At 38.8% G+C, this 1,056,702-nt stretch overlaps 15 protein-coding genes, 2 long non-coding RNA genes and 8 other non-coding genes across 55 annotated transcripts; 9 read left to right on the top strand and 16 right to left on the bottom strand.

Annotated features, from left to right (window-relative positions):
- Positions 1-9,872: 9,872 nt before the first annotated feature.
- eps15 (epidermal growth factor receptor pathway substrate 15) lies at positions 9,873-78,500 on the bottom strand. Of its 2 annotated transcripts, none has more exons than XM_057841081.1 (25): positions 78,379-78,500; positions 67,067-67,108; positions 66,204-66,293; positions 66,076-66,123; positions 65,900-65,995; positions 64,729-64,788; positions 64,462-64,587; positions 64,148-64,207; positions 56,641-56,871; positions 56,266-56,411; positions 55,862-56,018; positions 51,961-52,043; positions 47,152-47,224; positions 46,027-46,188; positions 43,426-43,623; positions 42,966-43,355; positions 42,810-42,890; positions 42,509-42,671; positions 42,390-42,437; positions 37,421-37,809; positions 34,266-34,335; positions 34,112-34,182; positions 32,773-32,908; positions 28,384-28,580; positions 9,873-10,807 (listed from the first exon to the last, which is right to left on the bottom strand). In XM_057841081.1, the coding sequence occupies exons 1-25, from the start codon at positions 78,403-78,405 to the stop codon at positions 10,667-10,669; spliced, it is 3,285 nt and encodes a 1,094-aa protein (XP_057697064.1). In that variant the 5' UTR covers positions 78,406-78,500; the 3' UTR covers positions 9,873-10,666. The 2 variants fall into 2 exon arrangements, with proteins under 2 accessions (XP_057697064.1, XP_057697063.1); XM_057841080.1 differs by having other exon boundaries at positions 9,874-10,807; positions 64,729-64,791.
- A 3,280-nt stretch (positions 78,501-81,780) lies between these two features.
- calr (calreticulin) lies at positions 81,781-95,081 on the bottom strand. Its single transcript, XM_057841984.1, has 9 exons — positions 94,835-95,081; positions 93,930-94,031; positions 90,334-90,537; positions 90,156-90,250; positions 89,858-90,067; positions 89,678-89,791; positions 86,285-86,428; positions 82,755-82,847; positions 81,781-82,693 (listed from the first exon to the last, which is right to left on the bottom strand). The coding sequence occupies exons 1-9, from the start codon at positions 94,926-94,928 to the stop codon at positions 82,478-82,480; spliced, it is 1,272 nt and encodes a 423-aa protein (XP_057697967.1). The 5' UTR covers positions 94,929-95,081; the 3' UTR covers positions 81,781-82,477.
- A 5,159-nt stretch (positions 95,082-100,240) lies between these two features.
- Positions 100,241-116,986, bottom strand: tor3a (torsin family 3, member A). The gene is made up of 7 exons (XM_057841941.1): positions 116,929-116,986; positions 115,425-116,738; positions 115,234-115,356; positions 111,704-111,969; positions 106,194-106,369; positions 105,951-106,075; positions 100,241-103,526 (listed from the first exon to the last, which is right to left on the bottom strand). Exons 2-7 carry the CDS (start codon positions 115,600-115,602, stop codon positions 103,279-103,281), a joined length of 1,116 nt encoding a protein of 371 aa, XP_057697924.1. The 5' UTR covers positions 115,603-116,738; positions 116,929-116,986; the 3' UTR covers positions 100,241-103,278.
- Positions 116,987-117,491: 505 nt separating this feature from the next.
- Positions 117,492-117,566, bottom strand: LOC130919569 (small nucleolar RNA snR60/Z15/Z230/Z193/J17). Its single transcript, XR_009064005.1, has one exon. It is a non-coding gene; the product is annotated as a small nucleolar RNA snR60/Z15/Z230/Z193/J17 (small nucleolar RNA).
- Positions 117,567-117,689: 123 nt separating this feature from the next.
- Positions 117,690-117,766, bottom strand: LOC130919568 (small nucleolar RNA snR60/Z15/Z230/Z193/J17). The gene has a single exon (XR_009064004.1). It is a non-coding gene; the product is annotated as a small nucleolar RNA snR60/Z15/Z230/Z193/J17 (small nucleolar RNA).
- A 1,109-nt stretch (positions 117,767-118,875) lies between these two features.
- LOC130919564 (small nucleolar RNA SNORD79) lies at positions 118,876-118,951 on the bottom strand. Its single transcript, XR_009064001.1, has one exon. It is a non-coding gene; the product is annotated as a small nucleolar RNA SNORD79 (small nucleolar RNA).
- Positions 118,952-121,476: 2,525 nt separating this feature from the next.
- On the bottom strand, positions 121,477-121,545 carry LOC130919572 (small nucleolar RNA SNORD75). The gene has a single exon (XR_009064008.1). It is a non-coding gene; the product is annotated as a small nucleolar RNA SNORD75 (small nucleolar RNA).
- Positions 121,546-121,742: 197 nt separating this feature from the next.
- Positions 121,743-121,824, bottom strand: LOC130919567 (small nucleolar RNA SNORD74). Its single transcript, XR_009064003.1, has one exon. It is a non-coding gene; the product is annotated as a small nucleolar RNA SNORD74 (small nucleolar RNA).
- A 3,299-nt stretch (positions 121,825-125,123) lies between these two features.
- osbpl9 (oxysterol binding protein-like 9) lies at positions 125,124-206,893 on the bottom strand. Of its 7 annotated transcripts, none has more exons than XM_057840422.1 (24): positions 206,754-206,893; positions 205,820-205,870; positions 188,207-188,285; positions 172,968-173,044; positions 159,020-159,115; positions 158,016-158,063; positions 152,952-152,981; positions 152,821-152,871; positions 152,335-152,373; positions 144,447-144,540; positions 139,136-139,240; positions 138,877-139,036; positions 138,676-138,788; positions 138,485-138,603; positions 137,822-137,907; positions 137,489-137,669; positions 137,310-137,415; positions 136,990-137,100; positions 135,085-135,148; positions 134,870-135,010; positions 134,699-134,777; positions 130,201-130,292; positions 129,994-130,129; positions 125,124-126,052 (listed from the first exon to the last, which is right to left on the bottom strand). In XM_057840422.1, exons 1-24 carry the CDS (start codon positions 206,862-206,864, stop codon positions 125,978-125,980), a joined length of 2,244 nt encoding a protein of 747 aa, XP_057696405.1. In that variant the 5' UTR covers positions 206,865-206,893; the 3' UTR covers positions 125,124-125,977. The 7 variants fall into 7 exon arrangements, with proteins under 7 accessions (XP_057696405.1, XP_057696407.1, XP_057696406.1 ...); XM_057840424.1 differs by lacking the exon at positions 206,754-206,893 and adding an exon at positions 206,251-206,468; XM_057840423.1 differs by lacking the exon at positions 152,335-152,373.
- Positions 206,894-219,434: 12,541 nt separating this feature from the next.
- On the bottom strand, positions 219,435-288,752 carry abl2 (c-abl oncogene 2, non-receptor tyrosine kinase). 5 transcript variants are annotated; one of them, XM_057840510.1, is made up of 11 exons: positions 288,515-288,752; positions 241,842-242,006; positions 236,221-236,516; positions 235,872-236,144; positions 233,294-233,378; positions 232,911-233,088; positions 231,917-232,101; positions 231,680-231,832; positions 231,483-231,572; positions 227,959-228,135; positions 219,435-223,359 (listed from the first exon to the last, which is right to left on the bottom strand). In XM_057840510.1, exons 1-11 carry the CDS (start codon positions 288,729-288,731, stop codon positions 221,600-221,602), a joined length of 3,579 nt encoding a protein of 1,192 aa, XP_057696493.1. In that variant the 5' UTR covers positions 288,732-288,752; the 3' UTR covers positions 219,435-221,599. The 5 variants fall into 5 exon arrangements, with proteins under 5 accessions (XP_057696493.1, XP_057696494.1, XP_057696496.1 ...); XM_057840511.1 differs by having other exon boundaries at positions 241,842-242,003; XM_057840513.1 differs by lacking the exon at positions 288,515-288,752 and adding an exon at positions 249,619-250,464.
- LOC130918638 (uncharacterized) lies at positions 273,573-278,184 on the top strand. Its single transcript, XM_057840517.1, has 3 exons — positions 273,573-274,025; positions 274,307-274,516; positions 274,696-278,184. The coding sequence occupies exons 1-3, from the start codon at positions 273,772-273,774 to the stop codon at positions 274,853-274,855; spliced, it is 624 nt and encodes a 207-aa protein (XP_057696500.1). The 5' UTR covers positions 273,573-273,771; the 3' UTR covers positions 274,856-278,184.
- Positions 275,135-279,844, bottom strand: LOC130918637 (uncharacterized). Its single transcript, XM_057840515.1, has 9 exons — positions 279,164-279,844; positions 278,660-278,770; positions 278,350-278,437; positions 276,926-277,671; positions 276,650-276,833; positions 276,323-276,580; positions 276,055-276,226; positions 275,734-275,882; positions 275,135-275,510 (listed from the first exon to the last, which is right to left on the bottom strand). Exons 1-9 carry the CDS (start codon positions 279,539-279,541, stop codon positions 275,323-275,325), a joined length of 2,274 nt encoding a protein of 757 aa, XP_057696498.1. The 5' UTR covers positions 279,542-279,844; the 3' UTR covers positions 275,135-275,322.
- Positions 288,753-291,910: 3,158 nt separating the features above from the next.
- On the bottom strand, positions 291,911-314,769 carry soat1 (sterol O-acyltransferase 1). Of its 3 annotated transcripts, none has more exons than XM_057842079.1 (16): positions 314,615-314,769; positions 314,096-314,250; positions 309,653-309,711; positions 309,418-309,566; positions 305,867-305,926; positions 305,687-305,794; positions 304,737-305,022; positions 304,581-304,659; positions 300,992-301,076; positions 300,867-300,912; positions 300,661-300,790; positions 300,496-300,593; positions 298,446-298,544; positions 298,238-298,373; positions 298,006-298,151; positions 291,911-293,279 (listed from the first exon to the last, which is right to left on the bottom strand). In XM_057842079.1, the coding sequence occupies exons 2-16, from the start codon at positions 314,247-314,249 to the stop codon at positions 293,214-293,216; spliced, it is 1,701 nt and encodes a 566-aa protein (XP_057698062.1). In that variant the 5' UTR covers position 314,250; positions 314,615-314,769; the 3' UTR covers positions 291,911-293,213. The 3 variants fall into 3 exon arrangements, with proteins under 3 accessions (XP_057698062.1, XP_057698063.1, XP_057698064.1); XM_057842080.1 differs by having other exon boundaries at positions 314,623-314,769; XM_057842081.1 differs by having other exon boundaries at positions 314,505-314,658.
- Positions 314,770-318,993: 4,224 nt separating this feature from the next.
- si:dkey-21p1.3 (collagen alpha-1(I) chain) lies at positions 318,994-388,335 on the bottom strand. 6 transcript variants are annotated; one of them, XM_057842054.1, is made up of 66 exons: positions 388,198-388,335; positions 384,760-384,845; positions 375,177-375,570; positions 374,994-375,098; positions 368,066-368,779; positions 360,405-360,458; positions 355,069-355,188; positions 354,893-354,931; positions 354,759-354,812; positions 353,964-354,017; positions 353,783-353,890; positions 353,602-353,655; positions 353,430-353,483; positions 353,305-353,349; positions 347,972-348,025; positions 347,855-347,899; positions 347,710-347,763; positions 347,595-347,639; positions 347,442-347,495; positions 345,605-345,649; positions 345,485-345,538; positions 345,362-345,406; positions 345,177-345,230; positions 344,959-345,066; positions 341,061-341,114; positions 340,935-340,988; positions 340,347-340,391; positions 340,187-340,240; positions 339,769-339,813; positions 338,156-338,209; positions 335,275-335,328; positions 335,139-335,192; positions 334,995-335,048; positions 334,857-334,910; positions 334,712-334,756; positions 334,470-334,514; positions 334,234-334,341; positions 331,557-331,610; positions 328,948-329,001; positions 328,757-328,810; positions 328,575-328,682; positions 328,364-328,417; positions 328,193-328,300; positions 328,018-328,068; positions 327,547-327,600; positions 327,395-327,448; positions 327,217-327,270; positions 327,009-327,116; positions 325,517-325,570; positions 325,378-325,431; positions 325,216-325,269; positions 325,087-325,140; positions 324,954-325,007; positions 324,512-324,565; positions 324,379-324,432; positions 324,241-324,294; positions 324,123-324,176; positions 323,998-324,051; positions 323,118-323,135; positions 322,782-322,844; positions 322,444-322,584; positions 321,689-321,833; positions 321,514-321,620; positions 319,711-319,794; positions 319,445-319,642; positions 318,994-319,380 (listed from the first exon to the last, which is right to left on the bottom strand). In XM_057842054.1, exons 4-66 carry the CDS (start codon positions 375,024-375,026, stop codon positions 319,228-319,230), a joined length of 4,809 nt encoding a protein of 1,602 aa, XP_057698037.1. In that variant the 5' UTR covers positions 375,027-375,098; positions 375,177-375,570; positions 384,760-384,845; positions 388,198-388,335; the 3' UTR covers positions 318,994-319,227. The 6 variants fall into 6 exon arrangements, with proteins under 6 accessions (XP_057698037.1, XP_057698038.1, XP_057698039.1 ...); XM_057842055.1 differs by lacking the exon at positions 335,275-335,328 and having other exon boundaries at positions 334,995-335,067; positions 335,139-335,221; XM_057842056.1 differs by lacking the exons at positions 340,935-340,988; positions 341,061-341,114.
- A 1,779-nt stretch (positions 388,336-390,114) lies between these two features.
- On the bottom strand, positions 390,115-702,561 carry LOC130918675 (voltage-dependent R-type calcium channel subunit alpha-1E). The gene is made up of 49 exons (XM_057840588.1): positions 702,447-702,561; positions 678,203-678,703; positions 607,424-607,692; positions 581,133-581,239; positions 580,922-581,061; positions 541,451-541,554; positions 541,214-541,372; positions 534,347-534,537; positions 530,724-530,827; positions 530,433-530,548; positions 530,258-530,311; positions 519,655-519,696; positions 517,753-517,845; positions 517,458-517,667; positions 506,253-506,365; positions 506,059-506,171; positions 505,849-505,980; positions 505,148-505,217; positions 504,940-505,057; positions 498,920-498,987; positions 498,697-498,788; positions 478,073-478,906; positions 473,034-473,236; positions 472,826-472,937; positions 472,581-472,710; positions 470,109-470,168; positions 465,783-465,889; positions 465,589-465,600; positions 465,395-465,491; positions 464,094-464,254; positions 460,296-460,433; positions 451,981-452,182; positions 451,615-451,779; positions 448,741-448,851; positions 448,585-448,665; positions 444,402-444,587; positions 442,398-442,489; positions 441,833-442,007; positions 441,641-441,768; positions 432,985-433,081; positions 408,527-408,632; positions 407,122-407,229; positions 405,996-406,096; positions 400,822-400,922; positions 400,578-400,737; positions 397,341-397,469; positions 397,123-397,270; positions 396,833-397,005; positions 390,115-393,011 (listed from the first exon to the last, which is right to left on the bottom strand). The coding sequence occupies exons 2-49, from the start codon at positions 678,697-678,699 to the stop codon at positions 392,520-392,522; spliced, it is 7,401 nt and encodes a 2,466-aa protein (XP_057696571.1). The 5' UTR covers positions 678,700-678,703; positions 702,447-702,561; the 3' UTR covers positions 390,115-392,519.
- Positions 560,712-560,784, top strand: trnar-ccu (transfer RNA arginine (anticodon CCU)). Its single transcript has one exon. It is a non-coding gene; the product is annotated as a tRNA-Arg (tRNA).
- Positions 702,562-705,936: 3,375 nt separating the features above from the next.
- Positions 705,937-751,825, top strand: cep350 (centrosomal protein 350). Of its 3 annotated transcripts, none has more exons than XM_057841361.1 (38): positions 705,937-706,271; positions 710,728-710,813; positions 710,914-710,954; positions 712,144-712,252; positions 712,389-712,539; positions 714,502-715,121; positions 715,204-715,290; positions 715,375-715,482; positions 716,278-716,394; positions 721,415-722,139; positions 723,367-723,488; positions 725,757-726,697; positions 726,801-726,942; positions 727,750-727,871; positions 727,962-728,098; positions 729,356-729,500; positions 729,665-729,828; positions 729,926-730,036; positions 731,274-731,348; positions 731,458-731,576; positions 731,653-731,706; positions 731,798-731,991; positions 732,079-732,269; positions 734,897-735,175; positions 735,248-735,397; positions 735,504-735,658; positions 737,627-737,749; positions 739,025-739,242; positions 739,327-739,505; positions 739,659-739,800; positions 740,113-740,252; positions 740,358-740,488; positions 740,578-740,636; positions 740,727-742,315; positions 746,836-747,366; positions 747,465-747,611; positions 747,693-747,815; positions 749,983-751,825. In XM_057841361.1, the coding sequence occupies exons 2-38, from the start codon at positions 710,732-710,734 to the stop codon at positions 750,136-750,138; spliced, it is 8,679 nt and encodes a 2,892-aa protein (XP_057697344.1). In that variant the 5' UTR covers positions 705,937-706,271; positions 710,728-710,731; the 3' UTR covers positions 750,139-751,825. The 3 variants fall into 3 exon arrangements, with proteins under 3 accessions (XP_057697344.1, XP_057697348.1, XP_057697347.1); XM_057841364.1 differs by lacking the exon at positions 705,937-706,271 and adding an exon at positions 706,288-707,494; XM_057841365.1 differs by lacking the exon at positions 737,627-737,749 and having other exon boundaries at positions 749,983-751,824.
- Positions 751,826-755,313: 3,488 nt separating this feature from the next.
- qsox1 (quiescin Q6 sulfhydryl oxidase 1) lies at positions 755,314-811,274 on the top strand. The gene is made up of 13 exons (XM_057841483.1): positions 755,314-755,941; positions 760,947-761,047; positions 761,905-761,953; positions 762,140-762,239; positions 762,564-762,654; positions 762,749-762,894; positions 773,478-773,612; positions 773,691-773,820; positions 791,142-791,264; positions 791,875-792,013; positions 793,160-793,336; positions 805,520-805,681; positions 809,724-811,274. Exons 1-13 carry the CDS (start codon positions 755,635-755,637, stop codon positions 810,338-810,340), a joined length of 2,277 nt encoding a protein of 758 aa, XP_057697466.1. The 5' UTR covers positions 755,314-755,634; the 3' UTR covers positions 810,341-811,274.
- A 9,071-nt stretch (positions 811,275-820,345) lies between these two features.
- lhx4 (LIM homeobox 4) lies at positions 820,346-866,687 on the top strand. Of its 3 annotated transcripts, none has more exons than XM_057841561.1 (7): positions 820,346-821,123; positions 834,681-835,194; positions 836,942-837,113; positions 848,946-849,148; positions 856,787-856,941; positions 863,054-863,225; positions 863,379-866,687. In XM_057841561.1, the coding sequence occupies exons 2-7, from the start codon at positions 835,116-835,118 to the stop codon at positions 863,765-863,767; spliced, it is 1,170 nt and encodes a 389-aa protein (XP_057697544.1). In that variant the 5' UTR covers positions 820,346-821,123; positions 834,681-835,115; the 3' UTR covers positions 863,768-866,687. The 3 variants fall into 3 exon arrangements, with proteins under 3 accessions (XP_057697544.1, XP_057697545.1, XP_057697543.1); XM_057841562.1 differs by lacking the exon at positions 820,346-821,123 and adding an exon at positions 829,445-832,369; XM_057841560.1 differs by lacking the exons at positions 820,346-821,123; positions 834,681-835,194 and having other exon boundaries at positions 835,300-837,113.
- An 18,425-nt stretch (positions 866,688-885,112) lies between these two features.
- Positions 885,113-885,184, top strand: trnap-cgg (transfer RNA proline (anticodon CGG)). The gene has a single exon. It is a non-coding gene; the product is annotated as a tRNA-Pro (tRNA).
- Positions 885,185-887,352: 2,168 nt separating this feature from the next.
- Positions 887,353-887,424, top strand: trnap-agg (transfer RNA proline (anticodon AGG)). The gene has a single exon. It is a non-coding gene; the product is annotated as a tRNA-Pro (tRNA).
- An 11,002-nt stretch (positions 887,425-898,426) lies between these two features.
- Positions 898,427-956,710, bottom strand: acbd6 (acyl-CoA binding domain containing 6). The gene is made up of 8 exons (XM_057840567.1): positions 956,180-956,710; positions 955,993-956,057; positions 954,133-954,229; positions 947,463-947,539; positions 941,586-941,691; positions 936,709-936,798; positions 903,545-903,575; positions 898,427-898,991 (listed from the first exon to the last, which is right to left on the bottom strand). The coding sequence occupies exons 1-8, from the start codon at positions 956,456-956,458 to the stop codon at positions 898,837-898,839; spliced, it is 900 nt and encodes a 299-aa protein (XP_057696550.1). The 5' UTR covers positions 956,459-956,710; the 3' UTR covers positions 898,427-898,836.
- A 2,251-nt stretch (positions 956,711-958,961) lies between these two features.
- On the top strand, positions 958,962-1,055,009 carry xpr1a (xenotropic and polytropic retrovirus receptor 1a). Of its 4 annotated transcripts, none has more exons than XM_057840560.1 (15): positions 958,962-959,563; positions 968,247-968,298; positions 1,029,120-1,029,221; positions 1,032,803-1,033,023; positions 1,033,448-1,033,597; positions 1,033,670-1,033,753; positions 1,035,677-1,035,758; positions 1,035,851-1,036,038; positions 1,036,114-1,036,293; positions 1,040,479-1,040,647; positions 1,041,858-1,042,061; positions 1,051,813-1,051,979; positions 1,052,107-1,052,246; positions 1,054,318-1,054,539; positions 1,054,623-1,055,008. In XM_057840560.1, exons 1-15 carry the CDS (start codon positions 959,495-959,497, stop codon positions 1,054,678-1,054,680), a joined length of 2,088 nt encoding a protein of 695 aa, XP_057696543.1. In that variant the 5' UTR covers positions 958,962-959,494; the 3' UTR covers positions 1,054,681-1,055,008. The 4 variants fall into 4 exon arrangements, with proteins under 4 accessions (XP_057696543.1, XP_057696547.1, XP_057696546.1 ...); XM_057840564.1 differs by lacking the exons at positions 958,962-959,563; positions 968,247-968,298 and adding exons at positions 1,003,332-1,011,049; positions 1,011,163-1,011,269 and having other exon boundaries at positions 1,054,623-1,055,009; XM_057840563.1 differs by lacking the exons at positions 958,962-959,563; positions 968,247-968,298 and adding exons at positions 1,003,332-1,011,049; positions 1,011,106-1,011,269 and having other exon boundaries at positions 1,054,623-1,055,009.
- LOC130918664 (uncharacterized) lies at positions 1,011,282-1,016,243 on the top strand. The gene is made up of 2 exons (XR_009063801.1): positions 1,011,282-1,015,435; positions 1,015,537-1,016,243. It is a non-coding gene; the product is annotated as an uncharacterized LOC130918664 (long non-coding RNA).
- Positions 1,020,583-1,023,762, bottom strand: LOC130918665 (uncharacterized). Of its 6 annotated transcripts, XR_009063803.1 has the most exons (10): positions 1,023,618-1,023,712; positions 1,023,170-1,023,203; positions 1,022,995-1,023,093; positions 1,022,824-1,022,930; positions 1,021,539-1,021,599; positions 1,021,416-1,021,466; positions 1,021,147-1,021,215; positions 1,020,924-1,021,032; positions 1,020,771-1,020,840; positions 1,020,583-1,020,636 (listed from the first exon to the last, which is right to left on the bottom strand). It is a non-coding gene; the product is annotated as an uncharacterized LOC130918665 (long non-coding RNA). The 6 variants fall into 6 exon arrangements; XR_009063805.1 differs by lacking the exon at positions 1,023,170-1,023,203 and having other exon boundaries at positions 1,023,618-1,023,762; XR_009063806.1 differs by lacking the exon at positions 1,023,618-1,023,712 and having other exon boundaries at positions 1,021,412-1,021,466; positions 1,023,170-1,023,611.
- Positions 1,055,010-1,056,702: the final 1,693 nt, after the last annotated feature.

Here is a 1,056,702-nt window from a genome sequence, read left to right as displayed (position 1 = left end):
GGGTTTTAATATCAAATTTCTATAACTTGTACTAATATTTATCTTTTAAGAACTACAAGTCTTTCTATCCATGGATCGCTTTAACAGAATGTTAATAATGTTAATGCCATCTTGTTGATTTATTGTTATAAAAAAAAAAAAAAAAAAATACAGTCCTTATGTACCGTATGTTGAATGTATATATCCATCTTGTCTCTTATCTTTCCATTCCAACAATTTATTTTACAGAATATATATATAATTTACAGAAAAATATGGCATATTTTATAGATGGTTTGAATTGCGATTAATTGCGATTAATTACGATTAATTAATTTTTAAGCAGTAATTAACTCGATTAAAAATTTTAATCGTTTGACAGCCCTAGTAATAATGTAACGAATCTGGTTCTAATGTGGCGGACGTTGTTTTTCTGTACCTGAACGCACCGCATGACTGACGACAAAGTAAGAGAGGATGTATTAGTTTTTACTTCCATTTTTTTCCCGTGTTCTGTTGTTGGGCGTCAACTGCAGGGACAGTAAGCATGTTATTAAGGCAAGTTCTGATATAAATGACTAAAAACCTGACGAAGCTGGCGATTTCTTTGGCGATGTTACAGTAATATTAATTGTCACCATAACTTATAAAGACTCGCGAACAGAGGAGGACCGGCGAGCTCGTAGCCATTCTACCAAGTGCGTAGGTTTGCATAGGTTTGCAACACTACCAAGTTTTCAGGATGCTCAAATTGTCCCTACCAACTTTTAAGCAATTTTATTTCCGTTATATAATGACTTCAGTTATATAGTAGGTCATTTACACTGTCTTCCAACATGTTTTAAATATTGTAATTGACACAACCATTATTAAGTGAATTATTTTCATTATGTTCAGACTTACATGTACCTCTCATCACTTGCTGAATGTGCCGGTCCATCCCCCCCCCCTCCGAAACGCACATTTAATTGGCTGATGATCCCGCCCCCCCCCCCACCCCCCCAAACACACACACGCACGCATTATATATTAGAGATATTAGGGATATTAAAAGGTTTTTTTCAGCCAGCAGCAGCCACTTTGAGAAGTGTAAAAAGACGTCAATGTTGTGGAAGGGGGAAACACACCACAAATTCTGCTACTGAAAGTCCAACCTGCATCAGAGTTAGAATAACATTAAACTGTATGAACTTGCTAACCTGCAAAACTCAAGTAGTAAGCTGCTTAGACAGAAGTGTCCACCTGTATATGTTTTCTACTGTTAACGTTAAATCAACTGTTAGAAATGTAGTGAACCGAGGTTTTCCCCCTTCTCCCCAATTTGACTTTTTTTCATTTATGTGGTCTTAAAGCAACTTACAAGGGAACTTTCTTTTTTTTTAGTTTGGGTGTGCTTGTGGACAAAAGCAGTAGTGTTTTACCTGAAGGACAGCTCAATTTTTATTTATTTTTGTAATTCCCTGACAAAGAAGTTTTTTCAGTTATATTAATTTCTTTATTTAGACACTGTTGAAGGATTTTAAAACAAATGTTTATTTTTTTAAAATTCCCGGATAATTAAGAGATTATTAACAAGCTTGTATTCATTGTGTATGTTATTATAATTGAAGTTATGTTCAAATAATGCAATTTAAATTTGCTCAGAAAATCCGGACATTTTTTCTGGAAGCTTTCAAAATGTTTCCTGAGTAGTTTTTGAAAACAAAGGTTTGAATTGAACGGTGTAGGCTGAACCAGTACACATAAAAGTTAGTATAAGTCAATACAGATTTATTGTGCATTGATCATTATGAATGTCCCATCCCCAGCAAAAAGTGTACATGCAGGTTATGCCATTTCATCCCTACCAAGGTTGAGACCAAACCTACGCCCTTGCATTCTACGGCCGTATTGTCGAGCCAGTTTACGGACGCGGACACCACGCTCATATTTCCCAGTCATTTCAAACTTCATTGAAATAGTAAGCCTCACCTTTTTCCTTTTTTTTACCACCTGCGCTAAAATTTTTGGAACCCATGTTGATTTCTCTCACAAAAATATCCACCGTGCGTCCGTCTTGTGGGAAAACAGACACTGCCGGGCTGTCATAAATCGTCGTATTTCGAGCATGTCGTCAGATGTAGAAAAAAAATGCAAGTCAAATTTTACGTCGGATGTCGAAAAGATCGCGTGTCAAAGCGATCGTATGTCGAGGTACCACTGTATTATATGACCAGCACAAAAAACTTGACGTCCAATCCATTTTAACTGGGGGGCTGTTAGCGATCAGATGACATTCTGTTGCACTTATCAGCTTCAAAACTAGATGGAGCTAGTCAATTAAACAGTGCCTCTCCATTAGCTCAGAGACAGGGAGGTAGGTTTGCATAGGGACGGTAGGGACATAACACTACCAACTTTTCAGGATGCTAAAATTGTCCCCACCATCTTTTAAGCAACCTTGTTTGCATTATATAATGACTTCAGTTATGTAGGTAATTTAGATTGTCTTCCCATATGTTGTAAGGATAAAATAGACCATTATTAATTCCTAAAAAGTTTTTTTTCTATTTAGTTTATTTAGACAGACAATTTTGAGTGCTCTTAAGGCAAAGGTTTTGTTGGGTTTTTTTTGCATTCCTGGATAGTGAAGAGATGATTAATAATTTTGTATTTCTTGTTTATATAAATATAATTTGTGTTTAAACATTGCAATTTAAATTTGGTAAAAAATCCAGAAATTTATTCTAGAAGTTTTCAAAATGTCTTTAGTAGTTTTTGAAAACGAAGGTTCTAATCGAACGGTGTATCACCTGAACCAATGCATATGCACTGCAAAAACCTACCTCCTTAAAATTGGAAGAAAAAAAACTTAAATTCCCTTGTTTTTAGTGTAAATCTACTAGAATAAAAGTCTAATTATCTGCCAGTGCTTCAAGTAAATTTTACTCAGATTTCTTGAAATAAGAAAAATAGTTAGCTGAAAATAAACTTGACTTATTTTAAGCAAAATGTTTGTATATTTAATCTTAAAAAAAAAAAAAAAAAAACTTGTTTTTCATAAATGCTCTTAATTCTTTGCTCTTAAATATTTAAAAGCAAGCGTTTCTAGATTTAGGTATAAATGACCAACCTTCAGATTAACGGCGTAGGTTTGCTCTCAATATTGGTAGGGACAATAACCCTAACCCTAACAAAAGTAAGTAAAAATTGAGTCTTCCTTCAAGTAAAACACTACTGCTTTTGTCGACAAATTCATATAGATTAATGTTATGCTAACTCTAATGAAGGTCAAACTTTCAGAAGCAAAATTAGTGGTGTGTTCCCCACCTCCACAACATTGACGTCTTTTTACATTACTTACAGTGGGTGCTGCTGGTGGGAAAATGGTAAATCTGTCGTCTTTAAAGGGGGCGGAGGAGGCGGCATGTTGTATTTCTGTCGGGGCTGTGAATGCGCGTGTGTTTGGTGGGGTGCTGGGAGGGTCAAGTCATCAGCCAATCAAACATGCGTTAAAGGGGAAAACATTCAGCATGTGAAAATGGGTCAATGTAAGTCTGAACGTATCTCTGAACGTAATAAAAGAACTGAAATTTACTTCATAATGGTAGGGTCAATTCTATCCTTACAACACATCCTATACACCTGAAGTCATTATGGGGACAATTTCAGCATCCTGAAAAGTGGTATGTCCCTACCGTCCCTATGCAAACCTACGCCCTTGCTTTAATAAGAACATATAGTAATATTTACTTAAAGTGGAATAATCTGACGCATTCATCTGTTCATTAGCCTTTAACAGTCAAAAAAAGATGGAGAAAATTATTCCACTAGATTTAAGAAAAATGATCAGATTAAGATGTTATAAATTTGCAGTGTGAAAGTTAGTATAAGTCAATACAGATCTATTTTGCATTAATCATTTAGCCTATCAATTAACTAGGTTCATATTGGTGAGAAATGTAATCCTGACCCCCGTTCACCCAATCTGTTTGGTCTCATTAATGTCCCGTCCCCAGCAAAAAGTGTACATGCAGGTTATGCTGTTATATCGTCCTGACCAACGTTAGAGTATAACAGCGTTACTAACGGCGTTTTTTTCAGTAGTGAGTAATTTAATTACGGTAATTACTTTACTCGTCTTGGCAACGCCGTTACTGAGGATCAAGGAGTTAGGTTTGGTCTCAACATTGGTAGCGACGCTATAACAGCATAACCTGCATATACACTTTTTGCTGGGGGCGGGACATTAATAAGACCAAACAGATCAATTGAACGGGGGTCAGAGCTACATTTTTCATAAATATGCTGATGTGTTGCCAGCGTAAAAAGGAAAAAAGTTTAAATTGTTATTTTCAAGGGTGAAAATAGGGGAAATCCCCTTTTCTTCATTAAAAGGAAATTTACAGTGGTTGTGTTTTTGTGTGTGTTATTTAATTTTTATTTTGGGGGGGTTAAAGAAATGTCTGCATAGGCTGCAAATATATATATTTTTTAATGAATGATGGAGAAAATAAATATATTTTAAATAATGAATAAATGCACAGTTGAATTAACGTTAACGGTAGAAAACACATACAGTACAGGGGGACACTTATCTCTAAGCTGCTTCCTACTCGAGTTTTGCATGTTAGGAAGTTCCCACAGTTTAATGTTATGCTAACTGTGATGTAGGTCGGACTTTCAGTTGCAAAATTAATGGTGTGTTCCCCACCTCCACAACATTTACATCCACTTACAGTGGCTGCTGCTGCGACTGGCCGAAAAAAAAAATTCTAATACCCCTCGTCTTTGAAGGGGGTGGAGGAGGCGGCATGTTGACATGTATTTCTGTCGAGGTTGTGTGAGTGTGCGTGTTTGTTTGTTCTAGGGATCAGCCAATCAAACGTGCGTTTGAGGGGGAAAAAATGGACTGGCACATTCAAAAGGGGTAAGTGTAAGTCTGAACATAATGAAAATACAGTAATTCACTTAATAATGGAAGGGTTAATTCTATTCTTAAGACATATGGGAAGACATTATAAATTATTATCATTAATAATTGTCATAAATTATAATCATTATATAATTCAAATAAAGTTGCTTAAAAGTTGGTGGGGACAATTTCAGCATTCTGAAAAGTTAGTAGTGTTATGTCCCTACCGTCCCTATGCAAACCTACGTCCTTGAGTAAAGGCTTGGGTTACTATACGTTACTACATTGGTTGAACGACGCGAGAAAAGTCTAAAAAGAGACAGGACTCAGAGAGACAAGAGAGCAGAGCGGGAGTGGGGAGGAGGGAATGGAGTTGTGACACCGTTGCAAACGCGATGCTAGGTGGCTCCAATAATACCTGGCTGTAGCCGATAGCCTACAAACTACGCCCACATGATGCTACGGTAGATATCACATGTATATTGAACTACATGCGAAATGATAGACTCGCCAGCGTTAGTAAAAAGCTGCCATCTTAAAGCAGTAGACTTCTCAGGAAGGCTCTGATGTAGTGAACCTTCCTAGCGAACCTAAGTTAAATTTGTCTCTAAAATACTCCTAAATCAGCAAAATCTTGACTTGACTCTTTAAATGATGAAACAGTGTCCCATACATTACTCTTACATTCAGGTAACAGTTACTAATGCAATTACTTTTTGGGATAAGTAATTTGTAACTGTAATTAATTACTTTTTTTTACAGTAAGATTAACAATACTAGTCAACATGTTGAAATAAATGCAGGAAACTATCGAACTCTTTTGACCGAGCCATGATGCACATCAGACAATGATTCTCATCAAGACAATTCTTACCAGGTGTGTGTTTTATAGTGGGCAGGGGAGCTTTAAGCAACTCTGCAGTGATTGGGCACACACCTGACTTAAATTGTTTGTTAAAATTGGTTTCAATTGCTCTTTAAGTCTCCTTAGACAGAGGGTTCACTTATTTTCCCCCTTCTGCATGCTATCCTCATTAAAATATGCAAACCTATAAATGTTTGGGTTGTTTTAGTTAAAGCAGTTTTTACATCTGTGTTTTTGACAAAGATCAGATCTTATTTGATGGTGATTTTATGCAGAAATGAGAGAAATTCCAAAAGGTTCAGATACTTTTTCACACCACTGTACTAGTATATGCACAAGTGACCTGCCAAAATTCTGTAGTTATCAGTAATATGACAAAAATGAGTGGAAATGTCAATTTTTGTTTCATAGGTTTTTACTCACATTTGTGACCCTAAAATTTCAGGTGAAGATCTCACTGCAAGGATCCAAGGTTGCCTTTAAATCCAGGGTGCTTCTCGCCATTTGTGGTGGTCAATCCTTAACCCAACCTCTTCATCAGACATCAAACTTCTCATAAACACATTTCCCACATTTGTTCCACTTCCACTAATCGATTTATATTAAAAAAAAAAAAAAAAAAAAGGCAAACATGCCTAGAATTATCAGTGGTTGTCGGTCTAGGAACGGTCTGTACATAAGCGGGAGTGACGTCCCAGTCTGTCTACCGTTTTGTTTACAAAAATTACATGTGAGCTGCGGTGTAGAGTCGCCACATGTCAAGAGGAAATTACAAGCGCCGTATCAGCCTTGAAATAGTGAGAGGCAAAAGACAGAAGAGGAAGATACTCTTTTTACATTGAAGATCATCTTAGCAAATGTTACATTACCTCATCGGCTGTCGTTTATTTCCGGCATATCAGTCAATTGAAATACTTCTGGGGGTCATATGAGTACATATCAACACCAATTCATTCACCGTAATTTTCGGACTATAAGCCGCCACCCACCAAATTTGACACGAAACGGCATTTGTTCATAGATAAACCACACTGGACTATAAGCCGCAGTTGTCCTCACTGTATCATGGGATATTTACTCTAAAAGATATTAAATGGTAGCAGGTGACAGCAGCATCATAAGACTGTCATAAGACCAAATGAAGCTTTGAACCAATGGGTTGGAAAGTTTTATTGCTTAAGAAGCTTAATTTGGCTATCACTGCTCTCATGGGGGAGACAGTCAACTTCTGCTGCCACCTGCTGTCAACAATGTTGTCGTCCAACATGCTTCCTAGCATCCATTGCTGCGCTACAGATGTAAATTACAATCAAAATTCATGTTCTGTGCTAATTATTTCCTCAGTTACTGTTCTAGTTGTTTCATTAATTGCTAGTTAAGGGATTTGGTAAAACTTTATTTGACATTGGCGTCATAAGACCATCATAACTATGACATGACAATGCCATAAGTATTAATGAATACTTATGACAGATGTCATTTTGTGTCATCTGGCAAATTACCATAATTGTTGGACTATAAGCCGCTACTTTTTTCCTTCATTTTGAATCCTGTGGCTAATAGTCCAGTGCGGCTTATTGATTTATTTGGGTTAATAGGTAACACATGCCTCCTAGCATGAATTGCAGCGCTACAGATGTAAACAATCAAAATTCTTGTTCTGTGCTAATTATTTACTCATGTATTGTTCCAGTTGTTTCATTAATTGCTAATTATAGTATTTGGTAACATTTCATTTGACAGCAGCGTCACAAGACTGTCATGAGACCGTCATAATTATGACATGACACTATCATGGGTATTACTCAATGACATCTGTCATAAACATTAAGTGTCATCCGGCAAATAAAGTCACTAACTCCATTTATGTCCAGCTTGGATCTTTTACACCCATTCAAAAGTGAGATAATTTGCCGGATAACACTAAATGACATCTGTGATAAGCATTCATTAATGCTCATAACAGTGTCGTGTCATAACTATGATGGTCTTATGACAGTCTTACGGCGCCACTGTCAAATAAAGTCTTACCAAATACCATTACTAGCAATTAATGAAACTGGAACAGTAACTGAAGAAATAATTAGCACAGAACATGAATTTTGATCATTTACATCTGTAGCGCTGCAATGCATGCTAGGAGGCATGTTGGACGACAACAGTGTTGACAGCAGGTGGCAGCAGAGGTTGACTGTCTCCCCCGACGGAGCAGTGGTGGCCAAATGAAGCTTCTTGAAGCAATGAAGCTTTGCAGCCAACTGGTTCAAAATTCATGGTGGTTCATTTAGTCTTATGAAAATACTCATCCTTCTAAAAAAATAGCAAATTGTGATAAAGTTTATTTTCTGTGCTGTACCGATAAACATTAGACTTTCATATAGTTTAGATTCATGACAAACAACTGAAGTAGCTCAAGCCTTTGATTGTTTTAATATTGATGATTTTGGCAAAAAAGTCAAGAAAACCCAAAAATCCCTACCTCAAAAAATTTGCATATTTAATCAGACCAATACAAAAAAGTGTTTTTTATACAAAAAAAGTCAACCTTCAATTCTATCAGCTATGCACTCGATACTTGGTCGGGAATCCTTTTGCAGAAATGACTGCTTCAGTGCGGCGTGGCATGGAAGCCCAGGATGCTTCGATAGCGGCCTTAAGCTCATCCACATTATTGGGTCTGGCGTCTCTAAAATTTCTCTTCACAATATCCCACAGATTCTCTATGGGGTTCCGGTCAGGAGAGTTGGCAGGCCAATTGAGCACAGTTATGCCATGGTCAGTAAACCATTTACCTGTGGTTTTGGCACTGTGAGCAGGTGCCAGACCATGCTGAAAAATGAAATCTTCATCTCCATAAAGCTTTTCAGCAGATGGAAGCATGAAGTGCTCCAAAATCTCCTGATAGCTAGCTGCATTGACCATGCCCTTGATAAAACACAGTAGACCAACACCAGCAGCTGACATGGCACCACAGACTATCCATCACTGACTGTGGTTACTTGACCAAACTCTGGCACTTTGATTTCCGAATGACATGCAAAATTTGCTTTCATCTGAAAAAAGTACTTTGGACCACTGAGCAACAGTTCAGTGCTGCTTCTCTGTAGCCCAGGTCAGGCGCTGCTGCCGCTGTTTCAGATTCAAAAGTGGCTTGACCTGGGGAATACAGCACCCGTAGCCCATTTCCAGCTCACGCCTGTGCACAGTGGCTCTGGATGTTTCGACTCCAGAGTCAATCCACTGTTTCTGCAGGTCCCCCAAGGTCTGGAATCGGCCCTTCTCCACAATCTTTCTCAGGGTGCAGTCACTTCTTCTGGTTGTGCAGCGTTTCCTTCACATAGACTTCCTGATGAAGTGCCTTGATACAGCACTCTGGGAACAGCCTATTCGCTCAGAAATTTCTTTGTGTCTTAGCCTCTTGCTTGAGGGTGTCAATGATGACCTTCTGGACAGCAGTCAGGTCGGCAGTCTTGCCCATGATTATGGTTTTGAGTAATTAACCAGGCTGGGAGTCTTTAAAAGCCTCAGGAATCTTTCGCAGGGGTTTTGAGTTCATTCCTTGATTCAGATAAAAAGGTTAGTAGCTTCTTTAGAGTGCCTTTTCATGATATACTGATTTTTTGAGAGGGATTTTTGTTTTTTCTTGACTTTTTTTGCCAAAATCATCCATTTAAAACAATAAAAGGCTTGAACTACTTCAGTTGTGTGAAATGAATCTAAAATATATGTATTAAGTCTAATGTTTATCAGTACATTACAGAAAATAATGAACTTTATCACAATATGCTATTTTTTTGAGAAGGACCAGTAGTATGATGCCGCTGTCACATAAAGTGTTACCGGTTAATATCTTTGGTGTAGGTATCCCATAATACAGGGAGGACAGCCGCGGCTTATCTATGAACAAATGCCGTTTTCCTGTCACATTTGGTGGGTGGCGGCTTGTAGTCAGATGATCTTTATAGTGCGAAAATTACTGTATCTCACTTTTGAATGGATGTAAAAGATCCGAGCTGGACATCAATGGAGTTAGTGACATAATTTGCCAGATGACTCTGACCCAAATAAATCAACAAATAAGGGGGAAAAAGTAGCGGCTTATTGTCCGAAAATTACGCTAAATGTTTGAATGTTAAGAAACAACCCTGAACAATTATTTACATTTAGTGAACTATGCATTTATTTGTTCCATTTTGCTGTACAAAGTTAGGAAAGCAGTGTTCAAGTGAAGTCTGCCATCGCTTTTGAACAAACGCAGACTCAAAGGGGCTTCAGTAGCATGACCAAAATGTCACTACTGCCAAGGCGCACCCTTAACTGAAGTCTTTAAAAAATAAATCAAAATTCAAGTTATTACAGTATTTAAAAAGATTCCGAAAAAAACAAGTTTCTCAAGTGTTACATTTAGTTTACATGTGGAAATACAGAGACTCGTTTTGAATCTTAATGTTCATTTCACAACACAACCATTATTTAGATGCAGTTAATTTCATGCTTTTCTTAGGTGAAGCATGGTTTCAGAAGTCTCTTTTTAGTATGAACCTGGCATGCACTTCACACCTGCTTGGGGGATAAAATCGCATTCAGTCATTATGGCTGCTACATTCCAGTTGGATGCTTTTTTTTTTTTTTTGGCTGCTAATCTACACAAAACGAGCGAGAAATGGACTGTAGTGGGTTCGGTTAGTGAATAAAGCTGTGAGTGCAGGTTTAGAATAAGTTACATTCTGGAGTAAATTCAAAAAGGGACATAGTTCTCGAAAGCCCTGTTTGTCCTTTTAACCACAGTCTTCATGACAGGATGGACAAGACCATCTTGAGGTCATTGTTTTGGACCAAGAGTCTTACAGGCTCCCCACTTTGGTGCTGAAGAGGCCACGTGTGGCTGTGCCGGGAGGAGGGGGCCATTGAGTGGGGAGTGAAGCCCTTCAGGAGAGTTCAGACTTGCTGAGAGCGATGGCCAATTCCAGGTCTTCTTGTTCCTGCTGAGTGAGCCTGGCCAGACGCTCTTTTTCCTCCCGTTCGCTTTCCCGTTTTGCCCACTCGATCATGTCTTCCTCCGTTGGGTACTGAAATGCACAAAAAAGGTTTTCATGGAAAAAGATGACACACAAAAGGTTTCGTTACCATCATGTACAGTACAATGAGATATCAGCTTCATTCTAAAGGTGCATGAAATCGGCCCTGATTGATCAATAGGGGCAGATTTCATGAATTTTGGTAAATCAATGATCGGTCGATTACGAAAAATGGCTTGCGCCAGTGGTCGCGGACATTCATGGTCATTAATATAACCACATAAGTGCTTGTTGAGTACAGTGATCACTTGTTTTTCACGGTTAATGGGGACCGGAATCTGCCACCATTAGGGAAAATCCGCGAAGGTGCGTGTTCAATGTATTTATTCAGGTTTTGCATTGGAAAGAGATACATATAAGACATGTTTTTTCACTTTTTTCCCCCAAAGTACCGTATTAGCCCGAAGACAGTGTTTTTTGCATTGAAATAAAACTGAAAAATAGGGGGTCGTCTTATATTCGCGGTCTAGACATTATACCCATTCACGACGCTAGATGGCGCCAGATATCATTGAAGCGATGTTCTGTCATGACAGATCTCAGCTACTCTCCCCATTCACGACGCTAGATGGCGCCAGATATCATTGAAGCGATGTTCTGTCATGACAGAGCTCAGCTACTCTCAAGTTAAACCAGTTTGCATTATTTCATTGCAATGTTTTTCCTTATTCAGATTTGTTTCAAGACTACAGTTACAGTCCACTTCACTTTGATGTTTAATGCAGTTATTGCAATTTTGTTGTTTTATCACAATAGATTGGTTTATTTACATTTCAAAACCCAGAAGCCCATTCATTTACGAATGTGATTGCACTTTAGTTTACATATTTAAATGTTCAGATATTAAGATTTGAATGAAGCAAAATAACATGCTTTTTCTCTCAAATATATTGTTATAATCATTTGTTTCGGATGTAATTATTTTCTGTATAAAAATTAATTTGGTGTTCAAAAAGTATTTTTTCAAACTTGAGTCTTGAAAAAGAGGGGGTCGTCTTATAATCAGGTCTGTCTTATATACGGGCCAATACGGTATAAATAAAAAACAACAACTTTTGTATACATAAATTTTATTTTATTTTAAGCACTTCAAATGTAATAATTATGATCAGTTTTAAACATGTCACTGTCATACCTAATTATTTTTAAATAAAAATTAAGTAGAAAAATGCTTGTCTTTATTAAATGCTTCATTGAGTGATTCCGCTCAAATCTGCTCAAGCTGCTCACTTACACACAATGAGTTGCCACAGCAACTGTTTAACAAGTTAAACGATGATTGACGCATGCGGCACTTTGAAGTTTTGGCTGCCAAGCATCTGTGGCAAGATCAAACCCTAACATCTGTCAATCATCTTTAACTAAGCAACTCCAGTGCACTGCCTGACCGAGAAAAGCGGCAGGAACGAGAGGGAGAGACAACGTGATCGCATCAGGACAGATCTATAAAATACTGCATTTTTAAATTATTTTTTTAATTAAAAAAAAAAAAAAAAAAAAAAAAAAAAACACAATGGACTGAGGGCGCGAAGATTGAAGAGCGAAGGGAGGAGGAGTCACTGTATTTTCTCACCTTTTTTTTACCCCCAACACAATGTTTATGATTCATGATCATTTACGTTTTTCCTTTGTGTGTGAATTTAGTCTGATAATACCCGTTTAGTGAAAGCTCACATTTGGCTCATATTCAAACTCGGCATGAAAAGGTATTAAGATATGAAAAATGATCTTAGTAGGTTTCTTCCCAGAAAGTTTATCAATTTTTTAAAGCCTTGTGATTTTATTTTCCTAAAACAACATACTGCTGCATTTTAAATCTTAAGAAAATTTGTATTGTTTGGAATGGTTTGGAAAGAAAAGTTTTCAGAGAAAGAACTATTACATTTTCAGTTAAAAAGTCCAGCGTCACAGGTAATTGTTCAAAGTTTTACAATTAAAAAAGATTGGGTGTTGCCTCCAACATCTCTAGGGAAATTTTAACTTTTTTTAAATTCACAAATGAAGCATCATATCCCAGCTACATCCTCATAAGTGGACTGCCACGACATCCAATAGGTGTGCCAAGTTTTCCCCACGCATCTCAGAGTGACTGCATAAGGACAGTAATGTCTTGATCCGGTCACGGATCCGGACATCGCTCCATTTTTCGCGCGGTGAAAAGGATCGGGTTTTTAATTTAAAAAATATAGATTTGTTTTTTTCTGTTTCATGCTCGTACAGCCTTTCACTCTCCCTCCTGCTGCTTTTCTTGGTCAACAGGCAACTGGAGTTTGCCAACACATTGCTAATACATTTGCGCCTTTGATCCTAGAGCGACCGAGGAGTCTCTGGCCAGATCAAAGCTACAAACCTGTCAATCATTGTTAACTTTAAGTACCAAAGGCCAGCTACAATGGTGACCAAGAAAAACAGTTTGGTCGCTCTGCTCCTTTTCACCCAATTCCAATCCTACGAAAAATGTCGTGATTGGCCCGATTCCGGATCATGTGATCGGATCGGGACATCTATAATGAATACCATGCGGTCATAGTGATTCACCAAAGTATCCCCAAACAGAGCTATTTAAGTCATCTGGTGAAAATTCTTCGAGTTTTAATTTCGCAATATATCGCAAACCCCTCCAAAAGTCGCAATCTGTTTTTTTCCAATATTGTTCAGCCCTAGTACATTGTCTGAATATCTTAGTTAACAGACGCTTATTTAACCTGTTATTTGCCATTTTATTGTTATTACTGCGATGTATGTTTCTTAGTCTCTGCTAAATTCTAATCCACCTCCCAAAACGTGACTCACACCAGTGTGACTTGTTTTTTTTTTCTCTTCACCATACATTTTTGGGTTTATGCGCCTTATACTCAGGTGCAAGTACGAAAAATGCAGTCGTTGCGCCGTTTTAAAAGACGTTTTTGCCTTTACCTCAGAAATTGCCTGTTTTAAAGTTTTGTCTTGATACAGCCATACATTTAAAATATGCTATACTTTGATGTGCTATACACTACCATTGAATTTAGTCCAATCTGTGTTGGCTTGGAGACTTCAACGAAGTTACAACGAATTTGATACTCATCGTCGTCAGTGGCAGCAAATGAGTTAATATTGTGAAGCTAAAATAATAGCCTTGCACACAGGATAAAGAATGTATGTCCATGGGAATTTTACTGTATATTGTCCAGGGTTTCCCTTACACAAAAACGATTGTGGCACACCGCCACACCATGCATATGAGATGTTTTTTTTTTCTTTTTAAAGATAACAATCTAATTTATAATTTGTATTATTTAACAATACGTCTATCTGAATATCTATAGATCATCATTTTCATTTATAATTGTGGTAATGCCGTGCATATAAGGGCCAAATAAAGAAAAAGAAAAGAGGTGTAAGTCGTACTATTGCTACGAGCATACACAGAGTTTAAGGGGAGGGCCTGGGGGGCATGGTCCGATTAAAAATGTGGACCATGAAACGCCAGAGAGCACCATCAAAATGGTGAGCGGAGTTTCAATTTGCCCCACTAAAGACGCTAAATGTACAACAGAGCCACCACCGGCGTTCTGCCAAATTTTGCATCCTTGTAATATTTTTCTCCAAAAGCTGTTGTGGCGGTGAATAAGCTCTCTTTTACATTCAGTTGGACTCTGAATTTTATCCACAGGTGCTAAATACACAAGTAACATCGTAAACATACATGTTCAATATGAATATGGCGTAAATGAATGCTTAACTACACAGCGAAGACATAAACAGTGAGAATGCGGCATGCAGTTGTTGTGCGCAGCTAACATGGCAGGATGTGTCTGAGGAGAACTTTTCTACATGTCCATCCATGATCAAACGTAAGTAAATATTGCTTTATTTAAAAAAAGTTTGTAGTGTTTACTTTGTAACTGCTGTATTTGCGGCCATTTTTAACACAAAGTTGACATTTCTGAGGGGATGCAAAATTTGACAGAACACCAGCGGGCGTACGATATTCAATGGATGACGTTTTGGGCAAAAAGTGTAGCTGTCCTAAGCAGCCTGATTTAGAATTCCCCTCAAAAATGATGGGAAACAAAAAAACGCTCATTTTCAACTGATTATTATAAATACTCTTGTAATTTTATTGCTGACACTGCATTACGTGGTAATCAACATGTTGTGCCCCCCCCACCCCCCACCCGCACCAAAAGTCAAACTCCCCCCATAGCTACGAGGAAAAACAGTCGTATTATTAAGTAGGGGTAATGTAGCTGTAATCAGCTACCCATTTTACGTACATGAACCATAGCTGAGAGCTACCACGGAGCATTAGTATAAATCCTTCAATTGATTATAACTTGATGTAAATGAGGCAAAATATTGAGGATTTCCTTATTTGTTAAACCACTTGTAAAACACAAGATGCTTTCAATATTGTTGATTTTGACGGCGGTGGCAGCGCACTACGTGAAGTACGTACAGTATATCACAAAAGTGAGTACACCCCTCGCATTTATGCCGATATTTAAGTATATCTTTTCATGGGACAACACTGACAAAATGACACTTTGACACAAAGAAAAGGTCTGTGTGCACCTTATATAATAGAGTTAATTTATTTCCCCTCAAAATAACTCAAAATATAGCCATTAATATCTAAACCCCTGGCAACAAAAGTGAGTACATCCCATAGAAACTACGTGTATCCGTATATCCCTAAATGTCCAAATTGAGTACTGCTCGTCATTTTCCCCTCAAAATGTCATGTGACTCGTTACATGATTATTCAGCTACATTAGTCCTACGTAATAATACGATTTTTATTTTCATAGTATTAATTCGACATTCATTCTCGTCGTAAGAGTTAGATTTTTTTTTCTCTTGCCTCATATACATCAGATTTTTATCCACAGAATAATTTATGCTAATGCTTTGTCGTAGCTCCCAGCTAAGGTACATGTACGTAAAATGTGTAGTTAATCTCATAGTTATTTTATTTATTTTTTATTTGGCCCCAATACTCCATTGTAAATGTTGACTGTCACGTTGTTTGTTATGTTTCTTCTTGGAAAAAATAAACGTTTAAAAAAAAATGATGTGAAGCAATTTTGCCGCGGCACGTCATGTGGGGCTGTCCGACTTCGATGCAACCCACCACCACCACAGCTTCAAAAAATCCTAGAGGAAACCCTGTTGTCTATATACATGTTGCTGTTCCAATTTAATCGAAAGTGGAGTTGTTTAAATACTAGGGCTGTCAAAATTATCACGTTAACGGGCGGTAATTAATTTTTAAAATTAATCACGTTAAAATATTTGACGCAATTAACGCATATGCCCCGCTCAAACAGATTAAAATGACAGCACAGTGTCATGTCCATTTGTTACTTGTGTTTTTTGTCTCCTTCTGCTGGCGCTTTGGTGCGACTGATTTCATGGGTTTAAGCATCATGAGCATTGTGTAATTATTGACATCAACAATGGCGAGCTACTAGTTTATTTTTTGATTGAAAATGTTTCAAATTTTATTAAAACGAAAACATTAAGAGGGGTTTTAATATAAGATTTCTATAACTTGTACTATCATTTATCTTTTAAGAACTACAAATCTTTCTATCCATGGATCGCTTAAACAGAATGTTAATGTTGTTAATGCCAGCTTGTTGATTTGTTATAACAAATAAAATACCCATGTACAGTATGTTGAATGTATACTGTATATCCGTCTTGTGTCTTATCGTTCCATTCCAACAATAATCTACAGAAAAATATGGCATATTTTATAGATGGTTTGAATTGCGATTAATTACGATTACCATAATTTTTGGACTATAAGCCGCTACTTTTTTCCTTCATTTTGAATCCTGCGGCTTATAGTCCAGTGTAGCTTATTTATTGATTTATTTGGGTTAATAGCTAACACTTTATTTGACAGCGGCATCATAAGACTGTCATAATTATGACATGACACTATCATGGGCATTACTGAATGCTCATGACAGATGTCATTAAGTGTCATCCGGCAAATTATGTCACTAACTCCATCTATGTCCAGCTCGGATCTTTTACATCTATTCAAAAGTGAGATAATTTTCCGGATAGCACTAAATGACATCTGTTATAAGCATTCATTAATGCTCATGACAGTGTCATGTCGTAATTTTGATTGTCTAATGACAGTCATATGGTACCACTGTCAAATAAAGTGTTACCAAATACTATAACTAGCAATAAATGAAACAACTGGAACAGTAACTGAAGAAATAATTAGCACAGAACACGAATTTTGATTGTTATTTACATCTGTAGCGCTGCAATGCATGCTAGGAGGCATGTTGGACAACAACAGTGTTGACAGCAGGTGGCAGCAGAGGTTGACGGTCTCCCCCAAGGGAGCAGTGATGGCCAAATGAAGCTTCTTGAAGCGATGATCGTTCATTTGGTCTTATCAAATAAAGTGTTACCGGTTATATCTTTTGGTATAAATTAGGGCTGTCAAACGATTAAAATTTTTAATCGAGTTAATTACAGCTTAAAAATTAATTAATCGTAATTAATCGCAATTCATACCATCTATAAAATATGCCATATTTTTCTGTAAATTATATATATATATTCTGTAAAATAAATTGTTGGAATGGAAAGATAAGACACAAGATGGATATATACATTCAACATACGGTACATAAGGACTGTAGTGGGCATTTCACTCTACTGTCATTTAAATCTGTCTATGCTGTCCTCACTCCGAAGCGTCTACTTTTTCCAAAGCTAGACAGCTAGTGAACGACGCCTTAATAATTAGACTTCTTCCTTTTTCATCTGATTTATTAATAAAATGGCCTCAAACCATTGTCCTCTTTAGACCGTCGTAAAACTACAAAATAAAAGTACACAAGCATTGCATTAGCAACAACGTTAGCTTAGCACGCTATACAGGTTCACTAAACATAAACAAAAAGCGTCTCATACAAAAAATATAACATTTCGCTTACTAACATAATATGTACATTCTTTACAACAACCATACTTACGGACAAATCTTGTCCAAGGATCATATAAGCACAACATTATCAGCCCGAGACGTCGTGCAGCCATAATGAAGAAAGAAAAGAAGAAAATAAACCATGTCGCAAAGCGACCACAAGAGTTCGCTGTTGGACAGCGCAAAAAGCCTTGCTGTAAAACTTACCAAAAGGCAGAATACTTTCTGAGCGGGACATGTGCGTTAATTGCGTCAAATATTTTAACGTGATTAATTTAAAAAATTAATTACCGCGCGTTAACGCGATAATTTTGACAGCCCTAGTATAAATATCAAATAATACAGTGAGGACAGCTGCGGCCTATAGTCCAGTGCGGCTTAACTATGAACAAATATCATTTTTGTGTCAAATGGGGTGGGTGGCGGCTTATAGTCAGGTGCGCCTTATAGTGCGAAAATTACGGTAATTAATTTTAAAGCTGTGATTAACTCGATTAAAAATTTTAATCGTTTGACAGCCCTGTTAAAAACACAAAGTGTAATTCATGCTTTGTTTTATATTTAGCTAGACAGTAAACCAACAGCGAGTGGCGCTAAAAGCTTTAACTTTTTTTAAGTAATTCCACCTGACCTAGTGTCCACTGAGTGTATATTTGGAATGTGAAAAGAACATTTTCAACGGATAAGGCATCAATAAGTTCAAAACAGAATCATGTATCGTGATAACTGGAGCATGTGATGCAGATGGAAAATGAATGAAAACGCAGAAAATCAATTCAAGTGAATTGCAGATGAGGAGGAGGAAGAGTGGCCATCTGGGTGCTTTGTGACACACGTCATGTGATCGTAGGATGAGAGTCTTAAGAATCAAACGGCGATAGACGTCCAATTCATTGCGATGGGAAGAGGTTACCAGAGATCATGGTCAAAATGAATTGGACATCTATTGTTATCAATGACAGTGAAATTATGTGGCTTTTTTTTTATCTTTCTGCTATAAAGTCAAATGAGTATCACTAGTAGACGTGCAAATCATTTGAACTGGTAGGTTGGCAGCGAATGAACATTCGTTCATTCACTGCCAACCTCCCTCTTCAAATGGCTTGGACGTATATCGGCGTCAGTGGCAGCCAGTGAGTTAATGCCAAGTACATTTGGGAGTCGTTTTAAAAGACATAATGGGCCATACCAGATTGGAGGATTGGATTTGCCTTCAAATTTCCTGAAAAAATAATCTTCACTGCTTTGGTTTTCTGCTACATATTAATATTTGATTAACTATCAAAAATCTCATTACGTCAGCTTAAAGATAAATGGTAACATTTTTATGATACGACTTGAAATATGGCTGCAACAACTAATCAATTAAATCGATTAATGAATTAGTTGCCAACGAATTTGATCATCACTTTTTTGCCGGCAGATATGAGCAGTCCCGTTTAGGTCCTTGTTTGTGTGTAATATGAGGCTGCCAGTAATTACACCAAGAGAGAGAGAGTTCACTGCTACACTCAGGTTGGGTTGCTAAATCAATAATAATAAAAATTGTGGAAGGTTAGATTGTCCTTTGTGTTGTTAGACCCAGTGTGCCTCCGTCAGAGGTGAGTAAATGAAGCAAATTGTATTGTTTGTATTCTTTGTTGTTGAGACGTTACTACTTAGCATGGAGCACTAAGTGAGTTAGTAATTATGCTAATCAGTATCTTATGTGTCCGTTTGTCTTGTGTTTTGGAGAAGCATATTAGCACTAGAGTTGTTAGATTGTAAAGTTGTCTCATTTCTTTTTATGAGGAAACCACACAGATACAGTTGTGGTCAAAGTTTACATACACTTGTGAAGAACATATTGTCATGGCTCTCTTGAATTTCCAGTTATTTCTACAACTCTGATTTTTCTCTGATAGAGTGATTGGAACAGATACTTCTTTGTCACAAAAAACATTCATGAAGTTTGGTTCTTTTATGACTTTATTATGGGTGAACAGAAAAAAGTGATCAAATCTGCTGGTTCAAAAATATACATACAGCAGCGCTAATATTTGGTAACATGTCCCTTGGCCATTTTCACTTCAATTAGGCGCTTTTGGTAGCCATCCACAAGCTTCTGGCAAGCTTCTGGTTGAATCTTTGACCATTCCTCTTGACAGAATTGGTGCAGTTCAGTTAAATTTGATGGCTTTCTGACATGGACTTGTTTCTTCAGCATTGTCCACAAGTTCTCAATGGGACTTTGGGAAGGCCATTCGAATACCTTAATTCTAGCCTGATTTAGCCATTCCATTACCACTTTTGATGTGTGTTTGGGGTCATTGTCCTGTTGGAACACCCAACTGCACCCAAGACCCAATCTTCGGGCTGATGACGTTAGGTTATCTTGAAGAATTTGAAGGTAATCCTCCTTCTTCATTATCCCATTTACTCTCTGTAAAGCACCAGTTCCATTGGTAGCAAAACAGCCCCACAGCATAATACTACCACCACCGTGCTTGACGGTAGGCATGGTGTACTTGGGGTTAAAGGCCTCACCTTTTCTCCTCCAAACATATTGATGGGCATTGTGGCCAAACAGCTCGATTTTTGTTTCGTCTGACCACAGCACTTTCCTCCAGAAGGTCTTATCTTTGTCCATGTGATCAGCAGCAAACTTCAGTCGAGCCTTAAGGTGCCGCTTTTGGAGCAAGGGCTTCCTTCTTGCACGGCAGCCTCTCAGTCCATGGAGATGCAAAACACGCTTGACTGTGGACACTGACACCTGTGTTCCAGCAGCTTCTAATTCTTGGCAGATCTGCTTTTTGGTGATTTTCGGTTGAATCTTCACCCTCCTGACCAATTTTCTCTCAGCAGCAGGTGATAGCTTGCGTTTTCTTCCTGATCGTGGCAGTGACAAAACAGTGCCATGCACTTTATACTTACAAACAATTGTTTGCACTGTTGCTCTTGGGACCTGCAGCTGCTTTGAAATGGCTCCAAGTGACTTTCCTGACTTGTTCAAGTCAATGATTCGCTTTTTCAGATCCGTGTATGTATATTTTTGACCCAGCAGATTTGATCACTTTTTCTGTTAACCCATAATAAAGTCATAAAAGAACCAAACTTCATGAATGTTTTTTGTGACAAAGAAGTATCTGTTCCAATCACTCTATTGGAGAAAAATCAGAGTTGTAGAAATAACTGGAAACTCAAGAGAGCCATGACAATGTTCTTCACAAGTGTATGTAAACTTTTGACCACAACTGTAAACCCATTCCTATAACAGCTTAGTCTCCTTTCAACACTTACTCCAATTCAAACTAAATTTTCATACAAGAGAGTGTGCTTTGAAATTGTATTTGGACACTCTTTGTGCAGAGCTGTTTGATATAAAAAAACAACAACAAAAAACAGATTCATTAGAGTCCGCCTCCTTATTTGACCTGTGTAATATTATTAAACATTACTATATCTAGGAGTGGGAATCTCTTGGTACCTCACGATACCATACGATTTGCGATACAAAGCTCACGATAACGATGATCTGACGATACAACAATTATTGATACATTGTTCAGGAAATAATTCTTGGATATTCTAAAAATAATAAAACAGAAAAACAAGTTTCTGCTGTGAATTGGAATGAGTTTATCACTAGTAGACATCCAATGGCAGCGAATGATTCGCTGCCATCCCTCCCACTTCAAACGGATTGAACGTCTATGGCCGTCAGTGGCAGCCAACGCCAGGCACTGAGGTAATTTTGGGCCATTTAAGGTCATTTACCTGTCGATTTTCAGTTACTTCCTGTTGATTTTGGGGTATTTTATGGGTCACGTCCTGTTTATTTTGCGTTACAGAACAGGAAATGACCTGGGAATTACCCAAATGAATAGGCAGTGACTCAAACTCAAGACCCGTAAATGCCCTAAAATGAACAGCAAGTGACCTGTAAATGCCCTGAAAATCGGACAGAATGACTGTAAATGCTCTGGTTTTGAATGAAAGAACGTTCCCAGTCTAAATGGATTGGGCGTCCAGCACCGTCAATGCAGCCTTAGAGTTAACTGAGACACTATTATGGTGGATTTTGGTAGCAACCTTTCCGTTCCTTTCTAATTTTGACAGTGACACCTTTTTAAGACAATATCTCGATTCTTGGCAGGAGCATATCAATAACCTTTTGGGATAGAAAGTATCACGATATATCACCATTTCGATATTTTGTCACCCTAACTATATCATTTCACAATTTCAGGACGAAGATTTCATTGGATTTAGGCTAGGTTGATACCGCAGTTCTTAATGCACAATTCTGATTTTTTTGGTCTGTTTTTTTGGCGTGCCCGTTCAGACTGCCTTTGTCCATTGAGCCTGTTCTAGAATGATGCATGCGCACTAATTCCCTAACACTAATGCACAGCTCCATCCCTGTCTCGCTCGCTCTTTGCTGACGTAATTACTGCATGAATTCCGATTTGAGGGACTTGACAGTTCAGACCACAGCCACGTTCTGGAGAAATGTAGCCCAGATTCATAGACTTCATAATGATATTGACGGGTCAGATTCGACCTTCACTGCGCCACGCCTTCAAGGAGTGGGCCATCCAACAATCCGCTTCAATTATACGCAGTCGGTCGCAGCGACACATGCAGCGATTCCAACGCCGGATTGATGTTAAAAAAATACGAAAACTGTCCGCATACAAACAGGAAGGATTGTCCCAGGAATAATTTGTTTAAGGATTAGAGGTATTATATTTTTTCGTTTTTTCACAAGAATTTCAGCGTAAAAGCTCTTTGTTGTGAGGCTACCGCCACATTATCTAACAGACTAGCATCAATCTTAGACATACAGTATTTACATAAATGCTAACTATACTGTTTTTGCTTTTAACCAAGAAACAAGACTGTTTTAAGTCTATATCTATAAAGAATTAAGGGATTTGAGCATTTATTCACAAGAATTTTCACCGGAAAAAATCTGTTTACATAAGGCTGCCGCCACATTGACTAACAGACTAGCATCTTACTTTGACATATTTACGTAAAATAAATCCTAACTGACTGCCTGTTTTTTTTTTTTTTTTGCTTTTAACCAAGAATCCAGACTGCCTTACGTCCATATCTAAAAAGAATTCAGGGATTTAAGCATTTCTTCACAAGAATTTTAACCGGAAAAGTCTGTTAACATATGGCGGCCACCACAGTGACTGACAGACTAGCATCGTACTTCGAGATATTTATGTAAAATAAATGCTAACTGCACTTTTTTTGTGCTTTTAACCAAGAACCGAGACTGTTTTACATCCATATCTATAAAGAATTAAGGGATTTAAGCATTTATTCACAAGAATTTTCAATGCAAAAAGCTCTCGGTCTGTGATTCCACTCGGTCAGCTTTGACGGCCACGCCAACAATGCAGGACCCCTATTAATTGGCCCCGTGTCCCGTAACTATCATGATGAAGTCTATGCCAGATTGGATTTTAACCACATATGAAAGTGACCTAGATTGGATTTGAAATGGTTCACTTTTATGCGACCTGTCCCGTTAAGACCTTAAATGCCTGACTCGATTTGGAAAAACAAGAAAAAAATCGGATTTGTGCATTAAGACCTGCGGTATAAACCTAGCCTTAATGGAGTTACACTGACGGTTTAGTAAACTTGTTAGCATGTTCTTTATGCTATATTTATCTGAATAACTCTTAATAGCAATGTTACGTTAACATACCAGGCAAGTACTCTGTTCATTGTTTATGCGTCATGTAACGTTAGCATACCACACACTTATTCAGCCTGTTGTTCTTTGATTTTAAATTGCCTTTCAAGATGAAATGTCTGTTCTTGCCGTTGCATTTTATCAAATAAATTTCCCAACAAAATTCAACTTATACTATGGTGCGACTTATGTTTTTTTCCCCCTCTTAATTGCCTTTTTTGGCTGGTGCGACTTACAGTCCGAAAAATACGGTATCTTATTCTGATTATACTTATATCAAGGTTGCCTGAAGTAAAGTCACACATTTAAGCTAGTCTAACTTTTATAAAATATGAAAAACAGAACCGAGTACAAATTTGCTCTAGCCATTCTTTTGGAAAACTAATGTCAAGTCCAGTGTATCATGCCATTTACTGTTTACTTCTTTTTCTACCATGATAAAATTAGAGAACAAGAAGAAGAACACATGGTCTGTTAATAATAAAAATTTGAAACGTTATGTTTATTCAAACAAAGGTTCCCACTGTTATAAGAGACTGTGATGAAAGTGCTAACATCCCCGAAATGTAATTCTAACCATTTTGAAATCAAAATTTATCATTACAAGTGAAAAAGGGCGTTTTAGTGGGTATTCCTGACTAATTTGAGATTTGAAAAAGTAATTTGAAGCATTTTTTTGCCTCAGTGTATTTTTAAGATTTGGTCTTGGGGAAAAATAAATTTACTAAGTGACTGGACGTTTTAATATCTTTTATGTGGATTGTGTAAAATTTAAAGTGTGTGCTGTAAAAAAAAAATCTGGAAAGACCCTTCACTTTTTGATCCACAAAGTGTTTTTTTTTGGGGGGGGGATTCCACCCCAGAAATTACCATAGAGGACTTGATAAATTAAAAAAAAAAAATATATATATATATACATATATATACCCACACTTAGGATAGTGAAAATATTACCGTATTGGCCCGAATAAGACGGCCCTGATTATAAGACGACCCCATCTTTTTCAAGACTCAAGTTTGAAAAAGACTTTTTGAACACCAAATTAATTTTTATACAGAAAATAATTACAGTACATCTGAAACAAATTATTTAGGGCTGTCAAAAATATCGCATTAAGGGGCGGTAATTAATTTTTTAAATTAATCACGTTAAAATATTTGACGCAATTAACGCACATGCCCCGCTCAGATTAAAATGACGGTAGGGTATAATGTCCGCTTGTTACTTGTTTTTTGGTGTTTGGCGCCCTCTGCTGGCGCTTGGGTCCAACTGATTTTATGGGTTAGTACTATGAGTGAGCATGATGTAATTATTGACATCAACAATGGCGAGCTACTAGTTTATTATTTGAGTGAACATTTTACAAATTTTAATACAACGAAAACATTAAGAGGGGCTTTAATATAAAATTGCTATAACTTGTACTAACATTTATCTTTTAAGAACTACAAGTCTTTCTATCCATGGATCGCTTTAAGAGAATGTTAATAATGTTAAAGCCATCTTGTTGATTTATTGTTATAATAAATACAGTACTTATGTACCGTATGTTGAATGTATATATCCGTCTTGTGTGTTATCTTTCCATTCCAACAATAATTTACAGAAAAATGGCATATTTTATAGATGGTTTGAATTGCGATTAATTAATTTTTAAGCTGTGATTAACTCAATTAAAATTTTTAATCATTTGACAGCCCTAAAATGATTATAACAATATATTTGAGAGAAAAAGCATGTTATTTTGCCTCATTCAAATCTTAATATCTGAACATTTAAATATGTAAACCAAAGTGCAATCACATTTGTAAATGAATGGCTTCTGGTTTTTGAAATGTAAATAAACCAATCTATTGTGATAAAACCAGGGGTGAAAGTGGCTAGAATTTCTTGCCGGTACTCCCCGACGTGAAGGTCGCCACGGAGCCAGAAGTTTTATTTATTTTTCATTCAAAATTGTATTTTTTCAGTGATTTTGCAAAATAAAAGTTAACAAAAACAGCTATAACCCCAACCTTCAAGAGCATATGACACCAGAAAAAAAGTCTTAAATGGCATTATTATGTGAATTAGAATCATATTTTGAGACGATTTGACTATATACAACAATTTAGCAAAGCGCAGATGACGAGAAATTAGTCTTTTAATCTGCCGATTAGCCACACCTTCCATTATAGGGCTTTAGCGTCCCCAACAGGTGGATGACGTCAGCGGTAGACTGGGCTCATCGGTTTTACTATTCAGCCCATTGAGGGGGAATTGTTCAGAACGAGGAAAACGCGACGAAGAGAGCCGCAAAATGTCATTGTTTCAGTCTCTCTACTCCCAATATTTTTACAGGATATTCTTTTTATCCAAGTATTTTTCCCCAATAGCTATATAAATGGCTTGAGAAGGACCAGTCAGCCCATCGAGGGGGAACTATTCACAATGAGGAAAACGAGACGAAGAGAGCGGCAAAATGTCATTGTTTCTGTCTCTTTACTTCAATATTTTTACAGGATATTCTTTTTACCCAAGTACTTTCTCCAATTGCTAAATAAATGGCATGGTCATGACAAATAACAATCTTGTGCTAAATGGAATATAAAATAATAAAAATCCATTTATTCAAGACGACATGGCAAAATGACTCCATAATGGTCAAAACTGTCGACTTCACCTTTACTGTCACACCTCCCGAACGATATTTTATGACACCTAAATCGGACATATGTAATTTCCCTTCCCCGGCTTCGGAGAATGTAAGCAGACCAGAAGGAGTGACAGCTAGCCGACATGCTAACCCGAACCGAGGGGTGTTTCAAAGTCTTCGAAGTGGAAAATCATACATAACTAGCCTGGATTATTTGACATGACGACCCGGTTGTCGAGTTTCTTTGCGGATCGTCAAACCGCCCGGCGGAGAGCAATTTACAGTTCGTTCCCTGGAGGAGGGTGGCTGGAGTTGTTGTGCAGCTAACGTGCTAACAGCTAACTGCTAATAAGCATGAGGATAGCTTTTTACATGCCGATCAATGATCAAACGTAAGTAGTCCTTTATTTAAAGGAATTTTATCGTGTTTACTTTGTAATCACTGTATTCGTATTTGACATAATACAAAACAAGATGTTTACTCACTTCCTTGTAAGTCCAATGGTCCCACAGTAAATATCCACGGTGAATGGGAACCTTTTGAAACTCCAAAAAGGCGCATACACCTCTCCCGCATACAGAATGATTTTTCTGCAGCCGTTTGGCTGGCGTGATGCAAAAAGTAAAAGTATTAATCCGCAAAATCAGCTGAATCCTTCGTCCTCATCCACAACAGTACACTGTATAGTGAAGAGAACGTCTTCTACCGTACACGTCACAGCGCCCTCCTCCTCAATGCAAGACCGAAGCCGGAAGTCACTCATTTTGATGGCGCGGGATTCAAAAAACTAAATAAATATAGCGATCGCTCCCACACACATCCAAGCGGTCCATATCATTCAGGGGCATAAAATACCGCGTGTATTATGAAATAAACATGCTTTTTCGTGTCACAGGCACTTTCAGCTCCTAATTTTTATTTTCCCTCCTGGCAGCTTAGCTTTTTTTTTTCTTCTTACATAGCGTTTTGACAGTTGCTGTCATATTTTCGGAATCAAGGCACCATGTACCGGAACAGCATTCCGGCCCTGAATCTTATACCAGAACTGCGTTCTGGCCCTGAATCTTAAACCGGAAGTGCGTTCCTGACCGTTCTGGCCCACTTTCACCCCTGGATAAAACAACAAAATTGCAATAACTGCATTAACCATCAAAGTGGGGTCTAACTGTAACTGTAGTCTTGAAACAAATCTGAATAAGGAAAAACATTGCAATAAAATAATGCAAACTGGTTCAACTTGAGAGTAGCTGAGATCTGTCATGACAGAACATTACTCCTCAAGTTCAGCATTCGCTTCAATGATATCTGGCACCATCTAGTCTCATGAATGGGTATAATGTCTACACCCCGAATATAAGACTCCCCCCACTATTTCAGTCTTATTTCAATACAAAAAGCACCGTCTTATATTCGGGCCAATACAGTATATATTCTATTATATATTCCACAGTTAGTTAAGTCGTTGTAATGTCGACAGAGCAAAATAATTCACATTATTACTAATGGTAAAAATTTTATAAAGGAACCTGGAAGTCAAGCAAATGGAATGTGCTGGATGTTTACTTGCTTTGAATGAGGTGAGAAAAGAAAAGTTTTTTACCAACCAAAGTACCAGACAAATAGCAAAAGCTCATGCAATTGCATACAGAAGTCAAAGAGGGCGCCCTTGATTGAACTCTTTATTTAACGTAATCGACAAACAATGATGGAAAGACACACATACACACACATCTAGGGGACGCATGCAGGGATCATGCGGGTGCGATCGTGTCATCTGACCAGCGGTGGCAGTCCTGCATCCCATATAGGCCCTTTTTGGCAATACTTTTTAAAACACATTACAACACATTTATAGAAATATGACATGAACTGTACCTGAGACGCAAGTGGAATTAAAAGCTGCATAAAATGTCTCAGTGGGGGAGTGAAGGGTTAATTAAAATGAACTTTGGATTAGTCAGAACCACATGAGTAGCATCCATCGCCCCTCCAATCACAGCAGAGCGTGTGTGAGTGTCAAATTTAACAAAGCACCTACTTACAGTCCTAACCTAAATTCGATGAATACTGAGTCATTAAATTCCCCACTTCAAAAACCCCACTGATTATTAATGAAATGTAAATAAATGTTAATAAATATCCCCATGTAGTTGAAAAGTGATTGGGCAGTGAGTGGAAGGTCAAGAGAGTGAACGGGAAGTAAGGCGAGAGAGAGGGTTTGTGTGTCTGTGTGCGTTCCTACTGAGAGTCAGGTGGAGGTGAGGGTGAAGGCGACGGGGCGATGCTCACTTTGTCAAAGCTGGCAAAGCGGTCGGCTTCCTGGACGTGTTGACGAGGAGGGGAGGAAGGGGCGAAAGGGTCGGCCGAGGGATCCTTGGCGGGCAGGGAGGAGGAAGAGGAAGAGGAGGAAAAATCTCCCGAGGTGGGATGGCCGCGCCGTTGGAAGGAGTCCGAGGACTCTGTTCTGGAGAGGGAGGATCTCTTACCTGCATAGATGAGGCGAGTGTGTGTTTTATTTATGGAAAGGAAGCTGTCATGGATTAATAATGCAGCCTTTCCAATAGAGTACAACACCAGCGCAGCATGTAGCTTTTAGGAAGATAAGAGTTTTCCAATATTGTCGGGTAGGAAATAACTTCAGCCAATAAAAGCATTCTAAAATGATACAGGATAATATTGACATCGAATTTTCATTATCGGTTTCGGGCAAAATATGCTTGTTGCCTTTTAAGTGTATGTAGAAGCCTTATACCTTTGTGCAAGGGCTGGTCACAGCTTAGCAGAGCAGTTATGCTGATTGACTGTTAGATGTCTCCAAACTAAAATGCTTGGGATTTGTTATGTCATCAGATAATGTTTTCACCATGAATGCAAATTATATTAACAATAAATGATTGAAAAATAATGAATTATAATCTCTTTACAATAACTACTTCATTACTAGAGGCGTGCAAAATTTCCGATTCTTAGATTATTCGCGATTCGGCCGTGGAAGATTCGAGAACGATTCACAAACATCCAAATTCCGATTATTGAATTACAGCAGGTAAAGCGGAAATAAAATGCAGTCAGCGCGGTCTTCGGGACGCAATGAGGAACGGACCGAGAGGAAATATCATGTGCAGCTAATGCCGCTAGGTAAAAAAAAAAAAAAAAAAAAAAACAATAATACCTGACTGCGGCCGTCAGCCGCTACAAACAGCGCCCAGATGCTAGTTGCTACAAACATACGGCAAGATACAGCTATGGCAGATAACACATATATCTAGACTAGATGTGAAATGACAGACTTTCCAGCGCTAGTAAACAGGCGCCATCTTAAAGCAGTAGACTTCTCTAGAAGGCTCTGTTGTAGAGAACCTATTTACTTTTTATCTAAAATACCCCTAAATCAGCAAAATCTTGACTTGAATCAATCTTTAAATGATGAAACAGTTTTAAAACTTTCACATGTTGAAAGTAGACATGAGGGAAATTATGGAATAACGGGCGCAATTTTAACAACTTTAACGGTTGATTCACAACATTAAATTAATTGAATGTAGTTTAAAGCTGCTGATACAGAATAGGGACTTGAGTATTTTATTTACTGTTTTTAACCGGTAACTTGATACTAAAATAGTAGTTTGGTTTATTTAGCCTGAGAGGATTTTTGAACAATTTTGGAACAAATACACAAAACATAAAAAAAAAAAAAATTTAAAAATGGGGGGAGGGGGGCATCAATAATCGAATCGGAGTCTCTGAATCGTAATCGAATAGTTAGGTTCCCAAAGATTCCCACCTCTATTCATTACCAGAAAAAAATAGTCACTAAGAAAAGTAATGAAATACAAAAATCTGTGCAAAAGCCATCAAAATCAAAAACTTATTGTATTGGTATCCGATTTTTGGAGTTGGACAACATCGGGATATCGGTTAAAAAGTCATTATCGGACAAATGTAGTATTTCAGTTGAACTAATTGGTTGACATTAAAAGGACCCACGGATAGAAAGACTTGTTCTTAAAAGATAAACGTTATTATGAGTTAAAATAATTCAATATTAAGAACCGTTTTGATGTTTTCGTTTTTATACACTTTGTAAAATTAGTTAAACTAGTAGGTCGCCATTGTTGTTGACGTCGCAGGGCGGTGATGTCACTGGGTTACGTTGCCGGGCTTCGAGAGTATGACTCTAGCGACATGAAGATCTTATCTGTTCAACCCTTTCAATTTGAACCCGGGAGGAACATTAATGACCGTGACAGCACTGTCGATATTTCACAAAGTGAGCAGCAAAAGCAAAATGAACAGGAAAGACGGGATGACAAAACCAGTGTTCTGCCAAAACGTCCTACAAGAGGCGAATTTGACACCCAAAGTACTACTGTGCGCTTTCAGCTTTTTTGTTTGGATGCATATACAGTGCCTTGCAAAAGTATTCGGCCCCCTTGAACCTTGCAACCTTTCGCCACATTTCAGGCTTCAAACATAAAGATATAAAATTAAATTTTTTTGTCAAGAATCAACAACAAGTGGGACACAATCGTGAAGTGGAACAACATTTATTGGATAATTTAAACTTTTTTAACAAATAAAAAACTGAAAAGTGGGGCGTGCAATATTATTCGGCCCCCTTGCGTTAATACTTTGTAGCGCCACCTTTTGCTCCAATTACAGCTGCAAGTCGCTTGGGGTATGTTTCTATCAGTTTCGCACATCGAGAGACTGACATTCTTGCCCATTCTTCCTTGCAAAACAGCTCGAGCTCAGTGAGGTTGGATGGAGAGTGTTTGTGAACAGCAGTCTTCAGCTCTTTCCACAGATTCTCGATTGGATTCAGGTCTGGACTTGGCCATTCTAACACCTGGATACGTTTATTTTTGAACCATTCCATTGTAGATTTGGCTTTATGTTTTGGATCATTGTCCTGATGGAAGATAAATCTCCGTCCGAGTCTCAGGTCTTGTGCAGATACCAACAGGTTTTCTTCCAGAATGTTCCTGTATTTGGCTGCATCCATCTTCCCGTCAATTTTAACCATCTTCCCTGTCCCTGCTGAAGAAAAGCAGGCCCAAACCATGATGCTGCCACCACCATGTTTGACAGTGGGGATGGTGTGTTCAGGGTGATGAGCATTGTTGCTTTTACGCCAAACATATCGTTTTGCATTGTGGCCAAAAAGTTCAATTTTGGTTTCATCTGACCAGAGCACCTTCTTCCACATGTTTGGTGTGTCTCCCAGGTGGCTTGTGGCAAACTTTAAACAAGACTTTTTATGGATATCTCTGAGAAATGGCTTTCTTCTTGCCACTCTTCCATAAAGGCCAGATTTGTGCAGTGTACGACTGATTGCAGTGATTGACTGACTCTCCCACCTCAGCTGTAGATCTCTGCAGTTCATCCAGAGTGATCATGGGCCTCTTGGCTGCATCTCTGATCAGTTTTCTCCTTGTTTGAGAAGAAAGTTTGGAAGGACGGCCGGGTCTTGGTAGATTTGCAGTGGTCTGATGCTCCTTCCATTTCAATATGATGGCTTGCACAGTGCTCCTTGAGATGTTTAAAGCTTGGGAAATCTTTTTGTATCCAAATCCGGCTTTAAACTTCTCCACAACAATATCTCGGACCTGCCTGGTGTGTTCCTTGGTTTTCATAATGCTCTCTGCACTTTAAACAGAACCCTGAGACTATCACAGAGCAGGTGCATTTATACGGAGATTTGATTAGACACATTTGGATTCTATTTATCATCATCGGTCATTTAGAACAACATTGGATCATTCAGAGATCCTCACTGAACGTCTGGAGTGAGTTTGCTGCACTGAAAGTAAAGGGGCCGAATAATATTGCACGCCCCACTTTTCAGTTTTTTATTTGTTAAAAAAGTTTAAATTATCCAATACATGTTGTTCCACTTCACGATTGTGTCCCACTTGTTGTTGATTCTTGACAAAAAATTTAAATTTCATATCTTTATGTTTGAAGCCTGAAATGTGGCGAAAGGTTGCAAGATTCAAGGGGGCCGAATACTTTTGCAAGGCACTGTATGCAGAAAATCATTTAATCACTTAAACGTAATAAATATCAAATAAGGGTAGTTCAAATACGCTACGTGACTAATGTGATCATGAGCATCCATTGCGCGCATAAAACATGGAGCCTCTGTAGGTCAAAACATGTAGGACATTTTATAGATTTTTACATCAATGGCAATATTTTATGTGTTTCTAATAACATTTTAGTAAAAGAGAACACTTGTGGCCAATTAGAGCCGACAAGTCTTTAATTCCGAGGTTCCCTTTAACAGATAATAGACGTCCAATCCATTTGGGTTGGCAGCAAATTAACAAATGTTCAAATGGAATGGACATCTAATAGTGATATACTAATCGCTTCCACAAAATTTTACTTCCGATTTTTTTTTTTTTCCCTCCTATCTTCCCCCATTTGTGCTGTCAGCCCCAAATACAGAGTAATAAAAACAGAAAACATCTGTTTGCTATGTGGGGAGAAAAAAGGGGTATTTGTATTCCACAGAAAACATGTATACAAAAAAAACTTTTATAAATCATCTTAAGTTTAAAAAAAATCTAATCAATTCAAATCAGATTTATCGCCCTGGCCTTCTTTGAGTATCTAAAGTTGCTGACCTATTTCTGATTTTGGACCGTTTCATAATGGGGACTGGTTACTGACCTGGAGGTGGCGGGGGCGGCCTGGTCGGTGTACCCGTTTTGGGAGGGAGGGCGGGGGGAACGTCTGCGTTGCCAGCCTGGTTGTCGCCTTGGAACAAGTTCTTATTGTTGATGCCGAACTGATCGGCGCCGTTTGACTGAAAGAAAACGCAAATAGAAAGCAATGTTGGGAAGTTTACAATGATTCATTAATTTACATAATCGCCACACACTGGGTTTCACTATGTTGTCTTCGTTCCTAATTTAAGGTAAAAATAAACCAACTCATATGTTAAAGTCTCCACTTCCACTGAGTCATTTCCCCTCATACTGAAGGCAGGAGGTTCTCATATTGTAAGGCTTCTTTTTATTATTATGGTCTGCAGGGTGTGAAACTGCACAGGCTAATTTCGTTTCACTAAATGACGGGTAAACAATTCAAAAACGTTTCAAACTAGAACTCCTGACAAGCATGTTGATCTAATATTGGATCACTAAAAGTACATTGTCAAATTTCTTATCCCATTATAATGTAGCTACGTTTAGACGGAAACGGTCTGAAGCCAAAAAAAACACATAAGTGGCGTTTTGTTACTTTAATTCCGCAATAATGAGTCAGATTTGTGTGGGGAAATCTTTGTACATACGAAGACGCAAAAGTGCACGACACTTCCAATTTGGTGATGTTGTATGCATGCCCAGTGTGTAGGGGAAAGCACCGCCAAAACTTGATTCCTACATGTAACCCGTCCGGTCCACTATTTCCTTCTTTTCTACTGTTAATGACTGTGTGATGAGCAATTTTAGACGTCACTTCCGGAAGGTATTAACCGCTGCTAGGTAAAGTTGAAGCTTGTTACATAAAGCAATGTTATTGTGTTTATGAATCATTCATTATTGTAACGTTTTCAGGATTGTCGTCTTCTTCCCTGGCAAACACAACGCTGCCATCGACAGTTCCAGAGTATTGGACACATGCAACAAAAACTCAAGTTTTGCGTTTTCGATCGTTAAAACTGCCACACCAGGGTGGAGGATTTTCAAAATTTCCATTCAGATTTTTTAAGTTTCAGCCCCAAGAAACAACATCATCTACATCCAAACAATATTGATAGCTGGGTAAGTTTTCTCTCCTCGTTCCCGATGTCGTGGAAACAGCCCCATGAGAACTGATTGTCTTTCTTATGAAGACGATCCAGCAATCAAGCAACTGTGTGGCAGCTCAACAGCTGTACCCTGTCTGGACCTAACATGCTGGATTCTCGAATGGATCACCTCTTTTTTATAAGCCTGGCGGGATGAAATAATCTATTCCACATATATAATTAAAGGGCATTCCTCATGCTGGAAATGAATCTCACCTTTGCCAGGGCACTGAAATCTGCAAAGCCCCCTCCGAACGATTCATTCCCAAACACAGCAGCAAATGGATCTACGATCACAATGTGTATGTTAACAGTGCTAACATATATTGTGTTTGGTATACCCCAGGTCGTGACAAATGATAAGTCCTACCAGGGTCCGAACTGGCGTTTACGGTGGTACCCCCTGGAGCAAAAGGGTCATTGGATGCTGCGGTGTCCTTCTAAAAACAAAATACTGAATTAAAAGAGGCCAATTTACGTTAACTTTAACTCATTAACTGCCATTTGACAGTGATAGACGTCAAATCTTTGAATTGGGATGGCTGGTATTGAATAATCATGTATCAGTATCATTTACAACATCTGTTGCTATCAATAGCTAGGAATATTTGAATACTAACAGTGCAGCAACATGTGTAGACACACAATATACCAGAATTTGTTGTCATATATTATATTATTTATCCTCTGCAAATAATGACTATATGAATACCACTCAAGGCAGGACACACCATGTCTCAATATAATTGGCTGCTGCATGTTCCTTGGTTTCAGTGTTTTAAGTGGTTATATGGCGGAAAACATTCAGGTGACTCGAAGTTCCGCTCGGAGACCCCCAATTTGGCCAGATTTCAGAATTGTCCGGTATGCATGTGTGAAACATCATTGGAAAGCTTAAAATTTTGAAAACTTTTGAAAAATTTTGAGCTGGAGGGCATTTAAAAACAAAAAAAAAATTTAAACAGCAAAACGCTACCTGGAGGCGAGAGCACGCGAGAGCAGAATTAAAGATGCCACGATTTTAACGCGATATTATCGCGTACTTACCTTATTTCGATCCAAAAACTCAATGTAGCATGTATCATCGAGAGTCAAGACACAGCTGGATTTTATGGGTGAAACATGGTAATATGACAAGGGTCGCGATGAAGAACTCGCAGACATCAAGGAGTGGTTGAGATTTTCATTTTCATATATTTACCCTATTAAACTTTTTTTTTTTTTCAATTCTTCTTTGTTTGGATCGATTATTTATCATCTCAAATATTGGGGAAAATGCAACAGTAACGAAAAAAAATACAATTAAGCGATAGTTATGAGGTAGATATCCGTGACTTTTTTACAGACGCCAATTTTTTCATTTTGAAGTAATTTGTTTGAAAGTTTAAAATATGCGAGTGAATAATCTTTTAAAGTCGTTTTTTTTTTTTTTTTTTTTAAAACTAAATATTAGACATCATTTAATGATTCTAAGCAAAAAATGACAGACATTTCGAATAATAAATTCTAGGGCTGTCAAACGATTAATATTTTTAATCGAGTTAATCACAGCTTAAAAATTAATTAATCGTAATTAATTGCAATTCAAACTATCAATAAAATATGCCATATTTTTCTGTAAATTATTGTTGAAATGGAAAGGTAAGACACAAGACTGATATATACATTCAACATACTGTACATAAGTACCGTAATTTCCCGAATATAAGGCGCACCCGTGTATAATGCGCACCCCAAATTTACTTGTAAAATCTAGGGAAAATTATTGTACCCGTTTATAACGCGCACCCTAATTTTAGCACCAATAAATAGAAGAATACAAGAAAACAGAGCTTGTGTACAGATACAGAGATGTCATTTTACTGACTGGTGAAACACAGCTCAAGCATAGCACATTGGTAGTTCAAAACATTAACGTGAACTGACAATATTTACGGTAATAATATGATTTGACAACTTCTCCAACTTACCAGAATCTAGGAGAAAACAAAACAGATGTGACTTTTCTTATAAAGGCTGCTGTATAACTTGCTCGTTTCCTCATGATGAATAAATGTTTCTTCCATGGATTGATACGGTAAAATGAAAGTGAGAACGTAAGTCGGAAATCCGTGAGAGCTCATAGCTGTCAGCACGAGAGTAACAAAAGGAACTATTGTTATTTGGGTTTGAGTTTCCCGAGGGACCGATATAGTTGACGGACACAGGAAGTGTGTGTCCTTACATTTGTTATGGTCCGAATTGCGGAGCTGCAATAAACGTCGACTCAAATGAGTTCAAGAAACTAAATTCTGTGCTTTATGAAGAGTGAAAAAAGCAGAATTTAACACAGACGAAATCATTCGGCCGATTAGAGTGAAGTATTACCGAAACAAAACGGTGACGTCACGTACCGTAATGGTCGGCAACGGGTGGCCGCATACGTTTCTTCAACACAACGTGGCCGTGTCAATGAAAAAAAATCGGTTTATATATATATGTAATACATATATATTTCTGTCTCCATCCATGTACCAGTTTATAATGCGCACCATGAGTTTACCAGTTGATTTTGGGGGAAAAAAGTGCGCGTTATATTCGGGAAATTACGGTACTGTATTTGTTTATTATAACAATAAATCAACAAGATGGCATTAACATTCTGTTAGAGCACTCCATGGATACAAAGACTTGCAGTTCTTAAAAGATAAATGTTAGTACAAGTTATATAAATTTTGTTTTAAAACCTCTCTAAATGTTTTCGTTTTAATAAAATTTGTAAAATTTTCAATCAAAAAATAAACTAGTAGCTCGCCATTGTTGATGTCAATAATTACACAATGCTCATGGTGCTGAAACCCATAAAATCAGTCGAACCCAAGCGCCAGCAGAGGGCGACAAAACACAAGTAACAAGTGGACATGACACTGTGCTGTAATTTCAATGTGAGCGCGGCATGTGCATTAATTGCGTCAAATATTTTAATGTGATTAATTTAAAAAATTAATTACCGCCCGTTAACACGATCATTTTGACAGCCCTAATAAATATGATTACTTACCTTCTTTTTATGGCTAGGTTGAAACAAAAGCGGTTTCGCGACGTCTGTAAACGGGGGTTTTCAGGGTAAAACGGACAAATTAAAAATAATTTAAGGGCTTATTGCGCCTTGAATCTGCTATGGCAGCATTTAGACATACAGTATTGTTTTATCAAACACAACAGTTGTTTTGGCTTAAAATACAGCAGTTTCTTTTAAAGAGGAGTGCAAGAGCAGAAACTGCTCTTTCAGTCTTGTCTGTGTTTTCCGCCATATACCAGTTACTGTGTGGACTATGTAAAATATGTTCATTTTTAAAGCAGCTCTGGTTCATCTCTTTTGACGTAAATGGCAGCCAATGAGTGAATGAAATAACAGTAAAGCAGTCACAACAGCAGGAAGTTTGTTAAACTGTTTCCTTAGTTTCAATGCTATAGGTGGTAATATCCCAAAGTTACTGTGAATTTAATGTAAACTCCTATCCAGTTAGAATAGCGGTGACTCACCAATGCCAGACCAGCACTGGGCGGAGAGGTGCTAAATGGATCTTTCCCCGTGTACTGCGAAGCAAATGGATCCACATCACAAGCGGCATTCGACTTTTGCGCAAACGGGTCCGATTCAGCTGTGCTGTCTCCCGTGGAGGTGAACGGATCTGCGGCTGGGCTGGTCTGATTCGGGGGCTGTGAGTTGAAAGGGTCCGCTTCTGCCGGAGCGGTATCTTTACATTTGGCCGCAAACAGGTCTGGCTCTGGCGCATCAGCGGTGGTACCGAACGGGTCGCCGGAGCCAGAAAAGGGGTCGTCTGAGGGAAAGTGGCTGCTGGTAGTTTGAGTGAAGAAATCGTCTGCAGCGAAGGGGTCTGACCCTTTGAAAGGATCTCCTCCAAATGGATCTGATCGGACAAAAATATGAAATACATTGAAGTAAAAGAGCCAAAAAGTCAACATTTGGGTCAAAATTGTCCTGCCAAAAAAATATGCCTCAACTGTGACAATCATGCTTAACGTGTTAGACTTCAATGAGTATCTCAAGGATTAACTGTATGCTTGACTTCTTCTGATAAGTTACTGGAAAACACTGGAAAACGGTTTGAAAAACAAAATGATATCGTTTCAGAACTGCCCAAAAATAGTGTGCTTCTGCCCGCCTATAGGGCGTCTCGGGCGGTCAACATGCCAGTAGGTTCATTGCTGTACTTTCATCCAAACATGCTCGAAAACAACCATAATGGGTCGCGCCAACAGCCAGACAGGTTCATACTCGTCACGCTGCCTCAACATGCCTCATTTTGGCTATTAAAACCCATAATTGAGTTTTACCAGGCTCAAGTCAACAGCATACAACATACTCTTTCCAAGAGCTGGGCTGGCCTGGCGGCATTGTGAGCATGTCGCGGCCCCGCAGGGTCTTGAATTCCAAACTACGGGATGCTAGAAGGGCCATAATTTATCACGCAAGGTGGGGTTCCATTAATGCCGTTATTAATTAATTTAACTGACAGCTTCATTAAAAATGTACAGTGGGGCAAATAAGTATTTAGTCAACCACTTATTGGGCAAGTTCTCCCACTTGAAAATATTAAAGAGGCCTGTAATTCTCAACATGGGTAAACCTCAACCATGAGAGACAGAATGTGAAAAAAAAAAAACAGAAAATCACATTGTTTGATTTTTAAAGAATTTATTTGCAAATCATGGTGGAAAATAAGTGTTTGGTCAATACCAAAAGTTCATCTCAATACTTTGTTATGTAACCTTTGTTGGCAATAACGGAGGCCAAACGTTTTCTGTAACTCTTCACGAGCTTTTCACACACTGTTGCTGGTATTTTGCCCATTCCTCCATGCAGATCTCCTCTAGAGCAGTGATGTTTTGGGGCTGTCGTTGGGCAGCACGGACTTTCAACTCCCTCCACAGATTTTCTATGGGGTTCAGATCTGGAGACTGGCTAGGCCACTCCAGGACATTGAAATGCTTCTTACAAAGCCACTCCTTTGTTGCCCTGGCTGTGTGTTTGGGATCATTGTCATGCTGAAAGAACCAGCCACATCTCGTCTTCAATGTCCTTGCTGATAGAAGATTTTCACTCAAACTCTCTTGATACATGGCCTCATTCATTCTTTCCTTTACACAGATCAGTCGTCCTGGTCCCTTTGCAGAAAAACTGCCCCAAAGCATGATGTTTCCACCCCCATGCGTCACAGTGGGTATGGTGTTCTTCGGATGCAATTCAGTATTCTTTCTCCTCCAAACACGAGAACCTGTTTTTCTACCAAAAAGTTCTATTTTGGTTTCATCTGACCATAACACATTCTCCCAGTCCTCTTCTGGATCATCCAAATGCTCTCTAGCGAACCGCAGACGGGCCTGGACGTGTACTTTCTTCAGCAGGGGACATATCTGGCAGTGCAGGATTTGAGTCCCTGGCGGCGCATTGTGTTACTGATCGTAGCCTTTGTTACTGTGGTCCCAGCTCTCTGTAGGTCATTCACTAGGTCCCCCCATGTGGTTCTGGGATTTTTGCTCACCGTTCTTGTTATCATTCTGATGCCACGAGGTGAGATCTTGCATGGAGCCCCAGATTGAGGGAGATTATCAGTGGTCTTGTATGTCTTCCATTTTCTAATAATTGCTCCCACAGTTGATTTCTTTACACCAAGCGTTTTACCTATAGCAGATTCAGTCTTCCCAGCCTGGTGCAGGTCTACAATTTTGTCTCTGGTGTCCTTCGACAGCTCTTTGGTCTTGGCCATAGTGGAGTTTGGAGTGTGACTGACTGAGATTGTGGACAGGTGTCTTTTATACCGATAATGAGTTAAAACGGGTGCCATTATTAAGGTAACGAGGGGAGCCTCGTTAGACCTCGTTAGAAGAAGTTAAGACCTGATTGACAGCCAAAAATTTTGCTTGTTTGTAGGTAACCAAATACAGTGGTACCTCTACATACGATCACTTCGACACACGATCTTTTCGACATCCGACGTAAAATTTGAGCCGCCATTTGTTTCTACATCCGACGAGTTGCTCGAAATACGACGACATGACAGCACTGCAAACGAACGCATGGTGGATTTTCTTGTGTGAGAAATCAACACAGTTTTCAAAAAAAAGTTGATACAGTTGGAGAAACAAGGAAAAAAGTGATGCTTACCTTTGAAATGAAGATGCAAGTTATAGAAAAATATGAGCTTGGGGTGCGCGTCCCTGAACTGGCTCAACAATACAGCTCCATGGTCCTCTTCCGACCACCGTTCGCCACTATTTATAAGTTAAGGTGACAATTATTATTGTGGTAACATTGCCAAGGAAATCGCCAGCTTCGTCACGTTTTTATCATTTATTTAAAAACTTATCCAACACAAAACGCCCATTGTCTTAAGCAGTTGACCGCTCTCAAGAAAACGAAAGTATTATCTCTACCGCACCGACCTATCTCACTGAGACGTCACCTTCGCGGTGCGTTCAGGGACAGTAAAAAGTGTCCGCCATATTAGAATCCGATTCGTTACATTATTTACAGGAATAATTATTAATTATTCTTCTTATTATTATATTATTCTGAATTATTTATTTATAACTTATTTGTTTTTCTATGTTTAATTGCCATTTGTAACAGTGCCAGCAGTATTTATTAAGAATTTAGTGTATGTTTTTAGGCTTTGGAACGAATTAATGGAATTATAATGTATTCCTATGGGAAAATCCTGCTCGACATACGACCATTTCGACTTACAAACAAGGTCCTGGAACGAATTAAATTCGTATGTAGAGGTACCACTGTACTTATTTTCCACTGTAATTTGGAAATAGATTCTTTAAAAATCAAACAATGTGATTTTCTGTTTTTTTCCCACATTCTGTCTCTCATGGTTGAGGTTTACCCATGTTGACAATTAAAGGCCTCTCTAATCTTTTCAAGTTGGAGAACTTTCACAATTGGTGGTTGACTAAATACTTATTTGCCCCACTGTATATTACGACCGGCCCAAACGTGAGGCCTGCCCACCGGGAAGTGTCCCGATTCTCCCAATTGGTCACTCCAAGCCTGCTTCGGAGACTAAAACATAACTAGATGGATGGATACCAGTTGTCGATCTGACGACACAAGAACGAGACAAAAAAATCGCCATAGATTCCGTTGTAAGTTCACAATGTGTGAAATTTTCTTAACGTATGTGTAGTTAGCATGCATCTTAGCAGTGTTTGCTCGTGTCACTCATATGACGTACTGCGTACAGGCTCAAGGCTCTTTTTGTGAAAAACGTGTCAGGTGCTGTTTGGTAAGTTATGTTTTCTTATCTTGACTATGGCATGTTGCTTTAGCCTTTAAAGGTCTGTGCTGAGTGATCATCACACTCTAAACTAACTTGTAGCGTTAGCGTTAGCATAGCGTTCGCATCAGCATTTAGTGCAGTGACTCGGTCTTCTTAAACTCTTGGTAAACTTTTTACATACAGCTCGCGACGTCAAGGTGAGTTTAATTAATTGCAAATAATGTGCTACTTTCCTGCTGAGTGTGTATTATCATCATGAAGATGTTGATGTCCTTGTAGACTCAACAATTATGTGCTCATCTGTAAACGTTCATTCGAGAATCGAAATTGTTGCTTTTATTTATTCATGGAATAAAAATTTTAATTTTTATAAGTTAAACATTTTAAGAATTGTCGACCAAACCTAGACGAAATTTGTCTTGGGTTTTCCTTGACTAAAACTAGACAAAGACAAAAACATTTTGAAATAACATAAATATGACTTTCCGTCCCAAAGACTAAGGCTACGACGAAAATTAAAAGAGCTGCCAAAAACAACATTGTCTGCCATTGACAGCACTTAAACATGATTGTTCACTGTAGGGCTGCAGCTATAAATTATTTTAGTAGTCGATTAATCGATGAACTAGTTTGTTCGAATAATCGAGTAATCGGATAAGGAACATAAATTAAAATACCTGAGCTGAGCCTCAAACGGTATAAAAAAATAAATAACTGAGGATCTAAGTACAACAAAAGAACAATTGGCTAACTTACATAGCAAACGTCCACTAGCTTAAATGCTAACTTTTTTTTTTTTTTTTTTTACAATGCTCTTAACAAATGGGTTAAACACATATTCCCACAAAAAACACCTAAATATACCTACAAACAAAATAACGAATGCATTAAAAAACAATAGCTCTAACAAAACTTATGTTGGTCTTAACGGGGAGCAGCTGGATTCAGCCATGTGAAATGAGTTATGTCATATTCACTGTTGCCACTAGAGGGAAGTTTATCCACCCAAATCAATAAAACAAAATGCAAACACTTTTAAAACAAACCATTACAACGCCACTTTAAACAAATACTTGAAGCAGCAAAATTTAATTTGAATCTTTTTTCTAATCTAATTACTCGAATTAATCGTTTAATCACTAGTTCACTGCTTGTCCCATTGGATTGGACGTCCCTTGCTTTCAAATCTCAAAACTCACCGGCTGCAGCATCCGTTTTTCCAAACATGTCATCTTTGAATGGATCATCTACAAAACAAACGTCACATTTTCAAACCTGTGGCAAGGGAAAACGACATCGTGAAACTGACGGAGCTCACGTTCTGTAAACGGGTCCGAGTGGAAGAAGTCCATCTCTGGCAGAGGGGGCTGGCCAGTCGGGGCCGGTGTGGAGCGAGAGGCAAGCGCTTGCGTTGATAATGAGGATGGGATGACTTCAGAGGCGGCTGCAACTTCTTTGACCTCTGGTTCTGGTGATCCAACCTATGGGATAGAGAAAAAAAATCACAAACCGTCATCTCAAAGTCAGCCTTTAACGTTTACAGAACTTTATTAAATGGCGCCCTCTATTGGTTTCTACGGAAATACGCCCAATGAATCATCACTGCATGATGGGTCTACCTTTGGTGGGCTTGTTTTAAGTGACTCTGCTGCATCATCTTGGACTTCTGAGATGACGTCAGTTGAAAAGTTATTTTGTTCCTGGAGGTGTTAAATAAAAAGATGCATTAGTTACACAATTAGTCCAATTGAAAAAAAGTTGCTTCATAAATTTACAATTTTCTCTTGTTGCTTTGGGAGCGTCGATGCATTTGTGTACATCTCCGACGAGGCAAAGCTCGTATAGAGGTCATCTAAAGCATCGGGTTTCGGTTTTTCTTCTTCTGGTGTCTTGGGGCGGTCTTCCTGCTCCTCTTTTTGTTCTTTAACGCCTTTCTCTGATTGTTCTAAGAGTTCTTTCTGAGTGTTTAAAGAGGCAACTGGTTCTTCAACCTTCAGCTCATTAGTTTGGTTCTCCTGGAAGAGGTCCCTGCGTTGGAGCTCTGGCGTGGGTCCCGCCGATCCGTTGACCATGACGGGAGAGTCGTCTTCCAGAGCTCTCTTCCAGCTCAGCTGGGCTGCCATCGACCTCTCCTCCACCTGAAGGTCCTTCAGTTTGTTTTGGACCTAAACAGAAGAGCCGACCAAATGTTGAAAGCGAAGAACAACATGACGAGACGTGTCGTTTTCATCTGACCTGTGCAACTTGTGTGAAAGAGTCTCTCACAGATTCCTGCAGAGGTGTGAGTTGCTCCTGTGCAGCTTGGACCTTCTCCTGAAGCTTCTTGCTCTCCTCCTGCAGAGCCAGAAGCTCCTCACGAGCCTGCACCAGCTCCTCCTCGTACTGACATATCCTCTGTTCTTGTTCTTCGTGTTCCGATTGGAGCGACGTAATCTGACAAACGGGAATTTTGACTGAATTTGGGTGTGTCCTGCCCTCAGCAAACTCATTGCCTGCCACTGACCACTATAGACAATTCCAATTCTTTTAAATTGTGTGGACTGGCTGAATGAGCATCCATTCATTAGCCCCTCCCACTCAAAATGGATTGGACGTCTAGCACCGGTAATGGCAGCCAAAGAGTTAAAGAGACAAACAAGCTATTTCTACATGGAAAAAAAAAAACATTGTGGATTTTTTTGCACTTGCGTAGACAATGAGTAAAAAACTATTGTTTTCCTAACAGACCGTAAAAATACTTCAGTGCAATATTTCTGTAAATACTGTATTACTGCGACATTCTTGTAAGCCAATGAGTGTAGCGCTGCAACGATTAATCGATCAACTCGAGTGATTCGATTAGAAAAAAAAGATTCAATTAAATTTTGTACTTCGCGTATTTATTTAATCAAAGTGGTGTTGCAATGGGTTTTTTTGAAAGTGTTTGCATTTAGTTTTATTGATTTGGGTGGATACACTGCCCTCTAGTGGCAACAGTGAATATGACATAACTCAATTCACATGGCTGTATCCAGCTGCTCCCTGTTAAGACCAACATAAGCTAAGTTTTTGTTGGAGCTGATGTTTTTTTTCAACGTATTCGTAATTTATAGGTACAGTTAGCAGTTTTTTTGTGGGAATATGTGTTTGAATCATTTGTAAAGATACTTTTTAAGTTAGCTGACTTTGCTATGTCAGTTAGCCAATTGTTCTTTTGTTGTACTTAGATCCTTATTTTTTGATACCGTTTGAGGCTCCGCTCAGGTACTTTAATTTTTTATGTTCTGTATCCGATTACTCGATGATTTGAACTAACTTGTTCATAGATTAATCGACTACTAAAATAATCTATTGCTGCAGCACTAAATGAATGTCTTTCTAACAGACTTTTCCAATAGAAAATTTGAGTCGCGGCCTGTTGGTTCCTTCATTAAGTAGTGACAACTTTTTTAAATGATATATCGATTCTTAGCGGGAGCAACCCCTAATTCCATTTGATGAAACATTTTAGAAAACACGTTAATTTAAAAATTCATTTTTACCTGCACATGAACCACATAACATTATGATACAGAAGGAAAATAATCTTACTTTAAAAGTTGTTTATGTATGAATGAACTAAAACATGCCTAACAGGCACAGCAACCCACACGAGCCGGATTGGACCATCTGACGGGCCAGTTTTGGCACGCAGGTAGCCAGTTTGACATTGCAAAACGTTCATGGATGTTTAAATTTCTCGGGTTTTATTTGTTCCAACCTATAATAGTTAAATATGAAATATTTAATTTTGCATGCCCTGAGGTGCGTATGATTTTCAAATAGAATTGAACTGAAATAAATGACATTTTTCATCCATATTCTAAATTATTGAGATGAAAAAGAAAAGGCCAAATTAACCATCAAATATACTGTAATTTTCGGACTTAAAGGCGCACCTGACTATATTCCGTCCCCCACCAAATTTACACGAAAACAAAATTTGTTCAAAGATGAGCCGCACTGGAACATAAGCCGCAGCTGTCCTTACTGTATTATGGGATATCTACACCAAAGATATCAACCAGCAACACTTTATTTGACAGCTGCATCATACTATTGTCATAAGACCAAATGAGCCACCATGAATTTTGAACCAATTGGTTGCAAAGCTTCATCGCTTCAAGAAGCTTCATTTGGCCATCACTGCTCCCTTCGGGTAGACAGTCAACCTCTGCTGCCACCTGCTGTCAACACTGTTGTCGTCCAACATGCCTCAAGCATGCATTGCAGCGCTACAGATGCATATAACAATCAAAATTCATGTTCTATGCTAATTATTTCTTCAGTTACTGTTCCAGTTGTTTCATTAATTGCTAGTTACGGTATTTCGTAACGCTTTTTTTTGACAGTGGTGCCATAAGACTGTCATAAGACAATCATAATTATGACATGACACTGTCATGAGCATTAATGAATGCTTTTTACAGATGATTTTGAAAGGATGTAAGAGACCCGAGCTGGACATAAATTGAGTTAGTGACATAATTTGCTGGATAACACTTAATCTGCTTATCTGTCATAAGCATTCAGTAATGCCCATGATAGTGTCATAATCAACTCATAATTATGACGGCTTATGACGCCAGTGTCAAATAAAGCATTACCTATTCACCTAAATAAATCAACAAATAGGCCGCACTCGACTATAAGCCTCAGGATTCAAAATGAGGGGAAATAGTACAGTCCAAAAATTATGCTTTCGTAGCAAAGTTCCCTCTACAATAATTCAAATATGCTATAAACACCCAGGATTTCATAATGCTTTGTAACCTTGTGGTTTTCAGGGAGGCGACAAAAGCCATTTGCCAAACCCACCAGCTGGCTCTCTTGGCTCGTCTGCTGGCGAATGTGGGCTAGCTGCTCCTCCAACGAGCCCTTCTGTTGGTCCAGCTCCTCCAAGGCCTCCTGGACCTTCTGGCGCTGGGTCTGGAGCTGCTGGAGAACCTCATTCTCTCTCGCCACCTCACCTTGCAAGTCCTAGAAAAGATAGGATTTCCAGTCAAATATAATTAGAAAATGCAAACAGCTCATATATTTTCAGTTCAACTTGAGCTGACACTTGATGCAAGTCATCTGCAGAGCAGAAATGGCAAAAAAGGGACTTCCACATATTGTGTACTGATTCAAAAGTAAAACCATACATTGCAACTAAATTTGTGTTTTTAAGGCTGAATAAACAACTGGTTTACTCAATTTTTTTTTTCTCTCTTGTGAGCATAAAATGTCAAAAGAGCTTTTTAAAATTCTCTTTTAAAAAATCATTTTTCATTGCCAGTGTATAAAACAGCCTAAAAAGTGGAAAATGTTTTTAAATCTGGACTGAATTTTTCTCCATAAAAAATTTAACGCTCTTTCTTCATAATTCTATAATTTCTTTCCTCATAATTTAGGGACAATTTCTTTTTCTTGGTTACTATTGATGTCTTAAAACCAGTAGGTGGCCATTTGAACAGACTGAGGTTTTGTGTCATCTTTACAATTTGCTTTTTTTTCTACACAATAAAACAAGGCGTAGTATTTTCACCAAAGAAATGATCATGAAATGAATGTGGGTGTTTGTGCAGGTATCGAGTCATAGTTGACTGTGTAAAAATAGCAGCAGTACAGGGAAAATGCAGCAATATAAGCTCAACATCGATACAACAGTCCCTCAAGAAGGCTCCATCATCTTTGACTGAAATAACCGACTGGCCCTTTAAGCTCTACGTCCGAAAATAGCGCTCATTTCTGAGTCTCAGAACATTCGACACACCCACACAAGGACACCAGCTTCTTGGGTGTTGTTGTTCGCTCAACATCTTAAATAATCGTGCTGTTTAAGCATTTATAGATCAACTTGAGTAGCCAATTGAAACGTCCACTGGCAAGAATGTTATCCTAAAATGACATGCAGCAGAATAAACACTTAAAGTGAACACTTTGATGTTAAATTGGCTTTACCTGGACCTCGTTGTTACGTTGGCTGATGGCCTCTTCCTTCTCCTTGATCTCTTCTTCCACTGTTGTTTTCTCCCTGGGAGTCCAGCAGAACAGAAAAGAACATTTAGTCACTGAGGACAAAGAGGCAACATTTCTGAGACCAAGGGGCCACAGCCAGCTCTCTGTAGAACCTGCATCAGCTCGCTCCTCAGCTAAAACGCCTAGTTCTCCGTGGACAACCATGACAACTAGTTTAAACGAAAATACGAATAAGGTCGACAATCTGAAGCTGTGATGGAGAGGAGAAAAGTGAGCTTGTCGTCGAGTCGAGTATGTGGGAGATGAAAAGTGAGAAGCAGATGGCTTGTGAGAGGAAGGAGGAGGAGTGTGCCGACCAATCTAAATCCTTTTCTTGCTGCCTGAACGCCTTAAAACGTCATGTAAAACGAAAGTCAACAGCTATAAACAATTTGACAGGCCAAAGACAAGTAAACACACCTGCCAAATTTAAATTCATAAAAGTCGCTGATATTTTAGTGATACATTCGCACCTATGCCTGGATAAATAAATCAACTTGTTACGACGTGGAAAAAGGACACCCCATTGTCTAGCTCATTTACAAAACTTATCTACCATTTGAGTGAGGGTTTATTAGCATGTGTGCAGGAAGCAGCATCTAAAGTCCGTCACTAAATCTACTTATTACCACCTAAAAAAAATATAACCAGAATTAAGGGGCTTCTGACTCAACAAGACACGGAAAAACTTATGCATGCATTCATTTTCAGCAGACTGGACTATTGCAACGGTTTATTTAGAGGTCTTGATAAAAACAATTAGTCAGGAAGCTGCAGCTAGTACAGAATGCTGCAGCCAGAGTCCTCACAAATACAAGGAAGCTGGACTACATTACACCGGTTTTGAAATCGCTGCACTGGCTTCCAGTGAGTCAAACGATAGACTCTAAAATACTACTGCTCGTCTACAAAACACTTAATGGCCTTGGACCAAAATACATGCTTGATTTGTTAGATTCCTATGAGACATCTAGACCCCTAAGGTCGTCTGGAACCGGTCTCCTGCATATTCCAAGAACAAGAACCAAGCAGGGTGAGGCAGCATTTAGTTATTATGCTGCTCACCTCTGGAACAAGTTACCTGAACGTCTGAAGTATGCTCAAACTGTTAGCTCCTTTAAATCAGGGCTAAAAACGCTTTTGTTTAGCACTGCGTATCCATAACTGTCTATATATTTCAATCTACTTGCTTTCTATTCCTCTTGTGCTTATCTCTATTACTGATTTCAATTATTATTATTAGTAGTAGTTTATGTTTTATTTTTATTTATTTTTATTCTATTTGTGATTAAATGCGATTTTTATGTATAATTTTATTTCCTATTTTGATTGTCTTGGTTTTTACATTGTATTGATTTAAATGTGATTTTCATGATCTTCATGTGATGTAAAGCACTTTGAATTGCCTTGTGTTGAATTGTGCTATATAAATAAATTTGCCTTGTGGCCATTTTTTTTTGACACGCTTCACACCCAGGTCCAGGCCAGCGGTGCTTCACTAGCACGTCAGATGCACTTCTCTGACGCTAAGGCTTCCTAATTCTCGATTTTCCCACTCTTCTCTGTAGTGCGTAATTATGCATAGCCCAAATGACAAAAAAAAAAAACGCATAAACACCTGAGGGTAAATAATTTTTTGGGGAGGGCTTATAACCTGTTTATTATGAATGAGGAAGTTTAAATTGTGCCCAATAGCTACTAAGGTTAAAAAGAGTTAATTGATCCAACTCCGTAATTGAGAACTAATTTGTTCTCAGTCTTTGCACGTCTTCAGTACTTATATTCGAACATACTTCATGTATTTAGAAATCGATAATTAAGATTACTTTATAGGACCTTTAACTCATTCACTCCCAGCCATTTTCACCGAAGCAAGGCACTTCTCTCCCGGCCGATTTACTGGATTTTGACTGATTTTGCAAGGCCCACAGAAAATTCTGTTCTATTGCTATATAAACATGGAACCCACCAAAGGAACGTCTCTTCTTTTAACAGAAAAAAAGTTTATATCTTTTTTCATTCTTTAGAAATCAGCATTAGAAAATAGCTTAGTTCGAGCAATTTTCCCATTTCTGATGAAAAAACGGAGAAAATGAGCTTTTAGTAAACATATATATTTCAAGCATAACTTTGACTTTAACACAGCTATTTTTTTTTTGCTTTAGTTACATCCCAGACATCTGAATAATGTTTTCCTTTTACAAAATAATATGAACAACCAGACAAATAGAACTTTGGATAGCAAAGTAACAATCTATTCACACATACCTAACCTAGAGATGACGCTTGGTGGCCGCAACAGCGGGTTAAACTTTTCCTCATCCCTCTTTTCCCTCCCTCAACAACTGCCAGGTTTTTTGCTTCTAACCAAGAATCTAGACTGTTTTACGTTCATATCTAAAGAAATTCAGTTATTTAAGCATGTATTTACAAGAGTTTTCAACTTTAAAAGCTCTTTGTTTTGTGACGGCCGCGTGTTGGATTTTGTACCTCTACACAATAGCGGAATATAACCTAAATAAATTGTGATTGTATATTAAAAAAAATTATATTTTGCTTTTGTTGAGTAAAATTACCCGTGAGATGATTCTGCATGCTTTCCTCAAGTATTAAGTTTCTGATGTGAAAATTGAGTGATTTATTTGCTGTTGAATTTTTTTCAATATAATTTAGTTAAGTTGCCATTTTGGGCAAAAATTTATATGATATCTTAAATATTGCTGAAAATATAAGTGATTATCTCTGCATTTGGTGATTTTTGTGCATCTAGCATAAAATTTGAGAATTTATAGCCATTTTAAGTTTTGTTATACTTAAAAAATATATATACTGGACTGTCTCAGAAAATTAGAATACACAATATTCTAATTTTTTGAGACAGTCCTGTGTATATATACAGGACTGTCTCAGGAAATTAGAATACACAATATTCTAATTTCCTGAGACAGTCAGGAATATATACACAGGACTGTCTCAAAAAATTAGAATATTGTGTATTCTAATTTTCTGAGACAGTCCAGTATAATAATTCGGGATTTTATTAGAGAACGACTTTTAAGGTTTTGATGTCGTTGCTCATGGAGACTCGTATACAGTATGCCTAAGGGAAGTGCCTGTTTTGATTTTCGGTCGCTAGCGGCTTTGATTTTGAAAACATTTGAATTTAAAGTTTTTTAAAATAGGCCCCCTAAGGATCGGCCCCAACCACCGTGTCCCGTCAACTGATGTTGAAGTCTATGATTGGACATTTACAGTTTTGCCAACAGTGGCCAATGAGTAAAATACAAGAACTGCATCAAAATTGTTTAGGTATTTGAATTTGTGCTGTAAATTTATCGCGTTAACAGGCGGTAATTAATTTTTTAAATTAATCGCGTTAAAATATTTGACGCATTTAACGCATGCGCGGAATGACCTGCTCATGCATTGCATCAAACAGATTACAATGACGCCGTTTTTTGCCCATTGAGACCTAAGAGGCAGACATATACGAGTGGACACAGGCATTCATTGGACCACGCCGTTTATTGGCATAAGCAACAAACACAACTATTGTGGAGAGCGACGTGGGGAAGAACGACAGGAGATTATCTTTTTCTTAACACGCGTTATTGAACACAACACAGAACATATACTTTTTACAGCCACCACTGACAGTCATGGTTGTCCAACTTCCCATCATGCATTTGGGCGGAACAGTTAAGTCGCTACAGTATCATTTAGTGAAAGCACAACAAAAATAATATTCCTATCTCTCAAAAAAAAAAAGATGTTCACAAAAAGAAAAGTGCTCAATGCAAAGAGAACTGGCATTCCCAATCAAAATAGCTGTGCAAAATACACATACTTACTCAGACTTTGCCTTGGCTAGATCTCTAATTTAAAACTCGCCATTGACACATTGTGGTGTATTTCAATCACTACCTTACGTAGTTAAAGACACTGTGGAAAAACGGCAGGGAGCCCATCTGATGTCCCGCTTGGCGACGTCAACAATGGTGAGCTATTAGTTTTTTTTTTGGCTGAAAATATTAAAAATTTTTATCAAAACGAAAACATTAGGAGGGGTTTTAATATAAAATTACTAGAACTTGTACTCACATTTATCTTTTAAGAACTACAAGTCTTTCTATCCGTGGATCCCTTTAACAGAAAGTATGTTAATAATGTTAATGCCATATTGTGGATTTATTGTTTTAATAAACAAATACAGTACTTATGTACAGTTTTTTGAACGTGTATATCCGTCGTGTGTCTTATCTTTCCATTCCAACAATAATTTCTAGAAAAATAATGCATATTTTAGAGATGGTTTGAATTGCGATTAATTACGATTATTTAATTTTTAAGCTGTGATTAACTCGATTCAAAATTTTAATCGTTTGACAGCCCTAATTTGAATTATCAATTTAACCATGTTCAGTATTGTGGTTGTAGCTTGTTGCATCTTGGCTAGTTGTATTATATATTGACCATAATTGTGCCAGTTTGGTCTACTGCCAAATTTTTAATGCTATTAATGATTAGAAAATAGTTGGTCTTACATGCAAAATACATGGCTTTAGAGTTTTGCCTTTAGCAAGTGAATATTGTAAGTCTAGTGGGTCAATTTATGGAAAACAGTAGGCTCCAATTTGTATCCTTAAATAAACTTCCAACTTGTGTTGAATAGATACAGTTAACATACTGCACTGCATTGTTGCCATTTGCTGACAACATCTCAAAAGCATCATATCACCATCCAGATCTTACCTTTGTAGTTCAACAATTTCATTACTAAGAGAGTCCAGCTCCTTGATTGCAGAGAAGTCAGCTGCCAGGTTGGCAATATTGTTCTGGAGCAAAAGAAGCATGGAGTTGAGATAAAAAAGAAGCAATGAGCCAAGAGATGAGAACACAGAAACTAATATTACACAGCAATGAGCAATTCACTGCAACTGCACAAACAAATGAACGACGACTATTCTGATGAGGTCACTGATGGGAGAAAAATTGCCCATTTAAAATGATGAATATGCGCAGTGGGTCTGTAGTAGGGATCTAACCAGGTATAGGGCTAAAAATTCAAAACACAAAATTTATATGCAACCTTTGCGGTCGAATTGAATCTCTATTTAAGGGAAGAGCGTGTAAAAGGTGGAAAGGTGACCAAGTGAGGTGGCTCATACAGAGGAATGAAATGGATAGCGCAAACTCACTTAAAGGGGGGCGGTTCCATCCGCATGAGAAGGGGGCAGAATAAAAATATCAAGTGCAGAAAGAGAGGAATTTAAAAAAACGGTTGCAATGAGAGCAAAGGAAAAGCACAAGAATAAGCAGGACTTTCGGAACATTATCAACCATTTGGCTCATTCCAGAATTAGAGGACATTTTACATCCTACTCTTCAAATTCCAAATATTGCTCATACAAAATACGAAAACAACGCGTGTGCGGCAGAGAGAAAGGAGAGTGGACACAGGCATTCAGATTTATTTGCATCAGTTTATCAGCATAAGCTTCGGCAACTCCATCACAACAAACATAAGAATCATAATGAAAATACAACAATTCATATCATTCATCTCTCTCAAAAAATAATGTTCATATAAAGAAAACTGCTTCAATCTGTATTAATGAGGCCCTGTTCTCACACAGTTAAACAACAAAGAAAAGAGAACTGGCATTCACAAATTCACAGTCAAAATAGACATGCAAAATACACATAAAACTTACTCAGACTTTGGTCAAACTCTCTTCAAACAATTTAGCAACCCGCTTAGCTCAACAAATACACTGCATGGCAATATTTAGTCACAATATACAAACTATGATGCTGGGATCCATTGTCAGAAGTCGTGTATGTTTTGAAGACACCATACAAATGAGGCACAAGTCTCAATGGACCCGCCAAAGGAAACTATGTCGTCAGTTAAGGGACAAAACACACTCATTGGCTTGATCTCTAATTTGAAACTCGCCATTGACACCTTGTGGTCTATTTAAATCACTACCTTACATAGTTTAAGAGTCACACTGTGAAGTACGGCAGTGTGGCCATGTGACGTCACCACCCTGCGACATCAACAACAGTGGCGAGCTACTACCGTAATTTCCCGAATATAACGCGCACTTTTTTCCCCCAAAATCAACTTGTAAAATCATGGTGCGCATTATAAACGGGTACATGAATGGAGACAGAAATATATATATATTACATATATATATAAACCGATTTTTTTTTTTTTTATTGACACGGCCACGTTGTGTTGAAGAAACGTATGCGGCGACCCGTTGCCGACCATTACGGTACGTGACGTCACCATTTTGTTTCGGTAATACTTCACTCTAATCGGCCGAATGATTTCGTCTGTGTTAAATTCTGCTTTTTTTACTCTTCATAAAGCACGGAATTTAGTTTCTTGAACTCATTTGAGTCAACGTTTATTGCAGCTCCGCAACTCTGACCATAATGTAAGCACACAGACTTCCTGTGTCTGTCAACTATAACTGTCCCTCAGGAAACTCAATCCCAAATAACAATAGTTCCTATTACTGTCGTGGTCATAGCGATGAGCTCTCACGGATTTCCGACTTACGTTCTCACTTTCATTTTACCGTATCAATCCATGGAAGAAACATTTATTCATCATGATGAAACGAGCAAGTTATACAGCAGCCTTTAAAAGAAAAGTCACATCTGTTTTGTTTTCTCCTAGATTCTGGTAAGCTGGAGAAGTTGTCAAATCGTATTATTACCGTAAATATTGTCAGTTTATGGTAATGTTTCGAACTACCAATATGCTATGCTTGTGCTGTGTTTCACCAGTCAGTAAAATGACATTTCTGTATCTGTACCCGAGCTCTGTTTTCTTGTATTCTTCTATTTATTGGTGCTAAAATTAGGTTGCGCGTTATAAACGGGTACAATATTTTTCCCTAGATTTTACAAGTAAATTTGGGGTGCGCATTATACACGGTTGCGCCTTATATTCGGGAAATTGCGGTAGTTTATTTTTTTATTTAAAATTTTAAATATTAAAACGAAAACATTAAGAGGGATTTTGATATCAAATCATAATAACTCGTACTAACATTTAACTTTTAAGAACTACATGTCTTTCTATCTGTGGTACCCTTTAAGGAAGACTGCGTTTCTCATGAGAACCAGCGGTACGTTTCCCATTAGGACCAGCGCACACCCGCACAGTTTTGTAAAATCATCAATCGAAAACCCATCTCCCGGTTGCCTGCAGATGGATTAAACAACATTTCTGTTTCTAGCGGTTGTGTGAAGGATGAATAGTAATTAGGTAATGAATCCAGTTGTGGCTAAGGTTACAGCCGCACTAGGACGGATAATCGCCTTTAACGTGTAATTAGTTAAACTATACGGCATGTCAGCTACACTAATCTGCCTCTTATCCGTGCAAGATCTTACACAGATATGTTAGCCGGCTAATATCACCCGCCGCTTAATATAGACTAGTGTGTCCGTACAACAATCGGATACTAAGGAAGTGACGTTATGGCGTCGCCATTTTTAGTGCAGCGTGATGTTATTGTGAACATTGGAGGCAGACGATCAATAAGTTTTTGATGTTAGCATACCTGCTACTCCTCTCTTTTCCACACATTTTTCTTGAAACTTCAAACTACGTCGCAATAATATGCTTCAATCCAGCGCCCATTTGTGGTCCTCCCATCGCGGATTACGCAGAGATAACGCGGGAGGTGAGCTCTGTAAGAAAACGCTCACGTCTCCGATCAGCCAGATGCGGGGCTGGCCCCTCCCAACTCAATGCCGACCGAACATGAGTATATAAAAATGTGTAGAGGAAAATTCAACCCTGAACTGCGTGGTACCTCCAGTCAAAGAGGCGCGCGATCAGTTTTTTTCATGACATTTCCGCCTGCCAAAACTGTCGCCACTTCCAGGATCACCACTGTTATGCACAAGCACTCCTGGTTGCGGCTTGCAGGAAATATATGCAGCGCCACAACATATGTTTCTATTTGTTATTTTGTTTTGTTTTTAGTTTTTGATTTTGGTGAAAGCTCAACTGAGCATCGATAGTAACATCCCGAGTAACCATGTCAGGCTTTCGTCATTGTTTTCTAAAGATTTATTTCAATCACAACTCGGCAACTGCTCGTAAAAGCCGAGCGTGCCCTCCCTTCACTCTTGCTCCCGCGTGATGCGTTCAATTACGTTCACTAAAAAAACAGTGGTCACAAAACAGAGTTCCCGACCCCTGGTCTAGAAGGTGTAGTATTTCGAAATTTCCCCCCGGCAAGTAATGAGTTTCCGGTTCACAGGTAAACCACGCAGGCTATGATGTAACACATGATTCTGCCCTTTCTATGCGTGCGTAGTTTGCGCAAATGCAGGCGTACCTTGCAAAAGTTGGGGTGCAAGGGGGGTGCGCCTTAAACGTAGTGGGGAAAGGTATAAAAATAGTCGGCAAAATACCCTGGAGAAAATAATTTGTCCTAGTGTAGACGTAGCCTTAGTGTGGCTAACAAATTTTTCAAGGATTTTGAAAGCCAAATGTCCTCCAAATATTGAATGACCCATTTGGTAAACTTTACAGAAAGCTACTTTTTGGAAACTCCTGTTCCAACCCTGGTAAAACACTACTGAACAACAACGAATACTTGAAAGCAAATCTTACCTGTTTGATGTTTAACCTATCAGATGGGGGGATCATCTCCGGAGAAAGGTTCTGCGGAGGGTCCACACCTCTCGTCAACTTCTGATTTATCAGATGGAGCGCCAGAGCGAACTGCTCCCGGGTCAATTTTCCGATGTCGCCAATGTCACAAAGCTCCCTGAGGGACGGATGTCGCGCCGGTTACACAACAGGCTAACGATCCATGCCTTGGGCCGCGGTTGATCACAATCATGTTCGCGGCAAAACAGAGCAGAGGTAATTGGGGAAATCTATAAATGCTGTATTTTTCCAGATCTCGACGTGCAATAGTGTCACTTTTCTATCCAGACACGTTTCGTTTTACGTGATAACTGTGGTTCCTTTAATTCATTCAAAGTGACAACAGCAAAAGATTAGTCCCATACCAGATGCGTGCAAGCGTGGCAGACGGCAGCCCCGTTTTTAGAAAGATATCTCTGACTTCAGGTCCAGACACCAGTCCGTCCATGTCTCCGTCCGTTTTGCTGAAGAGTTCATCATATTTGGCTTTGTCCGCCGGCGACACCACCCACTAAGCAGAGGCCAAAAGGTGCATTTAAGCAAACAGCAACTAAATGATGCAAGTTATAGTCAGACTACTGTATCTAACCATCACTTAAATATTAACATCCATTACCTTCGCAATCCCATTGGTCTTGTTCTTAAGAAAAACACGCTGCGCTATCCAGTTTGAAATCATTTTTAAGTGCTTGACACAAAATACAGCTGTAATGGCCAGGATGGATTGGTAGCGTACTCACAGGGGCGGCTGCTGGCGTTGGGGCAGGAGCTGGAGCGGGTTTAGTGGGGAGGGGCATGATCTTACTTCCAGTATTGGAGGAGCGGCTCTCTTTCACAGAGGGGGGCGAGGGTAACAAGGGCATCACAGGAGGCGCCGAGGTTTTTTTCCTCTTGGAGGGTGGAACCAGGGGAGGCGGGAGAGACATGGGAACATTTTCTCCTTCCAGGGCTCTGTAGACCAGATACATTGCCTGGCAGAGCAGATTTTAAAGTCAACACATAATGCAGTAAAATAGTCTACAGAAGAGGATTTTCATTAAAGATCAGAAAAATGAACACACATCCACTAAACATTTGTGAATTGTTACTTTACTGAGCTGATCACAATAATAGGCCATCTTGAATTTAGACATTGCAATTTTGAAATCGCAAAGGCCACAATCCCTTTCATGTGCGCTTGACTGACCCGGGATCTGCCATGCTAACTACCGTATTGGCCCGAATAATAGACGGCCCTGATTTTAAGACGACAGCCTCTTTTTTTAGACTCAAGTTTGAAAAAAAATGACTTTTTGAACACCAAATTAATTTTTATACAGAAACTAATTACAGTACATCTGAAACAAATGATTATAACAATATATTTGAGAGAAAAAGCATGTCACTTTGCCTCATTCAAATCATAATATTTGAACAATTAAATATGTAAACTAAAGTGCAATCACATTCGTAAATGAATGGCTTCTGGTTTTTGAAATGTAAATAAACCAATCTATTGTGATAAAATAACAAAATTGCAATAACTGCATTAACAGTCAAAGTGAGGTCTAACTGTAACTGTAGTCTTGAAACAAATCTGAATAAGGAAAAACACTGCAATAAAATAATGCAAACTGGTTAAACTTGAGAGTATCTGAGATCTATCATGACAGAACATTACTCCTCAAGTTCAGCATTCGCTTAATTGATATTTGGCGCCATCTAGCGTCTTGAATGGGTATAATGTCTAGACCCCGAATATAAGACTACTCACACTTTTTCAGTCTTATTTCAATGCAAAATAAAAAAAACGTCTTATATTCGGGCCAATACAGCCATGATTATATATTTTCACATACAGTATAACTATACCTGTCAAGTTGTACGGTTTCGGCGTAATTTGTTCAAGTAAGCACTGATTTTTAAATGTGTAAGCCGTACGTTCAAAATCTGTACGTTGTTCGTGCATTACGTTTTTTTTTCTTCGTCCAGATTTTGTCACCGTGTCGGCAACGAGACGATGGGCGTTACTATATTGGTTGAATGAAGCGGGAAAAGTCAGAGACACTAAGAGTGAAGTATTTGTTGTGACGCTGTTAAAAACGCGACGCTAGGCTAGGCGGCTCCAATATTTCCTGACTGTACCCAACAGCCTACAATCTACGCCTAGATATCTCATGCATATAGAACTACATGCGAAATGACAGTCTAGGCAGCGTTAGTAAACAGCTGCCATTTTAGAGCAGTACACTTCTCAGAAAGGCTCTGTTGTAGTGAACTTTCCTAGTGAACTTAAGTAACGTTTTATCTAAAATACTCCTAAAACGGCAAAATCTTGACTTGAATCTATCTTTAAATGATGAAACAGTTTTAAAACTTTCACGTCAAAATGAACTGATAAATAAACGATTTCCAAACATAACAAAGGTTACTATGTTGTTGTTTTTTTCAATGAAAAATAAAACATGAAAGGAAACACCAGTTACTTTGCCAAGTACGGTAACTAATTACTCTTACATTCAGGTAACTGAGTTACTAACTCAATTACTTTTTGGGAGAAGTAATTTGCAACCAATTCATTACTTTTTAAAAGTAAGATTAACAACACTGGTCATAAAGATGGAGTCTGAAGAATGAAAAGTGACGAAAGCGGAGATTTGATTCTGCCAATTTGTTGCCGAACACAATTTGCCTGCAACTATTGCTGATCACTTCTCAGAATTAGCAAAAGAAATGTTCCCTGACTCAAAGATTGCATCGGTGAGTTAATTTGATCAATTGACCTTTTTAACCCTTTAACACCTAAGCCTATTTTGGCCGAATTTGCATGCCTTTGATGTTGCCTTTATATTTCAAAGAAAAAACTGTTCACAATGGCCAAGTTGGGTCCCTTTTTTCAGGATACGTTGAACTTCATGTCCAAACTGTTGTTTTCTTCACTGACCAACTTTAATCCACATTTTGGACCCAAAAAGACAAAAAAATCCCAAAATGTTTTTTCAAAATTTGTAATGTTGAAGTCCCACTGACAACCAAATATGCTCGACCAACCGTTTTGAAGCTTGATAATATTTATTTAACTTGCTAGGATAAACATTCAATAGAAAAAAATAAGATTGAATAGTTTTATGTTTGACACAAACAGCAGCTATGGTCATAGGCCTTTTTGGCCTTCACACATACTATGGTCAAAACGTGTTATATACAGTGCAAAATAGTGAGAATTTTTTAAATATATATTATCCAACACAAAAAGGGTTTGGAGGATATCTCTTTGTGAAGTTAGGTATTGTACCCATCACCTTATCAAAGGTATATATGTACATGCCATCAAGCTTCTCGAATACACATCTATATAAAAATTGAAAAGATTCATAGTGAAGAAAAAATAACAAACATTGAAAAAAAGTATTTTCAAAAATATTGACAAGTAGTTCAGTTCAATTCAAATGTTTTTAGGCATGCGACCCAATAAAGTGTTTTTGCGCACTCAATAAAGTTTGTTTTTGAACATGTCACTAAGCTGCGTCACATACGTCACACAGCCTACTCATCCGCCATTTGCGTGCTGCTGTCACTTCTACTCGCCGAGACGCCGACTGATCCGAGGAAAATAATGACAAACAGAGCTCACCCTATTCCTTGAGTTGATGAAATAATGCATTAGCTTGCGCTAAATTTAGTTTTCGATTCATTCTGCACGTTTCAAAGTCGCTAGCTCGATTCAACTGGCCGTTGCTTGTGTCTCCTTTCCCTTAGTTGGCGCCTTGCTCGTCAATTTATTAAAAATGTTCACATTAGGTTCGTCCTTCTTGACATCACAACGGCCCTTGGGATATGTAGTCTTTTGTGCTGCTTTCGGTTTTGAAAAAAGGACAAGAAATGATGGAAATATGGAGATAGACACATGGTCCATGCAGCGTGTCAATGCATATTTATGAGAGCAATAAAACTATAAAACTCAAATGACATTATCTCCCGTTTTACTTGGTCGATTGACTTCAAATAAAAACTGGTGTGGACATCAACTTCCGTACTTTCAAACGAGAGCAACCAGCGGCACGTGGGTGACGTAATTACAGCATTACGAGGCTTCAAAGATGATATGCGTAAACGTGTCGCATCCAACACGTTCGGTGTTAAAGGGTTAATTTTAGGGCTGTCAAAATTATCGCGTTAACGCGCGGTAATTAATTTTTTAAATTAATCACGTTAAAATATTTGACGCAATTAACGCACATGTCCCGTTCAGAAAGTATTCTGCCTTTTGGTAAGTTTTACAGCAAGGCTTTTTTTTGCTGTCCAACAGCGAACTCTTGTGGTCGCTTTGCAACATGGCTTATTATTTTCTTGCCAGTTCATTATGGCTGCACGACGTGTCGGGCTGATAATGTTGTGCTTATATGATCCTTGGACAAGATTTGTCCGTAAGTATGGTTGTTGTAAAGAATGTACATATTATGTTAGTAAGCGAAATGTTATATTTTTTGTATGAGACGCTTTTTGTTTATGTTTAGTGAACCTGTATAGCGTGCTAAGCTAACGTTGTTGCTAATGCAATGCTTGTGTACTTTTATTTTGTAGTTTTACGACGGTCTAAAGAGGACAATGGTTTGAGGCCATTTTATTAATAAATCAGATGAAAAAGGAAGAAGTCTAATTATTAAGGCGTCGTTCACTAGTTGTTTAGCTTTGGAAAAAGTAGACGCTTCGGAGTGAGGACAGCATAGACAGATTTAAATGACAGTAGAGTGAAATGCCCACTACAGTCCTTATGTACCGTATGTTGAATGTATATATCCATCTTGTGTTTTATCTTTCCATTCCAACAATTTATTTCACAGCATATATAATTTACAGAAAAATATGGCATATTTTATAGATGGTTTGAATTGCAATTAATTGCGATTAATTCATTTTTAAGCTGTAATTAACTCGATTAAAAATTTTAATCGTTTGACAGCCCTAGTTAATTTATAATTGGACACACTAACGAACTACCTTCCAGTCGAACTGAATTGCGAGCTGAAGTGCCATGAAGTGCAGCCATCAAGACATGATCGAAATTGCCAAAAGTGCTACATACAATTATAACAAAAGTCACTTTTGATTTTAGTAATCATGATGTAGCTGTACATATTGATTGTTCTTTGATTGCTCCAGGTTATATGTTACAATATTACCAATAAATTCATATTATTTTAAAAAATGAGTTTTTGTTTCATATTGCACGCTATATAAAACGTTGTAAGATTAGTCACCAATTTGTAAGGGCATACGTCACTATTTGAGTTTGGGTTGACAGGTATATATAACTTAGTTAACATATTCAGATATGTGTAGTAGCCAGCGTCATTACAGTTTGGAGCGTTTTCTTTTTTAAACTGAAGAGGAGTGCAGAACACTTGAGTGTGTTTGTATTATCAGTCATAGGTTATTCTGTTTTGATTGTAGATCTGGCAATACAGAGTCCCGATCAGATACCGAAAAAAAAAAAAAGGGTTTAATTTTTTCTTTTTTATGGAACAAAAGTTACAGTACTGTATTGTTCACAGTACTTCCTTTTCTGCTTTTTCCGGGAGTGTTGCAGAGTATGAAACACATATTTTTATGTCATTTGGCAAGGTCATTGCATTTCTGGATTATTTTGTTACCTTTACAATAAAAAAAAAAAAAAAAAAAAACGTTTTTAAAATTTTTTCTCTAACTTATAAGACTTGTAGGCTCTAATATGCCACAATTGTTCTCTTCTACTAAAATATGTTATTAGAAACACACAAAATATTGCCACCGATTTAAAAATCTAGAATATTTAGTACATGTTTTGACCTACGGAGGGCGCCATGTTTTATGCAATGGACGCTCGAGGTGATGATAGATTGTCACTGTCACTCGACGAATACTACCGGGTTTCTTTAGTCCCTTCTATCCTGTGAGACGTCCAACACATGCGCTCATTGGTTAAAAGCGGCGAGTCTTTTATTACCTTTTCATTGCCTCAAAATACCTTTTTCATGCGTTTCCATCTCATACTTTTAAGCATATTGTTGATCTGTTGACCACTTTAGTCACGTAGCATATTTAAACCACCCTTATCTGATATTACTAAATTTAAGTATCTTCTTATGGCATCTTTAGTATGTACTGTCTCAACAAAACAAGCTGAAAGCACACAGTAGTACTTGGGGTGTCAAATTCGCCTTTTGTAGACGTTTCGCCCGTGTAGCACATTTTGGCAGAACACCGTTTCCCCCCCCCCCCCCCCTACTCTCGGCTCATCCAGTCTTTCCTGTTCATTTTGCTTTTGCTGCTTCTCTTGCGAAATATCAACAGTGCTGTCATGCTCATTCATGTTCCTCTTGGGTTCAAATTGAAAGGACTGAACAAATTACATGTTTATGTTGCTATAGTCATACTCTGGAAGCCCAGCAGCGTAACCATGTGACGTCACCACCCTGCGACATCAACAACATTGGCGGCCTACTAGTTATACTAGTTTTACAAACTATATGAAAACGAAAACATCAAGAGGGGTTTTAATATCTATTTTAACTCAAAATAACGTTTATCTTTTAAGAACTACAAGTCTTTCTACCCATGGATCAGTTTAAATGAAAAACTCAATCCTTTTCACCCATTTCCGTTCCTCTGAAAAATGGTGCGATCGGCCCGATTTCTGATCACGATATCAGATCAGGGACATCCCTAATTGATGGTGCTATGTAATTCCAAGATTTTTATTTCATTTTTTAAAATCTGACTTGTGGAATTTTGCACTGATGCTTCGTTTAAAGAAGAAGAAAGGGGAAAAAACTGAATAGAATCAAAATTGCAGTACTGGCCGGGAAAATCGCAGTTACATTTTTATCTAAAATTGTTCAGTATGATGGGATGAATGTCCAGTCAGAGTCAATTAATTGTATATTTTATCAGGATAGCCATGATAACAAATAAAAAACACATCTTTGTGATTGTTGAAACTGCTCCCAGGGGTCGCGTTAATCGAATATTTTCCGTCGTTGACCGGTTTTTTAAAACAGTGACGGAAAAAACTGAAGTCCATCCGTCATTTTGACAGGTTGCGATTCACACCCCAGACCACAGGGTGGCGAGTGAGCATATTAATTAGCTATTGTCTCTCTTGATGCATGACGTCGTTGGCCTTACTCGGAAAAATGTCAAGGCAACTGAGTGTTTGCCTGGCACGGCCAGACTGTTCTCCCTGTATTTTTCAAACACTTAGAGAGAAAAGTCTGGAACACAGCCTCTCGAGTAGGTACAAAATCAATTGACAAATCAGATTTGTTTATTTGCGTGACGTGTTCTTCACGAGCAACGTCACTCTTGCGCGCCGAAAGTCGTCTCTACAACAACACGGATGGCGGGAGAGCCGAGAATATGTTCCAATCCGCGGTAAATTCAGTTTTAAATGAGCTAAAACACATCGACACGAGACATTGACAACAGTCTGTCTCGCGCTAGCCATGTTGAATAAACTCCGTTCTCCTCGTATGTTTACTTCCGCGCGCAAGTCCCTCGTCCTGCCCCCGTTGCTTTGCTAACGGCACGTCTGCCCGTCGCTGATTGGTGCACTCCGCTGTCTGTTTGCCTCTTGTTAAGCTTGTTCGGACAGAATATGAATTAAAAATGAATGAAAACTAAATACTATTGAATATGTCATTATTATCATTTTAAAAATGTAAGTGACGGGTAAAAATAGATTATGACCAGATTTTTATGACACTGTCAGTCAAAATGACAGACAACGAAAAAGTCTAGCGCAAACTCTGCTGCTCCCGTATTGGATCTCTAAGGCTGGGTTCAGACTGTAGGCATATCTGATTCCAATTGGATTCCTCCTCAAATCTGATTTTTCGGGCTGACTGTTCACACTATTTTTAGCAAGTGTCCAAAATCAGATCAGGGCCTTTTCAGACTGGGGTAAATATTTACACACCTGACGGGTTGCTGTGGCAACAATGACGTCATCCAGGAATAGCGTGACTTCACAGACAGACATTTGGGCTGTTCCGACTTAAAAGTATCTTGTCCAAATCTGATATGAAACTACATCCTGTATGTGGTTTCAATCAGTCTCACCAAAATCAGATTTCTGTGCTTTGGGACTGTTCAGACCACAAAAGAGCCATGCGGTTCAATCTGGATTTGCTAAAAATTGAATTTTGGTTGCCAGTCTGAACAAGGCTTAATTGTATTGTATCTTGACCATTCTATTGTTCACTAAGGCTCACTAGTTCTAGTTCTTACCACAGAGAATTCGTCTTTGTCCAATGTGCCATCCCTATCGATGTCACTGAGCTCCCACACCTTCAACACACAGAAAAATCCTTTAAAAATGACAAATATCCCTGAAAACTCATGTACTGTATGTGATGTAAACTCTGACTCATTTTCTTTCTTTCACTTCGACAATCTCATGTCTGACCAAGCATAAGTCATAAGGAAACCTTTATGACTTGCTATGGTTTGTTGGTTCATATGCAGAAAATTTTAATCATCAAATTTGAAAGGGGAAAAAAATTGAAACATTGCTCCATTTTCTTAAAGCAGGAAGCTCATACCCGGCCCAAAATGTCAACTGGCAGTTTGGAGTTGAGCAGGACAGGCTTGACTTTGTCTCCTGTTAGCATCCCACCAACCGGACCAAGGCTGTCAAAGATGGCGTCAAACTTCAACTTCTCTTCAGGCTGAGAGAAAACCAAAATAGACATTTTAAAAAAAGAAAAATATTTCTGTGTGTGTTGTAAACATGGATTATTTTTGTGGTTTCACCAGGCTCAAATCAGTATGAGTTCATTAAAACATACCGGTAGGTATAAAGGCATTACCTTGACAACCCAAGGAAGCTCAGTGGTTAACCCCCCTGCTAACAGTGGGCTGCTTGTGTCCTGCTGGGAACGGGGAGAAAAAAAGAATTTACTAGTTTAAAAAAACACAGTATATCCTTTTTCTAATGTTTAATAGTGGAGATTAACATAAAATTAAAGCCAGTATTTCCAGGACGTGGCTGCTCGATATGGGGCAGCCATTTCAACAATGCCTGTACAGTCTTAGCCAATCAAACGCCATATTCCAGATTGCCAGCCCATCCTCGTGACATCAAAAAAACAAACAAAAAAAAAACGTACAAAAGTTCCAAACATGTTACAGTACTGCACTTTTTAACAGTACAGTGGTACCTCTACATACGAAGTTAATTCGTTCCTGGACCTTGTTTGTAAATCGAAATGGTCATATGTCGAGCAGGATTTTCCCATAAGAACACATTATAATTCCATTAATTCCTTCCAAAGCCCGAATACCTACACTAAATCCTTAATAAATACTGCTGGTACTATTACAAATGGCAATTACACACGGCAAAACAAATAAATTATAATTAAAAAACGGAATAGTAATTATATGTAATAATAATAATAATGAATAGCGTATATGTATATGTAAATACATTTTTAAGTTATGTTCAATTATCGCAATTTTAATCTTTTAACAACATCCAGACATTTATGGACAAGTCTTCAAAGTTTCTTTTGTAGTTTTTGAAAACGAAAGTTTGCATCAAAAGGTTTTTCACCTGAACCAACACTTCAAACTAGTTAAATTCCTTTGTTTTCAGTGTAAATCTACTAGAAATAAGTAAAATGATCTGCTAGTGCTTCAAGTAAATTTTACTCAGACTTCTTGAAGTAAGAAAAATAGCTAGCTGAAAATAAGCTTAATAAACTTATTTAAGTAAAAAGTTAGTAGTTTGGCTGCCACTGACGGCAATGGACATTCAATCCATTTTAACTGGGCTGGAAGCTATCGAGTTATCACTTCCAGCCCTATTCCAATTGAAATAGATTGGACGACTATGCCATCAATAGATGTTTTCAATTTCCCTCTTTTACAAACAACTATGAAACATACTTTGTGGCCTGGGCTGGCAGTGAATGAGTTAAGCTAATGTCTTTTGAATAGATATCCACTAAAATGATTGTTGTACAGCAGCAAACTTACAAATTTGGGGGGCGGAACAGCCACGTTAAGGCTCTTGAGTGCCACCTCCAGGCCATTCTGAGCACAAGCCACTAAGCGCAGTGCGATGAAAAATTGCTGTGGAGATATAACATCAACATTAGTAATATTTATTTTAATGAACACACGATGACGCGTCCTTCAATTTGATTTTATACCTGTTTGTTGAGGGAACCCTTTCGTTCAGAGTCAGACAGATCCCAGATCTGTGGAGGGTATTTATCACCCATCAACATGACATACTAGGCTTGCATAGTTGAACATGCTGGTTTCAAGCGCCACTTACCTTGCCCAAAATCAGGTCAGCCAGGCCCGACCGTTTCAGGAACAGAGCGGCGTCAGCTGCCGCCACCCTCCCGCTGCCTCTGGGATCAACCTGCAGGCAACACAAGCCAAAGGTACAATCAAAACCAAAGCACAGGATGAGTTAGCGCCCTTTCATGATGGTCACAGCAAGCCCTCCATGACATGTTGGGCAGACTAGTCCATCAATAATTTATAGTCTGACTTCCTGTATGGAAAGGGAGAATAGGAGAGGTTCCTCCAACATGATCATTATCAATGAAGCTCCTGTAAATTTGTAAAATACTTGCTAGTCACAATATTAGGTACACTTTCAATTCCATGAATTCAAAACAAAAGCCGTGCAAAAATAAAGGTGATTTCTTTTAACTCTTTGGCTGCCATTGACGGTGGTAGACGACCAATCTACTCAAAATGGATTGAATGTCTATTGCCGTTAATGGATGTTTTTAATGTAAATTTTATTATTTTACTAATGATAACACATAGTATGTGAATACTATACATAAGGTATACCTGGGATGTAGGGCTGTCACGATAAACTGACAGCTATTGTGATAGTTGATTAATTGTTTAGTAGGCTTGGGCTTTAAGTCAATTTTATGAATTGATTTGAGGTTTTCTTTTATATTGCGGATGAACTTATTCTTTCCAATTAGGATGTCTAGCAACCATTACTCAATAGTCTATTCTATTAGAGTGTTTCTTGTTTTAGTTATTACTTTGTATTAAGAGGCTGACTGCACATATGAGAGAAAATTACATTTAGGAGTTTTTTCACTTTATTTCCATTACTTTTGTTCAAAATCAGTGTTAATTGGCTATCAAAAAAATGTATGTGCATACCTGTCGATAGTATTTGTCGTAAATGGGATTCCCACTCGACAGCTGTAGAGGAAGAAGACAAACAAAACATGTAAAGGTCCACATTGATTGAGGAAAAAAAAACATTTACAAATGTGGTCATATAAAGTGCTCAAATACAGTGTGATAAAAAAAAAAAAAATCCCACCCTTCGATTGTCAAATGTTATTATCAGAGACAAGATAATGTTGTTTTGCATCTCCAAAGGCAGAATATTCTCATACAACTTACCCCAGTCAGTCTATGTCAGTGTTATTTATACAAAATGGCAGAATTGGGAAAAAAATAGGGCCCAGTCCAGTGTTGTCTCAGATTACTTGAAAAATTAATTCAATTACTGATTAAACGTCAAAAAAAGTAATCTAGTTACTTTACTGATTACTTCATTATCAAAGTAACTACGTTACTTTAAAAATCATTTATCGGTTACTTTTTACCAATTTTTCTCCCTTTGCCGCCTCAACATAAGAATGACAACAAAAATATGTCATCGCATGTAATTGACTTTCCGATCATTGAATTCAAAGAGGAAGATCAGAATTTTTCACAGATGGCTTAATCTTCGAGTTAGCGGGGGTTTAATTAGTCGACGGAGTTGATTTCAACCACCACTGACTTGCGCTAGCTTGGCCACTCCGGAGCTCTGAAACTAACAAAAAACTGACAAACTGCATGGAATTTGTTAAAATCAACTCCACAGACTAATTAAACCACCGCTAACTCGAAGATTCAGCCTAATGTCAAAAATTCTGAATTTCGGGTTAGGGTTTAGGGTTAACAGCATATCAGTGCCAATGTAAAACAATGCAAATTGACTGCACAATAATAACAATACACAAATGAATTGCACAGTGCAATGAACACAAGGGTGGGGGAGGGCGCGGATTTGCGCGCACAACCAAGAAGTACACCGTACACAAAATGTGGCGGCAGCTAAGCACTATACACTTAATCGGACTTTTTAAAAAATCCCAAAGATACGGCATAAATGTGTAACACGAATATGATATAAACAATGCTCGCCGATGACGACCCGCCGTTGCGATGGCAAAGCTACAAAACGGCCGCGCATGTGGCAGCTTCAACCTATTGCTGGAACCCTCCAGATAGAAGTAAAAATACCTTCATTCATGGACGCACATAGATCAACATTCCCTCGCACATCTCAACAGACGGCTGCGCTTGGCTCAAATGTGAATACACACATGCTGGCACACGCCTTTCAACTCCCAAAACGCGTGTGACTTGAGACCAAAACAGGAAGTGTGAGTGGTTACCATGGAAACTAACACACAGTGCGAACCTTTCTAATATTTTCTATTCAAAATGCTCTTCGTACATGACTACAATATCCTTCATTCTACACACATTATGAGGCAATAACATAATAGTAACGTACAGACACTAAGGAAACTAGTCACATTACTGGTTTGGAAAAATGAACGCGTTAGATTACTCGTTACAGAAAGAAAGTAATCAGATTATAGTTAGTGACAACACTCTTTTACCTCCAAACTGTCAGAACATTTTATAGAAAACAACTTAATCTTGTTCAATTCAAGGGCGTAGGTTTGCATAGGGACGGTAGGGACAAAACACTAGCAACTTTTCAGGATGCTCAAATTGTCCTCACCAACTTTTAAGCAACCTTATTTGCGTTATGAGATGACTTTAGTTATATGTCATTTAGATTGTTTTCCCATATGTTTTAATTGTTGTAATTGACCCCACCATTATTAAGTGAATTATTTTTATTATGTCCAGACTTACATGTACTTATTTTCAATTGCTGGATGTGCCGGCCCATTTTTTCCCCCCTCCTTAACGCTTATTTGATTGGCTGATGACTTGACCCCCCCCCCCCCCCCCCCCCCAACAAACACACACACACTAGATATCAGGGATATTAGAAGTTTTTTTCCAGCCAGTAGCAGCCACTGTAAGAAATGTAAAAAGACATCAATGTTGTGGAAGTGGTGAACACACCACTAATTTTGCAACTAAAAGTCTGACCTGCATCAGAGTTAGCATAACATTAAACTGTTTGCACATGCTAACTTGCAAAACTTGAGTAGGAAGCTGCTTAGAGAGAAGGGTCCTCCTGTATGTTTTCTACTGTTAACGTCAAATTAACTGTGAGAAATGTAGTGAACCGAGGCCTAAACCCCTAATCCCCAATTTTACTTTTTATTTTATTTACGAGGTCTTAAAGCTGCCCACATGAGCTTTCATTATTTTGTTGAGTTTAGCTGTGCTTGTGGACAAAAGCAGTAGTGTTATACCTGAAGGACAGCTCAATTTTTATTTAATTTTTTGTTAATCCCTGACAAAGAATTTTTTTCAGTTATATTTAATTTCTTTATTTAGACAATGTTAAGTGGTCTTAAGACAAATGTTTATTTTTTTTAATTCCTCGATCGTTAAGAGATGATGAACAAGCGTGTAGAGCTGAAACGAATACTCGAGGAACTCGAGTTTAAAAACTGATCCGAGTAATTTTATTCACCTCGAGGAATCGTTTAATTTTGCCAGCTCTAAGCATCACGTTTTGCCCAGACTACTTTTAATACAGGACAACGCGCTGACGTCACGTGCGTAAAGGAGGAAGCAATAAAAAATAAAAAAAACCTGACTGCAGCCGACAGCCTACGCCGATGTTGCTACAAACTACGCCCGCATGATGCTAGTGTGGTAGCAGGTAGTGTCCGATGCGTCTCATAGATATCGCATGCATTTAGGAGTAGATGCGAAATGACAGACTCTGCCGCGTCTGGGCAGCGTTAGTAAACAGCCGCCATCTTTAAACAGTATACTTTTTTAGAGCAAATAAATATAATGTTACTGGCACTCGCTCACGTAACATTAGCCCTTCGGAGGGCTAGGTTTCTATTGATTATGAATGACCACTGTCGATGCGTGGCTAATGTGTCTTACATACAGGCTTTATTTAATCTGTAAAAACACAGCGCTGTTGAGTGATGAGGGTGTAAAATTAAAACATAATAAACCTAACTGTCAGTTTTAGCTCAGTAGTCATTGCTGAATAAAACACCAAGTAGCACTGGTCCCTAATGTGCTCCAATACAGCAGGTATCATACATTTATTTTGAACACTGCAAAAACTCAAAATCCTCTCAGCACTTACAGTTCGGACTAACTGAAAACTTAACTAGAACTTAAAAATAGCTTGACACAAATGGAAATTCAATTGAAACACGTGGGAAAAACACGTAGCTTTCAAGTGATGTGTGTTATCTAGCGTAATTACATTTTTAGGTAAGAATTTTTTTTTTTTCTAATAAGATCTAGAAGTTTTTTGAGTGAAAGCAGTGAAATTTTTTTTCTAGTCACATCTGAGATGCAATTGTTGGCTGTTTTCAACAATGTACATCGAAAATAAAGACATTGATTGACTGAAAATGGTTCAATATTGGAATAAATGTTAATTTAATTTTAATTTAATTTTTCTCATGTATATTTATAATTGCTCTTTACCTAAAAAAAAAAGTTTTATCCGATTACTCGATTAATCGATAGAATTTTCAGTCGATTACTCGATTACTAAAATATTCGCTAGCTGCAGCCCTACAGGCGTGTATTTATTTTGTATGTTAATATAACTGAAGTTATGTTCAAATAATTGAATTTAGAATTGCTCTTAAAACCGGACATTTTTTTTCTAGAAAAATGTTTCTTAAGTAGTTTTTAAATACAAAGGTTCGAATTAAACAGTGTAGGCTGAACCAATACATATAAAAGTTAGTATAAATCCGTACAGATTTATTTGCATTGATTTATTTTGAATTTCCCGTCCCCAGCAAAAAGTGTACATGCAAGTTATACTGTCATATTACCCCTACCATTGTTGAGAGCAAACCTACGCCCTTGGTTCAATTTTTAATAGACGTACGACATGTTTGATTGAACAACAGCATTAAACTATCCATGTTTTGCAAATAAACAATATGATAAAACTGAGAATAAAGCCAGGGGCTTCTATTTTGCGCTATACAGCAGATTTGGCCTTATATGTCTTGACCTCACTAAACTCACTTTCCTCTTTCAATATAGCTGACCGTCCACAGCTGGGCAGAAGAGGAAGACAGTCAGCACTTCCTTCTTCATGTGTAGCTATTCTCTAAAAAGGAGGAGCAGGTGCAGCGAGGAACAACACAAGATCTTGCGAAATGAGCCTCTTACACAACTTCTGAAAAAGGACTCCAGTAAGGCAAAGATCTGCCGGACTTTTCGGATGCGTTTGGCCACTTCACATCTAACATTGGTGACTGCAGATTGACAGTCTGATAACTGAGCACACACACTTATCTCTCCATGGCCAGGCTTTTTTTCCCCCCACATAGTAGTGTGCCTGGGACTAATTGTGGCTGCAAACAAAGTCAACATTGTACTAAAGCGCTTCCACTTGATCTTTACTGAGCCTTCAATGATGCCCACACCTCCAGAATACACAGTTATTCTAGTTCAGATGACACAAATCTGATTTTTTAAACTTTTTTTTTTGGTTAAACTCTTAAGTGGCACAATATGCCTATAAAATATGGAAATAGAAGACAAAGAGATAACTTAAGAGTGGAATATGACCTCTTCCAAATATGGAGACATTCAATTTGGATTGAATATCTGCTATTGTGAGTGCAGCATAATAGGATTGGAACACACAATCTGGTGAAAGATGTACACCCGCGCCTGCCCAAACAATATAAACAATAAAAATAATAGCCAAAAGCAACGACTTTGAAATACACGATGGTCTAATTTTGCTACCATATTGCGTCCATCATAATAAAAGTTAAATATTTGTGTGTCCATCATAATAATGGAACATATTTGTTGACAGCTGCCGGTGTAAAAATAGAAATAAAATCCAATTATTCTCTGTCATGTTTGTAAAATGTAAATGTTTCTTTACTGGGATTTCTTTATATGGTTAGAAGAAACACAATCCAATCTAGTGCTGCAACAATTAATCGATTAACTCGAGTAATTCGATTGGAGAATAGCTTCGAACAAAATTTTGCTGCTTCAAATTTTCGTTTGAGTGGTGTTATAATGGTTTGTTTGAAGGTGTTTGCATTTAGTTTTATTGATTTGGGTGGATAAACTGTGCTCTAGTGGCATCAGTGAATATTACATAACTCAACATGGCTGAATCCAGCTGCGCACTGTTCAGGCCAACATAAGCTAATATGTTATTTTTATACACTCGGAATTTGGTTTATAGGTAAATTTAGCTGTTTTTTTTGTGGGAACATGTGTTTGAATGATTTGCTAAGAGTTTTTTTTTTTTTTAAGTTAGCATTTTATAGGAATTATGCTAGCGGACTTTTGCTTTGCAAGTTAGCCAATTGTTGTTTGTTGACTTAAATCCTCATTTATTTAATTTTTAATATCGTGTGAGGCTAAGATCAAGTATTTTAATCCACTTTTAAATGAATGTGCAATTCTGCATAGTTCGGTGCAACACTCGGGAATTTTGTGTTCGCATTTAATACTCTTTTGAAAGTGCAATCTTAGTTTTACATCTCCTAAAATATATTCTGCAACACATTAAATGTTCCTAATCCGATAACTCGATTATTCAAACTAACTAGTTGATGGATTAATCGACTACTAAAATAAGTGATAGCTGCAGCTCTAATCCAATCTAAATCGTAATTATTTTCCTGAAATTAGTTCAGACCAACACTAATCCATCACTACAAGTCTCGTTTCAATATATTTAACCAATCGACTACAACCATAAACTCACATATCATTATTCTAAGTGGCCCCACTGGCCCCCATATTTTCAAATTGGGTAATTTAAGTGAAGGTAGCCAAAAACAACAAATTTTAATTTGTGGTCAAAAGAGGCACAACGTCCATGGTCTCATTCTACGATGCCCTACACAACATGAAAGATGTCTTTTTTTTGCCTAGTGAGGCTTTTGTGCTTTTTCACCAGTGTAAACAAACACAATAACAAAGTATTTTTCTTGAAGCTGAATTTGCCTTGTTTTTTTTTTTCTATGACTATGCATCATTGACATTGTATATCACCTCAGAACAAGACAGGAGTGTGACAATATATGGATATGGTGATATATTGCGATGCTTTGTACATCAGTAGATTATCGATAAGCTCCCGCCGGGAATCAATATATTGTGTTAAAAAATGTCACTGTTTAGTAAAAGAATCAACAGGTTGCTAATGAAATGTCCCACTAGAAAAGTGCCTGTTAAGACACTCATTTGTTTTTAAGAGAGTTGCTATAATAGTGTTCCTGTATTTATTTGTATCACTGAAATATGGCAGAAAAAACACACAAGGTTGTTCTGTCCTTGCAACCACCTTTTAAATTAACTACTGTATTTTAAGCCAAAAGAATTGTTGTGTTTGATAGAACAATGTCTATATGCTACCATAGCAGTTTCATGGTGCAATATGCCCTCGGACTTATTTGTCCATTTTACCCCTGAGACCCACGTTTCCGGACACATCGCAACTGCTTTTGTTTCAATCCAGCCATAAAAATAAGGTAAGTAATTATACTTATGATGTGATGGAAAGATTGGCTTCCTCTCCCAGGCCCTCAGAAGAGCCGTGCACTCTGGAAAATGAATGTAAAATCTTTTTACATCTCTTTTTCATACGAGTCGATGTGTCCTTTCACCCAACAATTATAACATGACAAGGAAATCAGCTTTACGAAATACATAAAATAAAGTTTCTGTTACAAAATGTTACTCGAAGTGTTTTATTTAATATGTGCCAGGATGGGTGTCCAAAACCTATTTTTTTAAATGAGAAAAAAAAAAAAAAAAAAAAAAGTTTTCAAAAATGTCTTTTTCACACACCTGATTTGTCCTACTTTTAAGGTGTCATAAAATGCCCTCCTGTTCAAAAATTTTTTCCCCCAGTAAATAAAGATTTGAAGCTTTCCAATGATGTATCACACATGCATATAGGAAAATTTTTAAATTTGCTCAAATTGGGGGTCTCTAAGTGGAACTTCAAGCCACCTGAGTGTTTTCTGCCATGTTCTTATAGTTTTTGAGAATGACTGTTTTGACTAAAGATGTCCCGATCGATCGGGATGCCGATCGATCGGGTCCGATCCGTCATTTTCAAAGTATCGGAATCGGCAAAAAAATATCGGACATGCCTTTTTTTAGTATGTATATATTTTTTAATTATATAGTTTTCTAATTGTATTTATCGTTACAAACAAAATGTCTTACACTCATCCAGAGTCTTTAGTTTTGGCTTAAAGTAGGGCTATCAAATTTATCGCGTTAATGGCGGTAATTACTTTAAAAAATTAATCACGTTAAAATATTTAACGCAATTAACGCATGCGCTGCACGACCCACTCACGCACTGTCGCGTTCAATCTATAATGGCGCCGTTTTACCTATATATAGAGCTAAAAGGCAGCATAAAATGAGTAGAGTGAATTTTGGCAGTCTTTGGAGCCTTTTTTTTAAATGGCTAAAGCCTTACAATCCCCCTCTCAACAATTAGAATTATCGTAGGAAGCAATGTGGGGAAGAAAGGTAGTGGTTGATCTTTTTCTTAACACCCTATGTTATTTCCCAAGGCAGAGAAGATATAGCAATTGGTGCCACTACGCACAGTCATGGTTGCACTTCCCATCATGCATTTCGGCAGAACAGTATGGGAAGCAATGTGGGGAAGAAAGGTAGTAGTTGATCTTAACACCCTATGTTATTTCCCAAGTCAGAGAAGATATAGCAATTGGTGCCACTACGCACAGTCATGGTTGCACTTCCCATCGTGCATTTGGGCAGAACAGTTAAATGGCTACAGTGTCATTTACTGAAAGCTCAACAAATACACTAGATGGCAATATTTAGCCACAATATACAAAGTCACATTTATTCTTTAAGAATTACAAGTCTTTCTATCCGTGGATCCCACTCACAGAAAGAATGTTAATAATGTAAATGCCATCTTGAGGATTTATTGTCATAATAAACAAATACAGTACTTAGGTACTGTATGTTGAATGTATATATTCGTCTGAGTTTTATTCATTTTTTTCTTAATGTGTTGCCAAAATGTATATGATTGGGAAAAATTATCGGGAATGATTGGAATTGAATCGGGAGCAAAAAAAAACCAATTGGATCGGGAAATATCGGGATCGGCAGATACTCAAACTAAAACGATTGGGATCGGATCGGGAGCAAAAAAACCATGATCGGCACAACCCTAGTTTTGAAAGATTGTCCGTCAAAGTGCAAAAAATAAACATGAACAAAAAATGTTTATTCTTCTATTTAGAGTTTTTCTCTCCAACAGTTGTATCATAGAATGTCGTAGGTTGATTTCTTTACCCATTTTATCGATAACTGCTGTATCACAGTATTGCGAGATAATCGTTATCGTGAGTCTTGTATCGCAAATGGTATCGTGAGGTACCGAGAGGTTCCCACTCCTAGTACAAGGCACCTTATGTTGCTCAACAGCTCCTTGTGCTTGTGTGTTTATATTCAAAACGTACTGTGTATTTTGCTGTAGTAGATTTGTTCACTGTAGTACTAAAGTTGCTCCAAATACAAGAAAAAAATCTTTTTACCATATTAACAAATTGATAGGCTTTATAGAAATAATTTCTAATATTCCTTCTTCAGTCCAGTACTTTTGAATACAATTTATGGCTACACACCCACCACAGAGTTTAGCTCAAAGAGACAAAAAAGCCAACAAAATACGCGAGCCATTCAGCGACCCAGCATTATACTTCCGTGAAAACCTTGACGTAGAGGCTGCCATTGATGGCACTAGACGTCCAACCCATTTTGAAAGGGGGACTTCTCACAGTCGAAATGGTTTGGACGTCTAGCACCGTCAATGGCACGTGAACGTGAGCATTCACAGCCGCCAGTCCTCAACAAAATCAACTTTAGTCAATCTGGGAGTAGGCATGTGCCGGTATGAGATTCTGACGATATGATAACCTTAAGCAAGACTATCACAGTTTCACGGTAGTGCAACTACAGCAAATGTGTTACTTTGACATATCTGGAGGGAAAAACTTTTTTCCATTGAACAGGATTTTTATTTTTCAAAACATATTAGCAAATTGAAACATAAGTATAATGTTAAGTTAAATAAAAAAATTAAGAAAAGGAACAAAAAAATAACTGAAATATTCAGAATAAAAATAAATGCCGTCCTTTAAGTTAGCCAAAACCCACAGTCACAGCTCAACATTATTACCATCAGAACAAAAATAATTGAATTATTTTCCATAAAAACCACGTGTGTATGACTCATATCATGTTTACATTATACACACTCTTTTTCTCAACACCGACAGTTGCCAGAGGGGGGAAAAAAACACGTTTTACCACCGCTAGACACACTAAACACGCAGGAGTTAACTCTTGCAGCTGGTGGGAAACGTTCATGACAGTGTTTACGAACCTTTAATTTTGTATAAATGCAAAATCATATTGGAGGTATTGCTTCCTTGGCAGCCACCCTCCGCAGACATGTTTTACATGTCGGTTGGCCCTCCTCCTCTAAGCCAAGGCCATCTGTAACCTTTCTGTAGCCGAAGTATTCCCATAACAGAGATTTAGTTTTTTTCGATGGGTTGGGTCCGGTGTTGCACCTCCTCCAGCCATCGTGTAGCACAGCTGATTCACTGACACTGAGCAACAACCGGTGGGAGAGGGTTGAGCCTGGCAGCTGCAATTTTTGGGACATAAAAACAGCTAATACCGTACAGATGGTATGACGGAAAATTTTTGCTCTCCGCCGGGCGGTTTGCTGATCCGCGAAGACAATCGACAACCCAGTCGTCATGTAAAATAATCCGGGCTAGTTATGTGTGATTTTCCGCTTCGAAGATTTTGAAACATCACTCGGTTCGGGTTAGCATGTCGGCTAGCTGTCACACCTCTTGGTTTGTTTACATTCTCTGAAGCTGGGGAACAGAAATTACATATGTCCGATTTAGGTGTCATATAATATCGTTCGGGAGGTGCGACAGTAAATGTGAAGTCGACAGTTTTGACCATTATGGAGTAATTTTGCCATGTCGTCCTGAATAAGTATATTTTTATTATTTCATATTCCATTTAGCACAAGACTGTTATTTGTCATGACCATGCCATTTATTTAGCTATTGGGGAAAAATACTTGGATAAAAAAAAAACCTGTAATCCTGTAAAAATATTGGAGTAGAGAGACTGAAACGATGACATTTTGCGGCTCTCTTTGTCGCGTTTTCCTCGTTCTGAATAATTCCCCCTCAATGGGCTGCATACTAAATCAGATGAAATCGTTACTCCGCTGACGTCATCCACCTGTTGGGGACGCTAGAGCCCCTATAATGGTAGGCGTGGCTAACCGGCAGATTAAAAAACTAATTTCTCGTCATCTGCGCTTTGCTAAATTGTTGTATATAGTCAAATCGTCTCAAAATATGATTCTAATTCACATAATAACGCTATTTAACACTTTTTTTCTCCTGTCGTATGCTCTTTAATGACAGTATATGAGTTGAGGTGACTGTTTATTGGCTACCAAGGCGACATTATTACTTCAAGTGTCACAACAATAAACCCACTCAAGTGGTCACGCACTCTGCTTATATGTGTTGAGGCAACAGCAGCTCAGGTGACACCTGCAACAAGCTTTTTTGACAGCTCACTTGTTTTGTCCTCAAACCCAAGTGTCAGTGTCAAGACGCCAAGTCCTCTATGCCGTTAACCCCAAATCGTAGAAAACAAATAAAAACGTGCTCAAAAAGCGTAGTTCCATCAACTATCAACTAACATCGACTTCGTAGTGTCCAGAAAAATGACAGTACAGGACAGCCACACATGTCACGTTCAAGCCACTTACAACCAGCACATATTGCGGTGAAAACAAGACGCTTGTCTGCTACAGCGTGCATTTTTCAAGTACACAACTACAAAACGAAGCTTTGTAAGGCGACGTAGCTTCTCCTAAATGCGAAACTTGAGTCTGAAACGGGATAAAACACTGCCCACAAACTAGCTGAGACCTAGCAGGCTAGTTAGCTAGCTAGCTACGCCCTTACGCAGTCCCCAAAGAGATTAGGCACAAACTTTTCCCAGTCATAAGCAAAGCACTGTAAACTTCCCCCCCGCAAAAAAGAGCACAATAATCGAGGGTAGCCCGCGTTTGTGTCCGCCGCGGTCCTCGCCGGCTAGCCAAGGGGTTACGAGCGAGGAAGACGGCGGACACGAAGCGCTGGCTTTCGCCACGAGAAGAGTTTGGATGAAAGCGTTACCTGAGTCAGAGACAGAGAGGCGGCCATAGTCTTTCTGCTAAATTCCCACTGCTGCCTTCAAGCCGCGCTGTTGCCACTCTCTCATAAGCTACAAAACATGGAAGTGGATCTCCAGCACAACTGGAATGAATGAGCACGCAAATTCCGAGCCAACACAGCTAGTTACAGTGCCCTCCATAATTATTGGCACTAGGGTTGTTCCAATCATGTTTTTTTTGCTCCCGATCCGATCCCGATCGTTTTCGTTTGAGTATCTGCCGATTCCGATATTTCCCGATCCGATTGCTTTTTTTTTTTGCTCCCGATTCAATTCCAATCATTCCCGATAATTTTTCCTGATCATATACATTTTGGCAATGCATTAAGAAAAAAATGAATAAAACTCGGACCAATATATACATTCAACATATATTTGTTTATTATGACAATAAATCCTCAAGATGGCATTTACATTATTAACATTCTTTCTGTGAGAAGGATCCACGGATAGAAAGACTTGTCATTCTTAAAGGATAAATGTGACTTTGTATATTGTGACTAAATATTGCCATCTAGTGTATTTGCTGAGCTTTCAGTAAATGATACTGTAGCCATTTAACTGTTCTGCCCAAATGCATGATGGGAAGTGGAACCATGACTGCGTAGTGGCACCAATTGATATATTTTCTCGGCGTTGGGAAACAACATAGGGTGTTAAGAAAGAGATCAACTACTGCCTTTCTTCCCCACATTGCTTCCCATGATATTTCTAATTGTTGAGAGAGGGATTTTAAGGCTTTAGCCAACTAAAAAAAGGCTTCAAAGACTGCCAAAATTCACTCTACTCATTTTATGCTGCCTTTTAGCTCTATATATAGGTAAAACGGCGCCATTATAGATTGAACGCGACAATGCGTGAGAGAGTCGTGCAGCGCATGCGTTAATTGCGTTAAATATTTTAACGTGATTAATTTTTAAAAAAATTAATTACCGCCATTAACGCGATAAATTTGATAGCCCTACTTTAAGCCAAAACTAAAGACTCTGGATGAGTGTAAGACATTTTGTCTGTAACGTTAAATACAATTAGAAAACGATTTAATTAAATATATATATATATATATATATATTAAAAAAAGGCATGTCCGATATTTTTTTGCCGATTCCGATACTTTGAAAATGACGTGATCGGACCCGATCGATCGGGACATCTTTAATTGGCACCCCTGGTTAAGATGTGTTTTTTAGCTTCTAATAATTTTTTTTTTATTCAAATAATATGGGACCTTAATGGAAAAAATAAAAATCCAACCTTCAATCCAAGTGCATTTATTCTGTGGGGAAAAAAATCCCACATAAAGAAATAATTATTTGACATCAAATAATGTGTGTCACAATTATTAGCACCCCTGGTGTTAATACTTTGTACAACCCCCTTTTGCCAACAAAGCAAGGTCTGGGGACCGAGATGGCCATGGGAGGAGCTTGATTTTGTGTCTGGTGAACCATTTCTGTGTAGAGTTGGCCATATGTTTAGGGTCATTGTCTTGCTGAAAGACCCAGTGACGACCCATCTTCAGCTTTCGGGCAACAGATTTTGATCTAAAATGCCCTGGTATTTCAAAGCATTCATGATGCCATGCACCCTAACAAGGTTCTCAGGGCCTTTGGAAGCGAAACAGCACCACAGCATCACTGACCCACCCCCATACTTCACAGTGGGTATGAGGTGCTTTTCAGCATGCGCATCTTTCGTGGCACGCCAGACCCACTTAGAGTGTTTGGTTCCAAAAAGCTCAATCTTGGTCTCATTTGACCAAAGCACACGGTCCCAGGCTTCAACTGGGACCGTGTGCTTTGTTCAGATGAGACATTTACATTTACCCCTTTTCACTTGCTGAATGTGCCAGTCCATTTTTTCCTCGAATGCATGTTTGATTGGTTAATTACTTTTACAACATGTTGACAACATGCCGCCTCCCCCAGCCCCTTCAAAGAGGAGGGATATTAGAAGTTTTTTTTCAGCCAACAGCACCAGCTGTAAGTAATGTAAAAAGACGTCAATGATGTGGAGGTGGGGGACAAACCACAAATTTTGCTACTGAAAATCCGACCTGCATCAGAGTTAGCATAACATTAAACGGTGTGAATTTGCTAACCTGAAAAACTCGAGTAGGAAGCTGCTTGGAGAGAAGTGTCCATTTGTATATGTTTTCTACTGTTAACGTTAAATCAACTGTGAGAAATGTAGTGAACCGATGTTTACTCCCTTTATCCCCAATTGTCATTTTTGTTTTATTTATGTGGCCTTAAAGCAGCCCAAAGCAGCTTTCATTTTCTGAGTTTACAAATTGTCCACAGCACAAAAATCATTAAAAAAAAAAAAAATCCTTATTAAGAGTTTTTTTCAGTTATATTTGATTACTTTATTTGGACAATGTTGAGTGGTCTTAAGAGAAATGTTTATTTTTTCGCATTCCAGGATAGTTAACAGATTATTAACAAGTTTGTATCTTAACGTAATTTATGTTCAAATATTGCAATTTAAATTTGCTAATTAAATCCAGACATTCATGTTTTCAAAATGTTTATTTTTGAAAACAAAGGTTTGAATCAAACGGTTTATCACCTGAACTTTTATACATATGAAAGTTAGCATAAGTCAATACAGACTTATTTTGCATTGATCATTTAGCCGGTCAAATAATTAGGTTGGCCCTGACCCCCAATGACCCTATCAGTTTGGTCTTTTTAATGTCCTGTCCCCATCAAAAAGCGTACATGCAGATTATCCTGTTATATCGTCCCTACCAATGTTGAGACCAAACCTGCGTCCTTGCTTTATATGACAGTGGCGCCATACGATTTATTAGATAATCATAACTATGACATGATACTGTCATGAGCATTAATGAATGCTCATAACAGATGTCATTTAGTGTTATCCGGCAAATTATCTCACTGCTGAATGGCTGTAATAGATCTAAACTGGACATAAATGGCGGAACATAATTTGCCGATGACATGTTTTTTATGATAATGATTATAATTCGCTCTAAAGACACCACACTCAAGGATTTTCTATGCTAATTTTTGGAGTTTTGAATTACTTTTCCGCCCTAAATGGAAGCTTACAGAGATCAAACCCATCTAAGAACACTTCCATAAACAAAACACAACTGTGTGAAATTTCATCAAAATTCGCCAAGCCGTTTGAGTCCATAGGGAATGAACACACTCACACACAAAGTTCCGTATAAGATATGAAGCACAGTTATATTCTGATATTTAAGAAATATTTTTAAAAACTAATGTAATTTGCTCTGAAATCTGGCAATTGAAAGACAATATGAGACTTGTCATTCCCATAGTTTGCATATAAATATACATTATATGAGTTTCAACAAAACGGAGACATTGAAGTTATTTTCCTGTGGTTGTTTTTATTGGACATAATTCATTTCCTTGCATTGTAACGACAAATCCCCTCACTTAAATTACCAGCAGTATTAGTACAAAATGTCGTCTTTTACAAAAAGGATCGGCGCCCAGCCTCTATGGGCATTCAAATGAAGACAGTTGACTGCATACACACCAAACGAAGAGTAAACCTAAAATGAGACAACTATTCAGAAACTATCTTATGTGCACAAATGTGGTACTCACTGTACAGTGCAAACATCCGCCCTCAAGGGATTTCCTCGTTATGTTTTGAGATCACATTGATTAATGTGATCCTTTTAGTGAGCTCTTGAAATTAGTGATTGACAAAATAGAATCAGACAGCATTACGAGACGAAACATGAGGTAAAGAACATTTTTACATAAAGAAAAAGATTTGTCACGTTGAAACAACCTCGATTTTGGCCAAAGAAACTCTTTTACAGCCATTTCATTATCATACTAAATGCAAATAAAAAAACGTGGTTTTCTTGTCTGGACATTCACTGTGACAGATTTGTTTCTATTATAATCATCACAGTTTTTATCTATTATGCCATATTATTATGGTATAGTTAAATTTGTATTTTTTAATTCTTTCGGTCTTTTGTAAACAAACAAAACTCCTCCCACTGGGTGAGTTTTTTGTGGGTCATAGACAGTCCACCCTTTCAACTGTTTATAACTCATCCTTCATGGGGGAGTCTCCGTCGTCCTCGTCTTCCTCCTCCTCATCCTCGTTCTCCTCTTCGCCGTCTTCCTCCTCGTCCTCTTCATCCTTGTCTTCACCATCCTCCTCGTCGTCCTTCGCCTCCTCTCTCCTCTGTTTGTCCTCCTCCTCGCGGATCTTTCGTTCTTCCTCGTCCTGGCTGTCTTTCATTTTCTTCTCGGCGTCCTGGTAGGGAATTTCAAATGTTTAGGGTGGAAAAGCGAGACGCGAGATTTAGCTCGTGTACCTTAGTTTTGCCCCATGTGTCGTCGCCGACTTCCTCAGCCAGTTTCGGGTCGTTGGTGATCAGGAAGTTGTCAAAAATGGTGCCAGACTTAACCTGCGATAAAGATTAGTAAAATTAAATGCTTGGTAAAAATTTGAATGAAATCTTTTAAGAGTCAGAAATTCCTTAAAGGGATCCTCTATTTTTAAGACAACTAATTCTTAAAACATAAATGTTAGTATGAGTTATAATAATTTGATATTAAAACCCCTCTTAATGTTTTTGTTTTAATAAAGTTTGTAAAATTATTTTAAGTGATACGTCGCCATTCTTGTTACGTTGCAGTGCGTGACGTCACTGCCCCCGAATGCCGAAATTCCAGCTTGTCATTCGTTAGCTTTCCCAACATGTCGTCAGTTCTACCCTTCCTATTTGAACCAGATCTGAAAAGTGAAGAGCAGGACAGCATTGTCGGACGTTCACAAGACGAGTTTCAGGGAAAAATGCGTGCAGCAAATACCTGATAAGACAAAAGTTGGGCAAAACTGGTGATGCGAGAGAGTCCTGTTGGCAACTTCGGTTGGGAGTGAGAGTGCATGTTGTTGGGATTCGGGAACTTCGGTTTTATTAGCAGATATTCAAGGTAAGCATATTGCATTTTCAAACGTTTTCCCAATTATGTAGATTGTTAGCATCCAGAGCTGTGCTTTACATACAGTACAGGCCAAAGAGCACACCTTGTACATTGTAACGCGTGGTAGCTAGGATACGTGTATATAAGTACCAGAAAGGGGAGAAGCTTCCACTTATGCACATTTATTCACAAAAAATAATATTTCCACCTTGACCACTCTTCACTCGGGAGCTCAGCAGTACGCAAACAAGCATTCCTTGACGAACTCCAACATTGTTGTAAGGTCCACGTCAGAGTCACTGTCGTCACTGTAGCGTGCCATAGTGCTTTAATTATTTAGTATGAGTTGGGGAAAACTCCAACGAAGAATCGTCAACAAAAAAAGACAGCAACACTAATGCAAATCCGCGTTTTTTACTCACTCGAACATCCAGGAATTAGACCGATCCCATGGCAACATCGCAGCCGCGATTAGGCCGTCAATTCCACAAAATAGACTGATCCGAAAAGCCGCTGTGGGACCGACGAATAAAAATAAATGGACAGATCCAAAACCATTATTGCAGACGCGATGGGACCCTTACTTGACTGAGGATCCAGGAAAAATGTTCGGGCGCCAGTTGTAACGCGTGGTGGGTAGGATACATGCATACAGGGAGGGACCAAAAAGGGGGAGAAGCTTCCATTTATGCACATTTATTCACTAAAAATAATAATTCCACCTTGGCCACTCACTTCACTCCCCTTTTTTCCATTTGACTGGAAATTGCATCCAAAAGCAGCACATCGTGGCATTTTACTTCGCGAGTTTAGGCAGCAATAAGCAATTGTTGAACACGCTACACATTCGGAAAGATACCAATGACGTCATCACTGCGAGCCCGCAAACCATGGCGCCAACTAACGGTCAAAATATGGATTAAATATTATAAAATATTGCCATTGATTTAACATTTTATGTGTTTCTAACAACATATTTTAGTACAAGAGAAAAATTGTGGTTTATTAGAGCCGACATGTATTTAAATCAGAGGATCACTTTAAAGGGAATCTCGGACTTAAGGACTTGTAGGCTCAAAAAAGCCATAATTGTTCTCTTTTACTAAAATATGTTATTACAAACACATATAATCAAACCGTTGATTTAAAAATCTAATATATAAGCATATTTCATATTTCACGCGGTATTTTATGCTCCTGAATGAAATGGACCGCTTGGATGTGTGTGGAAGCCATCGATATATTTGTTCAATTTTTTGAATCCCGTGCCATGAAAATGAGTGATTTCCTGGATTGACGAAGATTGCGAATGTGATGTCAGTGGGCTAATCACCTTCAGTATACAGCTAATACTGTACTACAGGATGCAGAACGACTGCGGATTCAGCTGATTTAGCGGATTATTTCGTTTATTTTTCGCATCACGCCAGCCCAATGTGCTGCAGGCTTTTGCTGCTGCACCAGGGAGAGGCGTGTGAGCCTTTTTGGGTTTCAAAAAGTTCCTGTTAACTGTGGAAAATGGCCAAAACAAGTCCGACAACTGTGGGACCATTGGACCGACGGGGAATTGAGGGGGGGCTATCTCTGCATGCATATCAAAGGCTCCCACGGCGCGACACCGCGCCGATAATGTAAGCACTCGTACACGTGACATTGGGTGTGCGCAGCGGTGCTACTAAACATTAAAAACAGCAAATATGGCGGAATGTCGGCTTGAATTTACTGTTTTAATAATATTTTAAAATTAAATATGTTGAATGTTTCCATTTTTGTGCCTTTTTGAACAAAAGAAAAATGTCATTGCTTTGAGTGGGCGGGCATATTTTGTCCGGGCTGAGGAACTTTGGTGGGGTCAAAGTGCATCATTCGCTGTTGCCTTGTAAATCTGCACTGCCCCCTAGGGCCTGGCATGAATACTACATCGTTTTCATGCGGAATTGCAACACTGTTCGAATGGAGACGGGCCCATATAAATGCAAACATGAAATTCATCGTCTTCTCTGAGACTCACCATGTAAACGGCCCCTATGACTTGGAAAAGGTGCTTGGTTCGGTTTAGCATGTTGGCTAGCTGTCACGCCTCCTGTTTTGTTTAAGCTCTTTCCTTCATCTCCGGAGCAGGGAAATGACAAAAGCCTGACTAACTCCGGTGGCATAAAATACCGTTCAGAAGAGGAAAAAGTGCAGTTTTGACCATTATGCAGTAATTTTGCCCTGTCGTACTGAGTAAATGCATTTTTAATATTCCATATTCCATTTAGCACAAGACTGTTATTTAGCAATTAGAGAAAAATACTTAGATAAATAGAATATCCTGTAAAAATATTGGAGTAGACAGATTGAAACAATCATTTTTCTGCTCTTTGTTGTATTTTTCTCATTCTGAATCTTCCCCCTCAATGGGCTGAATTCTAAATTAAATGAAAACGTGACACTGCCAACGTCATCATCCAGCTGGGGACGCAAGAGCGCTATAAGAGACAGGCGGGTCTAAAGGGCAGATTAAAAGACTATTTTCTCGTCATCTGCGCTTTGCCAAATCGTTGTATATAATCGAATTGTCTCAAAATATGCTTCTAATTCACATAATAGTGCCATTTAATTTTTTTTTTTATGCTGTCACAGTCACGTTAAAGCAGACTTAAACCACTCTTATTTCATATTACTACGTTTAAGTATTTTCTTAAGGCATCTTAAGTATGTTCGGTCTGCATGCATCTAAACTAAACGAGCTGCCAAAAAATAATACTGTAAACAAATCCAATTTGATCCTTTTTGAATTTCGATTTCATTGATTTTACCAGTGCTTCAATTTGGTCCTTCGCTGCCAATCCCTCCCAGTCAAAATGGATAGGACTTCTATTGCTGTCTATGAGCTGATGACTAAATTGTGAGTGACTTGTGCGTGTTGCATTACCTGCCACAGGTCGAGTCCAATGACGCCGACGCTGTTGTACTTGTAGATCTCAGCGTCGGCGGTGTACTCGGGGTTGTCGATCTCAGGGTGGACCCACTTGCCTTTGTAGGCGGGGTTGCTGATCTCTTTGGGTTTCCACTCGCCCTGTTTCACAACAACAAAATTTTCCTCAGATTTGACCTTTGACCTTATTCAGCCATATACTTAAAAAATCTATTGACTTGATACTTCATCATTCTTTGGGTCACGCCTTATCAGAGGGGGCCGGGCTTCATTTAGTAATAGCCGAAGACGGCACACACTCATGTAGGATCTAAGCTTGGATTTACTTACGATTGGATTCAACTACAAAAGCTGTACCTAGGCCTGTCGCGATAACAAATTTTAGTGTGCGATAATTATTCTCATAAATTATTGCGATATGCGATATTATTGCGCCCCCCCCCCCAATTTTTTAAACCAATTTACAATAACACAGTGCGAATACAGTATATATTAATAGATCAAGTACATAGTACACCCATTTAAACCTGATATTTACTCTTAAATTCAAATCTACTTTTTAAGAAATCACAACTAAAAACAATAGACCATATCTCTTAAGTAAAAAACAACAATATTTATACCGCACAGAAACACAGAATAAATAAAATGTGTTTAAAAAAAAAAAAAAAAATGCACTTAACAACTTCAGCATTTAGAAAAAAATTTCCCGTCATAGCTTCTGCAATGGTGTTCCATAGGGATGCAAATATACAGTTAAGTCATGGTTCGGTACGAATTTTGATACGAGGGACATGATTTTCGATCCGATTCAATACATTTAATGCTCTGTAAAAAAACAAAAAACAATTGTATTTTTTGTTTTTTTTTTGCTAACGAGCAAAAATTAAATTGCCATCATATAAACATGCATTTTAGTGCATAATATTTATGTGCTTACTTCTTACTGATATGAAAAAAAAATTGTATAAAAGTGCTGAGAACAATCTTTACTGTTTGTAAAGTGAGGCAGGGCACATTGTTGATTGCTACAGCTCTCTTAGTAGCTAGGTTTACTACATGAGCAAGACATCCTATTTATGGTCCAAATCCATTTGTGTCACGTACTGAATTAACAATATTTGCAACATTATCTATAGTCACTGGTATGGATTGATTTGGCCTTCTTAACCTCATGTGACAAATGACAGTTTAGAATTCATCGATGTAGTATATGGACTACATGTCCCATAATCACTCTGGGCTCACGTAGCCAATGGCATGGGAAGTAGCACATCTAGTTTGCCATTTCATGATATCTAGTGTGTGCGCGCAACCGCTCATTAAAAGTTAGCAAGCGCCGCTGAAGTCACGTCTGCTCATTACTACACAACACCAGCATATGAGGGCTTTCATATACAGGACGAGTTTGAAGCACAGCGCTCTTACCGGTAATTTCATTCAGCTGTTCGTTGTCAAAGTGAGGTTATTCCTACCAGCCAAGTCGGTAACAATGTTTTGGCGGACTTAATTGTAAATATCCAGCGTTGTGCCGAAAAATAGCCGCCCCGCGTGAAATGTCACTCCTGACGGGCGCGCCCGCACGTCAACAACACCGGTGTTCTGCCAAAATATCCTACATCGGCGAAACGTCCTACATTAGTCGAATTTGAGACCTAAAGTACTACCGTGCGCTCTAAACTTGTTTTGTTTAGATGCATACAGGAATAAGGTACTAAAAAATGCCTGCAGAAAATACTTAAATGTAGTTATATCAAATAAGGACGGTTTAAACACGCTACGTGACTAATGTGGTCAACTGCTTCAAAGCTAACACAAAAAAACACAATGGTTAAAAGTATGAGAGGGTAATACATGCAAAAAGTATCTTTGAGGCTGTGAAAAGGTTCTAAATAACTAAATAAAAACAAAAATAGTGAGTAATCGCCGCCTCTAACAGATGTGCGCATGCGTGTGAATGCATGCGCAAGCGCCCTGAGCATTGTGTAGACGTTTCGCCGCGTAGTAAGGAATGGCCGAACACCGGCGCGCCATAGATGGTCCACAGTCACTCCGGAGCACTGACGCGGCCGGTATACGTTGAACAATAGGATATAATGGGAACAATTGGCTCTGGCGCTAGTTTTTGGCGGACCTGGAACGAAGATGCATTTTGCGCAGTTGGTAACAAACTCTTAACAGCACGTCTGCCGCACGCGCACACACACGTGCACGCGAGGCGATAAATCGCAGCGGAAAAGTTATCGCCTCCATTTTTATATATCGCGCGATAAATGGAATTATTGCATATTGCGACAGGCTTAGCTGTACCGCATACAAACAGGAAGGATTGTCTCAGGAGTGATTTGTTCGAGGATTCAAGGTAAATATTATATTTTTCATACCATGTATGCGTGATTGAAGCATTTATTCGCAGGAATTTTCATCTTTGTTTACACATGGAACTGACTAGCCTCATAGTTGGCAATATTTACGCAAAATAAATGCTACCTGCACAGTTCCTTTGCTTTTAACCAAGAATCAAGACTTTTATGTCCATATCGATTAAGAATTTGGGGATTTAAGCATCTATTCACAAGAATTTTTGCCAGAAAAGCTATTATGCCAGGCGGGCGCTAGCCTCATTCGCTAACATAGTAGCATGGTACTTCGTCAATATACATAAAATAAACGCTAACTGTACGGTTTCTTTGCTTTTAACCAAGAACAGAGACTGTGTTACGTCCATATCTATGAAGCATTCGGGGATTCAAGCATTTATTCACAAGAATTTTCGCCAGAAAAGCTCCTTTTACGCCAGGCGGCCGCTAGCCTCATTCGCTAACAGTACCGTATATCGTGTATAATGATAATAAAGGGATATTCTATTCTATAATAAGTTGCGATTGTATATAGAATTGATTAATTATCCATTTACATATTAGTTATGATTGATTCTGCATGTTTTCCTCAAGTATTAAGTTTCTGATTTTAAATTGAGTGATTTATTAGCTGTTGAAAACTTGCAGTAAATGAAAAAAAATTAAGTTGCTATTTTGGTCAAAAACTTAGATGTTAAATATTGCTATTGATCCTGAAAATACAGGTGATTATCTCTGCATTTGTAAAATCAGACTTCTATAGCCATTTTAAGTTGCGTTATACTTGTATAGAAAATAATTAATCGGGATTTTATAAGGGAATGACTTTTTTTTATGCCGTTGTTCATGGAGACTCATATACTAGTATGGCTAAGGTAGGTGCCTGTTTTGGTTTTAGGTCGGGAGCAGCTTTGGTTTTGTAAATATTTGAATGTGAAGTTTTTGAAAATAGGCCCCTACGAATCGGCCCCGTTTCCCGTGTCATGTCAATAGGTCATGAAGTCTATGTTTCAGTCATAAATTCCTATACCTTGTATTCAGGGTTAGCGATCATGGGAGGCTCCCACTCTCCGTCCATCTCGTCGTCCCAGTCATCTGGCTTCTTGGCGTCGGGGTCTGGAATGTTCTCAACCTTGTCCCAGTCCTGTCAAACCAAACTCACGTTAGCCAAGTCTGTGTCAGAAGAAGCGATGGGCTCGCCCGCACTTGCCTCCGGTTTGACATCATCAGGGTCAGGGATTTTCTCACGGTCGTCCCAATCCTCAGGTTTCTTGGCTTCGGGGTCCTTAATCTTCTTGGGGGGCAGGAAGTCCCAGTCCTCCTCCAGGCTGCCGGACTCCACCTTCTTGTTGTCAATCTTCACCTCGTACGTGTTGTCGGGGTTGACGATCAGCGTGTACAAGTGAGTGAATTCGTCGTCCTGACGGGGAAAAAGAAAACATGGCAATTTCAGGGAGTAACTAAATGCATCTTCTCATTCACTTTGAACACTTTGCGACCTCACTCACCTTGCATCTGATGTCTTTGTTAACCAAATGGTTCTTGCCCTTGTAGTTAAAGATTACGTGAACTTTCTTTGTGCCAGGCCCGCAGATATCAGGACCTGCACGCAGAAAAAGTCGGAGATTCAACACTTACATCGGCGAGGCAAACGACCCGAGGAAGACCCCGACTTGCCCACCCTACCAAACATGATGTTGTAGACAGAGTCCCCGTGCATGTCTTCCTGCTTGAGGTCCGAGGGGAAAATTTTGACGTAGCCGCCGCCGCAGTCGATGTTCTGCTCGTGTTTGACGGTGAACTGGATAACGAGGGGTTGGCCCGCGTTGCTGAAGTCGTCGAAGCGTGAAGACAGCGCGTAGAAGCGGGCGTCCTGGCTCGTCTGCAAACCTGGCTCAACAAATCAGCTGCAGTGAGTTATAGGACTGCCGCGATTCATCGACAACTAATTAATCTGCAACCGTTTTGATAGTCGATTAACATCGACGGTGAATGACGTCCAATTTATTTAAACTGGGAGGACTTAGAGGGAATGCTCATGTTTCAGTGCCATTGATGGCAATAGACGTCCAATACATTCTGACTGGGACGGCTGGCAGTGATCGTTCACTACCAGCCTTTCCCAGTCAAAACGGACTGGACGTCTATCGCTGTGAATGGCAGACAATGAGTTAATTTGATCAAGATTTAGGGAAAAAAATTGTCGACGTTTTGAGTCTCGTGAGTAAATCTTATTTCATTTTTGTATGAATCGTTTAACAACAAAATACAGAGTTGAAACACTATTCTTATATTTTAATCAAATTTGTAATTTAAAAAAATGTTTTAATAAAAGAGTGGACTGTAAACTGTAAACGTTTTTCAATGAAAAATAAAACTGGAAACTAAACTACAGTATTTGAATACATCTAGTCCTCAATAAAAGGTCATGATTATCTTTAAAGCAATACAGTGGGGCAAATAAGTAGTCAACCACCAATTGTGCAAGTTCTCTTGAAAAGATTAGAGAGGCCTATAATTGTCAACATGGGTAAACCTCAACCATGAGAGTCAGAATGTGGAAAAAAAGAAACAAAATCATTGTTTGATTTTTAAAGAATTTTTCCAAATTAGAGTGGAAAATAAGTATTTGGTCACTACAAACAAGCAAGCTTTCTGGCTGTCAAAGAGGTCCAACTTCTTCTAACGAGGTCTAACGAGGGCCCACTCGTTACCTGTATTAATGGCACCTGTTTTAACTCATTATCGGTATAAAAGACACCTGTCCACAACCTCAGTCAGTCATACTCCGAACTACACTATGGCCAAGACCTAGTGAATGACCTACAGAGAGCTGGGACCACACTAACAAAGGCTACTATCAGTAACACAATGCGCCGCCAGGGACTCAAATCCTGCACTGCCAGACGTGTCCCCCTGCTGAAGAAAGTACACGCCCAGGCCCGTCTGCGGCTCGCTAGAAAGCATTTGGATGATCCAGAAGAGGACTGGGACAATGTGTTATGGTCAGATGAAACCAAAATAGAACTTTTTGGTAGAAACACAGGCTCTCGTGTTTGGAGGAGAAAGAAGAGAAAGAACACCATACCCACTGTGAAGCATGGGAGTGGAAACATCATGCTTTGGGGCTGTTTTACTGCAAAGGGGCCAGGACGACTGATCTGTGTAGAGGAAAGAATGAATGGGGCCATGTATTGGGAGATTTTGTGAAAAAAAAATCTTCCATCAGCAAGGGCATTGAAGATGAGACGTGGCTGGGTCTTTCAGCATGACAATGATCCCAAACACACAGCCAGGGAAACAAAGGAGTGGCTTCGTAAGAAGCATTTCAAGGTCCTGGAGTGGCCTAGCCAGTCTCCACATCTCAACCCCATAGAAAATCTGTGGAGGGAGTTGAAAGTCCGTGTTGCTCAACGACAGCCCCAAAACATCATTGCTCTAGAGGAGATCTGCATGGAGGAATGGGCCAAAATACCAGCAACAGTGTGTGAAAAGCTTGTGAAAAGTTACAGAAACCGTTTGGCCTCCGTTATTGCCAACAAAGGGTACATAACAAAGTATTGAGATGAACTTTTGGCATTGACCAAATACTTATTTTCCACCATGATTTGCAAATAAATTCTTTAAAAATCAAACAATGTGTTTTTCTGTTTTTTTCCCCCCCACATTCTGTGTCTCATGGTTGAGGTTTACCCATGTTGACAATTACAGGCCTCTCTAATATTTTCAAGTGAGAGAACTTGCACAATTAGTGGTTGACTGAATACTTATTCGCCCCACTGTAGCTGTCCCTTATTTAGATCATTGATTGCAATATGTACATTATGGTGATGCAACGTGGTGGCTTCAGAGTGCAAGTCACTTTATATAAAAAAAAAAAAAAAAAAAACGGGGCGCTATCCAAGAATGGGTCCACTTCAGGGGGACACTGATGTGAACATGAATTGACATGAAAAAAAAAAAAAAAAAAAAGCTGTGAAATGAAATCACACATCAGAATTTCATAGGTGCTGTTATAGACCCTACTCACATGACATCACAACCACGCCTCCGCGCCATATTGTCCGTCAACTCGTCGTGTTGACGCATTACCGCTACGTAAATTCCTCCTACTATGGCGTGTTTATCTGCTCGTTAACATTAATAACCAAAATGGTGAAGGCGTGTGTGGCGGTCGGTTGCAATAACAGAGAAGATAGACGGAGAGACTTGAAGTTCTACCGTATTCCGAGAGACCCGGAGAGGAGAGCGAGATGGACTGCTGCAATTCGACGAGAAAACTGGGCTCCAAACGATAACCACAGATTATGTAGTAGTCATTTTATATCTGGTAAGATGCATTTAATATATATTTAGAGGGTTTTGGGCTGACAACCACAATTAAGATCATTGCTAGGCTAATCGCCGACAACATACACTCAGACGTTGTGAATGAACTACCTGAAAATATATAATTATAAGGGGATAATAAGACAATTGTCATACAATTAATTTACAATTTCACTATTGAGGTCAAAAGCCAAAAAATAAATTCAACTAGGGACAATCTGGAGTAGTGCTATCGCACTTCATATTTATTACATATTATATATGTATGTAGTGAGAGTGCTATCGCTAAACCATATAAACATTAAAAGCCCAAGCTCCATTGACAAATGACATGAAATACTTTAGACTTGACAGTGTATGTTAGCAAGAACAAAAGATTTTTAATTTAAAATTTTGTAACTCACCTTCCCGAGCACAAGATAGATTCCTGCCGAATTTTCGTGGACGAGGACCTGTTTCACCCAACCAGCAACGAAGTATTTATAAGCCTCCAAGCTCTTATAGTTTTTCAAACTTTCGTGAGAATATGCTGATTTTGTGTGGACGAGATAGTTGTAAATATCAGGGTAGCAGATGTCAGGCAGAGACGGCGAAGACAGCGGGACGAAAAACATCGATTTAAGCATCAAATATGGATCTGGCGAATGGATAAACTGAAGCTTTTCCACATAACGCCTTTTATGCAACGCATCCAATGAGTTTACAGCGTCAGATAACACCGGGGCTTCCATGAATTGCACGACTAATTGAAACCATTGAGAATAGGGCTTAAAAATGACAGACAATATGGTGGCCGGATACAGCGACACGTCATTTTGTGACGTAGGTGAGTAGGGTCTATATTGTCCCTACCAATGTTGAGACCAAACCTACGCCCCTGGACCCAACATTCATAGTGTTCCTCGTTTATGCGGTGTGGCGGGCCTGCTCGGCCTCTTGACCCCTCCACTCACCTTTGTCCTTCTCTGCATCACCGTAGAACTTGCCCGCAGTGAGGACAAAGTTGCCATAGTCACTCTTGTGCTTGGATTCCTCCCAGCGACTCTTCCAGGCATCTACAAAATAACATGTTCACATGACCTGAGAATTGACACTCACGAACGGTTATCAAAGGTGTCAAGTGTACACTTGTCGAGTCATATTTTTGGAATGACTTCCGTCAGTAGGCGAAACCTACGGAGTTTATGTATTCTGTACTGCATGTCTGTGTCTGTTCAAGATAACTCAAGAATGAACAGAGGGATTATCATCAAAGGAGCAGAGTTTTTGTAATATAAAACGGAAAAGGTGATTCAATTTTGGGGTCATGAGGTTAAAGGTCAAAAGGTCAGAAAATTAATTTTGCGATAACTTGATAATGGATTAGCCCATTACACTCAAATTAGCAGGAGAGAAGAGCGAGCCATGACATTTTGGGCATGATAAGAGGTCAAAAATGTTCAACAGTTAGGCAGCATGGTGATGAGTGCTGAATTTGGCTGCTTAGCTGAAGGTATGCTTTTCTATTTCTATATTATTTCATTTTTTATTGGAGTGGGGGTACAGATGACCAGGGAGGACTGTACAGGAGGGGGAGGGGGAGAGGTTCTGTGATTTGACCATACGTGGGGGAGGGGGTGTTAAATCGAATAGGGGTTGATATTCAATAAATGCTTGCCTAATTTAACAAAACGAACATTTGAATGGGGAAAATAAATGATCAGAAATTAGTCTTAAATTGCTGCATGTAGCTATAATAAATAACATTCTTCTACCTCCATGCTAAAATACAACCCAATCCTATACAGTCAATTTGTATTCAGAGGAATAACAGAATTTAGAGAGCAAAAAAGAGAGAATTATTGAAAAATGAGCTCACCCCCGTCTTCAAATTGCTCACGGAAATAGACAGTGGATTCAGCCAGAACAGAGGCCGCCGACACGGCTAAGAACAGCAGCGACAAAGCGGTCATGGTGAGGAGAAACACTGCGTCAAATTACGCCAAAAACTAACAGAAAATATATTCTGACGTCTTTGCTATCCCTCGACGCAGTGTACCGGCCACGGGCTCCGGTTAGTGCCGTTTAACAGAAATCATGCAGCCTCTCGCCTCTCGGCTGGGAACAGATGTCTCAATCGTATTGGCTGTCGGCATCGGAGTTACCCAGGAAGTCAGATTCCTTTTAGCCAATCAGAGGACAGTATGAGTTGATGGGCGGATGTCTAGCCAATGAGCGAAGACCACGCGTTAGTTTAACGCACACCCAGCATGTAATGCGTCTGATGTACATCGTGAAGTCACAATGACAACGTCGAACTGACTGGCGCGCCATTTATTTAGTGATGACACATAAAATACAAACATATATATTAAAAAAAAAAAAAACTATATAGAGCACTTATTTTATAGTATACATGGCGGAAAACACTCAGGTGACTTGAAGTTCTGCTCCGAGACCCCCCCAATTTGGCCAAATTTCAAAATTGTCCTATATGCATGAGTGATACATCATTGGAAAGCTTAAAATCTCTATTATCTGGGGGATGAAAAAATTTGAACAGGAGGGCATTAAAATAATAATAATAATAATAATTCAAACAGCAAAACCCCATCTGGAGGTGAGAGCACGCGAGAGCAGAATTACAGACGCCATGACTTTAACAAGATATTATCGCTTACTGACCTTGTTTCGTTCCAAAAACTCCACGTAGCGTGTGTCACTGAGTGTCAAGACACAGATGTGAATGGCCACAGCTGAATTTTTGGGGGATTTTATGGGTGAAATATGGTCATAACAAGGGTCGCGATGCAGAAATCGCAGACATCAAGGAGTGGTCGAGATGTTCTTTTTCATATATTTTACCTTTCTAAACGTCTTTTTTTCAGTTTTTCTTTGTTTGGATCGATTATTTATCATCTGATATATTGGGAAAAATGCGACAGAAACAAACAAAAAAAAAGCAATTAAGTGATACTTATGAGGTAAATATCCGAGACTTTTACAGACGCCATTTTTTTCATAGTGACGTAATTTGTTTAAAAGTTTACAATATGCGAGTAAATAATTTTTTTAAGGTCGTTTTTTTTTTTTTTTTAAACGAAATATTAGACTACAATTAATGATTCTAAGCTAAAAATGCCAGACATTTTGAATAATAAGTATATTTAATTACCTTTCATGGCTGGGTTTAAACAAAAGCGGTTGCGCGACGTCTGTAAACGGGGGTTTTCAGGGTAAAACGGGCAAATTAAAAATAGTTTGGGGGCCTAATGCGCCATGAATTTGCTATGGCAGCATATAGACATATTGTTCTATCAAACACAACAGTTCTTTTGGCTTAAAAATACAGCAGTTTCTTTTAAAGAGGAGTGCAAGAGCAGAAACAGCTTTTTCAGTCGTGTCTGTGTTTTCCGCCATATATATTTTAAATGTAATATATTTATCCATTTATATTGTTTAGTGAACTCACTTAGCTTAACTGTTTGGCTGTCATTGACGGCAATAGTCGTCCAATCCAGTTGAACTGGGAGATAACTTCCACTTCTCTCAATTTAACTGGCTTGGCCGTCCATTGTTGTCAATAGGTGTTTTCAATATCAATTTCCCTTTTTACCAACTACCACAACACCCGGACCAGTTTAACTTGTTTAATTTCTCCGTAATTCACAATGAGGGACAAAGTACATAAAATTCAAAGCATAATCACATGACAATAAATAACAATGGCATTCCTCTTATGAACAATTCAAAAAGTACTTTTAAATCATCAAGGGCGTAGGTTTCAGGATGCTCAAATTGTCCCCACCAACTTTTAAGGAACCTTATTTGCATGATATAGAGTTCAGGTATATAGGGAATTTAGATTGTCTTCCCAAATGTTGTAATGATAGAACAGACCCTACCATTATTAAGTGAATTATTTTCATTATATTAAGACTTACATTTATCCTTTTTCACTCACTGAATGTGCCCCCCCCCCCCCAAAACGACCGTTTGGTTGGCTGATGAGTTGAAGTCCCCCGCCCCGCCACAAAGACACACACAGCCCCACCAGATTCATGTCGACAACATGCCGCCTCCTCTGCCCCCTTCGGAGAGAAGGGATATTAGAAGTTTTTTTTCGGCCAGCAGCAGCCACTGTTAGTCATGTAAAAAGACGTCATGTTGTGGAAGTGGGGGAAACACCACTAATTTAGCTACTGAAAGTCCGACCTGCATCAGAGTTAGCATAACATTACACTTGCTAACCTGCAAAACTACCTGCGGTCAAACCAGCCTCCATAAGGAAGAACGAAGTCAAGCTAGCCGTACCTTTTTTGGATCATTGTTTGCATTATGTGCATTGCGGTAATATCGTCCCGACCAATGTTCAGACCAAACCTACGCCCGAGCATGAAACCTTTTTGGGCTAAAATGTTTTGCAGTACATGAAATTGTTTTTCAACACAATTTTCATGTTGCATATTGACAGCATGACTTGACCAACCACAAAAATACAGTATGTCATAATAAGGGTCTCTGCAGGGTTCAACAAGCCAAGTTTAAGACTTTAAAAGACTTTTTTAAGACCATACTGAATAAAACTTCAGACCCATTTCACATAGAAAACATAAAAAAAACCTACAATAGATTTGAAGTACAGGTAGTCCCCGAGTTTTGAACGAGTTCCGTTCATACCATGGCGACGTAACCCGGATTTCCACGCAAATCGGAATTAACCCTTGAAGTACCCCTAAATCTCAAAATAACTGTCCAAAGTATTTTGTTTAATGATGGAGGATACACTGCCCTTTGGTGGCAGCGTTGGATCTGGTTGGACTGTTGTCTTGTATGACTGAGGAGCAGACTCGTCTGACATGGATAAAGGACAGCTCCGCTCTGGTTTGGCCCACGTAAGGCTGTAAGTTGTTTCAGCTAATATAGGTTTGTGTATGCATTTGTAATTAAGTTTAGAGCTACACTTTGTGGAGTTATGTGTGAGCAATTTGCTATGGGCATTGTAAATACATTAGCATTCGTAGCATTTAAGCTAGCAGACTTTTGTTAGGCAAATTAGGCTAATTTAATCTACCGAATTTACATATTGATCAGACTAGATGGACGTTTGAACACTTGTTTTGTGTCAAGTGTTCGTTAAAATGTGATTCGTTTTTAAACATAAGTGTACATATGTGTGATACAGCTTTACAAATTGTCAAAAGTGAAGGAAGTAAAAAGCTTTTAAAACCACAATTGCCTTGTTTACTGTCTGTCAAGTTGAACAACTTAACATTTAGTGAGGACAGACCATGTCACATTGATAAAGTAAAAACTATTATACTGTAAGGGACAATAAGGTACTGTTTACAAAACTAAGAAAAAAAACGAATGGAGACAAAATGGCGGACGAGACTCTGGCGTTGTAAAGTCGAAATCACATAAATGAAGTATGTCGTAACCCGGGGACTACCTGTATAAGAATTTATTCCCAGCTCTTTCACACTGTGATACATATGAGCACGAAGTACTACTATTATTAGTAGTAAAGTAACGTCAATAGATTTTTAAGACCTTTCAAAATTGTATTTAAGACCTTTTATGAGATTTTAGGAGAATTTTAGTCATCTTAAGGCCTTAAATTCAAACTATTCAATTTAAAACTTTTTAAGACCCTGCGGATACCCTGATACATAGTTAAAAAAACAAACTCAAATGTAATGTAGTAACACTCAAATCCTGACGGCATTTTAAAAATAGCGCAATATATACATGAGCTGGGGGATGCGACAAGACCAATAGCACTGTGCAAAATCTTGGTGAAAATAAATTATGGTACAGTGCCTTGCAAAAGTATTCGGCCCCCTTGAACCTTGCAACCTTTCGCCACATTTCAGGCTTCAAACATAAAGATATAAAATTTTAATTTTTTGTCAAGAATCAACAACAAGTGGGACACAATCGTGAAGTGGAACAAAATTTATTAGATAATTTAAACTTTTTTAACAAATAAAAAACTGAAAAGTGGGGCGTGCAATATTATTCGGCCCCCTTGCGTTAATACTTTGTAGCGCCACCTTTTGCTCCAATTACAGCTGCAAGTCGCTTGGGGTATGTTTCTATCAGTTTTGCACATCGAGAGACTGACATTCTTGCCCATTCTTCCTTGCAAAACAGCTCGAGCTCAGTGATGTTGGATGGAGAGACTTGGCCATTCTAACACCTGGATACGTTTATCTTTGAACCATTCCATTGTAGATTTGGCTTTATGTTTTGGATCATTGTCCTGTTGGAAGATAAATCTCCGTCCTAGTCTCAGGTCTTGTGCAGATACCAACAGGTTTTCTTCCAGAATGTTCCTGTATTTGGCTGCATCCATCTTCCCGTCAATTTTAACCATCTTCCCTGTCCCTGCTGAAGAAAAGCAGGCCCAAACCATGATGCTGCCACCACCATGTTTGACAGTGGGGATGGTGTGTTCAGGGTGATGAGCTGTGTTGCTTTTACGCCAAACATATCATTTTGCATTGTGGCCAAAAAGTTCAATTTTGGTTTCATCTGACCAGAGCACTTTCTTCCACATGTTTGGTGTGTCTCCCAGGTGGCTTGTGGCAAACTTTAAACGAGACTTTTTATGGATATCTTTGAGAAATGGCTTTCTTCTTGCCACTCTTCCATAAAGGCCAGATTTGTGCAGTGTACGACTGATTGTTGTCCTATGGACAGACTCTCCCACCTCAGCTGTAGATCTCTGCAGTTCATCCAGAGTGATCATGGGCCTCTTGGCTGCATCTCTGATCAGTTTTCTCCTTGTTTGAGAAGAAAGTTTGGAAGGACGGCCGGGTCTTGGTAGATTTGCAGTGGTCTGATGCTCCTTCCATTTCAATATGATGGCTTGCACAGTGCTCCTTGAGATGTTTAAAGCTTGGGAAATCTTTTTGTATCCAAATCCGGCTTTAAACTTCTCCACAACAGTATCTCGGACCTGCCTGGTGTGTTCCTTGGTTTTCATAATGCTCTCTGCACTTTAAACAGAACCCTGAGACTATCACAGAGCAGGTGCATTTATACGGAGACTTGATTACACACAGGTGGATTCTATTTATCATCATCGGTCATTTAGGACAACATTGGATCATTCAGAGATCCTCACTGCACTTCTGGAGTGAGTTTGCTGCACTGAAAGTAAAGGGGCCGAATAATATTGCACGCCCCAGTTTTCAGTTTTTTATTTGTTAAAAAAGTTTAAATTATCCAATCAATGTTGTTCCACTTCACGATTGTGTCCCACTTGTTGTTGATTCTTGACAAAAAAATTAAATTTCATATCTTTATGTTTGAAGCCTGAAATGTGGCGAAAGGTTGCAAGATTCAAGGGGGCCGAATACTTTTGCAAGGCACTGTATGTAACCACTCATCAAATCAGTATATTAGTGTATCTACTGTTTTCTATTAACTTATGACTGTATTGATAAAAGCGCATTGTAACAAGGCTAGTAGTGCTCCAAATCATTTGCATGGTATTGTGGTGGAACTAAATGTTCATTTGCTTTGCTCCCTTACAATTAAATCTTTTTGGGATAGTAGTATGTATTCTTATTACTTAGGTAAATGAAGTTAAGTAATGTTTTTATCAGTCTTTGATGTTTGTTGAGCAGCGATGGGAAGAGCCAACATGGACTTTGGCTAGGCTGGATCAAGTAAGCAACTCATGTTGATGTGTACACAGAGGTGGGTAGAGTAACCCAAAAAATTTACTCAAGTAAGAGTAGCGTTACTTCAAAATAATATCACTCAAGTAAAAGTAGTCATCTAAAGAATGTTCTCAAGTACGAGTGAAAAAAAGTATCCAGTGAAAAGAATACTCGAGTGATGAGTAACATTGTGAGTAATAGCAATTTTTTTCTTTTTTTTTTTTAAACGATGGTACTTTTTTTCTCTCAGCACAAACTTATCTATATGAACTGTTGTTGTAATGATACTATACAATAACCCATTACACAACCACATTAAGCCAAAGAAATGAAAAATAAATGAATAAATAAATAAATAATTGAATTCTGGCAAGAGAGGAAAAAAAAGACAGAAATGAAGCATTATTCGTCCAAAGAGCATGAGTGCTCTAGTGGAGAAAATAGTTCCTAGTTTGAATAGTGAATACAGTAGTTCCTTCATAGTTACTATTATGAAATCAGAAGAATCATACGTGTTACAGTGGTATGAAAAAGTATCAGAACCTTTTGGAATTTCTCACATTTCTGAAAAAAAAAAAAAAAACATCAAATGTGAGCTGATCTTTGTCAAAATTACACAGATGAAAAAACTGTCTGCTTTAACTAAAACCACCCAAACATTTATAGGTGTTCATATTTTAATGAGGATAGTATGCAAGCAATGACAGAAAGGGGAAAAATAAGTGAGTGAACCATCACATTTAATAATTTGTACCCCCACCCCCTGGGCAGCAATAAGTTCAACCAGACGCTTCCTGTAGCTGCAGATCAGTCTAGCACATCGATCAGGACTAATCTTGGTCCATTCTTCTCTACAAAACTGCTGTAGTTCAGTCAGATTCCTGGGATGTCTGGCATGAATCACTATCTTTAGGTCATGCCACACCATTTTAATGGGGTTCAAGTCTGGACTTTGACTTGGCCACTCCAGAACGTGTATTTTGTTCATCTGAAACCATTCAGAAGTTGATTTACTTCTGTGTTCTGGATCATTGTATTGTTGCAGCATCCATCCTCTTTTTAGCTTCAGCTGTCTGACAGAGGGCTTCAGGTTTTCCGGCAAAACATCTTGATAAACTTTTGAATTCATTCTTACATTAATGATTGCAAGTTGTCCAGGCCCTAAGGCAACAAAACAGCCCCAAATCATGGTGCTCCCTCCACCATGCTTCACGGTCGGGATGAGGTGTTGATGTTGGTGAGCTGTTCCATTTTTCCTCCAGACATGACGGTGTCTTACTCCCAAACAACTCAACTTTGGTTTCATCAGTCCACAAAATATTTTGCCAAAACTTCTGTGGAGCGTCCAAGTGCCTTTTTTTCGAACATTAAGTGAGCAACAATGTTTTTTTTTTTTTTTTTAGACAGCAGTGGCTTCATCCGTGGAGTCCTCCCATGAACACCAGTTTTGGCCATAGTTTTACATATAGTTGATGTGTGCACACAGATATTGGACTGTGCCAGTGATTTCTGTAACTCTTTAGCAGACATTCTAGGGTTCTTTTTTACCACTCTGCGCTAAACTCTTAGTGTCGTCTTTAGTTGACGGCCACTCCTTGGGAGAGAAGAAACAGTGCCAAACTCTCTCCATTTATAGACAACTTCTCTGACTGTCAATTGATGAACATCCAGACTTTTAGAGATGGGTTTTGTATCCTTTCCAAGCTTTACACAATTCAACAATCCTTGATCGCAGGTCTTCAGATAGATTTTTTGACTGAGCCATGATGCACATCAGACAATGCTTCTCATCAAGAAATTTCTTTCCAGGTGTGGGTTTTATCATGGGCAGGGCAGCTTTAAACAACTAATCAGTGATTGGGCACATACCTGACTTAAAATGTTTGGTAAAAATTGGTTTCAATTGCTCTTTAAATCTCTTTAACTTACTAATTTTTCCCCTTCTGTCATTGTTTGCATGCTATCCTTATTAAAATATGAAAACCTATAAATGTTTGGGTGGTTTTAGTTCAAGCAGACACTGTATTTTCATCTGTGTTGTTTTGACAAAGATCAGATCACATTTGATGGTGATTTTATGCAGAAAAGTGAGAAAAAGTTCAGATACTTTTTCATACCAGTGTAACGCGTTACTACCCACCTCTGTGTGTACATGATTCTACTCAATTCGTATTTATTTTACGCTGCTTGTGACAATATTGTGCATTATGACTAAGTAAACTAAAAACTACAAATTAGAAAATCAGATTTTTTTCCTCCAGAGAAATTAACTTTTTCGAGGTTATAGTGTTTTGGCTGCCACTGATGGCAATAGATGTCCAAACTGTTTGAACTTGGAGGGTTGGCAGTGAATGATCTAATAGTGATAAGCTTATTCAAATTCACAGAAGATGGATGAAAAGAGCCACATGCCCCTCGTTTAAGTGCTAATTTTGGAATGCGCAAACTTTCCTTATTTACTCCACTTGTTTACTACCACACATTGTTCTTCATCTCAAGTGTGCAGCCGCGACAAGGCGGCACTTCCGCTTTTTCCCGTTCAAATGGGAAGTGCACTAGTTGTCAAACCTGGTGCGAGTGACCCGTTGCGTGTTTTGCACCTGAATGGGAGTGAGAAGCACGCTTCCTCAAAGCGTCATTCTCTAGTTTCTTATGAGAGAAAGAAGTTGATCCGCTGGGGGATGGATTTGCACCCCTGGGCGGAGAAAAGTCTCTCCTCTTTGGGGATATACAGCATGGCTTTGGCCACCTCATCCAGCGTGGCCATGTCCGCTTCCAGGCCTCTGGCGGCGAAGGCGTCCTTGGCGCACAGCTTGACGTGGCGGTACTCCAAAGGTAGAAAGGGTACGAAGAAGTCTATCAGGTGGCCGGACATTAGCTCGCTCTTGGCGAAACCGCCTGGAAGCATTTGGAAAAATGAACAAAATGGATTAAAATCAACATATATTTCAGTACTTTTATTTTGCTTTTCCTGACATTTTGTTTTCGCATTTTCCTGAAGGACGAGTTTCCCAAGGACTGCTAAATGTTGTTAGCAGTCTTGCAATATACAGACCCTGTCCCAAAAAAGGGAATATCATGGTAAACAACCCTTCCATGAAATGAAAATATCCAAAAATATGAACATCATGGAGCTGCTTAGACACGAAAACAAAAAGGTAAATCTGAGTGTCTTTAAAGACTGAAACTGTTTTATTGTGCCACATGGGAGTTTGGTGTACTCCCATTGCCGTTGTTTATATTGTGTTGTTTATCCAGACAATGCAGCTGGACAGAAAAGGGTTTTGGGGAAAGAAAGAAAGAACAGAGGGAATATTACCGTAATTTCCCAAATATAACGTGCAACCCCCCCAAATCAACTTGTAAAATCATGGTGCGCATTATAAACGGGTACAGGGATGGAGACAGAAATATATATATATTAAATATCTATATAAACCGATTTTTTTTTTATTGACACGGCCACGTTGTGTTGAAGAAACGTATGCGGCGATCCGTTGCCGACCATTACGGTGCGTGACGTGACCATTATGTTTTGGTAATTAGGCTCGAGCGTTTACGTCACAGCAGCACAGGATCATGCGAGATTTGCGACAACGCAGCCATTTCGGAAGCACGTCTGCAGGATACAAACAAGCAAGATTTCTGGCTGTCAAAGAGGTCCAACTTCCTCTAACGAGGTCTAACGAGGCTCCACTCGTTACCTGTATTAATGGCACCTGTTTTAACTCATTATCGGTATAAAAGACACCTGTCCACAACCTCAGTCAGTCACACTCCAAATTCCACTATGGCCAAGACCAAAGAGCTGTCGAAGGACACCAGAGACAAAATTGTAGCCCTGCACCAGGCTGGGAAGACTGAATCTGCAATAGGTAAAACGCTTAGTGTGAAGAAATCAACTGTAGGAGCAATTATTAGAAAATGGAAGACCTACAAGACCACTAATAATCTCCCTCAGTCTGGGGCTCCATGCAAGATCTTACCCCGTGGCGTCAAAATGATAACAAGAACGGTGAGCAAAAACCCCAGAACCACACGGGGGGACCTAGTGAATGACCTACAGAGAGCTGGGACCACAGTAACAAAGGCTACTATCAGTAACACAATGCGCCGCCAGGGACTCAAATCCTGCACTGCTAGACGTGTCCCCCTGCTGAAGCCAGTGCACGTCCAGGCCCGTCTGCAGTTCGCTAGAGAGCATTTGGATGATCCAGAAGAGGACTGGGAGAAGGTGTTATGGTCAGATGAAACCAAAATAGAACTTTTTGGTAAAAACACAGGTTCTCGTGTTTGGAGGAGAAAGAATACTGAATTGCATCTGAAAAACACCATACCCACTGTGAAGCATGGGGGTGGAAACATGCTTTGGGACTGTTTTTCTGCAAAGGGACCAGGACGACTGATCTATGTAAAGGAAAGAATAAATGGGGCCATGTATCGAGAGATTTTGAGTGAAAATCTCCTTCCATCAGCAAGGGCATTGAAGATGAGATGTGGCTGGGTATTTCACCATGACAATGATCCCAAACACATAATCAGAGCAGCGAAGGAGTGGCTTCGTAAGAAGCATTTCAAGGTCCTGGAGTGGCCAAGCCAGTCTCCAGATCTCAACCCCATAGAAAATCTGTGGAGGGAGTTCAAAGTCCGTGTTGCCCAACGACAACCCCAAAACATCACTGCTCTAGAGGAGATCTGCATGGAGGAATGGGCCAAAATACCAGCAACAGTGTGTGAAAAGCTTGTGAAGAGTTACAGAAAACGTTTGGCCTCCGTTATTGCCAACAAAGGGTACATAACAAAGTATTGAGATGAACTTTTGGTATTGACCAAATACTTACTTATTTTCCACCATGATTTGCAAATAAAATTCTTTAAAAATCAAACAATGTGATTTTCTTTTTTTTTTTCTTCCACATTCTGTCTCTCATGGTTGAGGTTTAACCATGTTGACAATTACAGGCCTCGCTAATATTTTCAAGTGGGAGAACTTGCACAATTAGTGGTTGACTAAATACTTATTTGCCCCACTGTATAACTAATCTTTGTCATTTTTCTCGGGAATCTTTTGTTTACTTGCGATTTGGTGACCCTGGATCTGGATCCCTGTGCTGTACGATTGCTGCCGACTTGGAATAAATTGTCAACTTGTGTTCCATAGCCTTTTTCCAGATTTTAAAATGGAGTCAGTACAGTATGGAGTTTGCCAGAAGAGGGAACATTCATGTGTGCATACTTTTAAGGAGAGGGGCAGTCGTAGAACTTGTATTAATAATGAATTAGCTTTTTTAGAGATTGACATTTTTTGGAAAGGGTTTGTACCTTGCGATTCCATTGTTTCGTCTCGTAGTCGGTGTTCCAGATCCTCCATCCCAATGTCCTCGCGGTTCTGTCCAGAGTGCCAAAAATCCAACGCCACATCATTGATCGTCGCTCCTCCAATATTACTGCAGAGAACAAAATTGAGATTAATCATGTGACAAACAAAAAACTCAAGACATCGGCTGCCATTGATAGTGATACACATCAAATCCATCTCAGTACACCATTCCAGAAATGTCAAACCTGAGGAATAGAAAGATGGCCTTTCGGTAGTTGACTCCATCCACATTGTCATAATGGGCCATGAATGGCTTAATGGCATCGATGAGGCCCGGGTGCAGCTTCTCGGCTTCGTCGAAGATGAACAGAGGCTGGGAACATCGCAGGACCGTGTCCCGGATTGCCTCTCTCAGCTGACCCTAGAGAGCAAAACAATGTTGGTGAATCCAATTTCTATAGTGCTGAAGTATGTTTTAAAATGACTCCGTTTTGTAGTTAGCATACAATGTTTCATTACCTCCTGTAGTAGATGAAAAGTTTGTATTACCAAACTTTCAGGATAGATTCGTAATGTGAAACAGGTGTTAATTAAATTTTGGGGTAATGAGGTCAAAAGTCAGATGAGGAATTTTGCAATTTTTTCAATGGATTAGCCTATTTTCCAGTGTAGGTGCGACACATGGGGAAATGAGAGTCTGATCTCTAAAGCTGCGTTCAGACCGGACACGTTGCGCGATGGGTTCCCATCAAGGGTGTAGGTTTGCATAGGGACGGTAGGGACAAAACACTACCAACTTTTCAGGATGCTCAAATTGTCCCCACCAACTTTTAAGCAACCTTATTTGCATGTTACAGTTATAATGTGTTCAGTTACAGTGCCCTCCATAATTATTGGCACTCCTGGTTAAAATGTGTTTTTTTTAGCTTCTAATCATTTTTTTTTATTCAAATAATACGGGACCTTAATGGAACAAAAGAGAAAAATCCAACCTTCAATACAAGTCCATTTATTCAGTGGGGAAAAAATCCCACATGAAGAAATAATTATTTGACATCAAATAACGTGTGTCATAATTATTAGCACCCCTGGTGTTAATACTTTTTACAACCCCCTTTTGCCAACAAAACAAGGTCTGGGGACTGATATGGCCGTGGGAGGAGCTTGATTTTGTGTCTGGTGAACCATTTCTGTGTAGATTTGGCCATATGTTTAGGGTCATTGTCTTGCTGAAAGACCCAGTGACGACCCATCTTCAGCTTTCGGGCAGAGGGCAACATATTTTAATTTAAAATGCCCTGGTATTTCAAAGCATTCATGATGCCATGCACCCTAGCAAGGTTCCCAGGGCCTTTGGAAGCGAAACAGCCCCACAGCATCACTCACCCACCCCCATACTTCACAGTGGGTATGAGGTGCTTTTCAGCATGCGCATCTTTCGTGGCACGCCAGACCCGCTTAGTGTTTGTTGCCAAAAAGCTCAATCTTTGTCTCATCTGACCAAAGCACACGGTCCCAGTTGAAGCCCCAATACCGCTTGGCGAACTCCAGACGTTTGTGTTTATGATTGTGAGTGAGGAAAGGTTTTCTCCATGCATGCCTCCCAAACAGCTTGTTGGCGTGTAGACAGCCCAATTAAAAAAAAAAAAAAAAAAAAAAAAAAAAGAGTTCATCACTAGTAAACGTCCAATCCATTTGAACTGGGAGGGTGGCAGCGAATGAACATTCGTTCATTCGCTGCCATCCCTCCCACTTCAAACGGATTGAACGTCTATGACTGGTAGTGGCAGCCAATGCCAGGCAATAATGTAATTTTGTGCTATTTAAGGTCGTTTACCTGTTGATTTTCAGTTACTTCCTGTTGATTTGGGGGTATTTTACGGATCACTTCCTGTTTATTTTGAGTTACAGAACAGGAAGTGACTTGGGAATCACCTTAAATGAATAGGCCAGTGGTTCCCAAACCGGTCCTCAAGGACCCCTGTGGGTCCTGGTTTTTGTTCCTACCGATCGAGCACAGACTGTTTAACCAATGAGGTTTCTGCTAAAACAAGCAGCACCTGACTACAATCAACTGATTACACTTGTAAAACACCAGATTGGTACACATGTGTCGTCCCGTTTTGTTGGAAAGAAATCCAGCACCCACAGCGGCCCGATGTGGAATAGTTTGGGAACCCCTGGAATAGGCAGTCACTCAAACTCAACAGGAAATGACATGTAAATGCCCTGAAAATCGGACAGAATGACCATGAATGCTCTGGTTTCGAATGAACGAACGTTCCCATTCCCAGTCTAAATGGATTCGGCGTCGTGCACCGTCAATGCAGCCTTAGAATTAACTGAGACACTATTAAGATTTTGGTAACAACTTGTTGGTTCCTTTATATATTTTTTTTAGACATTGACACCTTTCTAAATCGATATCTCGATTCTTGGGCAGGAGCATATCGATAACCTTTTGTGATACAAAGTATCACGATATATCACCATTTCGATAGTTTCTAAAAATACTAGCCCAACTCGTTGCCTGGCACTGGCTGCCACTGATGGCCATAGAAGTGGGAGGGGCCCATTGGAAGTGGGAGGGTTCATTTGCTGCCACCCTCCCAACTTAAATGGATTGGACGTCTACTTGTGATAAACTTACAGCAGAATGATGAAGATAGTTGTTTTTCAGAATTGTTTTTCTGTTTATTACGGTAGTTGTTTTGCAGAATATCCTACAATGGTTTCCTGACCAATGTATCAATAATCGTTGTATCGCCATATCGGAAGATGATCGTTATAGTGAGCTTTGTATCCCAAATCGTATCGTATCGTAAGATACCAAGAGGTTCCTATCCCTAGTCTGATCGCAGCTTTAGAGTGCTCCTCTAGATTGGATTAAAAATGTTAGTCGTGACTTTTGTGGGTGAAAGTGGAAAACAAATGCTTGCTGTTTCTGGACTTTCCACCCCGTGTAGTAATAGTGACCTATTATCATTCTCAAATGAATCACAGCTATTGTGCAACATTTGGATCGCGCTCACAGTTGCCCACAGCTTTATCTTTCGACTTTACGTATCGATTGGAGCGAGGACTTGACTGTCGGGGTGTGCCATCTTAGACACCTCATGATTTGATTCGATTTTGAATCAGGGGGCTACGATTCGATTCTTGAACGATGATCACAGTATTAACTAGAGCTGGGAATCTTTGGGCACCTAATGATTCGATTACGATTCAGAGGCTCCGATTCGATTATAAAACGATTATTGATGCACCCCCCTCCTTTTTTTTTTTTTTTTTTTTTTTTTAAATGTTTTGTACATTAGTTCCAAAATTGTTCAAAAATACTCTCAGGCTAAACCAAACTACTATTTCAGTATCAAGTTAACATATAGCAGTAAACAAATATACAAAAATAACAGTAAATAAAAAACTCCAGTCCCAGCAGCTTTAAACTGCATTCAATTAATTTAATGTTGTGACTCAACCGTTAAAGTTGTTAAATTTGCTCCCCTTATTCCATAATTTCCCTTTTGTCTACTTTCGACATGTGAAAGTTTTAAAACTATTTTAAAGATAGATTCAAGTCAATATTTTACCGATTTAGGAGTATTTTAGATAAAAAGTTAATTAGGTTTGCTTGGAAGGTTCGCTACAACAGCCTTGCAGGGAAGTGTACTGCTTTAAGATGGCGGCCGTTTACCAACGCCCGCATCTAGCTTTTTGTAGATGTGCTGCTAACGCTACCGAATGTTTCATCTAGTCCAATATAAATAATATCTACCGTAACATTATGTGGATGTACTTTGTAGCAGCTTTTCAGCAGCAGTCAGGTATGTTGTTGTGTTTTTTTTATCTCGTGGCATGAGTTGAGGTAGAGCCGTGAGTTGAGCATTGGCATTACCCGAGGGGCCGGGTAATGAGAAGCATGATGTTTAGCTACTCTCGCTCCGTTTTTCCTCATTGCGTGCCGAAGACCGCTCGGCGCGCTGAGTGTGTTGTACTTCCGCTTTACTTGGCATATTTCAATAATCGGAATTTGGATGTTTGTGAATCGTTCTTGAATCTTCCACGGCCGAATCGCGAATAATCTAAGAATCGGAAATTTTGCACACCTCTAGTATTAACGATGATCACGATTATCACAATTATCGATGCATCGTACATTACTAATTAATAGAGTAGACAATTTTTTCCCCCTATTATTTATTTAAAATATCCTAATGATTCAACAGGAACGATGGAAACATGCCCATACAACAAAAACCTGCCCTTGAGCTGCTTATTTATTTATTTATTTTTACAATAAAGTGCAAAAACATTAACCATTTTAAAGGGAGTACTTATTTCACTCAACAATACAATAAAATTTACACAGGTGGAATGAATTCCACATTTTCTGGAAACAAAGTGTCTTTAGAAATAAGCCTTCTTTTAACCAATATACTTTGTTTTCTGAACTATTTCGCATGTTTGTAGTTTATTTTCCAGTCTTTTGAAAAAGAGTAAATTTCTCACTCAGTTACAGGCAGCATCCATTATAACGTGAGTGCGTCCGTTAAAGGTGTCCGGGCAGCAGGCGTGTCTTGAATTTAGTTCCGCTACGAGCAACTGTCATAAAGTTATGAGGGACAATCATCGTTTTTGATAGGGTTGTTCCGATCACGTTTTTTTTGCTCCCGATCCGATCGTTTTAGTTTGAGTATCTGCCGATCCCGATATTTCTCGATCCAATTGCTTTTTTTTGGTTCCCGATTCAATTCCAATCATTCCCGATAATTTTTCCCGATCATATACATTTTGGCAATGCATTAAGAAAAAAAAAAAAAAAAACTCGGACGAATATATACATTCAACATAAAGTACATAAGTAATGTATTTGTTTATTATGACAATAAATCCTCAAGATGACGTTTACATTATTAACATTCTTTCTGTTAGAGGGATCCACGGATAGAAAGACTTTTAATTTTTAAAGGATAAATGTGACTTTGTGTATTGTGACAAAATACTGCCATCTAGTGTATTTGTTGAGCTTTCAGTAAATGATACTGTAGCCATGCCCAAATGCATGATGGGAAGTGCAACCATGACTGTACGCAGTGCTACCAATTGATATATCTTCTCTGCGTTGGGAAAAAAACATAAGGTGCTAAGAAAATGATCAATTACTACCTTTCTTCCCCACATTGCTTCCTACGATATTTCTAATCGAAGGGAGAGGGATTGTAAGGCTTTAACCAATTAAAAAGAGGCTCCAAAGGCTGCCAAAATTCACTCTACTCATTCTACGCTGCCTTCTAGCTCTCTATATAGGTAAAATGGCGCCATTACAGATTGAACGCGACAATGCGTGAGTGGGTCGTGCAGCGCATGCAATAATTGTGTTAAATATTATAACGTGATACATTTTTAAATTAATTAATGCCGTTATCAGGATGAATTTGATAATCCTACCTTAAACCTAAACTAAAGACTCTGGATGAGTGTAACATATTATGTCTGTACCGTTAAATACAAATAGAAAATCATTTAATTTTAAAAAAATATATATATTAAGAAAAGGCATGTCCGATATTTTTTTTGCCGAAAAAATGACGTGATCGGACCCGATCGATCGGGACAGCTCTAGTTTTTGAGCCTTTATGAATCGTAATCGAATCGTCACGTGTTGGATCGCGATGCATGTAATAATCGATTTTTTGCAACTCCTCTACTTGACTGGCATTTTCTTGGTGGCGAGCCCTCACCTCTTATGTCTCACCTTGTACGTGTCCACCATCTTGGCATGATGGAAGTGGAACGGAGCGATAAACAGGCGGACGCAATCACTCTTCACCCCGTCGCGATAAAGGTTGTCAGCCACCATTCGTGCCACAAAGTTCTTGCCTGTGCCCGACCAGCCGTGGAAGGAGAGCGTTAGGGGCTTGTTGGACTCCGGGTTGTTGATGAAACCCTGGACTGCTTTTAGAACCACAGATTGGGCCAGGTGCTGGCCGTGGAGTTTGCTCTGAAGGTCTTTAGCTAAACCTACGAAAAAATGTCTTGTTTAGCGCTGTTTGACAAAAAAAAAAAAAAAAATGTCTGAAATGTTACAGTGTTGCTTTAAATGGGATTTTCTTTAAAAATGACGACTTTTGGATGAAATTAAAGTGTTTGATTATCTTAATTGAACATTAACAAAACTACATGATGTTACAAAAAAAAAAAAAAAAAAAAAAAAAAAAGATTTCAATGGTACGTCAATAAAACACAACAAAAAAACCTTCAAAGAATAGGTTTATTCTCAGTTTTATTCTGAAATCTTTTGAACTCGTTTGAAATCCTTTGAACTGTTGACGGTGTGACAACTAACTCAACTCATTTTTCTGGGCTAAATGCTAAGCTAACAGCTACTGGTCCTTCTCAAAAAAATAGCATATTGTGATAAAGTTCATGATTTTCTGTAATGTACTGATAAACATTAGACTTTCATATATTTTAGATTCATTACACACAACTGAATTACGTAGTTTAAGCCTTTTATTGTTTTAATATTGATACTCTAAAGAAGCTACAAACCTAATCATCTTAATCAACGAATTAACTCAAAACCCCCGTGAAAAATTTCTGAGGCTTTTAAAAACTCCCAGCCTGGTTATGGTCATTACTCAAAACTACAATCATGGGCAAGACTGCCGGCCCGACTGCTGTCCAGAAGGCCATCATTGACACCCTCGAGCAAGAGGATGAAACACAGAAATTTCTGAGCGAATAGGCTGTTCCCAGAGTGCTGTATCAAGGCACCTCAGTGGGAAGTCTGTGGGAAGGAAAAAGTTTTGCAGGAAACGCTGCACAACCAGAAGAGGTGACCGCACCCTGAGAAAGATTGCGGAGAAGGGCCGATTCCAGACCTTGGGGGACCTGCAGAAACAGTGGACTGAGTCTGGAGTAGAAACACCCAGAGCCACTGTGGAAATGGGCTACAGGTGCCGCATTCCCTAGGTCAAGCCACTTTTAAACCTGAAACAGCGGCAGAAGCGCCTGACCTGGGCTACCGAGAAGCAGCACTGGACTGTTGCTCAGTAGTCCAAAGTACTTTTTTCAGATGAAAGCAAATTTTGCATGTTATTCGGAAGTCAAGGTGCCAGAGTTTGGAGGAAGACTGGGGAGAAGGAAATGCCCAAATTCCTTAAGTCCAGTGTGAAGTACCCACTGTCAGTGATGGTCTGGGGTGCCATGTCAGCTGCTGGTGTTGGTCTACTGTCTTTTATCAAGGGCAGGGTCAATGCAGCTAGCTATCAGGAGATTTTGGAGCACTTCATGCTTCCATCTGCTAAAAAGCTTTATGGAGATCAAGATTTCATTTTTTAGCACGACCTGGCACCTGCTCACAGTGCCAAATCCACTGGTAAATGGTTTACTGACCATGGCATTACTGTGCTCAATTGGCCTGCCAACTCTCCTGACCTGAACCCCATAGAGAATCTGTGGGATATTGTGAAGAGAAATTTTAGAGACGCCAGACCCAACACTATGGATGAGCTTGAGGCCGCTATCGAAGCATCCTGGGCCTCCATACCACCTCAGCAGTGCCACAGGCTGATTGCTTCCATGCCACGCCACATTGAAGCAGTCATTTCTGCAAAAGGATTCCCGACCAAGTTTTGAGTGCATAGCTGATATAATTGAAGGTTGACTTTTTTGTATTAAAAAACACTTTTTTTGGTATTAGTCGGATGAAATATGCTAAATTTTTGAGATAGGGATTTTTGTTTTTTCTTGACTTTTTTGCCAAAATCATCAAATATAGTAAAACAAAAAGAGGCTTGAACTACTTCAGTTGTGTGTAATGAATCTAAAATATATGAAGGTCTTATGTTTATCAGTACATTACAGGAACTAATTTATCACAATCTGCTATTTTTTTTTATTAGAAAGACTTGTATTATCAGCTGGCTAGCTACAGCCAGAGCCATGTAGAAAGAGAGTTGCGGCACTCTGTAGGTCAAAACGTACTAAATATTTTTTTTTTATTTTTTATTAATGGCAATATTTTGTGTTTTTAATAACATTTTAGTAAAAGAGAACAATTGTGGGTTATAAGAGCCTATAAGTCTACGTCTGAGGATCCCTTTAAGAATATTTTTGAGGTGTATAGACTATAGTTAGAAAGGTTTTACCCTTTATTCTTCCGTTTGCTTGATGTTTTTTTTTTTAGTTAGAAAGGTTTTACCCTTTATTCTTCTGCTTCTTTGATGTTTTTCCTTTCCAAATTTATTTTCACACATCTAATTCAGTTCTAAATTTTTTTGTTTTAACTTACCATACCATGCCCAAATTAAGTTAAGCAATGAAGTCTAAAACATTTACCTGAGGTAGCTACCTTCAATCCGCTGTTATTTTTGTGAATTTTTAAAAAAGGGTTTTCAGTTCTGTGAATGGTTTGAAAAGCCCTTGAAAGCGACGTGTTACATGATAGGTTTTGATGAAAAAAGAAATTTGGTCACAAATATGGCGATGCTATCAATTTGGCTGTTTATTTGTACAGTGATCCCTTGCTACTTTGCGTTTCAAACACCACATCATCAGTCAATCACGGATTCCCCCCCCCCAATCAAAATAAATAAATAAATAATTGCAGTATTTTATAGAGCCGTCCCGATCCGATCACGTACTTTCTCACTCTCGCTCCTGCCGCTTTTCTTGGTCAGGCAGTGCACTGGAGTTGCTTGGTAAAGATAATGATGATTGACAGACGTTACGGTTTGATCTTGCCAGAGACGCTCGGAAGCCGAAACTTCAAAGCGCCGCATACGTCAATCATCGTTTAACTTGTTAAACAGTAGCTGTGCAAGTCATTGTAAGCGAGCAGCTTGAGTGGACTCACTCAATGAAGCATTTAATAAAGACAATGCTAAATCTGAATATATTGAACACACAAAAAATTATTTTGTTTGAGGAGGGCGCTACTTCGCGGTTTTTCATTTATCGAGGCGGGTTCTGCTCCCCACTAACCGCGAAAAACGAGGTATCACTTTATTTCGATTAGTTTTCCATTGGTTAATGAATTGCAGCAGCCCTGATTACACAGTCTTAATTAAGATATGGCACAGCACAGATATCCTCCCTAAAAAAACAAACAAACAAAAAAAAAAACACTAAACACATAAAGCGGCGGTACCAACGTGCTCACCACAATTTAGACGCAATCTTCCGCCGTCGCACAACCAAAATAGTGCACAACTATGTCGTAAGTCGTAACTAGGAAATAAATGCACTTTTTACGAACACATTCATAATGTAGTTTCATACCAGTGATGTTATTGGTCACCCTGCAATCTCCCGAGTCGCAGCATTGACCCAGGTTACAGTACACGCGGTAAAGCAGATCCGTGCAGTCCTTGGTGAAACCGGCCCAAACGTCCCTGGTAGGAACTGTCCACATATACGCATTAAAATGTCCATTTATTACGTAACCAAAAATATTTCTTTCGTTAATTTACCTTGCTGCGTCGCATCATCCTGGTGGGGCTGACACTCGCCCTCCCAAATGTTGCAGTAAACGTAGTTAAAGTAGTACGACGACACGTTGGACAGCGTGTCCAGCTGGATGAATTGCGGGTGTACGGGGACGGCCAGCAGTAGTAGCGGCAGAAGCGGCGACACAAAGCGGGCGAACATGAGGGCAGTTCGGTGATGCTCCGATAAGAGCCTTCATCTAACGAGGTGCCATCCGTTAGCTCGCTGCTAGGCTAACATCGCGGGATAGTGCTCCATCCAGTCACCGGAAGTAGTACCGCCGAAGCCCCGCCCATTTACAATAAATGGTATATGACGGTATTTTAGATCAATTCAAACAATCGCACGTATACAACACAAAACTAAAAATGAAAAAACAAGAGGCACATTGTACATACTATACTACTCGTGGCAGAATGCTCTCAAAATACAGGGCACTTCAATTGTCACTTATAAAAATATACACAAAACTGTCAAAAGACAAATCCCCGAGATTGCAGTGCACGCATTTGAATTCGTTTTAATACAGGACAGCAGTTGACGTTCTGTAGGAGACCCACTTGTAAATGTAAAACGTCCATGAATTTGACTTACTATATAGAGCTTCCCCTCCATTCTATGCTTGAATAAGCCTATTCTAAACGCATTTTCATCGTGTTTGTACTTAATTGGTTGCCAGTGACGCGCGAGACATCCAATTTTTGACTCTACCCTCCCAGTCAATGGATGGATGACATCTAGCATCAACAGCATTGGAAGATTAGCATTGACAGCCAATCCTCCCATTTTTAAGCGAATTGGATGTCTATCGTTGCCAATGGCAGGTATTGAGTACAAATATGTCAGATCTAAGTGTGAACTAAACCCATTTTCTGTGCCAGTGGATATTAACGCATCATTAAGTCTAAACACTAGTAGTTAGTAGTCTGAGTTAAACCATAAGACACTTCAATAAAGAGGAGTCATAAGGGCAGTTTTTAAATTGCCACCATTTTAATTGGTACTTATACAAAAAGCATGTTTGATTTTCTACAACGAAGCATGTATATTGTATACTGTATAATGTGTAGCAAAGCTTGAGAGTCATCAATGCCAAATTTGCATGAGATGGACTGTGCCACTCAGTCAAATCATCCTCTTGGGTGCTTGGTTAATACAGCTTTTGATGGTAATGACATTACATGAGACAATATAAAACTGCAACATGTTGAAAGGCACAAGTCTGCTTGCTGGCGCCTAATCTTTCAACTACAAAATCCACTTCAGTCCCTCCAGCAATGACATGCTCCTTTCAATACCTAGAGGAACACACAAAAAAACATGACTCGGCAATCAATTTAACACACAAAAGCAACAATCTTTTTTTAGGCCACGTGATCAGAAAGAAATGGAACGGTAAGGGTTATAATCATGGCTCATTTGGCAGAATCTCTTCATCATGTGCAGTGGCCTTTATCTGTCAGTAAGAGGACTGTCAAATGAACTCACCTAACTGCCATTGAGCTTGAGTTCCATCTTTGTGGTGGGACTGCTGCACCTCCTGCTGGACAGAACAGCATTCAGTCAAAAATCACCAAAATTTCACTAGAACATCAGCAAGCTGACCTTTCAGCTAGAGCTAATTGACTCCAGTGTTATAATTGTCAGCAGCATTTTTTGTCATCACAGGTCAGCTTAGAGGAAAAACGCTATAAATCCTGACGTACCTGATGCGACGACATCAGTCAATGAGCTCACTCGTGGCCATCTGCAGAACAATTATGAATTTGTTAACAAGTTCAAATAAATAAACCTACTAAACTCTTAAAACATTGCCACAATTAAGGTCAGAAATTTGAAAATCTCCTCAACCAGATCAGCGACCTGATTCAAACTCATCACACCAGACATTTTTAATTCACTGGCAACCTTCTCAGTCCTTGTACTAACCAGTTTAAGATCAAACAGTTCTGTCCTCTCCTTGCTGCACAAGTTTCTTGGAAGTCTAGATAACAAAAAGGGGAACAATTTAACAACGTTCTTTCATTTCTATGATTAAAATCTACATTTTATCCACACGTCAGCTAGGAGCGAAAGATTTGTCATCACAGGTTATCCGCTGAACTATGCAGTCATCATCGTGCGTTATTTTGTAGGAGAACAAATAGGAAAAGAGCGTACCGTTTTGTGCAATTCTGCCCTTTCACCTGAAAGAAAAAAATATTAAAAGCTAGTCTTGGCGGTTGGTAACCAAGTCGTTTGTACTAGCCAACATTAATCAGATAGGAGCGAAAGATTTATTCTTCACAGGTTATCCGCTGAACTATGCAGTCATCATTTCAGTTAGCCTTTAATATGTTGAGGCATAGACGTCACCATCAGTTGACAAGACAACCCCTACTACATACATTCGCCATGGCTTTCCATAGAGGGCCTGCAGAGCGTCCTGGCAGCGTTCACTGCGCCAAACTCAAAACACGCTGCGTTCAAACGCCGGATTTAGGTGGAATGAGGACTAAAGTTTTTGTACATAAAAGCAGGCAGGAGTGATTTGGTCAAGGATTCAAGTTATTAGTTTGGCACCATTCATGCACTTTGAAATATTGTGGGGGGAAAAATGAATTGAGGAAAAAATTAGCTAAACTCTATCTTGAAATATTTACGTAAAGTGAATAACTGCTCCAGTTTATTGCTTTTAACCAAGACTAGACATACGTTCATATCTATAGAAATTCAAGAATTTACGACTTAAGCGCGTTAACTAACGCTTTAATGCCAACTTTACATTCAAATTTTTTGGCAAAAAAGTAATTTAGACATTTCTTCGCCCATTTTTAAGTTTTACTTTATGCAACATTTCAATCCAAAAACGACGAGGGCCAGAAAGCCCGCAAGACTTAGTTAAGGCAACAGTGACATCGGAATTCAACCTAAGTTGTGATTGTATATAGAAAAATGCTAAATTTGCTTTTGTTGAGTAAAATTATGCATGCTTTTAGTTACTGATGTGAAAATTAGCTGTTTAAAACTTGGCTGCACGGGAGGGGAAAAAAAAAAAAAAAAAAAGTTGCTATTTCAAGCAAAAACATTAAATGTTGCTACCAGAAAATAAAGAGGATTATCTCTGCATCTACAATAAAATCTGAGAATGTTATAGCCATTTTGTTATACATTTAAAAAAAGGTTTTATTAGGGAACGACTGAATTTTCTGATTCTGCTGCCCATGGAGACTCGTATGCCTAAGGGAGGTGCCAGTTTTGGTTTTGAAAATATTTGTGGATTTTAGGTTTTTCAAAATAAGCCCTCTACACAGAGGCCCTGCCAACTGATAGTGAAGTCAATGGTTGAGGGTAAAAGCACTTAAGCTTACCTGCATAAAGCCAGGAACACACCTGCAGTGAAAGGACAAGACTGAGCAACAGACGAAAGACAGCAGGAAAATGCCTAAATTAAAGCACTGTTTCAGATTTAATTCATCTTTCACTATTTTTCAGAGAGATTCCCAATTAGATTAAATCATCATAAACTGCTTCATTTCACAATTTTCTCTAGAAACTAAGCTACCTTTTCTTGCAGTCAGGTCGGTAGTCCAAAAATTACATGGAACTTCTGGGGGGAAAAGAAAAAAAAAAAAAAAAAAGTTCAATATAGTAATAGTCTCATTGGTACTTTGACACAATTATTCGTCAGTAGCTCAGATTTCAACTTGGTGGGTTGTTTGTCCTCGTCATCCATCTTGTCAAGAGTAGCAAATAAATGTCATCACGGCAACAGAAGAAACGCTTCTGTGGTGTTGCTTGTGCGTATGAGAACCGGAGGTTGGCAAGTTTTGGCCCACAAAGCATCAATACTGAATCCTTATTTGTTCAATTTACACCTAAATCACACTATAAATGCAATTCATATTGATTTCTCAGTTATATTTAGCTCAGTGCAAAATCATAAAAACAAGTCAATATAGTTTTTAACTGTTTTCATTGACAGAGACTGATGTCCAATCCATTTGAACAGAAGCTGGAAATGAATGACCGGTGCAATCCCTCCCAGTTCAAATGGATTGGACCTCTGTTGCTTTCAATGGTACTGAAACACACATTCACTGAAAGCCCCAGTACGCAAAGCTTTGATGTTGCCACTACAAGCTATAATCAAAGTTTATTAAACTACCCCGCGACATCATACAAAAGAACTTCAACTGAAAACCATAAACTTGTGATGTGAAACGTTTGCATTGCAAATTTTGAACATTTATAAAAATGGGAAAAACTTAAAGGGATCCAAGGACAGACAGTTCTTAAAAGATAAATGTTATTAGCAGTTAAGTTGATATGGAAACCCCTCGTTTTCGTTTATATACAATTTGTAAAAATAGTTTTAACTAGTAGGTCGCCAGTAGTATTTTGAGGCAATGAAAGATACGCCCACTTCTAAACAATGAGCACGTGTTGGATTTCTCGCCATGAAGAATTGTATTAACCTGGAAGTATTCGTCTCGTGACCGTGAATCTACGTCATCACCCAGAGCGTCCGTTGCGCGCCTAAAAAATGGTGCCCTTCATGGGTCGAAATATGTACTAAATATTAGCAATATCTTACGTTTCAAATTAGAGAAGCACGATAATATCAGTCACCAATAATTATCAGCCGATAATGGCACTTATGACGTCACACAGATAAAACGAAATTCAACCGATAATGCAATCCGATAATTATGTACTTGATTTAGCCTCCAAATGTGCGCAATTAACAGTTTTGTCCAATTCTGCTAGTTTTGAGGTGTTTTTGCAGTGTAGTAATGTGATATGTTAGGAATGGCTTACTTTTAAAGGCATTTTTGTGCAACTTGGGTGTTTACTCTCTAAGTAATAGTTGCCAAAAGCTTACCATTGCACAACGTCATTGCAATTGTTTAGTTCTTGGAATTTACTACTTGTTCACATTTGATGTGGAAAAAAATAGCACTAAATTACATTTTTGCACAGTAACATTTGATCTTTCTATACTTTAAAATTTTACATACATATTTGAATAGAATTATCGGCGTGACATTATCGGTTATCGGGTGGAAGGGGCAGGAAATTATCGGTTATCGATATCGGTTGAAAAATGTATTATCGTGCATCACTATTTCAAATATATTTTAGTAAAAGAACAATTGTGGCTTATTTGAGCCTACAAGTCTCCAAGTTCATTTTAGATATTCAATTTTGTTCGCTGACGATACGCTATTAGATAATTACTACTAAAATCATGAATAATTGGACGTCTACTGCTGTAAATGAGTTAAGGTACAGTAGACTGCTTTTAAAACATTTCCGTGGTACTGCAACTTCACTATCCATCGATTTCAGGTCATGGAATTGTACATCAAAAATTACAGTACTATCAAAATATTGTACCATATACTACGATTTAAATAACCAACTTTGTAAATATTGAAATTTGAATGTATTAGTTATTGCGGCAACGATTAATCAACTCGTAATTAGATTAGAAAAAAAGATTTGAATGTAGCTGCTACGAGTATTCGTTTAAATTGTAAAAAAAAAATTTGTGTTCGTGTGTTAGTAATATTAGTGTTATATTTTTTTCGGGTGGATTTTAATTCATTTATAATTTAGTTTATTTAGTATATTTTTTTGGTGGAATATGTGTTTGAACGATTGGTTAAGAGCATTGGTGGGGGTGCAGGGGGACCTTAGCATTTAAGCTATCAGACATTTGCTTTGCAAGTTAGCCATTTTTGTTGTTGCACTTAGATCATTTATTTTTTTATTCTGTGTGAGGCTAAACTCAGGTGTTTTTTTTTTTTTTTTTTTTTTTTTTATAAATGATCCAAACTCAACGTCGTGCTTAAAAATTTAAAAAGCTGAGCCATCATTTGCCCACCCCAAACTTTACACACAGCCCACCTTGGAGAAGCTTCACAATAAAAGTCCATACTAACCATCGTTATACTTCGTTCTTGGCGTGGACCCCCAAAACCTGAAAGGAAACCATTTGATTAAAGCCACTAACACAACATTTGCGCTTCATTATCATCATCATTATAATCAAGTCTCAGAATACATTTAATCAGAAATGACTTCTGTCCACTACTCTTAATTTTAAATTCATCACGGACAAAAACCTCGAACACAAGAGCTGGAAAAAGTCACTCACGTTTCAATTGTGGAGTTCCTCGCATTTTGTGAGACGTAAAACTATGAAAACAGAAAGCCCATTAGATTTGGTGCGAAAAAAGTCCACTTCGAAACAAATGCTAACGCTAGCAAAAAGGCTAACACGCAGCTAAGTATTAGCTTAACACGCGTTTGCGTGCCCCATGCCGTCAGGATGGTTGGCGTTTCCTCACATCAATTCAGATGTCCCTACCAACACATTTGTCATCATATTGCAAGGGGACGAGGTAAGAGTTAGCTAAAACATGCGGGGAAAAAAATGGTAAGTAGCAAAGGCCAGTCTGCACAAGACACGTGGTGCAGGCCTCATTAGGTTTTCCACTCTAAAGCAGCATTACATACTCACTCAGCAATATACTGTCATTAATAAACGAATAGAACAAAATTTAAGTAACTTAGAAATTACAAAAACAGAAGTATGAATTTAGGTGACTTCAAATTTCCTTACTTACCAAAGAAAGGCGGCGAAATGAGACCGGGTAGCGGGGGGAAGACCTTTTTATACTTACGGATTTTCCCATCAGCCAGTGCGAAAGCGTAAAAAGCAGCGACCAGTGGCAGTGACGTGTTAAGATATCTCTATGTACAACTAGATTTCTTATGTTCCATGTGAGCCAGAGGAAACAAAAGTAGTTATTTGTCGGCCATTTTGCGTCAGAGCCGTTCGCTAAAAAAAAGTAATTTTAGAACGTGTACTTTGAACTAGCTAATCATTGCTCGGTTTTCAAACGTCTTAGTTCTTCATAAACGTCAGATACGCTGTAAAAAACTGCATACATTAAAAGATTTCGATTTTTTTTTTTCCAAAATCAAGCCCGAATCACTGTCAAAATACGGTTTGTTGTTATATCTGAGTGTGGCAACCACGTTTTCCGATTTACTGGATTGGGAATGGCCGCATGGAAAAATTTAAGTACAAATTCATCATTTTTGTCCATAATTTGAAGAAATTATTCACTGTTAATCAGCAAATTGTTGTGAAATGAATATTATCCAAACTAGTGCTGCACTGATTAATCGATTAACTCGAGTAATTTGATTAGGAAAAAAAAGATTCAAATTAAATTTTGCTGCTTCGAGTTTCCGTTTAATCAAAGTGGCGTTGTAATTGTTTGTTTTGAGTGTTCGCATTTAGTTTTATTGATTTGGGTGGATACCCTGCCCTTTAGTAGCAACAGTGAATATGACAAAACTCATTTCACATTGGCTGAATCCGGCTGCTCCCTGCTCAGACCAACATAAGCAATGTTTTTGTTTGAGGTAATGTTTTGTTTTTCTTTTTTTTTAATGCATTCGTAATTTAGTTTACAGGTATATTTAGCTGTTTTTTGTGAGAATATGTGTTTGAACCATTTGTTAAGAGCATTGTTAAAAAAAAAGTGGGCATTAAAGCTAGTGGACTTTTGCTATGTAAGTTAGCCAATTGTTCTTACGTTACACTTAGACCCTCATTTATTTAGTTTTTTATACCGTTTGAGGCTCAGCTCAGGTATTTAAATTTTTTATGTTTCTTATCCGATTACTCGAGTATTCGAACTAGTTCGATTAATCGACTACTAAAATAATCAATAGCTGACGCTGTTATCCAAACCCAATAGAAAGAATATACACTCACCGGCCACTTTATTAGATACACCTGTCCAACTGCTCGTTAACACTTTAATTTTTAATCAGCCAATCACATGGCGGCAACTCAGTGCATTTAGGCATGTAGACATGGTTTAAGACAATCTCCTACAGTTCAAACCGAGCATCAGTATGGGGAAGAAAGGTGATTTGAGTGACTTTGAACGTGGGATGGTTGTTAGTGCCAGAAGGGCTGGTCTGAGTATTTCAGAAACTGCTGATCTACTGGGATTTTCACGCAAAACCTTCTCTAGGGTTTACAGAGAATGGTCAGAAAAAGAAAAAAAATGGAAATGCCTTGTTGATGCCAGAGGTCAGAGGAGAATGGCCAGACTGGTTTGAGCTGATAGAAAGGCAACAGTGACTCAAATAACCACCAGTTACAACCAAGGTAGGCAGAAGAGCATCTCTGAATGCACAGTACGTCAAACTTTGAGGCAGATGGGCTACAGCAGCAGAAGAGTCACACCGGGTGCCACTCCTTTCAGCTAAGAACAGGAAACTGAGGCTACAATTTACACAAGCTCATCGAAATTGGACAATAGAAGACTGGAAAAACTTTGCCTGGTCTGATGAGTCTCAATTCTGCTGCAATATTCGGATAGTAGGGTCAGAATTTGGCGTCAACAACATGGCAGGATCCCTTCCTGCCTTGTATCAACAGTTCAGGCTGGTGGTGGTGGTGTAATGTTGTGGGGAATATTTTCTTGGCACTCTTTGGGCCCCTTGGTACCAATTGAGCATCGTTGGAACGCCACAGCCTACCTGAGTATTGTTGCTGACCATGTCCATCCCTTTATGACCACAATATACCCAACTTCTGATGGCTACTTTCAGCAGGATAATGCGCTATGTCATAAAACTGGAATCATCTCAGACTGGTTTCTTGAACATGACACAGAGTTCACTGTACTCAAATGGCCTCCACAGTCACCAGATCTCAATCCAATAGAGCATCTTTGGGATGTGGTGGAACGGGAGATTCGCATCATGGATGTGCAGCCGACAAATCTGCACCGTGTGATGCCATCATGTCAATATGGACCAAACTCTCTGAGGAATTCATCCAGCACCTTGTTGAATCTATGCTACGAAGAATTGACACAGTTCTGAAGGCAAAAGGGGGTCCAACCCGTTACTGGCATGGTGTACCTAATAAAGTGGCCGGTGAGTGTATATTTTGACACAATTTGAGATGGAGAAGATTAAGAATATAGACAAGCAATTTTGTGTCATTTCCAAGAATCAAAACTGTTTTACGTTCATAAATATAAACAATTGAGGGATTTACACATTTATTCACATGAATTTTCAACGTAAAAAGCTCTTTGTTTCCACTTGGTCAGCTTTGACTGAGTAAGGTCCCCTATTAATCGGCCCTGCGCCCATCATCAATACCATGATGAAGTCTATGACTAGGTATTAGGTGGTACGGTGTCCTAACTTTTTCCTCAGTTAGAATATGCATTTTTGTTGATATAGTTGGTTTAAAGAGTAAAACAATGTTAGTTTTGGTTGTTTACCTGCAATTAAATCCCTTTCTTTTTCCAGGGATTAAGAAAAACAAGATCAGATATTGATATGTGAACATTTCTTAATAAACAACTGAATATTTAATGGGGTGTTCTAATTTAACGACTGTACATTGCATGAATTTTACTGTTGTCACTCACACTTACAAGTGTATTTCAGCACGAGATTTTAACTCCGCAAGTAGTAGAAAATACCAGGTTAGTACAAACATTAGATGTGCTTTGGCATTTTCAGGTGGAATTTGTTTATTGTACGTCATCCGTTGCATTTTGATCCAGCATCTACTTCACTGTAAATAAGCATGAACATCATGAAAATATGTGGGGTGATGAATAGATTATCCCTTAATTGTTTAAGTAGGGGTTTAAAAAAAAAAAAAAAAAAAAAAGTTTTTTCCTTGCACATCCTCATCCCCAAAGCATGAACATAGTTATGGACAAAAAGGAACAAAAAAAAAAAAAAAAAAGCCACATAAACAATCATTTGTTCATAAATGCCTTCAGGTTACATAGAAACATTCAAAGGATTGTTCTATGTTTACATCATTGACAAGCATTGGTGATACCTTAAGATTGCATAAATAGATTTCCATCAGTGTATTCAGATGCTATGGCTTCCGCGGACCGAAATAGTGTCCTACAATGAAGAAAAGGACCAAAACATTTTTGAAATGAGAGCCGAACATCAAATGTGACCATTGGATGCTTCTTTAAAAGTTCATTATGCTCAAATATTTTACACTATTGCCAGAAAGGAAAATAAAAAAGAATATATGCATCATATGATTATCTATATTTATATATAAACAGTTATAACTAGTTTCAGGCAAGCAGAGAATGGCTTCCCGGCCTAGTTAAGGTTTATCCATTCCACCATCACCATCGTCGTCGTCATAAGGCTGCCAGACTTTCTTTCCTCGGTCACCATATTCCCTGAGATGTCAAGCTCTGGTTTACATATGGAAAAGGTTATTTCATTTCCACACAGGACGTGGCCTGCTGAGAACTGGCGGCCGCTGTTAAGAAGTCAAGCGTTACTAATCGTCTCGGAACGCTTTACATGTCATTCGGTTTACAGTTGGATGCTGCGTACGTGACGCCAACGGCGGTCAGTCGGTCCAAGGCTTGGCGAACGAGAGTTCTTATAAAGACTCTGCAGTGTGCGTTCAATCTTAATGCGTGTCGTGGGGGAACCAATTTAAGATGCGTCACTCCGCTCAGGGTCGGGGAGAGGCCAGTCTCTTGAGCAGAGGTTCGTCATACACCCAACACTCGCCGTCCTCGTGGAATAGCTGCGGAAACGCAAAAATACAATACGATTGTGGATGAGGATTTTGTGTGGGGTCAGGGAAGAATTGGATGACTTTTTGGCTTCAAAATTCTTGAAAAATAAGCCTTTACTTCACTAGATTTCTGCTAAATATGCATTAATAATAAACTATCTAAAGCTTGATTTGTTGATTAATTCTAGGCATAATTACAATAAGAGGTAATGAATATTAGCTTTTTTGCAAGCGTATACGCTAGCTGTATCTGTTGATTAAGAGGAGAAACATACTGATGTCAGTAACAGGTAATAAAAGGTTTTTGCAAGAGTACATGGGGCAAATAAGTATTTAGACAACCACCAATTGTGCAAGTTCTCCTACTTGAAAAGATGAGAGACGCCTGTAATTGTCAACATGGGTAAACCCGAACCATGAGAGACAGAATGTGGAAAAAAAAAAACAACAACAGAAAATCACATTGTTTGATTTTTAAATAATTTATTTGCAAATCATGGTGGAAAATAAGTATTTGGTCACCTACAAACAAGCAAGATTTCTGGCTGTCAACTTATTCTAACGAAGTCTAACGAGGCTCCACTCGTTACCTGTTTTCATGGCACCTGTTTTAACTCATTATCAGTATAAAAGACACCTGTCCACAACCTCAGTCAGTCAAACTCCAAACTCCACTATGGCCAAGACCAAAGAGCTGTCGAAGGACACCAGAGACAAAATTGCAGACCTGCACCAGGCTGGGAAGACTTAATCTGCAATAGGTAAAACGCTTGGTGTAAAGAAGTCAACTGTGGGAGCAATTATTAGAAAATGGAAGACATACAAGACCACTGATAATCTCCCTCGATCTGGGGCTCCATGCAAGATCTCACCCCATGGCGTCAAAATGATAACAAGAACGGTGAGCAAAAAATCCCAGAACCACACGAATGGACCGAGTGAATGACCTACAGAGAGCTGGGACCACAGTAACAAAGGCTACTATCAGTAACACAATGTGCCGCCAGGGACTCAAATCCTGCACTGCCAGACGTGTCCCCCTGCTGAAGAAAGTACACGTCCAGGCCCGTCTGCGGTTCGCTAGAGAGCATTTGGATGATCCAGAAGAGGACTGGGAGAATGTGTTATGGTCAGATGAAACCAAAACAGAACTTTTTGGCAGAAACACAGGTTCTCGTGTTTGGAGGAAAAAGAATACTGAATTGCATCCGAAGAACACCAAACCCACTGTGAAGCAAGGGGGTGGAAACATCATGCTTTGGGACTGTTTTTCTGCAAATAATGAATGGGGCCATTTATCGAGAGATTTTGAGTGAAAATCTCCTTCCATCATCAAGGGCATTGAAGATGAGATGTGGCTGGGTATTTCCGCATGACAATGATCCCAAACACACAGCCAGGGCTACAATGCAGTGGCTTCGTAAGAAGCATTTCAAGGTCCTGGAGTGGCCTAGCCGGATCTCAACCCCATAGAAAATCTGTGGAGGGAGTTGAAAGTCCGTGTTGCCCAATGACAGCCCCAAATCATCACTGCTCTAAAGGAGATCTGCATGGAGGAATGGGCCAAAATACCAGCAGTAGTGTGTGAAAAACTTGTGAAGAGTTACAGAAAACGTTTGGCCTCCGTTATTCCCAACAAAGGGTACATAACAAAGTATTGAGATGCACTTTACTTTAGCAAATACTTATTTTCCACCATGATTTGCAAATAAATTATTTAAAAATCAAACAATGTGATTTTCTGTTGTTTTTTTTTTTAACACATTCTGTCTCTCTTGGTTGAGGTTTACCCATTTTGACAATTACAGGCCTCTTTAATATTTTCAAGTGGGGGAACTTGCACAATTAGTTGTTGACTAAATACTTATTTGCCCCACTGTATTGAGAGCATGACAAAGCAATTTGACTGTCTTGTCTGCATACAATGAATCAAGGACTGGTCATTCTGACAGCACTAACATGTTAATTGATACAGAAATTTCATTTTGAGGAAAAGAATTTTGCACAAAAAATTGGCTTTAGCTGGTAAGCTATGTTGTTTTGCTACTCGTGCGACATGTTTTGAGAAATGCACGAACTGTTTTGAGAATTTCAATTCAGATCTGAGAAACGTACTAAAGCAAATGAGAAAAACTAAGAGGACAAACATATTGATGTAAATAAGAAAAAATTCTGATCAGAACCATTACAAGGTTGCATGAAGTAGAGTGAAACACTGAATCAAGGCTAATTATTTATAAATATATGAAAAATATGTATAGAAAATATATTATTTGCTCTATACAATCTTTTGGAAAACAGATGATGTCAGGGTTTCAATGTTACTGTAACAGGGTTGTGTACATATTCTTGGACATGCGTTCCATGAATAATAATGACTAGGGTTGTTCCTATCATGTTTTTTTGCTCCTGATCCAATCCCGATCGTTTTAGTTTGAGTATCTGCCGATCCCGATATTTCCCGATCCGATTGCTTTTTTTTGCTCCCGATTCAATTCCAATCATTCCCGATAATATACATTTTGGCAATGCATTAAGAAAAAAATGAATAAAACTCGGACGAATATATACATTCAACATACAGTACATAAGTACTGTATTTGTTTATTATGACAATAAATCCTCAAGATGGCATTTACATTATTAACATTCTTTCCGTGAGAGGGATCCACGGATAGAAAGACTTGTGACTAAATTTGCCATCTAGTGTATTTGTTGAGCTTTCAGTAAATGATACTGTGGCCATCCCAAATGCATAATGGGAAGTGGAACCATGACTGTGCGTAGTGCTACCAATTGATATATCTTCTCTGCGTTGGGAAATAACATAAGGTATTAAGACAAAGATCAGTTGCCACCTTGCTTCCCATGATATTTCTAATCATAGGCAGAGGGATTGCAAGGCTTTAGCCAATTATAAAAAGGCTCCAAAGGCTGCCAAAATTCACTCTACTAATTTTGCGCGGCCTTTTATCTCTCTATATAGGTAATATGGCATCATTGCAGATTGAGCATGGGTATGAGTGAGAGGCTCGTGCAGCGCATGCATTAATTGCGTTAAATAATTTAACGTGACACAATTTTTAAAAATTTAATTGCTGCCGTTATCGGGATAAATTTGATAACCCTACCTTAAGCCTAACCTAAAGACTCTTGATGAGTGTAACATATTATGTCTGTAACGTTAAATACAATTAGAAAACGGTTTAATTAATATATTTAAAAAAAAAAATACATATGTATATATATATTAGGGCTGTCAAAATTATCGCGTTAACGGGTGTTAATTAATGTTTTTAATTGATCACGTTAAAATATTTGACGCAATTAACGCACAAATACCCTGCTCTAAGAGATTACAATGACAGCACAGTGAAAGGTGTACTTGTGTTTTTCGGAGTTTTGGCTCCCTCTGCTGGCGCTTGGGTGCGACTGATTTTATAGGCTTCAGCAACCATGAGCTTTGTGTAAGTAATTATTGACATCAACAATGGCGGGCTACTAGTTTATTTTTTGATTGGAAAATTTTACAAATTTTATTAAAACGAAAACATGAAGAGGGGTTTTAATACAACATTTCTATAACTTGTACTAACATTTATCTTTTAAGAACTACAAGTCTTTCGATACATGGATCGCTTTAACAGAATGTTAATAATGGTAATGCCATCTTGTTGTTTTATTGTTATAATAAACAAATACAGTACTTATGTACCGTATGTTGAATGTATATATCCATCTTGTCTCATCTTTCCATTCCAACAATAATTTACAGAAAAATATGGCATATTTTATAGATGGTTTGAATTGCGATTAATTAATTTTTAAGCTGTAATTAACTTGATTAAAAAATTTAATCGTTTGACACCCCTAATCAAAACATGAAAAAGCATGTATAATTGGTTGATTTGAAATTTCAAGTTCAGCCAGTATTCTTCCTGGAGCCTCACCCTCGTTTCCCACTGCTGTTCATTCTCCTTCCTTTCTCTGGCTTCCACTCTCTGCTTCTCCTCCAGCCGGTGTTTGGCTTCCGTTGCGGCGTCGATGTCTTTGAGCTTCAGGTTTAACGTCACGTCTCTCCATAGTCTGGGAGCAGAAAGCTGTTACTTGAATTCTGTGACGTACAAGAGCAGCACTACAAGTGTGAAATGGCTCACCTTCTTGACTCGTACGTTAGCTGGTCTTCCAGCTTCCTCACTTTCTTTTTCATAATACCCATTCTCTTAGTGTCTATGAAAGTTGTGTTCTCCTGCAACATAATTGACATCCGATCAGCGTGTGTTTCAGTGACATTGACAGCAAAAGACGTCCAATCCATTTTGACAGGGCGAGGCTGGCAGGGAATGATCTTTGCTAGCCCTCCCTATCAAAATGGACAGGGCATCTATCGCCCTCAGTGTTAGCCAATGAGTTACCATTTGTCTACAAAGCTGAGCCTGAGTCTTCGTTTTCCCACACAGGCGTTCACGCAGTGTTCTCAAAAGCCGCAACAGATGCCTGCTAATTTAGCAGCTCTTTCAAGGGTTCACAGTAATTGTTAAGTATTGTCGTCAAAAATATTGATACCATCAAAACTGTCATTTTTGCTCCAACGGTTTTATAGATTAAAAAAAAAAAAAAAAATTAAATGTGTTCGAACAGATGGCGTTACCACCACATACAAGGTTTTGGTAAGGTAATGCCGTTTTAATCTATTCTATATGATGCTGGGTGAACTCTGGATGACCTAAAAAAATAATTTGTAATAACTGCAAAACCATGGCACGAAACTTTTCACAGCACAAATGCAGCACAAACGAACGGCACCATTACGGTTCTATTCCGCCGTAAATGGGGGACTGTGTGATGCCATCACTACAAATTAAAAGTAGACTATCTACAAAACGGTTGAAGCACAAACAAAAATGTTGACGGCACAAATCAGCGCCAAGGTTTGACACCATTTTTAGACAGACCAAAATGCTGGAATTGTAACTAACAAAACATGATACAGCACAAACGTCTGACATCATTTTCGTACAAATTTACCTCTGATGGGGAGGCTTTCCTCACAGAGGTCCATTGTCACCAACGAAAAGTTTTTTTTTTTGCACCGGGCACTGTTATTTTCACCAGGGGCCAACTACCCCTTAAATAAACCATTTTCCATTCGTTTTTGATTACATTCACACGTCCCCATCACTGCATATTCCCACTAACCTCTACAACCGCGAATAACTAGGAAATGGCATCATGGCGACAACTCAAATAGCTAACGTACGCTAGGCATGTGCCGGTTAACGGTTTCAAGGTTTACAGTGGTATTAAAATGTCATGTTTCAAAACCACAAAAATTTTCCATCATACCGTAGTACGGTATTAGCTATTATTTATGTCCCAAAAATGCAGCGAGAGATGGAGCGGGAGCGCTCACCCCTCCTCCTCCGGTTGCTGCTATGTCTGTCAGTGACGCTACTCTGTGCTATTGACTAGAGAGACACAATGGCTGAAGATGGTGACCCCCCCGTCCCAAAAAAACAAAATCGCTTGTATGGGAGTATTTTGGCTAACGAAAATAAGCGGACGGCTGCGGCTCAGAGGAGGAAAACATCCGTAGTCAAGGCTTTTATTTTGTCGCGGGAAACGCAGAGCAGATAGTACTTTCGCACCCGAGTTAGAGCGCATGTACACATGAAGAACGCACGCACACACGAGGAAGAGCGCATTTACGCCCGCAAAGAAGTGGCTGAGAGGCAATGCCTGTATTTAACTCCTTTTATACTGTTTATTAGCAGTTTTCAATTGTGGTAGAATACTTGGGCGAGTGATTGTTTTTGATGATGTGCGGACGCTAACAGATACATGCTAACCGTTTGTATGGATTGTTATTGCTGTCTCAGCAGCTAGTGGAAAATGCAAATTTGAATTGCTGTTATTGAAGATTAAACTGGTGTAATTTCATTTTTATTTTAGTTTCATTCTGCAAGTGTTGATGTCATGAGCAGCAAACCACACAGACATCGGACATTGTCATTTCAGAGCTTAGCTCGCTGTCTAGCTAAGCGACGACAGTAGAATGACATATAATACATGTTTTTGGATAGTTATTTTGAGATTTAGGGGTACTTAAAGGGTTAATTCTGACTTGTGTGGAAATTCGGGTTACATTGCCAGCATACGAACAGAACGTGTTCGTAACCCGGGACCTACCTGTATTAATCCTGAACTCTCGTATTTAGTGCCCGGCAATTAATAAAACAAATACACGCCACTAGAAGTTTTACGGCAGACTACAATGAATTCCCTGGCATTAAACACATTGTCTGGAAATGGAATACAGTTGTGGTCAAAGTTTACATACACTTGTGAAGAACATAATGTCATGGCTCTCTTGAGTTTCCAGTTATTTCTACAACTCTGATTTTTCTCCGATAGAGTGATTGAAACATACTGGACTGTCTCAGGAAATTAGAATACACAATATTCTAATTTTTTGAGACAGTCCTGTGTATATATACAGGACTGTCTCAGGAAATTAGAATACACAATATTCTAATTTCCTGACTGTCTCAGGAAATTAGAATATTGTGTCCGACTGTCTCAGGAAATTAGAATATTGTGTATTCTAATTTCCTGAGACAGTCCTGTATATATATACAGGACTGTCTCAAAAAATTAGAATATTGTGTATTCTAATTTTCTGAGACAGTCCAGTATACTTCTTTGTCACAAAAACATTCATGAAGTTTGGTTCTTTTATGACTTTATTATGGTTTAACAGAAAAAGTGATCAAATCTGCTGGGTCAAAAATATACATACAGCAACACGAATTAGCAATTTCTTGTGAGTGATTATAGACTTGAACAATCATTGACTTGAACAAGTCAGGAAAGTCACTTGGAGCCATTTCAAAGCAGCTGCAGGTCCCAAGAGCAACAGTGCAAACAATTGTTTGTAAGTATAATGTGCATGCCACTGTTTTGTCACTGCCACGATCAGGAAGAAAACGCAAGCTATCACCTGCTGCTGAGAGAAAATTGGTCAGGAGGGTGAAGATTCAACCGAGAATCACCAAAAAGCAGATCTGCCAAGAATTAGAAGCTGCTGGAACACAGGTGTCAGTGTCCACAGTCAAGCGTGTTTTGCATCTCCATGGACTGAGAGGCTGCCGTGCAAGATGGAAGCCCTTGCTCCAAAAGCGGCACCTTAAGGCTCGACTGAAGTTTGCTGCTGATCACATGGACAAAGATAAGACCTTCTGGAGGAAAGTGCTGTGGTCAGACGAAACAAAAATCGAGCTGTTTGGCCACAATGCCCAGCAATATGTTTGGAGGAGAAAAGGTGAGGCCTTTAACCCCAAGTACACCATGCCTACTGTAAAGCACAGTGGTGGTAGTATTATGCTGTGGGGCTGTTTTGCTACCAATGGAACTGGTGCTTCACAGAAAGTAAATGGGATAATGAAGAAGGAGGATTACCTTCAAATTCTTCAAGATAACCTAACGTCATCAGCCCGAAGATTGGGTCTTGGGCGCAGTTGGGTGTTACAACAGGACAATGACCCCAAACACACATCAAAAGTGGTAATGGAATGGCTAAATCAGGCTAGAATTAAGGTATTCGAATGGCCTTCCCAAAGTCCCATTGAGAACTTGTGGACAATGCTGAAGAAACAAGTCCATGTCAGAAAGCCATCAAATTTAACTGAACTGCACCAATTCCGTCAAGAGGAGTGGTCAAAGATTCAACCAGAAGCTTGCCAGAAGCTTGTGGATGGCTACCAAAAGCGCCTAATTGAAGTGAAAATGGCCAAGGGACATGTTACCAAATATTAGCGCTGCTGTATGTATATTTTTGACCCAGCAGATTTGATCACTTTTTTCTGTTCACCCATAATAAAGTCATAAAAGAACCAAACTTCATGAATGTTTTTTGTGACAAAGAAGTTATCTGTTCCAATCACTCTATCAGAGAAAAATCAGAGTTGTAGAAATAACTGGAAACTCAAGAGAGCCATGACATTATGTTTTTCACAAGTGTATGTAAACTTCTGACCACAAATTTTCCATTAAATTTAAGACGTTTTAAGGACCCGCTGGAACCCTGTTCTGGGGATTACAAAGAAATGACATGCGCAATAAGTACACTTCAAGATCTACTTTAATTCTGCTGATCGCCCTACTCAAGATGTCCGCTAGCTACGCACACCACCGTTGCTGTCCTTCCTGAGATGATTAATGATAGACATCCTATTTATTGTGTGGTGTCCAACTGCTGTGAATTCAAATGCGTTTATCACTAGTAGACACCCAATCTACTTGAAGTGGCAAACTCATTTCAGGAGTTTAAATCTAGTTTTGGAGAGCCACATGACTTTATGTTTATCATTGTCAATGGTGTTGAAAAAGTTAATAAAATCATAAGATTTAACTTACTGTTTTTGATTTATGTAGTATCAAAAACGGTATTGAGCATCAAGCATTTTTTTTTGAGTATGTATGTATTATACATTCAGTCTTCATTTGTCGTCTAAAGATAGCTGGTCCTGAAATGGATTTTGTCTGAGCTTCAAGGGTTCACTGAATGATTTACAAACATTAGCATAAGTGTGAAAACTTGTCTCTCAGCGGCAGCACAAAAAATTTATTTGAACATAAGCCCGAGGGCCAACTCACCCCAGTGGCCCACTTGGCAAACATCACTCCGTTCCACTCGCCTTCAATAGAGCAGAAAGACTTCTTATCATTCGGTGCACTGAAAAAGACAATCATGAGTAAAGTTTTCTGTTATTAAAAAGGCCTGTGGGCTTTGAAAGTCCGTCAATGATTCATGATTTTTCTTCTTACAATATTTCAGCCGTGATTCGGTGCTTCTTTCCTCCGTAGAAGGGTTTGGTATGGAACACGATGTTGGCGCTGTAGCCCGTTTTGGAGCAGGAGATGTTGCACTCTCCACCCAACTCCACCCAGGGAACGGTCAAAATAGACCTGCGCTTACGTCAGCTTACGTCAGAAAAATGCACAACGAAGACACGTTCGCCGCCAGACGGCGAAACACGTACCTGCCGTATCCGTTGGGGAAGTTGAGGATGTAATGTTCATCGTGCTCTAAACATGACACGCAGCCTGCACGGAGAACGGCATGAATTCAATACCAGTATTGTTTCAGTTAACGATGTTGAAAATATTTCCTGTTTTTCCATGATGATCACGTAACAATAACAAGCTCAACACGTGTGTTGGATGAGTAAAAAAACATAATGAGATCTTTACCAGTTGTCTAATAATGAATTTTTAACCGATATCCTGATATTAACCAACTCCAAAAATCAGATACCGATATATGGACTAAACATATTATGGCTAACTTTATTGTGATGCCAGACTGGATGCTTTGATAATGATAAATGTAACAATTTCATGGTTTTCCAAACATTCCGTGAAAAATAAGAAAACAACTGAAGTTATGGAAAATGTGCCTGAATTGCACCACTATATTTATTATTGAAATCAAAATAGTGAAAACTATCAGTTCTTTGGACCGAGTGCAAGTGCAAATTGCCAATAAGACACTGCCATATCACATATGGCTCAAAATAACAACAAAGGCATACAGCTTCAGGACGGTGAATGAGGTAAAAGGTTGCCATATAAAAACCAACTGGCAATAACTTTTCAAATAGAATCAGTACAATTATTTTATTGTAAACTGAAATCAATGCCACAGACTAGTCAATGAGTTATTCCCAAGAGACAATATTTTGCTGGGCTTTTGCAAGGATTTTTGTATTTTATTACTTTTCTTAGCGACTATTTCTTTCTGGTAACACAGTAGTTGTATGTAATGAATTTATCATTCATTGTTTTTCAAATGTTCATAATGCATGGCATTTTTTTCTTTTTGCGCATATAATTTGTCAGACTGCATTGGATAACTGGTCACACTTGAAATATAATCAAAACCAAAAAAAGAACATAACGCATTATTGCCTTTTGGAGACAACGGCCAAAATTGTGGCCACAAAAGTGAAGGAACTACTACCCATCAAAAGCAGCACCTGAAGGCTCACCACACACATATTTCCTCAAAGGTTAGTTTGTAACAAGTCACGTTTAGATATCTTAAGACATCCAGTTTCATTCAGGGAAAAAGCCCTATCATTATTTTAATATTTAAAAGTTTCTACTCTTTTTGGTGTAAATGGAGCACCAAGTTCAGGCTATTATTTTAGCTTTTGTGCGCTGCTAAGTTCAACATGTTAGCTTATGTGTAGAATTACACTTAATTGCATTACTTTTAGTTTTAACAGTGCACAACATGATAATACACTGGGCTGCATAATGTCTTTTTATAAATCATATGTACCAACACGGAAAGTCAAGTTATTTGAGTGTAATTTCATATTTGTTTTGCAGGTAATTTGGACACGTTCTTATTCACTGCACTTGAGCAATTTCGCAGAAATGAAACTACAATTTTGAAAATAGGTGCGTACTGTAAATGTTGATCTTAAATTGGAAGAAACATTTATCAACACTGATTTTGAAGATTTTTACCGACTATAATATTTTAGTATTTGTTGGCCAAAGTGTCCACATCGGATGTTGGCCTGGTCAGACCGGGCCATATTATTGACACACCAGACAGGTTTCTGTGGCAACGAAGGAGTCATCCAGCATAGAAACACGTCACGGAGAGTCACATCCCATCCGAGCGGTTCAGACTGAGAAGGATCTTATCCATATCTGATATGAAACTACCTCCTGTTTGTGGTTTTAATCTGTCTCAGAAAACCAGATTTCTGTACTTTGGGAATATTCAGACTACAAAAGAGCCATCCAGCTTCAATCTGGATGGGCTAAAATCAGATTTTGGCTGCCAGTCTTAACAAGGCCTAAGACTAAAAGGGCTGCCAAAAACAGCACTTGATTCAATCCTTTAAGTGTGTCGGAAAAGCAAAGCTTACCTTGGCCAATATTATAAACACCTATAGACATGCCAAGAAACTTGGATTTGGTCCAGATGTGAGCGTTGAACTGGATTTTCTTGCTTAAACATTCCGCGTAGAATGCAGAAACTGGAGGAAGAAATTTAGGATGAAAAAAATATAGAATTTTCAGGTGTGATCCAGTGAAACAACTGAAATCTATCAGGAATCTTATGAAAAATTACTTCACTTAGATTTTTGAACATTTATGATAGCACCCAATGAGCCTTCACTTTTTTTCTGACAGAAAAAGTCCACGGATCCTTGATGTGAGAAGTATTTGGAAGAACATCACTCACTTGGTGGATGATGAGAGACCTGCTCTGCCACAAAAGACACATTGTTGGGTGAAGACCATGGAACCGGACCATCTGATAGTGAGTCCTGCGCAGTAGCAGGAGACGACTGAAAAAAGAACACGGCACGTGACGTAGTGGCCAAACCAGTCTCAACACGAGAAAGACGCGGTTGGGCTCACCGTTTGAGTGGAGGGCTCCTCAGTCTTGCAAGGCAAATCCCAGTGACAGAAGAAGACCTCTCCCAGGATAGGGTTGTAAGGCTTCTTGGCCACCGAGCCTTTCCTCCCAGCGTGGAAGGCCGAGAGGTACCATTTGACCACTTGAACCATGCGCTCACGGGGCTCCGGCTGCTCTGCGATACTGGAGGATATCAAAACAGTGACTTGCAATTGGTGAGATGAGTTTAAACTGGACGTTTATGGCCGTCAATGGCTGGTAGCGAATGAGTTAAATTGTGTAGTGAGGAATCAGTGTGTTTGTGGCACAGGAGTTACAAGAAGGTTATAAGTTACCTTACAAATAAGTCTGGATGTGCAAAGAAGTCAGCATACATTTCTAACAAAGATCTCCTTTCTAGGATGAAGGTAGGCAGGACCACCTGGAGGATTAGGATGGAGACAAACTGCAGCTCAGAACCAAACCCAAACAGCTCACTAAGGTTAGTGGTGAGTGGGCCTGCCACGATTGACAACTATTTTGATAGTCGATAAACTGGTAGACATTTGCCGCTTTCACAGTGTGGGGACTATCTGCAGTTCTCCATATTTTTAAAAAAAAAAATTAAAATAGAATTTTAAATAGAAGGGAAAAAACTATTACTTACATTTTCAACTAAAAATAAATATCTTGCTGGTGCGGCTTGGAGTGCTTATAGCCTGAATAATATGGCAATCAAAATGTGATATTTGCAAACATCTGCCTCCTCTTCAAAATATAGTAGACTGTTTCACAGTTAAATAGTCCATTTTACAAATAGTGTTTGGTTCCAATGCACATTTACAGCTAAAATGTTAAGCACAAAGTAATATAACCTCAAATTGCAAATGATTCACACGACTAAGTGCAAAATGAATTGATGATTAGTCGACTACCAAAACAATCTTTTGTGGCAGCCCAAGTGGTGAGTTAAAAAGCCCACGGCAATGGATTCCCATCACCACAAACCGGTCCATTACCTTGGTGAGATCCATGCCCAGGCGGACTTGGGAGAGGAGGTGCATGATGACGCTTTTGTGCTCCTCCACGGACTCCCCCTCGCCGTCATCGTCACGGTCGTCGTGGCTGTCAAATTGATCTGTGGGCAACAGACGCTCGGTTTAGTAGCTGTTAAAAAATGGACCATCAAAAATTCTTGTTTGCATTTTACCTGCTTCTGTAGTGCCATTTGACATTGTCGAGTTGAGCGAGTCTGTAGTGTTTGGTCTCTTTAATGCCGTTTCGTCATTATTGAGGGGTGATGCAGCTGGGGGTCCTGAGGGACTGACATCATCCAAACAAATAAGGCAGAGCATAAGTAGAACGTCCACTAATGTGCGAGATGTGCCTCGAATCAGTAACGGCGACTCACTTCATGCAGTGTTTCGGGGAAGTGGTGCTCTGGTAGAACTCGTCCGCGTCGTAAAACTCATCCTCGCTGGAAGAATACGAGAAGTCTGGTACCGAGTGGGAGGGGAGCTGGATGAGAGATGGGGAGGTGACGCCGCTGTTGGGGCCTGACGGGCCGCTCCCTGATCAAATGCAACAGAACAACACAATGTTCAACATAAAATGCAACTTACCATCGTGAAAATGGCTGGTTTATCATCAAGATAATTTTGATGTTTCACCTGTGCTATTGGGAGTTGGGGTCTGCAAACTGCCCATCACCGTGACGACAGGACCAACGGGTAAAGTGGATGGTCGCTGGTCCGATTTACACACCTGAGATGTATCTTTGGTGAAAAACATAAAGGACGTTAGATGAAAGCAAGTGTTATAGCTTTCATTATGCTGTCAAACGCTACAAATGAATGGGTCACATGTAAAGGCACTGCAATCTATTAGGAGACTGAAATTAGAATGGCCTACTTGAAGGTTGAAAGAATCGCAGCATTTTCTGGTCACACTCATCTGACCAAAATAGACATTACGTTAAGATCTCGACGACGACGACCAGCGAAGGTGAAAAAGAACTGAATATATTGGCTGATGATTCAGTCAGAACACATTTGAATGAAACAGAAATGGTGTGGTTTTAGCTTGAATCCAGGAATATGCAGAAGCAAATGTTTAGCTTGATTTGGTTTAAGTTGATAATGTTGAGAACAAACATTTTAACCAGAAACATGTAAAAACCTTTTGAGAAACCGCTTCCCATTGTAGGCCTAGTATCAGGTGTCAGCCCAACATCATGACTCAAAGGTCAAGAAAACAGTTTACATTCCTCTGAGAACTTGTCCGTTCCAACCATAACATCAACATTATGACCACTGGAGGGCGTTGTCGTCTCATCTCAGATCCAACACTTTACTGTGAGAGGTTTTCATACAGATGTTTATTATTTTACGGAAGTTACAAGTTTCGCGGGATAATCGCACACAAATAAAGCTGAGATTTATACCTCGGATTCACCATAAAACTCGTCATAAATGACAAAGTGCAGCGATAAAAGTGGTTGAAAGAGCAACTGTGACATGTTACGGATGAATTCAAACCAGCAAACGTCACGTACGTCTACGAAAACGAAGTGACATCCAAAGTCTATGCTTTGACTGTTTCATTGTTTCATTCTCAAAAACCAAACTATTTACAACTTTTACTTATTTGTATCACTCGTGCGTTAGAGCATTACCAAAAAATACTTTGAACGAGAACACCGGACCTAACTGTGAGGTACATGCTAACCACTAGCTAGCATAACACACCGTCACTAACTTACTATTTACATTCATGAAAAAAAGCACAATAACCTCGCTACAAAGCAGACGTAAAATTAAATATAGGGAGGGAAAAAAGCAGCTCAGTGTATGCCATTGCTATTGTTTTTCGTAGTTTAACAAGTAAATAAATAAAATTAAAGTGAATCCATTGGTGGTGTGCAGTAGTGCAAGTTGCGCATCGTGTCTTTTTTACACACCTCATTGATTGAGTCACTTTGAGTGCCGCTGACGGCAATAGACGTCCAAAGGATTTGGACTGGAAGGGAATAATCGCTGCCAACTTCTCCTAGACCAGTACTTTTAGAGCGATGCCGGGGGTGGCGCATGTGACCTCGGGAAACAGTGGCGTCATTAGGCATATTTTAGGGGGGCATCAGCCCCCCTAAAATATTCTTAAACCCCCCCCCCACCACCACCACCATATCATTTGGGGTTGTTTTAATAATAATAATAATTTTTAAAACATTGCCGAAAACAGACAAGACTGAAAAAGCAGTTTCTACTCTTGCACTCCTCTTTAAAATAAACTGCTGTATTTTAAGCCAAAACAACTGTGGTGTTTAATAGAACAATATGTCTATATGCTTCCATAGTAGATTCATGGCGCATTAAGCCCCCAAACTATTTTTAATTTGTCCGTTTTACCCTGAAAACCCCAGTTTACAGACATCGCGCAACTGCTTTTGTTTCAACCCAGCCATAAAAAGAAGGTAATTATATTTATTATTCCAAATCTAATTTTTAGCATAAAATCATTAATTGATGTTTAATATTTCATTAAAAAATGACTTAAAAAATTATTCACTTGCATATTTTAAACTTTTAAACAAATTACATCACAATGAAAAAAAAATGGTGTCTGTAAAAAAAAAAAAAAAAAAAATCACAGATATCTATCTCATAACTATCTCTTAATTGTATTTCTTTTGTTACTGTCGTATTTTCCCCGATATGTTAGATGATAGATAATCGATCCAAACAAAGAATAATTGGGGGGGAAAAGTTTAAAAGGGTAAATATATGAAAAAGATCATCTCGACCACTGCTTGATGGCTGCGATTTCTGCATCGCATCCTTGTTACATTACCATGTTTCACCTATAAAATCCCCACAAAATCCGGCTGTGGCCATTCACAGCTGTGTCTTGACACTCAGTGATACATGGAACATGGAGTTGTTTGGATCAAAAAGAGGTAAGTACGCGATATCATCTCCTTAAAAGCATGGCGTCTTTTAATTATTGCTCTCATCTCCAGTTAGGGTTTTGCTGTTTAAAAAAATATTTTATTTTTTTTTCAAATGCCCCTCTGTTCAAAATTTTCTTCCCCCAGTAAAGATATTTCCCCCCAGATAGAGATTTTAAGATTTCCAATGATGTATCACACGCGCATATTGGACAATTTTAAAATTTGGCCAAATTGGGGGTCTCAGAGCGGAACTTCAACTCACCCGAGTGTTTCTCCCATATAGAAAAATGCTGACATATGCACTATAAAGTTGCCAGAATATTGGTCTAAATCAGTACTTCTGAAATAGTGGGTTGATAAGGAGAGTCCTGCCAACCCCAGATTCTAACTGCCCCAGAGGGGCGCACAGCGATGCCGGGGGTGGCGCATGTGACCTCGGGGAACATACTATTTTGCCGTACTAGAATAAAGTATAATTACACATCCACTCTGGGTTGCATTGGCGCTCATTTTCAGAGTGTGCGCAGTATTTTGAACCAAACCAGAGCACACAGCAAAGAGCACTGGAGATATGAAGACCTAAGACGAGGTAATATGACTAAGCGTATGTAGCGTTTGGCTTTGACTTTTAATACAGCGGCGGCAGAGAGTTGGGGGGGCTCGAAACGTTTACGTGCTCCTCGGAGGGCATAACAGAAAATAACTGAGACGCACTGGTCTAAATCAATAATCATATAACCTGTCATTTTAACTTAAATATGATCATTAATCCGTCTGTTTCCCCTCACTTCATAGAGTAAGGTAGAGAGTCCCTCAGTGCGTCATTATCCAATCCATTCATTCCACTTTTTCGTATAGAGAACGCCCAAATCACTAAAACTAGAGTCTGCGTTTTCCCTGTGACCTTGCTCGTGCCGGAACCGTGTGTGTGTGTGTGTGTGTGTGTGTGTACCTCTGAGGCACACAGTGCAGAGCATGAACGTGAATAGATGGATGAAGGATGGACATAAGAAGCCTTTTCAAGAAAGTGAGTATTTATCACTGCTCGTAGTAACAGTTAGTTAGCTCCAGTCCCGAGCTAACAGCAGAAAGTCCCATGTAATTAATCAACTAAATGCACCGTGTTTTGCGGTCAAAAGTTCCATCCCAGCTCTAAAATAACGCTGCTACTTAGCTGCTGCTAGCTAGTTAGTCTGAAATTCGTTATGAAGGTCCAGGTTGTTTTTAGTGTTAAGTCTTTTTACTATTATCTTTGGGGTGACTTCCTTCTGCAGCATCAGCTAATTCAATGCAACACAAATGAAGGTCCTGACAACGAACGGCAAGATTGCAAAAAAGTAATCAGAGCAAAGAGTGGCTACTTTGAAGATACTAGAATATTATACATGTTTTTAATGATTTGACCTTTTTTTGCTAAGTACATAATTCCACACATGTTCATTCAGTTTTATTACCTTCAGTGAAAATTTCCAATGTAAATAGTCCTGAAAATAAAGAAAACGCATGAACGAGAACGTGTGTCCAAACTTTTCGCCTGTACTGTATGTATGTATAATATATGTTTTTATATATGTTTGTATGCATGTGTATGTAAGGCAAATTAGCCTGACCAAGATATTAAGTTTTGAACTTGAACGCTACGTTCACTTACATCCTGTGCAACTCCTGGAGGCTAATCCCCCCTGTTCTTAAAACCTAGTGACGCTCCTGTTGGGATACATACGTTTTTGCTGTACTAGAATAAAGTGTAATTGCACATCCACTCGGTAAGTGGCAGTGGAACCCTCATTTTCAGAATGCGCGCAGTATTTTTGAGCCAAACAAGAGCACACAGCAAAGAGCACTGGAGATATGAAAAGCGTATGTAGTGTTTGGCTTATACTTTTAATACAGTGGGAGACGAGGAATGACTGTCTGTCTACTGTGTCTAAAATTGTTTGCAGCGGACATAAAGGAAGCCAAGTCAATTAAGAAGCAATTAAAGACCCCAACCACATTGATAAGCCGCTTGATTTTTTTCCCCAGCGAAAACGTGCTGAATATTGTCCACAATCGTCCTGCTTTGTCAGTGTTTCATCAGTAAACCGGCAAACACTGTTAGCATCATATTAATTTTAGTTTTTTCGGTTAAACTGTTTGGCATATTGTCCTCATGAGTCAATGTTGATAATCAATTTGAATTTATTATTATGTATTGATATTATTAAATTTTATTTTTCTGTATGAAATGGTCAAAAAAATACCTTGAGTGTATTTTACAGTTTGGATGAGACTTTAAAAAAAAAAATTTTTTTTTTTATTTTTTCAGGCTAATTGATACACTTTAAGTCTTTTCTGTTACAAACAAAACAATTTTAAATAAAGTTATTCTTTATTGCAAGATGACACATTAGTTTTTTTTCTTTAATATAAAAAGGGCACAATGTTCTGCAGAGGTGTACTTGTAATAACAATTTTACAGACAAATGACACTTTACAGCGGTGGCAGCGTTGGGGGGGGGTGCAAAACATGCCATATTAGCCTTCTTAGATTCATCAATGCTTCGCTGTGTTCAACTGAGTGTTGAAGATTTGGAAAAAAAAAAAAAAAAGACGTGAAACAATGACACGCTATTTCCGATCAGCTGCAATAACTAGTGAACATATTTTTCGTAGAAAAGAATTGGTGTGTACGTAGATTTTTTTTGACGGAAAGGGCAGATTATTTGTTTTTAAAAAGCCCTGCTACTTGCACACAAGGCTTGTTATGCTCTCATGTGACCATCTTGCGCCAATTGATAATCAACTAATTTAACTTTATCGACTATTGAAATGAATTCAAACACTCGTGAAACGCAAATCACAGAAAATGAACAGATTAATGAGATTCTGTTCAAATATTTCATGTGGTCTAATTTAGGGATGTGCGAAAACACAAACTGGAACAAAAACATTTAATCTTTCAAGGCCAAATCTGAGAAACGGTACGAAATCTTCTAGCTCCTGAATCATCATACTAAGAAAGTGGGTGCACAAAGATGGCAAGCAGCTACCTGTGGGAAGAGTGGTCTGTGTTGGCATTGTGGTGTTGACTAAAGGAGTGTCCAGTGGCGGCTGGTAGATCCCATCCACGGGGTTGATGGTGCTCTAAGGGCAAACAGATAGATTGGCCATCAATGTCATCAAGTATGGACATTTGCCTGACATCAGCAGCAATCACTAATAGTACCACTGTTACTCATTTAAAATGTTCATGAACATGCAGCTACTAAAGCTGATCGATACGCCACGCATTCTGCTGTCCAAATGCCTCATCGATAGTAATTTCTATAACCATGCATGCATGCAAACTACACTGAAACAATATCTTCACCCTTGAGTGGCCTCTAACTTTTGAACTATTGACTTAGAGGTCAACCTAACAGTGGACCCAAGTAGCAACAAAAAGCGTGAAATGAAATATGCACATGCCCCGCGAGGGGCGGATCAATTTTCTTTCGCTCTACTTCCCGGAATGACAGACATGAACAGATTTCATGAATCTGATCAATATGCAGCCAGCAGTAGCAGCAGCAGTACCTATACACAATAATCGACAGCGCCTTTTGAACTCTGAACAATCACTGGTTTTTAAAAGTTAATTGACGCACGTTTCAAATCGGTTGCACGTTGATGTAACTGTGGCGAAAACCAGTTGGGACATTGGCTCTTGTGCTGCACGTTGTATATTCAAACTAATACAACAAACATTGGCTTGGGAACAAATCTGTTGCTCTCTCTCATAGAAAAAAAACATTTTATATAGAAAGCTATGACTGAAGAGTCAATAAAAACTGTGATGGCGAGGTCATAACGATTTTGTCTGCGCCATCACCTTCCTGTTGTGTAATGCCTCTATAAAAGTGAGGCCGTGACAACTAATAATAGCCTGTTAGCCTGACACAATAGCCTGTTATGGTGGCACCACCAAGCAGGACTTAGTAGACATGAACAGAATAGCTGGCCAGAGAGAGCAGGCACTGGAATGTAATATTAATGCAGAATACCTCAACAAATATTAGCCCGTATATAAATATGACAAAAACATCCAAACATATCCAGTGGACAGAATCATAAAACATTCTTCTAACATTGCCAGTAATTTAAACATATGGTGGAAAAAAAGCAATATAAACACATTAGAAGCGTGCAGGCAGATGTCACAGACATTTAAAGCCTTAAAAGTATATTTAGCACAAGCTTATGGAAAACTGAAACATGCTCATGTAGATTTATAGAGAGAACACACTGTGCGATTTATCATTAATAGTGTGCTGTACGTAATGTCTTGGAGATTAATGCAGCTGTAAGAGCAATGCAGGCCTGTGGACTGTCAGCCCCTCTGAGATTCCAGCGCCAGTATATGCACATATTTTAATGCAATACACGAAGTACACTCACTGATTTTAATGTCCATGATGAGGGCCAATTTTATGTGCAGATGATAACCCTTTCATAATTTTTTTTTTTTTTTTGAAGGCCATGTCAACACGCTCAAAATTCGAATATGCTCCAGTTCCAATTTTTAACTGATTCACCGCCATTGAGAGTGATAGATATTAAAACTGGCATGGGTACCATCGAATGATCACGTTTGAGTAATCATTTGATCGTGTCTGCCCTTCCCAGTCAAAATGGATTAAATGTTTTATCGCCATCAATGGAAGCCAATGAGTTAATACATGAAATAACAAAGCTGTCAGAACAGTAGGAAGGTTGTTGATCTAATTCCTAATTTTCAGTCTTGTAAGTGGCAATACAGTTACTGTGTGGTCAACGTAACAACAGCTATTTATTAAAGCAACCGTGGTTTGTTTATCATCATCAATGGCAGTCAGTGAGTTAGAAACCCAAAAAAGCGAATGCAGTGGTACCTCTCCATAGGAAGTTAATTCGTTCCACGACCTTGTATGTAAGTCGAAGTGGTCTATGTCAAGCAGGATTTCCCATAAGAATACATTATAATTCCATTAATTTGTTCCATAGCCCGAAAAACCTACACTACTGTTACTAGAGCTGGGAATCTTTGGGCACTTAATGATTCGATTACGATTCAGAGGCTCCGATTCGGTTGTAAAATTCGGTCCTTTTTTTTTTTTTTTGGTAAATGTCTTGTACATTAGTTCCAAAATTGTTCAAAAATCCTCTCAGGCTAAAACAAACTACTATTTCAGTATCAAGTTAGCATATAACAGTAAACAAATATACAAAAATAACAGTAAATAAAATACTCCAGTCCCCATTCTGTATCAGCAGCTTTAAACTACATTCAATTAATTTAATGTTGTGAATCAACTGTTACAGTTGTTAAAATTGCTCCCGTTATTCCATAATTTCCCTTCTGTCTACTTTTGTCAAAGTTCTAAAACTATTTCATCATTTAAAGATAGATTCAAGACAAGATTCTGCCGATTTAGGAGTATTTTAGATAAAAAGTTAATTAGGTTCGCTACAACAGACCTTCAACAGAAGTCACTGCTTTAGTACTGCTTTAAGATGGCGGCTGTTTACAAACGCCGGAAAGTGTCATTTCGCATCTCGGTTCAATAATACATGTTCTAACACCCGCGTCATCTGTCATTTTGCATCTAGTTCTACATATATATGATATCTACTGTAGCCGTATGTTTGTAGCAACTAGCAACTAGGCGTTGTTAGTAGCGGCTGTCGGCCGCAGTCAGGTACGATAGTTTTTTTTATTTAGCGGCATGAGTTGAACATGATATTTACTCTCGGTCCGTTCCTCATTGCGTCCCAAAGACCGCGCTGACTGTGTTTTACGTCCGTTTTACCTGGTATAATTCAATAATCGGAATTTGGATGTTTGTGAATCGTTCTCGAATCTTCCACGGCCGAATCGCGAATAATCTAAGAATCTGAAATTTCGCACGCCTCTAGCTGTTACTATTGCAAATAGCAATTACAAAGAGCAATACAAATACGTTTATGTATAAAAATCAGAATAATAATATAATAATAGTAATAATAATAATAATAATACCTGTAATAATGTAACAAATCTGGTTCTAATGTGGCAGTCGTATTTTGTGTGGTGTACCTAAACGCACCGCGGGGCTGACGGCAGAGTGAGAGAGTGCAGTTGAGATAGTTTTCCTTTCACTTTTAACGTCCTATTGTTGTGGGCTGTTGGCGTGTTTTTTTTTTGCACAAGTTCTGAAATAAATAATTAAAAACCTGACGAAGCTGGCGATCTCTTTTGCGATGGTGTCACCTTTACTTATAAAGACTGGCAAACTGAAGTCGGAGGAGTATTGTCAAGCAGTTCACGGATGCGCACCCCACGCTCATAATTTCCATAGGTAAGCCTCACCTTTTTTCTTTTTTCACCACCTTCTTTAACATTCAACATTGGAACCCATGTTGATTTCTCTCACGAGAAAATCCGCCATATGTGCGTCTTGCGGGAAAACAATGAAATTGCGACACTGTCATAAATCGTATTTCGAGCATATCGTGGGATGTAGAAACGAATGGTGAGTCAAATTTTACGTCGGATGTTGAAAAAATCATGCGCGAAGCGATCGTATGTCGAGATACCACTGTATCGAGCTTAGTAAACCTACTAACCCACTTTGAAAGAATCTTCTGTGCATGATCCATTCTCAAAAGGTCTTGGTTTTTCAAGTACAGGAAGTAGTTATTGCTAGGCATGTCACGATAATTACATAATCCGAAATATAAAATGGCCAACAGTATTTTTTCACAAAATTGTATTATCGTTGATTTATTGTTGCCGATGCAGATACTATTCAATATGCAAGTAGAAATGGCTCATCAAATCGTTGATCATTTTTCATGGCTGTCAAGTGTTTCAGTGCTGATTGAGGTATATATTGAGAGTCCCCCATAACCCCTTCCTGTTCGCTACTTTCTCCTTCGCCTCTGAAACCTAATCGTAATCGAATCGTTAGGTGCCCCAAGATTCCCACCTCTAGTAAACACTGTTTGCCCGACCAACAAGCAAAATCTGTTTGCTGATTCCAGCCAGCCAGTGAAGACCTGTTTAACACACTCATGAAAGTGCAATGGATCATTTTGTTTATTTGTTGTTCTTCTTTGAATGCTCCAACTTTTTGGGTATTATTATTTTCGCTTTGCCCATAATAATAGGCGCCGGTGTGTTGGAGCAGTTTTTATGTTGAGTGACGTAATGTGGCAGTGCCGCCAAGATGGGCGATGACGTCACCACTATGCGTGTATAAATGAATGACTTACTCAGCACAGGTGTGCAACGCTGGCGGATGTAGTTTTCAACCGCAAACAACCGCACGCATATGCATGCACCGTGTATGTGTAGGATATAACCGCAGAGTTGCGCGCATATTATTTTGTTTTGTTTGAAAGTTTGAAGACGCCAAGATCGCATTTTTGTTTCGTTATTTGACCTCACGACATGACTTTGGACTGAATGACCACGATTACCTCAAACATACTCATTGACAATTTGACACCACGGATTACCATCGGCCACGTCATTCTGTCTGACCCTGCCGGCTGACATCGACTCATGGCGAGTGCGCGTTGTAAATTTCCTAAACTAGCGTATAATTGAAACTTGTCAGAACAAACACTGTCATGAACATTTCCCACCAGCTACGAGATTTAACTCCAGCGTCTTTAGTGTGTCTAGCTGTGGTAAAATGTGTTTTTTTTCTCTGTGGCAAATATCCGTGCTGAGAAAGAGTGTGTGAACATGATACGAGTTCAGATGGTAATAATGTTGAGCTGTGGGTTTAGGACTGCATTTATTTGAATTTGATATAGAATATTTTTAGTTATTTTTTTTGTTATTTATTTATTTATGTATTTTTAAATATTTTAACCTTACATTATACTTATATTCCAATTTGCTAATATGTTTTGAAAAATAAAAATCCTGTTCAACAGTTTTTTTTTATTTATTTATTTAAAAAAAAATTTTTTTAAACCCAGATATCTCAAGGTAACACATGTCAGAGCTGTTAATGCAATACCGTGAAACTGATACTTTGGCTTAAGGCTATCGGTCATACCGGCACATGCCTAGTTCAGACTATAAGGGCACTCAGATGACTATTTTTCGTGTCGAAGCAGCTGAACAGGACAGGTAAAAAATAAGACGTATATGTTGTAATGTTATACAAACAGTATTATGAAATGAAATTACCACGACAGTCCATAAATTACAGTAATTTCCTCAGAAACTACCAGCCACTACTTTTTCATCCACTTAGAAACCTGTGGCTAATTTGACTTTTACTGGCCATTGAGATGCTTTTTTTTTTTTTTTTTTAAGTGTAAAAATTCCTTCATACAATATGGACACCTGTTGCTTTTAGTCCAGGGCAGGGGTCGCGTTAACCGAATATTTTCCGTCATTGACCGATTTTTTAAAACGGTGACGGAAAAAACTGAAGTCCATCCGTCATTTTGACAGGTTGCAATTCACACCCCAGACCACAGGGTGGCGAGTGAGCATATTAATTAGCTATTGTCTCTCTTGATGCATGACGTCGTTGACCTTACTCGGAAAAATGTCAAGGCAACTGAGTGTTTGCCTGGCACGGCCAGACTGTTCTCCCTGTATTTTTCAAACACTGAGAGAAAAGTCTGGGACACAGCCTCTCGAGTAGGTACAAAATCCATCGACAAATCAGATTTGTTTATTTGCGTGACGTGTTCTTCACGAGCAACGTCACTCTTGCGCGCCGAAAGTCGTCTTTACAACAACACGGATGGCGGGAGAGCCGACAATATGTTCCAATCCGCGGTAAATTCAGTTTTAAATGAGCTAAAACACATCGACACGAGACATTGACAACAGTCTGTCTCGCGCTAGCCATGTTGAATAAACTCCGTTCTCCTCGTATGTTTACTTCCGCGCGCAAGTCCCTCGTCCTGCCCTCGTCGCTTTGCTAACGGCACGTCTGCCCGTCGCTGATTGGTGCACTCCGCTGGCTGTTTGCCTCTTGTTAAGCTTGTTCGGACAGATTATTAATTAAAAATGAATGAAAACTAAATACTATTGAATATGTCATTATTATCATTTTAAAAATTAAGTGATGGGTAAGAATAGATTATGACCGGATTTTTATGACACTGTCAGTCAAAATGACAGACAACGAAAAAGTCTAGCGCAACCTCTGGTCCAGGGCGTCTAATATATAAACAAATATTTGTAAATTTGGTGGGCGCTGCTTATAATCAGGAGTGCTTCGTTGTCCCCCAAAAATAGGAAAATCGTTCTAAAGAGAAATCGGTACCGTGACAGGCTTAGTAGTTGGTGTGTTATAGTTAGTGAAATGCAATGCAAAACACATTTGGGTGAGGAGGAAACTTATGATGTCATTAGTGTGGTAATAGACTTGAAAATTAAGTCTTATGGACAGTAAAAGTAGCGAAAAAATAGCTACTATAGAGATTCAGCTAAAAGTTACAAGTTCGCAGGGTTTGCCGGAATGTGGAAATGATGCGATTTGTGCCATGACGTTGTACAAATGGGAGTATGCCAATTGATTTACAACCATGTACGTTCACGTATGTAAACAGAGAATTCCAAATGGGTAAAAACTTGTTATATTGATATGAAAGCAAACATTATCTACATGTAAATTTTGTCTATGTTGTTAGGGGCAGTGAATGCTAGCTAAAAACCTTCTTGCTAGTTTTCCAGGAAGAGTCGACATTTTAAACATCAGTTTTACTTCATTGATAGAGTGATATCAATGATACATATGCATATATGATTATTGCGCCCACCCCAATTTTTTAAATTTTTAAATCAATTTACAATAGCACAAGGAGAATACAGTATATATTAATAGATCAATTAACCCATTGAAACGCGATGTTTACTCTTAAATTCAAAAATACCTTTTAAGAAAACACAAAAACAATAGACCATGCCTCTTAAGTAAAAGACAACAATATTAATGTCGCACAAAAACACAGAACAAATGTCCTTTTCAAGAAAAAAAATGTATTGCACTTAAGAACTTAAGCATTTAGGCAAATGAAAACTTTTCCCCTCATAGCTGCTGCTATCCCGTTCCGTGTGTAATACTCTTATTGGATATTTTCCGAGGCACCCTTAAGCACACGCAACGGCGATGTTTTTTTGTTCAAGTGACGCAGCACAGCCTGCCGAGAGCCACAGGTTGAGGAAGTGTTGTTAGCGCCATGTGCTAATAAAAAAAAAAAAAAGTTGTCAGCACGTCGTGTGTTTGATATCATTGCCAGAAAAACGCATATAATAGGACACCATACAGGTTCCTTTTTAATGTTGTCCGTATAATGATGATCTGCTGCATCATAAATCACTTTGTGACTGCACGGGAGGCGATAAATCGCAGCGGAAAATTTACCGCCTTCATTTTCATTTATCGTGCGATAAATGTAATTATTGCATATTGCGACAGGCTCTATTACAACATACACTAACGCGTGGATAACACCTGCATAGGTTCTAAAGGGCCTCTAAGTTGGCTCTCTAGCTATTAGTGCCGGTGGGTCAATAAGCAGGCAGTGGGTACAGGATAAATCAATGGTGCATTTGTTGACTCCAGTGAAGTGCATCATTCCCATACTGTACGCTTCATACTATGCATGCAAGAACACACTTTTTGGGGGTATTCACCATACACAAACACATGATAAAGAATAGTTCCCAACCAGTAGTAATAAAGACTAAATCACGGATTAAATTAGGAAGTTATTAAGAGGAAATAGTGGCAGATGTGAGGAAAGAAATTGAAGTAGAAACTTAAACCACCAAAATGTTTGCATGCACTAAGAGATTCCATTTTATCCACTTTCCTACAGTGGGTTGAATTAAAAGGAAAAAGAAAGTTAGCAGTTGGTTTGATTTCAATCCTTTCATGGACAGAGAATGTCAAAACTTACTATAAGTCCGTTTGCGTGTTGCTGTTCGTTACTTTGGTCCTTCAAATTTTAAGAAGACAATGTTAGACTATTGGTGGAATTGTCATGATTTCATAATAAGAAACTTGCCACATGGAGTAATCCTTTCATCACATTAGAAAATTGACAGCTTTCGAAAGTATGGAGTACAATGATTCATTCTATTAGTACACCTGTTTTTTTTTTTTTTTTTTAAACTTATTAGCTGCCACTAATGGTGGTAGATGTCCATTTTGACTAAGGATTGGACATCCAGCACTGTTAATGGCACTGAATCACAATCATTCACCACCAGAACTGGACATGTGATGAAGTGATTACTCGACTACATCCTCACTGACCCAAGCAGCAACCTAAGTTGGGAACTACCCCAGAATTACAAACAGAATGTGGTCACGTGTTAATTACAGGGAACTGCGACACCAAAGAAGCACCATCAAAACAAGCGAGCAAAGATACAACACTTACCTTGGCAATTTGCAGCAGAACAATACAGTGCTTGATGGATTCTACCATACTCTAAAAAAGCAAGTGCAGAAGGGAAACATGTAAGCAGGAACTGAAACGCAGGAAGTAAAGTGTGTTAAGTTTGGACTTACACAAGTAGTCTCCTTCAAATTTTCAATTTTCTGAAAGAAAAGGAGTAGAATGCTGTAAATATTAGCATGACGGGTATATTTAAAAAAAAAAAATAACGAGAAGGATGTTGACGTCGATTTGTTATGCTGACTGATACAGTCAATTCAACTCCCACATAGCTAGCATTCCAAATGATAAAACTTTATTTGAGAAAAGTAATCATTTTAGGGTTATATTGTATCAGAGTTGGCAGCGTGTAAAGTTCCAAGGTTTACAATAGTTCTGCATTTTTGTATAGTTAGAGAGAATTTTTCAATCGCTAATTAGTTGTATTTTTTTTGTGTGTGGTAATATTACCGTAATTTTCGGACTACAAGCAGCTACTTTTTCATTTTGAATCCTGAGTCTTATAGTCCAGTGCGGCTTATTTGTTGATTTATTTGGGATAATATGCAACACTTTATTTGACAGCGGTGTCATAAGACCATCATAATTATGACATGACACAGTCATGGGCATTAATGAATGCCTATGACTGATGTAATTAAGTGTCATCCAGCAAATTATGTCACTAACACCATTTATGGCCAGCTCGGAACTTTCACATCCATTCAAAAGTGAAATAATTTGCCGGATGACATAAAATGACATCTGTCATAAGCATTCAAGCTCATGGTAGTGTCATTTCATAATTAAGATAAACTTATGACAGTTTCATAGCGCCACTGTCAAATAAAGTGTTACCAAATACCATAACTAGCAATTGATGAAACAATTGGAACAGTAACTGATGAAATAATTAGCATACAACATGAATTTCGATTGTTATTTTCATCCGTAGCGCTGCAATGCATGCTAGGAGTAGAGGTGCACGATAATTATCGGTCCGCTAATTGTCGGTCCGCTAATAGGAATTATGACGTCATCCCAATAAATCCGATAACAATACGTTATCGGGCCTATTGATAATATTTTTGGCACGGTGTCGGATTGGGATGTGTGTGTTTGTTTCCACTCCTGTTTTGCCAGTATGCAAAGTTTTGTTACTGTTATAGAGACCGTATTTTTCCTTCACTGAGTTATAAACCTTACTATGGCAATTAGCAAATATTTGCATTTTACAGTGTTATGTTTACAAGTTCTTGAGAGGCCTTTTGGTCATTGATAGGCTTGCTGTTCTATAATTGCCAGATTAAGAAAGTTATTTCATGGACCAAGACGACAAAAGTCTCCTCTCCTTTTTTATCACATTTGTCACCAAATGTTTTATTTGCTGAAAAAGCACAATAACTGTTTGGTTTATGTTTGTTTTAGATCAGTGCTCATTGTTCAGGTGAACACATCAATAATAGTGATGCACGATAATACATTTTTCAACCGATAACGATAACCGATAATTTCTTCCTCATTCCAACCGATAACTGATCATGTCAAGCCGATAATTCTATTAAAAGATTTATGTAAAACTTTAAAGTATACACAAAAGAAAATATTACTGTGCAAAAATATAATTTATTGCTCTTTTTTTCAACATAAAATATGAACAAGTATTCGATTCCAACATATAAATAATGACAGATTGTCTGACATTGTGTAATGGTAAACTTTTGGCAACAATTACTTACAGAGTAAATACCTAAATTGCACAAAAATCCCTTTAAAAGTAAGCCATTCCTAACATATATAACATTAATACACTGCAAAACACACCTCCTTAAAACTAGTCAGTTTTAAGTGTAAATCTATTGGAAATAAGTGAAATTATCTGCCAGCGCTTCAAGTGTATTTCTCTCAGATTTCTTGGAAGAAAAATAGCTAGCTGAAAATAATCTTAACAGCCTTATTTTAAGCAATACATTATTATACTTAATCCTAAAAAAACTTGGAAGAAGAAAAGATTTTGAATAATATTTGTGGCTACAGAATGTTATTGTTATTTCATTACAACAGGAATGCGCATATTTAAATTGATAAGTGTTAATAAGTGCCAATAAGTTTTGATTATCTACTGTGACTGTAATTGAGCAGACAAATAAGTTAAATTAATTTGAAAAGTGATTGCTAATGTTATATGCTTTATTGCGCACTGTGAAAATGATTAACTCGAAGAGCGAGATGTCATGTACCCATTCTGCAGCGCTTTGTTTACATTTGCGGCACTCACGACATGTGCTTTACAGCAGCTAAACTGATACACGGCAGTACTATTTGGATGGAGTTGGAGCTCGCAACTCCGTGTGTGTTGTTTTGTGCCTGAGTTTTGTTAAGCCGAAAATAAAGGCAGCGTTACAAAGTCATCTGACCGTTCGTCATTTTACATTCTGAAAGCATTATTGACTGGCTGACTTCGTTTTCTCCATGTTTAAATTATCATCTAACCACTGTGCCGTCATGATAAGCTTACATACTGGACATCACTTTTCCAAATATCCGTGGTGAAAATGTGATTGGCATGTTTTTCATGAAGAATGGTGGTCGTAGGGCTTTGGCTCTCTGGTCATTTCGGTAAAAAAAAAAAAAAAATCGTGTCTTGTCTCGGCGGCTACATTCGTACTGGATAATCCGCCCGCACCGGCCTGTTTGCCGCGGCGTAATCGGGGCCTGGCTCTGCTCGCACGCCGTGGGGGAACGCTCCAGAAACCGGGGTGTTCGCCGGAGGTCCTGAAGCCGGGGAACCGGGCTCTGCCCGCCCCGCCAACGGCGAGGCGGCGGCGGCCTGCCGGACCGGCCAGAGCGGCGGGCTCCATCGGAGGACGGCTACTTGCAGACTATCGGTCTCCTGTCGTGCCGGTGTTTAGCCTTAGATGCGAGTTTACCACCCACCTTGGGCTGCTTTCCCAAACAACTCGACTCTGTATTGTCACAAGCCCCGTAGTTTAGCTTGTGTTTACAATAGCTTTAGCATTCCCGCTAGCAGCAGCCTCGTATTCGTTCCAAAAATCTTTGTGATGCAGTTTTAAATGAATGCTGGGTTAGTGGTTTTGAATGAGGACGCTTTCTTTCGGCCTCGTGGAACTTCTGCGGTACGTTTCGCAGATGGCGAGAGCGTCGTTTTTGCTAGTAACAGCCGCCATAATATTCAACTATTTCTTGTCGTGTAACTCCGCCTCCTTAACCCCTCCTCCCTCGGGCTTTCAGAGAGGGGAGGGGTTGAGGAGGCGGCGTGCTGAATTCTTCGGTTGTGCACATTTGGAGGCTAAATCAAGTATATAATTATCGGATTGCATTATCGGTTGAATTTTTTTATTATCTGGATTATCTGTGTGACGTCATAATTGCCATTATCGGCCGATAATTATCGGCGACCGATATTATCGTGTATCTTTAATCTATAATATTGACTGATTGTGACTGACTCAAATTAAAGTGAAAAAATTAATATGGGCACTTTATTTGAAGTCAAAACTGTTCTTGTCTTTGTTTTGTTCATGATAATAATGTTCGTGTCATCATGGAAATTCTGGTTCGGTCAAAGGCAAATCTATGCTGAATCAACCACTAGTATTTTTGATCTACAGGTGTTCAAAAATTCAGGTGAATATACATTGAAAAATTATACATATATTATCGGTTATCGTATCGGTATCGGTCTTGAGGAGCAGGAAGTTATCGATTTCAGTATCGGTTTCAAAAAGTGGATATCGTGCACCCCGAGCTAGGAGGCATGTTGGACAACAACAGTGTTTACAGCATCATGTCATAATTAAAATGGTCTTATGAGAGTCTAAATTGTTACCAAATACAATAACTAGTAATTAATGAAGCAATTGGAACAGTAACTGAAGAAACCATTAGCATAGACCTAGGGCTGTCAAAATTAGCGCGCTGACGGGCGGTAATTAATTTCTTTAATTAATCAGGTTAAAATATTTGACGCAATTTACGCACATGCCCCACTCAAACAGATGAAAGCACAGTGTAATGTCCACTTGTTACTTGTGTTTTTTGGAGTTTTGTCTCCCTCTGCTAGGGCTTTGGTGCAACTGAATTTATGGGTTTCAGCACCCATGAGCATTGAATAATTATTGACATCAACAATGGCGGGCAACTAGTTTATTTTTTGATTGAAAATTTTCCAAATTTTATTAAAACGAAAACATTAAGAGGGGTTTTAATATAACATTTCTATAACTTGTAGCAACATTTATCTTTTAAGAACTACAAGTCTTTCTATCCATGGATCGCTTTAACAGAATATTAATAATGTTAATGCCATCTTGTTGATTTATTGTTACAATACACAAATACAGTACCTATGTACCGTATGTTGAATGTATATATCCGTCTTGTGTCTTATCTTTCCATTCCAACAAGAATTTACAAAGAATATGGCATATTTTATAGATGGTTAGAATTGTGATTAATTACGATTAATTACTTTTTAAGCTGTAATTAACTCGATTAAAAATTTTTTAATCGTTTGACAGCCCTACATAGAACATAAATTTTGATTGTTATTTTCATCTGTGTTTCAACAGTGTTTACAGCAGATGGCAGCAGAGGTTGACTGTCCCCTCCAAGGGAGCAGCGATGGCCAAATGAAGCTTCTTGAAGCAATGAAGCTTTGAAGCCAGTTGGTTCGAAGCTTCATGGTGGTTCATTTTGTCCTATGACATCTTATGATGCTGCTGACAAATAAAGTGTTACCGGTTGATATCTTTTGGTGTAAAAATCCCATAGTACAGCGAGGACAGCTGCGGCTTACAGTCCAGCGCGGATTTTCTATTAACAAATGTTTTCGTGTCAAATTTGGTGGGTGGCTGCATATAGTCAGACGCGCCTAATAGTCCCAAAATCATGGTAGTTTAAAAAAAAAAAATTTTTTAATTACTAACACATTTGGTTTTTCATATGTTGTTATCTGTCAGGTGTTGGATTAAAAAAATATATATATATATTCAGTCTTGTTGAATTTTGTCATCTTGACGTGTAAACATTCCAATATCAGTCAGGCCTAATTTAAATATTTTTTCATTTTATATTGAAAAAAAAAAAAATCTCATATTTTAGCAGTTTTCTCCAAGGCTCTCTGATGGCGGCTAGAACTGACAGCTGGGACACAAGCTTGTGGTGATCGTACTCACCTTGCGTGATTCATCCTCTTTACAGTCCTTGATCTTCTCATCAAAAAGCTGTGAATGACAGAAATCACAATGAGAAAAGGCTGAATCAACCAGCTGCATTTTGTGCCACTGCAACATACTGTGAAGGATAAGTTGGTCACGAATGTTGTGCTAACAGCAACAGCAATAAATAGTCATTTTATTTCAGACTTTGAAACCTGTAAAACGCAAACAACCATATCTTGATCAAGATTGTCGAGCAGAACTGTGCAGTTTGAGCCACTGTTTTGAATAAAATAACGATTTTGTGTGAGGCCTCAGTGTGCATCATAGCACAACTTTTTCTCATACAGGTGGTCTTCGATGTAAAATATTCTGATGTTATGTAACATACATTCCACATTCAAAGACAATAAGTATCTCCCTATGTGCATCGTCAAAAGTTTATTCAAAGTTTGTTATACATGTGTGTGGCTTAACGTTAAAAATAGCTTGAATGCCCTAAATCTAATGAATTTATCATTTATGACAATTTAATGATCAATTGTTGACTTAGAATAATACTTGTACCTGCCCAATTTTCTTATTTCTCATAGGGAAAAACTGACAGCTGAATTGACCTTTGAAGGTTAAACTATAGTTCTCGGATCCTGACAGCTGACAAAAAAAAAAACGTTTTTTCAAAATACACACTTTCAATCGCAATATCAGCATCACACTTTCTGTGAAGGCCAGAGAAAGTAGTTGTGTGTTGGTGTGCTATTATTTTGAAGGCCAGAAGTTTAACAGGGTGTGCTACAAAATTGTTTTCGCATCTTGCCCGAGGGTTTTCAAGCCCATGGAGAAAGTTGCTGTTGCCTTAAGTTACTAGTAAAAGCTTGCATTCATGTAAAATATGCGTAGTTCTCATTTAGACTACTTTTTAGCCTACAAAAGTCTTCACTGTGCCAACTACTCATATGAAAAGTCAAGTGTCATATAGACAAGAGGTAATCACTCTATGTACAGATTGCATCTGCGGTTACCTTTAACTGGTCAATCAGAATCTGTAGATAGGCGTCAGCTTCTGCAAGTTTTCTGTCGAAATCTTGGACACTTGGTACAAATCCCGTCTCTGCCTCCTGTGATTGGGAGAAAAAAAGAGTGAAAAAAGTTCAGCATTTTATTGATAGAGCCTATCATATTGTTTTTCCACTTCAGAGTAAAATTAACAGATAAGAAAAATGTACACGTGTCATAGCCATGTAAGCTTCGTCAATACACATCATGGCAGACAAACCAAGAATTTTGGAGAATCTTCCAGCAATGCACTTTACCGGGCCTTATAAAAGCACTATTATTTATAACCTTGCCTATTGACTAAACCGAGTAGTGGTGGCCATTAGTGGTTGCCGCCATTACTGGGGTGTTTACACACCTCAGCAGCAGCCCAACATCAGTCAGTGTAAACCAGGGGTGCCCAAGTCCGGTCCTTGAGAGCCCCTATACAGCTTGTTTTCCATGTCTTCCTCTTCCAACACACCTGAATCAAATAATCAGGATCGCTAGTAGGCTCCTGCAGAGCTGGCTGATCATTTGATTCAGGTCTGTTAGAAGAGGAAGACATTGAAAACAAGCTGGATAGGGGCTCTTGAGGACCGGTCTTTGGCACCCCTGGTTTAGGTCATGTTAAGTGTTACTAAATGGTTTATCCATACGCCATTTATGTCAGATGTCAGTGTTGCTAGTAGAGCTTGCTGATTAGCTCATTATTTGATGCTGTTAAAGGAAGGAGACATGGAAAACAAGCTGGATAAGGGCTCTCGAGGGCCGGACTTGGGAACCCCTAAACGTTAACTGCTGCTGGCTGTGTGCGGCACATCAATGCAATTGTGCACGGGATACTTCCGTTTGTTTTGCTTGGATTAGTCAACATAACAGACCAGTCTGTCTGGGATCAGTGTATTCACGCTTCCACGAACCAAGGCAACCAAGACAGGAGAGCTGCTGACAGAGGAGAGAGATAATGCCCGCCTAAATCGACCGTGCTGTGCATAATTGTCGGTTGATTAAAAACGGACTTAATCCAGGCACAGAGCAATCCAGTTAGGCACAATTTAATCACAATGCCCATTATAAGGTCATTACTGGACTACTGGCAGAGGGGATGAACTGGGGCATCTGTCTGGCCTCACTCGAAGTAGCAAGTACAGTAGAACCTCTGTAGTCCAAAGTCAAAGTGGTTGACAACTGAAGTACAACCAAAATGTTCAAAGGAAATGTACATACAAAACAAAAAAGATTTATCTTTTACAATGCATGGTGTCATGGATGTTACATCTCATAGGATTTTAGCTCAACAGCAATCACCAGAAGGGCATCGGCAATGGCAAAAAATGTGAAAATAAAAATAAAATAAAGGGAAACTAAAATTTGAAACTGACTAGTTCCTTTCTTCAATTTCTTATTCACACAAAAAAATCAGAAGCGTACCAGAAAACCTATTCCTTCCCCATTCTTGATGGGTTTAAAGGGTAAGAATTGTTTCAGTTATACTTTTTTGACGTTTAATTTATTGGCTGCCATTTACAGTGATAGTTGTCCAATTCATTTTTACTCGGACGGATGGCAGTGATAATTCGCTACCAGCCCTCCCATTTCAAAATGGACTGGACATCTATCGCCACCATTGGCACATGGACACGGTCACAGACTGTCAGTCCTACCAGTTTTAACAGCTGTCAGCCCTACCAGTTTAAATAGATCGGACGTCTATCACCATCAATATCAGCCACTGTAATTCACTCTTGTTTATTTAGCAATCATCACATGTGTGCAAATGTTAGGGGTGGGACTTTGATACATTAATAGCTTTTATTAAATTAGAAAATAATTTAAGGAGTTAAAAAACTAACACATTTTCATCACGGGTTACAATCACGGAATTTTGAAAAAACCTTTGTCAGTGCACAATTTACCGTGACACTGATAAATCTAACGCACATGTTAACTTAGCTAACAGCTACTGAAATAGAAAACTGATTAAATAAACACATTAAAACAAATAAAACAAGACTGTGCAAATAAATACTTTTTTAAGTCTTTAAATAAGTTCATTGCTAAGGTACGTCAAAGTATGTCTTTACATGAAAAAAGTCCATGGTGAAAAAGGAACCTCTGTCTTTAAGGTTTTTGCCTGGGTAATTATTTTCAATTTTTTTTTGTATGTTAGAGTTTGGAAGTTCCTGTAGCCAATTCCGCTGACACAACACACACAAACAGGAAAAAGTGGAGATTTATGTGTGCACAGGCAAGACTTCCCTAAAAAAAAATAAACTGAAAGAAAACAACACAAACAACAAAGACAATATATTAACAGCTGGGCAATCCGTTCACCAGGAAGAATAACAGCAGATGTTGAGTCTGCCAAACAGCTGCACAGAACACAGCAACACTCACATGGAATCCAATCAAACTGTAATCAAACCTTTGCGGCCGATTCACTCCCTCCGATTTGACTCTGTTGCTCAGTGCTGGTTTCCCGTTGACCCGCGGGGCTTTTTTCTCCTAGAGTGTATCTCATAGGTACGTGAAGAAAAGCCATGAGCAGCAGAACGCCGCCCCGTGATCTATTCAGACTAAAAAGTACATTCGATTTATAGAGAACAAAGTCTGCCTTAACTCAGCTTCCACTGAGCCTGCAGCTAACTGGTCAAACTTCCTCAAAAGGGGCAAAGGTGCTTTCACTCTTGTCATGATAGGGACGGAGGTGGCTGTGCGGAAGCCTGACTAAAAATAAAATAAAAACTACTCTAGTCAATTTCGACAATTAGCCCATTAGAATCAAATCCATATGAATCAAGAGACTGGAATGGTGAAACCCTTATTGTAACGGAATGCCACTGGAGGCTGGCTTCACAACAGACCAATATACATTCAAGTCAATGTTCCAATTTTACCATCAAAGTAACCATGTTTAAAGCCTAGTACAAACTTTGAATTCGATCTGTATGGCAACATGGCTTTCTAATAATAAAAAAGGGGTGACTTCCTTGAGTACCACAATTATTAGGTTGTCATCTCTTTTCAAAAACCAAGCACTTGCGTGCTATTACAGGCTGAAGGTTGCCCTCTACTGGCTAACTCTTCACCAAGAGGCAACAATAATTCTGCACTGCCTTCTACTGGCAAATTCCAAAACCCTCTACTTGCTCGCTCGTAACAATAATCATTATAATCTAGGGCTGCAGCTAGCGATTATTTTTAGGGTTGTTCCAATCATGTTTTTTTGCTCCCGATCCGATCTTGATCGTTTTAGTTTGAGTATCTGCCGATCCCGATATTTCCCGATCCGATTGCCTTTTTTTGCTCCCGATTCAATTCCAATCATTCCCGATAATTTTATCCCAATCATATACATTTTGGCAATGCATTAAGAAAAAAATGAATAAAACTCAGACGAATATATACATTCAACATACAGTACATAAGTACTGTATTTGTTTATTATGACAATAAATCCTGAAGATGGCATTTACATTATTAACATTCTTTCTGTGAGAGGGATCCTTGGATAGAAAGACTTGTGACTTTGTATATTGTGACTAAATATTGCCATCTACTGTAGTTGAGCTTTCGGTAAATGATACTGTAGGCATGCCCAAGTGCATGATGGGAAGTGGAACCATGACTGCGTAGTGCTACCAATTGATATATCTTCTCCGCGTTGGGAAATAACTTAAGGTGTTAAGAAAAAGATCAATTGCTACCTTGCTTCCCCACATTGCTTCCCATGATATTTCTAATCATAGGGAGAGGGATTGTCAGGCTTTAGCCAATTAAAAAAAGGCTCCAAAGGCTGCCAAAATTCACTCTACTCATTTTACGCTGCCTTTTACCTCTCTATATAGGTAAAACGTCACCATTACAGATTGAGCGCTACAATGCGTGAGTGGGTCCTGAAGCGCATGCATTAATTGCGTTAAATATTTTAACGTGATACATTTTTAAAAAAATTAATTACCGCCATTATTGGGATATATTTGATAACCCTACCTTAAGCCTAAACTAAAGACTCTGGATGAGTGTAACATATTATGTCTGTAACGTTAAATACAATTAGAAAACGATTTAATTTAAAAAATACATATATTAAAAAAAGGCATGGCCGATATTTTTTTGCCGATTCCAATACTTTGAAAATGACGTGATCGGACCCGATCGACACATCTCTAATTATTTTAGTAGTCGATTAATCAATCAACTAGTTAGTTCATATAATTGCGCAATCGGATAATGAACATGTTTTGAAAAAAATTTTGGGGGAAAAAAAAATACCTGAGCTGAGCCTTAAACGGTATAAAAAATAAATGAGGATCTAAGTACAAGAAAATAAAAACTGGCTAACTTACCTTAAATCCTAATGTTTTTTTACAAGGCTCTTAAATCATTCAAACACATTCTCACAAAAAACGGCTTAAGATACCTATAAATTAAATTACGAATGTACAAAAATGTAGATTATGTTGGTTTTAACAGGGAGCACCTGGATTCAGCCATGTGAAATGAGTTGTGTCATATTCACTGTTGCCTTGAGGGCAGTGTATCCACCCAAATCAAACTAAGTGCAAGCACTTTCAAAACAAACCATTACCACGTCACTTTAATTAAACGAATATTCGAAGCAGCAAAATTTAATTTGAATCTTTTTTCTAATCGAATTACTCGAGTTAATCGTTGCAGCACTAATATAATTAGCCCTGATACATAGAAAAAAAAAATCTTGCTCCTTGGATCAATAGATACTGGGCCATGCGACATGCCATTGATATCAAGTTTAAAGTAGGATTTCAAAGCTAGCATCCACATGAAGAAGAACAACAACAACCTGAGTGGCAACTTGACAGGCCTTTCAGCCAGTAAAAAATATCGAGGGGACTGGGCTATATATGTGCATTTTTGGAATCATTTGTGCAATTTAGAAAATATCTGTGGTTCGGCTGGCTAGCTGTCTAGAATCCTGTGTTGTCATATGTTTCATTCCAGTATTGGAGAACAATTTATGTCCCAGCCTTCAAATTCTAAATAATGCTCCTAGAAAATACTAAACCATGCAGTTTGAGTAAACTTGTCCTGAGACCAAATCCAAAAAAACCTAATGCTTGAAAACATTGTTAAGAATATCAATTAAGTTTGGACTACATCTTAAAATGTTATTTTGCTCGTCTATTTACCTCTTGATCAGCAGTGAACTAGCAGTTAACTAAACAGTGAGCAGAGAGTTGTTCAACGGCTGCAGTCGTAGCTACTACTCCTGAGAAAAAGGAAACAGTACAGGTATACAAACCTGTTATTACAATTATGTCAACTATTGTAAATGCTTGATAAATCGTGTATTAAAATGGTGAATATTTAAGGTAAGCTAATGAAGTCTTTGATTATTTATTACATATCAGAGATGAATATGTAGCATAAAACCAGAGAAGGATTTATTTTCTAAGACTCTTAATGTCCTCCTATTATGGAATGATCCATATAGAAATCTCACTTCTAATCTTGAATTAGTGTAGTAGAATTTCATCTATGAAATTTTATCTTGATGTTCAGTTGACATTTCAGTTCAGTTGACAGTTAAGCAATCTTCACTGGAATCTTAGATTTTATTCTGGTACGTGAGTGTCATTTTTAAGTTAGAAATGTCGTTAACTTAGTTGGATGTGGCCAGTCCAACCAGACTTGGCATTTGTTTGCGTTCATACTGGACTGTCTCAGAAAATTAGAATACACAATATTCTAATTTTCTGAGACAGTCCTGTATATTGTTCTATGTAAAGGACGTCAGCCAAGGTCGGCCCCCCACATTTTGACCACGCCAAATCTGGTCCCCTTTGCAAAAAGTTTGGACACCCCTGCTTTAAATGGTGGATTAATGTACAGGACTGTCTCAGAAAATTAGAATATTGTGTATTCTAATTTTCTGAGACAGTCCAGTACATTTATTGCTTGAAGGCTCTCAACACCACAGCAATGATGCAAATCTTTTTTTTAACCTGTTCTGTTCTGCAATTATTCTAGGTAATTCAGTGAGCATGCATTGTGTGCGAGCAAATCTATGTCAGACAGTTTGCTTGCTAATATACAATGGGGCAAATAAGTATTTAGTCAACCACTAATTGTGCAAGTTCTCCCACTTGAAAGTATTAGAGAGGCCTGTAATTGTCAACATGGGTAAACCTCAACCATGAGAGATAGAATGTGGAAAAAAAAAAACAGAAAATCACATTGATTTTTAAAGAATGTATTTGCAAATCATGGTGGAAAATAAGTATTTGGTCAATATCAAAAGTTCATCTCAGTACTTAGTTATGTACCCTTTGTTGGCAATAACGGAGGCCAAACATTCTCTGTACCTCTTCACAAGCTTTTCACACACTGTTGCTGGTATTTTGGCCCATTCCTCCATGCAGATCTCCTCTAGAGCAGTGATGTTTTGGGGCTGTCGTTGGGCAACACGGACTTTCAACTTCCTCCACAGATTTTCTATGGGGTTGAGATCTGGAGACTGGCTAGGCCACTCCAGGACCTTGAAATGCTTCTTACGAAGCCACTCCTTTGTTGCCCTGGCACTGTGTTTGGGATCATTGTAATGCTGAAATACCCAGCCACATCTCATCTTCAATGCCCTTGCTGATGGAAGGAGATTTTCACTCAAAATCTCTCGATACATGGCCCCATTCATTCTTTCCTTTACACAGAACAGTTGTCCTGGTCCCTTTGCAGAAAAACAGCCCTAAAGCATGATGTTTCCACCCCCATGCTTCACAGTGGGTATGGTGTTCTTTGGATGCAATTCAGTATTCTTTCTCCTCCAAACACGAGAACTTGTGTTTCTACCAAAAAGTTCTATTTTGGTTTCATCTGACCATAACACATTCTCCCAGTCCTCTTCTGGATCACCCAAATGCTCTCTAGCGAACCGCAGAAGGGCCTGGACGTGTACTTTCTTCAGCAGGGGAACATGTCTGGCAGTGCAGGATTTGAATCTCTGGCGGTGCATTGTGTTACTGATTGTAGCCTTTGTTACTGTGGTCCCAGCTCTCTGTAGGTTATTCACTAGGTCCCCCGTGTGGTTCTGGGATTTTTGCTCACCGTTCTTGTTATCATTTTGAAGCCAACGGGTGAGATCTTGCATGGCGCCCCAGATCGAGGGAGATTATCAGTGGTCTTGTATGTCTTCCATTTTCTAATAATTGCTCCCACAGTTGATTTCTTTACACCAAGCGTTTTACCTATTGCATATTCAGTCTTCCCAGCCTGGGGCAGGTCTACAATTTTGTCTCTGGTGTCCTTTGACAGCTCTTTGGTCTTGGCCATAGTGGAGTCTGGAGTGTGACTGACTGAGGTTGTGGACAGGTGTCTTTTATACCGATAATGAGTTAAAACAGGTGCTATTAATACAGGTAACGAGTGGAGCCTCGTTAGACCTCGTTGGACCTCTTTGACAGCCAAAAATCTTGCTTGCTTGTAGGTGACCAAATACTTATTTTCCACTCTAATTTGGAAAGAAATTCTTTAAAAATCAGACTGTGATTTTCTGTCCCCCCCCCCCCCACACACACACACACACACACATTGTGTCTCACATGGTTGAGGTTTACCCATGTTGACAATTACAGGCCTCTCTAATATTTTCAAGTGGGAGAACTTGCACAATTAGTGGTTCACTAAATACTTATTTGCCCCACTGTATGTTCATAGCCAAAACCAGTTTTAATAATCTTATTTTAATTTCCTTATTCGCAGCTGTATCTGTACTTACTGCTCTTTTTTGCACTGTACCTGTACAATAACAATTAAATTTAATCTGAGAATTTAAGTTTGTAAAATGTCTTTTTGTTTTAGTCATTTATTGACAGGACACCTCAACTGATAGTTGCAATATAGATCTTTAAATAAGCACACGGCCTTGTTTATTTTGAAAACTGTCTGCCGAACAGCTGCTTGTGAATTTTACTGTGGCCACGGAGCCCTTGTAAAGACCATGCTTGTGCTCATTCATATGTCAAGGTAACCCCGCATACAAAAATAAAGCTTCAGTTTTTCTGCCGTAATCCAGACTTTGCAGAACCACAACATACTATCCTAAATTTTAAGTGTTTTTAGAATAATTCCCACCTGAGTATTCCCCCGAACTCTCACTCGTTCCCACTGGAGATGGTACTGGTGCCACGTTCGCAATGGGAATATTTTTAAAAGGATCTTACAAAGTGTCAAACACAAACAGTCAACGCTTGACGACACAAGACTCGACAAACAACACTGCTCGCACACCCTCCCCCCTTTTGTATTTGTCTTTCCACGCGGTTTGACCCACATTAGGAAAAAAAAAAAAAAAGAAGCCTCTGCCCCAACACCGCACTGCAGCCGTTGAAGTTGTTGCTGTGATGCAGCAACGTGTTTGTGTGCATTACTTACTGGGTGTTGCCCTCCAATAGACATGCTGGACTAAACTATGCACATCCTGTCCATCAGGCCATTTAAACCTGACACAGGTTCTTTTCTGTAGGGCGCCGTCATTTCCTTCTTCTGACAGCAAACAAGGCACCCAGAGCTCAAGTCCAAGTTAACGTTCCTCCTCACTCTTGCCTCCTCAGTCTTAAAGGAGAAGCAAAAACACCTCTTGCTCTGCAGTGCAATATGACGATATTCACCACAGAAATCTTCATGAGTTATCCACAGTTGATCCTGTCTTATCTTCTCTCAGCAGGGCGTTCAGTATGAGACAGGCAGCAGTGTTAATCCAGGACCCTCCCCTGGCAGGAAAGGCACACTTCCTCTCACGTAGGCAGAGGAGAAAACACATAAAGCAGCAGCAAATGCTGACAGGGGCAAGCGTTGCAAATGGCTGATCCCATTGGCTGAGGCAACCAGAGCAGATGTTTGGTTGAGCCGGCAAGCAGGTCTCAGATTGGTAAAAGGGCGTCACATGACACGATGACAGCAACGTGTTAAGTCTGCGTGTGTGTCTGTATACTGTAGAGAGCAATGCACTTAGCTCATCAGAAGGATTTGCCTCGAAGGGTGAGTGGGTGCAAATAACATTAAACAAAAACGGCCATTTGGGTTTGATTATGATATGATTAAAAAACACGCACAATTTGTTTTTTGTCATACAATGAAAACAAGCCAACTTTTGAAAACTGAACTGAAAATCAGAGAAGAAAACCGTTTGAAGAAAACGGTCCATGGCAAGGCTCCACTATGTTAAACTTAAGCAGTATTGTTTTCGTCGACAATGGGGGTAACGAAAATATTTCATCGTTGAACATTTTTTTCATTCCGATGACATGATGATGACAAACTGAAAACGTTGCTAGGGAGACTAGAACATAATGAAACAAATGCCAGTATTCGCAGTATTCGTCTGATGAGATGAAAACGCGACAGTTTGGATGTTCACAATGCGTGAAATGTTCGTATTGGACGTGGAGTAGGGCTGGGCGATATGGCCTTAAGTACGTATCACGATAAATTGAGCAGATTTACCTTGATAACGATAAATGAGGATATATTCACCCACGCGGACTGTTATATAATTTGAAAATTTGAATCAATGAATGGAATACAAATTAACCGTTTCTCGTTAAATTTATTTACTAGCTTTCAATTTAACAATTGCACATGCAGTCTAAACATTAAGTATTAAAAAAAATCTTGTAAACAATAAGAATTCTAGTGTGAACATTTATAACAGCTTGTATAACTCGAAAAATGTACAACATTATAAAAATCAATATGACGACTGTGCAAACATGTCATTCTAACACAAATGACTTGCAGCTTTAACAGTACACTTCAGACAACTTATTGGTAATGGCTGCTGTGACATAATTATTCAACACAAGTGTTCACATCAAGGTTTAAGTTTTTTTTTTTTTCCCCCCCGAAACATTTTTTAAACCAGATTAAAGCTGTATTGCTCTGATGCCAATGAAACATTTAAGGTTTTATGATGGCAGGATAAAGCAAACACCTATAGGAAAAATAGCTGTGGCCATTAAACTGTCATATTCTATATAGGCTTCACTGTTGGATTATACTTTATGCTGAGTGCTTTACCATCATGAAAGCTTTCAGAGAAATCACATAGAGATGCCAAATAACACGACATAATGATTGCTACATGACGTCCGTGCCCAGTCCACTCATTAACTTCAGCCGTTTCGACAAGGTTAGAGCCACTATCCGACTCCATCACGTTCATTTGTAGCCGCTGTTAGCCGCTAGCGTTAGCCTGTGGCTTGGCTACCAAAAGAAAGCACTGAAAGCATCCTCTCCTGATATCGTGAGAACCAGGGAGGGCAGCGGGTGAAAGCCCGTCTGGAACCCGCCAAGAGTTTACTTAATGTCGGGTGAAAGTTTGGCGTAGCTAACTTAAGCCCGACTCCATCCCGTTGACTTGTAGCGTTAGCCGCTAGCGTTAGCCTACCGGGCTTCTGTTTGTTTGGCTTCCTGAAAACCACGTGACTCCATACATAAGCACACTGTCTGCTTTCTTAAAGGAGAATTAACATAGCCGAACAACACAGAGTCAAAGCGGGATGAAAAGACTATATTTTCTTGTTTTATTAAATTACAGAATTTACCGACATGGTCAAAATTACGTCAGTCATCTTGAAGAATTTCGGCAACGGTAAATTTTCGGTTTACCGCCCTGCTCTAACGTGGAGTATGTCAGCTTGCATTGTAGCAGCGTTTGGGTCATGTAGATGTGTTTCAAGCTAGGCCGGCTCCATCTTGCTTGTTTGAAAAAAAGTGGTAAGATTTGTTTTCTTATCCTGGCAAGAGAGAATATACAATGTTGCTTTAGCCCAGTACTTCTCAAATAGTGGGGCGGGCCCCACCAGGGTCGCGCAGAGCGATGCTGGGGGTGGCGCATGTGACCTTGGGGAACATGCTTTTTTCACGTACTAGAATAAAGTCTAATTGTACATCCACTCAGTGGGTGGCTGTACCGCTCTCATTTTCAGCGTGTGCGGAATATTTTTGAACCAAACAAGAGCACACAGTAAAGAGCACTGGAGATATGAAAAGCAAAGACAAGGAAATATGACGAAGCATATGTAGCATTTGACTTTTGGCTTTGACTTTTAGTACAGTGGGAGACGAGGAAAGGTCGGCCTGTTTACTTTGTCTAAAAATGTCTGCAGCGGACAGCAGGAATTATTTTCTTTTCAGCGAAAACGTGCCGAATATTGCCAACAATCCTCCCGCTTTGTCAGTGTTACATCAGTAAACCAGCGAGCACTGTCAGCATCATATAAGGTGGCATACCAAGTTGCTCAGTGCAAAGTAACTCCACACCATAAGAAAGGAGCTGATACTGCCTGCAGCAAAAAATAAAAACTGTCCCTCTGTCCAATGACATTGTCGTTTTTGTTCTATTAATTTCTGTTTTTTTCGGTCTAATTGTTTGGCATATTGTCAATTTGAATATATTATTAACTGTCCAAAAATGTATCGAGTATATTTTCACAGTATGGATGTGTTTTTTTTGTTTTTTTTTTACACTTTTGTAAGTTGATCCATATTTCTTTAATATTTTAAAGAACACATTGTTATGCAGAGGTGTACTTACAATAATAAGAATTTTATATACCAACCATACTACAGTATATTTACAGTGGCGGCAGAGAGTTGGGGGGGCGCGGAACATTTACGTCAATGGCAGCCAGTGAGCTAACGTAGACACTACTCTAATGGAATTTTTTTTCTCATTCTTTCAAAAGTGACACCTTTTTAAAACAATATATATATTTTTGGTGGTAGCATATTAATAACCTTCTGGACCGCAAAGTATTGTAATATATCACCTTTCTTAATATAATGTCACACTCACACCCCTAGTTAACATCCACCAGCATTAGTGATTGCAGGACCGGTCATTTTTCCAGGAGTTGTATGCCAACTAGGAGTGGGAACCTCTTGGTACCTCACGATACGATATGCGATACAAAGCTCACGATAACGATGATCGGACGATATGGCGATACAACGATTATCGATACATTGGTCAGGAAATCATTCTAGGATATTCTACAAACAACTAATAAAACAGAAAAACAAGTCTCTGCTGTGAATTGGAATGAGTTTATCACTAGTAGACGTCCAATCCATTTGAACTGGGATGGTAGCAGCGAATGAACGAATGTTCTTTCGCTGCCATCCCTCCCACTTCAAACCGATTGAACGTCTATGGCCGTCAGTCGCAGCCAATGCCAGGCAATGAGGTAATTTTGGGCCATTAAAGGTCATTTACCTGTTAATTTTGAGTTACTTCCTGTTGATTTGGGGGTATTTTATGGGTCACTTCCTGTTTATTTTGAGTTACAGAAGAGGAAGTGACCTGGGAATCTCCCAAATGAATAGGCAGTGACTCAAACTCAACAGAAATGACCCTGTAAATGCCCTGAAATGAACAGCAAGTGACCTGAAAATCGGACCAAATGACTGTGAATGCTCTGGTTTTGAATGAACAAACGTTCCCAGTCTAAATGGATTGGCCGTCGAGCACCGTCAATGGCAGACAGAGTTATCTGAGACACTATTATGGGGGAAGATTTTGGTAGCAACTTGATGGTTCCTTTTTTTTTTTTTTTTTTTTTTTTTTAAATTGACACCTTTTTAAAACGATATTTCGATTCTTGACAGAAACATATCGATATCCTTCATGGATACAAAGTATCACGATATATCACCATTTCGATATTTTGTCACACCCCTAATGCCAACTATCGGAATTTAGGATAAGAATCAGTTAAAAGAAACAAGGTGTGCAAGACACAAAACATGGTGACAAGATCAACAACACTGACATCTGACATAAATGGCTGATGGATTAACATTTTAGTAACACTAACATGACTTTAACCATGGGTGCCCAAGTCCAGTCCTCTAGAGCCTCTATCCAGCCTGTTTTCCATGTCTCCCTCCTTTAACAGACCTGGATCAATTGATCAGCAAGCTCTGCAGGAGCCTGATAACGATCCTGATGATTTGATTCAAGTGTGTTGGAGAAGGGAGACATGGAAAACAAGCTGGATTGGGGCTCTCGAGGACCGGATTTGGGCACCCCTGATGTCTTAAACCTATCATGTCAAATGTTCCCAACAGCTCATGTGTCTCAATGCTGGTTAGGCACACAGACAAAACCTCCACCAAACAATCTGTTCCAGGACACTGACCAACAGCCATGTTGTTTGTATATAAAAACAATTTGATCCCAAATTAAATAAAAATAAATTGGTTTCCGAGTCAAAACTGACAGCACCATAACAACACAGGCAATATTTCAAGTAAGATATTATCCTTAACTGTTATACAAACATAGCGAAGCTGGCTCACTTTGTGGGATAGATTACAGACCCATCTGCAGTGAGTGAAAATCTGCATTACAGAGAGACCATACAATGACAAAACATCACATGAAAACCTATTGCCTGTTATCACTCCATTACTTGCACAGGTCTCCAAATAAGGGCAAAGTGTGCTTGCGTCAAGCTGTTATTTGTTACTCCTAGCTGAAGTTTATTATAAACTGACACAGAACAAAAACAGAATGAATCATGCACATTCAAACACCAAAAAACTAAAGTTTGTGACCGCACATTTTGACTGTGAGGTCTGGCAGGGAATGAAAATGCGTTGACGTAAAAAAACAAAAACAAAAAAAAACATACAAATGACACTTTCATTCAGATTAGACTACGGTAATCTCTTTCAACTTCTTAAATGATCAAATACCATGCAAGCAAGTCCAAGAATCTGCATGATTTCCAGTGGTGAATTGTAAAAAGCAAACCGTGAGAAATAAGTCATTTGCATAAACAGGCATTAAAAGAAGCCCAAGAGCTAAGGGGGACTTATTTTACAGAACTGAAAGGATTAAAAGCACACACACGACACGTTTTTATAAACACGTGTACATTTTCCTACCCGGAGTTGATGGGTGTGCCGCAGGATGGTTCCCTCTAAGGCGTGGATCCACTTTTCTCGCTCGTCCGCATCTCTGGCTGAGGGCACAAGCATACAGACACGTCACAGTGAGCCATATTCCTTACAGAGATTTATCGGTGGAGATGAGACACTTGGAACTCAAAAACCATTTCCAATTTTTCTTTATTTGGTGAAACAACAAAACGTTTATTAAATTCTGCATTAACACAATTAGTACCGTAATTTATGTGCATGAAATGTTTACACTTGTGTCGAATGGAGCAAGACAACGTTGCACACTCATTGCAAACACATATACACAAACAGCACCCTCATAAAATAGCTGACATTGAACAGCGACCCAAGACCGACCATAGAGCCACCATATTTGTGGTACCGGAGGCATAAAAAGTACTTAACACATAATTCTAAACTTATTAGATGGCCTGTTTATTGAAAATTTAAGGTGGAATATTTTTTTGAGTGGGTTTGAAACTATGAAGAGTTTTATGCAGAATTAGACACACAACTAATTTTTTATCTGTTTTTAACAAAATAAGGATCAAATACACCCGCGGTCAAACGTTTTGAGACACCTCACCAATTCAGAAAGATGGTTGAAGTGGTTGTAGTTATAAATAAGAACTGAGATCAGATTTGGTTTCCGCAACCAAATATAAGACAGAAAAGTCATTTAATTTTGTTTCCCGGTGTAATACAGGTAGCCTCAGGATTACCAACGACCTCCATTCCTATGCTGGCAACGTAACCCGAATTTTCACATAAATCGGAATTAACCCTTTAAGTACCCCTAAATACACCCTAAATCTCAAAATAACTACCCAAAACATGTATTATACGTCATTGTATTGTCCACGCCAAGACGGAGCTTGGTTCCAGCTGGACAGCGAGCTAAACGGTAATCTTTCCCCTCTCTCTCGCTCGTTCGCTCACTCACTCAGCTGCGCGACTTCTTTGTGTGTGCGCTGTTTTTCACGTGCGGAAGTATTACTTGCTTTATGCTTCCTGCGCCAAAATAAAAGCATGCATCACACAACCAAAGTCAATATTGTAATCAAAAACATATTTCGCCAAAGGGCAGAACAGTCATACAAATAAAATAAAAAGATGCTGTGAGGTACAGTAGGATACCCTTTACGTGACTAAAAAAAAAACAACAACTGTAGTCAAAATGGCGAACGACATTTCGGCACTGTAGAGTCGAAATCACGTAAGTACTACCTGTATACAGTGGTATGAAAAAGTATCAACCTTTTAGAATGTCTCACCTTTCTGCATAAAATCATCAAATGTGATTTGATCTTTGTATCAATCACACAGATGAAAAAACTGTCTGCTTTAAAACCACACAAACATTTACAGGTTTTCATTTTTTAATGAGGTTAGTATGCAAACAATGACAGAAGGGGGAAAAATAATTAAGTGAACCATCACATTTCATAGTTTGTGCCCCCCCCACCCCCACTCCTTCGGCAGCAATTACTTTAACCAGACGCTTCCTGTAGCTGAAGATCAGTCTGGCACATCGATCAGGACTAATCTAAATTCTTCTATTCAAAACTGCTGTAGTTCAGGTTCCTGGGATATCTGGCATGAATTGCTGTCTCTAGGTCATGCCACAGCATCTCAATGGGGTTCAAGTCTGGACTTTTACTTGGCCATGCCAGAACGTGTATTTTGTTGTTCTGAAATCATTCTGAAGTTGATTTACTTCTGTGTTTTGGATCATTGACTTGTTGATCATTGACACCCTCTTTTTTAGCTTCAACTGTATGCCAGACGGCCTCAGGTTTTCCTGCAAAACATCCTGATAAACTTTTGAATTCATTCTTCAATTAATGATTGCAAACTGTCCAGGCCCTGAAGAAGCAAAACAGCCCCAAATCATGGTGCTCCCACCACCATGCTTCACAGTGGGGATGAGGTGTTCATGTTGGTGAGCTGTTCCATTTTTCCTCCATACATGACTTTGTGTGTTACTCCCAAACAATTCAACTTCGGTTTCATCAGTCCACAAAATATTTTGCCTTAAGTTCTGTGGAGTGTCCAAGTGCCTTTTTCCAAACATTAAATGAGCAACAATGTTTTTGTTTGTTTGTTTTTTTAAGACAGCAGCGGCTTCCTCCGTGGAGTCCTCCCATGAACACAATTCTTGGGCATAGTTTTACATATAGTTGATGTGTGCACAGAGATATTGGACTTTGCCAGTAATTTCTGAAAGTCTTTAGCAGACACTCTATGATTTTTTTTTTACCTCTCTGAGTATTCCTCGCTGAACTCTTGGCGTCATCTTTGGTGGACAGCCACGCTTTGGGAGAGAAGCAACAGTGCCAAACTCCCTCCATTTGTAGACAACTTCTCTGACTGTCGATTGATGAACATCCACTTTTGAGATAGTTGTGTTTCTTTTCCCAGTTTTATACAAATCAACTCTTTTGACCGAGCCATGATGCACATCAGAAAATGTTTCTCAGCAAGACATTTTTTACCGGGTGTGTGTTTTATAGTGGGCAGGGCAGCTTTAAACCACTCATCAGTGATTGGGCACACACCTGACCTAAAATGTTTGGTAAAAATTGGTTTCAATGGCGTACCGCATGCAGGCTATTTTTAGACCGTGACGTCGCATCGTAAAGCGGAAGTAAAGCCGAAGTGGGACATTATAGACCCGCCCTCGCATAGACCCAACGTAATTAGTGCTACTTTTCTCCGGTAATCTTTCAAAAACGAACATGCCGATCACTCATTGCTTTTTTTGAACTTGTAGAAATGACTCTATACATTACGACACATGAGGATGTTTTCTCGGCGAATCCATTCACGTTTCATATGCAGTAAACATTATGTTGGGTTGGCATGGTCTTTCAGAGGACAAAGAGGTAAGCCATTTTTATATTTTTAACTTATTTTTTTTGCGTAACGTTGTGCCGTACTGCTTCTGTCTGACAATGAATGACCTGAAAAGAAATAAAATGGTATCTGACTGCCACTGTGACCGTTTCTGTTGTATGTATATAAAAAAACAACTTTAGTAAGGGGGAATTGTAAATAAATGATAGGATTAAGATGTGTTATCAATGAAAAAATTAAAAGTGTTCGTTGGCTGTCACTGAGTAGCATTTGCGATCGCTACACAAAGCTAACTAAATTACCCCCAAGAACGGTAAGAGACGTAAGACAACCAGAGGATATATAAGAAAGACAGGGCTGATGGTAAAGGATAGCTTGTTGAAACCGGAGAATGTCATTGTCAGTCGCGTCGATAAAAAAGCTAAAGCTATGCTTAGGTCGGCTCGTTTTTTTCGTCTTTTTCAGCCTTCGACACTCAAGCCATCTCTTTAACTGAACATTTTTATGTTCTTCCACATCTTTGCCAGTCAATTTGGCACCAGGCACATCATTTTCGGAGAGAATTGGTAGGTTTAGCTCTGTAAACATCTCCTTCGTACACGATTTCCATTCATTTCCTATTAGGGACAAACGGTGGCTTGTCCCTACTTAGCAAAAGTAGCTAATGTAATGAATATTAACGAGCGGAAGTGACGTGTTGCTTGCGGTACACCATTGCTTATTAAGACTCATTAGACAGAGGGTTCACTTATTTCCCCCCTTCTGTCATTGTTTGCATGCTATTCTCATTAAAATATGAAAACCTATAAATGTTTGGGTGGTTTCAGTGAAAGCAGACGCGATTTTCATCTGTGTGATTTTGACAAAGATCAGATCATATTTGATGGTGATTTTATGCAGATATATGAGAAATTCCAAAAGGTTCAGATGCTTTTAAATACCACTGTGTCTTAGAATTAAAAATTAGCTGGTGTGCTAAGCATCACAGAAACACTCTTTGGTACTAATTACCAGTTACTGTTAATTTAAAGATTTTGTTGCTTATACCATACATTGGGGTGGCTGTGTAATAAATTATATATAAACTGCCACAACATTAAGACAGCACAGCAGCAGATGGATGGATGAGTTAAGACAGGTTGAGTAGTGCAGAGAAGCTTTTGAACAAACGAAAGCGACAGCCTAGGCTCAGGCCAACCCACTCAGACGGCCTCTCGCTTCGCCGTCGGCCTAATAGACTCTCCAGAGGAAGAGGTTATTGAGGCTAATGTTATTACGCTCCATTCCTGATGGAAGTAGTGCTCCGGCCTTGACGTAGATTTTGTCACAGAACAATGCAAGCTTTCCCTCACACATTTATGGATTTATTTTGCCCTGAATGAAGAACGGGTACATTACAGTGATCTGTTAATGTGAACAGACACATTAAGTATTTAAAGGGGCAGTACAGTGCATGTATGGTTACTAGTATATAATAAATTGCAAGATACACTATCATCAAAAACATTAAAAAAAAAAGTATTTCTAGTAAGGGTGTGCCATCTTAGGCACCCCACGATTCGATTCGGATTCAGGGTGCTACGATTCGATTACTGAACGATGATCACGGTTTTGACGATCGCGGTTATCGCGATTATCACGATTATCGATGCATTGTACATTACTAATTAATACGGTAGCCAAACACATTTATGTCCATTATTTATTTAAAATATCCTAATGATTCAACAGGAACGATGGAAACATGCCCATACAACAAAAAGCTGCCCTTAAGCAGCTTTTTTATTTTATTTTATTTTTTTACAAGAAAGTGCAAAAACATTAACCATTTTAAAGGGAATACTTATTTCTCTCAACAATACAATAAAATTTACACAGGTGAAATGAATTCCACATTTTCTGGAAACAAAGTGTCTTAGAAATAAGACTTCTTTTAACCAATATACTTTGTTTTCACAGATTTCTGCACTATTTCACATGTTTTTAGTGTTACCGCTGTACTTAATCATCGTTTTACACGTTCTGCATATGAAATACACGTTAGCGAATTAGCTAATTAACTTAGCGCTCGGCGCTAACTATTAACATCACAAAAACAACTACAATAATGTCTAAATAGTACAGGAGGGTTCGTGTACTCACCTCTAATAGATGCACACAGGTCTTAGCAACACACTCAGGACATTTTTTAATTGAAATGCCTTAAAACTACTGCACATCTGAAAGACAAACCGCAACGAACTATCTCACTTCCCCTCTTGCGCTAAAAAATAACTTGCGCAGGGTCTCACTTCTGTCCCTGCCTGTTTCATACACAAATTTAAATTCCCAGTCTTTTAAAAAGGAGTAAATCTCTTGCTCACTAACCAGCAGCATCCATCATAACCTGCGTGCGCCCGTTAACGGTGCCCGGGCGGCAGACGTGTCTTGAATTTCGGTCTGCTACGAGCAGCTGCCTTAAAGTTATGAGGGAAAATAATCGTTTTTGAACCTTTATGAATCGTAATCGAATCGTCACGTGTCGAATCGCGATGCATGTAATAATCGATTTTTTGGAACTCCTCTAATTTCTAGGCAGTAGCTGTTGTCATGCAGGCAGACATTTTATCAATGCTAGTACCTTTTTAGCTAATCAATGCAAGTAGCCCAGATAGCCTGCCCTTCCTGCTACACTTCAATTAAATTCTACACTTCAGTCACATTTTTCCCCCTGCTTTATTTGAACCTCTCTTTGAAAAATGCATATAACATCACTGTATAGACATGACTTTTAAAGACATACCAGAGGTCAAAGTATTGAACAGCAGTATCTGCTGTCTTTTGTCTGTCCAAAATGCATTTGAATTATTCATACCGCCCTTTCCTTTCCACAAGCTGATGTTTGGTTGCATGCCCCTGTGGGACGGAGTAGGACAGCGCCCTATCAGCACTGCCGAGACATTTAGTGTGGTGCACTGACAATGCAGCATTTTACAGTTAAATTTGTTCATTTCGGGTGAATTACTCATGTTTAATCCGCTAATCATCAGACAAAACGCTGGTGAAAAAAAAAGTGAAGAGCCAAGGAACAATCAGACGGGCTGCTGACGGAGTGAATGTGGAAGATAGGAAGGATGGCGACAGTAGATAAGAGGTGGTGGATGAGAACGGAGGAAAAGAGGTTGCTAAAAGGCTCTCAGGTAACTCCACCAATAGGGAGAGGCTAATTAATAATGGATGCTCCTCTAAATAAAAGCACAGTAGAGACACAGACACAATCGAATCTGGCAGAGCGGCTGAGTAACAACTATACTTTTGCTTATAAACTCTTGTAACATAGAAGGCGTTGTGTTTTAATCCCAGAAAAAAAACTAGTAAGTACGACATAACACTTGCATGTCAATTAAAAATGCTGTTAAAGTCCATACAGCCAGACAATTATAGTACTGCGGATCCCGAGAAACTGACAAGAGAGCATCCTCAGAGCAGGACCACTTTACTGCGACAGAGGAATCTCCTCGGCACAACATCCTGTGCGTCTCATGTTCTGTCTCATGTTCATGCAGTTGGACAAGGGATTCTTCAGGGGCAGACTGGACATCAACGAAACTAGAGTTGGATGTTGAACTGCACAGAAAACTATGGATCAAAGACAATATTTTTCAGAACGTTAATTTGTTTGCTCTCAATTTTTCCACAATTACTCAACTGTGAATGAAATAGCCGTTTGTTGACAATTCATGATAATGTAGAAATTTAAAACTTGATAGGAATACAATCTGTGAAGCATTCTTAATGGTGTTCAACTACTATAACTAAAGTAATGTGTGCATAGTGTTCTGCTCAAGTTCTTTTGAATACTGGCTATGTTTACATGCAGAAAACATTTGGTTTAAGGTCTTGTTTTTACACATTTGGAACTGATCCATTTGCATGCGTGAGCGTAGAGGGTTGTAAAACCTATCGACATATTTCTTTTGAATGAAAGCCTCATCCCGCAGTGAAGCCTCTATGACACAAATTGAGTCACTTCCATGTTCTGCGGAACCTCGCAAATTTCTAACTTTTTTGCTTACCTTCTTAATCTCATAATCTCATTTCCACTGCCATTAAACAGGGTTCCTACAGGTTTGTTCAAGTGAAAGACTTTTTAAGACCACCGAGAACAGAATGTAATACCAATTCTGGGGCAAATTTCTTGACTAACCCTGCAAAAATAAATAATCAGTAACTCCTAGAGCGTCACAATTTCATGAAAGGCAGTGCAATCCCAAATGTAAAGAATTCAACAACTACCAGATAAAATTTTATTCCTCTTTAAAACACTTTATCAAAATAAGTAAATTCAAGACCGCACAGAAAATAAAAGACTCGAAGGTATGAGTTCCCTCCTCACTCCAAAAGCGTTGCATGTTGTTTTTTCACCATGTAATAATCAGGAACAACCACTTCCTGTACTCAAAAGAACAAGATTCCTTGCCTGTACAGGATGCTCCTTTAAAAGGGGTGAACCCAATAGCGGATTTTCATTTGCCAGATAGTAGCTTGAAAAACGGCGGAGTAACTGGGTTCTTAAAGGGTATGAAAACGCAAAGGGGGTGTGAGACATTAATAGAACCGTTATGTGCCAAGATAACAAATATTGACAAAGTTAACAAAAAAATCAATCACATTAATGAGCAATTATCGAAAATAGATCGAAAATGACGAGTATTTCCTAAAGTGTTCCGGAAACAGCCGAATGGGGCGGTGACGTCACTACAAGTGAATGAAAGTCGAGGCGGAGCCAGGTGCCATTGTTTTTTTATCGACGAGAGAGTAGCGTTCGGGTTTGTTTGACCAAAACATCACTAAAATGGTTCAAAACTGCTGTGCTATGTGGTGTAGAAATAGCTATTTATCGGAATATAGTATCCATGAGTTCCCGAACGTGAAAAAAAGAGCTGGACTACGCAGACAATGGGTAAAGTTCGTCTGTGCAAAGAGGGCTAATTTTCCAGACCCAGCCTCCGGCACGGTTTTGTGTGGTGCGCATTTTCCAACTGAAAGCTTCTCGAACTATGGACAAGTGAAATTGGGTTTTGCTAAAAGATCGCTGCTCAAAGCAGATGGGGTGCCCACCATACACGCACAGCCACTTAAATGTCCCAAGACACGAAGAAAGAGGACGAAGACTGCCACTGATGAGACCACCTCACCATCCCAGGCAAAGCAAAGGAGGGTAGTTGCTAAGCTGGAAATGGCCAGAGTGAGTACTCTTCTATAATAAAAAACATATCATATCCGATGTTTCATCAGTGTCATTGCTCCCCTCAATGACCTTTTCATTACGCTGCATTTGCGTTCGTTTGGGCTTAAATTGGTAACCTAAAACACCAATTAAAGCTTCGTAACTCTCCTCATCACAATTAGATGAACATTCGTTACATCCTTCTACGTCGGATTCGTCGCTGGAACTAGAAACAAAATTGTCTGCCATCATCGCCGCCATTCAGTATTAAAGCACTGAGCCTTTTTCTTGTTGGAGAAACACCCCTCACTGTCAATTCTGAATTCTCTTTTATTGATAACGAGAGGTGTTTCTTCATGAGGGAACCTGGAATATGTGCAGAGCAGGACGAACACAATGCAACAGCATAAACAGCTCAAAACACCCCTAATTTTCCCCTCACTAGAAGGAATTATATTGATGCAGACAGGCGCTGCCCCCCTAGTGGCCGGTGGCACTCTCTTCACTTGTAATGACATCATGCACACAATCTGCCAGATCTCGGGCGCCGGTCGTTTTAGCTTGACAATCGATCCAAATTTCTCTCATTTTCTTGTGTGTAATTACAGGAAGTGAAATGATATGAATACAAAAGGCATGCGTTTATGGATAAATGATGGAATATTAACATTTCCCCAGGGGTTGACATACCTTTTAAGCGGAATATAAGCATATTTCAGTTTTTACAACAGTTTTATGTGGCCTTCCATAACCGTATTACTGCAAAAAAACACAATTAGATAAGGGTTATTGGCTGCACGTAAACGTAGCCATGTTAAACTTAAGAGTTGAATTAATTGCGTGACAGTGTTGCTTTCATCAACAATGACGATAACGAAAACATCTCGTCGACGAAAATTTTTTTCATGACGAGGAACTAAAAATGTGGTTTGAGAGTCTAAAACATAACGAGACGAATGCCAGTTTTCGTCTCACGAGACGTTCACAATGCGTGACATTTTCATATTGTTCGTGGAGTACGTCAGCTTGCTTCGTAGCAGTGTTTGATTGGTGTCACTGATGTGTAAGGGTGTAACGGTACATGTATTTGTATTGAACCGTTTCGGTACGAGGTGCCCGGTTCGGAACGGAGGCGTACCGAACGAGTTTCTGACATAATGTAACCCTTACTTTTCGAGGCTGTGAGTCGATCGGGTTACAGTTTCTTTGTGTAGATTATATTTACTCAGTCTTCTCTACTATAATGAGGACCAACACGGTAGGAGAGTATAACCCAGAAACGTCAACGGCGCACCGATGTGACCGCCGCGAGAACGCAGTGAAACGCGGGCGTTAAAGTCAATCAGCCAATGCACACCAGTCGCAGTGTCTAACACGCGGCCCAGAAGCGGCTCAACACGACACACACGAAAAGAACGGCAGAGTTTATTATTTGACGCGAGACGCGACCCTCCTGCATCTATACTACTACCGGTAGCTAGGATCGGGCAGACCGGAAGTCACTCGTGTAAAAATACGGTGGATCCGGTCGATTTTCAAACTAATATGCAATCCTAACCCACTTTTTGAGTCCATCAGATCTCTTGAGTGGTAGATCGGGGCACAGTTGACTTGTCTTTGTTGATTTACTGCTGTCTTCTCTGCTATAATAATAACCAACACGGCCCCGTGTTCAATACAAAACCCTCCTACCACAACAAAACAAGTAGGAACTAATATTCACATAGGAACTAAAGTTATACAACATAAAATATACAATAGAAATGAATACTACATCACATTTGTAAAATACAAACACATAATAAAATAAATAATAACCCTTTAAATAAAATACATTCAAATGAGCTAAACACCAGTAATTAAATAATAAGAATAATACACAGATCCTGCTTACACAATTAAATTTATTAATTTCTGTGTGGCGCTTTAACTTGAGAAAATCCACCAATAAAGCTTTTGAAAACCGTACATAAGAAAAAAATATGATTGAGGAATTTCATTTGTAAAATACATGTTAAAATCTTTGTCATTGGGATTGCTTTTCTCTTTAGCACAAGACTTCTTTTTTCCTCTTTCTTTCAGAAAGAAAGCTGACCAATACGGGTGGTCTGATAGGCAAATTGTTGTTGGATTATCTTTAAATACCCGCTACTTTTTGAGCAGAATTCTAGCTTTGTATTGGCTAATGTTCCTATTGTTGAAAGCACAAAGGTACGTAATAAACAACTAGCACATTTATATTTTGCATTTTGTCTTCATACTGTACCGAAAATTAACTGAACTGTGACCTCAAAACCGAGGTACGTACCGAACCAAGATTTTTGTGTACCGTTACAGCCCTACTGATGTGAGATGTGCTGCGCCTCTCCCTTCGAGTATTCGTTTAATCAAAGTGGCGTTGCAATGGTTTATTTTGAAAGTGTTTGCATTTAGTTTTATTGATTTGGGTGGATACAGTGCCCTCTAGTCTTCCTCATTTCACATGGCTGAATCTGGCTGCTCCATGTTAAGACCAGCATAAGCCAAGTTTTTGTTTGAGCTAATGTTTTTTTTAATGCATCCGTAATTTAGTTTATAGGTATATTTAGCCTTTTTTTGTGGGAATGTTTTTGAACCATTTAAGAGCATTGTTTTAAAAAAACAAATGCTGGCGTTTTTTAGCATTTAAGCTAGCGAACTTTTGCTATGTAAGTTATCCAATTCTTTTGTTGTACATAGATCCTTAATTTTTTAATACCGTTTGAGGCTCAGTTCAGGTATTTAAATTTGTCATGTTCCTTGTCAGATAACTCGATTATTCGAACTAACTAGTTCATCGATTAATCGACTAGTAATATAATCGATAGCTGCAGCCCGAACTGCTTATCCTGCTGAATGTGTATTATCCTCATGAAGTTGCTCGTCTGTCTACGTTTGAAATTGTTGGAACTTTTGGACTAAAACTTCGAATTTTTTAACAGTAGACCAGCTCTACACCCTCGGCAAGGTCCTCGAGGGTGCAAGTGTTTTGTGGATTTGGACAGGGTTTCGACCGTGTCCCTCGGGGAGTCCTATGGCGGGTGCTTCGGGAGTACGAGGTACTGAGCCCCCTGGTAAGGGCTGTTCGACCCCTGTACGACCGGTGTCAGAGTTTGGTCCCCATTGCCAGCAGTAAGTCTGATTCGTACTCAGTGGGGGTTGGACTCTGCCAAGGTTGCACTTTGTCACTGATTCTGTTCATAACTTTTATGGATAGAATTTCTAGATCCTGCCAAAGCGTTGAGGGGGTCCGATTTGGTGGCCTCAGCATTGCATCTCTGCTTTTTGCAGATGATGTGGTGCTGTTGGCTTCATCAAGCCGTGATCTCCAACCCTCACAGGACAGTTCGCCCCCGAGTGTAAAGCGGTTGGGATGAAGATCAGAACCTCTAAATCAGAGACAATGATCCTAAGTCGGAGGGCCCTCTCCAGGTCGGAGATGAGATCCTCCCCGAAGTGGAGGAGTTCAAGTATCTTGGTGTCTTCTTCACAAGAGAGGACAGGGGGGAGCGGGAGATCAACAAACAGATCGATGCAGCGTCTGCAGTGATGCTCCGTTGTGGTGAAAAATTAGCTGAGCCAAAGGGCAAAGTTCTCAATTTACCAGTCAAGCTACGTTCCTAACCTCACCGATGGTCACGAACTTTGGGTCGTGACCGAAAGAACAAGCGGATACAAGCAGCTGAAATGAGTTTACTCCCCAGGGTGTAGAGATAATGTGAGAAGCTTGGTCATCAGGAAGGGACTCAGTGTCGAGCTGCTGCTCCTTGACGTTGACAGGAGCCAGCTGAGGTGGTTTGGGCATCTTGTTTGGATGCCTCCTTGGAGAGGTGTTTTGGGCATGTCCCACTGGCAGGAGACCCAGGACACGATGGAGAGACTATGTCTCTCAGCCGGCCTGGGAACGCCTTGGGATCCCGCCAGAGGAGCTCGTTGAAGTGGTTGGGAAGAGGGAAGTTTGGGCTTCCCTGCTAAAGCTGCTACCCCCGCAACCTATCCCCGGATTAAGCGGTATATAATGGATGAATGAACTTTAAATTTTACGGTTGAAAACATTTTGAGTAACTGTCGACTAGAACTAGACAAAGATGAGCACATCTTGAATTGACTAAAGTATGACTAATACCCCTTTCCCACTGGCCAAAAAACCCAGGTCAACCCACTAACAATCGGCTTTTGGTGGCTGTGGGAAAGATGCAGCGACCCGCCTCGACCCGTGTCAATCAACCCACCAAGCGACCCACGTTAAAATCACCTCGGCTCTGATCGCCATGCAGTGTGAAAGCAAAACCCCGGGTCAACAGTCAACACCCTAATCTACGTGGTGACGTCGGCTCTTACATGATGTGTCATAACAACATGCCAGTCGCCTCCCATTTAACACGCCCCACAACCATAGTTACGTCGATGCTAACAACAAAGCTAGTAGAAGAAGAATTCACGTCGCCTACGTTGCCTCAGCACAAGCAGAGTGTTGATCCTTAGCCGCATTTCGACCATTTTGAGGGCTGTAAAAAGCATGAAAACAAAGAACACAAACGGAAAGGAGGCTTCCATAATGCTCTGCGTTGCTTACTTCCTTGAACTGAAATAATTCGGTCGCACTTGTTGACGTTGATCTTAGCGTGGTGACGTCATGTAACCTTACGCACGGCTGAGGACGGGTGGGCGGTTAGACGGGTGAAAAAAAAATTAAAAAGACACAGCGTTTTTTGTCAATGGGAAAGGTGCCAAATGCCAAATGCTCGTGGGTTGTATCGGCTTGGAAAAAACGCGCGTTAACCCACTAGTTTCAGTGGGAAAGGGGCATGAGACTAATAAGTATTTTCGTCCAAAAGACTAAGACAAAAATTAAAAGGGCTGTCAAAAACAACACAGTTGCGTGACCAAGTTTGTAATGCAATTTCCCGACTTAAATTCATATAAATTACATTTAATTAGGGCTGCAGCTATCGAATATTTTAGTAATCGAGTAATCGACTGAAAATTCTATTGATTAATCGAGTAATCGGATAAAACAAATATATTTTTGGGTGAAGAGCAATTATAAATATACATGAGAAAACAAGACATTTCATCTAATCTTGAACCATTTTCAGTCAATCGTTGTCTTTCTTTTCGATGTAAATTGTTGAAAACAGCCAACAATTGCATCTCAGATGTAACTAGAATAAAAAAAGACTAATTCACTGCTTTCACTCAAAAAACCTTTAGATCTTATTAAAAAAAATAAAATAAAATTTCGTTTTTGCAGTGTTCAAAATAAATGTATGATACAGGCTGTATTGGAGCACATTAGGGACCAGTGCTACTTGGTGTTTTATCCAGCAATGACTACTGAGCTAAAATGGATAGTTAGCATTATTGAGTTTTTATTTTACACCCTCATCACTCCAAAATGCTGTTATGTTAAAGCCTGTATGTAAGACACGTTAGCCACGCATCGAAAGTGGTCATAATTAATAGAAACCTAGCCCTCCGCAGGGCTAACGTTACTTCAGTTAGTGACAGTAACGTTAATCTTATTTATTAGCGCTTAGCGCTCTCTATTAGCGCTTAGCGCTCTACTGCTTTAAGATGGCGGCTGTTTACTAACGCTGCCCAGACGCGGCCGAGTCTGTCATTTAGCATCTAGTTCAACATACATGTGATCTCTATGAGACTCATCGGACGCTACCTGCTACCAATGTAGCATCGTGCGGGCTAGTATTTAGCAACGTCGGCGTCGTTTGTAGCGGCTGTCTGCTGCAGTAAGTTGTTTTTTCTTTTTCTTTTTCTTTTTTTTTGCTTCTTCCTCTACGCACGTGACATCAGCGCGTTGTCCCGCATTAAAAGTTGTCCGAGCAAAACGTGATGCTTAGAGCTGTCAAAATAAACGATTACTCGAGGTGAATAAAATTACTCGGATCAGTTTTTAAACTCGAGTTACTCGAGTTGCTCGAGTATTTGTTTCAGCTCTACATTTAATCATTGGTTAATTCTCCCAGTTCAAATGGATTGGGAGTCTATAGTTCAGTCAAGGTACCACTGCCTCTAGCAAAAACTAAACAACACACCATGACGCATAGAGAGCACCTGACTGTGTGATAAGATGTTGACAAGCGTTATCGTGACCTGACTTTTACACATACCAGTCCACGATACTGCATTCCTGAAAAAGTCAAAACCATGACCAACAATATGCTGATACCCTACTAAATAAAAGACCTCGTATAGTGCCAAAAACTCCTGAACCGCAGCAAGATAAATTCATTAAAAAATAAATACAACACGCCCAAACGATACAGGACGCGCCACAATCACCACCGTCTCCTTGGGTCAGCATGCATGCGGACCAAGCTTTGGGTGGATTTCTGTCCTTACCCTTCCGTTTGTAGAACCACAGCATACAGCTTCGGAACACAGACATGGGAGAGGGCATGGAGGAGGTGAGAGGGGCGGGGGGCCCATGAACTTTGGTGGGTGACTGTTGGTGATGAAATGGGAGGTGAGGTGAAAAATGTACACCGGTGGCGAGATAGAAGAATAGATGTAAAGGAAACCCGACCGATGTTAGCTCAAAAAAGTCTGTGGCGTGCAAGCTCGAGCAGAGGTAAAGGTTGGCACGGCTAGGTTGTGGTGAGGGAGGGGGGAGCCTATGCTGTAGTTGGGTCAGAGGGACCGGTTGTTACAGCGCCAACAGAGGCAGGCTCTTAGTGAAGGACGAGGCGCGGCGGCGGCCAACAGAGACCTGAGCTTAGCTTCCGGCTCAGCAATATTCCATTATTACTCCCACGGGCGCAGCTGCAACACACGCAGGCGGCAATCTTTGCGCTCAGTCGCAGTCAGGAGTGCTGAGGAAAACACATTCCTTCCTCGGTGACCGTTCCGGGAATCAAATCAATGGGCGGTCGAACAAATCTTGATTATCCAACTTGGCCAGGCTAGGAGATGGTCTGTTCAAACTGCTCATAGAGCACTTTGACTGTGCATGTTTCCTGGCATTTGACAAGACTGACCCAAGTCGGGGAGGGAAAGAGAGGCGAGGGAGAGAGAGAGAGATTGATGGAGCAAGCGAGCAAATGAACAGCAGCTATGAAGGGGGAGCCACGGATGGAAAAAGACAACACGATCTGACCAAAGAAAAAGAGTGGCGGCTCACCTTGGAAATGAAAAGTCTTCTGGTCCACTGTGATGGTGAACGTGCTGTCGTCCTCGTCATCGATGCCAATCACAGCACCCTGGGAGAGAGGAAAGAACGCGTGCGTGAGTGAGAGCGAGAAAGAGGGAGGGACACGTCATATATCACTTTCCTCCTTCATCAAACACCTTCAAAAAAGCTTCATCACCTCCTGCTATAGTCTCACACACAACCTCTATGCCACACAAGCGTAGCCCTTTGGAAAGAAGGAGGGAAGGAAAAAGTAGGAAGAGGGGAAGGAGGTGGGATTTGGGAACGCAGAGGAGGAGAAAGGCAGGGAGGGGAGGAGAGGAACAGACACACAAGGGACAGGCGGCCAACAGATTAAAAGGACTGCAGAGAAACAAGACTGCTGGCAACCTGAATGGGGGTGTGACTCACAGCTGCACTAAAATAAGGAAAAGCGGCAGAAATCGACAACTTCCGAAAGGTTGGACATGAACTAAGGAGCGGCATGATTAAAATTCCGAACAAAATTTTTATCAAACTTTTCAGAAGGTGTAGCATGGAGACAGGAAGAAAGTGTTACATTGTAAAAGGAAAAAAAGTTGGCTGAACTTGAAAGCTGAAGTCAATTTAACTTGATTTTTCAAGGTTTGATGGAAAATAGTTAAGCGGTAAATGCAACATTCTATGCAAACTAGACTCCAGTTTAGCAGACTGGACTTCAATTTAAGTAAATATTAAGGCTGTCAAACGATTCAAATTTTTTAATCGAGCTAATCACAGCTTAAAAATTAATTACCGTAATTTTCGGACTATAAGCCACTACTTTTTTCCTTCATTTTGAATTCTGCGGCTTATTTGAAGATTTATTTGGGTTAATAGGTAACAATTTATTACAAAGCGCCATCATAACATTGTCATAAGACCGTCATTCATACTTATGACATGATAGTATCATGGGCATTACTGAATGCTTATGTTGTGAAGTGACATCCGGCAAATTATGTCAATAACTCAATTTATGTCCAGCTTGGATCTTTTACATCCATTCAAAAGTGAAATAATTTGCCGGATACCACTAAATGACATCTGTTATAAGCATTCATAAATGCTCATGACAGTGTCATGCCATAATTATGACAGTCTTATGGCACCACTGTCTAATAAAGTGTTACTAAATACCATAACTAGCAATTAATGAAACAACTGGAACAGTAACTGAAGAAATTATTGGCACAGGACATGAATTTTGATTGTATATACATCTGTAGTGCTGCAATGCATGCTCGGAGGAATGTTGGACAACAACAGTGTTGATAGCAGGTGGCAGAAGAGGTTGACTGTTTGACAGTGATGGCCAAATTAAACTTCTTGAAGCAATGAAGCTTTGCAGCCAATTGGTTCAAAGTAATTGGTATGACGCCGATGTCCAATAAAGTATTACTGGTTAAAATCCTTTTCGTGTAAATATCCCATTATACATAAATACATACATACAGTGCCTTGCAAAAGTATTCGGCCCCCTTGAACCTTGAAACCTTTCGCCACATTTCAGGCTTCAAACAAAGATATAAAATTTTAATTTTTTGTCAAGAATCAGCAACAAGTGGGACACAATCGTGAGGTGGAACAAAATTTATTGGATAATTTAAACTTTTTTAACAAATAAAAAACTGAAAAGTGGGGCGTGCAATATTATTCGGCCCCCTTGCGTTTATACTTTGTAGCGCCTCCTTTTGCTCCAATTACAGCTGCAAGTCGCTTGGGGTATGTTTCTATCAGTTTTGCACATCGAGAGACTGACATTCTTGCCCATTCTTCCTTGCAAAACAGCTCGAGCTCAGTGAGGTTGGATGGAGAGTGTTTGTGAACAGCAGTCTTCAGCTCTTTCCACAGATTCTCAATTGGATTCAGGTCTGGACTTTGACTTGGCCATTCTAACATCTGGATACGTTTATTTTTTAACCATTCCATTGTAGATTTGGCTTTATTTTTGGATCATTGTCCTGTTGGAAGATAAATCTCCGTCCCAGTCTCAGGTCTTGTGCAGATACCAACAGGTTTTCTTCCAGAATGTTCCTGTATTTGGCTGCATCCATCTTCCCGTCAATTTTAACCATCTTCCCTGTCCCTGCTGAAGAAAAGCAGGCCCAAACCATGATGCTGCCACCACCATGTTTGACAGTGGGTATGGTGTGTTCAGGGTGATGAGCTGTGTTGCTTTTACGCCAAACATATCGTTTTGCATTGTGGCCAAAAAGTTCAATTTTGGTTTCATCTGACCAGAGCCCCTTCTTCCACATGTTTGGTGTGTCTCCCAGGTGGCTTGTGGCAAACTTTAAACGAGACCTTTTATGGATATCTTTGAGAAATGGCTTTCTTCTTGCCACTCTTCCATATAGGCCAGATTTGTGCAGTGTACGACTGATTGTTGTCCTATGGACAGACTCTCCCACCTCAGCTGTAGATCTCTGCAGTTCATCCAGAGTGATCATGGGCCTCTTGGCTGCATCTCTGATCAGTTTTCTCCTTGTTTGAGAAGAAAGTTTAGAAGGACGGCCGGGTCTTGGTAGATTTGCAGTGGTCTGATGCTCCTTCCATTTCAATATGATGGCTTGCACAGTGCTCCTTGAGATGTTTAAAGCTTGGGAAATCTTTTTGTATCCAAATCCGGCTTTAAACTTCTCCACAACAGTATCTCGGACCTGCCTGGTGTGTTCCTTGGTTTTCATAATGCTCTCTGCACTTTAAAAAGAACCCTGAGACTATCACAGAGCAGGTGCATTTATACGGAGACTTGATTACACACAGGTAGATTCTATTTATCATCATCGGTCATTTAGGACAACATTGGATCATTCAGAGATCCTCACTGAACTGGAGTGAGTTTGCTGCACTGAAAGTAAAGGGGCCGAATAATATTGCACGCCCCACTTTTCAGTTTTTTATTTGTTAAAAAAGTTTAAATTATCCAATAAATGTTGTTCCACTTCACGATTGTGTCCCACTTGTTGTTGATTCTTGACAAAAAAATTAAATTTCATATCTTTATGTTTGAAGCCTGAAATGTGGCGAAAGGTTGCAAGATTCAAGGGGGCCGAATACTTTTGCAAGGTACTGTACATACTACAGGACAGCTGCGGCTTATAGTCCAGTGCGTCTTATCTATGAACAAATGCCGTTTTCGTGCCAAATTTGGAGGGGGGTAGCTTATAGTCAGGTGCGCCCCATAGTGCGAAAATTAGGGTAACCGCAATTAATTGCAATTCAAACCATCTTTAAATCATGCCATATTTTTCTGTAAATTATTGTTGGAATTAGGGGTGGGACAAAATATCGAAATGGTGATATATCGTGATACTTTGTATCCCAAAAGGTTATCGATATGCTCCTGCCAAGAATCGAGATATCGTTGTAAAAACGGTGTCAATGTCTAAAAAACAAAAAAAAAAAATAAAAATTACCCAACAAGTTGCTGCCAAAATCTTCCACCATAACGGTGTCTCACTTAACTCTAAGGCTAAATTGACTGTGCTCGACGGTCAATCCATTTAGCCTGGGAACTTTCGTTCATTCAAAACCAGAGCACTCACAGTCATTTTGTCTGATTTCCAGGTCCTTTCCTGTTCAGTTTTAGTCACTGGAATCATTTGGGTGATTCCCAGGTCACTTCCTGTTCTGTAACTCAAAATAAACAGGAAGAGACTCATAAAATACCCCCAAATCAACAGGAAGTAACTGAAAATAAACAGGTAAATGACCTTAAAAGGCCCAAAATTACCTCATTACCCGGCATTGGCTGCCACTACCAGTCATAGACGTTCAATCCGTTTGAAGTGGGAAGGAGTTCAAATGGATTGGACGTCTGCTAGTGATAAACTCATTCCTATTGACGGCAGAAGCTTGTTTTTCTGTTTATTAGTTGTTTGTTGAATATCCTAGAATGATTTCCTGACCAACGTATCGATAATTGTTGTATCGCCATATCGTCAGATCATCATTATCGTGAGCTTTGTATCGCAAATCTTATCGTATCGTGAGGAACCAAGAGGTTCCCACTCCTAGTTGGAATGGCAAGATAAGACACAAGGCGTCTATGTACATTCAACAGACTGTACATTAGCACTGTATTTGGTTATTATAACAATAAATCCACAAGATGGCATAAACATTATTTCTGTTAAAGGGATCCATGGATAGAAAGACTCACAGTTCTTTTGCCTGGCACAGCCAGACTATTCTCACTATTTTTCAAACACTGTGAGAAATAGTCTGGGACCCAGCCCATTAATGGCCACTCGAGCAAGGTACAAAATAAATCGTCCAATCAGATTCGTTTATTTGCGTGACGTGTTCTTAACGAGTAACGTCAGTCTTGTGCGCCGAAAGTCGTCTCTACAACAACACAGATGTCGAACGGGAGAGCCGAGAATATGTTCCAATCCGCGGTAAAACCTGTTTTAAATTACCAAAAACACATCGAAACAAGTGATTGACAACAGTCAACATGGCTCGAGCTAGCCACGTTGAATAAACTTCTCCATTCTCCGCTCACGCTAATTACTTTACGCTTTAACAACGTCACATCTGCCCGTCGCTGATTGGTCTACTCTGCTGTCTGTTTGCTGTGGCTTGCTCCGCCCTCGGAATTTGATCCGCCGGAGGGTCGCCAGATTCAATCGCTGGAACAGCGGTGAGTCTGGTGTACAAGGCAAGCAGTTATAGTAATTTTATATTAAAACCCCCCTAATGTTTTCGTTTTAATAAAATTTGTAAAATTTATAATCAAAAAATAAACTAGTAGCTCGCAATTGTTGACGTCGCCAAGCGATGACGTCACATGGGCTCCCTGCTGTTCTTCCACAGTGTCTTTAACTACGTAAGGTAGTGATTGAAATACACCACAAGGTGTCAATGGCGAGTTTTAAATTACTTAGAAATCAAGCCAATGAGTGTGGTTTGTCTCGCAACTGACCCAGTAGTTCCCTGTTTACTGTCCATCCATTGTATTTCACGATCATTTGAGTGCAGGCTTCACAACGTACAAGACCTCTGATAGTTTGTATATTGTGACTAAATATTGCCGTCCAGTGTATTTGTTGAGCTAAACGAATTGTTTGAACAGAGTTTGACCAAAGTCAGAGTAATTTTTATGTGTATTTTGCATAGCTATTTTGATTGGGAATACCAGTTCTCTTTGCATTGAGCGCTTTTTTTTTTTTGTGAACATTTTTTTGAGAGATAGGAATATTGTTTTTGTTGTGCTTTCACTAAATGCTACTTATGTTTGATGTGAAGGAGTTGTTGAAGCTTATGTCAATAAACGGCGCGGTCCAATGAGCACCTGTGTCCACTCGCCTTTCTCTGCCTCTTAGTTCTCAATGTGCAAAAAACGGCGTCATTGTAATCTGTTTGAGGCAATGCATGAGCGGGTCATTCTGTGCATGCGTTAAATGCGTCAAATATTTTATCGTGATTAATTAAAACAATTAATTACCGCCCGTTAACGTGATAAATTTGACAGCACTAGTAAATATATAATCATAAAACGTAATAACTGAACACAATAATTTTATAAGCTGGTGTATATCACATTTGAACCGAATCATTGAAGTGGTTGCTGAAAAATAGTGTTACTAGGGAAATCATGTAATTCAGCAACAAAAATACGCACATTTAGGGATGTCCCCCTATCACCAGAGGTAGGTAGAGTACCCAAACATTGTACTCAAGTAAGTAAAAGTAGTCATTAAAAAATGTACTCAAGTACAAGTAAAAAAGTATTTGGTGAAGAGAATATTCAAGTAATATTGTGCGTAACTGCTTACAAATTTGTTTGTCTTTTTAAACATTGGTATTTTTTTTTCTCATCACAAAGTTATCTATATGATCTGGTGTTACAATGATACTATACAACAGCCCATTACATAACCACATTCAGCCAAAGGGGGGGGGGGGATTTATTAAATTCCGGCGAAAGAAAAAAAAAAAAGACAAAAATGAAGCATTATTCGTCCAAAGAGCATTAGTGCCCTCTAGTGGAGAAATTAGTTGCTAGTTTGAATAGTGATTATAGTCCTGTAGTTCCTTCATGGTTACTATTAGGAAATTAAAAGGATCATATCTCCAGTTTTCCGTGGTCAATCAGTGCCAAATAAACACTGGGAGAGAGGTTGAAATCCGCGCTTTCGAGTCATATTGAGGGCAGCGCTCTATGTGAAAGATTTCATTTTTTAAATTCGCTTTAAATACATCACGTGATTGAATAGGCTGGTGCGATCATAGCACGGCAAGCTTGCGTATGATCGGTATATTGTAGTCATGTTTATTGTTGTGACGTTTCATTGGTGAAATTGGTAGAGCTACTCTTGGCATTGCTGGAAAAAATATGTTGAATAAAGAGGAAAAATGTAAGGACTCCTGTGTAGCCCAAAGTAGCGGAATAAGAGGAGTATTTTTTTCTTCCCCAATCTACTCAAGTAAAAAGTACAGCTTAGTAGAACTACTCTTACAAGTACATACAACTTACTGAAGTAAATGTAACTGAATCCATCTAACGCGTTACTACCCACCTCTGTCAATCACATATTTTTGCACCGGAGTTCGAATAAAAAGTATTTTTTTTAAATTATTTGAACCTACAGTAAGATCCAAATATTGTACTGTATCCAGTATTGTACTGTTTACAGTACTTCCTATTCTCCTTTTTCCCGGGAGTGCTGTGGAGTATAAAACACTTTTGTTTCTTTTGGCAATGCCATTGTATTTTGTATTTCTGGCTAATTTTGTTATTATTATAACATTTATTTAATTAAAAACCCGATCGTCCCCTCCGTTCCGATTCTCTGTAAAATAGTGCGATTAGCCTAATTTCCGATCACGTGATCAGATCGTGGACATCCCTATGCAAAGTATTCCATATTATTAATAATAAACAAAAAAAAAAACTGTTTAATCATACATTATCGGGTAAAAGTTCAAAGGTATTAACATTTATAATAATATGTATATGTAAAAACGATGTTACTGAAGATTAAAGAGATTAGAGCTGAAACGAATACTCGAGCAACTCGAGTTTAAAAACTGATCCGAGTAATTTTATTCACCTCGAGTAATCGTTTATTTTGACAGCTCTAAGCATCACGTTTTGCTTGGACTACTTTTAATGCGGGACAACGCGCTGATGTCACGTGCGTAGAAGAAGAAGAAGAAGAAGAAAAAAAAGCCGACAGCCGCTACAAACGACGCCGACGTTGCTAAATACTAGCCCACACATGCTACGTTAGTTGCAGGTAGCGTCTGATGAGTCTCATAGAGATCACATGTATGTTGAGCTAGATGCGAAATGACAGACTAGGCTGCGTCTGGGCAGCGTTAGCAAACAGCCGCCATCTTAAAGCAGTAGAGCGCTAAGCGCTAATAAAGAGCGCTAAGCGCTAATAAATAAGATTAACGTTACTGTCACTACGAGCTCACGTAACGTTAGCCCTGCGGAGGGCTAGGTTTCTATTCATTAAGACCACTTTCGATGCGTGGCTAACGTGTCTTACATACAGGCTTTAACATAACATAGCGTTGTGGAGTGATGAGGGTGTCAAATAAAAACTCAATAATGCTAACTATCAATTTTAGCTCAGTAGTCATTGCTGGATAAAACACCAAGTAGCACTAGTCCCTAATGTGCTCCATTACAGCCTGTATCATACATTTATTTTGAATACTGCAAAAACTCAAAATCCTATCAGGACTTACAGTTTAGACCAACTTAAAACTTAACTAGAACTTAAAAATGGCTTGACACAAATAGAAATTCAATTGAAAAACGTGGGAAAAAATCCTAACTTTTAAGTGATGTGTGTTATCAAGCGTAAAGGCATTTTTAGGTGTATATATATATATATGTATATATATATACACACGTGTTTAATTATATATATATAAAATTAATTACCGCGCGTTTTATATATATATATATATATATATATATATATATATATATATATATAAAACGCGCGGTAATTAATTTTTTTAACTAAACGCGGTAATTAATTTTTTAAATTAAACACGTTAAAATATTTGACGCAATTAACGCACATGTCCCGCTCAGACAGTATTCTGCCTTTTGGTAAGTTTTACAGCAAGGTTTTTTGTGCTGTCTAACAGCGAACTCTTGTGGTCGCTTTGCGACATGGTTTATTGCTTTCTTACCAGTTCAATATGGCTGCGCGACGTCTCGGGCTGACGCCTACGTTGTAATATTGTGCTTATATGATCCTTGGACAAGATTTGTCCGTAAGTATGGTTGTTGTAAAGAATGTACATATTATGTTAGTAAGCGAAATGTTATATTTTTTGTATGAGACGCTTTTTGTTTATGTTTAGTGAACCTGTATAGCGTGCTAAGCTAACGTTGTTGCTACTGCAATGCTTGTGTACTTTTTTTTTGTAGTTTCACTACGGTCTAAATAGGACAGTGGTTTGAGGCCATTTTATTAATAAATCAGATGAAAAAGGAAGAAGTCTGATTATTAAGGCGTCGTTCACTAGCTGTCTAGCTTTGGAAAAGTAGACGCTTCGGAGTGAGGACAGCACAGATTTAAATGACAGTAGAGTGAAATGCCCACTACAGTCCTTATGTACCGTATGTTGAATGTATATATCCATCTTGTGTCTTATCTTTCCATTCCAACAAATTATTTTACAGAAAATATATATAATTTACAGAAAAATATGGCATATTTTATAGATGGTTTGAATTGCGATTAATTACGATTAATTAATTTTTAAGCTGTAATTAAATCGTTTAAAAATTTTAATCGTTCGACAGCCCTAATATATATATATATTTATTACAACACAGTAAAAAAAAAAAAAGATCTAAAGATTTTTTGAGTGAAAGCAGTGAATTTGTCTTTTTTTTATTCTAGTTACATCTGAGATGCAATTGTTGGCTGTTTTCAACAATATACATAAAAAATAAGACATTGATTGACTGAAAATGATGAAATGTCTTGTTTTCTCATGTATATTTATAATTGCTCTTCACCTAAAAATATATTTGTTTTATCCGATTACTCGATAGAATTTTCAGTCGATTACTAAAATATTCGATAGCTGCAGCCCTAAAAGAGATTGAAAACAAACTAACTACCAGTAACTAATATTTACAACAGGCTGTTCATGAAAATTTACTTACTAATCCAATACAAACAACTACACATAAGAAATGTTCCAATTCATTAACAACTGAATTGTAACTTTCTATCAATAAACAACCACAGGGCACAAAGTCTGACTTGGTTAATCATGTATGAAAGGGTAATAAAATAGTGTGCTGAACTGGACCTCTCACATCAACGGTTTGTTTATGTTGTTGTTTCTCTTTGTGTGTGTGCGTGTGCGTGTTTGAGCGAGAGATAAGAGTGAGGCAGACAAAAATAGCATATCTAACACTTTATGGCTGTGCACTTAAATAAGTCCAGTGGAGTGATGAAAGAGATAACACGGTGAAAAGGCAAGACTGTCTTCTCCAAACTGTCACAGCAGTGACAAAGAAACCTCTGTTATGTTTTTGTCAAGGTTATGTAGCAGGACAAGAGAGCAGTTTTGAAATGATCTAACTGTAGTATATTTTTGTGTCAAACTTGTGTGTCAAAAATGTGTCGTCTTTGTCCATTTGCTGAAACACGTGACCCTTGTAAACTGCTTCAAATTGATCCAGTTTTAGTTTAGGTTTAGAAATCAGTCAGTTGGCTGTAATCTACTGCCATCTAGTGGCTAAATCGCGCGCAGAAGCTGTCAAAGTGGAACCATCCTTCCCTCACTCAGTGGAATTTCTGCTCTACAGTGTCCAGATTAGTGGTGTGACAATATATCGAAAAGGTGATGTGTCGCGATAACAATGCTCGCTGGTTTACAGATGTAACACTGACAAAGCGGGAAGATTCTTGGCCAGTATTAGGCATGTTTTCTCTGAAACAACAATCAAATGGCCTATCAATGTGATTGGGGTCTACTGTCTGTAAGTGACATCTTAATTTGGCTTCCTGCTGCCCGCTGCAAACATTTTTAGACACAGCAAACGTACTGGTCTTTCCTCATCTCCCACTGTAGTAAAAGTCAAAGCCAAAAGCTACATACGCTTCGTCATATTTCCTTTTCTTAGTTCTTCATAGGTCCAGTGCCCTTTGCTGTGTGCCCTTGTTTGGTTCAAAAATTCTGCGCACACTCTGAAAATGAGAGTGCCACTGCAACTGAGTAAATGTGCAATTACACTTTATTGTAGTACGGCAAAAAAAGTACGGTCCCCGAGGTCACGTTGCGTCACCCCCGGCATCGCTTTCCCTGCCCCCCCCCCCCCCCCCCATTTTGGGAAGTACTGCCATAACGTAAGGACACAGTACATTTTGATATTATGAGCGGAACTTCAATGTGCCCTGCAGTTCACACTTGACAGTAGTTTTTGTTCATCAAATGTGGCGGCAATGGCTCAGCTAGGCCTGTAGCCAGTCTTTCGGGGGCCCAAGGGGAAGTTATTGGGCCCTCCACAACGACATCGAGGCTGCTACTGTCAAAAGCATCACTATGCTTGATATTATACTTGAAGTTCAGTCTGTCAATATTCTACTGTGATGGAAGGCTTTAACTGTAAAATAAATTTTTGTTATTTATGTAAGAGTATGAAATTTTCCTTTGCAATTTTACAACCTCAAAATATTACTTTTCAAAATATTGCAAATATGTTCTTAGAAAAAATGATCTTTTTTGATTAAATAACTTCTCAGAACATGACAATTTTTCAAGGAATTTGAAGGAAATGCCGGTAGTCCCCAGTTTACGAACGAATTCCGTCCCTGCGCTGGCGATATAACCCAGATTTCCATTCAAATTGGAATTAACCCTTGAAATACTTCTAAACCCCTTCCAAATAAAAAAAATATCCAAAAACATGTACCGTATTGGCCCGAATATAAGACGGCCCTGATTATAAGACGACCCCCTCTTTTTCAAGACTTGTTTGAAAAAAAGACTTTTTGAACACCAAATTAATATTGATACAGAAAATAATTACAGTACATCCGAAACAAACAATTATAACAATATCTTTGAGAGAAAAAGCATGTTATTTTGCCTCATTCAAATCGTAATATCTGAACATTTAAATATGTAAACTAAACTAACTTCAAAATCATCGCGTTAAAGGGCGGTAATTAATATTTTTAATTAATCACGTTAAGATATTTGACGCATATAACGCACATGTCCCGCTCAAACAGTTTAAAATGACAGCAGTGTCATGTCCACTTGCTTTTTGTCGCCCTCTGCTGGCGCTTGGGTGCAACTGATTTGATGCACCATGAGAACTGTGTAATTATTGACATCAACAATGGCGAGGAACTAGTTTATTTTTTGATTGAAATTTTTACAAATTTTATTAAAACCAAAACATTAGGGGGATTTTAACATAAAATTTCTATAACTCGTACTAACATTTATCTTTTAAGAACTACAAATCTTTCTATCCATGGATCACATTAACAGAATGTTAATGTAATGCCATCTTGTTAATTTATTGTTATAATAAACAAATACAGTACGTATGTACAGTATGTTGAATGTATATATCCGTCTTGTGTCTTATCTGTCCATTCCAACAATAATTTACAGAAAAATACGGCATATTTTATAGATGGTTTGAATTGCGATTAATTACGATTAATTAATTTTTAAGCTGTAATTAACTCCGTTAAAAATTTTAATCGTGTGACAGCCCTAATGTAAACTAAAGTGTAATCACATTCGTAAATGAATGGCTTCTGGTTTTTGAAACGCAAATAAACCAATCTATTGTGATAAAACAACAAAATTGCAATAACTGCATTAACCATCAAAGTGAAGTCTAACTAACTGTAGTCTTGAAACAAATCTGAATAAGGAAAAACATTGCAATAAATAATGCAAACTGGTTAAACTAAAAAGAGTAGCTGAGATCCGTCATGACAGAACATCGCTTGCTTCAATGATATCTGGCACCATCTAGCGTCGTGAATGGGGAGAGTAGCTGAGATCTGTCATGAGAGAACATCGCTTCAATGATATCTGGTGCTATCTAGCATCGTGAATGGGTATAATGTCTAGACCGCGAATACAAGACGACCCCCTTTTTCATTATTATTTAAATGCAAAAAACACCGTCTTATATTCGGGCCAATACGGTATTATACGTCATTGTACTGTCCTCACCAAGACGTTGGAGCTAAGTTCCGAAATAATGTCAGACGTCCGTGTGGTTTAAAGACTTTATTCAGCTGCTAATGACATTAACACTTGCAAAATGTAACTAAAGTCAAATGAAATAAATCAGTCTCATCTTCAATTACAGCAAATCAAATTCGCGTTTACAAGTAGCTGCTGATACAGCAATAACAAACGATTAGCATGTATCAGTTAGCGTCCGCACATCATCACAACGATCACATAAACTCGCTCCAAGTCTTCAACCACAATTGAAAATTCACAATAAACAGTACAAAAGAGGTTGTATGCAGTCGTCGCTTCTGGATGCTTCACAAGCAACAAATATGCGCGCAGGCTGTCACCTCTTCACTCAGCTGCGCTCTTTCTCATATGTTTGTGGGATGGGGTGTGTGCAAATGCTCTTGCATGCAGAAGTACAACCTGCTCTACGCTTACTGTGCAAAAATAAAATCATGCATCACAAAACAAAAGTCCAAACATTTAAAACAAAACAAAACAAAAAAAAACACTAGACAGGCGTAAAGTTGAAAGGGGGCATCGTAACCCGGGGACTACCCGTATAATTCAATTCTCAATGTTTACATCCAGTAATGGTCAAATGTTTTCATGTATAAAACCGGACGTCATATTTTTTTCTATCATCTCCATCATTAGAACTGTATTTTATGGACAATGATTTTTTTTCCTCTTAAGACATCACCATAAAACTGAAAATATTACTAGATTACACATTTTTGCAAAGTGAATTTAATCTCATGACACAATTACCTTTTTCCTAATTAGGACATTCTCATGACATTATGACTTTACTTTTAAACGATATAGGCCTATTTATTTTCCCTCATTAACTCTGGTATGAACTAGGGATGCAACGATACAGTTAAGTCACGGTTCGGTACAATTTTCGATACAAGGAACTAGAGATGTCCCGATCCGATATTTGGATCAGATCGGACGTCGATATGGGCAAAAAAAGCGCATCAGTATCGGATTGGCCAACACGGAAAAATTCCGATCCAGACTTCGAATCCATTTTTTTTTTTTTTAAAGTCCGGTCCGGGTTTTCCAGCGCACCGAATTACATAATCCATTCCAGTTTTTGCTTTGGTTTCCCTAAAATCCAGTCCGCATTTTACGGCACACCTTCAACAAACTACATTACAGTAGAGCAGGGCGGTAAACCGAAAATTTGCCATCACCGAAATTCTTCACGATGACTGATGTAATTTTGACCATGTCGGTAAATTCGGTAATTTAATAAAACAAGAAAATATAGTGTTTTCATCCCGCTTTGACGCTGTGTTGTTCGGCTATGTTCATTCCCCTTTAAGAAAGCAGACAGTGTGCTTACGTATGGAGTCACGTGGTTTTCAGGAAGCCAAACAAACAGAAGCCCGGTAGGCTAACGCTAGCGGCTAACGCCACAAGTAAACGGGATGGAGTCGGGCTTAAGTTAGCTTCGCCAAACTTTCACCCGACATTAAGTAAACTGTTGGCGGGTTCCAGACTGACTTTTACCCGCTGTCCTCCCTGGTTCTCACGATATCAGGAGAGGATGCTTTCAGTGCTTTCTTCTGGTAGCCAAGCCACAGGCTAAAGCTAGCGGCAAACAGCTGCTATAAATGAACGTGAAAGAGTCGGATAGCGGCTCTAACCTTGTCGAAACGGCTGAAATTAATGAGTGGACTGGTAAAGCACGCAGCATAAAGTACAATCCAATAGTGAAACCTATATATAATACGACAGTTTAATGGCCACAGCTATTTTTCTGTATGTGTTTGCTTTATTCTGCCATAATAAAACCTTAAATGTTTCATTGGCATCAGAGCAATACAGCTTTAATCTGGTTGTGTCTGTGTAAGGGGGTGCATGTATTAAAAAATGTTTCGGAAAAAAAAAAAAAAAAACCTGAAACCTTGACGTAAACACTTGTTTTGAATAATTATTTCACAGCAGCCATTACCAATAAGTTGTTTGAAGTGTACTGTTAAAGCTGCAAGTCATTTGGGTTAGAATAACATGTTTGCACAGTCGTCATGTTGATTTTTATAATGTACATTTTTCAAGTCATACAAGCTGTTATAAATTTTCACACTAGAATTCTTATTGTTTACAAGATTTTTTTTAAATAGTTAATGTTTAGACTGCATTTGCAATTTTTAAATTGGAAGCTGGTTAAATAAATTTAATGAGAAACGGTTAATTTGTATTCCATGCATTGATTCAAATTTTCAAATTATATAATAGTCCGCTTGGGCGAATTTATCGTCATTTATCATTATCGAGGCAAATCTGCTCAATTTATCGTGATACGTACTTAAGGCCATATCGCCCAGCCCTACATTACAGTCTCCCAATTTACCGAGAGACTTTATCGGTAAAAATGTCAGCTGTGTGGGATCATTTCACCTAAAAGGACGACAAAGACAAAGAGGCATTGTGCAACATATGCCACAATAAAGTCAAGCGTGGTGGTAAAGCTGTAAGAAGTTTTAATGCAACCAACCTAATCAAGCATTTAGCTAAATACCACCACAAACAATATAAGGAGTATGTTAAGAAAACCGAAGACAAAAAGAAAGGGCCTACGCAACTAACACTGGCAGAAACTTTTGCTATGCGTGACAAACTGGCAATTGACAGTCCCAAGGCCCAGGGAATAACAAAAGTCATTGCCGAAGAATTCATTCTGGATGACGAGCCATTATCTCTCGTGAGTAAAGACCCACCATTCAACACTTAGAACCACGGTACAACATGCCCAGCCGTAATTACATCCTTGAGCGATTCGGCAGTGGAAGATTCGAGAACAATTCACAAACATCCAAATTCCGATTATTGAAATATGTCAAGTAAAGCGGAACTAATACACAGCGCAGTCTTCGGGACGCAATGAGAAACTGACTGCATTGCGTCCCGAAAGTAAACATCATGCTTGTCATAAACCCGGGTAATGCCAATGCTCAACTCACGGCTTTAGTGCAACTCATGCCGCTGGATAAAAAAAAAAAAACACAAGAATACCTGATTGCTGCTGACAGCCGCTACAAACTACGTCAACGTCGTTTTACTGGAGATAATAGATATCACATGTATATAGAACTAGGTGCAAAACGACAGACTCGACTGCGTTAGCAACATTGAAGTATTGAAAACTAGATGCGTTAGTAAACAGCCGCCATCTTAAAGCAGAAGACTTCCCTAGTAGGCTGTTGTGAACCTTCCAAGCGAACCTAATTAACTTTTTATCTAAAATACTCCTAAATCGGCAAAATCTTGACTTGAATCTATCTTCAAAACAGTTTTCAAACTTTCACATGTCGAAAGTAGACAGAAGGGAAATTATGGAATAACGGGAGCAATTTTAACAACTTTATCAGTTGATTCGCAAAATTAAATGAATTGAATCTAGTTTAAAGCTGCTGATTCAGAATGGGGACTTGAATATTTTATTTACCGTTTTAAAATGTTAACTTGATACTGAAATAGTTGTTTATTTAAACCTGAGAGGCTTTTTATACAATTTTTGTAACTAATGCGAAACATTCACTAACTAACAACACTAACGAAACATTAAAAGCATCTAATAGCTTGGGGGGTTTGTGGGATTTTCCACTAAGGTTGTTTGACTTTAATACATGCTCAGATAGGCCGGTATCGGTATCTGCCAGTATCGGTATCGGATCGGAAGTGCAAAAACCTGGATCGGGACATCCCTAGTAGTGACCACTACCTGATAACAGAATTCACCGAGGGAACTCGTGTGGGGCATGTGCCTTGTGTTTTACGTCGTTCTCCACATTTTTCTCACTTTTCTCACTCTTCTTACTTGTTCCAACTTCCGTTTCCTGACTATTTCTCTTCATTCATTTTCTTTCATGGTCCGATATGAGTTCTTACTAGGGTTGTTCCGATCATGTTTTTTTGCTCCCGTTCCGATCCCGATCGTTTTAGTTTGAGTATCTGCCGATCCCGCTATTTCCCGATCCGATTACTTTTTTTGGCTCCTGATTCAATTCCGATCATTCCCGATAATTTTTCCCGATCATATACATTTTGGCAATGCATTAAGAAAAAAAATGAATAAAACTCGGACGAATATATACATTCAACATACAGTACATAAGTACTGTATTTGTTTATTATGACAATAAATCCTCAAGATGGCATTTACATTATTAACATTCTTTCTGTGAGAGGGATCCACGGATAGAAAGACTTGGGACTTTGTGTATTGTGACTAAATACTGCCATCTAGTCTATTTGTTGAACTTTCAGTTCAGATACTGCAGCATGCCCCAAGGCATGATGGGAAAGTGGAACCATGATGGGAAGTAAAACCATGACTGTGAGTCATGCTAACAATGGATATACCATCTGTGCTTTGGGCATTAACAGATACTGCAGCATGCCCCAAGACATGATGGGAAAGTGGAACCATGATGGGAAGTAAAACCATGACTGTGAGTCATGCTAACAATGTATATACCATCTGTGCTTTGGGCATTAAGTTATAATGTAAAGACAATGGTTTATCGCCACCTTGCTTCCCGACATTGCTTCCCATGACACTTTGAGACACAAGGAAAGAATTTACAAGGTTTAAATTAAATGAGAGACGAATTCAAAGGCTGCCAAATTCACTCTTCTCAATTAATGCTGATTTTTATCTCTCTTTGAAGGTATCACAGCTCCACAACAGATTGAGTGCGACAACGAGTGAAAGGGTCGTACAGCACAAATATTTATAGCTTTAAATACTTAAACGTGACTCATTTGTCAATCAAGTAAGTGCCGCCGATTTCGGGATATTTATGATAACCCTACGCTAAGCCTAAAAACTAAAGACTCTGGATGAGTGTAACATATTATGTCTGTAACGTTAAATACAATTAGAAAACGATTTAATTAAAATATATATATATATTTAAAAAAGGCATGGCCGATATTTTTTGCCGATTCCGATACTTTGAAAATGACATCTCTAGTTCTTACCAAATGCGCTATTGCCCTCCAATGGCCCGTTTTATTGCTTTAAAATTGATTTTGAGCGTTGTGCTTTGGAGCGAACTTGCGTCAGAACCTAGCGATGTCGCTTGTGGAAAAAAAACACAAAAAAAAACATAAAAGACGTATAAATACGTTCTTGGGACACAAACAAAAATGGAATGTATTTATACGTTTTTGGGAGCAAATGAGTTAATTGTGGATTCATATTTGCCTGTAAGTTAGGACTTAGCTAGTAGAGGGTAATGCGTGCGCTCCGTCAAAGCCTTCAGCGGTGGACTAAATCTGATAACTCTTTATGTATAACTACAGTGAAATATACAAATGCCTGCGCTGGTGCCATTCACTTTTACGGACACTTACTTGAAGTCGCACACAGCCTCTTCTGGACCCTCGCATCATCTTATCCTTTGACTGAAAACAAACAGAACAAAGCTGTGTTTACAAAATTGGTCAACAGTAATCCATCCATAACCATTCCCTGAGGTTGAATTCCAAGCTAAACTGGATTTAAACGGTGGTGTGCGTGCAGAAGGGCAACCACAAACAAACAGCGGAGTACTCTGTGCACAGTTTGTGGTTTCCGTGACTTCCTCATGATTCTTGGCATGACAAAGCCAATAGAAGGCAAAACTTTGTCATGGAACAGCATGGAAAAGCCAAGTATTTCGTAGTAGATTTTTGGAAACATAAAAACCAGGTTAGTTTGCACTCAGATTTCACAATGTATGAGTTTACACAGATGTCAGCTCGTCCAACTGGGTGATTACGCCTTACAATAAAAATGTACATACCACACGTAGACATCATTAGAACAAATGAGGCGGCAGTCTTGTTTGCCCATGAGCAGGCTCGTCATCCTCACGCTATTTGTACTAAACAAACAAGTAACATGAGCGACCGACTCCTCCCTTTGTAAATGTAGTCTGACAACCAGTGATCTTACAACTGTCAGATATCCATAAACTGTGTTTATTGATGAGTACTTTACTATCATGTAGTCACGCAAAATCAGTGAAATATCAGCTGTTTTCGATTTGAGCTTTTGCTAGCACGATAGCGGAAGTAGAGAGAGGAGATGCTTCCACCCGATTCGTCAGTTGGACTTGAAGGAGCAACGTGATTGGTCAATGTGACAATACGTCACTGAGAAGACTCGCCTGTTGGTGCTCGAGAGTACCGAACTCCTGACAAACACCGAGGCCCGCACCTCAAACAGCGACAACTTCTACCACATAGCAGCTTACGCCACAGGGCGTAAGCGTTCAAAGTAAACAAGCAGACAAAACTGACGTACCGTGTAGTAAGACAGCAGTCCGGCATTATAGTCCAACACAAACCAGCGGTACTGCCAACCTTTCATGACGTTGGTCCACTTGCTCAGTGGCCCTTCCATGATAGACGCCATCTTTACACTACCGACACCTGGGAGGAGTCGAATATGCCGTGTAGTGACGTCACGAGAAAGAGCGTTGTTCTTATCAATAAAGTTAGATTGAACAAGATTTTGATCCCAGTTTATTGGCAGCGACGATATAACCGTATAACCTGCATGTACACTTATTGCTGTTGACGGGACATTAATAAGACCAAACAGATTGGGTAAATGGGGGTCAGGGCTACATTTCTCACGAATATGAACCTAATTCATTGATTGGCTAAATGATCAATGCAAAATACATCTGTATTGACTTATTTATTGGTTCAGGGTTAGGGTTTAGTTTCAGTTTCAAAAACTACTAAAGAAACAGTTTGAAAACTTCCAGAATAAATGTAAGGATTTAATTAGCAAATTTATATTTCTCTATTTGATCATAACTCAAATTATATTAAAGTACACAATAAATATAAACCTTTTATTAAATCTTTTCACTATCCAGGAATGCAAAAATTAAACATTTCTCTTAAGACCACTCAACATTGCTGCGAAATTTATATATATATGTGTGTGTGTGTGTGTGTATGTATTAGGGGTGTCGAACGATTAACATTTTTAATCGAGTTAATTACAGCTTAAAAATTAACTGATCGTAATTAATCGTAATTAATCACAATTCAAACCATCTATAAAATATGCCATATTTTTCTGTAAATTATTGTTTGAATGGAAAGATAAGACACAAGATGGATATATACATTCAACATACGGCACATAAGTACTGTATTTGTTTATTATCACAATAAATCACAACAAGATGGCATTACCATTATTAACATTCTGTTAAAGCGATCCATGGATAGAAAGACTTGTAGTTCTTAAAAGATAAATGTTAGTACAAGTTATAGAAATTTTATATTATAACCCCTCTTAATGTTTTCGTTTTAATAAAATTTGTAAAATTTTCAATCAAAAAATAAACTAGTTGCCTGCCATTGCTGATGTCAATAATTACTTACACAATGCTCATGGGTGCTGAAGCCTATAAAATCAGTCGCACCCAAGCGCCAGCAGAGGGCGACAAAACTCCGAAAAACACAAAAAGTACACATTTCACTGTGCTGTGATTTTAATCTGTTTGAGTGGGGCAATTGTGCGTTAATTGCGTCAAATATTTTAACGTGATTAATTAAAAAAAATAATTTCCACCCATTAACGCGATAATTTTGACAGCCCTAATATATATAACTGAAAAAGAACACTTAGGGAATAACAAAAATAAATAAAAATCCAGCCATCCTTCAGGTAAGACTACTGCTTTTGTCACTAAGCACAGCCAAACTGAAAAAAATTAAAGCTTCTTTGGGCTGCCTTAAAACCACATAAATAAAATAAAAATGAAAATTGGGGAGAAAGGGATAAACCTCGGTTTACTACATTTCTCACAGTTCAACGTTAACATAAGAAAATACATACAGGAGGACACTTCTCTCTAAGCAGCTTCCTACTCAAGTCTTGCAGGTTAGCAAATTCAGACAGTTTAAGGTTATGCTAACACTGGTACAGGTTGGACTTTCAGTAGCAAAACTTGTGGTCTGTTCCCCACCTCCACAACATTGACGTCATTTTACTTTACTTACAGTGGCTGCAGCTGCTGCTGGCCGAAAAAAACAAAAATTTCTAATATTCCTCCTATTTGGATGAGGCGGCATGGGGCTGTGAGTGCGTGTGTGTTGTTAAGTCATCAGCCAATCGAACGTGCAGTGGATGGGGAGAAATATGGACTGGCACACTCAGCAGTAAAAAAGGGGTAAATTAAGTCTGAACATAATGAAAATAATTCACCTAATAATCAATCCTTGCAACATATGGGGAGACAATCTAAATTACCTATATAACTGAAGTCATGGCATAATACAAATAAGGTTGCTTAAAAGTTGGTGGGAACAATTTGACCATCCTGAAAAGTTGGTAGTGCTATGTCCCAACCGTCCCTATGCAAAGCTACGCCATTGCCCCAAATTAATGCATTTTAAATTCGAAACGTTTTTTTAAATCATGAAAACAATAAAACTAGCCCATCATCCAAATTAGTTCATATGTTCTGCCCCTTAATGTGAAAAAAAAAAAAAAAAAACAATAGGCAAAGTGAAACAATAATCAGCAATATCTTTATTATTTACAATAGACTTAACACTGATAAACAAAACTTCACAGTAATATATGTGAGCTTTAAATTAAAAAAACACAATATATAATTTGTACAATTAAAAACAAGTGTTAACATTTTGACTTTTTTTTTTTTTTTTTTAAATCCATGTGTAGGTTCACATATTCCATTATGGCATGTCTGACTGAGCGTTGGCTTTCATTGCACTTGTACCACTTTGGTATAATGATGAGCTGCAGAGCACTTTGAAAGACATTGTGTTTAAAAAAAGTAAAAAATAAACGCAAAAAAATGAAGGCAAGAGCATGAAAAAAGTGAGGATGAGCATAATGAGGCCACTTTATGGTCAATTCGGCTTTGTGATAGAAAGAAAAACTGGAGCTCAATTTATTAAAAGACCTTGTAACTCCAATTTAATTTCAGGGTGGTTAACAATTTGACTTAAGTCTCTGTTAAGCATCAGAGATGCACTAAATAGGTAAATAGATCAAAAGAGTGAAATAAATGAACAAATGAGACAGCTCGGGATAAGTCTTAAATGTGTAACACTACGTAAATATGGCACATGGATATCTCTAATGAGTCATTTAACCAAGTAATTTGCTCACATAAAAGGCACCAAGAATCACAGAAAAACGACATTTCGCTTGTGTTACTTGAGACTCACAGTACATGTAAATGTGTTATGGACCTGCAGTGTTCTCATATGCAAATCGTATACTTAGATACATACAACATGTGCCAATGATTTACTGTCTGAGGCCTCATCCAGTGTACATTAAGCTGTGCATCCATATAAACATGACCTGCGTGTGCATACATGCACAATTCTCGTAATTTGTGCCAAAAAGCAGAGCAATATGGACAATAAAGGAGGATCAGTTATTAAACGTGAAAAAATAAGCCTGATGGCAACTATAACTTATTGGCTGCCATTGATGGTGATAGATGTACAATCCATTTGAATTGGGAGAGCTGGCAGCGATCATTCATATTTTCACAATTGTTTTTGTTTGAATATTTTCTTAAACTGGTAGTTTTAAGAATCTGCAATAAAAACAAACTCGAGAGTAGTTAAACATTGGATTCACATATCAAGTAAATGTTTACATAAAATCATGAGCACTGAATGTGCCGCCTCTTAAAAGCAATACTTTGCTTATATTACTTGTTTTTGCAGAGTATGTTCATATAACTTGTTTTGACAGTGTCGAAAGTGCATACAGTACGCCAATGAGTGTTGTTATGTTTCTTGTCTATAAATGTTACCGAGGTGTGAATATCCATTACAAATTACCGTAATTTTTGGACTATAAGCCGCCACCCACCAAATTTGACACGAAAATGGCTTTTGTTCATAGATAAGCTGTACTATGGGCTAGTTACACCAAAGTATATTAACCGGTAACAGTTTTTTGATCGCGGCATCATTAGACTGTCATAAGACCAAATGAACCACTATGAAGCTTTGAACCAATTGACTGCAAAGCTTCATTGCTTAAAGAAGTTTCATTTGGCCAACAATCCTCCCATGGAGACAGTCAACCTCTGCTGTCACCTGCTGTCAACACTGTCATCATCCAACATACTTCCTAGCATGCATTGCAGCGCTACAGGCAAATTATCTCACTTCTGAATGGATGTAAAAGATCTGAGCTGGACATAAATTGAGTTAGAGACATATTTGCCGAATGACACATAATGACATCTGCCATAAGCTTTCATTAATGCCCATGATAGTGTCATGTCATAATTATGATGGTATCATGGCAGTCATATAGTGCCACTGTCAAATAAAGTGTCACCAAATACCAGAACTAGCAATTAATGAAAGAACTGGAACATCACTGCTCCCTTGAAAACAGTCAACCTCTGCTGTCACCTGCTGTCAACACTGTCATCAACCAACATGCCTCCTAGCATGCACTGCAGCGCTACAGGCAAATGATCTCACTTCTGAATGGATGTAAAAGATCTGAGCTGGACATACATTTAGTTTGAGACATATTTGCCGAATGACACATAATGACATATGTCATAAGCTTTCGTTAATGCCCATGATAGTGTCATGTCATAATTATGATGGTATCATGGCAGTTTTATAGTGCCACCGTCAAATAAAGTGTCACCAAATACTAGAACTAGCAATAAGTGAAAGAACTAGAACATCACTGCTCCCTTGGAATCAGTCAACCTCTGCTGCCACCTGCTGTCAACACTGTCATCGTCCAACATGCTTCCTAGCATGCATTGCAGTGCTACAGGCAAATTATCTCACTTTTGAATGGATGTAAAAGATCTGAGCTGGACATAAATTTAGTTAGAGACAGATTATCCGGGATGACACAGAATGACATCTGTCATAAGCTTTCAATAATGCCCATGATAGTGTCATGTCATAATTATGATGGTATCATGGCAGCCTTATAGTGCCACTGTCAAATAAAGTGTAACCAAACACCAGAACTAGCAATTAATGAAAGAACTGGAATATCACTGCTCCCTTGAAAACAGTCAACCTCTGTTGCCACCTGCTGTCAACACTGTCATCATCCAACATGCCTCCTAGCATGCATTGCAGCGCAACAGGCACATTATCTCACTTCTGAATGGATGTAAAAGATCTGAGCTGGACATAAATTTAGTTAGAGGCATATTCTCCCGGATGACACATAATGACATCTGTCATGTATCATGGCTGTCTTACAGTGCCACTGTCAAATAAAGTGTTACCAAATACCAGCACTAGCAATCAATGAAACAACTGGAACATCACTGCTCCCTCGGAAACAGTCAACCTCTGCTGCCACCTGCTGTCAACACTGTCATCGTCCAACATGCTTCCTAGCATGCATTGCAGCGCTACAGGCAAATTATCTCACTTTTGAATGGATGTAAAAGATCTGAGCTGGACATAAATTGAGTTAGAGACATATTTGCCGGATGACACATAATGACATCTGTCATAAGCTTTATTTAATGCCCATGATGGTGTCATGTCATAATTATGATTGTGCCATGGCAGTCTTACAGCGCCACTGTCAAATAAAGTGTTACCAAATACCAGAACTAGCAATTAATGAAACAACTGGAACAGTAACTGAAAAATTAATAAGCTCAGAACATGAATTTTGATTGTTATTTATATCTACAGCGCTGCAATGCATGTTGGGCGATAACAGTGTTGGCAGCAGAGGTTGACCGTCTCCCCTAAGGGAGCAGTGATGGCCAATGAAGCTTCTTAAAACAAACATGGTGGTTAATTTGGTCTTATGGCAGTTTTATGACGCTGCTGTCAAATAAAGTGTTACCTATTAACCCAAATAAATCAACAAATAAGCTGCACTGGACTATAAGCCGCAGGATTCAAAATGAGAGGGAAAAAAGTAGCGGTTTACAGTCCGAAAATGACGGTAATACTAATTGTTGTGAGCAATTGAATGGATTCTTGCATTGTATAGTAGCATTAAGCCTGCGGGTGTTTTAAATACAAAAGTTTGTATTTTAGTGCACAATATGTATAATTTCCTCTGTTATGTGCATTTAACTTTACAGAACACTTCACCTGAACTAGTCAGTTTGCGTCTGTACAACATTTGGTCACCCAGCCCTAATTTGATGTCTATCGCCGTCACTGGCTGGCAGCAAATAAGTTATGAGATATTCATACTGATGCACATTTGAAGACTTTACAACTGCAGTATACATTCAGAAAGCAAATGGATAGGCCTCAGTTCAAAACGGATGGGGGAACATACAGTATTTCCAATATGGGACCACTTCTTTGACCACAGATTTCTCTAAATGGGGGAAAAAAAAAAAAAAAAAAAAAACTTCTCCCCCCAAAAAATAGCTCTGTGCTTTTAATAAAAACAAATAATTTAAAAATTCAAGTTCATACATAGACATTCTAGAAATCATTTTTCTTTCAATCAAAATCCTGTACAAATTACTCATGTGCTGAAGACAGACTGCAGATTCGTCGATAAAGAGTGTGATGCGCGCTCAGTGTGTTTGGACTGTGTTTCATACATTGCAGACATGTGAGGCAAGGAGGCCGCAAAGGCATTGGGGATTCCTGCACCATCCGTACCGCGCAAGGACACTTGGAAGGAAAGCTGTCCCAACCGGCCTTTATAGTGCACTACCCTGTGCTCCTCTCAAGGATAAAAGAACATCCAATGATCAATATTGAAATGCTTTGGAGGAGAGGTTAAATTCATTCATGTCACAGGTAGGAAGAAAACACATTCATTTTGTTTTGTTGGTAGGGAAATGTTAAATATTTTACTCTAAAGTACTTGAAGCAGTGTTTTAGAACACAGCAATGTAGTTTGAGTGGTGAAGTTGCTATTTACGGCTCATAATAAAATACTGTTCTACAATAGGGATAGGCAAAACAATTGATTGTTAAAATCCCTGATAAGAGAACATAAGTTTTACGAATTACAAGAGTCTCAACAACCCTAATAGGGGTGTGACAAAATATCGAAATGGTGATACAGTGGTACCTCTACATACGAATTTAATTCGTTCCAGGACCTTGTTTGTAAGTCGCAATGGTCGTATGTCGAGCAGGATTTTCCCATAGGAATACATTATAATTCCATTAATTCGTTCCAAAGCCTAAAAACATACACTAAATTCTTAATAAATACTGCTGGCACTGTTACAAATGGCAATTAAACATAGAAAAACAAATAAGTTATAAATAAATAAGTCAGAATAATATAATAATAAGAAGAATAATTAATAATTATTCCTGTAAATAATGTAACGAATTGGATTCTAATATGGCGGACACTTTTTACTGTCCCTGAACGCACCGCGAAGCTGACGTCATAGTGAGATAGGTCGGTGCGGTAGAGATAATACTTTCGTTTTCTTGAGAGCAGTCAACTGCTTAAGACAATGGGCGTTTTGTGTTGAATAAGTTCTTAAATAAATGATAAAAACGTGACGAAGCTGGCGATTTCCTTGGCAATGTTACCACAATAATAATTGTCACCTTAACTTAAAAATAGTGGCGAACGGTGGTCGGAAGAGGACCATGGAGCTGTATTGTTGAGCCAGTTCAGGGACGCGCACCCCAAGCTCATATTTTTCTATAACTTGCATCTTCATTTCAAAGGTAAGCATTACTTTTTTCCTTGTTTCTCCAACTGTATCAACTTTTTTTGAAAACTGTGTTGATTTCTCACACAAGAAAATCCACCGTGCGTTCGTTTGCAGTGCTGTCATGTCGTCGTATTTCGAGCAACTCGTCGGATGTAGAAACAAATGGCGGCTCAAATTTTACGTCGGATGTCGAAAAGATCGTGTGTCGAAGTGATCGTATGTAGAGGTACCACTGTATATCGTGATACGAAATGGTGAGATATGGCGGAAAACACAGACAAGACTGAAAAAGCAGTTTCTGCTCTTGCACCCCTCTTTAAAATAAACTGCTGTATTTTAAGCCAGAAGAACTGTTGTGCTTGATAGAACAACATGTCTATATGCTGCCATAGCAGATTCATGGTGCTCTAAGCCTCCGAACTATTTTTTATTTGACCGTTTTACCCTGAAACCCCCATTTACAGACGTCGCGGAACCGCTTTTGTTTCAACCTAGCCATAAAAAGAAGGCAAGTAATTATATTTATTATTCAAAATGTCTGACATTATTAGCTTAGAATTATTAATTGATGTTTAAATTTTAGTAAAAAAAAAAAAAAAAGACTTAAAAAAATTATTCACTCGCATATTTTAGTTTTAAAGTTTTTTAAGTTTTAAATGAATTACACCACAATGAAAAATTTGGCGTCTGTAAAAAAGTCATGGATATCTACCTCATAACTATCACTTAATTGTATTTATTTTGTTTTTTTGTTACTGTCGCATTTTCCCCGATATGTTAGATGATAAATAATCGATCCAAACAAAAATTTTTTTGAAAAATAACGTTTAAAATGGTAACTATATGAAAAAGAAAATCTCAACCACTCCTTGTTGTCTGCGATTTCTGCATTGCGACCCTTGTTATATCACCATGTTTCACCCATAAAATAACTTTTAAAAAAATCCGGCTGTGGCCATTCACAGCTGTGTCTTGACACTCGGTGATACATGGAGTTTTTGGATCGAAACAAGGTAAGTATGCGATAATATCTCGTTAAAATCGTGGCGTCTAATTCTGATCTCGCGAGTTCTTGCCTTCAAATAGGGTTTTGCTGTTTAAAAAAAAAAATTTTTTTTCCCAAAATTTTTCTTCCCCCAGAAAATCGAGATTTTAAGCTTTCCAATGATGTATCACACATGCATATATGACAATTTTGAAATTTGGTGCATCAGGTGCATAATTATTAGATCAGGACATCCCTATCGTATTGTAATAAAATTGTTGATACATTTAAACTAAAACTAGGGGTGTAACAATTTGTCAAACGGTTCAGAACAACTACAATCACTCGAAGAAAATGAGTGTTAATTGACCCCAAAGTAAATCAAGAAAATTTGGTCAAATGCCTATCCCTATTGTAAAACACAAAATGTGAACAACTTTCAAATCAAGTAACAGAAAAAGAAAATGAGCCAATCATAATGACGTTTCATATCTGTTGGTTGAAATGGCTTTCAAGAATTGCTCATGGTCCCTCAGTTGCTAAACACTGAGCAAAGAAAGAGTGTCACACATTCATGAAACATCAGAGTTTGACAGGGGGAAAAATGACTGCCTGCTATGGTCAGTCAGTAAGGCTGAGCAAAATCGACAGATGGACAAACAAGCGGCGTGAGCTCGGACTTTAGTGACAATCTGTGCTGGCGACACACGCTTGACATTCATTTCACAATTATGGCCGGTGCCAGGCGAACATTTCACCATTTGGACTTGAACCATGTTTAGCTCGGCGGACACGGTTGTCAGTTTATGTACAGGTCAGACGGAGCCAAAAGAAATAGTCCACACTGGCGTTTTATGAAACAGATGTTTGTAAACATTAAAAAGATTACATTTTGTAGTGATTTCTCTGAGGTACTTTACACATTGTTCTCATGTCCAAACAGTTAGCGGGGAACTAAACGCAATGCCCCCAAAGAATCTGTTATATGTTCTGCCACAAGCCAAAACTTCAATATTTTTGTTTTTCAGTGAATTAAATATCACATTTTTAATAACAAACGCAGAATTTCCTTTATTTTATTTTTTTAAGATGTGTATTAGTGGTTAAAAACAAGCAGTATTTCCAGGAAGTGGCCGCCCTTAGTGTGGGTAGAAATTTGATCAATGTTGGTACTTTTTTAGCCAATCAAATGTGAGTACACCAGCTTGGCCGCCCTTCCTTGAGACATCAGTAATACCTATGCACCTGTGTACAGGTATCAGTTTTTATGTTCGTGGGTATTATCTGATGTCACAAAATGGCTGTGCTCGTAAGTAGTGTCACTTTTTGTCTAAACATTACATTTCTCCATTATCTAAAGATCTAAGAAATTCACGATTTGCATTCTTTAATACGTTGAGCAACAATCTTTCCCATGAAAGTCATTTATACTAGGTATTTATGTGGTGCCGTTTGTAGAGCGGCCCTCCGCTGAAAATACCAGCAATTTTTTTCTCATTTACGTTCAGTGTTTGAAAAATTGTCAATTTTTGACAGTCAATTTTAAGCACATTTACAACAATATTTGTCAACTGAATAGTCAAATTTTAGATATGAAATGCTACACTCATTGGCTGCCATTGACCGATATAGACATCCAATCCATTAGAATTGGGAGGGCAGGCAGTGAATAAATGAATGTTAACATTTAGATGTAGAATTAAGTTGACAAACGTCGTATATGTGCAAGAAAATGACTAAGAAATTCACATGAAAAAGATTGTGAGGTGAGGAAGGGTCTGTTTGCGGGCTGCAAAACAAGGGTAGTTCCTTGAAATCTGAAAGGGAGCGTAGCGTGGTCGATAGCTAACCCTATTCGTAACCCTTAAATTGCATCCACACTAAAGTTCAACCGTTGCGCGACAAAGCCTTGCTCGCGGTATGCCCATCACCAAAAGCAGTTTTACAGTGCCCTCCGTAATTATTGGCACCCATGAAAAACATGTGTTTTTTCGCTTCTAATATATATTTTTTAAATTCAAATTATATGGGACCTTAATGGGAAAAAAGAAAAATAAAACCTTCAATACAACAGCATTCATTCAGTGGGGAAAAAATCCCACATAAAGAAAAAATTATTTGACATCAAATAATGTGTGTCACAATTATTAGCACCCCTGGTGTTAATACTTTGTACAACCTCCTTTTGCCAAAAAATACAAGGTCTGGGGACTGAGATGGTCATGGGAGGAGCTTGATTTTGTGTCTGGTGAACCATTTCTGTGTAGATTTGGTCATATGTTTAGGGTCATTGTCTTGCTGAAAGACCCAGTGACGACCCATCTTCAGCTTTCGGGCAGAGGGCAACAGATTTTGATTTAAAATGTCCTGGTATTTCAAAGCATTCATGATGTCATGCACCGTAACAAGGTTCCCAGGGCTTTTGGAAGCGAAACAGCCCCACAGCATCACTGACCCACCCCCATACTTCACAGTGGGTATGAGGTGCTGTCTACGCGCCAACAAGCAGTTTGGGAGGCATGCACGGAGAAAACCTTTCCTCACTCACAATCATAAACGCAAACGTCTGGAGTTCGCCAAGCGGTATTGGGGCTTCAACTGGGACCGCGTGCTTTGGTCAGATGAGACCAAGATTGAGCTTTTTGGCAACAAACACTCTAAGTGGGTCTGGCGTGCCACGAAAGATGCGCATGCTGAAAAGCACCTCATACCCACTGTGAAGTATGGGGGTGGGTCAGTGATGCTGTGGGGCTGTTTTGCTTCCAAAGGCCCCGGGAACCTTGTTAGGGTGCATGGCATCATGAATGCTTTGAAATACCAGGACATTTTAAATTAAAATCTGTTGCCCTCTGCCCGAAAGCTGAAGATGGGTCGTCACTGGGTCTTTCAGCAAGACAATGACCCTAAATATATGGCCAAATCTACACTGAAATGGTTCACCAGACACAAAACCAAGCTCCTCCCATGGCCATCTCAGTCCCCAGACCTCAACCCCATTGAAAACCTGTGGAGTGAGCTGAAGAGGAGAGTACAGAGGAGAGGACCCAGGTCTCTGGATGATTTAGAGAGATTCTGCAAAGAAGAATGGCTAAAGATCCCTCTTCTTTTCCCATCTTGTGAAACATTATAGGAGAAGATTAGGTGCTGTTTTGTTGGCAAAAGGGGGTTGTACAAAGTATTAACACCAGGGGTGCTAAGAATTGTGACACACATTACTTGATGTCAGATAATTATTTATGTGGGATTTTTTTCCCCCACTGAATAAATGCACTTGTATTGAAGGTTGGATTTTTCTCTTTTTTTCCATTAAGGTCCCATATTATTTAGAAAAAGAAAAAAAAAATATTAGAAGCTAAAAAACACAATTATTTTCAATCCAATAATCATGGGGGGCACTGTATGTTCACACAGACCTAAAGTTGAACTCCTTAAAAACCAGTACACAAAACATAAACAACTTTATTCCCATAATACTATGACTATATTCTCAAAATATTACTACTTTAATCTTGTATTATTACATAAAAGCTACGTGGTAACATTACTTTCCCTCCATAACAATTTTTTCTCGTAATATTACGTAAACATAATGTACGCAATATTACGACTTAAATCTCGTAGTCTTATTTTTTTCTTTCTCTGTTTGACCCTAATACGCCGTCATACTGTTGAACTTTTGTTCACCGGATGTTAAGGCAGGGTTCTGGCTCTGACAGCTAGTTACATGGCAACTGAAGTTAAGTGAATGAGAAAAAGTATTTTATTGGCTGCTTCCTAATCATCGCTGAAATGTCACGGAAAGAAACTAAAACAACATTGACGTGGAATTGGAACCCATCGCTCGACGAGAATAAAACTTGGCCGGTGTGAAAGCAGCTTATACCCAACCACACACACGTCTTTAAGTCACGCCCCACTCTAAAGTCCAACCACACACTTTTGCAAGACACGCCCCCATCCTGACCTCCACCATACCCTGTCTTACAAAATGTTGCCATTTTCAGCATGTTTTGACCTGCTACAGAACACCCAACAGATTCTTTGAGAAAACATTTTGTATTATAGTTACCCTTTAAAGCAGGGGTGGGCAATTCATTCCTCATAGGGCTGCCGCAGGTTTTTGTTCCAACCCATTAGAGTGGAAGCTCAGAATATTTGACATTAGGCTTAATCTTCAAGTTAGCGGGGGTTTAATTAATTGGTGGAGTTGGATTTCAACAAATTTCTTGTAGTTTTCAAGTTATTTGTTAGTATCAGGGCTCCGGAGTGGCTAAGTTAGCGCGAGTCAATAGGGCCAACTTAGTATGCCTATAAAAAAACGGTACAGATCTACAAACAGATCCAACGTAGTCAAATTCAAAACATAATTGTTCCAAAACACCTATGCGGCCGAAACACCAAACTGCTGTAATTAATTTCATTCTGCAGGACTTTTTAGACAACAATAGAGATGAGTGCTTCAGCAACTCATGCTCATGCTGCATTCAAGGAAGGTGGGAAGTCGGATTTATCCCGCTCGGAGGGTACCAGTTGCGACATCAAAGCGTTCCAAACGAATGTAAACAGCAACGATGGCTGAACGCGACAAGTTATTTTTTATTTTGGCCATCAAGACATTTTGACCTCAAGCAAACCTGCCTTCGCGTAAGTGATCAAATAGTGGAGGAGTTCCAATGATATTTTTCCAGCTCGGAGGTCACAAACGGACTTCCCACCTCCCTCGAATGCAGCATCAGTCTGCTGAGTTAACGGACGGCCAGCAAGATGGTGAAATGAGCATTTAGAGGCTATGGAAACCGCCAGAGGAAATGGGCAAAGGAAAGTTTCCACAAATTCCTTATGAAGAACGAGGAAGAATATAAACTGGTTATTTGCTGCTGGCTGTGACATAAAAAAATCAGCAGATAAAAAACACAAAAAACAAACAAAAAAACCAATGTAATAACTCTGCCTTGCCCCTCTGCATAGCTTCTGGCTTACAAATGTTTCTGTTCATACTGCAATGTTTGACATGCAATGGTAAGTTTTAATATTTTGAAAACATAGCCAACACTATTGATTGCATGGGTCATCGATGATTTTCATGTGTGCATATGTTGTTTTTTATTGGCATGCTAAAATGGCCCAATTGACTCGCACTAGCTTAGCCACTCCAGAGCCCTGAAACAAATAAATAACTAACTGCAGAGGTTGCGCTAGACATTTTCGTTGTCTGTCATTTTGACTGACAGGGTCATAAAAATCCGGTCATAGTCTATTTTTACCCGTCACTTAAATTTTTAAAATGATAATGATGACATATTCAATAGTATTTAGCATTCATTTTTAATTAATATTGTAACGCTTGCTTGGCGGCGAAAAATTAGACACGGAAGTCGTGGTATTTTTCTCCCTTTTTACTCTGCTTACCGCCAACAACTCCGCCCCCAAAGAAAAAGAGGCAACGATGTAGACCCCAATCACCAATGTCACACAATGATCTTAATTGTGGTTGTCAGCCCAAAATCTTCTAAATATATATTAAATGCATCTTACCAGATATAAAAAGACTACTACATAGTGGTGATCGTTTGGTGCCCAGATTTCTTGTCGAATTACAGCAGTCCATCTCGCTCTCATCTTCGGGTCTCTCAGAATACGGTAGAACTTCAAGTCTCTCCGTCTATCTTCTCTGTTACAGCAACCAACCGCCACACACGCCTTCACTATTTTGATTATTAATATTAACGAGCAGAAAAACACGCCGTAATAGGAGGCATGTACGTAGCGGTAATGTGTAAACATGACGAGCTGACACACAATATGGCGGCTCCGGTCAGGGGGGCGGAGTTGTGACGTCATGTGATTGGGGTCTATACACAGGCGGCAATCTTGTCCACCAATTGGATGACGCGCTGGCACACCGGGTGCACCAATAAGAACCTCGCGTTGATGTGTCAATCACGGTGCCGCCGCCAGACCCCGGTGACGCTACAATATTCTGACAGAAGAGCCAACGATGTCATGCATAAAGAGAGACAATAGCTAATTAATATGCTAACTCGCCACCCTGTGGTCTGGGGTGTGAATTGCAACCTGTCAAAATGACGGACGGACTTCAGTTTTTTCCGTCACCGTTTTAAAAAAACGGTCAACGACGGAAAATATCCGGTTAACGCGACCCCTGACTAACTGCACGGAATTTGTTGAAATCAACTCCACCGACTACCGTAATTAAACCCTCGCTAACTCGAAGATTAAGCCTGATGTCAAAAATCCTGAACTTCCCCTTTAAGAGAACACATTTAGACCAATCTGATGTTTTACAAGTGCAGGACAGTTGATTGTAGTCAGGCTTCTTGTTTCTGCTAAAATCTCATTGGTTCAACTGTCTGTTTTGGATCAGCTGGAGCAAACACCAGGACCCACTGCGGCCCTTAAGGGCCGGTTTACCCAATCCTACTTTAAAGGAATCTGAAAGTATTTTACGGTGTTGTGATGTTTTAGTGTCGGCTACCTCTGAACTACATCGCTAATCTCTTTAATGCAGCTATGCAGGTTGTCTAGTACACTGTTGGAGCCCACGCACCCGGGGCCACCGCCACCTGAGGTCGAGGCCCTCAGCTCCTGCAGGCTGAGCTCCAGTTTCCCCACGGCCTCACGGAAGGCAAATTTGTTCCTCATTTGGGGGATGCAGTCCACGTAACCCGAGCAGTAGTCCAGGAGCTGGTGGCCGGCGTCCAGGACTTGACTGCTGGACGGGCTTTCTGAGCCGCTGTGGAGAACGCTACTCAGGCAATTGGCACACTCCAGAAGGGCCTCGCGACTGACCCGCTCAGGTGGGACCCTTTCCGAAGGCTGTCTGGTTCGCCGTAGTGCCACTTTAGAGCCGGCGGACGTCGCGGAGTGCGAGGAAGCGGCGGTGCCGGCTGCTCCGTTAGCCATTTTAGCGGGAGTTGCGGAAGAAGCGGGAGGCACTTGTGGCGGTGGCACAGACGGTCTGCTCGTGGTCACTCCTGACAACCGCCCTGGCTTGTGGCCTTTTAATGTATCACCGTTGACTTCGACATGCTCGTCTCCCTCGCCGCCATACGAGTGTTGTGTCCCGCGTAGAGTCGGCGGAGGAGGCGGCGCGCATTTGGGTTTGACGAGCCGCGGCCTATCCCTGTCGGCCTGGTGCTCGGACAGCAGTTTGAAGCGGTTCCCCTGAGAGTCCAGCCCAACGAGATGCACATCACCTGGGCTATTTTTCAATGTAGGGGAAATGAGAACTGGAACTTTGTGGTTGTGAGTTTGTGAAGTTATCGCGCTTGCCGACGTGACGGCTGAAGTCTTAGAGGGGGACGACCAGCTCTGCTGCCTTTCTAGTCCTGGCCCACCGTCCTCTCTGACCAAGTCACCGACTTCTCCGCCGACCCCTGGTGCTCTTCCTCCTGCTGCAGTGCTCCGGGGTAGCAGCTTAGCTTTGGGCCGTTCCCTGATCTGTGCGGTCCCCTCATCCATCCTTCTGAGCAGAGTTTCGGGGGGACGTGCAGCCCCGTTCTCTGGCTGGGACGTGGTTGAAGCGGTCCTCTCCAGAGGGGTTTTAGCACTACGGTTCCTGGGTAAAGTGAGAGCAATACGCTCTAGATCCGGCAACCCGGCTGACATTGAGGAGGTAGAATTGGACCTAGGTAAGGGTTTAGGCCCCCCAACTGTGTTTCCACCATCCCCTGAGCAAACTGCTTTTCCTGTCCTGAGCCCAAGGGTCTTTTTGATAAGCCTGGGGGTAAAAAATCCGGCGAGTCCTCCCCAGCTGCTGCCGCTAGTTACTTGGGAAACGAGTCCCCCGGCAGAGGGCTTCTGTCCAAATGCGGCGCCGCAACAACGTGACTGTGTCTGTGCGGGCTCGCCTTGGGAATGAGAAGGGGACGCAGAAAAGCCCCCTAAACTGTCAGATTGTGGAAGTGGAGGTGGGGGACTGAAGTCAGCAGTGGGCTCATATTTCTTGTGCGGTTGCGTCTCCATCTCTCGAAAGGAACTGCTTCTTTTGGGGGGCGTCGGGAGGTTCTGTTGATGCTGGGAAGATGGTGAGGATGAAGATGAAGACGACGACGATGATTTTTTCTTGATGAAGGAGCTGAAGAAGCTTGTCTTCCGGTCTCGTGTGAATGTCCCCGTGTCTAGCGCGTCCTCTAAAAGGCTGCCAGGAGATTTATCACGGGGTTGCTGTTTTCTGGGCAGCGCTGGGGAACCTCCGGTGCGTCCGTCACCTCCTAATAAAGAACACCAGCCTAAAAAGAAAAAATGGGGAGCTTATTGAGAAAGGAGTAAAAGACTTCTGAACAAGTTAGATGTTTGACACCTAAGTTTCATCCATCCATTTTCTATAGCACGTGTCCTCATTAGATAAGATGGAGACATAAGCATTAATTACCACCGCCAGTAGGTGGAAGCTATGGGACGCAAAGGTTATTCGGTCCCTTATGTCTACTTGTCTGTATGTTTGTGTTCAAGATAACCCCTATATTCAGTCTTGAGTTATTATCAAACTTGCAGGGTATGTTTGAAATTTGAAACAGAAGGGTAATGAGGTCAGAAAAGCGTTGAATTTGATTGCTTAGGACATGGTCTGCTCCTTCAGAATGTTCGAGTTAAAACTATCTACATGACCCAGAATGCGATATCCACATTTGTGAATGCCAAATCTTATGAGGTTAAGCAGTGTGTTCAAACGACGAGATCCGTAATCCAAATTTTGAGTGCCAATGACGACTTTCTTATCAATTACCATTTTTATGGGGATGGGTTGGTGAAAGTCTTGGACAAGTTTTGAGAAAAGCACTGCTCAGATGTCTGTGACGTCAGTAAAGCGAAATACATTTGTGCCAAAGTCACTGTTGCGCAGAAAAAGATATATTCACGAAGTGTTTTTTTCTGTTCAAAATAGACTATTTTGCACAAAACAACTGCAACTGCCGGTTAATAAAGATTAGAAAAAGAAGGCAATTTTTGTGATGTCTAGTATTTCCTTTGCTCGTCTCGGTGTTTATGTAATCATAAAACACGATATTTTGTGGCCTTTGACATATCAGTTGCTCTAAACCAAGGGTCTCAAACTTTCAAGCCCAGGGGCCAATTGTGGCTCATGGAAGTTTTTTGGCACCCTATATGACGTCAAGATTGTTTGAGCGGGCCTGGGATTATGTACATGTATAGTGTATGTATATTATATATAAATTAGGCCTGTCAAAGGATTAAAATTTTTTAATCGAGTTAATCACAGCTTAAAATTAATCAATTAATCGCAATTCAAATCATCTCTAAAATATGCCACATTTTTCTGTATTGTTGGAATGGAAAGAAGACACAAGACGGACATAAACATTCAACATACTGTACATAAGTACTGTGTTTATTATAACAATAAATCCACAAGATGGCGATTAACATTCTGTTAAAGGGATCCATGGATAGAAAGACTTATAGTTCTTAAAAGATAAATTTGAGTACAAGTTATAGTAATTTTATATTAAAACACCTCTTAATATTTTCGTTTTCAGCCACGTCGATTTTTTTGAGCAATAGGAATATTATTTTTGTTGTGCTTTCACTAAATGATACTGTAGCGACTTAACTGTTCTGCCCAAATGCATGATGGGAAGTTGGGCAACCATGACTATCAGTGGTGGCTGCAAATGGTATACAGTATGTTCTGCGTTGTCTTCAATTAGGCGTGTTAACGTCTCTTGCTCTGCCCAAATGCATGATGGGAAGTGGGGCAACTACGACTTGGTAGTGGCTGCCAAAGCTTAAGCCAATAAAAGGCGCGGTCCAATGAACGCCTGTGCCCACTCGCATTTCTCTGCCTTTTCGCTTTGAGGAAACGCATGAATGGGTCATTCCGTGCATGCGTTAATTTTGTCAAATAGTTTAACGTGAATAATGTAAAAATTACCGCCCGTTAACACAATAAATTTGACAGCCCTAATTTTATATATATATATATATATTATATATATATATATATATATATATATTTATATTAAGGCTGTCAAAATTATCGCGTTAACGCGCGGTAATTAATTTTTTTTATTTAATCACGTTAAAATATTTCACGCAATGAACGCAGATGTCCCGCTCAGACAGTATTCTGCCTTTTGGTAAGTTTTACAGCAAGGTTTTTTGTGCTGTCTAACAGCGAACTCTTGTGGTCACTTTGCGACATGGTTTATTGCTTTCTTGCCAGTTCAATATGGCTGCACGACGTCTCGGGCTGACGCCTACGTTGTAATGTTGTGCTTTTATGATCCTTGGACAAGATTTGTCCGTAAGTATGGTTGTTGTAAAGAATGTGCATATTATGTTATAAGCGAAATGTTATATTTTTTGTATGAGACGCTTTTTGTTTATGTTTAGTGAACCTGTATAGCGTGCTAAGCTAACGTTGTTGCTAATGCAATGCTTGTGTACTTTTTTTTGTAGTTTCACTACGGTCTAAAGAGGACAGTGGTTTGAGGCCATTTTATTAATAAATCAGATGAAAAAGGAAGAAGTCTCATTATTAAGGCGTCGTTCACTAGCTGTCTAGCTTTGGAAAAAGTAGACGCTTCGGAGTGAGGACAGCATAGACAGATTTAAATGACAGTAGAGTGAAATGCCCACTACAGTCCTTATGTACCGTATGTTGAATGTATATATCCATCTTGTGTCTTATCTTTCCATTCCAACAAATTATTTTACAGAATGTATATATAATTTACAGAAAAATATGGCGTATTTTATAGATGGTTTGAATTGCGATTAATTACGATTAATTTTTAAGCTGTAATTAACTCGATTAAAAATTTTAATCGTTTGACAGCCCTAATATTTATGTGTATATATATATATATATATATATATTTTTTTTTTTAATCACTTACAGAAAGAGCTAGCGCAGCTCAGGCTAATGACAGTTTTGATGTTGTTTCAGATGTTTGTTAAAAAGTTAGCCTAACTGATTTTAGAGAGTTATTTGGTTGAAACATAATGCCAAAGTGACAGCAGGTGGAAGGAAAATAGTGTTTATCCCGTAACCCAGTCATGTCTTTCTCACATAGCAAATTTCAGAAAATGTGGGAGACGGAACAATTTTTTAATTGAGTACAGGGGCATCCCAACCCCGATGTGTGAATATGTAAAATAGATGAACGGGTTAACTATCTTGTTCATTTTATGAAGGAAGCGTTCATTTTCTCAACTGTTCATGAAATGGAGAAAATTACGTTTCTTTTTATTTTTTTAATATTTATTTTAATTTTTTAAAAACATTTTTTGTGAAATACTTGATGTGGCCTACACTCAAACAGACTATTGCCAGTGGCCCTCAGATAAATTGAGTTTGAGACCCCTACTCTAAACGCTCAACTCTAAAGGTTTGTCTTTTCTAAAAATGCCTGATACAGTACTGAAAAAATTAACACCACCTTAATTGTACAAAAAAAATGTTAAATAAATGTACCCGGTTTTGGAAACCGTTATGGACATTACACCTTACTCATTGCCTGCCATTGACAACGATAGTCGTCCAAAATATTTAAACTGGGAGGACTAGCTGTGAATGCTCCTGTTCATGCATCGATCATTTGCTGCCGTACCTCCAAGTCAAAATGGATTGTACGTCTAGCGCTGTCAATGAGTCAAGCACGGTTTTGAGCCAAAAGAATGAGATTGTGGGGAGGAAAATTTAATCCGCTCATGAGATGCTTACTAGCGTACTAGATTTGGACTGAAGTAAACATGCAAAATGGGTGATTAATAAGATAATCAAGAAACATGCTATCAAAACCATACAAGGCTTTACATTAAAAGCACAACAGTACCAGTAAAAAGTTGGAAAAACCTTGGAAAAACCTTCTCAATCTATTCGTGTCCAAAATATCCACATATTTTTCATTGGACATCAGGATCAAATGTGTTTTGGAGCATAAAATGTTAGGACGCTTGATTTGTGGCTTCATGCCCACAGGAATATATTGTATTCAAAAGCAGCATGGTTTTACTTTATTGCTTTAGCATGAATAATGTTTTGAAGAATGGGGTCAATTTATTAGTTGGGGACAAGGACAGAACAACAGCAAGCAGATTTGTTTGTGAAACTGTGACACAAACATACACGACAATCATTTTATTTTCAACATGCAGGAGAGGAAAACTACTGAAGAAAGAACAACAGAATCTAGTGGGGAGACTTTTCAAATTAAAGGTAGAATCTGGTATTGGTTCATGAAAAATATAGATTTTTATAGAGGGCAGATTTTCATATGAAAACTTACTATCACAGGAGGGATTATGAATGTTTCCCGTTCGCATGTTTTGTTTGGGCTATGCAGTGATGTAGTGGTTCTTACGTGTGCCTCACAGACAAAATGTTATGTGTTTGAATATTAGCTCAGGCCACCCAATTAGGATTTTACATATGAAATTGATGGATATGTTTGTTGGTAATGCATTTGCAAGAGTTAGGGTTTGCAAATGGCTGGCTGTGAATGCTCAGACTTCAGTGCCATTGACAGTACTTGACATCCAATCAAAGAATTTCAGCCAGTGAGGTAAATCAGTGCCACAAAAAGGGTTAAATCTAAATGTAAGAAATAAATAGGGTATTTACTTATTTTATTTGAAATATATGAACTTAAGGCCGATGTGACGACACTAAAAAGCTTGAAAATGAGCAGGTAGTTGAACAGATAGTCAGTCGATGAGAAAAATGACCGCCATTCCCCTCAAATGACGGACTTGGCGACGTTGCAGTTGACTCCTGTTATCAAGTTGGCCTGGGTCACCTGTGGTCTCATAATATGATGCACTGGAATGCTCGGCGACGAGGTAAGCGGGTCTCTTAGCTGTACCTGAGGGACCGTGCGTGCTGAGGTCAGGCCGGCCGTCGAGCCCACCCTCGATGTTTTCCTTATTCTCTGTGTGCTTGTGCATTGAGCGCGATTTGGAGGGCAACAGCGGGGTGTCGAAAGAGTGCAAGGGACCTCCATGACCGGAGGAGGCCGTCTTACAGAGCTCTTCTGCCACCTCTGCAAAAAATGAACAAGAAAATTGTTAAATACAAACTATAATAATAATGATGATGCATTGGATTTATGTAGCCTCTTGCCGGACACTCAAAGAGAGTTCACATTGAATTACTAGTTCACGAGCGAGTGAGTGAGGCAAATTTGCACCATAAGCCCTTTTGACCACAACCATCCACTCTTATCGGACTACTTTCACACAGGCAAGTGTCTTGCCCAAGAACACAACGATAAAGTGCACAAGTAGGAGCTGAATTTGAACCGCTGATCCTTCAATCTATTCATATTGGCTCAACTACCGGTGCAACTGTTACAACAAATACTAGAGATTTGGTGTTGTTGATTTCCTGCCCTGAATAAGAATGTATGGGTCGAATGTACAGTGGGGCAAATAAGTATTTAGTCAACCACTAATTGTGCAAGTTCTCCCACTTGAAAATATTAGAGAGGCTTGTAATTGTCAACATGGGTAAACCTCAACCATGAGAGACAGAATGTGGGGGAAAAAAACCCAGAAAATCATATTGTTTGATTTTTAAATAATTTATTAGCAAATCATGGTGGAAAATAAGTATTTGGTTAATACCAAAAGTTCATCTCAATACTTTGTTATGTACCCTTTGTTGGCAATAACAGAGGCCAAACGTTTTCTGTAACTCTTCACAAGCTTTTCACACACTGTTGCTGGTATTTTGGCCCATTCCTCCATGCAGATCTCCTCTAGAGCAATGATGTTTTGGGGCTGTCATTGGGCAATACGGACTTTCAACTCCCTCCACAGATTTTCTATGGGGTTGAGATCTGGAGACTGGCTAGGCCACTCCAGGACCTTGGAATGCTTCTTACGAAGCCACTCCTTTGTTGCCCTGGCTGTGTGTTTGGGATCGTTGTCATGCTGAAAGACCCAGCCACGTCTCATCTTCAATGCCCTTGCTGATGGAAGGAGATTTTTACTCAAAATCTCTCGATACAAGGCCCCATTCATTTTTTCCTTTACACAGACCAGTCATCCTGGTCCCTTTGCAGAAAAACAGCCCCAAAGCATGATGTTTCCGCCCCCATGCTTCACAGTGGGTATGGTGTTCTTTGGATGCAATTAAGTATTCTTTCTCCTCCAAACACGAAAATCTGTGTTTCTACCAAACAGTTCTATTTTGGTTTCATCTGACCATAACACATTCTCCCAGTCCTCTTCTGGATCATCCAAATGCTCTCTAGCGAACCGCAGACGGGCCTGGATGTGCACTGGCTTCAGTAGAGGGACACGTCTGGCAGTGCAGGATTTGAGTCCCTGGCGGCGCATTGTGTTACTGATAGTAGCCTTTGTTACTGTGGTCCCAGCTCTCTGTAGGTCATTCACTAGGTCCCCCCGTGTGGTTCTGGGGTTTTTGCTCACCGTTCTTGTTATCATTTTGACGCCACGGGGTGAGATCTTGAATGGAGCCCCAGATCGAGGGAGATTATCAGTTGTCTTGTATGTCTTCTAATAATTGCTCCCACAGTTGATTTCTTGACACCAAGCGAAGAGTGAAGGGTTACAGAAAACGTTTGGCCTCCGTTATTGCCAACAAAGGGTACGTCACAAAGTATTGAGATGAACTTTTGGTATTGACCAAATATTATTTTCAATCATGATTTGCAAATAAATTCTTTAAAAATCAAACAATGTGATTTTCTGTTTTCTTTCCACATTCTGTCTCTCATGGTTGAGGTTTACCCATGTTGACAATTACAGGCCTCTCCAATATTTTCAAATGGGAGAACTTGCACAATTGGTGGATGACTAAATACTTATTTGCCCCACTAACTAGACGTGGGAATCTTGGGTCACCTAATGTTTTGATTATAAATCGATTATCGATGCACATATCCCAACATCCCTCACCCCGCTTTTAATGTTTCGTACATTAGTTCCAAAATTTTTCAAAAATCCTCTCAGGCTAAACCAAACTACCATTTCAGTATCAAGTTAACAGTTCAAAACAGTAAATAAATACTCAAGTCCCCATTCTCTATCAGCAGCTTTAAACTACATTCAATTAATGTTGGGAATCAACCGTTAAAGTTGTTAAAATTGCTCCCGTTATTCCATAATTTCCCCTTCTGTCTACTTTCAACATGTGAAAGTTTTAAAACTGTCTCATCATTTAAAGATTGATTCAAGTCAAGATTTAGGCGATTTAGGAGTATTTTAGATAAAAAGTTAATAAGATTTGCTACAACAGAGCCTTCCAGAGAAGTCTACTGCTTTAAGATGACGGCTGTTTACTAACGCCGGCAAGTCTGTCTTCCATATATATGTGATATCTACCGTAGCATTATCTGGCCGTATGTTTGTAGCAACTAGCAACTGTGCGTTGTCTGTAGCGGCTGTTGCCTGCAGTCAGGTGTTATTGTTTTTTTTTTTTTTTTTTTTTTTAAATCTAGTGGCATCAGTTGAACATGATATTTACTCTCGGTCCGTTTCTCATTGCGTCCCGAAGATCGCAGTGACTGTGTTTTAGTTCTGCTTTACTTGGTATATCGTTGTTTTTTTTTTTAATTTAGTGGCATCAGTTGAACATGATATTTACTCTCGGTCCGTTCCTCATTGCGTCCCGAAGATCGCAGTGACTGTGTTTTAGTTCTGCTTTACCTGGTATAATTAAATAATCGAAATTTGGATGTTTGTGAATTGTTCTCTAATCTTCCAAAGGCCAAATTGCAAATAATCCAAGACTCGGAAATTTCGCATGCCTCTAGATGTAACCTTTTTTATTTTATTTTTTTTTCTCGGCGGGTTGTCCCTGTCATCTTGTATGAGACATCAGCAGAGTTAGGACCAAAAGCAGAGGTGTCAAGGCCTGCGGGTCACATCTGGCCTGCAGTCTGTAGCCCATAAAATGTGCCAAAATTTTTTCACAACTTGTGTTACAACTACAAGCTAACCATAAATATGATAATAGCCAATTCATGGGCAATTATTAGTTTCCACACAGAAAATACTCGGGAAAAAGAAGTAACTGCCTCGCACTGTAGCATATGTATTGTTCTTAATTTTGAAAAATGTAAATTTTTCATATTTCATTTTAACTCCATTGGTGCAAATGACGTCAAGAGCCATCAACTGTAATCACAATGTTGAGCACCACTGACAACTTATCTTGTCAATTGCCGTTAGATATAAAATTAGTAATAGTATGTGTTTTTGTCTGAGGGCAACGAGCTAAAAATAACCATTCAGGAGTGTTGTTTTCATTACTTTCAAGGGAAAATTGGGGGAAAAAATTAGGTACGCGAACACTTTCAACTGTATTGCCACAGCTTTCTATAATCTCACAAAATGTCATATTTCTTTAATGCCTTGCTACCTTCTGAGATACTGGAGTCATGGAACATAGTTTCAAACGCTTGGTGGATCTCTGCAAACGATGGCCGGTCTAATGGACTCCATTGCCAACCTAGAAGAAATAAAATTCACAAAAGTCTGTTAAATTCATGTTTAAAAGTAGCGATTATGCGAACTTTAATATAATTTGAAGGACGTTTCATAGACAAATTAACTTACATGCCCTCATGAGTTCATAAACCTTTGGCGGACATCCCTCAGGCTGTTCCATGCGATAACCCTTTTCTAGAAGGTCATAGACTTGAGACAGATCAATGCCTGGGTATGGAGACATGCCGTAGGTTGCGATTTCCCACAGCAGGACCCCAAATGCTGTAGGACGAACAAAGTAGGTCATCAGCCTCGTTAATGGGTGTAATGTGACCACAGAAATAAATAAATTTTCGAGTTACTTACCCCATACATCCGACTTGATGGAGAAGGTGTTGTATGCGAGGCTTTCTGGTGCGGTCCATTTGATGGGGAACTTGGCCCCGGCATGTGCAGTGTAGGTGTCACCAGTCATCAACCTGCTCAGACCAAAGTCTGCCACCTTAACTACGTGATTCTCCCCGACCAAGCAGTTTCTTGCCGCAAGATCCCTGATGAAAAAAAAGTTACTTTAGAATACTTCACAAGAACACACAAAACAGCATGTGGACTAATGCTTCAACGATTAATCGTTGAACTCGAGTAATTGTATTAGAAAAAAGCTTCGACTCAATTTTTGCTGCTCTGAGTATTTGTTTAGAGTGGTGTTGTAATGGTTTGTTTTGAAAATGTTTGCATTTAGATTTATTGATCTGGATGGATACATTGCCTTCTAGTGGCAGCAGTGAATATGACATAACATTTACCATGGCTAAATCCAGCTGCTCCCAGTTAAGATCAACATAAGGGACGTTTTTTTTGTTTTTTTATGCATTCGGAATTTAGTTTTTAGGTGTATTTAGCCGTTTTTTGTGGGAATATATATGTGTCTGAATGATTAAGAACAATGTGAAAAAAAACAAAAAACAAAAAAAAAGACGTTAGCGTTTTATAGCATTTAAGATAGCGGACTTTTGCTGTGCATGTTAGCCAATTGTTCTTTCGTTGTACTTCGATCCTCTTTTTTTTAATACTGTTAGAGGCAAAGATGAGGTATTTATATTTATTTTTAAATGAAAGTGTAATTCCACATACTGTAGTTTAAAGAGACACTCAGGAATTTTATTTTGTACTCTCATTTAATGCTCTTTTGAAAGTGCAATCTTAGCAAGACTTTGTTTTACAAAATCCTAAAATTGATTCAGCAACGCATTAAATGATCATAATATGATGACTCGATTATTCTAACTATCTAGTTGATAGATTAATCGACTACTAAAATAATTGATAGCTGCAGCCCTGATTTGGACTTTTCATTTACCTGTGGATAAAGTTCTTTTTCTCCAAGTATTCCATTGCTGAGGAGATCTGCGTGGCCATGTAGAGCAGAACCACAGCGTTCACTTCCTCTTTGTCGCAGTCCCTCAAGTAGTCCAGAAGGTTGCCGTGGGGCATGTATTCTGTCACGATGTAAAATGGAGGCTCCAGTGTACACACGCCTGGAGGAGAACTGGCTTTGTTAGTATTTGCAAACAGTGAATGACCATGTTTCAGTGACACTGCTGGCGATAGACGTTCAACCCATTTGAACTAGGAGGGTTGGCATCGATCATTCGCTGCCAACCTCAGCCAGTTCAAATGAATTAGATGTACATCACCGTCAATGGCAGCCAATGAGTTAAAACAGTAAGACTAGCTACTGACCAAGAAGTTGAACCAGGTTCGGATGTTTAACCTCCTTCATGACTGCAGCCTCTTTCAAAAATTCCTCAACTTCCATGGTGTCCTCCTTTTTCAAGAGATAAAAGACAAAGTTTAGCTTGTTCTTCAGCGGGAGCACAGTTAAAATAACTGGGACCTAATGTGTAAAATGCAAAGCTAACAGGACAGTCTGCGAGAAAACCGAGTAAAAGGCTGTGTAGATGCTACGAAATTTGGGGAAAAAGCTGGCAAGTGTCCATTGTTGAGCTGGAGTGCCATTAAGCTGTTGCTTGTTAAGCTAAAGGAATCTTATGCTAGAATTAGCACTGCACTGAGCAGCACTGATAGTCATAAAAGGTGGTTTCAACGCCAAATAGGGTAACTACCGTATTCAGTTTAAAACAAAATATTATTATTATTTTTTAAAGAGTATAGCTACTTATTGAAGTACATTTATTGTCCCCCCCCCCCCCCCCCCCCAAAATTGTGATTTACATACTATTTTTTTGCCATCATGAGGGATTTTTTTGGACTAAACTCAAGGGCGTAGGTTTGCGTAGGGACGGTTGGGACAAAACACTACCAACTTTTCAGGACGCTCAAATTGTCCCCACCAACCTTTAAGCAACCTTATTTGCGTTATGTAATGACTTTAGTTATATAGGTCATTTATATTGTCTTCCCATATGTATTAATTGTTGTAATTAACCCCGCCATTATTAAGTGAATTATTTTCATTATATTTAGATTTACATATACATCTTTTCACTTGCTGAATGTGCCGGTCCATTTTTTCCTCCTAAACGCACATTTGATTGGCTAATGACTTCACCTTCACACACACGCACATTAGATATGAGAGACATGAGAAGTTTTTTTTCAGCCAGCAGCAGCCATTGTTAGAAATGTAACACACCATTAATTTTGCTACTGTAGGTCCGACCTGCATCAGTGTTAGTACAACATTAAACTGTGCGAACTTGCTAACCTGCAAAACTCAAGTAGGAAGTTGCTTCGAGAGAAGTGTCCTTCTCTTTGTGTTTTCTACTGCTAACATTAAATAAACTGAGAAATGTAGTGGACTGCTGGAAACTATGGAACTAGAAAAACGCTAGCAAGAAGCTGCTTAGAGAGAGAGGGGTGCTGCATAACCTCATATGTAGCTCACACAACACAACATACAACAATCATAATTAATTATGTACATTAAAAACAAGTGTTTTTTTTTGGGGGGGGGGGGGGGGGGGCGAACTACCCACACTAGCTTTGCTATTGACTGGTCAATCGTGATCGATGTCATGAGCACCCCTGATTTAGCAGATCAATTAATTAGGTTCATATTCGTGACAAATGTAGCCCTGACCTACGTTCACCCAATCTGTTTGGTCTTATTGATGTCCCATCCCAAGCGAAAAGTGTACATACAGGTTATGCTGTAATATCATCCCTACCACTGTTCAGACCAAATCTATGCCCCTGCTTAAACTTTAGAGTGACTTATAGTCTGGAAAATACAGTAATCTTTTAAAAGGCAACACATGAGCAACTGGAAACACCTATCAGACACATGTTTAAATATAACTGCTCACTTTAAAAGTGTGTGGCGCCGAAGAAAAGTGTTCCGTTTTATTCAGGTTATAATTAGGGCTGTCAAAATTATCGTGTTAACGGGGGGTAATTAATTTTTCTAATTAATCACGTTAAAATATTTGACGCATTCAACGCACATGCCCCGCTCAAACAGATTAAAATGACAGCAAATTGTCATTTCCACTTGTTGTGTTTTTTGGTGTTTTGTCGCCCTCTGCTGGCGCTTGGGTACGACTGATTTTATTGGTTTCAGCACCATGAGCATTGTGTAATTATTGAGATCAACAATGGCGAGCTACTAGTTTATTCTTTGATTGAATATATTAAAAATTTTATTAAAACGAAAACATTAAGAGGGGTTTTAATATATAATTTCTTCAACTTGTACTAACATTTATCTTTTAAGAACTTCAAGTCTTGGTATCCATGGATCGCTGTAACAGAATGTTAATAATGTTAATGCCATCTTGTTGATTTATTGTTATAATGAACAAATACAGTACTAATGTACAGTATTTTGAATGTATATATCCGTCTTGTGTCTTATCTTTCCATTCCAACAATTTACAGAAAAATACGGCATATTTTATAGTTTGAATTACGATTAATTACGATCAATTAATTTTTACGCTGTGATTAACTCGATTAAAAATTTTAATCGTTTGACAGCCCTAGTTATAATCCAAAACCCACAGTTCTTCAGGATACAAAGGAGGAATTTTACCTTGCCATTACAATACTTTCGAGGGGGTTGAAATGTAACACCAGAATCTACCTGCAGGTGGTGACATCCCACCATAATTCCACCTCTGCCCAATTCATTGGCAGTTCACGAGGAAACCACTACTCATTGGATGCCTTTGATTCGATTCGTTCATTCGCCCCTTCCCAGCGTTCACAGCCAGTCCTCCCAATTTAAATGAATTGGATGTCTACTGTTGTAAATGGCAGGCAATGAGTTCAAGTACAAAATCTTAAGAAACCATCAAACCTTGAGTGTTTTCACCGCCACAGTTAGATTGTACTTCTTCCACACACCCACGTACACCTCGCCGTACTGGCCACCTCCCAGCTTGTGCTTCATGGTGATGTCTGTGCGCTCCATCTCCCACTTGTCGTGAATTGGCGACACGCCATACACGGTGGGCTTGTTGCATTTGGGCGCCGGGTAGTGCAGTGTTGTGACTAGGCCGTCGGCTACAGTGGAGTGGTGGTGGACCAGCTCGGCCAGGGTGGCGAAGCGGCTTTCGGATGTCACATAAACCTGGACGACGAGGAAGAAGGGAGAAATTCAAACAACATTGCAGAACGTGGCGCCACCGCTAGTTGTCTCAGTTTACCTTTCCATCTGAGGAAGTGTTGATTCGATAATGGTAAACTCTCCCCTCGTATCGGAGAGAAATGGACAGCTGTCCGGGACTACTCTCGCTTTCGCGGACGAGGAAGCTGCCATTGATGAGGGATGAAAGCAGGTACTCGGCAGCACTGCGCGAAACGGGCCCATGGTACCAACTGTGCTTCTCTAGGCTGTTGACGGGCGTGATGTAGTTGGAAGGGACCCAACCCTGGCCGTTCTTGGAGCGAACCTCGCTCCATTCGCCATTTTGGTTGTAGCCAAGCACGCGTAGTTTCTCTCCTAGAAACACCGAGGAGGAAAACATCAAACATTTGTCACTTGTCATTTCAATGAGTGAATAGCGACAACCTAGGATTTTTAACTTTTTATCCTAGGCGGAGTTTGACTTTTGGGACGGGGGGGCACAACATGTTGATGACCCCGAAACGCAGTGTCAGCAATAAAATTAACTTACAAGAATACTTACAATAAGTTGACAATGAGCGTTTTTTATTTCCCATCATTTTTGAGGGGAATTCTGAATCAGGCTGCTTAGGCAATACTTTTCACCAAGATCATCCATTGAATTTGGTACGCCTGCCGGTGTCGTGCCAATGTAGTTACCCCAGTCAAAAAGCATCCCCTGGGCGGAGCCTTATGGCGGTAGATTTGTGTCTTTCTTATTCAATCAAAAAAAAGTTATTTCAGTAAAAAAATATATATTTTCACCCCCCCCCCCAAAAAAAAGAGTCGCTTCAATTAAAAAAAAATGTTTGAATGCAAAAATACATTTGAAATTCAAAAACAAAAACAAAAAAAAAATGCTATTTTTCTTTGATTAATTTTTATTTAATTAGTTTTTTTGATTGAAGCAACTTTTTTGATTAATGTTCATTTGTGTCTGGGCCACATTTTGGCTAGGACATTTTTGCCTTTATTATTCAATCAAAAAATAAATTGCTTCAAAAAAATAGATTTTCAAAAAGAAAAATAACTTCAATCAAAAAAAGAAATTCAATCATAGAAAAAAAATTTTGAATTCGAAAAAATAATTGAGATTGAAAAATTTGCATTTGAACACTTTAATTTTTTATTGAAAAAGTTTGATTGAAGCAATCCTTTTTGTTGTCGGGCCATAATATGATTAGGACATTTGTGTCTAAATCATTCAATCCCCAAAAAAGTTGCTTCAATCAAAAAAAAAAAAGAAAAAAATTTTATCGAAGAAAAAAATCATTTTATATTATTTGAATATTATATATATATATATATATATATATATATATATATATATATATATATATATATATATATATTTATATATATTTTTTTATTACATGCAAAGCAAATGACCGTCTAAGGCGCTCGAAAAATAATTTCGACCCATTATTTTTCTTCATTTTTGTTGCAGTTTTATTGCTTTACAACTTATACATATACATATACATATATATATATATATATATATATATATATATATATATATATATATATATATATATATATATATATATATATGAAAGTCAACTACATTGAAATGACAGTTTTCGGCCACCGCCTATCCGCTTACGTTTTTTATGTGTCAGAAAGGGGTCTCAAACTCATATTTTTTGTGGGGCACATCGTAGTTATAGTTTCCTTCAGAGGGCCCTATGCCAGCCAATTAGGTCTCCAAAATTAATGGACAGCTAATTGATTACCAAAGCAATCTATTTTGATAGTCGATTAATCATTTAGAGACTTTGTTGACCTAAAAATTGTGGAAATCATCTTTTTTGAGCCTCAATAGGAAATCTTAATAATGTTATTTTATTTTAGAAATACTGGTAATTGTTTTCCAGGTAGGTTTTTTTTTTTATATATAAAAAAGGGGCAAACAATAATTTAAAAAAAATAAGCAACCTTTTTATATTCTCTAACTTATTTTTATTTTTTAGCATACACAAAAAGTTTCTCTCAAAGAGTCGGCAGTGAGCCTTGTCATCAGGTAAGAATGTTGGTAAGGATGCCTTGGTGACAACACAAACAAAAAGGGCGGCACGGACAGATTGTGAGTCTTGCTGAACTACATCAAAAACTCCACAACAATAATAAGAGCCAAGCTGCCATGCAAGCGCCGGGCAAAAGCAGACATGTAGTGACTTGGCGTCTCGCCTTCATGAGTCTCTTGTTGTCAGTGCGACAGACGAGAGGGAGCGGCACACGTTTTTCTCGAAAGTAGAGCAGGGAGGTATTTAATCATGAAAATTTTGAGTTAAGAAAAAAATGAGAAACACCGTCCCTCAGTATCCTACAAGTATCTCATCACCACGGCAAGGATGTCAGTGAAGTTCATTGCCATGATTTTTGAAAGTAGTCCATCCCATTTGAGAGTTCCTTCAATTATTAAACAGAAACTCAGCGTCCGGTAGCCAGTGAGTCACTGAAAATGACACATCATTTTCACAAAGTGAAGCTAGGCATCCAGGAAATGGCAACTGCTCCTAATAAACAATTAAGACTGAAGACCATACTTGGCTGTCAAGGGGCTGAGTCAAATACAGCTAAAATGGTTATCACTATATGCATGAAAACTACTTTAAACAGACTGCTGTCTTCTCTAGTTTCCCCTTCAGGACTGGAAATACTGACTGCCTTTGGGCTGGCTAGGAGGACATAATGACTCTGAGCAGCTAATTCCTGCTTGTGGTCAACAACTGCCTGCTCAAAGTAGCCACCTGCTAATGTAAAACTGCACATTGTTAAAGCATTGGAGACATGATGAGGTGTTTTCTTCAGATGTTGCTAGCTTTGCTTTTTATTCTTCCCAAAACCTGGGGAAGGTCCTTTTCTGTTGCACATATTGTTGATGAAAATGTTCACCTCAGACTTCAGCCGAAACCTACAGAAGTTGGAGGTTTGTATGGCTCTATGTTTGTGTTCAAGATAATCCCTCTCTTCAGTCCTGAGTTATTATGAAACTTGCTAGATACTTTTGTACCCTAATTTTCGGACTATAAGCCACCACCCACGATATTCGACATGAAAACGACATTTGTTCTTAAATAATTTGCAGATGTCCCCACTATATTATGGGATACTTACACCAAAATATATTAACCGGTAAAACTTTATTTGATAATAGCATCATAAGACTGTCTAAGACCAAATGAAGCACCATGAAGCTTTGAACCAGTTGGCTGCAAAGCTTCATTTCTTTAAGAAGCTTAATTTGGGGGAGACAGTCAACCTGTGCTGCCACCTGCTGTTAACACTGTTGTCATCCAACATGCCTCCTAGCATGCATTGCAGCACTACAGATGTAAATAACAATCAAAATTCCTGTTCTGTGCTAATTATTTCTTCAGTTACGGTCCCAGTTGCTTCATTAATTGCTAGCTATGGTATTTGCTAAAGCTTTATTTGGCAGTGGCACCATAAAACTGTCATAAGATCATCATAATTATGACATGACACTGCCATGCGCATTAATGAATGCTTATGACAGATGTCATTTTGTGTCATCCGGCAAATTACCTTACTTCTGAATGAATATAAAAGATCCGAGCTGGATTTAAATGGAGTTAGTGACATAATTTACCGGATGATACTTAATGACATCTGTCATAAGCATTCATTAATGCCCATGATAATGTCATCTCATATTTATTACAGTCTTATGGCAGTTTTATGACGCCGCCGGCAAATAAAGTGTTCCCTATTAACCCAAATAAATCAAATAATCTGCACTGGACTATAAACTGCAGGATTCAGAATGAGGGAAAAAATTAAAAAGCGCATATATTCTGGAAATTAGGGTAATAGGAAATGGAAGAGGTGATTAAATTTTGGGGGAATGAAGCCAAAAGTCACAGACGTCAGAAAGGAACTTCGCCACAACTTGATAACTTGACAGTTCAATGTGCCCTCCACTTCTACAGAGGATAAAAACCAATTAACTAAAAGCGCATATCAAATTATCCCTTTTTAATCCTTTTTTCCTGCAAATCCTTTGCAGTTAAAGAGTCGCAAACCCAGACGCTAGATTTTGTCCTGGTGATGTTCTGCCAGGCCTCTGCTGCAAATGTATTCAGCGATTCTACATGTTTTATCAAAAGCTAAGACATTTTAAAACAGATTTTTAATTCCAATTCTGAGGAAAATTTCACAGTTAATCTCGCCCAAAAAATATCAATCACTTCTTAAATGTCAGGAATATTTTGAGACCATTTCATCCAACGAAGCAATACATAAAATGTAAGGAATTTAAGACTTACCATACCAAATTCAACACCTTTTTATCTTGATCAAGTTGACTAAATTTAAGATTTCAGACCCTCTGTATTATATCAACAAATTTTAAAGCATTTGGCTTCTTTTGTCATCTGTGACATTACCAGTAAATATGCATAAGAGATTCAGTTCCATCGGCAGCAATAAATACTCAAATCACAGAACAGCAGAGCAGCCAACTGTCCCATTACTTTGGATAATGTAGCAGTCACATAAGAGGATTTTAAGGGGGGCCAGGCCCCCCCAGTGGCCGAAAAGTATCATTGCAATTGACTTTACTATATATGTAAAAGTTGTAAAGCTATAAAACTGCAACAAAAATGAATGAAATGAACAAAAACAATTTTTTAAAAATAATGGGTCAAAATTATTTATGTGACTAGCACCTTAGACGGTCATTTGCTTTACATATAATTTTCAAAACAAAAAAATTAGGGGAGGGCAATTTTATTTTTCAAATTATTTTTTTCTTTGAAAATATTTTTGTGTTCAAATGCAAATTTTTCAATCTCAAATATTTTTTTGCATTGAAAAACGTTTGAAATTTTTCATTTTTTTGATTGAAGTGATTTTTCTTTTTGAAAATATATATTTTTTGAAGCAACTTATTTTTCGATTGAATAATACAAAAACGTCCTAGCCAAACACAAATCAACATTACTTCAATCTAAAAAGTTGCTTCAATTAAAAAAAAAACAAAAACATACAAACAAACAAAAAAACAAAAAAACAAAAAAAAAAAAACAAATAATCAAAGAAAAATAGCTTTTACGTGCATTTTTTTGTTTCAATTTTTGCATTCAAACACATTTTTTTTTGATTGAAAATATATATTTTGATTGAAGCAACTTTTTTTTTGATTGAATAATAAAGACACAAATCGACCCCCATATGGCTCCGCCCAGGGGGTACCATTTTTGACTGGGGTAACTACATTGGCACGACACCGGCGGGCGTACCATATTGAATAGATGACGATCTTGGCGAAAAGTATTGCCAAAGCAGCCTAGTTTAGAATTCCCCTCAAGAATGATGGTAAACAAAAAAACGCTCATAGTGAACTTATTATTATAAATATTCTTGTAAGTTAATTTTATTGCTGACACTGCGTTTCGGGGTCATCAACATGTTGTGCCCCCCCCCCCCCCCCCCCCTTTCCAACCCCAAAAGTCAAACTCCGCCTATGAGCATTTCATAGGCAAAAGGATAATTTAGTGTCTTTCTTTAACCTACAATGCATGTTTTGGGATTTTAGGAGGACATTTGTCTATTGAATCATTCAAATTACATTGTCATTTTTAGATGAATTCAAATGACATTTGATTGAAATCAGCATTTAAAGATTGCATTTACCCTTTGTGATACTGAGCGTGTTGTCTCCACTGGCCACGAAATCATAAAGTGCAACAAACAGGTTGGGGTCACTCTCAGTCGCCCCCAAGAGATTTTCCTTGGAGCTCCAGCGCACTGCTTCTGTCAGGGCCGCAGAGTCCAGTCCGAATGGCCTGTGGAGAGCTTCTAGAGAAAAGGGAGGGCCAGAGAGGTTGAGACAAAGACAAGAAAAATTATGCGACAAGAGTAATGACAAACATGGATAAGAATGACTCAAAACCTGATTAAACTGCCTTTTTTTTTTTTCTACCTTTTTGCCCAGACCTAGGACAAGACCTGAAGCCAGTCTGGAGATTATGGCCACTGTGGGCCTCCCATTCTTCTTCAAAACTGTTTGCCTGCAGGCACCTCAAAACCATTACTTTACAAAAACTGTAGCGTCGACCTCTAAAATCAGGTATGATCTGAAGAAGAACCGTGTGCATTTTTAAAGAGCGCAAAGAGGGAGGGGCAATAGAGTTGGGATGAGTGGCGCTTCTACCTGATCAGCAGTGATCGTTATCACTCAATGCCCACCCACAGAAACCGATGAACGATTGATGAAGCAGCACTTGAATACTACTCGAGATGAGCAATGCTGGCAGCTGCTGCCAAAGTCACAGCGTGCCTGGACAGCTGCCGTAGGAGTGGGAGAGGAAGATGACGAAATATGGCTGCTTCTGATTACGCGCACCTCTAAACCTTAGAATGAGAAATCCAGATTTTCCATACGATAATGTTCCAACTCAATTCCTTTTGTTCAGTGTTTACAAACTTTTGTTGAGTCAGAGCATGTCATTTTCTTTCATTAATATATATAAATATATATATATATAAATTAAAGATACACGATAATATCGGTGGCCGATAATTATCGGCCGATAATGGCAATTATGACGTCACACAGATAATCCAGATAATAAAAAATTCAACCGATAATGCAATCCCATAATTATATACTTGATTTAGCCTCCAAATGTGCACAACCGAAGAATTCAGCACGCCGCCTCCTCAACCCCTCCCCTCTCTGAAGCCCCTGAGGGAGGAGGGGTTGAGGAGGCGGAGAAATAGTTGATTATGGCGGCTGTTACTAAAAAAATTACGCTCTCGCCATTTGCGAAACATGTACCGCAGAAGTTCCATGAGGCCGAAAGAAAGCGTCCTCATTCAAAACCACTAACCCAGTATCCATTTAAAACTGCATCACAAAGATTTTTGGAACGAATACCAGGCTGCTGCTGCTAGCGGGAATGCTAAAGCTATTGTAAACACTAAGTTAAACTAGGGGCTTGTGACGATACAGAGTCGGGTTGTTTGGGAAAGCAGCCCAAGGCGGGTGGTAAACTCGCATCTAAGGCTAAACACCGGCACGACTGGAGACCGATAGTCGGCAAGTAGCCGTCTTCCGACGGAGCCCGCCACTCTGGCCGGTTCGGCAGGCCGCCGCCGCCTCGCCGTCGGCCCGGTTCCCCAGCTTCAGGACCTCCGGCGAACACCCCGGTTTCTCGAGCGTTCCCTCACGGCGTGTGAGCAGAGCCAGGCCCCGAATACGCAGCGGCAAACCGGCCGGTACGGGCGGATTATCCGGTACGAACGTAGCCGTCGCCGAGACGAGACGAGATTTTTTTTTTTTAACCGAAATGACCCGAGAGCCAAAGCCCTGGATAAAAAAATAATGCAGTTTATACGACCACCATTCTTCATAAAAAACATGCCAATCACTTTTTCACCACTACATTTGGAAAAGTGATGTCCAGTAAGCAAGTTTATCATGACGGCACAGTGGTTAGATGATAATTTAAACATGGAGAAAACGAAGTCAGCCCCTCAATAATCCATTCAGCATGTAAAATGACGAGCGGTCAGATGACTTTGTAATGCTGCCTTTATTTTCGGCTTAACAAAACTCAGGAACAAAACAACACGCACGGAGATGCGAGCTCCAACTGCATCCAAATAGTACTGCCGTTTATCAGTTTAGCTGCTGTAAAGAGAATGTCGCGACTCGTGAGTGCCGCAAATGTAAACAAAGCGCTGCAGAATGGGTACATGACATCTCGCTCTTTTGAGTTAATCATTTTCACAGTGTGCAACAAAGCATATAACATTAGCAATCACTTTTCAAATTAATTTAATTTATTTGTCTGCTCAATTACTGTCACAGTAGATAATCTAAACTTATTGGCACTTATTAACACTTATTAATTTAAATATGCACATTCCTGTTGTAATGAAATAACAATAATATTCTGTAGCCACAAATATTCAAAATCTTTTCTTCTTCCAAGTTTTTTTTTAGGATTAAGTATAATAATGTATTGCTTAAAATAAGGCTGTTAAGAATATTTTCAGCTAGCTATTTTTCTTCCAAGATATCTGAGAGAAATACTCCTGAAGCGCTGGCAGATAATTTCACTTATTTCCAATAGATTTACACTTAAAACTGACTAGTTTTAAGGAAGTGTGTTTTGCAGTGTATTAATGTTATGTTAGGAATGGCTTACTTTTAAAGGCATTTTTGTGCAACTTAGGTATTTACTCTGAAAGTAATTGTTGCCAGAAGTTTACCATTACACAATGTCAGACAATGTCATTATTTAGATGTTGGAATTGACGACTTGTTCATATTTTATGTTGGAAAAAAAAAAAAAAAGAGCAATAAATTATATTTTTGCACAGTAATATTTTCTTTTGTTTAAAATTTTACATAAATCTTTTAATAGAATTATCGGCTTGACATTATCGGTTATCGGTAGGAATGAGGAGGAAATTATCGGTTATCGGTATCGGTTGAAAAAGGTATTATCGTGCATCACTAATATAAATACAGTGGTACCTCTACATACGATCGCTTCGACACACGAACTTTTCGACATCCGACGTAAAATTTGACTCGCCATTTGTTTCTACATCCGACGACATGCTCGAAATACGACGACAACGGCAGCACCGCAGACGAATGCACGGCGGATTTTCTTGTGTGACAAATCAACACAGGTTTCAGAAAAGGTTGGTACAGGTGGTGAAACAAGGAAAAAGTTGACGCTTACCTTCTAAACGAAGATGCAAATGACAGAAAAATATGAGCGTAGGGTGGGCATCCGTGAAATGGCTCAACAATACATCTCCACGGTCCTCCTCCGACCATCGTTCGCCAGTCTTTATAAGTTAAGCTGACAATTCTTATTGTGGTAACATCTTCAGAGAAATTGCCAGCTTCGCCACGTTTTCATCATTTCTTTCACAACTTATTCAACACAAAACGCCTGCTGTCTGCCGCAATTGACGATGTTCTCAAGAAAGCATTGAAAGCGAAAGTAAACTTTCACCCGCTCCCCTCCCTCTTTGTCACGTCAGCGCCGCGGTGCCTTCAGGTACAGAAAAAAACGTCCGCCTTATTAGAACCCGTTTCGTTACACTATTACAGGAATTATTATTATTATTATATTATTAATCCGATTTTTATTTATTATTTATTTGTTTTGCTATATGTAATTGCCATTTGTAATAGTACCAGCAGTATTTTTTAAGGATTTAGTGCAGGTTTTTGGGCTGTGGAACGAATTAATGGAATTATAATGTATTCCTATGGGAAAATCCTGCTCGACATACGACCAGTTCGACTTACAAACAAGCTCCTGGAACGGATTAACTTCGTATGTAGAGGTACCACTGTATATATATACATATATATACACATACACACACACGTGTAGTGGACCAACATACACATGGACACTAGTGTTTCAACTTAGGTGAAAATTCAATTTAATAAAGTCACAAAAGAAAATATAACAAAATATCTTGGGGCCAACATAATAGAGGCCAACATAACAAAAGGCTTCAACCAAACTGACCTCCAGACACATCTCTGTGACCGTTTAAAACAGGGCGGACTCTAATAACGACCACCTGAAGGAGGTATGACAAATTAATCAAACATTTGCCACGTTTACATGGAGCCAAATATTCCAATTACAATCGGAATATTTGTTCAAACCGAATAAATGTGTTCCATATAAACACCTCATTCGGAATGAACAGGCCCAAACCGAATGGAATTTCATTCCGATTCACAGGGGTGGAATATTCCTTTTCCCAAACCGATTAGAAGTAAAATTATATCATGTAAACAGGGAAGCGGAATGGTGTCTGGTTGCGTTCTTTCTGCGCAAGCTCCGTACTGACGTGGTGACGTCACTTTGTGACGTAAGTAACGTCACTTGCAACATGGCTTCCAAGCACAGCGCACCTAATTGGAGTCCGGCGGAAAGATTGTATTTAATTCAAACTTTAAAAGAATTGAATATAATTGCTCGCTTAGATGGGCGTAAAACGAGGAACAGTGAACTATTTAAAAAAGTTCACGAGAGGTTACACGAAGCCGGAATAGACCGGAGCGTTGACCAGATTAGAAACCGGTGGAAAACCGGATACTACAAGGCAAAAGAGCAAAACAGCAGAAGCGGATACGACCCCACAACCACAGCAAGTGGGTCAAAGTTAAAACAGCAGCACTCCGACGATCGATCTCCATGTTTTGCAACGTGACGCTTTGTTTTGATTAATCTGCGCATGTCAGACAGCAGTTGTCAAACGTCCTTTCGGAATAAAGGCAGTCACATGTAAACGCTGGATCGGAATAGATGAAGTGACATGTAAACAGCTGATCTGAAATTTCCATTCGGAATGATTTGAATCGGTATGAATAAAAGTCAGCATGTAAACGTGGCTAATGTCAACTAGAGCTGAAACGAATACTCGAGCAACTTGAGTAACTCGAGTTTAAAAGCTGATCCGAGTAATTTTATTCACCTCGAGTAATCGTTTATTTTGACAGCTCTAAGCATCACGTTTTGCTCGGACTACTTTTAATGCGGGACAACGCGCTGATGTCACGTGCGTAGAGGAAGAAGCAAAAAAAAAAAAAAAACCTTACTGCAGCCGACAGCCGCTACAAATGACGCCGACGTTGCTAAATACTAGCCCGCACGATGCTACGTTGATAGCAGGTAGCGTCTGATGAGTCTCATAGAGATCAAATGTCTGTCGAACTAGATGCGAAATGACAGACTCTGCCGCGTCTGGGCAGCGTTAGTAAACAGCGGCCATCTTATAGCAGTACAGCGCTAAGCGCTAATAAAGAGTGCTAAGCTCTAATAAATAAGATTGACGTTACCTTCACTAGCTCACGTAACGTTAGCCCTGCAGAGAGCTAGGTTTCTATTAATTATGACCACTGTCGATGCGTGGCTAACGTGTCTTACATACAGGCTTTAACATAACATAGCGTTGTGGAGTGATGAGGGTGTAAAATAAAAACTCAATAATGCTAACTATCAATTTTAGCTCAGTAGTCATTGCTGGATAAAACAGTAAGTAGCACTGGTCCCTAATGTGCTCCAATACAGCCTGTATCATACATTTATTTTGAACACTGCAAAAACTCAAAATCCTATCAGGATTTACAGTTTAGACTAAAAACTTAACTAGAACTTAAAAATGGCTTGACACAAATAGAAATTCAATTGAAACACGTGGGAAAAAAATCCTAACTTTTAAGTGATGTGTGTTATCAAGCGTAACGGCATGTTTAGGTAAGATATATATACTTTTTTTAAAAATAAGATCTAAAAGTTTTTTGAGTCAAAGCAGTGAATTAGTATTTTTTTTATTCTAGTTACATCTGAGATGCAATTGTTGGCTGTTTTCAACAATATACATCGAAAATAAAGACATTGATTGCCTGAAAATGGTTCAAGATTAGATGAAATGTCTTGTTTTCTCATGTATATTTATAATTGCTCTTCACCTTAAAATATATTTGTTTTTTCCGAATACTCGATTAATCGATAGAATTTTCAGTCGATTACTAAAATATTCGATAGCTGCAGCCCTATTGTCAACATAATAAAACGACAACAGATGGAAAATATATATATATTCATATATTCAAACAATAACTAACTAATGTGCATTTAAACAAACAGTGAAAACTTTTCTCCAAACAGTCATAATTAATTCAAATATCCCCCCTTCAGAAAGGTAGGTGCCAGATCTTACACAGCTGTGGTCGTTACCTCAAATTGGCAAATAAAATCCAGTAAGCATTCAGACAAATATAAATTAAAGTGTGCACCCATTAGAAAATACATGTCATAAAAAATATCACATCAATAATTAACCAAATCTTGAAACTAAATTGTGGTGGTAGTGGTAGCCACCAAAACATGTATATATACACATGACAGAAAACACAGGCAAGGCTGAAAAATCAGTTTCGCCTCTTGCACCCCTCCTTAATATAAACTGCTGTTTTTTAAGCCAAAATAACCGTTGTGTTTGATAGAACAATATGTCTATATGCTGCCATAGCAGTTTAATGGCGCATTATGCCCACGGACTAATTTTAATTTGTCCGTTTTACCCTGGAGACCCCTGTTTACAGACACTGCGCAACCGCTTTTGTTTCAACCCAGTCATAAAAAGGTATGCAATTATGTTTATTATTCGAAATTTCTATCGTTTTAGCTTAGATTCATTAGTTGATGTCTAATATTAAGTTAAAAAAAAAAGAAAAAAAAACTTTAAAAAATTATTCACTCGCATATTTTAAACTTTTATACAAATTACGTCACAATGAAAAAAATATCGTTTAATTGTTTTTTTTTTTTTTTTTTTGGTTACTGTCGCATTTTCTCCGATATTTTAGATGATAAATAATCGATCCAAACAAACAGCGCGAGAATTATGGACACGCCAGGCTAACTGACTAGCATGATGTCCATTATCTTTTCGACCCAGGGGGTTCATCTTGAAGTGTTCTTTATTTATTATGCACCAGGATGGGTGTCCAAAACCTTTTTTTTTTAAATGAGAAACTTCAAGAAAATTTTGAAGGTCTCAAAAATGTCAATTTTTCACTCATCTAATTTGACCTACTTTTCAGAAGTCGAAAAATTCCTTCCTGTTCAAAAATTTTATTCCCCCAGAAAATAAAGATTTTAAGCTTTCTAATGATGTATCACACATGCAGATAGGACAATTTTGAAAACTTGAGACTTAAACTGCTTTCAAGGTCATTTTTTAATGTAATGTTCAGTTTAGTTTCTAGCTTGATCCACAAAAAATGATAGTCTAAGGGAAAAAGAACTTCGGTGTTCTACCACCATCCTGTAAAATAAAGATGGCTGTAAAAACATGAATCGGAATGGGCATTGAAAATGTCTTATGTGGCAGTCGTTACACCGCAAATTTCAATCTTTTACATTTACTCAATGTACAAAAAAATGCAATGTATAAATAAACTAAAAAGCAATAGCACAGGACCTGACTAGTCTTCTAGTTACAAAAAAAATAGTCAATAAATTTTAGCTATTACTGTTTCTACCTTTCATTATTCTTTAGGAGCGTTTGTAATCTGCAGCTACTTGTGAAGGGCAACTGGCGCAACAACAACCCCAAAAATGTTTTAACACCAAAGTCAACCTTTATTTCCACAACAAAGGCAAGTAAAAGAGCAAGAAATTGTTCTGCTTTAAAAGCTTTGACATCTGATGAATTATGCTCATTTCACTTATCATACCCATGATTTTATTGTTCATCCAGAATTGTTTGTATACACAGAGTGTGGAGGGCACATGCTCTATGAATAGCGGGTGAACAAAGGACCCAAAAATGAACCAAATATTTCTCCCGCCTACACATCGCAATGAATCATCTTGTATGTCTACCGTGCCAAAACACACAAAAAGCCCACCTTTGTTCTGGAGCAGCATGCACTGCAGTGCGGCACTGCCCGTGACCTGGCTCAGCCACAGTTCCCAATACATCTCCTGGCCCAGTATAATTTTCGAGTAGTCCTTTTTGATCTGGCTTCAAGTAGCTGATCCGAACCCTTGAGAATGAATAATTTATACACCAAAGCCTCTGAAGCTATAGCCTCCCCGTGATAACCCTCTACACATTTTGATGTATGAAGAGAACAAGCGACTTGTGACTGATGACCCTTGCGATGTAACACACTGTGAGGGATGGCAAAAGTGGCAAATGGGAGGGTGGGAGGATCCTAAACATGCTAAAGTAACTGGTGAAGTAGCACACACATTACCCAGCAAGAAAGTGTGTGAGGCCTAGACAACAGTTGCAGTCAACAGCAGATGGCTGGTCTTGTTCTCCTGGGAGTGAGTGAGAGAGTAAGTGTATGCGCATGTGATGGTGTGTGTGTGTGTGTGTGTGCGTGTGTGTGTAACTGCAAGTGACGCTGAGCCAACTGTCATAGTCACTTATCACATTATTCGACTTAAGGAATGTTTTATTTAGATTAATGATGGACACATTAGAAGTGGTGGTTCTAATGTGCCATTCCAGAATCTAGGACATTTTGGCTTTAAAATTCTTGAAAAATGAGCTATCACTTCTCTGGTGTTCTGTTGGACATTCATCAAAAGCAGTTAATACACTATCAAAGGCTTTATTAACTCAACGTACAGTTTATTTATTTATTTATTTTTAAAATTAAATAATTTATATGATGTTTAGAATTAGGGCTGCAGCTATCGATTATTTTAGTAGTCGATTAATCGATGAACTAGTTAGTTCGAATAATCGAGTAATCTGATAAGGAACATGAAAAATTAAAATACCTGAGCTGAGCCTCAAACGGTATATAAAAATAAATAAACAAGAATCTATGTACACCAAAAGAACAATTGGCTAACTTACATAGCAAAAGTCCCCTAGCTTAAATACTATAAAACGCAATCGTTTTTTTTTTTTAAACAATGCTTTTAACAAATAGTTCAGACACATATTCCTACAAAAAAACGGCTAAATATACCTATACACTAAATAACAAATGCATTAAAAAAAAAGAAAAAAAAAAATTAGCTCAAACAAAAACTTGCTTATGTTGGTCTTAACATGGAGCAGCTGCATTCAGCCAGGTTAAACGAGGCAGAATGGAGGGAAGTGTATCCACCCAAATCAATAAAACTAAATACAAACACTTTCAAAATTAACCATTACAACTAAAGATGTCCCAATCGATCGGGACGATCACGTCATTTTCAAAGTATCGGAATCGGCAAAAAAATATCGGACATGCCTTTTTAAAATTTTTTTTTTTTTTAATTAAATCGTTTTCTAATTGTATTAACGTTACAGACAAAATGTCACACTCATCCAGAGTCTTTAGTTTTGGCTTAAAGTAGGGTTATCAAATTTATCGCGTTTAAATTAATCACGTTAAAGTATTTAACGCAATCAACGCATGCGCTGCACGACCCACTCACGCTATGTCGCGTTCAATCTATAATAGTGCCGTTTTACCTATATATAGAGCTAAAGGGCAACGTAAAATGAGTAGAGTGAATTTGGGCAGCCTTTAGAGCCTTTTTTTTAATTGGCTAAAGCCTTACAATCCCTCTCTCAACAATTAGAAATATCGTGGGAAGCAATGTGGGGAAGAAAGGTAGTAGTTGATCTTTTTCTTAACACCCTATGTTATTTCTCAACGCAGAGAAGATATATCAGTTGGTGCCACTTTGCACAGTCATGGTTGCACTTCCCATCATGCATTTGGGCAGAACAATTAAATGGCTACAGTATCATTTACTGAAAGCTCAACAAATACACTAGATGGCAATATTTAGTCACAATATACAAAGTCACATTTATCCTTTAAGAATTACAAGTCTTTCTATCCGTGGATCCCTCTCACAGAAAGAATGTTAATAATGTAAATGCCATCTTGAGGATTTATTGTCATAATAAACAAATACAGTACTTATGTACTGTATGTTGAATGTATATATTCGTCCGAGTTTGATTCATTTTTTTCTTCATGCATTGCCAAAATGTATATGATCTGGAAAAATTATCGGGAATGATTGGAATTGAATCGGGAGAAGAAAAAAAACAAAAAAAAAACAATCGGATCGGGAAATATCGGGATCGGCAGATACTCAAACTAAAACGATCGGGATCGGATTGGGAGCAAAAAAACATGATCGGAACAACCCTAATTACAACGCCACTTTAATTAAACAAATACTCGAAGTAGCAAAATTTAATTCGAACATTTTTTTCTAATCGAATACTGGAGTTAATCGATTAATCATTGCAGCACTATTTAGAATATTTGACATAAACCTAGTAAGACAAGGTTGCAGGTAGCTGGGTTCAAATCTGTCCAGTTTTCCTTTGCTCAGGAGTAGTACCTAGCTGTTACTGCTGATCAAGAGAACAAACTTACCTATGTAAAGACCAAAAATGAGTAATGTTTGAAATTAGGAGTGTGACAAAATATCGAAATGGTGATATATCGTGATACTTTGTATCCCAAAAGGTTATCAATATGCTCCTGCCAAGAATCAAGATATCGTTTTAAAAAGGTGTCAATGTCTAAAAAAAAAAAAAAAAAAATGAACCAACAAGTGGCTACCAAAATCTTCCACCATTATAGTGTCTCAGTTAACTCTAAGGCTGCACTGACGGTGCTAGACGCCCAATCCATTTAGACTGGGAACGTTCTTTCATTCGAAACGAGCATTCACAGTCATTCTGTCCGATTTTCAGGGCATTTATAGGCCACTTGCTGTTGATTTTAGGGCATTTACAGGTGATTTTCTGTTGCGTTTGAGTCACTGCCTATTCATTTGGGTAATTCCCAGGTCACTTCTTGTTCTGTAACTCAAAATAAACAGTAAGAGACCCATAAAATACCCCAAAATCAACAGGAAGTAACTGCAAATCAAGAGGTAAATGACCTTAAATGGCCCAAAATGACCTCATTGCCTGGTATTGGCTGCCACTACCGGCCATAGACGTTCAATCCGTTTGAAGTGGGAGGGATGGCAGCAAAAGAACATTCGTTCATTCGCTGCCACCCTCCCAGTTCGTATGGATTGGACGTCTACTAGTGATAAACTCATTCCAATTTACAGCAGAAGCTTGTATTTCTGTTTTAGTTGTTTGTAGAACATCCTAGAATTATTTCCTGACCAATGTATCGATAATCGTTGTATCGCCATATCGTCAGATCATTGTTATCGTCACGATTTTGGTAGGAACTTGTTGGTTCCTTGTTTTTTTTTTGTTTGTTTTTTTTAAAGACATTGACACCTTTTTAAAATATCTCGATTCTTGCAGGAGCATATCGATAACCTTTTGGGATACAAAGTATCACGATATATCACCATTTATCCATATCTGTTAATGGCAAAATTGAAACCATGCGATTGCTTCACGTGACAAACCCAAACCCCAAGTGCAGAAATGTTTGAGTGAATGCGCAGTTGGTCATCATGCTATGTGTTGTGTGCTGTCAGAGCGCCTTGCGTGTGTTAACACAGCACATGTGCGCTGTGAAGAAACGCTTTGTGTCGGGTGAGCCAGGAGGGGTCTTTGGAAGTCATATGGGAGCACACCAGGCTTGCACACCCCCAACTGAGACAGCCGGGACAGAGGTGACCCTGATCCTGTAGTACACACTCGTGCCGCTAATATGACATTTTGTGACACCATCTACTAAGATGTCCTCGATGCAGCAGCTGCTTGAATGACCGATTAGAAATGTGTGCTTCTTTATGTGATCATCTATTATGCCAATATGTTTTCTTGAGGCGAATTCTGACAAAATAGTAGAATGCATAGTTGAAGAAAAACCACCTGTATCATTGGGCATTTGTTTTAACTGTTAACTGCCAGATACTATTTAAGAATGAGTAAAGTTGTTTCCCCCAAAAAACCCTGGTCAGCTAATAACGGGAAGTTAACCATGTTTTGATATTTAATGGAAGTTATACCCGCATGCCAATTTAAAAAGAAATCACCCCCCACCTCCAATTAATGTTCATTAACTGAAAACTGTTTGGGGCGTTATTTAAACACTTCTGAGGCTGCTTCAGGTTCAAACTGCATGCCACTAGCAGGGTATTCATATTAAATCTGCAAATAATTAATTTTCATAATGAACTATGTTAACTATTTCTTTCCATAAAGTGACTCATTTTCTGGTTCTGTCATATAATTGGTGTTTTCCAAAGCAAAACAGATGCTTGCAAATGTCTTAATTTGATTGATTACAAGTATTACAGAAATCAGAAACATGTTTACTGTTGAGAGTGAAATAAAACGATCTGCACAATTTATTGCTGGACAATGAATAAACAATTATTTCATTACCAGAATAATTGTCAGAAAATTCAATGATTAATGATTCAGTGATGATTGTCGATTAATTTTGACAGCCTTAATGTGATCTCAGCACCTACAAGGACAACAATAAAGACAACATATACAGTACTCAATGGACTCTACTGTATATATGTAAATGCAATGCAAAAATTAAGATCTAGAGTTTTATGAAAATTAGAGCAGACTCATTCAGTGACGGAGGCTTTCGAGAAGGTGAAAAAGTTTCGAGGCAAAGGGCATTAACAGAGGACATCGGATTTCATAGGCTGATTGAGGACAATGAGCCGTGTTGAGCAGTTGAGAGTTGGGCATTGATCATCGATGGGATCGGGTTCTAACACTCCGATGCTCCCCGAACCGTTCGAATTTTAAAATTTTGATTCCATGTTTCTATGCCCTGACCACCGAGTGGAAAAAAATTGCTGCCGAAAACCAAGAAGAAGAAGCCACATGAAGCGTGTGTTTGTGCATTGCAACTTGATTACAACCAAGGAAGCGGTATAGCAGCGCTCAAAAGTTTGGCTCAAACCCGGCTTCATGGAATTAGGCTCGAGCGTTTACGTCACAGCAGCATGGGATCGTGCAAGATTTGCGACAACGCAGCCATTTCGGAAGCACGTCTGAATCACGGGTAGGCCTGTCGCGATAACAAATTTTAGTGTGCGATAATTTATTTCATAAATTATTGCGATATGCGATATTATTGCACCTCCCCAATTTAAAAAAATAAATAAATACAATAACACTGTGAGAATACAGTATATATTAATAGATCATGTACACCCATTTAAACGCAATAAATGTTTACTCTTAAATTCAAAAATACTTTTTAGGAAAAGACAACAATATCAATACTGCACAGAAACACAGAAGAAATAAAATGTGTTTTTTAAGAAAAATAAAATTCCACTTCATAATTTAAGCATCTAGGCAAATGAAAACGTTTCCCCTCATAGCTTCTGCTATGGCGTTTCATGTGTAATACAGTGGTACCTCTACATACGGAGTTAATTCGTTCCAGGAGCTTGTTTGTAAGTCGAAATGGCCGTATGTCAAGCAGGATTTTCCCATAAGAATACATTATAATTCCAATAATTCGTTCCACAGCCCAAAAACCCACACTACATCCTAAATAAATACTGCTGTTACTATTGAAAATAGCAATTACAAAGAGCAAAATAAATAAAATATGAATAAAAATCATTCATTCATTCATTCATTTTCCATGCCGCTTTTCCTCACGAGGGTCGCGGAGGTGCTGGAGCCTATCCCAGCCAACTACGGGCAGTAGGCAGGGGACACCCTGAACTGGTTGCCAGCCAATCGCAGGGCACAAGGAGACATACAACCATTCACGCACACACTCATACCTACGGACAATTTAAAGTGTTCAATCAACCTACCATGCATGTTTTTGGGATGTGGGAGGAAACCGGAGTTCCCGGAGGAAACCCACGCAGGCACGGGGAGAACATGCAAACTCCACACAGGAAGGCCGAAGCCCGGGATTGAACCCTTGATCTCAGAACTGTGAGGCAGATGTGCTAACCACTAAGCCACCGTGCCGCTGAATAAAAAAAATCGTTCTGAATAAAAATCAGAATAACAATAATATAATAATAGCAATAATAACAATAATACAGTACAGTACCTGTAATTATGTAACGAATCGGCTTCTAATAAGGCGGACATTTTTTTAGTGTACCTGAACGCTTCGCGTAATGTGGCGGACTTTTTTAGTGTACCTGAATGCACCGCGGGGCTGATGGTGAGCAGGACAGCGCTATTTTACTTTCTGTTTCGATCCTGGCGTCAACAGCAGTGGACACTCGGCGAGTTGATGGAATAAATGATTTGAAACCTGACGAAGCTGGCGATTTCTTAGGCGATGTTACCGCAATAAGAACTGTCACCTTAACTTATAAAGACTGGCGAACGGAGGGGGACCGCTGGCCGAGATCGGCATTCTACGACCCAGTTCATGGATGCACACTTATATTTTGCTATCATTAACGTCTTCATTTCAATGGTAAGCGTCACCTTTTCTTTTTTTTTTCTCCACCTGCACTAAACTTAAACTGCACTAAACTAAAAACAGAACTAAAATGCATTTTGCGTAGTTGGTAACCAGTGTTGTTAATAACGGCGTTACAATATAACGGCGTTACTAACGGCGTTATTTTTTTCAGCAATGAGTAATCTAATTAATTACTTTTCTCATCTTGGCAACGCCGTTACCGTTACTGAGGCGGGAAAGGCGTGCGTTACTATGCGTTACTAAGTTGGTTGAATAAAAAAAGTCCGAGAGAAACAGACTCACGGGGACGAGAGCAGAGCAGCACGGGGAAGACGCCGTTGCAACCGCGATGCTAGGTGGCTCCAATAATACCTGACGCCTACGCCCACATGACACGGTAGATATCATATTATAGAACTAGATTCAAAAACTGACACAGCTGCATTGCCAACATGTTTTAAGGACTACATGCGTTAGTAAACAGCCGCCATCTTAAAGCAGTAGACCTCTCAGGAAGGCCCTGATGTAGAGATCCTTCCTAGCGAACCCAAGTATTTATTTATTTATTTTTTTTTTTGTTAAATCTAAAATGCTTCTAAATCGGCAAAATCTTAACTTAAATCTATCTTTAAATGATGAAACAGTTTTAAAACTTACACATGTTTAAAGTAGACAGAAGGGAACTAATGCAATAACGGGAGCAATTTTAACAACTTTAACGGTTGATTCACAACTTTAAATGACTTCCACACATAGCAAAGGTTACTAGCTAGTTATCGCAATACCCTTGTGTCTAGTTAAGTGGAGGGTAAAGAATTGGGCTAGGGCCAATTGTCCCCCAAATCCTTTAAACTTCACATTGTGTGACCTGTTATTTATTTATTTTATTATTTTTTTTTTTTTTGAGAAAAAAAAATATATCACTAGTTACTTTGCCAAGTAACTAACTACTCTTACATTCAGGTAACTGAGTTACTAACGCAATTACTTTTTGGGAGAAGTAATTTGTAACTGTAATTAATTACTATTTTAAAGTAAAATTAACAACACTGCATATACTGTATATAGATATAACTAGATGCAAAATGACAGACACGGCACTAGATGCGTTAGTAAACAGCCGCCATCTTAAAGCAGTAGACCTTTTATTACGGCTCTGTTGTAGAGAACCTTCCTAACGAACCTAAGTAACTTTTTATCTAAAATACTTCTAAATCGGCAAAATCTTGACTTGAATCTATCTTTAAATGATGAAATAGTTTTAAAACTTTCATTTGTCAAAAGTAGAGAGAAGGGAACTAATGCAATAATGGGAGCAATTTTAACAACTTTTAACAGTTGATTCAGGGTGAAGGGTAAATTAGGGTAAAGAATTGGGATCGGGCCAATTGTACCAACAACCTTCACAAAAAAACTTAGCATTAACACATAGTGTGGCCAATGTTTTTTTTTTTTTTTTTTTTTTTTTAAGGGAAAAAAAAAGTAATTATCACCAATTACTTTGCCAAGTAACTAATTACTCTTACATTCAGGTAATTGAGTTACTAACGCAATTACTTTTTGGGAGAAGTAATTTGTAACTATAATTAATTACTTTTTTTCAGTAAGATTAACAACACTGTTGGTAACAAGGAAGCCGAACTTTTAACAGCACGTCAGCCGCACGCAGGTGCACGCGAGGCGATAAATTGCAGCGGAAAAATTATCGCCTTCATTTTTATTTACCATGCGATAAATGGAATTATTGCATATTGCGACAGGCTTAATCACGGGACATTTAAACTTAACGGCAAATACAATTCAACTACGAGTGCCAAAGATGGAAAAATGTAGGGAAAACTTGCCAGTTCGATACAGAGACAAACTTGTTACCACGGCGAAGGACAGATATGTGAGCAATTTTAAGGATGTGAACAATGTTGACCCTCACGAGCAAGCCGAACACAAATGGAATAAAGATGTCGACAAGCTTCCACCACTACGCGAAATGGACATCATGTTGTATTTAGTGTTTGGTGTATGTTACTACACTTATCAGCAATTCCGAAACCACAAATCGCTACAAAGCTACGAACAGTTTTGCTGCGGATGGGTGCAGGATCTGCACATTATGACCATAGCAAACAGCAACACCATCTTTCTAGCAAAGGTAGGCAATGTGTGTTTACATTAGTCTGTGACCACGGATGTACAGTTTTTTGTTGTAGAAAATGTAGCCTGTGTACAAATTCTTTGCCACTCTCTCACGTCAAAATATTACAGCTTTTTCATTTAGCAACGACAGGAATTATGTCTTATGAAGACAATGCACATGTATGCATGCTAGTTGTTTAGCTGTAGCTATAGCTAACAACAGGCCGACTTAGGGCATAAAGTTACTGAAATTTGCGTAAACAAACGAAATTAATTTACCGGAGTGGAAGTGCATAGAGCAAACTGTGTAACTGGAGAATCAAACGTTATGCCCTTCCTTCTGATCGAGGCCACCCATGCCATTCTTCGACGTTTGGTAAGTTCAGATATGACCTTTCCCTCGCCTTTTCTCCATGTAGGGATCCGGAAGACACTCAATGTTGTTCCGTCGAGCTGTACATTCTCCTTTCTATTCGATCGGTTGTTGTAATTCTTTACCGCACAATAATTTCCAACCATTTTTAAAGAGCGACCTGTGTTGAAATACCTCACTGTTTATGTTTTTCGCTTCCACAATGGCGATAGCGGCGGAAACCTCGCGAGTGCCACGTCATACGCCCGAGCCTAATACAAGTGCCGAGTGCCAAGTGCATAGCTGAGTAGGGCTGGGCGATATGGCCTTAAACATGTATCACGATAAATTGAGCAGATTTATCTCGATAACGATAAATGCCGATAAATTCGCCCAAGCGGACTGTTATATAATTTGAAAATCTGAATCAATGCATGAAATACAGATTAACTATTTCTTGTTGATTTATTTACCAGCATTCAATTTGATATACTGTATTTAACAATTGTACATGCAGTCTAAACATTAAGTTTATAAAAATGTATTGTAAGCAATAAGAATTCAAGTATGAACATTTATAACAGCGTGTATGACTTGAACAATGTACATTGTCAAAATCAATATGCCTGTGCAAACATGTAATTGTAACACAAATGACTTGCAGCTTGAACAGTACACTTCAAAAAGACAACTTATTGTCAATGGCTGCTGTGACATAATTATTAAATACAAGTGTTTACTTTATGGTTTAAGGGTCCCCCCCCAGTGCATTTTTTAATAAATGCACGCACAATAAAAATAGCTGGGGCCATTTCTCGGTCATTATAAGTTTTGCCGTTGGATTCTACTTTATGCTGAATGCTTTACCATCACAAAAGCTATCAGAGGAATCACACACAGACAGATACAAAATAACGCCACATAGTAATTGCTAGATGCAGTCCGTGCCCAATCCACTCATTAAGTTCAGCCGTTTCGACAATGTTAGAGCCGCTATCCGACTCCATAACGTTCATATGTAGCGTTAGCCGCTAGCTAGCGTTAGCCTCGCTACCAGTAGAAAGCACTGAAAGCACCATCTCCGGAAATCGTGAGAACAAAGGAGGACAGCGGGTGAAAGCCCGTCTGGATGCCACCAAGAGTCTACTAAATGTCGGTTGAAAGTTTGGTGAACCTCCCTTAAGCCACACTCCATCACGTTTTGCTTGTAGCGTTAGCTGCTAGCGTTAGCTTACCGGGCTTTTGTTTGATTGGCTTCCTGATGATCACGTGACTCCCTACGTAAGCACATTCACTGCTTTCTTAAAGGGGAATGAACATAGACGAACAACACAGAATCAAAGCGGGATGAAAAGACTATATTTTCTTGTTTTATTAATTTACCGAATTTACCGACATGGTCAAAATTACGTCGGTCATCGTTAAGAATTTCGGTGACGGTAAATTTTCGGTTTACCGCCCTGCTCTATAGCTGAGTGCCGCGTATTTGACACGCTGCGCCGATCCTCTAACCAGTCAGAACCAGGGAAGTAAAACAATAAATTACGTACGTCTTCTGCTGCCCCTGCGACCCGACCCCGGATTAAGCTGTAGATGATGGATGGATGGAAGCAATAGTACCAGAATAAGTCGAATTACATAGGGCTAATGTAGCTATATAAGCAGCTACATACTTTACATAGCGCGTTGCTGCCTCCGTTAAAATCAACAGTATCAAAATCATCTTTTATTTTAGAATCTGTTGTGTTGTTTGTTTAGAAAAAAGTAACCATATGAAGCATTCGTTTACTTTTTTAGTAAACTCGTAGCAGTGAAGACATGAAGACATCACATAGCATCCTAGCTAGATGCTCTCATCTGTTCTTCTACGCATTATCCGTACACACTCCTACAGCGCCACTCACTGGCCTAACCGGTATTGTCACAACATAAAAATTGCATGTGTCTGTAAACGCAACAGAATCGGTTTTACAAATAAGGAAACCTGAAACTTAACCTATTTTGCCTCATCTACATAAAATTATAATTAATAGGAGAATTAATACTAATGCTTCGTCTAGCTCCCAGTTAAGGTACATGTATGGCAAAAGAATGTTTCCGTGAGCTTTTGAAAAATGAACATCTTTGTGAAAGTGCACTCTTGTGGAAAGAAACTTCATCACATTCAAGTTCAAAGACTGATATTACAGTACAAGTTAAAAATCACTGAGAAGTTCGTATAATTAAAAAAAATCATCGAGAAGTTAAGACATGCCTCTTTTTTCGACCCTGCCTCTTAACTCATTTGCTCCCGGAACTGTATAAATACGTTTTATTTTTAAATGCTCAACTGTCCCGCAACCGTATTTATACGTCTTTTGCGTTTTTTTTAATAAGAAGCATATATAGCTTCCGCTGTATCTGAGAAACAAAGAAAAACGCTCCAAACCAATTTTAAAGCAATAAAACTGGCCACTGGAGGGCAGTAGCGCATTTTGGAAGACTAGACAAGCCGATTCAACAGCAGTGAACGGCCGGCCAGCATTGTCAAAGCGCTGGCGGATTGAGCCCAGGCGGCGCTCCGACCGGACAAAACAACGAGAGGATGCCTGGGACACCAGGCGCTGGACGATCGTGCAAAACGAGTGAAACCCCCCGTGGAGCGGCTCGCCTAGCAGACCCCGCAGAAATGCAAAAATAATCCATCTTTGTGAGACAGACAACGATGAGGGAAAAGTTTACACAGCTGATGTGGCGACAACGGCGTCATCTCGGCGACAAACCGTCATCTCTCAGTCGTTGTGTGTGAATAAATTGTTACTATTCTATCTAAAGCTGTATTTGTCTGGTTGTTCATAGTATTTTGTAAAAGGAAAACATTATTCAGATGTTTGGGATGTAACTAATGCAAAAAATAGCTTTGTTAAAGTCAAAGTTATGTTTGAAATGTATGCGTTTACAAAAAGCTCATTTTCTCCGTTTTTTTCATCAGAAATTGGAAAATTGCTCAAACTAAGCTATTTTCTAATGCTGATTTCTAATGAATGGAAAAAGATACGAACTTACTTTTTTTTCTGCTGAAAGAAGAGAGTCCAATCTTTCTTTTGGTGGGTTCAAAGTTTATATAGCAATAGAACAGAATTTTCTGTGGGCCTTGCAAAATCAGTCAAAATCCAGAAAAAACGGCCGGGAGCGAAGGGCCTTGCTCTGGTGAAAATGGCTGGGAGTGAAAGAGTTAAAAGAATTGGAATAGAGAATCGTTCGGAACCAGAATCTAAACCGCAATTGTTTAATTTCAAACGATGCCCAACCCTAACAATGATGTCACAAATCACAGCCATGAGCTCTTGGCTACAGATATTACAGCACTCAGCTGCACAACAGACACAAAGAGTTTTTTTTTTTTTTTTCTCAAACTGTCTGTTCATAGTGCTTTATCAACCTGTTGGGCCGCCAGTGCGTTTGTCTACCATTAGACTTTGCAAGTTTTGTTGGGGAAACACTCTGGTTGTCGTTTGCACTGATGTAAAGATTAACTGGATTTTAGAAGGAGACATTCTAATTTTTGGTTAATTGGTAATAGCTCACTGATGCTTTGAACGTGTGTTACATTTGGTACTAATCTGTCTACCAATTATTAAAATATTGTGTTGCAAAAATCAGTGGCCGACAGTTGAAGCACTCATGAAAGATGGTTGCCCAACTCCAAGTAAATTGATGTGTGCCGGTATTAAGAGATGGTATGATAACTCATAAATTGATCATTGAACATGCATAACGTTGGATTAATCACATTTAGTGAAGAAAAAATGTAGCTAAGTTTACAGTATTGGTTGCAACAGGCAAATACGCTGTTGATTCAGTTCAACTCCTTTGTGGCACGAAGAGCATCAAGGTGACATCAATCAAGGCTCACATGACTCATGTCAGAAGAGTTCAAACATTCAAGGAGATTTTCCCATCACTTGACTGCAATTCTAGACCATGATAGGAAGCAGATATGGACTTCTCTCAAGCTTGCCAAGTTAGCATAAATGCTAGTGATCATGTCAGCACACAGCAGTTTTCCCCATCAGTATAACTAATCTGCTAAATCTTGTTGGTTACTGCTCAACTGGTAAAAGCATAACTGTCAACCTGAGGCCGTTGGCAATCTTACAAATACTGATTGACATATGACCTTACAAATTGATGACTAATCTTACAACATTGTATATAGCGTGCAATACGTAACAAAAATGAAAATCAAATTTTAAAATAATATGAATTTATTGGTAATATTGTAACAACCTGGTGCAATCAAAGAACAATCAATATCTTCAGCTACATCATGATTACTAAAATTTAACAGTGACTTTTGTTATAATTGTATGTAGCACTTTTGGCAATTTCTATCATGTCTTGATGGCTGCACTTCATGGCACTTCAGCTCGCAATTCAGTTTGACTTGAAGGTAGTTCGTTAGTGTGTCCAATTATAAATGAAAAAGGTCAATTGATAAAATTAACTTACCGATGCAATCTTTGAGTCAAGGAACATTTCTTTTGCGAATTCTGAGAAGTGATCAGCAATAGTTGCAGGCAAATTGTGTTCAGCAACAAATTGGCAGAAAAAATCTCCGCTTTCGTCACTTTCATTCTGAAGACTTCATCTTTATGACCAGTGTTGTTAATCTTACTTTTAAAAAGTAATTACAGTGACAAATTACTTCTCCCAAAAAGTAATTGAGTTAGTAACTCCGTTACCTGAATGTAAGAGTAATTAGTTACTTGGCAAAGTAACTGGTATTACTTTTCATAAAAGAATAAATAAATAAAGAAAAAAAACAACATAGTAACCTTTGCTATGTTTGGAAGTCATTTAATGTTGTGAATCGACTTAAAAAGTTGTTAAAATTTCTCCCGTTTTTGCATTAGTTCCATTCTGTCTACTTTCGACATGTGAAAGTTTTAAAACGGTTTCATCATTTAAAGACAGATTCAAGTCAAGATTTTGCCGATTTAGGAGTATTTTAGATAAAAAGTTCCTTAGGTTCGCTATGAAGGTTCACTACAAAACAGCCTTTCTGAGAAGTCTACAGCTTTAAAATGGCAGCTGTTTACAAATGCTGCCAAGTGTCAATTCGCATGTAGTTCTATATGCATGGGATATCTAGGCGTAGATTGTAGACAATCGGCTACAGTCAGGAAATATTGGAGCCACCTAGCCTAGCATCACGTTTGCTTCAGCGTCACAACAAACACTCTTCTCTCTCCGTGTCTCTGACTTTTCTCGTGTCATTCAACCAATGTAGCAACGCATAGTAAAACACATTGTCTCATTGAAACGGTGACAAAATCCGAACATAGGGAAAAAAAAAAGGTAATGCAAGAAAAACGTACAGATTTTCAACGTACGGCATACACATTTAAAAATCAGTGCTCGCTTGTACAAGTTATGCCGAAACCATACAACTTGACAGTTATGTAAAAGTAAAGCAGACAAGAAAAAGTCTTGAAACCACACCACAGATCTGCATCAAATCTGTGAAGGTTCTGACTGTTGCCCCATGTTTGGCCATTATTACATTCACACCATCAAACAACAAAAAAGTAACAACATATCCAAAGCTCATGTAGGTAAGTGATTATTTTTAGCTGCCTGTGAACAAAACACAGCAGCACGACACTAGAAATAACTCCAACGTGCAAGTAGTGATGTTAGTGAAGACAAAAGATGTCTGCCTGCTTGCAAGAAGCCCATACTCAAACCTGATACAATGATCTCCACATGCACAAGACATTACATAAGCTAGATTTGGCTCCATGCTGTCCTGCGGCAGACAAAGACAGAAAGGAATCTGTTACAAGCAGGAGAGGATAAAGTCAGATAAGCAAGTCTGTGCTGGTTCAATTCAGAGTAAGACCTTTTTACTGTTGTCAGGGAGGTCAGAGACCCTTTGCTGAACACAAAATACAGAAGATTAACATAAAAACGCTGAAAAGTAATGAAGGCTTACAATGACGTGGTAGTCAGCCAAGGTCACAGAACAAATTTTGCTCGACTTCGACTTTTGAGGCCCTAAAACAGCCAGAGTGTGACTTGAGATGGTATGCTAATTGCTAACACACCATAATGAGGTGTGTGACATGCAACACCTGAAATCTCATCTATGTGTTTGACCTGTCATTTGAGCCACTACTTTAACACTGGCTTAGTGCTTAACATTAACTGTTACATCAATTAGCACTGTATACCAGAAAACCTTGAGTTTCCTTGCTGAATTAATATTTGCTATGGCAGTGCTTCTCAAACTTTGTACATCAAGAACCACCTCAAAAAATACTTCGCAATCTAAGTGCCACCTTAAGGAGCAACGTTAAACGGAGGCCCAAGAGTTAAAGACAAGGTAGTTTCATTCCTGAAAAGTACATTTTATAGCATTGTAAATCGCTGTAACGTTAGTTTTGACCTTTAACACTTCTTTGAAAACTATTTATGAACTGTTCTGTGCAGATTTTTTTTTCTTTTTTAAGACTCGAACATTGCGTGCAGTAAAAAACATGCTTATTGTCGCATCCGACTATAGTGTATCACTTACTGTATGGTACTAACTCGTACTAGATTTCAAAGTTCAATGTTTTATGGCACCAATCTAAAAAAAAAAAAAAAATCCTAACTGGTGGCCAATGATTGCTACCGAGAGTTGTCTATAAGCACATACACATTTAAAATAACTATACAGTGGTATGAAAAAGTTTGGGCACCTCCGACTGTTCGTATTGTTTTCACTTATAAATCATTGGGTGTTTGGACTAAGAACTTCATATTAACATTTTTTAAAAAATGATAGTTTAATATTTCAGAAGTGGAACCAAGTTCATTGGATCAACGGGAAATGTGCAATATGCTTCAAAACATAAGAAATCGACAAATATAAGGATCCCAAAAATAATAAAGGTGTTATTTTGGCAAAAGGAACATCTACTGAATATTCTTTTTTTTTCTTCTGAGGTGCCAAAAGTATGCTCTAAAATATGACTAGCAGTTTTTTAATATGTAAAAATTAAGTTGCCGATCCAAACACCAAGTAATTTTATTTTTTTTTAAATAAAATTGTCAGGTGTGCCCGAACTTTTCTATACCACTTTATACTAGCTGACATGCTAAGAAAACCAAATTATAAATTTGAGTGGACTCTGAAGTCATCTATACATTGTAATATTAACACGGTTCCTAGCTGAATTCAACAGCAGTAGAACCTTTCCATACGGTTTGATAAGCTCCCACGTATGCACTTGCCTTGGTCCACAGATGGCTCATTACCAAGAAGTTCCACATGTTTACATCAATCAGACTTCCGCCTTTCACACACCTTGATGTTGAAACATATTTGAGCAATTGAGTTTGGCTAAAAACACCAACTCCTGATTTTTTACATTTTACATCAAGTGGCATTAATATTATAAAAAAACAGGCAAATTGAGGATGTGTCAACAAGGAGGATTTGTTTGAACTGACATGCATTGACCCAATAAGGTCTATTTTTCCCTAGATGTGATGAAATTCAGAAATTTATGACCTCGGAAGTGTTCCACATTAGAGGTTTCAATGCGGTTCTACTGTACTTATAAACATAATATAGTGCTCAATTTTCCATACTAATCCTACTGAACTGAAACGAGAACACATTGCATGGTAAGGGAGTGCTGGAAAACTTTCAAAAAGACACACACAGCTCCAATATCTGGTATGAAAAATGAAGTGTCTGTACGAATGTGAATATGGCTATACACACATGCTCCGAGTAAGTGTGTGTACAGTGAAGTGTATGTGAATTCCGAGCCAACACTCCAGCCTGCAACCCAGAAGATAAGCGGCAGCGATAATGCCAGCAACAGAGGACTGATCCTGGAAGCCAATCAATGTTTAACAGGCTTGGCAGCGGGACTTGCCCTCTCCGACACCATTTTTTCCCCTTCCCCGCAGCACCGTTGCAGCTAAGCCTTGTAGTGAAACTGCTACTTAACCAAGAGCCACTCTAGCAATTTGGCTGGACCTCTCTCCAAAGTTGAAAACATTTTGTGTTCTTAGGATGACAGATGCATGGAATGGTTTCGCCATCTGTATAGCCAACCACGCACTGTTCTAATTAATCCCCCCTCTTTAATGATATAAGCTGCGAGAGAATAGAGGCCAAGGACTAAAATACTGTGGTTTTTAGGGAACTAAAGAAGCTTGGCCGGTAGCCGATACAAATGCTTAAGACAACGGCATATAACAGCAGCATATTGTGACAGGAACATTCCACTGAAAATTCAACAAAAAAAAATATACATTAACTAACTTTTTAACCTTTCATAGCGATTATAACAACTATTTTTGGTCATTTAAAATACTTAGCCTCATAAATAACTGGCGTACGCATATGTGCATATCATATTTTGGGTCATGTAGGCCACAATATTAACATTTCGTAGAGTACAAGTTGCCCTGCGATTAGCTGGCAAGCAATTCAGAGTGTACCCTGCCCGCTGTCCATAGTTAACTGGGATAGGCTCCAGTACCCCTGCGGCCTTTGTGAGGATAAGCAGCATCAAAGAATGAATAAATATAAAATAGACAGGTTTTTTCCCGGGTAACGCTGGCGACGCAACCTGAATTTCCACGTAAATGGGAATGAACACTTTAAGTACCCCTAAATACTCCCTAAATCTCAAAATAACTGTCCAAAAACATGTATTATCCGTCATATTAATAAAATAAAGTAAAAAAATAAGATACTGTGAAGTAGAGCTGTCCCGACTAGTCAACCTAGTCGACGTCATCGATGACGTAAATCCGTCGACGAGCACAACATCCCGTCGACGGTTAATGAAGGGTTAAAAAAATATATGCGTGGAAAGTTCAGAATGTCGGACGCTCTGTATGCAAGCGGCGAAAGCGCCAAAACATTGACTTATTTCAAAGAAACAAAGGAAGGTACACTCTTGTGTCCTGTCTCTTCTATGCCAAGCTTGGCTGCACCTCGGCCGTGAATAAACACCTGAAGCGCCGTCACCCAATTTGTATGTCCATCTAACTAACTAACAACATATTTTATTGAAGTTGCTAAGCCTGTCGCGATATGCAATGAGTCCATTTATCGCACGGCAAATAAAAATGAGGGCGGTAATTTTCACGGCTGCCTTTTATCTTATCTCTGCGCGCGTGCGTGTGTGTGTGCATACATTGGTGCGTGCCTGCTGATGGCATATGAGACTCCAATTCCTTTCTCTTATCAACACGCTGTAGAATTAAAAGTTTAGACATACAAAATAAGAAAACACATCTATATTAGACACTGTAACGTTAGCACCGCTACACTGAGGTGAATGGGGGGGGGGGGGGGGGGGGGGGGGGCAGGATACCTACTTTAGCCTGGCAGTCGTCTCATGAAAGCAAACTTGCGGTTAAAAGGTGACATATCAAACAAGAAAAATCGTTGGTTAACAGCATTTGCAAACAAAAAAAAAAAAACTTACTGACACTACATGTGATGACAAAAAGTGCTTTTTTTGCGGAGTGTCAAGTTGAAGTTAGCTGTTTAGCAAACGTACTTCCGGTGAACATTTCAAAATAAAAGCATGTCATGTTCGTCATATAAATAACGATTTCTGGAGTTAATCCCACATACTTCAGAATTCAGATTCTACACTAAGAATACCTTTAAAATGACACCCTTTAGGAAAAATCTGATTGGCAATGAATAATTATTATAATACTATTATATATACCGGTAGTACTATACTATAATATTAATGCTAGGTGTTTTTTTAAGAATTGTTTTGAATCATGTTGGAAATGCGAAGTCAGTGTTCTGAATCTGTTTACATTCCATTCTTTTGCACTTGTTAATTCTATCAGCATTTGAACTCATTGTGTATTTGTGATTACACCATTTACCATTTAATAAATAATTGAAGTGTTACAAAATGTTTTTGTGAATTGATAAGTGTAAAAAAAAAATATTTTTTTTAATTATTAGATTAGTCAACTAATCGTAAAAATAGTCGGCTGACTAATCGGGAGAAAATTAGTCGTTTGGGACAGGCCTACTGTGAAGTAGTTTGTGTTAAATGTTATTTTCAATGACTATTCGGGATTTTATTGCAAGTGAGTCGTCTTGCTGGGAGAAAAGGGCACTGTCGAAAGAGTAGCGAGGTGAGTGAGGGGGAATATCATGGCCGCTCAGGTCGCCTCTCTCAACGCGAGCCCTCCATGCGAACTAAAAAAAAAAAAAATGATCGGGACTTGCACGTGTGGCCTACATGACCTGCAATGTGGCATCCAGATTTTTTTTTTTTTTTAATGAATAAAATTATAAACGAATAAAATGTGACCTAAAAACAAAATTACAATGACTAAAAACAAGTAACACTCTGGTCAATGTCACTCAAGTTGAGTGCCGCAACAATTAATCGATTAAATCGAGTAATTTGATTAGAAAAAAGCTTCGAATCAGATTTTGCTGCTTTGATGATTTGTTTTATTAGAGTGGTGTTGTAATGATTTGTTTTGAAAGTGCTGCATTTAGTTTTATTGAGTTGCTGGATACACTGCCCTCTAGCGGCAACAGTGAATATGACATAACTCATCTGACATGGCTCGATCCAACTGCTCCCTGTTAAAACCAACATAAGGTTGTAAGTTTTTGTTCGAGCTAATATGATTTTTTTATGCATTCGTAGTTAGTTTTTGTGGGAATATGTTTTTGAACCATTTGCTAAGAGCATTGTTTAAAAAAAAATGTTAGCCAATTGTTCTTTAGTTCTACTTAGATCCTCATTTCTTTATTTTTTTTTATACCATTTGAGGCTAAGTATTTTATTTTTTAAATGCATTTTATTGCTCTTGTGAAATGAAAGTGCAATTCTGCATAAGTTGAAGAAACACTCAGGTTCTTTTATTTTGTATTCACATTTAATGCCCTTTTCAAAGTGCAATCTTGGCAAGTCATAATAGTTATTGCAGGCATAAACACTTTGTTTTACATCATATATGTATTCAGCAACGCACTAAATGTTTGCAATCCAATTACTCGATTAGTCGAACTAATCGATAGCGTAATCGATTAGTTGAATAATCAATAGCTGCAGCGCCACCAAAGTTGATGAATAATAGGATAGCATTAATAACAATATCTTTAGAAATTCCTTTTTTTTTTTGTTTTTATTTCTTTAAATAAAATTATTAATTATTATTATACTATTAATTAATTATTAATAAATGAATAACATTTTAACTAAATAAAGGGAACCGTTGTAATTTTATTTTATTTTTCTAAAGATTAAAAAATAATAACGCACTGGCTGTTACTGGGCCCAGAATTGCATAGGACCAGTCTTATTGGTGGCGATCATTCACTGCCTGTCGCTCCTAGTCAGAATCAATTGGATGTCTAGTGCCATCAATGGCAGTCTATGAGTTATATGAGTGCCTCAAAACGGGTTAATATGCACATAACTATCATTTATATGCAAAGTAACTACAATGATGGAAAATCCTGAGGTTTTATTGCAATCATCTTTTGAGAAGGTAAACGCAGATCATGTAAATTCCTTTCGCACTGCCATCGCTTTTCCATCTTTTTCCCTTTCACTGTTCTATATAAACAACACCGACATGGAATATGGAGACAAAGTCAACCTGGGAATTTTCCGCTTTCTGAGTTAGAATCAAAACTATACCAGAGCCTGTGTTAATAGGTATTCGGTCACAATTCAAAGAGAGGGATCCACATTTGACTTTGCTGGATTACTTCAAAGGCACAGGTAGATTAATACCAGATCTTCTGTTTCAACCATTTTCAAACATTCCTCCTTTTGTGTCGCGCTAAAAGTCAATACAGCAAATAAAACAATGAAACAGATAAAATCCGAACACATCACTCCTCAACACTATGTTGTTACACATAACTAGCTATACTGGTCCTTCTCAAAAAATTAGCATATTGTGATAAAGTTCATTATTTTCTGTAACGTACTGATAAACATTAGCCTTTCATATATTTTAGATTCATTACACACAACTGAAGTAGTTCAAGCCTTTTATTGTTTTTTATATTGATGATTTTGGCAAAAAAAAAAAAAAAGTCAAGAAAAAAACAAAAATCCCTATCTCAAAAAATTAGCATTTCATGAAAAGGTACTCTAAAGAAGCTACTAACCTAATCATCTGAATCAACAAATTAACTCAAAACCCCTGCGAAAGATTCCTGAGGCTTTTAAAAACTCAGAGCCTGGTTTTTTACTCAAAACCGCAATCACGGGTAAGACTGCCAACCTGACTGCTGTCCGGAAGGCCATCATTGACACCCTCAAGCAAGAGGCTAAGACACAGAAAGAAATTTCTTAGCGAATAGGCTGTTCCCAGAGTGCTGTATCAAGGCACATCAGTGGGAAATCTGTGGGAATGAAAAAATGTGGCAGGAAACGCTGCACAACCAGAAGAGGAAGACTGGGGAGAAGGAAATGCCAAAATGCCTGAAGTCCAGTGTCAAGTACCCACAGTCAGTGATGATCTGGGGTGCCAATGTCAGCTGCTGATGTTGGTCTACTGTGTTTTATCAAGAGCAGGGTCAATGCAGCTAGTTATCAGGAGATTTCGGAGCACTTCATGCTTCCATCTGCTGAAAAGCTTTATGGAGATGAAGATTTCATTTTTCAGCACGACCTGGCACCAGCTCACAGTGCTAAAACCACTGGTAAATGGTTTACTGTCCATGGCATTACTGTGCTCAATTGGCCTGCCAACTCTCCAGACCTGAACCCCATAGAGAATCTCTGGAATATTGTGAAGAGGAAGTTGAGAGACACCAGACCCAACACTGTGGATGAGCTTAAGGCCGCTATCGAAGCATCCTGGGCCTCCATAACACCTCAGCAGTGCTACAGGCTGATTGCCTTGATGCCGCACCGCATTGAAGCAGTCATTTCTGCAAAAGGATTCCTGACCAAGTATTGAGTGCATAGCTGATATAATTAATTGAAGGCTAACTTTTTTGTATTAAAAAACACTTTTTGTTTTGGTCAGATGAAATATGCAAATTTTTAGAGATAGGGATTTTTGTTTTTTTCTTGACTTTTTCTGCCCAAATCATCAATATTAAAAGAATTAAAGGCTTGAACTACTTCAGTTGTGTGTAATTAATCTAAAATATATAAAAGTCTAATGTTTATCAGTACATTACAGAAAATAACCCACAATATGCTTATTTTTTGAGAAGGACTAGTATCCTTAGTAAAAAAAAAAACAACTTAAGTGTTAAATTAACATTGCAGTCATTCCTGTTTTTTCCCCCCAATGTTTTATTATGTCAATATTTGAATTTAAATAAGCAGAAAGGAGTGTAGCACTCTCACATAGACTTAACTTTTGAATGGAACAGTGCAAAGGCAGTACAAGCGTTGGTCGCATTTTTCTTCTTATCATTCCCAATTTTTAAATTAACGTTGTGATTCAGGATGTGTCATTGTTACAAATCGATAGGTCGGATCAATTCAGCATATTATCTTTAATTCTTCAGCTGCATCGAAAAGTATGGCAGGCGGCAGCGAACAATTGGAACTGGTTTCCAGCCAATCGCAAGGCAAAAAAACACAAGCATTCACACCTAAAAGCTTTGGAGTGTTTAATAAGAAGAGGCGTGGCCAAGATTCCTCCTAGTGGATGACAGCGGTCACAAGGATGAATCAACCAATTCATTTTGGACAAATCTGGTTTCTATTGGTGTATCATGCTTGAAGTTGCTAAATATAGGATATCTCACACACAGTGTTGTGGCTGCTGCGTGACTTTTTCTGGCTCTTAAGGCTTTAGCACACAGTCAAAGGAAAAGTGGATTTGTCTCTAATCCAATTTCACGCTTGATGCAAATCAACTCAAGATCCTAGATCCAAGCATTCTCGTCTGGGCAGAAAATAAAGGTGCTGCTATAAGACATTCTATCAACAGACTCTAATTTTATGCTTATGTTGGAGTGAACAATAGACCATAAATTATGAAGTGACTTTACAATTCTCTTGCGTCGTTCGACCCCGTAAATGTGAATTCACAGGCCCAAGTAAAGCTTCTGTAAATTACCCATTCCTTAAAAATGCGATGTCACAGGTCACAACTAATTCAAACAACAACCCTAAACGGAGTTTCGACACCCAATATGTCGCATTCAAATAACCTAAAAGCACAAGAAGCAGTTATATACATATATTTGTCTAACTCCTAAAAACTTGGCATGGCTAGAAGGCTGGAGGTGTGAATACAACAGCTGATCTAGGAATACTGCAACCAATAGTTAAAGGTGACAGTCTCCTTGAATCAGCACTTTGGCGTTTCACTCCATTAACTGTCTCTTTCTCCACCTAGCTATGTGGTTCTCTTTGTGATCTTTTAGTGAGGTAGAGGAAGTCTTGTTAGAAAGCTGGGCTAGTGAATTAATAATGTTCTTAGAGGGATTGGTGCACACCTGAGACAGGAAATGACTCACCTTGTCATGAATGGATGAAGGTTGGAGACAACCCAAATCATACAGCAAAGCAAGAGTTTCTCTGTTACTTATCTGTCCATTGAAGTTTTTGAACAGGCAGGAAAATAAACGTGTATGATGATAAACATTAGAGCTGTCCCGAATAGTCGACATAGTCGACGTCATCGATGACGTAAATCCGTCGACGAGCACAACATCCCGTCGACGGTTAATGAAGGGTTAAAAAAATATATATATGCGTGGAAAGTTCAGAATGTCGGATGCTCTGTATGCAAGCGTGGAAAGCGGCACAAAGCCAAAAAAAAAAAGCGCACCAGTGTCCAAAACATTGACTTATTTCAAAGAAACAACGGAGGGTACACTCTTCTGTCCTGTCTCTTCAATGCCAAGCTTGGCTGCACGTCGGCCGTGAATAAACACCTCAAGCGCCGTCACCGTTTGTAATTTTTTCCCCCATGTTTTGTACACCAGAGGGTGCTGTCGCCTTACTGAATAATAATGTTTCATTGACAATGGGCCTATAAGTGCTATTAGTATTGTCTTTAAAGAGCATATGACACGAGAAAAAAAGTCTTAAATAGCATTATTGTGTGAATTAGAATCATATTTTGAGACGATTCGACTATATACAGCAAATTTGCAAAGCACAGATAACGAGAAATTAGACTTTTAATGTGCTGTTAGGCCCCTCCTCCTGTTAAAGCCCGCTGGCGCCGCCATCTTGCTGATGACGTCAGCGGTAGAACGATTTCAGGCAGCTTTAGCATTGAGCCCAATGGAGGAGGAAACATTTTCCAGCGATTCTGGTTCAAGTTTGGAATTTTCAAACATAATTGGCGATCCAGAGGAAGTATGTGCCATACAGCCATATAGGTTTGAGCCATATTTGGAGGAAAAAGATATGGAATCAGAAAGCAGCGACACAGACGAGACTGAGCCAAACTCCCAGGATGACCACAGCAGACTGGGCAACACTGCATGGTGAGTGGCTGAAAATTAAATCGGTTTTGGTATATTCTGTTTTATTCACATACACAGTGGGGAGAACAAGTATTTGAGACACTGCTAATAGGAAAACCCATTGGCAGTGTCTCAAATACTTGTTCTCCCTACTGTATCTGTTCATTTTTTTATAGTGACATTTTCATTGTTATTAGTTTTAATTTGTGGAGACCTGAGAAAATACATTTTTCTTGCAAGGAGTCTTTCACTACAATCCATGTTCTGCATTTAGATTTAAAATTTCATTTATTTTTCTGAAGGTGTTCATGTGAATGCTGTGCAGTGATGCCCACAGTAGATGAGTGCGTTTGCTGTGGTGAACAGGAGCGAGTCAGGGAGAAGATGGAGGGGGCTGGGGTCCAATGTATTACCCAGCACCCTGGATTTCAGCCCGTGTGCCTGAACGTAGACGTCCTTCAGACAGCCTATTATGCCTACAGGCAAAATTATGAGGACCAGTCAGGAAACAAGTATGTGTCATATATATGCACTGATCAGAATTTCATATACCAACCTTTTTTGTGATCGGCAGTGACTTAGGCTAGTTAGCATTGTCTCACAAATTACAATGTAAAATAACGGTTTGCATTACTGTGTTGGTTTTCAAATGGAAAAGGAAATGAATGACCCCATCCTATTGTGCTTTCAGCTGGAAACGTTACACGGCGTATCGCCAGTTTGTGCGCTGGGTGTACGAGTTCCTGGGGCGGAGGATCAGGGTTCCTCTACCAGCCTGTGTGGTCGCGCAGATCAGGACAAGCTTCCCATCACCGGAGTTTGTTGGATACCAACCTTGTAATCCTCCCTAAAACTCCAAGTTGAATAAAATATTGTAATCGTTTCATTATACAGTCATCCTGATGTGATTTTTAAAAGAATATCTCTACTTCAATATTTTTGCAAGCCTCAGTGGTTAGTCTTATTACATATTTGCTAAGTGCAATACAAAAATTATATTTCCATGACAAAGTATTGTACTGAATGGAATATGGAAATATGACAAATGCAAGGACGTTATAAGATACTTATTTCTGACATGCTGATACAAGTAAAAAACAATTGCTACTGTATCAAGCTCAAGACAATGATTTGGAAAAATACACAAAATGGTTTTATTCACCGGAATTTAAGTGTGCCATTATATTTTATATATACCAACATATTTACACAGGGCTCGAACCAATAATACCTTATAAATTCAAAAAACTAGCTCACATTTTCAAAAGATGACAACGAAAGAACTGGGGAACACAATTATACAAAATTAAAGGTTCAATCATGGCACATTAAAACGTGTGACATGATCCCGGACCGCCTGTTCTTTGTCAGGTCGCTGAAAGCTGCTGCTGAGGGATAACCTCCCGGCCTCGGGCACAGCCGGTATCGCCTCCAATTCATCCGGCTCTACATCACTCGCGTCCTGCACAAGCCTCTCCACCGCCGACATCAGCTCGCTAACATACTCTGATAACAAGGGAAGCAAATGGTACTGACAAATGCACAGAGATAATTCCACATGAAATCCATTCCATTTATCTTGCAAATATCAAGCAAAAATGGGACAGATTCTAAAAACACACTTGACACTGTATCCAGTAATAAAGTGTCCAAAGGTTTGTACATTACGATGACACCCAATAATTTACAACAATGAGTTCAATTGACAGGATTAGTAATGCGTACTTACCAAATGTAGGGTTCTCCAAAACTTTGCGCACAACATGGCCGCCTTGTTTTGATTTTGGAAAGTGGATGCTATAAATCCCCACTCCGTCTCGGGTTAAGCTGTGGGCTCGATGGGCGTTTTCATTGAAGTGAAGAGCAGCCACAATCGTCCTTAAAAAAAAAAAAAAAAAAAAAAAAAAAAAAAACATGGATGGAATAGTATTTCCATATTAATATTCATATTGAAAATGTCTTAATCGATCAGATTGTGATTGGGACAACAAAAAACAAAGACATGAGATAATATACTGGATAAATCAGCAGAAAATTGTTACAATAATACCTGCTGAGCATCCCCTCGTAAGAAAAGGCGAACATTTTGGGTGTAAAATGGTTCACCAGACTGTGGAAGGCTTCCAGGTGGGAAGTCTGGTAGACTGGAGACAGCCGGCGAATGTCAGCCAACAGTTTGGAGCCACAGATCAGCTTCTCCAGCTCATTGGTCAACTTGGTGTCTGCAAAATACCAGACAGAATCAAATTTGTACTTGAACAGAGAAGCATTTTGCGAAATAGTATAAGTGTGCTTATTGTAATGGAATGCAAACTTACGAGGCGTGAGCCAAGGCTTTTTCCGTTCCCGACCTTCCAAAGGACCATGGCTGCACCTGGGGAAACTGCCTTTGAAGCCCGAGTGATCATTCTGAACATGGCTCAGTACTGACTCCCACTTGTCGAGGATGAGTCTGGGGTCCCCAGGTCGCGTTGACGCCACGGACCAATATAAATGGTTGATGATACTGCCAATCCAGGGTTTTAGGGCTTCACATCCACGCAGCTTAGAGAGGTTCTGCAACTTTTTCTTCAAACCTTGGAAAGACAATTATGTAGGTGTGTAAAATATGCTAGAAATAAAGCTGTGATAATGAATCTTATTACCTTTGCCAATATGCCAGATGTCAAAAAGATGCTCAATGTGTGGGAACTGTTCTCGGACGAGCTTGTTGACAGTCACATGTCGATCTGTCACCAGAGTTCCCACACGCACAAACTCCTCGAGCACACGCAGTGACCGAACCAGTCCTTCGGGCTCCATGTGGTAGCTACCTCCTACCTCGTTACTCTGAGATTTGGGAAAAAACAAAGCAACATACAGTATGATATATAAAGAATTAGGCTTATATCGAACATCTTTTGTTCACAAGTTTAATTTACCTGCACAATCTGCACATCCAAGATGGTTAGCTTCCGCAGTTCCATCATCGTGTAAGTCCCGTATTTTGCACTGTGACCGGGTGAGTCAGCTCGTCCGTCGCCACCACAAACAATTTCCTCTCCCTCAGCTTGTAGATGGCTCAACAGCCAGATTTGCCGCTCTCGCCACACGCTTTTGATGGCTTGGTGAAGGTAGCGTTCTTGATGGCGAAAGTACGACCGAGTGGAGTAAACAGCTACACCCATGTGAGATAACACACGCAGAACTTTGCCCACAGTTGCACCAGCAAATAAAATGGCTGCAGAAAGAAATATGTTTCCAGCAGCAATTCTGCCGACATATGGTTGGGAGTTCCATGTTCCGGTGTGACCACATCCAGGCTCAGCACACTTCAAGGCCAGCACCAACATGGTACCGACCTCAGAAGGGACCCAGTTGACCTTCTTGCAGGCACACGCAGGACAACTGACCCACTGGCTAATGAGCTGAATGAGGGCGACCCAGTAGATTAGATATACCCGGCTGGGAACTGGCGCAGGGTCGGCCGCAGCCATATCAGGACAATCGGACTCGCTGGACTCGCAGTCAGAAGGTGCGGTGGGTAGGTCATACTCAGAATCAGCCTCGCACACCAACATTTCTTCATCCGAGTCCCAGCTGTCGATGGTAACATTCAGCTCTGAGTGAACAACGCAGGTTTGGGTACCCACAGTCATCATGAGGGGCCCGGATGTTGTCTGGACACCTGAAAGATACACACAATAGATCACAATCTTCTTCCCCCTATTGCTATAACATGTTGATGATTGTGTGAGAAACCCAATAAAAATTTTCATTTTAACCGCAGTAGAGTTTAGATTTTATGTAAGCCTGTCAAACAAATGAATTAGAAAACAATCAGACTTGAAAATTATATTATTATTTTTTATTTTATATTACAAAAAATAAAATAAAATAATCAGAGAAAAGGGTGGCTACTTTGAAGATACTAGAATATTATATGTTTTAGTTATATTTCACATTTTTTGGCTGAGTACATAATTGCACATAGTTTTATTACCTTTAGTGAGAATTTACAATGTAAATAGTGACAAAAATAAAGAAAACGCACTAATGAGAGACGGTGTGTCCAAACATTTGGCCTGTGATGTATTTTGGAAGGCAGCTATGACAATGAAAAACTTACACTGGATAAGTTCCAACCTATTATAGGTTAATCATTTAAACATTATAATGATAGTAAACACTTTGCCCTTACTCGGTATTTTTTATATATATATATATATTTTTAAAAAAATGTTTCTTTAATCTGTATTATATTAATTCAATAAACACAAGTCAAATGGATGTTTTGAAAGTTTGTTAATAGCAACGATAGGTAATTCCTTAAATTAGAAGCAACTGAAAATGTACTTCGAATTACCTTTATGTCGTCTTTGAGGTTGCAAAGCAGCACTAACAGCAACAGTCTGACTTGGTGGCAAAAGACAAACCTGACAGGACTCGTCGACCTATGGGTACACAGACAACATCAAGTTTATAGTTATTCATTAGCCTCAAATGTATTGACTATGTAATCATATTTTGATAACTAGATGGCAAAATAAGAATTTTCCCCAAAACCAAAGACAGAAAGGTTTAGGGAATGTTATTATGACACATACACCAGGTGTCAAAAGTCATATTTTGAGTGGAAATGTTTTATAACATTTTGTAAAACACATTACACGTACCGATTTAGGAGCTGGCCCAGCGGCAAATTCTTCCAACTCAGGATTATCCGCGTCTGGATTAACACTTTCGCACTGTGTCTTTGAATGGGCCTGGTATTCTTGTATCATCGACTGAAAAGAAAAGGACACAATTCAATCACTCGAATAAACGCCGCGCGATTACAATTGTAGGAGACGGGCTGCTAGCGCTAGCTAGCGCTAGTAGCCCGCAGCTAGCGCTAGTAGCCCGCAGCTAGCGCTAGCTAGCGCTAGCAGCCCGCAAAATTCACAAAACGTGATGAGAGAAATCATTTAAAGCATGAAATGAGGTACCATAACCACTAGCCTCTGAGGTCAACAAGACGAATTGTTTGATAGTAAAGCGCGAATAATTCAGCAAATAATTACAGCAGCAACAAATGTGATTTTTTTGTTTGATGGTTTTTAATTAAAGCTAATTTATTGGCAGCACACTGAAATGGGTTTACAGTATTTTACATTATATAAAACACAACGCTTACTTACTTCAACTGCAGCCTTTTTCGTCCGCTTATCAATGGCAGCGGACTTCCTCTTCAGAGATTTGTGAGCGCTTTGCCCACTGCCGCTAGCTCCATGTTGAGGACGGGGGAAAATTGTTGGCACAGCTGTGTCAAGTAGGGTTCTGGCATGTTGCACTGAAAGTCCCATCTCAACTTTCCGCAGAGGAACAGGGTCGAAACGGTCTTCAGTAAAATGATCCGAACACAACGCTGAGGATTTGGATGGTGACCAATTGTCCCTCGTTCGTTGTACTTGCTTTACCCATGCTTCCCGGCGAACGGGATCTCTTGGGAACCGAAAAAGGCTCACATCACTCCCCGTGACGTTGGAACAAAAGCCTGCAACGCATCGTTTCGGCATGGTGCGAAAAATAAAGGAAATACTCTGCTAAATTAGACGAATCCGCAGTCCTTCTCACACAAAAGCACGGGTAGCTAGCGAAGAGGTCTTCTACCGTACACGTCACATCCGCCTTCTTCCTAAATCCGAGATCACAGCCGGAAGTCTGTCATTTTCGTAGCGCGGGATTCAAAAAACTGAATAAATATAACGATCGCTTCCACACACATCCAAGCGGTCTGTTTCATTCAGGAGCATAAAATACCGCGGAAAGTATGAAATAAACATGCTTTTTGGTGTCATGGGCACTTTAATGCTAACTGAAAGGTTTATTTCATGTTATGGTTTATTTTATGGTAAAGAAAATTATATAAGGTGAAAAGGTCATAAATATATACAGTATATACAGTGATTGCACTCAAGGGACAGATTGTCAATGATAAGGTAATAAATTAAGGTAAAGGCAATTCATTGATATAAACAAGGTTTAAAAGGAAAAAGGTGAAAAGTTTTTGTTAATTTCTAATTGTGTTGTTTTATTTGTGTGCACCATAGCTCTTACATGTGATTACATCAAGGATGGAATAAAAGTTGTAAACCATCAGTTTAAGAGACCACCTTTTCAATCGGGATGCTACACAAGTTAATTCTGTCAGCATTTGAACTCATTGTTTATTTGTGATTTATTATTATTTATGTGTTTATTTGTAATTTAATAAATAATTTAAGTGTTCCGATATGTTTTATGTGAATTGATAAGCGTCAACAAAAATTTCATTGCTAAATTAGTAAACAAAAACAAACATTTTTTTTTTTTTTTTTAAATTATTAGATTAGTCGACTAATCGTAAAAATAGTCGGCTGACTAATCGGGAGAAAATTAGTCGTTTGGGACAGCCCTAATAAACATACAAAGACAAACACTGGGCAGAAACATACAAGCATGACTTCAACAAACAACCATGCATTCCTCAAAGACTGACACCGTTTAATTACGACCTAAGAAGGCATCATTTGATTTAACATGGGTTTTCTCTATCAAAGCTAAGATTATAAGATGGATTTTGAGAAAGTGTCCATTATGTTTAGAAAGATTTCACTGCAAAGTTTCACTCTTATTCATCTGTACTTCAAAAACATTTCTCTGTCTCTCTACTATGGGATGGGATTGTTCATCTTTTTTTTAACCACTTGGCAAAACCATTACTCATGCTCAAAATGAAGGAACAAAAGAAGTCGGTCAATTATGATGGGTGAGCAAACACCATCCCGTTACGAAATATTGGAAAACTTCTGCAAGGTCAAAGAGATCAGGAGAAAAAAAAATGGTCAGACTTATTAGTACACCATCATTGACGTAAAATTACGTACTCGTCGTGCGTTAAGAAAGTATTACTCACTTGCGTATGGTGCAGCTGAAAATACTACTTCTCTCACTTCCTGTCATTTACTGAATAGCCATTCCCATACTGCAAGAAAACGTAGAAAATGTTGACGAATTTAAGGGCCTCAAAAAAATTGTTTTCGAATAACACTTACACCAAAGATGCCAAATCAAGGAATTACTTACACCAAAGATGCCAAATCAAGGAATTACCCCCCCCCCAAAAAAATTTTTTTGCGTCTACCTTCTTTCATTCTTAAACCTAAACCCTAGTAAGTAGCAGTAGAACAGGTTGGTTCTATCAAAATGCTCCCATTTAACCATGAAACCTGACAAAACCTGAAATTTGCAGAGAAGCTTCAGACTTTAACCCTCTCCAGTAGGGCTGCAGCTATCGATTATTTTAGTAGTCGATTAATCGAGGAACTACTTGGTTCGAATAATCGAGTAATCGGATGAGGAACATAAAAAATTTAAAATACCTGACCTGAGCCTCAAACGGTATAAAACAATGAATAAATGAAGATATATGTACAACAAAAGAACAACTGGCAAACGTATATTGTAAAAGCCCGCTAGCTTAAATTCTATAAAATGCCAATGTTTTTTTTTTTACAATGCTCTTAACAAATAGTTCAAACTCATATTCCCCCCAAAAAAGGCTAAATATACCTTTAACCCTATATTGCCAAACGTATCACATTTGATACACCTAAAATTTCATGATTTTGAGACTAATTCAGAATTTTGACATTTCTTTTTGAAAAAAAAAAATGATGGATGCAAGTCAACACATGCATCTGCAGGTTCCATGATAAAAACAAACAGGATTTAGCAAGGGTTATAGATATCCGAGCTCTTATTACACATATTCATTTTGACTTTTCTTTTTACGAATTTGAAAAAAAGGTTTCATTAGGACCTTATTTTTCAAATTTTGGGATTCTCTGATGATTGCTTTATATTGCTGGCATTAAAGGGTTAAACTAAATTATGAATGCATTAAAAAAAAAAACATTGGCTCAAACAAATACCTATCTTATGATGGTCTTAACAGGGACAAGCTGGATTCAGCCATGTGAAATGAGGCATAATAGAGGGCAGTGTATCCACCCAAATCAATAAAACTAAATGCAAACACTTTCAAAACAAACCATTACAACGCCACTTAAATTAAACGAATACTCGAAGCAGCAAAATTTAATTCTAATATTTTTTTCTAATTGAATACTCGAGTTAATCGATTAATCGTTGCAGAACTACTCCCCAGTGAACAAGTTAAAATGAACTACGGCCACCCGGCTCCCGAAAAGTATCATCAGCCAAGAGCAGGGCTCACCAACTAAAGTGGCAAGAAATCCAGTAATTCAATCAGCCATTTGGCCTAGGGTCAAAACATGGGGTAGGAGGGGTCCACACGATTATATACTGTATGTTTAAAAAATAAATATATATATATATATATATATATATATACTGTATATTTTAAATTCAAAACCTGGATAAATTAGTAATGATACGATTATCTTAAATTTTTCAACAGATTTTGCTGATCGTATGTAAAAATATTTAACCTCAGGGAAAAAACTGTTTCTAAGTGCATTTATGTGCTCTTACACAGACTTTTTAACACTATGGTGTAAGTGTTTCACTTGAAAAGTGCAACAATCAGCAAATAAGGTACCTCAAAAAGCATACTGTGCATTTTTGAAAAACGATAAGGGAATCTGTGAGACATTTTTTTTAAGCTGCTGTCCTTTCCCCTCCAAAAGCATTTCTGCCACTGCCTTCATATGCTCATACCAAAGTCAGTAAAAGGCTTTTTTCCCCTTCCCCAAAATCCACTGCACTTGTAAGCTCGCTGTTAGCGACTGTATTATTACCCTTGTTGTGACGTGTTGCATGCACACTTTTATTTTCCGTTTTCTCATTAATAATCCTAATTAGTAATTTATGTCGAAAGGTTCTGTGCCTTGTTTCGTAATGCCGCTTAATGTCTTGCACTTTTGACAAGCACAACAGACTGTGCATATAGGCTTATAGAACCTGTTGCGAGCAAAATGAGAGCATAGGCTCATCTCCACTCATTTTAGAGGATGCGATTTTCTCATAGTCCACTTTTCTCATTCAAGACAACGCCATAATTCAAGTTTCTCACTGGATGTACCCTAAAAAAACCACAGCTCAACAGTTGTGACTGCCTCCGAGGTCTGCCCATCTAGGCTGCAACTCAAAGGACCCCAGCATAGCTTCCTGAGTGCGTGCATATTCCAAAAAGTATTTTGGCAATATTTTTTTTCATTTATTAATTTAAAAAATGCTTGGAGGTCTGGACAAAACGGTGTCGGGATTTGGATTTGGACTGCGGTCCGCTAGTTGCCGACCCCTGGCCTAGAACGCGCATGCACTTTTACTAGCAAAATCCAAATCTACAGAGAATAATAAGTCCGCAATTAATCAGCCATGAGACAAAACAATCTAAATTGTGCTAGATCAATGCGTATACATCCCCTATACATCATACCTCCATCCACCCAGACTAAATTTAGATATGATCCGTTCACGAATACTGGAGAAGTATGAAGCCATTTTAGTTAGTGTCCGCTGGAACTAGTAGTAGAAGAACAATAACAACAAGTGAGATTTTTGAGCCCTCCCTCCGGGCGCTCTAAAAATGTAATTGAAGGGTATACTCATCAAAGGCATTGGATGTTTAGCTTCTAATTGACAAACATGCTAGGGATGTCCCGATGGCACATTTTTGCACCCGAGTGATTTTGAGAGACTGCCGATACTGAATTTATTTAAAAAAAAAAAAAGTTCTAAACATGTTACAGTACTGTACTGTTTACAGTACTTTCTCTTCCACTTTTTCCGGGAGTGTTGCAAAGTATAAAATATATATTTTTATACATACTGTATTAAACAGTATATTTTTGTTTCTTTTGGCAATGCCATTGTATTCATTGATTTTTTATTTTATTTTAATTTTTAGCCTTTAAAGAATTTATTATTTTAAAATTTAAAACAAGATACTTTTCACCCGATTCCAATCCTATGAAAAATGGCCAATTGCACTATCATACATAAAAGTGTTAGGCCACCAACCATAACAACCCTGTAGAACAGGGGTTTCCAAATCTGTCCTCAAGGGCCGCAGTGGATGCAAATTTTGGTTCCATCCGATCAAGAGGAAACAGTTTCACCTGTCTGGTGTTTTACAGATGTAATCAGCTGATTGCAGTAAGGTGCTGCTTACTTCAGCAGAAACTTCATTGGTTGAACTATCTGTGTTGAATTGGCTGGAACAAAAACCTGCATCCGCTACGGCTCTTTGAGGAATCGTTTGGACGCCGCTGCTATAGAATGTGGAATCGTTTGGACACCCCTGCTATAGAATGTGGAGAACTTCATAAAATCTAAATGCAACAAATCCTTTCAGGTATAAAATACAGTGGTACCTCTACATACGAAGTTAATTCATTCCAGCACCTTGTTTGTAAGTCGAAATGATCGTATATCGAGCAGGATTTTCCCATAAGAATACATTATAATCTATTAATTCGTTCCACAGCCCGAAAACCTACACTAAATCCTTAATAAATACTGCTGGTACAATTGCAAATAGCAATTACACAGAGCAAATCAAATAAATTACGAATCAAAATCAGATTAATAGTAATAATAACCATATCTGTAATAATGTAACGAATCGGGTTCTAATGTGGTAGACATATTTTTGCATGGTGTACCTGAACGCACCGCGTGGCTGACATGTCAGAGTGAGAGAGGACTTTTTACTAGGGCTGTCAAACGATTAAAATTTTTAATCGAGTTAATTACATCTTAAAAATTATTCATTCATTCATTTTCCATGCCGCTTTTAATTAATCGTAATTAATCGCAATTCAAACCATCTATAAAATATGCCATATTTTTCTGTAACTTATTGTTGGAATGGAAAGATAAGACACAAGATGGATACATACATTCAACATACAGTACATAAGTACTGTATTTGTTTATTATAACAATAAATCAACAAGATGGCATTAACATTATTAACATTCTCTTAAAGCGATCCATCGATAGAAAGACTTGTAGTTCTTAAAAGATAAATGTTAGTACAAGTTATTGAAATTTTATATTAAAACCCCTCTTAATGTTTTCGTTTTAATAAAATTTGTAAAATTTTCCAATCAAAAAATAAACTAATAGCCCGCCATTGTTGATGTCAATAATTACACAATGCTCATGGGTGCTTAAGCCCATAAAATCAGTCGTACCCAAGCGCCAGCAGAGGGCAGCAAAACTCCAAAAAACACAAGTAACAAGTTGGCATTGCACTGTGTTGTCATTTTAATCTGTTTGAGGGGGGCATGTGCGTTAATTGCGTCAAATATTTTAACGTGATTAATTTAAAAAATTAATTACCGCCCGTTAACACGCTAATTTTGACAGCCCTACTTTTTAATTTCACTTTTCATGTTCTGTTGTAGGTTTCAGCTGCGGCGGACAGTCGGCATATTCTGTTGCACAAGTTCTGAGATAAATGATTAAAAACCTGACGAACCTAGATATTTCTTTATTGATGTTACAATAATAATAATTGTCACCAGGTGACAGTGTGCTGTCAAATCGTCACATTTCAAGCATGTCGTCGGATTTAGAAACAAATGGCGAGTCGAATTTTACGTCGGATGTCGAAGCGATCCTATGTCGAGGTAGCACTGTATCAGCAAAATAATTGAAATAAATCTAAAAAGGAAGTTATTTTAAATACACTCAGTAAAAGGATTGCAATTTAAAAAATGAAAACCAACCTCTGCTTCTGCAACAAAGATCAACAATAAATCACTGTCACAGAATTTTGATAAGAAAGACAGCACTTTGATAGCCAGTGAAAAGACTTTAGTCCTCACATTCTCTCTTAGGACTCCTTGTTCTATTATTGTGAGCTTTGAAAACAACAAGCCTCTCTGCTTCGTGGCAGACAGTATGACTGCAACAAAAAAAACAAAAAAAAAAGACTTGTCTCACAGCATCAGAAAGCACAAAACTTATCAATCCAAGCGCGTCCTGCATTTAGTTTCGAGAAAGCCAGGGACGGGAAATCCTACTCATTCCCCAAAGTCTCCATTGTCTGTGTGTCCTTGCCCAGTACACTGGTGGTAGAGATTAGTAGAAGTGTGGCATGTCATGCTTGCATTGTCATATTCAAACCAAAAGCCAAAGTTTCCAAATACGATGGCATTCAAACTACCTATCAGGCCTCCTGTCATCTGCATTACATAACTATGTATGTTACTATGGATGTGCTCTCCTTAACCCTTTACACTAACTTAACTCATTGGCTGCCATTGACAATAATAGACATCCAATCCATTTTGTCTGGGAGGGCAGGCAGCTAATGAGTTCAGTTTGTGAACGTAGATTCTACTGTCAAAAGTGTAATAAATTGTCCTTTTTATCCACAAATGTTTAAGAGCATTTAGTGTACACATTTCTGAACTAATTAAATTCATCTCATGTATGAGGTCAAGGAAAGCAGTGATCCCACTAATCCCCCCCCCCCCCCAAAAAAAAGAGGCCAGACGTTAAGGTATTGCAAAAACAATTACTTGAGCTTCATCTTGTAACGACAGAAGGTGACCTAAATTATTCACCACCGGATCAAACGATGCATTCAGCTTGCTGAGTGTGCTGTAACAGTAGACACGAAGAGACAGGATGCAAGTGAGCATGACAAAACCACTCGCTATTGTAGCACCAACCACGCCGTGGCTCCTATACGGAGTTAATGGGGTGGAATCGCTCCAAACCCTCCGGAGGAGAGGATCACTGTTTACCAAAGTGAATATCAGATGCAGGCATCTAAGTGGGAAATCATAACTGGGCCGGACGCTATGAATATTGGGCTTCCTCAATAACAGTCCCTCCTTTTGCAATGACCAGGTCACATGCAACTTTGGCACAAGACACGAGTTGTGTCTTGAACTCTCAACTCTTTAACCCTTTATAGGGCACTCATTTAACGTTAAGTTATATTATCTGTTAATTTTTTGCTTTATTTAAATAGTTGATAAAATGCATTTGTTAATTGTTAACAATGTTCACGGCTGTGAAGATGTGATTCAGTTGTTCACCAAGATCTATATACTGGGGCTGCAGCTATCGAATATTTTAGTAGTCGATTAATCGAGTAATCGGATAAGGAACATGAAAAATTAAAATACCTGAGCCTCAAACTGTTTTTTTTTTTTTTTTTTTTTTAAATGAGGATCTATATACCACAAAAGTACAATTGGCTAACTTACATAGAAAACGTTTGCTAGCTTAAATGCTATAAAATGCTAAAGTTTTTTTTTTACAATGATCTTAACAAATGGTGTAGACACACATTCCCACAAAAAACATCTAAATATACCTATAAACTAAATTATGAATGCATTAAAAAACATTAGCTCAAACAAAAACTTAGCTTACGGTGGTCTTAACAGGGAGCAGTTGGATTCGGCAGACCAGAGGGCAGTGTTTCCACTCTAATCAATAAAACTAAATGCACATTCAAAATAAACCATTACAACGCCACTTTAATTAAACGAATACTTGAAGCAACAAAATTTAATTTGAATATTTTTTTCTAATCGAATACTCAATCGATTATTCGTTGCAGCACTACTATACACTGTCCTAAAGTTGTTGTTTTTTTTTTTACAATGCTCTTAACAAATGGTTCAGACACATATTCCCACAAAAAATGCTAAACATACCTATAAACTAAATTATGAATGCATTAAAAAACATTAGCTCAAACAAAAACTTAGCTTACGTTGGTCTTAACAGGGAGCAGTTGGATTCAGCCATGTGAAAAGAGCCAGACCAGAAGGCAGTGTATCCACCTTAATCAATAAAACTAAATGCAAACACTTTGAAAATAAACCATTACAACGCCACTTTAATTACACGAATACTCGAGGCAACAAAATTTAATTCGAATATTTTTTTCTTATCGAATACTCGCGTTAATTGATTAATCGTTGCAGCACTACTATATACCGTAGTTTTTTATATATATATTTTTTGGACAAATAGGTGGTTAAACTGCGTTAATCAAGATGACCAAACTGTAAAGTGGTAAATCAGTCAATTTTGTTATCAATTCCCACCTATAGTTTTTAATAACTTGATTTTATTAATGTTTGTATAAATACCCCCCCCCCAGATTGTTTATGACAACAAGAAAAATCTACCTTCATTCATTTTTTAAGATTTTACTAATTTATGAACGTCTAAAGAAATTTAGAGGTATATACTTAAATGTGAGTATTATTAAAAACAATAATAATTCATAAATGTACTAAAATATAAAATAATGACTCATACAGAAGTTTGTTGAAATTACCCAAAAAAGTCACCTGCCCTATAATCAAAAGTCCAAGCATCAATAAATAAAATACAAGCAGAAAAAGTGGAAGGAATAAATGCTTTGGTAAGAATATTTCCGCTAACGTCAAACTAGCAGGAACCCGCTTAGCCAATGCTAATAAGCGGCAACAAATATTAACGCAACTCCACACACCTCATCCAAACATTTGTGCGAGCTTTACCTGAATGCTTCGTGAATATATTGATCGACGGGTCTGGCACGTTGATTGCAGCGGTCCTGCCCGGCGGTGTACCGGCGTTGCTGCCGGGTTCTCGGGGTCTCCTCCCGGCAACGCTCCCCCGGTTCCCCTTCACTTGGTGTGCTTGGGACGCGTGGGGCTGTGGCGGCTGGAGTCCGGTCGATGTGCCCTCACCGACGCGGCCTACCTGCTGTCCCATTCCAGTAGTTTGTCGTAAGGACGTTCGGGACCAAGCGAGCAAACCCCCCCGTGCGCCTCGGGCTCACATTCCCCTGCGCTGGAGGAGCCTGCGTGCCGAATAGCGTTCCTCAATCCGCCTCCTCCTTCCCTCCGCTAACTACCCCCGTATTAGCTCGCTTGGCTAAACAACTAGCTGCTGTTAGCAGCAATCACAGAAATCCACAACTCCCGGCTTTTAAACATTAAAATAGTACCCCCCGCCGCGTGACAGCGACCGACTTTGTTCCGCAGAAGCAAACGTCGTTCCGGCGGAGCATGAACGAGCGAGAGTGGCTCAAATTTGGAGCTTTTTTCAAAACGCCGTCGCCGTGGTCCGGCTGCTGCGCGCCCCCTCTGACGCCGCCATCTTTACCGCAGAACAGAAGATGTGCAGCACAAGGCGGCGGGGGGTTGGACGTTTCCCCGCGGCGGTCACCGGGCCAACACATCTTCGGAACTATGAGCGCGGACGGCGGGATTCTTGCAACATCACCGCCAGAAGAGTGTTCCTCCAACCACGGTGACCCTGATACTTTGACCATACAGACAAATCAGTTTAGTTACATTTGTCTCAGTAACTTTTGCAACTCCACACCTCCCCACCTGTGAGTTGTTCCAGGAGAAGTGGTGTCACCCCTGTTATGAAAAAAACCCCATAGAGGTTGGTCATGTGAGCCAAGGGCGTAGGTTTGCATAGGGACGGTAGGGACATAACACGACCAATTTCAGGATGATCAAATTATCCCCACCAACTTTTAAACAGCCTTATTTGCGTTATTTCATGACTTCAGTTATATGGGTCATTTAGATTGTCTTCCTACATTTGTAAGGATAGAATTTATCCTACCATTATTAAGTGAATTACAGTACTTTCATTATGACTTACACTGACCCCTTTTCACTCGCTGAATGTGCCAGTCCATTTTTTTTGCCACCAAACACACGTTTGATTGGCTGATTACTTGAACCCCCCCAACACACACACACATTCACAGCCCAACAGATGCCGCCTCCCCCGCCCCCTTCAAAGACAGGGATATTAGAAGTTTTTTTTTCCCGCCAGCAACAGCCACTGTAAGTAATGTAAAAAGACGTCAATGTTTTGGAGGTGGGGGACACACCACTAATTTTGCTACTGTTACAGTGCTTCATGTCGATTTTACTCACTTCATTCTTGAAATAAGAAAAACAGCTAGCTGAAAATAAGCTTAAATGGCATTTTAAGCAAAAAAAAATTGTATATTTAATCTTAAAAGTAAAACTTGTTTGTCAGAAATGTTCTTGATTCAAGAATATTGTTCAAAACATTTTTTTTCCCCTTGATTTAGGTGAAAAATGACCAACTTTTAGATGTATGGGCTTAATATGAACAAATAGTAATGTTTACTTTAAGTGGAAGAATCCAACGCATCAATCCATGGATCCCCAAACTATGGCCTACGGGCCGGATAGGGCCCGCCTCCACATTTGGTCCGGCCCTCTGAACAATACCAGAGAGCATTTTGAATTATTAAAAAAGGAAAATCACATTGATTGATTTTTAAAGAATTTATTTGCAAATCATGGTGTAAAATAACTATTTGGTCAATACCAAAAGTTCGTCTCAATACTTTGTTATGTACACTTTGTTGGTAATAGCGGAGGCCAAACGTTTTATGTAACTCTTCACAAGCTTTTCACACACTGTTGCTGGTATTTTAGCCCATTCCTCCATGCAGATCTCCTCTAGAGCAGTGATGTTTTGGTGCTGTCGTTGGGCAACATGGACTTTCAACTCCCTCCACAGATTTTCTATGGGGTTGAGATCTGGAGACTGGCTAGGCCACTCCAGGACCTTGAAATGCTTCTTACAAAGCCACTCCTTTGTTGCCCTGGCTGTGTGTTTGGGATCATTGTCATGCTGAAAGACCCAGCCACGTCTCATCTTCAATGCCCTTGCTGATGGAAGGAGATTTTCACTCAAAATCTCTCAATAAATGGCTCAATTCATTCTTTCCTTTACACAGATCAGTCGTCCTGGTCCCTTTGCAGAAAAACAGCCCCAAAGCACGATGTTTACACCCCCATGCTTCACAGTGGGTATGGTGTTCTTCCGATGCAATTCAGTATTCTTTCTCCTCCAAACACGAGAACATGTGTTTCTACCAAAAAGTTCTACTTTGGTTTCATCTGACTATAACACATTCTCCCAGTCCTCTTCTGTATCATCCAAATGCTCTGTAGCGAACCGCAGACGGGCCTGGACGTGTACTGGCTTCATAGCCCTCCCTGCCCCAAAAGTCAAACTCTGCCTATGGTGCCAATACTTTTGGCGAGCACTGTACAGTATATTCCCCTCCAGCATTGGCAAGTGGGATGTTAAAGAGTAGGTTGAATAAATCAAGTCAATTTGGTGTTTAGTTCAAATGTTTCATTGTCGTTTACCATGTGGCAATATTTGTAGCCTGGTTTACAGATTTATAGCTGGTTTTATTCAAAGTGCTTAGTTGGTGCTTTTGACCTTGCTGTAAAAAAGTGGGTTTTTATGTTGCAAAATCACTTACTAAATCTTGAATAACTAATTCGGAATTCATTCCGTCCCATTTGAATAGAGCTAAATAATTTCTGGGATTAAAAATATCTGTTTTACATAAATAATCAGTATTACAATTTAACCCAGTTTATTTTCTCCAAAGGCAATACACCGTATTGGCATGTTTGGTGAAAAGTCTGTATAAATTTTTAAATAAATGTTCATTTTTCAATCAGTTTTTGTCTTTAAGCATAATTTTCTCCATTATCAGACATTAAAATGTGTGATCTGCAGGCTTTAATATAGAGCAACTGTCTTTCACATGAGTCATTTATACTAGGTGTTGTCTTTAGGATCATATGCAAGTCAATGCAGGTGAGCAAATACTTTGCAATGAAATGAATTACAGAATTATGCGACGCACTTTGTGAGTCATCTCTAGGGAAAAAGATCAACAAAAATGACATACTTAAGAGTTAAAAGCAAAGACAAATGATCACACTATTTCAAAGGGTCTGAAAAGTTACACGTATCTCATATAGGCCATATAAGTGTTAAATGATCCTATCAAATATGTCTGCCTCATATTGAAGCAATAACTTGTTTGGCTGAACCCTTTGATGCACGACGATTTAAAAAAAAAAAAAAAAAAAAAAAAAAAAACTATAGGGCACTCATTTAATAAATACATTGGCTGCCATTGATGGTGTAAGACGTCCAATCCATTTTGACTGGGAGGGGCAAATGAACGTAAAATGGCATTCAATGAGTTACAGTACATATTATGAAATTTAAAAAAACTAACAAAAAAAAAACACTAAGCTTGGAGTGTTACCGGAGTGTATTTCTGTTACTATTCATTTTAATTCCAATAATTTTGCATCTATTAACATTTTAACATTTACAATATAATACATACATATTAAAAAGTCATGATTAATAATTTAAAAAATGATAATTTCTTGTTCTTTTTTAATGACCAAAAATCGTCACTTGCTCTATAAAGCGTTAAATCTCAACTTTTGAATAGCAATTCTTGTAACGGTTAAATAGGATTGTGCTTAATTACTTCTAAGTGAATGTTTAAAACGGAGTTCAAATATATTATTTCAGTTGTAACAAACGTTCATTTTAACATGTACATACTGCAACACAAATATGAACTCCATCTGTTCTCCAAACATAAACGTTTAATACAGTTCCCCCTTGTGTTCAAATAATGGACTGCATGACTGACTTGCATTATAACTTTGATAAGAACATCTTAGTCAACTGTTTTCAAACTCAAAAAGTACTGTAAAAGGGCACATGTCATCCAAAGGACAGGAACAAACATGCCTGAACAAGTAACAATCTATTATTCAAGTGTTTAAACATTCTAACACACTGTGGGAACAGATCACAAATAAGTGAAAATAATTTGACAAATTTGATCTCATTTGCGTGCATAAAAATCATTCTTTTGTGTATGACTAATCCAGTTCGCGATACAGAGAACAAAGTTGACAATATATTATTATCTATAATAAACCGTTTGAATGATGCAAACGGCCAATGCCAAACACACGAGATGACCTTTATTGCAGGGATGCATCGCTGGCTTTGTTAAATATTAACTATTCCTGTACGTGTAAATGATTTGTGCATAATGTCTGTATTCAGCTGCCACTTTCATATTGGCACAAGGTGTAACCTCACAGTAGATCACATCATAAAAAGAATAAATAGTGTGCACACATGAAATTGCTTGCAGAGAAACAGTAATTAAGGCATCATTGGTATTTGGAAATTAAGAACATTTTGGCTTATACAATCTCTTCCCAACATTCTTTTGACATCTCCATAGTGCAATCAACTAGAATAAATACCAGATGTCAAGGACAGTGAGGACAGGAACAGACGAGCTGGTCAACGTGATATGCAAACGGCTGCAGTTCAGTTCACGGCCTTTTAGTATGTAATGGCACTTTTCTCACAGGTCCAAGACCGAGGCTGTAGTAACTCTAGAAAAGAGGGCTGGAAACAAAATATTAATGGTTAGAATTTTTGGAGTAGGGCTGCCACAATTAATCAACTCCTAATCGATTATTAAATTATTTAACAGTTATTCTCCTCAACAATTAATCATTTAAGAAACATTGTTGACCTCTGAATTCTCCAAATGGTCTTTTTGCAGCCTCAGAAAAACAAAAATACAGGTTGTCCCCGGGTTACGACGTACCCGACTTATATGATTTTTCGATTTATTTTTTGTTGTTGCGTAAACAGTACATGATTGTTGTACCTCAGAGTATTGTATTTTTTTACGTTATTTTTTAATAAGAATGTTCTGCCCTTTGGCGAAATGTGTACCGTATTTTTCAGACTATAAGCCGTGTTTTTTTTTTTCTTCATATTTTGGCAGGGGGTGCGACTTATACTCAGGAGCGACTTATGTGTGAAATTATTAACACATTATGATATCATTTCACATGTTATTTTGGTGTTTTGGAGTGACACTGATGGTTTGGTAAACTTGTCAGCATGTTCTTTATGCTATAGTTATCTGAATAACTCTTAATAGCTATGGCCACGTTCGCGTTCTGCCTTTGGAAATGTGTGTTGAAATGTATTATTGACTTTTTTTTAATATTCAATTGAAATGCATGTTTTTAGTTTGTGGCGGTTTCACGCCCACGTGGGGGCGCACTCGCACTTGTTTACGTAAAGAGCGCTCAAACGCTAGAAGAAGACGGACAGCTATGTAGCTCTGAGTGAGTGGGTGAGTTAGCGAGAGAGAAACACTGCTGCAAACTACTGGTGCACGATAATTATTGGTCCGATAATTATCGGTCCGATTATAGGAATTATGACGTCATCCCGATAAATCAAATAACATTTATAATAGGACCAATAATATATACTGTTCTGGCTTTACAGTTTACACACTAGTATGGGAAATCAGTTGACCATTTGCGGGCCATTGCTCGCACCTGCTGGTCAGAATAATTCACTGCATCTATTTTTTGTTACAGTAGTTTGGTTCAATCACTTACACATTGCGGTGTCTAGCGGTAGCATTGACAGTCGTGAATGCTTTCTGTTACGTTTCCACTTCAGAAATATATGTAAGTATTTTATGTTTACTATAACATATGGATGTGCAATATATGTTTACTTCTGTGGTGAAGGGTCATACAGAACTTCATAAATTGTGTTATAGAAGCCAGCCAATGCTTTAGTAGCTCAAGCTAGTGTGCTATGCTATACATATATTAGCTGTGTATGTAAGTTTATTGTGCAGTTTGTTGTATTATTGAGTATTGAATATGTGTATTTTTCTGTTGTACTTTCACAATATTAAGACGAGCGTCTTCCCATATAAGCAAGAAAGACCAAGCCTTGTGGTTTATGGAAGTGCATTAATTCTTAGCTGGCTGTCGGGCAGTGCAGAAGTGAACCGCACCGTTTTGTTCATGTCATTATGAAAAATCTGATGAGATCAAAGGCAAATCTACGTTGAATCCACCACAAGTTTTTTTTTAAACCTCCAGGTGTTCAAAAACTCAGGTTATACATTCAAAAAATTATATATTTATTATCGGTTATCGATATCGGTATCCGTTTCGAGGACCAGGAAGTTATCGATATCAATATCGGTTTCAAAAATTGGATATCGTGCACCCCTACTGCGAACCTACCTTCATTGTTTATGCTTTTAAAATATCTGTACAGTGGCGACTCCTGTGTGTATCATCTTTTCTGTTGTTGTGTGTTTTCCACCCGAGATCGGACACTTAGAGCTTAGACACTTAGAGTTGTGTGGGTGTTTAAACGATGTGCTAATGCTAGCGAACGCATGCTAACCGTTTACGTGATTGCTGTAAAACAACCTAATGATCATTTATTTACGTTGATGCGAACCTGTTTGGTATCGAGGACCAAATTGATTCAGCAAATTATACGGACGTCCAGCATCGTCATTTGGGAGCTCGCTCTATAGCCAGGACCGAGCCGTAGCGTCCTGGTGAGGACAGTATATTCGCATTTCGTTGTTCATGCACTGTACATTTATTCAACATGTTGTTCTCTATTGTATTTTTATATTAAACTGCCCTTCAAGATGACATATCTGTTCTATGTGTTGGATTTTATCCCCCAAAAATGCGACTTATACTCCGGTGCGACTTATATGTTTTTTTTTCTCTTCGTTGGGCATTTTATGGCTGGTGCGACTTATACTCAGGTGTGACTTGTAGTCCGAAAAATATGGTATTTGGTTATAATGTTGACCTTTGTTTTGTGATGCATGCTTTTATTTTGGTGCAGGAAGTGTAGAGAAGGTTGTATTTCCGCAGGCGAGTGCAACCGCATGTACACATGAAGAATGTATTTGCACACACGAAGAAGAGCGCACACATGAGGAAGACCGCATTTGCTCCTAAGAGTGATAGATGGAGAGGAAAAATTACAGCTTAGCTCGCTGTCTAGCAAATCTTCTCTAGCTCTGTCAGGTTTCAGGGCTGTCATTGAGAAACACGAAGTTTCAGCTCCATCCAAATATTTTCGAAAGGGTTAAGGTCTGGAGAATGGCTAGACCACTCCAGAATCTTGATATGCTTTTTACGCAGCCACTCCTTGGTCATCTTGGCTGTGTGCTTCCAGTCATTTTCATATTGGTAGAACCAGCCACGACTCATCTTCAAGTCTCTGACTGGGGAAGGAGGTTGTGGCTCAAAATCTGACGATAAATTTCACCATTCATCCTCTGCTTTATACAGCACAGTCTTCCTGTCCTCTTTGCCATAAGCAGCCTCAAAGCATGAGGTTTCCAACCCCATACTTCACAGTGGGGATGGTGTTCTTGGGATTGTACTCATCCTTCTTTTTCATTCCACACACGACGAGTAACGTTTGCACCAAAAAGTTCTACTTGGGGTCATCTGACCACATTACTTTCTCCCATGACCTCTCTGCAACATTCAGATGGTCCCTGGCAAACTTCAGACGGGCCTTCACATGTACTGCCTTCAACAGGGGAACCTTCTGAGCAATGCATGCTTTTAAATCATTGCACCATAGTGTTCTGACAGTAGCCTTTGAAACTCTGCATCCAGCTCTCTTCAGGTCATTGACCAGCTCCTGCCGTGTAGTTCTAGGCTGAGCCCTCACTTTTCTCTTCATGAGTGATGCCTCACGAGAAGAGATTTTACATGGAGCCCCAGTCTGAGGTAGATTATCAGTCATGTTTGTCCTTTTCCATTTCCTAACAATTGCTACAACTGTTGATTTATTGTTATATTGTTATTTATTATCGTTGTCTCCCGTTATAGAATTTGGTATCAAAGTGCATCACAATCATTTATACTTACAAGTGAAGATTAACCATCTTCCCCAGGAAAATGGCAACCAAAGACAGTGGTGCGAAAAAGAATGCTTGGAATGGCGTACCGCACGCAGGCTATTTTTTGACCGTGACGTCGCATCGTAAAGTGGAAGTAAAGCCGAAGTGGGACATTATAGACCCGCCCTCGCATAGACACAACGTAATTTGTGCTACTTTTCGCCAGTAATCTTTCAAAAACGAACATGCCGATCACGCATTGCTTTTTTGGAACTTGTAGAAATGAGTCTAGACATTACGACACATGAAGGATGTTTTCTTCATACGTTTCCGGAATCCAAAAACTCAGGAGGAAAAAATGTGAAGACCGAATCAACTTGCGCGGACTTTTAACACCAGCTCGGTGAATCCATTCACATTTCATATGCAGTAAACATTATGTTGGGTTGGCATGGTCTTTCAGAGGACAAAGAGGTTAGCCATTTTTATATTTTTAACTTATTTTTTAGCGTAACGTTGTGCCGTACTGCTTCTGTCCGACAATGAATGACCTGAAAAGAATTACAATGGTATCTGACTGCCACTGTTACATTTTCTGTTGTAAAAGTGCGATCGCTACACAAAGCTAACTAAATTACCCCCAAGAACGGTAAGAGACGTAGGACAACCAGAGGATACATAAGAAAGACAGGGCTGATGTTAAAGGATAGCTTGTTGAAACAGGAGAATGTCATTGTCAGTCGCGTCGATAAAAAAGCTAAAGCTATGCTTAGGTCGGCTCGTTTTTTTTCGTCTTTTTCGGCCTTCGACACTCAAGCCATCTCTTGAAATGAACATTTTTATGTTCTCCCACATCTTTGCCAGTGAATTTGGCACCAGGCACATCATTTTCGGAGAGAATTGGTAGGTTTAGCTCTGTAAACATCTCCTTCGTACACGATTTCCATTCATTTCCTATTAGGGACAAACGGTGGCTTGTCCCTACTTAGCAACAGTAGCTAATGTCATGAATATTAATGAGCGGAAGTGACGTGTTGCTTGCGGTACGCCATTGAAACAAAGCAAGAAATATTAACGAAACATGAAAAGAGTGCGCCTATTAGTAATTTTTGTACAGAGTGTAAGCTTGGTTGGCTCAGCGCTTGAAGGGTCCAGCCCCAATGGTAAGTGCGTGTGTATAAATAACATTGTTTTTATACTTTTAAATTCTTTTTCAGATTGTATAGCCTTAAAAATGATGGTTTGAATGATTATTTAAGGGTAACTTGGGGCTAGATAAAGGGTCTCTGGAAGTGTTGTCCAAATCAACTGGAATTCAATTATTTCATATGGAGAAAATACATTAATGATACGAGCACATTAACGTTAAGAGCTTGGTTGTGGAACAGATTGTGCTTCTATCATGAGGGTCCACTGTACCTCTTTTATGGGGCAGTAGCGCTGGGCATACCACTCCTGAGAGTACAAACAGATGATGACGCCGTGACCCAAGAAGAGGGACGTCCACATGATAATATTCCAGATGGGTCCTTTCCTTTGGTCGTGGAGGATGAAGTTAAACATCACTGTAAAACATGGAAAACAATCGACCCTTGTTTAAAAATACCCTTTTAGAGAAGGAGAAAACAGGAAGGTGTGTTGGATACGTTACTTCCAAAACACATGAACAGGCAGAAAAGGACTGGATAGAAGAAGCCGAAGCAGATTGCGAGGATGTATTCGTGAACTACTGCGGACACAGTAAACACAAACAGCATGGCCGCTGTCCGGAAGCGCTTCTGGGAGATCTTAAATCATGACACCAAAGTAAGTAAAAAGATTAACATCTGTTAAAATTGACCAAAAGCAGACTCACGTACCCATAAGAAGTCCCTATACACGTAGTGAAACAGCCAGTCATGAACCACGACGTTCCAAGTACGGTAGTAGTTGGCAAAGGATGTCGAGTTCCACCAATCCTGTGAGTTGGAAATCAAATTTTCTCATTGGCTGCTACTGACATCAAGAGAGAAAAACAGAATTGCTTTAAACTTTCAACTCTTCAGCTACACGTACAATCGATTTTAACTAGGAGAATCACTACTAGCCTAACCCAGTCAAAATGGATTGGACATCTTGCGCTGTGAATGGCACTGAAGCTTGAGCATTCACAATTATGCCAGTATATACAATGGGCCAAATAAGTATTTAGTCAACCACCAATTGTGCAAGTTCTCCTACTTGAAAAGATGAGAGAAGCCTGTAATTGTCAACATGGGTAAACCTCAAGCATGAGAGACAGAACGTGGAAAAAAAAAACAACAGAAAATCACATTGTTTGATTTTTAAAGAATCCAAATTAGAGTGGAAAATAAGTATTTGGTCACCTACAAACAAGCAAGATTTCTGGCAGTCAAAGAGGTCTAACTTCTTCTAATGAGGTCTAACAAGGTTCAGCTTGTTACCTGTACTAATGGCACCTGTTTTAACTCATTATCGGTATAAAAGATACCTGTCCACAATCTCAGTCAGTAACACTCCAAACTCCACTATGGCCAAGAACAAAGAGCTGTCGAAGGACACCAGAGACAAAATTGTAGACCTGCACCAGGTTGGAAAGACTGAATCTGCAATAGGTAAAACGCTCGGTGTAAAGAAATCAACTGTGGGAGCAATTATTAGAAAATGGAAGACATACAAGACCACAGATAATCTCCTTCGATCTGGGGCTCCATGCAAGATCTCACCCTGTGGCATCAAAATAATAACAAGAATAGTGAGCAAAAATCCCAGAACCACACGGGGGGACCTAGTGTATGACCTACAAACAGCTGGGACCACAGTAACAAAGGCTACTATCAGTAACACAATGCGCCACCAGGGACTCAAATCCTGCACTGCCAGACGTGTCCCCCTGCTGAAGCCAGTACAAGTCCAGGCCCATCTGCGGTTCGCTAGAGAGCATTTGGATGATCCAGAAGAGGACTAGGAGAATGTGTTATGGTCAGATGAAACCAAAATAGAACCTTTTGGTTGAAACACAGCTTCTCATGTTTGGAGGAGAAAAAAAATACTGACTTGCATCCGAAAAACACCATACCCACTGTGAAGCATGGGGGTGGAAACATCATGCTTTGGGGTGGTTTTTCTGCAAAGGGACCAGGACGACTGATCTGTGTAAAGGAAAGAATGAATGGGGCCATATATCGAGAGATTTTGAGTGAAAATCTCCTTCAGCAAGGGCATTGAAGATGAGGCGTGGCTGGGTCTTTCAGAATGACAATGATCCCAAACACACAGCCAGGGCAACAAAGGAGTGGCTTCGTAAGAAGCATTTCAAGGTCCTGGAGTGGCCAAGCCAGTCTCCAGATCTCAACCCCATAGAAAATCTGTGGAGGGAGTTGAAAGTCCGTGTTGCCCAACGACAGCCCCAAAACATCACTGCTCTAGAGGAATTCTGCATGGAGGAAAGGGCCAAAATACCAGCAACAGTGTGTGAAAAGCTTGTGAAGAGTTACAGAAAACGTTTGGCCTCCGTTATTGCCAACAAAGGGTACATAACAAAGTATTGAGATGAAATTTTGGTATTGACCAAATACTTACTTTCCACCATGATTTGCAAATAAATTCTTTAAAAATCAAACAATGTGATTTTCTGTTTTCTTTTCCACATTCTGTCTCTCATGGTTGAGGTTTACCCATGTTGACAATTACAGGCCTCTCTAATATTTTCAGGTGGGAGAACTTGCACGATGGTGGTTGACTAAATACTTATTTGCCCCACTGTATCAATTAGACAAATTCATAACTTTTTATCTTGGAAAGAAAAGGTGATAACTACTGCATGTGCAATTAAAAAAAAAAAGTCTTATTTCCATGGTAATGTTCAATGTTTTAACATAAAACAAGATTGAATGCAATGCGTCCTACATTATAGAACATCCTGTCACCAAAACGAAGCATCTCTGCAAACGCATTCAGCCAACAGTGGAGGAAGGCAAAGAACCCCAGAAAGAGAACTAGCACTCCTGTAAAACAGCAAAAAAAAGATGAATTAACTCATCGGCTAACATTGATGGTCTGAATGGATCTTACCCGGCAAGATAGAGTTAAAGACCCCCAGAACCATGGCCCTTAGGTCAAAAAACTGAAGCCTGATGCTGCGGAACTGAGGAATGCAGAGCCGCACAAACACATAGTATGCGTAAAACAAACAGCCCAGTACCTGTGAGGAGAAAAGAATCGGGAATTCTGAAATAAACAGGCGGCCATTTTGTTTTAATTCAGTCCGGAATTGGTACCTGTAGTAACTTTGTGGCCACATAGCCCCATCTGATTGTTTGGTTCCTACAACAAAATATAAAAAAGTTAAATCAGGTACGCCATTTAAATTCTGGCTATTTTGCAAATTGGATATTTTGTTTACCTTGGGTATTCATCTCTGTAGATAAGCGTGGGTGCAAAGAAAAAGTAGAGATACTGAGAAATTCGAGGGACCACTGGGCCCGGACCTGGGCATGACAGAAGAGGCTCTTTGAAATAAACATGCAAAGTACTCTTCCTCGGGTCAATACGCAACCACAAAAAAAGTGAAAAAATAAAAATGATCACACTGTAATATTCACCTAAATCTTGTCAATTGTGATTATAAAAATATGGAGAAAATCTTAAAAAGATCGAGTTTCCGTTAATGAAGACGCCAGTTGCTACACAAAGACAAACTAGGAAAGACAAAGACAATCTAGGAAAGAAGTACAAATGACCACAATATTGAAGATTGAGTCATATTCTCATTCACAGGTATGCAAAATATGAAAACAGCTTATATCAGCAGATCTATTTTTGCCAGACATTTTTTTTTTTTTTTTAAGAGAAAATGATACTTGAAAATTTGTAAATAAATAAATGAATAAATAAAAATGCATTTAATATGCCAGGTTAGGGCTGTTCAATTTTGCCTAAAAAGAAAATCCTGATTATTTTCTCTCAACCCCGATTTTCCAATATCGATTACGATTTCTTGGCAAAATAAAAATAATGACATATAAAGTATCAGGAATGCATTCTATTAGGGCTGTCAAAATTATCGCGTTAACGGGCAGTAATTAATTTTTTAAATTAATCACGTTAAAATATTTAATGCAATTAACGCACATGCCCCGCTCAAACAGATTAAAATGTCAGGACAGTGCAATCTCCACTCGTTACTTGTGTTTTTTTGGAGTTTTGTCGTCTCTGCTGGCGCTTTGGTGCGACTGATTTTATGGGTTTAAGCACCCATGAGCATTGTGTAATTATTGACATCAACAATGGTGGGCTACTAGTCTATTTTTTGATTGAAAACTTTACAAATTTTATTAAAATGAAAACATTAAGAGGGTTTTTAATATAAAATTTCTATAACTTGTACTAAAATTATCTTTTAAGAACTACAAGTCTTTCTATCCATGGATCGCTTTAACAGAATGTTAATAATGTTCATGCAGTCTTGTTGATTTATTGTTATAATAAACAAATACAGTACTTATGTACCGTATGTTGAATGTATTTATCCATCTTGTGTCTTATCTTTCCATTCCAACAATAATTTACAGAAAAATATGGCATATTTTATAGATGGTTTGAATTGCGATTAATTAATTTTTAAGCTGTAATTAACTCGATTAAAATTTTTAAATCGTTTGACAACCCTACATTCTATTTAAACTTTTTTTTTTTCTTTATTAGAACTGAAAGTGCCACTGAATTTAACTCTGCTAATAAACACAGAACAATCCCTTGGGATTAAGAGCATTTTCTTTATACAACAGACTCCAGCTCTGTTCTTAATTAAAGCGATAATGAAAGAACAAAGTGCATATACAATTTGAAACAAAATCCAAATATGAGAAAAAGTAGTCAGTCAGTCAGTCTGTAAACCAAATAGTCTGTCAGCAAGTCAGTCTGCCAACCAGCTAGCCAGCCAGTCAATCAAGTTTGGGGTCTAAGTGACCCAGAACTTTTGAACCGTAGTGTATCATATGGTATTTGTCATTACGTACAGTACGGTTCAAAAGGTCGCTTAGACCCCAAACTTTTGAACGGTAGTGAAGGTAGCCAGGCTCAGGGTGAAGTGCAGTCACATTTCTCTCTGGTCTTACTTACATAATTTAATGATTACTGCAAAGCTGTCACTTAATAACAACAATATGCAAGGTGGCAATGACCTTGTCCAAAAAAAAAACCCAAATTTGCACCCCAATTAATGTAACAAATAGAATGATCCCTTTGGTTTATGAGAACCTCATCTTTACAAAAGGCGTCAGGTCAAACACATTAATGGGCCAGTGACCAATGTCCATATACTAGTCCTTCTCAAAAAATTAGCATATTGTGTAAAGTTCATTATTTTCTGTAATGTACTGATAAACATTAGACTTTCATATATTTTAGATTCATTACACACAACTGAAGTAGTTCTAGCCTTTTATTGTTTTAATATTGATGATTTTGGCAAAAAAGTCCAGAAAAAACAAAAATCCCTATCTCAAAAAATTAGCATATTTCATCCGACTAATACCAAAAAAAGTGTTTTTTAATACAAAAAAGTCAACCTTCAATTATATCAGCTATGCACTCAAAACTTCGGTCGAGAATCCTTTTGCAGATGACTGCTTCAATGCGGCGTGGCATGGAGGCTATCAGCCTGTGGCACGAGGTGTTATTGAGGCCCAGGATGCTTCGATAGCGCCTTAAGTTCATCCACAGTGTTGGGTCTGGTGTCTCTCAACTTTTTCTTCACAATATCCTACAGATTCTCTGTGGGGTTCAGGTCAGGAGAGTTGGCAGGCCATTTGAGCACAGTAATGCCATGGTCAGTAAACCATTTTGGTTTAGGCACTGTAAGCAGGTGCCAGGTCGTGCTGAAAAATGAAATCTTCATCTCCATAAAGCTTTTCAGCAGATGGAAGTAGGAAGTGCTCCAAAATCCCCTGATAGCGAGCTGCATTGAGCCTGCCCTTGATAAAACACAGTAGACCAACACCAGCAGCTGACATGGCACCTCAGACCATCACTGACTGTGGGTTCTTGAATACAGGCTTGAACTACTTCAGTTGTGTGTAATAAATCGAAAATATATGAAAGTCTAATGTTGATGAGTACATTACAGAAAATAATGAACTTTATTACAATATGCTAATTTTTTAGAAGGACTGGTACACTAGATTTGATTTTCAAATGTAGACTAGACCTAAGCAATTTGCCAAAATGTTATTGTATTAAAAAACAACAACAACATGGCATGCTTTTAATTTCTGTAATCCAGCAGCAGCAGTTTTGACAAGTAAACGAGACAGAGGGAGACACACACCCATATACTTTCATACTTGTGGTACAGTGCAATATACACCCCGCCAGACAGGCGCTATATTACTGTCTTTCGTTGTGTTGTACATGAAAGTACGAAGTAAATGACAATGTGTTGAACGTTTCAAGGCTGCATGTTCTGTTTGCAATAGAAGACGAGCAATGGATTAGTTGTACTTTTTCGGTACTTGAAAAACTTTTTGGGCAATCCTTGACATAGCCTAGAAACATCCAGGTTCTACCTACAACGGTCCCTGGATAAATTGAGACAGCTGGAGTAGATTTTATTATGTGACGACTGATAAATTCTGGAGTGTTTTGGGTAATATTAGCTACTCTCATTCTGTGAAAGCAACTTAAACGTTTTTGAAGGCAAAAAGGGGAATTCTACACAATAGCCAAATCAATTACCTGACTCGAATCCGATCGCGCATGCATTTTACTTGCTGCAGTCTTTTGCCTCCTGGAGCATGATTCATTTAGACATATATAAACTGTTGTAATTCCTACACTGTTCACCTAACTTGGATGCAAATTAGGTCAAATAGTAATTTTTTGTTACATTTCAAATCCATTGTTGGCGTTTAGAGCCAAAAAGAAGTGAACTATGTCGATGTCCTGATATTTCTGGATCAACCAATGATTTTTATAATGGCGAAGGAACTTACTGGACTTGTCTTTAGTCCAAGCCAAGATTCTTGGTACGTTTTCTCTTATAAAAGAGTGCACTTTCATCATGAGTCTCACCTGGAATGTGACATGGACAGCAATTTCTGTAATTATTCCAACTCCACATTTGGAACACGAGGGGATGTGAAACATACCTGTTCTAAGATGATTATGAAGGACGAAGCTGGGGGCAAACTGTTGACCACCGCCACATATGTGGGTAAAAAGCCAAGGCCCAAAGCTTGGTAGAGAACATACACGGACCCAAAGAAAAAGCTGGACAGCCATCTGTGCCGATTAGCGCCAGACTGGGTCTGTCTCCACAGCTTGAATAGGGGATAGGGAACCACTAAAACTGAGAGGAACATAAAGATCCAAGTGCACACCACCAGGGGGAACTGTCCAAATGCGTAGACAAGCAGGTCAAAATCCAGCACCAACCTAAAGACATGAACCAGACAGGAAGCCAAATCTGGACCACCACATCATTTTTTTTTTCTAACTTTTTTTAAAATTGAATTTTCACCACATCATTTTGATTACATTTAAATTAGCAAAAAACAACAATAAACTGGAAATTGCAAAATTAAAAATCTGGGGGAAAAAATTAAAAAAAATTTTTTTAAAAGAAGAAATTATTTTAAAGTGAAAAGAATTCAAACATAAAAAAACCTTACATTTTAAATAAAAGGGGAATTTATTCATTATTTTTTAAAATTTATTATTTTTTCATGATGTTTTTCCTAGCTGAATTTTTAAATTTAATTTCTATCATTTTTTTTTCAAATACTGTACTATTTTACATTTACTCATGTATTCTTCCAATGTTTTATGTATATTTATGAACTCTCTGACCGTCATTGACGGTGTTAAATGTCCAATACATTTGAAGTTCATTCGATGCCACCCTCTAACTTACAACAAATTGGATGTCTACTATAGACAAACACATTTAAATTCACAGCAGAAGGATGATTAGGCGTCATATGATTGGGCATCAAGCATCGTCAATGGCACTGAATGAGTTAAATGTAAGTTCAGGAATCAAGGGGTTGAGCAAAAGTAAAGCAAAACCAACATTACTTAAACCTGTCTTGTCCATTACCTGCCTTCATCTATGAAATCAACCACCAGAGTACTGAGGATGAAGAGGATGAGCATGGCAATAAACATGTGGTAGATAGTCCGGATATGGTTCACCTCAAAGAGCTCACTGCGGGGGAGAGAAAAAAATTGACTCATGCCTGCAAATGCTTGGTATATAGTAAAACAAGTGTCTGCTCACTCAAGGATCGACCTACGGCTGACAAACTGCTTGCCCTGGCCATGAGGAGGTCGCAAATGCCTAGAGGAAGACATGTCAAAGCTTGTATGTACAGTGTATCACGAAAGTGAGTCCACCCCTCGCATTTCTGCAGATATTTAAGTATATCTTTTCACGGGACAACACTCACAAAATGACACTTTGACACAATGAAAAGTAGTCTGTGTGCAGCTTATATAATAGAGTTAATTTATTTCCCCCTCAAAATATAGCATTAATATCTAAACCCCTGGAAACAAAAGTGAGCACACCCCTTTGAAAAAACGTACATCCCTAAATGTCCAAATTGAGTACTGCTTGTCATTTTCCCTCCAAAATGTCATGTGACTTGTTAAAGGACTGCTGTCAGCATTGCTGCAGAGATTGAAGAGGTGGGGGGCCAGCCTGTTAGTTTTTAGACCATATGCCGCACTCTACATCAAATTGGTGTGCATGGCTGTCACCCCAGGAGGAAGCCTCTTCTGAAGACGGTACACAAGAAGGCCCGCGAACAGTTTGCTGAAGACATGTCAACAAAGCATGGATTACTGGAACCATGTCCTGTGGTCTGATGAGACGGGTGGGCTGTTTTGTGTACAGTCTTCAGAAGAGGCTTACTCCTGGGGTGACAGCAATGCACACCAATTTGATGTAGAGTGTGGCGTATGGTCTGAGCACTAACTAACAGGATGACCCCCCCCCCCCCCCCTTCAATCTCTGCAGTTATACTGACAGCACTCCTGTAATGAGTCACATGACATTTTGGAGGGAAAATGACAAGCAGTACTCAATTTGGACATTTAGGGATGTATGTTTTTTTTCAAAGGTGTGTCCTCACTTTTGTTGCCAGGGGTTTAGATATTAATTAGGGCTGTCAAACGATTAAAATTTTTAATCGAGTTAATCACAGCTTAAAAATTACTTAACCGTAATTAATCGCAATTTAAACCATCTATAAAATATGCCATATTTTTCTGTAAATTATTGTTGGAATGGAAAGATAAGACACAAGATGGATATATACATTCAACATACTGTACATAAGTACTGTATTTGTTTATTACAACAATAAATCAACAAGACGGCATTAACATTATTAACATTGTTAAAGCGATCCATGGATAGAGAGACTTGTAGTTCTTAAAAGATAAATGTTAGTACAAGTTATAGGGTTTTCATATCGAAATTTTATATGAAAACCCCTCTTAATGTTTTCGTTTTAATAAAATTTGTAAAATTTTCAAACAAAAAATAAACTAGTAGCTCGCCATTGTTGATGTCAATAATTACACAATGCTCATGGTGGTCCAGCAGAGGGCGACAAAACAAAAAACACAAGTAACAAATGGACATGACACTGCTCTGTCATTTTAATCTGTTTGAGCGGGGCATGTGGGTTAAATGCATCAAATATTTTAACGTGATTGATTTAAAAAATGAATTACCGCCCATTAACGCGATAATTTTGACAGCCCTAATATTTATGGCTATATTTTGAGTTATTTTGAGGGGAAAATAAATTAACTCTATTTTATAAGCTGCACACAAACTACTTTTCATTGTGTTAAAGTGTCATTTTGCCAGTGTTGTCCCATTAAAAGATATACTTAAATATCTGCAGAAATGCGAGGGGTGTACTCACTTTTGTGATACACTGCAACTTTTGTTGGATCGTAATCAAATGTGAATCACCTAATAAAGTGTTTGTGATTGTAAATGGTGCTGAGCAGTAGAGCTGGGAATCTTTGGGCACCTAACGATTCGTTTACGATTCAGAGGCTCCGATTCGATTATAAAACGATTATTGATGCACCCCCCCCTCCCTTTTTTTTTTTTTTTTTTTTTTTTTTTTAAATGTTTTGTACATTAGTTCCAAAATTGTTCAAAAAGTCCTCTATGGCTAAACCAAACTACTATTTCAGTATCAAGTTAGCATATAACAGTAAACAAATATACAAAAATAACAGTAAATAAAATACTCCAGTCCCCATTCTGCATCAGCAGCTTTAAACTACATTCAATTAATTTAACGTTGTTAATCAACTGTAATAGTTGTTAAAATTGCTCCCGTTATTCCATAATTTCCCTTCTGTCTACTTTTGTCAAAGTTTTAAAACTATTTCATCATTTAAAGATAGATTCAAGACAAGATTCTGCCGATTTAAGAGTATTTTAGATAAAACGTGAATTAGGTTCGCTACAACAGAGCCTTCTAGAGAAGTCACTGCTTTAGTACTGCTTTAAGATGGCGGCTGTTTACTAACGCCGGAAAGTGTCATTTCGCATCTCGGTTCAATAATACATGTTCTAACACCACCGTCGTCTGTAATTTTGCATCTAATTCTACATATATATGATATCTACTGTAGCCGTATACAGGGCCGGCCCAGGCCATTTGGGGGCCGTAAGCAAAATAATGCAAAGGGCCCCATATTTTTGGCCCACCATTTCGTCACAGTGTACTGTGAAACCCATACATGCAATCCAACCCATACGTCCATATTTTGTATATTAATCAGATTTTGTTGCACTGCATACTTCAAACTTCTCACCCCAAATGATTGTCAGTACTTACAGTAAATAGCGCCAAACCTTTTTCTAAAAGAGGAAGGACAGAAGTTAAGGAAGAACTTTTATTTTTTTTAAGCTTGTAATCAAGTCTCAAAACTCACAAAAGTCAAATAAAGCAAACTGTAGTAAACAAAATAGAACACAAATTAAACAATTGCCAGATTGGGGGCCCCCTGGTGGTCAGGGGCCCTAAGCAGCTGCATAGTCTGCGTATAGGCTGGGCCGGCCCTGGCCGTATTTGTAGCAATTAGCAACTGGGCATTGTTTGTAGCGGCTGTCGGCCGCAGGCGGTATGATTGTTATCTAGCGGCATGAGTTGAACATGATATTTATTCTCGGTCCGTTCCTCATTGCGTCCCAAAGACCGCGCTGACTGTGTTTCCGATTTACCTGGTATAATTCAATAATCGGAATTTGGATGTTTGTGAATTGTTCTCGAATCTTACACGGCCGAATCGCGAATAATCTAAGAATCGGAAATTTCGCACGCCTCTACTGAGCAGTATAGAAAAAATATGGGTAATATCACGATAATGATATGCCGCATTTTACTAGATTTGATTATTTGATGAATTAAAGGTACCACAAAGGAAAGAGTAGAAAGCAGAAAATGATTCGCTGCTAGCCTCTCCCAGTCATAATGGATTGAACCGCTACAATTGTCAATGGCAGCCAATGAGTTAAATGAATGCCCTGTAAAGGGTTTTATTTCTGCACCACATGTTTATGCTTTGTGGTGATTTATTACACCCCTAAATTTGCTGGTATAGGGACATCTTGTGGCCGTTCCACTTGATTAAAATATATCAGAAGTGTAGAGTTGAGTAAAGTGTATTTTTATGTTAAATGTTAAAATTGCTGATATTGACAATAGGAGGAATTAATGCTGAATTTACTATTGTTTTGGCACTAAATATCGTCTTTTCGCCCAGCAATAATGTCATATACGCTCTGGCGCCTACCCGAGTCTGCTCTTCTCCTTGTCTGAAGGAAGAGGGGAGAAGACAGCAGGCAACGGTGGGGGCTCCAGGCGAGCAGACTCTTGGATAAGACTGTCCATAAAGTCGTTGACCTGGTTGTCAAACTCACGCATCAAGTCTTTCTTCAAGTACTGAGAACGAAAGGAAACATGGAAACTTTTGGTTTCCTGAACAAGCATAACCCTCCTCCCAAAAATCGAAAGATTGAATTTCTAACCTCTGCTTTCCTCTTCAGTTGTAGCTTCTTGGTGATCATATGCTCCATCTCAATTATCCCTGAAATTGCAATGACATGGTATACACTTTGTGGGAGTATACAGTCTGGTGAAATATACACTGAGAAATTAATAAAACTTAATAAATAAGATTAGGTTCATCGTACAGTTGCTTTAACATGCGTAAAAAGACCATTTTCATTGTCAAATTCACACTCTTCAATTTAATTTAACATTCTTTGTGACCATAAAATTTGAGACGGTTCATTATTTTCTATCAAGTCGCCCAGTTAAAAATTCAGCAGTTGCTTAAAGTAAAAGATAACACCTACGCAGTGAAAAGAATGGTTTAAATAACTGGGGGGGAAAAAAACAATTACAAAACAAAATACAAGCAATTATATTCAGGAAGCTGTCGGGTGATTCTCATGAGATTAACCAAAACTATGTTTTTGAAGATTTTAGGGATATAGTCATGAAAGCATGAAATAGTTCATTTTTTTGTTGAAAGATTAAAGGTTGAACAGTTATGCCGATTATGTGGCCCTGTCCACGATTTGTTTCTAAAATAGTATTTTGTATTTCTTTTTTAACTGATTTTAGAGCTGTAAATTCATTACTGTAATGCATCCATGAAAACCTTTGATGTTTTCACCTCAATATAGCATCATAAAGATTCAATCAAAATGTATTAAAAACAATTTTTAGGGATGTCCCGATCAGATCACGTGATCGAAAATCAGGCCGATCGCGCAATTTTTCAGAGGATCGGAATTGGGTGAACAGGTTTTTAATTTAAAAATCTATTTATGTTTTTCTGCTTCATGCTTGTACAGCGCCACAGCCTCTCGCCCTCCCTACTGCTAAACAGTGCTGACAAACTGGCCAGCTTGCGTTTGGTACTTTTTAACGATGATTGACAGGTTTGTAGCTTTGATCTTGCCAGAGAAGCTTGGTAGCTCTTCTGTCAAGGGCCCAATTGTGTCCATCATCGTTAAACTTGCAAAAGTGTGCTGTTGCAACTCAGCATGAGCGTCAAAGCATTTCATAAAGACAAGTATTTTTCTACGTTATACTTGTTAAAAAATAATTCACATTATGAAGGTGGCATTGTGGAGAAGTAGCATGTTTGGAACGTTTGTGAAAAAACCCCAAAACTTTTTCCGGTATCGGATCAGGACTCTGTATCGGCAGATTCTCAAAATCATGTGACTCTGTCTCATGTGCAAAAATATGAGCTCGATACATCACTAATAAATTTGTTTAAAACTATATAACTGAGCAGATTATTATAAATTATTATGGTTTCTTACCTTGCTTTAGTGAAAACTGTAGTGTCCAGGCATGAAGCTTTCATTATTGTTGCACTGTGTTCATTTTCCCATCATAATCAGTGTTTTTTTTTTTTTTTTTTTGTTAAATCAAGTTATTCTGGCTCATCATGCACTACATAGAAGGCAAGACAGAAGATGGCTACAAGGTAAGAGTGTTTGGCCTTTGTTGATATTTTTAATAGTTATTAGTGTTGCACCGGTACCATTTTTTGGCCCCGATACTGATACCTGGCTGTGCAGTATCGGCCGATACCTGGCTGTGCAGTATCGGCCGATACCGATACCATACCGATACCACCCCGTTTATATATATATATAAAATTATTTTTATTTTTTTTCCCTCCCCCAAAGAGCTACATAATTGGATGTGAAATCATTGCTATCAAGTCTTTGTCAGGCTGTTGCTTACCTTTGCAAAATAGGAAAAAGACTAGTACAAAGTATAATACTAGCCCAAAAGTAAGAAAGTAAAAATAAGTTCATAATAATAAACTCTGAATGAACTGAGTAAACATTTTTTAAACCTCTCAAAGGCCAAACAGTGCAACTTTCATGAAATTATTGTCACATTCTGCTGCTGGTTAGATTGTGTTTTGTTGCTGGGCTGTTAGTGGGGGCGTTCCTGACGTCGCACCTGAATCCAATGCGGGCTCATCAACGCAGCATTTAAGCACGGGTGAGCTCAGAGAAGGCTGCCGAGATATTTGCTTTGCTGATCGCCATTTGACATCTCGCACTATAGTCTCGCTACATTTGCTTGTTACGCCCCTGCATTGGGGGTTTTTTCTGTTAGTGTGCTGCACTCGTTTGTAACCTCTACCTTGTGCAGGTATTTGAGTGTTTTTATTTTGGCTTTTTGGCTCGCTGCCTATCGTCTTAGTTAACCTTCGAGTTTGTAGTATTGAGCTCCGTCGACCTGCTGTCACGGACTCCTTTTGTTATTTCTACTATTCCGCGATCGCGTGTAATTTTTTGTTTGCAATTAAACCCTTGTACGTATCCCCCGCTTGTTGTCCGCTTCGAGGTCCAACCTTGTTTCCGCATTTGCGGACGCTAACAATTATAAGTAATAATAATTGACCACAGCATCCCGTTTCTCTATTAGCCTCCTTTTTTCCGGAGGGTGGGGGGTGGGGTCCCTTATTTCTATTTCTAAATGGTGGCAACCCTACTTTGGAAACAGGTCCCAAATTACTGCGGCATTTCTTTCAGTAAAAGACAATAAAAGTAAAGTAGACGTAGTAAACTGACCAGAGATTGTTGCTCCGGTCCTGCGCCCTTCCTCTGGAGAGCAGTCCTGGTCTTGCAGGCTCAAACTCGTTGTGTTCGTTCACGTTTAGTCTTCAAATGTTTTATCAGGTTTGAGGTATTGAAACTGGCCGATTTAACTCCACATCGCCAAACTTTCAGGCCGCAAATCTTGCATGCAGCCATTGATTTTAATTGACGGGATTTCTATTTTGAAATATTCCCCGACCGCCGCCATGTTGGCGGCGCCGACATAGCGGCCTTGTCATTGGTCAGGAGTGGCTATTGGCCCGTTCTCATTGGTCTAGAGCAGGCCAATAGCGATAGCTGCTTGGTGTTCACGTGTCATCACACAACACAGAGACAAAGTGTAGTGAGCGCCAGGAGAAAAAAAAAGGCTGCGGTCAAATGTTATAATAATGGACCGGTAAATGGTATCGGCGCCGTCTTTGTTGGTACTCGCCAATACCGATACCACCATTTTGGGCCGGATCGGCACCCCCTGCCGATGCTAGTATCGGTATCGGTGCATCTTTAATAGTTATGTTTACATATGCTTACTTCCCCACCATAGGTGATCATTACCATAATGTGTAATATTACATGTTTTTCGAGCTGAATCGATTAGATATTTTTGAGCTCAAACTGTTGATGAAAAAAAAAAAAAAAAAAGAATACTGAGTCACCATAGCATTAGGGCAGGGCTGTCCAAACTTTTTGCAAATGGGGCCAGATTTGGTGCGGTAAAAATTTGGGGGGCCGACCTTGGCTGACGTCCTTTATGTCGAACAATATATTTAAGCAAATGTTCCAAGCCATTCTGTGTGTCACATTTGCTTTATTATTTTTTTTAATTAATAATTTCGACAATCTCGCAACTAACCTTTGTGGCGTTCTCTTTCGACTCTCGGGCTCTTGCAAAATACTGCTGTTGTAAAATTAAACTAGCTTCAAGTTGCTTCAATTTCTCGCTACGCATCTTCCCTGTAATCTTGTCGTACATGACAGCGTGTCTTGTTCGGTAATATCGCCTCACATTGAACTCTTAAAGACAGCGACTGTCTTTTTGCAAATGAGGCAGACAGTTGTTGCGTATTTTAGTGAAGAAATAGTCCAATTTCCACTTATCCTTGAACCGTCGGCCGTCGCAGTCAACTTTATTTTTTTTTGTCGATTGTTGCCATTTTAGAACATTTGGAGTAAAGGGCCACACAGGGTAATGTTGCTTAGAGTGCTGCTGCCTTTTCGTGGGTAAATGAGGAGCAGCATTTAGTGTGTAAGATACTTCATATGGTGGTAGCAGTACTGCTGACCAATTTATTAAGTCTGTGTGTGGGCCAGACGTTATTGATTTTATGACAGATGCTGGGGGCCGGATGAAATTTGACCACGGGCCGCATTTGGCCCCCGTTCCTGACTTTGGACACGTCTGCATTAGGGTATTTAACACCAACTTTGGTAAATGTCCTTCATTATTGTAATGTATTGCTTTCTTGAGAATCACCTGGCTGCCTGACATGAGGGTAGATATTTTATTAATGCCAGTAATATTTTAGCCAATCAAATCTGAGCATTCAAAAAACCCCACCCCTCTTTGTCATGTAATTCATACCCATTATCACATGCACCTGTGCTCAAGTTTATTAGCGTGTATATGCATGGGTATAACTGACGTTAAAAAAAATATAATAATAATAAAAAGGCTGTGCCTGTAAAGGTGTCATTTTTTTGTGTGTTTGAACATTATTTTCTTCAATATCAGAAGTCTATGAAATTGAACTAAATACTCAAAGTGTCGTTTCTATGAACATCTTCTAAACCAGGATTGTCCTACGCTTTCAATACCGGTAATGCGTTTCCTACCATTGCTGCTGATGTTATTGTCTCCAATGGCCTGACTGTGTTGACTTCCTCGGCTACACTCGCCATTCACTGGGCTATCCGGGACCTTCGAGGTGGACAATTTGGAAAGAGTTTGGTGGCGGAACCGGACACTATTATCATCCCCATTCTCCATCCTAGAAAGCAAAACAGTACGCACAAAGTTAGGTTTGAGTTGACTCACATTTCACGTTGGCTAACTATCGACAAGAATTTTAAGGATGTTTAGTGACACACAAAACGAGCCCAGTGAGTAAGACAAGTGAATTAGTTTCACATGACTCTGTATCGGCGGCTAACAGGTCACATTTAGCTCAAAAAAAGAAAAAAAACCCAACAGTGAATAGTTGGCTGTGACACGGTATTTAGAAGAATATTTCCTTTAGTATACCATTCACGGCATGTCGTGGCTAGACCAAGTGAGAACAAGACATCGTAGCCAAACTAGCCGCAAAACAGGTTCACATTCTATATCATTTGAAGAAAAAATAAAACGCTCACGTGACAACCTCTCAGGAAATTTATACTCCACTTCCACGATTCCAACAAGCGTCCACGCGCCAGTGCGTGTCTTTCAAAATGATAACAGAAAGGGAGCACATTTAGTAACACCACACACAACACTGGAGATGACCGGCCAGATGGACGCTGATTGGCTGAACTGCTCCAGTCTTTTAACGTCATCAACAACCTCTGAAGCTTTTATGTTTTTTTTTTAATTAATTTTTTTGTTTTTGTTTTTAAATAATGGAGCAGCAAAGTCCTGTTGCATCATCCTAATTTGGTTTTAAACAAATTAAAAAAACTGAAGTTGATTTCATAGTTTGATTTCAGTTTTACTTTCATGCAATACATGCTTGGAAATATTGCAATTGTAGATTTCCATTTTGCATCATTCAGATGTTTTTTTTTTTTTTTTTTTTTTTAGCAGTCGTGAGATTAAAGAGTGCATATTTCTTTAATAGAGTAGCCTATGATTTAGACCCAGGTAGCAGACTGACGTTGAAAAGATGTTGGATCAACATTCCGCTGTCGATCTTATATCGTTAAATCAACGTCACTTTTGCACCCCCAATTAATGTTGTTTCAACGTTGAAATTATTACAAAACCTAAACGTCATTTCGATTAGTGCCACAACGATTAATCAATTAACTCGAGTATTCGATTAGAAAAAAATACTCGAATTAAATTTGCTGCTTCGAGTATTCGTTTAATTAAATTGGTGTTGTAATGGTTTGTTTTGAAATTGTTTGCATTTAGTTTTATTGATTTGGGTGGATACATGGCCCTCTCGTCTACCTCATTTCATATGGCTGAATCCATCTGCTCCCTGTTAAGACCAACATAAGCTAAGTTTTTGTTTGAGCTCATGTTTTTTTTTTTTTTTTAATGCATTCATAATTTAGTTTATAGGTATATTTATAGGCATATTAAGCCATTTTTTGTGGGAATATGTGTCTAAACCATTTAACAGCATTGTAAAAAAAAGTTTAAGCTAGCGGACTTTTGCTATGTAAGTTAGCCAACTGTTCTTTTGTTGTACATAGATTGTCATTTATTATTTTTTAATACCATTTGAGGCCCAGCTCAGGTATTTAAATTTTTTATGTTCCTTATCCGTTTACTCGATTATTCGAACTAAATAGTTCATCGATTAATCGACTACTAAGATCATTGATAGCCGCAGGCCTAATTTCAATTATTAATAATATTGGAACAACGCTAATTCAATATTATGTTTTCGACCAAAACGCCCGCTCATCCATAATTCAATGAATTTTCAACCATATTTCACGATCAATCATAAATCAATTATTCGTCAACATTAGTTCATCAACTATAAAACAATGTTAACCCAACCATGGCCTGACATACCATAGAACAACGTTGTTTCAACGTCACTTGACATTTTCGATGTCAACCATACTAATGATTTTGATGGAAAATCAACGTTTATTCAATGTCGGTCTGCTATTTGAGGACTTTTTTTTGTATTTGTATCATTTCATTTTAACTTTTTAATGTTACACCATACACGCAATGATGCAAAATATTTCACTTGATTCACTTCATTTGTAGAAGTTCAAATGAAAATCAGGCTTCAAAGATTGATGGAAAGACAACCCTAGAATATACTGAACAAATTTCATTTTAATCCCCACACAAATAAATGAGTAGCCGTTTTAGTATAGTGTCCACAGAAAGAAGACTAAAGCAAGTGAAATATTGTGCCTTCCTTCTGGGCAGTCAAAAATACACTTGTGTAAATAAATATTCAGCCTTAATCAATATTCTAGAAAAAAATGTCTTAAATTCACACAAAAAAAAAAACCTCTCAATATATGCATATCTAGTATTATCTACTGTATGTATGTATAAGCACAAGTTCTATCTCTTCTTGCTGAGAACTCCATGGCTGCGTTCAGACTGCAAACATTGCTCATTCCAGTCTGATTCCTCCTCAAATCTGATTTTCAGGGCTGACTATTCACACTATTTTTACCAAGTGTCCAAATCAAATCTGAGCCTGTTCAGACTGGGCCACTTATTGACACACCTGACAAGGTTACTGTCATAGGCAGAGTTTGACTTTTGGGGCACAGGGGGCACAACATGTTGATGACCCTGAAACGCAGTGTCAGCAATAAAATTTACTTACAAGAATATTTATAATAATAAGTTGAAAATGGGCGTTTTTTTGTTTCCCCATCATTCTTGAGGGGAATTCTAAATCAGGCTGCTGGCAGGACAGCTATACTTTTCACCAAGATCATCATCCATTGAATAAGGTACGCCTGCCGGTGTTGTGCCAATGTAGTTACCTCAGTGAAAAATTGCATCCCTTGGGCAGAGCCATATGGAAGTAGATTTGTGTCTTTATGATTCGATCAAAAAAAAAAAAAAAAGTTGCTTCAATCAATAAAAAAGTTGCTTCAATCAAAATAAATATTTTCAATTTAAAAAAAATCAAAAAATCAATTAAAAAAAATGTGTTTGAATACAAAAATAAATTTGAAATTCAAAAAAATGCATTTGAAAGCTATTTTTATTTGAATTTTTTTGGTTGAAGTCAATTTTTTTGATTGAAGCAACTTTTTTGATTGAAGTAATGTTGTTTTGCGTGTGGGCCACATTTTGGCTTGGACATTTGTGTCATTATTAATCAATCAAAAAATAAGTTGCTTCATACAAAAATATACATATTTTCAAAAGAAAAATCATTTCAATCAAAAAAAAGAAAAATGTTGATCAATCAAAAAAAGAAAAATGTTGATCATAGAAAAAGTTTTTGAATGCGAAAAAATATTTGAGACTCATAAATTTGCATTTGAATACTTAATTTTTCATTTAAAAAAGTTTTAATTGATTTTAGCAATCCTTTTTGTGTTTGGGCCATAAAAAAATGAAATGCCCCTCCCCATTTTTTGGTTGTTGTTGAAAATAATATGCAAAGCAAATGACCGTCTAAGGTGCTAGTAACATGATCTGTTCGAAAAATGATTTAGACCCATTATAAAAATATATTTTTTTGTTCATTTCATTCATTTTTGTTGTTTGTTTTCTTGCTTTACAACTTTTAGAAATATAGGAAAGTCAATTATATGCAATGACACTTTACGGCCACCCCCCTTAAACTCCGCTTATGGTTGCTGTGGCAACAAATGCGTCATGCAGCACAGAGGTGAATCACAGACAGTCAAAACCCATCTGGGCTATTCACATTGAGAAGCATTTTGTCCATATCTGATATAAAACTACCTCCCGAATTTGGTTTCAATTTGTGATACAAAAATCACATTTCTGTGCTTTTTTGACTGTTCAGACTACCAAAGAGCCATCCACTTTCAGTCTGGATGGGCTAAAAATCAGATTTTGGCTGCCTGTCTGTACAAGGCCTAACTAAAATGGGTACTCCGTTATTTGTGTGTTGTGTTATTGTGAGTTTTTTTGGAGAGGTAATGTGCGTGATTTTTATTGGCCATTTAATCAGGGCTAGTTAAGCTAGCAAATCACTTAAAAAAAGTCGTAAATCTGCAGTTGTATTTTAACTAATTGGCTGCCATGGACAGTGAAAGATCATTCCCAGCTCTTCCTGTTCAAATGAATCGAACATCTCTTCATCCAATGTCAAACCCATCAATGGCTTTGAGTTAAATTAGTGTGCTGTACAGACGGAAGGCTGTCCTCGAGTAGCTAACTCCTAACTATAATTTCACAATTATTTAACCAGCTTAGACTCTAAGCCTTAGAGGATTGATGCGTATACATACCTAGAAATAATAAAGGTATAGCTTAAACTGACAGTGTACACACCTACAACAACATGTGTGGCGACTTGACAGCCCTTCAGTCTGTAATATGAATAAATCAGTGATGACCGTATATAATAAATAAATTGATGAATACAGCGAGGGATACAACAGCATAATTCAGTTCCTCTCACGAGCTTTGGCACAAGTTTGAAGGATATTTGAAAAGACGTGTTGTGGGTTCTGGCCAGCTGGTCTTATGAGTGCAGCATGTCAAAAACAATTAGCTACAAAGACACAAGGTTATACTTATGAGAATAGCATCTGTAGTTAATTTGTATCCAAATCCCCTTAATAGCGTCTTTGTGGTTTTGTGTGTTGTAATATGCTACAATTAATGAGCATATCTTTCCACACATTTACCTGAGGGTTTTCAAGTATTAACTAACTCCATTGTAGAACTTTCTTATGACCCGACTTTGTTAATGATATTAGGCAATGCGATGCAATGTTGTGTCGGTACACAAATACAGGGCAAACAAATCCAAATAAAATGTTTTAAGAAAGAGTTGATGACAATTAATTCCTTCATTCATTTCTTTGTGATTTGATTTTATTAGTTTCAAGTATTTCATTCAGATTTTTCATACAAAAAATATATACCTGCAAATATATTTATCTTGTGTGAACAATTTGTAAGAGATGCCATATATCCACTTCTAACAAATTTCATTCAATAAATATATACAAAAGAGAGCAGCGATAATGCACGTTGTCAATACTCCATACATTCTTACAATAGTTATTTACAGGGGTTTTATTAACACTCACAAATAGCATTCACATGCACTGACAGTCATATGTCACAAGAAGCAGACGGGTCCCAATTCAGCTTTGATTTCAGGGATGTGCGCCCAATGCGATGCCATTTCTATCCCCAAATCTCTGATTGGAAGTAACTGCATATCACCTCGATGTAGTTCGGTGCTGCCCCAAACTTTCACAACCAATTCCACCTGTGAAAGCAAGTGGAAAAATTAATACTATTCATTAGTGAGCCTTTGCGAAACAATCAATTACCTCATGTCCTCCTGTTGACACAGTGGTATGGTGCGTATGGATGTCTTTGTGGGAGTCTCCGAGTAAGTGGAGAAAGTTACTCATGCTATCCAATGCAGAGTGGTTGGATGTCCATTTTAGCTTCATACGCTGGAAACATGTGAGGCTGTGTAAGCGTAGAAACCTCAGCTGGACGACATCTATGCCAAGGTAACCAAACTATAGAGCATTGGACAATATATTAGTTTCTATTGATTCCTTTATCGGTTCAGAAAGATCTGTCTTACCTTATCACCACCATATTGCTGGCTAAACCACTGAATTAATGATGTTCTTATCTGGTCCTTTTCTCGATCCCACTCGAAGGTTATCTACAAAACATGAAAAATGTTTCTTTTACATGGACTTGTCATTTTGGTGTATTGAAGTTAATAAGTACAGTGGTATGATAAAGTATGTGAACCTTTTGGCATTTCTCACAATTCTACATAAAATCATCAAATGTGATCTGATCTTTGTCAAAATCACACAGATGAAAAGACAGTGTCTGCTTTAACTAAAACCATCCAAACATTTATAGGTTTTAATATTTTAATGAGGATAGTATGCAAATAATGACAGAACGGGGGGTGAATAAGTAAGTGAACCATCACATTTAATATTTTGTGCCCCCCCGTTTGCAATAACTTCAATCAGACGCTTCCTGTAGCTGCAGATCAGTCTGGCACATCGATCAGGACTAATCCTGGCCAATTCTTCTCTATAAACATATTGTAGTTCATTCAGATTCCTGGGATGTCTGAATCGCTGTCATTAGGTCATGCCACAGCATCTCAATGGGTTTAAGTCTGGACTTTGACTTGGGCACTCCAGAAGGTGTATTTTGTTCTTCTGAAATCATTCTGAAGTTGATTTACTTCTGTGTTTTGGATCATTGTCTTGTTGCAGCATCCATCTTTTTAGCTTCCACTGTCTGACAGACGACCTCAGGTTTTCCTGCAAAACATCCTGATAAACGTTTGAATTAATACTTCCATTAACAATTGCAAGTTGTCCAGGCCATGAGGCAGCAAAACAGTTCCAAATCATGATGCTCCCTCCACCTTGCTTCACGGTTTCCATTTTTCCTCCATGTTTTACTCCCCAACAATTCAACTTTGGTTTCATCAGTCCACAAAATATTTTGCCAAAACTTCTGTGAAGTGTCCAAGTGCCTTCTTGCAAACACTAAAAGAGCAACAATGTTTTTTTAGACAGCAGTGGCTTCCGCCGTGGAGTCCTCCAATAAAAACCATTCTTAGCCATAGTTTTACATATGGCTGATGTGTGCACAGAGATATTGGACTGTGACAGTGATTTCTGTAAGTCTTTAGCAGACACCCTAGGTTGTTTTTTTTTTTTTTTTTTTTTAAACCTCTCTGAGTATTATGCGCTCTCTGGGCGTCATCTTTGGTGGACAGCCACTTCTTGGGAGAGAAGCAACAGTGCCAAACTCTCCATTTGTAGATAACTTTTCTGACTGTTGATTGATGAACATCCAGACTTTTAGAGATTGTTTTGTATCCTTTCCCAGCTTTCTACAAATCAGCAATCCTTGATCGCAGGTCTTCAGACAGCTCTTTTGACCGAGCCATGATGCACATCAGACAATGCTTCTCATCAAGACATTTCTTACCAGGTGTGTGTTTTATAGTGGGCAGGGCAGCTTTAAATCACTCATCCGTGATTGGGCACATACCCGACTTAAAATGTAAGGTAAAAATTTGTTTCAATTGCTCTTTAAGCCTCCTTAGGCAGAGGGTTCACTTACCGTACTTATTTTTGGCCCTTCTGTCATTGTTTGCATGCTATCCTCTATAAAATATGAAAACCTATAAATGATTGGGTGGTTTTAGTTAAAGCAGACACTGTATTTTCATCTGTGTGATTTTGACAAAGCTCACATTTGATGGTGAATTTATGCAGGAATGCGAGAAATTCCAAAAGCTCAAATACTTTTTCATACCACTGTAAATTTCAAGATTTTGTCTAACATTCAGAGGTTACATTTTGTAAGGTCCCAGTTGCATGTGTCATAATAAAACTCTTACCTGGGACTGCAGTGGGTCAATGCAGGTGCTCCCCCCTGCTGTGAAGTTACAAAACACTCTCAAAGCGTCATAGGGACAACCTTGGTTGGGGTCCATGTAAAAGTAACCTGAAAAATAATGAATTGAGAGTTTTTCCTGTTCCATGCAATGCAGTGAGGACACAAAGCCTGCTCACCATCACTGAACTGTGGGTGTACGAGACCCAACTCGTAGCAAGAGGTACCAGGGTCGTCTTTTGTTCCTTGAGGCCAGTGGAAAGATTCTTCCTCTGCCTCATCTTCTAGATACATTTTCAAGTCGGTCTTAATTGGACTGGGCTCCTATGTACATAGGATTCAGTTATTTATCCCTTTCATGCGTGAATTATAATTATTTTCTTAAATATTTTTACTACATTCACATAGAACATGGGTCTCAAACCTGCGGACCAACGGGCCAGTTGCAGCCTGTGGGTCAATATTTTGTGGCCCCCATTTGACGTCCATTTGTAATATTAGCATTGGCCGATCATATTTTGAAAAGTACAATTTAAAAAAAATATATACATATAAAAATAATTTAAAACAAATTAATTGAAGTTGAATGAAGAATGTTTTTTTGGGGGGGGATCTATAATTTAAATACTGTAGTAACAAATTATAAAATTAATTCTTAATAAAATTAAATTGAGCAAGTATGATGAAGGTCATCATTCAGTAACTCATTCACTGCCATTGACAGTCATAGACATCAAATCTATTAAAACTGGGATGGCCGACATTGAGTGATGAGGTGTCACTGCCATTGATTACCAATGAGTTCAATGAATGCCCTATAAAGGGTGACGTGTTTGGTTTCTGCACCACATGTTTGTGCTGTGTGGTGATTTATTAGACCCCTAAAAATCTAATATGCAAATAAGGCATCTCGGAAGTGAAAGTATATACCTACTTTTTGTTGTCTATCTTGTATCGTTGAATTGTGTTTTTCTTCAGAATTATATTCTTTAATGGATTTTGGGAATGCTTCTAATTTTTTAACTGGTCTGGTCTCCACTCTTGAATTGTTTTTTCCAGGTAAACCTGCATTTCCCTGAGAAAGAAATGACCGGTAAAGCCCCAAAATGAAAAAGTAACACTTGTGAACTCGTTAGCTGCCACTGTCAGGATAACACAGCCAATCCATTTGAACTGGTAAGAGCTGTCGTAAATGATCCTGTACAGACTTTCTTGTTCAAATATATTGGATGGTTATCGCTGTCAATGTCAGCGAATGCGTAAATATCTTACTGGAGGTCCTTGTTTGCCTTTTACTCCCTTGGTTCCACTGGTGCCTTGGATCCCTTTCATTCCCTGGTAAGGGCCAATGCATAGTTAATCACTATCATGGGGCACAAATACTGTATTAAAGTAATCATAAAAAGTATTAAATTTAGTTAGTCAATTGATCAATACAGTGGGAGCCACCTACATTTTAGGAAGTGTAAACATTGATCAAAATTGTCCATCTAATGGTGCGTTAGATTAACCTAACAAAGTTGTTTAATGAAAATATAGAGGAACTGTCCATCAAGTACAGCCACCATTACGTAATGATGCTGTTCAGACAAAAATATCAAAACTTACCTTCATTCCAATCTGGCCCTGTACAAAAGCAGAACAGAAATAATACAGAAATAAAAATGAGCTATTTCTAAGAAAAATATACCACTTTACAATATAAGTACTTGCATGAAATGTAATTTGGTTATTAACTGTTTACTGTGTATTGCAGTCGTAATAAGTTAAGGTGACAATTATTATGATTACAACATTACCCAAAAAATCGCTAGCTTTGTCAGGTTTGTAATTTGTTTTAGTACTTGTGCAACACAACATGCCTACTGTCCACCGCAGCTGAATATAAAAAGTGAAAGTAAAAAGTCCTCTCTCACTCTGTCACATCAGCCATGCGGTGCGTTCAGGTACACCACGCAAAACTCATTCGCCACATCAGAACCCGATTCGTTACATTATTACAGCTATTATTATTATCATTACGAATATTATGAAATTATTATTTCTATTTTTATTCATAATATATTTGGGCTGTTAGTTTTCAGGCTGTGGAACGAATTAATGGAGTTGTAATGTATTCTTATGGGAAAATCCTGCTCGACATACTCGACTAATTTTGAAGGATATCCTTGTAATATGGAATCGAAAAGGTGATTAGTTTTGGGCTAATGAGGTCAAAGGTCACAGAGGTCAGAAAAGGAATTTTGCCATAACTTAATAACAAATTAAATTATTTAATGACATTTTGCGGCAAGAGGGTAAGGGTAAAATAAGTCATAAATGTACACGACAGTTGGGCAGCATAAGATTTGAATTTGGCCCTTCTTCTAGACAAGAGTGCTCCTTTAGTTTTTGCATGCTATCCTTTTGTAAGAAATGCTATATATTCTTCCTAATGTAACCCTTATGTACACAAAAAGGTATAAAAATATTCTGAAATGAAACTTACTAAATTTCCAGGGTGCCCTATTTGTCCAGGTGTACCACGAGGTCCAGTATCCCCCTTAGTAAAAAAAAAAAAAAAAAAACATTACGAGTCACTTCACAGAAAAAAAGATAACTAAATACATGTACCTGCTTTCCTTTATGCCCGGTTACACCTTTTGCACCTTGCAGACCAAAATTCCCCTAAAATGATAAGGTTATTAGTGTATTAAATTGCTTCAAATAAACATTATTTTCTGTATACCACCTTTATCCCTGCTGGACCAACCGGCCCTTGTAAGCCCTTTTCACCCATTAGACCCTGTATGTGAGCATGAAATGGATTAAAAACAAATTTATTTTTATTTTATTTTTTTAACATAACGGCACAGCTGTCTTAATTCACCTTAAAACCACTTGCTCCTGTAGATCCCTTCTCTCCTGTCAGCCCTTGGATACCCTGGATCAAAAATATTGGTTTTGCAAGATTCTGATTTAACATTGCCGTTCACGATTGCTGTTTAAAATAACTCGTATACCTTTGGGCCAACTGGTGCAGGAGGTCCCGTCTCTCCTTGTGGACCACGTTCACCCTAAAAGAGTAAATCATAAAGGGTGCAATATTCTGACTCTTACAGTATAGCAATCCGGTCATTTTCTGTAGTGACTGCCCTAACAGTGTGGACTATTACCCTGGTTTATATACTATAGTTTCAGAGTGATTGATCAAAAAATTGGAAAATAAGCCGTTTAAGCTGATCTGCCAGTTAATTAACTCATTCACTGCCATTGATGGCAATAGACGTCCAATTCAGCCCTCTGAGTTGGATCAAAACTGAGTTGTGCTGGTAGCCAACAACGTGTACTTTTAATTTATAAAGTTTTTAATGATATTTTTTTAATTTGGTGTTAAAATTTTAACCTCTATCATTAGTATTAAACTTTATCATTCAGTATTACTGTTGACTCTACTGCTATTACCTTAACGCCTTGTGTTCCAGTATTTCCCGTAAGACCAGGAGGTCCAGGTGTTCCCTATGATATGAAAAATAAAATAAATATACATAAAATAAATCCAATACAAGCGTGCTGTCTCGTGTCCGTGATATTTGACCTGTTTACCAGGCCTGCCTGGTGATCCACGCGCTCCTGTGTGGCCAGTAGTTCCCTTTAGGAGATTCAAAATTTTAAAAATCAAAACGAAAAACTTAATACTAAATTTAGAAAAAGACATTTTTCTTACTGGGTAGCCTTCATTACCCTGCACCCCATGTAATCCGTCCAATCCATCCAAACCCTGGTGTGAAAACAATCACCGGCAGTGCATATCAGTATATTTGCTTTGATTTGTGCTTAATATTGCTATGTACTATATTCATGGTCATGTATCATTGAAGATACTTGCAGGTATTCCGCGTCGTCCCACGGGTCCTTGGTTTCCTGGTGGCCCTTCAGCTCCCTAATAATTGGAAAAGATCATAAAATGAAAGATTTCTAAAAAATGTATTAAGTTTCTTAACTGTTATGCTGTGCATGGGACTTACAGTTTTTCCCTTCGCACCTTTATTTCCCTTATTACCTGGTTGACCTGGCAATCCCTTAATAAAGACAACATTCACAATATTATAAATCAAATTTTAACAATTCATTATCGATATATTTGACAGGGTTTCCCACAGGAAACTTGCCTGGTGGCCGAAAAGCTCACCATGTTTTTGGAGAAAATTACCTAATCAATTAATTTAAAAAATGTTCAGTTGATAGGAATTTCAAAATTAGGACATGGTTAATCATAAGACATTAATTAACAATATTGATATAGAGCCTTACGAAAAGGCATAGACTTAACAAATCAACAAAAATTCAGTGCAATGGCAGAGAGCTGGGACAGGTCTGTTCACATATCGACTATGATGTCACCATTGCCCTTTCAAACGGATCAACCGATGCATTTAATACTGTAGGTACATACATTTTCTTTTCTAACACTGTTTTAGCCTGGTGGAGAGGGGTCAAGAAAACCCGACGGGCCGCCAGGCTTATAAACAGTGTTGTTTATCTTATTTTAAAAAAGTAATTAATTAGTTATAAATTACTTCTCCCAAAAAGTAATTGTGTTAGTAACTCAGTTACCTGAATGTAAGAGTAATTAGTTACTTGGCAAAGTAACTGGTGATAATTTTCATGTTTTTTTTTTTTTTTTTTAATGTGAAGTTTAAAGGGTTTTTTGGGACAATTGGCCCTAGCCCAATTCTTTACCCTAAACTTAACTAGACACAGGGGTATTGCGGGTATTGCGATAATTAGATGGTAACCTTCGCTATGTGTGGAAGTCGTTTAATGTTGTGAATCAACAGTTAAAGTTGTTAAAATTGCTCCCGTTATTTCATTAGTTCCCTTCTGTCTACTTTTGACATGTGTAAGTTTTAAAACTATTTCATCATTTAAATATAGATTTAAGTCAAGATTTTGCCGATTTAGGAGCATTTTATATAAAAAGTTACTTTGGTTCGCTAGGAAGGTTTTCTACAACAGAGCCTTCCTGAGAAGGCCACTGCTTTAAGATGGCGGCTGTTTTCTAACGCATCTAGTTCTTTATTATACATGTTGCTAATGCAGCCGTGTCAGTCATTTGGGTTCTGTATATATGTGATATCTACCAAAGCATCATGTGTTGGTAGTTTGTAGGCTATCGGCTACAGTCAGGTATTATTGGAGCCACCTAGCATAGTAGCATCGCGTTTGCAATGGCGTCACCCTCCCTTGCCTCCTCCCCACTCCTGCTCTGCTTTCTCGTCTTCGTGAGTCAGTCTTTTTCTGACTTCTCTCGCATTAGTCAACCAACATAGTAATGCACGCCTTTCCCGCCTCAGTAACGGTAACGGTGTTGCTAAGATGAGAAAAGTCATTAATTAGATTAGTCACTACTAAAGAAATAACGCCTTTAGTAACGCCGTTATATTCTAACGCCGTTATTAACAACACTGCTTATGAAACACTGGGAGAAACCCTGTTTGAAAATTATCATTTTCTTACTGGTGCACCATGAATTCCTTTATTTCCAGGAATACCAGGGGGACCAGCAGATCCAAGTCGACCTTCAGAACCAGGAACACCAACGAAGCCGGTAAGTCCCTGTTTGCCCTGAAAAAAAAGGTGGTCTTTGAATGTACAGTTACGATAATTTTACTGAACAACACAATACAATACAAATGAAAATATTTTGATTGTTGAATTACTATACCATTGTGCCTTGAGTTCCAGCTTCTCCTTTAGTCCCCTTTTCACCCTTCCCTCCCTGGATAATGCAAAGGTTTCTTTACAAAAACTACAAGTGCGTCACTGTGGTCAACACTAAGTAGATAATAAATAAATACTGTATGCTTGTCTAGACTAAAGTGCGTCACATCAGGAAACCTCACCATGTCTCCTTTCATGCCTGGAGGCCCAAGCTCACCCACTTTTCCACTGATGCCCTGATTAGGATGATACATTTAAAACAGATGGTGACTAGTTGATCATACACACATGAATGGCTAATCTATAGTATTTTGCAACTAATTTGAGATTTTACCTTTGCACCATTATTTCCAGGTTTGCCATCAGGTCCTCTCTCACCTGACAAACCCTTAAAAAAAGGAGAGAGAACCAACGTTTACAAAAGTTGATGATGACGCCAAACTAATATCGATACATAACTAGCTAAAAATAATATGATATAATGCCATTCAGTTATGAACAGTTATTTTGTTCAATTGAGATGTGTTACTTTGCAAAATGCCATAAGTGAATCATTGATACAACTCATGGACAGATATCAGATTTTGACGGTATGATAACTTTGAGCAAAAATATCGCGGTATCAATATTATATGCAAGCTGCCATCAGATTGCAGGCTAAAGAGTTCAGACTCCAAAAATCGCTCATTAATGGCATGGCAAGTTTTGCAGTATCTGATGCCTTGTCTTTTTAAAACCTTGGTATACTGTACCTTCGAACCAGTAATCAGACCATGCCTAATTCTTACTTCTTAAAAAGTCTTACTGGTGCTGATGGTCCAATATTGCCTGGTGGTCCGATGCGACCTGGAGAGCCCTGAAATCAGTGAAATTTATGTTGATATTGATGCATTTTGCGCAAAATTATTTTAAAATCGATTGTGTATCTATTGTCGCCATTGGCAGTGAATGAAATAACATGTCAACAAGAAGATAATAACCATATGTCCTTGAAGTCCTTTCTGGCCTTTGCTTCCTGGGTTTCCAGTGTCACCTCCCGGTCCAAACTGTCCAAGCAAACCTTGGGGACCCCTTTGGCCTGGTGGCCCCTGGTCAAACACGTTCGTAACAAATGTCATGGTGTGAATCAAGCATCCAAAGACTGTACTAACCTTGAATCCAGGAGATCCTTGTTTGCCTCTGTCTCCCTGAGCGCCAGTATGCCCCTGTGATATGAGACACAAGAGAGCAGAGCGAAAGTGTAGCAGCACTTAATTACTATTCTAAAAAAAAAAAAAAACAGAATAAAAGCACATGAACACAGTAGTTCAACACACTGAAACTCCCATTGAAGAAACCTGAACTGAAGTGTGTTTTAATAACCTGCTTCCCTGGACGTCCCTTTACTCCCTGGCGGCCGGGGACACCGTGGTCACCCGAGACTCCCTTTGGGCCTGTCGAACCAGTGGATCCTTTTCTTCCTTTATCACCCTAAAAAAATATTGTTATCCTTGGCATGTGTGCGTGTGTGGAATTTCCAAATGTATCTATTTACATGTACTCACTGATGTTCCATTTTGTCCATGTGGCCCCTCAGGCCCCCTTTGTCCAAGTAAACCCTAATAGAAGGTTGAAGACAACTATGGTCAATATAAGTACAGGACATCTAAACCTAAACTAGATAATGGAAGCTTTAGCAACTTTACAATATGGTGGAAAGATTATATAAAAAACAACACAGTCTTAATCAATCTACCTCCTCACCATCGAGACCGGCAGGTCCTTCCTCTCCTACGGCTCCATTAGGTCCCTAAAGAAATGGAATAATAGCACAGATAAGCTTTCATTAGCAGTGTGTATTTACCAGACAATTGCACAAGTCACTATGATCCAAAGGCGTAGGTTTGGTAGGGAAAAATTAACAGCATAACTTGCATGTCCACTTTTTGCTGGGTCCGGGGTATAAGACCAAACAGATTTAGTGAACGAGGGTCAGGGCCACATGTCTCACAAACCTAACCTAATGAATTGATAGGCTGAATGAGCAATGCAAAAAAAAAAAAAAAAAAATCCGTATTGACTTGTACTAACTTTCATGTGTAATGGTTCAGGTTTTACATCGTTCGATTCAAGCCTGTTTTAAAAAAGAATGAAAATATTTTGAAAACTTCCTGAACAAATGTCTAGATTTTATTAGTGTAACGGGTACACGTAGGCCTCCCTTCCGATTCCTTCATGTAGGGACGCTGACGGCTGTACCGTTGGCTCGAGCTTTATTGGCGCAGTGGTCAACGTCCCTACCTGCCAAGTGGAAGGGTCGTTGCACGCGGGTTCGCGTCCTATCCTGGTCAGAGGTGGGAGCGGAATGCGGGGTGGCGCTTACACACCGGTTAAATTAGCAAATTTAAATTTGACAATATTTGACATTAAAATATATTAACATACAGTGGGGCAAATAAGTATTTAGTCAACCACCAATTGTGCAAGTTCTCCAACTTGAAAAGATTAGAGAGGCCTGTAATTGTCAACATGGGTAAGCCTCAACCATGACAGACAGAATGTGGAAAAAAAAAAGAAAATCACATTATTTGATTTTTAAAGAATTTATTTCCAAATTACAGTGGAAAATAAGTTTTTGGTCATCTACAAACAAGCAAGATTTCTGGCTGTCAAAGAGATCTAACTTCTTCTAACAAGGTCTAACGAGGCTCCACTTGTTACCTGTAATAATGGCACCTGTTTTAACTCATTATCGGTATAAAAGACACCTGTCCACAAGCTCAATCAGTCACACTCCAAACTCCACTATGGCCAAGACCAAAGAGCTTTCGAAGGACACCAGAGACAAAATTGTAGACCTGCACCAAGCTGGGAAGACTGAATCTGCAATAGGTAAAACGCTTGGTGTAAAGAAATCAACTGTGGGAGCAATTATTAGAAAATGGCAGACATACAAGACCACTGATAATCTTCCTCGATCTGGGGCTCCATGCAAGATCTCTTATGGTCAGATGGAAACAAAATAGAACATTTTTGTAGAAACGCAGGTTCTTGTGTTTGGAGGAGAAAGAATACTGAATTGCATCCGAAGAACACCATACCCACTGTGAAGCATGGTGGTGGAAACATCATGCTTTGAGGCTGTTTTTCTGCAAAGGGACCAGGACGACTGATCTGTGTAAAGGAAAGAACGAATGGGGCCATGTATTGAAAGATTTTGAGTGAAAATCTCCTTCCATCAGCAAGGGCATTGAAGATGAGCCGTGGCTGGGTCTATTAGCATGACAATGATCCCAAACACACAGCCAGGGCAGCAAAGGAGTGGCTTCGTAAGAAGCATTTCAAGGTCCTGGAGTAGCCTAGCCAGTCTCCAGATCTCAACCCCATAGAAAATCTGTGGAGGGAGTTGAAAGTCTGTGTTGCCCAACGGCAGCCCCAAAACATCACTGCTCTAGAGGAGTGCTGCATGGACGAATGGGCCAAAATACCAGCAACGGTGTGTGAAAAGCTTGTGAATAGTTACAGAAAACGTTTGGCCTCCGTTATTGTCAACAAAGGGTACATAACAAAGTATCGAGATGAACTTTTGGTATTGACCAAATACTTATTTTCCACCATGATTTGAAAAAAATTCTTTAAAAATCAAATGAGGTGATTTTAAGTTTTTTTCCACATTCTGTCTCTCATGGGTTACCCATGTTCACAATTACAGGCCCCTCTAATATTTTCAAGTGGGAGAACTTGCACAATTAGTGGTGGACTAAATACTTATTTGCCCCACTGTACAATTTTTTTTCTTTGTCAGGGTATAACAAAAATATAAACAGAGCCGTCCTTCAGGTAAAAAAAAGGTCATCTTTTTATCTTGACTGATTAATGTATGATTATCTGGAAAAAATGTTTGCATTGGCTGCATATAAAAATATTTTGAAATAAATAAATACATTTTAAATAAATGCAAGTCATCGGCCAATCAAGTCAAGTCAGCTTTATTGTTCAGCTTTTCTGTCATCCAGCATTAAGGTATTCCAAGTGGATCACTGGATGGTGAGAACCAATCTACGATCTTGGTTTTTCCAAGTTTTTCAAGTCAGCTTGTTGAGTCTTGAGTATTTGTCTCACGAGTCAAGTTGAGTCGAGTCTCGAATTATCGCCTCACAAGTCGAGTCGAGTCGAGTCTCGGACCCCTTCCAGCTCAAGCGAGTCAAGCCCAAGTCTGCGTTTTTTTCCTCAAGTCCGAGTCGAGTTGTGAGTAATCAAATTTTCAACTCGAGCCCTAACCCTGTGATTACAGTCCAATTGTCTGGTATTTTCTCATTAATAGCAGTAAAATTTAGTGCCATTAACCAAGTAGAAAAATGTCACCTTGCCACCTTGGATTCCATGAGGGCCAATTGATCCTTGAGGTCCATCTTTACCCTAAATATTAAAGAAAAAACAGAATGAGCGTCCTGATTCCTCCATTTTATGTTTGTATCCTGGTCCTAATTAACTTTAAACATTTTGTTTTTGTGTTGGAAATGTTCCAATTAAAGATGCACCGATACCGATACCAGTATCAGTAGGGGGGGTTGATCTGGCCCGAAATGGTGGTTTCGGTATCGGCGGGTACCAACAAAGAGGGCGCCGATACCATTTACCGGTCCAGTATAATAACACTTGACCGCAGCCCATAGGCGGAGTTTGACTTTTGGGGCAGGGGGGCACAACATGTTGATGACCCCAAAACGCAGTGTCAGCAATAAAATTAACTCACAAGAATATTTATAATAATAAGTTGACAATGAGCGTTTTTTGTTTCCAGTCATTCTTGAGGGGAATTCTAAATCAGGCTGCTTAGGCAATACTTTTCACTAAGATAGTCATCCATTGAATTTGGTACGCCAAATGTGCCAGTGTTGCCAACTTTTCGGCCACCAGGAGGGGGCTGCGCCCCCCCCCCCTTAAAATCCGCTTATCCCGCAGCCTTTTTTTCCCTGACGCTCACTACACTCTCTGTTGCGTAATGACACGTGATCATTTTGCATGCCAAGCAGCTATCGCTATTGGCCTGCTCCAGTCCAATGATGCGGGTCAATTGCCGCTCTTAACCCATGCCGGGGAACCTTTTTCATATGTAGGAAAAATAAACTATGAGAGGAAAATGTCGGCAGTCTGAAAATATTTCAGTTCATAATCTCTATCAACCACAATGTCTGCATGCAAGATTTGCGGCCTGAAAGTTTCGCGAGGTTGAGTTAAATCGGCCAGTTTCAATACCTCGAACCTGATAAAACATTTGAAGACGAAACGTGAACGAACACAAAAAGTTTGAGGCTATGACAGCAGTAACTGCTACCATGAGAAAGCTCAGCTCACTTCGTCTACTTTACTTTCATTGTCTTTTACTGAAAGAAATGCCGCAGTAATTTGAGACCTGTTTCAAAAGTAGGGTTGCCACCTTTCAGAAATAGAAATAAGGGACGCCCCCCTCGCGCCCAAAGCCGTATAGGCGACGAAAAAAAGGGACAACCCTAAAAACCCATAAAATGCATAGAAATGTATCTATTTATTGTATATATTCCGTATTGGTTCATTACAAAAAGCAATTGTTAATTCCCAATTTGGAAGGATTCCTTATTTCAAAGGACGGGTGGCAAGCCTATTCAAAAGCGCTGTAGAAGTAAGCAAAGTTCACGAAAGTTGCACTGTTTGGCCTTTGAGCGCCAAATGTTCATTTAAATATTGTCACCCATACCAGAATTTGCAATAAAAAGTTCCATGGATTCACATTGTCTATATATATACTAGGGCTGTCAAATTTATCGCGATAACGAGCGGTAATTAATTTTTTGAATTAACCATGTTAAAATATTTAACGCATTTAATGCATGCGCGGAATGACCCACTCGCGCATTACCGCAAACAGACTACGGTGGCGCCGTTTTACGTATATTGAGAGCTAAGAGGCAGAGACAAGCGAGTGCAGTGGACACAAGCATTCCTTGGGGCCGTACTATTTATTGGCTAAAGCTTTGGCATCTCTTCCACAACAATTATAACTATCATAATGAGCAACGTAGGGAAGAATGACAGGAGACGATCTTTTTCTTAACACCCTGTATTGTACACAATGCACAGAAGATATCCCATTTGCTGCCACCACTGACAGTCATGGTTGCCCAACTTCCCATCATGCATTTGGGCAAAATCTATTCAAACATTTAGTTTAGCTCAACAAATACACTAGATGGCAATATTTAGTCACAATATACAAACGTTTATCTTTTAAGAATTACAAGTCTTTCTATCCGTGGATCCCTTTCACAGAAAGAATGATAATAATGTTACTGCCATCTTGTGGATTTATTGTTATAATAAACAAATACAGCACTTATGTACAGTATGTTGAATGTATATATCAGTCTTGTCTTTCCATTCCAACGATAATTTACAGAAAAATACGGCATATTTTAAAGATGGTTCGAATTGCGATTAATTACGATTGATTAATTTTTAAGCTGTCATTAACTCGATTAAAATTTTTAATCGTTTGACAGCCCTAATATATACAGTATATGAATTTCAAACAAAGTGGTATCAGTATCAGCCGATACTGCACAGCCAGGTATCGGTATCGGAGCCAAAAAATAGTATCGGTGCAACACTAGTTCCACTAGTTCATATTTTTTTTCTCTCTGAACTGGCAACCCAAAGGGGATGATGGTGTGCTCATCAATATTTTGATCCTGGTCCAGTACAATTTTTGGGCACCAATCTTACATATGGCTCTTTTATGTATGGTCCACTTACAGTACAGTAGCCTTCTTTAACTTGCAAGTTAATGCAACTCAGTTAAGTTCAATATATTGACTTAATGAGTTAGAAATACTCTGAATAACAAACACGTTACTAATAAAATTGGAAGGATTTGAGCTAAGTCTACCTAAACTAATTAGTTAGCATAACTAAAAGGAAGTTTTTTTTTTTTTTTTTTTTTAAACAGAGTAATTTAACAACGTTCCGGTCAATTTAAATTTAATAGTAATAAAAACAGACGTACAGGGTAACCTATCATGCCAATGGGACCGACAACTCCTCGTGGCCCCTGTTCACCTGAATGGCCTTGTGCTCCAACCTCACCCCATGGTCCAATGTTACCCTGTGTACCCTAAAAAGAGAGAAAAAGTCAAAATTACTGTATTTTCTTTAACTCATTCATAGATATTTCAATAATGTACTGTGGATAATGTAATGCACGAGAGAGTATATGAGATGAATGAATCATTGTAATCATACTGGGAGTCCTGTGTGTCCACGTGGGCCAGCTGTGCCCATCTTGCCCTGAGGGGAGAGTGGGACGTGATGTTAACGCTTAGCTGCCATTGATGGTGATAGACGTCAGTCCATTTTTGACTGAACTGGGCATCTATCGCCATCAATAGGAGCAATTACAGTACATTAAATAAGAAGCACAAAAAAAAAAAAAACTTGAAGTCTTGGACGGAGTAACTGGAAAATACTAAACTCTAAATACTTACCTTCGGACCTTGTTTCCCTCTTGGCCCCTTTTCACCTCTCTTGCCCTTCCCAACAAAGACAAAAAGGTATTCAAATGTAACATGTAATGTGCTGTAAACACACGGTGAAAAAAATCAATTTGATGTTTTAATCCGCTTGAATTACCTTGTTTCCTTCCATCCCCCCTTGTCCCTTAGGCCCTTCTCTTCCTTTTTCCCCCTAGAAAAATATTTTCAATTGTACGTAATATTTTTGCCACTTCACATCAAAATTTGTTATGTAAGATCCCAAGTAGTTTCTCACTCGCTTCCCCGGTTTTCCAGCTATTCCACTCATTCCTGTACTTCCAACTTCTCCCTGAAAATATACATCAAATCTTTACATGGACGGACTTGACATTTTTGAATAGTTATTTTAATGTAAAGTGTATGTTTACTGTTTACTCACATTTGTCCCGACAGGTCCCTGGGGGCCACTTGCTCCTGTCTTTCCTGAAAATCCCTGCCAAATATGGCGAAATACTGTTGGAACTGTTGAGGTGAAAATGTATTACTCTTGTGTTATTAAAATAAATTTAACTCACTTTTGGACCTGTCGATCCAGCGTCACCAGCTATTCCATTTATACCAAAAGGCCCCTAATAGCGATATATGGTTATACTTGTTATGATACTCTTTAATCATTAGCCACGTTTACATGCTGACTTTTATTCATACCGATTCAAATCATTCCGAATGGAAATTTCAGATCAGCTGTTTACATGTCACTTCATCTATTCCGATCCAGCGTTTACATGTGACTGCCTTTATTCCGAAAGGACGTTTGACAACTGCCGTCTGACATGCGCAGATTAATCAAAACAAAGTGTCACGTTGCAAAACATGGAGATCGATCGTCGGAGTGCTGCTGTTTTAACTAACCCCCTTGTTGTGTTTGTGGGGTCGTATCCGCTTCTGCTGTTTTGCTCTTTTGCCTTGTAGTAGCCGGTTTTCCACCGGTTTCTAATCTGGTCAACGCTCCGGTCTATTCCGGCTTCGTGTAACCTCTCGTGAACTTTTTTAAATAGTTCACTGTTCCTCGTTTTACGCCCGTCTAAGCGAGCAATTATATTCAATTCTTTTAAAGTTTGAATTAAATACAATCTTTCCGCCGGACTCCAATTAGGTGCGCTGTGCTTGGAAGCCATGTTGCAAGTGACGTTACTTACAGCACAAAGTGACGTCACCACGTCAGTACGGAGCATGTGCAGAAAGAACGCAACCAGACACCATTCCGCTTCCCTGTTTACATGATATAATTTTACTTCTAATCGGTTTGGGAAAAGGAATATTCCACCCCTGTGAATCGGAATGAAATTCCATTCGGTTTGGACCTGTTCATTCCGAATGAGGTGTTTATATGGAACACATTTATTCGGTTTGAACAAATATTCCGATTGTAATTGGAATATTTGGCTCCATGTAAACGTGGCAATTGATAATTATGGGTCATTCCAGAACTGGAGAATATTTTGGCTTCAGAAGTCTTCAAAAATAGCCTTCACTTCTCCGGTTTCCTGTTAAACATTTATCAATAATCTCTAATAAACTATCGACGGCATGGTTATCTCAGTTTACAAATAGATTAATGTTTTACAGTTATCCCTCATTTTTCGTGGTTAATGGGGACTAGAACCCCCCGTTATAAATGAAAAACCACGATGTAGCGCCCTGCCCACCCAAAACAAAACAAAACAAAAAAATATTTTTTTGTGTTTCATATATTTATTCAGCTTTAGCATTGGAAAGAGATACAGTACCGATAAGAAATGTTTTACCACTTTTTTCCCCTCAAAGTATAATTACATTAAAAAAAAAAAAAAAAAAAAAAAAAAAACTTTTATGCATATATATTTTAATAAATGGTTTTAAGCACTTCAAATGTAGTAATTATGATAAGTTTTAAAGATGTTACTGTTCCACCGAAGTCCACTCAAATCCACTCAAGCTGCTCACTTACACACAATGAGTTTCCACAGCAACTGTTTAACAAGCTAAACGATGATTGACGCATGCAGTACTTTGAGGTTTCGGCTTCCAAGCATCTCTGGCAAAATCAAACCGTAACGTCTGTCAATCATCGTTAACTTTAAAAAGCAACTCCAGTGCACTGCCAGACCAAGAAAAGTAGCAGGAGGGAGAGGAAGGCTACATGATCGGCTTGGGAAAGCTCATCTGTATTTATTTATTTATTTTTTTAATAGGAAAAAAATGGACAAAAAATGGCGCAAAGTTTGAAGCGGGAAGTCATGAGGGATCACTGTAATTTGATATTTAGAAAATAAACCATAATTACAGTAAGAGGGTTGCAAATCTGGACTAATGTTAGCTTTTTCTCAGGAGTAGCAGCTAGCTTTTTAACTAGCATACTCTTTGTAAGGGTGGCAAATCTTTACCAACGTTAGCATTTTCTCAGTAGAAACTAGTTTTTTGCTAGCTGTTATTGCTGACCAGGAGGACAAACCTACTAAATAAGAAAATAAATATGCATAACCTAGTTGCATAATTTTGAGTGAGACGCTCAAAGCTATTATAAGTATTTTATAAAATATACAAAAATAAAACAATGAAAAATACAGGTAGTCCCTGGGTTACAAACGAGTTTCGTTCCTAGGCTGGCAATGTAACCCGAATTTCCGATTTAGTTGGAATTAACCCTTTAAGTACCTCTAAATACCCCTTAAATCTCAAAATAACTGTGCAAAAACATGTATTATACGTCATATTAATAAGATAAAGTAAAAAATAAGATACTGTGAGGTACGTTGTGTTAAATGCTATTATATTCAATGACTATTCGGCTTTAAAAAAAAAAAATGTTCGGGCTTTGCTTGTGAGTGAGTCGCCTTGCTGAGAGAAAAGGGCGCTCTGGAAAGAGTAAGGAAGCCAGAGAGGGGGGATATCATGGCCGCTCAGGTCGCCAGCGTCGCCTCTCTTAACACTCTTGAACCGAACTGAAGAAAAAAAGGATCGGGACTCGCAAGAGGAGTCTGCGCCGGGGGAGAAGCAGCAGCAGCAGCATGAGAACGTGAAGTGGGACATGACGCCGCTGCAGGGGGAGGGGGAGATCCTGACATGGCAAGAACTAGGTACTGTTTACGCGACTTACAAAAAAAACGAAAAAAAAACAAAAACAAAAAAAACTTTAATTTGAGATTGAATTTGGTCATCGTGAGGTGGAACAAGAGAACATCTGAATTTTGGGAGGTAGCCTACCCAACATATATTTTCAAGTATTCCTTTTAGTTTTTTTGTTTAGTTTTTTTTTTTAATAGAAAAAGTACATTTATTCAGGCACCACATGTTTTTGTATTTTCTATGCAGATTATTTAAAATTTAAAGGATGGCCCATAAAATGACCAATTCTGGAATGACTCTTACAAAAACAATTCTCGAGGTAGGTAATCTGCATCTGATTGGCTTTACCATGGCTCCATCAATTCCATCTTGTCCTCCGACACCAGAATAACCTCGTAAACCCTAAAATAGAAAACAGATCATTCTCGTTTAGTAAACAATTAGGGCTTTATTTGTGTAGACTGCACAGCTGCCATCGAATGTAAAAACCACCGCGTCTTGTTTTTTACACAACCTCGCTTCACTGGTTTGGGAACATGGTTGACAGCGTAGCGAGGGCAAATTCAACTTGTTTCAAGTTAAGGACTATCAATTCCGTCCTAGCGAGACATATTTAAAGGGAATGAGAAGAGACCATAGGCGGAGTTTGACTTTTGGGGCAGGGGGGGCACAATATGTTGATGACCCTGAAACGCAGTGTCACAAATAAAATCAATTTACAAGAATATTTATAATAATAAGTTGAAAATGAGCATTTTTTGTTTCCCATCATTCATTAGGGGAATTCGAAAATCAGGTTGCTTTGGCTATACTTTTCAGCAATATCGTCATCCATTGAATATGGTACGCCCACCGGTGTCGTGCCAATGTAGTTACCCCAGTCTGGGTGGAGCCACTGCACTGCACTGATTTGCTTGATTTCTGTGTTTCGGTGATGTAGTTATCTACGGGGTTTTAAAACATGGCACATCCATCAAAAAAAAAAAAAAAAACGTTTTTTTTCTGTCGTATACCGTAACATACGTACTGAACGTTAAAAAAGGCAATGTTTCACTGTTTCACTCGTAAGATGACTTATAACTGTTCTTACTGTATTTCAAGTCCTGTATGGAGTTTTTCCAGTTTAGTAAATGTCAATGTCCAAAATATATAACTGTGGTTCTTTTCTGGCTTCAATTAGTTGTTTAATAAGTCGACAACCCTCATATCTAAATTGTGTGTGCGCGCTCCCGCGGCCAGGGGACACAATTTTTGACGGGGGTAACTACATTGGCAAGACACCGGTGGTAGCTCTGTTGTACAATTAGCGTCGTTAGTGGGGCAAATTGAAAGTCTGCTCACCATTGTGACAGTGGTCTCTAGCGTTTCATGGTCCACATTTTCAATCTCTGGTTCTTGCTCAGTAGTTGTTGTCGCTTTTGAAAGCTTAGGTTTAAAAAAAATTACGTATAGCCTATCCATCTTGCCTTTTCGGTCCTCAGGTGGTTTTAGCTAAGCATACAAATAACCGTTTAAGGTGCTAGTCACATAATCTGTTCGAAAACTAATTTTGACCCATTATAAAAATATCTTTTTTTGTTCATTTCATTCATTCATTTTTTTTTTTTTATTGCTTTACAACTTTTATAGACAATATTTTACAGGAAAATTCTTAATTTTAAAATCATATATTGTATAGGAAAGTCAATTACATGCAATGACACTTTTCGGCCACTAGGGGGGCCAGGCCCCCCTGGCCCCCCCCTGAAAATCCGCTTATGGCAGAGACCCTTTGATTGCAGCAGAAGCTACAACAGCTATTTCAAATGCTTTTGTGTGTCAGTGAAATTACCTCAACCCGATCTAAAATGCCTACATGCAGATTTTAGATGTGCCGTATGAAAATATAGCTCAATTTCACTTCTATAGTCATACCATTCTTAATTCTAATTGGAAAATATGTCAATAGTCAGCAACATTACCTTTTGCCCTTTGGGCCCATTGGTGGCTGGGACTCCTAGCCTTCCCTGTACGAAATAAAATGATATATACATTAAAAACAATAATATCATCATATATGCTATATTATATTGTTTTTGTTGAGTATAAATGCTGTCCGAGTGATTTTGTTTCAGTGCCTTTGAGCGACAGGTGTCCAGTCCATTTTCGCTGGAAGGGTTTGGCGTGATTTATCAATCATCAGTAGTTTAAATGCATTTGACATCTGCTGCTATCAATGGTAGTGAAAGAGTTAAGAAAAAAATACAATAATTGCGAATGTAAAATTTGACGTGCTTTTTTTTTTTTTATTTTATTTTTTTTTTAATAATACTATCACAAAATATAGGTTTGAGATGGTCAAGAGGGTTAAAAAAAAAAAAAGTTTAGACACATAGGAACCTTAATACCAGGTTCGCCTTCGGGCCCTTGCTCTCCAGATTTTCCCATTTCTCCCTGCAAGAAGATAACAGAATCGAACAATAAAATATAATTTATAGTATATAATTAAGAAACAAATTTTAATTAGATTAATAGTTCCCAGCAGTTTTTTTGTACTCACAAAAGGACCAGGCATTCCAGAAAATCCTTCCCGACCCTCTCGACCCTTTATTGAAACAGAGGTATGATTGATTTGAACACTGTCACAGTTCATATAGAGTCATTTATTTTTTTGGTATAATCTTTTTTTTAGGACAAAGCATTCGATATTCACGTCACACCATTCCATTTCCAAAATGTTCGAAAAATTCACACAACGCAAAGTTGGAAAATGACCTAGAATTGCCCTAAAATCAATAGCAGGTGACCCAAAATCGATAGGAAGTAACCTCGATTTGCCCCAAAATCAGCAAGAACTGGGCCGAAAGCAACAGAAAAATCCCAGGATTGCCCCAAACTCAACAGGAAGCATCCTGGAATTTGAAAAAAAAAAAAAGAAAAAAAGAAAAAAAAAAAAAAAAAACAGAAAGTGACTTTGACTTGCCCAAATTTCATCAGGGAGTGACCTAAAAGCAACAGGAGGTGATAAAACATTCATGGCAGTTTATTGTCAGCCACGAAAGCGTTCCCACACTCCACAGAATTGGCATGTTGTAGTTCATTAACAAGATCTCTATTATGTCAATTCATAACTAATTCATTGTCCAACCTTGTTTCCTCTAGGTCCAGAATTTCCCTGATTGCCTGGGGGCCCTTGATCTCCCTACAAAGAAATACATTCACTTAGTTAACATTACGTGAAAAAAACCTTTCATGCAGTTATTAGTGAATTTACCTTCGGCCCATCTTTGCCTTGCTTGCCTTGCTCGCCCATGATTCCATCCATTCCCTAGAGTTAAAGCGTGATTGACTTGTTATTCAATTAGTTGCGTTCAGTGTTGTTTTTGGCTGCCATTTTAATTTTCGTCTTAGTTGCAGTCTTTTGGACGATAACACTTATTAGTATAGATGTGACTGAGAATTCGGGCCTGAAAATAGCAATGCATTTTTAGTTCATTTTCGGCACATCTGTACTTAAAAAAGTCTAAGTCAGTGATCCCCAACCACTGGGCCGGGGACCAGAACCGGTCCGTGGCGCATTTGCTACCGGGCTGCAAAGAAATAATAAATCATTTGTTAACGACGACAATCTGGCCAGTGTCTCTTGACACATCAATATGCCTGTCTATTCTATCGACTGATCCCGGGTAGAGATTTGTGTACGTCGCCATCTAGTGGTTGGCCGCCATTACTGGGGTGTTTGCACGCCTATAGCAGCCCAGCGTCAGTCAATGTAAATGTTAACGTTAGCTGCTGTTGGCTGTGCGCTGCGGGGGGCGACGTCTTTGGGCAGCTTTTTTACGGGGAGAAGGGCCACCTGCTGAGCTAGAAGAGGAGCCTACAACCAAGTCCATCCTGCATAATTGGGGGCTAAAAGCTAGAGAACGAGGCAACAAATGCGAGTGCACTGAGACTGAGGTCTTCATACCTCATCGCGAACCGTATTGCCAAAGCCAAGAAACCTTTCTCGATTAGAGAAGAACTAATTATGCCTAGGACCAAGGATATTTGCCGTCAGGTTTTAAGAAAGGCCACTGTTTAAAAAGGTTGGTTCAGCATACGCTGAATTACATTTTCTCTGCACTTAATGTTCGTTTTTAGCCCCGTCGTGTTATTTTATATTTACGGTAATTTTTTGCCACACATTGCCGGTCCGTGGTGCAAAAACGTTTGAGACCCTTGGTCTAAATCATAATTTAGTAATCTTAAAATGTGTTTGTCTTCATGTAATTTTGTTAAAGAAAACTCAAGACTAATTTCGTCTAATTCTAGTAGACGTTTCAAATAAAAAAAAAATTATTCCAAAAATAAATACCATAATTTTCGGACTATAAGCCGCGACTTTTTCCCCTCATTCTGAATCCTGTGGTTTATAGTCCAGTGCAGTTTATTTGTTGATTTATTTGGGTTAATAAGTAACACTTCATTTGACAGTGGCATCATAAGACCGTCATAATTATGACATGACACTAACATGGGTATTACTGAATGCATATGATAGATCTCATTAAGTGTCTTTCAGCAAATTATGTCAGTAACTCCATTTATGTCCACTTCGGATGTTTTACCGCCATTCAAAAGTGAGATAATTTGAAGGATAACACTGAATGATATCTGTTATAAGCACTAATTAATGCTCTTAACAGTGTCATGTCATAATGATGACAGTCCTATGCTGCCACTACTATATACAGTGTTACCAAATACCATAACTAGCAATAATGAAACAACTGGAACAATAACTGAAGAAATAATTAGCACAGAATATGAATTTTGATTGATATTTACAACGGTAACGCTGCAATGCATGCTAGGAGGCATGTTGGACAACAACAGTGTTGACAGCAGGTGGCAGCAGATGTTGACTGTCTACCCCAGTGATGAGCACTGATTGCCAAATAAAGCTTCTTGAAGCGATGAAGCTTTACAGCCAATTGCTTCAAAGCTTCAAGGTGGTTCATTCGGTTTTATGACAGTCGTATGATGCCACTATCAAATAGTGTTACCTGTTAATATCTTTTGGTGTAAATATCCCATAATACAGCACTACTGTACTTACACTTATAGTCCAGTGCAGCTTATCTATGAAGAAATGCTGTTTTTGTGTCAAATTTGGTGGGTGGCGGCTTAAAGTCAGGTGCGCCTTATAGTGCGAAAATTACGGTAAAGGTTTCCAAGTATTGCGAATGAACATTGACAGACGAGCACATATTGTAGCATCTACAAGGACAATGCCAACTTGGTGATTATACACACTCAGCAGGAAAACTTCATTATTTTCAATTAATTATAGCCACCTGGATGCCGCGAACTGTATGTAAAAAAAGTTGTCCGAGTGTTTAGAGGACGCTCACTGTAAGCATTAGTTTAATGCTAACGCGAACGCTATTTTGACGCTACAAGTTACATTTAGTGTGTGATGATCAGTGTTGGGAATGACGCCGTTATTTTTTTAGTAACGGGGTAATCTTACTAATTATTTTTTTCAGCCATTACAACGCCGTTACCGCTACTGATGGTCAAAAGCGGTGCGTTACTTACTCTGAATAAATTGAAAAAACTACCAGCCGTAGCGAGTCTACTCGGCTCTGTTTATTTGTCATCCAAGACTTGGAGTGCGCTCAGGTTTGAGAATACGTGTTTTGTTTTGTGCTTTTTCTTAGCAAAGATATAGCACACAGGACGTGCTGGCACTCTGTTTCTTTAATAGCACGTATAACTTCAACATTAACACAAACGTACGGCTCTAGGCAGGCCGTGTCTCTAACTCACTCCCGCATCATGTGAGCAAAAACAATATTGGCGCCGTGTGCACTTTAGGGTGCCTCGGATAATTCTGTATCAGAATATTACAGCACGTACTTCTTATGACTCCAGGTTGTTTGTCCCTGCTCATTCAATTAGACAATGCTTTCCAAAGCTTGCTAATGTTTCTATGTTTGCTACACCTGAATGCTAGCCTCGTTCCCATCCCCCACTGTCAGCCAGCAAGAATGCTGCTTCCATCTTGAGGATGGCAGACGCTTTGAGGGTGACTGGAGGAGGAGGGGACGAGGCTACCTGAATGCACTACCTGGATAGATGTGATGGAAGTGATTGTGGTTGGCTGAGGGTTAGAGTCATGTGTCATGGTAAGCCAATCAGAGCCGGTGTTTTCACACACAAACCGGAACAGCGCGTGCGGCAAACACACACACGCAAAACAGATGCAGAGGGATATGAGGGCAGAGCATTCTTAGGAAAATTTGTCCTTTACGAGGTGGAGATATAAACACTATATCAAGTCAAAATACTTGAAGTACAGTAGGCTATGTCTACTTGACCAGTTGTTTCAGGTTGTGAGAGTTAGATTTAATTGATTAAACTCACTTTATATTGTTTACTGCTGATTGTTATTTTATTATATTGTTTACTGTATATTTTTGTTGCACTTCAAGTGTAGGATAAATCTGTTGCTGGTGAGGTGCAATAAATATTACAAGGTTCTATAACATAACTATCCGTCTGTTCTTCTCTATTCAACTGACTCGAATACTGCTCAGAAAATTTCTTTGAGTTCTTTTTAAAGTAACGGAGGTAGTTACTTTCCCTGGTAACGAGTTACTTCTACTATAGAGCAATTCAGTTACTAACTCAGTTACTTTTTGGAAGAAGTAGTGAGTAACTTTAACTAATTACTTTTTTAAAGTAACGTGCCCAACACTGGTGATGATCACTCAGCACAGACATTTAAAGGTTATGGCAACAATGCATTTTCTCTCTGGCCAAGAAAACAAATCTTAACATGTGTGAAAGCATGCATGGAGACTGGAGACAACACACTGGTGAGTCGGAAAGGGGGTGGGGCGCAGCATGTCACGAGTGACACAACTCGACACTGCTACAATGCAGGCTAACTTCACATAGTCAACGTGTGAAACTATTGCGCATTTTCGTCTCGTTCTCTTCTCATCAGACGAAAACTGGCATTTGTCTCGTTATGTTTCTTTCCCCTGAAACACGTTTTTAGCTCGTTAACGTCTCGTCATTGTCATGAAAAAATGTGTTCCTTCACGAAATATTTTTGTTATCGTCATCCATAATGAAAACAACACTGGTTCTGTTTTAATCTGACAATTTACACGTATACCCACACTGGGCCCAGCGAGTCCTGCTGGTCCTGTTGGTCCTCCGACACCCTCGAGTCCCATTGGGCCTCGACGCCCCTTATATCCTGGCTTCCCTGGAGGCCCTGGAGGCCCCTGCACCAAAGCATGACAATTGTTGAACCTTTATAGGGGCTGCTCAGTCAATCCAAGATCTTTAGGAGCAATAAAACATAAATCCAGTTAAGCTGAAATCAAGAACCTACCTGATCTCCCTTAAATCCTAGAACACCTCTTCCACCGCGCATGGCTTTCGCTCCCTGCACAGTATCCAAAACACAAACACAGAAGAGCTGCTCTTTTAGCAAAAAACTCAAATATTGTCATCGACATCAATAATTGATGACTTAACATTTTTAATCAAAATTGAAATTGCTTTAAATAATCTTACGGGATCACCTGAGGGTCCAGGCAATCCTGCATTTCCATTGGCTCCCTGAAATAAACGTTAAGACCGTTCTGCGTTTAAAATGAATGAATAAACAATATTTAGGGATTTGTCTTGTTGTCTTACATAAAGACCAGGAGGTCCAGGTTCTCCTATATCTCCTTCATCTCCTGGACCACCCTGATGAAAGCACAATGTCTCAAAATGGCTGCAAATTATGCATCACTTTTTTATTACAATACTCACAGCGTATCCCTTTGGACCTGGGGCTCCAACAGGCCCAGGCTTCCCCTGGGGAAAAAAATGGACTCAATTACAGTTGGGCAAATAAGTATTTAGTCAACCACCAATTGTGCAAGGTCTCTTACTTGAAAAGATTAGAGAGGCCTCAACTATGAGAGACAGAATGTGAAAAAAAAAAACTGAAAATCACATTGTTTGATTTTTAAAGAATTTATTTCCAAATTAGAGTGGAAAATAAGTATTTGGTCACCTACAAACAAGCAAGATTTCTGGCTGTCAAAGAGGTCTAACTTCTTCTAACGAGGTCTAACGAGGCTCCAATCGTTACCTGTATTCATGGCACCTGTTTTAACTCATTATCGGTATAAAAGACACCTGTCCACAACCTCAGCCAGTCACACTTCAAACTCCACTATAGCCAAGACCAAAGAGCTTTCGAAGGACACCAGAGACAAAATTGTAGACCTGCACCAGGCTGGGTAGACTGAATCTGCAATAGGTAAAACGCTTGGTGGAAAGAAATCAACTGTGGGAGCAATTATTAGAAAACGGAAGACATACAAGACCACTGATAATCTCCTTCGATCTGGGGCGAGATCTCACCCCGTGGCGTCAAAATGATGACAAGAACGGTGAGCAAAAATCCCTGAACCACACGGGGGGACCAATTGAATGACATACAGAGAGCTGGGACCACAGTAACAAAGGCTACTATCAGTAACACAATGCGCCGCCAGGGACTCAAATCTTGCACTGCCAGAAGTGTCCCCCTGCTGAAAAAAGTACACGTCCAGGCCTGTCTGTGGTTCGCTAGAGAGCATTTGGATGATCCAGAAGAGGACTGGGAGAATGTGTTATGGTCAGATGAAACCAAAATAGAACTTTTTGGTAGAAACACAGGTTCTGGTGTTTGGAGGAGAAAGAATACTGAATTGCATCAGAAGAACACCATACCCACTGTGAAGCATGATAGTGGAAACATCATGCTTTGGAGCTGTTTTCCTGCAAAGGGACCAGGACGACTGATCCGTGTAATGGAAAGAATGAATGGGGCCATCTATCGAGAGATTTTGAGTGAAAATCTCCTTCCATCAGCAAGGGCATTGAAGATCAGACGTGGCTGGGTCTTTTAGCATGACAATGATCCCAAACACACAGCCACGGCAACAAAGGAGTGGCTTCGTAAGAAGCATTTCAAGGTCCTGGAGTGGCCTAGCCAGTCTCCAGATCTCAGCCCCATAGAAAATCTGTGGAGGGAGTTGAAAGTCCGTGTTGCCCAACGACAGCCCCAAAACATCACTGCTCTAGAGGAGATCTGCATGGAGGAATGGGCCAAAATACCAGCAACAGTGTGAAAAGCTTGTGAAGAGTTACAGAAAATGTTTGGCATCTGTTATTGCTAACAAGGGGTACATAACAAAGTATTGACATGAACTTTTGGTATTGACCAAATACTTTTTTTCCACCATGATTTGCAAATAAATTCTTTAAAAATCAAACAATGTGATTTTCTGTTTTTTTCTCCACATTCTGTCTCTCATGGTTGAGGTTTACCCATGTTGACAATAACAGGCCTCTCTGATCTTTTCAAGAAGGAGAACTTGCACAATTGGTGGTTGACTAAATACCTTTTTGCCCCAGTGTATAGAATCAGAAGTTTAGTAGTGCTAAGCTCATTTTATTGTGTCTAAAAATGTCTGAGCAAAGAAATATAATGATTATTGCCAGCAATCCTACTCTTATAAAAAATGTATAGACACAAGAGACATACAGTAGTTGCAGTGGAGAGTAACAAATAATAAATGAAAAGCACAGCACTACAAGTACAAATTAAGTTCACCTGAGGACCACGTACACCTGGAATGCCAACTGTTCCGATAGGACCAGGCACTCCCTAAAGAAAAAGAAAAAACAATCAGCCGATTGAGCACTACATCTTTCTCGTTTGTTATGATCTATTAATAATCGACTAATGATCATTGGTGTTTGTCACCTGTGGCCCAACTGCTCCTCTCGGACCAATTTCACCTTGTTGACCCTGACAACAGTCAACAATTTACAATAATTCCTGATTATTTTAACATTGAGAGTTGTCATTGTTAACTTACAGGAGGTCCTTTTACTCCGGGGACGCCTTTTCTTCCTCTCGGGCCCATTTTCCCCTAAGGAGTAACATTAGCTGAAAGTTATCAAAGCAAAGTGTACCCTTAGTTGGGACTCTAATGAAGTCCCACTGTACTATTACATACTTACGTGTGTGCCTGGTGGTCCACAAAAGCCTATTGCACCAGGTGCTCCCTGGAAACATTCAAAAGATTATCAAACAGTACTACTATAGTGTATTTATCATAATATGTCCCCAGCACTGACCCTTGGTCCTGGTGTTCCATGGAAACCTTGAGGACCCCTGATTCCTGCTATTCCCTTCAACAAAAGACCATATCAGATTACGGTGTTTTGTGTATCATTGACGGTGATAGACATTCAATCCATACGGATTGAGAGGGTTAACACCTTGTTGCCTGAATTTACATACAGTATTAATCATAAAACATTGGGAGAATACATACAGTGCCTTGCGAAAGTATCCGGCCCCCTTTTCAACATTTCGCCACATTTCAGCCTTCAAACATAAAGATATACTATTTTATTGTTTTTGTCAGGAATCAACAACAATTGGGACACAATCATAAAGTGGAATGAAATTGGATATTTTATTCTTGTTTTTTTAACAAATAAAAACCTGACAAGTGGGGTGTTGTTAGGTTTAAAATACCTACTGTGAGGGTCCGGGACCCTATTAAGGGTCAAGAGATACCGGATTACTCCTCTGTCCTAATTGTGTTCGTTACTCAGAAGAGAGGTATACTAATAATTGAATGCTAATCTAAATTAAAGAATCACAGACCTAGAGTTGCAACTTGATCCGAGTATTTTGATTCCAGAGACAATGCAATCAACAGTTACAGATATCTGGCTGATAGTTCTCTAGTCTAAGCAATCACAGAAAATCAGTATCAGTACTTTCTTCAGCCAGGCACTTTCCTTACATACTCCATTCGTAAAATAATTAGCATACTAGGTAGTGTTGCACCGATACCATTTGGGCCGATACCGATATAGATACCTGGCTGTGCAGTATCGGCCGATACCAATACCATTCCGATACCACTCTGTTTGCAAAAAAAAAACAAAAAAAACAACAACAACAACAAAAAAAACATATATATATATGTAAATATGTATGTACGTATAAGGGATGCAAGTTAACAATATAACCATACAGTTAAGTCACGCTTCGGTACGATTTTCGATACAATTCAATACAGTTAATGCTCTGAAACAAAATATACAACTCTTATTATTATTTTAATTTTTTTTTTTTTTTTGCTAACAAGCAAAAATAACAGTGCCATCATATAAACAAGCATTTTAGTGCATAATATTTATGTGCATACTTCTTACTGATCTGAAGAAATTTTGTATATAAGTGCTGAGAACAATCTTTACTGTTTGTAAAGTGGGGCACACTGTTGATTGCTGCAGCTCTCTTAGCAGCTATATTTACCAAAAAGCAAAACATCCTATTTGTGGTCCGAGTCCATCTGTAACATGTGCTAAAATAACAGTATTTGCAGCATTATCTATAGTCACTGGTATGGATTGATTTGGCCTGCTTAACTTCCAGTCAGTCATGGCGGTTTCTAATTCATCAATGTAGTATATGGACTACGCGTCGCTCTGGTCTCATGCAGCTAATGGCATAGGATCTAATGTAGCACATCTAGGTTGCTATTTGATGATATCTAGTGTGTGCGCGCGAGAGTTGGCATGGGATCTAACATAGGACATCTAGGTTGCTATTTGATGATATCTTGTGTGCGCGTTGCGCCGCTTGAGTGTTTTCTGGCCACAGAAGTCACTTCTGCTCATTACTGCACAATACCAGCATATGACAATCGACTTTCATAAACAGGACGAGTTTGAAGTACGGCGCTCTTAATTTGCCACTCATTGTTCATCATGAAACCATGAGTTTGCTTAGTCTCCCACGGTCTTAATCTTTCTGATCCCATTGGCTCTACAACAGCGGGCGTTAGCTTACGCATGGTAATGGTTTGTGAACGCCATGTTAGAAAAGCAGCGTAACATCGCGGATATGCGTTGTAGCGAATATCCTTAATGTTGAAGTCGAAGGTGTTAATTTCGTTTGGTAAATTTGAGACAAAGACATACATATGTCATGCATCGGGATTTGGGAAGTTAGCTCACGTGGGGAGGACAGTACATTTGCGTTCAAGTAATGCCAGTAGATGGTATCGGCGCCCTAAATGTTGGTACTCGTCCATACCGATACCACCTATTCGGGCCGGATCGGTGCCCCCTGCCGATACTGGTATCGGTGCAACTTTAATACTAAGAGCATGGGGCGATGTGATGTTGGGATGACGTGAAGAGCAGGTGTCCAGACGAAAAAGGCCTCTTCAGCATCTCTGGTCCAGACGCCTAGGTCAGGCTCTGGCGCAACGTGTATCCCCCTGTGACCCTAGCGCCCTTCCGCTAAACAATACGTACTTATCCTTGTGTTATGTTTAACTGGGTTCGTGGCCCACTTATAGGGAAATAAATTAAGCAAAAGTATTGAAACTTCACCAAACTTCAGTAATTTACGGTTTCCCTATGACTGCAAAACAGGGATGTGACTATTCTGCTGCGTTAACATTAACAGGAAAGGGCATTTAAGGTACTTTTACTTGTAGATTAACCTATAACGTAATAAGAATGCATGCGAATAAATGTAGTTATATATGGCGCAATTTTCCTAACTCTAACAGTGTGCAATATTAATCCCCTTTACTTTTAGTGCAGCAAACTCACTCCAGAAGTTCAGTGAAGATCTCTGATTGATCCACTGTTGCCCTAAATGACTGATGATGATAAATAGAATCCGTCCGTCCGTCCGTCCATCCATCATCCTCCGCTTGCTCCAGGGTCGGGTCGCGGGGCAGCAGCTTTAACAGGGAAGCCCAGACTTTCCTCCCCCCAGCCACTTCAACCAGCACGTCCGGTGGGATCCCAGGGCGTTCCCAGGCCAGCCGAGAGACACAGTCTCTCCAGCATATCCTGGGTCATCCCCGGGGCCTCCCTCCAGTGGGACATGCCCGGAACACCTCTCCGGAGAGGCGTCCAGGAGGCATCCGAACAAGATGCCTAAGCCACCTCAGCTGGCTCCTCTCAACGCGGAGGAGTAGCAGCTCAACACCGAGTCCCTCCCGGATGACCGAGCTTCTCACCCTTTCTCTAAGGAAAAGCCCAGACACCCTGCAGAGCACATTCATTTCGGCCGCTTGTATCCGGGATCTTGTTCTTTCGGTCACGACCCACAGCTTGTGACCATTGGTGAGGGTAGGAACGTAGATTGATCTCGATTTAAATCGAGAGCTTTGCCTTTTGGCTCAGCTCCTTCTTCACCTCTACGGACCGGTGCATTGTCCGCATTACTCCAGAAGCTGCACCGATCCAGTATATAGAATTCATGCGGGTGTATAATCAAGTCTCCGTATAAATGCACCTGCTCTGTGATGGTCTCAGGGTTCTGTTTAAAGTGCATAGAGCATCATGAACACCAAGGAACAAACCAGGCAGGTCCGAGATACTGTTATGGAGAGGTTTAAAGCCGGATTTGGATACAAAAAGATATCATGAGCTTTAAATATCTCAATTAGCACTGTGCCAGCAATCGTATTGAAATGGAAGGAGTATCAGACCACCGTAAATCTACCAATACCCGGCCGTCCCTCTAAACCTTCACCGCGAACAAGGAAAAGACTGATCAGAGATGCAGCCAAGAGGCCTATGATCACTCTGGATAAACTGCAGCGATCTACAGCTGAGGTGGGAGAGTCTGTCCATAGGACAACAATCAGTCCTCCACTGCACAAATCTGGCTTTTATGGAAGAGTAACAAGAAGAAAGCCATTTCTCAAAGATAGCCATAAAACGCATCGTTTAAGGTTTGCTACAAGCCACCTGGGAGTCACACCAAACATGTGGAAGAAGGTGCCCTGGTCAGATGAAACAAGAATCGAACATTTTGGCCACAATGCAAAATGTGCGTCCCCTCTTGCCATCCCTGAAGGTCCGCTGGTGGGTCCAAGGGTGGCCCGGGGGACCACCCTGGATCCCAGGGGGGGGTGTCTCCTTTGCTGGGCTGCGGGAGGAGGGTTGGTCTACACTGAACCCCCCCAAGCCCCCCCCAGCCACCCGCCCTCCCCTCCCGGGCTGGCTGGGTGGGGGCCGTGGACCTGGGTTGGCGCCTGCGTGGCGTCTCCGTTCGTCTGCGTGGCTGTTGCGCGCCTGGCGGGGCTCGCATGTGGCTGGATGTGATGGGGCCAGCTCAGGTGGGGGGTCCCGGTGCCGGGATTGGCGATTGGGCGGCGTAGGGTCGGTCGCCAACGGGCTTACACTCACAAAGGATTCACATAATTACGGGGTTCTAGATCACAGAGCTGATCTGTGTACACTACTACACCCTACCCCTTTCAATCACTTAGCTTATAGACTCCCCCACCCCCATCCCCCTCTTTCCCTGGTCAACAGGCCCCCCCACATGGTGTCAACCGGAAATACATCTAACTGACGATAGCACCAACATATTAGTAGTTAGTGTAGACGTTCAGTGTATTTCTTGTTGTAGTTTGTGTTTTTCTTTCTTCTCTTGTGTTTCTCTTCTTCTGTTCCCCCATAACCTCTTCCTGTTCGCTGCTTTGTCATAATAAACGAGGTATGTTGAATGATCACAATGGGAGTATGTCAGACTCTCAATGTGAAATATTAAAACTGTTCAGACCATCCGGGCACTTAGACTCCCATTCTCTGCGTCAAAAAGCTGAATAGGACAGGTTTAAAAGAAGAAAAAAAAAAAAATTATGGAAAACTATACAATTGGAAAATCTTGAAATGAACAATAATCAAATAGAAAAAAATTACAAAATTAAAAAACATTTTACACCATTACAAATTAAAAAATATTTTGAAAATGATAGTAAAATAAAAAAAAAATTGGGAAAAAAAACTAAAAATAAATCAAAATATAGAAAGTCAAATGAATAAATATTTTAAAATAAAACATTTAGGAAATTCGGTAAATATTTTGGGGCAAATATTTTTTTAGAAATAAATAAAAAAGAGGAATTTAATAAATTCCTCTATTTTTTTACTATTGTTTTTAAAAAGTATATATTTTCATATTATACATTTATTTTTATTACAATTTATTTGAACTTTTTATGATTTTTTTTTTTTTTTTAATTTTACATTTAAATTTTTTTTTGCTGAACCTTTCAATTGAATTTTCTATACTTATTGGTTAAATCAATACTATTTATATGTATTTACAGTATGTATTCCTAAATGATTAATATATAGGTGATAACTCTTCCATTGACAATGCTAGACATCCAATCCATTTGAAGTGGGAGGGTTGGCAGCGATGAACGAACTTTCCTTTGCTGCCACCCGTCCAATGTATTTATTGGACGTCTATTAGTGACAAACTCATTGAAATTCATAGCAGTAGGATGACTGGACGCCACATGAATTGACATCTAGCAACATCAGTAGCACTGAAAGAGTTAAATGTAAATTCAGGCATCAGGGAGATAACTCAATTTTTTTTTCACAAATAAAGTTGTTTAACATACCGTGTAGCCCGGCATCCCGACAATTCCTCTGGCACCTTTATTCCCCTGATTAATAAGTGAAAAAATTACATCAAGTGAATCACCGCAATACATACAGTTAATGTTTGCTGGATGTTATTTCAAACCTTGTCTCCTTTTCCACCTCGAGTTCCTTGTGGTCCAGGCTCTCCTTCATAACCCTAATGGCAAACAAAGCACAACATTAATAAACAACTACACTACAGCCCAAAAAGTAATTAACAATTTTGGTGTTAAGAAGTAATCTCTTTGAACATTAAAAGTTCAAAACATTCTTACCCACTCACCCGGCTCCCCGGTGCTGCCTTTATCTCCAGTGTAGCCTTGCAGTCCCTAAAGAGCCAAGAATTCAATAAACAAAACAACAACAACACCATATTAAACTTCTTCAGAGTAAATAACCAGCAAAATAACACTTTCTAATATTCGTGAAAATACTTTGACTTTTCAGGAGAATTACCTGTTCTCCAGGTGGGCCTGGGGGTCCTGGTTCTGCATTCATCCCCGGAGTCCCATCATTGCCCGGTCGGCCCTGTGGCCCTGGCAAACCTTGTGGCCCAGGGACACCCTGGAGGTACAAAACAAGAACTAAATTTTCAGTTTTCTTTAGATTATCTTGTTTAATGTGTACTGCAACCTACGATTTTTCCCAGAAATCCTTTTCGACCTTGCTTCCCTGGAATTCCAGGCACCCCCTAAGAGACAAAATTAGACATATTCTTAGTTCTTTGTATGGATAATATTTTCCTACACATTCATATTCATCGAATATGAGGAAGAGAAAACTTTCATTTTCAAAGGTTTCTCACAAAATTGGACGCACAGAATTAGTTTTGGTTTGCCTTTGACAACAATTGACGTCCAATCAATTTGAAGTCGGAGGGCAAGCAGTGAATGAACAAACTGTAAAATCTAATTTCCTACATTTAATGTTTTTTTTGTTGTTTTTTTTTAACCAATATATATTTTTTAATGTTCATTTGCTGCCACCCTCCCACATCAAATGGATAGAACGTATACTAGTGACAAACATTTAAATTCATAACAGAAGGATTATAAGAGCCACGTGTCTATCATAGCCACTGGCATTGAAAGCGTTAATGTGTACCACCAAGCCACAAGCTGCAAAAGTTCCATTAAATTAACTTTAATCCACAAAATTGAACAAAGAGTATTGAACGTTGTGTATTTGAAACTACACAATTTCCTTTTAGCTTAATGCTAGCACAATATGTAAAAACCCTTTGGCGGGCTAATGTAACTAGCATCTATGTTGCATTTTTAGGTTTTTAGCATTGAATATAGGTTACATTTGTACATGTTTTTTAAAATCAATTTTTAAAAGAGTATGTATAAGTGCTTTAAGCAAAGAGGCAATTTAGCTCATACGTCAAAGCACTACTGTATTTTTGAAAATATTGTTTATAGATATTTACAATTAGTCCTTCAGTTCCGCGAGGTCCAGGAGGTCCCGGACGTCCCTTCTGCTTCTGATTCAAGAAAACAAATTAACAATATTTAACATATAATAATAAATATGTTGTTTCAACTTCTCAAATCAAACACGTACCGGCCATGACAAAATCAGCTTTGTGTAGAATTTCGTTTTCTGTGAGGAAATGAGTAAAAACAACGGTTATTTTTTCCGACTGAGATTAAAAATCAATATGAATGGTTCAATTTATTATTTTGGCTGAAACCAAATGAGTGAAAGTCTGCAGTGAGACAAAAATATCTAATTTCAACCTTGAACGCCTCCCATTCCTCTTCAGATGTTTTAAACACAACAATAGCTGGCATTCCAGGCGGACCAATGGGCCCCATGTACCCAGTCTGTCCAGTTCTTCCCATCACACCCTGATATCCCTAAAAAGGAGCATATACAAAGACAACCATTAATACTTACTGTCCATTTAGTAGGCAATTACTATGACAGAGGATTAGGGCCAAATAAAGGAGAAAAAAAAAAAACAACAACTATTTAACGATTAAAGTCGTACAGGTACTACGAGAATTAAAAAAAAAAAAATTATTGCATAGGGTAAACCGCTACGCACTTTACACACATCTACATTAGCTGGGATCTATGACGAAGCATCAAAATAAAGCCATCAATTGATTATAATTTGATGTAGAGTAGATAGCCAAACTTTACTTAATTAATTGACTTACTTTACGTAGCGCTTCGCCTCCGTTAAAATCCACAATATTGAAAGCTTTGTGTTTTAGTGTGTTTCAGTTTTATAAATAAGGAAAAGGAAATCCTTCATATTTTGGCACAGGTGGGTAGAGTAGCCAAAAAAATTACTCAAGTAAGAGTAGCATTACTTCAAAATAAACATCACTCAAATAAAAGTATAAGTAGTCATCCAAAATATGTACTCAAGTACAATTAAAAAAGTACTTGGTGAAAATAATATTCGAGTAATATTGTGAGTAACCGCTTACATTTTTGTTTGATGTTTTTTTTTTTAAACAGTTTTTTTCTTCTCAGCTGTTGCTATAATGATACTGCACAAACACCCATTACATAACCACATTAAGCCAAAGAAATACACAAAGAAAATCATTGAATTCCGGCGAGAGAAAAAAAAAAACAGAAATGAAGCATTATTCGTCCGAAGAGCATGAGTGCCCTCTAGTGGATTAAATAGTTTATAGTTTGAATAGTTCCTTCATAGTTCCTATTATGAAATTAAAAGGTTTATATCTCCAGTTTTCCATGGTCAATCGGCGCCAAATAAAAATTGGGAGAGAGGTTAAATCTGCGCTTTCGAGTCACTTTGAGGGTGGTGCTCTATATCAAATACTTCATTTTTTACGGTGCTTTAATTACGCCACGTGAATTAACAGACTTGCGTGATCATAGAAAGGCAAACATACATCTGATTGGTATAATGGAGTCGTGATTATTCTTGCGACGTCTATTTGGTGAAATTGATAAAGCTACTCTTGGCATCACAGGCAAAAAGATAAATAAATCTAATATGTAGAATAAAGAGGAAAAATGTAACGACTGTTGTGCAGCCAAAAGTAACGGAGTAACTAAAAAGTTGGACTCAATTACAGTGGGGCAAATAAGTATTTAGTCAACCACCAATTGTGGAAGTTTTCCTACTTGAAAAGATTAGAGAGGCCTGTAATTGTCAACATGGGTAAACCTCAACTATGAGAGAAAAAAAAACAGAAAATCACATTGTTTGATTTTTAAAGAATTTATTTCCAAATTTGTGTGGAAAATAAGTATTTGGTCACCTACAAACAAGAAAGATTTCTGGCTGTCAAAGAGGTCTAACTTCTTCTCCACTTGTTACCTGTATTAATGGCACCTGTTTTAACTCATTATCGGTGTAAAAGACACCTGTCCATAACCTCAGTTAGTCACACTCCAAACTCCACTATGGCCAAGACAAAAGAGCTGTTGAAGGACACAAGAGACAAAACTGTAGACCTGTACCAGGCTGGGAAGACTGAATCTGCAATAGGTAAAACGCTTGGTGTAAAGCAGGGGTGTCCAAACTTTTTGCAAAGGGGGCCAGATTTGGTGTGGTAAAAATGTGGGGGGCCCAAATTTTAGCAGGCCATTCTGTGTGTCACATTTGCTTCATTATTTTTTTTAATTAGTCATTTCAACAATCTAGCAACTACCCTTTGTGGTGTTCTCTTTCGACTCTCGGGCTTTCGCGAAATACTGCTGCTGTGGAATTAAACTAGCTTCAAGTTGCTTCAAATTCTCGTTCCGTATCTTCCCTGTAATCTTGTCGTACATGTCAGCGTGTCTTGTTTGGTAATATCGCCTTACATTCAGCTCTTTAAAAACAGCGACTGTCTCTTTGCAAATGAGGCAGACACAGTTGTTGCGTATTTTAGAGAAGAAATAGTCCAATTTCCACCTATCTTTGATGCGTCGGCCGTCACAGTCAACTTTCTTTTTCTTTTTGATTATCGCCATTTTAGAAAATTGGGAGTAAAGGCTCACACGGAGTAATGTTGCTTAGAGTGCTGCTGCCTTTTAGTGGGTAAATGAGGAGCAGCATTAAGTGTGTAAGCTACTTCATATGCTGGTAGCAGCACTGCTGACCAATTTATTAAGTCTGTGTGCGGGCCAGACATTATTGATATTATGACAGAGGCTGGGGGCCGGATGAAATTTGACCACGGGCCGCATTTGGCCCCCGGGCCGGACTTTGGACATGTCTGGTGTAAAGAAATCAACTGTGGGAGCAATTATTAGAAAATGGAAGACATACAAGACCACTGATAATCTCCCTCGATCTGGGGCTCCATGAAAGATGTCAGCCCGTGCCATCAAAATGATAACAAGAACGGTGAGCAAAAATCCCTGAACCACACGGAGGGACCTAGTGAATAACCTACAGACAGCTGGGACCACAGTAAAAAAGGCTACTATCAGTAACACAATGCACTGCCAGGGACTCAAATCCTGCACTGCCAGATGTGTCCCCCTGCTGAAGAAAGTACACGTCCAGGCCCGTCTGCGGCTCGCTAGAGAGCATTTGGATGATCCAGAAGAGGACTGGGAGAATGTGTTATGGTCAGATGAAAACAAAATAGAACTTTTTGGGAGAAACACAGGTTCTCATGTTTGGAGGAGAAAGAAGAGAAAGAACACCATACCCACTGTGAAGCATGGGAGTGGAAACATCATGCTTTGGGGCCGTTTTTCTGCAAAGGGACCAGGACGACTGATCTGTGTAAAGGAAAGAATGAATGGGGCCATTTATCGAAGATTTTGAGTGAAAATCTCCTTCCATCAGCAAGGGCATTGACGATGAGACGTGGCTGGGTCTTTCAGCATGACAATGATCCCAAACACACAGCCAGGGCAACAAAGGAGTGGCTTCGTAAGAAGCATTTCAAGGTCCTGGAGTGGCCTAGCCAGTCTCCAGATCTCAACCCCATGGAAAATCTGTGGAGGGAGTTGAAAGTCCGTGTTGCCCAACGACAGCCCCAAAACATCACTGCTCTAGAGGAGATCTGCATGGATGAATGGGCCAAAATACCAGCAACAGTCTGTGAAAAGTATTGAGATGAACTTTTGGTATTGACCAAATAGTTATTTTCCACCATGATTTGCAAATAAATTCTTTAAAAATCAAACAATGTGATTTTCTGCCCCCCCCACCCCTCCCATTCTCTCTCATGGTTGAGGTTTATCCATGTTGACAATTACAGGCCTCTCTAATATTTTCAAGTGGGAGAACTTGCACATTTAGTGGTTGACTAAATACAGTGCCCTCCATAATTATTGGCACCCCTGAAAAAGACATGTTTTTTAGCTTCTAATAATTATTTTTTGCATTCAAATAATATGGGATCTTAATGAAAAAAAAGAGAAAAATCCAACCTTCAATACAAGTGCATTCATTCGGTGGGGAAAAAATCCCACGTAAAGAAAAAATTATTTGACATCAAATAATGTGTGTCACAATTCTTAGCACCCCTGGTGTTAATACTTTGTACAACCCCCTTTTGCCATCAAAACAAGGTCTGGGGACGGAGATGGCCATGGGAGGAGCTTGATTTTGTGTCTGGTGAACCATTTCTGTGAAGATTTGGCCATATGTTTGGGGTCATTGTCTTGCTGAAAGACCCAGTGACGACCCATCTTCAGCTTTCGGGCAGTGGGCAACTGATTTTGATTTAAAATGTCCTGGTATTTCAAAGCATTCATGATGCATGCACCCTAACAAGGTTCCCAGGGCCTTTGGAAGCGAAACAGCCCCACAGCATCACTGACCCACCCCCATACTTCACAGAGGGTATGAGGTGCTTTTCAGCATGCGCATCTTTCGTGGCACGCCAGACCCACTTAGAGTGTTTGTTGCCAAAAAGCTCAATCTTGGTCTCATCTAACCAAAGCACACATGTGTATTTTTGTATTGAATATTCATATATTTTCTTGTATTGAAGGTTTTTTTTTCATTAAGGTCCCATATTATTTGGATTAAAAAAAAAATCAGAAGCTAAAAAACACATCTTTTTCAGGGGTGCCAATAATTATGGAGGGCACTGTACTTATTTGCTCCACTGTACATCAAATCATTATTAATAGAATGATTTATAGGCTACCAACACTTAGTCGCAGCTCCAAGCTGCGGAGTAGCGTTACGATGTGACGTAATAGTGAATTAGAATGATATAGTGCATCTCCTGAGTCTACATTTTAGAATGTGCTTCATAAATAAGGAAATATTTTATCTTCTGGCTCATCTACATCAAAATATAATCAATAGATGGCTTTATATTGCTGCCTTGTCGTAGCTCCCAGCTAAGGTACATGTACGTAAAGTGCGTAGCGGTTTACCCTATGTAATAATACAACTTTTTTTCTCGTAGTACCAGTACAACTGTAATCTCGAAGTCCTTTTTTTCCCCTTCTCCTTTATTTGGCCCTAGTCCTCCGTCATATAATCTTGTCAAAGAGTATTCATAAATCAATTATCAACACTCATACAGATCCATAATCCATTATCAACAGATCTCGGGCATCTGAATGTTAAAAATCTTACATTTACCCCCCTGGACTATACACAGCAGAATGGAAAGTGATTGAAAAACTAAGAATTCATCATCTGAAAATATTAATTTTTTTTACTGGTACATTTATGCCGACGCCAGGGCCAACAAAGCCTTGTTGTTTCATTCCAATGTCATTGTGAACTTTTAATTGGCAACACGACATTTGTCACTTGGTCAAAGCAGTTTTCAGTCAAATGTTTTGGTCAAAACAACAGAATTAGTGCTGCAACGATTAATCGATTAACTCGAGTAATTCGATTAGGAAAAAAAGCTTCGAATAAAATAACACTGCTTCTAAGATTCGTTTGATTAGAGCGACGTTGTAATGAGTTGTTTTGAAAGTGTTGTATTTAGTTTTATTCTAATGAAGGGTTGCAACAAAAACTCCCCACCCATTCTGGCCTTTGTGCAATAGTTTGCCCACCCCTGCTCTATGTTCAAAGAATGGGAATTTTCTGTCAATTATTTAACGTTTTGGCCTTTCGATGGTTAAAAATAGTTCTAAATAAAGACATGGCATGTTCTGGTATGAAACCTACTTTGTCTCCTTTTGGTCCTGGAAATCCCGGTAGACCTGGTGGACCCTGCAAGCCCTGGAAAAAATTAGGTAATAATTGTCACTTTTGCTACAAGTTTAACATTGTATGCGCAGGACATGATCCCTCGCTACTTCACGCTTCAAACTTTGTGCCCTCAGTCCATTGCGGATTTTTTCATTAAAAAAAAAAAAAAAAAAAAAAAAAAAAAGTGTTTTATTTAAAAATGTTAAGGCACATGCATGTATACATGTAAATTTCATTGTTTTATTTTTTATACATCACATTTATATCATAATTATTACATTTGCAGTGCTTAAAAATCATTTATAAAAATAGTTTTTTTCGAGTGGGGGAAAAAAAGGAAAAACATGTCTTATATGTATCTCTTTCAAATTAAAAAAAAAATAAAATAAAATTACTCTATATAAGCTTCACCTCTAATTCAATTTTTGCGAGGGGATAAATTTGTTGATTTTTAAGATGAAAAAAAAATATATATATATATGTTCTATTTTTTTCTGTCCCAGCAAAAGCCGGGGCCCTATGGAGTACAGTCTGTATGCTCAACAATCCCAGTGGTGATAAACAACAAAAAAAAGGGCTAGATTGGCGCGAAATAAAAAACGTTCAATCAACTCTGCCAACCTGTTAAGCATAGTATGTCATTCCCAAAACTCACCAGTGAATCCAGTCTGGAATCTACAATTGGCTCTGCTAAATATCAGATCTTTAGCTGGCAAATCTTACTTAGTTAATGATTTTATCAGCAAACATACTCTACAGTTCTGATTGAGGCAACTCCCACAAACTTCAATTTCTTTAGTGCGCCAAGAACCCATAAGAAAGGAGGTGAGGTTGCCAGTCTGATCAGGGACAGTTTTCAATGCACGAATATTTCATGTGGTCAGTTTGATTCCTTTGAATATATAGTCATTCAGCTAAAAAGCCCTTGCAGAGCTGCCTTGGTAACAATTTACAGACCACCAAAGTATAACACAATGTTTTTTGATGAGTTTACCAAAATACTGTCTTCTGTCTGCATGGACTTTGATTGTGTTGTTTTAGTGGTGACTTTAACATTCATGTTGATAATCCTGAAGAAGGATGTGCTAGAGAGCTTTTAAATATTTTGGATACATTTGGTTTATCTCAGCATGTCACAGTTCCAACACATAACAGAGGGCACATACTGGACTTAATAATATCCAAAGGTCTTAACATCTCTGAGGTCACAGTGAATGATGTTGCTCTGTCTGACCACTACTGCATTATGTTTAAAATGACCACCCCTGTCCATCCTCTGAAAAGGGAAACAGAGGTGATTAGGAAGCGTTACATAAGTGATAACACTTGTGCGTTATTTACACAGGCCTATGCCTCACCATTAACCCCTACAACAGCTCCAGTGGAAGAACTTGTAAATAGTTTCAGTTCCAGTGTGATGACTGTAATTGACACTATTGCCCCGGTTAAGACAAAAACTTTGTCAAGAAAGAAGGTCACTCTGGAGAAATGCCATACTAGCTTTAAAACAAAAGCAAGTTTGTAGACGAGCAGAACACAGATGGCGAAAAAACAAACTCCCAGTTTTTTATGATATCTACAAAGAGAGTCTTCGCAAATACAACCAGGAACTGAAAAATGCTAGACAGTCATATCTTTCAGAGATCATTAGTAGAAACACCAACAATACTCGAACACTATTTTCTGTTGTTGACAAACTGACAAACCCACAAGCATCAATACCTCAGGAATTTGCGTCTGAGGTGTCCTGTAATGATTTCGCAGCATTCTTTACACACAAAGTACTAAAGATTAGACAGACTGTGTGCAACTCCAGATTAACAACTGCTACACTAAATGCCTCCCAAAATGTCCCCCACGTCAATCTTAGACAGTTTAGCCTCTTGGACTATGCCACTTTAACACAAATTGTGTAAAAAAGCCCACAACATGCTGCCTTGACATCCTTCCTTTAAACTTTTTCAAAACTGTTTTTCATTCCATAGCCCCAGACATACTTTAGATTATAAATACTTCTCTCCAAACAGGAGAGTTTCCACAGACTTTAAAAACTGCAGTAATAAAACCTCTCCTAAAAAAACCTCATCTGGATGCCTCAACCATTAGCAATTACAGGCCAATATCAAATCTGACATTCCTGGTGAAAATTATCGAAAGGGTTGTGTTCGAACAGATCCAGACTTTTATGGTAAAAAACAATCTTTTTAACTCATTTCAGTCTGGATTTCGGCCACAACACAGCACCGAGACCGTGCTTATCAAAGTCCTAAATGATATTTGTCGGAATGCCGATGCAGGCAAATCATCTGTTCTGTTACTATTGGATCTCAGCGCCGCATTCGACACGGTTGATCACAACATACTTCTCAGCAGATTGGAACAGGGGGTAGGGCTTACTGACACTATTCTTCAGTGGTTCACATCCTATTTACATGATAGGGGTGTCTTTGTGTCAGTCTGAAACTATCAGTCAGAACGAACCAAATTCATGTGTGGAGTCCCTCAAGGGTCAATTCTTGGACCACTCTTATTTAACATCTATATGCTTCCGTTAGCTCAGATAATGGAACAGTATGACATCTCCTATCACGCCTATGCAGATGACACACAACTGTACATTTCTGTGTCCCCACATGATTATAGTCCCTTAGTCTCCCTGAGTAAATGCATTCATCAAATCAATGAATGGATGTGCCAGAATTTTTCTCCAGTTAAATGTGGAGAAGACAGAGGTGATCATTTTTGGGCCAAAAAAGGAAAGGTCAAAGATAAGCAGGCAACTTAGCATAATGTCACTTACAGCTACAAATCAAGTCAGAAACCTCGGCGTAATTATTGACTCAGACCTAAAATTTGATAGCCATCTAAAGTCCGTCACTAAATCAGCTTATTACCACCTAAAAAATATAACCAGAATTAAGGGGCTTCTGACTCAACAAGACATGGAAAAACTTATGCATGCATTCATTTTCAGCAGATTGGACTATCGCAACGGTATATTTACGGGTCTTGATAAAAAAATCAGTCAGGAAGCTGCAGCTAGTACAGAATGCTGCAGCCAGAGTCCTCACAAATACAAGGAAGCTGGACCACATTACACCGGGTTTGAAATCGCTACACTGGCTTCCAGTGAGTCAAAGGATAGACTATAAAATACTACTGCTCGTCTACAAAACACTTAATGGCCTTGGACCAAAATACATCCTTGACTTGTTAGATTCCTATGAGACATCTAGACCCCTAAGGTCGTCTGGAACGGGTCTTCTGCATATTCCAAGAACAAGAACCAAGCAGGGTGAGGCAGCATTTAGTTATTATGCTCCTCACCTCTGGAACAAGTTACCTGAATGTCTGAAGTATGCTCAAACTGTTAGCTCTTTTAAATCAGGGCTAAAAACGCTTTTGTTTAGCACTGCATATCCATAACTGGCTATATATTTCAATCTACCTGCTTTCTATTCCTCTTGTGCTTATCTCCATTGCTGATTTCAATTCTTATTAGTAGTAGTAGTTTTTGTTATATTTTTGTTTTATTTTTATTTATTTTTATTCTATTTGTGATTAAATGCGATCTTTTGTCTTGGTTTTTACGTTGTATTGATTTAAATGTGATTTTTATGATCTTCATGTGATGTAAAGCACTTTGAATTACCTTGTGTTGAATTGTGCTATATAAATAAATTTGCCTTGCCTATTCTTCAATATTTCTAGCTGTTGGAAAACTTCTACTCTACACTTAAACACAGATATAGTTGATTAGAGACTATAAGCAGAGGCGTAGCGTCCCATTAGGCATACGCAGGCAATTGCCTGAGCCCCCAGCCAGCAGGGCCCCCCAGAGGGCCAACAGATTTAGCACACACAGCTTTACTGCACTGTCACAGCGACAAGTGTTGGGAGTGTTTCAATACCATGGAATCATTTGGCAGATTATCTCACGATTGTGTTATCAATCCCAAATCAGCATTAACCATCTCATGTAGATTACACATGTTTAAGAAAGTCCAATCAGCTATTAACACCACATGATTGTTTAAAGAGTGACTCACCAAGTACTCTCTGGAAAGTCCTTGCCGAGTTGTTTTATGTTGATTTTCACAGGCCACCTCATTATTCATGTGACTACTTCAATAAATGGTGATTTTTCCAAGAAAGTCTATTAATGAGTCTACCGTATTCCTAGTCGAATACTCTCTAAGAAAAATATAACATTTGCATCTAAAATGACCCTAAACGATTTTATTAGCAATTTTAATACTCCTTTTAGCAAGGTTCCTTGGGTATTTGTACGTTCCCATAGCAACCAGTCCTGTTATTGTCATACGTCACAAGCGCTGCGTATTCTGGGAGCGAGAATAGGGGTAAAGTCCACATTTCGAGTAGAGAACAGCCACCTGATGTGTGAGTCCATGTACGAATGTAAGTGCATCCATATGAGTCAGTGTAAAGTGCTTAGTTTTCGCCACTTTTATGGCCAGGATGACCGCACGTGCACGCAGCACGCACTCGCACCCCCCCACCTTTGTGTTCATTATACTGCGCGAGTATGTATACGTGTCACGTGACTCCGTGTGAGAGTGGGCGGCGATCTGGTCTTTTTTTAATTGGCAAAATGAAGAGAAGTTATCCTTCTGGAAGCGAAAAAAGAAAAAGCAGAGGAGGAGAAAAGGAAGCAAGACAGCGGTGAATGTACTATGTTACTGTAGTTTTATGTCCTTATGTAGTAGAAGCACTGCAGAGTAGTAGTATTTTTATGTCCTTAACCAATTAACTGCCTTGACTTGTTGTAACTAGCTTGTTAGCGTTTGCTAACAGCATTGCAGCATGCCAGCGTTTCTTCATACATAAAGATGTTACCTAGAACATAAAATCAGTGTTTAGAATCAACATACACACTGATCACCCAAACTGATAAGATGTTACATGATTCACTTCTGTGCCAGAATGTTATCCTTACTAAGTAAAAGCGATACAACTTACCAGCTAGTCAGTAGAATACGGTATGTGTAAAGCCTTTAAACATACACATGTGCAAGTAAGTTGGAGCAAATTGCTCCAAATCCAACTGTCCCCCCTTACCTGCACACGCTCAAAGGGCCCCATGTTTGTTGCCTGGGGTCCCCGGGGACCCTTGCTACGCCTCTGACTATAAGAGGTTAGTTCAGACCCTACCATAAATGTGTTTATTCATCACCCCGAACAAAATTTAGTAATACTGAAGTGTTATTGTTATTATAGTAAATATAAGTGAGATTATACAAATACATCAACGATCAATTGCAATACAAGTACAATAAGAAGAAATTTGATTGATTTGATTTCACCTGTTGTACCTGCTCCTAGTGTATCCTCCAATCTACATCCTCCAGTGTCACCCAGCTGTTCCTCGTCGTCTCGTTACCACTTGTCTTCATGTGTGTGTATAAGCTCCCAGTTTCTTTTCACTCCTTGTTGCATCATTGTCAATGTCAATTTTAAGTCCTGTCCAAGCACTCGTGTACCAGTCCCTCCGATTCAGTAAGTTTTGTTTGAACATTGCCTTTTTGATCCCCAGTCCTTTTGGTTGTACTTTGTGTTTTTGTTAGTAATTATTAAAACGTTTTTTTGAGTTCACCGCCACCTGCCTTGCTGCATTTTTGTTTCCCTGCATTTGGGTCCACACCACCTGCCTGCCCGCGATCTGTGACAATTTCATTATTTTATCCAACAACAGTAAAGATATTCATTCAAATGAATAATTAATTGAAAGAAAACAATCTTACAGCATTCACTTCTATTTTATTTATAGTATGTGAAGTACTGTATAAAATATTATGTATATTCATGCTGTTCAGTGATAGTAATCACGCAGTCTAACTCACTGGCTGCCATTCCTGGCGATAAACAGCCAATCCATTTCGCCGCAAGCCCTCTCAGTCCAAATGGATTGGATGCCTGTTGCTGTCTAAGGAAGTGAATGAGTTCACTCATTCCTACAACTGCCTTTAGCCCAATCCATTCATTCATTCATTTTCCATGCCGCTAATCATTTAATATTTTACATAGTAATTACATGATAATAGCACTGTAATATCGTCTCAAAACAAAGCAATATTTGCTGCATTCCCCTCAGACACCAGTGAAGCAAATAAGTTAAACTGTTCAAATGTTTCCATGGATTGGACATAAATTGCAGTCAATGGTAGTGAATGAGTTAACTGTAAAGACCTAGGCACCTTCTACTCCAGACAAAGTCCGGCCCGGGGGCCAAATGCGGCCCGTGGTCAAATTTCATCTGGCCCCCAGCCTCTGTCATAAAATTAATAACGTCTGGCCCGCACACAGATTTAATAAATTGGTCAGCAGTACTGCTACCAGCATATGAAGTAGCTTACACACTAAATGCTGCTCCTCATTTACCCACTAAAAGGCAACAGCACTCTAAGCAACATTACCCCGTGTGACCCTTCCATTTTTCTAAAATGGCAACAACAACAACAACAAAAAAATACAGTTGACTGCGACGGCGGACGCTTCTAGGTAGAAATTTGACTATTTCTTCACTGAAATACACAACAACTGTGTCTGCCTCATTTGCAGAGACAGTCACTGTTTTTAAAGAGTTCAATGTGAGGCGATATTACCAAACCAGACAAGACATGTACGACAAGATTAATGCTGCAACGATTAATCGATTAACTCGAGTATTCGATTACAAAAAAAATATTCTAATTAAATTTTGTTGCTTCGAGTATTCGTTCAATTAAAGTGCCGTTTCAATGGATTATTTTGAAAGTGTTTGCAATTAGTTTTATTGATGAGGGTGGATACACTGCCCTCTGGTCTGCCTCTTTTTACATGGCTGAATCCAACTGCTCCCTGTTAAGACCAAGTTTTTGTTTGAGCTAATGTTTTTTAATGCATTCTTAATTTAGTTTATAGGTATATTTAGCCGTTTTTTGTGGGAATTTGTGTCTGAGCCATTTGTTAAGAGCATTGTAAAAAAAAAACATTTTCTATGTGAGTTAGCCAGTTGTTCTTTTGTTGTACATTGATCCTCATTTTAAAAAATATATACCGTTTGAGGCTCAGCTCAGGTATTTTATTTTGTCATGTTCTTTATCCGATTACTCGATTATTCAATCTAAGTAGACCATTGATTAATCGACTACTAAAATATTCGATAGCTGCAGCCCTAGACAAGATTACAGGGAAGATATGCAGCGAGAAATTGAAGAAATTGAAGCAACTTGAAGCTAGTTAAATTTCACAGCAGCAGTATTTCGCAAGAGCCCGAGAGTCAAAAGAGAACGCCACAAAGGTTAGTTGCGAAATTGTTGAAATTATTAATTAAAAACAATAATAAAGCAAATGTGACACAGAATGGCTTGCTAAAATTTGCTTAAATATATTGTTCTATGTAAAGGACGTCAGCCAGGATCGGCCTCCCACATTTTTACCGCACCAAATCTGGCCCCCTTTGCAAAAAGTTTGGACACCCCTGTTCTACTCCATTTCCAAAATGAAAATACCAGTATTTAGCCACTTGAGGGAGCCATTTACCACCTTTCTTGAAAATATAGAAGTCCCTTTCAAAAAGCACTTTCACAAAAAAAAAAAAAACGGAGCAGTATAACAAAACAATAAAACATAATTACCATTTGACCTTGAGGCCCAGGCCTCAATCGTAGTCCCTCAGGTGTGCGTCGCTGGTTTGTTGTTGTAGGAGCATTCAATGGAGATTCTTGTGATTGGATGGATTCCCCAGGGCGGGACGTAGGGGTAGTTTCAGTTGATGGTGGATCATAAACCTTAAGGAGGTGACTGTTACTCAAGTCTTTCCCATCTTCATCTCTGTCCCTTTCAGGAAGCTCTTGTGACGTTTCCTCAGATTCTGCATCTCCATTTTGCCTACTTGCTGCTTTTGGAACAGCAAAGCCTGACGCTTCCTCTGTCTGAGGTGCCGAGTCTCCATCTTCAGCTAATAAATTGCTACTTGTAACTACATTACCACCGTTCATAGTTGTATCTCTGACTTTCTCAGAGCTCTCTGAACTCGTCCATTCCGATCTGAGACCTGGAGCTGTAGGCCCCTCAAACTGAATGTGAGGGTTTAAGATAACTGTTTCTTTTTCCTTCTCAATTGTGACAGATGGAAAATTTGCTTGAGTTAAATCCTGATTGAGTGAAAGAGTTGATGATCCCTTATTAATATGCTTTTGCTCCTCACTCAAAAGTTCCGCTTTGATACTTCCCAGAAACATCTCTGTGGGTTTAGCCTGTGTCCTCATGCCTTCAGAATTTGGAGGCCCAGATGATTGCTGCAACGTATTGGATGATGGACTTGTTACTTCAGCGAAAATGCCAACCTCCTGCAAAAGTTGGAGCATCAAAACAATTTATTCATAAAACGCCTAAAAACCACTTGCACATTACACAAAGAGTACAACAAAGTATAAACGTTTGGGAAATTGAGTGAGTCACCTCAAGAGATTTTTCAATGACCTTGGGAAAAACAAGCAAATGATTGGCTTGCATAGACATATGAGATCCATTGCAGTCCAAAATAAACTTGATCCCCCCCCCATGTTTAACTTGACGTATAAACTCTTTGCAGACAGAGAGACGAACAGGACCTCAGCCATCTCAAACACTTGCAGACATGTCTGGATTAATACTATGAAGTCATGTCCCTCCGCACTAACATGTCACGGATAAACAGCATGGTACACTCAGACATCAGTTAAGAAATAAGACTTTCAGCAATTAAATTACGCTATATTGGTCTGACGTTTTCAGTACAGCACTTTATTACAAATGCGGTTGTTGTAAAAATTGAGAAAAAGTGAGTTGGTGTAATCTTTTTAAAAATCAATAATTTGACATTTGATTAGGTGTGTGTGTAAAGATTCATTGTACTGTACTGTCATGAAGATTAAACTTGATAACTGGTGACAACTGTTGCATACATTACAAGTTTATAAATATTAGGGCTATCAAATTATCGCGTTAACGGGCAGTAATTAATTTTTTGAATCACGTTAAAATATTTGACGCAATTGATGCACATGCCCCGCTCAGACAGATTTAAATGACAGTACAGTGAAATGCCCACTTGTTAATTGTGTTTTATGGAGTTTTGCTGCCCTCTGCTGACGCTTGGGTGCCACTGATATAGGCTTCAGCACCCATGAGCATTGTGTAAGTAATTATTGACATCAACAGTGGCGGGCTACTAGTTTATTTTTTGATTGAAAATTTTACAAATTTTATTAAAACAAAAACATTAAGAGGGGTTTTAATATAAAATTTCTATAACCTATACTAACATTTATCTTTTAAGAACTACAAGTCTTTCTATCCATGGATCGCTTTAACAGAATGTTAATAATGTTAATGCCATCTTGTTGATTTGTTATAATAAACAAATAGTCCTTATGTACCGTATGTTGAATGTATATATCCATCTTGTGTCTTATCTTTCCATTCCAACAATAATTTACAGAAAAATATGGCATATTTTACAGATGGTTTGAATTGCGATTAATTGCGATTAATTATGATTAACTAATTTTTAAGCTGTAATTAACTCGATTAAAAATTTTAATCGTTTGACAGCCCAAATAAATATACATGCACACAGTGAGGAAAATGCGTATCTGCGATTTTGAAAGTTCTTCCTCTTAGAGATAATGAGCGGGTTTGAAATTTTAATGGTAGGTGCATGTCCACAGTGAGAGACAGTCAAAAAAAAAAAAAAAATCCCGAAATCGCCCTGTATGATTTAAAAAAAAAAAAACAAACTGCAATTTATTTGTATTATATTGCTGCAAATACAGTAATTATTTAAACACCTGATAAAATCAATTTTAATATTTGGTAAAGTAGCCTTTGAATACAATTACAGAGGTCAAACGTTTCCTGTAACTTTTCACCAGGTGTACATAGACTTCAGCGGAGATTTTGCACCACTGCTCCACACAGATCTTCTCTAAATCAATCAGGTTTATGGGCTGTCACAGAGAAACACAGTGTTTGAGCATCCTCCAAAGATTTTCTATTAGGTTTTGGTCTGAAGACTTGCTATGCCCCTCCAGAACCTTGATATGCTTTTTATGAAGCCATTCTTTGGTAATTCTGACTGTCTGCTTTGGACCATTGTGATGTTGGAAGACCCAGTCACGACCCATTTTCAATGCTCTAGCAGAGGGAAGGAGGTCATTCTCTAAATCTCACAATACATGGACTTATTACATTGCAGTCGTCCAGTACCATGTGCAGAAAAACACCCCCAAAGCAAGATGCTAACACTCCCATGCTTCACAGTAGGGATGGTGTTCTTGGGATGGTACTCATCATTCTTCTTCCTCCAAACACTATGAATGGAATTAAGACCAAAAAGTTCCATTTTAATCTTCATATGACCACATGTCTTTTTCGGATGACTCCTCTGGATCATCCAAATGGTCATTGGCAAACTTAAAACGAGCGGTGTGCTGGTTTAAAAAGGGGAACCTCCCATTCCATGGATGATTTTAAACCACAACGTCTTAGTGTATTACCAACAGTAACCTTAGAAATGGTCTGTACTGCTCTATTATGAACTCTTCCTAAAAGTCCCCAATTTGGCTATCATCGCTTAACATTTTTGTAATGTGTGTGTTTTTTTTTTAAAGACATATTTCACAAATTATCTAAAAGCAGTTTGCACTCATCAAGGTTGTAAAACGTTACATAACAGCTCACTCAATATAATATCAATATAAATGGTTTCAAAAGATGCAAATATAGTGTTGTGAAGTACCTCCATACGTGAAAAAAAAACAACAACAAAAAAAAGAAAATCCAGAACATGCAGATTTAAGCTGTTTTGCAATGGTTCAAACACTTCAACACTTCAAACACACAAAACTGATGTAATATTATATATATATATATATATATATACATATATAAATATATATATGGCGGAAAACACAGACAAGACGGAAAAAGCAGTTTCGGCTCTTGCACCCCTCTTTAAAATAAACTGCAGTATTTTAAGCCAAAAGAACTGTTGTGTTTGATAGAACAATATGTCTATATGCTGCCATAGCAGATTCATGGCGCAATAAGCCCACAAACTATTTTTAATTTGTTCGTTTTACCCTGAAAATCCCTGTTTACAGACGTCGCGCAACCGCTTTTATTTCAACCTAGCCATAAAAAGGTAAGTAATTGTATTTATTATTCGAAATGTCTGTCATTTTTAGCTTAGAATCATTAATTGATCTCTAATATTTCGTAAAAAAAAAAAAAAACGACTTTAAAAAAATTATTCACTCATATTTTAAACTTTTAAGCAAACGGCGTCACAATGAAAAAAATGGTGTCTGTAAAAGTCACTGATATCTACCTCATAACTATCGCTTAATTAAATTTTTTTGTTACTGTCACATTTTCTCCGATATGTTAGATGATAAATAATCGATCCAAACAAAGAAAAATTGAACAAAATGTTGAAAAGGGTAAATATATGAAAAAGAAAATCTCGACCACTCCTTGATGTCTGCGATTTCTGCATCGCGACCCTTGTTTTATTTCCATGTTTCACCCATAAAATCCCCCAAAAATCCAGCTGTGGCCAATCACAGCTGTGTCTCGACACTCGGTGATAAATGCTAAATGGAGTTTTTGAATAGAAACAAGGTAAGTCCGCGATAATATCTCGTTAAAGTCATGGCGTCTGTAATTCTGCTCTCGCGTGCGCTCACCTCCAAATAGGGTTTTGCTGTTTAAAAATGATTTTTTTTTTTCAAAAATGCCCTCCTGTTCAAAATGTTTCTTCCCCCAGAAAATTGAGATTTTAAGCTTTCCAATGATGTATCTCACATGCATATCGGACAATTTTGAAATTTGGCCAAATTGGGGGTCTCAGAGCGGAACTTCAAGTCGCCTGAGTGTTTTCCGCCATATACAAACAGTGAGCAAAATACCTATTTGAACACCCTGCGATTTTTCAAGTTCTCCCATTTAGAAATTATGGGCGGGTTTGAAAGTGAGAGAGTCAAAAAAAAAAAAAAATCCAGAAATCACAGTGTATGATTTTTTTAAAACAATGTATTTGTATTATACTGCTGCAAATACAGTAAGTATTTGAACAACTGAGAAAATCAATGTTAATATTTGGCAAAGTAGCCTTTGAATACAATTACAGAGGTCAAACGTTTCCTGTAAGTTTTCCCCAGGTTTGCACCGACTTTGGCATGGATTTTGCACCACTGCTCCACTCAGATCTTCTCTACTGTAGATCAATCAGGTTTCTGGGCTGTCAGAGAGAAACGCGGGGTTTGAGCATCCGCCAAAGATTTTCTATAAGGTTTGGGTCTGAAGACTGGCTAGGTCTTTCAGTGCACAGTTATGCTGCGTTCCAGAAAAGTGGGATGTCGGACTTTTCTGACCTCCGATTGGAACGCCACTCGAACTGGGAGGTCCAAGTCGCAAAGTCAGAGAAAAAAATAACTACCCCGACTTCCAAGTTGTTTCAATCTGACGTCACTGGACAAAATGGCGCTCATGAAAATGTATTGAATGATAAAACAATAATGAAGTAAATCAAGTTTATTTGAGACGCCATGTATTTTTTTCTCATACAGTGAATTATCTTTGTTGTGCTATGTTTTTATATTGACGATCAGCAAAGGATGTAACTAAAAAAAGGCAGTTTACACTGTGGGCTATAACGCAGCCGTCGTTTTTCCCCTACTATTTGATCGCTTATAGGAAGGCAGGTTCGCTGGGTGTCAAAATGTCTTTGGATGGCCAAAATAAAAAACAACTCGTCGCGATCAGCCATCTTTGTTGTTTACATTTGCTTGGAACGCTTTGAGGTCGGAACTCGTACCATCCGAGTGGGATAAATCCGACTTCCCACTTCTCTGGAATGCAGCATTAGAATAGTTCTCGCATTTTGAATATTTCTGAGTGACCTTATCTGATCATCGACCTTTCTTGCTTTGCCCTAGGATCTTGCCAACACCTCACGTCCCTTGTTACCTTCGCCCAGGCTCGCTACACCAAAGAACCACACGGCTCTGTATTAAATAAACTTCCTAACCACGCCATCTCACCTGTCTGCTTTAGGGTTGTCTGCCCACGATCATAACACCTTAGTACAGTGCAGTTCTCCAGTCCTATGTGCAGAAAAAAAAACCCAAAGCAAGATGCTACCAACTCCATGCTTCACAGTAGGGATGGTACTCATCATTCTTCTTCCTCCAAAAATTATGAATAGAATTAAGACCAAAAAGTAATCTCATATGACCACATGACTTTTTACCCTGATTCTGGATCAACCAAATTAGTCATCGGCAAACTTAAAAGGATATGTGCTGGTTTAAGCAGGGGAATATTCCGTTCCATGCATGATTTTAAACCATCTTAGTGTATGACCAACAGTAACCTTGGAAATTGTCTATATTGCTCTATTATGTAGTCTTACTAAAAGTCCCCAATTTGGCTTTTATCGCTCAATATTTTTGTGAAGTTTTTTTATTTTATTTTATTTTTTAAAGACATTTCTCCACAAATTATCTCAAAAGCAGTTTGCACTCATCAAGGTTGCAGGACGTTACATAACAGCACTCAATATAATATCAAAACTGGTTTGAAAAGAAATAATAGCAAATATAATGTTGTGAAGTACCTCCATATGTAAAAAAAAAAAAAAAAAAAAAAAAATCCAGAACATGCAGATTTAAGATGATTTGCTTCAAAAACTGAAAAATGTAATATTTTATATAAAAAAATTAAAAAAAAAAAGTTACAAAACATAACTCAATGTTGTTTATTCGGCACTATATCAAACAACATCACAATATTAACTAAATACCAATTCAAGAATAATAATTACACTGCTTGGCAAAAAAAAAAAAAATGTATTGATGAAAACTTTTTATGCAACCTACGCAATTTTGAGGTGCTGAATCCAAATCTGACCTTATTTTTTTTTCCTGTAAAGGGAAACTGTGACATGCGCTGTACTGCACCGCTGCCAAAGTGCTGCCAATATGTGAAAATCAGTCAACTGTGACACGCTAATTTGGAATACGATAAAAAAAAAAAAAGTATTGTATATAGCTATGCAAAGGCCTGAAAAGTTCAACTGGTATTGCGTGAAAGTGTAAGAAGAATCGATATAAGTTACCGAGAATTTCAAAAATTGGCATGAAAACAAAAGCATTAAAAAAAAAAAAAAAGATTGCAGATGTGAAATTAGCGACCAAAATTTGTAAAGAATCAGTTACAAAAATAAAAAATAGAAAAACCTGCTGCAACAAAAAATGAAATGTAAATGTTGGCCAGTTATATTTAATTATAAAATTGTAAAATTTCAATCTTCAACTAAGTCAATTTTTATCCATATTAACAGTTATTTTTCCTCAAAAAACACGGAAACACTGACAACTACCAAATAATACTTGAGGGAAAACGTTTAAAACAGCATTTTCCGACTAAAGCAAACAAATATATATATATATATATATATATATACACACACACACACACCATATTTTGTGATATATAGAAGTAATTTAGAGGACTTACGAAGGTCAGCAAAAGTAGCATCCATGCCCGCATGGCTTCAGATAGAGCCACCCTTGTGGACCACTCCGACTTATAGGTTGGCTCACTTGGACTCCCGTGGAAGTCCTAAATGTGACGCACACACATGGTGACTTCTGCCAAGGCCAAAACAAACCAAAATCTAATCACCACCAAAGCATATACCTTCCTCGGAAGCTTGTACAATGTCCAAATTGCATAAAATCATAAGTCCAATTTGTGATGATAGTAGAGAGTTGTCATGTCCCAATCAGCAATGAGATCTTTCCAATACAAACATCTTTTGGCTCCTCGTGTCTCGCACAGGCAGAAGTAACACAAAACAGAAAAAAGTAGAGATGCAAGCCAATGTGCGCCAATGCCAGGTTTCATTAGATTGAGATTAGAGAGGCCAACTTTTGAGAGTAGCTCACCTTTATTTATCAATGTCACACATGACGCGTCTCTTTTTTTTACCACATCCATGTTTTCTGCTTGCTTTGCCATTGACCTTCACCTTATGCCTTCTCGCATTCATCTTTTGACTTGACGTGAAGGTCGAAAGGGCGAGGACTGTGGCCTGGGTGAGGAATGTCGCATTGGAATCTAAAGAGTGCGTGGCTGCTGCCTCACTGTCGGCTCAAGATGGATTCGATTTACGGAAAAAGTTGGGCTCTGATAAAAGGGGGGTCTCATGCAATTCCGCACATTTACTGTAAAAGTACTAAGGGAAAAAAATCAGGTAAATATTGAATGTATGACAAATCTGGACTTTTTACTGGGTATGTTTTTCAAACTAGAACATTTTGGCTAGATCAGCACGTGTACTGAGGCTTGTTGCCATGCCAACGAAGCACCGACTGTGGGTCACTGAGAAGTCAGTCTTTTCATTGCAATTTGTAACTTTCATGTTGGAGCAGTTAGCATTTCGTTGACAATTTACCAGGTCTAAAACCCTCGATTGCGCAGATTGGCAAAGTTCACCGGGGCGCTGGAAGTGACTTACAGCGGCAGGTGCTGAGGATCTTATTTTGTTTTTCCCATCCAAAAACAACCGTTTCTGTCCAAATTTGTCATGCTCGCGCTTTTTCTCCATACAAGTCGTGCATAATCGCTGTACACACGCATGCTGGATATTTTATGTACTATTACTAGGCTACTACAAAGATAGCGTTCTATTTCACCTACAGTGTGTGTTGGAGTTTTTGCATTGGAAATGAAAGCGCCCGTGTATTATAACGCAAATCCGCACAACTATTGACCAGTAAAAACCACCTCACTCTTGGACAGTAGGTGGCATTATGCACCTGTCCTGACAGTTGCTTGAAATCCGCTATAAAGCTAAATTTTGAGTTTTTGAGCTTGTTAAGCTTCTGTTTACAGGGCAGTCAATTTTATTGCTTGTTCTTTTCCATTCTGCAAAGTTTAAATAAAAGTGAGCAGTACATTTTCTGATTCTGATTGAATATTGACTCAGCTCTCTGTATGTATGTATACAGTATATACCATAGACTTCATAATGCATATATTACATTTTGCATCAGGAGAAAATTATTTTACTTTTTACTTGTACAGTAAATTTTAAAGCAAGTACTTTGTACTTTAATTACAGTGGTATGAAAATTTATCTGAACCTTTTGGAATTTCTCACATTCCTGAATAAAAACACCATAAAATGGGATCTGATCTTTGTCAAAACCACACAGATGAAAAAAACAGTGTCTGCTTGAACTAAAACCACCCCAAAATAAACATCCTGATGAACTTTTGAATTCATTCTTCCATTAACTCATTCACTCCCAGCCATTTTCACCATTTCAACCCCCTTTGCTCCCGGCCGTTTTACTGGATTTCGACTGATTTTGCAAGGCCCACAGAAAATTCTGTTCTATTGCTATAGAAACATGGAACCAACCAAAAGAAAGATTAGACTCTCTTCTTTCAGCAGGAAAAAAAGTTATCTTTTTCCATTCTTTAGAAATCAGCAAATAGCTTAGTTTGAACAATTTTCCAATTTCTGATGAAAAAACAGAGAAATTGAGCTTTTTCTAAAAACATACATTTCAAATATAACTGACACAGCTATTTTTTTACATCCCAAACATCTGAATAATGTTTTCCTTCTACAAAAGAACATAAACAACAAGACAAATAGAGCTTTTGATAGTAAAGTAACAATTTATTTGCACATAGCTGGACTGTTGGGCTAGGAGATGGTGCTGTTGTGGCCGCCGCGGCTGTCTCGGCGGACAGGGTGGGCTTTTCCCTCGTCACCGCCTGTAATGTCTCATCACGATGGATTTTTTGGAGTCTTTCTTTTGTGGTGACCACTGCCTCGTGGCGGAGTTCGCCTGGGAAACTTGTGTAGGGCATGTTGTGTTCCTGGGGAGGAACTGGTTTGGCCGTGTGCGTTTCTGGCTGAGTTGCAGGACACTGGAGGTTTGCGGGGGACGCGAGTGGCACAGACTCAACGGTATCGTCCGCTGCACTGGTGGTCCCGGTCGTTCTGCTCGGTCGTCCAGCGCCTGGCATCCTCCCGGTTGTTCTGCTTGGTCGTCCGCCTGACATCCTGGACGTCCTCCTGGTTGTCATACTTGGTCGTTAATTGCCTGGCGTCCCGGACGTCCTCCCGGTCGTCCTGCTCGGACTTCCCGCGCCTGGCGTCCTGGACGTCCATTCGGTTGTCTTCCGCCTGCGCCCCGGCCGTTCGTTCCGTTGAATCGGGTTGCGGGTCTTACCAAATGCGCTACTGCTCTCCAGTGGCCAGTTTTATTGCTTTAAAGTGGATTTTCAGCATTGTGCTTTGGAGCTAAGTCGCATCAGACCCTAGAGATGTCTCTTGTGAAAAAAACCTTAAAAGACGTATAAATACGTCTTTGGGACATTGAAACAATGAAAAATAGAACATATTTATACATTTTTGGGAACAAATGAGTTAATGATTGCAAGTTGTCCAGGCCTTGAGACAGCAAAACAGCCCCAAATCATGATGGTACCTCCACCATGCTTCACGGTGGGGATGAGGTGTTGATGTTGGTGAGCTGTTCCATTTTTCCTCCACACATGACACAAACCATTCAACTTTTGTGGACTGATAAAACCAAATATTTTTAAAAGCTAACACTCAGTCAGAAACTACAGTGGGGCAAATAAGTATTCAGTCAACCACCAATTGTGCAAGTTCTCCTACTTGAAAAGATTAGACAAGCCTGTAATTGTCAACATGGGTAAACCTCAACCATGAGACACAGAATGTGAAAAAAAAAACAGATAATCACATTGTTTGATTTTTAAAGAATTTATTTCATACTTTGAATGGAAAATAAGTATTTGGTCATCCACAAACAAGCACGATTTCTGGCTGCCAAAGAGGTCTAACTTCTTCTAACGAGGTCTAAGGAGGCTCCACTCGTTACCTGTATTAATGGCACCTGTTTTAACTCATTATCATAAAAGACACCTGTCCACAACTTCAGTCAGTCACACTCCAAACTCTTCTATGGCCAAGACCAAAGAGCTGTCGAAGGACACAAGAGACAAAATTGTACTCCTGCACCAGGCTGGGAAGACTGAATCTGCAATAGGTAAAACACTTGGAGTAAAGAAATCAACTGTGGGAGCAATTATTAGAAAATGGAAGACATATAAAACCAATGATAATCTCCCTCGATCTGTGGAGCCATGCAAGATCTCACCCTGTGGCGTCAAAATGATAACAAGAACAGTGAGCAAAAATCCCAGAACCACACGGGGGGACATAGTGAATGACCTTCAGAGAGCTGGGACCACAGTAACAAAGGCTACCATCAGTAACACAATGCGCCACCAAGGACTCAAATCCTGCACTGCCAGACGTGTCCCCCTGCTGAAGAAAGTACACGTCCAGGCCCATCTGCGGTTCGCTAGAGAGCATTTGGATGATCCAGAAGAGGACTGGGAGAATGTGTTATGGTCAGATGAAACCAAAATAGAACTGTTTGGTAGAAACACAGGTTCTCATGTTTGGAGGAGAAAGAATACTGAATTGCATCCGAAGAACACCATACCCACTGTGAAGCATGGGGGTGGAAACATCATGCTTTGGGGCTGTTTTTCTGCAAAGGGACCAGGACGACTGATCTGTGTAAAGGAAAGAATGAATGGGGCCATGTATCGAGAGATTTTGAGTGAAAATCTCCTTCCATCAGCAAGGGCATTGAAGATGAGACCTGGCTGGGTCTTTCAGCATGACAATGATCCCAAACACACAGCCAGGGCAACAAAGGAGTGGCTTCGAAAGAAGCGTTCAATGTCCTGGAGGGGCCTAGCCAGTCTCCAGATCTCAGCCCCATAGAAAATCTGTGGAGGGAGTTGAAAGTCCGTGTTGCCCAACGAAAGCCCCAAAACATCACTGCTCTAGAGGAGATCTGCATGGACGAACGGGCCAAAATACCAGCGTCAGTGTGTGAAAAGCTTGTGAAGAGTTACAGAAAACGTTTGGCCTCTGTTATTGCCAACAAAGGGTATATAACAAAGTATTGAGATGAACTTTTGGTATTGACCAAATACTTTTTTTCCCACCATGATTTGCAAATAAATCCTTTAAAAATCAAACAGTGATTTTCTGTTTTTTATGTTTTTCACATTCTGTCTTTCATGGTTGAGGTTTACCCATGTTGACATTTACAGGCCTCGCTAATATTTTCAAGTGGGAGATTTGCACAATTAGTGGTTGACTAAATACTTATTTGCCCCACTGTATATTGAAGCACGACTCATTGGCTGCCATTGACAGTGATAGACTGGAAGGCTGACAGCAAATGAACGAATGTTCAACAGACTTCCCAGTTCAAGTGGATTGGATGTCTACTAGTAATAAATTAATTAAAATTTACACGCGATTGGATGTCTATCATCTTCAATGGCACTGAAAAAGTTAATCAACAGAAAAGTGAGTGTCGATTTGTTGTGGTGTGAAATAGACGAAAGACTTTCCCCGCAAAGAGTAGTTTCGCGCATCAATGCAAGCGCCATCAGTAAGCTGACACATTCTCAGGGCATTAGTACAGTGCTTGGAAACGTTTGTGGTCAAAGTTCATGGCTGAGTCTCGAATCAAGGTCTTTTGAACTTACGTGCGATGGAAAGAAGCAGACCTGTTTGAACGCGCATATAATAAAAAAGTATAAATTATGTAATTTATTAACTTCAACTAAAAATAGTTTTGATATTTTGAAGAACGTATTCAACAATTACCATCAGGAAAAGACAAGTTATCTTTCTTTAATGATCTTGTAAACACATTTTAGTCAGTCATTATATGAGCATCATGACTGAACTAAAATTACATTATTTTTTTCCACTTTATACAACATATTTGAGACTCTCATCAAGAAAATTCTGTGTTGAGAGCAGACTCTTACGGGTGAAAGTTCCCAGGCACACTTGAGGCTGTTATGAATACAGACATTAGGGCTACACACACAGGTATTTTTTGTTTCTTTAGATTTTTTTTTTTTTTTTTACACAGCACGTGATACAAAAAATACAAAAAACACTTTCTCAAGATGTCAATATCATGCCTAAGCAACAGGGGGCAGTAGTACCCCAAAATGTAAGACCATTTAAAGGGAACCTCGGACTGAAAGACTTGTAGGCTCTAATAAGCCACAATTGTTCTCTTTTACTAAAATCTTATTAGAAACACATTAAATATTGCCATTGATTAAAATATCTATAATATTTAGTACATGTTTTGACTTACGGAGGGCGCCATGTTTTATGCGCGTAATGGACGCTCGGGGTGATGACGTAGTTTGTCACTGTTGACGAACACTACCGGTTTACTGCAATTCCTTCTACGCAGCGAGTCGTCCAACACATGCGCTCATCAGTTGAAAGCGGTGAGTACTGACTATTTGTGTTTTTATTGAGTCTTACGTTACCTTTTCTTTGCCTCAGAGTACTTTTTGCGTGTGTTTCCCTCTCATACTTTTAAGCATTGTGTTTTCTTGTGGTACCTGTAAAGCAGATTGTTGATCTTTTGACCACATTAGTCAGGTAGCGTATTTAAACCACTCTTATTTGATATTACTACGAGGGCTGTCAAAATTATCGCGTTAACAGGCGGTCATTATTTTTTTTAATTAATCACGTTAAAATATTTGATGCAATTAATGCACATGCCCCGCTCAAACAGATTAAAATGACAGCACAGTGTCATGTCCACTTGTTACTTGTGTTTTTTGGTGTTTTTTCACCCTCTGCTGGCGCTTGGGGGCGACTGATTTTATGAGCATTGTGAAATTATTGACATCAACAATGGCGGGCTACTAGTTTATTTTTTGATTGAAAATTTTACAAATTTTATTAAAACGAAAACATTAAGAGGGGTTTTAATATGAAATTACTATAACTTATACTCAAATTTATATTTCAAGAACTACAAGTCTTTCTATCCATGATCGCTTTAACAGAATGTTAACAATGTTAATGCCATCTTGTTGATTTATTGTTATCATAAACAAATACAGTACTTATGTACCGTATGTTGAATGTATATATCCGTCTTGTGTCTTATCTTTCCATTCCAACAATAATTTACAGAAAAATATGGCATATTTTATAGATGGTTTGAATTGTGATTAATTACGATTAATTTTAAGCTGTAATTAACTCGATTAAAAATTTTCATCGTTTGACAGCCCTTATTACTACGTTTATGTATGTTCTCAAGGCATCTTTAGTACGTTTTGTCTGTATGCATCGAAACAAAACAATCTGAAAGCGCAGGGTAGTACTTTGGGTGTCAAATTCGTTTTTTGTAGGACGTTTTGCCGGTGTAGCACATTTTGGCAGAACACCGTTTTTTTTACCTACTCTCGTCTCTTCTCAACCCGTCTTTCCTGTTCAATTTGCTTTTTTCTCAGGTTCAAATTGAAAGGGTTGAACAGATGACATGTTTATGTCGCTAGTCATACTCTGGAAGACCGGCAGCGTAACAAGTCTTTCTATGCGTTGATCCCTTAAAGACCACTACAAAATATTTCCAGTAAAGAAACAGAACCCGTCAAACAAATAGCCAAAGATGAAAAAACATGCCAAAAAGCAGCAGGTGGCACTTTAACCTTTAAGCCGATTGAAAGAAAATCATTAAGGCACAGGGACAACAAAAATCCATCCCAAATAATGAACTGCAACATACAGGTAGTCGCTGGGTCTCGTCCGCCATTTTGTCTCCAGTCATTTAAATTTTTTTTTTTTTTTTTTTAAAGAAACCTCTCAGCATTGATGGTAAGTACAGTATGCTTTTGTTTTTTAGTTTTGTTATTTATTAAATGGCTGATCTATAATTGCAATGCATATCTGGTATTTCATCATACTATATGTGCGGTCCGCTTTCCTTTCTTGCACTCGGACTTGTTTGACATCACGCCAGCGCTACTTACTGTGAGTTTTCATTGTTGCTTTCACGTTGGGAAGCGGGGGAGAATGCCAGTTTATATTTCAAGAAGGCAAAGAAACAGTAAATGGCACGGGCTCGGCAATACACCCCCAGTTAGCTCGCTATTAACCCGCTAGCTTGCTGAGCCATGTTCGTTTTCACTACTGGACCGATGCGACTAATAGCTGCCGTTTTTCTTGTTAAATTTCCCACAATTTGGACCTTATTTCCCTCTGTATTATTGTGCAACCATTGATGTATGTTTTTGTAAGCAAATATGTCTATTGATTTACCAAACTGTATTATTGTAAACTTTGTCATTATTGTATTTTTTTTTAATTGTGTGTTCATAATTTGACAGTGACAAATAAATAAATGTCAGTTGTAGGAATTATGGTGTAATCGATGTTACCGACAGGAAGTAATCATATTTCTTACTTAATATTAGAGATGTCCCAATCGATCGGGTCCGATCATGTCATTTTCAAAGGAATCTGAATCGGCAAAAAATATCGGCCATGCCTTTTTTTGATATACTGTATATATTTTTTTTAATTAAATCGTTTTCTAATTGTATTTAACGTTACAGACATAATATGTTACACTCATCCAGAGTCTTTAGTTTAGGCTTAAGGTAGGGTTATCAAATTTATCCCGAAAACGGCGGTGATTAATTAAAAAAAAAAAAGTATCACATTAAAATATTTAACGCAATTAATGCATGCGCTGCACGACCCATTCACGCATTGTCGCGCTCAATCTGTAATGGTGCCGTTTTACCTATATAGAGAGGTAAAAGGCGGTGTAAAATGAGTAGAGTGAATTTTGGCAGCCTTTGGCGCCTTTTTTTAATTGGCTAAAGCCTTACAATCCCTCTCCCTACGATTAAAAATATCATGGGAAGCAATGTGGGGAAGCAAGGTAGCAATTGATCTTTTTCTTAACACTTAATGTTATTTCCCAACACAGAGAAGATATATCAATTGGTAGCACTACGCACAGTTATGGTTCCACTTCCCATCATGCATTTGGGATGGCTACAGTATCATTTACTGAAAGCTCAACAAATACACCAGATGGCAATATTTAGTCACAATATACAAAGTCTCAAGTCTTTCTATCCGTGGATCCCTCTCACAGAAAGAATGTTAATAATGTAAATGCCATCTTGAGGATTTATTGTCATAATAAACAAATACAGTACTTATGTACTGTATGTTGAATGTATATATTCGTCCGAGTTTTATTCAATTTTTTCTTAATGCATTGCCAAAATGTATATGATCGGGAAAATTTATCGGGAATGATTGGAATTGAATCGGGAGCAAAAAAAAAGCAATCGGATCGGGAAATATCGGGATCGGCAGATACTCAAACTAAAACAATCGGGATTGGATCGGGCACAAAAAAACATGGATCAGAACAACCCTACTTAATATTATTAATATGACGTAAAATATGTGTTTTTTGGATAGTTATTTTGTGATTTAGGGGGTATTTAGGGGCACTTAAAGGGTTAATTCTGACTTATGCGGAAATTCGGGTAACGTCGCCAGCGTAGAAACGAAACTCGTTCGTAAACCGCGGACTACCTGTATTTGCAGGCTGTGGTCAGCCATTTTAAGCAATTGTAGCTTAAAAAGCAACACAAAATTGGGAGCTACAAATAAGAAGGACAATAAAGGTTTTAAAAAGCAATAGGCGCACACAAAATGAAGATACTGTGTCCACTAATAGTTGAAAATAGCTTTAGACAGCCGAGTACAAAAATTCATTCACGTGGCCATTTGGGAAATATGCCAAAATGAAGCTATACATTTATTAAAAATACCCAGCCTGCGTGTACGTCAACCACTTTAAGTGGTCATCTGTTTGCTCTACTGGCTGAAGGTTTACTGAACCTGCATGGACTACAAATGTAACGTTATTTTCTGTTCACGACATTACGTTTTAAGGACTTGAGCAACCATTTCTTTAGTCCATTGTTCACATTTTAGACACACATTCAAGTTACAGACCATAACAGAACTTGATATAAATACACCATTTTAAAACTGTGTCAGCATGTGATTAGGAGGAGAAAAAAACAACAACATTTCATTAGTACACACACGTATCCTTGTGAGGGTCAACTAGCATGAATGCAAAAATAGTGGTCTCACCTTCACCATGCATGTTGAAATAAAAAAACACTTTTTATGTGCTACAAATTCAATGCCTTAATGGAATAGAAACTGAAACATAAGTATGGTAATTAAAAATTGTTGGTATTGAGTGGGAAAGGTACACAATTTGCCATGTGGGTTCAAGCTAGGTGCACTTAAATATACAGTGGAAAAAACAAGTACCTGAACACCCTGCTATTTTGCAAGTTCTCCCATGGAGGAGTCTGATATTTTCATCGTAGGTGCATGTCCACTGTGAGAGTGATAATCTAAAAAGAAAAATTCAGAAATCACGATGCATGATTTTTTAACAATTTATTTGTGTGATACAGCTGCAAATACGTTTTTGAACACCTGTCTATCAGCTAGAATTCTGACCCTGAAAGGCCTGTTAGTCCGCCTATTAATAGTCACCTCCACTCCATATATTATCCTGAATCAGATGCACTAGTTTGAGGTCTATAGAGGCACAAAGACACCTGTCCACCCCATACGACGTAAGACTCAAACTTGTAACACGGTCAAGACCAAAGAGTTGTCCAAAGACACGAGAGACAAAATTGTTCACCTCCACAAGGCTGGAAAGGGCTACGGAGCAATTGCCAGGCATCTTGGTGAAAAAAGGTCCACTGTTGGAGTAATCATTAGAAAATGGAAGAAGTTAAACATGACAGACAATCTCAATCGGAGTGGAACCCCATGTAAGGTATCACCTCGTGGGGTCGCAATGATCCTACGAAAGGTGATGAATCAGCCCAGACCTAAACGACTGGAGTTGGTCCATTACTTGAAAAGCGCTGAGACCACCGTTTCCAAGGTTACACTTGGTAATACACTAAGACGTCATGGTTCCCCTGCTTAAACCAGCACATGTCAAGGCCCGTCTTAAGTTTGCCTGTGACCATTTGGATGTAGCCCCTACCACCGTGACACGCTGGGTGGGCTCTGGGTTCGAATTTTTAGTGTAAGTGGTTCCTATAATTTGAATAAAGTATGAAAAAACAACTTAAATGGTTTGGTGCCTCCACTTAGTAGAATTTTAAAACATATTTGCCCTACTAAGAAATAATAATAATACGATTTCAGTCTTTCATTAAATTAAAAATGTGTATTTTGTTTTAACTCACACAAGAGCAATACTTCAAACTTGTCATTCACTCATATATAAACACAGGAAATCAAATAATGTATAAATGAAAAAAAACTTCCCACCCAAAGAGAACGGTGCAGGCCTGAGTCGACGCTTGTTAACGTTGAGGTCAAAAACTTGGCGACCGTTTCGCTTTAACAGCAAAAAAAATATGTGCACTTTCTGTATGTCTCAGTACTCACAGTCAGATGTTCTTGAGAGGGAAATAGATGGAAAAGTTAGAAAGAAGAAGGAAAAGAGATGAGAGGTGGGCTCTGGTTGATGGCAAGATGGTTGATGACCGTTGAGAACTAGTGACGGGATCTGTCGTTCACTTGAGTAAACGGATCCATTCCGGTTCGTTCAGTAAAAAGATTCATTCAAACAAATCGTTCAACGAATCGTTCGCCCCCCTCATCTCCCTCCCCGCCCAAATGAATCGTTCGGTTAGTGAACGGGAAGTGACGTTGCCGAACGAATCACCAAAGACCGTTTCGCAGTATAACTGAACGGGAAGTGACATTGCTTGGTCCCTCCCTCTCTTGCACACAAGTTCCTCATTGACCGCTCATCGAAGTTTCAGAAATGAGTGACAGCCGATATCATTCTGCTTTCACAGACAGCCTCGTCTCCCTCCCGCTGCTGCAAAAGCGAGGGAGAACTTCCGCGTCGTCTGTCGTATTTGTATGGGCTCAAAGTCATGGCTCGTGCTTGCATTTCGATTTAGGACATGGTTAAACATTTTCCTTTTGTGGGGGGAGTGGGGGTTTGGGGTCGGGGGCGCACGGACTTTCTTTAGCATGATCTTGATCACATATACAATGCTGCTGCTACCAGCCAACGCGGCGTGCTTGCTGTCACGAAAATAAAAATAAATCGAAAGTTTAATTTCTAAATATGGAACGACCAACACATCATATTTACCTCTCGCTCTGTTGTATTTTTAGTTTTTATGCTCATCACTATTATTTTAGGTCACTAATATTGTTAAAACTAAAGTGTAAATAGCTAGTTGTCAAATGTGCTGCTCTGAAATAAAAATAATACTACATTTTGATATTTGACATTTTAATTGCAAATCAGTATTAAGATGATCGTATTGAATTTTTGCACTGGTATTAACAATTAAAATAATCCGGTCAACTCCCCTGTCGTCCCCTCATCTCAGATCGTCGAATGCTGACGAGAAATAATTGTTTGCTCTTTACGATGTTGCCTTTCTACTCTCATTAGTCTGTTAAGAAAAATGTAAACATATTGCGACATCTCCCGTGTCCGCGTGCATTGTTTTTGGGCGCTTGAATAGCACATGATGGACGGATGGACATAATTTGTCAAACCAACCAGCACCTGACACGCTCTGACACGAAAAAAATAAATAAAACAGTCGGAAAAATTTGACATGTTTATACAGTTTCATTGCAAATCAGTATTATGGTGATCATACTAAATATTCTTTTTTTCTGTGCACATATGAGGTAAATATCGCTGCCATGAAGCCTCCATATAGTGACAGTTTTCTACCCCCTTCACTGCCGTCACGTGACCTCAGCTCACTTTTGCTTGCCTCGTAGCTACCCGTTTTTTTTTTTTTTTTTTTTTTAGCTACCAGTGTTTTAAACTACTGTAAATTTGATAGAATGTCATCAGTCATAGGTAGTCCCGAGTCTGTTGAGAAAAGTACACTAAACCATGCTCGCTAGATTTGTGTGGTGTTTTGTCTGTTTGAGCAGCATTTAATAGGCTCCACATTAACAAATATGTGACAAAGTCATTTCCTTCCATTTTTTTGACTCGTTCACCGCATTACTGGAAAGTCAAGTTAGCAGCAAGCTAGGTCAGGAACCGGAGGACCGAGTCACTGAACGGGAAGTGACATAACTCAGTCTTGCCCCCTTGCGCGCACCCTGGCTGCTTATTGGCTACACGTGGAAGTGATTGACAGACGCCCTGATTCTGTTTCCGCTCCCTCCCCTGCCCGCGATGAGGCTGGCGTCTGATTGGTCGTGTGCGATGTCAGAAGACGCTGCCGCTTGCTCAACGCCCTCCCACGCAGCGAACAAGCCCTAACTTCATAGAACGAATCAGTGCAGATGGTTATTAGTTCGGTCTCGTTCACCCAAACAATTCGTTCAAAACGAACGAATCGTTCGGCGACCGATACAACACTATTGAGAACGCTGAGAAGATGACGGCCCGACACGCCGTCGACGCCCGTTTTTCTCCTCGATGGTCCTCAAATTATCCAAATTACGAAAAAGGTCCAAGGAGCACGCACGTCGTGTCCCTTGACAGATATTTACACTTAGCCAGTGTAAAATATTCAATGCCTATTTGAAGTATTTTTGAGTTCAAAAATGGCAAAATGTACACACACTAATACAAGGAGTTTTCACTCACGCTAGCACGTTAGCATGCGCTAATCGCTAATAACGGTTAGCTTCTTTTAGCAACTAAAAGCAACATGAGTTACATTGCTCCTTTTAATTTACCTTCGGGAGGTTTTAAGGTCCACACAGTGTAGATAAACTCCGCATTTATCGTTGTGTGACGATAAAAACTCCAGGACAGACGTTTTCCTCATTCATTTAGTCTCTGCTCATCTGCTTCGCTGGTACATTAGTGTTGTATCGGTCGCGAACGATTCGTTCTTTTTGAACGAATTGTTTGTGTGAACGAGACCGAACTAGTGTTGTATCGGTCGCGAACGATTCGTTCTTTTTGAACGAATTGTTTGTGTGAACGAGACCGAACTAATCACCATCTGCACTGATTCGTTCTATGAAGTTGGTGCTTGTTCACTGCGTGGGAGGGCGTTGAGCAAGCGGCAGCGTCTTCTGACATCGCACACGACCAATCAGACGCCAGCCTAATCGCAGGCAGGGGAGGGACCGGAAACAGAATCAGGGCGTATATCACTCACTTCCACGTGTGGCCAATGAGCAGCCAGCGTGCAGGCAGGGGGGCAAGACTGAGTTTTGTCACTTCCCGTTCAGTGACTCGGTCCTCCGGCTCCTGACCTAGCTTGCTGCTAACTTGTCTTTCCAGTAATGACTATGCGGTGAACGAATCAAAAAATGAAAGGAAAGGACTTTGTCACATATTTGTTAACGTGGAGCCTATCAAATGCAGCTCAAAAAGACAAAAACACCACACAAATCTAGCGAGCATGGTTTAGTGTACTACTTTTCTCAACAGACTCGCGACTACCTATTACGACATACTATCAAATTTACAGTAATTTAAAACACGGGTAGCTACGAAGCAAGCAAAAGCTGAGCTGCGGTCGCGTGACGGCAATGAAGGGGGCAAAGAACTGTCACTATATGGAGGCTTCATGGCAGCGATATTTACCTCATATGTGCACAGAAAAAAAGAATATTTAGTATGATCACCATAATACTGATTTACAATGAAACGGTATATACATGTCCATTTTTTCCAAGTGTTTTATTTTATTTTTTTTCGTGTCAGGTGTTGGTTGGTTTGACAAATTATGTCAATCCGTCCATCATGTGCTACTCAAGCGCCCCAAAACAACGCACATGGACACGGGAGATGTCGCAATATGTCTACATTTTTCTTAACAGACTAATGAGGGTAGAAAGGCGACATCGTAAAGAGCAAGCAATCATTTCTCTTCAGCATTTGACGAGCTGAGATGCGGGGACGACAGGGGAGTTGACCGGATTATTTTATTTATTAATACCAGTGCAAAAATTCAATCCGATCACCATAATACTGATTTGCAATGAAACTGTATATACATATCAATTTTTTCCGAGTGTTTTATTATTTTTTTTCGTGTCAGAGCGTGTCGGTTGGTTTGACAAATTACGTCAATCCGTCCATCATGCGCTACTCAAGCGCCCCAAAACAACGCACGCGGACATGGGAGATGTCGCAATATGTCTACATTTTTCTTAACAGACTAATGAGGGTAGAAAGGCGACATCGTAAAGAGCAAGCAATCATTTCTCTTCAGCATTTGACGAGCTGAGATGCGGGGACGACAGGGGAGTTGACCGGATTATTTTATTTATTAATACCAGTGCAAAAATTCAATACGATCATCTTAATACTGATTTGCAATTAAACTCAAATATCAAAATGTAGTATTGTCTTTATTTCAGAGCAGCACATTCGACAACTAGCTATTTACACTTATAGTTTTAACAATAGTGACTAAAAATAATTGTGATGAGCATAAAAACAAAAATACAACAGAGCGAGAGGTAAATATGATGTGTTGGTCGTTCCATATTTATAAATTAAACTTTCGATTTATTTTTATTTTCGTGACAGCAAGCATGCTGCGTTAAATGTGATCAAGAACATGCTAAAGAAAGTCCGTGCGCCCCCGACCCCAACCCCCCGCTCCCCCCACAAAAGGAAAATGTTTAACCGTGTCCTCAATCGAAATGCAAGCACGAGCCATGACTTTGAGCCTATAAAACTAGGACAGACGGCGCGGAAGTTCTCCTTCGCTTTTGCAGCAGCGGGAGGGAGGGAGACGAGGCTGTCTGTGTCGCTTTTGCAGCAGCGGGAGGGAGGGAGACGAGGCTGTCTGTGAAAGCAGAATGATATTGCCTGTCACTCATTACTGAAACTACGACGAGTGGTCAATGTGTGCAAGAGAGGGAGGGACCAAGAATGTCACTTCCCGTTCAGTTATACTGCGAAGCGGTCTTTGGTGATTCGTTCGCCAACGTCACTTCCCGTTCACTAACCGAACGATTCATTTGGGCGGGGAGGGAGATGAGGGGGGCGAACGATTCGTTGAACGATTCGTTTGAACGAATCTTTTTACTGAACGATCCGGAATGGATTCGGTTACTCAAGTGAACGACAAATCCCGTCACTATGGTACATTTGCCTCGCTCTCCCGAAAAATCCCCCCCTTGTCGTTCTCCCCGTTGGAATAGAACATCAGGCCACATACAAATAACCAATCAACAGGTTCATATGAGATGAATGACAGTTGGGAAGGAGAGAAAAAAAACTGCTTAACAGACATTACTGGTCAACAATATGACATCATCATAGTGGAAATGGATTATCTTCAACATTTTACCATTCTTGGACAACATTTTAGAACTTATTTTTCAATAACTACTTAATTTGTATGCTGTTGTATTTATATCTTAACTATTTATTTATTTATTTATTTATCAACTAATTATTGAAATTGTGTAGTGTTTTTTTCCTTGGGTTACATGGATAATGTAGAGGAGTCATGGGAGCAAGTTTTTTGGTCAGATGAGTGTAAAATAGAACTTTTTGGTCATAATTCCACAAACCGTGTTTGGAGAAAGAAGAATGATGAGTACTGTACTAAAGAACACCATCCCTACTGTGAAGCATGGGGGTGCTAGCATCGTGCTTCGGGTGTGATTTTTGCTGCGCATGGGACAAGATGAGGGCACTGTATTAAAGAGAGGATGACTGGGGCCCTGTATTGTGAGATTTTGGGGAACAACCTCCTTCCTTCAGTCAGAGCATTGAAGATGGGTCGTCCCTGGGTCTTCCAACATGACAATGACCACACAGCCAGGAAACCCGAGGAGTGGCTCCGTAAGAAGCATAACAAGGTTCTAGCATGGCCTAGCTGGTCTCCAGAGCTAAACCCAATAGAAAACCTTTGGAGGTAGCTCAAACTCAGTGTTTCTTAGTGATAGCCCAGAAACCTGACTGATGGGTGGGCCAAGATCCCTCCTGCAGTGTGCGCGAACCTGGGGAAAAACTACAGGAAATGTTTGACCTCTGTAACCGCAAACAAAGGCTACTGTACCAAATATTAACATTAATTTTCCTAGGTGTTCAAATACTTATTTGCAGCTGTATCACACAAATAAATCCTTAAAAAAAAAATCATACATTGTGATTTCTGGATTTTTCAATTTAGATTATGTCTCTCACGGTGGACATGCAACTGTGATGAAAATTTCAGACCCCTCGGTGATTTCTATGTGGGAGAACTTGTAAAATAGCAGGGTGTTCAAATATTCATTTTCTTCCCTAAGTCATGCTGGTCACACTGTTACAGGTGTCTATAACCTTAATTTCCCTATAAGCGAATAGATATGTCATTAACGCATTCTCTGTTGAAACAGAAACATGAATAAAATTGTTCTCTTGTTGCTCAAGATGAATCGTTACCCGTCAAGTATGAAGCTGCAGAATTGGTGTGTGAATGTGAGCTAATGTAAAGCGCTTTGGGCACAGTTAAAACGTGTAGATAAATGCGTTATATAAGCAGTCTCCACCATTTCAGTAAGTGAGCCGTCAGGGCCACTAAATCCTTCTTTTCTGGACTAAACATTCACAGATATCGATTTACAACCCAAATTAAATTAATCTTTTTTTTCAAATGCTACAGTATGTACCCCCAAATCCCATATAATCTACGCAGAAACCTCTGGATGAATGCCAGTGGATGCAATTTAACCTATTGTTTCTGTAAATAACCTGCCTTTGACGACAGTCAATGTCTAATCCGTATCAACTGGGAGGGATGGTAGCGATCATTTACTGAAAGAGATACATTTTGTCTCTGAACTCTTCCAGTTGATGTTCGTGGCACACATGAAAGTTACATTTTCAAATGTAAGGTCCACGGTTGGCCTCCTTCGTAATAAACACCCCTTCTTTAGGCACAGCATGAATACACAGCAAATAGAAACAGACAGCAAACAATGCTGATATATGGCAGTGGTGTTTTGTCCCGCCCGTGATGCTACTGGGGTGACAAGTTTGTCATACAGTAGCCAAGGGTCCGAGGTCCGCTCATCCCGTATGCTAATTTCCTCTTGTTTTAGCATCGGTCGTCATCATCCGTGTCGCTCAGTAGCTCGGCGGCACCAGGCGCGCGGGCTTGCTCTGAGTTGTCGCGCAAGTGTCTGTTAGGGCCTTGCCAGGAGTGTCTTAGCTGAGGGGCTGAGCTGATGGCGTTGGCGCGTCCTAAGCTGGTGGCCACGGCGGTTTCAAAAGTGAGGTGTTCACGTTCCTCACCCACCCGGCCTTCCCCGAGGCCCTCGTGAAACGGGAGGTAAGGCTCCGAGATGTAACGCTGGGGCGACGGATGGCTCGGGCCTGACGCCTGAGACGAGGAAGGAGCAGGGCAGTTTGAATGAGGAGCGAGTACTGCCGAGGAAGCCTTTGGTGCGCCCGTGGGGTGTTCTCGGCATACCAGGGGGGAGTACGAAATGTGAGGGCGAGGACGGGAGGGTGTCTGCGGGAGCTGGCGGCGATTACGAGGGGTACCAGACTCTGAGGCTGAATGGGCTGGACTACCTGATGTGTTCACCTGTACAAAGCATAGGCACTTTCAGGAAAATCATTTCATTTGTTTAGAGAACCATTGATTACAACGAAGGTCTACACTGTGTAGATTTACTGCTGGCTTGAAATTGTCGGAAATAACCCTAACCTAAGACCCCAAACCCGGATTTTATAACCTTAAAAGCCTTGTCTAAATTTTAGTAACAGGAAAAATAGAAATTCTGAATAAAACGCTTGCCTTGAGAGGGTTAAAAGCCTACGTTGAAACCTCAACCTTTGTAACACAAACACCTTGGAAACCCTCACTCTGCTTGAAAACCTGAACCATGCTCAAAATCCAATCAATGTGTTGAAATTCTATTTCGAAAATCCAATTTAAAAGCATTACAGTATTTTTCGGACAATAAGTCGCAGTTTTTTTCATAGTTTGGCAGAGGTCTCTTATACTCTGGAGCGACTTATGTGTTATTATTTACGGTCAGGTCGGGCCGACTTCTCTCTCGCTAATTTTTTTTTCAATAAATAGATATTCATATTTTTATACAAAAACGATGTATGGATGGTAAATAAAATAAAACAGAGAAGGCCCCGCTCTCTTTTCAATCTTCCCCTCCCGCCCTGGCGCCCTACGCGAGCATCCTGGTATTTCCTTTTCGATTTGGAGCAGCTAGGAGTGAAAAACAAACTAAAGACAGGGGAATTGAAAAGCAAACAACTGCAGTAGGAGTGGGATATGGAAAGGATTCAAATTGATTGTTGAAGATGCTATACAGAAACCTGTGTCGGCTTCGCCGAATGTAAACGAATGTGGCGCTTTGGTCTCATACAAAAAATATATTTAACAAACTTTTCTGTGTAAATGCATTTATAATGATCATAAAAATATGTAGACTATTTAAACACTGAGAAAACTCGAGGAGATTAAAATAAATGTCAAATCCACTGGATAGCCTGTTAGAACAGACACACAAATATAAAAGATATAAATATTTATTGAATATCCATCTTACAGTCTTGTTTAACTGGGAGAATTCGTTAACGACAGGCTTTAATTTGTTATCATTATGCATATATGCACCAGCATCGTCACAAACATGATCACACAAAATGCAACCACGCATCGCATCCCCACATTTCCTCCATCTCCTGAGTCCTCACAAATAAAACATAATTTTTTTTTTTGCGCGCTCGTGCCAACAAATAAAGCATAACATTTCGGGGTTTTTCGGGCTCGGGCAAGCAAATCAAGTTAATTGATCGGGCTCGGGCTGTGTTGGGCTTTATTACCCGCGGACCGGTCGGGTTGGGCTGGATTTTTTCTAATTTCTAGCGTCATGTAATGTTAGCCTACCATACACCTATTCAGCCTGTTGTTCTCGCTTGTATTTTAAATTGTCTTTCAAGATGACATGTCTGTTCTTGGTGCTGGATTCTATCAAATAAATTTCCCCCCCAAAATGCGACTTATACTCCGGTGCGGCTTATGTTTTTTTTTCCTTTTCACTGCGCATTTTTTGGCTGGTGCGACTTATAGTCCAAAAAATACGGTACTCTGTCTTGAAACCAAAATATTGGCTTCCAACCATAGGCGGAGTTTGACTTTTGGGGCGGGGGGGGGGCACAACATGCTGATGAAGCCAAAACGCAGTGTCAGCAATAAAATTAACTTACAAGAATATTTATAATAGTAAGCTGACAAAGAGCGTTTTTTTGTTTCCCATCATTCTTGAGGGGAATTGTAAATCAGGCTGCTTAGGCCATACTTTTCACCAAGATCGTCATCCATTGATTATGGTACGCCCGCTGGTGTCGTGCCAATGTACACTCACCGGCCACTTTATTAGGTACACCATGCTAGTAATGGGTTGGACCCCCTTTTGCCTTCAGAATTGCCTCAATTCTTCGTGGCATAGATTCAACAAGGTGCTGGAAGCATTCCTCAGAGAGTTTGGTCCATATTGACATGATGGCATCACACAGTTGGTGCAGATTTGTCAGCTGCACATCCATGATGCGAATCTCCCGTTCCACGACATCCCAAAGATGCTCTATTGGATTGAGATCTGCTGACTGTGGAGGCCATTTGAGTACAGTGAACTCATTGTCATGTTCAAGAAACCAGATGAGATGATTCCAGTTTGATGACATGGCACATTATCCTGCTGAAAGTAGCCATCAGAAGTTGGGTACATTGTGGTCATAAAGGAATGGACATGGTCAGCAACAATACTCGGGTAGGCTGTGGCGTTCCAACGATGCTCAATTGGTACCAAAGGACCCAAAGAGTGCCGAGAAAATATTCCCCACACCATTACACCACCACCAGCAGCCTGAACCGTTGATACAAGGCAGGATGGATCCATGCTTTCATGTTGTTGACGCCAAATTCTGACCTTACCATCCGAATGTCGCAGGAAAAACCGAGACTCATCAGACCAGGCAACGTTTTTCCAATCTTCTATTGTCCAATTTCGATGAGCTTGTGCAAATTGTAGCCTCAGTTTCCTGTTCTTAGCTGAAAGGAGTGGCACCCGTCGTGGTCTTCTGCTTCTGTAGCCCATCTGCCTCAAAGTTCGACGTACTGTGCGTTCAGAGATGCTCTTCTGCCTACCTTGGTTGTAACGGGTGGTTATTTGAGTCACTGTTGCCTTTCTATCAGCTCGAACCAGTCTGGCCATTCTCCTCTGACCTCTGGCATCAACAAGGCATTTCCGCCCACAGAACTGCCGCTCACTGGATATTTTTTCTTTTTCGGACCATTCTCTGCAAACCCTAGAGATGGTTGTGCGTGAAAATCCCAGTAGATCAGCAGTTTCTGAAATACTCAGACCAGCCCTTCTGGCACCAACATCCATGCCACGTTCAAAGTCACTCAAATCACCTTTCTTCCCCATACTGATGCTCGGTTTGAACTGCAGGAGATTGTCTTAAACCATGTCTACATGCCTAAGTGCACTGAGTTGCCGCCATGTGATTGGCTGATTAGAAATTAAGTGTTAACGAGCAGTTGGACAGGTGTACCTATTAAAGTGGCCGGTGAGTGTATATATAAATACATAAAAGTTTTTTTTTATTTGTTTTTTTAATTATACTTATATGTATCTCTTCCCAATGCTAAATCTGAATAAATACATCGAACAAACATTTTGGATAATTTATTGGATAATTTCTCACGGCATACCTGACAATCTCTCACTGCACATTAGTGTGCCATGGCACACCGGTTGAAAAACACTGGCCTACAGGGTGGGTTTATCCCGCCCCTCAGACGCTCTGCGTCTCTGGGTTTCTATGGGCAGTGGGCGGGGCTTGGCCGGCCCGGATGCTCGGGTTTTTGCATGATGATTGGATGTTCTGTCTGCGGCTGAATCCCTTTTTGATTGACAGGGAAATGAGCGAACCAGTCATCTTATCATATTAACATCCAAGGGATGGATGTTTCAATTTTTATTCCGTTGTTCTGAGTTGAACTGGAGACCTTCATAATCGTTCTAGTAACACTTGCTTTGTTAAAAACGACTTGGGGGGGAAAAAAATCAAGCTTATTTCTGGTGTTTTTTTCTATTGTAGCTGTTTTTGTTGGAAGACTTGACTTTTAGCACTCTAGTTTCTTTCCCTACCGAGCAGCGGGTGCTGCTGAGGCCCTACTCTACCACAAAGCATTCACAGGCGGACACACTTTCAGTTTCCCCTCATTGAAAGACCAGCATCCGCAGCTGTTGGAAACCCTAAACCAGGCTCGAAAAACTAATTTGGAACTTTAGCTTTTGTGTACAACCCTGTTTTGAAACCCTGAACATGGCGTGAAACTATATTATGAAATGGAGAGTCTTGACATGCTCTCACCTGTCTCTGTAAGGACTGATTGTGTCCTTCTTTAGGCGAGAGGGAGCGTACCCTCTCGCCTGACGGGTCCCGGCTGCGCTCTTCAGAGTTGCAGCGGGACACATCTGGAGACAGTAGGTGGCGCCGTTCTTTAGACCGCCCCCTCTCATGACTGCTTTCATTCACTCTAGTGCCTTTGAATAAGAGATGAAAATATACATAAAAAGTAATTCATCGGTTAGTCAGTGCGGAAAATATTTAGGTAGCTACTTCTATCAGAAAAAAAATCAAAAGCCAGTTTTGAACTTAACCTCTATAGCTTTTCTGTCGAAGTCTAAACGTGCTGTCGGGGCTGACTCTCTCCAGAGAATGTTGTTCTTGCCACAGCCGGTTTACACACTGGTCTCCAAAGGTGGAAAAGGAGCGCGTCATCAGCTTTCTGTCCGTTGACATTCCAGGCTTCAGAGGCACAGAGAATGTCTTGAGAATGAAAAAATAAACTCAACATTGTGAATCTTGTCTTTCTTACCTGCGGCTCCACAGCCAGTCTGGGCATGGACGACGCTCTAATGGATGATGTGCGCTGAGGTGATTTGACGGCTGTTGGCTCCGGCCTTGACTGTTGTGTCACTTGGTTATATTCTACGACATTTGGCACCTGGATGAACGTCGAATGCAGCAGTTGTGATTACAATATTTTATTATCAGTGTTGTTAATCTTACATTAAAATATTAATTAATTACAGTTACAAATTACTTCTCCCAAAAAGTAATTGCGTTAGTAACTCAGTTACCTGAATGTAAGACTAATTAGTTACTTGGCAAAGTAACTGGTGATAATTTTCATTTTTTTTTCTCAACAATTTGGGATAATAGGCCCTAGCCCAATTCTTTACCCTAAACTTAACTAGACACAGGGGTATTGCGGATATTGCGATAACTAGATAGTAAACTTTGCTATGTGTGGAAGTCATTTTTACCCCTTAATTCCTGCAATATGAAGAAATTGTCAGAGAATCACAACATTTGAAAATTAAGGTCTTAATGAAACCCTTTTTTCAAATTTGTAAAAAAGAAAAAAAAATATGTGTAATAAGCGCTCTAATATCTATAATACTTGCTAAATCCAGTTTTTTCTCTCTCATGGAACCTGCAGATGCATGAGTTGACTTGCATCCATTTTTTTTTTTTTTTGAGGAAAGATATTTCAAAATTCTGAATAGTCTCAAAATCTAAAATTCTAAGTGTATTAAATGTGACACATTTGGTAATAAGGGGTTAATGTTGTGAATCAACCGTTAAAGTTGTTAAAATTGCTCCCATTATTCCATAATTTCCCTTCTGTCTACTGTCAACATGTGAGAGTTCTAAAACTGTGTCATAATTTGAAGATTGATTTAAGTTAAGTTTTGCCGATTTAGGAGCATTTTAGATAAAAAGTTACTTAGGTTCGCAAGGAAGGTTTTCTACAACAGAACCTTCCTGAGAAGTGTACTGCTTTAAGATGGCGGCTGTTTACTAACGCATCTTCTTTATTATACATGTTGCTAATGTCGCCGTGTCTGTCATTTGCATCTAGTTCTGTATATATGTGATATCTACCGAAGCATCATGTGGGCGTAGTTTGTAGGCTATCGGCTACAGTCAGGTATTATTAGAGCCACCTAGCATCGCGTTTGCAATGGCTTCACACTCCCTTGCCTCCTCCCCACTCCTGCTCTGCTCTCTCGTCTCCCTGAGTCCGTCTTTCTCTGACTTTTCTCGCGTCAGTCAACCAACATCGTAACGCATAGTAACGCACGCCTTTCCCGCCTCAGTAACGGTGACGGCGTTGCCTAGATGAGAAAAGTAATTAATTAGATTACTCACTACCGAAGAAAATAATGCCGTTAGTAATGCCGTTATATTCTAACGCCGTGATTAACAACACTGGTTATTATGCATGAAGACCAAACATGGGGAATAGGCATACGTGGAAATTAATGGGGGGATAGCCCCCCCCGGTGGCCGAAATTGTCATTGCATGTAGTTGACTTTCCAATCGATTAATTTAAAATTAACACTGCTGGTAAAATGTTGTCTATAAAAGTTGTAAAGCAATAAAAAAAAACCAACAAAAATAAATGAAATGAACAAAAAAATATTTTTATAATGGGTCAAAATTAATTTTCAAACAGATCATGTGACTACCACCGTTACAGATGGTCATTTGCTTTGCTTAGCCAAAACCACCTGAGGACAGAAGAAACAAGATGGACGTACGTAGTTTTTTTCTAACCTAAGCTTTCAAAAGCGACAACAACTACTAAGCGAGAACCAAGGACTGAAGATGTGGACCATGAAACGCCGGAGAGCACCGCCAAAATGGTGAGCGGAGTTTCGGTTTGTCCACTAAAGACGCTAATAGTGCAACAGAGCCACAACTGAGGTGCAATGTTCATGGGTATGAGTGGCTGGAAAAACCTGGCATTAAATTGAATATTTCCGCGGAACGCAAAAATCAGCGTCTCCATAGAAAAACGAATGCACTCAAACGTGCACGCACACCCACACACACATAACTGGGGTGCCTGTATTTACGAGCATGGGCTAAGCTACTAACCGAGCATATAACTTGTAAGTTAATTTTAAAGCTGATACCTCGTTTCGGGGTCATCTATTGTACATGTTTTGCCCACCCCTGCCACAAAAGTCAATGTCCTCCGATGGGAATAGGTATGCATAAACATCTTTGAATATATACAGTACGTATGCTACCTAGTTATAAGTAGCATTACAATATTATCACCACTTAATTCAACAAGAGGACACTTTGTGAGGAAGGGATATATCATACACCGACTAACTGATAGGACAGGAAGAGGGAAGACAGGAAAGATTAAGGTATGACAGGGCAGCGTCAGTACACAAACAGTGCTAATGATGTGCAATTGAGAACCCATATTAAGACTAATCATGTGTGCAAATTAGTGAGTTGTCATGTAATATTCACTTTGTCACTGTCTGTAGCGCATTTGTAAAATTGTTTGATGACGTTTAAAAAAAAATTATTACAATTAATCATTAAATGAACTTAACAAGGAATAGAATACATTGTTAATTCAAATTCATTCATTAAGTATCTAATAAAATATAAACAAAATGTCAAATTGATTGCAAAATCTGCATTAAAACAACAAATAAAAATTAAAAAATAAGTTATATACGTGTTGACATAAGTAAAGGCTGAAATAAATAATATATTAAAACAGATATATTTCAGAATTAATGTCAATTAATTCACAAAATTAACAAAATAATATTAAGATAAATAAATATTAAAAGAATAAAAATTTATATTGAAATAACATTTTAATAACACATTTAATAATTTAACTGTGTATTTATTTAATGTTGGCCCTCCTGATCTGCCATAAAATTAAGCAATCAATCACTCAGTCAATCAATACGTGGCCTGTCCATGTAGTAACGTCTTCACAAGGTTTTGCTAATCAATCTTTGCCGCCAGGAATCCATTAGGTTTACTTGGCACTCATGATAGAAGCAACAGTTGTGCAAATAGATGATTTGTTATTGAGGAAATACAATTAAGAGTCCTGGGAAAACCAATATCATTCTTTTAAAGTACAAATCCATGATCTGGTTCAAATAAAAATGGTCTCGATTACCTATCACAAAAAAAAAAAAAAAAAAAAAAAAAATGATGGCAATAGAGAATCAATTGAGGTCTTGCAGCTAAAATATTGATTTTCGGAAGAGCCATTACCAGTGTGTCTAAATGGTGGTGGTGGTGATGAGCAAAGTGATAAGGGTGGTAGGGTTGATAGTAATCATCATTCTCCTCTTCCTCCCCGGGGCGAGGCTGCGGCTGCAGGAACATGTCTTGGGGGGAGATGGGGCTGAGAGCCACAAAGCCCCCTTTGGTCCTGGAGGGACACACACATTGAGAATAAACTTCAGGGTTTGTGATGGTCATAATTGAGCACTTGGATTGAATGGTGCATATTTACAGAGCTGATCCTGCACTGAGGAAAGACAGTGATTTGGCATTGCATATGATCTCCTGGGGCAAAGAGGAAGCATCCATGCGCTGGAACATTGGAGCGTGTTTCTGTGTGGGCAGAAAAAAGACAATTAAAAGATCATACGAAAAAATGTGAAGATTTAGATTATGTATATGAAATTTTTGCAGCCTGTCAAACGCAAGCAAAAGCTGCATACGGACACAAAAACCTACCCTTAAAGGGATTCACGGACTTTGAATTTTATATTGAAACCCCTCTTGATGTTTTCGTTTTTGTATAATTTGTAAAATTATTTTAACTAGTAGGTTGCCATTGTTGTTGATGTCGCAGGGCAGTGACATCACAGAGCCACGCTGCCAGAATTCCACCTGTCACTCTTAAAAAAAAAAAAAAAACATGTCACTCTTTAATTAAGTAAGGTAGTGATTTAAATATGCTACAAGGTGTCAATGGCGAGTTTCACATTAATTAGGGATCAAGCCAATGAGTGCGTTTTTTCCCTTGCCTGACGCTGTAGTTTCTTTAATCCACAGTGAGAGAGAGAATAGTGGACACAGGCATTCAGATTCGTAGCATGTACCGCGCCGTTTATTGGCATAAGCTTCGGCAACTCTTTCACAACACACATAAGTATCATATAGTGAAAATACTACAGAACTAATACTCATATCTCTCAAAAAATGTCACCAAGAAGAAAAGTGTTTCAATCTGTATTACTGAGGCCCTATTCTCACAGAGTTAACACTAGAGGTGGAAATCTTAGGGCACCTAACGATTCGATTACGATTCGGAGGCTACGATTCGATTATAAATCGATTATTGATGAAATCCACCATGTTTTAATGTTTCGTACATTAGTCACAAAAATTGTACAAAAATCCTCTCAGGCTTAAATACAGTGGGGCAAATAAGTATTTAGTCAACCACTAATTGTGCAAGTTCTCCTACTTGAAAAGATTAGAGAGGCTTGTAATAGTCAACATGGGTAAACCTCAACCATAAGAGACAGAATGTGGGGGAAAAAAAAAAAACTGAAAATCACATTGTTTGATTTTTAAAGAATTTATTTGCAAATCATGGTGGAAAATAAGTAATTGATTAATACCAAAAGTTTATCTCAATACTTGTTATGTACCCTTTGTTGGCAATAACGGAGGCCAAACGTTTTCTGTAACTCTGCACAAGCTTTTCACACACTGTTGCTGGTATTTTGGCCCATTCCTCCATGCAGATCTCTTCTAGAGCAGTGATGTTTTGGGGCTGTCGTTGGGCAACACGGACATTCACCTCCCTCCACAGATTTTCTATGGGGTTGAGATCTGGAGACTGGTTAGGCCACAACAGGACCTTGAAATGCTTCTTACGAAGAAACTGCTTTGTTGCCCTGGCTGTGTCTTTGGGATCAATGTCATGCTGGAAGACCCAGCCACGTCTCATCTTCAATGCCCTTGCTGATGGAAGGAGATTTTCACTCAAAATCTCTCGATACATGACCCCATTCATTCTTTCCTTTACACAGATCAGTTGTCCTGATCCCTTTGCAGAAAAACAGCCCCAAAGCATGATGTTTCCACCCTCATGCTTCACAGTGGGTATGGTGTTCTTCGGATGCAATTCAGTATTCTTTCTCCTCCAAACACGAGAACCCGTGTTTCTACCAAAAAGTTCTATTTTGGTTTCATCTGACCATAACACATTCTCCCAGTCCTCCTCTGGATCATCCAAATGCTCTCCAGCAAACCGCAGACAGGCCTGGACGTGTACTGGCTTCAGCAGGGGAACACGTCTGGCAGTGCAGGATTTGAGTCCCTGGCGGCGCATTGTGTTACTGATAGTAGCCTTTGTTACTGTGGTCCAAGCTCTCTGTAGGTCATTCACTAGGTCCCCCCGTGTGGTTCTGGGATTTTTGCTCACTGTTCTTGTTATCATTTTGACGCCACGGGGTGAGATCTTGCATGGAGGCCAAGATCGAGGGAGATGATCAGTGGTCTTGTATGTCCTCAATTTTGTAGTAATTGCTCCCACGGTTGATTTCTTTACACCAGGCGTTTTGCCTATTGCAGATTCAGTCTTCCCAACCTGGTGCAGGTCTACAATTTTGTCTCTGGTGTCCTTCGACAGCTCTTTGGTCTTGGCCATAGTGGAGTTTGGAGTGTGACTGATTGAGTTGTGGACAGGTGTCTTTTATAATGATAATGGGTTAAAACAGGTGCCATTAATACAGGTTACGAATGGAGCCTCGTTAGACCTTGTTAGAAGAAGTTAGACCTCTTTGACAGCCAGAAATCTTTCAGAAATCTCCACTCTAATTTGGAAATAAATTCTTTAAAAATCCAACAATGTGATTTTCAGTTTTTTTCCCCACATTCTGTCTCTCATGATTGAGGTTTACCCATGTTGACAATTACAGGCCTCTCTAATCTTTTCAAGTAGGAGAACTTGCACAATTGGTGGTTGACTAAATACTTATTTGCCCCACTGTAAACAACTATTTCAGTATCAAGTTAACAGTTCAAAACAGTAAATAAAAAAAACAAGTCTCCATTCTGTATCAGCAGCTTTAAACTACAGTACATTCAATTAATGTTGTGAATCAACTGTTAAAGTTGTTAAAATTGCTACTGCTAATCCATAATTTCCCTTCTGACTACATGCGACATGGGAAAGTTTGGGAAACTGTTTAAAGATAGGTTCAAGTCAAGATTTTGCCGATTTAGGAGTATTTTAGATAAAAAGTTAATTAGGTTCGCTTGGAAGGTTTGCTACAACAGCCTTCTAGGGAAGTCTTCTGCTTTAAGATGGCAGCTGTTTACTAGTCTGTCATTTTGCATCTAGTATTCCATACATGTGCTGCTAATGCCGTCAAGTCTGACCTTTTTGCATCTAGTTCTATATACATATGATATCTATTATCTACCGTAGCATTATGTGGACGTAGTTTTTAGCGACTGTCGGCAGCATTCAGGTATTATTGTTTTTTATCTAGCGGCATGAGTTGAGCCAGAGACGTGAGTTGAGCATTGTAATTACCCGTTTAATGACAAGCATGATGTTTACTCTTGGGACATAATGCGGCCCGTTCCTTATTGCGTCCCGAAGACCGCGCTGATTGTGTTTTAGTTCCGCTTTACTTGACATATTTCAATAATTGGAATTTGGGTGTTTGTGAATCGTTCTTCCACGGCCAAATCGCGAATAATCTAAGAATCGGAAATTTCGCACACCTCTAGTTAACACAACAATGCAAAGAAAACTGGCATTCACAATTAAAAAAGATGCGCAAAATACACATAAAACTTACTCAGACTTTGGTCAAACTATATTTAAACATTTTAGCAACTCCTTTAGCTCAAAAAATACACTGAATGGCAATATTTAGTCACAATACACAAACTATGATGCTGGAAGCCATTTTCAGGAGTCTTGTGAAGACACAATCAAATGAATGTGAATCACAATAGACGGTCTAAAAAAAAAAAAAAAAACGGAGCTACGGCGTCAGTCGGGGGACAAAACGCATTCATTGGGTTGATGTCTTATTAATGTAAAACTTGCCGTTGACACCTTGTGGTGCATTTAAATCATTATCTTACATAGTTAAAGTGACTGTGAAGTACAGCAGCGTGGCCCTGTGACGTCAACGCCCTGCGACGTCAACAACAATGGCGAGCTACTAGTTTATTTTTTATTAAAAATGTTACAAAATTTATTAAAATGAAAACATTAACAGCGGTTTTAATATCAATTTATTATTACTCGTACTAACATTTATCTTTTAAGAACTACATGTCTTTTTATCCGTGGTTCCCTATAAAAGTTAAAGACTACACTATCAAAGAAAGAAAGAATCTTGTTTAATAAATAGAAAAACACAGAATTGTATATTTGTAATTTGCAATAATAGAGAAATAGACTGATCAATTCAGGTAGTATTTTTAACCAATCATTTGAGAGTATCCCAATTTGTCCTAATTGCTTTTTACATCCTACTGCTGTGAATTTAAATGAGTTTATCACTGTCATGCTGTGTGTGTTCTCAGTTCTTTTTTTTCATTCAGCACCTGATTGAGCCAGATGGGCGGGGCCATGCGACGCACCCGTGGCGCATTTGGAACGCTCAATATTTAAGGACGCCTATCACCATCTGCAAGTGTCGGACTATTGCTTGCTTACCGCTGTTTGTGCTTCATCATCTTCATGCTTCTCGACGTTTCTACGGTTGTGTCCTAATTTGATTGTTTTTTTGTTTTTGTGCAATATTTGCCTTTGTAATCAGATTTGTATACTTTGTTATATTCGCGTTTTCTGGCCTGCTTCCTCAGTTGTACTTTGTTACACCCGCATTTTGTGGCATCCTCCCTTTGTTTTACTGATTGAATACAAATGTTCACTATTCCTGGTCTCTGTATGTGATTGGGATCCACATCAACGGCTTGCCGTTCATAACAATATCCAATGTCCAATACATTTGAAGTGGGATGTCTCCCGGTTAAAATAGATTGGACGTCTATCACTGTCAGTGTTAGCTAACGAGTTGATACTCGTTATCGGTAATGCTTTATTTGACAACGGCGTCATAAGACTGTCATAAGACCGTCATTATTATGACATGACATTGTCATTAGCATTAATGAATGCTTATGACAAATGTCATTAAGTGTCATCTGGCAAATTAGGTCACTTTTGAATGGATGTCAAAGGTGCGGACTGGACTTAAATGAAGTAATGGACAAAATTTTCCTTTGTCATAAGCATTTATTAATCCTCATGACAGTGTCATGTCATAAATATGACGGTCTTATGACAGCCTTATGACGCCGGTGTCAAATAAAGTTTTACCCTCGTTATCACATGCACCAGTGCTTGAGGATAACTGATCATTCATAAAATGGCGTTGCTCCTAAGCACTGTTTTTTTGTGTGTTAAAGCATGATTTTCTTCATTATAAAAGATTTAGGAAAATTGGCCATTTGCCTACGTCAATTCTTTAAGCAACCATCTTTCATGTGACGGTCATTTATACTAGATGCTTTCTGTCCCTTTTACCCTGGGCAAGTGGCTATTTTTTGGTAATAAAAAAAAAAAATCCAGCCTCTTTGTAATCAAGCAAGTAAACAAAGTGAAAGTTAAAATATGTTTAAAAAAATACAATAAAATACTTGTTCCTCCAGCTGCTGTCGTAGTTTCTTTGCCTTGCTCTGCTTGTAGTAGTCCATTATCAGCATGGCAGCATAAATCTTTCCAATTGTCATGTCACTAGCTGGGAAAAGGAAAAAAAAAAACAGTCATGTAAGATACAGTACAATAATAGTCTAACAAACACTACTTTTACTAGAGGTGTGCAAAATTTCCGATTCTTAGATTATTCGCGATTCGGCCGTGGAAGATTCGAGAACGATTCACAAACATCCAAATTCCGATTATTGAAATATGCCAAGTAAAGCGGAAGTAAAACACACTCAGCGCGCCGCGCGGTCTTCGGGACACAATGAGGAACGGAGCGAGAGTAGCTAAACATCATGCTTCTCATTACCCGGCCCCTCGGGTAATGCCAATGCTCAACTCACGGCTCTAGCTCAACTCATGCCACGAGATAAAAAAACACAACAACATAACTGACTTCTGGCGACAGCTGCTACAAAGTACATCCACATAATGTTATGGTAGATATCATTTATATAGGACTAGATGCAATATAGATTCGGTAGCGTTAGCAGCACATCTACAGAAACCTAGATGCGGGCGTTAGTAAACGGCCGCCATCTTAAAGTAGAACACTTCCCTACAAGGCTGTTGTAGCAAACCTTCCAAGCGAACCTAAAAAACTTTTTTTTATCTAAAATACTCCTAAATCGGTAAAATATTGACTTGAATCTATCTTTAAAATAGTTTTAAAACTTTCACATGTCAAAAGTAGACAAAAGGGAAATTATGGAATAACGGGAGCAATTTTAACAACTTTAACGGTTGATTCACAACATTAAATTAATTGAATGTAGTTTAAAGCTGCTGATACAGAATGGGGACTGGAGTTTTTTATTTACTGTTATTTTTGTGTATTTGTTTACTGTTATATGTTAACTTGATACTGAAATAGTAGTTTGGTTTAGCCTGAGAGTATTTTTGAACAATTTTGGAACTAATGTACAAAACATTTAAAAAAAAAAAGAAAAAAAAAAAAGAGGGGGGGTGCATCAATAATCGTTTTATAATCGAATCGGAGCCTCTGAATCGTAATCGAATCGTTAGGTGCCCAAAGATTCCCAGCTCTAGCGATTACATTACCTTTATTAATAGGAACCAGAAGGTCCAGCATCTTTTGAGAGAGGTGGGGCCAGATGATACTGATTTCCTTCTGAAGGTCCAAGTCCATCTGATTTCGATCCTCTCCTCCTGTACATACAACCGGGAATGTCCCATCTGTAGCACTGTTCCTTTGTTTTAATGAGTTTGATTTATTTTTATAGTTTTATACAGCGCAAAATCATAGACTTCACCATCAGTTGAAAAGACAGCTCCCACAAACATTATGTCACGCCTTCCCGTTAAGGGCCAACCCAGGCAGAGCATTTGGCTCTCACTGTGATAAACTCCAACACACGCTGCGTTCAAACATCGGATTTAGGTGAAAGAAGGACGACTGTTTTACTGCATACAAGCAGGCAAGAGTGATTTGGTGGATGATTCAAGGTAATTATGTATGCATGCGCTTTGAAACTTGAAAAAAAAAAAATGCATGGAAAAATTTGCGCTAACTTTAGCTCAAAATATTTACGTAAAATGAATGATAACTGCCTGTTTTTTTTCTCTTTTAATCAAGAATCTAGACATATCTATAGAAATTGCGGGATATACGCATTTATTTACAAGAATTTTCAACTTAAAAAGCTCTTTGTTTTGATGGCTGCCATGTTGTATCCATATACAGTCGTGTAAATTTACATTCAAATGATTAGGTAATTTTCATCTATCTGCCTGTTTTTTTGGCAAAAAAATAGTCATTTAGACATTTCTGCGTCCATACAAAAAAAAAAAAAAAAAAAAAAAAAAAAAATCGGCTTTTACGTGTTTTATTTTATGTAACATTTCAATCTAAAAACGACGAGGGCCTACTAGCCGGCTAGACGTGCCTCCGCGCTGAGGCAATAGTACATTGTATATAGAAAAATAAAAATTTGCTTTTGTTGAGTAAAATTGAGATAATTCTGTATGCTTCCCTCCAGTATTAAGTTTCTCATGTAAAAATTGAGTGATTTATTAGCTGTTGAAAACTGTCACCACATAAAATAAATAAATAAAAGTTGCTATTTTGGGCAAAAACATATATGCTAAATATTGCTATTGATTCTGAAAATATAGGTGATTATCTCTGCATTTAGTGATTTTTGTGCATCTAGTGTAAAATTTGAGAATTTTATAGCCATTTTAAGTTTTGTTACACGTTATTAAAAAAATAATCAGGATTTTATTAGGGAACGACTTTCAATTTTTTGAAATGCTCATGCCTAAGGGAGGTGCCCGTTTTGGCTTTGGGTCACTAGTGGCTTTGATTTTGAAAATATTTGAATTTTAAGTCATTGAAAATAAGCCCCCTACGGCTCGGCCCCGAGTACTGTGTCCCGTCAACTCATAGTGAAGACTATGGCAAAATATAAATGCAAAGCAATTCATTGAAATCAGTTTTCCGAACCTCCAGCTATTTTGACTTCCAACGCGGTTCGGATAAGGGCCATTAGTGTGGAGGTGAAGTGGACCGACATGTCCTCATCCACTGGCATGTTCATTAGGATGAGTCTCTGAGGATTGTAAAGAAATGCAAAATTATAATCAGAAAAGCCAAGTCACAAAACAACAACAAAATCAACTATATCCATCTTTAAAAAGCCCATCGCCCTGAACAGGTTAAGTGGCAGAAAATGAATGGTTAAAAAGCCCAGAACTGCTGTGGTTGAAAACACAAGTTGGATCTTCAAATTCAGGGGTTTCAAACTCATCATTGTTGTGGGCCACATCACAAATATGATTTTATTCAAAGGGCCATTATGTCTGCCAATTAAGTAATTGATTAATCTGTGCTTAATCATCGAAGCAATCAGTGTAGTTTTTGTCAACGAAGACTATAACATATATATATGTATATATATATATATATATATATATATATATATACAGTGCTGCTCGAAAGTTTGTGAACCCCACAGCGATGGTCAGATTTTTTGTAAAAAAAACTAAAATAACCTTATTAAATGTTAAGTTATACCCAAATCCACAATACTGACATTCCAAATAATGGACTGAAACAAAAGAAATAGTTATATTGTCATTCTTTATTTAACAAAAGTGGTTGATTTAAGAAAAACTCAGATATCATGTGTGCAAAAGTATGTGAACCCCTTCAGTTAATAGGATATTGCACCTCCTTTTGCAGAGATTACCTCAACCAAACGGTTTCTGTAGTGACTAATCAGCCTCTCACATCTACTTTGGGGGATTTTTGCCCATTCTTCCTTGCAGAACGCAGTCAGTTGAGAGAGGTTTGATGGGCGTCTGGCATGAACTGCTCGCTTCAGGTCCCGCCACAGCATTTCAATGGGATTTAGGTCAGGACTTTGACTGGGCCAGTCCAGAACACGAATCTTCTTCTTTTTCAGCCATTCCTTGGTTGTATTGCTGGAATGCTTTGGATCATGTTGCATGATCCACCTTCTGCCAAGCTTTAACTTCAAAACAGATGGCGTCAGGTTATGTTCTAGGATTTGACAATATTCCTCAGAATTCATGATTCCCTGGACTATGTGGAGTTGTCCAGGTCCTGAGGATGAAAAGCAAGCCCAGATCTTGACATTCCCACCTCCATGCTTCACTGTTGGGAGAAGGTTCTTTTGGTGGTATGCAGTGTTGACTTTTCGCCAGACATGGCGGTTTTGGTTGTGACCAAACAGTTCAATTTTGCACCTACATCAGTTGATGAAAACTCTTTTTAATTTAGTCTCGACAACACAACTGTTAAAAAAACAAACAAAAAAACTACTGAATTGATTGATTAGGAAATCAGGTTGAAATAATAGAAAATTCCAAAATGTTGAGGGGGTTCACAAACTTTCGAGCAGCACTGTATATATATATATATACATATATATATATATGGCGGAAAACACAGACAAGACTGAAAAAGCAGTTTCTGTTCTTGCTGTTACTGCTGTATTTTCAAGCCAAAACAACTGTTGTGTTTGATAGAACAATATGTCTATATGCTGCTAGAGCAGATTCATGGCGCATTAGCCCCCTGAACTATTTTTAATTTGCCCGCTTTACTCTGAAAACCCCCGTTTACAGACGTCGCGCAACCGCTTTTGTTTCAACCCAGCCATAAAACGAAGCTAAGTAAATATATTTATTATTCAAAATGTCATTTTTGGCTTAGAATCATTAATTGATGTCTAATATTTCGTTTAAAAAAAAAAAAAAAAAAAAAAAAAAAAAAACTTAAAAAAATTATTTACTCGCATATGGTAAACTTTTAAATAAATTACGTCACAATGAAAAAAAATGGCGTCGGTAAAAAAGTCACGGATATTACCTCATAACTATCGCTTAATTGTATATATATTTTTTTTATTTGTGATGCATTTTTTCCGATATGTTAGATGAAAAAATAATCGAGCCAATAAAGAAAAATTGGAAAAAAACGTTTAAAAAGGTAAATATATGAAAAAGAACATCTCGACCACTCCTTGATGTCTGCGATTTCTGCATTGCGACCCTTGTTATATGACCATGTTTCACCCATAAAATCCCCCCAAAATTCAGCTGTGGCCATTCACAGCTGTGTCTTTACACTCAGTAATACATGCTACGTGGAGTTTTTGGTTCGAAACATGGTCAGTACGTGATAATATCTTGTTAAAGTCATGGCGTCTGTAATTCTGCTCTCACGTGGTTTCACCTCCAGATGGGGTTTTGCTGTTTAAATTTTTTATTTTTATTTTTTAAATGCCCTCCTGTTCAAAATGTTTCATCCCCCAGAAAATAGAGATTTTAAGCTTTCCAATGATGTATCACACATGCATATAGGACAATTTTGAAATTTGGCCAAATTGGGGGATCTCGGAGCGGAACTTCAAGTCACCTGAGTGTGTTCTGCCATATATATATTTTTTAACTCAATATATAATTGTGTTTTTTAATTCAAAAAATGAAAAAAAAAAACAAAACAAAAAAAACTGTAAATTACGCTTTATTTTTCATTATAAAAAAAGGAAAGAAGGAAAAAACTAAAAATTCTTAATTTTCTTTATAATTAAAAATGTATATTTACTTGCTGATATTAAAAAAACATTAAGAGGAAAATACCAAAATATTATCTTATTTCTGTAGTCCTCGATCTTTCATTAAGTACAGAAATATTTGAATTTCATTTTTGCAAAAAATTAAGTTGATATACATTATTCATTTTTTGCTGGCCACACAAAATGATGCGGCAGCCAGTTCTCGCCTTTGTTTGACACCTGTTCTAATTGATCCATAGGATATTAGAGTCAGTTTCCATGATTATACATGTAAATAACTACAATTCCTGTATTTCGATGACCATAAGGTGCACTTGAAAGTCAAAAATTTTCTCCAAAATGGACGGTGAGCCTAATAATCTGTAGCACTTATTGTGTGGACCGAGTTCCAAAATGTGTGTCTGATCAAGCATTTTTTGAAAAGGCGGATGTAAGTGAGAGCAGCATGAGAACCTTAAAGGGAGAAGGTCGCGTGTGATAGGGGGCGTGGCCCCAGAAACTATAAAGTTCGAGTGTGTGCGCTAGACTGTTTAATTCGGATACAGAAGATGAGGATTTTGATGGATGTGAGTACTTTGTTAAATTCTTGAATAAAGTACAATTGAACTTGGTTTTGCTCCCACTGCCTTAAAAAAACAACAACAAAAAAACAAAAACAGTAACGTGCATGCTGGCGTATGTTTTTCATGGGTCCAATAATGCGCCTTGTGTGTGTGTTAAATACAACAATATCACCTGAAAATGTGCCTGTGCCTTTTAATACTGTGGGCCCTATAGCCGCGAAAATACGGTCCAAAAAATACCAAGTGTAACCACAACCATTCCAGAGTTTTTAAGAGAAGTACTTATGATGCGTACACTTACCAGCCACAATACTAGGTACACTTTTGAAGTCTCACTAACAGTCAAAGGTGTTAATTGCACAACATGTGGTTGCAGTGTACTATGAGATACGAAGAGGTCTTTCAAACATAGAATTATGAATGCCACGGGAAGGCCTGTAGGATACAGATTAGGCTGGTGTACCTAATATTGTGGCAATAGTACAAGCTACAACACATGCTGATGCAATGCTGTGGCAAGAGACACATGCACAAACTGGACATGGGTCTATGGCCAAAAAATATGATGATAACCAAGATCTAGAAAATGGATGAGTAACTACTCTCTTAAAAAAGGACCCCATTCGTTAAACAGCCGCCAACAGCAAATGAATGTAGTACACACATCCCGATAATCAAGACAAGTTGTAGCATTTGTCAAAAACGATTTGCGTAACTTTTCTCACAAGTCATTCACTTTAGTAAAAATGCCAAACGCTTGTAGTTACTGAATGAAGACATCTTGGAGCTTCTGAAATTTGTTTTTAAGCCTGACAAGTGTTTCCAAGAGCAGGTGAGCTAACAGCTAGCCTAGCTTATATCATTTCTCTTGACTACTCCGTCTTCTTTGTTGTTGGTACAATGCACTTCTCCTTATCTTAAGTCAAGTCAGAGGTGGGTAATAACGCGTTACATTTACTCCGTTACATTTACTTGAGTAACTTTTTGAGAAAAATGTACTTCTAGGAGTAGTTTTACTAAACCATATTTTGTACTTGAGTAGCTTTGGGCTACACTAGTCGTTACATTTTTCCTGTTTATTCTACATATTAGATTTTACTTTTTGTTTTTGTCAGAGACGTCAACAGTTGGTCTACCAGTTTCACCAATGAGACGTCACAACAATAATCACATGACTTCATGATACCAATTAGACTCAAGCTTGCCATTCTATGATCACTCCGGCCTGTTCAATCACGTGGTGTCTTTAAAGTACCGTAAATGCCCTCGTCAACATGACTCGAAAGCACGGAATCTTAATCTCTCTCACAGTTTTTATTTGGCACCAATTGACCACGGAAAACCAGAGAGATATTATGATCCTTTTAGTTTCATAATAGGAAATATGTTTTCTCCACTAGAGGGCCCGCGCACTCTTTGGACGAATATTGCTTCATTTCTTTTGATTTTTTTTCTCTTGCTGGAATTCAATATTTTTTTTGTATTTCTTTGACTTAATGTGGTTATGTAATTGGTTACAGTATAATTATAACAGTTCATATAGATAACTTTGTGCTGAGAAAAAAATACCATTGTTAATTATTTTTTAATCAAACATCATTAGCAGTTACTCACAATAGTCGTCATTACTTGAGTATTCTTATCAGCAAATACCTTTTTACTTGTGCTTGAGTACAGTTTTTTGGATGACTGCTTTTACTTTTACGTGAGTACCTTTATAATATTTTGAAGTAACGCTTACCTTACCTAAAGAAACACTTGGTAGGTTTTCAGTTTTGATCAATTTTAGTGACGCCGGTGGACAAAAGCTTAAGTGTTTTTGCCTTAAGGAGGGCTGCGTTTCACATGAGGACCAGCGCACACCCGCAGTGTCGTAAAATCATCAGTCAATCAAAAATCAATCTACCAGTTGCCTGCAGATGGATTAAACAACATTTCTGTTTCCAGCGGCTGTGTGAAGGATGAATAGTAATAAGTGGGGCTGTCAAACAATTAAAAATTTTAATCGAGTTAATTACAGCTTAAAAATTAATTAATCGTAATTAATCGCAATTCAGACCATCTATAAAATATGCCATATTTTTCTGTAAATTATTGTTGGAATGGAAAGATAAGACACAAGACAGATATATGCATTCAACATAATGTACATAAGTACTGTAAAAAAAGATAATTGGCCAGCACCTGTCAAATTTATGCAAATGACCTTTGATGGATGACGTAAGCAACGCCCCTTTTGTGCAACAGTCAAAAATATGGTATTGTTAGGTGTTCCTTTTGACACCTGTTAAAGAACTATGGTTATTGGGTGTCTCTGAAGTCTGGTTCGTGTGTAGGTGTGAGAGGAAACCTGTGGAGCTGAGGCGCCAGGGTGTCTGGTAGTCTTTTGTTATTTGGGGTCTCCCAACGTGGCGAGGGGTTTAGGAGGAAGCGGGCTGTGTGTTCGTGGTGAGACACTGCGTCTGCGTTCGGCGGGGGGTCCGCCATGCAGGTGTTGTGGGGCGTCTTTGATGAGAAGAATAGTTGAGACATGTCCAGACAGCCCCACCTATGTAGGACCACGTGATCGGCGTGGGGTGGTCCCAGCGATTAGGTTAGTTTAGCCATGCAATGTTAAAAAGTCATTTCTGGTTAGCCTACCTTAAGAGCGCGCTGCGAAGCATCTTTCCTCCCCGGCTGTGGACCAAATTTCCAGACTTTGACGGTTTTGTTGAGCTATACGTTTTAAAAGTCTTACATGAGTGCCTTTTCTAGATTTTTCTAACTCAACAGTGTTTTTGATCTTTTCCCAAACAGCGTCACCTCATCTACTCTAAAGCACAACGTCTGTCAAGTTTGCTTGAACATTTCAACGCTGCTGATACTGTTTTTTTTTGGTACAACATCACCTAGGTTTGATTTATTTTCACAAGAGCATTTGATAGTTAGCATGCTTTATGTATACTTTTTTTTTTTTGGGTACAACTTCACCCTACTTTATTTATTTATCTTACAAGAGTTTTTGATAGTTAGCATGCTCTATTTAATGAAAAGCATCCAAATAAGAGTTAAATAGCGACCTACCAACAATGTTGCAGTTTTTGGAGAGTCTTCAGAAGATGCATCTTCCTTGCGTTGCCGCGGGAGACTGATTTGACACATGTTTCAATACACATTGCGAATCTCCGCCCCCCATTTTTGAGTCGGCCTATGTCGCATTGTGGTGGGCGTGAAAAGCTGATGACATAGACCAGAAACCCTGCCTCTGTAAACATGAACGCCATGCCCCTGAAACGTGATACAATTTCCAAACCTGAATGTTTGACCGTAAAGTAGATTTAATGTTTGAATAACTGCAGACATAGCCACTCTATTAACGTATGTGAGTTTTTTCTGCCACGGTAGATCTGTTTCTAAAAAGTCAATGTGTCTGTAAGGGCTATAAGTTAAGAAATGACGAACACATTCTTAATATCAAGATGACGGAAAAACAACAGGTTGTTGTATTGCGCAGTTTCATTACAAATGTGATAGTTCAAGAGAGTCAAACTTAAGGCGGGACCCTAATCAGTAGCAAAAATAAAAAATTAAATAATGCATTGGATATTTTAAAAACACACAGCAGCTGAGCTGTATTATTAACCGTCTCTGATAATACTGCGTTACATAGAAGCTTACATTCGTGTGTAACAGAATGTAGTATATCTGATTCAAATAAATATGAAATGTTTTAAAATAGTGTATAGAGTGTTCTAATTCTTCAATCAGTAAGTATAAACATCTTTGATATGAAAGATATAACGTGTAGAACATGAAAAGTACAACATGAAATAATGAATATAAAAGAATACTCCATCTGAGGTGTTACAAACTGACTCTGTTAACATTAGTATATCTGGAGGAATTTCGTAGGATTCACTACAGACTTCAAAACGCATTGTCCCCAAACTATGTATAATAAAAAAAATGTACGATAATTTATGATAACGTAATAATTTCTTAGTTTGTAAGTTTTTAAAGAGTTTAGTCAGCAGTATAAGTAAGTTCAGATCAAATACCGATCCACAAACACGTGCAACTAGATAAAACATTTGAGGTGTTAATTTTAACAAGGGGGCAGGGGGAAGGCAAAGGTAGGGCCAAGCAAGCAAATTAACATAGAATACTGGAAGGCTTCAGAGCCCAAGACAATTATATATTTAAAAATATCTGCAATGATACTATTGTTATTTCAAAGGATTTCATGAACATTACTTAAGTGCAGTACGCATTTGTTTTGTGCATATATTCACCCATTCCAAATCCTAAGAAATGATTCCACATCTTATACAGTTGGTATACCTTCTCTTGGAAAACAAAATCGGTTTGTAAGTGCATAATATGTGCTCTTACGCAAGGCAAACGTTTTCACTTGAAAAGTGCAACAAGCAACAAATACGGTACCTCGAAAAGCATACTGTAAGTTTCTGAACAACGATGAGGGAATTTGTCAGACCATCTTTAACCTTCTGTCCTTTCCTATTCCAAAAGCTACCACTACTTTCATACACTTAACTCATACCAGAGCCAATCCAAGTTAATTAAAACATTATGTTTACTAAGTTCTATTACATTCGTGCTTAACAGAATGTAGTATATCTGATTCAAATAAATATGAAATGTTTTAAAATAGCGTATAGAGTGTTCTAATTCTTCAATCAGTAAATAGAAACATCTTTGATATGAAAGATATAACGTGTAGAGCATGAAAAGTAAAACATAAAATATTGAATATAAAAGAATACTCCATCTGAGGTGTTACAAACTGACTCTGTTAACATTAGTATATCTGGGGGAATTTCGTAGGATTCACTACAGACTTCAAAACGCATTGTCCCCAAACTATGTATAATTAAAAAATGTACGATAATTTATGATAACGTAATAATTTTGTAGTTTGTAAGTTTTTAAAGAGTTTAGTCAGCAATATGAGTAAGTTCAGATCAAATACCGATCCACAAACACGTGCAACTAGATAAAACATTTGGAGTGTTAATTTCGACAAGGGGACAGGGGGAAGGCAAAGGTAGGGCCAAGCAAGCAAATTAACATAGAATACAGGAAGGCTTCAGAGCCCAAGACAATTATATATTTAAAAATATCTGCAATGATACTATTGTTATTTCAAAGGATTTCATGAACATTACTTAAGTGCAGTACGCATTTGTTTTGTGCATATATTCATCCATTCCACATCCTAAGAAATGATTCCACATCTTATACAGTTGGTATACCTTCTCTTGGAAAACAAAATCGGTTTGTAAGTGCATAATATGCGCTCTTACGCAAGGCAAACGTTTTCACTTGAAAAGTGCAACAAGCAACAAATACGGTACCTCGAAAAGCATACTGTAAGTTTCTGAACAACGATGAGGGAATTTGTCAGACCATCTTCAACCTTCTGTCCTTTCCTATTCTAAAAGCTAGCACTACTTCCATACACTTAGCTCATACCAGAGCCAATCCAAGTTAATTAAAACATTATGTTTACTAAGTTCTATTCAAATAAGAGTAAGGTAGTTACATACCAGCTTTGTTAATGAGCATACGTATGCGCAGTTTGATGATGAGTCGTGTTTCTCACTGATAGGATTTACACAAAATAATTTGAAAATACTTTAGCCTTAAAACTATTCATTTAACACACACGGCACCATCACCCCCCACCGTTAGGACCCGCGAAACACCCCCCAACTAGTTACAACATTTGAAGTGTTAATTTAAACAAGGGGACAGGCAAGGGTATTCCGTATGCTAGTAAGGCCTCTGATTTTTACCCATTACATAGCTTGCTGAAGACTTAAAGATTGTCATTGTTTTTCTTCTACCTCAAAACCTCTGTTTATTTTGTTTTGATATACTGTATGTATTTTTAATACATCCACATCATTTAGCAGTTTAAATTAGTCTTTTCAGTTAGCAGTTTAAATTTGTCTTTTTAAAAACTTCAGCTGTAGTCTCAGACGCCAGGCTCTAACTGTTTTCGTAACGCAATTTATGAATTACTTTTTTTTGCATAACCACAATAAGTAGGTAAACTTTACAGTTACTTGAATGATAAATACTTAAAGACATCCTGAAGTACCTTCATCAACATGGATTTTTTTTTTCTTTTAAGACATCCAATAGCTAGGTTATTGAAGACACAGAAGATATACTTTTTTCCTACAAAAGCTTTTGTTTTTTAATTGGAGTAATTGCAGATGTTTTTAATATGTCATAAAAAACATGAATTACGACAATAAAACACAACCAAGTCACATTCGCACTATGTAAAAGAATTTCAGTCCCAGTGCTTGTATTTACTTTTTTGAATGGTGATCATTTAAAGAGAATGACCTGAAAATATGTATATTATACAGTAGCCGCTTTTCTGTGATAATGTCTAAGTCAAATTATAGCCCAAATATTGCACGTCTGACTTTAGAACATATGCGGACAAAGGAAGCATGTTTCACAATCCCATGGCCATGGAGATTTTAAACATAGGCAGTGCTCATTTTAAATGTCTTTTTTTTATTTATTTATTTTTTCCCCCCTACCACTTTCTTTTTCTTTGCTTGCGTTTGATTGCATCTAAGCCATCTTTGCCCTACAACGTACAGACCACCTACATTGGCCGACATTTCTCTACTGTCCCATGTTTTGTCAGAATATGATGCTTTGTTATATTACGTTGTGGACTTTTTGCGAGTAAGACTGCAATGCCGAGGAGATACAAATACTATAACGCTGTTGCAACACTTATTCCGTCTTCGGTAGGTTTTAAAACAAAAATACTCAAGGCGGAGGAACCGACTCGGGCGTAGGCGTCGCAGCGCCACCATCAGGCAATAGCCTACATCAAGAGGTTTCTTCGCGACGACAACAGTTTTGGCGACTTGTTCGACAAAGACGTTGAGATGGCGCGCTTGCAAAAGCTGCTTAAAAGTACCGTTTAACCCATTCATTTAGCTATCTACACGTTTACATTGTGAAAATCCATTCATTTAGCTATCTACACGTTTACATTGTGAAAATGTTCATGTTTTCCTGTTGTCTTTGATTCGCATTCCCACCAGGTGATACGTTCCCATGGACAATTAACCTGGCTCAGTTTAGCGCGCGCACTTTGCTGGGGCAGCAGCCCAGCTTGAGCCTCCTCAAACCAAACACATCACACAAGCCGACTAATTATTCAGAAAGAAGACACTCTTTTGTTGTCTGCCGCCATGTTGACCCCCACTGGGTGGTCAGGTACTCAAACCCTTAGGTCAGTCATACATCCCCCAACAACTAGCTAAATATCTAGATTTGCTTATATTTTATAGATACCGTGCATCTTACATGAAGGCTTACACTAGGAGGATTTTTTTTTTTTTAACAGTTTGCTGAACAATTTACAACACCTTTTTACAACGGTACTGATCGTTATTCGCATTATTTTGTTTTTGCTGGAACAAATGCTGCCTAAAAATTAAAAACTGAGAGAAACAGCGCGGCTTAGTTCCCTTCCTCATGCCTATTCCTGCTACCAGACGATTAAGTCAACCCTGCTACGTCCTGTGAAAAGTTTTAACCGGTAAAGACTCTGACTCGGGTTGGAAGGAATTGCTACAGCTTCACCCACCAGTGCCTAATTTTGTTAGGGTCTATATCGTAAGTCTTTGATGAAACAATCACATTTGCTGTTTTTACCTTTCTGGCACTGATCTGATGGGCTAAACGCTCGCCGCTTTATGTGCGTACTCTTACTTTTGTGCGTGCGTGTGTGTGTGTTCAGTCAGCTATCAAATTGCAATGATTATAACGTGTACATGTTTTCCACAATGTGTGTGTAATTTTATTCGTGGTCAATAGTCAGAACATTTTTTGTTAACTTATATTCTTCAATTAAAGTGACTGACGTCGACGGCACGGTTACAGAGTGAATAGCATGTCGGTCTTACAGTTTCAAGAACAATGATTCAATCCAGGCCTTTCAGTGTTTTCTCCAGGTGCTCTGTTTTCCTCCCACAATCCAAAAACATGCACGGAAGCCCGATCAAATATTTCAAATTGTCCTTGGGTATGAGTGCATGCGTAAACCGTTGTATGTCTCGTTGTGCTCTGCGAATACTTAGCAACCAAATCAAGGTGTACCCTCCAACAACCCCAAGATCCTCGAGAGGATAAGCGGCATGGAAGACGAATGAATGAAAGGTATAAAGTTTATCTATTGGATTTTGGGGTTTGGCGTAAAAGTTAGTCAACAGTTCAACTTCAATAAAATCCTGAAAATGTTATATTCGAGTCTTATTTTTAACAATATTGTACATTTTTCCCCTCTTTCTAGTCCTCTTCAGACAAGCTGTACGGTCCCACAAGTGTGATTGCAAGGAATATCGGTCAAATTTGACAAAGTTTTGGACGAAAGCTGGGTATGAATGAAAGTAAAGTGGGTTGTATCTGGATGAGAGATCCAACCAATCTGGATGAGGTAGTCGTATAGATGTTGAAAGAATGGCGTATGCGTCGCGGACCCGAAGTTCGCACGGAAGAGTCGATTGAGGGTCTCGAAGCATGTCAGCTAAATCTCACGGCTGATAAAATGTGGCAGATACTGCGGTCCACATCGCTAAATACTTTGAAATTCAAGTTGTAGCTGCAGAAACTACAAACAGATATGGCTTCATCTAAAAAATGTTTTAAAGTTGCTTTTCCTGTATACGTAACGCAATCAATGGATGTAAGACTGACAGGTTTATCGACTACTACTAATTTTGTTTATTTTAAAAACAACATCCGTCAATCATGATTGTACTTTTGTTCGTGAAATTATCAATTCATTTACTGTAATAAATGTGAAATTATCAATTCATTCACTGTAATAAATGCATATTTTGCTAATGTTCATATTTTGTGACTTTTTTTTTTTCCAACCTAGACATTGGCCAAGGTTATGATTATATAACAATACTAATATTCATCATCATCATAGGTTTTGTGGAGTAGGTTACTTACTGCTTTCACACACGTTGCAACCCCTCCCAGGACAATGATGCACCCACCTCCCTCATGGGCCATTAAGCTATTGCCTATCCCTCGTGGAAGCAGGGGCCATTAAGCCATTGCCTATCCCTCGTGGATCCTTCATGTTCTCAACCGCACCCTGAATGACTTTTGACTTCTTGTTTTTTTCACACCTAATGAAGGCAAATGAATAATTTGGTGATAACTATACTTGTTCTGATTCTATTAGTTATGAGACAACTTAATCAAGCAATAGCTTTTTGCTGTAGAAACATCAAAGGTAAAAATCGATTATTAAACTCACAGTGTTTATGTAGTAAACATATAAATATAGAGAATAAGGTCGCCATGTAAGAATAGAAATGGTACAAATGCATTGCGTAATGATAGCAGTGCGTGTGAGGAAGAGATATCCCCGGCAATTTAAAGTGAACCGAGGCGCTGTACTGTTGAAATAAGAACAAATAGTAATATTTACTGAAAGTAAGTGGAATAATCTGACAAATCAATATGTTTACTAGTTTTTAACACTCAAAACAAGATGGGGAAAATTATTGACTAGGTTTAGGAAAAATAATCTGAGACTATGCCTCTCGCCTGGTCTGGGAACACCTAGGGATCCCGACGGAGGAGCTAGGGTAAGGGAAGTCTTTAGAACCAACTTCCCTTGGATAAATGCCAATGACCAGATCAATAGGCAACATTGGCTGTCTACCGAACAATAATATGTGGGGGATACCCTGTCGCATCATTTTTTTGTACAATCGTAGGTATGTGTTAAGGCAGGGGTTACCAAACTACGACCCGCGGGCCGGATACGGCCCGCCTCCACATTTGGTCCGGCCCCCTCAACAATTTTTTTTCTTAATTGTGTTATTTATTTCCTGGCTTTTTTTCTGCAAAGAACCCAGAGGGGGGAATTTGGTTATTATCTATTTAATTAATAGTGTTATTATATTATATTATATTATATTATAATTTTATTTACTTTTGTTTCGTGATGAATCCAGAAAAGGTTATTTGATTATGTCTTTGGGAAGTCCTCGCCTAGCATATGCGATGGCCCTTGGGCGGTCTCCCTGCTCTTGATAGAGCATACCCCACAACCCATCACGGCAGGCATCTGTATGCAAGATATATGGAAGCTGTGGGTCTACAAAAGCAAGAATTGGGGCTGAAGTTAGTTTCTCTATTATCGTTAGAGATGCTGTCTCACACTCGGGAGCCCACTGCTCGGCCAAAGACTGGTTGGAAGTGCAAGCTACTTGGGATGCCTCACATTTGTAAATCATCCCTTGTGTCTTTGGTGAGTGATAATTCATGAGACGATTGAGGGGTTTCGTTATCTAGGAGAATCCCTCGACAAAACGTCGATAGTAACCCGCAAAGCCAGGGAAAAAATTCAGGTCTTTGAGAGTAGATGGGTGTGGCCAGGTTTTCAAAGCTGAGATTTTATCCGAATCAGTATGAACTCTATGAGCATTCACAACATCCCCCAAATATTTAACTGAGTCTCGGAAAAAAAACACTTTTCTGGAAATGATTTTCATAAATCTGTTTTCGTGCTTCGGGCATTTGTGTCATTTTTTCACCTAAATCAAGAAAAAATTGCTTTCAACTAAGGTTTTGAACAATATATTTTCTTGAATAAAGAACATTTCTGACAAACAAGCTTTTTAAAAAAAATAGGGAGGTGTGTTTCTGCAGTGTAAGACTCCACAAAACCTATGATGATGATGAATATTAGTATTGTTATATAATCATAACCTTGGCCAATGTCTAGGTTGGAAAAAAAAAAAGTCACAAAATATGAACATTAGCAAAATATGCATTTATTACAGTGAATGAATTGATAATTTCACATTTATTACAGTAAATGAATTGATAATTTCACGAACAAAAGTACAATCATGATTGACGGATGTTGTTTTTAAAATAAACAAAATTAGTAGTAGTCGATAAACCTGTCAGTCTTACATCCATTGATTGCGTTACGTATACAGGAAAAGCAACTTTAAAACATTTTTTAGATGAAGCCATATCTGTTTGTAGTTTCTGCAGCTACAACTTGAATTTCAAAGTATTTAGCGATGTGGACCGCAGTATCTGCCACATTTTATCAGCCGTGAGATTTAGCTGACATGCTTCGAGACCCTCAATCGACTCTTCCGTGCGAACTTCGGGTCCGCGACGCATACGCCATTCTTTCAACATCTATACGACTACCTCATCCAGATTGGTTGGATCTCTCATCCAGATACAACCCACTTTACTTTCATTCATACCCAGCTTTCGTCCAAAACTTTGTCAAATTTGACCGATATTCCTTGCAATCACACTTGTGGGACCGTACAGCTTGTCTGAAGAGGACTAGAAAGAGGGGAAAAATGTACAATATTGTTAAAAATAAGACTCGAATATAACATTTTCAGGATTTTATTGAAGTTGAACTGTTGACTAACTTTTACGCCAAACCCCAAAATCCAATAGATAAACTTTATACCTTTCATTCATTCGTCTTCCATGCCGCTTATCCTCTCGAGGATCTTGGGGTTGTTGGAGGGTACACCTTGATTTGGTTGCTAAGTATTCGCAGAGCACAACGAGACATACAACGGTTTACGCATGCACTCATACCCAAGGACAATTTGAAATATTTGATCGGGCTTCCGTGCATGTTTTTGGATTGTGGGAGGAAAACAGAGCACCTGGAGAAAACACTGAAAGGCCTGGATTGAATCATTGTTCTTGAAACTGTAAGACCGACATGCTATTCACTCTGTAACCGTGCCGTCGACGTCAGTCACTTTAATTGAAGAATATAAGTTAACAAAAAATGTTCTGACTATTGACCACGAATAAAATTACACACACATTGTGGAAAACATGTACACGTTATAATCATTGCAATTTGATAGCTGACTGAACACACACACACGCACGCACAAAAGTAAGAGTACGCACATAAAGCGGCGAGCGTTTAGCCCATCAGATCAGTGCCAGAAAGGTAAAAACAGCAAATGTGATTGTTTCATCAAAGACTTACGATATAGACCCTAACAAAATTAGGCACTGGTGGGTGAAGCTGTAGCAATTCCTTCCAACCCGAGTCAGAGTCTTTACCGGTTAAAACTTTTCACAGGACGTAGCAGGGTTGACTTAATCGTCTGGTAGCAGGAATAGGCATGAGGAAGGGAACTAAGCCGCGCTGTTTCTCTCAGTTTTTAATTTTTAGGCAGCATTTGTTCCAGCAAAAACAAAATAATGCGAATAACGATCAGTACCGTTGTAAAAAGGTGTTGTAAATTGTTCAGCAAACTGTTAAAAAAAAAAAAATCCTCCTAGTGTAAGCCTTCATGTAAGATGCACGGTATCTATAAAATATAAGCAAATCTAGATATTTAGCTAGTTGTTGGGGGATGTATGACTGACCTAAGGGTTTGAGTACCTGACCACCCAGTGGGGGTCAACATGGCGGCAGACAACAAAAGAGTGTCTTCTTTCTGAATAATTAGTCGGCTTGTGTGATGTGTTTGGTTTGAGGAGGCTCAAGCTGGGCTGCTGCCCCAGCAAAGTGCGCGCGCTAAACTGAGCCAGGTTAATTGTCCATGGGAACGTATCACCTGGTGGGAATGCGAATCAAAGACAACAGGAAAACATGAACATTTTCACAATGTAAACGTGTAGATAGCTAAATGAATGGATTTTCACAATGTAAACGTGTAGATAGCTAAATGAATGGGTTAAACGGTACTTTTAAGCAGCTTTTGCAAGCGCGCCATCTCAACGTCTTTGTCGAACAAGTCGCCAAAACTGTTGTCGTCGCGAAGAAACCTCTTGATGTAGGCTATTGCCTGATGGTGGCGCTGCGACGCCTACGCCCGAGTCGGTTCCTCCGCCTTGAGTATTTTTGTTTTAAAACCTACCGAAGACGGAATAAGTGTTGCAACAGCGTTATAGTATTTGTATCTCCTCGGCATTGCAGTCTTACTCGCAAAAAGTCCACAACGTAATATAACAAAGCATCATATTCTGACAAAACATGGGACAGTAGAGAAATGTCGGCCAATGTAGGTGGTCTGTACGTTGTAGGGCAAAGATGGCTTAGATGCAATCAAACGCAAGCAAAGAAAAAGAAAGTGGTAGGGGGGAAAAAATAAATAAATAAAAAAAAGACATTTAAAATGAGCACTGCCTATGTTTAAAATCTCCATGGCCATGGGATTGTGAAACATGCTTCCTTTGTCCGCATATGTTCTAAAGTCAGACGTGCAATATTTGGGCTATAATTTGACTTAGACATTATCACAGAAAAGCGGCTACTGTATAATATACATATTTTCAGGTCATTCTCTTTAAATGATCACCATTCAAAAAAGTAAATACAAGCACTGGGACTGAAATTCTTTTACATAGTGCGAATGTGACTTGGTTGTGTTTTATTGTCGTAATTCATGTTTTTTATGACATATTAAAAACATCTGCAATTACTCCAATTAAAAAACAAAAGCTTTTGTAGGAAAAAAGTATATCTTCTGTGTCTTCAATAACCTAGCTATTGGATGTCTTAAAAGAAAAAAAAAATCCATGTTGATGAAGGTACTTCAGGATGTCTTTAAGTATTTATCATTCAAGTAACTGTAAAGTTTACCTACTTATTGTGGTTATGCAAAAAAAAGTAATTCATAAATTGCGTTACGAAAACAGTTAGAGCCTGGCGTCTGAGACTACAGCTGAAGTTTTTAAAAAGACAAATTTAAACTGCTAACTGAAAAGACTAATTTAAACTGCTAAATGATGTGGATGTATTAAAAATACATACAGTATATCAAAACAAAATAAACAGAGGTTTTGAGGTAGAAGAAAAACAATGACAATCTTTAAGTCTTCAGCAAGCTATGTAATGGGTAAAAATCAGAGGCCTTACTAGCATACGGAATACCCTTGCCTGTCCCCTTGTTTAAATTAACACTTCAAATGTTGTAACTAGTTGGGGGGTGTTTCGCGGGTCCTAACGGTGGGGGGTGATGGTGCCGTGTGTGTTAAATGAATAGTTTTAAGGCTAAAGTATTTTCAAATTATTTTGTGTAAATCCTATCAGTGAGAAACACGACTCATCATCAAACTGCGCATACGTATGCTCATTAACAAAGCTGGTATGTAACTACCTTACTCTTATTTGAATAGAACTTAGTAAACATAATGTTTTAATTAACTTGGATTGGCTCTGGTATGAGCTAAGTGTATGGAAGTAGTGCTAGCTTTTAGAATAGGAAAGGACAGAAGGTTGAAGATGGTCTGACAAATTCCCTCATCGTTGTTCAGAAACTTACAGTATGCTTTTCGAGGTACCGTATTTGTTGCTTGTTGCACTTTTCAAGTGAAAACGTTTGCCTTGCGTAAGAGCGCATATTATGCACTTACAAACCGATTTTGTTTTCCAAGAGAAGGTATACCAACTGTATAAGATGTGGAATCATTTCTTAGGATGTGGAATGGATGAATATATGCACAAAACAAATGCGTACTGCACTTAAGTAATGTTCATGAAATCCTTTGAAATAACAATAGTATCATTGCAGATATTTTTAAATATATAATTGTCTTGGGCTCTGAAGCCTTCCTGTATTCTATGTTAATTTGCTTGCTTGGCCCTACCTTTGCCTTCCCCCTGTCCCCTTGTCGAAATTAACACTCCAAATGTTTTATCTAGTTGCACGTGTTTGTGGATCGGTATTTGATCTGAACTTACTCATATTGCTGACTAAACTCTTTAAAAACTTACAAACTACAAAATTATTACGTTATCATAAATTATCGTACATTTTTTAATTATACATAGTTTGGGGACAATGCGTTTTGAAGTCTGTAGTGAATCCTACGAAATTCCCCCAGATATACTAATGTTAACAGAGTCAGTTTGTAACACCTCAGATGGAGTATTCTTTTATATTCAATATTTTATGTTTTACTTTTCATGCTCTACACGTTATATCTTTCATATCAAAGATGTTTCTATTTACTGATTGAAGAATTAGAACACTCTATACGCTATTTTAAAACATTTCATATTTATTTGAATCAGATATACTACATTCTGTTAAGCACGAATGTAATAGAACTTAGTAAACATAATGTTTTAATTAACTTGGATTGGCTCTGGTATGAGTTAAGTGTATGAAAGTAGTGGTAGCTTTTGGAATAGGAAAGGACAGAAGGTTAAAGATGGTCTGACAAATTCCCTCATCGTTGTTCAGAAACTTACAGTATGCTTTTCGAGGTACCGTATTTGTTGCTTGTTGCACTTTTCAAGTGAAAACGTTTGCCTTGCGTAAGAGCACATATTATGCACTTACAAACCGATTTTGTTTTCCAAGAGAAGGTATACCAACTGTATAAGATGTGGAATCATTTCTTAGGATTTGGAATGGGTGAATATATGCACAAAACAAATGCGTACTGCACTTAAGTAATGTTCATGAAATCCTTTGAAATAACAATAGTATCATTGCAGATATTTTTAAATATATAATTGTCTTGGGCTCTGAAGCCTTCCAGTATTCTATGTTAATTTGCTTGCTTGGCCCTACCTTTGCCTTCCCCCTGCCCCCTTGTTAAAATTAACACCTCAAATGTTTTATCTAGTTGCACGTGTTTGTGGATCGGTATTTGATCTGAACTTACTTATACTGCTGACTAAACTCTTTAAAAACTTACAAACTAAGAAATTATTACGTTATCATAAATTATCGTACATTTTTTTATTATACATAGTTTGGGGACAATGCGTTTTGAAGTCTGTAGTGAATCCTACGAAATTCCTCCAGATATACTAATGTTAACAGAGTCAGTTTGTAACACCTCAGATGGAGTATTCTTTTATATTCATTATTTCATGTTGTACTTTTCATGTTCTACACGTTATATCTTTCATATCAAAGATGTTTATACTTACTGATTGAAGAATTAGAACACTCTATACACTATTTTAAAACATTTCATATTTATTTGAATCAGATATACTACATTCTGTTACACACGAATGTAAGCTTCTATGTAACGCAGTATTATCAGAGACGGTTAATAATACAGCTCAGCTGCTGTGTGTTTTTAAAATATCCAATGCATTATTTAATTTTTTATTTTTGCTACTGATTAGGGTCCCGCCTTAAGTTTGACTCTCTTGAACTATCACATTTGTAATGAAACTGCGCAATACAACAACCTGTTGTTTTTCCGTCATCTTGATATTAAGAATGTGTTCGTCATTTCTTAACTTATAGCCCTTACAGACACATTGACTTTTTAGAAACAGATCTACCGTGGCAGAAAAAACTCACATACGTTAATAGAGTGGCTATGTCTGCAGTTATTCAAACATTAAATCTACTTTACGGTCAAACATTCAGGTTTGGAAATTGTATCACGTTTCAGGGGCATGGCGTTCATGTTTACAGAGGCAGGGTTTCTGGTCTATGTCATCAGCTTTTCACGCCCACCACAATGCGACATAGGCCGACTCAAAAATGGGGGGCGGAGATTCGCAATGTGTATTGAAACATGTGTCAAATCAGTCTCCCGCGGCAACGCAAGGAAGATGCATCTTCTGAAGACTCTCCAAAAACTGCAACATTGTTGGTAGGTCGCTATTTAACTCTTATTTGGATGCTTTTCATTAAATAGAGCATGCTAACTATCAAAAACTCTTGTAAGATAAATAAATAAAGTAGGGTGAAGTTGTACCCAAAAAAAAAAAAGTATACATAAAGCATGCTAACTATCAAATGCTCTTGTGAAAATAAATCAAACCTAGGTGATGTTGTACCAAAAAAAAACAGTATCAGCAGCGTTGAAATGTTCAAGCAAACTTGACAGACGTTGTGCTTTAGAGTAGATGAGGTGACGCTGTTTGGGAAAAGATCAAAAACACTGTTGAGTTAGAAAAATCTAGAAAAGGCACTCATGTAAGACTTTTAAAACGTATAGCTCAACAAAACCGTCAAAGTCTGGAAATTTGGTCCACAGCCGGGGAGGAAAGATGCTTCGCAGCGCGCTCTTAAGGTAGGCTAACCAGAAATGACTTTTTAACATTGCATGGCTAAACTAACCTAATCGCTGGGACCACCCCACGCCGATCACGTGGTCCTACATAGGTGGGGCTGTCTGGACATGTCTCAACTATTCTTCTCATCAAAGACGCCCCACAACACCTGCATGGCGGACCCCCCGCCGAACGCAGACGCAGTGTCTCACCACGAACACACAGCCCGCTTCCTCCTAAACCCCTCGCCACGTTGGGAGACCCCAAATAACAAAAGACTACCAGACACCCTGGCGCCTCAGCTCCACAGGTTTCCTCTCACACCTACACACGAACCAGACTTCAGAGACACCCAATAACCATAGTTCTTTAACAGGTGTCAAAAGGAACACCTAACAATACCATATTTTTGACTGTTGCACAAAAGGGGCGTTGCTTACGTCATCCATCAAAGGTCATTTGCATAAATTTGACAGGTGCTGGCCAATTATCTTTTTTACTGTATTTGTTTATTACAACCAGGGGTGCACATAAGTGGTCCGCATGCGCGCATGCGTACTGGACGTATACAAACGCGCTGGCCCTCAACGGCTTCCATACGCTTTTGCGTACCGATGGCTGACCACTGTATTTGCGGCGGACACGAGATAATCACTTCTCAAAATGTCGGAGGCAGGCCCCACTGAGTAATTATTTCCGTGTTCCCCCACCCCCGTCAAAGGACAGACAGACGACAGAGACGTCACCGGAGCTACCGAAAAAAGGACTTTTGCTGAAAAGTGGCTGCAGGAGGTACCATAGCTAGAAGCAAATGATGCTCGCACGGATATGTGGTACAAAATTTGCCGTGAGAATCGCTGATAAGAGCAGGGCATTTTATGTAGGGTCCAAGAATTTCAGCCATCCAAACTTTGAAATGCACGAAAAAAACAGAGCATGTGGCAATTAAGCAAACTATCGATGTCAGGCAGCACCCCACTCGCCCTATGGACAAGTGGCGGAATAAAGTTAATGAAGAGCAGTGCCATGCACTGACAAACGTGTTTTTGCGCGCATTTCACAAAGCTAAACATGCACGTTCAATGAGCTCTTATGAGGAGGAGAACATCCCACTTTTACAAAGGCTTGGAGTTAATGTGGGAGCCGCATAATGCCCTTTATTTTGAATTAGTACTGCTTTTATGTTTATTTCTTTACATTTCACTTCAAAGTAATGGCAATTTTGTTGTGCCAGTTGATGTTAATCAGGCATTAATTGTTAATATAATTAATTAAAGGTATTTGGCTCTAACTAAAGCTTGTCATAATTTTATCGCATCAGGCGGGTCGGCTCTCAAGCTCAATGAGGACCAAGTCACATCTCCAGGTCCTCCTCTGAGAACCTGGGCAAACCTGGGCAAAAAAAATATGTGCCCCCCCGAAATCTAACAATAAATCAACAAGATGGCATTAGCATTAACATTTTGTTAAAGCGATCCATGGATAGAAAGACTTGTAGTTCATAAAAGATAAATGTTAGTACAAGTTATAGAAATTTTATATTAAAACCCCTCTTAATGTTTTGGGTTTAATAAAATTTGTAAGATTTTCAATCAAAAAATAAACTAGTAGCTCGCCATTGTTGATGTCAATAATTATACAGTTCTCATGGTGCATCAAATCAGTCGCACCCAACCGCCAGGAGAGGGCGACAAAAAACAAGTGGACATGACACTGCTGTCATTTTAATCTGTTTGCGCGGGGCATATGCGTTAATTGCGTCAAATATTTTAACGTGATTAATTTAAAAAATTAATTACCGCCCGTTAACGCGATAATTTTGACAGCTCTAGTAATAAGGTAATGAATGCACTTGTGGCGAAACAATAGCGTATGACGGTTAGCAACCGTGTGGCTTAGTGTGGCTAACTCCCCCCCATCCCACCCGTCACGCCAGCGAGTGAAAATCAGGCCTATGTTTATTCTGCATATCCTGGCAGCCTGCCTTTTTTTCCCTCTTTTTTTTTGTCTCTTGTTGCTCTGCCATCTTTGCAGAATTCACGCGAAAGGGTTTGCATCGACTTCCGTCTTTATAATGAATGGGGAAAAGGTGGAAGTGACGTATGCCGTAAAGAAGTCAGCCCATTTGTAGTTTTTTTGTGTGGCAGGGTTCCTGCCACCCTCCTCAAAGTTAATTTGTGCCGGTGAAAGCGATACGGACCCTCTCAAGATATAAAAGGTGTCATTCAACTAGTTTTCAGGAAACATACAGTGGGGCAAATAAGTATTTAGTCAACCACCAATTGTGCAAGTTCTCCTACTTGAAAACATTACTGAGGCCTGTAAGTGTCAACATGGGTAAACCTCAACCATGAGAGACAGAATGTGGAGAAAAAAAAACAGAAAATCACATTGTTTGATTTTTAAATAATTTATTTCCAAATTAGAGTGGAAAATAAGTATTTGGTCACCTACAAACAAGCAAGACTGGTTCTCATAGAGGTCTAACTTCTTCTTCAACCTGTATTAATGGCACCTGTTTTAACTCATTATCGGTATAAAAGACACCTGTCCACAACCTCAGTCAGTCACACTCCAAACTCTATTATGGCCAAGACCAAAGAGCTGTCGATGGACACCAGAGACAAAATTGTAGACCTGCACCAGGCTGGGAAGACTGAATCTGCAATAGGTAAAACGCTTGGTGTAAAGAAATCAGCCGTGGGAGCAATTATTAGAAAATGGAAGACATACAAGACCACTGATAATCTCCCTCGATCTGGGGCTCCATGCAAGATCTCACCCCGTGGCGTCAAAATGATAACAAGAACGGTGAGCAAAAATCCCAGAACCACACACGGGGACCTAGTGAATGACCTACAGAGAGCTGGGACCACAGTAACAAAGGCTACTCTCAGTAACACCATACGCCGCCAGGGACTCAAATCCTGCACTGCCAGACGTGTCCCCCTGCTGAAGCCAGTACACGTCCAGGCCCCTCTGCGGTTCGCTAGAGAGCATTTGGATGATCCAGAAGAGGACTGGGAGAATGTGTTATGGTCAGATGAAACCAAAATAGAACTTTTTGGTAGAAACACAGGTTCTCGTGTTTGGAGGACAAAAGAATACTGAATTGCATCCAAAGAACACCATAACCACTGTGAAGCATGGGAGTGGAAACATCATGCTTTGGGGCTGTTTTTCTGCAAAGGGACCAGGACGACTGATCCGTGTAAAGGAAAGAATGAATGGGGCCATGTATTGAGAAATTTTGAGTGAAAATCTCCTTCCATCAGCAAGGGCATTGAAGATGAGACGTGGCCAGGTCTTTCAGCATGACAATGTTCCCAAACACACAGCCAGGGCAACAAAGGAGTGGCTTTGTAAGAAGCATTTCAAGGTCCAGGAGTGGCCTAGCCAGTCTCCAGATCTCAACCCCATAGAAAATCTGTGGAGTGAGTTGAAAGTCTGTGTTGCCCAACGGCAGCCCCAAAACATCACTGCTCTAGAGGAGTGCTGCACGGACGAAATGGCCAAAATACCTGCAACAGTGTGTGAAAAGCTTGTGAAGAGTTACAGAAAACGTTTGGCCTCCGTTATTGCCAACAAAGGGTACATAACAAAGTACTGAGATGAACTTCTGGTATTGACCAAATACTCATTTTCCACCATGATTTTCAAATAAATTATTTAAAAATCAAACAATGTGATTTTGTGTTTTTTTTCCTCCACATTCTGTCTCTCATGGTTGAGGTTTACCCATTTTGACAATTACAGGCCTCTCTAATATTTTCAAGTGGGAGAACTTGCACAATTATTGGTTGACTAAATACTTATTTGCCCCACTGGTCCCCCGCAACATATAAAAGAGGTGTCCTTCAACTAGTTTTTAGTCAACATATTATCACAAACGTTATAAAAATATTTTATAAAGGTTGAAAAGTTACCAAGTGTTGCTTTGTAATAAAATTTTTGGCCACTTTACCCACCTCTGTGTGACGTATGTCCCGTTAAAACAAGATAATAAAACCAAAAGCCAGAGTTGAATGTAAGATTAAGCAATTTAAAGAACCGGGATGTGTGTACACCAATACAGTTGTCTGCTAAAAAGCAAAGAAAACCAGGCATTTCATCTGCAAATGCATAACTGCTTCAAACGAACAATAGAGTGTGATACAGTGAACAACAAAAAAAAAAAAAGTGTTCTTAGCGAATTAAACACAAAGCTTGATCTTCCCGCTGAGCGAACAGCCTCTTTGGGGTCTACCTTATAAGCCACCTTAGACGGGCATTTCTTGCCAAGGCCAAGGGGCGGCGACATGTTGGTCAACATCTCATACATGTCAGTGTAATGGATACGACCACTGCAGACACCGCGTAGTCATGATGATGGGAGGATGTGATGAAGGGGAGGAAATGGGAAAAAAAGACAACAATTTGAAAGGGGGAAAAGGATGGTGGAGAAACAAGAGAAGATTATTTCAGTGCATCACACAACAGGAAAGAGAAAAATAGGTTGCATTGTTTCTATGCTGAAATGAGGGCATAGAAATACAGGGAAAGATCTTTGAAAGAATGAGCAAAGGAGTGACAGCCTGGATCTGGTGCAAATGACAGAGTTACAACGTGCATGCGTGTATGAGAGATTAATTAAACCAGATCCAAAGGGCAAAAAGAGAAAGGCTTCCCGCAATTAGCTTCACATTATTGTCAAGAAATTCCAAATCACATGAATGCCGAGAGATGCTCACACCGAGGCTCTGAATTGAATGTACTCTGCTGCCTTGCTTTCCTCACTTTCAGCAGCTTTTCATTAACTAAGGCCCACAGACTTTTTCAAGAAAATGATTTCAGGCTTTAATTTAATAGATATCGTCTGTTACTTCTTATTATGACTCACTTAAGAACCTTGGTTAGAAATATGGCAAAGAAATGGAAGTCACTGTAATTATAAAAGTTTAAAAGACAGGAAGTACTGTACTTTGAAAGGGCTAATTGCTTCTCATTTTTATATTTCATATTAATTACCGTAATTTTCGGACTATAAGGTGCACCAGACTGTAAGCCACCACCCACCAATTTTGACATGAAAACGACATTTGTTCATAGATAAGCAGCACTGGACTATAAGCCACAGCTGTCATTACAGTATTATGGGAATTTTACGCCAAAAAATATGAACTATTAACACTTAATTTTATAGCGGCCAAATAATACGGTCATAAGACCAAATAAACTACCATGAAGCTTTGAACTAATTGGCTGCAAAACTTCATTGCTTCAAGAAGCTTCATTTGGCATCACTGCTCCCTTGGAGGAGACAGTCAACCTCTGCTGCCACCTGCTGTCAACACTGTTGTCACCAGACACGCCTCCTGGCATGCACTGCAGCGCTATAGATGCATAAAACAATCAAAATGTATGTTCTGTGCTAATTATTTCTTCAGTTACTGTTCCAGTTGTTTTATTAATTGCTAGTCATTGTATTTGGAAACACTTTATTTGACAGTGGCGCCGTAAGACTGTCCTGAGACTATCATAATTATGACATGACACTGTCATGAGCATTAATGAATGCTTATAACAGATGTCATTTAATGTTATCCGGCAAATTGTCCGCTTTTGAATAGATGTTAAAGATCCAAGCTGGACATAAATGAAGTTAGTGATATAATTTGCCGGATGACACTTGATGACATATGTCATAAGCATTCAATAATGCCCATAATAGTGTCATGTCATAATTATGACAGTCTTATGACAGCCTTATGATGCCGCTGTCAAATAAAGTGTTACCTATTAACCCAAATAAATCTCCAAAATAAGCAGCTCTGGACTATAAACTGCAGGGGTAAAAATGAGGGAAAACAGTAGCGGCTTGTACTCCAAAAATTACGGTAGATGTATGCTTATGTAGTAGTCAAATATCTTAAGATAGTGAATGGTTTGTTTCCATTAATTGCAAGCATCAGAATTATAATTCATAAAATATTTCACCCTGAATCAAACAACCCCAAATTTATAATACGTCTTTTAGAATCCAAACTTTCTGTGCCGAACATGCATTGCTTCGTACAGTAGGATCTCTATATACGAATTTAATTCCTTCCAGGACCTGGATTCTATGTCGAAATGGTCATATGTGGAGCGGGATTTTGGTCCTTTATAAATACTTCAGGTACCATTACGAATACCAACTAGGCCTGCAAGCAGGACTGAACGGGCCCTCGCAGTTGTGCGCAACGCAGACGTCACACAACTCAGACGGCACGCAGGCCAGGGTGGTGGCAGATTGTCCCCCTCTCATCATCTCATGACAACCTAAATGCTGGAAACTCGCCTCTTTTTGGGGGATTAAAAATGCATTCACACACCTAGGAGAAAAAAACCCTATTGAAGAGGGTCCTATAAAAAAGGAGGCGCTACTGAGCTGTGCAGCCACGGCCAAAACCAAAACAAATCTTCTTATTGGGACAATTCGACCAAGTGTGCCAAATTTCGTGACTCTGAAAAGTGTCTAAGTCCAAGAAAAAAAAAATCTTTTAATGTCGAACAAAGGGTCGTCATGGCACAGACAGAGACATGAGGACATGGGCCTTAAAATGTAGTATTACAAAAGGTCTGGTAACTACAATGACCAACATGAAAAGAACTGGACATGTATATGAAAAATAAGTGACTTAATGTTGCCACTAGTTGGCGCTGCAGAGTTGAAGCAAATGACCCCTACAGGACCCTTTAGGGTTCAACTCTCACCAAGCACGGGAAGTTTGACACAGATATGCTGTATATCTGCCAAGTTATGACTGTTCAAAATTTGTGAGGAGACAAAATGACAACAGTCTTTTCAATTTCCTGTTTGGACCCCTCTGCTTCAACCAAACCTCAATATTTTTCATCAGGCACCTGAACACTTGCCTTAAGGCTCCTCTGAAGCAGGTTTGAGCTCAATTGATTTTTTCCCCTTCTTATAAAAAAGGGCATTTCCTGCTCCTACTAGGGGGCGCCAGGCCTAATTGGTAATATTTCAATGCAGTCGTGTTCAGGCTGGGATACTTCACATACATGCCAGATATGAAAAAGATTGAACGTTGTATCAGGGAGTTATTAGTCATCTTCTGAATTTGGTGTTTTTTAAAAAAAAAACATGGCCGACTTTGGCACCCGGTGCAGGTCAGGCCCGTGAATGAAAACACACCATTTTTATAACTTAAGATTTCATATGTCTCCTGAACAGTTTCACCAATTTTGAAGACGATCCAACTAACTAACCAACAACAGTTAGCTATACCACTCACAGTGTGTTTATATTGTGGGATATGCTATTATTTCACTATCACTAACTAACTGCTAATCTCTCGGCATTCACACAGTGTTTACATGTATGTTCTTGTGAGCATGAGGAGTCCCGTCCCTTAGTACCCTTACACTGGACTGTCTTCATTCTTTGATTATCACACCAGAAGAACACACTCCTATAAGAGTCAAGCAAGGTGGTGACAGTCAGTGAAGACGAAAGAAGAAGGAAAAGGGAAGAAGTTAGCAAGGGTCCCACGCGACGGAGGCAGATTGTCTTTTTGCTGTTGTCTCTTTTAGGGGGTTGCAAACCTTGCATGCCACCCTGTGGGGGCAGTTCTTCCCAAAGCCCAGGGGAGGCGCGATAGAGCGCACAACTTTGTACATCTCCTTATAGTGGATCCTACCGCTGGAAAAAAACACATGAGTCTTTAGTTTTTGATCAGCTAAACCAGAACAATTAGTAAGCTGTAGAGAAAAAAATGAAATCAATTTTGGATTCCGCACCTAAACATTAAGTGTGTGCCAAAAAATCGATTGTTAGATGCATCGCAATTTGACACGTGACGATTCGATTACGATTCATAGATGTTCAAAAACGATGATTTTCCTAATAACTATGACAGCCGCTAGTAGCGGAATGAAATTGAAGACACGTTTGACGCCTGGACACCTTTACCGGATACATGTGTTGATAAATCCTGTGTGCGTCTATGAGAGGTGAGTACACGAACCCTCTTTTACTGTTTAGTTAATATAATTGTTGTTTTTGAGATTTTACTAGTTAGCGGCGAGCGCTATGCTAATTAGCGTCTCCGCTAACATGTATTCCCATGTCAAGTTGTGCGTTGTTTGGTGGTGTACAAAAGTTATTTCAGATGCAGAACGTTTAAAACCAGGATTAAGTACAGCAGTAATACTACAAACGTGCGAACTAGTACAGAAGTCTGTGAAAACAAAGTATATTGGTTAAAAGAATCTTATATCTAAAGACACTTTGTTTGTTTCCAGAAAATGTGGAATTCATTCCACCACTGTAAAGTTTATTGTATTGTTGAGGGGAAATAAGTACTGCCTTTGAAACAGCATCTCAACTGTGTTTTGTATTGGCATGTTGAGAAATAAGTACTTTAAAATGGTTAATGTTTTTGCACTTTCTTGTAAAAAAAAAAAAAAAAAAAAAAAATTGTTGTATGGGCATGTTTCCATCGTTCCTGTTGAATTATTAGGATATTTTTAATAAATAATGGACATGAATTTGTTTGGCTACTTTATAAATTAGTAATGTATGATGCATCGACAATCGTGATAATCGTAATAATCGTCAATACCGTGATAATCGTTCAATAATTGAATCGTAGCATCCTGAATCGTAATCGAATCGAATGGTGGGGTGACTAAGATGGCACACCCCTACTAAACATTGGTTAACAGAAGCTGCCAGTCCTTAAACACAAGTATTTCCTAATTGTTTCCCTGTGAAATAAGCTTTAAAGCAAAGGTGTAGGTTTGGTCTCAACATTGGTAGGGACGATATAACAGCATAACCTGCATGTACACTTTTTGCTGGGGACGGGACATTCATAAAACCAAACAGATTATTGAACGAGGTCAAAGCCACATTTCTCACGAATATGAACCTAATTGACAGGCGAAATGATTAAAGCAAAAATAAATCTGCATTGACTAATCCTAACTTTTATGAGAATTAGTTCACGTGATACAACGTTCGATTCAAAAACTACTAAAGAAACATTTTGAAGTTCAAGTCCCTTTATTAAAAAATGGGGAGCTGTCCAAGAATGGGTTCTCCTTTGGAGGACAATAGAGCACCCTAGACTCTAAAGGTGTGCAAAATTTCCGATTCTTAGATTATTCGCGATTCGGCCGTGGAAGATTCGAGAACGATTCACAAACATCCAAATTCCGATTATTGAAATATGCCAAGTAAAGCGGAAGTACAACACACTCAGCGCGCCGCGCGGTCAATGAGGAACGGAGCGAGAGTAGCTAAACATCATGCTTCTCATTACCCGGCCCCTCGGGTAATGCCAATGCTCAACTCACGGCTCTAGCTCAACTCATGCCACGAGATAAAAAAACACAACAACATACCTGACTGCTGCCGAAAAGCTGCTACAAAGTAGCATAATGTTATGGTAGATATCATATACTGTATATAGGACTAGATGCACCATTGATTCGGTAGCGTTAGCAGCTCACCTACAAAAAGCTAGATGCGGGCGTTAGTAAACGGCCGCCATCTTAAAGCAGTACACCTCCCTGCAAGGCTGTTGTAGCGAACCTTCCAAGCAAACCTAATTAACTTTTTATCTAAAATACTCCTAAATCGGTAAAATATTGACTTGAATCTATCTTTAAAATAGTTTTAAAACTTTCACATGTCGAAAGTAGACAAAAGGGAAATTATGGAATAACGGGAGCAATTTTAACAACTTTAACGGTTGATTCACAACATTAAATTAATTGAATGTAGTTTAAAGCTGCTGATACAGCTGGAGTTTTTTTATTTACTGTTATTTTTGTATATTTGTTTACTGCTATATGTTAACTTGATACTGAAATAGTTGTTTGGTTTAGCCTGAATGTATTTTTGAACAATTTTATTTAAAAAAAAAAAAAAAAAAAAAGGAGGGGGGTGCATCAATAATCGTTTTATAATCGAATCGGAGCCTCTGAATCGTAATCGAATCGTTAGGTGCCCAAAGATTCCCAGCTCTACTAGACTCAAACTAAAGTATTGTAATATAAAAGTGATTTGGGAAAAACTTCATGAAAAAAAATCAGAGATATTCAAGGACCGATCTATATTTGAGGCATCCTAGACTACCCCAAGACTCGAACCAAAGCACTCTTATGAAATTCTTTTTTTTTTTCCCCCATGTCAGTGTCCCTCTGTCGTGAACCCATTCTTGGGACGGTAATGCACATAATGCAAACAATGATCCAAATGAGGGACGGCTAGCTTGACTTCGTTGTTCCTTGTGGTGGCTGTCCTGACCGCAGTAGCTTTGAAAGTTACACAGATTAATGTTATGCTAACTTTGATGCAGGTCGGACTTTTAGTAGAAAAATTAGTGGTGTTCCCCCTAACCTCCACAACATTGATGTCTTTTTACATTACTTACAGTGGATTGTGCTGGCCGAAAAAAAAAAAATCCCTCCTCTTCGAAGGGGGTGGCGGAAGTGGCATGCTGTATTTCTGTCGGCGGGGTTGTGTGAATGTGCATGTGCGTGTGGCGGGAGGAGGGAATGGGGGGTCAAGTCATCAGCCAATCAAACGTGCGTTTGAGGGGGAAAAAATGGACCAGCACATTCAGCAAGTGAAAAGGGATAAATGTAAGTGGGAACATAATGAAAATAATTCACTTAATAATGGTAGGCTCTATTCTATCCTTACAACATATCGGAAGACAATCTAAATTACCTATATAACTGAACTCAATATGTAATGCAAATAAGATGGCTTAAAAGTTGGTGGGTACAATTTGAGCATCCTGAAAAGTTGGTAGTGTTATGTCCCTACCGTCCCTATACAAACCTACGCCCTTGCTTTAAAGTATTTGTCCAACACAGTATTAGCATTTACTGTTCTTACAGTGGGGCAAATAAGTATTTAGTCAACCACTAATTATAGAAGTTCTCCCACTTGAAAATATTAGAGAGGCCTGTAATTGTCAACATGGGTAAACCTCAACCATGAGAGACAGAATGTGAAAAAAAAAAAAAAAAAACCGAAAATCACATTGTTTGATTTTTAAAGAATTTATTTCCAAATTAGAGTGGAAAATAAGTATTTGGTCACCTACATACAAGCAAGATTTCTGGCTGTCAAAGAGGTCTGGCTAGGCCACTCCAGGACCTTGAAATGCTTCTTACGAAGCCCCTCCTTTGTTGCCCTGGCTGTGTGTTTGGGATCATTGTGATGCTGAAAGACCCAGCCACGTCTCATCTTCAATGCCCTTGCTGATGGAAGGAGATTTTCACTCAAAATCTCTCGATACATGGCCCCATTCATTACTTCCTTTACACAGATCAGTAATCCTGATCCCTTTGCAGACAAACAGCCCCAAAGCATGATGTTTCCACCACCATGCTTCACAGTGGGTATGGTGCTCTTCGGATGCAGTTCAGTATTCCTTCTCCTCCAAACACGAGAACCTGTGTTTCTACCAAAATGTTCTATTTTGGTTTTATCTGACCTTAACACATTCTCCCAGTCCTCTTCTGGATCATCCAAATGCTCTCTAGCGAACCGCAGATGGGCCTGGATGTGTACTGGCTTCAGCAGGGGGACACGTCTGGCAGTGCAGAATTTGAGTCCCTGGCAGCGCATTGTGTTACTGATAGTAGCCTTTGTTACTGTGGTCCCAGCTCTCTGTAGGTCATTCACTAGGTCCCCCGTGTGGTTCTGGGATTTTTGCTCACCGTTCTTGTTATCATTTTGACGCCAAGGGGTGAGATCTTGCATGGAGCCCCAGATCGAGGGAGATGATCAGTGGTCTTGTATGTCTTCCATTTTCTAATAATTGCCGATTGTTGATTTCTTTACACCAAGCGTTTTGCCTATTGCAGATGCAGTCCTCCCAGCCTGGTGCAGGTCTACAATTTTGTCTATGGTGTCCTTCGACAGCTCTTTGGTCTTGGCCATAGTGGAGTTTGGAGTGTGACTGACTGAGATTGTGGACAGGTGTCTTTTGTACCGATAATGAGTTAAAACAGGTGCCATTAATACAGGTGGAGCCTCGTTAGACCTAGTTAGACCTCGTTAGAAGTTAGACCTTTTTGACAGCCAGAAATCTTGCTTGTTTGTAGGTGACCAAATACTTATTTTCCACTCTAATTTGGAAATAAAATCTTTAAGAATAAACAATGTGATTTTCTGTTTTTTTTTCCACATTCTGTCTCTCATGGTTGAAGTTTACCCATGTTGACAATTACAGGCCTGTCTAATCTTTTCAAGTAGGAGAACTTGCACAATTGGTGGTTGCCTAAATACTTATTTGCTCCACTGAATGTTGCTGTGGCGTAGAACATCTGCAAACATAACATTTAATACTTTGCAGCTAAACAACTTTGGAATGAATGTGTCAGGCATGAGTCGAACAAGCAGTTGAGGAATGAGGTGATGTAGACCCGATTAGCATAAGGAGAAGCAGTTGCGAACAAAAACTGTCTAATTTTCAAAAACAATGTACAAACAAAAGAAATGTAAAAATGTCAAAGTGCTAACAAAAGACAGGGTATCAAGAATAAAGTTGTGAGAACTAAACAGGGCAGGGGCACAGGAAACAAGACTGAACAGAACCGGGGAGCTTAAATATGCAGACATGGGGTACTGAGATGAGATACAGCTCATTATCACCAACGGTAGAAAGGAAATGATTGGCTACACACAAGGAGCTGGAAATAACAGGCGGCATGAATTGGTAATCACAAGGACAAGACGCACTGAGGTAAAAATCAGAAGTCTTGTTTTTTGTGAATTCTTTGCAACGAATATGAAGAGCATGAAGTGAGCTCAAACACATTCCTCCTGTTTTACACTCATGGCAAGAGCAATCGTCAACGTACATTTCCAAACAATAAAACGAACAAAGACTGACCAGGCAGCGCGATCATACTCTCCCCAGATTCGGACAAACTCATCCAAGTGATGTGGGCCCAGGATAGAGGAGTCACGAGTGAGATACTCAAAATTGTCCATGATCACAGCCACAAACAAATTCAGCATCTGGACAGAAAGATGGTTATTTCTCCCTCATGATTGTACTAAAAGGTAAAATATTTTTTCTCACCAGGAAGGAGCTAAAGAAGATAAAGGACACAAAGTAGAAGTATGCAAAATCTGAGCCGCAGCCTCCCTCCTGTTTGGTGTTGAGTGCAAGTGATGGATTGGAAGGGTCCACCTCACATTGCTGCCCCCCCAGACATGACAACATGATCTCCTGCCATGACTCCCCCGTGGCACTCCTGCAAAAACAATATATTTTTCCCCATTACATTCAATCCATCCTTTTGTTCCCCCAGCATCACAACACTTAAGGAGTTAAGCGATCCACTGCAGCATTCGTCAGCTACTGACAACAAGTGGTCCTTTGGGTACATTTGGAAACATAGCCTTAGCATTGTAACCAGGCAACATCATCCTAACAACACTAAAGTGCCACAGTTGAGCAGGGAATGTGAACCAGTGGGTGAAACACAGTGTTAAATGTCACTGTGGACATCTTGGACTTCTTCCTAGATTGCTGGATTTCGATGAATGCTTACAATTGGAATTCAGCTCTTCACGATGCGACACAGAGAATGAAAATAAATATTCAGAATTCCAATATGGTTTTAAAACTTGAAGACATATACCTGAAGAGCAGCATTAGAGCACCAGAGAAGGTCTTGAAGTTGTTGTGCTGGTTAATCTCTGTCTCCTCGCTAATTTTAATGTTGCCAAAAACCTGATTCAGAGATTACAAGTGTTAACAAACTGCAAATGGCTCAAATCAATGTTAATTTAGGCTCACGGTGCTGCTTCATTTTTTGGGGGAAAAAAAATCAAACAAAAACAACATTTTGAATTAATACTTTCATTTTTTTAAAATGGTCATCACAGTACAGTGGGGAGAACAAGTATTTGATACACTGCCAATGGGAAAACCCATTGACAGTGTATCAAATACTTGTTCTCCCCACTGTATACGGTAATTCTAGAATTACAGGGCAGTTCACATTCTACTACTCATAATTTGAACAGTTCACATATGATCGAAACATGCTGTTTGAGTGATCTGAGTTATCCTAAGACCAAATCATTAAAGGGTATTAAAACACTAAGGTGCTGTGAGATATCATTAGAACCGTTATGTGGCAATTAATAAAGTTAACCAAAAAATAAATCGCGTTCATGAGCAATTATCGAAAATAGATCGAAAATTACGAACATTTCCGAAAGTATTCCGGAAACAGCCGAATGGGGCGGAGACGTCATAACAAGGAAACGAAAGGTCGAGGCAGGTGCAATCGTTGTTTATCGACGAGAGAGTTGTGTTCGTGTTTTATCAAAAAATTGCTAAAATGGTTCATACGTGTCATGCTATGCGGTCTACAAATAGCCGTTAACGCAATTTAGTACCCATGAGTTCCCGAACGTGAGAAAAAGAGCTGGACTACGCAGACAATGAGTAAAGTTCGTCCGTGCTAAGAGGGCTAATTTTGCAGACCCAGCCTCCGGCACGGTTTTGTGTGATGCGCATTTTACACCTGAAAGCTATTCGAACTATGGACAAATGAAATCAGGTTTTGCTAAGAAATTGCTGATGAAAGCAGCCACCATACACGCGCAGCCACCTAAATGTCCCGAGACATCAAGAAAGAGGACGACTGGCTCTGATGAGACCACCCCAGGCTAACCAAAGGAGCGGAGCAGCCAAGCTCGAAATGGCCAGAGTGAGTACTCTTTTATAATAAAAACATATCACGCATTGGATATAGGACTGGACACATGAATAAATTATCGCTCGTAAAATATATACAACAAATCCTCGAATCCCATTCATATTTGTGTCTGTTGGAAGAGTGAAAACCTATGATAGCACAATAAATGATAATTATTCTATACATTACATTATTATTTTGCGATCACGGTGTATCAGCTTCACAAAAAGAAATGCAAAACAAACCATTCGGTGTTTCCCACACGATGTTGCCGGTGTTTCATCAGTGTGATTCCTCCTCTCAATGATGCTTTCATTAGGCTGCATTGGCTTTCGTTTGGGCTCAAATTGATAACCCAACACACCAAAGAAAGGTTCATAACTCTCCTCGTCACCATTAGAAGAATGTTCGTTACGTCGGATTCGTCGCTGCAACTAGAAACAAAATTGTCCGCTATCATCGCCGCCATTCAGTACTAAGCACTGAGCCGGTTCTTTCCTTGTAGTGACGTCACGCACACAATATGCGTTGCGATGCGGTGTTGCGATGTGTGTAATTACACGAAGTGGCATGATATAAATCCAAAAGGCAAGCGTTTTATGGATAAATGATGGAATATTAGCATTTCCCCAGGTGTTGTCATACCCTTTAAAAATTGCAATAGTAATTAATATTTGTGAAATCTGTATTCCCCAACATGCCCACAATTGCTAGTTGAAAACTACTTTGTTACTACAACCATTTTCTAATGTAAGAGGAAAAATAATAACGCAAACAATCACATGATATGCTAGATATGACATTAGTTTTCCAAAACAAAGGGTCGAGCAAATTGATGTGTTTACTTCTATTTATCATATTTGCATAAAATACAACCCAAATGTTTTCCAATTCTAGAACGCAGTAAACAGTACAAGTAAGGTGTGTGCATATCACCTGCATGCCAATGATGGCGTAGATGAAGAAGAGCATGGCTATGAGCAGACAGACGTAAGGCAAAGCTTTAAAGGACTGAACAAACGTCCACAATAGTATCCGGATGGTGTAGCCCTGTCGCAGCAGCTTGATCAGACGAGCAGCTCTGAATAGCTTCAAGAAACTCATGTTGAACGTATTCACGAACTGAGGGAGGGAAGTGAAAGCAGACTGTCAAATTCAGGTGGCTGATCCATTGAAAGACATTCGTCCATTTCACCAAGTACAGAATAGTGAGGCAGATTTATTAACCGCCAGAATTTCTACAGTATAAATCCATCCCAAAGCGTTCCCAGGCCAGCCAAGAGACATAGTCTCTCTAGCGTGTCCTGGGACGTCCCTGGGGCCTCCTGTCCCTGAACACCTCTCCAGGGAGGCATCCAGGAGGCATCCAAACCAGATGCCCGAGCCACCTCAACTGGCTCCTCTCACGCAGAGGAGTAGCGGCTCCACACAGAGTCCCTCCCGGATGATTGAACTTCTAACCCTATCTCTAAGGGAGAGCCCAGACACCCTGTGGAGGAAACTCATTTTGGCCGCTTGTAACCGGGATCTTGTTCTTTCAGTCACAACCCACAGCTCATGACCATAGTTGAGGGTAGGAATGTAGATTAACTGGTAAATCGAGACCTTCACCTTTCCGCTCAGCTCCTTCTTCAACACCAGTGCAGAGTCCGCATCACTGCAGACGCTGCACCGATCTATCTGTCGATCTCCCACTCCCTCCTACTCATTAACAAGACCCCAATATCTCATCCCCAACACGGAGAGGGCATGCCACCCTTTTCCGACTGAGGACCGCGGTCTCGAACTTGGAGGTGCTGATCTTCATCCCAACCGCTTCACACTCGGCTTTGAATAACTCCAGTGAGAGTTGGAGGTCACGGCTTGATGAAGCCAACAGCACCATTCTCACTGCAAAAAGCACAGATGCAATGCTGAGACCACCAAACCAGACCCCCTCAACGCTTCAGTTGCGCCTAGAAATTGTGTCGATAAAAATTATTAACAGAATCACTGACAATGCGCAGCCACGGCAGAGTCCAACCCTCACTGGGAACGAATTCGACTTCCTGCCCACAATGTCGTACAGGGACCAAACAGCCCTTACCAAGGGGCTTGGTACCCCGTAGTCCAAGAGTACCCCCCACAGGACTCCCCGAGGCACACAGTCGAACGCCTTCTCCAAATCTACAAAACACATGTAGAGTGTTTGGGTGAACTCCCATGCACCCTTGAGGACCCTGCCGAGGCTATAGAGCTTGTCCACTGTTCCACGGCCGGGACGAAAACCACACAGCTCCTCCTGAATCCGAGATTACACTTCTCGACAGACCCCCCTCTCCAGCACCCGTGAACAGACTTTATCGGGGAGGCTGAGGAGTGTGATCCCTCTAATTGGAACACACCCTCCGATTCCCTCTTCTTAAAAAGGGAGACCACCACCCCATTCTGCCAATCCAGAGGAACTGTCCCCAATGTCCACGTGATGTTAGAGAGACGTGTCAGGCACGACAGCCCCACAACATCCAGAGCCTTTAGGAACTCTGGGCGAATCTCATCCACCCCCTGGGCCTTACCAGCGAGGACCTTCCCAACTACCTCATTGATTTCGACCCCAGAGAAAGGAGGGCGCAGCTTGGAGTCCCCAGACTATGCTTCCTCAAAGGAAGGCGTGTCGGTGGAATTGAGGAGGTCTTTGAAGTATTCTCCCCGCCGACTCATGACGTCCAGAGTCAAGGTCAGCAGTACCCCATCTCCACTATCCACAACGTTAATGGTGCAATGCTTTCCTGTCCTCAAACGTTGGATAGTGGACCAGAATTTCTGCCAAGCCGTCTGGAGGTCGTTGTCCGTGGCCTCGCCAAACTCCTCCCATGTCTGGGTTTTTGCTTCGGCGACCGCCAAAACTGAATTCCGCTTGTCCAGCCGGTACCTGTCAACTGTCTACGGAGTCCAACAGGTCAAAAAGGCCCGGTAGGCCTCCTTCTTCAGCTTGACAGCATCCCTTACCACTGGTGTCCACCAGCGGATTCGGGGATTATCGCCACGAGAGGCACCGACCACCTTACGGCCACAGCTCCGTTCGGCCACTTAAAAAATGGAGGTGTGTAACATGTCCCCCACCTCCTCCGGGACAAGGGAGAAGTTCTGCTGGAAGTTGGTGTTAAAACTCATTCTGACAGGGGATTCTGCCAGACGTTCCCAGCAGACCCTCACCATACATTTGTGTCTGCCAGGCCTGGCCAGCATTTTCCCCCGCCATCGGAGCCAATACACCACCAGGGGGTGATCAGTTGACAGCTTCGCCCCTCTCTTCATCCGAGTGTCCAAAACATGGTGTTTGTTATAGACAAACTGCGACGAGCACAGAAGTCCAATAACAGAACACCACTCAGGTTCTGATCGGGGGGGCTGTTCCTCCCAATCACGCCTCTCCAGGTCTCACTGTCATTGCCCACGTGAGCGTTGAAGTCCCCCAGAAGAACGAGGGAGTCCCCAGAGGGGGCGCTCTCCAGCACCTGACCCCTTTGGCCCCTCCCACAGGTGGTGAGCCCAAGGGAAGGGGAACCCATGTTGCCTTTTCGGGCTGTGCCCGGCCGGGCCTGTCTCCATGGGGCAAATGCTTGCCTTCGAGCCCCACCTCCAGGCCTGGCTCCAGAGGGGGGACCCCGGTAACCTGCGTCCATTTATTTTTATTTTTCTCATCATAAGGGGTCATATGTTTGAACATGGTGTTCGTTATGGACAAACCGTGACGAGCACAGAAGTCCAATAACAGAACACCGCTCGTGTTCTGATCAGGGCACCCGTTCCTCCCAGTCAAGCCCCTCCAGGTCTCACTGTCATTGCTCATGTGAGCGTTGAAATCCCCCAGCAGAACAAGAGAGTCCCAGAGGGAGGGACTTATACTATACTATACTCAACAACGAAAAAAACTGACTTATAGTCCAAAAAAAGTAAGTAATACAGTGGTACCTCTACATACGATCACTTCGACACACGATCTTTTCGACATCCGACGTAAAATTTGAGCCGCCATTTGTTTCTACATCCGACGAGTTGCTCGAAATACGACGACATGACAGCACTGCAAACGAACGCACGGTGGATTTTCTTGTGTGAGAAATCAACACAGTTTTCAAAAAAAGTTGATACAGTTGGAGAAACAAGGAAAAAAGTAATGCTTACCTTTGAAATGAAGATGCAAGTTATAGAAAAATATGAGCTTGGGGTGCGCGTCCCTGAACTGGCTCAACAATATAGCTCCATGGTCCTCTTCCGACCACCGTTCGCCACTATTTATAAGTTAAGGTGACAATTATTATTGTGGTAACATTGCCAAGGAAATCGCCAGCTTCGTCACGTTTTTATCATTTATTTAAGAACTTATCCAACACAAAACGCCCATTGTCTTAAGCAGTTGACTGCTCTCAAGAAAACGAAAGTATTATCTCTACCGCACCGACCTATCTCACTATGACGTCAGCTTCGCGGTGCGTTCAGGGACAGTAAAAAGTGTCCGCCATATTAGAATCCAATTCGTTACATTATTTACAGGAATAATTATTAATTATTCTTCTTATTATTATATTATTCTGACTTATTTATTTATAACTTATTTGTTTTTCTATGTTTAATTGCCATTTGTAACAGTGCCAGCAGTATTTATTAAGAATTTAGTGTATGTTTTTAGGCTTTGGAACGAATTAATGGAATTATAATGTATTCCTATGGGAAAATCCTGCTCGACATACGACCATTTCGACTTACAAACAAGGTCCTGGAACGAATTAAATTCGTATGTAGAGGTACCACTGTACTCTTAATTTTTCCTTGCCAAATGTATCAAATTTGATACACTTCTGATTTCATGATTTTGACACTAATTCAGAATTTTGAAATATCTTTCCTCAAAAAAAAATGCAAGTCAACTCATGCATCTGCAGGTTCCATGAGAAAAAAAAAACAGGATTTAGCAAGGGTTATAGATATTAAAGCGGTTATTACACATATTTTTTTTCTTTTTTTTACAAATTAAAAAAAAAGCTTTGATTAAGACATTATTTTTCAAATTTTGTGATTCTCTGACAACTGCTTCATATTGCAGGCATTAAAGGGTTAATCTGACTTTTCTATTCACCTGCAAGTCGACTACTATCTCGGTGATGCTCCCAAGTACGGTGATGAAGTCAAAAATATTCCACGTGTCTCGAAAATAATTCTGTCGAGACACCAGACAATCAGATTTATTTGCAGAAGACAAAGGAGCGTCATGCCTCAAGTTTTCGCTCCTCACCAAAAAGCCGAATGCCATTATCTTGAGGACGCACTCAATGGAGAAGAGAACGGTGAAAGCTGTGTTCAGATGCTTGAGGGCGGCTTCATAGGCCGGCGGGGCCGAATAATACTGAAAGCACATACGGGCAATAGGATTACAAACACAAGCAAAAGCAGATTCTATAGACAGGGACAGGTTGAAAGAAACATCCCCAGAGCCAGGAATAGCAGCCAAATCTTCCCTCATCTGTCAGACTATAAAAAGGAGTTATTCCTCCGGGGATGGCGGCTACCGTTAATGAGGTCATGCTAAATAGCAGCCCCTGGACATTAGGGATCAATATTTAATATGGGCTGAGTCACTCCCCTCGACTTGTCTGAATATTTGAGAAAATAAATACCAGCAAGAGAGCCGTTTTGGACATAAAGGCCAAAATTAACCTTGTGGATGACGTATGGGTCATTTGACATTCCACCCTTGAAATTTGAAATAAGTCACATAAACAAATAGTAAATTACGCAGTTTCTGAGCAAAATCACTTGTCTTTAGAGCATATCGGGGGGAACAATGATTGAAAATATTTTTTAACACACCAAATATGTGTGGAGTACCTTATGTAATACCATTTTTCTCTTGTCCCACCCCTCAATGACCAAATTAAATCTTAAATAAAGCAGTTAAGATCAAATTTAAATTGAATGTTTTGAGAATTATTAGTTTGAATGCCGTCTCTTGTAAGCATGGAAACGTTTGGTTTAATAAACACAATATTTTGAAACATTGTTTTATTATTCATTGGAATTGTGTCCCACAGCATGCCATCAACCTTTTCAGTGAGTCACATGATACTCTAGACTTGACACCAGACACTTTTCCAAAATAATTAGTTTAGCGTGACCAAACGTCCTCTTTTGCCCCGACATGTCCACTTTTCACATCCTGTCCGGAGCGTTCGGCGGGGTTTTATAAATTCATGAAAATGTCCGTTTTTTATCATTTTTCACGGAACCAATTAGCCTGTGTTGAAATTGACTGAAACTTTGCACAGAATACTACGGTACTGCGCTGCCTGTAATGTGTTCCTGGAGAGCCTGCAATTCTCATTCACAAACAAAACTTCGTCACGACAGGAGCTCACATGCTATCGGTATGTAGACCTGCTAAACTTACTTTTCGGCAACTGTTTACTTCTGTCGGAGCTTTGTCCTGGTGTGATCTGTAAAATCCCGTTTGGTGTCGCATCATTGCGCTGCCTATGATTGTAAACTTTTATAGCAGTGTTTGATTTGGCCTCGACTACCGTTGTCGCGTATCGGGTAGCTGTAAGTGAGCTAAGTCGCGCTAGGCATTATAGGAAATGTAGTTTTAAACTGCTGCGTTTGGAAAGATGCTGGTTGAATCGTTTGTCAGTTTATTTCGGTTATTGTTTGTGTGCAAACTAGAACATTGAATGAGAATAACAATTGAGTGGGAATAACAATTCGTCAACGACAATTGTCGTGATAGTAATTTACGAAAGTTTTTTAGTTGGCACTTAGCCTATTGTGTGTTTGTGTGTGTATTAACTGATCAACATTTTCATGGGTCGGCATTAGATTTATTTATTTTTAATCATTATTTAATTCCTTTTTTGGTGTGATTTTACTGCCCGATTATTTTTTTTTAGGAGTAATAAAGCCTGTTATGTAACCTCTGAGAATTTGAATTTGTGTCTTTGGTCATATACTGTATGGCTAAATTTCTTTTTAATAAAACTGAATTTTGCTATCCAGACGGAAGAGGCACACTTTAAATATATAAAAGTGATATAAGCATCTTTGAGTGAACTTGAAGAATCTCGAGGCTGGGACGAGTGTCTTCTTTTTTTGGAAATCAAAATACGGTCACCCTATATTCATTGAACAAATATTTGCTTCTATTTCTCATAATTATATAGAACTGTTAACTTTTACTGAATGAAGTTTTTCTTGACTTTATAAGATAAGTTTGTCCTCATGGTCAGAAGTAACAGCTAGCTAAACAGCTAGCTTCTACTACTCTAAAAAAGCTAACATTAGTACGGATTTGTAACCCTGTTATCTGCAATACTGTTACTGTGATTATGCCAAATATTGTAAATATCAAATATATCACGTTATAAAAAAAATATTTACCATGGATATGTAAAATGAGCTAATTAAGTCTTTGATAGCACTGATCTAGTACAAGCGAATTGCTTTCTGGATAAAAGTAGTCAGACTTTTATCCAGAAAGCTAAATTTAACTAAATTTGGATCACTAAAAAAACAAAAATGTAAAACGTGTCAATTGGCTATAGTTTTTGGGATACAGTATCTGGCCAAAATGTTAAAATCCAAGCAATTTAGTTCATGAGTATTGATTGAAATGGAAATGGTTGTTTCTAGGTAAACATATCTACCTAAGAAATGTCTACCATTTCAGAATAGAACCGTTTTGGCAAGAGCTTTGTCATAAAATATTGCTTTCAATATATTCCAAAAATCATTGTGTTATAGGGCATTAATGTAGACACATTACATCAAGCCGTGGCACAAACTGATATATCCATCTCATGTCAAATTTAACAACTTTCAAGATTGATATTGATTCCTCACACCAATGTATCTCTAATAACTAACGTTAAATATCTTGAATACTTTAGAAAACCATCAATAAAATATTTTATTTTCCAATCCATGTTACCACAGCAAGTACGATTTAGCAATTTTTATCTCTGAAGCAGATATTTCCAAAATTTTGTAGACTAGTAGAGTTTATTACATATTATTGAGGTATATTGAGCAGAAAACAGAAGAAAATATTGGAAACCAAACGTCCTTCAATTGCAGGATGACCCATATACACTAGCAGGGTAGTAGTACAATCGCTCACCTTCATCATCAGTACGATTGTGTTGAGCGCAATCATGGCCAGGACGGTGTATTCAAAAGAGGGAGAGACCACAAAATGCCACACACGGTACTGGAAGGTGTGGCGGTTCTGTGGCATGTAACGGGTCAGCGGCTTGGCACTGATTGCAAAGTCAATGCACGCCCTCTAAAGTGAGTGCAAAGAAAACAAAGACATTTTAAAAAATCGACACATCCCCCTCTGCATTTTCCATTTTACAGAATTCCGTGCTGTCAAAATTGCTGTCACACCTTGTTATTGTCTCCCACGGAGCCAAATTTCTTGTTTTCTTACACCCTGAGATGGGTTTAGCAAAAAAATAAATAAAAAAGGTCTGCCATCTCTCACCTCGTTCTTCTCCAGGCTGCACTCTTCCATCATCTTGTCTCCCTGCTCCTGGAAGGTGATAATTATGAGGGCCACGAAGATGTTGACGAAGAAAAATGGAAAGACTACAAAGTAAATGACGTAAAAGATGGACATCTCCATCCTGTTGCCATGGCGTGGACCTCTATCCTCCTCGGTCACGTCCACCGAGTGCTGCAGGACCCTGCAGGAACATTTTTTTTTAAAGACAACTTTTGCTTCATTTCAATGGACAATTTGCTCCTTGGCCACCTGGGAGCAGTATAATACACATAACACGTCTCAGTAAGCCCCAGTAATAGTTGTAATTCTTCACAGAGGATAAAGAAAACAGGTAGTTGCGACGTACCCGACTTACTTGATTGACTTTTGTTTTGTGATGCATGCTTTTATCTGGGCGCAGGAAGCATAGAGCAGGTAGTATTAATGGCACGCGAGTAAGAATGCATGTACACACATAGAAGAGCGCATGGGCACGCGCACACACGAGGAAGAGCGCATTTGTTACCACAAAGAAGTCATGCAGCCAAGTGAGAGAGGTGAAAGCCTACGCGCACATTTGTTGCTTGTCCATCCACAGAGGCAACAATTGTGGTCGAATACTGATTGTTTTTGGTGATGTGCAGACGCTGACTGTTAGATGCTAATTATTTGTGTGAATTGTTATTGTTGTATCAGCAGCTAGTTAGAAACATAATTTTGAATTGCTGTTATTAAAGATGAAACTGATTCAATTTGATTTTTATTTCAGTTACATTCTACAAGTGTTGATGTCATGAGCAGCTGAATAAAGTCAGCAAACCACACGGACGTCAGAGCTTAGTTCGCTGTCTAGCTAGGACTTAGCGCCAACATCTTGGCAAGGACAGTACAATAACATATAACAGGGGTCCCCAACCTTTTTGGCACCATGGACCGGTGTTCTGACAAATTTTGCAACCCATCAAAAATTGCAACGATGCGGTTCTGCGTATGCGCGCAACGTTAAACATAGCCGAAAAATGCGCAACTGCAGCGATTCCAAAGTAAACACTACAAACTTTCTTGAAAGAAAGGAATATTAACCTACGTTTGATCATGAAAGGACTTGTAGAAAAGGTGTCCTCAGATACATCCTGCCATGTAAGCTGCACACAACAACTGCACACCGCTCACACCATTAACGACTTCGCCTTGTCGTTAAACATGAATTAAGAAGCCCGCTTCACAAAGATACGATGTTGGAAATCGTAGCAAGGTTTTCAATGCTCTTGTAGCGATGTCAGGATATTCCAGAATGACTTTAATCCACAACCTCGGTAGAGTTGTTGTCTCACATGTACGTTTAATAAGATCGCCGTCATTTGCAATCTCTACAAGTTGATCTTCCTTTTGCACAGACATGCTCGAATCACTCGGTTTATTCACAAACGGGTCACGAATCCACTCCTTCGCAGCTCGTGGGTCTTCGAGGTTGTAGCTCATTAGGTGCCCTTTTCGCCGTAAAAATATCTCCAAAGACTTCTGTTTTCCAGTCACCTTCGCTCGTGTGGGGGCTAATTATTTCCGGGAACAAATGTGCTGCGCCCGCGGCCTAGCAATACGTTATTATCAAGGACAAGCGCACATAGATATATTATATACACAAACAAGATGTACTACTAGCAGTCCAATCAACGGATTTCCATGACAACATTCTAATCTATCCCGTAGTATTATATCTAGAGTAGACAGGGATATTGGTGTGTTAAGCAGAGGCACAGGGTTAATTCAGCCAGCATGCGGTCGTTATTAAATTGTTATTTTTATGCGGCCCGGTAGCAAATGCGTCAGGAACCTGTACCGGTCCACGGCCCGGCAGATGGGGACCCAAGACATATAATACATGTATTTGGATAGTTATTGAGATTTAGAGGGTATTTAGGTGTACTTAAAGGGTTAATTACGACTCGCGTGGAAATTCGGGTCACGTCGCCAGCGTAGGAACGGAACTAGAGATGGGAATTGATAGGATTTTTAGTATTCCGATTCCATTATCGATATTGCTTAACGATTCGATTCTTTATCGATTCTCTTATCGATTCTAATTTGGGGAAAAAGAAGAACAAACGTTTTGATTGGCATCGAGTTTGTTTAATCAGAAGTCACAACCTTACAAACTCACAACGAGATCAAAAGAGGACCAAAGCCTCAATGTTAACTGTGGCAATAAGTGGCAAATACACAAGAATGCGTAACATTTTACTGAAACATTTATCTAATAGAAATAAAAAATACTGGTATATATTGGCAGATAGGTTGTTGTTCTGCCTTTGGCAATATGTGTTAAAGCAGGGGTCCCCAAACTTTTCCCTTCTCTGATGAGGGGCCGGGGTCAGTTTGTAACAGAAAAAGTGTGACGATTGCAGAAGTGCATAAATGTAAAAAATTATTGTTTTTCAGAAAGCCACAATCAAATAACCCTTTCTGGATTCTTTATAATAATAATAATTAATAATAAAAACACTATTAATTAAATAGATAATAACCAAATAACCCTCTCTGAATTCTTCAAGGAAAAGGCCAGGAAATAAATAACACGACTGAGAAAAAAAAAAAAATTCAAAATGGCCGGACCAAATGTGGAGGCGGGCCGTATTTGGGCCGCGGGCCGCAGTTTGGGGACTGCTGGGTTAACGTGTATTATTTTACCATTACATTGAATTGCATGCCTTTTAGTTTTTGTGGTGCTTACACGCTCAAGTGGGGGCGCCCTTGCGCTTCCTCACGCGAAGAAGAACGCGCTCACGTGAAGAAGAGCGCGCTTACACCCAAAGAAGAAATGCCGCATCCAAGTGAGTGAGCGAGTTAGTGAGAGAGGGAAACACTTCTACGAGCCTACGTTCTTTGTTAATGTTAATATCTACAGAGGCAACGCCTGTATGTATCATCTTTTGTGTTGTTGTGTTTCCACTCGCGATCGGACACTTAAATCCAGTTGTGTAGTGGTTTGAACGATGTGCTAATGCTAGCGAACGAATGCTAACCATTTGTTATTACTGTTATTAGCAGCTAATCATCGCTGATTTACGTTGATGCAAACCTGTTTGTTATTGGGGACGAAATTGATTTGTTTCATTTCTATTCTTAGTTTCACTCTTCAAGTGATGGTTGAATAAAGTCAGCAAATTATACCAACGTCTTCTGCATCGTCATTTGGGAGTTTAGCTAGCTGTATAGCCAGGACTGAGCCTTAGCCTCTCTGTGAGGACAGCGCAGTCGTATTCCCTCCCGATGCAGTTATCTCCACCTTGCAATGACTGCAAGTCGCTTTGTTGTAATTTTTCCTCGTGAAGTGAAGACACACTTTCGAGCGTTTGAACCTACGTGATGTCATTGTTATGTTTATGGCTGCAATGCTCGTGCTTACCCGTCGTAACCTTTCATTTTCACACTCTTTCCTGGTGAAGTGCAGTCAAACTTTGGAGCGAGTGGTTCTTGGCGCCATGCTAGTTTGATGCGTCTGGACAACAACGCACGTCACGACGCAATACGCGTGTTTAGGAATCGTTAAAGGGATCGTTAAGGCTTTTTCATTGTGATGTCGAGGCCTCAAAACACTCGGAACCGGTTCCGAATTGGAATCGGATTTCAATTCCCATCCCTAAACGGAACTCATTCGTAATCCGGGGACTATCTGTATTTGATTATGAATATTCCTGTTGATTGTCAACATCAGGGGTGTCAAAGTCATTTTAGTGGCTTGAAACATTGTGTTATGGTTACGATCTGAAGGCCATTATGTCTGCCAACTAGGGCTGCTAGGAATAGTCAAATATTAAATGAATTGACAACCATTATCATCGATTATTTAAAGACGTTGTTGACATAAAAAAAAGTCTGAATCTGCCACTTAGTAGCAAATCTTCCCCTGTATATACTGTAATTTTTGGACTATGAAGCATTACCCCTCCTCAATTCTGAACCCTATGGTTAATAGTGCAAGTAAATTTTACAGGCTAATGAGCTGCATATTTTGGTGAATAGATCCCATAGTAGAATGTGGGCACTTGCGACTTTTAGCTGTGCAGCTTATAAATGAACAAATACTATTTTCTTGTTAAATTTGGAGGGCGCGGCTTATAATCAGGTGCACCTTAGGGACAGTTTACATGGAGAATCTGCGACACGAAGATACAATGACTGAGTTGCAGAATTGCCTTGTGTGCATATGGTGTCGGTGAAGACGGAAGGCGAAGACGAAAAATACTGAATCCTGCCTCCAAAGTGGAAGAATTCGATTGCGGGGGCCTGAGGGAGGCTGGCTCCGCATGAATATCAAAAGCTCCTGCTGCGCGGGACCCGCGCAGATAACGTCAGCACTCGTACACGTCACATTGGGCGTGCGCAGCGGTGCTATTAAACATTAAAAACAGCTAATGGGAGAGTGTCGGCTTTAATTTACTGTTTTAAAAATATTTTTGAATTTATACATGTTGAATGTTTCCATTTTTGTGGCTTTTTGAACAAAAGAAAATGCCATTGCTTGGAAGGGACGGGCATGTTGTCTTCCGGGCTGAGGAGGTCAAAGTGCATCATTTGCTGTCGCCTTGTAAATCTGCACTGCCCCCTAGGGCCTGGCATGAATACTACATTATTTTCATGTGGAATTGTGACATTGTTCGAATGGAGACGGAACCATAGAAATGCAAATTCGAAATTTTTCGTCTTCTCGGAGAGTCACCATGTAGACTGCCCCTTAGTCTAGGAGCGGAACTTTAAGGACCCAGCTTGTGGGCGTATAGTGGGAATGGTTGGGCGAGGGAAGAATCAAACAGAAAGGTAAGATGATGCGCGGGGCTGTAATATAGTGTTTGAAGCGTTGATCTTGCCAGAGAAGCTTGGAAGCGCTACCTTCAAAGGGGAAAAATGTGTCAATCGTTAAGCTTGTCAAACACTAGCGGTAGTGAGCTGAGGCAACTCATTAACGCTGCAGCGTGAGCAGATTTGATTGGACTCAATCAGTAAAGCATTTAATAAAGAAAAGCATTTTTCTACGTTATTCTTGTTGAAAAATAATTCACATTATGAAGGAGCACGATGGGAGAGTAACATGTTTTTAAAAAAAAATTTGAGCACTTTTTTTCCCCGGTATCTGATCGGGTGCAAAAATATGTGATCCGGACATCCATACCACAGTCTGTGGTGAGCAGTACATCGGCTAATATGAGTCTGGGTTCAACATGGAGCAATGAGGAGCGGAATGTCTACCGTCCTTGTAAAATGAAAGTGCCATCAAAGGCCTCTGATCCCCCAAATTTCCCACAAATGCTTGTACTTGGATAAAACAAATCATTATGATTGTTTACTTCCATATTTTACTGTGTTACCATGCCCAGACAGCTTTGTCCAATGCTTGAACAATTTTTGCACATGCGTAAGTTTGTTGTCAAATCCTGTGCTGCTAGCTCAAATTACAATGTGAAAAGTAATTGCATTAAAAAAGTCCGGACCAAATGTATTTTGGTGCGGAACAAAGGAAGCGAACTATGGCCTTTTCTAGTGTGAATAGGCCCTAAGGGCTGATTTATGCTTCTGTGTTCCCTTGACGTTGGAATGACGTCGTAGACCTTACGTCGTCATTTAGCATTCGAAGTTTTGCATCAAGTGAACGCATTGCTCTGTAATTTACCGCTAAGCCACTAGAAGGGTGTCGCTTTGTCTTTGTACGGTTTTGGGGTGACTGTTGTTGTATCCCTTTAGTTTTTCTCCTGTCATAGACGGCAATGGCAAAGGAGATGGAACGTGTGTATTTGCAGATGCAGCTAATCAATATTGAACAACAATTGTCAATACAAATGTTGACGCGTAGGCGACACAGAAGAGGTTTGCGAATGTTAGAAAATGGCGGTGTTGTAGTGCTTAACCGGAAACAACATTCTGAGTGGACCAACTACACTCCTTTGACGTTCACGTCAGGACACGTTGACGTGACACATAGTCAGGATTTTTTCATTCGGGGGTCCCGTTTATGCTCATCGCACCTGGTCCCTGCTCACATTTGTTCCACCATGATGCACATGATTTACTTTCACAGCCCATACAAAATCCTTTTCAGCCTGGGTCTGGCTTCTGGGCAAGGGCATAGGTTTGCATCGGGACGGTAGGGACATAACACCACCAACTTTTAGGGATGTTCAAATTGTCCCCACCAACTTTTAAGCAACCTTATTTGCATTATATCATGAGTTCAGATAAAGTGGGGCAAATAAGTATTTAGTCAACCACTAATTGTGCAAGTTCTCTCACTTGAAAATATTAGAGAGGCCTGTAATTGTCAATATGGGTAAACCTCAACCATGAGAGACAGAATGTGGAAAAAATCCCCAGAAAATCACATTGTTTGATTTTTAAAGAATTTATTTGCAAATCATGGTGGAAAATAAGTATTTGGTCAATACCAAAAGTTCATCTCAATACTTTGTTATGTTCCCTTTGTTGGCACTAACGAAGGCCAAACATTTTCTGTTACTCTTCACAAGCTTTTCACACACTGTTGCTGGTATTTTGGCCCATTCCTCCATGCATATCTCCTCTAGAGCAGTGATGTTTTGGGGCTGTCGTTGGGCAACACGGACTTTCAACTCCCTCCACAGATTTTCTGTGGGGTTGAGATCTGGAGACTGGCTAGGGCACTCCAGGACCTTGAAATGCTTCTTACGAAGCCACTCCTTTGTTGCCCTGGCTGTGTGTTTGGGATCATTGTCATGCTGAAAGACCCAGCCATGTCTCATCTTGAATGCCCTTGCTGATGGAAGGAGATTTTCACTCAAAATCTCTCGATACACGGCCCCATTCATTCTTTCCTTTACACAGATCAGTCGTCCTGGTCCCTTTGCAGAAAAACAGCCCCAAAGTATGATGTTTCCACCCCCATGCTTCACAATGGGTATGATGTTCTTCGGATGCAATTCAGTATTCTTTCTCCTCCAAACACGAGAACCTGTTTTTCTACCAAAAACTTTTATTTTGGTTGGCACGCCAGACCCACTTAGAGTGTTTGTTGCCAAAAAGCTCAATTTTGGTCTCACACAAAAATACGCACGGTCCCAGGCTTCAACTGAGACCGTGTGCTTTGGTCAGATGAGACTAAGATTGAGCTTTTTGGCAACAAACACTCTAAGTGGGTCTGGCGTGCCATGAAAGATGCGCATGCTGAAAAGCACCTCATACCCACTGTGAAGTATGGGGGTGGGTCAGTGATGCTGTGCGGCTGTTTTGCTTCCAAAGGCCCTGGGAACCTTGATAGGGTGCATGGCATCATGAATGCTTTGAAATACCAGGACATTTGAAATCAAAATCTGTTGCCCTCTGCCCGAAAGCTGAAGATGGGTCGTCACTGGGTCTTTCAGCAAGACAATGATCCTAAACATATGGCCAAATCTACACAGAAATGGTTCACCAGACACAAAATCAAGCTCCTCCCATGGCCATCTCACTCGCCAGACCTTGTTTTGTTGGCAAAAGGGGGTTGTACAAAATATTAACACCAGGGGTGCTAATAATTGTAACACACATTGTTTGATGTCAAATATTTTTTTTTCTTTATGTGGGATTTTTTCCCCACTGAATGAATGCACTTGTATTGAAGGTTGGATTTTTCTCTTTTTTCCATTAAGGTCCCATATTACTTGAATTTAGAAAAAAATTATTAGAAGCTAAAAAACACATCTTTTTCAGGGGTGCCAATAATTATGGAGGGCACTGTAGCATCCCTACCAATGTTCAGACCAAACCTACGCCCTGACCCCCGGGCTATGAGTTTCAAACTTGTGGTCAGCATTATAACTGTTTGTGTTCTAAGAACCATTACCATGGTTACAGAACTGCAAAAACCACACTACGCATTAGCTATCTACAGCGTTTTACATTGTTCGTTAAAATTACGATAAAATAAGTGGTTGTTTAAAATACACGATCTGTAAGTCTTGTTATTTTATGGTTGACTTTGCAACTTCAGCTGAGTTGAGTTCACAGCTGCTTGTCGGCCCACTCATATTTCAAAAGTACCAGTATATTCAATATTATAATTTTTCAAAATGGTCCAAGGTACTAATCTTCTCATCAAAGTCAGAGCCTGCTTAAATGTCCCCCTGGCATTTGAAGAATGATATGATTTTCAATTATTCCATTAAACCATTAGATGGCTGTGGTTAATTTACAAGCCTTGTCAGCGAAATATAGACTATCCTTTTGTCAGATGAATAGGGGGAAAAAAAACCTGTGCGAAATGACTTGCAAAATCACATTTTCATCAAAGTGAAATTACAGGCACTCACTGTGGCCAGCCCTCGCCGGTGGAAACTGTAAAAAGTGTCAGCAGTGCCCAGATGATGTTGTCGTAATGGAAATCGTGTCTCTTCCATTCTCTTTTCTTCACTTCTTTTTTTTCCTTGCCATAGTTTATATAGTAGCCTCTGCATGAGAAAACAATAAAGTTAGGACAGGATTTGTAATAAAATCTCAAGCAATAATATGAAAGCATCATTTGTTAAAATAACCTCTTTATCGGGAAATTTGCAGCCCCCCCCAAATTCATGTTTTTAGATCACCAGGAGGAGGGCTCAAGGTCTCACTCGCTTTGTCCTTGTTTTTCTTGGTGATGATACCAACTAAAATTGCTACTCCTCCATTATTCGTTCAAGGACAAGAATAAAACTTTGTAGGTATATTCAAGGGCAGTGATTCTTAACCATGCTAAAGGTACCGAACCCTTCGAGCTTCACATGAGCATTCACGGAACCCTTCGAAGTTAGATAATTAAGAAAAAATATAATTAAAAACCAATACATCTAAAATAATATCCAAGTGAAATTTCTTCTCATTTTGCAAGCACGTTGCCCATCAGTCTGTTATACTTCCTCATACCAAGTGTGAGTCAACCTTCAACTGAGGAAACCAGTTTTTCCTTCCATGAGACAGAGGACTAACAGTCGAAAGAAATGGAATATTGCCTGTAAATTGGGGGCCAAATCAGTCAAAAATCTGGTCTTAAAATGCCACTTTGCTTCGATTTAGTCAGCGTACAAAAATAGGGCCCTGCGAGTCTTAACCTTTGCCGAACCCCTGGGCTTTGACCAAACCCAGGCATAGACATCATCACTATTGATGTGTCAATTCGTCATTCTTTGCGCGACGCCTTATCAGAGGGTGCTGAGCTTCATTTAGTAATAGCCGAAGACGGCACATGCTCATGTCGGATTTAAACTGGGATTTACTTACGATTGGATTTAACTACGAAAGGTGTACCGCACAGGAAGGATTGTCTCAGGAGTGATTTGTTCAAGGATTCAAGGTAAATATTATATTATTCATACTAGAGATGTCCCGATCGATCGGCATCCGATCACGTCATTTTCAAAGTATGGGAATCGGCAAAAAAATATCGGCCATGCCATTTTTAATATATATATATATTTTTTAATTAAATCGTTTTCTAATTGTATTTAACGTTACAAACATAATATGTTACACTCATCCAGAGTCTTTAGTTTAGGCTTAAAGTAGGGTTATCAAATTTATCCCAATAACGGCGGTAATAAGGTTTTTTAAATGTATCACGTTAAAAAATTTAACGCAATTAATGCATGCATTGCATGACCCACTCACGCATTATCGCGCTCAATCTGTAATGGCGCCATTTTACCTATACAGAGAGATAAAAGGCAGCATAAAATAAGTAGAGTGAAGTTTGGCAGCCTTTGGAGGCTTAATGTAATAGGCTAAAGCCTTACAATCCCTCTCCCTACGATTAGAAATATCATGGGAAGCAATGTAGGGAAGCAAGGCCACATTTGATCTTTTTCTTAATACCTTATTTTATTTTCCCATGCAGAGAACATATATGAATTGCTAGCACTACGCACAGTCTTGGTTCCTTTTCCCATCAGGGTTCCACTTCCCATCATGCATTGGGGCATGGCTGCAGTATCATTTACTGAAAGCTCAACAAATACACTAGATGGCAATATTTAGTCACAATATACAAAGTCATAAGTCTTTCTATCCGTGGATCCCTCTCACAGAAAGAATGTTAATAATGTAAATGCCATCTTGAGGATTTATTGTCATAATAAACAAATACAGTACTTATGTACTGTATGTTGAATGTATATATTCGTCCGAGTTTTATTCATTTTTTTCCTAATGCATTGCCAAAATGTATATGATCAGGAAAAATTATCGGGAATGATTGGAATTAAATCGGGAGCAAAAAACCATGATTGGAACAACCCTAATTCATACCATGCATGCGTGATTGAAGCATGATTGAAGCTTCTTTGTTTACACATGGCTCATTTTTGTAACTGACTAGCTTCATAGTTTGCTTTTAACTAAGAATTGAGACTGTTTTACGTCCATATCTATAAAGAATTCAGGGATTTAAGCATTTATTCACAAGAATTTTTGTCACAAAAGCTCTGTTTACGCCAGGCGGCTGCTAGCCTCATTTGCTAACATAGTAGCATTGTACTTCGTCAATATACGTAAAATAAACGCTAACTGCACGGTTTCTTTGCTTTTAACCAAGAACCGAGACTGTTTTACGTCCATATCTATGAAGAATTTGGGGATTTAAGCATTTATTCACAAGAATTTTCACCAGGAAATCTGTCTACGCCAGGCAGCTGCCAGCCTCATTCGCTAACACAGTAGCACTGTACTTCGTCAATATTTGTAAAATAAACGTTAACTGCACTGTTTCTTTGCTTTTAACCAAGAACCAAGACTGTTTTACGTCCATATCTATGAAGAATTCGGGGATTTAAGCATTTATTTACAAGAATTTTCACCAGAAAATCTGTTTACGCCAGGCAACCACTAGCCTCATTCGCTAACAGTATATAATGTATAATGATAATAAAGGGATATTCTATTCAATAATAAGTTGTGATTGTATATAGAATTTATTAATTATCTATTTACATATTATTTATGATTGATTCTGCATGTTTTCCTCAAGTATTAAGTTTCTGATGTTAAACTGAGTGATTTATTAGCTGTTGAAAACTTGCAGTACAAAAAAAAAAAAAAAAAAAAAAGTTGCTATTTTGGTCAAAAACTTATGTGATATGTTAAATATTGCTATTGATCCTGAAAATACAAGTGATTATCTCTGCATATGGTGATTTGTGCATCTAGTGTAAAATCTGAGACTTTTATAGCTATTTTAAGTTGTTTTATTCTTATATAAAAAATATTTAATCGGGATCTCATAAGGGAACGACTTTGAATTTTTTGATGCCGCTGCTCATGGAGACTCATAAATGGCTAAGGTAGGTGCCTGTTTTGGTTTAAGGTCAGTAGCAGCTTTAGTTTTGTAAATATTTGAATTTGAAGTTTTTAAATATAGGCCCCTACAAATAGGCCCCGTTTTCCGTGTCATGTCAATAGTCTATGACCCAGTTGAAGAACCACTGTTCTAGAGATGCACATATGTACAAATGTCTCAGGGCTAAATTAATTAACTGCTGACTTATTATTGCCTGTAAGTTCCAAGTTAGCCAGTAGAAGTCATGCGAGCGCTTCGGGTGTGCTTATGAGACTCCCAGACAGCTGTGACAAAATCAGACAACTTGCGCTTCATTCAACCAAATTGTTGTAACGCGCCCCTCCGCATCCTCAGTAACGGTAACGGCAATGGTGTTGCAATGATGGGAAAAGTAAATTTTTAGATTACTCACTATTGAAAAAAAGAACGCCGTTAGAAATGCCATTATAGTCTAATGCCATTATTAACAACACTATGTATAACAGATGTCAAAAAATGACTGTGTTTGTTCATTTTTTATTTGTAAAAATCATTTTCTCCATTTTTCCATTTGCATACTTACCGGTAAATACTTTAAGCAACACATGGTAATTCAAACGGGTATTACCTGTCCCATTATGTTGTACTTGTGTCCCAGTATTAGTAACTGAACATCATTATTATTCACTGTTCTTGTGTTGGTATTGTATTACTGATCCCTGAAATTATGAAATTCTCAGTATTCACGCACGAGCATATTATTCCCTTAGTGATGCAGCGGCACCGTCGGAAATATGCAAAAGATCAACAGAGTGAAAGTTATTACTTGCAGTCCTTCTCCGTGTCCTTGGAGCTGTCGTTGCAGTAGAAGAACTTCCCCTTGAAGAGCTGCACGGCGATGACGGCGAAGATGAACATGAAGAGCTTGTACACAATCAAGATGTTGAAGACATTTTTCAGGGATGTCACCACGCAGTCGAATACAGCCTGTGGGCAGAAGAAGACAACAGCCAGGTTTTCACAGGAAAATCGCTGCAGTCAAAGTTAAAGCTTTAATATGATTTTATAAACGTAACACAGTATACATAATATTCATGTCTGTGAATTCCTTTCAAATTTTTGAAATGAAACTTTTTGGGACAAATATTGTTATGGGATTAATCAAGATCTGGTGTGTCAAACATTTTTTTTCTTGGTTATGGTTTCAGTTGATTGGCCATTATGTCGGTCAACTAAGGTTGCCACAATTAAAAGACAAATAAATGACTAATAGATAAGGAAATGAATTGACAACTATTTTGTTTCAATTGTTTAGAGATATTGTTAACGTAAAAAAATGGTGAAAATCCATATTTTTTTGGCCCTTAATCGCAAAGTTTCTTCTTGTGTCATTTTTGAATCTTTTTTAAAATAAATAATTTTATAACATTAATTTTTAATTTAAATTTAACAAAAAACAAACAAAAAATGGAACAACGGGTAAATATTCTCTTTCTAGTTTCATCATTTAAAAAAAAAAAAAATTAATCTTTAAATTTACTTAATTAATAAAAAATAAATAAAATAAATAAAAACTTGAAAATTAAAGAAGGAAAAGGAAAAAGGAGTGAAAAAAAGAAAATATTCTTTGATTTCTGTAATCCTTAGTCTTCAATTGAAGACTACAGAAATTATATTTTAGCACGAAACATTAAATCAATAATAGGGCTGTCAAACGATTAAAATTTTTAATCGAGTCAATCACAGCTTAAAAATCAATTAATTGTAATTAATCACAATTCAAACCATCTCTAAAAAAAAACCATCTAGAAAAAAAATATGTCCTGATTCAAAGCTTAAAAGCACAGGTGTCAAACTTGAGAATGTTTAGCATCGTCTGCAAAAACACAATTTCAAAAAAATATGAAAATTGCAGATTTAGTTTTAAATACCGAGCTATTACAAGCATTACCAATGCCGTTTTAAAACAAGTTGTTTTAAATGATGTGTTCAGTGCCTTTGACGAGACTAGACGTCCAATCCATTTGAACTGGGAGGTTTAAAATGGAATGGACGCATATCAGCGTCAATGGCAACCAATGAGTTATCAATGGGAAAAAACAATAACTTGAAATCAGACGCACGAACCTTGAGTTTAGGAAGCCTCTTGATGGTCTTCAAGGGTCTGAGCACACGTAACACTCTCAGTGATTTGATGGTTTTAATGTCTCTTCCTTTGTTATTTCTGTGCACGAAGACACATTCAAAAGAAGTCACACAGTAAGTGTCACACTCAAGAAATTATTCATGATGACACAGTTTCACTGAAGAGTACGTATTACCCCATCACATTGCTGCACGCCATCCCGCAAAGTCGTCATCCAAACACAGGAGAGATAAAGAGAAGAACACGCATAGTTAGAATGGCATACAGAAGACATAATAAGCTTTCACCGCATCCAAACAAAGAAGAATTGAGAGAGCTTTGACAATTATACGTTTGAACAGCACAGCCTGAATTAATCATGCAACTGACGTGAGGGCGAAGGCCACTAGCGCTCCCACCACCACGATGAAGTCCAGAATGTTCCACAGGTCTCGGAAGTACGAGCCGTCGTGAAGGATTAGACCTTGGTCGATCATCTAAGGACCAACAACATATTTCTCTTAAATAGTTTTAGGGGCAACTGCAATTTTCCATTTTAATACGAACACACAAACTCAAAACAGGGGTGTCAGGGATTCGAAACTTACAACTTTTGCAGCCCTGTTCCTCATGATCTAAAAACCAGATGTGGTAGGCATGTGCTCGTATGATATTCTGACGGTATGATAACCTTAATCCAAAATATCACTGTTTTACGGTATTGCAATACAGCTCTAAAATGTGTTACTTTGAGATATCTGGGTTTAAAAGAAAAACAACTTTTTCCATTGAGCAGGATTTTTATTTTTTAAAACATATGAGCAAATTGGAATACCGTATTGGCCCTGATTATATGACGACCCCCTCTTTTTCAAGACTCAAGAACTTCAAGTTCAAGTTCAAGAAGTACTTCAAGAAGTATGAAAAGACTTTTTGAACACCAAATTAATTTTTATACAGAAAATAATTACAGTACATCTGAAATGATTATAACAATATATTTGAGAGAAAAAGCATGTTATTTTGCCTCATTCAAATCTCACTATCTGAACATTTAAATATGTAAAGTGCAATCACATTCGTAAATGAATGGCTTCTGGTTTTTGAAATGTAAATAAACCTATCTATTTCGATAAAACAACAAAATTGCAATAACTGCATTAACCATCAAAGTGAAGTCTAACTGTAACTGTAGTCTTGAAACAAATCTGAATAAGGAAAAACATTGCAATAAAATAATGCAAACTGGTTAAACTTGAGAATAGCTGAGAGCTGTCATGACAGAATATCGCTTCAATCATATCTGGCGCCATCTAGCGTCGCGAATGGGTATAATGTCTAGACCGCGAATATAAGACGACCCCCACTTTTTCAGTCTTTTTTCAATGCAAAAAACACAGTCTTATATTCGGGCCAATACGGTATAACGTTAAGTTAAAATAAATAAAATAACAATCAATAACTGGAATATACTACATAAAATTAAAATAAATGCAGTCCTTTAGGTGAGCCTAAACCTACAGCTCCACATTATTACCTTCAGAACCAAAATAATTGAATTATTTTCCATTTAAAGCACGTGTGTATGACTCTCATGTTTACATTATACACACACTCTCTTTCTCAACACAGTTGCCAGAGAGAAATAAACAACGTTTTACCACCGCTAGACACACTAAACAGGCTGGAGTTCACACTCGTAGCTGATGGGAAATGTTCATGACAGTGTTTACAAACCTCAAACACAAAATCATATTGGAGGTATTGCCTTCTCGGCAGCCACCCTCTGCAAACATGTTTTACATGTCGGCTGGACCTCCTCCTCTAAGCCGCGGCCGTCTGTAACTTTTCTCTAGCCGAAGTATTCCCATACCAGCGACATTGTTTTCTTCAATGGGGAAAAAAGTTCAGGAGTTTCGCCTCCTCTAGCCATCGTGTAGCACAGCTGACTCACTGACACTGAGCAACAACCGCTGGGGGAGGGTTGAGCCTTGCAGCTGCAAGCGGGGGATTTCTCCATGCATTTTTGGGACATAAAATATAGCTAATACCTTAGGGACAGTATGACGGAACATTTTTGCTGTTTTGAAACCTTGACGTTTTCATACCACGGTATACCTTGAAACCGGTAATTGGCATATATCTAAGAGGTGGGTAGTAACGCGTTACATGTACTCTGTTAAATTTACTTGAGTAACTTTTTGAGAAAAATGTACTTCTAAAGTCGTTTTACTAAGCCATACTTTTTACTTTTGCTTGAGTAGATTTGTGAATGGGCTACTCAAGAGTTGTTACATTTTCCCTCTTTATTCTACATATTAGGTTTGTTTTTAGCCAGTGATGTGACGTCAAGAGTAGTTCTACCAATTTCACCAATGAGACGTTTTAACAATAAACACGTGACTCCATTTTAACAATCAGACCCAAGCTTGCCGTTCTATGATCACACCAGCCTGTTCATTCACGTGGTGTCTTTAAAGCACCATAAAAAATGAAGTATTTGATATAGAGCGCCCCCCTCAGTATGACTCGAAAGCGTGGATTTTAACCTCTCTCCCAGTTTCTATTAGGCACCACTTGACCACGGAAAACTGGAGATCTCATCCTTTTAATTTCATAATAGGAACTATGAAGGAACTATTCACTATTCAAACGAGGAACTATTTTCTCCACCAGAAGGCAGTTATGCTCTTTGGACAAGTAATGCTTCATTTCTGGCATTTTTTCTCTCTCGCTGGAATTCAATGATTTTTCTTGTATATATGTATTTGTGGTTATTATCAGGTTTGGGCATCATTTGAATTTGAACGGTTCCGATTTAAATTCCATGTTTCGATTCCGGTTCCAAACGATTCTTGATTCAGATTCTTGAAATAGGCAGGGTCAAAAAAATTGCATAGTTTATGTTAATTTCTTAGCTTCTCAATTATTTTAAAAAAAAAAACAAACTTTCAATTAACTTTGCTATGAATTTCTCACAGGGCTATTATTAACTTGTATATAAATATCAGTCTTTGAACTTGAATATGATATAAGTTTCCACAGGAGTGCACTTTCACAAAGATGTTTATTTTTCAAAAGGGCATGGAGGAAACATTTACACATATTCTTTTGCCTATGTTTTACAGTGTCTTATGCTGCAGGCATTTATTGTATTGCATCGTTTGTTTAGGAAGGTGGTATTTCTACAAGTTAGTTTAGGGCTGACATCTTGCAGATGTCAGGCAGGGAGTGTTTTGTCTCTTAATCTTACCTTGACTACTTTTTAAGTTTGATATTTTTTGTAATCTAACATATTGTTCATCGATCCACAAGATGTCACTATTCTAACTCTGGACTCTAGAGTTTTTCTTTGGTTTTGTAATGTGCGCTTGGCTTTCCCTATTAGTGACTTACTGGAAGCAGCAGGCAAAAAGAACATATTACTTTAGTTGGAAAAGAATCCTTAAGGTATACAGATGCTACATACCTCCTCTGCACTACACATCGTTGGGAACCCTTGATAAAACAAAATCTGTAAGTTGGTACATTTTATCAGAGGGTCTGATATCATTTCAGTGTGTTTATTCTGTTACTTTGTTGTCATTTATGTGAAGCGAAGCAAAACGTTATTGTGCTAAGCTAAATTAGCCACTTCATATGATTAGTTCATAACGGAACGAGTCTTCATGTGGCTTGTTCTTCGTGGTGTTCCGCGGCTATTTTTTCCGGTCGGCAGTCAACGTATCAAAACTTGGAATCGGAATAAAAAAATGTGAATGGTCCCGGATCCCATCAATGCTCAATACCCAACTCTGTTTATTATACAGTATAATTATAACAACAGTTCATATAGATAACTTTGTGCTGAGAAAAAAATAACATTGTTTAAAAAAAAAAAAATCAAACCAAAATGTAAGCAGTTACTCACAATGTTACTCAAAACTTCAGTATTCTTTTAACCAAGTACTTTTTTACTTATATCTATGATTCAACTCCTATATTGTGGTGGCTACCACTACCACCAAAATTTAATGTTTCAAGATTTAGTTAATTATTTGTGATATTTTTTGGACATGTATTTTCTAAAGGGTGCACACTTTAGTTAATGTTTGTCTGAATGCTTATTAGATTTTATTTGCCAATTTGAGGTAACGACCACAGCTGTGTAAGATCTGGCACCTACCATTCTGAAGGGGGGTTATTAAAGTTAATTCGATTATGATTGTTTGGAGTAAAGTTTTCCCTTTGTTTAAATGTACATTAGATATTGTTTGAATATATGTATATTTTCCATCTGTTGTTGTTTTATTAAGTTGACAATGCTTGGTTAATTTGTCATACCTCCTTCAGGTGGTCGTTAGTAGAGTCTGCCCTGTTTTAAACGGCCACAGAGATGTGTCTGGGGGTGAGTTCAGTTTGTTGAAGCCTTTTGTTATGTTGGCCTCTTTTATGTTGGGCCCAAGGTTTGTGTTAAACTCTTTGTTTTGTGACTTTATTAAATGGAATTTTTACCTAAGTTGAAACAACAGTGTCCGCGTGTATGGTTGGTCCACTACATATATATTGTAAACCGCGTATTTCCATATTTTTATGTATTCTGTGGCATTCTGCATAATTCTGTCATTGCTCCAAATCACCTCCATAAAAAATAATTGAACCAAGCTGGATCACGGCAACAAATTGTCTGCCTGCGGGGCAAGCTTTTACAGCACAAGCATTTGCATGGTCACTTGCCTTAATAATCATTTCGAAGGTGAAGACACCAGTGAACACGTAATCAAAGTAGCGCAGGACCTGCGTGAAAGCAAAAATAAATGCACATTTAGCACAATCTACCATTAAAAGTCAACTTGTGTCATTTTAGAATAAAAGTCAAATTTGAATATTTCATATGACATAGTTAGAGGCTCAAATAAGTCCATAAGTCATAACAACAGAATTTTTTTATGCATGCCCAGTTTTGACACACTGACAGTTTTCCAAATCAAACTAAATTCTTGTGATTTTGTCCAAAGTATGGCTTTTTCTTTGAAATGTGATAACGAAGTCATTTATGAATATTTTTTCACTTTCAACAACTCAAAAACGTTCATTGGCATCAGACCTATCTACACATATATAGTTTTTAATTTTCTTAATTTTTGTAATGCCCCCTGTGGACATTAATAGCAGTATTATTCTAATAGCAAAACAAACAATGCTGTACACTCACCAGCCACTTTATTAGGTATACCTGTCCAACTGCTTGTTAACACTTAATTTCTAATCAGCCAATCACATGGCGGCAACTCAGTGCATTTAGGCATGTAGACATGGTTTAAGACAATCTCCTGCAGTTCATACCTAGCATCAATATGGGGAAGAAAGGTGATTTGAGTGACTTTGAACGTGGCATGGTTGTTGGTGCCAGAAGGGCTGGTCTGAGTATTTCAGAAACTGCTGATCAACTGAGATTTTCACGTGCAACCATCTCTAGGGTTTACAGAGAATGGTCCGAAAAAGAAAAAATATCCAGTGAGCGGCCGTTCTGTGGGCGGAAATGCCTTGTTGATGCCAGAGGTCAGAGGAGAATGGCCAGACTGGTTCGAGCTGCTGGAAAGGCAACAGTGACTCAAATAACCACCCGTTACAACCAAGGTAGGCAGAAGAGCATCTCTGAACACACAGTACGTCGAACTTTGAGGCAGATGGGCTACAGCAGCAGAAGACCACGCCAGGTGCCACTCCTTTCAGCTATGAACAGGAAACTGAGGCTTCAATTTGCACAAGTTCATCGAAATTGGACAATAGAAGATTGGAAAGACGTTGCCTGGTCTGATGAGTCTCGATTTCTGCTGCGACATTCGGATGGTAGGGTCAGAATTTAGCGTCAACAACATGAAAGCATGGATCCATCCTGCCTTGTAACAACGGTTCAGGCTGGTGGTGGTGGTGTGGTGTGGGGAATATTTTCTTGGCACTCTTTGGGCCCCTTGGTACCAACTGAGCATCGTTGGAACGCCACATCCTACCTGAGTATTGTTGCTGACCATGTCCATCCCTTTATGACCACAATGTACCCAACTTCTGGTGGCTACCTTCAGCAGGATAATGCGCCATGTCATAAAGACATGACAGTGAGTTCACTGTACTCAAATGGCCTCCACAGTCACCAGATCTCAATCCAATAGAGCATCTATGGGATGTGGTGGAACGGGAGATTCGCATCATGGATGTGCAGCCGACAAATCTGCACCGTGTGATGCCATCATGTCAATATGGACCAAACTCTCTGAGGAATGCTTCCAGCACCTTGTTGAATCTATGCCACGAAGAATTGAGGCAGTTCTGAAGGCAAAAGGGGGTCCAACCCGTTACTAGCATGGTGTACCTAATAAAGTGGCCGGTGAGAGTATATACATATATATAAAATAAAAGTTTAATTTGAATTTTTACTATGACATAGTTAGAGTCCCAAATAAGTCCATAAGGCATAACGACAGAATTTCTTCGCAAGCAAATTCATGTTTTGGCCTTTGGCGCCCCCTAGTGACTTTTGGGTGTTAAGACTCTCAATACACAAATTCCTCTATTTCCATGTTTTTGACTCGCCAAAGAAGCGATTGCATCAGTAATCACGGAAAATGCATTATAGCACATCTGGTTTACATCATATCAAAAATTATGAAAAAAAATATGATTTACAATTACAATGGGAGTCAATGAGCCAGAACATGGCTCATGGCTCCCCAACCTGTTTGCAATAAGTTGGAAATTGCAGCATGGTGCCATTTTGATCTTTACATGTTTTTACTATCCTGGGGAAATATCGGCTCCCTGGTGTAATTTTTCCAATGCTTTTTCTTTGATGAAACACAGAAAAAAAAGCCAGAATATGGACAAATAACACCAAGGGGAAATGTAAAGCACATTTAAAACCTTAAAGGCTCTTATCTTGTGCTTTGATATGCAACAGTCTCTTCAAAAGATGAGAAACATAACTTGCTTTCCTAATCACAATTTAATCGTCCCCCCCATCAGTTCGCATTAGCAACAGTTTGGGCAAAACAACTTAAGGGAATGTATTTTTTCTCATTTTTCTGCGCTGTTTCAACTGCTGTGCAGAGGAAGGGAGGTGCCAACCCCCAGGGATGATTAAATTGTCCCTCTGAATAATGATTCATGACAAGGCAGAAAAAGTGAACTGCCATCTATGGATGCACAAACCTTGTTCCAGTCGGATGTGGTGGCGACGGGGTCCTCTGCTGCCAAAGCGATGCTACTTGCGGCAATGACCAACAGGATAGACATTTCAAAGTACCTAAGGTTCACTATGTAATGGCAGGCTCGGCGCAACCTGACGACAACAAAACGAAGGCGCAACAACTCAAACAAATGAAAAAGAATGGAAGTGGCTGAAAATATGTTCCGAAAAATGCTGCTAAAATGGGACGCAAACCATGACAACTTACGGGTTGTCCGGTTTGAAAATGAACATGCTGTCAGGTGACGCAGCTTTGACTGCTTTAAGGTCTTCACTCTCCTCCTTCTCAGACTTTGTGGCTTCAGGGTCCTTGCTGTTGACTACAAAGGCCAAATGAGAAGGTCACGACTCACGACTGAAGATTGTCAGGTCAGTCAGCGTTAAAAAAAAAAAAGGTTGGAAAATTCACTAGTTACCAGTGATGGTAGATAACTCCATCGATGCCTCCATATCTGGCATTTCGACGATAGCGCTGGAACTCAGTTGAGATTTATCTAAGTCTTCTTGGTTGCTTTCTGCCACAGCAAGAGGGCATGCCTCGCTATTCTGAGGGGACTGTGTCCGCTTTTGGACATGGTTGTCTGGTTGCTCAGTGTCCACTCCATGTTGGTCACCCGGCCTGAATACACACACCGGAAAGAATCAGTAACCGTAATCTGTCTTCCACCCACCAAAAATACATTCTTTGGCATTTATTAGCAACTTCCTCAATTCCTACACAATTCTGAAATATTTTCATACAGTGGAGAAAATAAGTATTTGAACACCATGCTATTTTAAGTTTTCCCACTTAGATATCATGAAGGAGTCTGAAATTTTCATCGTAAATGCATGTCCACTGTGAGAGAGATAATCTAAAAAGAAAAATCCAGAAATCACAATGCATGATTTTTTAACAAATTACTTGTGTATTACAGCTGCAAATAAGTATTTGAACACCTGCCTATCAGCTAGAATTCTGACCCTGAAAGACATGTTAGTCTGCCTATTAAAAGTCCACCTCCACTCGATGTATCGTATTGGCCCGAATATAAGACGGTGTTTTTTGCATTGAAATAACACTTAAAAAGAGGGGGTCGTCTTATATTCGCGGTCTAGACATTATACCCATTCACGACGGTAGATGCCGCCAGATATCAACGAAGCGATGTTCTGTCATGACAAATCTCAGCTACTCTCCCCATTGACGCTAGATGGCGCCAGATATCATTGAAGCGATGTTCTGTCCTGACAGATCTCAGCTACTCTTTTTAGTTTAACCAGTTTGCGTTATTTTATTGCAATGTTTTTCCTTATTCAGATTTGTTTCAAGACTACAGTTACAGTTAGACTTCACTTTGATGGTTAATGCAGTTATTGTCATTTTTTTTTTTTTTTTTTTAAATCACAATAGATTGATTTATTTACATTTCAAAAACCAGAAGCCATTCATTTACGAATGTAATTGCCTTTTAGTTTACATATTTAAATGTTCAGATATTGAGATTTAAATGAGGCAATATAAAATGCTTTCCCTCTCAAATACATTGTTATAATCATTTGTTTCGGATGTACTGTAATTATTTTCTATATAAAAATTAATTTGGTGTTCAAAAAGTCTCTCTCTCTCTCTCTCTCTCTCTCTCTCTCTCTCTCTCTATATATATATATATATATATATATATATACAGTGCCTTGTAAAAGTATTCGGCCCCCTTGAATCTGGCAACCTTTCGCCACATTTCAGGCTTCAAATATAAAGATATGAAATTTAATTTTTTTGTCAAGAATCAACAACAAGTGGGACACAATCGTGAAGTGGAACAACATTTATTGGATAATTTAAACTTTTTTAACAAATAAAAAACTGAAAAGTGGGGCGTGCAATATTATTCGGCCCCTTTACTTTCAGTGCAGCAAACTCACTCCAGAAGTTCAGTGAGGATCTCTGAATGATCCAATGTTGTCCTAAATGACCGATGATGATAAATAGAATCCACCTGTGTGTAATCAAGTCTCCGTATAAATGCACCTGCTCTGTGATAGTCTCAGGGTTCTGTTTAAAGTGCAGAGAGCATTATGAAAACCAAGGAACACACCAGGCAGGTCCGAGATACTGTTGTGGAGAAGTTTAAATACAAAAAGATTTCCCAAGCTTTAAACATCTCAAGGAGCACTGTGCAAGCCATCATACTGAAATGGAAGGAGCATCAGACCACTGCAAATCTACCAAGACCCGGCCGTCCTTCCAAACTTTCTTCCCAAACAAGGAGAAAACTGATCAGAGATGCAGCCAAGAGGCCCATGATCACTCTGAATGAACTGCAGAGATTTACAGCTGAGGTGGGAGAGTCTGTCCACAGGACAACAATCAGTCGTACACTGCACAAATCTGGCCTTTATGGAAGAGTGGCAAGAAGAAAGCCATTTCTCAAAGATATCCATAAAAAGTCTCGTTTAAAGTTTGCCACAAGCCACCTGGGAGACACACCAAACATGTGGAAGAAGGTGCTCTGGTCAGATGAAACCAAAATTGAACTTTTTGGCCACAATGCAAAACGATATGTTTGGCGTAAAAGCAACACAGCTCATCACCCTGAACACACCATCCCCACTGTCAAACATGGTGGTGGCAGCATCATGGTTTGGGCCTGCTTTTCTTCAGCAGGGACAGGGAAGATGGTTAAAATTGACGGGAAGATGGATGCAGCCAAATACAGGAACATTCTGGAAGAAAACCTGTTGGTATCTACACAAGACCTGAGACTGGGACGGAGATTTATCTTCCAACAGGACAATGAACCAGACCTGAATCCAATCGAGAATCTGTGGAAAGAGCTGAAGACTGCTGTTCACAAACACTCTTCATCCAACCTCACTGAGCTCGAGCTGTTTTGCAAGGAAGAATGGGCAAGAATGTCAGTTTCTCGATGTGCAAAACTGATAGAAACATACTCCAAGCGACTTGCAGCTGTAATTGGAGCAAAAGGTGGCGCTACAAAGTATTAACGCAAGGGGGCCGAATAATATTGCACGCCCCACTTTTCAGTTTTTTATTTGTTAAAAAAGTTCAAATTATCCAATAAATTTTGTTCCACTTCACGATTGTGTCCCACTTGTTGTTGATTCTTCACAAAAAATTTAAATTTTATATCTTTGTTTGAAGCCTGAAATGTGGCGAAAGGTTGCAAGATTCAAGGGGGCCGAATACTTTTGCAAGGCACTGTATGTATATATATATATATATATATATATATATATATATATATATATATATATATATATATATATATATAAAATATAAGGGTCTTATAATCAGGGCCATCTTATATTCGGGCCAATATGGTATTATCCTGAATCAGATGCACTTGTTTGAGGTCGATAGCAGCATACAATCCATACAATCAGTAAGACTCAAACTTGTAACATGGTCAAGATCAAAGAGCTGTTCAAAGAAACCAGGGACAAAGTTGTTCACCTCCACTGTTGGAGCAATCATTAGAAAATGGAAAAAGCTAAACATGACGGTCAATCTCAATTGGAGTGGAGCCCCATGTAAGATATGACCTCATGGGGTCTCAAAGATCCGAAGAAAGGTGAGGAATCAGCCCAGAACTACACGACAGGAGTCGTTGACCTGAAAAGAGCTGGGACCACCGTTTTCAAGGTTACATGCATGGCACGGAAGGTTCCCCTGCTTAAACCAGCACATGTCAAGGCCAGTCTTAATTAGGATGATGCAGAGGAGACATGGGAGCAGGTATTGCAGTCAGATAAGAGTGTAATTTTACTTTTTGGTCATAATTCCACTACCAATGTTAGGAGAAGGAAGAATGATGAGTGCTATCTCAAGAACATCATCCCTACTGTGAAGCATGGGGGTGGTAGCATCATGCTTTGGGGGTGTTTTTCTGCACATGGGACATGACGACTGCACTGTATTAGAGAGAGGATGACTGGGGCCCTGAATTGTGAGATTTTGGGGAACAACCTCCTTCCTTCAGTCAGAGCATTGAGGATGGGTCGTGCCTGGGTCTTCCAACATGGCAATGACCCGAAGCACACAACCAGGAAAACCAAGGAGTGGCTCCGTAAGAAGCATAACAAGGTTTTAGCATGGCCTAGCTGGTCTCCAGACCTAAACCCAATAGAAAACCTTTGGAGGGATCTCAAACTCTCAGTGACAGCCAAGAAACCTGACTGATGGGTGGGCAAGGATACCTCTTGCAGTGTGTGCAAACCTGGTGCAAAATTAGAGGAAAAATTTGACCTATGTAATTGCAAACAAAGGCTACTGTACCAAATATAAACATTTGTTTTCTCAGGTGTTCAAATACTTATTTGCAGCTATATCACACAAATAAATGGATAAAAAAAAATCATACAATTGTGAATTCTGGATTTTTGTCTTTAGATTATCTCTCGCAGTGATAATGCACCTACGATGAAAATTTCAGACCCCTCCATGACTTCTAAGTATGAGAACTTGCAAAATAGCAAGGTGTTCAAATGCTTATTTTTTTCACTGTATTTTTGGTTATATTATAATGATTATGTCAGGGCGTGGAAGCGAGGTGGACCCAAACTCAAGGAGAACAAAAAACTGGGAACCAAACTTACTTTGGTATAGAGGAACACCGGGCATAAACGTGGAACAAGAGGGAACAGAATGACGCAACAAAGACTGACAGCACATGGGGCACTCAAATACAGACATGGGGTAATAAGACAATGAGACACAGGTGGGTGGTACAAGAGGCAAGACACAAGTAGCAGGCCACAACAGGTGAAATCAATGGGTAATCACATAGACAAGAAACACTAGGGCATAAACTGAATAGACCTTAACTCAAGCCATGACAGTATATTATCACATTCCATTGTGCTGTTTGTGTACTGACGAGGAAATACCACAAAATTAACAGGATGTGACAAAAAATTATAGGAAGTGAGCCAGAAATGCCCCCAAATTAAATGGAAGTGACCCAATATCAACAGCAATGTACGGAATTGTCCTAAAATCCACAGCAAGTGACCCAAAATGTACACGAAGTGACGTGGAAATGTCTCAAAATCAACAGGAGGTAACCTGCGTGAGATTACAGACCGTAAAATCAAAGCATCCCCACACAGTTTCTACAGAATTACTTTTTCTAGTTATTAATGATATAAAGCTAACTTATTATAAGTAAAAACTACTCCTAACTATCAGGAGATAATTATCTTTAGATATTAGCAAAAATATGTATACTACGGTGCTACTTCTGTTTACATAGGATACATTGTTGCAGCTGTACTTGTACTTGATGCATTTCACATTTGTGACAGATCAGTTGGTCAATTCAAAAAGAAGGGGGGGGTGTCATAATTGCTGTATTATATGGTGGTATATTGTTATTTCTATAAAAAATGGCTCATATTCACATCAAAGATTTTTCCATATTTCGCAGCACTATTTAATAAACACGGTCCTCACCCAGTTTCCTCAGGATTGGACTCCTCTGTCTTCTCACTCTGTACCTCTTTCTGTTCCACTTTCACTCCTGGAATCTTGGTCCTCTCACCGTTCCTCTCCCTGCTGACCGAGCGACTCGCCGAGTGGTTTTCTTTCCGAGGGGATGATCCTTGACTCGTGGTGCCATTCTGACGACTACGCAATGCCTTTCTGCCCCTGATCTTGCCTGCTTCACCATTGTCGGGTGGTCTGAACTTTTTCACGGCCCTATGTTGACGATCACCAGTCAATCTGGGGCTCCTCCGCTCATCCAGAATGGGATCAGGGAGGTCTTCGGGCGTTATACTAAGTGGGTCAGATATCTCTGTAGGCGGTGCTGACATGGGAGGTTCGGGGATAACACCAGACAGAACGGCTTCAAAAGACATCTCTGTGGAAGTCTGGTTCTTGGTTGGTGACACAATGGTGTCTCCGAGGGGGTCCGACAGGCACCTCAAACCCCCTGGCGGGGTGCTCTGCATAGCCTTGCGGTGCAAGGACTGTGGGCGCCCGTGTTGGGATTGGACCGAAGCGGCCGCGCCGTCCTTCTCCTCGCTGCCGCCGCCAAACAAAATCTCCCGGCTGGACATTTGACGGTGTCTCCTCAGCTGGCTGGTCCTCTGCTCCCACACAGACATGGTCATCCTCTTTCTCCTCTCTCGCCTGGACATGAAAGAGTTAGACGGGTTGAGTGGCGGGAGAGGGCGGCCTTCCCTAAGGCTGCCCTGCGCCTCCTCCAGGGAGCAGGAGTAGGTAGGTCGACTGCGGTGAATGGCTCGTTTTCTGTACAAGTATGGCCGCCTCCTCCGGCTTCCTCTGTGAAAACATGGAGAACACAGGTACTTATCACAGTGAGTCATGTGTATTAAAAAGATGAAAGTATAAGCGGCTTATGTGCAGTGAGATATTTTTGTTGCAACTTTGTTTTACTGATCCAGATGTAATGTAACTAATTTTGCATACATTTACAACGGAACCTCTGAAGTCGAACAGCCCTTAACTTGTACAAACAGAAATTTGAGATTTGTCCGAATTACAAATACAAAATAATGAAAGCTGTTATATCAATGTTTATGATTGGTCTGGACACAAGGACACATTCAGACACAACCCTAGGATGCAAACATTAAAGTCACAGTTTCTAAAGTAACAGTTTGTTTGTAACGTTGCATATCCATTTTCTCCCGCTTATCTGTGGTCGGGACGCGAAGGCAGCAGCTTCAGAAGGGAAGCCCAGACTTTCCTCTCCCCAGCCACTTCAGCCAGCTCTTCTTGGGGGATACCAAGGTGTTCCCAGGCCAGCTGAGAGACATAGTCTCCCCAGCGTGTCCTGGGTCGGCCTCGCGGCCTCCTCCCATTGGGACGTGCCCAGAACACCTCACCAGGGAAGCGCCCGGAGGCATCCTAATCAGATGCTCGAGCCACCTCATCTGGCTCCTCTCGATGCAGAGGAGCAGCGGCTCTACTCCGAGCCCCTTCCGGATGACCAAACTTCTCACCTTATCTCTGAGGGAGAGCCTGAACACCCTACGGAGGAAACTCATTTCGGCTGCTTGTATCCGGGATCTTGTTCTTTCGGTCACGACCCACAGCTCGGGACCGTAGGTGAGGGTAGGAACATAGATCGACTGGTAAAAAAAGAGCTTCACCTTTTGGCTCAGCTCTTTCTTTACCACCGCGGCCCGATGCAGAATCCGCATCACTGCAGACGCAGCACCGATCCGCCTGTCGATCTTCCGTTCCATTTCACCATCACTCGTGAACAAGACCCCGAGATACTTGAACTCCTCCACATGGGGAAGCACCTCATCCCTGACCTGGAGAGGGCATTCCACCTTTTCCCGTCTGAGGACCATAGTCTCGGATTTAGAGGTGCTGATTCTCATCCCGACCGCTTCACACTCGGCTGCGAACTGTTTCAGTGAGAGTTGCAGGTCACGGCTTGATGAAGCCAACAACACTACATCATCCGCAAAAAGCAGAGATGCATTACTGAGGCCACCAAACTGGACCCCCTCAGCGCTTCGGCTCCGCCTAGATATTCTGTCCATAAAGGTGATGAACAGAATCGGTGACATAGGGCAGCCGTGGCGGAATCCATCTGCCACTGGAAACGGATCCGACTTACAACCGGCTACACAGATCAAACTCTGACACTGGTCATACAGGGACCGGACCCCCGTATCAGGGATTCTGATACCCCACACTCCCGGAGCAACCCCTGTAGGACTCACCAGAACAGTCGAACGCCTTCTCCAAGTCCACAAAACACATGTACAGTAGACTGTTTGGGTGAACTCCCATGACCCCATGAGAACCCTGCTGAGGGTATAGACCCTACTCACATGATGTCACAACCACGCCCCCGCGCCATATTGTCCGTCAACTCGTCGTTGTTGATGCATTACCACTACGTAAATTCCTCCTATTATGGCGTGTTTTTCTGCTTGTTAACATTAATAATCAAAATGATGAAGGCATGTGTGGCGGTCGGTTGCAATAACAGAGAAGATAGACGGAGAGACTTGCGGTTCTACCTTATTCCGAGAGACCCGGAGAGGAGAGCGAGATGGACTGCTGCAATTCGACGAGAAAACTGGGCTCCAAACGATTACCACAGATTATGTAGTAGTCATTTTATATCTGGTAAGATGCATTTAATATATATTTAGAGTGTTTTGGGCTGACAACCACAATTAAGATCATTGCTAGGCTAATCGCTGACAATATACAGTTTCAAATTCAAGATGCTTATTTCTTCCACCATCTTTATTTTTTGAATAATATTTAGCTGGTAACAAGTGAAAGAAGCTGGCCTCGTCTACAGATCATCGGTTAAACAGGGGTGTCCAAACTTTTTGCAAAGGGGGCCAGATTTGGTGTGGTAAAAATGTGGGGGGCTACCTGGGCTGATTTACGTAGAACAATACATTTAAAGAAATTTTAGCGAGCCCTTCTGTGTGTCACATTTGCTTTATTATTATTTTATTAAATTCATAATTTCAACAATCTCGCCTTTGTGGCGTTCTCTTTCGACCCTCGGGCTCTTGCGAAATACTGCTGCTGTGAAATTAAATTAGCTTCAAGTTGCTATAATTTCTCGCTGCGTATCTTCCCTGTAATGTCGTACATGTCAGCGTGTCTTGTTCGGTAATATTATCGCGTCACATCGAACTCTTTAAAAACAGCGACTGTCTCTTTGCAAATGAGGCTGACTCAGTTGTTGCATGTTTTATTGAAGAAATAGTCGAATATCCACCTATCCTTGAAGCGTCGGCCATCGCAGTCAACTTTTTTTTTTTTATTGATTGTCGCCATTTTAGAAAATTGGGTCACACGGGGTAATGTTGCTTAGAGTGCTGCTCTTAAAGTTTTTCAAACTTTCATGAGAATAGGCTGATTTTGTGTGGAAAAGTTAGTTGTAGATACTGTATCAGGGTAGCAGATGTCAGGCAGAGAGGGCGAAGACAGCGGGTCGAAAAATATCGATTTAGGCATCAAATATGGATCTGGCGAATGGATAGACTGAAGCTTTTCCACATAACGCCTTTTATGCAACGCATCCAATGAGTTTACAGCGTCTGAAAGCACCGGGGCTTCCATGAATTGCTCTATAAACTGAACGACTAATTGAAACCATTGAGAATAAGGCTAAACAGAGACGGACAATATGGCGGCCGGATACAGCGACACGTCATTCTGTGACGTTGGTGAGTAGGGTCTATAGAGATCCACTGTTTTGCGTCCGAGACAAAAACCACACTGCTCCTCTTGAATCTGACTTACTGACGGACTCCCCTCTCCATAACCCCTGAGTAGACCTTCCCAGGGAGGCTAAGGAGTGCGATCCCCCTATAGGTGGAACACACCCTCCAGTCACCCTTTTTAAAAAGAGTAACCACCATCCCGGTCTGCCAGTCCAGAGGCACTGTCCCCGATGTCCACGCGATGTTGCAGAGGTGGGTCAACCAAGACAACCCCACAACATCCAGAACCATATAGAGGTCATCATATCTCATTTTGATGCAGTGCTATAATAGGCTGGTTTCATTGGGACGGCTAACATACAGTATTCTTATGAGTAGAATACATGTACGAGGGGTAGTCAAAAAGTAATGCACCCAACTTTATTATGTACAAACAAATTATAATAGCAACATGTATTATACATCAAAAGAAAGGTAGAAGTGTGAGGATTACATTTTTACTTCTCCACATAGTCTACACATCTCTCAAGAGCTACAGTCCACCTATGAACGAGGGCATGTATACCAGTGTTGTAGAACTCAGCCGGTTGATCTCTAAGACAATTCTTGACAGCAGTTTTCACTTCGTCATTGCCATATCGGTTGCCACGGAGTCCTTCTTTCATTGCACCAAAGAGGTGGTAGTCTGACGGTGCCAAATCAGGAGAATATAGCGGATGTCCATCCAAATAAAGTGATGACCTCCATGGTCCTGATGCTTGTGTGAGGACGTGCATTGTCATGCTAGAGGAGCACATTGGCCATGTCCAAGTTGGGTCAAACACGTCGAATTCTTGCTTCGGCAAAAAATCCACAATGATTACACCTTGAGAATCCCAAAAAACGATGGCCATAATTTTCCAGCTGATTTTTGGGCCTTGAACTTTTTGGGCTTATCGGCTATGCTGGCTTTACCCACCTCTTCGTGGTCTTCAGTACTGTTTTTAAATCGCTGTATCCATATTTTTACAGGACTAGTCTATGGTATCATCCTTGTAGACATTTTCCAGCCGGTTGTGAATCCTCAGAGGGGTTTCTCCCTCTGCAACAAGGAATTCGATTACAGCTCTTTGTTTCTGACGAGCTTCAAGAGGGGCAGCCATTTTGGAAGCTAGTTTAAGCTTTAAAAATCTGAAAATAAGAAAAACATACAGTGCCTTGCAAAAGTATTCGGCCCCCTTGAACCTTGCAACCTTTCGCCACATTTCAGGCTTCAAACATAAAGATATAAAATTTTAATTTTTTGTCAAGAATCAACAACAAGTGGGACACAATCGTGAAGTGGAACAAAATTTATCGGATAATTTAAACTTTTTTAACAAATAAAAAACTGAAAAGTGGGGCGTGCAATATTATTCGGCCCCCTTGCGTTAATACTTTGTAGTGCCACCTTTTGCTCCAATTACAGCTGCAAGTCGCTTGGGGTATGTTTCTATCAGTTTTGCACATCGAGAGACTGACATTCTTGCCCATTCTTCCTTGCAAAACAGCTCGAACTCAGTGAGGTTGGATGGAGAGTGTTTGTGTCTTCAGCTCTTTCCACAGATTCTCGATTGGATTCAGGTCTGGACTTTGACTTGGCCATTCTAACACCTGGATACGTTTATTTTTTAACCATTCCATTGTAGATTTGGCTTTATGTTTTGGATCATTGTCCTGTTGGAAGATAAATCTCCGTCCCAGTCTCAGGTCTTGTGCAGATACCAACAGGTTTTCTTCCAGAATGTTCCTGTATTTGGCTGCATCCATCTTCCCGTCAATTTTAACCATCTTCCCTGTCCCTGCTGAAGAAAAGCAGGCCCAAACCATGATGCTGCCACCACCATGTTTGACAGTGGGGATGGTGTGTTCAGGGTGATGAGGGTTTCATCTGACCAGAGCACCTTCTTCCACATGTTTGGTGTGTCTCCCAGGTGGCTTGTGGCAAACTTTAAACGAGACTTTTTATGGATATCTTTGAGAAATGGCTTTCTTCTTGCCACTCTTCCATAAAGGCCAGATTTGTGCAGTGTACGACTGATTGTTGTCCTATGGACAGACTCTCCCACCTCAGCTGTAGATCTCTGCAGTTCATCCAGAGTGATCATGGGCCTCTTGGCTGCATCTCTGATCAGTTTTCTCCTTGTTTGAGAAGAAAATTTGGAAGGACGGCCGGGTCTTGGTAGATTTGCAGTGGTCTGATGCTCCTTCCATTTCAATATGATGGCTTGCACAGTGCTCCTTGAGATGTTTAAAGCTTGGGAAATCTTTTTGTATCCAAATCCGGCTTTAAACTTCTCCACAACAGTATCTCGGACCTGCCTGGTGTGTTCCTTGGTTTTCATTAATGCTCTCTGCACTTTAAACAGAACCCTGAGACTATCACAGAGCAGGTGCATTTATACGGAGACTTGATTACACACAGGTGGATTCTATTTATCATCATCGGTCATTTAGGACAACATTGGATCATTCAGAGATCCTCACTGAACTTCTGGAGTGAGTTTGCTGCACTGAAAGTAAACGGGCCAAATAATATTGCACGCCCCACTTTTCAGTTTTTTATTTGTTAAAAAAGTTTAAATTATCCAATCAATGTTGTTCCACTTCACGATTATGTCACACTTGTTGTTGATTCTTGACAAAAAAAATTAAATTTCATATCTTTATGTTTGAAGCCTGAAATGTGGCGAAAGGTTGCAAGATTCAAGGGGGCCGAATACTTTTGCAAGGCACTGTATAACAATGGCAAAAAGGTGTGTCCTCTCATGTTTGTGCCAAATATAAACAAGATTGGTAAAATCCTGCACGAGCAATGCACTTGAGTGCATTACTTTTTGAATGCCCCTAGTAATTTACAGAAAGTGAAATTCCGTTATTTTTCATTACATGATTTGATAATGGACCGGCTTTTTGTATATTAATCCCGATTTAGGTTTTTTATTAACGCATAGCAGGGGTTTTAAACTTGTGGCTCATGTGACATTATTTTGTAGCCCCCTATTTGACGACAAAATGTAGTATTAGTGTGGCCTGTGCGTATTTTGCCATGGGTAATTGAAAAAAAATTATTTTTTAAAAATATATACGTAAATAAATAACAGAAAAAAATGAGTGTGGCCCGCACACATTATTTGCTCTGGGCATTTTCTCTTATGGCGTGCCATAGCACAAGCCAATGAAGTATTGATTGTTTTCTTTTAACAAAGTGGACATTCCTTTTTCAGGGGGGAATCCTTGATGCAGTCCTGACTCTCCAAGACTAATTCCAGCAGTCCCCCACCAATGAATTGGTTTCACACCCCTGATATACAACTAACTGCATGTACAACAACATTGTGTGCACGGTTTATTTCTATTTACATTATTGCCTTTAAATAAATTTTGTTTGACCAGCATTCCGTAAAGGGTTGTGTTCGACCTCAAGAGTCTCTGCTGAAAAATGATGATAACTGACATGCATAGCAGATGCTTAACTAGAAAGAGCAAGCCACTTAATTTCAAAATGAAACCATTGATTCACTGGATCTGTGGTGATGTTTTTGTAAAGACTCGCTGTGCGTGTTTTCAACAGAAAGAGTGAAATGTAGAAGGGAATCCGAGGCATGAACTGAACAAAATAGTGTATGTGAACCGGAGCACGGCGAGAATGAAGCTGGTGTGTCAAAGTCAGTGAAGGCCGAGCAGGTGAGTGAGACATTGAGAGAGGTGAAGAGTAACTGAGCGGTGCGTGTTACTTACTGGAGCGTGGGCTCTTGTGCGGTCCATGTTATCAATGAGGTTGGTTGAAAACAAGACATTAGTGCATTGGTGAACAGACAAAACAGGCTGAGAGACACACAGCAAAGAACTCGTCTTCGGGAAATAAGTCGGTGTTGTTTGTGAGATAAATTTGGAATCAATTTTTAGAGTGCATTAAACAGGGGTCCCCAACCGCCGGGCCGTGGACCGCTACCGGTCCGTGGCGCATTTGCTACCGGGCCAGACAGAAATAATAATTTATTAACGACTGCATTCTGGCCGAAATAACTTTGGCCTGTTCCCATTAACACACCACATCACCCTATCCCTTTCTACTCTAGATATATTACTACAGGATAGAATGTCGTCAGAGAAATCCATTGATTGGACTTCTAGCAGTACATCTTGTTTTGCATATCTATGTGCGCTTGTCCTCGATAATAACGTATGACGTAGGGCGGGCGCATCACATTTGTTCCCGGAAATAATTCGCTCCAACACTAGAATGACTGAAAAAAAGACGATTTTTTACGGGGAAAAGGACACCTGACGAGCCAGAAGATGAGCCTACAACCTCGAAGAAAACAAAATCCACGCTACTTCCCAATCACTAAAGACCCACAAACTGTAAAGGAGTGGATTTGTGTCCCGTTTGTGAATAAACCGAGTGATTCGAGCATGTCTGTGCAAAAGGAGGATCAGCTTGTAGAGATTGCAAATGACGGCAACCTTAATAGTACCGTACATTTGAGACAACAGCTTTACCGAGGTTCTGGGTTAAAGTCATTCCGGAATATCCTGACATCGCTATGAGAGCACTGAAAACCGTGCAACAATTTCTAACATCGTAGCTTTGTGAAGCAGGCTTCTCTCACTCTCCCATCACACCAAGATAGGACTATCTCATCTCAACAAAACAAGCTCAGGCCTCCCACTGATTCAGCGGGTGAGTTATATTTTCCCTGCACTTAACACAACGGGGCTAAAAACAAATGCTATTTATATTTTTATTTTTTCTGCCGCACATTGCCGGTGTTCTGACAAATTCTGCATGCGCGTAATGTTAAAAATGGCCGCGAATGCAGCGATTCCGAAGTAAATACTACAAACTTTTTTTTTAAAGAAAAGAATATTAACTTACGTTTGATCATGGACGGACATGTAGAAAAGAGTCCAACCGAATATAAAAGAGGGCTTTTTCACCGCCACAAAAGCTTTGGTAGCAAAATTTTATAAGGGTGCAAAATTATACAGAACACCGGTCCGTGAAAAAAAGACCCAAATCACACCGGTCCGTGGTGCAAAAAAGGTTGGGGACCCCTGGCATAAAGCAAACATTAATAACAAAATGTATAGTACAGTGGTACGTCTATTTATGAACATCTCTACAAACGGAATTTTCAGGTTACGACACACTTCAACAGGAAATTTTTGCCTCTTGTTACGAAATAAATTTCAGAATATAAGGGGCAAAAATACATTATGCAGTATGCAATAGCAGGTGACTGCGTGCCGGATCCAGCCTCAGCTTACCAGATTTTTATAGCAATCACTCCCGCTGATGGTCAGTGCGCAAGATGCTGCCCGGATCATTAATCTGACAGTCCAAATGATAGGTTGATCCGGGGCGGACCGTGCAGACCGAATATGCCAAAAATTTTGAAATTTAATGGTCGACCTGTGACGTCACAACAGCACGTACCCTGAAGGCGGGCATCCGCTACGACACTAAACAGGACATCATCTCGGCGTACGGAAATTTTCATGGTGTTTTATTCAAAGTCATAATTGCATTTTGAAGTCACTTCCTGACTGCAAGTTATTCAATCGAGTGTTAATGAAATGGCTGGTGTAATCAAGTGATCTGCCATGTGTGCAACTTAAGTAATTCAACATTTGTTGCATAACAACAAATGGAGAGAGAAAGCATTTACTCTGTGTTGCTGTAAATATTTAATGTTTGAATACTATTATTTAAACTGAGACCCTCCCCCTTGTGTTTGTGTATTTGTGTCACTGCCTTGATTGCACTGATGTGTGAGCCTGGGACCAGGTGCCGCTGATCATTGTCAGGAGCTTACTTAAACCGGTCCTTGGCCTCACATCATCACCAGATCAACAACTCACCTACAGGTATGTGACTTTCAGCTAACAAAGAATCTTGTAATTCTGATACTGAGCTAATTTTTGTGTTTTTCCCTCCAAGATCCTGTACTGCTTGCCTGTCAAAACGCCTGCCTAGTGATGGGTCCGTGAGACCTCATGAAGCGTGTCGACACAGTGACACACTGTGTTGACACAGTGTGGATACTGTGTCATTGAATACTGACACCTGCTGGACATAAAAAATCCCTACAGGCAACCCACTTGACAGACTGACACTGAATTGATGACATAGCATGTAAAATCAAATAATTTAAGTCTTTGCATTCATATTGCATTATTCCATATCTTTAAATTATGTGAACATATATTATAATGTGAAAATGTAAGTAATAAAGAATGTGTGAATGAGGAATGCCTGTGGACTTTTTGTTCTGATAAAATTTTATTCAAAAACATAGTTGTTTTTTTTTTTATGTTTAAAATTTAGTTGGTTACCTTTTTTTTTTTTTTTTTTTTTTTTTTTTTTAAAATTAAACAAGCCTGCTGTGGACAACACACACGCATGGAACCAACGATGCCAGCATGCACAAGAATTTCCAGTTGAAAGAGGTTTGGATAAGATGTCCATTGGCTCAGTTCGGCTTTGGTTCATGTTCGGCTCAGCCATGCATCGTTGCACTTTTGCAATTTCATCTACAGTTGCATTGCCTTCTTGACTCCCCACTTCGTCATCTAAGTGCTACCATAGCCCACCAGAAAGAAATTGAAGTGGACAAAAAATTTTTTTTTAGCTTAATTACAGATTTCTAATAAATTACCAAAAAAGTGACTGTGGGAAAGTAAAGGAATGGCTCTATACCTGTGTTTATTTTGGGATTATCAGAAACTTCATTCTCATGCTTGGGCCAGTAATGCTTCAGCATTGAGGAGGTGGCAACTGTTTGTATATGGCAGGTTAGTCATATACAAAGTACAAATGCGACATTTCACCTGCAAAAAAAAAATAACTTTAACAGTAAAACCGAAAATTTTGGTCTTGCTCCGCGGTACGTTTTGACCAGGATTCGAACCCACGCGCACTGCGCGTCGGGGACTGAGTGACGTTTGCTCAGACTACTAAGCTAGCAGGTCAAATGTTGGCAGACATGTAGGCAAGGCTCCACAAACGACGGACCCGCGTGTACTTGTCACACTAATAAACAAAGATTTACATTAAAATTAATTGTATTTTGAATGGAAGATGACAAGGGCATTTTCCCTGTCTTACGTCCATTTCCACAGCATGTAGACAACGAGGAAGTAACCGTGAGATGTGGATTGTTTCAGCAGCTCCATCGCGTTGACAGACGCGCTTCCTTTTGAAGCAGTTTGCTGCGTCATGACTGTGTCGACACAGTTCAATGAGTTCATGCATCGGTCACGTGATTTTCTTGTAGCGATACGCGCACCGACGCAGGGGTTGCTCCATGAGCTCGGCGCGCACGCCGGCGCATTAGTATCACTGGACCCATCACTACGCCTGCCTGCCTGTTGACCTGTTCTATCACCAAACTTCCCACCGGATTCTTAGGACACTAACGCTTCCTCTCATTGTCAATGAATTAGGTCCCCCGTTACCCCAGAAACTTAACAAATACAATATGTTGTTTACAGTATAAAAATGGGTCATGTTTAATGTTGAGTTGCTTGTTCCAATTAAAATATTTTGCCAAAAACAAAAAAACAATGTTCTAATCGTTGTTGTATGTTGCATTAATATGTTAGCATTAATAAATGGCATGAAAAATTGTTGTCATTATTGCTTTTAATAGACAAATTTAATTTGCAATATAAGCACATTACAGTATGATACATGGAACAAAATGTACTCCAAATTTAATACTGAAAACAATTTTGATACAAATCTGGCCCAGATTGGGTAACGTGTGCGGGCCATATATTAATGTAGTGCCTGCTACTTTGGACCAATTCTGGCCCAAAACTGGTAGCTGATCCAGCAAGTGACTTCCATTTGAGTTTGGGCCATTGTTCAAAAAGACAGTGGGGCGGATCAGTTTTACGAAATGGAGCCGAAATTTGCAGTACATCTGGCCCATGTCTGCTCCAGTTATACAGTGGGAATAACAAGTATTTGATACACTGCCGATTTTGCTGGTTTTCCCACTTGCAAGCCATGTAGAGGTCTGTAATTTGTATCATAAGTTCTCTTCAACTGTGAGGGATGGAATCTAATACAAAAATCCAGAAAATCACATTGTATAATTTTTAAATAATAAATTTGTATTTAACTGCATGAAATAAGTATTTGATACATTACCAACTCATAAATATTTCGGCTCTTAGTTCTTTTTTTAAGAACCCCTCCTGTTCTCCACTCATTACCGGAAGTGACTGCACCTGTTTGAACTTGTTACCTGTATAAAAGACACCTGTTCACATGCTCAAACAAACACGCTCCAACCTCTCCACAATGGCCAAGACCAAAGAGCTGTGTAAGGACATCAGGGATCAAATAATAGGCCTGCACAAGGCTGTGATGGGCTACAGGAAAATAAGCAAGCAGCTTGGTGAGAAGGTAACAACTGTTGGAGCGATTATTAGAAAATGGAAGAAGTTCAAGTTGACGGTCAATCTGCCTCGTTCTGGGGCTCCATGCAAGATCTCACCTCGTGGGGCATCACTGATCATGAGGAAGGTGATGGATCAGCCCAGAACTACACGGCAGGACCTGGTCAATGACCTGAAGAGAGCTGGAACCACAGTCTCAAAGAAAACCATCGGAAACACATTACGCCGTCATGGATTAAAATCCTACAGTGCACGCAAGGTCCCGCTGCTGAAGCCAGTGCATGTCCAGACACGTCTGAAGTTTGTCACTGACCATCTGGATGATCCAGAGGAACAATGGGAGAAGGTCATGTGGTCGGATGAGACCAGAATTGCATTTTTTGGTCTAAACTCAGCTCGTCGTGTTTGGAGGAAAAAGAAGGATGAGTACAACCCCAAGAACACCATCCGAACCGTGAAACATGGAGGAGGAAACATCATTTTTTGGGGCTGCTTCTCTGCCAAGGGTACAGGACGACTGCACTGTATTGAGGGGAGGATGGATGGGGCTATGTATCGCCAGATCTTGGCTGACAACCTCCTTCCTTCAGGGAGAGCCCTGAAGATGGGTCGTGGCTGGGTCTTCCAGCATGACAACGACCCAAAGCACACAGCCAAGGCAACTAAATAGTGGCTCCGTAAGAAGCATCTTAAGGTCCTGGAGTGGGCTAGCCAGTCACCAGATCTGAATCCGATAGAAAATCTATGGAGGGAGCTGAAAGTCCGTGTTGCCCGGCAGCAGCCCCGAAACCTGAAGGCTCTGGAGAAGATCTGCATGGAGGAATGGGCCAAATCCCCTGCTGCAGTGTGTGCAAACCTTGTCAAGGACTACAGGAAACGTTTGGTATCTGTAATAGCAAACAAAGGTTTATGTACCAACTATTAAGTTCGATTTTTGTGATGTATCAAATACTTATTTCATGCAATTAAATGCAAATCTATTATTTAAAAATAATACAACGTGATTTTCTGTTTTTTTGTATTAGATTCCGTCCCTCACAGTGGAAGAGAACTTATGTTACAAATTACAGACCTCTACATGCTTTGCAAGTGGGAAAACCAGCAAAATCGGCAGTGTATCAAATACTTGTTCTCCGCACTGTATTTTGCTATCTGGGCTGCCATTTACTATTGCTTAGCATGTTCCCGGCTTAAAATTGGCTAAGAGGGACCTCTACTGTATGCGTATGTGTGTATCCCAGCGTCCTCTTCATTCGCCCTTCGGGCCGCGAGGTATTCCCACAGCTTAAGGTGAGTGTATTGACTTATATTCTTTACTTTATTCTTTGATTTTTACTTTGTGCACAACTTCATGGTTATCTTGCAATGATCTAATTGTACATGTACTGTATTATTTACATGTTTTGATGCATTTTTATGCTTTATAAAAGATTTATGTTTAACCACTGGGGGGCTTGGAACAGATAATGGCATTTACATGGAAAACGCGTCTCTTCTTATGGAATTTCCAGGTTATGAACCAATTAATTTTAGAAGTAGAGGTAACACTGTACAGTGGAGGACTTTCAAAAACAGGGAAATTTGAAGTATTTTTGTAATCTGTTTAAAATTAAAGTTTCTGAGTTCATTCATAAGTCATTCTGAAATTACTTTTTTTTGCCATCTGTAATCCATGTTAACTGTGAAAGGTTGGAAATTAATGATGATGTTTCAGTGCAATTGAAGGCAATGGACGTCTCATCCATTTGAAATGGGCCCTCCCACTTCAAATTGATTGGACGTTTGATGCTGTCAGTGGCAGCCAATGATACCAACTTCAATTGTCTCAATTCTTTGAAGTGTGTCTCTACTGCAGCCAAGCGACACATTAACAAACAAGATGACTCGTATCTGAAAGGAAACATTCATAAACATTGAGAGCGCAACAATGATCAAAAGGCATCGGGGACATTCACATTTAACATCATGTGTACATAAATACATGGAAAAAAAACAACAACAACAACAACACAGAGATGGGTTTTTACAGCAATCACAGATAGAATTTTCATTTTTTGTAATCATGACCACCTCCAAGCATTGACACATCCTCAAGTCATGCTTTGCCAAGTGCAATATTAAGGAGCAATTCAAAGTCTGACAACGTCTCAGCAAGGTTGTAGCAATTTATGATTTACTTCCTAATATCATGCCAACCAAACACATGCGTAGGATTTATCTTCATCCTCTATCCAACATGCTGCAATTTTTTATTTTTTATCTCTTGCTGCCATGCAAGTTTCTTCAAGGTCAAAAGTCTACCAACCACTGAAATTCGATAAAGTTCAGAGCGTACTGCGTGCATACAAATGCCGGTGAATTCCTGTCCTCCTCCTTAGTTGTGACGAGCATCCGTCACACTAGCTCAGCTCAATCTAAATCCCTGTTTTGTTTCTTTTTCAGCCTGTGCTGTTTTGTTTGCAGTAAATAAAAAATAAAAGGTACAGAGGAAAATCTGTCTTTGCATTCCCATACAACAAAGGGTTTCTCGTGCATTTGGTTTAAAAAGGCAGGCTGTGATTCTCTACATGCACATGCGCATCCAAGAGTTAATTCTTGCAATCTGGAAAAATCTGGCTAGTGCGGGGAAAGAGGTCATGCAACTGCCCAAATGACTTGGCATAAAGTACGGTACATCAAAAGTCTACACATCCCAGTTTCACTGGACCATACACATTGTCCCACGACTTTGGGAATTTCTCTTATGGCCCATTGAACCCAAGGTTGAACTGAAACCACAAAATACTATCATTTAGACTGGGGTGTGTCAACTTTTTATAGACAATTTTTACGACAAGAGTTGTCTGATAATGACTTTTAAACTGATAACCGATATCCCGATGATGGTCAACTCCAAAAGTTTGATACTGATATCAAACTAATACCGATATATGCGGTCGTGAACTTAAAGGGAACCTCTGATTTAAAGACTTGTAGGCTCTAATAAGCCATAATAGCTCTTTTACTAAAATATGTTATTAGAAACACATAAAATATTGCCATTGCTTTAAAAACCTATAATACTTAGTACATGTTTTGACCTACAAGGGCGTCATGTAATATGCGCACAATGGACGCTCGGGGTGATGACGTAGTTTGGCACTGTCACTAGTGTCACTAATTCCTTCTACGCGGCGAGACATCCAACAGATGCGCACATCGGCGAAAAGTCGCGAGTACTTACAATACTGAAATAGCACCGTAGTACATTGGGTGTAAAATTCGCCTCTTGTTAGGGCAGGGCGGTAAACCGAAAATTTACCGTCACCGAAATTCTTAACGATGACCGACGTAATTTTGACTATGTCGGTAAATTCGGTAAATTAATAAAACAAGAAAATATAGTCTTTTCATCCCGCTTTGATTCTGTGTTGTTCGTCTATGTTCATTCCCCTTTAAGAAAGCAGTCAATGGGCTTACGTAGGGAGTCACGTGATCATCAAGAAGCCAATCAAACAAAAGCCTGGTAAGCTAACGCTAGCAGCTAACGCTACAAGCAAAACGTGAGGGAGTGTGGCTTAAGGGAGGTTCACCAAACTTTCAACCGACATTTAGTAGACTCTTGGTGGCATCCAGACGGGCTTTCACCCGCTGTCCTCCCTTGTTCTCACGATTTCCGGAGATGGTGCTTTCAGTGCTTTCTACTGGTAGCCAGGCTAACGCTAGCTAGCGGCTAACGCTACAAATGAACGTGATGGAGTCGGATAGCGGCTCTAACTTTGTCGAAACGGCTGAACTTAACGAGTGGATTGGGCACAGACTGCATCTAGCAATTACTATGTGGCGTTATTTTGTATCTGTCTGTGTGTGATTCCTCTGATAGCTTTTGTGATGGTAAATCATTCAGCATAAAGTACAATCCAACGGCGAAACTTATAATGACCGAGAAATGGCCCTAGCTATTTTTCTGTATGTGCTTATTTCTGTGTCATTATTGCTATCATAAAATCTTAAGCGTTTCATTTGAAGAAGATCAATATAGCTTTAATGTGTGTGTCTCTCTCTGTTTGTTTGGGGGTTCATTTGTGCGTGCATTTATTAAAAAATGCACTGGGGGGGGACCTTGAAACCATAATGTAAACACTTGTATTTAATAATTATGTCACAGCAGCCATTAACAATAAGTTGTCTTTTTGAAGTGTACTGTTCAAGCTGCAAGTCATTTGTGTTACAATGACATGTTTGCACAGGCATATTGATTTTGATAGTGTACATACTTGAATTCTTATTGCTTACAATAGATTTTTATAAACTTAATGTTTAGACTGCATGTACACTTGTTAAATACAGTATATGAAATTGAATGCTGGTAAATAAATCAACAAGAAACAGTTAATCTGTATTTCATGCATTGATTCAGATTTTCAAATTATATAACAGTATGCTTGGGCGAATTTATCGTCATTTATCGTTATCGAGATAAATCTGCTCAATTTATCGTGATACATGTTTAAGGCCATATCGCCCAGCCCTACCTCTTGTAAGATGTTTCGGTGGTGTAGCACATTTTGGCAGAATACCGGTTTAGTCATACTCTCATCACATCTCGTCTTTCCTGTTCAATTTGCTTTTGCTTATCATTTTGTGAAATTTCGACAGTACTGCTCATTAATGCTCCTCTGTTTCAAATTGAAAGGGTTGTACAGATGACACGTTTCTGTCGGTAGATTCACACTGTGGAAGCCTGGCAGCGTAACCTAGTGATGTCAACAACAATGGCGACCTACTAGTTAAACTCATTTTTCAAATTGTATAAAACGAACACATCAAGAGGGGTTTTAATTAGGGCTGTCAAACTTATCGCGTTAACGGGCGGTAATTTTTTTTTTTTTTAATTAATCACGTTAAAATATTTAACGTATTTAAAGCATGCGTGGAACGACCCACTCATGCATTGCCGTAAACAGACTACAATGGCGCCGTTTTATGTATATTGAGAGCTACTGTAACAGGCAGAGACAAGCGAGTGGAGTGGACACAGGCATTCATTGGGGCCGCTCTATTTATTGGCATAAGCTTTGGCATCTCTTCCACAACAATTATAACTATTGTGGCGAGCGACGTGGGGAAGAATTAACACAACGCAGAGAAGATATACCATTTGCAGCCACCACTGACAGTCATGGTGGCCCAACTTCCCATTATGCATTTGGGCGGAACAGTTAGGTCGCTACAGTATCATTTACTCAAAGCACAACAAAAATGATATTCCTATCTCTCAAAAAAAAAAATGTTCACAAAAAGAAAAGCGCTCATTGCAAGAGAACTGGCATTCCCAATCAAAATAGCTATGCAAAATAATACTCAGACTTTGGTCAAACTCTATTCAAACATTTCGTTTAGCTCAACAAATACACTAGATGGCAATATTTAGTCACAATATACAAACTAACAGAGGTCTCGTACGTTGTGAAGTGAAAACTCAAATGAACATAAGGTACAATGAACCCGGAAACTACGGCGTCAGTCCAGGGGCAAAACGCTCTAGAAAAACGTATAGATCTCCAATTAATTTAAAACTCGCCCTTGACACCTTGTGGTGTATTTCAATCACTACCTTCCACAATGGCGAACTATTAGTTTATTTTTTGATTGAAAATTTTAAAAAATTTATTCAAACGAAAACATTAAGAGGGGTTTTAAATTTTAATATAAAATTACTATAACTTGAACTCACATTTATCTTTTAAGAATTACAAGTCTTTCTATTCGTGGATCCTTTTCACAGAAAGAATGTATATCATGTTAATGCCATCTTGTGGATTTATTGTTATAATAAACAAATACAGTACTTATATACAGTATGTTGATTGTATATATCCGTCTTGTCTTATCTTTCCATTCCAACAATAATTTACTGAAAAATATGGCATATTTTAGAGATAGTTTGAAACGCGATTAATTAGGATTAAATAATTTTAAAGCTGTGATTAACTCGATTAAAAATTTTAATCGTTTGACAGCCCTAGTTTTAATATCAAATTATTTTAACTCATAATAACGTTTCTTTTAAAGAACTACAAATCTTTCAATCAAAATAGTGCAAAAATCAGTTTTTTGGGATTATGTTCTGTCTGAAATAATCCTGGCAAGTGCAAAGTGTCAATAAGGCACTGCCATAGCACAAATGGCTAACACAGTGCTCACAGGCAAGCAATCACAGGACCAGAGTCCAGACAATGCCAATGAGTGACAATTGATCTTTTAATTTTGTTAAGGAGCAAGCACCATCTTTCATAAAACTTTACGGAAGAAGACGAAAAGGCTCAACAAGCTATGGACGTGCAAATGGTGGGCTCGGTTCATACCGCAGGTCTTAATGCACAAATCCGATTTTTTTTCATGTTTTTCTGAGTAGAGTGAGGCATTAACTTGACTATCTGAACCGGACAGGTCGCATAAAATTGGACCATTTCAAATCCGATCTACTGTACGTCACTTTCGTATGTGGTTAACATCTGATCTGGGCCACATTTTTCTGGAATGTGGCTGTGGTCTGAAATGTCAAGTCTCACAAATCAGAATTCATGCAGCAATTACGTTAGCAAAAAGCGAGAGGCACTGAGGACTGCAGTGATGGAACTGTACATTAGCATTAGCGCCTAGCCTCGACTCGCCTTTTAGGGAAGAGGCGGGCGGGAAAACAGCCACAAAAAATTTAATTGGGGGGAATATGCCTGAGAATGCTCTTTTTTCCTTCTGTGTGCCAAATGAACCGTACTGTATTTCAATATTGCTTACATGGCCGAAAGTCGGGGCAAACTGACCGTATGTGTGTGCTGTGCGTCATGCACGCACAGTGCATGCATGCATTCTTTGAAACCATATCAATTTTGAATATGAAACTAAACGGGGATTATTTATGTCTGTTATTTGTGTCCTCTTTTTGGAAATCAAAATATGATCAGTAGGGCTGTCAAAATTATCATGTTAACGGGCGTTAATTAATTTTTTAAATTAATCACGTTAAAATGTTTGACACAATTAACACATGCACTGAATGACCCGCTCACGCATTGCCTCAAACAGATTACAATGACGCGGTTTATGAACATTAAGAGTGAAGAGAATGCCACTGGCCGCTTGGGGGCAGCGCCATTCCATACTAATGTTATTCCTTCTAAAAGCGGGAGAATTAGTATTTGTGAGATGTTTATGCTGTTACATTGTGCTATTTGTGCTCCACGCATATTTCTTTAAGTTTTCTTTTTTAGTGGCAATTATGTGTCACTTGTTGTATTTTGGGTAAGATACAGTATGTACAGAGATATATATGTTATAAAGGCGAGTGGACACAGGCGTTCTTTGGACCGCGCCATTTATTGGCATAAGCTTCGGCAACTCCTTCACAACAAACATAAGTATCATTTAGTGAGAGCACAACAAAAATAATACCCCTATCTCTCTCTCAAAAAAAAAATGTTCACAAAAAGAAAAGCACTTCAGTCTGTAGTAATGAGGCCCTATTCGCACACAGTTAAACAACAATGCAAAGTGAACTGGCCTGAACTGGCAACTTACTCAGACTTTGGTCACTCTATTCTTATTATTGTTATTTTTATTCTTTTTATTATTATGTTAACTCTACTTTTGATTGAAATTTTTACAAATTTTATTAAAACGAAAACATGAAGAGGGGTTTTTATTATAAAATAAACTTGTAACTATAACATTTATCTTTTAAGAACTACAAGTCTTTCTATCTGTGGATCACTTTAACTGAAAGAATGTTAATAATGCCATTTGTGGATGTATTGTTATAATAAACAAATACAGTATTTATGTACTGTATGTTATATGTAAAGTATATATCCGTCTCGTGTCTTATCTTTCCATTTTAACAATAATTTACAGAAAAATATGGCATATTTTAAAGATGGTTTGAATTGCGATTAATTACGATTAATTAATTTTTAAGCTGTGATTAACTCGATTAAAAATTTTAATCGTTTGACAGCCCTAATGATCACCCAAGAATGACATGGGGCGAGCATGTGCATTCATTTGTTTTGATGCCTCTGCGCATGCGGGTCAGTTTTCTCAGCGCATGTCGACTGCGAGTTCGTGCGCATGTACTACATTTACGGGCTCGATGGAAAACGGCAGTCAGAACGGGCACACCAAAAAAACGGATATGAAGAAAAATGGCCTGTGCCCACTTTACAGTATTTACCTCGCATTACCTAAACCTTCCTAGCAACGTTTCAGATTAAAGATCCGACTGGACTCACTAAGTGCACTTGTCACTATGACAAATATATTAAGCTACTGTATTCAAACAAGTCAAACCCATTGACTCAAGCGTCTATCCCTGACTACTTTGCATCCTGCTGTTAAGTATGTATTCAAATCTACTTCATTAAACTAGTCAGTCGTGTGAAATGAGTTCCATATGCACACTCTATAGTGGCGAGGAGGAGGACTTACTCTGAAGACATGAAGGAGGAGAGTGGGCCGACCTCCTTGGCTTTCTGGAGCGCATGCTTCTGGTTGAAAGCGGCTTCGGCTTCCTCCTCATCCTATAGGAGACAAGCGAGTCATTTGAACTGTGAGGGTTGGCATTGAATGATGATGTTTCAGTGCAATTAGCGACGACAGACGTCCAATCAATGGCATCCAATGAGTTATGAGCAGTGTTATTAAAGTCTACCTTTGTGAGCTCTTGTGCATTGGCAAGGTTATCCACAGCAATGGCCAAGAAGACATTCAGCAGAGTATCTGAGCAAACTTGAGTTAGAGGCAAATTTGTTAGGTTTACGGGCTGGTGCAAACTACAGTAAATATTGCTTCTAGAGATGTCCCGATCGATCGGGTCCGATCACGTCATTTTCAAAGTATCGGAATCGGCAAAAAAATATCTGCCATGCCTATATTTTTCAATTAAATCGTTTTCTAATTGTATTTAACATTACAGACAGAATATGTTACACTCATCCAGAGTCTTTAGTTTAGGCTTAAGGTAGGGCTATCACATTTATCCCGATAACGGCAGTAATTAATTTTTTAAAAAATGTATCACGTTAAAATATTTAACGCAATTAATGCATGCGCTGCACGACCCACTTACGCATTGTCGCGCTCAATCTGTAATGGCGCCGTTTTACCTATGTAGAGAGCTTAAAGGCAGCGTAAAATGAGTAGAGTGAATTTTGGCAGCCTGTAGAGCCTTTTTTTAATTGGCTAAAGCCTTACAATCCCTCTCCCTACGCTTAGAAATATCATGGGAAGCAATGCGGGGAAGCAAGGTAGCAATTGATCTTTTTCTTAACACCTTATGTTATTTCCCAACGCAGAGAAGATATATCTATTGGTAGCACCACGCACAGTCATGGTTGCACTTCCCATCATGCATTTGGGCATGGCTACAGTATCATTTACTGAAAGCTCAACAAATATACTAGATGGCAATATTTAGTCCCAATATACAAAGTCACATTTATCCTTTAAGAATTACAAGTCTTTCTATCCATGGATCCCTCTCACAGAAATAATGTTAATAATGTAAATGCCATCTTGAAGATTTATTGTCATAATAAACAAATACAGTACTAATGTACTGTATGTTGAATGTATATATTCGTCCGAGTTTTATTCATATTTTTCTTAACGCATTGCCAAAATGTATATGATCGGGAAAAATGATCGGGAATGATTGGAATTGAATCGGGAGCAAAAAAAAAGCAATAGGATCGGGAAATATCGGGATCGGCAGATACTCAAACTAAAACGATCTGGATCGGGAGCAAAAAACATGATTGGAACAAACCTACTTCATTTACAAAAACTAAATTACAGAAAAAGACAGGAGTGCAAACAGAAGAATTGGGGATAAACTTAGTCGAAAAGGAGAACACAACAGGGCAGGAACAAGGACATGACATGAACAAAAACAAAGTAAAGACTAAAGAAATCAGGAACGAATATACACAAATAAAGTAACGACATAATGAAAAACATCTGGGCAAAACAAGAGGCAGCGGTCTGATTGGAGGAACACACAAAAAGCAGAGCCATGTAGAAAGAGAGTTGTGACACTCCCATAGGGATCCATTATACAATTTTACTCGTGGGCACCTCCGGGTAATGGAGCCTCGAATAGTTCCAAACATCACGTCAACGAGGGCGGACCCAATTCATTTGAATGGCTGGCTGTCAAGTATTTAAAAAAAAAAAAAGGTGCTTTATGATGTACAGTGTACCACAAAAGTGACTACACCCCTCGCATTTCTGCAGATACTTTGACACAATGAAACGTAGTCTGCGTGCAGCTTATATAATCGAGTTAATTTATTTTCCCCTCAAAATAACTCAAAATATCGCCATTAATATCTAAACCCCTGGCAACAAAAGTGAGTACACCCCTTAGAAAACTACGTACATCCCTAAATGTTCAAATTGAGTACTGCTTGTCATTTTCCCTCCAAAATGTCATATGTAATCAAGTCAATGTAAGTCCCTATCTCTTTCAAATTGTAAACTCTTTCAGAATTATTTGTTAGTATTGGTAGACGACCAGCTGTCATGTGATTGTTAGCTGGATTTTGTAAGTTTTGAAGGTATCACCCTCATCATAGAGTATCTAGTTAAGGCATGACCATTGCCACCCATTTTCTTTCCGCTACTCTTGGCCTTGGGAGAAACCATACAGTATGTACGAGTGCCCTTCTCGGACCGATTGGTGCATCCAAATGCTGCACAACCATCACAGCACACTAATCTATAAAACATTAGGTCTAAACAATGAACCATGACACCAATTTCCCTAATAGTTCAATAGAAAAAATATGATTTTCTTTATCAATGGGTAATGATTTGTTATTGTTATACATTATCTTTAATATTTTTATTAATATTACCACAGATAGGTGAATCAAGGGAATGTAAACATTCTCTGGAACAAACAGTGTTCTAGTTGTGTGTGAAGGAATATATTTTATTCATGCTTATAAAACACATCAACTGTTGTGAATCTATATTACACTATAATCGTTTGTGAGATTTTATTCATACTTATTGTTCATGTGCTGCAAATATTCCTTTGAAACCTTGGGTTTGTGCCTTATCAAGTTTTGACTCCCTTTCGTCCCAGCTACAGCTAAATTCTCCAAGGTCGTACCTTCTGTGGAAAATCCCCAGGTTGAGCTGTAATAAGTTTCACTTCTGTTTCATAGTAAGCATTCAGTTTTGAGAAACAACACCAAATAAGGCACTTCCTAAACTATTGCTATTCTGAACTAACCCATAACTGCATGCTATGTACTCTTTTTGCATATTCTGTTATCATGTGATTTTACCCAGGGGTGAAAGTGGCTAGAATTTCTTGCCGGAACTCCCTAACATAAAGTTCGCCACAGAGCCCTTTTTATTTATTTATTTTTGTGTGTGTGTGTGTGTGTGGGGGGGGCGGGGGGCTTAAACCTCCTAAAACCACCAAAATGCAAGAACTTTTGGCACAGTTATAAATATAACACAATAAAACTAGGGCTGTCAAAATTATCGCGCTAACGCGCGGTAATTAATGTTTTAAATTAATCACGTTAAAATATTTGACGCAATTAACGCACATGTCCCGCTCAGAAAGTATTCTGCCTTTTGGTAAGTTTTACAGCAAGGCTTTTTGTGCTGTCTAACAGCGAACTCTTGTGGTCGCTTTGCGACATGGTTTATTGTCTTCTTGCCAGTTCAATATGGCTGCACGACGTCTTGGGCTGATAATGTTGTGCTTATATGATCCTTGGACAAGATTTGTCTGTAAGTATGGTTGTTGTAAAGAATGTACATATTATGTTAGTAAGCGAAATGTTATATTTTTTGTATGAGACGCTTTTTGTTTATGTTTAGTGAACCTGTATAGCGTGCTAAGCTAACGTTGTTGCTAATGCAATGCTTGTGTACTTTTTTTTTTTAGTTTTACGACGGTCTAAAGAGGACAATGGTTTGAGGCCATTTTATTAATAAATCAGATGAAAAAGGAAGTCTGATTATTAAGGCGTCGTTCTCTAGCTGTCTAGCTTTGGAAAAAGTAGACGCTTCGGAGTGAGGACAGCATAGACAGATTTAAATGACAGTAGAGTGAAATGGCCACTACAGTCCTTATGTACCGTATGTTGAATGTATATATCCATCTTGTGTCTTATCTTTCCATTCCAACGATTTATTTTACAGAATATATATATAACTTACAGAAAAATATGGCTTACTTTATAGATGGTTTGAATTGCGATTAATTGCGATTAATTACGATTAATTAATTTTTAAGCTGTAATTAACTCGATTAAAAATTTTAATCGTTTGACAGCCCTAAATAAAACACAACAGGTTTCACGGTGGTTAGCACGTTCCCCTCACAGTTCTGATAGCAAGGGTTCAATCCCGGGCTCCGGCCTTCCAGTGTGGAGTTTGCATGTTCTCACCATGCCTGCGTTGGTTTTCTCCTGGTGTGTGTGAAAGCAGGGCTATAAACATGGCAAGCTGGAAATGGCTAAATTAAACTGAAAACATAACGAAATTAAAATGTCAATCATTACGTACGGGTCGGGGTTCTCGCTAAATTTTTAAAATAAATATATATTTATATATGTATACCAAAACGATGTATGGATGTTAAACAAAGGAATACTTATCAAATAAATAATTTGGATAAAAAAGACAAGGCGCTGTATGGTCATTGCAGAGCCAGAGCGTGCCATGCGCCCTCTTTTTACTCTTTCTCCTCTGCGATGCAAAACCGCATCTGTTTATTTACATTTTACAAACTTTTCCAGCGTTATTTCGTTGTGCAAATGCATTTAAAATGATCATAAAAATATGTAGACTATTTAAACATTAAGAAAAGTTGCGTTTTTTTTCTGCCAACTGAGAATTCGTTACAAAAGACAGGCTTTAATGCGCAGGCATTGTCACCAAATGTGATCACGCAAAACGCAACTAGCCCGTTTTTCCAAGCAGCAAGCAGTGATCTGTCCAGGTCTGACTGGAGCATCCCTTCCCTCTCCTCCTCACAAATAATACATAGAATTTTTAGGGGTTTTTTTCTCGGGCTTGGGCCTACAAATAAAATATAAAATTTCGTTTTTTTTTTTCCGGGCTCGGGCCTACAAATAAAACATAACATTTTGGGGTTTTTTTCGGGCCTGCAAATCAAGTTAATTGATCGGGCTCGGGCGGATTGGGCATTAATACCAGCGGACCCAGGTCGGGTCGGGTCGGGCTGGATTTTTTTAGGCCCGATCTTACCTCTTGATGACCTTAAATTGGTTGCAGTTACACGTCGGGGAACGCTCCCTCCGGAACAAAACACGACAGGATTTGACCAACATTGGGACAATGCTGACCAAAAATGACGTAATGTCCAGGTTATAAAATCGCCCAGCAGCCTTCCACGCACAGAGAGTGCCAGTGGGAAACACAGGTCAAGTCTGTGAAAGCGTCCAACCGGCTTCATTCTCGGAATCTTTTCATGCACGAAAGCAATGACGAGAGTAAATCCTGCGTTACCTTATACGGGAAATTCCCTGGTAATATGTGTGAAAAGGGCTACAGGCAATGCGACTTGTCAGATAGAGAGAGACGCTGGGGAGAACTACGTAGAATAAATGAATAATAAAAATCTGTGAAAATTGATGACGCTAAGCAAGCTCTTTATTAGGCTTGTATTGTTAACACTTGTGCATGTAAATCTGACATTAGTAGATTGTTCTTATTGGAGATGCGTGTGTGGCAGCGTGGCAGTTTTTTTTTTTTTTTTAAACATTGGGTTTTGACAGTTGCCGTCATATTTTCAGCATCAAAGCACCGTATGCCGGAACGGTGTTCCGTCATCGTATTTCTTGGCGGAACGCCGATCCGGTGCGTTCCGGCCCACTTTCACCCCTGATTTTACCTAATAAAAAGCGTGCACGGGCAGAGGAGAGTTGGAGATCATCCCCGTGCCACGTTAAAAAATGGAACTCGAGTGACTGGATTTGAATGTGAGCTTTTTGTCCTTGCAACTGTCCTTAGAATAGAATATAGGTTGTGTTTTATTTCCTGACAGTGTGAAAAAAGAAAAACTTAAATCATCTTGCATTCAAATGTAAAGGTCCATTTCCCGTGCTATTGCTAACACAAACATGACTCTTTCCCTCCGCAACATGGGAAAGTTCCCCTCTCCGTAACAGTTTACATAGTTTCAGTTGTCACCTTACTACTCCAAATGTTGAAACTAGCATTTACAAATACGTTATAATGCAATTACATAATCAAACAAGTACTTAGATACGCAGTTTTATCCATTTTCCCCATAAATGTTGCAATCACCACTGTTAATTCCATAGAAAAAACATTACAGCCCTGCCTGAGCTTGGAACTATTCAAGCCTACCTTGTAACCACCTGCAGCGAGTGTCACAACTCTCTCCATGGCTGTGACAAATAGCAGGCAGACAACAGGTGTAAGTAACAATAACTCAAAAAGACAAGACATTAAAAAGAAAACCAAAAACCCAGATCCTAAAAAAATCTGGAAAATTTATGACAACATCAATGACGCAGCAGCCTGTTCAGACGAAATTCCATTATTTTCTGATGTTAGAGTGAATCATGTGTTTGTTTGCCAAGCATATACTCAATAAATGTAAGCACAACTATCCTTGTGCTTCAATAATCAAAACCCGAGCTAAAAGAAGGATACAGTTCCCAAACAAGGTGAGGACGATGAAATATATTGAGGACCACATGCCAGATTTGACTCCCTTCTGAGAGCGAATACCATCATACATCACCTCATTCCAGTCTTCGCCAGTCAGGATCTGAACATAATAAGAAACAAACACACAGAAAAACCAGAACAATTTATTGACAAATGTTTCACAGCATTGGATCTGAATAATTTAGCAGACCTGAAAGACAGTCATGATGGCTGCAGGGAAGGTATCAAAGTTTGTGGGGGTGTAGTCCTCAAAGATGAACCTGTGTGGGAACCGGAAATTTAGAATACCATATTGGCCCGAATATATGACGGCCCTGACTATAAGACGACCCCCTCTTTTTCAAGACTCAAGTTAGAAAAAAAACTTTTCGAACACCAAATTTTCATACAAAAAATACTGTAATTACAGCACATCTGAAACAAATGATTATAACAATATATTTGAGAGAAAAAGCATGTTATTTTGCCTCATTCAATATGTAAACTAAAGTGCAATTACATATGTAAATGAATGACTTCTGGTTTTTGAAATGTAAATAAACCAATCTATTGTGATAAAACAACAAAATTGCTATAACTGCATTAACCATCAAAATGAAGTCTAACTGTAGTCCTGAAACAAATCTGAATAAGGAAGAACATTGCAATAAAATAATGCAAACTGGTTAAACTTGAGAGTAGCTGAGATCTGTCATGACAGAACATCGCTTCAATGACATCTGGCGCCATCTAGCGTCATGAATGAGTACAATGTCTAGACCGCGAATATAAGACGACCCCCACTTTTTCAGTCTAATTTCAATACAAAAAAACCCCACCATCTTATATTCGGGTCAATACAGTACTGAAAACAATACAATTTCAGTAATGCGTTTGTGATGAACTTGTTACCTGCCACCGAAAAGTTGCATGCCCAGAAGAGCAAAGACGACAATGAAGAGAAAAAGGAGGAAGATGAGGGAAATGATGGACTTCATGGAATTCATCAGTGACACGACCAGGTTCCTCAGAGACGCCCAGTACCTTCATAGAAAATCAAATACTTCAATAAAGTAGGAACTGAAGAGGTTTTCAGTAAAAACCAAGGGAAGAAACACTTACTTTGTGATTTTGAAGATTCGTAGCAAACGAAGAGCACGCAGGACGCTGATGCCAAAGGAAGTTCCTGGCCTGAACACCCCCCAGAGCACTTCAAAAATGCTGCCAACAATCACCTATGGGCGTACAAGGGCAAGACATGAAGCATTGTCAAAGAATAAGAGAGAAGGTGTAATGGAAGGAAACTGAGTACTGACGCTGAAGTCGAAGCAGTTGAAAGAGGAATGGAAGTAGAGGCGAGGGCCCAAGCTGTACATCTTCAGGAACATCTCAGTCAGGAAAAGAGCGAGAAACAAGAACTCTGCATAGTCTAGGAGAGAAACAGACACACTTGAAATAACACTATGACATTTTGCAGTGACTTTAAAGTAGTATTGCACCGATTAAAGTGCCTATGACAGCAAAAAACATGTATATTTCATATTTATGCGGTATGTTATGCTCCTGAATGAAATGGAGCACTTGGATGTGTGTGGAAGGGATCGTTTTATTTATTCATTTTTCTAATCCCGCGCCATGAAAATGAGTGACTTCCGGCTCCAGTCTCGGGTTGAGGACGAATGCGAATGTGACGTTACCCGGGTGAGCATCTCACAATACAGCATTGCTTTATAGCATGCAGTTGGACTGCAGATTCAGCTGATTTTGCGGATTAATTTTTAAAACATTTTTGCACTATGCCAGCCAAATGTGCTGCAGGGTTTTGTTGCTGCACCAGGGAGAGGAGTGTGAGCCTTTTAGGGTTTCCAAAAGTTCCCGTTCACCTCGAGATTGGCCAAAGCAAGTCTGACAACTGTGGGATCATTGGAGCCCTCGGTCCATTTTGCGTGCCCGCCGGGAGAGCACTATACTTGGCTTATGCTCGTGCGGTTCTCTATATCGTCCAGACTTCCAGCCCCTTCTGCCCTCTTCGTGTGCCCGGCATTAGACCACTATCGTCGGGGTTGGGCTCGGGCAGCTACGCGCTCCTCTGACATCGGCCGGTTTGTCCAGCAGTCATTCTCCAGCTGCTTCCCCGGCAAACGAGCTCTCCTGCCCGCAGCAGGGGAACAACGAGCTGTAACTTGCTCGCTGCCGGCGGGGCTGCCGATCCGTAAAGATAAATGACAACCCAGCCGCTGTGTGACATGTTCTGGGGTTGTTTTGTATGATTTTTAGCTTCGAAAGGCGAGAATAAGACTGATAAATGACGTCATCCACCAGCTGGGGACGCTAGAGTGCTAAAATGACAGGCATGGGCTAAACGGCAGATTAAAAGACTAATTTCTTGTCATCTGCGCTTTGCCAAATTGTTGTATATAATCGAATCGTCTCAAAATATGATTCTAATTTGCATTATAATGCTATTTAAGATTTTTTTTATGCTGTCGCAGGCACTTTAAAGCAGGCATCGGTATCGGATAGTGTGAAGAAAGAACGTGCCGATGCTGAGCAATATGTACTCTTAAAGATTTAGGCTAGGTTTATACCGCAGGTCTTAATGCACAAATCCGATTTTTCGTGTTTTTCCGCCTTGAGTGAGGCATTAACTTGACGGTCTGAATGTGACAAGTCAGATAGAACTGGACCATTTCAAATCCGATCTGGGTCACTTTCGTACGTGATTTAAATCTGATCTGGGCCACATTTTTCCAGCATGTGGCGGCGGTCTGAACTTCAGCTTGAACTTGAGTAAAATTTTTGGCTACTCTACCCACCTCTGGGAATCACGTACTTTGCCAAAAAAAAAAAAAAAAAAAAAGAAGCTGACCTATGTACAACAAAAGAACAATTGGCTAACTTACATAGCAAAAGTCCGCAAGCTTAAATGCTATAAAATGCTAACGCTTTTCTACAATGCTCTTAACAAATGGTTCAGACACATATTCCCACAAAAAAACGTCTAAATATTCCTATAACTAAATTATGAATCATTAAAAAACATTAGCTCAAACACAAACTTAGCTCACGTTCGTCTTAACAGGGAGCAGTTGGATTCAGCCATGTGAAATGAGGCAGACAAGAGTGCAGTATATCCACCCTAATCAATAAAACTAAATGCAAACACTTTCAAAACAAACCATTACAACGCCACTTTAATTAAACGAATACTCGAAGCAATAAAATTGAATTCGAATATTTTCTTGTAATAAAATACTTGAGTTAATCGAATAATCATTGCAGCACTAAGTACAAGTATCAGGCAATTGAAAAAAAAATTAAAACAACATTTTGGGCTTTGATAGTACAGTATTTTAAGTTATAGAGTTCATTCATTGATTTATAGTCACCCATACCAGGTAGGCACAAAGGTTGTTAAGTAGTGTCTGACCAAGTCATAATAGCGATTATTTTACATTCAAGTGAGGATGCAGTAATATACTTGTAGTACTAAAAGGGTTGTAGGTGAGAGAATTGTACTGTATATGATTTCAAAAAAGGTGTGATCGGCATCAGCCAATACCACACAGCTGCTAGCGCAGGGGTGCCAATGTCTGGTCCTCGACAGTCCCTATCCAGCTTGTTTTCCATGTCTCCCTCATTTAACACACCTGCTCAAATGATCAGCTCATCATCAAGCTCTGCAGGAGCCTGATAATGATCCTGATTATTTGAGCGGAGTAGTAGGAACTGAAAAAACTGGTATTGGTGCAACACTACTTTAAAGTGGAAGTTCAGAATTTTTGACATTAGGCTTAATCTTTGAGTTAGTGGGGGTTAAATTAGTTGGTGAAGTTGATTTCAACAAATTCCGTGCAGTTTGTAAGTTATTTATTGATTTCAGGGCTCCAGAGTGGCTAAGCTAGCACGAGTCAATGGCAGTGTTGTTAATTATGGCGTTAGAATATAACGGCGTTACTAACGGCGTTATTTTTTTCAATAGTGAGTAATCTAATTAATTACTTTTCTCATCTTGGCAACGCCGTTACCATTACTGAGGCAGGAAAGGCGTGAGTTACTATGCGTTACTACGTTGGTTGAATGACGCAAGTCTGAGAGTCTGAGAGAGACGGATTCACGGAGACGAGAGAGCAGAGCAGGAGTGGTGAGGAGGCAAGGAAGTTGTGACGCCGTTGCAAATGCAATGGTAGGTGGCTCCAATAATGCCTGACTGTAGCCGATAGCCTTCAAACTACGCCCACATGATGCTATGGTAGATATCAGATATTATAGAACTAAATGCAAATGGCAGACACGGCGGCATTAGCAACATGTATAAAGAACTAGATGCGTTAGTAAATAGCCGCCATCTTAAAGCAGTGGACCTCTCAGGAAGGCTCTGTTGTAGAGAACCTTCCTAGCGAACCTAAGTAACTTTTTTTTATATAAAATGCTCCTAAATCGGCAAAACTTAAATCTGTCTTTAAATGATGAAACAGTTTTAAAACTTACACATGTCGAAAGTAGACAGAAGGGGACTAATGCAATAACGGGAGCAATTTTAACAACTTTAATGGTTGATTCATTAAATGACTTCCACACATAGCAAAGGTTACTATCTAGTTATCGCAATATCCACAATAGCCCTGTGTCTAGTTAAGTTTAGGGTAAAGAATTGGTCTAATGCCAATTGTCCCAAAAACCCTTTAAACTTCACATTGTGTGACCTGTTTTATTTCATTTATTTATTTATTTTTTTTTTTGAGGAAAAAAAAAAAAAAAGAAAAATTATCACCAGTTACTTCGCCAAGTAACTAATTACTCTTACATTCAGGTAACTCCGTTACTAACGTAGTCACTTTTTGGGAGAAGTCATTTGTAAGTGTAATTATTTACTTTTTTAAAGTAAGATTAACAACACTGGTCAATGGTCCCTTACATGTTAATAAAAAAACAATAACAGATCTAACATAGTCAAATAAATTAAAAATGCAGATCATTGATCAAAATACCCACGCGGTCAAAACAACGTCACACCAAACTGCCGTGATTCATTTACAGTGCTGGCCAAAAGTATTGGCACCCCTGCAAATCTGTAAGATAATGCTCAATTTGTCCCAGAAAATGATTGCAATTACAAATGCTTTGGTAGTAATATCTTCATTTATTTTGCTTACAATGAAAAAAAACTCAAAAGAGAATGAGAAAAGAAAATCATTATCATTTTACACAAAACTCCAAAAATGTATTGGCACTCTCAGCCTAATACTTGGTAGCACAACCTTTACACAAAATAAACTGCGAACAACCGCTACCGGTATCCATCAATGAGTTTCTTACAATGCTCTGCTGGAATCTCTCCACAGGTGTTCTATGGGATTCAGGTCTGGACTCATTGCTGGCCACTTTAAAAGTCTCCAGTGCTTTCTCTCAAACCATTTTCTAGTGCTTTTTGAAGTGTGTTTTGGGTCATTGTCCTGCTGGAAGACCCATGATCTTTGAGGGAGACCCAGCTTTCTCACACTGGGCTCTACATTATGCTGCAAAATTTGTTGGTAGTCTTCAGACTTCATAATGCCATGCACACGGTCAAACAGTCCTGTGCCAGAGGTAGCAAAGCAACCCCAAAACATCAGGGAACCTTCACCATGTTTGACTTTGCGGACCGTGTTCTTTCTTTGAAGGCCTCATTTTTTCCCCAAAAAGCTCTTTTTTGTCTCATCTGACCAGAGAACATTCTTCCAAAATGTTTTTGGCTTTCTCAGGTAAGTTTTGGCAAACTCCAGCCTGGCTTTTTTATGTCTCTCGGTTAGAAGTGGGGTCTTCCTGGGTATCCTAGCAAAGAGTCCCTTTTCATTCAGGCGGTTAGCCACAGTGCCATGGGTTTTAGACTTATTTATGACACTGGAACATTCAGGTCTTTGGAGATGGCCTTGAGATTGCCCATACTTCCTCACAATTTTGGTTCTCAAGTCCTCAGACAGTTGGTCTTCTTTCTTTTCTCCATGCTCAATATGGTACACACAAGGCCACAGGTTGAGTCAACATTAATCCATTTTAACTGACTGCAAGTGTGATTTAGATATTGCCATCACCTGTTATGTGCCACAGGTAAGTAACAGGTGCTGTTAATTACACAAATTAGAGAAGTGTCACATGATTTTTCAAAGGGTGCCAATACTTTTGTCCCGCCCATTTTTGGAGTTTTGTGTAAAATGATAATGATTTTTTTTCCCATTCTCGTTTGTGTTTTTCATTGCAAGCAAAATAAATGAAGATATTACTACTGAAGCATTTGTAATTGCAATCATTTTCTTGGAGAAATTGAGCATTATCTGATAGAATTGCAGGGTTGCCAATACTTTTGTCAGCACTGTCCACAATACTGGACTGTCTCAGAAAATTAGAATACACAATATTCTAATTTTCTGAGACAGTCCTGTATATTGTTCTATGTAAAGGACGTCAGCCAAGGTCGGCCCCCCACATTTTTACCACGCCAAATCTGGTCCCCTTTGCAAAAAGTTTGGACACCCCTGCTTTAAATGGTGGATAAATGTACAGGACTGTCTCAGAAAATTAGAATATTGTGTATTCTAATTTTCTGAGACAGTCCAGTAGAGAAGAGTGCTTCAGCCACTCGTGCTCATGCTGCATTCGAAAAAGGTGAGAAGTCAGACTTATCCCACTCGGATGGTACCATTTGCGACCTCAAAGCGTTCCAAGCGTTTTTTATTTTGGCCATCAAAGGACGTTTTGACCTCCAGCAAACATGGCTTCTCGTGAGCTATCAAATAGTGGAGGAAAAACGGCTGAGGTAAATAGACCTCACTGTAAACTGCTTTTAGTTTTACTATTGATGGTCTGCTTTTCGACGGGCAGCGCATTTTGTCGATTGACGTCTGATTGAAGCAACTAGTGAAGTCGGGGTATTTTTTTTCCCCCTGACTTTCCGACTAGGACACCCCAGTTGGAGTGGTGTTCCAATGATATGGTTGGAAAACTCCGCTTTTCCCACCTTCCTCTAATGTAGCATCATTCTACAGAATCTTGACTGAAGAACGGCAACATAGTGCAATGTGCATTTAGAGGTTGTGGAAACAGACAGAAGAAATAGGCAAATGAGAGTTTCCACAAATTCCTTATGAAGAACAAGGAACAATACAAACTGTGGATACTTGCTACTGGCTCCGATATAAACACACCGGTGGAAAAAATATCACTACGCTCTGCAGCCTGTTACCGACAAAGCTACTAGATAACAAATCTTACTGTTCATACTGCTGTTGTTGACATGCAATTGTAAGTTTTAAAACTTCATCCTTAAAATCTAGCCGACACTATTGATTTCATGGGTCATCGGTAATTTTCAAGCGTGCATATGTTTTTTAATTGCATGCTAGAATGGGCTCATTAACTCGCGCTAGCTTAGCCTCTCCAGAGCCCTGAAACTAATAAATAACTAACTAACTGCATGGAATTTGTTGAAATCAACTCCATAGACTAATTAAACCCCCGCTAACTTGAAGATTAAGCCTTATGTCAAAAATTCTGAATTTTAAGATAGGTGTTTTTGGTATATAACTGTTTCTCGTATAAATCGTAAAGCTGGGTTTGAGTTTGCTTTTGCCAGTAGATCCTTCATAAACATTCCTTATTGTTTATTGTCATCATCATCATCGGTATCATTGACAGTTACAAGATACCATTGTGATAAGATTAACTCAAAGAAACCCGAAGAAAAGACAAGGGCTGACGGGAGAAGCCTTGGCTTATTAGATCCCGTCCCCGTTAAACCAAAGGACGCAAATCTTTGCATGATAGAGTAGGCATTTCACATTGTGATACAAGTAAAGTTGCACCGATACCGATACCAGTATAGGCAGGGGGCGCCGATCCGGCCCGAACTGGTGGTATCGGTATTGACGAGTACCAACATTTAGGGCACCGATACCATCTACTGGCATCACTTGAACGCAAATGTACTGTCCTCCCCACGTGAGCTAACTTCCCAAATCCCGATGCATGACATCTGTATGTCTTGTCTCGAAATTACCAAACGAAATTAACTCCTTCGTCTTCAATTTTAAGGATGTAAATTACAACGCATATCCGCGATGTTACGCTGCTCATCTAACATGGCATTCACAAACGATTAGCATGCGTAAACTAACGCCTGCTATTATAGCGCCGATGGGATCAGAAAGCTTAAAACCGTGGGAGACTAAGCAAACTCATGGTTTCATGATGAACAATGAGTGGCAAATTAAGAGCACGGTACTTCAAACTTGTCCTGTTTATGAAAGTCGATTGTCATATGTGTTGTGCAGTAATGAGCAGAAGTGACTTCTGTGGCCAGAAAACACTCAAGCCGCGCAGCGCGCACACTAGATATGATCAAATAGCAACCTAGATGTCCATTGTTATATCCCATGCTAACTGTTGCGCGCACATGCTAGATATCATCAAATAGCAACCTTGATGTGCTACATTAGATCCCATGCCATTAGCTGCGTGAGCCCAGAGCGACGCGTAGTCCATTGATGAAATAGAAACCGCCATGACTGAATGGAAGTTAAGCAGGCCAAATCAATCCATACCAGTGACTATAGATAATGCTGCAAATACTGTTAATTAGTACATGTTACAGATGGACTCGGACCACAAATAGGATGTTTTGATTAAATGGTAAATTTAATTTTTTAAAAAATTTAAATTTCAACAGTGTGCCCCACTTTACAAACAGTAAAGATTGTTCTCAGCACTTATATACAAAATTTCTTCAGATCAGTAAGAAGTAAGCACATAAATATTATGCACTAAAATGCCTGTTTATATGATGTTATTTTTACTTGTTAGCAAATAAAAATAATAATAATAATAACAGTTGTATTTTCTGTTTTAGAGCATTAAATGTATTGAATTGTATCAAAAATCGTACTGAACCATGACTTAACTGTATCGTTGCATCCCTTATATGTACACACACACATATATATATATGTATATATACAGGATGACCCCAAAAAAAGTTTACACTGCCATAATACAACTTAAATGCCATGTTTATTCAGCTTAGAATTAGAATTTAATCACAAATTATACATTATTGTAAAGAACATGTACAGTACACTCTATTTTTCAATGTGTCCTCCCTTAAGTGTCACAACAGCCTCCAGGCGCCTGCGGAACGCTTGACAGGTCTTCTCTTTGTAGGATGCTGTCATCTTTTCCCAAGATCCAACAATGGACCTCTCCAAGGCTGCCACAGAAGTTTGTGGCTTCTTACAGGCACTGTCCTCCACAGTTGCCCATATGCTATAATCCAGGGGATTGAGATCTGGACTCTGGGTGGCCACATATCACCTTGTCAATCAACTTTTTGGTCCCCACAGATCGGGCACTTCCAGACCCAGGTTTTCGTGAGGCTGTTCCAGTATCTTTCAGCTTCTTTTTAACTTTGTAGACAGCACATCTGGATATTCTCAGATTTGCTGCAATCTCAGTAGGTGTCAGACCGGCACGCAGCAATTCAGGTACAGCTGAAGTTTTCTTCATTTTCAGCAGAAGCACAGGAATTGTAGAGACGAGAGATTACCAGCTGCATTGAGTGACCTTGATGAATCACTTAAGCATGACAACCTATTTAGATATGTTTCAATGGCTTTTAAACAAGCAGTCAACTGAGTGTAAACTTTTTTTAGGTCACTCTGTATATATATATATATATGTATGTAAATATATGTTTGTTTTTGTTGGGTTTTTTTTGCTAACAGAGTGGTATTGGAATGGTATCGGTATCGGCCGATACTGCACAGCCAGGTATCTGTATCGGTATCGGGCCCAAAAAATGGTATCGGTGCAACACTAGATACAAGTACAGTTGGTTATTTTTTTACACATGAATTATCTTCCCAACAGTCATTGATTAAAATCCAGATGTGAAAGTGTTGGCCGGACATGGGCGTTGGCTCGATGTAGGTCGCATTGTTGAGAAAATCTTGTCCAAAGTACTTAGTGACCAGTTAAGCAGTTCCATGACACAAAAATTGTTACAGATTTAATCAAAACTCAACAGCATTCGCGTATGTCAGCAGATGGAATAATGTTCTGTCTTTGCGACAAAGCTGATTGTTAAGGCATGTTATGACTACCTTATCTTTAGTCTCTGAAATTCCTCCACTTTTTGTTATGGGAACACAATGTGGTGTCTGTGTGTCTGGCAGAACGCCCTAATTTGACCCTTGTGCAGTTGTTTTTTCCATGCTGGAGGTCAGTCTCGATAGCAATTTAGAACAAGCTCCTTATAAGTTCTTTTAACCCTTTAACACCGAACGTGTCGCATGCGACACGTTTACGCATATCATCTTTGAAGCCTCGTAACGCTGTAATTACGTCACCCACGTGCCTCTGGTTGCTCTCGTTTGAAAGTACGGAAGTTGATGTCCACACCAGTTTTTATTTGAAGTCAATCGACCAAGTAAAACGGGAGATAATGTCATTTGAGTTTTATAGTTTTACTGCACTCATAAATAGGCATTAAAACGCTGCATGGACCATGTGTCTATCTCCATATTTCCATCATTTCTTGTCCTTTTTTCAAAACCGAAAGCAGCACAAAAGACTACATATCCCAATAGCCGTTGTGATGTCAAGAAGGAAGAACCTAGTGTGAACATTTTGAATAAATTGACGAGCAAGGCGCCAACTAAGGGAAAGGAGACACGCAAAGCAAGCAACGGCCGGTTGGATTCAGCGAGCGACTTTGAAACGTGCAGAATGAATCGAAAACTAAATTTAGCGCAAGCTAATGCATTATTTCATTAACTCAAGGAATAGGATGAGCTGTATTTGTCATTGTTTTCCTCGGATCTGTCGGCGTCTCGGCGAGTAGAAGTGCCAGCAGCGCGCAAATGGCGGATGAGTAGGCTGTGTGACGTTGTATGTGACGCAGTTTAGTGACATGTTCAAAAACAAACTTTATTGAGTGCGCAAAAAAAAAAAAAAAAAAAAACTTTATTGGGTCGCATGCCTAAAAAAATTGAATTGAACTGAACAACTTGTCAATATTTTTGAAAACACTTTTTTGTCAATGTTTATTATTTTCTCTTCACTATGAATCTTTTCAATTTTTATATAGATGTGTGTTCGAGAAGCTTGATTGCATGTACATATATACCTTTGATAAGGTGATGGGTACAATACCTAACTTCACAAAGAGATATCCTCCAAACCCTTTTTGTGTTGGATAATATATATAATTTTTTCTCACTATTTTGCACTGTATATAACATGTTTTGACCATAGTATGTGTGAAGGCCAAAAACGCCTATTTGTATAGCTGCTGTTTGTGTTGAATTGTCAAACATAAAACTATTCAATCTTATTTTTTTCTATTGAATGTTCATCCTAGCAAGTTAAATAAATATTATCAAGCTTCAAAACGGTTGGTCGAGCATGTTTGGTTGTCAGTGGGACTTCAACATTACAAATTTTGAAAAAAGATTTTGGGATTTTTTTGTCTTTTTGGGTCCAAAATGTGGATTAAAGTTGGTCAGTGAAGAAAACAACAGTTTGGACATGAAGTTCAAGGTATCCTGAAAAAAGGGACCCAACTTGGCCTTTGTGAACAGTTTTTTCTTCGAAATATAAAGGCAACATCAAAGGCATGCAAATTCGGCCAAAATAGGCTTAGGTGTTAAAGGGTTAAAGGCGGCTAGGGTCCCCGTGTTGGTCAATGCGGGGTCTAGAGCATTCCAGAGGCGGGCCCCAATGTTACGAATCGAAAATGATTTTAAAGTGGTTCTCACATGGCCATAGTTAAACACATTGCTCCCTCTCTAATCATAATTCGAGTCCCTCGCTTGGAAGCAAATTTGTAAGTTGTGCGGAAGACAATTTGAATGGGCCTTGTACATCATCTGGACAGTTTTGAAGTGTATCAAATCATAAAATTTTAAAAACTTAGATTTGATGTAAAGCTCATTAGTGTGTGCTCTATATGGTGCTTTGCGTATAATCCGAATCACTTTCTTTTGAAGGATCATCAGAGGATGCAGGTGGGCTTTGTATGTGTTTCCCCAAATTTCGGCACAATAGTTGAGGTACGGCAAGATCAATCCACTGTAGAGTGTTTGGAGACCCCTCTCATCTAGCACATTTTGGGCTCTAAAGAGAATAGAAATTATTCTGGCTAGTTTATTTTTCAGATGGCTTACATGTGCACTCTATGTTAATAAATCATCAATTACAACTCCTAAGACTTTGTGTTCTCTAACTCGTTGTTTGTGACATGGTTTATTAGTAAGTTTAAGTGCTCCTTGAGACCTTTTCTGCCGAATAGCATATATTTTGTTTTTTCAAGATTTAGAGATAATTTATTATTGAGAAGACAGTTAAATATGAATTTATATGAGTTTTGTCAGGAGTAGATGCCACAACCCAGCCACTTCAAATGGATTGGATGTCTACCACCATCAATGGCAGCCAATGAGTTAAGAGGTAGATGATTAATGACATTGCTGATACAGTGTGTGACTCACACAGAAAGTTGGACAACCAGAGCGGCTGGTTGTGGTGAACAATGGCCACACACAGCGTGTTGAGAGCCACCAGGCCCAGCACTGTCCAGTAGAAGGTGTGCGTCTTCACCACGCGGCGAATAGAGATGCGCAGGAGGCGTTCCTTGCGGCGGAAATATGAAGCGGGACCTCGTCTGACGCTTCGAAAGCTCTCTCTGGCCCCGGGAATGCCTTGAGGGTGGCGAGAAGTAGAAAGATGTGAGGGGTGTCTTGCTGCTCAGCTCCAGATGACAAAATTAACCAGACGTCCACTCACCCACAGATGAAATGTCGCCATATTGCTCCTCCCCTGGGCCGCGATGTGGCGAGTCCATGCCTCTCTTCTTTATCGTCGTGGCTCGCTTTAACACTTGACATTGAGCAGCAGCAAAACAATGGATTACTGAAACACTTTAGAAGATTTGTGTCTTTCTAAGATGGTGATACATTTGGACTCTTGTTTTTCAAATTCAGTTAGTTTTTAGAGAGAGTTTGTTGGTTTGTGTTATACATATAGACATATCAATATTAAATATGTTTCATTTTAGTTAAGGTCTCATTACAGCTGACATTTTAATGCGTTAATTAGGTTATTAACATTTTGCTAAGATTAATTATAGCACACTTGAGTGGCATCAATTTGAATTTTATTCGAAGATGAGCATTTTAACCACTACATAGTACAGCAAAAAAATGTTTGGCCTCCGTTATTGCCATCAAAGGGTACATAACAAAGTATTGAGATGAACTTTTGGTATTGAACAAATACTTATTTTCCTCCATGATTTGCAAATAAATTCTTTAAAAATCAAACAATGTGATTTTCTGTTGTTTTTTTTTTTCATTCTGTCTCTCATGGTTGAGGTTTACCCACGTTGACAATTTCAGGCCTCTCTAATATTTTCAAGTGGGAGAACTTGCACAATTAGTGGTTGACTAAATACTTATTTGCCCCACTGTAGTTAGTTCTATAGTTTTATGTAGTTATACTTTTGACTATATCCTGTTTGATGCTGCTGCAATACCTGGATTTCCCCTACGAGGCATCAATAAAAGATTATTTTATGTTATCTTAAAGAATTATGTTGAAATGAACAACAATTTATTTCAAAAGCAACATGCATATGGAGGATAATTTCAGTTGAGAATGGATCATATGAAATTCCGAGCATTTTTAAGCCAAGGTTTATGGCAACACCCTCTCCTGCATGCAAAACAAGGTTACCACTTACATGAAGCTGTCATTCTAGTTTAATCTGAAACGGAAAGTTTTTAAACTCATTTGCATGGCGGTTGATCAAGACCACAACAACAATCCTTTAATGTTCACTTAATGATCCAAACAGCCGAACGCCATTTGATGATCTCCCAAATTGCAAACCATGCTCTGAGGCGGCTTGGCAGGCCATGCAAATCTGTGTATTATTCTTTCTTTCCATTTACAAATGACGATTGAATAGTTCAGCATGAATACTGACTCATTTGTTTGTTATTCTTAAATCTAGGACAAAAAAAAAATGATTGCCTGTATTATTTTTTTCATATTTGTTTGCTCACTCCTGTTTTTTAATTTGAATAGTCAGACATTTTTTCATTTTTGTGTGCATTAGATTTAAAAACAAAACTTTAAGCCTCTTTTTTGTTTTTTCAATTGTCTGTTGTAAATGGAAAAAAATGAACGATTCGCCGATTCATGCACTGGTTTAAAAATGCGCCCTCATTCACTTTCACGGAGAGTCGACGTGCATGCCGGAGTGAGTGTGACGGGTGTGATTTGACCTTTCAGTGCTGGATGTGTTTATCATTATTCCTATTTCATCCTGTCCTGATGCGCCCTGCCCATCTATTTCTGAATGCACAGCTCAATATTTGCTTAGGGACTTTTTTAATAGGCCACTAATCAAACACACACACAGTGTTTGCTGAAGGTGTGAAACACACACTCGCCGTGCACAAAATCTTCCACTCCACTTATTTTTTTTTCCCCAGACTGGTTGTCAAGGCAACAGCTGAGCACCACCTATGTTTTCAATCAACGCTATCATAGTGATTGCTTCATTGCCATCAAACAGCTGGTGACACTATGTAACACGACAAAAGTTCATCCCGCGGGTGTGCGAGCATGTTCCAAATGGCGAAGTTGAATAGGTAGCGAGCACATGCGAGGAGGGGTTCTCACCATAGGCGCCGCCTGTGCTCCACTCAGGGAGCCTCCTGAGAGCTGCCAATCAATCAACATTTAATAAAAGTCCTGCTGCTTCAGTGAGGAGGAAAGGTCACAGTCAAGAGAGGAGGCCCTCGGCTTCCCATTGGCTAATGTGCCACAATTAAGACAAACTTTGCACCAAGGGTGGGCTTGTTTCGACGTATACTTGCCACAAACAATGAAGACTCAGCAGCAGAGTCAAAATGAGATATGATGCGTTCAAGATGCAATGTGTATTTTAGCTTTTTTTTTTTTTTTTTTAACTGGGAGGATTGGCCGGGATCCATTCACTGCCAGCCTACTCAGTTCAAATGGATTGGATGTCTATTGCAGTCTATGGAAGTTGATGAGTTAATATTTAAATAGACTTTTCCCCCCCCAAAAATTTCATTTCATTTAAAAAAATTTCACTTGAAAGCAGCGTTGTTTTTTTCAGTCGTGAGTAATCTAATTAATTACTTTTCTCATCTTACTGAGGTGGGAAAGGCGTGCGTTACTATGCGTTACGATGTTGGTTAACTGACGCGAGAAAAGTCTGAAAAAGACGACTCACGGAGACAAGAGAGCAGAGCAGGAGTGGGGAAAGGGCAAGGGAGTGTGACGCCGTTGCAAACGCGATGCTACTATGCTAGGTGGCTCCAATAGTACAGTGGGGCAAATAAGTATTTAGTCAACCAACAATTGTGCAAGTTCTCCTACTTGAAAATATTAGAGAGGCCTGTAATTGTCAACATGGGTAAACCTCAACCATGAGAGACGGAATGTGGAAAAAAAACGGAAAATCACATTGTTTGATTTTTAAAGATTTCCAAATTAGAGTGGAAAATAAGTATTTGGTCACCTTCAAACAAGCAAGATTTCTGACTGTCAAAGAGGTCTAACTTCTTCTAACGAGGTCTAACAAGGCTCCACTCGTTACCTGTATTAATGGCACCTGTTTTAACTCATTATCGGTACAAAAGACACCTGTCCACAACCTCAGTTAGTCACACTCCAAACTCCACTATGGCCAAGACTTAAGAGTTGTCGAAGGACACCAGAGACAAAACTGTAGACCTGCACCAGGCTGGGAAGACTGAATCTGCAATAGGTAAAACACTTGGTGTAAAGAAATCAGCTGTGGGAACAATTATTAGAAAATGGAAGACATACAAGACCACTGATAATCTCCCCCTTCATCTGGGGCTCCATGCAAGATCTCACCCCGTGGCGTCAAAATGATAACAAGAACGGTGAGCAAAAATCCCAGAACCACACAGGGGGACCTAGTGAATGACCTACAGAGAGCTGGGACCACAGTAACAAAGGCTACTATCAGTAGCACAATGCGCCGCCATGGATTCAAATCCTACACTGCCAGACGTGTCCCACTGCTGAAGAAAGTACACGTCCAGGCCCGTCTGCGGTTCGCTAGAGAGCATTTGGATGATCCAGAAGAGGACTAGGAGAATATGTTATGGTCAGATGAAACCAAAATAGAACTTCTTGGTAGAAGGTTCACACAAAAGGTTCACACAGCCAGGGCAACAAAGGAGTGGCTTCGTAAGAAGCATTTCAAGGTCCTGGAGTGGCCTAGCCAGTCTCCAGATCTCAACCCCATAGAAAATCTGTGGCGGGAGTTGAAAGTCCGTGTTGCCCAACGACAGCCCCAAAACATCACGACAGCCCCAAAACATCACTGCTCTAGAGGAGATCTGTATGGAGGAATGGGCCAAAATACCAGCAACAGTGTGAAAAGCTTGTGAAGAGTTACAGAAAACGTTTGGCCTCCGTTACTGCCAACAAAGGGTACATAACAAAGTATTGAGATGAACTTTTGGTATTGACCAAATACTCATTTTCCACCATGATTTGCAAATAAATACTTTAAAAATCATACAATGTGATTTTCTGTTTTTTCCCCCCCACATTCTATCTCTCATGGTTGAGACAATTACAGGCCTCTCTAATATTTTCAAGTGGGAGAACTTTCACAATTAGTGGTTGACTAAATACTTATTTGCCCCACTGTACCTGACTGTAGCCGATAGCCGACAAACTACACCCACATGATGCTTCGGTAGATATCACATATATACAGAACTAGATGCAAATGACAGACACGGCGGCATTAGCAACATGTATAATAAAGAACTAGATGCGTTAGTAAACAGCCGCCATCTTAAAGCAGAATACTTCTTAGGAAGGCTCTGTTGTAGACAACCTTCCAAGCAACTTCCTAAGTAACTTTTTATCTAAAATGCTCCTAAATCGGCAAAACTTAAATTAAATCTATCTTTAAATGATGAAACCGTTGTAAAACTTACACACGTCAAAAATAGACAGAAAGGAACTAATGCAATAACGGGAGCAATTTTAACATTTTTAATGGTTGATTCACAACATTAAATGACTTCCACACATACAGTAGCAAAGGGCACTATCTAGGTATCGCAATATCCGCAATACCCCTGTGTCTAGTTAAGTTTAGGGTAAAGAATTGGGCTAGGGCCAATTGTCCCAAAAACCCTTTAAACTTCACATTGTGTGACCTGTTTTTTTTTTTTTTAAATTATCACCAGTTACTTTGCCAAGTAACTAATTACTCTTACATTCAGGTAACTGAGTTACTAACGCAATTACTTTTTGGGAGAAGTAATTTGTAACTGTAATTAATTACTTTTTTTTTTAAGTAAGATTAACAACACTGCTTGAAAGGAACCTCGGACTTAAAGACTTGTAGGGTCTAATAAGCCACAATTGTTACTAAAATATGTTATTAGAAAAACATAAAATGTTGCCATTGATTTAAAAATCTATAATTTTAGTACATGTTTTGACCTACGGAGGGCGCCATGTTTATATACCTGCAATGGACGCTCGGGGTAATGACGTATATTGCCACCGTCAATCGAATACTACCGGGTTGCTGCAGTTCCTTCTACGCGGCGAGACGTCCAACACATGCGCTAATCGGTTAAAAGCGGCGAGTACTTACTAATTGTGTTTTTATTGAGTCTTTGATTACCTTTTCATTGCCTCAAAATACTTTTTGCATGTGTTTCCCTTTCATACTTTTAAGCATTGTGTTTTCTCGTGGTAGCTTTAAAGCAGATTGTTGATCTGTTGACCACAATAGTCACGTAGCATATTTATTATTTGATGTTACCAGGTTTAAGTATTTTCTTAAAGCATCTTCAGTATGTTCTGTATGTATGCATTTAAACAAAACAAAGCTAAAAGCGCACGGTAGTACTTTTCGCGTCAAATTCGCATCTTGTAGACTAGGGGTGTGACAAAATATGGAAATGGTGATATATCGTGATACTTTGCATTCTAAAAGGTTATCGATACGCTTATGCCAAGAATCGAGATATCGTTTTAAATCAGGTGTCAATGTTTGAGGACAAAAAATAAATAAATAAGGAACCAACAAGATGCGACCAAAATCTTCCACCATAATAGTGTCTCAGTTAACTCTATAGCTTCCATTGATTGGTCGAAACCAAAGCATTCACAGTCACTTAGTGCTGCAATGATTAATCGATTAACTCGAGTAATTCGATTAGAAAAAAGCTTTAAATCAAATTTTGCTGCGTCGACTATTCGTTTAATTAACTGTTGCATTGTAATGGTTTGTTTTTAAAGTGTTTGCATTTAGTTTTATTGATTTGGGTGGATACTAGGGTTGTTCCGATCATGTTTTTTTGCTCCCGATCCGATCCCGATTGTTTTAGTTTGAGTATCTGCCGATCCCGATATTTCCTGATCCGATTGCTTTTTTTTTTTTTGCTCCCGATTCAATTCCAATCATTCCCGATAATTTTTCCCGATCATATACATTTTGGCAATGCATTAAGAAAAAAATGAATAAAACTCAGACGAATATATACATTCAACATACAGTACATAAGTAATGTATTTGTTTATTATGACAAGAAATCCTCAAGGTGGCATTTACATTATTAACATTCTTTCTGTGAGAGGGCTCCACGGATAGAAAGACGTAATTCTTAAAGGATAAATGTGACTTTGTATATTGTGACTAAATATTACCATCTAGTGTATTTGTTGAGCTTTCAGTAAATGATACTGTAGCCATTTAACTGTTCTGCCCAAATGCATGATGGGAAGTGCAACCATGACTGTGCGTAGTGGCGCCAATTGATATATCTTCTCTGCGTTGGGAAATAACATAGGGTGTTAAGAAAAAGATCAACTACGACCTTTCTTCCCCACATTGCTTCCCACGATATTTCTAATTGTTGAGAGAGGGATTTTAAGGCTTTAGGCAATTACAAAAAGTCTCCAAAGACTGCTAAAATTCATTCTACTCATTTTACGTAGCCTTTTAGTTCTATATATAGGTAAAACGGCGCCATTATAGATTGAACGCGACATTGCGTGAGTGGGTCGTGCAGCACATGCATTAATTGCGGTAAATATTTTAAGGTGATTAATTAAGAAAAAAAAAATTACCGCCGTTAACGGGATAAATTTGATAGCCCTACTTTAAAGACAAAATTAAAGACTCTGGATGAGTGTAAGACATTTTGTCTGTAACATTACATACAATTAGAAAACGATTTAATTAAAATATATATATATATTAAAAAAAGGCATGTCCGATATTTTTTTGCCGATTCCGATACTTTGAAAATGATCGGATGACGTGATCGGACCCGATTGATCGGGATTACATCTTTAATGGATACATTATCCTCTAGTGGCAACAGTGAATATGACATGAATCATTTAACATAGCTGAATCCAGCTGGTCCCTGTTAAGGCCAACATAAGCTAAGTTTTTTTTTTTAGCAAATGTATTTTTAATACATTCATAATTTAGTATAGACCCTACTCACCAACGTCACAAAATGACATGTCACTGTATCCGGCCGCCATATTGTCCGTCATTGTTTAGCCCTATTGTCAATGGTTTCAATTAGTCGTGCAATTTATAAAGCAATTAATGGAAGCCCCGGTGTTATCTGACGCTGTAAACTCATTGGATGCGTTGCATAAAAGGCATTATGTGGAAAAGCTTCAGTTTATCCATTCGCAAGATCCATATTTGATGCCTAAATCGATGTTTTTCGATCCGCTGTCTTCGCCATCTCTGCCTGACATCTGCTACCCTGATATCTACAACTATCTTGTCCACAAAAACTCAGTCTATTCTCACGAAAGTTTGAAAAACTTTAAGAGCAGCACTCTAAGCAACATTACCCCGTGTGACCCTTGACTTCCAATTTTCTAAAATGGCGACAATCAATAAAAAAACAAGTTGACTGCGACGCGTCAAGGATAGGTGCATATTGGACTATTTCTTCAATAAAATACACAACTGTGTCTACCTCATTTGCAAAGAGACAGTCGCGGAAGATACGCAACGAGAAATTAAAGCAACTTGAAGCTAATTTAATTTCACAGCAGCAGTATTTCGCAAGAGCCCGAGGGTCGAAAGAGAACGCCACAAAGGCGAGATTGTTGAAATTATGAATTAAAAAAAAATAATAATAAAGCAAATGTGACACACAGAAGGGCTTGCTAAAATTTCTTTAAATCTGTTGTTCTACGTAAATCAGCCCAGATAGCCCCCCACATTTTTACCACACCAAATCTGGCCCCCTTTGCAAAAAGTTTGGACACCCCTGTTTAACCGATGATCCGTAGACGAGGCCAGCTTCTTTCACTTGTTACCAGCTAAATATTATTCAAAAAATAAAGATGGTGGAAGAAATAAGCATCTTGAATTTGAAACGGTATGTTGTCGGCGATTAGCCTAGCAATGATCTTAATTGTGGTTGTCAGCCCAAAACCCTCTAAATTTATATTAAATGCATCTTACCAGATATAAAATGACTACTCCATAATCTGTGGTAATCGTTTGGAGCCCAGTTTTCTCGTCGAATTGCAGCAGTCCATCTCGCTCTCCTCTCCGGGTCTCTCGGAATACGGTAGAACTTCAAGTCTCTCCGTCTATCTTCTCTGTTATTGCAACCGACCGTCACACAAGCCTTCACTATTTTGATTATTAATGTTAACCAGCAGAAAAACACGCCATAATAGGAGGAATTTACGTACATCAACAACGACGAGTTGACGGACAATATGGCACGGGGTCGTGGTTGTGACGTCATGTGAGTAGGGTCTATAGGTATATTTAGCCGTTTTTTGTGGAAATATGTGTTGGAATGATTGGTTAAAGTGCTTGTGACACGAAAAAGCATGTTTATTTCATAATACACGCGGTATTTTATGCTCCTGAATGATATGGACCGCTTGGATGTGTGTGGAAGCGATCGCTATATTTATTTAGTTTTTTGAATCCCGCGCCAGGAAAATGAGTGACTTCCGGCTTCGGTCTCGAATTGAGGAGGAGGGCGCTGTGACGTGTACGGTAGAAGACGTCCTCTTCACGCTACAGTGTACTGTTGTGTATGAGGACGAAGGATTCAGCTGATTTTGCGGATTAATACTTTTATTTTTTGCATCACGCCAGCCAAACGGCTGCAGAAAAATCATTCTATATGCGGGAGAGGCGTATGCGCCTTTTTGGAGTTTCAAAAGGTTCCCATTCACCGTGGATATTTACTGTGGGACCATTGGACTTACAAGGAAGTGAGTAAACATCTTGTTTTGTATTATGTCAAATACGAATACAGTGATTACAAAGTAAACACTATAAAATTCCTTTAAATAAAGGACTACTTACGTTTGATCATTGATAGGCATGTAAAAAGCTATCCTCACGCTCATTAGCAGTTAGCTGTTAGCACGTTAGCTACACAACAATTCCAGCCACCCTCCTCCAGGGAACGAACTGTAAATTGCTCTCCGCCGGGCGGTTTGCCGATCCGCAAAGAAACTTGACAACCGGGTCGTCATGTCAAATAATCCAGGATAGTTATGTGTGATTTTCCACTTCGAAGACTTTGAAACATCCCTCGGTTCGGGTTAGCATGTCGGCTAGCAATCCTTCTGGTCTGTTTACATTCTCCGAAGCCAGGGAAGGGAAATGACATATGTCCGATTTAGGTGTCATAAAATATCGTTCGGCAGGTGTGACAGTAAAGGTAAAGTCGACTGTTTTGACCATTATGGAGTAATTTTGCCATGTCGTCTTGAATAAATGGATTTTTATTATTTTATATTCCATTTAGCACAAGTTATTTGTCATGACCATGCCATTTATTTAGCAATTGGGGAAAGTACTTGGGTAAAAAGAATATCCTGTAAAAATATTGAAGTAAAGAGACAGAAACAATGACATTTTGCCGCTCTCTTCGTCGCGTTTTCCTCATTGTGAATAGTTCCCCCTCGACGGGCTGACTGGTCCTTCTCAAGCCATTTATATAGCTATTGGGGAAAAATACTTGCATAAAAAGAATATCCTGTAAAAATACTGGAGTAGAGAGACTGAAACAATGACATTTTGCGGCTCTCTTCGTCGCGTTTTCCTCGTTCTGAACAATTCCCCCTCAATGGGCTGACTGGTCCTTCTCAAGCCATTTATATAGCTATTGGGGAAAATACTTCGATAAAAAGAATATCCTGTAAAAATATTGGGAGTAGAGAGACTGAAACAATGACATTTTGCAGCTCTCTTCGTCTCGTTTTCCTCGTTCTGAACAATTCCCCCTCAATGGGCTGAATAGTAAAACCGATGAGCCTAGTCTACCGCTGACGTCATCCACCTGTTGGGGACGCTAAAGCACTATAATTGTAGGCGTGGCTAACCGGCAGATTAAAAGACTAATTTCTCGTCATCTGCGCTTTGCTAAATTGTTGTATATGGTCGAATCGTCTCAAAATATGATTCTAATTCACATAATAATGCCATTTAAGACTTTTTTTCTGGTGTCGTATGCTCTTTAAGGGAATTTTTAAAAAGTCGTTAGCATTTTATAGCATTTTAGTTAGCGGACTTTTTAAAAAAAAAAAATCAAAATCAACAGGAAGTGACCCATAAAATGCCCTGAAATGAACAGGAAGTGACTGAAAATCAACAGGTAATGCTCTGAAATAGCTCAAAATTACCTCGTTGCCTGGCATTGGCTGCCACTGACGGCCATAGAATTGGGAGGGGCCTGTTTGAAATAGGAGGGGTTCATTTGCTGCCACCTTCCCCGTTCAAATGGATTGGACATCTACTAAAGATAAACTTACAGCTAAATGATGAAGATAGGTTGTTTTTTTGTTTAATAGTTGTTTTGTAGAGTATCCTCAAATAATTTCCAGACCAATGTATCGATAATCGTTGTATCGCCATATCGTGAGATCATTATTGTGAGCTTTGTATCGCAAATCGTATCGTATTGTGAGGTACCAAGTGGTTCCCACCCCTATTGTAGACGTTTCGCCGGTGTAGCACACTTTGGCAGAACACCGTTTTTTTTTTCTTCCTACTCTCGTCTCATCCCGTCTTTCCATTTGGCCATGGCCATTTTTTAGGTGATCGGAATTGGGTGAAAGTATAGGGTTTTTAATAAGTAACAAAATAATCCTTTTTTCGGTATTGGATTGGGACTCTGTATCGGCAGATTCTCAAAATCAGGTGGCTCAGAGGCGGGTGCAAAAATATGCGATCGGGACATCCATAACTTAAATGTTCAGTAAATGCTGCCACTGACGGCGCTAGACGTCTAATCCATGTGACTTGGGAAGTCTGACAGTAAATGAACGAACTTTTAGTCGCTGCCACCCTCCAACTCAAATTGGACCAGACAATTGGACTTCTATCGCCATTAGTGCTGCAACGATTAATCGATCAACTCCAGTATTCGATTAGGAAAAAAAGATTCGAATTACATTTTGCTGCTTCGAGTATTCGTTTAATTAAAGTGGCGTTGCAATGGTTGGTTTTGAAAGTGTCTGCATTTAGTTTTATTGATTTGGGTGGATACACTTCTCTCTAGTCTGCCTTATTTGACATGGCTGAATCCAGCTGCTCCATGTTAAGACCAACATAAGCCAAGTTTTTGTTTGAGCTGATGTTTTTTTCTAATGGATTCGTAATTTAGATTATTGGTATATTTAGCCTTTTTTTTCGTGTGGGAATATGTGTCAACCATTTGTTATGAGCAATGTAAAAAAAAAAAAAAATTTTTTTTTAAAAAGCGTTAACATTTTATAGCATTTAAGCTAGCGGACTTTTGCTATGCAAGCCATTGTTCTTTTGTTGTACATAGATCCTTATTTATATATATTTTTTATACCGTTTAAGGCTCAGCTCAGGTATTTTAAGTTGTCATGTTCTTTATCCGATTACTTGATACTTGACGAAATAGTTCATCGATAAATTGAGTACTAAAATAATCGATAGCTGCAGCCCTAGTTTCAACAATTTACATCGAAAACAAAGACGATTGACTGAAAATGGTTCAATATTAGATTAAATGTCTTGTTTTCTCATGTATATTTTAGGGCTGTCAAAATTATTGTGTTAACGGGCGGTAATTAATTCTTTAAATTAATCTCGTTAAAATATTTGACGCATTTAACGCAGATGCCCCGCTCAAACAGATTAAAATGACAGCAAAGTGTCATGTCCACTTGTTACTTGTGTTTTTTGGTGTTTTGTCGCCCTCTGCTGGCGCTTGGGTGCAACTGATTTTATGGGTTTCAGCACCATGAGCATTGTGTAATTATTGACATCAACAATGGCGAGCTACTACTTTATTTTTTGATTGAAAATTTTACAAATTTTATTAAAACGAAAACATTAAGAGGTGTTTTAATATAAAATTTCTATAACTTGTATTAACATTTATCTTTTAAGAACTACAAGCCTTTCTATCCATGGATCGCTTTAACAGAATGTTAATAATGGTAATGCCATCTTGTTGATTTATTGTTATAATAAACAAATACAGTACTTATGTACAGTATGAATTGAATATTAAATTGTATTGAATGTATATATCTGTCTTGTGTCTTATCTTTCCATTCCAATAATAATTTACAGAAAAATGTGGCATATTTTATAGATGGTTTGAATTACGATTAATTACGAATGATTGGTTCAATCATTATTAATTTTTAAGCTGTGATTAACTCGATTAAAAATTTTAATCGTTGGACAGCCCTAGTGTAAATATGATTGCTCTCTACCTAACAAAATGTTTTATCCGATTACTCGATTAATCGATAGAATTTTCAGTCGAATACTCGATTACTAAAATATTCGATAGCTGCAGCCCTAATCACCATTTTAGGAAGGGCGACAAGCGCCCCTTTTTTTTACGGGAACGTGCATAGGTGGTGGTTATCTTGGCAACACTAGTCTTCAGGTGATGAATTTGGGGTTTTATTTTTGTTTGAAAACATACAAATTCTTCATAAATTAATACATTTTCATTTATGTTAAGATCTGGGTTAGGGGTTAAATGCACCCGTTGTTGTTGGAAGAAGAAATGCAAAGTCACATCAACTATTAAAGGACAATTCTGCAGGTTTCTCTTTTGCATGTAAAAACCCAACCTGCAACCTGCACATAAATAATTTGACACCTTTAGATTAAAAGTGTCTGCTTGATTTATTTAGCAGTGTAAGCAGATCATAAAGAAAGGAAATGTCAAAAATGCTGACTTACCATCAAGAGCGGAAGGTCCGGGATTCTTATTTTCCTCAGCAAGCATGACCTCCTCTGGAAAAACAAGAAACATAAATTAACAGCAGATACCAGTCTATGTGATGGTTTCTAATCTAGTTGCCTTGTCTCTGCTATCGTAATGATAGTCTTTTTTTTTTTTTTTTTGGTATGTCACCTGCTCTGTCGATCCAGGCTCGGTAACCGTTGAGCTCTCGCTCAATCTGCTGCTGGCGTCTCAATTTCATGAAGGCCCTGCGGTTCTCCACTCTCTCCCTCTCTTTGGCAAACTCGCTGCCGGCGTAAAGCACAAAATTACTTGTTGCTATTGCTCTCAAAGAAGTCAACTTTTCTCAAAAAGCTATTTTTAGATCTGTTTTATTTCTACTGCTGCTAATTTCCATTTTTCTGTTGTGTTTGCAGTATTTTACCAAGACACATGATAGTAACAACTGAAGAGTGGCCGTACCCTGAGAGGACTCCAAGCACCAAGTTCAGGACAAAAAAGGAGCCGATGATTATAAGCGGTATGAAGTAGAGCCAGTTCCAACTAGGACCCAAAGCATCATCAGCCTAGAGTGAAAACACAGATCAAAAAATAAAAGGTGTTTGCACGTAGTGGTTCGATACACAATGGCTAGGTTCATACCGCAGGTCTTAATGCATGAATCCAATTTTTTTTGTGTTTTTCAGACTCGAGTAAGGCATTAACTTGACGGTCTGAACGGGAAAAGTTGCATAAAAGTGGACCATTTCAAATCCGATCTAGGTCACTTTTATATGTGGTTAAAATCTGATCTAGGCCACATTTTTCCAGAATGTGGCTGCGGTCTGAACTGCAGGCATGTGCAGAGGGGAATGCGGAGGGTGCTTAAGCACCTGCCCCTTTGCGCCGACATGCCCAAAGTGCCCATTTTAACTGGGCTTTTTTTTTTTTCTTTGTGCGGATATGAGTGAACACAGAAAACATCTTAAAAAATGTTTTCTTTTTAAAAAGCTGTCTGTGTGCCGCTAAGCCAACACATAACCCCCCCCGCACGCTGTTCCTCTGTGACCTGGGTGTGTGGTGAGGAGTCTGAGGACATCTGGTGCTTGAAAACAAACGGTATTACCCTATTAAACTGTGTTCGAGCAAATACTGTAATAAAAATTCTTCCACCAGGTTTATTGTGGGGATTTAAAAAAAAAAAGTAATTTTCTCTTATATAGTTTTCTACTTTCATAATGAATGACCCCCAGCCCAAAGGCTATTTTGACCCGTGTGTCTCTGTAGGCAACCATATTTTTCCGTTCTCTACACAACGTTATCTAGAAAGGTACACATCTTTAATTACTCTAATAATGAAATAATAGTTTTGAAAACACTGTACTGATGGTGGCTCAGTGAACATCTAATTTGTTCTCAGATGAACAACAAGTTCATTAAGGAAGTTTTGATATAGAGGTTGAAGGAAGAAAAGAGGCAAAGACTGACTCAGTCATAGCCAGAAAGTGTTGATGACAGTGTTGATTTCTATTTCTATTCCCTCCCTCCCAATTAACTCATTTGCTCCCAAAAACGTATAAATACGTTCTATTTTTTAATTGTTTCATAGTCCCAAAGACATCTTTTACGTTGTTGTTTTTTTTTTACAAGAGACATCTCAGATTCAATTTAGCTCTAAAGCACAAAGCTGAAAATCCTTTTTAAAGCAATAAAATTGGCCACTGGATGGGAGTAGCGCATTTGGTAAGACCCGCAACCAGATTCAACGGCAACGAACGGTTGGGCCGCACGGCCGGGGCGCCGGCGGAAGACGACCGAATTGAGAACAACCTAGAGGACGCCCGGCATGCCAGGCACTGGACGACCGAGCATAACGACCGGGACCACAGGTGCAGCGGATGATGCCGTTGAGTCCGTGCTGCTCGCCGAGCAAACCCCGCAGAGACAAAAAAAATCCATCTTTATGAGACAGGCGGCGATGAGGGAAAAGTTTACCCAGCTGTCGCGGCAACAATAGCGTCATCTCTCAGTTAGTTATGTGTAAATAAATTGTTACTTTGCCATCAAAAGCTGTATTTGTCGTGTCGATTATGTTATTTTGTAAAAGGAAAACATTATTCAGTTGTTTGGGATGTAACTCAAGCATAAAACAGCTGTGTTAAAGTTACGTTTAAAATGTATGCTTTCACAAAAAGCTCAATTTCTCTGTTTTTTCGTCAGAAATTGGAAACTTACTCAAACTAAGTTCTTTTCTAATGCTGATTTCTACAGAATGGAAAAAGATATGACCTTACTTTTTTCCTGCTGAAAGACGAGAGTCTAATCTGATTTCTGTCTAATTTGGTGGGTTGCATGTTTATATAGCAATAGAACAGAATTTTCTGCGGGCCTTGCAAAATCAGTCAAAATCTAGTAAAACGGCCGGGAGCGAAGGGGGTTGCACCGGTGAAAATGACTGGGAGTGAATGAGTTAAAGTTTGTCACAGTCACAGCCGATCATACTGTAAAGCTGGTTAAACTGGAAGTTATGTTGTTGTAAGGTGTACTAAATTTTTGTTCATTCGCCCCTTTTGATCTATGACCACCTGCCCCTCCATGGGTCTCTGCACGGCCCTGCTTAACTGTCAAGTCTCCCAAATCGGAATCCATGCAGCAATTGTGTCAACAAAGAGCGAGCGCGACAGAGTGCTACGGTAGCGACGGAGCTCATATTAGCGTTAGCGCCTAGCTTGAACGCAGCTTTAGGGAAGAGGCAGGCTTGACAACAGTCATAAAAAAATTAAATGGGGGTAAGCCTGACAATGCTTGTTTTTTTCTCTGTGCTTCAAATGAGCAATATTTCAAGATTGCTTACACGGCCGAGAGTCGGGACTAACTGTCTTTAACTGTGTGCAGTGTGTGCATGCTATCAATCCATATAAACTTTGAACATAGGACAAAACAGGGTTTTTTATGTTTGTTATTTGTTTCCTCTTTTTGGAAATCAAAATATGATTACCCCTGAATGACGTTAAGCCAGCATTTGTTTTGATGCTCTTGTGCATGCGGGTCAGTTTGCTCAGCGCATTTTGGACTGCGAATTAGTGCGCATGCGTGACACTTGAACTAGCTCAATAGACAAAGGCAGATTGAACGTTGCCTGGTACACCAGACTCACTGCTGTTCCAGCTATAGAGTCTGGCGACCGTTCTGCGGATTAAATTTCCAGGGCGGAGCAAGCCACAGCAAACAGACAGCGGAGTGGACCAATCAGCGACGGGCGGACGATGGACAACCCAACAACAAACTAGCGCGAGAGAATAAACAAACGAGGAGAGCGGAGAACAGACAAGTTCATTCAACATGGCTAGCGCGAGACACACCGTTTTAGCGACTTGGTGTGTTTTTGGTCATTTAAAACTGAATTTATCGCGGATCGGAACATATTCTCGGTTCTCCCGTTCGCCATCTGAGTTGTTTTGGAGACAACTTCCAACGCGCAAGAGTGACGTTGCTCGTTAAGAAGACGTCACGCAAGTAAACAAATCTGATTGCACGGATGATTTCGTTCGGGCTCGAAAGGCCAATAAGGAGATGGGTCCCAGACTCTTCTCACAGAGTTTGAAAAATACAGGGAGAATAGTCTGGCGGTGCCAGGCAAGTCTGAACGGGCACGCCAAAAAAACAGATATGACAAAAAAAATCGGAATTGAGCATTAAGACCTGTGGTATGAACCTAGCCTATTATGCATAATCTAATCACATTCACTGGAAGAGCGATATTAAAAAAAAAATAAAAAATACAGCAAAATATAGTGGTGTCTGTGACAAGGGGTCTCAAGCCTGCGGCCTGGGCGCCAATAGACAATATTTTGAGGACTTTTATTTGACTTATTATGACTTATGACTTACTTTGACTTATTGACTTTGATTTATTTTATCAAATGGTAGCATCAGTGTGTCACACGTGTCTTTTTTTTTTTTTTTTTTTAAAAGACAAACCCTGATTAGGAGGAGGATGAAAAGTTCACCCACACCCATGCAAAAAACATTACTTGTGTCAAACGCCTAAATTCTGTGGAGCATAATACGGAAATAATAACCCAGAATGAGCATTCCTGTCTTACATTGTAGAGAACAGTGGTCCATCCCTCCATTGTAATGCACTGAAAGACGGTGAGAACAGCAAACAAAATGTTGTCAAACTGCGTAATTCCGTCGTTGGGGCCGATCCACGTGTCGCTGCAGATGTATTTCGCTGGACACTGACGCACACCGCATGGAAACTCAAACTCAGTGGAGTCCAATGTCTCGTTTTCTGGTTAGACACAAATAGAAATGCAGTTTTGTGACATTTGGTTTAAGTTCTCAACATGGACATCGAGTGTTTTCTCTGGCAGCTATCATAAGGCTGAGCATTCACTGCCAGCCCTCAAAGTTCTAATGGATTGGATGTCTATTGCTGTTAATAGCACTGAAAGTATTGATAGATAAATAATGTTTCTGATTTGCTACAGTTGGAAAACACATTACACTTGTTGTCTACACATAGATTCCACCATCAGTTGACAAGACAGCTCCCAAAGACACTGCGCCACGCCTTTCCGTCGGGGGCCGACCCAGGCAGAACGTTGAGGTGGCTTTCACTGTGATAAACTCAAACACACGCTGCGTTCTAACACCGCATTTAGGTGGAAATAGGACAAAGGTTTTACTGGATACAAGCCGGCAGGAGTGTCTCAAGAATGATTTGGTCGAGGACTCAAGGTAATTATTCTATTAAATAGCACCATGCATGCACTTATTTTGTGGAAAATAAAATCAATGGATAAAATGAGTGTAACTTTTGCTTAAAATATTTACATAAAATAAATGATAATTCCCGTTTTTCGCTTTTTAACCAAGAATCTAGACTGTTTTACGTTCATATCTGTAGAAACTCCACAATTTAAGCATTTACTTACAAGAATTTTCAACTTAAAAAGCTCTTTGTTTCGTGACAGTCTTGGATTACACAATACCGAAACTTTTGCTTGAAATATTTACGTAAAATGAACGATAACTGCCTGTTTGTAGCTTTTAACCAAGAATCTAGACTGTTTTTCGTTCATAGTCACACAAATTCCGTGATTGAAGCATTTATTTACATGAATTTTCAACTTAAAATGGTCTTTGTTTCGTGACGGCCGCCATGTTGTATTACACGATAACGTAACTTTTGCCTTAAATATGTACATAAAATAAACAATAGCTGCTCGTTTTTTGCTTTTAACCAAGAATCTGGACTGTTTTAGGTTCATTTCTATAGAAATTCTGCGATTTAAGCTATCATTTACAAGAATTTTAAATTTAAAAATCTCTGTTTTGTACGTCTGCCATGTTGGATTTTGTATCTCACCACAAGTGGGATTCAACCTATATAAGTTGTGATTGTATATAGAAAAATGCTAATTTTGCTTTCGTTGAGTGCAATTAAGATGATTCTGCATGCGTTCGTCAAGAATTAAGTATCTGATGTGAAAATTGAGTGACTTATCAGCTGATGAAAACTTGCACTAAATTATATATTTTTTAAAAAAGTTGCTATTTTGGGAAAAAAACGTATATGATATGTTAAATATTGATATTGATCCTTAAAATACATTATCTATGCATTTGGCGATTTTTTTACATGTAGCGTAAAATTTGAGAATTTTATAGTCATTTTAAATTTTGCTATACTTGTATAAAAAATAATTAATCAGGATTTTATTTGGGAACGACTTTGAATTTTTTGATGTAACCGCTCAAGGAGACTCATATATGCCTGAGGGAGGTGACTGTTTTGGTTTTAGGTCACTAGCTGCTTTGGTTTTGAAAATATTTGAAGTTTTTGAAAATAGGCCCCCCACGGATCGGCCCAGAACCCTGTGTCCTGTCAACTGATAGTGAAATCTATGACCTACAACCCCCAAAGAATGTATGTACACACCTAACACTAGCTTACAGATATAAATTAAGTCCTAAATAATGGGCGTTAGCTTGATAAAGCTAATTTTAGCCTGTATTGCTGTCAATGGCCCTGAAAGCATTAATAGATAGCTAAAACTTAACCGCTTCAGTTGAACAACACGTTACATTTGCTGCCTTGCTAAAATAATCTGTATCTTTACTCCTAATAGTGGCTAAAACGCATAAAGATTTGAAGTGAGCTAAACAAAGCTAACTATAGCCTGAAGATATCTAGCATCTCATTTCTGCCATGTGTTACACAGTGTACTGACGTACTGCATTTAGATTAAAAATTTGAATTCCTTTTCACTCTATACAGGAAATGCACCATTTTATAGTGAGTGATGTTTCAAATTAATTTATTTCTCTGACATTTGAGTTGAGCTCATCTTCAGAACTAATTAGAGTGAAAAAAAATTCCCACTTTCAACACAAGTACGCCATGAGTGATAACTCTCTTCTTGGCTTGTGTATTGGTAGGTTAAAGGCAATTTTGAATGCACAATAGCACACTATATTGCATGCTTTAATTGCAAAGGACATCCATGCTGGTCTGTTTTGTCATTAGGTAGCCTACATTATGATGCGTTGTGCGCACAAAAATGCATTCAAGGTTAGAATAATGTTGCTACAAACTAAAGGGTTATGGAAATATGAGTAGTAGAAGGTCACATGCATAACATACCATTATGGCAACCTATCCGAGCTCTGTAGTGCCTCTTTGTCTTTAGGTTGCACAATGCTGTTTACTGGTAGAAATTCTAAAATTACTTTTTCATCTATTCGCAGTGATGCATTATTCATGAATTTCCTAACTATGAATTGCTCCCTTTTGTTTCATTCATTCCATCAGGACGAGGGATGATTTCTCTCCCTTTTTTCCAGTGCAGCTCAAATTAGTGCTTGGCAGAGGAAGAAACTTAAATAACAGTAATATCCGAATGCCACTGCTGGCTTTCCTCACAAAATTGCACAGTATGATTTATAGCATCATTTGTTCGGATCAGAAACTGGGATGTTATGACTCAAGTATGTATTGTCATGTCTTAATGGTATACGTGTAATGGAATTATAATTGTTATATGCAGTTAACATGAAGAAAATATGTGTGTGTGTGTGTGTGGGGGGGGGGGGTATATACTGTAAACAGTCACCAATTACGTCATTGTTATTTGACAAACATTGTTTTGATGGACACATTGTCAGAGAGTTTAATAATGTTATTTGTTTTGAAGCGCGTAGGTTTGCATAGGGACGGTAAGAACATAACACTACCAACTTTTCAGGATGCTCAAATTGTCCCCACCAACTTTTAAGCAACCTTATTTGCATTCTATAATGACTTCAGTTATATAGGTAATTTAGATTGTCTTCCCATATGTTGTAAGGATAGAATTGAACCTACCATTACTAAGTGAATGACAGTACTTTTAATTATGTTCAACTTACATTGACCCCTTTCACTTGCTGAATTATGCTATATTATGAAGTCTATGGCTTAACAGACTTATTTTAAGCAAATAGTATGTATATTTAATCTAAAAAAAAAAACTTTTTTTGTCAGAAATGTTCTCAACTCAAGAATAGATATTGTTCAAAACATTTTTGAAAGCATTTTTTTCTTGATTTAGGTGAAAAATGACCAACATTTAGATGTATGGGCTTAATAAGAACAAATAGTAATATTTAGAGATGTCCCGATCGATCGGCATTCCGATCGGGATCGGAATCGGCAAAAAAATATCGGCCATGCCTTTTTTAAAAAAAATTAAAAAAAAAAAAAAAAATATATATATATATATATATACACATATTTAAATTAATTCGTTTTCTAATTGTATTTAACGTTACAGACATAATATGTTGCACTCATCCAGAGTCTTTAGTTTAGGCTTAAGGTAGGGTTATTTATCCCGACAACGGCGGGAATTAAATTTTTAAAAAATGTATCACGTTAAAATATTTAACGCAATTAAAGCATGCGCTGCGTGACCCACTCACGCATTGTCGCGCACAATCTGTAATGGCGCCGTTTTACCTATATAGAGAGATAAAAGGCTGCGTAAAATGAGTAGAGTGAATTTTGGCAGCCTTTGGAGCCTTTTTTTAATTGGCTAAAGCCTTACAATCCCTCCCCCTGCGATTAGAAATATCATGGGAGGCAATGTGGGGAAGCAAGGTAGCAATTGATCTTTTTCTTAACACCTTATGTTATTTCCCAACGCAGAGAAGATATATCAATTGGTAGCACTACGCTAGTGACGAGATTTGTCGTTCACTTGAGCAAACGAATCCATTCCGGTTCGTTCAGTAAAAAGATTCGTTCAAACAAATCGTTCAACGAATCGTTCGCCCCCCTCATCTCCCTCCCCGCCCAAACGAATCGTTCGGTTACTGAACGGGAAGTGACATTGCCGATCGAATCACCAAAGACCGCTTCGCAGTATAACTGAACGGGAAGTGACATTGCTTGGTCCCTCCCTCTCTTCCACATTGACCACTCGTCGTAGTTTCAGAAATGAGTGACAGGCGGTATCATTCTGCTTTCACAGACAGCCTCGTCTCCCTCCTGCTGCTGCAAAAGCGAGGGAGAACTTCCGCGTCGTCTGTCCTAGTTCTATGGGCTCAAAGTCATGGCTCGTGCTTGCATTTCGATTTAGGACACGGTTAAACATTTTCCTTTTGTGAGGGGAGTAGGGGGCGCACGGACTTTCTTTAGCAGGTTCTTGATCACACATACATATACAGCATGTTTGCTGTCACGAAAATAAAAATACATCGAAAGTTTAATTTCTGAATATGGAACGACCAACACATCATATTTACATCTCGCTCTGTTGTATTTTTGTTTTTTAGTATTAAGATGATCGTGTTGAATTTTTGCACTGGTATTAATAAATAAAATAATCCGGTCAGCTCCCCTGTCGTCCCCGCATCTCAGATCGTCAAATGCTGACGAGAAATAATTGTTTGCTCTTTACGATGTCGCCTTTCTACTCTCATTAGTCTGTTAAGAAAAATGTAGACATATTGCGACATCTCCCGTGTCCGCGTGCTTTGTTTTTGGGCGCTTGAGTAGCACATGATGGACGGATTGACATAATTTGTCAAACCAACCAACACCTGACACGAAGAAAAAAAAAAAAAAAAACACTCGGAAAAAAATTACATGTATATACAGTTTCATTGCAAATCAGTATTATGGTGATCATATTGTTTTTTTGCACTGGTATTAATAAATAAAATAATCCGGTCAGCTCCCCTGTCGTCCCCGCATCTCAGATCGTCAAATGCTGACGAGAAATAATTGTTAGCTCTTTACGATGTCGCCTTTCTACTCTCATTAGTCTGTTAAGAAAAATGTAGACATATTGCGACATCTCCCGTGTCTGCGTGCGTTGTTTTGGGCGCTTGAGTAGCACATGATGGACGGATTGACATAATTTGTCAAACCAACCAACACCCGACACGCTGACACGAAAAAAAAAAATAAAACACTCGGGGAAAAATTGACATGTATATACAGTTTCATTGCAAATCAGTATTATGGTGATCATACTAAATATTTTTTTCTGTGCACATATGAGGTAAATATCGCTGCCATGAAGCCTCCATATAGTGACAGTTCTCTGCCCGCTTCACTGCCGTCACGCGACCGCAGCTCAGCTTTTGCTTGCCTCGTAGCTACCCGTGTTTTAAATTACTGTAAATTTGATAGTATGTCGTCATAGGCAGTCACGAGTTTGTTGAGAAAAGTACTACTCTAAACAATGCTCGCTAGATTTGTGTGGTGTTTTTGTCTGTTTGAGCAGCATTTGATAGGCTCCACGTTAACAAATATGTGACAAAGTCATTTCCTTTCATTTTCTGATTCATTCACCGCATAGTCATTACTGGAAAATCAATTTAGCAGCAAGCTAGGTCAGGAACCGGAGGACCGAGTCACTGAACGGGAAGTGACAAAACTCAGTCTTGCCCCCCTGCTTGCACGCTGGCTGCTTATTGGCCACACGTGGACGTGAGTGACAAACGCCCTGATTCTGTTTCCGGTCCCTCCCCTGCCCGCGATGAGGCTGGCGTCTGATTGGTCGTGTGCGATGTCAGAAGACGCTGCCGCTTGCTCAACGCCCTCCCACGCAGCGAACAAGCACCACCTTCATAGAACGAATCAGTGCAGATGATGATTAGTTCGGTCTAGTTCACCAAAACAATTCGTTCAAAAAGAACGAATCGTTCGCGACCGATACAACACTACACTACGCACAGTCATGGTTCCACTTCCCATCATGCATTTGGGCAGGGCTACAGTATCATTTACTGAAAGCTCAACAAATACACTAGATGTCAATATTTAGTCACAATATACAAAGTCGCAAGTCTTTCTATCCGTGGATCCCTCTCACAGAAAGAATGTTAAATGTCATCTTGAGGATTTATTGTCACAAAAATAAATTTGCCTTGCCTTAATGCATTGCCAAAATGTATATGATCGGGAAAAATTATCGGGAATGATTGGAATTGAATCGGGAGCAAAAAAAAGCAATCGGATCGGGAAATATCGGGATCGGCAGATACTCAAACTAAAACGATCGGGATCGGATCAGGAGCAAAAAAACATGATTGGAACAACCCTAGTAAAATTTACTAAAAGTAAGTGGAATAGTCTGACGCATTAATCTGTTAACTTGCCTTTAACACTCAAAGCAAAATGGAGGAAATTATTCGACTAGATTTAAGAAAAAATATCAGAAAGACTAAGACTATACTGTAAATTTGCAGTGTGAAAATTAGTATAAGTCAATACAGATTTTTTTTCATTAATCATTTAGCCTATCAATTAATTAGGTTGATATTGGTGAGAAATGTGGCCCTGACCCTCGTTCAGCCAATCTGTTTGGTCTTATTAATGTCCTGTCCCCAGCAAAAAGTGTACATGCAGGTTATGTTGTTATATCATCCCTACCAATATTGAGACCAAACCTACGCCCTTGTTTGTTTTTTACCGAGTATTCCAGGCTGCGGCGTGCAACTGTGGTGCAGTTTGCCGCTGTAAAACTCCAAGCCTATGATCGCAAACATGAGGATTGCGAAAAAGAGAAGAAGGCCAATCTGGAGCAGAGGAACCATGGCCTTCATTATAGACTTCAGGACTATCTGCAGACCTGGGAAGAGAGCACAAATCAGTCCAAAGACATGCATATCCAATCAAGCTTTTTATTCAAAACAAAAACAAAACTCACTGGGGATGCCTGAAACCAATTTGAGTGGTCGCAGCACTCGCACAGCCCTCAGGGTCCGAAGGTCCACTGACTTGTTCATATGAGCGCCTGCTGCAGCCAGAATCCTAATCAACAAGCACAGAAAGAGAAAGGGGACAACAAAAAAAGCATGAGTTGGGATTTGACGCAAAAACAGGCTCCCTCAAACATACAGTCTGTTGGAGGGATGCTGCAGTGCTTCGATATAGAGAGTGAGGATGTAAGGGTAAACAACTGGGATGTTTTTGGGGCTGTTTCCCTGTGTGTAGGTGGACACACTGTGCCAATAGCTAGTTTAGAGAAGAACAAAGAAACAGGAAGGCAGGGACGCCCACAGCCTGAAGCCACATGAATCTCATGGACAAACTCAAATAGACACATACAAACAGGAGCCTTTTCTTGCGACACAAAGGAAAACTCTTTTGAAGCTTACTTTTTTTTTTTTTTTTTTTTTTTACCTACACAATAAATCCAAACTCAGTGACATTTACACCTCACACTGGGTGTCTCTGCACACTTCTACAATCATCTTTATCTGTGGCGAGCCACCTATTTGGTTCTTGCACCGTTAATATGGAACCCATTCTGCTTCTTAATACCTCTACAACTGCAAATTACTTTTGTAGAACTACAAGTTGCTCCAGAAATCCAGAAATCACATTGCATGATTTTTAAAATAATTTATTTGTAATTAACTGGGGTTCATAAATATTTGTACTCCTGAGAATCAGCAATAATTATGACACTCAAAGAGTTGTCAGTCTACAGTGGAGCAAATAAGTATTTAGTCAACCACTAATGGCGTACCGCACGCAGGCTATTATTCGACCGTGACGTCGTATCGTAAAGCGGAAGTAAAGCCGAAGTGGGACATTATAGACCCGCCCTCGCATAGACCCAACGTAATTAGTGCTACTTTTCTCCGGTAATCTTTCAAAAACATGCCGATCACGCATTGCTTTTTTGGAACTTGTAGAAATGACTCTAGACATGACGGCATATGAAGGATGTTTTCTTCATACGTTTCCAGAAACCAAAAACTCGGGAGGAAAAAATGTGAAGACCGAATCAACTTGCGCGGACTTTAACACCAGCTCGGCAAATCCATTCACGTTTCATATGCAGTAAACATTATGTTGGGTTGGCATGGTCTTTCAGAGGACAAAGAGGTAAGCCGTTTTTATATTTTTAACTTATTTTTTTATAGCATAACGTTGTGCCGTCCTGCCTCTGTCTGACAATGAATAACCTGAAAAGAATTACAATGGTATCTGACTGCCACTGTTACCGTTTCTGTTATATATATATATATATATATATACATATATATATATATACATATATGCCAATGGGTTTTCCCATTGACTGTGTATCAAATACTTGTTCTCCCCACTGTATAAAAAAACAACTTCAGTAAGGGGGAAGTGTAAATAAATTATAGGATTAAGATGTGTTATCAATGAAAAAAATTATAAGTGTTCGTTGGCTGTCACTGAGTAGCATTTGCGATCGCTACACAAAGCTAACTGAATTACCCCCAAGAACGGTAAGAGACGTAGGACAACCAGAGGATATATAAGAAAGACAGTGCTGATGGTAAAGGATAGCTTGTTGAAACAGGAGAATGACATTGTCAGTCGCGTCGATAAAAAAGCTAAAGCTATGCTTAGGTCGGCTTGTTTTTTTCGTCTTTTTCAGCCTTCAACACTCAAGCCATCTCTTTAACTGAACATTTTTATGTTCTTCCACATCTTTGCCAGTCAATTTGGCACCAGGCACATCATTTTCGGAGAGAATTGGTAGGTTTAGCTCTGTAAACATCTCCTTCGTACACGATTTCAATTCATTTCCTATTAGGGACAAACGTGGCTTGTCCCTACTTAGCAACAGTAGCTAATGTCATGAATATTAATGAGCGGAAGTGACGCGTTGCTTGCGGTACACCATTGTGCAAGTTCTCCCACTTGAAAATATTAGAGAGGCCTGTAATTGTCAACATGGGTAAACCTCAAGCATGAGAGACAGAATGTGAAAAAAACAAAATCACATTGTTTGATTTTTAAATAATTTATTTGCAAATCATGGTGGAAAATAAGTATTTGGTCAATACCAAATGTTCCTCTCAATACTTTGTTATGTACCCTTTATTAATAAGCAATAACGGAGGCCAAACCTTTTCTGTAACTCTTCACAAGTTTTTCACACACTGTTGCTGGTATTTTGGCCCATTCCTCCATGCAGATCTCCTCTAGAGCAGTGATGTTTTGGGGCTGTCGTTGGGCAACACGGACTTTCAACTCCCTCCACAGATTTTCTATGGGGTTGAGATCTGGAGACTGGCTAGGCCACTCCAGGACCTTGAAATGCTTCTTACGAAGCCACTCCTTTGTTGCCCTGGCTGTGTGTTTGGGATCATTGTCATGCTGAAAGACCCAGCCACATCTCATCTTCAATGCCCTTGCTGATGGAAGGCGATTTTCACTCAAAATCTCTCAATACGTGGCCCCATTCATTCTTTCCTTTACACAGATCAGTCGTCCTGGTCCCTTTGCAGAAAAGCAGCCCCAAAGCATGATGTTTCCACTCCCATGCTTCACAGCGGGTATGGTGTTCTTCGGATGCAATTCAGTATTCTTTCTCCTCCAAACACGAGAACCTGTGTTTCTACCAAAAAGTTATATTTTGGTTTCATCTGACCATAACACATTCTCCCAGTCCTCTTCTGGATCATCCAAATGCTCTCTAGCGAACTGCAGACGGGCCTGGACATGTACTTTCTTCAGCAAGGGGGACACATCTGGCAGTGCAGGATTTGAGTCCCTGGCGGCGCATTGTGTTACTGATAGTAGCCTTTGTTACTGTGGTCCTAGCTCTCTGTAGGTCATTCACTAGGTCCCCCATGTGATTCTGGGGTTTTTGCTCACCGTTCTAGTTATCATTTTGACGCCACGGGGTGAGATCTTGCATGAAGCCCCAGATCGAGGGAGATTATCAGTGGTCTTGTATGTCTTCCATTTTCTAATAATTGTTCCCACAGTTGATTTCTTTACACCAAGCTTTTACGTATTGCAGATTCAGTCTTCCCAGCCTGGTGCAGGTCTACAATTTTGTCTCTGGTGTTCTTCGACAGCTCTTTGGTCTTTGCCATAGTGGAGTTTGGAGTGTGACTGACTGAGAATGTGGACAGGTGTCTTTTATACCGATAATGAGTTAAAACAGGTGCCATTAATACAGGTAACGAGTGGAGCCTCGTTAGACCTAGTTAGAAGAAGTTAGACCTCTTTGACAGCCAGAAATCTTGCTTGTTTGTATTTGACCAAATACTTATTTTCCATTCTAATTTGGAAATAAATTCTTTAAAAATAAAACAATGTGATTTTCAGCTGTTTTTTTCCCCACATTCTGTCTCTCATGGTTGAGGTTTACCCATGTTGACAATTACAGACCTCTCTAATCTTTTCAAGTAGGAGAACTTGCACAATTGGTGGTTGACTAAATACTTATTTGCCCCACTGTATCTGTTTCTTGTATTGGATTTTACCAAGTAAATTTCCTCCCAAAATGCGACTTATACTCCAATGCGACTTATATGGTTTCTTTTTCTCTTCATTGCACATTTTTGGGCTGGTGTGACTTATTCTCAGGTGCGACTTATAGTCCCAAAAAATACGGTACACATTATCTTTTGAATAACCACAAGTTACTCTTGCTACATTAATAACGTTCCTTTCTTCAACTTCAAGTTACTTTGGCACCAAATTTACCTCCATAGTTAATGCTCATACGTCAGCTCTAGGTGAGTAAACAAACTTTAAACAGAAAGGTGGGAGCCAAGCTTTAAACTCCAACATCAAAACTAGATGACATACAACAGACTGACTTAAGTCAGATGGGGTGTGAAGGACTGCAATGGCTCATTGTCATGATCATCATCACCATAAATATAGAAATGGATTTATCCTCAGGAGTGTCACACCTCTGACTATACCCCCGTGGAGTTTTGTCTTATTTGTTCCCTAACTCTTTATCACCTTTCTTGTCCTCCTCTTGTTCGTCTCGCTTTCCAAAGTTTGTTGTCATGTCATCCAAAGCTTCCTGCACGTCTCTCTTCTCTCATGCCTTTCTTCACATCATTAGTTCGTGGTGTCTGCTCTTTAGTTGTTATGGCGACAAACCGAGAGGAGTTCTAAAAATGTCAGCCTCGTTTAGTTCAGTTCTCATGCTCTGACATCCAACAGCTAATAAAACGTCTGTTATTTCCTTTTTTTTTCATTAAGCAAAATCACTGTTTTTGTACGACTGTGTTTGTTATTGTCGCATATTCAATGGCGAAAAAAAAAAAGTATGGACGCTCTGCCGTCTGGAGCTGGAAGTCTGGCAATAGACAATGTGGCATGTAAATAAGCCAAGGGAGTAAAAACACACGCTTGGATTGGCACAAATGAACAATTTGGCTCACATTGTGTGTCCTCTCTCCTTTTCTCACTGGCAGGCTGTTCGTTTATTTGTGCTGTTTTTTGTCTGGCGAAGGGAAAAGTAAGATCTAACAATGTTTTATCCACAATGAGATAGTTACAAATGAATGAGATTGTTTATTTGTGGTTATCCCTGAAAGCCAACCAATGATCAGTATGTGTTTTCCTTCCAGGCCACTTCATGACTAACACACTGACTATTGATAACCAGTGTTGGGAATAACACTGTTATTTATTATTTAACGTATATTGTATATTGGCGCCGTGTGCACTTTAGAGTGCCTCGGATAATTCTGTATCAGAATATTATAGCACGTACTTCTTATGACTACAGGCTGTTTGTCCCTGCTCATTCAATTAGACAATGCTTTCCAAAGCTTGCTAACATTTCTGCTTTTGCTACACCTGAATGCTAGCCTCGTTCCCATCCCCCACTGTCAGCCAGCAAGAATGCTGCTTCCATCTTGAGGACGGCAGACGCTTTGAGGGTGACGGGAGGAGTAGGGGGACGAGGCTACCTGAATGCACCACCTGGATAGATGCGACGGAAGTGATTGTGATTGGCTGAGGGTTAGAGTCATGTGTCATGGTAAGCCAATCAGAGCCGGTGTTTTCACACACAAACCGGAACAGCGCGTGCGGCAAACACACGCATCACTGTGTTTTTTTCCTTTTCTTTTTGTCTTTTTTGTCTTCCTTTTCGCGATTACGTGTTTTTTGTGTGTGTTCAATAAACCCTTGTACACAATCCCTCTGCTATTGTTGTCTGCTTTGTGGTCAAGCCTCACTTCCGCATTTGTGGACCACTTATTGTTTTTCATCTGAGGACTTGACTACTTATTGCAGCTAATAGATCGATAAACAATACAATAACATGATCTTTGTGTTGTTCGTTAATGTTGCCAAAAGTGTGGTCTTGAAAACTCCCTTAACGCAGCGCAAGTACGAAGTGGAATAAAAAGAGAATTAAGTTTACTCAGAATGTGTCTCACATGCTTCAAGTACAAATAAAGTACACGACAGTCCTCTTATATTTCAATGTGCAAAATAAGGCGTCATTATAATCTGTTCGGCAGAAAACGGTACGAATAGCCAGCAATCATACTAAGTTTAATAAATGTATTCATCGTTTTGCGTGTTGTTTGTTCACTGTCACACAAGCTTCGGAAGCAACATCTGATAAATCTGATAAATTTGAGAACACTGGCAGGATGATCATCAATCTGGACAGCACTTTTACGTGACAAAAATAAGGTAAGGCAGCATTCTCTTGTCACTGAGACTTTTCGGTAGAGGCAAACTGCATCAACCTTTTCGTGTGCTGTGATGCACGGGCTATCTGCAAAAATAATCAAACTTTTGTGTTTCACTTTATACCCTAATCACATGTAAAGCACACGACAGCTCTGGATGCTCACTATCTCCATAATAATATTGGAATAAGTTGGATCACACAATAGTTTACCGTGAAGATCTGCAAATATTTTTTTTACATCAAACACTCTCCTGCTCCGTCACTAGAGCAGTAAAAGTGCTGTCACTAGCGAACTTGACTCATGAACGGTACTCTCATCTCATCCTGTCTTTTCTGTTCATTTTGCTTTTGCTACTCGTTTTGTGAAATTGTCCGTTTTGTGAAATATCAACAGGGCTGTCCTACTCGTTAATGCTCCGCTCGGGTTGAAATTGGAAGGGCTGAACCGACGACATGTTTATGTAGTTAAAGAGTAACACTATGGAAGTTCGCCAGAATGGCCCATTGCTCAGAGTACATTGTGTGTTTTACAAATTTTATTAAAATAAAAAAATTAAAAGGGGTTTTAAGATGAAATGATTTTATCTTGTACTAACATTTGTCTTTTAAGAACTACATGTCTTTCCATCCGTGGTTCCCTTTAATCAAAAAGTAAGTCTACCAGAAATTAGTAACGCATTCGAACACTCATTTTTCAAAAATGAGGTTTTTATTTGATATAATCACGACGAAAAAAAATATCAGCTTTCCAATCACATATCAACGATTAAGCTACAAGAGTTCCCAACTGTGAAGCATAATGACTACAACATCGTCATATTGGGCTGCTTTGCTCCCTCAGGGCCTGGAGAACACATGTGATTTTGCAGATAATTATTATTATTTTATGATAAGTTTACTTTGAAGTTTTTGAAATTTTGACGGGTCCACGTTAGGGGTGTGACAAAATATCGGAAATGGTGGTATATCGTGATACTTTGTATCCCAAAAGGTTATCGATATGCTCCTGCCAAGAATTGAGATATCGTTTTAAAAAGGTGTCAATGTCTAAAAAATAAATAAATTAAAATGAACCAACATGCTCCTACCAAAATCTTCCACCGTAATAGTGTCTCAGTTAACTCTGAGTCTGCATTGACGGATCTCGACGCCCAATCCATTTAGGCTGGGAACGTTCGTTCATTCGAAACCAGAGCATTCACAGTCATTCTGTCCGATTTTCAGGGCATTTACAGGTCACTTATGGTTCATTTTAGGGCATTTACAGGTCATTTCCTGTTGAGTTTGAGTCACTGCCTATACATTTGGGTGATTCCCAGGTCACTTCCTGTTCCGTAACTCAAATAAACAGGAAGTGACCCATAGAATACCCCAAAATCAACAGGAAGTAACTGAAAATCAAATGACCTTAAAGGGTATGAAAACGGAAAGGGGGTGTGAGACATCAATAGAACCGTTATGTGCCAAGATAACAAATATTGATAAAGTTAACAAAAAAATCAATCACAATAATGAGCAATTATCGAAAATAGATCGAAAATGACGAACATTTCCGAAAGTGTTCCGGAAACAGCCGAATGGGGCAGGGACGTCACGACAAGTGAATGAAAGTCGAGGCGGAGCCAGGTGCCATTGTTTTTTATCGACGAGAGAGTAGCGTTGGGGTTTGTTTGACCAAAACATCACTAAAATGGTTCAAAACTGCTGTGCTATGTGGTGAACAAATAGCTATTTATCGGAATATAGTATCCATGAGTTCCCGAACGCGAAAAAAAAAGCTGGACTACGCAGACAATGGGTAAAGTTCGTCCGTGCAAAGAGGGCAAATTTTCTAAACCCAGCCTCCGGCACGGTTTTCTGTAGTGCGTATTTTCCACCTGAAAGCTTCTCGAACTATGGACAAGTGAAATCGGGTTTTGCTAAAAGATTGCTGCTCAAAGCACATGCAGTGCCCACCATACACGCGCAGCCACCTAAATGTCCCGAGATATCAAGAAAGAGGACTATGACTGGCAAAGGAGGCTAAGGCTAAGCAAAGGAGGGGAGCAGCCAAGCTCGAAATGGCCAGAGTGAGTACTCTTTTAAAATAAAAAAATATCACTGGACTGGACACATGTATTAATTATCGCTCGTAAAATATATAGAACAAATCCTCTGATCCCATTGTCTGTTGGCAGAGCGAAAACCTATGATTATTCTATACATTACTTTATTTTGCGGTCACGGTTTATCAGCTTCACAAAAAGAAATGCAAAACAAATCATTCGGTGTTTCCGACACGATCTGCTGCCGATGTTTCATCAGTGTCATTGCTCCCCTCAATGACCGTTTCATTACGCTGCATTGGCGTTCGTTTAGGCTCAAACTGGTAACCTAAAACACCAATTAAAGCTTCGTAACTCTCCTCGTCACCATTAGCTGAACATTCGTTACGTCCTTCTACGTCGGATTCGTCGCTGGAACTAGAAACGAAATTGTCTGCCATCATCGCCGCCATTCAGTATTAAAGCACTGAGCCTTTTTCTTGTTGAAGAAACACCCCTCACTGTCAATTCTGAATTCTCTTTTATTGACAACGAGGGGTGTTTCTTCATGAGGGAACCTGGAATATGTGCAGGACGAACACAATGCAACAGCACAAACAGCTCAAAACACCCCTAATTCTCCCCTCACTAGAAGAAATTATATTGATGCAGACAGGCGCTGACCCCCTAGTGGCCGGTGGCACTCTCTTCACTTGTAATGACATCACGCACACAATCTGCCGGATCTCGGGCGCCGGTCGTTTTAGCTTGACAATTGATCCAAATTTCTCTCATTTTCTTGTGTGTAATTACACGAAGTGGCATGATATGAATACAAAAGGCATGCGTTTATGGATAAATGATGGAATATTAACATTTCCTCAGGGGTTGACATACCCTTTAAATGGCCCAAAATTACCTCATTACTGGCATTGGCTTCCACTACCCGCCATAGACGTTCAATCCGTTTGAAGTGGGAGGGATGGCAGCGAATGAACGAATGTTCATTCGCTGCCACCCTCCCAGTTCAAATGGATTGGACGTCTACTAGTGATAAACTCATTCAAATTCACAGCAGAAGCTTGTTTTTTCTGTTTATTAGTTTTTTGTTGATTATCCTAGAATTATTTTCTGACCAATGTATCAATAATTGTTTTATCACCATATCGTCAGATCATCGTTATCGTGAGCTTTGTATCGTAAATCGTATCGTATTGTGAGGTACCAAAAGGTTCCCACTCCTAGTCCACATACTTTGTCCTCCAAGATCAAAAGATGTTTATTTAAAGCAGCAGTTTAAATCCCGGCATTAGTTTGCCGCACGGCATTGTACCGAGAGTTAGCTCATTATTTGCTGTCTCTTGTCAAACTGTATGTGTTGAATCTAATGCACACTTAATGAAAGCAATGAAGTGCAGACATTAATGGCGGTTGAACGCTCACTGTATTATGATGACCTTTGAGATATTAAATGTCATTCCGTCATTAGTGCTCCCTCACAGACATTTGTGTGAGGAGTTGTTGTAATCAAGCAGGTGTCATGTGCTTCATGAGGTCCACGAGGCGTCTGCTAATCAGTTCATCCTCGGGTCGAAGTGGATGTGTGGGTCAAACCTTTTTAAAGCCTATCATAAAAAAGAATCTAACGCGCTCCAATAATTTGTTCCAGGTCAAGTTGTTACCATCATTAAATCTTTATTAACATTATTTGTTTTACAGTATATTGTTTTTGTTTATAGTACAAATAATATATCTTCATAGGCGTGTCAATTTTGTTTGATGTTATGTGAGATTGTAGCAGTCGTAAAGAGAGATGCACACACAGTGGTGCGCCCGTCACACCTGTCAGCAGTGACATGTAAGGACCCATGACACCTCCACGTGGCGTGAAAAATCTGCTGGGACAACGGCAGGCCATGACAGTGACAACATTGTGACTTGCGTTGCATGTCACTGTCAAGCCACGATCCTGCATATCTCCAGTATACAGTAGTGCAAATAAGTATTTAGTCAACCACCAATTGTGCAAGTTCTCCTACTTGAAAAGATTAGAGAGGCCTGTAATTGTCAACATGGGTATACCTCAACCATGAGAGAGAATGTGGAGAAAAAAAAAGAAAATCACATTGTTTGATTTTTAAATAATTCATTTCCAAATTAGAGTGGAAAATAAGTATTTGGTCATATACAAACAAGCAAGATTTCTGGCTGTCAAAGAGGTCTAACTTCTTCTAACGAGGTCTAACGAGGCTCCACTCGTTACCTGTATTAATGGCACCTGTTTTAACTCATTATAGGTTTAAAAGACACCTGTCCACAATCTCAGTCAGTCACACTCCAAACTCCACTACGGCCAAGACCAAAGAGCAGTCGAGGGACACCAGAGACAAAATTGTAGACCCGCACCAGGCTGGGAAGACCAAATCTGCAATAGGTAAAACGCTTGGTGTAAAGAAATCAACTGTGGGAGCAATTATTAGTAAATGGAAGACATACAAGACCACTGATAATCTCCATCGATATGGGGCTCCATGAAAGATCTCACCCCATGGCGTCAAAATGATAACAAGAACGGTGACCAAAAATCCCAGAGCCACACGGGGGGACCTAGTGAATGACCTACAGAGAGCTGGGACCACAGTAACAAAGGCTACTATCAGTAACACAATGCGCCGCCAGCGACTCAAATCCTGCACTGCCAGACGTGACCCGCTGCTGAAGCCAGTACACGTCCAGGCCCGTCTGCAGTTCGCTAAAGAGCATTTGGATGATCCAAAAGATGACTGGGAGAATGTGTTATGGTCAGATGAAACCAAAATAGAACTTTTTGGTCAAAACACAGGTTCTCATGTTTGGAGGAGAAAGAATACTGAATTGCATCCGAAGAACACCATAACCACTGTGAAGCATGGGGGTGGAAACATCATGCTTTGGGGCTGTTTGTCTGCAAAGGGACCAGGACGACTCATCTGTGTAAAGGAAAGAATGAATGGGGCCATGTATCGAGAGATTTTGAGTGAAAATCTCCTTCCATCATCAAGGGCATTGACATGGCTGGGTCTTTCAGCATGACAGTGATCCCAAACACACAGCCAGTGCAACAAAGGAGTGGCTTCGTAAGAAGCATTTCAAGGTCCTGGAGTGGCCTAGCCAGTCTCCAGATCTCAACCCCATAGAAGATCTGTGGAGGGAGTTGAAAGTCCGTGTTGCCCAACGACAGCCCCAAAACATCACTGCTCTAGAGGAGATCTGAATGTAGGAATGGGCCAAAATGCAAGCAACAGTGTGTGAAAAGCTTGTGAATAGTTACAGAAAACGTTTGGCCTCCGTTATTGCCAACAAAGGGAATATAACAAAGTATTGAGATGAACTTTTGGTATTCACCAAATACTTATTTTCCACTATGATTTGCAAATAAATTCATTAAAAATCAAACAATTGCTTTGCGATTTGGTTGAGGTTTACCCATTTTGACAATTACAGGCCTCTCTAATATTTTCAAGTGGGAGAACTTGCACAATTAGTGGTTGACTAAATACTTATTTGACCCACTGTATTGCGTTCCCCGACCACAACTTAAAGAAACACAGCTGTATGAAATCCACAACGTGAAAGCTGATGAGTTAGTTCAGCAAATATTTGACTTAAAAAAAACTGAGATATCTTTCTATCATGTTGAAGTGATGGTCGGATTAAAAAAATCTGAGTAACCCAATAAAACTCAACACCAGTTAAAAGTATTGCACTTTTATGAGGCAAATGGTGCTCATAACAAGTTCTCAGCACCATTTAAAAATACATCATAAAGCATTGCTTCAGTGTGTCATAAAGATATTTCTTGTGTGCAATTATAGTGACATTACCAACATTATCCTTATTAGCTAAGGAGCCCTTAGACTATCGTGTGGAAAATTGGCTTCTACCGTCTGATCAAAGCTGCTGTCATGCAGGATATGTTTATGAAACCTCAAAACTGCAAGAATTAAAAATGGACTTTTCTTGGGTTTTTTCTTTTTTTATATAAATGAGAGTAAGTCAATAAGTATCTGCATTTTTGTTATGATTATTTGTACAGTGCTTAAGTATTAACTCCCTTGGATTTTTTACCCTTTTATTGCATTAATAAATCAATCGTGGCCAAAACAATTTGGCATTTTTAACACAAGGAATTTTTTGGGGGAAAAAAACAGATTTCTACAGTCATAGTCAAAACAATTTGGCATTTTTAACACAAACAATTATTGAAAAAAAAAAAAACAGATTTCTACAGAGTAATGTCAATGAAATAAAAATATATGAATGTAAATAACTGTTTGCATAATTATTCACCCCCTTCAAGTCAGTATTTCGTAGATGCATCCCTTGCTGCAATCAAATCAGTGAGTCTGTGTGGATAAGTCTCAATCAGTCTTGTACATCTGCCCAATGCAATTATTTCCATTCTTCTTTGCAAAACTCACGCTCTGTCATGTGGCGTGGGTATCAGGCATGAACAGCCCTGTGCTTTGACTTGACTTTGCACCACAGTTAAAAACCTAGGAGTTCTATTTGACCTATCAGACCTATCATTTAAAGCTCATATTAAACAAACCTGCAGAACAGCCTTTTTTCACCTGTGCAACATAGCCAAAATTAGAAATATTCTGTCTTAAAGCAGCAATGCAGAAAAATTAATTCACGTGTTCGTTACATCTAGATTGGATTACTGTAACTCCTTACTTGCAGCTTGTCCTAAAAGTTCCCTAAACGGTCTTCAGCTAGTCCAGAACGCCACAGCAAGACTTTTAACAGGAACTAATAGAAGAGAGCACATCACCCCTGTGCTCCAAGCCCTTCACTGGCTTCCAGTCGAGTTTAGAATTAAATTTAAAATCCTCCTTTTAACATTTAAGATCATTAATGGTTTGGGGCCATCTTATCTCACAGATGCTCTGGTTCCATACCGCCCCAACAGAAAACTTTGTTCTCAGAATGCAGGTCTACTGGTAGTTCCCAGGGTCTCTAAAAGTACAGTAGGAGCTAGAGCCTACCAAGCTCCTGTCTTATGGAATCAGCTTCCAGCTAATAATATTAAAGAGCCCAACACAGTCTGTCCATTTAAGATTAGACTAAAATCGTTCCTATTTGACAAAGCTTATGGTCAGGGTAGATGAAAACAGACTAGACTCACAGTTCAGTCTAAAGCTGCCCTAGGAGCTATAATGCTGGGGGAAGTACAGCCACTGAGTCCTATCCCGTTTTTCACTCTACTTACAACTTGTTCTTACTTTATTTCTCTTTTCTAATTCTAATATCTAGTTGACTAGTCTTTTCATCACTAGTCAGCCGGTGTCCCCTTTCCCCCCTCCCCAGAGGGAGGTGCTACCTTTTCAGCCGCAGCCACCTGACTATCCTGACCCCTGGCTGGATGGACATCCTCGTTGCCCCCCCTGCCTCATCTGGCTAGATGGACCTCCTCATATTCCCTTACTCCACTGCATCTCTACAAACCGGAACTCCTTCTGCTAGTACCCATCATCAGTCCTGGTGCATCTATAGCCTGTCCGTCCTGGGAGTGGATTGCTCCTGATTGTGGTTCTCCCCAAGGTTTCTCTTTTTTCCCGTGTGGTTTTTTTGAGTTTTTCCTTGCCGCCATGGAGGGTCTATGGATTGGGGATGCCCAGGACACTGACTCATCTCATTGATCTACTGTATCTGAATGTGTATCAAAATGACTCTGTAAAGCCCTCTGAGACAAATCTGTTGTGATATAGGGCTATACAAATAAAATTGAATTGAACTCCAGGACGTGGTTCTTTTTCAACTATACCTGTGTAGCATTAGCAATATGCTTTGGATCAATCTCTTGTTGGAAAATAAATCGTCTTCCAAGCTGTAGTTCTCTTGCAGACTGAATAAGATTGTCCCCCAGGATTTCGGTGTATTTTAAAGCATTCATTCTGCCGTCTATCTTTACAAGTCTTCCAGGTCCGGCTACTGAGAAACATCCCCACAGCTTGACGCTGCCACCACCATGCTTCAAAGTGGGGATGGTGTGTTTTTGGTAATGTGCAGTGCTTGGTTTCCGGCAAATATAACGTTCTTGTCTGACGGCCAACAATTTAATGTTGGTCTCGTCAGACCAAAGAATCTTCTTCCATTTGACCATGGAGTCTTCCACATACTTTTTGGCAAACTTTAGTTGAGATCTAATATGACTTCTCTTCAACAGTGGCTTTCAACAGTGACATTCTGTTTTTCCCTTTATTTGTATATTTCACTTTACTTTTGGCTACACATTGGCTCTACTAGTTTCACATGACTTGTTCCAACTAGAGATGTCCCGATCCGATGTTTGGATCGGATCGGACGCATATATGGGCAAAAAAATGCGCATCGGTATTGGATCGGCCAAAACGTAAAAATTCCGATCCATACTTCTGATCCAGTTTTTTTTTTAAAGTCCGGTCCGGGTTTTCCAGCGCACCGATTTACATAAGCCATTCCAGTTTTGGCTTCGGTTTCCCTAAAATCCGGTCCGCATTTTACTGCTCACCTTCAACACACTACATTTACATTACCGTCTCCCAATTTACCGAGAGACTTTATCGGTAAAAATGTCAGCTGTGTGGAATCATTTCACCTTAAAGGACGACAAAGACGAAGAGGTAGAGTGCAACATATGCCACAATAAAGTCAAGCGTGGTGGTAAAGCTGTAAGAAGTTTTAATACAACCAACCTAATCAAGCATTTAGCGAAATACCACCACAAACAATATAAGGAGTATGTTAAGAAAACCGAAGACAAAAAGAAAGGTCCTACGCAACTAACACTGGAAGAAACTTTTGCTATGCGTGACAAACTGGCACTCGACAGTCCCAAAGCCCAGGGAATAACAAGAGTCATTGCCGAAGAATTCATTCTGGATGACGAGCCATTATCTCTCGTGAGTAAAGACGCACCATCCAACACTTAGAACCACGGTACAACATGCCCAGCCGTCATTACATCCTTGAGCAATTCGGCCGTGGAAGATTCGAGAACGATTCACAAACATCCAAATTCCGAGTATTGAAATATGTAAAGTAAAGCGGAACTAATGCACAGCGCGGTCTTCGGGACGCAATGAGAAAGGGACCACATTGCGTCCCGAGAGTAAACATAATGCTTGTCATAGACCCGGGTAATGCCAATGTTCAACTCACGGTTTTAGCTCAACTCATGCCGCTGGATAAAAAAACACAAGAATACTTGACTGCTGCTGACAGCCGCTACAAACTACGTCAACACTGTTTTACTGTAGATAATAGATATCATATGTATATAGAACTAGATGCAAGATGACAGACTCGACGGCGTTAGCAACATTGAAGTATTGAAAATTAGTTGCGTTAGTAAACGGCCGCCATCTTAAAGCAGGAGACTTCCCTAGTCGGCTGTTGTGAACCTTCCAAGCGAACCTAATTAACTTTTTATCTAAAATACTCCTAAATCGGCAAAATCATGACTTGAATCTATCCTCAAAACAGTTTTAAACCTTTCACATGTCGAAAGTAGACAGAAGGGAAATTATGGAATAACGGGAGCAATTTTAACAACTTTAACAGTTGATTCGCAAAATTAAATGAATTGAATGTAGTTTAAAGCTGCTGATACAGAATGGGGACTTGAGTATTTTATTTACTGTTTTAAAATGTTAACTTGATACTGAAATAGTCGTTTATTTAAACCTGAGAGGCTTTTTATACAATTTCTGTAACTAATGCACGAAACATTAAACGCATCTAATAGCTTGGGGGGTTTGTGGGATTTTCCACTTAGGTTGTTTGTGTGTTTTGCTTTTTTTAAGACAGTTTACAATATTATTTGCACATTTTACTGACTGACTATGCCATTTCTGTTTGTTATTTATAATGTTTTGTGTTTGTCACTGAATAAACAGGTCAGTTTCTTGTTACCAACCGTTGTGTGTTATTCAAACTCACCTAATTCAGCTAGCTAGTTGTTATCAAGAGTACTAAAACCTTTTTCAACAGGAGTCTGACAACTAAGTAAGGAGGCTAAATAACTTTAAACTTTAACACATGCTCAGATAGGCCGGTATCGGCCAATATCGGTATCGGATCGGAAGTGCAAAACAATATCGGTATCGGATCGGAAGTGCAAAAACCTGGATCGGGACATCTCGAGCTCCAACTGTTGATTTATTCTCACCAAGCTGCTTTCTAATCGTCCCATAGCCTTTTACAACTTTGTGGAGCTCAACAATTTTTTTTCTGGTGTCTTTTGAAAGCTCTCTGGTCTTGCCCATGGTAGCAGTTGGATTATGACTGACTGTGGGGTGCAATATTGAGCTCAAACGGGTGGTGGGTGGGTGTTTACTTGTTGGGTAAAGGTGGACTTATTTAAGGTAGACTGACAACTCTTTGAGTGTCACAATTATTGCTGATTCTCAGGGGTACAAATACTCATGAGCCCTAGTAAATTACAAATACAGGGGTATGAAAAAGTATCTGAACCTTTTACAATTTCTCACATTTCTGCATAAAATCACCATCAAATGTCATCTGATCTTTGTCAAAATCACACAGATGTAAAAACAGTGTCTGCTTTAACTAAAACCACCCAAACATTTATAAGTTATTTTTATATTTTAATGAGGATAGCATGCAAACAATGACAGAAGGGTAAAAATAAGTGAACCCTCTGCCCAAGGAGACTTAAACAGCAATTAAAACTGATTTTTATCAAACAATTTAAGTCAGGTGTGTACCCAATCACAATGAGTGGTTTTAAGCTGCTCTGCCCACTATAAAACACACATCTGGTAAGAATTGTCTTGATGAGAATCATCGTCTGATGTGCATCATGGCTCGGTCAAAGGAGCTGTCTGAAGACCTGCGATCAAGGATCATTGATTTGTATGAAGCTGGGAAAGGATACAAAACCATCTCTAAAAGTCTGGATGTTCATCAATCGACAGTCAGAGAAGTCTACAAATGGAGAGAGTTTGGCAATGTTGCTTCTCTCTCAAGTAGTGGCCGTCCACCAAAGATGACGCCAAGAGTTCAGCGCAGAATACTCAGAGAGGTTAAAAAGAACCCTAGAGTGTGTTTTAAAGACTTACAGAAATTACTGGCACAGTCCAATATCTCTGTGCACACATCAACTATATTCATGGGAGGACTCCACAGAGGAAGCCACTGCTGTCCAAAAAACATTGTTGCTTGCTTAATGTTTGCAAAAAGGCACTTGGACACTTCACATAAGTTTTGGTAAAATATTTTGTGGACTGATGAAACCAAAGTTTAACTGTTTGGGAGTAACAACCAACGTCATGTGTGGCGGACATATGGAACAGCTCACCAACATCATCATCTCATCCTCACCGTGAAGCATGGTGGAAGGAGCATCATGATTTGGGGCTGTTTTCCTGCCTCAGGGCCTGGACAACTTGCAATCGTTAATGGAAGAATGAAAAGCTTATCAGGATGTTTTGCAGGAAAACCTGAGCCCGTCTGTGAGACAGTTGAAGCTTTAAAGAGGTTGGATGCTGCAACAAGACAATGTTCCAAAAGAAAGAAGTAAATAAACTTCAGAATGGTTTCACAAGAACAAAATACACATTCTGGAGTGGCCAAGACAAAGTCCAGACTTGAACCCCATTGAGATGCTGTGGCAAGACAGCAATTCATGCCAGACATCCCAGGAATCTGACTAAACTACAGCAGTTTTGTAGAGAAGTATGGGCCAAGATTAGTCCTGATCGATGTGCCAAACTGATTTGCAGATACAGGAAGCGTCTTGTTCTAAGCCAAAGGGGCGGGGGCACAAAATATTAAATGTGATTGTTCTTTTACTGATTTTTTCCCCCTTCTATGATTGTTTGCATACTATCCTCATTAAAATATGAAAACCTATAAATGTTGGGGTGGTTTTAGTTAAAGCAGACACTGTTTTTTCATCTGTGTGATTTTGACAAAGATCAGATTACATCTGATGGTGATTTTATGCAGAAATTTGAGAAATTCTAAAAGGTTCAGATACTTTTTTATACCACTGTATGTGTAATTTACTGGGGTTCATGAGTGTTTCAACCCCTGAGAATCAAGTCCACCTTACACAATAAATAAACAACCACCCACCACCCTTTTGAGCTCAATATTGCACCCCACAGTCAGTCATAATCCAACTGCTACCATGGGCAAGACCAGAGAGCTTTCAAAAGACACAAGAAAAAAAAATGTTGAGCTCCACAAAGTTGTAAAAGTCAATGGGACAGTTGGAAAGCAGCTTGTTTAGAATAAATCAACAGTTGGAGCAAGTCATGTGAACCTAGTAGAGCCAATGTGTAGCCAAACGTAAAGTGAAATATAAGAATAAAGAATAAGAATAAAAACTGTTTTTTCATCTGTGTGATTTTGACAAAGATCAGATCACTGGTGATTTTATGCACAAATGTGAGAAATTACAAAAGGTTCAGATACTTTTTCATACCACTGTAAATCATTGAAAAAATCATACAATGTGACTTTTCACCAGAATTTTTTTAAAAGATGATGTTAGATGATGATGCAAAATCACAAGGGGTGCAAATATTTCTGCCCCTCACTGTATTATATGTTGAATATGAATGTGCATAGAGGAACAGATTAATGAATGAAAAATGCAGCAAAAGCGAAGGATTTAGACTACGTTACACTGGTGAGCAAAGTCCTCTTAAATAACACCATGAAATATTATGGTCAATAATCGAGCAAGCCAGCTTTAGGAATCCTGAAAAATGTTCAGTTATAGCATCTATGACCCTATTGGCCCACAGTGCAAGAATGGAGGTGGTGTGTGTCTTGACGGAATTAGAAACTCTTGGGGAACTCCTACACTTGCACCTTAGTGCCCTCATACACATTACTTTATTTTTAAAAACGTTATGCAAAACATATCATGCCATTTGTCGGCAGCTGGTAACAGTATGCTAACTGAGCCTATTCAACACACTGTAAGCCTTTCTGGAAACATAGGCACAACATATCTATTGGTCATCATGCAACAAGAGCAGAATTGCTCCTAGTGCAGTATGCTTATGTCAGCTTCTATACCTGTTAGTTGTTTCAGTGAGCGCAAACTGGTGTGACTCATGATAGTCTGATCTTCTTGTGAGAGGATTAAATGTAATATTAGAGTTTCCCTTGGGAATAATTACTTCACCCGAGCCTGCCGGTGCTATTTCTCTGGGTGAGTCAGTCCTCGTAGAAAACGAACATCCTCGAGAGACCTGAGAAGCATAACTGGTCATATAAAAAGAGGAAATTTGACGAGGAAAAGGTGACAATTTGGAAGTGAAGTCTACGGTATGTCAATAAATTGTTTAATGAAAAAAAGTAATCATTCTAAACATAATATTATTGCAAATATGAAGAAAGTGTGAAAGAAGTGTCAGTATTGACATAGAAAGATGACCATTGTAATAAAAAAATGAATAAAATAATTATATAATTTACTAAAATTTGCCCCAGTGGCCTAATGGATAAGGCACTGGCATCCTAAGCCAGGGATTGTGGGTTCGAGTCCCATCTGGGGTGTTCCACTTTTCGTTTTGTCGTGTATTACCATACAAATATAAATGCAACAATCTTGATCCAGCAGCTATTCCATTCTCACTACTACAGTGGCCGAGAGGTGTCAGGCGAAATGCAAAGTCCAAACACTTTGCAAATAGAAAAAGCACGAACCCCAACTGCAAATGCTTTGTAAAAGAAAAAAAGCACGAATCCAAACTGCCACAACACGATCCCCAATTCCTAAAGCGCGATCGCAAATTGGCAAAAGCACGAACCCCAATTGCCACAACGTGGCAGCAAATGGCTCGCAGCACGAATGCAAATTGCCACAACACAATCCCCAATTCCTAAAGCGCGATTGCAAATTGGCGAAAGCACGAACGCCAATTGCCACAACACGACAGCAAATGGCTCGCAGCACGACCGCAAAAAGCTCACAAGACAATTGCAAAGACGATGACCCAGAAGTTTAAGAAAAAAATAAATAAATAAAAAAGACGTCACTTTGTATATTGCTATATGTGCTTTGTGACCATCTCTACGGGCCTCCATAAAGTTGCCCCCCCCATCAGACGCAAATTTATATAAAAATGATGTTCATCGTTTGTGCTGCAACGGTTTTGTAGATACAGTATTATGCTTTTATTGAGATATTAATTTCAAGTGGGGACGTCACGCGTAGCTTTATCTTAGCTTAGCTCCAGCAGCTAATGGAGCGTACCAACTCTCTCAATAACAGAGGGGTGTCCTAACAACTAGCACGAACAGAGCACAGAAAAATTCGGGTCCATTTTGCGGTAAATTGGGGGGCTTGAGATATTAGTTTCGAGGTATGCTGTCCCTCTAAGCCCCTCATTTACTGTAAAATGGTTCCGAATTTGTGCCATTCGTTTGTGCTACTTGTTAGACACCCCTCTGTTATGTTATGTTAATGGAGCGTACCAACTCTCTCCCTCTGCTATTTTTAATGAAGCGTACCAACTCTCTCAATAACAACAACCGTTTTATTACTATTTTTAAGTTTTGTTACTATTGTAGAGGCCGTATTTTTTCATCACTGATTGATAAACCTTACTACTGCAATTAGCAAATGTTTGCATTTTACAGTGTTATGTTAAGAAGTTCTTGAGAGGCCTTTTGATTATTGACTTGCTTGCTTGCTGTCCTATAATTGCCAGGTTATGAAAGTTGTTTCATGGACCAAGACCACAAAAGTTGCACCAAATGTTTTATCCCCTGACAAAGCACAATACCGTTTGGGTTTATGTATAAGATCAGTTCACATTTTTCAGTGGAACACATTGTCAATGATATTGACTGATTGATTGTGATTGCCTGAAATTATATTTATTTGAAAAAAATTAATATGGGCACTTTATTTGAAGTCAAAACTAGAGATGTCCCGATCTGATATTTGGATCGGATCGGACGCCGATATGGGCAAAAAAATGCGCATCAGTATCGGATCGGAACACGGGAAAAATTCCGATCCAGAGTTCCGATCCAGTTTTTTTTAAAGTCCGGTCCGGGTTTTCCAGCACACCGATTTACATAATCCATTCCAGTTTTTGCTTCTGTTTCCCTAAAATCCGGTCCGCATTTTGCGGCACACCTTCAACACACTACATTTACATTACCGTCTCCCAATTTACCGAGAGACTATCGGTAAAAATGTCAGCTGTGTGGGATCATTTCACCTTAAAGGACGACAAAGACAAAGAGGCAGAGAGCAACATATGCCACAATAAAGTCAAGCGTAGTGGTAAAGCTGTAAGAAGTTTTAATACAACCAACCTAATCAGGCATTTAGCGAAATAACACCACAAACAATATGAGGAGTATGTTAAGAAAACCGAAGACAAAAAGAAAGGTCCTACGCAACTAACTCTGGCAGAAACTTTTGCTATGCGTGACAAACTGGGACTCGACAGTCCCAAAGCCCAGGGAATAACAAGAGTCATTGCCGAAGAATTCATTCTGGATGACGAGCCATTATCTCACGTGAGTAAAGACGCACCATCCGACACGCGATTCGGCCGTGGAAGATTCGAGAACAATTCACAAACATCCAAATTCTGATTATTGAAATATGTCAAGTAAAGCGAAACTAATACACAGAGCGGTCTTCGGGACGCAATGAGAAACTGACCGGATTGCGTCCCGAAAGTAAACATAACTTGTCTTAGACCCGGGTAATGGCAATGCCCAATTCACGGCTTTAGCTCAACTCATGCCGCTGGATAAAAAACACAAGAATACCTGACTGATGCTGACAGCTGCTATAAACTACGTCAACATCGTTTTACTGGAGATAATAGATGTCATAAGTATAATGAACCAGATGCTACACGACAGACTCGACTGCCTTAGCAACATTGAACTAATGAAAACCATATGCGTTAGTAAACCGCCGTCATCTTAAAGCAGAAAACTTCCCTAGTAGGCTGTTGTGAACCTTCCAAGCGAACCTAATTAACTTTTTATCTAAAATACTCCTAAATCGGCAAAATCTTGACTTGAATCTATCTTCAAAACAGTTTTAAAACTTTCACATGTCGAAAGTAGACAGAAGGGAAATTATGGAATAACGGGAGCAATTTTAATAACTTTAACAGTTGATTCGCAAAATTAAATGAATTGAATGTAGTTTAAAGCTGCTGATACAGAATGGGGACTTGAGTATTTTATTTACTGTTTTAAAATGTTAACTTGATACTGAAATAGTCGTTTATTTAAACCTGAGAGGCTTTTTTATACAATTTTTGTAACTAATGCACGTAACATTAAAAGCATCTAATAGCTTGGGGGATTTGTGGGATTTTCCATTGAGGTTGTTGGTGTGTTTTGCTTTTTTAAGACAGTTTACAATATTATTTGCACGTTTTACTGACTGACTATGCCATTTCTGTTTGTTATTTATAATGTTTTGTGTTTGTCACTGAATAAACTGGTCAGTTTCTTGTTACCAACCGTTGTGTGTTATTCAAACTCACCCAATTCAGCTGGCTAGTTGTTATCAAGAGTACTAAAACCTTTTTCAACATGAGTCTGACAACTAAGTAAGGAGGCTAAATAACTTTAAACTTTAACACATGCTCATATAGGTCGGTATCGGCCAGTATCCGTATCGGATCGGAAGTGCAAAACAGTATCGGTATCGGATCGGAAGTGCAAAAACCTGGATCGGGACATCCCTAGTCAAAACTCTTTTTGTCTTTTTGTTCATTATAATAATGTTCATGTCATCATGAAAATTCTGATTAGGCCAAAGTCAATCTATGCTAAATCCACCACTAAAATTTTTGACCTACAGGTGTTCAAAAACTCAGGTGAATATAGATTTAAAACTTCTTTATATATTATCAGTTATCGTATCGGCATCGGCCTTGAGGAGCAGCAAGTTATTGATATCGGTTTCAAAAAATGGATATCGTACACCCCTAATTACCGGTGACTGACAAGGATCGACATCGACTTCATTCGAACTGGGAGGAATGGCTCTGAATGCCCATGTTTCGGTTCGTTCAGTTGCCCCTCACAGTTAAAATGAATTGGACGTCTAGCGTCCTCAATGGCAGCCACTGATTTACCAAGGAAGTGACCCGAAATGCCCCAAAATTAATAGGAATTGACCCAGGGCAGGGTTAAACATCCTCATGGAGTTTCTCCAGAAATTGCTTTTTCTAGTTTCTTTATCAAACCTGACCACAGGTTGAACGCAATCCTGACAGCACGGCACTTACTGCGCATACTATAGACTAGGGAAGCCAGTGACAGCCTGACCTAAGGCGGGGTCCACTGTCACCACGGCAACGGCTCTCTGGGACATATGTATCCCTGCTGCAAGCCGCCTATGTCATCAATTGGTCCGATGACAGAGGGGGAATACGATTGGAGGAGACAGCTCTCCCTCTCAGCTCCCTTCTCTTTCTGCATGTGCGTTACTCTGTGTTCCAGGTGTACGAGTGCCAAGCGGACAGAAGGCGTTGCTGGCTCAAAGTCATTGAGTAGTGCTCCCTATGGCACTCATGTTGTCTTTTTAAGGCTTGTATATCCCTTTATCCTATTGTTAGGCGTTACTATAAAGAAAATTTCCAGTTTCTACCCGATCTTGAACATAATGGTGACTTAAACACGTGCTGGGCGTCTCCTTCTGCCAGCTGTTGTTGTGCTAATAGGGGGGGCTTGTCACTGAGCATGGCTGCAAAGGTGCCAATTAGCATGTAAGACCACGCGTGACACATTTTCCTCATTTGGCTTAACCTCTTTTTCCCTTCTTTGCATGTATTGTTTCTTTTCTCATTCTTTTTACTCCACATGCCTCCCCCTCATATTTCACCTGTGAATTATAAAGGACCCAATATAGCACTGAGACATCTTAGTGAGGGATCGGGGCCTGCAGTGTTGAAACAGTAAGCAAAGGCTTCTGTCAACACAAATATTTGCATGTGAGTCAGGGGTTTCCGCTGAGGGGAGGTTTTTATGTCACACTCACGCAGGAAAATAAAAATCTACTACAGTGTTTAATCAGGCGGTGATTCTGCCGGCATGAGTCATTTATAAAATTAAAATAAAATTGCTTCAATGAAACAACAAGTTCAAATGTGATGCACTATTTTCACTGCCTGCTGTTCAGTGTTGACAGTAGCGCGTTAGTTAGTAACGTGTTACTGTAATCTGATTACTATGGGTGTGACAAAATATCGAAATGGTGATAAATCGTGATACTTTGTATCCCAAAAGGTTATCGATATGCTCCTGCCAAGAATCGAGATATCGTTTTAAAAAGGTGTCAATGTTTACTGAGGGAATTTTGATGTCTTCTTCAGGCAATCATCTTTGGAAATCTCACTGGAACGGCACCAAACGAAAGTTCCCGCATCATCACCTTGTCAAGAATCTGCATTGGACAAGGTGTCAAGAGTCAAGGACATCAGTATTGTGGAAGTGGGGGAAACACAACACAATTTTGCTACTGAAAGTCCGACCTGCATCAGAGTTAGCATAACATTAGACTTGCTAATAGGGGTGTGACAAAAATATCGAAATGGTGATATATCGTGATGCTTTGTATCCTAAAAGGTTATCGATATTCGCCTGCCAAGAATCGAGATATTGTTTTAAAAATTTGTCAGTGTCTAAAAAAAAATAAAATAAAAAAGGAACTAACAAGTTGCTACCAAAATCTTCCACCATAAAAGTGTCTCTGTCTTAGACTGGGAACGTTGGTTCATTCGAAACCGGAGCATTCAGTCATTCTGTCCGATTTTCAAGGCATTTACAGGTCATTTCCTGTTGAGTTTGAGTCACTGCCTATTTATTTGGGTGATTCTCAAGTCACTTCCTGTTCTATAACTCCAAATAAACAGGAAGTGACCCATAAAATACCCCAAAATCAACAGGAAGTAACTGAAAAGCAACAGGTAAATGACCTTAAATGGCCCAAAATTACCTAATTGCCTGGCACTGACTGCCACTGACAGCCATAGACGTTCAATCCGTTTGGGAGGGTGGCAGCGAATGAACATTTGTTCATTCGCTGCCACCCTCCCAGCTCAAATGGATTGGACATCTACTAGTGATAACCTAATTCCAATTCACACTAGAAGCTTGTTTTTTTGTTAGTTTTTTGTAGAATATCCGAGAATGACTTCCTGACCAATGTATCGATAATCGTTGTATCGCCATATCGTTAGATCATCGTTATCGTGAGCTTTGTATCGCAAATCTTATCGTATCGTGAGGTACCAAGAGGTTCCCACTCCTACTCATTACTTTCTTTCAGTTACGAGTAATCTAACGCAGAGGTTGCGCTAGACTTTTTCGTCGCCCGTCAATTTGACTGACAGGGTCATGAAAATCCGGTCATAATCTATTTTTACCCGTCACTTAATTTTTTAAAATGATAATAATGACATATTCACTAGTATTTAGTTTTCATTCATTTATAATTAATATTCTGTCCGAACAAGCTTAACAGAGAATCCACACCGTGCCATCACACATCAAGCAGATGAATATGTAACTTTTTCTCCGCAGTGACAAAAACAGCTGACTGTGGCCCCAGTAGGTAGGCTACAAGCTGACCTAAGCATAGCTTTAGCTTTTTTATCGACGCGACTGACAATGACATTCTCCTGTTTCAGCAAGCTATCCTTTACCATCAGCCCTGTCTTTCTTATATATCCTCTGGTTGTCCTACGTCTCTTACCGTTCTTGGGGTTAATTTAGTTAGCTTTGTGTAGCGATCGCAAATGCTACTCAGTGACAGCCAACGAACACTTGTAATTTTTTCATTGATAACATATCTTAATCCTATAATTTATTTACACTTCCCCCTTACTAAAGTTTTTTTTTTTTATATATATATATAACAGAAACGGTAACAGTGGCAGTCAAATACCATTGTAATTCTTTTCAGGTCATTCATTGTCAGACAGAAGCAGTACGGCACAACGTTGCGCTAAAAAAATAAAGTTCAAATTATAAAAATGGCCTACCTCTTTGTCCTCTGAAAGACCATGCCAACCCAACATAATGTTTACTGCATATGAAACGTGAATGGATTTGCCGAGCTGGTGTTAAAGTCCGCGCAAGTTGATTCGGTCTTCACATTTTTTCCTCCCTAGTTTTTGGTTCCGGAAACATATGAAGAAAACATCCTAAATGTGTCGTAATGTCTAAAGTTGTTTCTACAAGTTCCAAAAAAGCAATGCGTGATCGGCAAGTTCGTTTTTGAAAGATTACCGGAGAAAAGTAGCACTTTTTACGTTGGGTCTATGCGAGGGTGGGTCTATAATGTCCCACTTCGGCTTTACTTCCGCTTTACGATGCGACGTCACGGTCTAAAAATAGCCTGCGTGCGGTACGCCATTGCGTGCCCGCTTGTGCATAATCAAATGTCTCAAGTGGGATTGCTGCAGAGGCTGTCCTTCATCCTCCACTGCATCAGTCCCTCTTTTTTCACCTCTTTTATCAACACTATCGTCGTTTTGGGGCTTTTTGAATAAACTTCGGACACTCAGTTGCCTTGACATTTTTCCGAGTAAGGCCAACGACGTCATGCATCAAGAGAGACAATAGCTAATTAATATGCTCACTCGCCGCCCTGTGGTCTGGGGTGTGAATTGCAACCTGTCAAAATGACAGATGGACTTCATTTTTTTCCGTCACTGTTCTAAAAAACCGGTCAGCGACGGAAAATATTTGGTTAACGCGACCCCTGATCTAACGCGTTCATTTTTCTACACCAGTAATCTGATTAAAGCTAGTTTCCTTAGTGTCTCTGCGTTACTATTTTTCCATTGCCTCATAATGTATGTAGAATGAAGAATATTGTAGTCATGTACGAAGAGCATTTTGAATAGAAAATGTTAAAATAAAAGGTTCCCGGTACGTGTTTCCATGACAACCTCTTAGCTATTTCCTGTTTTGGTCGTTGTGGGACTGGCGTGGGCCAGGCGGGTGGACAGTCGAGCCGAGTGTTGAGACGTTGCGAGGGAATGTTGATCTGTGGATATCCATGAATGAAGGTGAGTATTTTTCCTTCATTCTGGAGGGTATCATCAAAAGGTTGGACCCCCTACATGCGCGGCCGTTTCGTAGCTTTGCAGTAGCAACGACGGGCAGTCATCACTCCAAGTTGGCAAGCTTTGTTTACATCATATGCGTGTTGCACATTTATGCCGTGAGGCGATGTGTTCATTTAGCATCTGTGGGATGTGTTGTAAGTCCGATTGAGTGTAAAGTGCTTAGTTGCCGCCACGTTTTGTGGCCAAATTGACCGCGTGTGTATTGAGAGGAGTACTTCCGGGTTTTGCACGCACATCCGCGCCCCCCACCACCTTTGGAATTTTGTGCAGTCAATTTGCATTGTTTTACATTGGCACTGATATGCTGTTAACCATAACCCGAAATTTAGAAGTTTTGACATTAGGCTTAATCTTAGAGGTTAGCGGGTTTAATTGGTCGGTGGAGTTGATTTCAACAAATTCCAAGCAGTTTGTCAGATATTTGTTAGTTTCAGGGCTCCGGAGTGGCTAAGCTCGCGCGAAATTCTAATATTCCCCTTTGAATTCAATCATCGGAAAGTCAATTACATGTGATGACATTTTTCTGTTGTCATTCTTATGTTGAGGCGGCAAAGGGAGAAAAATGGGTAAAAAGTAACTGATAGATTACTTTTAAAGTAACTTAGTTACTTTGATGAAGTAATCAGTAAAGTAACTAGATTACTTTTTTGAGGCGTAATCAGTAATCAGTAATTAAATTACTTTTTCAAGTAATCTGTGACAACACTGCTGCTGTTCTGTATTTAATTCCATCGACACAGAATATCTATTCTGTGTCTGTTCTGCATTCAGAACAAATTGGGTTGTCTGTGTTCTGTGTGGGTTACATGTCTTGCTCTGTTTTGTTGAACACTATCTGCATCACTTAGGTTGGGTTAACTCACGTGAGGTGCTTTATTGTTTGTAGCTAATTCCCTCCCAATGCAGTACTAATACTTAGAGGTGGGAATCTTTGGGCACCTAACGATTCGATTACGATTACGATTCAGAGGCTACGATTCGAATATAAATCGATTATTGATGACATCCCCCGCTGTTAGGTGCTTTTAATGTTTTGTACATTAATGACAAAAAAAATAATAATAATAATAAAAAGCCTTGCAGGCTTAAATAAACGACTATTTTAGTATCAAGTTAACAGTTAAAAACAATAAATAATGTACTAAAATCCCCATTCTGTATCAGCAGCTTTAAACTACATTGAATTAATTTAATGTTGTGAATCAACAAGTTGTTAAAATTGCCCCCGTTATTCCATAATTTCCCTTTTGTCTACTTTTGACAAGTGAAAGTTTTAAAACTATTTTAAAGATAGATTCAAGTCAACATTTTACCGATTTAGGATTATTTTGGATAAAAAGTTAATTAAGTTCGCTTGGAAAGTTCGCTACAACAGCCTTGAAGGGAAGTCTACTGCTTTAAGATGGCGGACATTTACTAACGCCCGTACCTAGCTTACCCGAGGGGCCAGGTAATGACAAGCATGATGTTTAGCTACTCTCGCTCCGTTCCAAAGACCGCGCGGCACGCTGAGTGTGTTTTACTTCTGCTTTACTTGACATATTTCAATAATCGGAATTTGGATGTTTGTGAATCGTTCTCGAATCTTCCACGGCCGAATCGCGAATAATCTAAGAATCGGAAATTTCGCACACCTCTACTAATACTACTAGTTATTATGTGTGTAATCCCCTCCTAGTTGATCATTCGTTATTAACAGTTTGTTTTATTTATGCACCATAAGTTTGTGTCGTGTGGTGCATTATGACACCCCGTTTTAATTTATTCATAGACATTTAGTGGCTGTTGCACACCAGTGGCAGATTCTGGTATTTCAAGGAGGGGAATCTCAAATTCTGTCTGCCTGTGAGTGCTTTGTGATGGTGGAGGGGCTCTGTGGCACCCGCTGCTTGGTAGGGAAAGAAACTACAGTGACAGAAGTCAGCCTCCAAACACAAGCAGCTACAAAAGAAAAAACATAAACACCAGAAACAGAAGCTTGATTTTCCACTAGTCGTTTTTAACAAAGTGTCGCTAGGATGATTAGGAAAGTCTCCAGTTCAATTCAGAACCATGGAATGCAAATCGAAAAAAAATTCCTGCAGATGTTAACTCATTCACTCCCAGCCATTTTCACCAGCGCAAGGCCCTTCGCTCCCGGCCACTTTTCTGGATTTTGACTGATTTTGCAAGGCCCACAGAAAATTCTGTTCTATTGCTATATAAACATGGAACCCACCAAAAGAAAGATTAGACTCTATTCTTTCAGCAGAAAAAAAGTAAGTTCATATCTTTTTCCATTCTTTAGAAATCAGCATTAGAAAATAGCTTAGCTTGAGCAATTTTCCAATTTCTGATGAAAAAATGGAGAAAATGAGCTTTTTGTAAACGCATACATTTCAAGCATAACTTTGATTTTAACAAAGCTATTTTTTGCATTACTTACATCCCAAACATCTGAATAATGTTTACCTTTTACAAAATACCATGAAGAACCTGACAAATAGAGCTTTTGATAGCAAAGTAACAATTTATTTATACATGACTACTGAGAGATGACGCTTTGTCGCCGAGATGACGCCGTTGTCGCCACGTCAGCCGTGTAAAGTTTTCCCTCATCGTTGTCTGTCTCAAAAAGATGGATTCTTTTTGTGTCTCTGTGGGGTCTGCTCGGCGAACCGCTGCACTGGGGGTCCCACTCGTTTTGCTCGGTCATCCAGCGCCTGGCCTCCCAGGTGTCCTCTCGGTTGTTTTGTTCGGTCGGAGCGCCGCCTGGCATCATGCCGCCTGCGCTCTGACCGTGCTGCCCGGCCGTTCATTGCTTTTGAATCGGGTTGCGGGTCTTACAAAATGCGCTACTGCCCTCCAGTGGCCAGTTTTGTTGCTTTAAAATGGGTTTGGAGCCTTCTTTTTTTGTTTCTCAGATAGATTACAAGCTATAGATGCTTCTTGTAAAAAAAAAAAAAAAAAAAAAAAAAAAAACGCAAAAGACGTATAAAGTTTTTGGGACAATGAAGCATTTAAAAATAGAACGTATTTATACGTTTCTGGGAGCAAATGAGTTAAACAATGAAATGGCTGATTCACTCATTTAGCTTAGCTGTCAATCAAAAAGGGATTCAGCTCTAGCCTGAGTTATGCTTCTGCATTGCGGTGACGGCGTCAATGAGCTTTCGATACTTCTGCAGCAAGGGAACGGGTTGCTCTGTAGTTCACCGCCAAGCCACTAGAGGGTGTGGCGTTGTGTTTGTACAGTTTTGGGGGACTCTTCAAATTCCTCTAATTTTCTTCTGGTTAGACAACAATGCCAACGGAGATGGAACGCTTGAATGTGGATCTTATGCTCATCAACATTGCACAACAAATGTTGATCATACAAATGTTGAGGTGCAGGCGATGCAGAAGACGGTTGCGGAGATGGTTGTTAGCGCAAAAATGTTTGTAAATGGCGGTGATTTCGCGCTGTACCGGAAACAATCAAACAGTCTGAGCGGACCAATCACAGTCCATTTGCATCACGTCACCACGCGTTGACGCGACGCGTAGTCAGAATTTTGTGGAGCTGTACGTCAGGCTACGGCGGAGGGTGGTAAATTGGGTCTGCCTTGATGGCGTAGGTCTGCCGCAGAAGCATAACTCAGCCTTCAGACAGATCATCCAAACATCATGCAGAGAAGCAGAGCGTCCTGGCCTGCCAAGCCACACACACTGCCCATAGACCTACAGAGACGCACGCATCCGATGTATTGGACAAACATAGACTTTAGCCAATGAATCGTCTTGTTTCGCTGTAGTGGAACAATGCACTCTCAACTCTGATGATGTACAGCGTCCACACTGTTTAAAGGACTGTGACGCTGGCGAATGAACAAATAAGCAAGCCGCGTCATAACCAGTGATTAAGAAGCTAATTCTGGGCAAAGGTTGAGTGCGTTGTTGCGCATATTTTGTCACTGACATGTACACACTACAGTATGCATTTGATCACTTTTATTTGGGCATTTTAGGGGAAGCTGAGCTTCGTTCGGTTGCAGTCTTAGAGCAATTGCCTCTGTTCCACACTCATGCTAATCGAGGTAACAGCTCTTAAGTGTAGTATGCAATCAGCATAACATAGCCTATGCCTAATGAATAGCAATAGTGACATTAGAAGGACATTTTGACGATAAAAATTGTAAGTCTCAGCAGACACTGATACCGACCAGTGCTCAGTAATACATACAGTGGGGCAAATAAGTATTTAGTCAACCACTAATTGTGCAAGTTCTCCCACTTGAAAATATTAGAGAGGCCTGTAATTATCAACATAGGTAAACCTCAACCATGAGAGACAGAATGTGGAAGAAAAAAAACTAAATCAAATTGTTTGATTTTTAAGATTGTTTAAGTCATTTGGTCATTACCAAAAGTTCATCTCAATACTTTGGTATGTACCCTTTGTTGGCAATAACGGAGGCCAAACGTTTTCTGTAACCCTTCACAAGCTTTTCACACACTGTTGCTGGTATTTTGGCCTATACCTCCATGCAAATCTCCTCTAGAGCAGGGATGTTTTGGGGCTGTCGTTGGGCAACACGGACTTTCAACTCCCTCCACAGATTTTCTACGGGGTTGGCATCTGGAGACTGGCTCGGCCACTCCAGGACCTTGAAATGCTTCTTACGAAGCCATTCCTTTGTTGCCCTGGCTGTGTGTTTGGAATGATATTCATACTGAAAGACCCAGCCACATCTCATCTTCAATGCCCTTGCTGATGGAAGGAGATTTTCAATCAAAATCTCTCGATACATGGCCCCATTCATTCTTTCCTTTACACAGATCAGTCGTCCTGGTCCCTTTACAGAAAAACAGCCCCAAAGCATGATGTTTCCACCCCCATGCTTCACAGTGGGTATGGTGTTCTTCGGATGGAATTCAGTATTCTTTCTCCTCCAAACACGAGAACCTGTGTTTCTACCAAAAAGTTCTATTTTTGTTTCATCTGACCATAAAACATTCTCCCAGTCCACTTCTGGATCATCCAAATGCTTTCTAGCGACCTTCAGACGGGCCTCGACGTGTACTGGCTTCAGCAGGGGGACACGTCTGGCAGTGCAGGATTTGAGGCCCTGGCGGCGCATTGTGTTACTGTGGTCCCAGCTCTCTGTAGGTCATTCACTAGCCCCCCCCCGTGTGGTTCTGGGATTTTTGCTCACCGTTCTTGTTATCATTTTGACGCCACGGGGTGAGATCTTGCATGGAGCCCCAGATTGAGGAAGGTTATCAGTGGTCTTGTATGTCTTCCATTTTCTAATAATTGCTCCCACAGTTGATTTCTTTACACCAAGCGTTTTACCTATTGCAGATTCAGTCTTTCCAGCCTGGTGCAGGTCTACAAATTTGTCTCTGGTGTCCTTCGACAGCTCTTTGGTCTTGGCCATAGTGGAGTTTGGAGTGTGACTGACTGAGCTTGTGGACAGGTGTCTTTTATACCGATAATGAGTTAAAACAGGTGCCATTAATACAGGTAACGAGTGGAGCCTCATTACACCTTGTTAGACCTCTTTAGACGAAGTTAGACCTCTTTGACAGCCAGAAATCTTGCTTGTTTGTAGGCGATCAAATACTTATTTTCCACTTTAACTTGGAAATAAATTCTTTAAAAATCAAACAATGTTATTTTCAGTTTTTTCCCCCACATTCTGTCTCTCATGGTTGAGGTTTACCCATGTTGACAATTACAGGCCTTTCTAACCTTTTCAAGAAGGAGAACTTGCACAATTGGTGGTTGACTAAATACTTATTTGCCCCACTGTACACTACACCTGTGTTTCAGAAATTATTTATCTGAGATGCTAATTTTACCGCAAAATACACCTGATAGCACTATTTTTGAAATTTGATTCAAAAAGTGACTGCGGAGTACTGCTGAATCATGATATGACATTCTAAAACAATCATACTTTTCATCAATATGAACATCTTTGTTCTTGTGTGTGTGTTCTTCTACTTGTAAGAAACACTTCCACAAAGTACAATGTTTCCAATACAAAATCCCATGAAATTCTCATAGGAGGAGACTCGCTGTAACAATGATGATCAATTAAATATCACGTGCACTTGTTGGATAGACTCTGTCAGCAGCTAATTACTATCTCACTCTCTGCTCACCAAATATCACCAGCATATCTCAAAAACACGGTTCAGTGTATAATGAGGCTGCACATTTCTTGTGACATGCATATAAGCAGGCTGGATTGAAATGAGATGCAGCAGGAGGCTAATATTTCCATTTCTACAACTGATTTCACACGTAATGCATGAATTAATTAATTTCACATACACTGTAGGTAATCAGTGGAATATAGTACACAGCCGAGAAAATGCAATATCTGGAGAATTTGTGTGTGAATGTTTTCATGTTGGTGGGTAAAATCCAATGGGCAAATGTGTGTCACTTTATTCTAGTCCTATTTATTTTTGGTTCCTTCCTGTTGATTTTGGGACATTTCTGGGTCACTTCCTGTCGTTTTTGTTTTTGGTTATTTGTTTATGTCAATAATAATGACCACCAAAATATTTTTTGTGGGCCAGAGTTGAAAATAAGGGGAAAAAGATTTTTTGAGTATTAGGTGTTGAATGTGGCCTTAAAAATGACTTGGTCCACTGGAAATTTGGGTGTTTTCGTCAAGTTTTGTTGGAACCATACTTGCTTGGCAAAACCTGACTACAATTTTGGTTCGCCCAGATTTTATCATTAAAAAAAAAAAAAAAAAAAACTTGAATCATGTGATCTGATTTTTTAAAAAAATGCCGCAGTCTCTACATTTTTTTGTTGTTTTTTTGTCGAAAAACACTTGAATTTGACCGAACGTCATATCTACTGTAAAATTGTGCCTCGCTACCATCTGATGGGAGTTGTGTGGCAGCAAAAGTAAGCTTTGCTCAAAAGCCCATGTTCACACTTCAGCATCTTCAGACCTAGGGCGTAGGTTTGGTCTCAACGTCAGTAGGTACGATATTACCGTAATGCACATAATGCAAAAAATGATCCAAATAAGGGACGGCTAGCTTGACTTTGTTGTTCCTTATGGAGGGTGCTGGCCTGACCGCAGTCATTTTGCATGTTAGCAAGTAGGAGTGGGAACCTCTTGGTGCCTCACGATACGATACGATACAAAGCTCACGATAACGATGATCTGATGATATGGCGATACAACGATTATCGATACATTGGTCAGGAAATCATTGTAGGATTTCCAACAAACAACTAATAAACAGAAAAACAAGCTTCTTCTGTGAATTGGAATGAGTTTATCGCTAGTAGACGTCCAATCTATTTGAACTGGGAGGGTGGTAGCAAATGAACATTCGTTCATTCGCTGCCATCCCTCCCACTTCAAACGGATTGAACGTCTATGCCCGTCAGTGACAGCCAATGCCAGGCAATTAGGTAATTTTGGGCCATTTAAGGTCATTTACCTGTTGCTTTTCATTTACTTCCTGTTGATTTAGGGGTATTTTATGGGTCACTTCCTGTTTATTTTGAGTTATAGAACAGGAAGTGACCTGAGAATCACCCAAATAAATAGGCAGTGACTCAAACTCAACAGGAAATGACCTGTAAATGCCTTGAAAATCAGACAGAATGACTGTGAATGCTCCGGTTTCGAATGAACCAACGTTCCCGGTCTAAGACAGAGACACTTTTATGGTGGAAGATTTTGGTAGCAACTTGTTAGTTCCTTTTTATTTTATTTTTTTTAGACATTGACAAATTTTTAAAACAATATCTCGATTCTTGGCAGGCGAATATCGATAACCTTTTGGGATACAAAGTATCACGATATATCACCATTTCGATATTTTTGTCACACCCCTATTAGCAAGTCTAATGTTATGCTAACTCTGATGCAGGTCGGACTTTCAGTAGCAAAATTGTGTTGTGTTTCCCCCACTTCCACAATATTGATGTCCTTGTGGCTGCTGCTGGCCAAAAAAAATCTTTAAAAAAACGAATATCTCTCCTCTTTGAAGGGGGCGGAGGAGGCAGCATGGTGTTGACATGAATCTGCCGGGGCTGTGTGAGTATGTGCGTGTGTCTTTGTGGCGGGACTGGGGGATTCAAGTCATCAGCCAAACAAACGTTAATTTGAGGGGGGGGGGGGGTGGACTGGCACATTTAGCAAGTCTGAACATAATGAAAATAATTCACTTAATAATGGTTCTATTCTATCATTACAACATACGGGAAGACAATCTAAATTACCTACATAACTGAACTCTTTATATAATGCAAAAAAGGTTGCTTAAAAGTTGATGGGGACAATTTGAGCATCCTGAAAAGTTGGTAGTGTTATGTCCCTATCGTCCCTATGCAAACCTTGCTTCAGTCTCTCCCCTGCACCTCCTCAATAAAAATGTAATAGACACACAGTATATATTTGTCAATAGAAGTTAAATGAACATCAATGTATTCAAGTCATATCTCATAGAGCAAAAAAAGGATTCTTTATTAAGCTCTACTGATCTGTACGCACGCATTGCTAGTCTGAATACAACACACCCTCCGTGGTCTTATTCTTTTGCTCGTATGTGCCTGTGCAAGCAGCTGCTGTTTGAATAATCCATTAACAATTGCTTGTCTCTCCGTGTTTTAATTAAGCTTCTAATTCCGTAACAACAGTAACTTCTCCTCAAGCGATGTCAATTGATCAACAGGCGAGCGAGCCTCACCCCCACCTCCTGTCCTCGCCTCCTTCCTCTCCAGCAACGAGAGTAGCATCCTTGAGCCTCAAATGGACTCATCAATAATGGATGACGGCTGAATCATATAGAATTCTCTAAGAACGCCGTTAGATTCTCGTCGAATTTTATTTGGCGTGGTGAAACGTTTAATATTTTATTGGTGTGAGCAAACGCGTGTGTCAAGCGCTTTTTTTGATTTCTTACATCTTGCTTTCCCATTGCCTCACTTAAGTTGCGTTGATAGTTTGAAAAGTATAACAATTTACGGCTCGATGCGACTCTGACAACACCCTCTGTGATGATCTATTAGGGGTGTAACGGTACACAAAAATCTCGGTTCGGTACGTACCTCGGTTTTGAGGTCATGGTTCGGTTCATTTTCGGTACAGTAAGAAAACAAAATGCAAAATATAAATGTGCTAGTTATTTATTACACACCTTTGTGCTTTCAACAATAGGAACATTAGCCTATACAAAGCTAGAATTCTGCTCAAAAAGTAGCGGGTATATAAAGATAATCCAACAACAATTTGCCTTTCAGACCCCACATATTGGTCAGCTTTCTTTCTGAAAGAAAGAAGAAAAAAGAAGTCCTGTGCTAAAGAGAAAAGCAATCCCAATGACAGATTTTAACATGTATTTTACAAATGAAATGCCTCAATGAATCATTTTTTTTTCTTATGAACGGTTTTCAAAAGTTTTATTGGTGGATTTTGTCAAGTTAAAGCACCACACAGAAATTAATAAATTTAATTGTGTAAGCAGGATCTATGTATTATTCTTATTATTTAATTACAGGTGTTTTAGCTCATTTCAATTTATTTTATTTAAATGGGCTATTATTTATTTTATTATGTGTTTATATTTTACAAACGTGATGTAGTATTCATTTATATTGTATATTTTATGTTGTATAACTTTAGTTCCTATGTGAATATTAGTTCCTACTTGTTTTGTTGTGGTAGGAGGGTTTTGTATTGAACACGGGGCCGTGTTGGTTATTACTATAACAGAGAAGACAGCAGTAAATCAACAAAGTCAACTGTGCCCTGATCTACCACTCAAGAGATCTGATGGAATCAAAAAGTGGGTTACGATTGCATATTAGTTTGAAAATCGACCTGATCCACCATATTTTTACACGAGTGACTTCCGGTCTGCCCGATCCTAGCTACCGGTAGTAGTATTGACGCAGGAGGGTCGCGTCTCGCGTCAAATAATAAACTCTGCCGTTCTTCTTCTTCTGAGACGCGTCTAACACGCGGCCGCACTGCAACTGGTGTGCATTGGCTGATTGACTTTAACGCCCACGTTTCACTGCGTCCTCGCGGCAGCCACGTTGTTGCGCCCTTGACGTTTCTGGGTTAACTGTCGTACCGTGTTGGTCCTCATTATAATATAGAAGACGGAGTAAATATAATCTACACAAAGAAACTGTAACCCGATCGACTCACAGCCTCGAAAAGTAAAGATACACGATAATATCGGTTACTGATCTGCCGATAATGGAAATTATGACGTCACACAGATAATACAGATTCATTCATTCATTCATTTTCCATGCCGCTTTTCCTCACGAGGGTCGCGGAGGTGCTGGAGCCTATCCCAGCTAACTACGGGCAGTAGGCAGGGGACACCCTGAACTGGTTGCCAGCCAATCGCAGGGCACAAGGAGACATACAACCATTCACGCACACACTCATACCTATGGACAATTTAGAATGTTCAATCATGCATGTTTTTGGGATGTGGGAGGAAACCGGAGTTCCCGGAGGAAACCCACGCAGGCACGGGGAGAACATGCAAACTCCACACAGGAAGGCCGAAGCCCGGGATTGAACCCTTGATCTTAGAACTGTGAGGCAGACGTGCTAACCACTCAGCCACATAGTACCGATTAAAAAAAAAAAATCAACCGATAATGCAATCCGATAATTACTGTATACACTTGATTTAGCCTCCAAATGTGCGCGACCAAGCAGTTTTCTCCACTTCTTCACCGCCGCCTGCTCAACCCCTCCCCTCTCTGAAGCCCCTGTGGAAGGAGGGTTTGAGGAGTACGGCGTCATAGAGGAGTGTTGTTGAGGCGCTCTCACTAGTGTGCGTTGATTTTCCCGTTTGTGAAATGAAATAAACGAAGCTCTCGCCATCTACAAAACATGCAATGCAGAAGTTCCACGAGACGTAAAGAAAGCGTCCTCATTGAACACCACTAACCCAGCAGCCATTTAAAACTGCATCACAAAGATTTTTGGAACGAATACGAGGCTGCTGCTAGCGCGAATGCTAAAGCTATTGTAAACACAAATAAACTATAAAGGAAGATACGGGGCTTGTGACGATACAGAGACGCTGCGGTCCTCCCGGAGTCAGGTTGTTTGGGAATGCAGCCCAAAGCGGGTGGTAACTGGTAAACTCCCATCTATGGCTAAACACCTAACTAGACCGATAGTCAACAAGTAGCTGTCTTCCGACGGAGCCCGCCGGTCCGGCAGGCCGCCGCCGCCTCGCCCTAGGCGGGCAGAGCAGAGCCATGCACCGAATACGCTGCAGCGAGCCGGCCGGGGCGGGCGGATATCCGGTTTGAATTTAGCTGCCGCCGCCACTCCGGTTCAAGACAGAGGCCTGGCGCGGGTGCTAATTTGGCAGCCGGACGGACTGAAGGGCACAGGCGGGACGAAATTCCCGAAATGACCCGATAGCCAAACCCCTGGATGATAAATTAATGTAGTTTATACTACCACGATTCTTCGTGAAAGACATTTCCGATCACATCAGTTTTACCATGGACATTTGGACAAGTGATGTCAAGTAAGCATGTTTATCATGACGGCACAGTGGTTAGTTGATAATTGTAACATGCACCAAACCACACAAAGAAGTCATCCAGTCAGTAATGCATTCAGTACGCTTTAAATTTATGACGTCTTAATCAGATCATTCTTCTTAAATCTAGTCAAATTATTTTCCCTATCTTGTTTGAGTGTTGAAGACTAGTTAACAGATGAATGCGCCAGATTATTCCACTTACTTGAACTAAATATTGCCATTTGTTCTTATTAAGACCAAACATCTAAAAAAATAAGGTCATTTTTCACCTAAATCAAGAAAAAATTGCTTTCAAATAATGTTTTGAACCATACATATTCTTGAATAAAGAACATTTCTGACTTTTTTTTTTTTTTTTAGGATTATGTATAATAATTTATTGCTTAAAATAAGGCTGTTAAACTTATTTTCAGCTGGCTATTTTTCTTCAAGAAATCTGAGTGAAATATACTTGAAGTGCTGGCAGTTAATTTCACTTATTTCCAATAGATTTACTCTGAAAACAAGGGAATTTAACTAGTTTTAAGGAGTTGTGTTTTTGCTGTGTAGTAATGTTATACGTTAGGAATAGCTTATTTTTAAAGCCATTTTTGCGCAACTTAGGTATTTACTCTGTAAGTAATTGTTACCAAAAGTTAACCATTGCACAATGTTAGACAATCTGTCTTTATTTAGATGTTGGAATTTACTACTTGTTCACATTTGATGTTGAAAAAAACAGCAATAATATTTTTTGCACAGTAATATTTTCTCTTGTGTATACTTTAAAATTTTACATAAATCTTTTAACAGAATTATCGGCTTGACATTATCGGTTATCGGTTGGAACGAGGAGGAAATTATCGGTATCGGCTGAAAAATGCATTATCGTGCATCACTATCGTTCCGAACCGAGCACCACGGACCGAAACGGTTCAGTACACATACATGTACCGTTACACCCTTATGAGCTATACACTCAAAAATACTGAGCTACATTTAAAACAGACTTTAGCTGTAGAATCTACTTTGAGCATGTCACACTGACTCACCCACTGAGCACCACAATGAAATCCATGACGTTCCACCCATTCCTGAGGTAGGAGCCTTTATGAAATACGAAGCCCAAGGCGATGATTTTTATCCCCGCCTCCAAACAGAACATCCCGATAAAGTAGGGCTCGGTCTTCTCCTGTTGGTGCAAAGAGAGCGAAAGGGTCTTAATCTAGGGTTCAATTTTACAATGTACATGTGGTCTCTTACCAGCCTCTTCGACATGGGAGTTTTGTCTTCTTCAGGTAGGTGTTGCTCCAGAGCTAGGACGATACAGTTGGCGATGATAGTAGCCAGGATCATGTACTCGAACGGAGTGACGATAGGAAGTTAAGGAACCACACTGGCTCATTTTGAAAATACGTGATTCAAATGATTCAATGGGACATTACAATTGCTTCATCGTTAAATCTTTTCAGGGACAGTGGTCACTACAGTGAACAGCTATTCAAAATGACGTAAATGCGTCAATGAGCACAACATCCCGTCGACGGTTAAAGGCGAGTATTAAAGGGTGGGGCAGAGCAACTTGCTTATTTAAAATTGGCGCCCTGAAGCGATGGTTGCTCTGAGGATGGTAGGGATACACTTATTTGAGAGGGTTGGGCTTAAAGTTTAGTTCTTAACGTATATTATTTATTTAGTGTTTTTTTTTTTTCACCCCAGTGAGCCTCATGGAACGGACGAGGTTGGAACGCGCTTTCACAGTTGTGGCATTTTTTTCAAGCGGTCGCTCAGTCGTCGCAACGCAAAGTGCATTCCATAGAAATTTCAATTTTGCCCCCGTGGTCGTGTTAATGGCCGGCAGTCGATTGTTTCATGGGTAAGCAACTTCAGGGAAACGGGGATGTATAGAAAAAGAAATCTGGCCTCCCAAAGCGCCTTACATGCATTTTCAAGAGCAATAAAATCGCGCCGTTAAGTTCCTGCACCATAGTTAATTTGTAGGGATGAAATTTAATTTCTTCATGGAGGATTCATTCGTATAATAAAATGTGTAGAGCAAATTTAAACCCCGAAAAGTTAACTGCATGGTACCCAGTCACAGAGGCGCGCGATCAGTTTTTTTCATGACATTTCCGCCTGTCAAAACTGTCGCCACTTCCAGGATCGCCATTGTTATGCACAAGCACTCCTGGTTGTGGCTTCAAGGAAATATATGCAGCACCACACCATATGTTTCTATTTGTTATTTTCCAAGTGGTGAAAGCGCAACAAAGCATCGATTGTAACATCCCAAGTAACAATGCCGGGCTTTTGTTGTTGTTTTCTAAAGATTTATTCCAATCACAAGCCGAGCGTGCTCTCCCTACACTCTCGCTCCCGCTTGATGCATTTAATTGCGTTCACGAAAAAAACAGTGACCACAAAACGGAGTTTCCGACCCCTGGTCTAGAAGGTGTAGTAATTTCAAAAATTTCCCGCCTGCGAGTAATGAGTTTCCGAATCGGATGTAAACCGCACGGGCGATGACGTAACACATGAGGCTGCTTCTTTCTACGCATGCCTAGTTTGCGCAAATGCAGGCGTACCTTGCAGAAGCATGGGGGCCTTAAACATAATGCGGACAGCTATAAAAATAGTTGGCAAAATACCCTGGAGAAAAATTATCTGTCCTAGTGTCGACGTAGTCTAAATTAACCAGCCTTGTTATGAACTCAATCAGATTGACATCTTATTCCTGCTGGATACATGGCGAAGGTAGACATAGGCTGATGCTTGCGAAACAAGCTAGTGACGAGGAGGAGGAGAAGTAGGAGGCAATGAGACCAAATCAGGCTAACGCCGGACAGATCGATACTGCGCGGCCAGTGATACCCAGTGGGGTTACTCGGGGGCATGCGAGTTATGAAAAGCTAAGCAAATCCAAATGTGAACACCCACTAAACTTAACTTGAACATGGGATTTTGCTTTAGCTTAGTGGAGCTGCAGCATTTTTCTGAGGACATCATTAAGCAGCACACATGAAAATGTCATAATAACATAATAGCTGCATCAGCATGAGGTACTTTCGTCTTCTTATTGTATTTTTCATTTCACGCTGATAAGATAAATGCTGCTTCCGTGCCCTTAAACAGCAGCCAACAGGAGGGAGAGATGGAAGATGGAAGGGCGTAGCCACGGCAACAAGTTTCTTTCGGAGCCAAAAGTCAAGAAAGCTAAGCATTCTTTTGTGATTAAAGTATTGTTTTAACATTTGGTATCATTTTTCAACACAAATGCAGCCCCAATCTCATGTGCTGTAATTTTCAGGCTACAAGGCGCACCTGAATATAAGCCGCGCCCACCAAATTTGACAAGTAAACTGAAATTGTACTACAGGTTGCAATGGATTATAGAGAAATTTCCGAGGTACTTCTGCATTTCTGCTCGCGACTTCCGTTTTCCACATTCTCTAACCAAAAAACAATGGAGGTGGAGTCGCATCACTCATCAAAATTCCTCAAAAAAGACCATTTAGAAATATCACATCCATCTGCCATCATCACAACATGGGGGACAACATGAAGAAATGGCTTAAGTCACCACAACCAAAATATCCAGTACTTACCTGCACAGCAACAAAGTTAAATGTGTCCTAATTAGGGCTGTCAAAATTATTGCGTTAACGGGCGGTAACTAATTTTTAAAATTAATCACGTTAAAATATTTGACGCAATTAACGCACATGCCCCGCTCAAACAGACTAAGATGACAGTACAGTGTAATGTCCGCTTGTAACTTGTTTTTTTTTTGGGTGTTTGGCGCCCTCTGCTGGCGTTTGGGTCCAACTGATTTTATGGGTTAGTACCATGAGTGAACATGGTGTAATTATTGACATCAACAATGGCGAGCTACAAGTTTATTTTTTGATTGAAAATTTTACAAATTTTAATAAAACAAAAACATTAAGAGGGGTTTTAATATAAAATTTCTATAACTTGTACTAAACTTTATCTTTTAAGATCTACAAGTCTTTCTATCCATGGATCGCTTTAACAAAATGTTAATAATGGTAATACCATCTTGTTGATTTATTGTTATCATAAACAAATACAGTACTTATGTACCGTATGTTGAATGTACTGTATACAGTATATCCGTCTTGTCTTATCTTTTCATCCAACAATAACTTACAGAAAAATATGGCGTATTTTATAGATGGTTTGAATTGCGATTAATTGCGATTAATTAGTTTGTAAGCTGTAATTAACTCAATTAAAAATTGTAATCGTTTGACAACCCTAGTCCTAATACATGAATAGGGGAATTTTGTGTTCATGAAGGCAGATGTGTAACCAAGACAGTGCCTCTACAAGCAGTAACAGGGACAATTATGTTCAATTTGACTACAGTTCTGTGTGTTGCGTCCCAGCTGACACATCATTAGCTTTGCATTAGCTTCAATGATAAAGAAATGAAAATCAAACACTCATCTAATACATGGGCATTTTACCCTAAATGCAAGTGTTACACGTTTTTTGTCTGTTTGTTTACAGGTGTAAATAGCTGTTAGGCAAGGGAAGACAACTTGATGTGCCTCACAACAACACTTATGTTGATGGGCATGTATCGAAACAACATGCATTCTACATTGATGGCGGAAGGCTCGATATATGCTCTACTTTCGTTGATATTTTTCTAATAATTTACAAATTGTGATTTATTGACCCATTTTACACATGCACCAACTGTTTTTAAATAAAACAGGAAATTAAATCATGTTGTCCAAAAGTGTTATCGCGATCAATATCTGCATTAAAAAAGAATGACATACTATTTGTGTTTACATGTACATGTGTGATGAGCTCATAATACCATTACTATCACCAGAAGAAAAATACTTTGTACTGTATTATTTCCTTGTAATAACAAAATCCGTGTCAGCCCTTCTACATTCGACAACTGTAATTTTATTTGTAATTTCGCGTCATTTTGGTCATTCAAGTGGCCAGCGTATCAATCTACACCTCATGTTAACACAACAGATTGTTAGAATTTTGTCCACGAACGATCAATGAAGAAATAAGAACAAACATACATTCTTTTTGTTAGGTTTTGTGTTGGTTTTTTCCTAGCTTGACTTGTCCCTGTGATTACCCATTGATTTCACCTGGGGTTCCTGCTCCTAGTGCATCCTCCTGTATTACCCAGCTGTTCATCGTTGTCTCATTACCCCTTGTCTGCTGCATGTGTGTGTATAAGCTCCTGGTTTCTTTTCACTCCTTGTTGCGTCATTTGCCACGTTTACATGGAGCCAAATATTCCAATTACAATCGGAATATTTGTTCAAACCGAATAAATGTGTTCCATATAAACACCTCATTCGGAATGAACAGGCCCAAACCGAATGGAATTTCATTCCGATTCACAGGGGTGGAATATTCCTTTTCCCAAACCGATTAGAAGTAAAATTATATCATGTAAACAGGGAAGCGGAATGGTGTCTGGTTGCATTCTTTCTGCGCATGCTTCGTACTGATGTGGTGACGTCACTTGGTGACGTAAGTAACGTCACTTGCAACATGGCTTCCAAGCACACACAACATAAAACAGCAGCTGATCTGACGATCGATCTCCATGTTTTGCAACGTGACGCTTTGTTTTGATTAATCTGCGCATGTCAGACGGCAGTCGTCAAACGTCCTTTCGGAATAAAGGCAGTCACATGTAAACGCTGGATCGGAATAGATGAAGTGACATGTAAACAGCTGATGTGAAATTTCCATTCGGAATGATTTGAATCGGTATGAATAAAAGTCAGCATGTAAACGTGGCTACTGTCTATGTCAACGTCACTTTCAAGTCCTGTCCAAGCCCTTGTGTACCAGTCCCTCCGTTTAAGTAAGTTTTGGTTTGAACACTGCCTTTTTGATCCCCAGTCCTTTTGGTTGTACTTTGTGCTTTTGGTTAGTTGTTATTAAAACGTGTTTTGAGTTCACCGCCACCTGCCTTGCTGCTTTTTGTTTCCCTGCAATTGGGTCCACACCACCTGCCTGCCCGCGTTTCCCTGACAGAATGACGCAACAAGGAGTGATACGAAACCAGGAGCTTACATACACAGATGCAGACAAGGGGTAACGAGACAACGAGGAACAGCTGGGTAATACAGGAGGATGCACTAGGAGCAGGCACACCAGGTGAAATCAATGGGTAATCACAGGGACAAGTCACACAAGGAAAAAACCAACACAAAACCTAACACTTTTAGGTGGATTCTTTAGGTTTAAAGCACACCCTTACCCCTTAATGCCTGCAACATGAAGCAATTGTCAGAGAATCCCAAAACTTAAAAAATAAGGTCCTAATGGTACTTTTTTCAAATTTGTAGAAAGACAAATCAAAATGAATATGTGTAATAAGTGCTCTAATATCTATAACCCTAGCTAAATCCCAATTTTTTTTTTCTCATGGAACCTGCAGATGCATGTGTTGACTTGCATCCATCATTTTATTTATTTTTTTTATTTCAAAATTCTAAATTATTCTCAAAATAATGAAATTCTGAGTGTATCAAATGTGATACATTAGGCTAGAAGGGGTTAAGTTATTGTCTGCTGCTGGTTTCGATTTAAGGCTTATGGCGAGGTACGTAGATTCACACCGGCACTTTTTAGCTACTAGCTGGTCGCTGATCAAAACATTCCACTTCCAACCACATATATAGGCGCTTCCAGGAGTTCACGCACAGCACAGAAAGTCCCAGAGCCTGATTTACGTCGTGCTATATCCATTTCTGGTTTGATTTTGCAGTTTTAACTTGTCTACACATTGCTTACTTCAACCGCACTTGATTTTGTAGCAGGAAATGCCAAAGAAGGCGCCGCCCGATTTTCGCTCAGGAAACTTGTATATAAGATGCAGGTTTCAACGTAAAAATCTATATATATTTTTTTAAAACCTACAATTAGCCACACTGGACTACAAGCCACAGGGTCCAGAACGGGAGAAAAAAGTTGTAGCTTATAGTCAGAAAATTTTGGCATATTATTAGTAGGGCTGTCAAACAATTAAAATTTTTAATCGAGTTAATTACAGCTTAAAAATTAATTAATCGCAATTAATCGCAATTCAAACCATCTACAAAATATCCCATATTTTTCTGTAAATTATTGTTGGAATGGAAAGATAAGACACAAGATGGATATATACATTCAACATGCGGTACAAAAGGACTGTATTTGCTTATTATAACAATAAATCAACAACATGGCATCAACATTATTAACATTCTGTTAAAGCGATCCATGGATAGAAAGACTTGTAGTTCTTAAAAGACAAATGTTAGTACAAGTTAAAGAAATTTTATATTAAAACCCCTCTTGATGTTTTCGTTTTACTAAAATTTGTAAAATGTTCTATCAAAAAATAAACTAGTAGCCCGCCATTGTTGATGTCAATAATTACTTACACAATGCTCATGGGTGTTGAAGCCTATAAAATCAGTCGCACCCAAGCGCCAGCAGAGGGCAGCAAAACTCCATAAAACACAATTAACAAGTGGGCATTTCACTGTACTGTCATTTAAATCTGTCTGAGCGGGGCATGTGCGTTAATTGCGTCAAATATTTTAATGTGATTAATTAAAACAATTAATTACTGCCCGTTAACGCGATAATTTTGACAGCCCTAATTATTAGTCTATCTATTGACCTCAGTTGCATGACATAATTAAGAGCAAAAACATCTGTTCTGTCAGTGAAAAAAGCAACATGAAACGTTCAACTGGTTCAACTATACGATTAATACACGATTAACTATTCCTACCAAAGGATAGGCAAGGCAAGGCAAGGCAATCTTATTTATAAAGCACAATTCAACACAAGGCAATTCAAAGTGCTTTACGTCACATGAAGATCATAAAAATGACATTAAATCAACAGAACTTAAAAACAAAGACAATCGAAACAGGAAATAAAATTATACATAAAAATCACATTTAATCACGAATTAAAATTTTTTTTAAAAAAAATACTACTACTAATAATAATAATAACTGAAATCTGCAATGGAGATAAAGCACAAGAGGAATAGAAAGAAAATAGATTGAAATATATAGAAACCATGGCACCTTGTGTTTGTTACTTTGAACTTTAAGATTTTTACACCTCCAAGCCTTTCTTGAATCCACACTTCACAACGCTTACCAGTCAACTGTAGCACATTAAAAATTATATTCAAAATAGACTTTTCAAGAAAAACAAGAAAATGTGACGAAAGGTCATCTAGCACTGTTTCACGCTGGCTTGTTTCATCAGGCAAAAACATTTGTTCGGCACTTAAAGAGCAGCACATACTGTGAGAGCGCTACAGAAAGCTTACAAAGAGGCTTATTGCATCAGACTTTGTACGATTGTGAAATGGTATGGTCCCAAGTCCCAAATGCATCGATCGCATCTGAATATTCATGTTTGGCATTGTTGTCACTAACGCATTACTAAGGCTAGGTTCATACTACAGGTCTTAATGCACAAATCCGATTTTTTGCCATATCTGTTTTTTTGGCATGCCCGTTCGGACTGCCTTTGTCCATTGTGACCGTTTAAGTATCACGCATGCGCACCAATTCGCAGTCCGAGATGTGCTCAGCAAAGAGACCCGCATGCGCAGAAGCATCAAAACAAATTACACATGCTAGCTGTATGTCATTCCAGAGTGATCATATTTTGATTTCCAAAAAGAGGACACAAATAACAGGCATTAATAATCCCAGTTTAGTTTTATATTCAAAGTTTATATGGACTGATGGAACGCATACACGCACACAATTGAGCCTTGACGTGTGTGCGTGAAATGACGTGGGTGTGTCAATTTGCCCCGACTCGGCCATGTGTGCAGTAATGAAATATTGCTCATTCGGCACACAGAATGAAAATCGAAAATTGTAAGGCTTATTCTTTTCTTCATTTTATTTTTTCATGACTGTGGTCAAGCCCGCTTCTTGCTTAAAAGCAGAGTTCAAGCTAGGCGGTAATGCCTACATGGCTGCCGTCCAACTTGCCTCTTGTTCTTTGCTGACGTAATTGCTGCATGAATTCCGATTAGCCAGTCACATTCTGAAAAAATGTGGCCCAGATCAGATTTGAACCACATACGAAAGTGACTCATATTGGATTTGAAATGGTCCACTTCTATGCGATTTGTCCCGTTCAGACGGGCAAGTTATAGCCTGACTCGAAAAAACACGAAAAAATCGGATTCGTGCATTAAGACTTGTAGTATGAACCTAGTCTTGGAACACATTATTAGTAATCTGATTACTTTCTTTCAGTAACGAGCAATTAACGCATTCATTTTTTCAAACCAGTAATCTGATTAAAGTTAGTTTCCTTGGTGTCTGTGCGTTACTATTTTGCAATTACCTCAGTATATGTAGAACGAAGAATATTGCAATCATGAATGAAGAGCATTTTGAATAGAAAAAGTTCCAGCTACGCGTTCGTTTCCATGGTAACCGCTACTCGTTACTTCCTGTTTTTTGTCTCGAGTCACACGCGCTAAGTGTTTTGGGACTGAGAAAGGCGTGAAGATCGCGGGTGCATATTCGAGTGCAGCCACCTGATAAGATGTGTGAGGGAATGTTGATCTGTGTTTGTCCATGAATGTACATGAGTATTTTTCCTTCATTCTGGAGGGTTCCAGTGATAGGTTGGCGCCACTACATGCACGGCCGTTTCGTAGTTTTGCCGTTGCAATACCGGGTAGTCATCACTCCCGCCAAGTCGGCGAACATTGTTTACATCATATTCGTGTTGCACATTCATGCTGAGAGGTGATGTGTTCGTTTAGCATCCTTGGGATGTGTTGTAAGTCCGAGTGAGTGTAAAGTGCTTAGTTGCCGCCACGTTTTGTGGCCAAATTGACCGCGTGTGTGTACGGCGTACTTCCGGGTTGTGCTCGCGCATCCGCGCCCGCTCCCACCTTTGTGTTGATTGCACTGTGCAATTCATTTGTGTGTTGTTGATTATTGTACAGTCAATTTGCATTGTTTTACATTGGCACTGATTTGCTGTTAACCCTAACCCCTAACACGAGGTTCAGAATTTTTGACAGTATGCTTTATCTTTGAGTTAGCGGGAGTTAATTAGTCGGTGGAGTTGATTTCAACAAATTCCATGCAGTTTGTCCGATATTTGTTATTTTCAGGGCTCCGGAGTGGCTAAGCTAGCGTGAATCAATGGTGGGGGAAAATCTTCCCCTTTAAATTCATTTATTGGAAAATCAATTACCGTATTTTTCGGACTATAAGTCGCACAGCCCTAAAATGCCCAACGAAGAAGAAAAAAAAACATATTAAAAAAATATAAAATTTACTAGATAAAATCCAACACATAGAACAGATATGTCATCTTGAAAAGCAGTTTAAAATAATACAATAGAGAACAACATGCTGAAAAAGTATACAGTATGACAATGTTACATGATGCATGAACAACGAAATTCGAACGTGCCCGGTATTTTAACTTAACATAGCTGTTCAGTTATTCAGATAACTATAGCATAAAGAACATGCTAACAAGTTTACCAAACCATCAGTGTCACTCCGAAACACCAAAATAACATGTGAAATGATATAATAATGTGTTAATAATTTCACAAATAAGTCGCTTCAGAGTAAAAGTCGCACCCCCAGCCAAACTATGAAAAAAACTGCGACTTATAGTCCGAAAAATAAGGTACATGTGATGACATTTTTCTATTGTTACTCTTATGTTGAGTCAGCAAAGGGAGAACAATTGGTAAAAAGTATCCAATAAATTGCTTTTAAAGTAACTGAGTTACTTTGATAATAAAGTAGTAAAGTGACTGGATTACTTTTTTGAGGCGTAATTAGTAATTAATTTACTTTTTCAAGTAATCTGTGACATCACTAATGTTTGGTGTGGCCTAGTAATGATCTAAAAGCATATAACAAACATTTTAAGAAACCTAAAAACCCTTTCAAATCATGAAAAAAAATGTTTTGTTGAAATTCAAGACTCAACAAGTGTCTGTATAGCAAATACTGCTTTCCTTAGTTAGTACTGTGGTCTCAAGCCTTGTGCACAGATTCATTAGTCACGCACTAGTGAGACATAATGACACTAACATAGTGCCGCAATTCTTCAAAGCACACGTAAAATTCGACAAACCACAATGAGCAGAACACATCCACACACTGCGACTCTGGAGGTGAACATGGAAAATGAATTGCTGGCTTTTGAGACTCACTTAATGGTAAATTAAAATGGAAAAAAATGAAAGTGGTGGACAACATCCTTCAGCTAATTAAAAGTCAGATTGAGCAAGTGCAAAAAGGAGGGACCAAAAGAAAGATAGCAATTTAAGTTATGTACGCATTAACTATATGTGACACAGTCATCCCCTTTGATGCATCTCCTTCACACATCAGCAGGCTGCTTCTCAGAATCAATTTCAAAGATAAATGCAGTCACCCATCAGTCAGACAGCTCTGCAAGTGAAAGTCAACTCTTATGTTACTTATAGCCTAGCAATCATGGGAAACAAGCTTAGGAAAGAATAACATGTGACTCTCACTAATTTTCATTTTCGGTGACTGGAAATCGAAATATATTCCCTGGCTCATTCAAAAATTGGAGGACATTTAACATCCCACCGCTTAACCTTTAAATAATGCAGAAACATAATACTAAAACATGCATTTTCTGAGGAAATCTATTTGTCGTGAGACTTTTTTTTTTTTTTAAATATGAAATTTTAAATTTCATGCTTTGGGGGTATTATTTGTTTCATTGCTGTCTTTTCAAAATATTGTCCCAATTGTTCAGTAAACATCATATCTCAAATATTAAAATTAGGGTTGTTCCGATCATGTTTTTTTGCTCCCGATCCGATCCCAATCGTTGTAGTTTGAGTATCTGCCGCTCCCGATATTTCCCGATCTGATTGCTTTTTTTTTGCTCCCGATTCAATTCCAATCATTCCCAATAATTTTTCCCGATCATATACATTTTGGCAATGCATTAAGAAAAAAATGAATAAAACTCGGACGAATATATACATTCAATATACAGTACATAAGTACTGTATTTGTTTATTATGACAATAAATCCTCAAGATGCCATTTACATTATTAACATTCTTTCTGTGAGAGGGATCCACAGGTAGGAAGACTTAATTCTTAAAGGATAAATGTGACTTTGTATATTGTGACTAAATACAGTGGTACCTCTACATACGATCGCTTCGACACACAAACTTTTCGACATCCGACGTAAAATTTGACTCGCCATTTGTTTCTACATCCAACGACATGCTCGAAATACGACGACAATGGCAGCACCGCAGACGAATGCACGGCGGATTTTCTTGTGTGACAAATCAACACAGGTTTCAGAAAAGGTTGGTACAGGTGGTGAATCAAGGAAAAAGTTGACGCTTACCTTCTAAATGAAAATGCAAATGACAGAAAAATATGAGCGCGGGGTGAAATGGCTCAACAATACATCTCCACGGTCCTCCTCCGACCATTGTTCGCCAGTCTTTATAAATTAAGCTGACAATTCTTATTGTGGTAACATCTCCAGAGAAATCGCCAGCTTCGCCACGTTTTCATCATTTCTTTCACAACTTATTCAACACAAAACGCCTGCTGTCTGCCGCAATTGACGATGTTCTCAAGAAAGCATTGAAAGCGAAAGTAAACTCTCACCCGCTCCCCTCCCTCTTTGTCACGTCAGCCCCGCGGTGCCTTCAGGTACAGAAAAAAATGTCCGCCTTATTAGAACCCGTTTCGTTACACTATTACAGGAATTATTATTATTATTATATTATTAATCCGATTTTTATTTATTATTTATTTGTTTTGCTATATGTAATTGCCATTTGTAATAGTACCAGCAGTATTTTTTAAGGATTTAGTGCAGGTTTTTGGGCTGTGGAACGAATTAATGGAATTATAATGTATTCCTATGGGAAAATCCTGCTCGACATACGACCATTTCGACTTACAAACAAGGTCCTGGAACGGATTAACTTCGTATGTAGAGGTACCACTGTATTGCCATCTAGTGTATTTGTTGAGCTTTCAGTAAATGATACTGTAGCCATTTAACTGATATGGGAAGTGCAACCATGACTGTGCGTAGTGGCACCAATTGATATATCTTCTCTGCGTTGGGAAATAACATAGGGTGTTAAGAAAAAGATCAACTACTACCTTGCTTCCCCACATTGCTTCCCACGATATTTCTAATTGTTGAGAGAGGGATATTAAGGCTTTAGCCAATTACTAGAAGGCTCCAAAAGCTGCAAAAATTCTCTGTACTCATTGTACGCTGCTGTTTAGCTCGATATATAGGTAAAACGGCGCCAATATAGATTGAACGCGACAATGCGCGAGTGGGTCGTGCAGCGCATGCGTTAATTGCGTTAAATATTTTAACATGATTAATTAAAAAAAAATAAATACCAGCATCAACGCGATAAATTTGATAGCCCTATGTAAAGCCAAAACTAAACACTCTGGATGAGTGTAAGACATTTCGTCTGTAACGTTAAATACAGTACAATTAGAAAACGATTTAATTAAAAAAAATATATATATTTAAAAAAGGCATGTCCTATATTTTTTTGCCGATTCTGATACTTTGAAAATGACGTGATCGATTTCATTTGTGGAACGTGTGTCCCACAACATGCACACAACACTGTTACCAGCTTTTTATCAGGGTAGAGGAATAGGAAAACAGTGGACCATGAGATACGCTGGAGTTGAAATCATTAGTTTTAAAAAGCATGGAAGAGAAAATTAATGTCCTTGTTTCTATTTCTCATATTTTTACAAAATATTTGGCTTTGTTTAAATGTATCACCCTACCTCATGCAACCGTGTTATACAGATGACCAGAATAAGACAATAAAATATGTATACATACACAGTATGTATATCAGTGCTGCAATGATTAATCGATTCACTCGAATAATTCGATTAGAAAAAAGATTCAAACTACATTTAACTGCTTCAAGTATTCGTTTAATTAAAGTGGCGTTGTAATGGTTTGTTTTGAAAGTGTTTGCATTCGGTTTTATTGATTTGGGTAGATACACTGCACTTTAGTGGCAACAGTGAAAATAACTCATTTCACATGGCTGAATCCAACTGCTCCCTGTTAAGACCAACATAAACTAAGTTTTTGTTTGAGCTAATGCTTTTTAATGCATTCTTAATTTAGTTTATAGGTATATTTAGCCATTTTTTGTGGGAATTTTTGTTTTTAACAATTTGTTAAGAGCATTGTAAAAAAAAATGTTAGCATTTTATAGCATTTGAGCTAGCGGACTATTGCTACGGCAGGTAGCCACTTGTTCTTTTGATGTACATAGATCCTCATTTATTCGTTCATTCATTCATTTTCCACGCAGCTAATCCTCACGAGGGTCGTGGAGGGTGCTGGAGCCTATTTCGGCTAACTATGGGCAGGACGCAGGGTACACCTTGAATTGGTTGCCAGCCAATCACAGGGCACAATGAGACAAACAACCATTCACGCACATACTCATACCTATGGACAATTTAGAGTGTTCAATCAGCCTACCATGCATTTTTTGGGATGTAGGAGAAAACCCGAGTACCCGGAGAAAACACACACAGGAAGGCCATGGCCCGGGATTGTACTCTTGATCTCAGAACTGTGAGGCGGATGTGGTAACCACTTGGCCACCGTCATTTATCTATTTAGTATTTATACCATTTAAGGCTCAGCTCAGGTATTTAAATTTTTTATGTCCCTTATCCAATTACTCGATTATTCAAGCTAACTAGTTCATCTATTAATCGACTAATAAAATAATCAATAGCTGCAGCCCTAATATATGCGTGTATATATATATACACACACATACATACATACATACATAAGTTTGTCCTCTGGTAAGCAGTAGCAGCTAGCTAAACGGCTAGCCAAATAGCTATCTTCTACTAATCAGAATTTTCCAACCTTGTTACTGTGCTGATGTTAAATAATACTGTATAAATACAAAATAAATCATGAAATAAAAATGCCAAAAATACCATTGAACAGACTGATGAGCCAGTCAAGCCTTTAATAGTTTATTACCTATGATTGAATAATATTTCCCAGAAAAGTAGAGAAGGCTTTTTTTTTTTTTTAAAGAATTTTGATTCCAAAATCCTCCAACTCTGGAGTGACTCAACTAGTGTCAATAGTAAAAAATCTAAGAACAGCAAAGCTTGATATCAATATTACTACTATGAATTATTTAAAGGTGTAGCCTCTCAATGGGATACTTCCCGCTTCAGGGGGACTCAGTGGGGATCAAAAAGGAGGAACAGCTGCCAGTCTTCCTTCGGCCTTCAACGCTAAACTCGTCCCGGGTGTTTCGTTAGTGCTACTTCCGCTCCGTGCTTCCTCAAACCCTAACTTGCCATGTGTCAGTCCTTGCAACCAGACAGAGTTCTCTAATACTGTAGATATGTTCTCATATGCGTTTTTTATGCTGAATAGATCAAGCTATCATATTGAACGAGCACTCCAATTAAAAAATCCACTCATGGAGAGGCGAATGATGCTCGTGTGAACACACAGTTGACCTTTAGGAGATTTACTGAAGAGACTGTATGTGCGCATTTGCTTGTGCAATTTTAACCACATACATTTTGATCTAAATTCCCAGTAAATAAATTATTTTATGCTACCTACATTTTTGAGATAGGTAGCATACCTTTTGCACAACTTTTTATTCTAACAAGAGATGAAATATGAAATTCACACCAGGTGTTTGATCAATGAATCTACCAATTTAGTAAATAAGTTAAGGATAAAATTATTGTATTTTACTACAAATCACTCTTTTTCATAGTTTGGCTGGACATGATACTAACAGTGCCTCACAACAGTGAGTACACCCCTTGCATTTCTGCAGATATTTAAGTACATCTTTTCATGCGACAACACTGACAAAATGATACCTTGACACAATGAAAAGTAGTCTGAGTGCAACATATATAATAAAGTTAATTCATTTTCCCCTCAAAATAATGCAAAATATGGCCATTAATATCCAAACACCAGGCAACAAAAGTGAGTACGCCCCTTAAAAACTACGTACATACATGCCTAAATGTCCAAATTGAGTACTGCTTGTCATTTCCCCTCCAAAATGTCATGTGACTCGTTACAGGAGTGCTGTCAGCAAGAAAGCCCGCAAACAGTTTGCTGAAGACATGTCAACAAAGCACGTGGATTACTGGAACCATGTCCTATGGTCTGATTAGACGGGCGGGCTTTCTTGTGTACAGTCTTCAGAAGAGGCTTCCTCCTGGGGTGACAGCCATGCACACCAATTTGATGTAGAGTGCGGCGTATGGTCTGAGCACTAACAGGCTGACCTCCCCCTTCAATCTCTGCAGCAATGCTGACAATACTCCTATAACGAGTCACATGACATTTTGGAGGGAAAATGGTAAATGGTGTTAAACTCATATAGCGCTTTTCCACCTTTCAAGGCGCCATCCACCTACTGGTGACACAGCACCAGGAGCAATGTGGGGTTCAGTGTCTTGCTCAAGGACACTTAGACGAGTTCATCAGGGCGGAGAATTGAACCCACAACCTCTGGGATGGGGGACAACTACCCTACCACTGCGCCACGCCACCCCACCCCAAAATGACAAGCAGTACTCAATTTGGACATTTAGGGATGTACGTAGTTTCTAAGGGGTGTACTCACTTTTGTTGCCAGAGGTTTAGATATTAATTAGATTAGATATGAAGTATTAATTAATTAGATATTAATTAATATTTTGTGTTATTTGGAGGGGGAAATAAATTAAATCTATTATATAAGCTGCACAAAGACTACTTTTCATTGTGTCAAAGTGTCATTTTGTCAGTGTTGTCCCATGAAAAGATATACCTAAATATCTGCAGAAATGCGAGGGGTGTACTCACTTTTGTGATACACTGTATACTCAGACTATAAGCTGCTACATTCTTCTCTCGATTTCAAACATGCGGCTTTAATGATGAAGCAGCCTATTTATTGATTTATTTGGGGGGAGGTCTGGGGGTTAAACAAGCTTCATGCTTTATAATTAAAAATGAAAATCATTAATTTAGCCTCATCTCACAACAGGGGACGTTGCCACTTGGGTTGCGTTCAAAGTCTCTACCAGTTAGCATGAGTGTTCCATGAAAACAGCACTGTGGAGTTTCTGTGTGTAGCCGCGTGTGCTTGGAAAAATATTCTCCAACACAAACTAATCCTTAGCTTCTGACAGCATTCCAAAAATTTCAAGTTTGTTTTCCGTGTACATACTGACTTGTTGTCAACAGAAGACACTTGATGCCATTATAGAAGAACCATTTAAGGCTAACCATGATGGTTGGACATATTTTAAAGGAATGGACATGACTTTTGGTTACTAACGCCGAAAAGCTTGTGTCAGACTTTGTCAAAAACTCTGGGGATTTTATAGATGAAAAGGGCTGCATCTGATGCTATGCACCGTTGCAGAAGAACGATTTAAAATTAACTATGGGTAGTGAGACGGATTTAAAAAGGATAGTTATCCAACGTTTGCTACAAGAGGCTATGCTAGCACTAACACAACGCTACTTGTTAGTCGACCACTCAGAGGACTTGTTTGCTGACTGATGCTTGATGCTATTATAGAAGAATAGTTTAAGACTAGCCATGAGTGACTAAACACATGTAAATGACAAAGCCACAGTGTACTACGATGAAACTTCTAGGCTAGCGCCTAATCCAGTTCATCAAGCCCTACAGGGAGGACTCCACTGCAAGCTAAGAAGTCAAGGTAATGTGGATTTTATTTTTTTCTTCTTCACAAATGTAATAACCTGCTTTTTTTTTTAAGTGTTAGTGTTTTTACAGTTTCAGACTGCCGCAGAGAACACAAGTGGGACTTGTGGTCTACAGCTCCCCAGACAGATCGCTGCATATGAATGACACAACATAGTACCGTATTTTTCGGACTATAAGTCACTTTTTTTTTCATATTTTGGCTGGGGGTGAGACTTATACTCAGAAGTGACTTAGGTGTGAAATTATTAACACATTATGATATAATTTCACATGTTATTTTGGTGTTTTGGAGTGACACTGATGATTTTGTAAACTTGTTAGCATGTTCTTATGCTATAGTTATCTGAATAACTCTTAATAGCTATGGCCACGTTCGCATTCTGCCTTTGGCAATGTATGTTCAATTGTATTATTGACTTTTTTATATTGAAATGGATGCATTTAGTTTGTGGCGCTTTCACACTCACGTGGGGGCCAGAAGAAGTCTGACAGCTACGTAGCTCTGAGTGAGTGAGTGAGTGGGCGAGTTAGCGAGAGAAAGAGGGCTGCGAACCTACGTTCATTGTTTATCTTTTAAAATATCTCTACGGAGGCAACGCCTGCGTGTATCATCTTTTCTGTTGTTGTTGTGTGTTTTCCACCCGCGATCGGACACTTAGAGCTAGTTGTGTGATTGTTTGAACGATGTGCTAATGCTAGCGAACGCATGCTAACCTGTTACGTTATTGCTGTAATAGTACCTAATTATCATTTATTTACGTTGATGCGAACCTGTTTGCTGTCGAGGACCAAATTGATTCAGCAAATTATACGGACGTCCAGCATTGTCTTTTGGGAGTTCGCTGTATAGCCAGGACCGAGCCATAGCGTCCTGGTGAGGACAATATATTTGCATTTCGTTGTTCATGCACTTTACACTGTACATTTATTCAGCATGTTGTTCTTTATTGTATTTTTATATGAAATTGCCTTTAAAGATGACATATCTGTTCTATGTGTTGGATTTTATCAAGTAAGTTTCCCCCAAAACTGCGACTAATACTCCGGTGCGACTCATGTTTTTTTTTCTCTTCGTTGGGCATTTTATGGCTTGTGCGACTTATACCCAGGTGCGACTTGTAGTCCGAAAAATACGGTATGTCAATATGTTAATTTGGTTAATAAACAGACTTTTGATCAGGCAGATTTCTGTGATACATCTCCCTATGTAAATATCCCATATTAGAACATGGACACTTGCGACTCATAGTCAAGGATGCCTTGTATATGCTATGTAGATATGTGCCGATTACCTGTTTCAAGGTATACAATGGTATGAAAACGTCAAGGTTTCAAAAATTTTCCGTCATACCGTCCCTAAGGTATTATCTATTTTTTATGTGCCAAAAATGCATGGAGAAATCCCTCGGTTGCAACTGTAAGGCTCAACCCTCCCCCACCAGTTGTTGCTCAGTGTCAGTGAGTCAGCTGTGCTACACGATGGCTGGAGGAGGTGCAACACCGGAACTCTCCCCCCCCCATTGAAAAAAACTAAATCTCTGTTATGGGAATACTTCGGCTACAGAAAAGTTACAGACTGCTGTGGCTTAGAAGAGGAGGGCCAACCAACATGTAAAACATGTTTGCAGAGGGTAGCTGCCGAGGAGGCAATACCTCCAATATGATTTCGAATTTCTACAAAATTAAAGGTTAGTAAACACACTCATGAACATTTTCCACCAGCTACGAGAGTTAACTCCAGCGTGTTTAGTGTGTCTAGCGGTGTTAAAATGTGTTTTTTTCTCTCTGACAACTGTCTTTTTTGAGAAAGCGTGTGTGTATAATGTAAACATTATACGAGTCATACACACGTGCTTTTTATGAAAAATATTTTTTTGGGTTTGTTTTGATGGTAATAATGTCGAGCTGTGGCTGTTGCTGTACACCAGGGTTCACTAAATCCGGACCTCAGTGCCACTTTTCCTGTCGTATTTTCCATGTCTCCCTCCTCCAACACACCTGAATCAAAATAATCAGGATCATTACCAGGCTTCTAGAGAGGTTGCTGATGACATAATCATTTGATTCAGGTGTGTTAGGGAAGAGAGACGTGGAAAACATGACAGGAAAAGTGGCAGTGAGGTCCGGATTTAGTGAACCCTGCTGTACGCTAACCTAAAGGACTGCATTTTTTAAAAAATTTATGTAGAATATTTTGTAATTTTTAAAAAATTATTTTAACTTAACATTATACTTATGTACAATTTGCTAATATGTTTTAAAAAATGAAAATCCTGTTCAATGGAAAAACTTTTTTCTAAAACCCAGACATCTCAAAGTAACACATGTTAGAGCTGTAATTGCAATACCGTGAGACCATGAAACTGTGATATTTTGGCTTACGGTTATCATACTGTCAGAATATCGTACCGGCACATGCCTATGTTTTGTTAAATTTTGTGAAATTTGGGCCTTGTCTTACAGTCAGGTAACCTCTACTGTGTTCACATTAATATATGTATGTTTTGTTATTTACTAGGGCTGTCAAAATTATCTCGTTAACGGGCGGTAATTAATTTGAATTAATCACGTTAAAATATTTGACGCAATTAACACACACGCCCAGCTCAAACAGATTAAAATGACAGTACAGTGCAATGTCCACTTGTTGTGTTTTTTGGAGTTTTGTCACCCTCTGCTGGCGCTTGGGTGCGACTGATTTTATAGGCTTCAGCACCCATGAGCATTGTGTAGGTAATTATTGACATCAACAATGGTGGGCTACTAGTTTATTTTTTGATAGAAAATTTTACAAATTTTATTAAAACGAAAACATTAAGAGGGGTTTTAAAATAAAATTTCTATAACTTGTACTAACATTTATCTTTTAAGAACTACAAGTCTTTCTATCCATGGATCGCTTAAACAGAATGTTAATAATGTTAATGCCATCTTGTTGATTTATTGTTATAATAAACAAATACAGTACTTATGTACCGTATGTTGAATGTATATATCCATCTTGTGTCGTATCTTTCCATTTCAACATTAATTTACAGAAAAATATGGCATATTTTATAGATGGTTTAAATTGCGATTAATTACGATTAATTTTTAAGCTGTAATTAACTCGATTAAAAAATTTAATCGTTTGACAGCCCTATTATTTACCTATATAGCGGATTTTAATTACTCATCTACGTACAATATTGGACAGTATGTGTTTCTTTGCACTTACAGTAACTGTATGGCTCATGAGAGAATGAACTTTTCATTTGAATGAAGCCATTAGATAAAATTGGATTTGATGGTAAACTGTGCACATACTTGGTTTTGCATCTACTTGACAATGTCTGTTTCAGTTGGTTCACTGACTAGAGCACATATATATTTAAAGCACATATTGTTCAGCAGCTGCATTAGCTAACAATATAACACAATGAGTTACGATTTGTTGCAATAGCAAATGACATGGCGATCAGATATCAATACATAAAATTCTTCTTAGTATCTGTTTATCATGCACAGGAGAGCTGATTAGATGTAACAGGACACTTCCTCCTGGACAGCACACTAACCTGCATATTAGCCTGGCTTCACTTCCTGTCATTACAGCACACAGCACTTTAGTTTAAAATCAGTTGTATTGTGATGACGCAAATCCTGGTATTAGTTCATAAAACAATAGTCAGAAGTCTAAACCATTTACGTCAACGCCTGTTCATTAAATTTCATCATAACTGTGTTTTTAATAACTCCAACGAAAGAGCAAATATAGAGGAAACAACAAAGGATGCCAGTTCACAAAAGACTGTAGTTTTTTGTAAGCCAGCAGTGGGCCATCCAGTTATTTACAAGGCTGTTGAATTGAACACAACAATAGCGTATAAGCCACACCTGGCTCGGACACCTGGTGAGCCGCATCAGAAACCGACACACACTCGCACACACGCACACACACACAAACACACACACACAGCAATAATGCCGATTACCATGTGATGGCAAATGTAAAACAGCAAATTCACTTCATTTACAGTATAGAACAGTACATAGTTCTAAGCAGTGTTACAACAATGTGTTTCATTATATGCAGTTTTTGACGCACTGTATGCTTGGGCTGTCATGACGAATTGACAATTGATCGATTAGCAAATTAATCAACAACTATTTGGAAAGTCGAATAACTGTTTAGAGACATTGTTGACATGGAAACTGTCCAAATCCACAAAGAGGATCCACACAAGCACATGAAGCACAAGTTGAGATGTTACGCAATTCATTGAACTCTCAGGTTGCCATTGACGATGCGACACGTCAAATCTATTCAGAATGGGAGGGGCAAATGAATAAAAGTTCATTTGCCCCTCCCAGCCAAAATGGATTGGATATCTTGCGCCGTCAATATGACCGAAAGATGATCATTCATGCCCAGTTCTCCCAGATTATATGGGTCGAATGTCTATCGCCAATAAAACATGTATTAAGTTAAATACTATGAAAAATATATACTGGTATACAGTGGTACTTGGGGCTGTAACCATAGTAGGGCTGCAGCTATTGATTATTTTAGTAGTCGCTTAATCAATCAACTTGTTGGTTCGAATAATCGAGTCCTCGGATTAGGAACATTTAATGAGTTGCAGAATAAATTTTAGGACATGTAAAACAAATGCTTGCTAAAATTGCACTTTCAAAAGAGCATTAAATGCGAATACAAAATAAAATTCCCGAGTGTTTCTACGCAGTATTGCACTTTAATTTAAAAATAAAATAAGTGAATTTATGAAGCGAACAGTATAAAAAACAAAAAATAAATGTGGCTCTAAGTACAACAAAAGAACAATTGGCTAACTTGCATAGCAAACGTCCGCTTGCTAAAATGCTTTAAAAAGTTAACGGAGTTTTTAGGGCTGTCAAAATTATCGTGTTAAAGGGCGGTAATTAATTTTTTAAATTAATAACGTTAAAATATTTGATACATTTAACGCACATGCCCCGCTCAAACAGATTAACATGACACTAGTGTCATATCCACTTGTTGTGTTTTTTTCTGTTTTGTCGCCCTCTGCTGGCGCTTTGGTGCGACTGATTTTATGGGTTTCAGCACCCATGAGCATTGGGTAATTATTGACATCAACAATGGCGAGCTACTACTTTATTTTTTTGATTGAAAATTTTACAAATTTTATTAAAACGAAAACATTAAGAGGGGTTTTAATATAAAATTTCCATAACTTGTACTAACATTTATGTTTTAGGAACTACAGTTCTTTCTATCCATGGATCGCTTTATCAGAATGTTAATAATATTAATGCCATCTTGTTGATTTATTGTTATAATAAACAAATACAGTACTTATGTACAGTATGTTGAATGTATATATCCGTCTTGTGTCTTATCTTTCCATTCCAACGATAATTTACAGAAAAATATGGCATATTTTATTGATGGTTTGAATTGCGATTAATTACGATTAATTGATTTTTAAGCAATGATTAACTCGATTAAAAATGTTAATCGTTTGACAGCCCTACAATGCTCTTAACAAATCATTCAAACACACAAATTCCCACAAAAAACGCCTAAATATACCCATAAACTAAATTACAAATGAAAGAAAAAAAAAAAAAAAAAAAAAAAAAAAAAAAAAAAAAAAACATTAGCTCAAACAAAAACTTACCTCTTGTTGGTCTTAACAGGGAGCAGCTGGATTCAGCCATTTTAAATGAGTAATGTCATTTTCACTGTTGCCACTAGAGGGCAGTGTATCCACCCAAATCACCTAATCAATGAAACTAAATGCAGACATTTTCAAAACAAACCATTACAACGCCACTCTAATTAAACGAACACTCGAAGCAGCAAAATTTTATTCGAAGCTTTTTTGAAATACTCGAGTTAATCGATTAATCATTGCAGCACTAAATCATAGTGTATTTCTGTTTTCATTCACTTTCATTAATGCAGTTTTTATCAGCATTGTATCTATTTATAAATGTATTTATACTAGAAATGACCAAAAATAGTTACTAGCCCTATAAAAGGTTAAAGGTCTTAAGTGTCAACTTTTGAATAGCCGTCCATTGTAGTGACCACTGTCCCTGAAAGGGTTAAAGTTGGCGCCATTGATCGAGGTTTTGCATTTCAATCAATTAGATTCAATTGTTGGTTACAAATAGATATATCAATTCAGGGCAATGTATCGTTACACCCATACTATCATCCAATCATGACGTGTCAATGTAATCAAATTCAATATCCTTGACTAACACCACCTTCACCACTGAAAATTACAAGCACTGTGAAGCACATAAATACTAGAATATAATAATAAAAAAATTCAATACTAGAAACTACAATTCCTGGAGAAATTACGAGAAATTATCTCCTGTGGGAGATACAGATCAACCAGGTCACTTCCTGTGGATTTGAGGACATTTCGGGGACACGTTCTGTTGATATCAGGTTACTTTCTGTTAATCTAGGGACATTTCCTGTGTATATCCATTTGGGGGACACGTCCTGTTGATATGAGGTCACTTCCTATTAATTTAGGGACATTTCGGGGTCATTTCCTGTTGATTTTCGGTCACTGCCTGTTGATTTGGGGACATTTCGGGGACACGACCTGTGGATATCAGGTCACAAAATGTCAATGAGCTGCAATGGTAAATGGTCAAAAATCACAAGAACCTGTTTTCCTGCCGTTGAAAATGAATGGGAAATTTGGACGTACATCGCTGTCAATGGCATCCCATTAGAAATGAATGGGACAGTTTTTGGCAAATTTCTGGGGAACTGTACATTTTTGCCAAATTCTATATGCAACTTTTATGCCGTTTATCCTCCTGGAATTTTTTATGTGTAAATTATGCGATTTGGTCAAAAATTGTAGGACAAGTAGCGTTTTGAATTTTTTTTTTTTTTCTCACAAAAATCACGTTTATGGGCAAACGGAACATTTTGAGGGGGTCTTCGAAAAATTTCCTGCGTTGCACGAAAATTCCGGTCATTTTGATATTTGGACAGTGACGGTCGGTCAAACCGTTTGGGCCGAAAAAAACGCCATTCAAAAAAAATAAATACAAAAAAAAGAGGAATTTTACTATATGGTTGCGAAGCCCCATTTTAATATTCACTTGAGTAAAACTATTATTGTGTCCTAAAAAGCAGATTTAAAAAAAAAATTATCGTGCAGTTGTACCTAATAAATTGACCACCACACGCTATCCATGGTGCTGAAATTTACGCGTTGGGTTTTACGTGTCCTGTTGCATCTTACAAAGTGACAGTTTGGCTTAGTAATGCACATATTGTTACATTAATATCGCAGTAAATCTGAACATGTTTGATATATTGCGGAAAACACACAGGTGACTTGAAGTTCCGCTCTGAGACCCCCAATTTGGCCAAATTTCAAAATTGTCCTATATGTATGTGTGATACATCATTGGAAAGCTTAAAATCTTAATTTTCTGGGGGAAGAAAAATTTTGAACTGGAGGGCATTTAAAAAAAAAAAAAAAAAAAAAAATCTAAACAGCAAAACCCTATCTGGAGGCGAGAGCACGCGAGAGCAGAATTACAGACGCCATGACTTTAAAGATATATTATCGCGTACTTACCTTGTTTCGATCTAAAAACTCCGTGTAGCATGTATCACTGAGTGTCAAGACAGAGCTGTGAATGGCCACAGCTGGATTTTTTGGGGATTTTATGGGTGGAACATGGTAATATAACAAGGGTCGCGATGCAGCAATCGCAGACATCAAGGAGTGGTCGAGAGTTCCTTCTTCATATATTTACCCTTTTAAACAAAACTCCATGTAGCATTTATCACAGAGTGTCAAGACACATCTTTGAATGGCCACAGCTGGATTTCGGGGGGATTTAATGGGTGAAACATGGTAAAATAGCAAGGGTCGTGATGCAGAAATCGCAGACATCAAAGAGTAATTGAGATTTTCACTTTCATATATTTACCCTTTAAAACGTTTTTTTTTTCTCCTTTTTTTTTCTTTGTTTGGATCCATTATTTATCATCTAACATATCGGAGAAAACAAAAAACAACAAAATACAATTAAGCGATAGTTATGAGTAAAGATGTCCCGATCGATCGGCATCCCGATCGATCGATCACGTCATTTTCAAAGTATCGGAATCGGCAAAAAAATATCGGACATGCCTTTTTTAATTTTTTAAATTTTATTTAAATCGTTTTCTAATTGTATTTAACGTTACAGACAAAATGTCTTACATTCATCCAGAGTAGTTTTGGCTTATAGTACGGCTATCAAATTTTTTGCGTTAACGGCGGTAATTAATTTTTTTTAATCATGTTGAGTAATTATCGCATGCGCTGCATGACCCACTCACGCATTGTCGCGTTCAATCTATAAAGACGCCGTTTTACCTATAGATAGCGCTTAAAGGCAGCATATAATGAGTAGAGAGAGTTTTGACAGCCTTTGGAGTCATTTTTTATGTGGCTAAAGCCTTACAATACCTCTTTCAGCAATTAAAAATAACGTGGGAGGCAATGTGGGGAAGAAAGGTAGTAGTTGATCATTTTCTTAACACCCTATGTTACTTCCCAACACAGAGAAAATATATCAATTGGTGCCCCTACGCACAGGCATGGTTGCACTTCCCATCATGCATTTGGGCAGAAGTTAAATGGCTGCAGTATCATTTACTGAAAGCTCAACAAATACACTAGATGGCAATATTTAGTCACAACATACAAAGTCACATTTATCCTTTAAGAATTACAAGTCTTTCTATCCGTGGATCCCTCTCACAGAAAGAATGTTAATAATGTAAAAGCCATCTTGAGGATTTATTGTCATAATAAACAAATACAGTACTTATGTACTGTATGTTGAATGTATATATATTCGTCTGAGTTTTATTCATTTTTTTCTTAATGCATTGCCAAAATGTATATGATCGGGAAAAATTATCGGGAATGATTAGAATTGAATCGGGAGCAAAAAAAAAAAGCAATCGGATCAGGAAATATCGGGATCGGCAGATACTCAAACTAAAACGATCGGGATCGGATCGGGAGCAGAAAAACATGATCGGAACAACCCTAGTTATGAGGTAGATGTCCATGACTTTTTTACAGACACATTTTTTTCATTGCAACGTAATTTGTTTAAAAGTTTAAAATATGCGAGTGAATGATTTTTTAAAGTTGTTTTTTTTTTCTTTTTTTTTTTTTCAAAGGAAATATTAAACCAATTAATGATTCTAAACTAAAAATGACAGACATTTTAGATAATAAATATATTAATTACCTTCATTTTATGGCTGGGTTGACACAAAAACGGTTTCGCGACGTCTATAAACGGGGGTCTCCAGGGTAAAACGGACAAATTAAAAATAGTTAGGGGGCTTAGTGCGCTGCTATTGCAGCATATACAGATATTGTTCTATCAAACACAACAGTTGTTCTGGCTTAAAATACAGCAGTTTCTTTTAAAGAGGAGTCCAAGAGCAGAAACTGCTTTTTCAGTCTTGTCTGTGTTTTTCTGCCAAATCAGACTGTTTTCCAATAAGTGGAGCTCATCATTGTGCAGGTGTGCCTAATTTAGTGGCCGGTGCGATAATGGTGATGGTGGCGCTGAATTTTACGCATTGAGATATCGTCTTTTAATTTGCACCAGTTTACATTTGGAAAGTGGCATTATTATTTTTTTTGAGTATGAAAAAAAGGATATGGCCATTCAGTGATTTTCTTGGCGTACTTGCGAACCACGTTGTCCTCCCCGAGAATGAAGAGAGACCTGTTGACGGTGAAGCAGTTCTCCCGGACGGGGATGGGATTATACAAGGCCATAGTGCGGGCACGCTGCGCTTTGGTCTGCTTGAAGGCTGCGGGGGACACGCCACCTGTGGACGCGGCCGCTCCGTCGCGGCTCCTGTTGCGCTCCGAGCCCCCGTCGCCGGTGCTCAACAACACCGGAACGTCGTCTCCGAAGCGGGCCATTCTGTCCAGGTACACACACAAAAAAAGCACGCAATTGGGAAGGATGAGACGAACGGACCTTTGGTGACAAAAAAGGGCGCGGTGCTGCGTTCAATGTCTCTGCGTGTCCGATTACTCCATCGTTACTTTTCACTTATAAAAAAAACACAAAACATTTTCTTCTATCCGATGACTTCCCAGCTTCAATTGCACGTAAAAACCAAACAACACGCGCCTTCAAAAAGCATAAACTATAAAATGTAATTGCTGCAACAGGTCACATCGAGTCTCGAGAAATAATCCATTTGCGCAGGAATAACTTTGCCATTCCAGCCCCAAACAAGAGAGCCTAAATGCAGTGGGAGGGAGAGAAGCCACCTCAACACTATTTCCTAAAGCAGGAGATGGGACCTGCACGACGTGGCTTCATGCAAATAGATCACGCCCCCATTCCCTGGTCCAAATCCACTTTGGCATAGCAATGAATATGCAAACAACTGAGGTACAAGAACCCACTGGTTGTTGCATCAAGACGTGAGAAGATTATTGAATTTTAGACTGCACACACTACATAACATTGATGTCACAAAAAATGTACACCATATGCAGAGGTGGGTAGAGGAGCCAAAAATTTTATTTGAGTATAGCGTTATTTCAAAATAATATAACTCAAGTGAAACTAGTCATCAAAATATGTACTAGTACTAGTAAAAAAAGTACTGGGTGAAAAGCTAGGGTGTAGGTTTGGTTTCAACATATTACCGGAATGCACATAATCAGGGGTGAAAGTGGACCAGAACGGTCAGGAACGCAGTTCCGGTATAAGATTCAGGGCCGGAACGCAGTTCCTGTATAAGATTCAGGGCCGGAATGCTGTTCTGGTGAACAGTGCTTTGATTCTGAAAATATGACGGCAACTGTCAAAACGCTATGTAAAAAAATAAAATAAAAAATGCTAAGCTGCCACACATGCATTTCATCTCCAAGAAGAAAATATTCTACCAACATCAGATTTACATACACAAGTGTTAACAACAAGCATAGTAAAGTGCTTGTGTAGCATAATCCATTTCCACCGATATTTATTATTCATTTTATTCCACGGACGGCATGGAGATTTCCCCAGCTGCTGCAGTTATCTGAGTCTGATGTTGATGAGTCACATCAATGTGCGAAAGCACGCAGCACAACAAAATGCCTGGACTCATTTATCCGTTCAATTGGCTGACATACTGACATGTGATCAGCAGAGATAGTTTGCTCTGATTGGTTCAAATGTGCATGTTTTCTGGAACAGCAAAAAAAAAAAAAAAAAGTCATTTTAAAAGATGTCAGTGTAGTGGAAGTTGGAAACACACCACTAATTTTGCTACTGGAATTCCGACCTGCATCAGAGTTAGCATAACATTAAACTGTAAACTTGCTAACCTGCAAAACTAGGAAGCTGCTTAGAGAGAAGTGTCCTTCTGTTTGTGCTTTCTACTGTTAATGTTAATTAAATTGTGAGAAATGTAGTGAACTGGAAACTATAGAACCAGAAAAACGTGAACAAGAAGCTGCTTAGAGAGAGATGGGTGCTGCATTACCTCAAATGTTGCTCACACAACATAATCATATTCAACTATGTACATAAAAAGAAAACTTTTTTTGGTTTTTGGGATGCCGAGAGCTACCCACACGAGCGTTGCTATCGACGTAATGAGCATGCCTGATTTTGCATATCAATTAATTAGGTTTATATTCGTGAGAAACATCACGCTCATATTTTTCTATCGTTTCCATCTTCATTTGAACGGAAAGCATTGGCTTTTTCCTTTTTTCACCACCTGCACTAAGATTCTTGGAGCCCATGTTGATTTTTCAAACAAGAAAATCCGCCGTGCATCCGTCTTACAGCAAAACAAAGAAACTGCAGCGCTGTCATAAATCGTCGTATTTCAAGCATGTCGCCAGATGTAGAAACAAATGGCGAGTCAAATTTTACATCAGATGTTGAAAAGATCGTGTGTCGAAGCGATCCTAGGTCAAGGTACCACTGTATTTTTTATCTATATGAATTGCCATTATTATACTTTGAAGTAAAAGAAGGCTATAACCATAGGTGGAGTTTGACTTTGGGGCAGGGGGAGCACAACATGTTGATAACCCCAAAACACAGTGTCAGCAATAAAATTAACTCAAGAATATTGACAAAGAACATTGACAATGAGCGTTTTTTGTTTCTCATCATTCTTGAGGGGAATTCTAAATCAGGCTGCTTAGGCCATACTCTTCGCCAAGATCGTCATCCATTGAATTTGGTACGCCCGCCGGTGTCATGCCAATGTAGTTACCCCAGTCAAAAATTGTATCACCTGGGCGGAGCCATACGGAGGTAGATTTGTGTCTTCATTATTCAATCAAAAAATGTTGCTTCAATACAAAAAAAACTTTTTCTTGAATTAAAATATCTATTTTTAGCCGGAAAAAAAAAATCACTTAATCAAAAAAATGTGTTTGAATGCAAAAATACATTTGAAACTCAAAAACTGCATGTGAAAGCTATTTTTCTTTGATTAATTTTTAATTTTTATTTTTTTTATTAAAGTCAAGTTTTGTTTTTTTTTTTGATTGAAGTAATGTTGATTTGTGTTTGTGTCACATTTTGGCTGGGACATTTTTCTCTATTCAATCAAAAAAATAAGTTGCTTAAAAAAAAAAAAGAAGATTTTCAAAAAGAAAAATCACTTCAATCAAAAAAAGAAAAATTTCAATCATAGAAAAAAGTTTTTGAATGCGAAAAAATATTTGTGATTGAAAAATTTGAACAACTAATTTTTCATTGAAAAAGTTTTCTTTGATTGAAGCAATCCTTTTTGTGTTTGGGCCATATAATGATTAGGACATTTGTGTCTAAATCATTCAATCCCCCCAAAAGTTGCTTCAATAAAAAAAAAAAAAATTTTCAATTAAAGAAAAAATCATTTTAAAAATATTTTTTCTCTAATATATATATATATATATATATATATATATATATATATATATATTTTAAGTATATGCAAAGCAAATGACTGTCTAAGGTGCTTGAAAAATAATTTCGACCCATTATAAAAATGTTTTTTTTTGTTCATTTAATTTATTTTTGTTGCAGTTTTATTGCTTTACAACTTTTATACATATGTAAGAAAGTCAATTACATGCAATGACACTTTTCAGCCACCAGGGAGGGCTAAGCCTCCTGGCCCCCCCTTAAAATCCGCTTATTGCTATAACCTGTTACATAACCACATTAAGCAAAAAAAATATGAAACAAGATCTTTGAATTTGGCGAGAAAAAAAAAAAGCATCATTCGTCCAAAGAGCATGAGTGCTCTCTAGCGGAGAAAACTTATTTCCTATTATGAAACTAAAAGGATCATACCGCCGGTTTTCCGTGGTCAATCAGTGCCAAATAAAAACTTGGAGGTTAAAATCCACGCTTTTGAGTCATGTTGACGGCAGTGCTCTCTGTCAAATACTTAATTTTTTACAGTGCTTTGCAGAAGCCACGTGATCGAACAGGCCGGAGTGATCATAGAACGGCAACCTTGAGTCTGATTGGTATTTTGGAGTTATACAGTATGATTATTGTTACGACATCTCAGTGATGAAACTGGTAGCGCCACTGTTGGTGTCTCTGGCAAAAAAATAAAAAATAAAAAATCAAATAATAAATCTAATATTTAGGGTAAAGAGGAAAACTGTAAAGGCTAGTGTAGCCCAAAGTAGCGGAGTAAGAGTACCGAGAGTAGTAGTAAGTATGGCTTATTAAACTACTATTAGAAATACTTTTTCCTCAAAAAGTCAATGTCAATGTACTATGCACCTAAGACCATATAATGGAACGAATAAAAGAAATATCAATAATCAGGACCTCAGCGTATTACATCCATCACTGCCACTGGATGGTAATAGACATCCAATCCATTTTGACTGGAAGGGCTGTCAGTGATCATTCGCTAATCAAGCCTTTAATAGTTTATTACCTATTATTGATGAATATGTTAATAAAAAATCAGAAACTTTTCAAAAACTTTGTCTTTCAGGAATTTTGAAGCCCAAATGTCCTCCTGGAATGAACTCTGGATGACCTAAAAAATAATTTGTAATAACTGCAAAATGGTAGCAGCACAAACAAAGGGTTTATGAAACAAACAAGCACCAAAAAAAACCCAGACTATTTCCCCCACATTTTGTATGTAATGGGGGGCCAATTTTATGCAGGTGACAGATACAAGGACCAACTAGCTGTTGCATCAAGATGTGGGGAGATTGTTGAATTGTAGACTGCACACACTACATAATATAAATGTCAGAATAAAAAGTATACCATACAATGGAACTACTATAAATGGTAATAGTCTATATTTTTGGTGAAAAAAAGCTTACAGAAAAGGGAATTAACTCCTTCGCTCCCATTGGACTGGGCGTACTGACAGCAATAATTTGCTAATCAAGCCTTCAGCAGTTTTTCTACAAATATTATTGATGAATATGTACCAGAAAATCAGAAGTTTTTTTTTAACCTGTCCTGTTTAGCTGCTTGACACGGATAATGGAGATCTGAGTGTCCGACTGATCTGAACAGTTTTAATGTATCACATGGGAGTATGACATACTTTCATTGTGATCATTCAACATACCTCGTTTATTAGGAGAAAGCAGCGAACAGGGAAGGCTTATGGGGGAACAGAAGAAAAGAGGGAGAGAGACCGAAGAAGCACAAACAACAACAAGAAATACATTAAATGCCTACACTAACTAACTATGAATATGTTGGTGCTATCGTTAGCTAGTTTTATTTCCGGTTGACATCATGTGGGGGGCCTGATAACCAAGGAAAGAGGGTGGGGGGCTGATCTGAGGGATAAGTGATTAGGCGGGGTGGACACAAATCAGCCATGTGGTGTAGAACCCAGTATTTGTGTGAATCCCTTGTGAGTGTGAGTATGTTGGCATCCTATTGTATGCTGTCTCATCGCTAATCCTGACACCGAGGTTTTCTATTTGAGTTTGTCTAATTTCACCTAGAAATTTTGTATTTCAAGAATTCTGAAGCTCATGACCCTTATACCATGAAGTGGTATTGGAGTATTATTGTACAATACTCGATTAAACCCACAGCTGAAAATAACCCCAAACTACAAATCTGACATGATCATCTGGTGCCTTATTATAAATAGAATCATTATTGTCATTACTTATAGCTAAAGATTAATAATGTCCATATTCACCAAGAATACAAAGGCAGACACGATAGAGAAACGAGGAAAATGTTGTAGTTAGGTGACAAAAACGCTGACCAATGGCATGAATGGCCTTTTCATCCTTAGCGTATTAACATTAATATTACAGTATGACTTTCTCCTTACATTTAGGATCACAGATTCCAAAAACAGCCTTGGTTACGGAGTGTAATTGAAATGAGAGTTAATGATAGCACTTCATTGTTCTCATGTTAAACTGAGAGTGTTCAGCTCGCACATCTGAAAGGTGAAGAGGTGATTATGGTAATTTAGTCTTGGCAACAGAAATTATTGGGGTGTAAGGAGGGAGGGTGTCTACTTCGGGGGAGAGAGGCATTAAGCCAAATCTTTACAACACACATAATGGAAACTGAATTAGACCTTGGAGTGTTTTATCGATTTTAAAATGTATATATATTTAAATGATTTGGGCATAAACTTTCACCCAAGAAACTTTCATTTTGTGGTTTGCATTTTATAGTTGTTTTTGGGAGTGCTTTTGTGAGAAGACCTTGAGAAAACAACAAATAAAAATTTTAAAAGTTTCCAATTTTTGAGGTTTTCACCGTATTTAAATATCTAAATAATGTTATATAATGAATAATAAAATAAATAAATTCATATATTTAAAATGAAGGATTGGAGGAAATGCAAGTTTAAAGCAACTGATAAAGATTTCGCCATTTGTAACGGACAAATACCTCGTTTTCCATTTTTATAAGTAAAAGTGTGTCTGGTTTCAGTATAATGTTCAAATAATTCATGCGAGTAATCGCATTAAAAAAATCAGGGTTACCAAGGTAACCATGGTGAATGTTTGATACCAGGTTGACAGTATATGTTCTGCTAGCACACAGCGCTGAGATGCAAAGATTTCCATCCAGAAATAGACCACGAGAACGCAGCTATATACCTGGCAGGCTCTTGTCTGATATCTGGTCGTTATCACTGTTTCTGCCTAGAAGGCTTGTAACAAAATCTGCTTCTGTGTCACGAGGGCAACCGTCACAGAGACAAGTGACGCGGGAAGTCGATGGTAATGGGGAAAAAGAAGACTAAAAAGTTTCAATAAAACTCAAGCTAACAAGAAAGACAGGCAGTCGTGGGTGTTTTACCAAATACAGTAGTTCTAATATTAAATACAGCAACAACAAAAAAAAGAAAAAAAAGGAAAAAAGGACCAATAACATTCTTTAAGATTTACCACCAAAAGGTTTCCCCTACATATACTGTAAAAGATTGTGGCGCACCGCCACACCAAAATAAAAGGCGCCACGCCTTCAAAAGAGATGTTTTTTTTTTTAAGGCCGTTTCAAATTAGCTGCAGCCTAGTGTGAAAGGTTCAGCGGCAACGTATTTATTGTGTATTGTAATGTCGGTAACTATTCGCGCCCCCATTAAGAGACGCTTGGACTGAGGAACTGTGACGTAGAAGGAAGTGAGTAGGAAGAATGGGAGAACTGGCGAGATAGCAAGATATAGCAGTCGCATGTCGCGGCATTTCCCGGTTATTTTGTTATTGTTTTTCTTTATTATTGTTGCCACATTAAAGTGGGTAAGCCAATACCAACTTCTCTCTGTCTTCCCCCCATCCAGGGCATTACAATATTTTGGATCGGACTTTCCGGCGAAAGTGAGCAGCGGACGACCGTCTTGGACGGAACGGCAAGTTTGAATGAATTTGCGCCAAGAGACTGGGCCCAAAATAGAGCCTTGCTCTATTTTCAGAGTGCCGCTGCACTAACGTCAACAATGCATCCAATAGCAGAGGGGTAGGCTTACTTATATCTGTGCTAACAGGCTGTTTCGGATGACGGATACCGTATACGCAATCACGGCTAAGGGTGTAACGGTACATGTATTTGTATTGAACCGTTTCGGGGTGCTCGGTTCGGAACGGAGGCGTACCGGACGAGTTTCTAACGTAATGTAACCCTTACTTTTCGAGGCTGTGAGTCGATCGGGTTACAGTTTCTTTGTGTAAATTATATTTACTCCGTCTTCTCTACTATAATGAGGACCAACACGGTAGGACAGTATAAGAAACGTCAACGGCGCGACAACGTGGCCGCTGCGAGAACGCAGTGAAACGCAGGCGTTAAAGTCAATCAGCCAATGCACACCAGTCGCAGTGCGGCCGTGTGTTAGACGCGTCCCAGAAGTGGCTCAATGCGACACACACGAAAAGAACGGCAGAGTTTATTATTTGACGTGAGACGCGGCCCTCCTGCGTCAATACTACTAGCTAGCAGCGGGCAGACCGGAAGTCACTCGTGTAAAAACACGGTGGATCCGGTCGATTTTCAAACTAATATGCAATCGTAACCCACTTTTTGAGTCCATCAGATCTCTTGAGTGGTAGATCGGGGCACAGTTGACTTGTCTTTGTTGATTTATTGCTGTCTTCTCTGCTATAATAATAACCAACACGGCCCCGTGTTCAAACAAAACCCTCCTACCACAACAAAACAAGTAGGAACTAATATTCACATAGGAACAAAAGTTATACAACATAAAATATACAATATCAAATACTACATCACATTTGTAAAATATAAACACATAATAAAATAATATAAAAATAATAACCCGTTTAAATAAAATAAATTGAAATGAGCTAAAACACCTGTAATTAAATAATAAGATCCTGCTTACACAATTAAATTGATTCTTTTCTGTGCGGCACTTTAACTTGAGAAAATCCACCAATAAAGCTTTTGAAAACCGTTCATAAGAAAAAAAAAATGATTCATTGAGGCATTTCATTTGGAAAATACATGTTAAAATCTTTGTCATTGGGATTGCTTTTCTCTTTAGCACAGGGCTTTTTTTTTTTCTTTCTTTCAGAAGACTAATACGCAGGGTCTGAAAGGCAAATTGTTGTTGGATTATTATCTTTAAATACCCGCTACTTTTTGAGCAGAATTCTAGCTTTGTATAGGCTAATGTTCCTATTGTTTAACGCACAAAAGTGTTTAATAAACAACTAGCACGTTTATATTTTGCATTTTGTTTTCTTACTGTACCGAAAATGAACCGAACCTTGACCTCAAAACCGAGGTACGTACCGAGTCGAGACTTTTGTGTACCGTTACACCCCTAATCACGGCTGATGAAACCTTGATAAATGCGCTTTTTTTCGCGAGCTCTGGGACACTTGAAAAATGACTCTCATACCTTTTCTTGCTAAGCTAAATGGTACCTCGGTGTGCGTTTGTGTGGAAATGTAGTTCACAAACAACAACAACCGAAATTAGTAAAACTCTTTACACGGTTATTAAAATTTCCCCCTACTCCTTGAAATGGGTCTGTTAACTGAAGGACTATTATTGTTGTGGTAATGTAGTACGTATTAGGGCCAAACAAAAGGAGAAAGAAGGATGAAGGATGATGAGATGTAAGTCGTACTATTGCTACAAGAAAAAAAGTATTATTACGTAGGCTAATGTAGCTGTAATCAGCTACGCATTTTACGAACATACTGTATACCGTAGCTGAGAGCTACAACATTAGCCGGGCTAATTAAATAATATTTAAATAAATCTTTTTTAGGGTTATGGTTCTTCTTGGGAAAAAATTTGAAAAAATATCTCATTTGTCACAATATGACGCAATTTCGCCGTGGCACAACATGGTGAGGTTCTCAGATTTTGATGCAGCCCAACACCACAGCTTCAAAAAATTCCTAAGGGAAACCCGGCACCACAAAGGATTTTTTTCATTGATCAAAGATGAAAACTTTGTCATCAAATAAATGTGATGTTTCATGGCAGCATGGTGGGAAGGTGGTTACCACATTCGCCTCACAGTTCTGAGATTGTTGGTTCAATCCCAGCTCTGGCCTCATTGCGATTGGGTTTTCCCTTGAATACTCCGGTTTCACATCCCAAAAATACGTTAAGTAGGCTGATTGACCACTCCAAATTGTCAGTTAGTGTGAGTGCGTGCATGAATGGTTGTTTGTCTCTATGTGCCCTGAAACTGGCTGGCAACCAGTTTAGGGTGTACCCTGCCTCCTACTCGTTGTTAGCTGGGATAGGGTCCAGCATCCCTCATGAGGTTATGTGGTTCAGAAGGTGAATGACTGAAGAAATTTCATTTCACCTTTACATTTATTCCAATGACATTCTTATTACATAACAGAAAAAAACTACAGTATATTCACTACATTCAAAACCATCTGGTCATGTCTCACAATTACATACAGACAACATTTAAAAGTGACAAGTGTGGAAGTGCCTAACATGCAGGGAAGCAGGGTTTTCAGTTTATAGATTTACAATTAATCTATATATATTTTGTAATAATTTGAAAAAAAATGTTTTAAATAATTGTTACATGTATTTTGACTCTTGCCTGCCATTGAAAACAACAATGATTGGACGTCTAGCACCATCAATGGTAGGAAATGACTTAATTTAATTAATTATAAATCAAATAAATCATGGAAATAGCATCCTATCCTGCAATCTGATTAGTAACTCACTCCCTCTAAAATCTCACTCTTATTTGACTTCATACAACTACTGATGATTTCTTGACTGTTTTTACCTTGGCACTTGTCAAAAATGGCATTTCCAGCTGAGACTAGGCAGTATAATTGTTTTGAGCTTCATGTTGTTTCCATAGTGACGACATTAGTGAAAGCAAGTTGTGCATCCAACTTCCACAAATACAATATACAGTGGTACCTCTACATATGAATTTAATTCTTTCCAGGACCTTGTTTGTAAGTCAAAATGGTCGTATGTCAAGCGGGATTATATCGCATAAAAAAAAATTATAATTCCATTTATTCGTTTCACAGCCGAAAAACCTACACAAAATCCTTAACAAATACTGAGTGGTACTATAACAAATGCCAATTACACATAGCAAAACAAATAAACATCGTAATAATAATAATAATTCCTGTAATAATGTAACGAATCGCGTTCTAATGTGGCGAATGTGTTTTGTGCGCTGTACCTGAACGCACCGCGTGGCTGATGTGACAGAGTGAGTGCAGTAGAATTTTTACTTTATTTTTTAATGTTCTGTTGTTGTTGGCGTCAGCTGTGGCGGACAGTAGGCATGTTGTGTGGCACAAGTTCTAAAATAAATGATCAAAATCCTGAATAGGCTGGCGATATCTTTGGCTATGTTACAATAATAATTGTCACCTTAACTTATAAATACTGGCGAATGGAGGTCGGAGGAGGACCGTCAAGATCTTGGAAATTCTACGGCCGTATTGTTGAGCCAGTTCACAGATGCGCACACCGTGCTTATATTTTTCTATCATTTCCAGCTTCATTTCAATGGTAAGCGTCACCATATTCCTTTTTTTCCCACCACCTGCACTAACCTTCTTGGAGCCCATTTTTATTTCTCTCACAATAAAATCCTCTGTGCGTCAGTCTTGCGGGAAACAAAGAAACTGCGCCTCCGTCATAAATCGTCGTATTTCGAGCATGTTGTCAGATGAAGAAACAAATGGCGAGTCAAATTTTACGTCAGATGTCGAAAAGATCGAATGTTGAAGTGATCGTATGTCGAGGTACCACTGTATATGTATTGCTGAGCAAAGTACCGTACTATCCGCACTATAAAGCACACCTAAAAGCCTTCAATTTGTCAAAAGCTGACAGTGCGCCTTATAATCCGATGCGCCTTATATATGGATCAATATAACATTCCCTTTCGTGAAGGGCCTTCTAGTGACCTGCCGCGATAAGTGAAGTGGCGCCCCCCCCCAACATTTTTAAAACAATTTTGTTTTTCTTTGTTCAATGTATTAATTCAGATCATTGGAAAGAGGTTTTTTTCAATACCTTTTTCCCCAAAGTATATATATATTTTTTTAATGTAGGTTTATATTCTAATAAATGTTTTTTAAGCACTTTGAATGTAATAATTATGATAAGTTTTAAAAATGTTACTGTCCCACAGAATTATTTTTAAACGAGAAAAAAAGTAGAGGCCCAATCCATTTTAAAAAAGTAAAAAAAAAAGGGGGGAAAAATGCTTGTTTTTATTAAATGCTTCATTGAATGTCCACTCAAGTCCATTCCAGCTGGTCACTTACACACAATGAGTTGCCACAGCAACTGTTCAAAATGTTAAACAATGATTGACGCATGAGGTGCTTTGAAGGTCTAGTCTCTGACAAGATCAAAGCTTAACTGTCTGTCAACCATCGTTTACTCTAATAAGCAACTCCAGTTCATTCTGTGACGAACAAAGAGCAGGGACAGGGAGGGAGATAGCGAGTGTGAGGTTCGAGACAGCTCATGTGTATTTATTTATTTATTTATTTTAATTGAAACAAAAAAATCCGCAATGGACTGAGGGCGCGAAGTTTGAAGCACGAAGTAGCGAGGGATCAGTGTACAATCCTACTACGACTACTACTACTACTGCGTCTTATAATGTGGCGCGCCCCACAGTATATGCACCTAATATTAAAATATGGTAATCGTTGATCTGCTGTGTTGGATCTCAGGTGACCACCCTCAAGAAGAAGAACCCCATTCTTTTTAACTCACATATAAAGCAATGTTCAGATGTCCTTCAAGGTGTATGTAGAAGCAGGGACATGATGTGCAGTAGATTTTATTGGATGGATGGATTTATCACCACTTATCCATCGTTTTTCTATAGCGCTTATCCGAGCTGGTGTGTTGAAGCCTATTCCAAACGACTTTGGAGTAGAAGAAGGACACCTTGAAGTGGTCGCCACTGTTTAAATCATTGCAAATTTCATTCAAACTCCTGGCACAGTTATCGGCGAGAGTTTCTATGCTGTGTGGAGCGAAAACTGTAGAAGATTGCGTAACGTATTTTATTGTTGCTATGAAAAGTGCATTGGAAAAATTGAACATTTGATTTTTCAGTGGAAGAAAGGTTTAAAGCGTGTGAAATAAGCCAGTTATTTAAAATGGTGCTATATTAAATGATTTATTTAACTTTAATCTATCATGCAACTATTAATTTCAGTATAAAAAGATATTATACAGATGGCGGAAAACACAGAAAAGGTTGAAAAAGCAGTTTCTGCTCTTGCAACCCTCTTTAAACTAAACGGCTAGATTTTAAGCCAAAAGAACTGTTGTGTTTGATAGAACAGTATGTCTGTATGCTGTAATAGCAGATTCATGGCGCATTAAGCCCACAAACTATTTTTAATTTGTCCGTTTTACCCTGGAAACCCCCGTTTACAGACGTCGCACAACCGCTTTTGTTTCAACCTAGCCATAAAAAGAAGGTAAGTATCTTTATTCTTTATTTAATCTTTATTATTCGAAATGTCTGTCACTTTTAGCTTAGAATCATTAATTGAGGTCTAATATTTAGTTTAAAAAAGAAAACGACTTAAAAAAAATTATTCACTCGCGTATTTTAAACTTTTAAACAAATTAGGTCACAATGAAAAAATTGGCGTCTGTAAAAAAGTCACGGATACCTACCTCATAACTATCGCTTGATTGTATTTTTTTCGTTACTGTCACATTTCCCCCAATATTTTAGATGATAAAAAAATCGATCCAAACAAAGAAAAATTGGGAGTAAAACGTGTTGAAAGTGAAAATCTCGATTACCCCTTGATGTCTGCGATTTCTGCATTGCGACCCTTGCTATATTACCATGTTTCACCCATAAAATTTCCCCAAAATCCAGCTGTGGCCATTCAAAGATGTGTCTTGACAATCTGTGATACGTTACATTTAGTTTTTGGATCGAAAAGAGGTAAATATGCGATAATATCTCGTTAAAATCATGGCGTCTTTAATTATGCTCTCGCGTGCTCACTAAAACATAGCATTCGCAGGCAGTCCTCCCAATTTAAATGAATTGGACGTCTAGGAATTAGTTTTCTGAGTACTTTCTGAAAAAAAAAAAAAAAAAAACTAAAAGAAATTATGTTTATCTATTGTCGATTGAGAAGCTTGACAATGCAGCATTTTAATCTTCACTTCAATGATTTTGCCATTCCATGCAGGCAAGTAACCTGTGTGACTTGATCATTTTGGTGCGAAGACGCCACTAAAACTCCACTTGAGGTTGAAGTAGTGTGGCAATGAATCAGGACGGCATGTCTGCCATTCATTGTTTTGCTCACTCAGATATTGGTTTCGCTTATTACAAGATCAAGCTCTTCTTGTCGCTGTAAATCTCCAAAAAATACGCGATTGAATTATTTTGTGTGTGTGCACCTGCTCCTCTGACGCAGATTGTCTTTGAAATTTGTATTTCCAATCTGGAATCCTCCCAAATTAAAGAAACACGGTGTTTTGTCAACCCACTTTTAAATCCAAGGGTTCAGGTGCTTTTTTCCGCCTTGTCCTGTAAATATTATTCTTACAAAAATATGAAAACTGACAAATAGCAAAAAGAAATTCCGTCATACGGTGTACTTTTTATTTTGATATATAAAAATTGTATTGTTATTTGATCCAGAGTCTTTTTATTCTTATGAGTTTGATGACTATTTTATTTAATTTAACCTAAAAACACCCATACCTGACTTTTTCATAGATCCTTCGGATAGACCTTGTATTTTGTTGCCAATATGAAAACATGTACTTACTGAAACATTTTCGTACACAGTTTCAAAAAAGTTTTGGTTGTATTTGAAATATCAAGTTAACCAGTTTCATAGCATATAGGAAATCATTTTAAAGGTGCAATGAAATACTACAGCAAGTGATTAAAATGATAGAAACTAGGGATGTCAAAGATCCATTGATCGGAAACCAGGTCTGATCACCTTTTTAGAAGAAGGATCTGGATTTTTAAAATACATTTGTTTATTTTTAAGTCATAACTCGCTGTCTGATCAAACAACAGCTGCCAAACCTCCCAGTCAAAATGGACTGGACGTCTATTACCAGTGTTGTTAGTAACGGCGTTAGAATATACAGTAACAGTGTTACTAACGGCGTTATTTTTTTCAGTAGTGAGTAATCTAATTAATTACTTTTCTCATCTTGGCAACGCCGTTACAGTTACTGAGGCGGCAAAGGCGTACGTTACCATGTGTTATTATGTTGGTTGAATGACGCGAGAAAAGTCTGAGAGAGACGTACTCACAGAGACGAGAGAGCAGAGCAGGAGTGGGGAGGAGGCAAGGGAGTTGTGACTGCATTGCAAATTTGATGCTAGGTGGCTCCAAAAATGTACTAAATAAGTAAGTAAGTAACTAAGTAAATGACTAACCGATAGCCTACAAACTACGCCCAAATGATGCTACGGTAGATATCACATAACATAGAACTAGATGGAAATGACAGACACGGCGGCATTAGCAACATGTATAAAGAACTAGATGCCTTAGTAAACAACCGCCATTTTAAAGCAGTAGACCTTTCAGAAAGGCTCTGTTGTAGAGAAACTTCCTAGCGAACCTATGTGTTTTATCTAAAATGCTCCCAAATAGGCAAAATCTTGACTTAAGTCTATTTTTAAATGATGAAACAGTTTTAAAACTCACACATGTCGAAAGTAGACAGAAGGGAACTAATGCAATAACGGGAGCAATTTTAACAACTTGAACGGTTGATTCACAACATTAAATGACTTCCACACATAGCAAAGGTTACTATCTAGTTATTGCAATACCCGCAATACCCCTATGTCTAGTTTAGGGTAAATAATTGGGCTCGGGCCAATTGTCCCCAAAACCCTTTAAACTTCACATTGTGTGACCTGCTGTTGTTTTTTTCTCGAAAGAAAGAAAGAAAATTATCACCAGTTGCTTTGCCAAGTAACTAATTACTCTCACATTTAGGTAACTGAGTTACTAACGCAATTACTTTTTGGGAGAAGAAATTTGTAACTGTAATTAACAACACTGTCTATTACCATCAATGGCAGTGGTACAAAACAAAATGTATGTTTTGTACTACGCAACATTTTCAGGAGATCGGAATGAAGAGGAAAAAGATTGTGTTTTTAAGATTTTTTTTTTAATTGCAACAAAGCAACAACATAATCAAGATGGACATGGATATTGTCAAAAGAGTCACATTCGGCTGCATGTCAATTTTCTCATTTCGGAGTGTGGACGGTGTTCCCTGGACGCAGGTGCATCCAATTCTCTTCAGGTGCGTATTTAAAACGCAGGCAACCCAAGCAAGGGTGCCGAGATATTAACTTGCTGATCGCCAGTCAACACTTGTACTTTTGAGGCTCATTTTATTTTGCTAGATTGTTCGTCAGCTGTTTTTTGTTTCATGATTCCTCTACCTTGTGCAGGTATTGTGTTCTTTTTTTTTGTTATTGGCTCTCTGCCCACTGCTTAGTTTAATGATATTTGATCCCCGTCGACCTCTTTTCACAGACCCTTTTTTGTTATTCCCCCTTTTCTGCGATCGCGTATTTGTTTTGTTTGTATTACGGGTAATAAACCCTTGTACACATCACCCCAATTGTTGTCTGCTCTTGGGCCCTATCTTGTATTCTGCAGGCGCGGACCGTAACAAAAACAAAAAAAAATGTTTCGTAAAAAATTATTAAATAAATGGATAAATTGCCAAGGTATCAGATGGGTAATCGGCATTGACAGATCCTGAAAATAAAGTCACCCGTACTCAAACTCGGGGGCAAATATACATATTCGTGACAACGCTAATAGAAATTAAAAAAAAAAGTTTTTTTGTTTTTTTTTAATGCACATAGTTAATTATGTTGTGTGAGCAACATATGACGTCATGTTGCTCGTAATGGGCACCCCAGAATTAGGGTTTTATGGATGAATGAATGTCACAAGCAGATTTGATGAAAAAATGTGGACGTTCCAAAGAATTGTATTGGATGGAATAACTGAAATAGTAAATAACAGAGATTTGAGTATTAAGAATTTGTTTTTCTACATTTAAAACTAGTAAAAATTTAATTAAAACATGGTCAACAACTCATAAGACCTTTTAGTAGTTTAAACTCAACATTTTAAGTAAATTAGACAGTTTAAGTATACAGTACCTGTCACATTTCACCTCTACCAAGGATCAAACCTGCACTGCCATTGTGGCAGCCAAGCGCCACACAGGCTGACAGTTAGTTGCCAACGCACTTTTTTGAAGGCATCGGGAGTGACGACCCACGTACTCCATCATGCAATATTAGCTGCATATAATAAGGAATACTCTGAATAAAATGTTACTTAAGAAAACTGAGATTCTTTAGTTAGCATGACTATGATTTTTTTACAGCATAGGTTCAACCGGCTTAAGAATTCATTTGGACTAGCGTACCACACGAATGTTATTTTTAAACTGCAAGGCTGCGTGACATCACCATCGAAAACCGGAAAGGGGTCAACGTAGAAGCACGCTCGCATACAACCCATGCTAGTACTGCTTGTTTTCTGACCGTAATCTTTCAAAAAAGAACATGCCGAGTAAACACTGCTGCTATGGAACTTGTGGAAACAACTCTAGACATTACAACATATGAAGGATGTTTTCTTCATACGTTTCCCGAAGCCAAAAACTCAAAAGAAAAAAATGTGAACAATGGATCAACTTGTGCGGACATCCAAAAGACCAGTTTAACGCCAGCAAGGTGAGGCCATTCACCTTCATATGCAGTAAACATTTTGTGGTAACACTGTACAATAAGGGTCCCTTATTTAACATTAGTTAATGCATTTTTAGACAATATGTTTAAGTAACATGACAATAATTCATTTAATCCCTTATCCAACATTTATTAATATATTAACATGAGTTAATGCATAAGTTCATGCATTTCAAGACAATAATTTTTAAGTAACATTACAATAATTCATATAATCCCTTATTAAAAATTTAGTAATACTAGTAAATTAACGTTAGTTATTATAATAATAATAAGACATTACTTAACATTAATTCACACATACATTAGTGCATTAATAAAAAGTTATTATTGTATACTGGTACTAGTAAGGGATAATGTTATTTTAAAATGAGAAACATTGCTCTGTGAGTCCTTGGGTGCTGCTAACCTAACCTTAAGTATGGTATTATTTCACGTGAACGTACCTCATAAGTATTACTTAACCTTAATTAAACATTACTGAATGTTTTTGGACCCTTGTTGTAAAGTGTAGCACATGTGTCCCTTAACTAAAAAAAATATCAATGCTTTAGTCCCCCCCCCCTCCACCCCCCGACCTTTAATAACCATTACTGAATGCTTTTTGGACTTTTTTGTAAAGTGTAGCACGTGTCCCTTAACTAAGAAATTACAAATGCTAAAGTTCCCCCCCCCCCCCCCCCCCCCCATTAACCTTTATTAACCATTACTGAATGCTTTTTGGACCCTTTTTGTAAAGTGTAGCACATATGTCCCTTAACTAAGAAATTATAAATGCTTAAGTTAACAAACCCTAACCTTAAACCCTAACCCTATATAGGCCTATATATATATATTTCTAATTTTACCAAACTATTAGTAACTGTCTGGTTATGCATTAACTCATGTTAATTAATATATTAATAAATGTTAGATAAGCAATTATATTAACTATTGTAATGTTACTTAAACATTAGTTATTGTCTAAAAATGCATGAACTAATGTTAATCAAGGGACCCTTATTCTAAAGTGTTACCCCTTTTGTTGGTGGCCATGGTCCTACAGATGGCCTGCCACAGCCTGCCCCGAAGAGATAAGCATTTTTGATGTTTTACTTATTTTTTAGCGTGGCGTTTTGCTGGTCTGCTTCTGTCTGACAATGAATGACCTGAAAAAAATTCAAATGGTATCTGACTGCCACTGTTGTTACCTTTTCTGTCGTAAAGAAACAAAATGTAAGGGGAAAGTGTAAACAAATTAATAGAATTAAGCTTTGTTATTAATGAAAAATTTTAAAGTGTTCGTTGGCTGTCACTGAGTAGCATTTGCGATCGCTACACAAAAATAGCAAGAACGGTCAGAGACGTAAGACGACCAGAGGATATAATATATAAGAGAGACGGGGCATATGGTGGTAAAGGATAGTTTGTTGAAACAGAATGTCATTGTCAGTGGCGTATGGCAACGCACACAACAAAAAGGTATCCATAAAAAAGCTACCTATGAATCAGGTCGGGACTTTTTCCCATCATTTTCAGCTCTCGCACTCAAGCCATCTCTTTAACTAAACATTTGTATGTTCTTCCACATCTTTACCAGTGAATTTGGCACCGGGGACATCATTTTCAGACAGCATTGGTAGGTTTAGCTATGTAAACCTCTCGTTCGTACAATATTTACATGCATCTAGCATGAGGGACAAATGCAAGTTTGGCCCCCCTAGCAACAGTTGCTAACATCATGAATATTAATGAGCAAAGGTGATGTGTTAAGTGCGGTACGCTATTGAAAATACATTTGAGGAGATTTTGTCTAAAAATAATTAAAAGATTTCTAGAACTAATATTTATTATTGCGAAACAAACAAACAAACAAACAAAAAAACTATTTTAGCTAACGCAGACAGACACCATATGGGTATTACTCCAAAACCAGCCATTAAATTTTTCCCCAACTGATCCAAATTAAATTACTACAGTGATTACTACACTAAAAAGAGAATAAACAGCATCATCTGCTAAAAGTAGTTGCCAATGTTTATCACAACAGGTGATATTTTTAACATGAGCCATCTGTAAAATGTCAGTATCTGTTAATTTGAGGCAGTTTTCCAACCATTCAAAAGTTCCACCAAAACTAGGCCAAAATTGGACAATGACACGCCAAATCTTGGCCAAACACACCAGCAAAGCCGGACAATAAAGGCAGACCTATTGATGTGGCCAAGTGAAGGGGCTGAGAGTGGGGGGTCTGGACTATATTTAGCTTCATTGAGATGGTAATGGTTGGAACATGAGAGGACCTTGCATGTGCAGCTTTGCATAAGAGTGGGTGTGTCATAAACAGCATATTTTGGGGAGTCTGCGGGGATAAAAAAAATATGTTGAGTTGGGTTCATTTCTGTCTAAAATTTTCGTTTGCAGTATTTATTTTCATGTTTCTTAACCTTTTCTATCTTTGGCCCGTTTTCCACCCCAGAATCCTGCTTCCCACTGTTGTCGTCCTCCTGCGTTTCCTAGCAACACAACTGACATGCCCTCTATTCCCAGCCCCGTGAATCTGCCGCCGTAACCCTACATTTTCATGGAACCTATATACAACGCCCATGGGACTAACGATGCTTGCAAGGATGTCGTTACCCCGCTTTTCACCACATTGCATGCTCAGTGGGGACGCCACAATTTGTTGGTGTACGCAAACAAACTGCGTTGGTTGCTCGATTTACTGTGGCATCCTCTGTGGGAGATATGAGAGGGAAATGCACTTTTATGAAGTGCTAGTTTGTAATTCCTCTGTGATATACACACAGAACATCAGGAAATTATTCATATCAATTCATTTGTGTAACATTTTGTCATTATTGCCTCATTTTAAAATGAAATACGTTTCTTCCCTTTTTTTTCTTTTTCAAAAACAACACACCATGATGACGACATAAAAAATATACTTTTTTTTTATAGGACTCAAATTAGTTTGTAGAAAAATCTTTAACTCATTGCAATTGGCTGCGATAGACGTCCAATCCATTTTAACTGCGAGAGGCTGGCAGTGATTTATGGCTGTCAGTGGTCCCAGTTAAAACGAATTGGACGTCTATTGCCATCAATAGCTCAGATAAAAAAAATAAAAAAAATAAAAAAAAAAACTAAATAATTAATAAACAATTATATAATCAAGTAATGTGCCAATATTCAACAAAATGTGTCTTGAGGAAACGACTGAATTAACTGCTCAACTATATGGTTTCTTCAAACATATGTTGTTAGTGTGCATGAATTTTATACACAGTAAAAAAAAAAAAAAAATAGATGGGAGAGACAACAGGCAAAGGAAATGAAATGGCTCTCTCTAGTGACTAGACACTGTACTGCATCATCCACTCAAATTACTCCAGGAATAAACCTAGAAACCCATTTTGAAAAAAATTTTTTTGTGTTGCAAAAAAAAAAATAAATTCTATACCATTTTCAAATAATTTAATGACTGTACAAATACGACTGCTTTCATCTAGAATTATATCAGACACCAATGGAAACATTACTAAAATACAGTTTTCAGAATAAACACACTTGGGAAAAACCAAATCTGTCCCTGCATTAACCCTTTCGAGTCCAAACCCTTAAATAATTGACAGCAAACTAAAAAAACATCAAACCTGGAGCCTTTAAACAACTTAAAATATTAGATTAGGATTTAAAAAAAAATATATATATATATTTGTATAATACATTATATTTTTTTTCAGGGGAAAAAATATCACATTGCTCAAAATTCATGTATCAAACATGATACCTATGGCCACGTAGGGTTAAAACACTATGGAGTGAGGCTCCGCGGTACGTAGTCCCTCTGGTACCAGAATAGAAAAATATATTAAGGCTGTCAAACGATTAAAATTTTTAATCGAGTTAATTACAGCTTAAAAATCAATTAATTGTAATTCATCGCAATTCAAACCATCTATAAAATATGCCATATTTTTCTGTAAATTATTGTTGGAATGGAAAGATAAGACACAAGACAGATATATACATTCAACATACGGTACATATTTACATAAGTACTGTAATTTTTTATTATAACAATAAATTGACAAGATGGCATTAACATTATTAACATTGTCTTAAAACGATCCATGGAGAGAAAGACTTGTAGTTCTTAAAAGATACATGTTAGTACAAGTTATAGAAATTTTATATTAAAACCCCTATTAATGTTTTCGTTTTATTAAAATTTGTAAAAATTTCAATCAAAAAATAAACTAGTAGCTCGCCATTGTTGATGTCAATAATTACACCATGCTCACTCATTGTGCTTAAACCCATAAAATCATTTGGATCCAAGCGCCAGCAGAGGGCGCCAAACACCAAAAAACAAGTCACAAGCGGACATTACACTGCTGTCATTTTAATCTGAGCGGGGCATGTGCGTTAATTGCGTCAAATATTTTAACGTGATTAATTAAAAATTTAACGCCCGTTAACGCGATAATTTTGACAGCCCTAAAATATATTTTTCATCTGTAATCTGTACTGACAGTTTAGTAATCTGTATCCACAGACAAATAACATGTACCCCAATAGCAGGTGACTCCGTGCCGGATCCAGTGCCGGATCTGTGCTCGTCATATTCACGTAGCAATCACGCTCGCTGAACGTCAGTGCGCCTGATGCGGCCCGGATCATCAATCTGACAGTCCAAATGATACGTTACGCATTGTTCCGGGGTGTACTGCGCAGACCGAATGTGTTCAAAATCAGAAATTTAACGGTCGGCATGTGACGTCACAACAGCGGGCACCCGACACTAAACAGGACAACACGCAGGATTCAGGAAACGTCATTTCGCCGTACGGAAATGTATATGGTAAGTGCTTTATTCAAGGTCATAATAGCGTTTTGAAGTCACTTCTGGACTGCTAAACAAGTTATCCAATCGCAGTGTCGTTAATAACAGCGTTAGATTATAACTGCGTTATTTTTTTCAGTAGTGAGTAATCTAATTACTTTTCTCATCTTGGCAACGCCGTTACCGTTATTGACGATTTAAAGGCATGCGTTACTACGGGTTACTACGTTAGTTGAATGACGCAAGAAAAGTCAGACGGACTCACGGAGACGAGAGAGCAGAGCAGGAGTGGGGAGGAAGGAAGAAGGTTGTGACGCCATTGCAAACGCGATGCTAGGTGGCTCCAATAATACCTGATTGTAGCCGATAGCCTACAAAGTACCCCCACATGATGCTACGGTACGATGCTAAATATTACATGTATATAGACCTAGATGCGAAATGACAGACTTGCCGGCGTTAGTAAACAGCCGCCATCTTAAAGCAGTAGACTTATCATGAAGGCTCTGTTGTAGAGAACCTTCCTAGCAGACCTAAGTAACTTTTTATCTAAAAATACTGCTAAATCAGCAAAATCTTGACTTGAATCCATATTTAAATGATAAAACAGTTTTAAAACTTTCACATGTCGAAAGCAGACAGAAGAGAACTAATGTAATAACCGGAGCAATTTTAACAACTTTAACGGTTGATTTACAAGATTAAATGACTTCCAAACATAGCAAAGGGTACAAAACATAGCATGTTGTTGTTGTTTTTTTTGAATGAAAAAAAAAAAAAAAGAAAAGTAACATCACTTACATTTCCAAGTAACTAATTACTCTTACATTCAGCTAACTGAATTAGTAACGCAATCACTTTTTGGGAGAAGTAATTTGTAACTGTAATTAATTACTTTTTTAAAGTAAGTTTAACAACACTGTCCAATCGAGCGTTAATAAAATGGCCGGTGTATTTAAGTTATCTGTCATGTCTGCAAGTTAAGTTACTCAAAATTTGTTGCATAATAACATATGGAGGGAGAAATCATTTTCTCTGTGTTGTTGTAAATGTTTCAATGTTTGAATACTATTATTCAAACTGAGCCTCTCCTCGTCTTTGTGTATTAGTGTCACTGCCTTGTTTGCACAGATGGGTGAGCCTGGGACCAGGTGCTGTTGATCATCGTCAGCATCTTACTTAAATCGGTCCTTGGCCTCACGTCATCGCCAGGTCAACTCACCAATGTGACTTTCAGCTAACAAAGAATCTTGTAATCCTGATACTGAGCTCTGTTTTTTTCCCCCCTAGATCCTGTACTGCTTGCCTGCCAGAACGCCTGCCTGCCCGTTCACCCGTTCTATCACCAAACTGCCCACCGGATTTTTCGGACACTATCTGCCACGCCCTCTCATCGTCAATGAACTCTTGTTACCACTACCAGTTTGCCTCTGTCTCTGTGCTTCGGACCCCCGTTAAGCTAATACAATAGCAAATCAATACAATATGTTGATTACAGTCTAAAAAATGGTCATCGTGGAGTTGCTTGTTCCAATTAATATATCTTGTGAAAGGACAATGTATTATTATGGTGCATTAATATGTTAGCATTAATAAATGGCATGAAAAAGAAGTGTTATTGTTGCTTTTAATAGACTGATTTAATTTTCAATATAAACATATTACAGTATGATACATAAAAAATGAACCCCCCCCCCAAAAAAAAAAAAAAAAAACGGTTTTGATACAAAGCTGGCCCAGATTGGGTAACATGTGCCACATCCGGGCCATACATTAATGTAATGTCTGCTGCTTTGGACCAGTTCTGGCCCAAAACTGGTTGTTGATCCGGCAAGTGACTCCCTACTGAGTTTGGACGATGGTTCAAAAAGACACTGGGGTGGATCCATTTTACGAAATACGGCCGAAATTTGCTGTACATTTGGCCCAAGTCCGCTGCAGTTATATTTTGCTAACTGGGTAGGTACATACAGTAATAATAATCTGTGGGTATAGATTAGTAAACAGTACACGCATACCTATTAGTAATCTGTATCCACAGTTTGGACAATTGTTAATGGGATCCACAATTGTGTAAACTGTTTATTAATCTGTTGAGTACAATCTCACTCATCTGTAACTAAACAGATTAATAAACTGTTGGCACAATTTATTAATACAGAATGTACCACAGATTAGTAAAATGTACCCAACTGGCACCAGGGGGGTTCCGTACAACAGCAACAGCGGTAAAAACGACGAATGAAATGAAACAAAACTAATATTGTACAACAACACCAATAAAAATAAATCAATAGATTTTGTGCTCACTGCCTCGATTTTCTGACGTGTATGTCACACAGTACAACTACAGTACTACAGACTGAAATCTGTAGTATATGAAACGCATCTTGATGGTTGCACTGGCAGCATTGATTGATTTTCTCATATGAAATCAGAATCTTGGTAAAGATATTTGTCAGCAGATGGTGGCGGGGCAGCTTGATAGACGAGCATGTGGGCTGAATGAGGGAAAGGATGTGAAGAGTTTACAGTGGTATGAAAAAGTATATGAACCTTTTGGAATTTCTCACATATTCGCATAAGATCACCATCTAATGTGATCTGATCTTTGTCAAAATTACACAGATAAAAATATAGTGTCTGCTTTACCTAAAACCACCCATTTATAGGTTTTCATATTTTAATGACAATAGCATGCAAACAACGACAGAAGGGGGAAAATAAGTAAGTGAACCCTCTGCCTAAGGAGACTTATAGAGCAATTGAAACCAATTTTTAACCAAACAGTTTAAGTCATTTGTGTGCCCAATCACAAAGACTGATTTAAAGCTGCCCTACCCACTATAAAACACACACCTGGTACTGAAATGTCTTGATGAGAAGCATTGTCTGATGTGCATCATGGCTCGGTCAAAAGAGCTGTCTGAAGACCTGTGATCAAGGATTGTTGTTGTTTGTATAAAGTTGGGAAAGGATAAAAAAACATCTATAAAAGTCTGGATGTTCATCAATCGACAGTCAGAGAAGTTGTCTACAAATGGAGAGAGTTTGGCATTGTTGCTTCTCTCCCAAGGAGTGGCCGTCCACCAAAGATGACGCCAAGAGTTCAGTGCAGAATACTCAGGTTAAAAAAAAGAACCCTAGAGTGTTTGCTAAAGACTTAGAGAAATCCCTGGCACAGTCCAATATCTCTGAGCCCACATCAACTATATGTAAAACTGTGGCCAAAAATGATGTTCAGGATAGGACTTTACGGAGGAAGCCACTGCTGTCTAAAAAAATAAAAAAAATTTAAAAATGCTCGTTTATTGTTAGCAAAAAGGCACTTGGACACTCCACAGAAGTTTTGGCAAACTATTTTGTGGACTGATGAAACCAAAGTTGAATTGTTTGGGAGTAACACACAACGTCATGTGTGGAGGAAAATTGGAACTGCTCACCAACATTAACACTTCATCCCCACTGTGAAGCATGGTGGAGGGAGCATCATGATTTGGGGCTGTTTTGCTACCTCAGGGCCTGGACAACTTGCAATCGTAAATGGAAGCATGAATTCCAAAGTTTATCAGGATGTTTTGCAGGAAAACCTGAAGCCCTCTGTCAGACAGTTGAGGCTAAAAAGAGGATGGATGCTGCAACAAGACAATGATCCAAAAGACAGAAGTAAATCATCTTCAGAATGGTTTCAGAAGAACAAAATAAACGTTCTGGAGTGGCCAAGTCAAAGTCCAGACTTAAATCCCATTGAGATGCTGCGGCATGACGTAAAGACAGCGATTCATGCCAGACATCCCAGGAATCTGACTGAATCACAGCAGTTTTGTAGAGAAGAAAGGGCCGAGATTAGTCCTGATGTCAGAACTGGACTCAAAGGAGGACCCAAATGCAGAGTTATCTTGGTTAACAAAAAGGATTTATTTAACGGTCTCACTTAAGGTGAAAACTATGGAGGTAGATTTGTGTCTTTATCATTCAATCCCAAAAAAAGTTGCTTCGATCAAATAAAAAGTTGCTTCAATCAAAATATATAATTTCAATGGAAGAAAACGTCACTTCAATAAAAAAAATGTGTTTGAATGCAAAAATAAATTTGAAACTCAAAAAAATATATTTGAAAACTATTTTTCTTTGATTGAATTTTATTTTTTTGATTAAAGTCAAGTTTTTTTTGATTGAAACACCATTTTTGATTGAAGTCATGTAATTTTGCGTTTGGACCACATTTTGGCTAGGACATTTGTGTCTTTATTATTCAATCAAAAAATAAATTGCTTCAAACAAAAAAATATATATTTTCAAAAGAAAAACCACTTCAATCAATTTTTTAAAAAAAAATCAATCGTAGAAAAAAAGGTTTGAATGTGAAAAAATATTTGAGACTCAGAAATTCGCATTTGAACACTTTATTTTTCATTCAAACTTTTTTCTTTGATTGAAGCAATCCTTTTTGTGTTTCAGCCATATTAGGGGTAGGACATTTGTGTCAAAATCATTCAATCGCAATAAAAGTTGCTTTAATCAAAAAACTTTTTAATCAAAGAAAAAAATCACTTGCAAAAACTTTTTTTTTTAATATATTTTTTATTTGAAATATATATTTTTTTTTAATTGAAGTGTCACTTTTTTTTGAAAAGCAAAAAGTTTTAAACTCTTTTTTTTTTCAAAGTGGAAAAAGTTTTGAACACACTTTTTTTTTTTTGAAGTGGAAAAAGTTTTGAAGGCACTTTTTTTCGATTGAATCATTTTGACGCAAAGATTCAACTTCAACGCTAGTTCCATTGTGTTTGATTGGCAGGTGGCTACGCCAATGACATAAAAGTATGAAGCAAGCATAATGGCCACCAGGGCTCCATCCAGCCATCGGAGTCTGTTGGAGTCTAAGCCGAATATAGGGCACCGGTGCGGGCGTGTGACATCGGCATTTCACCCGAGTATGGTACCTTGTTGCTTAATGTGATTTAACACGGCGAACTTCACCCGCTGCCCTGACGTGACGATTGGCAATTGGTTCCAACCGGAGTGTCCGCGACGCGCCGGTACGGGAGTGGTCGGCGAGTGGCCCGACACTAGCCTGCCCAGTAAGCGAGTGGACTACCGGCGAGTTGCCGGCGTCCACGCCGGCAGCCCCATCGCTTCAGCTTTGAATGAGTGCCGTGTCATTCGCGGGCCGTCCACTCGACAGCCAGCGCCTGGGGGGTGATATCGGGGTCCGACCAGTGTGCCACGACAGGGCACCGTACCGTTGCGGGTACTCCGGTGAAATGCCGATGTCACACGCCCGTACCGGTGCCCTATATTCAGCTTAGACTCCAACAGACTCCGATGGCTGGATGGAGGCCTGGTGGCCATTATGCTTGCTTCATACTTTTATGTCATTGGCGTAGCCACCTGCCAATCAAACACACCGGAACTAGCGTTGAAGTTGAATCTTTGTGTCAAAATGATTCAATCGAAAAAAAGTGCCTTCAAAACTTTTTCCACTTCAAAAAAAAAAAAAGTGTGTTCAAAACTTTTTCCACTTTGAAAAAAAAAAAGTTTAAAACTTTTTGCTTTTCAAAAAAAAGTGACACTTCAATAAAAAATATATATTTCAAATAAAAAATATATTTTAAAAAAAAGTTTTTGCAAATGATTTTTTTCTTTGATTTAAAATAGTTTTTTGATTAAAGCAACTTTTATTGCGATTGAATGATTTTGACACAAATGTCCTACCCCTAATATGGCTGAAACACAAAAAGGATTGCTTCAATCAAAGAAAACAGTTTGAATGAAAAATAAAGTGTTCAAATGCGAATTTCTGAGTCTCAAATATTTTTTCACATTCAAACCTTTTTTTCTATGATTGATTTTTTAAAAAAATTTGATTGAAGTGATTTTTCTTTTGAAAATATATTTTTTTTCTTTTGAAGCAATTTATTTTTTGATTGAATAATAAAGACACAAATGTCCTAGCCAAAATGTGGTCCAAACGCAAAATTACATGACTTCAATCAAAAATGGTGTTTCAATCAAAAAAAACTTGACTTTAATCAAAAAAATAAAATTCAATCAAAGAAAAATAGTTTTCAAATCTATTTTTTTGAATTTCAAATTTATTTTTGCATTCAAACACATTTTTTTTTTATTGAAGTGACGTTTTATTCCATTGAAATTATATATTTTGATTGAAGCAACTTTTTATTTGATTGAATAATAAAGACACAAATCTACCTCCATAGAAAACAAACAAGGCAGGTTCTTCAACAAAAATTCACTTCGTCAAGGAAGGCAAAAACGTTATCAAAAACACAAAGTAGCAAACAAACTCAGAAATGCTTACAAAATCTTCACAATCAGAAAGCAGGTTCTCCAACAAAAATTCACTTCACAAGGAAGGCAAAATTACCATCAAAAAACAAAATAGCAAACAAACTCAAAAGCCTTACTAAATTCTTCAGGAATTGATTCTCGTGGTGACTTAGGCTGTGGACTTCAGCAGGCTAGGGTGACACGTCAGCGGACGAAGACACTCTGGCACAAAACAAAGAGGAGACTGACTATATACAGTGGGGAGAACAAGTATTTGATACACTGCCAATATTGGCAGTGTATCAAATACTTGTTCTCCCCACTGTATACATACAGAAGGTAATGGGGAACAGGTGGAACCAATTGGTGATTAGGAGCACATGAGGAAGGGCAAGTGCTCTGCAACAAGGAGGGAAAGACTTTCAAAATAAAGCAGGAAATAACCATGACAAGACAAACCTCACCACGGTGTGACACCTGATCGATGTGCCAGACTGATCAGCAGCTACAGGAAGCGTATGGCTGAAGTTATTGCTACCAAAGGGGGGGGGGCCCACAAAATATTAAATGTGATGGTTCACTTACTTATTTTTCCCCCTTCTGTCATTGTTTGCATACTATCCTCATTAAAATATGAAAACCTAAAAAATGTTTGGGTGGTTTTAGTTAAAGCAGACAGTTTTTTCATTGGTTTGATTTTGACAAAGATCAGATCACATTTGATGGTGATTTTATGCAGAAATGTGAGAAATTCCAAAAAGTTCAGATACTTTTCATACCACTGTATTTACATAGAACGTCTATTGTTGATTTAAGCAATGTTACCAATAATAAAAAATAGAAAGACAAATTAGTTATTTCTTTACATTACGATTATTGTCAAAATAATTATCAAATCTAATTGAATTGCAGGTCACCCATCATTCTAGATTAAATCAAATGAAATTTATCAAGGCATTATTAGATTATTTTTAGAAAGGCATTTAGGTATTTTTTAGCATTTCAGTGTACCTAGGAGTACCTAGGGGAGTATTTAGATCCCCATTAAGGAGCACTTCAACATATTAAAGATAATGTAGCAGTTTAACATTTAACATTATGGGACTTTTTAGTAGATCAGACAGAAGTTAGGAAGGTAAATGCTCTTAATAGGAATGACAACACCTTTATCATCCTCTTTATCATCTCAGCGGAAAGAAACTTTTATAATAAATTGAAAAAACTCACAAAAAAAACTAAGTAAAAGCCTGTATTTCTATGCAGCCCAGCTTTGACCTCTATTCTGTTTAGGTTACTCAACATATAAAGCAGGCTGGAAAAAAATTGAATGTAAGAAGGGATTCCAATGATAACGCTGTTGGTAGATAACACATTGTGGTATGGCTTGAACATTGCAGCAGACATGACTCACCAGTATCTACAGGTCTGGAAAAAATGTAAAATTAGGAATTCATTGAGGACGTTAAGATGGTTTGCTTATGACACAGGTTTAACACCAAACAAACAAACAGCAACTTTAAAAAGTGGATTACTAAAGGCTTGACTTCCTGTTGTTCATTTACCCAAAAGGGTGTATTCTGGAGTTTTGAAGTCCTGAGGTTTGGGAAAAAAACTGATTTTTACTGATACCTACAGGTTAGGCACTATTTTAACCAAAATATAACAAGGGATGTGACTGAACGTGAATCACTGATATTTTAAGAAATTGCAAGTTTCCTCGAGTCCAAGACCTGTCGTAATATTGTCTTCAAACTGTACAAGATTACAAGGTCAACAAGGCTGGAGAATACAGACTACCGTATATAAAACAGAAATGGAAAGTGGAAGATGTGCGAATTGTTAATGTATAGCAAGAATTTTGTTGGAAAAACAATGTGAGATATCTAAAGTGATCCCTTGTTTTTTGCAGTTAATGCGGACCAGAACCCGCCGTGATAGGTGAAAAACCGCAAAGTCGTGTAATGGAATGGAATGGAATTTTATTGTCATCATCATCGGTATCATTGACAATCATTGACAATTACAAAATGTAAGGAACCGAAGAAGAAGACAAAGGCGGATGGAATGAAGCATATGCTTATCAGTTTCCCGTCCCCCATAATAGTAGTTGTTTGTGTGTTCAATGTATTTATTCAGATTTAGCATTGGAAAGAGATACATACAAAACATGCTTTTTTCACTTTTTCCCCCCAAATTAAAAAAAACAAAAAACAAAACTTTTATGTATATATATTTTGATAAATGGTGTGAAGCACTTCAAATGTAATAATTATAATACGTTTTAAACATGTTACTGTCCCACCAAATTATTTTTAAACAATAAAGTAGAAAATGCTTGTCTTTATTAAATGCTTCATTGAATGAGTCCACTGAAATCTGCTCAAGATGCTCACTTACACACAATGAGTTGCCACAGCAACTGTTTAACAAGCTAAACGATGACTGACACATGCGGTGCTTTGAAGTTTCGGCTTCCTAGCGTCTCTGGCATTATCAAACCTTAACGTCTGTCAATCATCATTAACTTAAATAAGCAACTCCAGTGCAATACCAGACCAAGAAAAGCAGGAAGGAGAGGGAGACTACATGATCGATTTGGGAGAGCTCACCTGTAAATTTTTTAAATGAAAAAAAAAAAATCCGCGATGGACTGAGCACACGAAGTTTGAAGTGCGAAGTAGCGAGGGATCACTGTACTTTATAACACCAGTCCAGAAGCGACACCTGGGTAAAGGAGAACCTTGCTGGAGAGATTATGGGACAAATTGACCATTCAGGAGGTTTTAGTCTAGTTTTAGTCACTTATCTTTTACTTAGTATTAGAATTATATTTATTATATTTTATTAAGCACGTGTTTTAGACACCCAACAGGAGTCAATATTTGACAAATTTTCCGCTTTCAGACCAGCCAAAAACTCTCAAATGTTCACACATATTCATATTAGCTAATGAATTCACATTAGCTCAACAAAGCTAACTTTAGCTTCAATACAGTTTTGTTTTTGACTATATATGACTATAACGAACAATTTTTTTCATGAGGATGACGAATCGATAACTAGCTAAAAACGTGTTTTGGGAGACTAAAACATAATGATACTAATGCCAGTTTTCATCTGACAAGACAAGAACAAGTCGAAAATGTGCCATAGTTTCCGTCAAATGTTCACAATGTGTGACATTCTATGTGTAGTTTGCCTGCATTGTCCTCTCCAGTCTCCCTATTGCTTGTTTTGGGACACACACGGTAAGATTTGTTATCTCTTGGCAAGAGAGAATATGCATGTTGCTTTAACCTATAAAGGTGTGTGTCGAGTGAGCATCACACACTATACGAAACTCGTAGCGTTAGCATAGCATTTGTGTTCGGGTTATGAAGGAATCTGATCTTCTAGCCAGATCGCCGGAATCGCGCCAGCCGAACCGCCGGATCCGCGCTAGCGCAGCTCCAACGGACCGGGCCGGCAGGACCCCGGCAATCCGGCCAGAAGGCCAAACTCCGCGCATTCACCCTGATTCCATTTTGAAAGGTTTAAAGAAGGCTCACTGAGAACAAGTTGACAGCGATCAATACGGCAAGGCAAAAAAGAAACACTCAGGCGAGGAGGCAAACTCGTTCCAAGGTCACCATATCAGAAGTCAACAAAAGCTTCCCAAGAAAAATGACAACGCTTTGGTAAACATTCAGTCTTTTGAAGGCTCTCGCGGGACGGGCCATGGGCAGGAAGAAGGGTGTATTTGGGATTATTGTCTGTGGATTGGACATGATGATTCGGGAGTTACAGTTGTCCGGGCAACGAGGGTTGTGGATTTTGCCACCTCAGCGGCAAAGGGGCTTTTGAAATCTTGTCAGTCGTGTTATCAGTTGGATATCGGGCGTTTCTTTTCTTTGTGTTGGCACAGGGCGTCCCGCCATTTGTTCTGGACTGTCTGGGAGAACTGATTGCGAGAGTTGGTGAATCAGTTGCATGACGCACACGCTGGGTTTCTGTGATAAGAAGGCGTTGTTTATCTCTTATGCCCTTTATTCTGCTTGTTTTCCTTAAACTGTGGTATAAGTGCTATTTATGTTATATTGGGTGTGTTAGAGTAATACAAACAGTCAAACAGTAAATACGAGAAACGATACCATTCCGATTGATTATGTTAAGTGTGTTATCGCGTTGTCCTTGTAGACACTACAATGTGTGCTCATCCGTTAATGGTAATTCGAAATAGTTGGGAACCTTTATTTGTTTATTTATTTCTGTATTTATTTTAGAGCTGTCAAACGATTAAAATTTTTAATCAAGTTAATCACAGCTTAAAAATGAATTAATCGTAGTTATTTGAATTTCAAACCACCTATAAAATATGCCATATTTTTCTGTAAATTATTGTTGGAATGGAAAGATAAGACACAAGACGGATACCGTATATACATTCAACATACTGTACATAAGTACTGTATTTGTTTATTATAACAATAAATCAACAAAATGGCATTAACATTATTAACATTCTGTTAAAGCTTGTAGTTCTTAAAAGATAAATGTTAGTACAAGTTATAGAAATTTTATATCAAAACCCCTTACTGTTTAGTTTTAATAAAATGTGTTACATTTTCAAACAAAAAATTAGTAACTCGCCATTGTTGATGTCAATAATTACACAATGCTCATCGTGCTGAAACCCATAAAATCAGTCGCACCAAGCGCCAGCAGAGGGCGACAAAACACCAAAAAACCCAAGTAACAAATGGACATGACACTGCGCTGTCATTTTAATCTGTTTGAGCGGGGCATGTGCGTTAAATGCGTCAAATATTTTAACGTGATTAATTTAAAAAATTAATTACCGCCCAATAACGCGATAATTTTGACAGCCGTAATTTATTTATTTATTTTGGAGGGATTTCTTTTTTCATTTTACAGACAGAAACATTTTTAGTAAAACTTCGACTAAAACTTGACAAAATTATTCTTGAGTTTTCGTCAACAAAAACTAGACGAAGACAAACACATTTTGAGATGACTGAAATATGACCAAGACGAATAAGTGCTATCATCCAAAAGACGAAGACTAAGATGAAAATTAAAAGGGCTGCCAAAAACACTGCTTCAATAGCATCTTTTCTCTCATCAAAGCCTTGAACTGTGGTTTCGCATTAAACATTCTGACGTTCACATTATACAATCAGACGCTACAGATGACAGGCCAGTGCACTATATCAACTGTTCCCATTGCCTCCAGCAGGGGACACAGCTAAGTCAATAAAGTCCAGTCTTTGCTGCTGTTGGATATTTATGAGCAGGGAGTTTGCTTACCAAGCACCTCCTTGTCATTTGTCAAAACTGTCCCCTTCTAAAGGAACATAAGTCAGGCTGCTGCAAAATTTGGGCTCCTTCTGGTTAGGAGTGGGGGAGTGCAGGTGATGAATGACACCGAACGCGCACTCGGACAGACGCACATAGTATGTTGCCAGCTTTATGTATCAGCCTGGAAGAAAGTCTAAGGCTGTATTTGGATTCTGATGCTTCCCACATACAAGCAATGTAAATATATTGTGAAACAAGCCCATGAAAGCAGCAGCATCTGAATTGTGCCACACTACAAAGTAGCGATATGAGATAATAGCATTGCACTGACACAGCAAGGCTCAAACAGCTTTTGATATTGAAATTTAACCTGTATGAAAGAAGTGCAGGCTCTTTGACAAGGCGCACATTCAAAAACTAAAAGCACTGTGCGTCAGGATACCACTGTTAGAATACACTAAGCAGTATGTGTTTTAGTCTATGTGGGATATCTCCACATAAGCGTAGGAGTCTGATGCTGTGGTGGTAACAGATGCTATTTGGAAGTCATGTCTTGATTTACAGTATTATTAAATGGCAGCCTGCTCAACAAGATGGAGAAGTTGAAATCTGATTAGATAAAACATCTAACATTCACATACTATAATTTATACACTGATGAGCAGGGGTGAAAGTGGGCCGGAACGGGCCGGAACTGCATTCCGGCAAGAAATTTAGCGCCGGGACGGGGTGGAACGGTGCTTTGATCTCGAAAATATGACAGCAACTGTCAAAACCCCCATGCTAAAAACAACCTGCCTGTCTGCCACATAGGCATCTCCAACAAGAAAACAATCTACTAACGTCAGATTTACATACACAAGTGATAACAACAAGCACAATAAAGTGCTTGTGTAGTGTCGTCCGTTTCCAACTATTATTCCACGGACAGCACGGAGTTCTCCCAGCGTGTGTCTGATGTGTCGTGTCGATGTGTGCATGCACTCAGTTAACCATCCTCCCTGGCTGGGACTCCAGTTGTCGGTTCACTTGGCTAACATATTGACATGTGATCAGCATGGATAGTTAGCTCTGACTGCTTCAAATGCACATGTTTTCTGGGACAAAAAAATAACAAGCTTGTTGAATTAATGTGATTAAAAAAAAAAAAAAGGGGGCAATGCAACGGAAAATTGATCAGATCTTTAACAGATAGGAAAGAGTTGAAGAGACTTATTTTCTCTGATGGGGAGGTTCAGAACATTTTAAAATCCTATAATACCCCAGAAATAATGAACAGGAAATTCAGATTTTTTTTTTCTAAATTTGAAAGCTTTATGTGATCCTTAAACGTAATAAAAAAATTGAACTTTTCTTTAAAATTAATTTGAATATATATATATATATATATATATATATATATATATATATATATTCTCTAATTTGTAACACAAATTATTAGTGCTGTGAAATTTATCGCGTTAACGGGTGGTAATTAATTTTTTTTTTTTTTTTTAATTAATCACATTAAAATATTTGACGCATTTGATGCATGCGCAGAATGACCTGCTCATGCATTGCCTCAAACAGATTACTATGACGTCGTTTTTTTACATGTTGAGAGTTAAGAGGCAGAGGAATGCGAGTGGACAGAGGCGTTCATTGGACCGCGCTGTTTATTGGCATAAGCTTTGGCAACTCTTTCACAATAAACATAACTACTGTGGCGAGCAACGTGGGGAAGAATGTCAGGAGATTATCTTGAGAGAAATTATTGAACACAACGCAGAACTTATACCATTTGCAGCCACCACTGACAGCCATGGTTGTCCAACTTCCCATCATGCATTTGGGCGGAACAGTTAAGTCGCTACAGTATCATTTAGTGAAAGCACCACAAAAATAATATTCCTATCTCTCAAAAAAAATAATGTTCACAAAAAGAAAAGCGCTCAATTCAAAGAGAACTGGCATTCCCAATCAAAATAGCTATGAAAAATACACATAAAACTGACTCATACTTTGGTCAAACTCTATTCAAACATTTCGTTTCGCTCAACAAATACACTGGATGGCAATATTTAGTCACAATATACAAACTATCAGTTCTCGTACGTTGTGTTGTCAACACTCAAATGAACGTAAGGTACAATGAACCCGGATACTACGGCATCAGTCGAGGGGCAAAATGCACTCGTTGGCTAGATCTCTATTTAAAACTAGCCATTGACACCTTGTGGTGTATTTCAATCACTACCTTACGTAGTTAAAGACACTGTGGAAGAACGGCAGGGAGCCCATGTGACGTCCCGCTCGGCGACGTCAACAATGGCGAGCTATTAGTTTATTTCTTGATTGATAATTTGACAAATTTTATTAAAACGAAAAAATTAAGAGGGGTTTTAATATAAAATTACTATAACTTGTACTCATATTTATCTTTAAAGGACTACAGGTCTTTCTATCCGTGGATCCGTTTAACAGAAAGAATGTTAATAATGTTAATGCCATCTTGTGGATTTATTGTTATAATAAACAAATACAGTACTTATGTACAGTATGTTGAATGTTTATGTCCGTCTTGTGTCTTTCCATTCCAACAATAATTTACAGAAAAATATGGCATACTTTAGAGATGATTTGAATTGCGATTAATTACGATTAATTCATTTTTAAGCTGTGATTAACTCGATTAAAAATTCGAATCGTTTGACAGCCCTACAAATGATAAATTAAGCATTAGAGGTCCAGAAATGCTTGTCTTGAATGTGATACATTTGGCACTATAGTTTATGTGCACTTTGGACTTACAATGCTGGCCAAAAGTATTGGCAGCCCTGCAATTCTGTCAGATAATGCTCAATTTCTCCTTGAAAATGATTGCTTTGGTAGTAATATCTTCATTTATTTTGCTTGCAATGAAAAAAAAAAAAAAAAAAACAATGAAAAAAAATTTAAATCATTATCATTTTACCCCAAACTCCAAAAATGGGCCGGACAAAAGTATTGGCACCCTCAGCCTAATACTTGGTAGCACAACCTTTCGACAACATAACTGCGAACAACCGCTTCCGGTATCCATCAGTGAGTTTCTTACAATGCTCTGCTGGAATTTTAGAGCTGCCATTTTCAGATCTCTACACAGGTGTTCTATAGGATTCAGATCTGGACTCATTGCTGGCCACTTTAGAAGTCTCCAGTGCTTTCTCTCAAACCATTTTCTAGTGCATTTTGAAGTGTGTTTTGGGTCATTGTCCTGCTGGAAGACCCATGACCTCTGAGGGAGACCCAGCTTTCTCACACTGGGCCCTACAGTATGCTGCAAAATTTGTTGGTAGTCTTCAGACTTCATAATGCCATGCACACGGTCAAGTAGTCCAGTGCCAAAGGTAGCAAAGCAACCCCAAAACATCACTGAACCGCCGCCATGTTTGACTGTGGGGACCGTGTTTTTTTCTTTGAAGGCCTAATTTTATTCCCCTCTAATCTATGTTGATGCCTTTTCCCAAAAAGCTTTACTTTTGTCTAATCTGACCAGAGAACATCATTCCAAAAGGTTTTTGTCTTTTTCAGGTAAGTTTTGGTAAACTCCAGGCTGGCGTATTCATGTCTCTGGGTCAGAAGTGGGTTTTTCCTGGGTATCCCACCATAGAGTCCCTTTTCATTCAGATGCCGACAGATAGTACGGGTCGACACTGTTGTACCCTCAGACTGCAGGACAGCTTGTACTTGTTTGGATGTTAGTCGAGGTTCTTCATCTACCAGCCGCACAATCTTTCATTGAAATCTCTTGTCAATTTTTGTTTTATATCCACATCTAGGGAGGTTAGCCACAGTGCCATGGGCTTTACATTTATGGCCCTGCGCACGGTAGACACAGGAACATTCAGGTCTTTGGAGATGGACTTGTAGCCTTGAGATTGCCCATGCTTCCTCACAGTTTTGCTTCTCAAGTCCTTAGACAGTTCTTTGGTCTTCTTTCTTTTCTCCATGCTCAATGTGGTACACACAAGGACACAGGGCAGAGGTTGGGTCAACTCTAATCCCTTTTAACTGGCTGCAAGTGTGATTTAGTTATTGCCACCACCTGTTATGTGCCACAGGTGGGTAACAGGTGCTGTTAATTACACAAATTAGAGCAGCATCACATGATTTTTCAAAGGGTGCCAATACATTTGTCCAGCCCATTTATGAAGTTTTGTGTAAAATGATACTGATCCCCCCATTCTCTTTTGGGTTTTTTTCATTGCAAGCAAAATAAATGAAGATATTAATACCAAAGCAATCATTTTCAGGGAGAAATTGAGCATTATCTGAGAGAATTGCAGGGGTGCCAATACTTTTGGCCAGCATTGTATGTTAGGCTACTTATTTCCTTTGGATATAAAAAAGTCAATGTTTGTGTTACTGTTATATGACAGCGGTGTCATAAGATCATCAAAATTATGACATGACACTATCATGGACATTACTGAATGTTTATGTCATTAAATGTCATTTGGCAAATTATGTCACTAACTCATTTTTTGTCCATCTTGGATCTTTTGCATCCATTCAAAAGTGAGATCATTTGCCGGATAACACTTAATGACATCTGTTATAAGCATTCATGAATGCTCAGGACAGAGACATGTCATAATTATGATTGTGTAATGACAGTCTTATGGCACCACTGTCAAATAAAGTGTTAGAAAATACCATAACTAGCAATTGAGGAAACAATTGGAACAGTAACTGAAGAAATATTTAGCACAGAACATGATTTTTGATAGTTATTTGCATCTGTAGCGCTGCAATGCATGCTAAGAGGCATGTTGGATGACAACAGTCAACAGCAGGTGGCAGCAGAGGTTGACTGTCTCCCCGAAGGGAGCAGTGATGGCCAAATGAAGCTTCTTGAAGTAATAATGGTTTGCACTAATTGGTTCAAAGTTTAATGATGGTTCTTTTGGTCTTATGACAGTCGGTCATATGATGCAGCTGTCAAATAAGGATGTACTGGTTAATATCTTTTGGTGTAAATATCCCATGACACAGTGAGGACAGCTGCGGCTTATAGTCCAGTGCGGCTTATCTATGAACATTGGCGTTTTCGTGCCAAATTTGGTGGGCTGCGGCTTAGTCAGGTGCGCCTTATAGTGCAAAAATTAGGGTACTTATTTTGTTCATGTATGTTACTTTAAAATACCATTTTAAATGAAAATCAGTTTCTCGTGTATGCCTTGTTACAGTAAGTGCATTTCTGTGGTTTTAGAAGGTTTGACCCCAATTTGACCCCTGACTATAAGTCACACTTTTTTCATGGTTTGACTGCACCTAAGACAGAGTTGTTCAGCTGTGATACTGCAGTTGAAGACTTTAATGGATTTTGTACTTATTGGAAGTGAGATCGAGAGATTGGTAAACAAGTTATTCTGTCTCGCATTGGCTATAGTTATCGTCAGAACTGTTAATATGTAATGTTAGCAAACACTGATTTTCCCTGTTATCCTCCATTTTCTTACTACAATGTATAATGTTTAGTGGTGCAACAATTAATCGATTAACTCGAGTATTCGATTGGAAAAAAATATTCGAATTAAATTTTGTTGCTTTGAGTATTCGTTTAATTATTGTGGCATGGTAATGGTTTACTTTGAAAGTGTTTGCATTTCGTTTTATTGATTAGGGTGGATACACTGCCCTCTGGTCTGCCTCTTCACGTGGCTGAATCCAACTGCTCCCTGTTAAGACCAATGTCAGCTAAGTTTTTCTTTTAGCTAATGTTTTTTAATGCATTCATAATTTGGTTTATAGGTATATTTAGCAGTTTTTTTGTGGGAATATGTGTCTGAACCACTTGTCAAGAGCAGTGTAAAAAAAAAAAAAAAAAAAAAAAAAAACTAGCATTTTATAGCATTTAAGCTAGCGGACTTTTTCTGTGTAAGTTAGCCATGTAAGTTGTTCTTTTGTTCTACATAGATCCGCATTTAAAAAAAAAAAAAAAATTATACTGTTTGAGGCTCAGCTCAGGTATTTTAATTTTTCATGTTCCATATCCGATTACTCGATTATTTGAACTAACTAGTCCATCGATTAATCGACTACTAAAATATTCGATAGCTGCACCCCTAATAATGTTTGCTCATGCTTTCTGATTTAAAAAAAATCCTCTCAAAAAGTGACTTATACTCCACTGCAACTTATACTATACAGTATGTTTTTTCCTCTTCGTTGTGCATTTATTGGCTGGTGCGACTTATAGTCTGAAAAATACAGTACCCATACTGGAAGAAGCTAATACTGCATGTAAACACCATCCTCCAAGGTATCAGCCAATCTATTGAGTTTAATAATTAAACATCTAATCAGCACTGATCTATGCAAGTAGTTAGAAAACCACGCGTTTGGACTTGAAGCTGATCCGAATGTGCAATGCAGATGAGGGCGTGTGCTATTGCCGCACATGAGAAGCAGCGACCATTTTTCACAAAAGTGTTTCCTCTGGGGGATAGTGGTGTTGTCGGGAAAACAGGGCATGGGCCCGAGATGCATGGTACTAACGTGCTGAGGGCTGTAATTCTAAAAAGGATGGGGATTAAAGGGAACGAGGACACCCTGGTGAGAAGAAATATAGGCCAGCTAGAGATGTAGCCACTCTGATCTAAACTCGTAAACAAAGAGACGCGAGGGTTGCTCTCTTTTGCTAGTTTATAACATTGAGTAGTAGTAGTAGTTATGAATGGTATTAGTTTTATTTTTTAGAACAAATCCTAAAACCGGGCCACATGGCAGAGCAAGTGGCTTTGATTTTTGTTTTTGTTTTAGACTATATACTTACATATTTTTGATAAAAAACAAAATGTGAAGATGTTTTAAAAACGTTCTATTGTCATTTTGTAAATTTGGGATTTAATTTTTAAAAAAGAACAATAAAAGGAACATTTGGTTTTTATTTTAATTTTATGAGAAAAATTAAGTCAATGTGCATGATTTATTTTATAGTCTTCATGTTTACATAGTAAGAAAGCACAATATAAGTCAATTTCTTTCAAAATGTTCCAAAATGATCTGATGATGATCTGGTTGTGGTTTCCAAAAATGGCTTTTTGAATTGAATTTTGATATTCATTCATAGAATTATATTACCAGATACCAGATATTACCAAGTACCGTAATTTTCACACTATAAGGCGCACCTGACTATAAGCCACCACCCACCAAATTTGAGACGAAAACAACATTTTTTCATAGATAAGCCGCAGCTGTCCTCACTGTATTATGTATTATTACACCAAAAGATATTAACCGGTAACACTTTCTTTGACAGCGACATTATACGACTGTCATAAGACCAAATGAACCACCATGAAGCTTTGAACCAATTGGCTGCAAAGCTTCATTGCTCCCCTTGAGGGAGTCATTCAACCTCTGCTGCCACCTGCTGTCAACACTGTTCTTGTCCAACATGCCTCCTACTCCTAGCATGCATTGCAGTTCTACAGTCATAAATAACAATCAAAATTTATGTTCTCTGCTAATTATTTCTTCAGTTACTGTTCCAATTGTTTCATTAATTGCTAGTTATGGTATTTGGTAACATTTTGACAGTGGCACCATAAGACTGTCATTAGGCAATCGTAATTATGACATGAGACTGTCATTATCATTAATGAATGCTTATAACAGATGTCATTTTAGTGTTATCCAGCAAACTACCTCACTTTACCTTTGCCACTTTGCCTTTTTGCGAACATTAAACGAGCAACAATGTTTTTTTTTAGACAGCAGTGGCTTCCTCCATGGAGTCCTCCCATGAACACCATTCATAGCTATAGTTTTACATATACTGTAGTTGATGTGTGCAAAGAGATATTGGACTGCGCCAGTGATTTCTGTGTTTAGCAGACACTCTATGGTTCTTTTCTACCTCTCTGAGTATTCTGAGCTGAACTGTTGGGGTCATCTTTGGTGGATGGCCAATAAGTGGGAGAGAAGCAGCAGTGCCAAACTCTCTCCATTTGTAGAAAAATTCTCTGACTGTCGATTGATGAACATCCAGACTTTTAGAGATGGTTTTGTATCCTTTCCCACCTTTATACACATCAACAATCCTTGATCGCAGGTCTTCAGAAAGCTCTTTTGACCGAGCCATGATGCACATCAGACAATGCTTCTTATCAAGACAATTCTTACCAGGTGTGTGTTTTATAGTGGGCAGGGCATCTTTAAACAACTCATCAGTGATTGGGCACACACCTTACTTAAATTGTTAGGTAAAAATTGGTTTTAATCGCTCTTTAAGTCTCCTTAGACAGAGGGTTCACTGACTTGTTTTTCCCCCTTTTGTCATTGTTTGCATGCTATCCTCATTAAAATATGAAAAACCTATAAATGTTTGGGTGGTTTCAGTTAAAGCAGACACTGTTTTTACATCTGTGTGGTTTTGACAAAGATCAGAGCACATTTGATGGTGATTTTATGAAGAAATGTGAGAAATTCCAAAAGGTTTAGATACTTTTTCATACCACTGTAACTTATAACTCAGACACAAACCTGTGATTTCTTTCCATTTCTATAGTCACAAACAGACCGGTTAGTGCTATTTTTTTGTTTTTTTTTGTTTTTTCATTTTGCAAGGCATGGACACTAATGAGTGTCTGAGCAAACAAGCACACTCGCACGTAAATGAAACCACCTCATCTACTCTGCACATTACTTAACTGATGTGTCATTTTGTGGCCTGGAAAAAGGCTTTTCAGCATGTCATCATTAATAATTTATCCGTGTCAAACAGGTCTGACATTTACACCACACTGCGTGTCTGTGTGACTCTAACCGGAAGATGGTATTGTAGAACGATTAACTGTGACAGATTTGTTCTCAGTTCTGTAAAGTTCAACCATTTAATGATAGTAAAGTAATTAAAAAAGAATTTAGTATTGAAACTGTACAAAACTGACAAGTAGGAATGAGTAACTGTTGCCATGGGAGCAGGCGTGCCTTGCTGTGCAATTAAGGCCTCGGAAGCAATTTCTCAGACATCCCAGGCTTTCAAATGTAAATAAGCAATTGGCGAACTTTATTTGGAGAGCAGCGTTGTCCCTGCTGAATATCTGTCAGGCTTGGGGATCAACAGGCTGTGCACCTGAGGGCCAGTGCAAATTCTAATAACTGGATGGCAGACAAAAACAGAAAGAATCACAGACTGAAACCAATAAGGTGGTAAACAGTTTAGGATGTGGTCTTTCTTCATGGCTCTGCGGCTGTTTCTTACATAAGATATGTGCTAGGGACTGCTATTTTCAAACTATTCATTTATTTGTCTAAAACCCTGAAGAAAAACAGCCATAGTGGATGAAGTGTGACACCACCCAGCTTCAATGTAGGTTTAATGTTCTTTTGTTGATGAGCAGTGTTGTGTTTGCATAGCTTTTTAAATTATGAACAAAGAGTTGAACCTTTGGTTTATCACACCACGACACATTTTTCACAAATGCTTCAGAGAAAGAAAAAAAATATTTATCTTAGTCCCATTTTAATATGACAAAAACCAGCATTTGAACAAGGCTGTGCAGGTCCTCCATTACTACATGTCCTGATCGTGGCTGGAAGTAGCTAGAATGCAAAATAATATATATAGGCTATAGTTATATTATATAATAAATAAAAATAATAACAGGTTTTACACATGAATTAGGCTACAGCATTACACTTACTGTAACAAGCCATACACGAGAAACTGATTTTCATTCAAATTTGTATTTTAAGGTAACATACATGAAAAAATATAAGTACAAATGACTTACATGCACACTGAAATGAAATATATTTTGAAGATATAATATAAAAAGCCAATGTTTGTGATAAGGAAATACAGTGAAAGAAATAAGTATTTGAACACCCTGCTATTTTGCAAGCTGTCCCACTTAGAAATCATATAGGAGTCTGAAATTTTTATCGTAGGTGCATGTCTACTGTGAGAAATTCTAAAAATAAAAATCCAGAAATCACAATGTTTGATTTTTTAACAATTTATTGGTGTGATACAGCTCCAAGTACAGTGGGGCAAATAAGTATTTACGTAGTCAACCACCGATTGTGCAAGTTCTCCTACTTGAAAATATTACAGAGGCCTGTAATTGTCAACATGGGTAAACCTCAACCATGAGAGACAGAATGTGGAACAAAAAAACAGAAAATCACATTGTTTGATTTTTAAATAATGTATTTCCAAATTAGAGTGGAAAATAAGTATTTGGTCACCTAAAAACCAGCAAGATTTCTGGCTGTCAAAGAGGTCTAACTTCTTCTAACGAGGCTCTACTCGTTACCTGTATTAATGGCACCTGTTTTAACTAATTATCAGTATAAAAGACAACTGTCCACAAACTCAGTCAGTCACACTCCAAACTCCACCATGGCCAAGACCAAAGAGCTGTCGAAGGACACCAGAGACAAAAAAGTAGATCTGCACCAGGCTAGGAAGACTGAATCTGCAATAGGTAAAACGCTTGGTGTAAAGAAATCAACTGTGGGAATAATTATGAGAAAATGGAAGACATACAAGACCACTGATAATCTCCCTCGATCTGGGGCTCCATGCAAGATCTCATCCCGTGTCGTCAAAATGATAACAAGAACGGTGAGGCAGATAATCAAACTAAAACGATCGGGATCGGATCGGGAGCAAAAAAACAAGATCGGAACAACCCTAGTACAAATACTTAACCCTAACCCTAACCCCCAGTAAATTCAAATAAATTATCTTTAAAATCATACAATGTGAGTTCCGGATTTTTTTAGATTACGTCTCTAGTGAAAATGCATCTATGACTGAAATTTCTGACCTCAACCTATTTTTTAAGTGGGTGAACTTGCAAAATCACAAGAGGTGCAAATACTAAATACATAAAAATTGTAATTCTCTGTAAATTTCATTGGCAATTTTAAACAAAAACACTAAAATGCTGAATGATACTATGCTTTTGTAATGAATGCAATGCAACGCAACGCTTCTAACCCTTTGTGAAACCCCATCACTCAAGACAGTAATGTCCATCAGAAGTTGTCTATTAATTGAACCAGCATATAAAGTTGAAACCATTTCTCAAATTGCGTCTTCATCATACATTTTTGTGATTCAGCCTGCGGGAATGGAAAATCTGCCAATTTTCAAACCGTAAATTGAGCATTGACATTTATGGATGACCCACGCTATAGCTAGTTCAATCACATTGTGTTCAGAAGACATGAAGATCATACACTGACCAAGTGTGTAAACACCCCTGCCGAGAGTAGCTGCCACGAAGGACACACTGCCATTAAAAGAGTACAACTAAAAAGACAACATGCACACATACTATACTGGACAATATAATTGGCAACAGCAATTATGATGTGCCAGTCTGTTCAACCCTAAACAATAATTGCCGAAGTCTTTTCGCTATATATCAGCTACGAACTATTGAACAAATTGTTGATTCAACATAGCGTTTTCAAAGCTGTACATGAATATATACAGTATAAAATATATAATATATTGTTGTTATGGGAGTTCCTGCAAAATTTCTGCACACTTTTGACACTAATAAGATTCTTACTGTGAAGCTTAAAAATACCTAATAAATGTATAGATGACATGATCATTTCTGTTATGTGTTTCTTTCGCTAGTGTATGTATGCTTTTAAGTGATAATTATTAATGATCTGCACTTGAAAATGAAACTGTGCCATGACTAATGCAGAATGAATCATTCCTTTCAATTCAATATTGGCATAGAGACGGGTTCAGAACATTGTGCCGAATAATTCAAATACTTAATAAACAATGTAAGAAGAGATTATAAGAAGCTAACCTTCAGATCTGGGTTGCGACACAAGATGCAAAGAAAGTCAGATCATAATTTTGACAATTTGCAACCAGACCAAAGCAGCTCGCCAGCATTATAAATCACACAGGGATAGTGAAACCCTTAACATTGATTCTGCCCAGGCGTCTGCTCTGCTCATTTACAAGTTAGGCTTAATGACTCATAGATTTTGCACATGCTGCCAGGTTTAACAAATCTAAGTTTCACAAATGTGTCTTGCTGCATTTCAATTAAGCACGACTCCCAACACGTCGCTGACCCTCTATGTTCACTATTCATAAGTTAGGATGAAAAGGTACAGAAAGGTACAGTCAAGTATAATTCTATGTATTGTTTTAAATGGCGAGAAGGTCAGGAGTCAAACGGAATCCAATGAAATGTAATAGCTCACATCTGTTTATGGCTAATGTCCAGTACGGCTGTGGTATACAGTAAATGCCAACCTAATAATTGTCATTAAACCAGGGCAACAGTAAGTACTGTTATTATACAGAGCAATGAGAAGATGGCATTAACATTTTTAATGTTACACATGCAGGGTAACCAGAAACTAACCCCAACTATACATTCAGTAAATCTACCATAATTTAAATGTATTGTAATTTAGCTGTGTTTTAGGCAATTTCAGTAATAATTTTTCTGATTTTTAAATAATATAGATACAGTGAGGAAAATAAGTATTTGAACACCTTGCAATTTTGCATGTTCTCCTACTTAGAAATGATGGCCCGGTTTGGACTTTTCATGGTAGGTGCTTGTCCGCTGTGAGAGAAAATACAGTATAAAGAAAAAAAAAATTCAGAAATCACAGTGTGTGATTTTTTAACTATTTGTATTATACTGCTACAAATAAGTATTTGAACACCTGTCTATTAGCTGGAATTGTGAGCCCCAAAGACCTGTTAGTCTCCTTTAAAAAATCCAACGATTAAGTGGAGTGGAGGTAAACTTTTTAAATCTGACTTTTTGAGCTGTTTGAGGCGGTTAGCGGCATATAAACGCCTGTCCACCCCATACAATCAGGAAGACTCCAATTACTAATATGGTCAAGACCTAAGAGCTGTCCAAAGACACCAGAGACAGAATTGTAGACCTCTACAAGGCTGGAAAGCCAAGCAGCTTGGTGATATAAGATCCAACGTTGGCGCAATTATTAGAAATTGGAAGAAGCTAAACATGACTGTCAATCTCCCTCGGACTGGGGCTCCATGCAAGAACTACCTCGAAGGGTCTGAATGATCCAAAGAATGGTGAGGAATCAGCCAAGAACGACACAGGAGGAGGTGGTCAAGGCCCTGAAAGGAGCTGGGACCACCATTTCCAATTTCCATACACCAAGACGTCATGGTTTAAAATCATGAATGCAAAAGAAGGTTCCCCTGCCTAAACCAGCACATGTCCTGGCACCTGGCACATTTTAAGTTTGCCAATGACCATTTTGATGATCCAGAGGAGTCTAGGGAGAAAGTCATGTTATCATATGAGATTAAAAATAGAACTTTTTGGTATTAATTCCACTCATCGTGTTTGGAGGAAGAAGAATGATGAGGACCATCCCAAGAACACCATCCCTACTGTGAAGCATGATAACACTGCACTGTATTAAAGGGTATTATAATACTAAGGGGCTGTGAGATATCAATAGAACCGTTATGTGGCAAGATAAATACTAATAAAGTTAACAAAAAAATAAATCACATTCATGAGCAATTATCGAAAACATCGAAAATTTCGAACATTTCCGAAAGTATTCCGGAAACAGCCGAATGGGGCAGATACGTCACAACAAGGAAACAAAAGATCGAGGCAGGTGCCATCGCTATTATCGACGAGAGAGTTGCGTTCAAAATGGTTCAAACCCGTCATGCTATGTGGTGTACAAATAGCCATTTGTCACAATGTAGTACCCATAAGTTCCCGAACGCGAGAAAAAAAGCTGGACTACGCAGACAATGAGTAAAGTTTGTCCGTGCTAAGAAGGCCAATTTTTGCAGACCCAGCCTCCGGCACGGTTTTGTGTGGTGCGCATTTTACACCTGAAAGCTATTCGAACTATGGACGATGGAAATCAGGTTTTGCTAAGAAAGCAGATGTGGTGCCCAGCATACACGCGCAGCCACCTAAATGTCCTGAGATATCAAGAAAGAGGACGATGACTGGCTCTGATGAGACCACCCCACCACCCCAGGCTAACCAAAGGAGCGGAGCAGCCAAGCTCGAAATGCCCAGAGTGAGTACTCTTTTATAATAAAAAACATATCACGCATTGGATATAGGACTGGACACATGTATAAATTATCGCTCGTAAAATATATAGAACAAATCCTCTAATCCCATTCATATTTGTGTCTGTTGGCAGAGCGAAAACCTATGATAGCACAATAAATGATAATTATTCTATACATTATTTTGCGGTCACAGTGTATCAGCTTCACAAAAAGAAATGCAAAACAAACCATTCAGTGTCTCCAACACGATCTGTTGCCGGTGTTTCATCAGTGTGATTGCTCCCCTCAATGATCCTTTTATTAGGCTGCATTGGCTTTCCTTTTTGCTCAAATTGATAACCCAAAACACCAAAGAAAGGTTCATAACTCTCGTCACCATTAGAAGAACGATCGTTACGTCGGATTTGTCGCTGCAACTAGAAACAAAATTGTCCGCCATCATCACCGCCATTCAGTACCAAGCACTGAGCCGGTTGTTTCCTTGTTGTGACATCACGCACACAGTATGCTAGATTTCCGGGATCTCGGGCGCCGGTCGTTTTAGCTTGGCAATCGATCCAAATTTCTATCATTTTCTTGGTGTTTGATGTGTTTAATTACACGAAGTGCCATGATATGAATCCAAGAGGCATGCGTTTATGGATAAACGATGGAATATTAGCATTTCCCCAGGTGTTGTAATACCCTTTAAGGAGAGGATGACTAGGGCTATGTATTGTGAGATTTTGGGGAATAACCTCCTTCCCTTAGTTAGACCACTGAAAATGGATCATGACTGGGCCTTCCAACATGACAATGGCGTGAAGCAGACAGTCAGAATGATCAAGGAGTGGCTTCGTGAAAAGCATATCAAGGTTCTGGAGGGCCCGAGCCAGTCTCCAGACCCAAACCCAGTAGAAAATCTTTGGAGGAAGCTCAAACTTTGTATTTTTAAGTGACAGTCCATTAACCTGATTGATCTAGAGAAGAGCTGTTTGGAGCAGTGGTGCAAAATCCCTGCTGCAGTCTGTGCAAACCTGGTGAAAAGTTACAGGAAACATTTGACCTCTGTAATTGTAATCAAAGGCTACTGCACCAAATCTTAACATTGATTTTTCTCAAGTGTTCAAATACTACAGCAGTATATTACAAATAAATGGTTTAAAAATCATACAAGGTGATTTCGGGATGAAATCATGAACATTTCAAACCCGCCAATCATTTCTAAGTGGGAGAACTTGCAAAATCGCAGGGTGTTGAAATAGTTATTTTCCACACTGTATATATACACTACTGTATATATGAAACATAAGGATATGTAATTTTGCTTTCACAAAGTCAGATTTTTAAAGTTATGCTTTTATTTTGTTTTGTCTTAAGTAAACCCTTAAATGTCTGAAAAATATGACACACCCTAATTTTTAAAATGTATTTATCTTCCACTCATGTGATACATTAAAACTGCTCAGATCAGCTGGACACTCAGATTTCCATTCTCCGTGTCAAGCGGCACCCCACAAATTTGACATAAAAAAGACATTTGTTCATAGAAAAGCCGCACCCGAGTCTTGTGGCTCATGACAAATTAAAAATCTTCAAAGAATTTATGAGCAGTAGACGTCCAATACATTTGAAGTAGGATGGTTGCAACCAAATGAACATTCATTAAACATTCAAAGCGCAGTCAACGGCAGCCAATGAGTTAACAAGGAAAATGAAAAAATATCTTTTATATCTACCATTACTATCAAGAGTCGTGCAGAATCAAATGTACCCCATGACAACAAAATTCTCTTAACCTTTGGTTGCCCAAAAACCAATAATTTCATTATCAATACAATTCAATACTTTTACCAACCCTATTAAAGACATACACCTCATCGGCCTACAAAATCCACAAATAAGATGCACTGAACTATAAGCCGCAGGGTTCAAAGCGGAGGGAAAAAGTAGTGGCTTATAGTCCGAAAATTACTGTATTTATTTTGGTAAATCAATATGCACACGTGTTTTGTTATTCAAATGATTCCTTCCTGTAAATTTTGGGGCGTTTTGGGTCACTTTTGATTCAATTTCATTTTTCAAAAAAGTCAATATAAAATAAATGATAGGGTTTTTCCGATCATGTTTTTTTGCTCCCGATCCCGATCGTTTTAGTTTGAGTATCTGCCGATCCCGATATTTCCCGATCTGAGTGCTTTTTTTTTTTTACTCCCGATTCAATTCCAGTCATTCCCAACAATTTTACCCGATCATACAGTGCCTTGCAAAAGTATTCGGCCCCCTTGAACCTTGCAACCTTTCGCCACATTTCAGGCTTCAAACATAAAGATATGAAATTTAATTTTTTTGTCAAGAATCGACAACAAGTGGGACACAATCGTGAAGTGGAACAACATTTATTGGATAATTTAAACTTTTTTAACAAATAAAAAACTGAAAAGTGGGGCGTGCATTATTATTCGGCCCCTTTACTTTCAGTGCAGCAAACTCACTCCAGAAGTTCAGTGAGGATCTCTGAATGATCCAATGTTGTCCTAAATGACCGATGATGATAAATAGAATCCACCTGTGTGTAATCAAGTCTCCGTATAAATGCACCTGCTCTGTGATGGTCTCAGGGTTCTGTTTAAAGTGCAGAGAGCATTATGAAAACCAAGGAACACACAAGGCAGGTCCGAGATACTGTTGTGGAGAAGTTTAAAGCCGGATTTGGATACAAAAAGATTTCCCAAGCTTTAAACATCTCGAGGAGCACTGTGCAAGCCATCATATTGAAATGGAAGGAGCATCAGACCACTGCAAATCTACCAAGACCCGGCCGTCCTTCCAAACTTTCTTCTCAAACAAGGAGAAAACTGATCAGAGATGCAGCCAAGAGGCCCATGATCACTCTGGATGAACTGCAGAGATCTACAGCTGAGGTGGGAGAGTCTGTCCATAGGACAACAATCAGTCGTACACTGCACAAATCTGGCCTTTATGGAAGAGTGGCAAGAAGAAAGCCATTTCTCAAAGATATCCATAAAAAGTCTCGTTTAAAGTTTGCCACAAGCCACCTGGGAGACACACCAAACATGTGGAAGAAGGTGCTCTGGTCAGATGAAACCAAAATTGAACTTTTTGGCCACAATGCAAAACGATATGTTTGGCGTAAAAGCAACACAGCTCATCACCCTGAACACACCATCCCCACTGTCAAACACGGTGGTGGCAGCATCATGGTTTGGGCCTGCTTTTCTTCAGCAGGGACAGGGAAGATGGTTAAAATTGACGGGAAGATGGATGCAGCCAAATACAGGAACATTCTGGAAGAAAACCTGTTGGTATCTGCACAAGACCTGAGACTGGGACGGAGATTTATCTTCCAACAGGACAATGATCCAAAACATAAAGCCAAATCTACAATGGAATGGTTCAAAAATAAACGTATCCAGGTGTTAGAATGGCCAAGTCAAAGTCCAGACCTGAATCCAATCGAGAATCTGTGGAAAGAGCTGAAGACTGCTGTTCACAAACAGTCTCCATCCAACCTCACTGAGCTCGAGCTGTTTTGCAAGGAAGAATGGGCAAGAATGTCAGTCTCTCGATGTGCAAACTGATAGAAACATACCCCAAGCGACTTGCAGCTATAATTGGGGCAAAAGGTGGCGCTACAAAGTATTAATGCAAGGGGGCCGAATAATATTGCACGCCCCACTTTTCAGTTTTTTATTTGTTAAAAAAGTTTAAATTAGCCAAAAAATTTTGTTCCACTTCACGATTGTGTCCCACTTGTTGTTGATTCTTGACAAAAAAAAATAAAATTTTATATCTTTATGTTTGAAGCCTGAAATGTGGCGAAAGGTTGCAAGGTTCAAGGGGGCCGAATACTTTTGCAAGGCACTGTATACATTTTGGCAATGCATTAAGAAAAAAATGAATAAAACTCGGACGAATATATACATTCAACATACAGTACATAAGTACTGTATTTGTTTATCATGACAATAAATCCACAAGATGGCATTTACATTATTAACATTCTTTCTGTGAGAGGGATCCACGGAAAGAAAGACTTGTAATTCTTAAAGGATGAATGTGACTTTGTATATTGTGACTAAATATCGCCATCTAGTGTATTTGTTGAGCTTTCAGTAAATGATACTGTAGCCATTTAACTGTTCTGCCCAAATGCATGATGGGAAGTGCAACCATGACTGTGCGTAGTGGCACCAATTGATATATCTTCTCTGCGTTGGGAAATAACATAGGGTGTAAAGAAAAAAATCAAGCACTATCTTTCTTCCCCACATTGCTTCTCATGATATGTGTAATTGTTGAGAGAGGGACTTTAAGGCTTCAGCCAATTAAATAAAGGCTCCAAAGACTGCCAAAATTCACTCTACTCATTTTACGCTGCCTTTTACCTCTATATATAGATAAAACGGCGCCATTATAGATTTAACGCGACAATGCGTGAGTGGGTCGTGCAGCGCATGTGGTAATTGCGTTAAGTTTTTAATGTGATTAATTTTAAAAAATTACCTCCATTAACGCGATAAACTTGATAGCCCTATTTTAAGCCAAAACTAAAGACTCGGGATGAGTGTAAGACATTTTGTCTGTAACGTTAAATACAATTAGAAAACGATTCAATTAAAATATATATATATATTTAAAAAAAGGCATGTCCGATATTTTTTGCCATTCCGATACTTTGAAAATGGCGTGATCGGGACGCCGATCGATCGGGACGCCGATCGATCGGGACATCTTTAATAAATAATAATAGTAAATAACATTTTACATGTTTTTTTATATATACCTATATATATATATACCTATATATATATATATATATATATATATATATATATATACACACACATTTTTTTTTTTTTTTTTTTTTTTTAAATAATTTTGTTTCCCTTTGAAAACCTAATATAATGGAAAAAACATATCTATGGGATAAGTCATTTTTCCTGTGTTTTACAGTTATACAAATATCTTTACATTACTGAAATAAAAACTATCAATATATAAATGTTTTGAATGAACATTTATTTTATTACAATAGCATATCAGTACATTTTAAAATATTTTGGTTAAGGTTTTACTGTATCTGTAAGACACAAAATGGCTTCTGTAAAATGTCTCATACACTGCTGGCCAAATGTATTGGCACCCCTGCAATTCTGTCAGATAATGCTCAATTTCTCCCAGGAAATGATTGCAATTACAAATGCTTTGGTAGTAATATCATTAATTTTGTTTGCAATGAAAAACACAAAAGAGAATGGAGAAAAAAAATATCATTTTACACAACACAACTCCAAAAATGGGCCAGACAAAACTATTGGCATCCTTTGAAAAATCATGTGAAGCTTCTCGAATTTGTATAATTAACAGCACCTCTTACTTACCTGTGGCACATAACGTGGTGGCAATACCTAAATCACACTTGCAGCCAGTTAAAATGGAATAACGGTGATTCAACCTCTGTCCTATCTGTTTGTGTGTACCACATTGAGCATGGAGAAAAGAAAGAATACCAAAGAACTGTCTGAAGACTTGAGAAGCAAAATCTTGAGGATGCATGGGTAATCTAAAGGCTACAAGTCCATCTCCAAAGACCTAAATGTTCCTGTGTCTACCTTGCGCAGTGTCATCAATAAGTGTAAAGCCTATTGCACTGTGCCTAACCTTCCTAGATGTGGACCGAAAAGAAAATTGACGGGAGATTTCAACGAAAGATTGTGCGGATGGTGGATAAAGAACCTCAACTAACATCCAAACAAGTTCAAGTTGTCCTATATTCCGAGGGTACAACAGTGTCAATCCGTACTATCCGTCGGCGTCTGATTTAAAAGGGACTCTATGGTAGGACACCCAGGAAGACCCTTCTTCTGACCCAGAGACATAAAAAAGCCAGGCTGGAGTTTGCCAAAACTTACCTGAGAAAGCCAAAAACGTTTTCGAAGAATGTTCTCTGGTCAGATGAGACATAAGTAGAGCTTTTTTGGAAAAGGCATCAACATAGAGTTTACAGGAAAAAAAAACAAAGAATACGGTCCCCAAAGTCAAACATTGCAAAGGTTCCCTAATGTTTTGGGGTTGCTTTGCTGCTTCTAGCACTGGACTGCTTGACCGTACGCATGCCGTTATGAAGTCTGAAGACTACCAACAAATTTTGCAGCATAATGTAGGGCCCAGTTTGAGAAAGCTGCGTCTCCCACAGAGGTAATGGGTGTTCCAGAATGACAATGACCCAAAACACACTTCAAAAAGCGCTAGAAAATGGTTTGAGAGAAAGCACTGGAGACTTCTAAAGCGGCCAGCACATGAGTCCAGACCTGAATCCCATAGAACACTTGTGGAGAGATCTAAAAATGGCAGTTTTGAGAAGGCACCCTTCAAATCTCAGACCTGGAGCAGTTGGCCAAAGAAGAATGGTCTAAAATTCCAGCAGAGCATTGTAAGAGACTCATTGATATAGATACCGGAAGTGGTTGTTCGCAGTTATTTTGTCTAAAGGTTGTGCATTAAGGATTAGGCTGAGGGTGCCAATACTTTGTCCGGCCCATTTTTGGAGTTTTGTGTAAAATGATAGATTTTTTTTTTTTTCTTTTTCATTCTTTTGTGTTTTTTCATTGCAAGCAAAATAAATGAAGGAATTACTACTAAAGCATTTGTAATTGCAATCATTTTCTGGGAGAAATTGAACATTAGCTGACTGAATTGCAGGGGTGCCAATACTTTTGGCTAGCACTGTATATAGCCACCAAACAATAATTGTTCACTTCAAAACATATCACAGTTAAACTGAAATATGTTCAAAAAATCTATAAATATGTATAAAAAAGATATGTACAGTACTGTAAATTCATATTTACATACTGTAAATACAAATAGATATTTATGCATTTCTGACTACTAAACAGTTTGTGATATGATTTAGGAATGGAAAGTGAGTCCAGTATATGAATCAGTTTGATTGATGAGTTTAAGTCCTGGCAGAGGCCCATAAGTAAATAAAATTAAAACCTCTGCTGGATCTGGATCCACATTAACTCACTTTATCATAACCTGTTTAACGGTAAGAAATCATCCTGAAAAAAAAAAAAAACAAACAGGTGCACACGTTGGCTCTGGTGCAACAATTCTAATGCAAGCTGCCATATTGAAAGTAGACCTGAGAGGTGGACATTCACGGTTGTAACACATTGTGACTCACTTGGGTGTTTGTTCTATCAGCAGCAGCAGTATCCATCTGACATGAATGTAACATATTAATGATTGCAGGCAGACCAGACGACAGTTACCTTAATCCATGACCGAGCATCTCTACAGGCCTGGTAATTATGCCATCGCCCTGATTTGTCACATGGTTATATCTAGCGATGCTGCATTGGTAGACTAGATGATTTAGAGTTCCTTAAAATGGAAAATTGTGAATATCTTTTCTTGGCTAATTTTATTGTGTATGTGTGTGCGCGCGTCGAAATTCCTTTTCCTGTCAGCTTTCAGTCCAGGGGCATGACACCATCTGTTCCCATATTCATTCCAACAGCCTGGTGAGTGTGGTTGGCATAATATCAGACATCAGCAACATTGATTCCTTTCAGGTGAACAGTAGTTATCATTTCATTTTTATATTGATTCAGGTACATTGCGCATTTTAAAAGATCTGTATGAGGAAATTATTGATACATAGAATGGGAAGGATTTTGTATAAATTTCAATTACAGTTAATTAAAAAATAAATATAAAGATTTAATTTTCTTAAAATAATACCATGAGGCATTATGTTTGCCGTGCTCACCTACATATAAAGACCAACGTGCCAATGAAACAACAAATAAAACCAAATACTCTTTCTGACCCTGTCTTTACCTCTGCCAGTACGGAAGGTGGAGGTTATGCATACAGTATGTCTCTCTGTCTTTGTTTAAGATACCTTATGAACGTGCTAAGGGATTATGATCAAACCAGCAGGAAATGTTTGCAGTATAAAATGGAAGAGGTGATTCAAATTTTGGGGTCATGAGATCACAGGTCACAGAGGTCAGAAAAATAAGTGTGATAAATTGATAATGTATTCGCCTATTTACCTCAAATTTGTAGGGTAGGTGATGCGATAAGAAGAGAAATTTTAAAACTTGAAGGGAGTGCCCACTTTACTAAATATGGCAATGCTTTGAATTGACTAAGGCGGAGGAGGGTTTTCTCAGAGTGCTCTTCAAGTTTTTTTTTTGTTTGTTTTTCTTCTCAGGACAAATATGTATTATTACAGTTTAAAAAAAGTACTCTTCTGAGTTTTCTCTACAACTGGCAACTCTAAGTCATGGCACACAAGAGAAAGTTAAACAATCCCTACTATGCAAGACGGATAACAAAATATCAAACACCTCAAATCACTTGCATATGCTCATAAAACTTTGTTTTCGTTGCAAAATAACCCATTGACTCAATGGAGCAATTTGGTAATTAAAAAAAAAAAAAAAAACTTAATTTCATCAAGACCTGGTGTCCACATCTATTGACATCACATTTGGGTCATGTACACCACAATCTTAATATTTGGTATAGGAGTGTGTCCAAATGGCCCAAAATATGATTTCCACATATGTGGAGGCCAGGTCACAATAATAATTTTATTTACTTTTCCTCATTAATAACTATTCATTCATCATCTGTACTGCTTATCCTCACGAGGGTCAGAAGGGTGCTGGAGCCTATCCCAGCTAACTATGGGCAGGATGTGAGGTACACCCTAAACTGGTCACCAGTCAATGATAGTAATTAATCACTAAATCGATGAATAAATTAGTTGCCAACGAATTGGCTAATCGATTTTTGCCCGCAGTTATGAGCAGTTCCGTTTGGGTCCTTGTTTGTGTATAATGTGAGGCTGCCAGTGATTAGAGCAAGAGGGAAATAGTTCACTGCTACACTCAGGCTGGGTTGCTAAATCAATAATATCAGTTATAAAAAATAATCGTTAGTTGTAGCCCTAATTTTAAATAAATAAAAATGTTAATTAAAACAAAATTAAAATGAATAAAAACAGTAATACACCCTTGTTATTAGAAGTGTGCGAAATTTCTGATTCTTTGTTTAATCGTGATTCGGCCGTGGAAGATTCGAGAACGATTCACAAACATCCAAATTCCGATTATTGAAATACGTATGTCAAGTAAAGCGGAAGTAAAACACACTCAGCGCGCCGCGCAGTCTTCGGGACGCAATGATGAACGGAGCGAGAGTAGCTAAACATCATGCTTGTCATTACCCGGCCCCTCGGGTAATGTCAATGCTCAACTCACGGCTCTAGCTCAACTCATGCCGCGAGATAAAAAAACAACAACATACCTGACTGTTGCCGACAGCTGCTACAAAGTACGTCCACATACGGTAGATATTAGGGTTGTTCCGATCATGTTTTTTTGCTCCCGACCCGATCGTTTTAGTTTGAGTATCTGCCGATCCCGATATTTCCCGATCCGATTGCTTTTTTTTGCTCCTGATTCAATTCCAATCTTTCCCGATAATTTTTCCCGATCATATACATTTTGGCAAAGCATTAAGAAAAAAATGAATAAAACTCGGACGAATATATACATTCAACATGCAGTACATAAGTACTGTATTTGTTTATTATGACAATAAATCCTCAAAATGGCATTTAAATTATTAACATTCTTTCTGTGAGAGGGATCCATGGATAGAAAGACTTGTGACTTTGTATATTGTGACTAAATATTGCCATCTAGTGTATTTGTTGAGCTTTCAGTAAATGATACTGTAGGCATGCCCAAATGCATGATGGGAAGTGGAACCATGACTGTACGTAGTGCTACCAATTGATATATCTTCTCTGCGTTGGGGAAAAAAAAGGCTCCAAAGGCTGCCAAAATTCACTCTGCTCATTTTACGCTGCCTTTTATCTCTATATAGGTAAAACGGCGCCTTTACAGATTGAGCGCAACAATGCGTGAGTGGGTTGTGCAGCGCATGCATTAATTGCGTTAAATATTTTAACGTGATACATTTTTTAAAAATTACCACAGTTATTGGAATAAATTTGATAACCCTACCTTAAGCCTAAACTAAAGACTCTGGCTGGATGAGTGTAACATTATGTCTGTAACGTTAAATACAATTATAAAACAATTTAATTAAAATATATATATATATTTAAAAAAGGCATGGCCGATATTTTTTTGCCGATTCCTATACTTTGAAAATGACATGGGTCATCTCTAGTAGATATCATATTTATATAGGACTAGATGCAAAATAGACTCGGTGGCGTTAGCAGCACATGTACAGAAATCGGGATGCCGATCGATCGGGTCATCTCTAGTAGATATCATATTTATATAGGACTAGATGCAAAATAGACTCTGTGGCATTAGCAGCACATGTACAGAAAGCTAGATGCAGGCGTTAGTAAACGGCCGTCGGCCGCCAACTTAAAGCAGTAGACTTCCCTGCAAGGCTGTTGTAGCGAACCTAATAAACTTTTTATCTAAAATACGCCTAAATCGGTAAAATATTGACTTGAATCTATCTTTAAAATAGTTTTTAAACTTTCAAATGTCGAAAGTAGACAAAGGGAAATTATGGAATAATGGGAGCAATTTTAACAACTATAACGGTTGATTCACAACATTAAATTAATTGAATGTAGTTTAAAGCTGCTGATACAGAATGGGGATTTGAGTATACAGTGATACCTCAGCTCACGAACGCTTAAGCTCACGAACTTTTCGCCTCAAGAACATTAAATTCGCGAGCATATAGTCTCTGCTGACTAACTAGTTTTCGGCGGACGAACGAAACCACGCGGTCGAACAGCGCCACGAGAAGCTGACGCACGCCCACAGCGTCCCAGTTCGTCCCCTCCCTTTCGTTGAGTGCGGACGTGGTTTGTGTTTGATAGACATTTTGGACCATATTGAGTGTACTTTTGCTATTATGGGACCGAAAAAGAGTTACCTACAGTCATTATGGAGGTGACTCGTGTTACCAATTCGCCCTCGACTGGTAATTGGCGGTGCTTTCAGCTTCCCACCGTAGTGAGAAGTGGACCGGCGAGTCACGTTGGCTCGTTGTCGTCGCTTGTCTTCGGTTCGCCCGATTTCCTCTCCAGAAAGGTGGCGGCGTGCATACAAACACCCAGAGGCGTCGGATGGCTTTTTGTGGGCACTTTTATTAACAACCAAAAGCATGTGTGGGACACAGCGCTGGAGTCTACGCTAACTGCGCACTTCGCCGGTAACGCTCTCCTTCCAAACAGTAACTCCCTCCCTCCTCCTCCTCCTCCTCCTCCTCCTCCCACTCCATTCCATCAAGCCATCAACTACCATCACAAAGGTAAATAAAACGACTTTATTCTACAGTACAGTTTATTTCTTTAATTATAATACAATAGCACATTTATTATACATAAAATAAGGTATATTTTTGTGTAGTTTTAAGGCTTATTTAGTAGAAAATTATGTTTTATGGGGACCTGGGAACAGATTATTCTCATTTTAATGGTTTCTTATGGGAAATAAATGTTCGGAAGACAAACTTTTCGCCTTACACACACTTTCTGGGAACCAATTATGTTCGTGATCTGAGGTATCACTGTATTATTTATTGTTTTTAACTCTTAACTTGATTCTGAAATAGTCGTTTATTTAAGCCTGCGAGGCTTTTTTTTTTTTTTTTTCCCCCAAACAGTTTTTGTAACTAATGTACAAAAGCAGCTAATAGCGGGGGGGTCATCAATAATCGATTTATAATCGAATCGTAGCCTCTGAATCGTAATGTGCCCACAGATTCCCACCTCTACTTGTTATAGCCCTGTAAGATTTTTTTGGTTCATAGTACATATTTAACTTATTGTCATCCATTGAAATAATAGACATCCAATTCATTTGAACTGAGAGGATTGGCAATGATTTCTCATGTTTTAGGGCTGGTAAATGATTGCTGCTAGCCTCTTCCAGTAATGTCCATCTAATGTCTAGCACAGTCAATGGCAGCCCATTAGTCAAACAAGTGCCCTATAAAGGGTTAAAGAGACCCTTTCCAAATACAAAAACTGATCCCAACGAACGACCGCTGTGAAATCAATAGATTAATTCCCTTTACCATCTCAGTCAATTTTCATGTATCGCACTGATGCACCTCCCATGAAACCTTCCTTGTGCTTTCTCTGCCCTCAGCTACATATAGACATAAGCCCAGCAGGGTCCATAGTATCCTGAGCCTGTGGCGAGGAAGCCATGACTGGCACCATGTGGATCAAGCCCACCAGTGGTAGCTCCCCAATATCAGCAGGGAAACTCAAGAGGGGCATCAACCCCTACCATTCCATTTCAAATTTATTTGCGCCACAGGGCAGGAACCCGATAAATAGTAGATACTGTACATGTGGACAAGCATGTGGATGTATAGTACATCTAATTAAGGTATATACACACACCGTATATTGACGCAACTGAAATTATGACAGTCATGGCTCAGACAACAATGCATGGCATATTGTTGAACAGAACTCGAATGACAATCGTTTGTTCCCTTATAACATCACTTAATTGCAAAATGGCATGACAGACAATCTAACACTAATCCATACTTTACTGTTATCATGGGAACCACGAAGGCTTTTCAGACTATACACAGTCAAATATCCACAATCAATAACCGCAGAATTGTCAACGAGTTTAGGTACATGTGGATTTGTGTGTCTGTTATATATTTAAAGTGACAGACAACAAATCTCTTATATCCATCCCAATCTTTCTTAAAAAAAAAAAAAAAAAAAAAAAAAAACAGAATTGCATTTTTCTGATGAGTAATAGCGGAGGAAAAAATGAGAATAAAAGCCAGTATGTCCAGAAAGTGTCAGCCCTTAGTGCAGGCAGACATTTTATCAATCCTGATACTATTTTAGCCAATCAAATATGAATATCCCATATTGCCCACCCTTCCTCTCCACGTCATTAATACTCAGTATCACAGGAATGTTCTCTAGTCTATCAGTGTATATGTTCGTTGGTATAACTGACATCACAAAATGGCTGTGCTTGTGTTCGGTGTGATTTTTGGTGTTTGAACACTATATTTTGTATTATCAGAGGTCCAAGAAATTCACGATTGAGGCTCCAGCGACTAGTCGATTAAATCGATTAAAATTTATCAATAAATTAGTTAGCAACTAATTTTGATGATCGATTTTTGCCAGCAGCTATAATCAGTCCCGTTTGGGTCCTTGTTTGTGTGTAGTGCAGTGCTTCTTAATTATTTTCTGTTACGCCCCCCGAATAAAGACGAAAATGTTTCGACCCCCCGAAACTCTCTGCCGCCACTGTAAATAGTATCACTTGTCTATAAAATTACAATTATAATCACGCCTCAGCCTAACATTGTGTCTTTTTTTCTATTAAAGAAAAAAAAGTAACAGATCAGCTTATAATAAAGTATAACTTTATTAACATTGATTTGTTTGTCACAGAAAAGACTTAACGCGCAACAATTTGCCTGAATTTAAAAGACAGTCACATCCAAACTGTAAAAATACACTCAAGGTACATTTTTGACCATTTGATTCTGAAAAATAAAATAATAAAATCAATAAATAAAAATAAATCCAATTTGATTAGAAACATTAACTCATGAGGACAATTTGCCAAAAATTTGACCGAAAAAACAAAACTGAATAGAAGAAAAAAATTTTGGACAGAAGGACAGTTTTTATTTTCGCCGCTCACAGTATCACCTCCTTTGCAATGGTGTGGGGCAAGGGCGTAGGTTTGCATAGGGACGGTAGGGACATAACACCACCAACTTTTAGGGATTCTCAAATTGTCCCCACCAACTTTTAAGCAACCTTATTTGCATTATATAATGAGTTCAGTTTTATAGGTAATTTAAATTGTCTTCCCATAAGTTGTAAGGATAGAATTGACCCTACATTATGTTCAGACTTACATTTACCCCCTTTCACTTGCTGAATGTGCTGGTCCATTTTTTCCCCCTTCAAACGCACGTTTGATTGGCTGATGACTAGAACCCCCACATTCACACAATCCCAACAGAAATACATGTCGACATGCCGCCTCCTCCGCCCCCTTTGAAGAGGAGGGATATTAGAAGGTTTTTTTTCGGCCAGCAGCAGCCATTTTAAGTAATGTAAAAAGACGTCAATGTTGTGAAGGCGGGGAACACACCACTAATTTTGCAACTGAATGTCCGACCTGCATCAGAGTTAGCATAACCTTAAACCGTGTGAACTTTCTAATCTGTAAAACACGAGTAGAAACTGTTTAGTGACGTGTCTTCCTATACTTTTTCTACTGTTAACGTTAATCCAACTTAGCATTTATTCCCTAATTAAAATGTATTTTCTATCTCTTATCATTGAAAAAATATTTTTATTTGCAGCCGATGCACATTTTTTTAAACGCCCGCCACCCCCCCCCCCCCAAAAAAACATGCAGGTTATGCTGTTATAGCGTCCCTACCAATGTTGAGACCAAACCTACGCCCTTGGTGTGCGGTTATTGTGCACTGCGCATGCTAACAGTGCTCACTGGTTTACTGATATAACACTGACAAAGCGGGACGATTGTTTGCAATATTCGGCACTTTTTCGATGAAAAATGCTCAAACACATTTTATTCAAGTACGGCAAAAAAAAAAAAAAAAAAAAAAGCATGTTCCCCGAGGTCACATGCGCCACCCCTGACATCGCTCTGCGCCAGGGCGCGCCCCACTATTTGAGAAGTACTGGTGTAGTATGAAGTTGCTGCGCACGCGTCAGTCATAAGAGCAAGAAAGAGAGAGTTCACTGCTGCAACTGTTGCTGTATCAATAATATTATCAATCAATCAACTTTATTTGTATAGCACATTTAAAAATCCGCCAAGGAGACCAAAGTGCTTTACATAGCAAAACACAGCAAAATAAGTCAACTTTGAAAGATAAAACAAACACATAAAATAAAAAATAAAAGACGAGGTCATAAACTGTCATTGCACATTAAAAGCTGACGAAAAATAAAATGTTTTAAGACGTGATTTAAAATCCGTAAGTGAGGGGGCCTGTCTAATAGTAAGTGGTAATTGGTTCCACAGCCTGGGCGCCATCACCGCAAATGCACGGTCACCCCTAAGCTTCAGCCTTGATCTTGGGACTACTAGAAGCAGGTGGTCAGCTGATCTGAGGGTTCTGGTTGGACTGTAAGGCTGAAGCAGTTCTGACAAATATGGCGGCGCAAGATTATTCAAACATTTAAAAACAAATAATAATATCTTAAAATGTATTCGGTAATGTACCGGGAGCCAGTGAAGAGATGCTAAAATTGGGGTGATATGTTCACGCCTGCGGGTTCTAGTTAGGAGTCGAGCAGCAGAGTTTTGTACAAGTTGCAGACGGGCCAGTGCCGCCTGACCGACACCTGCATACAAAGAATTACCGTAATCCAGCCGAGTTGTGACAAAAGCATGAATCAATTTTTCCATATCAGAGCGTGAAACAATAGATTTCACCTTAGCAATCTGGCGAAGCTGATATAAACAGTCCCGAACAACACAAGAAATCTGCTTCTCAAATTTAAAATCAGCATCAAATTGGACCCCTAGATTTTTGACATAATTCTTAAGAAACGGAGACAATGAACCGAGGTCAACATTCAGGGAGGCCTGGCTACTCGGTTTGAACACCATGACTTCAGACTTACTGTCATTCAAACTTAAAAAATTACATGAGAGCCACGACTTTATATCGTTGAGGCATTCAATAAGTTGACAGAAAGTGCCATTCTGCGCCAATGGAAAATAGATCTGACAGTCATCAGCATACAAATGAAATGAAATTACAAAGTGTCGAGAGTTAGATTGTCTTTTGTGTTGTTAGAGCCAGTGTGCCTCCGTCAGAGGTGAGTAAATGAAGTCAGTTGTATTTGTCTTCTTTGTTGATGAGACGTTACTTCTTAGCACGGAGCACTAAGGTAGTTAGCGAATATGCAAGTAGTGTCTTATGTGTCCGTTTGTATTGTGTTTTGGAAGAGCATATTAGCACTTGAGTTATTGTCCTACTTTTTCAGTTTTGTTTTTTAGTTTGTTTAAAGAAAATAATTGAATCATTGGGACAATTTATATCAGATTTATATCAGCGCTTTGCCCACATGAAAAAAATGTCAATCAGCAGCACTTTTTTAAATATAAATTAGGGCTGCAACTTACGATTATTTTCACAATTGATTAATCGAACAATTAATTAAACCATTAATCAGATGAATGTCACTTTTTTCAATTACCTTCGCAGTTTACCTTAAAGTGCGTACGACAGGATTAAAAAAAAAAAAAAAAGTCTTAAATAGCATTATTATGTGAATAGAATCATATTTTGAGACGATTTGACTATATACAACAATTTGGCAAAGCACGGATGATGAGAAATTAGTCTTTTAATCCGCCGTTTAGCCACGCCAACCATTATACGGCTCTAGCGTCCCCAACAGGTGGATGACGTCGGCAGGGTAATGGTTTCATCTGATTTACAATTCAGCCCACTTAGGGGGAATTATTCAGAACGAGAAAAATGCGACGAAGAGAGCCGCAAAATGTCATTGTTTCACTCTCTCTCTACTCCAATATATTTACAGGATATTCTTTTTATAAAAGTATTTTTCCCCAATTACTTAAATAAATGGTATGGTCATGACAAATAACAGTCTTGTGCTAAATGGAATATGAAATAATAAAAATGCATTCATTCAGTACGTCATGGCAAAACTACTCCATAATGGTCAAAACTGTCGACTTCACCTTTACTGTTGTACCACCCAAACGATATTTTACGCCACCGTAGTTAGTCAGGCTTTTGTCATTTCCCTGCCCCGGCTTCGGAGAATGTAAACAAACTAAGAGGCAACATGCTGACATGCTAACCCGAACTGAGTGACGTCTCAGTCTTATTTTCGCTTTTCTAGGAGAAAAATCACAAAAAACTAGCTTGGATCATGTCACACGGCGGCGGGGTTGTCGATTGGCCTTGCCGATTGGCAAACTGCCCGGCAGAGAGCAAGTTACAGCTCGTTGACCTGCTACGGACAGGAGAGCTCGCCGGGGAAGCAGCTGGAGAGTACTGCAGGAAAAACAGTCCGACGTCGGAGGAGCGCATAGCTGCCACATGCTCACCACGAATATGGCGTAAAATAATGCTTTACTACACGGCGAAGACATAAACAAAGAGCGATTTGCAGTTGTTTTCAGGCTAACATGGCAGGATATGTCTGAGGAGAACTTCTCTACATGTCAGTCCATGACCAAACGTAAGTAAATAGTCCTTTATTTAAAGAAAGTTTGTAGTGTTTACTTTGTAATCGCTGTATTCATGGGCATTTTTAACACAATGTTGCAATTTCTGATGGGATAAAAAATTTGACAGAACACCGGGCAGGATAATAAGCAGAGTATAGAGGGGGGGGTGCAAAGAAGCCGCCAGTCGTCGGCTGAGTGGTATTTTGGAAAATCAGCGACAAAATGCAAGCCACCTCCGTATTAAAACGTGTGCCATGATCCCAGTATTTGACATAATACAAAATATGACGTTTACTCACTTCCTCGTAAGTCCAATGGTCCCACAGTAGTAGGGCTTGTTTTAGCCAATATCCGCGGTGAACGGGAACCTTTCGAAAACCAAAAAGCTCACCCGCCTCTCCCTGGTGCAGCAACAATTTTCTGCAGCCGTTTGGCTGACGTGATGCGAAAAATAAACAAATTAATCCGCAAAATCAGCTGAATCTGCAGTCCATCTGCATGCTATAAAGCAATGCCGTATTGTGAGATGCCGACCTGGGTGACATCACATTCGCATTTGTCCTAAACCGAGACTGAAGCCGGAAGTCACTCATTTTCATGGCGCGGGATTAAAATATTGAATATATAAAACGATCGCTTCCACACACATCCAAGCGGTCCATTGCATTCAGGAGCATAAAACACCGTGTGAAATATGAAATAAACATGCTTTTTGGTGTCATACGCACTTTTAAAAGTTGTTTTAGGAATGTTGGAATTAACAATGAAAACAAAATAGATGACTATTTCCTTCAAAACTAATATTTTATTTCAGCTTCCTGACGTAACCGTAGTCTACAACTGTATCAATGATCAAATATGTTGGCATGTAATTTATTAATCTATTTCAACTGATTAGTTGTTGCAGCGTTATTTAGAAGCTAGTTTAAACAGTAAGGTGTATGAAAATTGGCAAAAATGTGAATTGTTGTTTTCCAAAGTAAAAGCAGATTTTTGTTCATGTCCTACTTTGTCTTAACAAAAATACAATGAAGAAATCTGATCATATTTATGTACAACCGAGAAGTTATTTGTATGTTATAAATTAAAGAATTTAGACTAGTCTAGGGTGAAGGTCCTAAACGATTAATTGGTTATCAAAATAGTTGTCGAATAATTTGCTAATCGATTAGTTGTCGTTTAATCAATAAATTGTTGCACCTGTATTTCAATGAACAAGGGCTTTTGTCTGTTTTGTGTACTGAGAAATGATTTTTCTGTTTTAAACTCAGAACCTTTATTAAAAACTAGGGCTGCCAAAATTATCGTGTTAACGGGCGTCAATATTTTTTAATTAATCACGTTAAAATATTTGACGCATTTAACGCACATGCCCCGCTCAAACAAATTAAAATGATAGCAAAGTGTCATTTCCACTTGTTACTTGTGTTTTTTGGTGTTTTGCCTCCCTCTGCTGGAGCTTGGGTGTGACTGATTTTATAGGTTTCAGCACCATAATTATTATTGACCAACAATGGCGAGCTACTAGTTTATTTTTTGATTGAAAATTTTACAAACTTTATTAAAATGAAAACATTAAGAGGGGTTTTAATATAAAATTTCTATAACTTGTGCTAACATTTATCTTTTAAGAACTACAAGTCTTTCTATCCATGGATCGCTTTAACAGAATGTTAATAATGTTAATGCCATCTTGTTGATTTTTTGTTATAATAAACAAATACAGTACTTATGTACAGTATGTTGAATGTATATATCCGTCTTGTGTCTTTCCATTCCAACAATAATTTACAGAAAAATATGGCATATTTCATAGATGGTTTGAATTACGATTAATTTAATTTTCAAGCTGTGATTAACCAGATTAAAGTTTTAATCGTTTGACAGCCCTATTAAATTAAGTTTTATGTACTTAAAACAGTACAGTTGTAGACTACAGCTAAGTCAGGATGCTGTTAAAAAAAAAAAAAAAAAAAAAATTCTGATGGAAATTGTCATCCATTTTTGTTTTTCATGACTTACGATTTCAAGTGAAACTGTGAAGGTAATTGAAAAATGTGATCATTGTCCGATTAATAGTTTAATTAATCACCCGATTAATCGACTATAAAGATATAATCGTTAGTTGCAGTCCAATAGAAGATCGTTTATACTTCGTGTTGTCTGTCCTTTTAAGTATAGAGTTGTGCATATCTCCAATATGCTGGTACTCCTAATTGACCAGCAAAAACATATTTAATATTCAGCAACAAGAGATTAGTTTTGTCTGAACTTACTTCAACATACTATCCCTCCCCTCCCAAAAAAGAAATTTGGGGAAAAAATTCACCATGAATATGCAGAATTTTCTAAACAGTACTTACCTGTAAAAATTCAAATATCGTCATTACCAATGCCAAAGGTCAGAAATTTAAGAATGTACACGGGTAGAAAGCAAAATACTAAATGGTATCACTGCTGCCAAAGACTAATAAGGAGGAAGTTGTCTCAATTAGTGTCATAAAATTATGTTCGGTATCGCATTCTTTCTCCATTTCATTTCCAGTTGTCAGTGATGCATGAATCTAAATGGCAAACTATCTGAGGTGTACAAGTTGTAATCACATCTGACTAGACTCTAAAATGACTTTTTAATGCTACTGTGTTTTTAAAAATCTAGTCAATGATTGATGAACCCAATGTGGTATAATCGGAATATAATATATTTATCTATGAGTTCCTTTCTAATTTTGACGATAATACTTCAAAATGTAATTTTAATGACATCTGAAGTCTATTAAAGCATGAATCCATGACAGATCTAACATTGTTCTAGCTAAAACCAAATTATACAAAGATTACGGTTTGCTCATAAACCATTCACTGGAAACTGCATTTAGTTGTAAAAATAATATGAATTAACCACACATTTCACCACAAAAGCATAAAATCATACATGAAGCAAGCAAGTAAGCACATGAACTTACAAATGCGTCCTCAGTCCAGCTCAAATAATCAAGGCGTGTGGTTGAAAATATAACTTCCACTTTAGGGCGTGCAAAACAAGTACTAGCTCTTATTAGAATTTGCACTCTTAATGAAATGGTCGACAGTGCACATGCAGCTTTACAATGTCTGGGTTATACAGTGAAACTTTCTGAATACTTTATAGACTCACCCACAATTGGTGAATTTGTATGGCACTACACTGCTGATCAAAAGTATTGGCACCCCTGCAATTCTGTCAGATAATGCTCCATTTCTCTCAGAAAATGATTGCAATTACAAATGCTTTGGTAGTAATATCTTCATTTACTCTGCTTGCAATGAAAAAACGCAAAAGAAAATGAAAAAAAAATATTAAAATGGGCCGGACAAAAGTATTGGCACAATTTGAGAAATCATGTGAAGCTTCTCTAATTTGTGTAAATAACATCATCTGTTACTTACGTGTGGCACATAACATGTGGTGGCAATAACTATAATCACACTTGCAGCCAGTTCAAATGGATTAAAGTTGACTCAACCTCCGTCCTGTGTCCTCCGTGTGTCCCCAGCCTAATACTTGGTAGCACAACCTTTAGACAAAATAACTGCGAACAACCGCTTCCAGTATCCATCAATGAGTTTCTTACAATGCTCTGCTGGAATTTTAGACCATTCTTCTTTGGCAAACTGCTCCAGGTCTCAGATTTGAAGGGTGGCTTCTCCAAACTGCCATTTTCAGATCTCTCCACAGGTGTTCTATGGGATTCGGGTATGGACTCATTGCTGGTCACTTTAGAAGTCTCCAGTGCTTTCTCTCAAACCATTTCCTAGTGCTAGTGTGTTTTGGGTCATTGTCCTGCTGGAAGACCCATGACCTCTGAGGAGACCCAGCTTTCTCACACTGGGGCCTATATTATGCTGCAAAATTTGCTAGTAGTCTTCAGACTTCATAACGCCATGCACATGGTCAAGCAGTCCAGTGCATGAGGGAGCAAAGCAACCCCAAAAAATCAGGGAACCTATGCCATGTTTAATTTTGGGGCGCATGTTCTTTTCTTTGAAGGCCTCTTTTTTTTTTTTCCTGTAAACTATGTTGATACCTTTTTCCCAAAAATCTCTACTTTCGTCTCACCTGACCAGAGAACATTCTTTCGGAACGTATTTAGCTTTCTCAGGTAAGTTTTGGCAAACTCCAGCCTGGCTTTTGTATGTTTCTGGGTCAGAAGTGGGGTCATCCTGGGTATCCTACCAAAGAGTCCTTTTTCATTCAGACGCCAACGGATAGTACGGGTTGACACTGTTGTAGCCTCGGACTGCAGTACAGCTTGAACTTGTTTGGATGTTAATTGAGGTTCTTTATCCACCATCCGCACAATCTTTCATTGAAATCTCTCGTCAATTTTCTTTTCGGTCCACATCTAGGGAGGTTAGCCACAGTGCCATGGGCTTTACACTTATTGATGACACTGCGCATGGTAGACACAGGAACATTCAGGTCTTTGAAGATGGACTTGTAGCCTTGAGATTGCCCATGCTTCCTCACAATTTTGCTTCTCAAGTCCTCAGACAGTTCTTTGGTCTTATTTCTTTTCTCCATGCTCAATGTGGTACACACAAGGACACAGGACAAAGGTTGGGTCAACTTTAATCCATTTTAACTGGCTGCAACTGTGATTTAGTTATTGCCACCACCTGTTATGTGCCACAAGTAAGTAACAGGTGCTGTTAATTATACAAATTCGAGAAGCATCACATGATTTTTCAAAGGGTGCCAATACTTTTGTCCGGCCAATTTTTGGAGTTTTGTGTGAAATGATAATAATCTATTTTTTTCCAAGCAAAATAAAAGAAGATATTACTACCGAACCATTTGTAATTGCAATCATTTTCTGGGAAAAATTGAGCATTATCTGACAGAATTGCATGGGTGCCAATACTTTTGGCCAGCAGTGTATATAGGGATCATTTGTACACTGAGCTAAACTCCACTTTGACAGTTTATGACCTATTACTGATGATTATGTAATAGAAACCCAGACAAATTAAGGTTTACTTTTCAAGAATTATGAAGCCAAAACGTCCACAAATTCTGGAATGACCCATTTTGACAACATTTTTAACCTCCACCAGAAGTGGGTAGAGTAGCCAGAAATTTTACACAAGTAAGAATAGTGTTACTTGTAAATAATATTACTCAAGTAAAAGTAGTCAATCAAAAATTTACTCAAGTACAAGTAAGAATATATTCGTCGAAAATACTGAAGTCATGACTAACATTGTGAGTAACTGCTTACAATGTATGTTTTTTTTTTTTTTTTTTAAAGGTATATTTTTTTCTCAGCACAACTTCATCTATATGAACTGTTATTACTATAATGTACGATAACCTATTACATGACCATATAAGGTCAAAAATTGACCCCAAAAAAATCATCAAATTCAGACCAGAACAATGCTATGAAACATCCCCTGTCTAAAGAACATGAGTGCCCGATAGTGGAAAAAAAAAATTGTAACCTCTGATTGGTATAATAGACTCATGTGGTTATTGTTGCGACGTCTCAATGGTGAAACTGAGACAGCCACTGTTGGCATCTCTGGAAAAAAATTAAGTAAATAATAATAATAAGGAGGAAAAACGTAATGACTTCATTGTAGCCCAAAGTAGCGGAGTAAGAGTAGTGTTTGTTCTTCACAAATCTAATCAGGTAAAGGTAAAAACTATTGTGCGGTAAAACTACTCTAAGTACATTTTTCTCAAAAAGTGCTCAAAGAAATGTAACTGAGCAAATGTAACGCATTACTACCCAACTCCGCCCTCCACACACTTTAAAAACTCAAGGGGCATAAAAGGGGGTCTGGGTCCGCACAGTTTGGCCTTCAAACTAGTACTGACACTTATTGGATGAAACACAATTTAGTGGGGAAAACTGAAAAATAGCTTAATAAAGGATGTACACAATATGTTTCATACTTACTCCCACTCTTTGCGACGCGCTTGTGGTGTGCTGTGGATCTTATGCGCCTGGTGGGCTTTCACTATGTCCTTCTGCTCGATCAGGCCCCCACGACGTCTATTGATCACATTGGGGCTGATGGGTAAATCCCCATCAATGACTAGCATGCTACCACCAATATCAAACGATGAGGTCACATCCAGTGTGAGGCCGGTTCTGTTTTGGTGCGCAGGCGGGCTATGACCCGGCACGTGCGAGAGGTAGAGTGTGTCGTGGCTGCTGGACAGACTGTGGGGCTCAAGGAGCGAAGGGGAGCCAGAACAAGGGCCAGAAGCCCCAACCAGTCCGGTTCGATGCTTTTGCCAACTTTCAGCATCCGCATGGGATGTGTGGAGGACGTGGTGTCTGGGGGTGCTGTTCCCACACATGGGCTCCAGGGCCAGACCCAAAGCATCCTCACGACAATGTGGACCTCTTGTCAGTCTGGGTAGGCCCAATGTATTGTGGTCCCCTGTCATATTGCTGAAAGAACAAGGAAAAAACAGTAAGACAGCAAACAAGGAAATAACTGAGATAACTGCAAAGTCATTTAAGTGGTTTTAACCGTTGGCAATGTTGTTTTTAAAAGAAGAACTAAGGGTGACGAATAATGAGAAGAAGACTAACGGTACAATGAGTGTGGGAATCACTGAATTCATTAAGTTTCTGTTGTCACCAAACACACTGTCCTTTGTTATTAACATTAGAATATTATCTTTTCTCGTTTGTAAATTTGTAACTCTGGTAACACTTTACAATAAGGGTCCCTTGACAAGGATGCACTAAAGGACCCAAATGCTCGACAGTTCAATCCAAACAAAGATTTATTTTCCAGTTCATAAAGTTCAAAAAAGGAAGTTAACAAAAATTCACAGCATCGGCTGGACATTAATAACAAAAATTCACAGCAACAGCTGGACATCAATCAACTGAGTAGATTTCACTTGGAAACAAAAAAGGCATTAGTTCAAAAACTTGAAACGTTCTCACAAAGGGGCTTACACAAGGACGTGGCGTAGGACGTGGCAGGATAGCAGACAAACTGACACTGGGAAAGGTTAGAAGCAGGCTATTTAAACAGAGGGTCACAGGTGGACGCAATCAGCCTGATTGGCAAGGGCAGGAAGTAAAGTTAACTCTAGGAGGCACGCCACTACCAAAATAAAAGAATTGACATGAATTAACACAAAACATTAACAAACTTCCGAGACGTGACATCCCTTAATTAACATTAGTTAATGCATTTTTGGACAATAACTCATGTTTAAAGACCAAATGTGAAGTAAGGTTGGCCAACCATGTTTTTGAATAATATCAATGTCTAAACAATTATAAGCATATTTTCGTTATTTTTTTTAACGCAACCCTTCCAGATTCTATGTTTAACCCATAGCAACGCCCCGACAACGAAAATGCTTTTCTTCGACAATCTTCGGAAATTACGTCACACAGAGAACTGCGAGGGAAGTGCGCCATAGAACAGTATTGTTGCATGGCTTCTCGGTAAGATGCCACGGCGTTGTGTGGCGATGTATTGTTCTCAATCCAAAGAAAAGTTGTATGAGTGGCCAAAGGATAGCAGGGTACATAAATGGACATCTTTTGTTAGCACGAAGCGAATGAATTTCACGCCATCATCGGGTAGTGTTCTCTGCTACAAACACTTCAAAGATGCCTGCTTCCTCAACCGGTCTGCTTATGATCAAGGATTTGCAAAAAAGTAAGTGTGATTTTTGGATAGATGACTGATGACTTTGTCGAAGCAGAGCTGCCAACTGTTGTGGAATGAACAGTACAAGGTAGCTACGTTAGCCGAAAGGTAACTCGAGGCAAAACCCCGATCGTGTTGTGGAATGAACAGCTAACTCGTGGCAGTCCCCGATCATAGTTGTATTGAGTTCATTTTACCTACACTTATAAATTGGTCAAAACTTTTTTTTTTTTTTTAATCCCAGGCAATAGCAGGTGGTTATTTACCTGACATGTTTCGGCGAACACTTCCGCCTTCGTCAGAGGGTCCGATGGCGGAAGTGTTCGCCGAAACATATCAGGTAAATAAAAGCTAACGTCGCTAGCTTCTACTGTTCATTCCACAACATGATCGGGAATTCGTCATAACTCTTCTTTTATCCCAGGCAATTGTAGGTGGTTATTTACCTGACATGTTTCAGCGAACACTTCCGCCTTCGTCAGCGGGTCCGAAGGCGGAAGTGTTCGCCGAAACATATCAGGTAAATAAAAGCTAACGTCGCTAGTTTCTACTGTTCATTCCACAACATGATCAGGGATTCGTCAAAACTCTTCTTTTATCCCAGGCAATAGTAGGTGGTTTATTTACCTGACATGCTTCAAATCATAAAAATAATAACAGCCTATATCTTACCAATCTTGTAATCTCGAATGTTCTTGTCTCCATTCCATGTCAGGTAGTTTGGGCACATTGTTTGCATCCTGATTAGCGTCTGGCTAATACATGTACGGTCCAACATAAAATTCCAACCTCCTCCTCTTCCTCCAACTCTTCCAAATATTGGATCTCCTCACTTGCGCTCGATCTATCTGCCATCGCTCTTCTCAGTGTGACGTATCACTTCCGGGTTCATCCCCGTTCAGGCTCGAACTTCGGAAACGCGATTATTTTGTCAAATATACAACATATAAATAATTTTTTTAATGCTTTATTTGTTGGACAATGTTTAATTACTTTAATTGTGACCCTATTTGGCATTTTATGAAATTACTTCACATTTGGTCTTTAAGTAACATGACAATAATTCATTTAATCCCTTATTTAACATTTATTAATATATTAATTAACATGAGTTAATGCATTAAGTTAAATCATTAGTTAATGCATTTTAAGACAATTACTAATGTTTATGTAACATTACAATAATTCCGATAATCCCTTATTTAACATCTTATTTAACATTTAGTAATTTATTAATTGACATTAGTTAATGCATTAGTTAATGCATAACCAGACAGTAACTAATAGTTTGGTAAAATTAAAAATATATATAGGCCTATATAGGGTTAGGGTTTAGGGTTTGTTAACTTAAGCAATTATAATTTCTTAGTTAAGGGACACATGTACTACACTTTACAATAAGGGTCCAAAAAGCATTCAGTAATGGTTAATAAAGGTTGGGGGGGGGGCCACTTAAGCATTTATAATTTCTTAGTTAAGGGACACATGTGCTACACTTTACTATAAGGGTTTAGGTTTAGAAAAAAAACATTCAATTATGGTTGATTAAGGTTAAGTAATAAGTAATACTTATGAGGTACATTCATGTGAAATAATACCATACTTAAGGTTAGGTTATAATATATAATATATATAATAAATTACTTAACAGTAATTCATATATACATTAGTGCATTAATAAATAGTTATTAATGTATACCGGTACTAGTAAGTGATTATCTTATTTCAAAATGAGAAACATTGCTCTGTGAGTCCTTGGTTGCTGCTAACCTAACCTTTAGTATGGCATTATTTCACGTGAACGTACCTCATAAGTATTACTTAACCTTAATTAACCATTACTGAATGTTTTTGGAACCTTATTGTAAAGTGTAGTACATGTGTCCCTTAACTAAGAAATTATAAATGCTTAAGTTAACAAACCCTAACCCTAAACCTAACCCTATATAGGCCTATATTATTTTTAATTTTACCAAACCATTAGTTACTGTCTGGTTATGCATTAACTAATGCATTTTTACCTAATGCATTAACTAATGTTTTAACTCATGTTAATTAATTTATTAATAAATGTTAGATAAGCAATTATATTAATTATTGTATTGTTACTTAAACATTAGTTATTGTCTATAATGCATTAAATAATGTTAATTAAGGGACCCTTATTGTAAAGTGTCACCGTCACTCTTGTAACAATTACTGTAATACAGTGATTCTCAAAGTGTGGTACTAGTATGACTACAACGGGGGAAAAAAAGTTGACAAAACTTGACATTTCAAGCCGACCCATTTCACTTGAATTTTCAAGTTTTGATGAAAATTTCAAAAATCATGTTAACGTTCTCATGAGCTGATATTTGTGCCGCTTTTTCAGTAGATTGTAGTTCGCGTCTCTGTAACATGTAAGTTGCCGCACTCATTGCCAACGCCTACGAGCTTACGACAGACACACCTTCTCCACCGACGGCCAGTCAAAGATTATATAAATTAGCTCCAGTCAGCTGCATAATAATGAGAGGAGCGAGAAAATGACCAGGAAATTACATTCTGAGCATTTTCAACGCAAATTGTCATGCATCTTCAGGTTTTAGCATCTTTTTAATCTTCAAATGAGAGTTGAGAGTTATGAATTCCAGGTTTCAATTCAAGGTTTTATGAAGTCAATTCAAAAAACGTACATTCAAAATGGAAAAAGGTTTAGCAACCACCATAAACACTGGAGACTCATCCGCGGATCTTAATCAGGCGGGTTGAACTGCAGTTGCTAGTCACCATGGCAACACTAACTTTTAGTATCTACAGTGATTGCGACACCTTTGTAGCTGCCATCACAGCCCCTTCGGTTGGGAATGGCTTGCTCAGCCTTTAAATCAATAGTATCATAAATCAATCTGTGAAACCCATGTTTTGCTATTTCAGCCACACAATCTGCTGCCGTAGTTTCTGACTGATGAAGTCCATTGCTTCTTACGCTTTCAATTTCTTGCTCTCTCATGGCAGATAAGGACCATGTTGCTGCAAAAATTGATGCCTGTGTTTGCAGGTCAATGTAGCGAATGTAAGCAGACATGAGTGGAGAAAAACATAATGTGCATAACAATGCAGAGCTTTTTTTCCGGGGAGGAAAGATTTGTCTCAGACATTGATCTTTTGAAGTCATTTTGTAAATTGCATTTTCAAACTTATTGGACAGTGGTGCCAACACAATCAGCTGACATTTCAGGATGTTGTATTTGAGAACATTTGATCTCACTAAGACCCGAACTACTTCCAGTAATGCATCACTTTGCTGACTATGTGCATTTAGCTTTTGTTTCCTTCTTTTTGCACAAACAATAGAAGCATTTGAGTTGACCAAGGCACTGATACTGACTAAACAGCAAAGGAACAAAGTTCTTCAAGTGAGTGCTAGTAAGCCAGCTACACTCTAAAAAAAAATCCACTGGCTCTACTTAAAAAAATTGTTGTAACAATTTGCATTTAATTTTTTAAGTAAATTCAACTAAGCAATGATTAAGTACTTCCCTTATAAATTTTCTAACTGGACTAACTCAATTAGTATAGTTGAACCATCATTATTTATTGTCCTCCACAAGCTTTATTGTGTAGAACCAACTCAATTTTTAAGTCCAAGTTTTAGCATTAATAAGAAATAAAACTACTTCATTTAGGTTGCTAAAACTCCTTCATTTTAATTTCTCAACTCAAAAGTTGACGCAAAATGGTACTTAAATTTATTGAGTAAGAGCAACTCATTCATTTTCCATGCCGCTTTTTCCTCACGAGGGTCACAGAGGTGCTGGAGCCTATCTCAGCTAACTATGGGCTGTAGGCAGGGGACACCCTGAACTGGTTGCCAGCCAATCGCAGGGCACAAGGAGACATACAACCATTCAGGCACACTCATACCTACGAACAATTTAGAGTGCTCAATCAGCCTACCATGCATGTTTTTGGGATGTGGGAGGAAATCTCAGAACTGTGAGGCGGACGTGCTAACCACTCAGCCACCGTGCCGCCTAAGAGCAACTTGTTTTTCTAAAATAAATTGGACATGGCAACTCCAGTTTTATTTGGAAAAATATATATATTTCAAAACTCAAAAGAATGGACAAAATAAAAGTGCAGAGCAAAACCAATATAAACATCCTAAACATTGTCAACAGTTCACTTCAGGTGCAGGTATAAACGAAACGTGTACTTCCAGTACTTTGATACACAGATATGGCACAACAACACACAGTGCAAAACAAGTGTACAACAAAATGTTTGCAAATGTACAAACAATATAGGGTGATTGAAAAGTAACTCCTGCAGAAAAGCTTATTAAAAAACAATATACTTTTAAGTTAATACGTCTTTCTTAATATTTAATTTTGATTAATTCCATAAAAGAAGTTACCAACTTAATAAAACAATGAATAGTAAAAAAAAGTCATTTTTATGTTGAAAAAGCTCATGTTTTCAAGTCATACCAACTAGCCTCATGAATCATTTTTTAGAGTGTAGAACACTATACTATTCGGTGTTGAATAGATATATGCCGATTATCGGTTTCAAGGTATTCCATGGTATGAAAACGTCAAGGTTTCAAAATCTCTAAAATTTTCAGTCATACCGTCACTACTTTTTATGTCCCAAAAATGTATGGCGAAATCCATCGCTTGCAGCTGCAAATCTCAACCCTCCCCCATCGGTTGTTGCTCAGTGTCAGTGAGTCAGCTGTGCTACACGATGGCTGGAGGAGGTGAACTCCTGAACTTTTTCCCCATCGAAGAAAACTAAATCGCTTGTATGGGAATACTTCGGCTACAGAAAAGTTACAGACGGACACGGCTTAGAGGAGGAGGGCCAGCTGACATGTAAAACATGTTTGCGGAGGGTGGCTGCCGAGGAGGCAATGCTTCCAATTAGGGCTGTCAAATTTATCGCGTAAAGGGGGGGAAATTAATTTTTCAAATTAATCTCGTTAAAATATTTGACGCAATTAGCGCATGGACGGAATGCCCCCTTTCATGCGTTGCCTCAAACAGTTTACAATTACAAATTGAGACCGAAAAGGCAGAGAAGTGCGAGTGGACACAGGTGTTCATTGGACTGCACCTTTAATTGGCTTAAGCAGCCACCACAAGCAGTCATAGTTGCCCAATTACCCATCATGCATTTGGGCAGAGACAATCTTTTTCTTAACACGCTTAGTTGAACACAACACAGAGCATATTATATACCATTTGCAGCCACTACTGACAGTCATGGTTGCCCAACTTCCCATCATGCATTTGGGCTGAGCAGGAGACGTTCTTTTTCTTAACACGCCTAATTGAACACAACGCAGAACATAGTGTATACATTTGCAGCCACCACTGACAGTCATGGTTGCCCAACTTCCCATCATGCATTTGGGCCAAACAGTTAAGTAGCTACAGTATCATTTAGTGAAAGCACAACAAAAATAATATTCCTACCCTTCAAAAAAATAATGTTCACAAAAAGAAAAGCGCTCAATGCAAAGAGAACTGGCATCCCCAATCAAATAGCTATGCAAAATACAAATAAATTTTAATAATGTCAATGCCATCTTGAGGATTTATTGTTATAATAAACAAATACAGTACTTATGTACAGTATGTTGAATGTTTATGTCTGTTTTGTGTCTTATCTTTCCATTCCAACAATAATTTACAGAAAAATATGGCATATTTTAGAGATGTTTTTAATTGCGATTAATTACGATTAACTCCTCTTTAAGCTGTGATTAACTCGAATAAAAATTTTAACCGTTTGACAGCCCTACCTTCAATATGATTTCGCATTTATGCAAAATTTAAGGTTAGTAAACACTGTCATGAACGTTTCCCAGCAGCTACGAGAGTTAGCTCAGCGTGTTAAGTGTGTCTAACGTTGGTAAAACGTGGTGTTTTTTCTCTCTGATAACTGTCTGTGTTGAGAAAGAGAATGTGTGTATAATGTAAACATGATACAAGTCATACAGACGTGCTTTTTATGGAAAATAATTTAATTGTCTTTGTTCTGTTGGTATTAATGTTGAGCTGTGACTGTGGGTTTAGGCTCACCTAAAGGACTGCGTTTACCGTAATTTTCGGACTCTAGTCTGGTGCGGCTTATTTGTTGATTTATTTGACAGTGGCGTTATATACGTATGACGCCACTGTCAAATAGTATATATGAGATCATTTGCCGGATGACGCAAAGTGACATTTGTCATAAGCATTCATAAATGCTCATGGCAGTATCATGTTATAATTATGACGGTCTTATGCCAATTCTATGGCGCCACTGTCAAATAAAGTGTCACCAAATATCGTAGTTAGCAATTAATTAAGACGGAAACGGAAAAGTAACTGAAGAAATATTTTGAACAGAACATGAATTTTGATTGTTATTTACATCTGTAGCACTGCAATGCATGCTAGGAGGCATTTTGGATGACAACAGTGTTGACAGCAGGTGGCAGCAGAGGTTGACTGTGTCCACCAAGAGAGCAGTGATGGCCAAATGAAGCTTCTTGAAGCAATGATGTCACATTTAGCTCCTTGTCAAATATCTCATTTTAGAGTGTGGGCGGTGTTTCTCTGGATGCAGGTGCTTCCGATGCTCATCAGCTGCGTACTTAAATGCAGGCAACCAAAGCACGGGTGCCGAGATATTTTTCTTGCTGATCGCCATTCGACACGCGTACCTTCTTGGCCCATTTGTACTATTTGCTAGCTTATTCGTCAACTGTTTTTTGTTCTGCGATTCCTCTACCTTGTGCAGGTATTGAGTGTGTTTTTTTTGTTATCTTATTGGTGCTCTGCCCACCGTGTAGTTCAGTGTTATTCGATACCCGTTGACCTCTTGTCACGGACCCTTTTGTTATTCCCCCTTTTTTCGCGATTTCGTGCTTACTCTGTTTGTATTAATAAACCCTTGCACGCTTCCCCTCTATTGTTGTCTGCTCTTGGGTTCAGTCTTGCATTCCGCTGTCGCGGACCGTAACAAATGAAGTAGGGCAGTCAAACGATTAAAATTTTTAATCGAGTTAATCACAGCTTAAAAATTAATTAATCGGAATTAATCGCAAATAAAACCATCTTTGAAATATGCCATATTTTTCCATAAATTATTGTTGGAATGGAAAGATAAGACACAAGACGGATATATACATTCAACATACTCTACATAAGTAGTGTATTTGTTAATCATAACAATAAATCAACAAGATGGCATTAACATTAACATTCTGTTAAAGCGATCCATGGATAGAAAGACTTGTAGTTCTTAAAAGAAAAATGTTAGTACAAGTTATAGAAATGTTATATTAAAACCCCTCTTAATGTTTTCGTTTTAATAAAATTTGTAAAATTTTCACCCGAAAAATAAACTAGTAGCTTGCCATTGTTTATATCAATAATTACACGATGCTCATGGTGCTTAAACCCATAAAATCAGTCGCACCAAAGCACCAGCAGAGGGAGACAAAAAACACAAGTAACAAGTGTGCATGACACTGTGCTGTCATTTTATTCTGTTTGAGCGGGGCATGTGCGTTAATTGCGTCAAATATTTTAACGTGATTCATTTAAAAAATTAATTACCGCCCGTTAACACGTTAATTTTGACAGCCCTAAAATGAAGATCTGCAGCCAACTGGTTCAAACCTTCATGGTGGGTTGTTTAGTCTTATGACAGTCTTATGATGCCGCTGTCAATTGAAGTGTTACCGGTTAATATCTTTTGGTGTAAACATCATATAATAGAGTGAGGACAGCTGCGGCTTATAGTCTAGTGCGGCTTATCTATCAACAAATGCTGTTTTCGTGTCAAATTTCGTGAGTGGCGGCTTATAGTCCGGTGCGCCTTAAAGTCTGAAAATTATGGTATTCTGATTTTATTTAGAATTTTTTTTTTTTCAATTTAACAACATACTTATGTTCCAATTTGCTAATGTTTTTGGGGGGGGGGGAAATCATGTTCAATGGAAAAAAAGTTATTTATCTATTTATTTTTTTAACCCAGATATCTCAAAGTAACACATTTAAGAGCTGTAATTGCAATACCGTGATATCGGGAAATTTTTGGCCAAAGGTTATCATACTGTCATAATCTCATTCCGGCACATGCCTAGTGTGGAATTTTAAATAACAGATGTACAGATTCCTACAAAATCCTCATCCACAGCATTATGTGAGATTTAGCCCCCAAATTGCTCATTGGCAATTGTGGCATTGTGGTTGGCATGCCTCATAGTCAAGTGTGAATGGATGATTGTCATTATGTGGTCTGTGATTTACAGGAGAGTCAGTCCAGCATGTACCCTGCCTCTCGCCAGATGTGATGCACTCCGGCTCACCTACAACCCTAATGAGGATATGTGCAACACAAAATGGATGGAGAGAGGTTGTGATAGTGCAGAACTGCACTGGATCATAAGAGAGGGTGTTTGTAATGCTGTACTTTATCCGACAGTATGGTAATTTGACCAATTTAACATCAAGACTTGACTTTTGAATACAACCTTGGGCAAGAATAAAATCTTATAAATAACATCAACATCCATTTCACTCAAATGTAGTCAGTCTTTATCTGATTTCAACAGTCCATTAGTTGTACAGAAAAACATCCCTGGTTGCCGCTGACTCCATTGTGGTTACTCATCTTCTGAACAAAATTCTGTCTCTAGTTGACATTGGTTTGGAAGAATTCCAATTAGCTTTTTAGGGGTCTGACTGCTGATTATTATTGTTTACCGAGTGTTCTGCATGCAATTACACCAACAACGACAAAAAAAAAATTCAAAAAGGCTCAAGGTGCTGTCAAATTGACAATGTGACCAGAACTAATTGTTTCGTATGCTCTTTGCTGTGTAGCCAGGTGTCTGCATGGTAGCTAATATAAAGTGATGAAGATTCTCTGACAGGCGAGGCACCTCTATGCACCTGCTGTCCAACAACAGTCAACACAAGAGCCTCATTACACATCACATCCCGTTAACTTAAAAAGCAACCCAACTTGTTTCATCTACTGCAAAAACAATTGTCATATTTAAGTCATTAGAAGTTAATATAAGCTCATCTAACTTATTGGCTGCCTTTGATGGCAATAGACGTAAGACGTGCAACACATTTAAAGTCACTTTAACCCCTTAGATGCACAAGTTACTGGACCCTACACTCTTCCATAAGTGGGTCAAAAATGACCCATTTTAAAACCAATGTGTTTTTATGCCATTTTGGTGAAGAATAATCACTTGTATATTAATTAGTATGATATTTAGGGCCACACAATTAACATTTATCTGAGAAAAAATAATAATAATAATCCAGAACAGCAATAGACTTCATCCTTCCTTGTATTTTATCATCAGTGATGAAGAGTTCCCATGCATCTTTTTGGTGAGACAGTGGTGCTAAGCCCTTGTGGAGGCACTGACCGATTTCTGAGGATATCGTGGCTCTGTGTTCTGCCCTGGGTGGGAGGTAATTCTCTCTAGTAAGAGCCCTACCAACTCATTCTGTTGGCCATGATTTGGACACTTTCTTCTTCAGAGGACACATAAGTGGAATCTTATGAGTCAGATTGATCCTGTTCAGTTGGATTTCCAGGTGGACAACTGCCACTGCCACCAGGACAATAGTCTGGGTCCTCATCATCAGAAATTTCGGACACTTGAGTCCAACCCTGTCACTGCCTCTCCATCATCCAACATCTGTGGGACCATTTAAGCTGTAAATCTAGCACAAATCCGATTTTTCCGTGTTTTTCCGACTAGACTGAATGGGAAAAGTCACATAATAGTGGACCATTTTCAAATTCGATCCAGGTCACTTTCGTACGTGGTCAAAATCCCATCCGGGCCACAATGGCTGTGGTCCGAACTGTCAAGTCCCCCAAATTGGAATTCATGCAGCAATTAACATCAGCAAAGAGCGAGAGAGACAGCGTGCTACGGTAGCGTTGGTGTGCATTAGCGTTAGCACCTAGCTTGAACGTGGCTTTTGGGGAAGGAGCGGGCTTGACAACAGTCATAAAAAAATAAAATGGGTTGAGAATAAGCCTGATAATGCTCGGTTTTCTCTCTGCTCCAATGCTCCTGCGCATGCGGGCCAGTTTGCTCAGCGCATCTCGGACTGCGAATTACAGCGCATGTGTGATGGACAAAGGCAGTCTGAAAGGGTACGCCAAAAAAACAGATATGAGAAAAAATCGGAATTGTGTATTAGGACCTGCGATATGAACCTAGCCTTAGTTAGCTAGCTAGTTATGAAGTAGGTTAATTTAGGATATAATAATAAAGAGTCATGAAAGACACACACACACAAAATACTATATGGACATAATACTTACAGTACAGTACACGTATCAGCTATCGCTGTGTAAAATAATCTTCTTAAAGGATGTCACTTTTTACATGACTAGTCTGTGTGGTCCACGGTAAATTTATTCCTGACAGCCAAAGTTGATAAGAATGAAAGATTCCCGTTGGATTCCATAGAAAATGCATGTGGGTCATTTTTGATGCACTTGTGGAAGCTTAGGGTAGTAATACAAAAATGACAATTTCTTCAAATGTATTAAAAGTTCATCAAAAATTTGAATGGCATTATATCAAAAAGATGTTTTTGAGGAATACCTGGAATATGAATTGATAACAATTTTTCATTCCGTAGATATTTCAAGAAAACAACCTCACCGGGTCATTTTTGACCCACTTATGCATCTAAGGGTTACATTTGGAAATTCTTTATTGTCATCATCATCGGTATCATAAACAGTTACAGGATAGCATTGTGATAAGATTAACCCGAAGAAACCCAAAGAAAAGACAAGGGCTGACTAAATCCCGTCCACATTAAGCCAAAGGACGCACATCATTGCATGATAGAGTAGGCATTTCACATTGTGGTACAAGTACAGTATTTTTTTTTTTTTTTTTTTTTTTTACACATGAATTATCTTTCCAACAGTCATTGATTAGACTTGGGTCAAGCTGTCAGTCATCTGTATGTTCATTGACTAGGGTAGAGTTTGTCTAATTTGTTGACATGGGCGCTGGCTCGATGTAGGTCGCATTGTTGAGAAAATCCTGTCCAAAGTACTTAGTGACCAGTTAAGCAGTTCCATTATACAAAAATTGTTACAGATTTAATCAAGACTCGACAGCATTCGCGTATGTTAGCAGATGGAATGTTCTGTCTTTGCGACAGATCCTATTGTTAGGGCATGTTATGACTACCTTATCTTTAGTCTCTGAAATTGTTGTTGTTGTTTTTATGGGAACACTATGTGGTGTCTGTGTGTCTGGCAGAACGCCCTAATTTGACTCTCGTGCAGTTGTTTTTTCCATGCTGGAGGTCAATCTCGGTAGCGACTTAGAATAATGTCCTTATATGCTCTTTTAAAGGCTGCTAAGGACTCCATGTTGGTCAGTGCGGGGTCAAGAGCATTCCAGAGGCAGGCCCCTATGTTAGGAATCGAAAATGATTTTAAGGTGGTTCTCACATGGCTGTAGTTAAACACATTGTTCTCTCTCAAATCATAATTCAATTCCCTCACTTGGAAGCGAATTTGTATGTTGTGCGGAAGACAATTTGAATGGGCCTTGTACATCATCTGGACAGTTTTGAAAAGTATCAAATCATAGAATTTTAAAAACTTAGATATGATGTAAAGCTCATTAGTGTGTGCTCTATATGGTGCTTTGTGGATAATCCTAATCGCTTTCTTTTGAAGGATCATCAGAGGATGAAGGTGGGCTTTGTATGTGTTTCCCCAAATTTCGGCACAATAGGTAAGATACAGCAAGATCAATGCACTGTAGAGTGTTTGGGGAGCCTTCTCATCTAGCACATTTTGGGCTCTAAAGAGAATAGAAATGCTTCTAGCTAGCTTATTTTTCAGATGGCTTCCATGTGCCTTCCATGTGAATAAATCATCAATTACTACTCCTAAGACTTTGTGCTCTCTAACTCTCTGCATTGTGAATTGTAAATGGCAGTGAACAGAGTCATGTTAAACTCCATTTTGATCTCATGTCAATAAACAACACACATCAGTGAAAACAGATCCAAACTATCTTTTCAAGATGAAGATTAACCTCTGATTGAAAACTGAACATATCAAGAGATGTGTTTCAATTAGGGCTGTCAAAATTATCGCGTTAACGCGCGGTAATTAATTTTTTTAATTAATCACGTTAAAATATTTGACGCAATTAATGCACATGTCCCGCTCAGACAGTATTCTGCCTTTTGGTAAGTTTTACAGCAAGGCTTTTTGTGCTGTCTAACAGCGAACTCTTGTGGTCGCTTTGCGACATTGTTTTATTGTTTTCTTGCCAGTTCAATATGGCTGCACGACATCTCGGGCTGACGCCTACGTTGTAATGTTGTGCTTACATGATCCTTGGACAAGATTTGTCCGTAAGTATGGTTGTTGTAAAGAATGTACATATTATGTTAGTAAGCGAAATGTTATATTTTTTGTATGAGACGCTTTTTGTTTATGTTTAGTGAACCTGTATAGCGTGCTAAGCTAACGTTGTTGCTAATACAATGCTTGTGCACTTTTTTTTTTTTTTGTAGTTTTACGACGGTCTAAAGAGGACAATGGTTTGAGGCCATTTTATTAATAAATCAGATGAAAAAGGAAGAAGTCTGATTATTAAGGCGTCGTTCACTAGCTGTCTAGCTTTGGAAAAAGTAGACGCTTCGGAGTGAGGACAGCATAGACAGATTTAAATGACAGTAGAGTGAAATGCTCACTACAGCCCTTATGTACCGTATGTTGAATGTATATATCCATCTTGTGTCTTATCTTTCCATTCCAACAATTTATTTTACAGAATATATATATAAAATTTACAGAAAAATATGGCATATTTTATAGATGGTTTGAATTGCGATTAATTGCGATTAATTACGATAAATAAATTTTTAAGCTGTAATTAACTCTATTAAAAATTTTAATCGTTTGACAGCCCTAGTTTCAATACTTTTGCCTTACAATTCTTTGTGGTAGCTTCCATTTTCTTCATGTTCCATTAACAACCAACTGCTGCTGGGGCTTATTAAAGTTTCATATCACCATTGCCCATTACATTATAAACACTGAACTGCTTCAGATATGACGGATCAATTTATTTGAAGCCTGAATAACAGATCTTTGATGGTGAACATTCAGTGCAGCTTATTTTGGAAGTGAATAATTCATTGACAGTTTTATTATTTGTCAGGCACACCAGCAATATTTAGTCTTAAGTAAAATATCAACTGACAGTGGAGTCATTTGTTCACAAATAATGAAACTTGCTCTTGCTCTTTAATTGTCTGTATAACCCAACGTACTAAATCTTCCTTCAATTTCATTTCATAGTGATAAACTGCAATTGCTCCAGTTGCGTAACATTGCTAACGATGGCGCTAAATGGTTTCCATGTCGTAGCCGATGGTCGTGGTTTTCTTTTGGGTGTTTCCCACATATGATGAAAAGACATTTCTCAAAGAAACCCTACTGTGGCGCTGACCTTCCCAGAAATGGAGTCATTATGTAACACCAGGGACACATCGCATTGCTAATGATCAGCACTACTAATAAAAGCATCACACCGGTACAAACCCAAAATCACTGGAGACCATGGTGAAGACGAAGCAAATTTGACAACTGGACAGATCTGGGCAAAATTCCATTTGAAATATATATGGCGGAAAACACTCACGTGACTTAAAGTTCCGCTCTGAGACCCCCAATTTGGCCAAATTTCAAAAGTGTCCATGTGAGATACATCATTGGAAAGCTTAAAATCTCAATTTTCTGGGGGAGGAAAAATTTTGAAAAGGAGGGCATTTAAAAAAAAAAAAAAAAGTCTTTCAAGCAGCAAAACCCTATCTGGAGACGAGAGCACGCGAGAGCAGAATTACACACGCCATGACTTTAACGAGATATTATCGTGTACTTGCCTTGCTTCGATCAAAAAACTCCATGAAGCCTGTATCACTGAGTGTCAAGACACTGTTGTGAATGCCCACAGCTGGATTTTTGGGCGATTTTATGGGTGAAACATGGTGATATAACAAGGGCCGCGATGCAGAAATCGCAGACAACAAAGAGTGGTTGAGATTTTCTTTTTCGTATAGTTACCCTTTTAAACATTATTTTTCCATTTTTCTTTGTTTGGATCGATTATTTATCATCTAACATATTGGGGAAAATGCGACTAACAAAAAATACAATTAAGCGATAGTTATGAGGTAGATATCTGTGACTTTTTTACAGACGCCAATTTTTTCATTGTGACGTAATTTGTTTAAAAGTTTAAAATATGCGAGTGAATATTTTTTTATATATATTTATATATATATATATATATATACACATATATATATATATACATATCAGAACTGCCTCAATTCTTCGTGGCATAGATTCAACAAGGTGCTGGAAGCATTCCTCACAGAGTTTGGTCCATATTGACATGATGGCATCACACAGTTGGTGCAGATTTATCAGCTGCACATCCATGATGCGAATTTCCCGTTCCACCACATCCCAAAGATGCTCTATTGGATTGAGATCTGGTGACTGTTTAGGCCATTTGAGTACAGTGAAGTCATTGTCATGTTCAAGAAACCAGTCTGAGATTATTCCAGCTTTATGACATGGCGCATTATCCTGCTGAATGTAGCCATCAGAAGTTGGGTACATTGTGGTCATAAAGGGATGGACATGGTCAGCAACAATACTCAGGTAGATTGTGGCGTTCCAACGATGCTCAATTGGTACCAAGGGGCCCAAAGAGTGCCAAGAAAATATTTCCCACACCATTACACCACCACCACCAGCCTGAACCGTTGATACAAGGCAGGATGGATCAATGGTTTCATGTTGTTGACGCCAAATTCTAACCCTACCATCCGAATGTCGCAGCAGAAATCGAGACTCATCAGACCAGGCAACGTTTTTCCAATCTTCTTTGTCCAATTTCAATGAGCTTGTGCAAACTGTAGCCTCAGTTTCCTGTTCTTAGCTGAAAGGAGTGGCACCCGGCGTGGTCTTCTGCTGCTGTAGCCCATCTGCCTCAAAGTTCGACGTACTGTGCATTCAGAGATGCTCTTCTGCCTGCCTTGGTTGTAACGGGTGGTTATTTGAGTCTGTGTTGCCTTTCCAGCAGCTCGAACCAGTCTGGCCATTCTCCTCTGACCTCTGGCATCAACAAGGCATTTCCGCCCACAGAACTGCCGCTCACTGGATATTTTTTTATTTTTCGTACCATTCTCTGTAAACCCTAGAGATGGTTGTGCGTGAAAATCCCAGTAGATCAGCAGTTTCTGAAATACTCAGACCAGCCCTTCTAGCACCAACAACCATGCCACGTTCAAAGTTACTCAAATCACCTTTGTTCCCCATATTGATGCTCAGTTTGAACTGCAGGAGATTGTTTTAAACCATGTCTACATGCCTAAATGTACTAAGTTGCCGCCATGTGATTGGCTGATTAGAAATTAAGTGTTAACGAGCAGTTGGACGGGTGTACCTAATAAAGTGAACCTTTTGGAATTTCTCACATTTCTGCATAATATCACCATAATAAGCTCAGATCAAATTTGATCTGAGCTCAGATCAAATTTGATCTGAGCTTAAAGCTTAAACAGCAGATTGAACACAAAGTGTCTAGATGTGTATGTATATACAGTATAGGCCAAAACATTGGAGACACCTCAAAGGTGGATACTTTCAAGAATGTAGAATATAAAACCTGTTTTCAGTTATTTCACTCCTTTTTGCTATTCCACATGTTTGTTCATAGTTTTGATGTCTTCAGTGAAAATTTACAATAGTAGTGAAAATATATAAAACAAAAAAATGATGAGGTGTGTCCAAACTTTTGACTTTTGTGTCTGAGTCATCAACATGTTTTGCCCCCAGTCCCACTAAAGTAAAACTCCGCCTATGCTTACAAACTCTATAACTATAAAATGAACATAAAGGCTGGTTACAAACTGTAGAAGTGCTGGCTGTCTCGTCACCTGTAGGATTTGTTTCGAGTTTTGTTGCGTTGTGCTGTAATTCCAAGGGTTCTTTGAATCGGATGTGGAGTTTTTAGCGGTTGACAGTCTTTCTGAGCCAGCGCCAAGTTTGCAACTCACGGAGATATTTTTGTCATCTTTACTCAACAGAAATGTGAAGTAATGGCTGTATTTCCAGTGAGCAAATGCAACTGTTTGTGGTATATCTCCTGCCTTTCACTGTTAGCAATTTGACGAGGCAGCGAGACTATGTTGTTCACCGCCGTGGCAGACAGCGCTCGCTTGGTAATACACGTGTCGCGTCTTTTTTTCCCCGATGAGAAAACGTGAGATGTGATGTCACTCCCCAACTCGAGAGCAATATTTTCTGATCAAATGCTCTTCGTACATGACAACAGTATTCTTCATTCTACATACAATATGAGGCAACAACAAAACAGTAACGTACAGGCACAAAGGAAACTAATTTTAATCAGATTACTGGCTTGGAAAAATGAACGCGTTAGATTGGTCATTGCTGAAAGAAAGTAATCAGATTACAGTAACGCGTGACTTGAAACATTGATCACGGGGGGCACCGTCCCAGTTAAACGCGAAAAACGAGGGGTCACTAATGCAGCTACTGACCTACCATGTCCTGTCGTGTTTTCTCTCCCAATGTATTGTTTTGCTTTGAAACTTCTGTAATTTTTTTAGACCGCCCAGAGAGAGCTCTCAAGTTCCCGCTCACTTTGTTCTTGTTCTCATGGATGTATCAGAATGAAATTTGGTAGGGATGTATACGCATCTTATTTCCAGAGCCAGATTTTTAAATTTTTCTCAGAGTTGATTAATTAAATAAATTAACTGCATACTTATTGTTGCCTGTAGGTTTCCAGTTATCCAGGTCATGATTGTGCTCTTAATGTCTCTGGGCTGATGATACGTTTAGGGAGTGAACAGTGTGGTCGTAGTTCATTTTGAACTTGTTTACTTTTATACATGAAAATTAGTTTGCACCTCCCTACCATATCTGTAAAACAGTCCAAACACCAACATTAGCTTGCCCGTCACATGTTCCAAAAGCCACAGAATTCTAAATAAAGAATTAATTGTTTAATCTGCCTGCCCTCTACTATAGTTAGCGCAGGTATAACAAAGGTGTTTGTTCACAAGTTATTAAAACAATTGACATACATAAGGTAAATAAATTGACGGAACATACAGTATAAATACATCACAATAAAGCAGGCTTTTACTGTGGGAGCACCTGCGCAATAATCATGCTGTCTATTCAGCGTCTTTGTATGCCCCAAATGTGAGGTGGATGGATTTTTGCAGGACTATTCCAACAATGATTTTGACAAAATTGTGAAAAATATCTGCAAAACGACCGTTCGTTTACATATAAAAAGTTTTTGGTGTTTGAAATCTTCACAAGACAAAAATGGGAGCAAAAATAAAAGTGTTGGTAGTCAGTGGGGATGCATTTGTTTTTGGGCTCCATAATTTTGCAGAAGGAAATAAGCGGCAATCAAGGGCGTAGGTTTGGTCTCAACATTGGCAGGGACGATATAACAGCATAACCTGCATGTACACATTTTGCTCGGGATGGAACATTAACAACACCAAACAGATCGGGTGAACGGGGGTCGGGGCTACATTACTCACGAATATGAACCCAATTAATTGATATGCCAAATCAGGGGTGCTCATTACTTCGATCACGATCGACCAGTCGATTCCAACGCTAATGTGAGTAGCTCGCGGCACCCCCCCTCCCCCAATTTTCTATTTATCCATTTATTTATTTTATGTACATAGTTAATTATAATTATGTTCTGTAGTTAATTATAATTGTGTTCTGTTGTGTAAGCAACATATGAGGTTATGCAGCACCCGTCTCTCTCCAAGCAGCTTCTTGCTCACGTTTTTCTGGTTTTATCATTTCCAGCAGAGTTCACTACATTTCTCACAGTTTAATTCATGTCAACAGTAGAAAACACAAAAATAAGGACATTTCTTAGCAGCTTCCTACTCGAATTTTCACAGTTCACAGTTTAATGTTATGCAAATTCTGATGCAGGTCGGGCTTTCAGTAGCAAAATTAGTGGTGTGTTTCCCACCTCAACAACATTGGCGTCTTTTCAAATTGCTTGCAGTGGCTGCTGCTGGCCTAAAAAAAAACTTCTAATATCCCTCGTTTTCGGAGGAGGCGGCATGTTATCGACACATATTTCTGTCGGGGCTGTGTGCATGTGAGCGTGTGTGTGTCGGGGGTGGGTCTAGTTATCAGCCAATCAAAAGTGCAATTGACGAGGGGGGTGGAGGAGGGGGGACAATGGACCGGCGCATTCAGCAAGTGAAAAGGGTTAAATATAAGTTTGAACATAATGAAAATAATTCATTTAATAATGGTCGGGTCAAATTTATCCTTACAACAAATGGGAAGACAATATACTGTATTGGCCCGAATATAAGACGGTGTTTTTTGCATTGAGATAACACTGAAAAAGAGGGGCTCGTCTTATATTCGCGGTCTAGACATTGTACCCATTCACGACGCTAGATGGCGCCAGATATCATTGAAGCGATGTTCTGTCATGACAGATCTCAGCTACTCTCCCCATTCACGACGCTAGATGGCGCCAGATATCATTGAAGCGATGTTCTGTCCTGACAGATCTCAGCTACTCTTTAGTTTAACCAGTTTGCGTTATTTTATTGCAATGTTTTTCCTTATTCAGATTTGTTTCAAGACTACAGTTACAGTTAGACCTGACTTTGATGGTTCATGCAGTTATTACAATTTTGTTGTTTTATCACAATAGATTGGTTTATATACATTTCAAAAACCAGAAGCCATTCATTTACGAATGTGATTGCACTTTAGTTTACATATCTAAATGTTCAGATATTAAGATTTGAATGAGGCAAAATAACATCCTTTTTCTCTGAAATACATTGTTATAATCATTTGTTTCAGACTTACTGTAATTATTTTCTGCATAAAAATTCAAAAAAGTCTTTTTTCAAGACTTAAGTTTGAAAAAAGACTTTTTTTTTCTGAGATCACCCGTGCTTAAATGCTGCGTTGATGAGCCTGCATTGGATTCAAGTGCCACGCCCCAACGCCCAGCAACAAAACACAATCTAACCAGCAGCAGAATGTGACAATAATTTCATGAAAGTTGCACTGTTTGGACTTTGAGAGGTTTAAAAAAGTTTATTCAGTTCATTCAGAGTTTATTATTATGAATTTATTTTTACTTTCTTACTGTTGAGCTAGTATTATACATGTTTTATTAATTTCACAAATTTAGCACTATTTTGGCCTTTGAGAGCGGAAGGTTTATTCAACTATTGTCTACTAGGGTTTAGTGTACTTTTTCCTATTTTGCAAAGGTAAGCAACAGCCTGACAAAGCCTTGATAGCAATGATTTCACATCCAATTATGTAGCTCTTTGGAAAAAAAAAAATTAAGGAAAAAAAAAATGTGTATATATATATATATATATATATATAATCGGGCTGGTATCGGTATGGTATCGGTATCGGCCGATACTGCACAGCCAGGTATCGGTATCGGGGCCAAAAAATGGTATCGGTGCAACACTAGTTTGAACCATCAATTAATACAGAAAATGTGTTTCTTGCTTTGCTTTAATTTCACTGCATTCAACTCGTTGCACATTTATTGGGTAAGACTGCAGTGTAAACCTTGACATTTCATGATAATGAAGATGATGAATAGTGGATATATTAATCAATTTCATTTTCCATTATCACTTCTACGAATCCTTTCAGACTCATTTTGTCCAGAATAAATGCATTCATTTGATGTTGTTCATCCACCTAGACACTCAGTCATCATTGAATGTAGGAGTAGGAAACTCTTGGTACCTCGCGATACGATACGATTTGCGATACAAAGCTCGCGATAACGTTGATCTGGCGATATAGCGATACAACGATTTTCGATACATTGGCCAGGAAATCAGTCTGGGATATTCTACAAAAAACTAAAATAAACAGAAAAACAAGCTTCTGCTGTGAATTGGAATGAGTTTATCACTAGTAGACGCCCAATCCATTTGAAGTGGGAGGGTGCCAGCGAATGAACATTCGTTCATTCGCTGCCATCCCTCCCACTTCAAATGGATTGAACGTCTATGGCCGTCAGTGGCAGCCAATGCCAGGCAATGAGTAATTTTGGGCTATTTAAGGTCATTTACCTGTTGATTTTCAGTTACCGTATTGGCCCGAATATAAGATGGTGCTTTTTGCATTGAAATAAGACTGAAAAAGTGGGAGTCGACTCGTCTTATATTCGGGGTCTAGACATTATACCCATTCACGACGATAGATGGCGCCAGATATCAATTAAGCGAATGCTGAACTTGAGGAGTAATGTTCTGTCATGATAGATCTCAGCTATTCTCAAGTTTAACCAGTTTGCATTATTTCATTGCAATGTTTTTCCTTATTCAGATTTGTTTCAAGACTACAGTTAAAGCTAGACCTCACTTTGATGGTTAATGCAGTTATTGCAATGTTGTTGTTTTATCACAACAGATTGGTTTATTTACATTTCAAAAACCAGAAGCCATTCATTAACGAATGTGATTGCAATTTAGTTTACATATTTAAATGTTCAGATACAGTGATCCCTCGCTACTTTGCGCTTCGAATTTCACGGTTTCAGTCTATCGCGGATTTTTTTTCAGTCAAAAAAGTATATATACTGTACATGCATAAAAAATAAAATAATGGAGAAAATATGGTGTAAAATCTGCCCGTTCCCTAACAGAAGGCAAGGAGAGCTCGCCCAACTCATCTTCCACCGCTCTGATTCGCTGGCCAGCATCACTCGGGAATATCGCAAGCTGATTAGCCAAGACGTTTAACCTTGCTGCTATCGAAGGAAAATGGCTCCAAAGCCTCCTCCGACTGCCCAATCCTCTAGCGAATCCAAGAAGGAAAGAAAAATGATGACCGTGCACGAGAAAGTTCAATTACTGGACATGCTTAAAGTTAGCCACAGCTATGTGTCTGTTGCACACCGAAACGAATCAACCGTTTGTTACATAAAAAAAGACGAGGCGAAAATCTGGAAGACCGCCTCAATGTCGTTTTCTAGGGACACTAAGCGAGTCGTGACTCCTCGCAACAAGACGATTGTAAAAATCTTTGCGGTTTTTCACTTATCGCAGTGGGTTCTGGTCCCCATTGACCGCGAAAAACGAGGGATCACCGTATTAAGATTTGAATGAGGCAAAATATTATGCTATTCTCTCAAATATATTGTTATAATCATTTGTTTCAGATGTACTGTAATTGTTTTCTGTATCAAAATTAATTTGGTGTTCATAAAGTCTTTTTTCAAACTTGAGTCTTGAAATAGAGGGGGTCATCTTATAATCAGGGGCGTCTTATATTCGGGCCAATACAGTATTTCCTGTTGATTTTGGGGTATTTTATGGGTCACTTGCTGTTTATTTTGCGTTACAGAACAGGAAGTCACCTGGGAATCACCCAAATGAATAGGCAGTGACTCAAACTCAACAGGAAATGACCTGTAAATGCCCTAAAATAAAAAGCAAGTGACCTGTAAATGCCCTGAAAATCGGACCAAATGACTGTGAATGCTCTGGTTTTGAATGAACGAACGTTCCCAGTCTAAATGGATTGGGCGTCGAGCATCGTCAATGGCAGCCTTTTTTTTTTTTTTTTTTTTTCAATTGGCACCTATTTATCGATAACCTTTTGTGATACAAAGTACCACGATATATCACCATTTCGATATTTTGTCACACCCCTAATTGAATGTGAACAAAAGAATCACCCAACTTGATTGGACTGGGAAGTACTAAGTGTTAATGTGATGTAGTCATTAAGCAGCATTGATCCACACAATGGTCAATGTGCCCTCAAGTGCAGTACACCAGCAGATCAATTCTGCTACACGTAATGCTGGGCAATGTGTGGAGAATGGGTGGAAGCAATTTGAAAGTTGCATTTTCACCAAAAGAACCAAGTCAGTGATGCCTCCAGCAGTCTGCCAACTCCCTGACTGATTATCCAAACTGCTTCCCTTTATTACTACACTCCCATTGCATGACAATATTCCTATTAAAGGCTGTACTCGCTCGAGCTGTAGCTGTATAAATGCAACCAGAATAAAAAAGAGAAAATGAGTAAGTATATTTGAAAGGTTTGGATTTTTCCTGTTGAGAAACCAATCTTGATTTTCCTTTTGAATTATTCAGCTCTGCTTTTTGTTAAGTGATGCTTAATTCTCATGTTTGACTTAATGAAGTACCCAATTCCACATTCCTCCACATACTTCACAAATGTATATAGCAGTGTGACATTGAGTATTAAAATCATCTCGTCTATGATAAACTGCGTATTTTTCTGCTCCTTGTTTCAACTCATCATCACACAATTCTACAGCGTCTCCAAACTTGTAACTATACTTAAAAATGCAAAATGCATTAGATCTCTTACCTGGAGTCTTGTCCTTTTCGGGGAATGAACGGAAAAGAAGGAAGCGACTTGAACCACGTCCGTTCGACACTAACGAGAGCTCCGGGGGGGTTAGGTGGGGACGTAGGGGGCGTCGGCGTTGGACCCCCTTTATATATTTTAAAGACCCTGTCCTAAAAGGAACATATATCCCCTAATAATTATTCTGTTTTAAAAGCTCTTGTTGAGCTCCGTCGTTATTTATTTTGTGTATTGTCTATATAAGCCACCTGTAAGCACGACTGGTGTCAACTCCAGTGCTTTATATATTCAGGTGTATGTAATGTGTATTTTGACCACACGGTGGCAACAATTGCACGCAAATTGCTTGCAGCACGACCAAACAGTTTCAACAAAATCTCTCAATGGTTCAAATTTGCTTTTGGTACGCTATTTTTTTTTTAATCCCCAAATTGCACCTGGTTTTGAAGTCCAATCAAGGGCGTAGGTTTGGTCTCAACATTGGTAGGGACGATATAACAGCATAATTTACATGTACACTTTTTGCTGGGGATGGGACAATAATAAAACCAAACAGATTGGGTGAATGGGGGTGTCAGGGTTACATTTCTCACGAATATGAACCTAATTAATTGATACGCTAAAGTCAGAGCAAAATTAATCTGATTTAATTTATATTAACTTTCCTGAGTATCGGTTCCGGTGATACATCGTTCGATTCAAACCTTTCCGAGACTACTAAATAAACATTTTGAAAACGTCAATAAATGACTGGGTTTTATTAGCGAATTTAAATTGCAATATTTGAATACAATTTAAATTATATTGGGGCATTCCTACAGGTAGAACATTGTTCTGGTCCACAAGCACAGCTAAACTCAACAAAAAAATGAAAAAAATTTACCTCGACTATGATTGATGTATGATTATCTGAAAAACTGCCTGCATAGGCTGCAAATAAATATTTTAAAATAGATAATGTAAAAAATAAATAAATACGTTTTAAATAAATGCAAATCATTAGTCAATCAACCATGCATTTGAGGGGGAAAATGGACCGGTACATTCAACAAGTGAAAAGGGGTAAATCTGTAAATCTGAACATATTGAAAATAATTCACTGGCCAATTCTATCCTTAAAACACACGGTGAGAGTATCCAAATTACTGAAGTCATTATACAATGCAAATAAGGTTGCTTAAAAGTTGGTGGGGGCAATTTGAGCATCTGGAAAAGTTGGTAGTGTTATGTCCCTACCGTGCCTATGCAAACCTACGCCCTTGTAACAGCATAACCTACATGTACACTTTTTGCTGAGGACAGAACATTAATAAGACCAAACAGATTGGATGAACGGGGGGTCCAGCTACATTTCTCACGAATATGAACCTAATTAATTGAACGGCTAAATGATCAATGGAAAATAAATCTGTACTGACATATACTAACTTTCATATGTATTGGTTCAGGTGATATACCGTTCGATTCAAATCTTTGTTTTCAAAACCTACTAAATAAACATTTTGAAAACTTCCAGAATAAATGTCTGGATTTTATTAGCATATTTAAATTGCAATATTTGAAGATAAATTATATTAACATGCACAATAAATACAAATTTATTAATAATCTCTCAGCTATCCAGGAATGCAAAAAATAAATAAATAAACATTTGTCTTAAGGCCACTCAACACTGTCTCAATAAAGAAGTTAAATATATTTGAAAGAACTTCCTAGGGAATAACAAAACCAAATAAAAATGGACCCTTCCTTCAGGTAAAACACTACTGCTTTTGCCCACAAGCACAATTCAACTGGGCAAAAAATGAAAGCTTCCTTCTGCTTTAAGACCACATAAATAAGATAAAAATGAAAAACTGAGGAGAAGGGGGTAAACCTCAGTTCACTACATTTTTTAAAAGTTTAACATTAACAGTAGAAAACAGATACAGAAACACACTTCTCTCTAAGCAGCTTCCTACCCAAGTTTTGCTGGTTAGAAAATTGACACATGCTAACTCTAATGCAGGTCGGACTTTCAGTAGCAAAATTAGTGGTGTGTTCCCAACCTCCACAACATTGATGTCTTTTTACAGTGGCTGTTGCTGCTGGCCAAAGAAAAACTTCTAATATCCCTCCTCTTAGGAGGAGGCGAGGCTGTGAGTATGTGTGTGAGGCAAGGTCAAGTCATCAGCCAATCAAACGTGCGTTTGAGGGAAAAAAATGGACTGGCACATTCAACAAGTGGAAAGGGGTAAATGTAGGCCTGAACATAATGAAAATAATTCACTTATTAATGGTAGGGCCATTTCTATCCTTCCAACATATGGGAAGACAATCTAAATTACCTATATAACTGATGCCATTGTTGAATGCAAATAAGGTGGCTTGAAAATGGGTGGGGACAATTTGAGCTTCTTGAAAAGTTGGTAGTGTTATATCCCTACCATCCCTATGCAAACCTACTCCCTTGAGTCCCAAATATAACAAATGAAGTTATTGTGAAAATCAATTTTTTAAAACTTAAAATATTGAATATGTAAATAATTATAAGTCATGATTTGGGGGAAAAAAACAAACAAACAAACAAAAAACATCTGTACATCCTGGTCTGTCTCTGTAATTTAAATATTATGGAAAACATTTAGGACATGCACGTAAATTCAAGAAGTTAAACTTAAATAAATTCACCGCAAAAATGAAAGTACCAAATATTTTCTCAGTTCAAGTCTATATGCTTTATTGTATGGAAGGAGAACAAGTCTTCCAGATAGAGTAAAAATACAGATTTTAAACATTTTTTGTGAATGAATAAATATATTGGGAAAAAATAAATAAATAAAAAAAGGAAACACACAAACTGACAAGAATTTCACTTTATATATATATATATATATATATATATATATATATATATATATATATATATATATATATATATATATATATATATATATATATATATATATATAAACAAAATTACTGAAATAAACAAATTTTGAATTTTGAACAAATTTTATTCATTTATGCAAAGATATCTCATATACAAGGGTAGATGTCTGAAGTCGGCTATAAGCCAACGGGGACGAACTCAGTAACGAATCGGCCATTATTACGTCAGGAACGTAAGGTTAAATTCAATGGAGCGTGTACTTTGAAATAGTTATACTGTAGATTGCTATATTTTCAACTGAGTTTTAAACGGCTTGGTTTCTCATCAGAGATGCATTGATATAATATAAAATTCTCTCGAAATCTTGTCTCGATTATAGCCACGCCAATACGTTTGTTGTAAACCAAACCGTGTGTAAATCTGTCAAGTAACAGTGAGTTAAGAATTTTTTAATGAAGTTATTATTCTGCTGCTTGAGAGCCCGTCTTCAGATTTAAGATGGCTGTCAATCACTTACGCCGCTGACTACCCCTTTAGACATCTATGTAATATTTTACATATTTATATTTGTATTTATCGCAATGGTTCCCTAATCTCGCGATATTTCCATGACTTGTCCGTCACAAAGCGCCCCATCTTGGCTACTCTCGTTTCACTGGTTCCGAAAGGTTCACGTCTGTAACCCGGCAAAGGTCAAGTAAAACGCGGGTAGACACTTTTTCTTTCCGGAACACTAACGAAACTCGTTTATAGTTCTTGAAAACAGTTTTGGACGCCAACAATGGCCGCGCGTCGCTGAAAAAGTTGCTATCTTAGCACTAGTGGCAGTCGCTAGCTGCCTGGCGCTATTAGCAAACAGACCAGCGAAGCGAACTGGAGATTTCTAAAGATGTGAGGACTTTTCTCCTTCTCCTCTCCCTTCATGGATGTCTAAATGATTCGGAATTTAAACGGTGAGCATTTGTGTTTTGTTTACAATGTTGGTAAACTCGAATTGTGAACTCGGGAGTTTGCGTCTCGTTATTTCCTGGGCCGACGAAGAAATGAGTCATAACCAAGTTAGGATCGAAAAGAGTTTGTACCTTATTATTTTTCCTGTAAACACGTTCTGACTGAAACGTTCATTGTTTAATCTTTGTTCATACGAGTAATTTCCCCATTTCGTTCACGCCCTAATGTCAAGACCACTTAGTGGTGAGTACAGACTAGCATTTAAAGTCTATAAAATGATCACAAAGTACGTGGAAAAACTGCTGAACTTCAAAACCCCAACATTTGAATCCTCACAACGCTCCTTTTTTGCCGTAATGCCTTTGTAGGTAAGCAATTTAGCTTTTTTTCCACGACCACTGAGGTTCCGTAATCAGCTGATTGAGGTGTGGCGTCTTCATCTACTAATTATTTCATTTGTTTGACTAACCTCTATTACGTTTTCTATACAAAGTTCTCACTTTTATATGTTTATGCTGAAATCGGCAAAAATGTCTAAATTAGCAATTAAAGTTTTCTAGTTTTCAGTAGCCTTTTGAAAATCCTGACGAAAAATGTCCAAAAGTCATAAACACTTAAAAAAAAAAAAAAAACAAGAGAACTCTTAAGTTGAGACATACAAGTAACAAATTGGCACGTTTTGGTATTTTGCGTTTGACATCGCCTATGACACCTGAAACGGAGTTTTACAAGATACAACCAGTCATTTAGAGTTTTATTGTTGTTTCGATTTGTGAGTATGGTAGCACCAAGGGCGTAGGTTTGTTCTCAACATTGGTGGGCACGATATTACCGTAATGCAAACAATGATCCAAATAAGGGACGACTTGCTTACTACGTTGTTCCTTGTGGAGGCTGGCATAACCACAGTAATTTTGACGGTTAGCAAGTTTAATGTTATGCTAATTGTTGCAGGTTGAACTTTCAGTAGCAAAATTAGTGGTGTTTCCCCCCACCTGCACCACGTCGATGTCTTTTTACAGGACTTACAGTGGCTGCTGCTGGCCGGGGGAAAAAAAAAAAAAAAACTTCTAATATCCCTCCTTTCGGGGTTGTGTGAGTATGTCTGTGTGTGTGTGTGTGTCCTTGTGTCGGTACGGGTGGCTTCAAGTCATCAGCCAACCAAACGTTCGTTTGAGGGGGGAACAAATGGACCGGCACATTCAGCAAGTGAAAAGGGATAAATGTAAGTCTGAACATAATGAAAATAATTCACTTAATAATGGTAATTATTCTATCCTTACAACATATAGTAAGACAATCTAAATTACCTATATGTTTAAACTCTTTATATAATGTAATAAGGTTGCTTAAAAGTTGGTGGGGACAATTTGAACATCCTGAAAAGTTGCTTGTGTTATGTCCCTACCGTCCCTATGCAAACCTACGCCCATGGGTAGCACTAAACCAAAAAGATGAAAAAAAAATAATCATGTTAAACACACTTCTGCATTTTGGCAGAGTATGAACAATTATTCAAAAAGAGGCTTTAAATGTTTAAAAAGAGGCTTTAAATGTTTGCCATTCCAGGTTGAAGTTTATCGTTAAACAAAATGAAAATAATTATACATGAGTTTAAAACAACCACACAGTTATCCTCCTAATATCTCATAGCTTCATGCTCCCAAATATTGGGAAGCTGCAAATGTAACCAGCGTCGGCTGCTTCCTCTTCACTGTGTCAGAAGGCGTGTGTGTTCACCTCCGGGCAATGTCATGTGATTCATATGACCGAACTGCAAGACTTCTTCACAGGTCCCTTCTAAAAAAAAAAAAAAAAAATTTGCTAAGCATGAAGTATTCTTCTACAATATAACCCATTGTTTCCACAGAGCTATCAAGGGGTAGTTGGGTTTAAAAATGAATACGTACAGTATGTGGTTGCTGCACTGTTATGACAGATCTTATTTGAGCAAACATCACATGCATTACATCTTCAGTTTCACGCTCCTTCTTGGAAACAAGGCACAGTGTTGTAAAACCAGTTTTAAATGACAAGTTGACATAACATTGCACTCTGTTTAATGGACGTGTTGTAGCAGAGGGTCTACAGTACTGTACAATCACAAAGAAACTAACCTATTTGATTGTTTGTGCGCTGTATGTATTGAATCTGACACCGAAAACATTTTTTTTTCCCGGTAATTGGTTCCAGCTGACTTATTTCCTTCTTTTAAAGTACTGGCTGTTCGTTTCTCTTCCTCTATGGTATTTGTTTTGATTTTAATCTGTCCATTTGGTCTAAGGAAGCCCTTTGTTGGAAGTCACAAGAGTTCGTTTAGTATTGGCTTAAAATGGGCTGTCTATCAAATGATGCTTCTCTAAGGATTAAAATTGCTCATTTTAGTGGTTCTCAAACTATTTCTGAGGCAAGTTATAGTTTTGGCAACATGACCGTTGAAAAAATATCATTTCAGAATCTTCATAAACTACAGTGACATATTGATCTAGAATGAAAATATATTAATCAATTTTGTTACTAACAGTTTCCATATGCAAAAGAGGCATAATTTTTTTTTTTTTTTTAACTGAAAATATAATTACGAATGGGGCATACTTTTTTTGCTCAATCCAAATAACTACAGTGGTATGAAATAGTATATGAATCTTTAGGAATTTCTCACATTTCTGCATAAAATCCCCAAATGTGATCTGATCTTTGTCAAAAAGACACAGATGAAATAACAGTGTCTGCTTTAACTAAAACTACCTAAACATTTAGTGGTTTTCATATTTTAATGAGGAAAGTATGCAAACAATGAAAAAAGAGGGAAAAATAAGTAAGTGAGCCATCAACTTTTAATATTTTGTGCCCCCCTCCCCTTTGGCAGCAATAACTTCAACCAAACGCTTTCTCTAGCTGCAGATCAGTCTGGTACATCGATCAGGACTAATCTTGTCCCATTCTTCTCTACAAAACTGCTGTAGTTCAGTCAGTTTCCCGGGTTGTCTGGCATGAATCGCTGTGCTTAGGTCATGCCACAGCATCCCAACGGGGTTCAAGTGTGGACTTTGACATGGCCACTCTAAAACGTGCATTTTTGTTCTTCTGAAACCATTCTGAATTTACTTATGTGTTTTGGATCATTGTCTTGTTGCAGCATCCATCCTCTTTTTAGCTTCAACCGTCTGACAGACGGCCTCAAGTTTTCCTGCAAAACATACTGATAAACTAGTAAATTATTTTTTCCATTCATGATTCCAAGCTGTCCAGGCCCTGAGTAAGCAAAACAGCCCCAAATCATGATTCTCTCTCTACCATGCTTCACGGTGGGGATGAGGTGTTGATGCAGCTGAGCTGAATACTACATCACATTTGTAAAATATAAACACATAAAAATTTTTAAAAAATAGCCCATTTAAATAAAATAAATTGAAATGAGTTAAACCACCTGTAATTAAATGATATAATACACAGATCCTGATTCACTATTAAATTTATTAATTTCTGTGTGGCGCTTTAACTTGAGAAAATCCACCAATAAAGCTTTTGAAAACCGTTCATAAGAAAAAAAAAAAGATTCATTGAGGCATTTCATTTGTAAAATACATGTTAAAATGTTTGTCATTGGGATTGCTTTTCTCATAGCACATGACTTTTTTTCTTCTTTCTTTCAGAGGGGTCTGAAAGGCATATTGTTGTTGGATTATCTTTAAATACCTGCTACTTTTTGAGCAGAATTCTAGCTTTGGATAGGCTAATGTTCCCATTGTTAAAAGCACAAAGGTGTGTAATAAACAACTAGCACATTTATATTTTGCATTTTGTTTTCTTACTGTACCGAAAATGAGCCGAACCGTGACCTCAAAAGCGAATTACGTACCGAACCGAGATTTTTATATACCGTTACACCCCTACTTGTTACTATTCGTCCTTCATACAGCCGCTGGAAACAGAAATTTTTAATCCATCTGCAGGCAACCGGGAGATTGATTTATGATCCATTGATGATTTTACGACACTACTCAGGTGTTTGCAGTCTTCCTTAAGGCAAAACACTACCACGTTTGTCTACCGGCGTCGCTAAAATCAACCAAAACTGAAAAGCTGCAAAGTGTTGCTTTAAATACCAACAGACAGACAGACGGACAGACATACGGAAACAAATACATGTTCTGCTTTCTGTCGGTTTCACCTGCTGGCAAAGGGAATAAAATCCACTGAATCTTTGTTTTTAACAAGTCATTTTCACACAATATTAATATTTAAACCAATTTTTACTTGCTGTTGATGACACAGAAGATTTAGCTCCAGTCATGTAATTTATTAGTTCACTAACTTCAAATCCATTGCAAGGGTTTGCTTTCATAAATTTGTTGCTCAAAATAAATACAGATAGTGGTACATAATATGTGAGTTCATTTGCTTTCTTGCTACATGTCAGTTAACCAGATTACCTTGGTTTATCATTGTCTGCAGGTGAATGGGTGAGATGAGGAGTAGTCAGAGGGCTCTGCCCCATGGTGTCACAATTCATCAGCACACAGATCACACTGTTGATACAGGTATACTATGAAATATATTAATTTGTATTACATTTGTCAGTTACATCACTGATCTTCCTGAACCGAGAACATCACCAATTATTTTCCCTTTTTTTACCAGATTTATCTTCATGGAAAAGTTTGCCCCAGTCCAAAGCTGCTGTAAGTATGCATAGGAACAATTATGTGATGCAGTATTTATAGCTCATACTTGTCCACCTTTAAGACATAAAGCCTTTTGTAGCATTTTTAAACCTACCGTAATTTCCCGAATATAAGGCGCACCTGTGTGTAATGCGCACCCCAAATTTACTTGTAAAATCTAGGTAAAATTACCCGTTTATAACGCCACCCTAATTTTAGCACCAATAAATAGAAGAATACAAGTAAACAGAGCTCGTGTACAGATACAGAAATGTCATTTTACTGAATGGTGAAACACAGCACAAGCATAGCATATTGGTAGTTCAAAACATTACCATAAACTGACAATATTTACGGTAATAATATGATTTGACAACTTCTCCAACATACCAGAATCTAGGAGAAAACAAAACAGATGTGACTTTTCTTTTAAAGGCTGCTGTATAACAGCTTGTTTCATCATGATGAATAAATGTTTTTCCTCCATGGATTGATACGGTAAAATGAAAGTGAGAACGTAAATCGGAAATCCGAGAGAGCTCATCGCTGTCGAAACGACAATAACAATAGGAGCTATTGTTATTTGGGTTTGAGTTTCCCGAGGGACAGATATAGTTGACGGACACACACAGGAAGTCTGTATTGTTATGTTTGTTATGGTCCGAGTTGCGGAGCTGCAATAAACGTTGACTCAAATGAGTTCAAGAAACTAAATTCTGTGCTTTATGAAGAGTGAAAAAAAGCAGAATTTAACACAGACAAAATCATTTGGCCGATCAGAGTGAAGTATTACCGAAACAAAATGGTGACGTCACGTACCGTAATGGTCGGCAACGGATCGCCGCATACGTTTCTTCAACATACGTGGCCGTGTCAATAAAAAAAATCGTTTTATAAATATATATAATATATAGATATATTTCTGTCTCCATCCACGTACCCGTTTATAATGCGCACCATGATTTTACAAGTTGATTTTGGGGCTGGCGTTATATTTGGGAAATTACGGTAGTTTTATTGTTCGAATAGTTAGGTTGTTGTTGGTTATGTAATCGATATTTCATACTGAGACAAAGATGATACTTGAAGCAACAAGCTAATACGTGAGTAGACCCCATAACACACCACCTGGCAGTGATATTATTATGTGTGTGTGTGTGTGTGTGTGTGTGTGTGTGTGTGTGTGTGTGTGTGTGTGTGTGTGTAGCTGCGACGAATAGAAAATCATGTGGAGGCCGTTCCTGGAACAACAGCACTCCTCCTCTCGGTCATGGACCCACCCAGGAAGAAGCAATCTGGGTCGGGCTGCAGCAGAGGTTTGTTATTACACAATATTGCTGAATCATTATGACAGTTTGAGCAGTAATATCTTTAAATGGCTTAATATATTTGGATGAAACAGACTGCAGTTTGTTATTTTGATACAGGGTAATAAGAATGCTTCATTTACAGATGAGACGAAAGGGTCGTCGAAGTCAAGCGACCACTGTCGGTCGAGTCCTAAAAACAGACGCTCGCGCAGCCCGCTAAGAAATGCCACGCAAGACAGCAATGTCGGCCAGCACAACAGTATGGCACTCAGGGAACAGCTGGTTTCGTACAGGTTGGTATTGGCAGTTAGCACAAGTATTTGTTTCTTTCTGTCCTGTCAGACATGGTTTACACTGTAGGGCAGTCCTTCTCAAATAGTGTAATTGCACATCCAGTCAGTGAGTAGTAGTGGTGCTGTAATTTTCAGAGCACTGTTTTTCCACTAAATGAGAGCATAGAGCAGAAAGGGCTGGAGATGTGAAGTGCATTGAACAAACTTCTCAGCGACACCATGAAAAAATATTTGACAGGGATGAAAAGAGAGTCTGAGAGAGACACAAATAATAATAATGAGACAAACGTAAGTTTCCCGAAAGGTAATACCAGGAAATACGATGAAGCGTATGTAACGCTTGGTTAATACAGTGGGAGACGAGGAAATACCGGTATGTTTACTGTGTCTAAAAATCTTTGCAGTAGACAGGATGAAGCCAAATACATAAAGACCTAACTCACATCCTAATCATCATATTGCTGATTAATTTGAAATTATTAGTGATTTTATTAAATTCTATTTTTCAATATCAAAAATGCACATTGATCCAATGTTGGATATGATTTTTTCGGTTTAATTTCAGGCAGTTGATGCAATTTAAGTCTTTTCCGTTACAAACAAATTTTAAAAAGTTATTTATTTTAAGTCGATCTGTATTAGTTTTATGTTAACAAGGATACAATGTTATGCAGAGATGTACTAATACTTTTATAGACAAATGATACTATTCACAGTGGAGGTGGAGATTTAGCAGAAAATATTTGAGAAGCACTGCTGTAGGGAAATCAAAAGTGCTAATATGTTCAACTTCAGGTTTAAAAAAAAAAAACAATCAAATTCACTATAATACATTGTGATATAAATATTAAAGTTCTAAAATGTATTATTTGGAGAAAGTGGGGTGTTAAAAAATACTTTATTCCCTTTGAAAATTTAAATTTTAAACATTTAATTTAAACAATATATGAGATAACCTGATACAGTTAAAAATATTTTTCATTTAAGTTAAAATTAATAAATAGGATGCCCTGATTGCATAATTTTGCACCCGAGTCGAAGTCATCTGATTTTGAGAATCTGCCGATAGCAAGATAAAAAAAAAAAAAATCTTCTTTTTCCAGGAGTGTGCAGAGGATAAAATAGATCAAAGTTTTATTTCTTTTGGCAATGCTTTTGTATTTCCGGATTATTTTGTTACTTTTTAGCTCTTAAAATATAAAAAAATATATACAAGTGTACCATTGGCGTGCTATTTCAAAAACAGTAGAGGGTGTTTCCTTGGGAGGCTATCTGACACCTGGGGTATCTCAGCTCTCAAGAAAAAATGTAACGTTGAACAAATCAACTTGAAAATACAGTGAACATTCCATTATTTGCTTAAGGTTCGGTTTAAATAAAAATACAATTGCTGATTATTCTGTTGGCTACCAAGTACTCCAAAAATAGCTATACCTGAATGGCCGGTTTCTGCGGTATCTGTTATCTTGACTTTTTAAAATCTCTGTAATAGCTCACGTGGGTCACCGGTGACTTTTTTGGTATTGCTAATCGTACTGCACATGTGAAGAGATCATTCAGTGCGTTAGTACCTCCTCTGGCGGTCAGCAGGGATGAAATAGAACTGATTATCACAACAGCAACTTATCAAGTTATTTTTTTCAGACTTTTCAGGAAACAAACTGAAGCATTTGTTGAATTTTTGATATATACTATTTTAATCGTTATTGTAAGAAGTGACTTAGGCAATTATTTCAAGGTGATGTTATGTCTCTTGGCAACAACGCTATATGAAATGAGTTTTACAAAATGGGGATTAATTTTTTGTTTTTTTGTCCACAATAAATCAATTCAGCAATGACGACACATCTTTTCTAAATGGGACCACCCATACGAGAGCTCAACCTCCATATGTGTGAATGTTGAATTAACACTAAATCTTGATCCTCTTTGCTGACCCAATGTAATCTGTTTTGCCTCCAGAGAGACCGCCCCTCCATCACAACCCTCATCTCAGCTGGAGGCTTACAGACCACAGTCATTATCAGGGCCTTTGTCCTCTTCCTCAGACGCTCTATTTAGCAAGCCTGTCTCCCAGAAAGACATTTGGGATGAGCGCAAAGACAGGCACATGGACGTCCAACACTCTGGAGACTGTACGGAAGTCTTCTACCTCAATGACCCGCCCACTGTGGACACCCCGCGGACTTATGACAACCCTGCTGATGCTACTTGTTCAGTCCCAGCTATGGAGAACAGCAGTCCAGAGGCACAAATCGCCCAGAGCGCGGATATTCAAATGCCCAGTCCGTTTCTACCTCCTGCCTCTGACATGATATGTAGATGGGAAAGCAGTACTTCCACCAGTCCAGGCTCAGATTCTCAGCGTTTGGAAAACCTGAGGCGACATCAACCGGATGATAAACTGGAAAAGCTCAAAGAGCGTATTCGACGGCAAGTTAAATATCAGGAGCACACTGCAGAGAAGGAAAAAGTGTTGCGCCGTCTCGAGCAGCCCATAATGACGACACGGAGCAACAATAGCGGCACTGCAGCCAAAATACGGAAGGTAGCGGCTGCACCACCAGCACCTACTTACAAAGGTATTATAAGCCTCTCTTAGATGTATCATTTTAAAATGTGTTTTCTGGAAATGAAGATGTATGTTTTTAAATTATTTCTTAGGCTTCTCCAAACTTGAGACAAGGAGCCGTACTCGTGGGAACGCACTTAAAGAGGAGGCTCCTCACAGCCCGTCTAAGCAATTTACTGGTAATACATAACTTAAACATCAATAGGAAGGCGTGAGATACTCTGGGGCAGAGGTTTTACATGTTTGTTGTTTTGTCGTTGCAGAAAGAGCAGCACCGAAGCAGCAACGGGAAAGGCATCATCCGGTAGAGAGAGAAACGAAACCAACTCGGAAAATCCACAGAGCCGTCGCTGGCCAAAATTCAAAAACATGTAGGAATAATTACATGGCTTAGGCTTAAAGGGACAGACAACATTATATCATGTGCAACGCACGGGAAAGAATCGTGTAGAATTTTTTTCGTATGTTTAACAGTGGAGAAAAACAGAAAAGAAATATTTCCTGGAAGTGACAGCCCTTACTGCTATTTTACCCAATCAAATATGAATATTCCGTATTGCCCTTCCTTCCTCGTGACATTTTTAATACTCATTGTTACATGCACCTGTATTTGAGTGTCAGTGCTAAAGTCCGTGGAAAAAACTGATGTCGTAAAATGGCTGTGATCATAAACAGTGTCATTTTTTTTTTGTGTATAAACAGTATTTTTCCCCCCGTTATCAGAGATCTGGTAAAATCTCGACTAAATACTTTGTGAACTTGTCTTTCATTTATACTGGTTGTCTGCCCTTTTAAGCAAAAGTGGTACATATTTAACAGCCCTGATTGGTTTTATGGTCACATTATTATTACGACGACCATCTCTAAGAACTAAATTGTTAACTCATACCTGTTGTCTTACTTCCCTCCATTGCATCTGTGAGGTTTTTGTTATCTCTTCAGTCTTGGCTTCTTTGCATTCATTTATCAAGCATGGTTACATAAATAACCATGAAAATTGAAGCCAAATTAATTCGATTCTTCTGATCTTTTCAAACAGAAACTCGTTTGTCAACATGTATCTCTAATACCGGAAATGACCGCAACAATTCTGTGGGCTTTTAAATGACATCTGTCAGAGCTGTTAATGCATATAATGACCTGTAAATATCTCACTATTCTGGCAGTGATTACACCTGCTTCCTGGCGGGATGGTTTGAAGCTGGTAAACAAGGTACTTGGCACCGCTCCAAAACAACCCAGAGAGAAGAGGAACCATATTAATGACAAAGTGCAACAAACAGGTTGGTGCCAGTTTTCATCCATACGCAGTTGTAATATATATATATTTTTTTACATTATTTACACCATCGCAGTATGGACAGCTGACTCAGCCCAAGTGTAATCTTGCCATCTTTGCTGTTCTCAAATGATCTTTTTTCACCTCTTGGCAGAGTATCGTCATGCAGTGTGTCAAAAAACAGAAAAAGTGCTGCTATAATAAAGGTGATAAATGGAGGAATGCTTTAGCAGCTATTTGGAATGTGTCACTCTGATGTCATAAATACCGCCTCTCCATTATCTTACATCAATTGCTAAACAGAGAATTTCCATTCCAACACAATTTTTGCAAAGGCTGTTATTACCTGTCAAAAATTCCATCCATAAAACTGGTAGTGTATACATATGCATTTGGTAGTAAAACACAAAAGTGGAGACAACAGAGTGCGGAAACTACAGAGCTATTGCACTTATAAGTCATGTAAGTAAAATACTCCTGTATATACTGCTTCTAGGAATCAAAAGAAAAATCGATTTTGAACTGAGCGAAGAACAAGCGGGTTTCAAAAAGGAAAGGTCAACAGCTGTTGTGATGTGTGCCCTTCAAGTCGTCCTTGAAAAACTGAAATAGGACAGTAAGCAGAAATAATCTTTATAGACTGCAGCAAGGTTATAGACAGTGTTAACCATCCAGACCTGTTTGAAACTGAATTACCGTATTGGCCCGAATATAAGATGGCCCTGATTATAAGACAACCCCCTCTTTTTCAAGTTTGAAAGTTTGAAGTTTGAAAAAAAGACTTTTTGAACACCAAAATAATTTTTATACAGAAAATAATTACAGTAAATCTGAAACAAATGATTATAACAATATATTTGAGAGAAAAAGCATGTTATTTTGCCTCATTCAAATCTTAATATCTGAACATTTAAATATGTCAACGAAAGTGCAATCACATTCGTAAATGAATAGCTTCTGGTTTTTGAAATGTAAATAAACCAATCTATTGTGATAAAACAACAAAATTGCAATAACTGCATTAACCATCAAAGTGAAGTCTAACTGTAACTGTAGTCTTGAAACAAATCTGATTAAGGAAAAACATTGCAATAAAATAATGCAAACTGGTTAAACTAAAGAGTAGCTGAGATCTGTCATGACAGAACATTGCTTCAGTGATATCTGGCGCCATCTAGCGTCGTGAATGGGGAGAGTAGGTGAAATCTGTTATGACAGAACATTCGCTTCAATGATGTCTGGCGCCATCTAGCGTCGCGAATGGGTATAATGTCTAGACCGTGAATATAAGGTATATTTTCAGTGTTATTTCAATGCAAAAAACACCATCTTATATTCGGGCCAATGCGGTACATGGGGCTCCCACAACACCTGATACAATTACTCAGAAACCTTTACATAAACCAAGAGGCGGTCATCAGATGGAATAGCAGCCATACAAAACCATTCAAAATTGGGAAAGGGGTGAGACAAGGCTGCATTCTATCACTGCACCTTTTCTCTCTATACACAGAGAGATGCTGAAATGGACAGGAAAATCATTAAAATTAGAGGAAGACAAATATCGAACTTGAGCTACGTTGATGACGCTGCACTATTTTCAACAAACCATCAAGATGCAACAGACATTATTGACTCTCTAAGCAAAAAAGGACAAGACAAACACCTGTTGCTAAATGTTAAGAAAACAAAACACATGCACATTGGACAACAACAGACCCAACATCTGACGGTTAACGGAGAACAACTAGAAACGGTTGTAGACTTTAAATACTTGAGTTCAATTAAAAGCAACACAGCAGACTGCACGGAAGACATCAGTGGAAGAAATGGAATAGCGAAAAGGACAATGTGGAAATTTGGAGAGACAGAACATTAACCAATGCCCTAAAATTATAGATACTGGGGAGCCTCATTTTTACAGTAATAAGATACGGAGCAGAAGGATGGATCATCAAACAGAAAGAAGAAAAGAAAATACATGCAGCAAATGTGGTTTTACCGGAGACTACTGAGAGTCAGCTGGAAAGAAGAACAAATTTAAGCATTCTCAAAGAACTAAACATCAAGCAACAACTTCTACCGGCAATAATTGAAAAGAAAATGTCTTATTTTGGACACATAAGTAGGAACAGAAAGTGAAGCATGACGACAGACCTAATTCAAGGAAAGGTGGAGGGTTGACGTAAAAGGGGAAGATCAAGAACGGCATACATGGTCAACATAAGGAAGTGGAGTAACAGCACAATACAGGAAGATTTAGAAAGGCAGAGGACCGAAAAACATGGAGACAACCAAGGAGGCAGCACGGTCAGCAAGTGACAACGTCGACGCTGGATAGAGAGAAATAGAACCACATGACTTTGTCTTTTATGAGGTGTAGGATATCAACGGCAAATCACGCAGTGCACTCAGACAAAGCAGCTTCAATAAATAACAAATATTAAGTCGATGACTGATGATAATCCGTCATCTCCCTCACGTTTGGCTTAATTAACTATCTCTACCGGCTACCGTTGACCGGAAGGAATTAAGGTTAACTATCTGATTTGGTTGGGTGAACAATGAGTTGTGGCCTGATTTGATGTTGACGTTGCTGGCGGCAAAGACCCTGAGGAGCAGCAGAGTAGGGCATTGGCATTTAGTGAAGCTTGGCTCAGCACAGCGTGCTTCACAACTGTCTGGATTAGTCTTTCAAATCTAGACCAAGATTTTGGCATGGATTGAAGTTGGCATGGCAACCTCCCCAATCCTCCCCTGAAATGGTTGCCACCACTTACGATGGCCACTTCCTGGAAATTCTGGCTTTTTAAAGTATTAACTTACTGGCTGCCATTGGCAGCAATTGACGTCCAGTCTATTTAGACTGAGAGTCAAATTGGATTGGATGCCTATCGCCATCAATGGCATTGAAACATGATCACTAAATGCCAGCTTTTCCAGTTGAAATGGATTTCAAGCTAGGCTAGGTTCAGACCACAGGCCTTAATGCACAAATCTTTTTATTTTTTTCGTGTTTTTCTCCGAGTCGGTGAGGCATTAACTTGACGTGAACAGGACAAGTCGCATGAAAGATGAGCATTTAAAATCCGATCTAGGTCACTTTCGTATGTGGTTAAAATCAGATCTGGGCCACATTTTTCCTCAGTGCTAGTTCATGCACATGGTGGATGCAGTTTTTACCATGGTACGCCGTAGCATCAGCTATGGAGAGTGCACTGTTTGCTGACTGACTGAAATAAAACAACCAAACAAAACCATCCACAAGGGCAGGTCATTGCCAGTAGCCAATGCGTACGTCTGGATTCTGAAGGTGTACTCGGTATTGGCCTGATTTTGATTTTGCTAAAACGCCAGTACAATCAGTTCTTCAGATTTAAAACATCATTTACTCAAAATATTTTAAATGTAACATTTTGTGGGCGGAATGCAGGTTAGTTTCATTAGATTACATCCATGCATAGACTTCACTATCAGTTGACGGGACAGCTCCTACAGACATTGCGCAACAGCTCTCTGTGGGGGGGGGGTTGGGGGGGGCAGAGCGTCCTGGCAGCTTTCACTGCGATAAACTGAAAAACGCTGCGTTCTAACGCCGGATTTAGGTGGAAACAGAACAAAAGTTTTGGTGCATACAAGAAGGCAGGAGTGTCTCGAGTGATTTAGTCAAGGATTCAAGATAATTATATAAAATAGCACCATGCATTCATTTTAAATTGTGGGAAAAAAATGATTGGAAATTTCAGCGTAACTTTAGGTCTAAATATTTACGTAAAATGAATTATAACTGCCCTGTTTGTTGCTTTTAACCAAGAATCTAGACTGCTAGACATACATTTTTATAGAAATTCCGGGATTTGCGCATTTATTTACAAGAATTTTCTACTTAAAAAGCTCTTTGTTTTGTGATGGCCGCCATGTTGGATTTTGTATCCATACACAATTACTTAACTTTACATTCAAATAATCAGATAAATTTTGGCCAACTGCCTGTTTTTTTGTTTGTTTGTTTTTTTGGCAAAAAAACTGTTAATTTAGACATTTCTGTGTCCACACAAAAAATAGGCTTTTGTGTGTTTTATGTAACATTTTAATCTAAAAACGACGAAGGCCAGATAGCCGGCAAGACTTGTTGAGGCAATAGTGACATTGGAGTTCGACCTTAATAAGTTGTGACTGTATGTAGAAAAATGCAAAATTTGCTTTTATTAAGTAAAATTAAGACGATTCTGCATGCTTTCCTCAAGTATTAAGTTTCTGATGTGAAAATTTTGTGATTTATTAGGTGTTGAAAACATGTCAAAATTGCACTAAATAAAAAATTAAGTCGCAATTTCGGGCAAATACTGATATGATAAATATTGCTATTGATCCTGAAAATATAGGTGATTATCTCTGCATCAGGATTTTATTACAGAACGACTCAAATTTTTTTTTTTTTTTTTTTTTTTTTTTTTAATGCCGTGTTCATTGAGACTTATACAGTGGGGAGAACAAGTATTTGATACACAGTCAATGGGAAAACCCATTGGCAGTGTATCAAATACTTGTTATCCCCACTGTATATGTCTAAGGGAGGTACCTGTTTTGGTTTTAGGTCGCTAGCCTAAAACCAAAACAGTTTTGAAAATATTTGGCTGCTACTATGGGCTGCATGATGTTCTGAACCATACTTCTTATTCTCATTTAGAAATGAACATTAAATGACAATCGATTAGAAATGCTATTTTACTTCAAATTTTCCAAATCCTCAGGATTTGAGCTTTTTAAACATAACTATTATTTGCTTTCTGTTGTTCTCTATAAAAGCAGAAAGTTTTTTTTGTTTTTTTCAGAAGAATACATTTAGAAACCTCTACTCTTCCTGTGAGAACCACTCAACCTCTGTGCCTATTTTCTGACATGTGGGCCAAACGAGTTACATCATTTGAAATATTGTTTTTTTGCATCAAAGGATGGAAGTTGAAAAATGTTTTTATCCCATAATATTTGTATATTCATACATTTATGTATGTGTTTTACAGCTTACCATCGACGTTCTAATGTTGACAAAACCTTTGAAGCAAACAATCACCCTAGAAGCACTGACAGGACTTTCAGTGGATTTAAGGGTCGATCTCAAATCCACTCCACATCCACTCTTAGCTCGCCGCCTGCTGTCCATGACAACTGCCCATTGCCTTTAGGGAAAGACTTGACAGCAGAGATCCGGGCCATATTTGAAGGCCCGCAGTTTGAGTGCAAAGCAGGTGAGGAGGAGCACAGATCTCGACCTAGATCCGGGAGGGGTAAGGACGGTCAGAGGGGGAATGCGAGGTCATTATCTCAAACAAGAAGTCCCCACTCCTTCTCTGGAACTACAGCGCAAACATACGGCCCCTCCAGAGGCTGTCGTGGTGCAAACCCCTCCCTAAATCGACAGGAGTCCACAAATGTGCCTGAAACCTATGAGAAAAAGCGTCATTATGATTCGGATAAAATCCGACAGTACATGATTAAGCAGAAAGAAGAGCGGAAAAAACGACTGGCAGAAGAGAAGAAGTCCTTAAAAGAGGAGTCGCAAAAAAAGAACCAGAGGCTTCAGGAGCTCTACAGAAGGCAAAAGGAAATGGCTAAAACTGTAGTCACTCCCATGGAAGCAACTGCAACCCATTGGCAGACACGATATAGAGATGATACTTACAACCTTCTTACAATGGACGAGAGCCAATTTGGAGTACAGATGCATTCTGCTACATCACGTCAAATGGTATTTGTAATACTTATTCATTGGTTTTAGTTCTTAAAGGTCCATGCCATGTTTTAGGCATATTTTAAATCAAAATGAGTATGTGTCCTAAGTTCAAATCGTCAGGGCTGCCACAACTTATCGACTAATGGATTAGCAAATTAATCAGCAACAAATTTGTTTATAAATCGTTCACATATTGTTGACATAAAAAAAATTTTTGAGCCTCTTAATAGCAAATATATTTTTTCTTTTTAAAGCAAAAAGGACAGGAAAAGTAGGTGTTCTTTTTTGCTTTTTTAAAAAGGGAAATCTTTTTAGTAATTTTCATTCATTCATTTTTATATTTTTCAATTAAAAGAAAATAATATCTTTAGTTTTAACTTAATATAGTTTAATTAGATTTTTTAAAAGTAGAAAATAAAACTGTAAATACTCACTCCTGTAGCCCCCGATCATAATTTTCTTTTAGCAGAAACAAGAAGTCTTATTTACTTTCACAGGCCTCATAAAATGTTGTGGCGGACCAGATCTGGCCGCCGGGCCTTGAGTTTGACACTCGTGATAAGCACTAAATTAGTTCATTTAAATTTCTAGGCTGAGATACGGCATACTACTATTTAGGCAAAAACTGATTTCAATATTCAAATCAGGGAATATAGCAATCAAGTCAGAGAATTCCTTATTCACATATCAAATACTGTATTAGAACAAATCCTGCCAAATCATTTGGCTAATATTTAGGACCAAAATTTGAAAGTAAACATCCTGGGGATTTCCAACTCAAATTATCTAATAAATGGTAAAATCCCATCAAAGATTATAAAATGTAGAGTGGCATGGGACCTTTGAACAAATTCATTGTCAGATAGGTTGGAGAAAATTTGGTAAAATAGTGGCATGATGGATAACTGGTTAGTATATCTTCTTCACAGTTATGAGTTAAAGATTCAAACCTGGACTTGTGTCTTTCTGTGAGGAACTTGCATGTATTCCTTGTGTATGTTCAAACCTGGACTTGTGTCTTTCTGTGAGAAACTTGCATGTACTCCCTTTGTATGCATTTTTTTCTTCCACAAACTGGGTTCACCACAAAACTTGCCAGCTAGGTTCACAGAACACCTAAAATTGTGCATAGGTGTGAATGTTATGTGTTTGTATCCTGAGAATGACTGAAATCCTCGTGTGGATAAGCTTCATGGATAATGAATGAAGGGTTGCCTAACTCCTGTTTTCTTTCCACACCAGAGATCAATGTACCAACCCTCAGGGGAGTCTGATAAAGAGAATAAGAAACTTGAACTACCACAGAGTCCCTCAAGCAGTGACAGGTCTTTGACTACTGATCAGCTCCCTCCTCAATTAACAAGGTAGATTTAAAATGATTATCATATTAAAACATTTACTTTAAAACTGCATTTCCGTGATGTCTGCAGGAGACATAATTTACAGTTATAATGACTTGATTATCACCTTAACTCATTAGTTGATATTGAAGGTGCTAGACGTCCAATGCATTTTGACTGGGGGGGTTGGCAGCAATCATTCATTGCCAGCCAGCACTAAAATCATTAGCATTCACTGACAGTGCTTCCACTTAAATAAGGCATCTCTCGTTTTTAATTGAAAGCAATTTAAGGCACAGAAAAAACAAAGAAAAACAATAAATTCATTTTTCTGATTAGGGCTGTCCCAAATGACTAATTTTCTCCTGATTAGTCAGCCCACTATTTTTACGATTAGTCGACTAAAAATTTTTTATTATTTTTTTTTAACTAATTTAGCAATGACATTTTTATTGACGCTTACTAATTCACAAAAAAAAACATTTTGGAACACTTAAATTCTTTACTAAAGTATAAATAATAAAAAACAATAATAATAAATCACAAACAATAAGGTCAAATGCTGCTGGAATAACTAGTGCAAAAAAAAGAATGTACCATAAACGGAAACACTGTGACTTCACCTTTTCAATAGGAGTCAAAACAATTTTTACTTTTTTTTTTGTTTTGTTTTGTTTATTTATTTTTTTGTGGTATGTATTTATTGTTCTAAACGTTAAAATAAAGGTTTAAAGGAAGGTCAGTATGTCTGCATGCTCAGATGTCAAGCTTGCCCATTTTTGGTAACAATGTTCCACCACTGCAGTGGGCTGAAGGATTTCTTTTTATGAGACTGTTGTAAGTCCAGCTGTATCTCCTCTCTCAACATTAGCTCCTCTTGTTCTTGGCCATCATCATTGTCATTGTCAAAACAAACTTAATGATGCAGGGTGATACGACGCACATACAGGCAACTTTAATTGGGGGGGAGGGGGGTCATTTGTTAGTTGTATGGACTTACGATCTGCCCGCCTGTTGTGGAGGGCGGCTGCAGTTGTTATGCTGCTAACATAACAATATGTGTATGAGGAAAGCTTTGTACATGCCCATCAATGATCAAACGTAAGTAGTCCTTTATTTAAAGGAAGTTTGTAGTGTTTACTTTGTAATCGCTGTATTCGCGGCTATTTTTAACACAAAGTTGCAATTTCTGATCGGTTGGAAAATTCTACAGAGCACCGGGAACATGAAGAGGGCAGTAAGCCGAGTATGGTGCTCTCCCGGCGGGGTGATGTGCGACAAGCCACCGGTCGTCGGCCGAGGGGTGAAGGAGCATGTCAGCCACAAAATGCAAGCCTCCTACATATTAAAATGATCCCAGTGTTTGACCTAATACAAAACACGATGTTTACTCACTTCTCGTTAAGTCCCATGGTCCCACAGTAGTAGGGCTTGTTTTGACCAATATCCACCGGTGAATGGGAACCTTTTGAAACCCCAAAAAGGCGCACATGCCTCTCCCTCGTACGGCAAGATTTTTCTGCAGCTATTTGGTTGGCATGATGCGAAAAATAAACGAATTAATCCGCAAAATCAGCTGAATCCTAAGTCCTTCTCATACAACAGTACGGCTGTATAGTGAAGAGGACTCCTTCTCCCGTACACGTCACAGCGCCCTCTTCCTCAATGCAAGACCGAAGCCGGAAGTCTGTCATTTTCGTAGCGCGGGATCGGGATTAAAAAAATTGAATAAATATATCGATCGCTTCTTCACACATCCAAGTGGTCCATTTCATTCAGGAGCATAAAATACCGCGTGTATTATGAAATAAACATGCTTTTTCGTGTCACAGGCACTTTAAAACGGGGATTAAATTTTATGGCTGCATTTTTAATGGGGAACTTTTAAATGAGCGCATTAAAAAATTGGACGCATTTTTTTAATAGAGACAAGTGCATTTTGACTCCTTAGCCAATCGTAGTGCGACACGCACGCCCTGAACAGGTTGTGTACATTTGCTAGCCATATTTTAGCCAATCAAATGCGAGCATCTCAAATTGCTCCCCATTCCTCGTGACATCAATAATATCCATCGCCCCATGCACCTGTGTTAGACTATCAGTGTTTATGTGTGTAGGTATGCAGTAGCCTGTCACAAAATGGCAATGCGCATAAGCGGTGATTTTTTTGTGTGTGTGTTTAAACAGTATTTTCTTCATTATCAGAGGTCTATGAAATTTAGGTCTTTCACATGAAATTCATTCATACTAGATATTCTCTGTAGCCTTTAAACTCTGCTATTTCTGTTGTAGGGGTGATTTGGATGTAGAAGTTGCTTCAAGTCTTATTCCAGGCCTCAGCCCAAATGTTCACTCCTATCCTGCCTCCTGCACCAGTGCACTTGGATGTACAAGTTATGACCCTTGCTCTTCGAGACCAGAGGACCTAGCGGCAGCTGGTGACGTCAAGCCCACACACGCAGAAACCCCCACCTGGACTCAGTCAAGGAGATCCCGCATCGACGCCCTGAAGGCCACAGCCATCTCGCTCTCCAACCGCATAGAGAATGAAGGCCGGCAGATTGCCCGAGTTGGAATAAACTTTGGAGAGGTGACGTCTTTAGACACGGATATTTTGGCCTGTAGACGGTCTCGGGTTGAGCTCGACGAAAGAGGACGCGGCGCAGTTGATGATGCTGACTTGACATCGAAGATTCAGAAGTTAATAACAAGCACAAGTCTTAGTCCGTGCAATAGTGCCTCACTTCCGGGAGCTGGAAATTTGCACGCCTTCATAGGACAACAGCAACAAATTACTGCTGATCGAAACGAACACTTTCCTAGCAGCTGTGGACTAGAAAGGAAACTAGTTAACTGTGTACAGAGAACAGATGACGTGCCTGCTCGAACAGCTGAGGACAATAGAGAGAATAGGACAGATCAACATGATTCAAGTGGAGGGTCTATCAGTGAAGGTACTATCCTGAGTGAGGGGAGCTTCAGTCAAGAAGAAATGAGCCTTCCTCACCCACCCAGAAATCATATTCCAAGGTTGACGCATAACACTGGTGATTTTTCTGGTCAAAGAATAGAATTGCAACGCCTCACTGACTTCCAGAAGGAAGCTGCGAAGTGCTTGGCCCTCACGTCACCATTAGCTCCTCATAATAGAAATAAATTGCCCTGGGAGGAGTTGAACCAAGGAGACCCATTCAGTGTCATCAACATTTACTTAAAGAACCTCAATGTTAAAGGTTAGTTTTGTGATATATAATGCCCATTTATGGTGACGTAAAAAGTGAAGTTCTTCTTGATATCTATCCATTCACAACCATTACCTTGTTTTTCCTTCCACAGTGAATGACAAGAATTCTCCATCTCCTCTCTCTTTCCAATCTGGGGAATCCTCCAAAGACGCTACAGTCTATGAGGATGACTTTGTGTCATTTCATAGCAGCGGAGTTAGCCAGCAGTCAAAGAAGAGTTCCAGTCCGCATAGGTGATAGAATAACTTCAATAAAATGCTTTTAATATTGACCACTAGGTAGCGTTCATGTCACAGTTTAAAAGCTGCTGCATTTCTCGTCGGAGTACGTTTTGCTTTTGGTTTTGTTTCAAATAAATGATAATTAAATGTTATTTGTGACCTGTTGATTGCTAAGCAACTCAAGGGGCAGCAGAGGCATCATTCATTATTTGATAATCCCATTGTATCAGAGGTTTGTCCCATAAACTATGAAAACAGTATTAAAGTGAAAACGACTTTTATCATGTTGATTCCAAGCGGAATCTTTTTTTTTTTTTTTTTAATAAATTAAACAAAAAATTCATTTAAATTGTAATAAAAGACATTCCTTTTAAAAAGTGGCATGAACATGGGGGCAGACATTTAATCAATGTTGTTTGTATTTTAGCCAATCATATACGAGTATCCCAGATTGCCCGCCTTTCCTAGTGATGTTACAAATACCTATCATTTGCACCTGTGCTCAAGCCAATCAGTGTGTGTGCCACAAAATGGCTGCACATGTGTTATTTTGTGGTTTTACTCCATTATCAGAAGTCAAAACAATTTAATCTACAAATTAAAAACTTAGAGCAACCATATTTCATATGAATGTCATTTATAGCAGGTGTTGTCTGTCCCTTTAAAGATAGTTTCATGAATTCCCTCTTGATTATGAACCCCAACCCCTGAAAAAGTGTTGAATTTTTGTAAATATGCTTGTCTTCACAATGCAAACTTCAGCAGAATAGTTCCCAATTGATTAATAACAAGATATGCTTTGATATTTTTCTATTGCAGTAAAGTAGGTGTGGAGAATAAGTCTCCACCATCCCGAGGAAGAGTGACTACTCCTTTAGCCTTGCCTGATTCGGGTTTGGCTCAGGCGGCAGCCTCACTTAAGAATGATTCTCGAAAAAATGGTGAAGTTGAGATCTAGACCCACAGGCAGACTTTTTAATGTTGAAAGCACTGTGATATTCATGAAATGTCTCCCTCCCCTGTCTGTTCAGGTAAACTCCAGTATTCACCTAGTGCCCTGCAGCAGTACATAGCAGCAGAGCTCAAGTACAAGGAGTCCATAGATGAATCATTGAGACAGGTTGGGGATTTGGAGAGGCTGATAGGTCTGCCTGTCATGGCTCCGGAGGCGAGTACTTAATTTCCCTTAACCCTTTGCAGAGCAAGTGACTATTTTTGGTGATTTAACAAAAATTAAAAAAGCCTCAGAAAGACCTTATGTACACATACAGTATGTGGACATCACATTTTGGATCATGTAGGCCAGGGGTTCCCAACCTATTCCACTAAGGCACACTGTGGGTGCAGGATTTCATTCTTACCAAACAAGATGACAACACTTTTTCCCCAATCTGGTGTTTTACAAGTGCAATCAGTTGATTGCAGTCAGGTGTGGCTTGTTTTAGCAGAAGCCTCATTGGTTCAACTGTCTCTGCTGGATCGGCTGGAACAAAAACCAGGACCCACAGTGTGCCTTGAGGACTGGGTTGAAAACCCCTGATGTAGGCCACAATATTAACATTTAATATCTTACATGTGTGGCTTACATGGCCCTAAATGTGATTTCCACTTAGGTGAATGCCAGATTTCAAATATGATAATCTATTTATATGCGTGTGTGTGTGTGTGTGTGTGTGTGTGTGTGTGTGTGTGTGTATGGTATTAAATTTTTTGTTATTAATAATCATTTTTGCATTTTTTCAATGGATAAATTAGGGCTGTCAAAATTATCGCGTTAATGGGCGGTAATTCATTTTTTTAATTAATCACGTTAAAATATTTGACGCAATTAATACACATGCTCCGCTCAAACAGATTAAAATGACAGTACAGGGAAATGTCCACTTGTGTTTTTTGGTGTTTTTTCGCCCTCTGCTGGCGCTTGGGTGCGACTGATTTTATGAGCATTGTGTAATTATTGACATCAACAATGGCGAGCTACTAGTTTATTTTTTGATGGAAAATTTTACAAATTTTATTAAAACGAAAACATCAAGAGGGGCCTTAATATAAAATTTCTAAAACTTGTAATAACTATCTTTTAGGAATTGCAAGTCTTTCTATCCATGGATCGCTTTAACAGAATGTGAATGATGTTAATGCCATCTTGTTGATTTTTTGTTATAATAAACAAATACAGTACTTATGTACCATATGTTGAATGTATATATCCGTCTTGTCTTATCTGTCCATTCCAACAATAATTTACAGAAAAATATGGCATATTTTATAGATGGTTTGAATTGCGATTAATTACGATTAATTATTTTTTAAGCTGTAATTAGCTTGATTAAAAATTTTAATCGTTTGACAGCCCTAGAATAAATAAAATTGGACTTTTTAAACTATTCAATAATGTCTTGAAACTCTTCCCTAAACTTTGAAGGCAAAGCAGCCAAAATCTCCACCATCAAGAGGCCAAAGGAATTCTCCCACTCCCTTTTTGAATTCTTCTCAAGTTCCTGATTTTCTCTCTGAACCTCTAAGAAATGGCTTCAATATTGGGGCTAGTAACGGCAGCAGCGTCACAGGTAAATATTTACTGATGTTGCAAACATTTACAAAATGGAATACATTTTTCAGTGCCATTGACATTGATAGACATTGAAAGTCTATCACCATCAATGGAAGCTTTGATTTATTTCCCGAGTCCTCGCACATGAAAATGTTTACTCTCCCCTGTTTCTTCTCTCAGGTAATCTCCAGTATTCTCCTGCCGCCCTACATCAGCAAATGACAGCACAGCTCCAATACCATGAGTCCATAGATGAGTCCTTGAGACAGTTATGGGATGTGGAGAGGTTGTTGGGTGTGTCCATGGCCCAGAAGGAAAGTGCCTCATTGGCGCAAATACTTGAGGTGAAGCAAGGCTTTGATCATTTTTTGCCTAATAATTAAAAATTAATGGCTGTTCTATTTTCTTTATACTTTTAACATTTCTCATTGTATGTTCCAGGCCAAGCAGCAGAAACATGAAAATGATCTTTACGAGCAGAAGATCCAGGCTGAAAGAAAAGCTCTGGAGGCCCAGCTGCAGCGAGAAGAAGACAGGCAGAGAACAGCCAAGGTACAAATTTTTTATTTTACTTTCAGTGTAAATTCCCTATTTGCATAGATCACAAGTGTCAAATCAAGGCCTGAAGCCAGTTCTGGCGAACCACATCCTTTTGTAAACACAAGTAAATCATGTGCATTGATTTCATGTTTTCCACAAATCATGTAACATTTAAATAACATTTCTTTTGTCCTGAGTTTTTCTCTTTTGTAAAAATTTTTTTTTAAAAACAACTTTTTTTAAAATTAAGAATAGAGTATATTTACTGTTTTGACTTTTTTTTTTTGTTGTTTAAAAAAGGTAAATACAAATTTTAAAGTTCCAAAAATATAAAAAAAGAAAAAAAGATTTGAAGAGAGAATATTCACCTTTTTATAAGGGGTGCACAATATCCATTTTTTGAAACCGATACCGATATCGATAACTTTCTGCTCCTCAAGGCCGATACCGATACGATAACCGATAATATATATATAATTTTTCAATGTATATTCACCTGAGTTTTTGAACACCTGTAGGTCAAAATACTAGTGGTTGATTCAGCTTTGATTTGCCTTTGACCGAACCAGAATTTTCATGATGACATGAACGTTGTTATAATGAACAAAACAAAGGCGGTAACAAAACTTTGCATACTGGAAAAACAGGACACCGTGCCAAAAATATTATTAATAGGGGCGATAATATAATGTTATCGGATTTATGGGATGACGTCATAATTCCTATTATCGGTCCGATAATTATCGTGCACCTCTACTTTTTATCAAAAAAGGGAAAGTTGACGGTACAAAGAAAGCAAGAAAATAAAAATAAATTAAAATAAAAAATATTTTGTTTTTAAAATTTGTTTTTATTAAAAATATAAAATACTAAATAACTTTTTAAAGATTTAATGTTTCCCCTTCTTTAAATTGAAAATTAAACAAATTTGACTGTTTTTCCCTTCATTATTTTTAGTTTAAAATAAATAAAATAAAAATAAGACAATACTTGTTCTTAAGAATCTGGAAAAATAGCATTTAGACAAATCTATAGGTCCACAATGTCTAAACAGTAAAATAATTGTCGATTGAACTCGATTCATTTAATAAACCAGCCCTAATTGACAGATGTAATGGACCTCCAACAAAAACCATAACTATGATTTTGCCCTCGACAAAGATGAGTTTGATACCCCTGCAATACATGAAGATGATTGATGTGTAAACTTTTTTTTTTTTTTTTTTTTTTTTTAAATTTTTTTTTTTAGGCGCACGAAGAATTGCTGGAAAAACTAGTTTTAACTCAAAAAGAGACGGCGGAAGCAGCTCGTCACATCAAAGAGGTTAGCAATCTCTTGACATGCTTAACCAATTGTTAGGTTGAACAGGAAATTCTTAATTCCCATTGTTAACGTACAATATGTCAACACTATCACTATTTTTGTCTTGCAGCTGACTGATTTGGCACGCACTCAGATTGAAGGCGCTCTAACTGTGTCTGCTGCTGCGCCTGAGTCTTTGGTTCTCAGCAAGCATCAGCGAGAAATGCAAAACAAGTCAGATTCTGATAGGTAAAAAGTATTAAAATTTGTTACAGTGTAATATTACACAGGTAAACACCTAAATTCAACTTTTTTCTGCTGCTAGCTTGCAGAGAGAGGAATCAAGTCGAACACTCAGTCACACTGACTCCAACCTCATGTAAAAACTATACGTATTTACACTTTTTTTTTTTTTTTATTGAGCAGATTGAAGAAACCAACCTCTAACGTTTCACCACCTGTTTCTTCAGTGTTGCTGTTGCAAGCTGTCCCAGTAACCTCTCCCACATATCGAGGGACCATCAGAAGGAGGTGAATAAGGAAGAAAAAGATGACAAGCGGGCTGAGCGAGAAGCAGGAAACAATTCAATAGAGGAAGAATGTCCAACTGCGGAAAATGACTCCCTCTGCAGTGAAAGCATCCCCTCTGTGCCTGATGACAAGGGTACAACACCTCCAGTGAAATTTATTGATTTTCTCCAGCTCTGTCTCTGACAGTGTTTACATTTTTTGTGTTTATGTCATTTCTCAGAGTATTCCTTTAAGTTTGATTCATCCAGGACAGAGGATGAGGTGGAAGAACGCTCCTTCAGCTCTCTGCTGCCATCTAAAGTGCACCGTAGGAGTTCTTTGGAGAAGAGTGCAAGCCACCTCGAAGATTCAGAGGATGAAGTGGCAGATAGCAGCACAACTGTAGTCTCAGGGGGAAGTCATGTTACAAAGGTGTGAGGGCTGTTCTGATACACAGGTTATTCCATAATTGGAGATATTTAGGCTTCAAAATTCTTGGGGTAAAAACCCTTCACTTTTCTGATTTTCTGCCACATATTCATCAATAATAGGTGATAAACCACCAAAGGCTTGATTAGCTCATTTGAAAGAAATGATGGTCATTTTTGAAAATACATTTTCGCCGATTAAAATGTATGTTATCGAAGTGTATCAATTAAATAATGTATAATGCCCCACATCGATTAAGGTAATTTTCAGACTATAAGGTGCACCTGACTATAAGCCGCCACCCACCATATTTGACACGAAAACGACATTTCTTCGTAGATTCGTTCATTATGGGATATTCACACCAAAAGAGATTAACCGGTAACACTTTATTTGACAGCGGCATAAGACCAAATGAACCACCATGACACTTTGAACCAATTGGCTGCAATGCTTCATTGCTTCAAGAAGCTTCATTTGGCCATCACTGCTCCTTTGGGGGAGACCACCTGCTGTCAACACTGTTGTTATCCAACATGCCTTCTACAATGCATTGCAGTGCACCAGATATAAATTACAATCAAAATGCATGTTCTGTGCTAATTATTTCTTCAGTTAATGTTCCAGTTGTTTCATTAATTGCTAGGTATGTTATTTGGTAACACCTTATTTGACACTGGCACCATAAAACTCATAACACAATCATAATTATGACATGTCACTGTCATGAGCATTAATGAATGCTTATAACAGATGTCATTTAGTGTTATCTGGCAAATTATTGCAGTTTTGAATGGATGGAAAAGATCTGAGCTGGACATAAATGGAGTAAGTGATATAATTTGCCGGATGACACTTCATGACATCTGTCATAAGCATTCAGTAGTGGCCATGATAGTGTCATGTCATAATTATGACGGCCTTATGACAGTCTTATGACGCCATTTTCAAATAAATCATTACCTATGAACCCAAATAAATCAACAAATAAGCCGCACTGGACTAAAAGCCACAGGACTCCAAATGCGGGGGAAAAAGTAGCAGCTTGTAGTGCGAAAATTACGTTATGTATAAATTGTTTTCCAAATGGCTCATACTACCAGTAGGACGAACTTAGGTAAATGAGAAAAAAAAAATTATTTTAACATTGTCTTATTGATAGAGGTGTGTGAAATTTCCGATTCTTAGATTATTCGCGATTCGGCCGTGGAAGATTCGAGAACGATTCACAAACATCCAAATTCCGATTATTGAAATATGTCAAGTAAAGCGGAAGTAAAACACACTCAGCGCGCCGCGCGGTCTTCGGGACGCAATGAGGAACGGAGCGAGAGTAGCTAAACATCATGCTTGTCATTACCCGGCCCCTCGGGTTATGCCAATGCTGAACTCACGGCTCTAGCTCAACTCATGCCGCGAGATAAAAAAACAACAGCATACCTGACTGTTGCCAACAGCTGCTACAAAGTACGTCCACATACTGGCATGGTAGATATCATATTTATATAGGACTAGATGCAATATATAGAAAGCTAGATGCGGGCGTTAGTAAACAGCCGTCATCTTAAAGCAGTAGACTTCCCTGCAAGGCTGTTGTGGCGAACCTAATTAACTTTTTATCTAAAATACTCCTAAATCGGTAAAATATTGACTTGAATCTATCTTTAAAATAGTTTTAAAACTTTCACATGTCGTAAGTAGACAAAAGGGAAATTGTAGAATAACGAGAGCAATTTTAACAACTTTCACGGTTGATTCACAACATTAAATTAATTGAATGTAGTTTAAAGCTGCTGATACAGAATGGGGATTTGAGTATATTATTTATTGTTTTTAACTGTTAACATGATACTGAAATAGTCGATTATTTAAGCCTGCGAGGCTTTAAAAAATTTTTTTTTTTTTTTTTTTTAGGTTTTGTAAGTAATGTACAAAACATTAAAAGCAGCTAATGGCGGTTTGTCATCAATAATCGATTTATACGGTAATCGAAACGTAGCCTCTGAATCGTAATCGAATCGTTAGGTGCCCAAAGATTCCCACCTCTACTTATTGAGATCGTATGCATAAGAGTTTCATGAGTTCGAGTTGAACATTCAATCAAGGCAACAATAGTATAAAAAAAATATAAAAATATTGAAGTGAGGATGTACCTGTTCTTTTGGAAAACTGTTCATGTGAAGTCTAGCGCATTATGTGATTCAGAGCTTCCTTCTACCACGATCCAAAAGTTCAAGTCACAGGGTTGCGTGAATGTTGTGGGACATAATAATTATTTGGAATATAATGTTAATTAAAACCAATGTTCCCACAGTCACAAGACACAACAATGAAACAAATAATTAAAAAAAAAAAAGCTGAACAGTTTCAGAGGTGGGACAAGAGAAGTATGATAACTTACTAATTAAAATTCCACACATTTATTTAATTTTGGAAAAAAATAATATTTGGACTCAGGTCAAGTAAATTGACTCAGAAACTACATGTTATAGTATTTTGTATGTGAATTATTTAAAAATTGAAACGCGGGATGTATAATGTCCTCCAACTCTGGAACAAACCATACACTTTGGTGTTACCATGTCTACCATGAATCACATCCTCAAATTGTGTGGCTTTTTCTCCTGCAGCATCATAATCCAAATATGGCCTTTTCTGGTGGGAAGGACAGCTTCTCCAGGTTCACCATGGACATGGTGCGTCAGCACATGAAAGATGAGGACCTGCGACTGCAGCATCAAAATGCTTTGCTGCATCTACGCGAGAAAGCTGTCAAGGAAAAGATCAGAACTGAGCTGGCGTGGCTAGAGCACCAGAAAAAGCAGCTGAGAAACAAGGGAGAGGATGACAAACTGCCGCCGATCAGGAAGAAGCAGAAGGGCCTTTTGTTGAGACTTCATGAGGAGCAGGTACTGGACCTTATCTGGTGACCCATAGTTTGGTGCTTTGATTGTTTTTGTATACATTTTCCATGACCTTAGGCTGAGATCAAGCGTCTTCAAGAAGCGAATAAAGTAGCAAGAAAAGAAAAACAGCTTTTGTTGAAGCAGCAAGTGGAGATTGAGCGAATGAGAACCTCAACACAGAGACTGAAAGAGCGTCTCAAGTCTGCTGGGGGTGAAGCTCCGCCTGTAAGTAGTACAACAATTTTTATTTACAGAAGAATAGCCAGCTTGAAACGGCTTCTAGTCGAGAAAACGTTTTGAATTTTAAATATGTCTCTCACCTGGTCCCAAGGAGTCACCAATGTCAGAAACGCCTGTGTCAGAAGTCGCTTACATGAGGCCTACAGATGGTAGCCGCAGCCCTTCGCCAACCCCTTCCATCTCTGCAAGTGAAACCAGCAGCATCATGCAGAAGCTCAAGAAAATGCGTTCACGCATGGATGAAAAGTAAGTGCTGTTCTTCATTGTTATTTATTGTTAAATATATATTTTTAATTAGTTTTTGACAATCAGCACCATGTTGGCACTGGTATGCAATTGTCAGTGCTGAGTGATAAAACCTGATTAGACACTAACAAAATTAAGACTAATGATTATTCAATTGCATGTCCTCTTTTTCCGATTACGAATGTGAGAATATGTTGTCACTGTATAGGTTTTCTATTTGAGTAAAACCTATACTATGTTTAAGGTTTCCCACCAGATTTATGAAGCACTGGGGGAAATCCTGATGTCTAAAATTATTTTCATCGCAATTGCAAGATATAATAGCGATATCAGTTCTGTTCTTAATATCGGCGAGTAATCAAATGTAGTACTGTATTGATACCCGTTTAAAAAACAAAAAAATTTGGTCGTATCAAGTGCATCTCAAATTTTGCTACTACTTGTTTTCGTGTTTTTGTTGACCAGTAGTGGCATGTTGATTAGGAATTAATGAGGCTCTTTGGCTTGGCTACCAGCTTGGGTCATGTGATTAGAGAACCTCTCACAGCTGAGTAGTTCAAACAATTGGGTTCATTTTTCCATGATTGAATACTTCACATCAGTTGTATTGTTTTGGCTGTTTTAGTTTGTTTATATTAACTTTGTAACATTAACCTACCTGCATGGTAAAATGGTTATACATAAAGTACAGTAATATATAACATACTGTTGATGAAAACGTGACCGATACAGCTAACGTTACTGACATAAAATGTCACTATCTTTTAGAAGCCCTCAGTTTGAGACCTTATGAGCTTATTAGTGGGATTTTTTGATTTACCATAAACATGTCAGCCAATCAGTAAAGGCTTTCTCCAAATAAGTCGGGTAAATAGGTTGAGAACTGAATAAATTACCGTATTGGCCCGAATATAAGACAGTGTTTTTGCATTGAAATAAAGACTGAAAAAGTGGGAATAGTCTTATATTCGGGGTCTAGACATTATACCCATTCACGACGCTAGATGGCGCCAGATATCATTGAAGCGAATGCTGAACTTGAAGAGTAATGTTCTGTCATGACAGATCTCAGCTACTCTCAAGTTTAACCAGTTTGCATTATTTTATTGCAATGTTTTTCCTTATTCAGATTTGTTTCAAGACTTCAGTTACAGTTAGACCTCACTTTGATGGTTAATGCAGTTATTGCAATTTAGTTGTTTTATCACAATAGATTGGTTTATCTACATTTAAAAAACCAGAAGCCATTCATTTACGAATGGGATTGCACTTTAGTTTACATATTTAAATGTTCAGATATTAAGATTTGAATGAGGCAAAAATAACATGCTTTTTCTCTCAAATATATTGTTATAATCATTTGTTTCAGATGTACTGTAATTATTTTCTGTATGAAAATTAATTTGGTGTTCAAAAAGTCTTTTTTCAAACTTGAGTCTTGGAAAAGAGGGGGTCGTCTTATAATCAGGGCCGTCTTATATTCGGGCCGATACGGTAATCTATATAAGGCATTCAAAGTCATCCAAAAACAACCTACTAAGTCCTTTCTCCTGACAGAAAAAAAAAATTTCTCCATCAGTTCCAGTCAGATTCAGTTTTGGACAGGCTGTGATTTTTTTTTTTTACTAAAAATCTTGTCACATTGCTGCTAACAATTACTTTCCCTCAAATTCATCTATTTACCACAATTCTAAACAGGCATGGTGACTCCTTTTGCTTGCATACTGAACATGTGCTTTTAAAAATATCTGATAAATTTGATCATTAATCATTCTGTCCAACATTAGAAAATTACCTCTATTTCACCAGGCACGTGTTTCCAACTAGACACAGAAAACACACGCTCATGTCGTTCTTTTGTCTCTCCCTCTCTCCTTTTTTCCCTTCCTTTGTCTTCTTATTTGATTTTTGTCATTTGCTGTCATGTTGTCTCTCTCCTAAATTTGCTTTGTTGCATGTGTGTCGTAGACACTGTTCCCCCGTGCACTGCTTCTTCTCTGTGTTCACGGCCCAGCACTGGGCCTCCCTTAGTGTCTGTCTTCCCAATCTTCACCCTAAATTCCAGCTCTTTATCTACAACCAGTTGGACAGGTACCGTGCAGTTCTCCCTACATTTTCCACCGCTCTTGCACCTCGCCTGGGTCCCCCTAATCCCTTACTTACGCTTGACCGCTCCCTCTTCAAATGAAAAGGTGTATGCTCAATGACAAGGGTGTGGTATAGAATGTTGACTGATGTGATAAGTTTGGACTTTCTGAGCTTGTAAAGATTTTTTTTTTCTTTGTCGGGTGGCTTTTTGTGAAGGGTGTTTTAATGCCCAAGGAAAGATGGGTTAAAAGTAGCAAAACCTTTGACAATTTCACATTGGATTAAAAGAAAACATAAAATTTAAATAAATGAATGTAGTAACATACATTTTTCTAAAAAGACATTTCAGTAATGTGGAGGTCAAAGGTTGTTAATATTTTGATTACACCTTTCCTTGTTGGATGAGGGATCTTGACCCCATTCTGCAATTAATACTAATTTCTCTGGTGTTACAGTTAAAACTCTTTTCCTTTTCGGCTTACAGGTTTACAAGAGGTGCTGATTCTGTTTCTTTATGACCCAGTTGTAGCAGTCATTAGTCCAAAATGTTTTAAGTGAGGCCACACTATCGCTAGGAATGAATTTTACAAAGAGTAGAGGAGTATGTCTGTTAATGAACCCAATGTATCTTAATTATCCCTCTTTATTGGGTAACAGCTTGGGCTAATAAATACAAAGCTATTGCAGGTAGGCGATTCTTCAGTTTCTGATCTGTCATTAGTTTGAATTAGGAAAACAGAGTGACTTTTGAATTTGATCAAGGATAAATGCTGAAGCATAAATTCATTTGCCTCATTATGCAATTTCTGTCCCTAACTAGGAAGCTTTGTATTTTTTCCACTAAAGCACTTTAAAATGTCAAACTCAAGAAACAGAAATGAGAAACTTTTGGATATCTCAGGGATTCATTTTGATGTGCAAGAATTCAGCCGCCCAAACCCCCTTAAATTCTCTCAGAACCTTTTTGTTAATGGGTCTTCCCTGCTTGTGTAACTGATTTGTTTCTTTCGAGATATACTTTTAGGTAATGTTAAGCATGTCTGGAGTGAAAACAGTTCTCTTGGTGATTTGAATCTGCCTGCTTTGAACTTTTTTATGCTAAACTCTTTTTCCTAATTAATCATGATCATTTTTCCTGGTTTGCCAATACTACCTCCTTTTTTCTATGTTTAACTGCATCTTCTTTTTTCCCTTTCTTTCCCTCCCCCTCCACACACACACACAAATCCCTCATCTCTGCATTGTTCTTTGCAATCTTCCTACCATCGCACCTATTAGGTTCCTGACTAAGCGGGAACAGCAGTTAATGCAGAGGCGTCATCACGCTGAGGAGCTGCTGCAGTGGAAAAAGCGACTCGATGAAGAGGAGGCAGAGGTTCGGAGGATAGAAAAAGAGGCCCTGGCTGGTTGGGGAGAGGACAGCACGGCAAGATCAGAAAATATCTCCAACTCTAGTCACCGGCGAAAATCAGAACAGAGAACGATTTGTGATAAAGGTGATTTTTTTTTTTTTTTTTTTTAATTCTTTTGAAAATCTTAGTAAATTAAAAAATGACTTTTTTGTGTGGTTTTAATTTCAGAGTATGTGACTGAGGATGATTATTCCTCAGCAGCATCTGAGTGCAGCATACACACAGAAGAAGCAAGAAGTCCATCCTCAGCACAACCTGTATCAGTGGCTGAATTAACTTTGGCCTCCAATTTAGGCAGCCTTCCAAATTACATTGATGACTTTGCTTCACTCACAGGCAGCAAGCAGGTTTGCATAAATGCATTTAGCTACTTTGAATGGAGAGATGACACCAAGTATAAATGACATTCATGTGAAAGACTGTTCCTTAAAGTATTTATATATGCATATATATGTATGTCACATTTTGTTGTTGTTGTTTTTGTCATTTTCTTTTTCCAGTCCTCTCCAATCAAAGGCAGCCAAGACCATGCCTCTCTATCTGATATCCACACTGAAAGCAAAATGCAGCTTCACTCCCCTCTCCAAACATCTAGGCAGGCCCCAAAACGGCCTGTGGAATCACCCGTGGTTTCACAAACTGGTAAGTTTCAGTCCAGTTTAAAAAAAAAATAATAATAATAATAATAAATACACTTTAACACCAAAATAACATGATTTAATCACCAAGCTTTTTCAATTTTGTAATGCTGGTAGAGTTTCTACAATTACAATATGCACAAATGGTTTGACAAGAAGCTTAAAACTGAACTTTAGACATAAAGAAAACATACACTAATCCCTAAAGAATTAGGTTTAAGTTCCAGTGGGTGCAAGTTGGATTATACTTTGCTAATCACAGAGGTCTGATTCTGCTCGCACATTCAGAGATTTATTGTTTGCCTTTGCTTCTCAGAACCCATTTCAGAGCAAAGCGACATAGAGAACCGTATCAAGACCCTGAAAGAGAAGCTGAGAAAACGCAAGTTGATGGCCAGTCAGCTCAAAAGGGAGCAACTGAAGGCACAAGAGGCCAGTTTGCTGAAAAAACTAGAGGTAAATATTGGGTGTATTCTTCTTGAGGGTGTTTTGTTGTAGTTTTGTTTACAGTTTGTTCACTCTTTTTTTTTTTTTTTTTTTTTTTTTTTTAATTATATTCAGAGCTATAACAACTACATTGGAAAAACCAAGGCAGCATTGAGCAAAGAACCTGAGCCAATTCTTCATAGCAAGTCTCAGAAGAAAGATTCCACTTTAGATGTAGATCAGTCCAGCCTCTTATCTCCTATAAGGTATGTTAATTTGTCATTTATCAAACCTGTTATTATTAATTATATGAAAGCCCAAAAAAGGAATATGTACTAAATCTTTGTCTTTTTAGGTCTGAAACCAGTGAAATACCTACTGCAGGACTTCACAGTGATGTATCAGTCCACCAAAGTACGTTTGTTGGCATTTTTCTTTTAATTGCTTAGTGAGGCAGTAGTCAAGATCTGTCTGTAATTTTGATAAACCTCCCTCCTCATTTAGACGACAACAAATATACCTCAGCATCTGAAGAGCCTAACGTGGAAGCTGTCCCACCATCCCCTGGCAGTCTAGATTTCCTGACCGATGACATATATCAATCACCAGACTCTACCTTAAAACCCTCTCCTGAGGATGCCAAATTTGGAATAATTGAATCTGAGAAGTTTGAAACTGTGTTGGAATCACGTTCTGCAGCAGTTGATGTCATCACACACTCTACAAAAAAATCTACATCAATTGATAATTCCTCTAGGCTGGACTTGGACGTTATCTCCTCTGCAAAAGAGGCACCAATAAAGGATGTACAAGCTTCTCCACAGATAGATTACCAAGATGACTTTGAGTCATCAGTTCCTTCTTCACCTAAAAAGGAGCAGCATATTTCCAAACTTGATTCAGTTTGCCATACAGAAATACAGTTTTCCAGTCAAGATGAAGAGATCGAAGAGGAGATTGCCGAAGAATTGAGTCACTCTTCTGTTACTAGCGGAGCAAGCCTTGAATCTGGACGACTACTAGATCTTCTCCAGAGACCTGAAGACTTGAAAAATGATAGTCATAGCATTGATTCCATCTGTCCAGCGCCCATGTCTCACAGACACAGCCCTGTCCCTCTGGCTAAAGATGAAATGCCAGGTTTTAACATCGGTGACAGAGTCCTTGTTGGTAATGTTCAACCTGGGACACTAAGATTTAAAGGTCCAACCAGCTTTGCTGGAGGCTTTTGGGCAGGGGTGGAGTTAGACAAGTCTGAGGGGAGCAACTGCGGAACCTATGACGGCGTTACATACTTTGAGTGTCAAGAACGTCATGGCATCTTCGCTCCTCCTGGAAAGATCACTCATCTGTCGGACGAGTTTGAAGTCTTCGCAGCAGGACATGATGACTCATACTCGGATCAGTGTGAGGATGAACAAAAAGGTGAAGAAGATATTACTGAAGATAAACAAAGTCTTGAGGAAAGTGAAGAAATAACTCATAATGACGTATCTTTAGAATTCTCAGATGTTGCAGCCTACCTAGCACAAAATCTGAATGGCCAGGAGCTTCCAAATGCTGAAACACATCTTGAATCCCAATATAACGACCAATCCAAATCACAGAACGAAATTCTAGAGAAGGAGAGCGAACCTAGCAGTCAGGAGAAAGTTTCTCTTGACCAGTCTGCACCAACAAATCATCAGATTTCTGAAATATCTGAGAAAGCTGGTGTGATAGAGCAGTACGTGTCACCATTTTGTCAGGAGACTACTGCACGCATTGAGAAGGAAGCGAGCCCAGATAATCAGTTGACATATTCTGAGACTACCCATGAAGCTGGTGATCGTATGAAAATGCAAAAGTATCAGATTTCCCCAGACCTGTTAGCAGACAAACTCCTGAATAACTATTTGGTTGACGCTGTTCAGGATTTCCTTCAGCTTAAAAGGGGTAAAGAACAGAAAATCGAAGATTCCAATCGGATCAATTGCAGTAACAATTTCGTGTCTGAGGAGCAAAGGCTTACTTCATCACTGGAACTGCACGATGGGCTATCTTCCTTTTTACCCGAAGAGGAGCCGTCCTCTCCAGAGTTATGCAACCGACCGGTGAGTCTAATTCTTCATTTCCAAAGTTCTAAATTAAAATTTGATCGGTTATAATAATAAACGTTTTTAAATGTGCAAGTTGTTAAATGAATGGAATGCGTTCAGCGTCAGGACTCCACACTAACACGCATGTAAGAATGGGTACACGAATGAGTACACTTCCTAGACATATACTGGGATCTAATTGCTGGTGCTGGAGTTAGCGATTACACAGTCAAAATTAAGATCTTGACTCACCAATGCTCACAGGAGCGTTGTCTTAACCCTTCTCTTGTGTTAGAAATCAGCCCATATTTCTGCTAGTGTATTAAATTTGATCTGTAAATTAACTTGGCCTGAGAGTAATCTAAACTTTTGCAGTGTATATTGTTTTCGGGTCAAGATTGACCCATTTTTCAAGTTTGGGCATGTCAAAAGTACCATTGATTTTTGCATACAAAAATTTGAAAACAGGTCAATTCTGACCCCAACACAATACGAGGGTTTATACTGGGTTCCCCAATGTACATCATTAACACTTCTTTTTCACTCACCCTGCCCTGTGATACCCAACTCTTTCTCATCTTCCCTCTTCTTGTCCTGTCAGTTTTTTGTTGTATTCCAACCCTCCATGGTGTCCCCTTGGTAAAGGAAGTCATAACGGATGACAGCGGATGACACCCAGCTCTACATTTCCTCAAAACCAACCTCTTCCCTTCCACCCTCCTCCCTCACCCACTGTTTAGAAGACATTAACTAACCAGCTTCCTCCTCCTCAGTAGCACAAAATCAGAAGTCCTCCTTGTAGGCAGCAACACCACGCTCTCTAACGATAATAAGTTCTCTATTACCATCAGCAATGTACTGATCTCTCCCTCCACTCAGGTTAAGAGTCTGGGTGTCATCCTTGACGGCACGCTCTCCTTCTGCTCCCATATTAATGACATAACCAGATCAGCCTACTTCCACCTTTGCAATATTTCCCGCCTTCTGTCACCCATACCGCTTCCACTCTTGTTTGTAGTCGAGTCACGTCCCGGCTCGATTACTGTAACTCACTGCTCTTCGGTCTTCCAAATAAGTCCCTCCAGAAACTGCAGCTCCTCCAAAATTCAGCAGCATACTTCATCACTCGGACCCCCATCATACACATCACCCCTAGTTACCATCAACTTCACTGGCTCCCAGTAAAACTAAGAATCAATTACAAGATCCTTGTCATTACCTTTAAAGCACTCCATGGCCTGGCACCTACCTACCTACGCAATCTCCTCTGTATTAACTGTCCCTCCCGTTCACTTCACTCCTCCTCTGTCCTCCGCCTTTCGGTCCCCCGTGTCCGTCTCGCCACCTTCGGTTCCAGAGATGTTAGTCACTGTGCCCCCCAGCGCTTGAACTCCCTTCCTATCGATCTTTGCAATAAATCTACCCTCTCTCTTTTCAAATCCAGACTCAAAACACACCTGTTCACATTTTTTTACCCACCATGATCATTATCTTGGTTTTATCCTGACGTCTTAAACTTTTTATTTACTCTTATCCTGCTTTTAATCTAATTTTATGATTGTTATTCCTGTTGAGATCTTGTGTTCCCATCATCCTTGTAAAGCGTCTTTGTGTGTCTTGAAAACTGCTCTAGAAATGTATTATTATTAGGGCTGTCAAACGATCAAAATTTTTAATCAAGTTAATCACAGCTTAAAAATTAAATAATAGTAATTAATCGCAATTCAAACAATCTCTAAAATATGCCATATTTTTCTGTAAATTATTGTTGGAATGGAAAGATAAGACACAAGACGGACATAAACATTCAACATACTGTACATAAGTACTGTGTTTGTTTATAGATCCACAAGATGGCATTAACATTATTAACATTCTTTCTGTTAAAGGGATCCATGGATAGAAAGACTTGTAGTTCTTAAAAGATAAATTTGAGTACAAGTTATAGTCATTTTATATAAAAACCCCTTTTAATGTTTTCGTTTTAGCAAAATTTGTAAAATTTTCAATGAAAAAATAAACTAATAGCTCGCCATTGTTGACGTCGCCGAGCGGGACGTCACATGGGCTTCCTGCCGTTCTTCCACAGTGTCTTTAACTAAGCAAGAGAGGGATTCAAATATACCACAAGGTGTCAATGGGGAGTTTTAAATTAATTAGAGATCTAGCCAAGGCAAAGTCTGAGTAAGTTTTATGTGTGTTTGGCATAGCTATTTTGATTGGGAATGCCAGTCCTCTTTGCATTGAGCGCTTTTGTTTTTGTGAAAATTACTTTTTTGAGAGATAGGAATATTATTTTTGTTGTGCTTTCACTAAATGATACTGTAGCGACTTAACTGTTCTGCCCAAATGCATGATGGGAAGTTGTGCTACCATGACTGTTAGTAGTGGCTGCAAATGGTATACAGCATGATCTGGGTTGTGTTCAATTAAGCGTGTCAATAAAAGATCGTCTACTTTCATTCTTCCCCATGTTGTTTGCCACAATTAGGAGTGGGAACCTCAGGGCACCTCACGATACGATACGATTCGCGATACAAGGCTCACGATAACGATTATACCACGATACATCGATTATCGATATATTGGTCAGAAATTGGATACATGAAATTCTACGATACAACTGTTGAAACGAAAAGAAAAAAAAAAGATATTGGAAAATAGAAAAAAATACTGTTTAAGTCATTTATTAAACAGTGACACCTTTTCTGTGCAACATTGCTGTAAAATATAAATCTACTGCAAATTGTGCCCCTGCACATATAGAGGAAACCAACCACGACCACTGATATCGCTTGGAGAGATCACGATGAATGGCACCCTTAATTTCTTTAAAGTTTTAAATCTTTAAAAAAAAATAAATAAATAAAAAGTGCCGTAGGTGTCAGCAGTTGAGCTTGGAGTGGGGCAATGATACAATTGGTGGGTCTTTTCTTCGTATATGAACTTTGTTGCTTGGTTTGAGCACTTCCGCTATCTGCTTCAGCATTTAAGATGTCAGATTTGCTCAGTCACAGTCCTCCTCACCTTAAAAACAACAAAATAAAACAAAAAATATTAGCTACTTCATAGCGTATGAGTTGAAATCCTGATTTTTTTTTTTTTTTGTGTTGGAAGTATTGAATTAAAAAAAATATGAACTGAATGTATAGAAATTAAAAATTCAATAATTATCTATTTTTAATATGTAGGCTACATCAATAATTACCTATTTTTAATATGTAGGCTACATTAATTATCATGCACATCACTTTATATATCTTGGAACCTATTCAAACCATTTTTATAGCTTATTGTATCAAAATGACAGTAATAACAGTTTGTGTAGTAAACTAGATGGAAATTGGTTCTCAAATCGGTAAATTCATGTGGGCTTGTTCGATATTCATTTCCAGTTTAGGGTCCTGGTTTATTTTGTATCATTCAACACCAAATGTCATCAAAATAATACTTGTAAATTAAAAAGTCAATTACATTGCAAAACTTTCTTACCTCAAGTGATGAAAGCAAAGCTCACAAACTCTAGTGTCCACTACGTCACCAGCTCCCAGTGAAACTGATTTTTCTTAGACAATTCTTGCATACAGCAAAGTCCTTGTTCACCTTACTTCCTTTCTTGTTGGTGTAAAATCTAAAGTGTGTCCCCATGTGTGATTTGTAGCAATATTTTTCTCATTTTTTCCCTCCACCGTTCTCACGGAGCTTTTTTATTTTTTCCAACCCACTTGGAGCTTCTCTTCTTCTCTAGACAACTTGTGCGCACTTTACCCTCACCGCCACTCCTGAGCGCCCCTAGTGGACCGCCAAGGAATTGCTCAACAAACATTGAGCAGTTTACAGCATCCATACTCCATTGTATGGCCAATATGTTAAATAAAAGTATCGATTCTTGGCGGGAGCATATCGATAACCCATCGGGTTGCAAAATATCGCGATATATCGCTGTATCGAGATATTGTCACACTCTTAGCCACAATACTTACATTTGTTGTGAAAGATTTGCCAAAGCTTAAGCAAATAAAAGGCACGGTCTAATGAATGCCTGTGTCCACTCGTATTCCTCTGCCTTTTCGCTCTCAATGTGCTAAAACGGCGTCATTGTAAACTGTTTGAGGCAACGCATGAACTGGTCATTTTGTGCATGCGTTCATTGTGTCAAATATTTTAACGTGATTAATTTGAAAAATCATTACCGCCCATTAACGCGATAAATTTGACAGCCCTAATTGTTATTATTATTATTATTATTATTATTATAATGAGCTTTGCAATGCTACTTATATCTAGGTAGCATTGCAAAGCTCAAGCTAGGTAGCATATATATTCAATCACATTTTCTGTCTCCTCAAAAAGCCCCTGTGGCACATTAACTGTTTCGGCATTTAAAGGTGCAGACACCCGACAAATAGAACTTGTTGATTTGCCCTTTTCAATTGATTTTTTTCCCAACCAAAGTCCAATGGTATGCCGACCAACTGTGTCTAAATGAGCAGAGAAAGAATAGACATAAGACAAACATATTTTACATTCAACAGGAAAGTCCAATTTTGGGGGTCAGCGGGCAGGAAGAACTCGCCAAGCGACTTGCTGAGCTGGAACTGAACCGTGATCTGCTGGATGACCTCGGCGACGATCAGGACTGGTTTGACGAGGACTTTGGCCTCAGCTCACGCCGGGAGCAACAGAGACTCCAACAGAAGCAGAAAGAGGAAGAAACGAGGCTGGGAGTGGGAAAGTCTGGTTCCTCTGCTAAAGATCCCCTGAGGGAACTCGTCTCGCACCCAGATGGGGACCAGTCAGCAAAGACGCCCCCGAGACCCGCCCTCCCTCTTCCCCTACCTCCTAAACTGCCAGAACAACCTGCCATGGTGGTGCCCCACTCGGCCGACGAGGTAGAGAAGATGGTTCTCACTGCCGTTCAGGAGATGTGGGAGAGTTGTGGCCTTACAAAGCAAGGAAGAGTTACACTCTCACACATGGCCTGCCCTACACCTTCCCAAAAGTTTTTGGGTGTTAAGGAGACCACGAATGACCAGGAAGCCCTCTCCATCCGCAGCTACAAAAAGGTTTGCTTTACCACATCCACTAACATTTCTGTTTTAGTCACTTCTAACTTTTACACGAGTAGGGTTCAGCTTTATCTCGAACTCCTGTTTTCACCCAGGCTGTTTATGACCTAACATGGGAGATCCTCCAAGAAATCTATGCTGAAGACCCCAATGCCAATCAGCCTGAGTGGGTTAAACCACAGCGAGTCAGGCCCACCTTTTCCCACAGAGTAAAGACACCACGAGACCTCAATAAAGTGCAGGTACAATTGGATTAAATCCAGAAATCTCCACATCTTTAGAATATTGTTGTTCATAATTTTCAATTGTCTTATGTTGTTTAGGAATTTGTCACAGATGAAGTTCTGAAACTTTATGGTTTGTCCAAGAACACGAGTAAAATGTCTGACTGGCAGAAAATGCTGAAGTTTGGGCGAAAGAAACGAGACAGAGTTGATCAAATACTGGTAAGTATACACAAATACAGTAAATAGAATTGGTAGTTTTACATCATACATGCTGCTTATTGTGTGATTGTGTGAAAACACTGTTATAAGTAGGAGTGGGAACCTCATGGCACCTCATGATACGATTCGCAACACAAGGCTCACGATAATGATTATCTCACGATATCACGATACAGCGATTATCGAGATATTGGTCAGAAATTTGATACTACATGATATTCTACGATATAACTTTTGAAACGAAAAAAAAAATTTTCACAATAGAAAAAATACTGTTTGTCATTTATTACACAGTGACACCTTTTCTGTGCAACATTGCTGTAAAATATAAATCTCCTGCAAATTGTTTACCTGCACATAAAGAGAAAACAAACCACAACCACTGATCTCTTGGAGATATCATGGTGAATGGCACCCTTAATTTAAAGTTTTAAATCTTTTTAAAAAAAAAAATAACAGTGCTGTAAGTGTCAGTCAGCAGTTGAGCTTGGAGTGGGACAATGATAAAGTTGATGGGTCTTTTCTTCGTATATGATCTTTGTTGCCCAAAGCATTGGTTTGAGCACTTCCACCATCTGCTTTTGCATTTAAGATGTCAGACTCAGTCACATTCTTCCTAACCTTAAAAACAGCAAAATAAAAAATATTACCTACTTAATAGGTTTGGAGTTGAAATCTTGATTTTTTTGTGTTGGAAGTATTGAGTGAATTAAAAAAGTATGAATGTATAGAAAATAAAAATGCAATAATTACCTATTTTTAATATGTAAACTACATTAATTATCATGCACATCACCTTATATATCTTGGAAGCTATTCAAACCATTTTTTTTATAGCTTATTGTATCAAAATGGCAGTAATAACAGTTTGTGTAGTAAACTAGATGGAAAGTGGTTCTCAAATAATATCAAATAGGTAAATTCGTGTAGGCTTGTTCGATATACATTTTCATCCAGTTTAGGGTCCTGGTTTATTTTATATCATTCAACACCAAATGCCATCAAAATAATACATGTAAATTAAAAAAGCAATGACATTGCAAAACTTTCTTACCTCAAGTGATGAAAGTGAAGCAGTGAAGAAATCCGGTGTCCACTTCGTCACCAGCTGCCAGTGAACCTTATTTTTGTTTGACAATTCTTGCATACAGCAAAGTCCTTGTTCACCTTACTTCCTTTCTTGTTGGTGTAAAATCTAAAGTGTGTCCACATGTGTGATTGGTAGCCATTTTTTTCTCACTTTTTCCTCCACCGTTCTCACGAAGCGGTTATATATTTTTCAACTCACTTGGAGCTTCCTCTCTTCTCTAGACGCCTTGTGTGCACTTCACCTTCATCGCCACTCTTGAGCGGCCCTAGTGGACCGCCAAGGAATTGCTCAACAAACATTGAGCAGTTTACAGCATACATACTCCATTGTATGGCCAATATGACAAATAAAAGTATCGATACTTGGCGGGAGCATATCGATAACCGATCGGGTTGCAAAATATCGTGATATATCGCGGTATCGAGATAATGTCACACGCTTAGTTATCAGTGTCAACAATAACGTCTATGTAGCATGAACACAGTCATGAAGGCATTACATAAACAAAGATAATCACCATCTGAAATGCCGTCACACATGGGAAAACAAAAATGCGCTCAAGCACTTTACACAGTCTTAAAATCAACAGGTTACCCAGAGTCAACAAGATTTGATCTTTAAGTGACCCAAAATCAACAGGAAGTGAAATGGAAATGCCCCAAAATCAACAGAAGTTATGTCAAATGAAGAAGTGACAATAAAATGCCCCAAAACCAATACGGTGTAACCCAGGAATGCCCCGTAATGAACAGGAAGTGACCCATGGGAGTTGACTGGCCAGCAGATCAAGCCATCCTACTACGCAATTTCTCTAGAAATTGCATTTTTTATATAAACTTACCATTTCCACACAGTAATGAATGAATGAATAGACTGCATACTTCTCTTCAAGTAGTGCATTCAAGGATCATAAACAACGAAAGTCATTTAAAAACTTAATAATGAATGAACCTTAATTTAAAAAATCCACCAGAGGGCCCCAAAGTATTACATTTGTTGCTTTGACAGAGCAAAAATATAATAACAACAAATTGACCAGATTTGTGGCAAATCGATTATTATTATTTTGATGTGCAGGTACAGGAGCTCCACGAGGAGGAGGCGCAATGGGTCTGCTATGAAGAAGATGAACTGTCAGTCAAGATGCAACTGGCAGACAGCATCTTCGACATGTTGCTGAAGGACACGGCAAACACGTTGGGTCTCATCACAAAGAGGGCTGCCATCAGTTGACTGTAATGTATTTAAATTCTAGGTAATACGTACAGAGGGTTAAAAAGTGGAATAGAAATGTTAATAGATAGAATCTTTTTTTATAACTGTGTAAGTTGACAATTGGTTAATCAGTGGCACATTCTTCAGTACAATCGACACTACAATCGGTGATGTCACCTTTTTATTAAAAGTCATTGTGAGTCAGGGGTGGGACTTTTGCCTTAAACTCATTTAATTGTCATCTTCCCTTCATGGTGGTATTTATTTTGGTTTCCAATAAGATATTTCGGACTTCACTCTTAATGTGTCACTGATATAAAAATTTGACTGCCCTCCTGCGGGGAATTCCTGATACCATGTTATGTAAAACATTTAATAATATTTTATTTATTTTATTGCAAAATATATAGGAGAGAACGTAAACTCTTGAATTGTATATTATCCTGTAAAACAAGAGTTCTAATCTTTTAAAAGTAAATCTGAGGTCTAATTGTTAAAGCACAAGTAATGTGAAAATGGCAATAGATATATCAGAGATATAAGATGTAAATTTTCTTTTTGTTTTTTGAGTGTGTATTTAAGAATCGCATTAATGAATATGTCCCACTTTTAAGCTGCGCGTTATTATTAGCACCATGTGCATTAATGCTAACTATACATGCAGCCTGCAGGTAAAACACTACTGATTTCCTTTTTCTTATTTCTGGGTTGTTTCTGTTTACCAATATACATCAGGTTTAAGGATGCCCTCAGTAAACAGCATCAAAGTGGGACACAAAAACGGATAAAGTACTATATTACGGTACTGAAATGCTGGATTTCAGCCTTCATAGTGTTTTTCCTTTCTATGACTCTAGAGAAAACACCTGCTTTTTTCCCCTCAAAGTGCATGCTTAGTTAGCGCCTCCTCGTCCATGGTGCTGCAAAACATTTAGCTAGGTGTCGACAGTTAACATTCAGTTCAAGTGCCTCTTTGTTGTAAGAACACTGGGTTTGATTGCTCATCATGTTTTGGACCTCCCTTGAATGTCATGTTGTTCCAACTGCTGTAAATGATACTTTTTGAATTAATTCTTCTCTTAACTGGTTTGCCAGTTACAGCCTCATGACTTCAATTTAGGCCTTATAGCTCCTTGTTTTATGGACAAGTCAGCTCCTTACTTTCCGACTCGTTGAAAGCTGAAGTGACCTTAACTTAAACCTGTTTCTACCCTCGTTTGTTGTTTTAGACAATGTACCAAAAATGTGATGCCAACCTCAACTAGATTGTTTCCTTAAATTGATTGTACTATATTGGAGAACGTAACCTTCTCTGTTGTAACTATGCAGTGCTTCATTTAGTTGACTGAACACTTTTTCGACCTCCTGTTCATCTAATAGCTTCACTAAAGTTTTTTTTATGTAGTCCATTTTCCCTCTCAGGTGAGAGGTGACTCACCATTAATATTTGTTCCTAGTTAAATTAACCCCAACCTTCAACTTATTTTATTGTTTGAAATGTTCATGAATATTTATAATGTTCTTTGAGTGTGCACCAAGTGCACTTGGCTTGTACAATACTTTTATGGGTGTAAATATAAAGTCGCCAATTGGAGCAACGCTTACTGGAACCTCAGTGATTGTTGACAAATGTGCGGTTTACTTTGCAAACTTGTATTATAATATTTGTAGATGTTGGAACTGTAAATAAAGCTTTGTTTGTAAAGGAACGCTTTGGGGCAATGTTTGATTTCTAAAAAGCAAAACACACTTTTATTTGGTACAGTGAATCAAAATGTTCGTGTGCTGCATTGCTACACTGCTGGCCAAAAGTATCGGCATCCCTGCAATTCTGTCGGATAATGCTCAATTTCTCCCAGAAAATGATTGAAATTACAAATGCTTTGGTGGTAATATCTTCATTTATTTCGCTTACAATGAAAAAAACACAAAAGAGAATGGAAAAAAAAAAGTAAATCATTATTATTTTACACAAAACTGCAAAAATGGGCTGGACAAAAGTATTGGCACCCTAAGCCTAATACTTGGTAGCACAACCGCGAAAAACCCGCTTCCGGTATCCATGAGTGAGTTAGTTACAATCCTCTGCTGAAATTTTAGACCATTCTTCTTTGGCCAACTGCTCCAGGTCTCTGAGATTTGAAGGGTGCCTTCTCCAAACTGCCATTTTCTGATCTCTCCACAGGTGTTCTATGGGATTCAGGTCTGACTCATTGCTGGCCACTTTAGAAGTCTCCAGTGCTTTCTCTCAAGCCATTTTCTAGTGTTTTTTGGAGATTGTTTTAGGTCATTGTCCTGCTGGAAGACCCATGACCTCTGAGGGAGACCCAGCTTTCTCACACTAGGCCTTACATTATGCTGCAAAATTTGTCGGTAGTCTTTAGACTTCATAATGCCATGCACAGGGTCAAGCAGTCCAGTGCCAGAGGCAGAAAGCAACCCCAAACTGTTGGGACAGTGTTTTTTTTCTTTAAAGGCCTCGTTTTTTTCCTGTAAACTCTATGTTGATGCCTTTTCCCAAAAAGCTCTCCTTTTGTCTCATCTGACCAGAGAACATTCTTCCAAAACGTTTTTGGCTTTCCTCAGGTAAGTTTTGGCAAACTCCAGCTTGGCTTTTTTATGTCTCTGGGTCAGAAGTGGGGTCTTCCTGGGTATCCTACCATAGTCACTTTTCATTCAGGCGCCAATGAATAGTATGGGTTGACACTGTTGTACCTTCAAACTGCAGGACAGCTTGAACTTGTTTGGATGTTAGTTGAGGTTCTTTATCCACAATCCGCACAATCTTTCGTTGAAATCTCTTGTCAATTTTCTTTTCCGTCCACATCTAGGGAGGTTAGCAACAGTGTCACTGGCTTTACCCTTATTGATGACACTGCGCACGGTAGACACAGGAACATTCACGACTGGAGAGGGATTTGTAGCCTTGAGATTGCCCATGCTTCTTCACAATTTTGCTTCTCAAGTCCTCAGACGGTTCTTTGGTCTTCTTTTCTCCATGCTCAAGGTGGTACACACAAGGACACAGGACAGAGGTTGAGTCAACTTTAATCCATTTTAACTGGCTACAGGTGTGATTTTGTTATTGCCACCACCTGTTATGTGCCACCGGTAAGTAACAAGTGCTTTTAATTACACAAATTAAAGAAGCATCACATGAGTTTTCAAAGGGTGCCAATACTTTTGTCCGGGCCATTTTGGGAGTTTTGTGTAAAATGGTAATGATTTATTTAAGCAAAATATATGAAGATATTACTATCAAAGCAGTTGAGCATTATCTGACAGAATTGCAGGGGTGCCAATACATTTTTGGCCAGCAGCATGTCTTTCCCCGTTTCCCAAGCAATATCGTATTTGTTGGTGGTTTCAAACCCCCCTACCCCCCCCCCCTCCAATTTTCTATTTCTTTTGAATTGGGGTGCATAGATTTGACATATGCAATGTAGTGCAACTATGTACACACAACAAGCTTGAGGTGGAGAGGACAGGTTGCAGACATGATTGGTTATTGGGGTCTTCATCAGCTTTTCCATTATTGCAAAACCAAATCAGTGGCATCACAGGACTGGTGGTACAACTACAGAACTGAGGACGCGTGGTGTTGCAACAACATTGTGTGCCCACAAACAAGTTGTTTGTGAAGCTGTGTCAATCTTTGCACTTGGTAACCTTGACCCATTTACAATTTGTTGGCGTTTCATTGTAAAATAATTACACGAATACATCCAAAAAATAATTTACCATTTTGTCATTGTTTAATTCATTTTCTGCGGTAATTGTGCTTATTCGTTGACCTCACTTGCCGAGATTACAGTGATCCCTCGCTACTTCGCGCTTCAAACTTTGCGCCCTCAGTCCATCGCGGATTTTTTTCCCAAATAAAAAATAAACACATAAATTCAGATGAGCTCTCCCGAACCGATCACGTAGTCTCCCTCTCCCTCCTCCTGCTTTTCTTGGTCTTGCAGTGCACTGATGTTGCTTTAAGTTAACGATGATTGTCAGACGATAAGGTTTGTTCTAGCCAGAGACGCTTGGAAGCTTCAAAGCGCCGCATGCATCAATCGTCGTTTAGCTTGTTAAACAGTTGCTGTGGCAACTCATTGTGCGTAAGTGAGCAGTTTGAGCTACAATTTGGTGAGTAATCTTACAATGTTGTATATAGCGTGCAATATGAAACAAAAATAAAACTCAATTTTTAAAATAATAAGAATTTCTTGGTAATATTGTAACATAACCTGGTGCAATCAAAGAACAATATCTTCAGCTACATCATGATTACTAAAATTTAACAGTGACTTTTGTTATAGTTGTATGTAGCACTTTTGGCAATTTCTATCATGTCTATTGATGGCTGTACTTCATGGCACTTCAGCTCGCAATTCAGTTTGACTTGAAGGTAGTTCGTTAGTGTGTCCAATTATAAATTAAAAAAGCTCAATTGATAAAATTAACTTACCGATGCAATCTTTGAGTCAGGGAACATTTCTTTTGCTAATTCTGAGAAGTGATACATACAGATTTTGAATGTACGGCGTACACATTTAAAAATCAGTGCTCACTTGTACTAATTACGCCGAAACCGTACAACTTGACAGGTATGCATAATTATTACATTTGAAGTGCTTAAAAAACCATAAAAATATATTTACATAAAAGTTTTTTTTTAATTATACTTTGTGGGGAAATGTGAAAAAAGATGTTCTTTGTTATGTTTTTCTCTTTCTTTCCAATGGTAAATCTAATTACATTGAACACCTGTTGTTTTACTTAGCTGTTTTTCACTTATCGCGGCGGGTTTTGCTCCCCATTAACCGCCAAAAACGAAGGGGCCACTGTATTTTCATTTGACCTGCTTTTATGGTAGTTATCATTAAATCGTTGGCTGTCATTGACGGAACCCATCCAAATTCAACTGGATTTCAGTCAAATAAATTTGCATACTTTTTGTAAAATACATTTTAATGTATGTATCTATAAAAGTTGATTGTTGAAAAAAATACTCTTTAATCTATAATGTATTTGAATAATTCTAGGAAAATGTGCTTTTTAAGCATGTTAACATTAAAGCTGTGCATACTGTTAGTATTTTAATCTAAATAAAAATAATACAAAAAAATATATATATTTTTTGACTACATCTGAAGACGATTAAATGTACCATAGTTTCCGTGTTTCTTATTGTGAAAACCGGATGTGGCATCGCGTGTATTTCCGTAAGCCAATGGAAGCCAAATGGGAATCGTCGGACTCTGATTTTGCGGTAATTTATCATATATTTAGCATATTTTAACGACAGACACATGTGAAAACTATTTGAAAATCTGAACGAAATAGAAGAAGTCATCAACGTTTCGTACGTGACACAAGCTCTCGCTTGGTCATTTTCGTCATTTTACCGTAACGGCCTACGTAGAAGCGCATTCATAGTAAACGGATGCTTTGGCTGTTGGTGTTGTGGCGAGATGCCAATGTTCTGAAGTTTCTCCAAGTGCTGGTCAACTCTGCGTTCGAATGAACCAACTGGCGAAGATGGCGAGGCGCTCGAACCGTGCCTCGTCCCGGTCCAGCCGAGAAATGACCAAATACTCCCGACACGTCGCCGTGTTCCGTCTGACATTTTGCCTGCTTCTGCTGTCCACCGTGGCGGAGGCCGGGTTATACACGACGTCCGATCAAATTGTTGCTATATCCCTGGACAATTACAAGTCTGTTTTGGTCAACTCTAGCTCTGCTATTGTGGTGGAGTTCTACGCATCGTGGTGTGGACATTGCATCGCCTTCTCGCCAGTTTATAAACGACTGGCGAGAGACATTAAAGGTGAGTCCCTAAAGCTAGCACTAGTCAAATAACGGCAAAGCTTCTATTTTATGTTATTGTAGCTTACCCTAATGTTGTTTTATGTTATCGTATAGTACTATATATTATGTTAACTTATCATATGTTGTATCTTCACTAGGGGCGTGACAATTTATCGATATGATGATTTATCGCGATAACCTAATTTGTATCACAACTGGTTATCTATGTGCCTCCGCCAAAAATTGACATATCGTTTTAAAAAAGATGTCAGTAAAATTTTCCATTACAACAAAATATTCGTTCAATCGCCCCCTCCCAGTCAAATTGAATTTGACGTCTAGCGCTGTCAATGGCAGCCAAAGAGTTCAGACACTAATTTGTTTACAAGAATGTTGCAACACTCTAGTGCTGTTATTTTGACAGCTTGTCCGTGACTGTGCAAAAAAAAAAATTCATTGTTTATTTTTCCATTTAGAAATGGGCTTGTTGTTCTCATTGATATCAGAATAGTGTGGTACCGCTACATACGACGATGTAAGTCGAAATTCTCATATTGCAGGATTTTCCCATAAGAATACTTCATAATTCGATTAATTCGTTCCGCATCCCAAAAACCTACTCTGAATCCTTAACTCATTCACTCCCAGCCATTTTCACCGGTGCAAGTTTTACTGGATTTTGACTGATTTTGCAAGGCCCACAGAAAAGTCTGTTCTATTGCTATATAAACATGGAACCCACCAAAAGAAAGACTAGACTCTTCTTTCAGCAGAAAAAAAGTTCATCTTTTTCCATTCTTTAGAAATCAGCATTAGAAAATAGCTTAGTTTGAGCAATTTTCCAATTTCTGATGAAAAAAACAGAGAAATTAAGCTTTTTGTGAAAGCATACATTTCAACTTTGACTGTAACACAGCTATTTTTGCTTTAGTTACATCCCAAACATCTGAATAATGTTTTCCTTTTACAAAATAACATAAATAACAGGACAAATAGAGTTTTTGATAGCAAAGTAACAATTTATTTACAAATAACTAATTGAGAGATGACGCTGTTGTGGCCGCGACAGCCGGGTAAACTTTTCCCTCATCGCCGACTGTCTCATAAAGATGGATTTTTTTTTTGTCTCTGCGGGGTCTGCTCGGCAAGTAGCACGGACTCAACAGCATCGTTTGCTGCACTGGTGGTCCCGGTCGTTCTGCTCGGTCGTCCAGCGCCTGGCATCGCTGGCGTCCTCTAAGTTGTTCTCCATTCGGTCGTCTTCCGCCGGCACCCCGGCCGTGCGACCCGGCCGTTCGTTGCCAAATGCGCTACTGCCATCCAGTTGCCAGTTTTATTGCTCTAAGCTTTGTGCTTTGGAGCTAAATTGAATCAGAACCCAGAGATAGCTCTTGTAAACAAATTAAAAAACGTAGAAGACGTATAAATACGTCTTTGGGACATCATTGAAACAATTAAAAACAGAACGCATTTATACGTTTTTGGGAGCAAATGAGTTGATAAATACTGCAGGTACAATTACAAATGTCAATTCCACAAAATTACTCCACAAAAAAAATATAGATGCAAATTGAAATAATAATCATAATAATAATGTAACGAATTAGGTTCTAATGTGGCAGTTGTGTTTTGCATGCTGTTCCTGAACACACCGTGACTGATGAGAGAGTGATAGAAGTGTGGAAGAGTGGGAAGTTTTTACTTTTCATGTTCTGTTGTTGTTGGCGTCTGTTACGGCGGACAATAGCTGCGTTGTCTCACAAGTTCTGGAATAAATGATTGAAAACCTGACGAAGCTTTCGACTTCCTTGCCGATGTTACAATAATAATAATAGTGACAGTCCTCACTAGAGCTGTCCCGACTAGCCGACGTTATCGATGATGTAAATGCGTTGACGAGCACATGTCGATGGTTAATGAAGGGTTAAAAAAATATATGCGTGGAAAGTTGAGAATGTCGGACGCTTGCTATGCCAGAGGGGAAACCGGCAAAAAGCCAAAAAAACGCACCAAAGTGGGCAAAACATTGACTTATTTCAATGAAACAAAGGAGGGTACACTGTTGTGTCCTGTCTCTTCAATGCTGAACTTGGCTGCACGTCGGCTGTGAATGAACACCTAAAGCGCCGTCACCCAGTTATAATTTTGGAAGACGACAGGAGACGACAAGCTGGCAGATCGTAAGTCCATCTAACGACGTGTTTGATTAACGTTGCTAAGTCTGTCGCTATATGCAATGAGTATATTTACCGCACGGTAAATAAAAACAAGGGTGGTAATTTTCACGGCTGCGTATTATCACCGCGAACGTGCGTGCGTGCATACATTTGTGTGTGCGTGTTGATGGCAAATAAGACTATAGTTCCTTGCACAGATGTTTATTGGTCATCAACACGCCGTAAAATTAAAGTTCATACATACAAAATAGATACTTCGAGGCTAATGGGGAAAAAGACAGCCTACTTTAGCCTGCTATAAAACATTTGCAGTCTTCTCCAAGACGCAAACTTGCGGTTAAAAGGTGACACTTCAAACATGAAAAATCGCTGGTTTACAGCATTTGCAAAAGAAAAAAAGCAAAGAAAAAAAAATCTATTACTGACACCACATGCAATGATGAAAAGTTTTTTTGTGTGTAAACCTCACGGTTAGCGGTTTAGCGATTGTACTTCCGGTGAACATTCAAAATAAAAGCACGTCATGTTCGTCATATAAATAACGATTTCTGGAGTTAATCCCACATACTTTAGAATTCATATTCCACACTACGAATAGCTTTAAATTGACACCCTTTATGAAAAATCTGATTGGCAGTGAATAATTATTATAATACTATTATTACATATAGTTGTGTACTATAATATTAATGCTAGATATTTTTTTTAAGAATTGTTTTGAATCAACTTGGAAAGGCTAAGTCAGTGTTCTGACTGTTTACATTCCATTCTTTTGCACTAATTAATGCTATCAGCATTTGATGTTTATTTGTGGTTTCTTATTGTTTTTTACATGTTTATTTGTACTTTAATAAAAGAATTTAAGTGTTCCAAAATGTTTTTTGTCAATTAATAAGCATCAACAAAAATTTCATTGCTAAATTAGTATTAAAAAAAAAAATTTGTCGACTACTCGTAAAAATAGTCGGCTGACTAATCGGGAGAAAATTCGTCATTTGGGACAGCCCTAGTCCTGACCCACGTATTGATAATTACTATAATGCTGTATTGTGACATATTCATTATTGTGAACCTTGTATCACAAATTGTATCATATTGGGAGGTACTCAGAGGTTCCCACCCCTAATCTTCACTCATCGGGGCATGTTATCTTACTGCATCGTACACTTTATGATATATTATCTCAATTATTGTATCTTTACAGCGGTTTTCTGTTTTTAATTTTTAGGAATTCCCAAAAACCTTAATTATTTTGGGTATCTCTATCAATTAAATCCCGAACAGTTTTTTTTGCCTTAGTTTTAGTTCTAGTCATTTCAATTAATCACTTTTCTGTCACCTTGAAAACATCATGAAATGTTCTCATAGTCCAATGGGGTGCTCGTGGGCTGGTTCTAAATATTGCTGAAAAGAATACATTTTGGGGGGTTAAAGGGAAAGACGACACCTTAATCGTGTCCATCCCAGCAAGAATCTTGTTTCAAAATTGGAAAAAAATATATATATATATATTATTCTGGTGTGATATTGGGGAAAAATATAAATGAGACAGTGTTCCCAGGAATAGGTGTCATATTTTAGCCAATCAAATGTGAGTATCCCAAATTACCCGCCTTTCCTCGTTACGTCATTAATACCCATCTCACATGCACCTGTGCTTGAGTCTATCTGTGTGTAATGTACATGGGTATAACCAGAGGTGGGTGGAGTACCCTAAAATTTGACTCAAGTAAGAGTAGCGTTACTTCAAAAAATATTACCCAAGTAAAAGTAAAAGTAGTCGTTCAAAATATGTAATCAACTACAAGTAAAAAAGTATTTGGTGAAAAGAATACTCACGTAATGAGTAACATTATGAGTAACTGCTTAAGATTTTTTTTTTTAAACAATAGTATTTTTTTCTCTCAGCACAAAGTTATCTATATGAACTGTTGTTATAATGATACTGTACAACAACCCATTACATAACCACATAAAGCCAAATAAATAAATACAGTTTTAAAAATCATTAAATTCCGGCAAGAGAGAAAAAAACCAGTAATGAAGCATTATTCGCCCAAATAGCATGAGTGCCCTGCCATCTAGTGGAGAAAATAGTTCCTAGTTTGAATAGTGAATACTATAGTTACTATTATGAAGTTAAAAGGATCATATCTCTGTTTTTTTTGTGGTCAATCGGTGCCAAATAAAAACTGGAAGAGAGTTTTAAATCCGTGCTTTCGGTTCATGTTGAGGGCAGCGCCACGTGATTGAACAGAATGGCGTGATCATAGAACCGCAAGCTTGCATCTCATTGGTGTAATGGAGTCACGTGATTATTGTTGCGACGTTTCATTGGTGAAATTAGTAGCGCTACACTTGGCAATAGCATCGCTAGCAAAAAAAAAAATATGTAGAATAAAGATGAAAAATGTAACGAATCTTGTGTGGCCCAAAGTAGCGGCGTAAGAGTAGCGTTTTTTCTTCACAAATATACTCAAGTAAAAGTAAAAAGTGTGTCTTGGTAAAACTATTCTTAGAAGAACATTTTTCTCAAGAAGTTACTCAAGTAAATTTAACGGAGTACATGTAACACGTTACTACCCACCTCTGGGTATAACTGACACCAAAAATGGCTGCACCCATGAGCGTTGTCATTTTTTTGTGTTTAAACATTTTCTCCGTCCTCAAAGGTCTAAGAAATTTGCGATTTATGGACTTAAATACTTTTAGCAACTGTCTTTGATATGAATGTCATTTACAGTAGGTGTTGTCTTTCACTTTAAATAGCTCCTACTCATCATATTTGTACCCCTAGCACCTGTGTATGCTAACAATCGGTTGTTTGCTGAATGTTGTGGTTTTTAGAGTGGAAGCCTGCTGTTGATTTGGCAGCCATCGACTGTGCTGATGAGAATAACAGGAAGGTCTGCTCAAACTTCAGTATCACTGGATATCCAACCTTGAAGGTAGAATGTTCCCTACAAGCCACTAGCACCAATTATGTCTTATTATTTTCCAGGTTGATTGGGGTCTGAAATTCATTCTATGTCTAGTTCAAAATTATTAATTGGCAAGATCTTGTCAAATCTGAAGTTGTGTACGTCTTGTTTGCCTACTATCGTTGTTGTTATGCTACGAATATGAACTGACACGGATTGGAAAACTTTTTTTGTGATGTCATCGATAGCAACCAAGCCCATTGTCGCTAGACTGTGATCACAATACTGTTAACCTGCAATGATCCAGACTTGTTATGCTACAAATACGAACTGACACGGATTGGAAAACATTTTTTGTGACGTCATCGGTAGCAACCAAGCTTATTCTCACAGTACTGTGATCACAATACTGTTAATCTGCAATGAACCAGACCGCTACTTGGAAAACTAATGGCACACCGTCAACCAAATTGACGTGAACATTTTCATATGTACGCTAAAATGATTCTTATGTTGTCTCCATTTACTTGCAAAATACTTCTTCGGTGTGAAATCCAGGCCACAAAGCTATTTTGTTATGTAAAGTGACTAATTTGACTTTCTAATGTGTAACGGTACAGTGGATTGGTTTCTGCTGTCCACTAGCAAAGATAACTGGAACAAAAGGCTCCTTCTTTCCACTTCACAATGTATCTTAAACATCTGCAAGTCATTTTAGCCAGTGTGGATTGAGGGGTCGAAGCGGGCAGAGGGGGGATGGATGCGTGCCAGCCAAACTTTACTCAACGTCGCTTTGCTTCTCTCATGGCCGTGTGAGGACTGCCCAATTTGATCCCCAGCTTTCGGTGTAACTCAAAACTTTTTTATTTTTTTCTACCTCCCAGTTCTTCCATGCCTTTGGCCGGAAGGATTCTACTGGACAGCGTATTAAAGGTATCAAATGCCTTTACATACATTTGCACAATTGAAAACAGTCTCTTTTGCGACTCTGGGGCGTTTCTCAGCATTGGCTTAAATATTAACATCTTTGGGACTGATTTGGAAACTGTGTGTGTTGGCATTGCGTCAAAACAAACAGCAATGTTTAATGGCAAATGTTGGATTTTCACTGACCTTCAGGTGTACTCCATGATGTCCAAGCACTCCGTCATGAAATCATAGATCTAATGGAAAAACAAGACCCATGGCCTCCAGCCTGTCCCCCACTTGAGCCCACCAGGTAAAGAAAAAGCCCATTATATCAAACTGTCTCTCTCATTACCTTCACAAAATAACTTTAATTAAAAAAAAAACAACAACAACTGGATATTAAACAGTAATTGTTACTTGTTTGAATTATAATTTGAACATTTAATGTAAAAAATGTACACACCACAATGCCTTGGGTTTAAAAATATAATAGTTTTCCAGCTTTTGCGTAATAATCATCAGCAATCAACTTTGCCATGTATATATAACATGCAGATTATGGAAAGTGCTTTCTTAGTTTTGTCTTGTTTGATTGAAAGTAGTTTCCTTATGATCAAAATACGACTTCTTCCAGCCAAGCTGAAATCGACATCTTCTTGGAAACTAACAACGTTCGTCACCTCGCCCTGATCTTTGAGAACGTTAGCTCCTACATTGGCAGAGAGGTAACAGTACCCATCACTCCATCGTTGCTGTCTGCATTTAAAATTACTTGGCTGTCGCACATTCTTGAAGTGCTCAGTGTTCCCTGTGTCTCAGGTGATCTTGGACTTGTTGCAATTTGAGAATATTGCAGTGCGGAGAGTCCTGAGCACTGAGGATGACCTCGTAACCAAATTGGGGGTGACTGAGTTCCCCTCCTGCTACCTTTATTATCCTGGAGGCAACTATACCAGGCTGAAAGTGTGAGTATTAGTACAACACCATTTCATTTCAACTTTGAATATTCCTATATTTTAAACTTTGTTTATTGAAGCAAATATTCCTATATTTATGACATTATGAGGGCTGCCACAAATGATTGATGTTCAGATAATCTCTGATTAGTTTTGCGATTAGTCCACTAATATACCTTATTTTCCACACTATAAGGTGCACCTAAAAGCCTCCAATTTCCTCAAAAGCCGACAGCGTGCTTTATAATCCATTGCGCTTTATATATGGATTAATATTAATCATGACCTGACATTCTCTTTAGCGCAGCTCCATCTAGTGGGTGCATAACGCAACCCCAACTACTAGTACTACTAGTACTAAGGGTGGGAACCTCTTGGTACCTCACAATATGATATGATTTGCGATACAAAGCTCACGACAACGATGATCTCACGATATGGCGATAAAACAATTATCAATTCATTGGTCAGGAAATTATTTTAGGATATTCTACAAAACAACTAATAGACACAAAAACAAGGTGTCTTCATCCTTTTCCTGTGAGTTTATCACTACCCGTATTTTTCGGACTATAAGTCGCACCTGAGTATAAGTCGCACCAGCCATAAAATGGCCAACGAAGAGGAAAAAAACATATAAGTTTTACCGGAGTATAAGTCGCATTTTGGGGGGAAAATTTACGAGATAAAATCCAACACATTGAACAGACATGTCATCTTGAAAGGCAATATAATATAAAAATACAATAGAGAACAACTTGCTGAATAAGTACAGTAGAATGTTACACGATGCATGAACAACGAAATGCGAATATACTGTCCTCACCAGGACGCTACGGTTCGGTCCTGACTATACAGTGAGCTAAACTCCCAAATGACGATGCTGGACGTCCGTATAATTTGCTGAATCAATTTCGTCCTTGATACGAAACAAGTTCGCATCAACGTAAATAAATGATAATTAGGTGCTTTTACAGAAATGACACAAACAGTTAGCATGCGTTCGCTAGCATTAGTACATCGTTCAAACGACCACACAACTGGCTTTAAGTGTCCGATCGTGGGTGGAAAACACACAACAAAAACAGAAAAAATGATTCACACAGGCGTTGCCTCTGTAGATATATTTTACAAGCATAAACAATGAACGTAGGTTCGCAGCCGAGTTTCTCTCTCTCTCGCCCACTCGCTCAGAGACGCTGCGTAGCTGTCCGTCTTCTTCTGGCGTGTGAGCGCTCATCTTCGCGTAAACAAGTGCGCCCCCACTTGGGCGTGAAAACACCACAAACTAAAAGCATGCATTTCAATATAAAAAGAAAAAAAAGTCAATAATACAATTTAACACACATTGCCAAAGGCAAAACCCGAACGTGGCCATTGCTATTAAGTTATTCAGATAACTATAGCATAAAGAAAATGCTAACAAGTTTACCAAACCATCAGTGTCACTCTAAAACACCAAAATAACATGTGAAATGATATTATAATGTGTTAATAATTTCACACATAAGTCGCTCCTGAGTATAAGTCGCACCCCAGCCAAACTATGAAAAAAACTGCGACTTATAGTCCGAAAAATACGGTAGTAGACATCCAATCCATTTGAACTGGGAGGGCGGCAGCGAATCAGCCCCTCCCATTTCAAATTTGCTCCTCCCACTTCTGTGGTCGTCAGTGGCAGTCAATGCCAGGCAACGCGGTAATTTTCAGTCACTCTCTGTTGATTTGGGACATTTAATGGGTCACCTTCTGTTGATTTTGGGTTGCAGAACAGGAAGTGACCCGGGAATTAATATGCAGTGACTCAAACTCAACAAGAAGTGACTTGTAATGCCGTAAATGAACAGAAAGTGACCTGTAAATGCCCAGTAAATCAGAAAGAGTGACTGTGAATGCTTTAGTTTCAAATGAACAAACGTTCCTTCGCCCTTCCCATTCTTAATGGATTGGGCGTCGAGCGCCGTCAATGGTAGCCATACAGTTAACTGAGATTCTATGGCTAGGTTCATACCCCAGGTCTTGATGCACAATTTTGATTTTTTTTGTCATATCGTTTTTTTTGCCGTGCCCTTTGTCCATTGAACCTTTTCAAGTATCACGCATGCCCACTAATTCGCAGTCCGAGTTTCCATCCTCAATCCATTTTTAGTTTTAATGACTGTTGTCAAGCCCACCCCTTCCCCAAAAGCCGCATTCAAGCTAGACGCTAACGCTAATGCACAGCTGCACCACTACCGTAGCACCCTGTCTCACTCGCTCTTTGCTGAGGTAATTGCTGCATGTATTCCAATTTGGAAGACTTGACAGTTCAGACCGCAGCCTCATTCTAGAAAAATGTGGCCCAGATTTTTTTTTTTTTTTTTTTACTTTTGTCCCGTTTCTCCCTCACTCGCGTCGGAAAAACACGAAAGAATTGGGTTCGTGCATTGAGACCTGCAATATGAACGTAGCCTATTATTGTGGAAGATTTTGGTGTTAACTTGTTTGTTCCTTTTTTTTTTTTTTTTTTTTTAATTTAAACATTGACACCTTTTTAAAACAATATCTCGATTTTTGGCATGAGCGTAACGATAATCTTTTGGGATGCAAAGTTTCACAATATATCACCATATGGATATTTTTTCACACCTCTAACTAGTAATGCGCCTTCTAATGTGGTGCGCCGAATATATAAAAACAGTTTTCAAATACATACAGCAGCACGGTGGCAGAGTAGTTAGCACGTCCGCCTTACAGTTCTGAGATCAAGGTTTCAATCCCAGGCTCCGCCCTTCCTGTGTGGAGTTTGCATGCTCTCGCCGTGCCTGCGTGGGTTTTCTCCGGGTACTCTGGTTTCCTCCCACATCCCAAAAACATGCATTGTAGACTGATTGAACACTCTAAATTGTCCATAGGTTGTTCGTGCCCCGCTATTGGCTGGCAACCGATTCAGGGTGTACCCAGCCTACTGCCCATAGATAGGTGGGATAGGCTCCAGCATCCCCGCAACCCTTTTGAGGATAAGCAGCTTGGAAAATGAATGAATGAATGGGTTTTAGAATAGGCCAATAATTGAAGGTGCACTTTATATTCCGATGCGGCTCATAGTGTGGAAAATATGATAATCACATAACATTTTAGGTGTGTATGAAACCATCAAACAGGCACTGGGTGTCCCCCAGAAAACTTGCAAAGCCTGGTGGTAGAGAAGTCCACTGGCGTCCCACCATGTTTTAAAATAAATAAATGCTAAACAAATGTTAGGTTAGGTACACTAATTTGTACTATGTGCTATAAGCCATTCATTAACTTTAATTATAGTTACCCCCGCGACCCTTGGTGAGGATAGGCGGTTCAGAGGATTAATGAATTGAATGATAATTTTATTTAAATGTAGTTGTACAAAAAAAAAAAACACAGTGTAATATGTAATCGTAACAGTAGTAATACGCAGTCTATAAATAATATTTGGTAAATTGTCCGCCTGGCTAATAAAGCACTGGATGAAATTTGGACTATCAATACTTTTACTCTATCATTGTTTTCTGATGCAAAAGCAACAATTTGCAAATATTGGGATATATTACAAAGATAATCATTGACCTCATTGATAACTACAGAAATCTGAATTTTTACTGACAAGAGATTCAAAGAGGATGATTTTTTATATTTTTTGAATTAAAAAAATGTCTCAAAGATCAATCAATTATTAAAACACTTGTTGGTTAATTATTGTATACGATGTATGGTATCAAGACTGACTTAAATACTTATTAGCATTTAACTAAGTGGTAGTTTCTGGGAGAATTTAAGACAAAGCTATTGTTTGATTTTAATTGCATTGCAAAACAAGAAAAACTGTATGAGGTCTTCTAAAATATTATACGTTAAATAATCATTTAAGTGTACAGTAGTCACGAAAGCTCTCATGACCAAATGGCATTATTGGTCATGTCACCAAATCAAAGACCATTCTTTATATTGCCAGTTAGATTAAATATGGACTGATTTTATCTACAGACATTAAAGACTATTTGACAAAAATTCAAAAAGTGAGTTCGGTGGACTAATGGGTTGGTAAAAAAAAGAAAAAACAAGTAGTTAGAATTGCCATCAGTAATCACCGAGCAGCATTCAAGTGTTCGTTTTGGAATCCCTTCGTTGCGTATCCATTGAGAATCATCAGCCGCCAATCCGTAACATCCAAATGACATTTGTGGCCTTTAATATGAAAATCCCAAGTTTTCCTCTGGTATCACAATCCAATCGTAGCGACTCTGATGATAAGATGCTGATGGAGAAAGATCACTTTGCTTGCAGCCTCATTTATACAAATGTCAAGGTCAAACAACATAGTTTTAGGCCGTTTCCAAACATGATTTATGGCGTGATGTCACTTTCAGCACTAATCGATCGGACAGCGACCGCTAAAAAATTGTTATGAAAGATTGTCATGTAGTGGCGGCTGTTTCAGCTCATAAATCTTCACGAGAGGAGTGCATTGTATGGCCACCTTCCAGCTGCGACTTTCTGTTTGCAACTTGACATTCATTATAATCAGAGGCCAATAAATTAACAATTGGCAAACAAGTGACTAGCAATGGATTTAAATGTTTGCTGATAGGCAAAATAATGTTTTGTGTAACCTTTACATGTACAAACTAAAAGCAGGAACGTGTTTACATGATGGAAAATATATTGCAAGTAGGAAGAACGTTTTTCATTACAAAATGAAAAAATAGGTCATAATGAGACTTTTGAAAAATAGTTTTTGTGAATGAAGCATCATGCAGAACAGACTTTCTTTTTTCATAAGGCCGGTTTATTATAAAAAGTAGCTGAAGCAGCATTTAGTAACTGCTTTTAATGGCAAAGTAAACACTTATTTTTATGATGATGATATGACGATAATGAGTTAAAAACATCGACATGGAGACATTTACGTCTGTTGAAACACGAAAATGCTCAGTAGTTCACAATGCTTTTTACTTTTTGCACTTGTACAGTAGTTTGTCATACTGCATCCTAGCCATGTTTGGCGATATGACATGCATACATTTTAGAGCCGTATTTTCAGTACCGTGGTAATTTTGGCCAATGTTATTGTTCCAATCTGATACCATCCCATGCCTACTTGAATCACATAAAATGCATCAGAAAAGCATATACACATGAGGTTTTTTTTTTTCTAGACAAAAGGCAGGAGGCAACATCGCTTGCGTTCAATACATTTTCTAATGAAAGAGCGCGACAAGGCGAAAATCGCCAACCCTTTTGCGGCAAAGCGACACGCGATGTATGTGCACGTGAAATTTCATGCACGTGAAATTTCGTGCACGTATACGTACACACCCGCAACAGCGACGCAATATAAGAAAATAGGAAATGGTTCTACTTCTGTCTCTGTCGCTGCCGCCTGGCACTGCAACCAATCAGCAACAGATATATTGAATGACATATCACCTGCGAGGACCAACCCAGAAATTGACATCCACACCCACACTTTGTCAACATGGAGGAGTGTATCATTTTAGCAGTGTGCGACCAGCACATACTTTATGATAGCTCTCGGCATGATTTCCAGGACATACTGTAAATATAAAAGCAGCAGTATGGGAAGTTGTTGGCGCTCATGTAAATCTCATGGTTGCAATCGGAAAAGATTGGAAATTTTAAAATTCCCTCCAAATTTATAGCCAGTCAGAAACTAGCACTGACACACAGGCAGGGAGCGGTGTGTGTCGCTTCAGCTTGCTGCTGCAGTCGCATCGCGCCCCGTGTGTCAAGTTTCAGCTCAACGGCTTTAACTTTCGCATTTCGCCATCACTCGTCGCCTCCCGTGTGTCTTGCCCCTAATACGGTGGTGTCCAAACTACAGCCCGCAGGCCAGCTGCAGCCCACAGCGAATTATGACAATATCATTTAAAATGGCCTGCACAAGAAGCTTGAGTTCAGCCTACATGCTGTTGCACTTCTCAGCTTCAACAGTAGATGGGGCTAGTCAATTAAATATTGCCTCGCCATTAGCTTATATGTCAAAACCTTCCAACATGATGAAATCAATGTAGGATACTGTAGAATTTCAATATTTTGTTTTACACAAATAAACGATTGATAAATGGATTATTTTTTTGTCTGTAGCCCTTAACTCATTCTCTGCCATTGACAATTATAGACATTAAATCCATTTCAACTGGGAAGGCTGGCATTAAGTGATCATGTTACGCTACCACTGACAGCAACAGAACTCCAATCAAATTTGACTGGGGGACTGGCAGTGATTGTTCAATCGCTGCCAGCCCTACCATCCAAAATGAAAATTTTTAATGAATACATTTTTGAAACCTGCCCTTTTTTTTTTTTAAATACTTGATTCCATTCCTCTAAAAATTACGTAATCGGGCCCAATTTCCGATCACATGATCGGGGAGATACTTAACACACATAACAAACGACAGTGGAAGGATATCAAGTTGGCCCTTGCATCCTTCGATTTTTCTGAAAGCGGCCCTCGGAGGAAAAAAATGTTTGGACACCCCTTGTTTAATACAGTTTAAGGTATCTCTAACTAAATATAAAAAAAAGCCTAAAATATGACAGACTAGTAAGTTTTTTTGGTTTGCCAAAAACAACACTAACTGAATATAATTTTTAATACCTCCAACTTACAGGTGCATTCCCATGCCTCTTGAAATTGTTCAGCACACAACAAGTTAGCATCCTCATTATCTGAAGCCTATGCATGAGACTACTTTTAAACATCTGGCCCCTTAATGGGATCAGAGCATCAAAATTGCTCCCATTATTCACCATCATAAAGCGGCGCCGATCGTTCCTCACCTCGCAAATCCATCTGCCGCTTGTGGCTCTTTGTCTGGCGCTTTCAATAACTTGGCATGCAAAAGAGGACTCTTTTTAGTTGACAAATGCAAAGAGGAAATGATTTATTGCCGATGTATTTATTCACCCTCCTCTGTTCGACCCCCCTCATCTCCATCACTGTACATGAGAGGGGGATGTTTTTAATTTCTTGCATGAAAACAATGCCATTGCTTTTCTGGCTTCACCTGCACAGCGGCAGATGGCATCCCATCATCGCTTGAATGTCTGATTGATCCTGGGAGAGACACAGTTGTGTGTGCGTGTATAAGAAGGCGCACGCACATCCTTCATGCATGTAATGTGCACTGCTCCCAGGTGAGCATGTTCCCCGTCCCAGCCTATGCTGACACCAGCCCAGAGGGATGAGTGGATAAATGGCTCATCTCCCCTCCACATGCGCAACACTCCCACCAGACCCACAGGTGTAATTGAGTCCCCGGCTGGTGCGAGGGAACGCGGGCCTCCTTTAAGCATCCATCCACCTTATTACCATCCTCTCACAGTTTTACGGTGCTCTGTCTTCTCCGTCCCGCACAAGAGGGGAAAGTCAATGAGGGTGCGGGAAGGAGAAGCTGACGAGCGAACGCAGTAAGGCTGCGGCGTTTTAGCAGCGCGGCTTCATAATCGATGATCTCTCCCGCGCCGCGCGCTAACCTGGCACCATCTGCCCTGCCGTCGCAAACGTTTTCCAGTAAGTGTGTAAAATATATGGCCACAAAAAGCGTAAGAGGCTATAAAGCATTTTTATAACACGAGACTTGAAAACAAAAAGAGTGCAATGCATTTTGTTTAACAATTCCTGCTTGGCAAATAAGCTCCACGTTGCCAAATGTGTTGATTGTAAATGTCTAAGGCCTTCTGGGTTTTACGCTTTACGACCGGTCAGCGGCATGATTAAGTCTTGGTTCCAAGTGGCTTTTTTCAACGCAAAGAACTAGCTTACTGGCCCGAATATAAGACGGTGTTTTTTGCATTGAAATAAGACTGAAAAAGAGGGGGTCGTCTTACAGTCGCGGTCTAGTCATTATACCCATTCATGACGCTAGATGGGGCCAGATATCATTAAAGCGATGTTCTGTCATGACAGATCTCAGCTGCTCTCCCCATTCACGACGCAAGATGGCGCCAGATGTCATTGAAGCCATGTTCTGTCATGACAGAGCTCAGCTTCTCTCAAGTTGAACCAGTTTGCAACTTTTTATTGCAATGTTTTTCCTTATTCAGATTTGTTTCAAGACTACAGTTACAATTAGACTTCACTTTGATGGTTAATGCAGTTATTGCAATTTTGTTGTTTTATCACAATAGATTGGTTTATTTACATTTCAAAAACCAGAAGCCATTCATTTACGAATGTGATTGCACTTTAGTTTACATATTTAAATATTCAGATAATAAGATTTCAATGAGGCAAAATAACATGTTATTTCTCTGAAATATATGTTTATAATCATTTGTTTCGGATGTACAGTAATTATTCATTCATTCATTCATTTTCCATGCCGCTTTTCCTCTTCTGTATAGAAATTAATTTGGTGTTCAAAAAGTCTGTTTTCAAACTTGAGTCTTGAAAAAGAGGGGGTCGTCTTATAATCAGGGCCGTCTTATATTCGGGCCAATACGGTAATCCATGCATTACTATCATTTCCTGTCTTTGCTATAATTGTCTGCAGAACTGTTTTGAATATGAATTTGGTTTTTTTTTTTTGTTTTTTTTAAAATAAAAGAAATAATAGCAAATCAGACAAATCACATGATATGGCACACAACTTTTTACCCCGAATAACCTTCTTGATGTCACCCACAAATAGGAATGCCAGCCTCTCAGTCAAAATGGATTGGACGTCTAGCACCGTCAATGGCAGCTAATGAGTTAAATGGGTTTAAGCCTAAAATTAGGATATCCACATGGTCTTAAAAAGTCTATATATATATAAAGTGATGTATATATATATATATATATAAAGTCTTAAATCCAATAATTTGAATTTAAGGCCTTAAAATGTCTAAAATTCTCTTAAAATCTCATAAAAGGTTGTAAATACAATATTGAAAGGTCTTAAAAATCTATTGACGTTACTTTACTACTACTTCTTATACTACTAGTAGTACTTCGTGCTCATTTCTATCATAAATTCATATTCATATATAAATTCAGGTAGTCCCCGGGTTACGACGTACTTGACTTTCGTGATTTCGACGTTACGACGCTGTAGTCTCGTCTGCCATTTTGTCTCCAGTCGTTTTTTCTTAGTAATGTAAACAGTGTATTTTTGCACCTCACAGTATCTTATTTTTTACTTTATTAATATGACATGTTTTGTCATCACTAAATAGCTAACTGTAACACACATATGTACACTTATGTCTAAGACGACACTAACACTTGACACAAAACAATTGGTGTTCAAACCTCCATCTAGTCAGATCAATATGTAAATTCAGTAAACTAAATTAACCTAATTTGCCAAACAAAATCCACTCGCTTAAATGTTACGAATGCTAACGTATTTCCAATTCTCATAGCAAATCGCTCACACAAAACTCCCCAAACTGTAACTCTCAACTTAATTACAAATGCATACACAAAGATATATTAGCTGAAACAACTTACAGCCTTATGTGGGCCAAACCAGAGTGTAGCTGTCCTTTTTTCAATGTCAGACGAGTCTGCTCCTCAGTTATACAAGGCGACAGTCTAGTCAGACCCAAAGCTACCACCATAGGACAGTGTTTCCTCCATCATTAAACCAAATACAATACCGTTGGACAGTTATTTTGAGATTTAAGGGTACTTAAAGGGTTCATTCCGACTTGTGCGGAAATTCGGGTTACGTGGCCAGCATAGAAACGGAACTCGTTCATAACACGGGGACTACCTGTACTTTGCAAGTGATTCTGGACCTCCAATTTTCGTTCAAATCTATTGTACGTTTCTTGATGATATCTCTGTGAAATGGGTCTAAAATTTTATTCATTATGGTCTTAAAAAAGCTTTTAAAGACTTAAATTTGGCTTGTTGAACCCTGCAGAGATCCTGAAAATTTACTAATCTTTTTAAAGTGTCTTAAAAAGTCATTGAATTTTGACTAGTAGGTCCTAAATTCCTTGAAATTTATATTAGGCTGCCATTATGCTTCGTGTCTGAGAAATGTTCAGACATTCTAGGCCATTTTTTAGGGAGGGGTGAGATTTTCTGGAAATTCGCCCAATAATTTGGCATTCAATTCTGTTTTATGTGGTCTTAAACAGGTAGCTTACATTTCACGAGTTGAAAACTGTAGGAACCCTGGAAGGAAAATTAACAAATCATGAGTTTTTATGAGAGACAATATTGACTTTAATCAAAACTTACACATTTTTGGCTTGTTTTGTTTGTTTTATCCTCCAGATTGGATGCTTTGATATGAGAGAACTGCATTCTACTACAATTTCTGTTTATCTGTCTGTGACTAACTTTACTGCTGTAAGGCGTTTTTCTTACTTTTATTTGAATCTAATTTGTGTTAGAAAGTGTCACTCCGAGCACACCAAATTCAGATGAGGACAGCTTAGACAAACTTGTACTGTGGCATGCATGTTTTGGAAGTCTTGTGAATAGGAATGGTGAATAGGTGAATAGGTCGACTAACAGAATCCTAATTTGACTACACTAATAAAGTGTAAAGGGTGCTGTCCTGTCTAACAAGGAAACATGTTGACTTAAAACCTTTTCCTGTGTCCTCCCACAGCAACATTGAGGCCCGTACTTTCTACTTGTATGCCCTTCAGGGGCTTCCAGGTGTGGTGCGTTCAGGGAAATCTGCGCCAGCCACCAGAGACAACACAAGCAAATCCATAGAGGAAGTCTGGAGACCTCATAACAGGCACGAACCAGCAACCAAATATTCCTTTCCTTTCCAACCTGTCGCTATGTACTGAAGTACCATGTAATTTATGTATAGGTCCAGAGTGTACATGGCCGACCTAGAGTCGACACTGCATTACTCGCTTCGGGTGGAGCTAGCTGCTCATCCTGTCTTCACAGGAGAGGCACTGACTTCTCTCAGGAACTACATCTCGGTCTTGGCAAAGGTGGGGCAAATTAATTTATAAATTAGACTCATTAGTATCACATTAGTACCACATAACCCTTTGTAGGGCGTTTATTGGGCTCCGTGGAAGCACTAGACGTCCATTCCATTTTGACTGGAAGGGCTGGCAGAGGAGTCTAGCGGCGTCAATGTCAGCCAACGAGTTGAATACACTATTAAATTAACCTACAAAAAATATAACTTTAGAATGTTAATATGAGGTCTTTGTTTTTGTTCATTTTAATTTTACATTTTGTTTCACCAACAATTAATTTGTACATGTATTCATTAAAAATGGGAGAAAAAAATAATAACAAAATGCAATGAACTTGATAATAAACAATTATAATTTAGTTGGCATACATGAGCCAATATTTAAAAAAATAAAAGATTTTAAAAAGATCATAAATAGTCATTTGCCCTATAAAAGGGTTAAATATTTAATGCAAGTTGAATGGTTTTTACTTGCCTGTTGGGGGTGGGGGGTGGGTTTAGATCAGGGGACGTCTTCATTGATTCCTTTAATTGCTTGTTATCACTGATTTTTTTGGTTATTTACTCATTTAATATTAATAGTTTATTTAATGGTTTTACACCAACTGTCTGTGAAGCCGTTTGGAATCTGGTGAATTAAGGCTACTTAAATAAACGTGACTTGAATATTCACTATAAATAATAGCAAGACCTAATTTAAACGAGTAAAAAGTTGACTAACATTTACACCGTTTGAACTGCATTTGTTCTTTGATGCAATGTATTTTTTCAGCGCATTTTTGGGTGTTTGCGTGCCCAGAACATCTGCTTTATACAAACTGATACTGTAGTTAAAGCAGGTCACCACTAGATGGTGAGTGAGACAGCAAAATATCACCAACTCTATAGATGGATTTGTGGAACTGCATGAGCAAACCAGCTCAAGTTAATATGAGAAACTATGCAACGCAGTGTGTGAGTGACTGAAATGAGCAACCTCAATTTTGAACTAAGGGATTTAACGTACTTATTTTTTTTCTACAGTAACCTAAATAACGTGGTTCAATTTTTTTTTTTTGGGGGGGGGATATATATATATTCCTTACATAGAAAACATTGAAATAAGATTTCTTTACTAATTTTGGTCATTGGAGCTTATAACTAATAAACAGAAATACTTACATAGATCTAAGTAAATTTGGGCCTCATTTATATATAGTGGAAAACACTCACGTGACTTGAAATATAATTCTTTTTATGGCTGGGCTGAAACAAAATGGGTTGCGCGGTGTCTGTAACCAGGGTAAAACGGACAAATTGAAAATAGTTCGGGGACTTAATGTGCCATGAATCTGCTATGGCAGCATACAGACGTACTATCAAACACAACAGTTTTTTTGGCTTAAAATACAGGCGTTTACTTGAAAGAGGGGTGCAAGAGCAGAAACTGCTTTTTCAGCCTTGTCTGTGTTTTCCGCCATATACAAATATCTTTGGGATGTAACCATATCTGAATTATGAATATTACAGGTAGACATTTTCGCGGTATTAATCTCATTGTACAGTAATTATTCATTCCTTCATTTTCCATGCCGCTTTTCCTCACGATGGTCGCTGAGGTGCTGGAGCCTATCCCAGCTAAATTAGAATGATATTATTGTAAAACTTATAGTTTGACTGTTCAGTTGGAGGTGCAACACACCTGAATTTTTTTTTTTTTTTAACTTTTTATTAGGGCTGTCAAAATTATCGCGTTAACGGGCGGTAATTAATTTTTTAAATCACGTTAAAATATTTGACACAATTAACGCACATGTCCCGCTCAGACAGTATTCTGCCTTTTGGTAAGTTTTACAGCAAGGCTTTTTGTGCTGTCTAACAGCGAACTCTTGTGCTCGCTTTGCGACATGGTTTATTGTTTTCTTGCCAGTTCAATATGGCTGCACGACGTCTCGGGCTGACGCCTACGTTGTAAGGTTGAGCTTATATGATCTTTGGACAAGATTTGTCCGTAAGTATGGTTGTTGTAAAGAATGTACATATCATGTTAGTAAGCGAAATGTTATATTTTTGGTTGAGATGCTTTTTGTTTATGTTTAGTGAACCTGTATAGCGTGCTAAGCTAACGTTGTTGCTAATGCAATGCTTGTGTACTTTTTTTTGTAGTTTTACGACGGTCTAAAGAGGACAATGGTTTGAGGCCATTTTATTAATAAATCAGATGAAAAAGGAAGAAGTCTGATTATTAAGGCGTCGTTCACTAGCTGTCTAGCTTTGGAAAAAGTAGACGCTTCGGAGTGAGGACAGCATAGACAGATTTAAATGACAGTAGAGTGAAATGCCCACTACAGTCCTTATGTACCGTATGTTGAATGTATATATCCATCTTGTGTCTTATCTTTCCATTCCAACAATTTATTTTACAGAATATATAATTTACAGAAAAATATGGCATATTTTATAGATGTTTGAATTGCGATTAATTGCGATTAATTACGATTAATTAATTTTTAAGCTGTAATTAACTCGATTAAAAATTTTAATCGTTTGACAGCCCTACTTTTTATGTTTTGTGGGTTTTGTGCGTTTCGTTCTAGTCTTGTTTCTAGTGGTGTCACCACATATCGATATAGTGACATATTGCAATACTTTATCATAAAGATACACGATAATATCGGCTACCGATAATTATCGGCCGATAATGGCAATTATGACGTCACACAGATAATACAGATAATAAAAAAGTCAACCGATAATGCAATCCGATAATTATATACTTGATTTAGCCTCCAAATGTGCGCAACCAAGCAGTTTTCTCCACTTCTTCACTGCCGCCTGCTCAACCCCTCCCCTCTCTGAAGCCCCTGTGGGAGGAGGGGTTTAGGAGTACGGCGTCATAGAGGAGGCGGTGTTACACATCAGTGTTGAGGCGCTCTCACTAGCGTGCGTTGCTTTTCCAGTGTGTGAAATGAAATAAACGACGCTCTCGCCATCTACAAAACAGTTCCTCGAGGCCTAAAGAAAGCGTCCTCATTGAACACCATTAGCACTAACCCAGCAGCCATTTAAAACTGCATCACAATGATTTTTGGAACGAATATGAGGCTGCTGCTAGCACGAATGCTAAAGCTATTGTTAACAAATAAACTATAAAGGAAGCTACGGGGCTTGTGACAATACAGAGACGCTGCGGTCCTCCCGGAGTCGGGGTGTTTGGGAATGCATCCCAAAGCGAGTGGTAAACTCCCATCTATGGCTAAACACCTCACGAGATCGATAGTTGACAAGTAGCTCTCTTCCGACGGAGCCCGCCGGTCCGGCAGGCCGCCGCCGCCGCCTCGCCCTAGGCGGGTAGAGCATGGGAGCAGAGCCATGCACCGAATGCGCCGCAGCGAGCGAGCGAGCGGGCCGGGGCGGGCGGATATCCGGTACGAACTTAGCTGCCGCCGCCACTCCGGTTCAAGACAGAGGCCTGGCGCGGGTGCTAATTTGGCAGCCGGGCGGACTGAAGGGCACAGGTGGGAGGAAATTCCCGAAATGACCCGATAGCCAAACCCCTGGATGAAAAAATAATGCAGTTTATACGACCACGATTCTTCGTGAAAGACATGCCGATCACATCAGTTTTACCACGGACATTTACACAGGTGATGTCAACAAACCATGTTTATCATGACGGCACAGTGGTTAGTTGATAATTGTAACATGCACCAAACGACACAAAGAAGTCATCCAGTCAGTAATGCATTCAGTACGCTTTAAATTTATGACGTCTTAATCAGATCATTCTTCTTAAATCTAGTCAAATAATTTTCCCCATCTTGTTTGAGTGTTGAAGACTAGTTGAATGCGCCAGATTATTCCACTTACTTGAACTAAATATTGCAATTTGTTCTTATTAAGCTCAAACATAAAAAAATAAGGTCATTCTTCACCTAAACCAGTGCTTCTCAATTATTTTCTGTCACGCCCCCCCAAGGAAGACGTAAATGTTTCGCGCCCCCCCAAACTCTCTGCCGCCACTGTAAATAGTATCATTTGTCTATAAAATTACTATTATAAATACGCATCTGCCTAACATTGTGTCCCTTTTTTCTAATAAAGAAAAAAAGTGACATAGATCAACTTATAATAAAGTATAACTTTATTATAAACATTGTTTTGTTTGTAACAGAGAAGACTTGATGTGCATCAATTTGCCTGAATTAAAAAAAAAAAACCACATCCAAACTAAAAAATACACTCAAGGTACATTTTTGACCATTTGATACAGAAAAATAAAATGTAATAAAATCAGTAAATAATACCAAATTAAAATTGATTAGAAACATTCACTCATGAGGACAATGTGCCAAAAAATTTGACCGAAAAAACAAATCTGAATAAAAGGGGGGGGGGAGTGTCCTTGGACAGGACCGTTTTTATTTTTGCTGCTCACAGTATTTACCTCCTTTGCAATGATGTGGAGTTATTTTTCAGTTAACATGCTAACAATGCTCACTGGCTTACTGATATAACACTGACAAAGCAGGACGATTGTTGGCAATATTCGGCACGTTTTCACTGAAAAAATCAAGCGGCTTAACAATGAGATTGGGGTCTAATGTCTTTAAGTGGCGTCTTAATTGATTTGGCTTCTTGCTGTCTGCTATAATTATTTTTAGACACAGTAAACAGTGGTCTTTCATCATCACCCACTGTATTAAAAGTCAAAGCTAAAAGGCAAACGGCACGAAAAAAGCGCATTCACGGCGGCCGAGGTAGAACCGTAGGTGAGGGCAGTCGTCGTGACGATCCCAAGCCGAAAATGGCACTTCTCGAGCGGCGACGTGAGAACCGGACAAGACAGTGGGTCGCTGCGTGAGTGAGTCCGGTCGGAAAACGGCTTTCGAAAACGGCGGTGGCACACTGCTCTTCAGAAGTTCATATCTGTTGTCTGTGTGTGCTGAGTGCTCTTCCTTAGTTCAAAAATACTGCGCGCACTCTGAAAATGAGAGCGCCACTGCCACCTACTGAGTGGATGTGCAAGTACACTTTATTCCAGTACGGCAAAAAAAAAAAAAAAAACACATAAAACATGTTCCCCGAGGTCACATGCGCCCCCCCTGGCATTGCTCTGCGCCCCCCCAGGGGGGCGCGCCCCACTATTTGAGAAGTACTGACCTAAACCAAGAAAAAATTGCTTTCAAATAATGTTTTGAACCACACATATTCTTGAATAAAGAACATTTCTGACAAGGTTTTTTTTTTTTTTTTTTTTTTTTTTTTTTTTTTTTTTAGGATTATGTATAATAATTTATTGCTTAAAATAAGGCTGTTAATCTTATTTTCAGCTGGCCATTTTTCTTCAAGAAATCTGAGTGAAATATACTTGAAGTGCTGGCAGTTAATTTAACTTATTTCCAATAGATTTACACTGAAAACAAGGGACTTTAACTAGTCTTAAGGAGCTGTGTTTTTGCTGTGTAGTAATGTTATACTTTAGGAATAACATACTTTTAAAGCCATTTTTGTGCAACTTATGTATTTACTCTGTAAGTAATTGTTGCCAAAAGTTTACCATTACACAATGTCAGACAATCTGTCTTTATTTAGATGTTGGAATTTACTACTACTACTACTTGTTCACATTTGATGTTGAAAAAAAAGAGCAATATTATTTTTGCACAGCAATATTTTCTCTTGTGTATACTTTAAAATTTTACATAAATCTTTAATAAAATTATCGGCTTGACATTATCGGTTATCGGTTGGAACGAGGAGGAAATTATCGGTTATCGGTATCGGCTGAAAAATGCATTATCGTGCATCACTACTTTATCAGTTGGTCATCGATATGCTCCCCTCAAGAATCAATTAAACAGTTTTAAAGAGTGTCACTGTTTACTAAAGGAACCGACAGGTTGATACCAACATTTTCCACTACAAAAGTGTCTGTTAATAAAAACACTTTTTTACAGAAGTGTCGCAATAATAATGTGTTGCTGGATATGTTTACAGAAATGTTGCACTGAAATATTCTCATTGTATGTGAGGGAAAACAATCATTTTTGACTGATTGTCCGTGAAAGTGCAAAAAAAAAAAAATTAAGTTTTTTTTTCCTGGTGGAAATAGCTTTATTCCTCTTTAATGTTATATCCTAGAAAATCATTTATTGATTTGTGTTGATAATTCTTTTATCATGGTATAATCGTTATCATGAGCCTTGTATTGCAAATCGTACAGTACCATGAGGAACCCTGAGGTTCTCACTTTGCACCCCTACTTCTATCCCCGTCCATCCAATGTTTAGATTTATATGATCCATAAAGCTTTGCTGCTGCAGCGGCCCTGCCAAGCATGTGATGTGTACCATAGCCGGTCCAAAACTGAATATTGACCTATGGGGCATCATTCTATATCAAGAATAGACTACGCCTTGTTGAGCCACTTTTAGTAAATCCTGAGTATGTGTATAAATAAAAATGTTAGCCTAATGTTTCTCAGGTGATTGAAAAGAGGAGGCTTAAAGACTCTCATGGCCATTGTTGACCCTCTTGATTTTGGCTCCCTGGGGTATTAAAACATGGCCGCGACTGACCAGCTTTGCATTGGTGCGGCCTCATTAGTAGCAAAACCTCTCTGGTATACCCCAAAGCACTGCTTGCCACTCCTCCCCAATGATACTTCTGGTACTTCTAACTGTCCACAAATATTTCCCTTGGAGTTGCCTGTTTTTTTAATCCTTTTTTTTTTTTCCCTTTTCCTGCTTTGCCAACAACGTCTTCCGTCCTCGAAGTGTGCCAGCTAGCAAGGCAAACCTGTTGTGATGATGAGATCTGACCTGCTAGCCTCGTCCCTATTGGCCACGCACCAGGCTGTCTCACTGCCACCAATCTCTCTGATTATATCTTCCCTCTCTAGGGAGGCCTTGTAGCAAGCTGCTGCGCGCTGCCGTGCGTGTGACTGCGTGGGCCACGCGCCGTGGCCTCCCATTAGCTCCCGTTTGTTTAGTCAATAGCAGCAGGTCCCAGTGGTATTTTTAGCCCGCCGCCCCCTCCCCAAACGCAGCAGCCCAGCCGCCGGTTAGGGCTTTGTGCGGCTAAGCCGTCTGTCACGGTCGCCACTTGTGAGGGCTCTTGTTGACGTTTGACTGAACGCTCTCACGACAAAGACAATCCATTCATCCAGTTAGCTTGTTAGGCGCAGTTAATGGAAGGCAAGCGGGGTGCTGGTTCTGATCAGGCTCAAGGAATGGGGAGGCAAACCCATTAGTGGCAGCTTCCTCTTGGATTCGGTGTAAATTTAATTGAATGCTTTAAGTACAATGCTTTTATTTTGAATAACAGTTTTGCATGCAGGTGACAAATATAGGTTGGTAACGGAATGTCCTCTTGGATTAATGAGGCAATATGTAGAAATGTGACACCTGAGCTGTGTGTGAGTCATGTCATTAGATTAAAAGTGACTAATGGTGTCTCATCGTCACAAGCTGGCGGCACGTTGCTCAGCTCAGTTAACGTTCTAATTTGAGCAACTTTATTCGTCCCGAGGCTGTTAACCCCTTTTGAAGGCACTCATTGGCTGCCATTGACGGCACTAGATGTTTGACTGGAAGAGGCTGGCACCGGAGGTTTTTATTTTTATTTTTATTTTTTAAGCCACCAGAAATAGTCACAAGAGCAAGTCATTATTTTTGGTAATTAAAGCAATTAACTTTAAAAACCACTAAAACCAACCGTATTACATAATTTTAATAATTCTTATATATAAATTATATATTTTTTGTAATAACATTTATGAATTAATAATAAATTAGGTGGGGTTTTTTGGGGTCAATTTTAGCTTACATTATGTGATTTTTATTATTAGATACTAGCATTTCCGTAAGATAGCTACCTCAATAACTTGACACAACCTAAAAACATCCTTTACAGCACATTTACACATTAAATATATAATTCCACTGCTCTTAATTGTCTACCTAAATTCCCTAAAGCAGAACATTTTTGGAAATAATAAAAACTGGACTTAATTAATGGGTTCCGTAAACAATGCAAAAAAAAAATACAAAGTCACATCAGTGTGTCAGACGAAAACAAATCGGTGTTTTTGGGTGCCTGATGATGTGGATGTTTTTCTGTTAGTACGGCTTACTGTGACATAATATTATGCTATCGTAAAGACTGTGCTTAGATTTGTTAGTCTTAATCTCCCTTTGTCCAAGAATTCTAAGAAATATTTGTTATTCACCATCAAACATTTTATTTCATTCCATCTAAGCATGTTCACACTGGCTTGCTCTTCCTATTTGCACACATCCATAATATTTTACTAGATTTACTGTCTTGTCGGACTGGAGCCGGATTTATGAATCCTTTCTACATGTATATGAGGATTAAAAAAAAGTGGATCTTGGGATGCATGAGAGCATTAGAGGGAGGTTTTTAGGGATTACACCGCCAACTTGTTTTTCTTGAAAGAAGCCCGCAGGGGCAACAAATAAAGGGAGGAAGGGAGGGGGTCTAAAGCAAGCATGTGACGGTTGCAGCCTAAACATAAAGATGATGCACTTTTATTGGAATCCTGTCATAGCCTAACAGTAAAGTGGAAAATGTGCAAACTGTTTTTCTCAAAAATCAGGAATGCATTAAGACAATGGAGTATTTAGGCCAGGGGAATGTCAAAGCATCACACACATAAAAAAAAAATGAGCACATTAAACTCTGCCCGTATTTTTTGCATGGTGCCTAGCCAATGTTGCTTTGACCGATTCACACCATCCTAATGCCAAAATGTCTCTCGATGCAGGCTATTCGTCAGAACCCCAAAATTCGCAGTTTGCCCAGTTTTTTTTTCCCCCTGACAAATAAAATTATTGTAAATGTATCTTTTTCCGCCTATATTTCATTCACATAACAAAACTATCATAAACCAAGATTATGTACAGTCGTATAAATATTTGACAAAAGCATCTCCATTCGTTTTCAAAGGCCTCATTCATTTAAAATGGCACGTTCATAGTTCATTGCTTTTTACCTGAAAAAAATTAACTGAAAAAAACATGCAAATGCCCCAGTACTTCAGGAACATACCCAAAATCAATCGGAAGTGACCAAAAATGTACAGGAAGTGACCTGGAATTGCCCCAAAATCAACGGGAAGTGACCAAAAAATTACCCCAAATTAAGCGACCCAAATTCTAAAGGAAATGAATTGAAATTAGGGATGCAGCTATCGAAAATTTTAGTAATCAAGTATTTGACTGAAAATTCTATCGAGTCATTTTTTTAGGTAAAGAGCAATGATAAATATACATGAGAAAACAAGACATTTTACCTATTATTGAACCATTTTCGGAGATCAATGTCTTTAATTTAGATTTACATGGTTGAAAACAGCCAACAATTGCATCTAAGATGTGACTAGAAAAAAACAACAACATTCACTGCTTTCACTTAAAAACCTTAAGATCTTATAACAGAAAAATTCTTATTTCTTACCTAAAAATGTCATTTAGCTTGATAACACACATCACTTAAAAGTCAAGTGTTTTTCACACGTGTTTCAATTGAATTTCCTATTGTATCAAACTATTTTTAAGTTCTAGTTAAGTTTTAAGTTAGTCTAAATTGTAAGTCCTGATAGGATTTTGAGTTTTTGCAATGTTCAAAATTAAATTTATGATACCTGCTGTATTGGAGCATATTAGGCACCAGTGCTACTTGATATTTTAACCAGCAATGACTACTGAGCTAAAATTGACATTTAGCTTTAATATGTTTTCATTTTATTCAATTCAATTCAATTTTATTTGTATAGCCCTAAATCACAACAAGGTTGTCTGCATGCTTTATACCCTCATCACTTAATAGCGCTGTGTTTTTACAGATTAAATAAAACCTGTACATAAGACACATTAGCCACGCATCGACAGTAGTTCTAATTAATAGAAGCCTAGCCCTCCGCAGTGTTAACGTTACATTAGCAAGGTACAGTAACGTTAATCTTATTTATGAGCGCTGAGATGTCTACTGCTTTAAGATGGCGGCTGTTTACCAGCGCCGGCGAATCTGTCAATTTGCATCTAGTTCTATATACATATGCTAAGGCCGCCGAGTCTGTCATTTCGCATCTAGCTCCATATACATGTGATATTTATGAGACACATCAGATGCTACCTCGGTTGCATCATGCGGGCGTAGTTTGTAGCAACGTTGGCAAACCTTGTAGAGGTGTTGGTGCCTCTACGCGTCAGCGTGCGTCAGCGCGTTGTCCCGCATTAAAAGTAATCTGGGCAAAACATGATGCTTAGAGCTGGCAAAATTAAACGATTCCTAAAATTACTCGGATCAGTTTTTAAACTCGAGTTACTTGAGTATTTGTTTCAGCTCTAATTGAAATAAATGATGTGAGGAAAGAATATACTCTCACATCCACCTGTTTAGATTTGAAATGGGACAAATGTGATTAAAGAATAGACTTTGATCTGTAATTTTTAGAGGTTATTCCGTTGTATGACTGTAATTTGGACAAGCACACTTTCCCCTAAATCCAGCACCTTTTTGTACCCCATCAGTGATGAGTAAATCACATGACCGTAAGGGTTCAGCACCATGACCCATTGGAACACGGTGAGCTTCTGATGCGATCACTGCAAGAACAGAGACATGAATAGTGTTGCTTTGGTGATGCTTCGCTAAGCCCATTACTGGCAAACACCTGCCTCTTCTCTTCTGCTTAAATTCATATGACTGTTTAATGAGCTTTTCTGACTGGCTGTTATTCAGACCTCCGATCCACACCTAAACCCATTAGGTCACTTTCTCAGTAGCGGACACAAGGAACACAAGGCTCCTTTGTTTGTCCCTCACACACGCCGACAAGAGCCTTGATGTTCTTTATATGAGTGCGACAAAACAGCATCTATTAGGAAATATTGGCCAACTAAAATTTATGATCTTTCATTATTTTTGCTGCGGTTAGGAACATCGGCAGCCTTCCAAACATTCCAATATCTTGAATTTGTCTCGTACGTATAAAACTGTCAAAAAATATGCAGCGCCCAAACCAGTCTGCGAGGGTTAAGTTAAGTGGTGTGACTTCCAGATCCTGTTAAAGTGTGATGAATTGAAGCACGAGATTGTCCCCATATGCAGGTGCACTTAGGTGAACAGATGGCAGCGACAAATAAAAAGGAGTACATTTTTGGATGACGTTTTCTAAATCTCCTCTGAGACTCGTAGCCGGATCTGTTTGCAGTTGGCAAGCACTCACGCTAGTAACTTTGATTTAAAAATACCTGGAGTATATTAGAAGAAAGATTTGAAGCAATTAAAGAAGAGGTTTCCATGGTAGCGTTCAATTGCAAAAGGTTGTAAAGTGTTTATTTGTGAGCAACATACTGTAAACCATTCCAAGGTTAATTGTAAGAACAGGAAGCACATTTAGCAGACAGTTACTAAAGTCTAAAGTCAGTCTTTTGTTAGCGTCTTAAGTGTGAAGACACACTTAACACTTTGTGTTTTGTCTGTCATCACTGCTCTCAGACGTCCATCACATGGATTTCCTCCTCGCCGCGTTCCCAGTTTTGCTAGCTTCCGTGTCATGTTTCCTTCACAGAGCATCGCCATGGTAGCGACAGTTTGAAAAGACCTAAACACACCTTGTATGAAAGGGCTCACCCCTCCTAGCATGTTTGTTGGGTGTTTGTTAGTAGCTCGGGAAATGAAAGCAGCTTAAAGGGAGAATTCTTCTAGAAGGTGCTGAGATTTAAAAACACGCACCATAACTCAAGTGCCGCTCATAAATGTTAGGAACAACATTGTCAGGGATTTTTTTGGCAACTATTAATCAAGTGATTACACTGCTGATTCAGTGCAATTTGTGTGCATCAGTATTGCTCTGGAAAGATGAGGGAGGTGGTTATTGAAGCTAAGATGGTGCATGATTTCTGATAGCACAGTATTTTCTTGTTTATATAGACTGCAAAAACACAAAATCTTGAAGGTCTTGAAGGTGGAAGTTTCTTTAAGTTGTATTTTTAGCTGTTTTTTTTTTTATTTTATTCTAAGACCTATTTCAGCAAGACAAAACTGTTTTAAAGGGAACCACGGATTGAAAGACATGTAGTGCTTAAAAGATAAATGTTAGTACCAGTTACAATAATTTGATATTAAACCCTTCTTAATGTTTTCGTTTTGATAAAAATTGTAAAATTTTAAACCAAAAAATTAACTATTAGGTCGCCATTGTTGTTGACGTCGCAGGGCGATGACGTCATAGGGCCACGCTGCCGGGCTTCCACAGTGTCACTTTCACTATGTAAGGTTGCGATTTAAATATGGCACAATCTGTCAATGGCGAGTTTTAAATTAGAGCTCAAGCCAATGAGTGCGTTTGGTCCCTTGACTGACGCCGTAGTTTTCCTTTTATTTCACAGTGGGTTGTAAGTCAGAGAGAAAGGCAAGTGGACACAGGTGTCAGATTCGTAGCTCGGACCGTTTAATGGCACAAGCTTTGGCAACTCCTCCTCCACAACATACAATTAAACATAAGTATCATATGATGAAAATACAACAAAAATAATATTCATACATTGTATTCCCAGTGCGGAGCACTGCGGGCACCGTTGTGCCTTATGTTCAATTGTATATTGTGAAGGTAAGACACCTGATAATGACTCCCAGCATCATAGTTTGTATATTGTGACTAAATATTGCCATCCAGTGTGTTTGTTGACATTTATACAGTGAGGCAAATAAGTATTTAGTCAACCACCAGTTGTGCAAGTTCTTCTACTTGAAAAGATAAGAGAGGCCTGTAATTGTCAACATGGGTAAACCTCAACCATGAGAGACAGAATGTGGGGGAAAAAAACAGAAAATCACATTGTTTGATTTTTAAATAATTTATTTCCAAATTAAACTGGAAAATAAGTATTTGGTCACCTACAAACAAGCAAGATTTCTGGCTGTCAAAGAGGTCTAACGTCTTCTAACGAGGTCTAAAGAGGCTCCACTCGTTACCAGTATTAATGTCACCTGTTTTAAGTCATTATCGCTATAAAAAACACCTGTCCACAATCTCAGTCAGTCACACTCCAAACTCCACTATGGCCAAGACCAAAGAGCTGTCGAAGGACACCAGAGACAAAATTGTAGACCTGCACCAGGCTGGGTAGACTGAATCTGCAATAGGTAAAACGCTTGGTGTAAAGAAATCAACTGTGGGAGCAATTATTAGAAAATGGAAGACATGCAAAACCACTGATAATCTCCCTCGATCTGGGGCTCCAAGCAAGATCTCACCCCATGGCGTCAAAATGATAACAAGAACGGTGAGCAAAAATCCCAGAACCACACGGGGGGACCTAGTGAATGACCTACAGAGAACTTGGACCACAGTAACAAAGGCTACTATCAGTAACACATTGCGCCGCCAGGGACTCAAATCCTGCACTGCCAGACGTGTCCCCCTGCTGAAGAAAGTACACGAACAGGCCCATCTGCGGTTCGCTATAGAGCATTTGGATGATCCAGAAGAGGACTGGGAGAATGTGTTATGGTCAGATGAAACCAAAATAGAACTTTTTGGTAGAAGCACATGTTCTCGTGTTTGGAGGAGAAAAACTACTGAATTGCATCCGAAGAACACCATACCCACTGTGAAGCATGGGGGTGGAAACATCCTGCTTTGGGGCTGTTTTTCTGCAAAGGGACCAGGACGATGGATCTGTGTAAAGGGAAGAATGAATGGGGCCATGTATCGAGAGATTTTGAGTGAAAATGTCCTTCCATCAGCAAAGGCATTGAAGATGAGACGTGGCTGGGTCTTTAAGCATGACAATGATCCCAAACACACAGCCAGGGCAACAAAGGAGCAGCTTCGTAAGAAGCATTTCAAGGTCCTGGAGTGGCCTAGCCAGTCTCCAGATCTCAACCCCATAGAAAATCTGTGGAGGGAGTTGAAAGTCCGTGTTTCCCAACGACAGCCCCAAAACATCACTGCTCTAGAGGAGATCTGCATGGAGGAATGGGCCAAAATACCAGCAACAGTGTGTGAAAAGCTTGTGAAGAGTTACAGAAAATGTTTGGCCTTCGTTATTGCCAACAAAGGGTACTTAACAAAGTATTGAGATGAACTTTTGGGATTGACCAAATACTTATTTTCCACCATGATTTTCAAATAAATTCTTTAAAAATCAAACAATGTGATTCCCCCCCCCCCCCCCCCACACACACACACACACACACACACATTCTGTCACTCATGGTTGAGGTTTACCCATGTTGACAATTACAGGCCTCTCTAATATTTTCAAGTGGGAGAACTTGCACAATTAGTGGCTGACTAAATACTTATTTGCCCCACTGTAAGTTGCTAAAATATTTAAATAGAGTTTGACGAAAGTCTGAGTAAGTTTTATGTATATTTTGCATATCTATTTTGATTGTGAATGCCAGTTCTCTTTGCATTGTTGTTTAACTGTATATGAATAGGGCTTCAGTAATACAGACTGAAGCACTTTTCTTTTTGTGAACATTTTTTTGAGAAGTATGAATATTATTGTTGTTGTTTTGTCACTAAATGATACTTATGTTCAACTGTATTTTGTGAAGAAAGAGTTGCAGAAACTCATGCCAATAAACAGCATGGTCCGAGCCTGTGTCCACTCGCCTTTCTCTCTGCCTTACACCCCTCTGTGGAATAAAAGGAAAACTACGGCTTCAGTCAAGGGACAAAACACACTCATTGGCTTGATCTCTAATTTATTTAAAACTCACCATTGACACCTTGTACCGTATTTCAATCACTACCGTACATTGTTAAAGAGCAACACGATGGATGTCCGGCAGCGTGGCCATATGACGTCACCGCCCTGCAACGTGAACAACAATGACGACCTTCCCACTTAAAATAATTTTTAACATTTATTAAAATATCAAATTATTATAAGTCGTTCTAACATTTATATTTTGGATCTGCATGTCTTTCTATCCGTGGTTCCCTTCAAGTCATCCGCCGCTATTGCCAATAATTGAAATCCAATTAGGCTGTATTGGTTGAACGAGATTGTTCCGCTCAAGTGGATCTACAAGGATAGATGTCCAATCCATTTCAACTGGGACAGACAGTGAATGATCACTGACTCACTAGAAACCTGTTTAAGGTTGAAAAAAATATATATATTGAGGAAGCACTGTTAAAGGGACAACACCTTGTATAAATAACATTTATGTAAAAGACGGTTTCTCAAACTACTTAAATGTGCAAATGGAAAATTTCTTCGACCGCTGATAATGGGATAGCGTGGCTCAATGATACAGACCTTTTAAGTTTCAAGATTTGGTCGGGAGACTCCCGATTTTGACCCCAATGCTCACGCCTCACGATTAGAAAGCCAAATCTCCCGATTTTCCAAAAATGTCAATTTTTTTTACGTTTTTGTCACCGTTTTGTAACGATACCATTCGGCCCGATTCGGAAAGTGACCAACAACGAATAGCCTGGCCGTCTCCGACTTCCCTGCCCTCCCTCCCCTTCAGAGCTGGAAAAGCCCAACCAAACATCTGACAGGGAGGGAAGAGGCGAAGCACCACCGACTTCCCAAGATGCTGGCACTAATAAACCGGCTTTTAGACTGGTTCAAGTCTTTATTTTGGAAGGAAGAGATGGAGCTGACCCTGGTCGGCCTCCAGTATTCGGGAAAAACGACGTTCGTCAACGTAATTGCCGTAAGTCTTACCTGCCAGCGATAGCTAACTAGCCTAATGCTAATAGCATTAGAGCTAATGATGGGAGAACGATGACGAGGAAGAAGTCGCTGCTTTACTCTGTGTTTTCGTGGATCAAACATCATGGAATATTAAACCACTGCGGTCCTACCCCCACAATATATGAATTTAAGTGAGAAAGCGTATCGTTACTTACTTGAAGTTTAATCATTTAGATTCGCTATTATGCTAAAGCTAAAGTGTATACTATACACTTTATTACATTATATCATTATTACTGTGCTGAAACAAAAAATATAAAGTTTCAATTCTAGGTTACAGTTCAATTAAAAAACTGCCATGACAAAGATACTTTTAAAAACAAATATGATTAATTTTCTAAATGATGTAATTAATGTTTTTAATCTTGCTGATTTAGTCTGACGAAACCCTAATTGGAGGTATGGTTGATGAGATGAAGAGGCTGCTGAGGAAGCTGATGTCCAAATTTGTGCAAATGGATGTGATCAGGAAAGCTGAGGATATCCTAGATGTTGATTACAGGAACAAGGAGAACTGGCATGACGGTTCCGAAGATGAGCACGATGTCCTCGTGCAAGCAATTTATTAATACTTTGGGTGTGAAAAGATTTGTTGTTCATTTGTTTCATCGGGGTCTTTTTGCTGTATTTGGTATATTTTAGATTTAGCAGTATCACATGATGCCAGACAATAAATACATGGAGCAAGTTGAAGACTATCTCTGATGCCACCAAAAAGAGGTTCTTTGACAGTGTAGTTAATTTTTACACAAGTGTTGTGACCAAAATGAACTTGAAAAAAAATGGTTGCATTTTGTCTTAGCGATTGTCGCGCGCGCGCGCGTCATCGGGATTGGCAAACAGAAATCTCCCTATTTGCAATTTCTACAACTTAACAGGTATGATGATAGAGTAGTCGTCACCCAACCCAGAGGTGTGGGTTCGATTCTCTGCCCTGATGAACTTGCCTAAGTATCCTTGAGCAAGATACTGAACCCCATATTGCTCCTGGTGCTGCGTCACCAGTAGGTGGATGGCAGTGTAAAGCGCCTTGAAAGGTGGAAAAGCGCTATACAAGTATAACACCATTTACCAATGGAGAAAATAATGTTTAAACACAAAAAATGGCATCGCTTATGAGCACAGCCACTTTTCAATTTTTCGAACAGGATTATTTCTGCTGGGATGCACATGATCAAAGTGTTTGTCCTTTTAAATAAAAATAACCTCTCAACGACAAAAAATGATAAAATGATCTATTTTTGCTGTCTTATTTGAATATTCTTGACATTTTGATTATATTTACTGTGCAATGCAGGCCATTTCATGATAAATGTTGTGGATCGACAAAAGACGACATTTGGTATAAATATACTCAAGGTCGTTTTATTATTTAGTACTTTGTCTAGTGCACTTTGTTGTATAAATCTTGGAACTGACATGTGCATGTTGGAGGTGGCTCAGAGTCCTGTCAATATGACCTCCCTATTTACTAGAGGACCTCTTGACCTTGCCTGCCTTGGTTTAAATGAACATTAACATGCAATTTTTTTGCAAAACTATTTATTTGGATGAGCTAAATATGACATCCGGTGTTCTGTGTTTTTTGCAGTACTTCCCAGGCCGCCCCATACTGATGAACCTGTTAAAGTCCCTCAGTTTATGGTTAGACAACCAAACTGGTGACCAAGTTTCATATCAAGCGTTCAGTGAGATCTTGGAAAATTCTGTACAGGTGAGTTTTGACTGAAGCATTCCAAATGTTGCTGCCTTGTCATACCTTACTCTTTCCAATGCAATGTATTATTGTTAATTGTTTGGGGCAGTGGAACTAGCTTCCAGTTCTATTTTGACTTTTCAATATGTAAGGCTTTTGTATGGGGCAATTCTCCAGTTTGCGCATCCCTTGCTAATTGAAAGAGTCACTTACTCGGATCATTAGCTTTTAGCCAGCCAAATCAATGGATCAATGAATCGATGAGAATGTATGAATTAACTTCACTTCCGAGGAAATGGACTTTTTGCACGCCCAAAATCTTTACTATTGACATGTGAGTAACCCTGTCAATCACGGCCGCGACGGCAATTGAGGGCGGCGAGAAAAACGACTTTGTGTCAGAGGGAATATGTTGTCGTATTCAGTCGCAGCCCGTGGTTAAATATCCGGACTGCCCGTGTTCATTAGCGCAGGGCTCAGCCATTAACCTGAGATTGACTTCTCATTGATCACGAAAACTACACAGAGCAGCTTTCATTAAGTTGGTTTGGCAATGCAATAATAGAACGACAAAACGGCGGTTCTTCTTCAAATTTAATTCCTTTTGTCGTGTTTTCCTTCCTCGCAGGTTCCAGATGCCGCCTTGCCTGAGGGGGTGAGGTGGGTAAGTTGCCAGGGGTCACAACCCCACCTCAGACGTTACCCATGTGGCATGTGGACTCTTTTCCACCTGCTCACAATACAGGCTAAGAAGTTTGGTGGCTCAGGTGCGCACAATTTACGTTTACTTTTTCTTACAAAGGGCCATTTAAAGTTGACAAGGGTACGAGTGGGGGGTTTAGAATATGTTTGAGATGGGGGATGCTGTCTAAAAATTAGCCTCTTTTCACAGTGACCTAATTTAAAGCTCACACATAGACACAAATGCTTTCAGACATCCAGTATAACTTTGGACTAATATACACTCCCCAACTTTTAGTCACCGCTGCAATGAACCTAATTGTGACTGTGTGAAAAGCGATTATGTTAGATTAGTGGAATGTGAGTGGTTAATAAAACAAGGCAGATGACTGGAGGCTCCACTTCTAGTGGGGATGTTAATCTCTCTCCTCAACACACATACATGCACACATGCAGGGGTTAATCCCCAGGTTTATGGACCATCACGTGACCCGCAGATGGACTGGCCGAAAAGGGGTGTCCATCTGGTACCCCACGGCCCACCATCTCGCAGGATGTACAGTAGTACCCCTGATCACAACATAAACTTTATGCATGAACTCACACACTGAATGCAGTATTCCAGGTGTGAACCCTACACCCGGTCTTCCCATTGTCCTGACACGCGTTGTGCTCGGTTTATCACCCGGCAGGGCAGCTAAACCAACAACAAAAGTAAACTGCTGCTCCGAAAATATGTTTGTAGACTTTGGAGCTCCTGAGACAATAACCTGGCTGCCATTCACACAGAGGGTTAACTTGATTTAATCTCCAGATTGGATATAGATTATTCATCTCAATATGGGGTTAACCCAGCTCTCGGTGACTCCTGGCCCACATTAGCGTGGGAATTTAGAAAGCTGTGGCACAACTTTGCGATTAATGTACGTACTAAGCATTGAGATACTTTTCTGTCATCTCCACCTGAGGCAGCCAAACAATAAAACAACCAGTTTGAAGTGTGGTACGCAGATGAATCATTGTCCCAAGTACAGTTTAGTGATATTTAACTTTAAATTTAGAAAGTGGATTGATGAACGTTTTATGAAAGCTACAATTTAAAAAAGTTGCTACAGAAAATGGATGGTAGAATAATGTATAATAAATCAAAACAATGTTTTTTTTTGCCTGATAGCGCATTACAAAGCAAATCTGGAATTTTTGCGCAACACTATGAATGAATCTCCTTGCAGATCCCAAAGAGGTGCTGAACGCGATGACTGGCTACATTAGCAATTTCTTCGGCTGCAGACCATGCGCTGAACACTTTGAGAACATGGCCAAGGAGAGCCTAACAGAGGCCAAAACCTTCACTGACTCCATCCTGTGGCTTTGGTCCCGACACAATCGCGTCAACAACAGAATAGCAGGTAAGAGAGCATTGTTGGGTCCTTCAATGACCTTCATTATTATAGCATGAAGTTTGTGGGGAAGATTTTGGCTCCGCCCACCTCACGTGCTCAGTGGGTCGTGTTAATACGACTAGAGACAGCGCTGGGTGGTAGAAGCACGGATCCTCTGATCAGACACCAGCTGGTGATACGTCTTAGACCAACCCCCTCCAACCTTTGGTGTATCATCGGTCTCTGTATTACCCATTTTCTCCTCCAGTCGTACCTTCCCATCCTCATACATGTTTACTATCGCTTGTCCGTTTTCTCATTTGTCTCTCATCCTGATTTATTTCGCCCCTCCCCTCTTCACTCTCGCACACGTAAACTTGTCCTGCTTAGTCAGGATTTTGAGAACTTGAGTTGTGGAATTTTGAGAGACCAGTGTCATTCAGTTGATTTAACTTAGGGGTAGACAATAAGGGAAATTAGCCTCTGGCCCTCTGGGCCAGTGGCTTTTGAAGTTCACTGGCCCCACTATCAAAACCACTGGCCCAGGTCAACGCGTCAGTTATTGATTCCAATAATCACGAAAAAGAACAATTTGCTTGAATAACATTTTTTTTTTACTGGAGATTTAATGAAAAGTGCAGCAAAACGGTGCAAAAACATTAATCTAATGCAAATAATCCTATTCCAATTCCGTAATCGTATATAATGTACAGTATAATGTACAAACAAGATGCGTAGCCTAACTCGAGCAGCCAGTGGAATGCTGTCATCCCACACAGATTTTTAGTCCATTGGTCACATGACCAGGGAGTTTATACGTTAAAATGATGTTTATAACTTTTATTATTTTATTATTATTATTTTTTTATGTCATGTCGGTGTGTAACAAACTGGCATAAGGCGTCAGAATTTACCTGTTTTCATCAACCCGGAACACTAATAACCCAACCAGAAATATGAAAAAAACCAAATCGACTACACTGAATACCTACATAGTATAATTTTTTCAGGAAACAAATACACACAGAAAAAAACATTTTTTTCTTGGGAACTCCGGGGGAGGGGGGCCGCGGGAGAGCCCCGTGCCTGGGCGGCGCTTTCGTGTTTTTTTTCCCCCCGGTGCTTGGCCAGGTGCTGGGGTTTTCAGAAACATGTCGTCCTGTTGTATAATGTTAGGTGGGTACTAAAATACTGACTATCAATCATCAGCAGTAATCAGGTTGCGCGCGTTCATGTGGGAGTGAGCGAATGAGGAGAGCAATGGCTGCTGCTGCTGCATAGACTAAAGGTTGTCTTGATCAAGATAGCGTAACATCCTCAAAAAATGGCACCTCTGGGAATTAAGGTGAAGTGAGATTTTTTTTTTTTTTTTTTAATCAACGCATTATTTTTACTGGCCCCATCAGGCCAGAGGTGGGAGCATTCTGGTGGCCCTGACGGTTTTAAAAGTACATCCAGGCCACCGGGCCAATTACGTTGTCGACCCCTGTAACTTGGCACATTCCCATACAAACAATTCTTTGTAAAATATATACAGTGGGGCAAATAACTATTTAGTCAACCACTAATTGTGCAAGTTCTCCCACTTGAAAATATTAGAGAGGCCTGTAATTGTCAACAAGGTTAAACCTCAACCATGAGAGACAGAATGTGTAATAAAAACCCAGAAAATCACATTGTTTGATTTTTAAATAATTTATTTGCAAATCATGGTGGAAAATAAGTATTAGGTCAATACCAAAAATTCATCTCAATACTTTGTTATGTACCCTTTGTTGGCAATAACGTAGGCCAAACGTTTTCTGTAACTTTTCACAAGCTTTTCACACACTGTTGCTGGTATTTTGGCCCATTCCTCCATGCAGATCTCCTTTAGAGCAGTGATGTTTTGGGGCTGTCGTTGGGCAACACGGACTTTAAAAATCAAACGATGTGATTTTCAGTTTTTTTTTTTTCCATATTCTGTCTCTCATGGTTGAGGTTTACCCATGTTGACAATAACAGGCCTCTCTAATATTTTCAAGTGGGAGAACTTGCACAATTAGTGGTTGACTAAATATTTATTTACCCCACTCTAAAACTTCCTACTTGTCATACTAACTAAAGATTTCAAGTTGACAGTACAAATTCTTCCAATTTGTAGCTTACTTTGAACAGACCTAACTCATCATGTTAATATTGTGAACATTATTAACTAATTTAATTAACATGATAAATTATGTAGGATATATTTCTATGCCAGAGTAAACTGAATTTGAAATAATAAGTTCTGTAGAAAGGTTGCAGCTTCACTCTCGATGCCTTCCAAAGAACACATTGGCAATTGACCTGTCAGTCCGTGTGGTTACTTTAATTATCCATGCGCTCCACTGCTTATCGTTTGATCCCCTTTTGGAGCAAAATATTACATATTAACAAGAAATGACGAACAATTTACATAGAATGTTGAGTTCACATTACTTAAACTGGAGTCATTTTTACTTCAAAATTCAAATGAACATTGTTAACTTGTTTTCCATCAAGACTTGACTTTTATTATCACCTGTTGCTTTGTATTAACTTGACCGCCATTTTAATTCCTATTGGTTTTGATTGCGCTTTTTCAACTCACACTGGGTAAAATACACATTTGTGTCAGCATATACTCAGTCAAGTGCACTGTAAACACTCTTGTTTGACTGTATGACTAAAGTATATTACTCCTAAAAGAGCGAAAACCTCCTCCCTCGTCTTTGTTCCCCTGATTTTATTAGACCCGGCGTTGTCATTAACAGCCCACTTTGTTAAATGACTATCTTTTGTTTGTGCAGACCGCCCCCCTCTTCTATCACTGGGACAGCTTGTGTCCTGAACAGTGTGGGCCAACGGGACACCCGCCTCTGCGTGTGTCTACTCCCCAGACACTCAAACACTATTCAGACCCCCCAGACCACTGCTCACCGCTTCAATCCGTCTTTCCTCTCTTCCTGTGTCTTGAGTAGACCCCCCTGTTCCCCTGAGACTCATAACCTCAGCTTGACAAGTGATAGCGCAGCACCCCAGCAGGATGGCTCCCCCAGGAACCACCTCTCTTCCTACACACACACATACACAGCAATTCCCAAGTTATTGTGGGACAGCAGGTGGCAAACAGTATGACATGGGGGGTGTTGCTGCCTTAGTAGAGGGTAACTTGTTACCACTGGGGATCATCGCGGTGAATCAAAAGGAAAGAGAGGCAGCAAGGATGCAATCGTCTGAGGTTTTTCGGCAGTGAGTGACAGCGCACGTTCCGCTTTCTCAGACACGCGCCCCCTCCTCCGCCGTTTCTAAGTGAAGCTGTTGAGCCGGCCGCCGGCTCCGCCTTTCAGGAGCGGCCATGCATGAAAGAGGAGCGATCTGTAAAGCGGCTAAACAATTCATTTAGCTGGCAACAAAGAGGCCCCAGGGCCCTGTGATGCCTCCTCGTGCGGGCCGCATTAAGAAGGGTGACAGAGTCTCAGTCCTGTTGCTGCTTGTCAACAGGCTGAGCGGGAGATGCATTTTACTGTCGGGCTACAAGAATTAATTGACTAATCGATGATCAAATGAATGGACAGCAATTTCTCATAATTAGTCATTCAACTCTTTCATGTATGAATTATTATTTTCCTTTCTCTTAAATGTTTTTATTACATTTATAAAGGACAGACATCTCAGGCCTGCGGCCCAGGGGCCAATTGAGGCCCACATGACAATATTTTGCAGCACCCATTTTACACCCAAGTGTAGTACAGTGGTACCTCAACATATGATCGCTTCGACACACGATGTTTTCGACATCCGACGTAAAATTTGACTCGCCATTTGTTTCTACGTCTGACGATTTAAGACAGCGCCTCAGTTTCTTTGTTTTCCTGCAAGATGGATGCACAGTGGATTTTCTTGTGAGAGAAATCAACATGGATTACAAGAATGTTACTGCAGGAGGTTAAAACGGGAAAAAGGTGTGGCTTGCCATTGACATGAAGATGCAAAGGATATAAAAATATGAGCGTGGTGTGCCGTCCGTGAACTGGCTCGACAGTACGGCTGTAGAATGTCTACAATCACGAATGTTCTCCTCCGACCTCCGTTCGCCAGTCTTCTTAAGTTGAGGTGACAATTATGATTGTGGTGGCATCGCCAAAAACATCACCAGCTTCATCAGGTTTTTTAATAAGCTTGAGAACGATAAACCGATACAACCGGATATCCGGTTTTACAGGTGAGAGATACAGCTGTATCGATAGTAAACTTAACATTCGACAGTAATTAGCCATTAAAGAGCATATGACACCAGAAAAAAAGTCTTAAATGGCATTATTATGTGAATTAGAATCATATTTTGAGATGATTCGACTATATACAACAATTTAGCAAAGCGCAGATGACGAGAAATTAGTCTTTTAATCTGCCGGTTAGCCACGCCTACCATTATAGGGCTTTAGCGTCCCCAACAGGTGGATGACGTCAGCGGTAGACTGGGCTCATCGGTTTTACTATTCAGCCCATTGAGGGGGAATTGTTCAGAACGAGGAAAACGCGACGAAGAGAGCCGCAAAATGTCATTGTTTCAGTCTCTCTACTCCAATATTTTTACAGGATATTCTTTTTATGCAAGTATTTTTCCCCAATAGCTATATAAATGGCTTGAGAAGGACCAGTCAGCCCGTCGAGGGGGAACTATTCACAATGAGGAAAACGCGACGAAGAGAGCGGCAAAATGTCATTGTTTCTGTCTCTTTACTTCCATATTTTTACAGGATATTCTTTTTATCCAAGTATTTTTCCCCAATAGCTATATAAATGGCTTGAGAAGGACCAGTCAGCCCGTCGAGGGGGAACTATTCACAATGAGGAAAACGCGACGAAGAGAGCGGCAAAATGTCATTGTTTCTGTCTCTTTACTTCCATATTTTTACAGGATATTCTTTTTATCCAAGTATTTTCCCCAATTGCTAAATAAATGGCATGGTCAAGACAAATAACAATCTTGTGCTAAATGGAATATGAAATAATAAAAATCCATTTATTCAAGACGACATGGCAAAATTACTACATAATGGTCAAAACTGTCGACTTCACCTTTACTGTCGCACCTTCCGAACGATATTTTATGACACCTAAATCGGACATATGTCATTTCCCTTCCCTGGCTTCGGAGAATGTAAACAAACCAGAAGGAGTGACAGCTAGCCGACATGCTAACCCGAACCGAGTGATGTTTCAAAGTCTTCAAAGCGGAAAATCACACAAAGCTATCCTGGATTATTTGACATGACGACCCGGTTGTCGAATGTCTTAGCGGATCGGCAAACCGCCCGGCGGAGAGCAATTTACAGTTCGTTCCCCGGAGGAGGGTGGCTGGAGCTAACGCAGCTAACGTGCTGCTGCTAATGCATTAGGAGAGCTTTTTACATGCCTATCAATGATCAAACGTAAGTAGTCCTTCATTTAAAGGAAGTTTGTAGTGTTTACTTTGTAATCGCTGTATTCGTATTTGACATAATACAAAACAAGATGTTTACTCACTTCCTCGTAAGTCCAATGGTCCCACAGTAAATATCCACGGTGAATGGGAACCTTTTGAAACTCCAAAAAGGCGCATACGCCTCTCCCTCATACAGAATGATTTTTCTGCAGCCGTTTGGCTGGCGTGATGTGAAAAATAAACATATTAATCCGCAAAATCAGTTGAATCCTTCGTCCTCATACACAACAGTACACTGTAGCGTGAAGAGGACGTCTTCTACCGTACACGTCACAGCGCCCTCCTCCTCAATGCAAGACCGAAGCCGGAAGTCACTCATTTTCCTGGCGCGGGATTAAAAAAACTAAATAAATATAGCGATCGCTTCCACACACATCCAAGCGGTCCATATCATTCAGGAGCATAAAATACCGCGTGTATTATGAAATAAACATGCTTTTTCGTGTCACAGGCACTTTAAATATTCAATGAACCGATAGTAGAGATAGAATTCGGCTATTGCGAGCACAAGAATCGGCTTCTAATGCCTAGGTCAATGCAATGCTTAATATGATAATAATTTAGCTTTGACTTCACATGCTGCACTTGTGTCATTCATCACACAACGCACTTAGCTTGAGACCGCACGCATATGATATGGACAAGCACCACTCACAGTCGTGGTTGCCTCAACTTCCCATGCATTTCGGCAGAACCGCTACTAGTCGCCGTCATTACCCGATCGTCATGGGCGTATCATAACGCGAGAGCTAACAAAACCACTGTAACGCACGCTCCGTAGCGTTTACTTCACAACCCAAAACGAAACTAGTAGTGGCAACGAAGCAACATGCTAAAACAATGAACAGTTTGAGCACAGAAGGCAGCGACGTGCAGCAATTGATTTTCAACGCACCCAGGAAAACAAAAGTCGGACTTTCAAGTGATGCAGGGAGCCAGATCTGTTCATATGGGACAAAGCTTGTGTGAAGTGTGGAGCGGTACAGAGATCGTGAGTTTTTAACCCTGAAAAAGAACCCACTACAATGGTGGAAAGGGCAGCGCGACTCTCTGGAGATTTTGTTTCCACGAAACCCAGTCTACTTAAACATGAACATGTGGATTAGTTGATCTTCCACAAAAAAAATCTGCCCTTCAAAAAAGATATGGACAGTGATGAGGAATAAAAAAATGTAGAAGCACAGGCATAAGTGAAAGACTTTGCTGTGTATAAGGTTAAAGTAATGATTAGTGACCTATCTGTCTAAAATGCCATATTTTTATTCCCTCAATTATACCAGTGGTAAAGCATAATTTAGTATTTATTTATGATAATACTAGCAGGTTTAATTCTTTTTTTCTAGAGCTGCTGCATATTAGAGCAGGGCGGTAAACCGAAAATTTACCGTCACCGAAATTCTTAACGATGACCGACGTAATTTTGACCATGTCGGTAAATTCGGTAAATTAATAAAACAAGAAAACATAGTCTTTTCATCCCGCTTTGATTCTGTGTTGTTCGTCTATGTTCATTCCCCTTTAAGAAACAATCAATGGGCTTACGTAGGGAGTCACGTGATCATCAAGGAGCCAATCAAACAAAGCCCAGTAAGCTAACGCTAGCAGCTAACGCTACAAACAAAACGTGATGGAGTGTGGCTTAAGGGAGGTTCACCAAACTTTTAACCGACATTTAGTAGACTCTTGGTGGCATCCAGACGGGCTTTCACCCGCTGTCCTCCCTGCTGTTCTCACGATTTCCGGAGATGGTGCTTTCAGTGCTTTCTACTGGTAGCCAGGCTAACGCTAGCTAGCGGCTAACGCTACAAATGAACGTGATGTAGTCGGATAGCGGCTCTAACTTGTCGAAACGGCTGAACTTAATGAGTGGATTGGGCACGGACTGCATCTAGCAATTACTATGTGGCATTATTTTGTATCTGTCTGTGTGTGATTCTTTGATAGCTTTTGTGATGGTAAAGCATTCAGCTTAAAGTACAATCCAACGGCGAAATTTATAATGACCGAGAAATGGCCCCAGCTATTTTTCTGTATGTGCTTATTTCTGTGTCATTATTGCTATCATAAAATCTTAAGCGTTTCATTTGAAGAAGATCAATATAGCTTTAATGTGTGTGTGTCTCTCTCTGTTTGTTTGGGGGTTCATTTGTGCGTGCATTTATTAAAAAATGCACTGGGGGGGACCCTGAAACCATAATGTAAACACTTGTATTTAATAATTATGTCACAGCAGCCATTAACAATAAGTTGTCTTTTTGAAGTGTACTGTTCAAGCTGCAAGTCATTTGTGTTACAATGACATGATTGCACAGGCATATTGATTTTGATAATGTACATTGTTCAAGTCATACACGCTGTTATAAATGTTCATACTTGAATACTTATTGCTTACATTACATTTTTATAAACTTAATGTTTAGACTGCATGTACAATTGTTAAATACAGTATATGAAATTGAATGCTGGTAAATAAATCAACAAGAAACAGTTAATCTGTATTTCATGCATTGATTCAGATTTTCAAATTATATAACAGTACGCTTGGGCGAATTTATCGTCATTTATCGTTATCGAGATAAATCTGCTCAATTTATCGTGATACATGTTTAAGGCCATATCGCCCAGCCCTAGAAATTAATATTTTTTGTTTTAAGATGTTTACATTGAAAGTTTGCACTTAAATGACTTACCTCTTTTGTTCAAAACACCAGGAAATACAGTAATTGAATTACTGCACTTTATTGTTGTCTGTCACTGGAGTTTTATTTTATTATCAATCCCATCCAACAAAATGACGGTCATATAGTAAGCCTTTTTTTTTTTTCATTAAAAAAATAAAACATAACATTGGTATGAAATTTTGTTGTTTAATTTTGCTATTAGAAATGTGTTTTTTTTTTATATGTTTAAAATACTGTACGAACACACACAACAAATGTTTACTATCGTATCGTTTTTTAATCTGTATCGAACCATATCGCTCTTAAACTGAATCGAATCGCTCGGCCTTAAAAATGTATCGTTTTTTTAATCGAATCGTAACCTGTGTACATATCGAATCGGCTTCATGCTAGAGATTCCCAACCCTAGTTTTTAATCATTTATTTGAGAGCTTGTGCAACACAACATGCTTACTGTCTGCCACAGATGAACAAAGTGAAAGTAAAATGTCCTCTCTCACTCTGTCAAGTCAGCCACACGGTGCGTTCAGGTCCACTACGCAAAACACGACAAATTACAACCCGATTCGTTACATTATTACAGGTATTATTATTACTACTATTATTATATTATTAATCCAATTTTCATAATTTATTTGTTTTGGTCTGTGTAATTTCTATTTACAATAACACCAGCAGCATTTATTAGGGATTTATTGTAGGTTTTCGGCCTGTGGAATGAATTAATGGAATTATAATGTATTCTTATTGCAAAATCCTGCTAAACATATGACCATTTCGATAAACAAACAAGGTCCTGGAACGAATTAACTTTGTATCTCGAAGTACCACTGTATTAGTGTTGTCAGTATGTATTTTGCGATGCAATAGAAAAATATTTAAATACAGATTATTTTAAAGTGAATGATCCATTTCGGGAAAAAAAAAAAAAATCATCATTAACATAATTTAAACTAAAAACATCAGTAATAATAATATATACATCTTCATAAATAGAATTTTAAAAATTAGATGAAATAAAGAAGAATAAAGACAAATTCAAATAAAATGTGGCCTATGCAAATATTGCTCTGGGTATTTTGATTATTTATTGTTTAGTTTTATAAATGCCCTGACCTCACATAACTTCACTCTTTGGCTGCCATTGACAGAAGTAGACATGCAATTTATTTTCACTGGGAGGGGTTGGAAGCAATGGAATGGTCAATATCAATTTCCTTCTTTTACAGTCTACCAAAACGCATACTCTATGAACTGGGCTGAGAGTGAATGAGTTCATATAATGATAACTTCTTAAATGATGTAGTGACCGCTGTCCTTGAAAGGGTTAAAGACACCGTTGAGCTAAAAGTTATCCAAATCGTCTTTGAGCCTCTTCACAGTTATCTACTATGAAGCGCATCGTCGTCAAACATGGTAGGAAGAAATGGCCTCCAAAGTGCTACAAATATGATATAAATCAGACACTAATAATCTGCGATCATTCGCTGCCAGCCCCGTCCCGGTCAAATGGAATTGGACATCTATCGCTGGCAATGGCACCAAAATGTGATTCACTTCGAACCCGAACAATAGGTATTTACACCTCATGAATATGTATGCATGAACACTGATGACAGGCCACGGTGGCAATCTCAATATGGCTGCTATGGCTAAAGTCACCCTGGCCACAAACCTGGCAAACTGATTAGAATGAGGGGAGCGTGCATGCATGTGCGTTCCCTCTCATCTGCCTGCTGAAATGTATAAAAACCCCTCCCACCTCTACCACACTCCACAGGCTACAGCACATCCAGGACAGAAAATGAATGTATCTTTTATGTAAAGCAGCATATGCAGAGTCCATACACACATGCATGTGATTGAGATTCACACTGAGCAGCAGAGGGGAAAGGGTGTTGGCGAGTGTGGTGGGTGTAAATTGACAGTGCCTTAAGGTGACAATGTGCAATATATTACTGGATTCTGTACACTATGTATAGGTTTGTTTACTTAAAGTTAGGGATTCATTGATTTTTATACCTTTATATGTACGTATTTGTCAGGAAGTTGTTGTTTACAGATATGTATTAGGGTGTAAATCATCAAATATATGGCGATATACAACAATTCTGTGGATGATGCGATTTATGCTTTTCAGCAGAAGCCTGAAGGTTTCATGCTAAACTGACTTCTTTAGTTTTTTGGACTCAAAGACACACTCAAAATTCGCCTTAAGTACAAATTCTGGTTGTATTTAATGACCCCCAACCTGTGTTTATTGGCGCTCAACTGTTTTCTACTTCTCCAGAAAAGCGGTCAAGACACACAATCGTCATTCATCAAACCCTTAAATATGACAAAACATAATTAATTAATTAAACAATTTCAGTGTTAAACAATAACTGACAAATGCACTACGTTGACACACTAGTGGGCCTTATAATAAGATCCAAGCACATTTAGACAAATGTACCGTAATTTTCAGACAATAAGATGCTACTTTTTTCCTTCATTTTGAATCCTGCGGCTTATAGTCCATTGCGGCCTATTTGTTGATTTATTTGGGTTAATACTTTACACTTTATCTGACAGCGGTGTCATAAGATTAGATTGTCATTAATTACGACATGACACCATCACGGGCATTACTGAATGCTTATGACAGATGTCATTAAGTGTCACCCGGCAAATTATGTCACTAACTCCAATTATGTCCAGCTCGGCTCTTTTACATCCATTCAAAAGTGAGATAATGTGCCGGATAACACTCAATGACATCTGTTGTAAGCATTCATTAATGATCATGACAGTGTCGTCTCATAATTATGAATGTCTAATGACAGTCTTATGGCAGCTCTTTCAAATAAAGAGATACCTAATACCATAACTAGCAAGTAATGAAACAACCGGAACAGTAACTGAAGAAATAATTTGCACAGAACATGAATTTTGATGGTTATTTACATCTGTAGCGCTGCAATGCATGATAGGAGGCATGTTGGACAACAAGTGTTGACAGCAGGTGGCAGCAGAGGTTGACTGTTTCCCCCAACGGAGCAGGGATAGCCAAATGAAGCTTCTTGAAACAATGAAGCTTTGCAGCCAGTTGGTTCAAAGCTTCATGGTGGTTCATTTGGTCTTATGACATATGATGCCCCCGTCAAAGGAAGTGTTACCGGTTAAAGTCTTGTGGTGTAAATATCCCTTAATACACTGAGGACAGCTGTAGTTAAAAGTCCAGTGCGGCTTATCTATGAACAAATGTCATTTTCATGTCAAATTTGGTGGGTGGTGGCTTATAGTCAGGTGCACCTTATAGTGCGAAAATTACAGTATAATAGTTTTGACAATATTTTCCAGTTAGGACATTGCATGCGTCCTTTCTCTTTCCAACCAAAATGTCTATGAATACGCAAGAACAAATTTGTGTGCCGTTGTAACTGCCAAATTAAAAAAGGTGTTTAAAAAACACTTTAAAAAAAAAAATCATTAGTTGTATGCGTCCCCTCTGAAGCTTCTCTTCCTCTCATGTTCAATTTGAAGATTGGACTTCACTTTCAAAGCGCTACGAGGGGACCAGACAGGTGGTCGGCTCCAGTGAGGTCTGCTGCCTCTCAACAAGGGCGCGTGTGTGGGAGTGGGGAAGCTGTCCACTTTGGTCACATCTATTATCTCAGCACCCCTCCCACCGGGACATCCCTGAAGCCCATTGATCATTGCCAGACACGCACACACACACACACACACACACCAATATCAATCGGTAGATTACATGCACACAGACACAGACAGGTGATTTACATACACACTCTTAAAAGACCTACATGCACGTATGCATATAGGCCCTAAGATTTATGGTGGCTGTGACAAGATGAAATGGCTTCAACACAGATTGCATCCAGTCCTCAAAGCACTCATGTCCTCAAATCAAAGCGTGTAACCACTCACCGTGACCTTGTGCTTGTTGCTTGCTTTCTCAATACTGATAAAACTAGTTAGGCATGATAAATAATGTCAAAAATCGACTTTTATGAAATTCTCGTCCCTTCCTTTCAGGCGCTTTAAGCGAGGACCCCAAATTTCCAAAGATCCAGTGGCCTCCACCTGACTTGTGTGCAGACTGCCACACGGTGAAGGACAACGGGGAGCACAAGTGGAATACGCAGCAGGTTCTGCTCTTCCTTCAGAAATACTACTCTGCGGAAGGCATCCTCACAGGTGTGAAAAAATCTTTCATTGAGGACTACAGTAATGAAAGTGCAATCTTAGCAAACCTTTGTTTTACATCTTCTAAAATTTATTCTGCAGCCCATTAAATGTTCCTAATCTGATAGATTAATCGATTATTTAGATAATTAGGGCTGTCAAACGATTAAAATTTTTAATCGTGTTAATCACAGCTTAAAAATAAATTAATCACAATTCAAACCATCTCTAAAATATGCCATATTTTTCTGTAAATTATAGTTGGAATTGAAAGATACGACACAAGACGGACATAAACATTCCACATACTGTACATAAGTACTGTATTTGTTTATTATAACAATAAATCCACAAGATGGCATTAACATTAATAACATTCTTTCTGTTAAAGAGATCTACGGATAGAAAGACTTGTAGTTCTTAAAAGATACTTTTGAGTACAAGTTATAGTAATTTTATATTAAAACCCCTCAATGTTTTCGTTGTAATAAATTTTTTAAAATTTTCAATCAAAAAATAAAACCAGTAGCTCGCAATTGTTGACCTCGCCGAGCGTTGATGTCACATCGGGCTCCCTGCCGTTTTTCCACAGTGTGGGTCCGATCACATCATTTTCAAAGTATCGGAGTCGGCAAAAAAATATCGGACATGCCTTTTTTTTAATATATATGTATTTTTAATTAAATCGTCTTCTATTTGTATTTAACGTTACAGACAAAATGCCTTACACTCATCCAGAGTCTTTAGTTTTGGCTTAAAGTAGGGCTATCAAATTTATCGCGTTAACGGCGGTAATTATTTTTTTTTAAATTAATCACGTTAATATATTTAAAGCAATTAACGCATGCGTTGCACGACGTACTCACGCATTGTCGCGTTCAAGTTATTATGGCGCCGTTTTACCTATATATAGAGCTAAAAGGCAGCGTAAAATGAGTAAAGTGAATTTTGGCGCATTTTTTTAATTAGCTAAAGCCTTACAGTCCCTCTCTCAACAATCAGAAATATCGTGGAGAGCAATGTGGGGAAGCAAGGTAGTAGTTGATCTTTTTTCTTAACACCCTATGTTATTTCTAAAGATGTCCCGATCGATCAGCATCCCGATCGATCGGGTCCGATCATGTCATTTTCAAAGTATTGGAATCGGCAAAAAAATATCGGACATGCCTTTTTTTAATACATATATATATATTTTTCAATTAAATCGTTTTCTAATTGTATTTCACGTTACAGACAAAATGTCTTACACTCATCCAGAGTCTTAGTAGGACTGTCAAATTTATCGCGTTAACGGCGGTAATAAATTTTTAAAAAATTAATCACGTTAAAATATTTAATGCAATTAACGCATGCGCTGCACGAACCACTCACGCATTGTCGCGTTCAATCTATAAAGGCGCCGTTTTACCTATATATAGAGCTGAAAGGCAGTGTAAATTGAGTAGAGTGAATTTAGGCAGTCTTTGGAGCCTTTATTTAATTGGCTAAAGCCTTAAAATCCCCCTCTCAACAATTAAAAATTTCGTGTGAAGCAATGTGGGGAAGAAAGGTAGTAGTTGGTCTTTTTTTTAACACCATATGTTATTTCTCAACGCAGAGAAGATATATCAATTGGTGTCACTACGCACAGTCATGGTTGCACTTCCCATCATGCATTTGGGGAGAACAGTTAAATGGCTACAGTATCAATTACTGAAAGCGCAACAAATACACTAGATGGCAATATTTAGTCACAATATACAAAGTCACATTTATCCTTTAAGAATTACAAGTCTTTCTATCCGTGGATCCCTCTCTCAGAGAGAAATTTTAATCATGTAAATGCCTTCTTGAGGATTTATTGTCATAATAAACAAATACAGTACTTATGTACTGTATGTTGAATGTGTATATTCGTCCGAGTTTTATTCATTTCTTTCTTAATGCATTGCCAAAATGTATATGATCGGGAAAAATTATCGGGAATGATTGGAATTGAATCGGGAGCAAAAAAAAATAAATCGGATCGGGAAATATTGGGATCGGCAGATACTCAAACTAAAACGATCGGAATCAGATCGGGAGCAAAAAAACATGATCGGAACAACCCTAGTTATTTCCCAACGCAGAGAAGATATATCAATTGGTGCCACTACGCGCAGTCATGGTTCCACTTCCCATCATGCATTTGGGCAGAACAGTTAAATTGCTATAGTATAATTTACTGAAAGCTCAACAAATACACTAGATGACAATATTTTGTCACAATATACAAAGTCACATTTATCCTTTAAGAATTACAAGTCTTTCTGTCCGTGGATCCCTCTCACAGAAAGAATGTTAATAATGTAAATGCCATCTTGAGGATTTATTGTCATAATAAACAAATACAGTACTTATGTACTGTATGTTGAATGTGTATATTCGTCCGAGTTTTATTCATTTCTTTCTTAATGCATTGCCAAAATGTATATGATCGGGAAAAATTATCGGGAATGATTGGAATTGAATCGGGAGCAAAAAAAAATAAATCGGATCGGGAAATATTGGGATCGGCAGATACTCAAACTAAAACGATCGGAATCAGATCGGGAGCAAAAAAACATGATCGGAACAACCCTAGTTATTTCCCAACGCAGAGAAGATATATCAATTGGTGCCACTACGCGCAGTCATGGTTCCACTTCCCATCATGCATTTGGGCAGAACAGTTAAATTGCTATAGTATAATTTACTGAAAGCTCAACAAATACACTAGATGACAATATTTTGTCACAATATACAAAGTCACATTTATCCTTTAAGAATTACAAGTCTTTCTGTCCGTGGATCCCTCTCACAGAAAGAATGTTAATAATGTAAATGCCATCTTGAGGATTTATTGTCATAATAAACAAATACAGTACTTATGTACTGTATGTTGAATGTATATATTCGTCCGAGTTTTATTCATTTTTTTCTTAATGCATTGCCAAAATGTATATTAAAAATTATCGGGAATGATTGGAATTGAATCGGGAGCAAAAAAAAGCAATTGGATCGGGAAATATCGTGATCAGCAGATACTCAAACTAAAATGATCGGGATCGGATCGGGAGCAAAAAAACATGATCGGAACAACCCTAACGTAAGGTAGTGATTGAAATAAACCACAAGGTGTCAATGGCGAGTTTTAAATTAATTAGAGATCTTGCCAAGGCAAAGTCTGTGTAAGTTTTATGTGTATTTTGTATAGCTATTTTGATTGGGAATGCCAGTTCTCTTTGCATTAAGGGCTCTTTTTTTTTTAACATTATTTTTTTGAGAGATAGGAATATTATTTTTGTTGTGCTTTCACTAAATGATACTATAGCGACTTAACTGTTCCGCCCAAATGCATGATTGGAAGTTGGGCAACCATGACTGTCAGTGGTGGCTTCAAATGGTATACAGTATGTTCTGTGTTGTGTTCAATTTGGCGTGTTAAGAAAAAGAACGTCTCCTACTCTGCCCAAAATGCATGATGGGAAGTTGGGCAACCATGACTGTCAATGGTGGCTGCAAATGGTATACAGTATCAATTAGGCGTGTTAAAAAAAAAAGAACGTCTCCTGCTCTGCCCAAATGCATGATGGGAAGTTGGACTGTTAGTAGTGGCTGCAAATGGTATACAATATGTTCTGTGTTGTGTTCTATTAAGCGTGTTAAGAAAAAGATTATCTCTTGCTCCGCCCAAATGCATGATGGGAAGTTGGGCAACCATGACTGTTAGTAGTAGCTCCCAAAGCTTAAGCCAGTAAAGAGCGCGGTCTAATGAACGCCTGTGTCCGCTCGCATTTCTCTGCCTTTTCGCTCTCAATGTGCTAAAACGGCGTCATTGGAAACCATTTGAGGCAACGCATGAACAGGTCGTTCCGTGCATGCGTTAATTGCTTCAAATATTTTGATGCGATTAATTAAAAACGTTAATTACCGCCCGTTAACGTGATAAATTTGACAGCCCTATAAATAATAGATAGCTGCAGCCCTATTTGACAACTGTGCCGTCTTTACTAACTCAAAATGACATACACATTTTTCTTGTTTGCCTCATCAGACTACCTGGAGGACGAAAGTGAGGTTCTGGCCAAGCAGAAGCTGAAACACGCTAGCTTGCTGCAAACAGAGGCTCAGAAGCGCATCGAAAGGGAAGCTTTAGAGAAGGCGAACGCTCCCAATATTGCTGCTCAGAAGGAAGAGGAGGAAGTGGCAGACGAAGATGAAGAAGCCGGTAAGGCCCTCGAGCCTGACGGCGATCGACGACAGATGATCCGGCGGCCGAGCATCGTGGGGATGAAGCCGCGAGAAGTGCGGGAGGACATCGTGGACCTGGACTCCGTTGTCAACCGGCACTTCAAGGCCAAAGCTGCGCAAGTGGCCACGTCCAGCCGGGTTAAGCGACGCACCCTGCAGAGGAACCGGGAGGAACGAGACTCCAGGCTGGGTGCGGTGCTCATTGACCCGAACGTGGCTTCTGACGAACGAGATTTATCAGACGACGGCGGGTTGGCCCGGAGAGCCCGCTGGATGTCCATGCTAAGCATCGGCTTCTCTAAAGTAGACGTCAGCTTGTGCGTCATCCTCTATTTCATGTCGTCCACGTGTCTCCTCGCCATGTACATCTTCTTTAAAACACGCCTGCGTCTACGGCGGGCCAAAGTGTCACTGCCCTGATCCGGTTGTGAGACACAATTGGTGCATATGAATGTTTATTTTCATCAGCGGAGCTGGTGTGAATGAAGGAGAACATTTTTTTTCTTTTTGTCGTGGACATTTTACTGCTGTGATTCTGTCATATTTTTTTAAATTAGAAAAAAGATATTCCTTAGTTTTATGATTTGACTGCGATTGACGGCGATAGACATCTAATCCATTTTTCCTGGGAAAGGCCTCCCAGTTAGAATGAATTGGGCGTCTATTGATGTCAATGAGTATTTTATTCTGTCTGAAGTTATAAAAGTATATATTTGTTTGAATCTGAAATCCTTGCCACTGTTCTTGAATTACAAATTGATACGCAGTTAAAGTGAGTACTTTTTTATTCCACAAGTAAACTGCATGGCAAACTGTAAGCGCTCAAATCATGATCCATTTGTCTTGCAGTGCCTACATACATACGTCACATCTGAGATGGTTACGTCGCAATTCTGAGTCGTCAACATGGATGCTGTATTTGTGAAGGTGAAGCAGTCAATGTTTGGCATTGTTACCGTATTATTCGGAATATAAGTCACACCTGAGGATTGATTTAACAGAACTCCAAAACAGAAATTGAATTGGCGCCTGAATTTATATTCAACAAATACAGGTAGTCCCCGGGTTGGGACGTAGTAACTGACTTAAGTGATTTGGACTTTATGACGCCTGAGAGTCCGGCATTTAGTCTCCAGTCGTTTTTTTGTTTTGTTTTTTGTTTTGTTTTTTTCAGTCCCGTAAACAATACCTTGTTGCCGTTCTTCACGTCAGGATCCCCTCCTCCCCTGAGCAGCGCCGTTGCCGTCCTGCAGTTGCTTTCGACCGGGAGAACCGCCTTCAGATCCCATTTACTTGTTCTCCTGAGGCTACTGCTGCTTTCAACCTGGCGCTGACTCCTCTTGCGAGTCCCGAGCCGTTATAATTCAGTTCGGACAGCGGGCTTGTTTTGAGAGAGGCGATGCTGTTGACCTGAGCTGCCATGATATCCCCCCCCCCCCCCCAGCCTCTCCTTCCTACAGCGCCTTTTTCGCCTTTTTTTTTTTTTTTTTTTTTTTACAAAGGGTTAATTCCGACTTCCGGAAATTCAGGTTATGTCGCCAGCGCAAGAACGGAACTTTCGTAACCTAGGGACTACCTGTTTACATCAAAAAGCATTGGGGGACTACATAAGCAGAGAAAAGTAATAATTATTCAATTGAAAAATGGAAGTAAAAATAGAAGAATACAGAAAATAACTTTAAAATTAAAAATAAAGGCATTTAATACATTCATTTTTTAAATATATATTTTTTATTTCCTAATATTTTTAATCTTTTTTTTTTTCCAATTTTGATTTCCTCACTTTTAGCTATGGCAGAAAACACTCGGGTGACTTGAAGTTCCACTCTATGACCCCCAATTTGGCCAATATGCATGTGTGATACATCATTGGAAATCTTAAAATCTCAAGAAGAAAAAATTTTGAACAGGAGGGCATTTAAAAAAAAAAAAAAAAAAATTCAACCCTAACTCAAGGTGAGAGCATAAGAGCATATTTAAAGACGCCATGATTTTGACGAGATATTAACAATTACTTACCTTGTTTCGGTCCAAAAACTTGTGTGGCATGTCTCACCAAGTGTCAAGACACAGCTGTGAATGGCCACAGCTGGACCTTTTGGGGATTTTATGGGTGAAACACTGTAATATGACAAGGGTCACAATGCAGAAATCGCAGACATTAAGGAGTGGTCAAGATTTTCTTTTTCAAATATTTACCTTTTTAAACGTTTTTTTTTTTTTTTTTTTTTTTTTTTTTCCTTTGTTTGGATCGATTATCACCTAAAATTTCGGGGAAAACGCGACAGTAACAAAAAATACAATTATTACGATTGTTATGAAGTAGATATTTGTGACCTATTTACAGACCATATTTTTTTCATTGTGACGGAATTTGTTTAAAAGTTTAAAATATGCGACTGAATAATTTTATGATTTTTTTTTTTTTTAACTAAATATTAGACATCAATTAATGATTTTTAGAGAAAAATTATAGACATTTCCAGTAATATAATTCTTTTAATGGCTGGGTTGAAACAAAAGCAGTTGCGCAGTGACTGTAAACGGCGGTCTCCAGGGTACAATGGACAAATTAAAAATAGTTTTGGGGCTTAATGCGCCATGAAACTGCTATGGCAGCATATAGACATATTGTTCTATCAAACACAGCAGTTCTTTGGCTTAAAATACAGCAGTTTATTATACGTTTCTATAAGTATAAGTTTCATTTTGATTTTCTACATTTATATTTTTATCAATAGCATTTTTGTGTACTTACGTATTCCGCCATTTTTTGTTAAATGTAAATTCAGGTAGGTTGCTGATGTGGTAGCGGTACCCTTGGCGCGGGTAGCGTAGAATCGATTCCCTCTTAGTGGCGGTGTGCATGGTTGTCTGTCTGTGTGCCTTATGACCGACTGGTGACCAGTTTAGAGTGTAGTCTGCCTATCGCCCAAAGTCAAATGGATTGGCTTCCGCGACCCAGACAAAAATAAACTGTGTTGAAAATGGTTAGATATGTAAATTAAGGCATCAAGGAGTTGAAACTTTTTTAAAGAAAATATACATCAAAGAGTTATTTAGTTCAGTTTACCATCTTTTTAAAAAAAAAAATTTGGAAGAAATACTTATGTATTCCATTATATCATACAACAGCAGATTAAATTTGTAATATATCCTAAGGAGATAAAAACACCCATTTCCTAACCCTGTACAATAGTGATGTATTGTGTTATAAACACCCTCACATAGCAGTGTATATGCATTTACTACAATATAAAGATAATTTGCCTTCGTATTCACATTTTCCATTTTGCTTAAGCTGACAAATCCATTAATTGTCATATTTTTGTCATTCCATACCTGATTAATATAATTTTTTGTACTTGCATAAATCACATCAGACAAAAAAAGAAAAACGCACAATTTTGTATGTCTGGGGTGACATAACATCACAGCTGAGTAAAAGTCGCAGATCCAGTCAAACTATGGGGGGAAAAATATCGTCATTTATAATCCGTAAAATACAGTAACTCATTGGCTGCCATTGTTCTGTAAAAAAATAAACCTTCCAATAAATTTTGCTAACTTAACAATTGAAGTAAGTACAAAAGTTTCAATGTTTTTAAGAATTTTGAGTATTCGTAATTCATCAAGTTAACACCAAGCTGTGCAAACTTGAATTGTGGGGCATGTAATTTATGGCTAACCAGTACTTAAAAAAGTTTTGTTAAAGGGTATTACAACACCTGGGGAAATGCTAATATTCCATCATTTATCCACAAACGCATGCCTTTTGGATTCATATCGTGCCACTTCGTGTAATTACACACATCGCAACACCAAGAAAATGATAGAAATTTGGATCGATTGTCAAGCTTAAACGACCGGCGCCCGAGATCCCGGAAAGCCAATGCAGCCTAATGAAACGGACATTGAGGGGAGCAATCACACTGATGAAACACCGGCAACAGATCGTGTGGGAAACACAGAATGGTTTGTTTTGCATTTCTTTTTGTGAAGCTGATACACTGTAACTGCAGAATAGAGTAATGTATAGAATAATTATCATTTATTGTGCTATCATAGGTTTTCGCTCTGCCAACAGACACAAATATTAATGGGATTAGAGAATTCGTTGTATATATTTTACGAGCGATAATTTATACATGTGTCCAGTCCTATATCCAATGCGTGATATGTTTTTTATTATAAAAGATTAGTCACTCTGGCCATTTCGAGCTTGGCTGCTCCCCTCCTTTGCTTAGCCTGGGGTGGTGGGGTGGTCTCATCAGTGCCAGTCATCATCCTCTTTCTTGATATCTCGGAACATTTAGGTTGCTGCGCGTGTATGGGTGACACCGCATCTGCTTTCAGCAGCAATTTCTTAGCAAAACCTGATTTAATTTGTCCATAGTTCGTATAGCTTTCAGGAGTAAAATGCGCACCACACAAAACCGTGCCGGAGGCTGGGTCTGCAAAATTAGCCCTCTTAGCACTGACGAACTTTACTCATTGTCTGCGTAGTCCAGCTCTTTTTCTCGCGTTCGGGAACTCATGGGTACTACATTGCGACAGATGGCTATTTGTACACCACATAGCATGACAGGTTTGAACCATTTTAGCGATTTTTTTGATGAAACACGAACGCAACTCTCTCGTCGATGAACAACGATGGCACCTGCCTCGACCTATTGTTTCCTTGTTATGACGTCTCCGCCCCATTCGGCTGTTTCCGGAATACTTTCGGAAATGTTCGTAATTTTCTATCTATTTTCGATAATTGCTCATGAATGTGATTTATTTTTTTGTTAACTTTATTAATATTTGTTATCTTGCCACATAACAGTTCGATTGATATCCCACAGCCCCTTAGTATTATAATTCTCTTTAACATTATGTATACACAACTTTTCAAAGTAAGTTGTGCTTACTTTAAACACATAGGTTATGCTAACTTGGAATTTAAATTTAATGGTAATAAAAGCTAAATTAATGAAATAATTAATAAAGACAAATACACTCTGGTGGTTACAGCCCAAAGTAACATTGTAAAGTAGGTTTTTTTCTTGTACATCTCGTGATGCAGAAATCGCAGACATCAAGGAGTGGTTGAGATGTTTTTTTTTTTCATATATTTACCCTTTCAAACTTTTTTTTTTTTTTTTTTTTTTTTTTTTTTTTGGATCGGTTATTTATCATGTAACATATTGGGGAAAATGCGAAAGTAACAAAAAAAATACAATTAAGCGATAGTTATGAGACAGATATCCGTGACTTTTTTACAGACACAAATTTTTTCATTCTGACGTAATTTGTTTAAAAGTTTAAAATATGCGAGTGAATAATGTTAGTCTTTTTTTTTTTTTTTTTTTTTTTTTTTTAATGAAATATTGGACATCGAATAATGATTCTAAACTAAAAATGACAGACATTTTGAATGATCAATATAATTACTTACCTTTTTATGGCTGGGTTGAAACAAAAGCGGTTGCGCGACGTCTGTAAACGGGGGGTTCCAAGGTAAAAGGGACCAATTAAAAATACCTCCGGGGCTTAATATGCCATGGATCTGCTATGGCAGCATATAGACATATGGTTCTATCAAACACAACAGTTCTTTTGGCTTAAAATTCAGCAGTTTATTTTATAGAGGGTTGCAAGAGCAGAAACTGCTTTTTCAGTCGTCTGTGTTTTCCGCCATATATATATAATGTGTATGTGTGTATATATAGTAAGTTAATTTTATTGCTGACTCTGCATTTCGGAGTCATCAACATGTTTTGCCCCTCCCCCCACAAAAGTCAAACTCCGCCTATGGTCTAGCGCCGTCAATGGCAGCCATTGAGATAAATGTGGGCCCTGTAAGAGTTTAACAATTTTGTAATTCGTGCATGAAAAAGTTAATATAAATCCAGTTTACTTAAAATATTAAATTCTGCCTACTTGACATCAATTCAGCTAGCAATAACTTGCATCAAAACTTTTATATGCAAGTAGAATAGTTTGACTTGAAATTTTTAATGCGGCTAACTTTATTTTTTACAGTGTAATTGATTGTATGTCTGTCGCTTTCAAATGTTCAATGGTAGTGAATTGAGTTTAAAAGAGGTTGTTTTGAGGAGTGGGGGCAAGAAACAGCAGGGCGTTCCATGTCGAAATGAGGGAGCAGTGGGAGGTGAGGGGGGTTAAATCATCACAAGGTTGAAGGAAAAAGCCTGTTGCCATCTGCTGTGCAGTACAGGCTAAATCCTAACAATTTCATTGGGATTAAAGCAAGTGAATAATCCAGCTTTCCTTTTGGGGGAGAGATTACCCTTGAGGATTAGCTCCCCGCAGATAATAAACTTTATTAAAACGCAATCGGCTTTCACGGGCCTTCTTCCCCTCGCACACACGTGGAGGTGGACTCCACCGGGGCTCCCTCGGGGTGAGGACGGAGAGGGGTCGAGCTGGATGAAAGAACGCGCGAAGGATAAATGGATGACGCTCCGATGCGGCCGGGATTACCACGGACTCATCGGAGGGGACGCTTGTGATCTTGAGCTTTGTGTTTCCTGGAACATTGGATTGAAGTCTCCTCATGTTCCCCAGTGAAAACACAAACACGATCATCTCCTCATCCACTTCTTGGGCATGAGCAGCATGACGCCTCGTGCAAGACTGGCCGGCGCTTGAAGCAAACGGGTTATACCTTCAAAGAAGCGTTAGATTCGCCTTGCAGGACTGCTCTGCCAGTCTTCAACATTAACTCAAAAAACTAGGGGTCTAACGAAACATTGATCTGGATCGATACATAGATGGGGTAAGCAACAATCTCATGAAATCAATCGAAACACAAAACATTGGAGGCCCTTGAATCAGACCGAAATTGAATCGTGGCAGATTTTGTAATATCGGCAAATACTTTATTGTGTCCAAAGGACCGATATCGTACCTTGTTTTCTTGAAATTGGTGATTTACACCCGCATCAATCTGGATCAAGACATTGATAGGTTAAGCAATGATCCAATAAAATGCAAAACTTCTTGAATCGCCCCAAAATTGAATCATGGCACTTTGATTTATAATCCTACAATATATCGATCTGAATCGATAAGTCAGTTGGTTAAGGAATGATCGAATGAAAAACCAAAACACTGGAACGGGGGGCCTTGAATCGAAAACGAATCATGAAAGACTTTGCACTTGTGTCAAATATCGTATCGGTGTCCAATAAATCAATATTGTAACATCGTGAATTGGTGATTTACACACTTCAGTATGTAAGTCAGAACCCCCACTTCCTCACTGCTTGATATGAAAACAAAACAAATCCTCATTTTGGATGGGACCCGGCGTGTCCTCGGAGTGAACCGCAACTCCTCAGACTTGGCAGTGACGCCGAGCAATAAGAGCGCACCGCTGCCAGCGTGCTCGTCATTAGGAATCATTAGTTTGCAGCTCAATGTGGCTCAAGCGTGAACGAAGGTAACGTTTAAACAGATTAACAGATCACTCGCGAGGGACCAAAATGTGCTTAAGGGCCAACTCTTGACAACTTTGCACCTAGCTTTGGCAATGTTTGCTTCGATTACATATTACTAGGGCTGCAGCTATCGATTATTTTAGTAATCGATTATAAACTAGCTAGTTCGAATAATCGAGTAATCGGATTAGGAACACTTAATGCGTTGTAAAATAAATTGCACTAACAAAAGAGCATTAAATGCGAGTACAAAATAAGAGTTTCTTCACACTATGAAGAATTGCACTTTCATTTAAAAATTCAAATAACTGAGTCAGTTTAGCTTCAAACGGCATAAGAAAATCAATGATTAAGTACAACAAAAAAACATTTGGCCAACTTACATATAGCAAAAGTCCACTATCTTAAATGCTATAAAATGCTAACGTTTTTTTTTTTTTTTTTTTTTTTTTTTTTTACAATGTTCTTAACAAATTATTCAAATATTCCCACCAAAAAAAAAAAACTGCTAAATATACCAATAAACCAAATTACGAATGCAAAAAAAACATACTAGCTCAGACAAAAACTTAAGCTTATGTTGGTCTTAACAGGGAGCAGCTGGGTTCAGCCATGTTAAATGAGTTATATCGTATTCACTTATGCCACAAGAGGGCAGTGTATGCACCCAAATCAATAAAACTAAATGCAAACACTTTCAAAATAAACCATTACAACGCTACTCTAATTAAACGAGTCCTCGAAGCAGCTAAATTTGATCCGAAGCTTTTTTTCCTAATCGAATTACTTGGGTTACTCGATTAATCGTTGCAGCCCTACATACTACTAAATATTTTATTAAACTACTGCAGAAGAAATTTTGTTTGCCCAAGAAATGCCACACTTCACCCTACACTTTTCATACATATGGCAGTACCATTAAAAAAAACGTATGCTATATTCTACTTTAGAGTAATTATTTTCTGTGAACGGTGGGATTAATCAGGATTAATCACAATAACCTCACACGATTATTATACTACATGAATACATACAGTGGGGCAAATAAGTATTTAGTCAACCACTAATTGTGCAAGTTCTCCCACTTGAAAATATTAAAGAGGCCTGTAATTTTCAACATGGTTTAACCTCAACTATGAGAGACAGAATGTGGAAAAAAAAAACAGAAAATCACATTGTTTGATTTTTAAAGAATTTATTTGCAAATCATGGTGGAAAATAAGTATTTGGTCAATCCTAAAAGTTAATCCCAATACTTTATTATGTACCCTTTGTTGGCAATAATGGAGGCCAAATGGTTTTTGTAACTCTTCACAAGCTTTTCACACACTGTTGCTGGTATTTTGGCCCATTCCTCCATGCAGATCTCCTCTAGAGCAGTGATGTTTTGGGGCTGTCGTTGGGCAACACAGACTTTCAACTCCCTCCACAGATTTTCTATGGGGTTGAGATCTGGAAACTGGCTAGGCTACTCGAGGACCTTGAAATACTTCTTACGAAGCCACTCCTTTGTTGCCCTGGCTGTGTGTTTGGGATCATTGTCATGCTTAAAGACCCAGCCACGTCTCATCTTTAATGCCTTTGCTGATGGAAGGAGATTTTCACTCAAAATCTCTTGATACATGGCCCCATTCATTTTTTCATTTCCACAGATCAGTCGTCCTGGTCCCTTTGCAGAAAAACAGCCCCAAAGCATGATGTTTCCACCCCCATGCTTCACAGTGGGTATAGTGTCCTTCGGATACAATTCAGTATTCTTTCTCCTCCAAACACGAGAACCTGTGTTTCTACCAAAAAGTTCTATTTTAGTTTCATCTGACCATAACACATTCTCCCAGTCCTCTTCTGGATCATCCAAATGCTCTCTAGCGAAATGCAGACGGGCCTGGACGTGTACTTTCTTCAGCAGGGGGACACATCTGGCAGTGCAGGATTTGAGTCCCTGGCGGCGCATTGTGTTACTGATAGTAGCCTTTGTTACTGTGGTCCCAGCTCTCGGTAGGTCATTCTCTAGGTCCCCCAGTGTGGTTCTGGGATTTTTGCTCAGCGTTCTTGTTATCATTTTGACGCCACGGGGTGAGGAGGGAGTTGAAAGTCCGTGTTGCCCAACGACAGCCCCAAAACATCACGCTTTAGAGGAGATCTGCATGGAGGAATGGGCCAAAATACCAGCAACAGTGTGTGAAAAGCTTGTGAAGAGTTACAGAAAATGTTTGACCTCCGTTATTGCCAACAAAGGGTACATAACAAAGTATTGGGATTAACTTTTGGTATTGACCAAATACTTATTTTCCACCATGATTTGCAAATAAATTCTTTAAAAATCAAACAATGTGATTTTCTAGTTGTTTTTTCCCACATTCTGTCTCTCATGGTTGAGGTTTACCCATGTTGACAATTACAGGCCTCTCTAATATTTTCAAGTGGGAGAACTTGCACAATTAGTGGTTGACTTAATACTTATTTGCCCCACTGTATCTATTGGGTCTGCCGCAAAGAATTACTTTTAAAGTCAACGAATCCATTTTGTGATTAGTCAACTAATCAGTTAAATGTATGAATAATGTTATTATTGTTAACATTTTAGCTGTAAATCTGCACTATAACCAAAAATGTCACTGAGAAAAGTTGGACTGAATACTATGTAATTATGTAAGTATCACTCTTTTTCAAAGTAAAAGCGGATGTTTCCAAATATCCAATTTTGATTAAATTCAAAGATTAAAATTTTGTTTTCATAGCTGACTAGAGAAATCTGAATATTTACTCTTAAGAGGCTCAAAATAAGAGGATTTGGACATTTTTAGGTAAACAATGTCTTTAAACGATTCCTTGATATTCAAAATAATTGAATAATTTCATCAGTCATTTAATCGTGGCTGCACCAATGTTAAAGTTTTAACTTTGACAGCATTAATGTGCATGAATTAATCCTGTCAAATCTAGTGTTCCTATATTTAGTGTAAATATTGCTGTGTGCCATGAACTGTATGTATAAAAGTTGTCCAAGAGGTTTTAAGACGATGCTCGCTGTAAGCATTAGCCAAATGCTAATGTGAACGCAAATGCTATGCTAATGCTACGATTTACATTCGGTTTGTGATGATCACTCAGCACATACATTTAAAGGCTAAGGGGAAGTTCCCTTCTGCGTAACAGTTTACATTGTTTTCAGATGTTGCCTTACCACTCCAAATCTAAAACTAGCATTTACAAATACAGTGCCCTCCATAATTATTGGATTTAAAATAATTATGTGTTTTTTAGCTTCTAATATTTTTTTTTTCTAAATAATATGGGACCTCAAAGGGATCCTCACAAGTAATTCTTAAAAGATAAATGTTAGTATGAGTTATAATAATTTGATATTAAAACCCCTCTTAATGTTTTTTTTTTTAATAAAGTTTGTAAAATTATTTTAAGTGATAGGTCGCCATTCTTGTTACGTCGCAGTGCGTGACGTCACTGGTCCCGTTGCGAAATTCCAGCGTGTCACTTGTTAGCTTTCACAACATGTCGTCAGTTCTACCCTTCCTATTTGAACCAGATCTGAAAAGAGAAGAGCAGGACAGCACTGTCGGTCGTTCACAAGACAAGCTTCAGGGGAAAATGCGTGCAGCAAATACCTGATAAGACAAAAGCAAAACTGGTGATGTGAGAGTGTATGCTGTTTGGAACTCCGGTCGGGAGCGAGAGTGTATGCTGTTTGGAACTCTTTACACACTTTTGGAACACTTTATTAGCAGATATTCAAGGTAAGTATATTGCGTTTTCAAACTTATCCCAATATAATTATATAGATTGTTAGCATCCAGAGCTGTCGTGTGCTTTACATACAGTACAGGCCAAAGAGCACACCTTGTGTAATCCATGTCTTTTACATTGAAATGCATGGTAGCTAGGATACGTGTATAAAAGTACCAAAAAGGGGAGAAGCTTCCACTATGCACATTTATTCACAAAAAATAATATTTCCACCTTGACCACTCTTCAATCGGGAGCTCAGCAGTACGCAAACACGTGTTCCCTGACGAACTCCAACATTGTTGTCAGGTCCACGTCAGAGTCACTGTCGTCAGTGTACCGTGCCATAGTGCTTTAATTATTTAGTATGATTTGGGGAAAACTCCCACGAAGAATAGTCAACATAAAAGATATCAATAGTAATCCAAATCCGCGTTTTTTACTCACTCGAAGATCCAGGAATTAGACCGATCCCATGGCAATGTCGCAGCCGTCGATTCCACAAAATAGACTGATCCGAAAAGCCGCTGTGGGACCGACAAATCAAAAAAATGGACAGATCCAAAACCAATATTGGAGACGTGGTGGGACCGTCGGATCCAGAAAATAGACGGATCCCTTACTTGACTGAGGATCCAAGGAAAATGTTCGGGTGCCAGTTGTAACACGTGGTGTGTAGGATACGTGCATACAGGGACCAAAAAGGGGGAGAAACTTCCACTTATGCACATTTATTCACTAAAAATAATAATTCCACCTTGACCACTCACTTCACTCCCCTTGTTTCCATTTGACTGGAAATTGCATCCAAAAGCAGCACATCGTGGCATTTTACTTCGCGAGTTTAGGCAGCAATAAGCAATTGTTGAACACGCTACACATTTGGTAAGATCCCAATGACGTCATCACTGCGAGCCCGCAAACCATGGCGCCAACTAACAGTCAAAATATGGACTAAATACTATAAAATATTGCCATTGTATTAACATTTTGTGTTTCTAACAACATATTTTAGTACAAGAGAACAATTGTGGTTTATTAGAGCCTACATGTATTTAAGTTAGAGGATCACTTTAATGGGGAAAAAAAGACAAATCCAACCTTCAATACAAGTGCATTTATTCAGTGGGGAAAAAATCCCACATGAAGAAATAATTATTTGACATCAAATAATGTGTCTCACAATTATTAGCACCCCTGGTGTTAATACTTTGTACAACCCCCTTTTGCCAACAAAACAGCAGCTAATCTTCTATAATGTTTCACAAGATGGGAAAAGACAGAAAGAGGGATCTTCAGCCATTCCTCTTTGCAGAATCGCTCTAAATCATCCAGATCGTCCTCTCCTCTGTACTCTCCTCTTCAGCTCACCCCACAGGTTTTCAATGGGGTTGAGGTCTGGGGACTGAGATGGCCATGGGAGGAGCTTGATTTTGTGTCTGGTGAACCATTTCTGTGTAGATTTGGCCATATGTTTAGGGTCATTGTCTTTCTGAAAGACCCAGTGACGACCCATCTTCAGCTTTCGGGCAGAGGGCAACAGATTTTGATTTAAAATGTCCTGGTATTTCAAAGCATTCATGATGCCATGCACCCTAACAAGGTTCCCAGGGCTTTTGGAAGCGAAACAGCCCCACAGCATCACTGACTCACCCCCATACTTCACAGTTGGTATGAGGTGCTTTTCAGCATGCGCATCTTTCGTGGCACGCCAGACCCACTTAGAGTGTTTGTTGCCAAAAAGCTCAATCTTGGTCTCATCTGACCAAAGCACACGGTCCCAGTTGAAGCCCCAATACCGCTTGGTGAACTCCAGACGTTTGCGTTTATGATTGTGAGTGAGGAAAGGTTTTCTCCGTGCATGCCTCCCAAACAGCTTGTTGACCTCATACCCACTGTGAACTCAGTAACACAATGCGCCGCCAGGGACTCAAATCCTGAACTGCCAGACGTGTCCCCCTGCTGAAGAAAGTACACGTCCAGGCCCGTCTGCAGTTCGCTAGAGAGCATTTGGATGATCCAGAAGAGGATTGGGAGAATATGTTATGGTCAAATGAAACCAAAATAGAACTTTTTGGTAGAAACACAGGTTCTCGTGTTTGGAGGAGAAAGAATACTGAATTGCATCCAAAGAACACCATACCCACTGTGAAGCATGGGGGTAGAAACATCATGCTTTGGGGCTGTTTTTCTGCAAAGGGACCAGGACGACTGATCTGTGTAAAGGAAAAAAATGAATGGGGCCATGTATCGAGAGATTTTGAGTGAAAATCTCCTTCCATCAGCAAAAGCATTGAAGATGAAACATGGCTGGGTCTTTCAGCATGACAATGATCCCAAACACACAGCCAGGGCAACAAAGGAGTGGCTTCGTAAGAAGCATTTCAAGGTCCTCGAGTGGCCTAGCCAGTCTCCAGATCTCAACCCCATAGAAAATCTCTGGAGGGAGTTGAAAGTCCCAACAAGTGTTGCCCAACGACAGCCCCCAAAACATCACTGCTCGAGAGGAGATCTTGCCTGGCACAGCCAGACTATTCTCCCTGTATTTTTCAAGCACTGTGAGAAATAGTCTGGGACCCAGCACATTAACGGCCTCTCAAGCAAGGTACAAAATCAATCGTCCAATCAGATTTGTTTATTGGCGTGACGTGTTCTTAACGAGTAATGTCACTCTTGCGCGCCGAAAGTCGTGTCTACAACAACACAGATGGCGAACGGGAGAGCCGAGAATATGTTCCAATCCACGGTAAAACCAGTTTTAAATTACCAAAAACACATCGAAACAAGTCATTGACAACATTCAACATGTCTAGCGGTAGCCATGTTGAATAAACTCCATTCTCCGCTCTCGCTAATTACTTGTCGCGTTAACAACGTCAAATCTGCCCGTCGCTGATTGGTCCACTCCTCTGTCTGTTTGCTGTGGCTTGCTCCGCCTTCCAAATTTGATCCGCCGGACGGTCGCCAGACTCAATCGCTGGAACAGCGGTGAAATCTGCATGGAGGAATGGGCCAAAGTACCAGCAACAGTGTGTGAAAAGCTTGTGATGAGTTACAGAAAACGTTTGGCCTCCGTAATTGCCAACAAAAGGTACATAACAAAGTATTGAAAGGAACTTTTGGTATTGACGAAATACTTATTTTCCACCATGATTTGCAAATAAATTCTCTGAAAATCAAACAATGTGATTTTCTGGGTTTTTTTCCACATTTTGTCTCTCATGGTTGAGGTCTACCCATGTTGACAATTACAGGCCTCGCTAATATTTTCAAGTGGGAGAACTTGCACAATTAGTGGTTGACTAAATACTTATTTGCCGCACTGTATATGTTTTCTACTGTTAATGATTTTGCCGTGTCATGGCTTTCACACATGGGAAAATGTCCCAGGAATAAACCGGGTTGTATGTGTGAAAGTGGCTTGATTCATCCCGGGCTGGAGTCTCGGCTCGATTTGTAACCTGGACATTACGTCATTTTTGGTCTGCATCAGCTGTCACATTCTGTTGGTCAGATAGTGTTTTCCGGTTGTGGGAGTGTTCCCAACGTCCTAACTGCAGCCAATTCAAGCACATCAACATTAACTAGCTGGACGTCATTCGATACCTTGTATTTTCGAATTTCGTGCATTTTTTGAAATCCTCTTTGTTGTGCTGGTATTTATTTTGTTGTTTTATCGGCTCTCTGCCTACTGCTTAGGTTAGTAATATTGATCCCCGTCGACCTACAGTACTGTCATGGACCCATTGTTTTATTCCCCCTTTTCCGCGATTGCGTGTATTTTTGTTTGAATTTAATAAACCCTTGAACGCGTCCCTCCTTTGTTTTCTGGCCTTATTCAGCTGTACGATCCAGTAGCAATTTAATTTCGTTATGTTTTCAGTTTAATGTAACTATTTCTAGCTCGTTGTGTTGATAATTACAATGTTTGTTTACCGCTTTTCGTCTTACTGCGAAGAAAGAGGAGGTGGCGATCGGCCCGCCATGATATTTATGTCATCATCCATCGTGCTGTGACCCGGGAATTTAACGCTTACATTCACATACACCTCGTCCCGGGAAAGTCCCGGACATTATACTATAACGCGACCCGTTAAATGCCCGCGTAATCTCTGTGTCGGTGGACTCGGGAAATTGCTTTCACAGACGAGGCCCGCCCAGACTTAAACGGTGTTCAAGTGTATGTGAAAGGGGCGTCAGAGTTAAGGATGCTTTGGCCCATATACAGTTGTGGTCAAAAGTTTACATACACTTGTGAAGAACATAACTCTCTTGAGTTTCCAGTTATTTCTACAACTCTGATTTTTCTCTGATAGAGTGATTGGAACAGATACTTCTTTGTCACAAAAAACATTCATGAAGTTTGGTTCTTTTATGACTTTATTATGGGTTAACAGAAAAAGTGATCCAATTTGCTGGGTAAAAAATACACATACATGGATCTGAAAAAGCGAATCATTGACTTGAACAAGTCAGGAAAGTCACTTGGAGCCATTTCAAAGCAGCTGCAGGTCTCAAGAGCAACAGTGCAAACAATTGTTTGTAAGTTTAAAGTGCATGGCACTGTTTTGTCACTGCCACGATCAGGAAGAAAACGCATCACCTATTACTTGCTGCTGAGAGAAAAATTGGTCAGGAGGGTGAAGATTCCACCGAGAATCACCAAAAAGCAGATCTGCCAAGAATTAGAAGCTGCTGGAACACAGGTGTCAGTGTCCACAGTCAAGCGTGTTTTGCATCTCCATGGACTGAGAGGCTGCCATGCAAGAAGGAAGCCCTTGCTCCAAAAGCGGCACCTTAAGGCTCGACTGAAGTTTGCTGCTGATCACATGGACAAAGATAAGACCTTCTGGAGGAAAGTTCTGTGGTCAGACGAAACAAAAAGCGAGCTGTTTGGCCACAATGCCCAGCAATATGTTTGGAGGAGAAAAGGTGAGGCCTTTAACCCCAAGCACACCATGCCTACAGTCAAGCACGGTGGTGGTAGTATTATGCTGTGGGGCTGTTTTGCTGCCAATGGAACTGGTGCTTTACAGAGAGTAAATTGGATCATGAAGAAGGAGGATTACCTTCAAATTCTTCAAGATAACCTAACGTCATCAGCCCGAAGATTGGGTCTTGGGCGCAGTTGGGTGTTCCAACAGGACAATGACCCCAAACACACATCAAAAGTGGTAATGGAATGGCTAAATCAGGCTAGAATTAAGGTTTTCGAATGGCCTTCCCAAAGTCCCATTGAGAACTTGTGGACAATGCTGAAGAAACAAGTCCATGTCAGAAAGCAATCAAATTTAACTGAACTGCATCAATTCTGTCAAGAGGAGTGGTCAAAGATTCAACCAGAAGCTTGTGGATGGCTAGCAAAAGTGCCCAATTGAAGTGAAAATGGACAAGGGACATGTTACTAAATATTAGCGCTGCTGTATGTGTATTTTTGACCCAGCAGATTTGATCACTTTTTTCTGTTCACCCATAATAAAGTCATACAGAACCAAACTTCATGAATGTTTTTTGTGACAAAGAAGTATCTGTTCCAATCACTCTATCAGAGAAAAATCAGAGTTGTAGAAATCACTGGAAACTCAAGAGAGTTATGTTCTTCACAAGTGTATGTAAACTTTTGACCACAACTGTACAGTCAACATAATACAAGGAGGAAAACATGATCTTTTCTGATGCTGCTAAAAGTTCCCCCAAAGTTTTAGCGATACCCCCAACCACACACTGAAGGGTAAAAACGTCACCTTGCTGGCCTGTTGTTGCCTTCCATAAATTAGAAGATGTAAGCTTTTATAGTGGCTCCTCCGCGCCATGAGCCCGGCCTGCGTGTTTATTACCCCGCTGCTATTGATATTAGGATGCAGGAGGGAACCTTGATGCATTTTTCTGTCATCTCTCTTTCTGACTTTAATAATACTATAAAGCTTGCCGCTGTGGGCAGAAAGGAGGAAGAGGGGGTGCTGGCTGAATACATTATGAAGAAAAGGAGGTTAATATATTGTATTGGTATATATCACAACCAAATATAAGCCCCGGGGCCCCCTTCGGTTTCAAAATTCCGCCTTTTAAAAGCAAGAGTCAACCGGGGTCACGTCCATCTCATTTTACTGCTCGTACAGGCGACGCCCGCCAATGAGGCTTTCAGCCGCGTCACACATCCAACATGTAGGTCGAGGTTTGTTTTGCATCTGCATTAAGTACTTCCTATTGTCGGTTCCACAGGTCCTATCACATGGCGTGCAATCATCTTTCTGCTGTGAATTTAAATGAGTTTATTACAAGTAGACGTCCCATCTATTTCAAGTGGGAGGGTTGGCAGCGAATGAACGAACGTTCATTCGCTGCCACCCTCCCACTTGAAATAGATCGGACGTTTAGTGCTCTCAATGGCACTCAGTGAAATAGTGTTGCTGTTTCACTTCGGCTAACTTAAGAAAATTGCCCAAATTTATCATTAAAAAAATAAAACATAAAATTTCCAGTGCAAAATACGCCGATTCAACCATTAAAAAAAAGAAATTACAATGGCGTACCGCAAGCAACAAGTCACTTCCGCTCATTAATATTCATGACATTAGCTACTGTTGCTAAGTAAGGACAAGCCACCGTTTGTCCCTAATAGGAAATGAATGGAAATCGTGTACGAAGGAAATGTTTACAGAGCTAAACCAACCAATTCTCTCCGAAAATGATGTGCCTGGTGCCAAATTGACTGGCAAAGATGTGGAAGAACATAAAAATGTTCAGTTAAAGAGATGGCTTGACTGCGACGTCACGGTCTAAAAATAGCCGCGTGCGGTACGCCATTTGCTTTATTTTTTTATTGTATTTTTTTTATTTTTCAAAAATTATTTGACTTTATTTAGAGTTATATTTGTTATTGATCATGGCAAAATATGCTCAGGCCGCACATTATTATTATTTTAAATATCTAAAATTATTCTATATAAAGTAACATTTGTATTGCATGTGGCAAATTATGCACAAATCACATTTTTACACTTCATTGTTACTGAACCCAAATTCAGTTTATTTGTCTTGTGGATCTTTGCCTTCTAGGTCATGAACGTGCACGTTAATAATTTCATTTTATGGGTGTTATACAAGAAAAAAATCCCGAGATTCAAAATCATAATACAATACTAACATAATCATATTTTAATAATTACTCAATGATACATATTGATTTGTTTTAAATGGAATGCGGATTATATTATAATGGATGTTTACATTTTTGCATCAGTGTTATTTGTCAATATTTTACTTATCAGATAAACATTACCCCTAAATTGACAATGGTTGCAGTACGGTTAATTGAACTTGATACTTCCAATGTGAAATTATCAATAAAAGTCCAAATAATTGTTACTTCCACGACTAATGGTAATATTAACAACAATCGTACAGTGTTCTAGTAAGTAGGTAAAATTTGCATGGTACTTTTCGCAGAGAAGTCACAATGGGCTTCCGACAACTCAAAATAATTACAGAGAAAAATGAAACCTTGTAACCCATCTAAATCAAACTTCCAAATAAATGATGGATTATAAAAATTATAATCATTGACAGTAATATGTACCTATCTTGCTGCTATACAACAACTGCTACTATTCTACTACAGCACTCAAGGGCATAGGTTTGCATAGGGACTTAGGGACATAACACTAGGAACTTTTCAGGATGCTCAAATTGTCCCCACCAACTTTTAAGCAACCTTATTTGCATTATATAATGAGTTCAGATATATATGTGATTTAGATTGTCTTCCCATATTTTGTAAGGATAGAATTGACTTTACTATTCTTAAGTGAATTATTTCAATTATGGTCAGACTTACAGATTTACACCTTTTCACTTGCTGAATGTGCCAGTCCAACCCCCCCCCCCCCCCCCCTCAAACGCTTGTTTGATTGGCTGATGACTTAAACAACATGTCGACAACATGTCACCTGATTCACCCCTTTCGAAGAGGAGGGGTATTAGAAGTTTTATTCGGCCAGCAGCAGCCACTGAAAGTAGTGTAAAAAGATGTCAATGTGGTGGTGGGGAACACACCACAATTTTTGCAAATGAAACTCTGACTTACATCTGAGTTAGCATAACATTAAACTATGTGAATTTGCTAACATGCAAAACTGGAGTTGAAAGCTGCTTAGAGAAGTGTCCTCTCATACGGTGGGGCAAATAAGTATTTAGTCAACCACCAATTGTGCAAGTTCTCCTACTTGAAAAGATTAGAGAGGCCTGTAATTGTCAACATGAGTAAACCTCAACCATGAGACGCAGAATGTGGGAAAAAAAAAAAAAAAAAAAAAAAAGAAAATCACATTGTTTGGTTTTTAAAGAATTTAATTCCAAATTAGAGTGGAAAATAAGTATTTGGTCACCTACAAACAAGCAAGATTTCTGGCTGTCAAAGAGGTCTAACTTCTTTTAACGAGGCTCCACTCGTTACCTGTATTAATGGCACCTGTTTTAAGTCATTATCAGTATAAAAGACACCTGTCCACAACTTCAGTCAGTCACACTCCAAACTCCACTATGGCCGAGACAAAATTGTAGACCTGCACCAGGCTGGGAAGACTGAATCTGTCATAGGTAAAACGCTTGGTGTAAAGAAATCAACTGTGGGAGCAATTATTAGAAAACGGAAGACATACAAGACCACTGAAAATCTCCCTCGATCTGGGGCTCCATGCAAGCTCTCACCCGGTGGTGTCAAAATGATAACAAGAACTGTGAGCAAAAATACCAGAACCATACGGGGGGATCTAGTGAATGACCTACAGACAGCTGGGACCACAGTAACAAAGCCTACTATCAGTAACACAATGCGCCGCCAGGGACTCAAATCCTGCACTGCCAGACGTGTCCCCCTGCAGAAGAAAGTACATGTCCAGGCCCGTCTGCGGTTCGCTAGAGAGCATTTGGATGATCCAGAAGAGGACTAGGGAGAATGTGTTATGGTCAGATGAAACCAAAATAGAACTTTTTGGTAGAAACACAGGTTTTCGTGTGTGGAGGAGAAAGAATACTGAATTGCATCTGAGGAACACCATATCCACTGTGAAGCATTGGGGTGGAAACATCATGCTTTAGTGCGGTTTTTCTGCAAAGGAACCAGGAAGGCTGATCTGTGTAAAGGAAAGAATGAATGGGGCCATGTATCGAGAGATTTTGAGTGAAAATCTCCTTCCGTCAGCAAGGGCATTGAAGATGAGACGTGGCTGGGTCTTTCAGCATGACAATGATCCCAAACACACAGCCAGGACAACAAAGGAGAGGCTTCGTAAGAAGCATTTCAAAGTCCTGGAGTGGCCTAGCCAGTCTCCAGATCTCAACCCCATAGAAAATCTGTGGGAGTTGAAAGTCCGTGTTGCCCAACGACAGCCCCAAAACATCACTGCTCTAGAGGAGATCTGCATGGAGGAATGGGCCAAAATACCAGCTACAGTGTGTGAAAAGCTTGTGAAGAGTTACAGAAAACGTTTGGCCTCCGTTATTGCCAACAAAGTGTACATAACAAAGTATTGAGATGAACTTTTGGTATTGATCAAATTCTTTAAAAATCAAACTGTGATTTTCTGGGGTTTTTCCACGTTCTGTCTCTCATGGTTGAGGTTTACCCATGTTGACAATTACAGGCCTCTCTAATATTTTCAAGTGGGAGAGCTTGCACAATTAGTGGTTGACCAAATACTTGTTTGCCGCACTGTATGTGTTTTCTGCTGTTAATGTTAAACTGTGAGAAATGTAGTGAACCAAGGTTTACCCCTTTCTCCCCAATTTTCATTTTTATTTTATTTATGTGGTCTTAAAGCGCCCCAAAGGAGCTTTCATTTTTTTTGTTGAGTTTGGCTGTGCATGTGGACAAAAGCAGTAATGTTTTACCTGAAGGAAGACTCCATTTTTATCTATTTTTATTCCCTGACTAAGAAGTTTTTTTCAGTTATATTTAATTTTTTAATTTAGACAATGTTGAGTGGTCTTAAATGTTTATTTTTTGCATTCATGGATAGTTTAGACTAGAGATTATTAAGTTTGTATTTGTTATGTATTTTAATACAATTTAAGTTACAGTATGTTCAAATATTGCAATTTAAATTGATAATAAAATTCAGACATTTATTCTGGAAGTTTTCAAAAATGTTTCTTTAGTAGTTTTTGAAAACAAAGGTTTGAATCAAACGGTTTATCACCTGAACCAATGCATATGAAAGTTAGTATAAGTCAAGTCATATTTATTTTGCATTGATCATTTAGCCTATCAATTAATTAGGTTCATATTTGTGAGAAATGTAGCCTTGATGCCCGTTCACAATTAGAAATTGACCCAAAATTAACTTACATGCAGGTTATGCTGTTATATAATTAGAAATTAACCCAAAATCAACTGCTACAACCATTAGAAGTATTATTGGTACTATGACTACTCTTACAATAGAATAGCACAAGCATTTATATTCCTAGTAAAATAAATAACTACAAAAAAAAAAAAAAAAAAAAATGCATATCAAGTTACGATACCAATATGAGTATTAGTGGAACTGCTACTACAGCTATAGTATACTGCAACTGACATTTACAATTTGAACTATAGGAAATAAATTAATAATCATAATATTCCATCTAAGAATGCAACTCAATAATCCTACATTTCACTATTTCTTCTACTATCACTACGACCATAATAATATGAGGCTACAAGGCCAATTACTCCAATTGTACAAGGTAATAATATTAGAGTGATGCAATTAGTAGTATGAATGTGTTTTGCGTGTAAAAAGCTCCAAGGTGGTCATCAGGTTGAAAGTGTTTGACAAGTTGGCTGAACTTTGCTGTTATTAGACAGCAATCAGCCTATTAACGCCTCATCCGCAGACGTACACACACGACACATGCAATATAGTGTGTAGTTCTAAAGGGTCAGGTTCAATCAGGGAATGGGCAAAATATCGTTTGTGACAGTCGGACCAATCTGGGCGACTAATTACCCAAATGGACAGGAGCTGTCAGGAGACAATAACTATCCCCCCTAATACAATTTGCCCCCCAAGTGCAATTTCATTTTCTCCAGCTCGGAGGCTCGCCTGCCTGCCTGCTTGCCTTTCTCCCTCTCTCCGTTTCGGTTCTGCTCCTTCTTGCGTCTCTCCCGACTTCCAAGCTCCGCCGCGACCGACCGAGGATGCTGCCGCAAGCAAGCCGGCCGAGGCGCTCTTTTCCCGGCTGGGATACGCGGAAGTGGAGGCCCGACGCGGTAAGGCGCGTGCAGCACCAGAAACGGCAAAAATCAATGCGTTTTGTTTTTTTACGAGGTGAATGACCAAGGCGGGCATGGATTTAGGTTTATTTAGGGGAAAGCTGGCGTATTGTTTGTGCGCGTGCGTGCAGATGTCAATAAAGTGAAAGATGAGCTCTAATTAGAGGTGGCGGGTCAACAGCGGTGGCAAAGGAGTCACCTTTATGTGAATTACTGCTTGAGCCTTTCGCCACATGCGAGGGAATTGGGACGAGCACACCTTTATTGCTTCTATTTTAGTGAATATTTTTTCAAGGGAAGAAATGGATGGCAGAATTTGTCATATAAGCAAAAAAAAAAAAAATTTTTTTTATTTTATTTTTTGCGTAATTTTGATGGCTAATGTTTTACCGTTTAAAATATCTTACTAATGAAATTCTGGAAAATTTACGAAAATAAAACTTTGGCTGGATTAAAAAAAATTGTTTTTCTTTATTATTGGGTGTAGTCATACATAACTATAAAATATCGTTCTTTATGCCCTTCTTTGCCGTCATTTTAAAAACCAACATTTTAATGTATTAAAACAATCTTGAAATTTACACTTCATTTTCTCTAAATTATTTTTAGATGACTATTTTGTCAAAAAATAAATCAATAAATTCAACCCTTTCAGAGACAGTGGTCACAATAGTGGACAGCTACGTTAAAAGTTGACACTTAACCCTTAATAGGTCATGTGATTATTTTTAGTCATTTAAAAAAAAAAACTTAAATATTAGCAATTGTCATTATAAATATACATTATTAATAATTACGGATTTTCAAATGATTAAAATAAAATCAAGTATTTGTTAGGAATACAAAAAAAACTGTATTGATAATGCAATGGTAAAAACACGTGATGTACGGTAGTTTGGCTTGCGCCAGACTGGTGTGAGAGTGTATGTGATTGTGAGTGGCGGCGGGGGGCGAAAGGGTCGCCTATACCCTCACGTCAAGTCAATTGGGAGCGACAACCGAGTTCATCTCACTTCAAGTCCCAGTTGTCAGAAGCAGCCAATAGGAGACAAGCACAGATTTGTTTTTACATAATTATTCATATAGTACCTGCAATTCCACCTAAATCCTTAAAATAGTACTATATAAACAAATGGCATTTTCTTTTAAATTTACATTGAAGAAATTAAGATGTAAAAATTTGACGTTGATAGGGGTCCAATCAGTGCTATACCAGCGGCAGCGAGTCCGAGTTGAAATGGATTGGACGTCTATTACCATGAATGGCATGCAGGCAGTAAGTTAAGAAACAAGTGTAGTAAAGCATTTCCAATTCTTTGACTATCTTTGACGAATATACTCGTCAACTACGTTAAGACTGGACGGGTCTGAATCTGTGGCACTGATTTTTAAATGTGGTGGCAATTTTAGCAGCGCACAATTGCCAGCTGATGGCAGTGTTGCACCGTTCTACATTTGAGTTTAGCCCATGCGGTTTGTTGGCAGGTTTTGGTTATAATTTGGCATTTTGAAAAAAATGACTGCTTTTTATTAAAAGGCAAACTCTTTTTCATATATGTATTCTTTTTTTTTTTTTTTTTTTGCTGGAAAAATTGTGTTTCCTAGCCTTCTTTTATTTGTAGATTCGTTGTACTATAATTAAAACAGTTTGCATTGAAGTATATTCATAGGTTATTTTGAATAGATGATACTTGTTGGCTTGATTTTATTGAGTCACCAAATCATAGTGCCAAACCAATATTAAATTATATGAAACATCTTAATTTTTAAGTATAGACCATGTCTTTAATTAACAAATATATTGTAGTACACATAAATTCAGTTTTTAATCCAGCTTCATATAATTAAAACCCAATAAATTATATGAAAGCTCTTTTCTCAAGTATAGGCCACGTTCAAAGTTCTCTAAATTTGACTATATATTTCGCCACTTGCCAGTATATTTTGTAACAGTGATATTTAATAATTTAATACTAATACAATCTAAATACAGACGTTATGAAACAGCAACTACAATGTTGGGTTATTTCATTTGGGTGGTTGAATTAGCCTTATTAATATTATGCCCCTATTTGACTCGCTATAGTTTTGTTGAAAATGACCTCCCTTCTTAAAAATAAATAAATAAACCAAACCAAACCAAAAAAAAAACAAAACGTTTTTTCTGCACTGACCCAGTCGAAATGGATTGGACGTCTATCACCGTCAAGGGCAGCCAACGAGTTGATTCATTCGCTGACGTCATTCAAATGAACCCAAATGATAATAATTCCCTTTTGACCCCAACTATTTTTCGGGTGTCTTCCAGGCCGGCCCCGGGGTTCCCATGAGGGCCACCCCCACTGCAGTGAGCTATTTCTGGGCTCCGTCAGTTTGCTGTCCGCCTCCTCCTCCTCGCTTGAATGCTCAAAGGAGGATGTTGGAGGAAGGCGGGGCGAATTCAGAGGCGCGTTCTCATTGGCTGTCCCTCATCCTGCGCCTGGATGACGTCACTCCCACCGCCCCTGCAGGACTCGGCAGCTCGTCTTGATCTCGGCCCGGCCCAGCACAAGCGCGGACGCCAGCATCCTACAGCAACAGCAGCCCTCGTTGGAACTACGCGCGAGAGAGGCTCGCATCACCAGCACAACTATTTTGTTTCCTTTTTTCACCCCCCTCTTTTTTTTTTTTTTTTTTTTTTTTTTGGTGGAGAGGGGGGCCCACAAGTGTTGCGGGTGTATGTGCGCTCGCGTGCCGGATCACGATGATGCAAAGTGCGGCGGTCCTTCCCACAGAGAGTCCCGTTAAGAGTTTACCGGACATCCTGGGAGTGCCACTGCAGCGTAAGGATATTTATGCTCACATTTGTGCAGAATCGTTATTATTTTTTATTATTCATATTCATCGAGTGCACGAGGATGTTAGTCAGACGTGTATAATATACCCTTCCTTGTTCTTCAAGCCTTTTGTATTGATATTAAATCATATTCGTTTGATTATTTTTTTTTAAGTTTAAAACTTTAAAGCACCTCCTGCAAACCACATTTAAAAATTTTTTTTTAATATAAACAGATTTGTGTGCCTTAAATCTGTTTGCTGAAAGGCCAGTACGTTTCGAACAATATTTAGAACAATGCAAGCAAAATGTTAATAATCTGCAATAATCTCTCGAAATAATCGTGCTGGTGTTATCATCCCAGCATCACATGTAAATGTGACTTCATTCCTTTTCAAAAGAAATAATTCTAAAATACTAAATCAAGGCCTCTTAATCTTTGACTACATTTCTAAATCCAAATATTTATAATCTTTTCTTTTTCTTTACATATAGGCGGTGGGATTATGCTATTTAAGGTTATAAAATGGAGGCAGATTAAAAGATTGGATAAAGATCCTGCCACTCAGCCCCCCTGCAGTGCCAACATCCTGCGTGGATTTAAAACATGTTTTTTTTTTTCTTTTTCTCGAGGAATCAGAGATTTTAGTTTTTTTTTTTAAATAGACGAACGGATATAGGCTAAAAACGTGGCTACATGGCGTGTGTGTGACCTTTTGATGAAGATGATGAGGTTGAACGTGATGATGGCGAGTGCAGTCATGGCAACCGATTGGATGCGTATTTTAAATCATGTTTGTTATTAATTGTAAGGTAGATAATGGATGGAATTTAATACGAACACTTTAAGTTGATGCTGATTTTAATGATTGTGTATTTTGACTTTTTGGAGGATGCGGTGGATGTGTAAAACCATAGAAAAGATGGGTTGAGTTGTTGCTGCGCAAAGAAGTGGGAGAATTATAACAATAATGTTTAGAGGGATGAGCCAAAAATGCTGTCATAAAAGTATAGATGCTGTGAATCAAAATGGAATGCAATATATGTATTTTTAGCATAGAATTAAAAAAAAAAAAAAAACACTAAGAAAAAGAAAAAAAGAATCAGCACCATGGACAGACACTTGCTAATCTGTCGCTGCAATGTGCTTTTATCACAATTGAAAGAAGGTTCATTAAATATCTACTGCATGTGAATGTTACATTATAAAAATATGATTAAAATATGTTAAATTTGGACAGTTTATTGCGTTAAACCCTTATGAGGCTATTTTCGAAAGTTGTCATTTCTTTCCTGACATACGTATATTTTCTATTAAAACTATTAAAATACAGTATATTTCACAATCACAACTGAAGCAAGATTCATAAAATATGTAAACTGCATGTTTATATTACATTTCATAAATACAATTAAAGTTGGACACTTTAAAGCTTTTTATCAAAAGTGCTCATTTCTATCATTTTTTTGGGGGGAAAAAAAAAAAAAATAGTATACAGCTATATTCAACTACACTATAAATAGGTAAGGTAGTGGGTTAAAATTCCGCTATTTAAGGTGCATCACTGTGTTCAACATCAAATAGTCCAAATTATATACAAATGCAAATGTATCATCTATTTGCCTTATTATGTTTATACATATTTATGTCACACAGTTTTTAAACAACTTCAAATTTCAACCCTTCAACACCTATTGTCCCAATTTAAATTCAAAAGTCAAAATACAGCATGTGTTTGTGTGTGTATGTCCAGAAATCCCTCAGTGTGCGGGTTGCAGTCAGCACATAGTGGACAAGTTCATCCTGAAGGTCCTGGACAGACACTGGCACTCCAAGTGTCTCAAGTGCGCCGACTGCCACTCGCCACTGGCTGACAAGTGCTTTTCCAGGGCCGGCAGCGTCTACTGCAAGGAGGATTTCTTCAAGTTAGTATATCTTTTCTCACATCATTTGGGTTATCAAAGTGTTTAAAATAGGGTTTGACTTATTCACTGCGACTTACGGCAATGGACGTCCAACCAATTTGAACTTGGGAGAAGCTGCCACTGGTAGCGCTCTCCCAGGTCAAACGGATTGGACATCTATCGCCATCATTGGCAGACTGTAAATTAAACATGTATACAATATTTTCCATGATCCACTTTTGGGCTCTGACCCAAAAGTTGAGAATCACTAATTCACGCAATCAATTCCAGCCTGAAGCGGTATACAGTAGTACCTCTACATACAAAGTGAATTCGTCCCCAGACCTTATTTTTAAGTCGAAATGGTCGTATCTCAAGCAGGATTTTCCCACAAGAATACATTTTAATTCCATGAATTCGTTCCACAGCCTGAAAACCTACGCTAAATCCCTAATAGATACTGCTGGTACAATTGCAAATAGCAATTACACAGAGCAAAGCAAAGAAATTATTTTTAAAAATTGGAATAATAATTAGGGTTGTTCCGATCATGTTTTTTTGCTCCCGATTCAATCCCAATCGTTTTAGTTTGAGTATCTGTCGATCCCGATATTTCCCGATCCGATTGCTTTTTTTTTTTTTTTTTGCTCCCAATTTAATTCCAATCATTCCCGATAATTTTTCCCGATCATATACATTTTGGCAATGCATTAAGAAAAAAATGAATAAAACTCGGACGAATATATACATTCAACATACAGTACATATGTACTGTATTTGTTTATTATGACAATAAATCCTCAAGATGGCATTTACATTATTAACATTCTTTCTGTGAGAGGAATCCACGGATAGAAAGACTTGTAATTCTTAAAGGATAAATGTGACTTTGTATATTGTGACTAAATATTGCCATCTAGTGTATTTGTTGAGCTTTCAGTAAATGATACTGTAGCCATTTAACGTCTGCCCAAATGCATGATGGGAACTGCAACCATGACTGTTCGTCGTGGTACCAATTGATATATCTTCTCTGCGTTGGGAACTAACATATAAGAAAAAGATCAACTACTACCTTTCTTCCCCACATTGCTTCCCACGATTATTCTAATCGTTGGGAGAGGGATTGTAAGGCTTTAGCCATTTAAAAAAAGGTTCCAAAGGCTGCCAAAATTCACTCTACTCATTTTACGCTGCCTTTTAGCTCTATATACTGTATAGGTAAAACGGCGCCATTATAGATTGAACGCGACAATGCGTGAGTAGGTCGTGCAGCGCATGCGTTAATTGCGTTAAATATTGTAACGTGATATATTTATTCTCGTCGTTAACGCAATAAATTTGATAACCCTACCTTAAGCTTAAACTAAAGACTCTAGAAGAGTGTAACACATTATGTCTGTAACGTTAAATACAATTAGAAAACGATGTAATTAAAAAAAAAAAAAAGGATTAAAAAAAGGCATGTCCGATATTTTTTTGCCGATTCCGATACTTTGAAAATGACGTGATGCCGATCGATCGGGACATCTCTAGTAATAATACCCGTAATAATGTAACGAATAGAGTTCTAATGTGGCGAATGTGTTTTGCGTGGTGTACCTGAACGCACCGCGTGGCTGACGTGCAGAGAGAGAGAGAGGTGAAATCGGGGCCGGATGTATGGGGGGGCCAGAGTGGGCACGGCCCACCCAGACGTGAGTCGTGCCCACCCAATCAAAATGACGGTGCTCTGTTATGCATAAAAGATTGATGGGTTTTGTGATTGAATACCTGAGTTTCTTTTACGTCTTATTAGCATCATCTAGTGGACGCCTTAATTTACTGCATCTCATGCGCACTTTATTTGAATGAAACTGCAACACGGAAGGGACGTTGTTCAGTAGAGAATCAGACAACGACGGCCGCAGCTGCAGTCAGTTCCCACTGACTCTGTGACCACTTTGCCTTGAATTTGAAGTTGCATCGCCGGTATTTATTGTTTAAATGTGTTTAAAAACGTAAATATGTGAATTGTGTGTACTTCAGTGCAAAAAAAGTGAGACAGATTCACTTAGCATGAAACTTGTGATATGCTAATTACCCACGAGTTAGAGGGTCGGCAAAACGCGTCTCGGGCGCTCTGCTAATTGTTTATTCATATTTTCATATGCAGTTTGCTACAGATAGTGCAGTACATATGCGATTTCATATATTGTGCATATTTTGTGTTGAGGTGGTTGCAGCTCAACGTTGCATTCGTAGTATGAATTGACGGAGAATAAGTTGTCTTTTTGCCAAAACTTGGCGTGTTTAATTTCCACTGACATGCGGATACATCCTCTCTCATTGCTGTCTTCACAGGCAAGCCCACAATTCTTCATGAGGTAGTTGTAGATGTTTCCGAACTCCACTGCAGACAATTCCTATGGATTGTTTATCCAGCTATCAGCTGTGACTTTGTATGGGCAGATTTGCAGGCCAATACACGCTAATTTTAAGTAGTATTGCCTCCTCGCGTCTGTCGGCATTGACTCGTGATAATAATAAGTCATGTTTAAGACGTTTTTATGAAAAAAGACGCAAAACACAGCTGAAAATTATGAATTTCAGACAGCGTTTGTCTACGGCTGTTTACCTGTTCGTGCCCCCATCTCAAAATGGCGACACATTGCCATGCGAGATGACGTCATCATAACATCATGCCGACAGCGAAAATAAGTAGATAGATGAAGGAAAAAAAAATAAAAAATTAATGCAGCCTCAGCGGGACACAAGCCAGTGTCCTACTTGCGCCGGTCCCAAACCCAGAGAAATGCAGAGGGTAAAAAAAAAAAAAAAGCCTGCATTGTGGGTGCCCCCTCAAGTTTTCTTAGTGCCCACTCTGGTGGGTCAACCTAGATCCGGGCCTGGGTGAAATAGTTCTTACTTTCACTTTTCATGTTCTGTAGCGTCAGCTGTGGCGGATAGTTGGTGTGTTGCGTTGCACAAGTTCTAGAAATAAATTATTAAAAACCTGATGAAGCGGTCGATTTCTTTGGCAATGTTACCATAATATTAATTGTCACTTTAACTTATAAAGACTGGAAAATGGACCCGTTGAGATCATTGACAGTTTACGGCCGTATTGACGAGCCAGTTCACTGTCGCGCACACCACACACATATTTTTCTATCATTTCCATCTTCATTTCAATGGTAAGAGTTACCTTTTTCCCTTTTTCTTCACCACCTCCACTAACATTCTTGAAACCCATGTTGATTTCTCTCCTTGCGTCCGTCGTGCGGGAAAACAAATAAACTGCGGCGCTGTCATAGATTGTCGTGTTTCGAGCACGTCGTCGGATGTAGAAACAGATGGCGACTCAAATTTTATGTCGGATGTCGAAAAGATCGTGTGTCGAATCAATCGTATGTCGAGGTAACACTGTATTCTTATTTTTAAAAAAATATTTTTAGTTTTTTTGTCTCGTCATGTTCGCAACTCTCAAAAGTCAGTCTGTTCTCGTTCTCGGTAAGTTCTGGTCTTGGCCCTTGGATAGTGTTGTCATGAACATAATACTTGTACTGCTCTTTCAAACTGAATAACGGGTGATTTTTGTTGTTGTTGTTGTTTTTTTTTTAGTAATTTACACTTAAAAGTATTTGCGGTAGCATAAAGTGTCCCAAATGATTTGACTTAATTTGAAAAGAAAATATGTTTGAAACTACTACAACGGAATTGTGCTGCTTAGGTGTTGGACATCTTAGGTTTTATTAAATCAAATATAAAGGAGAAATTCAAAGATTTGTTGATTTTGTGACCGATTTCATAAGTATTCAATATGTGTGCCGCCTATGCACACGTCAAGTCGGGATTCATGTTTTTGCCAAACAAGCAGCCTTCCCGTTAAATTTTTTTATGCAATTGGAGGTAAAATTAAGTTTTCTTGTTGGTGAAATTTTCGCCTAATTTTGCATTTGTTTGAGCAGACTCAAAATGACTTGAGTCAATGCCATTTCTGAACCTTACAAGACCTATGAATTGAAATTCAAATGAAACTTATGAATTATTCATTCATTTTCTCTACTGCTCATCCTCTCATCAAAGTCTCGTGTGCGTGGGACGGGGGGGTGCTGGAGCCTAGCCCAGCTAACTATGGGCATGGTCAGAGGTGGGGAGTAACGCGTTATATGTACTCTGTCACATTTAATTGAGTAATTTTTTGAGAAAAAATGTAATTCTAAGAGTAGTTTTATCAAGCTATACTTTTTTACTTTTACTTGAGTAGATTTGTGAAGAAAAAACGCTACTCTTACTCCGCTATTCTGGGCTACGCAAGAGTCGTTACATTTCTCCTCTTCATCCTACATATTAGATTTTTTTTTTTTTTTTTTATTGCTAGAGATGCCAAGAGTAGCTCTACCAATTTCACCAATGAGACGTCGCAACAATAACCACATGACTCCATTATACCAATCAGACGCAAGCTTGTCGTTATATGATCATGCCAGCCTGTTCAATCATGTGGCGTCTTTAAAGCACCCTAAAAAAAAAGAATTACTAAAAAAAAAAAAAAAAAAAAAATTTTTTTTGACATGGAGTGCTGCCCTCAACATCACTCGAAAGCGTGGATTTTAACCTCTCTCCCAGTTTTTATTTGGTGCCGATTGACCACGGAAAAACAGAGATATGATCCTTTTAATTTCATAATAGTAACTGGGAAGGAACTATTCACTATTCAAACTAGGAACGATTTTCTCCACTAGAGGGCACTCATGCTCATTGGATGAATAATGCTTTGTTACTGTCATTTTATTCGGGGGGCGAAATTCAAATTTTTTTTTTTCTTTTTTTGATGTGGTTGTGTATTGGGTTATTGTACAGTATTATTATAACAACAGTTCATATAGATAACTGTGTTGAGAAAAAAATACCGTTGTTTGAAAAAAAAAAAAAAAAATCAAACAAAAATGTAAGCAGTTACTCACTATGTTACTAATTACTTGAGTATTCTTTTTACCAAATGGTTTTACTCTTTACTTTTACTTGGGTAATATTATTTTGAAGTAACGCTACTCTTGAGTAAAATTTTTGGCTACTCTACCCACCTCTGGGCAGGGTTAACTGCTTGCCAGCCAATCGCAGGGCACATAGAAGACCTAAGGACACTTAAAAGTGTTAAATCAGCCTACCATTCATGTTTTGGGGATTTTGGAGGTAGCCGGAGCAACCCCACGCAGGCATAAGGAGAACATGCAAATTCAACATGCACAGGAAGGCCGGAGCCCGAATTGAACACTTGATCTCAGAACTGTGAGGCACTCATGCTGTCTGGAATGAAATATAATTTATTGAATGCGTCTTTCAACGTTGAAAATTTTGAGGATACTACAACAACAATTATTGAAATAATTGGCCTGTGAAATTATGTCAATTTTTGGGAGACACCCTGCATCTAGATGTTTTAGATAACAGTAGTGGTGGATTAAGTACTCACTTTTTTTCCCTTTTTTTTTTACTTAAAGTAACGCTAGGATATTTTTCAACCTTTACAAAATATTTTCAGAACATTTTCCAATACATGTCGACTGACAACTAGTTGAATGACACCTCTTTCATATCTTGAGGTGGTCTGTATCGCTTTCACCAGCACTAATTAACTTTGAGGGGGGTGGCAGGAACACTGCCACACACACACAAAAAAAACCTACAAATGTGCTGACTGCTTTACTGCATACATCACTTCACCCTTTTCCCATTCATTAAAAAGACGGGAGTCGATGCGAGCGCTTTCGGGTGAATTCTGCAAAGATGGCAGAGCAACAAAAGAGACAAAAAGTTTTAGTTGTATTGAGTTCATTTTTTCTACACTAATATATTAGTCAATTTTTTTTTTTTTTTATCCCAGACAATAGTTATAGGTAGTTTAAATACCTGACATGTTTCAGCGAACACTTCCACCTTCATCCTCTCATGAATTTATATTATTTATAATAATAATATTTTAATTTTTGCAGTGGGCTTTTACAATATTGTTTCCATTATGATTAAAGGATGTGAATGTTAAAACTGAGAATGAAAGGCTCCACATGCATAAAGGGAACATACACAGTGGGGCAAATTATTATTTAGTCAACCACTAATTGTGCAAGTTCTCCCACTTGAAAATATTAAGAGAGGCCTGTAATTGTCAACATGGGTAAACCTCAACCATGAGAGACAGAATGTGGGAAAAAAAACAGAAAATCACATTGTTTGATTTTTAAAGAATTTATTTGCAAATCATGGTGGAAAATAAGTATTTGGTCAATACCAAAAGTTCATCTCAATATTTTGTTATGTACCCTTTGTTGGCAATACCGGAGGCCAAATGTTTTCTGTAACTCTTCACAAGCTTTTCACACACTGTTGCTGGTATTTTGGCCCATTCCTCCATGCAGATCTCCTCTAGAGCAGTGATGTTTTGGGGCTGTCATTGGGCAACACGGACTTTCAACTTCCTCCACAGATTTTCTATGGGGTTGAGATCTGGAGACTGGCTAGGCCACTCCAGGACCTTGAAATGCTTCTTATGAAGCCACTCCTTTGTTGCCCTGGCTGCGTGTTTGGGATCATTGTCATGCTGAAAGACCCAGCCACGTCTCATCTTCAATGCCCTTGCTGATGTAAGGAGATTTTCACTTAAAATCTCTTGATACATGGCCCCATTCATTCTTTCCTTTACACAGATCAGTCGTCCTGGTCCCTTTGTAGAAAAAGCATGATGTTTCCACCCCCATGCTTCACAGTGGGTATGGTATAATTCAGTATTCTTTTTCCTCCAAACACGAGAACCTGTGTTTCTACCCAAAAGTTCTATTTTGGTTTCATCTGACCATTACACATTCTCCCAATCATCTTCTGGATCATCCAAATGCTCTCTAGCGAACCGCAGACGGGCCTGGACGTGTACTTTCTTCAGCAGGGGGACACGTCTGGCAGTGCAGGATTTGAGTCCCTGGCGGCGCATTGTGTTACTGATAGTAGCCTTTGTTACTGTGGTCCCAGCTCTCTGTAGGTCATTCACTAGGTTCCCCCCGTGTGTTTCTGGGATTTTTGCTCCCCGTTCTTGTTATCATTTTGACGCCACGGGGTGGGGAGGGAGTTGAAAGTCCGTGTTGCCCAACGACAGCTCCAAAACATTACTGCTTTAGAGATCTGCATAGAGGAATGGGCCAAAATACCAGCCAACAGTGTGTGAAAAGCTTGTGAAGAGTTACAGAAAATGTTTGGCCTCCGTTATTGCCAACAAAGGGTACATAACAAAGTATTGAGATGAACATTTGGTATAGACCAAATACTTCTTTTCCACCATGATTTGCAAATAAATTCTTAAAAAATCAAACAATGTGATTTTCTGTTTTTTTTCCCCCCACATTCTGTCTCTCATGGTTGAGGTTTACCCACGTTGACAATTACAGGCCTCTCTAATATTTTCAAGTGGGAGAACTTGCACAATTAGTGGTTGACTAAATACTTATTTGCCCCACTGTAAATGTGAGTAAGTAACACTATTCATTGTATTTAGCCTTGAAGCTTAGGACCTAGGCTTTATTATTCAAGCATCTAATGTTTCTAATACATCGATATCATCCCATAATAAGCAATCCAAATGGCAACAAGGGTGGAAAAGGTAATGGACAGCATGCTAGTCAGTTAGCCTGCTGTGTCCATAATTCTCGCGCTAGTCTTCCACTGCAATCAGGGGCACTGCCAGGGATTTTGGGCCCCATGAAAAGATATCGCTTTGGGCCCCACCACCAGTGCCGAGGGACACGCACACACATTTAGAGTATCAACTACGTAATTTCCTGCATTCTGGTGAATCTTTACACACTAATTTGTGCATTTTCTGCATTAATGTAAGATGAAAATATATTCATGTAAACATACAGCGTATAGAGCAATAATGAAGAGACTGATATCATCTATAAGAAATGTACTGAAGGCCATCTTTTACAATCTAAATATATGTTTATTAGAAATATTCTGAAAGCAAATACCATAATGAGTGACTTAGAAGAAATGTCTGTTGTAACTTACAATTTTAGTATCAAGTAAACATATAACAGTAAACAAATATACAGAAATAACAGTAAATAAAATACTCCAGTCCTCATTCTGTATTAGCAGCTTTAAACTACATTCAATTAATTTAATGTTGTGAATCAACCGTTGCAGTTGTTAAAATTGCTCTCGTTATTCCATAATTTCCCTTCTGTCTACTTTTGACATGTCAAAGTTTTAAAACGGTTTCATCATTTAAAGATAGATTCAAGACAAGATTTTGCCGATTTAAGAGTATTTTAGCTAAAAAGTTAATTAGGTTCGCAACAACAGAGCCTTCTCGAAAAGTCTACTGCTTTAAGATGGCGGCTGTTTACTAACGCCGGCAAGTCTGTCATTTCGCATCTCTGTTCAATAATACATGTTCTAACACAGCCCGTCATCTGTCATTTTGCATCCAGTTCTACATATGTATGATATCTACTGTAGTCGTATGTTTGTAGCAACTAGCCTGGGCTTTGTTTTTAGCCGCTGTCAGCCCGAGTCAGGTATGATTTTTTTTTTTTTTTTTTTTTTTTTTTTTTTTTAAATTAATCTAGCGGCATGAATTGAACATGATATTTACTCTCGGTCCGTTCCTCATTGCGTCCCAAAGACCGCGCTGTGTTTTACTTCCGCTTTATCTGGTATAATTCAATAATCGGAATTTGGATGTTTGTGAATCGTTCTCGATTCTTCCACGGCCGAATCGCGAATAATCTAAGAATCGGAAATTTCGCACGCCTCTAGTATACAGTATACAACTGTTTTAGTATGAAGAGATTGCTAAGGGTTTGCCTGTTTTACTGATTAAATGTAAGCTAAAAGTGGAGCAAACACTAGCTGGCAAACAATTACAGTATTTCATTATGGAGTAGGCTTAGCCTCATCTGGAAACTCGCGATCTCCACTATAGGCTACAGCTCTGAATCGAGGTCCCTTGTTAACAAACTAAATTCAATTGATGACAAGCTAAATTCAATAAATTCTTGACGAACTGGATTCAAGTCGAGTTTAAAAAAGAAAATTTCCACACGAACTTTCAACATTTGTAGGATACCAAAAAACGCCGTCATGATTTGGAATTCATGTTTTTGAATAGGTGAATGTCGCTCATTGAGGCCAGGAAAATCCTGTATTTCTTACGGAGTGAGCTGGGACCTCGTTTCGGAGCTAACAGGTTAATTTTCAGCACTACACTGACGCAAGACACCAACCTTCCTTTGTGAAGTACTTTGTCACATCCTGTTGGCCTTTTCTACCCATCTCCTGTTTTTCTTTCTTGCCTCTTTTGAAAACCCGGTTTTTGTTTTGAAAACATTTCTGTAGTACCGCGCGCCGCGCACTCCGAGTCATTGACTGGTGTTAATGCGCACCGCTGCTCCCGGTCTGATCGAAGGAAGGGCCACCCAAACCATTTAATGAAAATACGGGGGTTGGGGGGGTGGCTGGCAATACATATGCTTTCAGGGGTTTACTTTTTGCCAAAAACAAAACAAGAAAAAGAAACACTTCGTTTTATTCCTAATAAAATTATAATGAATAATATTTTAATTTGCAAACGATTACCTAATGTTCTAATTTTCTTTGTGGGCCCCCATTAGGGCATGGGCCCTTAGAATCAGTATCACTTTTCACCCCTATACGGTGCCCCTGACTGCAATGTATGTCTTTTTGTGGCTTTCAAGTAACTCATGGTGAGAGCATGAGAGAGCATAATTAAAGGCAGCATGATTTTAGCGAGGTATTATTGGGTACTTACCTTGTTTTGATCCAAAAACTCTATGTAGCATGTATCACCAAGTGTCTAGACACAGCTGTGAGTGGCCACAGCCGGACTTTGTGGGGATTTTATGGGTGAAACACAGTAATAGAACAAGTGTCGCGATGCACAAGTTGGAGATAACAAGGAGTGGTCGAGATTTTCTTTTTTCAAATATTTACCCTTTTAAACATTTTTTTCAATCTTTCTTTGTTTGGATCGATATTTATCATCCAAATTATCGGGGAAAATGTGACAGAAACAAAAAAATTACAATTAAGCGATAGTTATGAGGTAGATATCCGTGACTTATTTACAGACACCATTTTTTTCATTGTGAGATAATTTGTTTAAAAGTTTAAAATAAATGAGTGAATAAGTTTTTAAAGTTGTTTTTTCTAAACTAAATACTAGACATCAATTAATGATTCTAAGCTAAAAATTACTTACCTTCTTTTTATGGCTGGGTTGAAACAAAAGCGGTTGTGCAGTGTCTGTAAACGGGGGTCTCCAGGGTAAAATGGACAAATTAAAAATAGTCCGGGGGCTTAATGCGCCTTGAATCTGCTATGGCAGCATATAGACAGATCGTTCTATCAAACACCACAGTTCCACCATATATGTATACATTAGGGGTGTCAAACGATTAAAATTTTTAATCGAGTTAATTACAGCTTAAAAATTAATTAATCGTAATTAATCACAATCGCAATTTAAACCATCTATGAAATATGCAATATTTTTCTGTAAATTATTGTTGGAATGGAAAGATAAGACACAAGATGGATATATACATTCAACATACGGTACATAAGTACTGTATTTCCATATATTATAACAATAAATCACAACAAGATGGCATTACCATTATTAACATTCTGTTAAAGCGATCCATGGATAGAAAGACTTGTAGTTCTTAAAAGATAAATGTTAGTACAAGTTATAGAAATTTTATATTAAAACCCCTCTTAATGTTTTCGTTTTAATAAAATTTGTAAAATTTTCAATCAAAAAATAAACTAGTAGCCCGCCATTGTTGATGTCAATAATTACTTACATAATGCTCATGGGTGCTGAAGCCTATACAATCAGTCGCACACAAGCACAGTAGAGGGAGACAAAACTCTGAAAAACACAACAAGTACACATTTCATTGTGCTGTCATTTTAATATGTTTGAGCGGGGCGTTTGTGCGTTAATTGCGTCAAATATTTTAACGTGATTAATTAAAAAAATAAATTACCGCCCGTTAACGCGATAATTTTGACAGCCCTAATATACATACAGCTGTTTTGCCAGCATTTTTGTTTCTTTCTTAGATTATAAAATGCAAATGAAAATATTTTTAAAAAGTAAGAATATTTAATTTGAAGAGGCTCAAAAAGATTTGAACAGCTTTGAGGTCAACAAAGTCACGATGAATCTCCTACCAACATAGTTGTCGATTCATTTGCTAATCCATTAGTTTTCAATTCGTCGATCAATTGTGGCGCCCTTGTGGGCATAGAGCATAACATTACAAGTGAAAAAAATATATTGGCACATCTACTATTAAAGTGTTCAGGTGTACCTAATATTATGGCCTATGAGTATGTGTTTGTGTAGTCTTCACCTTGCTCTTTTAATGTCTGAGGCTGGCTGTTGTGATTTAAAGCCTCTCCTGAGTCAGTGTTTTATTGGTTGTCCTGAGGGTGTGTTTACCGGGAGGACCCTTCTCTTCCTCCTTTTCTCCTCTTCCTCCCCCCGTACTTCTTCTGCAAACACATAAACATACACACACAAGCACGCACGCACACACACTGGCCGCAGTGCATTGATCTTCTCCATCCATCAAGTTGCAGACAGGTCTATCGTTAACAGAAATGCATTCCAGTGCTGATTTTTTTTTTTTTTTTTTCTTCCTCGCTTCAACAGCTGGAGCTTCTATTAACAGGCACTGCGCCATCACTCTTGCCTGCAGTTGAGAGGAAAATACATACCGGAGCTGTCTAGGATGGGAAACTGCTTTAATCTTAGCTGATGTTCTTCTTTCTTTGTCCGTGCAGGCGCTTCGGAACAAAATGCGCGTCATGCCAACAGGGGATCCCTCCCACGCAGGTGGTGAGGAAGGCGCAGGACTTTGTGTATCACCTGCACTGCTTTGCCTGCATCATGTGCAGCAGGCAGCTGGCCACCGGGGATGAGTTCTACCTCATGGAGGATGGCAGGCTGGTGTGCAAGGTGGACTATGAGACGGCCAAGCAGAACGGTCAGTCTGCAAGTTAATGCTTTGGCCATTTTAAAAAGCTTTATTTTTTTAATTTATTTTCCTTTTTTGACCAGTAAGACACATATTAAGTAAGCACCACTTAAAGTTTCAAGGTTCTTAAGTTATTTATTTGGAGTATTTGTAATTCATCAAGTTAACACTGAGTTGTGCTTACTTGAATTTTGGGGCATACAGTAAATTATATTTCTGAGTAAGCAGTGCTTAAAAAGAGTTTTGTTAATTTAAAAAGTTGTGTGCACTTAATATGATAAGTCATGCTAACTTGGAATTTAAGTTTAGTGGTAACAGAAGCGGAATTAATGAATTTAAACTTAATAAAAACTTAAATAGACTGATTGACAAGTAACCAGTGTCGTTAATCTTACTTTAAAAAAGGAATTACCGTATTGGCCCGAATTTAAGGCCCTGATTATAAGACGAACCACTCTTTTTCAAGACTCAAGTTTGAAAAAAAAAAAGACATTTTGAACACCAAATCCATTTTTATACAGAAAATAATTACAGTACATCTGAAAAAAAAAAAAGATTATAACAATGTATTTGAGAGAAAAAGCATGTTATTTTGCCTCATTCAAATCTTAATATCTGAACATTTAAATATGTAAACTAAAGTGCAATCACATTCGTAAATGAATGGCTTCTGGTTTTTGAAATGTAAATGAACCAATCTATTGTGATAAAACAACAAACTTGCAAAAACTGTATTAACCATCAAAGTGAAGTCTAACTAACTGTAGCCTTGAAACAAATCTAAATAAGGAAAAGCATTGCAATAAAATAATGCAAACTGGTTAAACTTCAGAGGAGCGAAGATCTGTCATGACAGAACATCGCTTCAATGATATCTGGCGCCATCTATCGTCGTGAATGGGTATAATGTCTAGACCGCGAATATAAGATGACCCCCACTTTTTCCGTCTTATTTCAATGCAAAAAACACAGTATTATATTCGGGCCAATACGGTAGTCACAGTTACAAAATGCTTCTCCCTGAAGGTAATTGAGTTGTCATTGTAAGCGTAATTAGTTACTCAGAGAAATATCTGACGTTACTTTTCACATCAACATCTTTCACATCAACATTTTATAACATTTTTCACGTCATATATGTTTATATTAACTGATTGAATTGAACTGATTTTGTCATTCAAAAAAGAAAACCCCATAGGTCACACTTTTTACATTTTATGAACATTTCACCTTTATAAGAGTGTAATGCTATACAAACTTAAACTTTCAAATGCTGTGAGAAAAAACCCTTTTTGTTTTTCCTGTTGTACTGAACCTGCACTTGTGGGTATCATCGCACCCCTAATATATGTACAGTGATCCCTCGTTTTTTCAAAAATTCATTTTTCGCATTGGAAAGATATATATGACGTGTTTTTCATTTTTCACCAGAGTGTAATTACAAAAAAAAAAATAATAATATGGCGGAAAACACTCAGGTGACTTGAAGTTCCGTTCTGAGACCCCCAATTTGGCCAAACTTAAAAATTGTCATATATGCATGTGTGATACATCATTGGAAAGCTTATAATCTCAATTTTCTGGGGAAAGAAAAGTTTTGAACGGGAGGGCATTTAAAAAAAAAAGGGAAAAAAATTAAACGGCAAAACCCTATCTGGGGGTGAGAGCACGCGAAAGCAGAATTACAGATGCCAATGACTTTAACGAGATATTATCGTGTACTTACTTTGTTTCGATCCAAAAACTCCATGTAGCATGCATCAAGACACAGCTGTGAATGGCCACAACTGGATTTCGGGGGGATTTTATGGTAAAAACATGGTAATATCACAAGGGTCGCGATGCAGAAATCACAGACATCAAGGAGTGGTCGAGATTTTCTTTTTCATATATTTACCCTTTTAAATTTTTTTTTTTTTTTTTTTTTTTGGATCGATTATTTATCATCTAACATATCGGAGAAAATGTGACAGTAACGAAAAAATACAATCAAGTGATAGTTATGAGGTAGATATCCGAGACTTTTTTACAGACACCATTTTTTTCATTGTGACGTAATTTGTTTAAAAGTTTAAAACATGCAAGTGAAAAATATTTTAAAGTCTTTTTTTTTTTTTTTCAAACAAAATATTAGACATAAATTAATGATTCTAAGCTAAAAATGACATTTTGAATAATAAATATAATTAATTACCTTTGTTTTATCGCTGGGTTGAAACAAAAGCTGTTGCGCGACGTCTGTAAACGGGGGTTCCCAGGGTAAAACGGACCAATTAAAAGTAGTTCGGTGGCTTAATGTGCCATGAATCTGAATCTCTTATATAGACAGATTGTTCTATCAAACACAACAGTTCTTTTGGCATAAAATACAGAAACTGCTTTTTCAGCCTTGTCTGTGCCATATACTGTATATATATATATGTATATACAGTGCCTTGCAAAAGTATTCGGCCCCCTTGAATCTTGCAACCTTTCGCCACATTTCAGGCTTCAAACATAAAGATATGAAATTTAATTTTTTTGTCAAGAATCAACAACAAGTGGGACACAATCGTGAAGTGGAACAACATTTATTGGATAATTTAAACTTTTTTAACAAATAAAAAACTGAAAAGTGGGGCGTGCAATATTATTCGTCCCCTTTACTTTCAGTGCAGCAAACTCACTCCAGAAGTTCAGTGAGGATCTCTGAATGATCCAATGTTGTCCTAAATGACCGACGATGATAAATAGAATCCACCTGTGTGTAATCAAGTCTCTGTATAAATGCACCTGCTCTGTGATAGTCTCAGGGTCTGTTTAAAGTGCAGAGAGCATTATGAAAACCAAGGAACACACCAGGCAGGTCCGAGATACTGTTGTGGAGAAGTTTAAAGCCGGATTTGGATACAAAAAGATTTCTCAAGCTTTAAACATCTCAAGGAGCACTGTGCAAGCCATCATATTGAAATGGAAGGAGCATCAGACCACTGCAAATCTACCAAGACCCGGCCGTCCATCCAAACTTTCTTCTCAAACAAGGAGAAAACTGATCAGAGATGCAGCCAAGAGGCCCATGATCACTCTGGATGAACTGCAGAGATCTACAGCTGAGGTGGGAGAGTCTGTCCATAGGACAACAATCAGTCGTACACTGCACAAATCTGGCCTTTATGGAAGAGTGGCAAGAAGAAAGCCATTTCTCAAAGATATCCATAAAAAGTCTCGTTTAAAGTTTGCCACAAGCCACCTGGGAGACACACCAAACATGTGGAAGAAGGTGCTCTGGTCAGATGAAACCAAAATTGAACTTTTTGGCCACAATGCAAAACGATATGTTTGGCGTAAAAGCAACACAGCTCATCACCCTGAACACACCATCCCCACTGTCAAACATGGTGGTGGCAGCATCATGGTTTGGGCCTGCTTTTCTTCAGCAGGGACAGGGAAGATGGATGCAGCCAAATACAGGAACATTCTGGAAGAAAACCTGTTGGTATCTGCACAAGACCTGAGACTGGGACGGAGGTTTATCTTCCAACAGGACAATGATCCAAAACATAAAGCCAAATCTACAATGGAATGGTCCAAAAATAAACGTATCCAGGTGTTAGAATGGCCAAGTCAAAGTCCAGACCTGAATCCAATCGAGAATCTGTGGAAAGAGCTGAAGACTGCTGTTCACAAACACTCTCCATCCAACCTCACTGAGCTCGAGCTGTTTTGCAAGGAAGAATGGGCAAGAATGTCAGTCTCTCGATGTGCAAAACTGATAGAAACATACCCCAAGCGACTTGCAGCTGTAATTGGAGCAAAAGGTGGCGCTACAAAGTATTAACGCAAGGGGGCCAAAAAATATTGCACGCCCCATTTTTCAGTTTTTTATTTGTTAAAAAAGTTTAAATTATCCAATAAATTTTGTTCCACTTCAAGATTGTGTCCCACTTGTTGTTGATTCTTGACAAAAAAATTAAAATTTTATATCTTTATGTTTGAAGCCTGAAATGTGGCGAAAGGTTGCAAGGTTCAAGGGGGCCGAATACTTTTGCAAGGCACTGTATGTGTGTGTGTATATATATATATATATATACTGTATATTTGCTTTCAAGCACTTCAAATGTAATAATTATGATAAGATTGAAACATGCTACTGTCCCGCCGAATTATTTTTAAACAAGAATCAATCAGAAAAATGCTTGGCTTTGTTAATCCTTCATTGAGTAAGTCCACTCAAATCCGCTCACTTTCACACAATGAGTTGCCACAGCAACTGTTTAAGAAGTTAAACATGTGATTGATGCATGCGGCGTTTTGATCTTGCCAGAGAAGCGATTTTCCACGTCTGTCAATCATCGTTTATCATAATAAGCAACTCCAGTGCACTCACTGCCTGACCATCAAAGAGCTGGGAGAGAGAGGGAGGGAGGGTGAGACTACGCGATCGGCTTGGGACAGCTCAACGTTTTTTTTGTGTTTTTTTTTTTAATTGAAGAAAAATCCGCGATGGACTGAGGGCGCGAAGTAGGGAGGGATCACTGTAGATATATTTTTCAATATGCAGGTGAGGCTCTGAATATCCTGCATCTCCTGTCTTTGCTCTAGTTGTTTTGATTGACAAACATCACACAAGATTCATGGATACGTCATTCAAGAAAAGTTTGGGGAAAGTGGCTGTATTTGGTAATAGTAATAATAAATATATTATTATATTGTAGCATCTACAGGGATAATGCCAATTTGGTGATGATAATGCATACTCAATAGGAAAACAGTACATTATTATCAATTAATTGTACCCAGCTGGACGCCACAAACTGTATGAAAAAGAGTTGCCCGAGAGTTTCAGACGACATTCGCCACGCTAAATGCTAATGCTAACGCAAATGCTATACTAATGTTCCGAGCCACCTAGCGTCGCATTTGCGTCACCAACCCCGGTACCTCCCAGACCGCTGTGACAAAATCAGACAACAAGCGGTTCATTTAACCAAATTTTAGTAACGCTAACATGCTCCTTCACATCCTCAGTAACGGTAACGGCATTACAAAGATGGGAAAAGTAATTAATTAGATTACGCAATACTGAAAAACAAAAAAACGCCGTAGTAACGCTGTTATACTCTAACGCCTTTATTAACAACACTGCAAGTAACTGTAAAGCAGATTTTAGGGGGAAAAAAAGTATTTAATCCCTTGCATGCCTTTGAGGCGATAGTCATCCAATTCATTTAAACTGGGAGAACTGGCAGTTAATGCTCATTGTTCAGTGCCATTGACAGTGCTAGACATCCAATCCATTTCAACTGGGAGGGGCGAATGAAATAACCCATCATTGGCAGTCAATGAGTTGGAAGGGGACCCTTTATGGGTTAAAAAAAAAAAAAAATCATATTTCGTGCATAAAAGGGTTAATTAACTAATCGACAACGAATTGGTTATGAAATTGATTGACCACTCTTCTCGAACAATCACTTCTAGCCATCCCAGTCAAAACGGATTGGACTAGTGTCGTCAATCGCAGCCAGTGGGTTAATATTTTTAATTGGTAGTGATATTATTAAAACATAAACCTCAAGACTTTTACTAGTTCACATTTGCATTCTGTGTTGAGTTCCAATCTATTAAGTTAAATATAAACATTGATACACAAGTATGCACACACCAATCACTAACCCAGTGTTTTTCAACCTTTTCTGAGTAACGGCATGTTTTTACATCGGAAAAAATCTTGTGGCACACCACAAACCAAAAATGTTCCAAAATTACTTTCTGTACAGTATATTTAATTATAAAATAATTTCTCAATATTTATACTTACTCAGTGTGAAACTTGAGCCTGTATGGATGAACACAAAGCCGATATGCTGGCAGGCATCTTTGTCAACAGCTCTTATTCTCGCACTGTTTTTTTCTTTTTTTTTTTTTTATAGCAGTTAGGCTTGAAAAGCTCAGAATTGTCAGACAGGGGGACTTTAGCAATGTCTGTAATTGCATCGGGGCAAGCGTCTTGCTGACAATGGCTTTGAATGCAGGTAGTATTGTTTCTGCCAAAGAATGCGACATTTTGGATTTAGCAACAAGTTCAGCGACAAGGTAACTAGCTTTGAGGGCTTTCTCATTTACCTTTGTAGTTTTTCTCAAAAAAATGTCTCTATGTTTTCACAGAGGTGAACAAAATAATCCATCGACTTGTTTTGAACGAGGGCAAATGCAACTGCTCGTGTCGCGTTCAAGAACTGCTGTGTGTTGGAATAAAACACAGGGGGAGTATTGACGGTCTCACATATGGATGAAATGGAATGGACACTTTCATGTATATTGACTAGGGCTGTCAAGCAATTAAAATTTTTAATCGAATTAATCACAGCTTAAGAATTAATTAATCGTAATTAATCGCAATTCAAACCATCTCTAAAATATGCCATATTTTTCTGTAAATTATTGTTGGAATGGAAAGATAAGTAAAGTAGTGATTGAAAATACACCACAAGGTGTCAATGGCGAGTTTTAAATTTAATTACAGATCCAGCCAAGGCAAAGTCAGAGTAAGTTTGATGTGTATTTTGCATAACTATTTTGATTGGGAATGACAGTTCTCTTTGCATTGAGCGCTTTTCTTTTTGTGAACATTATTTTTTTGAGAGATAGGAATGTTATTTTTGTTGTGCTTTCACTAAATGATACTGAAGCCACTTAACTTTTCCACCCAAATGCATGATGGGAAGTTGGGCAACCAAGACTGTCAGTGGTGGCTGCAAATGGTATACAGTATGTTCTGCCTTATGTTCAATTAGGCGTTTTAAGAAACTTATTGTCTCCTGCTGCGCCCAAATGCATGCTGGGAAGTTGTGCAATCATGACTGTCAGTAGTGTCTGCAAATGGTATACAATATTGTCTGCGTTGTGTTGAATTAATGGTTAAGAAAAAGATCGTCTCCTGCTCTGCCCAAATGTATGATGGGAAGTTCGGCAACCATGACTGTCAGTGGTGGCTGCAAATGGTATCCAGTATGTTCTGCGTTGGTTTTAATTAAGCGTGTTAAGAAAACAACGTCTCCTGCTTCGCCCAAATGCATGTTGGGAAGTTGGGCAACCATGACTGTCGGTAGTGGTTGCAAATGGTATACAGTATGTTCTGCGTTGTATTCAATTAAGCGTGTAAAAAAAAAGATGGTCTGATCATCAATGAATGCCTGGGTCCACTCGCATTTCTCTGCCTTTTTGCTCCCAGTGTGCTAAAACGGCGTCACTGTAAACCGTTTGAGGCAACGCATGAACGGGTCATTCCGTGCATGCATTAATTGTGTCAAACATTTTAACGTGATTAATTTCTAAAAATAATTCCCGCCTGTTAAACGCGATAAATTTGACAGCCCTAATATTGACACTTGGCGACTCGAATCAAATGATGTACAGTAGACGTGCTGGGGTCCACATTGTCGCGGACAGCAAGGTGGCTGATGGCTAGAAATCTGAGCATTTCTTGAACGCAACACGAGCAATTTCTTGCTCATTTGCACAACACCGCAACCTTCTACCTACTCTTTCTTTCCTACTGCAACTCCGCCCGACGATCTAAACAAAAAAAAAAAAAAAAAGCAATATTGAATAACTTCTCCCGGCACACCTGACGATCTATAACCTACTTGTGCCGTCCATATTGTTCAGATGATTCTGAGGCAGGGACCAAGCGACCGAGGACCACCATCACGGCCAAGCAGTTGGAGACCCTCAAAAGTGCCTACAAGAATTCCCCTAAGCCAGCACGACATGTCAGAGAGCAACTTTCCTCCGAGACGGGCCTTGACATGAGAGTCGTGCAGGTAAGGGGACAGTGCCGAAGCCTCAAACATTCCTGTTTACCGAAGTCATATACTGCAAATTCAAATGGATTGGATGTCTATCACTGTCAACGTCGTATTTTTTTATTTGTTTATATATACAGTACAGGCCAAAAGTTAATTCAATGCAACACAAATGAAAGTCCCAACCCCATTGATAAAGCAATAAACTTCACTAACTAAAGCTGAAAAGGCACACCTGTGAAGTCAAAAAACATTTTAGGTGACTTCCTCATGAAACTCATCAAAAGAATAGCAGGTGTGTGCAAAAAAGGAATCAAAGCATAGAGTCGTGTTTTTGAAGATACTAACTATAATATTTTTCGTTTTTAGATATATCACCTATTTTTTGCTAAGTACATACAGTGGGGCAAATAGGTATTTAGTCAACCACCAATTGTGCAAGTTCTCCTACTTGAAAAGATTAGAGAGGTCTGTAATTGTCAATATGGGTAAACCTCAACCATGAGAGAATGTGGGAAAAAAACAGAAAATCACATTGTTTGATTTTTAAAGAATTTATTTCCAAATTAGAGTGGAAAATAAGTATTTGGTCACCAACAAACAAGCAAGATCTCTGGCTGTCAAAGAGGTCTAACTTCTTCTAATGAAGTCTAACGAGGCTCCACTCGTTACCTGTATTAATGGAACCTGTTTTAACTCATTATCGGTATAAAAGACACCTGTCCACCACTCCAGTCAGTCACACTCCAAACTCCACTATGGCCAAGACCAAAGAGCTGTCAAAGGACACCAGAGACAAAATTGTAGACCTGCACCAGGTTGGGAAGACTGAATCTGCAATAGGTAAAACGCTTGGTGTAAAGAAATCAACTGTGGGAGCAATTATTAGAAAATGGAAGACACACAAGACCACTGATAAGCTCCCTCGATCTGGGGCTTCATGCAAGATCTCACCCCGTGGCGTCAAAATGATAACAAGAACGGTGAGCAAAAATCCCAGAACCACACGGGGGGACCTAGTGAATGACCTAAAGAGAGCTGGGACCACAGTAACAAAGGCTACTATCAGTAACACAATGCGCCGCCAGGGACTCAAATCCTGCACTGCCAGACGTGTCCCCCTGCTGAAGAAATTACACGTCCAGGCCCGTCTGCAGTTCGCTAGAGAGCATTTGGATGATCCAGAAGAGGACTGGGAATGTGTTATGGTAAGATGAAACCAAAATAGAACTTTTTGTAGAAACACTGGTTCTTTTGTTTGGAGGAGAAAGAATACTGAATTGCATCCGAAGAACACCATACCCACTGTGAAGCATGGGGGTGGAAACATCATGCTTTGGGGCCGTTTTTCTGCAAAGGGACTAGGACGACTGATCTGTGTAAAGGAAAGAATGAATGGGGCCATGTATCAAGAGATTTTGAGTGAAAATCTCCTTCCGTCAGCAAGGGCATTGAAGATGAGACGTGGCTGGGTCTTTCAGCATGACAATGATCCCAAACACACAGCCAGGGCAACAAAGGAGTGGCTTCGAAAGAAGCATTTCAAGGTCCTGGAGTGGCCTAGCCAGTCTCCAGATCTCAACCCTATAGAAAATCTGTGAAGGGAATTGAAAGTCTGTGTTGCCCAATGACAGCCCCAAAACATCACTGCTCTAGAGGAGATCTCCATGGAGGAATGGGCCAAAATACCAGCAACAGTGTGCGAAAAGCTTGTGAAGAGTTACAGAAAACGTTTGGCCTCCATTATTGCCAACAAAGGGAACATAACAAAGTATGGAGATGAACTTTTGGTATTGACCAAACACTTATTTTCCACCATGATTTGCAAATAAATTCTTAAAAAATCAAACAATGTCATTCTCAATAATAGAGGGCATTCTGTCTCTCATAGTCGAGGTTTACCCATGTTGACAATTACAGGCCTCTCTAATATTTTTAAGTGGGAGAACTTGCACAATTAGTGGTTGACTAAATACTTATTTGCCCCACTGTAATTCCACACATGTTAATTCATAGTACTACTTACTAACTTCAGTGAGAATTTACAATGTTAATAATCATGAAAATAAAGAAAACGCACGAATGAGGTCATTTGACTTTCGGCCTGTAAACAGTGAAGAAACAAGTATTTGAACACCCTGCTATTTTGCATGTTCTCCCGCTAAGAAATCATGGAGGAGTCTGAAATTTTTATCGTAGGTGCATGTCCACTGTCAGAGATGTAAAACGGAAAAAAAAATAAAAAATCCAGAAATCACTATGTATGATTTTTTAACAAATTGTTTGTGTGATACAGCTGCAAATAGGTATTTGAACACCTTGTCTATCAGCTAAAATCCTGACACTGAAAGACCTGTTGGTCTGCCTATTAAAAGTCCATCAGATGCACTTGTTTTAAGGTCGATGGCAGCATAAAGACACCTGTCCACCCCATACATTCAGTAAGACTCAAACTGGTCAAGACCAAAGAACTGTCCAAAGACAAAATTTTCCACCCCCACAAGGCTAGAAAGGAGCAATTGCCAAGCGGCTCTGTGAAAAAATGTCCACTGTTGGAGCAATCATTAGAAAATGGAAGAAGCGAAACATGATGGTCAGTCTCAATCGGAGTTGAGCCCCATGTAAGATATCACTGCGTGGTGTCTCAATTATCCTAAGAAAGGTCAGGAATCAGCCCAGAACTACACGACAGGAGTTGGTAAATGATCTGAAAAGAGCTGGGACCACCGTTTCCAAGGTTACTGTTGTTAATACACTAGACGTCATGGTTTGAAATCATGCATTGCACGGAAGGATCCCCTGCTTAAACCAGCACATGGCAAGGCCCGTCCTAAGTTTGCCCGTAACCATTTGGATGTTGCAGAGGAGTCATGGGTGCAAGTTTTGTGGTCAGATGAGAGTAAAATAGATCTTTTTGGTAATAATTCCACTAACCTTGTTTGGAGGAAGAAGAATGATGAGTACTAGCTCAAGAACACCATCCCTACTGTGAAGCATGGGGGTGGTACTATCATGCTTTGGGAGTGTTTTTTCTGTGCATGGGACAGGATGAGTGCACTATAATAAAGAGAGGAGGACTGGGGCTCTATATTGTGAGATTTTGGTGCACAACCTACTTCCTTTAGTCAGAGCATTGAAAATGGCTCGTGCCTGGGTCTTACAGCATGACAATGACACTGAAGCACACAGCCAGGAAAACCAAGGACTGGCTCCGTAAGAAGTACAACTAGTTCTAGCATAGCCGGTCTCCAGAGCTAAATCTGATCAAAAAAAACTTTTGGAGGGGGCTCAAACTCCGTGTTTCTCAGCAACAGCCCAGACACCTGACCGATGGGTGGCAAAGATCTCTCCTGCAGTGTGTAAAAACCTGGTGAAAAACTACAGGAAACGTTTAACCTCTGTAGGCTAATGTACCAAATATTAACTCATTCACTCCCAGCCATTTTCACCGGAGCAAGGCCCTTCGCTCCCGGCCGTTTTACTGGATTTTGACTGATTTTGCAAGGCCCACAGAAAATTCTATTATATTGCTATATAAACATGGAACCCACCAGAAGAAAGATTAGACTCTCTTCTTTCAGCAGAAAAAAGTTAGTTCATATATTTTTCCGTTCTTTAGAAATCAATATTAGAAAATAGCTTAGTTTGAGCAATTTTCCAATTTCTGATGAAAAAAATTTAGAAATTGAGCTTTTTGTGAAAGCATACATTTCAAACATAACTTTGACTTTAACACAGCTATTTTTTGTTTTTAGTTAATCCCAAACATCTGAATAATGTTTTCCTTTTACAAAATAAGATAAAAACAACACAAATAAAGCTTTTGATAGAAAAGTAACAATTTACAGTGCCTTGCAAAAGTATTCGGCCCCCTTGAATCTTGCAACCTTTCGCCACATTTCAGGTTTCAAACATAAAGATATGAAATTTAATTTTTTTTGTCAAGAATCAACAACAAGTGGGACACAATCGTGAAGTGGAACAACATTTATTGGATAATTTAAACTTTTTTAATGAATAAAAAACTGAAAAGTGGGGCGTGCAATATTATTCGGCCCCTTTACTTTCAGTGCAGTAAACTCACTCCAGAAGTTCAGTGAGGATCTCTTAATGATCCAATGTTGTCCTAAATGACCGATGATGATAAATAGAATCCACCTATGTGTAATCAAGTCTCCGTATAAATGCACCTGCTCTGTGATAGTCTCAGGGTTCTGTTTAAAGTGCAGAGAGCATTATGAAAACCAAGGAACACACCAGGCGGGTCCGAGATACTGTTGTGGAGAAGTTTAAAGCCGGATTTGGATACAAAAAGATTTCCCAAGCTTTAAACATCTCAAGGAGCACTGTGCAAGCCATCATATTGAAATGGAAGGAACATCAGACCACTGCAAATCTACCAAGACCCGGCCGTCCTTCCAAACTTTCTTCTCAAACAAGGAGAAAACTGATCAGAGATGCAGCCAAGAGGCCCATGATCACTCTGGATGAACTGCAGAGATTTACAGCTGAGGTGGGAGAGTCTGTCCATAGGACAACAATCAGTCGTACACTGCACAAATCTGGCCTTTATGGAAGAGTGGCAAGAAGGAAGCCATTTCTCAAAGATATCCATAAAAAGTCTCGTTTAAAGTTTGCCACAAGCCACCTGGGAGACACACCAAACATGTGGAAGAAGGTGCTCTGGTCAGATGAAACCAAAATTGAACTTTTTGGCCACAATGCAAAACGATATGTTTGGCGTAAAAGCAACACAGCTCATCACCCTGAACACACCATCCCCACTGTCAAACATGGTGGTGGCAGCATCATGGTTTGGGCCTGCTTTTCTTCAGCAGGGACAGGGAAGATGGTTAAAATTGACGGGAAGATGGATGCAGCCAAATACAGGAACATTCTGGAAGAAAACCTGTTGGTATCTGCACAAGACCTGAGACTGGGACGGAGACTTATCTTCCAACAGGACAATGATCCAAAACATAAAGCCAAATCTACAATGGAATGGTTCAAAAATAAACGTATCCAGGTGTTAGAATGGCCAAGTCAAAGTCCAGACCTGAATCCAATTGAGAATCTGTGGAAAGAGCTGAAGACTGCTGTTCACAAACACTCTCCATCCAACCTCACTGAGCTCGAGCTGTTTTGCAAGGAAGAATGGGCAAGAATGTCAGTCTCTCGATGTGCAAAACTGATAGAAACATACCCCAAGCGACTTGCAGCTGTAATTGGAGCAAAAGGTGGCGCTACAAAGTATTAACGCAAGGGGGCCGAACAATATTGCACGCCCCACTTTTCAGTTTTTTCATTTGTTAAAAAAGTTTAAATTATCCAATAAATTTTGTTCCACTTCACGATTGTGTCCCACTTGTTGTTGATTCTTAACAAAAAATTAAAATTTTATATCTTTATGTTTGAAGCCTGAAATGTGGCGAAAGGTTGCAAGGTTCAAGGGGGCCGAATACTTTTGCAAGGCACTGTATTTACACATAACTAACTGAAAGATGATGCTGTTCTGGCCGCGACAGCCGGTTAAATTATTACCTCATCGCTGTCTGTCTCATAAAGATGAATTTTTTTTTGTCTCTGCGGGCTCTGCTTACGAGCAGCAAAGACTCAAAGGCATCGCCCGCTGCACTATTGGTCCCGGTCGTTCTGCTGGGTCGTCCGCCGCCTGGCATCCTTTCTGTTGTCTTCAGCCGGCGCCCCAGCTGTGCGGTTTGGCCATTCGTTGCCGTTGAATCGGGTTGCGGGTCTTACCAAATGCGCTACTGCCATGCAGTAGCCAGTTTTATAGCTTTTTAATGGATTTTCAGCTTTGTGCTTTGGACCTTAATTGAATCAGAACCCAGAGATGTCTTTTTTGATAAAAACGTCTTTGGGACACTGAAACAAAAATAGAACTTATTTATACGTTTCTGGGAGCAAATGAGTTAACAGTCCTTTTCTCAGGTGTTTAAATACTTATTTGCAGCTGTAAATTTTCATTGAAGGATTTTTTTTTTTTTAACATGAAAGCGTCATATTGTTTGGCAGTATATTGAAAGGCATTTTCATTAGGATATTTGGGTTTTGGGAAATTTTAGGTGTAATGAAAACACAGCAAAGTCATTTTGATTTTCATTCTTGTCAGGTTTGGTTCCAGAACCGCCGAGCGAAGGAAAAGCGTTTAAAAAAAGATGCGGGTCGCCATCGCTGGACTCAGTTTTACAAAAGTGTTAAACGCAGCCGAGGAGGATCCAAAGTGGAGAAAGAGAGCTCAGCGGATGACGCGGGAATAAGTGACAGCGAGTTGAGCTTTCGAGGTAACTTAACCTTGCATTTTAAGTCTTTAGTTGCAATCGATGGTGCTAGCTGTCAAATGCATTGGAAGTCTAGCGCTGTCAATGGCAGCCAATGAGGTAAGGTAACAATAAAAAAATTGAAAAAAAAAAACAAATTGTGATTTTTGCCCACAGATGACCAGGTTCTCTCTGACCTTGGCCATGCCAACGGTTTGTATGGTAGCGTTAGCGACATGACGAGTGGCGCGGCGCTAAACGGCAGTTTTTCGGTGGACGCGGCTGCCCAAGCGTACCACGACATCCGCGCCGGTAGCCCCTACGGCCTCCCGCAGTCGCCCTCCTCCATCACCTCCCTCCCCGGCCACACCCCGCTCCTCAACAACCTGGCATTCACCATGGACGCTCTGGGGGTGCCGGGCGGGCCGGGCGGCGTGGGCCAGGCTCTGAGGGCTATGGCGGGCGGGCCTACCTCAGATCTCTCCACAGGCAGCAGCACGGGGTACCCTGACTTCCCCACCAGCCCTGCGTCCTGGCTGGACGAGATGGACCAATCCCAATTCTGAGGCCCAACCGAGCAGCGGACATTTTGTTTCTCGCACATTGGTCACCGTGGAAACTGTTTCAGCATTTATTCAAGATCCTTGGCAGCCACTCTTGGTCCACACGAGTAAGACGCATCTAATTAAAGAATTAAACGTTACTCGTAAACAATTATGCTGCATTAGTAACACTGCTAGGTTCTTCCGTTGCTTTGTTATCATTGATATCATTACAGGACAACCACGTGTTACTATTGTAGAAAGGCAAATTTGCGCTTTAGTTGACACTTTGTACTACAAGTACTACTGTTGATATATAATTGTACTAGTTACTGCAACTCATTCTCTGTCAGTTGATTTTAGAGCAGCCGATGTGCCGCCATGTGTGAGCCATTTCATGGAAGCCAGACAATTGGGTGAAAAATTGAGTTTCTCCTATTTCCAACAAATAGGAAGTCTATTGCTGTCAATCGCAACCAATGACTTCAAGTGGCTATCAAGGATATGGAATAAAGACTCAAACAGCTTTCCATATCCAACTCTACACTGCAACATCAAAACTCTCTCATTGTGAAGAAACCGCAACATCAAGGCTCAGTGGAGAGCGTCAATTGAGAGGCCGCCCCGCATGCTTCAGGTGGACCGTCCGGACGGAGCCTTTTCTATGCACTTTACTCTCCTCGCCACTACCTGCACATGAAGAAAAGCAGATTCGGAGAGGCGAAGGGTACGCACAAGGCCGAAACAAGTGTCACATCGAGGGAGTATTTTACAAGCGCCGTGGCACAAGTGTTTCTTTTCAAAAACCCACGTGGACGTTTTTTTCTACAGGGGGGAGCTCGACGTGGGATGTTTTCACACTTGTGTATCTGTGGGTGCTTGAATTGTTCTCGTCTGCGTAACGCCGTCTTGACATGAAACAGTATAATGATGGGGAATTTGAAAATGACCAGAAAAGATGTATTTAATTTATTTAAAGATACAACAATTTTTTTTTTTACAAATCCAAAACGTTCATACGGTCTGATGTATTTAGCAGAGTTATTGTTGAAAATGAATGATTAATAATTGAGTCAGTGTTATTATTATTTTTAAACATTTTCCTTACATTACAGTGTTACATTTGCTATAGTCAGAGTGTGCGGAGGTACAGTGGATATAAAAAGTCTACACACCCCTGTTAAAATGCCAGGTTTTGCTGATCTATGTTAAAAAAAATACAACTTAACTAAATATGCACCTTTTTTTTCAATTAGGTGTACAAATTAGAGGAATTAAAAAGAAAAAATACTGGCTTTAAATAAGATTGTGCAGATTGTTTATTAGGGGTGTAAATGACCAATTTCATGACGATAACATACGATAATGATTCTTTTAACAATATTTGCCGACATCTCAGTCACAATTTGATTAGATTCAATGCCCGCTGATTTATTTGATAAAATACAATTTTTGCATTTAAAGGGAACCTCGGACTTAAAGACTTGTAGGCTCTAATAAGGCAAAATTGTTCTCTTACTAAAATATGTTATTATAAATACATACAATATTTCCATTGATTTAAAAATCTATAATGTTTAGTACATGTTTTGACCTACAGAGGGCGCCATGTTTTATGGACGCTCGGGGTAATGATGCACATTGTCACTGTCACTTGACGAATACTACCAGGTTACTCCAATTCCTTCTATGCGGCGAGACTTCCAACACATGCGCTCATCGGTTAAAAGCGGCTAGTACTTACTATTTGCGTTTTTATTGAGTGTTTTATTACCTTTTCATTGCCTCGGAATACTTTTTGCGTGTGTTTCCCTCTCATACTTTTAAGCATTTTGTTTTCTTGAGGTAGCGTTAAAGCAGTTTGTTGATCTGTTGACCACATTAGCATATTTAAACCATCCTTATTTGATATTGCTATGTTTAAGTATTTTCTTAAGGCATCTTTAGTACGTTCTGTCTGTACGTATCTAACAAAACAAGCTGAAAGCGCACGTTAGTACTTTGGGTGTCAAATTTGCCTCTTGTAGACATTTCGCCGGTGTAGCACATATTGGCGGAACACCGCTTTTATTTCCCTACTCTCGTCTCATCCCGTCTTTCCTATTCATTTTGCTTTTCCCGCTCGTTTTGTGAAATATCAACAGTGCTGTCATGCTCCTTAATGTTCCTCTCGGGTTTGAAAGAACTGAACAGATGACATGTTTATGTCGCTAGAGTCATACTCCGGAATCTCTGCATCGTAACCATGTGATGTTACCGCCCTGTGACATCGACAACAAAGGCGACCTAATAGTTAAGTAAAAGCGAAAACATCAAGAGGGGTTTCAATATCAAATTACTTTAACTCATAATAACCTTTATCTTTTCACAACTACAAGTCTTTCTATCCATGGATCCCTTTAACACAGCAAGTTACATTTCATCTAAATCAATAACAAATACAAAGAAATTTTGCCATTTTTAACAGTTTTATAGTTGCAACATTTCCGATATTTGAATGAAAAACATTCTTTTTCACAAACGGCATATCTACAATATGACAAGATTGACTGATTTTTGGGGGTTTTGATCAATTTGATTGGACTGTTGTTTACCCAATTGATCCCGAAGGACGTGTTGTTATTAGAGGTGTATATCACTAATTTTATGACTTAATGTTTGCCAGTATTACAGTCTGCCACGATTTGATTCAATTTGATCCTGGGGCCTTTACATTGAGTTCCATTCCACTTGAAGCAATGAAAAAATACCAACAAATTTTGTTCTTTTTGACAATTTTGTTGCTGAAACAAATCACACATTTGACTGAAAATTATTCTTTATCACAAAACAACATATCTAATTTATATTAATCGATGTTTAGCATTTTAAGAAAGTGATACAGTGATCCCTCGCTACTTTGTGCTTCAAACTTCACGCCCTCAGTCCAGCACAGACCCCCCCCCCCCAAAAAATACAGATGAGCTGTCCCAAGCCGATCGCGTAGTCTCACTCTCGCTCACTCCCTGCACTGCACTGATAGTGCTTATTAAAGCTAACGATGTTTGACAGATGTTTGTGTTTTATCTTGCCAGAATCACAAACTTCAAAAGCGCCGCATGCGTCATTCATCGTTTTACTTGCTGTGGCAACTCATTGTGTGTGTGTGTAAGCAGCGTGAGCAGTTTTGAGTGGACTTATTCAATGAATTAATGAAGAAAAACATTTTCTAATCTCTTCTTGTTTAAAAATAATTTGGCGGGACAGTAACATGTTTAAAACTTATCATAATTATTACATTTGAAGTAAGTAAAAACATTTATTAAAATATATATACTTTTTTTTTTTTTATTATACTTTGGGAAAAAAATCTCCAATGCTAAATCTGAATAAATACATTGAACACACACCCTCATTTTTTTTTTTTTAATTGTGCGCTACTTTGCGGTTTTTCACTTATCGCGGCGGGTTCTGTTAAGGCATCACTGTATATCAATCCAGCTCAAATTAATTGTTACACCCCTAATATTTATATGCACTGTAACTGAACTTGATGTACATCCACTCCAAACTAGTTGTGATTACATTACCAGTACCCTCCATTTTGTTTTAAATGATTCAAGACTCGATTAATCAATCAGTTTCTACAATCAAACAAATTCTCAGTGTATCAATTTAATACAATTAATGCAAATTTGAGCTCTTTGACACAACTTCACAGCATGTTGACCCATTCCACGCAACAACTAAACAGTATTAAGGTCACTCCTGAGAGGCAAAAAAATAAGTTTTGAGGGGGAAAAAAGATATTGAAAAAAGTAAAGAATTGGGAACAACTCATTGACTGCCATTGACGGTCATAGATGTCCATCTATCGCTGTCAGTGGCAGCCCAGCCAATGAGTTCAATCCATTAATAATTTTCCCCCCACATTCACACATTTTCATGAACCCAACCTGCATGTTTTTGCAATTTCCCATGAAATTCTTGAGTTCAAATGGAAGCAATTTGTTTGTTCGACCTGTTGAAAGACATCACGACGCGCATCCCCCGCCTTTGTTTCGGCTCTGTTCTTCCCTCCGTCTGATCCGGGCTTCTCTCTGTAATCTACTCAGTGAAGCGGAGATCTATCGGCTCTATCTGGCCGCACCCGCTATCATCCTGCTTACTGAGGCCAGATGTGTTGTCAGCCTGTTCTCCAACGGTCTGGCCTCCGTGTCAGAGGGATTATGGGAACAGCGGCGAGGCCCACATATCTTACAGTTCAGTCCGGAGCGTGGAAAGTACTCTAGTTGTGATTTTTATTTTTTTTATTTGATCAAGTGCAATCGCCGGATCTGACTGGAAGAGGAGCAGTTTGTATGAATGCTGAGAAACGACAAAAAATGTGTTGCATTGACGCAAGTACTTGTTGTTATGTAATTTTGGGGTGCTGAATCCGAATGTGAATATTTATTTTTTATTTTATTTTTTTTATATCAGTTCAAATTTTTGCACATATCAAGATTGCTTTTTTTTTGTGCAATGCAAATTTTTTGGAAAGCGACATATTTTAACAAAGTGGGTGTACGTTTAGGCACACAAAAGTTAGGTGAATTACACCTGTTATGACATGTTTTGGACAACTGGACAACACAAATATGCTATCAAACTGCTCAGATATGTGAAATTCAGACTATAACAAGCTAATGTTGAAAACGATTCAGAAAAATGTAAACAAAGGACTGAAAAGTTACACTGTTATTGGGTTAAAATACTTGAATAAAATACCACTAATATAAGAATAGAAAAAAAATACTAATTGCATTAAAACTTAAAGCATTCAGCCAAGGGCATAGGTTTGCATAGGGGCGGTACAGACATAACAACTTTTCAGGATGCTCAAATTATCACCACCAACCTTACAGCAACCTTATATGCATTATATAATGAGTTCAGTTATACAGGTAATTTAGATTGTCTTCCCATATGTTGTAAGGATGGAATTGACCCTCCATTATTAAGTCAATTATTTTATGTTCAAACTAGGGCTGTCAAACAAAATTTTTAATCGGGTTAATTACAGCTTAAAAATTAATTAATCGTAATTAATCGCAATTAATCGCAATTCAAACCATCTATAAAATATGCCATATTTTTCTGTAAATTATATATATATTCTGTAAAATAAATTGTTGGAATGGAAAGACAAGACACAAGATGGATATATACATTCAACATACCGTACATAAGGACTGTATTTGTTTATTATAACAATGAATCAACAAGATGGCATTAACATTATTAACATTCTGTTAAAACGATCCATGGATAGAAAGAGTTCTTAAAAGATAAATGTTAGTACAAGTTATAGAAATTTTATATTTAAACCCCTCTTAATGTTTTCGTTTTAATCAAATTGGTACAATTTTCAATCAAAAAATAAACTAGTAGCCCGCCATTGTTGATGTCAATAATTACACAATGCTCATGGGTGCTGAAGCCTATAAAATCAGTCGCACCCAAGCGCCAGCAGAGGGCGGCAAAACTCCATAAAACACAATTAACAAGTGGGTATTTCACTCTACTGACATTGGGACATGTGCGTTAATTGCGTCAAATATTTTAACGTGATTAATTTAAAAAATTAATTACCGCCCGTTAACGCGATAATTTTGACAGCCCTAGTTTAAACATTTACCCCTTTTTCACTTGCTGAATGCGCCAGTCCATTTTTTTCCCTCCTCAATTGTACATTTGATTGGCTGATGACCCCCGACACACACACGCGCACTTACACAGCCCCGACAGAAATACATGTCCACAACATGCCGCCTCTTCCGCCCCCTTCGAAAACAAGGCATATTAAAAGTTTTTTGTTTTGTTTTTTTTTCCGGCCAGCAGCAGCCAGTGTTTAAAAATTAATTTAAAAATTTAAAAATGTTGTGGAGGTGGGAAACACACCATGAATTTTGCTACTGAAAGTCCGACCTGCATCAGAGTTGGCATAACATTAAACTGCGTGAACTTGCTAACCTGCAAAACTCGTGTAGGATGCTGTTAAGAAGAGTCCTTCTGTTTGTGTTTTCTACTGTTAATGTTAATTAAACTGTGAGAAATGTAGTGAACTCTGCTGGAAACTATAGAACCAGAAAAATGTGAGCAAGAAGCTGCTTAGAGAGAGTTGAGTGCTGCATAACCTCATATGTTGCTCACACAACACAACATACACACAACATAATCATAATTAACTACGCACATAAAAAATAAAAAATAAACAAGTTTTTGAGGGATTTTGCGAGCTACCCACACTAGCGTTGATTTAGCCTTTCAATTAATTAGGTTCATATTCGTGAAAAATGTAGCCCTGACACCCATTCAATATTCAATCATTCAATATTTTTGGTCTTATTAATGTCCCATCCCGAGCAAAAAGTGTACATGAAGGTTATGTTGTTATATCGTCCCTACCAATGTTAAGACCAAACCTACGCCCTTGCATTCAGCGATAACAGATTGCTGATTGGAAATCAGTGACCCAAAATTGATGTAATCTTGGGGAAAAAAAAGGATAAAATAAAAAAAAATAAAAAAATTTAATCAACTATTTTGCGAGGCGAAGGAACGTTAAGACATTGTTGACCTAAATATTTAATTTTTATTTATTTGAGCCTCTTAATGGCAAATATTTTCTCAAGTATCTTGATTTCATATTTCTGTTTTGCTTAATGAAATGTATTTATTTAAATAAATAAAAAAGAGAAAAACACTGGAAATATTCTTTTTTAGTTTAGTTTTTGTAATTAAAAAAGGAAAAAATAGGAATTATTTCCTTTTTCTTTCTTTTTAAAATATTTTTAAATATATTTTTTAAATTTTATATTTCTTTCTTTCCATTTCTTCATGCAAAAAGAAGAAAAAGTTTTTTTCCCATTTAAAAAAAACATCAAATTTTGTCACTTTTTAATTATACAGTACATAAAATGCATTTTTTCCTATTTATTCATTTCAACTTTTTTTTTTTTTTCCCCAGAAAAGACAGTAAATACTTCATGAGCTCAAAGAAAGCTTGAGCACTACAAAAATGTTATTTAATTTTAGTGTGAAATATGAAACTCCTGATTTATTTTCGTGTGCCACTCAAAATGCCGCAACAGGCTACATCGGGCCCGCGGGCCGTAAGTTTGAAACCCTGTGAATCGGACAAAAAATTTCCCTCTCAAACCAACTTTGGCAGGAATATATCTCAGCATTCTTACATTCTGCTTACATTTGCTGTGTTTTATCTTTTTGTCAGTTGAAGAGATTAAGCTAATGACACTGGGGAACAATTTTTGTTGATTCTGACAGCTGTTTTTAACTAATATTTGGGTGCGGAATCCAACTGTCATCTCAGTTTTTCTCTATCACGTCAATTTTTTAATCAATGTGGTCTAAAAAAATTACATCAATGTACTTAACAGCCTCATTTTAGTGTATTTTTCCCCCAAATATTGACATACAACAAAGGAAGCAGGCATAACTGCAACGTTCACTACTGTCCTCAGTCGTACGATAATTAGAAAAAGAAAGAAAAACTGACGCAATTTTGGAATCCGCGTACCAATTTAGGTTTTTATCAGCATTAAAGTCTGACTCAACAAAAAAAAAAAAGTCAAATTGTTCCCCGGTGTTGTCCACTTTGTTGTTCCCCTAATTTTTCCATTCAAACATCTCCATCAAAAATGTGTATAAAAAAACAACAACACACCGACTGCTTTTTTGTCTGCGTTGCCTCAAAAGTTTGCATCTTAATTGTTGTAAATTCTGTACAGTTTGACAACGTGTTGACCGTCTTGTTTCATGAGTGCTATTTATTATTGCCATGTGTCTTTGAAAAAGATGTAACGGAGAGCACTGAATTGATTCATTTATGCCTTCTGTGTAATGGTCTGAACTGTGTACAGTCAAATCTATACGAGGAAAATAAAACAAATTGAATCGTCTTTGAATTAAAGTGGGCCGATTTGTGTTCATTGGAGGTGTTTGTATTTTTTTTTCTGTATCGAAACGCTCTTTTAGAGAGAGTCAACCCGCAAATTCATTTAGCCATCGAGAGCATTTACCACACACTTAGACCTCGATTCAATTGTGGAGATCCATTTAGCAGAAGCAGCAGACAGTGGTGGGTCAGTTAACAGTGATTGATGCGCTCTCAGGGTGGGCGCGACCACAAAGACACATGACGTGACGAGGAGGGGGATAAAAAAAAAAAAAAAAAAAAAAAATAGAGAAACAGCTGCCAGTGTTAAAGAGAAGGTAGTGGATTGTTGGAGATGGGTCATTTTTTAAATAAGGTGCCATTTGTTTCCCCAGTATAAAGTAAGCTGTATTTTCACTAAAATTGTACAAACACTCATTCATCTTATTTTTTTTGTGTATTATCATGTGTCCCCAGTGTGTTTCATTCAAATCAATTCAGTCTCTACAGTAAGTAATATCAGGAAAAACTGAAGTAAAAATAACGGTTATGATTTTATTGTCCTGGATAGACTGTCTTTGACCCTTTAACACCTGAGCCTTTTTGTCCGAATTTGCATGCCTTTGATTTTGCCTTTATATTTTAAAGGAAAAAAATGTTCACAATGGCCTGGTTAGGTCCCTTTTTTCAGGACACCATAACCATCATGTCCAAACTGTTTTTTTTTTTTCACTGACCAATTGTAATCAGCAACCCCCCAAAAATTTTTTTTAAATGTAATATTGATGTCAAATTGACAACGAAACATGCTCTACGAACCCTTTTGACATTTGATAATATTTATACAACTTGTTAGGATAAGCATTCAACAGAAAAAAAATAAGACTGAATAGTTTTATATTTTACAAATTAACACAAACAGCAGGTATGGTCATACACATACTGTGGTCAAAACAGGTTATATACAGTCAAAACAGGTTATATACAGTAGAACAACAGTGCAATATATATATATATATATATATATACATATATATATATATATATATATATATATATATATATATATATATATATTCATTCATTCATTTTCCATGTATATATCTATATCTATCTATCTATCTATCTATCTATATATATCTATATCTCTCTCTCTCTCTCTCTCTCTCTCTCTCTCTCTCTCTATATATATATATATATATATATTAGGGCTGTCAAACGATTAAAATTTTTTACTCGAGTTAATTACAGCTTAAAAATTAATGAATTGTAATTAATCGCAATTAAACGTAATTCAAACCATCTCTAAAATATGCCATATTTTTCTGTAAATTATTGTTGAAATGGAAAGATAAGACACACGACAGATATATACATACAACATACTGTACATAAGTACTGTATTTGTTTATTGTAACAATAAATCCACAAATGGCATTATTAACATTCTTTCTGTTAAGTGATCCACGGATAGAAAGATAGATAGAGTTAGATAGAGTTATATAATAATAATAATAATAATAATAATATAAATAACAATAATAAAAATAAAGTGACCAAAGTCTTAAGTTTTACGTGTATTTTGCATAGCTATTTTGATATGGAATGCCAGTTCATTTTGCATTGTTGTTTAACTGTGTGTCATAATAGGGCCTCATTACTATAGACTGAAGTGCTTTTCTTTTTGTGAACATTATTTTTTTTGGGCGAGATAGGAATATTATTTTTGTTGTGCTTTCACTAAACGATACTTATGTTTGTTGTGTGGGAGTTGCTGAAGCCTATGCCAATAAACGGCGCTGTCCAAAGAACGCCTGTGTCCACTCGCCTTTACTGTATAACATATATCTGTACATATCTTACTCAAAATACAACAAGAGACACATAATTGCCACTAAAAGAAAGAAAACTTACCGAAATATGTGTGGAGCCCAAATAGCAATTTGCATTACATTGTGAATACAGCATAAACGTCTCACAACTACTAATTCTCCCTCGTTTAGAAGAAATAACATGAGTATGGAATGGCGCTGCCCCCAAGCAGGCGGTGGCATTCTCTTCACTCTTAATGTCCATAAACGGCCTCATTGTAATCTGTTTGAGGCAATATGCGAGCGGGTCATTCAGTGTATGCGTTAATTGCGCCAAATATTTTAACGTGATTAATTAAAAAAATTAATTAACACCCGTTTACGCGATAATATATCTACGTATATATATACTGTACTGTGCAAAAGTTTTAGGCAGGACACCTGCCTAAAACTTTTGCACAGTACTGTATATTTTTATTATATTATGTATATACAGGATATACTGTATGTATATATTTTCCCCAAGTGGAAGCTTCCATGATCCTAATAAATTTAATAATTTAAAAAAAAAAAAAATATATATATATATATATATATATATATATATACATAAACATACACTTGTTTTATTTATAACGATTGGTGCATGTGCAAAACAGATCAATCAATCACAATTTATAAAATTAGGAAAAATATTAACAAAGGTGGAACATAAGTCGAGTCTTCCATCATCAAAGTAGAACGCACGTAGTCTCGATATATGTCCATCAACATACAGTAAGTGTTGTTGTGAGGCACATCAATTTGCTTTCCCTTGCCTAACAGCGTTTTCCACCTGTAAAAAATCGAACAAAAATCTTGTAACACTTGCATTCATGCGTTTATATAATTGTGCCATCCTACATGTACTGATTAGTATCAGGCTAGCAGCAGATAGCATGTGTTGCAGCCACAGCGGTTCAATAGTTGTAGTAAATAATATCAAACATCGTCATGATTACAATCATCACCGTAATAACAATATCAAACACAACAAGTCATTTAATGCGCAAGATTTTTGTAAAATTATAGATTTCTCATCAAGTATTCAAAGTCATGCGAACTATTATGCTAGCAAAGCTAGACTGAGAGCCAACTTTAGTACAAATTGTCCCTTCTGTTAGTGTCCACTCTGTTACGTCCAAATGGCACCCTATAAAAAAAAAGACCCAGCTGCTTTTAATCCCCGTGCTGTTAACTAATTGTGTGCCGCTTTGTGAAATATGTGTTAATAATCTCTGCGGGCAGGCAATCTGGGAACGTGGCCTGTCTAAACCCAGATTACGAACAGGTCCAAATAGAACGAGAGTTCACAAAAAGCTTTCAGGTTTCTCCTAGAAAGCAAAAAAAAAACCAACAAAAAAAGTTAAAGCTAGGAAGACTTCTTAACACGGCTGCCATTGACAGCGGTGGACGTCCAATCCATTTTGAAACTTGAGCATTTATAGCTAGTCCTCCTTGTTTAATTGAACTGGACGTTTATCGTCTTCAATGGCAAGCAATGAGTTAGATTTGATTTTTAAATGGTTAGATGTACATACAGTATACAGTAGGAAACATCTATATGATTTTTATATATGCTGATATTAAGATTTAACTTTATTTATTAAATTTTTTTTTTTTTTTTAATGAAATCCACATTGACTACCAGTGTTGTTTTCGTCAACGGTGACTATAATGATAATATTTTGTCAGCGAACAACTTTTTCATGACGACAACAAGACGATAACTAGCTAGAAATGTGTCTTGGGAGACTAAAACATATCGACACGGATGCCAGTTTTCGTCTGACAAGACCAGAACAATGTTTACACAAGTCACATGTTTACAATTTTATGTGTAGTTAGCCTGCATCGTAGCAGTGACGCTGCTTGTGTTGAGACACACACGGTAACATTTGTCTTCTTATTTAGGCAAGAGAGAATATGCATTGTTAGCCTTTAAAGATCTGTGCTGAGTGATCTTTAAACACTAATATAACTCGTGGCGTTAGCAGAGCATTTGCGTTAGAATAGACTAGACTAGACTAGACTAGACTAGACTAGAATAGAATAGCCCTTTGTTGTCATTATACAGTTGTACAAAATAATTGTGGAGCATCTCCCTTTACAGTGCAGGATGAGGTGAAATCTCAAAAGTGACTAGCAAGTATTAATTTATTAAATTTAAATAAATATAAAAGGATTAGGCTATTGCTACCAGCGAGCGTCCTCTTAAAATCTCTGACTTTTTTTTACATGCAGTTCGTTGCATCTAGGTGGCTATAAATACTTGAAAATAGCGTACTGTTTTCCGCTGAGTGTTGAAGGAATCTGACCTTCTAGCCAGACCGCCGGACTCGCGCCAGCCAAACCGCGGGACCCGCGCTGGCGCAGCTCCAATGACCCGGGCCGACGGGATCCGACAATCCAGCCAGAAGGCCAAACTCCACACATTCACCTTAGTCTTAACCCTTTGCACTGACTCCATTTTGAAAGGATTAATAAAGGCTCACCGAAAACAAGTTGACCAGCCAGAAGGCCAAACTCCGCACGTTCTCCTTAGTCTTAACCCTTTGCACTGACTCCATTTTGAAAGGGTTAAAAAAGGCTCACCGAAAACAAGTTGACAATTTATTCAGGTCCACAGCGATCAAACAGCAAGGTGAAACAGAAACTCTCAGGCGGGGGGGCAAGGACACGCTATAACACGTAAACAAAAGGTTCCCAAGAAAAAATGACAACGCTTAGTTAAACATTCAGTCTTTTGAAGGCTCTCGCTGGGTGGGCTGTGGGCAAGAAGAAGGATGTGTTTGTTTACGATTATTGTCTGTTTGTGGATTGGACAGAGGGATTTGGGAGTTACTGTTGTCAGGGCAATTGTGGATTTTACCACCTCAGCGTCAAAGGGGCTCTTGAAGTCTTGTCAGTCGTGTTATTAGTTGGATATCGGGCGTTCTCCGGTGTTCCTTGTGTTGGGACAGGGTGTCCCGCCATTTGTTCCGGACTGTCCGGGAGAACTTTGCAAGAGTTGGTGGTGCAGATGTGGGCTTGTCAGCGTCAATCTTGCTCAGTCAGTTGCATGACGCACACGTTGGGCTTCCGTGATAAGAAGGCGTTGTTTATCTCTTATGCCCTATATTCTGCTAGTTTTCCTTAAACTATAGTATAAGTGCTATTTGTTTTATATTGGGTGTGTGAAAGTAATACAAACAGTCAAACAGTAAACACGAAAAACGATGCTATTCCCTGATTGATTATATTAAGTGTGTTAGAGTAATGCAAACAGTTAGATGGTGCATACGAGAAAAGGTACTATCTACTTCAGTGTGCATTATCACAGGATAGATTTGTAGATGCTTGGAGATGCTACAACATGTGCTGCTCTTGCAGTGTTGTTTTCATCAACAATGACGATGATATTTCGTCAATGAACAATTTTTTCATGACGATGATTTCACGTTGACGTGCTAAAAACGTGTCTTGGGAGACTAAAACATGATGAGATGGATGCAAGTTGTCTGACGAGATGAGAACATGATGAAAATGTGCCTTAGTTTCTGTCAAAAGTTCACAATGTGTGACATTTTCTTATCATATGTGTGGTTAGCACGCATTTTAGCAGTGTGGTCATTTCATTCATGTGACATGCTGCGGCCCCTGCCCCACACACCGGTGAGTAAGCGTGTGCCCATTCCAGGCTCCTTTTGTGAAACGTGTCAGGTTCTGCTTGGTAAGTTTTGCTTTCTTATCTTGGCTCGATCTGCCATGTTGCTTTAGCCTTCAAAGGTGAGTGATAAATGATCATCACACACTAAACTAACTTGTAGCGTTAACATAGCGTTCGTGTTAACATAGCGTTTGCATTAGCATTAGCATTTAGCACATTGAGTGTCTTCTTAAACTCCTGGAGAACATTTTACATACAGTTCTTGGCGTCCAGGTGAGTTTAATTAATTGCTAATTATGTGATGTTTACCTGCTGAGTGTGTATTATCATTATGTAGATGGTGATGTCCTTTTAGACTACAATTATGTGCTCGTCTGTCAATGTCAAACCTTTTATTTATTTATTGATTTGCTCATGGACTAAAACTTTTTAAGTTAATAGACGAAAATATTTTGAGAATTTTAGGCTAATACTAGACAAAATTTGTCAGGTTTTTGTCGACTAAAATTAGCCGAAGATGAAACCATTTTGAACTGACTAAAATATGACTAAGACTAATAAGTGTTTTTAGCCCACAACATGCTGCCTTGACATCCTTCCTTCAAACTTTTTCAAAACTGTTTTTCATTGCATAGCCCCAGACATACTTCAGATTATAAATACTTCTCTCCAAACAGGAGAGTTTCCACAGACTTTAAAAACTGCAGTAATAAACCCTTTCCTTAAAAAACCTAATCTGGATGCCTCAACCATTAGTAATTACAGGCCAATATCAAATCTGACATTCCTGGGGAAAATTATCGAAAGGGTTGTGTTCGAACAGATCCAGACTTTTATGATGCAAAACAATCTTTTTAACTCATTTCAGTCTGGATTTCGGCCACAACACAGCACCGAGACCGTGCTTATCAAAGTCCTAAATGATATTTGTTGGAATACCGATGCAGGCAAATCATCTGTTCTGTTACTATTGGATCTCAGCGCCACATTCGACACGGTTGATCACAACATACTACTCAGCAGATTGGAACAGTGGGTAGGGTTTACTGACACTATACTTCAGTGGTTCACATCCTATTTACATGATAGGGATTTCTTTGTGTCAATCGGAAACCATCAGTCAGAACGAACCAAATTCACGTGTGGAGTCTCTCAAGGGTCAATTCTTGGACCACTCATATTTAACATCTATATGCTTCCCTTAGCTCAGATACTGGAACAGTATGACATCTCCTATCACGCCTATGCAGATGACACACAACTGTACATTTCTGTGTCCCCACATGATTATAGTCCCTTAGTCTCCCTGAGTAAATGCATTCATCAAATCAATGAATGGATGTGCCAGTATTTTCTCCAGTTAAATGTGGAGAAGACAGAGGTGATCATTTTTGGGCCAAAAAAGGAAAGGTCAAAGATAAGCAGGCAACTTAGCTCAATGTCACTTACAGCTACATATCAAGTCAGAAACCTTGGCGTAATTATTGACTCAGACCTAAAATTTGATAGCCATCTAAAGTCCGTCACTAAATCCGCTTATTACCACCTAAAAAATATAACCAGAATTAAGGGGCTTCTGACTCAACAAGACATGGAAAAACTTATGCATGCATTCATTTTCAGCAGATTGGACTATTGCAACGGTATATTTATGGGTCTTGATAAAAAATCAGTCAGGAAGCTGCAGCTAGTACAGAATGCTGCAGCCAGAGTCCTCACAAATACAAGGAAGGTGGACCACATTACACCGGTTTTGAAATTGCTACACTGGCTTCCAGTGAGTCAAAGGATAGACTATAAAATACTACTGCTCGTCTACAAAACACTTAATGGCCTTGGACCAAAATACATCCTTGACTTGTTAGATTCCTATGAGACATCTAGACCCCTAAGGTCGTCTGGAACGGGTCTTCTGCATATTCCAAGAACAAGAACCAAGCAGGGTGAGGCAGCATTTAGTTATTATGCTCCTCACCTCTGGAACAAGTTACCTGAACGTCTGAAGTATGCTCAAACTGTTAGCTCTTTTAAATCAGGGCTAAAAACGCTTTTGTTTAGCACTGCATATCCATAGCTGTCTATATATTTCAATCTACTTGCTTTCTATTCCTCTTGTGCTTATCTCCATTGCTGATTTCAATTATTATTATTAGTAGTAGTTTTGGTTTTATTTTTATTTATTTATTTTTCTACTATTTGTTATTAAATGCGATTTTTATGTATAATTTTATTTCCGATTTTGATTGTCTTAAATGTGATTTTTATGATCTTCATGTGATGTAAAGCACTTTGAATTGCCTTGTGTTGAATTATGCTATATAAATAAATTTGCCTTGCCTTCCCTTGCCTTGCCTTGTCCTAAAGACTAAGACTAAGACAAAAATTAAAAGAGCTGCACCAGTCTGTTCATTCGAAATAGTTGGAAAACTTTTAAAATTTATTTTTGGAGTGAAACTTTTGAATTTTAAAGACGAAAATATTGAGTAAACATTGACTAAAACTAGACAAAATTAGTCTTGAGAGTTTCACCAACAAAAACTAAACGGAGACAAACACATTTTGAAATGACTAAAATATGACTAAGACTAATACATCAAGGGAATAGTATAGGGCTGCAGCTATCGAATATTTTAGTAATCGAGTAATCGACTGAAAAGTCTATCGATTAATCGAGTAATCGGATAAAACATATATTTTTAGGTGAAGAGCAATCATAAATATACATGAGAAAACAAGACATTTAATCTAATATTGAACCATTTTCAGGCAATCAATCAATCAATCTCTCTCTCTCTCTCTCGCTCTCTCTATTTATATATATATATATATATATATATATATATATATATATATATATATATATATATATATATATTAGGGCTGTCAAACGATTAAAATTTTTAATCGAGTTAATTACAGCTTAAAAATTAATTAATCGTAATTAATCGCAATCAATCGCAATTCAAACCGTCTATAAAATATGCCATATTTTTCTGTAAATTATATATATATATTCTGTAAAATAAATTGTTGGAATGGAAAGATAAGACACAAGATGGATATATACATTCAACATACGGTACATAAGGACTGTAGTGGGCATTTCACTCTACTGTCATTTAAATCTGTCTATGCTGTCCTCACTCCGAAGCGTCTACTTTTTCCAAAGCTAGACAACTAGTGAACGACGCCTTAATAATTCTTCTTCCTTTTTCATCTGATTTATTAATAAAATGGCCTCAAACCATTGTCCTCTTTAGACCGTCGTAAAACTACAAAATAAAAGTACACAAGCATTGCAACAACGTTAGCTTAGCACGCTATACAGGTTCACAAAACATAAACAAAAAGCGTCTCATACAAAAAATATAACATTTCGCTTACTAACATAATATGTACATTCTTTACAACAACCATACTTACGGACAAATCCAAGGATCATATAAGCACAACATTATCAGCCCGAGACGTCGTGCAGCCATAATGAACTGGTAAGAAAACAATAAACCATGTCGCAAAGCGACCACAAGAGTTCGCTGTTGGACAGCATAAAAAGCCTTGCTGTAAAACTTACCAAAAGGCAGAATACTTTCTGAGCGGGACATGTGCGTTAATTGCGTCAAATATTTTAATGTGATTAATTAAAAAAATTAATTACCGCGCGTTAACGCGATAATTTTGACAGCCCTAATTTATATATATATATATATATATCTTACCTAAAAATGCCATTACGCTTGATAACACACGTCACTTAAAAGTTAGGTGTTTTTCCCACGTGTTTCAATTGAATTTCTATTTGTGTCAAGCTATTTTTAAGTTCTAGTTAAGTTTTAAGTTAGTCTAAACTGTAAGTCCTGGTAGGATTTTGAGTTTTTACAGTGTTCAAAATAAATGTATGACACCTGCTGAATTGGAGCACATTAGGGACCAGTGCTACTTGGTGTATTATCCAGCAATGACTATTGAGCGAAGTTAGCTTTATTAAGTTTTAATTTTACACCTACAACGCTATGTTTTCACTGATTAAATAAAGCCTGTATGTAAGACACGTTAGCCACGCATCGACAGTGGTCATAATTAATCGAAACCTAGCCCTCCGCAGGGCTAACGTTACGTGAGCGAGTGACACTAACGTTAATCTTATTTATTAGCGCTTAGAAGTCTACTGTTTTAAGATGGCGGCTGTTTACTAACGCCGCTGAATCATCTGTCATTTCGCATCTAGTTCAACATACATGTAATCTCTATGAGACGCATCAGACGCTACCTGCTACCACAGTAGCATCATGCGGGCTAGATTTTAGCAACGTTGGCGTCGTTTGGAGCGGCTGTCGGCTGCAGTAAGTTTTTTTTTTTTTTGGGTTTTTTTTTTTAATTGCTTCCTTCTCTACGCACGTGAAATCAGCGCGTTGTACCGCATTAAAAGTAGTCCGGGCAAAATGTGATGCATAGAGCTGTCAAAATTAAACGATTACTCGAGGTGAATAAAATTACTCGGATCAGTTTTTAAACTCGAGTTACTCAAGTTGCTCGAGTATTCGTTTGAGCTCTAGAATAGTATCTTTTGCTGTATTTACTGTTTGACTGTTTGTTTTACCCTAACACACTTAAGAAAATCAATCAAAGTAGTATCTTTTCTCGTATTTAACGTTTGACTGTATTATTCCTACAAACTCTAATAAAAATGTATTTAATCACAGTTTAGGAAAACAAATAGACTATATTCGGAGTATAAATTATGTGAGAAGGCGGACAAAAGAGCCCGGATGTGAATGCAGCGTCAGCACAGTCTTTAATATCTGGAGGAGACAAAAATCAAGAAGGTAACACCGACGAAAGGGCTCCACCCAAGCTCCACCCAGACAGGCAACCAGATGGAGGGAGAACTACATCCTGCCAGTTAAAGTTTGACCTGGTGAAGTAGATTGGCTTGTCAGCCTTTGTCTGTCAAACGAAGTAGACAAAAAGACGCCATAAGCTCTTCAGAGGGAACACCAATGGAACAATGATGAGACATCCCGTCTTACCACAAGAAATGGCGGATAACGCCTGATATCCAACTGAAAACACAAAAGACTAAGTTTGTGACTTGAACACTCAGTGGCGCCGAGATGGACAAAACCTCCAACTCCTGTTGCCTCAGTAATGGTGACTCAGCAACTGTGACGCACGAATTATACAGCCCAATCTGCAACAGGAGATTAGCCTAAACAACACCCATCTTCCGGACCACAGCTTCCCTCACCAGAGCCTTTAAAAGACTGAATGTTTAACTAATCTTTGTCATTTTTCTCAAGAATCATTTGTTGACTTGTGATATGGTGACCCTGGATCCAGTTTGCCTCCTCGCCTGGGTCTCTCTGTGCTTTATGATTGCTGCCGACTTGGAATAAATTGTCAACTTGTGTTTCGAAGCCTTTTTCCAGCTTGTAAAATGGAGTCAGTACAAGGGGTTAAGACAAAGGTGAAGGCGCAGGGTTTGGCCTTTTGGCCGGGTCGTCGGACTTTCCGCCTGCCCGGGTCGTTGGAATTGCGTTGGTGCGGTTCCGGCGGTTCGGCTGGCTTGATTCTGGCAATCTGGCTAAATGGTCAGATTCCTTCATAAGTATTATCGTCCAAAAGACTAAGACCATAGACTTCATAATGATATTGACGAGACACGGGCCGTGGGGACGATTAAGAGGGGGCCTGCATTGTTGGTGTTGGCGTCAAAGCTGACGAGTGGAATCACAGACAAAGAGTTTTTTTCGTTGAAATTGCTTGTGAATAAATGCTTAAATCCCCAAATTCTTTATAGAGATGCACGTAAAACAGTCTCGATTCTTGGTTAAAAGCATAAAACCATGCAGTTAGAATTTATTTGACCTAAATATGTCGAAATACGATGCTAGTCTGTTAGTCAATGTGGCCGCCACCATATGTAAACAGAGCTTTTCAGGTGAAAATTCTTGTGAAATAATGCTTAAATCCCCGAATTCTTTTTAGATATGGACGTAAAACAGTCTCCATTCTTGGTAAAAGCAAAAAAAAACCTGTGCAGTTAGCATTTATTTTTACATAAATATGTCAAGGTACGATGTTAGTCTGTTAGGCAATGTGACGGCCACCATATGTAAACAGAGCTTTTCCGGTAAAAATTCTTGTGAATAAATGCTTAAATCCCCAAATTCTTTATAGATATGAACGTAAAACAGTCTCCATTCTTTATTAAAAGAGTAACAAATGGGCAGTTAGCATTTATTTTACGTAAATATGTCGAAGAATGATGCCAATGCCATAGCGGTGAATTTCTCCCAGTGATTTTTTTCACAATGTTTCGAAATGCATGCATGGTATGAAAAATATAATCATTACCTTGAATCCTCGAACAAATCACTCCTGAGACAATCCTTCCTGTTTGTATGCGGTACAGCTTTCGTACTTTTTCAGCCTAAATCCGGCGTTGGATCCCAGCATGTCTTGCGACCGACTGCAAAACTGAATCAGACTGTATGACAGCTCCCAACTTGATGGCGTTGCGCAGTGGCTGAGGAAATGACACGTCAATACAATTATGAAGTCTAGACTATGACAAAAATTAAAAGAGCTGTCAAAAAACAAATTTTAAGATTAATACGGCTAATGAAAACTTCATATTTACAACTTAAAAAGAATTACATAAAAGATACCACCTCTTAGTTGGAAATAGTTTTCCATTTTTTCATCTTGGCCTCATTATTTTATATCACAAAAACCTGGCATTTAAACAGGGGTGTGTAAACCTTTTTTTATGCGCAATACAAACTGAAATCCATGTGAATTACTACTACTACTACTGTATTAATGTATCTTTTTTTTTACCCTTTGTGTAATTTGGATCGAATGATCATTGCCAGCATATCGCCGTCAATGGCGCAGAGTAAATAGATGTACCTCTTATGATGGATAAATAAAGCTAAAAAAAAAAACGTAGTATGCATCATGGCTTTAGGTGCCAAAACACAAAATTAGTTGTTGTTTAGTTTTTAAAACTCAATGTAATTACAACACAGCATGCATCTATAAGCTTATTTGTATGCTGCAATGTGAAGCACTAGCCCGAGTGCAGGCCAAAGCAAACCTAAACCTAAGTGATATTGATTCTTTGGTTTTTTAGCTATTCCGGTTGCATTATACAAACAAAAACAACAAAATATAGAGTCAGCCTCGTTGAGGATTACGTAAAGTGTTACAAGTGGAGCAAATTTTTATTCAAGCATTGATTGGCAGGACTGTGGGCATTAATGGATGGGCTCTAATAGTTGCGCCTTACAAAGATGAAGCGCCACATGGACAGTTAGGATAATTTACACGCCACTTACAGCGGTAGTATAAAAATAAATCTGAAGCAACTCCACCACCGTTGCTTTTGAGAAGATGACAAACACAAGCACAAATGCCATTATCATCGATCGCCAGGCTTTTATTACTAACTTTCCAAAGGGAAGTCGGATGAATAAATTAACATGCAAAACAGATGTGATTTGTTTCCCCCTGAAAGTCAGTTGAGCAGCTTTAAGACCGTTTTTTTCCCTTCTCCTACACCTAGTGAACAATGATGTTCGGCGTGATGAAGTGAGTCTTAAAGAGAGGCGCCGCAGTCAAACAGGGGCCTCTCAATGACATTCTCAAGGTTGTGAGCTGCGAGCTGTTTTAATGTCAAACTGGCCTTTTTCCACTCAATAATATCACTGGAGCAAGGAAAGCATGACATGTCATCGAAAGCGATGATAATACTCTCCTGCTAAAATTCAATGTTTGAAGTCTTTTACATGTACTGTTATATGGGTTAGCCGTCATATACTGTAAAAATAAATTTAAGGTCACCCCTCCCAGGCGAGCCCTCTTCAATCGTAATTCTCACTTCAGCCTTTGCAATTGGGTCAATGGCTTCCATCTGACAATCAGTGGGCAAAAATTTGAGGTACTGTGGCTCGTTGGTCTAGTGGAATGATTCTCGCTTCGGGTGCGAGAGGTCCCGGGTCCGACTCCCGGACGAGCCCTTTCGGGTTGGCAAAGTATACTAATCTTTGTCCTCTTGAATACTAATTCTCACTTCAGCCTTTGCAATTGGGTCAATGGCATTCATCAGATAAACAACGAGTAAAATCAAGCTAGTGCAGCTCATTGGTCTCATAGTATGGTGCAAGGGGTCCCGGCTCCTGGACGATCCCTGTTCAATTGGAATTTGTATTTCATTTTCTGCAATTGGGTCAATGGCATTCATCTGAGAAAGAAGGGGTAAAACCATGATCTACTGTGGCTCGTTGGGGTCGTGGTATGATTCTCGCTTTGGGTGCGAGAGGTTCCGGGTCCGACTCCTGGATGAGCCCTTTCCAGTAGGAGTTGTATTTTAATCTTTTGCAAATGGCTCAATGGCATTCATCGGAGAAAGAAGGGGTAAAAGCATGATTGACTGTGGCTCGTTGGTCTAGTGGTATTATTCTCGCTTTGGGTGCGAGATGTCCCGGGTCCGGCTCCCAGATGAGGCCTCTTCAATAGTAGTTCAGTCCTTCAGCCTTTGCACTTGGATCAATGGCATTCATCAGATAAACAAGGAGTAAAACCCAGCTAGTGTGGCTTGTTGGCCTCATGGTATGGTGCAAGGGGTCCTGGGTCCAACTCCCAGATGAGTCCACTTCAATTGGAATTGATATTTCATCTTTAGCAATTGGGTCAATGGCATTCATCAGATAAACAAGGGGTAAAGGACCTACATATTGCGGCTCGTTGGTCTAGTGGTGTGATTCTTGCTTCGGGTGCAAGCAAGAACGGACGAGCTCTCTTGCATAATAACTCTCACTTCAGCCTTTGCAATTGGGTCAATGGCATTCATCGGATAAATAAGGGGTAAAACCTAGCTAGTGCGGCTCGTTGGTTTTGTGTTATGGTGCAAGGGGTCCCGGGTCTGGCTCCTGGACGAGCCATCTTCAATTGGAATTGGTATTTCATCTTCCGCAATTGGGTAAATGGCATTCATCGGAGAAAGAAGGGGTAAGACCAGGGGTGGGCAAACCAGTCCTCGGGGGCCGCAGTGGGTCCTGGTCTTTATTCCAACTGATCCAGCACCGAGCTTTTAACCAATGAGGTTTCAATGGAAACAAGAAGCACCTGACTGCAATCAACTGATTGCACTCATAACACACCAGATTGGTGAAAAGGTGTCCTCTTGATGGGTTGCAGCAAAAACTCGCACCCACAGCTGCCCTTTGTGGAATAGTTTGCCCACCCCTGGGTAAGACCATGATATACTGTGGCTCGTTGGTCTAGTGGTATGATTCTTGCTTCGGGTGCGAGAGATCCTGGACGAGCCCTGTTCAATAGTGATTCTGTCTTCATCCTTTGCAATTGGGTCAATAGCATTCATCAGCGAAACAAGGAGAAAACCTGGCTAGTGTGGCTCGTTGGTCTCGTGGTATGGTGCAAGGGGTCCCAGGTCCGGCTCCCGGATGAGCCCTTGGAAATTGGCATTTCATCTTTGGGAATTGGGTCAATGGCATTCATCGGAAAAACAAAGGGTAAAACACTTAGACATTGCGGCTCCTTGGTCTAGTGGTATGACTCTTGCTTTGGGTGCAAGAGATCCCAGGTCCAACTCCTGGAAGAGCCCTCTTGAATTGTAGTATTTCAACATTGGCAATTGGGTCAATGGCATTCATCAGATAAACAAGGGGTAATACACCTAGATATTGTGGCTCGTTGGTCTCATGGTATGCTTTTTGCTTTGGGTGCGACAGGTCCCTGGTCCCCCTCCTGGACGATCATTCTTTAATAGTAATTTTTACCTTAGCCTTCGCAATTGGTATAGCAATTGGTATTTCATCTTTGGCAGTTGGGCCATTGGCGTTAATCGGAGAAAGAAGGGGTAAAACCATGACCTATTGTGGCTCGTTGGTCTAATGGTATGATTTTTCAATTTGGGTGCGACAGATCCCGGGTCCGACTCCCGGACGAGCCCTTTTCAATAGTAATTCTCACTTCAGCCTTTGCAGTTTGGTCAATGGCATTTATCGGATAAACAAGAAGTAAAACCTAGCTAGTGTGGCCCGTTGGTCTCGTGGTATGGTGCAAGGGGCTCCTGGACGAGCCCTCTTCAATTGGTATTTCACCTTTGGCAATTGGGTCAATGGCATTCATCGGAGAAACAAGGAGTAAAACGCCAACTGATTGTGGCTCGTTGGTCTAGTGGCATGATTCTCGCTTAGGGTGTGAGAGGTCCCGGGTCCGACTCCCGGACGAGCCCTCTTCAGTAGTAATTCTCACTTCAGCCTTCACAATTGGGTCAGTGGCATTCATCGGAGAAGCCAGGAGTAAAACCTAGCTGGGGTGGCTCGTTGGTCTCCTGGTATGGTGCAAGAGGTCCCGGGTTCGACTCCCTGACAAGCCCTTTCCAGTTGGAGTTGGAGTTGTATTTCAATCTTTTGGTCTAGTGGTATGATTCTTGCTTTGGGTGCGCGAGGTCCCGGGTCCGACTCCCGGACGAGACCTCTTCAATAGTAATTTTCACTTCAGCCTTTGCAATTGGGTCAATGGCATTTATCGGATAAACAAGGAGTAAAACCTAGCTAGAGCGGCTCGTTGGTCTCCTGGTATGGTGCAAGGGGGTCCGGCTCCTGGATGAGCCCTCTTAAATTGGTATTTCATCTTTGGCAGTTGGGCCATTGGCTTTAATCGGAGAAAGAAGAGGTAAATTCATGATCTATTGTTGGCCTAGTGGTATGATTCTTGCTTTGGGTGGGAGAGGTCCCGGGTCCGACTCCCGGACAAGCCCTCTTGAATTAGTATTTCAGCTTTGGCAATTGGGTCAAGCATTCATTAGATAAACAAGGGGTAACACACCTAGATATTGTGGCTTGTTGGTCTAATGGTATGATTTTCAATTTAGGTGCGAGAGGTCCCGGGTCCGACAGTAATTTTCACTTCAGCCTTTGCAATTGGGTCAATGGCATTCATCGGATAAACAAGGAGTAAAACCTAGCTAGTGCGGCTCGTTGGTCTCCTGGTATGGTGCAAGGGGGTCCGGCTCCTGGATGAGCCCTTTTAAATTGGTATTTCATCTTTGGCAGTTGGGCCATTGGCTTTAATCGGACAAAGAAGAAGTAAATTCATGATCTATTGTTGGTCTAGTGGTATGATTCTTGCTTTGGGTGGGAGAGGTCCTGGGTCCGACTCCCGGACGAGCCCTCTTGAATTAGTATTTCAGCTTTGGCAATTGGGTCAATGGCATTCATCGGATAAACAAGGAGTAAAACCTAGCTAGTGCGGCTCGTTGGTCTCCTGGTATGATGCAAGGGGGTCCGGCTCCTGGATGAGCCCTCTTCAATTGGTATTTCATCTTTGGCAGTTGGGTCAATGGCATTCATCGGAGAAACAAGGAGTAAAATGCCAACTGATTGTGGCTGGTTGGTCTAGTGGGATGATTCTCGCTTAGGGTGTGAGAGGTCCCGGGTCCGACTCCCGGACGAGCCCTCTTGAATTAGTATTTCAGCTTTGGCAATTGGGTCAAGCATTCATCTGATAAACAAAGGGTAACACACCTAGATATTGTGGCTCGTTGGTCTAATGGTATGATTTTCAATTTGGGTGCAACAGTTCCCGGGTCAGACTCCCGGACGAGCCCTCTTCAATAGTAATTCTCACTTCAGCCTTTGCAATTTGGTCAATGGCATTCATCGGATAACAAGAAGTAAAACCTAGCTAGTGTGTCTTGTGGTATGGTGCAAGGAGCTCCTGGATGAGCCCTCTTCAATTGGTATTTCATCTTTGGCAATTGGGTCAATGGTATTCATCGGAGAAACAAGGAGTTAAACACCACCTGATTGTGGCTCGTTGGTCTAGTGGCATGATTCTCGCTTAGGGTGCGAGAGGTCCCGGGTCCGTCTCCCGGACGAGCCCTCTTCGATAGTAATTCTCCCTTCAGCCTCTGCAATTTGGCCAATGGCATTCATCGGATAAACAAGAAGTAAAACCTAGCTAGTGCGGCTCGTTGGTCTCGTAGTATGGCGCAAGGGGCTCCTGGACGAGCCCTCTTCAATTGGAATTGGTATTTCATCTTTGGCAATTCGGTCAATGGCGTTTATCGGAGAAACAAGGAGTAAAACTCCAATTGATTGTGGCTCGTTGGTCTAGTGGCATGATTCTCGCTTAGGGTGTGAGAGGTCCCGGGTCCGACTCCCGGACGAGTCCTCTTCAATAGTAATCCTCACTTAATCCTTTGCAATTGGGTTAATGGAATTCATTGGAGAAACAAGGAGTAAAATTTCAACAGGTTGTGGTTTGTTGGTCTAGCGCAGGGGTCCCCAACCTATTCCACTAAGGCACACTGTGGGTGCAGGATTTCATTCTTACCAAACAAGATGACAACACTTTTTCCCCAATCTGGTGTTTTACAAGTGCAATCAGTTGATTGCAGTCAGGTGTGGCTTGTTTTAGCAGAAGCCTCATTGGTTCAACTGTCTCTGCTGGATCGGCTGGAACAAAAACCAGGACCCACAGTGTGCCTTGAGGACTGGGTTGAAAACCCCTGGTCTAGCGGCATGGTTCTTTCTTAGGGTGCAACGGGTCCTGGGTCCGGCTCCCGGATATTCCCTCTTGAATTGGTATTTCGTCATTGGCAGTTGGGTCAATGGCATTTATAGGATAAACAAGGGATAAAACACCTAGCTATTGTGGCACGTTGGTCTAATGGTATGATTCTTGCTTTTGGTGCGACAGTTCCTGGGTCCCACTCCTGGACAATCCCTCTTTAATAATAATTTTTACTTAAGCCTTCACAATTGGGTCAGTGGCATTCATCGGAGAAACAAGGAGTAAAAACTAGCTAGGGCGGCTCGTTGGTCAAGTGGTATGGTGCAAGGGGGTCTGGCTCCTGGACAAGCCCTTCCCTGTAGGAGTTGTATATCAATCTTTTGCAAATGGTTTAATGGCATTCATCGCAGAAAGAAGGAGTGAAAACATGAGCTGCTGTGGCTCGTTGGTCCAGTGGTATGATTCTCACTTAGGGTGCGAGAGGTCCTGGGTCCAACTCCTGGGTGAGCATTTTTCCATTAGAATTTCATCTGTGGTAATTGGGTCAATGGCATTCATTGGCTAAACAATGGGTACTGTTTGTCTGTGATTCCCGCTTGGGTGTGAAACATCCTGCTTCTGACTCCTGGGCGAGCCCTCTCCGGTAGGAATAGTATTTCAATCTTCGGTAATTGGGTCAATGGCGTTCATCGGAGAAGCAAGGAGTAAAACTGCCAGGGATTGTGGCTCGTTGGTCTAGTGGGATGATTCCTGCATAGGGTGCGAGAGGTATGACTCCCGGACGAGCCTTCTTCAATAGCAGCTATTATTTAAGCCTTTGCAATTGGATCAATGGCATTCATTGGAGAAACAAGGAGTAACACCTATGTCTGACTCCTGGACGAGGCTTCTTTTGGAGTAATTGTAATGTATTCATTGGCTCATTGGATTTCAGCGAAGAAACAAGGAGTTAAACCATGAGATGACTAGACAAATCTTGTATCGCTTTTAGAACGATACATAGGCATCCGTGGCACCACTCTGAAATGGTTTAAGTCGTATCTGGAACATAGGACATCGGTAATAATCGGAGAATTTTGCTCCACACTTCTTTCTCTTGTGGAGTGCCACAAGGTTCGATTTTAGTGCCTCTTTTGTTTGCAATTTACTTGTGACCTTTAGGATCGATTATAAGAAAGCACAATTTCTCTTTTCATTTTTATGCCAATGATTTGCACCTGTATTTGCCCTTGAGACCCAATAGACGAACTGCTCACACTAATCTAATGGATTATACTACAAAATAAATACTGAATTTTTTATGTGAAACAGTGGCTGGCACACAACATTTTGCACATTAATGATAGCAAAACTGAATGTATAATTTTGGCGCGCCATCCATGATGAATGCTCTTGCACTCGACTCTGGTGCTCTGACTTTTTAAGACACAAGTAAAAACAATATTGGCGTCATATTTGATCACAGGCTCAACTTTGAAAAACAAATTAATTCTGTTGTGAACAAGTTTTTCTCAGTTCTGCATCTTGGCCAAAGTGAAGCCTTTCCTTAGCTGTCATGATCTTGAAAAAGCAATTCATGTCTTTAAAACCTCAAGACTGGACTACTGCAATGCACTGTATGTTGGCCTTTCGAAGTCCTCTATTTCACCTTTGCAATTTGTTCAGAATGCTGCTCGATTTTTAACCGGTACATCCAGACGTTAACATATTACCCCCGTGCTATCGTCACTTTGCTGGCTTCCAGTTCATTTTAGAATTGATCTTAAACTTTTCCTGCTTGTTTTTGATGATATTAATGGTGGCCTCCTTCGTACTGGTCGAGGATTTCAACATTTTGTAATCTTGGCAGGGCTCTTAGTTTTTCTGGCCAGCTTCTTTTGCAAGTTCATAGGTCGAGACTTAAACAGCGGGGTGATCGGTCTTTTGCGGTCACTAATCTAGGCACTTTTAAACCGAGGTTAAAGACCCACTTTTTCGGAGAAGCGTTTCCACCGCACTAGGGTAGCATGGTTTTTAGGGTTTTAATGTGTTCGGATTTTATGTTTTATTTTGTTTCATTTGTTGTTTGTATGACTTTTATGATAACACATTTTTTACTCCCTCAATTTTATATTAGTTATAATATTATTATATTTCCTGCATTTTATTCATTATTAGGTACTATATTTTGCTTTGTTGTAGAGTACTTTGAGGAGCTCTCAAGTTTTTGAAAAGGACTATTTAAATAAATTTGAATTGCAGTCATGTGTTGCTTGTTTTAACAAAAACCTCATTGGTTCAAATGTTTGTGCTGGATCAGTTGGAACAAAAACCAGAACCCAAAGAAGCCCTTGAGGACCGGTTTGGAGACCCCTGGTTCAGTTTTTCTGAGACTGTTGGTCTCAGAAAAAGTTCAATACCGTATTGGCCCAAATATAAGACAGTGTTTTTTGCATTGAAATAAGAATGAAAAAGTGGGAGTCGTCTTATATTCGGGGTCTAGACATTATACCCATTCACGACGCTAGATGGTGCCAGATATCATTGAAGCGAATGCTGAACTTGAGGAGTAATGTTTTGTCATGACAGATCTCAACTACTCTCAAGTTTAACCAGTTTGCATTATTTTATTGCAATGTTTTTCCTTATTCAGATTTGTTTCAAGACTACAGTTACAGTTAGACCTCACTTTGATGGTTAATGCAGTTATTGCAATTTAGTTGTTTTATCACAATAGATTGGTTTATTTACATTTCAAAAACCAGAAGCCATTCATTCACAATGTGATTGCACTTTAGTTTACATATTTAAATCTTCAGATATTAAGATTTGAATAAGGAAAAATAACATGCTTTTTCTCTCAAATATATTGTTATAATCATTTGTTTCAGATGTACTGTAATTACTTTCTGTATAAAAAATAATTTGGTGTTCAAAAAGTCTTATTTCAACCTTGAGTCTTGAAAAAGAGGGGTCGTCTTATAATCAGCATCACATTGTGAAGTTTGCAGCTTTCCAAATGTAGTTAAGCATGTACCCAAACAAGCACTGGCATAAAAAGATCAGTGAGTGTTCTCCTCGGCATCAATGCGGTTATGAAGGCAAAAGTGAAATGTGTTTTAGCAAAATACAGGTATGGTGATCTAGTGCGGAGAGGGAGGGCGTTGTGGTGCCAAAAAAAAAAGAGAAGCTGAGAGGAAAATTGAAGGCCCATAATGGAAGCATAATGGGCTTAGTGTCAGAGTCTTCCAGACGGGCCGAGGGGGGCTGCGTGGCTGCCGTCACCCTCTCTTAATTCAACTTAGTATTACTGGCTTTAGGAAGCCACAAGGAGACACTGCTCGGCCCAAACAGGCTTTAGTGATACACCCGCTGCCTAATGGCTGTGTGTGGGTTGAATCCATATGAATGACACGGTCAACAAGACGCTGTGGGAGAGGAGCCCATTAGGCCTCAGAATACTGAAAAGCTTTCAACTCACATGATGCTCCTTTCATCATTTTACCTGGAGATTTCATATGTAAGAAATCAAGAGACCTGTATTTTTCCAGATTATAAATCACATTTTTTTATGCATTGTTTAGCTGGGCGGCCTCCAATTTATACTCAGGTGCGAGTTATGTGCGTTCTGTTTTTCTCACCGACAGCCACGAGAAAAAGAGCTCTGGCTACTTCCAGAGTTGTTTAAAAGTGATATTTATGATTAATATTTTAATAGATTTTGTAATGATTTGGATAGAGGGTGTTTGGAAAATTTAGATGAATAGCTTTAACCCTTCCAGGGAAAGCAGTTACTGCAATGAACAGCTATTCAAAAGTTGACGTTTAAGACCTAGAGGGCTAACCCTCTATAGCTCAAGTGACTATAAATTCCCTTCTTTTACCCTTATTCTTTCATCGTGCTAGTGACTATTTTTGGTCATTATAAAACAAATATTAAATAAGAGCAATTGTTATTACTTTAAAAAAATATTGATTTTATTGTATCTATAAATATATATTTTTAATACTGTACTTATAAATACATTTGAAAATTGAAGCAATGTTAATAGAAACACACTTGTTACGGTCCCAAGTAACACTACATAGTTTTTTAAAAATTTTTTATTCATAGTATTTAACTTATTGCTTGCAATTGATGGCGTTAAGACATTTAATTCATTTAAATCGGTAAGACTGCCAGTGAATGCTCAGGTGTCAGAGACACTGACAGTGCTAGACGTCCCATCCATTTTGACTAGGACCGGCAATTGTTCTGTCACCCCTCCCAGTCTCAAGGAGTGGACGTCTAGTGCCATCAATGGCAGCCAATGACTTAAATGAGTGCCCTGGAAGGGGTAAAAAGTTCAAATAAAGGGTTAACCTGTACTTGGGTGCCACTTATGGTCCAAAAAATACAGTATTTAGAGATCCTTATGAGATCTCCTGATGTCAGCATGGCTACCTCTACAAAAGGAGGTTCTAAGAAGAGGTCATAATAAGGTAGGGTGACCAAATGTCCTCTTTTGCCCGGACATGTCCACTTTTACATCCTGTCGGTGGCATCTGGTGGGGTTTTTTAAATTCATGAAAATGCCCGGTTTTCATTAATTTTCACGGGACCAACTGGCGTGTGTTGAAATTGACTGACACTTGCACAGAATAATACGATACTGTGCTGCTTATGACGTGTTCCCAGAGAGCCTTCTAAGTTGTTATGACGTTTATTAAGATCAATAGGCATATAAACAAATGCTCATGTACCCAAAAGAGTAATTAAGTTGAAAATATATAAATTCTACTTTTGGATACCAATTTGGCATGCGTGCGCAGTCACTGGCTTTATCATGGCATCATTCCCAAACAAACCTTCGTCAGGCCAGGAGCTCACAGGCTATCCGTATGTACACTTGCTAAATTTACCTTTCGACAACTGTTGACTTCTGTTGGAGCTTTGTACTGGTGTGAGCTGCAAAATCCCGTTTGGTGTTGCATCATTGCGCTGCCGATGATTGTTAACATTTATAGCAATGTTTGATTTTTGCCTCGGCTACAGGTGCTTGCTAATAGGGTAGTTGTCAGTGAGCTAGGCCGTGCTAGGCATTATGGGAAATGTAGTTTCGAACTGCTGTGTTTGGAAACATGCTGGTTGAATTGTTAGTCAGTTTATTTCGGTTCTAGAACATTGAATGGGGATAATAACCGAGTAGGAATAACAATTTGTCAACCACAATTATATTGATAGTACCGTACTAGCCCGAATATAAGACGGTGTTTTTTGCATTGAAATAAGACTGAAAAAGTGGGAGTCGTCTTATATTCGGGGTCTAGACATTATACCCATTCACGACGCTAGATGGCGCCAGATATCATTGAAGCGAATGCTGAACTTGAGTAATGCTCTGTCATGACAGATCTCAGCTACTCTCAAGTTAAACCTGTTTGCATTATTTTATTGCAATGTTTTTCCTTATTCAGATTTGTTTCAAGATTACAGTTACAGTTGGACCTCACGTTGATGGTTAATCCAGTTATTGCAATTTTGTTTTTTTATCACAATAGATTGGTTTTACATTTCAAAAACCAGAAGCCATCCATTTACGAATGTGATTGCACTTTAGTTTACATATTCAAATGTTTAGATATTAAAATTTGAATGAGGCAAAATAACATGCTTTTTCTCTCAATTATATTGTTATCATCATTTGTTTCAGATGTACTGTAATTATTTTCTGTCGGAAAATTAATTTGGTGTTCAAAAAGTCTTTTTTCAAACTCGAGTCTTGAAAAGAGGGGGTCATCTTATAATCAGGGCCGTCTTATATTCGGGCCAATACGGTAATTTCTAAAAATGTTTAGTTGTCACATAGCCGACTGCGCGTGTGTATTGACTGGAATACACTTCCATGGGTCTGCATTATATTCATAAAATATTTAGCTATTAGTTTTTGAACAACTTCTGTGTAATGATGTTGCCGACTGATTATATGGAGGTAGATTTCTGTCTTGATTATTCAATTAAAAAAAAACATGCAAAGAATAAAAGGTTAGATAAAACTAAATTTTCCTATCCTGACGGAGGAGGCACACTTTGAAATATATTAAAGTACTAAGGAATCTTTGAGTGAACTTAGAGAAAAATTTAGGTATCTCTAGCCCGAGCAGAGTGTCCTCTTTTTTCAAAATCAAAATATGGTCACCCTAAAATAAGGACATTTAATTTCGCCGTTTAACTATCGATTTAAATATCGAATGTAAAATGAGAGCAAACACTCGCCGTGAGGGTGTGACTAACTCAAAGCAGACATGTTGAGACTGTTATCTAACACCTCCAATCAGGCCAGATTGACAGTTAAGTTCAACACCAGAGACGTGGGGCAAGGGTGAGACGCATGACAGTGTGCTAAAGAGGGGAGGATTAAGCCATGTACCCTCGCCAGTGTACATATTGTGTCTTCATCAGGAAGCTGTAGTTAAGAACTGCAATCCAGATTTAGTCTATTCTCATCTGTCAGTGTGTGTGTGTGTTGTGCTGATCAGAACAGCTTGACACAAGTAAAGCAGATTTGGACCATGTGCTTGTTATTTCTGCAAAACATCTGGATAGTTCCTATATGACAGGGGTGTAGTTAACACAATAGTTCAGTTGGCAAGTCTACACATCCCTGGTTAAATGACAGGTTTTTGTGGTAGGAAAAGTATGTTTTTTAACCAGTAGAACTCTATTGGAAAACACTCAAGATAATTCAGTTGCAAAAGTGTGCACACCCAGTTATAATTGAGGATGCAGCTCTGCTTAGAATTTCACATTGTAAAAAACATTTTCAGACTATGTGAGCGCCAGAGCACTATCATAGCATCAGTGTTCAACGGTATCATTTAAGTGGACAAATTCATTTCCAAGGCATTAGGTTGTTATTTATAGTAAGGAAAAGCATACAAGAACACCTGAAAGTTATTGGCGACAAACTCAAAGTTAGTAGCCCGATCCTGCTCGCTTCATCATTTCGTGTGGCCTACGAAAATAAACTATTTGCATTGTCACGTTTCTCACTTATTAACATTCAAATAAAAATTCTGTACTCCTCTAAGAGCAAAAACATAAGCATATGTTTGAATCTTTTCTTTAAAAAATATATATGGCGAAAAACACAGACAAGACTGAAAAAGCAGTTTCTGCTCTTGCACTCCTCTTTAAAAGAAACTGCTGTATTTTAAGCCAAAACAACTGTTGTGTTTGATAGAACAATGTCTATCATGGCACATTAAGCCCCCTATTTTTAAATTTGTCCGTTTTACCCTGAAAACCCCCATTTACAGACGTCATGCAACCGCTTGGATTTCAACCCAGCCATAAAACGAAGGTAATCAATTATATTAATTATTCAAAATGTCTGTCGTTTTTAGCTTAGAATCATTAATTGATGTCTATTTCGGTAAAAAAAAAAAAAAAAAAAAAAAAAAAAAAAAAAAAAAAAAAGACTTAAAAAAATTATTCACTCACATATTTTAAACTTTTAAACCAATTATGTCACAATGATAAAAAATGGCATCTGTAAAGAAGTCACGGATATCTACCTCATAACTATTGCTTAATTGTATTTCTTTTTGCCACTGTCGCATTTTCTCCGATATGTTAGATGATAAATAATCGATTCAAACAAAGAAAATTTGAGAAAAAAAAGTTTAAAAGGGTAAATATATGAAAAAGAAAACCTTGACCACTCCTTGATGTCTGCGATTTCTGCATCGCGACCCTTGTTATATTACCATGTTTCCCCCATAAAATCCCCCAAAAATCAAGCTGGGGCCATTCACAGCTGTGTCTTGACAATCAGTGATACATGCTACATGGAGTTTTTGGATCGAAAGAAGGTAAGTACGCGATAATATCTCGTTAAAGTCATGGCGTCTGTAATTCTGCTCTCGCATGCTCTCACCTCCAGATAGATTTTTAAACAGCAAAACCCTTTTTAAATTAAAAAAAAAATTTTTTTTTAAATGCCCTCCTGTTCAAAATTTTTCTTCCCCCAGAAAATTGGGATTTTAAGCTTTCCAATGATGTATCAAACATGCATATCGGACAATTTTGAAAGTTGGCCAAATTGGGGGTCTCAGAGCAGAGCTTGACAGTCACCTGAGTGTTTTCCGCCATACATAATTTGACAAAATATCTTAATCTATACAAAAAAAGGAATATTCTTTTTCTTCATTTTCTAAATTTAACTAAAGCAAACATTGAAAATGATAGCACAAAAAATATTTTCAGTTCTTTGCCTTTTTAATTGAAAAACAATATTTTTTCGGTTTAATTAAAAAATATGACCAAGAGGCTAAAAAATGTAGAATTTAGAATACTTTTTAAACAGCAATGTCAACAATTAATTGATGACCAGTTCATTCGTCATTGATTAGTTGATAAATTGTGGCATTCTGAGCTGGTATATTGACAAAAGGGCTCTACAAAGAAACTGTGATGTGGCCTGTGACAAAGACTTAATTTGACACCCGTTTTAGATAATTGCACATTTGTGTTGAATCCCGGTATAAGAAGGTGTGCAAACTTGTGCAACCACATTATCAGTTGTTTTGCTTCCCTGTGATGAAAACATCTGTTTATACTCTTAGCTGACTTTGACTTTATTATGAATACACGTGACGATGTATTTAAGACAAATTTAAGACATGTAGAAAAACTAATTTGAGCTGAATTGAACAAAAGAGAGTAAAATATTTTTTAAGAATTTTAATGTTGATAAATGACATACAATAATGCATTCTTTGGAATGAAACACTAGTGAATCACCAACCTGCAGCAATGGTCAGAACCGTCCACAGTGGTTGTGGAAGAGAAAATAGAAGTCTTTTGTCTTGTCAAATGATTTAAATACCTGACAGTGCTGTAGATAAAGGAACTTTTTGGATCCATCGCCACGTCGGCCAACCCTAGTGGCAAAGTAGGGTGAATTTCATTGTTTCAAATGAAGATGAACCACAGCAAATCCAACTAACCTCAACCGTTTAGGAGCAAAAAAAAAGAACAAATTAAACACAAACACAACTGTTTGGGTTGCCACAGTCTCTCTCTGGAGGAGTGAGGGATGCTGGGAAATTTGAGTTGATCAGACAATGACACGGGAAGGATGTCGGAAGTTGTGGCATGGCGGCCCTAGCCTTTAGGAGCTGTGTACTGGCGCAGCAGTGAAGAGATGGCGCGGGATTCTGTGACTTCCTCAGGGAGGGAGCCCTCCATGTCTTTGATGGATGGGTCAGCGCCGGCACTCAGCAGGAGCTCCACGATGTCGCCAAATTCACATGCCGATGCTACATCAAGGAGAAAACTTTTAGTTTGCTACTTGACAAAATACTTTAAACAACAACAAATTCTATATAGTAGTGTGACAACTTTTTCAATTCTAATGCTGGACCAGAAAAATGTGCTGATTGAGGAATTTATCCTACATTTGGTATGAAAATTTCCATAATTCCTCTGTGGACATTGCAAGAATCTTTGGCTGCCCTTGACAGTGCTAGCCGTTGAATCCCCTGTCTTGTTCAGATGCTATGGAGGAGTTTGGTATAGTAACTCCCTTTGTGGTTACAGTAAAGCAAAAACATGGCTGAATATATACAGTACACGCTGTCTAGGTTTAAGTACCGTTGCATGCTCTGAATGACAACTCTTGCCTCGAGGACACCATGCACTCATTCAATACCGGTGCTGGAAAAATGTGTACATTGAGGAATTCTTCCAACACTAAGTTGGTGCTAAAATTTGTGTGAACCATTGACGGGGCTAGATGTCATTTGATCGCTGCCAGCCCCTTCAAGGAAAATGGATTGACGTCTATCGCTGTCAATGTGTGATTCAAAATATACATTTAACTATCCATCATATCAAATACATATTATACATACTAGTCATTCTAAAAAAAATTAGCATATTGTGAGAAAGTTCATTATTTTCTGTAATGTACTGATAAACATTTGACTTTCATATATTTTAGATTTATTACACACAACTGAAGTAGTTCAAGCCTTTCATTGTTTTAATATTGATGATTTTGGCAAAAAAGTCAAGAAAAACCAGAAAATTCCTATCTCAAAAAATTAGCATATTTCATCCGACCAATACTAGCCTGGTACACCAGACTCACCGCTGTTCCAGCTATAGAGTCTGGCGACCAATGAGCGGATCAAATTTCCAGGGCGGAGCAAGCCACAGCAACCGACAGCGGAGTGGACCAATCAGCGATGGGCAGGCGTGACTTGGTAAAGCGACTTATGCGGCGCGAGCGGAGAACGGAAAAGTTTATTTAACATGGCTAGCGCGAGACAGCCTGTTGTCAATGACTTGTGTCTATGTGTTTTTGTTAATTTAAAACTGATTTTACGTGGATTGGAACATATTTTCTGCTCTCCTGTTCCTCATCTGTGTTGTTGTGGAGACAACACCAGACGCGGATAAGTGACGTTGCTCGTTAAGAACACGTCACGCAAATAAACGAATCTGATTGGACGGTTGATCTTGTTCTTGCTTGAGGGGCCGTTAATGGGCTGGGTCCCAGACTATTCTCACAGTGTTTGAAAAATGCAGGGAGAACAGTCTGGCCGTGCAAGGCAAGACCAATACAAAAAAGTGTTCGTTAATACAAAAAAAGTCAACCTTCAATTAATTATATCAGCTGTGCACTCAATACTTGTTCGGGAATCCTTTTGCAGAAATGACTGCTTCAATGCAGCGTGGCATGAAGGCAATCAGCCTGTGGCACTGCTGAGGTGTTATGGAGGCCCCAGGATGCTTCGATAGCGGCCTTAAGCTCATCCACAGTGTTGGGTCTGGTGTCTCTCAACTTCCTCTTTACAATATCCCACAGATTCTCTATGGGGTTCAGGTCAGGAGAGTTGGCAGGCCAATTGAGAACAGTAATGCCATGGTCAGTAAACTATTTTGGTTTTGGCACTGTGAGCATGTGCCAGGTAGTGCTGAAAAATGAAATCTTCATCTCCATAAAGCTTTTCAGCAGATGGAAGCATGAAGTGCTCCAAAATCTCCTGATAGCTAGCTGCATTGACCCTGCCCTTGATAAAACACAGTAGACCAACACCAGCAGCTGACATGGCACCCTAGACCATCACTAACTGTGGGTACTTGACACTGGACTTTAGGCATTTTGGCATTTCCTTCTCCCCAGTCTTCCTCCAAACTCTGGCCCCTTGATTTCCGAATGGCATGCAAAATTTGCTTTCATCTGAAAAAAGCACTTTGGACCACTGAGCAATAGTCCAGTGCTGCTTCTCTGTAGCCCAGGTCAGGCGCTTCTGCCATTTCCAGCACACGTCTGTGCACGGTGGCTCCGGATGTCTCCACAATCTTTCTCAGGGTGCGGTCCCCTCTTCTGATTGTGCAGCGTTTTCTGCCACACTTTTTCCTTCCCACAGACTTCCCATTGAGGTGCCTTGATACAGCACTCTGGGAACAGCCTTTTCGCTCAGAAATTTCTTTGTTTCTTAGCCTCTTGCTTGAGGGTGTCAATGATGGCCTTCTTGACAGCAGTCAGGTCTGCAGTCTTGCCCATGATTGTGGTTTTGAGTAATGAACCAGGCTGGGAGTTTTTAAAAGCCTCAGGAATCTTTCGCAGGAGTTTTGAGTTAATTCGTTGATTAAGATTATTAGGTTAGTAGCTTCTTTAGAGTACCTTTTACTGATATGCAAATTTTTTTAGATAGGGATTTTTGGTTTTTCTTGACTTTTCTTGACTTTTTTGCCAAAATCATCAATATTAAAACAATATAAGGCTTGAACTACTTCAGTTGTGTGTAATGAATCTAAAATATATAAAAGTCTAATGTTTATCAGTACATTACAGAAAATAATGAACTTTATCACAATATGCTAATTTTTTTAGAAGGACTAGTATACCTGGGCTGGCAGTGAATGAGTTAACTCAGTTAGTGGCTCTCTACCTTGTCGATCAACCTCTCTCGGTACCCCCTGAAGCTCCCCCCCGTCCCTCACGCTACGTGAGTGCTCTTCTCTGTCGGTGTCCATCACTTGCTGCTTTTAAACAGCGGACTACGCACCCGTGCACGATCGCTGATGTCAGCAACGGCAGTGATTGACAGCCGAGCCTCTTAACCTCGAAGAGCGTACGTGAGATGTGATGATACATTGGAAAAGTGCGCGTGTCCAGGCGCATGCGTGAAAGCCAGCTGAAATTATTGTGTCTTATTTTTTGAAGTGAGTTCTGCACTTGATGGGTGTTTTATTTAGCCACGTGTGGCACGTGGTCGACGTCGCGCCTGGGCCTCGGGCTATGAAAAAATAGAAAAAAGTAGCTAGTTCTCTTGGGAGCCGTAGAGGAGGAGAACAATTTATGGTGAGCAGTAAACCCTCAATTAATCACTTGCCAGCCGTCATGGCCCTGTGCAAAGAGAGGTGGAAATGAATTTTCATTCTCTGCTATTTGTCTCTGGGAGTTCATCGCTTATGTTTATTTGTCGTCTTTTTACGTGCCACCTTTCCCTGTCGCTGGTTCTGGGTGCCAGCGGGTGACTCAACATGGCCGCCGCGGAAAAGGTAGGGAGGGCAGATGGTGTGGTCGCGTACGCTGGCTCAGAAGGACAAGGGAACCGCCCCTCAGGGACGTGTGTGTTGGGGCACGAGAGGGTCAGGCGGAGTCTGAGGACCGCTACTGATTTCCTCGGGGAGGCCCTGGCGATTATTACACACGCACATTTGCACACATAGATGGTCGAAAACCAGACTGGAATAGCCACACACGGGTCATTCCAGAATTGGAGTACATTTGGGCCTTAAAATTCTTGAAAAATGAACCTTCACTTTTCTGATTTTCTGCTACATATTCATCATTTACAGGTAATAAACTATTAAAAGCCTGGCTACCTCATCTTATAGAACAAGGGTAAAATTTCTATTTGATTTTAAATAATTTATTTGGCGTTTAAAATAATACTTGGAAACAGGTTACAGTAACAGAAAATCCCTACCAGTGTAGGCATGTGCCAGTATGATATTCTGACAGTATGATAACCTTAAGCCAAAATATCACGGTTTCACGGTATTGCAGTTACAGCTCAAAAAGTGTTACTTTGAGACATCTGGGTTTAAAAAAACCATAACATTTTCCATGAACAGGATTTTTATCTTTCAAAACATATTAGAAAATTGGAACACAAGTAAATGTTAAGTTAAAATAAATAAAAACAATATTTAAAAATAACTGAAATATTCTAAATAAAATTAAAATAAATGCAATCCTTTAGGTGAGCCGAAACAAACAGCTACAGCACGTTTTTACTATCAGAACAAAAATCATGGAATTATTTTCCATAAAAAGCACGTGTGTATGACTCGTATAATGTTAACATCTGCTCCGTCTCAAAACAGACAGTTGCCAGAAGAAAAAAAACTGCATGTTTTACCACCGCTAGACACGCTAAACATGTAGGAGTTAACTCTTGTAGCTGGTGGGAAACGTTCATGACAGTGTTTCCTCACCTTTAATTTTGTATAAATGTAAAATCATATTGGAAGTATTACCTCCTGAGCAGCCACCCTCCGCAAACATGTTTTACATGTCGGTTTCATGTCAAGTCAATTCACTCCGAAACTGCATATTTTACTATTTTGTAGGATGTTTATTTAAAATTTGAATGGTGTGACGTAAGATGTCTTCCAATCCTGGAATAACCCACAAGCGTTGATACAAACATACCAAAGGACATGCACACAAGGAACAGGAAGGCCTCATTAGGATGGAGAAGGAGCAAAGGAAGTGGACAAAGACACATTTCTATCAAAGTGCAGTTGTATTAAAAAGTGAACAGACACTCACACACAGTCGCCTTCTTACCATAATGTAGCGCCGTCTGTCCTTCATTATCCTGTGAAAGGCAAAGACAATGTTCAACTTGTGACGAGTGAAGAATAAATCAGTGTAGAGTTATGATCTTAGAAATAAATTTGGAGCAACTACTGATGAGCGCAGATCCGAATGCTGAAAATTCACCTGTTAGCATACCAATCAGTGGCTACTTGTTGGTTTGATGTGGATTGCTTCAGCCGGATTTGTTTTCATTGGCCCTTGGGGAGGATTATGAGGAGATGAGGTATTGATTTGGCACTCACGTGACTTAAACGTGATCATCATCCGTCTGTCTTTGTGTGCTTTGGTTAAATTGCGATATGTTTGGTTTTAGTATTTCAAATATGGAGAATTGCCATAAACTTACCAATTATATCGTCACACTATATTCACCAAAATCTGTGCATATCTGTCCAAATTTATTCAGACTGACTCGCATGGTTGTCAAATTTGTTGGGAGGGTGCATTTTGGCCATAAGAATCAGTCAAATATGATATCAAAATCAGTTAAAATATAATTTTAATATGAGGATTCAAAGGATTTTGAATTGCTAAAAAGGACTCAAATGGTTTTTATTGTCACTGTATAGGGCAGATTGAAATTGTTTTCCTGTTTAGAGGGTAGTCCTGACCCATGTGGTATTTTTACAAATATCTTCACTAACCTTATTTTCTCTTATTTTAAGTGGATTCACTCAGATAAACTGTGTTTTTAAAAGATTCAAATGATTCCAAAGGTTTATATTGTCACCGTATGGTACACAGTAAAATTGTTTTCAACATATAAAATGTCCTATAACTGCGCATGACCATATTCTAGTCTAGTTTAGGCAGGTTTTGTTTTGGATCGATTAGATTGCCTGTTATTTATTTTAATCAAATACACTGAATTTAAGACTAGCTATTTGACCCTGACACACATCAGTCCAGGGACAAGAGAGAGAAGCGTATGAAAAGTCAATGTTGGTCTGTGTGTGTGTGAGCGGTACAAGTGGTAGTTCAGGTTAAGAGGTCAATGGTAGGGACATAATTCTTGTTGGAAATGTGGCTTGAGGACAAGGCTAGATGTGTGTGTATAAGTATAATAAGAACCAATCTATGACAGGCATCATCAACAGAAGATTCAGTTCTTAATCACTGCTCCAGCCTGCCTTTGCGCCTCATAATGATGATGAATGGCCAAAGTGCTGCCGGCGCCCTCAGAACAAAAGTCCAACGGGTTCACGTGATTGGAGGCCGATTAAAAGGAGGCAGACTTGGTGACATTTCCTGCTCTGCAGGGAACATACTTCCAAAAGATTAAAACTAAGATGATGAAAGTGTGCATTAGTCTTTTCCAACTTTGGTATTTAAACAGTCAGACTTCTTCCTACCTTGCTTGTATTTTTTGCCATCCCTTCTTTCCCTCCACTCTCTGCTGTCATTACCACATCCACCTTTTCCCTCTTTCTCATTCACTCACCTCCTCAGTCATAATCCCTCTGCTTTCATTCCCTTCGCTTTCTTATTTCCCCCTCCTTCTCTCTTCTTCCATCCTTGCCATCCTCAGTGCGTGGTGATGCTTTTGTTATCATCTATTTTTTTTCTTTGCTCGCTGTCTCTGTCTCAGGGGCAGCACTTTGGGGACCTTCTGATTGGATTAGCGCTTTCTATTCCCTCTGGGTGGATCTCAAACACAGATGCAAATCTCTACTAGTGAGAGGAGAGCGGGATGTAGTTTGCCAACAACAACATAGCTGCCACGCTGACAGGCAAAAACCATACGGTCTTTTGGCAGTAGATAAAACTAAGATGACATAATTTGAAAAATTCTGTGTAATTTGAAAAGTTTAAAATGAAAAAGTTGTGACTTGACAGTCAGAAATGATACATGGTTAACATCACACATTGTCTTGAAAGTGACTACCATATTTTCCTGCAACTAACAAAAGTGAATGATAAAAATAAATACCAGTACATTTTTCATGCTCTTTTGAGAATTTTACAAAAATTGAGGAACTGCATTACTTTAACATCATAGTACCCCTCAGAGGACCATCATGACTGTTAACCCATAAAAATGTCACCATATATTACTTAGAAACAAAATTGAATGAAAAGTGGTTGTGAAATTGGAAGCTAGTCAAATTTTTTCAGGAATTATTCAATAATCTTAAAATGAGAATTGGTAACAAAATGCTGGCAATGCCTTACTGTTTTTAATAGAGACAACAATTTACCGTATTTTTCAGACTATAAGTCGCAGTATTCTTTCATAGTTTGGCTGAGGGTGCGACTTATACTTTGGAGCGACTTATGTGTGAAATTATTAACACATTATCTCATTTCACATGTTATTTTGGTGTTTTGGAGTGACACTGATGGTTTGGTAAACTTGTTAGCATGTTCTTTATGCAATAGTCATCTGAATAATTCTTAATAGCTATGTTACGTTAACATACCGGCCACGTTCGCATTTCGTTGCCCATGAATCATGTAACATTATTATACTGTACACTTATTCAGCACGTTGTTCTCTTTCTCTCTATTGTATTTTTGTTTTAAATTGCCTTTCAAGATGACATATTTGTTCTATGTGTTGGATTTTATCAATAAAATGTCCCCAAAAATTAGACATATACTCCGGTGCGACTTATGATTTTTTTTCCTCTTCGATGGGCATTTTATGGCTGGTGCAACTTATACTCAGGTGCGACTTATAGTCCGAAAAATATGTTAAACATTAAATATTAAATTTCAAGGACCACACAAAATGATCTGACGGGCGGTCTTTGGTCTACATGACGACTCATTTATTATTTTCAATCTTAAGAATGAAGGTGACAGCAACCACTTTCATTATGTACTATGGTAATTCCATTTTGCCAATATACACTGCTGGCCAAAAGTATTGGGACCCCTGCAATTCTGTCAGATAATGCTCAATTTCTCCCAGAAAAGGATTGCAATTACAAATGCTTTGGTAGTAATATCTTCATTTATTTTGCTTGCAATGAAAAAACACAAAAGAGAATGGGGAAAAAAATAAATCATTACCATTTTACACAAAAATCCGAAAAAGGGCCGGACAAACGTATTGGCACCCTTTGAAAAAAAATCATGTGATGCTTCTCTAATTTGTGTAACTAGCGCCACCTGTTACTTACCTGTGCTACATACTAACAGACGGTGGCAATAACTAAATCACACTTGCAGCCAGTTAAAATGGATTAAAGTTGACTCAACCTCTGTCCTGTGTCCTTGTGTGTACCACATTGAGCATGGAGAAAAGAAAGAAGACCAAAGAACTGTCTGAAGACTTGACAAGCAAAATTGTGAGAAAACATGGGCAATCTCAAGGCTACAAGTTCATCTCCAAAGACCTGAATGTTCCTGTGTATACCGTGCGCAGTGTCATCAACAAGTGAAAAGCCCATGGAACTGTTAACCTCCCTAGATGTGGACGGAAAAGAAAAATTGACGACAGACTTCAATGAAAAATTGTGAGGATGGTGGATAAAGAACCTTAACTAACATCCAAACAAGTTCAAGCTGTCCTGCAGTCCGAGGGTACAACAGTGTCAACCGGCACTATCCGTCGGAGTCTGAATGAAAACGGACTCTATGGTAGGATACCCAGGAAGACCCCACTTCTGACTCAGACATAAAAAAGCCAGGCTGGAGTTTGCCAAAACTTACCTTAGAAAGCCAAAAACGTTTTGGAAGAATGTTCTCTGGTCAGATGAGACAAAAGTAGAGCTTTTTGGGAAAAGGTATCACCGTAGGGTTTACAGGAAAAAAAGGGAGGTTTCTTGATGTTTTGGGGTTGCTTGACTACCAACAAATTTTGTAGCATAATGTAGGACCCGGTGTGAGAAAGCTGGGTCTCCTTCAGAGGTCATGGGTCTATCAGCAGGACAATGACACAAAACACACTTAAAAAAATACTAGAAAATGGTTTGAGCGAAAGCACTGGAGATTTCTAAAGTGGGCCAGCAATGAGTCCAGACCTGAATCCCATAGAACACCTGTGGAGATGTCTGAAAAAGGCAGTTTGGAGAAGGCACCCTTCAAATCCCAGAGTCCCGGAGCAGTTATTTCATCTATAGGTTAGTCTACCAAATATTAGGCTGAGGGTGCCAATACTTTTGTCTGGCCCATTTTTGGAGTTTTATGTAAAATGATAATGATTTTTTCCTCCATTCTCGTTTGTATTTTTTGATTGCAAGCAAAATACATGAAGATATTACTACCAAAGCATTTGTAATTGCAATCATTTTCTGGGAGAAATTGAGCATTATCTGACAGAATTGCAGGGGTGCCAATACTTTTGGCCAGCAGTGTAGTTCGTGAGAGATCAGCTTTTACACGAGCATATATTGAAATAACGTTTCAGGTGATAATGTCTTTGGGCATGTTATATTCTTAAAAACATGAAATATAAAAAATATATAGTCATTTACTGAAAAAGAAAAACTTTTTAAAGATTCCAGATTGAGTTTTCATAGGTCAAAATTTACAAAAGTTTAATAATATGTTTTAAATATACTCATGTGCACTTAGCTTTGGTTGTATGAGCTTCATCAACACCCTTCTGACCCAAAAATATTATTAGATTAACAACACAACTAAACAAAGAACAGAACTCATTCTGCCACTGACAGTGATAGATGTCCAATCGAACTGATCATTCACTGCCAACCCTCTCAGTTAAAATGTATTGGATGTCAATGGCCGCAAATGTGTTACAAAGACAACGTCCATAAACAAACTGAAATATCCAAAATGCCAAACATCAAAAGGTAAGCAGATATGTGGTGCAGTGAACATAGATGGTGTTTTTAATGCACTATGTCGAGTGTGTGTGTGTACATGTGAGGGGTCAGTGGCCTGTCCTCTCAGCGTTCCCTAATGCCCCTGGATCCAGGACCGAGGCTTGATGGAATCACAGGAAATTGGATTGTCTTCCATTTGCTTTGGAAGTAGCTTGGAAGAGACACCAGCCCCTTACTCCCGCCAACCCCCCGCCCCTGCTCGGGTACACCCCTGTTCCCATCCCATTACAGAGGCATGTTGCACCAAACCTCCGCTTTCGCATGTCATCCAAAGTTTCCCCTTGCGGTGCAGAAACGTCAGCAGAGTGTTCAATAAAGCAGCTGCTTGCACAATAGCGGTAGCTCCACCACCGAGTTGTGGATCACCCTAATGGGACGGACCAATATGCTTAGGTGCAGCATGAATAGGGATTGACCTATTAGTACAATTGCAGGATTGCTGGATCTAAATCGCATGATCTATCATTTCTTCACACAGCCTTTACTTTTCTTCACTTTACTTTTCTGAACTAAACTTCTAAACTATCAAACGCTTGATTATCTCATCTTGCATATCCACAGTGTAATTTTGTATTGTAAATAATACTTGGTCACACTAAGTTGCAAGTATGTATTATTGTTAGCTTCTACAACTAAGAAAGAGCTATTTGGTTAGCCAGTTGACTGAGAGGATAAAACTTATCTACAAGGTAAATAACAAAAGAGAAAAAAAAGTTATTCTGATAAATAAAAAGGTTGCATGAGAATAAGTAAGCCACTCAATCAAAGCTATTTTCTAACAGTAGTTACATTCTAATTTAATTTGAACTGTTTTGAGATTCAGTCTGGTTAATTTAGGGAGTACACCATGCTTGTTCGGTATTAAAAAAAAAAATTCAGGTTGTCAGGAAGCGCACGGGCAGGTAGGTTGTGTGGACCCAAATGCAAGGAAACAACAACGCAAGGCAGGTGGCAGAGAACTCAAAAAATGGTTTTAATTACAACTAACAAAAGCGCAAAGTACAAACAAAAGGACTGGGGATCAAAAGGCAAGGTTCTAACCAAAACTTACTTAAACGGAGGGACTGGTACACGAAGGCTTGGAGAGGTCTTGAAATTGACGTTCGCATAGACAGACATTGACATAGACAATGACGCAACAAGGAGTGAACAGAAAATGGGAGCTTATATACACACAAGCAGACAAGGGGTAACGAGACAACAAGGAACAGGTGAGCACAGGAGGATAGACTAGGAGAAGGCACATCAGGTGAAATCAATGGGCAATCACAGGGACAAGTCACAGCCAGAGACTCGAACTTCAAAGCGCCGCATGCGTCAATCATTATTTAACTTGTTAAACAGTTGCTGTGGTAACTCATTGTGCGTAAGTGAGCAGCTTGAGCGGATTTGAGTGGATTCACTCAATGACGCATTTAATAAAGCCAAGCATTTTTCCACTACTTTATTCTTGTTTAAAAGTAATTCGGTGGGACAGTAACATGTTTAAAACTTAACTCACTTAACTCATATTTATTACATTTGAAGTGCTTAAAAACCATTTATTAACATATATATATATATATATATATATATATATATATATTGCCAGGTAACGCGGGCGCGCAGGTGTTGTGTGGACCCAACTGCGGGAAGAGGTGATGCAGACCAGCAGTGCAAAAAATGATTTAATGAAAGCCAACAAAAAAACAAAGTGCAAAACAAAGGCTGTGATGATCCAAAGAAAGTACAGAGGCAAACAAAACTGTTACTAACAAAAGACTGGGTATCAAAAACTTACTGAGGAACACCATGGCTTGGACGGCGAAAACTGTTGGGAACAAACGCTGACATACACATGGGCATTGACAATGACGCAACAAGGAGTGAAAAGAAACTGGGAGCTTATATACACACGCAGACAAGGGGTAACGAGACAACGAGGAACAGGTGGGTGACACAGGAGGACGCAGATTGGAGGATACACTAGGAGCAGGAACAACAGGTGAAATCAATGGGCAATCACAGGGACACACTAGGAGGGAACCAACACAAAACCTAACAATATATACTGTATACGTTATATACTATATATGCATATTATTAACAATACTTTGGGGGGAAAAAAAAGAAAAAAAAACATGTCTTATACTGTATGTATCTCTTTCCAATGCTAAATCTGAATAAATACATTGAACACACACAAAAAAACGGGGTGCCCTACTTCGCGGTTTTTCACTTATCGCGGCGGGTTCTGGTCCCCATTAACTGCGAAAAACGAGGGATCGTTGTACATACATGTAGACTACATTTATACAACTAAACTATATTTTTTCATAAAAAGCAATCCATCTTTCATCTGTCTGATGAGAGTGGAGGAATGTCAGATGAATCCGTCACACAGGAAGTCATAAAACCCTCAGCTGTATTTGAACTGATTCACTGCACAAACACACAGAGGGACTGTCACAAATGTCATTCATGGAAAGTGACTGAACTGGTTTTATGCATAGATCCACTCCCACAAAGCTCTTGCAGCTCAGACAAGAATAGTTCAAATGTTGGGCCTAAACTGTTTACAGCATTAAGTGGTGGCTTCAAGGGCATAAAACATAACTGGGTTTGGGGATACAAATAGAGCACAGATGTCCCTGGAGTCTACGGTTCAGTCTAGCAGCGTTTCATTTTGATTGTGTGTCTGAACCCTGGATGAGATTTGTTTAGGTTGATGTTCAAGCTTGCCCTGTCAAGTCTAAAAGATACATCTGAGATTTTTCTAAGTACTGGCTTTTCTGTTTTTTTCCTCCGCTTTTCTTTTTCGTGTGTATAAAGCAACACATACTTATGAACTGCAACATTATGTAGACTTATAAAATGTGACAACTGCCAAAAATGTGCCCTTTTGAATACAGATATACTTTTTTTTCAGCAACTCTCATTCAAATCACATCAATTTTTGATACATCTCTCTCAATAACTATAGATTTTGCAGGGGTGTGTAATGTTGCGTTGGGGTGAGCGCGCCTTTTATAAATCAGTCAATCAACTCCAAACATTAGTGTGATTAGCTATGATGGCTGTAGCCAAGACGATCAGAAGACAATCACATCTTGGCTTTATTACCAAATGACAACTGATTTTATCCTTGTAATATAAAAATCACTTTTACATATTGGGCTGAAACCCTCGTATATGTATGTACAGTCAATTTCCCCGTTTTCAAAAATTGAATACACTTACTTAGCCCCAACATCATCTGTTACGTTTATGTATTAATAACAGATTTAAAGTGTTGAAAATCGCTTTGTATTTACTCTTTTGTATGCTTGGATTAAGCTTTTTTTTAATTATTTATTGTATCACTCGTATCTCTATAAGACCTTTGAAAAGGACTAATAATTAGTGACAAAGTAATAAATTAGTCATCGATTTTGATGGTAGCTGGAGATGATTGCAACTTGAATGATGTTTAGTATCTCAAGTAGGATTTTTTCCCCCCCTGAAAAGTACAGATTTATAAGTATGATGTAAGATAGTCTCAGAGTCGAATGCAACCTTGTTAAAATAAAGGATTAAATAAAGTCAGAGAGAAAGCTATGCATTACTCTACAAACAGCATGATAAACAAGTAAATCATTCAAGCTTAACGGCGGGACCAATGTTAGTGCCCTTTTAGCCTATTACCCATACTCCCAGACAGAGAACTTGTATGAAAGTATATTACACGTCTTGTGAATATAAGGAAAACAGTACTTGGTATCTGTATTCAATACACAGTGATCTATACATTAATACAGTACATATAATACTGGTCGTTTGAAAAGTAGCTTGGTGAGGCAAAAATGTGTGGCCACCCCTGAATTAGTGCAATTATGGATTCTCTTTCTCTGTTCTATTTTTGCTCCCTTACTTATTTATCTATTTATTTAACTTTACACGGGCATTTCCTGTCTCCCCTCTCCCCAAGGCAGAAACATTAAACAAGTGGTAAAAAATGGACAAGCTATTATGATTTATGATCAACGCATGGATCAGCTTCTGACTTTTATAATGACAACGGCTGGAAGGGAGTGCAAGCTTGTGTTGGGCGAATCGATCGACTGGAATCATTGGCATGCAGATTCCAGCAGATCGCATTATGAAGAGCAGGTGCCATTAATCAAAAAGCGGCAAGATGGAGGAGATGAAGATGCTGTTCACTTCACCGAGCCCCATCTACAACCAGAACAGCAACTGTGGCCCCAAAAACCTGAAGACTTTTTAAAGATTTTATGATGAATGACTGCAAAGCGCAGGACATACCAAGTGAGTTTTTGTGAGTTGGATGGATTGCAATGACCGCTGAGACACACAAGTAGGTACGAGTAATAAGCAATGACAGATCACTTGCACTTTTGTGTGATTAATGACTAAGTGAACCACATACAGTACATCAGAATCCGTTTGAAATATTTTTTTGTCATTACAACTTACGGGAATGACTTAATACACCTCAGCCTTTCACAATGTAACTATAAAGATTCAACTGCATCATTTTAATTAAACAAAGGCAAATCATATGGCCAGAGTCTACATATTTTACTCTTAAGGCCAAAGGGTAAATTTGGACATTTTATGGTAATAAATTAACTCCAGAATTTAACATTCACTGTTCTCTCACAGAATAAATTTACTGTTATCTAGTTGAACATCACTCACTCTGCATTCAAAATAAAACCAGACAGCACAAAATCTCCAATTTTAGTTGTACTGGTACTTTCCCCGTCAGCATTCTAATGCTGCACACTTGTTCAGCCAACCTTATAAAGCTTTAACTATGCGCTAGCCAGCAGAGAACAGTAGATGTTGAGAACATTTGATGTGCAGCAGAAACCACATTTCAAATGTAAAAACGATCAGGTTCCTTTAACCCTTTAAGGTCTGGGCCTATTTTGTCTGATTTTGCATGCCTTTGAAGTTGCCTTTATATTTCAAAGAAAGAATTGTTTACGATGGCCTGGTTTGGTCCCTTTTTTTGTGACACCTTGAACTTCATGTCCAAACTGTTGTTTCCTTCACTGACCAATTATAAATCATCATTTTGGGCCCAAAAAGACCAAAAATTCCAAAATCGTTTTGTCAAAATTTTTAATATTGATGTGCAATTGACAACCAAACATGCGTAACGAACCGTTTTGAAACTTTGTAATATTTATTCAACATGTTAGGATGAACATTGAACCAAAAAAATTTAGAATAAATAGTCTTATATTTGACAATTCAACATAAACAACAGGTATAGCCATAGGCGTTTTTTGCCTTAATATATGCTCTAGTCAAAACAGGTTATATACAGCAGACCAAACAGTGAAGAACAGTGAAAAAATATATACCATCTAACACAAAAATTGTTTAGAGGCCATCTCTTAATGAGTTTAGGTATTGCGGCCCATCACCTGATGAAAACTACGTACACACAATCAACCTTCTTGAACACACATTTATATACACAAATTGAGAGGACTGATTGTGGGAGAAAAAAATATATATATAACATTGGGAAAAAAAGTATTTTCAAAAATATTTACAATAAATAAGTTAATTTTTTTCAGGCATGCCACTCCGAAAAGCAGTTTCGTCCTGGAATTAGACACAGGGCTGCATCACACAGCCCACACTTCCATGGGGTGTCGGTCCTCTTTCCACCCTTCCACCCTTCCATTTTCATTTCACTTTACTTTCATTGTCACTATAAATGTACATGAAAAAAGTCAGTATTTATGAAAATAATAAAGTATAAAATAAAAATATATACAGCAATAAATAATAATGGAAATCTATAAGTTTGACAATAGAAAGAATACCATAGCTGAATATGTGCTAAATCCCTAATCTTCATATAGAAAGAATAACACCACAAATTATAAATTCCTGCCTGGGATACACACAGTGCACGTACGACTTTGATCTGATATGCACATTTTATTATTATATACACAAACACACACTTATATTGCATCAAAATTAATTTTGTCTTGCAATATCAAAAGAAACTTTCAAAAAACTTTTTCAGCATTAAAAAAAAAAAAAAAAGTGAGTTGGCTTATCTCTGCTCGTCGATGGCGTCACCCACGTGTTCAAATCCGTCACTATCTTCACTCGAGGACTCTTCTGAAGAAGACGATGATGACGAATTTGGACCATCCTCTTCCTCAAGTTGATCAAAAAGCACAATTGCTTGCGCAAAACTTAGTTTTCCGTTCATTCTCAAAGTCACACAAAGTCGCTGCTCGATTTAAACGGGCGTCGCTCGTCACCTCGCTGCTTCAGAACACTCCTCCCTCTCGTTTGGTGGAGCCTCGCACGGCAGTTATATTTATTTAAAAAAACGCATTTTGTGCTTCCACTGTGACTTCGAAAGGGTTCGTTTGATTTGTGTTTTTTCATGGAGCTTCCGTTTTGAAAAAGGACAAGAAATGATGGAAATATAGACATAAACAAATGATCCATGCAGCGTTTTAATGTTTTTTTGAGAGGACAATAAAACTATAAAACTTAAATGACAATATCTCACGTTTTAGTTGGTCGATTGACTTCAAATAATAACGAGAGTAAACCGCAACAACCGCACTTTAAAACGAGACCAACCAACGGCATGTGGGTGACGTAAATAAAACGTGAGGGCGCTTCAAAGACGACGTGCGCTGAGGACGCGCCGGCGCGTCCTTCGACTCTCAAGGGTTAAATCAGGGGTCTCCAAACCAGTCCTCAAGGGCCGCTGTGGGTCCTGGTTTTTGTTCCTACCGATCGAGCACAGACAGTTAAACCAATGAGGTTCCTGCTAAAACAAGCAGCACCTGGCTGCAATCAACTTATTACACTTGTAAAACAACAGATTGGTGCAAAGGTGTCGTCTTGTTTTGTTGGAACAAAATCCTCACCTACTGCGGCCCAATGTGCAATAGTTTGGAGACCACTGCTTTAAATTGTGACAACCTAAATAGTGATTAAAATCCATCCATCCATCCATTTTCTCCCGCTTATCCGAGGTCAGGTCGCTGGGGCAGCGGCTTCAGCAAGGAAGCCCAGACTTCCCTCTCCCTAGCCACATCATCCATCCAGGTCTTCTTGGGGGAGTTCAAGGCGTTCCCAGGCCAGGTGGGAGACATAGTCCTGGGTTGGCCCCGCGGCCTCCTCCAAGTGGGACGTGCCCGGAACACCCTTACTAGGGAGGTGTTCCGCGGAGGAGCAGCGGCTCTACACCGAGCCCCTACCGGGTGAGCCGGTTTCTAACATTATCACATTATTAGGGAGAGCCCAGACACCCTACGGAGGAAACATTTCAGCCGCTTGTATCCAGGATCTTGTTCTTTCGGTCATGATCCGCAGCTCGTGACCATAGGTGAGGTAGGAACGTAGATCGACCGGTGAATAGAGAGCTTCGCCTTTCGGCTCAGCTCTTTCTTCACCACGGCTGCCCGATGCAGAGTCCGCATCACTGCAGACATAGCACCAATCCGCCTGTCGATCTTCCGCTTTATTTTTCCGTCACTCATGAACAAGACCCTGAGATACTTGAACTCCAAAGACTACTACTTGGGGAAGGACCTCATCTCTGACCCAGAGAGGGCCTTCTACCCTTTTCTGACTGAGAACCATGGTCTCAGATTTAGAGGTGCCGATTCTCATCCGGACCGTTACACACTCGGCTGCGAACCGTTCCAGTGAGAGTTGAAAGTCACGGCCTGATGAAGCCAACAGAACAACATCATCCGCAAAAAGCAGAGATGCAATACTGAGGCCACCAAACCTGATCTATCAACACCTTGGTTGTGCCTAGATATCCAGTCCATAAAAGATATGAACAGAACCGGTGACATAGTGCAGGCTAGGCGGAGTCAAACCCTCACTGGAAACTGATCCCGTTTACAACCGGCTATGCGGACCAAATTCTGACACCGGTTATACAGGGATTGGACCCCCCCGTTTCAGGGATTCTGATACCCAACACTTCTGGAGCATCTTCTACAGGACTCCCTGGGGAACACGGTCGAACGCCTTCTCCAAGTCCACAAAACACATGTAGACTGGTTGGGCAAACTCCCATGTCCCTCCCAAGAGCCTATTAAGAATATAGAGCTTATCCACTGTTCCGCTGCCAGGACGAAAACCACACTGCTCCTCCTGGATCCAAGATTCGACTTCCCAATGGACCCTCCACTCCAGTACCCCTGGGCAAACCTTTCCAGGGAGGTTGAAAAGTGAGTGTGAAAAAAAATCAAATTTATTAATTCTGCAGCCCTAATCAGAGGGATATATTCTTAAATTTTCATAGCTAGTTATCAACTCTTACTCTATGCCTCTTTTTCTGCATTAAACTGACTCAATTGGAGCTGAAGAATTTTGAAGGGATAATAATGATGTCATTACAGTACTGTTGTCCATGTTTTTATAAAGTGCTGCTATTTTTCTTGTTTAAAAACACACCCCGAATCGGAGGATGGGTGGTTGCAATTTATTGAAAACAAATTATATTCATTTCAACGGTAAAAGATTATTTCAGATATGAGTGATTTGACTTACAAGAGTGAGCAGAGAAACTCATATGTCAAGGTAGAAATATAGATAAAAAAATCAACTTAAGAACAGTGACAAAGTATTTGTGTTTTGCTAATTCCCACCATCAATGCCATAAATGAATAGGTGTGTGTAAGCATCTTATGAGTACAGTATATGCATCCATTGTTGGGAAGGGAGGAAAAAATCTAATTCAAAAGTCAAACATATAAGAAGTCAAACAGAATGCATTTCATTCAAAATGGCTGTACATTGTGGTAATAATGCCAAGGTCATCCCAAGGGTTAATCCCAGTATCTTAGTATGTAAGGAATTTTCTTTCAATGGCGTACCGCACGCAGGCTATTTTTAGACCGTGACGTCGCATCGTAAAGCGGAAGTAAAGTCGAAGTGGGACATTATAGACCCGCCCTCCCATAGACCCAACGTAAAAAGTGCTACTTTTCTCCGGCATGGTAGCATTTGCGATCGCTACACAAAGCTAACTAAATTACCCCCAAGAACGGTAAGAGACGTAGGACAACCAGAGGATATATAAGAAAGACAGGGCTGATGGTAAAGGATAGCTTGTTGAAACAGGAGAATGTCATCGTCAGTCGCGTCGATAAAAAAGCTAAATCTATTTAGGTCGACTCGTTTTTTTCGTCTTTTTCAGCCTTCGACACTAAAGCCATCTCTTTAACTGAACATTTTTATGTTCTTCCACATCTTTTCCAGTCAATTTGGCACTAGCCACATCATTTTCGGAGAGAATTGGTAGGTTTAGCTCTGTAAACATCTCCTTCGTACACGATTTCCATTCATTTCCTATTAGGGACAAACGGTGGCTTGTCCCTACTTAGCAACAGTAGCTAATGTCATGAATATTAATGAGCGGAAGTGACGTGTTGCTTGCGGTACGCCCTTGGTGAATTACAGGTTCAAGATCTTTTTTCAACAGACTTCAAGTCTAGGTCCCAATCTATACATAGGTATTGATTACCGATAAGAGCTGGCAACCCTAAGTTTGATCAAAGCACCTTGAGCAAGGCATCACAGCAGAAATTCTTCACACAAAAGAGTTTTGTTTATTTCACAGTTACGATGTTTTTAAGTGTGTGTGACTCGGAATTAAAAGTGACATATCAGTTGTGTGTGTGTGCTGAGAAGGCCCGGTGTTAAAAGGATCTGCTGTGCGTGTGTGTGTGTGTGGGGGGGGGGGCATACTTAATTGAATCTGGGCCTCCTCTGAGCAGCAAGAGGTAACCTTGCCACTCAGCGTGTGAGGACCGCCACCCGTGGCCAAATTAGCGTGAGGCCTAACTCGCTGCCCTTCACACTGCCTCGGAGTGTCCTTCAGGTGCTCCCCACACCCATCCTCATGCCTACAGTTGACATCATACACCAGCAAAGAAGGAATAGATTGCAATTTTTTTTAAAAAATGCCTTGAAGAGATGACTATTTTTAAGTACAGCAAAAGCCCCCTTAAAATGTTTGAAAACTATAAAATATCTTAATTTTGCTGCTTCCCAGCTGAAAAAAGAAATATCCTTTCCTCGTTTGTAAATCCATGGTCTTCCATCCCTTTCCCTTTTCACGTCACCAAGCATGCTTGTTCCCATGAGATGCCTTAACCTCCATAATGGCCATCAGAGAGGAGGATAGGGTTGAAGCCCAGAATTAACGTGGCTGCCCCCACCCCCGTCTGTCCTCCTGCAGCTCATCGATGATGTTTAAAAAGAAATATATGAAATAAATAAATGCATAAAAGAGTGTAATATGAAAATCAATGACCAGGCGAGCGGGGGCTGCGGCGGAGGCAGTAGGAGTGTGGGTAGTTGAGGGGGGCGCTCATAAAGCTGAGTACTGCGGGAGACTGATGGAAGGCAAAACACTTACTTTGTTTATTCTCTCTCCTCACGCCCCCCCCCTTTCCCTCCACCCACTGTGTTTCCAGCTCTTACCTCCCCTCTTCCCCCTTCTCTGTCTGAAACGGTTGAGGACAGCTTTAATGCTCCTGACAATTTATGTGGATGGTTAAGAACGATGGAAATCAAATAGTAGGATGTAGGCAAGGCCCAGTGAGTGGCCAATAAGAAAGAAACAAGAGCTGATGAAGGCAAAGACGACTCCTACCTGCTACAAGGCCGCGTCTGACGGCAGCATTACTGTCAAGTCACAAGCTCGGCTTTGAGTGCACGCATTATACATTCATAAGTGTGTGAACGTCTGACTGGCTCTTTTGACACTGCGACAGCTCTCATTTCATTAAGTCAAGTGGCATTGCAACTACTTAATATGAAGCAGACCATCTCATGAATGCGTTTATATACTATAAATGCAGAGAATGTGTGATGTATGCAATTTGAATTTTTCAGAAACCCAAGTGTGCTTGCTAAAGATCAGTAGGCAATGAAGGGGAATTGTAAAAGTAGCAGTAAGGAAACAACCTTATTATTTAATGTTATTGTATTTTTTTTGGACTATAAGTTAAATTTACATCACAACAGCATAAAAAAATTGCAAAACAAAGATGTAGTGCTGCAGTGATTAAGCGATGAAATCGAGTAATTCAATTAGAAAAAAGACTAATTAAATTCTGCTGCTTTGTTGAATTAAAGTGGCGTTGTAATGGTTTGTTTCGAAAATGTTTGCATTTAGTTTTATTGATTTGGGTGGATACGCTGCCCTCTAGTCACACCAGCGAATATGACATAACTAATTTCACATGGCTGAATCCAGTTACTCCCTGTTAAGATCACATTAAGCTAAGTTTTTGTTTGAGCTAATGTTTTTTTAATGCATTCGTAATTTAGTTTATAGGTATATTTAGCCGTTTTTGGTGGAAATATGTGTTCAAACCATTTCTTAAGAGCATTATTAAAAAAAAAAAAAAAAAAAAAAAAACCTTAGCATTTTATAGCATTTAAGCTAGCGGACTTTTGCTATGTAAGTTAGCCAATTGTTCTTTTGTTGTACTTAGATCCTCATTTAGAGATTTTTTTAATACCGTTTGAGGCTCAAGCTCAGGTATTTTAATTTTTAATGTTACTTATCCGATTACTCGATTATTTGAACTAACTAGTTCACCGATTGAAGATGGAAAAAGACAAATATACTGTAAGTTACTTTAAATATATACATATATATACATATATATATATACACACACGTATGTATATATATACAGTGCCTTGCAAAAGTATTCGGCCCCCTTGAACCTAGCAATCTTTCGCCACATTTCAGGCTTCAAACATAAAGATATAAAATTTTAATTTTTTTGTCAAGAATCAACAACAAGTGGGACACAATCTTGAAGTGGAACAAAATTTATTGGATAATTTAAACTTTTTTAACAAATAAAAAACTGAAAAGTGGGGCGTGCAATATTATTCGGCCCCCTTGCTTTAATACTTTGTTGCGCCACCTTTTGCTCCAATTACAGCTGCAAGTCGCTTGGGGTATGTTTCTATCAGTTTTGCACATCGAGAGACTGACATTCTTGCCCATTCTTCCTTGCAAAACAGCTCGAGCTCAGTGAGGTTGGATGGAGAGTGTTTGTGAACAGCAGTCTTCAGCTCTTTCCACAGATTCTCGATTGGATTCAGGTCTGGACTTTGACTTGGCCATTCTAACACCTGGATACGTTTATTTTTTAACCATTCCATTGTAGATTTGGCTTATGTTTTGGATCATTGTCCTGTTGGAAGATAAATCTCCGTCCCAGTCTCAGGTCTTGTGCAGATACCAACAGGTTTTCTTCCAAAATGTTCCTGTATTTGGCTGCATCCATCTTCCCGTCAATTTTAACCATCTTCCCTGTCCCTGCTGAAGAAAAGCAGGCCCAAACCATGATGCTGCCACCACCATGTGTGACAGTGGGGATGGTGTGTTCAGGGTGATGAGCTGTGTTGCTTTTACGCCAAACATATCGTTTTGCATTGCGGCCAAAAAGTTCAATTTTGGTTTCATCTGACCAGAGCACCTTCTTCCACATGTTTGGTGTGTCTCCCAGGTGGCTTGTGGCAAACTTTAAACGAGACTTTTTATGGATATCTTTGAGGAATGGCTTTCTTCTTGCCACTCTTCCATAAAGGCCAGATTTGTGCAGTGTACGACTGATTGTTGTCCTATGGACAGACTCTCCCACCTCAGCTGTAGATCTCTGCAGTTCATCCAGAGTGATCATGGGCCTCTTGGCTGCATCTCTGATCAGTTTTCTCCTTGTTTGAGAAGAAAGTTTGGAAGGACGGCCGGGTCTTGGTAGATTTGCAGTGGTCTGATGCTCCTTCCATTTCAATATGATGGCTTGCACAGTGCTCCTTGAGATGTTTAAAGCTTGGGAAATCTTTTTGTATCCAAATCCAGCTTTAAACTTCTCCACAACAGTATGTCGGACCTGCCTGGTGTGCTCCTTGGCTTTCATAATGCTCTCTGCACTTTTAACAGAACCCTGAGACTATCACAAGGCAGGTGCATTTATACGGAGACTTGATTACACACAGGTGGATTCTATTTATCATCATCGGTCATTTAGGACAACATTGGATCATTCAGAGATCCTCACTGAACTTCAGGAGTGAGTTTGCTGCACTGAAAGTAAAGGGGCCGAATAATATTGCACGCCCCACTTTTCAGTTTTTTATTTGTTAAAAAAGTTTAAATTATTCAATAAATGTTGTTCCACTTCACGATTGTGTCCCACTTGTTGTTGATTCTTGACAAAAAAATTAAATTTCATATCTTTATGTTTGAAGCCTGAAATGTGGCGAAAGGTTGCAAGATTCAAGGAGGCCGAATACTTTTGCAAGGCACTGTATATATATATATATATATTTATATACATACAAGTCGCAGGGCTATCTAAACTTTTTTTTAGGGTGTGATTTGGAGTCCGTAAAGTATGGTAATTGGAAATACCCCAATATGGGGTGATTGTGCATTTGTGAAAGCCTACAAATATCGCAAACACATAAACATAATAAATAGGGGTGTAACAAATTATCGTTGCGGATAAATACATTGTATTAAATTAATCGAATGCCCTTGAATCAAATTTGTTGCAGACTTTGTAATATTGGCAAATATCATATCAATGTCCAAAGAATCAACATTGGATCATATTATCATGAATTGTTTATTTGCAACCACGGTAACTACTGAGTGCACCCTGAAATCTTGGATTAATGAGTTATTTAGCTGAAAAGCAATACTTAAAAAAAAAAAAGTCACCAAATTTAACTGAAATCAATTCAATATTTTTCCATCATGGCTATCTTATGTGTTTCTACTGTTTCCTCTAACAAAACGGCTGCAAAAACAAAAGAGCTGCTTTACAAATGTATGGTCATTGTTTCCAATTTTGAAACTTTTCTGATCCCTGTAGTCCCTTTTCCCCCCAAAAGGCGACATATGATTCTATTTCATACAAATAAACAAATAAAATGAGCAGAATCATTTTCACACTGTTTTATGTTCAACAAGAAATTACCCATGGGAATGGCAGTCACCAGTCAATCACAGACATCACTGTCAAAAAAAAAAAAAAGTGCCTATTTATGATAAGATGATACGATCATATTTGAGGCGGCCAATTAAAGGCGACATATGTTTGTTCAATATTGATGTTTCAATGCGCTCTCCTCCAAAGAAAGCAATGAACATCACCGGAAAAAACAACATATACTATCAAATAGAGATGCCGATCGATCGGGTCCCATCACGTCATTTTCAAAGTATCGGAATCGGCAAAAAAATATCGGCCATGCCTTTTTTTAATATATATATATTTTTTAATTAAGTCGTTTTCTAATTGTATTTAACGTTACAGACATAATATGTTACACTCATCCAGAGTCTTTAGTTTAGGCTTTAGGTAGAGTTATCAAATTTATCCCGATACGGCGGTAATTAATTTTTTTGAAAATGTATCACGTTAAAATATTTAACGCAATTAATGCATACGTTGCACTACCCACTAACTTGTCGCGCTCAATCTGTAATGACGGCGTTTTACCTATATAGAGAGATAAAAGGCAGCGTAAAGTGAGTAGAGTGAAATTTGGCAGCCTTTGAAGCCTTTTTTAATAGGCTAAAGCCTTACAATCCCTCTCCCTACGATTAGGGACAATGTGGGATAGCAAGGTAGCAATTGATCTTTTTCTTAACACCTTATGTTATTTCCCAACGCAGAGAAGATATATCAATTGGTAGCACTACGCACAGTAATGGTTCCACTTCCCATCATGCATTTGGGTTGAATGGCTTCAGTATCATTTACTGAAAGCTCAACAAATACACTAGATGGCAATATTTAGTCACAATATACAAAGTTACAAGTCTTTCTATCCGTGGATCCCTCTCACAGAAAGAATGTTAATAATGTAAATGCCATCTTGAGGATTTATTGTCATAATAAACAAATACAGTACTTATGTACTGTATGTTGAATGTATATATTCGTCTAAGTTTTATTCATTTTTTTCTTAATGCATTGCCAAAATGTATATGATCGGGAAAAATGATTTGGAATGATTGGAATTGAATCGGGAGCAAAAAAAGCAATCGGATCGGGAAATATCGGGATCGGCAGATACTCAAACTAAAACGATCGGGATCGGATCGGGAGCAAAAAAACATGATCGGAACAACCCTACTATCAAACTTTCTAGCAGATTTTTTTTTAGATTCTTCAGAAGCAACGACGCAATAAAATGATTAGAAGATGATCGTGAAAGTGGTAGTCAGTGAGAGTGCTCTTGAATATGTGGAGCAGTATATGAAGCAAACTACTAACCAGCCATGCTATTGAGGGAGCTGAAGTGTGCTTATCTCACATCCAGAATGAAATAGTCATGAACAAAGGTATGGTGGGATAGTGGCACATTCCAAAGTGAATTTATATTTATTCAGTTTCTCCATCATGTATTTATTTGCGCTGCATGGAGAAAAGGTTTCACATTTACAAGTGCACACGTATGCACAACACACTCGAGTGCACACAATTATGATGAATCTTATTTGGTATTTGTTATGACCGAGTTGACCAAGCCATTAGTTATACAGTATTGCTGGGAAAAGGGAGGGAAGGCAACCTGTAACAATGCCTCCAAAATTGACTTTCAATCAGCCAAGAGTGCGTGTGTGTTTGTGTGAGCTACAACAGACACTGAACAGGGAAAAGAACCCCTTCCCATCTTAGGTTTTTGTCATAAATTCAAGAAATCGACCGATATGGGTTTTTAAGGACCGATACAGATACCGATTATTAGTAGTTAGAGGGGCCGCAAACAGATTTTTGGAGCCCATATTCATTTGCAGTAAAATTGTAAAAATGGTGTAAAAAATTGAATAATGCAAACGCTGAACTTCATTGAAATGCCTAAAGCATGTTATTGAATCACACAAATAGAAAATAATGTCTCCGGAAGTGCCTGAATTTGCTAGACTCAGAAACATTTATTATAAAGTTGAATAAAAGGTTAAATAAATACCTCTCTGAAATTTTTCAATAGAAAATATTTAAGCACGATTATAAAAACAGGTCTAGATTAATGGACAAACTAATCAAAGAAATAAAAAATATATAAAGTTTTAAATTGATCTTTTCGTATCGGCCGGTTGGATTAAAAAAAAAAAAGGGCCGATACCGATATCTATCAAATTTCCCAATATCGGCACATTTCTCATAAATTCATACCATTTTCATGATTCACATGGTCTGACTGAAATTGAATCGTGAGAAAATTAAGCAATACTTCCAATAGGAAGTATTGTAAATTAAATTCAGTTGCTGCAAATATTTAAATATTAGCAAAAAAATGGTGGTGGTAGCTAATTGATCTGCTACACTCGATTAATAAGCAAAGTATATTTTTGAATGACAAGTGCTCATTGAAATGACTAGCCATGAATGAATCTCGTTCCAACTGCATGAGAACTGATTCAGGAAAACGAGAAAATTTCAGCATGAAAAATAGGAAACTGAATTTCACAACACTAGGGCATACGAAAACAAAGTTTAATTAAATTTTACTCTGCTTCAAAAAGCAGAGAGCAGAGAAATAGAGCAAATGTTACAAGCTCTAGATAACAACCTATTTCTCTACGAGGAGAAAACTACACTACCAACACCACACCATTAAAGTAAGAATGACATAATCTAGACTAGTGGACTAACTAATCATAGAAATAACAAATATATAAAGTTTCAAACTGTTTTTTTTTTTTTTTTTTTAACATCGGCCGGTCGGATTAAAAAAAAAAAAAAAATGTAAAAGGCCAATGCTGATATATGTCAAATTTCCCAATATCGGCACCGATAATCGGTCTATCTCTAATAAAATTAAACAATTTTCGTGATAAATTCACATGGTCTGACTGAAATTGAATCGTGAGAAAATTAAAGCAATACTTCCAGTAGGAAGTATTGTAAATTAAATTCAGTTGCTGCAAATATTTAAATATTAGCAAAAAAATGGTGGTGGTAGCTAATTGATCTGCTACACTCGATTAATAAGCAAAGTATATTTTTGAATGACAAGTGCTCATTGAAATGACTAGCCATGAATGAATCTCGTTCCAACTGCATGAGAACTGATTCAGGAAAACGAGAAAATTTCAGCACGAAAAATAGGAAACTGAATTTCACAACACTAGGGCATACGAAAAAAAAGTTTAATTAAATTTTACTCTGCTTCAAAAAGCAGAGAGCAGAGAAAGAGAGCAAATGTTACAAGCTCTAGATAACAACCTATTTCTCTACGAGGAGAAAACTACACTACCAACACCACACCATTAAAGTAAGAATGACATAATCTAGACTAGTGGACTAACTAATCATAGAAATAACAAATATATAAAGTTTCAAACTGTTTTTTTTTTTTTTTTTTAACATCGGCCGGTCGGATTAAAAAAAAAAAAAAAATGTAAAAGGCCAATGCTGATATATGTCAAATTTCCCAATATCGGCACCGATAATCGGTCTATCTCTAATAAAATTAAACAATTTTCGTGATAAATTCACATGGTCTGACTGAAATTGAATCGTGAGAAAATTAAAGCAATACTTCCAGTAGGAAGTATTGTAAATTAAATTCAGTTGCTGCAAATATTTAAATATTAGCAAAAAAATGGTGGTGGTAGCTAATTGATCTGCTACACTCGATTAATAAGCAAAGTATATTTTTGAATGACAAGTGCTCATTGAAATGACTAGCCATGAATGAATCTCGTTCCAACTGCATGAGAACTGATTCAGGAAAACGAGAAAATTTCAGCACGAAAAATAGGAAACTGAATTTCACAACACTAGGGCATACGAAAAAAAAGTTTAATTAAATTTTACTCTGCTTCAAAAAGCAGAGAGCAGAGAAAGAGAGCAAATGTTACAAGCTCTAGATAACAACCTATTTCTCTACGAGGAGAAAACTACACTACCAACACCACACCATTAAAGTAAGAATGACATAATCTAGACTAGTGGACTAACTAATCATAGAAATAACAAATATATAAAGTTTCAAATTTTTTTTTTTTTTTTTTTTTTTTTTTTTTTAAATCGGCCGGTCGGATTTAAAAAAAAAAAAATGTAAAAGGCCAATACTGATATATGTCAAATTTCCCAATATCGGCACCGATAATCGGTCTAGCTCTAATAAAATTAAACAATTTTCGTGATAAATTCACATGGTCTGACTGAAATTGAATCGTGAGAAAATTAAAGCAATACTTCCAATAGAAAATATTGTAAATTCAATTCAGTTGTTTCAAATGTTTAAAATATTAGCAAAAAATGGTGTTGGTGGCTAGTTGAACAGCTGCTCTCAGCTGCTTAATAAGCAAAGTATATTTTTGAATGACAAGTGCTAATTGAAATGAGCAGCCGTGAATGAATCTAGTTTCAACTGTATGAGAACTGAGAAGATTTGGGAAAACAATTTCAGCGAGAAAAATAGTAAACTGAATTTAAGAACAGTAGTGCATACAAAAACAAAGTTTAATTAAACTTTACTCTGCTTCAAAACACAGAGAGCAGAGAAAGAGGGCAAATGTAATTAACTCTAGATAACAAACTACTTCTCTACAAGGAAAGAACTTCCGTATTTTTCGGACTATAAGTTGCAGGTTTTTTTTCATAGTTTGGCTGGGGGTGCGACTTATACTCAGGAGCGACTTATGTGTGAAATTATTAACACATTACAATATCTTTTCACATGTTATTTTGGTGTTTTGGAGTGACACTGATGGTTTGGTAAACTTGTTAGCATGTTCTTTATGCTATAGTTATCTGAATAACTCTTAATAGCTATGGCCACGTTCACGTTCTGCATTTGGCAATGTGTGTTCAATTGTATTATTTACTTTTTTATATTGAAATGCATGCTTTTAGTTTGTGGCACTTTCACGCCCAAGTGGGGGCACACTCGCACTTGTTTACGAGAAGAAGAGCGCTCACATGCCTGAAGAAGACGGACAGCTACGCAGCGTCTAAGCGAGTGGGCGAGAGATAGAGAGAAACACGGCTGCGAACCTATGTTCATTGTTTATACTTGTAAAATATCTCTACAGAGGCAACGCCTGTGTGTATCATGTTTTCTGTTGTTGTTGTGTGTTTTCCACCCGCGATCGGACACTTAGAGTCAGCTGTGTGGTTGTTTGAACGATGTGCTAACGCATGCTAACCGTTTGTGTAATTGGTGTAATAGCAGCTAATTATCATTTATGTTGATGCGAACCTGTTTGGTATTGAGGACAAAATTGATTTGTATTATTTCTATTTTTAGTTTCACTATTCAAATGATGGTGTCATAACGACGGCCAAAATAAAGTCAGCAAATTATACGGACGTCCAGCATCGTCATTTGGGAGTTTAGCTCGCTGTATAGCCAGAACCGAGCCGAAGCGTCCTGGTGAGGACAGTATATTCGTATTTCGTTGTTCATGCATCATGTAACATAATCATACTGTACACCTATTCAGCATGTTGTTCTCTATTGCATTTTTATATTAAATTGCCTTTCAAGATGACATACAGTGGGGCAAATAAGTATTTAGTCAACCACTAATTGTGCAAGTTCTCCCACTTGAAAATATCAGAGAGGCCTGTAATTGTCAACATGGGTAAATCTCAACCATTAGAGACAGAATGTGGGAAAAAAAAACAGAAAATCACATTGTTTGATTTTTTAAAAAATTATTTGCAAATCATGGTGGAAAATAAATATTTGGTCAATACCAAAAGTTCATCTCAATACTTTTGTTATGTACCCTTTGTTGGCAATAACGGAGGCCAAACGTTTTCTGTAAGTCTTCCCAAGCTTTTCACACACTGTTGCTGGTATTTTGGCCCATTCCTCCATGTAGATCTCCTCTAGAGCAGTGATGTTTTGGGGCTGTCGTTGGGCAACACAGACTTCCAACTCCCTCCACAAATTTTCTATGGGGTTGAGATCTGTAGACTGGCTAGGCCACTCCAGGACCTTGAAATGCTTCTTACGAAGCCACTCCTTTGTTGCCCTGGCTGTGTGTTTGGGATCTTTGTCATGCTGAAAGACCCAGCCACATCTCATCTTCAATGCCCTTGCTGATGGAATGGTAAATGGTAAATGGTGTTATACTTGTATAGCGCTTTTCTACCTCTCTAGGTACTCAAAGCGCTTTACACTACATTGTCATCTACCTACTGGTGACACAGCACCAGGGAGATTTTCACTCAAAATCTCTTGATACATGGCCCCATTGTTTCTTTCCTTTACACAGATCAGTCGTCCAGGTCCCTTTGCAGAAAACAGCCCCAAAACACGATGTTTCCACCCCCATGCTTCATAGTGGGTATGGTGCAATTCAGTATTCTTTCTCCTCCAATCAGGAGAGCCGGTGTTTCTACCAAAAAGTTCTATTTTGGTTTCATCTGACCATAACACATTCTCCCAGTCCTCTTATGGATCATCCAAATGCTCTCTAGCGAACTGCAGACGGGCCTGGACGTGTACTTTCTTCAGCAGGGGGACACGTCTGACAGTGCAGAATTTGAGTCCCTGGCGGCGCATTGTGTTACTGATAGTAGCCTTTGTTACTGTGGTCCCAGCTCTCTGTAGGTCATTCACTAAGTCCCCCCGTGTGGTTCTGGGATTTTTGCTCACCGTTCTTGTTATCATTTTGACGCCATGGGGTGAGGAGGGAGTTGAAAGTCTGTGTTGCCCAGAGGTTGCGCTAGACTTTTTCGTTGTCTGTCATTTTGACTGACAGGGTCATAAAAATCCGGTCATAATCTATTTTTACCCGTCACTTAAATTTTTAAAATGATGATAATGACATTGTGGTGACCCTTTGTTTGGCATAATTCACCTTCCGTACTTGTGTGTCCATTTGGCCGAGCGCGATAGCGGCTACGACACAGTCACGTGATAGAGACACTTAAGAGCCGCGCGCGTTCCGGCTTGAATAGAGAGTTTACAGAGAGCAGCAGAGCTACAGCGGCTGGACACAGCAATTCGAGCTAACAAGACTCTTAACATTGCATATCGCTTCAACATATTCAATAGTATTTAGTTTAAATTCATTTTAAATTAATATTCTGTCCGAACAAGCTTAACAGAGAATCCACACTGTGCCATCACACATCAAGCAGATGAATAAGTAACTTTTTCTCCGCAGTGACAAAAACAGCTGACTGTGGCCCCAGTAGGTAGGCTACATTATGGAACAATGAAATTAACATTTCACCTGCTGCGGCCTTAATGTAGTTCCACACCTTCCTCCTGGCGCGCATGGACTTGAATTGCGTGCCCGCTTGTGCAGTCCCTGTTTTTTCACCTCTTTTATCAACACCATCGTCGTTTTGGGGCTTTTTGAAGAAACTTCGGACACTCAGTTGCCTTGACATTTTTCAGAGTAAGGCCAACGACGTCATGCGTCAAGAGAGACAATAGCTAATTAATATGCTCACTCGCCACCCTGTGGTCTGGGGTGTGAATTGCAACCTGTCCAAATGACGGATGGACTTCAGTTTTTTCCGTCACCGTTTTAAAAAATCGGGCAACGACGGAAAATATTCGGTTAACGCGACCCCTGGTGTTGCCCAACGACAGCCCCAAAACATCACTGCTCTAGAGGAGATCTGCATGGAGGAATGGGCCAAAATACCAGCAACAGTGTGTGAAAAGCTTGTGAAGCGTTACAGATAACGTTTGGCCTCCGTTATTGCCAACAAAGGGTACATAACAAAGTATTGAGATATGAACTTTTGGTATTGACCAAATGCTTATTTTCCACAATGATTTGCAAATATTTAAAAAAAAAAAAAAAATCAAACAATGTGACTTTGTTTTTTTTTCCACATTCTGTCGCTCATGGTTAAGGTTTGCACATGTTGACAATTACAGGCCTCTCTAATATTTTCAAGTGGGAGAACTTGCACAATAAGTGGTTGACTAAATACTTATTTGCCCCACTGTATGTGTTCTATGCGTTGGATTTGATCAAGTAAATTTCCCCCAAAAATGCGACTTTTATTTCGGTGCGACTTATATATGTTTTTTTTCCTCTTCATTGGGCATTTTATGGCTGGTGCGACTTATACTCAGGTACGACTTATAGTCCGAAAAATACGGTACATTACCAACACCACACCAGTAAATAAGGAAATAACTGATTAATCAATTGCTCATTCATCAAATAGTTACCGTATGCTAAAATGTTCGCTTCACAGAAACCAGAGCTTGCTGCCCTGCATTTTTTGGGTTCATAGTCAAAGACAATACAAATGTTTTATAAGTTGAAAAAGAAAACACACACACAAGAAATTGACTTGTATTGTAAATTATGTTGCTTGTTTCTGTGGGGCTTCATTAGGGAAATGAAAGTGTAAAATAATTAGAAACTGTAACATACATTAGTGGTGAAAAGATGACTTAAATGTCCTGTCAACTCTATCGGTCACAGTTTGACGTCACGGTCATAAATTTAAGAGTAAAGCCCCTCTGTTGGATCCATAAACTACTAAAACAGTCCAATCCAGCACTGGAAGCAAAGACAGTAGCACCGTGTCGACTTTGTTGTTTTGTGTTCCTCAGCCAATTGCAGGTCATCCCTGCAGTCAGATATTTATGACTATTGATCTAGCTGGTCCCGGCTGGAGACTTTTGTTCTGTCGGCTCCAGGCTCTGACCTCAATTAAGTTATGAATTTCTATCTGATAGACTGGGAGCACTCGGGTCCTGCCGCGGCCGTGCTACCACGCTGGATTAATTAGAATTAGCGGTGCTGGAAGTCGCCCTCTCTGCCTCATGGATCATGTTGTTTTAATACAAATTGGTGGCGGAGAGAGTGAGACACTCGAGAGTGAGCATGTGACACCTGCTCTGCCTCTTCTTCCGCTCACTTCCTCTCGGTGTGGCGTGAACAATGCGGCTTTCCTGGTATTGTGTTTGCTTGGTGTTAACCTGCACTTTGACGGGTTAATCCCAACTTTCCTTTCACTCATTCGCACTAATCACGTTCTGAGTACCACATTGTGTAAATACACTTTGGGCTGTTGTCGACCTTTGTGGATGTCTGCTGTGCCTCCAAAACATTTGACTCAAGTTCCCGTGAATAACTGCACATTTCCATGGCAACTGTCAGGCTTATGGAGATGTTTTAGTGGTTGGGGCTGGGATTGGTTTACAAACAAAAGACACAGTAATTTTTATACAGTGCCAGTGCAATTCGGATAAGCATCCCTTGTCTTATCCAAAAGTCTATTGACAACATTCTACTTGGTTGAGAATAAGAGTTATGGGAGTCTTCGTTGATCACACTAAGTGTGCACTTCACCGAAGAAGCGTGATCAAGCTTTTTATTATCTTGAGTGGCACTCACACAACAGCTTCATGTGTCACAATCCATGAATAAATGTGACATTCTCTTATGTGCTTAGAAAACAAACAATTTTTGGTATTTAGATAACACATTTGATTACTTTGACAACCACTTTATAAGGTTTGCAATTTTCATCTCCAAACAAAATATGCATAAAATATGACATAGTGAAATAAACACATGGCTAAAATAAACACATGGCCCAAACCACATATTACTTTCTTTTTTGTATTTAAAAAAAACCTGTCTTGTGTACTTAGCTGTTTAAAAGAACAATAGCATAGTGAAAATGCCTTTTTCTTTGGATTCATCTTTAGTTTCTGAACATCTCATTGCCACTTGAAAAGTGCACATTTACCACAGTCACTCGAGTTGTGACACGAAGGAATGCCTTGAATGCACCTAAGCCTCTTCCTCACAGCGCTTAAATACAGTTGTTAAGCTGTAATTTCCATTATTACATGAAGTGAGAGTCTACAACCAGCAGTGTGTGCCTGGCCTACTTTCACGCAACATTGTGAGGATGAGGTCTGATCTACAGTTGGCAGGTGGCAGAGTCGTGATCTGCGTATTCAAACACACACACGTACCGATCTATTGTGGCACCCCACCCCCAGACTTGATCCAGGATTAACTATCAAACGAGCTTTTAATGCAGGTTACCAGGGTTTGGGAACAATTCACTAAAACAATCAGTTGATTAATTTCAAACGATTTCCCTCTTCAGTGAGGCAAATAATACTTTTTGTTTAACTCTAAAGCTCCCCCTCCCACCTTTTTAATCAACAAATTAAGCATAAATCACGTTTGATCTTTATTTACTGGTTGCTCAGCAGTTGGTGGAGGTCAGAGAGATTACCCAGGGCTGCAAACAAACATTCCTTCATTTTGCTTTTAAACTTTTCTGTCACAGAGTTTGGCAACAAAGGACAGATTCTCATTACCTCTTCTCTGATTAAAAGGAAAACGACAAAATGGGGTTGAAGCAAGTTTTAATAAGAAGGGCATCGTTCCACAAGCTTTAAATAATGAGATAATTTGGCATTGTGAAGGAGTGGTATGATTTAGACAACTATATTTTCCCGCTCAGTCACCTCATAAATCTGCTTCCAATAACACTGCTTGTCTAATTTCTGGAATATCTCTCTAATGAGATGTTGCGTTGCAAAACATTTGCGAGTTTGATCGGCGCCTCCAACAGCTAATTTTCAGCCCTGTACTACAGTTTCCTTTCAAAAGCGCCAGATTCAATCGAGAATTAAAATACTGAATATTTTGCTTAGTTTATTGAAGTTTCCATTGACCTTTTAGCAAGTAGTGAGTATTGAGCAGTGATAATGATTCCTGACTAGTATTTTTGGTTCATAATCCGAGTAAAGTGGACCCCTACTGTATAGGGAGCCAGCCACCAATACCTGTAGCTATAATCAACCTCTACCACTGGGAAACACAATAAAAAAAAAAAAAAGACATCAGATTTCAACAAATTTTTCAGTGTAGAATCCAAAACTGATCTCAGTTTTTTTTCTATCACATTAGGTTTTTGAACCATAGATCCCAGTTTTCTTGGAAAATATGTAAAACACCATACATAACACATGCGCTTGTTTTATTCAAAACAAAACTAAACAAAATCAATACAGAAATATGAAAAACAGTCATGATGTGTAATTTAAGGATAATGTTTTCCAAAAAATATGGCTAGTTTTCTTCATGTTATAAGAAAATAGTATACTGGTCAATTGTGAAGAAAAAAAATTACCTGATAGAGGAAAAAGCAGACCAGTTTAAGACTCTGCACCCAAATATTTGTTAAAGCCGCTGTCAGACCTAAAAATACAGAATTTTCAAATAGTTGCCCAGTGTAACGGATGCCCATAAAAAATGCGTTAGAAAATGAATCCCCCAAATTCTTGAATACGAAGGAGTAAACAACAATACGCATTATTCACTGGTTGGTTACCCAAAACATATGATTTTTTTTTTTTCCAAATATACTCATAAAATAATCAAAAAGAATTGAGGTGGGGGGGGGGGGGGGGGGGGGGGGATACCAAAACATAGGTAAAGCCGTGGGTCATGACCTGCAAATATGCGCAAATTTGGATGACTGTTGACATGTTGAACTTATTTTTAGCTTCAAAATACTCCATTTGTGATGAGAATGTCTTTATTTTCTTGACTATCTTCAATTAAATAACCCCGAAATCTTTCAAATCAGCATCAATCCTGAACAACTATGTATTTTACTTTTTCCAGAAGGGACAGAAACCTCGACCAATTGTCTTGATATTGCGCTCTATCATTATAGTTATCCTTCAGTTAAGTCCTTTATGAACCATTCCCAGAAAATCCCCCACAACTCCTCCCTGCGCTACTGGAAACAAAAAGGCCACGTATGACCACACAAAGTCATTTGTGAAATGTCCTGATTATGTGGCTTGTGCGACGTAAAACAATTTGCCTGATTACTTCCAATTGATTCGGCCTTACGGTTAAAACCTCGGTGTGCAACCTGGTGGCTGTGTCGTGCTGTCTGGGCAGACAGAGGACTAATTTCTCCGATGTGCAGCTGAGCCAGCTTATAGTCCACGCTAAAGCCTTTTGGATGTTTCTAAACCTCAGGGAGGCTAAAGGCTACACTAGTGACTAGCCACCTTTTTTGATGAAGCTCTGGAGGATTTGTCTGTGCCTCAAAGTGAATTAAAGTTGACCTTCGGGCAGGAGTTGGGGGGAGAAGAAGAGAAGGGGAATAGGGATCTGAACATAACAGAATAAAATTCAAGGTTTGCTTGTGTGCATGTGCAGATAGTTGATTGAATAACATTTGCTCATTCACGCTCAGGGTATTTCTACTGGGAAAAGCATAGTAATATTACAGGACTTTCATGTCCTTAAAAATTCAAACAACTTCTTCAAACATTTATTCAGGCTCTGCTACATTAAGTCATTCACTGCTATTGACAGTTATGGACATGAAATGCTTTTTAACTGGGATGGCTGGAACTGAATTATTATATTTCAGTGCCATTGACGGTGATAGGCGTCACATACATTTACCGGTAGACTGGGAGGGTAGACAGCAATCACCCTCCCAGTCCAAACAGGTAGGATCTCTATCAATGTGAATAGCAGCCAATGAGTTAATTTATGACAGGGGTGTCCAAACTATTGTAATTTCCGGACTACAAGCCGCTACTTTTTCCCCCTCATTTTGGGTCCTGCACAGTGTGCAATGATGCGGCCAATTTGTGCATTTTTCTGACGGCTGCCAGGGGCGCTCGAGCATGGGATGTGGGAGTGAGACACGTGGAATCGAGGTAGACGCTAGTTTGCACTATTACCGGTGGTTTAACTTTGTGTGTTGTGCATGAATAGAGGTGCCGGACCCTCGTCTTTGTGCATGAGTAGAATTGGCAGACCCGCATCATGGAAAATGCTAGAAGAAATAAAATTGGCCATCCGAGTTGTATTGAAGCTTAGATGACTAGCGGCGAAAGATCGTTTGTCAAGACTCGCCACATGCGAAGAGCAGCTTTTGCACAGGTATGCCGAGGGAGCCTGGCAGCGTGAAGCGGTGTACTGTAAAAGAAGTCCGCCATCACCAACAGGTTTCAAGGGGCCAGTCTGCTGCGTGACGAGGAGGATGGTAAGGGCTCAGGAGTGAATTTGCCTCATTATAGGAGACATTGAAGGTGACAATGAAGGAGAGACTGAGTAGGTGCGTGGCAAAGGGTATCTGAGCGTCTTCATATCCGACACTGAGGGTGTAGACTTCCATGGTTTGAGTGCACAGGAGGAAGAGGAAGAAGAAGATAGCTAACAAAGTTAGCTAAACTTTTATGTTTTTAATAACCAGCCCACTTAGTGCTGTTACCGCCGTGTTAATGCTATGTAACTTCCGTGCCGCCACTTCATAACTGCCGTGTTTGCTGGCGCTGTTTGGAACGAAAAGTTAAGGTGTGTTATTAAAATTTAGAAAACTCTGTGTATTTCTTTGTCAATATCTCATGTTACTAAGTGGGCACATGCGGCTTATAGGCAGGAGAGGCTTATGTATGTACAAAATGGTTTTTCCTTTAAAAATGTACTGGGTGAGGCTTGTAATCAAGGGCGCCCAATAGTCCAGAAATTACGGTATTCCACAAAGGGCTGCAGTGGGTACAGGTTTTTATTCCAACCGGTCAAGAGGAGAACTTTTCACTAATCTGATTATTTACAAGTGTAGTCAGTTGATTGCCGTCAGGTGCTGCTTGTTTCAGCAGAAACCTCATTGGTTGAACAGTCTGTATTGGATCTGTTGGAAAAAAATGTTGCATCCACAGCAGCTCTAGAGGACTGGTTTGGACACCCCTGATTCATGAATTAACATTAAAGCCATTAGTTGAGTAGCAAGGCTGTTGATCTCTTTCCTTACTTTCAGTGTTGCAAGTGTTAATACAACAAAGTGGTCTAATAACATCATTTTGAGAGCCACATTGATTGGTCTATCACTGTCAATGGCAGCCAATGAGAGTAGCAGTAAGAGTAACAGTTTTGATTTTGGGTATATGCAAAATAATACAAATTAAAAGTACTGCTTGGTGCCACTAGTTCTTAACTTAGCAGAATTTCATAAAGACTATACTACAACTGCTAATTTAATGAAAGTTTTTACTTCATGCCCACTCTATTTATGCTTTGCTTTTACTAAGTAAGTTTTTGTTGGACCAAAATTCCTTCAAAATTGATGCTAATATTAAAAAACAATCCATTAAGATCTATTTCTATTGCAAAGTAAAAAGGATTTCTGTCATTAAATTTCGTCCAGAACGTTTATATTGTGGTGAATATTTTTCCAACCTACTAAACAATGAAATCACTGAGACATGCCTCTTATTTTGACTAATATACTTGGTATGAAGATAGTCATTCAGTCTCTTGAATTGAGTTGAATTTACAAATGAAAATAAGGGGTCTACCTGGTTGTTGATATCAGCTTTGTGCTGTAGAAGAAATGAAACCAGCTCCTTGTGGCCTCTGTCGCAAGCCCAGTGTAGGAGAGCTCGACCCTAAAATGCGACAACACAGTCCACAGACAAGGAAGATGTTTATATTTAGTGTTTATGCCATCAAAGAAGGATCAGTTGGTTCTGATTCATGGGCTTTTTTATTTTGGCGTTTGTTCGGGAAGTCTGTTCACACTAAGATATTGACCATAGGATTAAAACACCTAGATCGGTTTCTACACTTCACAAGAAAAATACCCTGTTCAATTCTGTAAAAGTGGCAAATGAGGCCTTCCCCCAAAAAACTGTTTTTTGATTGTTTGGGTTGTGAGCATATATGCGTGTGTGGGCAGAAGCCCCCTACTCTATGTCTTGCTGAAACACACACACACACACGTGCCCGTACACACGCACACCTCTCCTTTGGTCCAAGATCAAGTTCATCTTTCAGTGGGGGCAATTAGGTAAAACAAACTGTCCAAGTCCAATTCTGCTGCTTAAATCATATTGATCACCACAGCTGCATTTTAGATTGAATACTTATGGAACAGTCCGGAATACCAAGTAGGCTGGTCTTTCACTCTTCTTTTCCCCGCTCTCCTCAGGTGTGTGGCTACTGAATGATGCTTGCATCATCACTAAAGACCAGAGTTAAGTAGTAGGCCATTGTAAGTATTAAGTAGAGAGCTTTAGAGGGGCAGCAGTAGACTATCGTGAATCAATCAGGGCATTCTGTTAAAACCAAAAAGTGAATTTAGAAGCCAAGAAATCTGTACTCAGGCTAAAATTACAACTCAGCATTACAGCTACTTGCAAATATGTAAGAGTCTTGTAAACTGAAATATCCTGGTTTTAAATGTAAATACCGTATTATTCGGACTATAAGTCGCAGTTTTTTTTTCATAGTTTGGCTGGGGGTGCGACTTATACTCTGGAGCGACTTATGTGTGAAATTATTAATACATTATTATTAGGGTTGTTCCGATCATGTTTTTGCTCCCGATCGTTTTAGTTTGAGTATCTGCCAATCCCGATATTTCCCGATCCGATTGCTTTTTTTTGCTCCCGATTCAATTCCAATCATTCCCAATAATTTTTCCCGATCATATACATTTTGGCAATGCATTAAGAAAAAAATGAATAAAACTCGGACGAATATATACATTCAATATACAGTACATAAGTCCTATATTTGTTTATTATGACAATAAATCCTCAAGATGGCATTTACATTATTAACATTCTTTCTGTGAGAGGGATCCACGGATAGAAAGACTTGTGACTTTGTATATTGTGACTAAATATTGCCATCTAGTGTATTTGTTGAGCTTTCAGTAAATGATACTGTAGCCATGCCCAAATGCATGATGGGAAGTGGAACCATGACTGTGCGTAGTGCTACCAACTGATATATCTTCTCTGCGTTGGGAAATAACATAAGGTGTTAAGAAAGACCTTGCTTCCCCACATTGCTTCCCATGATATTTCTAATCGTAAGGAGAGGGATTGTAAGGCTTTAGCCAATTAAAGAAAGGCTCCAAAGGCTGCCAAAATTCATTCTACTCATTTTACGCTGCCTTTTATCTCTCTATATAGGTAAAACGGCGCCATTACAGATTGAGCGTGACAATGCGTGAGTAGGTCGTGCAGCGCATGCATTAATTGCGTTAAATATTTTAACGTGATACATTTTTTAAAAAATTCATTACCGCCGTTATCGGGATAAATTTGATAACCCTACCTTAGAGCAGGGCGGTAAACCGAAAATTTACCGTCACCGAAATTCTTAACGATGACCGACGTAATTTTGACCATGTCGGTAAATTCGGTAAATTAATAAAACAAGAAAATAGTCTTTTCATCCCGCTTTGATTCTGTGTTGTTCGTCTATGTTCATTCCCCTTTAAGAAAGCAGTGAATGTGCTTACGTAGGGAGTCACGTGATCATCAGGAAGCCAATCAAACAAAAGCCCGGTAAGCTAACGCTAGCAGCTAACGCTACAAGCAAAACGTGATGGAGTGTGGCTTAAGGGAGGTTCACCAAACTTTCAACCGACATTTAGTAGACTCTTGGTGGCATCCAGACGGGCTTTCACCCGCTGTCCTCCTTTGTTCTCACGATTTCCGGACATGGTGCTTTCTACTGGTAGCCAGGCTAACGCTAGCTAGCAGCTAACGCTACAAATGAACGTTATGGAGTCGGATAGAGGCTCTAACCTTGTCGAAACGGCTGAACTTAATGAGTGGATTGGGCACGGACTGCATCTAGCAATTACTATGTGGCGTTATTTTGTATCTGTCTGTGTGTGTGATTCCTCTGATAGCTTTTGTGATGGGAAAGAATTCTGCATAAAGTACAATCCAACGGCGAAACTAAAATGACCGAGAAATGGCCCCAGCTATTTTTATTGTGCGTGCATTTATGAAAAAAATGCACGGGGGGGGGGGGGGGGGGGGGGGGGGGGGGGACCCTTAAACCATAAAGTAAACACTTGTATTTAATAATTATATCACAGCAGCCATTAACAATAAGTTGTCTTTTTGAAGTGTACTGTTCAAGCGGCAAGTCATTTGTGTTACAATTACATGTTTGCACAGGCATATTGATTTTGACAATGTACATCGTTCAAGTCATACACGCTGTTATAAATGTTCATACTTGAATTCTTATTGCTTACAATACATTTTTATTAGGGCTGTCGAACGATTAAAATTTTTAATCGAGTTAATTACAGCTTAAAAATTAATTAATCGTAATTAATCACAATTAATCGCAATTCAAACCATCTATATAATATGCCATATTATTCTCTAAATTATTGTTGGAATGGAAAGATAAGACGCAAGATGGATATATATTTTCTACATGCGGTACATAAGGACTGTATTAGTTTATTATAACAATAAATCAGTTCTAAATCAGTTATAGAAATTTTATATTAAAACCCCTCTTAATGTTTTCGTTTTAATAAAATTTGTTAAATTTTCAATCAAAAAATAAACTAGTAGCCCGCCATTGTTGATGGCAATAATTACTTACACTATAAAATCAGTCGCACCCAAACGCCAGCAGAGGGCAGCAAAACTCCGCAAAACACAATTAACAAGTGGGCCTTTCACTCTAGTGACATTTAAATATGTCTGAGCTGGGCAAGTGCGTTAATTGCGTCAAATATTTTAACGTGATTAATTAAAAAAATTAATTAACGCCAGTTAACGCGATAATTTTGACAGCCCTAATTTTTATAAATTTAATGTTTAGACTGCATGTACAATTGTTAAATACAGTATATCAAATTGAATGCTGGTAAATAAATCAACAAGAAATAGTTAATCTGTATTTCATGCATTGATTCAGATTTTCAAATTATATAACAGTCCGCTTGGGCGAATTTATCGTCATTTATCGTTATCGAGATAAATCTGCTCAATTTATCGCGATACATGTTTAAGGCCATATCGCCCAGCCCTACCCTACCTTAAGCCTAAACTAAAGACTCTGGATGAGCGCAACATATTATGTCTGTAACGTTAAATACAATTAGAAAACGATTTCATTAAAAAAAATATATATACAGTGTATGTTAAAAAAAGGCATGGTCGATATTTTTTTGCCGATTCCGATACTTTGAAAATGACGTGATCAGACCCGATCGATCATTTCACGTTATATTGGTGTTTTGGAGTGACACTGATGGTTTAGTAAACTTATTAGCATGTTCTTTATGCTATAGTTATCTGAATAACCCTTAATAGCTATGTTACGTTAACATACCGGCCACGTTCGCATTTCGTTGTTCATGCATCATGTAACATTATCATCCAGTACACTTATTCAGCATGTTGTTCTCTATTGTATTTTTATTTTAAATTGCCTTTCAAGATGACACATCTATGTGTTGGATTTTATCAAGTAAATTTCCCCCCAAAATGCGACTTGTACTCCGGTGCGACTTATATAAGTTTTTTTCCTCTTCGTTGGACATTTTATGGCTGGTGCGACTTATACTCAGGTGCGACTTATAGTCCGAAAAATACGGTAGTTAACTCATTTGCTGCCATTGACGGCACTGGACGTCTAATCCATTTTGAAAGTGAGATGTGGGCATCGAATGATCACTGCCATCCCTCCCAGTTAAAATGGATCGGACAATTAGTAGAATCAATGTCACGTAAATTTGAGCATTCAGCCAGTCCTCCCAGTTTAAATGAATTAGACGTCTATAGTTGTCAATGGCAAGCAATAAACTAAAAGGTGAGAATATGATTGACATTTGGGAATATGTGCGTGCTAGTATCTGTAATGACTGCAATTTATCGTAAGGTATAATCTGTCTTTAACAAGTATATAGTCAATACAGGTAATATATAACTATATACATGTATAGTTAATTTATTCAATTTTTGAGTGACAAGCTACCTGAACAGGAGAGTTTAAAAAGTTAAGTATTATACTCAAACTACCATGACATTGACTTTGAGAAGTGTCTAGCATCCCCCCTCCCTACTAGTCATGTGCAAAATTAAAGAGGTCCTCTTTGTTAAATGGCTGTTTGTAATTATCACAAAATAACCTTTCAGGAAAAAAAGTAATTAAAGATTAATTTTCAAGAACATTAAACTGACAAGTTGGGTTTTGCATGGAAATATTTCTCCCATGGAGAAAGTACAGTTCTTTCACACAAATGGGTGAGAGTGCAACACAAGTGGACCTTAGCCTACAAGTCAGGCTTTTGGCTTATATGAAGCTTCACTACTACCCTCTGCTGTTAAACATGTTGTATTGCGTCTAGGTTTGAGTTCAAACTCATCCTCGAGAAGAGCTGCAAGAACGAGCAAGGAGATGTTACCTCTTCGTCTTTGCCGTTGATGTCCACATTCTGGGAGCTGATGGCCCTGCTGATGTGCTCAATGTTGTTTTCTCGACAGTAATCAAATATGTTCTTATCCTCCTCTCTGACAGAGAAAAAGAGAGAGGCCCTAAGTTAAACGACTTTACATAAAATTGGCATCATTAATATCATTGATATAGAAACAGAAGATTTGTAATGTAAAATTGGATACTCTTGAAATGTATCTAGTCAGCTAGATTAACTTGCTAAAGTTGTGGTCCATCCGAACAGCATCTCCAATGGACAGCATTATTTTCAGTTTCCACAGGCTTTAAAACTGAAGTAACCTGACTTTAAGACACATGGGAATGGTGGAACAACACATTAGTAAGCTACGAAGTCTTGAGCTGACGTCTGGGGAAGTATTGATGGTGGATTGTTACAGCAAAACAAGGTAAGTGACCAGCAGTATTTGTTTTTTTATCATATTTTGATGTATTCTTTGTCTTGCCGCTTTAAGGATCACATTAAATGCACACAGACAGATAACACAACCTCTGTCTGCCTTGTGCTCAGACAACAACCACATGCGGTATCCCTTTGGGAATGCTGACGTACAACGGGTACACAAACACATGTAGCGGCACCGTCCCACCTCTGATTATATCTCTGCATCTCTAATCACCTCCTGGCATTGGGGACAACCATGAGTGCTGGTGTGGTGGTAGTGTTGTGCGGGTGTGGGGGTGAAATCTCATTTAGAGCTTTACGCCTTCCCCTCCCTCTTACTTATGCTGGCCATTCAAATTAATTGAATTTAGTGCTCTATTGTGTGACAAACAGCCCACACACCCGCTTCTGTATGGCTGCCGTATCCCAAAGGCCAAAACCTGGCCAGCAAATTCAACCCCCCCCCCCCCCCCCCCAAAAAAAAAACACCCTATCTGTGATTCCTAAACTCATGTATGGCATCGCAGCCACAGTGTTCTACTATAGAAATACAACACTGTTTAAAAGGGTGAGGAGTAGGTGGCCACATTTACATGGTTCAGTTGCTTAAAAGAACCAATGTTTTACTTAAATAAGTGGAAACGATCCCCAAACAGACTTCAGTGGAAAACCAACACAATCTAATGAGCTCTAATACAAGAGTTAAATACAAAAGCTTCAGACATTTCAAAATATTATTGCTCGATTTTGCATTTGATCTTCACTGTGAAGGAACCTTTCCATCAATTTCTCATTCATTTGAAGGTGATGCACTGGCTGAAGTCCCTATAGACCCTACTCACCTACGTCACAAAATGGGCGTGTCGCTGTTTCCGGCCGCCATATTGTACCTATTTTTTAGACCTATTCTCATTGTTTTCAATTAGTCGAGCAAGTTATAGAGCAATTCATGGAAGCCCTGGTGTTATCTGACGCTGTAAACTCATTGGATGCGTTGCATAAAAGGCGTTACGTGGAAAAGCTTCAGTTTATCCATTTGCCAGATCCGTATTTGATGCCTAAATCGATGTTTTTCGACCCGCTGGCTTCGCCTGACATCTGCTATCCTGATATTTACAACTATCTTGTCCACACAAAATCAGCCTATTCTCACGAAAGTTTGAAAAACTTTAAGAGCTTGGAGGCTTATAAATGCTACGTTGCTGGTTGGGTGAAACAGGTCCTCGTACACGAAAATTCGGCAGGAATCTTGTGCTCGGAAGGTGAGTTACGAAATTTTCAATTCAAAATCTTTTGTTCTTGCTAACATCCACTGTCAAGTCTAATGTATTTCATATCATTTGTCAATGGAGCTAGGGGTTTTAATGTTTATATGGTTTAGCAATAGCACTCTCACTACATACATATATAACATGTAATAAATATGAAGTGCGATAGCACTACTCCAGATTGTCCCTAGTTGAATTTATTTTTTGGCTTTTGACCTCAATAGTGAAATTGTAAATTAATTGTATGACAACTGTCTGATTATCCCCTTATAATTATATATTTTCAGGTAGTTCATTCACAACGTCTGAGTGTATGTTGTCGGCGATTAGCCTAGCAATGATCTTAATTGTGGTTGTCAGCCCAAAACCCTCTAAATATATATTAAATGCATCTTACCAGATATAAAATGACTACTACATAATCTGTGGTAGTCGTTTGGAGCCCAGTTTTCTCGTCGAATTGCAGCAGTCAATCTCGGTCTCCTCTTCGGGTCTCTCGGAATACGGTAAAAATTCAAGTCTCTCCGTCTATCTTCTCTGTTTTTGCAACCGACCGCCATACACGACTTCACCATTTTGATTATTAATGTTAACGAGCAGAAAAACACGCCATAATAGGAGGAATTTACGAAGCGCTAATGCATTAACATGACGAGTATACGGACAACATGGCGCGGGGGCGTGGCTGTGATGTCACGTGAGTAGGGTCTATAGTGTGTTCATGTGGAATTGTTAAAACAAGACAAAGCTTTTGTGAAGTTTCACAGTGTTTGACAGTAGTTGTAGTTATTCATAGCTTTGCCAAAAATTCAAGGATATAACCCACACTTTGCATCAGGTTCATAATAGTTTGTGATTTTTAGACCGCCTTGAGGGAAGGTTCAATATCTCATTCACTTTGTTGTTCTTCTTGGTGAGGACACCGATTAAAATACTACTTCTTTGTTTTTCATGAATGGATCAGAATGAAATTTCGTAGGTATGTTTAGGATGTATACACTTTTATCCTCAGAGTCCAATTTTTTAATTTAATTTAATTTTTTGCCTCGGGCTGATTAATTGTGGACTTATTGAGTTTGCCAATAAAGGGCATGTGCGCACTTTGAGAGTGCTTATCACGCTTCTGACTCGGCCGTCACTGGGCAGCGTTAGTAAACAGCCGCCATCTTTAAGCATTAGACTTCTCAGCGCTAATAAATATAACGTTACTGTCACTCGCTCACGTAACGTTAGCCCTTCGGAGGGCTAGGTTTCTATTGATTATGACCACTGTCGATGCGTGGCTAACGTGTCTTACATACAGTACAGGCTTTATTTAATCTGTAAAAACACAGCGATGTACAGTGATGAGGGTGTAAAATTAAAACATAATGAAGCTAACAGTCAGTTTTAGCTCAGTAGTCATTGCTGAATAAAACACCAAGTTGCACTGGTCCCTAATGTGCTCCAATACGGCAGGTATCATACATTTATTTTGAACACTGCAAAAACTCAAAATCCAGTCAGTACTTACAGTTTAGACTAATTTAAAACTTAACTAGAACTTAAAATAGCTTGACACAAATGGAAATTCAATTGAAACACGTGGGAAAAACACATAGCTTTCAAGTGATGTGTGTTATCAAGGGTAATTACATTTTTAGGTAAGAAATATGTTTTTTTTTTTTAATAAGATCTAGAAGTTTTTTGAGTGAAAGCAGTAAAAAAAAATTTCTAGTCACATCTGAAATGCAATTTTTGGCTGTTTTCAACAATGTACATCGAAAATAAAGACATTGATTGACTGAAAATGGTTCAATATTGGATTAAATGTCTTTTTTTTCTCATGTATATTTATAATTGCTCTCTACCTTAAAAAAAATGTTTTATCCGATTACTCGATTACTAAAATATTTGATAGCTGCAGCCCTAGTATGTACACATAAATATATTTAAAAATAGGTTATTTCCTGTGGGCAATATTAGAAAAATGTCACGGTAAGTAGAGTAAGTAAATTACAATTCATGACATTTCTTGAATATAGCCTACAGTACAACTATCGTAAAACTAGACCAAATGAAATTAAAACCAACTTTTGAAAATCAACCGTAAAGTGAATAGTCAAAGATTAAAACCAAGGACATTTTCACTATAATCAGATTTTGTAAGCCTACTAAATGTCATTGCAGTAAGTTATTTTATTTCCAAAGAAGTTTTTACAATTATAGTTTTGTTCTTTCCTTTTCGTTACCCATAATAACCTTGCTTTATAATAGCTGAAGCAAGCCTTTAGAAAACAAATAGCATTAGGTATTATTTACAACCATTCACCACTAACCAAGTGCACTACTAATCAATATGCATCCAGAGCAAAGCGACTAATCGTCCAGAAAAACTTGTTTGCACCGATTAGAAAATAAATGAGCCGCAAACCCAAAGTAAAAGATGAGTGAAACCCCTGTAGAAAGCCACTGTTTCTCCAACCAGATACCACTCATCTAGCTTTCTAGTGACTGATCTCTTAGAAAAAAAAAGTGAACCTTGTCTTTATGGATAGTTGAAGAGAAAACCTGTCATTAAAAATTTTGACCGAAATTGACTCTCCGGTCTCCGCAATATAATTGTTTTAGTGCATCATTTCTTAGGTTATTTTATCCACGTGTTCTCTCATTTCAGTCCAATCCCTCCCTCCATCCGTCCCTTCCTCGGCTTTCTGCCCATCAGCCTGTGATGAATCATGAATAACTCATTACACTTTTATCACCGTAACGTTATGTATGAGCTCATCCATTTACATATTCCCGATTACCGCTGCAATGTATATTCATGACTTTCCCGCTTGGACACGCCCACTTCCTCCTGCTGCCCGATGGCCACTGTGACCCTGCGTGTCCCTGATGTGTGGCCATCATCAGTCTCCCCCGGCAACTAATCAATAGCCCAGATCATCAGTCTTTTGTCGATTATTAGACAAGACTGCTTATATTGCACACTTTTATGCCAAAGATAAAAATAAAAAGCTTTACATGACCAATGTGTGATATGTGCCTGTAATCTACTGTGATGGTATACACAGACTGAACAATACATGATTAATGTGGTTCCTGCAAGAGGTGTGACATCAACAGTGAAGCAATGCATGCTGGGAAGGTCACCAGCTACCTTGTCATCAAAAAAGCTGCTCATGAGTGCTGTGTATGTGTTTGTGTCCTTCATTAATCTGACAAAACTGGCCACATTGCAGGAACGGGCACGTACACAAACACACAATAAAGAAGCAATGAGAAGTGAAATAACTCAGCGCCTGCTTCCGTCAGAGGGTCTAAGCAACAAAGCCTGCTGTGTTGATCGGCGTGTTTTGTTGAGGGGATTACAAACGCGGCGCTTAAAGCCTCCTCAATCACACACTGATCAGCTCACAAACGTGGTTATATTGCAAATCAATGCCACTTTTATCAATAAGCACAAACGAGAGAGAGAGAGAGAAGCGAGGAGCGATCGATGCAATTAACTCTGACAGGTGCGTAGATGTTTAATATTGAAGGGTGTGTGTTTTGTGTGTTTGTGTTTCTGAGTAAAGATGAAATTGGAATGCAGCAGAGCAATCAATGTGACAGTTCCAGTGAGTTCTGCATGGGTTCAAATGCAATCGGGGAGATCGTATAGTAGCAGCTCGTGTACGTTCGAGTGCAGGGGCATCTCCGAAGAGGGTCAGAGTTCTGGGAATTTGCCCGCTTGCCCCTCGTGTGCCCACCACGTCTTCATCGCACCCCCATTCCATCAATTTGACCATAATTAAAAGGGGAGACCTGGCCGGTGTCTCCAAAGACTGTGCATACTAATTATAAGAGATGGGGAAACTGCAGGATTCTCACATTTCATTTCGATTCAAGAGCTCTTTTTTTCCATTTGGAAGGAAGATGAGGTCTTTAAGCTTGAGTAAGTCTGCCAGGTACCAGGAAATGGGAGAAAATATTCCATTAACATAAATCAGTAGTGTATGTTACGCTCTGTTGGATGTAATCAAACAGAATGAGGACTGCTGGTTAACAAAGACAGCAAAGGACCTAGGCGATCTGAGCACTGTGGGATCAGCCTATTCCGCAATCCTCCTGACTTAACATTCTTTTATCAAAGAATAGTTTCAGAAAGCGTTACAACAGAATAGACATTCTTTTTGTGTATTTGAAATTCTACCTGATCGTCTCCTCTTGGTACAAAGAGCTGACCGCTGCTCCTCCAAAGCCCGTTCGCCTCTCTGCTCCTCTGCTCTCCTGTCACACAAATGTCAATTAGCAACAATAAAAAAGTATAAATTGAATTGTTGTGCTAGACAGAAACGGAAAAACCCTATTAGTCCCACAAGTTCTTGCTCTGAGATGTATTAAAACCCTAGTATTTCAGGGGAGTTTACATGTATGTTAATCCAACTTCACAAAGGTTAACCCATTATAGGCAATGTGTCTATCTATGGTTACGGGTATTTAAAAAAAATACTGTACTTAACTTGTCCCTATTAAAAACCTGCCATCCACAAATATGGCCATTAGGAGTGGGAACCTCTTGGTACCTCACGATACGATACGATACGATTTGCGATACAAAGCGTGCGATAACGATGATCTGACGATATAGCGATACAATAATTTTCGATAAATTGGTCAGGAAATCATTCTAGGATATTCTACAAAAAAACTAATAAACAGAAAAACAAGCTTCTGCTGTGAAGTGGAATTAGTTTATCACTAGTAGACGTCCAATCCATTTGAACTGGGAGGGTGGCAGCGAACGAACGAATTCACTGCCATCCCCCCCACTTCAAACGGATTGAACGTCTATGGCCGTCAGTGGCAGCCATTGCCAGGCAATGAGTAATTTTGGGTCATTTAAGGCCATTTAACTGTTGATTTTCGGTTGCTTCCTGTTGATTTTGGGGTATTTTATGGGTAACTTGCCGTTTATTTTGCGTTACAGAACAGGAAGTGACCTGGGAATCACCCAAATGAATAGGCAGTGACTCAAACTCAACAGGAAATGACCTGTAAATGCCCTAAAATGAAAAGCAAGTGACCTTGAATTGCCCCGAAAATTGGACCGAATGACTGTGAATGCTCTGGTTTTGAAGGAACGAAGGTTCCCACTCTAAATGAACTGGGCGTCGAGCACCGTCAATGGCAGTCTTTTTTTTTTTTTTTTTAATTGGCACCTTTTTAAAACGATATCTCGATTCTTGACAGGAGCATATCGATAACCTTTTGGGATACAAAGTATCACGATATACCATCATTTCAATATTTTGTCACACCCCTAATGGCCATCACATTTTCAGTCATGTAGGCCACAATATTAACATTTGCTTTATTTGCGGCTTACATTACTTATAATGTGATGTGCACATATTTCAATGCGACGGCTCAATTATTCATCTTTTGAACTGCTTATTCTCACGTGGGTCACTGGGGTGCTGGAGCCTATCCCAGCTAACAACGGGCAGGAAGCAGTGTACACTCTGAACTGGTTGCCAACCAGACACAGGGCACATAGAGACAAACAACCATTCACAAACACTCACACCTATGAACGATTTGGAATGTTCAATCAAGATACTGAACCCCACATTGCTCCTGGTGCTGTGTCACCAGTAGATGGATGGCGAGATGGTGTAAAGCGCTTTGAGGGCCTTGAAAGGTGGAAAAGCGCTATACAAGTATGACACCATTTACCAATCAGCATACCATGCCTATTTTTGGGATGTGGGAAGAAAACCAGAGTACCCGGAAACCCCCCTACAAACCAGGCATGAGGAGAACATGCAAACTCCACACAGGGAGGTCAGAGCCAGGATTGAACAAACAATCTCAGAATGGTTTGGCGGACGTGCTAACCACTCTTCCACCGTACCGCAGTTATACTATCTTTGTAAATGTCAATCATCATTTTGATATAAATAATTGAAACTAGAAATTAATAAAATGTTAATAAAAACAATTTTAATACACTCTGGTTATGGCTCCCCATTGCACTATGAAGTTGATTTTTTTTATTGTTGTTTAATCATTTACTTTAATAGTAGTATATAACTGGGAAGACTGCATGTGAATGCATATTTTTCAGTGCCATTGATGGCACAAGACCATTTTGACTTAGAGGGCTGCCCGCCTCTTCCAGTCAAAATGGATTGGCTGCCTCGCACCGTTAATAGCAATCAATGAATGGCGTACTGCACGCATGCTATTTTTAGACCGTGACGTTGCATCGTAAAGCGGAAGTAAAGTAGAAGTGGGACATTATAGACCTGCCCTCGCATAGAAGAAATGTTAATTCTGCTACTTTTCTCCGGTAATCTTTCAAAAACGAACATGCGGCTCACGCATTGCTTTTTTGGAACTTTAAGACATTAAGGATGTTTTCTTCATACGTTTCCCGAAACCAAAAACTTGGAGGAAAAAATGTGACGAATGAATCAACTTGCGCGGACGTTTTAACGCCAGCGAGGTGAAGCCAGGGTGAAGCCATTCAAATTTCATATGCAGTAAACATTTTGTTGGGTTGGCATGCTCCTTCAGAGGACAAAGAGGTAAGCCATTTTGATATGTTTAACTTATTTTTTAGAATGACGTTGTGCAGTGCTGCTTCTGTCTGACAATGAATGACCTGAGAAGAATTAAAATGGTATTTGACTGCCAGTTACCTTTTCTGTTGTAAAAAATGTAATTATAAATAAATGTAATGTATGTAAAATAAATTATAGAATTAAGATTTGTTATCAATGAAAAAATTAAAAATGTTCGTTGGCTGTCACTGAGTAGCATTTGCGATCGCTACACAAAACTAACTAAATTACCCCCAAGAACGGTCAGAGACGTAGGACAACCAGAGGATATAATATATAGGAAAGACAGGGCAGGTGGTAAAGGATAGCTTGTTGAAACAGGAGAATGTCATTGTCAGTCGCGTCGATAAAAAAGCTAAGGCTATGCTTAGGTCGGCTCGTTTTTTTCGTCTTTTTCAGCCTTCGACACGCAAGCCATCTCTTTAACTGAACATTTTTATGTTCTTCCACATCTTTGCCAGTGAATTTGGCACCAGGGACATCATTTTCGGAGAGAATTGGTAAGTTTAGCTCTGTAAACATCTCCTTCATACACAATTTCCATTCATTTCCTATTAGGGACAAACGGGAGCGTATCCCCCCTTAGCAACAGTAGAAAATGTCATGAATATTAATGAGCGGAAGTGACGTGTTGCTTGCGGTACGCCTTAAATGAGTGCCCATTGAAGACAATGTGTTGTTTCTTGATACTTTTTGCTTTCTGAGGAGAGGCTCACAGTTCAACACAAAACTTGCGGGGAAGAACACGGTCCGTACAAGAAACCATTATACATGTTTTGGTTAAGATGTGGATTTAAAAAAAAAAAAAAACCTTATCATGGCAATCTTTCAGTAATGTATTTTTAAATAATGCAGGTATCCTAACAAAAGCATATGCATGAGAAGGGCACAATGGCTCTAACCCAACAGTTCTGCCTTGAGGAGATGTGTGCCAAACTGAGTTATCTTTTTAACAGAATTCCTCAATAATTTTTTCCCCTCGCTGACCCCAACCTATTCTTCACCGACTAAACTTGGCTTACAAATAAGCCTACACAAATCTAATTCTATAAAAATGGAGGGAAAAAGTGGGGGATAAACATGACAAGTGAAACAACGGTGCATGCACTTTTGGGACAAACTAATCCACTTGTGAAACAGAATATTCGCTGATGCGCCGTCCCTGCTTCCCTGTAGTATAATCTAATATAAAAACAGCATTTCCTCAACAATTGAATAGGAACAAAGGTCGACTTCTGGCTATTATTATCTGTGCTGTTTCTCTGCCTACCCACTACTTATTTAACGGTGCTTCCAAAATAATGACTAAGCTGCGGTAATACAATCAACTTCTTTTCAAGTTTTTGCGTTTGCAAGCAGTGCTCTCTACTGCCTCCCTGGCATTGTGTGGCGCTGAGACACAGTCAGCAATTGTTTGCTCTCGCTCCTCTTGAGGAGAAAAGAATGTGTCAAGCTGTGTCAAGTGCATGATGGAAACATCATTAAAGTGACATAAATAGGAAAGAGCAAACAATGAGTGCGGGGTTAAAGTAGATGTCAGAGCAACAAATAGGGAGGGGACAAGTACTGTACACATGTAGAATACAAGTCTTGAAAAGACTTGCTGGGTTAAAATAGGACCTTGGGTATTGTATTTCTAGGTATGACAATAAAATTCGTTGCAAGGGCTTTTAAGGCATAAACAATCTTTCAGCATAGTGTACATTACTACTGACCCAAACCCAACATCGTTACATTTTCCCAGCATCCTATTTATTTAGCTACAGCATTTTAAAATTTTACTCTTCAAGCCAGCATATGTGGCCAATACAGGTTGGTTTTTCTTAATTATTTCTCATTGTATAACTGCTGTTAAATGCCCACAAAATTTGCAAAAAATCATTTGCTTTAAAATACGCTGCTTTTAATCTTTAGCATTTTCCCCTTAATTTCCTTAAGTTAATTATTATTTATCTGTTTTCCTTGTCTTATCTGACAGACAAAAGTTTTGTCTGCTACTTTATAATACAGTTCATGAGCTTGTTGTACTTATTTTCCTCCTTAAACATTTCACCATGAGCAGTGTTCCAATGACAAATTCACAGAACAATGTGATTTGTGACTGAAGACATCTGCAGCTGCCCTAAAAGACTGCCTCTTCATAGCAATGCAAACTCTCCTGACACAAGATCATTAAAAGTGACGACTGCATCACATTACAATCAGACACGGTCTGTGACAACTTCTTGCATTATCACAATTCTAAAACAACTACGATGATTAAATATCATAGTGATGAATGCCTAATTTCAAAATTACTAAGACTCAAGACATTCTTTCAAACAAATGCAGCGAGACTGGCCTCTATTGGTAAAAACACTGCATTGAATTAGTAAAAAACATAATAGTAATAATAATAATAATAATAATAATAATCTGTCATCCTACTAGATGGAACTATTTTAAACAGCTTCTCTGGTTCGGGGTTGCCGGTAGCTGGAGGCTGGAACCTATTGTACATGACTTGAGGTGGGTAATTGTTTTTTATTTATTTATTTAAACTTAATATGAATGTCAATTTCTCACTTTGTGAAATAGACTCACTTAAATGTTTTCAAACATGTTTGAAACTATGCTTTGTCAAGTTTCTTTTATTGAAAATGTTTTTTTTCCTGTACCGTGTGATTGGCAGGCAACCGGTTCATTAGCTTGGATAGGCTCTCGCACCCCTAAAACCTAGTGATGATAAGTGGTATCGAAGATGAATGAGTGGTCTTCTTTGGTAAGAATTGACAGCTATTTAGGTAACGTGATTCATTCAAGGAAGTTTTTAATTATTAGGGACGCACCAAAATGAAAATTCTTGGCCATAAACAAAAACCGAATATAAGAAAGCTGAGGCCGAAAACCCAATCCAATATTAATTAAATAAAAATTAAATTTATATAAAGAAAATCACAATTATGTCAATTATTATTCACATTTTTAGTTTTTTAAAGCCATTTTAGTTTTATGATAAAAAATGTTAATGCTTAAAATTATAAAGATTTTGTATTTATTTTGTATTGACATTTCAACAATACACAACATAACATTTCAAAATTACAAAAAAACAAAATCAAATGTTTAACTTGACCCACTATAGACTAAAAAGCATGTTGAAAATGACAATAATAATTTGCTGTTCACAGACATCACCTTTGCCCTTTATCTCCACTATTTGCATTATATTTTGGTGTTCTATTACTTTCATTTGTGTTTCCAGATGGTAAATGAAAGGATAATTTTGAAACTCTTTGCTCGGAGTGGCCACTGAACACGCCCTTTTGTTGTGCTTGCCTGCAATCGAGTCACCGTCAGAAAGGAGCTTTGCGCGCAAAATGAAATCAGAGAAATAAAAGTTTCCAAGCTGGAAAGACAACCTGATAAAACTGCTTTTAGCTGCTCAGGGGGGCAAGAGAGAATCTCTAAAAGTGTCAAGTCAATAATGTGGGTGCTCTCCCACTGTAAGTGCTAATTAATAGCTGCTCTGACCCAACATATCCTTAATCACCGCTCGAGTGCACTCCAGAGTATCACGCTACCACGCTTCTAGCTGGCACAAAAGCACTTTTCAGTTTACGTACTATAATTTCGGTTATACAGTATAAAAATTATAGTGTCCGTAACACACCTCATTTTTTAAGTCACATTTTGGTCCAAAAAATTTCAGCCAACAAATTTTCGGTGCACCTCTAATGATTATGATTTCCAAGAATATTATCTGACAGGATTACTGGACTGTATATCAATCCGAAGTTTGATTAAATTAAATTAAAGAGATGTTGATCTTGATGTTGTTGAGATGAGACATTGAGATGTTGATCATGTACATCCCAGCAAAAAGAATCACATTTAACAAAGTGATAAGATACAGAATGTAATTTTTCCGATGTGTTATAGTAAACAAATACTTGAATAAATAGTCAATATTTACTGGAAGTAGGCAAAATACTTGTGAGGCATTGCGAGACATTTTTAAATGCCAGTATCATTTTAGCCAATCTAATGAGAAAATCTCCGATTGTCCCGCCCACTGGTCATGCATTGCCTATCCATTGTGCTATGAGCAGTCAATGGCTTATACCCATTAATGAACCAACCATTACGTGGCCATTTATAATAAACATTGTCTTTTACGTATACAACCTCAAGCAGAGGATTTAAGACAAAAAAGGTGGATGCAGGTTTACAGATTATGTGTACTGTAATTTGATTAGTAATGACTATTATTACCCTCTGGCTGCCTTCAGGGTCTAACATGTTGACACAAGAAATGTATTCTTGCATTGCTTGCTCCGCCTCCATGTCCCCAAGCTGCTTCCATGCTTGCCTGAATAGGAAAAACAAAAACACTTATTCATTGAACATTCCCATTCATCAAATGAAATTTGCATGTGAAGTTTGAAAACAGTATTTGTTAGTGCTGCAACGATTAATCGATTGACTCGAGTAATTTGATTAGAAAAAAAGATTCAAATTAAATTTTGCTGCTTCAAGTATTTGTTTAATTACAGTGAAGTTGCATTGGTTTGTTTTGAAAGTGTTTGCATTTAGTTTTATTGATTTCGGTGGATACACTGACCTCTAGTGGCAACAGTAAATATGACATAACTCATTTCACATGGCTGAATCCATCTGCTCCCTGTTAAGAGCAACATAAGCCAAGTTTTTGTTTGAGCTTGTTTTTTAATGCCTTCGTAATTTAGTCTATAGGTATATTTAGCCGGTTTTTCTGGGAATATGTGTTTGAACCCTTTGTTAAGAGCGTTGTTCAAAATAATTAAAAAAAAAAAAGCTTTTTCATTTTATAGCATCGAAGCGAGCAGACTTTTGCTATGTAAGTTAGCCAGTTAGTTCTTTTGCTGTATTTAGATCCTCATTTATTCATTGTCAGGCCCCGGGCTGGGCAAGTATGTGGGTGTGTCTGTCATCCCATTACAGGGCCAGCACCTGACGGGTGGAGCAGCGGCAGGTGTCAGAAATCACCATCTGCCTACATAAGCCAGCCAGAGCTCCACCACGTCGCTAGATCGTCTCTTTCAGTTCACTGTTAGTGCCTGCTCATGTTTTGAATATTTTTGTAGACTCATCTGATCATCGATCCATTTGCTTTGTTCCAGGATCTCGTCTACGCCTCTTGTCTAAGGTACCTTCGCCTAGTCTCTACAAGCCTCAGAACCCTCATCTCTCTGAATAATAAACTGCTGTCATTCTTACCCTTACTATCTCATGTGCCTGTTTTGGGGTTCTCAGCCTACGATCATAACCTTTATTTTTTAATACCGTTTGAGGCTCAGCTCAGGTATTTTAATTTTTTTATGTTCCTTATCCGATTACTCCCCAGATCGCAGACCGACGTTGAGAAGATGATGGATCAACATTCCTCTGTCGATCTTATATTGTTGAATCAACGTCACTTTTGCACCCTCAATTAATGTTGTTTCAATGTTGAAATCCTTCCAAAACGTAAACGTCGATTCGATTTTTAATAATATTGGAACATCGCTGAATCAACCTTGTTTTCGACCAAAACGCCCGCTCATTCATAATTCAATGACTTTTCAATCATATTTCCCGGTCAATCATAAATCAACTGTTTGTCAACATTAGTTCATCTACTATAAAACAATGTTAACCCAACCATCGCATGACATACCATAAAACAACGTTGTTTCAACGTCACTTGACGTCGAAAATTTCGATGTCAACCATACTGATGATTTTGATGGAAAATCAACATTTACTCAATGTCGGTCTGCTATCTGGGTTGATTATTCGATCTAACTAGACTAGTTCATCGATTAATCGACTACTGAAATAATCAATAGCTGCAGCCTTAGTATTTGTTTTATATTATTGTTAAGGGGTTTTTTTTCCACGCAGATATTTAAGAGAAGATTGCAACAACAGAGCTACAGACGAATGAATGGCTTTGTCAAAGCAATTTTAATTTGTTGAGATTCAAATTCAACAATTCCACATTAGCAATCATTTGTGGGACAGTTGTTGGAGGAAGATGAAACAACCAAAACTAAGAATGTGGTTGAGAATGACACAGGGATGACAGATGGGAAGAGAAGAAAAGCTACAAACCATTTCCTCTGTCCTTCGAAATCGAAGAAGCCTGGCTTTTGTGTATTGCATTTTCCCACTTTGGCCTAAAACAACAGTTACAATTGAATCACCTGCTCAATTAACGAGTTATAATCATTCAGTGTTTGGTTCATACGTGATGCTGGGGATAAGAGTGGCTTCATAAACTAGTGTTCATGGTACTCACCTGTTTGTAGCGTGCATAAAGGTAAAGTAATTGGTCCCTGCTGGCAGTTTGGACCAAACCTCCAACACGGTCGGCGGCTGATTGGAACTCCTGCACCAGTTCATCACCTTCAAGACGTTCCCCAGCCTCCATTGCACCGTAGTCAAATTTACACAAACCCAAGTCCGAGTCTGAGTCCGAGCCCGCTCCACCGAGGGGCTCCCCGGTGTCTGGCCGGGCCGGGTCGGTACCTGAACCCGTCGCGGTGTCCGGAGAGGACGACGGCGACCTGGAAGCCATTGTTTTTCTTGTTGCTAACCGACCTTTACCAACGACGTATGGCGTCGACTCGTGAGGAAAATGTTAGCTCTTACGATGAAGTAGCAGTCCAACCAATATTTTAGGAATTTGAGATTTGCGGTCGTGTTTAAAACCCTTTTGAGTTAATAATGTTGATGGTCTGATTCGGTTCCGTGTTCGGTCCGTCATGGATATTGGAGCCGACTTAAACATAAACTGGCATAACAGTTCCGTCTAACTTTAGCTCTGTTTTTGTTGCTAGAGGGAGCGTCTGGCTGTTTTCCCCGAAACAAGGAAAAATAAGTACAGGAAAAAATATGCTTGTTTCAGCAATATTGGTTTTAAAAAATAGCTCATTCTAATACCGTGTCCGTGTGACTAATGCTAACCGTAGTAGGAAAGTGCACGAGCGCAAAATGTCCGCTAGATGCTGCTATTGATTTGATCTGTTACTCGATTCACTCAGCATTTTTGAAGTTGGGCCATTCAAAAACAATTTTGCATCCTGCACAGATGAGATGCAAGAGTTAAAATGCAGTAGTCAACTAAGTTGATAATTTTTTTTTTCTGTCAACAAAATTTCTACTGGTTGAAAAGCCAGGCAAAACACAGAAAATTGAACAAAGAAGAATCCAAAGAGTCTAGACCAGGGGTGTCCAAACTTTTTGCAAAGGGGGCCAGATTTGGTGCGGTGAAAATGTGGTGGCCGATCTTGGCTGACGTCCTTTACGTACAACAATATATTCAAGCAAATTTTAGCAAGCCATTCTGTGTGTCACATTTGCTTTATTATTTTTTAAATTAATAATTTCAACAATCTCACCTTTGTGGCATTCTCTTTCAACTCTCGGACTATTGCGAAATACTGCTCCTGTGAAATTAAACTAGCTTCACGTTCCTTCAATTTCTCGCTGCGTATATTCCCTGTAATCGTGTCGTACATGTCAGCGTGTCTTGTTTGGTAATATCGCCTCACACTGAACTCTTCAAAACAGTGACTGTCTCTGCAAATGAGGCAGACACAGTCGATGCATATTTTAGTGAAGAAATAGTTCAATTTCCACCTATACTGCGTCACTGATCGCAGTCAACTTTCTTTTTTTTTTTGTTGATTGTCGCCATTTTAGAAAATTGGAAGGGTTACACGGGGTAATGTTGCTGAGAGTGCTGCTGCATTTTAGTGGGTAAATTTAGTGTGTAAGCTATTTCATATGCTGGTAGCAGTACTGCTGAACAATTTATTAAGTCTGTGTGCAGGCAGACATTATTGATTTTATGACAGAGGCTGGGGGCCGGATGAAATTTGACCACGGGCCGCTTTTGGCCCCCGGGCCGGACTTTGGACATGTATGGTCTAGACCAGTGGTTCTTAATATTGCTAAAGGTACCGAACCCCACAAATTTCCCATGTGGATTCATTGAAGCCTTCGGAATTGGATAATAAAGCATTTTTTTGGGCTCTAAATTAAAAACTGATATATCTAAGCTAGCAAGCTAATAATTTAGCAAATTCCTGTTCAAAATTCTTATCATTTTGACAGCATCTTTTATAAACAGGTAAAAATTTGAGACCACGCTGCCCATTGGTCTGTTGTATTCCCTCATACCAAGTTGTAAGTCAACCTTCCACTGAGCAAACCAGTTCCTGCTCCCATCAGATCGAGGACTAGCAGTTAAAGCAATGGTTTAAGCCTGTAAATTGGAAGCAAACCAGTCAAAAACCTGGTCTAAAAAGCCACCTTGCAAAGATTTAATCAGCGTACGAAAATAGGGCTCTGCGGTTTTTTTTACCTTCACCGAACCCCTTAGACTTACTTACCGAACCCCTGGGGTTCGATCGAACCCAGGTTAAAAAACACTAGTCTAGACATTTAGTCTTTATAGATTGCCATACCTCGGAAGACTGAGAATTTACACGTACCCTTTAATAAATACATTCTTATTTTTTAATAGTAATGGTAAAAAATGACTTAGTTAATGACGCTTTTGGTATAACGATTTATAATCAACATAGTAATCTAATATCCTATACATACAGTATACATTTCTTTTGTTCAAATACCCAATTATATGACTTTGATTTTAATCCTTTGGTGTTTTTCCATTCCCTGTTTTAATCGCATTTGTTTTTAACTATTTTACTGATTTGATGTGACTTTTATTTATTCCCTTATCGTGTTTTTTTTTTCTTCCTATTTTCTAATTGCGTCGTTCTGATTTTCATGTGATGTAAAGCACTTTGAATTTCCTTTAGTTTTTGTGCGTTACAAATAGTCCAATTCCCGCCAATTTTGTTCTGGGAGCTGCTTTAACTTTTTTCTTTTCAACTTCTAAAGTGCTTTTAGTAGCTTGTTGCCAGGCAGAATTAATAGAGTTCAATCATAAGTGCCCAATTGGACATAAAAAAAAAAGCGATTTAACCACGCCCACCGGACCATGAACGACAAACTCTGCCTTAATAACGGCTCGCTGGTCAGGAAACCGGAAGTCAGACGTGAATAAATTACAGTATGGTGCAGTACAAAAAAAACAAAAAACAAAAAACAAATACAGGCGCTTTATAGACAAGTTTATTTTTTACACATAAACGTACTCAAAGAATAGAAACTTGTGTTAGGAGATAAGGTGCAGCGGACGGAAGGACCAGCGAGAGTTCCAAACAGTGGCAGCTGACAGCTTGCGCTCTATGACGCACACACGTCATTGATGGCGGACCGCACGCTGGTCCGCAGGCACATATACTCGCCGAGGGACGGAGCAAAGTCACCGGGACGCACTCTCGAACAACTTTTTACCGAACTAAACGCGAACCCCGCAGGGTGAGACAAGTATCAGTGTTAGAGTAGTTTAGTAGCATGTGGGACGGGACGGCACCGGCTCGGCGAGCAGAAGTGGAGTGAAGCGGGCCGCCTCGGGCTTACGTGCCAGCCGCATGTTGAGCCAGCAAGTTGCCGGACATAAAAGTGGCGTCGCGGCAGAGGAAAAGAGCCGGGCTCGGATTTAATAACACTTCGTGGAATCTTCCTTCCTGCAACTATGAAATTTGCCGAGCACCTTTCGTCCCACATCACTCCAGAGTGGAGAAAACAGTACCTTCAATATGAGGTAACATTGATGTGATTCATTTTATGTTGAAATTGCAGACCTCTAGACTCCATGAACACAATATTTATGCTTTCTATTTATATATGAGGCTGTTGTAAATTAATGTGTTTTCATCTGTTCTTACAAAGCAATAAAGATGTTCCATTCATAATGTAAGTCTAATTGACTTATCATTAAGCTTTATTGCTGTTGGTTGAGAACATTATTCATTTTCTATCACTTAAAATTAACAGTTGAATTAACCACCAACAATGAATGGGCTTTACTTTAATGATTTATAAGCTTGCACTGTGTAATATGAATAATTAATCAATTATTTGGCTTTTTGTGTGATTGCTACAAAAAGATTGATAGAAATACATTTACATTTTTTTTACATCTATTCACCATTAATCCTTAGTTTAATAAAGACTGTGAAATACTTTTTTTCCCCCTGAACACACAATGTATGGAGAATATTGGATATTTTAAAAAATCCACACACCCTTTTCCCTTTGTTGTACTTGAGCAATTTACGGCGACTGTCCATTTGCTGTCAAGGACTTTTGTCTTTCCACAAATGGTCTTTGTTGCACGTTTTATTATTATTAAAAAATATATTTTATCATGCACATCCTGCATCTTACCAGCTATGCGTTAAGAGTTGAGGTGAAAACAAGCAGTGACAGCACCATTCCATTTAACTCTATGAATTATAGACAAAGACCCTGCTCACCTCTGGCTCAGTGACCTACAGAAGATGCTTTTATGCACTTGTTTTATTTCGAAAACACCACCCTATCGTTGAGTTGGATAGTTGTTAACAGCAAATAGCTGTATCCGAGTCTTCATCTTTGTGGATGTTGAACTGTGTGGCAAAAGCATGTTTTTGGGAATGTATGTCTTCGACTGGTGTGTCAATGTGTAATATTGAATGTTTTGAACACACTTGGGAAATATGAAAAAAGATCATCTATATTTTTATGACAATGTGCCATTCTAATGCAATGTCCCTGTAATATATTGTGATCTAGAGAGCGAGCCAAGGGACAAATGTATGGTCAAACTGCCATTTTACACCTCTGTTCGCCATCTTTGCATGCACTTGTGATGAGTGCCATTGAATACATTTGCGCACAAAAAAAATCTTCCCACAATTAAATCATGTACAATTACAAATCGTTGTTTTTTTCCGATGCATTATGAGTATAATAAAAAGTACATCACTGATATGTAATTATGAATTATATGCATGTATTTGCATTGGTCTTAAAATCTGCTATTTACATAATTTTATTGCAAGGGTGCAGGCAGGATGGTGAGACACCTGCATCACTTCAAATTTAAATCCGCATAAAATGTTCCATAAGCCTTCCAACATTTCCCCTTTTTTTTTTTTTAAATAGAGACTTGTGATATTTATTGCCCCAGAACACGTACTTTTATTTATGTGTCATTGTCCTTATGCCCTACAGTCCACCTGATTTCAGTGACTCATTATTCCAGCAGCCCAAGTCATTTTAACCGTAACTCTCGTTCCTTGATTTTAATAGACAGTGCCTGTTTAGCTTTTTTTGGTTTTGTTTTCTAAAAGCGTCTTTCTACATTGGCATGGACTTAAGTCAGTTGTACGTCTTCCTATATGAGCCAGTTAGATTAATTAACCTGTGACCCAGTTTTCAATCTCCTCTTCACTATTGTGTCTATTCAGACTGACCGTGGTGTTCTCAATGCAGATAAGAAGGTTGTAATGGAGTGACTGTTCCAATAAATATCACCATTTTAGTTTGGGAGACACCACATCTGAACTCTGAGGCATTGACAAGCTAATAGAGTGATGGCCTAATTAGGTGTGAGTTCGATCCTGTGGGATTAGGTATGAACCTTTATATGCTAAAGACTTGTTTGGTATGGATGATGAGTACGTGAAGGCAACTCAAGAGGCTTTAGCCAAAGAACAAGAACATCAATGCGCCTAGAATAGTGCTTGGAATTTAGATATCCTATCACTTGTCCGATGTGTTGCTTTGTTAGTGAGTGAAAATTGTTTTTTTAGTACTTGCTAGAATTTGTCATATAGTGAAGAATTATTTTAAAAAAGAGACCAAGTGTTTGCTTGAATTAGTTATTTTCCACTCACAGTTGATATTTTACATTCACTGCCATTGTCGGATATAGAAGTTTGTCAGATATAAATGTTTGTCATCCATTTTAATTGGGAAGGCTGGCATTGAATGAGTTTTCTGGTTGAAATTAATTGGATGTTTATTGTCATCAGTGGCACTGAAACATCATCATTCACTGTCAGCCTTCACAGTTAAAATGGATTGGACTTTTATTGGTGTGTATCGCAGCGAATGAGTTAATTTTTAAAAACTGTTTACCTTTTTTCCATGCTCTTTTGAGAAAGTCAAATTCCTGGATGTGATAAGTGCAGTTTGTATAACTTCATGTTGTTTTTTAACAGAATAAAATTGTGTATATGTGCGCGTGGGCATAAAAGCCACTTATGAATTTACCCCTGCAGTCTCATCTCGCATATAACTTTCTATAATGGTGGTGGTGGTGGTGGTGGTGGTGATGATGATGAGGAGGAATGGAGTGGATATGAAGGCTCCCATTTACAATTCAAACTAGCGAAATGATGATATTCAGAAGTAGATGCCTGTTTGATTCCATTGTCCACTACCAATTTGAGTTTATTTGAGGAAGACAAGCAGTTTTAGTTGTGTAAACTACTTATTAAATGTAATTAATACTGTTTGCAGGTCTGATTCATCAGCATGTTTGAACAATATGAACATGATGTAGACAACAGGCACTGGCAAGGCAACTGCTGAGATCCTCCCCCTTCCCAAGCACACTCCCTCTTTCCATCCTCACCTAGGCGTTCCTCCCCCACTGGGGGGACATCTGGTCCCAGACCTGCCTTGCCCCCCCCTCCTCCATCCTCCATCCTCTGTGACTTCTTGATGGGGATCCACTCAGGCCCTGAATCACTTGCATTTATCTTTTGGAGCCGTACAAACGCACTCATCTCCTCAAGTATGATCTCAAACATATAAGTGAATTTATTTGACCATTCACCACTTAAGAAAATGTGTGCGCTACTCACAAATCGCAAAGTATGAATAGTGTTTGGCGCTTGCACAAGCATGTAGAGTCCAGTAAGTATGCATTACATTAATGTACGGTCATATAGATCTATGTCCCCCATTAGGCTTGGATTAGTTATTGTCTACAGGTTTCAACACTGATTACTGGCAAGCCTGCGGGTTTATCCCAATTCCCCAAAGGGCTAACCTCCCCCGTTTCCTATCACTTCCATCTCCATGGCAATGCCTCCTTCCTAATGAACATATCCCCTCTTGACTGGATTTGAATATCTATTTTCCTCCAATTAGTATTGGTAGTGGCTTCAGCGTTATGGGGAACTGTTCAAGTGGTTCACAGCCAAACGTTAGGAGCAACAACTTAAGCAGCCATTAAGATACAGCAGTCCACCTCCCTGTACACTGTACTTAAATACAGTAAATACATGCACAGTAAAATTCTAGCAAATATCAACGCCAAAATTTTACCCAAGGGGAAAAAAACATGAAAAGCATGAGTGTTTCAGTAGCCATGAATTTTTACATTGGATTTTTGTAGTTTTTTTAAACTAAAAATATCAGTGGAGAAAAAAAATACACCGTAATTTTGGACTATAAGCCGCAACTTTTTTCCCTCATTTTGAATCTTGCAGCATGTAGTCCAGTGGGGCTTATTTGTTGATTTATTTGGGTTAGTAGGTAACACTTTATTTGAAGGCGGTGTCATAAAACTGCCATAAGACCGTCATAATTATAACATGACATTATCATGGGCATTAATGAATGGTTATAACAGATGTTATTAAGTTTCATCAGGCAAAATATGTCTCTAAGTCCATTTATGTCCAGCTCGGATCATTTACATCCATTCAAAAGTGAGATAATTTTCCAGATGACACAAAATGATGTCTGTCATAAGCATTCATTAATGCTCATGGCAGTGTGATGTCATAATTATGATGGTCTTAAGACAGTCTTATGGCACCACTGTCAAATAAAGTCTTACCAAATACCATAACTAGCAATTAATGAAACAACTGGAACAGTAACTGAAGAAATAGTTAGCACAGAACCTGAATTTTGATTGTTATTTACATCTGTAGCGCTGCAATGCATGCTAGGAGGCTTGTTGGATAACATGAGGAAGCAGATGTTGATTGACTCACCCAAGAGAACAGTGATGGCCATATGAAGCTTCTTGAAGCAATGAAACTTTGCAACCAATTGGTTCAAAGCTTCATGGTGGTTGATTTTGGTCTTATGACAGTCTTATGGTGCCGCTGTCAAATAGTGTTACCGGTTAATGTCTTTGGGTGTTAATACCCCATAATACAGTGAGTACACCTTATAGTCCAGTGCGGCTGATCTGTGAACAAATGCCGTTTTGACGTCAAATTAATGGGTGGTGGCTAATAGTCAGGTGCGCCTTATAGTGCGAAAATTACGGTAATTATTTTACACTGTGATCCATATTTAAATGGTCTTGGCGGTGGTGATGGTGTCACTGCTCTCTTTTTCCTCATTCTCCCTACTTCCCAACTGGCTTTCTAACCTACACCGTTATTTTGGCAGTTCAATGTGCTGACTACAGAGCCACTAAAGACTGGTTGGAAGAAATGTTGTGCATATAGATGTTTTGGAAAACATCGCTCCCTTAGAACTTGAAGAAGTGTACCAACAGCTGAAACTAGACTGGCCTATTCACTTAGTAGTCAGCACGCTCAACTGCCACAGCTACAGTGCGGATTCAAACTGTTTGGGGGGTGGGTGGGAAAGGCAGCACAGTGGTGTCACACGTGCCATTTTTTTTTTTTTATAATCGTGTGCTGTAAAACAACAGTTAAAATGTTATTTGAAAGGTTTTTTTTTCTTAATTGTAAGTTTACCTGTTTTTAAAGGTACAATTCCTCATTTTTTTACTTTTACAGTGTAGATCATCATGAAAACTGTTAAATTGTCATACATTTCTGTATGGAATGTGGAGCCTGGCAAATTTTTCAATGTAGTGGTCAGATGTAGCAGCAAATGCATCTTTGTTTTTATCAAGAAATTTGATCCAGTTGCAGTCGTCTGACTGCCTCTGTTCTTTTGAAACAAGCCATCATCAATTATATCCACTTACATTCATCCATTATCTTTGACGATCAGTCCTTCCTGCAAGGAACCACTTCATTCATCTGCAGGAGCGAATTGCTCGCTTGAGTGTTTTGTGTCAGTGCATATCAAATATGCTGAAAGATGATTACTTTTAATAAGACATATCACATCAGACAGTTTATTTCAAAAGTCCAAGCCCAAATGGTTTACAATTTATAAATGATTTAAATTTTTGCCATCATTCTGTTCTCTATAATACAGTATATTAAACTTTTACAGATGACAATAAAAGCCCGCACACCTCAGTACAAATTTCCTATTTTTGCCAGGAGAACAAGTATTTGATACACTGCCAATGGGAAAACCCATTGGCAGTGTATCAAATACTTGTTCTCCCCACTGTATATACATTCCCATATGGAGTACAATTAATAAATAAAAAAAAAAAAAAACTGGTGAAGCCAATCTTTTGTTAATTTTGATATGTGCCTTTGGGTCATCTTTTGAGTAGAAGCCTGGAGGTTTTTTGCTAGATCTAATGTTCTGGGGTTTGGATCTGTTAGTAATTCTCTCTCCCTTGACTTCACTAGTCAAATACTTGCAGCTTTAGTTGTCAGAATTATACAGTTGAAAAAATGGGAAAACCCTAAGACGTTCATTGTCAAATTGACAACAAACTACAGTGAAAGAACTTTATATATTTTTTAACAGTATATGGTGTTATATCACATCAAACAACTGTCAAAAGTGCTGTATGTGTAACCTGTCTGATGGTGGTGACATTATAGTGTCTTTCTTGGTCCTCTCCTTGTCCAACAGGAGTTTGAATCCACACTGTCACTGTGGTAGTCAGGTGTGCTGACTACTGAGCAAATAGCACAGTCTAGTTTCAGCTGCTAGACACACTATTAAACTCTAAGGAATTCATGTTTTCATAATCTATTCCTTGTACAGCACTTCCACAAAGCAGACTGTAGTAGCTCAGTAGTTAGCACGTTTGACTTAGTGTGGGTTTTAATCCCGACTGGACAGTGAGGTATTGATGTAATGTCACTATCACCAAGACTGGTCACATATCACTTACAGTATAAAATGTAACAATGCTCATTTTTTACTACCGTCATTTTTAGTTAAATCAAAATCTACAAACATATCATTTTTATGTGTTTGTTACACTTTTCCCGTTTCTTTTTTAATGGTAGAATTCTGGCAACCACAGCTGCCAGTATTTTAAGGTAAATGTAACATTTTTTTTTTAACTGTTCTTTTTTGCACATCTAGTGTGCAGCTACGGTATTTATTAATTCACCCAATATTGCTTCCTCCTTATGTTAAGCAAATATGTTTTAATTCTTATTCCAAGAACGTGATATTAATCAGTTTTACATTTTGAATTAAAATCCCAATTATTATTACTTATGCCCCTTTCCCACTGAAACTAGTGGGTCAACGCGCGTTTTTTCCAAGCCGATGCAACCCAGTAGCAATTGGCATTTGGCACCTTTCCCATTGACAAAAAAAGCCGTGCTTTTTTTTTTTTCTTTTTCACCCGTCTAACCCCCCACCCCTCCGCAGCCGTGCGTAAGGTTACGTGACGTCACCACGCTAAAATGCGCGTCGACAATTCATTCAGATCAAAAAAATAAATAAATTAATTAAATGAATAAATAAAAATAAACATTCAGATCAAGGAAGTAAACAATGCAGAGCAACATGGAAGCTTCCTTTCCGTTTGTGTTCTCCGTTTTCATGCTTTTTACTGCCCTCAAAATGATCGAAATGCAGCAAAGGATCAACACTCTGCTTGTGCTAAGGCAACGTAGGCGACGTGAATTCTTCTTCTACTAGCTTTATTATGAGCATCAACGTAACTACGGTTGTGGGGCGTGTTAAATGGGAGGCGACTGGCACGTTGTTATGACGCATCACGTAAGAGCCTACGTCACCATGTAGATTGGGGTGTTGACTGTTGACACGGGGTTTTGCTTTCACACTGCATGACGATCAGAGCCGAGGTGATTTTAACGCGGGTCGCTTGTCGGGTTGATTGACACAGTCGAGGTGGGTCGCTGCACCTTTCCCACTGCCACCAAAAGCCGATTGTTAGTGAGTTGACACGGGTTTTTTGGCCAGTGGGAAAGGGGTATTATTAGGCATGTGCCGGTATGAGATTCTGACGGTATGATAACTTAAGCAAAAATTTCACAGTATCACGGTATTGCAATTACAGCTCTAAAATGTGTTACTTTGACATATCTGGCTTTAAAAAAATCCATTAAACAGGATTTTTATTTTTCAATACATATTAGCAAATTGGAACATAAGTATAATGTTAAGTTAAAATAAATTTCACAAATAACAAAACATAACGATAATCAAAATAAAGTTAAAATAAATGCACTCCTATCGGTGAGCTCAACATTATTACCATCAGAACAAAAATAATTGAATTATTTTCCATAAAAAGCACGTGTGTATGACTCGAATTATGTTCACATTATACAAACACTCTCTACAAACACGTTTTACCACCGCTAGACACTCTAGACACGCTGGCGTTAACTCTCGTAGCTGGTGGGAAACGTTCATGCTAGTGTTTACTAACCTTTTAATTTTGTATAAATGCGAAATCATATTGGAGATATTGCCTCCTCAGCAGCCACCCTCCGCAAACATGTTTTACATTTCTGTTGTAAATCCTCATCCTCTAAGCCGCGACCGTCCGTAACTTTTCTGTTGCGGAAGTATTGCCATACCAGTGATTTCGTTTTCTTCGATAGAAGAAAACGTTCATGAGTTTCACTTCCTCCAGCCATCTTGTAGCACAGCTCACTCACTGACACTGAGTGGTGGGGAGAGGGTTGAGCCTTGCAGCTGCAAGCGAGGGATTTATTCCTGCAGTTTTGGAACTTAAAAAGTAACTTATACCGTAGGGACGGTATGACGGAAAATTTTTGCGGAGGAGTTTCACCTCCTCAAGCCATCGTGTAGCACAGCTCACTCACTGACACTGAGTGGTGGGGGGAGGGTTGAGCCTTGCAGCTGCAAGCGAGGGATTTCTTCCTGCAGTTTTGGAACTTAAAAAGTAGCTTTTACTGTAGGGACAGTTTGACGGAAAATTTTTGCGGTTTTATAACCGTGACATTTTCATACCACGGTATACTTTGAAACCGGTAATCGGTACGTGTCTATTACTTACACTCCTGAAAATGGCCTTTTTTCAATTGAGTTGTACAGGTCTTTATTTTAATTACAAAACCTAACATTTGGACAGGAGTGTAGAAAGTTTTATATTCACTCAGAGTTCAATGTGTCAGTTACATACGCTGTAGTACAGCAGGTAAGTAGATCATCTCTTATAGCTTTGGAACTTATGCAGCAAAAATTGTCTGATAAATGTATTTATATACTTTATGGGATTTGAGCTGTTCTTTATACACCGTATTTGCTGCTGTGTTATATTAATTGAACAAATATTTACACACTGTTGAAACAGTTTTTTTTTTCGTCTTTAGGCTTTTAAGGACATGTTGTATGCAGCACAGGACCAAGCCCCATCTACAGAAGGTAAGAGGATTCCATGTAGTAAACAAATCACACTCATACATTCGTATATACCAAGGGCCGGCTGTTCGAGGACAGTTTGGGGACCCCCAGAATAACCTCTTCCATTCAGCTAAAAATAGTGCCGATCCCCACATACATACTGCAGGCTTAAGCACTCTGAAGCAAATTTACCCATACATTCTTTGCTTTCTTTTAATGGAAAACTATCTTATACTTGTTTGACACCTGATACCATGAACACCCAGCGAACTTTATTGTCGTGTCCTCGTAAAGTGTCCATGTCATAATAGAGTGCAAAAACGATTTTATAAGAGATAAGATGGCTATAATTAATATTTAGCACAGGGCTGCCAGAATGTAAATCATTTGCTTTCATTTTAGATTTTTGAGTACCTAAACAGATTTCTTTAGTCTCACTCACACTATAGACTTTTTGATGTGGTTTCTGCTTTAGAAAATGTTGCTTTTGTCAGTGTTTGCGCCACTTTGTTTGTAGTTCCATTTGCAAAGATTGATGATATTACACTATTCGTGAGTGTGTCAAATCTTTGTTTGTGTGTTTGTAAGCTTCTACACTTTGCACATTAGTGCTGTCTTTATTTAAAAGCACCTGGCAGGGTCCGTAAATGTTTAAGTGGTTTTGAATTTCATTTAAATGTTTATCTTGCCAAGTTATTCATATCGTTCTGGCAGGATAGATATGATTTCATCATTGAATTATATGAGGAGCTGCTACCAATACTTTGCTTCCTTGTGTAATACATGTTCAATTATGACTTTTCTCAGTACAACTGTGTTGAACTGCATTAAACTGTGGCTGTGTAGTTCAGCAGGTATGATAGATGGCTTCCTATCTTGGGTTAGCACTGCAATAGTGGGTCACTGCTTTACTTCCCTGTATTTGTCTCAAGATTAGTAGTTGTATGTGGCTCAGACAGGGTCATTCATTCAGTACAATATCACACCCTGCCATCCATGCAGGGTTATGATGTTTTAATCTTTCACCTGAGTCAAAATGTTTGCACATAAAAATACCAATGCCTAGGTATCAACAAACCTATTAACTGTGGAAGATGTTTCCGTGATGTATCTCTTGTTTTTTTTTGTTTTTGTTTTTTTTAATTAGAAAATATAGACGCTTTATAAGAGAGCCAGAAGCCGGACCTAACCAAACACATATTTCTTTGACTGAGATGTTTTTTTTTCTGAAGTACTGGTGCACGATAATTATTGGACTGATAATTATCGGTCCGATAATAGGAATTATGATGTGATAAATCCAATAACATTTATAATAGGACCGATAATATGTACTGTTCTGGCTTTACAGTTTATACACTAGTATGGGAAATCAGTTGACCATTTGCAGACCATTGCTCCCACCTGCTGGTCAGAATAATTCATTGCATCTATTTTTTGTTACAGTAGTTTGGTTCGATCACTTACACATTGCGGTGTCTAGCGGTAGCATTGACAGTCGTGAATGCTGTCCGTTACGTTTCCGCCTCGGAAATATATGTAAATATTTTATGTTTACTATTACATATGGATGTGCAATATATATTTACTTCTGTTGTGAAGGGTCATGTGTACTGAACTTCATAAGTTGTGTTATAGAAGCCAGCCAATGCTTTAGTAGCGCAAGCTAGTGTGCTATGCTATACATATAATAGTTGTGTATATAGGTGTATTATGCAGTTTGTTCTATACTGAGTTTTGAATATGTGTATTTTTCTGTTGTACTTTCACAATATTAAGACGAGTGTCTTCCTATAAAAGCAAGAAAAGACCAAGCCTTGTGGTTTATGGAAGTGCATTAATTCTTAGCTGGCTGTCGGGGAGTGCAGAAGTGAAACGCACTGCTTTGTCCATGTCATTATGAAAAATCTGGTGAGATCAAAGGCAAATGTATGTTGAATCCACCACTAGTTTTTTTTAAACTTCCAGTTGGTCAAAAACTCAGGTTATACATTTAAAAAATTATATATTTATTATCGGTTATTGATATATTTATCAGCTTTTAGGAGCAGGAAGTTATCGATATCGGTATCAGTTTCAAAAAATGGATATCGTGCACCCCTATTCTGAAGATAAACATGATCAAGTATTGCAGCAATATTTTCTGCTTTATACACAAGACCCAATGTGTCAAACATGATTAAAGTTGAAAAACAGCAAATTGTATTGGGGAAAATATTACATTGACCAGCAGCAATAGTAATCAGATGAAATAGACAAATTCAAGTAACAACATTTGAATGTAGATTTATATACTACATGGTATGCTTTCTGTTTGTGCAAGATAAAATGTTTTTGCTCTTGGAGCCCATTAATCAAAGCGATGAATGGAGAGTAATTAAGAGAGCTTGTTACAAATAGACACAGACAAACACATGCACATTACTGTGTCTGTGATCCTCCATTTGACCGGCTTTTCCCTCGTTATGATCATTATGTATCGTCCCTTTATTGGTACTTATGTTGCTTTTATTAAAACACCGCTGTACAGCATGTTTAGTGGAAAGCAGGAACAGCTGGTTATATCTCGGTATCCTCCTGTTGGAAACCGTTACCCTGAGTTATGCCTCAGTCTAATTCAATTACCCACGCTGACTATAATAGAGCTGAGAACGCTGCATAATTAAAACCCAGCTTTAACTGGAATTTGTGTGCGGGAACACTTGCTACACATCCCATAAATTGTTGTATTTATGAAGCTTTTTCTTATCTTTTAAGCCAGCCCCTGACTCATTCACTCTAGTCACCCATTCATTGTGTTGCTCTACCCCATGACATGAGATGATGTAGATGCACACATACACGTCAGAGAAAGGGATGGCATGTCATATGAATGAAAAGCCCTTGATTCTCAGAAAGCGAATGAGTCAGGCCAGACAAAAGTGAGTGTAGTAAGTTAAAAATAAAAGTCGTAAACCTTTCGGTCTTTTTACTGCTCTCACGTGGCTCTTCTGTCAGCAATATTCCTTCAGGGCTTTTCAGGGTTTATGCAGTCAAATCAATAATGCTATAAAAGAGTGGAGCCATCGGTAAAAAAATAGGATGCTGTCGTATGCTTTGTGTGCACGGCTTACTTTTTTGCCTCTTAAATTAGTAATTTTAGTAAGTTTTAAACTAAGAATTTACATTGTGCAGTACTTACATTTTCCAAAACAACATTCTGATGCGTTTTGCAGAAATACAGAATCATAAAGACTCACTTTTTTTGCTAGCTTCTGTGTTTTTAATTGTTACAGTCCAGCCAGTATTTGAGACTTATACTTTAAAATAAGGATATTTAAGTAACTTCTGTCAGTGGGTGAAACCTATGGAGGTTATGTAATCGGTTCCATATGTCTGACTGTCTGTTTGTAGGTATGTTTATGTTCAAGATAACTAAAGAATGCAGGGATACATATCAAATATTCAGGATACAGTCACGTGAAAAAATGAGGACACCCCATTAAATAATCAGATCTTTATTAAGAAATAATCACATATCAATATCTGATCTTGTTTTTCTTTATCTCTGGAAAGGAAAGTGATTTAATTGCAGGTAAACAACAAAAATTAATATTGTTTTACTCATTAAACCAAATAGATCAACAAAAATGCATATTCTAACTGAGGAAAAAGTTAGGACACCTTACCACCTGATAGCTTTTGTTACCCCCTTTGGCTGAAATAACTTGAGTGAGACACTTTTTGAAGCCATCTACCAGTCTTTGACATCGGTCTGAAGAAAGTTTGCCCCGCACCTCAACGCAGAATATTTTCAGCTGTGAGACATATGATGGGTTTCTTGAATGTACAGCCCGTTTCAAGTCACACCACAGAATCTCAGTGGGATCTGGGCTTTGATTCGGCCATTCCAGGACTCTACATTTCTTCGTCTTCAGCCAGTCCTTGGTGGATTTACTGGTATGTTTTGGGTCATTTTCATGTTGCAGGGTCCAGTTTCGCTTCAGCTTTAATTTTTTCACAGAAAATATCATGTTCCTCAAGCACCCTCTGATACACAATAGCATTCATGGTGGATTCTATGATGGTGTGCTGGCCAGGTCCTGCTGTAGCAAAGCATCCCCAAACCACGGCACTTCCACCTCCATGCTTCACACTTGGTATGAGTTTATTTTCCTGGAATGCTGTATTAGGTTTACGCCAAACATGTCCTCTGTTCTGGTGTCCAAATAATTCAATTTTAGATTAATCTGTCCAAAGAACATTATTCCAGAAGTCTTTGTCTTTGTCTACATTCACTCTGGCAAACTTCAGTCTGGCCTTCATAGTCTTCTTGGAGAGCAAAGGTTTCCTTCTTGCACACCTCCCATGAAGGTTAAACTTATGACGTCTCTTTCTGATTGTTGAGGCATGCACTTTCACATAAAAAGTAGCAAGAGCCTGCTGTAGGTCCTGTGATAACATTTTAGGGTTTTTGGAGACTTCGTTTAGCATCTTGCTTTCTGCTCTCGGGGTGAACTTGCTTGGACGGCCAGACTTGGGCATGTTGGCAGTTGTTTTGACTGGCCTCACCTTGTAGACTGGACAGTGGAAATGCTAATTTTATATTCTTTTCAGATCTTTTGAAATCCCTTACCAGACTCATAAGCGTTGACAGTCTTCTTTCTGAAGGCCTCAGAGAGCTCCTTTGATTTCACCATGGTGCTTTCTAGAGGTGTGCATCGGCACTGCCCTCACGATTCGATTCGATTACGATTCGGAGGGCCACGATTCGATTCAGAGGGTCACGATTCGATTCTGTTCGATTCGGCAATGCATCGCGATGCATTAAAGCCTGGGATGCATTAAAATTCTAAAGCAAAGCATATTTTTCGTGAATCATAAGGAAACACAAGCGGTCAGACATTAAACAACTTTTTATTGGCTCTTGTGTCACTCCTGGTTGAAGTCAAATGAAAACACTTTCAGATATATATATTAAAAAAAAAAAAACAGATCACAGCATTTAATTAGTGCTTTGAGTGAGACCAGGGCTTTCTCTTTTTTTACACACAGTAGCAGCCTTTCACACAGTGCAGCATCTGAACTCCTGTGCAAAATCAGTAATAACAGTCACTGTATTTTAGTCACAACGACCCATTAAATAAAAATATTCAAGTAAATATAAAGAAAACGACAAAGAAAATATTGTAGTGCAGCAGCATCGTTATCGCAATATCAATCCAGGGATCAGTTCAGTTGCAAACTAAAACATCAACTAAATTGCAATGTAGATCAAAAGTAAAATGTAGGACTAGCCCACTATATATGTGCAATAGAGGTTAGATCGGGCCTAAAAAAATCCAGCCCGACCCGACACAGCCTGCTGGTATTGAAGCCCGACCCGGCCCGAGCTCGATCAATTAACTAGATTTCCAGGCCCAGCCCAAAAAACCCGAATTTTTTTTTTTTTTTTTTTGGGAGTGCCGCGGAAAAAAAAACGCAGCAGCAGAAATTTATTTTCGTTTCTTCGAGTTGTCAGAAAAAAAAACGCAAGTTTTCTTAATGTTTAAATAGTCTACATATTTTTATGAGCATTATAAAAGCATTTACACAACAAAATAACGCTGGGAAAGTTTAATATTAAAAAAAAAAAAAAAAAAAAAACTTGGGTTTTGCAGACACACAGAGGAGAAGATTCAAAAGGATCACATTTCTGGTGTCTTTGTGTGCATAAATAAAAGTGTCCTTCGTAACGAATTCTCAGTTGGCAGAAAAAAAACCTAGGTTTTCTTAATGTCTAAATAGTCTACATAATTTTATGATCATTATAAAAGCATTTAAACAACCAAATAACGCCGGGAAAGTTTAATATTAAAAAAAAAAACAAAAAAAAACATTCGGTTTTGCAGACACACAGAGGAGAAGATTCAAAAGGATTACAATTGTGTTTCCTTTGTGTGCATAAATAAAAGTGTCTTTCGTCACGAATTCTCAGTTGGCAGAAAAAAACACAAGTTTTCTTAATGTTTAAATAGTCTACATATTTTTATGATCATTAACGCTGGGAAAGTTTAATATAAAAAAAACAAAAAACATGTGGGCCATGGTGTTCGTGTGCGTGCACAAGCAAATGCACAATACAGAGAGCCTGCTCTCAGTTTTATCCCTTTAAAAAAAAATTTTATAAAATAATTTATTAGTCCGGCGCGGCAGTGATTAAGTTTTGGAGTATTGAGATCAAATTTCACAGAGGTCAGAAAAGGAATTTTGTAATACATGATAACAGATTCGCCTATTTAACTCAAATTTGCAGGTTAGGGGATACTGTATGATGAAAAGAGAAAGGGTCAAAGGTCACGTAATTTAGAAGTTTGCCGATGCTTTAAATGTGGCTGCTTAGGGGGAGGTCTGTTCCCTTAGCGCGCTCCTCCAGTTTAAAGGTCCTAATCAATGCATTAATATTTGTTTTCATCCGTTCTTTTCCCCCTCCTCTTTCGTTGCTCACCTCCCATTTTGTCTATCGTTTTTTGACCAGCCAGACTTATTAGTATTCTGCAAGCATATGTGATGAAATATCTGTTATTTCCATCAGAGCAGCACTCTTTGAAGCTATTATTGCTTCACATTGTTGAATAGAATCAGTTTTGCTGCATGTGGTAGTGTGTTTTGTCTTTCTGAAAGACATAGACATTTGTAGCCAGTACGACTTATGTATAATGGAAGTTGCTGGATGTACAGGCTGCCAACCAGGTAAACAGACGGCAATATAATTTCAAGGCAATCAGGGTCACACACTAAACTGCATTATTGATGTGATTATTACTTCCCAATTCTAATTGTCTGCTTTGGTACATTTCCTCAACATCCTGCCATTAGAAAATAAGATATAAACAGTAATGGACCCTGTTTACTGTAATGGTGCAGCAAAACTATTCGCCAGAGAACATGAATATGAAGTTCATACTAATACTTAGTGCCCAAGTGTCAAAACTCAAGGCCTGCCCGCCACACGTGAACCACAAAAGTAAATCATGTGCATCAACTTCATGTTTCTCTCTAAAATACAATTTAAATCAATTTTTAGTACAGTGGTACCTTGACTTAAGATTTCTTGGACACACGATCTTTTCGACATCCGACGTAAAATTTGACTCGCCATTTGTTTCTGCATCCGACGATTTGCTTGAAATACGACGATTTATGGCAGCGACGCAGTTACTTTGTTTTCCAGCAAGACTGACGCACAGCGGATTTTCTTGTGAGATAAATCAACATGGGTTCCAAGAATGTTAGTGCAGGTGGCGTAAAAAGCTGAAATAAAGATGGGAATGACACAAAAATATGAGCCTGGTGGGCGTGTCCATTGAACTGACTTGACAGTACGGCCGTAGAATGCCTAGAATCTCGACGGTCGTCCTCCGACCTCCGTTTGCCAGGCTTTAGAAGTAGAGGTGACAATTATTATTGTGGTAACATCGCCAAAAATTCGCCAGCTCCGTCAGGTTTTTAATAATTTATTTCAGAACTTGTGCAACACAACATGCCTATTGTCCGCCTCAGTTGAACAAAGTGGAAGTAAAAAGTCCTCCCTCCCTCATTCTGCGAAGTCAGCCGCGCGGTGCATTCAGGTACACCACGCAAAACACATCCCCCACATTAGAACCCCATTCGTTACGTTATTACAGGTATTATTATTGTTATTCTTACTAGAAGCGTGTGAAATTTCCGATTCTTAGATTATTCGCAATTCGGCCGTGGAAGATTCGAGAACGAATCACAAACATCCAAATTTGGATTATTTAATTATACCAGGTTAAGCCGAACTAAAACACAGTCAGCGTGGTCTTCGGGACGCAGTGAGGAACAGACCGAGGGTAAATATCATGTTCAACTCATGCCGCTAGATAAAAACACAATAATACATGAGTACGACCGACAGCCGCTACAAACAATGCCCAGTTGCTAGTTGTTGCAAACATAGGGTCACATACTATGGTAGATTTTACATATATATAGAACTAGATGCGAACGTGGCGTTAGAACATGTATAAAGAACTAGATACGAAATTACATACTTGCCGGCGTTTGTAAACAACCGCCATCTTAAAACAGTAGACTTCTCTGGAAGGCTCTGTTGTAGCGAACCTAATTAACTTTTTATCTAAAATACTCCTAAATCAGCAAAATCTTGACTTGAATCTATCTTTAAATGATGAAACAGTTTTAAAACTTTCACATGTCGTAAGTAGACAGAAGGGAAAATATGCAATACCGGGAGGAATTTTAACAACTTTATTGGGTGATTCACAACATTAAATTAATTGAATATAGTTTAAAGCTGCTGATACAGAATGGGGACTTGAGTATTTTGAACTCTAACTTAATGCTGAAATAGTAGTTTGTAGCCTGAGAGGATTTTTGAACAATGTTGGAACTAATGTACGAAACATTAAGGGCGGGGGTGTTGGGGGGCATCAATAATCGATTTATAATCGAATCGTAGCCTCTGAATCGTAATCAAATCGTTAGGTGCCCCAAGAATCCCACCTCTAATTATTACTATTATTACATTATTATTCCGATTTTTATTTATAACTTATTTGTTTTGCTCTGTGTAATTGCTATTAGCAATAGTACTAGCAGCATTTATTAAGGATTTACTGTAGGTTTTCAGGCTGTGGAACGAATTAATGGGATTAAAATGTATTCTTATGTGAAAATCCTGCTAAACCTGACCATTTCGACTTACAAAACAAGGTCCTGAAACGCATTAACTTCGTATGTAGAGGTACCACTGTACTGTAGTACTCAATGAAAGATCATTGACTACAGAAACTAAAGAATATTTACCCCCATGTAAAAAAGATTAATTAAAAAAAAAATTATTAGGAAATAAACATTTTAAAAATCAAAAAAATAAAATGAGTTTTTAAAAATGTTTTTTAAAAAAAAACTGAAAAAAGAACAATGTTATTTCCTTTTTTGTTTTGTATTTTGCAAAAAATAAATAAATAAAAATAAATATATATACATACAAAAAGGAACTTCAGTCAAAATAAAATAACAAAAAAAAAACATACAGATTTTCCCTTTTTTTGTTTAATTGAAAAATGTTATTGAAAAAAAATACTATAAATGAAAAATAAATAATTTGCAGTTAAGAGCCCCTCTCACACAAAAAAACAAAAACAAAAAAAACTGATTGGACAAGTTTTAGGTCAACTATGCCTGTAAACGATTGAAGGAATATCAATGTATTTGTTGATTACTTTGATAATTGATTAACTATTGAAGAATCGAGGAAGCCCAAGTTGGCAGACATAATGGCATGGACCTGGAAAGAAAGCAATAACCGCAATGAGGCCTGTGACAAAGATGAGTTTGACACTTGTAATATAGAGGATACTATTATTTTTATACTCGTACAGTATACCTGTTGTCTTTATTAGGGTGGCTTTAGCTGTACCAGGGCAGGTTTAGGTGCCATGGTAGATCCTACAAAGCAATCCAAAAGGGAGGGCTGCTTGTTTGATGCAGCTGTCTGTTTGATGAGGCTTCTAAGGGTATTAGAGAGGAGGCAAGCATCGGAGGGTCAGGGTCAACGCGAGCCTTGGTTGCTCTCCCAAGGTCAGGAACTAATCGAATTGAGGTAATGAACAATAAAAGGGTGATATGTAATTGCTCAAAAAGCTGTCCAGCAGTCAGTATCTGTATGACGTTACAATTAAGGACAGAAGGAACCAAGAAAATGTTAATTAAAACAATGGAGCGTGATCCTAAATGGATCTCGTAGGTTGTCATGGACCATTCAAGCAATGAAAAGAACAGACCGATAAAGAAGAGTGTGAGAGAGATGCTTCGAGCGTCAGACAGATAGAGTGAGTGGGAGGTCCCTGGGCTCATCTCCAATGCATGTTGCCCTGCATTAGCACTACAGCCATCCTGCTTGAGAAGGAATGAGAACCTTCACGTCTCCTATCTATCCATCCAACAATCCATTATTCATCAGTGAATTAGATCTTGCCTGGATAAAGTAGAGGAGGAGTAAATCAGGTGGGGGTAGTTTGAAAGATCCATAGATGGGTTTAGAAGATCAACCTTTAGGACACAGTGGAGACTTTAGTTGGCGATGTTCCTTTGTTTTTTGAAAAATAAAGGATCTTTGCAAGAATCTAGTTCTACACTGGGTTCAGTAAAAGGAGTAAAAAAGGGAAGGGCAGCTGAGGTAATACACAGTAATGGTGATGATGTGTTTGCCCGCAGATTATTTCGGAAAGGGGTTAAAGAGAGGTCTACCTCAGAAGGTTAAGATCATACCTCTCAACGTTTTATGTTCCGGGAAGGTTATAAAGACTGTGAAGGCCTTGGTTATGACCTCTTTGCATACCCATGAACGTTTCACCTTACGTCCGATGAGTACTAATCTCTTCCAAGATGAACCTAAGGCTCTAGATCACAGGTTTCTAACCAAGGCCAGATCTTGTATTCAGGGACAAATCAGAATGAAATTTGGTGTTTATATTTCCAGGGATGTATAATGTTGATCCTCTGAGCCCGACTTTTTAAATTTGTCTACGGACTGATTAATTAAATTAATTAATTGCTGACTTTATTCGTAGGTTCCGATTTACCCAATAAAGGGCGTAGGGGTTCTTTGGAGCTTTTGATGTCTCCAGGCTTACAAGTTTTTTAGGAAGTGAGCCGAGCGATCGTAGTTCATTTTGAGCTTGTTTTTCATCAAGGTTGAAATTGTTTACCTCATTGCCTGCCATTGACAACGATAGATGTTAAATTCATTTAAACTGGGGGAACAGGCTGTAAATGCTCACGTTTCAGGGCCACTGACCTCACTAGATGTCCAATCCATTTTGACTGGAACGTCTGGCAACGATCATTTGCCGTCAGCCTCTTTCAATGAAAATGGATTGGATGTCTGGTGCTGTCAATGGCAGCCCATGATTTAGGATATTTTGTTGCAAGCCTATATAGTTTATTTTATGACCTACATTCAGCACTGTCCCGAAACAACATGAACCACTGAAGGGTATTTTCCTGTATATAAGTCGGTTGGTTTTAGCTTCCATTTTAGAGGAGACGTGAATGTTTGGAAAGGTTATTACAGATTCTTTGGTCCTTAGAAACCAAAGGGCATACTCGCATGAGGCCAGTTGAACCATGGCATTTTGGCTCAGAATCCCCGCTCCCCAATAGCCAGCAGTTATACAGAATTTAAGCCTTTTAGCTTTGCCTTTATTATTATTATTATTATTATTATTTGCCTTTTTTAAATTTCCTACAGCCTTGCACCAGACCTCAATTGCTGACAAACTTAACTAACAAACAGTATTTTTTTCTACATCTATAATCTATAGGGGTGTAACGGTACAGAAAAATCTCGGTTTGGTACGTACCTCGGTTTTGAGGTCACGGTTCGGTTAATTTTCGGTACAGTGAGAAAACAAAATGCAAAATATAAATGTGCTAGTTGTTTTTTACACACTTTTGTGCTTTCAACAATAGGAACAGTAGCCGATACAAAGCTAGAATTCTGCTCAAAAAGTAGCGGGTATTTAAAGTAGGGCTGCAGCTATCGAATATTTTAGTAATCGAGTAATCGACTGAAAATTCTATCGATTAATCGAGTAATCGGATAAAACAAATATATTTTTAGGTGAAGAGCAATTATAGATATACATGAGAAAACAAGACATTTTATCATTTTCAGTCAATCAGTCTTTATTTTTGATGTATATTGTTGAAAACAGCCAACAATTGCATCTCAGATGTAACTAGAATTTTAAAAAATGACTAATTCACTGCTTTCACTCAAAAAACCTTTAGATCTTATTTTTAAAAAGTATATATATATATTATATATACACACATAAAAATGCCTTTACGCTTGATAACACACATCACTTAAAAGTTAGGATTTTTTCCCACGTTTTTCAATTAAATTTCTATTTGTGTCAAGCCATTTTTAAGTTCTAGTTAAGTTTTAAGTTAGTCTAAACTGGAAGTCCTGATAGGATTTTGAGTTTTTGCACTGTTCAAAATAAATGTATGATACAGGCTGTATTGGAGCACATTAGGGACTAGTGCTACTTGGTGTTTTATCCAGCAATGACTACTGAGCTAAAATTGATAGTTAGTGTTATTGAGTTTTTATTTGACACCCTCATCACTCCACAACGCTATGTTATGTTAAAGCCTGTATGTAAGACACGTTAGCCACGCATCGAAAGCGGTCTTAATTAATTGAAACCTAGCCCTCCGCAGTGCTAACGTAAGGTGAGGTAGTAGTGACAGTAACGTTAATCTTATAGATTAGCGTTTAGCGCTCTTTATTAGCGCTTAGCGCTCTACTGCTTTAAGATGGCGGCTGTTTGCTAACGCTGCCCAGACGCGGCCTAGTCTGTCACTGTGCATCTAGTTCAACATACATGTGATCTCTATGAGACCCATTGGACGCTACCTGCAACTAACGTAGCATGAGCGGGCTAGTATTTAGCAACGTCGGCGTCGTTTGTAGCGGTTGTCGGCTGCAGTAAGTTTTTTTTTTTTTTGCTTCTTCCTCTACGCACGTGACATCAGCACGTTGTCCCGCATTAAAAGTAGTCCGAGCAAAACGTGATGCTTAGAGCTGTCAAAATAAACGATTACTCGAGGTGAATAAAATTACTCGGATCAGTTTTTAAACTCGAGTTACTCGAGTTGCTCGAGTATTCGTTTCAGCTCTAATTTAAAGATAATAATCCAACAACAATTTGCCTTTCAGACCCCGCGTATTGGTCAGCTGTCATTCTAAAAGAAAGAAGAAAAAAGAAGTCCTGTGCTAAAGAGAAAAGCAATCCCAATGACAAAGATTTTAACATATATTTTACAAATGAAATGCCTCAATGAATCATTTTTTTCCCCTTATGAACAGTTTTCAAAAGCTTTATTGGTGGATTTTCTCAAGTTAAAGCGCCACACAGAAATTAATCAATTTAATTGTGTAAGCAGAATCAGTGTATTATTCTTATTATTTAATTACAGGTGTTTTAGCTCATTTCAATTTATTTTATTTAAATGGGCTATTATTTATTTTATTATGTGTTTGTATTGTACAAATGTGATGTAGTATTCATTTATATTGTATGTTTTATGGTGTATAACTTTAGTTCCTATGTGAATATTAGTTCCTACTTGTTTTGTTGCGGTAGGAGGGTTTTGTACTGAACACGGGGCCGTGTTGGTTATTATTATAGCAGAGAAGACAACTGTAAATCAACAAAGGCAAGTCAACTGTGCCCCGATCTACCACTCAAGAGATCTGATGGACTCAAAAACTGGGTTACAATTGCATATTAGTTTGAAAATCGACCGGATCCACCGTATTCTTACACGAGTGACTTCTGGTCTGCCGGGTCTGCTAGCTAGTAGTATTGACGCAGGAGGGCCGTGTCTCGCGTCAAATAATAAACTCTGCCGTTCTTTTCGCTTGCATCGCGTTGAGTCGCTTCAGGGACGCGTCTAACACGCGGCCGCACTGCGACTGGTGTGCATTGGCTGATTGACTTTAACGGCCGCGTTTCACTGCGTTCTCGCGGCGGCCACGTTGTCGCGCCATTGACGTTTACTACCGTGTTGGTCCTCATTATAGTAGAAAAGACGGAGTAAATATAATCTACACAAAGAAACTGTAACCCGATTGACTCACAACCTCAAAAAATAAGGGTTATATTACGTCAGAATTTTCGTTCGGTAGGCCTCCGTTCCGAACCGAGCACCAAGTACTGAAGCGGTTCAATACGAATACATGTACCGTTACACCCTTAATAATCTATATTCACTACAAAGTGAGAATAGAAAAAAAATAATCATAATAACCCTTCTCTGTGCCTTTGTAACATATTTTCACATTTTAGCTGCACACATACGCAGCCACGCACTGTGCTACTAAAGGCGTGGGTGTGATTGTGAACTATAGGTGACAGCAGTGCCATATGCTATTGTATTTCTGTTGTTTTTTTGCTGTGCAATTAGAGCCAACCGGTAAAGTGAATTCATTGCACGTCCTTCCTCTCTGCTGTAATTTACATAATTTGAAATGTGATGGGAAAAAAAAAAAAAAACAGAATTACTTGGTCACCACGCTGTGATGCCTCTCTGGTTTTAGCTCTCGAAATGAGTTTAACCGATCAATTCTCTTATTTCGTCCCTTCGAATCAGAGGATCTACTTGTCATTGATGGTGTCCTTCGCTGCGACATTCCTGGTTGGCTGCCAGGACCTTCTCCACATTGGCCAGCATGCAACAAAATACTGTGAAAATGTATCAATCGTTCGGGACATACTACATCAATTTAAAAAGTGTAGTAAATAGAGTATTTGCTGACTATGAAGTGATAGTGATGGTAGCGTTTGATTCATTTAGTGGTAGTGGATGTCTAATGATGACAGACGCAGGGTAAAAAGCGAGGTGAGATTGGTGGTAATTGAAGGGCAGGAGACAAAAGCCTCAGGGAGTTCTCCTTTAGAAGCCTGACATATACATCACTGCAATGAGAAGTGAAAATAGAAAGAGGAAGAAATGGAAAGAGTGTCTGACTGAAGACTACAGGTTTGCCTTAGTACAGATTTAACCAATTTTCAAAAATAGATGCAATACAGTTCTCAAGATTAATTGAAAATACTCTCAAGAGACAGGAAAATATCAAGCAGAGTCCATATTTCCCATATGTCACTGTCTTCTTATTCAAGGACAAAATTAGAGAATCAAATCAATAATTCACTGCTGTTGTTCTCTTTCAGATTGCCTCTCTGGCTCTATATTAAATGTTGAATTATTAACAGTGTGTAAAATTGGCAATATGGATGAAGCCACAGCTGAGCCTTTATTTCAGATCACCTCTTGCAACCTGCCCTGGTATCACACGCACATAAGTCTCGTCATTGTTCTGAGAGACTTGAGTTAGGCAAGTGTATGCCCTTCCGGTAAAGTTCTCTTTCATCCAGCTGCTGCGTGCTGCCTCAGAGAATATACATACATATTTCATCCACCACTCAACATGTATTTATTATTTGTAGCAAAGACAAACTAATGGCTTCAAAGGAGTTTAGCCTTTTAAAGTGCTACTAACTATTTTTGGTAAAAAAATATCACTCCAAAATAGATTATTTTTCTTGTTTAATTTCATAGTATTTAACTTTTTCCCCTGACACTGACGGTGATAGAAATCACACTCAATTAAACTAGGAGTACTGGCTATGAATGCTCATGTTTCAGTGCCAGTGACGGTGCTAGACGTCCAATCTATTTTGATTGGGAGAGCTGAGAGCGGTCATTCGCTGCCAGCCTCTTCCAGTCCGAATAAAATGAACATGTAAGGCTGTAAGTTGGTCCCACACTTTTCTATATGGCGGGACTCCTGGGATGGGGCCCCCTCTTCATCAGGGCTGTTGGTCGTGGGGATGGAGGGGGAGAGTTCAGGGCTCCAGTCCCACGCCGCCCTACGGCCTCTTAGCACTCTCCTGTGTTAGGTTTTGTGTTGGTTTTGTCCTAGTGTGACTTGTCCCCGTGATTGCCCATTGATTTCACCTGTTGTACCTGCTCCTAGTGTATTCTCCAAACTGCATCCTCCTGTGTCACCCACCTGTTCCTCGTTGACTCGTTACCCTGTCTCTGTTTCCATATAAGCTCCCCGTCATGTTCATGTCCACGTTATGGTCAGTATTATTCTCGTCTATCCAAGCCCTCGTGTTCTAAGTACGGTTTTTGAAAAACAGTCTTTTGTTAGTGACAGTTTTGTTTGCCTCTGTGCTTTCTTTTGATCACCATAGCCTTTGTTTTGTACTTGTTTTTTTTGTTGTTGGCTTTGATTAAATCAATTTTACACCGTTCATCTGCCTCACCTCCCTTTCCCTGCATTTGGGTCCACCTGCCTGCCCACGTTACCTGACATCCGGCTTCCACCTTCCTCCCTTTTTCTACCCGGGAATCCTCCTTGGGCCCCTGCACGGATCGCTTGGCTGGGTGCTGCCCTCTGCGTGGGGATCCTGTCCTGCCCCTGGCCTAGTGGTCTGTTGGGCTCCTGCGTTGTGCCGCGTCAGTTGGAGGGTTGCGCCGTTGGCTGGGTGTATGGATGGGTGGGCAGTAGTGGGGGGGGGGGGCAGTGGCGGATCCTCTCATCGCTTCAACGGCCGGTCAATGGGGGCGAGGCCTCTTTGCCGGAGCCAGGGGAGAAACCATGGGCTGCGCTTGCTCCCACCTGTTTGGCTGGGCTATGCCAGGGCCCTAGGGCGGACCCCGCACAGCACTTCCACTTTATTGCAGGGCTAGCGCACATCTGATTGTATGACTCTCGCATGACTGGCTGCAATTAGACACACTCAGGTAGAGATTGTCTGTGCCAGGATTGGCGATCAGGTAGCATAGAATAGGATGTCTACATATCCACACTTATATGTGATTAACATAATACTGGGTTCCACTCCTCTTTCTGTACACTCTACCCTGCCTAATCACGTCCCCTTTGACTTGCCTCCCCTCCTCTTTTTCCTTGGTTATTAGGTAAATATAATTGGCTAACGGTAGCACCACTATGTTCAGAGGTAGCATAGGCGTTTAAAGATGTATTTCTTGTTGTTGTTTGTTCGTCTCCTCATCTGTCCGCTTCCTTCCTTTCCGTCCCCCCATAGCGCCTTCTAGTTCACTGCTCTCTCCTAATGAATAAAGCATAATAAATAACCACTATGGGTGTATATATGACTTCCATGTGATACATTAAGGGGCAGTTTACATGGCGACTCTGCGACACAAAGACGCAATGACTGAGTTGCGGACTCTCCTCGGGTGCATATGGTGCCGGCAAAGACGGAAGGCGAAAACGAAAAATTCTGAATCCTGCCTCCAAAGTGAAAGAATCCGATTGCGGGGGGCTGATGGGGGCTTCCTCGGCATGCATATCAAAGACTCCTGCTGCGCGAGACCGCGCTGTTAACGTCAGCACTCGTACACGTCACATTGGGCGTGCGCAGCGCTGCTACTAAACATTAAAAACAGCAAATATGGCGGAATGTCAGCTTTAATTTACTGTTTTAATAATATTTTTAAATTAAATATGTTGAACGTTTCAATTTTTGTGCCTTTTTGAACAAAAGAAAAATGACATCGCTTCGAATGGGCGGGCATATTTTTTTCCGGGCTGAGGGAGCTTGGTGGGGTCAAAGTGCATCATTCTCTGTTGCCCGGTAAATCTGCACTGCCCCCTAGGGCTTGGCATGAATACTACATCGTTTTCATGCGAAATTGCTACATTGTTCAAATGGAGACGCAAATGAAAATGCAAATTTGAAATTGTTCGTATTCTCAGAGAGTCACCATGTAAACAGCCCCTAAAACTGTTCAGACCATAAGGACACTCAGATTCCTATTCTCAATGTCTAAGCAGCTGAACAGAACAGTTTCAAAAAACAAAACTAGAATGAACATCTATTGTTGTCAATGGAAGCCAATAATTTAGATGAGTGCCCTTACAAGGATTATTCACTTTCACATTCAAATCCCATGTATTTATGTTATGTTCTGTGGCTGCATGGTCATCAAGTAGTCTCTGTATCATTGAGAAAGACAGTTCTGAGAGTCTTTCAGTAGAACAACAGTTGTCTCAGTTTTGCATATTATCCTTCGGGCAAACTGCACAGCTTCCCCTTGACAAGTGCTATCTGATAATTAGCCCTCATAATCACCTTATTAGTATGCAGCTCAATTGAGCGGAGAACTGCCTATTGTCCCCCCGGCAAAGAACAGCAGCCTTTTATAAGAGGCTTATCGTCAATATCTTGTATGGGATTTCTTCACAATGTTGTTTCACATTTTCAATATCTGAATCTTTTATTTCAGTTGTCACACAAACATCAGCCAAACTTCTTTCTGCATCACAGTCTCCATGGCACCAAAGAAAGAAAATTGAGGCATTTGAGCCTGGCTTGGTTCCTGTGGTAGTGTGGAGCTAAATGCAATGCTTGCTAGAATTGGGGTCCTGAAGGCTGGTGTGCTAAGAGGAATTTTAAAAGCTCCTGTTGAACACAGGATGTTACCTTTCAGATGTTTTTATGAGCGAAAGGCACAAAAAAGGGGTTTGGTTTGGGTATAAAATAAAAATTCCATTCCACAGCACCTGACTCAAAAAGCAGCAATACAATATGATAGGCATTTACACACCTTTGCAAAGGTACTTTATTCTTATTGAAATTTCTGAAAAGGTATTAATTTGAAAATAAATACAAGAATAATGTGAATACGATAATGATGTTGTAACCATTACACTAGAAACCTGTATTTGTCAAGATGTTTTTGTTGTTGTTTGTTTGTTTTTTGTTTTTAAAAAAATATATTTTATGGTATTAAATCTAGGTGTCGTATTAAATGCAGGTCTAGTGGCCACTGAGTAGAAGATGATTATGATTGATTGCTTTTTCAAATATGAATAGAAAGAGTACATTGATCGGTGTAAATGATTTATACCTGCACCCAACATCAACTGTCTTCTAACATTTTCAATCACTTGGTGATATTGACTCTTTGTTGTTGTTATTTGCAATCAATTTATTTAGAGCACCCTGGAGTATACTGGACTTATTACAGTACGATATGTTCATAAGAGATACACATTTTCTTCTCTCACTTTCTTTAAGAGTAATACAACAAAAACGAGGTAAAAAACGGGACAAAATAGTGAAAAGCTCTTACAATTATACTGTGTAGTTCTGCACTAGTGCAAAGAATGCTACTTCCTTCGAAAAGCATGAACAGCCCAACAAAATTATTTAAAAGAGGGTTTTCAAGTGTTCACTTTAACTATTGCGTTTAGTTATTGTGGAAACAAGTGTTGTAAAATCATGTGAGATTGTTCCATATTTTATCAGTTCTATTGATAAAAAGATAGGAAATTCTGACTAAGAAACTAGACCTTTATCATGTGCATTCCAGCAGAAAGAATGTTGTTTAATGAATTGAAAAAACAATTTTATTTTTCCCGAGTGTAAAAGTGGAGGACTAAGTAAATGAAAGCCAGTATTTCCAGGAAGTGGTGAGCAGATATTTTATCAATATGCTTCTATTTCAGCCAATCAAATGTAGTATCCCAGATTGCCCGCCCTTCCTTGTTACATCATTAAAACCTGTTATCACATGCCTGTGTTTGAGTCAATCAATGTTTATGTGTTTGGTTAAAACTGACCTTTACAAATGGCTGCACTTGTCACTGGTGTCATTATGTTTTTGTGTTTGAACATTTTCTCCCATAATAGAGATCTAAGAAATTTGCCAATTGCTTAGTTAAAGCAACACTAGGGAACTTTTCAACCTTATGGGCAGAGGGGGTCTGTATTGCTTTCTCTGCCACTAATTAACTTTGAGGACGATGGCTTGATCCCTGCTACACAAAAAAACGACAAATGTGCTGACTGCTTTATGGCATACGTCACTTCCCCTTTACCCCATTCGTTATACAGATGGAAGTCGATGCAAACGTTTGCGCAAAAATTCTGCGAATATGGCAGAGCAACAAAAGAGACGAAGTTTTGTCCGAGGAGACAGAAAAAGGAAGGCTAACAGGATGAATAGGACTCTTAAAAATAAACGTTGGGACGGCTTTCACTTGCTGCTAAAATCGACCAAAACTGAAAGTTCCCTAGTGTTGTTATAAACTGAACAACAACCTTTCACATGAACTTCATTTATTTAGGTTCTTGTCTGTCTCTTTAAATGTTCTTACTTACAATGAATGATGCATTCTACTGGTAAATTGTCACTTCCAGTCCACAGTTTTCTAGTGGTGTCAACAATAATCGATGCGGCGATGCATCCCGATGCGGGGCATGGACGATTCGATTCGATGCGGGCAACAAGCAGAATCGATTCAGCGCATTTTAAAATATATAAGTACGTTCAAAAATCTTCCCTGCGCAACTCCGGTGATGCAATGGATTTGGTTTCCCCATTTGTATTATTATTGTCATGTTTCATTTTTTACACACTGCATAACTCTGGTCAAGTTTCCCACCAACCTCATAGAAGCCAAAATGTCTCCAGATGTCAGCTTTCAATGTCTTAGGTGCATCAAGAATCTTTCTTGCTCCCTCTTTCTCCGCTTCAGCCATTATTATGTTATGTCCTATCTCTTAGAGGTTAGATCTTGTGCCCGAGTTCGGGTTCAGGCCCAAAATGTTAATCATTCACGTTCGGGTCGGGTCGGGCCGCCCCGCGCCGGACTAATAAATTATTATTATTAAAAAAAAAAAAAAAAAAAAAAAATGGGATAAAACCGAGAGCAGGCTCTCTGTATTGTACATTTGCTTGTGCACTCACATGAAGCAGTGGCGCCGCCCGCTTTTTCTTCTTCTCCTCCGCTGTGGCACTTGCGATTCGTTACGAAAGACACTTTTATTTATGCACACAAAGGCAACACAAATATGATCCTTTTGAATCCTCTCCTCTGTGTGTCTGCAAACTCGTTTTTTGGTTTGTTTGTTTTTTTATATTAAACTTTCCCAGCGTTATTTCGTTGTGTAAATGATTTTATAATGATCACAAAAATATGTAGACTATTTAAACATTAAGAAAACCTGCGTTTTTTTTCTACCAACTGAGAATTCGTAACGAAAGACACTTTTTTATGCACACAAAGGCGACACAAATGTGATCCTTTTGAATCCTCTCCTCTGTGTGTCTGCAAACTCGTTTTTTTTTATACATTAAACTTTCCCAGCGTTATTTTGTTGCGTAAATGATTTTATAATGATCACAAAAATATGTAGACTATTTAAACATTAAGAAAACTTGCGTTTTTTTTCTGCCAACTGAGAATTCGTTACGAAAGACACTTTTTTATGCACACAAAGGCAACACAAATGTGATCCTTTTGAATCTTCTCCTCTGTGTGTCTGCAAAATCGCATGTTTCTTTTTTTTAATATTAAACTTTCCCAGCGTTATTTCGTTGTGCAAATGCTTCTATAATGATCACAAAAATATGTAGACTATTTAAACATTAAGAAACATGCGTTTTTTTCTGCCATCTCGAAGAAATGAAAATAAATTGCTGCTGCTGCGTTTTTTTTTTTTTTTCACGTCACTCCAAGCCGGGTCGGGCTTCAATACCAGCGGGCCGTGTCGGGTCGGGCTGGATTTTTTTAGGCCCCATCTAACCTCTACTATCTCTCTGCTTTCTCAATTGCAAAAAAATGATATTTCCTCATGTTGAAACAGATTGTTATGGCTGCTAAAATGCTGCTGCACTTCATTTTAATTCATTATTTTTTATTGTTTTGTGGTAGTTACTGATTGCATTTCTAAGTTGATTGCACATATATAGTGGGCTAGGCCAACATTTTACTTTTGTTCTACATTGCAATTTAGTTGGATGTTTTGTTTTCAACTGAACTGATCCCTGGATTGATATTGCGATAAAGATGCTGCTGCACTACAATATTTTCTTTGTCGCTTTCTTTAATATTTACTTGAATATTTTTATCGATGGGTTGTTGTGACTAAAATACAGTGACTTTTATTACTGATTTTGCACAGGAGTTCAGATGTTGCACTGTGTGAAAGGCTGCTACTGTGTGTAAAAAAAAAGAGAAAGCCCTGGTCTCATTCAAAGCACCAATTAAATGCTGTGATCTGTTTTTTTTTGTTTGTTTTTTTTTAAATGTATATCTAAAAGTATTTTCATTTGACTTCAACCAGGAGTGACACAAGAGCCAATAAAAAGTTGTTTAATGTCTGACCGCTTGTGTTGCCTCATGATTCACGAAAAATATGCTTTGCTTTAGAATTTTAATGCATCCCAGGCTTTAAGGCATCGCGATGCATTGCCGAATCGAACCGAATCGAATCGTGACCCTCTGAATTGAATCGAATCGAATTGAATCGAATCGTGGCCCTCCGAATCGTAATCGAATCGAATCGTGAGGGCAGTACCGATGCACACCTCTACAGTTTTCCCTAAAGTGTGTTTTGCGTATCCAGATCATACTACAGTTTTCCCTAAAGTGTGTTTTGCGTATCCAGATCATACCATAGTTTCCCCTAAAGTGTGTTTTGCGTATTCTACTTGCATTTACCAGTGAACTTCTGTAGTTAACACGTTCCAAGTTCTGTGTAAGAAGAGTCATTGTGCCAGAGGACTTTAGAAGGCTGAGTTTGTTTGGTTTATCTGCTCTGCGTCTCTCTCACACACACAAATCTCCATGATTTGTCATGTATTTGTACCAAGACTGGATCCGCCAGCCCACTGCCGGCTGAAGGTTGATAGACTGCGTTTCTTCCTCCTCACTGCGTGCTTCCCTTGAAGCTGTGTCTGTTTTCTACCTCACACTGCTCAGGGACACAAACTCACACTGCATGTCTGTATTTTATTTTTTTGTGGTCATAAACCAGCTTGCCAAATTGTGATTTCAGACACCTGTTGACTTGCTTATCACAGTTTATGCAATTAATAATCATTGTAATTAACTGACAGCAAACGTCACTTTAATGAGAAACCACATGATACAATTCTGTTTGAAAAGTTCTCTGAATATGTTTGGCCACGATGTTGTTAAAAATAGTACTTCCTGCTCATGTAAATCATAGTAATAACATAATTCTAAAGCAGCACAGGGTCAATATGCTCCTAATCGGATTGGGTCAGGAAATTGCTCCTGATCTAATAATGTCACGTATTCGATTGCCTCCTCCATTTCTTCAATGACAAAGGTAGAATGCACAGTCAGTCAAATGATAAAGTATCACACACTATGCAAAAATTAAAAACACCTGCCTAGTTTTGGAGGAGAGAGAGATTTTTACTCATATAAGCTTCCAATTTCCTATTTTAATTAGGACAAAGCTTTGAAATATAGAATATTTATCACAAATTAGTCCTCTTTAACCCCAAATTATCTATCGAGGCACAATATATCCACAACATGTTCTCAGTAAATAATGCAGATAATCTGCAATGTTACTATGATCTCTCAGTGCTGTACATTTTAGAAGACCCTCATTGAGAAGTGTTCCTAGCAGCAAGACATCGTTCAGAAATAGTCTTCCCTCCCAGAGGAAAATGTGTTGTTTCATGTCTGCTAATCCGCAAGCTTCTAAAGAAATGCTGTGTTGCACAAATTCGTTTCACACTGTTTTCCTCAAACGTTTTCTCACTGATTTCACATCATTTTGTCTTGAAAATGAAGTTATTTAGTGTAACTCTTATCGAGAAGCTGCAGCTGCTGAAGGGCGTCTTCACACGTGTTAATAATTTCACACAACTTGATTCTACTGCACTGAGCCCAACAATTTACACAGCACATTCATAAATTTTTTTTAAAGACAGTTGCTCACAGTATTTAAATACTCGAATCGTGAATTTCTTAGATTTCTGATAATGAAAATAATTTGTGAACAGAAAACACTCATTGACTCAAGCACAGGTGCATGTGATAATGGTAATTAATGGCATCACGAGGAAGGGCACCCAATCTGTGATACTCAGATTTGATTGGGTAAAATAACACCAGCATTGATAAAATGTCTGCTCACATGTCAAATGGCCACATCCTGGAAATAATGGCTTTTGTTAACCTTTATCTCAACTATTACACATCAGAAAAAGAAAATTTTGTATATTTTTATTATTAAATTTCTTTCTGCTAGGATGCACAAGATAGAGATGTTGTCTATCCTTTTCAGATCCAGCACACTGCTTCTAACATTACCTCTTTGGCCTTCTATGTTGATGTCTTGACCAACATGTGAGTTAATGGATGCACTGAATTAGGATTCCCCTACCTCAACAGTCCATCTTGGTTGTGTCTTATGTAGTTACAGGAGCCCGGCATGAAAGCTCATTCCTCTCAGATTAATGGCTTGAGCTTGGACTATTGACACAACACTTACCTTGTTTTTATGAGTCCGTGGGCTTCTATCTGTGACACGTAACGCACTGGACCTTGACATACAATGAAAGATATTTTGGTATCTCGGATACTGTTTGAAAATATACTTGCTATAATTGAGTCAATCCTAATGGATTAAGGTGCAGGCAATAAAAAGTGATTGACAGCTCAATGTTTGCCAATGTTGCCGCTCGGTTTATTCAATACACACTTCTGCGATATACTATATATCTAGCTACAACATAATCACCTGTCAAAATCAATGTAGTACAGTAGGAATCTACATCATAAATCACAAGAGTCAATATATCTGACCACAGAGTGGCAGGAAGAAGCACGAGTTTATATTTCTTATGCGATTAATCAACAAATAGCCACAAAATCAGTTCAAATGCGATATTTATACAGGATTCAAAAGCACATTGAAATTGGTTTCCAGCTTAGTGGGTACTTCTGATTTATTTGGTAATTTTCAAATAATTTTCACTTTTTTTTTTCGCTACCTTGCAATAAAATTAAATATTCTCTTTTAAACTTTGTATTTAAATGATTCAAAGTATTTTTTATTATCTCTGTACAGGGTACATTGAAATTGTTTTCCAGTTTAAGGGGTACTTCTGGCTTATTTGGAATTTTTCTAAATATTTTCATGCTTTCTTCTCTTACATTTGAAAAAATTTGGACTCGATGCATTTAAATCTACTCAGATAAACTTTCTTCCTGAAATCAGGCCGATCACGCCATTTTTCAGATGATCAGAATCAGGTGAAAAGGATCGGGTTTTTAATTAAAAAAAAAAAAAGTTTTTCTGCTTCATGCTCGTACAGCCTGTCACTCTCCCTCCAGCTGCTTTTCATGGTCAGCAGTGCACTGGAGTTTACTTGTTAAAGTTAATGATGATTGACAGGTTTGAAGCTTAGATCTTGCCAGGGAAGCTTGGTAGCGCTCTCTTCAGAGTAGAGCTGTCCCGACTAGTCGACATAGTCGACGTCATCGATGACATAAATCTGTCGACGAGCACAACATTCCGTCGACGGTTAATGAAGGGTTAAAAAAATATGTGCGTGGAAAGTTCAGAATGTCGGACGCTTGGTATGCAAGCGGGGAAAGCAGCACAAAGCCAAAAAAGCACACCAGAGAGTCCAAAACATTGACTTATTCTTAAAGAAACAAAGGAGGGTACACTGTTGTGTCCTGTCTCTTCAGTGCCAAGCTTGGCTGCTCGTCGGCCGTGAATGATTTGTGCGTGCGTGCTGATGGCATATGAGACTCCAGTTCTTTTCTCTCATCAACACGCTGTAGAATTAAACTTCAGACATACAAAATAAGAAAACACATCTATATTAAACACTATATATGTTAGCATTGCTACATTGAGGTGAATAGGGAAAAAAAGACTAATACTTTAGCCTGCTATGAAACAGGCAGCCTTCTCCAAAATTTGCGGTTAAAAGGTGACACTTCAAACATGAAAAATCGCTGGTTAACAACATTTGCAAATGGAAAAAAAAATCTATCACTGACACCACATGCAATGACAAAAAGTGCTTTTTTGCGGAGTGTAAAGCTTAAGTTAACGCTTTAGCGAACATACTTCCGGTGAACATTTCAAAATAAAAGCATGTCATGTTCGTCATATAAATAACGATTTCTGGAGTTAATCCCACATACTTCAGAATTCAGATTCTACACTAAGAATACCTTTAAAATGACACCCTTTATGAAAAGTCTGATTGGCAATGAATAATTATTATAATTATTATGATACTATTATATATAATACTATACTATAATATTTATGCTAGGTATTTTTTTAAGAATTGTTTTGAATCATGTTGGAAAGGTGAAGTCAGTGTTCTATCAGCATTTGAACTCATTGTTTATATGTAATTTATTATTGTTATTTGTCTGTTTATTTGTACTTTAATAAAGAATGTAAGCGTTCCAAAATGTTTTTGTGAATTGATAAGCGTCAACAAAAATTTCATTGCTAAATTAGTTTAAAAAAAATTTTTTTTAATTTAAATTATATAAGATTAGTCGACTAATCGTAAAAATAGTCTGCTGACTAATAGGGAGAAAATTAGTCGTTTGGGACAGCCCTACTTCAGAGGCGCAGCTCTGTCAGTCATCATTTAGTTTGTTAAACACTAGTGGTAAAGTGGTGTGGCAACCATTGTGTAAGGGAGAGGCTGTTCTCAACAGCGTGAGCAGATTTGAGTGGACTCACTCAATGAAGCATTTGATAAAGACAAGCATTTTTGTAAGTTATTCTTGTTTAAAAAATAATTCACGTGATGAAGGCGGCACGGTGGGACAGTAACATGTTTAAACTTAGAAACATTTTTTTGGACAACACTTTTTTTCAGAATCTGATCGGGACTCGGTATCTGCTGATTCTCAAAATCGGGTGACTTGTACTTGGAGTTGGGAGCAAAAACATGCGATCGGGATACCCCTAATTCAAATCATTCTAAGAGTTTTTGTTGTCACTGTACTGGACACAGTGTAATTGTTTTCTAGCCTATACGGTAGTCATGACCTTTTTTGGTATTTTTAGTACCCAAAAAATCTAGAATTCTTTTCACTTGCTTAAAAAAAAAGATCTCGGAACAATAACATTTACAATAAACTGCATGTTATTCTATTGTAAAAATAGCGTATTTTTCGGACTATAAGTCGCACCTGGATATAATTCGCACCAGCCCAAAAATGAATGGAGAGGAATGAAGAGGGGAAAAAAAAAACCCATAAGTTGCACCGGAGTAGACGTCGCATTTTTGTGGGAAATTTACTTGATAAAATTCAACACATAGAACAGATATGTCATCTTGAAAGGCAATTTCAAATAAAAATACAATAGAGAACAACATGCTGAATGAGTGTACAGTATGATAATCTTACATGATGCATGAAAAACGAAATGCGAACGTGGCCTGTAGGTTAATGTAACAGAGCTATTAAGAGTTATTCGGATACCTATAGCATAAAGAACATGCAAACAAGTTTACCAAACCTTCAGTGTCACTCTAGAACACCAAAATAATAGTAATGATATCATAATGTGTCAATAATTTCACACATAAGTCGCTTCAGAGTATAAGTCGCACCCCCAGCCAAACAATGAAAAAAACTGCTACTTATAGTCCGAAAAATACCGTAAATCAGAAAAGCTAAGAAAAAAAATTAACACATTTTTCTCCCGCGTCAACCAGATCAGCCATAGTTTTTTTTTTTAAATATATATTTTGTAGTTGATTTTTTAAAAATTATTTTTAATTAATTTATACATTTTTGTAATATTATTTATTACGTTCAACACAAACATGGACTCTTCCAGTTTCCTTTTGTTTGAAAGGCACTTCCAAGTATCAATGTAAAGATTTTCTCGTAGGGTATAGCAGTTTTGTATGTGATCACAGCGAGTAGGTAAGAAATCCCAGTTGGATTTGCTTCCTGCGTACCTGCAGGATCATACGCTTTATAGAATGGGAACACCACAAGAGCTGCCAAACATAGTTAGGCTTACAGATTGCCTTACTCGAATATTTAACATGTACTTTTGTATGTGTGAGATACTTTGAATGACCAGCGAGCCGATTCCCACAGGAACATAATGGAAATATTGAAATATCTTGCTGTGCTGTTTTTATTTTCGTACCATTTCACACCTCACAGCTTTGAGACAGTGTCATTTTTATTATTTTTCCACAGGGAAAGGTCATTTAACTGGCATCTGCCGCAGTCTTAGAGGGGAGTGTTGAAGACAACATAAAATTTATGAAATTAAGTTTAATGGTTCAGAAATAAGCTCTCAGTATCTCATATCAACAGCAGAATTGACCAAGTCTGGGAAATTTGTTTTTAAAGCAAGAGTTTAGGAAAATAAACAAAAAAGGTCGAACAGTTTCACAATGAAATGTTGCCTATGATGAAGCATCTATTGTGACTGGGTAAGGTAGTCGATGCTTGTGATTGGCTAACAGGCGTTTAAAAGAGATTCCGATGCTAGCCAGTTGCCGTGGATACTGCCATCTCTCAGTGGCCTTGACAAAGTGGCGGCATAAGTGCTCTGCTTGTTCAGTGTTTTTCCCACAGTGAATGCATTTGCATTGTAATACTGTATGTGAGTACAGAAGTAAGTTACATTATAATGAGTGAACATAATCTCTTTTGGAACCCTTGAGTGTTGTGTGCATATTATAATTTATTATCACTGCCACTATTTTGTACAGACCTAATAGAAGTATGCAATAAAAATACAGAACTTTTGTATGTCTTGAGGCCATAGTTTCCACAATGTACTTTCTTTTCCATGACGCAGACTCCAAACCAAGCAGGTGAGGATTTAGGACTTCACATTGTGATGGTGACTTACTTGCAATGTAGCCTGTTGCTGAGAGGATAGTGTAGAAAAATGTTGATATAAAATAATAACAGAAAATAGGAAGGCCGCCGAGTTACCATCCAAAGAGAGATTTATGACAAATAGATAGCACAAATAGATGAAGTTATTAAACTTGATGGACTCAGTGGCCAGCCAGCGGAGCGTAGACAAGCACAGTCCATCTCTACACATTGTTATGACATTTTATTTTATAACACGCGTTGAGGCGTGCTTGTAGAGTAAAGTCAAGCGAATTGACCTGTCCTTAAATCTGCACCTTCCTAAAGTATTTCCCTTCTGCCCTTTCACTACACCTCCGTAGCCTCCGCCCAATCTTCCCGTCGTGATTGCTTTTCAAGGCCGGTGACACGCACCCACTGAACCTGCGCTCAGTTTGTTTCCTTGACAACTGGCTTTTCTTTCAGTGGGTGTGGCATTGCTCAATTTCCCACTAATGGCTTAATAAGTGCTGCAATTATGTAAATCATGTTCACTATATTGAAGTGTTTTTACAGATAAAATGTTTTTGCTCTAGCTCTCAAATTCTAATGAGAATAAATCATACTCCATTGTTGCAAAGTTTTTTTTCTTTAACCCTCTATAATTCACTCATTCAACTCACAGTCTGCCATTGTCGGGGCTCAATCAATCAATTATCAAAAAAATAAATAAAATAAAAATACAAGCATATATATTAGGGCTGTCAAACGATTAAAATTTTTAATCGAGTTAATCACAGCTTAAAAATTAATTAATCGTATTTAATTGCAATTCAAACCATCTCTAAAATATGCCATATTTTTCTGTAAATTATTGGTGGAATGGAAAGATAAAACACAAGACGGACATAAACATTCAACATACTGTACATAAGTACTGTATTTGTCTATTATAACAATAAATCCACAAGATGGCATTAACATTATTAACATTTTTTCTGTTAAAGGGATCCACGGATAGAAAGACTTGTAGTTCCTAAAAGAAAAGATCAATTTGAGTACAAGTTATAGTAATTTTATATTAAAACCCCTCTTAATGTTTTCGTTTTAATAAAATTTGTAAAATTTTCAACCAAAAAATAAACTAATAGCTCGCCATTGTTGACGTCGCTGAGCGGTGACGTCACATCGGGCTCCCTGCCGTTCTTCCACAGTGTCTTGAACTACATAAGGTAGTGATTGAAATACACCACAAGGTGTCAATGGTGAGTTTTAAATTAATAATTAGAGATCGAGCCAAGGCAAAATCTGAGTAAGTTTTATGTGTATTTTGCAAAGCTATTTTTAATGGGAATGCCAGTTCTCTTTGCATCGAGCGCTTTTCTTTTTGTGAAATAGGAATATTATTTTTGTTGTGCTTTCACTAAATGGTACTGAAGCGACTTAACTGTTCCGCATGCATGATGGGAAGTTGGGCAACCATGACTGTCAGTGGTGGCTGCAAATGGTATACAGTATGTTCTGCGTTGTGTTCAACTAGGCGTGCTAAGTAAAAGAACGTCTCCTGCACCGCCCAAATGCATGATGGAAAGTTGCACAACCATGACTGTCAGTAGTGGATGCAAATGGTATACAATATGTTCTGCGTTGTGTTAAGAAAAAGATCGTCACTTGCTCCGCCCAAATGCATGATGGGAAGTTGGGCAACCATGACTGTCAGTAGTGGCTGCAAATGGCCAATGAACGCCTGTGTCCACTCGCATTTCTCTGCCTTTTCGCTCTCAATGTGCTAAAATGGCGTCATTGTAAACTGTTTGAGGCAACGCACGAACGGGCCATTCCGTGCATGCTTTAATTGCGTCAAATATTTCAATGTGTTTAATTTAAAAAAATTAATTACCGCCCGTTAACGCGATAAATTTGACAGCCCTAATATATATAAAGAAAGCACAAGGAGTCAGGCTAGTACAAAATGCTAACTTGAAAAAAATAACTTTGTCACTTTGAACCTTGATATTGTGCTGTCACATAACAGTTACTTTTGGGGCAAAGTTTATCACTACTGAAATACTGAAAAATATGTTTGAAGAAACTGTAAATTGTTTTAAAGCTTCAATTGTTTGTCAGAACTGGACTACAGGCAGGACCCAGATGCAGAGTTTTCTTGGTTAACAAAAATGATTTATTCAACAATGTCTCTCTCAAGGCAAAAACAAACAAGGCAGGTTCTTCAACAAAAAAATCACTTCACTGAGGAAGGCAAAAATGTTATCAAAAACAAAAGGTAGCAAACAAAGAAATGCTTACAATAGATTCACAATCAGAAGGCAGGTTCTTAAAAAAAAAAAAAAAAATCACTTCACTGAGGAAGGCAAAAATGTTATCAAAAACAAAAGGTAGCAAACAAACTAAGAAATGCTTACAAAAGATTCAAGATCGGATTTTCTTCTATGGCTGTGAGCAAGAAGTGAGCTGGGGTGACACGACGGTAGACGATGACACTCTGGCAGAAAACAAAGGGGAGGTTGACTATATATACACTCACAGAAGGTAATGGGGAACAGGTGAAAACAATAGGTGATTAGGTGACAAGAGGAAGGGCAAGTGCTCTGAAACAAGGAGGGTGAGACTTACAAAATAAAGCAGGAAATGACCATGACACGACAGGACCTCACCACTGTGTGACATTATTCTCTGGTTTTATCATTCTTATCTTTTCACACCCAGGTGCCTCTGTAATAATCCAAGGTCATTGAAGCCTTTGTCACCTAATTTGCTAGTCTTTTGCATTGTGCTTGTGTGTTGAGAAAAATACAAATAAGAACGTATATTAGGTACTACCTAAATAACCACATTTATTCCACATCTATAGCATTCCCACAATGCTTCTTGTACAAAGACAAGCCAAGCTTGCAAAAACATTGCAGCATGTATGTTATTTTGATATTGCTCTCTGACCCTCTTTTATACAAGTTTGGTCATGAGCGTGAGCTGTGTGCAATGATGGATGGATGAAATTTAACTAAATATTGCATGAACCTACATCTTAAATTATGGAGTTTAGACAAACAGACCTGTGTGTGTGCACTGTATCTGTTGTCTGTATTGTTGAGGGAATATCCATAATTCAGGCAAGGGCTCTTCAATTGATGGAAATGCTGCTTTCCCTGATGTGAGTTAGAATACAATATTACTTGTATAGAGGTCAAGACCATTCTGACCTAGCCACCAATTCCTCATTTTTTACCCTCACCCAGGGGTCAGCAATATAAATGGCTTGGTGGCCCGGACGTACTTTTAAAACGGTCAGGGCCACCAGAATGTTCCAATCACTGGGTCAGTAAAAATAATGTGTCGATTTTTTTCCCCCAAAATCTTTATTTCACATTAAATCCGGGTGATTCCGTGTTTTGACGACGGTACGCTATCCAGATCAAAGACAACCTTAGAGTCTATGCCGCAGCCGTTGCGCTCCGTGGACCGTAAGCACAGCTCGTTCGCTCGCCCGCTCCCGCGTTAACATGCACAACCTGATTCCTGCTGCTGATTGATTGTCAGTATCTCAGTATTCACCTAACGTTACACTACAAGACGACGTGTGTCCCAAACACCCAGCACCCGGCCAAGCACCGAGGGGAAAAAAGACTACTCAAGAAAGAGAAAGTAACTGGAGGAGTTGAGGGAAAGTGAAATCCAATATGAAAAGAAAAGAGAAAGTTCAGTCCCAGTAGCGAGACTGCTGGAATTGGCTCGGCTACGATGAGACAACAAAATGAGGTTTACCGTGAGGTGTGCAGATCAATGCCCACATATGCAGTCTAGCAAGTTAGAGAAAAGTTAACGAGTATGAAACCTGTAGTATTAACATAAAGTGATAATTCATTTGCATGATAGTCTTGCTTGGAAATCGTAAGCCATTATTGCCATCTCTTTGACTTCTAAATTGTTGCCACGACAGCCGAGCTGGGGGAGACTCTCAGAGGGCTGCAAGGGGAAGACAGGAAAGCTTCACCCAGGCACGAGGCTCTCCATCAGGCCCGCCTCCCCCTTGGAGCTCTCAAGAAAAAAATTCGCAGTACTGGAGTGATTATGAAATTGGAATGGGAATTTTTGCATTAGATTTATATTTTTGCACGGTTTTGCTGCACTTTTCATTAAAACTACCTAAAACAAGCAAATTCTTGTTTTTCGTAATTATTGGGATCAGTAACTGACACATTGACCAGAGCCAGTGGTTTTGATAGTGGGACCAGTGAGCTTCAAATGCCACTGGCCCTCCCTTATTGTCTACCCCTGCTCACCCTTCATTCATTGATTCAAAACTTCACCAAATCCTACTGAAGAGGTAAACTTCAGAAATAGCTAAAGGGTCCCTCAGTGACAGACAGGATATAATAAAATTCTCTGGATTGATATTCAGCCGTATCCTAGGTTGCACAATGAGAACTATGCCCATTAGAAGTGTAGTGCACACAGTCACACCCATCAACTCTCAAATGATGCACACGCATCTGCAGAGAATAAGCAGGAATTGTTGAGGAAGTACTAATCTTGTAGCTTATGAGCTGTAAGACTGGTCACTACAATTAGGCTTTTTATGTCCAGTCTTACATTAAATTGTCTTGATTGTGCATTCATCTAGAAGATGACTGAGATGAATTGTATTTTAAAATCTGCTTTATATTACCAGTCTTTGATGTAAGGTTTGAAAAGCGCTTGGATGGTTAGTTACAGTACATAATTTCTAAAGGCGAGATTGTACAAGCAATGAGACATGATCACTTTATCTGGACTATATAGTTACGTATTTCACCACATAAAAAAGTCACTGGTTTTACCTGAAAGTGGATTTAAAATTGCTTAAGGTCCTTTAAAGGTGCATAAACCGTCTTTGCTGGTCTCTAACTTCTCTTTACAGCTTGCAGCCCTCAAAGGGGCAAGCGACACCTAGGAAAAGTGCTCTTCATGTGAAAGACAGAAGCTCAAAGTATTGAAGGATGCAAATCATGACTATTTTAGACCTCTGATAATGGAGAAAAAGTTTAAACAAACAAAAATGACCGCGCATAGATTTAATAATATATTGGCATGAAACATTCCCTATTCACTGCGTCACGCCTTCCCGAAAGGGGCTGTCCAACACTGCGCTTCATTTATTAGCAGTCGGTAACGAGCGGCGATCTAACGCCGGATTTAGGTTGAAAAAGTACGAAAGCTGTACTATATACAGTGGGGAGAACAAGTATTTGATACACTGCTGATTTTGCTGATTTTCCCACTTGCAAGCCATGTAGTGGTCTGTAATTTGTATCATAAGTTCTCTTCAACTGTGAGGGACGGAATCTAATACAAAAATACAGAAAATCACATTGTATAATTTTTAAATAATAAATTTGTATTTAACTGCATGAAATAAGTATTTGATACATTACCAACTAGTAAATATTTCGGCTCTCAGTTCTTTTTTAAGAACCCCTCCTTTTCTCCACTCATTACCGGAAGTAACTGCACCTGTTTGAACATGTTACCTGTATAAAAGACACCTGTTCACATACTCAAACAAACAAACTCCAACCTCTCCACAATGGCCAAGACCAAAGAGCTGTGTAAGGACATCAGGGATAAAATAATAGACCTGCACAAGGCTGGGATGGGCTACAGGAAAATAAGCAAGCAGCTTGGTGAGAAGGTAACAACTGTTGGAGCGATTATTAGAAAATGGAAGAAGTTCAAGTTGACGGTCAATCTGCCTCCTTCTGGGGCTCCATGCAAGATCTGACCTCGTGGGGCACCACTGATCATGAGGAAGGTGAGGGATCAGCCCATAACTACACGGCAGGACCTGGTCAATGACCTGAAGAGAGCTGGAACCACAGTCTCGAAGAAAACCATCGGAAACGCATTACGCCGTCATGGATTAAAATCCTACAGCGCACGCAAGGTCCCGCTGCTGAAGCCAGTGCATGTCCAGACACGTCTGAAGTTTGCCACTGACCATCTGGATGATCCAGAGGAGCAATGGGAGAAGGTCATGTGGTCGGATGAGACCAAAATTGAACTTTTTGGTCTAAGCTCGGCTCGTCGTGTTTGGAGGAAAAAGAAGGATGAGTACAACCCCAAGAACACCATCCCAACCGTGAAACATGGAGGAGGAAACATCATTTTTTTGGGGCTGCTTCTCTGCCAAGGGTACAGGACGACTGCACCGTATTGAGGGGAGGATTGATGGGGCTATGTATCGCCAGATCTTGGCTGACAACCTCCTTCCTTCAGTGAGAGCCCTGAAGATGGGTCGTGGCTGGGTCTTCCAGCATGACAACGACCCAAAGCACACAGCCACGACAACTAAAGAGTGGCTCCGTAAGAAGCATCTTAAGGTCCTCGAGTGGCCTAGCCAGTCACCAGATCTGAACCCGATAGAAAATCTATGGAGGGAGCTGAAAGTCCGTGTTGCCCCGAAACCTGAAGGCTCTGGAGAAGATCTGCATGGAGGAGTGGGCCAAAGTCCCTGCTGCAGTGTGTGCAAACCTTGTCAAGGACTACAGGAAACGTTTGGTATCTGCAATAGCAAACAAAGGTTTCTGTACCAAATATTAAGTTAGATTTTTGTGATGTATCAAATACTTATTTCATGCAATTAAATGCAAATTTATTATTTAAAAATCATACAACGTGATTTTCTGTTTTTTTGTATTAGATTCCGTCCCTCACAGTTGAAGAGAACTTATGATACAAATTACAGACCTCTACATGCTTTGCAAGTGGGAAAACCAGCAAAATCGGCAGTGTATCAAATACTTGTTCTCCCCACTGTACAAAAAGGAAGGATTGTCTCAGGAGTGATTTGTTTGAGGATTCAAGGTCATTGTTATATTTATGTACCATGCATGCATTTTGAAGCATTGTGAAAAAAATCAATGGGAAAAATTAGCCGCTACAGCATTGGCATTATGCTTCGCAATATTTACGTAAAATAAATGCTACCTGCACCGTTTTATGCTTTTAACCTAGAATCAAGACTGTTTTACGTCCATATCTATAAAGAATTCAGGCATTTAAGCATTTACTTCACAAGAATTTTCAACGGAAAAAGCTCTTTGTTTACATATGGCGGCCGTTAATTTCCTTACTGACTGGCCTCATAGTTTGCAATATTTACGTAAAATAAATGCCACCTGCATCGTTTTTTTTGCTTTTAACCAGACTGTTTTACGTCCATATCTATAGAGAATTCAGGGATTTAAGCATTTATTCACAAGCATTTTCAACGGAAAAAGCTCTTTGTTTACATATGGCGGGCGCTAATTTCCTTACTCACTAGCCTCATAGTTCGCAATATTTATGTAAAATAAATGCTACCTGCACCGTTTTATGCTTTTAACCTAGAATCAAGACTGTTTTACGTCCATATCTATAAAAAAATCAGGGATTTAAGCATTTATTCACAACAATTTTCAATGGAAAATGCTCTTTATTTACATATGGCGGCCGTTAATTTCCTTACTGACTAGCCTCATAGTTCGCAATATTTACGTAAAATAAATGCTACCTGCACCGTTTCTTTGCTTTTAACTACACTGTTTTAAGTCCATATTTATAGAGGATTCAGGGATTTAAGCATTTATTCACAAGAATTTTCAATGGAAAAAGCTCTTTATTTACATATGGCGGCCGCTAATTTCCATACTGACTAGCCTCATAGTTCGCAATATTCATGTAAAATAAATGCTACCTGCGCGTTTTTTTTTTTTTTTTTTTTTTTTTTTGCTTTTACCATTTTTTTTTGCTTTTAACCAAGAATCGAGACTGTTTTACATCCATATCGATAAAGAATTCAGGGATTTAAGCATTTATTCAATACATTATGAAGTCTATGGACCGTGGATAAGAGTGAAGCCATTTTGCGACATCAGTTACACCCACACATATACTGTACACACTGATAGACTTGAACACAGGTTCATAATGAGTAGAGGTGTGCGAAATTTCCAATTCTTAGATTATTCGCGATTTGGCCGTGGAAGATTCGAGAACAATTCACAAACATCCAAATTCCAATTATGGAAATATGCCAAGTAAAGCGGAACTAAAACACAGTCAGCGCGGTCTTCAGGATGCAATGGGGAACGGACCGAGAGTAAACATCATGCTCAACTCACGCTCTGGCTCAACTCATGCCGTTAGATGAAAAAACAATAGTAACATTTTGGCTAAAATATGACTAGAATTGATATAATGTCTGCCCCCATGTCAGGCAGCCACTGCCTGGAAATATTGGCTTTTAATTACTTTTCTCTCAACTATTACACATCAGAAAAATGTTTGTCCCCCCCCCCCCCCCCCAAATTATTAAACAAGCGCATGGTAAAGGTGTCTGTCCCTTTAATACCACAGTCCATTCAGCTCTAATCACACTTTCTAAGTCTGATTGCCAACACTGGAATTTTGCACTCTCATTGGCCTATTTGCTTTGCCAGATGACTTTAAAAGGGCCTTGGTTTTTCACAGGCAGACTGAAAGAAGCAGCTTAGCTTTCTACATACAGTGTTTGTTTAGTTAGATTCAGACTTGACTTTCTGCCAGGTCTGACCACAAAATTGGGCCTTGGAGGATAAAGAAGCTTGTAGCCTAACATGTTTATATGCTATGTCTAGGTGGCACGCTTAAGTAGAGGTTTACAAATACAATTCTGCCCCAGCAGTGACCCTGTGTAAGTTTACAATGGCTTTCATCTGTTAAACATTAACAGAGCTGAACCCTGAGGCTACTGTTAGCTCTGCCAATGGCCAGACAAACACAACAGAATTCAGTTTGTCACAACAATCAAGAGCAAATAAAGATGACCACCAGAGAAAGTTGTACTTGAATTTGTGTCAAACATAGATTTAAAAAAAACACAGTTTAAGCATGGAAAATGTAATTGGGAATCAAGCTTAATTGCACACTAGAAGGTGCAATCATAAGCAGCAATCAATAGCAAGTTTTAATAGTTTAAACAACAACAGTGATATATTTAACGACAAGCAAACTTGGCTTGGTTTACATTTTTGGAGATGGTGATCACAGCGATGAGTCAGAAGATTTGACATGTTGATATGGCAGCCACAAACCTAATCTTCTCTGTCAGCCTTGGTGGAGGTTGTAATTCTTGTTTTGAAGGGCAAAATATGGCCACGTTTGCCAAAAATTTTGCAGACCTTGGAATTTTGTCTATTTTGTCACTATGTTTGAGTTTTGCTTGGTCAAGATAAGTTTTTTTACAGTCAATTCTGCGGCTGTTTAGTTGTAGAGGATTGAATACGTGACTCAAAACATATAGTATTCAGTTGAAAAACAAAACAAACCAGTCAAAGCTGTAATGACAGCATGTGTACTAGACATCTCCCGCAAGAAGAAAAAAAAAAAACATTAAATTGATTTATCACCTAGACATAATGTGTACTTATAATTTGGTCGTGAATGTATATAAATACCGTATTTTTCGGACTACAAGTCGCTCCTGAGTATAAGTCGATCCAGCCATAAAATGCCCAACGAAGAGAAAAAAAACATATACAAGTCGCACCGGAGTATAAGTCGAATTTTGGGGGGAAATTTACTTGATAAAATCCAACACATAGAACAGACATGTCATCTTGAAAGGCAATTTAATATAAAAATACAACAGAGAACAACATGCTAAATAAATATACAGTGTACAGTGCATGAACAACGAAATGGGAATATACTGTCCTACGCTACAGCTCGGTCCTGGCTGTACAGCGAACTCCCAAAAGACAATGCTGGACGTCCGTATAATTTGCTGAATCAATTTGGTCCTCGATAGAAAACAGGTTCGCATCAACGTAAATAAATGGTAATTAGGTACTATTAGTAATAAGTAACAGGTTAGCATGCGTTCGCTATCATTAACACATCGTTCAAACAACCACACAACTGGCTCTAAGTGTCCGATCGCGGGTGGAAAACACACAACAACAACAGAAAAGATGATACACGCAGGCGTTGCCTCTGCAGAGATGATTTTAAAGCATAAACAATGAAAGTAGGCTCGCAGCCGTCTATTCTCTCTCGCTGTAACTCGCCCACTCACTGACTCACTCACTCAGAGCTACGTAGCTGTCCGTCTTCTTCTGGCGTGTGAGCACTCTTCTCCACGTAAACAAGCGCGAGTGCGCCCTCACGTGGGCATGAAAGCGCCACAAACTTAATGCATCCATTTCAAGATAAAAAAGTCAATAATACAATTGAACATACACTGCCAAAGGCAGAACGCGAACGTGGCCATAGCTATAAAGAGTTATTCAGATAACTATAGCATAAGAACATGCTAACAACTTTACAAAACCATCAGTGTCACTGCAAAACACCAAAATAACATGTGAAATTATATAATAATGTGTTAATAATTCCACACATAAGTCGCTCCTGAGTATAAGTCGCACCCCCAGCCAAAATATGAAAAAAAACGCGACTTATAGTCCGAAAAATACGGTACTCTTTAGGATGCTTTTACTGACAATACCGTGCATACTGGCGCACAACTCCCCCTTAAGGCTGATACCTGTTGACGACCAGCCCTGGTGTTGCCCCATCCATCACAATAAAATCGTTTTTGTGGAGCTCAGCTCTGGGACAATTTAGGGTCCTTAAAGGACATTTCCAGCCTGTTGTAATGAATAACACATCAGCTTTGCAGAGGTTAGACAAGCCGCCAGAAAGGCCCTGTTTGTCACATCCATCATTTGCTGCTCAGCCTCAAATTGCCCCGCAAGCCCAAACCATGTGGGGGACAGGTGACATGGAAATTATGGGGGGTCGCCATGTCTGACCATATGTAAATTGTGTGGATTCTGCTCACTTCTAGAACACTAAAGGGGATTAAAACAATGTTCACCCGTTAATGGCAGATGGGATACAATATGGATGAGGGGATGGAAGTGGGGACGGGGTTGTGACAGGTTATCTTGATCCGTGGGCTTTGAGGGGTGCAACTCCCACGGGACACTTCTCCATCAGCCCACCATGCTTTTATTACAGATCTGATTAAATTCACCCACTAACTGTAATATAGCTGTTTTACAAACATACACACACATTCGAATCCATATGGACACAATCATGACTAGTAGAAGCGAAGGCAAAGCCTTATTAGAATAATTCAGGTATCACAGAAAGTGTTATCTACCTCTATACATACAGTTGTGTTCAAAATTATTCAATCCCTATCTTAGATGTGTTTTTGAAAGTTTGACATTTATTTTTCATCTTGTTGATAATCACATCAAATGATGACATGTCAAATAGACAAATACAGCTGAAAAAAAAAACAAAATACTTTTGGAATATTCCAATTTATGGCCTTTCTGTGATTACTTCTTTGACAAAATTATTCAACCCCTTAGGTACTGTATGTATAACTTTCGTACTTAGTAAAACATCCTTTGCAACAATAACATCCTTTAGACGTGAATAATAACTTGACACAAGTTTCTTGCAGTGATCCACAGGTATATTTGCCCATTCCTCATGGACAAAGGCCTTCAGTTCATTAACATTTTTAGGTTTGCGTGCTGCAACTGTCTTCTTCAAGTACCACCGGAGATTTTCAATGGGATTTAAGTGTCGTGATTGCGATGGCCACTCCAGAATCTTCCAGCACTTCTTTTGCAACCAAGATGTCTTAGATGTTGGTCCAACCTCACCCAAGCCTCAGCTTTATCAATGACGGCATTACATTTGCGTCCAAGGTCTCCTGGTATTGAACTGAATTCATAATACCTTGCACACGCTGAAGATTCCCTGTACCCAAAGAAGCAAAATAACCCCAGAGCATGGCTAACCCCCCACCGTGCTTCACAGTAGATAAGGTGTTCTTTTCTTTATAGATATCATTCTTTCTCCTCCACAAGGCCCAAAACTTCCAGTTTGGTCTCATCACTCCAGAGAGCAGTATCCCAAAACCTTTGTGATTTGTCCACATGGTTTTTGGCATACTTCTTGTGCTTTGGAGTCGGCACGGGGGTGTGCCTGGGACTTCTTGCATGGAAGCCATCATTTTGCAGTGTGCGTCCTATTGTCTGGGATGAAACCTGAATACCTTCCTATGATATGTCCTGTCATAGTTCCTCAGCTATCACTGGGGGATTTTTCTCCACCTTTCGCTTCAGGTATCGCACAGCAGTTGCAGACAGTAACCTCTTTCTGCCACGCCGAGGTAGCGTTTCCACTGTGGCTTTAGCTTTAAACTTGCGGACTATGCTCCCAATTGTGTCTCTTGAAATTTTAAAAAGAATTTTTTTAGTCCTTTTGTTATCCTTTTATATCCATATCCTTGCTTATGAAGTGAAATTACGTCCTCTCTGAACTTTTTTGACCATTCATTGGACTTCAACTCATTGTAAAGATGTCATTAACTGCCAAGAAGAGCCATGTGTCACTGTCCTTTTAAATCTGCTTAATTGCTCCTCTTTAGGGTTCCGTTCACATCTACAGATGTTTTCATCAGCTGTTTGACAACACCTGATTAAAACCTTTGTTCTTAAGAGTGGTGGACTTGGGGGGGGTTTGAAACATTTTGTCAATCAGGTAATCACAGAGAGGACATTAATTGGAATATTTCCCAAAATATTTTTGTTATTTTAGTTGTATTTGTCTATTTGACATGTCATTATTTATTGTGATTGTAAACAACATGAAAAATGAATGTCAAGATCGCCCTAGCCCTAGCTTGAACATACAATATTTGTGGTCCTTTTAGTATATTCAATTTAATCTAGTTTGAAAATGATTTGCAGATTATTGTATTCTGTTTTTATTTGTATTTTACACAGTGTCAGAACTTCATTGGAGTGGAGATTTGTCGTATTATGTTTTCTCCAATTGTTTTCTGTACCAATTTTCTGGTGACATTTTGTGACTCAAATGGTGTTGACGTCTCATTCCTTCCATTTCTTTGTTATACACACATTCAGTCAGAAAGCTGAATATTGATTTACAGACACAGAAAAGTGCTGTTGCCAGCCACGCAATACATTGAGCAAGCTTAATCAACGCTTATTGATTCCTCTTCTATAGTGATCGCTTTCTTCCACCCTGCAGTTTTGTGTTCAGCATCATGTTTCACGCTGTTGTTTTGTCACCAACACGATATGATTCAATCTCGCAGCCTTTATCAGTGAGGCTGCATCTGATGTAGCAATCAACACAAACACATTCAATCACGTTTTTATCAAAGTGTCGTGTCCAGACGCGGTAACACCTGCTCATTGCCATGCGAACATGCAGCTATGGAGTGTTGTGGCAGCGATTGGCTGTCGCAGTGGCCAGGCCAACTCCCGTAGCTCGTTGCTAATGGCTACGGTGAACGAGGGGGGTGGCGGGTGTCGATAATGACAATGTCACTCCTGGCCAACAGGCCCGCTAAAAAGAGGACGGGCCTAACACACATACGCTCACTCACGCATACATGTGTTTCAGTGCACACTCTTACATACACAATCGTTTTTGCAGAAGCTAGAGCAGAGCAATTTTCTTCCTACCAGGTGGTTGTCTGTTATTATAGCTGTCAAAAAGCAGGAAGGTGCATTTGTGATTTTCTTTTTTTGAAGAGCAGATTTTCTCTTTCAGTCGGTGAACCGTATTCTCATTATTTCCTTTAAATATTCATTTTCATTCCCGAAGGCAGTGAGGGCACACTTTTCTTACGCTTTTTGCTGCCTTTGTTGACACACATACGGCAATTCTCATTAGATTTTATCAGATTCATCCCATCTCTGATACATACTTGTAGAGGCTGCACTGTCCCCTTTTCATTAAGTCTCATCCAGTGTTTAATGGGAACCAATTACCAGACACTTAATATCCTTTTGCCATTCATCAGGTTTGTCAAATTGCTTCATAAACACACACCAATTCAGAACAAGAATATGTGATTTTTAGGGTAACTGCGGTTTTTTTTTTGTTGGTCCATTATTTAATATTTTTTGTGGGTCTGAGTTGAAAATCAGTTGGAGTGATTTCAAACATATTTGTGGGTGTTGAATTTGCTATTGGAAATTAATGGGGATGGTTTGTCAAATTTTGGTGCGATTGTTTATTTTTGGGTTTGCTCTGCTTTTGACTTGACTAGACTTAGCTAAATACATTTTGAATTTTCAGTTTTGTTTTTGGGAAAAAAAACGCGTTTTGGGGCGAACCATGACTTCTTAGCGGTCGTAGTCTTAATTGGTCAAAGCATGTGGGCTGAACTGCTAGTTTGGTGTAAATTAATATTAATTCACCTGCCAGTTGACAAATCAAGACTGCTCCATTTTCACTATTCTTGTTGATGATCAGAGCAAACAGAGATGATGCAAAGCTGTGCAAAGTCAACAGCACAGCCTCGTCTCTTGTGTACTTGTTCAAACATTTTTTAATGGATGCCATGAGGCACAGTGTGCGGTTGTGGAGTTACAGAGAGGCAAGCAGTGTTTCTACCATCTTTTAGGCTTGTAAAAGACTCAAATAAGATGACTGCATACATTAAGAATGCCAAAATACACCTATTGGCTTCAACATTAGGTAAGGCATGTGCATTCAGGCTAAGTAGGGGTCTCATTTCTACCCGTGCAACGCAGGTGACCTTGTGTCTTGCGACCTTGACGACTTCATCTGTGGCCTCTTGGCACCAACAGGCTCCTACTATTTTCCGTGTGAATGCGGCACGGTGCCCTCACCACTTCCACTTGGTCGCGTGTGGATCTTTTTAACAACCTCACTGGAGCGGAAAACACTTGGAGAGGTGAGAGAGAAAGATAAAGGCAAATATGTAGCTGGAGACGCTAAAGTTAGCAAAAAAACAACAGGGTTACTCGGCGCAGAAATGTTATATGAAGCTTTTGGTATAACTTACTGTAAGGGGAAAATTAATATTAGTCATGTTTGAAGAGAGACCAGAACATTAACATTTTTGTTTTCATAATGAGGTATGACCATATGAACTAGCATGCTATAGTTAGCTAAAAACAACAGAATTATTCAGTGCAGAAATGAGACATGCAGCGCTTGATATGTGCTTCCTGGACATGGGGAAGGTTATTATCAGTCATGTTTGAAGAGAAAACTGAGCATAAACATTATCGCTGTCTAAATGAGGTGTGACCATATAGATCAGCATGGCTAATGAAAGAACTCACTATGTTGGATTCCTTCTTATTTGTTCTCCTCCACATGAAGCAGGTGACACTGTTCTTCCTAACTTAGTTGTGGTACCCTTTGACATATAATACAAAAGGTGTATCTTATATAAATGCAGTGAATTTACAACGTCCTTGACGATGACCTCCTAGTTCTCTTTTTCCCTCACAAGCAAGCCTCTTCTCCCTCCCTACTGTACTCGCAGCTCAGCGCTATTTCTTCCTCTATGTATCCATTAATTGAGTAATTTGATTTCCTTTCCCGTAAGCGTAATTTTTTCAGCTCGGTGAACCAGTGCATAATTAGCTGAGAACAACCTGCTGTGTGGCCTCTTAAGAGGTCTGTTTCGCCATATTGTCGCATGCAGTCGCATAGCAGAACCGCGTATATACTGTATAGATACACTCAGTGGAGTCAACAGTGTTTGTGCACTATTGGGATCTGAAGTATAGGATAGCCCTAGCCCCCCTAAAATCAGGCCTGGTCCCTTTTAGATGGAATTTTCTTAAATGAAGGTTCGATGAGAGATCTGTCATTCCTGAGTTTGCCCACTGTGACATTGGTGCTTATCTTCTTCACTCACTTGCGTTTTTTTTTTTTTTGGGGGGGGATGTCGTCACAGGGATTTACTCTCTTTTATTTATTTAAGCCATGCAGCTCTGTGAAGGAATGTGATGTTGCTCTAAATATTCCATGAAAATACTTCTGTAGCGGTAATAGGAATATTAGTCATGAACCACTGACAGTACAACTAGAAACTAACATGCAGATTTTTTTTTTCTGAGAAAGTTTGTCTGATTCTAGAAAGAAAAATGTGTCACAACTGGACATTGACATGAACGCAACGGATTTCTGTTATGTTAAACTCCTTTATGCTTGAGTCCACGCCCACTTAACCCTTAATAGGGCACACAATTAACTCATTGGCTGCCATTGACGGTGCCAAACGGCCGATCAATCTCGACTGGGAGAGTTTGGCACCGACAGATCACTGCCAGCCCTACCAGTAAAAATGGATTGGACATCTAGCGCTGTCAATGGCACTGAAAGATAAGCATTCACAGCCAGGATTCCCAGTTTAAATTGATTGAACCTCTATCGTTGTCAATGGCAAGCAATTAGGTAAATTCTTTTTTTTTTTTTTTTTTTGTTCCTGTTGTTTTTAATCAACTAATGAGTTCTGTATTATTAGTTTTATTATTATTTTTTGTGTTTTTATTGGCATTTCATTAATAAATAATTGTATCTATGTACAGAAAATGCATAGAATAACTCGATAATGATTGGTTAAAAAGGAGAAAAAAATATATCTATAAATATACATATATATACATATATACATATATATATATATATATATATATATGTATATATGACGGAAAACACAGACAAGGCTTAAAACCCAGTTTCTGCTCTTGCACCCCTCTTTAAAATAAACTGCTGTATTTTAAGCCAAAAGAACTGTTGTGCTTGATAGAACAATATGTCTATATGCTGCCATAGCAGATTCATTGCGCACTAAGCCTCCGAACTATTTTTTGATTTGTCCGTTTTACTCCGAAAACCCCCGTTTACAGACGTCGCGCAACCGCTTTTGTTTCAACCTAGCCATAAAAAGAAGGTAAGTAATCATATTTATTATTCAAAATGTCTGTCATTTTAACTTAGAATCATTAATTGATATCTACATTTTATTTTAGAAACAAAAAAGCCACGTGTTCTACAAAGGGTTAACCCTCTTTTAAACATGCTGACTTAAACCACTCATCGATTGTACATCCCGCAGCCTCATCGATCTTGTTCATGCGGGATTATTGCATGTAAGCAGAAAAAAATGCTTTGTTAGAATATACACACAAAAAGGAGAAAGAAAAATGTCCCTCGACAAACAAGACCTACTTCACTCTTCAATTTAGTCTTGACAACATAAACTCATCAATACACTTCCTCAATTTTCAGTCTATCAATTCACAGTTTGCTGGTTGATATTCAGGGCCTGCTGACCTTGCAGTCTGCCGCTTTAAAAAGTACACAAAAAGAAGAACTGGTGATGTGCCTGCCTGCGGTTGAGCCTGGCTGCCAGTGAGTGTGCATTCTGAATGTTCACCTGGCCTGCATCACAGACAAGATTTGGAAATTTAATTGTGGCTGCAGGGCACAATGGGAATACTTTGTTTTAAAAAAAAAAAAAAAAAAAAAGATGAGACGGAAGAATAAAGGTACGGGTGTATGTGGTGGGCTTTGTGTTGCATTTGTTTCTTTCTAATGTTGGGCGCTAAGTTAACCCTTGTGCAGTATTGCGCCAAATCCTGGCGTTTTGCTTTGTTACTCATCATATTATCATATATAAAGCATATCAAAAAATAAGCTAGAGGGCTGAAAATTGTCAAAAAATGTCAAAACATGTTTACCTTCAAAATGGCACCATCCACAATTTCAAAATTGGTATTGTCATTATTATATGTGGGAGGCCTACTTTTTTGTGACGCAGAGAGTATTACGCCAACTTTCGTCCCCATTGACTCCCATTATAAATCCCAATTTCTCATGTTTTTTGATGCACTGCCACCTGGTGTGTGAAAGTGCATTTCCCACGATTACACAATTTATGGCTTCAGCGGGGTGTCAACTGACACGAGATTGTAACGGATCCTGGATGAATATCTTAAAAACAAAAAATCCAGCAGGGGACACTAGACTATTATTTATCATTTTTCTTGATTGATCCCTCATTGTCAAACGCATTTACTTACTACCAAAAAAAGAAGTTTTCATGTTGAGCTTTGATCGAACGGGCCAGTGTGTGGACTCACGAACACTTGTGTGTGAGTGGGTGTGTGCACGCGCGTGTGAGGGTGGGGGTGTGCACGCGCGTATGTGGGTATGTGTGTGTGTGTGCGCGCGCACTTTGCCTGTTCAATGGGACAGTATGAGTTGACTTTTGTGACGTTTGACTTTATGACGCGACTGTGGGAGAAATCGTGTGCGTTTGTACATGCACGCGCACTCTCACGTCGCCGAGCGTGTGCGTATGTGTGTGCTTGTACTTTTGCGTGCAGAGGTCTGCAGAAGGCGGCTTTGAATGCACTTCAAAGCACCTTGTCTGCAGGGCGCAAAAAGGTGTTTGATGTGACACATTTTGAGAATTCAAAATGCAGTTGTTTATTGAATCTCAACTCTTATTGGTAGAATGTTTTACTTTTTCCTCCTCCCATTGGCTCAGTGAATGGTCACGTTTGTAAACAACTTTATATGGGGTCCAACGGCTCAAAGGCCATTTTACTCCCTGTGACTGCTGGTGAGCAGAGATGGCGAGAATATTTTTTCTTGAGGAGGCAAGAAAAATGGTGTTGGAGGAGGAATGTCCCACAGACTCAATGGATGAAAAGGATGATGTGTCACAAGACTATGATGAAGATTTTGAGCCACTTGTAGGAGAGGAGGAAGAGGATGATGATTAGGATTTTGAGGAGGTTACAGCAGAAGCAGCAGAGGAGCAACAACAACAGAATCAGGTCAGCACTCCATGGCTTGCCAAAAACCAAGAAATTGTGTGGTCCTCTACAAATGAAGTTTCGAGGCACTTCAACCTGCCCCCTATTCTATTGCCTGGCCCAACGCTTTTTGCAATTGCCAGGATCAGTAGCCCCGAGACTACTGTCAATCTGTTTTGCCCGGACGACATTATCCAGCAGATTGTCTAAAAAAAAAAAGCCCAAGATTATTTTGGACTACGATCTGTGTAAAGCGGCAGTCGATCACTTGGACCAGGTAAGCATATGTTATGTCTTTTTCAAAACTTTGCATCAAAGCTCTCTGGTCATCTGACATCATCTGATGTGTTTTTTTGTGTGTGTGTGTGTTATTTGCAGGCATCTGCCACATATTCTTGCTGCTGGAGGACATTACGATGGCCAATGTCCATATCATATCATATGCTGGATCTGTCTCTCTTCAATGCATTCACCCTCTTTACTCAGGTGGACCCCGCAGTGGTGGCCACGCCACAAAGCCAGAAATGTGGGCAATGTGGCCTTTGCATTAACCGACTACGGGCATCAAACATTAGCTGCAAATGTGGCATTTTCTTTAGCCAAAAACATGGCCAAAAAGTGTGCAAATTGTTTTTTTTTTTAAAAAAAAGCTCACTGGTTGTTTGTTGTTCTAGTTGAGTTGTTTGTTGTTCTAGTGCAGTAGTTTGTTGTTGTGCGTTTGAGTTATATAGATTCTGTTAATTCAAAATTCTTCTAGTTGTTGTGACTTGTTGACTGTTATTCTGATGCCAGTGAATATTTTTAGTGGTTGAAGGTAAAAAAAAAACAATATTCAGAAATGACTTAGTTGTCACACTTCCAAGAGTGACTTTTGGCTCCAATACTGCAAGAGGGGTAAACATTTTCCATTTCATTTTCAGATGTCACAAGTAAAAAAATATTCAGAAATGACTTAGTTACACACCCTCAAGAGGGCGCAAGGCTTCATCCCCAATACTGCGAGAGGGGTAAAAATTTTGAAATTGCCATTGTCTAAAAATGTTGAGTTCCTCAAATAAATTTTGATGTTATAATTTATTAACATATTCAAAGCTCTAATGACCTGATATCAAATATTCCTACTTGGATTTGTTTTTATATATTACATACAACATTGTTAGTTTTGTTCATAGCACACTATTGCTTTTATTGTCCATAGAGGGCATTCAGAATAAATAAATATATTAAAACTATATATGTATGGATAGGTCTGATGCTAGTGAACATTTTGAGATGTCGCAAGTAAAAAAATATTTAGAAATGACTTGGTTATTACACCCTCAAGAGGGCGCCAGACTTCATCCCCAATACTGCGAGAGGGGTAAAAATGTTAAAATTGCCATTATAAAAAAATGTTGAGTTTCAAAAAAAATTTGATGTTATAACTTATGAACATATTCAAGCCTCTAATTATCTGATATCAAATATTCCTACTTGGATGTGTTTTTATATATTACATACAACATCGTTAGTTTTGTTCATAGCACACTATTGCTTTTATTGTCCACAGAGGGCATTCAGAATAAATAAATAAATAAAAACTATACACGTATGGATAGGTCTGATGCTAGTGAACATTTTGAGATGTTGCAAGTAAAAAAATATTTAGAAATGACTTAGTTATCACACCCTCAAGAGGGCGCCAGACTTCATCCCCAATACTGCGAGAGGGGTAAAAATTTTGAAATTGCCATAGTAAAAAAATTTTGAGTTCCCCCAAAAAAATGATGTTATAATTTATGAACATATTCAAGCCTCTAATGACCTGATATCAAATATTCCTACTTGGATTTGTTTTTATATATTACATACAACATTGTTAGTTTTGTTCATAGCACACTATTGCTTTTATTGTCCATAGAGGGCATCCAAAATAAATAAATAAATAAAAACTATATACGTATGGATAGGTCTGATGCTAGTGAACATTTTGAGATGTCGCAAGTAAAAAAATATTCAGAAATGACTTAGTTATCACACCCTCAAGAGGGCGCCAGACTTCATCCCCAATACTGCGAGAGGGGTAAAAATGTTAAAATTGCCATTATAAAAAAATGTTGAGTTCCAAAAAAAAATTGATGTTATAATTTATGAACATATTCAAGCCTCTAATTATCTGATATCAAATATTCCTACTTGGATGTGTTTTTATATATTACATACAACATTGTTAGTTTTGTTCATAGCACACTATTGCTTTTATTGTCCATAGAGGGCATCCAAAATAAATAAATAAATAAAAACTATATACGTATGGATAGGTCTGATGCTAATGAACATTTTGAGATGTCGCAAGTAAAAAAATATTTAGAAATGACTTAGTTATCACACCCTCAAGAGGGCGCCAGACTTCATCCCCAATACTGCGAGAGGGGTAAAAATTTTGAAATTGCCATTGTAAAAAAATTTTGAGTTCCCCAAAAAATTTGATGTTATAATTTATGAACATATTCAAGCCTCTAATGACCTGATATCAAATATTCCTACTTGGATTTGTTTTTATATATTACATACAACATTGTTAGTTTTGTTCATAGCACACTATTGCTTTTATTGTCCATAGAGGGCATCCAAAATAAATAAATAAATAAAAACTATATACGTATGGATAGGTCTGATGCTAGTGAACATTTTGAGACGTCGCAAGTAAAAAAATATTCAGAAATGACTTTGTTATCACTCCCTCAAGAGGGCGCCAGACTTCATCCCCAATACTGCGAGAGGTATAAAAAAAATATACTGCACAAGGGTTAAATATATTTTCATATATTATGCAGTCAGTAGGTTAATATTAGACTAGTGAGAAGTCAGTCCTACTTTTGTTGTAGCACAGTTATCTTTTGCTTGTGCATGTGCAGGTAGGGGAGAGATTAGCCATGGCAATCATAATGGAATGGCCTCTTTTGCCACAGTACAGTGTTGCTATCATGACTCAGAGAGATGTCGTAAAATTCACTAAATGGAGGTGAAACGTACAGTACAATTTGTGAATACGCCTTTTTTATTTTGTAGATTGAGATAGGATGAATGTAGTGCTGTCAATGCGGAATGACAAATAGTGTCTTATTTACGAGCACGGAATACAAACTATTGTCATTTTGTATTTTCTATTGACAATATGTGAATCTCTGTGTTATTTGAAAGATCATCAAAACTACCTCTGCATAACGACTAGTGGAAGAAATCTATTTTAATTTAAATGCAAATTATTTTATTTTCCAGAATGTTCCCAATGTGCCTCAAAATGAGTGTGTGACTAAATCATTTCACAGTTGTGAGTTTAGTATCTCTATGAAAGGATTTATTTGCTGGTGAGTTGGGGTCATATGGTAGAATTCCTGTATGGAAATATAAGAACCTGGGGGTAAAGTGAATGCATGTATGTGTGCGTTTTGAGGGAGGAGTGGGGGGTAGTTTGGTTCAGGGGAAGCTGTCTCATCATTTATTTATACAATCTACAGAAGACGGGGTGAACGGCCAAGGGGGAGGTAGAGGAGGGCCGATGCCGTCTACAACTGGCCTGCTTTGGGAATACTGTAGGTCAAGTCAAGAGTTGTTTTTCTGGCTGCCAGCACAATTCTTTGTGTCTGTGTGCTGCATCAGCCTGCATGTTGCAATCAGCTGCTTTTCCTGCGATATTATTCATATGGATGGTTTCTCAATTACCATCTGATTTTAAAAAAAAAAGTTTATTTAAATAAATATTTAAATTTATTTATTTAATTAACCGTGAAAAATGAAGGATCTCTATATATTAATACATCTCTTCCAAAATCATCTGAATACTAAATGTGGTGGTTCTCCTATTTTACCACTTCAAAAATACTCTGGTCTTCAAGTACCATAGTAGGCCCAAGTATTCATTAAAAAACGAGATTTTATTTCCTATAAAGCATCATAATTACCTTCTCTAGTCTCTAAGGGTGTGTATTGCCTAATATCTGGCGATATGATTCATATCACGATTCACAGGTAATGATTCGATTTGATCCCGATTAATCCTGATACTACACTTTCAGACGATTATTGTGATATTTGTATATCACTTTAGAAAAAAACAAATCAAAATGGACATAAAAGTACATTTATATAAATTCATTCCTGAAACAGCATCCGGCACTCAAGTGAGTGAACATGTTTTTGTTTTATGTTTGAACAACATATGGCTTTCATTATAACATTTTCTCTTTTTTCGTGCAAACCTGGTTAAATGCAGAATTCTTGTCAGTTGTCTAGGCGTGGCAAGAGAGTCTGGCTGCAGCCCGCCTCTCTCAGTACCCTGCGCCGCTCGTCTCAGTACCCATCCCGCAGACAGGAAGTGACGCAATATCGCAGCTCTCAGACCGGAAATGACAACATGAAGCTGCGCTCGAGCTCCGAGCTTCCGGTTTTATCGTAATAGTTAGCGTCCATTCGAACGTAAATACTAGTTTATTTTCTTTTCGCACGTCTTTTATTTTCGGTTTCAGCATCACTCATTATTATTTAAATAATAATTTATTTATATGCTCCTTAAATTGATTTGGTGAAATCGGGAGATTAACTCTTTAAGCGCGGTCAGTTTGTTAAAGCCTGCTGATTTTACCAAAATGAAAAACACGGTTACAGTACATCAAAATTAAAATACACACTACTGCAATAAAGGTTTAATTAGTGACTGAAAGATCGCCTGTGACCTATCACAGTGTGTACTTTAGTTTGTCAATTGTAAAATATACTCCAATTGAGAATAATTACAAAATTGCTGTCATCCTTACATTTTTATGAACGGACACATTAATATAGCTTCATTACAATTTAATGTATCAAAAACGTAATATTCTCTCAATGTTGCAACCAAACCAATTTTGTCTTTCATTTTGCTACTTAAATTCATTCATGTGGGTGAAGATCCTAATTAACTAATTCAGAAACTATAATAAACTTTCTGCTCCAGGAAAGGCACCTTTATTTCAAACAGAAATGACAAAAGTTGTCATGTGTTAGTTGTTTTTTTTCTTTTATCCCAGACAATAGTTGTAGGTTGTTTTAATTACCTGACATTTTTCGGCAAGCACTCCCGCCTTCATCACAGGTAATTAAAACTACCTACAACTAACATCTGGGATAAAAGAAAAAAAAAACAACTAATTCATAAGTGTAGAAAAATGAACTCAATACAACCAGTTCTGATGTGGTAAACTTTATTTTTTTAGTTTTATTATTTTTTATTATTATTGAGAAAATAGATATTTTCTTTAGTCAACAATCTCCTCAAAAAAGGTAAATCCATCTTCCAGATGGTTGAAACAGAACTTGAATGGCTCCAAGACATTGTAGTTCGTGATCATCCTCCTCCATCTGCAGGATGCTTGGGAACTCCTACTGCATTGATTTTTTTTTTTCCCCCTAGCCCTGTCCGAGGCTTTTGTGCTGTCTTGCACAATCCTTTTACCAAAACTGTTCATTGGAAAAGAGAAAGAAAAGAGCTATTTGAATATTACATAAGTAAAATAAAAATGATGCTTTGTTAATTTTATACTTGATTTTTCTTTTCATGCATTGCATTAAACTAGGTATATAAACAATCTTACCATTTTTTCCCGCCATATCTTTTTGGAGTGGGCCACCACGAACTTGAAGGAGCTGTGGTTGCACCTCTTCCTAAAAATAAATCAGTGAATAAAGGGGGGCATGTTCAAAAGTGCGTCAGAGTAATGGACACTAAAAAGTCTTTAAAAGCTGACCTCAGCAATTATATTCAAATTTCACTTCTGTAACTGATAGACTGGTGGCACTTCACCCTGCAGTAATGCTTTTGCCTCATCTGTCCAATGGGCTAACTCTTTCCTGTGGCTCACATAAGTTGAAAAAATACAAAAATAAGTATTCCACATTTTCCAACAAAGAATTAAGGTGCTGTGCACCTACTTTCCTATGAATGCCATATCAACAGTTTCAAAGACTTACCATGCACCCAAGTTTGAAATTGTCCGCTAGCAATATACACCACCACTTCCTCAGAGTTGGCATATCAGTCTAACAAAAATTAAAAACAAGTGTAAATAAAGAATAACGACAAGGATATTTTGTAGCCCAATTTGAATGATTCGGTGAACTTCATTTTACAATGGTTAAACTCAAAGAGAGCATCCAGAACAGTGCAAAGAGCATACTACAAATGGATAAATGAATACAAATATCACAGAGGACAAAATTGGACAGTTAAACTCACCTACCATCAACATGAAGATGCCACAGTCCTTCCCCTATGGCTGTCCCGGAAAACCCTAACGTAAGAATTTAACCGAGTCACTTCCTTCAAGTTTTGAATCAATGAATATACACACTTTTACAAATACCTCTATTTCACTTCCAATCCTCTCTTTCCATGTCCCCCTGTTGATTGACTGTCAACGTTTTCTGCAATTGAAAATATAGGTTCATATTAAATACAGTAGTTAAACAATTACAAACGTGTTTCCATGCATAAGAACACCAACCAGTCAGGTTTAAATGATTCATGCAAACAAAACAAGGGCGTAGGTTTGCATAGGGACGGTAGGGACATAACACGACCAACTTTTCAGGATGCTAAACTTGTCCCCACCAACTTTTGAGCAACCTTACTTGTATTATATTCGTCCCTACCAATGTTGAGACCGGGCCAACGCCCTTGAAACAAAACATTCGCAATTTTAGAGTGGCATTTTAGAAATTTGCTTCAAATGATTGGATGAATCATCTGGAGTGCAATTCTGCTTTAATTGAAGGGGCAACATAAAAGGATCGACTGGAACATACCTTCAAAACCAAACAAGGCTATTCTGGATCATCATGGAAATGCCATGCCAATATGAATGGATACTGAATTTCATTAGAGATAACAATAGTTCCCTGATCTCACGATTGGATCTGTTTTTCTTCCCACAAATAATTGGAATTTGGATCATTTAATTTGTTATGATTTGACTGTTCTTTGAAAATGAACCAATGCTCCAAGTTGTAGTTGTTACTAATCAGCCTTACAGGCAAATGCATGTGTGGGTCACATCCTGTAGGCTTTCACCATGTTGCAACAACATAGGGGTCAGCCACAAATATGGTCCTTCCCTGAAAAATACATAATCTATACACACGGACATATGTTATATAAATACAAACGTACGCAGACACCTACACGAGCCCATACAAGCATTCTGTAGGCTACATAGTTAAAATACCCTACACACGCCAAAAAATACTTTTTTATACCTTTGAATGAGCTACTTGTTAGACAAGTTATAAATATGCATTTCATATCTGCAAAAAACAAACACAAAAAGTTACATTTTACTTAATTGTACAAGTGACATTATGTTCTTTAGAGAAACTAAATCCTCAAAATTCACAGTTGATTCCATTTCATTGTTCAGGCCAACGTTCCAAAAGTCAGCACGTGTCAATCAAACTTTCTTTTTTTAGACAATCAACACCATTTCTGGCCTCTTTATATTCAAGATTTGCATAAGCTAATGAGAATGTTGATTGGTTAAATAAACAAAGAGTAAATAATCAATTATGTCCAATTGTTAACTAATATAAGGAATAATAAGCCTATCCAGATTTCCACTGAGCACAACATTTGTCTCAGACATAAAAACATACCAGCCGTTCCTGGGCAGGATGAGTTTGAACCGTCCACGAAGCTCAGCATGGTCTTATATTGTCACCATTGGTCCTGTCTGCACAGTGGGTTTTACAGTGTTCGATGTCTATCAAAAAAAAGTGTTCAGCACAGTCCAAAATCTAAAGTACATTACTACTTATGCTACTTACTTCCATTTGGATCTGTGTGACATCCCTGTATCTGCATGGGAAGACTACCATTTGGGGGTCGTGATTTAGTTTCTTCCCAATGGGGTGGTGATCAAGGAGCTAGTAAAAAAAAAAATAATAATAATGAAAAAATATATAGCTAAGCAGAGTAACAATATCAAGAAAAAATTACAACCTTGTCCTATTTGGATCATGTGACAACATTCAAACTACAAAGGACCAGACAAAACAAATGAAGGCAAAACAACAATACCATACAACAACAAAAACAGCGAGCTGCGAATTGCAGGCATGTACATAATGAAAAATAAGAGTGCAATATAATGAAAACTACACAAAGAAGACTGTTCATTGAGGGGGGAAAAATGTAAAAAGCATTAGCAGCATTAGCCAATTCGCTGCTGAATTCATCAGTACGTATTAAACAATATAAGTAGAGCAAAGTCACATGCAGTTAGTAAAGGAAGACATTATTTAAATTACATTAAGAATACTAGATATAAGTACGGTCTTTTCAACTCAAAATAAACACTTCATATTTTCACCGCAAGTGTTGTTTAACTATTTAACATTTTTAAACATGCATACGCTTTTAAAAACTTTTATTCAGTGCGGCCACTTACCGTGTTTTCTTCGCGAGAGGTGAAATAACGTAACTTGTTTTCGTCGCAAGGGTTGACGACATTTCCGGTCTGAGGGGATTGAGAGCTGCGGTATTGCGTCATTTCCTGTCTGCGGGATGGGTACTGAGAAGAGCGGCGCAGGGTACTGAGAGAGGCGGGCTGCAGCCAGACTCCTCTCAGGCGTGGGGGCATGGAGGACCCAAACGCAGGGAAACAAATGCAGAGCAAGGCACGGTGGCGGCAAACCCTAAAAATGTTTTAATAATAACTAACAAAAACACCAAGTACAACAAAAAACACGAAACGAAATTTGAGGATCAAAACTTACTCATTCTAATCAAATCAGAAGAACAGGAACAAAAGGGCTTGGACCAGATATTGACATAGAATAGTCAATGACCGAACAAGAACAGACAGCACATGGGGAACTTAAATACAGACATTGGGTAATGAGACAATGAGGCCCAGGTGGGTGGTACAAGAGGCAGTGGACTGGTCAACACACAAGGAGCAGGCCACAACAGGTGAAGTCAATGGATAATCACATGACAAGACACACTCGGGCACAAACCTAACACAACTCAAGGCATGACAATTCTAAATATGAAAAAAAATAAATAAATAAAATAAAAATAAAATATCTTAATGGCTATATAGCATGTTCATAAGCATCCAGGTGTACCAACAACCACAGAGATGTCTTGCAATGTGCGCACGCAGGTTCTTGCTGTTTCCGCAGTATTTCACTTTTGTATTGCATGGCTTGCATATGACGTGGCTGTTGTCGTACTCAATGCCTCCTTTTTTGCAGTAAAAGCCAAAATGAGCAAACAGTTTGCTGAAGACATGTCAACAAAGCACATGGATTAATGGAACCATGTCCTATAGTCTGATGAGACGGGCGGGCTTTCTGGTGTACCGTCTTCAGAAGAGGCTTCCTCCTGTGGTGACAGCCATGCACACCAATTTGATATAGAGTGTGTCTTATGGTTTGAGCACTAACAGGCTGACACCTCTTCAATCTCTACAGCAATGCTGACAGCACTCCTGTAATAAGCCACATGACATTTTGGAGGGAAAATGACAAGCAGTGCTCAATTTGGACAGTTTGGGATGTACGTAGTTTCTAAGGGGTGTACTCACTTTTGTTGACGGGGTTTAGATATAAATGGCTATATTTTGAAGGGAAAATAAATTAACTCTATTATATAGGCTGCACACAGACTACTTTTCATTGTGTCAAAGTGTCATTTTGTCAGTGTTGTCCCATGAAAAGATATACTTAAATATCTGCAGAAATGCGAGGGGTGTACTCATTTTTGTGATACACTGTAACTACACACCACAAATATATGGTGCATTAGAAAAAAAAAACAAGCAATTAGTTACAACTAAAAAATATTGTGGGAAACACATAGCCACTACAATTGTGTTAGCGACTAACAAAAGCAATTAATACATAATTATCAAAATTATTTTACAAAATGCCACGACAAGGCATGGTGGGAATTCCAGTGTCAGTTCCTGAATTACTGTGTAAATGCACTCAGTTTATCTAAATGGCAAACAAAAACAAGGTGCTATTTTCTTAAAATATGTATTATCACCAGTCACCACAACATTCTGAACGTATTTTGTCATATTGTCCTTTTGGTAGAGAAGCAATTCTTGAATACTATTTTCACCGAAATGAACGCAAACTAAATATGTATGCACCATTGTTGAGGGTTTATTATTATCATAATAATAATGAAATTGCTATTATTTATCTGGGGCTTGAGTTGATCCAGGTTAGGACTATGCCACGCATACCTACACAAGAGCACAGGTCAGTCCACAGGTAGTAATAGGTAAAGACAAAGTGATTATGGCTGTCATATGGATTGCTCGCGCTAATGTTCTCTCCATGGCACAAGCAGGCAGAGATATATGTCTATTATGAAGCCTTCGAGGGACATAACCATTATGGGTCCCCTCTGAGGTGCTCCATCATCACTGTGACACACGCATATGCGCACACACATCATGAAACAAATGCCAGGGCATTCAGGAGTGCAGAGAGCCTTTAAACATTGACTAGCGAAGAGGATAGAGAGGTACTACTTGGCTGACGATTGCTATACAATAGAGTTGTATGGAGTAGTCAGTGGAACAAAATATAGAAAAACAGACTAAATAAACATTCTACTTTGGCAAGATGATTGTTACATCTTTCTCCCACAAACGAATTGAAATTGACAACATTTAAAATATGAAATCGCATCAAATGAAGTATAAATGTTAGAAAATGTGTCTTTAGGATCTAAGCATCTCCATCTCAGGATATCAGAATACTGTGGAAAACCTAAAATTAGTACATCAGTGGTTCAATTCTGAAGTCTTTTTTAATTTTGGTAGGATTCTAATAAGTGTGTAATAAATCTCTATAATATATAGTTTGCACTTTTTAAATTGAACTACCAAAACAAATTCACTTTTATAGACCATACCCTACTTTATTGAAACATATCTCTGGTTATTAGATAAGATTGTAATTTGAGGGTTCTTATTACATTTTGTTCCATTCTATCCAGAAGTAATGTTGGCGTCTCCAAACTGTCTGCCTCCCTCAGGTGTAAGATGTTGAAATAAATCTCTCGATCAGCCAGCCGAGCACTAATAAGGAGCCGTGGTGTGCAGCCGAAATAGAAGATGTGACATTTACACGAAACACTCAGTTGATTCAATTAAAGATATGCCATGCACCGTAATCACTGCATGAATTTAAAAACTTTAGGTGATTGGGTTTCATTGGATTTACCGGAGCTGTGAAGACGTAATGAAGTGATGCTCATGCATGCTCATGCAGCTGCTGAGGAGATGATAGTGAGATCAGAACCGAAGCGGATGAATTCACAGACGAAAGTTGCCTTTGTTCTTCGATATCACGTGAATGTGACACTGAGGTGAAACGCACTCACATATTCGCACTGTGTGTCCTGGGTCAGCAGGAGATCAGCGAGATGAAGCTTTCATCCTCCATTTCCTCACTCACACTCTTTCAAGTCTCAAGTGTGAATGTTGCTAGAAATGTATGAATTTACTCCAAAATATTCCAGGAAATGTAATGTGAATATTCAGGCTATTTCCCCTTCACATCCAGGATACAAACATTTTGAAAACATATAAATCCACACTGCAACGATCTTTCATTGAATGTCAGTCCAGTGTGTATTCTGCCTCGTGCCCAGAATTGAATCGGTTCTAGTTGCTAAGAACCAATGACAGAATAATTGGTAGCCTACTAAAAGGAATTGATGGCTGGATTTAGCAAAATCCTGCTTTTCTACATTTCAGTCATTTTTTCAGAACCCAATGATGAGCGTTTCCTCAGCCCTTTTTTCTAATTACCAATTAGCAGCAGTAACCTTCATTCAAACCTTTTGAATTACATCACGAACCTAACCTAATGCAAAAGAACAATCATTCCATTATGAGATATTGACTCTGCCTGTCAGTAATTCAAATTGCACATCAGATGGCCAAAAGGTCAGCGAGTGTAGCTGTTGACACTGATGCGACATAGCTGAGAGACTCTTTGATATTAATAATTTTTTAAAATTATACACTGCCAGTATTTTATTACTACAGTGGTATCTCGACATACGATGGTCGTTGGTTTTGAGTCGACGACATGCTCGAAATAGGACGATTTATGACAGCGTCGCAATTTCTTTGTTCTTTTGTTTTATTGTGATAGAAATCAACATGAGTCCAAAGGAAGTTAGTGCAGGTGGTGAAAAAAGGAAAAAAGATGACGCTTAGCATTGAAATAAAGAAGGAAATGATAGAAAAATATGAGTGTCGCCTGCGAGTGACTGAGCTGGCTAGACAACGCGGCTCACCGTTTGCTCCCCAACCCCGCCAACAACAACAGAACATGAAAATAGAAAGGAAGAACTTCCCACTCTTCCACACCTCTCCAACTCTTTTGTCAGTCACACGGTGCGTTCAGGAACAGCATGCAAAACACAACTGCCACATTATAACCTGATGCGTTACATCAATTTATTATTATTATTACCTGTATTATAATATTATTATTCCGATTTGTATTTATAATTTATTTGTTTTGCTATGTGTAATTGCCATTAGTAATTGTACCTGATTTATTTAGGATTCAGCATAGGTTTTTTGGGCTGTGGAACGATTAAACGAGTTATAATGTATTCTTATGGGAAAATCCCGCTCGACATACGACCATTTCGACTTACAAACCAGGTCCTGGAACGAATTAAATTCCTATGTACAGGTACCACTGTATATGCATATACATATTATATTGTATGCTATTATTTTAGCATTACAAATGATGACTTTTGTGGTCGTGGGAGTTCGTAACATTATGGCTGCCGTATTTAAATATTATGTACTATCCTATCCAAATATATTTGTATATATAAAGTAAGTACATCTACTGGTACATAAAAGTATAAAAGCTAGCGCACTAAATCCAATTGCTAGTGCTAACTATTCACATTGGCCAATTTTGTAATTTCTTCTTGTCCTGGTGAATGGTATTTAATGAGAACTTAATTGTTAATAAGGCATTGGATTACACAGACTCCATTTGTTTAATCTTGTGATTTTAATTGACCCCAAACCAAATTTTAAGGCCAATTATCGAGAAATTTAGGACAAGGTGCTCACATACTTTTTCGTCCTTCTGTAGCAACAGCTCAGTTTTAATTTCCAGCTGTTCTAATTACACTTGTGATCTTATCAGAGATGCGCTGCTTTTTCTTTCCGAAAATACAGCTAATATCGAGTGAAAGGTTAATTTGTATTACAGCTGCTCTGTGAACTTCCCTTTTCCTTCTTTATTAGATTTGCCCTTCTGGAATGGAGTGTTTGCTCCTGTACAGAGTAGTTTATTTTACAGGATTGAAGGTGGGAAATCATTTTTTTCTCGTAAAGCTGTTGGACTTTCAGGATGTTGTTTAATGTTTTTTATGTTTTCATCAGGCTTGGTGGGTGTGAGTATTGTTTGGATGTAGGTGTGTGTATAAGCCTTACACGCACCATATACTATAAGGGTATTGACAGACTGCCTGGGGCATGTCTTTCTCATTACTTTGCAAAATGGAAAGCTTTGCTTTCTAGCAGTTTTTCTATTATGGCTGATGTTTATGAGGCTGGTGTTTATGAGGTGACATTACCATCAGATATGGTGCTGTGGCTACTTTATCCTACGATAAGCTTCTCCTCCTTGAAGAAAGCATTCCAGTTCAGCCACAATTATGTATGCCTCTTGAATGAGCTTTTTTATAAATTTGATGAGTTGATAAAATGGATTACCAAAGGAATGTCATTTTATTAATATTTTTGAGTTTCTGTGTTGAGTTATGGGAAACCCAGGCACTAAATTGTAGTAAACACGTGTAACCATTCCATTCGCACTTTTATTGTGTTACCGTGATACACAGCAAAACTGACATTTTTATGTTTCTCTTTATCTTGCAGTCACAGATGAGGACACCGTGAAGCGATACTACGCTAAATTTGAAGAGAGGTTTTTCCAGACATGTGAGAAGGAGCTGTTGAAAATCAATACATTTTATTCAGGTAATTACCATAAAACCTCTGTCTAACTTTTTCTCAAACATTGCCCTCTACTCATTTTTTCCATGTGGCATAATTCATCACTGGCCGCATTATCCACTTGAATTATTAGATGCCAGATCTCAATTGTCGTTTTTCCTCCCAGACAAAAAAAAAAAGGACTACTGTTAAGATGAGCAATTGAAATATAACCTAACCAATGGCATTAGTAAAAGGGAAATTATGGCCGGCCCAATCTATTCTTCAAGCCTACCCACCACACATTTACATAATCAGCCCTGCAGACTCTGCAGGTGAAAAGGAGGGCAAGGTTGATTTCGTGTCTGGTTCCACATCTTAAGTAGGAAGATTTATTTACAGGTGACTGACAATATTTACAAGGCAAATCATATTAAACACCAAAGCACTTTCCAAAAAAAAAAAAACTTAAGGGACAGAGAACACCTTCATCCCAGTGACAAGAATCTTGATTGATCAATTGAAAAAACAAAGAATTAAAATTTTCTGATGTGTAATAGTAGGAAAAACATACGTTAAAACCAGTATTTCTAGGAAGTGGCTGCCCAAAACAGGAGCAGACATTTTATCAATTATTTTAGCCAACCAAATGCGAGTATCACAGATTGCCCTTCCTTGTGACATCAAAAAAAGTCATTGTTGCATGCATCAGTAAATGTGCAGATGTACAACTGATGTTACATACTGGCTGCCCGCTGTCATTTTTGTGTTAAAACATTATTTTCTCCATTAGCAGAGATGTTAGAAAAATTTGCGATTGTTTTTATACTTAAAAAAATGTTTTTGAAAAACTCTTACACATAAGATACTAGGTGTTGTCTGTATTTGATGACATCTTCCTTCAATTCATCCTTCATCCAGCAGAGGATCCATCCATCCATCCATTATCTTCCGCTTGTTCCGGGGTCGGGTCGCGGGGGCAGCAGCTTTAACAGGGAAGCCCAGACTTCCCTCTCCCCAGCCACTTCAACCAGCTCCTCTGGCGGGATCCCAAGGCGTTCCCAGGCCAGCCGAGAGACATAGTCTCTCCAGCGTGTCCTGGGTCGTCCCCGGGGCCTCCCGCCGGTGGGACATGCCCGGAACACCTCTCCAGGGAGGCGTCCGAGAGGCATCCGAACCAGATGCCCGAGCCACCTCAGCTGGCTCCTCTCTACGCGGAGGAGTAGCGGCTCGACGCCGAGTCCCTCCCGGATGACCGAGCTTCTCACCCTATCTCTAAGGGAGAGCCCGGACACCTTGCGGAGGTAACTCATTTCGGCCGCTTGTATCCAGGATCTTGTTCTTTCGGTCACGACCCAAAGCTCGTGAGCATAGGTAAGGGTAGGTACGTAGATCGACTGGTAAATCGAGAGCTTTGCCTTTCGGCTCAGCTCCTTCTTCACCACTACGGACCGGTGCAGAGTCCGCATTACTGCAGACGCTGCACCGATTCACCTGTCAATCTCCCGCTCCCTCCTACCGTCACTCGTGAACAAGACCCCAAGATACTTGAACTCCTCCACTTGGGGCAGGATCTCATCCCCGACCCGGAGAGGGCACTCCACCCTTTTCCGACTGAGGACCATGGTCTCGGATTTGGAGGTGCTGATCTTCATCCCAACCGCTTCACACTCAGCTGCGAACCGCTCCAGTGAGAGTTGGAGGTCACGGCTTGATGAAGTCAACAGCACTAAATCATCTGCAAAAAGCAGAGATTCAATGCTGAGGTCACCAAACCGGACCCCCTCAACGCTTCGGCTGCGCCTAGAAATTCTGTCCATAAAAATTATGAACAAAATCGGTGACAAAGGGCAGCCTTGGCGGAGTCCAACCCTCACTGGGAACGAATTCGACTTACTGCCGGCAATGCGGACCAAACTCCGGTCGTACAGGGACCGAACAGCCCTTACCAAGGGGCTCGGTACCCCGTACTCCCGGAGCACCCCCCACAGGACTCCCCGAGGCACACGGTCGAATGCCTTCTCCAGATCCACAAAACACATGTAGACTGATCGGGCGAACTCCCATGCACCCTCGAGGACCCTGCCGAGGGTGTAGAGCTGGTCCACTGTTCCACGGCCGGGACGAAAACCACACTGCTCCTCCTGAATCCGAGATTCGACTTCTCGGCGGACTCTCTTCTCCAGCACCCCTGAATAGACTTTACCAGGGAGGCTGAGGAGTATGATCCCTCTATAACTGGAACACACCCTCCGGTCCCCCTTCTTAAAAAGGGGGACCACCACCCCGGTCTGCCAATCCAGAGGCACTGTCCCCGATGTCCACCCGATGTTGTAGAGACGTGTCAGCCACGACACCCCTACAACATCCAGAGCCTTTAGGAACTCCGGGCAGATCTCATCTACCCCCGGAGCCTTGCCACCGAGGATTTCTATCATAAATCTTTAAAATAAGCAAGGCTTTGAATTCCACAGCTCTTGCATTAGATCTCATTATAGATGTGAGCCTTATGTAAATCTTTTAGATTTTATCTTGTATATTTGTGGTGTAATGCCAAATTTTACATAGTAATACTGGCACCTCCATGTGCATATTCACACCTCTCTAGTACAGTTAGTACATCTCCCTGTATCCTCTTAGTACAGAAGGGTTAAATTACAAAGGCAGCGTGGCTACTTTATCTGATGCCAGTTAGGTGGGCGTGAGTCTTAGCAGCGGAGCCATGCAGATAAATTGTGTGCTGACTTCACATAACATTTTCGCCTCAGCACAGCTCCCTGTGAAAGGGGTTGTGACCTCTCTTAAGCTGCTGTTCTGCACTGCGCTCAAATCTATGCTCAACTGGCTGAAAATTCTACAAAGGAAGTCCCCCCTGCACTATCTGTTTTGAGATCGTATTTTCTCCATATGAATTTCCATATGATACTGGGGAAAGCGAAACCCACCTCATCCTTCTATTTTGGTTCATTAACCTATCCCTGCCTGGTCAGCTGGTGTGAATTCCACTTTCCCACAGCACAGCATCAGGGCCTTGACTTTCTCACGCCTCTTACAACTGTCACATGTTTGTGCTGAGTCCACCTGTCCGATAATATTAGTGTCCAAATAGGGCATAAACAGGTCACGTGACATGTAGAGAGTGTGACAAGCGGATCAGATAATATGCAATGCTAGCATTTGCGACACACAATCACAACTCATTTAGTTAATCAGTAAGACTACAGCTTGATTTATAACATTTGTCCAGATGCACAATTCCCGATTAAAGTCCATCAGAGTCTTAATTTAGTTCAAAATGAAGCTTTATTATAGAGTAAATGCATGGACAAGTTGATTGAATTCAATTTATTGTGGATTCACCACGTTTCTCTTTCCCTCCCTGTGTTGTAACTTCGCTTTGACCCACATAATTTCCTCTCACATATCATCGCAGAGTAGGCTAATAGTCTCTATGTGCTAAAGCTTCCTGGAACAAATGGACTGAAAGCAGACAGGACATGTAAAAGGATTTTTCTTTGGTTACTTTATTTTAAATGTGAATTCGTCATACATCACGATCACTAATTTAAGCCTAACGCTTCTTTAGAAATCAAACTACACATCTGATTTGTCTTTTCTTCCCACAGAAAAGCTTGCAGAAGCCCAAAGACGCTTTGCCACTCTGCAGAATGAGCTGCAATCTTCGCTGGACGCCCAGCGTGAGAGCAACGCTCCACCCGGCCTACGCAGACGCAAGACCGTATTTCACCTGTCACAGGAGGAACGTTGCAAGCACCATAACATCAAGGATCTTAAGCTAGCCTTTAGTGAGTTCTACCTGAGCCTCATCCTGCTGCAGAACTACCAGGTATGAGTATGGTAACTCACTTATTTGCACAATTTACAGTTCAGTGTTACTCGCCACATTTATGTGCAATGAAGAGGAAAAAGGGGAAAAAGTCCTATTGGGGTATAATTTGCATTTTTAGGGAGGCCAGAGACCAAGAACAAGCATTATAGATTTTAGTGATAACAATTAAAATGGAAAACAGGCTAAATAAGCAACTTATAGTCCATGAAATGCATTTCTTCTGATGTTCAGAACATTAAGCTTTGATAAACTGTATGTCCAGTACCACCTTCTGGAGCAGATTAATACTGATAATACTTAAAAAAAAAAAAAAAAATCAATATCCAATCAAATCAAAGGTCAAAAAGTCTTCTGATACTGATTGCGATTGATTTCAGAGAGTCCACTGAATATTCAACTGCGTCCCTTTTACCGTCCACAGAATTTAAACTTCACTGGTTTCCGTAAGATCCTGAAGAAACATGACAAGATCCTGGATACCTCTCGTGGAGCGGACTGGCGCGTGGCTCACGTGGAGGTGGCGCCATTCTACACCTGCAAGAAGATCACGCAGCTCATCACTGAGACGGAGGTGCATACATATGTGCTATCTGACCGGCAATAAACATGCATGGAATCTTTGATGTGTGTGTTGTACATCCAGACACTGGTGACCACCGAGTTGGAGGGAGGAGATCGTCAGCGGGCCATGAAGAGGTTACGAGTTCCTCCGCTGGGGGCCGCTCAGGTCAGAATACACAATGAAGACCTTGTCGACATACGTGATCATGAATATAAATTCTGAATCTTGCAAGGCAGCTATCTCAAATAAGCCTTGAACTCCTGCCAGCACAATGTATCTCACTGGACATCTTTTGGCACATGAACTGTCAATTATTTTTGAATGAATGTCAATGAAAACATAATTAACCTATGTATCATAATTATTCTGAATCTATTCAGAATGTCATTCAAATTGTTGTTAATTTAATCCTCATGGTGTGTTAGTCCAAGCTCTTTTCCAGATCACTTTAAATTTGAGTTCTACCCGATATTATTGGGTAGCCGATAAAAAGTATTTTTATTGGCATGGGTGTCAGGGTTCGCGGGCAGGCGAGATGGACTCAAATGCAGGGAAAGAAAGCGAGACAGACAGGTGTGGTGCCAAAATGCTTTAATTTACGTTACCAAACAATCAAAGTGTAAACAAAAGAGTAGGGGATCCAAAAACACAAAGGCAATCAAAAGTCAGGCTAACAAATCAACTTACAGGCAAACGAGAAAACGCAAGGGCACGGGAACACGCGGGGCTCAAACGCTGACATTCACTAAACACAGACGATGTTCCAACAAGGACTGAACAAAACGTCACTTTGGTCATGCGCAGTTACTGCTACTAAGCATTCACACAGCAAACATAGTGGAAAGTCGGCTTTAATTGATTGTTTTTAGAATATTTTTAATTCAAATATATATTGTGATCACGTTTTTGTGCCTTTTGAAGAAAAAAAAAAAACGTGTGGACGCCATACTTCAAGTGGGCAGGTATGTTGTCTTCCGGGCTGAGGAGGTTGTTGTCAAGGAAGTGCATCATTGGCTGTCGCCTTATAAAACTGCACTGCCCCCTCGGGCCTGGCATTAATACTACTTCATTTTCACGTGGAATTGCGACATTGTTCGAATGGAGACTGAACCAAGACAGAATCATGTAAATGCAAACATGAAATGTTAAGTATTCTCATTGCGTCACAATGTGATCGGCCCCTAAATACACAGACAAGGGGTAACGAAACAATGTGGCACAGGTTGGTGACACAAGAGGCAGTGGATTGGTAGACACATAAGGAGCAGCACAACAGGTGAAATCAATGGGCAATGACAGGGACAAGCTACACTAGTCCTTGGCAATAAGAAGAAAGAACACAAAAACATTGTACTAGACATATATGCTTGTTTTACAAAAACTTATTTTTAAAGAATTCAAACTCAGTATAAAGAAACGGGCATGACTGCAATGTTCATTTAACACAATCAAGTTTTTACCCAAGTTGTTCAAACGCAACTACTGCAGGCGATTTCTCCGGTGGTTCTGACAGCAGCGAACTGTCAACATAGCGTCACTGACATAAAACAAGGTAGTAGCGGAGGGATCAAGCAAGCAAGGGATCTAAAAACAAATGATATGGATCTAACAAACGCAAACATAAAGTAGCTTACCAGTGGGGTCACGCTGGTGACGAATGCTGGTGATTCCTACTGCAATCAAACCCCGATGTGTTTTTTTTTTTTATACGTCACCGAGATGGTGACACACGTCAGTGGCCACTCCACCACATTCTAACACCCAAGGTAAATCCAACACAATGGATAGGGCTAGTTGTGTGCATGTAGTAACACAATAGTAAGTAGGGAAACTGGAAAAAAAGAAACCTGACCTGATAAAGAAAAACTGAGATCAGTTTTTGGTTCCTCACCGAAAAATGTGTTTATTAGCTGGCTGTTAGACCCAAAATAACTGAAAGGAATGAAAGGATTTTTTAGACGTTTCTCAGTGTAATTAACTGACCAAATTTGTTAAATAAAATATCATGATTATTATTATTATTTTTTAATTTTCTTTTTGCCACTTTTTGGTTAAAGCATCTCATTTTTGACATGTTTGTTGCTTCAGCCTGCTTTGGCCTGGACGACCTTCCGCGTGGGTCTTTACTGTGGCATCTTCATCATCCTTGCCATTGCTTTTGTCCTTACAGGTAACCCCATTTCCATTGCAATAATTCTGTTTTACTTATACTGTATTGTTGTTTACTGTATATATTTTTTAAAATATTTATTGTTTTTCCAGGTGCAGTGTTCTTCCGCTATGAGAATGTGTGGCCTCTAGTGCGGATCTACAGAGGTGGTTTTCTCTTGATCCAATTTCTGTTCTTGCTGGGCATCAACACATACGGTTGGAGACAGGCGGGAGTCAACCATGTGCTAATCTTTGAGATCAATCCCCGCAACAACCTCTCACACCAGCACCTGTTTGAGGTCCAAATAACACAGTATTTTGGGCTAATAATTTTTACAGTTCTGTATTGATGTTGGTTCATTTTTATGCTGCAGATCGCTGGGTTCCTCGGTGTGTTATGGTGTCTCAGCATCCTGTCGTGTCTCTACTCAGAGTACCTATATCTCCCCATGCAAATCAACCCCCTCGTCCTGTACGGTTTCATGCTACTCTTTCTCATCAACCCCTTCAAGACCTGCTACTACAAGTCACGCTTCTGGCTGCTCAAACTGCTGGTCAGTGGACATTAATCTCTGACAGGCGTCTTTTATCGCATTGAGCATTTTATCTTAGCCAACGAACTGGCAATTCGCTTTGTGTTTGTTAGTTGGAAGAATCATACAAAAAATACTTTAGATCAACTTCATGAAACATTCAAATTTAGGTTGAAAATGTTGGTTGATGCTTGAGGTAGTGTTTAGGACTTGGTTTGATAATGTTAATTCAATTTAATAACTAATAACAGTGTAATTAACAATGGTGTAATTAACAAATCTGAGCCGTTCCACTCAAACCAAATGATTCTAATTCAGTGTTACAAGGAGATTAGTGCTGCAACCATTAATCGATTAACTCGAGTATCCGTTTAGAAAAAAAGATTCGAATAAATTTTGCTGCTTCGAGTATTCGTTTAAATAAAATGGTGTTGTAAATGTTTGTTTTGAAAGTGTTTGCATTTAGTTTTATTGATTTGGGTGGATACACGGCCCTCTTATCTACCTTATTTCACATGGCTGAATCCAGCTGCTCCCTGTTAAGACCAACAAAAGCTGTTTTTGTTTGAGCTAATGTTTTTTTTTTTTTTTTTAATGCATTCGTAATTTAGTTTACAGGCAGATTTAGCAGTTTTTTCATGGGAATATGTGTTTGAGCGATTTGTTAAGAGCATTGTAAAAAAACGTTAGCATTTAAAGCATTTAAGCTAGCGGACTTTTGCTGTGTAAGTTAGCCAACTGTTCTTTTGTTGGACATAGATCCTCATTTATTTATTTTTTTATACCGTTTCAGCTCAGGTATTTTAATTTTTTATGTTCCTTATCCGATTACTCGATTATTCGAACTAAATAGTTCATCGATTAATCGACTACTAAAATAATCGACAGCTGCAGCCCTGAAAGGACATACAACCCCCTTAGATGCAGTGTGCATATTTTCTAAAGGAATATATGTTTTATTTCAAAATTTCTAGATCGGATAAGGACATCTCACGTTTCATTTTTTTAACCAAAAGTCTGGTATTGGTTGATATTAGTGAAAAAACTACATTAGTAACACTAATGAATGCAGATTTATTTTCACTTTTGCTTCCAGTGCTTTTTTGTTTATTTATCGTTATTTTTCTGAATAATGCTTCAAATATTAGGATAAAATTATAGCATATGGTGGCTATCTATGAATGAGGACTATTAGGTGGTTGTACAATTTATGATTTTTTGCCTTAAAAACACCTATATGAGCATTTAGTAGATGACAACTCACTTGGTGACACTGTTGGCTCATTCATTCTAATGGTTTGAAAAATAGTCTCCTGTTAGCAATTTTTGATTTTTTTTGTGTAATGTGTCATTGCCACTTTTCCAGTGTGGATGTGCAGATCTGTTGTCTGTATCTGCTACAACGATGAATACTGTGTACAATTCAGATGTGTATCTTCTGTTAACAAAACCCTCCTGTCTTTCTTTGCTCTTTGTCTGAGCTGTGCTACACGACCACTGTGTGCACACATGTGTGTTTTGTCTGTAAGTGTCTGTGTGTGAGTGTGCGTGTCAAGGGATAATAGAATGCATTCTCATCCCAGGGGAGGTGAAGGCTGTGACTGTGCAATCATTACCAGCATAGATCCATCAGTATGCTGAAGCCCTGAGCTCCTCCTTTCTCTTTCACCCCTGCAGCAGCCCCCTTCCCACTTCCTTATATCCTCATCCTTTGCTGTGGTCTTCCTTCATTTTTTTAACTCACTAATTATCTGCAATATCTACTTGTTACATATGATTATAATCAGTCACACAGAATTTTGTGGGTATTTGATCTTTTGCGATGAAGTATTATGAAGAGATACAAGTGCAATTGGGGGAAAAAAAGTGTTTATCTATTCCAGGAGTGAGCCCGTCTAACAACAAGAGGAGGCAGAGGACAAAGATTTCATAGGGGACAAACTGCACCTAGATTATTATTGTTTGCCAAGACAATGAAGCGGCAGTCTTACAGTCTCGAGATTCGTGCACAGAGTAAATAGGCTTGATCAATATGTGCCGTGATTGACAGGTTATATTGCTTATGTATTCTTTGACATTTTATGTGTGTGGCTTTTCGTGTGTAATGTTTATAATGCAGGCTTGTGCGTGTTCGTAGTAAGTGTAGAGTTGGAACTAAATGTCACATGTGGCCTTAGGGTGGAAGTAAATGGAGGTTGCTAAAGGTTTAAGAACTCTTTTCTGGTTCAAGTCATGTGGCAAATACACTTGGATGCAACATGAGGCAGATAAGATTTGTTTAAAATTAAGGTAATAAAAGTAGTTTATTTTGAGTATTTCTATCTTATGTTATCGTGTTAACTCTTTCATTGCCATTGATGATGATAGCTGTCCATTCTTGTGGCTCTTTTCATCCTTCTGCAGTGAATTTATATGAGTTTATCACTCGTAGACGTCCAGTCCATTTGAATGGACTGGGTGTCTATTGTTGGCAATGGTAGCCAATGAGTTCATAATGTGAATTTGAAATGAGGTGAATTAACTTGCATGGTACTTAAATTTTTTATCAAACTGAACATGAAATCAGTTGTGTGAAGTAAGCCTTGGCCTTGCTGTTGATGCGTTCAACAAAGCGTGATAGCAAAATGGGCAGTGGGTCATTGTGTTTAGCTCAGTTGTCTGTGTGCTCCACTACCACTTAAAATGTTGAGCTCAAAGCATTAATTTTTCTTTTTTTTTTTTTTTAACTTTTTTTTTTTTTATAAGTTTTTCATCAAAACTTGAAAGAGAAATGAGTTGACTTGGAATTTCAAGTTCAGCCGTCTTTTTTTTAAAAGTGTACTTCCCATTTTATTGTGTATGAATGAGTAAGTTATAGCTATATACTCTCATTCCATACATATTTGATTAATGTACCGTAATTTTCGGACTATACACCGCTACTTTTTTCCCCTCATTTTGAATTATGCGGCATATAGTCCAGTGCGTCTTATTTGTTGATTTATTTTGGTAAACAGGTAACACTTTATTTGACAGTGGCGTCATAAGACTGCCAAATGACCGTCATAATTATGACATGACACTTTCATGGGCATTAATGAATGCATAAGACAGATGTCATTAATTGTCATCCGGTTAATTATGTCACTAACTCCATTTATGTCTAGCTCGGATCTTTTACATCCATTCAAAATGGAGATAACTTGCCAGATAACACAAAATGACATGTCATAAGCATTCATTAATGCTTATAGCAGTGTCATGTCATAATTATGATAGCCTTATGACAGGTCTTATGGCACCACTGTCAAATAAAGTGTTACCAAATACCTTAACTAGCAAATAATGAAACAACTGGAACAGTAACTGAAGAAGTAATTTGCGCAGAACATATATTTTGATCTTTATTTACATCTGTAGTGCTGCAATGCATGCTAGGAGGCTTGTTGGACAACAACAGTTCTGACAGCGGGTGGCAGCAGAGGTTGACTGTCTCCCCCAAGAGAACAGTGATGGTCAAATGCAGCGTCTTGAAGCAATGAAGCATGGTGGTTCATTTTGTGTTATGATGTTGTGACAGACTTGTGATGCCGCTGTCAAATAAAGTGTTACCAGTTGATATCTTTTGCTGTAAGTATCCAATGATACAGTGAGGAAAGCTCCAGTTTATAGTCCAGTGTAGGTTATCTATGAACAAATGTCGTTTTCGTGTCAAATTTGGTGGGTGGCGGCTTATAGTCAGGTGTACCTTATAGTGCAAAAATTACGGTAATCAACACATGGATGGACATGGATGTGTCTATCCATTCCGCGCAGCAGCACTAAAACCGAACTTTGGCTTTAAAGTTGCAAACATTTGAATAAATATTTTTTTCATTAACTGTGCATGTCCTTGGAGTGTACTGAAACTTGCACTGAAATCAAATCTACATTAGTCTAACTCACACACAAATTCAGTCTTATTTAGTGTTTCCTGTAGTGTGCTGATAAGGCATTAAGAATCATTAAGTGCGGCTGTTAACTGCTTCGCGCACTCTTAACGACTGACAATTATGGGCTGCTTCATTGTTGTTCATCCCAAATTGCTGTTTAGCTCCCTCCAATGAGATGACATGTATTCAACATTCCTGTACAATCACAGGTCTCTTAAATTGTCACAATTGCAATAATACATATATTGTTAAATGCTTAAGAATAAAAGTACAATAATCTGTGGTATGTTTCCAGTTCCGAGTGTTCACGGCACCCTTTCACCGAGTGGAGTTTGCAGACTTCTGGCTGGCCGACCAACTCAACTCGCTGGTAGTGGTTCTGATGGACCTGGAGTACCTCATCTGCTTCTACATCTTTGAGCTAAAGTGGGGCAACAGCAAGGGCTTGTTGCCTAATATAAATGGTTCGTCATTCATTGTTTCTGCTTAGCTTAATTATATCTAACACCTGTCGATGGCTACTTTATCACATGGAAGCAGTGGGACGTGTTTGGGGTATGTAACTATTTAACTCATTCGCTGCCATTGACAGCGAGTGGCATCATCAGTGCCAGTCCCTTCACTTTGAAATGATTGGATGTCTTATCACCATCAATGGTACTGAAACATAAACATTCATTGCCAGCTCTTGTAATTCAAAGGGATTTGACATCAATCATTATTAAGCGAGTTAAAAGATCATGTCATATAAAGGATTATTGAATTGTTTATTTATTGAGTTTGAAAATGTAATACCTGATTTAATACAGCGGTCTCGTAGCTCAAAACACACCTAAAATCCTCTTTAAAAATGAAGTATTTATCAAGTATTTATTTAAAAAAAACAGTAAATATTTTCTTTTTTAATTCAATTGTCTTTCTTTTAATTTAATGTTATTATTTTAATTGAAAAAGGGGTAAACTGTAAATATTCTGATTTCTATAGTCAATTAAAAGTGCGTATATAACATTTAAATGGTCCCTATAGCAATAACCTTAAAATGCTAAATGTTATTTTTTATTTCAAGAATATATATATATATGTATGTATAATATTTTGTAAATAGTTTAATATATTTTCCTTTTTAATTTGTATTTATTAATAAAACTAACTATTCAGTTTTTTAATTTTATTTTTTATTTCATTTTTTAAATATGTTTTTTTTTATTTATAAAAAAAAAAGGGGAAAAAAACAGTAAATTTTCAAAATGAAAAGCAGATGTTCCAGTTTCCCTTAAGAATCAACAAAATTGTGATTTTACACAGAAAACGTAAAAATCAACATAAAAAAACATACAGTAACAACGTAACTTTTTTTTTTGCTTCAATTCAACATTGAGCTACTCCTGCTGTGCGCACCTGGGCCACTATAGATCAGTATAATGCCAAAAATAACACATAAAGAAGAGTCACAATTAAAAAGCTGCTTTAAAGATAGTCCTTTTTAGCAAATGCTAACAACTACGTACCTGTGAACGTTGTTGTGTTGTCCTTCTACACATGTTGGTTCACTGTATGTGTTTTTTTTTTTTTTTTTTTATCCTCTTCTACGAAGGTTAAAACACAACAGCATTAATGTAGAATGTCAACTAAGTGGCAAAAAATGTGGCTAATTCTGTGCATTTTCCACGCAGACCCTAGCACAACCTTCGTGTGCCACAGCTACTCGTACGGCCTACGTGCTATCATCCAATGTCTGCCCGCCTGGCTGCGTTTCATCCAATGCCTCAGGCGTTACAGAGACACTAAGAGGGCCTTCCCCCACCTGGTGAATGCTGGCAAATATTCCACCACCTTCTTCGTAGTCACCTTCGCCGCGCTCTACGCCACACACAGAGGTAACACACACACATTTTCACACTTTTTGTTAAGACGAGAACAGAGTCCATCATCTCAAGCAGAAGTATTGGCCTTAAGGAAGCATGTAAGCACACAGGCTTTGTACTGAGGTGTATTGGGAGGAAGCAAAGGTGACCTTGAACACATGAATGCCAGAAGTTGCTCTTTGTTTGGCTGCCTGCGCTGCTTGCAGCTGTGTATAACTGTAATGGGAAAGGTTTCTCGAAGACATCCGCGGTTAGACAAAGTGTTGATCTGTGTTCAGTCCGAAGGTCACAGGGGTTCGAGAGACAAAAAGACACCTGACTGGAAAGGAAATAAAGAGAAGGACACGGGAAAAAATGGAGTGTTTACGCGACATTAAAAGTCAAGTCACTCTCTTTCTGACAGCCCCGCAATCAGCCTGCAATTATTTTCATCTAGGAAGCGAATCGCAAAGTAGTTGATGCTCAGACCGTAAAAGCTTCTCTTCAGCTCTTTGTGTTGGGATAGTCTATCAGTTTATAGATTTATTCCAGTCCGCTCTGCCTATTTCAAAGCATCCCCTTTTCTTACTCTTCCTCTCAGATGTCAGTTTATAGATTTTATTTTTTCCGTCCAGCTCTTCCCCTTTCAGACATGTTATTCCCCACTTTATTTTCTGATGTACGCAAAGATAGTAAAAGTGTCGAGTTTAGGTTGACGCTGTCTGAGTGATATTGATCTAACAGTGTATTGTGATTTGTAGACTGACTTGGTGTAGAACAGGTTGGACATTGTAAATAAGGCACACAGAGTGACTGGTCTGTTGTAAAATAAATACTAGCACAAAGCAATTGACTCTCATACAAGTGTTCAGATCAGAAAATGTCCTGGAATTTTACATATGCAGTACTGTATACTTAACCCTTCATAGGGCAAGGGACTATTTTTGGTCACTTAAAAAATCTTAACTTCAAATATTCTATACATCTAAATTATTATAAAATGATTTATTTTGTTTCAGTGTAAATAAAAACAAAATTAATGAATTTAAAATGAATCAAAACAGAAATACACTGTGGTTGTGGCACCGAATAACACTTTAAGGTTGCTTAAAAAAAAAAATTGTTTAATTGTACAGTGATACCTCGACATACAGTACGATAGCTTTGACACACAATCTTTTTGACATCCGATGTAAAATTTGACTCGCTATTTGTTTCTACATCCGACGACATGCTCGAAATATGACGATTTATGACAGCGCCGCAGTTTCTTTGTTTTCCCGCAAGACGGACGCATGGCGAATTTTCTTGTGAGAGAAATCAACAAGGGTTCCGAGAATGTTAGCGTAAGTGGTGAAAAAAAGGTAAAAGGTGAGGCTTACCGTTGAAATGAAGATGGAAATGATTAAAAAATATGAGCGTGGTGCGCGCATTCGTGAACTGGCTCGACAATACAGCATTAGAATGTTTATGATCTCGACGGTCCTCCTCCAACCTCTGTTCGCCTGTCTTTATAAGTTAAGGTGGCAATTATTATTGTTGTAACATCGTCAAAAAATCGCCAGCTTCGTCAGGTTTTTAATAATTTATTTCAGAACTTGTGCAACACAACATGCCTACTATCCGCCGCAGCTGAACATGAAAAGTGAAAGTAAAAAGTCCTCCCCTCTCTCACTATGTCAAGTCAGCCACGCGGTGCATTCAGGTACATCACGCAAAACATCTGCCACATTAGAACCCGAGTCATTACATTATAACAGGTATTATTATTATTGTTATTACTATTACTATATTATTATTCCAATTTTTATTCATAATTTATTTGTTTTGCTCTGTGTAATTGCTGTTTGCAATAGTACCAGCAGCATTTATTCAGGATTTAGTGTAGGTTTTCAGGCTGCGGAAAAAATTAATGGAATTATAATCCTGCTCGACATACGACCATTTCAACTTACAAACAAGGTCCTGGAATGCATAAACTTCTTATGTAGAGGTACCACTGTATTTAAATCATTGCCTGCCTTTGACTCCGATACACGTCCAATTCATTTAAATTGGGTGTTCTGGCTGTGAATGCTCATATTTCATGGATTAGATATCAAGCCCCATCTGTGGCATAAGCGAGTCCCCTATAAAGGGTTAAATCTCAATCAATAGTGGAGAAGTTGCCTGTTATTGACAATTTTCTGATAATTAGGAAGGTATATACATTTTTAATTCTTTAGCCATTTGGACAAACACTACTGTTATTATAGATGCTGACTGTTTTAATTATAAATTCATGATTCCCGTGTTCGATAAATGAATACTTACCTGTGCTGTATTTTTTTATCATTGAACTGCAAAAACAGAGGGGGGGGCAAATTTTTCAGGAGGTGTATAACGATACATAGATCTGGATCGATATAGCAATCAAAGACGTTGTTTCAAATTGAATCGTGGCAGACTGTAATATTGTCTCGGTATTGAATTTACTCAGGTAGGTCTTAAATTCCTTCACTTGCATGAAATTGTGTCTGAGAAATTTTCGGACACGATCGGAGTTAGATTTTTTGGATGAGGTTGTCTGTGCAATTTGCCCCAGAATTGGCATTAAATTATATTCTGAGTGGCCTTACAGCTATCTTTAAAGGTCTTTAATTTCACTTGAATGAATCTGAAACATGTTTTGGCATTTGAGCATGAAACATGAAGTATAATCACACAATTTGCTTTCACAGGCCACACAAAATGATATGGTGGGCTGCATCTGACCCCCGGGCCTTGAGTTTGACACCTGTGTTTTAGGATAGTTTGAAGAGAAAAGAAAAGAAATGTTTTTTATTCCATCCATCTATCCATCCATCAATCCATTCATTCATTCATGCATTCATCCATTTTTTCCCGCTTATTATTGCTTTACATGAAATCTGTGAAATGGTCAAAATCGATCAGAGGCCTTTGAATTTAATTGAAATGGAATCGTAGATTTTGGCAGACATTTTAATCAGTGTCCAAAGTATTAATATCATATCATCAATAATATGGTGATTCATAGCCCGCATTTAAAAAATTATTCAACATATTCAGAGTTACTTCTAATATTTTACTTGACTTCCTCCTACGTGGGACACCAGGGATGCCATTCAAAGCCAAGTAGGAAAACACCGAGACAGGGCACTCGGTAGCAAACGCGTCCATTAAGGCACATCCTCCTCCTTCCTCTGGTCTGAAGCCTGTCGACTAATAGCCTCTCTGCATGTCTTATTCTCTGTGAAGCTGTCTTTCATCCCACACAATAATGGAGGCATGGACCTCTGGCTGGTTCAGTGATGGAAGATGGTGGGAAATTGGACACTTGCACTCATGCAGTGAGGATATTTGACTGTATCTGCTGCACACACACACAACAAAAACTGAAGTAATTCGAAGTCTTGTAGAAATATTTGTCGACAATATGTTTCAGTTTATACTGGCTGGTCCCATAATGTTAATAATTTGTTCCTGGAGTCGTTAAACATCATTGCCTCATTAACATATAGAGAATGATAGTATGTAATGTAGGTGTACTGATGTGTAAATCATGGCCATTGTTGCTCCTGACTGAATGAAATCAGCACTGATCGCTTGATCTTTCATTATCAGCTTGTGTCAGTGTCTTTGCTAACCACATCACGGACAGCTCTGGTGGTGTTTGTGTGACCTCACATCTCACTCCTTCCTGGAAGGGCTCGCGTTTGTGTGCGGGAAAGCATTAAACGATAAAAACAATAAATTATAGTGTTTTGAATGAATTCGATACCACCTCTGAGATAAACGTTCAAGTCATTCGACCTCGATTTATTAAATGCTACTCTCACAAGATGCCCTCAAGGTTTTAACCAGACAGAAGATGAATAATTTTAACCGCAACTATTTCAAATTTCAAGCGAGAATAACATAGGCCTTAAAAAACATGATTCATGTCAAGGCGCCAATATTTGCTTAATGCCATGGAGGTTTTTTTTTTTTTTTTTTTAGTTGAAGTGGACTAATGTATGAGACAACATATACATAAAAAACAAAATGCAGAAGTTGTAGTCAAGGTGCCAGGAATATCAAACATTCATCTGTGTGTAATGTCTGCCCAGATGGAAAACAAACTTCCTAAAATTAAAAAAGGTACAGAGCAAAAAAAAAAAGGAAGAATTATTACTAAAGGAGATAGGAGGAAATACAGTGATGTCCTGCCAAATTTAATTTGTTCCATGACTTAGTTTGTCACTCACCAAAGTAAATAAAGTATGGGTTTGTATACTGTGTTTACATATATATGTGTATGTATTAAGTCACCTGATTTTGAGGATCCGCGTCCTGATTAGCCTCCGAAATGTATTTGGGAGTGGGGGAAAAAAAGCACATCCAATTGTCTTTTGGAAAAAAAATGATACTAACATTATAGCCATGTTAAAGGGTTATGAGTACAACAGTGATTTCAACAAAGCAGAAAAAAACAAAATCACAAATCCCCCCAAATTACATTTTAATATTTGTTTTACAAAAATTATCTTATTCAATGTGATGCATTAAGATATTTTGGTTGTGATTTTCTTGACATTTTTGCCGTCGCTGGACATTTTCTCTTAACCCATTCACTGCCATTTTCAGTTATAGACATAAAATCCATTTTAACTGGGAAGGCTGGCATTGATTGATCAATACAGGAACACATTTTAAAGGGATCCATGGATAGAACAACTTGTAGCTCTTAAAAGATAAATGTTATTATGAGTTAAAATAATTTGATATTAAAACCTCTCTTTATATTTTCGTTTTTATTCAATTTGTAAAATTAGTTTAACTTGTAGGTCACCATTGTTGTTGACGTCGCAGGGCGGTTACATTACTGGGTTACGCTGCTGGGCTTCTGGAGTATGACTCTAGCGACATGTCGTCTGTTCAATCCTTTCAATTTGAACCCGAGAGGAACATTAATGAGCATGAGAGCACTGTCGATATTTCACAAAATGAACAGGAAAGACTGAATGGGACGAGACGAGAGTATGACAAAACCGGTATTGTGCCAAAATGTGCTACACCGGCGAAACGTGCTACAAGAGGCGAATTTGAAATTCAAAGTACTACCGTGCGCTTTCAGCTTGTTTTTATAGATGCATACAGACAGAACATACTAAAGATGCTATAAGAAAATAGTTAGACATAGTAATATTAAATAAGGGTAGTTTAAATATGCTACGTGACCAATGTGGTAAACAGATCAACAATCTGGTATAAAGCTACCACAAGAAAACACAATGCTTAAACGTATGATAGGAGAACACATGCAAAAAGTATTTTGAGGCAATGAAAAGGTAATAAAAGACTCAATAGAAACACAAATAGTAAGTACTCACCACTTTTAACCGATGTGCGCATGGGCTGGACGTCTCGCCGTGCTGAAGGAATTGCAGAACACTAGCAGTGTTCGTCTAGTGACAGCGACAAACTACGTCATCACCCCAAGCGTCCATTGCGTGCATAAAACATGGCGCCCTCCATAGGTCAAAACATGTACTAAAAATTATAGATTTTTAAATCAATGGCAATATTTTATGTGTTTCTAATAACATATTTTAGTAAAAGAGAACAATTGTGACTTATTAGCGCCTACAAGTCTTTGTCCGAGGTTCCCTTTAAAAACCTGATCTTTTCTACCCAATTCCGATCCTCTGAAATTGCCATGATCGGGCCCGATTTCCGATCACGTGATCGTATCTGGGACATCCCTAGTATTTACGTACAATTACATGCTTGTGGACTCCATTTAATTAACTCATCAGTTGCCATGTACTTTAACCACGGATAGGATGAAAAGAGGCCCAAAGCTGAACGCAACTCTGAATAGCAAGGAGGTCAGAACTGACAGTTTTCCAACTTCATTTAGTTTAACAGCACACTCAAATGCATGGAAACTACTAAAGACGAAAGATGCTTTAACTGAGTGCTGGTAAGGCTGAGCACTGTCCAGCTGCAGTTAATAATCCAGAGCCACACATGGATAGACAACTACTTGGTAGAAATTTCTATGTTGTGTTGTGTGTTTGTCCCAGCAACAGTTTAGTCCCAACTGGGCCTCCCATCATGTTCCATCTGAGCTCAAGTAACCTTTTAATCATCCCACAGCGGAGTAGGACAGTGAATGGTTACATGCATTGCACGTGGCAGGAAAGAGCAAATCAGCCGTGCTTCTCTGGGGACTGGAAAATGTCAAAATGTCAGCAATGGCGCAAAAAAAAGATGGTGGCTCAGATCTCAAAGTAACTGTGCATTGAAGTCTGCGGTACACAGGGCACCGCTGCGGGCGGGAGGCGAGTGGAAATGTCGCTGCCCTGCTGCTTCTTTGGCATCACGGTTGACAAGTGCCAATGAGGGGTGGTAGGCGGCCAGGCTTCTGTGTGTTTGTGGACCCCTGATACATCCACTGCGCTCACACTCAGGCACTCAGATGATGCAGTTACGCTACGCAAGTCACAACTCACTAGCAGTTGGTAACACTATAAAATTGAAGACATTTCTGAGCATTTTGTTGTGTTAGATCAACAGGCGTTTTTAAAAACATCTTGGGAAACACTGAATAGAGTACAGACCTCCTCTAAGGCAATATTTTTCTGTTTGGATGCAACAGGTACTGTGCGGGCTTTCAGCTCGCCAGTCAGCACGCTTGACTTCTATTGTCAAGACCCCAGAAATACAGTGCGGACATGTCATCGTTACGATCAGATCGGTTTCATACAGTATAGGCCTATCATTGCAAAGTGATCAAGTAGGTAAAGATTTACTGTTCCGCTTTAGGAGATGCGGCTAAAGTATGGACAGTATGTGACTATATATATTATTATTAAAGATGGGACTCAAATGAAACATATTAATTTAAGTCTTTGTAATTAATTGATCTCGATTAATCACATTTTAATCCTATTAATGTTTTTGTTCTCAAAAGTTACACTTTTTCATTTAAAAGTGAAATTTATTGAATTAAATAATAGACACAAGCATGAATCAGTGTTGATTTTGGCAGCTTTTATTTTCGTCTTGGTCTTAGTCTTTTGAACGATAATACTTATCACAGGTAGTCTCCAGGTTACGAGCGAGTTCCGTTCCTACACTGTTGAACTAATCCAAATTCCTGCGAAAGTCTGAATTAACCCTTTAAGTACCCCTAAATACCCCTAAATACCCACCAAATCTAAAAATAACTATCCAAAAACACATTTTATACATATTTTATACATTGCACTATCCTCGCCAAGGCGTTGGAGCAAAGTCCTCGCTAGTCAGCGAGCTAAGCTCCGAAATGATGAAGCCAGATGTCTGTGTGCTTTGCTGACTTTATTCAGCTGTTAATGACATCAACATTTGAAGAATGAAACTAAAATAAAAATGACATTAAATCAGTTTAATCTTCATTAATAGCAATTCAAATCCACACAAACGATTAGCATGTATCACTTAGCATCCGTACATCATCAAAAATAATCACATAAACTCGCCCCAAGTATTTGACTGCAATTGAAAACGCACAATAAACAGTACAAAAGGGGTTATATACAGGTGTTGCCTCTGTGGATGCTTCACAAGCAGCAAATGTGCGCGCAGGCTTGAAGCTGTAATCTATCCCTTCTCTATCTCACTGGGTTGCACGTCTCCTTCGTGGGAGCAAATGCGCTCTTTCTCGTGTGTGTGCAAATACATTCTTCTTCGTGTGTACATGCGCTCTTACTCGCGTGTGGAAGTACTACCTGCTCTATGCTATGCTTCCTGCTCCAAAATAAAAGCATGCATCGCAAAACAAAAGTCAACATTATTTTAAAAAAAAGAAAAAAAAGACAGTCGACAAAATGGCGGATGAGATAAGAAAGCCTGCCCGTCTCATCAGACCATAGGACATGGTTCCAGTAATCCATGTGCTTTGTTGACATGTCTTCAGCAAACTGTTTGCGGGCTTTCTTGTGTGCTGTCTTCAGAAGAGGCTTCCTCCTGGAGTGACAGCCATGCACACCAATTTGATGTAAAGTGCGGCGTATGGTCTGAGCACTAACAGGCTGCCCCCCCACCCTTCAATCTCTGTAGCAATGCTGACAGCACTCCTGTAACGAGTCACATGACATTTTGGAGGGAAAATGACAAGCAGTACTCAATTCGGTTTAGTGATGTACGTAGTTTCTAAGGGGTGTACTCACTTTTGTTGCCAGGGGTTTGGATATTAATGGCTATATATTTTCAGTAAGAGGGGAAAATAATTAGCTCTATTATATAAGCTGCACACAGACTACTTTTCATTGTGTCAAAGCGTTATTTTGCCAGTGTTGTCCCATGAAAATATATACTGAAATATCTGCAGAAATGCGAGTGTTGTACTCTCTTTTGTGATACACTGTAAGTCGGGTTGTAACTCGGGAACTACCTGTATTCTTAGTCATATTTTAGTCATTTCACAATGTATTTGTCTTCGTCTAGTTTTTGTTGATGAAAACTCTAATCTAGTTTTAGTCGGTTTACTCAAAATGTTTTCGTGTATAAAATTCAAAAATTTTAGTCTGAAAATAAATTTTAAAAATTTGAGTTACCAACGGAACATTGACAGACGAGCACATATTGTGGCGTCTACAAGGACAATGCCAACTTGGTGATAATACACACTCAGCAGAAGAACAGTACATTATTTTCAATTAAGTATAACAATCTGGACGCCACAAACTGCATTAAAACAAAACCAAAAAAAAGTTGTCCGAGAGTTTAAGCGCTAATGCGAACATAAATGCTATGCTAAAGCTACGAGTTACATTTAATGTGTGATGATCACAGAGCACAGACATTCAAAGGCTAAAGCAACATTGCATATTCTCTCTTGCCAAAATAAGAAAACAAATCTTACCATGTGTATTTCAAAACAAGCAAGCCTGGAGAGGACACTGGTGTGTTGGGGCACAGCAGGTCACTTGAGCGACACAACCTGACACTGCTACCATGCAGGCTAACTAAACATAAAAATGTTACACATTATGAACATGTGACGGAAACAGGCGCATTTTCATCTTGTTTTCGTCAAACACAAAGTGGCACTCGTGTCGTCACATTACAGACACGTTTTAAGCTCGTTATCGTCTCGTCATCGTCATGGAAAAAATTGTTCATCGAGAAATTTTTTTTGTTATTGTTGACGAAAACAACTCTGGCATGAATATTTCAACTATGGAAAATGTATTTTATTGCATTTCAATACAAAGCAACACAGTAGCAAAACAATCACAAGTCAGTGGTTAAAAAATGAGAGAGGAAACAAGCAACAATTCAGCATGAAGTGATAATTCAACTTCAATTTATGTTAAAAACACAGTTCGAGTATTTATATATTGTAAGAACCAGTACATTTGATACATTTCTCCTAATCCCTCCATCATGTTAAATTGTCAGAAAAAAAGTGTCAAATGTTAAGTCCGAGACTATTTAATGATCATTTAGCCTTTTTTTTGATATGGGGAGCTTGTGATGCACATGAATCACACCTGCGTCTGACTGAGTTCCAAGTGTGTTCATGGCATGATGGCGCCCTCTATTGGTGATATATATTTTTTCATTGTATGAGAGTGAATATTTTTAACATTATGAGTTCATTGAAAATTACAAGGGTTTAAATTGACTTGGTATTTACCAGAATTCTATAAACTCCTGTCAGTTCGATCTATAGAACTTGCTAGGAAAACCTAAAGAAATGCACTTTTTCTCTTCTGTGCGTAAGGTTACTAAATATATCTTTGTGTTCCAGAGCAAGGCCACACCGACGCCGACATGTTCTTCTACCTGCTGATCGTCTTCTCCACCATAAGCTCCTTGTACACACTGATCTGGGATTTGCGCATGGACTGGGGTCTGTTTGACCGAGGAGCTGGAGAAAACACCTTCCTTCGAGAGGAGATTGTTTACCCACATAAGGTCAACTTCCATACATACACATCATTAGCCTAATAGCATAATTGTATTAGTCTGTGACTAGTGGTGCGCAAGCTCTCTCTAGTGGTTTGATGGAGTGCAACTTTAATGTTGTTATTTTTTTGTCTAGGCCTATTACTACTGTGCCATCTTAGAAGATGTGATCCTGCGTTTTGCCTGGACAATTTCTCTCTCTCTAACCACCATGACCAAGATTCACTCAGTGGGCGACATTGTGGCCACCGTGCTAGCTCCTCTCGAGGTCTTCAGGTATGCTCTATCCTCACACGGGTGGTCCCGGGAGTTGCGCCACAAGGGGTGGCCTCTATGAATTTGTAAACTTTATGCTTCATATATACAGCCATGTGAAAAATTAGGACACCCTATGGAAGCCCTGTGTGTTTTCTAACATATTTGGTCATGTGGATATTAAATATAAATTTTAACAATCTTGAGAGGTACAAATAATAGAATTTAACAATTCAAAGTGGGGGAAAAAATGTGTTTTTTTAATAACTTTCTGAAAAATTTAATTTTAAATAAAATTTCTGCTGAGGAATAAATTAGGACACCCCCACACGCAATCCCACTTAAAATGGCCAAAATCACACACAGGGTATCACATCAGTTGCACAACACCAGAACATCACTACCCAATGTTTTGAATGGGGCTTGCCTTATTTAAACCTCACATTTAGTTTCGTGTGCCCATGACTGTTGAAGAGAGAGAAAACACCATGATAGGATCAAAGGAGCTGTCTGAGGCCTTCATAAAGAAGATTGTAGACACTTATGAGTCTTTTAAGGGATTTCAAAAGACTATAAAATCAGCCATTCCACTGTCCGGAAAATAGTCTACAAGTGGAGGACATTCAAAACAACTGCCAACATGCCCAGGTCTGGCCGTCCAAGCAAGTTCACCCCAAGATCAGACCGCAAGATGCTAAAAGAAGTCTCCTAAAACCCTAAAATGTTATGATGGGACCTACATCAGGCTCTTGCGACTGCTGATGTGAAAGTGCATGCCTCCACAATCAGAAAGTGACTTCCCAAGTTTAAGCTTCATGGGAGGTGTGCAAGGAGGAAACCTTTGCTTTCCAAGGAGGAAACCTTTGCTTTCCAAGAATAGCATGAAGGCCAGACTGAGGTATGGCAGAGTGAATATAGACAAAGACCAGGACTTCTACAATAATCTTCTTTTGACAGATGAAACTAAAATTGAATTATTTGGACACCAGAACAGAGGACATGTTTGGCGTAAACCCAATACAGCATTCCAGGAAAATAACCTCATACCAACTGTGAAGCATGGAGGTGGAAGTGTCTTGGTTTGGGGATGCTTTGCTACAGCAGGACCTAGCCAGCTCACCATCATAGAATCCACCATGAATTCTATCGTGTATAAGAGGGTGCTTGAGGAACATGTGAGATCATCTGTGAAAAAATTTATGCTGAAGCGAAACTGGACCCTGCAACATGACAATGACCCAAAATATACCAGTAAGTCCACTAAGGAAAACGTATCAGTAAATCCACCAAGGACTGGCTGAAAAGGAAGAAATGCAGAGTCCTGGAATAGCCTAGACAAAGCCCAGATGATATTCCCATTGAGATGCTGTGGGGTGACTTGAAACGGGCTGTACATGCAAGAAACCCCTGCAACATCTCACAGCTGAAAGTATTCTGCATTGAGGATTGGGGCAAACTTTCTTCAGACCGATGTCAAAGACTGATAAATGGCTACAAAAAGTGTCTCACTGAAGTTATTGCAGCCAAAGGGGGTAACACTAGCTATTAGGCGGTAGGGTGTCCTAACTTTTTCCTCAGTTAGAATATGCATTTTTGTTTATATATTTGGTTTAATGAGTAAAACAATGTTAATTTTTGTTGTTTACCTGCAATTAAATCACTTCTTTTCCAGAGATTAAGAAAAACGAGATCAGACATTGATATGTGAACATTTCTTGACAAAAAAATGAATATTTAATGGGATGTCCTAATTCGTTCACATGACTGTCCATAACACAGTGAAACATTTGTTGTGGAACTCAAAATGTTGACTGAACTGTTATGGACTATGCACATTAACTCATTAGTCACATTAAATATAGCAGAATACACCAAAGTATATCAGTAGGTGTTTCCTTAAGTCTTACTAAAAGTCTGCTGGCCTTTTTACTGCAACAACATAATAAAAACCTGAAATTATGGCTTTTAGTTTTGGCATGCCATACCAAGATTTTAAGTGGCCCCATCTTGCCACCCCTATGAAAAATTTCTTGAGGCGCCACTGGGTCCGGGCCCTAGGTTGTATCTCAATTTTCTTTCTGGGTTTCCAAAGACGTTTTGTGTGGAACTTCTTCCGCCTGGAGAACGAGCACCTGAACAACTGCGGTGAATTCCGCGCCGTGCGAGACATTTCAGTGGCACCGCTCAATGCCGATGATCAGACGCTGTTGGAGCAGATGATGGACCAGGAGGACGGTGTCCGCAACCGCTCGGGCAAAAAGACCTGGAAGAGGTCTTACAGTCTCACACTGCGGCGCCCTCTGCTGTCCTCTCAGTAAGCTATAACACACGTATAGTATTATCAAGCGATGCAGAACTATAGTCACATTTCTTTTTTTTCTTTTCTTTTTTTTGTAGATCCAAAAAGGACACAAAAGTTCTAATTGAAGATACGGATGATGAAGCCTTCAGCTAGATTTCAACAAGCATCAGCGTGTCCATGCACACACACACACGCACCAACACAGTCTTTGAAGTTTTAGTCTAAGTCTTCAGAAAAAAATCGTCACTAAGCAATGAAAACAAGGAATTGTCATCTTTTGTGGATTTTTTTTGTTTGTTTTTTTGGGGGGAGGAGAAGGAAAACTAATTAAGAAACCAATGTAAAGAATGTATTTAGAAATATTTTGGTGGTGTATTTAGAACTGTTCAACATTTGTTGATATTAAAAAAAAAAAACGGGTTATAAAGGCATGTTCAGGTTTTTTTTTTTTTTTTTTTTTTTTTTTTTTTTTAATTCCAGTGAAAACAAATAGAATATATTCAAAGATATTTGAGGTTTTTTTTTTTTTTTGCTTTAAAAAAAAAAGAACCAAAAAAGTTTTTTTTTTTTTTATTAAATCAAAGAATAATGAGATGAATGTACTTTCATAGTTAATTCATTTTATCTGAAAAAACAAACATTGAAAAGAATGTATTCCCACATTTTGTGGGTTATGTATTTTTTTTATCTTAAGAAATATTGAGAATGTAGTTCCCAATATTGCTGAGGACTAAAGCATCCATCTTTAAATGTAGTCAGGGTTTTATATCTTAAGAAATACAAGAATGTATTTGCATTTCTAGATGCTTTTTCTTACTTTTATTCCTTAATTAAAGTCAGGAAAGCAACAATAAATAATAGTGAAAATTTGGATTTTTTTGAGGGGATGGGGATGCCCCCCCCCCCCCCCCCCCGGGGGATGCCCCCCCCCCCAAATAAGAAACACAGAAAATGATGCAAAAACCTTGGATTACATGACTTTTTCTTGCTTTAGTTTTCCTGATTATCATCTCCAAAAAATGAATAGCAGATAATTTATTTTCATTGCTGAGTGACGAAATCATTGAGGGGCTCACAAAGACCTCATGTTACCTCGTCGCCATGTAAATACACAAACACACACACACACACACACACACACACACACCTTAATGTGATGGAAGTCACAACCTGATGAAGCACAAATTACACTCAACATGTTAAAAAAATCTGCCCAACTAAGCCGACATTAGGGGGAAAAAAATTGGATATTTATGCTGATTAAAACTAAAATTGGGATGCCGATTCCAAAATTCAATAGATATAAAACAAGCCAATATTGTTAAGTGATTTTCCAATATTTTTTAAAATGAAAATTAGGATCGTACAGTTTAAAAAAAAACTTGACGTGATAGAAAAAAACTAAGATCATTTTTGGATTTTGCACCCCAAAATTAGTTTAAAACAGCTGACTGACTAAAACAACAAAAGTATGATTCAAGTGTTGTTCTTTTTCCTTCCTGTGTTTTTTTTTTTTTTTTTTTTTAGCCATGCAACAAAATGCAAGTATCTCCAAATTTCATGAGTATGTTTTTATTCAAAAACACTTTTGTGTGTGTGTGTGTTTCTGATTAAAATGAAATTGGAGATGCATGTTTATTTTGCAGCACGGTAACTTTGTGCTTTATTTCCAAGCAAACCGACTGTTTACATGCCTTCTTGGCCTATTTACAGGATCAACAGGGAAAACAAAAAAAACAATCAAAAAGACTCCATTCAGTAAAAACCCGAGGGAGGACTCTGACACACAGCATATCGCAGCAAATCAACTGGTTTGACCTCAACAATGATTATTTTATACTCTTCCTTTTTATTTGTTTTTAGTTGTTCTGATCAATTTCAAAAGTGCTGGAGGCACTTGCAGGAAAAGTGCATTTATGACAAAAACGACTTGTACACGAGGGATGTTGCTTTGTAATCGAAAACTTTGATGTGCATTAATACTGTATGGTCCTACTGTTGTTTCTACTAGTGAAGTGAATTTCCACTCAATGATGTCTTTTCTAAACTATGGACTTTTTGGTCTCACATTTCTATACTAGTACACTCTTTGTCATCGCTAGTTGACATCTACGCATTACTAGTAAACACAAAAAAGGCCAGGATTTGTGCAATGTGCTTCATTGGATGCCAATG

This window comes from Corythoichthys intestinalis, chromosome 7, assembly GCF_030265065.1.
Source record: "Corythoichthys intestinalis isolate RoL2023-P3 chromosome 7, ASM3026506v1, whole genome shotgun sequence".
NCBI classification, from domain to species: Eukaryota; Metazoa; Chordata; class Actinopteri; order Syngnathiformes; family Syngnathidae; genus Corythoichthys; species Corythoichthys intestinalis.
This window is presented reverse-complemented; position numbering and strand designations above follow the sequence as displayed.

What these genes read in the sequence shown, in the direction of transcription:
- eps15 (XM_057841080.1), bottom strand. Translation starts at nt 78,405, where the DNA reads ATGGCCGCCTCTCTGTCTCTGACTCAG. An exon ending in ACAAAGACGAATTCTCTGTG is followed by an intron (nt 56,872 to 64,147) that starts GTAAGAACTAGA and finishes CTGCTCTGCCAG; the next exon opens with GCAATGTATCTGGTCTACAG. An exon ending in TTAAAACAAGCCCACCAAAG is followed by an intron (nt 42,672 to 42,809) that starts GTAGACCCATCA and finishes TCTATCCCATAG; the next exon opens with GTTGGATCACCAGAACCAGA.
- calr (XM_057841984.1), bottom strand. Translation starts at nt 94,928, where the DNA reads ATGACCGCTTTGTCGCTGCTGTTCTTAGCCGTGTCGGCGGCCTCTGTT. An exon ending in TGTCTACAACATCATGTTTG is followed by an intron (nt 90,251 to 90,333) that starts GTAGGGTGGGCA and finishes TTCTGCGTGCAG; the next exon opens with GTCCTGATATCTGCGGGCCT. An exon ending in TTGGACTCGACCTGTGGCAG is followed by an intron (nt 82,848 to 86,284) that starts GTAATGCAACAC and finishes TCTTTATCGCAG; the next exon opens with GTTAAGTCTGGCACCATTTT.
- tor3a (XM_057841941.1), bottom strand. Translation starts at nt 115,602, where the DNA reads ATGTTCGCCCGCTTTGTGTCGCCGCTTCTGCCGCTACTACTGCTGGCC. An exon ending in AGATGGTGGACACGTACAAG is followed by an intron (nt 106,370 to 111,703) that starts GTGAGACATAAG and finishes TTTGCTCTCTAG; the next exon opens with GGTCAGCTGAGAGAGGCAAT. An exon ending in CGAAACAATGGAATCGCAAG is followed by an intron (nt 103,527 to 105,950) that starts GTACAAACCCTT and finishes AAATGCTTCCAG; the next exon opens with GCGGTTTCGCCAAGAGCGAG.
- osbpl9 (XM_057840422.1), bottom strand. Translation starts at nt 206,864, where the DNA reads ATGGCGTCTATCATGGAAGGGCCACTGAGCAAGTGGACCAACGTCATG. An exon ending in GACTGCTGTCTTACTACACG is followed by an intron (nt 205,871 to 206,753) that starts GTACGTCAGTTT and finishes GTTTGTTTTCAG; the next exon opens with TCAAAGGATAAGATGATGCG. An exon ending in TGGGCATGGATCTCACCAAG is followed by an intron (nt 137,908 to 138,484) that starts GTAATGGACCGG and finishes CTAATCCTCCAG; the next exon opens with GTGGTCCTGCCTACCTTCAT.
- LOC130918638 (XM_057840517.1), top strand. Translation starts at nt 273,772, where the DNA reads ATGACGTCAGCGGTAGAACGATTTCAGGCAGCTTTAGCATTGAGCCCA. An exon ending in AGACTGGGCAACACTGCATG is followed by an intron (nt 274,026 to 274,306) that starts GTGAGTGGCTGA and finishes ATTTTTCTGAAG; the next exon opens with GTGTTCATGTGAATGCTGTG. An exon ending in GAGGACCAGTCAGGAAACAA is followed by an intron (nt 274,517 to 274,695) that starts GTATGTGTCATA and finishes TTGTGCTTTCAG; the next exon opens with CTGGAAACGTTACACGGCGT.
- LOC130918637 (XM_057840515.1), bottom strand. Translation starts at nt 279,541, where the DNA reads ATGCCGAAACGATGCGTTGCAGGCTTTTGTTCCAACGTCACGGGGAGT. An exon ending in CTGGGCCAGCTCCTAAATCG is followed by an intron (nt 278,438 to 278,659) that starts GTACGTGTAATG and finishes GTGTACCCATAG; the next exon opens with GTCGACGAGTCCTGTCAGGT. An exon ending in CATCTGGCATATTGGCAAAG is followed by an intron (nt 276,581 to 276,649) that starts GTAATAAGATTC and finishes TGTCTTTCCAAG; the next exon opens with GTTTGAAGAAAAAGTTGCAG.
- abl2 (XM_057840510.1), bottom strand. Translation starts at nt 288,731, where the DNA reads ATGGGACAGCAGGTAGGCCGCGTCGGTGAGGGCACATCGACCGGACTC. An exon ending in ACACTTCCTCAGATGGAAAG is followed by an intron (nt 236,145 to 236,220) that starts GTAAACTGAGAC and finishes CTCGTCGTCCAG; the next exon opens with GTTTATGTGACATCCGAAAG. An exon ending in GAACCTGGTTCAACTTCTTG is followed by an intron (nt 233,089 to 233,293) that starts GTCAGTAGCTAG and finishes GTTCTCCTCCAG; the next exon opens with GCGTGTGTACACTGGAGCCT.
- soat1 (XM_057842079.1), bottom strand. Translation starts at nt 314,249, where the DNA reads ATGGAGAATGGGGATGATAATAGTGTCCGGTTCCGCCACCAAACTCTT. An exon ending in TGGCCACAAAGTTACTACAG is followed by an intron (nt 300,791 to 300,866) that starts GTACCAATTCCG and finishes TTCTCCTCACAG; the next exon opens with GTACTGGGCTGTTTGTTTTA. An exon ending in GCTACTGCCCCATAAAAGAG is followed by an intron (nt 293,280 to 298,005) that starts GTACAGTGGACC and finishes TTTTGTTTCCAG; the next exon opens with CCCTCTTTTCTAGAGTTACT.
- si:dkey-21p1.3 (XM_057842054.1), bottom strand. Translation starts at nt 375,026, where the DNA reads ATGCGGGCATGGATGCTACTTTTGCTGACCTTC. An exon ending in TGCTACTTTTGCTGACCTTC is followed by an intron (nt 368,780 to 374,993) that starts GTAAGTCCTCTA and finishes CAACTTTTGCAG; the next exon opens with GAGGTTGGCATTTTCGCTGA. An exon ending in CTGGAATGCCTGGTCCTTTT is followed by an intron (nt 340,241 to 340,346) that starts GTGAGTACAAAA and finishes ATCTTCTTGCAG; the next exon opens with GGAGAAATGGGAAAATCTGG.
- LOC130918675 (XM_057840588.1), bottom strand. Translation starts at nt 678,699, where the DNA reads ATGACAGGGGACCACAATACATTGGGCCTACCCAGACTGACAAGAGGT. An exon ending in GCCGCAGCCTGGAATACTCG is followed by an intron (nt 534,538 to 541,213) that starts GTAAAAAACAAA and finishes GTGTCTAACCAG; the next exon opens with AAAACGAGACATTGGACTCC. An exon ending in ATGCAACTTTTCGGTGGCAG is followed by an intron (nt 505,218 to 505,848) that starts GTAACAAGTTCA and finishes GTTCCCACACAG; the next exon opens with GTTCATCTTTGAGGACTACA.
- cep350 (XM_057841361.1), top strand. Translation starts at nt 710,732, where the DNA reads ATGGGTGAGATGAGGAGTAGTCAGAGGGCTCTGCCCCATGGTGTCACA. An exon ending in TGGCCAAAATTCAAAAACAT is followed by an intron (nt 715,483 to 716,277) that starts GTAGGAATAATT and finishes CTATTCTGGCAG; the next exon opens with TGATTACACCTGCTTCCTGG. An exon ending in CATTGGCGCAAATACTTGAG is followed by an intron (nt 729,829 to 729,925) that starts GTGAAGCAAGGC and finishes TGTATGTTCCAG; the next exon opens with GCCAAGCAGCAGAAACATGA.
- qsox1 (XM_057841483.1), top strand. Translation starts at nt 755,635, where the DNA reads ATGAACCAACTGGCGAAGATGGCGAGGCGCTCGAACCGTGCCTCGTCC. An exon ending in TACTGGACAGCGTATTAAAG is followed by an intron (nt 761,954 to 762,139) that starts GTATCAAATGCC and finishes ACTGACCTTCAG; the next exon opens with GTGTACTCCATGATGTCCAA. An exon ending in ACATCTCGGTCTTGGCAAAG is followed by an intron (nt 773,821 to 791,141) that starts GTGGGGCAAATT and finishes TGTTTTTTGCAG; the next exon opens with TACTTCCCAGGCCGCCCCAT.
- lhx4 (XM_057841560.1), top strand. Translation starts at nt 836,818, where the DNA reads ATGTTTATACATATTTATGTCACACAGTTTTTAAACAACTTCAAATTT. An exon ending in TGAGACGGCCAAGCAGAACG is followed by an intron (nt 849,149 to 856,786) that starts GTCAGTCTGCAA and finishes CATATTGTTCAG; the next exon opens with ATGATTCTGAGGCAGGGACC. An exon ending in TTGACATGAGAGTCGTGCAG is followed by an intron (nt 856,942 to 863,053) that starts GTAAGGGGACAG and finishes CATTCTTGTCAG; the next exon opens with GTTTGGTTCCAGAACCGCCG.
- acbd6 (XM_057840567.1), bottom strand. Translation starts at nt 956,458, where the DNA reads ATGGCTTCCAGGTCGCCGTCGTCCTCTCCGGACACCGCGACGGGTTCA. An exon ending in TTTATGCACGCTACAAACAG is followed by an intron (nt 956,058 to 956,179) that starts GTGAGTACCATG and finishes CTGTTGTTTTAG; the next exon opens with GCCAAAGTGGGAAAATGCAA. An exon ending in TACCAAGAGGAGACGATCAG is followed by an intron (nt 941,692 to 947,462) that starts GTAGAATTTCAA and finishes TTTCTCTGTCAG; the next exon opens with AGAGGAGGATAAGAACATAT.
- xpr1a (XM_057840560.1), top strand. Translation starts at nt 959,495, where the DNA reads ATGAAATTTGCCGAGCACCTTTCGTCCCACATCACTCCAGAGTGGAGA. An exon ending in AGCTCATCACTGAGACGGAG is followed by an intron (nt 1,033,598 to 1,033,669) that starts GTGCATACATAT and finishes TTGTACATCCAG; the next exon opens with ACACTGGTGACCACCGAGTT. An exon ending in CTCCGCTGGGGGCCGCTCAG is followed by an intron (nt 1,033,754 to 1,035,676) that starts GTCAGAATACAC and finishes TTGTTGCTTCAG; the next exon opens with CCTGCTTTGGCCTGGACGAC.